The sequence below is a fragment of the Anser brachyrhynchus genome (genome assembly GCF_964034855.1).
Source record: "Anser brachyrhynchus genome assembly, chromosome: 8".
Classification (NCBI taxonomy): Eukaryota; Metazoa; Chordata; class Aves; order Anseriformes; family Anatidae; genus Anser; species Anser brachyrhynchus.
Window position 1 is genome coordinate 7,445,222 of NC_137702.1, and position 1,126,304 is coordinate 8,571,525.

A 1,126,304-nucleotide genomic window follows, 5' to 3' on the forward strand; every position below is an offset into this window, starting at 1 on the left:
GCAATAAAAAATGTTAAAGTTAGTTTTTCCACTTGGGTTGCTGTAGATACTTGGTTTCTGAGAAAATGATGTGTGCTTTTAAAGGCTATTAACCTGTTTGAGGTTTCTGTGCCTTTGCATATGACTGCTCGGTATGCGGCCTTCTCACAGATTGAGGTTGTTTGATGGCAATAGTTGGAAAGTACTACAAATGTGCTTTAGCCTATACTGAGTCAAGAGAGCTAATAAGAAAAAATGATGTCTTAGTGTTTATATGAAATGGTAAAGCTCTCATGGACATCATTGGTTTGGAAGGGGACTTTTTGGGAGATAATTTGTTATTAGTTTTTCATGGTACTTCATGGTACTTCTCAATCCCCATGGGTTATATCAGTGCACAGAGTAACATTCAGGGGAAAATATCGCCCTCTCTTTACAGAAGAGTATATGCCTGGCCTCTAAGCCTCTTCTTTTCCCTACAGTTTGCAGAGATATATCATGCCACCAGTACGAAGAAGATAAGCAAGGAGAAAGCTTCTTCGTTATGGAAGTTGCATTAGGATAGGTTATTGTGGCAGGTGTGGTGCTGCCAAGTAGAAACAGAGCCAGAGATGCTGCAGAAGCTTGAGGCTTTCCTATGAGTAACCTGGAGGCAATCTGTGGGGTATAGGTAAGCCCAGGCTGCCATCAATTACAAAAGTTCTGAAGAAGCTCTGCGAGATGCATTTGTCAATGAACTTGCAGCCACATGGATGTGTATGCAACTGCCAATAAACTTGCATTAGCTTAACAAAATATCTGTTTATATAGAGACTTACAAGTATCTGCATTGTGAATGAACTTTCATTAAAAGGAAACTCTGTGATAATATGTGGTCACTGATATGAGTTCCTCAGAAACTACTATAGGCCAGATGGCTCAAAATCAGAAAATTTGCACTGTGAAAACAAAGGGCATGAGGGTGCCTAGTGCTTCACAGTGACAGACTAATAATGTACTTCAGAGTAGGGTGGAATATCCATCAAGCTGTTTTTGCTGCTTTCAGCTTCCTCACAAACACTGAACAGTAATCAAGCTTCAATCTCTATGGAAAACTGGCTATATTACTTAAAGAAAAAAGTATTCTCTGACCTCTGGAGCATGTTATTACTAAGAGAAGGGCATAATTGACTTTTTGGATAGACAATTATTTGTTCTTGCTATTGTCCCGTAACAGCATGGTTTATAAACCTTATATCCCAGTCATGCAGGCAAAACTCTGTTACCTTAGTTTGCTGTTTAATTAGCTTTTACAATTGGACATTGTTTATGTCCTAATAAATGTTGCCTGAGTATAGACTTCCCCTTAACCAATTATACCAGATGTTCTTCTGTGAAGGTCCTAATTAAATAGCATCTATTCTTGTGTTTGCTTTAAATCCTGCCTATTGTGTAAATCTCTGTAAGAGTGCAATGCTATACTGGGACATTTTACCAACATTTCTATCACTTTCTGGTTTGCTGACTGGTTGCAGTTGCTCCTTTAAAAGTTTTTGCTTACTGTAAATCTCAAGTTTACCCCACAAACATCAGAACTGTACATCAGGAAGGTCTTCATGTTTGTGGGGTGAGCTTGAGACTTGGGAAACCAAACCAATTCTTTGCTCTACAGTGGGCTTCTCAAATGATGCAAAGTCAGGTATGACCCCTGTCAGGATGGCATAATGGGGTGGCTGGTGTGGTTACCTGCTGTTCAGTCCTGCAGTTTTCAGCGCAGAATTTTAAGCAAAGATGGAATTGACTTGAAAACCCTCCTCTATGGAGAATGTCACATTGCAGATACTGCATCTGGTTTATGAGCAACTCTGCCACCCATTCTGATTTTGGTACAGTTTCTGGAATGGTCAGCGTCAGTTGTCCCAACTAGTGCTGTCTCTACTCCTTAATCAGACCTTCAGTATACTTGGACTTCATCTGTCCTGTATAATGGAATCTTACTTTCTGACTTTTAGGTCAGATTTTCAGGTAGGATTTTAAGAGCTTTTATATTCCAGGTGCTGTTTCTTAAGAGCTGGTTCCTAAGTTGCCACTATTGTGTGTGCTCAAATTATGGAAAGGTGTAGAAGCCTCTGTTCTAGGTGAATCAATGAGTTCCCAAACATATTATCTCACTGCTGTGTAAAAAAGTAGAAGAGAGAGATGTATTTATGGGAACACTGTCTCAATGCCAATCCTTATGGGTCAGAAGATTAAGAAATACAATAGCCCATCTGCGCTTCACCAAATATCTTAATTTAGGAGATAAACTACTTTTTTTTTTTTTTAATTGTGTGCTTCCTCCATCTAAACTTGAAGTCATTCTAATGTCATTACTAATGTCTTCATTTTGAAAGTATCCTTTACTTTTAGATGCATTAGGTAGTAATTGCATGAAATAATAGCAACTTCTGATCATACATACATACCTGTTCATTTTCTAAAGATCTTATTTTAAGGATCTTTTTCTTTTATAGGGCCACTAAATCTTGCAGGGAGGAAGGGGTATAGAATCACAGAATATCCCAAATGGGAGGGGACCCACAAGGATCATGGAGTCCAACTCCTGGATCCACACAGGACCACCCCAAAACCAAACCATCTGTCTGAGAGCATTGTCCAAACACTTCTTGAACTCCAGCAGGCTCGGTGCCATGACCACTGCCCTGGGGAGCCTGTTCCAGTGCCTGACCACCCTCTTGGTGAACTGCAGAAGATATCACAGATGCAAACTTTAAAAAGTTTTTTTTTTTTCCCCATACTCTATACTGAAGGCAGATAATAGAGTGTGATTATGTTTTACTGAATATCCACTTCCCAGCATTGTTGGTTATAACAAGGGAAACAACTCTGGTAATCAAAGTGTTCAGGAATACCTAGAATTTGATATTACCTGGAGAAAATACCAAGAAATTAAAGAAAAGATGCTGTATGATTTATATCTTGAAACACATAAAATAGTGATTTTAAAATGTTATTACAGACATGGTCTTGGTGTAATTGATTCTCCAATGACTCTGAAGCCAGACTTTTACCTATCTCGAGGTGGTCAGGCTGGAGTCTCCATAGGGGCACTAATCCCTGATTATCTTGCTAACCATCATCACTTACCACGTTGTCTTTAGAGGCATAAGGACCTTTTTCACTTGAATTCACATTCTTCTGCCATAGCAGATAGTATTTAGGACTATATTAACCAGAGAACATTATATCCTGTACTCTTGAGGGAAGGTGGTTAGCTTTGATAGGCCCCATATTTTGCTTTATTTTGTACCCCGGATTCCAGAGGGAATGGCTCTGACTTGCTATTACCCTGTTTCTAAGCTGTTTAGAGTGCTGCTATGGACTTGAGTTTTCTTTATTGTACTGTTACTAAGGTCAACACCGATAATATTTTGCACTAAAAGGACTTCTTTAGGTGGCACTATATGACTTATGGAATAATTGGCAAACCAAAAATGTTCCTGCACAAGTACAGTACGAAAACAAAGCACAAGGTGAACTAGGACCTTGATGGCTGACAGCCTCGAAACTTAGTGCACTGATCTTAAGCCCATGCATGAACTTAACTACCAGAGGCAATCTACCTGAAGCCTTTGAATTCATTCCTTGGATTCATTTAAAATAAAAATAATAATTAAAAATGACCATTGTTAGTCCACGTGACTTGCATTAGCATAGATCTACTTCACTACTATGTGAGTACTCATAGGCCTATATGACAGGAGAAAATGATAGTTCCTTGCCACTTAGCATGTCAAAAAAATCCTAGGGAAGACAAGTGCACATTGGGGTGAGCCAGATGTTTACCATGATCTGGTAGATTTCACAAATGTGAAAACTAAAAATGGCCTTTTTGTACTGGGATTTTATTGTGTATTTGTTGCCATGCTTTAGCTAACATAAGGTTATTGTGGTCTTAAGTAAATTCCTCCAAGGACTGTATCAGAATCATGTCAAACCTTTGAAAACATCGACAAAGTACCAGAATATACATTAGACTTAAGGTTTGCAAATTTCTCAACTGTCTTGATGCAAATGTTCAAATGCCAAGAGAACTGACTCAACCTTTCATCTTTCCCAAATAAAGTTCACTTTTTTGTGTATATGTATATACCTTTCCAATAGGAACTTAAAAATGAAGGTCCTTTATTTCCTGAAAATAATATTAAAATATCGATCTTGCCATAATAAGGGTTTGCCCCTGTCCTTGGGTAACATTTCTTTTTCTGTTCTGCACCCAAGTGTCTGGCACTGGCCATTCCCTTGGATGTCTTTCCTTTTCTCATCAAATGCAGGGCATACATTCACACAAACCCCTCAACATAGCTCCGCACCACTTAGAGGGACAGTGAAAGATTAAAAAGGTATGTTTGAGAAAGTGCTACATGTTGGTGGTACCCTGCTTTTATAAGCTCAAAAGTGCTTGTGGAAGAGTGGAAAAGAATCCCGGAGTCATGAGTTGCTCACCGTATGTACATGATAGGGTTGTAATTTACAGTGGGTCCCTTCAGGCAGACTGTTTCCCCGTGTAATTACACAATGCTGATGCACATCCTTGAGGACAATCATTAGGAATAAATAGTTCAAAATAGCCATAACATGTAAAATTAAAAAATATTTTCACGAGTGAAATGAGATGGTGCTTTGCCAGCACGGGCACAAATTGATCCAAGTTTTGTGATCATGATGTCTTATGTTTCACATCAGTTATCTCAGGGTAACTTCTTGATTATTTCTGAAGTCATGCATAGAATGAGGGGAGACACGCTCTGACCTATCCAAACTAGCTGCGTTTTAATTTTTCCTATGCTTAGAAATACTACAGAAAAACGCAAGAGGTAATATTATTTTTGGATAGAACATCTAAAGATATACTAGGCATGCTCAGAATATATTAAAGATACTGTCCTGATACAAGAAATTACAGTCTGTTTTTTTTTTTTTATTTATTACATAATAATGGGAGCAGTAAATGCTAGAGGAACAGGAAGAGTGGACTGAGTTTACAAATAATAAGATTACAGCACTTCTCCACCATATATGCATGTTTTAAAATTCACTTCAATTTTGTTGCCTCAATCTAGGTTTTGATTTTTCATTTTGGCTCGCTCTCTTTTTTTTTTTTTTTTAAATCAGATTATCAGATTATACTTTCTGTTTGAATCCTGCAGACCATAACATCCTGGCTAAAAACTTGAACAGACCTTTTTTTTTTTTTTTTCTTTTCTTTGATTTGGTCTGCATCTACTCTACTGTGCCTCCACAGCCAATGTTGATGGCCTGTTTCTAGCAGAAACATTGAAGTTGAAGTACTATATGTACTCAAATGCATGCACTGCTTTATTCTACACTAGGAAAACAGTGTAAAAGAAGTGTTATATGACATAATTACACTTGGGTTTTTAAATCCCTACTTTGAAGAACATTACCGTATCATACACCATACTATATCTGGGGCGTGTGAAAAGCATGCAAAACTTGCGCATTAATACTTTAACTTTCTATTCTAATCCAGCCTTAGCAGTCACTTAAAAACAATTCATGAAAAATCCATAATGCAACTTAGTGGGCTTTTTGTTATGTATAAAAAGTTTTCTTTCTTTCCTTCTTTTTTATTTCCAAATTTTTTTAAAACTCTGAAATTATCAGGATTGTAAAATTGGATTTTTATTGATTTTCCTGGAAGATCTTTCAGGTTTCAACAGATATATATTGACAGCAGCCACCTCTAGTTGAATCGAAAGTATTGAATACATAATAAATCTATTGTCAACATAAATCTATTAAATAAATCTATTGTCAACATATTTGAATTATCTTCATGTTAAAAAAAAAAAAGTGATCAGATTTTTTTTTCCTGTCAGTCTTTGCTCTCATGGTATTATGTTTTCTTATGTTCTTATGGGCTGCAACAAAAGATAAACAAAACAATGGAATACCTAATATTTTAAATACAAGCAAGAATAAAAAAGTAAAATATGCTTCGCAAGTCCCTGGAGATTATAAATAAATAAAGATAGCACAAATCCATATTTAGAAAAATAATTTCTTTCTCAATATTTGTAATGGAGTTGTCAGTCATTAATTTTTATGTAAATTTGTCTAAGCTGATGAATCATAACTGAATAATTGCTTAATCTTCCCGGGTTTGGCCAGCATTTCCATTTGTATTTCCATTATCTCAATTTATTTTTATTTGTTTATATAATGGTTTTTAAGAGTCCACTCCAGAACCCATACCTAACACGGCAAAAAGAGGGGGCCTGCTTCAAGTCACTTTCAGTCCAGCACAAGATGTGGATGCAAGAGACAGACAGAGATCAGAATAAGACAACACTAGTCACCATGACAGACAGTAATCTTGGCACACAGCTGACTATTCATTATCATTCCTTCAGTAGACATCACAGCATAGGAGATTTTTAGGGAGGGATTTGAAGGAGGAAAATTAGGTGAGTGGGAGTGAGAAGCAGCAGTGAGGGAAAGCATGAAGGTGCTGGTTTGAAAATGTAACAAGTAGAGAGTTATTACTGAATGAAATGTGTGGGGGGAAGACGTTGATTTCTCTATAGGATATTAAAAGATGATAGGGTGGGAATAAGCTGTGAAGAGCCATAAAAGTGAAGCAGCTTTTGCTTGCTGAGATGTTGAAGGAGGAAGGATACATTGAAATAAGAAATATGGCTGAAACAATGAATGTGAAGATAACCAGGGCAGCAGTGTTTTGTAATGGTGTTCTGTTATACTCTGTTGTTTTGTGATGTCCAAAATTAGATTATTAGCTCTGGAAGGGCAGTGACCAAAGACATCTTTGTAATAAAGTGCACCCTAACATCTTTTCAGATGCTCTAAAAATGTGCAAATAAAAATTAGCACGTGCTTCTCCTGATCACTCTTTCCCTCATTCTTCAGTCCTTATTCTTTAAGTTACACCATTCAGGTATCCTTCTCTTTTCAGAAGAACTTGCTATATGAACTTTCCAGTTCTTTTCTCTAGTCAAATTAGCTTACTGTTTTTGGAAAGACTGCATATCATCTATATTTAACACCATTTCAGCTTGGTGAGGTGACTATAACATAGCATTAAACTCAGACTAAAAAAAACCTGACTGTGGCATTTCTAGGTTTTTCAAGTGTGTTAACTCAGAAGAGCTAATTTGACTGAAAAAAGTGCTTTCTCCCAGATGTCTTTGAATTCAATACACCTTCTTGCAGGTATCTGAGTTAACAGAATGGCAGTTGGATGCAAAAGGCCTTTGGATTAATATTTGTGGTCACCATAGAAGGAAGTCTCTCAGAAAAATGTGAATAAAGAGACGGTCATGTGAAGAACTGATATGGAAGGTTTCTCCACAGGCACTTAATTCTTAGAAATTTGCAGATGAAAAATGCTCTATGAGTATTAATAGATAGGAATGAAATATGGATGAGGGGACACTAAAGCTGGAATAGCAAGTAGAACAAAGGGGATAGGGGACTCGGGGACATGATAAGAAACCAGACTAGAGTAGCAGACTTGGACAAAACTGTGTAAGACCTGGGTAAAAAAAGGGAAGTTTAGATAAAAACAATGAACAGCTGAGTATTATGAAAAATTATTTTAAGGTCTGGGACATGGCTACCAGGGAACCTAAATAAAAGGGGTTGTAACAGACAGGGTAAAGGATGACCATAAAAAAAAAAGTCTTAACTACTGAGATACATACGGTCTATATCTTCTCACAGACAAAGAGAAAGCCAGACTTGATAGCAGCTAGGCAAATAAAGAGGAAGAGAAGCAATCGTGCTACTTCTGTAGTTTTTGTGACAGACAGGCAGGAGGTACTGTAATGCACATACATGGAGAGATTCCAGAAGAGAACATAAAGATGTTTTTGTCTATGTTAAGCTTGAATTGGTGCTGATGTTTCTCAATGGATATGCAGAACATTTAATATAAATAATCAGCCATGAGGTGTGAATGAACAGAAGAGAGTACGTGCAGCATATTCTGAAGAAAGGTCTCCCAGGATCATTTGCCAAGCAGCAAACAAGGCCTGGGTGATCAGCTAGCCTGGGGAAACAGTATGAGGGAGAGGATGGGGGGCTCACTGTAGTTCTCTGTCAGCAGTGAGACAAATCAGGCTTTGCAATATCCTAGTGTCCACCTATAGCTCATGAAAGCTGAAGAGGTAAAAGTACAGAAATTATTTTCCAGAGCTTGAATCTTGGTGGCCCTTGATGACTTTTAAATGCTGGCACAAAGCAAAGAACAATATCCTTGCTCCAAAAGATCTTCTAACCCCATCACAAAATGTCCCTGGTGCAACACTTTAGATAGGTGTTTCAAGTCATTGGCATAGGAACATGGCTATATTTGAAAACTCATGACTGTGGCTATCATATAGAAATATACTGAGAGTGAAAAGAACTAGATGAAGGAAAGAGACCTAAGTGCTACTGAAAAAGAAAGGAAACAGCAGGAGAGAAACTAAAAAACAGATGCTGCAAAAAAAAAAAAAAACAAACAACAGAGAAGTATGAACTGAAAGAAGGCTGCGAGGCTGCAAAATGCAGGGAGAAACAGAAATGATGAGGGGGTAACAGACTCTACAGAAAAATCTAGGTGTGTAGAACCTGCAGGTATTACCCAAGTGAGTACCTTGTTAAGAGGAGTTATACTGGAGCAGAAAAACCACACACCCAACAGGAAAATAAAGAGGTTAAGTGATGTTTAAATAAAAGCATGTTAGATGGAGAAATATACAATTTCATTTGTATAAGTAAACAGACACATAAACATAGCCATAAACGCAGTTCTGTCCCAGTCCTGCCTAATGCCAGTGGGATAAAGTACACCCTCAGCAAGCTGATGGAGGGAAGGAATGCCATCCGGAGGGACCTGGACAGGCCTGAGAGGTGGGCCTGTGCGAACCTCTTGGAGTTCTACACAGCCAAGAGCAAGGTCCTGCACCTGGGCTGGGGCAATCCCAAGTACAAATACAGGCTGTGGGGAGAATGGATTGAGAGCCACCCTGAGGAGAAGGACTTAGAAGTGATGATGAGAAGCTCAACATGAGCTGGCAATGTGTGCGTGCAGCCCAGAAGGCCAACCTGTATCCTGGACTGCATCAAAAGCAGCATGGCAAGCAGGTTGAGGGAGGGGATTATCCCCCTCTGCTCTGCTCTTGTGAGACCCGACTTGGAGCCCTGCATTCAGCTCTGGGGCCCCCAGCACAAGAAGGACATGGACATACTAGAGCAAGTCCAGAGGAGGGCCATGAGGATGATCAAGGGGCTGGAGCACCTCTCCTATGAAGACAGGCTGAGGCAGTTGGGGTTGTTCAGTCTGGAGAAAAGAAGGCTCTGGTGAGACCTTATAGCAGTCTTCCAGTACCTAAAGGGGGCTGCAGAAAAGCTGGGGAGGGACTCTTTGTCAGGGGGCGTAGTGATAGGACAAGGAGGAATGGCATTAAAATAAAAAAGGATAGATTTAGACTAGATATTAGGAAAAAAACTTTTACTATGAGGGTGGTGAGACACTGGTACATGTTGCCCAGAGAAGCTGTGGATGCCCCATCCCTGGAAGTGTTCAAGGCTGGGTTGGATGGGGCTTTGGGCAACCTGGTCTGGTGGAAGGTGTCCCCACGGCAGGGGGCTTGGAATTAGATGATCTTTAAGGTCCCTTCCAACCCAAGCCACTCTATGATTTTATGATCTCCCCTCATGTCTGTCCATGTATGCAAATATACATGATTCTAAGACTTGATTGCACTTTTAACACCATGCTTGTCCGATGGCTAGCCTTGCTTCTGAGAGCTTGGAGTTTGTATGCACTGAGGACATACGATGAAGCTTCCATCTCAGCCTTGCATTAGTGAGACATGCATCATCAAACCCAGCACGCTGGGTCTTTTGGGAAACACACACATAATTAGCCCCTTTGCACCAAAGACTTCATCGCTGTATTTGCCACATGGTGAGTGTCACCCAGTGGGCCTGCAAACACACACACAGGCAGAAACCCTCCCGTCCCTTGGAAGCCTCACTATATTTGCCATATGGTCAGATTCACCTGCTAGGTCTGGGGGATGGAAACAGACGGGTAACACACACACATAATGAAGCTCCCCACTGGGCTGCCTTAAAAAAATGAAAAAAAAAATTGCCGTAACTTCCACATGATCAGACTCCTGCGCTGAATTTTGGGGCAGGGTGGGGTGGCCACACATCTATCTCTGCCTGAAGGCTGCCTCCAGGTACTGCCTGCGCTCCACCTGGAAAGCAGGAGCAGGCGGGCTCTGCCCCTCTGGGGCGACCCAGACCCTTAACCCCTTCTGTGCTCCGCTGTCCCCGGAGCCACCAGGCTGTAATTGCTCCCCGGTGGAGGCGGCGGCGTCCGCGCACCTCGGTAACGAGCCCCCCTCAGGACCCGGCTGCCCCCGGGGGCTGCGGAAAGGCTTTCCCCAGGGCGGGGCGGGGCCGGGCCCTGTCAGCGCCGCAACATGGCGGCCTGCGGGCGGCTTGGGGAGGGACGGGGGGGGGGGGCGCGGGACTCCCCTGGCGGTGACGTGCGTTGCCATGGCGACGCGCAGGCAGCGTCTCGCGCCGGGTGGGGGGGTGCGGGGGGGATGACAACAAATATGGCGGAGAGGAGCAGGACGGCAGAGACGGGTCAGTGCCGCAGGCGCCTGGGCGGGGGGAGAGGGGAAGAGACCCCCCCCCTTCTGCAGGGGGTGAGGGCTGCTGCTGGCAGCAGAGGGAGGAGAGGGCCTGCCTCGCTTGGAGCCCTTCTCTCTGGGGGACGGGAGGGGAGCGCCTCCTGGCTGAGGGGGAGAAGGGGCCCGGGGTGGGAGCCCCCTGCCCAGGGAGCTGGGGAAGGAGGGGAAGACCCTGTGCCTTGAGGTGAGGGGCACCTTCCAGGGGGCGAGGTGGTAGTGGGGGGTGACCCTTCAGGCAGGGGAAGGGGGAAAAGCCCCAGGCTCTCAAGCCCTGTCACAGGGGGGAGCCATGGCCCAAGGAGAGCCCCCCACCCAGGCTGACACCCCCCACCCAGCCCACACGAAGCGTGGGGGACAGCCCTGCAAGAGGCTGGTGGTGGGGCAGCCTGCACCCCGCACCGGCCTGCCGGCACGGGGCAAAGGTGGTGGCGATGAAGAGCAGAGCAGAGTGGTGGACGGGTGTTCCCCTCACATGAGAAACCTCAACCTACTTTGTCTAAATGGAAAAAAAATAGACTTGAGGTTGGAATAAAAACTGCACCACGAGGCTGATGGCTTGGGGGTTGACCCACAGGTGCTGCTTGACCTGTCCCTGGAGCCCTAAAGAGTCTGGAGGCTGCAGAGGGACAGCCTGCCGCACGCCTTGCATCTCACACATGCTATTCTGTCAGGGTCTCTCTAGCGGAGGTGCCAAGTGTTATTCCTATTCAGGACAGATTAACAATGGCTCTGACTGTGTGTGTGTGAAGATAAGTTTGTTGTGAAACTCAAGTTTTGTGTTTCTTCCTGAGTGATGAAAATCCTCTAGGTACAGGGGTCTTTCCTATTGTAACAAAACACTGTGAAGGTCTTTTCCACTCCACAAGAAAATGAAAGCCCCCCAAATAATTTATGAAAATTCAAGTTATTAACATTGTGAGGATGAAACAAAGATAATGACAGTTTTTCTGAATATTTAATATCCCACAGCACCATACATTAATTATCTAGCTTCCTGAACCAAAAGCTCATTTTCCTTGCCTGCTATTAGCTGCTGTGCATATGCTTTTCTGCCTCAGAAGTGGCTCCATGTTTAATGAAGATGCATTATCCATAGAACTGACTTTGGATTTTTGGACCATTCAAGGTGAAAAAAAGTGATAAATACATGAAATGCTCTTGTACTCTGGGAAAAAAATACCACTAAGGCTATATCTGAGTAGATTGGCTTAAGGTTCTTGAACTCTCCGTTTCAAGCTTGCTGTTTATGAACCCCCAAAACCACACCAAGAAGTTTATTATACATTAAACTTCTCCACAAGGCAGGTGATCTGTTTCATCTGCTGTGCAACAGTGTGCTAAGCCCAGCTGATCAGCTCTGACTGCACCATGGAACAGGGAATGCATCTCCAGTGGCCACCATTCGACTTCTGTCAACTTTCCTACGGACTTCATCCACCTATGCCTATGTCTTTGTCAGTAACTTTCTATAAAATGTGATAGACTTTACCCACTGTTTCTGTATTGGTACATAAAGTTACTTTTATACTGTGTTCCCTGCTTTAATCTTTAAATTTGCAGCCTTACAGTATTTGCTTTTTATTTTTACCCTTGAAGTGAGCTTATTCACATTTGTCCATTTCAGATGGGTAGTCAGTCACTTTCTCATAAACATGTCAATTCCATGAGCTTGTGCTGAAATCATGTTTTGTTGTGTGTCCTGATACGTATCCATTTAAATTTTGCAGTGCCTGTCTAGCAATTTTGCAGCTGTAATCTGTGGTTCCCTCCTGTTTGGAGAAACCAGATGAAGAATTAAAATGTAAAGAGTCACAAAGATAAGAAGAAGACCAAAAATTTTCAGAGATTAGCGGGGCTTGGGGAAAGTGAGTGAAACAAACTTATGGTTCCCATTTTTAAGAAAGGGCATAGGAAGTAGAGTCTGGAAAAAGTTTCTGGTTTTCCCCCTTAAACTTTGGTTTCTGACGCTGTTTGAAGTGCATAGAATGAAGTAGCTAGGGAATGTTCTTGCTCATGGTGCATCCTGTGTACTTCCTATGTCCTCATGCTATGTCAGATACGGACTACTCTTGAGAAGATCCAGGAGTCTAGCTCTGGAACCTGCATTTTACGCACATTTAAACTTGCTGTTCCCATATAAAAAAAATCTTCTAATGTTTTTATTCCTTTTTCATGTAGAAAATCAGAAAATTTTTGCTTCTGTAGTTTTGCAAATTTTTATTTTTATTAATGGGGAGGGGTATTAGGACACAGAATTCTACAAGGTATTTCAAAAGACAGAATGCTCTCAATTCTTACTGTACTGTTATACTTAGCTTTATTTTCTAGATCATGGTTTAAGCCAATCTGTATGTTTCTGCTTTAAGCCAATCTGTGTGTTTCAAATGAGATTGAGATTTAATATGGAATGTAGATTACTTCACATCTGTCTATTGCAGAGTGCATTTTTTGGTGTGATGCACTCTGGACTAGGCAGACATCTGGTCTAATCCATTAAAATAGTTCCTCTGTGTTCTGATGTTTGGTTAGAGCGCTACAAAACATCTTGTTTTATTCTGGATTAAGCAATCATTTTCCCATTGCACTTAGCTCCTTATTCTTACCTGTTTTCTTGGAGCTGCTCAAATCAGATTTCTGCAATAAGCCATAAGTTTGTCTTCGTCCCTGGGTAGGTTCTTCACGTTGCAAGCTTGGAATCCAAATTAAAAGCCACTTAACCTTCACTAATGAAGTCTGCAGGAGAATGAAAGGGATTAAGTTAGTTACTTTCAGGTGCTGCTTGGTGTCCCTTCCTGATATTAGGCTCAGCTGAACTTGATGTCTCACACCTTTAGAAATGCAGGATATAGCAAGATTGCCTGCTTAGTTAAGTTTCTTCCAAAAACTCAACGTTATTTTTCCAATTCTGTAGCAAAGATGACCTTATTAATTTATCTAAGGAAGGTTTAGGAATAGTTCAGAGTGAGCACAGGATGCCTGTATTTGGTAATTTTTTTGAGTTATGAACCACCCTCTATCAAGATGTGACAATAATTGCATAATTGTTTTATCTTTCTGATAAATAGAAAATGAAGATCAGGTGAAAGTATTTAACTTTTCAGACATGGATCCAGCTAAAATTTGCCTAGCTACTGCATTCTCTCTGAGTTACTGTTCTTCTACAGGTCTGTGTTGTCACAAGACTTGCCTCTAGGGGCCTGGCTGGTCGGAGGGTGCGGGTTACGCCTGGGCTCTGTAATGGTTGTCCCTCTGGGGTAGGTGTATGTTAGCCTGGATTGGCAGCTTTATGTATTATCCTACAGTTGCTAGTCATTTTGTGGATATTAGCATTTCTGGTGTTTCTTTGAGTTGTTGCTGAAATAATAGTGAAAATAAAAAAAGACATTTACTCACGGTACTGGGTGGGATATGAATGTATGAATGTCTTGAAACCAAAGATCCTTGTTACTGGGACAGATTTCTCAGGTGGGTGAGTAGGTGTTTCATGTTCGTATACGTGTTGTGGTAGTTACCATGCAGAGCCATGTTAACTCACATTTCATATTAAGACTGGTAAGAGTTCTCAAAAGTATTTGCAGTTGGGCTGGCCTGGCTGCCATGAGGGCAGCTTTAAACTACTGTTGGATGCTGAAACATCACTCAAAGTTTTGGTAGTAATTAAAATTTCTAAAATACTTGGGATTGAGATCATTGTTTCAGTGATCTGCGTGTGGAGAGCCAGAGTGATCAGTTGTGTAAGTTCAGCAGTGCTTTCTAACTGATTTTAATGTGATAATGCTGAGCTGGACTGTTTTGAAAGAGAGCTTTTGATTATTCGTTCTAAAAGAATAATTATTCTTTTAAAAATACTTAATCACATATGGTATGAATGCATCCTAGTATCAAGAACATACTGCTTTCTTTTAGGTGGTAACAGCTGTTAAATAAAGAACGGAGTTAGACAACCAGTTCTATGGTATTTTTTTTTTTCTTTAACATAGGCCTTATGGGTGACTAGACTCTCATTCACCAGTTTTGTCATGAGGAAATTTAAAATAGGAGAAATCACGTAATTATTTTAACAGTAATACTCATAATCTCAGTCTTTAAAGTAACACCAAATGTTGCTGGTATTTCTTCTGGTCTCCTAGGCAAATTTAATTTCTGAAATTTAATTTATTCTTTCTTAAATTCCTTCTGAATGTTGAAGTGTATATAAACAATATAGCTTATTTCCTAATCTACACAAATACGTAGCTTTGCAGTTTACTAGCCTGTACGCATATCTGAATTCCAGTGTTGGGGAAAAGAAGTGCAGCCTTGGTGCTGAAAGGGATCTGCCTTCTGTATCTTCTGATCAGCAGGAAAAAATTTCAAGTCAGTGGCAATCTGTAAGGGTACTGGGCCCAGACTTGCAGATGTTCCCACACCGTAAAGAGCTATTTGCAGTTCTTTATGAAATACTGCAGGATGTATTTGTAAACAAATTCAGAATGTTTTTTGTTCAGCAAACGCATTTGCCAGAGTTTACTGACAGCATGGGCATGTTTTAACTTAAGCGGTTCAAAGTCAAGGGGATATTAGAGAGGTTTATTAGTAAATTTGAAGCACTCTAAGACCATTAACTACTTCAGCTTTTACTGCTTAAGTTGAAATATTTATTGAAGTAACTCACAAAAATTAATAATAGTTGCTACAGAAAAATAATATAATAATCATTATACTATGTTGCTGCTAGACTGATATTCAACTTGTTTCCAACTTCTTCAGTTATCTAGTAGAAACAATTCCAACTCCCCACTAGAAGAATTTGCTAAAGAAGAGCTGCTAGTGTATTTTTGGTGCTGATCGCTTTGATCATGTTTCCATTGCATAATTCGCCAAATAAGGAGACCTAAAAAATACTAATGAAGGCTTTATACAGCCAGAAGATATAATTTAAGAAAGAGAAACAGCAATGTGTTGGGTATTCCAGTTGCCACCTCTTAATGGTTTGCCATTTCCTAGCCATGTTTCAAACAGTTTTTCCTCTGACAAATAATCAAAGCTTTTGAAAGTTACTTACCTCAAGCCTCCCAACGTTTTTTCTTTCAGTGAAGTTCAAAGCACCCTATTAATTATTAGCACTTGTGAGAGGAGGTTTCTGAATTTATAAAAAGTAAAATGAGACATATTGAGAATTTTAATAGGTTTTATACTGAAATTTGTAAAACAAGTTTCTGTAAGTTTCTTTAGTGTTGCTGTCACTGTATTTCCTAGGCATAAGTCTCATGGAAAAAAAAAAATCAGATCAGACTTAGAATGCATTTATATGGCCTACATAGCATTTCTGTTTTTTGAAGTTGAACTTTATAGATATAAAGCTCATTAAAATAGGTTTTAAATTCAGCTTCTTGTGTTAAAAGGTAGCTGGCTTGATCTCCACATGGGACCACTGACAGGACCGGGAAACGTAGATCTGCAGCACAAACCCAGTTATCAAATGGGATACCTAATAAAAATAGCTGTTACATCTCTCAGAAGAACCGGACAACTTGTCTACACTCAGGGTCTTTTCCTTCCTGCTGCTCCTCTTTCCTCCACCAACATCTGCTTAGTAACAATAGCTATAAAGTGAAAGGACCATGTAGTTATCTTCACTTAAAAAAAAAAAAAACCAACAAAAAACTAGGATACCTCAGTAACAGAAAACACCAAACTCTGGGTAAATGAGGCGCTACAGGCTGCGGAGTGGAATTTGGCTCAGGTACTTACTGCTGTCGCTCAGATCCAGCTGCTGCCCAGCAGCATTGCTGCAGGGTGCGGGCTGGCTCCAGCAGAACCCATGGGTGTTTGGACCATGCTACATCACTTTTGTTTCTGGTGCATTAACTGTGCTGCCCTTTTCCAGAACTGCGTGAATCTATAGAAACCAGCTCAGATTTCTTGAGTAATCCCCCAAAGTAGTTGGCATGCAGAGCCATGACACAGCATTGCTATGTTTAGATTGCATTGTACCTGAGATAATAAGTCTTTCCAGGCTCAAGCTGTGTCTGCAATTAATCTATAGTAGAGGTAAAACCAAATTACGAGTAACTGAGAATTGGCTATAGGTACACGTTTTTGTGTTCGTATTTCAGTTTCCTTGTTACGGTGTCTCTGAAACTCCTCATTTTCTTGACATTACCACGGAGGCCAAGTTTGTCATTTAAGAGCTTGGAGTGCTCTTGAATTGTGGAGTGCTCTACTTCTTTTTAACCTTAAATTAATTTTTTTTTAAAGCATTTGTACTGTTTGTAAGTCAGATGGTTTGTAAAACTCTACCAAATAATAATTGTGATTCTGGTTTCATTTTGTGAATTGCGCAAATTGAAAGATGTGGACTTCATTAATTCTAGGGCCCTGATCCTGCAAATGCCTGTAGATGTGAGATTGTGGCTTTTTTTTTTTGATGTCATTGCTTTCATGAGTAAAGCTATTCATGTATGTATGTGTATAGTAAAGTGTTTTCATGATTGATTCTGGTTTAGGATAAGTAATGTATTAAGGTTAAAGATAAAATTTATACAGTGTGATACATATGGTTTCTAGTATACATATCTGTCTCTGTTTTCTCAGTATGGTTAACTGGCCTGTTTCATAGAATTGTACTGGCAAAAATCAACCATAAAAAAGGTTGTGGGAGGAGAATTTTTTTTTAAAGTATTATTATTATCACATAAATTTGCTATCTGACTTTACTTCACTTACTTGCTAATTCACATAGCTATTTACTTAGCAGTTGTTCTCCCAGTTGCAAGTGAAAACGGGCAAGATTTCACTTTTACATGTTGTTTCATAATCACCTTGAGAATGTGTTGAATTTCAATCTCTACAAAAGCAAGAGGAACGTCAGTTCCTGTGAAACACCAGAGCAGAATAGCAGGAATCCATTCCAAGGAAAGCCCAACAGGAATCATTACAGGTTTGCTGATGTGTTTTCGTTTGCAATAAGCAGTGAAGTTACTGTATGATTACAGCAAACTTTAGAGATGGATAACACCTATCAAATGGCTATCATATTTTCATGCATGTAACCTGCACGTGAGGTAGCATATACTTGATTAAAGAAATATTCCTCAAAAAATGTACAAATCCCAAGGCAGTATTTTTTTTTTTGTTTTGGTGGTGGTGGGTAATTCTCCATGTAAAACAGGATTGTGAAGTAAACTTGCTTCTGTACTACTTACTTGTATCTGCAGTCTGTAGTACTGCTGAATCACAGATGTTTTGTAACTACACAGAATAGCGGTATATCTGCTGGTTATTTTATTTCTAAACAGTACAAATAATCAGTAACTTGATCTCAACTTTCTGTTTGTATGCCTTCTAGTAGGTAGAGTTTTGGTTTGTGTTCTGAATACTTGAAGTAATTTGTATGCATTTCACATTCCTATAAATATTGTATCAACGTAGCATTTGCTTAGTTAAAAAAAAAAAAACTGCTGAATATGGTGTATTAGTTAGTAGTGTTCTCTGTAGTTAAATTCCTGTTACTCTTGCATCAGCAATGTAGTTAATGGATCAAATGTGCTTTGCTGACATTTTTATATCAGGAAACAGGAATTCTGAAACAATATTTAAATCTTTTGCTCTACTGTACTTATACTTTGTGAATAAAATAAAACACCACAATGTTCTAATGTTTGATATGAAATTCCAGATTATGCTGAAGTGTTTATTATCTAGAGTAATTTCAGCTATGTGAGTAAGCAGTGCTTGGGTGGGAGAAATCCACAGTGGCTTAAACTTGTATTTTGGAATGGACTGTTTTAGAAAGTAGAGGCAAAGACACTATTTGCAACTAAGAATTTACAGGAGTTGTTTCAATGATTAATTACAATTAATAAAGTAAGTGAAATTAATCTCAAAAGTATTTATTCCAAAATTAATTCCAATTAATTCCAAAAGTATTATTAAAATCCCTGTATTATTTTAGATGTATTCTAGTAGAGAAGGTTAACTCCAAAGTAAATAAATTAACATCTTACTTGATGTGTCTGAGACTATTGTTGACCTGACTGACAGAAGATATGCCTATCACTAAATGAAAAATGAACAGGAAGCAAGGATACAACCATATTTCTAAGTTACACCCATTCAAGAGTCAAGGAAAAATAGAAATGTGACCCGAAGAAGGATGCATTAATTAAGGTGCATCATACACAGGATAGGAGTTGTCAGTGAACTTGCATCACCCTTAAATGAATCCACTGTTAACATGTGAACTTGCAGGCAATAATTTTTATTTGTTACACCTAACCCCAGCAGTTGCAGTGCTGTGCAGCTCTCTCTTACAATCATTTGTGAAAGATGGTGTTGAAGAGAGATGCTGCTATGTGGAGTTGCTGTTGTGCTTCCCCACAGGTTTTTGTGCTCTGTGGAGCCGTCACAGAGGACCTGGTCTCCCATGGCATGAGGATTCATTGCCAGTTAGTGGTTGAATCAGGAACTGAAGTCATGTCTCCTGACCACTAGACATACTCAGAGATATTCAAATATATATATGTTTCTTTGGACAGGTGCCTCCCCAACAAATTTACTGTAGCTACCTGTTAAAAAAACAAAAAATCAAAATACCACTGAGTGATGGGTTTGGTGTAATACCACAGCTGGCCTGTGGTTTGGTGTAGTACCATAGCTGTCCCGAGTCCAGGCTCACCAGGCCGATTGCTTCTGGGGAATACCTGACAATGAGAAAAAGGCCAGATCCAAGCTAGAAGCCACAGCTATATTACCTCAGTGCTGAACCTGAATTAATTTGCATAGTACAGTTTATTATTGCTGGCACTGCATCTCATCTGTAGCTGGCTTTCTTTGGCCTTTTTCTGGATCAAAGTACAGAAGCTTGTGTCCAGCAAAATATGGTGTGGACATCCTTCAAGTACAGGTCTGGAAAGCTCCTGCTAAATCACCAGACATATAAAGATGTCAACAGTGCTAGGAACTCAATGTGAAAGGTGTAATTTTCATAAAGAGCAAAACCACTGTTTGTAAGTTTATTTAACCTAGCCAGTATTCTTGAAAGACTTCCACAGTACTTTGTACTTACTAAGGGACAGCTTTTGTGGGCCAGCATTTTGAAAGTGATAGTCAGGACTGGGGGGTATGAGATCTAGGACAAATAAAATAAATTATGCTTCAGCCTATTGATAAAACTCACATAAACCTATATCTCTGTTATATCAAGAACAATTATCACCTGTTGGGTTGTCTTCAGTTTTCCAGCCCACAATCCTACAGAAGAGAGGCACACCAACTTAATGACTTACAGATATTTCAACTTTAATAGGTATTGAAGGCTTTGTAGTCACAGGTCAGGATCATTGCATTGTTTGGTACATATTAGATGTTTTAGTTGCATCTAGCTGGCTTCAATGTGAGTTACTTTTAACTCAAAGATTTATTTTGTCATGTCTTCTTTTAGTTATGCTGTCATTAAAACAATTTAGTTACGCTGTTCTCTTAGGATAAAGATGACCTGATTGGCATAGTGCACACTCCTGGTTAGGATATCATGATCTGGTTGTTGCTTAATCGCATGGCTTTCTTGTGATCTTAAACCAGAAAAAAATCAACATTTATTCTGTAATATACAGTGCAGAAAAAGGAGAAAAAAAAAGCCTCTGAGGAAGTAATGTTCCAGTTTTTGCAATAGAATATGATTTTACTGCGTAGAGTAGAAGTGGGCAAGGTGTAGTCCATAGGGCAGATCTGCTGTTGCTTTGTCAGTGCAAGTATGGATTAGGTATGGTCTGGTTCAGACCTTCTGCGCTGAAATTGAAGTGTGATCTGCACCAACTAGAACTAACTGAACCATCATCTCATGGCTGGTGCTACTGAGGTTATTCAGAAATATCTTTTAGTAAGCATTTTGTAGGTAATCATTTTGCATTTAAAAACTTTGCCAAAGAAAGGCTTTTGAATATACCCACTACAGACATGGGTCTGATTAGTGTACCTAACAGCCTAGGCTTGGTATCCTGCTTTTGTTAAATCAGTGCTCCATACCCGGGCAACTGCTGGAACTGTGGCATGGATCTTTCCCTTCCTTTCCTCTCACTTCTTCCATCTTCCTCTATGTTACTATGAAAACAGGTGTATGAACACTGGTTTTTTTTCTTCTTTTCAATATTATGTAGCATGGGAAATATTTGCAGAATTTTAGGATGCTACCAGTGAACGCTAGTGTGTGACTCAACCACCTGCCTCTTTTTCCCATTTTGCGGATGGTATCATGAGCTTTTGCCCTTACTTGACATTTTCTACTGACTGCAATTCCAAACCCTGCAATTGTCTGCATATTTTGACTCAGTGTTTTTTGCAGGTCATGGGCATTCCTTGTCTTTGGGAAATTGGTTGCTTACAGATTTCAAAAATGCATGGGATCTTGAGAAAAAAAGCTTTACGCGTTGAGGTTCTGTAGTACCACACAAAGCATCTGCTTTAACTCTGCCATTCCTCTTGTGCCTGAGAATCCTTAGACACAAAATTTCCTTTTGACTGGTAGGAAACACTGCTTCCCTCACAGATCTTTTGGTGACCTAGAACTTCCTATGCACTCTTTGACTGGCATTGCGGCATCTCACATTACTCATATGCAGACCTAAACCAGAGCCATCTCTTATCTTCCAGAAAGGATGGGCTTGCTGATACAATTACCTTCTTCTCAGATGCAGCTGCAAGGACTAGCTGACTTCTGGAGCTATTATTTACTGTTCTCTGCTAGTTGGGGATGTATGTCATGCGTCATATTTTTGTTTACAATTTATATGTTTTATGCTTTTGTTTGATCTGTTTTTTTGTTGTTTAAAGAAGTATTGCTACTATAGCAACTGTTGTGTCATGTGATACCTTTGATGTTATCAAATGCCAAAGACTTGTTAAAGAATAAATCTGTGTATCAGACGAAATTGACTGATCCTTGCAATATTTTCAAGTAAACTTATTTTTCAGTTACCTTATTTAGCATTACTAATTTTTTCAGATTTTTTTCCTTTCTGGTGATGACTGTTTTACTGGAGAGGGTAGAGATTATAAGTACAGTAAAAAGAGTAATGAAATCCGTTTTTTTGTTGTTTGAGTTTGCAACACCACTTGCTTTTTTTTTTTTTTTAATTTAATTGGAAAAATCTGTTCATACCCTCCTGGACACTTTTGGTTTCACTAAAGGGATAAAGAATGTATATCCTTGGAGAGAGCCCACATTGAGGTAATAAATATTCATGAAGTAAAGCTTGAAGTTATGCTTTTAGGTTCAAGACAGGAAACAAATATTACACATAAAACAAAAAAAAATCAACACAAGTTGACTTATTTTGTTTTCCTGTAAACTTACAAGATAATGCAGGCCACTGGGAGTGAGGGATTGTTGTTCAGAGCTGTATCTGTCTGCCAGATGTTGCCTTCAGTTCAATGTTCTTCACTGGATTTTGGAAAGGAGCTATAATTGACCTTGGATTGGTAATTGGATCTCTATCTGGATCCATCCATTTTTTTTTTTTTAATGGACTGGGTGGTGGAGGTTTATTGTCATCTTTTCATACTTAATCAGCCAGTAAATTGATGGCTTTGTCTTGGGCTAAGCACCTTCTGTACTTTTTTTTATTCCTATTTCCCTTAAGGCTGCCTACTATCTGCTCAGCATAAGCGTTTAAGCACAGTATTCTTTATAGTACTGCCAAGCCTTTTGTAGAGACTCCATGCAAACATTTTTACTGCTCATTGTGCTTTGATGTGTCTGCATAGGAGAACAAGGCTTTTTCCACTCTCAGGTTTGATTGAGACACCCATGCCATGCCTTCTGCATGAGTATATTGGTTTGGACATGTATATCTAAAAAAAGTCTGAGGTATTTATACGTACCTTGCCTTCTGACCCAAAAGAAAAAGTTAATGGCACATTACCCAAGGAATTGCATTAGGAAGGTTAAAAGGATATGTTGTCTGGTAGCCTCTGTAGAAACAGTAACTTGTGCAGTAGAAGTTAAATGGCAAGCTTCCTTCCTATTTATGCAACCTACCGTAAGCTTTTTCCACTTCACAGAAGAGAGCTGGCGGCTTATTTTTCCTGAGTAGTTTCAAAACTTCTGCAAAGCTCAAAAATTACCTGGTAATCTCTGCTAAAATGATGCTTGTCTTTTAGTTTGCATGTTTTCTTGGTTATGAATATCTTAGTGCTGTGAGACAGTCTCTTGACAACCAGTCTGCTGGTCAAACTGTGGGAGGAAAGTAGCTGAAGAGACGCTTACTGTAAAGATGCTAAGTCTCAGATTGTGTTTCTAAATAACAATACAGCATGTTACTATTTTTTATAACTAGACCAAGCTGTATGAGAATGCCACGTGATAATCAACATTGTCCTTGTTCTGCTTGACCTGTGAAACAAGTAAAAGTGACAGCATGGGCACTGTATCTGAATGTGAAGCAGCAGGTGTGGTTGGTGCCATGTAGGGTATTCTTCCAGACCCTGGAAAGCTTAAGACCCTACTCTTAACATATTTATTTTTTTCCATTTCCTTTCAGACCATGGCAACTCTGAATTAAGTAGATTTCAGGCTGACAACGCTCTGCAGTGCGTGTAGATTCTTAGGGTCATTCCTAATCCTTGCTGCAGGATATGTGGTTGTGAAGATCAAAATTACACTTCTTCTTCTCCTTAGCATTTTTGAAGCCAGTGGAATTTAAATTCCAAGTTCCTGACTGCTGCTGCCTGTAGGATTTTTAGGATAGCTCTAGAGCTTTCAGAGCTGATAGCAGGCATAAGTTCTCCTCTATATTGGTGTTGCTGAAGCTTATGAATATTGTAATATAAATCTTAAAGGATTCAAAGAACAGCATAACATAATGAGTTACTAATAGTTCTTGGAATTTTCCCTACAAATGCAGATATAAAATAATTGTGTTTTTCTGATTGGTAGAGAAGATAGTTAGTGGTAAATCCCTCATAAGAGTTGCTATTCCAAAACATGAGTTGAGCAGTGTTCATTTAGAGACTTGTCACATTTAGGAGCTAATAGGAGGTTTGTTGTCATCTGAAAAAAATTCTGTTTATTGCAAACTATGCTGGGAGTTCAGATTCACTTCTCCGCATGGGTTTGCAATAACTCTACTGCTCATGGCTGATGAGGGTCTTTGCTAGGACGCTCAGAGACTTTCCACATCCTGGGTGATGGGAATCTGGTTATTAGATCTTTACACATTAACTTAGCCATTAAGTTTCATGATGTCACTGAAAATAATACAATTTTCCCAACGCATTTTGTAGAGCCAGTGACTTGATTTTGATATGTTACTCAGAAACCGTTTTTTCTTCTGAACAGTTTGGCCTAAAGTAGAATATCTGGATTGATCAAAACCAATTAGGAGAGCTAACCTACACTAGGTTCATGATCAAAGCTGGAGTGAATTTGCTCATTTCCTGTGAAGAACAATGCAGCAGTATTTATTTGACTGTACAGAAGAGGTGAAGTTAAAATGAAAATTATCAAATTCAGAAACTTTATTTCATGTTTGTTTGTCCTGATGTAAAGGGTAGTACCTTATCAACAGCAGTAGTAGTTCTCTAGCTATTGACAGAAGAATCAGTAGTAAGATGTATAATTTTGTTGTTATAACAGAAAAAGTTGAGGCATCTGAATTACATTTGTAATATTTAAAGAAACTCTTCTATAATGTTCAGTTGCAGTTATTGTATCTTTTCACGTTACCTTCCCTTCCTAATTGGCTATCAATGTTAGGCAGTAAATCAGATTATAAGAATTATGCAGGTTTACCAGGAAAATTTTTCTGTGTCTGTTTTAATGTAGCTGTGCTTTCCTTCTACTTAATGTAGTATGAGGGTAGCTGCCGGCTGCCACCTCCATAGATCCCGAAGTTTGTCACAGCTGGAAGTGGGCTTGTTGTTTATTCAGTTCAGAGAATAACTATTATTTACTTCCTCCAGAAGCTTTTTTTTTTTTAAGAAAATGTACCTAAATTTGCATGATGTTTACTGTAGCAAATTCTGTTTTCGTATCTGCTTAAATAAAAAAAAAAAGTGTTGGCTTTATCATTTGAACTTAAGAATAGTAAGAAGCTCTAGAAGTTTCTAAACTTTTCCGCCTAAGAATCCCAGTCCCTTTTAACTGATTCTGTTCATTTTCACTACTTTGATATGAAATATTTCCACAATGGCAATAGTGAAGAGTGCAGATACCTGAATACTGTCCAACTTTTGTAGTTAGTTACAGAGATTTCAGACACCTACAGATTTTATACTTCATAGAAAATTGCGATTAAAGTTTAATACTGTGGTAAAAGTAAATCCTAGGAATCTGCTGTAGACTCCAGTTTAAGCTCTGAAGAATTAGAATAAAATATCCATGTGTCTTACAACCTATAAGAAAAATAATTGACAAAATAAGACGTGCAGTATGAGAAGATTTCTTTGCTAAGTTACTCTTGCCTTTGCTTGTCTTATCTAACCTTTTTTCAAAGGAGAACAGGTTCTCCTTAGGAGTAATGTGCAGTATATTCTTCAGTTAATTCTTTTCTCCCCCTTCCATTTTGTTTGAGATCGAGCTACGGTTTCCCTTCCCCACCACTCTCTGTCGCATCTCTGCCTTTGGCCAGAAACACCTGCTCCAGCTGTGGGGACAGGATCTCTTTGCTGGCCTGGGGGCTCGCAGCTCGGTGTAACGTAGCTCTCCATCTGAAGGTGGTGATGTATTCTCAGCAACACTTGCTGCATCTGCTGAACAGATGGGCGTGAAGCCGTGCCGCGTAATCTCGTAATACAGCAGCGCAGGCTCAGTTTAGGCGTTTCCTTTGTCACCTGAGTAGGACATGCCAACACGGACATTTGCTCTTGTGCTATAATAGCATGATGTTCAAAGACTGCTGTTTCACATGTTAGTGATTAGATAATATAACTCAAAATATAACAACAGTATATTCTGAATATTCAAAGTACTGTGCCGTAAAGAACCTGAAAGAACAGGTTAATACTGTTAAATGACTATGAGTCCAGGAAGAAGAAATGGAAACTTTTTGCTAGGACACAGTTTCTTGACATCTTTCTTCTGCATGATGCGATGACTTCCCCTGGCAGATTGTCCAGTTTGTCAGTTAGGTGGAAAGGGAGACGTAGCTGTCTCCTGCCTGCTTGTCTCACCACTCTCTTACGGTGGCAGTGTTATGAATGTAATCTCTTCTGATTTCGTCTTTATCTAAGTGGTGTTTACCAGCTATCTTTTAAGAATTAAAAGAAGCCTATTATTTTTATCTGAGACTTGCTAGTGGACATTTACCAGCAGAAATTCAGTCTCTAGTCTGTTGGCTCTCTGCCTCCTATTATTTCACTTTGATTCTTGACAGCTCCTGTATTCTTGGTGGAGATCTACAGGTTTTCCCTGATTTATTTTTTTGTATCCTTGTTTCCATGTGTTGGATTACAAATCATTATCTTGACTAACTGCAACAGGAGGCTCTTAATCAAAGTGGCACTGGACTGGAACTTGGGAAATGTTTTTTCTGTGGCTGTTGTTCCAAATGGCAGGTTGCATGATGCAGTGGGATGAATTGTATTGAGTGACACGATCATGGCTATACGCAGAGTCCTTGCTCAAGTCCAAGTTTGCCTCTGGTGTTACCAGTCTTTAAGCAAAATGTAGCAGCACTGCTGCCAAACTCTGCAGGGTAAAATACATATAGCTGAAAATATCAGAAGTAAGTAGCAATTTTACATTTAAAGAAAACACTTTAAATGCCCTAGATTGCTATCTGTGAATAATTATTCAGTCTAAAACAAATAACTTTGAGGTAGCAAGTAGTAATTTTGCTAAAGAAAAAATAGTACATGCTATTTATTTTTTTTAATTATTTATTTTTATTTATTTTTTTAAATATGAAAAGGTCTAAATTCTCCTGGTTCTGTTACAGGACTTCTCAGAGAAAGTAAGTTTCAAATTTCTTCTTTGGGAAGACTATGAATTTATATGCCAAGTGTTGAGGTGGATATACATATTTTTTAATCCAGGATTTATATACCTCTGAAAATATGGGTGGATAATAGAAAGGCTGACAGACCCTTTAGCTGTGGTGTCACATACATTGATATAATTTGTTACCTCGGCTAAGGTGTTTTGCCGCAAGAGGTGGAGTACATTTATATATGGAAAGGTCAGTTTTAATTAATAAGCTGTTTTCATCATTCGGGGTGATATGAATTGCTTGTAACATTAGTGTGAAATAGTTTTCAATATAAAAATAAAACAAATTGAGCTTTATGTCACATTCATCATCCCCCATAACCCATTTAAATGTCAAAAAATCAGTACAGACCAAAAGTCTATTTCTAGAAGCCTCAGTAGCCCTATTTATCAGAGTGAAATAAGATATTATCATCCCATTATTCCGTCACATGCCTTCTGCACTTGAAGACATGCACATTACTTCTAGTTTTCTCTAACACAGAAGATAGTTTTTCTATTGTTACACATTTTTTTTCCAAACAGTAAATAGTGAAGAGACAATGTCAGAACGTACAGCTAGTTATATTATTATGTATCTCTTTCATTAAAATGTAATATTCATGTATAATGTAATATACAAATATTAACTTATTTTCTTCTATATTTCTCAAATGAAAAAAAATCAGTGTTCTTTCATCCCTACTTGGAAATAATTTTTTTGCACACTGCAATTTGCTAGACAGTATAATTTGACTGTGAGAACAAGGTTTTCAATATATACACTGATGATGTATTTTGACGAAAATCATTCAGTAGTATGGAAAATTTGTCCTCATTTAATTACAAAATAAAAAAAAAAATTGATTTTTTTCTCTGAGTTCGTTTTCTGAGCTTTGTTTGCTGAGCAAGCAAGGCTTGCATCATCACATCTCTGTGAAAGTATGTCTCTCCCTTTTAATAACTTTAAATTTTCAAATAATAGTGGGACTTAACAGTTTCAGAGGTTCTTAGTTCATATAAGATGCATGAAAATGGGCAAAGTGATAGAGGAAAACCATCCCTTTAGTGCCCATAGCAAGGAAGATGCTGCTGTAGGAGTTCAATTCTAGGGAATCTATGCAGAATATCAGAGAGCTCTCCATGTTAGAGTTTCAGTCAAAAGTAGTAGATTCAAATGGAGATCAGACTTCATTGCATAAGGGAGTGTTCAACTGCCAGACATGCAAGGGCAAGAAACCAGGCTGTATGATTTGTTAGAGAAGCTTTAATATATGAGGCCATTCTTTTATACAAATTCTTAAGTGAATTTTGAAAAGAAAGTTCATTTACTGGTGTATATTTTAAATTGTGCAAATTCCATGTTATTTGGAAAAGCATGAGGAGAATATCCTTCAATTGTTTTTTATTGTTTTTCTTTTTCATGCTTATGCTTTATTTCTGCTTTTACTGCAACAGGTAGTGACGTAGGAGGTGATGATATCATAGCAGGGAACGTGAGCAAGTACACTGTTCTCCCGGCTGGTTATTGTGGACAGCCTAAAAAAGGACATCTTATATTTGATGCCTGTTTTGAAAGTGGTAAGCATTTTCAGCATTACTTTATGTAACAGCTGCCAATATATTAATGCTTATTACTGTATCACTCATCTTTATAAAAATCGTCTTAATTCTAAAGGTTTGTATTAAATACTGTTTTACTCACTGATTCTCTTCAGAGTATGACATAAAATCAGACTGCTCAAATGTAAAAAAGATATATGAAGTTTGTTATTACCTGTAATGTGCATTTTATCAGGTACATCTCTCTTACCCCATGTAGATAAATTAATGGATTTTATTCTATTATTATATGTATTATTATCATATGCAGTATTTATTATTAACTAGTCAAAGATGTAGGATATAAAAATGTTATTTTATACTGTAATTTGCCAGGTTAACTCCCTCAACAAAGTTTCAAAGCGCTAAGTCTATCCTTGCATAGCTGGAAGACTTTAAAAATGTGTCTTTAAGTATGGTTCTTATTCGTGTTTCTTGTGGCCAAATTCTGTGCTGCTGAGATTATTGGAAGTTCTGCCTCTGATGTCAATAGGAGTAGAATTAGTTTTTAGGAAACTACTGCAAATTGAAAGAGAAACTATTTTGCAAGTGTTATAGTTAGTATATTAATTTGAAGAATATTTTAAATCATGTATGTTTATATGCATGTGGGGGGTATGTAGTTAAATACATATATATAAGTATGTAGCCACATTTTGTGTTACATATATGTTTGTCTCCAGATTGTTAGCTTGCATCTATTATTATTGGCTTACAGACCTGCAGAGCACTGTTAAACACCATATGTACAAAAGACATTTGGCAGGAAAAACTGTAGTTTCCAGAGTGGTTTATATGAGAGGTGCTGGTAATGCCAAAACTGCTACAGTGTCATGTAAAACAATTTTCTTATAAAGAGTTACATCCCTAAGGGGTAGTATAGTGGCTGACAATTCCTGGAAAAATATTAGATTGAGTTATTTAAATCCTTTGATTGCATTGTGTAAAAGGTGTAAATGATGCAGTTGTGTAGTAAAGAATATTTGGTTTTTAGAGTATATATCTGAAAGTTCAGACAATACTTACATATTTTAAAAAAATACTTTGGATGCTATTTCGTAATGGTTATGAATTTGATTTTTTTCATCAGAAAACAATTTATGAAATTAATCAGTGGGCCAAGCTGAGAAATTTACTTTATTGTGTTAAGCTGCCATGCAATGAAAAGGATCAATTGCAGCTATCAAATGATTTGTGAAGCAATGTGAATCATTCCATTATGGTTTAACTCCAATTTTTAAGCAACAGAATTAATTATATTTTTAAATTAAAACACTTCTGTCGTTCAAAAGTGATGTTCATACTTTGACAGTTATAGCATGTGATAGAGACAGGTGCTATATGAAATACTTTGTTTATTTACACCGTAGCGTGATGAGTCTCTGATGTTGCTTTGCATATTCAGACACCTCCAAAATACAAATATGAATAAAATTAATAACTTCATTTATTTTCTCATAATGACAATGTATTAGCAAGAACAATAACAATGCGTATACTTCATTTGTAAATTCACTTTAACTATTGTTTATGTCAGCCAAGTAATTGCTTACAGTACCTTAAAGGGTCAAAGCAAATTAACTGATTATTGGATATTTTATCAAGTTGTTAATAACTCTGTAATCTATCTCCTCATATCTTCCAAACAGTAGTATAAGACACTTGTACAAAAATGTATTGATAAGCTTTGAGTACCACCTTAAAATTGGCAATAGCTATACATGTTATATACTATTGGATTTGCCGTTTTCAAAGAACATTTTTTTTAACAGTTGACATTAATTCTGTAATAATTCCAAGTTATGTTATCTTATAGACCTAAATATACTTGAATACCTGAAGATAGAGCTGTACTTCATCCATTATGATGCTATTATTATTAAACGTGTCATTGAAATCTGAGATCCCTCATACTTAGGAGGTGTTAGTTTTTTTTACAGTTAAAATTTTGTAAGGATTTATTTAATCTTTATAAATAAATTCAATGCAATTAAAAAACAATAGTTATAATAAGTGATGATTGTAGCTCTCTATCTAATGTAACATTAACAGAACTTATGTCATTGTTTTATATAATGCTTTCACTGGAAGTGATCATGGTCCTGATGAAACTATGATAGAGTGGAGCAAAACTGTCTGGACAGTGGTACTCAGGGAGTATTTTTTGATGATTTGTTTTCAAAACAGAAGTTCTGTTAAATGTGATTCCACAAGTGACTTTCCTGTCTTTGGCTGCATTCTGTGTTTTCTTGAAATATCTAGTTGATAGAACTGAAGGCTCCCTTCCAGACCAATTTTTCAGTGACTCTTTTATTTTATCTTGCAGAACTGGAAGTAAGTACCTTTTCAGAACAAATAAATAATATTAAACTTGCAGAAAACAGGAAAAATAATAAAGCATATAGAAGAAATGCTATGAATGCTTTACTTTTGTAGTGGCTATCGTTGTTGTATTAAGTAGTGTTGAGGAGTATGAATTTGAGACAGAGGTGTGTTTTTATGTAGTCTGAAAAACAATGTCCATTTTGCTGTTTAGAAGGGCCTTGTTTTTATAAAAATCATTAAAAAAAAAAAACCCACACCAAAATAGACATGGAGATTTCTTTTTAGTCCGCTCTCCTGTTGAAAAGCAAAACACACTACTTTTGCTATTCCTGAGAGATACTTATTTTTCTTCCTCATAGAGAATTTAAGTGAGGAAAGTTTCAATGAGAAAGCAGCAATCCATTCTAATGCTGCAGTTTGCTCATTATATGAAACTTTTTCTTTCAATGTAGAAATGTTCTTACCAAAAATGCATTATTTTCCAGTACTGCAGACAGCAGTATAGACAGCAGATTGTTCCTTTCTTCTTTGACTTAGTGGAAAGCTATAATATCTTGCCTTGACCTTTCCCTCCTCACGTTAAATAACTGCTATTTTTTTTCAATTGTTCCTTAGTGGTTGTGTTTTCCAAATTTCATATCATTCTTTATTTCCTCTGGACCGTCTCCAGCTGTTCCATGCCTTTCTTGACATGCAGTGATCCTAGGCAAACATGATACTCAGATATGCTGGTGCCAGTACTATGTATTGTTTATTACATGATATGCCTTGCAATATATTTACTTCTGCTATGTGACACAGTCCAATCTTTTTCACAATAGCATGACACTGTTGACTTCTTTTGAATTTGTGATCCCTTATGTTCTCTAGATTCTTTTCAGAAGAGCCAGCTAACCAGTTTGTAGCTTGCACCTAACTTACTCTCAATTAATTTAACTAGTGAAAGAATGTTTGCGGTAAAATAAATACTGTCATCGTAAATGAAGAATGGTGGTTGAATCCTTTATCTTATAAATAACAGATGGAGGAGTAAAGGAGGGAGAGAGTAATCAACTTGCAAGTACCTAAGGAATTTGAATTTGTGTTCCCATATTTCAACCTAATGTTCTAACAACTGGAATCTTTCTTGTTGTCTTTATTATTATTTAACAATATATGAGACCAATAGAAATTTTTCATATTCACTTATCATTAGCATAAAAGCAACTGCTGAAAATTTAGATTTCTTGTGTACCACAATTTAATTTTTGGATGTCAATTTTCACAACAAACATGAGTTACCTTCAAGGAAGAATGGAAGCATGGTTATCTCTGCGTAGTATCAATTTGAAGGAAATAAATGTCACATTTGAAATGTGTAAATTTGTGTCAGTTATAATTCCTTTTCCTATTATTCTTTAAAACTTTAAATTATCAACATAGTATTTGTTCAGCAGCAATGCAGTGCTCTACAAATGTTTTTCTGACATCCTATCTGCTCTGGCAAAACTGGGAATTCTTCAAAATATAGTGCTTCTAGGAAATGGATGTATTCACTCCTGCTATATGATGAAATCCTTCCTGAGTGTGTAAGGCTCAAACTTTCTTGTTCTTCAGGGAATCTGGCACCTTGATATTCAGTGTGAATTTGTATTTCAGTCATTTTATGTTTTGTGGATCTAAATGACTTTTAATTTAGCTAGTTGCCTGTACTATCTTATATTGGCATGGTGCATGTTATTTCTGATTTCAATTTAGTCAGCAGCTTCTTTGGTATTGTGGTTACTGTTTATTTTTATTTGTTTAATCATTTTTGGAGACAATACCTCCAGTACTGAAAAACTTTTTTTTCTGTGTACTTATGTAACTGCTTTGCTTTCCTTTGCAGGAGGTCATACTATTTACTAATTTTTTGTGATAGACATGAAACCTTTCAAACCTGTTTTGCAGAGTGAGCAAAGAAAACACGAAGCAAATGTCTTTAAAGATAAACCAGTATTTTTATGGTGCTGATGCCAGTTCAACCTTTCATGAAGAGCACCAGTCTTATCTTCTCACTCTACAGAAGGGAGGATTTTGGTAGTGATCCCAAAGCATGGCAACTTCAAGGGTTTGACCATAGCTTATGCAGGCTGCAGAAATGTCTTTTATGTCAGGACTTAGAGAAAAGGAAGGACCCATAGCTGACAGTGACATCACTACTTTCTTCTAAGTCCCCAAACATGATGAAATAGGCCAGAGTACAATGAGTTGTAAGGTGTTAGAAACACAATTGCAACTATCCTGGAGCTCTGAAATAGATCACAAAACCTGAGAAGCTCATGGTCATGGGGATCTTTTTCTTTTTTCTTTTTTTTGGTCATAAGACTGAAATCTACAGATTTTAGTTTATTCTATCCTGTGAGAGTTGGAGACTTACTAGATTCTCTGAGTGTTCAAACAGTTTGAGTTCCTTGCACACTCATCTCATAAATCAGAAGAAACCTCAAGCATGCTGGATTCTTGGAGTACTCTAGAGGGTGCCATCAGACAACATGGATGACTTGCTCTTTAAAGTGCCTTGGTCTGACTAGAGTCTGTCAACACCTGTTCTAGGAGGGTATGAAGCATGGCGCACACTGTCATGCAGGCTATGTTACTACTGCTACAGAAGTGTACCTTCAAAAAGTCCATGAGAGATGTCAACCACTCAGCACCCATCTTGTTCACTGCACTGGTCATAGTACTTTGATAGGACCAAATTTCCTCTGAGTTGAGAATACATTTATACCCACAGAGGCTTGCAAACATTTTTTCACACGGTGCAAAGACCGTGTTTACAGGGTGTTGTTGCCTTTTCATCTCAGCCATCGAGTGCTTTCAAGACGGGCTTAAGATGGGTATACCTTTTGCTTCCCCTGGCTCTTGACTTAAAGAACTGGCATATGGAAGAACGTTGATGCTTCCAGCTGTGGCTTCACTGAAGAACAAAGCAAGAATTCAAATATTGTTTATTTTGTTTGGTATCATCTAGATTGCCAGTCACCTTGAGAGTGTTGATTAGTAAATCCGGCCTGTGCGTACTTCTGGATCAATCCCAGCACCTTCTGTTTTGCATGGCCGGATGTCATAGGGAACATGGGAGGAAGCTGGAGTTAGGGGGTAGACTGTTACGTGTTGAGTTGCAAGGATGGTTTTTGTGACGGAAGAAAGAACAGAAAAAAACCTAAAAACCCAAGTCTGACAGTTTCTGCTGTTTGTGGCTCAAATTGATTATTTTATAATTCCATTTGAAGATTGAAGGAATAAGGTTAGCTCAGAGAGGTTCTTAAATCTCAGCATTCATACTGTTAAATACAGGGGCTTTTTATAAGGTTTTGAAAATACATATTTTGGCTTGTTAGTCAAATATAATGCTGTTTAAATGTTAAAAATACTGTGTTTCTTGAAATTAGAAATGAAGCTGCCGTCTGCTTTTATTCTCATTTCAACCAGAAAGTGGAACTCCGCCAAGAGTCATTAAATCTTCCATCCTTTGGATGAATTCTTATTTTTTTTATGAAAAAAATGTTATGATTGGGTAATTTGTGTATTGTGGTTTATGTTCAAAAGGTTGTAATTAAAGTTTTGTAAAATTTTAGATTCAACCTCAATTACTGTAAACCTCATATTATTATGTTGATAGATACACAACCACCTTGCAGTAAAAACGTTTGACAAACATTGGTTTGTCTTTTCTTGTAGCAGGTTTATCAAAAATTTCATATTAGAAGCCCAATAAAAATAATTCAGTGCTGATGGATTGCAAATGATTTTAATCAGCTGGAAAAAGTTAAGATCTACAATCTATTAAGATGTCTCATGTGACTGAGAAGTACTCTTGTATCATTTTTGTTAAGGTTTTAAATATCTTTCTATATTTCAAAAATAGGGTAATGCACTTATAAAACACTTTACACAACACTCAAACTTGCAGTAAGTGATTGTAATTCCACTGATCTCTTTGTAAGCACTTACAGGCGTGAAATAGGCCATTGAGCTTTACCATGAAAGATATCTTTTGAACAAAAGCAAAGATAGTATAGGATGAACTGCCCTTTGGGGATGCCTGTGTCCCAGTTGCTAAGACCTAACATGTAACTTTAGACTGCTAAAATTAAATGAGATTAATCTTACTTGTGATTACTAAAATATTGTAAAATTTGAGTTATAAGGCATTTATGAAATGGGCACTTTTGTTTGTACAAAGTTTAAAAATGAAAAATACAGACATGATGCTGTTAACATTATGTTCAACAACAACAAGTGAAATTGACCCTAGAAAATAGTTAAGTTATAGCCATCTAATGTACTATTGTAATATGCTTCCAAAATTGTCAATACAAGCTGATCCTGAGTGTGTGTACATTTAGGTGAACAAAAATACCCTTCTTCACCTTATTTCACTGGCACTGCTATAATATCCGAGAACAGGAATAAAGCAATACAAGCACGGGTAATAATGGTGAAGTAATAGAAATAAAGAGTGGAAAAAAACCACAAATGTTTAAAGTTACTTTCTTCCATTGTATCTAAACACAGTAGAATACATTATTTTTTTGAGCAAAAAACTATTTTTTATTACAAATTTCCTGGTAGGCTGTGTTCAGCCAGAATCACTAAGTCATGTAGACTGTTTTGGCTTTCACTTTTATGTGAATACTCACATGCAATGTAGAAACAGAAGAAATGAGTGTTGATATAATCAGTAATGATGTCTGTTTTCAGTCTATTTTTGTGGCATCAAGGTATGTCTGATTAATGAAACACTTCATTTTCATTATTTTCTTATATGTTGGCAGTTATTTATGCTCTGTTTCACATGAAGGTATTAAGTAGTTATCGCTACCAGTAGGGATAATTTTACCAATGTGTTCATTTTGTGGAAATGTCTGTTCCCAATTCATTGTAGTATTATTCTCTTGTAGTATCAATACTTGTGTACTAGTGCAGGTTAGAAGTCACACAAAAATTAAGAAGAAAAGATTGATTTTTTTTTTTTAATGATGACCCTAGGCATAGATTAATGGATGTAGCATGCGCAAAGTGATATCAGTTAACATATATGACATTACTCAGATGTCTCAAACTCCGGAAAAAGCATGTGAATGATTTATGGAATTGATATTAATCTCTTTCCAGTAAATGCATTACTAAAGTTACATGGGAAATTGATGTTACTACTGTAATGCCAAATTAATTTATTTCTTGCTAGGTCAGCATTTCAAATAGAACTAAATGTTAACCTTTTAAATATCTAAACAGAATATAGCATGGAAGTCAATTTTACAAATGGGGCAGTGCTTAGTGTTGATGTGATATCAGCTAACAAATACAACATTAATCAAGTATCTTAACTTGTGGGAAATGGATATTAATGACTTACGGTGCTAATGACAATGTGATAAGAATTAGTATAACAGCATCAGTAAAAAATTAGTATATTAATTGTAGTCGGTGTACTGATTGTCATTTTCTCAGTCAGTTTCTCTTCTGATATTCATGTTACCTTCTTTTCAAAGACCTAGCCTATCCCTCCTGCCTCTTACCATGTTTGTACCCCTCAGCAAGCACAAGCACAGAAGAGGTTGATTTGCTGTTTAACTGACCTAAAGAAGGAGCAGAATAAGCAACTGGAAATGGAAGCAGTCTTAGATGGGATAATTTTAAGTTCAGAGCAGATTTGCACTAGCCTGTGTATGAGGAACAACCAAATGAAATAGAACTCCTTAGTCTGGAAAAGAGACAATTGATGAAGAACATCTTGGAGATCTGTAAAATCATAATTCTCAGTCAAAATTACAATGAATAGGGAACGGTGTTTCCTTCTCTTTTCTTTATACAAAAACTAGGGACTAGCAGGTGAAACTAGCAGTTGACAAGTTGAAAGAAGACAAAGGGAAATGGTTCCTCACATTTTGTTTAATTAAGCTGTAGAGCTTCCTGTTGTATGTTGTGGATGCTAAAAGTTTATGTGTGTCAAAAACAGCTGACAAGACCAGGGAAGAAAAAATCAGTTGAGATACACTGACAACATCTCTGGCTTAGAAGTTTCATAAACTGCACGTTGTAAATTGAGGGACTGTTCTGGGGAGGTATCTAAATGATTGCTTTGTTCCGTGGCCTTCTCTAGGGATCAATTTCTGGCACAGTTGCTGGGCTAGACCTTGATCTGACCTGGTACGTCTGGATAAATGCTTAATCTTTTTTAGTTCATACAGTAATCTTTTACGTTTTCGTGTTTTCTAAAAATAGATTACAGGTTATATTTACAACATTAACTTCATGCAAAGCTGTAATTTGGTCAGACAATAGCAAGGAAAATCTTAGAGTTAATTTTTCTGTTCAAAATAATTTTCTTCTGAAGGTAGTAATTGAAGATGCTATTCTAACATTAACAATAGATGTCCACAATCACACCTGATGCAGATCATTTCTTAAGATTTATTTCTATACATTCCTAGTATTTATTTACATTTCCATCACTTACATTTTTGGTGGGATTTTTCTGAACTTGCTCTTTGTCAAAGAATGAATAAGAATAATAAAAAAATATTTCATACAAAGATGAAGCTATTTTTGAGAATAAGCAGAACGATTTTCACATATACTAGGTTTTGAGATAAATTTTCCAGTTTCCATTTTTCTGGCTCTGTTCAAATTTTTCCATCTGGAAAAATGATAGTGGGAAATATAAGAAAGAATAGCAATGTCCCTGCCAGTGTGAAGGAACATTACATTACGCTGAACAAATATACTTATCTGAATGTACAATCACTGAAATAAATGCAGCTGTGTTTATTTCAGCATAATCAGATATATTTGAATATAAAATCGTTGACATAAATGCAGCTGTGTTTATTTCAAACTGCACATGTTAATATGAACATGAATGTGACATCAGTTAATCACTTGTGAATGTATAGAGGTAGGTGTATATAGTGGCACAATAGAGGCCTGTGACAGTTGAAAGTAGCAGAAAAAAATCCAGCTGAGTTTGTGATTTACCTAAGGATACTTATAACAGCATTGGAAGTCAGTGATGAGGAGAAGCAAAATTCCCTTATAAAATGTGAATAAATCTATAGTTACTCTATAGAGAAACAGGTGACCTATTCTTTAGTTACTTACTAAGGAAATAATTGCTTTGAATAATTTTTTCTTAAAATAGAGAATCATGTTAGTTTTCAGCAATTGTTGGGTCCAGGTCAATCACTTCTGATGGGTGTAATCGGTAGCATTGCAGATATTATCTTAGGTTTTTCTCTGATTTTGAGCCTTGAGAAGAGCTACTAGCCACCCTTCAGAATTTCATGGTACTTGCTGGGTACTCACATCTAGGGAAAATCCAGTGAAGAGCAGTGCCAGTGGGAAAATTTTAGCATCATTTATTTTGTTAGGGATGCTTCTCCTTCCTCTTTCGCCACAGTAGTTCTCTGCCTTCCCTGTCCTGTTTATATCCTTTATCTCTGTCTTTTTGAATTAGAGCTATCCAGAATTAGAAGAAATTTGTAAGTGTTCTTTACTCTGCTTATGCAGACAGTGCTCTGTAGATGGATCAGAAAGAATGGCTGTACTCAGAATAAAATGTCAAGTGGAACCAGAACAGTAAATATTTCGGACCTAAGAGGTAGTGGAAAGGCTTTATTTTCTCCTTGGAGAAGGCTGAAATATTCTGCTAGACTAAATAGCTGTGTTTTGTTCAGTTCAATAACCTGCATTATTATTTCTCTTTTGAAGAAGACAGCAGCACAAAAGACCTGGTTCTTGACTACCTTGCGCCTTCTGCAGTGAATTTCAGCTTTGTGAAATGAGAGCAAAATGGTTGAGAAATGTTGAGTACTTTGCCTCAGTTTCATATGAAACAAATGATGAATGAAATTTAGGGAATTTTACATCCTGTATTATGTCTACTGAAATTTGGTGATGTTATAAAGAATAAGGAAAGGGGCTAAAGCAGTGAAAATAAAGGATGAATTGAAACATTTGCATCAGGTCCTGTACTCAAAGGCTGCATTGGCACAGCAGTGTGGTGCTGCTATTTCTCTGCTCTGAGCAGAGGGGTTGGACTAGGTCATCTCCAGAGATCCCTTTGAAGTCATTTAGAAGATAACCATTTTTTTTTCCCCCTGAAATTAGAATATAGTTCAGATAGGTTTTTTTTGTTTTGTTTTGTTTTTCCCAGTCTCTCTGAATTGTTTATAAATTCTCAACTACCTACCGTTCCAAAGTTAACAATACAAATTAACATCTTTGCTCGTTTTAGCTACCACTGTAATGCGCGAAGAGGCAAAACTCTGAAATGCATCATGGTCTGTTCTTTTGAAAGAACGCTGGCTGAAAAACATACTTCAGAAGAGGTGCTTCTACATCAGATATACATTTTTATTCTCTGAGTGATACTATTTGATTTTTAGGAGAAAATATTTTGCTCAGCTTAACAGTACTTTGGAAACATTTTGAATACATGTAGAGCTTTGTTTTTTATTGATTCTGTTTAGTAACCTAATTGCCTTCTAGGTCTGGCCTTTAGCATGCTAATTTTGATTTAGTGTTTGTATTTCTGAAAACAAACTGGGAACAAACCATATATTATCACTGTGTGTTCTTTAGACAGCTACTGGGATTCCAGATCTGCTACAGTAACATAATGTGAAGGTAAATTACCATAATGCATTAAGGGGCTATTATTATATTCTAACAATTTGTGGTAAAATCACATCTCTGTTTTTCTCTTCTGAATCCGTAAGATAACTTTTTGTTCATAAGAACTATGATTTAATCTCTCTTAAAAAAATGTTTATTGGTGCTACTGTACTATATTATAAATAATTCATTATTAGTAGCCTTTTCAAAGATGGTAAATGAATGTCAAATTCCTGATGTGAAAAATTTTAATCTTTTTTCATGAATACAATATAAAAATGCATAGAGCTAAGGAATGATATATGTAGTTTTTTTTTCTTTTGTTTCACCATTATGATAGCTTAAGAAATTATGTTTACAGTGACTTTTGAAATGATTGATTAATATTTTTTTGGAGATTTATATCCCTTTTCTTTTTTTTTCTTCCAGTTTTTTTATTTAGTTATATTAAAGTTCATTTATATAAAGCCTTTCATATATCTTTCATGTTGTTGTTAAGTTGTATGATGACATTTCTTCAATGCTCTAATGATCATATAAATGTATATATACCTGCACTGAGCTGACTGCCACTTGTGTAGACATTCACATTAGATGTGCAGCAATCGTAGCATTGCCCTAAATGTGTTTATACTGGATAAATACTGAGATAGTTAGCCTACACTGAGTTTTGTGCTGCTACAGGTACATTGCTGTCAGAATACCTGAGCTAGCCAATTTGTGTCTGAGTTGGTTAATGTGACATATAATGATGCGCTTATTCCTCTGAAATGCATTGTAGATATACTCCTTACTAAACAGTAAAGTTAAGACAAGGAATAGAACAGCAATGTGGTAATTAACCTGTGCTTTTATCTGAAAAATAAAAGATGGTGGCAAGTTGAAAACTTGTCTTTTGGTTATTACTCTATGTGTTTCCTGTTGTTCTTCTGCTTCAGTAGCTTCAGAATTGATCCATTCTCATTTATCCCAAACACTTGTCATCCTCTCGCTTGATTATCACAACCTTATCCTGCCTGTTATTTTTCTTTCCTCTCTACATTTTTCTAAATGATACTGCTAAAGTATCTTCTTTTCTATGTTGAGAGAATGTTGAGCTTCACTTCTTGAATGTGTACACTGTATATCAAATTAATGCTTGTTATCCTCATCTCCAGGACTCTGTTATCTTCCTTCCATTAGCATCTTTTTTTTTTTGTTATTCCCATCTGTGTGCTCTTCTTTATCCCTTTGGATTTAGTGACACATTTATTTCCTTTCCTCATATTTGCATTTTCATTTTTGTCAGGAAACATCTTTGTCCCTTTTATTTCAGTTATGGTTTCCCATTCTTACATGTTTTTTTTTTTTTTTTTTTTTTTAATGAACCAGAATCAGAAACTGTTTGGTGTTGTCCATAATCTGTCTGCGTGTTCTTATGTTCTTTTGGACAGGAAGCACATTTCTTACCGCAAGCTTTGACTGTGCATGATAAATCTTTTCTCAAGCCCAGGCGATCTATGCTGGCAGATGCTCATGCTAAATCTTCAGGGCCTAGTTCTGGACAGAAATCATTGGGAAAATTTCAGCAAAACTACAGCGATTCCTGTTGTCTTTGGATGAATTCATAAGTTTGTGAAACTTTCTATGAATTAATAATCATGTGGCAATTGGAAAAATGTTCTTTTAGTCAGAGGGCTGGAGGTCAATAAGTGAATGCTAGAAGAAAGATACTGACTAGATCACATGAATATACGAACATTTTGAGTGATTACAATCAGGTTCAATTAAAAGTGTCTGCTTGATATGTCTGTAGTGTAACAATCATTTTGACATCTATGTACTTTTTAGGATGCTTGTGCTTATAATCGCTATTGCAGGAGATTGCTGTGCACTTTACAAGGCACTTTTGTTTTCATTTTATAGTTCAGAAATCTGAGACTTACGGAAGTTAAGGGAGTTACTTGGTGTTGCACAATAGAATCACTATTTGAAGCATTTTGACGTAATCTTCTTTGAAGTACACTGATTGGATTTAAGCACACACCTTTGATTACTCTTTACAACTGAACAAAGTACGTGTCATTCTGAATCACGGTGGGTAAGATGGACTTCCCTTTGTGGGGACGCAATTTTAGAGTCTGCCATGCTTCGACTGATATCAGGAATAATAGATAATATTTCAGGTATAACAATAACTGATATTTTTTTCAGCAGTACAGGAAAACTTAAATAGTATTGGAAAATTGTGGTAGGTTATCTATGTTGACTCAGACTAATGATGAATGAACCAGCTGAGGAAAGAAAGAGTAAGGGAGAACAAGCATTATCTTTTGCCACCTATTCAATTTTGACTATTTTGACCTAGAAGAGAAGACAAGCAATACTGTGTGTTTGGAGAGGACTGCAATAAGCTTTGTTAACTTATAATAATAGCTGGAAGGCTTACGTTAAATTGTTGATTCATTTGCAAAAAGAATTTTTGACAAAAAGGCAAAGTTGTATTACTATAATCTGATAATTGTAATTTAGTCTTTATTATCTATGTGCCTTCATAGTGAAGAAGCAAACGTAGGATAGTATATTTTAGCAAAATCAAATTCCAAAGTGTATGAATTAGAAAATGTAGAGAAAATTGAAGTATAGGCTGATTGATGTAATCTAGTGTGATTGATGTTGGTTTTATTTCAGGTTGGGTTCCTCACTGTTAACATACAGCATGTAAATGCAAAAATTATAAGAGAGAAAGAAAGGGGAAAAGAAAGATACTAATATCAATATGACTGTGTAATCCCTGGTTCTTCAGGATTTTGGAGGAGAGCCTATGTATGGATCAAAAAAAAAATATTGTTGCTTAAAAAACATTAGCTTTAGTTTTTAATTAAAATATTCATGATAATCCTTCAGATTTCCTGATACCCTCATTATGTTATTTACAGAATAAGCATTTTTATTAATAAATTAATATTTACCTACCCTCCTAGTGAACTAGAGCAAGCTGCCTACCTGTTCAGAATTATAAGTTTTTAATTTTAGTTATAATTTTTTAACTGTAAATTGTTTCCAGCCTTATAGTGAACAGTGGGACTGCCGTTTTTCTTGTGAGTCTGGGATGTTCAAAAGCAGAAGGCCCTTCTGTTTCTGACTTCCTTGCATATCACCAGTATAACAGAAAGTTATACCTCAGTCAGAGAGGTAACGTTTTGAAGTCAGTATGGTATGAACATGAAGATGAAGACTTCTTAAATTCCTGGATTTGAAGATTAGCTTTTGAAACCAGTAAATTTTTCCTTGTCTGTTTGGTTAAAACTAGTGTATGTTAATATATCTTTCATTTAAAGATTTTCCACTATTAATAGTAACATTTAAAAACTGTACTATTAATACATTAAATATGCACATTTTTATTTCTAAGTAAATAGAGAAGCACAGCTTATAAAAGATAGATTATTATTAAAATTAGCAAGCAGGAATAATTAATTACTTCTTAAGGTGATAATTGTTTTGTTATGCAACTGCTTACACAGTGTTTCCTAATGTAATAAATGTTTCTAATGCATTTAATAGAGAAAATGATTTTTGTGCATCACAATGAACATGTTGTAAAGTGCATGCATATAGATCCAAACTCAAAATTGAAATTAACCTTGGATGTATTTAAACAATAAATTTTAATTAACCCTTTTATCTTCTGGTTAATATGCTTTATGTGCCAAAGGATGTATATTAATACCCAAGTAGCTTCTTATATACAGAGAATTATTTTAAGATTAAATTTTAGTATAAAATGACCTTGCTATGGATTCACTGACTGTACTATTACAATACTGTATGTAAAAAAAGTATTGTTTTTTTGTTGTTGTTTTTAATTGAAAAGGTTTGATACACTTTCAGGTTCTTACATAAATAGAGGTAAATTGGCATCTCTCGTTAGAAATCCAGGAAGACTAATTTTGAATAGAAATACTGCTGTGTGTATGTCATTGCTTTTGAAGACTTAACAGCAAAATTGATCAAGGTCACTTTCTGTCCACAAGAAACAATAATACAGCTCAACAATCACTGCATTTTTGTTGCTTTATGTTATTGATTTATTTTCTGTTTTTGACAAATATCTGGTATGAAAACTTGGTTTGTTTTAAAATACGTTTTTTTTTTTTTTTCTCGTTGTGGATTATGGTGGTCCTACCAAACACAGACCCAGAAAGAACAAATTTGGAGATACAATCAAATAAAAGATTTTTTTTTTCAATTAGTCCACTTAATTAGAATCCTAAATAGAGCTTAACTGGACATGCTGATAAGCTGGAAACCTCTGGATAACAAAGAATTACTAGAAGAGCAGAAAAGTCAGTATCTGATGTGATTGGCTTTGTCTATTAATGTAGGAGTATCCCTGCAGATCATGCCCATATATAACCTAATCCTCCCACTGAGTTGTCCATCGAAGGTTTTGCAGATAGCTTCTTGACTCAAGTATGCCTCTGACTGTACCCTTCATTTCAGCCTATATATAGACATAAGTAATAAGAGAATAATCTGAATGCTCATCTTACAACTTCTTTCTTGATAGAGAATGAAAATTACACAGATAAAACATTTCAGCTGAAGACCTACTGTAAAGTAAGCATTATGGGCCTCCTCATTAGGAACCAACTGGTATCTGTTAGACCAGGTGCTACCTGTCTTTCTTAACAGATGGATGGAAATCAGACCTGCAGTATGATGGAAAGACTCAGAAAGCAAAGCTGGGAACATGCTTATGAGTTGTGAGGCCACACTTCCTCTTCCCCAGAAGTTCTGCATTTCCTATTAGCCTAGTTAGAAGGAGCTGACTTGCTCCTCTCACATGGATGTAGTGAAATACATTCTCCTGTATCTGCATCTTATATCCTTTCAGTCCCCTCAGGATCCTCTGGCATCTGTTAGTTGCCTGCTAGCTGTAATATAAAGAACTGTTTTTTTCAGGATGTTTCTGCTGTAGCAATTCCCAACCTGGACAGTCAGAAAAGCATTGGTTTTGTTGACACTCAGTTGGCAGAGGTGCTGTGGCTTGTTCACTATAGTGACAGTATTTTTTTTTCCTAATTTGCCAAAGTTGAAATAAGACTTAAAATAATAGTCATATTTCATACAACTTTTAAAGTAACAATTTCATGCAATTTTTGTGCATTGAAGATAAACATGAAAAGTAACAGCAAAAATAAAAAACAAAGGTAGAATTCGTTGGCCTGTACAGTAGTATGCAATTTGCATTTTTTAGATACCTGTATGCATGATAGACAAGGCAAATTACATTTCTTTTATGACTCGGGCATGGGTGCCTCTATCCAAGAGAACATACACATGTGGGAACTACCTTTTAACCAACACAGGAAGTTTACTGTCAGTGTCCCAAAGTGTGAGACTGTGTGAGGATGGAGAAAATATATTAGTTTTTTTTGGTTGTTGTTGCACTGTTGCCTCTTTGTTTAGATGCATATCAGACCAATCTTCGTATGTCTCTTAACACTGTGGAATTACTTTTGCTCATTGTATAACTAGTGTAACCAGAAATTTTGGGAGCATTCCATATACATATAACCTGCCACACCTTGCAACCAAGCCATTACTTTGGAAGTATTTTAGTGTTTACATGGCTACAGACATGGCTTGAGCAGCTTGCTTTGGTGGAGAAAATAAGGTTAGAAGATAAAAGCCTGTAAAGGAAAGTAGCACACTTTTAATGTATGTAATGATGTAGTTGAAGCTACAAATATACCCAAATGTTTACATATATACACACTGTATGAATATAAATGCGTGTTCATGAAAATTCCTGTTTGTATAGATGTAGTTATTTTACAAATCTCAACTGATTGATATTTAAAATTAGCATTTACCTTTAACATAATACATCCAATTGTGTACATCTGTCCAAGAATACATTTTTGTTGCCAACTTCCTCTTTCTAACGGTTTTTCCCTCTGTTTACCTTCTCTTTTCCTTGCCTTCCACTCTCCCCATGCTTTAGGCATTATTTGCTGATGAAATCCTCAGTTTGTGTTAACTCAGGGAATAAAATAGTATGTTGATGGTTTGGATTCCTGTTGGTATTCTGATGATCCCTGAGCAGAGTAATAAGCTGTCACTTTCACCATAACTGTCCAAGGTTGAGAATTTTATTACATCTTTAACATACTTTCATGTGAAAATGAAAGGGAGCTGAATAAAATCCAGTTTGTTTGAGCTGGGCTGCATGTTCACTTATGTATATAAGACTCCTTAGGAAACCAAGTTTAATTTTATTTGTTAATACAATTTTGTTCCTGCTTTATGACAATTATCATATATGACTTTTTTTTTTTTTTAAACTGCCACAGTTTGAAGTGAGAGCATTAAGTTAAATTAATTTGACTTTGGTTGGCAAACGGTAATAGTAGTACTTTAACAGCTGTTTGCTTTCCTGAATTGTCCTTGGTGCTGAAATTGCTTTTGTATCTAAACAGCAAAATGTGTTTATAGGGCTACAGAATATGGAGATAAATTTAGCCTGTCAAACAGATATTATTGGGCTTTTTTGTGCAGTGTTTCTGGGAGTGGATCCTGACTACAGTGCTTTAATTCCAAACTGTGTGTGCCTTTGGACATCTTAGAGAGCTGTTTGTGGAGCTTTTCTGTTTGATTTATGACCTTGCCTGTATGGACTTCTGATCAGATTTTATTCTCATTTAGTGCAAGAGGGGCTAATTATGAAAGTGACAAAGACTCTTTCATTGTGCTAAAGCTTTTTGAATGACAAAAAGGGGGCTTTAAATTAAAATGAACTTTAACAAGGCATTTTCACATTGAAGTGATACACACTCTACCACTGATAGAGTAATTCATTTTCAACCCTTTCTGATTCTATAAACACATTGTCTCACAAGATCAGTAATTTTTTACCTCTCGGGCTAATGAAGAGTGGATCGTAGACCAATGAATTCTCTTTTTGCAGAGCTGTTTTGACATTCTTAATTTTTTCTTAAATATCAAAGAAAGGACAAAGAGCTGTGATTTTATTGCATTAATATTAATAATCATTTATCTGCCAGAAAAACATTTAAATATCACTTGACATTTGCAGAGAAAGATTAATGTTTAATTTACTACAAACATAGAAATACTTTGAAATAAAAGGAAAACGCTTTTGGATTTGGCAAAATGAAAAAAGAGCCTAAAATTAAGAAAGACATTCAAATATAATAAAATATTCTAACAACAGCAGAAGACAAAAGCATGTTCCTGCCATTTAAATGTCAATATTTAAATTATCACTTATGGTTAAAAAAATTACATCAACTAGATTGTTTAGTTAAAGCTTAAATTAGACATTAAAAAACCTAAGATGAGTGAGGGCAAGCAGTTGTTTTCCGTGTGCATCCATGTTGATGCAGGTAAGAAGGCTTGCCGTAATTTTGATATAGAAACTCAAGATTTTTGAGTATAGAAACAAACCAACATAGTGTGATTTCTTGTAACAAATACTTACATATAGTGCATTGGAGTAAAATTGTGTTATAAACACTGTTTTATAATTGGTGGTAAAACTGGAAGTCAGGGAGGGCTTCCATAACAGGTTGATGAGCAAAGGAAAGGAAAGGAAAATAGCAAGGCACAGGGGTCTGAAAATTATACATGAACAAGTTGTGTTCCTGAAGGATCAAAATGCTGTATAGTAAAGGGAAACACAGAAATCTCCTTGGTGTGGAAAAAGCATGTCAGACTGGGATGTATGGCAGATGAGTAGGTGAATGGTGAAGTTGTTTATCAATCTAATCTGATGACATGAGTGAAAGTGTATCTAGATTTCAGGAAAGTTTATCTGTAAATTTTATCATGGAGATTATAATATAAAGATTTCACTTCTAGGCAATGAAACAATGAGATTAGTGTATTGAATGAGATTAACTTTTGTAGCCCCCAAACTGTTTTTGATTGATAATTGCATAGAGAATCAAATTCAATTTCTGTAGAAGCTGTATATAGGACTGACATCTGTAATGAAAGGCTATCTTTACATTAGAGCAGCGTTCAAAGAAATTTTTGTTTAACATACAGAAGGAAAGTTATAGCAATAAAATCAGTAATTTCTTAGTTAAAGAGAATTCCGTTGAGGATCCATCTCAAAAAGCAAGATAAGACAATACCTGGAACATTTCCATTAATCTTCTTTCTTTACATATATATATATATATATATGTTTATATAAATGTAATAATAATAATGAAGTAAATATATTTACTGGTGACTTTGGATAGGTCCTTCAGAAAATAATTTAACTATAGGTTTTGATTTGAATCTTGACTGATTGGGGTTTCTATCAATTAATTTTCCTCAAGTGGCAGTTTGTAATTACCTGGAAAAAGTGGTGGTTCTGCGTATCAGGCACCAAACTAGGCCAAATGCAGAACTACAGTGTTGATATACAGTAATAAATGAACTGAAAAATTCTTGCTTGTAGTATGAAAGAGATATTTTGCCTTTTGTGTTATTATAGTATTCAGGGTCTGTGCAAAATTATTACTGTATTGAATAGAAAGCATTAGAGAAGTTAGGGCTGCTGTAATGTACTTAAGAGTAAAGAATATGCTGCTTTTAATGTTTTTAACCACTTGCAATGTGTTGCTTGCACACCTGTGATGTCTAGGCAGCGGATAAATATGACAGTGTTTTACTTTAGATACAATAGGTAGCAACGGACTTTAATGATGTATATTGAGCATCAGGTCCTGATAAAGCAAGTAGGTACAAGTTTTTCCCTTCTACACACCAATAATGGTACGCCCTGTTGTGGTACAGTAGTTCTTAGTCTCTGATCTGCCTTGGTAGTTGCTTGCGTGGTTAAGGCTGCTGATGTTATAATTTATTTATTAGCTTATTAATTATTTATTTAGGCTAGCACCCATTATATGCTAAGTGACTTCCAAACAGAAATTTCCCCAAATGCTTTTCCTTTAAGAGCTTTGCTTTGAGAAATGTAATACATACACAATAATGAGGTACCAGTTCTGATGGCATAGATTTTGTTAAAGAAAGCTGAGTTTCGTGACGCTAATACAAAATCTCTTTGTATTCTGATTTTCCTTTAACAAAGGTTCACTGCCATGGATAAATAACTGCCCATCTGTCATTGGAGGCCTTTGGGGATTTGATAAAGAGGGAGTGGAGAAATCAGTAGTCTACTGTTTTTCTGTGGATTTGATGGTTTTGGTGTAGTGGGTGTGCAATGGCTGTCTTAGGGTATGGGCCTCTGATTTTTGTCCTTGACACTCCCTACTAAGTTGATGCATTTCTCCATTACTGCTTTCAGTTTCTTCATTTACATTATTTCTCACAGATGCTGGTGAGGGAGTCAAAAGACTGACACCATTTTTTTAATTCTTTACAATTTTTTCTACACAATGAGCATTGACATTTTATTCTTTACAGCACCAGATTTTTAGCTCCTTTAGCTGAAAGCATTAGTGTTTATTGATAATGCCAATTCTGAAATAAGGTTTTTTACTGCAAGTGATTAAATATCAATCAGATTTCATCAAAACTATAAAATTCCTTTAGCAAGATTTTATAATATGATTTCTTTGTATATATTTGTTTCTGCTGTTTACACAATAATACTTGCTATATATTGGGATGTCCATTGCTGTTTTGCTCATAGTGTTTTTTTGAGCAATAATGATTACTAAATATTTAGAACTGCTTGTTGCTATTTTTCATTGTGCTCTGAACTGGCATCAGCATTAGGACTGGTTCTCTTAATGAACATAAAAAGATAGGAAATATTTCAGTTCCTCTAGTTTGAGCTGAAAAACATGTGGTTAAAATAGGACATTTATATCTCATGCCTTTATAAAAGAGATGTAGGTCCCTGTATATCTTTTCTGTATGTTCTTCCTACCTATACATATTTCTAATTCACTTTCACTAATTTTATGTGAAACACTTGTGCTTGTGTTGTCTTTCTAAATGGTATTGTTTACTCTTCTGGATTGTTTACTTTCCTTTTCTTTAAAGGAAACTTTCAAGTAATGTGAGTAGGCCACCTTTGGGACATGCTAGAACTTAAAAAAAAATATTTATACTGTGGAGTCTTTAATAGTATCTCTCCATTGCAAGAGATAAAATAAAAATACTGCCCAATAAATTTTAATGACAATGAGTTCTCTCTTAAAGTCTTCTAATTCCCTTAATTTTCTGCATTAAAGACCATTCTTTGGCCTGTTTAAAAATGGTCTTCTACCTTCTCCACTTCACTCAGAGGTTAATCCCACAAGGTTATTTTAATCTAGTGATTCAGATTAGATGCTGCCAAAATTCTGCCTCCTATTCTAATTCAGATTAAAGTTTCAATTTTTAAAACTGGTGGTGATATTTAGTCTAAGCCATACTGTTCACTAATATTTCCACAATTTAACTTGATAAAAAGAATTATAGGTTTATTCATTACACTTCTTGAGGCCACTGAGAAATAGTAAATATGATCCCAGATAGTGCGGGCAAAATGCTCTTGGGAAATAGATCTACTGCACCCCTAAGTTCTACTTATATCACTTGTGAGGAAAAATATTGGAAAGAGTAGATCTCAGAGTTGGATCCTGAAAACATACGGGAAATCAGATCGATATGAAATTATTCAGCAACAAATAAACAAATGGAGACCAGTAACTCATACACTCAAAAGATCAATAAGATTTATTTTATGCTGTATTCATAGATAAACAAGAAAAGTGTAAATGCTAGAATTTTCATGTACTGTCAGTCACAATTAGATTTTATCACGTTGTCTAGTTACAATCAAAGCCCAGTCGGAATGGTTCAGCTTCTGTAAGTTATGCATTAATATGTACATGTCCCCTTCCAGTGATGGGAGCTGGCCTTTTACCAACAGATGCTAAGAACTACAATAGTGCTTGTTCCCATAAAGTCTTTTTCACAATGAGATTCACAGGCTACTGATTTACTGTCCTTTGGATGTCACTATTGATAGAAACTTAAAACACAATGAAAACACAGCAATTTTAACTTGATTAATTGAGGTGAGAGGATAGAAAAAAGACTACCAATAGTCTGAAGCATCCAGCTTCACAAGCCAGGTGCTTTCGAAATGCTTTGCCTGTTTGACTTTCCTAAGGCAGTTTGGATTTTCATCAAATATTATGGGCATCACTATTGTTATATGTAAACCGCCAGATACTTAAAAGAATGCTATATTGTTGAAGACTTTCGACATTTCTTTAAAACTTTGACTTAACTATAGCAGTGTAAATATTACTTTGTTTGGTAGGTCTTAAGTGCAATTTTAATAATTTAAAAGTACTTAAATACTTTACAGTTAATTTATATGTATATGTGTGTTTTTTGATTGCATTTGTTTTTATTGAAATCATGTTCTTTGCAGTTTTGGGAATCTTGATTTGACATATGCTTTGGGCAGGAGTCCAGGAGATGATGCAAAAACAATCATAGGTTTTCAGAGATCATTGCTATTTCATTAGATTTCTTCCTATTTAAAAATCAAGTGATGTTTAGAAGTTGTTTAGGACTATTAAAACCAAGCTTTTATTTGTTTATTTTTATGAATTCTTTTCACAGACAAAGAACATAAAACTAGTGGGAATTTACAACTGGTATTCTTAGATGCACTTCTTTCAGAAGAAATCTAATCTTTCACAGAAGAAAGTTTTTACACATCTTGGTCTCTGTAGTTCTACTTCCATTTAGGACATATCAGTAAAATTTCTTTGCATTATCATCTCAGTGTCTTTTGTGATCGTTAAGTATGAATTCCACTCAGGGTATTCCACATTCTACATTTCACTTTATTTTGTAAAATACAGAGTTGTATGAAAACATAGATTAATACTGTTTGGCTGTCTTTGGACTTGATCCCAGGTTCAACTGGTGAAAATGATGTATATTCCAATCTGTTTCTTGGTTGGTTTTGTTTAAAGAATTTGTATAGATTGAAATGCAGCTGCAAGTGTATTAGTGATTTTTCTATTGCTTACTTGTCAAGATTTTTATTGTGTGGATGAAAAATAGTATTTCAAAACCTGGCAGCATATTGACAAAAACAGAAGAGCACTTTGAGTAATTCTCTTTTTGAAAAACTACCTCTTTTAGAGACAGAGATTGCCTCAGCTACTTCCATTCATATGTAACTTGATCAATAGATTTATTGATAGCTTTTAGCCAAGGTTTAATTCTCCCCCCACCCCCTCAGTTCACCATGGTGCTCACTTTTCTGAATTAAGAAACTAGAATTAGGCTCCTATAAGCAAGGCACATAATATGCAAGTGCTCTAGGTGTAAAAGGAGGCATTTGACCTTTTGTTGCTAATCTGTGACAGGTGCAGGCTATTTTCTTCCAAATGGTGTTAATTTTCATGTGCAAATCCACCCCCTGAAACCTGCATTCTATATATCCACCACAGGGGAATTGGTGGTCATCATAAGTACTGTAATGGACAGCTGAGAGGGATAATCACTGATATTTCAGCACATTCATGCTTGCAACTCAGTCGTTTTTAGTGCACTTCTGTTTTCACTGCTTATTAGGGAGGCTGAAGTTAGTTATTCATTGCTGGACAAAAAAAAGTGTCTGAGAAAGTTCATGTGCAGGGAACAGCACATTGTTACAAATTAGTTTCCTTTACCATTTCTGGCAAACTCATTACAAAGTAATCGCGCCCTGCGCTGAAGTGCACTTCCTCTGGGACCAATAACTGTAAATAAGCAGGGCTGCAAGCTGGCTGATAAGTTGTTGTTCTGAAGATAACGGTCCTTTTTAGCAGAGTGTTTGACCTTTTTCTTTATATTGCCTCAGGCTTGTCTACGACCCTCAAGGTCTATTTTTCATCTTAAAATTCTCTGTAGGAAAGCACAATGTGTGGTTTAAGAAGATTTTAGGATTGCTTAACATATCTATATTTTCTAGCATTTTTATGATAATTTTTAGAATGCTTAGTAAGTTTAGCTAGCATTTTCTTAAGCAGGTTTTCTTTCTTTGTGTAAAGTATACTTTTTATTGATGTAGGAAGCAATAAATGTTAATATTTTATGAGGACTAAGTGTATGTTGCATGATTAATAAATAGTAACATTTTTTTTTTCTGACTTTTAAGGAAACTTGAAACACGCCACTGACCCCTTTTACTACTCACATTTTGAGATTATTGCACTAAACATTACTCTGTAAAGCAGTTTAAGCAAATATAATTAAAAATTTCAGCTTGAATGATTAAAGAAAGGGACATCTCTTCTCAGTATGCTAAGAGTATTGAACGGAACTGTGACTGAAAATTGAGCATGTCTTAAAAACAAACATCAAGGCTAAGTGAAAGTCAGTTTATAGACATTTGGGAATCTAATTTGTTCACATCTTCCCATGAGTTTAAAAAAGATCTGTGACAGTGTTTTTGTAAAGTAAAATAATAATAGAAAAAACATCTATTTTCAGAGTGAATAGGAGAACAAGTCCATAACAGTTTCTAAACTGTTGGCTACTCTAACAAATTATTTTACTTTTAATATATAGCCAGAAAACTATTTGGCATCCAGAAGTGCATCCAAGCTGTAAAAAGAAAATTAAAACAAGAAATGTCTTTCAATGTCAAAAAAAGAGTTCAGTTCTTTACTGCTCATCTTGTTGGGCTTTTTTTCTCCCACAGATCACATTACTTGATCAGTTCATTAATTTTACATGTACCTTAAATAACATTATTAATATCTTATGTTTTTACATTGTTATTCCACGAATATCATGCAAAACACAAATTACGCAGTGTTGATGCTTAAAAAATCCTAAAATCCCATAGATCCATCTTCTTTATTTGTTCAATGGTGTGGTGTGAACATGAAGTAAAGGAAGTCTGATGTTCTAGTGGTGTGAGACTTTTTTCTTTGATTTTAAAGGGAAGTACTTGAGCAATTTAGTTATGAACAGACTCTTTCTCATATCATGAATTACTAGAGCAAGAATGTACACAACAAAAACTATGCAAGGGAGGGCATTTTCAGTCATGATACAACTACTGTAAACCACTGGTAGGTACATTACACACAATTGGTATTATCTAGCTAATGAGTTTATCACGCATTACATTAAAAATGAAACGACAGATCTTAAGGAACCTTATATAGAGAGTAAACAAATGCAGTTCAGAAGTTTTTACTTGAGAAAAAAAGTTTATTGTAATTGTTAAAATATTAAAATAGTTTAATGGCTAAATGGAATAGTGTAATCCATGTTTAATTCCCGTTTCATAGTTTCTAATGCATTTCATTGTGTTACCTGTGGTGTTGGAATATGATTCTCACACACTAACATAAATGTATTTCCCATGATTATAACAATGTGAAGGCAGCACTGAAAAATTATCTTTGTTTATGAGATTAATGTTGAGAGGTTTATATGCTTTCTTTGACACAAAAAAAATATTTTTCTGTGGTACTGTCCATTTTCTACAAAGCATGTCTTAAAGTGAGGAAGTGTTTTATTCTTAGAGTTCTAGGCTTCTTTGTACCAAAACTGCCGTCTTGTTTAATGACCTTGCTGTGTGGGTTGAAATTAGGCTGACAGATTGTGAGCAAAGGCTGTGATACTGCAAACAATGGTCTATTGAGCACGAGGAACTTGTTGAATTGGTTACCAAAGGCATCAGTGTTGGGTCCAGCCTATTTAGCATCTGGAAGACAGAAAAGAAATAGCGTGCTAATGAAATGTACAAACGATACTAAACTGCAAATGGCTGCAGGTGACTACGGCAGCTGACATATACTTTGAAGGAGGCTAGTAAGAGGCAGTTCTGTATGCAAAAAGCAGTAAAGTGAGATACAACTCACAAAAGGAAAAAAAAAACTCATTAAAGAGGCAGGTGAGTATTGAAATCAAGTATTCAAGATAAAGATTAAAAACAGTGTTGGGAGTCCTAGGGAATCCTGCACACTGATTAAATTGTAAAGGCTGTTGCTGGGTTTGAGATAGCTATGTAGCTCTTCCAGAGCAGACTGGCTTCCAGTGTACCAGCACTTCACCATCAGTGATTTCACTGACATCAGTAGAATTCTCCAGTGCTAGTTCAGGGATCCTATGGACTCTGCAAAGAATTAGTTCAGAGTGAGCTGTCTGCCCCCAGAACAGTTCAGTTTAACATTGAAATAGAAGCTGAAATGTGCAGTAGGTCAGAAATCAAGGTCTCATTTTGCTCTGTTTTTATTTATTCACTTCATCTTTTAGTTTCCCATGGCTTGCAGTTTAAGTTGTTAATGATCTTTGAATTTAAAATGTAAATTTAAATGCTTTTGCTTCCTTATTTGGAAATACTTCCAGCAGAATTTACACCTCCTGGTCTGTGCTGCAGATAACTTACTCCTTATGTGGGACTCCTGGGATCACTGGAGGCATGTATACCTAGCAGTTTACATGTTGGACCTAGTTCACAGTCTATGTTCATCCAGCTTGCTGCCTTAATCTTAGAGGCTCCACCAGTTTCACATGCGCAACTCAGGTTGCAGTGACTCTGGGTGCCCATGCATTAAGCTATGTCCAGAGAGAGCTCGTGACCCGTGACCTGAACTGTGGCCTGTCCCTATTATTATTTCCATGTAACCTTATTATTATTGTTGTGCGAGGTAATTGGAATCCAACCTATACTGCTAAACAGCTCGGACCACCCAGCTGTTCTCTCTCCCATTCCTCAACAGGAAGGGGGGAAGAAAATAAGATAAAAAAGCTTGTGGGTCAAGATAAAGATGGGAAGATCACTTACCAATTACCCATTTAGTTCCTGGGCAAAATGAACTGAAAAGGGGGATTTTTTATTTATTTATTTTTAAATTAATTTATTGCTGATTGAGATAAGGGTGGCTAGCGAGAAACAAAGACCAATTAAAATCCACCTTTCTCACCCCTCCCTTCTTCCCAGGTCAATGTCACTCTTTCATTCCTGCCCCTGCAACAAAGATCACAGGGACCTAGAGAGAGGGCAGGTGGTCAGTCCCTGATAGCCCCTCTCTGCTGATTTTTCTTCCTCACATTTTTCCCCTGCTCCAGTGTGGGTCCTCCCCAGGTCCTTCAGGAGATACCCGCCTGCTCCAGCACGCTTCCTCCACAGGCTGCAAGGGTATCTGGCCTGGAGCACCTCCTCACCACCTCCTCTGGCCTTGGTGCTTGGGGGGCTGCTCCTCAGCTTTCTTCCCTGCCTGTGTGCCATGTTTTGCCTCGAATACACCTAGACAGACATGTCACCAGCGTCGCTGAGAGGCCTGGCCTTGCCCTACAGTGGGGCAATTGGAGCAGGCTGTGACCAGCATGGAGCAGCCTTGGCCTCTCCTCACAGCTGCTCCTGCAGGCCCTGCCAGTGCCTGGACACGGGCACCCTGTATGACAGATGACTTTATTTATGTTTGGAAAAGGTAATCTCACTGTACAATATTGCCATTTTTTCAAATATTTCATATTCCAAATGTATCCTTTAGACAAGTGTTTAGGAACAGATTGTTAGCATGAAGCGGATTTCTGCAGCAGGAATCAGTGAGGAGAATTTTGTTCTGAAAAGAAGACTGTGGGCAGGAAAGAAGAGGATAACATTAAAAATAGGGAAGATTGGAAGTGTTCACTGTTCAATTGGTAAAGCCAGAAACAATTTAGGATAAGGAAGAAATCCTGAAAATATATTGGTGAACAGATTTGAAAGTGTTTTTTTTCCTGCTTCTCCACCCCAAGATAGCTGATCTGCCAATTTTGCTACTTTTGCTCATATTTAGTAGCATGTTACCAATGAACAATCATACAAACTGAAATGAGACTTGCTGAGGAGGGAGTTGTTTAGCTCCAATGATGTTACAAATAACTATTTGAACCCAACACTATATATCCAACCCCCAGAATATACCTGGAATCATAAAAACAGGTTGTCTTAACACTGCTAATCTTTTTCTTGCATGTAAAGCAGCATTTGAGAATGACCCTGTCTTTCAAGATGGGATAGGAGGATAGGATGGGTTTTGAGTTCGATCAGGAAAATGTGAAGTGTTATTTTTGTAGTATATAGATGAAACGGACAGTCTAAGCCCTATCTTTAGATTTCTTGGCACATTTCAAAAGTGAAATGGCAAGTTAGCAATTTAAAAGCACTTAGCATGTTTCCTGGTGCTGAACTTTTCTTCTATAGCCAGTTTGGTTACTTGCTAAGTAATGCCATGGGGAATAGCTCTGACTACATTTAAAAATTTTATTCCATGAAATTCACCAGGAAAGAGCTAAAGTGAAACCTTATAGCCTCATTTGTTTCTGTGCAAGGAGGTGATAGTGGCCCCAAATGGTAAAGGAAATGTATTAAGATGGCTTTTGAATAACAAAGAAGATGGAGTCCTGGCCATCTGTGGACACAGCACTGGCCAGATGTGCCATATGAAAATCTGGGAACTATTTAATTTTAGAGGTGCTTGAACATGAGCAGCAAATGGAAACTTTATCAGAAAAGTAGGAAAAAAATTGGAATAACAAAAAGGGTGGTAGGACACTTAACTGAAAGAATAAGATTAGAGAAGACAAAAAGTCAAATTGATTGAATAATAAAAGCCCTTGCAGTCTTTTTTTTTTTTTTTTTTAATCACATATATTTTGCATACTGGTATGTATTATGTGTATCTTACTTTGTGGTTATAATCATGTCATTTAAAAATAATTCTGAACTTTTGTAAAGCCTCATACGTATATCATATTTTAAACATTGGAGGTAAATTTTTAAAAACTTTTCTCTGTATAGCTTCTGTTCTGGATTTTTTTTTCAGCCAGTTATTAAAATACGTTCTTTTTCATATGTTCTCATTAGGTAATCTTGGACGGGTGGACCACATCACAGAGTTTGAGTATGACCTGTTCATTAGACCAGATACCTGTAACCCACGCTTTCGAGTTTGGTTCAACTTCACTGTCGAAAATGTAAAAGAATCACAGGTAAGTACATACTAAATTAAACAGTATGACAACTTTAAGGATTGCTTATTCCAGAATATAAGATACTTTCATTCTTAAAGAGATGCTGTTCAGGGATTGTAACTATCGCTTTGCTGTAAAATATGTTTCCATCCTTCCAATTTTTATAAATAAAAGCAGGTATCATCCTGACTAGATATTACCGTGTTTTTCAACTAAGACGTGATATAATTACAAAGATAACATAACAGTTGAATTAATTGGTAATAGGTGTTGTACACTTATTAATATACACAAACCAAATATATTTGTTAATGTATGAAAACGAAGTCCACCATAGCTGTTCAAATACTATTACTCAAACCTTCATTTAAAATATCTAGAACATGAGGTAGCACTACAGACAGACATTACTCTAGTGTACTGTAGCAGAAGCAACCTGTCAATGTGACCCTTGTGAAAGAGGTTTGTCTTTAAATGTGAAAGACCTTGATAGGCAACTGATTCACCTACTTCTAAATAACACTTTTTTTTTTCCCCATAAAAACAAAAACAAACAAACAAAACACAAACAAATAAAAAGGGAAAGAAACTTCCTTGCTTCATTTATTTTACTTGTCTTAAAATAAGAAAAAAAAATTAAAAACTTATGTGCTTTCACATTGACAAATCCACAAGGATTTAATTCCACTTTTTGCATGTACCTTACATTTTATTCTGGCATTCTGTCACAGTTTGTCATAATCACACTGTCATTTTCACCTAATGGGAAAAAACAAACAAACAAACAAAAACAACACACGTTTGGTAAGAAAAAAACTGTAAAAGCTTGATATTTGTATTCTTATGAAACTAATATCTTTATATCCACCACTGTACCATTCCTGTTACAAATAGAAATCATGAAATTGTTTATCTATCTTCCTGGAGCCTGATACTTTATCAGACAGACCCTTTCCCCTGCTGTGCCTTAGTCAACTATGATCAAATTATATAGTCATGAGATGAATGGGAATCTGTCTCAAGGAGGCAAAGAGATCTGGTAGAAAGATACAATATATATCTAGTGCTTACAGGATATTTGTTTTCATGGTTGTCTACATGAAAGAGAATGGTTTCACTATTAAGTTTGACTTGTGAGGTCTGTTTTTATAATGTGTCTTCCTATAATCTTTTTTTCATCTCTCCAATTTCCGTTAAAACGAGACCTGCATGAACGTAATCTAGTCTGGAACCTTATTTAGGTCTTTGTACTAGCGGACACGGGCAGTATTAGTCACTGCAGCTCAGCTATATTAAATGAATGTTAGAAATTGCTATATCAAAAATACTGTATAACTTGGTTTGTGCATTTTGATTATTTTCTTTAATGTTTTGCTAGAAAATAATAACAACCAAAACCATACTATTCAGTATTGCCTAAAAATGTTGCACAAATGCAGAAGTAACTTCAATTGCTTTATTTGTAAAAGTAGATATCTTAATAACTATATATAAATAATTATCTGTATAATATTATACTTGATTTTAGTGTATCATATAGGTGACTTGGGGGGTTGATATATCTATGCATTTACATATCCCAGGTCTGGTTTCAGCCATTTAGATGAGGACTCAAAGATAGTAGCTAAATTTATTAGTTTTATTTATTGTATACATTACATTTCCTTCTTACTGTTCCTCTTTTTTCAACTTCATATTCTGAACTAATATACTTTGACTTAAAAAAAAGGAAAAAAAAAGTTGAAAATGTTCTTATTATGCAAATCTCTCCAGTCTTGCTTGATATTCCATACTAAAACCTTTAGTCACAATGAAATTAATTTGAAAGGTATCATGAGAAAACAAGCAACCTCCTTTCATCATCTGACTTAGAAATCATCCATTCTGTTTCTCCTGTTGCATCAGACCAAAACTTGACACCCAACAGTGGGTAAATTGATAAAAAGTGAATGAAAAAGTAACGGTGTAAAAGCAAGAGTCATATAAACACTAGGGACACATAATTGTACTGGATGTATTTTTGATTTAGTTTTCAGTTCTACTACCATTTAGTAGTGATTTTTACAGTATGTTCAGTGCCCTATAGTGTGTTATGAATCTAGAGAGAAGTGTTAAGAAGAAACTTCGAGATAGATGTTCTTGTCAATCTAACTACCCCTGCATTGTTCTGTAGAGTACTATTTTTTTCACACTGCAGTTTTTATTGTCTTAAGCCACTGAGCTTCCATCACTAATGTCTAGAAACCCTTTTTCAAAGACTTCTCTCACTGACACAGTTGCTTGATATTTAGCCTAAAGCTTTCCTTTAGTTAATCACATTATTCCTTCTTGTAATTCTGCTTGTTAATAACTCCTCTTGGTACAAATAAATCCTTGACTAACATTTCTATTTCTGTAGATTATCACATTCTTCATCATTTGTCTCTTAACCTAGCTATCATGTATGGTTCTTTCAGTTCTCTATCCAATAGAGTACTTTAGCTTTAAGTGTTTAAGTATTTTTCTGCTTTGGGGCCTTTGGACTTTCATCATAAGTGAATCTTTCCAGACCTTTGATAATTAGCCTAGTTTCCTAGGGAAACAAGGCTTATATGATCATATTGTCTATGTTACACTTGCTAGCCTAGATTTTTGTGTGGCTAATGATCTTTCTCCTCTTCTTTCTCCCTCAGTAGCTTTTTTTTAACTCTTGGCCAGTTTCAACCCCACTGGACAGTAATTCCTGTAAGTTTCAGGAGAGCAGACTGCCAGATGGGCAAGAGACCCCATTAGTGTTCCCAATGGCAGAAAGGCTGTAGTATGAGATCATTTCTTATTCAACATCAGATAATCCACAGAGGAGATGTGCAGGAAAAAGTACTCATTGGAATTTGCATTTTTAAGGTAACATGGAATCCAATCATGAAATCCAAATCCATAGCACTTAACGTTTTTGTGTCTTGCAGATCTTCTTGGTGTTATTATTATTATTATTATTATCATCATCATCATCATCATTACTATCATTACTATTATTATTATTATTATTCCCCTTCCAATTCCTTCAATATTTTCTTCATAATGTGGAACTAAAATTGAACGGGCATTTTTGAGTACACTGACATCCCAGTTTATGGAGAAGAGACTCTAGTCCCTTTGCTCTGTAACTGTCTTGGAATAGACAGCTGAAAACTGCAGCAGCCTTTTGTTGCTTTTATCACTATGGAAACCCACGCCTAATTTGTTGTTCACTATCGTGCATAAGTCTTTTTCAGAATGATTGCTTCCTTCCTCGTGTTATGTATGTCACCATTGTGCTTCAGCAAGAAGGGCAGGTAAAAGAACTAAGTTATGTAGCGTAGAAATGGGAGCCCCAGTCTTTTCAGGACTATTTTTAGCATTTTACAATAAGTTTATTTTATTTGATATTTGCTACTTTTCCCTACACTACAGCAGAACCGGTAGAACTTTTATTTCATTGCAAACTGGTAAACAATCTTCTTCCTTACGACTTGGTCTTTCAACATCACACATTTCATTATCATTTAAATTGTATTCTATTTATTTATTTATTTATAGCAAAGAAAAAATATAAAAAAATAGCTAGTGGTTTATATTTATGGGAAGAAAGAACTATCATATAAGATGCCTATGAGATGTAACATTTGGCCTTTTGGTCTCCCCATATGGTTTCTGACTTGCAAGTCAGTTGGTCTGATAAGATCTGAACTGTGGATTTCTTTAGTCACTTGTTCAGTGAATTCGATTAACACCGATATTGGAAAGAACAAAAAAACCCTTGATATGTTATATGTAAGGCCTATAATCACACATTGATTACGCTCACAACAACCATGAAAGGAAGAATGAAGAAAACAGGATTTGCTGTGGAACATGTATTCTGATGGGCAAAGCCTCCAATTTCTCTAATTGTTCACGTTTCGCAAGCTACTGTCTATTTCTAGGTAATGCTCTATATTGGGCAGAATTTATTTCCTCTTAGCTTCAGCCTTGGCCCCTACAACACTGTCTACAATTTTACTAAACTCCTTCTCTGTGGAATCAGAAATTGGATGAACAAATGTCACATTCAGTTTGCATTTCAAGTATTTTAAATAGACAGTGCTTCAGGTGAACAATTACTTCTAAGCTATTATCATTGAAGGTTTTAGTAGCAACAGTGATTTGTCTGAGAACTGAGAAAAATGAAATGTGTGTACCTGTGATAAATTATAAAAATATACTACAATACCAGAATTGGAGGATTTTATAGATGAAAAGAGTAGTTATTTTTCCTGGGGGTCATATCCAAAAATTCTACCAAGTAGTAGGCTTTCATTGTTTCAGGTACTGTAATCACTCTAGGAAAAGGTGATCTCTGTACTGGAAAATTTACTTTTGATAAATCTGAGAAGAGATAAGAGTTGAATAAAGCAACGTGATTAAAAATGTTTTTGAGGATATTAATTACTCTAAAGAACAGCAACTATATTATAGCATTGCCCATCTAAGTCATATAATATATTCTGTATGTGTATGTACTCTGAAAAACTCTGCTGTCTGATGAATCATGTTCAGAAAAGAAATTTTTCACTGAGATTAAAAAAAGAATTTTCAACATAAGGGGTTTCCCAATTGTGTCAAATTTTGTTCTGAAAGTGTCCATAAATGCATTATGAGTTCTTAATCACAAAGGTGACAAAACACACTGAGAAGGATAGAGGAGGAAAACAGGTATTTGGCAACTAGGATGTGATCATTACCTACAGTTATGAAATCAATCCAAAACAAAGTTAAAATCAAAGAACAAAATGGTATCTGCTTCAAGGCTTCAAGGCATTCTCTCTGTTCAACTTCAGTTGCACTTGGATAGAGAACAGAATATTGACTGAAGATATTTTGTTTGCTTTTTTGTTTTTATTGTGTATTAATATAGACCAGGAAAAAGGATAACCTTCTTTAGAAAGTTGTGCAAGGTGCAAATATAAGACAGATAATAACATACCTGGACATTATAAATGCTTAGAGGTCTTACTGTTAGTTTTCTCTCTCTCTCTCTTTTTTTTTTGTTTCCCCACTGTTTTTTGTGGGGGTGGAGGACTGGGGAGATGGTGAGAGAAAAAAGCTGTAAAATCTCTAGTGTATTTAATTCATTAGATTTTCAGTAATTATGTATTACTGTTACTGGATTTTTTAGTTTGCTCAGGCCTCTTATTACTGTCCTAAAAAAAAACAACACAGAGATCCTTAGTGGAGAATTGCTGTACATACATATCTATCCACCTTGAAAACATGAGATAGACAGTTGAGTGCTGTTGGACAACATCTTTTAAGTAATTGTAGTTACTACGGGGTAAGTAAACTATTTTTGCATATGGTATATGCTGTTCAACTTTAAAAAATTGTAAGAATGGCATAGCCAAATTCATGATGCATATTTTGTAAGGTCTCATGGAACTGTAGCATGTGATAATATGGATACATTACTTTTTTTTTTTTTTTGTGGGAAGTGCTTGAATTGTCTGAAATGTATATTAAAAACATAATGGATTAATAAAGAGGAGCCTTTGAAATATCCAAAAGTAGTTTCACTGACCTCTACTTTGGAAAGTGATATAAGTTTGTTTTAACTCGGAGGTGCATAGGGTTAGACGAAATGTATAGTGATTGAAGTAATTATTTATTTACTGAAGAAGCTGTATGAAGTGTTAATTAAATAAGAAACAAAGTGATGACATTTAAGATAGATTGTATGTTCATCTCAACATTTAAAAAAAAGAAAAATCAATTGAACATACTGCAGTTTTGAAGAAAAATAATTTTGCCATTTTGGAAGCTTGTGCCTATATTGGTCATGTATAAAATTAGATTTATAAACGATGATTCTTCCAAGTTGGAATCCTCTCAAGTACATATAATTTTATTTTGGATCAATAATTTTGTTGTGCTTGGAATGGACTGAGGATGCGTGTGAAGCTTTGGTAAGTACAATATACTGTGCATCTCCATGAAATTATCCAAAGCTGTCATGACATGTATTATCCTTTGAAAAGTAATGAATACAGATAGGTTAGTAGACACGGACAATATTCAATGTTAGTAAAACAAATGCTGTCCTGATGAAATATTCTCTTTTGGCATGATAGTGTTAAATTAATAAACTTATTTTATTCCAGTTGTCTATAAGAAAATTTTAGATGTCAGTGTTTTATAATTATTGCAAGCATACTGTATGTTTCAGATTTAACACTTGTTTTTTGCTTGCAAGAACCTAATGGCCAGGTGTGTTTAATTTCCTATTATGGTGGCATCTGTCACTCCGAATGTCAAAAATACATTATAAATGCCATAAACAAAATCAGCACTGTGATGATTTTTATGTCAGTGATGTGACATGCTTGCTTTTCTTTCATTTTAAAAACTTTTTTATTTGTGATTAAATACCTCCTTTTTTAGTTCCAGTGTTAATTGTCTTTCATACAAATTTGATTTAATTCTGGTTTTATGACTGAAAAGTGTTTACATCAGAATGTGGAAACATAGAACTAAAGTAAAAAGAAAAAAAATCACATTGAAGAAATAAAAGTGAAATCTTTAAACTTTCCTGCTTTTAGTTTCTTTTTTTTTTCATCTTCTTTTTTTTTTTTTTTAATCTTCCCATGCAGAATATTCTGTATTTGAGCCATGTTGAGATACTATGCAGAGATTGTTGAAACCGGAAGATAAAACCAAGTCAAAATATATACAGATTAATTCATATTATGGGGAGAGGGAAATCATTTCCTGTGTAAATGACAGGTCAGATCTTCCTGGGAAGATCATGGAACGGATCTTCCTGGAAGCCATGTTAAGGCATATAGAAGATAGGGAGGTGATTCAAAACAGCCAACATGACTTCACCAAGGGCAAATTGTGCCTGACCTTCTGTGATGGAGTGACTACATCAGTGGACAAAGGAACAGCAACCGATGTCATCTACCTGGATTTCTGTAAGGTCTTTGATCTGGTCCGCTACAACATTTTCTCTAAATTGGAGAGAGATGGAATGATGGAAGGACTATTCAGTGGGTAAGGAATAAGCTCTCTGGCCACATTCAGAGAGTTGCAGTCAGTGGCTCTAAGTCCAGGTGGAGATCAGTGACGACTGGTGTCTCTCAGGGGTCTGTACTGGGACCAGTACTGTTTAATATCTTTATTAATGACATAGACAGTGGACTGAGTGCACCCTCAGTAAGTTTTTGGATGACACCAAGAGGAGTGGTGCAGCTGCTATGATAGAAGGAAGGGATGCCACAAAAAAAAAAAATCTAAGAAGGAAATCGTAGTGATATTCCATAGAATGTAATTAGTTTAGAAACAATTTGGAGAGAACAGTGAAGCAGCCAGTGTTATGGCAGCTGGTTGTGATCGAGTGTTTTAAGAATGTGCCTTCAGTAATCCCATATTCTTCTTTGAACTGTTGGAGTTAGGATTAGAGAGATCCTGCAATCCTTCATTGCTGTTGTTTGCTACCTGTAATTTTAACATGAGAACCCAATATGAACCCAATGACCGAATATTAGGTCACTATGCACAGAACATCTTTACATTTCTGAAACGTTACAATAAACAGGGAAAAAGTGGAGAAGACTTGAACTTTGATGGTGAAAATGGAAAAGTTAATATAAACAGGATAAGTAAATTCTTGAAAGTTAGTGTAGTGCTGTATTATACTCACTAAGTGCTTTTCACTTTGCTTGTGTGGAAGCCTTTAGAGGGAGCAAAGGAACTGTTAAGAGTGGTAAATCTTTCACTGATCCTAAGCACCTATAACCTCCTTCAGAACAAGTGCCACAAGGATGTAGTAATATTATTGCACTTTGTTGAAAAGACCATGCATTTGATAAACCCTTTTAGCCAGTATGGATTCATTCATCAACCAGCAACTCATTTTTAATCACAGTGTTTAGCACATTTTTCTGCAAGTGTTTTGGAAAGCCAAACATGACTCAGGGCTTTTGAGTCCAAATCATGTTGTTCTTGGATTGCACAAGAGAATCATGAGCAACTGGTCCTACTCTTAACTTAACTGGCCTAACTCACTAAATGATGGAAACTTACCTTCTTCAAAGCATGTGGTGTCAATACTGTTTATCCCAGGAAATAGCCTGTAATATAGATCCAGAACATGGCATGTTGTAATACCATGGAGTTCCCACCAGTCTAAATTAGGTACAGGCTGTCAGAAGTCACCAAGTTCGTTGTAGTGGTTGCCCCCAGACAGCTGTTTTTAGCAGGCATAGACTATATGAAATGTGTCATTCTTATCTAATCTGATTGTACTTTTTCTGAACTCAAAGCAATGAGTTCTACAGATTAATCATGCAGTTTGTATGAAGAGTACTTTCTTTTCTTTTAAAAATATACGGTTAATATTTTGTGTCATTTTTGTGTTATAAGAAATTAATTATCTGCTCACTTTCTGCATATATTCATGATTTTATAAACATGTATTTCCACTTACTTATACGGTTTATTCAAGTTAGTAACTTGTGGTCTGTTTTGTCCCCTCTTCTGCAATCCTAAAATCTCTTCCTAGTGAAGCTTTAAAAAGCCTGGGTATGCCCTATATTTACCAGTAATTTTGAAGGGCAGGTAAAGAGATTTTCTCGGAAAACAGATTTAAAACAACCCATCAAATACAACCCGTACAAAAGATATTTTTTATTGTTGCCAGTGGAATCTGAAAATAGCATTTGTCTCTTATGGTAGAATGAGGTAACTGAAATCCCATTGATTTCAGTGGGAGCAAAGTTAATAAGGGGTTAAATGCCCCAGAAAATCCATCCTAGTTACAATTACATATTTTGTTCTATTGCTATACCTCCTATAAACATATGCTTGGTTTATAAAATTCTGGACGTATCAAGCTTTAAGTTTCATTTTTTTAAAGGAGGAAAGAAATTAAAAAGGTATGGTTTGAAGCTAATCTATTTTCTTTTCTAATGTTAATTGAAACTGAAGATTCTGCATTGTGTAGGTCACCCAAGATATTACAATAGGTATAATTAAATCATTGTTTCCTGCAGCCAAAAATATTTTAATCTTTCTGTTGAAGATACTGTGAAATTTTCTGTAAAAAAAAAAAAAAAAAAAAAAAAGGAATATGCAATTTTTTGCTTTAAGAAATTATGAAAAATAACATGGAATTATATATTGACCCTCAAAGTATAACTACTGGGTTTTTGATACATAACACAGTATCATCAACTGATTATAATTATAATGATCGAGTACAGTTACATCAGTTTAAGATCTGGCCTGTAAGCATTAGATAGGCAATATCTGCTGTTACACGGCTGCTCATGATGGCTTTGATAATTTTTTTTGTGAATTGAGAAGCTCCATGGAAGCTTCTAATTTTCATAGTGGCACTACCATGATGAACTGCAGCTCATTACAGTAAACTGATGGCAGCTGTTAATACTATTACAGGCAGAGACTTTTTATTTAAGGGAAACATTAGCCAGTAACTGGTAGATTTCTGACACAGTATTATATAAACTTCCTGTTAGGAAGGGGAGCAAAGAGAAATGGATTTGAACCCATTAGTATCAGAATTACGTGTCAGAAAGCTAGAGCAGAGTTCAATTTATTTCTGCAATAAACTGTAAGCGAGAGATTGACTTGACAATTATTTTACCTTACATTGCTCTGGTTGTTCTGAGATGACTATTCCAACATCAAATCATCTTGTTTGGACATCTTTTACTAAATAACATGCTAGTCTAAATATGCATTATGTTATGTAGGAGCTAAAACTCAGAAGGCTTTTCAAGTAGAAATGAGTTTTTTATTACTATTTTTACTAAAGGATGTATATACAGCGGAACTTATTCAGTATAGATTTAAAACAACTGCATGTGTTTCTGCTAAATCTAGTGTATGTTGCTGAATATAGTTTACATTGTCATTGAAAGGATAATCTTTCTAAAGCTTTTAGTAGCTTGGTGTAAGCAATATAAATAATCTGCCCCCAAACATTTGTCTTCTCTAAGCCAGTCACTGCAGGATTATTGCTTCTGTTTGTGGTCTCCTTTTCCCCCACTAGTTTCCCAAGATAAGTGACAACAAATTAGTTAACCATTTCCTTACTATATTTTTCAACTGTAAGAAGAATATTTTATCATCATTTTTTCCTATTTCATACATTTAGCCTCCAACTGAACACTGAGGTCCATGAATTCAGGTTCTTGAATTTAGACGGTACAATGGGCTTTTATTGGAATGACAAATCTGACTGTATTTTTCTTGCCTTGAAATGGTGATTTTCTACAGAATGTTTATTTAATTTTCTAGTAGTGTAACTTTTTTTTGTTTGTTTGTTTTGGTAGAGGGTTGTGTTCATTGTCCCCATACTACCTGGTGAAAACTCACATGAAGCTTCACACAAAAGATTTATTACTTTTTTTTATAGACTGGGGTATGGATTCTCCTAGCAGGTTTCCTTTGCACACTTTAGTGCAAGACTATCGTCAGAAGCGATACAGGAAGTAGAATGTGGCTTATATTGCATCTTCTTGTATGTTTGTATTCTGTTATTCTGTGAACTCTGGGCGCAAAACTAATCCCAACATCAGAGGACTACAGAATATTGTGGGAGTTATGGTAGGACATGCTTGCCCATGAAACTTTACATTGATGTTGACTGCCTCATGTTAGATTTAAATTGCTTCAATAGCCAGATTAAACAGAATATCCTTCCTGGCAGGCCTGTGGGATGGCAATTCCATGGGTTTGGAATAGCTAGGATTCATATACAGTAGCCATTCCCTGTGGGCCATCTCTTCCCTATGTCTGCAGAAGGACAAACAAATTTCTGTGAAGTAAAGGTTAATACAGCTACTTACCTAAGTAAATTGTTATTTTACATGAAGTCTACCTGTTTTTATCACAAAAATTTGAGTAATATGTATTTATTTTATTGATTTAAAGCCTACGTTATAAAAATCAGCCTACAAAAAGAGATCATATACATGTAGGAAGAGAATTTCATTTTGCCAAGAATTTCTCATGCATAAATACAAATGAATATTCTAAATGTAAATGTTTGGCTAGATTATTCCTCAGAGACGCATATTGATTTCTGTTGTCACCCTTCAGTGAGATTTAGTGTGGAGTACCAGGAAGTCCTTTCCAAGCACATTCTGAAAAAAATGCAAAATATGATTTCCCTGACAGTCAGTGAAAAGAGATGGAGTGAATGTTAACAATTAACTGTGTTTACTCCATCTTCACCAGTGTAAGAGTCTTTCAGCTTTTAAAAAGATTACTCATTTGATGCTTATAATATACAGGTCCATATTGTGCTTGATGTACTAGAAAGTATGTTTTCAAATTTATAGCTTAGCAAAAAACAAAGCTTTGCACTTCCTGATTTTTCTTTGTGGATCTAAATGTAGAATTGTGTCTCTCTCACCATAGTGGGAAACACTGTAAAATTTTGTAGCTTAGACTGTTCTAATAAGCAAGTAGTATGGGTCTCATGGTATGTGATGGCCAAGTTTGATCCTAAAATAGGTTTTGTGTTACCTTCACCTTTCTTATATACCTGACTTTCATAAATTGTTGAATGTTTTTGTGTGTTTTATAATTATGGATTATACTAATTTTACACTTCAGTGGTTAAATACATATATTGTTCTACAAATAAGATACCTTTTTCCATATTTTTTCTTCTTTCTATTTAGAATGTACAAAATATGTTTCAGCGGTTTAGTTGGACTGAAGGGTAACTTAATTTTTTTTCCACAAACTATATAATTTTATAGCTATCTAAGAAAATATCAAGATTGCTAAGTCTTAGTCGTCTGTATTTTTTGAGCATTTACTAGAAGATTAGAGACTATGGGAATATTAGATTAATTTGAAAGAACTTTGCAAACTGTAAGTATCTGATAGAGCAAAATATTTTTTTTTTCAAGAATTTATCAGAGGTTTTAATAAAGCCATTTAAACTAAAACAAAGAGGACCCAAGCAGTTGCAAACAGTTTCATTAATGTTATCTTTCACCTCTTATTTCTTCTAGTTATAGTCATTTGTGTAGTCAGGATGTTTAGTTTGCAAGTAACCCATAGAACTTTACATAAGAAATGCAATAAATAAAATGCAGTCATTCTTATGTGGAAAAATCAGAAAGAAAACAGCTATAATAGAAACAAAAGCTGGCCATTGTAGTTAAGTTGTATTTTTAACTGGTACTGATTGTCTGAGTAGAAATTAAACTTATTTTTAAATAACTTTATTAAATTTAAATTTATTTTTCCTACTTTTTTACATAATGTTTTTATGTCTTGCAACTACTGTTAGCTTTAATTGTTGAACTCCTTGATAGTGGATGAGTGATTATAAATATCAAGAACATCTGCAAATTCATAGCAAACTAAATTTGACAGCTACAAAATTTGAACAGTTTTTGCTTTCTTGATAGTGTGGTATTGTTAACTTGCCTTAATTTGTTTTATAAATGGTTTAAAAACTATTAAGGTCATGTCACTTAAATAATGTCAATAAATGTTTGGTTTACCAAATATGTCTTTATATATAGGAGATGACACTGCAACATCCTGTACATTACTGTATTGCAATAAGATTTAAATCATATTTTCTATCCACTGCATTGCTTATTCTGTAGATGATAATAAATGTACAGACTTGGCAGCAGAACTTTGCTTCTGTTCTTTCAAGGGAGCAGTGATGCTTGTGTCATATATAGATAGTAGTAAAGTTACAAATATTAAAATTACACACCTATGTCTATATATATTTCCTCAAAACATTTGGGAGCGTTTGGAATGTGGCTTTTTTTTTTTGTTAACAATCTTTCTCTGATATACTTGAAGGAAACAAAGCAGAAAGACTTTAGGAAAAATATTAATCTTTGTGGTAAAACTGGCTTTATAAAAGTCAAACAAGCAGAGGCATTTTAACATAATTTTCTCCTGACTTAAACAATCTTTATTTTATCACTTTGCCAAACTGTATTCCTTTGCATGAAGTATGTGCGGGAGATACTTCTGAATTTGCATTTTCATTAGATTTAGCATTCAGCACCTAATGCCATAAATTTGTTTTTGAAACTCTTTAGTTCCCCTGAGTGTTCCAACATATTGAATGCTATTTGCTTTGTATTATGTTGGCAGCAAATCTGCAGTGAAAATGCTGTCAATATATATTCATAGCTAACATTGTTAACTAAAAGCAATATTGTTTTTCTATTGTAAGCTGTCACAAATGTTTGGCACCCTGTTGTGCAAGCCAAAAATATGTCAAAGAAAGGAATGAACATTTTTGAAGAAAAGTGCAGTGATAGTGTCAAGTTTTCTGTATTAAAATACATTCCTGTTTGTACAGACCTTTACAATTTTTAAAAATTGTATTTTGTAGTAATGTAAAGTTAGAATATTGTGAGAGCATGCGTGCTGTTACAGATATTATATTACATGATAGGAACACAGTAAATGATACAGCCATTTTACTTTCCGATATAATGCAACGCTAATCAAGCTGTAAATCTGTTATATTAATCCCCAAAATTATTTTATTAAAAGACGTACTATTTGTGGAAAATGAACAAAATTTTTACCTATACCTGGAAGTATTTTTACTTCTTTTTATAGATGAAGTGTATAATTAACAAGAACAACCATGAAGTTTGCAACATTTTCCTAGGGCAATTCTCTTTTTTTGTGTGTGTTTGAGTTATACTGATTTTGTTTATTTGAATTTGTTTCCTTTTTTTCAAGCATTCATTCTTTTCTAAATAAATTGCTAATTCTAAATAAATTGCTATGTTTTTGTATCTGCATGCATCTCATGCATAAGAACATCTCAGAATGAAGTACTTCAGAGAACTTCTGTGGGGAGAAATGAGTGTAAGATTAAAAAGAAAAAATATATACCACAAAAATAACTGTTACTGCTAATAAGTAAAATAACTCCATAAATTAAAATAAGGCAAATGGAGATTTTTTATGCTACTCTTGCTCAGAGAGCTTGTGACCTGAGCAATGTAAATAAAAATTTTCAGATAATGTAGTCAAACAGGCACAACAAAGTTTCTTTGCCATGAGCTGATGTACACTGGTATTAGTACGGAATTCAGCTGAAATCAATTGAGAACAGTGACAAATGAACACTCCAGCCCTGTACATTGCTCTCACTGAAGTATCAGAGCCTTACAAAGATGCAGATTTTCTAGTACTCTCATTTGTCCATGGTAACATTTTTATATATTCACTTAGGTGAAAAGACTAATCCATAAATAGTGAAATACTGAAAAAACCTAAAATGTTCTCATTCATGACACCTTTTGTCATTTGTCATTTTGTCTTTTGTCAGAAACCAATGTCATTTTCTGAACTTGACAAATCATAATGCGTTAAGTTTAGGAAATGTTTCTGGGAAAACCTATGTTTGTTATGTTGTCCAAAAAGAAACTTAAATATTCTAATCCACTGTTCAAATACAACTATTGGTAAGTCTGGTTGACCACTAATTTTTATCCAGCTATATATTGGTGATAAATTTATCTATCTAATCTACATTATCTATGATTTTTACACATATCCCAAGTGCACTGATCACACTGCATGCTGCCAATAATAACTTAGTTATTCCTCTCACCCTTGTACTTTATGAGAACCTTCTCTGATTTCTGCACTTATATGTACTACTAGGGGAATGCAGATACCACGAATGATTTCACAAAGTCCCTGTTATGGAATCACTGTTTTCAAACATTTTCTAAGGATTGAAATTAACCCCAGTTTCCAATGAATTTAGTGAGATTTCAATACAATCAGCATGTTGGAAAATGGGCCCTTTTATTCTCTTTCACCAACTTCTATACCTTCGCTAATGTACTTTCAAATAAGATTGCATAAACTTCAGAGATTCCTGCAGTGATATTGAATCAATGTATGACATTGGCTTAATTTTAGTGTATGCTGCAAGTATCTTATCATGAGGCATTCTGAAGTAAGTATCTCTGACAGTTTTTTTTTTCTTTTTTCTTTTTTTTATTTTTTTATTTATTGTCTCCAGTAAAAGAAGTTGAGAGAGATTCTTTCTCTTCCTGTTCAGAGCCCATCTTGCTGGGATCATGTTCCTATGTCCATTTTGAAGAGGCACAGGGGAGTCACTGAAGGAATGACAGAAATATTAGAGAATAAAGGCACATAATGATGACTCCTTTTACAACTGATGCTCATGGCTTAGTTCTAAAAACTGTGTTTTGGATGTTTGCCAAATTCTTATTAATGAAAAAGACAACACTTAGTATTCACTTTATATGCAAAATCATAAGGTTTTCCCACTTCAGTTTTTCCCTTCCCTTCCCTTCCCTTCCCTTCCCTTCCCTTCCCTTCCCTTCCCTTCCCTTCCCTTCCCTTCCCTTCCCTTCCCTTCCCTTCCCTTCCCTTCCCTTCCCTTCCCTTCCCTTCCCTTCCCTTCCCTTCCCTTCCCTTCCCTTCCCTTCCCTTCCCTTCCCTTCCCTTCCCTTCCCTTCCCTTCCCTTCCCTTCCCTTCCCTTCCCTTCCCTTCCCTTCCCTTCCCTTCCCTTCCCTTCCCTTCCCTCCCCTTCCCTCCCCTTCCCTCCCCTCCCCTCCCCTCCCCTCCCCTCCCCTCCCCTCCCCTCCCCTCCCCTCCCCTCCCCTCCCCTCCCCTCCCCTCCCCTCCCCTCCCCTCCCCTCCCCTCCCCTCCCCTCCCCTCCCCTCCCCTCCCCTCCCCTCCCCTCCCCTCCCCTCCCCTCCCCTCCCCTCCCCTCCCCTCCCCTCCCCTCCCCTCCCCTCCCCTCCCCTCCCCTCCCCTCCCCTCCCCTCCCCTCCCCTCCCCTCCCCTCCCCTCCCCTCCCCTCCCCTCCCCTCCCCTCCCCTCCCCTCCCCTCCCCTCCCCTCCCCTCCCCTCCCCTCCCCTCCCCTCCCCTCCCCTCCCCTCCCCTCCCCTCCCCTCCCCTCCCCTCCCCTCCCCTCCCCTCCCCTCCCCTCCCCCTCCCCTCCCCTCCCCTCCCCTCCCCTCCCCTCCCCTCCCCTCCCCTCCCCTCCCCTTCCCTTCCCTTCTTGTGACTTCACATCTGAAGGTCTTTTTAGATAAGAAGTAGAAACAGTTAAATTGACTCATGTACTGAGGGGACAACTGTATCCACCTAAGGAGATTCCTAAGTAGTTCCTAGAATAGTGTATGTGACAATGTAAAGAACCAAGATGCTTGCAACACAAGCAAGGAAGACAAAAATCAGAGACAGGAGCATCTGACATTCAGATGCATCTGACCATCAGATAGTAAAGCACAATACATTGTGTGTGTGCCATCTCTAATAATTCAGTTTTGCTTATTCTAACAGCCAGCATGGTCTAACTTGGAGACAGAGGAGTAAAACTTCCCTGCTCATGCTTCTGAAGCTCATGCTTCACTTATGGGAATGTGAACCTTGGAGGGGAATTCTACTGGCAATTCATAATGGTGGACACATATAGCATTCACTTTACAGAGAAAGCAAGAAATGGTAGATTCCATTTTTTTTTTTTTTTACAAAAGAATTTGTCATTAACTATACAAAATATACTGATCTAAAATTAAGGTGATAACTTTGCATAGCCAATTTCATTACCACAGCAAGAATATATATATATATGTATATAAAAATCTAGAAAATACTTTCATTTTTAGGAGTTATGCAGCACTTGGACTATGAAGTTAGTGCTGAGAGACTATCCCACTTTAGAAAATGGAAAGTATATATTTAAATCATTCAGCACCTTGGCATATCATGCCTAATGAATATGCTTGGATACTATGGTAGTAAGAGATTGGACTAGAAGTAGGCATTTCTGATTCTGTATCTCATTCTATACAGCTTTAGCTAGGTTATGTCTGTTCCCTAACTTTCCTACTAATGTCCAAATTATTTTTTTCTACCTTTTAATTCCTGATATTCTTTCCTAATCATCATAAATTAAACAAACAAAAAACAAAATAACAGATTGAATGTATTGCTTTTGGCGTCCTTGATTGGCATTGTGTAATAAGATCAATTATAGTTCTAGCTGAATGTCCAACACATTCAAGTCAGAGAGACTGTGTTTTACCCTGTATTCATGGTTTTCTAGGTTATTCCAAGACTTCGGGGATGATTAAATATAATGTTTGTCTGGAGAGGCAATATACTTGGACAATTACATTCACAGGGGAATGGTATGTTCTTAATACAATAAAAAACTTATAAAATTCTTGAATAGTTCACGAGACAAGGCTAGTGAATATTGAACAGGAAATAGTAGTTCATTATACAGAGAATAGACAAAATAGACTTATGTTTTTCATCTTTAATGTGACTTTTTGCTTCAATGACAGAGAGATGCAGGGTCTTCCTATCATTGTTTAAGTTATTTTGGAAAAACAGATTTTATCATGACTAATATCCATTTGACACAAGACACCACCTTTGTGGAATAGAATGTTTAACTTTTGTGCATATTCGAAATTACTATGCTCAGCTCATCCTAATGGAAAGCTTTGGACTTCAGAGCATCAAGAGGGAATGCGTCCTTGCAGAAATTTCTGAAGCATTTCTGAAGCTTTAGAAAGCTGTGTGTCATTTTATCTGCTAGTTGGCTTTATATCACTTTTTGCTATTGTTAGAGTTACTTTTCATTATTTCTTTCACTATATATTGTGCCCAGGGACCTTCTTCCCTATTTTATTTATTTATTTATTTATTTATTTTTTACTGTTGCTTTGTTAGATAAGAATTTGGTGCTGCAGCAAGAATGAAGATGTGTGAGCTATTAATTGTTTACAAATCCTTATTTCTATGGCTTTTCTACATGTATTTGTTTAAACATTTGATTTCCTTCTATTACCCTTACATGAAATAAAATTGTATCTTTCTTTTTTATGCTTTAACATTTAGCCTTTATAAATGATGAAGGCCTGTTCCATGTATCCCTTTGGAGAAGTGATGTCACAGAAACGAGCAGGACATTTTTTAACTTTTTCTGGTAGCAACAACAGTGCTTACCCCTGCTGAGGAATTTATATGAAGGACTCCTCCATTACGTTACCCTCTTTTTCTACTAGAAGGAATGACTCAGAATTCTCCCATGGGTGGCTGTTGCAACAGTGGAGCACGAAGACTAAGAAATTAATAAAGTAAATAAGAAAGACAGTAAATATAGACCAAAACATCCTCATTTACTGTTAGAAATCAGAGAGGAACAGTATTAAGGTACATAGATGAAACAAACCAGCACTTATCCACGGTGAAATCTATAAAATGTCTTCGATTGCTCAAGGGATCTTTAGATATAGCATTATTTTCTCTATCTTATGGATGACTTGACCACCTCCGCTATGAATTTTTCATGATTTTCCTGACCCAGCAGCTCTTGCCTGTGGAGAGAGTAATACAGTATTGATTTGGGTGTTAGGTTTCTGCCTTTTTTGCCACAACAGGATTTTTGTAGCCTAGAAACCTCAATCCCTGATTACTCATTAGAGACTTGAACAACTTTTCTTAGATCTGGAATGTAAAAGAAGAATCACTTGGTTACTTTTGTCATGGGTAGCCTTTGTAGTAGCACTTCATCTCATCTCAATCAATAATTAGTATTGTAGTTATTAAACTTTCCTAATCGAATAGGCACTACTAGGCCTTCAGATTACAAAGATACTGTTGTCTGTTTAACAATTAGTGTGTTTGCAGAGGATTATACTGGTGATTTTGCTTATTTAGAAGCATATTGCAAAAGAGTAGAATAAGTAGGGGTCGGTCCTCCTGCATTCATCTTTGCATTGATGTCTTGGTGACTTATTTTCTGTGCCTCTCAGGCATATTAGAAAATTGAAAGGAGGCCATGATGTTGCTATTTCTCATTTAAACTGTATTTTTTTTTTTTTATAAAAAATCCATATCTTACATCCTCTGAAAACTTACTCTCACCATTGCCATGGAAACAGATTTTTAAAAGAGACTTAACTGAAATTTAGCAGCAGTTTTTATTTCTTTGTGATTCATACTTCATAAAAATGCAAATGTCAAACTAATACATGTTTTACCTTAATATTTCATACTACCATTTAGTCTTAATTGGTCTAAGTTTTTCTTAATTAAATTTTGAGCTTCTTTGAATGATTTTAAAATTGTACCATGGACCTATGCAGCTTTAAATTTTGACCGTGTGACACACAATTTAAGATATTGTCATAGAGGAAAATCAATCATTTCAACTTGTAATCACAAGCACAACAAAAGATCTAGAAGATTAAAAAAGCCTTTTGTCCTGATGGGAAATTTCTTGGCCTTTATAATCTTCATTTCCAGTGAACTATCACAGCAAAAAGCATTTTATCATTTCTATGTTTTCCAGTTTATTCCATCCTACTATGTGAAGTTGATTAGGGGATAAATTATGCTGTTCTCCTAAATAAAGCTTCTGTTCATTAATCTCTTAAGAGGTGTATTTTGAATATCCAAAGTCACAGTGTGTGCGTTGGTATGCGTTCATATGAACAAGTGTAAGCTACATTAATTTAACATTTAATTTGGGTATAAATGTGCAGTTGATGTTAGTAGTTTGATAATGAAAATGTGTCTGGTGGTCTTCCCTGAGTGCCTGTTGGGACTGATATCTGGTCAGACCTCACATAACATACGGCATCTTGCTATTTTAAAATGAATATTCAGACAATTAGAGCGGGCATTTTATTGATCAAGATGGAAATGCAAGGATAATATAGAAAGGCAAGCCTATGTTCTTTTGCTTTCAGTGTGCTCACCTGAAAGAATACTAAGGTACAGACTGAATATGACTTTGAAATTGTTTAACTTTAGCTGGTTTAAAAAGGTAGTTTAGTTAAAATTGTGCTACTGTGTGTTCACAATCAGACTTAAAAAAATGACTTTTATTTAGACTTAAATTAAGGATTTCCACATAAGTTTTGTATTTTTTTTTAAATGGTTTTAGAGTCTTGGTTTTATGTAAGCCACAGTATTTTTCATTATAAACAAGGTCCATCTTTGTTGGAACCATATAAATATAGCAAGACAACCTGAGTTTTATATACAATATTCATGTGTTAAAAGCTTATCCAATCAGAAACACTTGAAATTTACTGCATGTTTATTGCATCGTATTGGGGCAAAGCTTGACATGTATTCAGAGTCCATTTCTGAATTAGGTAATTAATTAATTAATTATTTTTTTTTACCAGGATTGAAATGTTCCCTGGAAAAAATATTTTGTATGAATAACTTTTACAGTAAAGAGGATAATCAAAAAGCTCATGCTGTGTTCACCCTCATTTATGTACAAATTTTCATGAAAAAAAATAACAATCCAAAGTTTTGCAAAATAACTCTTCTAGAAGGATAAAGTTGCATTACATTAGAAGATGGTTGCAGCAGTATCTCATATTCTCAAAGAAATATAGTGTTCCTTTTGAAGGAGATTTATACAATCCTCTGAAGTAGTGCTACAAAAGTGTTTTGAAATTAATCTTTGTTTTTGAAAATGTAAACGTCAGAGGTTTTAACACAATGTCTTTTTTAATTGAAGAGAATTTTGGACTACTGTTAGTAACTCTGCTGGATATTTTCCTTTCTGCCAGTACCTTACTTGTGAAAAGCTAGGAAGCCAACTACTTACCTTGTTCTGTTTTGGCTATTTCAAACTTAAAGAATTATGTAATTATGTATTAGATCCTTATGCAATTAACACACAGTCCCACAGTCTTTTTTTTTTTTAAACATTCTATATATTTATTCTGTGCTATATTTACGTGAGCAAAATTTCAAAGTTTATGGAAGGTGAAAATCAGTTTCTTTGTTTCTTTATTTTATACTTCCATGTTTTGTTGGTATACAAACCAACTTCTGCTGTGTTGTAGCTAGCTACACTGGTTCTTTGCTGGTGTAAAAAGAATTAGTCCACTACTCTGTGTTTTTATAATCAAGTAAATTAGTATCACTGACAAAAATATTGTAATTAGCCTTAACTTTTCAAAGTGAAGCTAACTTCATTTCTTCATTTTAGCCATTTTTGGCAAAGAGACTTTGGTAAGGCATCCAGTCAAAGCCAGTTCTGTTATTTTTATTTATTTATTTATCTATTTATTTATTTTGTGATAGTACTCTCAGCTATGCAATAACAGGATTTTGTATCACTAACATTAGAAAGAAAAAATTGGTGTTCACCATATACACTAATGGCCTTACTCAGAAATTGTGAGTGCTTACAGCTTGAGCAGTACTTATGAATGACAGATCCCTCAACACTAAAATGTAAATTAGCTGCATTTCCCCTTTTTATTGTATTCTAAGACATTTTGAAGCCAAGCAGAAGGAGATTCCAGTTAAATTATGCTTTACTGTAGAAAAAAGAAGTGTAGTCACAGAGTATATGCAGGAAGGCTTCTTCCTTGATGTACTTTTTGTATTAAGAAACTATTCTCTAACATTTTTACATCCTTTATCTTACTTAAAATTTGCATTATATATGCTCAAGATTTAGAGACATATATTTTCTTCTCTCCACAAACACCTTATTGAGATTATGAGGGTTATGGATGTATGTTGAATGATAAAAGAGTCTCCAACTATATTTGAAGCTAAATTTTATGCTAATTTTCACTGAGTTTAAACAGCATTAAATATTTATAGTAACCTGCTGGGTAAGAGGTAAATTTTTCCGTCAGACAGTGGTTGCATGAATTTGACCACTCAGTTGGGTCCATGGAAAAATATTTTAAATATATTTGTGGTATTTAGTGCAAGTGAAAGATAAGTATGTTTGTTGCTGAAATTGTTGATTATTTAAATACATGAACCTGTAAAAAAAAGTATCATTATTGTCTATATTACAACTTAATTTAAAACCTTAGAAACATGTTGGTCAGGTTCCCAGGGCTGCCCACTCAGATTTAGATGAGTGTGTATAAAAGCTTTCTACTGTAAACATAGCAAGTCCTGCAGTTTGAGCAGTGTGTTTGCCCATTTTTGCATGCTCAGCTTATGTGCATTTTTTCTGAAGATTAATGTGTGACATTCTGTATACGTTGTGCTTACCACAATGAAAGAGAAAATTCTTCAAAATATAATATTCCAGAACATGCGCACACATGCACTTACAGGAACAGTACTAGAGAACCAAAAAATACATATTTGAAAACTAATCAAATCTCACTTTTGTATTGAAACAACCAAATAACAATGTTCAACAATGTCTTTACCTACAGACACTGTTGCTACTGTATTAATAATCCCACCTAATTGACACTGTCCCTATTTATAATATGTGTATGGTACTATTTACAATGCCCAGTTTCTCCTTTTTTGAGTTACTGTTTTGGCCTCTCTGTAAAGATGAGGAATGTTTTTCCAAGTTAATGACAGTCCTATTCTACTCATGTAAGATACATATTTACAAACTGTTGTTTTGAAATGTAGTTGATATGAATGTGTTTAATAGTTAGACTTGAGTTCCTCATCCCGTACTCCTTAATTGAGTGAATTAATTAAAAATGTGTTTGCCCATAAAAGAGTGGATGATCAGACTCAGTACTTGATGTCACAAATAAAACTGAAAGTGAACATAATTATGTTTCACCTTCCTATTTATTCATTTGTGTGTGCATAAGCATTCAGTTAGTTGCATGCAATATAGTATCTTAAACAGTTTCATTTACAATTTGCTTTTTAAGAAGAGAGGAAGGGTTAAAGAAAAGTTAATGACTAGATAATGATCTCTTTCTGAAAGACTGAGCACCACTTCTAATTTTCAATTTGCAGAACATCAGGGCAGAAAATACATTTCTGACAGTTAGTTTGGTAACTATACTTTATTCAGAATTAAATTCTCAATGCAGAAAAACAGAGGTCATTTTGAGTATAGGTGCCAGAGTGTTATTCCTACATATATTTATGGTACAGTGTAACAGCTGTAAGAAACATGATATGCAAAGGTACTTTCTATCTGTGTTGTTCTTCTTTAAAAACAACAGACACTGACGATGGCTACCATTTCTTCTAAAATAGTCCATATTTTTGAGTCAAAATAGCATGGTTATTGCCCTAAAATTTACACAAGCAATACAATATTCTTTTTTTAAAAAAAATAAAATTATTTATTATTTTGACTGCAAACAGTATGGAAAACTAAAAGCAGTTCAACCAGCACATTGCTTGATATAATTGTTCTTTTTGTGGGATTGTTTTTCTCATCCCCAGAGAAACCCAACATTATATTCATGATTTGGATGGGCTTATTGAACAGTAAGCAATTGCTTTGTCTCCATGAGGGATTTTACTACCCAACAGCATGATCAGATAGAAGAATAATTCTGCACTTCTATACAGGAACATTGTGTTGCTACTGAATCTAAAGAAAACTTATGTGATTATAGACTATTTTGATAAACATCAAAGAAAAGAGCTGTAACTGTGAATGCTGTATCAGTTCATTCTGAGCTGATTCAAATTAAATTAAATGATGAACAGAAAGAGGTGTAACTGAAGATTTTGATTTTAAAGGGCTAAAATTTGAGAAAGGAGGGAAAGTAGGACATAATGAGAACTTAGTGGTTGAATGTTACCAGACCATCCGGCCTTCTGCATCAAACATATGGAAGTAACAAAATGATGGATGTGAAAGGGACTTCTAACCTAGACAGCTGAATGCTTTGTTATCACAAATTACTAAATTTAGCCAGCTAAGTTGTAAAATTAAGTATTCCTTTAAGAAGCATGTTCCAGATAGTAGACCTCTGAAAGGTAGAGACTCTTGAATTTCTTAAATAAATCTCTTTATAACCACTTAGTAGCCATTTGTTCTTTTGTCTATATTATTCTTAAGAAGGCAGTTCTGCCTTCCTAATGTTTCTCGCTTCTATATATTTATGGAGAATAGTCATATCCATTTCTGGATCTCCTTTTGCCCTACAATACAGCCAGGCTATTAAATCTCCTCTAAAGATAAATGCCTTCTTCTTACCTGCTTATGGAGCTTGCATTTGTCATTTCTTGTTTCTGTTTGAATCCCTCTTTATTGAGCATGTGTGACAAGGGATGAGACAGTTTTTTTTTTTATTATTTTATTTTTATTTGGACTATGTCACTTGCAAATTTTTTCTCTTTGCTTCAGATGCAAGTTTCTGAAATTGTTTCAATTTTAAGTTAAAGATATTGGAAGTCTTTTCCATATTTAAATTGCTAATGTCTTCAGTAAAGCTGACATAATTAATTATTTTCCATAATTTCTCAACATAGGCCCTTTTGAAATATAGGATGCTGGCTGCTAATCTGTTATCACATGTCCTTCTGGTTTGTGTGAATAGATTCAACTCATTATTACTTTCCTTAAGGTATTTTTTATGACCACTCTTCTGTAATATGTCCTCAAAATTTACAAAATACTTGTCTTAAACTGTATAGATTACCTACTTTTGGTTCCATCAATATTGTTGTTCATACTTCTGCTGTTCATTTAGCCTTTAATTTGTTCATGTTTACGTGATTTTCCTATGTATTAAACCCGGGTCTGCCTTAGTTTTAAATTATAGATCTTTTTATCAGCTATTCAACTTCAGAAAGCTTGTACTTCAAGAGCTCAACTGGTGCCCTTTCCACTGAGAATACTGTGTCTATGAATATCTCACAGTAACTGAAAATCCCCCAAATTTCCTCAAAATTCCAGTCTTTGAATCATCTTTGGTGTTTTGTCACCCTTTTCACGGTGACTTAAATAATTCCATTGAGGATCACTTCTGCATCTGCGTCTTCAACTTTTTCTTGACTGGTGGATTTTTCTGTAACACATTCTTGCAAGGAGGCGGCGATGTTGTTTGCCCTGACATGAAGAATAATGTGTGGAATTTTCCCCACACCCAGCAGGGTTCTCTTTACCCTCAATTCTGTGTCATGCCATCTTTGTTCCTGGCACGCAGACAACTTTTCTCTTGTGCCTCTTTAAGGACAAACTCTTTCTCCACAGCCAGTTCTTTCCTGTGAGAACCCTTGTTTGCACGGTATTTTCTCATTCTAGGCTTAGTGCCAATCACAGAATCTGATGTTTCTGACTGAAGGTGTTTGAATTAGTTTTTATTTTTTATTTCTGCACTTTGGCTCGTTGCTTTCTTGGTATTTTTCAGTATATATTTTTATACATACTCTTAGTATCAAATCATTTTAACATTTAGTTTTTAGAGAAAGTAGTGAATAAATTTGTAATGAATTGTGCTTATAAATGTTGACGAAATTAAAGGAGTTACGAGAATACAGAAAACAAGGAATGTTAAACTGAAAAGGGGGAAGACCATATCCGAAAGCACTAAATGTTATTTTGTGAGTACCCGTATAGTCATACCAGTCAGGTTTCTATGCATGCATTTACAGGTTCACATAAAATAGCAGGTGCAGATTTTCAGTATCTTAAGCTATTTTACAGGACTAAAATTCTACTTCAAGGTGTAAGTGCACTGTCAGGACTGTAAAAAGAGTTGTTTATGCCAGACCTGTACTTTAGTTTGATCAATACATTAATTCTTTACTTCCATTAATATCAAGTCTGGTCTCAATATCATGAGATATAAATAAAATATTAATGCATATAAATTGTGACCCTATATTTTCCTCGGATAGTCTGTGAGCAATGAAGTATTGGTGGAAATAGGGCTATAAGTGTGGCTGTCACAGAAGTATCATATCAGATGAGTACTCAGCAGGAACTTTATCAAATCTTGGAAATCTGTGGAATGTGTTTCTTTCTTGTAATACTAGGTTTCAGCGGACATTTTCCTGTATGAATCCTGAGACAACCGAAATGCATTAGAACCAGTAATAGTTATTCTACTAAAATCCTGAAAGTCTCTTTCTTTTTACACTGCAGTTCACTAATACATTCTGCATTTTTTTTTCATGCAGAATGGTGATCTGAGTAACTCATGAAAGGCTGAGCATAGTAATGTTATAACAACTGCCAGCATTTTCCATCTACTGGTTAGGGATTGATAAGTAGAATTTAATAGTCAAAGGAGACTATCGTAGCAGATGCATGAATAGAAAATAGAATCAGGTAATGAAGTACTTGTTTAGCAACCTAATATGGCCAGTGAAAAGTTACTTTTTAATGTCATATTAAGATAGAAGACTTGTGAATTTATCTACTGCTGACCAATGATGCAGCATAATGTTTAATGTGTGTGTGTGGTTGGGAAATGGTGTATTAAAAATGTGTTAAAGGAAAAAATGTGACTGCCCAAAATAGTTGGCTAAGTTTCACCTGTGTTCTACTAATAGAAAAAAAAAAAAAAACCAACAAAAAAAAACACAAAGATTTTGGGATATATGAGGCTATTATTTTCTTGACCTTTAAAGTTTCTCAGAATAGTAATAACAAAAGATAGGAAAGACATATTAGGCATGCCATTTGCTCTGTCCCCTCAGACAGAGGTTGTGCATCAGCAAGTCTAAATTTGATAATAACATTTAGTAACTTATCCTACACTGAAATATTATGTATTTCTGGTCTCACGTGTCCTTTTTTCCTCCAGGACTGAAACTCAGTTTCAGCTTGGTAATGGTAGTGTTAAATGATATATTGATGATTATTTTGCCAGGTATTTGTTTCCACCGCCTTTTTTTTTTTTTTCCCTTTTCTTTTTTCTTTCTTTTTTTTTTTTTTTGGTGAAGAATAGATTTTCTGCAACAATAAATTGTACTGAGAGGATTTGAAATCTTCTTTCTTCTTAATTTTAAATAATTTCTTTAATGTTAATTTTATTTAATGATTTAAATGTGAAATATGTTTATTTTGTGACAGGGATGTCAGGAGTTGCCTCATATACACAAGATTTTTCATAATTTTAGCCCACAGCATCTCTATTGTGAATGTCAGTTTGCCTTATGAACAGTGAACAGAGTGCAAGACCCCCTCTCAGGGTTTCAGACTTTCATTTAGATGAAAGGAATTTTTCAGGAATACCCAAATAGATTTTATTGCAGACTATCCTTTCTTCAGGAAGCAAATTCTTGTAACTGTTGAATAGGTGAATTTTCAGCACAAATCATAATTTCAACCAACGAAATGAAATGTTATAGCTGGATTTATAAATAAGAATCAGATTTTCATAATAAAAGCTAAAAGCTGAAGAAAGTGCTAACACAAGCAGTAGCATTTTAATAGTAATTATTAGGAAGTAACAAGAGTGGGATGTTCCCTGTGGGCAGGGGAGCTGGGAGCTGAGCATGACAACAGAGGCAGTAGTGGAGGTCTTGCTGAAACAGGGCAAGCCTGGGGATGGTAGCCAGGTTCAGCCAAGTGTCTAAATTGACATACAAGTCCATGGTGACAAGCCAATGTTAATGATGGCTCATGAAATGGTCAAGGTTGGGAGCTTGAGCTTAAATGCAGCTCCCAAAGGAAGGGGGGCAAATCCTTGCATCTCCTGAATATTTCCTGAACAGCCTGAAAGAAGAATACACATCAGGTCTGGCCTTGTTAATGAGAGCTAAAACCCTGACATTAAAGTTTTACTCTTTAGTAAAGGAGGGAGCTCAGAAAAATTAGAGCATAAACAACAATAATTTTTTTTTCCTTTTCCCAACTTCGAAAAGAGTATTCAGATTATTAGGGACTAAGTAGCTGATTTTAATTGTTGTTTTTAAGTTAATAGTCATTGTATTATCAGAGCTTACAATTATTTTTTTTCCTCTAATGCTGAAGGATTCTTACCCTTATGTAAAGGGATATTATAACTATACATTAGGAAAAAAAAAACAAAACCAACAAATTAATTAAGGAAATAAATTCTGTCTTAAAATGCCTTTTTTTTTTTTTTCTGGTTAAGATGAGCTGAAAGTGGAAAAATAAAATATTATTTTGGTAAAACTGTTTGCACAATCTTTGACCTCTTTCAATCCAGAACTTTATGTTACTAAGGCTTTAATAGCAATTAAAAAATATACTTGTGAAAATTTGATAATTTTTTCTTAAAAAGCCCCAACTGTCAGGAAACTACCAGGAAATATGAAAGAACAAACTCTGTAAACAGAATAATAGAGTAAGGGCAAGAGAATCACCTTGGTAAGTATCCTGGAAAGCCTTATAAAATAATGGAACAAAGGTTAAGGCAGCATTGTATGTAACAATATATGTAACAAGAAATAATTACAACCAAGATGAAACTGCTCACTAAAGCACTGCCAGATTTGGTGATTTCTAATTTTATTTGGCAATTTTATAAATGTTATGGAGGAGGAATAGACCTTGATTTACATTCTTACATTGTGCTAAACCAGAAAATGCTGTGTATTAATGAGGACAATAATACTTCAAAGGTTCTGAAAGATTTTAGAAACATGAATGTGAGGTAACAATATTATTTCAGCTTGGATAGAATATGAGAGTATGAAAAAAAGAATCCCTTAAAAGAAAATTAAACCATAAATAAAATGTTCACCATATATTTGAAAATTGAAAAAATGGAGACTTTAGAAACAAAAGACGAATTATATGTTTTTGCTGAACTACATTACTGATGACTTAGAGAAAATACGTTCTTTTAAAAGGCCTTAAATAAGAGGGGTATGTTATTTTCAAGATAGCATTCCTTTCAAAACTCTTCATTCATGCTAATAAACAATATTTCCTGTAAAGTAAAAACTGTTTACTTAGATAGCTCTTATTCTGCTTTATGATGCAAATTATCATAGTATATTAGATATTGTAGAGTGAATTTCTCTCCAAATCTGTGTGATTGTTTGTATCTGCAAAAATGTGTTCCCAGTCAGTGATACCACTCTCTTTGGTTCTGTAGAGATTTGTACCTTGATTAATTTTAAAATGAGTAAGTCTAATGTAGGTAAATATTAAAAAGTTAGGAAGTGTGTGTCTTTCTAGGATTGTCTTTGCAGACTACTGTATTAAAAATAGTCACAAACATATCTGCAAATATGTTGAAGTACTAAGTTTTGTGTAGTACACTGACTTTGTTTTTGCAGACTTTTAAATAATAATGTCTTCATGCATGAACTTGTCCAATTTTTTCCTTTAGAAGGTTTAAAAAGAGTAGGCAGACTACAGGATGGCATTTAGAATCCTGTAATTTGTGATGAGAAATAAAGTCATTTTTGCCATGAAATGAACTGATTTGTGAAGACTGAATTTCAGTCCTATGTAAGGAGTGTAAGGACTTATGTTCAGTCCCACATAAGTAATCACTTAAGGAATATTTATTAATTAAAAGAAATTTGGCTGAAAGATGAAATAATATCAAAATGCATACTGCATTTTAATTTACTCAGTTAAAGTATATTACCACATTCTGCTTTCATTAAGTGAACACATATTATTGGCTTACTTCCTTTTATTGTTCTGAACATTTACTTCTCTAAGTATATTATCTTAACAAAAAATAATTTTCTCATCTCTGTTTCTAATTTTCTTGTATTTCATTGCTTTTAAGTTTATCATATTTGTCACTGCCAAAGAGTGTTATATTTTTTAATTCAGTTTTAATTCAGTTTCCAAACATACAAGAATTTTAGGAAGTGATCCTGATCCTGCAAACCATAATGAAGCTCAAAGATGACAGATTCTTATTTCATATTTTGTATAGTGCCTCACTCAAGCTCCAAAGAGTTGGTTTTGGAATTCCAGTCCTTACTGTCTCCATCTTGTAGACTACTTGCTTTATTTTCTCACCTCATTTGTGTGCAGGCCTTTGAGCGTGTTTCTTCTTTGTCTGTTGCCAGATAGTCAGAGATGTGGTTGCTGTTTTTTATGAACGGATAGTGCACGAAAGTGCTTTGTCAATCTGCAGTAATACAGGACTCTATTTGCTATTCAGTAAACAAAAATTTCAGCCATAGGCAAGATTTGTAATTCACATCCAAGGTCTTTCTTTATCTCTGAACATAAATATGTTGGCATTCCTGTTTTCTCTGGCATATTCAAGGGTATTTTAGGTTTCCTTTTAATGGCATTAGGAAGAATTTCATTCAAACAATTCAGCAGTTTCTTCAGTGGAACACAGCTTTCATTTGCTTCTGGTCTGCTTTGGCATTTTCATTAGTAGCTTTGTCATAATTGTATTGTACCAATGAAATTTCAACCATAATATGAAGATAGGAAGCACTGTTTTTACAGATGATGGTCAGACTTATGAAGATAGAGGACCATGTGGAACTTAAGCAATATAATTGAAGTAAGGTGAACTGCAAGATCTAGCAGTTAATTAAATGAAATTTTGTCTTAAAATTGAAGTAATTGCTAAACACAAAGCATGAGGAGTTGTTGAGTATATTCCTCATCAGCAGTGACTGTGAGGCATCAATATGATGTATTTATAAACATGAACTTAAATATGTCAAGTGAAGATAAAAATAGTGTCATTATAAGAGGCATCAGCAAGATCTGTTGTCTCCAGTTCTGGTTACCAGTGTTGAAAAGAAGGGGTTCATAGGGTAACCAGTGCAGAGAAAGGCTGTTACAATTACAGATAAGTACAGAGGCTATCTTACAAGAAATAACAAATGCTTTCTTTACCTAACATCTGTAAATTGTGAAGTTGTCCCAGTTAATGAATAAGTTGTTTTATTTGTTATTTATCTTCATTAACAGATTTTTATTTAAAATTAATTAATTAATTAATTTTATTTGTCCAGTTACAGCTTCTAACCATTGGGTATCATTATGTCTTTTTTCTGTTAGAGAAAATAGCTGTTTATAACTCTCTGGCATTTTCTACAAAACTTCAGCCACAACACCAGTCTGTTCTAATCAAAAGAAAATTGCTTCAATCTCGTCTTAATTCCTTTATCAACTCTTTTAATTGTTTGATTAGTAAGGGAAAATGGAGAATTTTGTTGCTTATGTTGTGCTTTCAGACTTCCAGAAAAAATCCAGTCTCTGCATAAGAATTGTGGCTGTATAGGTACATTTCTGTCTGCAGAAAGTAGAAATACATGTTTTCTTTTATGTAGTTCGGTATCTTTACTGACTCTTTAATCTTATAACAGAGAGCATACAGAGCCTTTATAACATTATAAAAAAGTTCTCATGGCCTCAAAGTTTTGGACAATATTTACATCAGATAACCTAATATTTAAGGGAAGATGTTAAAACATAATTACATTACCATTCACATATTAAATGTGTTTACAGATATCAATATTGTGTTTTCCACCAAATGGCACTAAAGTTACTGTGGTTTAGTGAATTGGGGTTTTAGAATTACAAGGCTATTCATTCCAAAGCAGTTTTTAAAAATTCTTTTATATTCCAGCTCATGTTGGTAAATCAGTAGATGATTCTTTAATCAGTAATGCCAGAAGAACTGCAGATGGAGACATTATTCTCTGAAGGTGCATATGAAGTCAAGATTCTGATCATTGATGAACCTTAAAGTTTCTGGGATGCTTTTCAAAGATAATAGTATTGACTAAATATATTGACTAGGTTGCATTTTGGCCTTTGTTTCTCATCTTATTTCTTATTTCCATCTTATTTTCTACTTTTGTTGTTAGATTACGTAAGTCGTATTTCATCTGCAAACATATTCATTAGTAATGGTAGACAATGACAGTTTTAATGTTAAGCTCAAAATATATATCAGCCAAACAGAATTACAGAACAATTGAAGCTTAATTTTTGAGGCTTAATTAGATTTCTGTTTCACAGTCTAGAGTTACATTCTGTAGCATTTTAGCCAGAAGATAGTTTTAAGTGAACAATGGAAGATGAGGAAAACATTAATCCATGTATTTGTAGTACTTTCCTGGTTGCCTGTCTTTCTTATCTGAGTATCCATCTACAACACTATCATTCACATCAATTTCACAGGACAAGGGCTTTTGATTTCTGAGTCCCTCTGTTTCAGCCCCCATATATTATGGAAAGCTTGTATATATAAAATGCAAAATTACAGAAACTTTGGTTCTAAAAAAGTTGGAAAAAAGAAAAAGGTCTAATGAATGCAATTCTCAGCAAAAAGAAGGTTCTCTTTTTGTCATTTAACCCAAAGTATGTGCATGCTTGTAAATATATAGGAGATGAGAACTACACCTTTATCAATAATCAGTGTGTAGAACGAATAATCGAAAGCAGAAAATTTACTCTTCAGAAAGGTTTATTTCATCTTTAACTTCCTTAGCAACAACTATTAACTTCTTTTAAAATCTTACTGTAGTCTCTGGTGATTGCCACAGAACCTTTTCACTCAATAACAAAATTTGCAGAAAATCTCCCATGTAAACACAATATTTTCCAAATGCCAGGTCTTTGCTACCACCAGAGATTCATCGAGTGGTATAGAAGGTTATACTTCAAATAATGAGGAAGTATGCATTAAATAATTTCGGATTGAGATACTTGATGTAAAAATTACTGGCAGAGCAAGAGCTATTTCTGTTTGTTTATACTTACCAGTCACAAAAATGTCAACTGTAGAAAGGCAGCTTAGAATATGTAACTAGACGATGTACTGCAGGAAGTTGACATAATTGCTACCTCAATTATAAACAGGCATACGTATGGAAGTAGAAATAGAGCCTTTTTTCATAACTCCACTAAATGTGTACAGCTCTGAAGCTGAAAAGACTTTCTTTAGTTAGCAGAAATAGCAGGTTGCATGTTCTTTTCTCTTTAGGCCAGTATCTGTTAGAAGAAACTAAACAATATTCAGTCATAGATGTAAAACCAATGCCAGGCTATCTAACATTCACAACACAGGAAATGCCATAATTCAGTACTTCAGGATTTCTCTCTCTCTCTCTCTCTTTTTTTTTTTCTCCCTAGATTTTAATCTGTGTATGTTCTCTTGTCCAGTTTCCATGGACGTCTGGTTCCAAAGATAACTTCAAACAAACACCAAAGAGGGCTAACGATATTTATATTGCATATTTTTTTCTTGCCTGCCAGTATGGCTACGTGAATTAATAAAATATCTAGGTAATCAGGCTTAATCTTCCTTAGATAATAGAAAATTTACAATTACTAAAAAATCTATCCTTCTGCATATATCAAAATAAAACGTGCTAGAAACTTTTAAAAACCTCAGCATGTCCAGAAAGAAAATAGCTCTTAGCTGAATTCTGTTACTGGCTTTGAGGAGTATGGCTTCAGCATATACCAGAGGGGTATTCCAACATCACGGAGAGCTCAGAGATCAAGGCTCAGAGAAGTTGCCTCTCACACTGTGGACACAGGAGAGAAGACTAAAGAATGTAAATGGTTACACACTGAAGGGTGTAAAGACAGCATCATCAGTTAATCAACTTTATAAAACAGTGAATAACTTAAGCACTAAATACATGTAAGATAAGAAATGAGGAGGCTAGGATGTGACACACAGTTGTATAGATCTGGTTGCTTACTTGTAATGCAACTTCCTAAATTTTTTCCTCTTCTGCAGCATTTTCCCTTTAAATAATCCCTTTTTTTTTTTCTTTTTTCTCTCTTTTCCGTTTACAGTTTAATCCATTTCATTTTTCCTTCCTTAAGCACTTCTGAGCTCTTTTACCTTTTTCCTCTTTGACCTGGTCTAACAACTATGTCCTAGCCTATTTCCCAGCTAAATAAAGCTCAAGGGTATTTGAATTCAATTTGGACCCATCTTTATTCCAACAATGATGTTGCTAAATTAATATCATTATAGGTCGCTAAGAAACTGTATAAGGAAACAGAACATGGCTAATAAATGTTCTTTCTTTTCTGGACAAAGTAGCAAGTTCATTGTTGTAATTGATGTTCAAAGAGATTACTCTGTCATACTGTAAATTCCAGGCACTGTGTCATATTCTGCAAAATGCTCATTTGACTGTTCTTTTTCAAAATTGTTTCCCTGTAAAGGAAGATTTTTTTTTTTTAATGATTCATTTAAACTTGACACATCTTAGTAAATGCTGAAGCACTGGGGATGGTATTTTTTCCCCATTTGTGTTTTTACCAGACATCTGTTTGTCTCTTAAGAGGAAAGATTCCCCACAGTAAACTGTAAAAGCAATGTGATTCTCTTTGTTTAAAAAAAAGAGTTAATGCTTTTAAAGTTTTTCTTATAGTTAAAATGTAGATGATTTAACTTTACTTTTTGTATAAAACAATTATGATATGAAGCAGCTGTGTGAAATCTAACAGAAGCAGAGGTAAAAATTCAGCACCAAATTCTGCACAGTTTTAAAAAAGAATATTTTATAAGTTTTATGGATAGAGAAGAAACAGTAGATGGTGTATAATCCTGATTTAGTGGACTTTTGTCCATAATAACATTATCATTAACAAAATGTGGAAGTAAGTTCTAGATAAAATTATATTATGACTGAATCTATACTGGTAGGGTATTGCTTTGAATCTAGAGGGTGGTTTTTAATGGTTCACTGTCAAAACAGAAGAAAGTATTGGGTGGAACTCTGTGGTGTTCTGTTCCTCCTGTTAGAATTAAATTTTTAATTGATGACACCATTCCGGGAGAGATTAACAGTACACCGAGGGACAAAAGTAGAATTCAAAATGATCTGACAACTGGAGAGGAGAAATAGCATCCCAGAATGCAGAAGCAGAATCATAGCCTGCACCACATGTGGAGTGATTTTTTAGCTCTGCACAGCATGAGTAAGGCCAAGCTGTATCCAGTTTTGCATGCTTCCCTTCAAGGAAACTCTGGACCGACTGTAGACAGCTAAAAGAAAGTGAAGGGAATGATCAGAAATGTAGTAGGTGAACTGTAAGGAAAAATGAAAGAACCTAAGCTTGTTAGCCTAAAGGAACGAATATAACAATTGTTGTTGAATAAAACAACAATTTTCAATATGTGTTGTCATTTGTGATCAGGACAGTAAGTAATGGACTTAAATTGTTGCAGCACATTGAAATTGCTGAAGGAGAATTCAAAATAGTTAGTAGGTGTCTAACTGTGGAGGCAGTGATCCACTGGAATGGCCCTGCCTAGGAAAATTACAGGGTGTCCATCATTAGATATCTGTAATATAGATTAGAGAAGAACCTGTCTACGGTGGCAAAGGTAGACCTGATTCTTCTGTGTGGTAGTAGGATGCAGTAAATGACATTGGAGGTCATTTGCTTAGAACAATGCTTATTTTATTGGTATGTCAGACTTTAATTCATGTTACATTCATACTAGCAGAATCTTGATTTACATCTTGATTACCTCCTTTACCTTCTCATTACCTAGGGGAAATTAAGTAGTTTGCATTAAAATTGGCTTGCATATAGAACAATGTAAAATATTCACAATGAAATGTGTACAAACTAGATAGTGCAACTATACTTGCATTCAAATTAGCAGTTTCAACACCCTCCTGTTGACAAATGATAATCATAGGAATTAGTATGTAAACCTTAATGCACATATGGAAGCCTGATTTACACGAGCAGCTGAATAAAACTACTTGCTTTTACAAACACTAACTAATAAGTTTCAGAATTAAGTTATATTTGGGATGAGTCCTGAGAAACTGCAAATTGGGGCCCACACTTAAGCTAATTGCATCCAACATCAGTGAAAGTTGCCTTCTGTTGAGAATGAGGAGTTGCTTTACTGGATGAAGGCCAGAATATGCATCATCTTGGTTGACTGAGTCTTATTTGATCAAAAGATTCCTTTGTTACATTCTAAATTTGAAAATCATGAGGTGTGTTATGATTTGAGATGATCAGAGCATATCAATACCTTCAAAAAGTGGTGTGAGCCCAAAATGTTATTCTGTAGAGAGAAGGAAGTTGGGAATAAGGAGGTTCTCTGCTCAGATCATTTCTTTAGTCGCTATCCAAGGCTATGCATATATTTACCTCAGCTTTACTGGTTATAAAGATAAGACAATAGTACATATTGTATTCCGTAAATAGAATATACATGTGTAAAATAGAACATGAATCATTGATATTATTATTAATAGTTCTTAACTTTTATTACTATATCTTAATTATTTTCCCCACAAATAAACACATCTGATGTGGAACTGTTGGTGCTGTTTCCCTCTAGGTTTGAGATAGCTGTAGTGAAGTAATATACTTAAGGTTCTATTTTTTGTGTGAAATATAATAACTTAATGAAAGTCAGATGAAGAAATATTTGTATTTGTTGCCTATAGAATAAAGTAAACAAAGTAGTCTATAAAATCCTTAGGGCTGTAAGCATCTAAATTAAGCCATTTGGCAGAAAGATAAAGTTTGTGTACATACATGTATATATATTGATTTAAATGGGTCTTACTGCCAAGGCATTACAAATGGGACTGTCAGTGTAGCAGCAGAGTACATCAGCAGTATCAGGCAGACCAAGGAGACTTGGACAAAATTATAATGGACAAATCTTATTTAAGAGCTAACGTAACTCACTTTTCTTTCAGTGTTAAATAGGAAAAAAATACAAACTATAATTTTGAGGTAAATATGGTATATTATTTTTTAACTGCCACTAAAAATGAATTAAATTTGGGGTTTGCTCTATCTTGGGTAAGTATGTTGCTATTGCATTTTTTTAATGTCTTTTGAGGGCCTCTTTGCCAAATGGATAAGTTCTACTTATATTAAAGTAATTGAGAAATGTGCTTGTCTAACTTAAAGTAAAATGTATTTGTAAAGTAAAATCTTTGTCCTGTTTCTTTTGTCCATTTCTTTTTCTTTCTCTCTGCTTTCAGTACTCATCTTACTTCAATCAATCCTTCTAGCTTCAACCCCACCCATCTTCCTCTCTCTCTTTCACTTTGCTTTTAGACCTTTATAGATCTCTCTATCTTTTTCTCCACTGCTACCAGGTTATCCAGGCTTTTATGTTACAGTGGCATAAAATCTAATTGCTTTCTATTTAAAATAAAAGGAAAAAAGCAAAATCTAAACCAAGTCCACTAGCCTTGAAATATATTTATTTTTTAAAAACGCAAGCTGTTATATTTTTAGCCATACAATAATATACATACTTTCCTTTTGGATGATGCTAAATACTCAGTGCTGTACTTGAACTATTTTTATGAACCAGGTTTTTATCTTTAGATTTTTTCCTTTAAAAATGGGATTTTGTTCTCAGTTCATGAGATGTGTTAAATGACACTTGTCCTTGATTCAGTTTGCTGCTTCTTCATGGTCCAAATTGCCCTTCATGCAGAGCTGAGCTTGTAATATGTACTCTAGATGCTGAGTAAATGCTTTCACTGGCTGTCCCTGGCTTACTTACTCAGCCAGTCTGAGTCACCTTCAAAACATCAAGATTATGTGTATATACACTGTAATAAATAACCACCTGCACTGAGGTAATGCAAATTGAATTTGTTGAAATATGGCCTATTATATTAAAATTTATGTTTCTATTATAATTTTTATTGTATGAAAGAAATTTGTCCTGTATAGAATCACTGAGACGTAAGATCTGTATCCATACATAGGAAAGCTTATCTTTTCTTGTGAACTGTTTAATAATAGAAGATACGTGCATGGTAAGAATCTAAACATCTCTTTTTTTCCTCTTAAAAAATTCATAGCTGGATTTTGTCATTCTTAAAGCAGGTCAAATAACTTAATCATATAGTACTCGTGTACACACCCTAAATTGTGTATACATGATTAGAGAGTTGGTTTCTTTTTATACTTGAACTAGTTATTTTCTAAATAATGTCAATAGATTAGAAATAAATGTAAAACATTCATTAAAGGGATTTCAGAGAAAACTCAGCTGTAGGGGTGTTTTAATTCTGAATCTGTACAGAAGATAAAGATATAGGGAGAACAGGGGGACCATGCAATACACAGTTCAGAAGTTGACACACCTCTAGCTTTTACTATTGAAACAAGGTACCTAGTGAACTGTGTAGCTAATAGGTATTTTCCTCAATGAGAGAAATAACCATTAAAAAAAATCTGAAATCAATTGGTAAATATTCAGGCACTACATTAGCCTTATTTCATGCTAATTCAGCTTTATTGAATTCATATCACCATCCATAAAAGCTGCCTCTGCTGTTCAAAGTAATATCCAGTATATCTCAATTAACAATGTGTTAACCTTTCATCCAAGTTGGCAACAAGAGGGAAGCTAAATAGATTAACTATCAAAAATGGAAATAAAAATCTAAGAACAGAAAAAGAAGTTAAAAATATTTTTATTTCTGATAATCATTTTAAAAATATCAGTAGAACAGACAAAATGACATTAAACTATGAATATTCCTAAGTCTGATAATATAGATAGTACATATTTTTCTTTTTAGATATTTAAACGAGTCTTATGAATATTACAAGAATTTACAAAATGTTTGGAATAGCAGTAGGCCATACAATATATCTGAAGAGAATAAAAGCCTGTTCCAGCAGACAAATGGGAATTTTGACTGAGTCTATTCTTGCCATATTTTGTGGGTTATTTTGCATTAAATGCCTGTGGTTGCTGTCCATTGCAAGAAATTAGAATCTATGATCTGAGCCTTCATTGCTATAATAGTGGCAATATTTTTCTATTTAGTTAAAATTCAAATTAAAATTGAATTTGTTTAGTTTATAAAATGTACCCTTCTGCTAGAATAGTTTATAAAAACTAAGCGTAAGTATAACCATCATCACTCATATTTTCATTTTTTTAGTTGTGATTTTTAATCACTTGGGATGTGAATGGGACACTAGCTTATTGGATTTGATCTCTCTTTTTTTAAATATATTTTGCGAGTTAAATCAGTTCAATACGGAGATGTTCTTTTTTATTAATTGATCTTGTCTTAATTTAAACCTAAGAAACTACATGGCATTATATTTTTTATCACATGTAAAAGCACAAGTAAAGAAATCTGTGAGGTTCCAATAGCATATCAAACAAATGCATATTATAGTGAATTTAAACTTGATTTTTGTTGCTGTTGTTAAATATAGCCTAATATCTGTACTATGTATTTTAATACTTTAAGGTCTAAAAATATGCTATAAATCATACAGCATGGGCTATATTTCTGAGTTAGTGTCGCTATTGATACCTTCACTCTTGAATCCCAAATTTTGTTTCAGGCATTTTCTAGTGCAATCTGAATATGACATTAACACTTTTTCTCCTTTACTCACTAATAGGAATTGTGACTGTCATGAATGGAGGGACCATATGCTACTTTGAAAAGGCAGCAGGGGCCATGGAGACAGTTTATAAATGATCTGAGTAAGAAATGAACACGGAGCAATTAAGCTAGTTAGGAGTCCAAAGGTTTTGGGAAGTGAGGATGCTAAAATCGGTTCCCTTTAAATATGAAGATAGAATTAAAAATTAGTAAAAAAAAAAGAAAAATCCTATCTTTTCCCCTAATGATTTCTTCATTCAGTAAAGCATGGTTTGTTTTCTCTCTTTAATGTGGGACAAGGAGTTTAACACTGGAAGTTGGTGAATGTCAGTGAAACTACAAGGACAGGAGTAGTGGCCACTCACATTATGTCTTTTGTCACTGAGGAAAGTCTGTGCGTTAAAGAATGCATGCACAATTACCACATTAGTCAGGCTGGTCAAAACAGGTGATCCACTGAATATCTTTGTGCCCACTGCCATTTAATGCTATTCACCCATATATCTATTATAACCATTCATTTAACACCACAGGTGTGCCAAGTGCTTTGCAGATAACCCGAAGATGAAGGTTCCTTTCTTAAAAACTTACTTAAATTCAAAATATCCAGAATACTGATTGGATGGTAATAAATGCAGGAAAAATTCTCAGTGTTTCTTTTACCCATACTTCTGTTAATTTCCTGATTCTTATTTAGCTTTTGAGTGCTATTTTGGGAATATTTTTTTATTCTTTATCGGGTCTCTGGAAAGAAGCCAATTAGTGATAGAAGAGGACATAGCCAAGGAAAGGTTTCCAGATGTAAAAGGCAAGATGAAAAAGTGCCACAGAAGAGAGCTAAGCTACAATTTGAGTACAAAAAGCAGACAGATTAAGATACAAGTGGTTTATTATAGTTACTATTTCTTTTGTAAATGAAAAAAAAAGTAAATTCAGTATTCTGCCTGTATTAATTATATACAGAGAGAAGAACAAGAGGGACATAGTGCTGACTTAAATGCATGGGGAAAATTCATATTTACAGTTATGAAGACATTTATTTTATTTTAAAATAAAAAAAATCTTCAGAAAAGAAAATAAAGTTTCTGCTACTTCAGGGAACATCTGAGTTCTCTTAGAGAACCTTAGATGTTAAAACATGACAAATATCTTTAAAAAGAAAGCTTCCACAGATAGCTACCTCATATTTAATACTGCCATGTATGACTACAGGTTATTTAATTGACTGCTTAGTGGTAGCAGTCACAAAATTGATCCATTATTCTCTTTTCTCTTCCTCTCTTGCAAAACTACTCCCTCTTCTCTATACAGATTACAAAACAATGTGACAAGGGCTAGACTGCTGGTGTATGGGGACCATACAATCATTCAGGCTGACCAGAGTTGTCTCATTGTTTCCTTGTGCTTTCCCATATGTCTGCATCTATCTGTTGTCTTGTGTCCTGTATGCAATGCTCCTTTGACACAGAACATTTCTTTCTTCTGTTTTCTGGCAGCACCCAGAAGAAAAGAGATGCTGATCAACATCTTAATTTCCTAGACATTAGGATAATATAAGCAATACACAACAGTAACAAAATAATGTGAATAATGCAGATTTCGTTTTTGCCTAGATAAATGGAACGACATAACATCGAGTATCTGAAGTGCACTGCATATCTAAGTACCTCAAAATGCTTACAAGGTTATTGTGATTCATAGTAATTGCCTCATGATATTGCCATTATATTGCAGTCATGTTATCATTTCAGTAATAAACATTTATCTTAGGAATGTTTGTGTGCACAACATAATTAGCTCTAGAATAAAGTGTGTTAAACATGAGGTGTGATTCATTAGAAGAATGATAGAATTTGATTTTTAAATTCTAACAACTTATTTTAACTGTTGATTATTAAAAGTGAAAATGAACAGTGAAGTTTTGTTAATTACAAAACTCTCATATATAAGAAGTTTAAGTAGTGATTGAAAGGTAGTATGTATTTTAATATTAGTACAGTATGCAGTATAAATATTAGATATTGTTGAGTTTTCCATTTCCTGCCACTGTAAAATGTAATGAGTAGGTTGAGATCTGCCATATTTGTGATTCCAAGTAGGACTGACTGGTCTGAGGTCTTAACTAAGAAAGTCCTTTGTGTATCAATAAATGAACTAAATGAACAACTTAAGCCAAAGATGCCAACCATAAAGAGAAGCTGAAAATCTTTATAAAAAGTTAACTATAGCTTAAAAGCAAAATATACTGAGTTGTAAACTAATCACTTGATTATTCCATTCATTAAAACTTTTGCCTTCTGAGGTCTATTTGCAAAAGCCAGTGATCTAACTCTAACTTAATTAGCTTGGTTACTAGAAAAAATATAGCTGTATTAGCTCAAGATGTGTTTATACAGCACTGAGTTATGCTGTAAAGACAGTACCCATGTCTTCTGAGTCTTGGGGTATCATTTCTTTGTAAGTATGACACCTAAAACCAAAAGAAACAAGCAAACAAACACTGGAACTGTTAAAAGTGTAATTTTTGCAACAACTAGTAGTTTTTGAGGTCAGTTCAATGGACCGTAGGTTGAACAATCTAGTTTAATTGCCTTTTTCACTGCTGTTTTTGGGATGCTGTTTCTGAACAGTGTTAAAGTTGAAGTACACTTGTATGCTTACTCTTTGGTTACCTGTGCAGTGTCCTATGGGGTACATTCCTGCTAAGCTGCCTGAATTTTGTATCGATCTGATGGCAATTGCTAACTTAGGTGTAGTTATATAATGTTTTCCATCAATAAGAATCTTTTAAAACAATAGGGAAAAAAAAAAATATCAGTATATATTATAGCATATTTCAGCAGATATCTAGGTTTTTTGACTTTTTTATGACTATGATTTAACGTATATTTGCAACTTTTAAAGTTATGCAGAACAAAACATTTAATTTTTAAGGTAGTTTGCCTTGAAAGTAAATTTTAAGGTTAAATCCTAATTTCAAATTGAGGTTATTTTGAAGGATATTTACTCTTGTTATGAATCAGTTTTGTGTGGTTGGACTGTGTGCAAATGATGACATCCCAAGAGAGTTAATTAGAAATAAGATAAGCTTCATATAATCACAGTATCTGGACTGAGAGATTCTGAGAAATTTTAAAATATATGGTATCACTGTAATACATTATAAAAGATTCCTGCAACTGTAAACTAGCATGTATAGGTACATACTAGTAAACATGCTAATTGCTAAGATATGCACTAAAGTTTTATATATATATATATAATTTAGATTAAGTTGTACTAGGGAGATAATTTTTACGGATGGTGAATCAGAAGTTAATTTCATTCCACTTTTGCTTGGTCAAAAATAATGCTTGTAATGAGTACATTTCCAGATCTCAGTATGCATAGCAAAAGTGGTAGCTTTTGTTTATGAAGATATTTAAGGACAGAAAGGATCTACAGGGAATGATAGAAAATGACCTAGTTCTTTTCAATGCCACAAAAGGCACTAAATAATGGCTGGCTTCTTGCAAAGAAAGTTCTTATCAAAATTAACACCTATCAGCCACAACATTTTTCTACAGTGCTTTTAGCCATTGTATTATTTGTCTGCAGGTTTTAAAATTGGTAGTCAAAACTGAGTACTCTGCAGCTTTATGGGAAAAATAACTATGAGCTCTTTACCAGTTATTATAGGTTAGTCACATTAGAACCAAATAAACATTAGAAATCTGATCAGGAAGGGACCTATCCAAATTATTTTTGTCTGAGTGCAAGTCTATCCTGTATTCAAATTAAAACTCTACTCACCTTTCTGGAAGAATAAGATCATATATTATTCAAAATGATAAATGATTGTTTACTATAGGTAACAGCAGGCCTTTCTCTCTTTCCTTCTTTCTTTCTTTTTTTTTTTTTTTCCCAGTATAAGATGATGCGCCATCATGCCAACAATGGTGTTTCTTTGAAATTTTTCAGTGTTATGTTCTCTAAGTAAATGACTAAAATAGTTTAAACCCAAACCAGTAGAGACTATGAGGTGTCTGCTTTTTATTTTTATGTTTTTCAAAAGATTTGTGCACATAAACCCAAATTTTCCTTTATATGATAACTTTATACAACAACTTAGATTGTTTCAGTATTGTTTGCTTCAAAATGTAACTGCTAACATTTCTAACTCTTTGGAATTAATTTTAAAAATATGTTAATCCAAATTAGTCCAAATAATCCTGTTAGTCCAAATAATCCCTTAATCATGATCTCCTATCCTTGACAGGAGAGAATTTTGTCAAAATTATCTGCACTTATTTTAGCAATTCCTCATTTGCTTTGAAAACATAAGGTCAGAATGTGAGCCAGAGTATTCTCTGGTTTCCTGTGGTCCATGTAAATTGCATTTCCCATATCTTTCTTGTCTTGACATAGTATCTCCTTTTATTGAGACAGAAGAAAATAAGGGAAAAGGATATGAGAACTCGGTATTGCGTCAGCCAGCATAACTAGATTTGATACAGAGGAATGAAAATGCCACAGTTCCTACAAGAAGGTCGGTCTCCTGTTTTGATTTATCTAAGTCCAGAGAAGGATGGAAACAATGTGAGAAAAGGTATCTGGTTCATCAAGTTCTCAGTGAATAAAAAATAATTGTCAATGGCCAATATATATTATCAAAATATATTTATCAAAATCTGCCTAGAGAACCCAGGGTCAGAATTATATCTTAAGCTCACCAAATTTCATGCAAAAAGAAAATAAAATCATGAAAGTAATTTAATGTGTTTAGACTTTTTATCTGACTGGTAAATCTTTTGGGATGTTTGAAACTATAATATTAATGTAATCTCTGTAAAGCTGAAGTTTTTATTACATACAGTACTGTAGTAGTCACACAGGTGATGATCAAATAAAGCTTGGTAGATGTGAAATAACGTATTACTGTTCTGGTTGATTTTTATTTTTTTAAGAAGAAAATGTCCTTATCTTCTTTGGAATTGGTCTCTGAATCTTAAGATATTTGTCTCTGAGGAAATTTTGTAGAGATGTGAGTTACTCATAGGAAGTGGTACTCAAAGCCTTGAATATAGACTTTCTATTGTTTGTTTGTTTGTTTGTTTTAATCTATGTATAGATATATTTCTTCACGTCTTCATGACTTCAGCAGAGAACAGCTTCCTCTAGTACTGGATAATTTTTGAGTTCTTAGACCTATAGTGCTCAACATTATTATAATGATTTAAAAGAAAGCATAAGGTGTTGATAAAGGTCACAATAACAAAAAATTGTGAAAGTAATAAATAATGAAAAGGACAGGTGTGCATGCCCATCAAGAAGGGGAGCCTTCATCACAGGAAGAAAGACCATGAAAGAAACCAGTGTGAAATCAAGGTCAATTAAGAACTGAATGTGGAGTCAGGAAGGGTCTGTATAAATTGGAAATGCTCGAGAGAAGACCCACAAGAATGAGTAAAACAATGCTTTGATAATGAGCTTTTCAGTTCAGTAAATAAGAGTATAAATAGGATCACTGGAAATTGAAGCAGAGATGAATTTAGACAGGATTTTTTTATAACCATTAGGTTAATTAGTGTTGGAATGATTTACGATACTCTGGTTCATTCTCTATCACTGGCAATTGACGGGTGTTTTCACCCTAAAATATATACTTTAATTCAAAAAAGAATTAGTACATGCCTGTATTATACAAAAGGTTAAATTAGATGATCACAATGATCCCCTCAGGCCCTTAATCTATAGATTTATGAAATTCTCCAGCTGCTTTGGTTGTGTCGTTGCACTAGGCCCCTGATGTTGGCCACTGCATCATAAATGCATACTAAACATACTGAAGTCTGGCTCAATTATGTGTAGCTGACAAGATTGTGAATCTATTGAAATATACATCCAGAGCTTATCTTTATTATTAACTCTTGTTCATTTTTTTTGTTTTCTTCCAGTAAAATAAATAAAAATACTTCTTTCAGGAAAACAAACAAAGAACCCACACAATTACATACACTACCAAGCATTATCAAGATGAAGTGGTAGGCCTGAAGATTCTGAGAAGTTGTTCACTAAAATCTTTCACTAAAACCAAGATATGGTACTTTCCTGAGATAAAGTGGATATATAAATAGAAAGCTTATCATAGGGAAATGCAAAAAATCAAAATTTGTCATCATGTAAGTAAAGTGGAAATGAAGCTTGCATGACTGCAAGCTCTCATATTTGAGAATATACTAGTATCAGTAGCAATTAAGAAAACATATTTCTTGTGTTAGGTTCCTTCTCCAGAGTTTTATGTATGTTTCTTTGAATCAGCTTGTATTAGCCCTTGATTGGGGGTGTTGGACTGGATAGATTTAAAAAGGTTAATTTTTTTTTTTTTGCGAAACTGGATTCAAGTTTCAGATAGGCCAGTATCATTTTCTCTCTTTTAACACTTCAGCAACAGCCTCACTGGTGTGTGTCTTGGAGATAACAATATTTTTAATCTTAGAGCTATTAATCATCATAAGATTTTGGCTATGAATTTGGTTCTTTCTTTGAAGTTAGAGCTTTCTCATTAATATTGGGAAAAAACTTGATAGGCAATGCAGTCACCATTGAGTGGCCAGTGTGCTTGTGGTATCTTGGCCCATATGCTTAAGTGGTCTTTATAGAGTTTGCACGAGTAGATATTGCCAATTAATAATTGAGTAGGAAACTGAGAAATAAAATCAAAACTGAAAACACCTTCACACAACTCTTCACCCTGTTCTTCACTGGCTTAATGTCACTCCTGATTCTTCTACTTTCTTTTCTGCTCCAAGCAATGCAGGAGATATGGAGAATGCGGGTTGTGGTCAGTTCTCTGCTGCTCCTTCCTCCTCACGTTCTTCCCCTGCTCCTCTTCACAAAGTGCTCCAACCTGAATCCCACTGAATACAGTTCTTCAAAAACTGCTCCAGCAGGGGTCCTTTCCATGGGGTATAGTCCGTCAGAAACAGACTGCTCCAGTGTAGGTCTTCCAAAGGCCAGAGTTCCTGCCAGAGAACCTGCTGCATTGTGCACTCCCTTGGGGCCGCAGCTTTCTTTACGGCATGTCCACCTGCTGCAGCATGGGGACCTTCATGGGCTGCAGCATAGATATCTGCTCCAACATAGTCCTCCATGGGCTGTGGGGGAGATCCTGCTTCACCACATTCATCTCCATGGCCTGCAGGGGAATCTCTGCTCCAGCACCTGCAGCATCTCTTCCCCCTCCTTCTTAACTGACCTTGGTGTCTGCTGAGTTGTTGACTAAGAGTCACACTAAACAGAATCCTAGTAGATTCAATGGTCTGTGGAGCTTCTCATCGCCTATTCCCTAGGAGAGACCACATCAGTGGTCTGTTTTGTTTTCTGTCACTTGTTTGTGTGTGAACATAATGAGGAGTTAAACTCTTCCCTAAGCTGATCTTGCAAATGTCTTGCCACATTTTAGACAATAAGAGCATACTTTTATTTATATGCATGGTGTCAGAGTTAGAACACCTTGGAAAGACAAAAATATCTCTTCAAACCCTCAGATACAAATCTTGTAATAATAAAAAGCCCCCGAAGTATAAATGCTACAGAAAGGAAGTTAGTCATTTTGCTATTAAGTGCTATATGTAAAGGACAGAAAACTGACTTTCCAGAAGGACTAACATCTTCTTGACAGATACAATTGGCTGATTTTGTCTATCCCCTACCTTAATGGATGACACCCGTAAAAAAAGTAAATCTATTTTTAATAGGATAGTCTGCTTAAATGACCCAATTTCAAGAAGAGTGCACTTTCATGAATATTTATTTAATATGAAAACACTAAAGTAAACTAGAAACCGCATTCTATAAATAAAAACAGCCTGGAGGGTCAAACAGTGATAGACTGTATGATATGAAAGGTAATTTAGTATTACTTTATGTGCTAGGTTAGCAAAACAGATCTTAGTACATAGCTGTTCCTCACAACAGCAGCCAATATCTGTTTTCTTACCTTTACCCAGGCAGCAGACAGCTTCTGGGTATTAAAGCATTGAGATCATAGACCAAAGAATGGATGAAGCAGATAACATGTTTGAAACATGTATTCTTAGCTTGCTGTAAAAACATATGTGTGTACACATACATGCAATTTTCTTTTGTCTTTCTATGCAGTTCTTAACATTCATTGTTAGTGTGAGTTGGCATTCCAGTTTACAATATGGTTAGGCAGGAGGTGCTTTTGAGAGGGCATGTAGAGATGAATCTGTGGTTATTATCCAGATTCCTGTCAGTCAATTTAATTCCATAAGTTGTTCCTACTTAGTGCAGACTTTTTTTTTTTTTATTTTTTTAAATAGCAAAACAGCAACTAGTGTTATTGGATATCCTTGGGAGGTGAAATTAATACCAATAGACAGCAACTGGGCATGTGCGATTATTATGTTTTGTAACTGTATTCACAAAATAACTAGCACAGTGAATCTAGTCTTGTTCAACTCCCTTGACAATCAAATTAAATTATGTAGGCCTACCATGTGATGTTTATGTTTTCTTAGTTTGGATATTTTTGTGTGCCATTCATTTGGTTTCTAAATATATTATACCAATAGGATCTAGGAATGAGCCACTAAGTACTATTCATTAGAGCTATGTATTTGCTCTTGTGTCTGTTATGCTTACACAGGAGAGGAAGTGATCTAGATAATGAGAATACCAGTATTAGAGCAGAGTGAAGAGTCCTACTCAGATATTCTGACTCTTTCAAATGAGCAAGCAGAATCATTACAAAGAACTATTATTTTAATAATTTTTATCATAAAATCACATTATAGTCAGAAAAACAACAAATCTATACAGTTATTCTTTGTTCAAATTACAAGTAATTATATCAAAGTGATTCCTATAAAATTTTGTAATTTTTAAAAGTATGTTTGTCTCTTTTTTAAGTGTAAGTGCCATCATGCCTCCTACTTGCCCAATGTTGAATTTGATTCTTTATCCACTAAATCACTTGTAGTTAATTGTAAGATTTATTTCTGCTTTCTTTCAATAGAGTAATATACCTTCATTTATGGAATACTCAGCATTTGAAACCAGGCAAAGTGATATCACTTTTTTAAAAATTTTATTTTATTTAAGTAACACCAAATCATCACTTTTTTGGATTAAAAAAATACCAGTTTGAATGACAACATTTATAGGAAGTGTGTGAGAACTGCTTTCCTACACAAAGACAAGCTATATTCAAACCATCTGGTTCCAGGGAGACAGCAACTCCTGAACCCACTAAATTCTTGCAGGTTCTGTGTAGCAGGCTGGCCTGGGAGCCTTTCCTTGCAGAAAGACAAGACATGGCCAGTTAGGTTATCATTGGTAACTTGCTGCATGGAAGCTAAAGCTCTGCATAGTATCTGTGGAAACTCGCAGGGCCCTGGAGCCGCCTCCCCTTGGGAAGTGTCTGTCTGGGTTCATTTTTTCCTTGTCAGGTACGAATTCCAAGCTCAAGTTATTTTAATATCCACCTGTCCACCTAATATAGTAACTCTCATTGTCTTTGTCTTGCCTTTAGGATGGCGAATACTTTTTACAGTGTTGTTCTCCACTTTTTTTAAAACTGCAGGAGGTACAGGAAGAAGACAAACATTTTAAGAGCGGGAGAAAAAGCTTTATAGTGAGAGATTTAAATAGCTCAATCTGTTTATCTTATCAAAAGAAGATTGATAGGTAAAATGATTACAGTGTGCAAGTAAATTCACAGGAAGAAAATACTGGGTATTAAAAAGCTTTTTTTTTTTTTTTTAATTATTATTGTTATTAAAGCATAGAAGCATGGTGGAAACTAATGCTGGAATCTTAAACCAGATAAATCAAGTTGGATTGAGGCACAAATTCTGACTGGTAGGTATCATTAACTTCTGGAGCAAACTCTTAAATTGAGGCTCTCTGTTTTGTGATTATCTTTGAAATGGGACTCTATATGCACTGGCAAAAAACGTGTCATTGTACTAAATACGAGGGTGAGTGGCATGTTTAGTGACCGATGAGCTGCAGGAAGCTAGCTTAAACATCTTTTGATACTTCTGGCCTTACCCTTTATAAAATCTACGAAATGCCAAAATTCTCTTCTGTTGGAGACATATTGAGCCCACATGCTGAGTTTGTAAAAACACTTATGCACATGGTAAACCTTTGGGGGTTCCAAGATACTCAAAACCAGAAACGGGAATGTATTATTTGCCAGGACTTTTTAATATCATTTTGCATGACGTTTTGCAGCAAATATCCTCATGCTGCAGTTCACTAGATGTCTGCTCACCTCTTGCAGCTGGTCATTTGCAGAGGGTCTTGTTTCTCTGTTTTTGTCTAAAAACATGTATTATAAAAAAAAGGGAAAATACTCTTTGACTCCACAGAAGTCAAAGACAAGGTTCTAACAAGCTGCGACAGGGCTAGTATTTCAAACTAAAATTTAGCAAATACTTTTGTTTTGATATGCACAATTCATATACTTCTCAGAAAGATTTTAAGATTTTATAGATTGGTAGATGGAAGGCCTTGGACTGCACAGTTGTGAGTGAAAGGAGAGTAGATTATGAAATTACCTCTGTGAATGCAAGATGGATTGCTATGAAGAATATTATGGGATCTTATTTTGTAGTATGTGGTATTTTACTTATTGTCATATTTTATTGTTATAAGGTTATGGTGGCATATTAAAATGTAGGACTACATCAGAATAAACTGGAAGCATCTGGTATGTCTTTATAACTACTATAAATATCTTTATTTTAAAAAATCAATAAAATAAGAGAATGACTCTTTCTTATTTTACCAGTGTGCAACTTTTTCCTAGATTGCTACCAGTTTTTCATTTTCAAGTCCCTATTCTGCATCCTTTCTGTCGTACATCCTAATCTCCCTTTTTATAACACTGTCTCAGAGTGATTCATTTGTGACAGTCACAGAAGCATGCACTCCAACACCCACACGCAGGTAAATCTGCTGCGGTGATATATTTTAATTACAGATTTAGTCAGAAGTAATTAAGGTTTTATGTCACAGGGATAGCGGAGAGTTTTAAAAATTCATGTGGTTTCAGTCTTTGTGAGTGCGCAGTTTGTGACACAATGGCTTGCAAAACAAGAACGACCCCTTAGTGCTGTTAGATTAATTAATAGAAAGAGAATAAACTTAATGGAGCTAGAAAAGTGCAAAAAATTGTGTTTTTTCCACTGTATATCACACAGATGGAATGGTCGTCCTGGGATTGCAGCGGGGGACAGTAATTGCATTTTAATTACAGTGCTGATGGCTTCTGCTTCCTACCAGATGGAAGGCCCTTTTAAAATAGAGGCACAATAGCAAGCCTCTGCTTATTTTCTCTTCTGATGCTGGCTAACATAAAGTGACACAAGACAAAAGCTATTATGGTATGGTTTGATCAGAAAGACTTTATTCAGTGCTATAATACTTTCTAGTATGAAGCAAATCCATTCTCTGCCAATATTAAAAAGACACTTCTGTCTAGAAACTAAAATGAAAATATGCAGGAAACACCTACTGCTTTTATTAGTAACAATCATAGTTAATCACATTGTTGCTAGGTTGATAATATTTATAGAAAGAAAGACAGACAACTGAGACTTCCTTTGTTTAGAATGCTTAGCAAAGATGGTTCTCAGGATGGCACCATACAGAACAAGGTGTGGGTTAGACTGAAGTTAGCAGCTGTAAATTTTACTGTGTGTCCTTTACTTTACAAATATTATTGGGAGTTAGCAAACATAAAAGTGCTGATTATGGAGAAACTGATGTTGCAGAGAAGGGTCAGATCTGTAAATAGTGTGAAAATTACATTCAAAGCTATTAAATTGCATTAAGAAGCATACCTTTGTAGATGCACATACAGTATTCATAAGTGAATAAATGAATTATATTTAATAATATTTCACCTTTTTGTCATAGTTAAAGTGCTTTATATATTAGTTTTCTTCAGCAAGATGCCCTTTCACTGTCATTGCATCTTCAAGACTATAGTTTGTTTCATTGTAAAAATATGTATAAGAATCTTCTAACAGCGCTTTGAGTCTTAAAAAAGTGCAGGTAGCAATAAATAAATTTGCTTCATAGTTAGTGTATAACTGATTTATTAAGCTGCTTCTTTGTGCCAAGGGTCATTCTCTTTAATCTGTGTGTAAGAAATGCAGTGGGTACCTGGCTATAATAGTAATATTATTTAATACTTGTAATAATAAAAATTAGCACATTATAGCTCAGAAAGATTTGACTTTTAGTGCTATGTTGCCAGCAACTCATCTTCCTTCTGGGCAGTTTCCAATTAACCCACTGGAGTCATTTTCGTATTATCAAGGATTTATGCTCAAAAAAGAGACACTGAGCAGTCTGCCCAAGGCGCATGCTTCAGAGGATGTGAAAATGTGGGGAATGTTTTGGAGGAGATTGGAAGGTCCAGCTAAATGGTTCTTATTGCCCATTCTCTAGCTCTGTGGAATTTGAATTCTGGTAAGAATGGAACATCTCTAGGCTGATTATTCTTGATAAAAATATGTTTGCATAAGCATTTATACAACCAGTACTTTTACAGCTGAATAATACATGTACCATTTTCTTCTATAATAAATTTATGCCAAGTTTATACTACTGTAGCCCAAAAGGTCACTTTGAGTATTACAGTAAAGGTTCAAAAAATGAATTACAAAGCAAGTAAAATATTCAGTGCTTTCCTCACTTTGGTCTTCATGAAACTGTAATCAGTTAATTTTTTGTAATCGGTTAACGTGGAACAGCTTGCAAGCCTGTTGGAAAAAGGTCTCAGAATTCTAAGTGATATTGACAAAACTGCAGGAGTGATTCAGTAAAGATAAGACTAAAGTGTGGTCTAACATCTAGGAAGGACAAGCAAGTCTTGAGTACAAACTGTAAAATCACTGGTTAGGGAGCTGCACCATCTGAAAGGAGGGGGGTGATAGAGAAATAAAAACTGAATTTGAATTGTAACTGAGTGGAAAAAAAATCTCCAAACAAAAAACCATATTATTCTGAAATGTGTAACTAGGAGTGTCGTATTTAAGACATGAAATACTATGATTTACCTCAGGCTGGTGATGTTAAGATGAATAACATCTCTTACTTTAGTGTTTACTTCAGGAAAGATATAGGCCATTTGATGAAGTTTCAGAAGGAAACAGTCTAAAGGGACACCAATCAATTGTTCTTCATATCTTCATGTCATAGGATTTTACTCACAGAAGATTTAAATTAGATTGTAAAGGGCTTTTCTAACTACAAGGATAATCAGGCATTGGAACAGACTGTCTAGGGCATGAAGTCTCTTTTATTAGAGACTTTAAAGACATTCTTATAATCTAACCAGAGATGTGTGGTCAAGATGAAATTGCATTTATTTGAGTGTACTGGATAAATATCTGTGAAGAGTAGTTTCTAGTCGATACAGTCACTGTTTATTATTATCTCTTACAGTCTCACTATTACCTCCTGTAGTCCCTTGCCAATCTTTTTACTTGTGGTTCTTGCCTTTTTTGGTCTTGGTCCTTGGTCTCTAATTACCTCAGTATTTTTTTATTCTTAGAAATGTAAAACTACAATAACAAAACCATGCATCATATAAGATAGCAAAACCATGCCCAATATAAGATATGAAAACTTCTAGTATTGAAAACGACGTCTCTATTGGGAGTTGTGAAAGTGGTATAAAATGTGAATTTACTTTTTGAGCAACTTAACGTGTGGCCAGATTTATTTTGGACTTCACATTCAATTCAGAAAAACAAAACAAAACAAAACAAAACACAACACATTATGTTTAAGATGTCAGAAGAAAAACTACAAATGTGAGAAGGAAATGGCAAATAATTATTTGCTACAGTATACTTAAAGATCTAAGGCCATGATGCAGCAAAAGAAAACATATACTGAAAGGTATAAATACTTACACTGACATCAAGGTTAGTGCATCACTTGGTTAAATGTTCCCCTGGGTAAGATATGAACAAATAGTGTCTAAGGTTGGGAAAGGTATATGATAATGCACTGTAAAAATCTAAAAGCTAAAAATCCTGAAGGAAGAGAATTTTGAGACAGTGAAGGCAACTATTAAAATCTAACGGAGTAAAAGAAAATACTAATTTTGTGCAGTATCTGGAAGTTAAAAATATCCAATTACATTTGAGATTGAAGATATGATCATGAAATCAATAGAATTTAGAATAGTTTTCCAAGAGTAGTGGTACATAACAACATAAAGGTTGTAGTATGAGGTCAGAAAAAGGTCATCTATAACTATCTTTTATGGCCATCAGCAGATGCTTGTGTTAGAAAATAAAAAGACAATGAGAGTAAATAGGAGCTGCAGTACTCAACATTTACAAATCAGAAACAGAAAAAAAATGGTAAAAACAATGCAATTTTTATGTAGCTAATTGTTGGAATGGGGTACATGACCTATGTGTTAGAGGACAAAGATAATTCTTCATTTTTCTGGTATATATGCAAATTTTTGTTTATCTTTATAGATATGCTGTTAAATACATGTGCTGGGAAGACATCGTGTTGACACCAGCTTCTTTGGAAACAACAGAAGTATTTGCTAAGTAGAGATTAAGTTTAGACTTATTTCTAAAAAATAAATAACAATAACTACTAGTATGAGATGAAATTTAGAGTAGTCCCATAAGGGAATAACTCAGCAAAATGCATAACAGTTATTACGTTATTTCATTATGATAATGGGATTTACTATTTAAAATCACTGTTTGCAAAGGTCTGAAATGCCTAAGAACTTTCCAGTGTCAAGCTCCATATTTAAAGACGTTTTTCAGGTACATTATTTCTGGCATTAAAGTTATAGAATTCTCTCAGGTGTTATGCACAGACTAGAGGATAAAGATGGCTTTAAACTTGGAACAACTAAAATGCAGTTCTTTATGTGAAAATTGCTACTAATCATCACAACACTTGTAAGTTTTTCATATGATAAATATGTTTTCTGTATGTATACTTTTGTATTGACGTTTATGATAATCTGGCCTCCTAGATTTCAAAATATGAAATCATAAGTTTCCTTTCATTTAAGATAGAGTGCAATTGCACAAAGAATATTTAGATTACAAGGAGCTGTAGCAATGTTGGCAGAGATGATGGACATTCCTATTAAATATCTACTTAAATTGTTTATATTATGTTTGTAAGCATAAATAATAGAAGATTCATCTAGATACCATGGTAATAGGTGCTATAGAAATTAGTTAAAAGAAACAAATATTTGACATGTGTATATCCATATTTAGGCAAATTGATGAATTTTGGCACTGTTATAAATTTCTACATTGTACAGAAAGTTTGCCAGCAAGGAACAGAAGGAATATTGACTTTCTACTATAATGACATTTCTATCAAATTAATTATAAACTCAGGAAATATTAATCTAATTGAAATAATACTGCTAAAAGATTTTTTTTTCCCTTGACAGTTTAATAGTTGACTTGAAGGAAGGACTTGAAATACAATAAAAATTAGAGAAAATAATTGCTAAAATTATAATAATTAATCTGAATATTATTGAAAAGTTTTTTAAAATTTCTGTATACCTTACAGAAACTCCATTTGACCACAGTGGAAGTACTTTATTTTTTATTGCCAATAAAGAAAATAATATAAATAAACAATAAATAAATATATATATTATATTCATTAATTTATTTTCAAGACGTGTCAGTCAGCAATCTATCATATTTAGTTTATTTTATTGATGCAATAGAAATGGCAATAACCAAATTAAAATGGGATTCACAGTTCACTTTCCTTCCACATTTGCATTTGACAAACTGAAGAAAGGATATTCAAAATAGATTACATTGTTTAAATTTAAAAAATTGAAGATACTGAAAGATTCTAGTGATGTTACTCTCAATGAACAAAAGAGACTGTTTGCCAGGTTAGTAGAAGCCTCAGGCAGATGCCTCAGGCAGATGTTCAGCCTGACTGTGCTAAATCCAGGGTAAAAGCCAGAACCTGAGGGAAAGCTGCCTTGACTGAGAGATGAGAAGTTAGGAGATGCTCAGCATCTATTAGACACAGTATTTAAGTGTAAAATGGTTTAACTGAACACTTGCATTAAAGCACACTATACAAACACAGACTTGGAACATTAGTTTATGCAAAAAAACTTTGACAAATAGGCTATAGTATGCACCTTGTTTGCATCTGTAGCGACACTGATAATGATGTGAAAACACTGAATTCTATTTGATGTTGATGACATGGTTTTCTTTTTAGGTGCAGAATTGGAATTTGATGCATCTGGCACGTAGCGCTGAGTGCTCTTGACCTGAAATGGTTCTCTTCAGTATTCATGCCATCTTCCACTTCATATATGAACATTTTCTTAGCAGTCTGCAAAGAGATGATACAATGGCCTTTATTGCCTCATTTTGTACTGGTCATCTAAATAATGTGTTTTACAAGTTTAGTAAGTGGTAGATTCTTGAATCAGGTAGTTTGTAGGGTATAAAGGAGTTGCTGTGTTTTTAACTTCTGAATAATGTGGGATGATCTTATTTATTTATTTATCTATTTTTATGTATTTATTTATTATTATTATTATTATTTTGCCTAATGCATTGCTTGGTTTACTGAAGAGTTATTGGTGGAAAGAATGAAATCTTTCTTTACACCATTGAAAAAAACACAGAGCCCCTTAGTGGTTGTCACTATATACTAATTGCTATACCAGCCATGCATATGTTAGTTTACACATTCGTGAGAGGTCTGGTGTGTGCACTACAGCACTGTTTCAGTTCCAGTATTGTTCCAGTGTTTATGTTTCTCATCGAGCACTTGCAAGTAAAAGAGAAGAATGTCAGAAGGAAGCCTTTCTGAAGCACAGTGGCCTAAGGTCATCACAAAAGGGCTTCCAAACCTGGATCCTTCTCTTGCATCAGGACACCTTTGAGTTTGTGAAAGGGGGCACAATTTTCATTTTAAACAGGCACTAGATGTGGTAAGCACTAACAGTTCATACTTTTCTGGACAAGTGATTCAAAAACAGGTTGAAGCAAAATGTCTTACTCTCTGAACAATAACAACAGATTTTGAGTATTCAAAGTTGCTTTGGGCTTGAGAAAATGGTTGGCTGATTCTTAAGTATTAGAATGGTCTTTCTATGCTGTAACTGTATTAGATTCAGGGGGACTTGAGGTATCTAGAACTTGGGTAATTTCTCTGCAGGTTCTGGTTCTGACCATGAGAAAAAAAATGCACCACTAGTGAAGCCAGTGTGAAGCTTGATTTTTTTTTTTGTTGTCGTTAGATTTACAAAAAGTAAAATAATCAGTGATGCTTTGTATCTACAACTTTCTCGTGAGAGATGGGTAGTAGCCACAGGGAAAAATTTCTTTTTCTGTTTGTCAACAGTAGATGGGTAAAACTGAAGAAATTTGGTTCTGGTTGTTAACCATAAAATAAAATGAACCCACTCTAAATTCTTTGCATTATTCCGAAGTTGGATTTTGGAAGCAGAGCTCTTTTGCACCAGAGGCGTGCAATGATGAGGTCTGCACACACCTGTTCTCATGAGTCTTATCTTTAATCTGGGCTTTCTAAAAATACACATACACTTGATTATTTATCCCTGTTCAGGAGTTAGCTTTCTGCACATTTTTTCTAAATAACAGTTCTCATTTTTGTTCTGAAAGAGCTTTATGTAAGGATGCAAAGTAGAATAGAAGGGCATGGTTTTAAAAGCAACTGATACTTCTGAATGATATGTTATAGAGAAATATATTCCACCTGTAATGGCAGTGTTAACTCTGCCTTTATGTAAAATATTTGTGCTTTTGTTAAAAAAGTATTACAAATTTGTTTCTCCCATTGTACGTGTAAAATTTATTACTGTATCATCAAATATATTATGGCTACATGTTGTTTGTTTTTATTATCTTTATCACATAACAAAGACAGTGTGAGAATTACACAGAAATGTATCTCTTTTCCAGAAATGTATTTATTTAGGCACGCATTTGCATTTTCTCCATATGTTGATTCGTCACTGAAGCAGGCAACTTTTATCTAAAGGAGGCCCACATATATAATACTGTGAATATAAAAAAGACATTTATGAGAGAGTAGCTAAATAAAACCTGCATAATAATAAAATGATAATCACCTTTGTATTAATTGCTAAAAGCGGTGATTATGTTAGATAGAACACTGAACTCAGAAGATCATATGGACTGGCTAGGAGAGTCTGTTTGCCTCATTTTCCACGCCTATAGAATAGGAAAAATGCTATTGACTTTCTTTGTGAAGCAGTTTTAATATTTAATGCTGAATAATGCCATAGATTGGACATGTATTGTTTATAAACTACTGAATACATAAATAAAAAATCAAAGTGATGCTTTGTGTTTAGAAATTATCCAGAGTAAGAATTTGCAAGTATTCTGGAGAGTGTGTTGGAGCCATTAAAAAGTACTGATGGAAATTTAAACCACTTAAACTGGGGAATCAGTGGTATCAGGAACCACATTACTATGGTATCCATGACAGGACACATGAAAAAAAGGACTGCAGCACTGTAGCAGTGCTTTGAATTGCTTCCAATTTATTCTTTGGCCCCCCAAAAGAACTGTTCATTATATAAATCATGTTTAAGTTCTATATAGGTTCTGAAGTGTTGGCTATATTTTAATTTGATTTATGTATGATGAAGAATTAAGATGTGCACGTCTGTTTTGTAGTCTGTATGTAGGTAAAAACAACTTCAGAAGAGACCTATTTTTCTTCCTTCATCATTTGTTATTGGTACTCTGATTCTTCATTACATTGCAGGAGATGAGTAGGATTGCATGTGAATCCTTTTACAAGTATCTTCTCCAGCATTACAGGTGCAATATATCATTTTCTTTTCCAACAATTCTACATAGATTTATTTCTAAAAATAGATATTCCCTGAACAGAAAATCAGTTCCACACTGCTCATTCGCATGTCCTAGCCCAGTCAGTCAGGGTGGTTATTTAGAACACCTTCCACAGTATAGCTCACAAACTCAATGAGCTTGATGAGCACAGACAAAATAGAAATTATGACTTATGAAAGGCCATGGAAGATTTCTTTCCTGCCACAACAGTGTCATTATGCTTTGACAGTTCCTGTTTGAGTTCTGCTCTTCCTTAGCTTCCTAAGCCACTTTCTAGGCCAATCTATCACTAATAGTTTTCTGGAGTGATTGTCTGAAAATATGTTCATGTAGGTCAGCTTCTTGAAATATAAAATTTGAGAAATAGAGGAAAACAAAGTGTGATTAAAGTTCCTCTTAAAACCAGCTGTGCTTGTTTAGATAAGAGTGTTCCTACAGTTTTTTTTCGAATACATGCCTCTTTCAAGTTTTTTGATTGATAATCAATATGGTGTTAGTAAAATCTTTTACTCATAAAGGAATATGTTTTATTAAAGATAATTCTTGAGGAAAAAGGTCTGATGATTCCTGACAGAGAAGCCTCTTTTCAGTCAAACTTTTTGTGCATAAAACTATGTTTTTATCTCCAAAAATGCATGTGCATTTATACTATGCAACCAGAGTATTTCTTTATAGACTGCTTCTGTTCTTGTACATCTCAAAATTTTCCACTAAATAATATTTATTACTATGAATGCTTACAGAGGACCTATTCAAATATAATATTCATCTAAGGGAAGAGTAGCAAAAAAACCTAGTATCTGAACAATATTTATTTGGTACATATCCATAACAAAGCATATAAAAAGAAGTTACAATTATTTATGAGAGAAATGGTCTACAAATGTAGCCTTCATTAGACCATCATGTCTACAATGATGCTACAGCAAGACTTTTTTTAGAATTCATATAGAAAATTTATTTCTACCAATTAAGTTGTAGCCAGTGTCAGTGAGATGGAAAAAAAAATGTGGGAGAATTATTTAGTATTAAGTACAATCTGTAGTCATAAATCTACTTTTCTGACATGGGACAGCTTGTGTTTCATTTCTTCCCCTCTAATTTTTAGGATAATACATTATGTGAAGCCAGGTTCATGTCCTTCAAACCAGAAACATGATTTTTATTTATTTATTTATTTATTTTTCCACCAGCATTTGACACATACCTAGAATCAAAGACTGAACTTCTGTATTTCAGCATTTATTAGGGATTATTGTATAGGTGTGGTGAATTTTGTCTTGTTGGATAGAATGCTGAGCATCTGTGTCAATATTTATACCAGTTAGGTTATTCATATGCACCAGGTCGTATGCAGAACAATAATTGCAAATTCATTTCTTGATTTTGCTTCATTAAAATTCTCAGCTACAGTGTTTCGTTAATGGGTTTATTGCCCTAATAAGTTTCAGTGAACCCCAGTAAAAGAATATTAACTGCCATAAGTAGGTTTCTAAAATTTAGATAAATGACCTGTGGTTAAAATATTGAATTACTGTAGTATCATGCACCTTCCAGAGACTGTAAGGCATCAAGAGGAGTGAATTTAAGGTAGTAACACAGAAAAGACTGAAATTCTCTTCACAGGGTCATACATACAAAACTTGACTGATCATGGTCCTGCAAAACCTGCTTTAGCTCATGCTGTCTGAGCAAGGGGGTTGGACTAGACAACCTCCAGAGTTCTCTCCAACCTCAATTATTCTGAGAGTCTGTGATTCTATGAATACAAAAACAATTTATTTGCTGCATCAAAAATGGAAGTATTAAATATCACATTGCCCAACTAATAAATACCTTAGTCAAATAAAATGGATTATTGTCCCTTTGCAAATGCTGCCCCAGATTAAAAAGAACTGTTCTTAATTAGGAACATTAATTGAAAACCTCTCCTTTCTCTACTGTTATTTGTGGTAGTGTGGGAGACTGTTAATGCTTATAAACTTGAAAATGACAGTGCATTTTAAGAATGCTTTGCCTAATTTTATGTCTGAAATTTTAAACTATTTTAAAGATTTTGTTTTGGTTCACTCACATACAGAATTTGCATGAATATTCTGAAGTAAAGGTTAGTAAAAAACAAATATATTCTTCCCCTGCTCTTCAAAGCAGGGGTTCTGTTGTGCACGTGCTCTTCCTAACATGTTACTTCTTCATGGAAATGTTATTAACATGAACAAAAATTTGATAAGATCAGTAGTGACAATTAATTATTTGATCACACTATAATATAGATTACATTAAGGCTCATGTACTGTTGCTTTTCCAATAATAAACAGTTATGGAAATTGTTTATATGAAATGTCCATACTGAGTAACTTTCAAAACAGTGATTTATCATTAGGTTCCCACAGAGATGAGACAACAAATGTAAAATTCAAAAATTCATACTGGATTTTGTTAGAAAGCATTCAGGGACCTTCAGCATTTTGACTATGTTAAAATACTTGGTCTATTCTCTGTGTGTTTACTGAGATTAATAGCCTTCGTTGTGATTCAAAGAGCTTTAAATGTACTGAGTCTGTATGTAGATTTTCTGTATATGCATGCTTGTGGCACAACAGTAAACAATAAATTGTTTTGTCCATTGTGCATAATTTTCAAGGCTTATAATAAATCCCAATGTATTCATATCTCCTTAAACAAAAGTTGAAAGGGACAACCTTTTTTTTTCATAGCATCTATATGTTTGTTCTGATGTCTATTTTTCAACATAGAAAAGAAAGGAAGGATATTTGCTTTGCTTGTATGGGTTGCAGGCATCTGGCTTGGTTATTTCTTTATTATAAGTAATATGTACATAATTAATGAAACTCTAGTAGACATTAATGATTTTTTAATTTAATTATTACTTAAAATTTAACTGGTTTCTTATATTCTTACAAATATTTTGGCACAGATTTCATGGAGATTTTCATCATTACCTCATTAAAATGAGTGGGAATTAGGAAGTCAGCAGGTCTTTCCAAAGACAACCCTAAATCCTCAAAGATTCGTGTATGATAAAATAAAAAAAAATAATTCAGAAAGTAAAACAGTCTAGTGAAAATGGTGCTTTTATTTACCTTCTGTGTTGTAAAAGTAAAGAAAGTACATAATAGGCAAGCCTTTTAGTACTTTTAGTTCATAAAATCTACATGAACTAATGGTGATCATGTGGAAAAATCTACTGCATAGTCTTATTAGAAATGATAAAGAGTTCTGGGTCTTGTGCTCAAACCAGTAGGTCATATTGCCTCATTTAACTTATGAAGGTACTAAGATTATTTAAATCAATTACTTAGCATCTCAGTCTGAAGGCTAGGAACAAGACTGTCTCAACTGTGTCTATAAACTTCATCACCAAATTGCCCCCAACCATTTCAATGTTGTTAATGATTCTATTCTCTTGAAAAATTTTATACGGCAATATTCTAATGTTTCCGTATATAAATAGTATGTATAGGTTGCTTGTGTGTTTATGTCAGTTTGTTTGATATACAGAATACTAGCAGACCATGCAAAGTGATGTAGTACTTGCTGTTAAGAAGTAGACAATCAGTATTGGTTACCACATAGTGAAGTACCATAATTTCCCTCTATAGTTAGTTTAGGCACTGAAACAGAGAACAAGGTAACATTGTTGTCAAAAGGCGGTTGTGTAATTTATCAGGTATAGAGGCACAGAACAAGAAGTTCTCTGCTGATTTTTGGGTTTCATCTGTGTGGTTGCAGTAGCAGCTGAGCCTGGGTTTAAATTCACACAGGCCAAGCAGTACAGTGTCCACAGGTATGGGCTAGGCTGTATTTCTGGATGGTGCATGTTAGTAAGTTCAACTGCATTTTTTTTTTTCCTGTTGTTTGTTTTATTTTGCATGCATGAGCCAGGAAGAGCCCAGCTTGTCATTCAGACACCAGGTTGTGTTTACTTGGCTGGCAGTTAGAATGATTATCTCTTCAGTAGTAATTTAAGCAATTTGATATGGACATCATGGAAAGAGAATAAACGTGGAACTCTAGAATGCTATGTTTACCACCATTTTTCACTATGGGCCTATACACTGAAAGCCACCAGAAAACTGCTTATGGAGGTCAAAAGTTACTCTTCTCATTGTAAAAGAGCAGAGAACAATTAAAAAACTTTATCTTTGACATAAAGACGGAGTGCAAAAGAGGAAACTTTTTGCTTCTTTGACTTCTACGACTTGTGAAATACACTAAATTTCAAAATATCACTGTCTTTTTGTATTTTAAACCCACCAAACTTTCTAAGAAAAGAAAATTAATAAATATACGGTGTCTCACATTTGAAAGTTAGTCTGCCTGCAATTTTTATTTAAAGGTGTAATGGGATATGGTTTTGTTCAACCAGGAACGAAAGGGCTAATCAGTTGGTTTTGAGAAATGTGCATTTGAGCATCTTCATGAGACTGATATAGTAGGAATTGACAACCAGGTGATATGAATTGGAGGGTGAGGAAGACAGAGGATTAGTTTTAGGATTACAAAACAAGGTGTTCTGCTTTTATAGTCCATTGGGTAGTTAGTGGAGTTTTTGAGACTGTGAGGGCTTGATGATAGGAATTTGTGTAGTTGTCAGAATTTTCTGTCTTGTTAATGCTGAGTCACTTCAGGATTGTAAAAGCTCATAACAGATAAAAGGAAAATATATGCAAAGCTGAGATACAACAAATTCTTGATAGGAACTGCACCTCTCAAATGCATTATGGACTGATTATGGACTACTGTGGTGCTGGAGTAGTTGCTGTGCTGTTGATTTCCCATGCAGGTTTCCTTGTGAGCATGCATGGTTGTACAATCTCTAAATACATAATGTCACATTGTTTTCAAGTACAAGATAATAATTTAATGAGTAGTGATCCAATATTTGGTTTTATCATGTTCACTGTGTCCCAGGCTACAGTATATGCTGCCTACTATACAGTACTTAAATGCTATGCTGAAGGCAGAATAATTAACTTCCTCATGGGCTTTTCTGAAGCGTTCATTGCTGTAAGATTGGAGTGTCTTACAATGTGAAATAAATCGACGCCTTAATGCGTGTTTGTTGAGGGGAGACTATCTCTGTTCTCAAGCATAGATAAATGTCAGGCATATTGTATATGCCCAGTTTGAAACATCTGAGGCTTGATTTCTTTGAGGACTCACTGGTATACAATGCTTTGTTTGCTTGATGTATAGCTCCCATTTTTCTTCAGTTGCAGCTGAGACTGCTCAGCCGTTCTGCAAATCACAAACTGGAAAGATGATATAAATAGGGAGCACCCGTGAGAATCTGCTGTTTAAGTGTCTTGCACTGTGTTTGAAATTTCTGGAGAAGAAAAGGGTTACATGTAACTCTACTTTGTATGAGGTAGATCTTGTGCACTCCTGCTGTTATGTTGAGGCTTAGGTGCAGCAATTTACAATGCTCTGAGGAGGCAAATGTTTGGAATTATTTATGATCTTTACTCGGTTGAGGCAGGTGGGTAAAATTGTGGAAAAAAAACTTTCAAAATTGCTTAACAACATAGATGCCCAACTCCCATTTTCAGAAGCACATAAATTGCTTATGAGCTTAGGTGCTTTTGGAAAATTACTTTGCCTTTTTTTCTGGAATAAAGACGATAATATCTACATCACTGTGGAAAGACAAAAATTCTAATCTGAAAATTTTCTACAGGTAATTTCTAACAATACTTCAAAATTTAGGTGAAAGCTATTAAAGAAGAATAATGACTAAATAAATGCAATATATCTGTCTCATGAACAATATATAATAATAGTCTTTTTTATCTGTTATGTAACAAAATTGAATCTTTAGATAAACTGCATCCTTTTGAGGCAACATCCTTAACTTTGCTGATGCTAACACCATCAGAAATTTTCAGTCTTATATTCTTACTTGAAGCACTGAAGTAAATCAGCTTGTCTGACAGATAAGAATACTTATTGGACTTGCAAAAACAAATTTGCAACATGTAAATGACCGTGCCATACCATTTTAAGCTCTATATCGAATACATTGCAGGCAAATGTATACCTGCTAAAGACCTAGTACTATAGGCCATCATGAGCATAACAACACAGTACAATTTAAAACTGATTATTTCTTAAATTGCTGTATGTAATTTAGTATATTAACATCGATTACTGGTAACAGCCTAATATAAAGAAAATACTTAAATTGCTTCTGAAAACTGCATAGCAAAGGAAGAAATAGTACAGGCAATATCACTTCTGAAACTGAAGAACATTTTCATAATTATTAACTAATTCATATGATGCATAACATAAAAATGCACTTGATTTTAATTCTTTCCATGTTTCTTTCTTTCTTTTTTTTTTCTTTTTTTCTTTTTTTCCCCCCCTCTGTTCCAGCTTTCATAGGCTTGCTATTTCCCTTAAATACTTCTGTGTTCTGTAATGCTTCTCAAGGTATTTGAAGAAATTCTAATATAAAGTGTAATGTTTTATCATGAGAATAAATACATTACATTAACATAATGCTCAGTTTAAACCAGACTGTGAACTGACCTGAGATCTCCAAACTGAGTTTTGCTGTATTTTACAGAGCTTGCGGTACTGATCTACTAAAGACTGTGCTTTTAGTCTCATAAACTTATGAAATGCAGTCAGCAAATCAGGTATCTGGTATAGTTGTGACTAAAGCTTTTGAGAAAATTATTCTTTTTTTTTTTTTTTTTTTTTGGGGGGGGGGGAGTGAGATAGGAGCATGTTTAAGAACAACAACAAAACTGTAAGTCAACAGGGCTGAATTCACCTAGTCTGTCTTCTTAAGTGACATCAGTCTTGTATTTTATCTGTTAATGTTAAGCTGAGTTGCACCAAAATATTTTTCCTGGAAACATACCTGAACTTTATACAGTTTTCAACACCCACTCTAAAACTCTAAAATAGAAACACTAGAATTGTGTATGCAGCCCTAGTATCAGACTTTCCAATGCCTTATATAAAATTTTTATTGTATTTCTTTTTTTCTTTATTTCCTTGTTTATGCATTCAAGAATCAAATTTACCCCTTTGTCACAGTACTGTATGGTTTTCTAGTGTTAAATTGCTTGTCCAGGATGAACCCTCAGTATTTCCTAGGTCTTTCATTTCTATGATATGATATATGTAGCACAAGGCTTGGGTTTTTCTATGTTTTTTTTTAAATATATATATATTATATATGCATATCTTTTAATATGTGCACAGGAGTCAAAATAGGTGATTCAGTTGACTTCTATGGCTGTCCTGTCCTTTGTATTATTTACTTGCGTTACCTGCAAATTTTATTAGTAGACTGAATCCCTGCATTCAGATGTATCAGTCAATATGTTCACCATCAGTCTGCCTATCAATCTTTCCGACACTTTCTTAAAACTGCTGATAGGTTTCACAGAGTAGTTATCAATAGGGAATCACTATCAATTCAGCAAGTTCCTATATTCTTTGCTGATATTCTAAAAATTAATTTTTAAGTTAGTTTCATGCAGTATGGATTGAAATATTTTATAAAAGTGCGAGTATATTACATCGGTGAGATTAACATGATCAACCCCACTTTTAGTTTAAAATAATAAAATTATTTTTGACAAGTCTCATTTTCTGTAAAATCATTTTGTCTGGCATTATTTATGTCCCCTCCTTTAATTCTTTATCAATTGAATCCCTTATCAGCTTTTTCTTCTAACCTACTCAGGATTGATAGTTACCTGGGTCATCTGCTTTGCCCTTTATGAATATTTGCATCATCTTCTAAGACTGTAAGAATTTATATTTTTTCTCCAATACTGCCAGATTTATTAAAAGCATCGCCCATTGGGAGACAACTCCAACATCTCTTTAAGGTTTCTGGTCATAAGTTTTTAAGAGTAATTGACTGAAAAGACAGTTATCCAAATTAATTATTATTCAACACTCTGAAACACAAGAGGTGAATCATTCAGTTATATATAGGCAAAACTGTGCAAAACTCCAGAATGGTTTCAGATTGTCTGGCCATTGTGAATTGTAATTTTTTTTTTTTTTCATCTCCGGTGACATATTCTTGCCCTGAAATTCCTTATGGTTCTCTCTACTAGATTAAAATAGAATGATTTCCAGCAACTTACATCTTAGATGACAAATGCCTGTTATATGTTCTGTTATCTCTATATCTGCATTTACAAGATTTATAATAAACAATTATTAATTTTGTTTGCTGCAGCCAGCTTTCTGAAGAGAACTGCATATAATGGAAATAAATGCTCTGTTTGTTGCCAAGTAAAGAAAGTGCAAGAAAGCACAATTTCAATGATCTTTTGTCATTGAGTCCACTGTGCTTTGGCCTTAACATCACTCATTTCTGTCCTGACGGTGATCATTCTTCTTTTTGGATAAGGTTAAATTCATCGCATCTTTAAGCATTTTTTTTTCCAGCTCATGAGGGAATTGCTATAGAAATAAAGCTTATAATATTGCTGTTACATGCAATCCCTGTAATAATATTATCTTCATACACAGAATGAACATCTTGACTCTGTCTGTGTTAATGGCAAAATCATCATTTTATTTAAGTAGGGAAAGGATTTTTGTCTAAATCTTAATTCATTTTCAGGCCCTTCTGTTATCAAGGAAGAAAAGAAAATGGTCCCCTAATGAAATTGAATCGACTTTTATTTTTTTCTTCTTCAACTACAAACTGTAATTGCCACTGAATGGTCTTGAATGTATTTTTCTAAGCCATTCACAATTAAACTGGGAAAAGGATTACTTCTGCAACACTTGCAGGGACCCAACCTGCAGAAGAAGCCAAACAGGGATTTCAGCCTTAACTTTTGACTTTTCCTGTTGTGACTCCTCTTTTCTTTTGTGTTTATATGTGAGTCTTAAGGGAACATTGATCCAGTCTGTTAGCCCTTGGTAGTGGGCAGATTTGAGTCAGATGCGGAACAAGTGGGATTTGTGTTGAACTGCAATTTATTTTAAATAGTGCCTTTTTACTTAAAATGACTTTGAAAACATTAGAGGCTCTTAATGAGTTAAACACTGGAATTAAGTACTGCATAAACTCTCCAAGTTACTTTTTGGATTCTTAATAAGAGTTAAAGGAGAATGCTGATAATCAGAGCAGCACTGAGAAAATGGATGCTTTTCAATGCTGAAATATAAGTTTGATCACCTATTCCTTTTTTAAAATTTGGTCAGCTATCTTTGAGCCCACCTGAAATGTCACCTTCTGAAGCTGTGATTCAAATTGCATTGTAGCCAAGTCTGGATTTTGTGACATGATGTGTGTGTGCTTTTTCACACAGTTCTTTTTTCTCTACTTTTCCCACTATGCGTGTTTCTGTTTTATTTTGGCATTGATTTTGCGGTACTACTCAGACATGCTCATATGAGCCCACACAATGTGAGGTAGGTGCAGCAAATTGCACAATCAAGCCCATTAAATAGAATTTCACTTCCATAACAGAATATGACAGCTGTCAGTTAAAACTGAGAATTCCTTTTCCCAACAAGCACATTTTATTCTGATACAACATCAAAGGAGTTCTTGCTCCTTCAAAAGAGATAGAATAATAGAGATTACAATGGAGTTTATTTTAATCAAGTTTAATCACCAGAAAAAAACAAAAACAAACAAATAAAACAACAAGACCCAAAAAACAGTGTGGATATGAATTGATTTGCATGTTTGATGCCACAAGGTGGGGAGAAGAAAATTCATAGCAACTGACCCCCTCTTCTTTGGCATTCCATTTGAAAAGTAAAATGGGCTTGAGAATTTTATTTTAATTATTCCATCTGGTTCATACAGAAACTCTTCTAAACTGAAAACTCTGTGCAGCATTGGCTTCAAGTTCTGCATGACCACTCGTGCTATGTTTGGATCATTGGGACATATTCCAGCACTGAGCTGTGCCTGAGTATCTGCCAGAAAATCTAAGATAATCATAGGTAGAACACAGAAAGTGAACTTTCCTCTTCATTATGGCCTTTTTATGCAGACTGTAAATAAGGTAATTCTGAAGTTCGCTACAGCAAAACTCATAGGACTTCCAGAAATAGTCTGTGACATTTTTATTCCGTCCTAAGTATGCCTTTTATGAATAACCATTATGATATGCAGATTATAAAAAAACAAAAACAAAACACAAACAACGACAAGAACAACAACAACAACAAAACCTTCAAAGAGGAGAAATATTGTCTTTGGCCCTAGGGCTCATTTATATATTTGTATATGCTTTTGATTGAAGGCAGCAGTACCAAATTTTGCTAACAAGTTAAAATTTTAGTAGTTAGTTTATTTGTCTTCTGTCTTGTATATGATGCTTGAAGTCTGAATACATTAAAATACAAAAAGATGCAGAAAAAAATCACCAATATATAACTGGAAAATTAGATGGGAATGATAATACAGTAGGCTAAAAGAATATTTGGGTGCAATTTGTTGAAAGTGAAAAAAAAATTAACAGTAGAACCTCTTCAAACAGAAGCGGCAAACCTGTCAGACAGGCTGTAGGACTGACAAACTTTTGCATTATAAAGGGATAAGGCAGCAAGAGAGAAGCCAAAAAAATTTGCATGTTTATTTATATTGGAGGAGATTAGGGAAGTTACCAAACCAGAATCTAGGGGACTCTCAAACTGAATTTTCTATAAGCTGTTTTAGAAGAGATCCACAAAAAAAAAAGAAATAAAATGTTGCCAAGAGATCATGGAAAGGGATATGTCAGATGTCTAGTAAATTGTAAGTGGCATAAATAATGTTACTGTTACTACCCATTCTTGTTACCTGGCAGTGTATTTCACACAGCAAATAAAGACTGTGCAGAATATATTGCTGCAACTTGTTTTGAAAACTGTCTCTAGAAGTTATTAGACAAATTAACGGTGGGTTCCACTTCCAAGGGCTATTAAAGAAGGTGACCTAGATGCATGAGCTATGTTACATGCTCATGAAGTATTTAAATTCTACTGGAACATACTGGGACAAATACCATTCTGTAACTGCCCTGAAATACTATGTCCATAATGACCACCAGAAACAGGATGTCATGCTAGAAGGACCTCTGTCTGATTCAGTTCTGCTCCTGCTACATTACTTTTACAAAGGAGCCATGTTACAGTGAGAGAGTGTTTGAAAGTCTGGCTAAGGTCACAGAATAGCTGATTTTATTATTTATTTATTTATTTAGTTAGTTTCTGAGACCACATGTAGTGCTCTGGAAAGAGGAGAAAGACTTTATTACGACTTCAGTCAAAGCTCCCACTGGATTAAGCTTCAGAAATTTATTCTACAAAAGTGACATTTTTTCTTCAACTCTTCAGTGTTTCCTCAAAAATTGCCAAGTAAAAATGGCCTATATTAATTATATTAACTTCAGTGTTAAGAGTTGCCTGTGTGAAGGCTGTGCTTTACAAAGGTTTCCTCCAATAATAGAAATTATTTATTCCTCTGGACACATTCAGAATCATAATGAATTTCAACATCGATTTGCATCTCTCAGAACAATACACAAGATCCATGTACTACTGGTACAATTTGACCCATCTATTTAATGGCTTTGTTTTACTGAGGTTTGCATTGGTCCGCTGCTATGGAGTAATTTTTGCTTGAATGTGTGGAAGAAGTTTTTCATGGGTTATATAAAACTGGTTCACAATAGTAGAGTTCATACCCTTGGAGGCCATGCTCTGATATAAAAATTGGAATATGAATTGACAAGTATTTGGAGAGAAATATCCAAGTTACACAATTTATAGAACCTTTAGCTTTGTTAAATAATATTTTATTTAATAATAAACTGTTGCCTGGCTGAGATTAGAAAGAAATATTTTGATGTAGTTTGTGTTATACCCACTTCATGCAGCTGTATATTTTTTCCTGTCACTCTCCTCAATATTAAATTTCATGTCTCTAAATGGTGTGAGTTGGCTTTATTTTCCTCAGTCAGAGCCTTTAATGTTTATGTTATTGATTCATGCTAAAAAAAGGAAATGATGAAAGGCTTCTTCAAGATACGTGAAATTTGATCAATTTTCTTCTTTTAAATTGGAAATACAATATGCCTAGTACTCAAGGATATGTGTCTCTAAGTGCAGGCGGTTAGAGCATACAGAATAATTTCCTGTTGTATTTGAATGTACAGGCTCAGCATCCATATTTTATAAATGCTGACGCTCTAAAGTTAAGTAGGCTAACATGGCAGTTTTGAAGTAGTAATTTATACTGCAAGTAAGACATTATTAAAGTTAAATAAGTGTTTCACAACTAACTTTATCATGTATATTTTTCAAATATAGTGTAGTTCTAGCACACAACTGGAGCTTTTGGAGCATGGTTAGAATTCCTATTACTTTATCTTCAATATTAATTTTATCCTGGTGCATATGGTTATATCAATGTCAATAGGTGAGTGACAATTCAAGAGGGAGAATATAAACAAAAATGGATTTCTTCAATCACTATCTTAAGACCCTTAGAACATGATTCTACCCTTGTTTGAATTCAATTTTAATCACGATGGGAAATAACATTAAAAAAAAAAGATCCTTATTACGTGTGACATGAGAAATCAGATAGGTAGAAATATACAGTCAATACAGAAGAATTCAGCTCTGAGTTTCTGCTTTCACTGAGTTGTAACCTTACAACTAAGTTATAAATTGAGTTATAAGCATGTCTAAACACGTAAGGTATGGTAAAATGAGCTATGCTTATTTTGTCTTCCAAAGTGTCTCTTTTTCATACTGACGCCATAAAAAGAAATCCGTAAAGATGCTTTGAGGGTAGAAAAATATCTTTAGACTCCCCCCCGCCCCAGCCCACAAGAAAAAAAAAAAAGTACAGGTGAAACTAGCAGTTATTAATATGCAGAGGGAAGGGAAGAATGAAGAGTGCAGAAGTGCCAAAATACGTGTCTGTTTCTGCCTGCTGGGAAGTAGAATGTTGACAGATTTTTCTTAAAGTTGTTGCATATAAGCAACTAAAAACTGAATGTTGTTTTTGACTTCTGGTATTGCAGGTACGGGCTGGGGGTTTTGTAGGGTGCTGGTACCCCTCCTTTGGTTGCAAGATCTGGCCTGTGTTATAGGAAGAGGTATGTGTGTGTTTGTGAGGAGTGCAGTGCTCTACTGCACTGGGGAGGATGATCATTCTGAGTGACGAAAACACTGCTTTTTGCTAAATATAGGTGGCTCAAAAGTAGGAAGAGAGAGTGTTAAGGCAGTGGGTAGTATCATACAAAAGAGAGGAGAGTTGTGGGAAAAGAAGCCCCTTGAAGTTTCATACAACAAATTTATAAGTATCAAGATATCTAAATTGGTATTACTGTGCTTCTGAATTATCTTTTTTTTTTTTTTTTTTTTTTAAACTTGAGCACAAACATTGGCGCTTTAATACTTGGTAAATTAAATTACATAATGGAAAATCTCTGTCATTTTCTTTTTTGAGGACTATTATGTAAAAGTTGGTATTTCATGCTTTGATTTTTCCATCCAGTAACCTATGTTTTGATTCCCAGAGTGCCATGTTTTACAGATTGGTACCAGAGGAGCCGAATTTCTAAGAGGATCATGATTTGAGAATGTTCAAAGTATAATATCAAATAAATAATATGTATCTTTCTTTGTTTCAAAGGGATAGATGCATTTTATTGTGTATTTTTACTCAATTTATAAATTCCTGTCAGTCTTTTCTTAACAGTTTCCTTTATCCATTTCAACAGAACTACACATCTTTTCCCTACTGTTCCTCATACTTGTTTCATCCTCCTCTTCTCTGTTAATTCCCTTTGTAATTGTTCTATCTCCTCCCAAGTATTGACATAATACCTGCTGGTGAAATTTGCACTTAGCCCTGAAACTAGTAATCTGTACAGCATTGCTGTTTTCTTTGTTTGAAAACTTACAGGTTTTTATATTCACTTTAGTAATAAAGACAAATTCTAATTTTCCTTTAAAATACAACAACTATAAATAATTAAGTCAAGAAATTATTATTAGATAAGCTCTTCATTATACAGGACCTAGAGTTCTTTATTCAAATTAATTAATGACAGCATTAGTACCTAAAAAAGTCTATAAAGTCTATAGCATCCCATTCTGTTTTGCATGTGATATTTCCGTTTTAAAGTGATATCATCCAACTGTTGCAAGATGAACATAGAGTTGAGTGACTAAAAGTCAATTTGCCTTAAAGCACTTCTCCTATTAAACTTTTAATAAGAACATTAGTAATTTGCACTAATGACTTCTGTTTGCATTGGAGATGACCAAACTGTATAAATTAGGAACTAAATGAATAAATGTAATAAATAACTCAGAGATAGTACATTTTGCTGTATTCTTTATTCTGTAATTGAAAAGGGTATTTTAGTTTAATTAATGATGGTGATCAAGCAGCAGAATGTGTTTTGGAATACACCTTGTAAAGGAAAGAAAATCTAGGCAACATGAGAGGCACCTTTCTTCAACACAAAGGGGCAGGGCAAGGATCATTTTTTCAACTTTGAGACTTTTAGGATATGTAAATTATAAAACCTGAAAAATAAAGTTTCTCTTATCCTAAGATTTGTTTGTTCTTTAGCAATTTACTTCTTTCTTCTCATTAGTCAAGTTTATCAAAATCTTCTCCCCAAGCTGTTTTCATCACTTGAATTGACATTTATTAGAATAGTTAGAATCACTGCCAGTGCTTGTCCTGAGAGGTGTAGGATGCTACTAAGGGGTTAGGATGTTCAAGCACACTTTAAAGGGGAGTTGGCCTAAAAGCATTTTCTCTGCTAGTTCTTACTGAATTTATCATTCTTAACGCTTTATTTTTGCATCTCCAGAAACCTCAGAGCAAGTGAGTGATTTAGCACTGCTGCATGAAGCTCATTGCATCCCAGAAAGAAAGGATGCTACAAGCACCCTGGAGATACAAATGAAGAAGATTCAGAATCCTTCCAGCAAATCTGCTGGGCATTGTCGTTGTGCCCAAACTTCCAATTTTTTTTTTTTTTTTTTAAATCTAAAGTATAAAGATTAGAAGCTAGCTGAAAGAAATCTTACTGGAGCAGTAGGGAGGCAAACTGATTACTTTAATTCATCCAGACCTAAAATAAGGGTGAGGATGATTTATCACAGCTTTTTGTTTCATCTGAGTTATGTTGTTTTTAGTTAGAATAATTAGCCCCAATTTCTGAGTATGTGTTAATTATTTAATATAATTTAGTTCAAAATTCTAAATCAAAGGTAGGCTAGCCATGAGTCACATAGTCCTTTTAGTATTCTTTTTTTTTTTTCTTTTTTTTTTCTTCTTTTTTTCCATTTCTCAAGATAAACTACAGGCACCTGGAAGTTTTCCTGATAGGCTCTCCATGCCTTTGGCTTTAACATTGATCTCAGACATTAGCTACATCTACCTCTGCTTTCATTTTGCCTTTTCTGATGTCAGGGACATCTTTCCTTCCCTCATGAATATTCAACAAGACTTGTCTACCAATAAAATGTATGTATATCTTGAGAAATGCAAGATCAAAACCTATATAAGCTGCATTCTGTTCTTAGTAACACTACTGGCATGGCAGAGTGACTTTATTGAAGACAGCAGAGCCAGTCTTTACTGTCACTGAGAGCAGAACTAGACTTGTTTTTGTCCCGTGTTTCACCAGTTGTTGACCTTTTCTATAAAGTGCTTGTTGTTACCTTGACGAAAGTAACAAATGGAGATACAGTTTATGTCACCCAGTGAACTTAGACTTTTGTTTTGCCAGTGTATGGATTGCATGGCAATGGGATGTATTCTAGGAATTTTGCCAATGTAATATGCTAATGACTTAGATTTTTAAGCTTTACTTACGTTTGTAATTGATATAACTGTAGTAGAAGGAACTCAGTCTCAGACGAACTTTAAAGGAGTCTTTTGTCTAACTTAACATCATTTCTTCTGTACCCCCAAAGCCTCTTTATTCATTTCACTCTGGTCTGTATTTTCAATGATTTTTTCTAGTGAGTTCCCTTTTTGAGTAAAAAGAATTAGCAGCTTAATTGCCACCTGATTTCATAACTTTGTTTCCTTGGCTGAAAATAATTATTTCCTTTAAATACAGCAAACTTTTCTAGAATAACTACATTTAGAATAACTAACAAACTGATGTATAAACCATGTATGCACAAGACTCTGTTTATAAATGATAGAGCTACCTAAGCAATAGTTATTGTAAACAAATAATTTGTTCTCTTTTATTTTCATATTTAACACTTTTTTCTTTATTTTTTCTTTCCTTTTTTTCTTTTTTTCCCTAGAAGAGAAATTACAATAATAGTATTACAACAGTAAACTATGCATATATTGGCCAGAAATGTCATCATAATAAGCTTTAAACTTCCTTCAAACTTTTCTTTCTGAGAGAAATAATGTATCTAACTCCCACAAAGACATTTCAGCTTCTTACCATGCAGCTGACACAATGAGTCTTATCTAAGAATAAGAAAAGCTATAAAAAACTCTGGAGGGTTGTCTTTGTGTTGTTTTTGTGTTTTGAATAATAGGTGGCAAGACACGTTTGACATAAGACTACAGAATGATTAGACTAAGGATTTGGAGTGCAGCTGCACTGATGATATTTGGCAGCCTTAATGACACATTGTATTGCCTCGGGCTAATGATTCTTTGCAGTTTTTCAGTCATTTCTTGCAGTCTGTTTAGGGAGAAAACACTTAATTATATCTACGTTTGAGCTGGTTTCTCCCCAGCCTCTGTCTCTCTCAACTTGTTGTGGCAAGCTGAGGCAAGTGACTGCAGAGTTGACTAGTCTGGTTCTGGCAGATGGGAGGAATTCTTTCTTGCAAAAGGCCCTTCATTGGCAACCTGCTCAAGACTTAATAGATAGATTATTTACTAGGTGATAGTAGTAGAAATCTTTTTCCTCGTTTGACTCGAGCATCAAGCATGCTTTATCTGCATTTCTTATTATAGCACATTAACACTGATTTCTGATGTATGTCCAGGAATGCAGAATTATCTGGTATTTGCCTACCAATGTTTCCGATTCTAGATAATTACCTTTTTCCTCTTAGCTATTAGTTTGTTTACCCGTTCTGTGTCTTCATTTTTATTTCAACTGGAATAAGGCAATCTCTCTAACTGTCTTGCATTTGTAAATTCTGATAACTAGCTACTTTTAACATACAGTGAAATAGTATTTCTGTTACCTTGGACAGAAGAAAAGCAAGAGCCCAGATGGAGCACTTTTTTAGTGCTTTACCTTAGATGTCATTAGGTCAAGCACTGCATTTCTATAATTGTATTTCATAATCATTCTCCAAATCCCACAGAAATTCAGATTGAAAGGAACAACATATTTGAGGTGTAATAAAGGCATTAAATTGCCAAGATATATCTATTTAGATAATTATCTTAATATATTTATGCATTTGCAAAGCAAATTCTGGTGCAGACCATCACAGGTGTGACTTACCCCGGACAGGTTCAGGAAGCTGTATTCCCTACCTCCCTGTCCTACTCCTTTCCTTTGGAGTGACTTAACACAGCATGTGCTATTGCTACATAATGTGTTACAGTCGAACCTCCCATGCTGGTCATCTGGACACAACCCAAATAATATTGAAGTAACATGTATAACAGTAATTGCTACTGAGTAAATTGTTTAATGGCTTATAAATTACTTTTCACAGTTAAATTTTTTGGCTCTCTGACATATGTTGCCCACATGAATTTTATGACCCAGATACTGTCCTTACCACCTGAGATACTTACTGGGTTGGAAGTAAGCTTGTTTGGATTCATGACACCTGTGGCTATGCTGATTATGAGGCCATGACTGAACCACAGAGCGCACTGTTAAAAATAGTTCAGTCTTCTGCCATGAGGCACATGGATATGACATGTCCAATAGAAATCACAACTTGAAAAATTAGTGTTGCTGGAAGATATGTAACTGTTCCTGAGATAAACTTGCGTCCTTAAATATATAATCATATTACACACCTCATCATTGTTGTTCTATAAAATGATTTTTTACTCCATGGTAAAAACACAGCAACAAAAAAAGTTAGCTTTTCAGAAGCTTAAAGGTTTTTCATTCCCTTAAATTTGGTGCACTTAAAATAAATGTTCAGTCTGATGTCCCAACTTTATGAGCAATTTTGAGGCCATTTGGTCTAATCTGAATTTTAGAAAGGCAGCTGGGCACTGTTGTGTGACAATTGTCACTGAGCTTTCCTGTCTCCTTGAAATGTTGTGTTCATTTATGTCGATAACTGTGCAGTCATCTGCAAATGAATCTTTACCTGCCCCTCCTCAGTGACATGTGGGTTATCCATTAGCTTGTGAATAATTACATTGGAGGCATTTTTTTTTCCCTGCACATGGTGCTAACCAGGTATTTGGGTATTCTCTTCTAGAATTCTTATAGGCTCGAACTTTTTTGGTATTCTCCCTGAGGTGAATTCAACAAACCTGGTTTGTTTGAGAAAAACAAACAAGCAACGTTTATATATATATATATATATATATATATATATATATGCAAAGTATTAAATTATTTTTCAGAAACATTTCAAAACCAGGATTCAAGATATGGAGCAATGCAGGATATATATATATATGAAATAGTTTGCAATATTACTGTTATAAGTGACTTCTAGAGAGGAATGAAAGTAATAACATTTTGATAAATCATCTTTTACCATATTAAAACAAAACAGAAAAAAAAAAATTGATTATTTGGAAGCAATGAAACAGGCTTGGTTAGCAGTAAATTATGCAGATGTTTTTGTGGTTGAAGGAAGAATAAAGTAAGAGCAGAAACTCTTAACTCTGCACTCGCAATATTGTTTGTCTAAAGCTTACCATAGCTTCCAGTTTGAAAGAGGTTTAGCTGTAGCTGACAATACTTTGTGTATTGCAATCATGCTATAATGCCTATGTATAACAAAAAATAATATGAATAAAGATGCTATCCATTGGTCAGCTCATGGAAAATATTTACATCCTTTTCCTTCTTCCTGACCATTGCTTGGAGGACAGAGTGGACTGAGAGAGGGCTTACATTCTACTTCCTCCTTTCTGATCATGAAAGTAGAATGTATAAGTTGAGCAAAAATAGGAATGGGAGAGCCTTATTGAGATTTACAGCCTTATTGAGTAAAAGAGGTGATGAACTTTGAATGAAGTCCCTTCTCCATTCTCCATTTGTTCATGGACTGGGAATTACGGCAATACAGCTTGGGTTTCCAATGCCCTTTTAATGATACCTTTAGACACCAAAGAGATGTTTACATTATCTACAGGTACAGTAAGCTCAGCAGCTGTAGCAGGATTGAGAATCTGGTCACACTGTGCATGCTTTGAAGTCAGTTTGTGTGAAAATACTTTTCCCTAATGAGAAAACCCGTTAGTTCATCAATACATATTATCAAGGGTAACACACGAGACAGATTTTCCAAACATTCCAATATATATATTTTAAGTACAGTTTCTGTTATGACAACACTATTAAATTCATCCACTTATAAATGCATGAGTAATCCCAAAGTTGAAGTATTTCGTACAGAACATTTTACACACAAATAAGTGAGTAGTATAACTACTTTTGAAAGAGCAGTCTGTATTTTTTTTTTCATTTTTGTTGGCAATATTTTCACTTGTTTGCTGAGATATGTCTGACTACATATTACAAATTCTGAAATGTCAAATAGTTGAAGCATTGCTATCTACTTGAAGATATTGTTGTTGGTTGCTTCTAAATGAGATCAGTTTTACAAACTGGATGTTTGCTTTTTCCCCCCTCCCCAGCAGAGCTTGATCTTAATAAATAAGATCAGTACTTTAATAGTGGGAAATACTTTCCTTTTGCTGTGATGTTTTCTTCATTGTAACTAGTCACTAAAGAACATATACTGAACTAAAAGTGTGGAAATGAAAACTTTCACCTTTATTAGATTACAGCAGGAATCACATTAACCTAAGCCACAGCTGTATTTCATCTGATGTATTTTACTTGTGGCAAAGCAAAGTGTACTTGTCAGTATCAATTTTATTTGAGGCCTAAAACATGTGTTAAGTTCCCTAACACAAAAAAGATATTGGGTAGTTTAAATATAACTTTCTTAAACTTTTAAAAAATATCTCACTATTTTCCTACTTTAATCAAAAAGTTTTGGTGGTTTCCATATTTCCAGATTTGTATTTTGATTTCTTTTTGCATCATACCATTACCCCAGTTAAATATTAAAGACATGGAAGTATCTGCTATAATGCATTTAGTTATTTTATAGCTATATAAAAAATTGCAATGTGCAAAGAAAATTTATGTGACTTTTTCACATGATTTATCACAAATAAAGGGTACATTTTATAGTATCTCATAGAAAAAAATATTTTATAATTAATGCATAATAAAAACAATTTCCTAAGAATAGAAATTAGTGTTTTGGTCAAATGCAATTCCTTAAATTCTGTTATATTGAAAGATTAAAAAAGAACAAAACAAAATAAAAGAAACCTGCCTCAGATTCTTCTTCATCTGAATGAAAAGTGAGTCAGTGGCAGCAAACTTGCCACGAACATTGTTTTTTCTAGCAGTCATTCTGTTTTGAGGAATTATATATAAGATTAACTAGATTTAAGTGTAGGAAACCATCTAGTGTAAGACATTCACAAAGCAGAAATCTGCCACATTATAGGGCAGATATACATAATTTATTTGGTAGAGCAAACCTCTTCTCAGTAAACTATTTGGAATAAGATTGTTTTAATTTTGAAGAAATTAAAATTATTCCATCTCAAATCATAAGAATGTATTAATTAAGATTAAGTTAAAATAAATTATTAATTAAAAATTAAAATAATGTTCTTATGTAACAGTATTGCCTAGGGACTGAAATTTAATCACTGTAATTATTTTACTTTGTATTTCTAATATTCTTTCTTGTTTTATTTAACTTGTGAAGTGGCATCTACTGTCAGATTTTTAGATTTTTTTTTTCAGAATTAAACAAAAACATGTTATGCCTTGATTTGCTATGGCAATAATATATAATTTAATGAGTTTAGAAAGCTTCAGAAAGGTGCCTAAACATTAAATTTCACTAAATGAAACAAATCTATGTCCTGCCAATGCAACAAGATGTTAGTTAACTGAAAATTAATGATCCGAACCAAGCATGTGACGTTGACCAAACTGAGAACAGAGATTTTCTTTTCTGCTATTGTAAGAGGGAAGTACCAGAACCACTGTACTTATACATAGAAGCTAAAGCTCTACTGAGATTCAAAACTACATCTCTTTTGTTGAGCGTGGGTATGAAGAAACTCTGTTGAAAAAGTTTGTATAAACTATAATGCACTTTGAAACAGTGGAAGCTTAAAAAACTATGCACTGCGCTGACAGGAGCAGAAACCTCACTGATGTGTATTTTACACAACGAAGTCCCATATTGCTGATGTTTTGACCAGTTAATGTTTATTGCATTTTTATTTGTATAAATAAATGTTTTACATGTTTAGTTAGATAAATACCCTTAATTTAAAGTTCTCTGTCACTTGCATGCTATGATCATTTGGAGCACTGTTTGTGACATTTCTCATCAATGCTTTCCTGTACTTCCACAGTGACGTTATTGGTAATTTCTGGCTTTGTGTTTCTTTCAGGGGACTAAAAAGAGCATTACAAACATGCTTTTTAAGAGATTAATGCTTTTACTTCATAATGTCCATACCATCATGAGTCCTCAGTAACTGAGAAAGAAGAAGGGAAAAGTCTGAGGGGGGTTTGCTGTGTGAAGTTGCATAATTACTGTGTGACTAATGGGAAGAATTGTGCTCAGTAGGACTCATTTCACAAAAAAATGGAGCTTCTTACAGCTTATTTACACAAAATGAGTTAACTTTCCCTGACTTTAATGTTTGTCTGAAAAGCTATTATTTCTCCCCTTAGTACAGCAAGTCCCTGTATTATGATTGACAGAATGTGTGCTTTATGTAGTTTTGGTGCAAGTCAACATTACAAAAAGTTATCCAGAAAGATTTTAAACCTAGAGGATTGTGCCTGAGGGACTATAGGAAGACTACTGATGGCAATATCTTTGAAAGGTCATTAAGAGGATTTCAAGGATTATACCCCCTCTTTTTGTCTGGGTGGAGATTAGTGGAGGAACCTGCACCAGTGGGCATTTGGTGCAATCAAACCTAACTGCAGAGTTCTCTTTGTGCTGTGAAGGCAGCTGGACAAAAGGGGGCTTAACATTGAGAGCCTTGGTGTTGCTGTGCCTGGCAGAGGGAACAGGCTGCACAGAAGCAGGGCTAGCGACTTCTGGAAAAAGGGGCTTGGGGATGAAAGTGTAATGTCAACTAAGAGACAAAAGAAAACACATATGCAGTTATGGAAGCAGAAGCTTATAAGGAAAGTCAGAGTATGTATAGGGATGAAAAATAACAATGTTCATTTTTCTCATTAGTAGCTTTCCCATTTTATAAATCCAGGTTTAAGGTAAATAGGAGAGTGCATCTTGCGATTACATGAAAAGTACAAGAGGAACCATAGAAACAAATAAGATCAGTCCCTCACATTTAAGAAGATGTTTGATATTTGAGGAGAGGGAAAAAGTTTGCCAAATCATGAAAATACTGAGGGAGGCACTAGAAAACCATAAAAAGGTCTATAAAACAAAATAAAAATAAATGAAATAAAAATGTCAGTTATGATACTGAACACAAAAGGCTGAACGTGGCTGTAGCTGATCTCCAGTTAAACAGGAGTTAACTTAAGGAGGGGCTAAACAGGGAGAAGTCAGGCAGTTCAGAATGTTCTGCAATAGCCTTTGCTCCTGGAGATGAATGTTGGAAGGTGCTCCTGGAGATGAATGTTGGAAGGTTCTCCTGGTGATGTCTGGCTATTGGTGGATGTATCTACAAGAGAGAAAAGGAAGAGGACCTCTCCCTTCCAAGTTAATCTGTCCAAACTGTAGCTGTATAAAACTTTTACACAGAAAACAGTTTTAGGAGAAGAAGGTCAAGTGTCTCAAGTTTTTCACTGATACAAGTTAGTTCCAAATATCTTTTTCTCCAAACTCAATGTCCCTACAAATTGAGCTGGAACAGTTTGAATATGATTTTATTTAATACCTGAATAAAATATTTCCTTTTGGATTTTGTATATGAAACTTCTCTCTACTTCTTGTTTTTTGTGACTTTAGTACAGAGGGTCCTACAGACTTGCACGTCATGAGACCCAGATACTTTTTTTCACCAAGGAACTCTGGCGTATCTGGGTTACTGGAACAGTGATAGAACTGCCAACATGCGTTGACTCCTTTGTCAAAATATTTTAGATGTCTGCTACTGCTGAAAATTTATCTAAAGCTGGGTGCGAGTGTTTTATTCTGACTTAGAGTGAAAACTTCAGCACAATTCATGTGAAATTCTATAGATTTTGTGACTGAGATTGAATTCTAAAATAACTTGTACCTAGAACTGATTTTTAAAATGCACTGTAAAAAAAAAAACAAAACCATCTTTGAGAAAACTATTTTGTGAAAACACTGATTGCCTGATAATAGTGCTGATAACACTTGTTGACTTATTTGAAGTTAGGACTTTGGATAATTTGTTATGAATGGTTTAAATTACTATATTCTAAAGTAGTTCTTGGCAATAACTTCTGTGGTGTATGCATGGGCAGAATCATAGAAAAGTTCAGTTTCCTCTGAATGTCTTGCCCCAGAAAAGGGCCAACTTCTAAGTTGGGTCATGTTGCTCAGAGCCTTGTCCCACTGAATTTTACAAATGTTTTAGGATGGAAAAACATCGGAAAACAGGGAATGGTGTGTCAGGAGGCAGCAAGAACTGGCTGCTCCATCAGGTATGGGCGAGTATCGAGGACATCAGTGATGTTGCAATACTTCCAAGGGTAACAACATGACTCACAGTACCTCACTGAGGTGATTAGTACAGGTATGGGGGTGGCATCTGGCTGAGCCCAGAGTCCAGATCACAGAGCCGACCCATGTTGATGAGGCAGGTCAGGCCCCTGTGGGGACCCTGGGATGGGCAGAGAGGGCTGTGGGGATGGGGACAAGATGAGGACCAGTTTGGGATGTCAACCCAAATCTTGGGCATAGCTCAGCAGGGCCCATAACCAGGGAGAAAGGGAGGCAGCCCTCATTGCTGGGCCAGGAACTGACAGTCCCATTCAGGGCTGAAATGGGGCTCCTGGGCCTTGGGCGGAGAAGACTTTTTTCTCCCTCTAGGGAATTTAATAATTTAATAATTTTCTTTTTAATGTTGTAGAGTGTATCTAGTAGTGATATCTATAAGATGAGCTACTCATGTCACTTGACACTTTAAACTGTACGTGCATGTGTGTGTCGTAAAAGGCTGTAGGTTCGGGTAAGTGTGGTCTGAACGTAACTCTCTGAGTTTGTAAAATATATAACAGATTTTATCATTATACTTTTTTTTTTGTGTGTGTGGGTAAGTTTCTATAATCAACTCCCCTCTTTTTATTTAGAGGTGATATTTTAAAACCAGAGAAGAGTTAAGCAGGCTAAATTAACTTTCAAATACTGTAATATTTTCTGTGTGTTAGTACAGGAGAAAATATTGTATTCACCATCTCCAGGAGAAGTTCACTGTATCTTCCTTTACAGTAAAGAGCAATCAAGTTTTCTCACAAGTAAAAGCTGAAATCTGAAAAGAATTGGTATATCACTGGTTTAATTGACAATGCCCATTATGGAGTCTTTTTCATGAATCCACTTGAGTCTATACTTGCAGCATGTGATACAAAACTGATTAAGGTAATCACAGATTGAGCACATTTTTAAGAAATTTGTATTTATATTTAATCCTTTTTTTTTCCATCTTAATAGAATGGAGTTTATGTTTTGTGTGTTTTCCTGTTAAATAGCTTGAAGTGCTTTTTTTAAAAAAAAAATTTAAAATGAAATATTTTATATAAACCATACTGAGGTGTTTAGAACTGAATAATTTTCTGTTACATCCATAAACTTGGTAAGGATTTCAGGAAGGACTGATGCAGTACTATTGTTTTAAAAGAGCAGTGATGCTTTGATGTGCATCCTCAAAGACTTAATGGATTTTAGAATAACCCTAGTCTGGTGATGCATTGATTTTTTTTTTTTTTAATTATTATTATTTTCTAAGTCTTTGTAATTTATATGTTGAATGGAAATAAAGTAGTCTTGATGAAATTAGCGTTACTTTAGCCATTTTAGGTTTGTGTTTTCTTTTCCCATGTAATAGGTAAAAACATTATAAAGGGAAATAAGTATTAGAGAAACAAAAGTCTTTTATACAGAAGGATTACACCAAAGTACCTGCTAAAAAAATGAAAGAATTTAAGATATAATTGAAAAATAGAAATGAAAACACTTTCCATAGAATACTTAGGTAATAATGTTCATGGCTTTGGAGTACACGAAGCAATAAATGGCTTTCATGGCTGATTAAATGCTGAAACGAAGCTAAGATGTTTGATCACCATACAAGTAATTTATTTCAACACTATGAAACATGATTCCTGTCATAAGACAAGATAAAAGAAGACACAACAATATTTCTCTTCGCTTGTGAAGGTCGGTTAGAACAATTAATAACAGGGAGACCAGATGATTCAAGGGACAGGCAATGGGCTCTAGACAATACTTTTAAATGTGGGATATATGAATACGAAATAACTATTAGTATAATCTGTTTTTCTACCATATGCAAAGTCATGAAGTTTTATCAGTCCATTTCTCATGAAAAGTGTTTGCAGCATCAAAAGTCACCATCGTGGTTGGCACATTTGGTCCTGTTTCAGCAAAAAGACTAAAGAATACATTGACAGTATCAACTGGGAGTGAAGTAAATGAATTTATATACTCAGATTTGTGGAATTAGGTGTGCACAGTTGCCCACATATATTTGCAGACTAACAGACCATGTGTAAACACAGATGTATTCCAGGCTTTGGTTCATCTCACTTAAAAATTTTGGCTCATATCCTGTTCTCTTTGGACATTTAACTGTTTGAAAGTACTCTTATACAACTGAGTATTCAAATACCTGATAAGTGAAATAGAATAAAAATAATGAAATTTCAGCACCATAGAGCATGTAGTTTAAGATTAACAGAAAGATATATAACTTTATAAGAAACCTATCGGGATATTTTAAATCAAATAGTACAAATGTTAAAATTACAAAGCTTTTTGTCTCTGACAGTCATTTAATAAATATTTTAATATTGTGCATTTGATATAGTTCCTATTACTAAAGAACTTTTATGATGAACTTCCCAAATTAAAAGGATGAAGACTCTGCACGGAATCTTAATGGGCAATTTTGTACCCACTGATGTTACTACTTGAGATATTGCTGAATATTCCAACATATTTACATTCATAAGTATATCACTGGAAATTTTCTTTTACAGGAAAACATGTTAGAAGGGCTAGCAAATTTCCTTTACCTATTGCTTTCATGGGGCAAAGAAACAAATTTTCTTGCTTTTGTGAAGTTCATTTTATTTTAGTTTGCCATTATTTTAAATATGGAATTTCTTCATGGCTACTCTGTTTGCATTTTAGTGGTAGACATCCCAAGATTATAGTGTCTAGGCTCTCCAGGGAACCAGTCAGGCTACCTGGGGCAGTGGTCATGGCACCAAGCTTGACAGAGTTCAAGAAGCATCTAGACAATGCTCTCAGATATAGGGTCTGATTTTTGGGTGGTCCTATATGCAGGCAGGAGTTGGACTGGAATATCCTTGTGGGTTCCTTCCAGCTCAGGATATTCTATGCTTCTGTGTTTATTTCTATGAAGAGGAAATAGAAATTCGTATGTCAAAAAAACCTTTTTTTTAAAGGAAGAGTTTCTCCAAAGCAACAAGGTTTGACAGTTATTGTAAGCAACATTTAATAAAAAAAATATTCCTTTGTCTAGAAACACTTTTATTCAGCAGATGAAATTTTCATTATAGTGGTTTTTTTTGTTTGTTTTGTTTTGTTTTGTTTTTACTTAACCCCTAAGTCTGTATTTGTGCTAACTTCTACTTTGTCCATCTTCTTTATCCTGATAATTTCCAGAACCCAAACTGCTGGAAACAATTCCTCACTTCTTACATATTTCAAAACTTAAAGAGTTGCTTAAAACTCACTATGAATATAATAGGCAATAGGTGTTATGGATGAGTCATTAATAAAAACCCTGTGAGATGGGACACAGACTGCTTCTGTGCACAAGGTCCAACCTCTCCTCAAAGACATAAAGTATAAATATCCTAAAGGAAATAAAAGCAGAAATAAGTTGAAAAAAGAAATCCCAGCAACGTCTTCCTCTCATCAACAGTTCTCTTCCTCTACAAAATTCCAATGTAAACAAATATGGGGCTCAATGTCAACCTCAGCAGGTGATAGTAATTTATTTTGTATCTTTTCTTGTGTACTTAGTGCGTTTAGTTGCATTTGTATATCTCTTAATTTTCTGTCACTTCTGGCTTTGACAATTTATCTGTACGTTGAGTAGCAGTGACAGATTCTCTTGTTAGATGACTGCAGGATTTTACTTTATTACATCTCAGTGATTTGAGTTTTTAATCTTGTAGGTTACATGACATCAAGTGAAAAATGGCAGAATGAAGTGTAGGAGTACTGAATATAGGCTTCCCTATACAGTATACAGCAATGTTGATAAATTCTGGGAGTATGCTTCTACCACCATTTTTCAGTTGTGTAATTCTGGCATTCATCAGGAAGAAACATAAAAAACACTACTTCTGTAACATTTACACAATACTAAATAACTTAACTATACAAAAATATTCAAAATACTTGCAATAAGTTTAATGAAAGGTTGTAAAATGTCTTTAATCCAGTTCTTACTCCTCCTGAAGGCTGAGATAGAAGTAAAGGGGCAGTTTTCCTTTTGCATGGCAACATATTTATAAATACTTGTTTTTGAACAGAAAATAAATTATTTGAAAAAAAAAAAAAGTATTTTACTGTCGTGTGTCCTTTGGCAAAAAAATCTGTTGTTCAATAGCTCATAGCATAATTTTCTTAGACAAGTATAGGAAGAAAGCACAGTGTCAAATAATAATGAATAATTATTCATTATTGTCAATAATTGGTGAATAATGTGGTGAATAATCATACAGTTGATGTGATATTATCTCAGAGGGAATCTGGATAAGGGGATCCTCATTTCCTTACTGCAGGTTTTCATGGGAAATGTTACTTGGTTGTCTACCTAAAGTATCTTTCATTGCAGCTAGGTGTTGTAAGCAAGTTAATATCTAGGCAAATGGTCTTTGATTTGATTGGGAAGGTATGCTTGTAGCCCCTTCCTCAGAGATGTACAATTTGCACAAAAGCCTTAAAAAGTACAGTGAGCCACAATAACACAATACTTGTCTCGAATCTAAACTTTCACAAGGTCCTGAAGCACTGGAACAGATTATGTATTTATTTATTTATATTATTATTAATTTAATTGTAGAAAGAAAGGGAAAGAAGAAGGGAAACCTCATTGACAAAACAATGGGTGGGAAAGAGCAAAACTTTGGATTGTATTTAGCATTTGAAAGTTTGAGTTTGTGGCATTTGCAATTGCTTCATACTAATTCCTACAGGAAACTGTAGCAATGTAGCATTGCCATTTGCAATGCATGGCTTTCCGTGAAGCAGTCAATCTTGGAACAGTTTTGCAGCAACTCTGATTTAGGCACATTTTGATCCTAGTGCTGCACTCAGGAGCATGTACTAGATTGGTATCTCGGCTAGTTTTAGTGCTCAAGGACATCTTGGCTTTCAGCTCTCCCCTGTAGCCTCTAAACAAAGATGATATTCATACTTGGGGAGTTTTGACATTCAGATTTATTATGAAATTCTAATTGGAAATGACTATTTGTTATAAAATAGTAGCATTTACAAAAGTAATAATAAAATAGAGAAGCACTGTGATGGTTTAATTAATGTTAGGCTAACCTTAGAATATTGTAAATGTCATTTTCTGTCGGCTGTGTTCAGGCTGAGCTTGGGCTTTAGCCCACAGCTATGTGTGGTTGGTGGGTGGGCAGATCCTTCTGCCTGTGGATCATACTGTAGTCCTTCAGTGCCCCTTCTTCTCCTTCCTATACCCTGTGGATCAGTAAACATTCTATTTTCTTCCTTTTCTTCTCTCCTGTTTCCCAGTGTCTGCTCATGGTTAATGCAGAGGCTGACAGACAGGTATGCAGAGAAGTCTGAGTACCTGATATAAGTACGTATGTTTAATTATCTTTTTTTTTTTTTTCTTACAGAGCTCTTTATTTTCAGTACCTAATAGTAATACTTAACACTGTTACAGCATTTACAATTTTCACAGCACTGTACAAACATTGTCTAATTTGCCCTGTCTGCCACAATACACATGTTAAGAGAGTTGAAGTGGCAGTTCACGTGAAAGCTCAGTACCTGAGGGCTTCCTTTTATGCTTTGCCACTTGCCCTCAGAGACTTGTATTTACCACAATCCCCCACAAATCTAGTACTTCCATTCTGTAAAAAATACGAAGACAAAAATTTGAGATTGTGCACAAACATTCTTATTTTCCCATTCTCATTCCCCTGATTTACATGCTCTACAATACTCTTTATTTTCAGTCTGTGCTTCTGATGTATTTTCCACATAAAATCTAGACCTAATCCCAAGTATTGATGGTAGTACTGCAGCAATCAAAGTATCCCTAACCCCGATTAGTCTGTAAGGAGAAGATCAAACTTTGAGATAATGCAAAACCCCGTGCAATGTTTCTTCTGGTGCAGCACTTCCTGTAAGACATGGGGAGGATGACAAGGCATTCCTTATTCTCTGGATGAAGGAAAGGTGCTACAAGAATCTCTGTGGGTCAAAAAAGCACGATTTATGTAAATCATAACAGCTGCCTCCCTGAAATTGAACAAATGGATCTGGTCCAGCATGCAGTTCTTAGTGGCCCTTTCTGGTTTGGGTATACAAAAAGTTTCTCTTTGAACAACTAAGAAGAAATCTTACTTCACCTTGGGACTCTGGCAAGTAAAGAAGTGTAATTGCCTGTTCTTTCTCATTATATGCAGCTTAGGTCAGAAAGTATCTACTGCGGTATCATTTGGATTAATTCATTCACATTTTCCAGTGCTGTTTTGTCATCTTGTCCATAAAAGCAGGGCTTCCCTGAAAACTGCAGTAAAAGATGAAACAATTTTACATGCCATTTCACTCACACCGCTACTAGAGACAATATTAGACAGTCACATTGTATTTGCAGCTCTTATTCATGTGTTCAGCTTGAAATTTCGTATTTGATTTTAAGATAATATTTTTGTGAAAGTCCTTACATCTCTGGTTCCATCTTTTCTCAGTAAAATTATTTATTTTACCGTTATTGGAATAAGAATTTTTGGAATAGCACTGAAAGCCTGCCAGGAACAAACAGTGAAACTTTGAGGTATTCAGTCCTTTTATTTTACATAACATGCTGAAGTAAATTTATGTAGGCTTTTCTTACAAATTACAGTAGTTTTCCAATTATTTTCTCCCAAACTAATGATGTGCTTTAAAATAAGATTTAAAAAATTTTCTGAAATGCTAAGTATGACCCTAATTTTAATAGTAATAAGAAGAATAATAAAACAAACAAAAAACAACAACAACAAAACACTTATTCTACTTTACCTTTTCTTAGGTAAGAAAGTGTAATACAAAGAAGAATGTTTGCAATATGACTGGAGAAAACTTGAAAATATTAACTTTAATACTTAAATGCCAGGTGCCTAGAGCTCTCCAGTCTAACTGAAATTCAGGGAAAGTAAAAATATTAGTCTTCCTGAAGAGGAATGACCTTCCAGGTATGGGCTGGGGAGAAGGGGAGAAGTCAAGTTGTTTGCTTTATTTTGGTTCTTAGCACATCAGGCTGCATTTAATTTTTTTCCCCTGGAGAGAAGAATAGGTTAGACTACTACCAAAATGAAAGCTCAGTAGGGACTTGAAGGCACAGAATGGTAGCTATTCCTCATTCTGATTGGTAAATAATTTTTAGAATACATTTAACATGTAGTTGCTAAAGATGATTTAGATGATTTAAAGAATAAAGGATTTTTATTTTTTTTTTCCCTGCGGATATTCTGCTACTTTTGCAGCTGATATACAGCTTGGAACTTGTCTTCTCTTTTATGAATAAGAATACCATTTGAAACAAAAGTCATTAGTGATTTTTCACTAATGGAATAGCACAGGTGTATGTTTTGCTTTTAAATCATTTATTATACAAAAACTTTTTTTCCACAGCTGGACACTAGGAGACAGTGTAGTTTAGTGAATGCAGGAGTGGACTGGTAAATTTTGTTCAGCCATTGGAGTATGGTATTGTTTGTGAAATCATATTTTTTCAGACATAATTTATCATCTTCTCCATTTTGGATTGTTCTGCCCTCTCTTGTTGAAAGTGTGGAGTTAGACTAAGGTATGTAAACCACGACTTCCAAAGAACGATTTATCTAACTCATATTTTCCAAAGAAGACTAAGACAGGACACAGTAATAGCCTTGAGGGTTTGGCAAAAACAATATCAGAATTTCTGGTTTCTCCACTTAAATATGTCATCTGACAGGGCTGAAAAACAGATGTAATATTTTGTGGAAACACAACTAAGTCCAGCTCATTTTGTAGCACTGATCTTTCCTGGAATCTGAGCCCCATCCACATCAAAGCAGTCTATCCTCTCTGCAGCTAAACCAGTTTTGCTCTCTTATGTTTTTTAAAAAGAGAAAACAGGTTGTCCTTTTCCTTTTACTGAGGTTAATGGCAGTCACTCCTTGCTACAGTACTCCCAGAATTATGATAAAGACCTAGAAGAAGATAAACCTCTCCATTCCAGGTGACTGTCCTGGCTCTTCTGAGATTGAATCCCTGCTCTTCTTTTTTCTTTTTTCTTTTATTTTTTTTTTCTCTTCCTTTCCCGCCCCTCCCCCTCCCCCCCCCCCCCCTTTTTTTGTTGATATTTCTGTATCAGATTGCATCTTATGATGCTCTTTATAGTCTTAAACAGTATTTAGTTTATTCTATCCTAGACATGAGGGCATTCTTGGAGTCCATTTGGACTCATGTATCCACTACTGTTTATTTATGGGTTTCAGATCAGACGGTGGGACTGAGAAATATGCAAGGCTGAACTTATGATCTTCTTGAGCTGGCAGTCCTCAACTCATCTTGAAAAATCTCTTCACTGTCTCCTAGTAACAGCGTGTTCTGTGCTCAGAAGATTTGCTGATTTCAGGATCTGAGATAAACCTTTCTCCTAGCCCATTCTTTTGCCCCATACAGAGAACTCACCTAGTTTTGATCCTAGGAAGTCTGCCAGCACTGTTTCCTTAACATTTTTTTTTTCTGGTTTCTTACCCCTTGCACCCTGGTTTCGAGTTTTATTGTTCATAATTAAAAATACACTGGGGAGCAGACAGAAATTTGCTTTTACTCCCTGAGGCAGACCATTTCTAGGAAACAATTTTTTTCTGTAGATATTGATAAAGACATAGATGAGGAGGGACAACTCATATTTAAGCCTGAGTGAGGGTGACTTCTAAGTCAGCCTTAAGTGATGCTGTAGACATATATTAAAATAACTTTAAGGAATACGCTACAGAGCATGGAAAGTTTAATACGTCTTGAAAATAACTTTCAAAAGTGCAAGAACATGGCACAAAAGTAAGGTAGGAATCACATAACTCACAGAATCTAGGGTTCTGCTATTGCAGAAAACCTCATAAAAGTCCTTTCATTTGAAATTCCATCTCAAAATTAATTGGAATTTTTCAAATAATTGCTTAGGGTGTGTTTTTTTTTTGTTTTCAGAACAGAATCATGTGAATAATAAAATAGAAATATGTGGAAATATTATAAAACTAACAGTAAAATTGCATTTATGTTTAATATAAAAATATATATCCAACAAAGAAAAAAAACCATTGATTATTCTTATACAAACCTAAATAGTTATTAAGGTGCTGAACCTTTTAATAAAGAACTAGATTATTTTTAGAGCAAATGCAAAGTAACAAAACCCCTTTAACAAATTATCCTTAGGAGATTGTTAGAGTTTTAATCGGTTTCTTGTACTTAAACTCATTTTCCCAGCATGATGTACACTATCTGTGGGAGCTTTTCATAAGAAATTCACACTATGATTACGGCACAAGCTATTTCAAGTAAAACATTGTGAAATGTTACTATTGTTTGGGCAGTTGGAACTGAAATGATTGAGTGAAGGATGATAGTTATGTTGCAGGCTAATTACATGGCTAATGTCTTTGCTTTACATATCAATAGATGCTTCTAGAGATGAGCAATAACTGCGACTCCATTATCAGACCAATACAATGCACTTAAATTAGCCACCATTTATGAATACTATTAAAATAAGAGCTGGCTAGTGCTTAGTGATGTTGCACTTGACATGTTTTTTGTTGTCAGTCTGTAGATACTGCATATGGCATACTAGGGAGTTTTGACATAGACAGAGAAGATGTTTTTAAAATATTTTGCTATTAACTACACATTGATTAAAATCACAGATTTTTTCAATAAAGTATGAGATCTCAAAGGTCATTAAAACAATGGAAAAGAGGCATTAGAGCTGAATGTTACCTTTCCAAATGCAGTAAACTAACTAGCAAAGTGTTACACCAGTGAGAGGTTCTATAGTCAGCCAAATGGTGAAGCTCATTGAAGCAATGCTAAAGAGTGCTCTGTTTCAATTTTTGATATGGAAGATCATGAGTTTACCAAATTTTCAGCTTTAAAGCCAAAATGGAAGAGATCGTCCAAAGTCTTAAAGTGGTTGCCATAGAACTTCAAAGATACTTAAGGAGCTATTTTACTTGAGTGAAAGGCTTAACACAGATTTTATGTTAAACAAGATATTGTCTCTTTGGCATTCCCTCTGTTTTCAGTGTGTGTGGGAAGAATGCACTGGAATGTCATACAGGCAGCACATGGATTAAAAAGAATTAGGTTTTGCTGACAATATGCCTCTTCTAAGTGGCAGCTTAACTATTTAAACACAAAGATTAAAAAGGTGGGATTAATTATTAATCCCTATTAATCATAAAGTTCTCATTAGACTGTCGTCGTCCCCTGTCCCTCCTCCCCAGCCCTCTCTGCACTTGGACAACACAGTGCTTATCATATGGGATACTTCTCATCTTTTGACAGTAATGTTGAATCCAATGGTAATATCCAGAACTGATTAATATCTGGTGACAGCAGGCTCTTTTCACTTACTTAAACAACATCTTGCCTTCTATAATCTAAAATTTATAGACCAAACTATCAATCTTCAATACACATGTAATTTTTGCTGTGCTACATAGCCGCAGAGGCTAGAAAAAAATGTAAATTGTACAGTCAAATTTCAAAATGCTTTCAAAAGCAAATGCTCAGGAAAATATTATTTAATCAAGTGGAATCTGTTTATAGCAAGTGCTGAAATTCATTAGATTTCAGCTTCCCTTAAAAGTATACAAACAGATTGTGGAGGTATCTAAGGTGCATTTGAAGAAAAAGATCAGTGTGTTTCCCTTGCTACCCATAATCTGAAGCAAAAAAATAAGGATCAAGTAAGAGAAAACAACTAAAATAACTGCTTCATGACATAAAGCAAAGAAAGGTATATAGGGTAAGAATATGCAAATTGTAGACAAGGATTGTGAACCTTTCCTTAAGGAAAGAAACTGAATGTTACATGCAAAGAATTGCTTAGTTGATACATTATTGTTTAACTGAAATCTTCACTGAACACTGAAGGAACAGAGAGGTAATTAAATTATCTTTGTAAAATATATTTATATATTGTGATCAATTCTTGCGTTTTTTTTCCTTCACACTACGATAGACATGCTTCAAGGCCTCAGGGATGTTAAACATTTGCCGGTTAAATATTTACAGTTATGATCATCTTGTTTCACTTATGGGAGTTGATATTAATATCAACTGATTTCTTTCTGTTTCTTCACATCAGTCATATTTAAGAGATTGATTTTGTTTTTAATCAGCTTCGTGTTGTAGTTATAGATAAATATGGTTTGTGCATGTAAGCTTACTTGCTGGCAAGGTAAGAGCAAATTTTTGAACCTCCTCTGATTACATTCCTAGGAAAGACTTCCATACTTTTTTAAACTACCATTTCAGTAGAGGAAAAGTATTCCGGTATGTCACCATGTTGGAAAAGATCTCAGTAACAGAATGACGACACTTTACCAACTTACATATTTCAGAGGAAAAAAAAATAAAAGAAAGAAAAAAAGAATATGTCTCTCTGAGAGAAATAATTACACAATATATTCAATAGCAAGTTATTCAATAAAGACCATGACTGATTTACTGGAAGAGCTAAACAGTGGAGTAAAAGATCTTTGAGAAGATACTGTGATATCTCCTTGATTGCTCTCAAGACTGGTATGCCTTCTCCATACTTGTTAATGATTATTAGAATAACATCTTCCTAAATTACAATAGTAATGCTGTAACTCTGCTGTAGTTTAAGAAGATGGTTTCTTAATAATGGTCCCAAACCAAAAGTAGGGTCCTTTGAAGACCCTTGGTGACCTTTTATACCTTCTTAATTTTTGAAGAGCATTTGCTAGTGGAGAGTGGATAGACTAGGAAGTAGAGAAAATACTCATGGCAATCTGAGAACAAGAGCAAAACGACAACATGGTTGAAGTGCTAACGAGTTTGTCCATAGCGAAAACTCAGTTACTTTTTTATGCTGCATTGTCTCTGCTCCTTATTTCTACTTAGAAAACAACTCTTTAGGTTAAGATATTTTATATTTATTTAGCATATCCAGCAAGTATTTTGATGGTAAATTTTTCTTATGAATAATAATGCTTTGTGAGCCATATGGAGTCAACAAGGACACAACTTGAACACATGATAAAATGTAGTGCAGATGAACTTCTTAATTTATTAGTCTCTGGAAACTCCTGAGATCAAGGCAGTTGTTCCTGTGCTGTAAGTGTTAATGAAGTTCTGAAGTATCCCACTAGACAGCTGTATCTTTTTCTTGATGAGTAACACTGAGTTGAGGAGGGTGGAGTGTTGCTGCAACGTTTTCAAAGTCCTATCTTAAGTACAGTAAAGTATTTTCTCCACTACTGTGTAGCACAGTTTAAACTAAAGATTAAGATCTTCTCTCAGTCCACAGACAAATCTCTTATTGCCTGAGCTAATGCTGAAAGATATTCCTTCTTTTACTCACATCAGAATGGATTGTACATTGTTTTTACTTTGTTGAACCTTCATTTCTGCTCAGTCTTTTCCCAAATGGCAATACAACCTGTACAGATCATCTTTAAAATCACTAGGGATTATTATTATTAATATTATTATTTTCCCACAAAATCAGTCAGAGTATGACCTCTGCAGTCCTCTGGATTTGGAGGTTCTTAGTGTTAATTAAATGTACTTACTGCTTATCTCTGTTTATCTCATATCTGGTTGTTCCATGCCCATGAATCTGTAGTTGTTCAACCCTGTGCATCAGCTACTCTTTCATAACACAGAGGTGTCCTATATCTTTTCCAGATGCATGTTGAAAATTTTCCAGAATGTCTCTCTTAAGTTCTATTTTCCCTTTAGAGCAAGATTTGTACCTGGATTTGCCTCTTAATTTCCCTGGGGAATCTGGGAAGTGCATAATTAGAAAATCTTACTTTCTTGGTTTGATTTTGGATTCCATTTTTCCATTTAAGACTGCTAGGTAATTCTCTTAAATAAATTTATAAGTTCCTTGCAAAGAAGTATGCCTAATGCTGCTATGGAAGTAAAGCTAAGCACATACCAAAAATATCTCTCCAGTCCTCAGAAAAATCCAACAAACATAGAACTGAATACTGTTGTATTATGTATGGAAAGAAAAATAGGAGAATTTAATGCAACTTTCTTGATGGCCAATTATAGCCAGATTACCTTGATACCTATAATTTGATTATATCACTTCAATATGTAAGTAAATACACTATATTACAGCTATATGATTTTTAGACCTTTTTTAGCAGTCCAGTCACAGTACTTAATTCTTTGACAGGTGGAAACTGTGTTTTATGGCCTGTGCTTATTAATTTACATTTGCATGACACTAAGTTCACTAACTTGTTGCTTCTTTTAAAACAGCATCAAAAATGTGAGTAACTCTTTTATTATGTGCTTCACAGCTTTTTTTATCTACATACAATTAGATAAAATTCTAATTAAAAATTTTTTTTTAGTAAAACTAAATAATTTGATGGTCTTCGTAATGCTTTCTTAGATGAAAATACTGTTTTTTAAATTAATTTTCAATGCAGTAATGTAGCATTATATTGAAACATGCAATAACATTTCAAAGAATTTCAAAGGTGGTTACACTATGCACATACCTAGGATAATTGAGTAGAAATATATCTATGTGATTATCTGATGCAACTTAACATCTTTTTTTTTTTTTCTTGTGCCTATTATGTTTTCAAACGTATTTCTATCCATCCCTTCATATACCTAGGAAAATGATTACTCACAGCATCCTATACAGCTGTGAGAAAAGTCCTGGCATGGGTAAATGTTTCGCATTACCTAAAAGAATTTTGAAAAATTATGAATTCAATCTGAGGCTCAAATTTTTCCAAATTGATTTTCTGACAGCATTGCCAGTAATGTGAATTTTGTAAGTTTTAAGTTATCATTTTGTTACTCTCCTTTCTGATTAATGCATATGTGGAGAGTATTATTGTTTCTACTGTGTTAAGTAATGATTAGTGCTCCATTATTTTAAAGGGTGTGATGCTTAAATTCAAGAATGGCTTATATTTTGTCTTTACAAAATTATGTGCTGAATTTAAGTGTTCAGATTTTCCCATCCAAGCTATCAAGAACAAAAAGCCTCATCAATAGCGATGTTTCTCCGTATTCTACATGTGTATCAAAAGTCTTCAGATTCATGGAAGAAAAAATGATGGTGTTCCAAATCAGAGGTGGTTTTAACCAGCGCAATTTAGCTCTGCCTGTTTAGTAGGCAGTTTGCTGTCTTTAGAGCTGCCCAGATATCAGAATTTTTATACTTTGTCTACCGGCTTTGAGGATCAATTCTACTTTTTTCGAGTTCCATTGCCACCAGACAATGGATACCAGAAAGAATATGAGATTACCTTAGCCAGCAGCAGAATATCTATCCATTCTGTGAAACGTTTTCAAGATACCAACTCAAAGGATTTTCTCAGAACAGTTTACTGTGATAGGAGATTCAATCTTCTCTGTGTTCCAAAGCAATAGAGAAAGCTCCTGGCCAGTTTCTGGTTAAAGCATCCATTTAATGACAGACAACAGCATAGGAGTGTTTTGCATGAACAAGCAAGGAAGTGTCACATCTGTTTCTTAATGCAAAGGGGTGTTTTGTCCAGTGAAGCAGTGCATCTTACAGAATGGCAGTATCCATGATTTATCTCCTGTGCTTTAGAAATGCATTGGCAAGTCATATGGGCAAACATTTCTCACAAAGTCAAAAATGGACAGTAAAGGATTTGATCTTTATGTCTCCATTTGATCAATGGAATTGGCTATTTAAATGTAATAAAGGCCTTTCTTGGATTTCTTACACCTGATAATGTTCCAGAGGAAGGTTTTTAGGGAAATACCTTTCTAACACCACGTTCAGTAGAATTAAGATCCATCAAAACATTCTTCTTGTCAGCCTGATAGCTGCAGCTTTAGTCTGGTGGTGGTGTTATGCACTGCTCTCAGACCTTTCTCTAGGCTGAACAAACCCAAATCCTTCAACCTTTCTTAATCTGTTCATTTCTCCAGGCCCTTAATTATCCTGGTGGATTTCTAATGGAATTCCAGCAGATTTTCAGTGTCTCTTATGAACTGTGGGGGACCAAATCTGGACATGTTATTTTTGGTGTGGTCAAACAAATGTCGAGCAGAGTGGGATTTTTGTTTCTTATTTAATTTCACATTGATAAGAATCCTGTTCTTTGGCTAAATCTGTGTATGGTGACTAGCTGTATTGTAGATGCTTCTCATGAGTAAATCTTGAAGGAATTTACTTATGTTATAAGAAATATTATCACCACTTTGCAGATGGGAATCTGAAGCATACTGTGGTGAAATTATTTTTGAAAGGTCATCTCACACGGTGAGTCTGGGAAGAATCCAGGTATTGGTTCTAACTTAAGTTGCACATAGAAAAGGTGTTAAACCATGTAAAAAATCAACCAGGCTTCTGACTTATTTGTAAAACAATTTATTTTTAAAACTATCTGACACAGACAGTCACTGCAGAATAGCCTGAAATCACAAGCTGATCCTTTTGCTTCGGGTGTATGTTACTATATGAGTTCCTATCACATCTGATTTACTTTATCTTGTTGCTGTACTTACAAACTCAATGTTTTAAAAATTTTAACATGCAAAGAACCATCCTTCTCAAAACACCTTATTCTGATGTCTAAGAAATAAATTGTGACAATTTAACAGTTGCTGCTAGCCTTGCTTTTGTCTTAAGGGTGTATATAGTCTGTTCCATAAATTGCATTGATTCAGGATTAAATTTTACTTTTATAACATACTGAGATGAGAGAGAGAGAGAGAGAGATCCACACATAGTACTTCATGTGATTGACTGTGAAACTTTACTTTGAGTTATCATTGTCAGTTTGGTGAATTACTTCACTTAAAATAGAAACAGGTCACATGGATTATAATAAGATTCTAAATGCTTTAGAGACAAGTACTGAATGGAGCTTCACCCTACAGAAATATACTTGTCTACCAAGAAATAATTAGTTTCTGATTGACCAGAACTCAGCCTTCTGGACTGCAGAGTAATGCAGCATGTGAAAATGAGCATGGAACATACCAAAAACCTCAGGCATAACTCCAATATGTTTAATTCACTGTAGCCTATTTTCATGGGTTTAAGCCACATCTTATTGCTCCCTAAACTGATAAAATGTAAACATCAAAAACAATGTTAGCAAATTTCTGCCTTGCCCTTCCTTTCCCCATTGTAATATTCCCAGTGAAGTATAAATGATTTACATTGGTAATTTAGGTGAGTGGGTAGAGTTTACAATACTTTTTCAGAAGTCTTTCCCGAAGTCTTCTTACTGTGGTTTTTGGTTCCTCTTCATGCTCAGGTGGGCAAGAGGCACAAAATTGCCTCTCAGCTTCACCTTTACTCTGAAGCATGTTTTCTGATGTACACAATTTTAGTCATCATCATTTTTGAGGATATCTTGTTCTCGCAAAAGAAGTTGCCTTTATTAATGGAAAAAAAACTATTGTAACAGTGAGGAGAGACCATGACTGTCATGGATAGAAGGCCAAATGAATACTTAAGCAAGTTGAACAAAAGTTACATTAAGGAGAGGAATAACAACAGGAAATTTCTTTTAAGGGTGATCAAATGTGAAAAAATATTCCAGTTATTGAAAAACATTGTCATTAATTGTAAGTGTGTCAGACTCAATAAGATGTATATAATACTTCAGAAATGAAGTCAGCTTGCAATGGCTGAACCAAATAAATACATATTAGAATGGCTTTTCTATTAATTTATTTGAATTAATAAGTTAATAAATAAGTTAATTAATAAATTAAATTAATAAGTAAATTTTCCCATTTTTTTAGGACTAGAAATATTTTATACCAAGGAATTGCATTTCATCCAGTATTTCAGAGTACTTTGTGGAAGTGGGAACTTATTCCCTTTTCAGAGATTGTGTATCTCAGGCAAAGGGTTCTGGTTACTCAAGGTTACACAGGTAATGAACGGTAACTTAGGAAGCATATTTCTTGATTACCACTTACCTACTGTTTTCACAAGAGAAAGACATATTTTCTTAAAATTATGTGTACAGTAACATGCAATGACCTACTTTTAAGGTATACTATAACTTCAAAGCCCCTACAAAATGATGAGAGCACTTAAAAGGCTTTTTTTTTTTTTTTTTTTTGTGCAGAAGAGAGGACTTTGTTATAATGTTACCATTTTTTTCCCTGATAAAAATATTTCTGTTCATTGTTATAGTAAACTGTAAAAAAAAAAAGCTCTATTCAGACCAACTGTCTTCAATTGTAGACTACATTCTTTAGTTGCTTTGCTGAAGTTTTCATGTATTTGTGCAGTGTATAAAAACAGTTTGCATTTATGGTACTCTGTGTAGCATGAAAGGATTATATAAGAGGAATGATATTGCTATAACAAAAAACATAACTCCTGAACATATTCCTCTGTTTAATGTGTGACCTGATGTGCTTGTGTAAAATTAATAATCACTTGAATTTTTAACAATGAAAACACTGGGAAAATTACAACAAAATGATGGAAAACTATGCAAGTGAAAGTATCAGCTGGAAGAATAATAGCTTCATTTTACAGTGTTTTGACATCATTGATGTACTGTTGTCATTGGAGACCTTCCTTTCTGTGTTTGTGATATACTATTTCAATCCATATTATCCCAGTAGAATCGCAAACATTGAAAAGATCTGATATGTGATAGTCTCACTAATGTGTGAGTTGACATGTTGATTGTTCTTTCATATCCGGGATTTGTGAAAATACTGTTTAAATAGTATTCACCAATACTAATAAAGGATATACAGTTGACAAAGGGGATATAGGTGTTTTGGAAGTGATTAGCTTCAAGAGCTAAAGAAGCAAGGTAGATTATCTACTCTATTTTGTACAAAGTGAAGAAAAACAAGTGCAGTATTAAATATGCCTGCTACAGTTCCTGCGTTAAACTAACGATGAATTTATCATCATCATTTAATAGACCAGTAATACAAGACTTCTTGCAACCTAAAACTCAAGGTTCCTATTTTGAGAAATGCACATTATGGTTATAATTTCTCCTGATTTTTTATTTATTTATTTTGAGCTAGATTATAATTATTTTTTCCTCCCAGAAGATAGAAAATCATCAGAACAAGCAGGTGTGGGGAAAAGGGAAACAGTGAAGCAAGGGAAAAGGTAAAAAGTCTGTGGTCACTGCAACTGTTATCAAAAAGTTATCTCTGGTCAGGACATCTATTTCTGGCTGAGTCTACAGCGTTAAAGTTTACAGCTTTTTTGCTGGTATACAATTCAGGTGCTCTTGAGTAATTATGGGCAAGCATCCTCCTTTTCTGTCTTCTTGTGCAATTTCCATTTTTCTTTGGGTTGTAGGCTTTGTAGAGCACAATTTCATAGTCATGGTAGACAGGCTGGAGCAGGATGTAACAGCCTCATGAGGCTTCAAACTTCTTGTTGAGATTTCTCACCTCATCAAGTCTGCATTGTTACAGGCTTAGGCCTGGGAACAGTGTAGTGCAGAAGACCCTCAGAGACTTGGACTGAGGAGGAGGGTAACTGCCTAGGCCAGGTTAGCTGCCACTCAGGTACCATGTTATAAAGCAATGAGAATTAAGAGATACTGTTGAAGCAGTTTAGTAGAATAGCCCCCCCGAAGAAAGACTATTAATCTTCTGCTGTTATCTATAATCTCATCCCAGAAGCCAAGTGATATGAGAAAACAGTAAGGAAAGATGAAGTGCTCCTTCTTTTCTACAAAGCCTAATGAGTAAGTTCGTCTTCAAGTTTATTATACAACATTGGTTGAATGAGAGAAAACATGGGTTTGAGTTTCAGAACAGCACACTGATAGGAATTTCCATATGCAGTGATAACATTTGCAGGAGTTTCTTTCTTGCAACAAATGTGTATCTCTAGTTCAAAAAGAAATACTCTTCTCCTTAAAGCTGCTGTGTCTTGGCTTTATTCTAGTTACTTTTCTCCATCCCTGCCAAATACTTCATGTTTGGATTACCAATATGGATTAAAGGTATCAGTATACATATCAGTATATATAGATGGGCAAGAAGATTTGGTTAGCTATCTATATATTGTCTCTGGAAAATGGGCTCAATTTCTTCATTTAGTTCACTAGTTACTATGTTTCTGGTAAATATTTCAATCCCAGGCATAAAGCAGCAGATGGGAATAAAAAATGTGGGTGCCAGGATGTGTGGGAGAGGAAAGGACTGTCAAATTATGAAAGGGAATGCAGTATTCAGGGAGAATAGTCTTTGTGGGGGGAGAGGTGGACAGGACAAAATCAAGGACAGGAATTAGAGTGTATAATATCAGCAAAAAAAGAGAGAAAAAAAGTGGAAAGAATGAGGAAATAGACTACAAAAATCAGTTAGATGAAGTTCACTGTAGTGCTTTGGAGGAAAGAGGAAGCACAGCACAAACGTAAAAGCTAACAGTGGGTGGAGAGCTGGCTAATGCTCCTAATTTGCTTCTCATGTCCTTTTTTGTTATCAGTGAGCTTGTATCTTTGACATCGTACCATGGAGAATTACATTCTTTTTTCCCCCAGAGGCTGAGCCTCACAGGTTATTATGAGTTGGGTTATTAATCCAGCATTCATAGTAAAACAGTTTTCCACAGCTTTGTTTGTCAAATGGTTAGAAATCATCATCTAATTCTCAGCCTGAATTTATTCATGGCTGTTTTTATCCTATACTTGGAATAATATATATATATATTTCAGAACACTTTGTTGCCTTTCTTTACACTCAATTTTTCTAACATATTTATATACACAGGTTTTAATTCTCCTCAACCTTCATTTCACTAGACGAAGCCCCATGTGAAGTCCATTACGCTTAGCCCCTTTCCATGGTGCTGAAATGACCCTCCTGTTTCATAGCGGCTCTCTAAGAGCTCTCTTAATGGCAACCACTGTGAGTTCAATGCAGCATCTTCCTAATCTGCTGCCTTTAACATGCCCTGTCCCTTGGTAAAGCTCTTACTCTTGACAGTTCCTGACATCCTATATATAATAGAAATAAAACAGGAGTTGACAGTTTGCAACATTATAAATAAATACCTCATACTGTGAGTGATACAAGAATGTTGTATTCCTTTAAATTGTAGAAGATGAGGCTTTTAGAGTATGTTACCACTGGCATTTTTTTCCTGTAACAAGGGGCTTAGACTGGAGGCTAGGGAATGTTAAATAAATTTCTCAAGCTCTAATGACATCTGTTTTTTTTTTTTTTATTAAAAAAAAAAAACAGTGTTGAATTGGAACCAGTGACCTTGTCATTGCAGGCACCACAAAATTTATTCTACAGTTTTCTCTACTAGTGTTAGCAAAGAATATATTGTGAAGGAAGGCACGCAAAAAAAAAAAAATAAAAAAAATTGCAGCCATCATTGTGTTAATTTAAATGTATATTTTTTCATGTCCAGTCTAATGAAGGTAATTCCAGCACTCGAGAACCATTTAAGTGATGATAAACAAAATAGTATCTGATAATGCACCTTTCTATTCATTGACATCAGTACAGTTAAATCATATTAAAAAAGTATCAAACAGAATTACCTATGCAGAATAATTTTAGTTTGCAATCTCCAAATTTCTCTGTCTTTTTTTTAATGACAACCTCTTATTCTTCTTAGAGTATTACTGTAAGCTACTTTTAGCACCCTATCATTAATCCTGAAATATGTATATATCTTCTTGCATTGTTAGTCAGATGAATGTGCTGTAGCTCTTATGATCACCTGAAGAAAATTATAACTTTGAGAGAAATATTGATACTGTAAATTTGCAAAATATAATATGATCTGAAGTGCAAATATATAATTGTCTTCTATTATAGCTAAAAAGGATTTGATTTTCAAAAAACACTTCAGGGAACTGGGAAACAAATGGTCCCTAAATTTGGATTTGAATTTATATACCTAATTTGTGTAATCTTTGAAATCCCTCCACCCATTAGGTGTCTGAAGTCTGGCAGGTACCTGGGATTTTGCCAGAGAGGCTTTTTCTGTTTCTTCATTTCAATGCACGCCCATAGCTGCCTAAGTCATATGCAAAGATGTTCAGCCCTGGCTGCGCTAACTACAATCCTTGTTCTGCAAATAAACACTCTTTCAGTGGTTCTTTCAATCAATTTAAAATGGGGGCATATATCATCTCTGATGTCTAGCTCATAGGTAAATGATCCTAGAGGAAAGCATGTCCTTTCACTACTCCTTGTGTTTCAGCATCCTTGGTTTCTCTAGCCTCTCCAATCAGTGACTTCCTGCTGAGGATTGCTGGGGTGCATAGCCTTTTCCAAGATATTTCTGGGGAGCTGTTTTCCAACTGAGGTGCACGTGCCTGCTCCTTAGGTACAGCAGAGTGCTAAAATTCCTTGGTGGACCCAAACTTTAATTGCTGTTTAAATTTTGGGGGAAATTATGTGCCCAGCTTTTCTAGGTGTCTTCCAGTATTTCAGGCATTCCAACAGAGGCTCCTAAACAACGATTGCACCAAGCAGTGTTTTACATTTGCAGCTGCTAAACAGAATTAGGAAAAATCAAACTTGTAATTGTATTCAGTAGTCTCCAAATATCAATTTTCTATGTGGACAGGTGCTAAAATTGTTTGGTGACTCACCTTTTTTTTTTTTTTTTTGTAAATTGCTTTTCATATTCTCAACCTCCCCTGAAAATAACAAACAAACCTGTACCTGAAAATCATCCTAGTTACTTCAAAAGATTCCTTTAGCATATAACCATGACCTAAGTAAGTAAATACTCCAATACTTATTCTACTATATGTTTCAGTATTACAAGGTGTAGTGATGTTGTTTTTACTAATTTGATAAAGTAAACTAGTAATTTAGTGGGAATAAAAAGGAAATGAATTGCAGTCTTAGTTTTTCTTCCCTTTGTGATATAATAGATCTGTCCAATTATATCATGTTTTACACTTTTTACTGAGACAAATCCTGAAATCCTCATTCTTCCCTTCCTCAGGACAACCTTCTTTTAACTTCAATGAGATAATAAGGCTTATGTTGCTTTGTAAAGTACTTTGAGATCTATGGTGGAAAAGATTTAAATAATATTGAAAGGCAAATTTGATTGACTTCAAATTAAATACGGAAGTTCAGGATCCAGTTTATGGAGATTTCTCATTGTTCATGATGTGTGCCTTTATGTATTCATAAACTCTTCTTACTTTTGTTACATGTGTAGTGAATTAATCTGCCTTCAAGTAGAAATGTGTAGGAGTGATAGTTGTGTCTGTCCTTGGAGCAGGGGCTATCCTCCTGCTCTGGTACACAGTCTGGCTCTTAATGGATATATTTGCTTACAGAATTACTTGTTTAAATAAATTACTTTGACATGTGGCTGAAGCATTACAAAGAAAATAGTTTCTTTATTCCATCTTGAGTTAAACATGGCTTGAATAACAGTTTGTTCTATTTGCTAAGGCCAGCTAGGTCAGAACTTTAGAGAAGCCCAACAAGGTAGATTACAAGCAATTTTCAGTTTGTAAACTTAGTAAAATTCATGAAACACAAATCATAGAATCACAGAATGGTTTGGGTTGGAAGGGACCTTAAAGATCATTCGTTTCTAACCTCCTGACAAATAATGTAGGTTATACAAATGAAAAAAATCATGAAAATACAGGCATATATTTTGAGAGAAAATGATAGATGAAATGGAAATACAGATAGAAAAAAATATAATCATATCAATTTCCTATTGATTTTATTGAATTAGTCATAACTACCACTTAAGCATTTTGCAATCTACTAAAAATGCTTTTATAGTGTGGAAATCTCATTTTATGAGTTTGAGAGTTTGTCATAATGCAATCAAAGCATTTAGGCTAACATCTTCGTACTAGGAAATTTCATCCACATAATATTATATAATTCGTTTTGATTAAAGGTAATATTTTTAGTGTAGCTCTCTAGTTCTGTATAAGTAACTTAATAGAAAAATATCAGTTATGTAAAAAGACAATATTACTTGTGTTCTGGGACTAGAAAATAAATCGGTGAAAAAATAAGTTAAATTTAAGTAAGCATTGGAATATATATTGACACAAAGAAGATCTACTTCCTCTGATATTCATGGAAATCTTATGATTGACTTAAAAGAAAACCAGTTTTACACTGAAACAACTGATACAAGTTTTTTATCCTCCTCTCTCTCTCTCTCTCTGTAAAATCTGTGTGGAAGAGGTAACTAGAGGATTAGAGCCACCCATTTCTGGATCATACCTTACATGAAACATCACACTCAGCCATTTGAGAGAGGAGGAGAAGGAGGGTGGGCGTATGGAGGTGTGTGTGTTATTCAGGTACAAGTGGAGTAGCCAAGGAACTCTGCTGTAACAGAGGAAGAAAAAGATGCATCAGTTACACAGTGATTTGTAACTTCTATGCCCCAAACCTGTTTTCTCTGGCATTGTGAGGGGATTTTCTCATGTAGGCTAAGGCAATATAATTTCTTTTGTCTCTTATGATACTGACACTGCACTGTCAGCTACTTTTTTACAGCCATTTCAGATTGAATGAACTTAAAAGAAATAATTGGCTTCGTTTGAAAGCAGTTGAAAATGGTTAGATTCACTGTTGCTTTAATGTCAAAACAGATGAATTTAGTAATTGATCAGACAATAGATTGCATTGGGTTACACAGACCAAGGCTAGAAGGCACTTGAAACTCTGTTTCCATCCATCCACCTGTTGGTAGAAACTTTCTGTTTCTACTCTATAGCACAACCTCCTTAGGGATGATGATATGAGAGCTGGGTTTTGTGGCAGAATAATTCTTGCAAATGCACATTTGAAAATTTCTAAATGCTTAATATGTTTAACATTTCAAACTGTATGCTCGCAATATTTGTGGAAACTGCAATTCAAGCTATATTGGATTCCTGTACACTTATTTGGAGGAATTGGATTAAGTATTGCTGGAATGCCTAAACTGCAGGCTAGTAAATTATATAAGACACTTTAGTCTGTCTGTCACTGTATCACAGATACAGTCAGAATTCCTGCTCTAGGTATTGACGGAGAAGGATACTGTGGTTTTGAATACTACAGGAGATTGCCATGTACTGACTTTCAAAGCTATTGTGTCCCAGTTGTGGCTTTCATGTAGGGAGAAGTATCTGTTTTCTTAAAATGTTCTGAACCCAGCAGCTGTATAATGGCTCTTTGGGGGTCAGATAAAGGTATCGAAGAGATCTTTCCTTTCCTTTTTTTTTTTTTATAAAAAAATTATTATTATTATTATTATTTTTATTTCCTTTGTATAAAACCAAAGGTGAAGGATGTCATTATTTAATGAAAAAGAAAACTCTCATTCAATGTTGTTAAGGAACAACACTTTGTAAAAGGAAAAATATAAAAATATGGAAATAGTTTCAGGGGGTAAATTATGTCTTTTTTAGTTTTGCAGGAGCTGGTCACACTGGAAGCTTTGCATGGAGGTGCCTAACGTTTGCTCAACAGGAAGATTTGTTCTGTGAAGTCTATATACATGTCTTTAGCTGCTTAAGAACAAAATAGGAAAGAGATAATCTGAAGAACCTATTAGAGAATGTCCCAAAAGTGCATCTTTGTGTGAGGAGGAGCAGAGGCAAAGATATTGTTGTAGAACTAAGGGTTGTTCTACTTTGTGTTCAGAATACTTCCCCTTATTTTTAATTAAAACACATTTAAACTATATGTGTAAATATTCAATCACAGTATTTAAATTTATTTAATTAACATGATTGAATAAAATTAAATTTAAATATTTAGCATACTTAAATATGATCTTTATTGGTTCAAAACCACCTTTTTATCTCAAATTTTAGAGAGTCTATTTAGCCCTCAAGAAACAAATTTTCTGTTTCTCAAACTCTTTCATTTGAAATGAATGCAAACAGAAAGTCATCCTGAAATGAGGGAGAGTTTACCTTCATGTACTCAAAGCATCAAATACTTTGTGCTCAAATAGAATATTTACATCAACAAAGCAGGTAGGTGAGTGTACAAATGAGCACTTACCTGGTACCTAATCAGCTGCTATGCTGAATTCCTGGAGATTGAGGTTTTTTCAGGTCAGTGCATACTAACTAAATACAATTTTAAGAATTCTCTTTAGTGTTTTAACTTAGGAGATGAAGAACAGTTGTAGGACTAAAGTACAGTACAGCTCTACATGTAAAGCCACATGTAGAAAGCTCTGTTCTAAAGCTACTCTAATTTGGTGAGAGTCTTTCTATTGACTTGGATGGACTTTGGATTGAGCTCAAAATGAGTATTTTTGCTTAAGTAAACAAGAAACATATGGTAGACAGCTGATTCTCTTTCTGTTGTTTGTTCAGTTAACAGCTTCTTTAGAATCACTACATTTTTTATTGGAGCATATAGAATAGGGATCAAATTAAATAATTTTCAAATTGCCTACCCAAATTTATTGGCTTCTTGGAGGCAAACTGAGTAAATTAATCCCTGAGATTGGTGACTAAAATATCTTTATTCAGAATATTCATCCTTTGACATCAAGGGTTCTTTTCAGACACTGTGGTGGCTTTTTTTTTTTTCTTTCATTAGTAAACAGCTACTGAATCACTAGAGACATTTAAAAATAACTTAATAAAATTCAAAATGTAAATGCATATTTTGCGTTATTTAGCAAATATTTTTTAGCTCCTACCAGCACAATTATTTTTTTTTCTTTATGGAGTTTGCTGCAGGTGTAATACATCTTTTTTTTTTTCCCTGTATCTACAAAACATTGAAGACTTTTCTCCATGAAGAATGCTTATTTCTGATTCTTTTCTTGCCTATGGCTGCTATTACAATATGGCAATTGGTTGCTGATTGTCTTCTTTTAAAATACATTCTAATTTGCTCAAATTTTTTTATGCCTACCAGAATATTTAATCACACAACATGTCTCCAGTGACAGTGGCTGTAGGCTAGTGCATACTGCAGGGTGACCGCATGTTTTACTAGGTGGGTATTTTTCTACATGGAGAAGAAGGCAGCTGTTATCTTTCTTCAACCTGTTATGGCATATTAACTATGCCAGAAATAAACTGAGGCCCACTCTTAACCATTTTTATTCTTTGTTTTTCCATTTTGCAGTTATGCTGTTGGGAGATTTTTGTTTGTTTGTTTGTTTTGTTTCTAGAACTATTTCATATCTCAGTCAGCTTTGTTTTCTTTTCGTTAGTGTTCTTCTCTGTTGATTTTTCTCATTATTTTTTCCCCATCATTTCTTTTTATTCTCAATTTCATTTCAGATCGTCAGTGCCATTCAGAATAGTGCCATACCTTTTGTCTGCCTGTATGTGTCATTCCCACTAAACCTTTTGCCTATTTAAATTCTGTATATTCAGTTTTTCTTGTCATGCTCTGTCTTTCTTTTAATGTTTCTGTCTTCCTCCCTCCTCTCTTCCAGGATACATTGTGTTTCTGGCTGTGTATTTCATACTGCATGCACAGACAGCAGACCTCTGCTTGCCACAGCTTGCAGCACCATGAGACTTGACTTTTGTGATCAGTTCAGAGAACCAAAGGCTCTTTGATGTATTGTGGGGGGTGGGGTGGCAGGGGAGGTTTGTGCCAATTCCATTAAACATGTGGGCCTCCTCAATGTCTTCCATATCATCACTATTTATCAGATTGCTGATACATGGATAGAAGCATTCTCTTTTTATGTTAAGCAGAGACATTGGAAAGCAATAGATACATCACTGAAGCTCATGGTAACAGCAAGGTATTTTTACAACTTTGAGACATTTTCACTTAAATAAACCAGGATAGGGATGAGAGTGAACAGAGAGAAAGAGGCTATAGCACTCACATATTTTGGTAAGGAAAAAAATAACACACAAAGTGTATTTTGCAAGTTAATGAGGTAAAATGTGTATAGTTGTAATACCTGAGGCCACAATTGGCAATGGCCAGTAAGGCACGTTACTTTGCTATGTGTAGGCTTACCAACCTATGGAAAGACTTTGCTCTGTCTCTGCCTTGTCAGAACCACCTGTGACACATGACTGTATAAAGAGGTTTTAGACAGGAATAATACTCAGGAGGTTAGGAAAAACTGTGCCAAATAGTAAAGAATTTATCTACTTACTTATAGATTGTTTTTATCCTTCACTATGGCTTCAGTGTTGATATTTATATCAGCAACATGATTTGTGTTGATATTGCTTCAGTCCGAGACAAGATGAGGAGCCTAAACTGACAAAAGAAACATAAATGTATATAAATTGAGTATGTGTTTTTCAGTTTGTCTGTAAATATGTTAATGGTAGAATTCAGCGAATGCATTGTGACTAAAAAAGAAGATACCTACACTTAGATTCCTCCCTACAGCCACAGGTCGCATTTACATCTGCAAAGTGTACCCCCCTGGCTTGAACCTGTAATTATTTTTTTCCTGATGCATCTGAGTTAAAATGTGAGTGCTAATTGAAATATTTACACCACTTTTTTTTTGTTTGTTTGTTTTTGTTTCTGTTGGTGTTACTGTAAATTACACCCACTTAAAGAGGAGTTAGGCTTCAACTGCTGAGAATCTGCTATACCAGGCAGCATAATTTTTTTAAGGATATATGTTTTGGTTTTCACTAACGAAGGCAAGCTATCAAATTTATTGAAATATAGATAATCTGAAGAGATGTGGATGTTTTATGTTTCTTCCTCTCCCATACATATTGATTTTGTGTGGGTACAATCACTTTCTTTGTTTTAAATCTTGAATGTAACTCATCAGTATCTATCATAGGAGATAAAAAAAAAAAAAAAGAAAAAGGTAGAGGTGAGGTGCTCATTGGGCACGTAGAAGTCAAAACAAAGCTGTCCAGAAAAATAAAGCACCTCATAGCTCATACAGCTCATCAGCAAGCTTGACCCCAGGCAGCCTGAGAGGCAAGTTTGGGAAGAGCTCATGCAGACACAGCAAACAGGCTGCAAGAGATGTGATGGGAGTCTCAGGGGACACCTCACCTACAAGGTATTTGCTAGAGTATGGGTCCTGCAACTGCCAGATAGGCTGTCTAAGGTTACATGGACAATGGGCTTTGGTGTTAAGGCAATTATAAAGGGAAGGTAAAACCACCAGTTTCCATAACAATCCATACAAACTGCTGATTTAGCTTTATAATACTATACAAAATGATAAACTCCATTTTGCCCATAATTAGTTTCACTGTTTCACTGTTACTGGCATGTTCAGTGTCCCCAGCAGTCTGTGCAAGCTGGGGTGGAATGTAGCCATACAGTGAATTAAAAAAAAAAAAAAAAAAAAAAAAAGAAAAGGTGATTTGACAAATACTACAACAGAGTAAACCTTATGTTTACATCATCATCAATTTTATTTAGACATTTCAACATTTTTTTTTCTGCCAAAGGGATTTAGGTCTGAATTTCAAGCTATGCATCTGTTAACAACACTCATATATGTATAAATCTTGCGTTTGTATAAATGTGTGCTCCTGTATACATTGCATCAGTATCTAACATATTTGTAAAGCTTTAAGTCTGTGTTTAAATGAGACAATGGGAATTTACCACCAAGTGTAATCATCTCGTCACCATCTATACATCTCCATCTCTCTATATTTTCCTGTAGTCTTGCATATGGTAAGCTGTGCAGTGCAAGATCTATGTTTTTGTTCTATGCTTATACAGCATCTAGTGCATGGCACTTGGCACAATGGAGTCCTGGCCAATGACAAAAGCTATGAAGTTTTGTGATGATACAGCAAGTATTATTGTCAACTCCATATCTGTTAGAAAGTTCAGTTACATAAATAACTAGTTTGCCCAAGAGTTTAATCAAATATTTTATGTTGTTAAATTATTTATGATATGCTCATTGTCTTACTGCTCAGCATAAATTTAAAAGACAGTTTTAACAAGGAAAGAAAATATTTATAAAGGAAAACTAGAGGCAGAAATAACAGTGATAAGTTAGTGAAAATATCCAGGTAATGGCAACAGTCCAGATGAAAATTATCTCTGAGGTCATTTGCTGTTGTAAGGATGATGTTGCATTTGTATATATTATGTGCTGGATTTGCCCATCTTTGCGAGCCATGGGATTAGTAGAGGCCACAGACATTCTGAAAAGATTTTGAGGAAAAATTACCTTGAAGTACAATAGCCAGTGAGGAACTTGTATACAGCAGTGCTTCTGGGAGGTGCTAATACCATTTCAATTTCGCTGGGGACTGGAAGAGCAAGGGGGAAGAAAATAGGAGCATTTAGGATGTAATAATAATGAATAACCTTTAAAGAATTGCTAGAAGACAGAGGCAGCAAGAGTACACAGAAGAGTCCATGGCCCTGAAGCAAGAGTCCATTCATAGCAAGGTGTGCCATTTTTGACTGCAGAGAGCTATAGCTGTGCCTCAGGGAGAGGTCCCTCATGGGACAGGAAAAGGTTGTAATAAGTTCTTTCTATACTGTAAATATCATATGTCAACTTCATATTGGATCTATCCTTTACTAGTTTATGTAGACTAAAATGTCAACAACATACTTCCACTCAGTTTTATGTCGCTTTCACAAAAGCAGCTACTGTTGATAGCTACGTTGGTAAGAAAAACTGGATTATATGTGCTTTACTAAAAATGATCCAGAATATTATGGGCACTTGCTTTTATTCTATTATTCCATATTCTTGCAGGAATTTTCTGGTTGTTATTGTTGTTTTTGTTTTATTTATTTGTTATTTTGACAGCAATTATCGTAAAATTAGAGCAGGTAGCACTGACTATGATCAAGGAGACTTTTGGTTCAGAAGGGCGTTGTTCAAAAGGCAGGGTCATCTTTAGTCTTTGTAGGAGTACCCAGCGCCTTTTTGATAGTGCCACCAGACTTTCCAGACAGTCTTTCTCCTGGGACATGGAAAACTTCAGAGAATTGGTGCACACATGGCATTATTTTCATATGTTCAGCAAATCTGGCTGGAGCCTTATGAACTAGGATATTTGGTTTTCTGTGTTCTTGTCATTCTGTCCTCTTTACTCTGATCGCTTTTACATCTACGGATAAAACACATTCAGAAACATTCAGTGACCAAATACTAAATTACTTATAGTAGCAGACACCAAGATTGGATAATATACTAGATATTTTTATATTTCATTTATGAAACTAAAATTAAAGGTGGCAAACAGGTGAAAAAATCTCAGAGTTGGTATACAGGGTCTTTGTGAAGCTCCTAGCTTTTTGCCAAGTGCAAACATCAAGACTGCCTTGATATGAAGTGATGATTCCATCAAGTTCCTCAATATATATAACATATATTCCCCAAGGTTTGAAAAAAAAGAAAATAATTGGCAAACCTAAAAGCTGCTTACCACAGAGATAAACATAAAGCAGAAGCAAACGTTCATATTGTAGCAGATAACTGGTCAAAAAAGATGTAAAAACTTCAACATGCTTCTGTTCGGAAAAAAAATTGAAAGCTTCTAAGACAGCTTGAAAACAGTCTCTGGCTGTAAAATCAGTGGTGTTATGCCATTCTGTAGTGAAGATGGTCAAATGCTGTCAAATTGAATGAAAGGAAAATCCTCTGTCACTGGCACAAACATTTCAACAGTTTAATATAACTGTCTGCCTAAAGCTCTAAATGAAGTTATACTCTACCCCACATAGGAGCAGCACTAAGATCTACAGCTGTTTTTTTAAAGTTCTTGTGTAGATATCACAAAGCGAAGCATCAGGTCTCAGTGATATTCCTCCCCAGACATTCAAATGCAGAGGTCAATGCTTTGTCAAAAAGAAGGCAGAAAAATAAAAATGTTACACTTGTTTGCTAGCCTATGGGGTAAGAAGAAAATTCTTGGAGTTCAAAGACAGAGAAAACATCTGCCTCTGGAAACAAACAAACAAGACCACCTGTACTGTGTTAATTATGAAAATATCTTTTTCTTTAGCTGTTGGACAAATCCTTTTCTGAGAAATGTCAGGCATACTATTGAGTTTGCTGAATTTCCAGTCAAATTAGATTTTGATCTAGATGAGGTGCAACCAAGGGTACTTTGCAGTCAAATATTCTTTAAAGTAAATGAAATGAACACACTACAGATTTATATAAATGTTTTCAGAGGTTTCTGTAAAAATTCCTCTTTCTTCTAATCTTTTCTATTTTTTTTTTTTTTTAAATTTAAAACACAGTAAGGATTTGAGGAACTTCAGTGCATTTTTTTTCAGTGTAAGTGACCATGAACAACTGTAATTAAGGGAACATTCAAGTATATATTCCAGCTGTTAATTGAACTTATCCATTTATTTTCAAAGGATCACATCACATTCTATATTTTGTCCTACAGTGCTTTGCTTACATGTCAGGTGATAAAATCCAGAGAGTTCTAGATGGGTTTTGTTTGTGATAAATTATACAGTAGGTAATTAACCTCTTCGAAAACCAAAAATAGGTAAAATTGACCCCAAAGAGGATGCCACATAAATTCCTGCAATAAATCTATTCACACACTTTCCTTCTTTTCTTCATGAAAATTTAACATAAGAGTTTCCAAATACAGCCTATTCACATGGCATGAAGTCAACATATCAGGAAATCAGAAAATATATATATTGCTTCCAAGTTATTAGTCTTCAGTGATTTCTTCCATGCTCAGACTCTGCATACAACACAAAATATTTTGTAATTTGTTCATGTGTAATTATGTATGAGTTTGCTCTGAGAGGCAAGGTAGCACCTGTAAAATATTACTTTTAATTGGTCCTGAAGTTCCCCTGTGCTTTGACTTCACCTTCAAAATGGGTTAGTACAACCTTCCTGAAAGTGATGGTGTGATTAAATTTCCAAAATATTTTTTATGTTCCTGACAACTATTAATGAGAAACAACGTTTAATGAGAAATATGAGTCCAGACTGGGACCACAGGTGACTATTCTCTCTCACTTGTGTTACACTGCTAGCTAAGGCAAGTGCTAGGAGTTTTTAAGAAGTTATTTAATTGGTTCCTAAGCACCTCATTTTTATGAGTGGGGCTTAACTGTGGAAGTATAGGAAAGTGCATTTCCTTGTGTTTGCTATCAGCACAGTAGCATATAAATGTAGTTTAGAGAAAATCCTAGAAAGCCTCCTAAATTCTTACTTCTTTAGAAAATGGAAGACATTATCCTGTAATCTTTATTTTTATTAGAGAGCAAAGTATTTTTTTATTTTTTTTTCTTTTTTCCCCTTTTTTGAAAATTATTTTGTTCATGTCCCATTAACTTTGGTGGGAGATTCACAGATGTCTGAAGGAAGAACATATGATTTTTAATTTTTTTTTTTTTTTCAGGGGGGAGGGAAGTCTTGAAAATAATGCCTAATATCTCAAGAGATATGAGTGCTGTGGTCTCATAGTTAGTGTCACATAGTGACACTTCTAACAGAGTAGTGGGACAAACTGAGCTGATATTGTATCACCATCTTCTTCAGCCTTCTACTTTAAATCCTTATAAACAGGTTGGTTGACTATGTATAATAAAATGTGAAATGTATCTGTAAAGTAAAAGCAAAACATTGTTTTCCATTCTCCAAATACCCAACAACAAAAAGAAACAAGAATATTGAACAAAAACACTACACATTTGTTATCCAGGCAAGATTTATAATCTTTACAGGTTTATTCTGATGTGTCTTTTGTCCCCTCTTTGACATAAATGTTAAAATGAAAGGAAGCAATACTTTTCACATTACTTAATTTTCTTCAGGAAGCAGAATAACATAAACTAAAATAGTTTGGTTGCTTTCTCTTGAAATGCAGTACACTTCTATGAAGTCTTTGTACTAGTCTCTCTTGTTTGTATCTTATTTTCATGAAAAGAATATCCTGCAGAATACCAATGATGGTATTAAAGTAAATGGAATTTATTAAAGCTTACTGTTAATAAGAGCCAAATCGCATCAGATTACCATGGATGAAGTTTACCAAACACCATATCAGTTTAATGAAAAATGTGTCATTGCTGCTTTTATTTCTCAAAAGAAAAAGGATAAACTGGAATATCTAGATACAAAAGTATGTTAGCTGTTTATTGTTTATTTGTTTGTTTTTAATGTAACACAAATTTTATAAATACATTTTTTCCATACAGACTTAATTTAATGATTATTATGGTTTGGCGTAATATCCTGAAATTATGTTTTTTCTTCTTTCAGAGGACAGAGTATGTAAAGCCACAGTAAACATTCTGTCTTTTAACAATGATAACTGAACTTTTGACAGTGTAGAACTGAAGATGGTTGATGATGTAGTAGTACTTGTCGTTAAGGCATCTGGCTCCTGGGGGAAAATCCATTAGGTATTTATTATTGCTTCCTCCCTCTGTATAATGGCCTATCAGACAAGTATTTCTTTCCCTTTCATAATTATTTGTTTAGTTTATTAAGGAAAAAAGAATTCTGGTGACCATTAAAACTGAAAAAGTTTCCATTTCTTACACAAGTGGGAATGTAGTTCTTTTGAAAACTTTCTTTTTATATGTTTATGGGGATTAAACATAGACCACATAGATTTGTTGGGAATACTATTATTGCAGAATGCACTGTCTGTTTTTCTGTCTTCTAAGTCTTCTATGGCCTCTGCTTGCAGCCTGTCTGCAAGGATAGCTACACAGACCGAAAGCAAATACAAATGTTTAAGACTTGTCCAGCTTTCAGCAGCAGTGGCCGTACCTGTTCTTGGCATTTCCTGATGCTTTTGACACCTATTGGGACATAGGGAATGTCTGTGTAGTTGATTAAGGGATACTGCAGAGCACATTTCAGTTTTCAGTTCTTTTTACTGTTGGTGATAGTAATGTTTGAAACTGGGATCATCTGAAGAGCAAGGTTTAGAGGGATAAATGATATGTGAGAACAATATAGCTGAAAAAAACAACATACAAGCTTTCTGAAATACAACTGTCTTGTTTTTAAATTTAAATCTAAAAGTAGTTTGTTTTACATAAAACCCTGAAGGTGGGGAATCTGCCAAAAGCCAGAAAATTCAAGACAAAGAATGACTTTCTATCATTAACTCTTCCTCTTGTATGCATCTTTCAACACAGTGTCAGTGAAGTACAGTGTCATCTTCCACCTTGAATTTTTTGGCTGTTGTCAGGTTGTCTCACAACTTCACTGTATTAGGTGTTCTCATGGTGTGGAGCAAGAAATGATAGAAGAAATATATATTGCATCCTGAAACACATCTGTATAAATAGTACAATGTCACTTAGGCTTGACATGGAGAGTAAAGAGATCAGTTTGTAGCTCGGCTGGAAAAGAGGAAATTATTCCATCCAAGCAGAATCCTCATTAGAGAAAATCTTGAAGAAATTTAAGGATTAAGAAAGTGAGTCGATGCCCATAGGGAGGATATGGGTTCTTAAGTTCTCTAATACTGTAATAATTCTTTTACAGGAAGTTAGCCTGCCATGTTAGCAACCCAACCAATGGTTCAGGTTTTGTTGATTACTGCAGCACAGATATTTCTAATGACAATAATCAGAATTGTAGAAAGCACTGTTGTATGAAGAAATCCCTCCTCACAAAACAGATGGAATAAAAGGTAAAAATAAAATATCAAGCAAAAGTAAATTATGGGTTTCTAATCACGTGAAAGCCATGAGACTAGAAATGAGTACTGTAAAGTTAATATAATTTTTTACTTTCATAACATAAATTTTATACCAATGCAATTTTACTGACCTTAGGATAGGTACTTCCTAGTTGCGAGTAGGTTTATAAATTAAATATTTATAAAAAATATATATTATATATATAGAATTATATATAATATATAAATATTGTATATAATATATATATTATATAGTATTTATATGTGTATATATATTTATATATATATATTATATATATATGTATATATATTTTATATATATATATTAAAAAGTTTTTTTTTCCCCCCACTATGCTTTAGGGCTTTAGGGATGATTTATTTATTTATTCATTTTTAACATATTGGACATAATTTGAATTTCAAATACTGCTTTGTTAATGACAAAGTCTTTAAAATGTAAAGATGTTTGCATTTAAGGTTCCAAATAGATGATTTGTAAAGTCCAATAGGAGACGTTTCCATCTGATAGAAGATGGTATCTAGATGTCCTCATCCACAGCAGTGGAAATAAAGGAGAGATTATGGCTTATAATAAAAATTTATGTTAATGAATGAACTTCAGTATTCTGAAGTGCTAAATCTACTTGCCAAAAAAGATGTTATAAAAATCTTCTTTTTGCAACCAACGAGAAAAGATAGAACAACTGAAAATTGAATGTCATATTTTAAAAGCACTTTCTCCAAATAGTGTACACATAAAAGTAACTGCACAAATCATTTAAATATTGTATCTGTTAAATAGCTGTGTATCTATGGTGCAATTCTCTTTCTAAAAAGCACAAAAATCCCACAGCCTTTGGCAAGGTATTTTAGCTCTTGATTCTCTCTCTCTCTTATTCTTATGTAGTTTAATCTGCCTCAAAGGTCTTGTTCACTTAAGTGTATGCTGTGAATTATTTCCTTCCTATGTGCTGTGTGCATGCCATTTCTGACCTACCCAATGGAAGACAAAAAATGTTTCCTCAAGCGTCACTGTTTTTTTCCAAATGGTGATTTTCATATTTTATATGCCAAAAAATGCTGTAATACATTCTAACAAATAGGGTATTTTTTGTAATTTTAAAGGAAAATGAAAAGGAGGTAAAAACTTGTGTACCATCTGGTAGGATATAGGAGCTGCAGGTAAGCACACTAATAGTAGTTAATGCTACCATAACATGCTGTGTTTTCAGCTCTGGAGGCATCAGGTGATGAATTCTCAGAACATTTCCTGTGCCCAAGGTAAACGTTGCTAATCTCTTTAGGGAACATGCTTGGTCTTGCTGAGAGTAATACTTGTGTGCTTGCCAGCCTTGGAACCCCTAAAATCTGCTTAACATTGTGTCTGCTGAAGTTTGTTTTTTCTCTTCCCACCCCTTCTTTTTCTTGCCCTTTTCACCAACTCAGATTATGCTTTTCCAGAGAACCCACAGTGAAAAAAGCAGTCAAGTTAGCGGGCTACTTATTCTGAGAGATCTGGGTGAACACAAGGAAGTAGTAAGCTCCCATCGAAGTGTAAAGAAAGGCAGCTTTCCTTACAACTGCCCAGGCATTACCCCATAGAAATAGGAAATGTTCTCTGCAGTTTATCATCATGTAAATATACATACATATTTGCTAAGCCAGAGTCTCTGCATGTTGCAAAGTTCTTATTAGCTGAAAGAGACAGGCAGCAGTAAGCGTAATATATTGTTACAATTAATGCTGTAGCCTGTGACCGTGTTTAATTAATTATTTGTATCACACTAGCAGTATGTTTAGTGTATAATTAATTAGCCTGGAAGCGAAAGAGTAAGGAAGAACAACTTGAAAACTGGTGGGGAAAAGGTTTCTGGCATATGATAGTTAGGCTTGTTCATGCTGTCTTTATTCATTGTGGAAGCTCCTTAAGGATTTTTTATTTATATATTTTTTAAAATAAACCAAATAAATACGTATACATTTGTTAAGGAAATTCAATACATTGCTTGCTCTATATGGTAAAATGTATTAGTCCGAAGTTAGTACAAGATGTATAATACAGTTGCATGATTTTTTTTTTTTTGATATCTGTGTTACCTCTTAGGCAGGAAAAACATCAGCTCCTGTTCAGTATCTGTCAATGCTCCAAGTGGATGCGTTACATTTTTCTCACTTCCCAACATGACAGACACTGGGACTGTGGCTGTGTCTTGGTCTTTCTAGTTCTGGCAGCTGAATTCTAATACTTGCTTGGGGCTTTCTCTGACAAGTGCGCTCTTTGGTAAGGATACAAGGAGCTTCCCCTGCCTTTGCACTTAAAAGCACTGCAGAGAAAGCTCTGCTCCTGTTCCCTGGGGCAGGTGGACTGTGAAGCAGACAGAGGGGAGGCAAGTCATGCCCTTGTTTCTCTCTCTCTCTCCCTGGGCTCTTGGGACATCTCACCTGAGTTGGTGGAATTAGGGGAGCTGGTTGCATTGCACCCTTCCTGGCATGCAAACCAGTGCACACTCAGTGGAAAGACTTGTAGGGGAGCTCAGCACAGCTCTGACATTTCTTCCAGGTGTGCTGAACACACCCTGCAATCCTGCCACCTGGCACATGTGTCTGCTGAGGTATTAGGATTGTAAGTGTGGGAAAACAGACCTTTTTGGAAAGATATGTGACACAAAATGCGCGTAGGTTGGGAATGAAAAAGTGATGACTTCAATAACTCTGCTTAGTCTAGAGTATTGAGACTTCTGGAGTCAAGGAGAAACGCCCCTCTGCAATTCACTGTTAAAGTTTTTGCACCATTAACAGTAGGAATCAAGTAAATTAAAGCTAATTTGACTTATTCCAGTGTCTTTCACTGCATTTATCTGGCTTGCAAATCAGTGTCACAACAGGATGAATGAGTCTGTCATGATGACAGCCACACACACACAAAGCATGACGTAAGAACAATGTACTCTGAAAGATTTCTACAGGGAAATGTTACCTAGTTTTGTAACTTGCTCAATGCTACTGAAATCAGTGAATAGCATTAATTACTCAAATCAGGCATACGTTTTTCTGTCTCCAAATGGAGATCCCTACAATACTTACACTCTCTAAATGCAGGTAATTAGAGACTGTGGTATAATTCTCTTCTCCCTTGACCCAAAAGCAGTCATGAGTAAAGTCACTGAGGCAATTGGTTACTGTCACATAAAAGTAGCAGAAGGTGTTGGGCGTACGGTGAGATTCTTAACTTGCATATACTTGCATTTATTTGGCTGGCAGCTTCTTTATATTAGTTCATATATATATATATATTAACTTAAATGGCAAAGTACCATGGCAACTCTTTTTTTGAACACAAACAAGAGCAGGTCAAGAGAACAGTTATGGTAATGTCTAAACATTGGGAAGGAGTGGGTCAGCAATGCCAAATTTTATATATATTTTTTTCTTTGTTTATTGTTAGGGGAATAAAAGAACCTACCTTGCTTATAATTCCCTAAAATGGGTCAATGACTGAGCTAGCAGTTGCTCTGAAATTACAATGACTGACTGTAATTAAGAACTAATTTGTAGTCATAAAAAAGCCAGATAAGGGGCTATCCACTTCATAAAGATGAATATAATCAAGATAACTGGCACAGCTGGTGGCCATATTCTGTCCTCAGTGAGCACATTCAATTCCCATAATTCCTAATAGGACTTATGTATCTGCCTCAGAAGGTGAATACTTTAGAAAATTTCCTTTAGATCAATGATTTAAAGTGTTAAAGCTTATAGAGTGATGGGGATGTGGCTTGGGAAGCACAATGCAGCTGTTTATTAATTATACAGCATTAGCATTCTGATGGATGTCAAGTAAATGAATCAGGTAGATGTGTTTCGCTTTGCTAGAAAAAGTCAAGTTTGTTTCAGAGAGAAAATATCAAGGCTGAATGTGCCATTTCATAACTGTAAGCAGGAATTGACTTTAACTCAAGCCATTCTTCAGTCACATTTAAATTTGTGGACTTATTTTCCTTGATATCACAGGCAGACCTAGCAGCAATACCCTGTAACCTTTTCTTCTGTGATATTCAACTAACTTCTGTATGAAAACAGTCAGCTGTAGTTTTACTGCACAAAATATATCTATAAAACCCTGTTAACTGTTTTCCTTATGCAAAACAGCAATTATGACCTCTTTGACTTAGCACTTATTCTACAGAAATAAGCAATTGCCATTTGGCTCTATTCATTTTGTACTTTGTTTCACACTTTCTTAAGATGTATCAGCAGACTTTTAATTATCCTGCAAATGATTTTATTAAGCATTCTCCTTGCATATTAAATGCAGAAGACATTGTTTTGAGCTTCCTTTGCCTCCTGTGAATAGAATGTGGGCAGACATAGAAAAATCAAATTATTTTACTAAATGAAAACAACCTGAGCAGAAGAAATCATTTTGAATAATGACAGCTTGGGTGAGAGTGTCACCATTTTCTATCAGTTTGCTCTGCATCACATAGGAGCTCACTTGATGGAATGTTAAAAAAAATGTGTCTAGTAAAAATAAGCTGTGACAGTCTCTAAGTAAATGTAATAAATCAGGAGGATTTTCAAAGGGAATAAAAAGTGTCATTTATGATGGTTACAGCTTATACGCCCACTATGATTCCTGTACTGGTACAGTTTATACTCTCCCATGGTAGATAAAATTATTACTTGATCTGTCAAAATGGAGTGACAAAATTTTTGTGGGTAGACAGCTTATTTAAGAATAGTAAAGTTCTATTTTGTGTTTGCTATCCTAACTCAAAGTACTGTAGGAAACAAGAAATGAGGGAAAGCAATCATTGTTCAGAAAGTTGATACAAAATTGGGGAAAAGAGGTTAACAGAAAAAATCTTAATGTTTTTCCCACAGGAATCTGGAAAATAACAAACATTTTCATCTGAAAAATTATTATTTCAGTAGCATATGAGACCTAAATTCTAGCAGTTTGCCTATAATATAATGCATTTGTTAAAGCTCAGAAAAAGTTTTCACTCTGCAGAAAGTGGACTGGGTTAATCTCTCAGATCCAGGTGTTTACAACCCAATAACAGACTGATTTCTTAACTAGCTCAGAGTACTGCTTAGGTTTGCCAAACACCCATATTTGACCTGAACATTCAGAGTTATGGAATATTTATGCAACCTCAACCATTAAATATATGGGCGGGTGCACTTTGTTGCAGTTGCTGTGTAACTTGCATATAGGTGGAAAACTCTGCTCTGAGCCTTGGAAATGTGAACATAAAATGGACTCCACAACATTTCTTTAAAGACAGAGGCTTGCTTTGCTTCAAAGTGTGATTAAAGAGATAATACATTATTACAAATCATTGCCATTTACAGTAGTACTATTTCTCTACTTTTTGAACACAGTCAAGAAGTAGCCAAGTCACAGTGTATAGCTGCTCACACAGGTAAATGCAGTAGTTGAAAAGATCTTATGGCTAGAATTAGTCAGCAAGGTATCAGCAGCAAATGAAGTGCAAATATTTTAACAATAGGAATACTTAGCCTTTGGGATGGGTTGTGAAGGAACATAATGAATTTGCCATGATTTGAAGTCTCTAAATTTTGATTAGGAGTCCTTCCAGCTCCTTCAGCCCAGTACAAGCTACAGCTGAGACCTGAATAAAGGCCAGACATACTCTTCTGTACCCTTTTTTTCTATGTTTGCACATTTCAAAAGCAATGTTATGGAGTTACACTTCCTGTGCTAAATATGAAGTTCTGTGCTCTGTTAGAAAACCATTTAGAAGATGAATGCATTTGCATATTTTCTGAAGATATATGATCACAGTTGAAAGGAAAGATGGTTCCAACATGAGGAATAAGCCCCATATTTCAAACTTGTTACTGATTCCCTGTTAACAGATACTACAAAATCCCTCTGGACAACTTAAACCCCAAATGCTCTGGAAGGAAAATGGTTGTGAAAATTTTGGTAGTGACTAGAAGAATATCTTCACTTACTAAACAACTCCTTTCTCTCTGCTATGGCTAATTACTGAAGCTATTTTCTATTCACACAACTGCATAAAGGATTTACATAGCTTTGGTAAGGGAGAAAGGGAGTAAAGAGAGACAAAGCAATTTGAATTTTGAAGCTATTATCTTCTCTTCAGATGAAAAAAAAGTTGTAAAGTGGGCAGGTGGATCTCCAAAAATGCCTAGTGAGATACTGCTTTGCGGTTATCTGTAGCAAACTTCAGCTTGGTGCTGCTTCTGTGACTGCAAGAATACTTGTTTCAGTGCTTGCTGAAAGTAGAATAAAATTGGACTTCTCCCCATGAAAAAATGGGCATTCAAGGAAACAGAAAACGTTCCCTTATGCCAACAGAAAAGTCAGCATAGAGCAGTCTCACTAGGCAAACAGCAAAATTCATGACCAAAGTAAGCAGAAGACATCAAACACACCATAGATTTTTTTTTTTTTTCCAAGAGCAGAGTCTTCTAAATATAGATTATAGTAATTTACTTTCAAACAACTCATTTTCAGCATCTGACATGTTCATTAACCCCAGGTAGAAAAATTATTGTGGTGCATTAATTTTTCACCAATGAAGACATTAGTCATATTTGCAAGTATCATTAGTGTCTGCCACCGAGGTGGAAAAGTCTTACTGTCTCTCTCCAAATGGAGGATGCATTAGAATGTTAACTAGGGTCTGCTGAGTTCTGTGGGTTATCAACCCTTGCACACTTTTATGCATTGAATTTTAATTAGACTTTTCTAAAAGTACATCATTAAAAGACATGTTTTATAAGTGAGTAGGATAGATATGTAATCCTTTCGTAAAATAAGGTAAAATGTACAAGGATTTAGTGTAAGTATTCAGATAGTTCTTCTGACAATATGAAGGGTACAAGTTCATTTATTAAACTGTATGTGTGCTCAGCAATTGTAAGAAGGAAATGAGATACAAGGTATTAGACTCCACAGAAGGGGAGGGAAGAGGGTTTCAAAAGGTGCTAACAGCAGTAGGTGTCTCTGAAGGTAAGTGAGGTCAGAAAGACTTGAGTTTCTCTTCCAACTGTGTTGTGAGAAATCCCTTACATTATTTTTTTTTTTCCTTTCTTGGTAACATAAGTAATAGTAAAAGGTAGACTGTCATTAGATTATCCTGGGAGAGAAAAACCCTGGGAAGAACCATTAAATCTAATAATTAAGATTATATGAGAAGAAATGAACGTATGCAGAAAGATACAAAGAACAAGTATGATCATTGTCATGTACCATAGTTGTGTAATTTGTGATTCTGAACTAGATTTCAATGAGGTAACTACAGGTAAAGTTGGAGGAGATCTCTTGTGTAATTCTCATGTTGAAAAATGTTTTTGATGGTTTTTCACAGTGGATAAACAATGTGAAGAACTGGATCACGTATAAATTTGAGCAATATTTACTGTGTCAAACTGGATCACATGTAAATGTGAGCAATATTTACTGTATCATCGTTTCTTCTTCTGTATTTAATTTCACACTGAGATGATAGTGACTCTGTGGAAACTTCATAAACCCAGACAGCTTATGTGGCTACCCATTTTCAAGTCCAGTAAAGTAGTGAATCTATATGTTTAAATGTTATAATTGGGAACACAATTGGGAAATAAAGTCAAGAACACTTCTGAACTTAATATATCAAAATAAGAATAATCCTTTCAGGGCTTTGTTGTGTTACTGTTGAGCTTGCCTTGCTTGTAAAAATTCAGTTTAACTGGTACTTAATTTAGTCTTGCTATTTTAATTTTTTTTTGCTAATGGTTTAAAATCTTTTTTCTGATTATATTTAAGAAAGGAAACTTTGGACCAAACCTGTTTGGTCCTTACACTTATTATTTTTTGTACATATGAATGATTATTCGACCAAAAAATTGTATGATGTTCAGATAGAAAGAACATAGTTTCAGGTGTTGCTTTTTTAATTTTGGTGATCTAATTTGGATGTTCTGTCTATAATAATAAGTCCATATATGAAATATTTTGTATAACCATTTTCCAATACAGTTTTCCCTATTTAAAAAGTTTCTAGGAAATAGAGAGCTAGTTGAATAATTAACCCTTCTGTTATTTACTTATACCTAATTTTATTTTTCTGGCTTTTACACAATACAAAAGCTACGTATTGCATTTTCATTTATTTGTCTTTGAGCTCAGCCGTAGAAAGTTATTCTCGTCTCTAGATACTTGTATTATTTAAGCACTTTTTGTTTTGATGGAAATTACTTTTGTAGGAAGAAATTTACCGCTTTGACTGTGATCAGGGCCACAGCTCAGTCCGTAACATTCACTGCTGACATGCCTATTTCCTACCTGTCAGAATGAAATACTAATGGTAGGTCCTATCAATTCTGACATTGCTTTCTTATTTTTTATAACCAAGGTCACTTTGCTTCAAGTTTACATTTGCCATGCAAATAGAAATGAAACTATAAAAAGGATTTTTTTTCAACAAATTTGTGCTGATTGTGCCTTATTTTAATATATTTTCTATTTCAAGGAATAAAGCTTTTGAAAAATGTAAGCCAATCGATAAGACACTTCTTGGAAAATAGCAAAAAGGTGTTTTTCATCTTTATTATTAAATACTCATGCAAAATCAGACTGGCTAATCAGCTGGTTCTTTTCTCAGCATTTATGTTATTACATTATATTTAAATAAACATTTGAAAGGTGCTTAAGGACTACTGTCTAACCCTTACAAAATATCTGTTCACAAAGTCTAAAAGAAGCTTTAGTCTCTGTAGGAAAGGGAAGTGATGATCTTTTAGTGTAAAACACGTTGCATTTCTCTTGAACACACCAAGGGAGACTTGCATTTAAATTCCCAAAGCCTATTTTTCACAAAATCTTTGTTCTTTAATTATAATTTTCATTATTGTCTGCTTAGTATCACATCCTTATTTTTACACTCAGAAGTGAGAAGCCTTGTTTATACTTCTGAAGATGGTAAGAATAGCACCATGGGAAACCAATGCCCTTGTTTTATCTGCATGCTCAGGTGTAGCACAGGAAAAGCTTCTAACATTACACTGCCAATGACCTCTATCACAATTTAATGGACTCTCTTTCAGTAGCCTGGCAGAAGTAATTTTGCCTGCTTAAAGCTAATATTTTGGGGAGAGTATTCTTGCTGTCATATCTTTCCAGTTGTGTTTGTCATGATCTCATTCAAAATTAATCTATTTGATTTAGATGATTTTGTGTGACTTGTTAGCTTTTTGTTTGTGTTTGTTTTATTTCTAATGAAAAATTAAAATTTTGAATCTTTAGCCAACTGCAGTAAGACTATTATAGCATTGCTCTGACAGAGACAGTCTTGTCATAACTTAGGGCAATATAAAGGTTTTGTATAACAAACCTTTTATTTATTGCAAAACTATGGAACATTGTATTTCTTTTGTTAAGAAATGCCAAAAAAGGAGCAGTTTTCATGGTATTAAACAAGCTGCTCTTGTGTTGGAATCAACACCACAGCACCTGGAATTCTCTGGAGCATCAGAATAGACCTTAATAAATAGTCTCTCTTGTGTAGTTTTTGCAAGGGAAGGAGTGGTTTCTAGACTTCTCCACTGCAATGTACACAATTTTGGATCTATTCCAGTTTTGAAATAATAAATTGATGAAATGTTGCAAGAAAAGAGACTGGGATATTCAGAAAGAAACACTAGACTTTGTAAACTAATGCTTTTTCATACTAGACAGGACCATGTTCCTAAGTTATATTCCTTCACAGCCATCCTCATCCTTATTGTCTTTTCATAGGAAGCAGAACTATTTTAAACTTCCCACAAAATAGTTGGTAATGTTGGTCTAGTGGTCACCTCTCTATTAATTATTCTTCTATTATTTCTCTCATCATGTTACTGTTACATGTAGTATTTGATACTTGTAGTGTTGCTTTCTGCCTTATTATAATTCCTACTTTCTGTACTTGCTAGTTTCCTACCTCTTCCACAACTAGATTAAATGTTTCAAAGCAGTGGAATATTTCAGAAGGGTTAAATATTTTTATTTTTGCCAGTAATATCAAACAACGAGTCATAATGCACAAACTTAGTCAAAGCTGCTTGGTCATATTTACCTTTATAAGGTTTTCTAATACCACCCCATATACAATCTGAGCAATTTCCCCTTCCATGAAGTAGAAATATAAATTTATTCCTGCATTATAGAACATTGTTGAAAAAAATCAGTACTTATAGGGGCTTTCAAATGCTCATATGAAAGGTTCAAAATAAATGCAAAGGATATTTTAATAATGAGTATAACTACTACTACAGACTATAACCCTTGCTTGAATAAAATATAAAACAAGTCAAGATTTTTCAGTAGCACTAAATCTTTATAGAACTGCCTACTCAGTGGACAAAAACAGACAATTCCCTGACTTTTTTGGCAATTTTTGTTATAGTCAGGATGTTGATGTGTGGCATCATTTCCACAACTTCATCCTTATTGAAGAAATACCTTTGTTAAACTTTAATTTGTATTTTATTTTTGTTAGTATCAAAGAAGATTTCATGGGCTGGAAAAGGCAGAATGAGAAGTACCTGTAATTATCATCACTTTCTGTTGACAGCTAGTGAAACTTTGTGTTATTTTATGTAGTCAGCTTTGCAATACTGTAGAATTCTGGTTACTGAAGTAGATAGGTTATTTCAGCAGACAGTTGGGTCTAGAAAACGGCTCAACTGCATCAAAATCTGTAGGATTTTCTTTGGTATATTGGGATTTCTCTGGTCTCAGGAATAGGAGAAAGTACACCCTTATGGAGAAAGAATGCAATGTCAGGAGGACTCTGATAGATCTGCCCTTGACTTCGCACCCAGAATTTGAAAAGCCTTCAGTAGGATGCTTAGTGCCTCCATCCCTCAGCGTTCCACCTCAGAAAGGTGAAGGTTTATTTCATAATGTTGGAAGACACTGAAGTCATATGATAGGACATATAAAAAGTATTTAGGTTCTAGGAAAAGCTGATACAGCCTGTGGTATTCTCTATGTTATTTCATTATGTACAAGTAATTTTTTTCCTGTTTTAATTTTTGTTTACGTTCATGTGGAGTCTCTAACCAACTAAATCTAAAAATAAATCAGTAAATAAAAGCAAAGCAGAAATATTTTTTTTGGGCAGTACTTATTTTTGTTATCTAGCCAGAAGCATATTTATTAGATTTGTTTTCATGTCTTTTGTATGACGTGGTTAAGTCTAGGTGTTACAAATCTATAATCTCAAAATGCCATCTCTCCTGAGGTAAAGGAATTTATTTATTATCATTTATTAATTTATTTATTTTATATGAGATCTCAGTGTTATTCAAGGACAGTAGCTGGGCAGCTTGAGAGAGTCCTTGGAAGGCATGTAAAGGACTGTTTAGACTATTTTCCATGTTGATATCAAAGAAAAGGTCTTAAGTTATTCCCTTCTTGAGTAATAAACCAAAAGCTCCTATTGTAAAGTGTGTATCCAGCATTGTATCTTTTCTCTTTCAGGCAGAAGGGAATAGACGTATTTATTTAATCAGTCAATCTAACCTATGCATTTCTGATGTACACGTTTACCAGAGGTCTCAGCATTGTTTGCGTTGCTCTGATTTATAGGGCATTCTCACTGATATATGGCCTTGATGTTCCCCCTCTTCTGTATTTTAGCTGTCGGTGGCTCTCTTTTGACTGTTATTTGTTAAGTCTTGTTACTACTAGGGTCTAATTATAGCTCCCATTATTTTTAAGAAAATGTTGAAACACAAGCTCAAAAGGGGCTTTAGAAGTGCATAAATGAGAACTAGTGATGTGATAAGCACACATCAATTGGCTACTGGGGCTTTTCACTTCATATCATTCAAATAATAATTGGAATATTTAGAAGCTAAGTACAGACCTGAGACAGAAAATAAAATAAAGTTTTAAATATGATAATATAATATAATATAATAATATGGATCTTCATCTGTGTGGCTTCACACACAGTATGGAGTTATGTATGCTTTTCCTCTGTTTTGCAGAACCGTTCTTTACAGGAAGTATAGCTTGCTTTTTATAGTAAATGAAACTGCTAAATATGGATTATGTAGGAGCTGAATTGGTAAAAGACCTGCAGAATGGATGTGTATTTAAATACAAAAAGGAAGGGAACAATCTAAATCCTTAGGGTAGGGACAGTCTAAAGCATTATTTCAACCTGGGTTTGACCAGAGACAAGCGTCAGGGAGAACTTCTAGAAACAAACAGCTTAAAAGAGAGGATATTTAGTAATGAAAACAAAGCAGACTATAGTGGTGAATAACAGTAAATAAAATGCTAAATAAACATTGCCTAGAAATATCTGGTCCAGCTACCGTTATGCATATTTCTTCTAATCCATGTGTGAAAGCATTGACTTGAGCCTGTGTTTTAGGACCGGGAAGGGTGTACGGAAGCTATACGGTTAACTGTGGCTGCAAAAAATCTGATTTTGCAAAGATGAATCTAATACTCTTCTGCACACATATTGGAAACAGCAATGATGTCTATGACACATTGATGGTAAGACCAACAATTTACTGTAAGATGTTTTAAATCCCTGTCCTACAAAGCTTTTAATTTTTATAACTGAAGCCTTGCTCTCTTGTGACTATTGACTCTCCATGAGGCTAATTCTGCTGTAAATATTTTTTCCTTTACCAATGTAAATGTTTTTGATTTCTTATACTCCTCACCCTCCTCTCTATATGCCTAGTGATCTTCTCTATAGATCCCTTCTGTCTGGATAACTGTGTGCATCATATGGCAAGTAGTTGGCTGCTGGTTTACATGTTGCAGGGATCAGTCCTTCACTGTTAGGGCAATGGACTGGATGACCTAAGATATGTCTTTCATCTTTATTTTATCACTGCAAAATGCAAGTGGGCGTGCAAATCCTAGCTCTTAGCCAAAGCCATCTGCTCAAAAATATTATACAAACAGACAAGGAAGGTTTAAACTAATTACAACTTTCATCTGTTTATAAAAAAGATTCACTGCAACTGCATATATCTGGGCTTCCCCTAGTTTTGTCATCTTTTAAAACCCCAAAAGCTCATCAGGGCACAATCTGAAGACTCTGGACATTTTTTGGAAATACGTACACATTCCTCAGCCCAGCAGGATCATCAGCATATTCTCTGCTGGCCGATAATTTCAATGTACTCATTGTACAAAGACTGTGCACGTATATACATATATATATATTTTTTTTCTAGAAGATCACTGATAGCAATGTGGAAGCCCTACATTGGGCTTTTTATTTTATTTTTGACCTTATCTTGTTTTTGCACATCAAAAGGCTTGTGTTTAGGGAATAGTTAGGATTCACATGGATATACAGTTTTCTCTTTGGCTTAGGAAAATCTTTGCATGCACAAAATGTTGCCTATGTGAGAACATATTATTTCACATGGGCTGAAGAAATTGAACTGAACATAGTTTACTTCCAGGGACTCTCAGCCAACCAGAGTGAAACAGTCCTTCTAAACTTCCATCATCTCCTCTTTCTTCCAGTGCTCCTTCCATCCTGCAGACTGTCATGTCAACAAAGCTTCTGGGGTAAAGTGAGAAGTTCCCCTTATTGGAACAACTTGTTCCCTTGTTGCATTGCCAGGCTGTTCTGGACAGCCATTTTCCATCCTCATCTTTGCAGCCGGATAAGGACTGCTGCCTAGCCCCATTCAGCAGGTCACTGAGCTCAGCACTGAGGCTCTACAGTGGTACTGCTGGCTTTCTAAGTGACAGATGGAAAGCCATAAGTTTTGTCACTAAGTGTTGCCTGAGCCAGTAACAGTTGTATGTGCAGTTCAGGGTGTTGGTGTGTTCAAAGTTTTATTTGTGTGTTTTTGTTGTGTTTGTGTGATATTGTAAAAAAGAGAAGGAAAAAAAAAAGGATCTCTTCAGTCATTGAAGAGAGCTCCCTTTAAAAATTGTATAGAGAAAAAAGAAACCCATTTACATTTTATTTTTTGTCGACAGAAAATTTCAACTTAAGCATTTCTGTTTATTATTATTATTATTTATTTTTTATTTACAAGGTTTTGGCCAACTATGGCTTTTATCTGTGCAAGCGGTAACTCTAAGAGTATTTTAGACATATTTTTTTAGAGGTATCAACTGCAGTGAAACTGTCTATCTAAATAAAAGGCAAATTGCTCATGGTATACAAGCTGAGAATTTGATCACTTTCAACATTCTCTAAAGTAATTACATTAGTCTTCTGTTCCACTAGTGTGTTTTTCAGCATGTAGAAATCTTTTGCTTTGAAAAGTTTTTTTAGGATGATTAAACTACATATTCTGATTATGCATATTTATGCTGCCATTTACTTAGACCTTAGTCTCATAGTAGCAAAACAATAGAACAATGCTAAAGGTTTAACTTAATGTGAGATATGAGAATATTTGCTTAGAATATGTGGGGTTGGCTTATTAGGAAAAAACAGCCACCATATTTAACTAATTATTGGATTTTTTAGCATTATAGTAGTCAATAATTAACAATTTTACAACTGACTTAATAAACAAATAACAATTAAACTTCCACATATGGCTTACTTTGTAAAGTTACCCTGCCATGCATAACTAACAGGTTTGCTACCACATGCTAAGGATAATACTGTTACAAGTTTAATGAAGCTGGTGGTTTGTCTGTTGCAAGAATAACATAAAATTTTTATTAAATATCAAATACAGTACAGATTATCCTATAGATTATCCTGTATTTCCTTCTACTAGGCTAAGAGAAGAAAGACACCTTGCATTGAGATTTGTTGAGAATTTTAGTTTCAGTGAGCAATTTTATCTTATAGTTTAAAGTGGAAGATTAACTGAATTTGGAGGGGAGTCACCATACATTGCATTGGCATCTTAGTGCTACAACTAAATACTTGTCTCTTTACGAGCAATATACTCTGATAATAATGATACACCACCCTTATCTTCTGCAGGTTTCATGTCAGTCAAGTATTATTCAGCCTGGACGCTCAAAAGGTCTAGGTAGCAACCTGAGTTTTCATGGTCATAAACTGTCTTACAAGCTCCAGGCTTGTACAGCTGAAATGGCACTAAAGGCAGGGCTGTTTGTATCCAAATACAACCTAGTGGAGTCAGCTGAGCACAGTGTTTTCTGCTTACATGGGTGCTGTTATGATGGCAGGGTTCTGTAGAAGTGGCTGATGAAGGAGCAGAAGTTTCACTCACCGCAGCCATCGTAGGTGAAGGATAAATGCTACACAAGTTTCTCAAGAGCTAATGTAACCCAAGGACTGTCTAGAAAAGATGTGTAATAAGGCTTGTCTAGAAAAGACATGTAATAAGGCTGAACACAAGGTTCTGTGAACCGGCAGCCCTTCGTAGCTTTTGGATAAAATGGTTTGCTTTCCAAAATTGCAGCTGTGTGGAATTTGGAGATGCTATGATTGCAAGCCAGAGAAAGCAAAGGAGAGGGAGCCCAGGAGCCAGCTGTGATGCTTCAGTCATGGCTGAGTGAAACTGCATTTGTGTGCATGTCATGGTAGTAACATACAGTGCTGCTGCCCAAAGATTAAGGAATTTTTCTGACTTCATTCACTCTTTAATTATAACTAAAATCAGAAGATCACGTAGATACTTGCAAAGACTTTAATACATTTGAAATGCAGTTTGATGGATATTTCCTTAATAAGCTGATGATAATCACTTTCTTATCTGATGTCAGTGTTTTTACATTTTTTTACATTTTTTTACTGTTCTTAAAATAAGTTGAATTATTTTGAAAAGAGAGCCTTTTCATGAGGAGATTTTCAACACGAATTGTCTATATTGTTTCATGTGCAAACTTCAGCTTTACCTTTTCAACTTCCCTGTAACGTTTTATGCCTTATGACATTTGTGTCAGATTTATTTTTGTTTCTCAGTGCAGGGTATATTCTTGTACAATTCAAACTGTATGTCATCCTTCTACTGCTAAAAAGAACTGGACAGAGGTTAGGATGCTATCTTTTTCAGACTAATTGTTCCAACATAATCATTATACATAGGCTATATTTGCTTATTGAATACAAAACCTATTTTGAGGAGTTGGATGAGATAACCTCCTGAGGTTCCTTGTAACCTGAATTATTCTAATTCTATGAAAACAAAAGTCAAAGGCATGTGTTTCATTGCCTAAAATTCTGTTTCTGAAAAGTCAGAGGTCATTTTGATTTAAGGTAACAGAGCAGCAGAAATGGGAAAAATAAGGTTTTCCAGGAGGAAGCTGTAACTCTACTGTGGACACAACTAAACACATGCTTAAAATTCCTATCCTCCAGCCTCTAGGACCTCCATCCTGCAGAAAATACCTGTTTTTTTCAAGATCATGTAGTCCACAGAAGGCATACTTGTTTTTCTCAAATGCAGTCTTATCTTGTTTTAAAAAAAGATTGAAGTGGAAGACTATAATTTAAAAATAAAAGGCCCCACAGTTGCAGGTTGTGGAGAGCTCATACTGTATAAATTTTTTAGAACACAAATATTTCAGTGGCTGAGTTGATGGATGAACTTGGCAGCCTGTCCTCAAATGATCTGGGATTTTTAGAAAAACAAAAAACAACACCCTTAATGCCAGGCTCTAAACTGTGTTTAATAAAAAATAGAGCTGTGTGCAATGTGCTTATTTTGCCTTTTTTTTTTTTTTTTTTTTTTATCCCCCTTATGAGGCCCATTGCTGCATTCAGCCATTAGCCTCTACCTCATTCTGTCAATATGTAGGATAGGAGAGCCAATAAGTTGCCTTGGCAGCCTTTAGGAAGATGCATACTAAGGAGAGAAAAACAGCTACAACTTCCATGACTGTCTTAACTCTTTTTCATCTGGGTTGGTTGATCATGTTTATTCTCCCATTTAGTTGAGAGAGCCTTTTGATATACCTCTGGTGGGCTACAAGTGCAGGTCATGTGCCAATTCTGTATACAGAGAATATATACAGAGAAATGGGAATCTATCTCCACATCTAAATCATTTCCCAATAACATAAGTTACTGTTTTCTGTACACAAGATTCTACAGGACTGACTACATGCAAATTATTAAACCTCTATCTAAAACTGTATAATGCAATTTAGAATAAAATTATAACTATTGAACTTCACAGTTTCTTCTCCTGCATTTTCTATTGCCTTTAAGGTTGGGAGCTAGAAGAAAAAAGTGCACGAAGCAGCGCTTTAGTAAATACGCAGAAAATTTAAAGCCAGGAGACTGGTCTTTGATTGTGTATCCAGCTGTGCAGTAGTTTACTGACTTGGTTTCGTCCTTTCTTAAATTGGTCTGTGTCACAGGCAGTTTCAATATAAAAATACACACAGCTGGCAATAAACCCACATGCTTCCTTCACTGCACCAGTTATAATATGTAAGATCTTGTGCAGTCAATCAACTAATGTTAAGTTACATAGCTTTATTTATTGGTGAGTACTACAAACCAGTGCTCCATGTCATAACTCAAAAATAATTAGAAAAATAGTTTGGCAGGGGCTAGGGTAAGAAGAAAGCAATTTTATTTCTATACAGCTTAGGGTTCATGCTCAGTTAATTACAGAATCATGAAATCACAGAAAAATTGAGGTTGGAAGTGACCTCAGGAGATCTGTAGTCCAATCTCCTTCTCAAAGCAGAGCCAGCTGTGAAATCAGACCAAGTTGCTCAAGGCTTTAGTGAGTCAGATCTTAAAAACCTCCAGGGATGGAGATAGCACAACCTCTCTGTGCAGCCTGCTCTACTGCTTCAGTGTCCTCATGGGGAAAACGTTTCTCCTCCTATCCAGTGAGATCTTCTCTAATTTCAATTTATGCCAGTTGTCAGTCATCCTCCCGGCACGCACCACTCTGAAGAGCCTGCTCTGTCTTCTGCATAACCTCTTTGTAGGTACAGGGGGCTGCTGGTAGGTCCACATGAAGCTCTCTCTTCTCCAGGCTGAACGAGCCCTGCTCCCCCAGCCTCTCAGAGCAAGTGCTTCAGTTGATCAATGTCTTTCTTATTGTTGGGCCCCAAACCATCCTCAGTAGCTCAGTATCTAGAGGGCTGGGTAGAGAGGGCTAGTTGCTTCCCTAGGTCTCCTGGTCATGCTCTTGTTCATGTAGCCAAGGATGCTGTTGTCCTTCTCTGCTGTCAGGGCACATGGCTAGCTCACGTGCAGCTTGCTCTCTCTCAACTAGTCCCAGCTTGTGTCATTGCCAGGGACTGCAGAACATTGCATTTCTACTTGATGAGTTTCATAAGGCTCCTGTCTGCCCAGAACACCAGCCTGAATGGCAGTCCTGCCCTTAAATATGTTGACTGGTCTCTTGAGTCTGGTTCCATCAATCTGTAAAATATTGCTATACATTTCTAATGTAGCCATATCTGCTATATTTATTATGGTACAAATGAAGTAAATAGCATTTGGACTCAGTGTTTTAACACAAATTTATATTTATATTGTAGTTGTAAAGATATGATACAGAAAGCTTAATAAAACAACTAAATCATATCAACATTTGAAATAAAATAAATGTATGGGTTAAATATCTATTGTATTTGGGTTAAATCTTAATTCTTACATCATGCTGCTGACATTCAATTACAATAGGACCCTCAGTGCTAGACATGTTGTTGAAAAAAGGATCATAGGTTAGTATCTGTTTCCTGAGTATGTTACTAAGTCAGTACAGAGGCTGTAAAATGCATGATGATGTCCATTTTACAAATGGGTATGAAAACTCTGAAAAATAATGGTTTGGTTCAATGTCCCATGGGACTGGAAAGAGAAGCCAAATCGCAAGTCTCATTCCACTGTCCAGGCATTAGATTAATCTTCTTTCTGGCAGGTATTTAATTCAGAATAGATTTAGATCAGAACTTTTGTTTGAACACAGTGGCCATTTAATCATGCCAAAATGTTTCCACTGTTCCTGCTTTTTCTTTCATTATATTGTGTGCAAAAGAAATTATAATCAGCAAAGCACTAGAACTATCACCTGGCTATCCTGAATCATAATGAAGTACTGTGTGGCATTTTACCGTGCCAATTCCTGATTTGTGGTTAAATTTGATATGCAGCATACTGAATTCACGTTATTGTGTAAATATTCTCATTATAAGCTATAATTTGCTTTTGATCTGAGAAGGTCATAAACATGCCATCAGTTATTTCATAGTAGTATATAACAATTCATTGTTTTTTGCTTCACTTCAAATGAGAGGTATCTGCAGTAACTGTGTGGTAATGGCTGGCAAATGTTGACTTTTATCAATGGCTTGTGTTCGCTTCATGCCTTCAGCTCCTACATATTACAGCAGTGATTGCTGTTTCTATTTTATTCTGTGGTGGTTTAGTATTATGCTGGATATACTACTTTGCATAATGTTATCAAATTCCTACTATTAGTCCTTGGAAAATATTCGTCTCAGATTCCAAGCTACTCTGAAATAATGGCAAGTTTAAATCTAATTTGCAGTCAATCAAGATCTATAAATGATTGTCAACCATCAATTTCATGTTTCTTTAATTCTGCTCTGAAAAACAAACATTTACATTTTATCTGGTTCTTTTCCTGTCCAAAACTCTGTTTTTCACTCTTTTTTTTTTTTTTTGTTTTGCTGTTCCTTCTGGCCCTGTCACAATCTCTCCATGAAAACAGAGTAATGAATGTAGCACAGAAGCTTTTATGAGAAGGCGCTTCAGCATCTCATGAGACTAAGAGGAGGAATTTGTACTCATACTAAGCCAGAAAGGGAACGAAGTAACAAGTGGCTCCTTTCTCATACAAAATCTTGTTGATAGGGAAGGTACCAAGGCAGCAAGAACAGAAAATAGTGTTATTTTAGTTCCAATGGATGGAAATTAGAGCTAAGTACTGGTTGATATTGCCCCAAATCGAAATGAGTGCTTTATAATAAAGAAATACAGAACAGGGTGACTTGTTAAATACACAAGATATTTGGAGGCATGGCATAAGTGTTCAGAAGTCCTTTGTCTGGACTACATAGTACAGTTTAATTAGTCACCAACATTGCATGTCTGTGCTGAAACCCATGCAATTAAGCAAAAATTAGCCACCAGCTACTACTGTTTAAACCTACCTATAAGTCAGGATTTCACAATACTGCAAGTAGCACGGGAAGTAGTTGTACTGTGCAAAGAGAAGAAGCCCATACAGTGAATTCCTAACAGAGAGCAGGGAAAATGACAACGCTTCCCACCAGCAAGCTGCAATGAGAATCTGAAGCCCAGTGCCATGCGTGCACATTCTCTGGATTATGAAAGTGCACTAAACGATACCTCTGAGTTGAACTTCTAAATGAGGTTGTGCAACTTGTTGACTCATGGCTTTTTTTTTAAGTGCCTCTTTGAGCTTTAAGGTTTTAATCTTTGAGCTTTTAGCTCAGAACCTTTTCATTTTGGTGTTGTTGCTAGTCCTTTATTGGGGCAATTTGCAGGAACAAGTGCAGTACTCGCTGTACTTAAGGCATTTTCTGAAAACCATCACATAATACAGTCTTTATTATTTGCATTATGAGAGCATTAACATCTAAATCATGGATGAGGAACAACCACACTGATGTCTGAAGCTGGTGTCTCAAATCCACTTGAGCAGTCATGTTAGCTGAATGCACTGGTTCTTTTTTACAAATTTACTACTGAGAAGCATTGTTACAAGCCCCTTGAAATGTATAGTGAAGTGATGAGCAGGCTTTTGGTGTTATTTGAACTTTTCATACCTGGCATTAATTGACTGACCCACTTTATTTATTGATTTATTGATTGATTGATTTTCACCATTACAAACAGCATGAGCAACACTTAAATTACAAACATGAGCAACACTCACTTTCTTTTTCTTTATGGAGAGTCTGTTGAAAAACAGTTTTTGTGTCTTTAGACAGATACTTCTATGCAAGTTTCTCCTGCAGTGTCAGAATATTGATGGGATCTTCAGGGATGTGCTGTGTATTTAGCCCTGCTGACACTGAATTTATTCCAGCCAAAGGTGTTTTAAAATGACAACTAAATATGCTTCTAGAAAAATACATCACTAATAGTTTCTCTATTATTTACATAAATATTCAGGATTCCCTTCACTGGGATCTTCAACTTTTTCACAATAGGAGAGTAGATGTATTTACCACCTAAATTACAGCTGAGATTCCTAGACTGCATTTGCTATGTGTTGTTCTAATAATATTGGAGATTAAGCAAAGAAAGCCCAAATTTTTCTGGCAAACTTCTCTTGGCATCAGTTTGTCTGGAAAATCTTCATGGGGCTCATAAAAATCTATTTATTCCCACTGTTGTCTCACATGGTAGAATAACCCACATAACATCCTCAGGCATTCCTTATGTATCTGGATAAGAAAGTCTTGTAGTTCCTTGTGGACGTTTTTCATTATTTCTACCTTGACATATAGATCAGATAACAACATTCACTTTTTTTCCCCTGACTTTTATTAAGAAAAGGACACAAATTAACTCCCTTATTTACATTTATATTTAATTGGTGAGAGATCTCTTCTCTTTTCTGAAGACCAGGGAACAGATTTGTATCCAGATAAATAGTTTACCACTGTCTGCTTTTGAAGACCCATTAATTAAAATGTGAATATATGTCTTTCTGGATCTGTTTAAATATGTCTTAAATGTCTTAATATGAATTTTTGCTTTTAGACCAACAGCATACAAAAATGATGAAAATAGACATTTGTAAGGCAATTTTTGTAGTAGAGGAAATTATTTTTTATAATTAACAAAGAATGTAGAAACCATCAATTTTTAAAACTTTTGTCTGTGAATGCTTCTTAGTAATTGCATAATACTGTAGAGAAGTCCATTACTAAAATGCATTGTCATTGTTTTTGCTGTTTCTTGTTAGTGATGGGTCTGTACATAGCCATCCTTTATATATCAAACTAATTCTAAAACAAGTATTTGCTTTTGCTGAAAAGACATGACACAGAAGGCTGAGGTAGAGGATCATGTCAAAATATCTGAAAGTCAGCAGGAAATTCCTTTCTAGGTAGAAGGCCTACACAAAGTTCAACATTTCAATAGTGCCTTATTTAATTCAGGATACAAGTGGGGATTAAATACTGCCTAGAACTACATGTAAAGCTTGCAGAATCCAAGAGGAGGGTGAAACAGAAAAAGAGGTTTTGTATAAGTGTAAAATTGAAGCTGGGACTAAGTTCCCTAGCATTCAGAATAAAAGGAGGTGGTAAAATTTGTTAAAGGAAGATGTCTTTCTTTATGCTTAAACACGCTGGTTAATATTCTAGCCTGACTGAAGTCAGGAACAAGCTCCCACCGATATCAGTGGCACTGAGATTTCACACTTTAGCTGAGGGAAGCAGTAGATCTTCTTTATTTCCATCTTTCTTTAGAACTCTGACTCCAAGGAGCTATTTGCTTTGCATTTGACTTTGCCCATGGGAGATTTGCTTTCCACTTCAGTAGGTGTACATCAGTCCCTTCCTGCCACTGCCTAGCATCAAGAAAGGAGGTTTCTCCTGTGTGTGTGTGGAGGTGCATCCGAGGAATGATAATTTTTCTTTCCATGCTTTGTGATTACATCAAGAGGAGGTGTTTATAAATGTGCTATTTTTATTTGGGGTTTTGCTAAGGATGTGGTGTTCTGAATCAATATGTCTATTTTAGCATTAGTCACTGAGTCACTGTACTACAGATAGTACTGCTAAGTGACTAGAGACAGAGCCCAGCAGAGACCACAACTGCTGGGAGTCCATGGTGGTCAGTATTTATGCTCATGAGCCACAGAGAAAAAAAAACAAAAAACAAAAAAACCACTCTTTTGGTTTTGATCAATTTTTTTCACATTAAAAAAAATATATATTTTTTAAATTTATTCACGGATGATATTTAAACTTTCCATTCCCCTCCCCTCCCCTCCCCTCCCCTCTCCTCCCCTCTCCTCCCTACTTTTTCTATTTCACAATGGCTTTTTTTTTTTTTTTAATTCCTCATTTAACATTTTGTTTGTGCATGATATTGCATTTCTCTTTAGGAAATGCCAACAGTCAGTATTCCACAGCTGCAAAGTTACTACTGTCTTGAGGCTGGTACAGAAACAGATACAGAGCTATAGTCTGTTTAAATGGAGATTAAAATTTTATGTAGCAATTAATGGTTAACTGGGGGTAAATGATCCAAAATTACCCAGCAGGGTCTTTGTTGAACAGAAGCACTGCTTAATGTCCCTTGTTTACTAACAGTCTGATGATGAAGAAGACATTTCTTCTTGTATACTGTCAGGTCCACTTAGAAGCTAGGATGTGCTACTTTGGTGCAGTAGGACAAAGATCAGGGATATTGTAACTTGCCCTGGACACAGATTTACACTCCTTGATACACCATTTAATGTTTTGGGATCTATGACCACCCAGTGAATACAGTTGACTGTTGGAAAGTGCTTAATCTTCCAGCTTAACAGAGACCTAATGAAACTATGATAGTTGTAATGCAATGCAGCCTTCACAAAGTCATCTCCCTACTCCTCGGCACTACATGGAATGTGTGAAGGCCCAGGCATTTCTTTGCCAGTTTGATCACACAGGAAAATTATCTTCCTGTCCAAAAATGTATGTTCACCCACATTCTGTACATCAAAAGCAATGAAGGTACTGGTTTAAAGCTGACAGCTTAGGGATGGGCTCCTGTTTTTTGGAAAAAAAACTCTTTTGCCCCTTCCTCCATGCTTTTGTGTCACACTGGGAAGGTGTGACAGAATATACCTCCTGGAGGTGAAAAGAAGAAGGGAAGGGGGACACGAAGATCTGTCCCATCTCTTTTGAGCAACCTTGTTTGTTTTGTGAAGTTCACTTAAATAGGCAATAACTACACTTGTGACTTTAGGTTACTTATTTATTTACTATGCTACAATTCAGTGACCTGTTTTTTTTTTTCAACCAGATTCCCCACATAGTCTATGGCACTGAGTATTGGTCCTGTAAATACTGTGAAAAAGTAAGTATTGACAGAAAGCAGTCCAGAGAACCTAGGTCAAATGCTTACAGATGGTGATGGTGATGACCTGGTTGTCAGCCTTGAGACAGTGTATGAAATAGTATAGTGTATGAAATAGTAAAATTTCCCCCCCCAATTTCTACTGCAATCCTCCTAAGTCATCCACTAAAATAAGACTTCAAGCAAACAAAAGTAACAGTTAAATCATCTGCTATGCATTAAGTGTACAAATACTGGAAATTAAAATCCTTCTTGCCGCATGCATCCCAAAAGGTTTAAAGATTGTTTTGTATGGAAGAGTAGGAAGGAAAATGTCTGTCAATGCATGCTATATATGTTACCCGTGAAAAATATTTCATAGACTTGAAGAATAGAAGGGAAAAGAATCCTGGGGAGTGATACAAAGTGCTGTTTGGTTTTCAATACACATAGATCAATTTAAAAATTAAAAGAGGGAAATATCCGATAAGTACTTTATTAGATAATAATTACCAAAAATTTATGCAAAATTACATTCATAATGTACACAAGTATCCCCAAAAAACTGGCAAAAAAATACAAATAGCCACTGATGCAAAATTCAAGCGTAGGCAGATTACATTTCAAAGCGACAAGCCATTTTGCATTTGCTGGCAGGAGCTGGCATCTGTTTTTAGATGTAACATCCTCAGTGTAGCTGAAGAGCCTCTCAGAAATAACGTTGCTGGGAAGAGCTCCAAGTGAAGACAAAGCCAGGTTTGCAAGATGTGAAAGTGAGCTTGCATTAGACTTCCACCACTCAGCAAGACCTACTGTGTGTGTAGTGAGCTCAGTGAGGTACAGAACTAGTTCATATTTGGCAGAAACGGGAGTCACTTGAGCTTGAGGTTGTCATGATCTTTTCCAAATAGCTCATTACATTTGCAGCTTCCAGGTGGGCTGTATGATACTCTTTGGTCTTTATTGCTGCTTTTTGGATGACTGGGATTTTCCCCTGATGTTCCTCAGCTTGACTGTGTGTGACAGTTCTGGCATTGTCTTGGCGAAATCGAGATCTGGCAGAGAAATGCCAAAGCTAAGGAATCAGATCTCATATTACATGGTGTCTTTACTGACACCACACTGTTAAACTACTCAGAAAGACAAGATAACACTTTCTTTTTCTTGGCCTTGTTGCCTTGATCCAGTACTTGCACGCTGAAGTGGGACTGTCAGAGCCCTGACAGCTGGCATGATGACACACATAGAAACATCTACAGAGCTTATTTTTCAAGCTAATTCTTTAAAGGGGTTGAGGATGTGAATGACAGTGTTTGCCAGGCTCTACTGTACCTGAGTCAGCACCAGCTGTTTCCAGCCAGAAAACTATCCATGATTGTTTGTTCTTCACCAGGCTTTTCAACATGCAATAGGTGGTCTTCCACCTTGTGACTATGCCCTGGGAGAGCATAGTTTGGAAACAAAATCGTTAGTGTATTTATAGTTTCCGAGTGTTCAAGTGGTAATAAACCTGTCTTCAGTCCTTGAGAGAGATTTCAGTAAGAAGACTCAAAGGAATGATCTTGTTAGGAATGATATGTCATTCATCTAAACGCAGAGGGATATGTAGATGGTATCTCTCTAATCACTTTGTAGTCATCAACAAGCTACAGTAACAGCATAGTATAAGGTCCTTTCTGACCACTGTGTAAAATCATCTCATATTTCTATTAATTGGGCATGTCCAGAAAGGCATGCTCCAACCATGTCTCAGCTGCTGAAGGCCAGGTCATGCACAGCACAGGACTTGAAATATTTAATAACTGAGTGAAAAGAGAGTCTGAGTGGTGACATTTGGATACCACAGACATGCTCGTATTTTCTGGTTTTAACATGACTACTGTTCATAGGTAACCTTGTCAATGTGCCTGGGGTTGCAGTATTTAGAAGCAGAAGAAGCTGGTGGAGTATTTACAGTGGGAAGGATGATACTGAAATTTTAACAAGCACATCACTGACCCAAAGTCCAGGCACACTGTTATAGGTGTTCATGCTTTCTCAGACAGTGTAATTTTCCTTTGGGAGGGGAGCTATCTGATGGCACCTGTTGTATCTAACATCCATAGTCTTCATTCTTTTGCAGAGCTATCAAAGTAGTTGACGTTAAAGGCTGACTATGCAGTGACCTTATCCTTTGCTTTGATACTTCTATGAGTTTGCACAAATGCAGTTTCAGCATACTTTTCTTTTGGCTGACATACAGCGACCAATATAACAACCCTTTGAGGAATGTTGACTTTCTTCTTCTCCCCCCCCCCCCCCCCCATCTGTGTCTAGTTCACTGAGAAGTCCCCTTTTTTTCTCTTGGACTTTATCTAGCAGGATCCAAAGGGAGGCATCTCTTACACAAACAACATTTTTATCATTACAGTATTTAATAAAGACAGTGTACTTAAAAAGTGTTGATCATCCAAATGTTACGTGGCTGAGACTCCTACACTCCCAGACTTCAGTACCCAAACAGTAAAAAAAATAGTTCAGATTGACAAGCTTTACAGAAAAAGAAAATTAGGTCAAGTGTTTTTCACATCCTTGTGAAACACTTGTATCTGTTCTTATAAAAATAACTTGTTGAAAATAATATCTCATTTATATCCTATAGAATGTGATGAAGGTAATTTGTTGGTTGCTGTGCAGTGGGACTCTACTTAAATAAATCCACTGTATCATGTATCCCAATTACTTTCACTATAAATGTGTTTCCAAAGAGCACTTTAAAAAAAAAAAAAAAGTCACTTAAAAGCATGCAACTGATCAATGCCTCTTTGATTCTAACTGTCAGATAGAGAGTTAGGTAGTTATTTTTATCTAAAAGTTTTCGATCTGCCCATACAACCTAGAAAAATTGATGTTTATGATGAGGGAATTTCACCTTGGAAAATAAAAAGGAGTCTACAACAATACTGGAAACATTTGCTGAGCTGAAAGATATTTTTTTTTCCTGGCTATAGACTGCCCATAAAGAAAGTATCTAATTGTACTAGACGCACTTTGGAAACTTTCCCAGAGGAATAATAGATAAGTTAACGGAGCACTTTTTAATTTTGCAAAGTGCACTCTTCCTTATAATTTACTTAATATAGAAATTTAATGTACTGCAGTTTACTGAACAAATTACATTTAAAGTATTTTAGAGTTAGCTTGAAAGCTTTGCTTTGGTAGCCAGTTGGACTTTATTATTTGATTATCCAGATAAGGACAAGCAGTAACAAAGTTCTCTGTCTTAAGTGGTTCCAGGGATTATCTCTCAACCATTACCACTGTTAAATGCGGAATTTAAATTCCCAGAATAAAATAAAGGAGTACAGTACAGTGCTTTCCTGCATCTGCTTTAGTTAATACTTAGTTTCCATTTGACCTGTTTGAGAGGACTTCTTATTTATTCTGTAACAGCTTTCATGAAAGAGCTATAATTTTATGTAATAAAAAATAAAGTTATAGGAAAATATTAGAATGCTGGAAATGGATATGACCGGAATCAAATGTCCTCTTTGCATGTGCTGCAGTACGGCTAACTAAGGCTCTTTTTCCATTTATTTGAGAACTTCCCCAAAAGCACAATTCTGAGTTAGAAATAACAACATATATAACTTGCTTTCATTAAACCTTGTTATAGACATGATTCATCATAAATGATTATTCAGTCATGCCTTGCTTAGGGCAATCATATAATTAAAACCACCAAAATACCAAACAACCACCATCACCAAAAAACATAACACATTTTTTTTTAAATTATGTTATGGTTTTGTTATCAGACAGAAGGTCAAATTAGTGTTTGTACTTGGAATGCCATAGACTATGGCACAAATTATCATAGGCTCTAAATTAGCATGTTAAAAAGTTTCACCTGTTACCTGAAGGAGCTCTACATTTCTGTGTTAGACAGAATTGTGGGCAGAAATCCTCATTACAGAGGATTTTGCTGTCTTTTAGACAGCCTGGGATGGTCACACAGAGCACTTGGAATACACAGACTTACTTAAAGTTTATGAGAAGCCAATGCAGAGAGCAGAGTTTTGACGTATTCTTGCAAATCATCATGGCTGAAGCACTGTTGCATACTGCATTGTTTGAAATTTCCTGTGAATGGTTTCTCTACCAGGAGGAGTCATAGAAAAGACAGGGCATCAAAAGAAAGGAAGTATACCTGAACCTTTTGGTGTCTGCTGCTGTTGTCTTCTGCAAATGGGAGTTTGAAGTTGTACAGAGATGGCAGTGGCTGGGAAGAACCTCATGGGATGTGGGAGAGGATGGCAAGATGAAGAATGGATGAAGGAACTAGCATGACAGAAAACCTCAGTAGGTATTAATGAAACCAGGTTATCACATTAAGCATGTGATGTAAGAGATCACTGAAGTAGTTAAATTTTATTTTATTTTATTTTATTTTATTTTATTTTATTTTAAACACTCAGCACTGCGCAGGGCTGTTGTCTGCTGATAGATTGTTGATATGCTTCAGAGCTTGAATAGTTTTTTGGTGTTAGACTTGATGGCTGGAGATGAAGAATTAAGTTTTCTTCATCTGGAATATAGCCTCAAGGTAACCTCAGAGAAATATTTTATGCTTCTGCTTCTTTGAAAAACATATGTATGCTGTTTGCTTTTAGCAAAAACATATAAATGGATAAATCAGTAAATGGCCTCATGAGATTAACATTCAATTAATGGATGATTTCTCTACACAAAGATTTTTATTATCATTATCATTACTGAGAATAATTAGTCATAGAAGTCTCTACTATCATCAAGTTGAAGAACATGACTGTATCTAATTAACGCTGATGTGTAGAATTGGATATTGCATTTTGTCTAGGACAGCAATGCAAAATCCCATGCTCTTGTGAAGTATGAGCTTCAGTGACATCATGTGGTCAGGACACACTTTGTTTTATCTGAAAGAAGGTATTTTCAACACCTAAAAATGAAGACATACTGCTTTCTGAAAACCATACGTATTAAATATGAGTATATAACCTAAAGCTGTAGCATGCCATCTACAGACATTAAAGACTGTGCTAACGACATGGACCTCCTAGAAAAATTCTGGTGAGAAATTAGAGAGAAGCTGAAAAAAATCAGTGTGGATGTATCTCATAAGGTGGTTCTTGAGTTCAGAGAAGAGCTAAAACTACTCTTTTAAATCAGGGAATGGACAGCTGGAGAAAAGTAGCAGCCTGTTTCCTTATAGGTCCTTGGAAATATAATTTTGTCATTTGACTACTGGAGGACATTTCTGCCTGCACTTGTGGATTGAGTCAAAAACACGGTTTAGATATATCAAGTTGTTATTAATTGCAGACATAAAGAAGATATTAAAGGTAAAGATGATCATTAATTTCCTTGCAATGACTAAAGTTTTTATATTTCCAGAGGCCTACCCTTTCTTTAATGAAATACTTTCCATGCTTTGGCTCACTCAGAGTTTTCTGCCATCTCAATGAAGTTGTACTTCTTTCACAGGGAAAAAAATATCTTGATAATGTTGGCATAATGCATGTTAAGTTGTTGTAAAGGAGATGAGCTGAGAGGGTACATAAAATAGTTAAGATGGATCACTCTCCACAAATGAAACAAAACTTTTTATTTGTGGTCTAGAAAGGCTTAGGTCAGTGTTTTATTTTCTATTTTTTTTTTTTCACCTCTAACAAGTTGTTGTAAGAGACAGTCTTCAGTTTGTTAGGCAATAACAAGTGAAAATAATGTGGAATAATCTCACAAATAAGGAAGTATGTAGATTTAGTGAGCAGATTGACATTTGTTTAACAGCTTATATTCCAAGCCATTATGCCCACTGAATTTAATTGCAAGGAAATTAATATACAACGTCTAAAGCAATAGCAAAAATAAATAAATAAACATATAATATTCTGTTAATGTTTCTTGCTTCTTTTCAACTTTTCTCTTCTGATGTGCATGTAGTTGATACAGACTCTCAATTGTTTTTGCAGAAAAATAGTAGAAGACATTTAATAAAAACAACTTTAATAGTTTTCTGAAGATAATAACATGTACATCCAGGGAAGGTTGCTTTCTGCCTTTAATTTTTACATTAACATTTTATTTTATATTTAATGAATGTAGAGTTGGGACTAGCAATTTGAGTGAATTTTGTTTCATTTTTCTGTGTAGGATGTTACTGCTGCTGAGTGTTAGCGAGTGCATCACTAATATACATTTAGAAGTTTTTAGAAATTGAATTTTTAAACATTTTCTCTCTTTTCTAAATAATAACTGTTGTCATCAGCTATTTTTCTCCCATATTTTTCTCACAGATCTCCAGGGAAAAATTAATATTTTTAACTTATGTGTACCAAGACAGAAAGGTCTGAAAGACAGACTTAGATGTCTAGAAATACCACTCATCTCATGAGTATTTGGTATTAAAATCTACATGAAAATGATGGTGGGAAGGGTGAGCAGATTTGAAAGCTCACAACCCAGTAAATTCTAAAAATCTGCTCTTTCTTTGTTTAGATGGAAATTTCAGAGACTTGATAGCACATCAACTGTGAGATAAGCTGGAGGTGTGAAACAGCACAGTCTACCTATTTCTTTCTTTTTTTTTTTTTTTTTAACTCCTCCTTATTTTATTCAGGTGCATTTGCAGTCAGAAGCCTCTTATCAAATGTGTGCTTATAGTTGAAAATGACACACCTGCCCAGTATCTATGGTAACAAAGGCTCTCTTCAATCTCAGACTTCTTGGTGCTCTTTTCAGCCTTTTTATACCCTGAAAGAAAATATAATAACAAGTATTTTTAAGAGTTAGTTTTAATTTCTGTTGCTATTTCGTTGTAAATTTTCTGTAGAAATCTGAGCATTTTACCACTATAAGCTTTTCTCCACTGATTAGAATAGATTGGCCTTTTGTAATGATGCAGGGTTTTTGTTTTTGTACTTGCAAATATAATTGAAAAATGCAATTTAGAAATGGTAAAATAAACATTCTATTTTTGGAAAAGAACTCCAGTTAAATGAGAGTTACCTATGATACCTATTACTGCAACAAAATCTTCCTGGTTCTATAGATTGACATAAAAAACTGCATATCTATGTGGTTGCTTCTAATCAAAATTATAAATAATCTATTGTGCTTTTTATTGTTATGGAGAACTGATCTTGTCTTCCAAAAATATACTAAGGTTTTCCCTCCTGTTGAAATTGATTAAAAGGAAGGGTTTAGTTTCTCACAATATCACTTAGCTTGGATGACTGCACTGAATCAACACATCTTGGAAAATACTCAGTTTAATAACTATCTCTTTATTTATAAACCCTGACAATTAAAAGAAAAAAGAATCCCAAACATAAGGCCCGTTTTTCCTCTTAAAACCTCTCTCACTCTTTTCAGTGTTGTAAGTACAGTCAGTATTAGCTAAAGAAAAGGGCTTCAGTACCATCTGTTTTGCCTGGTTCTGAGATTCTTTCAGCAAAATCAGAAGACAGCCTGGGCATATTTTGAGTTTAAGTGGTATTGTGTGTACGTTCTTTTAAATCAAGGTGAAGAGACAAGTTCCCCTGTGGAGTTCAAGAATCACTTAGCAAACCAGATCCTTGTCAGAAAACATAACAATATTCTTTCTTTATAGTGCACTCTATTCAAGGCTGCCTTTCATAAGACTACCCATGACATAAGGCTGCTATTCTTCAGTTCCACCTGTACTCCTATTTCTCATTTGACAAGCACCTTCCAACAAGTGCAAAATCCTTCACTTCTAAGAACTGTCTTTTTATTAAAATGTGATATATTCCTTGTCTGTGTCCTACCTATGAAACCTCATAGACCTAATCTATTTCACAAAGGACCATAGGTCATATTCGTCCCCAGAATAACCATGTAAATCTCAATGAGTTCACTGAAGTTACTGTATATTTATACTCATGTGGCAGAGCAGTGATATGTTCCATTCATTGAATAATTCTTTAACCACTGTATCATTTTATTAGTGTGGTTAAGAATGTGATGATTTATTATTTTGTTTCATTGAAGCTCATCAATTCTGGATACCCAATACACAGTACACAGAATCAGAGAATTGTAGGGGTCGGAAGGAACCTCGAGAGATCATCAGGTCCAACCCCCCCCCGCCAAAGCAGATCTAGGATGCCAAAGCTTAAACTAGGATATATCTAATGTTTTAGGCACAGAACAGTTTCTTAAACAAAATTACTGAAATGCAAATTTTAATCTAAGCCTGTGAAGTTTTGCAGATGAAGGTGAACAACTTGCATGCGTCTGTGAAGAGAAAACCAGCAGATGGATTCAAAGAGTAATAAGGTCAAAGTAGCTGACTGGAAGAAGGAACTTTGCAGGAACATCTTAAAGAGCTATGAACAGCCATGATCTATGATCAGAAAAGACCTGAATAAGGGTGTTGTGACATTAGAAATACAAAACAATGGATGAGACGATTCACAGCTTCAAATGACCTCTAGCTCAGTGGCTGGACACCCAGATGAGGTAGAAAGAAAATTTGGAAGCTGTTCTGTTTGACAGTAGGGCAATGGGGATATCCAATGGAGATTTTTCTGAGATTTCCTGAGATTTAAGACCAAGATTTAATAGATTTATTTTCTTAAGTAAAGAAAAAATACTTTGAAAGCAATAAACTTTGAAACCTTTTGTTCTGCTATTTGTTTGGGAAATCATTTATTTGAACATATCTGTTGCACATATTTCATGCCTTATATTTCCTCTCTATCAGCTAAATCTAAGCATTTCCCATTTTTGCTAGTTTTTCAAGTGTGCATATGGTTTTTAAGTGTATGCATCAGCTATGCAGAAAAGTGTTAGGGCAGGGCTTGGCTTCCATGGAGTTGGGTGTGCTTACAAACCATTCAGCTGGACCTCCTGGAGGGAATCCAGAGCTGAGAGGCAAAAATGGGACTTCATAATAGGCAGCAGCATCAGCACCAGAAGTGATACTGCCTCTCTGGTGAGCAATTTAGCTAATACAGTGTCTGTTGGAGGCAGAATAGGTAAGACAGGAGAGCACAGGGACTCTGTGGATACTCTACTGGGTATTTTGCTTGCCACCTATGAGAAAACCTCTCTGTTCATCTATCCAGACTCTTCTTCAGATGTGAACAACACTGCTTACAACTTGATGCTTAACTTCAGGAATCTTCTGAATGGTCGACCTTCAAATGAAGGTTGACCTTCAGAACTGAAAGGCAGAGGCAGTTTGTGCATATAGCTGTATATGAACATGCATATATTCATATATAGAAAAGTGTATATTGAGTATTTATATATTTTTATAAGTATATTTAGACACTGCACTTTATTACTCTCATTTAGTGTCTACTTCTGTATTATGGAGTCTATGGAGGGTAGTGACAGCAGGGAACAGAGGTCAAAAATATTAATAGGATTGTTTAATATTATAAAAGAATTATATTTTTCAAGGTTATTCTAATATCCTAGTCAATAGCAATATCATCACTGTGTCTTCATGTAATCAGATTAAGCTTAATAAAATATAATGCTGAATACTCAAAATTAAAATGAAGATGAAATAGGAGAAGAAGATTGTGATAAATAAAGTTGTCATTGTCTTCATTTTATCAAATAATTTCTACTGAACAATGGTAAGGCTCCACATTGGCTCCGTGGCCTTGTGCACAGAGGTCATCCAGAGATAACACATCCTTTCCCATCACCATTTCAATTATCAGGTTGTTTTCAAGTTTTTACAGAGCTGACACGAGCTTTAAAAGCCATGGGGCTTACTGCTTGGAGGAAGGCAAATTCCTCCACTGAAAAAAAAGAAACAAAACATAAAGACCTACTCAGTTTTACCCAGTTCTGAAGTATGGGTGTAAATACTCTTTCTTTCTTGAAAAAGATGCTTGAGAGAAGCTCCTTCTTTCACTTTTCACAGCCAAAGGAGAGAGCAATGCACATAGAAATTCGTAAAGGAGATAAAAATGACTGGGGAAGAAGCTGAAGGCTGGGAGAACAAAGGAATGATAGTTTTAAGGGGAAGAGAATGTGATTGCTCAAGAAATAATTAGACTTGTTACTTAATAAATAGTGTTTCTTCTATTTATTATGCAGTTAGAGCTTGTTTGGTGTCTGCGAGGAAATAATTGATTTGACTTTTAACAGACATTTAATGAGTTATAGAATAGCTTAGAAATCTTCTTCACACTGTGAATGGAATTGTTTTCAGAGCCGATTTGTGAAATTTGTGAAGACAGACCCAGAGTTCAAAACCAAAAGTGAACTCCTACATGGAAGGTTTATTTGGATCATTCTTCATGCTCAGCCTACTTGTAGAAATTGGATTAAACCTTTAAAACTAATTTTTAGTTCCTTAGCTTAAGGGTGTTTGAGACTGAGATGCTGTTGTGAGGTTCCCTTTGAAATTTGTTTTACAAGTTGTTTCATGGTGATTGACAATATCATATCTGGTGCATAAAAGGAAACAAAGGCAGGCTAACTGCATTTTGCTGCATAGTAAACTTCTGATGGATGTACTGAGAATCACTAATTTTGGCTTAATTTTATTTCAGATCATTAATAGCACATAGAGATTTATTTATTTATTTGTTCGTTGTATGGAGATTACAACATGCAGGAGTTATAACTTTTGCTGCATAGTAAACTTCTGATGGATGTACTGAGAATCACTAATTTTGGCTTAATTTTATTTCAGATCATTAATAGCACATAGAGATTTATTTATTTATTTGTTCGTTGTATGGAGATTACAACATGCAGGAGTTATCACTTTTGCTGCATTCCTACTCTACCTTTATCCTTGTTACTTTAAAAGGAGGTGTAAAATATCTCCTTTGCAGACTCAAGTGCTTAAAACTTACTAAGGAAAATGTGACTGTGATCAGTTACCAGGCTGTGGGTAAATGCTGTTTCATTTAAAATTGGAAAGAAATCATCCCTTCTTCTTTACTCCAAATATAAGGGATAAACTGGATATATGGTCTTTAGAGTCCAGGTGGGTATTGTCACTCAGTTGATTAAGGCTGATTTGTAACTAATTTTGGGAAGGAAATATAACAACTGAGATTGCTTTTGCAGCTTTTGATAAGAACCTCTGTGGTGAACAGAGAAATGAAAAAAAAATCATTCTACCATTATCCAGTATTAATATGTTGTGCATGATTTGGTAGATGCTATGCATCTCTGTAAGTATATATTTTTAACCATGAGAACAGATTTTTTTCTAATAAAAGGAAATTCCTTTCTAATAAAAGACTAATAAAATATAAGACTGACTATGGTTTATTTTTATAATGGAAGCCAAGCATAATGAAAGTGAGGGATACAGAGAGCTGAAGAGACTGACTGAAGGAACCAGTGTATTCAGCACATATAAAACAACTACAAATACCAAAAATGTCATGGTTACTCACTTAATATGGTTTATTACTTTTACTGCTGTAACATTCAAGGAGCTGAAGACTACTGCTAAGACTCATGCAGAGTATTTGCATAGGCTGGGGACAACCAACATCTTTGGTCTTCAGTGACCAAAGGCATAGGGGCATCCAGTGACTGGGAACAAATCCAGAAAGTATTGGCAGCAGTGGGGCATATTCAGCATTTGGATCAATTAACTTAGTAGCATCATGGACTTCATCATTTGAAGCCTTTAATCAATATGATAACTTTTGTAAACATACACTATCTAACAGAAGTCTCAGGTTTGATGAGAGTTATGGGGTGATGATATGTACTCTGTGGAAGGCTAGATAATCATTTTTTATGAGAAACAAAACACAAATTCCATAGTGTTTGCAGCCTAAATATATCACTTAGTCATCCTTCTGTAACTCTTCTTTTTTTCAGATTAACCAAAATTTTCTTTTGGGTAAGACAAGGGCCAGAAATGAATGTGGTAGTCCAGCTGGTAGGTTACAGATAACAAAATCATAAAAATTAATGTTATACTTCAGGTAATTAGGAAGTTTGCTTATTCTATCATTAATTGTGCAGCTGTTTAATTTAAATATAATCTGATTCATAGTGTTAAAGTTTATTCCAAGCTGCATGTTACTGTTTTCCTTGCAGTCTGCAGCATTTTGTCAGGGAAATATAAAATCTGGAAATAAAAGGAAAACACTATTTTTTGTTTGCAAAATTACATGTTATGCCTATCTGTATTTTTTTTTTTTTTAATAAAAGGAACTTGAAGTAATGCAATTATTTCTACCGGGAAAACCCCTCAGGAACAAGTTGTACACAGTAATTATGATTTTAGACCGAGCTGACATCTTTACTAAGTTCTGTGTTATCTTACCCTATATTAAGTATGTTCAGTTTTTGAAGTGGGTGTTTCAAATGTCTTCTCTTAATTATCACTGTGTAACTGAAGAAAAAGTAAAAACTCACAGCCCCCTAAATGTGAAGACTGTTTTGATTTGTTTTGTTTTGATATTGTTTTTCACAAATAAATCATATAGACACATCTGCGACTGAAATGGGGATAAGCCTCCTGGTGTTATCTTATTTCTTAATTGTAGGCTCTCATTTTACAAGGCGTGTGTTGACTTGGTCCTTTCCTTATCATGCCCTCCTCTGTTGTTTACTTGCTTATTTACTGGCAAAGCTGCTTATATTTTAAATCTATCTAGGCAGAGCAAGCTTTAAAAATGAATGTCAGATTTGTTTTAATTCAGAAACCATTTTCTTTAGCTGCATATGTAGGCTTGCTCTTTTATTTTTTTTTTTTTCCTTTTTCACACTAGAGTCATAGAAATACCTCCTCCAGATAACAGAAGGAGGCAGGTGTTATTGAGAATAATCTTTGTGAAGAAGTGGAACCATTATTAAAAATACTTTCAGATAAATGTCAGTTTTTATACTTTCTGATATTTAACTCACATTTCAACTTTTTCTTTTTTTTTCCTTCTTCCTTCCTTCTCTTCTTTCTCTCTTCCCTCCTTCCCTCCCTCCTTCCTTCCAAGTGTCTGTGCGTGAGGGAGCTCTTTGAAATGAGACAGTAGGATACAAAACAGAGCTGCTTTTGCTGTTATGCTACCAGTCCTGAAGTCCTGCACTGAGAAAGCTTTGCAGGACTTTGAATCTAAGCAGTATATTTTTCACCTGACTGTAATATTATTAGGAACAAAATCCTGTTGCATAGCCTGTGGTTGGATGCTCTTTCACCTTAGAACTTAATAGTTCTTTGGTGCTTTCCACTTGTTTATTGCACAAAATCGCATGCCATTTCATTTGCAAATATAAAGTAGATAATTTATAATAGTAAAATGCTAATAAAGTTATAATGTTCTGTTTATAAAGTAGATACCGCTTTTCCACTGGTGGAAAAACTGAAAAACACCGTGTTTAAATCAGGAAGGACTAATGAGAGCAATAGGAGAAAGCTGCTGCATTGGCAATGAAGCTGTTCTTCCCTCTCTAGATTTTCTTTCCTGTTTATCCATAATCATATATATGACAGTAATTGCATTTATAAACAATGTTTCATTTGGTGATCCCGGTGTTTTATAGATATTAATTAGTTAAGACTAATAATAACGTGAGGAGACAGGTTAGTGCTACTGTTTCTATTTTGCAAGTGAAAAATGGGGTTCACAGAGGTCATGTGATTTTCCACAAGGTTATGAAACTTATCAGTGTCAGAATCAGGGCTAAAACTTGGGACTGAGCACTGCTTCCTTAATAGTGCTCAGAGACAAATCAGCCTCAGATCTCTGTCACAAATTTGAGAAAACTTTTTTCCTGCCACAATATCTTGATTAATCGACTTCTGCTTGGCAGTATATGTGGCAGCAGTGTCTCAGACTCCCAGTATCCTGTTTTGTGAACCTTTTAAAGGTCTTCTTCATTTTGCACAGCCGTCATATCCTGTCACGGTTATTTCATGATTAAGTAGAAAGTGCATTTTGCACCTAGAGTGTGCCGAATAAAATGGGGAAATGTGAAATACAGCTGGATGAAAAAGAAAAGGTTGTACCTTGTAAACAGTACTAAAAAGAATCTTACAGGTGTGACAGATCCTGTCTTTAGATTGTCTTTAGATATTGCAGTTAGCTGTGCATCCATGCAATGAAAAATTAATAGAACATAGCCTGAAAATTTTGGAAAACAAACAAGAAATATAAGTATTTGGAAACACAGAAAGTGTTATATACCACAAAGGTAAACTTAAACAATTCAGTTCTGGTAATTTAAAATATTCTGAAAATAGAAAGCAAATTCAGAAGACACTTGGTCTAAAGAAGCAGCTGAAATTTGCAGCTGGAGTTTAAAGGAACTACCTTCCCCAAATATTTCTGCATATGTTTCTAGAAAGCTTATGGTAAATTATGCATTTTGCTGAAATTTATCTCAGTTTATATGCAGAACAAGAGGAAGAGGCAAATGAGAATGATATAATACAAGTTTCCAAATAATCTAAAAGTCTAATCTCAAAAATGGAAGACAATGTGCAGTCCTTTCAAATTTTTAAGGCATGTGTCTCTGAAATAATAGGCACTAAATTCAGAGATCCATTCTGCCTGATTTCAGAAACTCTTAGAAACATTATTTTGCATGTTACTGTCTATCTACTATACCAGCAACAGCAAATAAGTAATAGAGAGTTTTGAGAATTGTACTCTGAGTTTCCCCATTGCATCTGAAAAGTCATTTAATGCATATTTTTCTGTAATTTTGTTACATTTACAAAAAAACCTAAATTATTTAGAATGACTTGTGTCTGTGTTTTTTCCACTTTTAATTTATCAATCTTTTAGGAGGATAAAAAACAAAAAACAAACAAAAAACAAACAGGAGAGTGTGCAAAGAATGCCTTAGTTTACTGACTAGTTCATGAATAATGAGTTTTTTTTTTTTTCCTAGTAACATCTTCTTCATGGAGTTATTTATTCTTTGATACTTGTCTTTCTACTTAGTATAGATAAAAAATTAAAAACAACTTTTCCCTTGTGGATAGAAATAATAGGCTGGCATACTTAATTTTTTGCACTGTGGCACATTTAGAAACATTCTTTTCATACAGTCTTCTCTGAGAGGAGTATTGTGGTCAGTAGATATGATTTGTATTGTGAAGACGAGTTTAAAATTGATATAATATAATCTCATCACAACTGCATGTATTTTCATTAACTGGTATTTTTGTGTACTCTTTAGAAAGCCAATTTACACTGTCTGAAATTTTAATATTATTTTAAAGTCTGTATGAAAAAAGAAAGACAGTGTCAGTGGCAACTGAATGGCTAAACTAAGAATTAAAAAGAGTTAACAAAGGATCACCTGGCAGACCATAAATGCTCACTTTTGGATGCTGAATGCTGGCAGAAATCTGTGGGCAGAAATCTCAATGTACATTTGGGTGTCACTTCTCTTGGAGCCCAGAACAGCGTGAACCAAACTGCCTCACTTCTCTTGTCTAGACAAAATTTTACCTAGCTTTATTCTAGGATCTTTTCCTCAGGCCTCTTGATACTTATAGCAATGATACTCTTGAGCCTGCAGCCATACAGAATCTGTAATAAAAAGAATGAGATACTAGGTATGGCCCTGGGAATTTCCTGCACTGTAAACCAATACAGGCAGATAGGTGTAACCCTTTGAGAAAACACTTGTGGAGGCTTCTGCAAATGAATCCTACAGGCTTTGTGGCACTGCACTTAATACATCTTACCACTGGGAATACCGCTGGAACTGGTATTTTCACCCAGACTGGAAGCCACCATTTAAAGTGTAATTTTACATCCTTTTTTCTTAGTAGCACCTCGAGCTGTTTATATGTCATTGAATTAAATAATCTGTTTTCATGCTGCTGCAGATTTGCACAACACTCCATTAAATAAGTATTAAAAAAAATGTTGCCAGGTTTTGGCAGATGGGGTGAGGGAGCTGGATTTTTCATGGCTTGAAAGATGTTAGGTTGCTTTTTGACTGTAAGGTAAATTTGCTGGGTGTTTGTGCTGACATTATCCACAGTGAAATGGTTAATAATAGTAATATCAGTGAGATAACAAGTGCAGGTCACCCAGCTCAGTTGTTACCTTTACATGTTTGTAGATGAGGGAGGAAATAACAGTGTATTGGATTACATTCTGTACATATTTTTAAACTGTTGAAAGTCATAAAGGAGGAATACTTCACTGTGATCATGCTGATTTTGTAGCAAAAGGGAAGAAAAACAGAGTACTTAAATACCAATATTAGAGCAAGAACAACACACTGAGTTAACTCTAATTAAAATCAGACTGTAACACAGAGACATCCATCATTACATGTCCCTTTCATGTTTCCCTTCTCACTGCTTCTGGGTAGTTTTAGAAGGCAAAGTATAAGAAGATAATTTATGAACGTGCCCAAGTCTTGCTTTTTTGACTAAAAGTTTTGCAAAACTTCATACAATCCTGGACCACTCACATGGGACTCCCATTTACATCTTTACATTGTTTTACAGATATGACTAAACCTATCTTTTCATTAATTATGTTGTGAGCTTTTTGTGGCAGGGACCAACTCATTGCTACATCTCTGTACAGTGCTTAGCCCAGTGGGATCATTGCTTATTATTCCTATCAGAGACAGCTTAAGTCTTCTCAGCAGTGTAGGCAAAATTGAATTTTGTTGTTCCCGGGAGAGCTGACAGGGTCAGGCAGGTTTTCAAGGGGATATGGTGTAGGGGACATGGAAAGTTTTCGATGTTGGGAGTGTCGATATGTTTGAAATGATTGTGAGATGTTCAGGAATGCTGCAGAATAAGGCTGGATTATTACAAACACTCAAAACCTACATGAAGGTCATCATAGTATAGTTAATGTCCCATTTGTTTGGGCATCTTTGGCTTTGCAAAAAGCAACTCTGCAAGCAGCAAATACACAGCCTAAAATGATCAAGTAAGTATTTATTGTCCATCACACACACAAAATAGCTAGGATTTAATGAGTTTATAAACTCACTGCCTGGAAGCGTCTTTGCTACCTAGAAGTGTCTTTTCTGGTCAGCAACATCTCTGATTGAGTCAGGAAGGGAAGAGTTGCCCTCTGTGTCTTGTTGGAGCTCCTCCGTGGTGTTGCTGAGTTGCCATCTTCCACCTGCCCTGACATGGGCATGGGTACCAACAACTGATCAGCACTGGACTCTCAGCTCACACAGGACCAGAGTACTCCTAACTCAGACCGCACTGGGGCTGGGATGGTTTCTGAATGTTACCCGAGCTCAGCTGTCCCCAGCATGGGACGTATTGCAGCATCAAGTGCAGAAACAAAGGCTGTGTTATGTGGGTCAGTGAATAATGGAGTGAAACAAAGTTGGAGGAGATGGAGACTTTCCAATGTGAGAGAGTGATTTGTTTTGCATAGGAGGGCCCAACAAGCATGGCATCTTGTCCTAGTTTCTTAATACCCAGTCATGCTCCCCGAAAGTACAATGTCAAGCAGGAACTGTCAGAGGAATGTCAAAATAGAAACAGTATGGATCATAAATATAATTCTAGCATAGCTTCCAAAACCAGAACTACTCCAACTTTTTTTGTTGCTAAGAAATATCAAAGTATGAAAAATGATAAGGTGACTGCAGCAAACTGTGTTATACGTAGTCATTCAGATAGGTCACTTGATTGTGAAGGAAAATAGCATTGTCCTTCAGGATTCAACCTAGCTAAAATAATACATCTTACACCTGAATAGGATTTTATTGCCAAAAAATGTGCTAGTTCTTTTCTTCAGTTGGGGGAAAAAAAAATTACTAAAGGCTTGGTTGAAAAGCTATATTCTTCTCCATGGATACTGATATTTCAAAACAATATCAAATGTTTTTAACACTTTTTCATTCCTGCATGGTTATTTGATTACTTTCAAGAAGAAAATGAAAGTATCTTAGAAATATCTGGAAATATAAAAGGCAGAGTGTGACCAAATGGTTTGAACTTTGAAAGTGTGTTACCCTTTGCAGCTGATAACGCTAACATTAACTTAGAGGCACCAGTCTGCTTACAGACTAACAGAAAATAAGGATAAATATTTGCTTTCAGTTTTTGCCCTTTTCATAATATTCTGCATGGTATAACAAAATAGTCATTATTTATAGACATGAAACAGAAGTCTTGATAATATTTTTCTTGCAATATTACCAGCATCTCTGTTGGTCAGCCATTAAAATATGGAAATGATGAGGCCTGTCCATTGAATAATTATCATTATATCCTGCAGTAGAATGGATCTTAAAAAAAACTTTTTTTCTTTTTTTTTTGGTGTTGCTTGTTCAGTGAGAAATGCCCAATTTTTATCTTAGAATTCTTTAAGAATGAAAAAGATGATCATGATTCAAAGTTGGTTAAATGTGACTGCAGCTTCTGTCAGAATGTTTTAAAACATTTTCTGTTTCTGATGCTGTCTAAAATTGGATCTTTGCTCAAACTTGACATAATGCCTTAATTAAAGGATAGGTTACAACAAAATATTTATGACAAGTTCTTCTGTCAAAAATGTAACTCATCTGAAAACAAATCCTGATAGAGTGGAAAGAAAGGAATAAAGTTGTATTCAGTAACATGTGTTTGATTTCAGAAAAGGAAATTACCATGGCCTATAGTTTTCCATGCATGCTTCTGGAGTCTTTACCTAGGAAATATTTGATCTTGAAATCCTTTTTTCTCGATATCTTAAAATTTGTGGAATTGATATCTCATTTTATCTTGAAATACATCAAGACAAAGAGTAGCTCATTTAGTAATGCGTGTAAAGGGCTTTATGGATTTATTAAATCAAGACACATTAGAAAGTTTCAAAAATGATTGTAAATCTGATTTAAATAACATGTTCCAGCTTAGGGTAACTAAATTTAATACTCAATGCTAGTAGTAATGTGCATCTGAGAGAAAAACATGACACACTAAGTAAAATGTTTCTCTGAATGGTGTTAGAGAGTTTTCTTCCTGTGCTAGCTACCCAACAGCCTATTATCTCCCCATGTGTAGAAATTTCACAAGTTCTGTGTACCCAAACCAGTGACCTCCCCTTCTAATACAGAGATGCTCTTCACATACTGATATTCTAGCTGTCCTCATTATTTTAGCTGTCATTCCTTACTTGTTTGCTTCTATGAATGTGTCAACGAGTCCCAGGCAATCTACTTGAGCAGAATGATGCCAATAAATGAGACCTAAAACACAGCAGAATTTGTAGCAGAACATAACTTCCATGATGTAATAGCTAGCATGCTAATAGAGATGTTACTTAACAGAGAAAATGTTTTCTCTCTGATAAAAAAAAATAATTTTGGGAGGTGTCAAAAAATAGACCTTTTCAAAAGACCCCCACTCTCATCTTTTGCAAATTTGAATCTACAGTAAGTTGAAAATGTTTCGTGCTTCATAAAGGGAACTTGTGAAGAAGAAGCATTAATTTCTACCTAATATATGGGCTACATATATTAGATACAATATAATCAATATAAAATACACTTTGTAAATGCAAGACTTTTGTCTTGCTGGAGCATATTAATAGGCTATAAGGAAAAAATGGTGTACTTGAGATTTCAGGGAAACTGGATTTAATTTGTTTTTGTTCAAAATTTATATGTTTTCCCTGGAAGACTGTTCATGCCGTATTTTGTGCATGTTTGTCCTGTAGAGTGGTAGGGGCTCTGCTTTTCTTTTTGGAAATGCCTTATAAATTCAATCTTGTTGCAGTTTTTAATTTTTAGTATTTAATCGATCATATGTATGAAAAAGAATGTGCATTCTTTTCTTTTTCTCTCTCCTCTGACTTATTGTACAATATAGGCAGACATAGATCTGTTTCTACAAATTCTACACTACGAGTTGTAAGATAAAAGCATTACAATCATGTTATATAATGACACTATATAAAGATACCATAATGATACACATATCTGGATCTTACTGTTGGTATAAGAAAAATAAATGAAAGCTCTGAAAGTAAGTGAGTAGTTAATTAAATACTGTTCAAACTTCTTTGGTGAGAAGGTGATTGTCTTGATAGTGGAATTTAAACCCTTATCTCTGCTTTATGACTTTGGACATTGCTTTCTAGTTGGCAGCAAATGGGAAATTTCAGTGTAAACAGCTACAAGCAGGCAAATATTGTAGACAAACTCACTTGCTGCTGCAGTACTGTGTAAAATTTTCTGAGATATGATTAAAGTTGAAGCCTAAATGGAGATAAAACAAATAAGACTAAGCTAAATCTAAAAGGTAAAGCTGAAGAGGTTTATTTATTTTTAGGCAATGAGATTACTGTTTAAATTGCATTTCATCTCATTATGTGACTGTTGTGTCTGTTACCTCTCTTTCTGACATTAAGTTACTATATACCGCAGATTCCATTAATGACTTTTCGTAGGAGACATTTAGAACATTTTGTAGGAGAGATTATATTTATTTTTCTACCACACAAAAAGATTTAATTTCTTTTTAAACAGACCTGTGAGTTAATTTATCTGATTAAGGATTAATTATGATAACATGGTACCAATGATTAGCTATCTTCAATGTAAAATTTGAAAATATATTTCATATATAACAGAACTCTAGACTAAATATCTTGACAGCTTTTGATCTGGTATCGACTTGATATTTTGAAAGTATATTTTTGATGAAGATGGTGGCTTTATTTATTTATTTATTTTTAGGGCCACCATTAAATGGTCATATCTCTGCAAGCAAACATTGTGTTATAGGGCACATTTTGCTCACAGATGAAAGCTCTTTTTTTTCTTTTTTAATCTAAGAGAGCTAATCTTTTATACACAGTTCATGAAAGTTAAACTGACCTTTTTGTCTTTTTTTGTGGCAGTGAACTGTGCAGCTTAAACACTTATTAAACCCTTTGTAAGTGATATGACAGAATTCTGTCACAACAGTTTGAAGCATGAAAGTACATTAATGTTTATACCAGCTGAAACGATTCCTGGTTTCCCAATGAGCACTTCAGTACAGCAGACAGCTTACTTTTCATACAAATAAAAATACATATCAAGGATAGGACTTTCAAAATATTCTGACAAATGCAGTGGTTGTAACAGAATGTCATGCAAAGGCACTGAGCTGAATTTTGTCACTGTAGCCCAGATTTTATTTTTTATTTATTTTTTTCTAGAAAGTCACAGCTTTTTTTTTCTCTGTAGTTTATTTCCTTCCCTTTGTATTTACTCCTACATAATCATTCCATAATCAAATAATTATCCATTAGTACAGCTGAGGGAAACATGAGAATGCTGAGACAATAGCGAATTAGTTAATAACATCAGCAAAATCCATATTAAGTTGTCTAGTTACTTTAACACATTCTGTTTAAAAAAAAACAGAACATAGCTCTACTTGACTTACGGGAAATTAAAAGAAAAAAAAAGGTGAGGAGGAAATCTCTATGTTAATATGACCCTATTTAAATGCATCCACTTTCACCTTTTGTAAGTTCTAAATCACAGTAAGTTGCAAATATTTCCCACTTCACAGTAGGAACTTGGGAGGGAGAAACATTGATTTCTGCCTAAGACATAGCTAATGTGATCAAGAAAAAATCCTGGTGAATGTAAGCCTTTTGTCATGATATATTAAGAGACAAGGGAAAATACCAATTTTGATTTTTAGAAAGTAGAGTTGTTTTGGTTTTCTTTGAATTTAATATTAATGACAATGATGATGATATCTGATAATGATTTCTTTGGGGGTACTCCATCTAGATTTTTCAGGATTGACCATACCATCTGAGGAGGAATAGGCTTTCATTTAACTGTGTATATGTAGCCTTATGTATTGAGCTGAGCAAAGATGACATCTAATTGAAAAGAACAGCTATGTGGCTGAGAGTAATGGAGATTAATTAATGTAGTGTTATTGCTAGAGAATTGTTTGTGATAAATTTTGCAGTTATTTTGTATACAATGGGAATATGAGAGACTGGATTATAATTGTCATGGGGTTGAAGGATGTCCCAGTTTATGGTCTCTCACTATTGCATTTTTCCTCCCTAAATTGTTTTTTTCCAGACCAGATGTTTCTTCCTGTACTTAGTTTTAGTAAATGGTTTAAATACTTGACATCAAATTCTGTCAATGTGTAAGTAGGTTTAATGCTGTTTTCAGTAAATTTTTTCCCTATGCATATCAGGGCTGCAATTGGCTGGCCAAACAGGATTTGTTCAAGACAGGATTTCAACCTGGAACAATAATGCAGCTGTAGCATCTTTCCTAAGAAAATCACAGTTAATATCCTTAAATTATTCTCTTATGTCAGTTTTGATTATGTTACAAGTACTATACAGTTTGAAGCATTGGCATAATAATAATATGCTACATTCATAAAGTATTAGAATTTTTCTGTAATTAGTTCAATTTGTAATTTAAAAATATTAAGAGAGAAAAACAGCTTTTTTTTTTTTTTGAAGGGAGGAATTGCATGTAAAGGATGACTGCAGCAATATTAGTAAAAGGCAGGAAGCTATATCATTGCTAATCAATCTAGAGAGCTCTGTCTCTTACAGATGTCAATACAAAGTTAAGTGCTAAAATAATTGTAGTGTAGGCTTTCTCATAATTACTGTTGTTCATTTGGTATGTTGTGCAAAAAAAGATAAAAGAGGAATTTGCTTTGCAGTCAGCAGTCACCAATCTCTAAGGAGAAGGAAAGAAGATAGCAGAAGGCTGATAGTCATCCATCATTCCTGACAATTTCACAGCCTAGAATAACTTGACAGAGACCCAGAACAAAATGTTGTTGAGAATTGAATGCTGCTAAGCTGAGTGAATTGACTTTCTGATGTCAAAGAAGGACCTGTTTGAAGTGGCTGATGATTTTCCTTTTCTGATTTCAGAAACACTGATGTTTAAACTGCTTTGCGGTATGAATGCTCAGAGCAGATTTGGAAACTGGGGAACAGTTTTAAAACTTTCTCTAGGTATTTGTAAGGACTTTATTAGCTAATATGATTCCGGTCAGGAAGTATGTGAGTTTGATCACAATAGTAAGGAGGGTTTGAACTTTGCATCTTCTTGCTCTAGACAGTCAAGAAGCAGGCATAAGGGATCAGAATTGTTCCTAATGTGTCTCGAAACAAGACATTTTTGAAGGACGTGGCTCATGTCACTTCCATCTCTCTTTGGGGCTGTACTAGCTACTCTTCCACTATCCTCGGAAAAGTCCTTAGTAGCAGTTTGTTACTAGTCAAACTCTGTCTCTCTGCAGAATGTGGGAATGAATCAACTGTCTTTGAATGCCCATTCCCCCACACACACACTTTTTTTTTTTTTTTTTTTTTTAGTTAAAACACTCCTGTATTGTGTTTAGAATAGGTACAAAATCTTTGCATTAGAACATCAGAATGAGGTAAGTTGTGACACAGTTTCCATTTAAGTATGTAAAGGAGATATTTTTCCAGCTATTTATTTAGGAAAAAAAATGAGATTGGAAATGTTCCTAAATTATGATAATTAGACATTTATTTACCAATAAATATTGCCAGTTTTATCTGGTATTGAAAGACTAACCCTCTAAATTGCTTACAGCCATTAAAATGTAAGAACACAAACTGCAAAGCTTAAGTGGAAAAAACTCTTATTTTGTAAAAGACACTTTATATTTTAGAAGTATAAAAGAAACATATTGTAAATAGGATGTGTGGGCTAAGCATGCCATCACTGATCAATAATGTAAAAGGTTTAGTGGGTTTATTTGTAAACCTAACAGCACAGATTTAGTCAGAATGGGGTCCTGCACTGTGCATCCAGTCATTTAAATGTTAGGAACAAGGAATTTCATTAGTATGGAAAACACTCTGCTGTTACTCCCCAATCTCTTTGAATTGTTTCCCAATATATTCTTACATTTCTGTTGTGTATGCCTTTTTTTAATTATTATTATTATGCTTAGATGTATTACTAGTACCGTGCTTCATTATTAATTTAACTTCACTATAAATTGGAATAAGGAACAGATATTTTGAAAATGCTTTGATTCCTAGTAATGGTGTTATAGCTACTATATTTATGATCACGTAGTTATAGCCAATATAAAAAAGTTACAGTATGAAACCTACTAGTCTACTACATTTTGCCCTTCTTTCTAGTATCCTTAAAAATATAATGTATGATGCCTAATAGACTGAGGCATAGTTCTAGTATTTTATGGCTTCTCTTACAAGATTAAAGCAGCACTGAGAGATATAAAGAAGAAATTTGGTGAGCCAGTTTTATTGTATCTTGGTGCTAGAATTAAAACACAAAAATGTTATGTACCACAGTGTTGTCCTATTTCTTCTCCCTTCCCTTTCCCTCATCACATGAGAGAAAAAAGCCTGAACTTTCATAACAGTTAAAGACTCTCCCATTTGAAGTTTAGGACAATTTTATTCTGTATTTCTCTAGAAGTCTTACCTAATCAATACAGTACATCCAAGAAGATGTTTCTAGGGATAAAACAGCTGTCATTGTCATATTCTAATCAGAAGCTACTTCAAATGATATCAAATATTTTGTCTGTATTTCTTAGTGAAGCTTTTATTTACCAATAATTCAGATATGAGAGCTTCACTGAAGAGTTTTCTATATACAATTTACTGACAGTTATGTTTTAACTGGGTAGTTATGTGCATTACTGTGGTGTAGGAATGTGCAGGGACTTTTTCTCAGGGACTAAATGTTTCAATGAATGGACATATCTGAACTATTATATAGATTTTGAAAAAGAATATTTGAAATTTTAATAATTCATTCTTTATTTTTTAGTTTCAGGTTGTAAAACAAAAGTTTGTTTGCAGACTGCAGATTCTACAAATGCTTTTCAAGTTATCTGAAGTTGTCATTTGTCCAACAAAGATATTTTGTTTGAGATATTCATCATTTTGTGACGTTTGTATTTTGTTTACACTGCTCCAGTATTTCACTTCTGGGACTAAAAGTTGCTTTTGAGGTTTAGGCACACTGCAGGATGCCAAAAAAGCATCAGATTCTTCTGTATTTGAAAGCTTTTGGGCCATCAAGAGATCAAAAGCTGCCAGAATCAAACCTGAGATCTGCCATTATAAATAAGGCACTGACAATTTTTATTGTGAGAGGTCGTCCCCTGGGTGAAAGAAATGAATTGCCCTGTTTTTTTTTTTTTTATAAGAAAAATCTGTATATGCAATGATATATTTCTTTGAGAAACTTTATGTGTAATACATGGAAATCCGTCTTGACATATTCTGATGCTAAAATAACCATTTTAGCTTACTTATACATCTATCAAGATAAAAATAAATCTTAAAATCCAGTTGTAGTCAGCAATATGAAATTCTTTGGACAACAGCTGCCCTGCTTTTGAACTATAATTTATTCTGTTAATCTTGTATTTATATATGGAAGTTTATGAAATGCAAAGATTTTTTTTTAATTTATTTTTTTACAAACACCGAACTTTAAAAATTTATCAGACCATTTTAAGACTGTTTCTCAGGATTACATTCAATGAAGATATAAATGATCATCATTAAAAAAAAAATCTAATAATTAATACAAGTCTTAACAAAAGGGAATAAATACAGTAATTTAACATATTTACCATTGATTATATTTGTAATACATATGATCAAAACCCTGAAACAATTTACAGAAGTCTTCATGTATGAATATTTATATATGAATGTCTTTGAATTGTTATGTTTGTTTGCAGTTGGTAAGGACATAATGCAAAACTACTATAGTTACCACCTTAAAACTTAGCAATAAGATTATAGAAGCAAATGTCTATACCAATGTTATTTCAAAATGATCTATAAGAATTATTCAATAAAGATGTTCCTTATATGTATAATTCTGCTTTATTTTCACTGTTTTTTTCATATTTTTAATAAGTTTTAGAATTGTCAGTATTCTAGTAAAATATCGTGTAATCTTGTTTAAATAAAAAAGTTACAAATTTGGACAAAATTTTAATCAATCCTGTAAGTTTTTGTTTGTTTGTTTTGTTCAATAAGCTTTTTTTTTTTTTTTTTCCCAGCCAGTTACTTAGGAAAAAACATCTATAAACATGAGCTGTGATACACAATGTGAGAAAAGTAATTGTTCTCTCTGAAAGAGGGTACCTGATTGCCATATATTTTTAGAAGGTGGGCAGTGTTTAGTAGGGAACAAACCTCATGGTCACATTTTTATCAGTGTTTCATAAAAGTTGCCATGGTACAGACAAAAAACCATACAATTACTATTAAACTGCCTTTATACATAAAGACAGCCCACGCTACTTGTTATGAATGGATTATTTATACACAGATACTACTCTGAGCTTGTTGTGTGTTCAGATTCTGCAAGTTGTGCTGAATTGTCACCTGAAGAAAGAAGGTCCGTGTTTCAGGGAGTCTTTGGTGGCAAAGTGGGTACTCAGTGCTATCACAGAGAGTGAATGACTCAGCTTTCCCACACTGGGGATCACAGCAGCTGGGGTGAACACAGACTGTTAAGATTGCTTTGATTTGTGCCAAGGAAATCCCTAATGATCTGGAACTAGGGCAGAACTAAACTGTGTATTTTACCCTCTTGAGACACACCACGTTCTCCTCTTGCAGCTGACACCCCAAATCTGAATCACCACTTTATTTCTTACAGTCATATTTACATCTTGAATCTTCATTCCTGGAGTATCTAAAATTCCAGTTGACATCAGTGTCAAGTGTGTAAGGAGCAGAGAAAAGTGTTCTCCCAGGTGATAGGTATTTGTGTTTTGTTGACAGAGCACTTGCCAAATCTTGTAGAAAACTCTTCATTATTTTTGAAGCTCATATTACTATTTTCTATTTGTTGAAGTCTTCTAGCCATACCACTGCATACACTTACTTTTATTCATATTTTTCTGCCTCTTTTGTGATAAGTGGATTCCTCCTTCTCCCTATGCTTGGCCACCAAAGTAGTTTTGCAGATTTTTGACTTTCTGATACATAGTTATAGGCTGGCTCTTGGTGCGCGCCATTAGTGATATGATAACTATAGATAAAAGTCAAATCAAAGGAAGACTTGTCGTATACATTGGACTTAAAAAAAAAAAAAGTCCATGTAAACTGCATTAGCATTCGGGGATAACATGGTTAGATTTTTAGTCAGTTCTGGAAAAGTAAAGGTGGTCAGCTGTAGTTCCCAAAGGAATTGAGAAATGTCTCAGATTTCTAGTCAAAAATACTTTTGCTAATGTGATGTTGATAGTCTGTATCTTCCGCTGTTATGATTTTTAACCTCTAGGAAATATTAAAGGAAATATTTTTAAATATTGTTTCCAAAAAAACTCCTCTAAGTCTTTTCCAGCAGTCCGGGATTGAAAAACATAAAGTGTGAAAGGTCTTTTGCATTACTATGGCTAATATTGAGATATGATATTAAGATACTATGTTATGAAGAAATATTATCAATTTTTTAACATTTCCTCAGAAGGAATTTCAGCAACTTTCCATATTACATCAAATGGGCATATTAACAAGTGTAGATTTTAGATGTTAACATGCACAGAGCATTTGTGGTAGCCTTATAACTATAATCTGCTGCAACTGTTTTGCAGAAGAATAAGAATAGAGATGATATTTGATCTACCAAGAGGACACTTTGAAACAGATTTTTACAATAGCTTTTGGAAGTGAGTGGAGGTAAAATCAAATCTGTAAGATATTGAAAGGGGCTTTGGTCAAATATGATGTGATTTCTTCCGAGAAGATGTTCAGCACTGTACCATGTTCATCTCTTTTTGGAGACTCATTTTTGGTGGAAATTTACCAGAATTTGTGCTGAGACTTGCTCAGTATCTAAGCAATGTTTTTGATAACTTAATATAATGGTTAGAGCAAAGTACTTCAAAGCCAATAAATATGAGTGATCCACTCTCAAATTCCTTTTATTCATACAACATTTCAGATTGACTTACATAAACTACCCAAACAATATTACATTTAAAGTTGATCTTTAAGAGTAATAAAAATGTCTCTGAATCCCAAAGCTGCAGAAATGTCACTTCCAATCTACAGTGATTAGCTGCAAAGTATAAATTGTGCCTATGGGGTTTTGGTAAATCCAGCATCTTTTTCCCGTATTGTTAGACTGTCTTAAATCCTGAATCAGAAATCCACCCTTATTCAGGAAGGAAGTATGAGTGTTTACTTAACTTGAAGTCTCCAGGAATGCTTAAAAGTGTGGCTAAGTATATATATTTGAGAGCTTTTCTGAATATGAATGTACTTTAATCCACGTTCAAAGCTCAGTCAGGACAAAATGTAAGTTTTATCTATGGCATTTAAAAAAAAAGGACCAAGTGGCTGGACTGCAGTTATACTGCATGCCCCAAGAATAATAGTTATCTTTGTTTTGGTGCAGTTCTTGTATGTTTCTTTGTTTGCTTGTTTTCCCCTTGAAGGTGGGGCTAGTGCCAGAGAGGAAAGACATTTTTGTTATGCAATTGCAGCACAGGGCACATGACTTCGGACTCTGAACTCATGTTCAAATCCTCCCACTTTTGTTTAGCTATTCTCCTGTTCGTGACGTTGCCAAAACAATTTTTTTAACAGACTGCAAATCACCTTTGCAAATGGACAGAGACCATCATTTGAATCCAACAGCTGGCATTTCAGCTTCAGAATGGGATTTTCAAAGCCAGGAGGACATTTTAAATATCCCCTTACTGTTATGGTTAGTTAAGTGAGCTGTGAGGTCTTATTCTAAATGTCAAATAGACAGGTACATGAAAATAGCAGGGATTAGATCAGATTTCCTTCTACTTAGCCCTGTACAAAACTTTGAATAGTCTGTTACTACAAAAGCTGGACACTTAGGGTAGTTTAAGTAGTGAAAATTGAAAATACAAGAAATCATGTACTGAAGTACTTTAGTAATCAAGCAATTTTTCAACTCAATACCACAAGCTACTAGTTGTTGATGTTAAAATTACAACATATACTAACATATCGATTACGTTTTCTTATAGAAATAGGTGTACGTGTAAATGTTGCAACATTGCAAAAGGATTCAGCCAGAAAGAGAACAACAAAAAAAAGTATTTTAACTTTGCTGTAAGAATAACAAGGATTATTAATTTTATGAAAGAAAACAAGAGGTTAAATGTCATAACAATATCCTAACACACTTTTTTCTTTTTTCTTTCGGTGGCACTGCAGCTTCTCCAGTAAAGATCCCATTCCAGTTCTGTCTCAATATAAGAAAACCACACAATATGAGGAAACCTTTAGTCCATTACTATTCACAACCACGCATGGCAGAACATAGAAGGTTCAAAGGTTTCATTGTAATAGCAATCAAAACACTTGAATTAAAAAGAAGAGAAAACCAAGGACCTCTGTGAATAACCTGGACACAAAGCCCATCTGTGCTTAGTTTCTGGAGAAGTAAATAGAGAGGTTTTATACATTTGCAAGGCTAGGATCCCAGTAACCTAACCACTGTCAGTAGTAACAAGTAGTTGTAGACATCAAAATGTCTGTTTTTGCAACCCTTCAGAGAACACTGAGGCAAATATATGTTGCTGGTTTTGAGCTCTCCCATATATTCTGTCTTTCAGCTTTCTATGTTTTGTTATGTCCTTCTTTTCCACCACAGGTTTTTCCCACAAGCTCCAGACAAACAATATCTTTTAACTGTGAAAAATATCAGCTGCAAAAATCCAAAGTAAACAATTGCTGGAAAAGCTTCATCCAAATCTCTCTCTTAACAGGGCTTTCTTTATCTTCCTTTTGCTTCTTGTAAGGACTCACACGTGAAAAGAATTTTCACTCCCATCTTTCAGCCTGGGTATCAGACAGATTTCTGCCTTTGTGTTTGCATGCTATTTAAATTGCGATTATTACCTTCTGTGTTTTCAGGGGTTGAGCAAAATCATGATCCATACAAATATTGCTACCTCTCTGTCATTGTTAGTGCCACTCTCACCTGCTGTCTTAAAGTATTTCCGTGGGAGTGTCAGTTGTGAGCACTCCACCTGCATGCTTTGAGTAGTTACGGCTGTTTGGTTATCTATCACAAATGGCTAATTTGTTGATAAGTGTATCTCTTGTCCATAAGAGAGGCTTTAATTCTGGATCATAGGCTGACTGTTGCGCTTCATGAATGGCCTAGAAATATTGAAAAGAACAGGTGATCAGAACACTCCCATGAGTAAGTGCTTTCCACTTCATTCTCCAGTCTACAGTAGCACACCTTATACCTGTGCTCATAGGCATTTATTTATTTATTTATTTATTTTAAAAACAGTGGTTCCCTATAACCATGACGCAGTGGCTATTTCTGCTCCTGTTCCCTTTTTCCAGACTGGTCTTGTTGTTTTGAAGCCTCTTGTGAAAATTGTGAAAATATTTTTGTGAAAATATTTTATTGATAGCATTGTCCTTTTTTTTTTTTTTTTTTTTTAATCACTAAAAGTATTTAATTATTATTTTAAAATCCTAGCAAACTTTGTGGAATTTCTTCTCACTGGATAAAAATTTCTACTAGGAAAAGGAAAACTTAAGTCTTTTCAGGTGCTTCCTCTTGAGGGATGTAAGGTATCAGCAAATTTTGCAAACATGTTCCAGAACAGCCAGCTGTTACTATCCACCTGCAGCCATAATATTGACTGAAAAGAGTATGGAACCTAAACACAGATAGCTTCTGTAATTATGTAGAAAGAGTTTAATACATGACTATACTTCAAATGTCATCTGTCAATGGGTGCTACATGGCATGGAATACATTAGGAAATAAGATAGCGGGTTTAGAAAGTCTCAGTGAAAGACCGCCCACTGTTTCCTTATTTTCTATTTCAACTGATTCCTAAAAATACCCATATATACTGAGAAAGTCAATGACAAGACCAACAGGGCTCAGGTGTCCAGTCAAATATCAGATAAAAAGTTGATTACATATTCCTGCAGCACTACAATTTGCTAGAAATGTAACTAGAAGTAGTTCTTTGTCTAAAGATTGTGCATATATGAAAAGAGAAGAAAATGAAAAGTATTTTTTTTCTCTCAGAGCTGATTAAATAAAGATACCTTATTTTTATTTTTTATTTTTTTTCACATATTTTGGCCTTTTGTTAAAAAAAAAAAAAGAGTGGAAGAAGTTTGGAAAGAAGCTTTCAACTTCAAATCTGTTTTCAGTACCTCTGTAGCCTGGTTATATGCCCTATTGTTGTGGTTTAACCCGGCCGGCAGCTAAACACCACACAGCTGTTCGCTCACCCTCCCCCCTCCCTCTCTGGGATGGGGGAGAGAAACGGGAAAGTGAAGCTGGTGAGTTGAGATAAAGACAGTTTATTAAGACAGGAATATAATAATAACAATAATAATAATAATAGTGATAATGATAATCGTATTAATAATAATAATGTGTAAGAAAACAAGTGATGCACAATGCAATTGCTCACCACCCGCTGACCGATGCCCAGCCTATCCCCGAGCAGCCGACCCCCCACCCCGGCCAGCCACCCCTATATATTGTTTAGCATGACGCCAGATGGTATGGAATACCCCTTTGGCCAGTTTGGGTCAGCTGTCCTGGGTCTGTCCCCTCCCAGCTCCTGCTGCACCCCCAGCCTGCTCGCTGGCAGGACAGAGCGAGAAGCCGAAAAGTCCTTGGCCTGGTGTAAACACTGCTCTGCAACAATTAAAACATCAGCATGTTATCAGCGCTCTTCTCATCCTAATCCAAAACATAGCACCCTACCAGCTACTAGGAGGGAAAATTAACTCTGTCCTAACTGGAACCAGGACACCTATCAAGGCCCTTACTATTTTCTTTTTGATGAATCAACATGATGCAATGTATGTCTTGTGACAGAATTGCAATTTTTTCAGAGATTTTGGCTCAAGGGAGCAAACAACCCAAGTTGGTCTAATCACACCACTGCTGGCTTTCTAAATAGACATTTTTGAGTTTTCAGCTGAAAGCTTCAGATTATCGATGTTCAGATGAAAGTAAAAACATTACTAGAAAGATGACTTCTGTTGCTGGGGAAGGGTGCTGAATAAAAAATTTGCCATTTTCCTAAGATATGTTGAATGGTGACTCACTTCATCACTTTGAGTGACTCTTGCCCTCTTGCCCAATATTTAGGTTTGACATACCATGCAGAGAAGCCAGATTAGGGGTATATAACACTAAATAAACACACAGAATAACACTAAACAGGGAAGAGGAATTTCTCCTGAGATCCCTTTGAAAGCTTTCTGATAGAAGATGACCATCTGCACAACATCCTCTTCCCCAGACCTAGATGAGGTAAGACTAATATGAACAGTGACATTATGCATGTGAATTACTTCCATATACAGGTGTTATATTTGTGTGTGTGTGTTATAACGAATATCTGAAATACACAAATACAATGATAAGCAAATTTTATATTTGTCAGAACAGTATATCAAAGGTTTTACTGCAGTAAAATCCTTTGAGTCTTATTTTCATGTTGCTCTTTGTAACATAGCATTTCTCTAAGTAACTAAATGAGGACCTCTACCAAAGGAAAAAATCCTATAATTCACAATCTGTAAGCCATTTTCTGCCTCACTTTCATAAGACTGTGTTATTTTACAAGGACTTGACAATTTCCAGTTAACAAGACACAGGTGCAACTGATTAGTGAGTCTGGTGGAGCTCTAGATGGTCCCTAACATCCTCCCTCAGTAGGTGAGTATTTATTTTCTCCTTCTCAGAACCAGCAGGTTTTGAAGACTCCTTAACTGAAAAGAAAAAAAAGCTGAATGCTATCAATGTTAAAAGCTTTTCCATTTGAAATGATATATATTTCTGCTAAGGAAGAAGAAAGTATGGGTTATTTTAAAATGTTAGCGGTAATGAATGATTTAAATTTAAAAAGGCTGTGAAAGTAACCTTTGTAAATCTTCATTGTGGATTTTGTACGAGGCTTGATAGTTGTATCGTTTGTGTTCTTCAGCATCTATAGTAAGTGTAGGTAATGTTTTTTTTTGTTTTGTTTTGTTTTTCCTTCTCTAGTTTGGAGTCCCTCTGGTATAATTTATTATTATATAATTTTATATAAGGTGCTTTGTCATGAAAGATCCCTAAGACCTCCTGATGCAAATACAGAAGTTCTGCCCTATTTTTTGTGAGAAGACAGTAATCTGATGTCGTTAGTTTCTCACATCCAGAAATAGTGAGTAAAAATCTCACAACTCATGGGGCTAGCTTGAGAAGTTCATTTGTTTGACTTCTGGTTTTATTATTATTATTTTAACAGAATATAATTCTGAAGTAGATATGCCCTTACAAGGGAGGAAAACTTGCAGTTTTAAAAGAAAGAGTAAGGAGATTAAAAAAATAAAAGGGAGAGAAAAAGTAAAGGATATCCTAGCTCACAAAACACTGCAGGTTTCAGGAATTCCCCAAACACCATAGTATGTTTAAAAAAAAATAAAAATGACAGGAGAGGAAATCAATTGGTGAAAGTGAAGTAAAGCCCCATGGTATCTGGGATCTCTGGATCTTTAATGCTTGTTCAGAGTGCAAGAGGTCATACTTGGTTTCAGCTGAAAGGTCTCAGCATTGTTACTTCATGTCCAGCTCACTTTGGTTAGTTAAATGATGAAATTGTTCCTGCCTGACTTTGAATTCTCAGTCCTTATGAGCTTTGTCAGCCTATAGGGAAAGTTGTGTTACACTTGTAGCATGCAGCATTGTCCTGACATTATGTTATTAACATCAAATATATATAGTCCTTAAAGTGTGTTACTTAAATACGAAGAATGCTTAATGCTTCCTATTATGAACTCTGTTTCCAATTAGTTATAATTTCTCATATTTGTAACAATTTGATGTGAAATTTTTTGTGCCAGGCATCTCCCTCAGGCTGAATTTTGTGGTGTTCTTTGGTTTTATTTGTTTTCTTCTTATAACGTCAACCACAGCAACTCTGTTATTGCTGATCAGTTTGCTAGGGAAAATCATACAAAAATCAACTTGGCAGTTTTTTTAAAAGTACCAAGGGTGACCTTCTGCTGGGGGAAGGCACTTAGCCTTTGGTGAAAGGATGACTGGTCTGTTGGAGATCTGCTTCAGTTGGTAGGTTCAGATGGAAAACCTGCCAGAATGAGTGATTTACAATGAACTTTTAAGTTTCACCTTTACTTTAATGTTTACATGGACCTGTTGGAATGCAATGTCCAATATGACCATCCATGCCTAACGCTTTCAGCTGTGATCCTGAACCACACTGAGGTGTGCTATTCCCCGCCCCCCCCCCAAATCAGCAGTTTCTTCCAACTGTAGTCAGGAAATTTTGCAAACTTCTGGTAATGAGAAAATATGTGATAGTCTTTAGCCATCTTTTCTGTTTGTGTTCAAGGTTTGTCTTTATCTCCCTCATGCTAAAATAAAAAGCACAGAGCATCCCTTAACACCTGATTGTTTTTAATTCCTGAAATAACTTTTCAAAGGTCTACTGGGAAAATAACATTTCATCAGTAAATGTTAAGGCAAAGGCAAGACCAAGTCGTCTTTTTTCTCTTAGTGACTTTAGCTGAAAGATACCTCCAAAATACTTAGTGCAGGTATTATGGAAAGAGGACATCTTCTTTCAGTAGGCATAATGTATCTGTGCAGTCTCATGTTCTTCAACAGCTGTATCAGACCTGACAGTCCATGTACACAGCCTGAGACTGCAGCAGATATGTTCATGCTGCTATACCTTCAGTACAACCTGTTGCATGCCACCAAATGGTTTGGCTGTACTTGGCAGTATCCTGGGAGGCTTTTCTGCATTGTGCTTGTTCCACCTACCCAGGAGTTGCAACCATTTGTCAGAATGATGCTGTAGATTGAAAATACAGCATAACTGAAGTGAAATCACATAATTATTGTTTTTGGTACAGCGTAAGTTAGTATATTGCTTCTTTTAGTGGTATTCTTATGCTGTAAAGTGAATACAAGGAAGTATTTTTATTGTAAATTTCTTTATCATTTTTCTCTGGATTGGTACTCTGGAGACCAGAGCAATTTCTGGGGAATTTATAAGCACATTTCATCTAGTGTTATTTTCTTATCTTCACACTTCTTTAAAAAAATCTTTTTATTTATTTATTTTTTTTTATGTTTAGCACCTAAATTATATTGTTCATTAAATGTCACATATTGTAAGTCTCTATAATTCATGAAAAAGTACAGGGTGAATATTTTATTAGGAAAGAGTGTTTCAATGTACATAGTGTATACCTGGCGTTGTTGCTCTTAACAGTTTATAACTGGCATGTTAAGAATGTCTCTATAGACAAAAATTAGACTAAAACATAGATTTGTTCAGCAAATGTTTGCTTACTGCATCACAAACTTTTATTATAGCATTTGGGTCAAAGATGTTTGCATACCTTATTGAGCAAGCTGCATACTTTTTGTGGCTGAGGTGTGTGTACTGTAGTCATTACATTTTTGCACACTTCACTGACTGAGCTGCATGGACTACTTTAACTGTCACCAGGAATACTTGACTGAGTTCAGCTGCTTATTTGAGCACTTCAGTTTGTGTGCTTTATTACTTCAGTGGTGTGTGTTGATAAAGTTCTGTTCTGTGCTGTTAAATTTTTGGTTCTGCCAATCTAACTATATACCATGCTGAGAGAAACGCACGCGTTGCTAACTGCTTACTCTGTGGTGAACATGAGTGGTTGAAATGTTATAATCTGTAGTGCTTTGTTAAATGAGCTGCATATTTTTGTTTTTATATATGTTGCGTACCCAGTTGTGTACATTTGCTGAGCTCATTATACAAAATAAGCTTGATTGGAATAAGAACATTCTCTACCAGCTGTCTGCTCTGAGTCAGTATGTAACAAAATTAGCAACTTTCTCTTTCTAACAGTGGCATGATTGCATCCAAAGTTTAAGGCAATTGGTTTGGAGATCTTGTTTGTTTCATTCACTCTGTGCAAACATCAAGATTAACAAACCAATGTGTTGCAACTTTATTTGTTTTCACAAATATGAACAGAGTTAAGTAACAGGAAAAATTCAGCGTTCTAATACAGAAAAATGATTCCATGTGTATTATGAAATTTAGGCATTTATGTATAGATCTAAATATAATTATCCAACTTAAAGCCATACATTGTAAACATAAAATGGAAAATAACCAGAGACCTCTCAAGATGTATATTTCATCAAATAAGCAACATCTTAAATACGTACAATAACAAATATAGAGTTCTGTAAGTCAAGTGCATGCGTACATCAAGAGTTATAAAAATAAACCAATCTCATAACCCTTAGAAAAACTCAAAATACTGCTAAATACATGAAAACTTATGTGCACAGATATGTAGCTTGCTCATTAAAGTTGATTCAAAATTGAATCAACAGCTTTAAGAGGGTGTTTTTCTCATCTTCCTAATTTTGAGTCAATTCCAGTGAAACCTACAGATTATTAGATTTTGTTTGACTAATTTGCAGAGTTTGCATATGCAGCAGCTTGTTCTTCCATTTACAAAACCTTCATCTCTTCTTAATTTTTCTCAAGTACAGAGATGCTTAATTAAAGCTATATAGTTTGCCTGGATTCTTATCTGCCCCACATACAAATGTAACTGTACCTGGCACCTGTTAATGTTCTTCTACTGGTTGCTTTCACTTAAGTTTTAATATGCCGTTGTCTGAACACATTGGCTGGAAAGTCCCAGATTTGTTTTTGTGAAACTTTACATATGAAAGCTTAATCCAATTTTGTTACTTCAGTCAAAATTTCTTGATTCCAAGAAGTGGCTGTTTAATTCTCAGTCTTCTCATGAACCATTATTTAACAGTGTAAATATTATAATAGTTCATTTCAAAAATAAATGTGTGAAAATGCAGGGACAAATATAATTTTTAGCAGTCTTCACTGATACCAGTGGAAAACAGATTTAGTGAGAGAGATACAAATGGAATGTATTAGTATATCCTAGAACATTGTATCAAACAAACCTCAACGATTCTATGATCTATGAAAATGAATTCAGTGTTCATGTTTTAGTTTTTCTGTGTACATTAATGTTGGATATCAGAACTATATGAGAAACCAGGTATAATGGATTTAATATCTCTAAAGTTAATAGATGAAATGAACTAGGTTCCACCTAGACTTTCTTAACAGAAACAGCAAAAGCAATTCTGCATAAAACGATTTACAGCAGACAGATGGTAAGGAATAAGGTTTTGTCTGTTTCTTCTCTCAGCATGAATCTACTTTTGGTGTAAGTCCATTACCGGTAAGGATCTAGATTTTTCTCTTCCTTTGAACTGTTAAATACCAGCTACAGACTCCACTAAGTAAAGTTATCAGTGTTTGCTAAGATCAGAATTGTGCCTTTTTCTTATCTATGATATTCAAACATATGATGGCTATGTGCAATTTCTGGTGTATAAGTATACTGTATAGTTTCTGCAGAAGAAAATTTTTCCTTTTGTCAGGGGGTATGAAGAGAAATATTATTTTCTTTGGTGAAAGAAAATCAGATGTTATTTTTCCTGCTGCTTTGTGAGGTCTAAGCAGGTAGAAAGAGGTAACTAAGAAGCTTTAAGAGATGAAGCAGTTGGAAGCTTTTCATGAGCACCATTTTCCCGTCCCTCAGATTTCCACCAACCTCTCTTACATTAACTGCAACAAACTGGACTTAATTTCTGTTTTCAAATCTGAGTAACCTATCTCTTTGTTTGGCTAGGATTCCTATTGGAAAGCCAGCATACTAAATTCAAAATATATGTTCCATGTACATTACTGCTGTAAAACAACATGGACTATCAAAATACTGGGAACAGACATGATATCTGTTATGAGATCTACTGAGACTAAAAGTACTTTGAAGCATAAGATACATGTCTATTCCATATATTTTGTGTGTTTTTTATGCAGCTGACATATGCAGTATGCATAAGTATACATAAGTATTTCATAACTTATACCTGAACTTTTTTTTTTTTAGAGGGTAATTTTCAATGTCGTCAACTTCAGCAAAACAAAAAGCCTTTACAGAGATGGAATGGCTCCAATGGTGAAATCCACAAGCAGACCAAAATGGTAAGTTATTCTTTCAAAGGCTTGCTTATTAGGAGAAAAGCATGTTTTACTTGGGACTATTTTGCAGCAAAGACCTTCTAGCTCAGGTGCAGCTTTTGGTAAGAATAGGAATGTACTTTGATGCACCAGTGGCATCAAAGGACAGGTCTCTGTGGAGTGTATGGACTGGGTGAACTCTGGAGGTTCCTTTCAGCCTCGCTGTGATGGTGTGTTGTAGCACCTTTTGACAAGTAGCATGACTGAAGCATGACATTGGAGCGAACTGAACAGTTGGGGCTTGAGCCAAATTGCTGTTTAGCGACATCCCCACCATCTGTTAGCACAGTCCCTGGCCCAGTTTTGGCTTGTTTCAGCTTGCATTCTCCAAGGTAATGCCTGCAAACACTCTGGGAGGTGGACTATTGGCTATTTGGATTTGGTCCCCCTGTTTTGGGGAGGTCAGAGTTAAAAGGAAGAATGCGAGCTTTGCCATCTGAGTTGACCTCATGTGAATTTGCAGTCTCTGGTCTGTTTTATATCCTAAGATACCTGAAGGCCAAACAACTTGGTCATAAGTTACACAGTATATACAACACAGAAATTCATGCACATATGAAACGTATATAGATGGTACATTTTCTCAAAATGTGATGAAATGTCTGCTGTGAGGAATAATATGTAAATCTAATGAGTCCTAATGCATGCAGGACTCCCAAGAATTATATAATTTGCCTTTAGCTAGGTTTGTTTGAATATGGATAGTGAGGTTAGGCCGTAAGTATACAGTAATGTATTCTTGTAAGCCTTTGCAGCTGCTACTCTTTATTGGTTAATTAATAATACATTTAATCAATCTCCACATAATCTGAGTCTTATAAACTTATCTTTTTAAAATACTTGAACTATCGCAAAATTTCCATCCACATAGTCTTAATTTTGGTGGTCATAAAATCACTTTTATTGTATCGCTTCCTATTTGTCTGGACAAAAGATATGGCTGCCTGTCTTTTCAACCAGATGGTAAGGTCATTTGGAGAGAAAAACTATCTCAGAATACAGTTAGTAGATGGAGTCAATTCTAGCTCAATAGGAGAATGTAATAACATTGAAAATTAATTTAAAAAAATCCATTGTGTTTAGCGTTTTTGTAGCAAAAGTCATGTTAATTGTGTTTACTGTTTAACTTTAGAAAAATCTTTTGGGGGAAAAATCTTTTGGGGACATTTCAGGACAATATTTATCAGGAGTACTTTAATCATCTTTCAGACCTTTTCCTTCTCTCACTGGGTTCTGTTATTTGCAGCTAAGTATATTGTGTGTTAAGTTTATCTATAAATCAGATATTGCTTTCATACAAATTTTATGCCTTACTTTGGTTTCAAATTAAAGTGTAAATCTTACAAAACAATGCAAAAAGGGCTTTTTTTTTTTTTTCCCTTAGAACATATAGGCTTGTTCACTATTAAAACCAATTTCCCTTCCACTTCCCAGGAAGCCTATTTATTTTTGTACTTTATATTTTTAAGGGGTGTATTTTGCTTCTGTGAAAGTGAAGAATGAATAGCATTGCCTGGAGCCAGGCACAGTGTAGGCAGCAGGTGCCGAGAAGCTTCCTTTTACGTGGCTACAACCATACTTTAGTTTTAGTTCTGTTTCAGAAATCCTAGCTCTAATTTATTTCTTTAAAAAATCGTTATATTAAAATACATAATTTTATTTTTCTATTAGTCCATGTATGAAAGCGTTGTTCTGAACTTTGAAGGTGTGCATTAATTCATGCTATTATCAGGGGCCTCAGTCATGTTGGTGTGTCCTCAGTATAATTTTGTCTTGATGTTAATAGGAGTTATATGTATATTTTCCAAGTGGGAAAACACATGCATTATTTTTGGATATGTGTTTTCTATTAAAGCTGTCTTCCACTTGGGTTATGCCTTTTGCAATTACTTCTGTATCTGTTTCCATGGTGTTCCAGGGAAATCTGTAAATAAAATTCTTTGCTTCTCTGTTTGCTGAAATGAAATGGGATTTCCAAGTACTTGCAGTTTTTAATACAGCATACAGGTAGTTGTGGTCCTTGAATGTGAGTAAGGCAACATCTGGCTTGCATAGATTTGGTCCTATTTGGCACTTTGTATAAATTAGTCTAGTAAGCAATACTGAATTGTTCACTGCTGTAAAAGTCCTGAGTTTTACATGAGGATACTCAGGATTCAGAAATGTGGAAGAAGGCTAACACTTGAAACTCTTCACCTTACATTAAGTTTTAAATCCACATAGTAGTTCTATGGGTATAATGTAATTAAATTAGAAAATTATATATTAATTATGGGAAGATGAGGAAACATAATGAATTTTAAAATCAAGTTTAAAGGAATAAAACTACGAGAAGCCAGGCTCTACAAATATTCTGTAACAGACCTCAGTCCTTCATATCTGAACTCTCCTGTACCAAATATTTGAGGAACTCATCATTATTGTGCCTGCCTGTGAAGGCATGTGATCCATACTGAAATTCTCCCACCTTCCCCTAGCCATGCTGACCGAAGCAGTGCTGTGTCACACACAGCTATTCCACTCCCTTTTTAAATACAATCAGGTTTAAGTTTTAGGATGTGTCTATTTTTCATTTTGCATTTGAGCAGTGTTATGCACCTCTGATTTAAATAAAAGTCCCCACTGTATTCAGGATAGAATTTGGCCATACAGCTTGAAAAGCCCTGCGTATCAGAAGTAGATTGGCCTCCAGGGACTGTGAATTTTAATGTTTGTTTTGAATGTGTTCATGTAAGCATGGCTCCAAGCTTCACAACATTTTGTGAGTTTGATTCTTGACTCTGGAACAAATCACTGCCAAGTGCTCTTGAAATAGAGAGTGTCGAACACAGATCAACATTTTTGACCTGTGTTCTCTTGCCCTGTAGGGTAAGATCTTTAAATGCAGTCAGCATCAAGGTTCAACTCAGTGTTACTGATGTAAATGGAGTATATCACTGTCATCAAAGCACTCTATGTGGACACAGATGTTCTGGTGTTGACATATTCTTCTCTTTTGAAGTAAGGGCAAACATTTCCAGTAATGAGCTACTTAAAAAGAGGAAGCAGTATGCTGAAGGATAAGGAAAAAACAGATTTCATGGTAAAGAAATAGATTACTTTTTAAAAAGAAAACCAGAAAATTTGATTGAAAAGATATCTATATTCCACATACACAGTGATGGTTTTACTGAATATTCATTCCCAGAAGGATAGATACAAAAAATAAGAAGTTGATTTCTGAATCCCTCTTCCCATTTTCCTGTGTTTTTTTTTTTTTTTTGGACATACTATGTTGACATTAAATTTTGGGGTTGTGTCAGTTACATCAGTCAGATCTCACTGCACTGAATCGTAGCTCATACATAGAAATGCAGTGTTGTCATACCATGTTACATCAGTTTTTTTCAAGACAAAACTCAAAGTTTTATTTCAAGCCAGTGGAATGGGCTGCATGTAGTCACTTAGCATTTTTTCTTAGTATCTGACCATTTGGAAGTATTACACAGATTTTTTTTTCTTGCTAATGACTACTACAAATATATAAACTGAATGTAACAGAGATCTGTTTTGTTTGGGTCTTTTTGGTTCATTTTGTGGAGATGAAGAATTTGAGGGGAGATGAATTAGATGACATTAAATTTTTATTATGCTAATACAGTTTCTAGTGTAATCCTTTTTTTTTTTTTTTTAGCTTCATTCAAGCATGACTGACTTTGGTTGCAGTTTCTTAATCATTTCACACTAAAAACTCCATCCCTGGAAGCTATTAGTAAAGCCTACCATGTGGGCATGGCAGTGGAAGACCATTTAAGTACATATACTGTACCATTATATTGATTCTGCGAAGTTTTACAACTTTCTCAAAGTGAAATAGAAGAGTGACTTGTTCAAGAGGCAGCAGATTTTCCAAATGATGAAGTGAGCAAATATTCCCTTTGGGCAGAGAACAGCTATAACTCTTGATTATTCAGTGTGAGCATTGCCTCATTGGGGACATTAGTTTTTCAAATTGTGCTAATCTTTTAAAAGTAACAACTGGCCACTCATCACCTTAGGTATTTCAGCAAGATCATGTGCAAAACTCTAATTAGTATTTATAGAACAGCAACTCCTCCCAGTAGAATAGTAGCAGTAGCTGGCAAATATCTGGTTGACACCTGTTAAGTCTTCAGACATCCATTGTATTTTATTCTGCATTTCAAATGAGCAGAGAGCAGTAGGTGAGGTCCCCATAATTAAGGGATAAAGGATAATAAATAACATGGTTCTTGAATGGATGAACACAAGGTTAAAGGCTGTTCTGCACTTGTGATGTTGTACTTCAGGAAATGTTTGTATGTAAGCAAAAATGTTAGCTAAAATATTACAGAGCCTTCAGTATACAAGAGAGGATTTATGTGTAGATTTACATGTGTATTGTTTATAATGTCATATTTCAAATTGCTTCTTGGCAAAGTAGTCGCTTTTTTTTGTCTTTTTTCTCATTCAGCATTGATGGTTTTTAACTGGATAGCTGCCTTTGCCAGCAAGTACTCTGCTACCTCTGTTGCTATAACATCTACTGTTAAATACTCACAACACATTGCTTCTGTAGCATTTTTCTTTTCCAGTAAACCTGGGAGTACAGAAAAACTTTTAGGTAATTAATTCAAATTTGAATCTATATGTATCTCGGTAAATATTGTCATGATGAGGAATTTTGGTAGACATAGAGACAAGCAAAGCAAGTTTTATGAACAATACTCCCATATGTTCCATTCATCAGAAGGTGACAAGACTGAGAAAATCTGAATTTTGAGTAGCTAAATCGTGTTGATTCTTGCCAAGTTTCTTTAACATTTGTCTACAATGCAGTGTTACAATCACTACCATGTCTACCAGGCTGCATTATACATTCAGAGACTTCCAGCAGCATTTTTAGTATGTATTTATATATCTTTAGCCATAAGATAAGCTGTTTGTGAAATGAGCTGTCATTTGTGGTGAAACAGTTTGAGAATAAAGCACTATATATATATATGGCTTGCTAATCTGAAAGACTAGTAGTGCTTACTATAAGATGTATAGTGCGCCAAGGTTAGTGATAACATCAACCTGAATTTAGGTAAAGAAGAACATGCTGTTGCCACTACTCAGTTTCTTCCTTTGCCTATTTTACAACCTTGGCTGCTCTCTGTAAGTTTGTGCCTTTGCCAGTTTTATAATGCAATGTGTGCTTTTTATTTTTTTTTTCTTCTTCTCTCTGAGGGATCTGGTAGGAATGCTTTTGGAGTTTCAGAAATATTTCCCCGAAAATACATAGGCTTGTGTTTTTGCCTGGTGCCGACCCGGTCACTAAGAAACTTCCTCCACTGTCCTGGTGTAGTTCTGTGAAGGGTCATTATGTTGGGAGCTAGTTCTGTTTAAAAGTCTTATTTCAAAGAAGAGAAAGAAGGTTTAGTCTTGGTCTAGTTCATCATAGATTGAGCTGTATGGGTGCAACTGGAGGAGCAGAGGTAGGTGGAAATAAGTTGATTGGAGCAGTGTCAAGGGAATGAGGATACCAGCTGCTAGAAAGATGCCTAGAGGATTGTTTGTGGAACCACAGGCTCAGTTTCAGTAGTCTGTAACATTTTACTTGGAGAAAATAGGGAAAAAGAGATTACAGTACTGACCACTTAAAATCCCACTTTGGTAAGTTGGAGGCATTTTGTCTTGGTCTTACTGCAGCTCTTTGAAAGACAACAAGGTGTTTTCAGGTAGTTTTGAGGTTGGCATGTATATGAAAGTAAAATAACTGCCTCTGAAGTCAATCCGTGGGTAAATTAATGTTTGTGTGTATATTGTAAAATAACAAAAGAGACCCAACCAATCTATAAACACACAAAAAGCAAATGCTTCCTTCTCTTTTCCAATCCAGCAAAAGTACTTATTCCTGGGTATATAAAGCAAGTTACATATCTCTCTTATCAGCAACAGCTTTTGTGGAAATAGATGAGAGGTTATATACTGCTGACACAAGGTATGAACTGGATCCCCACACTAATGTGTTTATTGTGTAAACTAAATTGGAGTAGTCTATGGCAAGAAAGTAAGTTACGTTTTATCGACTGGATATTTTACTGGAAATTTAAGATGCATAGAATTATATTGGGGAAAATTAATAACAAGGAAATTAGATCAATATAAAAGAAGCAAATTAATATTAAGATTCAAAGAAAATAAAGAAGAAGCTCCAAATTACTGCTAACCCATCATTTAAAAACCCTCGATATTTTATGTGTTTCCTCATCATTTATCTGACTGATCTCCTATAAATCAATTTATTTAGATTACAGCAGAGTCCAAAGGCCCCAGTCAGGATCAAGACTCATTGTGCTTAGTGCCATGGAAACATATAAATAGACAAAGCCTTCTTCCAAAGTTGTGAAAATTTTATGATTGATTTCAGTAAGAGCAAAGTTAGGCCAATACTGAGCACTTCTGAAAATTCCATCCTTAAAGATTTATTCCATGCAGTAACTGTTTAAAAAATGACATACAGCTTACATAAGAGTCTAAATATTTGATGTTTATGGTATTTACATCTAAAACACCAGAGGCTATGTGCTTTAATACCTCAATCTGTTTCCCATATACTCTGTCAACATGAGTTCCCTGCATTGATTGAGGGCACTCTGTGATCCCTAAGGTTGTATTCATGAAAGGTTACCCTTGGTACTACTTTATTCATGAAAGGTTTGAAGCACATAGGAAACAAATGGGTCTATTCCTGCTAGGTGCATTTTTGTCATCTATAAATACTTAATTACTGGTATATTGAAGGGAAATTAAAAATCTCAAAAAGATGCTGTTGCCTGAAAATAGTTTCCCCCACCCCTAGTGCAAATCACAATGAACCCTGCAGCTGGGGAGGATTTGTGGCAGTTTAAAACAACTGAACTGTAGTTTTTTTTCCATTACAGTCCGTGGAATTGAGTTTAATGGCTGCAAAATATGACCAAAAGCTGTGCACTGGATCTCATCCTGAAACTGGTCATTGTTTTTTTTCAGGTGATGGGCATTTAGTAGAACTGACTGCATGAAAAGTGTTCACAAAACTGAGACCCTAACTTTGGAATGTTTTCAAAAAAAAAAAAAAAGGCATAAAATTGAGGTGCTTTCCCCCCAAATAAGTTTGTAAGTTAGATAAATATGGGTAGCAGTGAACTCAAAGCAGAGTCAAACTACCAAGAGGACACTGCAGCTTTTCATTGCAATTTTGTACTTTGAACTAATGGAGCAGCGCAGAATGAAAATCACCTCAGTTAAGAATGGCATTTATCAGCCATAAGTACTTAGTAGTAAGAGCCCTACACATACAAAGCTGAGTATCACCAAGAAATGTACTTGAAAATCAGACTGTTAACACAAGGCTATACAAATAAGAGCCAAAAACTGTAATCAGAAAATGTAACATCTCTTTAAGAATGTGTTAACGGTCTGAAGAGTGCTAGACAAGTTGAATTTAACAATCATGACAATAATTTAGACTGCACCAGGACACAGCAGTCAGGTTAAATTTTGGCTTTCCTTCACTTAGCCTTGCAACTTCAAAGATCTTTCAACATATTTTAAGAAATACATAGTACTGCTAAATTTACATATAACAAAAAGCATAGGATATTCTTATATGTAGGATAATATATCAGAAATAAAATGTTAGGAAAAATTAGGGCTGAAACATCCAACCTAGTATTTTTAAATGTTTGAATTGAACCTTGTTTTTCATTCACTTTCTATGAAAAACAATATTTAATGCAGAGGAAAGGGTAATGGGAACTGTTAATTGGGAATTTCTGTTGAGTGAGATATCTCACCTGATATTTGTTGTGCCATGATAAAAGCCAAAATAATGGATTCAATTTCTCTTAATGTGATGGAAAATAAGACAGATGTTTCTGATGTACTGTGGAAATTGAGAATGGTAGAAAAAGAAGTAAACGAGTAAGTCAGTTGATAATGCAAGAAAAATGTTAAAATATTAGGTGCTATGTCCTGAATTTTGTCTCGTGTTTTGACAGTGGTATATAGAACCAAAATATAAAACTTTATTTTTTATGCTGTGGTTACCTAGGTTAATTTATGAATTAACTTTTGTATGCCATTGGCTAGAAAGAATTAAAATTTAATGATAACGATCTTTCCCGCATCTCTAGACACTGAAGCAGCAGTTAAAACTTTTTTTGAACTGCTTCAAGCAGGATTATTGAATTCTAGCTTAAAAGTGAAACTTTGTCTTCCTGCTTCACTATATTAACCTAGCAAGTGTTCCCCTAGCGTGTGTGTGTGTGTGTGTGTTCCCCTGCATCTCAGGTACCCTTGCTGTTGTGTTCTCAGAACCAATTCTTATGGTGATAGAATGCTGCTAGGAAAAATCTTCCTGTTCATATATTTTTGTCAAATGGGAGCACTAAAACAAAGGTGATGACCCAGTTGAGAAAACAGGTGTCCCAGATAACATAATCAACAGATCAAGATGCTGTGGTCCCCTGCTATGGCTGGGAGCTGTGGCTGCAGAACTGCTTTGCATTTTCTTTGGGAAGAAATGCTGTGCTACTGTGCAAGGGGAGGACAGGGCTCCTCTGTTTCCTTTTAAAAATAAAAACAAAACCAGAAAGCACACATTTAAGTGACACCAATGAATGTTCATGAATCTTAGAAGTAATATAACGAAGACACGAAAAAAGATGCTTGCATCTATCTTGTGTGCTACAGATGGGAGACGGACATGTCGGTGTGCTCTGTTTGCACTGACCATAATGGTGTTTCTCCAGCTCCCAAATCCAAGTAAACCAAACTATTTAAATGAAGCTGTGTAACATGTATTTCAGCTGGACTGCCCTGTTGAAGAGCTAGGCCGAGGGGGCCTGGGTGAGGCCTGGCTGTGGCAGGACCAGCCCTGCCCATCTTCCCTCAGGAGCTGTCCACGCTCCCCTCTCATGCTGGTCAGGCTGTCTCTCCCAGTTTCAGAGCGCTTCTCCCCTCCTCTTTTTCCACTTGGTTCCCTTATGCTGCCACCTATTAAGCCAGTCCTTAATGCTGCCAAGTCTTGAGATGAGATGGTGGATGTGGGTGGCAAGACAGCTCAGGATTTGTCGTCATGCCTGTTCTTTCTGAGGCACCCGCAGGTGTGTAAGTGCATTGTGGGGTGTTCGCTCTGCCACCATCTGCACGCGGGCACTGCGGCTGAGGGAATCGCGTCACAAGAAGCACAGTAACAAAAATATTGTCCTAAAACAACACAAACTATGGCAAAACAAGTGTCAATAAGCAGTTCAAGAATTAAACTATTAGTGACTAAAAGTAAATTTGTTAGGGAATTGCACTGGGTAGTTGGGCTCAGTGAGTTCAAATGGTGGAATTAGGAACTTCATAAATTAATTGGGAATTGCTATTGAGGTTCAGGAAGAAAATTGTGTTAGCCTTTTATTTAAAACTTCACTATTGTTCAGCCTTTTCCAGGTGCATATATATATATATATGCATATATATATAAAAGATTGTTCTTATTCTACAAAGAATTTTGCAAAACAGTTTATTGGAAATGGGATACCCTTCAGCAAATTTATAGGAAAGGCCATTAGAGCTCAAGATAAAAAGAGATTCAACTTGAAAGGGTGAATTCACCATAGTAAGAAATTGAGGAATATCCAAGCTAAAGTAGTTTGCCATGCCTTTTAATATTAGATAAAATCCTCTCCTAATATTTTTCTTAGCATAGTTAAAAAGCACCAGTACCTCACAGCTTTAAGACAAGCAGTGAGACAATAATTTAACTTTCATAAGGAAAAGAAATTTTTCCCATTTGCTACTCCACTGTATTGTTTTATGCTCTTATTGTTGTTTTTCAAATATCATTCAGTGCGATGAAGCAGGATACATATGTTTGTGTATAGATTTTTTTAATAATCCAGGAGCACAATTCTCTGGGCTTTCATGAGGGATAGCCCTTGTCCTGGAAGTGCTGGTGGAAGGGATTGGGGTACAAATCGTGCTTGTAAAATGGTTTGAGAGATTTGTGAACTTGAGAAGTGACTCAGCAAGGGTAATAGTACAGCTGCAGGTGCTGTCAAGGCTTCACCTTCAGGAGAAGCTTTTATAACTAAATACAAAGTAAGTCAAGGTAAGCAGGGAAGGAAGTGTACTCTGGTTTACTACGTATTAACCCCTGCGGTCAGAAATCTGATATTTTTTCTAAAAGGATAAATCAATTAGAGGATATATTGTTTGTGCACCAAGTGAAATGAAGGAATTGATTTAGGTGGGAGTCATGGATATAAATGGGTAGATGATTATTAACAGTTTAGTCTTTTGTAAAAATAAATTAGTCTTGTGTTGTAGTACTCTATGTCAAACTCCTTGTGCATATGTGGTTATGGTAACCATTACCTTTGTCTGCAGAGCACATTGACTTTCAGACGATTAAATACGCTCAGTCTTGTCCTTTCATGATATTGTAATGTGAATGGTCACCAAATGACCACCTGGAGGAAAGCTGTTTGTAACTTGCGCTGTTGTGCAATTGCAAACTTAAACTTTTTACTCAGAGCACAGAGGTATGTGAATAAAAAACCACCAGGCATCAGAAGAAAGCACAAGTAGCTTTTCTTTTGAGAGTACTTAAGAGATATAACCCTGCTTTCCTGCCATTATCTCTTAGTAAGCATGGGTCTTGAAGTTTGTACATCAGTCTGAAAGAGAATGCTAAGCTGCAGGTCTGCCAATAAAGAACCTAGGTGTACAGGGTAATGCGCATATCAATATTTGAAAAATGTCTCAAAGCAGTGTGTAGGAGTCAGTCATTGTGTTTTTCTATTTCTGTAACTGTGATCTACTGAGAGTTCTTTCAGATTTATTGTACGTATTCCCTCACTCACCCTGATGTGAGATACCCATACTTTAGAAGTTAGTATCTGTGATCTGTGTGGCTGGTGTTCTTTGACAAGAGTCTCCCAGTACCATGAAAATGAACAGTGTGTTCTGGATTTGTCATTTCTAATACTCTTCAATGTGTATCTGTGTACTGTGAAAGTATAGAAACCAATAAGCTAGATGATTCATAAATATCTGGGGTGTGTGTGTTTGTGTGTGGGGGATGCTTCTTCAGTTTGTTTACTTTTCCTTTTATTTTGGCAAAGAATTCCAAGTTTACACTAAGGCTGGGCTTCAAAAACATATCTGAAGAGAGGAAATGAAAGACTGGATAAAAATGCAGAGAAAATAGTAGTCCAGAGTGAAATGTGTGACTAACTCTGTCTGAGGACTCTTGATACTAAAATTACAGAAGGAAATAAATTACATGTTGACTGCATGGTTTTCTTCCAGTCTTAGAGCCATAGAAACCAGGATGTCTTCTATATAAAGTAACAGTGAACTTAACTGTAACCATGCATAGGAAACTGTATTTTAGTTCTTAAAAGGCTCTTATCTTGCTTCACAATAGAGCATACATTTACATTCACAGTACTGCCACTGTGTGGCTTTCCCTGAAATTCTGCGGTTGAGGAAAGCTGTTCTCTACCAAAACATCAGGATACTCAAAGCACTGTGTGCACATGGGAAAGAGTGATTCAGTGAAATTGCATGGTTGCATTTCAGAGGACTTACTCTTCTGCTGTTTTTGTTTTTCTTGAAAGGGGGATTTCATGTTTGTATATTTGGACAGCAGAAATGTTGTTTCAGCACCTTAATATTTACAGTTGAAACCAAAAGGTTTTATTTATTGTTTTAAAAGCTGGTAGACATGTTTAGGTTCAAACCTAAAAGTTGTCATCAGTTTCCTTTTAAGGTTTTAATTCTTTAAAAGTACAGTGCAATGAGAAAATGCATCAACTGACAATCCTGCACTAGCATAAACGAAGGCTTTTATAGCTTTAGTTTAACATATAATAGATATTTCTCTTCAAGCCACCAAAAATGTGGATTAAGGCTTAGAAAGCTTTCTGGTAAGTGAAGCTGGGATACTTTATAGATGATGCACAAGTGGTGTATATATTCACAGACATTTACAAGTATCACTAATATATTCTGCCTGACAGCATGAGACACATGCATGAGAAGTTAATGGTCACTAATGCCTCAATAAAAGCTACTTATTGAAATGTTTAACATTAACCTTTAAGTACAGATATTTTGAGTTCTACTTTCCAAATGCACTCCCTACTCACTTCTTAAGCTGGTATCCAAACATTTATGTTTTGTGTTTTTGTGTAAATGTCATTTTATGAACAATTTAAAATGTAACAATCCTCTGACACTTAGCACAATAGTTATCGAAGTTGAGCTTAAACAGTTTTAAAAAAAATGTTTTAAGTCAGTTGTATTAAAATATCTTTTTACTGTGTTACTTATGGTAGAGAAAACTCAAAGCTCAGGACTTACTGAACAATACTCATTTACCTTCACTTTCTGCAAGGCAGTGTTGGAAATCTTCAGTCTTAATTTTGCATTAAACAGCTGTGTTCTTGAAATTATAGTCAATCAGACTTCCTTTTGCAGAATATAAAACTGGAAAATGTTGAAATACATTGACTTCCATTTTCTTGTGGCAGATGTAAATGTGGCTATGTAGGCCAGAGTCAGAAAATTTGGAAGCTAATAATGACTGCTGTCTTTGACAATTTGACTTCTACTCTTGCTTTGAATTTTATTTTCTTGAACACAAGATACAAGCTTCAGAAAGCAGCGCCTTGAGAACAAGTACAGTATACAGACATGAGAATTCAGCTGTACTCAGAAGCTTAAGCCACATTTCACTTGCACAATAATAATAAGCTAATTGCGAAATTTATAATTGCAGAGGAGGAAACTATTTTTATTCAGTAAATAAGACTTCTATAATAAGTAAAGGAAGAAAAATTACTGCTGCTTTAAATGATGATACGGCACTTGGATTGTACAACTGAAGGTGATATCTCTGAAAGTACTATCCAGTCTAATAGCTACTAGCCTCATCATCCATGTGTATGGATGGAAACAATTGCCTTGGGATAAAATGGAAGTCAGGTAGAACTGGGGCTTTAAAAATAGTAAATAAGATCTTGACAGGTTTTGAAGACTAGGATATTTTTGCTTGGGTTTTTGTGGGGCTTGTGGAGAAAGCTAATTTTAGGAAATTGGCTAGCCCTAACCAAGGTGGTTGTAACATTTCATTGTCTTCCACTCTGTGTTCCATCCCAAGATAAAAATATAATGCTTAACTAGTGTCTTTTATCACATTTTACAGGAGGAGAGATAAAGGCAAAGGATAATAGATTTTTTTCAAGGTCATTGTAAGGATCAGCTTTGGAGCAAACTCAGATTTTTTTTTTTCATTCTGTTTGCTTCTCAGTTCAGTGATCTGAAAGGAAGAAACATCTACTACCAAATTTACTGCATTACACTGTTACATTATTAAATTAAAATTTCATCAAATACGTAACCTGGCTGTAAGCAGGTCCAACTTGGTTTGGGGTATTTGCTTATTTTTATTTTCTTCAGAGATTTCTCTAGGAGTTTTAAAAAACAAAGCTTGAAAGTTTCCAGGCCTTCCAGTGCAGAATTTTTTTCAAAAGCAATTAATGCTCCTATCAGGATTTAGCAGATTTTTATTTATAAAGGAATGTTTATATACATTTATTTTAATTTGAGAGCTAGAATTTGCATATCATACTTATATAGAAGTTGTCTGCTGCTACATTTCTGAAAAATCACCCTTCTACACCTCAGAATGCATGCATGACTTTTTGTGTTTTAAACTTGTCTGAAAATATAACCAGGCATGAAAGAAAGAAAGGGGCGGGGGGGGGGGGGGGGGGGGGGGGGGCAGCAAGAAACTTGCCATAAATTCCGGAACAATTAAACTCAGAGCTCCCTTCCAAATAAACCATGCACTGGGTCAGTAGAGCCCACTAGAGATGACCTCTTTAGACCCACTTTTTGCAGGGCTTTCTGCCATAGGACTTCTGCAAAGTTGGGAACCATTTCTCAGTTTTAACTATCTAGAAAACCTGGACATTGTGTAAGATTTTGTTTTCAGAAGTTTTCCAACTAAGTTTGAGCAACTCAAATGAAGGTTCATAATAGAAAGGTTGCCATACCCTTTGTTGAAGTGATGCCACTGTAATGTAGCATATTAAATATTTAACATAGTTTGCAGTGGATAAAAAGCAATTTTGTTTAATTTTTCCTAAATATTAATGCTATCATGCACCTTAATCCTTTCATTATAATAAAAACTAGTTCAAGCTCATTCTTATTAAACATTTTCTAATTTATAAGGATATGGATATTTTGCTTCTGATTCTAATAAGTAATAAAGGCAAAATGCCATTGTAAAGAAAAAAGGGAAAAATCACAGGCTGAGAAATGACTTTTTTTAAGCTCAAGGACACCAAAGACAATGCCTATCTTCCAAGTAACCCAGCTCAAAGTCTTGGGTGAGTTGTCAAGGAGTGAAATCATACACCTGCAAAACACTCAGTGAAATGACCTGGAAAATAATTTATAAAGAGGTTGCTATTCATTTCAGAGTGAGAAGCATTCTTTCCTCTGTATTTCTGAACTGCAGAAAAATTAAGGAAAAACAATTCTCCTAGATTAGAATTAATTTCAAACCAACTTTTCTGTGAACCCTAGAACAAAAGTGCAGATGGCAATTATTTATGATGCTAATTAGACTTGTTCCTCCAAACAGTTAATAGGGCGGCTGGAGGTAGTCAGCACTTGATACAATAGCAAGTGTTTCCCATAACCCGTCTGTCTACATCTGAAAACAGTGGCAAGGTATAGTATGTACATGAAAATTTGCAAAAGGTAACCTTAAGGCAATATTGTTTAGAATTTTAGTATATTTAGGCAATATTATACTCAGTCCACATATATAGATGTCTCCACTAATTGCAGTAAAGTTATAACTGACAACCAAGGAAGGTCTAGACCATGTTTTGTACTGGGTCTGATGTCTCCAGCTTGCTTCAGATATTCTCTGCTTACTTTTCTTTCCTCCTTTCACATGCAAAAAGATGTGGAAATTCATGTGTTTGCTTTAAGACCACATTTTTCTAATTATGCAGCTTGTCTTTCTTCATGGAACGATATATTAATTTACAATGTCCACGGGCCTTAGTTGTACAGAAAAAAAATATATTAGCTTGTATAAACTTTTCTTTTTCACATGGCAGATGTAATTTTTAAAAATTACAAATTCCTGCAAATATTAAGCTGATTAAAACAGTTTTTTGGTAATTCTTAGGCCTGCTGAATCCCGTGTTACTTGATTTTCTGAGCCAATGTACCTCATGCAGAATAAATACATAAATATTTCTGTTGAGAAAGCATGAAAGAATGAACTTTCAATATAGAGAACTGAGTATAGTGGCTGTAGAGATTTTGAATATAATAGGTCAGTGCTTGTTTTCATGTCAGTATAAATCTGGAGAAACCTTTGGATTTAGCTGGAGTTATTTTAGACTTACACCACTGTAAGGTAGGCTACTTACCTCTGCTGTTATATTATGGGATATTGTGATCTCAATCCACCAAAGCACTTGCTTAATCTTGAAAATGTGAGTAGTTTACTGGAGTCAAAGTTAAGCACAAATTTAAGTGCCTTGCTGGTTATAGTCTTTTCCTCTCAAATCCCACCAATGTGCAGGCTGAGGCCAAACTAAAGGGAGGTGATTCTTCCTCTCTACTCTGCCCTTGTCAAGTCCCACTTGGAATCTGGGGCCCCCAAACTGCAGCTTCTCTTCAGCTATACCAACTGCTCAAGACACCATGCTTTTTTCCTTGCATCCTCAGAAAATACAGGGAAATTCTATGCTTAATTTTATAGGTGAAACAGTAATGCTATTAGTCTTAAAAGTTGCCTATCTTGGTCGAATATGATAAACATTGTCTGTATTTCGCAATTGTCAAAGCAGCACTTCTGTTCGCAAGTGTTATGGTCATAAGTAGCAGAGTTCAAGTTGGTAGAACACAATTTTTTCAGTGGGATTTGTGACTTTGATTTCTTCTACTGGAACATATTAGAGCAAGGAATCTTACTGTCCTCTATAAAGAAACGGAGAACTTTTGTCAGTGACTGTGACAAAAACCAGTAAAAACTGAGAGAAGAAAGATCAGGAAGAAAAAAAGATTTGTAATAGTAGGAGAAGCTTTAGAAGAGGGAAGAAACTATGCTAACAAATCATCTGTCCTAACAGAACCATAATGCAAAACAGAATACCTGCCTTTGTGAAATTTAATATTTATTTTATAGGTTCCATGGCAGTATCACATGATGGATAGCTAAATTCTCTCTGAAATCAAGAGCAAAATGTTTTTCCTAGTTCTGGAAAACAAACAAAAAAACCTACTATGTCCATCCAAGTAGAAAATGCAAAGAGCAACTTGAAGTTCTTGTAGATGAGATTAATATGGTAATTAACTAGAGGCAAAGATACTAAGGCATCCCTGAGTCATGCTTGTGCCTTTGAAATTATATATTATTATACATTATCAAACCAATTTCGTAAGAATCCCAGAAATCTCATGCTGGATTTCTTTCTTGTGCTTTCAAGTGCTTGAAATAAAAATTTTCAGCAAAAAGATGCATTAGCCTGAACATTTGTGCAAGGGAAGCAGTAGAAGCCTCACTATGTAGAAGACTTGATGAAATACTGCTCAGTGGGATGTAAGGAAGAATCCTATAAGGACAAGGAGCTAGACTCCCACAACTTCAATCTTTGTCCATGTGTAATTTCTCTCCAAATATTTAACTTTACACTGATGTGAATATGGGAGGTTTTGATCCTAGTTTAGACCTCTGTGCAGCAGAGCATACATGTCTTGACAGATTCTACTAAGGACTTGAGGAAAATTATTTGTTTACTTAAGATTATACAGTACACATTGCCAAAGTGCTCTGCTATATCAGTGACAAAGCTATGAACATTTTGTCTGTAAGTGTAGGAGATTAGTCATTATAAACTAGCTTTTTATTCAAATTAATAGGGGTTGACTTCAAGTAAAAAATGTAAATGAGGTTTGCTATTTCTGATCAACATCTTACTGAAATTTATGGATGCTTTGGCCAGCATTTCAATGGGTGTAAAATTAATTCCTATTTATCTATCCCCAAGTAAGGGCCACAATATAATTTTTAGTGCTTTTTCATTTCTTATAGTGTTCTATAATCCTTTTAAACACGAAAGAAGGGAGGGCCATGTTCTATGCATCCCCCAGTAATGACAGACAAGTGAACGTAAATATAACCTATTTAAAGAACAATGAAAGTAAAGGTTTGAGTCTAAAGGTGAAATTAAGATTTGTTATGGCCTAACAATAATTAGTGTGGATTTTTTTGGCATACATGGATGAAGCTCAGGACAAGAAGTTGAATCTGATAAATCTCAGTAGCTTCCTAAATGTCAAAGTACCTGGCAAATTTACGAGAAAAATGTTAGTAAAGGGGAAGAAGTTGACATCAATGTCATATGCACATAAACTACCTTGATTTAAATTAGATATGTATGTTTAGACCTCAAAAATTAGTTGTTTTTCAAATAATAAGGTCCTTAAAGTTCATGAAGATTTACTAAAGTATGACTGTACTCTTTCTGTAATGGAAACATTAATTTAACAGCTTTGCAATGGGTTGGTAGAATGTCTTATATTCATGCCCTTCTTTGCAAACATCAGCTTAACAGTAATTTGTCTTGAACCTGTAGATCTTTGGAGATGTAGATCTTGAACCTAAAGATCTTTGGAGATGGAGAAAAATAGTTACAAAAGCCATGGTGCTGTATGTGAAGAATTTTGGAGCTCTATTTTATGTATTGTTTGGCGTATCAGAAACTTTGCACTGGTAATTGCATTGTCAATCATGTAGTGTCCCATTGCTAAAGAAATGGTAGGTAAAAATCTAACCATTCTTTTTTTTTTTTATGGATACAAAATTGAGTTTTATAATCGAAAAAATAATACAAATAATTCTCTCAAAGAATTGAAGTGTATTGCACTACAAGATTACCATAAGCAAATTAAATCACGAGTTGTGCTCAACTTCTGTATTTTCCATATTTCTAGTCTTTTCCTTAAACACTCTGAGCTACAATAATGCTGACTGCATACAACTTGAAACCTGCAGAAGGATTATAGTTGATACAAGCTGATGTGCTGTTGATGATCTCAGTCTGCAAGCTGTTTAATGTTAAAAGTTCTACTCAAACTGTCAGTAGAAAGTCTATGAATAATTTCAAAAACTCTCCCAAGCTTATCTGTTCTCTTGCTTCCAGCATGCTGCTTTTAGTAATGAAACTAGTGGCCTTATAGCTGCTTGGCTAGTTGAAAAGTGAGTTGGAAGCAGTTTCACCACAGCTGTGAAAGATTGAGATGCCTCCCTTTTTCTCTGCTGGAACATTTCTCACTTATTCCTAGTAGTAGTGAGACTCATATTTCAACAGACAGTAGCGGAAAAAATGTTTTGTGTGTGTGGATGAATGCAGCATGGTACCCAGATTTTGATCTCATTCAGGCAATCCACCTTTTCTTGGAGCCTAGCTGACTTGCATGGTCCCTGCATCCTGCAGGGTTGGTTTGGGTGTGTTTGCATGTGCTGTTTTAAAAACATCTGCTAACGCATTGTGAAGCATTTAAGACTAAAATAATTCTTAATTATTTGTTTTGCATAAACATTTTAGCATTAAGTGCATACATGAAATTGGACTTTCTGCTTTATTCAAAGTTCATTTGTATGGATGGTTTATTACGTAATGAAGTCTGGTTCTTCAGTTGATCTCCTGAGATATTTGCCAGTATCTTGCAAAAATCCTTGTAATTTTAATAATGTGGTCTCAACTAAGCTCAAACTAGATAGGCTTCTTCTAGTCTTGATGACAGTCTAGCAAAAGAGAAGAGCGAGGAGATTAGGTGATTTTCTGATAACCACCCAATATGAATTTCAAGTTCAATTTGTTTTTCTCTCTAGGAAAATAAATGATATTAAAAAAAGGTTATTATTGTAAAGGGCTATTTGTGAAATCACTATTAATTTACAGGGAATTATTTCAGTTATTGGAAGACTTCAAATAAAGAAGCAGGAAGTGTAAATATTTTAGCTAATATTTTTTGCAAATATTTTAGCTAATTCTTTTGGGTCATAGGTGTACTTCAGTAATGCAGATGCAAAAGAAGATATCTGGGGTTCTTAGCATGCAAAGTTCATGTTGACTTAAAAGAGTCTGGTCTGTAAGCATAAAATAAGCACTCTAAATAAGCTTATTAGGAGCAATACTCATTGAGGTAGACCGTTCCCTTTTTAGTAGAAGGGTGGTTAAGTAAAAGGTGATCTACTGTTGTAGAGTCATTACTTCTGATACTTACTATGATACCATGGCAACATCAGAATTAGATGCAGAAAATGGGGCAAGCAGTCTGGTAGAAAGTAACGAAGAGTACAGAGTGTTACAGGGAATCTACAGAAGGAATTATTAACAAGAAAATATGCTAGGGTTCTGGGGAGGAATTGGGAGAACTGTAGAACCCTTTTTGGGAATGGCTTCAGTAAGGTATTTGTCAGTAGGAAATGCTGAAACTACTGAAAAGAATATCTTATCTAGGTTGGTGAGAGAAGTGGGAACATTAAACTGCTACTGTGGAGGGGTAAGTGACTTCTGGGATGGGAAGTGTTAGAGACCAGATAGCTTTGGGAATCCATGAAAGCTTCAATTTATTTTAGGTAGAGGGAATGAACAGTTCACTACTGCTGTGCATATAAGTTCAATCAACAGTGTCCTAATTAGGTCCTTTTGGTTATTTTTTGAGTGTCTGAAAGCAGAATATAGTCTTCTGAATTGTAAGTGTTGTTTTGGCTAATCTGTTCTCTGATTTACTATGCAATCCTAACAGAAGACAGACAGTTATTCACTAATTTTTTTTGCAGTGCAGAAGTGCATAGGTACCTCAGTTTTGACAGACTGCAATTATGAAGAATAAAACTTCAGAAGTGCAATGAATGTATGTTTCCAAATTGAAAATATTTGATGGTCATGCTGTCTCAGTATTCGTGTCTGAGAGTTCAGCAGACACAGATTATAAAAATACAAGAAATGAGATTAATGCAAGATCATAGGCATGATTACATATGAGACATTATATAGATGTAGACCATAGCAAACATGTATTTTCACTTCTGATTGCTTTTGCTTCTCACAGGAAGTGTTTGTGCTCTGTTTCAAACAGTTCACGTACACATTGCAAATGTACTACAACAATCTTGTTGGGTTTTGTTCCTTGGCTCTTCTGTGTAGCGTGGGTATCTGTTTACCACTTGTACAACTGGAGGTCCTTATGTCAGCTGATCACAGGTAACAGGTTTGGATGTTCTCAGCTCTTGACCCATTCAGGTCCTTGGGAACAGATGGGTAGCATCCAAACTGATGAGAGCTGGCAGATGTCCTAGAGAGGCCACTGTCTATCATCTCTGAAAGATTATGAAAATTAAGGGAAGATCTTGGTGACTAGAGAAAGACAAATCGTTCACCCATCTTCAAGGACAGCCAAGAGGTCTACACAGGGAACCACATGCCAGACAACCTTACTCTGGTCACTGGGAAAACCATGGAAGGCATTTTTGGGCGTGTGAAGGGGATGGTGTGTGAATTTGCCAAAGGTAAATGATGTGTAACCAACCTGATTGCCTTCTCAGATAAAATACCAGGAGTTCCAAATTTTGGGGAAAGTGATAATTTATCTAAAATTTAACAATGCTTTTGGCATTGTCTTTGAAAATACTACTGTAACTTACTTTGGTAAGAGAGGGTGGACAATTAGACAATCCTCAGACATTAACTCAGGTATCTGAATGTCAAATAACGACTTTGAAATATGTAAGGGAACTCAGTCTCCAGAGAATTATTCAAAAACATCCAGAATGTTTTCAAGGGATGAAGTCAGCCACTCTTTGCAAGGTTCCAAAGCATAAATAGTATTTAATTTTATTTCTTAAAGGCCATGCAATTTCATTTTTTAGTGTTCAAGCCACCAGAAGATAATGAAGAACATGCATTAAAACTACAGTAATTGTGTTTAATAGTAACATTGTAATATTAAAACTCTAATTTATAGTCCCTCTTTACTAATAATTACTATTTTTGTTGTTTTTTTATGGTTATACCTAGTATATATTAGGATGTCATCAAACACTGGAAATGACAGTCTCTTTGTTAAATAGGAAATTCAGAGCTACGGTTGAAGCTCTACTATGCTCCTTTGTAATTGACAACAGCATATTTTTCAATAAATTAATTTTATATTATAAATATAAATGTTTTAAAAATATGCAGTATATTAGAGATTGAACCAAACTTTAGATTCTTAACCTGTGATTGTGCGGTGACCTTTTGTTCTCATTATATAGCCTACTAAGTCTTCCCAAGGTTTCTTTCTCAGTCTGAATGGGGAACTGTGTGGTTAAACACAGTCATGAAAGTCAGAAAATGTGTTCTGTTTGCAGCTGTGAGTGAATAGAATTAAAAAAAAAAAAAGGCAATAACACTTCTTGTTATTGCTTTGCTTTGCTTTTAAATGACTTTATTGATAGGTGACTAGGCTATAAGCTGTGAGGTCTTGTGGGAGGAGAAGGAAACTCCTCTCAAATCTGGAGTATGTGCTATGCCTTCCTTAAGCAGGCAGTGACCAGCTGGGAAGGTGCCAGATGCTTCTGCTTTGCTCTGATTTTCTTCTTTCTTGTATAATAGCTCATTGAATATGTGGCAATATACTTCCTGCGCAGGTTTTCAGCCCCATCAGCTTGCAATGACTAGTTGCTTCTGAGAAACTACATTGGATGAGGATGAAATTCAGTCACGGACCAAAACAACTTTTGTCATCTTTTGTCATCTTTTCCTGGAATTTATGGGTACAACACACTTTTAAGTGGCAGCTATGCAGTTAGCAGCTCTTGCCTCTAAAGCTGACGTACCGTCAGACTTAAAGTAACACTCTATAGAGCATACATGGTTTATTAGGGCTTAGAAGCAATGCAATCTCAAGAGGGTTGGATGTGGGGAATCTGTAAACTTGTGTTTAAATTTTTTTTTCCTCATACTTAACAGAATACTGTTGAAGAGAAATCGTTGGAATGTCCTTTCTGTTAGTGCTACTTTTTTGCCTTGCAAGTAATTGCACTTCTATGACAGGATATATAGTAAGTGGAATTTGGACTGGTTTAAGATGCAACTTCATGGGGAGTTGCGCTTAAAGCAGTTTCATATAGACAAAGACATGCGGATCTGGTTAGAAAAACAACTGTTTGGTAATCAATTTCACATAGTGGATGAATAAAAAAAATCCTGATTTTCTGGACTTGATGGGGGAAATAAAAGGTGAACATTTTACTCCCCTTTTTTAAAAGGCAAAAGTGGGGCATAAGACCGTGAGAAGAGCAGACAGTGATTTAAAGGATTTCAAGTCCAGAAGAGATTACACTGGAACCACAGTGAAATGCGTGTGTCTGTACCCGCTGAGTAATTGAAGGAGCTGGTTAACACCTACTCCTGCCTACTTCAGGGACTGTTTCAGCCACTTCCAGAGTTTCCCCAGCCCTGGGCTTGTCAGTCACTCAAGACACCAAGCTCCACTCGAGCCCTGCTCCTCTTGTTCATCCTGTGGCTCACGGCTGCTCTGTGCTGCCAGAGGACTTGGTATCTGGCAAGTGAAAACAGCCGCACTTCAATGGCAGGGCCTTGGCAGTATTGTGGGAGATGGTATCATTACATAAAACTGTTGCTTTTTGCACATGCCCAACACCGTTCCTTAGCTTTCTGTCAATTTGTTTTTGACTACTTTCATCATGTTTGTACAGATTTTGATGTAGTGTGTATTGTCTGCATATGAGTTTGTTTGGATGTATTTTGAGCTGTTTCAGCATGAAAGTTCTCCCACAAATATAGAACTTAAAATGAAAAGCTGTAAGATGCTACAGTATTATAAATGAATTATCTTGAAATAGACCAAAAGAAAAGGTGTGATACAGCCAAAGCATATGGGATGAAAGCAAATGCAGTCCTTACCTCTGCATTTGTATGTGAGCCATTACATTTTTTTTTCCTTTTTTAAATTGCATTAGCAATTCCAGATAGACATTTAGTCTCTGAAAGAAAGGCCCTTGACATTAAGTGTACTGAAAGGTCATTGAACAGTCATAGCTTTCTTTTAATTTTAAATGCACTTATCCAAGAAAACTCAGCACTGATGTAACATCTGTTTTTCAAAGGGATTCTGTCTTCTAGCTGAGCTGACTGAGGTATACAGAGGTCAACTGAAATGCCTAAGGTCACTCAGAGTGTCAGAGTAAGGGGTGGGTATCTGAAAAACATACTGGAAAACAAACCTACATTTTTTTTTCCAGAAATTATAGGATTCTCTTTTAAACTTCTAGGTAAACAATAATATAATTCTGAAAAGAAAAAAAAAGATAGGAACATTAAAGATGGTGACTCCTGCTGTGCTGATTACTATTGATACTGTGAGTTATTTGTAGAGGTTTCTAAATTCCTGTCTGGAAAAATGAGACAGTTAATACATTGCAAAAGCAACAAATACTTTTAAGGCAGAAAACTGTGAGATAGTTCACTGCTTTGTGGCTACACACCATGTTTTCTAATTTGTTTCTTAATACTTTTTCAGAGATTGACTTCAGTTAAATTACAGTGTCTAAACTAGCTGATGAGCACACCTATAAAATCATAGCTATTTTAGGAATGAAAGATCCTCTACCCCGTCATTCATCAGTGAAGGAGTATGTTGTGATGACTGATTAACAGAATACATGCATTCTTACAAGGAAAAAAACATTACACTGAAGATAAAGTACAATTTTAGCTTTGGAAATCTGTACAAAAATGTTTGCAATATTGTAGTAATATCTTTCACTTTCATGCTTTTTAATCCTCCAAGTGTAATGTTTTGCAGTTTTGCTCAATTCACCAAATACTACCATAAATAAAATTAAGAAAATACAACTGATTTAAATGAGTATTTTGCAAAAGCAAGTTCTGCTGGGAAAGTATGGAGTCAATACAGTATTTTTGTGTTAAAAACTCTGAAGAATTGGGTTAAAAATAATTAATACAATGAATTTTATTCTGCATTCTGTATATGCCTAATTCCTATTGACTTCCATGGACATGGAAGTGTGTAATGTACAAGGAACACAAGTTATAAAATTTAGTGTCAGAAAATGAATTAAGTTCATAATAAGTTTTAAGAGGCAATCTTAACAATTAAATGATTTTAAAGGTTGCCAAGAGTAATAGCAAGGAACTGTCTTTCAAGTAGTAAAATCACATAACTATCATTCACCTTCATTGCTAACAACCCCCCCCCCCAATACCATAAAATATATATATATATATATTGTAAGGCTATATTTGTAAGCCCATATGAAAAGAGAAAATATGAAGAATACATGGGAAATACTGATATGCTTTGCTTATTATAGCATACCAAAGAGTGATCAAAAGAAATGTGACCTTTTCCCAAAGGTGATGTAATTTTAACTTATTCTGCCAATTTTCTGATGTTTTATTTGCCATTCAATCCCCCAAACACTCAATTTGTCACAGGAAATAAAATAACTATTAGAAATCTTTTTTCTTTTTGTTTTGTTTTGTTTTATTTTTTTCCCTGGGAAATTTGGTAGCATACAACTCTGGGAAAAAGAAAACCAAAAACCAATGTTATTTCTCAGAAGCACTCTAATGTTATTTGGTGGGACATTTTACAATCTTATTAAACATCACAGTTCTTCTGCTCTGTATTACATCTGCATTGTCCAATAAAATGCCTGGGTCAAATATTTTTCTGCTTTTAAACTGCATGTATGTGTTTGAAAAATGATTTTGCTGAAGTAAAATGCAAACTGATCAATCATACAAACAAGACAAAACTCCCACAGAGCACATGGGGAAAAGAACAAAGATTATTTTTGTCTGTCTAGTTAGAATTTTGCATATGCTTGAATATATCTGACAGGTTGTTTGTGCCTTTTAGAAGACGAAAAAGATAAATATATATATAAGGAGAGGAAGAAATAAAGAAAGGTGCTGATGAGTACAATAGCAATGTTGATTTTCGTACATTTGGGGTGCTGACAATTCGCAAGTGGCAAAGCAGACTGAATAAGTTGTGTTATGTCATCCTTGCAAATGAAGATAAATGTCTTGTGCTTTATCACTCTGGATTATATTCCTGAGAGGAAGATTTTAAAAATGGATTTTTATCATTATACTCCTTTTTTTTATTTATATATGTATTTAAAATATAAAGGAAGTATTTGAAGACTTGAGTTAGAAGCTGTAATGCTCAAAAGCTTGCTGGGCTCCAGCCATGTAAGTTTCTGAAATACTGCTAGTATCCTGTAAAAGGTAAAGAAAAAAAAATCTATTCCTTCTACAATATGTAGAGCTACAGGGATTGTAAAACTGCTGCTGAATGGGAATATAACATGTTTATGGGAGCAAAAACACAGGCCATAAAATGATTTGTCTTCCTTTACTGTAGTTAAGAACTGTAAGAAGATAGAAAATGAGTTTCAGTACCTGATTTGCCATATAGAATTACACTGCTAGATTTCTTTTGGCTCCACTGGAATCATATTTCCTTAACGTGGCTTTAGTAGTGAACCTCCATCATATTTGGTTTCAGTGTTCTCTTGCAAACCTTTTATATGCCATATTATGCCTTTGTTGGTATGTGTGCCCATTAAAAACATAATCCAAATCTTCACATCCAAATTTTAAACAAGTACAAAGAAATATTGACTGGACTTGCTTAGAAATGCTAACATATACAAATTTTCCTGAATAGTTATGAAAATCCACCCTGAATCCTTACCCAAAGCTTGAAGCAACTCTAATGAGAGAAAACACACGCCTATCTAGACAGTGGTCTGCTTCTCTGCCCTTCTGACTCTGTTTAGATTTATGAAACAATGCATTTCACATTGTATCTGAAGCCTCAAAGTATAGGAAGCTTAAAGAACAAAAAATACTAATGATGGGAACTAGAAATTAGGTGAGCAAATTCTATGTATTTGTACACATCATTAAGATGGGTTCATGGACTGGACTGAATGAGTTGAGCTTTACTACGGGAATATTCAGAGAGCTCAAAACCAAAAGGACTGACTGGGTGGTCTCTGGAGAAGGGAGAGCAAATCCACTTAGTTTACATCTACAGAAAACAAAAGATCTGAAGAAGGAAGAGATGTCAGCTCCTACTGTCGCGTGTGGAAGGATGGATTGAAGAATTGTGTGGAATGAGAAGCTTGAATGTGTTTTGTTGTGGAGCAGAGTTAAGAGAAAATTTGTGTGAGCATTTGAACTGCTGTTGGGTGCTAACTCTGAACCCCAGACCTTTTGATGAATGCCTAATGAAATGAGCTTTGTGTTCAAAATGTTGCTCAGACTTGTTAATATTTGGTGGAAGAAAACAATCCTTGTCTAAATTCATGTGACCCATTTTGAACACTTTTGGGGAATATATGTGGTGAGGTCAAGAAATTGCACATGGTTCTTCTCATTAGCATATGCACTGAATTTCTGCAGCTTGGGAGAATATATATTTTCTCCTCTGTAGTGTAAGGCTCTAGAGATACGGCCTTTAAACCTTTCTGTTTCCCTGATTTATGTAGAGCCCTAATATCCAACAAGGTCAGTAAGTGTCCCTGTACACCCACTGTAACTGCAGAAGTTCTGCCTCTCCCTACCCCAGGGGAAACTTGCAGTATCAGATGCTTCCTAGCTAGCATGTGTCTCCAGGGTGTTCTTCAAAGAGAATTTGCCAGTGCAGATGAAAAAACAAATGCTGCTTATGGAAGCATTAATTCTCCTCTGGCTTCAGGAGGGAAAGTTTGGCAGCATACCTGCCCTGTGCCCATGGCCACACTCGTCCCAGCTGCAGATCTTCAGACCTGCAGAGAACCTCCTGTGCAGTCCAGCTGCCTGAGCCACGGGGCACCTACCTTCCATTCCTGTGTAGACATGGAGAGATCTGGGTGCAGAGACTTCTTGTTTTGTGGAGATCAGTATGATTTAAAATTACTACGTCTGTGGCAAACAAGTTACTCTATAAACAATAACCTTTGGTTTTGTAGAGCTGGCTGAAACAGAGTCAATTGAACGTGAAAGAAGCTAATTAAGAGGTGGTAGACCAAAGTAGTCATAACGGTAATTTCTTTGGCTTCAATGAGCTTATTGCATGGCTGGGTTTTATTGGAGTTTGTGTTATTAATACAGAAAGTATGCCTAAAGTTAGGAGTTATGAAGTCAAAGCTGTATTTCACCTCTGAATACTGTTTGGGATTTTCACAGAATGCTTAAAAGAGTTGAACAAACTTCTACTGGATCTCTTGCATTTGAGCACTGAGCCTTCTTGAACTTCTAAAAAATATCCTGCTTAGTCAAGTCAGCTGGTCGCTCAGCTTTTGGGAAGACGGAGTTCTCAGAGTGCTAGGTGATATGCTGAGGATGTTCTTGCATTGGTGTTTTTTTTTCTGAATGTAAGTAGTCTGTATTTATAACGTACTTTCTCAGTCAGAAAAGGATGGAAGAAGCTGCTTTGTGCAGCTGCTTCTGCATCTTCCATTTAAGCAACACTGGAGACTTCGTACCTTATTCACACTGAGATGTCAGAGCCCTTTTCAGGTTAATTGGTTTGCCTCTCCCTCAGTTTTCCAGCTGAGTCTATTTATGAGGTTCTAGAAATTATATTGTGGGTCCCTCACAAACAGAGCTCTGCAGAAACTGGACATGCAGTACGAGTAGCCGCTTGAGCTGTTCCACTGGGCTGCAAGCCTGAGTGCTGTGCTGGCTTCCAAGACTTCCGGCCTAACTGAGACGAGTTCATCAAGGGCACTGAGCAGATGCATCCCTGAGGTAATCTTGACATAATTAAAAAACAAAACAAAACAACAAACCAAAATAATACACCCTCCTGTAATGCCTAGTACTGGGATGAATAAGATAGTCTTGGTGTTTGTCAGGTTTGGCTAAGGTCAGATCTGGAAAGTTTAATTATTTGGAAATCTAAATGCTGTTGAAATTCTTGGAAATTTGGTGTCTGCCTCATGGGGATCTGGGCCTGAATGATTTGCTTACAGTCACAAATGGAGAAAAAACAGGAACTGAGCAGAGAATTCTCAAATCCCAGTACAGAGCCTTTACCATTAATCCTTGACTAATCTGGTGTCCTATGATCTAGGTTTCACTTCAGCCAGCTGCTTTCATCAAGTCATTAGTGTCGTCTGACACTGGGGCAGCTGGCCAGAGTTTAATGCATAAGTGTCACCTGCATACTTCTCTCATTTATACCTGTGGCATCGTGTGATACCTGCTAGCAGCTCAGCATAAATACAGATTACAAAATGGAAAGAACAGTGTTTGTGACCTTCAGAAAGAAAAGAGGAGGTTTTGGATCAGAGATGCTGGAGCCTGAAAGATAAAATCAAAACTGCCAGAATCAAGTACTGTTTATGTAGATAACAGAAAGGTTACTTACAGGGGACTTACACAAAGCATCTGCATTTCTGTGTTATACATGCTATGGAGAGGTCCAGGTGAATGAATTCAGATGACCATGACCTTTTTTTTTCTTCTTTTTTTTTTCTTTCTTGGCTGGTAAAAGCTCAGGATGATTTGCAAGGAAATCATTTCTAAAGTGATATTATAAGTAATGAGATGGAAAAAAATAAAAGTATCAAAAGAATGACTTTGAAATACTTAAAATACAACCCTGATATTTGAGAAGAAAATGCTAAGCAATAAAGGGGTTGAGTTTCCACAGCACACATTGCACAGGAAATTTGGACACACAATCTTTTATTTGTTTAATGGATTTTCTGTGAACATCTCCCATTAATGTCTGTAAAACTTCAGCCTGAGAACTTTAGCTATGGAAGGGAAAGCATTTATGTTCATTAGATGAGAGCAGACTTTTTGCTCATGATTTGGGTGGAATTTAAAATGATTAATGCAGCTTAAAGTAGTTAGGTGATAGGAATTTTCTAAAACATTTTATCTGAATCTAATAAGCCCTCATGGGGATACAAGTATGTATGATGCATATAAGGAAATTTAGAGTCAGTTTATTAAAAACACATTTACACTTTAATGGTGTTCTTCCATTGTATGTTAAGATTACCAGGTATTTTACCATCTACTGCAGCCAGTCTGTAGAGACTATAACCATATGAACCTCTTAATCTGAGAGGCCCATCCTTTCATTACAGAGATTGGAGTTGCTGTTGACTAAGGATGAAATGAATTAAATACTTTATAGGCAAAGTTCAGAAAATCCTTCAAAGAAACTTAAAATGTCTTAAATTTCTGCAACGAGGAGCTCTCTCAAGAACCTTTGTCAAAAAAACCCACCACCAAAAAAAATAATAAATGAAACAAAAAACTTTCCTTTTAAATTGTGGTCTCAAAATTCATAATTAAGCATTTATTTGATTTTTTTGTAACTATCAGGATGCTGAAAGTGGTTGTTTAGTCAAATTTTACACAGAATGGAAATTTGGACAGCTCAGAATTGCCTGAAAATAAATGATTTTTTTTCTAAGTTTTCATCCTCATAAGGGTAGAAATGTCAGTGTAAATGCCTGTAATAAATCCTTTACTGTGTTTATAGTGGCAATTAAAGTGGTACACTTACTTCTTTAGGTCATTGGTAAATCAGCTTTCGCAGCATCACTATTGTTGCATTCAAAGCCAAACTTACTCTTAGATGGAAAAATAGTACGATAGCGTTTCAATTATCCCGGCATAGGTTATCCAGCTGATGGATGGGAAACAGGCTGCAGGTGCCAGGACACTCAGTCCTGCTCTGAATGAGTCACTTTGGCACTGCTGTGTGAAGTGATGATACCAACTTGGAGGCTCAGGGGGTCTGATTCAGTATTGCTACTGACCTCTCTTTTCACCATTTTGTTCCTGCCATATTTTTTGCAGCGTAATTTCCAAGAGAAGGGTGACAACAGGCAGTAAGGTAGAAAGTTAAGTGTTCGTTCATCCAAAGTTTGTTGCATACCCTTCAATATCATGTTTACGATGACTTGCAGATATTATTTGACTGAACTACTTTGAAGAGTGTATTTTACTGAGTGAGAGAAGCTGAAATTTTAAAATTAGAATACAAAAAGATGAATATCATGAATAACTATTCCTTTAGAATTTTGTATGGTGAATCTAGTTCAGCATACTAGATCTGTATCTATAGTAGAAACTTCCTCAAGATAACATTACACTGAAGTTGCTATGCTTCCTGCTTATCTGTAAGATCTAGATTATGAGGATGCTAGGGAACTCTTCCTGTAGTAGGTAATTTTTCAGATTTAATCGGTTCTTATCCATGATCATTCCAGCTATGCTGGCAGAAATCTGTAGCCTTGACATAGCCTGAAACTATATTCACCTCTGTTCTTCTTATACCCAGTCTTCTTCTCCTCACAAGGGCTTACTTTAATGTGGCTATAAATTTTCTGAAGGAACATTCTGAACTGAATGCCACAGAAAATAAACCACTGTGATATAATTCAGTAGTGCTTTGTTTCTCAAAGGATATAATTCAAGTCAAAATCTAGTATAATTTGTTTTTTGTTAATCCTATCTTGACCATAGAGCATATATTAAAAAAGGACAGGGATTTTTAGCTTTTAAATTTAACTGCTGGTTACATCAGGAGAGAACATGAAGGGATTGGCAAGGTGGCATGATGCTGTTGGTGAGCCTCTGTGTTTCAGATCTCAGTATTGCTATGAAGCAACACTTTGTGATGGTACTTAGCAGTGCTCACCCTGCTGTATTGGCTACCCAGGTTGTTACGGCTATGATGTACAGCTGGCGGTACGGTATGTATGTGGATGTAACTGTGGAGACAGATGTTGGGACGTGGCAGTGAAATCTGAAATTATTCTGGGCGTGTCACAACAAGGATGGATGTTTTTAGACAGGACACATAGGAAAATAAAATATTTTGGTGGGAATGGGAGGGTGGGGTGGAGTAGGAAGGACAGACTGAACATTTTTTCAGGGAAGTAGTCCTCTACTTATTCAGTCAAAATACAGAAATAGCAATTTTCAATTTTATTTGCCTTTTTACTTTTTGTTGTTGTTGTTGTTCATTTATTTTGTTTTTGGTGGTCTACTTTAGGCGTAATATAGTATGTGTTTAATGGATATTTCCACGTGGAGCAGAAGTCTTCTGTAGTTTAAAATCAAAGTGTGTGTGTATGTGTTTGTTTTAGAAATTTATTAAAAGGACATCCACTCTTCAGGTGGAGAGATTTCTACCCACTTTTCTGCTGTCAAACTGTGCAATTCTAAATGTCTCCTTGAAATACCCACCGAGTATTTCTTTGTAGGTGCAGATGCTTTTAAAAACTGCCTTAAAATAAGCACAGAATGAAGAAATTGCCACCAGATGAGTGAAAGTTGGCTGGGCTTCTCTCATTTCATCTACATATGCACACCTCTGCAGTCATCATAAAATATCATTTGTATAACTTGCAAGGATCTACTGCTATTCAAAAAAATGCTGTGTTATTGTGAGGCTGTTGGTTTTTTTTATAGCCATATAGTGCTGTCTGTACTTCTGGTCAGGCTACCTGTGCAGGAAAGCTGAAGGTTAGAGGCTGAACCAAAATTAATCTTCTGTTCTGCTTGGCAAAAGAAAACCAAACCAAACAAAACAAAACAAAAAAACATTGACATGGAGGCAGAATAAAGATTTGTTCATCCTTAACTATTTGAGGCAATGGACTCTATTGAGGAGCCAGCAAATCCTGCCTTTTAAGGTAGAGGATGGTAATTAATAGTAACTATATACCTTGATAACAATTTACAGAAAATATTCTGGAAGAGGATTAGCTGACGATTCCCGATCCTTGACTTATGAATATACAGGAAATATACTATGCTGGCTTGTAGAAGAGTAATGAATCTGTAGAAGTAGAAACAATATGCACCACACCAGATCCATATTCACAACTCCAAATGCTCCTTTTCTTTGCATTCCAGCATCCCAGATGGCAGATTAGCACAACTTAAAATTTTCAGCATGCTTGCTGAACTGATTTATATATTTTGTCTTCCCTTCACCACCTCCTTTCCACTTAAGACCCCAACATTTAATGAGTACCTACAGGTTCATATGGAGAATGAATTGACAGGATGAATGACAGCATACACGTACAGGGTGAGAGATTTGAGTTTGTAACCTTGTTGGCATACAGTCCATAACATCTCTAATAAAAAGTCATTATAGCTCTCCAGTCTTTTCAATTACTGTTTTAATTTATTTGCCGTGTTTATTGCTTATCACAACAGGGGCTGTTACTTGGATTATCGCTATTGTTACATTTTTAATAATACAAAAAACAACACCTTAAATTTTTGTTCTGTAGAAGAGTTAAAATAGCTAGAGGAGAAAAAATGCATCTGTCATGGACTTTGATGGTCTCCTAGTCATCCTGATTCAAAAAGAATAAGTAGAGGGGTCAGTTCAGGTGATATTAGACCCACCAATCTGTAACTGTTTTCCTCAGATGAAATAGTCATCTTTATTTTAGTATATGGCAAATCACTAGTGAGCTAATCAGATCTAATCAAAAGAAAGCTGAGCTCATTTTAACAGAGTAAGAATGCAGTTGTTTCATACAAAGACAAACATAACTGTCATAATTTACTTTCAGCTATACTTAACACTTAGGTCAATGGTGTCTTGGAATATTTCTTGGAAAGTCAGCAACGTGTCCAAGTATTTTCACCTAAATATATCAAGGTTTACCTCTTGCAAGTGGGAATTATTTAGTCCTAGTGTTCTGGCCATGTTCCAAACCAGCTAATTATACTCTTCCAGAATTTTCCCTCAAAGTTCCAATTAATTATCTTCACTTCCTCTTCTGAAGTACTGTTGTGTTATGTTGTTTCTATGAAACGCCTGATAGTGTCTTGCATGTAAAGTGGATGTATTTCACTTATGAATGAAGTGTTGCTGTAGACAGAGGGTTGTATCCATGACCAGCAAGTTTCAGTGTGATGCATTGGTTATGGGCAAGGTATTTTAAATATAGTGATGATGAAGCTGAGTCTCAATATTCATGCTTAGATTATAAAATGAGGTGTGAGTTCTTTTCTTTGTTTCATCAGATTATCATACATATTAATCTGCGCTCAAACTGTATTCACCTTACTCGTGACTAATATCTTAAAAAAAAAAAAGAAAACCCTTCTATTGAAAGGTAATTGATACCAACACATTTATTGCTTAAACGATTGGTTAAAAATGGATTTTTCATAGATCATTCAGATGCATACCTGTAAATCAGCTGCTCTCAAGTTACCAGGATTCCTGTTCCTCTCAGTTACTCTTGAAATACAGGGGTTACAAACGTTTAAAAAGTCGATAAAAAGTGTGGTTTTATTCTTCCTTTAGGAAAACAGTTAAAACATTTCTGATTCCAAAACAAACAAATCTTCAGAAGTTTGGTATACTTCAAATCCTTCAAAGTAGGGCTTTGTAGGAAACATTAGGAAGTTTTAAAGTTAATATTAATAGGGTTTGCATATTACAAATGACTTTTGGGCATTTGGTTTATGCCTATGGCTGTTTCTAAAGGATTACAGAAAGAGTGATGGGGAACATCAAAATACATAGATGCTGGAAATTCTATGTAGTGTTATAAAATTATTTAACTGAATCAATATCATATTGTGTTGAAAATGTAGTGGAAATTGAGTCACTATCTTCAATTTCAAGTACAAGAACAATAAATTATAAAAGTAGAATATAGTATAGATAGATTTTTCTACAAACCACAGCTCAAGGTGCACCTCTTTCTGAGATGCTGATGCATTAAGTAGGTATCATTTCTTATTGTATCTGACTTTTACATTAGCACAATCCTGAGCAATAACTTGTGACATGAGTCTACGTTTAGTTAAAGAATGAGTGGAGAAGAAAGGTTGTTGTTGGGAGATACTTCTCACTGTCTTTCACCTGCATATTGATAAGCTGGCTTTGAGGTATCTTTCCTGTTTGTTTGCAATTGCCAATTCTTACTAAATTGTTAAATTGCAGCAGAACATCTTGTCTGCATTTTATAAATTCACAGCCACTCTACTTAAATACAGTTCTCACCCACACAGAGTTTCATTTGCACAAAAGTCATAGCAGCAGAATATCAGCAGTTCCCACAGAAATGACAGCCCAAGCCTTAATTCATAATATTGAAAAATTTCCCGAACTTGCAATGTTTCCTGAGGGAATGTCAGAGTTGGCATACATTTCTGCTGCTTTTCTCTAATTTTTAACCTCTTATTACAAATGAAAGCTTGTAGGGCTTTTTAACAGGTGGTTTTTGCCTGGAAGTACATGACGGAGGTAGAAATCCAGAGAACTGTGATAAAAATTAAACTCAGCAAATCTAACCAGTCCTAGTGAGAATGCAGCAGGGAATAGCAAATCCTTAGTGAAAAGAGCTAAAGATTTCTTAATTAAACAGGGTTGCAGAATTAGATCTAACTTTAAACTTGAAATTTAAATGAATTTCTTTGGTGAGGAAACTCTGGCTTCTTGAATGTCATCCTAGGTTTATTTCTTTTTCAGTGCTGGCACGAAATGTCATAGTGTTCTGTTTCAAGTCAAAGTAATAGTTGCCTATTTCACACAGAAGTTTTCAAAATCTGGGGGGATAGGCTTTTACTCCCTTATTTTGAAACTTTCTCAAAAGAAAATAATAATTGGTGATTTTATACTCTAGACTGTAATTCAGAATGAAAGCTCATAACAGGAAAAGAATTTTCATCTTTGTGGGTTGTGAGTACTCAGTTGTTGCACTGAATTGAACTGGCAATATTTAACATAATTGGTTTCAAAAGGTGATGTGACAGAAAATTTCACAGAAGATCTTGGAGGCCCTTGAAATCAAAGACTAAGGTTTTATAAAAATCAGTTAAAATCAAAAGAAGTGCTATTAGGGAGGCAGATAGAGATAAATGCTTCTTTTGAAGTAAACTTTGGAGCAAATATATTAAAATAAATGTGATGTCCCTATTCCAAGGTGTTGCATTTACAATTTATTCTGTCCTTTGCAACTTAGGATCTGTAGATTCCCTTATTGTAATTCTAAAAACTTTTTAGTTTGTGTGGTGGGGTTTTGAAATGGATCAAATTGCATTAACTAAAGTTTCATGGATAGCCCAATGATTTTATTTTCAATCTTCATAAGATTTACTGTGAGTTGGAGGTAAGCAGGATTAAGTTAGCTTTTAATATCTTGTCACCATCACCTGAACATTTTTGGCAATTGTCACCTGTCCAAATTTTTATGAATGTAAATCTCTACTTAGTTAACATCAAAGACTGTGACAAAAAGTTTTAAGACATTGAGCTTCATAGTTTCAGAGGTCCTTGGCATAGATCCTCCAGCAAAGGGCCCTGAGGCACTTCATCTGAAAATGCAAAAGTGATGCTGACTGGGGACGTGGCAAGGCCAAGGTGCCTTAGGGAAATGATGGTTCAGTGCTTCTGCAGGACAGCTTCCCTTGGCTGATGCCAATTAAGCTGTAGCTGTCATTTAAAGTTGCTGTCTTCTGGACTGTGCCTCCTGCGCACAAGCAGGAATCAATCAGTCACTTGTTCAGTGTTATAAATAAAAATGAAGGTTTGTGGTTTTGTAAATGTATGGAAAAAAAATAATAAATCCAAACCCAAAGCAACAAACAGACCAAATCTTCCTCATTTCCAATAGTGGCAATTATTTCTTGTGCTGTTTTAGGAAATATGTAAGTCAGTCATCTCAGAAGTTTCATGTATTAGATGAATTAAACTAATTCCACCACTTAAAAACCTTTATAAGGCTGTGAATTATTTTTAAATGAAGGCAGTATCATATCAATAAACAAACATGTAAAAAGCTATAGTGTAATCAGGTTTATTGTTTCATAATAGGTTTATAAAATTATGAATACCAGAGTTTTATTAATGGGACTTTTAATTATCCACTGTAGTGAAGAGTGGTGTAAAATATCTAACAGCTCTGCTCTGCTAATTAATATGGGGATTCAATGGTTGTTAATTAAGGGCAAATGGGACAGGGCTAACACAATCCACTTTTGACTATGATGAATAAAAATTCAAACCAATAGCTTATTTCCAAATTAAAATGATTGATAAAAAGTCAGCTCAGAGCACAAGTCATTCATCCTAAGGGAGCTACAATTTTAATGTTTAGACAATACAAAAAAGAACATGTCTTTAGCCCTTGAAATAAAAGTAAAAGCTGCAAAAAGCCTCAAAGGGCTAAAATACAGATATGTAAAACTTGCTGTTAGATACATAACTTTGTGTACAGTGAATATTTTCAGATCACGTTCACTTCTAACAGATTTTAAAAAAGCTGACATATGAATGAGTAACTGTCTGCAATATATTCGAGTGAAATTATCCATTATTTGACTTTCTTCTCTATTTATCAGATATTCTGAACAGCACTTTACGTACTGAAAAAACAGGCAGGGGAGAAGGGAGAAGCAGCCTGCCAGGAAGTGGTTTGTCACTCTTGCTCTCTGCAATAATAGCAGTCTATCCTCTTCTGATTGCTGTCTATTCATTCCTTGCTTTCCCGCATGTGCCTAAGCATATGAAACTTCTGTTTAAAATCTTCAGAAAGTTAAAACTGGTATGCATATCCAGCAAAGCCTCCAAGGTAGAATCTAAAGTGTTTGGTGACGTGCTTATGTGACATAATACACGAAGAGACTGAGGAGCTTCAGTAAAGGGTATAAAAGAGCATGTGTACTATTCAGGAGGCCTGTAGACAGAGATTCACGGGTGGTTGTTTAGAATCTGCAAAAATCCTGAAAATCTCTGTGGACTTCAATTTTTCTTTCTTGCCACCCCTCCCTTTTGCTACCTTGCCCAGGACACTGGGGAGCCATTTCCATCTACTCAGCTTCCAGAGTCCAGACCCATCTCCAGATGTTCAAATGTGTCTCCTATCTCCTCTTAGCTCACTCCTTAAAAAAGTTTTCTTTTTATATGTGTTAAATTAGATATATTCACATGGGGTGTATCAAGAGTTTTGATGTGGTATGTAAGGTCTCAGTCTTCATTTCCCCTTGCCTTAAGTTGATTAAAACCCATGTTTCCTGTGAGGAATATCTTGCTACCAAGATAAAGGCTACTTTGTTTTGGGATTGCTTCTAGTTGTTTTGTTACAGTAATGGTGTGTAATCAGAGCAATGAGTACATATGACAAGAAGTCAGATGTCTAAGTGTGGTTTAATGGGCAAAGATTTCAGGCAAGCTTAGGCCTATTAGGAAAAACAAACAAACAACCGTATAATTGAAATATGCATAAAAACAAACTATGGATAAACAGGAAAACATTTTATCTTTACAAGAGGGAAAAGTGTGTGTGTGCTATTTGACATACTGTGAGCATAATTTGCACAGTTTAATATTAATTTAAGAATTCGGGATTGGAAGAAATCTTCTACAGCTCTTGTCCTCTTGTCCTACAGTCTTGTCCTCTTCTGTTGCAGGCAACTATGTCACATAAACTTTTCACAACCTAACACATTTTGTATTAGAAGTAGCTACCTTGGGATGCTGTTTCAATGCATTGATTCTTTATGGCTAGAAGCCTTCTAATTTCTAGCTTAAATTTATTCATAATCGGTTTATTTTGCTTTTGTTCATGGCCACTTTTTTTCTCTTCCAGCACTGACCTTTAACTTTTCTTCCATCGTTGTTTTATATTTACCAATAGAGAGTGAGTTTTTTTTTTCTTTTCTAAACAAGCTGATTCTTACAGGTTCTCTTTATTTGATAGGGTTTTCTTCCCAATTATTTTGATATAATTCTCTGCATCTCTTCCTATTTATTTTTCTGCACAGGAATCCAGCTAGGGCCTTGTCAGTGTTTTATGCAATCCTTTGAAAATTTTCTTAATCTCCCCTGGAAATATACTGATTGCATCCTATCTGTGATCATATTTACCTTTTTCTGTTTGTTTGTTTATCCATATCACTCTTTTTTTTTTTCTTCCTCCACTTTCCTGTTTGCAGCATTTGTGATTTATGGTATAATTTCCTTTTAATCTCTAGATGCATAGCAATTGCAACTTCGAATTTCATCCTACCTCAATTGCTTTACTCATCAAGATTCTCAGGTTCTTTATATGTGATATCCCAATCTTCTTATGTGTTGACAGTGTTTCCTTTTTGTTCATTAGTAAATTCCATTGTATTCCCACCTTTTTGTAGTGAATATGAAAAGCTCGATTGTTATCATTATGATAAGCTTGATTCTAGTGACTTTCATTTCAGTGATGGTAAAGCAGATTATTTATTTTTGTCATTTGCTAAAATGATAAAACTGTGGGAAGTGGGATCCACCATACTTTGTATTTCGACAGTATCATAATAAATGTACATTTTTAAAGTCAATATTTGCTAAAGTATCATGAAAAGATATTGTTCATGATACGAGCCAGGAAGTACATCACGAGCACTTTAGGTTTTAAATGTTTAGCTTTTATTATTGCCAATACATAAGAGCACATATATGAAAAGCTATATTAGCAATAACATTTTCTTTAATTAATTTTTCCATGAATGAATTCCTATTAGAAATTCATTCTTACAACATTGTATTGTGTTGTGATGCACTTTGGTGAAATTAACTCGAAGAGCTGCTCTTTGCAATTTTAATATTCCACTGGGTTTTCCATTCTAGAAAACTCATTATTATACATGTACAAAGCTGAAAAGAAACAAGAGAGAGGCATATTGTGTGAATAACAGTCAGGGAAAAGAGACAGCTGGCATGATAATTTTCTAATAAAGCTTAGAAAAGGCTGCTGTGTCTTGAAAAAATGAAAGAGTTTTAATTTGAGTATTCCTTTTGTTTGGATTTGCTTTGTACTAAAAAGTTCTGAATCTTATTCACACCTTTTATGAATATTAACTGAAAAACAAATATATCTTGTCAAGTCCTTCTACTTGGTTAGGTGCAAAAGAATCAGTGGTGTGTAGCCAGAGGGGGATGGTATTTCTTGTTCTTATCCACTTTTATTCTTCTCCAACCAGACTGTACAGTTTGGATTTTGATAAATAGAGATCTTCTGAATCGTGGACAAGTTATTAACACATGGAGCCTTTAACTATCTATGTGACGAACTGCAGTCTCTAATAGATATTTGCAATTGTTTTTTTTTATTCTTATCACATTGAAGCTTGTGACTTTTGTAGACTGTGCCTAAAAGCCCTTGGTCAGAAAGCGGTGGCCCTTGGCTTTGGTTAAGGAAGATACTGGACAGTGGTCATAGAAATTAAACATTTCATCTGTGACCTTCAAAGTCATGCAAATCTTTTTACTTTAAGTAATTTTACCCCCATATATATATAATATATTAAAGACTAGATGCTACCCTCTTATAGGCTTTAAAAAATAGATTTATATGTATATTATAAATATATATAAGTATTTCCAATAAATTACAAAACTCAAACACACTCCCAACTTCGAGAGGCACTTAAGGTGAAATTTTATATTAAAATAGGGGGAGAATAATTAATCTGTTGAAGTGAAATTAGAAACACCAAATTCTGTGGTTACTGCTGCCTTTCAGCAGTGGATTGGCAAGATATTAGTCAGCATTGAGTAAACTGTACATTTCTGTCTGGTCTTCTCTTTTGGAAGGCTTTTAGAAAACAATGAATACAGTTTTGAACACACTTTCATAACAGTGTTTTTAAAATGTATTAGTCCAGTAAAATCCCTTTTTCTGTTATTGTCTTGATATATTTTTCTAATGCATTGCCCTAATATTAGATTGTACTAATTCTTCTCTATTTACATCCATTCATCCTTTTTATACAATATAATATTATTGACATTAATGAAGTTACTGCTAATTTATGCCACAGTAAGAAAGGAATCAAGCTCATTATATCTGGTATCACAGTTCATGAGAGAATCAGTTAATTGCATTCCGTTAGTAATTAACATAGAGGAATATGAAATACTAATGTTTTGTAAACCACACATTTAATAGCCCTTAGTCTCAGTGGCTATAGGGCTGTAAGTGACAGAAAAACAAAGGCCTCCATGTATAGATAAAATTTTTACTGTTAAAAACACTGACAGAATTTTTGAATACTGTGGCACATAGTCACTGAGTATGTGGCATTGATACTGAACTCCAGATATTTCTCTGACATTTAGTTTAATGATTAAAATGAATTATTGTTCCATTTCTTCTGTTTTATTGCAGTGTATGTTGTTTATTTATTTATTTATTATTTTATTTTTGTCATTTTTTTTTTCTGTACTTGAGCTATTTTTTTAAACTCATTTTTCTGTAAAACCTCGTTCACTGTGATACACACAGCTCACTGGGTTGCAGTCGCTGGGTTCAGTTTCCCAGAACACCATGCAGACCGAGGGTGGTTTCAGCAGGTTCAGTGCTACAGGTAGCAGGATGTAGCAAGAGGCTCAATTATAACTACACACCAGCTCCACTGGAGGCAGAGATTGAGTGACCCAGCAGGAACAAATCCTAATGATAAAGTCAAGAGAGTTCAGGTTAAGAAATCTTTCGATTTAAATCAAGTAGTATGAGCTCTGTTCTGCTAGGAGTGGGTTAGAAGCTCCCCACTTAGAGCTGGAACCAGAAAGCACAGGTACACAAGGTAAACAAATGCTGGGGCTGTTTTTCCCCTTGGTCTGTAGGCCTAATACCTATAGCTTCTTCATGTAGGCAAAGAACTTTATATTTAAAAATCCCATTTGTATATCTGTTAAATTCATTAAATCACATCTATTCCTTAATTTCATTCTGTCTGCTGGCACATGGATTTTAACTGGCTTGTGATGATACTGGGTTTGATGGTGCTGTGGAAGACGTGTTTCATTTGACAGAACACGCAGATTTTGAGCACGAGTCTGCTAAAAGGTGGCTTTGCTGTTTAGAAAGACATGTCTGGGAGACTTTGAGATTATTTTCTTTTTGCATGCTCATGTTTTCAGTTAATTTCATCTGAGAACACTACTTTGTGTCTGTTTTTGAACAGGTATGCTTTCAAGCTCTCCAATTCATTTGATGCTGAAATGCAGCTATCAGCCCTAGAGCCACTCCCTTACCCATGCTTTTCTTAGCTTTTCTAAGCAGTTTCTTCACTGATGCACAAAAACAAAACACCATACACTGAGTGTACATTGAGAACTGATTTAGCCCTCAATAGATGATAGGGTTTTAAAATACAGTGTATAAAGCCTATCTGCAAAATGGAAAGTGTCTTGCAAAATTAGCATTTTAATGCCAGTTATTTCTTAGTGGAGAATGTGTAGAAGTTCTTTGAATCTCAGAATGCATTTAAAAATAAAAATTGTCCTGTAGAAAAATCCAGTCCAAATCAATCAAGAGGAAACAAGTTAACCCATTAGTCCTAGTTTCATTTCCTGGAGAGTGTTTGAGTAAAATATACTGAAACTGACATTACCTCTGTGTTATCTCCTGGTGATAATCTAATGAACCGTCGTCTTACATGGGAAGTTTGGAAACACAGTCTGTGTCAGATTGTCTGCCATGATAACTAATTCTGGAATCATTTTGGTTATTACAACTGTTTTCAGGAGCTTACAGTGGTGATGGATCATGACTGTGACATGCTTGAAATAAGGGGGCTCAGCTTGGAGAATTCTCGTTTGGGAAACAGCCTTAACTCACAACTATAGGCCCTCCCACAGTGTCCCACTTCATTGACAGTGGATGGGGCTGGGCCAAGAATGAAAAGAGATGTCTGAATATTAAATTGGGCCTGACGCTTCACAGGTAGCACTCGTAGTTGAAGTAATACTGTACCCAATGTATTTCTTCCACACTTCGTGGCTTCACGATTTATTGCTACCATAAAATCAGGCAAAAAGTGCATATTTAAAGTGTTTTTTTTTTTTTTCACCAACTAATTTTAATCTTTGACTTTGAATGACAGTTTATTTGTAAATTAAGAATAAGTGTTGAGTAAAAAGAAATGGATAGCCCAGGTGATAGGTAACAGACACAGTCTTTCATTTGTAGCTTGCCAGTTCAAATTTGGCTCAGGTCTGTATTGACAGAAATTCATTATCATCTGATGGTTGTTTGGGAGTCTGTGTGAAAGGAACTGATGGTATTCACATGCAAAAAAACAACAACAAAAAACAAAACCTGTCACAATTACATTCTTTTTGGCAGCCTCAGTGAGCATGAGGATGAACTTCCCTCTGACATCTTAAAGCAGTCTTTCCAGATTAGGCTTGAGGCAAATTGGCAGGACGATGTGGAAATTTGCAGACACGCTCCAAGTTTTCTCTATCCTTTGTCTAATCAAAGGACCTTAAGCCTACAAATGAAAAGAAACAGAAGTGTCTTCTACATGGCCTCTAACTGTTGCTTTTTCAGGTGCCCAATGTGCAATTGCTGTCCTCTGATTGCTAGGGAATACCAAACATCCACAGCAGATTTAACTGGATAATGTGGGTGAGCCACTCTCGTTTTAAAAATGTTTATCACAGACTTGCCTTTGGGCACATGTAAGTCTGCCAGACAGAAACACAGTGGAGTCATTTTTGTCCCTTAGCCTTGACTACAGTTTGGCAAAATGAACTGCCAAAAGCCAAAAAACTCCCAGAATCCTGTAGCAAAGGTACAGACCAAATCTCTCAGCAAAGCATTTTCTGAGCTTGGTGATATTTAACTTAATTGGGAAAGTGCAGTATGTCAGTATGTACTTTTCCCACCCCCTATTCTGTCTCTTTCTGAGGCAGTCATACCATTTCATTTCAGCAATACAGAAACCTTCAACCAGTAAAGGATGTGCCAGCCAAAAAACATCACTGCCAACAATTATATGCTAGATGTGTGTGGGCAATAACATATGCACTTAAAAGGACTGAAAAAGAAGGTATGCATGGTTCTTAACATTTTATCTTGAGTTTCAATGTCTCCCTAAAATTAGAATTAATTTCAGACACCAAAAAACCTCCGGGAACAGAACATGTAGGAACCCTGTGATGAACCAGGAGATTTTCAGACCACAATTTTTTTCTGCTACAAGGACATGCATAAACAGAACTGTCTTCGTTACTCCTTTAAATAATTAATGCTTCCAGTATACTTCAGACATTGATTATCTGACCAGTTGTTAATGGACAAAGCTAGAAGGCTCTATGGTATTTTTCTTTTATTTGTACTTGAAATATCTAATAACCTGAGCATATGTCAAAACACACGTAGGTACAAGAAGTAGGATTTCAGTGGTGACTGGAGTGTGACATGACTCATCTCCAACATATAAAAAATAGACAAGCTGTATTATAAAGAAAGATTTAATGCAAAAACTGGAGAAAACTGGGGAAACACTGTATAGGATACTTTTATATGCTTGTATAGGAATTAAGGTAAGGAAATTGAAAAAGTTATTGTCTTTGATCTACTGAGGCAATTTCCATTGTATTTTTAAAAATATATTTCACCCTTAGTCCAGCGTTAACTGGATTCACTATTGTCTGTTGGAAGTCAAATTCAGGTCAATTTTTATTTTGGCTAAGATGTAGTTTAAATATTTCTACTCTTCAGTAGCTTCCACATCAGCTTGCATAAGATATTAGACAGAGTAGCTCTTTAAATTAGTACTCAGAATAGGATAGGAGGGACAAAATATCACATTTGTATTTTATACAAATAAATGAAATCTTATTCTTATTTCGTACACCTACATACTTCTTGGCTTGGTTTTTGTAGGTTATGTGGCTGTCTAATTTGTAGGAACTATTGTATACTATGCTCATTGAAGAAGGCAGTTTATTAGCTAGGAATTACTCATACAAAGAATGCAAAGTTTTTCATACATTGTCTATCTGGTCCACGTACTGAAAAAGTCCTTCTCAAGGCTGAATTGGGGTATACTATGTATTCATTAAAAACAGAGGATACTCAGTGGATTGCTGTGTACATCTTTTACCATCTATTTTCATAAAAGGTGACTAGCCTTGGCACAGGTGCACAGAAGGTCAGGGAAGAAAAGAACAAACATACCAGAAAAGCTTTGTTTGTTTATTCCAGTAAAGTGAAGCCTGAAAAAGGTTAAGATTTGCCTTATAAATATATCATAGGATTGATGTCCAAGAGGGAAAATTGGCATCAAACTAAAAAACAAATGGGTAACACTGTCAATGCACAAATTTAGACTGTAAATTAGAAGTATTTCTGAATACTAGAAGAAAAAGATTTGAAGCAGACTTTCAATAGTAGCTGAATTCCAATTCATTTTTAGTTTGAGACAATTTTGAAATGGATTAAATGATATGCTTATTCTTTGGAAATGTGATTTAACATGACGCAGGAAGGCTTTTCTAGTCACAAGGCCCATAAACCCAGAATGGGAGGGTGGTGACTGGCTTCTGACTCCTATTGTAGCTGAACAGCTTAAACAAGAGGCTATCAGTTTTTCTTGTATGGGTCTTTCACACTAGAATATGAAATATCTTTGGAAAAAATGTTTAAGATCACATCCTTGTCATGACACAAAATGACGAGGTTTCTGACAGCATCAGTTCTGTGAGCAGCAGCAGCATTTGTTGTCTTGTTCTGAGTGTGGGTGTGCTTGGGTTCCCCAGCTGCAGAGCTCCCAGCTGCTTGGGAGCAGCTCTGAGTATGGTCTCCATTAGGGGCATCAGAGGTCCTAAGACCAGTCCATCTGCAGGCTTGAGAGAAGCTGTTGGCCATTTAGTCACTGCTGAGGGATAGGTGTAGTAATGGCCATTCTCTCTGTGTCTTTTCCTCTATCTATGCTGTTGTAATCAAAGAAATAGTGGGTTATTTTTACAGAGCATCTATTTGCTTGGTTTTAGCTCTGGCTTTAATGCCAGAGTCATTTTTAGCTACACGCATAGCAAAGAATTCAAATTAATAATCAGTTAATAATCAGCATTCAAATGCTATGAAATTATCTATAATGTTTAACGGTTTAGCATGTGCTGTAAATGTTTTTATTTTTAAATGTGATTTTTTGTTGTTGTTGTGTGAAATAATTGTTTTCTTGATTTTAGTTTTTCTTTTTTTCTTTCTTTTTTTATTTATTTATGCTTCTTGAATACTGTTAGTATATACAAAACTGAGATTTTTACATCTTACATTTTCTTCTATTCTACAGTTATGCCATATGTTTGTAAAAGTAAAGCCTGCCTTTGGAACTTGTAGCAACATTGCAGAAATTAATAAATTTCATATATGGCTTACTATTGCAGCTGTATATTACAAACAAATTATATTCAGATTGTCTCTATATTACTGTTGGTTGAAAGAAATGTTATTGCCCAAGATTTTGCAAATTATGCAATTTATTCTGTTACTACTCTAACTGCAGCAACAAATACCTTCCTTGAGCATTAGTCTGAAAGTCGTGGTCTACGAGGCTGGTTAGTATCATTCATGAAAAACACTGATCATCAGTCACATAACTGCGAGTTATTGATAAACATCCAAACCTGTAAATAAGAAGTGCCTACTGTTCTACTCTGCTGTGTTTGATTGGAGGCACATTTCCCCAAAAGATTGTGTACTTGATTTTACACTACTGGATCAGATGATTCAGTCACTTACAAGCTTGCTAGTATTCCTTTGGGGAAAGCAAACAAATGTTTGGAAGTAGCTGCGGTAAAACAACAAATCTGTATCAATTTCATCTTGGAGTTCATCGGAAAATGAATGTTTGTGTCTCATTTTATGCAAAAGTCATTTTAATGATGGATTCTCATCAATATATTATATTATATTATTATATTATATTTTTATATATATATTTAATTACCTAGATCCTTATTATCAGGGTTGCATATGTTTAATCAGAAAATGTTTCTTGTTTGCTCTTAACTTTGTCTGAAAGTGTAAGACAAGTCACCATTTTGTACTTAGAAACAAGTGATCACACTTTGCACTTCTTTCATGAATAATCCTTATGAAATCAATGAGTAGGTGCAAGAACATCTATTCAAATGACTTAATGTATGGTGTACTGAATATTAGTTATTGACTATTGCAATGAGGTTTCCCACTCTGTGATTTATGCAGGAACTAGTTAAAAAATTTCTTGAGCAAATCTTGAAACTTTTTATATGTTTTTTTTTTCTTGAGGTAAGACTTTGGGGCTCTTGCTTATTTGTCAACACAAGCCCTTCTGCTAGTACTGATAGTATGGAAGTTTCTCATCTTTCTTGTCCCTGAAAGATGATACTCTGCTGGCTGAGTATGGTGAGGTGTGCCCATACCCCCTAGCCCTGGGACAGGAGAGGGACAGCAGTGTTAGCTTGCAGGAGAGGTATGGGCCACTTAGCAGGGTCTGTTGCCCCCTTGTTGAGGTGGTCATCCCGAGCTGCAAATGGAGCCCTAGAGCCCTCTAACTGCGCTACTTTGTCTTTACTGCCAAAGGAAAATCATTTTTTTGATGCTAGGGCAGGTGAATGTGAAGCTTAGCTGGACATGATTCATGTATTTGGTTATATATTCTGGTTTTATAAAATCTTGTCATTCTTGTTAGCTAAAAGTGTTGAATTCACTTCATCTTGTTTTATACTGACAATAAGGTCATGGACAGCATGATGTTAGCTAAGTTGATTCCTCATAGTCATGGCCAAATGCTTTACAATTCTGTAGTTAAACAAATCCAAGTACAGAATAAGGGAAGATTGTTCCCACACTTTCATTCTGTGGGGACCCTTTAGTCCTTTGTCCTACTGATTTCTATTTTGAAAATAAATTGGAAAAATCTTTTAGAGGAAAGACTTTAGAATATGAAACCTTTGGGACTTTCCAGTTTGAGAGAAGCATAGTTTTATTTTCCTTTAAATAATAAAGTTTATTTTTTCTCTTTAAGTATTTATAACAAGTGAGACCAGCGTTTACAGTATGAAGTACAGAATTCCATTTTCCAGAATGTCCTATTACTTTTTAATTACTATATGCTTTTGAAAGTGATAATACAGAGTGCTTAATCATTCAGATTAATGAAATAATATTTGTCGGATAGGCAACTGCTTTTTATGAATGTTGGTTTATATGTTATGTATCTGACTAACAGCTGTGCATCTCATGGCTAACCTTTTATTCTGCAAATTGAAGAAGAAAATAAAAACTGGAGTAACAAAATATACATTCTTCTGAATTTTCACAATGGAGCTTTTCTCATTATTTTTTTTAACTCTTCCAGTATTAAACACAGTTTTCATTACATTTTTTTTTTTTAATCTTAATCTGGCAGTCACAAAGCACTTGATTAATTTTAATTAAATTTTTATATTACCTTAAAAAGTTACTTTTGAAAAACGTTGTTTGGGGAATACTGTAACCAAGAGGTCATTTCACAAGATTATTACTACCCTGAAGTGCTGCTGAGATTTGGCTTTCATTTCCTCTACCTCTGGTTGAAACGTAAGATTTGAAATGAACTGATTTGAGATGTCAGAAATCAAAATAAGTTACAGGAACCAGCAAGTTCAAAAATAAAATAATTTATTTGCAATCTCACAAAATATTATAGTGAGTCACTTTTTAAAGGAATATTATACTGAAAGGCACAAAGCACTTAGCTGAATTAGGATTTTTTGGTATCAATGCAAGAAGTTGCTTTGCTGAGAAACAGATGTGTAAATCTGTCTTGTTTTCCCAGCAGGCAGTTGCTGTTAAAAGTATGCCCCAAAATACTGGGAATAAAATAGGTGAATCCTAGATCCAAGTGAGTTCCTCACACAATTAACATATAGACTGACTGTCTCTCCCTCTCTCCTTGGGGAGAGACATTGCAAAGGAAGAACATCAGTCTGGATTAGGAGTGCTCTATTAACTTAACTTTTTTGCTAGTCTCTTATTCTGGCATGGACTCTGAAATGCATTTCCTGATCTGTATATTGCTTTTCAAATAGTGAGCTCAGAATCCCAGGTGCAGTTTCTCCATAAAGACAGTAACTGTGCAGCAAATGCTAGCTTTGGATAATCAAAAAGAATCACTTGTGACTCATCAGTATTTTAACACAAAGGTGATTATTGATGAGATGTTCTTAACGTTCTTGGCTAGTCATTTAAAACTTACTCATTATACACATATCCATTTTCCTGACTGGGCCCCAAAATGTTTGTTTTTATTGACATCTTTAGCCAAACACTAATCTTTTATTGTTCTGATGCTGTGGAGGTGGTGGCAGAGTGTGTGTTAAGTTTTAAAACTGTATCATTGAAGATACAAAGGAAACCATGTTAACGTTAGTGTGAGTGTTGATTTAGCCCACTGAATCACCTGTTCCCTCTGCTTGGACTCCTGGGCAAGTTCACAATCATTACCTTTTAGGCTAAAAAGTAATAAATGATTTTGTTACCATTTTAGTGGAGGCTTCATCTTTTCAAAAAAATGTAATGCCTTACTGTATTCCCCCTCCCAGCCCCCCTTTCCCCCATTAGGAGAGACATGAGCCAGGAGGCACTCAACACGGGGTCTTGCCCCCAACCTGGTGTTTGGTGTCTCTGTTTAGTTCTTTGCTCTTGCTGAACTCTGATTTGGATGGAAGTTACAAGGTGGGAGTTGCTAGCTCAGAGATGCTACATCTACCTGCTCCCTGCCCTGCTGTAATTCAGGGCCTGCCCCTGTGCTGGCATTGCTGTGTGGACTACGGGCTGCATATCCCTGATTTAAAACCCAATGTACTTTTCATTAGTGCTTTTCAGACAGAATACCTTGAAGATGTTCTAGCCCTCAGTCCTGAGTTCATGAATTAAATGGTCTTCTGAAAGCCTAGTCCTAATTTTTCAAATGTTTGTCCTTTATCAAAAAATACCACCTTGATTAGCATTCAGCTCAAAAGAGACCCAGGACTTGAAGGAAAGATGAACAGCATGATTCAGACTGCACACTGCGAATGCTGTGTGTGGAGGCTTTCACAGTGCCTGCCTGCAGTAGGGAGAAGAGCCTCGCTGCAGAGAGAACAGATGCATTTCAGAGTCGCCCGCCAAAGGGAGTATATTATGCTCCCTTTTTAAACTTTCCCAAACACACACCATCTGTTTCACACTAGATACTTATAGGGTTTGATCAAATTAGAAGTCATGCTGAAAGGGAAAACTAAGGTTAGCATGGACAGCTTTCTTAAAGCTACAGAAGTTGTGGCTCTGTTGCATTAAACCTTGAGTATTATGCTTAGTAAACTGGAGGAAACATTGCAGGCTACTGACATTGTCATATGCATGTGTTCAGTATAGGATCAATCAAAGTAATATTAGTAAATGTAAAATTCAGAAAATATTCTATATGGTGAGAAAAGACAAGGGGTGGACATTGCGAATGGCTGATAAAAATGAGATAAAATGTTGAAGCAGATGTTGACTGGTTCAGAGTAGCTAGTCAGATATGCCTGACTGCAATAACAACTTCTGAAAACACTGGAGTTCAAAGTCTTCCTTCTGGCAAAGGAAGGTAGGACCTAGCCTCAGAATCCATGCTAAGGAAGTCACCTAGCAATGGTATGACAATGATGTGAAACTGAAACTAGCAGAGGAATGTCAATGTAGTGCAATTGAATAAGGGTAGTTTTTGTAGTCGGAAAGGAAGGGCATGGGAAGGGAGCAGAGACTTTCAAGTCTTTCACAGGTTTAGTCAGGCAGCAGTCTTATGTTCGTTTCATTTCTGAGGCTCTGATTTGCAAAGGTATTTAGTCATTGCCTTGTTCAGCATTACAAAGTGTGGCTTCCATAGCTAAAGCCATGAGACTCCAAGAAACACCATCACTTCTGAATATAAATGCTGTGGTTGGATCTTAGTGTCTGTGGTTGCGTTTAAGGTGTCAGATCTTAAGAGTTATGTGGTTTTAGCCAAATCCAAAGTGAGCTTCCTTCCTGTCCTTAACCTTGGTCAGTGTTCCCTGGCAGGGGCTGGATACCAACACACAAACTGTGTGGGGAAAACAAAGTTTTGCCTCAGTTGATACTCAAGCTGCTGTGGTCCTATAACCACTGAAAAAGCCCGACAGGCATTTAGGACCAGCACAGTGGTCTTGAAAACTTAGGGCTGAGCTGTTAGTAGTGTACAAGATGTGGTACAAGTCATCTCTTTTTCCTGAGACAAAACAGTATAAAACCTGAGATGCAACTGAAGAAAGCATTATCAAAAACTTTGCTTTTGCTGTGTTAAGATTGTTTTAGTTAAATCTCAGGCATAATCACAAAGAACATATGTCACAAATTATCTTGTTTTGAAGTGTTGTTTGGTTTATCTGAGACAATTCTAAAATAGAACTATAGACACATAAAACACTTCTAAAATAATGCCAAAACACCATGGAAAAAGCTGTGTTGAAGACATTTCCAAGCCATCTAGCAGCAGGAAGTTAAGGATTTCTTTCTGTTTTGAGTATCCAAGATCCAGTCATCTCAAAAACAGTTATCTTGCATCAAAATGAAGTCTCTTCTTGTATGATGGTCCTATAGTTGAGTAAACTGCCAGATGTAGGTGCTTAGTTAAAACAAATCTCAGAACTCTGATTGTCCAATGCTACTCATTATAACCATTCATTTAATGCATATTTCAGTAAAACAAGAAATTTAAGATACACTTTTAAATTATAAATGTTTATATTGGCCCTTTGGACAAGTGGGACAGAGCTGATAGAGCAAATTTGGTATAATATTTTGAGTTGTTACTCCAGTAGAATGCTGCTTGCTTCTTTATTTGCCCTCCGTGTCCCATCTCCCTCCCACCCCCCTAGCCTTCCCCCAAGTAAAAATAGGCCTAAGACAACTTGCAAGAATTTTAATTATGTATGTAGAACTTTTCAACTTAAAAGCAGAAACTCTAACCTAAAGGAGATTGTTCTTCTGTTCATTGCACTTGTGAAATCAGTAGTCATTGCAATTTCCATGCAACACCTTGATTACATTCCCTTAGATGATAGCATTTTTCTAAAAATGAATTTCCTTTTAAAAGATAATTTCAGAAGCCTACACTGACATTCTACATAAGTGGAATGTGATATTGTCAAACCAGATAATCTATATCATGAGGTCTTCACAGTATCTTCACCAAAGGACTTCCAAAGCAATTGCTGTGGTTATTCCTGAGCTATGAGCTAAGGGGATTTAGATGAGTAATATTGTCAGGATATTCTTATACTGATCAGAAATTAATTTCAGATCTTCAGGTCCATGATACATTTTGTACAGTTTCACATAGGTATGATCTAGAATATATAAATACTATACTGATACAGTGGAAGAGGAATTGGTGAAAGAACAGCACACATCTGTCAAAATTTTTATCTATACCTTGAATTATTTTTGTTTTAACCTTTCCTTTAATCTACAAGCTTCCTGCTTCAGGCAAAACAGTCTGCCTTACAAAACCATCTGCCTGGTTTCAAGAATTTCATATCAATGGACAGACCTAGAATAAGGCACTATGTAGCAATAGGCAATTTGACAGAAGCTTAGACAAATGGGAAGTAAATTAAAAACATAAATAAAATACCATTGAGTGGAGTAATATGCTAATTATATTTTTATTCCTGATGACTGAGAGACAAGTAAGAAGGAAGGCAAAGTCACCAGTGACACTTGTTGGGAGATGCCTTGAGAACTCCATCATATGTTCTGGAAGTTTGAACTTTAAAGCTTTAAGGAACAACAACAGAGATGGTTACCCAGCTAAAACTTTGTCTTTAACATTTGCATATACTTCAGACAAACTAAATGAAAGGAGAATAAAGTTGGTTCAGTGTCAGGTTGCAGTACCAGTGTAGTACACCAAGCAAAGTCCCACTGTTGGTATTATTGGTTGTCTTTTTTATGGTATTAGAAAACATATCAACCAGCTGATGCAGCATTAGCAACTAGACCTTAAATTTAGTGCAAAATATGGCACTTTTTCTTAAATTTTTGGTAGGTCTGAGGAGTGACTGCATAATCTAGAATCCATTTCTGAACAGTAGGGAAGAAAATAGTGATGGCAAAATTTACATATTGTTACCAGAGCTAAACTTTAGACAAAGTACTCTTCCTCCAAAACAAGTGCATCTTTAGTGAGGTCAAACACATTGGTAAGCATGAGCTATTATGGTACCACTGGCGAATTCAGTAGGACATTACAAATAGCTGGAACTAGATGTGAATTGTCTGAAATGAGAAATGCTAAAATAAAGATTGCAATATAAATGTAAACAGAGTATATCTATAACATTCAGATCATCTATGCTTTGTTGCTGAACCAGTCTTTTGCTGTGTTTGTACAGCACCTTGCACAATGAGGTCTTAGTTGATAATAGGAGCGTCTAAGTACATACAAATATTGGTAAGCATTTCTATTCCTAGCTGAGCAAATTTAACTAAGAATGCTTTCTTCAGAAATGCAATATTGAGTGAACAGACCATGAAATCTGTCACTTGGCTTTTTTCTATAATCTATCAGTTTTATGTGCTGTTCCTGTAGTACTAGGCTTAGTTGTAATGTCTCACAGGGGCACTTTGCAAAGATACACCCTGTTTTTATTTGCAATTAGAGCTGTTGTCACTCTCCTTAAATAATGCATTTCATAATTTAAAGCAGACAGGGAAAACTAGACAAACATGAACTTAAGTGTATCTCTACAACACTCCTGTATGGAATTTTAAAATGATGGTATTGTCATTACTTTCATTGCTAAATCAATGTTCCAAATACAGTAATCAAATTTAAGACAGGGGTTACCAAAAGTTTTCACTGAAAATTGCAATGTTTGATATTATGGGCTTGTTTATAACCTACCAAGCAGCTGAAAAAAACACAAAAAATATGCATATTTTTATAATACTTTCCAAATATAATATATTTGCCAGATCTGTAAATCTGGCAAGCCATTCCCATTAAGTTAAGAGAAGATAGTGATGGATTAAAATGGAAAGAGAACAAAGCCTCTTATGTATAGCTCCAGTCACTATGGAATATAGGTTCTTACCTACAGGTCACTAGGGACAAAGAGATTTCTTACACTGTTTTCATAGAGGTTTGGATTTTGCCCACAGCAAAAAGGAGCATAAGCAAAAATCCAAGGATTTTTGAGAAAGTACAAATCTGGATGTAAACAGTTTGAAGAGCTTCTTGCCTGGCTTGATGGCAATTCCAGGTATAAGTTTCTCTTTGATGGGAGAGAATATAAAAAACAGCATTACTAGAATATGGATAAAATATCAGTGTAGGCTCGTTTCATCTGTTGACATGTCTCATCTTTGTTAAAAATAATTTGAATGATGTTTGAATATATATTTTTATAATGAGTCAGGGTCCAATTTGGAATTTTTATCTGAACCACATTTTCATGGTCAATGTTTAGTAATGTTAAATAGATTTATCTATTATTATTATTATTTTATTTTAACTTGCAAAGATATTCAATGCTTGGCATGGATCTTGCTTTTTAAGGTTCTATGAAATATATTGAACTGATCAGGGTTCCCTTAAGGCAACACTTTAAATACTCTTTTGAGAAATGTTCATACCAGCAGGCAGACTGCATGTATTTAAGTTCACATAATTTTTTTGGTTTCCTTCTTTAGTCCCTTGGATCTTAGAGCTTCAGTCAGTGAAAAATCTGGTCTAGGTCTCTCTTACAGAGATCATTATAAGTGTTTTCCATAGACTTCAGCTGGAGTTAGGTTGAGCTGCATTTACCTATTCTGCAAACAGTTATATATTTCTCAGTGATATTTCTTGTACTTACCTGAATGGATCAATTAATAAATAAGAACTCCCTGAAGTCCTGTTCCTTAAAGAAATGTATTCTGACCTGTTGAAGCATATTCTCACCTTCTCAACAATCAAAGCAGTTTAATTAGACACATGAGCATAAGTGCCTTCAAGAGTCAAAAAATATACCCGAGACAGAATTTGGGGAAACTTCCTTCTGAAGTCAGAGAACATGACACAGTAACAGCTAAGCAATAGGGTTGTAGGAAAGGAACTTAGGATTCAAATCCATATGTGACAACAATGTGTGCTTAATTATCATACAAAAATAGTGCATTGCTAACAAACCTAGAACACACTATATGGGAGTTACAAACATCTGTCTGTTAGTCAAGATTTTTAATGTACTTTCCATTCATTCTTTTAAAGTTGATATGATCACATTGTTCTTATCTGTTCTGGAAATAGTATTCCCATGTAGATATGCATTTTGCTGCCATGGAACGTACTCAGGAATCAGTCCATTTCCATTGCCCGTCATCCTGTCATCGTGCTGCTAACTGCTGTGGCCTCTCACTAAACAAACCTGGCATCTGCGGGCTCCAGATGTTGATCTCTGGGAAGAATTTTTCTTACTATAACATACGGACTTTAGTATCCCTGTCTGCTTTATTTTCTCCTTTTTGTCTTTATCAACTTGTTTGCAAGATGCTGATACGCTGTCAGTTTTTTTCAGTGACTTGTTCTGTTAGGTTCTTTATATATATATCTGTCCATGCTTTCTTGTATTTATGAATGTGTGGAGTTTTTTAGTAGTTGGAAATGTTCTTCTAGCAAAATTTCTGGATCTTCATAGTAATCTACAGCTAGTGCAGCACATCAGTCCTCTCTTGGCAGCATTCTGGGAAATTGAATATGGCATATAGAGATCTCTCTCTTTGTCATGATACTGTATCAGTTTTTGCTGTGCATTATCTAAACGTGAATGTAACCTCAAGAAAGTAGATGCTGGTGGCATCTGAGAGTAGGTAGGCAGTCTTATAGGTAATGTATAGCAAAAGGAATAGACAAAAAAGCTGCCCCACTGAACTGAGTATCAAACAATAATAGTCCAACTAATATACTGCTATGTTAGTGGGGTAATAGCACAAGAATATGGTAATTGTGAAAGGTATTACCGGTTAAAACTGAAAGATTTTAAAGAGTAATTTTTCTGGAATAATTTGTTTTATGGAAAGTTTTTGCTGAGATCATGCTAATTTCTTTCTAACTGCTGTCATTACCACTACAGTGCTGTATTTTAACAACTCTCAGTTTTGTTACGGCTGTGAACCTTTCATAGTTTCTTTGTCCTTAGGATGTCAGACATGAAAGGGAGGCAGTGTCATGCTGTTCATGAATTCTAGGTGCCTTGATCCTTGATCACTTTGTTAAATCATTAGAGGGAGGTCCCTCTGGGAATTATCAAAAGTCTCTGAAGAGTCACTTATGAAAATGAATGTACATCTCGCATAACATATATCACTTCCAATTCTGTGTAGAGTCAGGCTTCTCTCTGAAATGTTTCCGAATGTTAATCAGTAATCAGGGCACAGAATGGCACATGCTGCTGGGCTTTGAAGCTATTCCTATCATGTGATTTGTCACATCCTTAGTAACACTTTGCATGATTTTTATACATATCCTATTAGGCTTTCTTGCTTAAGGACTTTAGATTTCAGCAAAATACCTGACAGTACCCAACTGTTGGACATTCTTGAGAGTTTCACATCAACGAAGTACAAGGTGCCGCTTGACAGCTCCAATTGACTAGAGGATTTAGAAGTGGGTTGTACTACTTGTCTCTGTTGTAATGGCACTGCTGGGTAGCTTTTCAAAATGTTGATGCACATCTGTATTCTCCAGCCTGGATACTGTTAGATTGTACCCCAACAATTCTTCCCATTTGTTTGAGAGGAGAGATCCCAATACTGTATTCTGTGTTTTGAAGTGCTCCATAAAGCTGCAGCCCATGAGTGGGCAACTAGTTTCCTTATAATGTTCTGAATTTGCCTCTCTGAAGGAAAATATATCATAAAAGTAGTATGTTAGACCTGGTCGATGTTTCTTGATGAAGTGATTTTTCCTGCAAAAGAGCAGGATTTTTTTTAATGAACACTTTCATGTACATAAAAGGACCTTTTTCAAGGAAAGTTATTTAATTTCAATCAATATTTTTTTAGCCTTATGTATTTGGTTGCTCACTATCTGTGTATGTTTTAAACTGCTTAAGGAAAAAACTAAATCCCTTTAATGTTAGGAAAAAAATAATTTCCTGTGTTCTAGTTATGGTAATTCATCTTGGCCAGATTCTTTACAATTTTTTTTTTATTTGACCTCTAATTTATAAAAAGAATCTAAGTATAAATTACAAATTATTCTAATTAGAAGTCCAGTGTTTCTGTATGTTTAGTTCCTATTCTGGAAATGAGAAAGGGAGTCATACAGAAACCAGAGAATCTAATAAGTGTTGGGGAGACTCTTTGCTCTGTCCACTGGCTATAGGGAATGAAAAGTGGAACCTCACTGAAAAGTCAGCTGAACGAAATATTGTAATTAAGACTAGATTTTTAAGCATGTGTTACAAGAAGCAGAGTGAAATGGGATGAGAAAATACAAAATTTCCCTTTAAGTACTCTGAATATTCTTTTTCTGTCTCATCTCTTCCTTGGGGCGATCAGAAGTTGTTTGGGTTTCTTAAACCCATAATGCAGCTATAGAAAGTGAAGTAGAAAATAATACAGCATGATTATAAAAAGTTGGTGAGGTTAGGTGGGTGTTTATCCCATTGCAAAACATTGTAGTATATGTTAGCAGTACAAAATATCAGAATGTGAGCCAGATTAGCAATAAACCATTTATTTAAGAAACAGGTTCCCATTCAAATATAAAAAAATAAAAATCTTGTGGTACTAATTCTATGTTGGAAAAATAAAATTTTCAGCAACGTGTTTTGAAACTTCAGTTTTAAGATTTTATACTCATCTTTAATAACGTGCAAGTGAAGAAGCAGTTGAGACTACCAGCTGTAAATTAGTGTTTATGATGATTCTAATATAACTGAAAAATCAAATTAGTTTTTAGCAAAGTCTAAAGCAGATTTTCACTGCATTTACAGCAATTATTTACTCTCACTTGCTGTGTGTGTATATGCACAGGGCTTCACAATATTTCTAGTAACAGAAACTGAACATTTTATGACTAATGCAACTGATTGCTTGAAGTGAATTACCAATACCTTTACTTAAGTGGTGGTGTAAATGTTACATGTTAAACAGATGTTTTTTGGTCACATATAGGGTCAGGGTAAAATTAAAAGAAAAAGAGCATAAAAATTCCTAAACCTTGTGGACAAACTATTTTGAATGAATAACTAGATCTGTTCTAACCTCTAGAGTGTATCACAAGTTTATACCTACAGTCAAAGCATCTAAAGAATTTCTAAAATATTTTAAGTCATTGTATAGCATGAACTGAATTTAGTGTCACTAAACTGATCTGATCTAGCACATTCTACATTATTCTGCTCCTCTTGCACCTTCGGTAGAAAATCCCTCTGATAAATTCCTCTCTGGTAAACCCCTGTAGGAGTGTAAAAGAATATTATAGAAAGAGAAATTATAGAAACATCTGCAGTGGGGTTAGCTGAGCTCTTATTGAGGAGCACAATCACTTCATTTTTGTGCCAGGCTAGCCAGAAGCTGAAAAGGGAATGTGTGGTACCATTTCTTATCACACTCAGATAAGGATACTCAGATAAAGATTGCCTTCCACAGTTGGATAAGAGGCATTTACTGAAGAAATTATTCTGTAAGGAAATAACTAATGGGAAACAGACCTGCAGTGGACATAAGAAATATCTAAAGATGCTCTTGGGAAGAACTTTCAGCTATGCAATGCTAGCAGATACAATTATAGAGGATTGTGAAACCACATCTGCCAACTGAAATAACTGGCAGTGAACAAAAGATGATGAGTGAAAGAAAATAACCATTGGCATGGTTGTGAAATGCATTATCTAGTCATTTCCAGCATCTGTAACAGCAAGAGCATTCCTATTTTATTTGTGGAAGCACATGCAAGGTTCAAATCTCATGGTACAGAATGAATTTGTAGAGTTACAATATTTTCTTTTTCCAGTTTGCATTGCATCTCATAATACTGAAGAGAAAAAAAAAATCAGGTGTGTTTGTGTAGTGTCTAGAATCACAAAGAAAGAATTGTATACTCTGGAACAGGTTTTCATTTCTCTTTCATTCCCTGGAGTATGTATTGAAGAATGATGACTGGTGCATAATTTTGTCACTGGCTAAATCCGACCTGACCCTGTCAAACTGCCAGCGTCACTTTCTCTACTTGAAGAACCAGCTTCCTCACAAACAAAACACCCCTTCCAATAAGACCTTTACCTGTGAGCACACTAGTTTTCTTTCTGTCATAAGTGACACACTGTAGCCTGAGAGGAATAAGAACACTAATAGTACTTTTTTTTAAAAAAAAAAAAAAAAAAAAAAAAAACGTGAAAGGGGGAAAACAATTTAACTTGCTTGCAGACATGGTGACCTCCATACACAGTTGTATTGGACACAAGTAACAAAGTAGAACTATGGAAGGCCAAATCAATTCGTAAAGCAGCCAATATCTTCAAGTATGCGGCCACATCTCTGGGTAGTCTGCCTGCAAATGAGTTTCTCTTAAGGTAACTACTTGCCACCAGAAGGTCAGGTTAAGTCCGGATTTAAACATGTTCTGTGATATCACGAGCAAATATGTGCTAGGAAAAGCATGTTTTCTTTCAGGCTGGAGCTTAATCTGATGGGTATGTCTTTCTTTCACAGACAATGGAAACACATGAGCAAGTTTTCCTAAATTACAAACTAATCTACTTTCCAGTGACTCTAAAATATATTTCTGAAAGTACAAACAGCTGTCAGCTCTGGACTAATTAAAATGTTAGGATTAACCTAAGGTGTGCTGTTGTCCAAGCTTCTAGCAAATGAGAAAGGCATAGCAGAAATAAAATGGCCATTTAATGGTACTGCCCTAGAATGGAGTTCTTAAATTAAGTAAAATATCAGATGACTTTGCATGACACACTTAACCTCTGAAAGCTTCTAACTGCTGCATCCATTCCTTAACTATAAGTAAAAGTAGTGGTCCACATTATCTGAAGTAATGATGTTCTTAGCAGGTGAAGTTCAAATCTGCTACTTCTGGTTTATAAAAGCAAATGTAATTTATAATGTGGCATTTTTTAGCAGCTGCAGTAGGTGAGGATTGCTTCATCCCTACAAGATCACTATGTAGTGATGTAATCTAGTGGACTGTGTTTATATATATAAAATATGTGCATATAACCATACATCAACTTATAAAAAGAAAACAGTATTAAGGTAGCAAAATCATCTCTGTGAAAACAGGTTTAAGGATATTGGACAATCTTGATTTGGACGCCTTTTTCCCCATAAGCATAACACCAGACTTTTGATTTGTATATGCTTCATGGGCAATTCAGATGCATTTTTGTTTGGCTAGCAGCATGGTGTTTCTGAGGCAGGGACTGTTGGGTATCTAAATTCCCACCTATGAGACAAAGGTTTGCAAAGGCTGACATTGCTAAGCCATCAGCTGCGAATCCAGTTCAGCTCTGTTACACAGTGGAGTGCATAGGCCCTTGAGGTCAATCTGTTCTCTTTAATCTACTTCTGGGCCAGCTTGTCTTTTTCCCTTCTTCCTTTTTTTCCTTTAATTTCTTAGGTCTAGCTCTTGTCTTTTGTCTTCAGAAGGCTTTCTCCTCCGCAGTGCTTCATCATCAGGAAGAGAGAAATCAGAAGCATGGGAGGAAAAGCTTCTCGCTTGTTTTCCAGATCAGCAACTGAACCTAAGCAGAAAAAATGACAACTTCCACAAATCAGAACACAAATTTTTGTGGAGTTTAGTTAAGAAATTTTAACAAACTTGCACAGACATGAGCAAATTGTGATTTTATGAGTTTGTAACCTGTCTAGAACTCATACAAGAGCCATGGGAGAATTGCAGAATCTGAACATCCATTGTGGGAAGTTTTGTCTTAGATTGTTAAATGTAAAACATTAAATCATTAATTTTAACAACTGAAAACCTCTCTTAGTGGGTAAAGATTCAAGAACCTTGAAAAGCAGGTGCTTTCAATGTTATCTTTAAATCAGCTAGTTTTGCAGCTAGAGAGAATGAGCATACTAATATGTAGTTATCACGGTTAGCTTATACTAAAACAAGATTTTGGTATTTTTCTTTAAAAGTCGAAATGTTTTTTCTCTGTTTCTATCTTAAAGTTGTCCTGCTTCATTGATAATGTTATTGATTTCTGTGGAAAATAATGAGTAAAAAAATGGTTTCAAATGAAGGCAAAGAACAAATGAAATTCCTAAAAATGAAGAGCTTCCAAAAAATATATGCAAGAAAATACCAAAATCTGGGTTTTGTATAAACAAGCATTCTAACTAAAATGTTTCTCAAACTTTCCCATTAAGTGTGAGTGGGTCTATAAGTTCAGTGTGCTGATGTGCCTAGATGTGTGTGGTAAAAAATAATTGGCTAATAACTTATTAGCATCTGCAATGCATTTGGAAAAAACTGGCAGCCATTCATTGTTGGTCTGAGGGGTACTGTAAAACAAAGTGAAAATTCTGTGTTATTTCTAGAAAGATGGGCAACTGAACCTCACTTTAAACTATTGTATTATTACCACAATGGAACTATCAGTCAGCCAGACAGACATATTAACCAAGCAAGCCATAAATTCCACAAGATCTTGCAATTGTACATTTCAGGTTTTTACTTGTAGCTTTCTTAAAAGCTATTGCTCTTCCACTGGCATCTTCCCACGTATATAAAAGTTCTGCCAGCTTTGACCTTCAAAGTGGACTTTTTCCAGTTGCCTTCTATCACTTTCTGAAGTTACTGTGCATATCATTTGCACAGTGCAGCCATCATCAATCAAGCTCACGTCACTAAACACTGTTCCTATCTACTGCCCAGTGTCATCTTGGCAATGAAAGTTTCAAAAAATATACATTTGACTTCCATTGATCTGAGTTTTAAATCCATATTTAGAAAGAGCCCCAGTACAAGTTAGCTGGTATTTCCTTGGCATGAATGATTTTATCACCGCTAGGCACTCTTGTTGGTCAGCTCTTTAGCTCTGATAAGCCTATTGACAGGACTGCATGACCTATTAGGGAGACAGCTTGTGCATACCCCTTCATCACATTACCAGACCTGTGGTCATGGCTTGCGTGGACTTTGGTTACATGGCTAGTGTAGGAAGGTTATTGCAGACCCTCAGAATACTCAAAACAACTGATCTCCTGTATCATGTTACATGACTACCAGCTCTTGGGAGCTCCTCACAAGAGGGAAATAGGATATATTAACATTAAAGCGGGAAAATATACCCTACCATTATTGCCAGTCATGGTGTGCATAGATCACGCCCATCAAAAAAAACCAAAACACAATATTGGCAGAAAAATTATGAGACTGAAATACTGATAGTTCGATGATGAAAAAGGGCCAATGCAAAGGGGAGAGTGGGAATAAGGAGAGCCCCCAAAGAGAGATATAACTTCTAGGAAGGTAGGCCCATCGATGGGGTGTCTTCACCCCTGTAGATTTCCACCAGCTTCCAAACACCAAAGCTCTTCCCTGATCTTGGATCTCTCCTCAAAATACCAATAGCTCCTTTTCTTTCTTCCTTAGTCTCTAAAAAGTGAGGACAGTTGGTAACAAATTCAGCTAATGCTAAGGGCTTAGCACATAACTCAGTGCCAAGCAAGTGCGTATCCCTTCCTTGTAACCTTGCATATGAGAAACCATACTGTACTAAATGCCTATTTCCATCCCCAAATCTGCTGTGCTGCTGTTGTCCTTCCTTCCTTACTGCTGCTATGTAGTAGCTTAGTGTTTAGAGCCTTTCACCTAAATATGGGAAACTTGACTTCAGTTTCTATCTGACAGGATTCAAGATCTCATTCCTGGATGAGGTCTCTAATCTAGAGACAATTTGGAAGAGACAAGAGAATAACCTTGCCTCTCAGAGCTTCTCATTTTTTTTGCCACACAGTGAGAGCAAATGTAGGCCTGAGTGTAACCTTGTGGCTCTGTCTTGCCACTGTGAAGCAGAATGGCCTAGTTTCCAAAGATTTTATCCTTATTAAGTGGCTATTCAATGTAAAATGCAAAACAGTCCTTGAGAGCACAGACAACCATAATAGGTGAGTGTCAACCTGAGGACTAGCACTGAGATACTTCCTTTCCCTTTTCTTCCCTCCTGCTTCTTGGAGCCAAATCCATTTCAACAGAAAGAACCGAAAGAGTCTCCTATGCTACCCTCTAGCACTAAGGGGTAACATACTCTACGAGGGGTGGGCTGAGGTCTCCTCAAGAGAGGTAGGCTTCGGAGGCAAGTCCTGCACATCTTTAGTGTGAACACTTCAGCTGTAGTGCCTTTCTTCATGATGAGTTTTGTGAGGAAGAGCTTGTCTGGAGCTCACAGGAAAAAATCCCAGCAAAATGGGGCTTATATGATGGGGGAGGGGACTATATGATGAGCTTGGGGACTGGCTTCTGGTCTTGGCTCCTCCTCTCCCATTCTTCGTTTAGTGGTGGCAGTCAACGTGTTTCATCTTGCGTGCTGGCTAGTGGTGATGCTGGTCTTGAGCACCTCTAGCATTGGATGAGGCTATGCCTTCCCAGTAGGTTTTCCATAGATCTGTAAGACTTACTGCCTTTTTTTTTTTTTTTTAAAAAGTCTCATATTTATAATACAAATTTTGCTGCTGAAGAGAAAGTGTTGTGCAGCTGTGTTCTGTTACCCAGACACTCATTTGAGCCTTTCTGTATTAGAGTGTAAATTTGGAACACACATGCATAAGCAATAATGCATTAGTAATTGCTTAATAACTTATTAGAGTCTAACTTCTGTTGAGACGCTGGGGAAAAGCTACAGCCAATTAGTTGTAAGAGGGCGGTGGAACAAAGTTAAACTTTAAATTATTGTTGGAAAGGTGAGCTGATAGACTTTAGACTAAACTAGTGTATTAGCACTACAATAGAATTATCAGTTTTGTATGAAACATTAGTATGACAAATTAGTGCTTTGATCGTGCTAGATATAACCATATTCATTTGTTTAATTAAACAATCTAGGCTTTTCTTGGTATGGGTCATTTTAAAAAATGTTAAAAATAAAATTAAACACATAATTAAGCTGACAAGAGATAAAGACCCTTGTGCAGCAAGTTGAAGGCAGTTAATTTATAAGGAGCCTGGTCCCTGAAGGCTGTGTAGTTTATTAAAGCTACTGAGGCAGAGATGTGATAAAATATTTTATGTAGTTCTTTAAAGGCTAAATTGCTCTGACACTTTTAAAGTCCATGGGATACAGTCAATTAGGATGTCTCGTTATCATGTTTTTTCCTCATAAAGTAATCTAAACAAAATCCATGTTTATATTGATAATTTCTTATAGTTGCTGCAGTAACCTTTTTCCAAATATTTCACTGTGATACATGTAATGACCCTCATCGCCCACTCTGGTTGTGATAAAGCACATCAGAAATGTTGTGTCTGTCCCTACGTGACTAGGTAGAGATGGCACACTAACAAGAAGAGGGAGATAAGTTGGAATTTCAGTCAAGATCTAAAAGCCATCTGGTCCTAGAGGTTCCCAGGTTCAGTCTTCCACAGATAATCTTAGACCTATCAAAGCAAACGCATGTGAAGGTACTGTATGAGGGGAAAGAATGTCCTCCTTTAGATGCCTGGAGCTGGAAGAATATTGATTAGGTATTTTCCAATACTTCGGTCTGGATTTGAAAATAAAGGGTGTTAAAATGCCTGTAAGAAAATGTGTTTTGGATAGTTTAGTTTCTTTTCATCAGCTGATGAGTCTATGTTACCAGCTAATGATCTGCTTTCTCTTAGGGTTAGAAATATGTGTGTAGGTTTAGAAATGAGTTTTAAGAGGTAGTTGCAGTAATACTTTTATTTGTGGCAAATGTTTGGCAAGTTTTCTCTCTGATATTTCTGGGGACTGAAGGTGTTATTTTTCCTTTCCTTTCTAATGGGATATTTCCAATTTCTGTCGCTGCTGCCTTTCAGCAATCTTATGTCAATTCTGTCTTTTATCAAGATCATAGGGGCAACTACTAAACTTCTACTGGACTTCAGAGAGTTTTTTTATATAACCCACCACTTCTAAAATGAACAGGAAGAGGTGGAAAAAAAAAAAAAAAGGATAACAAGCCATATTCTTGAGAAAAGGTAAGGCACTACAACTATCAGAAAGGGATTTAAACCAAAACAATTACTTACAAAATCTCCTCATTTTACACAGACAAAGATTTCCAAAGGATATCTCACTTCATAGAATAAATCAAGTAAAATCATTCCCCACGTTTTATACCCCTGGTCATCTCACCTCCTGAAAAGATTTTTTTTCTTTTTTTCTCATCTGATGAAGGTTCTCTGAATGCCAAGTCCTGTATTTGTCATACTGTGCAGTGTGATGAGGGGGGTTGGATGGGGGTACCCTGTTATAATTTATTGAAGCATTTTTACATGCCCATAAATGTCTAAAAATACCCACCTTTAATAGAAGTATATTTGCAAACACCTTTATAGAAATTTCTTGATCAAATAGAATTTTATCTGGATTTTGCAGTGTCTGTGGGAGTTTTAGAAGCATCACTTAAATCAAAGTTAAAAATTTTGGGGTATTTAACCATTTGTCCATAGCAGTGAGGTTTGCAACTGTCAAAGCCATGTTAAAGAACTGCAGCCAAATACTCCATTACAAAATATCCTTAAAGAGAGACAGAGGGAGCGAGAGGGGTTGACTGCTCAGAGATGGGTTATTGTTTGTTCTATAAGCAATGGACCAAAGCAATGTATAGCTTAATATCCATTTCTGAAGCTTCTTGTGCTGGGTATTGTAAAGCTAGTAACAAATCACCTGAGACTTAAATTCACTACTGCTCAAGATTTGCTTCTTTCTCATGTTTTAGGGTGGGCCTATCCAGCACTGAAAAGAGAAAGAGATGCACAGATTTTCTACTAAACTTTTTTGGGGAAAAGAAGTCATGCAAATGGATTGATTATATTAACCTAGAGCTCCTGCCAGGCCTTATAGCCTGTCATACTCCAGATTTCGGAGATCTGCATTGCAGATCTTAAGGACAGCCTCAGATCACAGAAAAATAACTAGCAATGAGGGATTCCCAAATGAATTTTCGCTGTGTCTGCAGATTCTTTAGCTTTCTGAACTTCTATTACTTTTGACTGCAGGTCAGTTTTGATTTATCATTTCAACTATAGTTTCTATATGAACATAAAAAGAATACAAATTTTTCTTCTATCTTATTTGAGCCTGATAGAGGAAAAAACTCCTTTTGACTGAAAATTTCTTACTAGTTAATTATATTCAAGTACTCTGTGAGGTTGTATTCACAATATTTATGAAAAAGATTATTATACCATACTTAAAAAAGATGTATGCAGGGTAAACAAATTGTTATAAGTAAATTTTCCTTTTGTTTAGCATAGGAATTTTTAAAGCATTGAAGTTCATGCTTGAATGCTTCTTTTTTTTTTTTTTTTCATAAAAACTACTATGGTAGATGAAACTGAATATTCAGTATTTGAAAGTAAAGGGAGAGATTTGGTTCACTGTGGGATAATGAAAACTGAAAAACAATTATGCTACTGCAATCAAGATCTTAGCTACAAATAACTAATTTCACTTCTCTTCCAATGCTCCAAAACATAGTGCTTATTGTTCTTAAAATATTTATGTTTTTGAATTATTTACTGAGCAAAGAACGCTTGCAGTCCTTTAACATAGAAGAAGATGAAAGATTATTTCGTGTCAACATAACAGAATACAATAATAAATCCATAATGTAAATAATATGCCTCAGAAAAGAATTGTGTATTATTAGTATGTGACTAGGTTGCAGCTGGGCTCTCCTTGTGATAATATTTTTTCTAGCATTGTGGAAATACTTGGTTTGAGTGAACAAAGTAATCCAAAGTCTTTCTGTAGTTAGTTTCTTTTAGAAAGATACTTGAGATAGTCACCTTGTACTAGTTTTAGATTTGATTGCAGAAAAGATTTGAGAATATGAAAACTAGCAAACAATGATTTTTTTTCAATTTCTTTAGTTGTGGATTTGTAATATTGATGTGAGCACTGTGAATTCTGATATCTTCTGTTGTTTTGCTTGGGAATAGTGGGTAAACAATCCTGTTCCTGTCTAGCCACGTGCCACTCTTTCCTTCTAATTTTCTTCACAAAATTTCTTATTTTTTTCAGTGATACTGTCTCTTTTATTTCAAGTATATTGAAAAAAAAACCAGCAACAATGAAAAGCATTCCTTAAGGGGGGTGTGGGGTGTGTGTGTGTGGGGAACCACAAAAAACAAACAAACAAACAAAAAAACAGAATCAGGATATTTCTATATGGAATTAATTACATTTGAAAACATTTTGCCTGTTATGTATTTCTCCCTCTCTTGTTTCTGTGTAATTGGCATAGTCCCTTCCTTGCCCCAGTTTTGTCCTGAGCTGTGGTAGTACTCTTTTTCAGAACGGAAAGAGCTCAGGATGCAGGGAGTCCTGGACACTTCTATGTAGGAAAATATTTAGTTTCAGGATGTTGAGACTGAAGGTTTTGTTTTCCTGTTTTTCTTTAAACTGTTGTATGTCTGAACATTATGATGCAATCAGAAATCAAACTTGTGCTGTATACGTCTTGGAAATTCCCTCAGAATTTGAGACAATTTAGAATAAACTTTCTGAGAATGTGAGAATTACTAGCTTCATCCAAATACAAGTATCTATAGTCTGGCCCTCATTTTGTAAAACCCTAAGATTTATGCAGTTGGAAATTCTCTTTCTCTAGTTTAATCTCAGTGGAAGTGTGTATGGCCATGCAGTCTTCCACAGGCTGCAGATATCCAGGCCTATTTATGACGGAATAATGCAGAATGCTATGACAGGGTTGAGGTCAGTATGCTGGCTTTTGAATTTGCATTCCAGCGCTTCCTTCCATCAAAATCTAACCCAGTTAATCTAACATTTTGCATCTTCAAACTCATATTAAAAAAAAAAAAAAAAAGCAGCTCTATTTTTAATGCAGAAGCCAAATATAATTCTGTACATCTTTCCAAAAATGAACAATATCCAGCATAGAAATTGACACTGTGGAACAGAGCAGGAGTATAGCCAGCCAGTAATCTCTGAGAGCTGGCAATTTAAAATCATTCATAGGCATCCATGGAATACATTTCTCACATGGTGGTTTCTTTCTAGCCCCAGCAATGATGACTAAGTATTTTAAAAATCTGAAATATGGGACAAAACAAAAAGAAAGGGTAAATGTTCATAGAGAGGGGATAATGATCACAAATGTTTTCCTTGTGTTTCCTGCAGAAAGGCCTGTGAATGGGGCCTCAGACTATATCCTGCTGTCATTGAAACCAATTAGATTTTTTGCATTAACTTCAGTAAGAGCAAATGCAGGCCCCTGGAGATGAAGATTGCTGTCAATATAGTATAAAAACTGTTTCATTTCAGGTCATAATGGAGACAGAGATGTGATTCTGTCTTCTAATCTGGTGTAGGGTTTATATAATGGAAGGAGAAAGGCACTTTAATCTGGGGGTTACAACAATTATACTTTGTGTCTTCTAAAAAAATCACATGGGAATTGTTCTATTATAAAACTATTGACAGTCTTTCCTGTACTAAAAGAACAATCATATGATTTCGCAATTACTGATTTTGTGTAGTCAAAGAGTAGCTGAAGCACATTCCTTCTTTTCTATATTAAGAAGAACAGATACTTTAAAAAAGCTGCCATTTTTTTATTTTTTTTTAAGCATTTTTGGGGGTATACGAAATTTGAAATGCAAATGGGAACTTTGTTTCCCTAGCCCCTGCCTAGAGGTTCAGGGTCTTGAGAGATGTGGGAAGACTGACTGGCAGTGAAGACAGGCAAAGAAGTTGAGTACTTCAGCCTTCTCCATGTCTGGTGTTGCCAGTTCTCCCTTCTCTTTTACCAGAGGTGGTACACTCTCCTTGGCCTTTATTTTCTGACTAATGTCAGAAAATCAAGAATCCCTTCTTGTTATTCTTTGCATCCGTTGCTGAATTCAGTTCCATCTGTCCAGACAGCAAATGGGTGCTTCAGTGCTTCTCAGCAAGGCTTCTCCAATTACTAACACCACTCATGCTTTTTCGATGGCATTGGTTCTAATACAGGTGGTTGGTTGGTCCAACGTTGTACAGTTGTCCTTTCCTGGGTCTTGACTCACGCACTCTCCTTTTTCCAGTCCCAGAGTATTGTGTCTGTTGTGTAGGGGCACCTTGGGAGCAAGGGGGCGACTCTTTCTGCTCTGAGCAAAGACAAGTCCAGTTTCCCTTGTCTTATGAGTCAGTCAAGACTGTCAGCTCAGAGGTGGAAGCTAGCTTGCCTTCCTTTTGGGAGGACTGAAGGCAGGGCTGTCGGTCTGTGTCAGCGCACAGTATCACGAATCAACCTCATGGTTGGATTGCTGGATACTATATTGTTTGGTGATTTCCCTTTGCATCATGGCAACTTGCTTGAAAAGTTTGTCCAGCTGAGTGCACTTGCACTCACGACACCCACCTCTGCCTCCAAGCCCTAGGGGGACTTCCAGATTCTGGAGTTCCCTGCAGTTGAGGGTCTTGGGAGGTCTTTTGGGGTATAGGTGTCTGCCTGGGGTGGTTGTGGCCTTTCTGGGTTTCAGCCTCAGCCTGGCACTTGCAGCATGTGGACACCATTTTTGGAGTATATGGATAGTCACCTTTTCCTCTGAAGAAATAGTTACCAGTAAGAACATATAATTAACTTATTGCCATGCCGAAGTAAATCTAAAGTCTTTATTCTGTCCATTGACAACTCAATGGATATGGCTCTAGATATCCTTATAATTATGTAATTTATCAAATAATGTCCATCTTTAATATTAGCATCTGTGAAATTGAAGAAAAGTTATGTGCAGGTAACAGGAATCTAAACAAACTTTCTTTCGTTGCTTTTGGTGCACAACCTGTGTACAACTTTGTGCAAAAATTCTGTTCTGCAAAAGTGCTTTGAGTATATTTCTTGCCTATTTTTCCCCTCAAGTTAGGAGCAAAATTAAAAACAAAAATCAATATTTATGTTTGGAAAAAAATCCCTCATTTTTTTCTTTTACAAAGACAATCATGCTTCCTTCAGAGAGGAAATAGATACTCTGCAGCAAAGCCTATGACCTTGGGAACTCCTGTAACCACAGGCAGAAAATAACATGATTCTTGTTAGCCATGGTTGAACACTATTAAATAACGTCAGCACAACTGACCAGCTTGTTTAAACCATGTCCTAAAATAAGAAACTGAAAAGAATTGTCAGCTTTGTTCTTCAGTGGCCAGAGTTTGCTTGCTTCCAGCCAAGCAGGCTTCCAGAAGACCTCGGGCTTGTAGCTGGTTGGAGAGAGGCTGAAACCTGCAAGATTTTAGGAATGTTGGCATCCTGCTGACCTGGGAGGGACCAGCACCATAAACTAAGCAGCAAAAAGTAAGGCTGGTCGTTGGAGTTGGTAGACAAGCAAGAGCACTAAAATTCTTCCTGAAATTTGCTGGAAGACTAGAAATGGAACTATTTCTACAAAGTGCCTATATTTTGATATTCAGTGAAAATCATACATGAGATTTCTGAACAGTTTTACTTAGGTGTATTCAGAAGCATGAGAAGTGAGGATGTAACACAGTGTAGCCTCTACTAACAATGTTACTTCTATGAAATAAGCCTGATGGGACCTCTGTGGACAGATGGGGCAAACACCTTAACCCTGACACGTTCAGGAGCAATTTCTATCATCCAAAGTTGTTGGGACAAATGGAGCCCATTTTGAAAAATGTGTCTAGAGGCTGCTGATACTATGCACAGATAATCTGCCTTGTTTTGCTTCACAAATCAGAAACAGATACAGTCAGTGTGCTATAAAATAGCACATGAAATTCAACATAGGCAAATGTCAGGTGATGCACATGAGAAAAAATAAAATCCAAACTTCAGGTACTTATGAAAATATGTTTTGATCTTATACTGAAAGTTTTGGAACAAGGTATTCCAATTACAGTAGGTAAGTTTCAAGGGTATCAATTCACTAATGGTCAGAAGGCAACTCAAATGTTAGATATTAGATAGGTAGATATATAAGGAGCGTAACAAAATGGAGAATTACACTATTATGTGAAAATCCATGATCTGCCGGCACCTTAACTAAGAGAAGCTCTTGTGTCGTGTCTTCGTCGGTCCCCTCTGCACTCTGCCTGGCCCAAGTCTCCAGAAGGACATAACTGAACTAAAAAGGGCTCCATGGAAGTTTCTAAAAGATAAGCGAAGCTTTGGATGAGTTTCTGAATTAGAAATGATTAAATAATTGAACATCCTTCAGTCCTGAAAAGAGAAGACTGATGGTTATGATAGTAATCTATAAAATCAGAGAGAGAACTGATAAGACTCAGTTGTTCATATTCTTTTCACAGTATCTTGTCCAAGAGCCAGGGGAAATAAGATGAAGGTAGCAAAAGCCAGATTCAAAACAAATAAAAAGACATGGATTTCATGTAGTGGGTAGTTGATCTTGCCAAAAGAATGATGGATGCTAGAAGTTTCTATTGGTCTAAGGGGAGACAAGGCAAGTTCATGGAGGAGAAATTCACAGAAGGTTAACTAAACACGTAGGTATCATATCTAGTTCAGGAAGTCCCTAAGTTGAAAATAAGTGGAGCCTGGGTGAATATTAGGGGAAATATCATTTATACCTGTCCTGTTTCTATACACTTCCTTACTTGTGGCCACTGTTGGAGACAGAATGCTTCACTAGAAGAGTCTTTGGTCTCACTCTGTACAGCTGTTTTCAGGTTCTTAACTGCTTCCCAAATTCACCTGAATTTGAGGAATTGTGTATTCTGTATCCTCAAAAATGCTATTAAACACTTCATACTTGGAACAGTAAGTCTAAATCCAAAATGCAATTTCTGACCTTGATGTGAACCTTTTAAAATGTGGATGGGAACAGAAATTCCCTGGTAGTAAAGATATCATGGTAATCAAACCAAAACTCTACCTGAAGGTGCAAGATATGGGAATATAACCCCCCCAAAATTTAACACTGATTTCCCTTTGCTGGTTCCCCTATACTTGTTTGTAATGCACTTTTAAGAAGTTTTTAATGTACGGATTACTGATTTGCAGAAACTGTTAACTTTATATTGAACAAAGTATAGGGCCATTTTAGACAATGTGCTTTCATTATTGACTAGATTGTCATGTAAAGTCATAGAAATGCAGTGTGTATTATTAAAAATAAAGCTGTCAATTTATGTCAGCAATGTTTCAAATGAGGAGTACATCAAGAGGCACATACAGACAGACACAGACTTCACTGTATCTGGCAGGCCAGGTGTCTATAGGATAATTTTATTGAAACTTTTAAGTGGGGTATTGCTTTCATTATCTTTATTGTTTCCTTCCAAGGCATGTTTATTTATATTTTTATATTAAAAACTTTAGGTAAAATATATTTGAAAATGCTTGCAAAAGTAAACCTGGATCTTGACCTTATTCTTATGATTTGACACAGATAAAAAGTGGAGTCTGGAAAAGGGGAAATATTTGTAATAATCTGTGGAATGTTTTAAGAATTAGTTATGCTTGTTTTTGAAATTGTAATTATATAAATTTTAGAAATTATTCTTAGAACTATTTGAGAACTGAAAATTATTCACAAAGAAAAAATATCTGAATGCTAAGCAATATATGTAATTGTAAACAGGCAAACAAAAATTCCAGATGAATTTGAGTGACTAAAAAGCTTTTTCAAGGCTGCTTTATTAAAATGAAGGATCTGGAAAGTGAAATATCGATCTCTGTCAGATTCTCATTTTATGCTATTTGTTAGTGGTACACTGGATGTAGCCAGTGTGTGAACTCAGGGCTAGCCATGCAGTGATGAAACCCTTGCCAAGCTCTTCTGTGAGTTTTCCTGGCTGGAGATTCCCTGTGTGATTCTCAGCAATGGTTGCGTGTGATCTGCACGGAGCTGGTCATGACCCCTTCCCATCCATCCCCATCTTCTGGCCAGTAAGTTGTCTTAAGCACAGTTTTGAAAATGAGTTCACAGAGGGTGCTGTTTTTCCTTGAAAAAAAAATGCTGCATATTCCACAAGGAAGATAGGGATTACAAAGAGGAGAAAGGGAAAATGTCTATGATGATTGATGGAATGGGCTATGAAACCACTGCTGTTAACAACATAAGGTTCATTTCATAAGGCATCAGGCTCCAATTCATAAAACAGCCATTGCCACTTTGCAGTACATCCTGGGCAGTCACCACGCAGCCTGTCTGCTCGTGCCTGACAAATGAGGTGAGACCAGCCTCTGTTAAGACAGACCCATGTGGGAGCCATCATGCTAGATCTGGGAGCACTTTGTGAAGGAAAAGGTGGCATAATCTACTGTTCATGCTGCAGATTTGTTTAGAAACATCTGTGGCAGGAAACAAAACTACAAGTATTTCCCCTGTCTTTAACTCATAGCTCGCTACTGATTTCCCTATTATTCTACGAGGGTGGATGAGCATGAGGTAAATAGAACCCAATGTTACCCTATTACATATACAGTTTCTTTCAGTATTTACTGTTTTATAAAAATAGTGTAATTTCTTTTCATTCATTTCTACCACTTATTATGGAAGCCTTTTATTTTGGCATCCTTGAAGCATAGGTATGATGTGATATCTTGTACTAAGAATCATTTTCCCCTGTAAAGCTTTTGAAGCATTACAGAATCTCATTTTTTCTAATCAGCACTCTAGTTTCTTGTGGGCTAAAATTAGGCTTCCTGTCTCTGGCATGCGAGGCGTCAGCGTGTGTGACCTTCAAGCTGCCATCCGGCCTTGAAGTGCAATTTTTGCATCGGGAAATCTAGAGGCAGCAGCTTTACCCTTTTTTGCAGCAGCAGCAAGATCATCAGAAACAGTCAACTGAGCAGCAACTGCAGGCGTATCACTCACGGGGAGCCATGTTACTGTGGTGCGCAGAGAGCTCTCTAGCACTGAAGTGCTGACGTAAAACAGGGCTGATTCTCCACTGCTCCCTGCATTCTTGCAAGGTGACCAGCCCAGAATTTTGCCATGAATATTAATGGCTAAACTATAGAATGATGAAGAATCAATACTTTAATCTGCATGCGGATAATGTGCATTCCTTATGCATTACAAAACTGCTGCACTACAGTGTGTCTGAATTCCACTTATACGCTAAACTCATCTGCAAGCTCTCTCCTTTTGAATTATGCATATATTACACAGCCTGTTGCCTACAACAGATTTATGACAATCTCATTGCACCTATGCAAATCTTTTTTAGTTTTAAGAATCAAGCATTTAATGCCTTTTCTCTACTGAGGGAGAAAAATCATTGTGCAGAAGTGGATACAAAAAGGTTTTATTACTCACGCTATATACTCTTACTAACTTTCATATTAGTTCCACATTGTGTCTGGTCAGTCAAATGACCGTGTTCATGATGCTCTCAGCACTTTGTTCACTGCAGCTACAGAAAGGCTTTTTGCCCTCTTTTTCTTTCACATATCAAGCACAGCAGCTGATAATAACAGAACTGAAGTTACAGCTCGGTAATCATTTTTTTAGGTGATTTTAATTATGATGGATGAAGAAGAAAAATGGCAAAAACATGCTTTTGGTAGTACTGAGCAAATATGACATGGAACCGATACACAGAGCTTATATTACAGATCTGTCAAATTACCCAAGGATAATTTGGGTAGCTGGCAGATTCCCAGCTCATCAGTTCAGTAGCACAGGCAACACATGCCGGTTAGTTTTGCTTGGGCCTGACATATAAATGTCTGACCATCACCAGAGCAGCTTAATTGATAATGGACATCTGATTTGGAAATAGGTGTGTTCCCCTTTAAACGGTGGCTGTCACATTACATCACGTCACATCACATATGTCACGTCATGTCCCATTAAATCACATTAGGTGCTGGCATGATGCAAGATAGCATGATGAGGGGCTAATGTGATGTGACAGCTAATACCTGCTAACAATTTGAGTTGGGGGGTGTTCAGACGTAGGCGCGTGCCAGGCTTCAGCCGAACGTGTGTGAAAGTGCACGAGGTCTTTACTCAGAGGTTTCTTCGAAGGGTAACCGCAGCAGCTGCCCAGCTCCATCCTCATAAGCAGCAGTGGCATGTCATGTCGAATGACTTACGGCACCTTAAGGGACCGGCTAAGGAAAAGATTAAGGGCTGTCTTTCTGACATGCAGAAATTTGACATATATGGCTTTCATTTTGCAGCTTCTGGCCCATTTTAGGTGCCAAAGCACTCCGGTGGTTTGCCTAATATGAAAGCTTAATTTATAAATCAGATGAAGCCTTGATTAACACAAGAAAGTTCAGCTAAGTGATCTACTAGAAAATTTTCAATAATCTGCAAAGCACGCTATACTGTTTTAATGATCGGGTTAAGCTTTCACACAGTGTTTATACAGCACCCTCTGGGATCTCCACAGGTTAAATTACAGTATATGCAAGAGTGAGTTATGGCTTGAGTAAAGGCAACAGGGAAAGAACAGAACGTGCAGCTTCCATTTTTCATTGCTTGCACTACATTTGCAGCAATGTCAGTAACACAGACCTTGGGGAATCGGAGTCATTGCGAAATCACAGGGGAAATTTCTCATGTAGCTCTTCCCAAATATTGATTGTTAGGCAATCTTTGAAACCTGCTATGTAAAGAATTTTTTGCTTGTAGACTGCAGGGATGCAAAGGTTTCTAAGTTAAACATAATGCAAGATAAAAAGTCTGCTAATTGGTGAGGTTTTGCCTCGGGACTGTTGTTGTTGCTTTCTGCACTAAGTCTTATTAAAATCCCGAATAATTCCTGTGTCCTGCATTATCCATTTAAAGAACTGATTAGGCTATGGGATGGTTTTTTTTTTTTTGTCACAGTCCATTTTTTTTGGACCCTAATTTAATGGGAAAAACACCAGTCATTTTCTGGAATTGCTACGACACGATCGTTTAGAGTATAATTTAAAAACCTGGAAAAGTCTGCATCAATCATGCATGTACAATAATTGCTGTGATAGCTGTTTCTGGGTTCTTAATTATTATGAAACATTAGGACTCTATGTCCTTTTGTAATCCTTCTTGATAGCCTTTTAGCTTGCACCATATCTATGTCATATCCTCCACTTCATAGAGCATATCAGTCTCTGAACAGGTAAGTCCTTTCGAATGCTTTTCAATTGTGGCTTCCTTGGGTACTTCAGGAACAGTTAGAATGGTCATTATACCAAGAATAACCATTTTTCAACTAATTAAATTGATTCTGATAAATCTCAAAATGTCATGACTTCAGCTGTCTGGAATCACTTGTGGGAAACTCTAAATTGATGCTGATCATTAATTACAGATTTTCACCCCTTTCTAGGGTTTACTGTAATGGGATATGGTTAAGATCATCCTTTGAGAGTAACTTGGAGTCTGCAGCTTGTGCAGAGTCCAGCAGGCCCCACTTGGTGCTGTTGGTTAGACTGAACCTATGTTTCAATCTCGAGTAACCTAACCTCTGTTTGAAATTTTAGAGATGTTATTTGTATATTCTCTTCCTTGTTGGCTGTGTAAGATTTGTCCTACAAGTCGCTACTACACAGCTGAGGAGCTGCACTGGTTTTTAGTGTTACAGAACTCCAGACTCTCTTAAAGGCGATGTAACTTGATGGAACAGTGGGATGAGAGCAGCAACGCTGTTTTGAGGTATTGGTGTGCTAAAAGCCAAGCCTTCCTGTTTCATTGCAGTGATGGAATTCAGTTGAGCTACTTCCTTGCTGCTGTATTAAGATGGTGTAAATTCCACTTAAGTCTCTGGTTCTTGTGCTTCCATTTGACTTAGTCACCCTGAAAGCCTGGAGCCAGTGAAGATGAGATTCCAGGGTCAATGTCTGGGGTGGAGTCTGAGCGACTCGCAGATGGCACCAGATGTAGGTGCCCAAGAATGCTGAGGATTTTTGGTAAAGCGTGTACAACTCTCACCTTTTGACGACATGCCAAAATCTGTACACGGTGCAAAGTACATCATTTTGATTGGACGCTCTTCCAGTGATTCATTACTTTGAATGTTTTTCTTCTATTGAGCGTGGCTGGTGCAATTTGTTCATTTAATCCAGTTATTTATTTATTTTCACTTTTAATTTGTTGTGTTCCTAGAGACTATGGTTTGTGGATGCATCAAATAACTGAAAATATGTTATCACAGCTGTTGTGTTACAGCATAAACAAAAAACAAGCTAACAGTGGCTTGTTATTTTAAATATATAATAATTTTAAAAATATATTAGGTTTTAAATATTCGATTAACATAAATACCAATAAATCCCTTCCAGACTGTAATGCAGATGTGCAAGCTGTATAATATTTGAGTTTACCAGTAGCAATACTGACACACTGTTCTGGTTCATATCATCACCTATGTATTATCTGTCCAGTCTCCATTATATATTTTTTGTCTCCACAACTCTATGAAAGCTTGCCAGCCCTCCTCTCCACTCTTATCTGCTACTGTGCAACGAGATCCTGCTCCTTGCTGTGAATCAGATGTGTCTTTCCCATCATCCTTTTCTGAAATAACTGATGTTTATGATTGTCACTTAAGTTTTGGTTTTTATTCATTGCCTAGCCAAATGGTTGTCGTTTCCCTGTTCTATACATTCTAATTCTGCTTATTAAAATAGGGAGATCTCATTTGAATACCTTATTTTCTTTCAATCCCCACCAGACCCTCCACAATGCATTCCTAGTTTTTTCTTATTCCACAAACCAGTATAGGTTGCATATGGATAAAGGCAAAAATATACATTAGTATAGGGAACTTAACTATTGAATGAATAATCTGCAGGGAGATGTTTTGATGGTATGGTAATTTAGACACTGTAGATGATGTACCAGGCTAAATTCTGCTGCCCTTGGCACTCTTACCAAAAAAAAAAAAAAAGAAAAAAAAATAAAAATAATTCTCTTAATTTCAGTGGAATGACAGTAAGGAGGGCTGAAGTTGGCCTACTGAGTTATTTTTATAGAACTGTTTTAAAGACATTCTCTTCTACGTCAAAGTCAGCAAACAAAGACAACAATCCCACGTATGGTGTCATCTGATAATGTGACATTTTTTTTTGTTTTGTTTTAAATGTCGTTTGTTCCTACAGCAACTTGAGCATCCCTTCAAAAAGCAATTTGCTTTGTTATTCTATGTTGAGATAAGTATTTGGAAAATGAGTACTGTGGGCCAAATGGTCTTTTCCTGTTCCGATGCTATTTCATGTTCTTCATCTCAATTACAGTAGGTCCTATGGAGATAACTGTGCAGAGGATCACAGTAGCAGTGGGATAATGATGAATGTGAATGGCTGCCTGTAGTAAAAGCCCCAGGTGATGGGGATTTGTGCAGTATGCAAGCGTTTTGTTTCTAGATGCTAACATTTATGCCAGTGCTTACCAGTGTGACTGGTTATAACCCAAAAATTATTGAAAAAAAGTGCAATAGCAAAGGTGCGTAATAATTCAAGTGCTTTTGTGTTTCAGTTTTAAAACATGATATATTAGTGTATTTTTTTCTTTTTCCTTAATCATTTTTTACAGTGCAGTTTGGAATAATCTTTTTCTTTTCCAGTGTGAGACAAACAGGGTTGTGAATGAGTTAAGAAATTTTTGTCCCTAAATTGAAGGAATGGATGTGTCATTATTCAGCAAATTATGGAGTTCATTTCCAGCAGCATCAGTGTGACATCAGGGCTTTTCATGTGGTGTATCATTTCATCAGACAGGAGTTAATTTCTACGAGTGATCCAGCTCCAATGTTGGTTTCACTTTATACTGCAAAAGCTTTTTCAGTGTTGGCTGAAGGCTCAGTAAGAGCAAGAACAAAAAAATAAGCAGAATGACACATCAAATTATAACATAATTAACTGAAAACAGAGTTATGCAATATATTACATTTTATATATTTTACAGTAATCTTATTGTTTTTAGTCATGGAAAATGTCAACCAAAATGCTATCATTTTTCCCTTAAAAGAAGGCCTTTTACTTGAGCCATGTTAACAAATGTTAAGTGATCTATGAGTGGTCTAGCACTTTAAATTTTTGGTGTAAGGCCTTAAAATTCTCCACAAAATACATAAAGATTGGTGTTTTGTCATCTTGACAGAAAGGTTCAGTCTACTTACTTATTTTGAAAAACAGGAGTTTTCACATTCTCTACATGTCCCAGGTGGTGCACTGTCTCACATCATTCCTTTCCTACCCCTGGAAGAAGCAGCCACCACTGCATTCAGATCAGGGAGTGTCCTCCACCACCCTTCAGCAATAAAGATTTCATTGTTTTGCATATGCAGAAAGGGGACGAATTATGATTTATATATTCAAATAGTTCATTTTGCAAACTTGCTGCTATTTTGACGTACCCTTCATTTTTCTACCCACTGTGTGTGGCTGTGGTTTCCCATGTGTTATGTATGGCACATGAGCTGTCCAGTGTGTTAGTGGGCATCTGTGCAAAATTGCAGACTTTTAAACACAGCTGCTGGACTTTTGCCAGCTTCTATTACTGGTTACATGCAGAGAATGACAGTAGCAGACAAAGCACCTACCACAATCTTTCATTGATTCGCACTTTTCTGTATTAAATGTTTCTCTTTAGATGCTAATTTTTTCTTGACTGGAACACAAACATCCTTCTAAAATTATGTATCTATAGTCAAAAACAAGATCGTCCTGAAAATTAGTATTTTATGATTTATTCCTGTGCTCCTTTTTATGTTTCAGCTGTAACACTGGCTGTGATGCTAGTGCTTGTCATGGTACAACACAAAATTGCTCTAAGATGTTCTGTCAGTTTAAGTTGTTTAAATTAGGTAGTGGTAGTGAGCTGAACCCAGAAAAACTGAAAGTAAATACACAATCAAGTTAAAGAACCTTTCTTACACTGCATACTCAGCAATATAGACGCAGCTTATATCTGAACATGTGTTCATACATGCACATTAACAAAAAATGACTAAATGCCTAGGTCTCTAGGCTTGTGAGTTGTTCCTTTACAGGGGATGTCAAGAAAATGGTGTCTGCTTTTAAAATGAAGCAAACAAGAAGTATGCACGGAGAAGAATAATTGACAATTATGCTGCCACCTTTTGACTGTATTCAGTAGTTACAAGTGGTAGTTGCAAGACATTTAATCCAAAGTAGAAAGGCTGAAAAAAGTACATATATACCTCTATAGAGGAATAGTTATTATATAGGAATAGAAACGTATTGATGCTAGACTTTTAACTGAGCAGGTGACCATGTTAGGTACTATATTTGATGTACAGCTTTATTAAGCAATTTTGTTCAAACTGTGTAATAACTTATACATTTAAAATGAGAGGACTGACAAAAATTATAAATAAGTAATGAATTGCAGCTATGTTCTATTCATTTTCTGAACTTATCAGATCTTTACTGTAATACATTTTTATTAAATGTACTTTAAATCAGGGTTGCCCACCTACTCTGTTGTTAACCAGATCTAGCCCTCTTGCTCTCTGCTACCCTATATCCTAGAGGTTTCTCAGAGATTCTTCAATTGTCTGCAAGTTACCTGGTGGGACTGAAATGTAAGCATCTCTTCTCATATTATGTATAAACATTCTATATGACAAGGTTTCATACATATGTCAGATTGTGTGATCAGGCTCCTTCCTGGATGGACACACATGCCAACATAGGGGGAATGTCTCCTCTCTAGCCAGGTGGCTGGTCCATAGACAAGCATATGATGGTGTGTAGTCCTCATGTGCCATGATAAAGTAGTAGATAGCCTACCTGGACTAGAAATTTCAGCACCTAGTAGCCTACTTAGTTCATAAGACCATGCTGTGAGGTCAGTTGTCATGCCCACTGAAGTTTGTTTTTTGTTTTTTGTTTTTTTTTTAAGCTTATGAATACTAGATTCTGAATTTCAGCAAGAAAGGCTGGAAGGCTGGTATGACTGTCAGGTCTGATGCTTATTTCTTCATTAATCTTGAGTGTTTTCCTAGATTGTCACACCATAAAGCATAGCATACTGTGCCAGAAAAATGTTTTACAATTAGTTCTTCAGGGATTAAATAGCCTAATGCTAAGGTGATGGAGGCCACATAAATAACTAGCTATACTAAAAAATATATTTAAAAATGTCCATTCTAAGAATAATTTGAATATTTGGATCTGTTGCCAGTAGCGAGATATTAAATTATTATGCTATAAAGATCATTTTGTAATAAATGAACTATTTTCTTCACAGTGAAATTCCTTAATGTGAGAACATGGATATATGCTTCACTGAATCACAGGCCAAACTCACTTCTGCCATGGAAGACAGTATTATCCTGGCAATACAGATGTTTGAACTTGTTAGGGAGCTAGTATATCTTTTTCAAGTTGAAATTTATGTAGGATTGCATCACAGGAAGGTTGACTTTCAGATTAATGATCTCCTTGGGCCTAGATTAGTGTTTAGAGTAGTGGGCAGCTGGGAGCCACAGCTGACTCAGTAACGTGGTAGCAGGCAATATATGTGAAGGGGCTGCCAGCAAGGGGGCTGTGGCAGGAACAGGAGCTGCTGGAAAGAGCAACCCGTGTTTGAATCAGTGACCCATACTTGAAATGTTTGTTAGCATGTTAACAGGCAGAAATGTGTATTTTCCAATTCCAACTAAGAGTTGGAAATAAGAACCTTGGAGTGCTGGAAGTCATTTGTCAGGAGTGATTAGCAAGAGATGAGACTTATAGGAAAACCATTTGAGAGGGAAGCCATGGTCCCCCCTGCAGATAGGCCAATTATGTAGCAGTACAGCAGCAGCAGCAATACAGGGATGGTCACACAGAGCCCAGAACTCATCACTGGGGTTAGCATTGTGGGTAAGCGGTGTTGTTATTAAGAGCTGTAAAACTCATGTCAAAGCCAAGGGTTGCCAGTGAGTATGAAACACTGGGTGGGAACTCTGGAACAAGCTGGAGCAATTGGAGAAAGGGAGGTAGAAGTCAAGTTTAGATGGTCCTTTGTTTTCAGGGCACATTCTCAGCCTGATACATGAGAAATCAGGTTTCTAATTCCTGATAACGGATGACGCGCCTGATTGCTAATACTCCAAGCAAAAATATAATGCACAGAAGTGTTCAACTATTTCATAAGACTGTCTCATGAACAGATTTTGCTCATTTGCAGATGAGTTGTTTGTGCTTCTGTTTATCTCAGATACCCATTATACTTTCATTTACACTGCAACAGTGTTTGGCTATATCAGATTCTCACCAACTCAAGGCAATTAAAACTGCTGGCCCAGTGTCACTGTCTCAAAACATGCTCAAGCATAGTTTGATTACTACATCCTGGCTTTTAAGACTGAAATGCGTATTTAATGGTTTCACCTACGATGTGGAATAGACTGATTATAAAAAGGCTAGATAAGTGCAATTGTTGAAAATAAGATGAAAAACTAAGTGTGATGTTGTCATCTAGCAATACTGATACCTGCACAGAGATTTCCAGAGATGAAGTAATATTGATCTCATTATGGTAAAGTATTGACCCAAATGATGTACACACACCCAATTCTAATACGCTGTCTTCACTCATTGATAGTTGTCCCCCATAACAGACTAAACTCCTTAGAAGACAATAAGGCAAGTTACTAATATTCACAACTTGCAGTACCTAGTCTGTGAATGCATAGCAAAATTATCACAAAGCAAAGAGTAGTTGGAGTTTGAATAATGAAATTGAGGCATGAATGTATAGAGCCTGGATTTTTTTACTTTTATAGAGGAATAGTGTGTCTTTAAGTGAGAAGTGAATGATACAGCCCAGAAATGTTGACTGCTTCAAGGTGAAGTAGGTCAGCTGGGTGAAACCCTTATCACCAGCAAGTCTGTCAACTCTGGGGAGGCACCTTTCCCCATCTCCTTCTGTAGTCTTCTGTTTTTTCTTTGCCTTTTGTTTTTTTTTTTGGCTTATGCCATGCCATTCATTTGCTGTTGCTGTTGACCCACTTCTAACACATTGATTTGTTGCCTTCTGGCCTGCCTGAATGGGCTTGAACTTGTTTTCAGTGTGCAGCCACTGGGGGAGTTTACACCATGCGTAGACCCTATGGTAATTCATAGTTGTGAGGCCTACCAGGCCTAGACCCTATTGTAGTTGAATTATGAGGCCTACCAGGCCTAAAACCTATGGTAGTTGATAATTGTGAGTCCTACCAGGCCTAGACCCTATGGTAGTTGATAATTGTGAGTCCTACCAGGCCTAGACCCTACGGTAGTTCATAATTGTGAGGCCTACCAGCAGAATAATGGTCTCTCCAGAAATCTGTCTCCAGGACCTGAGTTGTATGATAACATGTAATTTCCAGAAGGCCATCACCTAAACCTTTTTTTTTTTTTCTCTAGAAATACTTCTGTGTTTTACTGTCTGTTCCCCTGTCTCATCTGCTTCGAAATGACAACTGTATGTGTAGAAGAAATACATAGTTCTAATCATTAACTGTGGTAGTGGTAAATTCTATTGATGTCTGGTGCCAAATATATCAATAATGTGCTTTTTAACTGATTATCATCACTGCTGGTCCAACCTTGGTACCTATACCAACCACTTTGTTATCACTAGATTAGATGAACGTCGATAACCTGCCACAGAAAGTGTGAGAGGGTAAGATAACTGTTGACACCCCCTAATTTTACAGCTGTAACTATGAATAAATTGGATTTTTCAGAATCTTTCCTTGAAGTTTTTGTTCAGTAAAACTTGTAAGAACATAGTTAACTTTATGCGTGTGCATTTAAATTTCAATAAGGTTTAAATATATTTGTGTTCTACTGTGCAGAGTTGAACTGAGAAGTGACCTTTTTTTTGTTACGCAGGCTCAATTTAGCAAAGCTCTTAAATATGCCAAACAGCAAACACCTGGCCTGTGATTGCACTTCTTTAATAGCTGCCCAAAAAGAATGATTTTAGGCATTCTAAATCTCTGTTATTTAGTACAAACTTCAGATATCACTGAGATTGACTACAAAACTTCCTGAACTAAAATTGTCTAGTTTTAATGGAATAATCTCTTTTACCTGTGGCAGGTTTTTATTATTATTATTATTATTATTTTTATTTATTTTTTGGTCTAACAGGGGTTAAAATGCCTATTAAAGTACCTTAGTCATGGCATTTGTTTGTTGCAACCCTGAATTCTTTTAATATCCTCATAAAAATGAACTGAGCAGGGGTAAATGCTTCGCCTGAATTAACTTTCTTACTGTCTTCAGAGCAGTTTTTGTTTGTTCCAGCTCTGTGTTTAATACCAGCATTTTATTTCTGCTTATTGAATGTTATTACATATAGCTTGGATTTTCTACCTTCAGTTTTTGCTTTATCTGTCTTTACAGATTAACATTAGGAATCTTTTTCCTATGTGTGCATTAATGAAAGTTCTCACAACCTTCACATTCTAATAATTTGGTTCAGTAGATGATGACTCAGATGTATAAAACACTTGTTTCTTTCCTTGCAATTGCCCAGCTTCCAGGCCATAATAGAATCATTCCCTTGGATGTTTCGTTTTAGCTTATGCTCCAGTTTGGCAAAACAGCCATATCATTTGCATTGTATATAGTTTCTGATAATGCAGCTATGAGGTGAATCATTACAAACCAAAAGGCATGCTTTAGGACGTCTGTAACTATTGCCTTTTTTTTTTTTTTTGTGGTGGGGGGTATATGCGTCTGTGCACGGAAGCCAGTGAGCCCATCTATCAGCTGCTTCAGATGACATAACTACAACAAGGTTTAAAGCTTGAGCTCTTGATTCCTTTCTTCAGCATGGGATTTCTTTTTATTATGAAGTATTAGAACAGGCTCACAGCAGAAATCTATTCTGACTGTATTGTAGTTGAGGGCAGGGCAGCACTGCCTCAGTCACATTAGATGTTCCCAATAATGTATGTTGTACTCATCATTAGTCACCTCTACAGGCTCCTGCTTGTAAACAATAGCTAAGTTAAGTTCTTAGTAACAGAGGGATCTTCCTTGCTCCAGTTGGGGAAGAGTTGAAAGGTGCACCTCTCTTCACTCTGTCACCCTTTTTAAAAATCCTCCCACATTCATCCCTGCTCAGTCTGTCTGCTCCATTACCAAGAAGGCAGAAAGGCTCTACTGAGTTCTGGAAATTGTGTGCTAGTTCCCTGTCCTGGTTTCGGCTGCAATAATTTTCCTCCCAGTAGCTGGTTTGGTGCTGTGTTTTGGGTTTAGGATGAGAATAATGCTGATAACACACTGATATTTTGGTGTTGCAGAGCAGTGCTTTCATGGAGCCAAGGCCTTTTTCAGCTTCTCACACTGCCCTGCCAGCGAGAGGCTGGGGGTGCACAAGGAGCTGGGAGGGGACAGCTCAAAATGGGCCAAACCGGCCAAAGTGACATTCCATACCACATGGCATCATGCTGAACAATTAGTATGGAGTGGCTGGCCAGGGTGGGTGGGACTGCTGCTTGGGGACAGGCTGGGCATTGGTCAGTGGGTGGTGAACAACTCCAGCGTTCGTTCATCACTTTGCCTTGTACATTCTTTTATTATAATCATTATAATTATTAGCCCCTAGCTCTTCTGTCCTATTAATCTGTCTTTATCTCTACCCATGAGCTTTTACTCCAACTCCTGTGCTGGACCCTGCAGCCATTCCAACTCCTATGCTGGGCCCTGTGGCCACTCCAAATCCTGTGACAGACCCTGCAGCCACTCCAACCTCTGTGAAAAACCATGCAGCCACTGCAACCCCTGTGCGGGGCCCTGTGACAACTCCAAATCCTGTGACAGGCCCTGTGGTCACTCCAGCCCCTGTAATGGGCCCTGCGGCCACTCCCACCACTGTGACAGACACTGCAGCCACACCAGCCCTTGTGACAGACTCTGTAGCCACTCCCATCGCTGTGATAGGCACTGCAGCCACACCAACCCCTGTGACAGAGCCTGTAAACACTCCAACCTTTGTGCTGGGCCCTGTGGCCCCTCAAACTCGTGTGCTGGGCCCTGTGGCCATTCCAACCCCTGTGCTAGGCCCTGTGGCCACTCCAACCCCTGGGAGAGACTTTACAGCCACTCCAAACCCTGTGATGGGCCCCTTGGATGAGCCAGAGAATCAGCCTTAGCCAGTATCATTACCCCTGCATGCAAGATGAAACAATGGATGTGAAAGTCAGTTCGTTTAGTTAGGAAAGGAGTTCCTATTCAGACAAAGGAAGAAGCAGATGAGGCAGGCTACTCTGAAGTAGCACCATCATGGGAATAGGAGAATAAAAAAGAAGATATTGTGAAAGGAGATGAGCTGTGAGATATTGAAAAAGATTTCAGCTGTTGTCTAGGCAAGCACATTGTCACCTGATTGCTCCAATGCTGGGTTAATGGGGCCAATAGCCTGGCATTGGGGTGCAGGGCAACCAAATGGCTGGGATGCCTCTCTAGGAAAGGGGGCATTGACAAAGTGAATAGAAAAGGGGTACAAGTCTTCAGCCTCTGGAGATGACTCCTGTCAGGCGTGATGGAAAGATATTCCTTCAAGGAAGATGTGTATCAACTAGGCAAGTGTACCACCATGGAGAGGGGTATCCAGTACGTAAGGAAATTATCCATGCTAATGGAGGTGAATTATGGTGACCTAGACAACCAACAGATATCCAAAGGCCCAGATGAAGTCAAGCGCACGCGACCCCTGTGGTGGAAGTTTGTATGGAGTGCACATCAACTCATGCCAACTCATTTCCCCTCTACTCTGCCCTTGCCCCCCTACACTTCCCTGGTCAGGCCTCACCTGGAGTACTGTATCCAGTTCTGGCCTCCCTGGGATCTCCTGGAAAGAGTCTAGGGGAGAGCCACAAAGATGATACGCAGCCTGGAGAATCTCCCCTATGAGGAAAGGCTGAGAGACCTGGGTCTGTCCAGCCTTGATAAAAGAAGACTGAGAGGGGAATCTTATCAATGTTTATAAATACCTTAAGTGTGGGAGACAAAGGGATATGGCCAACCTCTTTCCAGTGGTTTGTGGGAACAGGGCAAGGGGCAATGGCCACAAAATAGAGCACAGGAAGTTCCGCACCAACATGCAAAAGAACTTCTTCACAGTGAGGGTAACGGAGCACTGCAACAGGCTGCCCAGGGAGGTTGTGGAGTCTCCTCTGGAGATATTCAAGACCTGTCTGGACGCCTACCTTTGCAACCTGCTCTAGGAAACCTGCTTTGGCAGGGGTGTTGGACCTGATGATCTCTGGAGGTCCCTTCCAACCCCTACAATTCTGTGATTCTGTGATTGGCAGTAATAACCTGGAAGGACTGAGAGGAACCCACAGTATGTGAATTGGCTAACCAGCCCCATCAGTACGAAGAAAGTCTCTCTTCTCTATAGGCTTGCATCTTGGCTGTTGAGAAACTTTCTCAAGAGGTTCCTCAACTCAAAGAGAAAGCTTCAGAGAAAGTTTCCCAAGAGGTCCAACAGCTTAAAGAGAATATCACTTCTTCCCTACTTGTATGAACAAGTATCACATGTTAGAACTTCAGTACAAACTGGAGTCAAAGGCAACCAGGTGGTACACCACAGTCTACACCACTAATGCATTTTTCTCGATCCCTTTGGCAGCAGAGCGCAGGCCACAGTTTGCTTTCGCTTGGAAAGGTGTTCAGCACACCTGGAATTGACACTCCCAGGGATGAAAACGTGACCTTACCATTTGCCATGGACTGATCTAGACTGCACTGGAACTCCTCCTGAACACCTGAAATACATTGATAACATCATTGTGTGGAGCAACATAGCAAAAGTTGTTTCTAAGAAAGGGAAGAAATAGTCCAAATCCTTCTGAAAGCTGGCTTTGCCGTAAAACAAAGTAAGTTCAAGGGACCTGCACAGGAGATCAGGTTTTTAAGAATAAAATGGCAAGATGCATGTCAGATCCCAGTGTAGGTGTTCAGCAAAATACTGGACAGTACTGGGAAGTGTGGGACCCAAGCATGATGTAGATGGTAAGAATAAGGGGTGAGTGGATATATTGCCGCCCCAATAGGCAGCTCCTATAGTCAATGAGAAATTTTGATCATATGGTGCAATAGTTAAAAGCACTCCAGGGCCCCAATAACCTTCTGCTTCTGAGGCCTGATCTCTGTTACCTGGCCTCATTTTGAAGTGCCAAAGATGAAAATGGTTATTCTGAGAGAGGCAACCAAAGCCTCTTTAGGTGATGGCAGAAATTTGTGAAGGAAGCTGCTTCTCTAATATGCCCATATAGTGTATCATAGAATCATTAAGGTTGGAAAAGACCTCCAAGATCATCTGGTCCAACCGTCTCCCTAACACCAATATTACCCACTAAACCATGTCCCTAAGCACCAAGTACAACCTTTCCTTGAACACCCTCAGGGATGGTGACTCCACCACCTCCCTGGGAAGCCCGTTCCAATGCCTAACCAGTCAGTATAATACAATTCTGCCAAAGCTTTGACTTGTCAGTTTTGCAGGATGAGATCTGATACGCTTGCTGGACAGGACATGATCAAAATATTTTTTTTCTCTTACTACAGTAATCTAATTGTCAAATGTAACATGGAGCCCTTTTTTTTTTTTTTCTTTTCTTTTTTTCTGGAGCATAACATCCAAATTTGTCTAATTAGGAACTATTGGTTATTTCATGAAAAGAACAAAACTTATGAGTCTCATTTTATTGCTTAGGGAGATAAATACCTCATTTAATATGGTTTTGGAAGTTTTATTTGTTTAAATTTCATGCTTGACTAACCTGCACTGTATTGCTACCATTTTAAACTACTCGTTAACCCATATAAGAATGTGGAGGTGGGTATTTGGACATTTTTCACAAATGTCCCTGTGAATTTTCACATGTAAAAAATGCCAGAGATTTGTGAATTTGAACGTATACGATTTGTCTGGTGGTTGTTAATGAAAGAGAAGATAAATGGCAATCTGCTGGATTCTTTAATGTTCTGTTTTAGATTGCATGAAGAATACATTTAAATATAGAAACATGAAAGGAAAGGATGGATGATTTTAATAGTTCTAAAATGACTACAGTGGCAATAGTTGCGCACTCTGTATTTAACTAGACATGGCAAATTCCATGTATAATGCATAGCCTGTTGGGGTTTTTCATCTACAGGCTAATGTAGATGCTAAGAAGGGGGACTCCTAGAAAGGGGGTTATATGCTTTTCTTCCTTGCATCAAATTGTTGCAGCATCTGTCTTCTAACTTGGGAGACTTCTATTTTCAGCTGTTCTTCCCAACAGTGTCTTCCATGCTCTTCTTTGAATGGATCAACACTGCAGAAGTATTTGTGAGATGTTCTCTATTTCTGTCTTTCAGTTAGGCACACTCAAGGTTATGTCAAGGTTAAAATCTTTATTTCAATGGGGCCAGGATAATATTTTACAATGTATGATTTAGCAAAGCGGATATGCTTTCTAGACATCTCTGCATTAAACTATCAATGGTTTCTGTGGTCTTGTGTCCTTCTATTGTGGCTAATTCAGGAACTAATTATTAGTGTGGCTAGAGAAGGAGAAAGAACTTAGGAGAGACTGCTTTGCTAGCAGATGTTGCTGTGACTGTCATGCTGTGACACCCTAATGGTGTCTTTACATGTATAATCATGTAAATGAAGGCTGGAGCATAACGGATGGATATAAAGGAGCTAAACTTATTTCTTCACTCTCATATTCAACTTTTCCAAGTTGATAATGCTTTGAGGAAAGGCAGTGTGTTAGGAAAGTAATGTGCAAGTGGCAGACATGAAATGCATCTAAATAAAAAGCCTTTTAGTACTTCTGCTTGCAAAACACTGACTTGAGATATGAAGTCTGATATGATTTTATGTCTTTGTACCAGAGAGATTGCAATGTCAATAGCTGCTTGCTGTAGAGGTAGCTCACTGAAGCTAATGGCTGGATTTATCCACTTCTCTCAGGCTCAGTGAGCAGCAGTAGTGTCCCCTTGTTCAGAGATAGCAGCAGCAGTAGAAGCTGTATTCTGCTGCAAGGAATGGCCTGGGATGCTGAACCTCATGAAGTCTGAGTCAATACAGTAAGATGTGTTTTCCTGAGAATGCCTGAAGCCATCACTGTTAAAACTGTCTGTACAAGGAGCTACAGAGAAGGAGGGTCATTTATACTCAAGGTGATGTATAGTGGTTCCACAGTGTCTGCCTGGAAAGGGGAACTATATTCTGCTGAATATGAAGAATTAAATTTAGCACTGGTATTAGATGACAGAGACCATATCAATCACTTGAAGAAGGTAACTGGAACCTGGCATCTCCCAGATCCATTACACACGATATTGGTATTATGATATTCACAAGTAAATTATCATTGCTGTGTTGATGGAAGTCTATGAGCAGTCAACATAACTGATAATCTACAGTTTCAGGGCATAAATATATGCTTGGAATAAAAATTGGCACTGAAACGGTGGAATACTGAAATTATGTTGGGCACCAGTGGCACTATTGTGTTCGTAGTTTGCTCATGGTGAGCAGTGGAGAAAATGAGGGCTGGCCTTGTATTAGCAAAAGGTGAAATGCTGACCAGCTGCACCTCCATTTGCAGGGGTGACTCCTGAATAAGGAAGGATTGGGAAAATCAGTAGTTAGTAGGGCCAGACACATGGGTAAAAGAACTGTGGGAAGGCATTGGAGAAATATCTATGGGTAGTACAGGTGTACAAACATGTACTTCTGTTGGTATCATGCGTTCAGGGTGCACCATATGCTTTTCCTAGGTCCTTAGCCAAGTATGCTGGCACAGCTTTAAAAAGAACATGAATACATGGGTAGGGGTTCACGTGTAAGTCATAGAGGGGATCACAGGCTGCACCTCCTGTGGCATCCTGCTGCTGGTGTGCATCTCAGATGTGTGAAGAGTCCCTGAAATGAGGACTTCCCAGTTAAGAAGTTGTGGATGAATCCGTGCAACAAACTGGTTTGACCTCACCTTTGCTGTTTGCTGACCAGCTTCAACGTGGGGTTTGAAGCACCAGGGATCAGCTTCTGCCTGCTCTGTAGAGTAGATTTCCTTGCCTATTTCTCTGTTCATCTTCTGTTCCCATAAAGCAACAGCACCTGCCCCTTCTGAAACAACAACAAAAAAAAGTATGCTCTGGAAGGAAATTTGTTGTAAAAGAAACTCAGCAATTCTTCCCCATAACAGCAGCACTGACGGGTGTTGCTGTAATTAAGAAAATGGCATAGTCTGTTGTACAATAATAATCTCCTGCTGCTTCATAAGTGTTGAAGAATTTATTTTCTAAGCTGGAGACATTGATCCTGTGGCAGTGTTCTGTTGCCATAACTTTGTTTACATCATAAAGGAAAAGTGATAGATGTAATCATTTAATTTATGGTGCTAAGAAGTGCCAATTGCTCATTCTACCAGTATTGATCCTAAGGCATTCCAACTGGCTCACACATCAGACCTCTTAAATTTTCAGATAATTGGAGACCCAAGTAAAAGTATAGTTTGGTCAGCATGATGTTTCCCAAATCCAATTGTGTCATTGGTTCTACTTTTTAATAAAATGATATGGCCAACAAGTTAAGTTAGTTTTTGAGACAGCACTTGGTGTAATAAACCAACTTTATAACAACAACAGCAAAAAAATATTGAGGCATTTGAGTACAGTTCTTCCCAATATTTATTTATTTATTTATTTATTTTCAATGGGATGTGTCTTTGCGCTCTTTAGGTGCAAATATCCCTCTTGGTAGAATCATTTTCAGAAATAGGATCTTGCATGCTTTATTTATTTCCATTTTAGTTTACATATACATTTTTATATTTATCATTACGGGTTTCTCTGTGGGTATATGAATATCCATGATCTATCAAGAAGGAAAAATAATTAACATTAAAAGAATATGCAATCTCACAATAAGCAAGAGTTATAAAACATGAAAAAGAAAGTGTAAACCTTTTTAAGGATTTCAAAGGAGTAACATTTAGTATTTGTAAATTCAAATTAGTAGGATCTAAAATTAGTGAAAACACTATTCAGATAAAGTTTGTGTTTAAACGCAGCTGTGTGGGAGCATTAACCTTCACAAAGTTTTAAATATATTTGAAAAGAAAACCCACCAAAACCTAATTATACACCATTTTACTTCCCACCAGCTTCACTGAAGAATGAAGAAATTGCCCTCTTTAGGTCCTTTTCTAGTTTATTCCATTAAAAATAGATCTTTCTTCTGCACAACAGGAAACACTGAAAGCCTGGTTTAAATTTTCAGGAAACTCCCTTTATTTTTGATCCTTTGAAATTGTAATGTTAATACATTTTCAATTAAATATGAACAACTCTCTGTGCATCTCAGCATGAAATACAAAGGGATTTTGGGACCCTTCCAATTACTAAGGCTTGAAGATTTTTCTTAATTATTTAACTTTTGCAGTATTTCTTTTTATTTAAAATAAAAGTTGTGCTGTGGGGCTCCCTCTAAAACAGAGATGAATATGACAGTATTCTTTTTGCTTTTTCAAGTAATTTATTATTTGAAGTCTGGGTGGAAATTTGTCTGGTCTTTTTACTCTGTTGTGCTTTTGCTAACTTTTAGTATCTACTTTGCTGTCCAAGACAAAAGCTTTTTTAAGTTCCTGAAGAAAGGACAAAGACTTAATCAAAATGATAATAAATATATGCTCAGTTATTTTACCTTCTGTAAATAAATACGTTCATTTGATTGCCACAAAATTATTTGACATCTCCCCAGCCAATTTGGGCCATCAGGATCCAGCCCTGACACTGCACTACAAAGTGTTGATGAGTGAGAAAAAGGTATTTTACATGCTACAATGTCTAAATATGACTTTTGGTGACAACAGTTCAGAGAGAACCTCAGATTGACAGACGTTGGCTGTGTGTTCCCTAACTGTGAATAGCAGAGCACAGGGAGAGCGACTAACACTTAAATATAGGTGACAGCATCAGTAACAAATCATTATATTTGGTTGATACCATTTAACAGTTACTGCTTTCTATCAGTTGCGTGGAAGAAACAATGAACTAATAACACCCAATATGGACTTTTCACTTCATGCTCTTAAAATGCTGTTTCATTAAGTAGCTGTCACCTGCACAGCTGGGTGAAGTTGGGACTTCCAGGTGCTGCTTCCACCTAACTGTGACTGCCTGGGTTGTGGCAGGTGTTGCAGAACAGCCAGCTGTGGATGGATTGTGTGTATTTATGCCTCCTATTTTTTAAATTGTTTTCCTAGAAATGGGATATTTTTTTCTCTCCTCATTTTGTTCTGTTATCTTAACAAACATATTCTGTTGTGTTACAGATGATGTGTTACAGAGATGATCAGATTTCAGTTTTGGTGACAAGTGCATCCATGTCTCTGCAAATGGTATCAGTTGCTGCAACCTCAAAGCAAGACATTATACAAATAGTTTTGTTGGCCCATAACATAATGCCTGAGAGGTTTTATTTGTGTTTTTCTCATGTGTTCATTAAAAAAAAAAAAAGGGAAAGTTGTGAAGAGTAACATATAGGCATAGAGAGGTGATATCTGCTGTTACTCCACTTTCTTTTGTACAGCATTATGTCCAAGGTGGTCCTGGAACTGTGTCATGTTATTAGCCACTGTATAACTGAGAATATAGGTCAATTGTTTTCACACTTGCATTTCTAATCTGTTGCTTTGAAGCTGTATGTATGGCCAATAGCAAGGGGTTTGATTTTTCAGTCAGAAAATCTCACTTCTTGTACTGAAATCAGTATTCAACATCTTTAGGTGCTCTGTAATGGATTTATCTTTCTGGCCTTAGACAGCCAGGAGTGAAAATAACGATGGTAGTGTTGGAGCTTTGACATTCAGATTCTGCTGTTGACATTTGTTGTTTTAGGGAGTCTAAATGTGGAAGTCAAAGTTCATCACATTTAGTAGTAAATCACTGTATACATCCCATTCTCTACTGGGGCATGGGGAGTATGATAGGTTTTGTAAAGAAGATATTGCTGATATTTTAGTACAGCCATAGTTATTTATTTATTTATTTATTTTCATCCAGAGAAAAATGTACAGAGCTGGCAAACAATTCACTGTGGATTTTGGAGTTTTGTTTCCTGGTACAGCAGTGTGTTTCATATTGGCTTATTAACTTTTGTGGTTGGATATTCTGTCCTGCCCAGGTCTGCATACTATTCCGATTATCAAACATTTGAGGTTTCTGCCATATATAACAGCTTGTTGAGTGAGCTATATGGTCAAAGTAAAATTTATATCATACGTATTTCCTTACTCTTTTCAACTTCTTTCACAAAGGTAGTATTATGCTAAACAGGATTCAGTAACTTTGTTCCTTACTCGTGCAGGAACGAGACTTAATTTTCTATTCATTATTAGCTGGATGTCAGTGAGTTGTGAAGATCTGTTCCAGCAACGAGGATGCGGTGATACCTGTGCATACAGAGTTCATTAACTGTGTTTCATGGCCCTTTAGGAATGCAGCCGTTGGAGGAAGAAGGAGTGCAGAGGGGTGTGGTTCCTTGGGGCAGTCCACCAAGGGTTGGGAGAATAAAAGGCCTTCTTTAATATTTCATAGATGGCTTAGGGAACAAGTAACGTGAAGATATGATGTGCTTTTGTTGAACAGTTAGCTTTATGCTCAGCCCAGCAACAGCTTGTTCTTCTAAAAGTTTACAATATTTTAATTTTAAATTTTTATTATTATTTTTTATTTTCTTTGCCAGTGAAGCAGTACTTTTTGAATTTAAACTTCAAATAAGAAGTTCTGAAGGTATTTTGGAGACAAGAACAGACAAAAGTAAATGTTGAATAAAAATGTCCTGTGAAGACTGGGATCTTTAATCAAGCATTCTACCTTAAATGGTGCTTTTTAAAGATTGGCTACTGTACTTTTATAGATCACGTGTGCTGAATATCCTTGAGTTACTCTTGAGAGCTTTCATTGATGACAGTTTGGTTTAATTTAGCTACCACTACAAAGAGATTAGGTTGTCAAGAAGATATCATTGGAGGTTTAGGGATTGCTGAAATCCTTCTGAAATGAAAAGTAATATAAACTGTAACTTTCTTTGATAGTTCTTTCATGAAGAAACTGGATGAAAATCAACCACAAGGGAACTTCTTTTTTTTCTGGACAAAAGAGAGAAAAAAGTCTTCTCATGTTTAGCAGTTAATAAAAACTGAAAAAAAAAGAAAAAGAAAAAAAAAAGTATCTGCAGTTACTAACTTAACTCCTTAATGCCAAAAGCTAGGATTATTATATATATATATATATTTTATGGTAATAGTCTATCCAGTCTTCTGTAACTGTAGTTACAGTACTTGAGGGTATCTTTCTATCTAAATATTATTTTTGCTTATTTCTTTGTGCTCTTTGCAAATGCCACTGGTTTGATTCTTCCTTTAGATGTAACATGAATTTTGAGATTACAAACAAAGTGGAACTGGTAGCATGAGAAATGGTGCCAGAAATTGGAGTTCATGCGCCAAGTCCACTTACTGCGTGACTCTGCAGAAAGCTATCAACATCCCCTGCAGCTAATGTTGGTGATTTTAATAGGGCATTTGATGAGCAGAGGCAGCCAAGACAGACACACATAACTCTTCATTTATTAAACAACATAGGCAAGGAACCCAACACTGAAATACTCTGCATAATTTACTTTTCTAGGTCTCCTGTTAACAAACATGGTTGATTCACTTGGTTGATCTGTATGTGAAACTGTTTGGGCAAGCTTTACTATGTACAGTCACCTCACTTTGTTTGAGCACTCCGTTGTTGATGGAAATATGCCAGCAAAACCTGTGAAACTTTTTGTAATTTTTAGACAGAGATTGTCAATGGTATATAGTTTTGTGCTATGTAGCTATGTAGTCGTTATTAAAAACAAACAAGAAAACAAAACAAAACAAAAAAAAATAAAAGGTCAATGTCACATTTTTAAGGTAAAAGATTTTAAAGATTTTTTTTTTGTTAGCTCTAGGTATAATAATAGGCAAATGATAGGATGAGTATGGCTGAATTTTCCTTAGTTTTGTTTTTGCTGCTTACATTTGTCTGAAGAAATCTGACTCACTTTCCCAGTGCTAAAATAAGCATAATCCTTGATTTCCCATAAGGAGACTTGGATTCAGAGTCATGCATTGTACTTTGTTTGAGAGTAACTAATTGTCCACTTTCTATTCCATTTCATTTTTCCACTTCAAATGATGTTTTCTTGTGCTGTATCTGAATTCCGAGTAGTTACAGTTTTCCAGTATACAAACTGTAATAAAGCACAGTTGTAATTAATTTGACCTTGCACGATGGCCTTGTGCTGTGCTCAGTCTTCTAAAGTCACAAGTATGAAAACTGAGCTCCTTGTCCACATAAATGTAATAGTTTTTTGAATGCAATTGTAGGAAGATATTGGCTAGTTGGAGGGTTACTGAAACTATGAACCTGCAATTTCTGACAATTTTTTATAATCTCTAGTGGTTTTATCTGTCTTGAGCAGCATTTTAAAAGCCATTTCATAGAAAATTGTTTACGCCACTTTGTATTTTTTTTTCCTGAATAGCTGTGAATCTTTAGCTGTATGTGCTGTTAGCCATCTTGTGCAGTGAGCTGCATTATCTTGTAAACATTTAGCTTTATCCTGTGAATTTCGGCAGATTGGTACCAAACAACTATAATTCAGTTGGCATAGTTTCAGGCAAACTGAATCATAAATGGCTACAGAGGGTTTTCATTTTATGTCAGAATGTGTGGCATTTGCCCACATAATCCCCAATAACCTTGTCTCCCCCGCCATCGTTCTTTCTGCTCCTTCATTTTGGATGCAGGTCATACGCTGAGAAGCAGGAATGCCAAAGAGAGTCTTCCCCTTAATCGTTCATGGCAGTATGAAAATGCCAATATATTAGCCATTGATAGAGGGGAAGCTGGTTGTGTCATTGACAGTGCTCTTCCTGTGATTAATTCTGAGATTATCTTGTTTTGGTCCTTTTCAGAAACTAGCTTAGATCAGGGGCTTGCTTATGGCATGCAGGTTAAGAACAGCTGGATGCTGGGATGCAGGTTTGTAAATAATATTCCTCCAGGTGAGGAACTGCACTTCATACTTGTGTGCAGATCAAAGAAAGCATCAGAATGCAGCTTTGTTTAAAAGTAGCAGTAGGCAGCACTGAATTTGAAAAAGTAAACTTGACCCATCAGAGAGCTACATTTGCAGCTCTCTAGCTGACTGCTATTTATTGTAAAACTGAGCAGTCTGTAAGTTTCTAATCTTTAAAATGGCATGGTGTACTTTGAGCCTACGTTTCTAGCACAATATTTGATCTTGATCTGCTCATTCTGAGCAGCAATATTTTAAGTCTTTGCTGGCTGCTGCCGATATTAAAATGTATAGAGGACTGGAGGAAACGTTGTAGAATTCAGTGGTTGGTGTGGTAGCTGTCTCTGATTAAAACCCCTGAACAGCACAGGAGATGCTTGAGAAATTCTTTATTGTAACTGGAACATAAAATGAGCCTTCTTCCTACATAAGGCAAATCCCAAATCTCTCTGGAACTGTAATTGACTCAGAATGTGATTAATGTAACTTAATTGTCTTGACTGTACATACATCAGGACATCACCACCATCTGAGTCCAGGGTGCATTGAATCGCTGTCTGATTTCCAAAGGCACTTTAAAGGATGTCATCCTCTTTGTCTAGACACTGACACCTTTTAAGATGAGGAATACCACGTTCAGCAGGAAGACTGAAGTATGCGTTGCACCTTGTTTATACCAAAGATCTGATTGCTGCCTACAATACATTAGGTACATCAGAGTGGCATTTTCATTCATCGGTGCCTGTCTGAACTGTCACTTGCAGACAAATTGAAGAGACTGACAAAACCTTCTTCCTTTTTAACCTGAAATGAAAAAATATATTAAAAATATTGTCCATTAATGGACAGCAGCATATGGCAATAAATTGCAAAGCTGCTCTCTGATACAATCTTAAAGAATAAAGCAGAAGTACACTTATTTCACTTGGAAATTCTTTGTGTAAGCTCAGCCATAAAGTTTCAAACTGAAAGTCATTTTTGTACAGCTAGTGAGTTAGCTTCCTGTTCCCTACTCTTCCAGGTCGTTAAGTGGGTGGTGATGTGTTTTAGTTCATTTGTTTTTTTAATATGTTTGTGCAATAAGAAGGTAATAATTTCATTCCTTTATCAGTTTGCCCCTGAAAAGGAGTATAAATACATTGAACCATGAGCTACAGAATGGTACAGGGATTCAAATCGGTGACAAAAGCAGCATATCAATTGGAACATATACACATGTATACATTTAAAAGGACATTTGAATTTTGACAGAAAACATTAAAGACGTGAAATTCATGGTTACAAGTGAGGTGTGCCATATGTCCTCCAGCACTTAGACACAAAGATCACATTAACAGAGTAATTAAAGGGCACCCTGTTGTGGCTAGGTGGTGGAGGACATATGGTGTATCAGGACTAACCATGAATTTTGAAGTTTGTATTGTTTTTGGTCATAACCTTGTTTGTTTGTAGTTTCTGTGCACTGGTATATGTTTCAGTTGTGTTGGATATTTTGCTTTCAGTACAGAGTTCTTTTTGAAGTAGTCAGCCTGAAAAATTCATGTTATTTATGAATCTTCTATTTTAATCTAAAGTGACTTAAAATATTAGTGTCACAAAACACTGACTTTTGATAATGGGGTATCGTGTTTGTGGCTATCCTCCATTTCACACTTGTACTTCTCTATTGCCAGTGCAAAATACAACATGTGGCACGGAGACACTTGGAAAGTGTCGATTGTTGCAGGCAGATTCTGCAGATTCCACCTGCACTTGAAAATAGAGCAACTAATTTTTTGCCTCTTCCACTTCCTTTGTCACTAATAGCACGTATTATGCAGTCAAAATTCAGCTGAGAATTTTGCTGATGATGTATAAAGCAAAATAGGATCTACTTTGCACAAATTCAGGTGAAAGATATCCAGCTGGAACATTACAAAAACATTGATTTATCTGTAAACATGCGTTATTCAGGGACCCAGACAGAGTTGTTTAAGGCACTGTATTTACATAGTTGAATTTCTAAACATAGCCAGCCTCTGTAAATGCAAGTCTGTTGGAGATTGAAAATCTGCGTATAAATAAGCCTATTGTTTTTGAGCAAACAGAACAACTCTGAAAGTTTTATTCTAAGACAGCAAAGTCAAATAGCTGTCTCAGCGTGAACTGTTAGTTGAAACCAGGCATTTGACATGTTTTTCCAACTGGATGGAGCTGATCAAGGTGAAATGTGAGGTTGGCCTAGGGGAGAAACTGAAATGGGGGGCTGAGTACCTCAGTAGATTCAGGCCTACCAAGATTTAGGTCTGAGGGCACTGGTTGCACCTGAGATGCCTGAAACTCCTGGATAACTGTAGTCACTACTTCAGCTCAATACCTAAACTTCCATTGGCAAAGACCCCTAACACCTATGTTTTTGATGTATGTGCATGGCACAACGAGCAAACAAATTCTTGTCAGGAGTTAATTTGGCAAATGTCCTCCATCCACTTCCAAACCTGTAGTAAAACCCTACTATTCTCCCTCTTATTCCCTAATATCTCAGAAATTAAAGCTTTTACTTAGACTGTAAGAAGTTGATATTCAATATTTTTCTTCTGCCTCAGTCCCAAGAAAGTGCCCCAACCAACCAAATTCTCATACTGTGGTTTCCAATCGTTTCCACTTTGCATCAAATATTTGAACGTTACCAAGATCAGAGACATTAGCTGTTCTATGGTATTTGTTTTTGTCCTGTGAAGATCCCATATATACACCTTAGAGGTAGTGGAGTCCGGAAAGTCACTCATAGCCACGAGGCTGGCAGCATTGGCCTAGTCAGGGAGTCAGTAATTCTCTCAGGGCAGGAAAACTACAGATCTGGTTCCCTCAGATTGATCAGAGCTCTGAATCCAGTGCCTTCCATTCACAGTGCGAGTAATCCAGCCAATGCACTGCTACAGAAAAATGGGGCCTTGGCACCAACGAATATAGGCCTGACCACATCTGAATGTCCAAGTGTCTCCAGGAGACTTCAGAGAGGTTCAGGTAGCTGTCTGCAAAAATCAGATCATGGAGAGTCGGCTCATGACATTAATGCCTAATTCCTTTAGCCTTTGCGCTGTCTGATAGTTTTTGGTGTCATCAAGGTTAGGTAGTTGAGAAACCTCAGTGGACTGGAGAGTTGCTCAGCACTCTGGGGGGCTCCAGATGCCTAAACGGACTGGATTCAGGCTTCATGGCTCAATTCCTTCTTGTTCCACTTGTACAGAGTTCTTAGCACTCATTGCAGCAGGGAGTGGGGAGTGAGAGCAACTAACCCAAAAAGATATCTTAATCTTGAGCAGTGGAAGATTTGAATTGAGATCCACTCAGGCAAAGAAAGAAACAATGTATTTTGCACTCCCGGGTAGTGTTCTGTCCCATGCTCTGCGCTGTGTAGAGGGGGAAACTTCACTCTTGAGCATAGTCTCATTTCAACCTTGGCTTTTAGAGATGGTGTTAGGTGCCCAGTTCTAAAAAACCTATATTGCCATTCATACATTTACATTTCTGGTTTTTCTTTTGTTTGAGTGTGTGTTAAGCCCACCATCATAAATAGAAAAATGTTTAATTTAGGTGTGGGATATTTTTTATAGAAATAAAACACTTGTCTGTGCCTAGAAGAATTATAGTCTGTAATATCTGGATAATGCACCGTAGCCAACTGTAACCTTTAATTAGGTTTGCCTTCAGAACATTGCCAAATGAGAATCTGAATTCAGACAAGTGTCCAGATCTCCTTTTTGGCATCTTCTTTAATATCTGTGGGAGCTTATTTTGAGCTTGTTATGCTGTTTGCGCTATATGCACCATTACTGTTAGTAGCTGTTGTACAGAAAGGGCTTCAGTTCTGACGGGTTGTTTTACAAACTGACTTTGCTGGAATCAAAATTTCCTCAGTGGAAAATTTCTTTCTTTTTATTTATTTATTTTTTTTTCAAGGCTAATAAAAAGAAATGTGCAAGTTAGCAAAAAGATAAAAGAATGTTATAATCACTTAGCCCACCAAATCAGGGGAGACTTTTCTTTATGATGTCTCATTCTTGGATTTTCATATACAAAAATTAAAAAGTAAACTCTTTTGTTTTGCATTTGAGAACAAACAGAGCATGTCTTAGAGCACAATTATCTGGGAACCTCTTCATTAAGAGCTTTAAAACTGGAAGAGACAGGGTTTTCTAATCCTGTTATTTATTTATTTATTTATTTATTTATTTATTTATTTTATTTATTTATTTTGAGCAAATATTTCTACAAGCTTTCACTGTCTTAAAATTTCCTACGTTCAGAATGGGATGGACTTTCCAGAGAGAAAATCCATATCCCAGAGACTGGTTCCTAATGACGATATGGATTCAGGTATTTTGTTGAGCCAGAACCTTGAACCAGGGCCTGTTCTACTATGTGCAGGAGCACCCATTGCCAAGTTCTTGGCTGCTTGGAAATTGTTGTCTCTTGTGGTGGTTTCCTGGAGAAGGTTATGTTTAAATAAGTATTTATTAGATGGGAGTATGACTTACATCTCTCTGCTTTCCAGTTGCTGAGCAAGGAGCTTCTATTGTATGTTTTTAGATTTTTTTATTCTCCGTTTCTTGTGAAAAAAATTCAAAAAATTTCAGCTTATCTGTAGGTGTAATGACAAGTGCAGCACTTCACAAGTCGAAGGAACATTTTCATGACTTTTCATAGAAAAGACCTCTTGTGATATTTGTATATGTCAAACTATATGCATTTTGTCCTTTAGTGATTCATACCTGTTTTCTTCAGCAGTACATTATTTATTTATTTATTTATTTATTTATTTATTTTCTGCTACTTGTTGTTGTATTGCAGTGAGCATTTTTGGTGGACAGGAATACATTTTCCTTCATAACCGATACTTTGATCCAGGAACTGACTAGGATGTAATCTCTATTTTGTAGCTCCAATCCTAGACTATACTTGAACATAAACTCTCTGGCATCAGGTATTAAAATCATACCCTCTTGCTCTTTGTTTTCAGTCCCACATCCCTTAATTCTCAAGCCTCTAGATTATTTGGAAAGATTTCTGTCTTTTTTTTTTATTATTATTATTATTTTATAGAAATTGAGGAATAAAATGTATTTTAAAGCAAAATAGTAGTGATTCACTTGCTAAATTAATTGTGTAGTTAACAGTCTAAACACACAAAAATAGAAAAACTGGCATAGATAACTTCAGGGAATATGCTATGTAAATCACATCTCCCTGTTGAATGCACAAGGCAATGGTCAAGGTTATGCTAGTCGCATATTTTGCTGATCCCAGGGTCTGGCCAGCCAGAAATAAAGCGTGAGGATATATCTCCAGGATGTCCCTTTGGCTAAACAAAGAAATATGCTGATGCTGCACAGTGTTTCTTTGGGATTTAATCAAGGACATAAAATCTGAAAAACAAATAATGTTTTGTTTAGGGAAGTTTATTTCTGAAGCTACATTTTTGCCCATTTTTTTTCCCCTTCTACTTTCCTTTTCGTTGAAAATGGTTGTAGGGGTAAATTGAAAATTTTATGGGCAAAATAATCACGCTGAAATGATAACAAAGTCATCTGTAGTCTGGCTATGGGGGCTAAAAAGGAGTTTGGCAAATTTTGCCAAATGCTGATTTTGCTGTTTGCCTAACCTCCACTTAAGGAAATATAAAAGACTTTTCATTTAGTAATGAGATGTGATTGAAACAACTAACATTGTTAGATTGTTATAAGTGGAAGATTTAAAATAGAAATGCACAAAAAATGCGAATGAAAAAAATAAAAAATGAAAACTTTAATTTCATTTCTTTCTATGCAATTATTCAGTTGTACTATTCAACCTATGTGCAAATGCAAGTAAATGTATGTCTGAAGATTCATACCTTTCACACACAAGTTCATTACTTTCAATGCTGTTCTGTTTAAATCAGTGCCTAACATTACTTTTAAGTCCTTTGTATTCTTTGGGGTATTTATGTAGGCTGTTTGTGTTGGAACCACCTACATTAAAGAAGCAAAAGTGGAGCACTGTGACCAAGACCACATCACATGATACATAAACATGCCACACGGGCTGATGTCATGGTAGTGGCGTGTAGGGCATTAGGACTGATACTAACATTTTCTCACATTTTTCCCACTCTTACATACCCAGCTCACATTAAGCCTGCATTTGTGTAACTCCATCATCTATTTTGGGTATCTCATCTCAGCAAATGAAGCTCAGACTCAATATGTTATCAATAGGACTCTGTTAATTGCTGATGTTCAGTAAAGGCGTTTGGAATATTGGCTTATTGAAGACGTAGGCAGTATTTAAGAATGCAATGACTGGATCCAGGAAGTGTTCAACTAATTTCAACCTGGCATTGAATATTTCTCCCATCCAAGTCAGAGTTTACACAGCTCTAAATATTAACTTTTCACTTGTGTTTAGGAGGCAAGTCAGATACTGTAAATGAGCAATGGCAAAATATTGGAATAACAGTGATATACTAGGATTTTTTAAAAACATCTATTTATAGCGTGCTTTCTACTCTAAAGATTGGGGGAAATGAAGCTGGGATTATTTTTTTATTTATTTTTTTTCTGTTCCTTGATGAGTGTTAGTGAAACATATTTGCTAACACAGTTAGACATAGAATATATTTCCGTGTTTATAGTACCTTATGGTAGGTACTCCTGGTACAGTACCTTATGGCATTTTATTTAATGTTTGTGAAGTTTTCTGATTGCTTCCCAGATAATTTATTTTTATTGGCAGCTAGCTTAGCGCACTCATACGGAAATGAAGCTGAACCAGGATAACTATATATCTACAGAATTTCCAAACTGTTTAAAAATGCTAATACATTGTTCAGTTGCTCTTTGCTGCTAATAAATATGATTTTAATCAGTTTAAATATTATTTTAATCAGTTGGAAAATTCTCATTGAGAAAAAATACATATTATGTAATTAAAATAATACCAATAAGATACAATAGAATTATTTTTTTAGCTGAAAATTTTAAGAATCTAATGTTCCTGGAGTCATTTTCAGTCCATCTGCACAGGTTCAAAATAGCATGTTTCTATTTAAGTCATGAAGGGTGGACTCAACACAAGTTATAGATGTTATAGATGCATCGGTTCATCTGGGTGTTCACTCCTGTAGCTCCTCTTTGTTTGCTGCCAAGTATAATTGCAAGTCCCAGAGCCATCAGCAGCTCTGGCTTTACAGAACCTTATTTAAATCACAGTTAAAATCAAATCTGAAGCAACACTGCTATTTTGGTTTTACAGTGTTGTGTCTCATGTGATGATAAAAAAAAAGATGACTTATTAAATAACTAAACTTTCTAAGGGCCTTTCCAGCATACAAAATACACCACAGTTGTCCCTGTTTTAACATAGAAAATACTTGCAGCATTTCATGTAGGATTATTATGATAGAAATTCCTTCAACTGAAAATGTACTATAAAAGTGTAAAGAGTTATAAAGCATTTTCTTCAGCAGATGTTTTGCTGTTTTGTCACTGATTTTAATTAAGAATCATGTGCCTACAATTGTATTTTATATTGTCTAGTCACGTACAGGGTCACTTTTTAAACTCCTTCCCCTCTGAGGAGCAGATGGTTTGAAAAGCAAGACTTAGTGTGACAAAATCCAGCCTCTCACTCCTCCATTGTTCAGGGCCTTGCCCTTGTTCCACGTGGCATTCTGTCTAATGCTCTGCCCAGCCCACTTTTAATTTGCTCAAATGGAGTATTTTCTGTTGCATTTCTTGGGAAACAATACGAGAAACCATATCAAACCTGCTTAGCTCTATACTGAAACATTTCTTTTTCTCTTTTTCTTTCTCTTTTTCTTTCTCTTTTTCTTTCTCTTTTTCTTTCTCTTTTTCTTTCTTTCTTTCTTTCTTTCTTTCTTTCTTTCTTTCTTTCTTTCTTTCTTTCTTTCTTTCTTTCTTTCTTTCTTTCTTTCTTTCTTTCTCTCTCTCTCTCTTTCTTCCTCTCTCTCTTTCTCTTTTTTCTCTCTTTCTCTCTTTTTCTCTCTCTTTTTCTCTTTCTCTCTCTCTATCTCTCTCTCTTTTTCTCTTTCTCTTTCTCTCTCTTTCTCTCTCATTCTCTTTCTTTCTCTTTTTCTTTCTCTTTCTTTCTCTTTTTCTTTCTTTTTCTTTCTTTCTTTCTTTCTTTCTTTCTTTCTTTCTTTCTTTCTTTTTCTTTCTTTCTCTCTCTCTCTCTTTCTCTCTTTCTTCCTCTCTTTCTTTCTCTCTTTCTCTTTCTCTCTCTCTTTCTCTTTTTCTCTTTCTCTCTCTCTCTTTTTCTCTTTCTCTCTTTCTCTCATTTTCTTTCTCTCTCTCTCTCTCTCTCTATCTTTTGCTACAAAGCAAGATGTTGTTTTTGTAGTTCTTACTTTTACTCATTATATTCCAATATAATATTCCAGTATTATATTCCAAGTATAATTTACTATTATATTGTAGTGCTAAGATTCATACAGAGTCCCAGGAGAGTTGGAAGAGGGTAAATCTAGGTGAACAGACAGGAAAGGCAAGAAGGGGGTAACCACAACAAGTAATACCCAAAGTAATAAACTGGGGTTCTTAGAGACAATGGGTTAAATGTTGGAACACAGAGACATCTTATACATTTTGCTCATTCCAAATACACTTTAAATGCCAAAATAATCTCTTCTTCTATCCTTACAAATTGATTCCATTTTGCTAGTCAAAGACTGTAATGAAATGACTCAAACCATAATCTTATTTCACCAAGCAGTTTGCTACAGCGTTTTTTATTAATTACATTCAGACTGCAAGAACTGTCAGAATGTTAAAATTCCGAAGGATAGTTTGCCAACATCTATCACTGGATTAGAACCAGCTCTGCAAAACCTTCAGCAAAATAGATAATATTCCATCATAAAATCAATAGAACTAAGCAATGTCAGCATAGTGCTGACAGTTCCAGCTAAAACAATTTATAATTTTTAAAGAAGATATATCTTAAATAGAAGATAAGCAGCTTTTTTTTTTTTCTTTCTCTTGGTCCATCTTGAAAAATACAGCCACTAAACAGAACCCAAATGTAAACATTTTGCTACTGCTTTGTGTTTGTCAGCCCTGCTTGACCTCTCTTTATTTACCCAAATCTTCCCTACCACAGTTTTCTGAGTTGAACAGATACTTTATCTTTTGCGAACTGTACAGAACGCTATACTGATTACCTTACTAATTGCATTTGCTGTACACAAAAAGGTGTCCAAGATGATATTTTATCTCCTCCTTCCCCAAAATAACTGCTTCTAGGAAGAATGACCAATACCAGGGGGATAAAATGATATCTGTGCTCATAAGAATACAGAAAATGCTGTTCTTCTAGATGCTAAGAATATCATGCGCTGCTGTGGTCATCTGGTATTGCTTCTCGCAGAACACACATTTTGGAGTAATACTCATAAATGCTTCAGTGACCCCAAAATGTCAGTCTGGACGTATCTCTAAGAAAGGCTTCTAGTCTTGATTTACAGATGCCAGGTAACAGACAGTCAGTTACTCCCTCTTCAGATTTTTTTCAGTGGTCAGTAATCTTCACGTTTGAAAATAGCCACCCTGCTCTTACTTCGAATGACTTTAGCTTCAGCTTTCCTATTTTTTTTTTTTTTTCCCCTCATCCTCTTCCTGTTGAAGTACTGTAGTCGGGAGTATTGCCTTCTTGTAAATGTAGCATCCTTTTTGGTAAACTAAGCAGGTCAGGTTTTTGCTGGTGGGTCTAACAGGAGCTGCTGCAGGTCACCTATCTGTGTCACTGGACAAGTTAGCTTGGGTACTGCTGGTAATATGACCACTGAGGCAGTCAGTGTGAGCTCCTAGGCATACCCATAAAGCTGGAGAGGATGAGCATGACCATGCTGTCTGCCAGCATGCAGTTACAGCCAATTTGTGGTTATCTACACGCTCTCCAGTATCAACTATGATGTTACTGTAGACATGACCTATCCGTGAGTGGCAGACAAGATGCAGTTTTTACCTCTTTTCTGAAATTTTTTTTTTTTTTTCAAATTTTCTTTCAAAAGGTGGCTAACAAAACTTTATTCTGCCTGGTGGTAAAGACTCATTGTGTGTATGTAACCTACATTCTTTCTTGCTGTTCCTTGTTTGTCCATTGAAGGATCCTATTACCTTAGTTCTTTCATCCTGTTCAGTGTCTCCTTATTCTAGAATAAAATAATTGCTGTGTGGTTTGCTGTTATTTCTTAGTTCCAAAATCTTGCATTTCATATCAGAAAGCACTGCTGTGTTCTTCAGAACAGGTATTTACCAAATGCAGAGACACATAATCAAGCTAACTGGACACAACTGGACAAACCTTACATTAAAATATATGCAATGGTGATTTCTCCACATCATTATTTTCAAACTTTGGTGTCTTCTGAAGATGTTACCAGGCAAATTGCCATGTTTCCTAGTTTATTGGTAAAACTGCCAACTAAGAGTAAAATTCCATGAAGCTCAGACTAGAAATATTTTGCGGAATGATTCTGCTTGTAAAGTAACTTTGCTGGCTCCGTCAATGTAGTCAGTTTAAAGTAAACGGACATTCGTGACATTTGTCTAGTGCTGTTTTAATTCCTCATTTTATTCGAGAGAAAGCTGAACACTCTGCAAAAGCTGAAGAACAGTGCACTGACAGAGTGCCTGTCTGTCCTATGAAGGCAAAGACATGCCGAGCTAGCTGCAGGACTGAAAGCAGTACTGCTGCTGTGATGTTGTGCTGTCCCTCATCCACCTTCCTGAGAAGCGGATTTTATTCTGTTCGAGGTCCTTTGCTAAGGCACTTACACTGTTTCCAGGACACGTTAGGATTTCTGTAGCCTCATTGTTACTTCAGGGACCACTTAGCTGGTGTTACTTTATTTTGAGTAGGTGTCCTGTAATTGTTGTGAAACTGTAGAGTCATTTATTTGAAATGACAAGTCCTCTGCAAATCATGTTGCTTGCTAGTGATTATCATACTGTTTTCTTCCTTCCTGCTTTTTGCCTGTCACCTATATGTTTATCTGTGGATTGCACATAAGGAGATCAGTTGTTTGAATCTTTCTGCACTTCAACTCTTCATAATATATTTATTGATATCATTATGTGTAACCTCAGGACCTGTTCCTGTTCAGTATTAGTGACTGGATACAAAGTTGGATGAAACCGGGCTGTCTCAATGCATCATCTCTTACACAAACATATACCTACTCAATGTCTTATTTTCTGTAGTTCCTGCCGTTGGGTATTTGGCCCAGCTGGAAAAGTAAATATTTGCAAATCTGTCATACCTTGAATTTTCATCCAGGTTCTAGAGAGAAGTGTGATGAGTCAGTCTGTGAGAAATCCATGCTCTTGTTTGGATTTTGACTGTAACTGCGTGTAGTTGTTGAAATAATTTTCTTCTGCAACTTGAAGGCTTATTTTTCAGAGCGTCTTTGAACAAACAGTTGGGAGCAATGATTTGCCAAACTATAATTAAAAGGAAATAGACTCATTCTAGGAAGTGTAAACAATGTGCTAAAGATAATAAAAATAGGGTCCTTAAACTGATCAATCTCGAACCCAGAACAGGACTTGAGTTTGCAAAGAATTTAATTGCTGGGGTGAGACTCAGCATCTCACAGGACTTATGCATTCAGTGTTCTGCAGGAGCATGTGCAGTTTTTATGGCTTTGCCAACAAATTCATAGAATTTTTGTCCTCAGCTGTATCAGCTCCCTGTTGCTCATTGACATACTGTGCTAGCAAATTCATAGCATTTTTTTTTTTTTGGTCTTCAGCTGTGTATTAATCAACTCCCTATTGCTTGTTAACATACCTCCTTTTTCCTATCTGTGATCACAATTTATTCTTTATGAATAAAATTTGAAAGTAAAATCTTGTCCTATCCAAAACTAATGTCAAAACTTCATTTCTCTTAAAAGCAAAGCAATAACTGAAGCCCATGACTGATAATGCTGTGGTTTCCTGTAACAATGTCCTCAGAACAGCTTTGCAGAAGCTGTTATCTTTAATCTGAGAACAGTGGGCCATATTTCCATACTGAACTCTCATCTCATGTTTTCCACTTGTCTTCTCTGATCTTGAATTCTTTGTTAAGAGCTTACAATAATATCCTTGTATTTTCATTCACCCATGAAACCCATCAGATACCAGAAGTGGTAGCAGTGACATGTGTCTTGGGAGGAATATAGAGATACCGTTCAAGCATGCAGGGATGGAGTTAGGAAAGCCATGGCCTATCTGAAGCTGAATCTGGGGAGGAAAATAAAAAGCAACAAGAAAACTACAGGTATTTCAGCTGTAGAAAAAAGACTAGGGAGAATACAGACTCACTGCCAATGAGGTGGGGGATCTGGTGAAAAAAGACAGAGAAAGTCTGAGGGACTCGATGCCACCTTCTTCATAGCCATTATGGTAAGACCAGCTTTCAGGAATCACAGGTCCCTAGTATCAAAGGGACAGTCTGGAGCAAGTGGGACAGTCTGGAGCTCTGTGGCGAAGGACCTGGTTAGGGAACATCTGAACAAACTGGACATACCCAGGTCCAAGTGCTGCCATTCAGAGGGACCTCAACAAGCAGTAGAAGTGGGCTGACAGGAATCTCCCGAAGTTCAGCTAAGGGACATACAAAGTCAGGCTCCTGGGTGATGCCATCCAGTACAGGCTAGGGAATGGCTTGGAAAGCAGCTCTGTGGAGAGGGATCTGGGAGTCCTGGAGGACTAAATGTTGGTCATGAGGCAGCAATGTGTCTTTGTGGCAAAGAAGAACAACAGCACCATAGGTTGCATTAGGACCAGCGTTATCAGAAGGATGAGGGAGGTGATGCTCCTGTACTCAGAGCTGGTGAGACACACCTGGGCTGCTGTGTCCCGTTCTGGACTCTTCAGTACAAAAAATACATTTGCAGTGCTTGGCCACTAAGAGGATTAAAGTCATGAAGTATCTGTAACACAAGGAGAGACTGATCGAGTTGGGACTCATCAGAATAAAGAGAAGGCGCAGGGATATCTTATGAAGGTCTATAGACACCTGATGTGGGAGACTAAAGAAGGCAGACAGGTTCTTCTCGGTGCACAGTGAAAGGGTAAGAGGTAATGGGCACAAACTGAAATTCTATTTAAATGTAGCAAAAAGCTTTTTAGCTTTTTTTAGATGGTGAGGGTGGTAAAACAGTTTGCCCAGAGGGTTTGTGGGGTCTTCATCCTGGGAGACACAGCCTGCAGGAGGTGAACCTGCTCTGAGCAAGCTTTTGGACCATGCGATCCCCATAGGTCCTGTCCAACCTTAACCATTCTGTGTCTCTTTAAAATCCAGAAAGAAAAATGAATGAGAAGCAGAAGATTTTCTTGGTTAGACTAACAGCTTGCTGTTTAACTTAAAATATGTACAGTCATTTTTCTCTGAATCACTTTTATAATTATTTTGATATATTTTGTCATGTATTATCATTTTGAAATATTGGCTCATTCAGAGACAATTTTTTTTTGTTTAAAAAATGTGTCTTTTTGTTATATTTCCAGGATGTGTAATGAAAACATAAAAGAAGATTTGCCTATGTAGTTTCTAAATATCTTTTATATAAATTTCTTTGCACTGTGAAAGAATTTTAATTCTCTTGTAAAGAAATATTTATAAATAAGTTATTTTTTCTTAGTAAAACTGCCAGACAAATATAAAGTGTTTCTCTCATAATTTATCTCCATGTTTAATTTTTTATTTTATTTTATACCTTTGCTTAGCATGAATACTGGGCTTATGAGGATCTTTTGATTCAAATGCACTAATGCTGGAAATACTAAAAATAAAAAACATTTTCCTAGGCATGTTTTTGGCGTGAAGTTTATAGGGCTTTATAATAGGATGGAAGTTACTGCAGCTAATTTTCAAGGCTGTACACTTTTGATGGGCAATGTAACTTCTGTGGTCAGTTGCTGGAAAGATGCAGGTGTGATTTCACATCAAGTGTCTCTGCAGGCAGAACCTGTCTGGGAGGGTCTTTCAGCCTTTCCCATTCCTAGGGGTTTGTTTCCTCTCTTCTCTGTTTCTGCACCTGGTATTGAGATCAGGTTATAAGCTGACAACTGAGGTGATTTAAGAGGAATTTGGAAGTATTTATTTTGTTATATTTTATTTTGTTATCTTATCTTATCTTATCTTATCTTATCTTATCTTATCTTATCTTATCTTATCATCTTATCTTATCTTATCTTATCTATCTTATCTATCTTATTTTTTATTTTATTTTTATTTTTATTTTATTATTATTATTATTATTTTACTCCTGGATCATTTTACTGGTTAGAGTCCAGTCCTGCTAACAGACAGAGAAAGGATATAGTTGGGACACCTTAATTTGACTTCACTGCTTGATAGCTTGAGTCAGGGGTTACACTTTTATTTATTTTATTTTATTTTATTTTATTTTAATTCTTTTATTTTATTATTTTTTTTCCAGTAAACTCTACAACTCCATGTGTGAGAGACTGCATATAGATCTCTTGGTAATCTGATTTCAGATTTCAGATGAATAAGTTTCCACTTATTCATTTTTATTTATGCATGGAAATCAATCAGACAAGCTCAAATTTGCATTTGTTAGCTATATTGAATAGAAGTGACTATGCAAAGAGCTAGCAGTGGTCAAGCTCCATCAAAGTGAAGACATTTAACATCTAGTGCAATGGCACCCTTTTTTCAGTGAAAGGATCTTTTTACCATTTATTTTGATGTTCTTGTTTCTGTCTGTCAGTTGGTAGTAAAACTAGTTGAATCTCATTCTGCAACAAATTTCTTTTTGCTTCAGTCAAAATCAAGATTTTATTTTTTTTAATAAACTGGAAAATATGTGGGTTAAATGTTCTCAGATGATGAATGGGAAATGTGAAATGAAAGCAACACTATCCTTGGTATCCACTGAAAACAATGCTTTGTGCCGCATCACACATTTTGTTAGAAGACACAACTAGTCTTCCTTTTGCCATTTCTGTTTAGAATTTCTGTGATTTTTTTTCATTTTTTATCATAATTTTTATGTTTTGATATTTTTTTTTCAAATAAAAACAGAAACCTAGATCGATATATTAACCTTTTTGGTTAACACATATGTTATTATGGAGTTATTACTGACTGGACAATTGGAGCAGTGTCACAACCAAACAAGAAATCTGACCTGACCAAAGTTTTTCCCCATATACTCCCTTTGTACAGCCCTTTGTCTCCTGAGGAAGAAATGCCATTCAGGACATTCATTCTGTATTTTACAATTTATTCATGTATTAATAAATTCTAAATTTCATTGCTTGGAGACCATCTTTAGTATTTCGGAGATTTGGTTTATAAACCTTCAGGCTTCAATGTGTGCAATACTGGGTGGTGGTGGTGATATATGTGTTTAACAAGATAAGTGACAACTGTGTTTACAAGTCATAGTCTTACAGGAATCAGATTTTTCCACGATTTTTTCTTATAATGCAACGCTTGCTTCCCTGGGTGTGGAGCACTGTGGTACCACGTGTCTGTGTTACCTTATACTGTGCCATGAAAGAGATCCTTGGAAAAGGAGCTGTGTACATAGCCGGAGGACTTGTTTGCTGCCTTGGATTGTGTTGTATTATGTTTTGTTAAAGGAATGAGTTGCTTTATGTGATCTTGGTGTGAAGATGATATTTCTGAAAGTATTACCCTACACTGTGTTGGTTACGTTATTTCAGGCCTTCAGAAATGTGAGAAGAAAAATTTTACAACTTCTATATATGCATATCCTACCCTGGAGAACTACTTTCTCGTCCAGAATTCACACAACTATGAGGTCCACAATGTCTGTTTCTAGAAAAACACAGATAAAAAAAAAAAAAGTTGAACGGCATCATCTACCAGCATTATTGGTTATTGTTATTGGCAGCTGCAAATCTTCTAGGGTTGTCAAGGTGACCTAGGTGAGACTGTGGTAATTTTTGGAGCATATTATACTATTTGTATTTTTTTTCTGGGTCACTGTCTAAGCCATTCCCAATACCTACAGAGTGCCTGGATTTGCATACTAATTAGTCTGAATCAAAAATTCATCACATTCATGTTGATGTGATTGGTTGAAGATCTGATTAACCTTTAAGTAGCTCAGTCACTAAACAGACTCTCGTCTAGCTGATGGGAGAATATCCCTGCTGTATATATTTCCTCTTCTTCTAACACAGAATTATTCCAAAGAAATGCCCAGCCTGAGCCTTCTTAGTTTTGCACAGTGTAAAAATCTAACATAGAGCAAAACTTGCATAAAGGAAACAGTAAGCTGTACTACTAAACAAAAGGAAGACTTCTTTGCTTTTGAGGGAAATGATGAGACTGAAAATTATGAGGGTTTTTTCGTGTTTTATTCTATTACTATGGTTCACTAACATTAATCTTTAAAGGTAATGGTTATGTTATAATAGAAAGAAAGCCACCTAGAAATAAAACCAAGTTTGCACATGGTGTGGGAGGGGAGCAAGTCACTTCCACTAAGCATACTGAGACCTGTTGAAGGGACAGCCACTGTACTGCAGATGGACCTTTTGGTAAAATCCATGGTCAAGGTTATTGGAACACTCCAATAACCTATTCAAATATTTTAAATTGGCAAAATACTCAGAGCAGAGGAATGAGCATAAGGTCTCATGCGAGTTCCTGCGCAGACAAATATGACTTCTATAAGCTTGACAAAACCCAAGCAACAATGCAAAATTTGTTAAATAAAATCATTAAAAATGTTGTAGTAGTATATTGGCAACATGCACTTATCAAGAAAAAGTACCTAAAACAATAAACTGCTTTCAATAAACGAGTCTTTAATATCTCTAAGCATTAGAATATTTAATTTCAATTTTGGTGTTGTGATGGGGAAAGTAAATTAACTTGTGAAATTAATCATTTTATTTTTAATGAAAAAATACAAATACAGAAGCAATTCTCTATCTATTATATGACTTGAGGGGATGATGACTTATATTAAAAATACTATTCCACTGGAATTTCTGTTACTATGTGAGATAATTTAATTTGTGTCATTTGCATATGAAAATATGCAGTGAACTAGCAACAAAATAACCTTTACACAATTCTATAATAGCTTAAAATAGAATGCATTACACTTTCAATTATTAAGCATAAAAATGCTCCATCTAATTTTGCAAAGAAAATATATAGTTCAAAAAAACTGAAGTTAAAATTCTCTATACCAACTTGTATCAGATCTTTGCAATTTTTCTTGCTTTGTTATCAGTCAGACATCTGAATTAGTTAAAGGTATTTTCAGGTATTTTATTCTGTAGCTTTTTCTTTTTAATTAGCTTTCTGAAGCAGAGATGCATTCTGGGCTTTGCATGCTTTCCAGTAAGGTCATCTTCACAATAGCTCATATAATCTACTAGAGAAGGACACGACAGAGTGGCTCATACCTGTGTGTTACACTCTTGTTATATGTTGTCATGCTCCTATGGAATAGACATTTTCTCCAACAACCATTCTTCACTGCCATATGAGTATCTTGCAAATAGATCAAACATCAGCATTCTTAATTAATGTTTGCTTTGTTACTATCATTGAGGACTCTCACTGATAGCTGATTAGTGCCTTTAGCTACAAAAAGGGTGGGCTCTGTTTCATTTTCATCATTATTTTGTCTCAACTACTGGTACATCCATCATGATAAATGGATACAGAGTGTAAAAATTCTCTTGGAGTGGGCCAGGATGTGGCAAAGATCAAAAATATGCCGCTGAAAAAAATGACGAATGTCCATCTGATCTTTATGTGATTTGGGCAGGTTTCCTAGACTCCTAAATAATGTTTAAGAGTTGTTCTAAGGCTTCTACCAAATTCATCCCTACTTAAATGTGCTATATTATTATATTATGTATTTTTTTTTCTTTAATGTGGTTCAGTCTACCCTTTAATCTTTGATAGGTTAAAGAAAAAATCGCAGGTCACCCAAAGCACATGCCAGTATTCTAGGCAAAGGGCCATTTTTCTTAATTTTAAAAATAATTATGAAAAGAGTATTTCTGCATTCTGATAGCCTGAATCTTTATTCATTCTAAAATTGTATATCTTATTTTCTCTAGCTTCTGGCCAGATAACTGAACCCAGATCTACCTCGTTGATTCAGATCATACACTGGCTAGACCTTATCCCCTCCTCTTGAGAAAGCCACTGCAGGTTTTTGCTCCCATCAGCAGTCTCTTATGCAGTCCTTTCCCATCATGTTTATTAAAAACAGCCTCTTTCCAAAATGTTGGCACTCTCCTCCTGTGTTTACAGAAAATTTTGCCAAGCATTTGGCCTACATTTTAATTGGCTTCTGGAAGGTTTTTCTTTTTCTTTTTCTTTTTTTTTTTTTTCTTATTTTTCTTTTTTTTTTCTTCTTATTTTTCTTTTTTTTAATATATATATATATATATATGTATATATCTTTTTGAGGTACTATGGAAGCATCTCTCCCTTAGTGACAGCAGTGAAATTTTGGTGAATGCCAAGAAGAAACAGTGCGAGACGAGGAATTGCTTCCTGCTCCTCTAGTTCTTTGCACATGACTATCTCAGGATGTGTAGCTCAAAGCAACAGAAGAAAACTTCCTCATGATTTAACCCTGCTGTCCTTCATCTATGAGGGCTGGCACACGGCACAAATCTACACTGAGCCCATGGGGTGCAATTCAGCTGCAATCAGTGACTTCCTGAAATTGCAGCTTGTTCCCGTGGCATGCCAGAAGCTCTCCCATGATCGTTGGGCTCCCCTATCTCTCTTACAGTAATGTTTTTTATTCTATGAAATGAACACTTCCCCCCAAATAATACTCTCATTTCCTTATCAGTTCTCTTTTTCCCTTTGCATGTGTTATAATCTTGAAATGGCTCCATTCCTCCTTTTGAAACTGTTCTAGGCTCACTTAAAATATGCAATATGTGCATCTCCTCTTCCTGAGAGTGCCAACTGTTAGGTCTTCTCAAATGGCCACTAGTCTCGATGGCCCAGTAAGACTGCCCAGTGCTTTCTGCATAATTTTATTCAGTGTTAACTTTTTAGATACTCATATTTTCTTTTTCAGTACTTATTTCTTTTGGAAATTAAATCCAAATACATTTGAAAGTAGTTGTTTTAAGATGGTTTGAGTGTTTTATTCTGAATAAATCCAAATAAAGTTTTTCTTACTTCTAACTCATATTTTTTTTCTTCTCTGGGATGAAATCTGGTTGGAATAATTTCAGGCATTCCAAAGTTACATTTTTACATAAGCACAGTTATTATCCAACTGTAAATAAAAGTTGCTTTGTTCTAGTAGTGTGCCTTTTAGTGCTTACTGCCTTTATTAGCAATTATTTGTTTTGTGTTCTCCTTATTCTGTAAATTCTAGACAGTGAAGAATGAAGGGTAACTTCCAAGAAGGAAGCAACATAAAATGAAAACTTTTAAAAAAAGAATTATCGTGAAAGACTGAACAGAAACATATGCAGATCAGATATAATTACAAGGAAAGGTACTTATTTCTCCCACTATCAAGATAAAATGTAAGAGGAGATATGCTAGCTCTATTCTGATGTTGATTTTTCATCTTCCCATTTTATATTACAGAAGGATTTCATTCTATAGCACAGGCAGTTTACCTCTGCAAAGAGAAATGGATTACAAACCTTCACATTTCTCAGCTTTTGACAAACAAGAAATCAAATCAAAAAATCTATTAAAAGATGAATTAGCTTGATGCTCCTGTACTTTCTCAGAATAGACACACACACACACAACAAAAATGCATTATCTCTATCTAAAATGATAAAATATGGGTGTTAGTCTTTTAAAAATAAAATTAAAATGCCATTTTCTATACTTTATAGAAGGTACTAGAATTTCAATATGTGAGTAATACAGTTCTGTGTAGGATTTTTACTGTCTACCATTGTAGATAGGAAAGGAAACTTTCTTTTGTGAAAGGAAACTTTCTTTTTTAAAAGAAATACTTTCTATAGAAACACAATGTCTTTGATAGGTCAGGAAATCTATAGTAATTCTGATTACCCCTCAGGTGTGACGTCTGTCAATTTTGTAGATTAATCAGGAGTGAGATAGAAAACAAATCCAGTTGAAAGGGCCAAGAGGAGACAAACCCCTTTTTCCTTTATCTAGTGTATCTCTAGTGAAACCTAAACTAACCTGAAGAGTTCAGAGTAAATGTTGGAAGAGTCTGCTGAGAAGAACCAGCAGTGTTGCAGGTGGCCACAAAGTTGTGCCCTCATGAGAAAACTCCCTGGACCCAACTGCCGTGTGCCTCAGTATCTCCTTGTGATTTTTAGCAAGCTCTAGACAGAAGACTTTTCTTGTACACTAGGCAGGTGGCCTTTGGAGGGTCTGTGCTGTCCTCAAATCTCCTCTCCAGAGAGTTTGAAAATCAAATTATTTGTTTTTCTCTCAGTTGTTCCCATCTCCATGTTTATTGCCTTATAGACCAGTACTGTAATTTCATAGATTTATTGTGTATAAATGTACAAAGTTCCGAGTCTGTGTGTGATTGCTAAATCCAGTACCTTAGAGTTCTCTTTTTTTATAACAAAGGCTAACCTGTTCTGTCTTCTTCATGCCTCAGGTATAACATTTCCTTCTCATCTAAGTCTTATGGATTTCTGTAAAATACGTGTTTTGTTTTAATACTTATTGTGACTCTCTTTTGTGCATTGATCTTTATATCTTTCTGTGTATAGTTTGGAATTATTGTGACTAGCAGATTTCCTGAGGACAAAAACTGAAATCCAGGTTTATGTACCAGAATCATAGTCCTGGCCTCCAGAGTGTAAGCAGACGCAAATCTTTTATCTGAACTGCAACAGGGCCCAGAGATCTCACTGTAAAAGTAAGTTAACTTTTTTTTAAGATCCAAGGCAGTCAGATGACAGAAAGTAGGCCCTTTTTTTCATAGGTGCACAGAGTAGCAACAGATAGGTTCTTAAGATAGAATGTCAACAGACCAGCAGTTTCTGTAATCCTCATTTCCTTCAAGAATGCCACTAGGCAGAACTATTCAACAAAATTGTCAATAGTTCTGGAATAATTTCCATCTGTGGTCCTTCTTTAGTGGCCAGATGCTGATAACCAGAGCCGCGTGGTTGTGAATGCTATGAATACTGAATATCCTCTGTGTTTTTAGTGACAGTGGAGCTGTTTGAGAAGAGATGACAAAACATAACTGGCGTATACTAAAAGACTTGCATCAGACAGATACTTTCAGTGTCACATATCTGGCATTTACTGGAATACCTGTTCTAATGGGTGTCACTCACCATCTAGCACATGTGTCACTGCGTGACTCTATGCCAATTCTGTTCCAAAAAAACGTTGACTGCTGCTCTATTCTGGGCATTGGTAGGTAAGGGAACATTTTAATGTTTCTGAAAAGGGATGTGTAATTAGCTTTTGCTGTGGGATAGTATTTCCTTCTGTAGAAATTCCAGGCAGGTTAAACCCTTCAGACTGCTGATGGCATGCTGAAACCATTGTTTTTTTACTGTCCACATATACATTATATAGGGACTTTATGCCCCTCGAGGAATGTGATACCAAGATATCTTTTGTCTTTTCAGGAACACTGGTGGGAAGAACAGGACGAGTGAATGTATCCCATTGGTCAGTTCAGCACACAACTCAGATTCATAGACCAGAAATTGCATATGGGTTTCCTTCCTTAGAGACGTAACACAATATTGCTTGCATTCTCTGTAGCATTGAGAGTGTGCTACACATAGGTGCAGGCAAGTACAGATTAGAATATAGAAGTATTTTCTCAGTCCAGTGGGGGTCCTGTGTTTATTCTTTGACGCTCTTGAGGAGTCACCAAATCAGTAGGTCCAGTCCTGCCCTCCTCCTGGCTGGCGATGCTGCCTTTCTGTAGCCTCAGTCTTTCAAGTAGAATAAATGAATCTCGCCATCTGTATTTACACCAGTTCTCTCACCAGTTCCCAGAAAGCTCTTATATTGCTTATATATGCAATACTTTAATTATATGGAAATTCACCAGTCACAACTTTAATGAACAACTTTTCTTGTATTCAAATGAATAAGATGCTGATGGCTGTTTCTTTGTACACAGCAAATGGTACTCATATGAAAGCCATAGTAAATCAACAGCATAAGCTGATTTAATCACTAATTTGTTGCAATGGCTATTCCCATACCTATCATAACACTGTGTATTTAATTATCATTTACCCTAATGCAGGTATGCTTTTTGGGTTATATCTCTAAGTAGGAAAACTGTTTTTGAATTTTTCTGTTTTGTTGTTGTTGTTGTAGTTTCTGGCCTTTTTTTTTTTTTGGGGGGGGGGGTGTCTTTTTCTTTTCTTTTTCCTTTGCAGCTGGTAAAACGAGCAGCAACTAGCATGTGTCTAGTGATTAAGACTTTTTCTCTTTGTAATTGTCAGATTGATTGGGACAATTGAATGATAATGAAAAACAGCTTGTTCCCTCATTTCCAGAGGTGACACTTTCTGCATAATACTGCAAAATATAACAAAAGGGTTTTCTTGGACGCTGCTTAAAGTTAATTGACAGCATCTGTTGTTTGGAACAACGGAGAGAAATAGCATTCCCTTGGCTCTTGGGCACGTTACTCAGGATTAGGCACTGTCACACCAGCTGATATCTGAATACACTGTATCTATCCACAGGGTCTTAGCTGGGCTTGCTCTTATGTCAGGGTGTCCCTTTGTAGATATCTGAGTTGAAAAAATATATACAGTTGAATAAATTAATGATAGATGTCATGAAAAATATATGGTCCTCGTAAAAAAAAAAAAAGAAAAAAAGAAAAAAAGAAAAGTCAAATTACAATAAACAATAGGGTTTGAAAATAATTTAATAGTTATGAACTGTCTTTTTAGAAGCATCTTTATTTCAAAAGTCTAACCAAAGACTTCCAGCGGCATTTTATAACTGCTTGGGGTCTATATATCTATAACAGCAGTAATCACTGTGGGCACAATGCTTATTTGCCCAGGCAGATAAAATTCTAAATAGATTTGAAAGCATGTGAAAGATTTTTTTTCATTCTGCATTTCTCACAAGAAAAAAAAAAAAAGAAAAAAGAAAAGAAATGCAGGCTTAATTTTGCTCTTAGACTGGCTGTACGTGTTCTGAGAGCCTGAATATCATTAAATATGTACAACCTTATATTTTTTGGCAAACTTTTACTTCCATTGCTGCTCTTTAGTCAGATGTGCATTTTTCTTTATGAGATTTAATATTTCTCCTTTAGAACATTGATCAGTGTCCAAAGTCACTTAAGACCAGTGGAAAAATCAATCGGGAGCGCTGATTGGCTGGCGTGGAGGCTGCTGCTGCAGCTGATCACCAAGAAAGCAGTGATTTGATTTGATTTTGCATTTTCAAGTCATTCCCTTTCTCTGTACTCTCTGTCAGTAAACTTTGAAATTGCTGATTTGAAAATAAATGAACACATGTTACTGTTTGAATCTGTTTCTTTTACTGCTTCTGGTACTTAACACAAAATGGCCTACACAAATGTTAGCTTTATTATTGCTTAGATGGCTGCAGGTGTGTGGCGAACTCCAAGCTGAACTTAAGGTCAGATACTTTATGATGTAAACTCTTGAAGTCGAGATTTGTGTTTACATGGAGGATTCATCAATCATCATATGTTAATGAGCCAGTTTTGTCATCTAATTCTGGCAAGTAATTTGAAATTTTGCTGTTTTACTCCTATGTTAAACTCAGTACTGTAGACAGTCTGATATTGAACTGATTGTAATCAGGACCAAGAAAATATTTCCTATTCTATGCTGTAACAAACAATATGTTCTAATGTAAGATATGCTTTATAGTGTAAAATATAACAAATTGCCTTTTTTATTATTCTGATCTCTTTAGATATTGGTAGAATTACTGAATTGAAATAGAACTTGCTTTTTCTGTTTTATTTAGGTTAGATGATGCACTGTATTTTATGTGTTTGTATGTGTACATAATGCTTTGGAGAGGAAAGGACTAGAAATGTTAAATGTTATAATAAAATACAGGCTTGCCATGTCCTGTGTTAAATCAGTTGATTTTAAATTATGTCTATGCCTTTAAAATATGTCTCTCCGTATGCATTTACGTATGCTCACATGTGGCTATTACTGCATGGTGTATATAATAATCTATAAACTAATACTTAATTCATATTTATCATTAGGAATAGCTATACCAAAACAGAGCACTGTGTTCTGTTTCAGAATTAAACAAAGCTACACAGTAAGGATCATGTTCTTTTTAATTTCAACTGAATTTTAACACTTGTTGTAATATAAATGATGAAATACTCACTTTCCTGTACTCACACCTCAGCAACAGATCCAAATGGTGTTTTAAAGAGGAACTGTAAAGATTTTAAATATTCATACGATGTTAATGATGCTACTACAATATTGAGAATCGTAGGTTTAGAATTATGTAATTTGAAAATGCTTAATGTAATTGAAAATATCTTAATGCTATAAATACTGATATGAAAGTCCAGGAAATACATTCCTCCCATAATATTTTCTCTTCCCTTTTGGACTGGTTAGGGCTGATCTCAGCAGTGTCAGTAATTATTATTCTGATGACTTGCCCCTGAAAGGCATTCGCTTGTACCTGTGGGGACAGAGAATCCATTTGCCTGGCGCCGGGGAGTCGGAGGCACAGGCTGGCGCCAGTGAAGAGAAGGGAAAGATGATTAATATGTCTTATAGATTCACTGCCTCTTCACTTGTCCTAGACCTGCCAGTAATTCCACTCCCCTGTGGTTCCACCTTGATCACAGATAATGGAGGCAGATTGAAAGTTTGAAGACACAAGCCTTTCTCTCCTCCTGAACTGACATTACTCACCCGGGCTAAATGAGCTGTACAACCACCGGCACCTGCCTATGGGAAGATGGGAAGGCATCTCAGTGCACTTAGCAGTAATGCTGCAATAAAGCAGCAACTGTACTCTAATTAACCAGGTTTCTTTGCTTTCCTTTTTTTTTTTTTCTTTCTTCTTCTTCTTTCTTCTCCTTTTTTTTTTTTTTTTTTAACTGCACAGCAGGCTTCCATTAGCAAAGCTATGATATTGCAATGGAAAGAGGAACATGTGTTCCTTCACCTTTGCAATTTATTATTTCATACCTTTTCATTTTTATTTTTTTATGGAAATGTATAATACAAGGTTATTTTGTACCTGTAAGGTAGCTGTAGCATTCTAAGAAGCCAGACTATGAATTTCAATGAAAACATAACTGTGTAAAGAAAACCTGAAAAAAATATTCTTACATAGGTATGTCTTCTTAAAGATAAACCCCTTTTATTTATTCATTTTTTTTAAAGCTTACTGGAATTTTTAGGCCAAATGTCAAAGTATAATAATCTCATGAGACCGTCTTTGCCAACCACCTTCTAACAGAAGTATGTATATGTGTTCTGGTAAGAAAATGAGTTTTGTTTTAGAAAATACAGCAATAGTAAAAAATGAGGTAGTTACCTTTGTTGTTGGTGGTGTATTTTTTAGGTGTTGTGGCAACATCGAGTAGTATAACATATACATGCGTATATGCCCATTTTGTATCATACTTTTAGATAAATACCTTATTCTGAATCAGAATGTTAGAGAGAAAATGGCTTTTTTTCTTTCCAAAAGGAGACCGAACAGGACATATAAATAGGTTTTGCAGTGGGAAAAGACATTGTCTTTTATATTCTCCAGAGAGATAAAGCATAACAAGAACCTCTGAAAATAAGCTTTTTTGTGTGTATCCAAGAACTTTGCTTCTTAATTTTCTGTCTCTTAGGGACTGAACATTTTAAAAAAGATACCTGGTTTATTTTAAAAAGTCTTTAATTTCTTGGGAGGAAGCCTGACAATCCTTAATGGGCATAGTAATTTTTATATACCTTTGGCTTGTTTTTATTTTGAAGATTTTTGTAAAAACAAATTTGTATTGTCTGAGTAGTGCATACCTGTTTAAATCAAGTTAAACAATATGGCGTATGTAATTGTACTTCTAATATAGATGCACTAAGAATCTGTACGTAGTAAAATGTATTCCAGTTAAAATAAGAGACCCATACTTTCTAAATACTGAATACTATAGAAGACCTGAAGGCCAAGCTAGAGAACTAAATTCCAGAACTGGGCAGAAAGCCTGCTTTCATATAAGAAAAGTGATACCAGTTTTAAGTATCTAGGGTATTATTATGAGGAAGGAAGAGAAGAATAAGTAGAGTAGTCCAATGTATTTTCAAATGCGGTACAGCCAGGAGTATAAATTTTAAAAGTCGGATGTTTTTTTTTTAGCAAATAACTACTAGATGCTGTATAAAATAGGAAGTGTTTACATGCTGCAAGGTCATAAGGAATAATTTTGTCAGCAGCAGAGAATGTAAAATCTATACATAAAAAATAATAAAAAATCTCTTTGTCATTGCTCGTCTTGTGTAGCCACTGGGGAGATATCAGTTTGGGGCTGACCTTTGAACTTCCAATTCCTGGTCAAGCTAGCTGGCTTCTTGAAAAGATTAGCTAATGCAGCAGTAGGGGCAACCATATTAACAAGGAGAGAGAATTGGGGTTATTGTGAGAAAAAACAAGGCCCATTCATATGGAAATTCTGAGCTCAGAACTTGTAAAGGTCACCAAGCTGGTTTTGGGTAAAGGTCAATTTATCATAACAAATAATGGGGAAAAGTTGTACTGTTTTTTCAAGGGAAAAATACTAATATTAATTTAAAAGAAAAAAAGGTAAAAGAAAAAAAAAAGAGAGAAAAAAGCATGATGTATTAGAATTTTGTTATCTGTCTATGCCCCATTAAGAACTTCATAGCTGTGCTCATTGTCAGATAGAAGACAACTTCCACTGGTCTCCCTGGATCAAGGACTGGGTCCTGAGGATCCATTTAAGAGTTTTCAGTAAATTATAGGACTTGTTAAAAAATAAAAAATAAAGGTGCTATCTTTTTAAAAATAAAAGCATAGAAAGCACCTTTTTAAATAAGTACTTTTTATTTTTACAGGAATAGTTCCTTGACAAACTCGGTTTTAAATATCATAGATGTGCTAATATATCTGGTTTAAGGTATCTTAAAAGGTGACAGTGTTATAATTTAAAAGGAGAAAATGAACAAGTGCAGGGTGCTGCACCTGGGCCAGATTAGGGGAAGAATTCATTGAGACCAGCCCTGCGGAGAAGGACTTGGGGGTTCTGATGGATGAAAAGCTTGACATGAGTCAGCAGTGTGCACTTGTAACTAAGACAAGTTAATCAAGAGCTAAGACAGGAGGCAGGTCTTCTGAAGTCCATTCTCCCATTGCAGCCATTGGAACACTTTGCCTTTTCAGCAGTATCAGCTGTGTGAAAGTCATGCTCAGAAATGCAGTCACCAATTTGCAGTAGTCAACCTTAAAATACTTGAGAGCTATTAAGAAATAATCTGTACTTCACTTGTTATGTAGGGCATAGAGCCTTGTGTGAGGATGTTTTCTTTTTGTTGTGGGTGCCATCTGCATGGGGTGGTATGTAGGCTAATTAGCTATTTTAATTGAAGGAAGATCCATGACGCATGATTAGCTATTTCAGTTGCCAAGAAAAGCAAGGACACTTCTCAATTTTTGAGCAAGGGAGAAGTGTGATTTTTCTATTTAACCAGACCTACAGATTCTTGGAAAAAAGAGTAAAATAACATACATGTTTGAGTCTGAAAAAATATTGTCTATTTACGATTTTTTTTCTAATAATAAAATATTATTTTGATGTTCTTAATTGGTTCTTTATTGCTAAGCCACAAGAATAACTACAATCATGTATATGAGTAGAAGGGATGGTATAGGGCATAAAGAATGTGGGAGGGTAGACTTCATGACTGCATATTACTTAAAAATCACTTACCAGTGGTCAACAAAATCTGCAGAATGGAACAATATGCTATTCACAACATCAGTCAACCTACTTTATTTCTTACAGAGTTGTGGGGAACAGGCTTCCATTTCCTCATTGGATCTGAATATAGCACACGTGAAAAAGAGAAAGGCAAAGTACTTTCTCAGAACCCCCATTCACTGTATAGTTTGGTACTTTATTATTGATATATTTAGGGGAAAAAAAAAGCATAGTATGTAATTTTTTATGCTGGCAACTATAAACGCTTCTGCGCATAGTGTTGATTGCCATGAGCAGTCCCTGGTTTACTGTGGCAAGCAGTTCTTTTAGATCAGTGCTACTAATGACAGCAAGCATTACATGTCGTGGGAAATGTTTCAGATTTTTCATTTTTTTAAATAATGCTGGATAATGAAAGACTAGATACTATGTTTAGATGTATAATTTTGTGCACAGTGCCACCTGGAGAATTTGGGAATAAGGTTTTGAATATGGGATTATTTTTGCTCCAATTTTTTCTCATATTAATTTAATCTTTTCAGGACTATTAATGAGCTTGCTCTGAGTCTACTGTGTTTCGGTACTGTTACCACTTGGTATATTAAATTTATGTCTGTATGTCTGATCTAGAAGATGGATATTTTCAAGGGCTTGTGTGAGCATCCAGCCTGATTGCAGTTCTTGAAACCAAAGTATGGAAGCTGTCAAAGTCCTTACTGAGCTGCTGTCTAGCTTTACAAGCATTTGTGGTCTACGAGATCCTATGTTTTGACATCTGAATTTCTTGTGTACTTAAAGATCCATGTCTGTATTTGTCCATAGGTACTTCAGTCATAGTCAGTAGCCGAGTCCTAAGCAATGTGTCCAGATGATCTATAAACTGGGTAGTCCTCAACCAGCTGTTGTGCCTGATCTGATGAGCGTGATCGGAGTACAGCTAACTTCCTAAACTTTTTAGAAAACACCTATTTATACGCTGGCTGGAGAGAGAACCTTACCGAGGTCACCATGTGCAGGAGATCTCCACTGGGGTGCTGAGACCTTTTTTCCTCAACAAATCACTAAATTGCTTCATGTAGAATGGAACCATGCATGAAGGGAGAGGGGCCATTCCCATCATAGCCCAGCTGACAGCAGACTGGCTAGTCTGTCCCCTGAAGAGAGACCACTTTGGCAGAAGAGAGAATCAGTACAGATCTCCTTCATGGTGGATGAGCATTCTAATTATTGACATAACTACTGACATGATGCTTAACAAGTGACACTGCCATTGTCTCCATCTACTGCATGTTGGAAGAAAGGAATAGTTTCCAAGTTTCTTCTTTAAGTTGGAAGCGTCTAATCCCATTCAGCTGTAGAGGGCTGAGATTCTTATAAGGCAGAAGACAAAAGCATCCAATATTAAGGTTGACTGTCCTCATGGTGAAAACACTGCCAAGCATAGGAAAAGGCTGTTCAGATACATTGTACAGTCTCCATCCCTGGAGGTTTTCAAGACTTGATGAAGTAAAGCTCAGCGCAACCTTGTCTGATCTCATGGTTACCCTGATTTTGAGCAAGAGGTTAGCTTTGATGACCTCCTGAAGTCACATTCCAACCTGAATTATCCTTTGATCTTCTGATCATAGAAGAGTGAAGTGTGTGAAATGCCCATGTCCTTGATATTTTCTGCTGCCTCTTACCATGTGTGCTGACTGTAGTGGATCACATTCAGTACATAGAGATGTACTGGATAAGCAGCAAATACACTTTATTTAGGTTTGTGAATTTTGTTTTTAGATTTAGCTCTAAACAACCAGCCAATGTACTAGGAGTCTCTCATACAAAAACACTTTGATCTTACAGCTATACAAAGCACACTGGAAGAAATTCAAAGTAACTGCAAGCATTCCTGCTTCATTACAATTCTGGGCAGATTTATGGAGGCTTTCAAGAAAACTTGTTCCTGCACTGAGGAAACCTAGGGCTAGGTTTTTGGGAAGACTTACTCAGTTTATGGCTTACATCAAGGTCATAAGAGATGTTTGAACTATGCATATTTTCTGCATAAATAATTATAGTTTTGAACAAGTGTTGTTTTGAGAATTTGTCTTTATTTATACTTATACAGGTGTTTTGCAGTACTGAGATTCACAGGTCAAAATCTCTAATTTTGGAATAAAGTCACGGTAAACAAAATCACAATAGACAAATGCAAAGCAACATGAAATATTAATGTTTCTACTGTTTTTCAATCTATTTTGTGGTTTTGTTTTTTTTTTTTTTCATTTCAAAGGACATTTTTCAAAGGTTCTGCAGGAGATTATCTCACACTGCAAACAAGATACTCAAATAAAGGATTTTAATGTTCTTAGCAGTTATCATCTTGATATTCAATTTTGTCCAAAGATCTTATCATTCTTCAAGAGCACTTTACAACTGAGTAAAGTTGGTGGAGCTTTCACAGTAGAGTGTTATCATCAGATGGCCATATTTTTTAACTATAGTTGAAATCAAAGAGATGGCAGATAACCTGGTGTTTTAAAACTGTGAAACTTAGTATAATGCACACTTGAAATTGGCGGTGACAAGAATGCACTAAAATGCACTCACTCCCTCAGTGGAGCAAGGTGTGGCAATTGCTTTGGTCTCTAGGTTCATTTGGTTCCCAGTACAACAGGATTCCATTGGCCCTGAATCAGAGAAAGGAAGAGATTGAAAGCTTCATAATAAGCATATGGCAACTAAATAATCTCTTTCTTTGTAAATTTGGATGTCTACTAGAACTGTCAAGAGCTAGTATGAGGATTTTTAAATTGCCTTTTCTTTCTAATATTTGTTATCCTGAGAAAAAATAGTTTTCCTGCACCTATATACAGGTTTTCCAAACCATAGTAAGAACCATCTCTTAGAGAGACTAAGGGTCCTGACTAGAAAGTTGGGATTTTCTCCAGCAGTAAGTTTTCTTCACCTTTCAGTGATGACCTATATAATTTCCCTTGAAACAACATTCTGCTAAAATCTGCAGGATCCTTTAACAAAGTGGTTTGTTCTGGTGCATAATACTGTTTCTTGATTTCTGTGATGTGAGGCAAGAAAAGGACCAGAAAGAAAATTGAGCATGCTAACAATCCCTCTTCATCATCATGCAGTTTTTTTATGGGGGCAAGGTAAAGTCTACGTGCATCAGTAATCTCTCTGTAGTTCTAGAACTCATTTGTTTCTGTCCATGATTTTTTTATGCAGAAGGGGAACATATGGCCCTAACTCCCTCACTTGTTTGGAGAAGAATGGCAAAGCAGAAAATCTAAACTGCTTCAAGTCAAAGCCTTTCATAAATTAAGGTTTTTATATTCCCCTTCTCCTCTGGCTGGCATAGCATTTTCCTTCCTGTATGTTGTTTTGGTGTGTTTAGTGGCTACATGTGAGAGCGGTGACATTTATATGAAGTGAATCTATTAAACTCTTTATAATGAATAGCATGTAACTGTAAAACATATACAGTTTTCTCATTTTGCCCTCCTCTGGGAGACTACGACAACATTTTGGCAAGTAGGAGTAAACAGCTTTGTGTTGGCATGCAGTAAATTAAACTGAGTAATTAAAATCAATAGCAAAACACTAGCTAGGCAGAAAGGTCATATAACACAACAGAAAACTGTTGGGTAGCATATTGCAGGAAATCAAAATAAATTTCTGAACTTTTCATTATTCTTTACATGCCTGAAACTAGTCTTAAAAGGCTTGTGAGATACAGCAAGGTATTGATAGAAGCAGGATCATTCTCTGAGATGAAATAAAAATTTTTAAATGCTAACGTATGAGTATTTGCAGCTTACAAGGCTGACAGGCACAGTGGAAAATATAAAAGAGGTCTTTAATTTTACTACTATTATACAAAGTTTTATTTGTTTGGGTTGGCTTAGTGCATGACTTGGTAATACCTGCAAGAGCTGAAGTCAGGTATGGGTATCTGTCAGTATAAGTGTCAGTTAAAAGATTCTTGTTAAATTCTCCTTGGTCAGCTGGCTGACCAGTAACGTTCTGCTGCTGAGGGGAAAAAAAAATGCACTGATGATTTCTGAGGTGTTTCAAGTATTTGTCTTGCAGCTTGAGAGAGGGAAGTGAGGGTCAAAATTTGTAGATCAAAAAGAGCGGTAGTCCCAAAGTGAGCAACAGCTGCAGGACTGTGGCCTAACAATTTAGGGGAGATGCCAAATTTTAAGGTACACATAAGGTCTTTTCTCTGAATGTGATACTCTGATACTCTATTAAGTAGATCAGACTTGTGTACTTCTGTAAGGACCATGGCTTCTAAAATGAAGCCTATTGTAGGTTTTGCTTTCTCTGCTGAAGAAATGTGTTAGCAAAGAAGGTGGTGGAAGGAAAAGAGACCATGAGACTTGATTCTCAGAAAACTGGAGATGTCAGATGAGTTGTTTAGGAGTGGTTTCTTGGGAGTGTTTGGAAAAGAATCAAAGGCATATCTAACCTGGTAAAAGTATTCTCAGTCATGAAGTCATCGTAGTGGTGGTGTTGCAACTATGGTTATGAAAAGATATAAGAAAGTAGATGTGGCTTAAAGGTAATATACTTTACAAGACAAACTGATCAAGTTGGTAAAAGCAGAAAGCTTTTTGGTACATGACCACTTCTGACTGGCCTTGTTTCCTTTTTCAAGCTCAATCTGTTGTTGTAATAGGCAATGTTTCTCTACCTTTCTTATGTTTCTTGAATTTGCCAAATCCATTGGTTCTCTCTGAAGCAACAGACAGAGAGAAGACGTCTTGTTGTGTCATCATTCAGTAGGTAGGAAATTTTGCATTTACAAGTCTTTCTTTGGGTCTTTGTTTTTGGGGTTTGCAGCAGTTTTCCTTTGCAATTTGGAAGAGCTTTCCCTTATTGTGCAAACCCTGGGATACTATGTGGCTACTAACTCTCAGCTGATCAATGGGTTTTATGGGGTGAATGCTGAGTGACAGTGCATACATCTGACAAATCAGAGCCTTCAGCCAGTCACGTGTTGCAGAGATAGCTGTGAAAAAAAAGCACTGAGTTATTGTTGGTGCATGTATTCTTATGTATTCCTGAGGTAATTTAATTTCCATTGTTCGTAATTTTAATTTAAAAAATGCTTTTTTTTCTTTTTTTCTGCATCCATTTATATTGTCTGTTTTGAATTTAGTCCTAGCAATTTTAAAATAATTACAGAGATAGGCAGTTTTGTACTGGCTGCAAGATAGCTGTGTCTTGTCGTTTAAAAGCCATACTGTATTCTAATAAATGAGTGCTAGCAACTGGTTGAGAACAGCAACTGTGCAAATGGATCTGTCGCTTAAAGTTGTGTTCAGATTTGGTTTGTTTGAGTTATGAAAATGACTTGGCCTTTTACACCATTCCCTTGAGAATACATGTCCACATCCTACAATCAGCACAGGCTGAACACAAAACAGGCACTCCCATCTCCTGATGGGAGACTCCAACGATCTGGACAGCAGGAATATTGCAGGTTCACATTAGCTGCATTAGCGGTACTGCGTGTGGAACATGTATTATATCCACCATAAATGGTTTAACTAGTCAGGTCCTCATGTTCAATGAATATCAAGCTTAATGTTTCTGAGACAAAGATTCAGAGAGAAAAATGACCATGATCAGATCCAGTTGAAAATGCTGTAAGATATTACATTTATATTTTTTCCCAGTTCTAATCCAGGTAAATATATGTTAAGAGCTTTTTTTTTGTTTGTATTTTCATTTTTAGATGTATGGGACATATATGTGTTAGATATAGATATAGTTTAGATATATATAAACTGTATGAAAATGATCAGAAATAATTTTTGTCCTTCTCCTGCCATGTGTATCAATGTAGTGTGTGTGTTTCCTTTCTAAAAGTTAGCTGTCAACTTCTAAGACCTTTCACTATATTTTCAACTGACCCTGAATTTTTATAGTCATTGATGGAATAGGAAATGACATCTACCTTCCTGTCTGTTGATTAACCCTAATTTATGAATCTTATTTAAATCTGTGGCTCGCATTCAATAGGACTGCATCCGCTTAAAGCTAAGGTAATATACAACTGTAGGCAAAATGAGATTGATGCAGTCTTCTACAAACGTTTCTAACCATTCTTTAGTAGTATGCTATGCACTAGCTTGATGAAATTTTAATTAAGTTCATGTGTGTCTATTTTTCCCTGTTGTCACAGCGAATTTTTTTTTTTTAATCTTACTTCAGTATTACATAGCTAACTTTGCTAAAATACTAACTGTTATAGTTCACACACACATGTCTAGGTGTGTATAACATCTCAATACCTTCTTGTCACATTAAAGACCAGAGGGACAATGTTTGATACATGGTACAGGCTGAAAAGGCAATAGATATGAAATTGTGACTCCTGCTGAAAGCTTTTAAATATATAAGGTTACTACAACCTGCATTTTCACCATTTGTGTGTTTAACTTGATAGCTGTATAAATTATGTGTCAAGCACTCTTACAAATATTTTTTATAAGAATATTGACAAATGTCCTGTCATTCTCCTGGAAATACACAGTATATGGAACATTTTGTAGACAACTTGCTTATAAAACTTTTTGTATCCCATGTTGTTTTCTCTTACTCACACCTCCCATTCTATTTGTCTAAACATTAAATATTACTGCTTCATGATGCTATCTGGAAAGTTTTCTAAATATTTTTGAGAAACTTCGGCCTTATTCAAAGAATCACAGAATGGTTTGGGTTGGAAAGAACCTTAAAGATCATCTAATTCCACCCCCCTGGCATGGGCAGGGACAACTCCAACCAGACCAGGTTGCTCAAAGCCCCATCCAGCCTGGCCTTAAACGCTTCCAGGGTTTGGGCAGTATAACTGGAAATTAATGTTTGGGTCAAACCTTCAGAAATGTGAAACAGATAAGTTCCTGAGGTGTCATAAAATAAACGCCAGAAAACTTTACTTAAAATAAAAGTAAATTGCTGTGACAGTCCACTGGCTTTTCTGTAGGTTAATATTCTGTATGCAGAGATGCAGAATTATCTAATATGTTGATAGTAGTAGTAGTAGTAGTGCAAAACCTTAAAAAAAAAAAAAAAAAGAGCATTACTTCTGCATACTAATATTTCATTTGTAAAACAGAAAGACCAGACTGACAGAATTGAAGGTATCTTGTTTTACACAGAGTTTTTACTGAAGACTGGTATGTATGGCTTGAATTACATCTTAGATTTGTTAGTGCTTATCAGTGCAGGAAACACTGAGAAACACAAAAGACTGTCCAAACATCTTAGGATCTTTTCTGTATTTCCTTTTCTTAAATTTAATATTAGAGATTGTAACCTAAAATTCTCTAGGGTTTTATCTGCCCAGTTTCTCCTCATCTACATCACATACAGTATTAGAAATGTGTGATTATGGGCCTGAGCTAGCAACAGGTGAAGCATCTGCTTAGATAATCTCATTGATTAGGCCCTGGAAATGCAAACATTTGAACAGTGATTTTAAGAGTAACCACTCTGGAGCCTTAGAGTGTGTACCTAGAAATCATTGAAGGCATAGTTTTTGCAGGTGCATTTATCACTTGGATCTCAGACTCCCTGCTATAAATCGCCATGCCTCTTCCTAGAGTATGCTGAAGATTTGTCTCAAAGAATATTTGAGTGGTGTTGAAGGGAAAGGGTCTTCTATTGTTTAAAATGCTTATATTTCCTGAGAGTACAGAAAAAAATACTTTTGTTGACAAAACATGAAGTTCTGCATTGCTCTGGTGATCATTGACATGTATATCGTGAGTCATATTGCGTTTGCAGTTCATAACCATAGTCTCCTGATGTACCAGCCTCTTCACTGACCTCTAAGCAGTATGTACATTCTTCTGCTATGTTTTATAGCAGTGTAAAGAGGAAGGAAAGTGTATAGATCTTTCAATACCTTTAGCAGCAAGAAAATGTAAAGAGTCTTTCAAGATAAAACTAAATAAAATTTTGTGTGATTTATCAAAGCGAATCCTACATTCCCCTTCCAGTCCTCATCAAATCTAGTTATATTGCAGAAGAGGGCAAGGGAGGTAATGCTCTTGTATGCTAAACAAACAGCATGGTGAGTGGGACAGTGCTTTAAAATATGCATAAGGCCTGCCATTACTCCATTTTGTGACACTGTTCAGGTAGGGAAAAAGAAAAAAAAAAAAACAGATTTTTCCTCAAATGAATATATTTTTTAAATGTTATCAAGAAAAATGATGCTGGAACTATTGTGAAAAATTGAAGTTGCCTGGTTGATATCACACATCCAGTTTGGAAAAACAAGATTAGTGCAACACATACCATTTTTCATTTTATCTTGCCTTCAACAGCACCAACCACTGCAGCATCTCATTTTTTAACTTGGTGTTTAGGATGAGAAATCCCATGTGTGTACAGTTGCTTCTGGCTGCCTGGTCCCTCCGCTCCTGGCTTTCCATCTGCTTATGTGTTTCCTTGTGTACCGTAAATAAAAAGTGACCGAGAGGGCAAGATACTTAGTCTCTTCTGAGATCAATACTACTCCATGGGTCAGCAACGAAGAATGTTTGGAAAAAAAAAAGAGGGAGGGAACTGTGTTTTATTTCCCCTGTAAACTGAGGCCAGCAACTTTGGCATGGGTTCATCTCCACTACCTAGGGAAGAAAGCCGGATAAGGTTATTTCTGAACCAGTGTCTTCTGGCAAAAAAAACACTGTGAATAAGCTTGCAACGAATTAAGTAAAAAGAGAATCTTTTCATTGTTGTTCTTATTTAAATTACCATTTTAATGTCTAGGTGGCCATCCATATGTTTTCATCCTGGAACTGAACTCAGTAGGGAGAGGAATTGAGACTGTCATGTGTTGGAGTTGGAGACAGGGTCTCTTGGTTTGTGAGCCAGAGCACTGTCCTGTTGTTGTACACATGTCCACTTTCATCTTTGAAGAGGTGCTTGCTGTATTTGTTGTTCCCTTTTTATCTAAGAAAACTGAGCCTTTTCATTCCAGGCTTCTCTACTTTCCCCTCTGTGTTTAATGATAGCTCTGAGTGCTGTCTCTGAAAGAGATAAATGAAGGACTCAAAGGATGGGTGTGCAGAGCATAGCGCAGGTTTAGCCCTCGAAGTATTGCCATTGCTAACAGCAGCCCACGTGCTGCTGGTGGTGGGGAAATGTGAGACCTACAGGCTTTCCTTGTAGAAGGAGAAAAGTGAGCATGCTTGGGGATGGTTACTCTGTAACACCCTCAAGAGTAGGTTGTTTTTATTTTATTTTTATTTTTTTAAATAGAGGAAGGTGGAAGGAAGGAATATGAAGGAGCTTGTGGAGGAGAATGGAGAATAGAATTTGTGTCTGTGCAAGATGGGTAGCCTGGGGAAAAACTAAAAAGTTTGCAATGCTGAATTTAAATTATTTGCCCTCTCATTGTCACATCTTGTACATGTTTTAAAATGATGTGCTTTCATGCAGAGAAATCAGGTGGTTCTATATCATAAATCAGCCTTTATAGCAAACAAGTTTTTGGAGGTACCTATCTTAGACCTGTTCTTTTCTGGGAATAAAAATGAGGAACTATCAGAGATTGAGAAGATGGGGCAAATTGATTAATTAAAAAGTAGTAAATCATCATCCCCACATGATTTATGTATAAAAGAATTCTGAAGAAGCTTAGGAATGAATTAGCTGAACTGTTAACAAAGATATGCACTCTCATTAAAACCAAGCTCTGTTCCAGAGGGTTGGCAAGTATCTGGGGTTTATCCTATATTTAGACCGGTAAGCATTATATCTGCACATTGCAAATGGTCTAAAAAGGAATTTAAAAGGGAATAATAAAACACCTGGAAGATCATGATGTTAGAGACTTTAATGAGAACAGCTTCGGCAAAGAGAAATCATGTCTCAGCTTAGAACTCGGTGAATGTACCCGTAAAAAGAAATAGGCAAGGCCATCCAGATCAGATCACAAGTCCCTCTTGTCCAGTGCCCTGCCTCTGACAGTGCCCTGTCATAGCCACGTGGGGAAGAGAAGAATAAAAAGGCTCAGATAACCCTTTTCCCCTGGACTTGATTGACAGCAGCAAGAGCCAGCTTTGAATTTAAGGGGGTCACTGCAGACATGCTGACATCATCTCTTTCCCAGGGACACCAGTAATGCCCTTCCTGGTGTTTAGAGGGAGCTTTCCCCCCTCACAAACAGGAATTAGATGGCATAGTAAACAGTGTATTCATAAGAAGGAGAAGAGTTGAGTCTGACAAAGTAGATGCACAGAGTAACAATACCACTTCATGAAGTATAACTGTAACTATAGCCTTTTCATCTAGCAAGGCAATTGCTGGTCCACCAGCTTGTTTTCAACTACCATTATTCACAATTCAAGATTACCTGGTATTGCCAGGCTTAAGCATCCTCTGGTACCCATACATCTTGCAAATTACTTTAACTAAAGCATCTTCCCTCTCTCCCTCCCCCTCTCCCCCCACCCCACAGGTGTAGCCTTTGTATTTTGGTGCTTTTACCTGAATTGATTCACTTGGATAGAGTTAGTTGGCCTAGACTTCCCTACACTTTCTCTGCATAAGCAAGTAACTCCCTTTCTAACAGAAATGCTTTTCAAAAACATAATTACAATGCATGGAAAAGGAAAGTGTTTCTGGCTTGTTTATCAGTCTTTTCTGTTTATCTTTCTTTGTTTCCAACAGATGCAAAGATATCCTTTCCCCTGGGAATTCTTGGGAAGGTTTGCCTCACCTTTAGATTTCAGTTACCAGGCTTATGGGGAGAGCTGCCTTATATAATGTATTTTGACTTTTTAAAAGCTTGTGACAAACTCTGTCACAGGCACTGCTACAGAGGCTAAGTAGTCACATATGGTGACAGGGCAAGTATCATCATAGATCAAAAAACGACAAGGAGACAAAAAGACAGAGGGCTAAGTGGGCAGTTTTCATCACAGTAAAAGGCTAGCAGCTGTGTTCCTTAAAGTTACCTATCAGGTCATATGCTAAATATATTTATTAATGATCTAGGGAGAGAGGTGAAGGATTGGGTGTAACACTTACAAATGATGTAATTACTTAAGTAATTTAAGTCTCTAACACAGTGTTAGAAACTTCTGAGTGATCTAAAGAAGTTACTTGAATAAAGAAGTTCAGGCTCGATAAATGAAAAGTTAATACGTGGAGGAAGCTAAACAAAAGTCTTATCCTTTAAGTGAGGGGAAAAAACAGAATATTGCTGTTGGCAGTTCCATAACAGAAACTACTTGAGATGTTGTTATGGTGGAAAAAGTGAACAAGGTGCTAGAAGGCGTAAGAAATGGGACATTAAAAATGGATTACTGAACTCAGGCTTCATTGTGTGGAGACAGAGGATAGGATAAAGCACAATATTATGGGTAAGTTTGACCAGCTAACGAAGTCTGGTCTGTGGTGACAATTTCCTGTTTTCTTTTGTCTTTATCCTGTTCATATATCATCTACTCTCAGAGATACTCTGATCCTTAACAGGAATAATATGCATTGAGAAGGCTCAGGCTTCCAGAGGGTTTCAGACAGCTCAGTAACCAAGCTACGACTCGTAAAAACTTATTTCATATCCATTGTTCTTCCTTTGGTAGTGTAGTTAAATTTCACATCAAAATGACATAAATTAACAATCTCAGCTTTGTATTTAGACTGTGAAATCATCAACATTTTTAACATGGATTTTAAAATTCAGACGTTACTGAAACACTTCCTCAAATTGGGGCTCTTAAGAGACCTATAAATTATTCTTGCATAGAAGAGAAGTCACCTGAGAATAACCTAAATGAAGTTAACATAGATTTTAAAAATTATTCTTGCAGAAGAACAGGGAGTGGTGGGAATAGATGAGCAGATGGGAAAGAGAGAAGAGGAAAGTGAAGAAAAGGCTAATTAGGTAATTGAGGCTAAGAGGCTATTAGAGCTGACCCAGTGGTCTACTGGTTGTGCAGTCCAGGGACTTGAATTTGGGATTGAGGTTGATCCCTTGTTCCCGGGGCAACACATGCTCCAAACATTGCAAGTACTCAATTTTATAGCCTGTATGATCCTATAAATATGTTTTCCAGTAAATGTAATATGGAGGGATTATATGTCAGATTATAGTGGAGAGAAGAAAGAATAACGGGGTAAAATGCTGAGTTTGGACATGAAAAGACAAAAATAGTATGCTGATGGGTGATGATCATTTAGTGAAATTCCTTGGAATTCCTTTGAACCAGCTGTTGGAGGAAAATTAATTGAAATAAATGTATTTTGAAGAGGTTCTGAATAGGCATGAACCGTTTCTCACTGAGTAGCCTTTTATTAAAAATCTGACTAGTACACTGGATTCTCTCAAACATATGTTTTTTTTTTACAGATAAAGACCAAAAAGGTAATTTATTCTAAACCATTCTAGTGCCTTGTTTCTGGCCAATTTGAAGCTGATATGCCTGAAGTGTGCTGTTCTTGTCTTCTTTCAGTCTCCTAACCTATCTTCATTTCTGTTCCAGTCAGTGACACACTTTTTTTTTTTTTTTTTTTATGCTTATTTGTCCCTGATGTTGGTATATTCAAACTGTCTTCTGAAGTTGTCAGTAGACTTTTTCTTTTATGGCCAGAGTCTGGTGTAGGTCGTAGCTAGGACAAGCATTGCCATGTGGTTTTCAGATTTATATGCTGAGGTGGAGCATTTCTTGTCCTCACCTTTTCTAGTACAACATTATTCATGCTGACTTAATTCTTTTAAATCTCTCCACTTGAACAGTATTTGTAGATATTCTGTTTTGAGTTGCTTCCGAAAGACCTCATTTTTCTTTTCCACATGTTCCAAACTCTGTAATGGCAGTGATGCAGCATTCTGCAATGGTTCTCCCCCCAACTTCTTTCATTACCTTATCCAGTACTACCTATCAAAAATCCTCATTTTTCCAATTTAAATCTTTTAATTTATTTAGCTTAACCCTGTGTTTCTTTCCCAGCAGCTGCATTTTGGGACAGAAATGCTGGCCCCTGCTGGCTCCTGTTTCCTTGTCTTGCATGTATGACCTCTTCAAAGGATTGCAGTGCATGTATGGCTGATTCCACTGTGTTCCTTTCTTGTTTGAGTATTTGTGTGAAAAGTCAGTTTTTCTCCCTCTTTCCTTTATAAGCACTGCATAGAGATACTGCTATTGAAGCAATACATGGCTGGAACACCTGTGGTCAGTAGGCAAATCATATTTCAACAGCAGAAAAAATCAGCACTATTCATTATCCCTGTGGTTTAAAACAGAGTTTCTGTAGAATAATTACAGTATTAGAACTACTGGTTTGGAGGAAAGTCACTGCAGTATGAGCTTTTGCCACTGGACAGAATAAACAAAAGATGGAGGAGGGAGTATAGTTTTGGCTATAATGTAGGCAGGAGGGAGAAAAGAAGGTAAATCTGCTGCTTGTCCACTGGAAACCTCATTTGTACCTGCTTCTGGCAAAAGGTTTTGGAATTCACTGACAACTGATGGCTTCCCTAAGACATATTATAGTGTTTTTGGCAAAAGAGGACACTGTGCCAAGTCTGAACCTCAGTAAGCATGCTTTGTATTTAGGGTATATAGACTATTAAGTGACGGACAATACTAAAGAAAACCTCACACAAAACTATGTTAAGTGTTGTTTCAAGTTCTCCAAACCTTCTCTTCATCAGTGTTGCCCTGTCTTACATGAAGATGTTTGAAAGAGTCATTCAGTCATTTTTAAAAAGAATTATTTCAGATCATAATTTAGTTAGGTCATAATTTAACAGCTGTCACATTTATAATGTTATGCTTATTTTTGTGAGTCAAAGGGTGATGATTTCATTTCTGGCAGAATCCAGGAACAGGATTTAAGCATTGCTTTATATCTCATGATGGTGATCTGCTGGTAGGGACTCGCTTCCTGACCATTCTACACTGCTTCATTATTCTTCCCACAAGGTACACCCTTTCCTCAGCCTTTTCTTGCCACTCTTTGGAATAATGACTTCTACTGATAACCTGTGGTTTTATGTAGAGTAGTTTCGTTATGGTTTTGTTACTGGTATTATCATAGGACCTGCAAGGCTGGCCCATGGACAAGCACTATGGTTCTGTGAGGTATTCTGCAAACACAGAACAAAGGACATTTCCCACTGCTATATTCTATTTACTGTTTCTCCTCAGCACTGAATTTTACTTAACACTGCACTGTGTTGTAGATACAGTTTTGTTTAAAAACAAACAAAAACCAACCAAAAAAAAATTCTTAGCAAGTTCTCCCTTGTGTATCCAAGTGTGTAAGAAATATGGGGAATTATTCTCACAACATTTGCTCACACAAATCTGTTTCCCAGTTTGAGCTTTCAAGTTCTAAAACATATATTTTCTACAAACATTTAAAATGTGAATATTCTTCCCCCTACCCTCAAATTAAACGTGCCTTCTTATTGTGCTCACTTATTTAAGAAAAAAGGACGGTGAAAACTCAGTGGTTTCCCTTTGAAGTTGTAAAGAATACAGAGAGCTGACAAGCAATATTGGTTTAGTTCATTATTATTTGAATTACCAAGCAGTCTTTATAGGGGTCACTTAATTATTTCAGTTAACATTAACCCTTGAAATTTGTGTTCTTAATGTCTAGATCCCCTCAGTGTTGTGAAAATCATTGATTTGCAAGAAAAAAAAAATCATTTTTTTATATATAATAAGAAGAAACCAGCTATCTGTATAGGTAGAAAACTTGGAGTTTCACAGTAGGCTGTGCAAGATGATAAAAATATTCTGAGAACATTCTAATAAATATTAGCAAGAATAAAAGCAGGACTTGCTCTGCAGTGTCTAAAACTGAGTTAGTTTTGCCAAAACCCATTCAGTTCTCTGCAAAAAATATTTAACACTACATGACATATTCACTGTCACTCCATGCTCTGTGAATCAAATGTAAAATTCTGTGCAAGAAAAAAGGGTATAAACTTATTTTGTCATAAGTAAGCTAGGAATTTTGAAGATGGTCATCTCCACTTGTCAACAAGAATAAGCAAGAAGAAAGATAACGTCTTAGACTAACAGAGAAATGAGTCAGTAAGGCCTTCAATTTGAAAGGGCTGCCTCCCAGAAGAGGAGTTTGCAGTGCATGATTAACTTCCTTATATTTTCTCCAGAGTTTGTTGGATTTCTTGCAGTTAATAAATAGGGACATCTAGCTTTAAGAATAAAATTTGAACACTCCGAAGGAGCAGCTAGATCTAGTGTTTTGGGTAGAATCAATAAATACCTTAAGGTTATTTTCAAAATCAGAATTACATTTTGTGCTTCAGATCTCTTTAAAATTTAGGTATAATTTCCTTTGAGATATTGACTGAGTCCCACCCTTATGAATAATATAAGAAAGCTTGGAAATTTGTAAAAACTGTGAAGTTATATCCCTACACCTGCAAACTGATGGCAATTGAAAATGATCACCACAGTGTGTCACCACAGCTAGCACTACATTTCAGTCAGATCCACTTGAGCATTTCTCTGCAATTGCGATCACTTAATTTTTCTTTTGGCCATTGATCTTTTACAGCACCTGCAGCTTTTTGTTTTTCCTCCAAAGATCATCATTTTACTTTGAAGTCTACTGACTGTGATATGTCTAACCCAATCCTGTAGAGGCAAGGAGCTGAATAATTACTTCATGAGTGCCATATCAAGAGCGGTCCAAAGACTGTTTAGGCTGCTCATTAAAGTCATTGAGAATTTGGCTGGGCAAGAGCTCTCTGCTTTGGTCATGCAACAGGGGAAAAATGGCCCTCTAAAAATTGTTATTTTCTAATTAGTTTTGTTGTGATACCACATAAGGGCTCTGGTCTTTGATTAGCACCCCTATATGTTTAAAACCTAGAAAAGAGCTGACACCCACTCACCTCACCCCCAGTGTTTGTTCCCCAAAGACTTACTTCCTTTTGAAAATTGGGAGTTAAAGCAGTAGAAAGAGAGGAAACAACAAAAAAGACATAAAATTTAGGTTTAAGCTAAAAGATGTGGTAAGCTAGATCTAAAATTAAAATTATTTTCAAAATTGAAGTATAGTTAGGATAAACTTTTCAAAAATCACTGATGTGTAATGCCCCTTACTGCCTACTGTAGTAGCAGAGGGTAAAATCTTGGGGCCTGTCTGCCACTGGACTATGAGAGTCAAAAATAGAGGGAAAATTTCCATTCTGTGTTTCCTTCTTCTTCTTCCTTTTTTTTTTTATTTTTTTTTGACAGAAATAATTTTGTATTTAAGATCAAGCAACCTGAATTTCTTTCAAAATGATGTAAAATACTAAGCTTCGCTTCTGTAAATATATTTCTAAAAACAGAGTGGAAATTAGTGGCCTGCATGATGTGCTCCGTGGCTTTACTTAAGAATCAGGCTGGTTCTCCTTTAAATAACTGCTCAGAAGCAAGGAAATTCAGGCAGTTGTGTATCAATTAGCAGGGTGCAATTTTTAGCGTGAGCTGCCTGGAAATGCAAAATGACAAATCTGAGTATTAAGCTTTCTGCCATCGTTTTTCTTTCTTACCTCTAACTACAAATCAACTTCATTGTGACTTACAGTGTAAGAAGTTGGTGTATTTCTGCAGATCTGTGATAAGATATTTTTCTCTGGTAAGAAATGCAGTTAAACTCCGCAGTCTGAATCTGTCCCTGCCAGGCCCAGATGCATTAGTATTCCACTGGCAGCTGCCTGTAGGTAGGAATATTGTTTTTGTCCATAACCAGAGGGAACAATCAGACTAAGCCGTTCCCCGGCTATAAACCAGCCAAAGTAATTGGGTTTAATTTTAATTTTTGTAATAGCTTTAAATTAATAGGAGCAGCTGCTGCCACAGTGTGTGGGTGTCCTTTTCCAGAAGGCATAGAACAAAAAAGGGAAAGAGTAAACAATAGTGCTTATAGGACACAAAGGTTAATTCAAGAACTGAGCAATGTCTTTTTGTTATCAAAAACTCAGTTGGTGATATCTAGCACTGTCTCATTTTTTTCTTTTTCTTCCTCTTTTTTTTTTTTTTTCCTTCTTTAATTCCCAGATAAGATCTCAATCTGATTAGGCTTCTCTGTGTAAAGATGTGTTGTTGGTATCTAAACACTAACTCTCTTTCTCTATATGACTCACAAATAGATTAGCAGTGACAAAGTGCTAGGAGAGATAAAAATAGATTCGCAGTGACAGGAGTACTATTATAATTATTTTTGGAAGATATGGTTTGAATTAAGAGTTTGGGCACTTTCTGCCCTGAGAGGGTGAATTTAAGCCTAGGAACTGAGGATGGTTTCTGCTGTTGTGTCAGACACCAGATAGTGAAATGTCAATACCAGATGTCCTAGACATCAAGATTAGCCATAATAGCCAAATGCAGCCATAAAGTGATGTGTCAAAGTGGATAATAAAACAGATGCTTAGCTTTTATAATGAAGGGGAGAGGGAACGAAATATCAAAAGTGCCTTTAATACATTAACAAAGTTGTCTTCAACTTGCTTAAAAGTAGAAAGTTATTGAACCAAGGAGAACTATGTGTCATTTAAACATTAACTATCAGCAAATGAATTTCAATTAACATTAGCCTTTCTAAAATCTTGACTTTCCTCCTATTGGTCTCATTTTACATGAAATTTTTATTGCATAAAGTGAGGCTTGTCCTATATTATTTCTCCCATGTTAATTTGGAAACAAATAAAGTTCAACAACTCAGCAACATACTGTTTAAACTTGCATTACAGTTTGAGGACTGGGAGCCAGAATACATTTACCCACTGCCATATCATCTGCTTGATTTGAGATCAAATGAGGGATGTCCTATAGCACTCCAGAGTAACGGTGAACGATAGAAATATGTTAAGATACTGGAGAAACCTATTAGGTTAGGGTACTGCATGCAGACGGTTGGTGGCATTTTTCCCAAACTACTGCTACTTAAAAAAAAAATAAAATAAAAATGAAAAGAATTATTTTATTTTGTCCTTCATATTTGTGGCTTAAAATTCATTTTCAGATATTAATGATAAGCAAGTGTCTTATTTAACCAAAAATGCTGAAGCAAATTATTTGAAACCCTGGAAGTTCAAGAACCAGGGTAATAAAAGGGGCAAACAAATTCTTATTTCAAGTCTAATTAACTGCATCATTGGCTCTTTATTGTACTTTTTCAAGAACATCTCAATTCCTTTCTGTTTCTCTTTGTAGCTTCTGAGTCTTGCTGATCAGACTCCTTAACTGCTGCTAATTGGCAAACATGTACTTCTGCATAATGAGAGGGTTTTGTCCTCTATTTCATACTAGCAATGAAAGGCTAAAACTGATGCTCTGCAGTAGACCAGTTTCTCGGAACTATTACAAAGAGGCACATTACTACTGCTATGTCTGTAAATCTTATTATGTTTTCCCTCACCAAGATGCTAGTTCAGCTGAGATCTGCTCCAATCATTAGATGAGACCCGTTTATAATGTCGTGTAATTGAATCAGTTAGAGTCTGCAGGACCATAGTGTTTTGTTGCCAAACAGGAGTGGTAAGTCAGTTACATCAAATTACAAGTACATGGCATGACTAGAGAATCTCCTGTCTAAATAAATGTAGAAAATCCATCTATGAAATGGCAAAGGGGCACAAACAGAAATATTGAACACCTCTGGTCCGTAGAATGTTTGTACCTCTGAAATATTACTCATTTCTGTTTAGAAATAAAAGAATGGCTGAAGTTGGGTGGAAGATATCAGGCAAACATTTTTTATTTCTTAAATAGGTACCAGCTTAATAACAATGACATAAATGCCTCTGCTGTAATTATTTACCATCATGTATATTAATTTTTATCATATCAGCACTATAAGCCAGAACTCTTGAGGAGGGCACCAATTCAATTTGGAACAGGACCAGATAACCTTTTCTCCTTCACTTTCTAATTCAGGACTGGGTTATTTTCCATACCCAAAGATTTTTCGTTGTTTGTTTTCCCTTAACCATTTATCTATTCCTCAGTTCATTGGATAGGTGTTGATGAATCCCGACTAATAAAGGTAACAAAGATATCCTGAAGTTTTTTAACAGTTGTGTCGATGTTGCCTTGTACTGACATTCCTTCACAAATTATGCCTTGTCTGTGCACTGAGTCAGTCCTGTAACAAAGGATGTAGCCACACTCCAGCCAGAAGTTTGGCTGAAGCCTGTACACTATGAGGCTGCACCAGCAAAAGACCTGATAGTTTAACTGCCTGTGCATCCAGCTTGCAGCTTGGGAGTGGGTTTCTGTTGCTGTGTGAAGCTCTCCCCTGCTATGGTGACCCTGCTATCCCAGGCACCTGGAGAGAGAACTCTAGCACAGTAGCTGAGCTCAGCATGGGCTGCGGCATGGAAGTTCTCTGCATAACTGCCCTGAAACCCAGTCTCTGGGATCTGCTCACCAGCTCCTGCACTGCTCAAGTTAATTCATTTCATTTACTTGAGAGGAAATAAAAACCCCACATAGCTTTTTAATTCAAATTTCTTATGAATGTGTGTATGTATGTCAATGTGTATATGTTGCTTTTGTTTTTTAGGCAAAGAATACCCTCTAAAAATGTGTATTACTATCACTGCCCGGACCACAGGAAGAACTATGTAATGTCATTTGCGTTTTGCTTTGACCGTGAGGATGACACTTATCAGTTTGCTTACTGCTACCCCTACACCTATACTCGCCTTCAGCACTATCTTGACAACCTACAAAGGAGAAACATGGACTACTTTTGCAGAGAACTGCTAGGACTCAGTGTGGTAAGTAATAGGCATATTTGCCAGCTAGCAGGCTTCATTATGAATGTCTACCCTTAAATGCTTACAGAGTATAATTCATCATCCCTGCTAAGGTACACATGCACAAACATTTGTTTTACTGCTATCAATGACACATGAAGTAGCTTACCTGCATGGTGAAATATAGACAAATGCTAATTTAAATTCACATAAAATATTTCCTTTGTGATATGCAAGACAATGCTAAAATTCCCATGTAGGATCAATACACCTCTGAAGACATTAAATGATGAAACTGAAACAGGTTTATTGAAGAAATGTGATTTTTATAATATTCTGTCAATTTGTCTTTATGGAAGAGCTTTTCTCTTCAGAAAGAAATATGCACCTTTGGAAGCACGATATAGCTTTTTCTAGTAAAATAATGCAAAAACATTTTAAAAACTTGTTTACTCTTAATAATGTCTGCTTTAGTGATTTTAATTAAAAGAGGCTTAGTGATCTCAATATGGAACCTAGTGGGCACATGAAAATGAAGTGTGATAGTTTTGGTACAGGAAGGAGGGTTAATGGTAAGGTTGAACTTGTGCTCACTTTGCTATAACCCTTCTCTGAAATGTTTTCTGTCCTGAGGATTTGGAAATCATGACTCAGCCACTCCCATATCAACTCAGAAATCATTAGATAAAACAAAATTTCAGCAATATTTTTCTTATTCCCCTTTTGCTTTCTCAGAGTTTATAATGCACTTGTTCCACAGCCTTAATCTCCTCTCTGAGATTTGATTTGGTCTAAACTTGTACCGTGTGTGTGTGTGTGTGTCTGTCAGAAAAAGTAAGATGCAATTCTTATGAAGGCTGCTGGTCCTGGCAGGCAGGGCTTTGAAAAGAATCTCAGCATATATTGTGAAAATCAGAATAAAATCATATGAATAACCTGCACTGGAATAAATAATAGGCTTCTACCATTAGAACAGGTCATTGTGTTTCCTCTGGTGGCATAAAACCTTTAGGAAAAAATCAACTTATAGTGAAGAGTAAAACAGAATTGACAAACGAAAGCATGTTTTTAACCCTTTTGTCAGTTAAGTATGGTTCTTGTTCTAAAGATGACTATTAATTATCCCTGAACTGACATTAATTATTAATCATTCCAATTAGGGGGACAAACAATTACAAGGGAAAGGGGTATTAAAAAAAAAAAAAAGTAAAATCTTCAGAGGGTATGAGGAAGGAGCATTTTAATGTGTGTAGGGTTTTAATTATTTATTTTAGAGGACAGAGCTATCATTAATTCTATAACAAAACTGAATTTGTTTCCTTTCACTCTGAAAACAGTGTATAAACAGTCACATTTGCATATTCATCAAAACCAGATCTGACTGATTAAAACACTGAGATAGAAGGATATGTCTTTTATCTGCATTTTGACAGACAGAGCTATAGTCTTAAATCTTGTTAACATTGTGTTACCAGTAGTTGCTAAATATTATTTTTCATATTTCAGCGAACTAAACAAACAGATGCCTTTCAAAATGTGGCAGGAAATGTGCTGTGTATATGTCCTGATTTTATATCTATATGTACACACACAGTATGTTTTGCAGAAATTGATATAGTAACATTTTGCAGCTCACCATGCTGATATGTATAAAAAGATTCTGAATCAGGCTTGCACTGTAATCTTTGTAAGTAACATTACAATCTCAGAGCATTTCTGGCTTTTCTCCACACACAACTGTCCTAGAACAGCTTGGTAATTTAATGTCTTTGCTGAGCTTGAATAGACAATTTCCATAAGTTCTCTGCGAGTTAAATATTTTAACATAGAGCTTTGTTGTTATCATACATCTTTAAATGGTGAAAAACAGGATCCTTCAGTCTTCACTGCACAGTGCTTCATCAAAGCAGAAGCTGGCTGTACTTTAGAGAATTGCGTGCCATATAGGATAGATTTAGAGCTAAGAAAGAGAGCTCCATCCCTGCTCTGGCCCCTTACATAAGATAAGAGGAATGAGATCGGCATAAAGAGGCCCTTAAAAGCTCTATTCCTGGCGAAGGGACGATACCCCTGGTAGTACATGGAGAAAGGAAACTTAAAGATGCCTTCTGAGGACAGATTCTGAAGTCCTCATGCCAGATGTGGGGCTCAATCAGGGTTAGAGTGCTAGGAAAAGGCTGTGGCATATCTGCCAAGCTGCCATGTAGTCACCAATATCCTTTGTTTCATTCCAGGGGGCTTTTATAGTTCCCTGCAGCAGTTTAAGATTGTGAGGATGGAGAATGGTTTGAAACAATTTCAGTTCTCCTGGATTATGAAATTTTGAACTGTGCCTCTTAGAGACAACAGAATCTTGCCACAGATCTTTGTGGTTATTTTTTTCTTTGTAGTGGAACAGTAAAATGTGAGTCACAAGAAACCATGCTTAGAAGATTGCTCCTGAAGGCTTTCTGAGTGCACATTTTCCTGCATGTAATGTTTTCAAGGCAATCTAATTTCTAATCTAATTTCATATTTTCTCTAAAGAAAGTACTATGCCTCCATTAACTCCTTAAATGCTTTCACTAATTCTGTGAAAATTGAAAGTGAAATATCAGTATGGGACATGTAATTGTCGTTAGGGTGTAGAATGGCAAAGTGGGTCAGAGCCAAATGGCAAAGATTCCCGTTGCCGGTGTGAATGGATAACTTAGCTGTTCTATTTCTGACCTTTTAATGCTTAAAATCTTTACTTCAGAGAGCTATCCCACATTCTAGATGTGCCAAATGATCTTGAAAATAGTCTCTCCTGCAAGCTAGCTATGATGGCCACCCAGGTGTCATTTAAACTGCTGTTTTCATTCTGCCATTTTTGGCCTTAGGTAACTTCAGGCTTGGTGTGGATTGTCCAAAGAGATCATAAGTTTAAAATCTGTGAGCATTTTTTAAAATTGTGCAATTAGTTTTTTGCATATTACAGATGTGTCTGTCATCTTGACACATCACATTAGGTGATGCTATACAGCATAATATAGTGAAAAATAATTCTTATATGTCTGTGAATATATAAGCAGAGGCTCAATTTATGATAATTATACAATCTTATTTGCAGTAATAGTATGTGTATCATTATAAACTATACTGCAGAGTTGGCAAAATTTTTGAGTGTCATTGTTTGAAGATGGTGGTCTAAATTAGTTGTGTATATTTGAAGTATGTAGACAATAGATGAGACCTGTACCTCTACCGGCATTTCACTATTACACATACTGAATTAAATGAGGTTTGGAGAGCCTGACTTAGCTCCTACAAATTGCCACTTGCTTGGCAATATTTTTATTGCTCACTCTAAAGACAGACAAGATTAATTGGAGACAGATACTTCCTTTCACCCCATTAGGCAATGGTGACACCAAATTATGCTTGAGCTGTATTGCAACTGCACATATAAACCACAAGCCTCAAAGGGACTTCCACAGTGAACAGAGACTAGAATATGGAATCCTGTTAAATTAAATATTAAACATACATATTTTAAAACAAGTAGGCAATATGTCTAATGTAGAGCTCTGTAAGTGAGCCAATCTCTAAAGTCAGACATGAGATACTGAGTGAAACAGATTGGAACACAAGGTGCTTCATTCTGACTCCCCACCACCTCAGTGAATGCTTTTAATTTACGTAAGTTGCTCCTGATTTATGCTGGTATCAGAGAGATCAGAATCAGGCCCTAAGACTGTGAAACTGCACACCAGATGTCATATTGCTAGTTCATTGATCAAATATCCCTTATTTGCTGTCTAAATGACTGGGTCCCCCAGTTAAAACAGCTAAACAGTTCTACTGATATCTACTGGTCCATTTTTAACTGCTCAGTTATGACTATTTTAAAGCATGAAGCAAAGAAAATAGACAATTTTTCTAAGGTTAAATTTCCCATTTCTGTGTTCAGTGTTAGGTTATGTAATAACTGTTCTATAAAAGAAAAGTATACTCTTCATCTCAAAAAAGAAAAAAAAAAAGGTACAGGCTTCAGTGTGATGTATCATGCCTTGGAAATCATGTTGGTATCAGATTCTGTACTTTCCAATGGATCTGACTGCAAGTAGGTTGAAATGTCATCTAAATGTAATTTGTGGCAATTTACTCGGCCTGAAAAAGGCCACAGAAATAATGATTAAGAAAAAGTAAACCCAACTTCTCATTTCTCTAAAATGCAAAAGTGCACCTACACATATATTCAGAGCACATTATCTTTATTCAGTGGTGTATCTATTTACTTATATAATACTGCTGTTTCTATATGATTCATAATATGGATGTTATCCCAAAACTATAAATGAGATTTTAAGTATTTCTACAAACCTTTTCTTAGCTGGTTTGGATATCAGCAGAAGCAGAGTTGGACCTAAAAATAATACCACCGAAAGCTCTTTCTGAAATAAAACATGATTTATAGTATATACTACCACAGCGTGCTAAACAGCAAAATTATATAAATAACATGAAAAATACCAGGGAACTGTTCTGTATCATCAGTTTTAAGGCAAACTTCTTAGAATTTAAAGGAGGTTCTGAAAGATTAACCAGCTTGTGGGAATCACAGAGAAGGAAAGACAGGTAAAACTGTTGCTGTTGCAAGTTGCCATCTGTCTTTAGGATATATACAACTGCTCATGGTAAAAACAAGAAATGCTTTGGTTTAAGTTGGCAGCAAAATATAGTTTTAGAAAAAAATAAATGCAATAAAATCATCCTGTACAGTTAATATTATGCAAGGTTAATACATATATAAGCTGGTTCTTTCTTAAATTCCAGAAAAAGCACTGTTTCCTGTAGATAAATCATGTCCAGAAGGATCCACATATATTGCTGTTTATCTAATGCTAAGTAATAAATCTTAGAATCATAGAATCATCTTAGAATCTCAGAATCCTGAGCTGAAAGGGACCCATGACAATCATGGAGTCCAACTCCTGGCTCCACACAGGACCACCCCAAAACTAAGCCATCTGTCTGAGAGCAGAGTATGAAGTGTATGAAGGACATACAGATATTCTGAAGATATGTGGCCCTAGAAACCAGCAATCCCCCTGGATTATATTCATTCTTCTTTCACTCCCATTAAGAGAAATTTGTTTTCCCTCTTTTGTAGCACAGCATTAGGCAATAATTACCATGTAGACAGTGATGCTGAATGTACTTGCATGTAGGGGAAATCGTGCTACATGGAGCTGTTAGATACATTTGCCTGGTAGCAATTTACTGTATTGACTCTGCTGGGATTTTGACTATGTTTGAGTTGGCTTCTATTTAGATCTCCCGAGTAGTGACTGTGTAATTCATCTGTGAGACCAGAGTTCTATTTTAATGTCTTCTTCAATTGTAGACCCAGAAGATTTTTAGCCTGGCCTTCTTTACCTGTAGGGATGAGATCTTGGGATTGAAGGCTTATCTAACAATGTTAAAGTATGCTCAGGCAAGTGGAATGCCTTTTTATTTAACCAAATAAAGTACTATTTATTGATTTAGCTTTACATACCTTAGGCAAAATCTTATTCACATAATTTGTGTAAACTGTACATTGTTCTGATGCAGAAAAACATTTAAGCAGAGAAATAAATTTAAGCCTGTTAAACAGTCCTGGTGAAGTAATTAGCACAGTTCATGGGATCAATTTAAATGTGTGTAAAAGTGCCTTTGGATCCAAGGTCAGAACAATCAACACTTTGCAAGATCAAGGCTCAGTGCCCTAATGTTTTGCCATTGTCTTGCACTAACACTATAACAACTTGAATAAAGCAAAGAAAAACAAAAATACAAATCTTAGATTTTAAGCCCAGGTTTCTGGCCAAACGTACTTCTCAGGAAGTAAAAAGGAATAATGACGTTTTCAGTCTGTTATGAATGAAAATTGATCTGCTTATTGGTTGATATATATTTCATTTATTTTTAAATGTGTGTTTCAGTAAGCTCCCATGGTCTTGCTTATCTAACATTTCACCTTTATGTACAATGCACTGAGGCTGAGAGCTAAGTAAGAGATCTGGTGGTAGGATAATTTTTTTTTTTGCCTGTCATTGGTAGCCAATGGACTTGGTCAGTGGCTTCATTCACTTCTTGCAGTGTAGCAATAAAGTAGATTTACAGTGAGGTACACGTCGTTTCAAATAATATTTTAATATTATAAAATTCACACTGAACAAGGTTTTTAAGACTTTTATCTAAGATGGTGAGGTACTTGCAGGTAGTTACTCCCCCTTCAAAAATAATGTAAGAACTAAAACATTCAATAAGCAACTAAAAAAAATCTTTGTCACATTCAGTCAGGATTTTAGTGTTTTGCAGATCTTTTTCCACACTCTCTTGAGATTCATCTTCCCTCTTGTAAGGGTATATAATAGAAAATTATCAAAAAAAAAAAAAAAAAAGGAAATCTCGATTTAAGAAAGCATTTGTCTGCTACCACCTTTTTGGATGTTTCATTACTTGCCCGTATTTTGTTGGAGAGAAGCTGGTTCAGGTAATGTATTCTGCAACCCTTTTTGCAGCTCTCTATAAATATGTTGAATGCCCATGTGTGAAGTGAATCCCACCACTGCTCACCAGCCTTTTTTGGAGAGCACCTGTCAGGTGTGCACTTGAGGCCTTCTGCATAAGAGATCAATGCTAATCCTGGTGTTCTTTATCCCTGCCTTGCAGATGTTCAGTAAGACTTTATCTTGGTTGTCCTTAAGCCTTGAAGGCTGAAAGCTGTCTCTAAAGAAAACACTTCACTTTCTATGTCAGAGGGGAATCTGGGTTATAACTTTATATCACATAGGAATGATAAAATAAAGAAATAAGAGAAGATTTTGATACAGATAACATAGACCAAGTGTAGTTCACATGGCTCAGACTGGCTAAGTGTTTCCTTACTCTTGATGCTAAGTATTTGAATATATGTACTTGAAAAGAAGAAATAAGGCTCACCACAACCTAATACATTTATAGAAAGCACAGTTGGCTGATACGGTTTATAGCCTTGATTGCAGTGTGGGTTTAGTGGCCCCTACTTTTCTGCATTATTAGGAAACTGTTTTTGAATCAAAGAATAGTGCAAAGAATTTGAACATCAAGCTATCATGTAAGGGAGGCTATTGTTATCTTTGTTTAAATACTTCAAGTATATTCAAATTTATTTTAATTTAGAAATATGTATTTACAAAACACATACAAAGCAACATACAAATAATATGAGGAGACGAGATTTTTCAATGTAAAGCAGTAGGTACTTAGTTAAAAGCTTTTTATTTGTTTGCATTGTTTTTAACTTAGGAAATAGAAGATGCAATTTAAAACATTTTTATTACTCCTCAAAAGAGATCTTATATAGCAACCAATGATATTGATACATGAAAAGAACTGCATTCCTGATAAGAGTTTCTATTTCATGTTTTCAAACAGCAGCTGAGCACCATACTGTGGCAGCAGAGAACACTCTGAGAAATGAACACAGATTGAAAAGGTCTCAGTTACATGACACTTTCAACTAAAAAAAAAAAGTCACCACTAGGCCCACATTGAAAAGTTTTCTCTCAGAATTCCTTAGAATTGTGGACATGCCTTTTTAGGGAAAGTGTTTTGTTTTTTTTTTTTTTTAATGAACTAACTTATCTGATGTTCTAGTAAATGTGTTACATGGAAGAAGACAATGGAGGTATATAATAAATTTCAAGAATTTTCATAGGTACACATAAAAGAGAAATCAGTTCCAGAAATGAGATTTCTCCCATTTGTTTTGAGTTTCCCATTAGTTGCATCCAGTTTTGCAGTTAGTCTTAATTAGTTAAATTTTAAGAGGAATGTTACTTTCTCAAAATCAGACCTAAAGAATTTGTTATATATATATTTATTTTTCACTTAGGCTTGATGCATTAAGGTAGATTATACTAATGCATTAATATCCGTCGTGATATATTTCATCAGCTTCCCAGTTCATTAGTAACAGCTGCATATTTTTTTTTATTATTTTTAAGTTTTTCAGAATTAAAATATTAACTAGTCTCCATATTTATGAAAGCTGCAGTTTTGAAATATGGAATGGGAGAAATTCTTATGTCTATTACAGAAAATCCAGACTTGTTTTTAGAGCTTTTGCTATGACAGCCTCAAAAAATTGTGCATAAATGTCAGAGTTAAGGTTCATAACATTCTTCTAACGATAGTGTCATTAAGCCACTTGATAGGTAATGAGACTATTGCAGAAACTGAAAAAGATAGAAGCAGTATGTGATAAAGACTGACATTCATTTTCTGAGCTTATCCATATTAAACAGAGTTTGTTTATAAGGAGTTCCCCTTCAGAATCCAGTCATCTGATCAAAACATCGTGGTCAGGACCATGGACAGTGCACCTGATTTGTCTCTTCAAGGCACTCACACTTTTTCACGTACAATTTTGAAAAAAATGAAAATACAAACCTCTTCTTTCAGAAGTTTTGAAAGACAAAACTGAAGCCAAATTTTTGATAGTTACACACCAATAGTAATTTGATGTTTTGGAAACTAGTTCCCATTCACAACTGCTAAGGTCTTCAAAGTGTGGTGCACAGTCTTCAAGAAAATAATTAGAAATGGAGACTGTTAGTTTACACAGTTCATGCAATTCACGACCTAAGGTCTGTTTTTCTTATTGGCCTTCTGAGAGAGAAAAATGACCAGTAAGGTGTTATGTCTGATGGAAAACGTATAGGAATGTTGGAGATGACTGATTAAGAGCACTTTATAGATTAACAGATGAAGACAAAAACAGAGGTTGATGGTACTGTACTGGGAAAAATAGGAGGTTTTTTGCACTACAGTGAGATGCATCAAGATTTGTTTTAGACTTGGAGATTGATATTAATCCAAACTATGAATATTTCAAAATCTGAAAGGTAATGGATAGGACAAGAATAGTGTTACTACTCCCAACAGAGTATTCAAAGGCATTGAATCTTCTTTGTCTACAGTGAATGGAAATGCATAATTTCCATATTGCCCTATAGTCTAGCTTCCTCTCTAAAGGTTAAGGGAAATGGTCTGGACCTTTACCATGCTCCTGTCAATCTAGTTACCAACATAAAGTATCTTCTGCTTGAGGACCTCTTATAGGAATTCCTCTCCTTATAGGAATTAATGGTATTCTGGGGTTCCAGAGAATTTGAGAAAGCTTATTATTATTAATATTATTATTATTATTAATTTTTAAATTGCAGTGGCCTCTTTATGAAGAATCTAGAGAGTATATATTCTCACTCTAATAGAACAAACTGCTCAGCATGTGAACTCAGGAAAGAAGAATGTGTGTTTCAGTGGTATACTTTTCTGCTGTTGTCATCATCCTTGCACGATACTGTGGCAGCACCAGATTTGCTTTCATGTCCAGATGATTTTGAAATCTTTCAGAACTTTAGAAATAAAACTGCACATATCTACTAGATTTCGTTTACAGAAATAGATAAGATTTTCTAACAACAAACAACACTGCAGAGCTTCCATGGCTGTTCTCCCATAAATGAGACTCGGGTGCACTCAGACCAAATAACATTTTAGACTCGTATTACGCAGACTCATGGGAAGATAAAGAAAAAGATAATATATTCCACATGGTCAAACAGAATTCTTATATGTCCATCTTGGCTGAAATTCCCATTAGCCATAGCAACCAATGAGAGAAATATGCAGCAACATATAACATCTAATTTAATGCTGACAAAGAGGTGGAATGTATTGATCTGTTTGGCAGAAAACTTCATTCTTTTTCATTCCTATAATTCAGATTTTCTCATTACTCGACACAGATGGCAAAATATAATTTTATTAACTATAACCATTTGTTTTGCAGTTCATCAATTAAATTCCAAAGAGTACAGAGACTAGTTCATGCCAGCCATTAACAAAAACAAGTTAGTATCTAGAGCTGTAATACAAACAGCTATAGATATTGCATACAGTGCTTCAAGATCATTTGTTGCTATGACAGTAATGAAGCTGAGGTCTCTGGAATCTCAGATTTTCCATGTTCCCGGAGAGTCAGAGGTAAATACAAACTCAGAGAGCTGAACTTCATTCCTTCAGAACTACAATGAATTAAATATATGTCTGTTACAAAATACAAAATATACTCTCTGCTCATTAGAAAGAAAGAAAAAGAATAGTTTGCAAAGCTCCTGGACAGCAATGACATCTACTCCCAACATTAATATGAACCACCAGGTAAGTGCCAAGCAAAGTAAACTGATGACTTTCCAAAATCTCCAGTATCAAGCACAATTTTGGTAGAACTGAATGAGAAGCGCATTTCAAAATCCTTCCGTGATCTCATGTATCTTTTTCTTCCATTTACCTGATAAGATGTGCACTTTTTAAAATTTTTTTATTATTTATTATTTATTATTTTTTTTAATATCGGGTAAACAAATCAGATTTTGGAAATTATTAATTGTACCAAATAATTGTACAAGTTTCTTGACGTTTTTGAGAGAGGCTCCAACCAAAAATTTACTCTGAAAGGAAGTTCTTTCCTGTAACTGCTGACCACAGAGTAGTTGCTCCATAATTCCTCTTCCTTAACAGCCTAGAGAATGCCTATTTTTTATGTCTATATATTTTTAAAAAAATGCAGATAAGCTCTTTTTTTTCATACTGGCACTGTTTTACAGTGCCTGTAATTATGCTGAATCACATCAAGACACTTATGAAGATCATGGACTGGTGGTGATTAACATTGTTAAACTGCTAGCTCACAAAAGGTACCTTCTTAGTTTCAGAAGTTGCTGAATGTAATTTGAAATCCAGTCCAAGTGCTAAGATGTAGGATAGCCTGTGCTCTGATAGCAGCCCAGACTATATAAGCTATTGGAAAACAAATGATGGATGTGTCTTTGACAGAATAGAGAGCCCATGTGCAAAACAGACAATTCAGAGCATTTGGCTTCTCCAAGAATTGTTATTAAACATAAATTTGCTAGAAATAACAAAGCTATTTGGACTTTGAATGTTTTCTTTCTTTGACTCAAAAATATCCCATAATGATTGTAAGATGATGATCACAGCCTACTGCAAAACTTATGTATTATGATAGTAAATCTGTAGTAAACCTCTGGAACTGATCACACATCATCATATCTCCCTGACTGCACTTACCAGTGTACCACTGATGGCAGATGTATTTCAACAATGATTATGGATAGAATTCCTTACAGCAGACTCATACTATGTTCTGTATGCTGGGCCTACCCATCTGCATCCCTGTTTGCAGCCAACAAGAATACAAAATTTTGCAGATTTTGTTCCAGGGACAGTCAGAGTCGGATCTCTTTAGGAGACACCTTCACCATGTCACAGTTGGTTAAACTGATTGTTGTTTACTACCAATGATCCTGAATGCCAAAGGAGTAAAAATAGTTCTTGCATAAACAGATTACACATAGCCAAGACTTCTTCATTTCAGATGTCCATTTTCTCTTGTTCTAACCTAGGATTGGCATGAAAAAAAAATCTCTTCTTTTGCACCTTAGAGCATTACATATGATGTATCCTGATTTCAGAAGGTTGTGTTCATTGCAAGCTTAAACATGCTACCTAAAAATAAACTGGAATCTACTAGAATGGCATGAGTTTCTATGAGGAAAAAAATATTGTGTGATCATTTTCACTTTTCCTGTCTACTAGTCAATACTATTATTGCTAATTTGGAAAACCTCTTTTTTTTTTTTTTGTTTACAATTCCATATAGCATCTGAAAATGCCACAGTCAAATACTGTTTCATGATATTGCATTCAGTTTCTATAAAATCTGTCAAAGGCCTTTACAGTTTTTTCACTAGTATCAAATATAGCTCCATTGTTTCTTTAATTTCTCATGACACCTACACTGAAGCATTGGTCACAGTCTCATTACTCTCTCTCCATCAAAGTTGCCTTCCTTCTGAGTCTAATGTCTGTTACAGAGGCAGTGGTGCAGGGAGAGCTATCTGACCTCTCCTGTGCAATGTCTCATTGCAGCAATGGTCCTTCTAGATTACATTCAAAAAGTTTTCTCTCTCTTTTTTTTTTTTTTTTTTTTTTCAGAAGTAACCAAATTATTAAAGTGTCTGTGTCTTTCCTTAAGCTCTGGGCTAGTTTTCAGAATGGCATTCACTTATAAAATTCTAGAACGGCTTTAACCTTCTGCTTTCTCACAACTAGATTCTTCAGTTATCAGCTTGGTTTTATTATCTCATTATGTGATTTCCGTAGAGGTCTCTACTCCTAACTATATCACACACACACAAAAATAATACAGAGAATACAGACAGCAACTGTTTCAGTAGTACCTTGCAGATAAATTCTTGCTATCTGTTGGACAAATCAGTAGGGGACCTACTGGAATATTTTACATGCATTATGTGTTTACCTTAGTTTTGGTTTCCATTCTGTATTTCTTCTTATAGAACAGTTCTGCCATAGTTTTTGTCTTCTGCAGAGCAAGCCTTCATTTGTACAGTTTGCTTGTTGTTTCTCACAGTGTTGTGTGTACAAAAGCAACCATGAATAAGAAATTTTAAAGTTATGTACAAAGAAATGCCTATTTCATGTACAATTACCATGCACTTACTTGTACCTCAGGTTCATATAATTTAATATGTCCAGATAAAGCAGGAGCACCAGAGCCATGGCCAGGAGTAAAAGCAAGGGAAAATTGGACATAAGTCTTTGAGAAAAATAGATGAGGTCATCTAGTTGCCATAAGATACACATAGAAGTTTTCAGTAGCTGTTTGTCTTTCAGTGTCAACTATGAGCCAATGATGACATACAGTCTTTGTGCTTGCCTAGCATTCTGAAGACATTTGTGACAAATAGGGTCACATAATGATGGTGCTTACCACATTTGGGAATATGTATTGCTACCATTTCTTCAGAGGTCAGTTTTAACTTTTTGAACTTCAAATTAGGGTCCAATCAACTTCAATCCCACTGTGTGTTTTGGAAAAATGTCTGTGATGAATGAAAGCTATGCAAAACTGTTTTGTTTTTGTTGTTTGTCTGTTTGTAATGTTGGAGCTAAGGTTATTCCTTTTTTTTATAGATCATAAATAACTGTGAAATAGAAGAGCCTTATCAGAACTGTGTATATCAAACAACTTGAATGTGACCACATCTGTAGAATAGAATGGAAATAAGCAATAGCTATCTTGATTCTGAAACCAGATATTAAGACAACCCAATGATATTTCACGACAATAGTTTCAAAGGCCATTTTTATTTTTTTTTCATTCCTGTCCATTATTCTCAGCAAGTATGCCAAGAAATGCTCTCAGAAGTGCCTTCATTCTGTTTGGAGTCATCCGCAAGTCCCTACTACATTCAGTGAACTTTCACAAGAAATAAGATGATTGAAAACTTGCAGAATTTATATATAGTGCTGCATTTCCAGAATGAACTTCCATTCCCTAATGATTTGCGGTTTATGAATCTGAGACATCTATTTTAATAAATCCCGAAACAGGATTATTTCCATCATCCTGATCTTTATTGAAACCTTCTGAGCACGTCCCTTGGAAGACATGAAACAGTGAAGAGCTACTGTTGGAATTCAGGAATGTCAGAAAGGGGTAATGTCTCATATGAAAAATCCAAATGTCTGAAAAACCTTGCTTAAACGTAGCTGCCATTGTTAAGTTTCTGTCCTCTTGCAAGTCCTTAATCTGTTCTGGGAAGAGAAGTGTGTGCATTTGGTTTCACTCATCAGAGAGCTAAGAGACAGAATAATGTTCAATAGCGATGTTAATCACAGCACAACAGTTTCCACTGAAATGACTCTATAGAGGATTTATTCTCCCATCTGTGCAGGTGCATAAAGAATTCTCTTAATGGGTGGTGCATATACTCTGGTAAAGAATAGACCCCTTTGTATTAAAATTACATGTCTGGGGTTTTAACATAGAAACTGAAAAATCCCACTGTGTAAAACTGACTTAAACTCAATTTTCATCTCCCCCTCTTACAATGTCAAGACGCCTGAGTGCTCAAGTGACTGAATAAGTACTAAATATTTAATGCATGGAGGTTACATTAACTGAGCCTTTGATCTGAAACTTCTTAAAAACATCTTAAAAGCCCTTCAAAAATGGGTTAGTATTTCATTACAGTCACTTAAAATAGATTTATTTTATCAAAACATCCTGTCAGAAACCCCAAAGCTGTGATTAATAACCTACAGCATTTTGACTAAAGCATCTCCTAATACTAGTTTCTTAGTGTATCAACAGATTGCCCATTGTGGAAAAAAAAAAACTCTCCAGCCTTGTCACCTGCGTTTGGCACTTGCATGTATTCAGAGTTTCTCTGCTTAGTTTCAGCAGTTATGGACATTAGAATTCACAGTGGAATTCTTCATGTTGGCACTATTCAAAAAATGTCTTTAATTTTGAGATTAAATTACCTTATGTATTTATTTATTTTTCTTCATGGAATAGTGTTAGTAGGGCAGTTTTCTACAAGTGATTTTGTATGGTAAAACTTGCAAGTATTTGGGCAATAAGAACAATGGGATAGGTAAATAACTGATAACATTCTGGTAAAATTCTGCTTCTTTTTTCATCTGTACAGAGTAATTTGAGAGAAACCCAGGCTGTGCCGTGACTGTTACTTTGTTATTTAGATTTTTTTTCTTTTATTATTATTATTTTTATTATTATTATTTATTTGTCATTTAAAGGCAACAGACTACAGTATGATAATGCATGAGTATTTGCTAGACATGTAGATGACAGGAGCATACACACATACAGGTTTCTGTCTGATGAATTTCCATTGCATCCAGCAAACCTGTTTTGTAAGAGAACTTGAGCCACCCAAATCTGTCTTTCCCCCTTGTTCCTTCCCATTGGGTTTGTGCACCTGTAGATCCCATTCTGTAATTCCCACTGTCTTTTTTGTTCTAACACAATGTGAGCACACAACTTGTGCGTTCACACAAGTTTCTTGCATGGTTTCATCACAAACAACCTGGACACTCTGCTTTGAATTTTGAAATGCTGTTCATGAGTTTTAAGCTCATTTCTACCTCTTAATTTGTACATACTAAGCAGTGGAAAGAAAGCTGAAAATATGTTTAGGAACTGGTCTGTTTCTCACTCCTTAGAAACTTGTAGATTAAAGCCAAATGTTAAGCATATTCTGGGATACTAAAGGAAGTTAAGCACTAGATTTTGAGCTCACTAGCATCCTGTGCAGTCATATGCTATTACTTTCTCAAAGCAAAAGGTAAGCATTTCTTCCTTAGCCTCCCCCCAATACTAGTGAAAGGCACATAGCTAAATCTTCAAGAACCACTTTGAAAATATATTCCTTATTTCTTAATGGAAATGTACTTTTGTCAGAATATAGTTTGTGTCAAGCATGTTTTGCATATAAAAACCATGTGTAGATTGAATCCTGTTATATAAAACAAGGCTGGCTTTCCGTGGAGTTCTTTTGTAGTACTAACATTAAAAGGGTTGTTATAAATAAAAGTGGAATATAATTATAAATGCCCTTCTGAGGAAAAAAAAAATCCTTGATTACCTTTGAATTCTTATGCCCTTTAAAAAGGTTATATTTAACTGGTTCAGTTTCTTACTTGATGTTTCAGTTCCCGAGGGAAATCAACCTCCAGTACGAACTATTTCAATTGGGTTACATGACTTTACTTTGTGTCTTGCATTTGTTAACAGACAGGTTATATAACACTGCAGGCTAAATATACATTGCTCTGTTTTCAGCTACCATTGTTACTCTGTGTTTGGAGGGATGGTCAGAGAGGTGGGAAGTGGTTTTCAAAATTTCAGCTGAAATTAATCCTTCCTGATAATAGCACAAGCAACTTGACAGTAAAGACCCAGGAGTCCTGTGCAACTATAGATCTTAAACTATAAAAATCTGTTTAATATTTTGACATGCTACCTATCATCCATGTGTTTTATGACCAAAAAGAAGTGGGTCAAATTCTGCTTTTATTCACAGTTATTTGAAATATGTTAGCACTGTTGGCTGGTAAAATTTCCTTGAGTTTCCATGTTGCAACTGAGAAAGTAATTGCAGCATGTGTGTGCTACCTCACTGAAATGTTGGAGGTTGAATTATAGGGGGATATTTTCCACTTCTAGGTAGTTTGGTGTTGAATGCTTTTACATTCACTAATTTTATATTTCTGTCAAGTAGTATGTTTTTCTGGTAGAGGAAGAGATGAAACGACCTTTAAAAATATATCAATAACAAAAGAGAGAAAAGAAAAAGGGTTTTCATCCATGGTGTGTTTTTGTTGTTGTTGTTTTGTTTTGTTTGTATTTTGATGGGGTTTGCTTTTTCTTTTAGTCACTGATCAATATGCCCATGAGGGTGCTATATTTAGAGAAGAAAAGCAAGCAAACAAGAATCTTAACTAACTAGCTGGAAGTTGGTTGTAGCATGCTGGTGCTCAGACAGTTGATAAGAGAGGAGGAAACATTTATGCTGAGAATCAGCAAAAGCAGGAATGTACTTTACGACTTTGCCTATTTCATGTCACAAATCCAACATACTATACATAGGCCCTGGAGATAAATTCAGAGTAGTTTTTTAAATTGCATGGCATAAAATTTGAAATGGAATGGATAACGAGATATGGCAAATGATATAAGCAATAGAGTTTGTATATGAGAGACTACATTCATGGCAAAAGTAGGAGTAAATTAGTGAATAGGCTAACAACAATCCGTAGATCCCTTGTGCAGTATACGTGGCACAGTGGATGCATCCACCAGTTGTTCTGGCAGCTAATTCCTTGCAATAGACATCATGTATACAGTACTATCATTTTTACCTATATAAATTCAGAAAGCTCAGTTAGAACTTGTGTTTTTTGTTACTGTAAATTATAGAGAAAGGATATATTAAAAATATGTACTTGTGCATCTGAGCTGGTGAAGACTTTAGGGCCTGGTTTCTGTTTTGAATTGATTTGGGATTTTCGTATTTATTTATTTATTTAAAATGTATATTCTATCCAGAATGATTCCTAGAGTATTTCAGAGCACTGCTGAGTAAGTGAAACTAGCTGTATATTTCTTCACAGTCACCAGTGCTCTTAGAAGGCACCCTTATTTTTACACTTGCTTACTGATGGATTTGATATATATACATATATATATATATATATTTAAATAAAGCTTTTGTGCCTTTTAGTGTGATTTTTAAAATGTATTTAAAACAATCACTTTAAATATGAGGATCTCATAAAAGAACAGGATATATTTTTAAAAGTCCTTCCGGAACATTTTTTCTTCCCCCTCCCAGAGCTTGTTCCTTTTATTCACTTGTGAGCATGTCTTATCTTGCCTTTAGGCTGAATAAAGTGCTGTACCACATCTTCTGTGTGAAAACCATACAGTGACAGATTTACATTAAATGAATTCTTTCCTTCTTTTTTAATTATTAGTATAAATTGCTTGCATGTCTCTTTCTGTAACTTAAGTGTATGTAAAGTTTTTGTTTAAATAAATCCAGCTCTTCCTTCTGCAGTCTGGTTTACTGGATGCCTGAAGTTATTCTATGTTCAGGGCTAGCAGTTATTGAAGTTAGACTTCCAAGAGGCAGGAATTTTGAATTGTATTTTCAGTTCTGTGGTGTTTTTTTTTATTATTATTATTTTTATTTATTTATTTAAGCTAAACATTGGCATACTTTGTTGTTTTTTGGGGGGGAGTTCTATTAACAGTTGCAAAAGAAGTTTGAATTGGAATTATGAAATATTCACTGATGCCTAATGGACCTAACCCCTTTAAAAGCCACAAAAACTGTTTTTTGCTCATGCTCTTTTGCATATGACTATCTATCATGCAATAGGTTGAATTTCTTGTTTACTGTTCCTATATGCTTAAGCATTCATATACCTGCAGAGCTGATGTTGCTCTTTCTAAATTGTCCTGTATCTAATTTATTTGTTATGAGTCACTTTAGATATGACACTTTTTAATTCTTAGCTAAATTATTGTTATGTTTTAAAATGTGATAGCTCAAAACACTCTGAGAATTAGCTTCAGTCTCAATGTATTGCTTGTGGTATCTGTATGTCTTACGTCCTAGAATGCACTTGATTGTACAACATATTCAGATAGCTAGGGAAGAATGGAAATATGCCTTGAGAAAAATGTCCCCCTCCATAGCTTTTTGTGTGGTTATTACTTTAATCAATACCTCAGTAGTAAAGACCCGGTATGATCAAAGTCCTGGTTTTGTCAGTCTCCTCCTGCCTGTAAAGGCACTTCCTTATCTGCATTCAGTAAGCGCCCTGAAGGTCTGCAGCAGCATCCAGACTCTTTATTGCCTTTAAGTTATCCCCCAGCTCTTTCTGCCTTGTCAGCTGATGTGTTTACAATCTACCCTATTCAGCATCACCCAAAATCAATCTTGCCCACTTATTCCCTACTTTGATTTGCTGTGTTAGCAGACCATGTATCCTCATATGCAGATTGCTTCTTTGGTTTTCCTCGAGCTTATGGTATTTGGAAGCAGATTTCTGTAGTTTATTGCAGAAGAAACTGGTATGATTAGCTTTTGTTCTGTTTTGCTTAAAATTGTTGTCATGACTATGTTACTCAGAGCAGCAACTTGGAGCTCTTAAATGTTCTTATTCTCCACCGTCTTCATTAACATTGCTCTAACGTCCAACCTGTAGCCAGAATAATAGCGTGTATACTCTGTGGTTTTAATGTTCTTTGCATCAGTGTTAACTTTGTATATGTGTGGTAAATATCATCTAAACCTCGTACTTCAAAATGATTTTATCCATGGACGTATGGGAGTTAAACTTTCTTTCACTTACGGTTTTCATTAGACAGAGACTTACTGGTACCATGGCAGAATGCTCAAATAAGCATTTTAATGTTGAATAAAGGTCAACGCAATGAAATTTGAAACCATTAATCCTTTTGCTCTTAAAGAAGGCACAACTTTAACTGACTAAATAACACATTAAATAGCAGACTTAAAGTTCTGAAGAGAAAAAATATACCTTTAAATTACCAATTTAGATTTTTAGAACTTTTAATTTTCTGTTGTTTTAAGCAGCATAAGGTTATTTTATTCTTCTCTTCTCTTCTCTTCTCTTCTCTTCTCTTCTCTTCTCTTCTCTTCTCTTCTCTTCTCTTCTCTTCTCTTCTCTTCTCTTCTCTTCTCTTCTCTTCTCTTCTCTTCTCTTCTCTTCTCTTCTCTTCTCTTCTCTTCTCTTCTCTTCTCTTCTCTTCTCTTCTCTTCTCTTCTCTTCTCTTCTCTTCTCTTCTCTTCTCTTCTCTTCTCCTTTCCCTCTTTCTCTTCTTTTTCATTTTTCTGGTTGAAGAGGATGTTCCTGAATTCACAGAACTTTGGAAAAAAGTCCCCAGAATATGAAAAGACCATGTATGAAAAGACCATGTGCAATGGGGATGATGCCAGTGCTTTCAGGTCACAATGATTATATCAGTCTATGGATTTAGAGGCCCTCCTGTTCAGAGGAAAAAAAAAGTTCAGGCTCACTTTAAATTAATTTTTGGGCTTTGAACAGTTGTAGCAGCCCTCTAGAACATTCCAGACTGTTAAATTTAACTTGTATTGCCTTGTGTTGAACTTTTAACCTATGTATGACTGAAGCCTGTCTTTTGGGAAGGCATGGAGTCTTGATTTCAAGACAGCAGGAAACAGAGTATCTGCTGCTTCCTTTGGTAATTTGTACCAGTGTCTGATTACTCTCACTGTTAAAAACGTAAATCTAATTTTTGAGTTGAATTCATCTTGGGTTATATATTTATTTGGTTTCCTCTGGAAGCTAATTTTGTTCTACAAGATTAAGAAATCATTTCTTTTTGGAAGATGAAGGGAAGGGAAGTTGATGGTAATGCAACAGATTGTAGTACTTGATTCTCACTTCAAGATTCACTCACTTCTCTCCTCAGCCATTAAGTTTCTTTTTTGTTTGTGCTGCATGCACTTCAGTTTTGTAGCACTTTTTTTTTTCCTTTTTTTAGGGGTTCTAGACTTCCATCATTTTATTCAGCTATACAAATCCTTTATTTGGAAAAAACTCATGTATTACATCCTATTCACTGTTCCTTCAAGAGTACATGCAAAGATCTCATTGCCGGAACGTTTCAGCTCATGGAATCAGGGAACTGCAGAAAGCCTTTGGGTGATCTTGATCACCCTTTCTGCATGGAAGGATCACTTTTTCTAAAATCTACGTTCAGTCTCCCTGGTTGCTCTTTAAGTCCCTTATGTCTTGCCCTATCAAAAATCAACACAGAGAGCATTTTTTTTTATTTATTGTTTGCTTGTTGCTTTGCAGCAACCTTTTATTTATATAATTTCTTCTTATTATTTAACAACCCTAATTCATTAATTTTTTACTTATACGGATATTTTCAAGACTTTCATTGTTTTAATCAATTTCTTCTGGATTATCACAAGTTGATCCTCATTTCTTGATGGTGCAGTACTCGAGACTGGATTAAATAATGCAGCTGCAGCTTTACGAGTGCTGAGTGGAAAGATTCCTTTTTGACTTGCAAGCTATACCTAATTAATACACTGCAGTAGGACATTTGTCTTTTCTGGAACAAGTATGATATTGTTGATTGATTAGCCAGCATGTGATCCAAAACAACTTCTAATTTTCTACAGAATGGCTACAAAGTCAGTTGTTCTTCATCACAAGCAGTTAATTATTCTTGGCTAAATACGTACTGTGCATTTATCCCTATTGAACAAGCACTATGGCATCCAAATCAGATACTTCAATTCAACCAAGGTTATTCCAAACTCTGATCTGGTGTACAAAGCATTCTAAGTGTTCCAAGGAAGACACTGTCATAGCAAGTATGTTTATAATTCTATTTTCTAGATCATTAATCAAAATATTAAATGTTACCAGACCAAAGAGAGACTCAGAGAGATTCTCACTTTGAGATATTTTTTCGTGTTGATTGGAGTGGTATGTTGGTAACTGCTCCTCAAGTATAATTTTTTAAGTCAGTATCAAACCCCCTCGGTACTGTTTTCAACTGAATCATACTTTAGTGGTTTACTTAAAGAATACCATGTAGAAGACAGTCAAAAATATTCCTAAGTACACATGACATCTGGTTCTTCTCATCTGTCCACAAAGTCTGTTAACCTATCAGGGAAGAAAATTAGATTGCTTTGACATGATTTCTCTTGACAAATCCATGTTGGATGTTAGACATATCCTCATTGTCTTCCAGGCACTTTGGCTATCTATTTCAGTATTTTTCCATGAATTGAAAATAAGCTGTTTGGCCTACAATTCTCAGGCTGGCTATTCTTTTTCCTTTTCCTTTCTTTTTAGTCCTCCTTTTTAAAGATAGGCATTTCTATTGCCCTCTATTTGTCTTCCAGTTTCTCCATTGTCCTTTATAAGTTCTCAAAGGTAAATCTTAATGGCTTTGAGATTCTTAGTTAGCTCTTTAAGTACTGTAGGATAAAGTTCATTACACTCAACTTGTTTAAAAACATCTACCTTACCTAAGTACTCTGAAAATTGTACCTTACCCATTTGAGGCTCAAGTCTGGCTCTCTGTCAGCAATATTAATTGTGATAGCTACATGACTGCAATTGACCTTATAATAAAGACTGAGGTGAAAAAAGATATTCATTAGTCTTTTTGGCATCATCCATCATGTTCGATTCCTTTCTTAAGGAGTGGACCAATCTGCTCCTTGATCTCCCTCTTACTGAAGTATCTATAAAGTGATTTTTCTGTGCTTCTTGTCCCTTGGTGTTTGCATGTCATCTTATACCTACTCACTTGGATTTTTTACTTTTATACCTACCAAATGGTTAGTTACTCTCTACTGCTGTACTGGTTCTTGTTCTGTAGGAATAGTCTGTGTTTTTATTTCTAAATATTTAATTTCATATTTCCTTGCACCTAATCATACAGAATTTGAACTGGTCCAAATAGTGACCCAGTTTGTGTAACTAACCTGCCCCTCATAATCCTCATAATCATTCAGTGCTCTGTCATCTGTCTTGTCCACAGATGACAGCTATCACCTTTTCTTCTAGATCCTAAGTTAAAGGATTGGACAGTGTGAAGGTAATATCTATTTTGGGGATTTCCATCAAAAATGCATGCATTTTATGATAATTCTTTACTTTCTGGTTCTTGGAAATTACCTTTAATTAGTTCTTATGCATTGAACATATGCTTTATTGAATTTATGGAATTATTATATTTTAAATCCTAGTGACATTTTAAAGTAAGTTGAAAGCTTCATGAAATTATTTCAGCAGAAATCAGTTGTATTTCTTGTTTGTACTGAGATTTTTAGTCTTGAAGAAATGGAAATCCAGAAGTACAAATGGGGAGAAGGTAGAACCAGAAGGCTGGATTAGGATGAGTAAATGATTAAGAATATAGAAATATACCAAAACTTCCCTCTTATCTGTAAGAGAATATAGAAATTTATTTGTGAAATTGGGGGAAAACAAAGCAAAACAAAACAAAAACAGAGGACAAGAAAGACTTCTGCATATGCAGCTTCCTTTCAGGAGCGTATATCCTTAGTATCTCCTTTTCTGTTTCTCCTATTTCTATGTCTCTGATACAGACATACAAAGCTCCACCAAATGAACGTCCTAACACTTATACCTACAGCTTGTGCCAGAAAAACACCTAAGCACATGGAGCTCAGTTTATTCCTAGCCTTTGAATCTGCCAAGTGTTTTGGATGGTGGCTTCCATTGTTTCGGTGATCACACTTTATAATGCAGTACTATTGCTTTTGATGTTTATACCGAATGAAGGGCAGCTTCACAGAGGTCTATGATTGCTCGTAGATCAAAGACAGATTTGCTAGCCGTCACCAGCCCTGTCCAATATAATGATATGTATTGACAATTATGATGCTAAGTGCATTGTGATTGTTTATAGATCATTTCTTGATTTAACCAATTGAAGTAGCTATAACATCACTGGTGATACAACAAATATAAGGAGAGAATAAACAATTTGATTAATATTGTGAACTAATGAGATAGGCCATTTGCTTACAAGGAAACTTGAAGGTTGATCATTCATACTCTAACAAAAAAAAAATCAGACTTTCTGAGATCGTATTATAGTTAATTGAAGAAGGCAAATTCTGAGTCATCCATTACTTATGTGTAGCCTTGTTTATTATATGACTAGATCTGACTTGCCAGTTAGGATTTCCTCATGTAGAAATGTATTTCTCCCCATATTTGGAGGATAGCAGTGAATGTGGCTCTGTCACATTTCATTACTTTAGACTTTACTCTGTTTCATTTCACTCTGCAATAGGACTGCTTCTGAAATGGGATTATTGACCCCTACCATTGATCATGCTGCCCCAGTATGTGTGAGTGTGTGTGTGTGTGCAGTTAGTACTACTATCAAAACATGAACATCTGAAGGTAAAAATAATACATGATCTGCAGTGTAAATAATATCTATGGATCTTTGCTTTTTCTTTCTTTTTTTATCCCCCTTTCTTCTGAGGCTAGCTTAGTCTGTCAGCAGGATGAAAGGAAAAATTGCTACACTTGTGCTAAATTTCCCCTGGGAAAGTAAATTATGGACAAGCCTCCAAGGACAACCCAGAAAGAAAGGGATAAGATATTGATGCACACCATACCTCTCACTCTTTCTTCCTTGTCCCACAATTGAGCGCTCCTTCAATGAAAAGTTACGAGTTCCTTGTTAAATTGAATTTCTCTCCTCCTTGTCTCACAATTTATTGTGATGCTGAAAATTTTATAACTTGGTAAAAAGTGGCGACAGCCTCATTTGTCCCCACAAAAGGTGATCCAGGTTTGAATAGGTTTTGAAACAGAGCTATGAATGCTTACGTTTAAAGACAGATAGTCATGTCAGTTTCTAGTTTACAGGAACTTTTTTAGTTACTGTATTTTTTTCACACATTTTGACTGCAATGCTTTTTTTTGGGGGGGGGGGGGAGGGAATGTAAGACTGTGGAAGAAAGTATGGTCAGGAAGAAGACAATTTTAAATGGTGAATGAGTATCATTTTATCAGGTCTCTCTAAGCATTGTCTTTTGATTTTTTAAAGAGGTACTGACAAACTTTTGGTGGCCACCAGAATCTCAAGGGACAGTTTTAAAGAGAGCTTTTATGAAGTTATTTTTAACCATGTTCATAGATGCTTTGGTTGTTGATTCTCATGTTGATAAGCATCCTTCTTGATTTTACTCCAAATGCTGTGACTAATGGCATTGAAAATATGAACCATACAGCTCTGATGCAAGTGTGTTCTGGAAGGGGTTGCACACTGGGCACCCTGTGACTCACCAAGAGATGGATCAGTGCAGAATTTAGCCAACACATAGAATCAGAAACAGACAAAAATTAGTGACTGTACCACTGGAGTAGCGTCCATGGTATACATGTAGTGAGCCAACTAAATATGCCTGTATAACATTTTTCCTAAATGCATGTTAATAATGGACAGAAAAGGGGAGATGTTAGATTTGAATTTTGTTGGATTTAGTAGTGGTCTCTTCCTTTCCCATACTCAGAGGAAGAAAATGGAGCCAAAAAAAACCAAAACAAACAAACAAAACAGAAAAACAAACAAACAAACAAACGTAAATGCTGGAATTGTTCCACTGAAAGTGATGGTGAGGGGAGGGAAGAATGAGTCTGCTTTCATCCTCAGATACTTTGGTACACCAATATTTGACTCTGTTATGTCCTACAGCTCCCACAACCTCTCTTGTAGCATGGCTCTTTCTGTCCAAAGGAGTACTGAAGTTGTTAATGCTTTCAGGTTTCCTAAAAATTTCCAGTTTTTTTCTTGTGTCTTCACAGGGGAGCTGATGTGAGCTGACCAGTGTGTTGATTGTCTATCTGTCTTTGTAAGATTTGCTCATGGTGCTGATAAATCCCAGCTTTCACTGACCCTTGATAGCATGGTGGGGTGTGTCTGCATTTTGGTTGGAGATACAGCAAAAAATACAGTGCTGTGAAGGGAATATTCTTTTGGATGTTCAGGAAGAGCTGAAGTGATGAATTTTCCTGATGCTGATGGAGCCTGATACTACAATGGATCAGGGAAAGCCATTAAAAGACTGGCCACTAGAAACACTGTCTGGTCTCTCAAAATGGACAAATCTTTTGAGAGTGACATCTGATAGCCTTAAAATTCAGTCCTCGGTGTGGTTTCTGCTGTGTTGTCATGTAAGCCACAGCAGAGGTTTAAATAGAAAAAGAGCTTCTAAAAATTTGTTAATACTCAAAGTGAATGGTACCTCTTGTATCAAATCTAAATGTTGGAAAGAAATTGCCTTGTTTTTTGTTTGGTGGTTGTTGTTGTTTCCCCAGGAGCTTTCTCTCCAGTGATGCAGGGTGTTTAATTCTGGTGAAACAGAAAGGAGAAAGACTGACGTGCTACATGACATTCCAGTTATGGAAGAAAAAGAAATGTAGCAGATTGACGGGCTAATAAAAATACACATTAGGTTTTTCTTCCTTCCAGGGATATGTGTGTGGAAATGTGGGACAAGAAAAGGATAGGGAGGGTGAAATATGTGTGTGATTAAACATACAAGCACACACATATATGTACTCATATGCCTATGTACACAAACATTAATTCAACAGATAATGATGTATTTTCAAAAAAAAAAAAGTGAGATTTTCATTTTTCATCACCATAACTTAAGCTGGGCCTGAACTGATGTTACAAGTGGAGCAGAATTTCTTCTCTGTAAGTTGTTGTAAAGGAGAGAAAACCAGGAATTGTTTCTTTTCTGGTGTAGTTGTAATTCAGAAATATGAATAACACTTTGCTTCTGTTGAACTATGTTTGCATGATATAAAGACTGGGAATGTGAGAATACTAAGAGTTTAAGTTATGAAGAGAGTAAAGGTCTCTAAATGCTTAAGATGGATTTAAGTATATTAATCAAAAGTTTTATGTAACTTGTAGAAATGATCTTGAAGTTGGCAGTTAAATTATATAATATTTCACGTTGCATTTTGGATTTGATATCTTGGTTTGAGCTCAGCGCATGAAAAAGGAAGTGGTATTTTGGATGAAGTCATCCTCCTGAGAATGTCTGCTAGTCTGAAGTTGCAGAGATTTAAGAAAATGATGCAATTCACAAGTAAAGCTTTGGCTTCCTTTCTTGGAGGAGAAGATTGAGGACTGTGTCAATTTTGTGCCTTGGAGATAGTTCTACCATTTGCCAGGTCCTTGAAGCACTTATATTTTTTATTTTTCCTTTTTTTTTTTTTTGTTTTCTTTTGTTTTGGTAAGAACAAGTTATAGTGTGGCCTGTTAGAAACTACCTGGTTTGCAAGCAAGTTTAGATTTCTGATAGTCCTTTCTCAGTCATTTTTCTTAATCACATGGTTTTCTGTGTTTCTGGGTGCTACCCAAAGGATTTATAGAAGTCAAAATAAAAGACTCTAACCAAAATGCAGCAGCTGTTGTTGTTTTCTCTGTTGCTCATAGAGCACTGTCTCCATGTTCAGTCTTCTTACTGGCTTCTTATTCAAACTCAGTCTTCCTTTCCCTCTCTCTGCATCAGAGATTCTCAGTCCATATTGCTGGTCTCTGCTGCTGCTTCTGCGGATTCTAATAATCAGTCCAAAGTGATAACTGACTTTGCTGGCCATTGCCTTACACCTGGCTTCCTCTGTGCCTGCAGTGCCCCTGTGGGTAAGCAGAGGAACCGTGAGACCCAGCAACTGATAACATTTGGGGTTAACAGTGAGAATATAGGAGTGCCACACCCAGAATAAGAAAAGATCTGCCTTTGGTACCATTTATATAGCTTTGCCATAAATCTGTCATTCTCAAGGGCACAGGCACCCTTGTAATGTGTAACAGAGAGAAAGGAGGCACAAAGGAAAATGTCAACCAGTTGTTCTGTATCTTCCCTTCCCTTCCCTTCCCTTCCCTTCCCTTCCCTTCCCTTCCCTTCCCTTCCCTTCCCTTCCCTTCCCTTCCCTTCCCTTCCCTTCCCTTCCCTTCCCTTCCCTTCCCTTCCCTTCCCTTCCCTTCCCTTCCCTTCCCTTCCCTTCCCTTCCCTTCCCTTCCCTTCCCTTCCCTTCCCTTCCCTTCCCTTCCCTTCCCTTCCCTTCCCTTCCCTTCCCTTCCCTTCCCTTCCCTTCCCTTCCCTTCCCTTCCCTTCCCTTCCCTTCCCTTCCCTTCCCTTCCCTTCCCTTCCCTTCCCTTCCCTTCCCTTCCCTTCCCTTCCCTTCCCTTCCCTTCCCTTCCCTTCCCTTCCCTTCCCTTCCCTCCTTTACATTCTCTTCTCCTTGGGAAGTTATTTAATTGCCAGCAGTACTGTCAATAATGTACCATTTACCTGTAGGCAATTGGGAAAAGAAGAGAAAGGGTGAGTAGTGGAGTGGCATTGCTGGTGTTTGGGGTGCAGAAGAGGTTTCAATTATTTATTTATTTATTTATTTATTGAGACTGGCAAAAATAGAGCGGATGATGGGATAAGCATTGGAAAAGACAGTTTTAGATGGTTTTAGGACAGATTGGGAAGTGGGATATATGTGTGCATTGTGAGAGAAGCATTAGACACAACTGTTAGAAAAGAGAATCTTGAGAAACAGTGCCCTAAATCATTACAAATAACACTTCTGGCTGCAGCCTGTAAATAATGCTAGGACAGCCTTTAAAATTGCTGAGTACACTGTCCAAATATTCCTTCCAAGCATACTTGGAAATGATGGACTGCCAATAACAAATAGTAAATAGCCCTAGTGATACATGCCTTATGATTTTTTCTTCCAGTTAAAGAGCGCGTTTGTTTTTACATTCATAAGATGAACGTTTCATCTATTACAATACAAAACTATATTACATATGTGATATATTAGACACCTACATCTGTACCTCATGACTATAAAAGTATTTTACCGTGGATAAAGAGAAAAAAGTATTTAGATTTGGATTCTACTTGACAACTTTTGTTGTTGTTAGTGGTGGTGGTTTGGTTTGGTTTGGTTTTCAGAATGTGATACTGGGAGTACCTTTCAAATAAGACACTCTTGTTTTTAAACAAATATACTTCTGTGTGTTTTCTGTCTCCTGTGAGTTTGAAAGAAGATGACAAAGATCATAGATCTGCCCTTGTGTTGTATGACTACAGTATATACAAATGGCTTTTGCCCTCTTATATATGCCAGTTTTTCTTGCCATCAGTTAAATCATCTATCTATATATTTTTTTTCCCAAAAAAGCCAGTTCTTTTACCTCCTATTTTCAAATGTTCTGCACTATTACTGGTTAGCCAGAGAGTCAACATGAATTGCAACAAGAATTTAACTTTTCTAGTGCTGAGATTACATGAACATGAGAAAAATAACGTGTGCATACACGAGTATACATTCTGTTCATTAGCTAAAAACCCACTTTAAAGACTTTTTTGAAATGTTGGTAGTTCATCAAGCAGCTCTTTGAATATGGTGCATTTTATGTGCACTGTCTGCATATTTATGTGTATGCAACCTAGCACTGGGGATGGAGGAATCCCTTCCCTCCTTAGGACCTGCAGAAGTCCCCAGATCCAAATGCAGCAGGGATCTCCTAAGCCAGCTGCCCTCAGTTTCTTACCTGGGGTTGGAGGTGCTTTTAATTACTTTCTCTCCTTTCCTACTCTTGGGAGAGTAATCTTTCCCAGCTTCATTCAGCCAACCATCCTAGCGTGGTTAGCCAAGGAATGACATTTAGTCTATAGCACTGCTTAACATTCCCCCACAGTGTGAGGATTCATACTTGAAAGGGCTTGAAGGAGAAAGAAATTTAACAGTTCTTGTTCAAAATGTGTGGTTCATAACTACCTTATCACATTTTTACCTAGTGCCTCTCCCTCATCTTGCCTGATGGATTTCCAGGGAGGTTGAGAGGAAATGATGCTGTAGGATGTACAATTTTTCTTTATGGAAATATGACTGGTTTACTTCAAGGTACTCATGTGCCCTGCAGCTGTTACTGAGGTCAAATACATCAGTAGCTACTTTCCAGTGTTTGTATGCACACTTATAGAATCATATCCATCGGATTGCTACATCTCAGAGAAGAACAGTTAAGTTCAAAAACCTTTTCCCTCTTTTTTTATTTTTTTTTCTTTATCTGCCTTGCACTATTAAAATGACTAAATGCTGTCATTGCTTTCAAAAGAAGGAACAGGTATCTACTTTCCCATGGATGATCAGGATGTGATTTTTTTTATTTTTTTTGCTTTTAAATTCGTATACAGAATTCAGAGTCAAACAAGGGATATTGCTCTGTGACAAAGGAAAAGCAAATGTCAATTTTCTGAATATCATTCTGCTGACACCCAGTCTGAATCTCTTGTGATATACTTTGCTAAATTGTCAGGCATTCTCAGCTATACTGGACTTGCACAAAATCTTCAAATATTTAGCACCATCAGACCTGGAGAGGGTTGTCTCCAAAACACCTGAAAGGTGAGAAAATAGTGACAAAGTTTGAGTACTTTGAGACTGGCAGTTTTGGGTTTGCTTTCTAATGCATGTTCTAACTTCCTGTGTCTGCAAAAATATATATGCGCAAACACTTAGATTTTGTGTATTGCACTGATGTGCTCCAGGAGGTAGATAGAGATATATCATCATACAGACTTAATGTCACCCTGGGCTACTTTAGCACAGCTGCCAAAGTCTGGTGCAATTGTGTGCATAGAAAAGCCAAGGTCTTTAATGCAATGGTGAAGCCAATTTGTACCTCTGTTAATTATTAGTATTAGTCTATTTCAGCAAATCAAAAAAAAAAATTAAAAAAAAGTGTTCTCCAAAACCTGTTTTCTTTGTCATCAGCAATGCCAAGTCTCCTTTTGCCTGGTTGGGTTAAGAGCCAAGCTGCTCAGCTCTGTCAAAACGGAGGCAATTCTGTGTGGGTGCCAAAGCAGAACTTGCTAGTTTCTAGTCAGCTTTACAGCCACAAAATGCCGAATGAACGGGATACAAGTGGCAGCTGAGGTTCACAACTCAGGATCGCAGCTCTGGGTTTTTGTACTAGAATTCCTTCTGATTTCAATTTTATGCCTTCAAGTCCTTTTTTAGACAAAGTCCCAAGCAATGTGGATGACATTGCTGTCAGAATATAAACTCAGTTTAGGCAAGATTGTTTCTTTCCTCACCTAAAATGGCACGTATATATATGACTGCATAGTCAGGACAGATAATTTCTGTGAGGGCATTCTCAGGACTCTATATGGTCTCTGTGATCTTTTGAATAACAACAATGTGAATATTTACTCTCCAAGTATGTCTGCACTGTGCAACATGCAAACAGTTTGATTTCTGAGCAAATTTTGAACCAGACTGGGTGCTACACGCAATGTGATTGCTATACTGTAGTTTATCTTCAGTAGCCACCTGAGCTCCTGTGAGCTCTCTGTGCTTTGCTGCCTGGTGGCACGTACCCTCTGTGTCAGACCCTTTGGTGGGCTGCAGCCTCTGAAGCTGCACAATTTGGCAAATTGGGAATACCTAGCAGGAGAGGCATACATCGGTGACTTATCTGGTGTATGCCTCCTCATTACTTGCTGCCATGTGTAGTTAAGAAAAAGGGAGTTTGAGGGAAACACTTAAACAGCAAATATTTCCAATGCATACAGTGTCCTGGGAGTCTGCTTTTACGGCAGTATCTGAGCCAGACCCATAGTGTGTCCATTGAATTGTTGCTATAAGACTAAAGGAAGCTCAGGAGAAGGTACTGTCTATTCCTCTCATTGTCAGGTGAATATGCCACCACCCGCATCTTGAAAATAGTCCGTTTAAAGCTTAGTTGCCAAATCAAGTGGGTGTCACTGTAATCAGCTCTGTGTTTACCCTAAACAGTGCGTGTCCTTATTAGTGCCTTTTCAGTCCCCTCAGACACGCTGATATTGATTGAATAAACACTAACGATAATCTCAATCAGCAGAAAGACATGATACGCACACATACCGTAACCTCGGTGTTACTGTCAATAATGCTGGAAGATTTCATTTGCATCCAACACCCCTGCACCTCTACCCTTGGTATAAACATCACAGCGTTGTTTTCTCAAACTGCTTTTACATCCCCTTGAGTGCTGTGCTTGCTCTGATCTGTTCTCATGTAGAAGTTAGGTGTCTGTCCTTTGTCCTGTTCTCTGTTTCACAAAAGTATCTTAAAACAGCTTACGAATTCTAATAAAGACAACAGCCATTTAGCCGTGCACAGCCACGCTGCTCTGCTCAGGACAGAACATACACTATTCCCTATCCAAATGAAATTGCAGGAGGGAGTCAAGGTAAGCAGAAAGTACCAGACTTGGAGTTTGGTTGGGACAGGTTCCTATTACAGAAAGAGGCAGGACACTAATTACAAGAATGGTCAGGACTACAGTTCTTGCATTGTAGATGAACGATGATATTTTGTACTTTGTAACACCATTTCAGAGACTTAGTTCTGACTCATAATAGTGCTTGGAAAACTGTGACCTGCTGAGTCATAAGCATCTTTAAAGAAACATTTATTTATTTGTATTTTCAATTCCATGATGCTTATATTACAATGTCAGAAGGCAGTGTGGGAACAAATATGAAGACTTCACATTTGGTCATGTTAGAAACTAAGGGAAAGTCTCAAACAAAATGCCTCCATATTTGGTTTACTTAAAATGTCTGTTTTGTTGGAATGGCACACAGAATAACCATGCTTCGAACTCTCAACTGTATTAGAGCTCATGAGCTCTGTTTTGGTTCTTTCTTATGTGGGAAGAACTCCCATCCATGTGTGACCAACTATATAATAAAAGCAGAAAAAGCAAACATGATCTGTTTTCTTTGACTTCCCTGTCTGCTATCTGCCTGTCTTTCATGGTTTCTTTATGCAAGCAAAAATATTTTGTGAAGCATGAAGCCCTGTGGCAAATGCTAATCTAACCAACAATCAGGAGAATAATTGTTTTGCAGGCAATATTCTCATTCTGTAATAGAGAACAAAAGCCTTGCAATTAAGACAACAGAACATTAATAACACACATTTATCATTCTATATGAGCTTATTATTTCCAGTTCTTTGCAAATAGTTTTAATTTATATACCATTCCTCACAAAGCTGTATGTTAATGTGATCTACATTGCTGGGTTAGTATCTAGAAATATTTTTAGCAGCTTGCACTATAAACTTTTATTCTCTGGATTCTTTGAAGGACAGAGCACAACCTTGAAATCAAAGAAACACTCTTAACTTAGTCTTTCTATCCTGGTACTCTCTGTCATCTTCTTCTTTGAGTCTAAGAACTGGATTCTAGTTTCCTTTTAAAACAGAAAAAAAAATCCTTAATTTTCATCTCAGTGTTAGCAGGTTTAATCTTCTCACCTATCTCTTTTTGCCCTTCATTCTCAGACTTGTATAGTGCTCTCATCTAGCTGCTTATGCCTAGCCATTCCTTCAGCCCCCTGCTTTTACAGGAGAGTCTGCACAATTTTTTCCTACACTGTCCCATACATCCAGGCTATTTTTTCCTTCTTGGTCACTGTGGCTAGGTTACTATACTTAGTTCTCATGAACAGTCCCAGTGTTACTTTCCCCTTTGGTCTCTGAACCAGATGAACTTCCTGGGAATAGAGCCATGACTTCACACTGGTGTCTCACGGCTGAGGAACCACTGACTGGATTCAGAGGAGAGAAAAAATTGCATACACTAAAATGCCGTTGCTGCTGATTTGCAGATGTAGGTACTTAATACAGAATTCTTATTGAAAGGGCATCTTTATTCTATTTTAGCTACACTCCATAGCCAGTGGTCTAGTCTAAAAGCTTGTGTAGTTACCACAGTTCCCTGTTCCCCACCTCTATGCATAGGGAGCTGAACAGTGGTGGAATGCTTCAAACACTACTGGATGTTATGCTTATAAATCTCTTTAGAAATATATAATCTTTGTTTTGTAAATATTGAGGGAGTGGTTGTCAAAGGATTGCTTTAAAATATTGTAAATCAAATATATGAATATAACTAACTAATTTTTGTCTTGCTTTGGCTGTTGCAATTCGCTGGCTGAGATCAAGGGAATGAGCATGTGAATAAATTACTAATATTTAAACAGAGGTGTTAATTTGCAATGCATGAGCTGCTCCATAGTAACTGCTTCTGTACATGCTCTGACCTGGTGATAAATGAAAGACACTGTCAGTTAGTTTGCATCAGTTAAAGTTAGCACAAAGAGAACAACTCTTCTTCAGAATTACTTGTCTCTCCTCCTTAGAGAGTATTTGCAGTGAACTACTCATGCAGCTATGCTGTTAGGAAAAATATAAAAGAAAATCGAAGATAAAAAATGGAGTTAGAAGTTTGAGAAAAACATTTGCTTATTGCATCTAGAATTGCAGCCATCATAAATTGAATGAGATATCTTTCCCAACATAGTTATTGTCTTTGCGGAGTGAAAAGAGTATAACATCTGTGAGATCAAGCCCTTCTTTTTGATCTTTCTTATATTTGTTTAACTCCAGTTTGTTGGCATTGTTCGAGATAAGATTAAATTGTCCAGAAGTGTTTTCTAGTGCTCTTTTAGATACCCTTTTCTATCTGAGTCATTCACATTGGTCTTGCAAATATGACACAGATCTACACGAGAATAACACCTTTCCAAATTGGCAATGGGAGGCACTTGCAGTTACACAAAATTCCTATGTTCAGGCCATTAAATTAATCCCGGCTGCCCACAAGACAAAATTATCCTCTGTATGTCTCTTAATCTTAAAAGTTTAGTGAGCTATGTGACTGTTGTGAGGCTTTGATATCTGTTGGTCTTTCAAAACAAAATAGAAAAATATTTGATATAATCATTTTGAAATATATGAACTTGTATCAGAAATATCAGAAAAACATTCATTTGGGAAAATTTCCACTGGTTTTACTCATTTTACTTTGTTTACTCAGTTTACTTATCAGATCTGAAGAATTCATTGCTCTTCTTAACCAGTATTGTCAGCTCTCTATAAACTAGTGACACAGGCAACAACCTTTATGAAACGGTTAATGAAGTAAAAAGGACCTTTTAACAATCATTAATAACCACCTATTAAAGATTTAGTGTTCTAACTTGGATTCCCAGATCAGTTTTGCCTAATTTCAGTCTCTGTGGAAACCCCTTTATCTTTGCCAGGGTACAGGGTGATTTATAGGTGGTGGGTTACTAGACTTCACAATTAGTATTATCTATCCAGGTGTGCTGCCCTGGTTTTTAATACTTACCACTAAATGCATATATACGTATTATTTCATATGTTCTTATGGTAACAGGATGTGCAGGTTAGTATGGTCCCACAACAGAAATTGCAAAGGATGAAGATAAACGAGGGAAAGACAAAGACATCAGAATATGGTATAAAATTTTCATAAATCTAGACATTTGCAGGAAAAAAAAAATTAACTCAAAGAATAATGTGTTATGCTGCTCGAGACACAAGTGCTATAGGAATATATAGAATGAAAGAGAAGGACAGGAGTAAGGAGAATATACCATTTTGTTTCATTTTGCTTTGTTTTTGTACTTTGAAAGACTGAGTTCAAATTTAGGTTTGACAGTGAGATAAATATAGCAAATATATTTTCCACTGTTCCTTTCCCAAACCAAAACAAATGTTTTGCTCCAGGGTATGTTTGGAACATACAATAAATCAGTAGTAAAAGGAAAAAAATATTTAAACACTATCAAAGTGTTCTTACGCATCCATTGCCATAGCATAATGGTATTCTAATGTTACCACATAATGTGGAAGGAAAATAGGACACTTAGGGAAAGTAGCTTCTGTGATAAATTTTATATATTTATTTTGGAGGGAAAGAGGGGCTCTTATGACATTGTTTTATTTTAATAATTTGAGTCTAAGATAGCAAATAATTTCTTATCATTATATGAATGTGATGTGAGTAATTTTTTTGTGCTCCTCTAAACTACATGGTGAAATGTGAAAGTGTGTGGAGAAAGATCCTCCATTGAAGCAGTGAGATTTTGGGCTTTTTTTTTTTTTTTTTTTTTTTTTAATTAAAACAGCTTCAAGGGCTCATTGTATGTAATTTCATTTGATCCAATGCTAGTCTAACCAAAGTGATAAAAGCTGTTTTGAACTATATTTTTTTCCATTTGTCTTTTATATGAGTTGTTGAAAATTTGCTGATAGTGCAGGCGCATTCCCAGTTTGGTCTGTTGATATAACCAGTACATTTCTGTTATGAGGGAAGCAAAATAGGATTCAGTAGGAGTTCATACACTGTTGGGATCTGGAATCATTGCAAATTAAATGACGTTATATAAATTTGCCCTTCAGAAATTTGCTTTGGGAATTTCTAAATCCAAATAAAAAAGTCCTTTGTTGCCAGTTAATGGAAAAGTTGCAACTAAATGATATGAAGTACATGCTGTTAGGTATTAGTGCACAGCCTCCACAATGTTACTAGGGGGCTCGAAAAGCTGGATTAGTTATCTTTTGGGAATTAATTTGTTTATATCACTAAATACGTGGTCAACCATACAGCAGTGTGATTAGCTGCCATGGATTTCTGTTGGCACAGTATCACTTTTACTCAGTGTTGTAATTATTGTATTTTAGACAGGTTAGCAAAGGAGAATTCTTTGCCTGTAGTTACTTATTCTCCACTATCTTTTTGAAAAGTAAGAAAATATAATAATAATAAAAAAATACCTCTCAACACTTTGTATAATTTCCCATTACTGAAAATGTTCTCTATCTCAGAAAACACATAAAGACCAGATTTTGCCCTCTGGAGGCTTGTAACTTAGTGGTCAATCCGTAAAGCTTCTGTTAAGTAGCACAGTGACTTCTAAGTATTTCTTTGTCCTTCATCTCTGTTCCATTTAAAGGAATTTAAGTATCTGAGTAGAAACGAAATGATCTACAAAATGAGCCATTGCTGATACTTTTGTTCTCTGAAGTCTGGATTATTATAACTTTGTTTGGTTTTCTCACGTATTATGGGCAATTTGTCAAGTGGATAACATTAGTAGAATTGTAGTTTAAAACACTTCTGATCACAATCTATTTGGCTGCAGTAGGAATGTGAAAAAAAAGAAGTTGTAAATTGGTTATTACCCTGAGTGCATTTTCAATATAAAAAATTCCTCTTAAAGTGAGACAGAAAAATGAGAACTTAAATCAATGAGAAGGTGCGTGCTGACTGTACAAACACAAGGACTTGGCGGTTTCTGTGATGTATTCTGTGGAGGGTAGGAAAGATCACAGACCATTCCCTTGCAAAATAATCAGTTCCAAATTAAAGAAACTGCTCTGTCCCAATGTATGAACTATCTGCAGTAGCCTGAGGCTTGTTTCCTGCCACATGAGGAGCGAGAAAAAGGACAAAAAATAAGCATTGGTGATTGGCCAAGCTCTCATCCCTACATAGTGTCGGGAAGACCATGGTTGAGACTAAAGCTTTTATATATGTCTGTTTTGACTTTACCACCTGTTTTGTACAGAATGAGGTCTCCTCGAGTGTGAATTGTAACCATCTTTAAAAGGACAAGGTGACATCTGATGAACAAAGATGCGGATGTTAATGTAGGACCTACACATTCAGCTAATTACATTGAACACACAGTTGAGTACCCTGAATATAAGGTGTCCATGGCTGCCTGAATTCTATAGCATATTGTGTGTACAGTATTCTGCACAGCCTGGCAAATGTTAGTGAATTCAGTAGCACTTCTGTGGCAGTAATGACATGTAACCATCTGTGATTTCGCACCTGCAGAAGCCAGTGTCAGCTGTTGAAGTTCAGCAGCCCTGGCTTTGCATGAACTCAATGGAAAAAAAATAAATAAAAATCACTCGTTTACTAACCATGGAATGCAGGTGACCCTTTCAGTGAACTTTAAGGTCTTACATATTATAGACCAAAACTGTGCTGCAGAGAGAAAACCCTTCCTGACTGCCTCTCTGATTAAATACTGTTTGTACACTGCAGTGCTTTTATAGAGTAAATAAGAAGTTTATATAAAAATAATAGCACTGCTGATACTAGGACACTGTTTAAAGCTCCCACTGGCACTGGGGCCTTTTTGTGCAGGTGTTGTGTGAACACATGCAGGAAGGCAAAACTCTCCTCTGAAATATAGAAAGGGGAAAAGGTAAACAGGGGCACAGGACTGTGAGCTGGCCTGACAGGCTGTACTGCAGCACCATGGGGAATCCAAGAGTAAAATCTCCATCTTGATTTTCCCACCAGTGCCTTAAACACTGCTTTATACCATCTGTCGTTAAAATGACCATGATTGGCTTGCTTTCTCTAGCTTCAGACTCTGCTAGCAGGCACTCACATTATATGATTTTATATAAGTAACCTCAGAATAAATACAAACTTTGTTTATTCTGCTAACAAGAGAAGTAGTTCTATTAAATGGGAACAGATTTCAGCTGTTTCTTACCAGAATGTGTGCTGAGCTTGGTGTTTCTCACATGACCACTCTGATTCATCACAGATGTCGATGCATTGTTTTCTATATCCTTTTACAAAAGACTTCTGTGGGGATATGCAGGCTTTATAGTTGGTACACACGCCACCATCCTTTTCACTGAAGTACTACTGGATAGGCAAAACATGCTATAGGGAGATGTAAAGGACTGTGGAACCACAGAGCTGTGACCTAGTATATCATGTAGTCTGTAACATAAATATTTGGTATCATAAAAGTTGCTTTCTGTAGATAGATACATATTTTTCAGTTTTCTATAAAGAACTTGACCAAGTTGCTTCCTTGCTAAGTGCTAATTCATGGGACAAGTGCTTTAAATTCTAAGGTGGACAAAGAGATAAAAATATTTTAAAGATCTTGCTAACTTTTCCAGTCTTAAAAGCACATGAGAAGTGTAAGAAAAAATATCTGGAAAAGATCTTTCCTAGGAGGAACAGAAATAAGTTATATTCTAAACCAAATTTTTCCCATACTGCATGCTGTTCCTGAATTCTAATAAAGTCACATCAGGTACAATCCAAATTTTATTTTTTTTTTTTAACCACTTGTTCTACTTTTCAGTGGAACAATTAAAAAGGTTCAAGGACGCTTATGACTTTTTGAATAGTGAATGAATCAAAAAATATTAGTGGCAAAAATTGCCCTAATGTAATGGCAGCTTCCTACATGATGACAAATGTGATAGCTTTGCCCAACTTACTGACACCAGATAAATGACCATTTTTCCCAATCTTTGCCATTATGTGATTTAAAGAGGAAACATACATTGCCAAGAACACACAAAATGAATGAATGATTCTTTTTATCACAGAGGCTGTGGGGAGATCAATTTCTTTAATAATAGTTGGGTAAAAAATGATAACACTTTAAAAATGTTAGTCACAGCCTTTGAAGCCGTGCTATTTCAGATGCAGAATGGAAAACGATCTATAGCCATTGGAAGACAGGCAGTGTAAAGAGGAAGAGCTGAGAGAAAGCTGCGTCTCTGTGCTGTGAAAAGTCATGCACAACTTAGGGAAAGTTAATTATAAAGAATTCACATTAAGTTACTTAAATCTATGTCTGTTGCTTTAGCCCTAATTAGGTTGTTTGCAGTGCAAGTTACAAGTTACAGTGCAAGTTACTAGTGGAACTATTAAAAATATTAAGACTTTTGTAAACCTGTAAAGAGGTGAGTGGTCCCTTAGTCAAAAGACTAAGGGACTTCTTTTCTTAGACTAAGAAAATAACTCTTTTCTAAGACTTATTTTCTTAGAGTAAGGAAAATAAGCCCCTACTTGCCTGCTCTAGTATCAAGCATGTATATAGTATAAAGCATGCTTACAAACTCACAAGGCTGGAGGCTTAATCAGTATTTAACCAAGGCAATGAAAAAACTATTACTAGCAACTAAGAACTGGATCCTATTCACAGTTTGTTTCTAGTACCATAACAAAAAATTCTTTTGAGTAGTTATTAGGAAACTTCTTCTCTGGCTTCTGTAAACTAATATTAAATAAAGATGCTAATGGATGTGATGAGTATTTTTAATTTCTTTTATGAGCTTACACAATAACAGTGCATAACTTCTGGATTAATGTAATTAAGAAAACTTAGTAACAGTAGCAAAATCCAAATATGTTAGCTTCTAAATGGTAGGTGGTCTGGCTAGTGTCTTATCTTCAAGATCAAATAGAACATTTTTCAATGCTTATGATATGGCTGCTGTATTTTTTATTTTTTATTTTTTTTGCCAGTTGATTATAGGGTAAAATGAAAACCATTCTATGGTATTGTAAATTTATTTATTTGTTAAGAATGTGACTTTCGGTACTACCCTGTGTGTCTTCTGCTGCATTTAGTGTATTAAACTGTGTACAAGAGCATAAGGGTTGTACTGAATAAGGGAAGTCAAAGAACCTTTCTTTCTTGACTAGAACTTTCTTATGACAAATTATCTCTTTTAAAAAGACTGGAATGATATGGTTTTAAATACTTCAATACTAATACTGTTTGCTGCTGCTTTTTTTTTTTTTCTTTTCCCCATATGCAGTAGTGTACAGTGCTTTTGTGATCTCATTCTACTTTTAATGACATTAGATAATTCTTTTGTATAGTGCTTTCTGGACCTGCCTTGCTGCTTCTCATTGTGTGTCTTAACCTCTTTATTTGCTTGTTTCTTTCCACTCTCCATAGTATACTTATTATGTTTGTAAACTGTTTTTTTTTCTTTTTTTTTCTTTTTTTTCTTTTTTTTTTCTTTTTTTTCTCCAGGTTCTGTACCATTTCTTAACTGTGTTTTAGATCTAGCTATTAGTGCTAGCGATTTCACAAAGTTTCTCTATTATGGAAATGAGCATACTTCTTGCATGCTGGTACAAACTGTACTTGTGTCCTAAATAGTTTTTCAACACTATTGCTTTACGCTTGGTTTCTGTGGTGTCTAAACTTGTAGTTCACTGAGTTTATTGATCTTGAAGGAACTCCTTTGTCTTATATTTCCTCTTCTATGCCTTTCTCTTCTCAAAACTTCTTAACTGATCGGTGTCCTTTTCACTGCTCTCTTCTTTCCTGTTGGTTATAATCAGACCCCAGCCAGCCTTCCTATGCTTGTTTTCTCCTAGTCTTGCTGCTTAACAGAAAGCTGCATAGCAAGGAAGGAGACTTTCCCAATGAACTCTCTCATTCATGTTTTCCCTCATTCCTCCAGCTTATTTCCTGTCAGTCTTGCATTAGAACACAGATTTCTAAGATGTGCCTTCTTCAGACATGCCGTCTTCATTTTTGTCCATTCTGTGATTCCTGAAAGAAAATCATCTGAGTGCCTGACTACTTTCTGGTTGTTCCTCAAGTTTTTTGTCATTTTATATGATTATGCAGAGACTGGGAAAAAGCTTTGATTTGGGAGTTCTCATTTTTATTGCTGAATATGCACAGTAATTGAAGTCACCTAACTGAAATTGATAAACAAAGAAATTACATACTGTTTTTTTTTGTTTGTTTGTTTTTTCAGGGGTAAGAAAAACTTAGTTGCTGGCACTAGTCTAAGCACTGTCTTCTTGAGGTAGCTCTGTTATGAGTAACAATTTTATTCCTTGTTCCTCTTTACTTCTTACAATGCCTTTTGTGTAACAAGATCAAGGGGCAAGTTGAACCAATTATCACCCCCTTTTTGTCCATTCCTTAAATACTTCTTAGTCACTTGCTCTGAAAAGGAAGTCAAGAGGTAAATAGCTGAATTTATTCCTGGATGCCATATAACATTTAAAGGTAAATTCTTTGCTCATATTTTAAGGGTTCTTTAGTCCTTTACTACGAGACAGCATTATGGTTATTCTCTGAGTCACAGTTATTTTAGATGAATAGTGTTCAAATAGGATATAAAAATAACACTCTGGGAGATAATGAGGTAATCGGAAAAAGTTAATGCAGTGCAGTTGAAACAAGTGATCCACAAAATTTGGACAAAATTGCTTCTTGACATGAGTCGCGTAACTCATCAGATTTCTTAACATCTAGGTTTCCTTTTAAACATCTTAAGTATTTACTAAAACAAAATTATTGAACTTTTAACTAACACATGTGCATCATTGCTGTAATACAAATCTAGTAAAATAAATTGCCAGTTGCAGGGCAAAATCATGGAGTAGCTTGTATTTGTTGTCTGCACAGGTTTTTAATGTATCTGCTAAGTAAGGTTGTCTCAAGTTTTCAGCAAGAAGGTATGATGAGAAGAGACTGAGGGATACACCCCCAGAAAAATGCTTTCTTCTGTAACACTGTCAACATGCACTCCGAATGAACACCAAAATAAATAGTTTTATGAAACCTTTCAATTTTTTAATAAGTCAAAATACACTTTTCTGACAGCATAATTTCTTTTCATAGTGGGCCTTAAATCTGCACCACTATAAAAGAATAATGCTACAGTAGATCATTTGTGAAAACTTAATGAAAACTGAGTTAGTGAACCTCGGAGTCAGTAGACCTTGAAATTCACTTTCAAAAACTAATTTGCAGTAAAGGTATGAGAAACGTATTTAGACATGATGAACTTTCAGTCCTCTGTTAGCTAGGTGCAGAAGTTTATCTTGATTAACTATTTTTTTCTTTTAATTAATTATTCATGTAGGTAACCAAGATGTTGTGAGTTACACTTCCACTAGTGACACTCATCCAGGAAAAGCAGAATTATTTTTTTCTCAACTTGCATAAATAATCTACTATGCCAAATTATAGTATTTCTCCGGTCGCCTTCACTTTGTGTATCTTATCTATCATTGAAGATTGATGGGCTACTCTAGATATAATTCAGGCAAGTGAAAAAATATAACCTTAGTTGGCAAGTAGTAACTATTTAAAAGCACTAAACATTAATTTTATGTGAATATAAATGCTTTACACAGCTATCAGTATATATATGAAATTGTAACAAGCACAGTCAAGAGATCTTTCATGGTCGCTTCAACCTTCTGCTTTCTGTATGTAATTTATGTAGATACAAGTTAGTAGCAACAGGTTAGTCCCTGTGTTGAAGAAAAAGGAGGAGGGACCTGCACTGATTTCAGTGGAAGATCCACAATAAAGAATGGTATTATGTTTTGATAACATCAATTTATTGTCCAGTAAATAAGAACAGATTAGCCTAGATAAGTTTGTACTCATAAGCTCTGCAGTAGTGCAACCTCTTAAGTGAGATTCCTACCTCAGAAAATGAATAATATTTTATTTTAAAAACCAATTTTTATAAAATAAAAATTTCAACTCTTTTATCACATCTTCCTAGAGAGTTAAATTTTTTAGCCTTGAGATGATTGGCCTTATGACTGGCAGCTGGACACAAGTCTGCTGTGTTTCCTTCCAAGAAACAATTCCTCAGTTCTTTCCGGGACTTACATCAGTTGCCTCTGTAAATTGCAAACTATGGTTTTGTTGATTTGAATGTGATTTATCCCTGTTTCACTGTGAATGGCTTTTAAACAGGTTATAGGGGTTTTCAACACCATAAAGTCACTGTTCTTGGAATAAGAATTATGTTTAAAAGATACCAGGCTGATTAGTTATTTCTTTCAGCTTTCAAAATATGGTTTGCAATATATAAAAGAAATCTAAGCTCATGAGACACTGGAACTCCAGGCTTACAGGCCAGTAGACTTTGATGGCAAACTTTCTGCACATGCTTTTTCTCAATAGCTTTTCTAAATGTAGGAGAATGCAGATTACTGAAGAGGGAGAGGGGAAGCACAGTTATGTTAGTTCTGTTACAACAAAATCAAGTCCAGCTTAGCTTGGCTCACTGATAAACAGAAATTATTAGATTTTGTTTTATTATCTGATCCATTGCAAAGCTTTAACTTCTGATAATAATAAATAATATTGAACACTTACACAGCCATTTTCATCAATAATTGAGCCCTGCTTGAAGATGAATATATACTTTTCATGATTTTAAAGATAGAGTAAATAAGATGAGTACCTTTCCCATGGTCACAAAGAAAGATAGTATAAGGTTGTTTCTCAGACTCATTCTTCATCCACAAAGTCTTCATGAATTTCTTGGTTAACGTTGAAATATGTTCTAAGGTACTCTGGCATTTCTAGATGCAACAGGTAATTTTCCCTTCTTCCGTAATTCCATGTATCCAAATCAGTTCAATTGAAACCTAAACTTTTGAGAACCGTCTTCTAATTTATATTGTCTCTTATATTTCTACTTGGAAATTTCTTTTTGAATGCCAGCTGAGAGTTCTTCTATCAGTCAATACAGTAGTGTACTCTGATCAGTGTCTGGTGTCTGAAGAAGAGGGAGAAAAGGCCTGTGCACTTTTTATGTCAAAGGAAGGGAGGTCAGTATTTCTGGTGTTTGTTTGTTTTTGTAAAGATTTTAGTAAAGGGGACTGGATTCTTCATTGGGGAAAAAAAAAAAAAAAAAAGCCAGTAAGAAACTGCCCCCCTTCCCCTGAACCAAAACCAGAAAACAACAGAATATGAAGACATGGGCTTTATTCAGCCACTTTTTAGAAAAAACAATTTGGACTTTCAGGAATCTATTTAAAGACAATTGGTGGGAAATATAGCCAGGTAAAACAACTAGAGTAAGGTTGCAGAAAACAATAGTGGAAGACAGTAATAATTTCTTGGGTCCGACACAGGTATAAAATACAGGGAGTTATTTTTGCTCCAAGCTATTTAGAGCTGTTCCTAGCTCTAAATAAAATGTACAATATATATATATATAATTTTTTTTTTCCTTTCCAATGATTGCCCGATTCACTCTAGAAATACAATCATTCCCTGTTTTGTTAGAGTTCTGGGAGGTGGTTTGAAGCCCAGTAGTCCCATCCTCTTCCCCCTGAAGTCAGTGACAAAATTCTCATGTATTGTAGGCAGCAAGACTGGAGCACTTGCTCCAGGTCCACAAAGGATGTACATGTGCTTACCTTCAAAATAAAGTACCTCCTACCTGTTGCCTCCCACCTTCAAGGAGGTGAATAGTGACTAGTTTATTGAGATGAGATTGAACTACCTCTGAGTAAAGTGCTTTAATATTTACACAGATAAAGTTTTACGGGTGCAAGTCATTTCTTTGTAATAGTAAAGAAAAAAAATAGTACACAAAAATACGTTACTGGACAAATGAGTTGAGTGTTCCTTTTTCTTAATTAGTTAGGTAATGCCCTAATCTGTTTGGTGTTGTTTCACGTCTCTCTCTCAGTCCCTTAAAAATACCGAGATGAGGTTATCACACAACTCCAGATTTGCCCAGCTTTGTAGTCCAAATGTAAATCATTTAATGAGAGTGCTTTTCCAATAATTGCACTTTAATTGGCTCAAGTGGAAATAAATGACGCATGTCAGTTGCAGTCTTTTAAAACTTTTCAAAGTAAAGTATGACAGACTGATAAAGTGTGTATTATTGAGCAGGATATATTTTAAACATTATGTATTAATGAAGACTACAGATGGCCTCCTTTCACTGGCTGCTGTGAAACTCTCCAATCAGCCTTCGCCCACTGTTTCTCACAATTACCATTACGAAACAAAACTATTTGTCCTATGAAATTCTTTTTAGTGAATATTAGAGCTTATTTTCTTAAATTACTTTCTAAAACGATAATAAAAAGGTAAGTTTTCTTTTGAGAAATCTAATTGCAGAATTAGGACTGCTTTCTCATAAACTGAAGTTAACAAAAATGTCTTCTCATTTGAAGGAGTGAGGGAGAACGTAGTTAACTTTACTATAGAGTACTGATTTATCTCAAAATACTTTTTCAGTTATGCTTCCATATTATATAAAATCTCAAGAAAAAAAAAAAGTTTTGTTAGAACAGTGTTGCTTATGTGCTTTTATCTACTAATGTTGAGACAGTATATCATAAATGTATGTATCAGTCACCAGGATCCTAGAATCAAGAACCCTTCACATTTTACAGAGTTGAAGACATTCCAGTGGTCTTGTATCTCCCATCACTTGCACTGGAGTGGTTTCTGCTGTAATCAGCAGGAGTCTTACGTGTGAGTCCCAGGAAAGAACCAACCCTTGACATCTCTATTCTTTGCTTCTAGAAGCATTTGGAAGAAAACACCTTACCAGTGTGCACGTGATAAATTCAAAACACAGTAGGGTTAAAATATGTTTGTTATCAATGTAATCTATTTAAACACAGATTCAAAGTACAAAATAAGATTAGTTTAATTATTTGGTTAATAATACATCACAGTGAATACCACATCAGAGTGGTATTCACTGTCATAAGCAGAGGTTAAATATAGAATATGAGGGGAAGATTTTTTTTTTTCCCCGTGAGGAATTTTGGTTGGCACCTTCCATGATGTCACAGGGAATGGATAATACAATAAATAGTGATATTTAATCTTCATTTTTAAAAGAGCAACAGTCCTGCCATTTGTACAGCACCATTATATTGCTGTAGCAGAGCTTAACAAAGAGTTGAATATGCAAAACATCCTTTTACACCTACCTGCTTCTCCTGCTGCCTCAGGTTTAGAGTCATTGCTCAGATGCCTGAAGTACAGGGCATTTTTACGGTGTCCTTTGACACATATAACGCTGACATATCCTGGAATTCCTTCCAGACAGCATCAGCCACAGCATGCAATGCTGGCTTTTAGCTGGTTTCTCTTGCTATTTGAGCTGGGATTTAAAGCCTTTATATGTGGCATATCTCAGATTTAAAATAAGAGACCAGGATAGCGCTCAGTGAAACTAGCAGTGGGGAAGAAAGCTGTTTACTGAGAAGTAACGTGTGCATTGGGATCCAAATTATGTCACTGTGACTCTGGATATAAAAAAACTTCCAGTCCTAACTTAAACTGTCTGAATCATCCTTCCAGATCCAGGAGCCTAGTGTGCAGGTGTAGAAATTAAACAGCTTGGTTCTTAAAATAGGATGTGTGAATATGGCCTAAGTGCCTTAAAGGCAACTCATTTTTGTTCATCACTGCTAATTGCTAAGTGAATTTTAAGGTTCTTCACTGTGTTAATTACAGGATACTAAGAAATCCCGGAATGAATCTCTGTGAATTCAGAGAGCGTTGCTATTGCTATATGCCTCAGTCTTTAATTATGATAAAATTACAATGGGATTGCCTAACTTTAAAACTTCAGTTTTTAAGGGGGAAGAAAATAGAGCCAACTCTTGTCCCTTATACAGCAGTAAAGAAAGCTATTACTGTATGCCAGCATTATACCAGCCTGACTCATCCTTCAGATGATCATCTTCATTACAGATGAGGATAGATGAATCCAATGTGGAGGCGGTGTTTGGCTCATATAAGATTCCCACACCTCTACAAGTCTTTTCTCTGTGGCCTACATCCACCGATGTACATAAATACATGGCTAACTCATATTTTGGGATTAGCTTTATTAAGTCAGAAAACACACGATACTCTTTTTTTCTGTTGCAAAAAGCAGGCATTGAAGAAGAGTTTTGGAAGGGGAACTGCTTTGCATTAGGATGGAAAGAAACATGCATTTTGATTGCTGTTGAGTCATTTCCACAAATTCATAGAAAATGATCTGTGGCCATTGGTTTCTTCAGGCACATGTGCAAATAGACTCAAGTAGGGTAAATAGAATGCCGACGAACAATATTAGTGATCTTGCAAATATTCCTCCAAGTCATGCAGGGACCTTTCATATACAAAAATTCTAAGCTACATTTTTCAGTAAGTCTGTAACCCTGTAGGTCAATTAAAATTATGTCGTTAAGTTAATGTGGCAAAGAAAAAGGATCAGTGCAAAATAAAGCATATTCTAGCATATTCCGTGATAATAATGAGCCCTGATCTTTCTTCCCTGTTTTGAGCAGCTGAGTAATGAACCTTGTTGAGACTTCACTTGATTGATAGATGGCTTCTATCCAATGACTTCAGATAAGACAGTAGGGAAAAAGCAACACAAAAACAAGAGGGAAAAAAATAAAACCGATCTCAGGCTGTTATGGTCTGATGGCTCAACGTGCTATTTGTGTCTGCCAGCATATTGATTCTTTGCATTTGATAGCACTAAACTGGCACTTCTACCAACTGGAAGGATAGGAGCAGGAATGACAGAGTGGAGAGAGTTTGTGCCTAGTTTTTGTAGCTTCAAGGCAAACAAATATCAGGCAATGATTTACTTTTGATAGGGATAAAAAATACTGCTGAAGTTGACTGTTGGCTACTAACGTCACATTTTTCATGAAAACCTTTGAGTGGTTTTCTCCTTATTCAGCTCTAGAGAGATATTGTAATGCAGAATGAACTTGTGGGCTTCTCTGTGTGAGTGTTACCAGCAAATTTACCAGATATGTGTGTGTGTATGTGGCAGCACTGGGCAAAGCAAAGTGATGTAAGTTAGTACTTACATATAAAAATAAAATAAAATTAGCAATATGATCTATACAAAATAGTGGCTACTTTTGAAAGACTGTAGAATAAAAATGTTTAATAATTTTCTGAATAAATATTACAAATAATTTACAGGGAAAATCTTGTTCACAGTTCTATATGATTACTTTGGATTCAGTCTTCCTATATATTCAAACTCCTCTTCATATCACTAGATGCCCTATGCATGGAGAGAGAACAGAATATTACTGAGAGGATCTACCATGTAAATGACACACTGTTTTATGTTCAGGATTTATAGAATAAATGAGTTAAAATTCTTGGATCACTTTATTTTGATTTATTTTGTCTTTTCGTATATTTTTTGACTGGGTGAATGTTGCTTGGAAAATCCATTTAGATGACATACTAGAAAATCTAATGTATTATTTGCAAGCGGTCATTCCTATTTATTTATTTTTTCATATTTTTAAAGGAAATGTCTTTGTACTCCATGTAAGCATTATGACTAACATACACAGTAAAGATCTTCGAATTCTTCCTAGCTTTTTCTCTTGAATGGTCTAGATTGCTGCTTAGAAATGTATTATACTGTTGGACACACAGTTGTGGAAGATGTAATCAGGGCACAGATACTTACATGTCTGAAAAATACCATTCAGACAACATTTTTCAGATGTTGCACATAGACAGATTTTACTAGAAACAAACAGTATCTAACAGTGGGTGGGAACATTACAGAAGTCTGTATTTCCTGTGTGTGGGTTAGTTAAAGATTTAATCCTTTATGTAAGATGAAAGGCACTGTAGGTTTCTGAAAGGGTGTATGCATTCACTGAGCCAGAGAATAATTATAGCACAGTGAGTTATAAAATTGATGTTTCTATGTTCAGTTTCATTGTCTTGTTGTAGCGTGTGTCTTAATGGATTAATTAGCCTTCCATTAGTGTGTTTACTCTGGGAGGTTGAGTAGTACCTGCTTGCATTTATCTGACTTGTTTTTTAACTATTTTATGAAACTTGGTTCTTATGCAATCATTTGATTGCAAAATTCATTCCTAAATGGAAAAAAAGATGAGGGCAGGAAGGAACAGGCATGTCATAATATCAAGTCAGATGTCAGATTTTTGTAGAGTCACCAATCTGGGTATTTAGAGATTAACTTGTATTTTATTAAAAAGAATTGATATATGTAAATTGGTTCACATTTTTGTTACAAATGCTACCTTTGTCTGTCTTGCCACATCATTCTTTCCCTGACTCCAAGTCAGCCAATATTGCTCAAGAATACCAGCTGCAGGTTTTCATGGTGTTCTTCTCAGCAAGTTGGTGTCTGATGTTTCAATCTGTTTTTGCCTTGGAAACCTTTGAGGACTTTGGACCTTGTTGGGATGATTGCTTTTCCCCTTTGTCTGTCCTTCCAGGATAAATGCCATCAGAGTGAAATTATCAAAACAGCTGCCTGAGTATTGATTCAACAAATATAGCCAAGGCTTCAAATGAGCTGTAAAGAGTAGCAGATCTAAAAGGCTTGAAGCATTGCTCTGCTTATACAGCACCATCTCCACTTCTTTTCCTCTGTAAATACACTTGGTATAAAGATGTGGGGAATTCCAACACCATTCCAGGTTATTCTCACTGATTTCCTCTAATTCTTTATACCTGCTCTCTGTTCCTTATTTCTGATGGTTGGTTATATTTAGTATTTATGTCAAAGCCAGTCTTTGAATCCTAAAATAACCAAAATTTCCTTTCCTACATGGGATGAAGTAAAGACTTACAATGAGCACTTGCTGTACCAGTTGCTCTAAAACAACTGTAGGTTTTCTACACATGGTTCTAACATGCTGTACTGGCAACTTTAATAATATTGACTTTAATTATAGTAGATTTCAGTTTTGTGCTAAAAGGAGGGTTTTGATGTGAAAGTAGATCATGTAGGGGCTGATTACACAAGGAAAAAGTTGTGTAATTGATAGCTTTTACAAGCTTTCTTTTCTGCCAGAGAGTGTATCTTCTGTACTTGCTATACATCAGGAGTAGCACTAATTGTTCTGGGTAATGCCCAAAACATGGCTTTACCGTGTGTGCAGAGCACAGTGGAGTGATGCTTCTTGCACTTTTCAAGGGACTCCTTAGAGGAACACAAGAATCAGCTGGATTCTCTCCTGGGACTTTTCCTTCCTCCTCTGCCCATCCCACCATTTTGCAGACACAGCCAGTGCACAGTGTGAAGGACACTGATATTGTATTTGATTTAATCGTATATCAATATTCCTCCTCTAAAACAGCCAAGCTGTTGATGAAGAAAGAAGCATACATTCCATTATTTCTTTAAATAACAAGAATGAACTCTTCAGCACAAGTGAAAGCAGACCATATGCCTTCCCTTTGGGTATCCCTTGGCACTGAGGTTCTGGCATCACACTCCTTCGTGTGGAAGCCAGCAAAAGATGTTTAATGGCTTTCAGACTCTGAAATGAGTTCTGCGGCCATGTGTGTCCCTCTCCAGTTGTCTGAGAAGATGAGCTTGAATTATAGCTCAGCCACTGCTGCCAAGCACTCTCCATTATTCCAGCAGACCAGGTTGCCAAGTAGGATTTATGGTCCTTTTAACTCAAAATCAAGCATGGAGCAGCATTGTGTGATACAGACTGTATACCAGAGATTCTTATCAATGGAACAGGACTCTCTAAAATCAGGGAGATAATCAAGTCTGGAACTATCACATTGGTAATTGGCACCACTCAAAACATAGTTAAACATAAAAATACAAACTAGGAATGAAGAAGCAATGACTTTGGTTTTGCTGTAGATTAAATGCACTATGCAAATAATACAATTTGCTTTCACATTAAGATTTTCTAACCTCCTTCACTGCCCTCTGTCCGTGAAGTTTTGAATATGCTTGCAATACAATAGCACTTGTGATTGGGTACAATCTTGATAATTACAATTGAATATTATTTTTAATCAATTGTGGTCTGAGGCAAAGCAGGCTTGTCTGTTGCTAATAGCAATGAAGCTTTGAATATATTAAGCTTTATTTTTCATTCCTATGAACAAAGAGATAGTTATGCTATGGAAGTAAACATTGTCATTCAGATCTAAAAGAACAATTGGTTTCTTCTGTGATATTCATAGTTTAAGATTCAGTTTTAGCATGAACCACAAGTGTATCTTTTCAGTTATTTATAGCCAGGGGGAAAAAAAAAAGAAAAAAAAAAAGAAAAATCAAATCATTTTGGAGTGTTCTACATATATTTGCAGAAAAGATAATCTATATAACTGCCTATGCTTTTGTATCTCTGCTAATTTGAATATAATGAGCAAACACTCACCTTGGAAAGATTGGGTCCTGGGGGTTAACATATTAGCTCTTTGTTTCCATTGCTATAAAATGTCATTGCCACTCAATAATTATATTAAATAGTTACACATATAAAGTATGTGGAAATAGTTGTTTAATAGGCAGACAGAAATAAATGGCATAGCAGCTATAATTTTCTTGATTCTGTTTTTCCAAAATGTTACCAATTTGTAAGAGCCTTTTGAATGCCCCTGCCAGAGCTACAAATGGTGCTGTTGACCTTTAGTGTAAGCTCAGAAACAACAGCTGTAAAACACAGGTAAATTAGAACATGGTTTATGTCAGTATAATTACAGTATCTTTGTACAACCCAATAAAAATAAGAAATAGTGAAAGAAAGAAAAACATTTGCTCTTTACCATTCCACATAAACTATTCAAGTATTCCAGCAAATTAGTCTTCTGTGATAAATAACTGCTGGTGGATTTTACTGGGTGTTGGACTCAGCTTCATTAAACAGCTTATCCAGTGAATCCTTTAAAAATGTATCTCCCTGTGACTGTGCTAGACACAAGCACCAATACCTTACATGTTATATGTGAATCTGCTCAGATGTTTTGGTAGAAACTACTTTTAGCTGCATATCTTGTCCTGACTATTGTGAACATGTATTTTTTTCTTCTTCTATTTCATCTTGTTGCTTGAGAACAAAGGCATTATATTTAGGTTACGAGGCAATCTAACTAATGGCTAAATTAGTGGTATTCAGAGGATACCAACTAAAGCTAAATTTGTATTGAAGTTTACAGTTTCCATTAGACTTCTGGATGACTAAAGAAACCAATTACTAAGCTGAAATAATGAGACCTGGTATTCTCATGTTTTTCTGCCATCTAAGGCTTTGCTGAGAGAAGCACTACAGAAGTCATCCTGGGTTATTAAAAAACATCCATGGAAAATATGCTCCCAAATGTACTAAACCCTTAGATAAATAAAACATGACTTGAACAAGCCTATAGTGGAAGTTCAACTGCTTTCTCACAGCAGCGTATGTCAGTCCTCACTCAGTGTGTTCATGGTTTGCTAGTAACTCCATTTTAAAATTTGTTCCTTTGGTTGACATTAGCTGGCTTTAAGCATAAAGAAACCCTAAAATAACCTGAAAGGAAAGACTGTTTTTACTTCAATTTAGTAGGGAGGGAAGCAGTGGAAAAAAATTAGGCTCTGGTAGTGTATACTGTGGTTGAAAATGAATGTTTTCCCTCAGGAGGTCTTTTGGGGACTGGTCCAGTTTGGACAAGCAGAATTTGTTCCTGTAGGGCATAACTTCTTGGAGCACATGGAGTGCAACTGCCTGGAGCACCTGTCAGTGCCTGGAGGATGGGTGTCCTGTGTGGGGCACTGCCAGGGACGGGACAGCTCATGGGGTGGGAAATCTCTTCCTCCTAGTGACAATTTACTGGCAGAGACCCTTATGTGAGAGGATTCCCATCCCTAACATTGGCAGATCTGTGGGGACAATTGAGTCTGTGGAAATCTCTGGCTTTGTGCACACTGTTCATTGTGCTCCTTTGACTTAAAGGCTGCTTTGGCTTGTGTAATTTTACAAGCTACTGAACCAGGACCTATTGATATTTTAAAAATAATTAAATCAGAGTACTGAGTATTAAAATGCTGCCTTTATGCAGTATCTACTTTTCATATTACAGTGTAAGATTTTCACTCTACTTTTGCTATTATGAATCCATTACATGTGAATGAATGAATACTATTGTTAATAACCATTTACAGCATACAGTGTAACAGCTCCAAAGGAGCTATTAGAGTTTACTGTATGCTGTGAATATATATGAAGAACAATACACAGACCTCAGCTAAACTGTAATGAGTGCATTGGCATAACATCGGCTCTGAAAGAATCTAAGACTCCATAGCATGTGAATGGCAAAACAAAGAAATTCAAAGTCCAGACTCTTCTCCTTTAAATCACCCAGCTACAACATTCTGTGATGGGTACCATTACTGGTAACAGTTCTGCAGTGTTGCTTGTAATGGAGAACACAACGATTACCTCTTGTACTACAGAGGTCAGTGTTTAGCTTACAGTGTCACCTGCTGTAGTGCTGGGATAGCCCTCACATTTGGGTTGTCTTGCACATTAACATACAGTTTCACTGAAGAAAAAAAAAAAAGTTTAATGAGAGATTCATACCTTTACACATTTGATTTGCAGCATTTTATGAAGAACGCAGTCTAGTTTTTGTGTAGGTAGGTGCACTCTTCCCAGAACAGCATTACAAGAAAATGTTTGCTACATATGTGCATGTTTCTATATTAACATTAGAGCTCTGGCAACACCTTCAGTGCAGATGCTTTTGAATAAATGCAAATATGTGTGTCCTGGTTCCAGTTAGGACAGAGTTAATTTTCCCTCCTAGTAGCTGGTAGGGTGCTATGTTTTGGATTAGGATGAGAAGAGCGCTGATAACATGCTGATGTTTTAATTGTTGCAGAGCAGTGTTTACACCAGGCCAAGGACTTTTTGGCTTCTCGCTCTGTCCTGCCAGCGAGCAGGCTGGGGGTGCAGCAGGAGCTGGGAGGGGACAGACCCAGGACAGCTGACCCAAACTGGCCAAAGGGGTATTCCATACCATCTGATGTCATGCTAAACAATATATAGGGGTGGCTGGCCGGGGTGGGGGGCCGGCTGCTCGGGGATAGGCTGGGCATCGGTCAGCGGGTGGTGAGCAATTGCATTGTGCATCACTTGTTTTCTTACACATTATTATTATTAATACTATTATCATTATCACTATTATTATTATTATTGTTATTATTATATTCCTGTCTTAATAAACTGTCTTTATCTCAACTCACCGGCTTCACTTTCCCGTTTCTCTCCCCCATCCCAGAGAGGGAGGGGGGAGGGTGAGCGAACGGCTGTGTGGTGTTTAGCTGCCAGCCGGGTTAAACCACAACAATGTGTTAAGTTTAACCCAAGCCACTGCAATATAAATTTCTTCTTCTAATATAAATCCGGAGGTAATTTTTTTTCAGAGCTAAGATACGTTTTTGTCTCACTGCTAATTTGATTCTAACACTCCTGTGACAAAATTTATGGTCTACTGCTTCGTCATCAATGTGGTAGGGGACTGTTCAGACAGAACTGAATGCGTGCTCACAAATTGCTTCAGTTTCTACATCCATTAGGCTGACCAAGGACTTGCGGTTCCTACTTTTTCAATTATGTTTTGTGTTTTAGTTTATTGCTTTTGATTGTAGCTTTAATCTGTTCTGGAGGTAATGTACTGAAATTCTTCATGTTCATTGACCACATTTAGGAATTAGTGGAAATTGAAAATTAAATGGCTGTCCAAATTGGGTGCTGGTATCAATATCCTTGGCTTTTTATTTTCATTTTTAGGGCTTTTCTTCATCATGATGTTCTACTGACTTCCCAAAATATGACACAGATTATTGCTAGCTGCCACAGAGCTGCAAGAGGAAGGGCACTGAGGTCATTTTGTAACTCTAGTTTCTTCTGAGCCAGTTGTAGCTCCTGAAACCTTTCTGAGGGCTAGATGTGCTCTCTAACAAGCAATCCTTGTGGTGCTTGCTTTCCTGAAATGCAGGTGGAGGAACAGTAGAAAGCAAAGTTTTGATTTTTGGAGGCCAGATGCAACTCTCAAAAACCCAATCAGCTCTGGAGCATAATGTTGCCCAGAGTTTCTTACTGTCCATGACTCTTCATCCTGCAGATCACAGTCCTGAGTTCTAGTGGCTCAGAAAAGTCAATAGCCAAATTACATTTGAAGTTTAAAGTAGAGATGATTTTTCATCACATGGAAAATGTGAAATTCTCTCTCTCTTGTGAAGTCACAATTTGAATTGAATTGTTTAAGACAAAGAAAGAAACATAAAAAGACAAATAAAGAAAAAATAGCAAAACAAAAAAAAAAAGGCAAATATCCCTCTGGTGCCAGAGATTAACCTCTTCAGGCCAGAACATGAGTGAAATGGAGCAGTCCTGCAGCAAAATTCTTGGCACAGCCAAATGCACACTTTTCAGACTTTTCAGTTTAAGTTTTGATTGGGGAAAAAGAAAAAAAAAAAAAAAGTAGTGAATATGCAGACAGATAATTGCCACCCTGGGCATTTATTTTTATATTTCTTGGATATATTGATAAAACATCTAGATAGTAATTACATTGTAAATTTGTTCTGTGTGTTTTCCTCTGATACATCTGACGTTGTAAATTAGAGCTGCTCCTTCCTTTATTATGTGTTTCTGATGGGAAGGTATAAGATCATACCTTCATGTACTGTTTGTAAAGTTTACTTTTTTTTGCCATGCACTTAACAATCAGCAGTCAAGGAGACTGTTAAAGACCAAAGCTAAAAACACAGCATTATGGAACTGTATTGCTTCCATGGCCTTTTCACTACTTCAAGTGTCATACTGTGCTGTTATCAAGACAGTTTTAACAAGTGGGCTGTCTGGCAACATCAGAAAATCATCACCATAAAACTTATTCTCTATCTTTATGGTTTCTCTTCTCTAATCCAAAACTAGTGGACTGTTATTTTAATATCTGTTTTCTAAGCACGTCTCCTTTAATTAGCTCCTGTACACTTCTTAGATTTGTTTCATTGCCAATATTAAACTGTTTTCTGTATAGCAAGCATATTCCAAGGCAGATGTCCAGTCCTTTTGGATTTTGCTTACTGATTGTAACAAATTTATTCCTTCTTTCATGCAAACATAGAGCTAAATTCTTTTGTTGCGCAACAGACCTACACTGAGTATCTGTAAAACCACAGCAACACAGCAGGAGCTCAGAAGCATTAGTGTTAATAACTTCCTTTGGATAGCATTTGCATGCATTTTACTTCAGGTTTCTAATTCGTAGCTCTTCCATTTCCGTGGCCAAAAATTCGGCTCAAGCTTGAACTTCACTTTGTTATATGCACCTTATTCTAAAAGACCCAAGGTAAATGGGCTGTTCGGAAGGCTTCTCAGACAAACCAAACGACCAAGCCACTCAGTTTAGAATGTAGATCAAGTATATATCAATAGACCATTATAACTAGCAAAGGGGAGAGGCTTTCAAAAAATGTATTGTTAGATACATCAAAGATACACTTAAATATATTAAGATCTAGATTCATATCTGGTGTATAGGCTGATTTAAAGAATTGCCATAGATGCTTGAAATAGCCAGACCCCAATCTTGTTTGCTTTGGATCCCAAACAGCTTAGTTTTGCTAAGTGAAAGAGCGGAATAAGGTTATGCAGGTGGGACCAGACTCTTGACTGCTATCTTTAAGTAAGGACTTTAAAAAATAATATGCTGAGAACGAGTTCTTGGTTCTATTTGAAGTTTGTGTCATCTTAACAGGTGGGTTCCCAGAGGTCCAGCTTGTACATCTGCAAGTCTCTGCAGACCCATCAGCCAATGCTGAAACTGTCAGCTGTCTGTATTGTATCTAATTTTCCATATTATAAGGTCACATTCCATGTTCTTAATAAAAGGCGCGTGAGACAGCTTTTCTAACTATGTTTGGAGGAAGCTGCTGCTTTTCTAAATAGCTAGAACCACTGTGAAAATCAGCTACAATTTACCCCTTACTTATGCATAATAGGTCTATCCTGACTCTTCAGACTAACGGCACATGCACAGAGTGGTTTCCAATGTATGAGCAGCGATTTGGCTGGCTTTTTTCCAGGCTGGAGAGACTGGAGCAGCCCTGTTCCCAGAGCCTCCAGACTCCTTAGCACTGTCCGTGCTTGAAGTGTTCATTGTGCAAGTAAACATGCACACAAATTCAATGAGCCTGCTTGAATGCATGAAGTTACACATGGGGTGAGCATTTGCAATGTTGGGACCATACTGAGCCCAGCCAGGTTGCATTGCTCTCAGGCAATTAACTCCCCCAAAGAAATAAAAAACAAATGTGCCATTTAGGCCATTCTGTGTGTTGTTTGTAAGTACTGGAAAGGAGGACAAAGCACACGCTTTTAACAAGTAACAGGAAGAGTATTTGTTTTGTTTTGTTTTCTTTTTCTTTGTCCTTATTAAGACACTCTCAACATGCCAGACCTGAGAACCTTTAATTTATCACCTTGCTATGTTTGGGGCTTTATTGCACTCATTGTTTAAGCTAATGCAGGTGGTAGTGCCTTGCTTTGCAGCTGGTTCTGCTGTTACTGATGGTTGCAGTTGATGCTTTTTTGTTTTGTTTTTTGTTGCTCTGCCCCTGTTTTCCAGACATACAAATAGTTGCTTCAGTTTATTTCATTTGCATGTATCAGTTCTTCATCATTTTATTGCCATTTCTCTGCTGTGACTCTAAAAGAAGAAAAACATCTACTCCCTCTGCCCAGTAAGCTTTAAAACTGATTCTCTGTCCTAGTTGTTCTTTGTGTCTTTTTAATGCAACATCGTCTATTGTTTACAGTGTATTTTTGAGCAGCAGAGACTTTGATGCCTTTTAGAATGATATGCCTTCATTCCTTTTAAAAGTCTCCTTATGTTTCTGTAAAGCACTAAGTATCTTGGTGGTGTTCAAAAAGAGGAACGTGATTATCAGCACAGGGGAGAGGAAGAAAACTGTCAATCTAAAAATGGTTGCTCTTACTCAGCAAATCCTCTCTCTGTATTCTGAATCATCTTCTAACGGCAGTGACACAGAAAGCTTATAGTAATCTTTATTACACCTGTTAGTACTGCAGAGTCAATATAACTCTGAAAGCATAAGCTGTTTTTTTGACTCACATATTTTTGTACCTACATCTTCAGTCTGGAAAGAAACTTATGCATGTTGGGTACAACTTTCAGTATCAGTTAAGAGATTTAGGGCCTCAGTAGTATTTTCGAACCTGACTTAGGTACCTCAGGGATGAAAATCTCTTGGTGTTTTCACATCGATGAGATTTTACAGGATTTTTCTTTGATCATAAATTCATTTGGTGAACATATGTTGGTTCAAAAAAGTGCGTTCAGGTTTGGGTCCAGGTATTACCATAGCAGAAACTGGTTATTGGACATTAGCAAGAAGGATATGGTATAGATTCATGTTAAATTATATTGAATAAAGTAATACCAAGTTCCAACCATTCTCAAACAAGTAGATGAAAGGTAAAATTAAAATTTTATTGAAAATTTTAAGCTAATATGGAAATTAAGGTCATAAAATCAAAGTCAGTGTGAAGAAAAAAACAATCTAATTGATTTTAATTTTTTTAATACTAAAAGTTACAGCTTGAAGACTCAAAGGGCTTTTCAGAGGTGGAATGTGAGCTGCTTGCATTTTCATGAGGCCAACTTTAAAATAATGTCCTCCCTGATTAGCACAGTGAGCATCATTGCATTTAATTGTGTAATGACCTCTGCTTAGTGAATGTTATAAACTAGAGTGAAATTTGAAAAGAGGTACAATAGCAAGCTGCAGTAATCATGTTTCTATTGGTATTGCCAATTGAAGATCATGAATGATAAACATTAAACCACAACATGAAAACAATTTTTTCCCTGCAGATTTTAGGCTCAGACCGATCACTTGTCTCTCTTAATATGATTTGTCCTGGCTATTGAAAACAAGGACTCCTCCCTCCCCCGATATCTCTTCTAATGTAATTAGCATCTAGTCAATAATGTTCAGCATTTCATTTTACCGCTTTAATTAACAAATTCAATTTGTTCAAACCGCTGTGAAAACAAATTAAAAGCCCAGTGAATAAAAACCTCTAGTGCCAGAGATGTGCCTAAGGTGTTCACCAACACTTCCACTATTAAAAGACCTGTGGTATTTTTTTCCACTGTAAAATTACTGGGATTTTCAAAGCTGGTTCTGAGTTTTGTTCCACCAGAGTAAATTCAGATTAATTATGATGGGGTTTGTCTGCATTTTTAATAGTCAAAGAGATGGTTTCACACTCAAAATTCAAGTCCAGGAAACAAAGCAAGGCATTCTTGTCATTCTGCACAAGCTGTAAGTGCTGAGCATTTCCAAAACCTTTCCAAATTTTCCCCGTTGCTCTTCAGAATGCCACTTGTGTGCCTCTCTCCCAGGCCACGCCAACAAGCTGCAGCAGGCATTTTTGGTGCAAACACATCAGAGTCCATACCAGCCACTGCAGTCTCTGTAGAGGCTTGTGTGTGGCCCAGACAGAGCTGCTGCCTTCTGCTTTAGCTTTTGGGAAGTGGCATGTCCTGGGGCTGCAGTCGGGGAGTCCCATGCTGGTCTCACACCTCTCCCTGTGCACCAGCCCCAGCAAACCGCTCAGCCTGTGAGGGAGGGCCTGTGAGTCCAATAGCATCGTGCTTCAGTTTCTTTTTTTTTTTTTTTTTTCCTCATCTTCTTTTGTAGATGAGAGCATTTACTGTACAAACATTGGCAGAGCTCTAGAAAGGTTGAAACAATACAGATCGGGTTTAATAACTACTGTAAATGTCCCGTGAATTTGGTCAACAGACCAACGTGTATTTATGCACGATAAACACAAACAGGCGCAGCCCCCACGGCTGTTTGGAGGTCGGCCTTCCCTTCCCAAAGAAGGTCACCGGCAACTGCGGGCGTTCTGCCAACGTGCAGCATTTAGCTTTGCAATATTCATGCAATGGGTTTTTAATATTTACAGCTTTAGATTTGACACAGCTCTCCTTACGTATTCTGATTGCTTTGGCTTTTTCCGAGACCTTCCCAAGGAGGCTGGTCTTGAAACAGGGTTAAGAGAGTAAATGTTAGCTGCTGAGAAGAGCCAGGGCTGGAAACAGAGGCTGCTGAGGTGAGCATCATGCCTCCAGCAGCCAGGGGGCCCTCAAGCAAGGTAGTTGGTTGACGTCGGTTTTGCAGATAGGTGTGGAAGCAGTGGGCTGTGCATGCCAGCGCCCCATGGCGTTGCTTTGTTTGGGTGCTGTGGTGTGTGATGCACTGTCAAGTGCAGGTTGTGAGTTTGCCCTCAGCTGGGGAACCTGCCTGAGTGTCTCTCCTTTATCTTTCTCTATCTGCAATATCAGTGAGATTGCTTTGAGAATTTTGGTGAATATTGGCTGGTGGGTATGGTGGTATGGAGGGAACTGACAGTCAAAAGGGGATTTTTTTAACATAAACCTCACTTCTACAGGAAGAAAAGCTGAAAATTACCCTCATTTTGCTGTGTTTTCCTTTGTAGTGACCTTGTAGTGATTTCCCATACTCAGATTTGAGAATGTGGAGCGTTTACTAGTCCATCAAGTTTATCTCCAATTGCAGGTACTCTGAATATCATGAAGCTGCACATGAGCACTGCATTTGAATTTTTTTTTAATGTGATCATTTCTGAAAGTGAAATGAGAACTTTACTAATTTCAATACTGTACAAGACAAATGGTAGTATTTACATCAAGTTGAAGTACCAGAGGAGGTAAAACGTGAGATGTTAGGAAGAAAGAAATATGAGGTGAAAAGCATAATCACGTATTCATGTAAACAAAATTGAGATCTTCAGATGGGAGTGTTTTAAAGAATCAGTGTTCATATTATCCACTCTAATTTCTCTGCAGTGGAGTCACCAATCCCTATCTTTCATTTAAAATTGCCATTATAATATTTAGAGACATGTACTGGTGGTGTTGCCTGTGCAGATCTGTGTCTAAAATGATTGCATCTCTGCTCAGATATGTATAGTTCATGTCTGTCTGTCTCTCTTGGTTTCTTTTCTTCTCTCTCTCTTTTTTTTTTTTTTTTTTCCCAAATGTAGCCACATGCCAAATGGTATAAATTATCCAACCATCTGTCCCCCTTCATCAAAACCCCAAGGGAAAACAGATCTGAAGTGCAGCTCATTTTCACCAAAAATGCCGGTTGTAATAGATCCTCACTTTTGCATCCGTTCAGCTTGTAACTGGTGGGAAATCCCGTAGCCTTAAAATTTTTGGTACTAACTCAGACCCTTTAATTAGCAGGTGGCCACTTTTGCTTCTGCTCAGTGACGGCAGCAGCTCCTGGACCTTTTGGCAGGTTTACTGTCACCTTCGACCAGGAGAGAAGCTCCCCTTGCCTGTTACTTCTACAGCATTTTTAACAGGTGTCTGAACTGTTCACATTTTCCTGATATTTTCTTTCAGATTGAAATAATTTTATCTAATTATACATCCCCCCCTTAATTTTCTGTCTTGTAAAATAATAAGGAAACTGATTTTACCGCATGAGTCAATTTGCAAATCAAGCAGCCTTTACATTATTTCCCTGTCTGCTGAGTTTGTGCACTGAGTATTGCTGCCTTGCGTGTATGTTTCCCCCACTCTGTCTTTCTGACTTGTCAGCTGAAGCTGAAATGCTAATTGAAATCGAATCGGCTTGTCAGTGTGTTGCCACTGTGCTGCTCTCCCTCCGGTATGCTTAGCTGGTGTGTTCTCTCACTGGGATTTAGGAGCCTTTACATTGAGGGATTGAATCGTATCACACAGCGAATCAAACTTGTTGAACCTTGTGGTCCTCTGTAAACTTACTGTACTGGAGGCATCCTACAAAACCACGTCTGTCTTAACTACTTACAAATACAGATGATGAGCTTGAGCAAAGGCAGTTGACTCTGGGACAGTTCTGAAGACTTGGAAAATTCTTCTTTTTTGCTCAAATTGTTATTAAATGGGGAACTCATCAGCTATGCTTCTACACTGCTCTCTAACATATTGCATGCTCAACTGATCTGAAGAGATAAAAAGAATCAGATCTGAGATTGGGACAGCTTCAAGTGCAGATTCTTCAAAGATATCTAGCCCTAGTGGTATGATGATTTAGTACTACTAGAGCTTTACGATTGAGCTGAAATGAAGTAGGTAGTCTTCCATACCTCACACACACACACACAGCCACATATCCACACACATGCAAACTTAATCTTTTGAAGGCATCCATGTGACTCTTGTAGCAGTCTTTAAAATCTACATAAGATTGAAAAGTGTCCATGTTACATTTGCCAACATTATACTTGTGTCACTTTAGGGAGAAGGTAAAGCAAATAGTTTATTTCCACACATTAGTAATAAACATTAGTAGTAAACATATTAGGGGGGAGCTTTTTGTACTGGGCCTGTACCCAATATGTGCTCGTTTCTGTGTTAATTTTATGTAGCAGTACATGAATAATACACCAACAACAGCATGTTTCCAGAAGTTGCTGTGGTCAGTAAGATCTGGCCTGACTGAATCCAAGGGTCTAAATAAACCATATAGTTCTGGCTTGTCCCCATGATATGCATCCAGATAGATTTTCCATTAGTTTGAAGCTTACCTATTCACATTTCTGCGTGACTATGTTTATGCCTACAGACAAATATTTTTGCAATTGAAAACAGGAATGTGTACTCAGATTTTTGAAGTTCACTTTTGTTAAATTGGCAGTGCGATAGGAGTCCAATCATGATAAAGATAAGGATATAAGTAGCACAGAGAAATTCATATGCATTTTGGTATGTGAACCTCAGTTATCCTTTGAAAATATTTCCTTTGACTCTGTAGAAAGTATGTTAGCTGGAACTGTTTACCTTGCTACAGAAAGAATTTCCAGATAGCAATTTTTAGTAAAACTGTGGTTTTCTAGCTTATCTCAGTGTGACAGCTCTTCCATTTCAGACAGATTAAGATTTTTTTCTGAAGTACACTGGATTGGTGGCTATCCAAGCTTATGTCATTTGGCATAAATGGAGGATAGTTATTCAAAGACGTATTTTAGCGCTCAGGTATTTGATGTTTTTTTTTCTAACGGGGGGGTCCTGAAATAAATTTTGTTTATTAACTAAGCACATATCATTTTTCTATTAGCAGAACTATTTAACCCCATTATCCTACAGATCTGTGTTCACTAACCCCACCATGATAACCCCAATTCTCACCCTCATCCCAAAACATGCTCCATGAGATCCAGTGGGTGGGGGAAAAAACCTATGGCTTGTCCTGAACTCTATGTCCATGATGATTATTAGGGATTGTCGCCAAACAACAGATATAGGAAACATATAACTTGATGTCAGAGGAACACTGTATTGGATCTTTGTCTTCTCTACCCTCCAGACTTCAGGAGGAAATTAGCAATTATTGAGACTTGTGTTCTCTCAAATGTCATTGACCATCAGGTTCAAAATCATTTTGGTATCCTCTGGCTTATAATGACAAATGAACTGATAATTTTGCCCTGATTCCTCAGAAGGCCTACATTTCCTGCAAGGGCTGTATTTGGAGCTTTCTCCAAGTGTTAGTCCAGCAAGGCATTTAGAATCTGTTTGCCTTCAGCTTGCTATCTGTAAAACAAAGATAACGGTACACCTCAAAGGTGTATTGACATGCTTAATCCATTAATTTTTATAAAGTTACTTTCAGCTTCTGAGATAGAAGGCACTAAAACAATACAAAGTATTATTCATACTATTATTATTTTATGAGTCATACCAAGACATTTCTTCCTCATAAGAATTCCAATAAGATCTCATTTCTTCATTGCACAGACGTGGTCTTAAGTTTTCACATTTCCTCAGGAGCAAACTACAATTGTTGAAGTGACTGGTACATTTTTCAGAGATGGGTTCAATGTTCAGTTCCTTTTTTGTTCTTAACTGTGTTGATATAATCTGACAGACGCACAGAGTTTGATACCTTCCAATTACCTGTGGTTTGTAATGTGAACTTGATAATTTTGCATTTCTACAAGCTCAGGTTAATAACCACTGTGGTGAAGCTGAATAATGTATGGATTTTTTGGTCTTCCAAGTATGGAGAGAGCCTTTATAACAAATTGAAAAAAAAAAAAAAAAAGAGAGAGAGAGAGAACTGATTACCTCTAATTGATGTTTTATGGAGGTATCTGTTCTAATAACATCAACCTGGGTAGGAAACAAGGCACAAACAGGTGTGTTAAATAGATAAACAAGGACAGATGAGGGTTTGGTACAGGCATGATGATAATTCTGAAACAAATGCATTAGCATAAAAGCAGAAACCTTAGCTTGCTGCTTGCCTCACCAGTGCCAGATTGGAGTGACTTGTAGCTATCACTCAGAGGCAGAGGAAGGTGTTAAGAACATGTTTAAATGAGAAGATGATGGCAGCTCTACAAATTTTGACAGTCAGTTTATCCAATGCACAAGTTCTTTGCTCTTTGTTCTTCACCAGTTCCCGAGGGGCTTGATTTTCAGAAGTGCTGAGCACTTGCAGCTTCTATTGACTTCAAGTGGAGTTTTAAGTGTTCTGCACTTGTGAAAATCATGCCCAACTGGATTAGCACAAAGAGGTTTTTCTTTCAACATCAGCCAGAAATCTCTTTTCTTCCTACCTGACTTTTCCAGCAAAATACAGTTACTGTTTCCTAACACAGGCAAAATTGTATTATCCTGTGTTACTTGGTGTCTTACTGAATATGTGTTGGACTTTATTATGCATTTCTACCATTTCTCACAGTCAAAGAAATAAGAGATGGAAAAGACCTGCTAGGTCAGCTACTCTATGTATCCAGTAGTTCAGCATTGTTCCTTTCAATATGTTTTCCTGTGCTTTGTCCCTCCAAAATACCAGAGACTTTTTTGTTTAAGGTTACAGTGACAAAAGCAGAGGAACATTTTATCTTTCTTTAAAATACAGTACACATATTTGAAAGGAAAGGAAAACAAAATAGAGTATTTCTAATTCTCCTTCCAAACTGAGAAAAATACTATTTTTATTCTACAAAGGGTTTTTCTCGTATCATCATCAGAGGCAGCTATGGTCGCTAAAAAGTAAGGGTGTAAATGCAAGATTCTTTGTAGATTATATTTTGATTAAAAATAATAATAATGCAGAGAAAGGATGATTCTTTTCTGCTCTTTAGCTATTTCATTGGTCTCTCTTTCATGATTTCTGGATGCTTCTCCACTTTGGCATGTGACCAGGGATGCAAAATACCCTGAAGACTACATCCAACAATGTGTTTTAGTTTCACATTCAAATATATCTTTGGCCACCCTGTTCCGGAGAAGTCATTGCAATAGACATAATGGGCCATAATTCTGCTATTAAATGCAGGCTGATGATAGGAAGAAGTGTAGTCATTCCAGTAATAAAACTGACTGCCCAGTACAATATAGGCTTTCTCTCTCCCCCATCTGCATTAAATATAGTTATTGGAAGAACAATCGCTGGATACATTTCAATAAAACACTTTTCCATAGTACTGTTTTCTAGGGCAAAATAATTTGTTGTCTGTTTTAAAAGCCCTTATAAAAACAGCTGTCTTTTGAAATCTTTGTTATTTACATGATGAATCTCTCTAAAATTTTCTAATAGCAAGATAATATTTGCGTTCTTAATTTTTTCATTGTTATATCTATTGAACATATAGTACCTGAAGATTTTTGCTTTTGTTATTATTAAAATGTCTGACTAAAAACTGGAGGAGGAAGGTAACCTTTAATTTATACTCCTGCTCAAGAAGAGATCTTTTTATAGTTACATTCAGGTCTTTTTTTTTTTGTCTTTTTTTTTTTTTTTCCTGTGGATCATCTATACTATTAAATGGTTTTTTATTCCAATTTAGGAGACATTTCATCTTTAAACCTGTACTTACATTAACTTTTGTACATGGTTGCCCAGGCAACAATGTAATTGCATGAAACAATGGCATTCTCCTATGTACCATTTATGGCAAGTTTGCATTTCAAAAAACTTCTTGTCTTATCATCAAAGCAGAATTTGTAACCTTCTGACAGCTGAAGGAATGTTCAGGGGCCTTGATTCATATTCATTTTCCCTTGTAATTTTAATGGGTACCGTCACCTTTCATTTTCAGGGTAGTTCTTTTTCCCCCCATGATAGTTACTGTTTTATATGAAAATTCTAGAGCAGGCAGAAGAAACTGATTAAAAAATAGCTCCAAGAAAAGGCTGTGAGTACCATTCTTCTAGCTTGTAGCCTGTGAAATTGCCACTGTTTAATTGATCTTCTATAAGCTTATCTTTCCAGTGAGATGTACCATTATTGTACATTAATCAGTGCCTCCAGACATTATCACTGAGGTAACCAAGAGCTAATCAAGCAAGAATGGAGCTGGCAGACGCCAGGATGTCACGGATGCCTTGCTGTGTACGAAGTCTGTCAGAGTTTCAGCTTCCAAAGGAACCTGTTTTTGCAGGGCTGCAGACTTTGTATAACCTTGTCATAGCAGTGGAAGAGGGGGCAAGCAGCCTGAATGTCAAATAGGTGGGCCACGTGGGGAGCTGACGCTCGTAGAATCCTCTACATGGCAAACAACAAAGTGACACTGTAATAATAATAATAAATGATGCTGTTTAAGAATAAACAAAATGTTGACATGTTGATTAGTTTTTACTAAATAGCAGTTTCCAAGGGAAGAAAATCAAGCAAAGCAAATTTACAGTGGAAAATATTCAAAATATATTAATCAGTCATTGCAAAGTGCCACTAGAAATTGCATTCCTGCTTTTTAATTGATTTTATTTTATACATGCTCACATAGAAAGAAAAAAAAAAGAAAAAAATCACCCCTCTGAATTTTCCTGAATGTTATTTCTGGCAGCTAGATACCATCTTGGGAAAATAACAGAACAGAAAAACAATACAGAAGTGTACAAGATTCATTTAATCAATTTAACTAAAAGTATGCTTATTCTTGGAGAAAGATGCATGACACTTTACTGTCAATTGACAGAATCTGTAATTCGGGGTAGAACGGAGCTTAAATTGTGAAGGGAAGCAGCTGAATCTTTGTGCTGTAGGTTCTGTCATGTGAGACGAGTTTCAACTGCTGGCATGTCTGGGCTGCTTGCTTGCTGGCATTCGATGCCTCGATGGCATCCTTGAAATACTTCCTCCTGCCATCTTTCTGGTGGTAGTAGAGAAGCTACTCCAGTGCTGGCATCAGCGAGGTGAAGCTGTATTGGGTCAAGCCTGTTCGTCAGTCTGTTAGTGACATTCATTTGTATAACTTACCCAAAATGTATCCGAGGACCTGAGACCTACAAGTATAACTGAATTGTATCCCTTATGAAATTCACAGACAACCCAGTGGAGCAAGAACAGGGGAATGGCTTTTCCCCTTCAACAGGGGGTAAAACACATAGCCTAAGGTTGGGACTGACATAGAACTTGTGAGGAATTTTTGCTTTAGATCTTAAAATGTCACTATATTTTGCATGCTGTATTTTGTTCCCAATTTTAATTGTAAATTAAAGGGAGACACTGTGAGAGCATTAGTAAACAGATCTTGCATAGTTTTCGCTTTGTAATCCCACTGACTTCTGTTGATATCTTCCAAATATAAACAGGTAACAGATCAGAATTTGCCCACTGAATACAGTATATGTAAAACACTGAACCAAATTGCCTGCTGGCATACATCCACTGACAAGAAGCAGTTTTGCCAAAAGGTAGTTTGGCTCATTATAGCTAGTAATTTGATTATTAATAAGTGGAAAAATAGTAGTAAGAGTTGCTAAGTGTTATTGATCATATTCTCAAAACTATTACTTTCATGGAGTGAATCTTTCAGTACAGCTTTACAACTCTCTTTTTGATTTCAGTGAGGATCTTATATTCGTGATGGTTTGCAAGACCAAGGTCATTAATGAAGATGTTTTTTGTTGGGTGGGAGGGAAGGATTGGGTGTTTTTTAATTAAAAAACCCTGTGAAATAGAAATACTGCAGAGGGATGAATGTTTCCCTTTCTGAATATAAACATCTTGGCTTCACCTCACTGTTTATTTTCAAAAACTGCTTAAGTTTTGCTTCCATATTTATCTAACAGCAGGGGATCATTATCCTGTGACAAAGTTCTATTCCACTGACATTATCTCTCAATTAGAATTCATCCTTTTCTAGTTCTACGTAGTCAGCCTGTAGTTCCCACAAGTCCCATAAAGCAATGCACATTTTTGGAGGGAGAGGGAAGAGGTTTTGCAGACCATTAAGAGCTGTTTAATAAGCAGCTTAGTGTGGAAAAGGCTGCTTTTATTCTACATGGGCATATCTGTGCAGAATTGCTGGTGAAGGCCAGCCTCTCCCCTCCCTTACATCATGCCAACCAACTTTAAGTGATGTGCCAGGCCAGGAGGGAGGGCATTGTCACAGTTGAGAAAACAAATTGCTTGTCTTCCTTAGGAGAAAAAGGGAAGAATCAACTTATGGTTGTAATCATGCTACACTTGGAAGGTAGTGGTAAAAAGGTAAAGACAGAGGTAAAAAGCAACCTTGTAAGGTGCAGTGAAAGTGCACCAGGATCATAGCCATCAGTGGCATCATTTCTATTGCTAAAGTCAGTCACTATAGTCTCCCATGACTCCTCTGTTAGAGATGAAGGCACTTGCATCTTTCCCTTCTCTCAGAAAATATAAATAGCCTTATTCCATTAAGCCCTTCACAAATGCATATAAGCAGCCTGACCACAGAACTATGTTTTTTGGGTGTGTAAAATAAACAAACAAACAAACAAAAAACAATGAAAATCAATAATGTAGAGAAGTTAAGGCTAGGGCCTTGTTCCTACGTCATGACTTTTGATAATCTATTGCAACAAGCCTTACATCACCACTAAAAACATTTTAATGTCTGGGCAGTGATCTCTCAGTGTGGATATTAGAGTAGGAATCTCAAACAGATATTAATACCTCCATTTCCATGTCCTGCATTTCAGTGGGTAGAAATATGAATAGTCCTTTCCACTGCTGCTTGGACACACCACATGTTTTGAACTAATTGGCATCTCCTACCCAAGGTCTGCCTGCATAAGTAAGAGAGCTGTATAGCTTGGCAAAGATGGTAGAACATTTAGCAGCTGCTATGTAACGTCTTTTTCCTTTACATAGTGCATTGCACCAAACACCACAGAAAACAGACATAAAACTAGGAAAAATAATAATTATCCACAGAATAGCAAGAATAGTCCCTACTACTGGAGTTATCCTTATATAGAGAATTGAGTGTGAAACTCAAAGCCACCAGATGTACCAGACCAAAAATACAGGGACACTCCCCTAGATCCTTGAATGCATATCAAGGAAAACTAGAGTACTAATTGTCTAACAAGTTTCAGATACTATTAAAACATATGCTTCAGCATTAAATTATTTAATATTAGGGATTAGGGAGAGAACAAAGGGAATAACCTTACCTAAACAGCCATGTGAAGTAAGGCTTTGGAGCTTTTTCTCATTTTCTTCCAAAATGCATGCTGTTAAGACTTTTTTTTTAAGGAAAGAACAATGGAGAATATTGGTCCATGAGATTCATTAATTGTGACAATTCCTATGCTGGCATGATTTTTTGAAAGGGTTTCCTGATAATGTTTTGCTATGAAGTAGCACATGAGGATAAAAGAAAATTCCCTTAAAAGTCCCTAGCCTGTAAATTAGCCCATGTATAATTTCACTTAATGTCTTAAAGTGATGTTCCCAGTTCTGCTTTTCACATTCTTATCATCTTCAGTTACGCCCTGTGAATTTGTTCAGATGTTCAAACCCTTTCTCTGTCCAGAGATGCAAAGAAGAAAAACCACAAAATATACAAAAGCAAACTATTAGCAAGTCTATTAAATCCAAGGAAGCTGTGTCTAATTGAAAAGTTTGCTTAATTTATTTAATGATTTGGTGCTACTGAGAGCTGTTATAACTTTATTTTATTGAATTATGCCATATCATACTCCGTTGTCAAATGTTTCCTTGGTTCTCATTAAGGCTATGATTCATGCTAATATTATATCATTTAAACAGGTTCCTGAAGCAGTGTTTTATTATTGTTTGTTAATTTATGAAGCATAGTTTCAGTGTCTTGTGGTACTTTACAATATTAAGGAAGGATAGAATATTAAACAATCAAATGCATGCCGATACTCAGGGATAAGTCAGCTACGGGGAGACAGTGTGTGTAAGGAGACAAAGGAGATATATAACATGCCCCTCAGGAACATCTGACAGTTTTCCTAAGTGGTGTCTTCCCTTTTACAAGGGCTCACATTCCTTACAGTTTTAACCCATATTTCAGTGGAAACTGTTGAATTTATCTCCTTTCTGTAACAAAACAATGTGAATCAGACATTTTACCTTGTGTTGCCAAGGGTAGATTTGCTGAGTTCTTGGGTTTTAATACTCTTGTTCCAATCTTGAAATTTCTAAATTGCCTTTACTGCTATTACTGGATTCAGTAAGTCTATATTTCTTTCAAACTTCCCTGCTTTTGTAAGCCATTCATAGAACATAGGTGTTATGCTAGATGGATATGACCAGGCATTCACAATGAAAGTTCAGATCAAACCTCTTGGAGACCAGGTTAAGTACAGGAGTGCACAGTTTTCCACTTTTCTCCAGTGTGGCTCCTGGGACTTATGTCCAGTGTCCATTGCAGAGGCTGAATGGAGAAATATTCTGCTCATCTGTTGGCCTCTCCTTTAGCTGCGTCCCACTCGCTGCTTGTCTCTCACTGCTCCATAAGAACTTCTTGCACTCCTCACCTGGTGTGGCAGGAGGATTACATCTGTGTTCAGTCTTCTCCCAGTTCATCTGGCCTGCTAGAATTACAATGATTTCTCTGCTTTTTCTTTCCCCAGGACAGGTTTTCTTTTTACTTTTACACATCTGAGAGGTGTGATAGAATCTTGGGACTAAACAGGTCATCAAACCTCCGTCCAGTCCTTAAAATATAATTAGATGCTGAAAACAAACCAAACCAAACCAAAACAAACAAAAAGAATTAGTACTGACATCCTGACATAAATATCCTGTCTGTTCTTTTGTTCCCTCTGATTGTTTGCAATGCATTTGCTGTGTTACAGGAAGCATTTATTTGCAATGCATTTGCTGTATTATTGGAGGCATTTCTACATTTTTGTCTTCCAAAAAACATTGGTATTGTTGGTGCTTGATATTTAATATGTGGGTTTGCAATTTTGTTACGTATCTGTGAGACGCCAGCCCCGCTGGAAGGCTGAAGAGAGCAAGGCCTTCTGAGTTGCTGATAGAGACATCGTTGGGGAGCCTAAAACTCCTCTTCCAATTCTTAATTTCCACTGCTTTGTGGCTGAGAAAGCAATATGGACTGTGAAACTATTTAGTTAAACTGGTATATTTTCTGTAATCTCTGAAGGTATGCATTTCCTGACTGCAAACAGATAGGAAGTCATCTGCCCTCCTCTGTCTGTATCTTTCTCTGTTTTCTCACTGCATTTAAATCAAGATATATTTTTTTGAAGACTAATAATTACAGAACAACATACAGCTTGGTCAAATTTTGGAAATGAAACCTTATGAATGGAAGGAACCAGATGATTTGAAACACAACCACCTCACTGTCATGGAAATCTTCATACTAGAATCATAAACTCAAAATGTTTTTTAAATAATGTAGATAATAGCTTTATACAAAATTAGTTCTCGCGTATAGAAACTGAACTGTTCTTCCAAGAAAAGATCTGAACCAACTTTGATTTTGTATGATGCATTTTGCTTTCATTTAAGGAAAGGAAATGTAAGTTTCTCAGCAAGTATCTGAGATCTTTGACTGTGTACGCATCCCATAATGCCAAACAGCAAAGCGCTTACAGAAAGTCCTGCAGTGGACTTAGTGATATTTGTCTCCTTTCTAACACTGGCTGTTCTGAAATTCTTCCAATTTCATTTGTTGTGAAAGAGAAGAATTAAAAGCACAGATTTTTTTTTCATGTTTTCAAGTTCCCCATTAGTGGTCATTATTTTCCTGCTTTTGTCCTTTTTTTCCCCCTTGCAATTTTGCTGTGAGTGATTCTCTCTGTCATCTTGCCGTAAATTGATTAATACTGCCCACTGATGCAGTGCACCACATGGCTAATATATCAGTTAAATGGAAACAGCAAACACCACCTGCTCCTTCAGGCAAATGGCACTTTGGAAAATGGAATGTGTAATCAATAGAATTAAACCTTAAGCAAAGCACTGCAAACAAATCCAGGGGCAAGGTCTTTTTAACTCTGTGGTATGAAAGATTTTTTCCTTTTTCCTTTTTTTTTTTTTTTAATCTGTTTGTCTTTCTTTCAATATATCAATTATTTCCCTTGTGATATACAGTATTCTCACTATAACTGTTCTCATACAGTTCTGTATTACTTGGATCAAAGGTGATATTTTTATACAAAAAGTTTTAGATGGGTCTGGTTCCCTTTACATGTTGAAGATTTACAGGACCAATACTTGTCAATGGCAGTGATAGGTAATAGGATAAATCCTTCCCGTTGATGGGGAGATAAATGCCACTTGAATTTCACTTTCAAATCTGCTAGAGACTGCTTAGCATTAAGGCATTTGCCTTGTTTGTGAGCACTTTAAAGATTAAGGATTTGAAAAGCAGATGCAAAAGACACACAGAACTTTTCAGCTGATCTCAGAAAGATCTTCGCCTAGTAAATATGTTTGAGAAATAACAAAACTGGTCAGCTTTGGTTCCCTAGTGAAAGAGTAAAATTTTGAAACAAGTATTTAAAGGGAAGAGCAGTAAATACAGAGGACTAAACAAGAGCAGAGACCTCTTGCAATTTGCATACAATGAGAGAACGAGGTCCAAGATCATTTGGAAGTAACGTTTAACGGATGCAGGAAGGCAAACCATGGCTTGGAAGACTTGGGCTGCCTAACACAGACTGTCTAGTAACTGTTTTGGCTCAGCAAACAGTTAAGGAAAATTAACCTTGTCCCTGTACATAGACTCCCATGGATCAGAAAAGGCTCTGAGGATACCTTCTGCATTCAAGTAGCGCTGATGGCTGCAGCCACTTCATAAATCTGTAGATGAAAGCCTAGGTAAAATTCCTCTTACACCGTATTTTGTATTCCCCACCTGTAAATTGACACATCCGTGAGTTTGTTTAGAGCTATATTTTTGTCAGATTTTTACAAAAAATAAATAAATAAACAAATAAGAAAGCCAGTCATTAGTACATACCAAGTGACAAGTAAGTAGTCAGCTACAGTTGCAGGAAAATAACCCGGGTCTATCTCACGGCTGCTTCTAACAACTCACAGCAGACTCCATTCTCTGTTTGTGGTGTACTAGTAATTACGTTCTCACTGGCAGGATTTAGAGTTTGGTTGCCAGGGCCCAAGCACCATGTAGCAAGTGTTTTGGTAATGAATAAAGACGGCAATCAGCAGCAACCTGAGAGCTAGCTGAATGAGACAATCTGGCGGGCACTGAGGGGGTCCTGCTGGCTTGCTCAGATGGGCAGCAGGCAAGGATGAGATAATTGATAGGAAAGGGTAATGAAAGGAAAGGAAGTGGGAGGGGGGGGAGAGAAGAGAACAGATTTAGAAAATAGACAAAGATTTTGACCTTAAAGCTAATAGGCTACTTGGGATATTATTTTATAAAGACCAGGATAAAATGAGCTGGCAGCTGAATGTCAGTACAAAATAGTCCTTTGTGTGTGTGTGTGTGCTTATGTGCGTGTGCAGGCACACGTGGGCGTGTGGTGGGCTGGGGAGGGAGGAAATCTCCACATGCAGATTTTAGATGATTTCTAGGAAATAATAGAAAAGATACGAGTGGTTATTGGTAGTACCCATAGTATTGCAATGTTCTCTTACCTACACAGCCTACTAAAACATATCAACCTGATCGTGAAGTCTGGAGTGTATAGGGGGGGAATTCAACAAAGAGATATGATCTAGACAAATTTGTGTAAATAAGGAAGGGTTTCATGTTTTGGAAAACTGTAGTCTGGTGTGAGGCTTTTTGAATGCAGTAAAAGGAGTTTCACTGATTTTTAAAGACCTTAAACTATTCTGACTTTGAAAAACTAAGTGGATATTTGTCTTATAATCATCAAAGCTATGAAAATCTCTGCAAAAAGCAGTGTATTTTCAGTTGCAGGACCTGGAAAAAGGGAGATGTTAAGGGTTACAAATGCAGTTGTATTTACTTTTCTTCGTAGATAAATCATTTACTTAGTCTGTCCTTTTACAAAATAATTACTCCTTCAGCCTTCACAGGCATGGGAAAAAAAAAAAAAAAAAAACAGATTAAATCCTTAGTCACAGAAATCAAACACCTCCGAAGACACAAGAGACAAGTTTTGTGGAAGGAAGCTCTTTTCCTATCACTTTGCATCCTTCTGACACAAAGCGTGCTTCCTCACAGCCTTGTGGGCATAGGAAAGGATTAACTTTTTGCATTGATTTTTTTTTTTTTTTTTTAAGAATTAGCACAGAGGTTAGGACAAATAGGACAAATAGGCAGGAATATGGCAGTGTGAACCAAGTTCTAAGTGGAGATATTTTATACTTGGTGATAGGGCTTTGTTTAGATCCTGTTGTGTTTTTTTTTAGGATAGTTTTGACTAATATTGATAAGCCCATTAGAGCCACACCCCTAAAAATATCTCTTCAGTAATGCATGTATTTCCTTGTTTATTCTTTCTTTCTTTCTTTTTTTTTCTTTCTTAAACACATTATGTAATTTAAAATAGTTCATCTTACCCAGATTTTAAGGTATTAGGAAGATTTCAAGAGGTTTTCTTTTGTTTGTTTGTTTTTTAATATTTTGTATCTCTCTCTGGTGAAAGACTGTAGGAGCATGTGATTTGCCATGTTATCAGGGCTGGAATCTTTGCAGGTCTGATAAATCATATTATCTTAATCTGAGGGAGTGCTTTGATAGGAAACCTCAGTATTGCCCATGGATCTCAAAGGCCATATTCCTGGTGATTCAGTAATTAATGCTCCTCTTCTGAACTGATCTTAAATAAGTTGTTACAAAGTGCACAGCGGTGCTAGATGTTCTTGGTTTTGGGCAGAGGTACATCAGCACTTCGGGATATTTGCTATTGAAAATGTACTATGTTAGCTAGAACTTAGACACAAATACACTTTTTTCCTGCCTAAATTTCAAATAGGAAAGGTATTCTTTACTTTCTGGGATTATGAAAAATTTCATGCTGTGCTACTGTGTAGAGTTCATCAGTGCACTGCTTTCTGAGAAATATGGAAACATGGTAGTGATAAAAGAAATTATTCCATGCAGAGTTTTACAAAGCGCTTTGGGATCCTTTGAGATAAAAGATACTATATCAGACATTATGATAGGTAGTAGTTATTAATATCTGTCATATTGTGACTTTCTCAATCACTTTTATTCTGCTTGGAGCAGTCTCAGGAAACTCTCTTTTACCCAATTTGCCATAATTGTGATGTGACCCATATTGTACCCTCCTTTCCAAGACCTTTTGAAATATATTATAGATGCTCTCCACGACCTTTTCCTAAAGGCTTTTTAATTGAAATGTTGTCATGCAGCTTCCATATTTAAGATCATTTCATATTTTGATGGCTTTCAAACATAAGTTGAAAGTATATTACAAATAGGGAGGAGGGTAATGGAGTTGGTTTTTCTGGGGACCTTTTCCAGACACAGCAGTAAGTGCTCCATCTAGTGCTTCACTGGATGTGTCAGCATGCTGGATGGTCTGACACGTCAGATTCATCTCCATCTTTCAGTTTACAAAATAAATACTGAGGTTGTAATGATTTACTGCAAATGCTACTGCTCAAATTACACACTCACACACAGAATGACTTGTTACCATATAGTATTACCAAGTGTGTTTGCATTGATTACAACTTTGACTTCTGCATCATGCTTGGATGGAGGACTACTCTTTGCTCTGAGGAGTATGGTAGAAGTTGTGAATGGACTTTATTGGATTACCATTTTTCTGGGAAGGGATTGTCGGCTTGGTTTGCAATTGAGCAATGCTTAGTGTAACAGAGTCCTGTTTTCTTGTTAGTACATTATGGTACAATGAATTATTATTGTCAAAAATAAGAGTACTTTTGGCTTGGTAAAATGAGTTCTATGACTGAACTAAAACTATTCTCTAAATGATATTATCTGGTTCAATGAATGTCTGCGTAGAGGCTTTTGATTTCCAGAAATGATAGTGTGCTCATAAACTACAAGGTATTTGAGATATATTTTCTTAGAAATGAGGATCAGTCACAAGTCCAGACTGGGTAATTCAGATTCAGACAAGAGGAGAGAAAGCTACGTACTTAACAGTGACTTCATCATAAAATAAACATATAAGCTATTTCCTTTGAGACATAATACAAAGAACTGTAAAATTCATCACAGCAAGTAGGCAAGGTACAAAAGTGATTATCACCTTTATTCTGAATTGTAAGTAGAAGCTCTTACGATAGCAAATTACAATATTGCTTCATAATGACAAAAATCCAAACCTTCACTAAATTCAGTAGAGGACATTATTTATTCTACTAGAGCACAATGCTGTATTGCAGTTCAAAAGTGGGTTTATTCATGCTACAGCTTTCTATTGTATATTCTTCACACAGGGTTTCCACCAGTTTCATCTTCTGACCTTCCACACGTGAAGAGGCACAGGATATGCAGCAAAGATCAGTCACTGCAGATAAAAAATCTGCAATGTGTATTAGACAAGAGAATTATTCAATGGGCCAGATTCTCTGTGGTGTAATTTTACTTAGCTGTATTGAGTTCATTGACTGATCTTTATTGACCTTATTTCTTTGACTTCATCGTGGGTATTATGGTCTACATCAGCTGAGGATCTGGCTCTCAGTATTTAATTTGCACAATAAATGATAGAAAGTCTTTAGAAATGGAATCTGCAGTGTAATTAATGAGAACTGATGCTTAACATTGGATCCTTTCCCAATAGCCTGTTATGCAGCACTAAACATTATGGGCCAAGTACTGATTTCACATTTTGACGCCAAATTCCTATTGACCTCAACAGGAGCTTCATGTGAGAAACGATAGCAGGATATATCCCATTATTTCTTGAAAAGGTCAGTGTTCTGATAAAAGTGGATGAAGCTGTCTTTTTCATAGCTGTCAGGCAACTTGGCTTAATGTAGTCGCAGAATCTCACCATGATAATAGAAATCTGGCATGCTTGCCCTGGTATACCACATTGTAGCTAACCATGAGTCCTTGTCCTTGCTTTATATGACAGCTGAAATTCAGACTTTTTGATTCAGATATTAACAACTGGAAGTATGAGTAGCTCCAGTTGGAGGAAAATGTTTGTATCTCTCACCAACATGCAATAACTATTTATATTTAGATTAATTCAGTCCTGAGTTCTTACTCCTAGATTTCATGTTCTGTGCATGAGGAAGGAAATTCTTGAGTAGATTTTTGGCTCTCAGATAATAGTAGAGTAATAACTACAATTCAGACACTGAACAGCATTAGCTTACAGAGAAAAATCAATCTGTTGCTGGTCACTCAACATTACTTCTACCTCTGGCAGACTAATCAAAATAGTCTCTAAATTTGCTATAGCTGTTATTTACCATTATTATAGTTCTGTGGCACCTACGTTTTCTGTCTGTGATTTTTGCCTGCCTCTTGATCTCCCAAATTGCTTTTTAAGTGTGCTCAGAATAAAGCTGTTTTGACTGTTTTCTGATGTCCTGCAAGGAGACTGCTTGTCCCTATAAAACACTGGAGAAGGGTAGAAAAATATAAAATCAGAGCCATAAAAAGATATTTTGTGACACATTTTCCCCTGCAGAGGTGTTAGATGTGTGTGGAGCAAAGCTGGAAAAGCACTAGCACCATCTACGCCATCCAGTCTTCCTCTGCAAGAGCTGATCTGAAGCTTGAACTCCTTGGCTCACCCTCTACCCCTACTTCATCCCCTCACTTTCCATTGATGCACTGTATCTTACTACTAGAAAGACAGGAAGGGTCAGATACCTACTATAAGCTGAAGATGTTATTTAAGTAGGTTTTTGGGTTTTTTTGTTTTGCTTGGAGGGTGATGGTTTTTATTTTTTGTTTCTGTTTGTTTTAAAGTATGCGTCCTGGGAAGCAACAGATCACTTTGGGGAAAAAATGTTATTAATCTCAGTATCTTGGTTTGAGAACCGGAAAAGTGGTAACCAGTTTTGTAGATTGTCTTCTGAATTGAATTGAACTGACACTGTGTGTTTTGTTGTGTTTGAACAGCAAATGTATGCCACAAAGCCCACTTTCCTTAATATAAGTGGCTGGTTAATGAGAAACCCCGTTATGGAAAACTGTACTTGGGCTCATCTTGTTCACATCACCAACACAACACTGGGGTCATTGTACTGCATAATATATTTTCCAGTTTGTCATTCCCAGATGAAAAAGTATGTATGGAAATGGCTAAATGAGAGGCCTCCCTGTATTGTTATCATTTGGGACTGGGAGAAGGAAATTGAGCTTATGTGTTTTTCTTTTTCGTTTGTTTGTTTGTTTGCTTTAGTCTTACACATTCATGGGTGAAGTCCTTTGCATGCTTTGGCTTTTGTTACAGAACAAGTATTGGTGCAGAATGGGAGTCCATGGTGTTAGTGAGCTGTGACACCTACTGGCTTTTCTGCTTTGGGTCAAGGTATTGGTCTCCCTCTGTAAATGTCTTCAGCCCTAAGTGATCCTGTTTCAGCATTTTTCTGAGATTCACTCCAAGCTAGGAGCTTGATCTGGGGCTTTCTCAGTAATCAGTAAAGAAAAAGACACTTCCATATTGAATTTGATCTTAGGTTAGCTCAAATGCTTTCTGGAGGTGTCTGTCTCTCCTGCTTAGTGGTACACATTGCTTAGGGTGACTTAACTCCTAAATAAGGTGTATCAATTCAATTACAAAAGAAAGTGTTTCCTCCTTAAACTAATCTTGGGATGAGTGGATCTACAGCAGTGTAAAAGAGAGGGAGTTGTTGTCAGAATATTTCCTGGAAAGAGACCTTGATTTTGGAAAATACTTATGTTTTCTGAAATAGCCTTTTTTTTTTTTTTTTTTCCAATTTGTGAGGTGTGTTCACGCTGTATGTGTCCCTAGGCTTTCTTAGGAAAATGAATGGAGTGGCATGGATATTTAAGGAGTGGTGTTGTTTGGGTAAGACTTGATTTCTGACAAGCCGTGGGACTTTGTAAGTTTATATTTCTTTACTGTTACAAAACCGGTCTGCTGTGGTTAGTAGCACAGAAGCTTCTGTATGGACTTCCTTTTTGGGAAACAATGATCCCATCAAATTGCCAGGATGACTCATGCTAAGTGTTTGAATCATTTTTATTACACTGCTGATGATGGCTTGGAAGTCAAGTTTTTGGTCATCAATTTATTCTGCATCTTTTATATTGACTGACCCTTGTATATCAGAAACATGATCAGTTAGACATTTTTATGAGTTCAAGGAAAGATGTTCTGTGTAAATAACATCTAGTCAAGAATGAAAAGCAAAATGGGCACATATGACCTGATAATGTATAAGTATGATGGTTTGAAGGCTGTGTTTGGTTTGTAGTATACTATATCAGAGAACTGGATAAAGAGATTGCTCAAGTAAAATAAATACACATTGTAATGCTAAAGGACTAAAAAGTTTTATAATTCGATTATTTTAAAGTAAGTTACTAATAGCCTTGCAGTGGGTATGTGTATACTGCACAGGTAGCACAGCTACGCTTACTTTTCCAGGATTTATTTTTTGTGTCAATTTAACACATCTCTCTGCAAGTCTGTTTCCTGATTTCTTTATAAGTCTCAGATATGCTTTTAACTTGGTCATCCTTTACATTGAAGCCTTAACCAAGAATGTTGGAGAATATTAGGCAAATATGGATTTGGAAGCCGAGCAAACTGGGTGATTTCCCCCGGTACTTTGTTTTGTGTGAGTAATACTCTTGTGTGACTTCAGCTTGGGCTGAGCACCCCTTCACAGGTGAGGTGTAAGGAAATAGAATAAGTAATGAAGGGTCTGATGCCTGCTATCCACTTCCCCTCTATCCTTCCCCCCAATCACTCTGATTTACAAGTCCTGTTAAAGAACAAAAAGGTTCACATAAGTGTCTTTGTGAAAGGATGCTGAAATATATTTAAACACTTCAAGTAGATGTATGTAAATACTAGCTTCCAAATAGCTAGCAGCATTTCAACCTTTTTATCTCAGCATAAGCTAAATATCATGTCTGCACTTTCTAATGAAGAAGGTTTTTTTTTCACCTCGGTTGTACTTTAACCACTACTTTAGACTGTGTTTGAGAAACTCAATAATATGCCTGAAGAAAAGCCCAAAGAAAAAACCTACCCTAGAGTCTGAGTACGTTTATCTTTTTTCATATTAGTTAAGGATAAGGCTTGCGTGTAGTCCCATTATAATCAGTGGGACTACTCCCATTAGTATGGCAAGCAGGATTTGGCCCTTTGTTTGTGATTACACATTCTCTGCCTGGTCTGTTAGACTGAAGGGTATAATAAAATTAAACTATTGGATTAGAATGGTGATTTCCAAACACAAATCAGCAAGGGAACATGATTACATTCGCTCTTAGGGGATAAAGTGAAACATTCCTATTTCTCTCTTGGTTTATCTAGGCTGCCTCTTGGAAGTAATCATGTATCCAGACAAAAATGTAAAAAAAATGTAAAAATATGGGCAGAAGAACGTGTTCCTAAAAAGAAGGAAAAAAAAATCCACAGATTCTTTTGATTCTTCTTGACATTTAGATCAGCAACCACATCTGAAAGCTACCAAAAATCATTGAGGCCTGCTCCTGAACAGATTTCTTCTGTATGGGACTAGGAATAGCTTTACCATATGAATAGCTCTCTTTATACAAATAAAAAGCCACATTTTTCTTTTCTTGATGAACTAGAATTGTTACTACAACACCGTGTACTCTGGAAGGGAAAATGACTTGCAGTTTCAGTTTGGCTGTGGTTGTTGGGCACTTGTGAGTTCATCCAACCCAAGATGATGAGAGCATGGTTTATAAAACAAGTATTATTCAGTGGTTCACTGTTAAAGCTGGTGTTCAGCAATAAGAGGTGGCTTTTGTAGGGCATGAGCTTCCCTTTCCCCTTCTCCATGTAAAAGGGCAATCTGCATATCTTTCGCAGCATATTTACTGTTTCAGAGTAATATAAAAACATCAGAAATTCCCTACTGAATCAGAACATGGTCTAACTGTGCCCTCTCCTTCAGTGGCAGCAGGAGATGCTGTCTAATGACAGTGGATGAGCCTGACCACTGTCTGCAGTCCCTTCCCCTCCCAGCCCCTCAGCAGCCATGAGCACTGGATTAGGGACATTAGAAAACACATCCCTGCCTATTCCCTTTAGGATCTATTTGTGGATCTGTTATTCCTGAGTTTTCTAATCTCTTTTTGAACTTGCCAATGCGTAGATAGCCCCCTGTGGCCACAAATTTCAGAAGCTCAGTGCCTGATGTTTAAAAATATACTTTTATCTGTTTTAAGCCACTGATCCATTACTTTAGGTAAGAATGGTGGCACCTGGTTTTAATTGTAAGATATGGTGAGTAACAGCTCTGTTATTCTGAATCACTCTTACCCACTACCTCCAGGATTTTGTAAACCACAATCACATCTCACAGCCTTCTCTTCTCCAAGTGGTTAAGTCCCAGCAATTTCACAGTCTCCTCATCAGGCAGCTATTCATAATTCATTTCTAGCCTTTCTCTGTACCTTCTCTCATTCTGCTGTGTCCTTCTTGGGATGCAGAGACTAAACACAGTACCAAAATATGCATGCTCATGAGGGTGTGTGTAGCAGCAAAAGCATTCTGCCTTGTTTGCAACTTTTTTTTTTTTTTGGTTTCCAACAGCATGTTGGGGATTTTTTTTCTGTCATGGCAAATACAAGTGAGAAGTAAATATATGACTTAGTTCTTCTTAACCTGGATGGGGAGGAGTGGGAAGAAGTAGTTTACTTAAGCTCTACATTTTTCCGGATGAAGTCTTTAAATAATTATTCGAATACAAGCTGCAAACTGAGCTATTGGACATTTTCTTGCTTTTTACAGGTCTGGGATTTTCTCTGTTCACAGTTTAAGAAAGCAGGAGAAATGTAGTGCCAATGGTGATTAGGATGGTTTATGGTTAATGCCAGAGGTTTATGGTTAGGAATAAGCAATAGAGTAGATAATCTTAAAGTCTGTTTCAAGTAGCTTCTCTGTGGTTTGTTCTTGTTTTTCAAATTAACTGCTACAGAAGCTGGACCAAGATTTAGGAAAGGGAACAGAGACCAAACAGAAAATGTATACTCAGTTAAAATGATACCCAAATGTTTTAAATACTCTGTCATTCTAATGGCCTACAGAGGGCATATCAAACTCCTTGTAGACCAAATAAAATGATAAACATCTTCCCTTTGTCTGACATGCTGCAGCTGTTGCAGCCTTTTTTTATTTTTTTATTTTTTTCATGTGTGTTTTACTTACAAATCAAGACATTTTGTTAAGGCAGATAGATACAGTAATTACTGGTGGATTAACTGGAGATACGAGCAGAACAGAGGGGACTGCACCAGCACTTGCCCAGACACCAAGCCAGGATGTGTCCAGGATGCCTCCTTGGACGTGCACAGGGATGTGCCCCGTGAGGGAAGAGGAGATCTGGGGTGCACCGCAGAGCATACACCGGCCTTGTTGCAACAACTGGAAGTCACATTTTGCTTTGTCCTCCAGGCAGCCCTAACTATTTGGCTGGTATTATGTTCCCTCTCATGCTTCTTGCCTGACATAAACAAGTGGGATTAGGTGCAGTACAGACACAGACCAAAAAGACAATCTTTGTCTCTCAGTAGCTCACAGTGCGTGTTAAATGGGATGACAATATTTTTCAACCTCTTAAATAACTGTGAAACCAGAATTGCCCAGGGATTCAGATGCAGCTGCAATGGAACTGTATATGTACTGAAAAGGATAGATAGCTGGGTAGGAACAACTGTTCTGGTCTCTGTTAAAAATCAAGTGAACTAAATTTTATGAACATAAAAAATACAGAAAGTAGACTTTAATAATCTAATATATTACAGAGAGAACAAAGGAGGACTATTCCAAAATATATTCATTTTCATGGCATCCCTTTTCAGACCATCGGGTGTCCCCGGGTGAAGATGTATAATAAAGACATACAATGATGTCCCACATTTGCTAATGACTCTCAGTGATATTCATCATTCAGTTTCTTCGTCATTAAAAGAAGTAGGTAGGTACTAATTAAACACTTGGTGAAAAAGAAAAAAAAAAAAAAGAGAGAGAGAGAGGAAAATATTAATTAAGGATTAGGTGAAACTTGTGTAACCGAACAATTGAGTAATACTGTGGGAAGGAAACACATACTTGCTGTACAGGAAAGTACCCACAGAGTCTTCTGTACTGAACTCCAACCTACCACAGGGGAGTATGATGAAGTAAACATATAAGGCCCATCTAACAAGAAATCAGCTGAAAGCCCTTAGAAATCAGTGGGTTTCCATTTCATCTCTGGAATTTACAATATAGTCCTTTTAAGTACATAGTGATGAAACTTACATTTCTATACACTATGTGAGGTTAAAAATTACATCATTACATTCAGGAAATGGAAGAGAGAGTTTGAAAGTCTTTTCAAAACATATTGAGAAGACATTTTGGTGGTCGCAGCAGTTCAAGTACAGGCAACTGATTCAAGTAGGTTATAAGCCAGTCTTCTTTCTTCGCTATAACCCACAGCATTCCTTAAGCTCTTCTGGGAAGAGAGTCAACAATAGTAGAGGAAATGTGTTTTCTTTTCATGGCATCTGATATAGAAAAAAGTTGAAATCTCACATGAAAAGCCTATCTGCCACATTTTAAAATTGCATGACAATCACGTTCCAAGCAAGAAAGTACCCTCTGAGCCCCATTGCTACGTGTGGGTAGTTAGTGGCATGATGAAGCATTTTATCATGCTCGTCCACAGAGAAGCATATTTGCTCATTTCAGTCTGACAAAGAGACTTGGAAATGAAAACTGCCATGATACTTCAGTCCAGCCAGGCACCAGTGGAGTTAATGCGTTTCTGCTGCATAAACTGCAAATATATGTAACATGGCGTGTATAGAAAAGCCACTGAATCTTTAAAGGGAAACAGGCAGAGCTAATAGGTTTCTTTGAATATAAACATCAGTATATATTTTTGTGACTCAACTCAGCATATTCTATATGGGTTGTAATTTTAAAATTAGTGGTTGGAGGGAGAGATAAGCACCATCAATAAATTAAACTGTAACCCAGCATTTTAGTCATGAAAGGTTAAAATAAACTTGCTTGATTGATTATGAATTTTAAACAGTTTTTCTTCAATGTAATCAGTGCTCTACCAATGTCATTGCTCATTAAAGAAAAGATTTTCATTCCATCATTTGATTGAGGATGTTTTTTCTCATTTGCATTTTGCTTTCTACCGAGTAAGCATCTTGCCTTCAGAATTATTAGATTTTTTCCCCCCTTGTCTGTCCATAAAAGCCGTAAAGTGGGATGGAGCAGTGATTTAGAGGGATACTACATAAAGATTGAATGAAGATATTGACTACCAGGCCCTAATGCAAACAGGACTGTCTGATGGACTGCCTTTGACAGAATGATGGAAGGGGGCCTTGTGGCCTACTTAGCTGCCCTTCTAATTGGCCTTTATGAATATTTAATGAAATCAAGATGAAATTCAATCAGAGCTTTTACCTGCTGAATCTTAGGGAAAAAAAAAAAGCAGGATATTATTAGATTTTCCTAGCCCTTGTATACAATAAGACTGTACTGAAATTTCTGTATGTTAGTCAGGTGGCTGAGATGCTTTCTATCCAGGGACTTGGTTTCTTCCAAAGGAATTAACCTTTTTACCACAAAAAGCAGCGCAATTTTCCATTTGCATGCATCACTGGTATTTTATTACTGGCATAGTATAATGTTTAAGCCATAAACAAGCAACAGCTATTCCCTTTGAAAACATACTCTTAGCAAATTCTTAGTCTGTGCCAATTTGAAGCCTTTTAGGGAACTTTGAGGTCATATAATAGTTTCAGAACTACATAATGTTGTAGCCTAATACTTTGTGCCACATTGGTTGATATATGGGAGAGAATTTGCACGATCTCATTTCTCAAACATAATCTAGGTTGCATCAATAACATTACATTATAGCAATGAGGTATAAAACAGTCTGACAGGCTCCTGCTGTAGTACACTCTTACATTCATTTAAATGTAGATTTTGTTTTTCTGAGTGGAATGCCAGAAAAGCTTTTCATAGAAGCACAATGGACAGATTAATCTATAAATGGTAAATTCAACAGCGAAGAAGGTTTTCCCCATTTTTAGTATTGTGAATTTTATCTTTCTCCCCCAAGATAAGCTGTTTATTCACAGTATGTTGCTTTTATGCATTTTCAGTATCATTTTTTTGGACAGAAAGAAGTTTGGTACTCAGAGATAAACACAGCATGTTAATACTAAGCAATGCATGAGTAAAACCTTATAGATGTGACTAAATAAGAACAGTTCAATATTGCTATTTAAAGGCTTGATTTCTTTTCAAAAAAATACGTGGGCATCAGTAATGCTCCCTTGGCTCTCTAATGCTGATGTCACCATGTACATAGCACATACTTATGCAATAGACAGGTGCACGGTATTACTAGGTGGGGCATGGGTGAATACTTCCTTCAATGTTTAGATGTATGTGACTGTCTCTTTCTTAACATGTATACTAAAGGTGCTGTGATTAGAGTGATTTATACAGCACTGCATATGAAGACTCTGTGATAAAATCCTGGATACTGTGAGATGCTTTTAGCCTGGTTCTCTTCCTTCTATGTGTCTGGCCAAATATTAGCATCCATAGTGAATAATGAAATAACATCCATTTGGGGGGAGACCACAGGTCTGTGTGTTCTAGCCTCTGGCTCCAACAGCACCCAGCAGCAAATATGCAAGAATAAAGTTATCTGAGTTATCTGAGAGATTATCGGAGCTTCCACCTTCTGAGCTCGTCACCTCAATAGTTGCTCCAGTCTCCACCACTGGGCAGGGCTTCCTTAGGGCCTCCAAAGGGCCTCTCTGGGTTATGTAGGAGCTAGAAATAGCCAGAACATGAAACAGAATAAAAAGAAGAATGATAAATGTTACAGTGAAACCGAACAAACTGGCAGCACTGGGGCTTCTGTAGTCATTTCACTCAGCTGCACCTGTATTTACTAAAGACTGACTCTTGCTTTGCTGTGCCAAGCTGAGCCGGCACTAAATGGGCTTGGCCACCAAAGAGCCCCAGCGTCATGAGGAAGCTGCTACGCAAGTACAGGATTAACAGAAAGGTGCCTGCACTTTCCTGTTCTTCTCTCACACTGAGGCATGCTTTGTCTTCTAATTGTCTTTTTTCTTCTCCCTTTCAATGGTGTATGAGCTGTGATGCCTGGGAGTTGAGAATTCATAAGCAAAGGAAATTTGTACAGGAAAAGCAGTTCTCCCCAAAGTTCCCTTCCTTTAGGTAGCTCTTTACCCAAGGGACAGTCATCTAATGTAAACAGCAGCCTACATCCTGATGACTAAAACCATTTTAGGAGCAACATAAATTAAGTTATTTCAGTATGTTTTCCTTTTTTTTTTTTTTTTTTTTGGGGGGGGGGGGTGTGTCTTTTCAATGTATACCCAAAATGGAAGGATGGGTGAGAGAGTGAGTGCTCATGCATGTATGTGCGTGATAAGAAAAAATAAACACTTGACAGCCTTTTAGAGACTAAAGACTGTACAAAGTCAGGTACAGAACCGGCAATGGAAGTACAAATCTCTCTGCATCAATCTTAGTCTGGCTTTGCAGGAGCTGTATACATGGATGAGATATCTCAGCCTCTCTGCTCATTGGGAAAAATAGTGGGTTCCTTGCATATTATTGCCCCAAATCCTTTTGTAATCTATCCATATGGAAGGTGTAGATAGTACATATCTTCTCATACATTTGAGAAAAGAGTACATGGCAGATGCTGGAACTGAAAAGTACCTGCAGTATTTCTCACTAACTACTCCAAGTATTTTGTCAAGCTTTGTTTAAATAGTCTGGAAATATTAATGTCACAGGTAGATTGAACGTATCAGTTTGTCTTCAGACCAAACAGATATGCAATGGATTTCCACACACAGCTTGGATTGCTTATTTAAACACAGGCTTTAGCAATGATAGTTGAAAAAAATATCTCGGGTTTTGCATAAACATGCTCAAAAGGAAATTTATTTATTTATTCATTTATTTATTTGTATATACAGGACAACATTTAGAAAGATAAGTATGCTTGCTTTCTCAGAATCTTTATCCAAGATAACCAGTAGACTTTGGACAATGAAGAGCTTGTCAGTGAACGATATATATATATATATATATATATATATATATATAATGCTTAAGAAGTCATTCTATTCATTATCCTGTTAAATATCAGAATTTATTTGCCATTCCATTTTAACATCTTACTAGTCTGCACTTGTAGTCTCGGAGTTTCATTCTGCTTTCACTCTTGTCTGAACCCGTAACAGTGACCTCCGTGGTACTAAAAGAGAATAATTTACCAAGTGAAATATAGTGAAATAGTGAAAGATACAGTATGAGAGACTATGAGGTTGATAATGAAGTTTATCTTCAAGTCAAACTCAGCTATTAAGGGGAGAAGCATTCCTTCTTGATGTTGATCAGAAATTAAAGTAGATGCTTTAGATTGGGAGGGTATTGCTAACAGCACCAGAGGTTATTTGAACGTGGTAAAGTACAGCAGTGACTCTTCTAATATGCTGAAAGGTGTGAGATGACTGAAATGTGTCCTGATTTACTCTTAACACATTTTAAAGAGAAAATTCATTTGTTGTGTACCTGTACATATTTATTCCCTCATTACTTCTTGGCAGAAACTTGAACAGCTTGAGAATCCAGAGCTATCTAGAAATCATGGACTTGATCTGAATCTCTGTCCATCCTAGGCAAAAGAACAAGCTACTGATTATTTCATGGCTAGTTATCATGTGTGAATGCAGAATAGAAATCAGAAGGGTTATTAGCTTATATTCTAGAAAATTAATATTTGCTAATAACAAATAGGGTGCAGGTCAGCAATAGGCTCAGCATGAATCAGCAGTGTGCCCTGGCAGCCAAGAGGGCAAACCACCTTTGGGGATGCATTAAATACAGCATAGCTAGCCAATCAAAAGAGGTGATTCTCCCACTGTATTTAGTGTTTTCACGGCTTCATCTTAAATATTGTGTACAGTTCTGGGCTCCATAATATAAAAAAAGGATGTTAAGGAAGTGTTCAGAGGAGGGTAATAAAGCTGGTAAAAGGCTGAAAGGCATGTCCTGTCAGGAGAGGCTGAGGACACTTGGGTTGTCCAGTCTGGAGAAAAGGGGGCTGCGTGACAGCCTCATTGCTCTGCAGCTCACAGATTAGGGGAAGTGCAGAGAGAGCTGCTGGTCTCTTCTCCCTGGGAACCGATGGCAGGACATGAGGGAACGATGCAGAGCTGCACCAGGGGTGGGTCAGACTGGACATTAGGAACAATTTCTTCACTGTGAGGACCACTGGAACAGGATTCCTAGGGGGTGACATCAACCACCTGTCTAAAACTCTCAGAGTTCAAGAGGCATTTGGATAATGCCCTCAATAATCTACTTTAACTTTTGGTTAGCCCTCAAGTGGTCAGGCAGTTGGACTTGATGATCCTTGAAGGTTCTCTTCCAACTGAACTCTTCTCTTCTCTTCTCTTCTCTTCTCTTCTCTTCTCTTCTCTTCTCTTCTCTTCTCTTCTCTTCTCTTCTCTTCTCTTCTCTTCTCTTCTCTTCTCTTCTCTTCTCTTCTCTTCTCTTCTCTTCTCTTCCCTTCTCTTCCCTTCTCTTCCCTTCTCTTCCCTTCTCTTCCCTTCTCTTCCCTTCTCTTCCCTTCTCTTCCCTTCTCTTCCCTTCTCTTCCCTTCTCTTCCCTTCTCTTCCCTTCTCTTCCCTTCTCTTCCCTTCTCTTCCCTTCTCTTCCCTTCTCTTCCCTTCTCTTCCCTTCTCTTCCCTTCTCTTCCCTTCTCTTCCCTTCTCTTCCCTTCTCTTCCCTTCTCTTCCCTTCTCTTCCCTTCTCTTCCCTTCTCTTCCCTTCTCTTCCCTTCTCTTCCCTTCTCTTCTCAATTTCTACACATTTAAAATAAATTAGTATTATTTGCTTCTTTAATTTATAGATTTAGAGATTGTGTAGCATCAGGGAGTTATTTTAGAGGCCTTGGCAATATAAAGACTGGGGCCTGGGGCAAGAAGCTAAGATGACTGTTCTCTTTCTCTCTTTTCATTGTGGACTCGGGGGAAGAAATTTTAAGAGTCAAAGAAAGGAGGAGTAGGTGGAGCCACCAGACAAGCAAGGGCAGTTTCTATCCCAGGATAGGAAGCAACAACAGCATGTGCAGAAGTTGCAGAAGGCAGCTCTCAGTGTGCAATGCAAGAACAAGGTGTGGTTTTAACAGCAGGTTTTACTGAATGAGCCTAAAACATTGCTAGCACAGCTTTGTCTGAAAAGCAGTTGTGATACTAAGTTGTTTCAATACTTACTTCAGTATCTTGTTTCTAAAATTGAACTCTAACAAGCAGAATGTTAAATCAAGAGCATATATACATATTCAGATAATCAATGTCTCATCCTTCCAAAAGGTAATGTGCATTTTCCTCTGTAAAAGAGACCTGTGCTCCTTTATTTACAGAACTGAGGACCAGCTAGTGTCAACTTCTGACTATTGGACCTGAGAGACAGACTCCTGGGATCTGCTCCCAGATGTGTAGCTGATTTTCTCTGTCATCTTGGGTATATCGCTCTTACCTTGCTCTGCTCATTTGTAACACAGTAACCACACCAAATCAGATCAATGGCTTCCTTCGTCCTGTAACCAGTAATGAACTGTAATAAACACATCAGTGACAGTGGCAGAGATAGCAGGCAGTTATGGAATAACATAACTATAGCCAAATTTCTTCCTACAAATATCAGAAAATGGTTAAAGACTTACTTAAAGCATGAGCTAATTCCTCTCTTTCTTTCTACCCAAAGGTAAACTTGAACATTCTCATTAGATGTATAGAAATCAACTAATCCTTGAATCGCACTGCCTTTTCCTCTTAATGACTTGTTCTAGTGTATTTCAGAGATTACCTGTGCATAATATAACAATTATGCATTTAATATTCTAAATGTTCAGCCCTCCTGTTTCATAGAATTGCCCTTGTCTCTCACCATTTGGTAATGGTAAATGGCAGTCAACTTCATCCTTTTTTACCACTACTGTTTTTCTGTATCTTTTTTTCTTCCCCTCTAAATTAGGAAGCCTCAGTCTTTGATATATGCTCTGCTGATATACAGCCTTATGTCCACAAGACTTGTTTCATCTGCTTCAAGCAGTTAATGCTGTTTGAGGAACAGTGACCAGAACTTAATGCAGCAGGTAAAGAAATATTTATAACATCTGGAGTATTATTTCTGTCTGATAATCAACTCATATCTTTATGCTTTACAGAACTGCTGTGCAGTTCACTGTATGTAATGTATTTTCAGATCATTTGAGGATAAATACTACCTAGAAGCAAGGTACTATGACAGTATTATCTGGTGCTTTGTATGCCTAAGAAGAGAATTCCATTTCCTGGATCTGACAGAAATGAAACCCGTATCCAAGCCTGTGTATTACCTATATACAAATTCAGAATACTCTGATCTCTCACCCTCAGAACATGACACGAGATCTTTCTTCAACTGATGTGGCATTAAGTTGATTAGAGATATTTTATCTAAGAGTATCTCTGGAGTCCAAAGCTCAGCAGTCAGAATTTTTGCCCATTTTGATTTAGTTTAATCCTGCTCTTCCAGCAGAACTTCTTCAGAGGTTCTTTTTCACACTGTATAAAAAGTAAAGCTGAGCTGGAAGATGACATTAAATACAAGTCAAAAATTAATTTGATTCCAGTCAGAATTGTATTCAATAGTGATCAGCCAACATTTATAAAAACAAAGCAATAAGTTGCAAATATGGCATGATGCCAATAAATATGGTGCTTTCACTGTGCATTGGATAAGAGATCTTTATGGAATTAAACTTTCTATATATATTATGTACACACGTATCTTCAGCCAACATGGGGAAAAAGAAAGAATATCACAACTTCACATATGCAAGCAATCAAGTTGACAAATTACACCAAGAGCCTGGTAGCTGAAGTTAAACACAGTTTGAAATGAGATATGAGACCTTCAGCTGGTATAAATCTGCTAATGCTATAACACCTGAAGAGTTGGCCCAACATCCTTGGATTGGGATAAGACTGAAAATTTTGTGCAGAACTTCCAGCAAATTGGATTGTTTCATAGTAGCTATTATTATGAAGAGAAAAGGACAATTAAAGGGGAGGAGTGGCGTGTTAATATTAATAATATAATATGAAACAAGCAATATAAATTAATCCCAGAATATAGGGTATAAATGTTTCATTGTCATGAATCTAGGAAATAGGATGCATTTCAACTAGAATGCATAGGAAAAACAATTACACAGATGCATGTACATTACTGCATTGCAAGGAAATAAATGAAAACCTTAAATTATTACTAAATAGCTACAATTCTTTCACCCCTTTTTTCTGTTTTGTCAGGAATAATGACTATGTTTATGTGCCAAAGGCAAATACGTATTACTCAGACTGCTGGTTCAGGACTGAAGCCTATGACAGTATCTTTAATAATATACAGTCTATTTAATATCCGCTTTTTTGTGTCCTGCACAACTTATAATTATTGCCAGCAGGCAAAAAAAAAGGAACAGTAGGGGAAAAGAATACAGTGGAAAAATCTTTTCTGATCACTAACAAACGGTATAAAAAAGATAGGCAGAAAATATTAGAGACGGTGTTTGGATTAAAGTGAGTGCAATGAATTGTACATATACTGTGACAGTTAAACCTGGAAAAGATCTTACAAAATCTCCATTACATCACAAGAGATGGAAGATTTATAAGATCTGAAAACCTAAAGCAAAACCAGTTTCAGCCTGCAGGCCCTTTTGGAGTCCAAACTGTGCAATTACAGGTGCTGCAGATGGTGGAAAGCTGAAGGCGCTATTTATTTTTTGGTGGCAGACCAAAAGTACTCACACAGATTTGAAAAAAAAATGCTTCTTATTTGCTTTTCTCTCTGTGTGCCCTCAGCAGTGCATTCTGTGGTTGCTTAGGAATGGATAGGTTTTAGAAAACCGACTCCAAGTTCAAGGGCCAAATTCTCTGCTGGCACAACTCCACCAACACTAATGGTGTTAAGCCAGCAGAAAATTTGGCTCCAAATGCTGTCTGATTGGATAGTCTGTCCATGGGCTCCAAGAAGCCCAGAAATTTTCAGTATAGTTTAATTCAGGGTAGCTAGAGTAGAGAGTGAGTATGGGCTGTACTTTCTATAGGAAAATCAGAATTAGAGATGCTCTAGGGTGTGTGTTAGAAACACAACATCTATCTCTTTTACTAACCATTCATGTTTGGAAGACTTGGCTTGAAGTTGTAGGAATTCTGGAGTGAGGAGTTTTGTAGCCAAGTGTTATTTCTATTTCCATAATGTAAATACCAGGAAATCACGACACTGGCTCATACTCACTGTTCCACTGTGGGTGTCTTCTCACATGACGTCCCCAGCTGATAAAACTAAGACGTATTGACAGAGCTGTGGTAGGGTTGGCAATCTGCAGTAATAGCCTGTCCAGCACTAGTTATATATCCAGACACATTCATTTCAGAAATACTGTTTCTCTATTTTTTTATTTTATTTTATTTTATTTTATTTTATTTTATTTTATTTTATTTTATTTTATTATTTTATTTTATTTTATTTATTTTATTTCATTATTTGGTAAATAATGACTATGTTGGCTCTCCATAGAGTTAGATTCTTCAACAATTGATATTTGTAATTTCTGAGTGTGTTTTTTTTCCTTCTGGACATGTATAATGAGATTTGATCTCTCAATATTTTCATGGTATTTTGGACACTAGATATTTTTAGCAATTAGGACTAATATTTAAATAATGCCTAACTGAAATCTTGCTTAATAAAGGTCCAGGTCACCTTATAAAGACATAGGCCTCTAGGCCAGGTCAGCATTTTCAAAACCTTATTAGCTATTATTTTAATTTGTTGGTCATAAAATGTACTTCTTACAGAAATAAAAAAGTTGACAAAGATATGCATATATGACCATTTACTCATTTATCTGCAGAAACTGGAACCAGTCTAACTGTCTGCCATTGCCTACTTTAATTTGCTGGATTCAGGCTGATGTGAACCTCTTTAATTGAGAGTGAATATGTCCTGACATCGAATATTTACTTAATATTGTCAGGAGAGATGTTTTGATTCCAAAATTGATCTCTACAAATACAATTGTATCTAGATAACTGAACATGAGTTGCCACCTGTATTGTTTATTTTATTGTGTCTGCTTATTAAAGAATGTGACCCTGTCTAGATTGATAAGTTTGGCCCAGACTCTTTACTGCAATCTTGTTTCTTTTTCTAGTCTTAATACTGTACAACTCTTCAGTTCTATCTGCTATTTCTATGCAATCTCCAATCTATGATTTCAGGGGGATTTCAGAGTAAATAGAGACTTTTTTTGTTATTAATCTTTATTCTCTCACTGCTACAGCAACAGCCTCAGAAAATAATTTACAGAAATGCGGTAACCTTCTCTCCAACTAAAAGCAGGCACTGCCTCTCTCACTGTTTTCGTACTGATGTGGACATAAAACTCCAAAGGCCTTTTTACGAAAAGGGCTGGTGTGAGAAAAGAAAACTCAGTGGTTTTCACAAGCAAGCCAGCGCTCACTGGCGTGCTCCCAGCAAATGCTTTCACTGGCACTGGCGCCCCATAAGCACTGAATTTGTTTTCTGATACCAGGCTATTTATGATTCTCGTGTGAGGCATGACAATCATTCATCATTCTCACAGGACAAGGAAACAGGCCAAGACCAGTACTAATACCGAGCATGTTGTTACCGTTGCTCATTACTAGATTTATTGGCATCATATCTTTCAGAGTAACAGGAGGTAGCTCAAAGCCATCCGCTGCTGCAGCTATTTAATAAAACTACTCTCCTTTAGTTGCTTTCATATTTTAATCCCAAAGCAACCAGATTAAGGTGAACAGTGAGAAGTAGCACTACAGGCAGTAGAGAACTGCATGGACAGCATTGGGATGGAGAGCTGGTTTCATTCCTTTCAGCTATCGCCTATGCTACTGACTCTCTGTCTTATGCTATAGGGTTGCAATTCTCCATTGCTTTCCTTAGCCAAGTCTGCTCTTTATTTTTCAAATATATCTGTGACTCAAGGAGAACATGCTAGTCTGTGGTCTTATTGGGAAGAATTCTTCTCACATAACTTTATCATTTAGAGTTAGGCATCGAATCCATGCTTGTTGTCCAGATTTCCTCAGTAACAGATGGAGAAAGAAAAACACATCTACAGGGCAATTTATTCCATCTTGAGCTTGGTGTTTACGATAGATAAGATTAATTGTCCTTTAGAGGTACCTGTTTCTCTCCTTTTAAAAGAAGCCTAGCTGACCAGCTTAGCTTTTATGCCTATCCTTTAAAGATAAGTGAGATGGACCTCATACACTGTGACTTGACAGAATGCCATTTTCAAAACTTGTCTATAAAGAGAAAGTTCTCTTGCACATTTAATGTTTGAGACACCATAGATGGCACAGTAATGCTGGAATCCTACTTTTAGCAGAGCACAAATTGTCAATTTATATGATTTCCCTTAAGGTATTTCTCTAGCTCCACAAATTACAATTAGTTTTGTTCTAGCTCTTTTATTTTACTGAGATCTAGTATTTCTTAACTTTCCTAGTATTTCTTCTTATTATAACAACCTGAAAAATGTTAATATTTCTTACTCTAAACGTGCATGATGGACTTACAGAACTTTGGGGTGAAAATGAGGGAATGCTTTTACAAGCTGTTATTTGAAACTCCTATTCAGAACAGCAAAGTCACTTCATCCCTGTCATTCTTTGTAGAGGCTTTATTTACAAAGAGGCGTTCCCATCCCAACAATTACATAGAAATAATTACATTGTTCCTATTGTTTCTCACATTAACTGTTTCCATGCGATGGGCTTTTCATAATCATAGAATGATTCAGATTGGAAAAGACCTCTAAGATCATCTAGTCCAACCTTTATTTACTTATTTTTGTGATGTAGTTGTCCCTCATGGATCAACTATGACCATTCAGTACAACGTAGCTATTTTCTTTTACATTCTGTATACTTGCTCTTATGAAAGCAGAACAATCTGTAAGGAACAGATAAAGTAACAAGCATGCACAGACGTGATGACTAGAAGGTTATAGCTCATTCTCTCAGAGTTTACTTCTGTCTGACTTGTTCTCCAGCGTAGCTCTGTGTTTTTCTCCTGAAGCTGCAAAAGCATAATGACATTTACTTGCATCATTTTTGTTAAAGCTTTTCCTAGTTACTGAACTTATAAACTTTGGAAAGGATGTTCTTAAAACAGCTATATTCAAACACGTGACAATATTATTGTTTGTTGTTTTTCTGTTTGTTTTTTATTCATCTTGTTTGCATTTTTATTTTTTTATTATTTTTATTTTATTTTATTTTTTTGTCGTAGACAATTTGGTTGTGCAGTACTTGCTTACACAACTTTTCTACTTTGCTGTGCAACCAGGGCAACATAAAGGAGCCCCTAACCTCAATGCTGAGATAAAGCCTCAGGAGTTGTTATACACTCGTGCTAATGAATACAGGTATCTGGCACAAGCAGCAGTGCTGAATTTCAAGCCTCTGGAGGTGATGACTTTAGAGGCACAAAGAGATCAAAAATTACAAAAAAACCCCACCTGCGTTCCAGACTGTTGGGTAGGACTTTTGTTTCTTTCAAGCCTAATTCAAAGAATTTGACCTGTTGGATGTGTGGCAATGTTTGCATCAAGAGTTCTTCCTGTTCCTTCAGGAGTCTCAATATCTTACATTTCTTCATATGTGTTATTCAAGCTTTGTCTTCTCAAATAACTGAAGTTAATTGGATTTCAGAGAGTAAATAGAACAAAATGTGTTCAACCCTTAACCTCTTTTCCTTTTGCTTCTCTCATGTAAGTTATGTCCATTAACGTTAAGGGGCTTTCTGATTCAGATCCTCCAAGAATGACAGGACTCATGAGGTTACATTTAGTGCCACTTGAAATTCATCTGGCTTGTTTGCTTGTTATTTGTGTTTATATAATGTAGTTTAAGTATTTCAAAACTCTTTTCCCTATTTTTAGATTCTTCTTACTGTATAGCATCTCTTGCTAAAGAGACTTAAAATTGAAATGAAAGTTTATTTCTCCTTTCTTTACTACTCTGTTGAGAATCTTCCTACCCAGGTAAAGTTCAAAACACCTAATTCAGAAAGAAGCATCAGCAACCAGATGCTTCAGGTAAGTAGCTATCCTCATGTGCCTTCTATTCTTCACAAACGTTAGGGTGAGATTCATTTCACCTGATGACAAACCATAGTGGGGACCTTGTTCAAGGCAGCCATTTGGCTTTCTTTTTAGTGGCTGGTGTGGAGAATCTCTGGAAGATGATTCACTCTCTCTTACAACATTCATCTGAGAGAAGTCAAATGATTCATCCTGTAGGACTAAGTGATTTGCTCTTTCCACCAACAGTAACAAATGAAGATTACTAGCTTACACTAGATGACTAGTTGACTAGTTTTTGAAATGTATAAGGTTGTGAAATCAGTTAGTTCTATGAGACATGGAATACATATATACAATCTTACCCTCAACCTAATCGAAACCACTGCACCATATGATTTCAGAGCAAGAGGTATAGCTAAATTTGGTTTGGGCTGCCTCAATAATACTTCAAGTTGACAGTGGTTGTGGCATAGCACCTTACATTTTGAGTGAAAAGTCCAAGTGGCACCCTTATCCCAGACCTGGGACTATTAATCCCCAACAAACATTTATCACTTGTTCATCACATGTTCCAAATGTAATATAGTGTACTTGTTATAAAAATACAGAAAAAAAAAATTATATATATATATATATATATAAAGTGTTAACTCCTGAACCAGGCTTAAAAATATTGGTAACTGAGGGGCTAGCCTCACTGTCCCACTAAGGCATGTAATTAAAGAGGCTGCTCACTTTTGGATAACTACGTAGTGTTGATGGGACTCATCCAGAGTGGGAGCCTCACATGTGTGTTCTGAATTGCCCTCCAGATCAGTTTTTCTTTGCACTGCTAAAAAGGGAGACTAGCCAGCTAATAAAAGCCCCTAAATTGAGTACCTAAATTTAGATACTGTCAGTAGAGCAGCACAGCTGAACTAAAGTTTCAACAGTGAATGGATTCATCATTTTGCATCTCTGTTCTGAAATTGCTCCTAATTTACAGTCTAGAGATACAAACATTGCAACTATATGATCTTGCTCCTAGTCATTTTCTGAAGATGCAGATCTAGAACCATTTACGTCAACTGAGAATTTCTCCTGCAATCTTTAAGGAATTATAGAGACTATTTATGAAAGGTTTATTAAAGATAGGGTTTTTTTTTTTTTCATTTTATGCACAAGAACATTCTTATTATTTAATCTCTTTGAGTAAGTATTTTTAAAATAGCCTGGTGGTAATATATTCCCTGTGTACTTGGGATCAAATGCAATCTCTTTCTGGATATTTATATGCAATTATTTTATCCAGGCTCCTTCCCGCCTTTAGCCATCTCAGCAGTGCCCAAGGTTACTTTAAACCAACACTGATAAAATTCATTCTCTGATTAAAAAATAAAGTCTGATATCAAAACTCCATGTAGACTGTAGACTTCCATTGTTATAGAGTCCTTATTGTCTTGGGTTCATAGGCTGCAATCTTTGGAATATTGAATTACTCCTTCAGCTTGCTATACTCTCTTTTCCACTCTGCATTTGAAAAAGTGTTCAAATATGATCATTTTATGGATGCCATTTGAATACCAACAATTTTTTTTCTAAGAGGAGCAGATGCCAGGAATATAACTATTGCTCAAAGACTTCCTTTAAAGTTTCTTTGCTGATAGTTTAAAAAAAATAATAAAATAATAAAAATTTCCAGTTAGTGTTTTAGAATCATCTCTAATTTAAAACACTTTAAAATACCCTGCTATTTATTACTGCCATTATATTTATAAAGGAAACCATATAATGACCATATAATAGGTAGAGCACAGCAGCTTCAGTGTGAGGTTGATTTCTATAGATAGAAATATAGATAACTTTCTAAGAAGTTACTGCAGACGATACAAGAAATTTATGACAAAACTAATAATAGATAACTGATATTTTAGACGTGGTATCATCTACCTCTGATATAAGTGTTGCCCAAAATAGCCTTAGAGGGAAAAAGGAGTATTGTTCAATAGTGAAAAGAAACAACAAAGATTGTTTTCTGTTATGTCACAATAGGTGTTATTATCAAGCCACATTGCAAGTAAATTTAAATAAAACTAATTAACAAACTCACCAAGATTTTATTTTCGTAGGAGTTTAATGAAGCATCACCTAACCAGCCTCATCCACACACACATAAACAAACAAACAAACAAACAAACAAACACTGTTTTAACTAAGTCATGAAGCAGTCAGCAAAAGGATTATACACATCTTAAGTACTTGAATGAATTGCAGATCTGGAATTTTAGCAGACCAGCACTACTAATACATATACTGATGTTCTGATATTTAAGGTGTGAGTTCACTAAAGACAGACTATACAGATGGAATAATGCTGGCCCAAAGCAGAGGACCAAATAAAAATTAACAAAAAGTCGTTAAATTTCTTAATCAGGCTGCCTCTTCTGAGAATTCTTGAACTAACGTTATAGGTTGTTCTCTTTCTTAGTCAACACAGCTACTCAGGGAACTGAAAACTTGTGGCAAGTGTTTTGCTGCCACCAGAAAAGTTTAAGGAGGGGGAATTAAACACTGACTGTGTTGAGGAAGGGAATGAACTTTTCCACAGTAGCACAATGCTGCCAACGAGGCCAGCCACAGCTTGTTGCACCCAAAGCCCTTGGGCCCAAAACTCTTATTAGGAAAGGAGGAGGCATGCAGGAAGGAGGGAGATGCTAGAAACTACCTACTGAAAAAACATTAAAAACAATTTTTAACATGCAGAAGAGCTAAGGAAAGTGCGCAGCTATTGTTAGAGAAAGGAGCAGCGACAGTCAGCAGGAGACTGAGCAACACTAATCACTGCTAAATCACTGGAAGATGTCTCCACTAAGCAGAATTGCCACCCCTGCTAACCAGCAGTCATTGACATTAAATATTGTGGAGCTGAGCTCGGTTCTCTCAGAGGCATGCTGATTAAAAATGCCCTGATGAAATGGTGTGTTCTGTAAGAAGTGGTGCTTAGTATTTTGTCTTCATAATACTTTAAATTGCACTATATCCCCACAAGGTATTTCGCCATTCTCCATTAAAAATGGGTGACTGACTTTCAGAAATATAGAATCACTGCAGTACTCAGCTGACTTCACTTGGGGTTTGTGAATGCTAAGACATTTTTTTAAAAAGTCCCTGAGTTTTCATTGTTTGCTAAGTAATTTTTTTTTCTTTACTGTACCCATTTTCAAAACCTATCAGTGTCTCTAAGTCACTCTTAATACTTCTTGCCATACATTAAAAGTTATACAAAAGGCCAGAAACTGTTCCTCCCACATCAGTGCAAGATATTATGGTTCATTTTTTTACCATGCTGATTTAAGTTTTCACAGCAGTAGCTCCATTAAGGTCTAGAATGGGTTTTCATATCATAAAAGCATAATATTTTAAAATTCTTTGTATTTTAGACAATTTTATGAAGTAGTTAAAAATTAGTCTGAAAATGTTTTCTGCAATCAATGAAAAAATCTGCTAAAATGTAGGAAAGCAACTATATATATATATATATATATACATAAAGAACTCATTGTTGATCAGAGAAAGATCTGAAAGAGAGGAAGGGAGTAGGAAAGCCTTCCTTTTTCTTCCCTACTGTGATGTGTCCTGCACTAATACTACATTGTAGTTTGTACATTGGGGGATTTTTAGAGTAAAGAGAAAAATAAGTAAATTATGCTCCCTATTTTACTGAAGAAGGTAATTTATTTTTTACAGGAATTCAGTAGAATCTTCCCCAAACTAGTAAAAATCATTACAGAGTAGAAGAAAAGCATCAAATCCTATTCCTGCATAAGCAGAGGAGATCCTCTCTGTTTGTTGTGACCTACACCGCTCATGGCGAATGACCATGTCCTTCTGTATATCCTCTTCACTACACATTCTGAGGAAAAAAACAGCAGCACACAAGACTTACAATTCATCCTTCTTTCGAGTTTATATCTTGTCTTATCCCATCCTTCCTTTTAAGCTTCACACCTTTGGAGTAAGAATTTGTATTTGTCTTCTGCAGCCCCAGGGACATTCTCTTTACTTACCAATTCAGATGAGGTTTAAATACTGTACAGTTAGCAAAGTGAATGAAACATATAGGACTGCATTGCCTGTGAAGAATTGTTAGAGATGATGGGAATTTCACTGTTCTCTCTCCATGCAGAGGGTGAAAGGAAAGGAAGAGCGATAGAGGAGGTTAGGCAAGATCTACCCATGGAACAGACTATAGGAGAGATACTTCAGTGCTCTTCTTAAGTGCCCCAGGAGGCAAGTGGCTACCTGTGCAGTTTGGATGATGATTATCTACTTCAGCCTGGCAAACACGTTGCAATAATGTGAGTCAAGGTCTGTCCCTGTTCCCAAACACCTGAGGGTTTTTATTTAACATTGTGGTATCTGAACATCTTCCATGTGAAGTTAATGTCATCAGCAACACCCATAATTTACTTGAGAGAAAAATGAATATTTTCTCTTTTCAGCAAAAAGGTTTGCAGGTTAGGATGTTGGGGGTGGTCTTGTTTGTTTGTTTGTCTGTTTCAGTTTTATTAATATTGTAACTTTGGTGAAGAAGGTTGTGGAATGCTTCACCTGCTGAATGGGGAATCCAGGTCCTGGTACAAAGCTTCTCCTTTGAATGGGCCAAGGAAAACCTCACAGACCCAAAGAACTATTGACCAAGAAAGAGCTCTTTTCAAAACCATCTGTGTTTTGTTTCTCTTGAATCTGTAGAGAACCCCCTGAGGCTTTGAAAGACAGAGGGCACTGGCACAGTAGTGAAAAACATCCCTCATCTTCCCCATCACTTGACTAACTCACAATGTTATATAGCAAAAGAAGGCTGCCTCAGGAAGAGGAGTGCTGGAAATCAATATTTGATCAGATCTGTTTGTGTTTATTGACATAAAAGAATATTTCATAGAATCACTAAGGTTGGAAGGTACCTTGGGAGATGGCCTAATGGATGCTTAATGTCAGTAAGTGTTTTCTAATCTGATTGGCCCTTTTTCATATACAGAAATGGTCAAAAGGTACTTCTGCCTCCAGGCAATGATACCAGCTACAGAGGAACTCATGACAGCCATTTTCAGTGGCAGCTGATAAAGAAGCCCTAGTTGGCAAACACAGTACCCACACTCAGATTGGGATAACTGCTTTTATATCTCTGTTTCCCGGATATTATGCGATATTCATGTAAGGTACAGGGAAGAATTCTTCTGCCCTTGTACTGGAGTTTGTCCTAACAGTCAGTGATACAGAGACCAATTGCCCACGTAATGAATCAAAGTGAAATATGAGGTTATACCTGTGATAAGTGAAATATTGGTAAAATGAGCACTATTCTTCAAGCTGGAAATTCATTTAGTAAGATCTTTCTTCAGCTCTCGAATTCATGTGCAGCCAGTGTCAGGGTTTACACTTTGCTAACACCCAGTTCAGTACCTGTCTAGTCTTGCAAGAAAAGATTTTCATTATTTACTAATGCAAACTGGAGATTCTCTTTCACAAGAGAGATATGCATGTCCCCCCACCATGCTTATGCTATTTTGAAAGGTTTGTTGACATGCAGTTTACAGATGACTCTGAAGGTAACTCATGTAGATTGTTTCTTATATCTCAAGCAAAGGCCAAAAGGCCAGTGGCTCCTGAAATGGTTTTGTTGGTTGGGATAGATGCCATAGCTGCAGTTTGGACTTGAATACTAGTGTAGCCTTTTTTTTTTTTTTTTTTTTGTTGATCTTGCTAACCCAGGCATAACTATTGTGCTCCTTCTCAGAGTAACGACTTCTGAGACGTGATACTTGAGACCAAACATTTATGATCACTGAAGAAACATCATTAGATAATTTATTCTCTTGAGGGATTTATAGTGTTCCTCATCACTGAGATATATGGTTGGTGACAAATAATAGGTAATTATCATAGATAGTAATAGATAGTCCTTCTGTAATAGCTAGTCATATTCTAGGTGTATATCTCTGCAAGTATATTGCACATTATTCTCTAAACATACCTTTTCTGCAGTCAAAGCTGCACTGCCAACTTGGGTAGACCTAGTCTTGAGTACATACCAACAGGAAAGTAACTGGAGCTGAATGGATTTCAGAATGGGCTGGAAAACTTGCAAAGACCAGTACAGCATTTCCTCCAACATGTTACAAATTATACTGTTCTTACACTGTTGAGAAAGGGGAAGAATGCATCTCACAGAGCTGTCACTGCATATTTGTTATCAAGCATTGCCGTAGCTAGTTGTTTTCCATAGCCCTATTCATACCCCATGGAGTTGAAAACTACTTTATCAATGTATCTGCAATGAGTATGTGAATGCTGTGGGGAGGGGCAAAATGGAACAGTGCTGAAAACAAAGGGGAAAGAAAAAACAAATACTCTAAGGTTTGGATGGTAAAATGCCAAGTGATAACAGAATATTACATGTTTTGTTAACAGTGGTTTTATATGAGTTGTTTAATATTGGGGAATGGAAGAGATAAGCATATGTGAGGGAGCAGGGATGAGAAATACAGAAGTAGGATGAAAAAAAGAACAGGTTTAAAGATGCAGAAAGTTGTCTGAGAACTGATTGTATAACATATATACAGACACCTTAAAAGATCAAACTGGTTGCTGAAAGTGAAGCTGTAAATAGGATTCTTTAAGAGAGGTTTTCTACATGCCCATTTCTTTTCATGGCTGTCTTCTCATTCTGTGCCATGTTTTTTCCTTTCTGTTCCATTGCCCAGAAAAGGCTGTTGGGAGCTCAGACAGGGTTGCTGTGCATGCACAGTAAATCCAAAATGTCTGACGTGCATTGCTCTGACTGTGCAGAAATAACTGTACATTACAGGCTGATTTGGAGGATGGGATTGCTTTTTCTTTCTTTTTTTTTTTTTTTTCTTTCTTTTTTTTTTTTTTTCCAATTCATTGAACAAATGTGTTCAAGAACTAAAATGTGATGCTTTTCTCTTTCACCAAAACTGCAGGGAAATCACTTTTTTTTTTTCTCTCTTGTCATCAACACATTTTCTTTATTCATGTAACAGTAGGTGTCATTTTTCTTTAATTATGCCCAGCTATCATATGTTGCCTTTATTTGTTGAGAATGTTAGTTTCAGGGAAAATAATTTAGACAGTTCCATTTTTCAGGCAACAATACACTAAATCCTGTGCTTACAAATTGCAATTAGATAAGAATTCTTCCTTCCACAATCAAATGTGGCAGTTTCTTACTGGAAAGTAATGATGAATCAAACTTATAGTGTAAAATGGGAAGATCAAAGCATTCAAAGAAAATGTAATGAAGAAAATACACTTTTATGGCTTGGCATTTTAAATGTCCTCTGTTATATATCAACACGGCAGCATACAATAGTGTAAATCTTTCTTTGGGAATGAATAGAGATTAATGCAGCCACGTTTTCTGTGTCAGAATTTACTTCTTGGTATGACGATATTTCTTCCTGCACCCCCACATACCCCTCTCTTCCCACCCCCAGAACTTAAAAGTACTTTAAACATGTTTAGCCTGTCAACAAGCCTTTGCTAAAGGGTTTTGTAGCCTTTGGTAATGACTTCTAATTTACGTGACTAATTATCCTGGGATAAATAGAGATGAGGTGCTTTAGGATAAGGCTAATCTGCATGTATGCTGGAAGCTTGAATAGTGCATTTTATAAAGATACAAAACTCAGCAGTGCAATGAAATTAAGTTTGTGACAAAAGGCAGGCAAATTTAAAATGAAGGCAAATACTTCTCTTCATAAGCTGTTGTGGTTGGATGTGAGAAAGACGCTGATGGCATGGCATGAAAAGAAGTATCAGCTCTGATTCTGGAGGGTTTTTTTTACTGAAACTTGAACAGATTTTGCCTATACTGTTTGCATAGATGCATTGACATACAGAATTACATCATGATTCACCAGTCTTCAGCACTCATCTTGTTGTGATTTTGATGCCTTATTCTTTAAAACATAGTGGTCATCTATCTATGACCACCTCACCCGTTATTTCTGCCATGGTATAAACAATCAGCAGCATATGTACATACTGCAAAGGGCAATCCCCACATGAAGAACTTAAAGATTAAGGTCTCAACGCTGCAAGATGTTATCCCAGAGAAAACAAACTTATACTGGTAACAGAGGAAAAGAATGAAAGAAAAAAAATAACACCTTTTCTGCTGAGTAGACAAGTCCAGTTTTCAGAAAAGCTCTTGAATTTAGAGCTTGGCCTCCACAATACTATGCAGAGCAACGCATATGGACTTCAGGAAGTCTAGTCTCGTTTTCAAAAGTGAGTTAAAGTGATAGACTTATAAAGATGCTTTTACAAAGTCAGTTGCAGATAGGTCTAACATTGCTGTATGCTAGAAGGATTTGGTTCAGCTCTGTTCTGCAAAACTTATAGAGGTTAGCAGCTACCTCCCATGCTCTCATTTCTGAATGATTTTACAAACACAGCTGGTTCTCATGTGTAAGCTTGGAGGTGGGCAACACTAGACTGTACCTGTTCGTGTAGGCATGCCTTTAATTCTTACTGTATTGGCTGTTAAGATCAGTATCTTTAAAAATGATTAGTTCTTTTAACCATCTCACTTCTCTTGTAATGTTAAGAAAGCCCAGGTTTCCAGGGTGTGCAAAATAGAAAAATCAGATTTGTGTTTAGGTATGTATCCAAAATGTTTTTTATATTGCATGAATTGCTTTTGAAAACACAATGTCTAACTCCTTCAGGAGCCCACATTGCAATGCTTAAGACATCTAGAGCTAACTTGCCCAGAGCAGGGAGAATGACAGATTATTCAATTCCCATTTCAATTACTTAACCACAGGATCATCATTCTACTTCACTCAAATTGTGGTATATTGATTTCTGTAGTGACTCAAAAGATTTTAATTTTTAATAAAAAGTTAGTGTGACATTCTTTTTACGTATATAAATCCAGAATAATCTGCCTGTTGCAGACAGAGTAGTTAAATTGAAAGACTCCATAATACCTATAGGGTTTATGAAGAACTCTCCCTGAGTTCACTTAGCCAGTGCCCCCTTGCTTTGCTTCCCCATAGCACAGCAGTAACACAAAAGCCTTTGAGGCCTAGATGAGAGAACTGCAACACAGGGAACTTTTGAATTTCAATAATCCTTGACAAAAACTGCTAAAAAGCTCCTATGGTATAGAACCAGAGTTTTAGAATATCAGCTGATGTAAATTACAGGGAAATAAAGGGGAAAAGTTCACCAAACACTTTCATTCTTTACTATTCAAGGCCAAATTAATAGGTTTAGGTTTTTGGTGTTGGTAAGTACTGAAGAACTTGCCTTAAATTGCTTTTAGGCTCAGCATATCGACCTCAAACTCTGTTTTTCTGAGAAGTGTGCCAACAACTCAGTTGAAGAAGTTTCCCTTGAAAATTCCAGCCATCTGGTCAACTGAGAAGCCAGGTGTAACAAGTTTGCTAATTCAGCTGAGGTTCAAGGCACTGCTTCTTATGGAGTGATCAGCATATAGAAATGCTATATCCAGGTAAAACTTTTGTACCAGCAATCCAAAGAGGAAACAAAATAATCAATGTTTTCCAATTTAACATCTTAACTATAATCCTGAGCTTCCATGGAACAGCTGCACAGTCTAAGTTGGCCTTTATATTTACAGGAAATTTCTTGGGGACCCTCTGTGCTTTCTGGTGCACTTCCCAGGAAGAGACCAATTGGTGAAATGCCACTTTCCACATTTGTTCTTTGGCCTTTCCTCTGTGACCTATTTTCTTGACTAATCCTGTGGGCTTTTGCCCAGCCCGTTCCAAGTTCCCTCTCTTTCTGGCTGCTTCTGGCCAGCCCTGTAACTCTCAGCTCCCATAAAGATTTTGTGGAAGAGAGCTTAGGGGCTTTGTGTGGTTTATTGTGGTTTCTGCAGAAGGGCGGTACAAACATCAGAATGCAAGAGCAGCAGCCTTCTCTGTGTTGGTAAATGCAGATGGTCTACGCAGACGAGTGCTTCCCTAAAACATAAGATACAGGATGGTTAGTCTGTGTTATTGATGCTGAGGTTTGTAGTCCTGAAAGCAAACTCCTAGGGAGCTTTATAGTGGAGATCTGTGATGCTTTTCTGTTGTTGCCAAAAGAGGGAGCCCTCACAGAATTATATATGCTCTTAGCAACGTTTTTCCTTCTGTGATCCGCTCTTTAAAAAGGCCTGAATGTAGGACAGAATGCGTTTCTTACAAAGCTTATGGGCTTTTTGGTTTAGAAGAAAATAAGTCTGTGGCACAGGTAACGTGAGCTGTGAGTTTTGCCCTCTTTGGATTCTCAATGACCTCAGGTCACAAAAAAATGAAACATGCTTTTCATTTTCAGAGTTGTACAGCTGGCTGATATTATTAAGTGGTTTACATTAAATACTGTATTTTAGCATTCAGGTGCTGGAAATAACGATCCTGTAAGATCAGACAATACTGACTGGGCACTGGACTTATTTGAAAAAAGACGTTATTTTGTCTGTTCTAATGTGGGCCCCGTCCTGTTTCTAGGAGCTGGTAGGTATCAAAGCCGGTGTCCATTTCACGACCTAGCAATCCCAGAATTATTTATTCTGAATGACAGAATTTGAGAAGGGTGAGTAGGATCTTTCCAGTTTGCATGGTATTGTAAAGGATAAATTAGCACCAGGGTTTATTTGTAATTGCTTGCAGGGTGTCCTTCAATAAATTTTGGAGAGGCTTTAGGAATGCAGCTTTTTACTGATTTTTACCAGTGGGTTAGGTTCAAAGTGCTGAGAAAGTAGAGGCACTTTTATTACTGTTTATCTTTAGGGGGAAAGCCTTTGTCTTGAGTCTGCAACAGAAAACTGCATCAAATAATAAGTTTACCAGAGAGGCTCTGTAAGGGTTGATTCATAGTTCACCCTTACCTCTTTCTGAGCCTGAACTGGCTAAAGGGAATGCTGGTCGACACAAATTACTAGTGTTTTAGGTGATCTCTGCCATCTTTTCTGAGCCTGTACTGGTCCCTAGACTAGTTCCCTTTTGAAGAATTTTTCATCCTGATGGCTTCAGTGACTCTATGGCTCAAATATCCCACTTGGCGTTTGTTTTGCGCAGTAGCTCTCTTCCATTGACATATAGTTTGAGTGGACATGGCATTACAGCATTTCCTATCTCCCCAAATTCAAAGCCAAACTTACAAAGTAGCCTAATGCCGTGGGAGTTCAAAGCCAGTAACTGGGCATTGGGATTTAAAGAACATACTTTCATCTGGTTATTTGAGATACTTTTTCTGTAATATTTCTAAATGCAAATTCAGAGGCTATGGCATGACTTGTCTTATTTAAACTTAAATGCTTAGGACGAGATTCTCAAAAATATGTTAGCATATTTGGGTGCCACTCCTAGGTCAGCTGTTCTGAAAAATGTCACTTTATATGTGCTGCTCGTGGCAAGAATGGAGCTCTATACAGCAGAATTGTTGTATCAGAGTAAAATCCAGTTTAGAAGTGCATATGGATGATTTGCTGTTAATAGGTATTGTCTGAAAATTGCTTTGTGATTGTTGTATTATAATAGCAGTAAGGTTCAGAATGAGTGCAGGGAGTCAGTTGGCTGAGATGGGAAGGATCACATTCAGGTGATAACTTTTCTTTCTCTTTTCCATTATGCTCTTGTTGTCTTTTTGAACACTATTAGCATTCTCAGTGCTGTAAAGAAACATACAGGAGACTAAGGGCAGGAGCTAAGTCAATTGTAATCAAACTACCTGATCAAACAGAAGAATCAACCCCAAAATAATTTTATGCATTTTCTTTAAAAGAAGAACATTCAGAGTTAAGACTGAAATGGCCAAAATGGGTATTTCTGACATTTTATGGATGTTCTGCATAGGTAGTGTGCCTCTAAATATTGGATGCTCCTATATACCATATGTGCTGCAATTCCTAAGCAATACAGCAGATGTTTTAGGTGATCAATTCAGAGCTCACTGGCTTTGTTTAGCTCTCCCCATTCCCAATTTTACATGATGTGAATGTGCCTGTCATCATAAGTAGAGAAGCAGTTCCGTATTTAAAATCTGTGCATAAGTCAAAATTGACACGGTAGCAATACTAAAACACTCCCCAGCCTAAAAAATCTCATGTTCCTCAGAACTCAAAACACCTAATCAGGAAAAGCCACAGCCAGTAAAAATTAGCTTTGTGTGGCAAAACTTAACCTTTTTTATTTTTATTTTTATTTGAGTTTAAGTTTATTGTACAAGGTGGATGAAAGCTGACAGTTCTGATTTCTTTGCTGAGCAGAGGGCTGGGTGAGCTGGTTAGCTTGTTTGTTTTTAGGAAAAGTTTCATCTTATTTCTCTGTAATCTTCTCTGAAGTCAGCTTCCTAATGGTACCTTTTTTTACCTGTAGTTCTTCTCTTAACACTTGCTTCTTCACCACCTCTTTTGTATGGATTGTTTGCCAGCTCTTAGTATACAAGGTGCCTATTCTGCCCTAGGAAATTTTAAACCACATATTCCCCTCTCCCTCCAGCCCAGAGCTTTATAACATGAATCCTAAATTATTTCACTTATTTCCAGCCCAGGTGATCCAAAAGCTCTGTTTCATCATTTTTCTTCATGAAAAAGCACTTTTAAAAATACTGATTCTATTGTATCATCTGACCTGTTTTGTCTGTTTGTTTGGAGTTATAAAAAAAGACTTGAGCTCTCATATGTTTTCCATTTGTAACAGCATGGATATGTATCTGATGCTATGGCTAAGACAGTAGAGAAACCTCTGCTGGGGTGCTTTGGAAGGAATAAACTGGCTGTCTGCTAATACCTGTCCTCAGTTACAGAGGCTGGGACAGGTGAGGGTGAGGTGTGCCACACTGGCCCCTGGCTCTCGCACGGCTGAACCCGCAGGGCAGAGGCAGAGCTACATTTCAAAAGGAAAAAATGTTCTCTGTCTTTGGTACCCAAAAGAGAAAATTCAGCTCTCTGGGAGAAGAAATGAATCTGACATCTAATTTTACTACTATAAATCGGAACATTTACATTTGTGTTTTTTGGTGTTGTTGTTTTGTTTTGCTTTTTTTTTTGTTATTTTTATTATTATTATTATTTTTAAATAAGTCCTGAAATATAACTGCCTGACACAATAGAGTTCAGGGTAAGAGCAAGGATAGATTTTCCTCACATGCTTACTTGTGGAAACTTTGTTCACCTTTCCTGTAACTGTGACATTGGTTTGAAATGATGGACTGATACTTCCTCATGAATTACTCGTGACATGCCAGAGCTCTTTTGCTAACTAAAAAAAAAATAAATGTACTCTTTGGGAAGGCAAATGTTTTTCCAAAGACAGCATGCAAATGTTGTTGCTGTTAATGTCTAGAGAACCAATTTTTAAAGCTAATGTTCAATAATTGTTTGGAAATGTATTGGTTTTCTTCTAATTGATGAAGAACGTGCATAACTGCAATGGAAGCAGTTTAAATGCAGAATTATATTTTTCCGAGAAGTGGAAGTTTCAGAGTGACTAACAAATCAAAAGTAAACATCCACATTTCAACTTGTTTAGATAAATATATTTTCTGTGTAACCCAGAGGACAACTGCTTTGCAGTAGATTCATGGCATATTTACTACATTCTTGGTTATCTGTTTTCTATGTGTACGTGAATAAATCTTGACTTTTGTCTTCTGGAGATGTAACTCTGAGGGATGTGGTCTGCCTTCAGTGACTGTCTTAGCAAGCAGAATTGAGGAAGTTCAGCCCTTGGTTGGACTGAGCCATGGAGCAACTGCTCGCTGAGGCAAACCCAGCAAAGTTATACAAAATTGATTAAAATGACATTTGGTTCCCTTCTCTCTTCTACAGAAGTCCCCATGTTTTGGGTGCTTTTTGGAACAAGCTTAGATTTGTCAGTCACCAGGCAGACTTTTCACAAGTGTTTGTTCTGTGTTTTTAACCACTAGTAGATGTATATCAGATAGCAGGTCCCCAATGAATTGCTCTTAGCACAACTGTAAAAGAGCGATAATTTGAAACAGTTAGCAACCAGGCTAATGAAAAGAGGATTTCAGTCCTCTTATCTCTGTTCGCTGTACAGGACAAATGTTGTTCCTTATTTTATTAGTCAGCATAACCTGACATGGACCAAAGAGATGAACAAAATAATAATATATGGGTGGCCTCATTTGCTTACACAGATCCATTTGAAGCTGCTCTTGGGCAAGCTAACTCAACTCAGTGATTTTGATGAACCTAATTTTTATTTTCTCCTTAAACATAATGTGGTGTATTATATAAGATGTACACAGCTCTCTTCAACAGATGTGAATTAAAAAAAAAAAAAAATGTCCCTGAAATGTTTTTCGTGGATCAAAATGCTCAGGAGATGGGTTTGGGCTAAAATGCCAAATTTCAGAAGGGAAATCAAAATGTTCGGATCTGGATGTCTAAGGCTAAATGCTACCCTAGTCCTGGTAACATCCTTTTCATTGATTTTGCTAACAATTTTAAAGTCACCACGCATAGATTAAATGTGAATCATACTGGATACTATACAAAGGCAGGGTGATTCTGGAAGTGGCTGTATCCTTGTTAATCTTTCAGAGTTCTGGTATAGGATGCAGCCTTAGTGGACATTGATCCAGGTTCTGTGATGTTCAAGATGTTCATATATAGGGATTTTAGCATATACCATAGAAAACTACTGAGGTATTGCTTTAGAAATGAATGAGAACATGTTGAGTCTGTTTGGAAAGTAAGGTTGTTCTTACCTCTGGGATAGCCTGCACCCACAGCTGTCATTTGACTTCTCCAAACTGTGCTTTCAGGAGCTGTAATTGTATTTAGAAGAATGATGTTGGACTGCCTCAAATGGTTTATTAAGTGAATATCACAAGCAGTGGTCTGTTTTGGGGGGGGGGGGGTGCAGGTGTGGGTAAAAAAGAAAAAGTTTTATATATTTAAACGATAGAAAAACTCACTGCCATGGATTATGAAAGGAAACAGATTCAACCTGAAATTAGATGAAAAGCTTGAAATTAGATGAGACCATAGTAGTTGGATAAATTTTTGTATTTGTCCATACATACTAGATTCTAATTTAACTTTTCAAAATTATTTTGATCATGTTGTCTTGAATTATATATGACAAACATGGATCTTTGCTCACTATAGGGGGAAAAGACTGTTAGATTAAGCAATCCTCTAAAATACCATGTGGAAACTCACAATTCTCTCTCCCGCTTTTTCCTGCCTGTCCCTATTGCAGAAAAGTCTTTGGCTACAAAGCTGCCTTGGCAGCTGGAGCAGGACTTGGAGGAATGGAGTCAGCTATCCCCATGCTGCATGAGAAAAAATACTGCTTTTGTCCAGCTGTTGTGCAAGTCTTTTGAATCTGATATTTCCAATTTACTGATTTACATTCCCATAATATTAGCTGTATGAAAAATGCAGATGAAACTGGGCTATAGCACTTCAGCTGCATGGAGGAAATGGAAGAAAAAAAATGAATGAGGAAAAGTGTATGTGATGAGAGTAGAGAGCCAGTGAAGTCAAAGCTGAAGATAAGGAACTGAACTCCTCCAGTCTGGTGCATTGGAAATCAGTTTCATTGACTCCCCTAATGCAGATTTCCTTCAGCTCCTCAAAGGGATATTTCTCCAACTAGGAGTTGTACTGTTGTGTTTCTGTCAGAGACAAAATGCTAGCTTGGTCCTTGGATAGGTGAGATAACCTCAAGTATTTCCCAGGTTTTTTCCTTCAGTAGCTGCAATTCCAATTGTCTATATCAATTCCTTGTCTATAGGTAAGGTGTGCATCTAGTTTTATGACCATTTACACCTCCTGTACAATGCAGAAGTGAACAGACACACTGTGGTATATACACACACCTGCATGCAGATGCATAGTTGTTTCTGCATGTTTCTCTGTGACTGTATATACATATATATATTTTTGTGTACATATGTATGATTGAAGTCATTCTAACTGAAAAAGTAACTTTCAAAATATAAGAAGCTCTGTCTTTTCCTTTTGAATGCTTGGAGCTGTAGGTGTGAGATGGCTTTGAAAATGAACAGTGATGATTCAAACAGAAATCACTAAAGAAGGATTTTGTAGGTGATATAGACTGTAAATCTCATGCATGCCATTCGCCAGTTATAAAGTTCTCCCAGTATTTATTCTGCTTTGTGTAATAAAGAAAGCCCAGCTACTTGAGGCTTGCAGGTGAAAATTTGCTCTGCTTGTAGAGCTGAATTGTGCACTACTGAAAATGTAGGGTTTTTTGTTGTTATTTTTTTCTTTTGGGTTGATGTTTTTGTCTTTGTTTTTCTAAGTTTCTGACATGCTTGAGTGGGAGGTACTAGAAATACAACGTACTGTTGAGGATTTCTTCTAAATAAAACGGCATGCATTACCACTGTGTATTAGTCACTCAGTTGCCTTTAAATATTGGCATCTTTGAGTGGAAAGGGAATATATTTTGAATGTTTGCAGAATACCTTCAACCCTTGAAACTGTGACCTGGAAATTCCTGTGCTGTGTTCTCACACAGCTCACCTGTATCTCAGGCAAACTCCAATACCTTAACAGAAAATAACACCCAAGATAAACACATCCAGGTAATTCACACAAAATCAGAAGCAAAGGCAGGGAGCTCTTGGAGGGAGAAGAGAGATGGGACTCCGGGGAGTCAGAGAAAATGGCAACAAGAGAAGTTGTCTTCTCTCATGTTTATTTTCACTCTGTTGCTGGATCATAGGGATTTTTTAACACATAATTCATAGGTTTTATGCATGAAAATGCAGCATTTTTTGGAAATTTTATATTCACAAGGAACCCTACTCTTGTGCTGCATCTTTTATGTGTCTTTTTCTTCCTTCCTTTTGTATTGCTGTCCTTATGGTATGAAACCATGGGAGGCCTGTTTCTTAAAGGTTTATCAAAGATGCATTTCCTTTGGCTGGGCCCAGGTGTATTAGGGATGGGATGCTGCCAGTGCTGTAGTGCAGAGCTTTGCTGCTTGGTTACGTGCTGCCCTGAGCAGAATTCCAACATGGACTTTGAGCCAGCCCAAGTGCAAATGCATGCTGCTCCCTAAACCAGGCAGTGTTTAACTTCTTCCAAAGCAGAAATCTTTTAATGAGAATTTCTTGTGTTTCAGAAAACTCCCCAGTGACTCCCTCAGAATTCTAGTTCTGATTTTCTTCTCTCTTTCTTTCTTTCTCTTTCTTTCTTTCTTTCTTTCTTTCTTTCTTTCTTTCTTTCTTTCTTTCTTTCTTTCTTTCTTTCTTTCTCTCTCTCTCTCTCTCTCTCTCTCTTTCTTTTTTTTGAATGAAAATTTCGGATTGCAATTCTGTGAACAGTGATTTCTTTGAACCCAAGTCAGCTTGCTTTCCTCACGGTGTGCTGGCTATTATGGCATGATGGCAGTTTGTTGAAGTATTAGGCAATGAGGAGAAAGCAGGACAGCTTCTTCAAGTTGCTACTTTGATTGTTCAGGCTGGATGTGGATGTTGGAGCTTATGTCCCAACTTCAATAAATACTTAGATACACAAAGCAAAAGAAGGGTTAGGAGAATTGATCTGCTGGTTAGGGTGTGCACAGCTGAAGTTCAAGCTCAGAGTCCAGATAGAGCAGAACAGGGACAGGAACCTTTGGTTTTTGCCTCCTTTAGCATATGGTCACAGGCTCCTACAACAGCATAGTTAGTTTTAAAATTGCATATGTTGGGAGTTAATCTGTCTTGTCTGTTATCTAATACAACCCATAAACAATGGCTAATTAGTCAATAACCCATTACTGCTATAGGTAGATATGCTTTGTTTCTAATTAAACATTCATTGAACACTGTTGTTTACCCTTCCCCCCTCTCCCCCCCCCCCCAAATGGTGGACTCTCAAAGTTCATAATTGCTTTCACAAATCTATCCCTTTTTCTGTGCAAATGCTGCTCCTTTCCTTCATAAGACTTAACATACAACAGGAATTCACAGCTAAAGAATGGCTGTGCAATGCCTAAGAAGCAATCTGCATCGTGTATGGATTTTGGTTGTTAATAGCACTCTGTGTGGTCTGTATAGGTTTTCCTGCCCTTGTTTACTCTTTTTTTCCAAAATAAATAAAGTTTAAGGAGATGAGTTTATTAGCTCCTGCTGCTTACTATGTACTTTAAGACATAATCCGCCGTTTGTGGCATTACAGTAATCTCTATAGGCACTAAGTAATTGATGTCACAAGCACAGGATTATAACCACGGCTCTGCAATTTACATAATAATACACCAAACTATGAAAAACCTGCATGGTGGTTTGTTACCAAAACAAACACGTTAAAAAGCTGAGTTAAATTGTGGAGTGAGTAGATCCCAAACCCTTGCAGAATAAGCACGCAGGCTTCATTTAATACATGCGCGCAGCCACCTTGTTGTTAGTGGAACTACAAGAGGCTGGAATCAAACCTGGATGTGGCATCAGGCTGCCAAGACCATGGAGAAATGGGCTTTACCCTCTTTCTTTGCTTCTTGTAGGCCCCAAACTTTTAGGGGAGAGCAGAGCAAAGATGAGATATTGGCTATACCATCTGTTCTTATTCCCCGATCTTTACTGGGGCAGAAATAGCGGGGTGTGTGTATATACTCTATGGAGGATGTGGGATGACTACAGCACTGTGCATGTAAATTTGCCTCAGCATTTCAGGCCTAAATTAAGTAGGAAGGTGGAAGCCTATGAAGTTGGGAGCTCTGAGTTGTTTGCCATTTGGGTTCAATGAAGTGATTGGATTTGCTTGGCATATTTTGACATGGCTGAAAGAGACAGCACTATTAAATAATCAAGGATGTCCTTTTATGCCCTCATCTGAGAGGGTGCAATGTATATGAATATAGTATACATCATTAACCATATAGTTACTACAATTCTATCTTTCTATTACTTCACCGAGGTGTCTGAGGATGCTTTTTTTTATTATTTTATTTTATTATTATTATTATTTCATTTTAGTTTTTTTTTTACAGAGGCAGAAGCACAGAAAAATGTAAGAGTTTTTCTGTTGTCCTAACTCTCATTTGCAAAGTTAAGGATCAGTTCATATACCAGAGCAGCTTGTTCTTCCTCTCTTTCTTCCCAGAGATACGAAAGTCTTAATGACTTTTTGTTGTGATTGCAAATATTTTACAGTGAACTGATGGACTTTTTTTTTTTTGGTTCTTAGTGGTTCACTGAGACTCTGGATACTATCTTTATGAGTGTTTTATATGTAAATAAGGCAATTTATAGATAAAGCACCAGCAGATGTCACTCAAGAATATGTGGAACAGAGCATCGGTGTGACCAATAAAAGTGATGGTGCATATTGCAAATGGCCTCCAATGCACGGCTGCTCAGGTTGCTCAGCTCCCATAGCTGTTGCTTTGGGCAGTGATCTACTGATATCAGTGGTAATCTGTTCACCAGGGCTCTGAGGCTGTGACCTACTCCTACTACTGCCATAGGTACTAGAGAGTGTTTTCACATGCCCAAAGATGCCTCACATGGCTTTTCAATGTTTCCTGAGCCTTCATTGTGTTGATATTATTTCTAAATAGCTTTTAAGCACAGCACGACTGTAAGAACTAGGGAGCTTGTTAATAAATAATACATTATGTATGAGTGTTGTATTCTGGAGATAAATAGTTGAAGCAGGGAGAAGGATATGTTTTAGCTACTTATTTGGCAGTTTTCTGAAAAATAAGACAGTACCATGTATCCTTGGCACTTTGGGTTTTGTGAAAGAACTGCTCAGGTGTCAGATATTAAGGAGAAGAATATGTGAAATGTAAGGATGAGTAAAGTAGCTTAATGGATCAGCACTGCCTTTCATCATTTGGACTTGGTCTTGATTCTAAACCAGAATTGAATTACCAAATATTGCAAAGATCAAATGTGTGTAGAGGTCACTGTTTAAAATGCTCATCATAGCTCTTAGCATGAGTGATAATATATCCCAAACCACTGTATAACTGTTCCCCCACACCTATATTATCAATAATTGATTCCACAGAGTAGGCTACAGCAGATGTAATTTACTAAAATCCTAGTCAAGTGTCAACAAGCTGACTGGTTCATTTTATCATTAAACCAAGGAATGTTAGCAGCTGATAATAAAGAAAGTACAAAATGTGAGATCTTGTTTCATTAGATGAACAAAACTTGTGATTTCAGGAAAGAAAAGATTGTTGCTTGGCATTATAATGTGACTTTGAAAAAAAAAAAAGAGCTTTAAATCATCAGATTATCCATTTTAACAGGATTTGAATTATTATCTTACTGGGATACTGGGATCATTACGTAAATTGAGATTCTCTCTTTGGCAATAAGTCTTGCACTCTGAAGGAAATGAATGTGTAAGTAGAGAACCTCATTTGAGAAACTAGACAGATGTGAAATGCTCACATAATTATGCTTACCTTTTTTCTAACACTCCTCCTTTATCTAGGCTTTCACAAGAAAGCTTTTCCAGATGTTGATTATCCCTGAATATTTCTTAAACTGTCCACAGCAAACAACAAAAAGAAGCTTTACACTTTTCTGTTACAGAAGCATCTCGTGCATATGAGCAGAACCCACCACAGTGTGCGGCTTGTCACCCGTTATGTGGCAGTGCAAACGGGTGGGACACAGCCAAAACCTTTCCTTCCCTGCACCATCTCACTCTTCCTCCCTTCTCTCTATTGTAAATCCCCACAGTGCAAAGCTGAGGAGGCTTCTGGTGGTGTTTGAGGGCTGCTGTGTTCTACACATGGTGCTAAGTTGCGAGATTGGGATCTCCTTGAACTTTTGGATATTTTCATGAAGAAATGGTAGAGGATAGCTTTCAAAGGCACTGATGTAACTCGGTGTGGCATTAATAAAGGCCAGAGAAATGTGAAATTCAGCTCTACAAACCCTTCAATAAGTTCTCAGCTTTCCTTTGTGCAGAGATGCACTGGTTTCAATTACTCTTATGTCAACACAGTCTGTTTATAGAAGGAGAACACTAATTTAGAAGTTAAAAGGAAGAGGCAAAATTAGCAACAACTTGTGGCAAACCTTCCAGGGAAATGAAACAAAAACAAACAAACAAAAGAAAAAAAAAACATGCACTTTATCTCAATTTTAAACTCTCTGAATTGCATTATGGATTGAAGGTGGTAGGAAGAGACACCTGTTCAAACCACATTAAATTTAGATAGAAGAGATCAATAGCAGAGACCACGCTGGGTAAAATGCATTTAGGAAGACAAAGCTTTCTTGTGGTCCCAGAGACTCAATTCCAGCCTTGTGTGGGTGGACTATGGGAGGAGATGCTAGTGAGATGGGCAGCCTGTCCATGGGTTCATAGCTGCAGAAAATAGTGCCTGTAGAGTGAAGGCAGTGAAATGGCACAAACCCAACAAGAGCTTGCCAAAGCTGAAGTTGATCTCAGCTCTGGGCTTAGGATATTTGTGTAGTGACTCACATAAAACTATAGTTTTAGAAAGATAGATAGTACCAGGGCAGACTTAGATGCCCCTGCAGCCCAGGGAAAGCCATGCCAAAGCACTGCCATCTCCCAGGATGTGAGGGCATGGGTTGGGAGAAAGAGCTTCTAGCAAAGCATCTTCTGTGAGATATCTGGGTGGCTGCCTGTCACCTCCATCACTGCTTACCATCTTCATTGGATGTTGGGGACTTGGAGATGATGAGCTGGGAATGAAGGCAGGGGTAAGGATATCTTTTGGATCCTGGCTAGAGGAGGAGTGTAGGAGCAGGAAGATGACTTTATAATTGCTTTTTTTATCACTCCTTCTGACTATATTGACTTTATACTTGACACAGCTTTGGCTGGCAAGTGAGGCCCAGATACATTCGGAATTAGATATGACTAGGCTCATTCTTACATGAGAATAAAATCATCGGTTGCTACAGAAACAGCTCCATATCAGTCTCGTGGGGCATCTTTGCATCTGGCTTTTTTTCCTTCTCTTTTGCTAATCTGTAGATAAGAGTCAAAGCAAGTGCAGCACATCCCACATCTATATAAAAGGTTGGAGGAACTCTGTGAAGTGTGAAAGAACATCTCATAGATAAGCTAAACTTAAATGAATGAGTTAATTTACACACCCCACTTTTTTTTTTTCCTAGTATTGCAACTCTCACTGAGTTAATTGAGGTGAAAGTTAAATGGCATCAGTCAGCAAGTGTTTTAAAGACCACCAACATCAAGGAAGAGAAAGAAGGTACTCAGAAAGGGAGTTTCTAGGAAAAATATAGGAAGTGATATAAGGAGTAAGTTAGAATCTGTCAAGAAAATTGCATATGGCAATGGCATAATATTCCATGCTCACTTTTAGGCAAGTTGTTTAACATGATAAATTAAGGAATTAGTTAAAAATAAGTGCACATTATGGGTGAACAGGGACCATTCTGCACACTTTAGACCAGATCACCAGATAGGTTTTTCAACTAGTTTTCTAAAATGTAATGAATTCATGATGCTTAATAGATTAATATTTATTGAGTGAATCAATGCTTAATTTATTAAAAAATTGCCTTCCTTGTATTTTAATATGATTTATTATTCATCAGTGCTTACTGCATTAATTAAAGACTGTGTTAATTTTATAGAAGTGAACACGATCTGCTGCAGGTTTGTTGCAGAGCCCTGCACTATAGGGACTGTGCCTCTGGATAGTACCAATGATGGAAAAATGCACAAGATGGGAAGCCAGTAGGAATCGTCAATGGCCTCTTCATGCCTTTGGGCTTTCAAATAGCCAGCAAAGTGAAAATGAGGATGCTGCCCATTAAGGGTAGGACAGGACTGTAGCACTAGATATGCTGTGGTACAGGGATCTTTCTGTTTGCCTTTTATAAATTTTGGCTGTTGCTGTGGAAATCAATGTTTCTCATGGAATGCCTTTTTGTCAATGTAGGTGAAACGCAGAATTAGTGATAAGGGAAACTGTCACATCCCCTCATATCAGGAATGATAGTCATGTTTTATAGCACTCAGGTAGTAATTCTTGGGACAGGAGGTTGCCTGAAGATTGGGGTAGTCCCAAGCATCTCTGCAGAGGCTGGTGTTTGAGAAGTGGAAAATTGCTAAAGGCAAAACAAAAAAAGCCAGACATCTTGAGATGCGTCTTTCAAGAAATCTGTCAAAACAGGGAGAGGGTGATCGTGCTGGAGGGGGGCAACATCTGCAATCTGCATCTTTCAGCACTGAAGGGAGAAGAGAATTATAAAGCCCCACAGCCATGATATTTCTGATGCCATTATTTTCTTAATCTTTGACACTTCATGTAATGTCTTTCTCTTTAAATCCAAATTCTGTTGCTTTTATAGCTACTCATAAGTGTGCCAGTATATTAAAAAAAAAAAATCCAAAAATCTATACAGTTACTAGTCTGCTTGCATCCAGCTGAGCCCTGGAAACTGCAGAGAGCTAACCCCTGAGATGTGAGAGCAGGCTTGAATTTCCGGAAAGTGATTGGATCCATAATTAGTGTATTTTTACATGTTGAAATGCATGATTCTGAAATGCACTTTGCTGTTTCCTCCTCTCCAAGGCTTGGGTGAGCGCGCACAAGCTTCCCTTGCTGTGCTAAATTCAAGAAATCTCTTCAAGGTCTGTTGAAGGTCAGAGCAGAGAAATTTCTTCTCCCTGGGTGCCCTGGTCAGGCATCCACCACTGAACTCCGGCCCGGAGTGCTTGGGTGGAGCCAGTGCCAAGAACCTAGTGGCATTTCAAATCCCTCGCAGCAGTTAGGTGTTTGATGCAAAAGATCAGTGCTGCTCCACTTGAAGTCACAGAAATAACTTGTGCTTAAAGTTCAACGTGCACACAAAGATTTCCTGTGGACCTATAGTGTTTTTTTTGTTTGTTTTTTTTGTTTTTCAAGGCCAATTTGAATGCAACATCATATAAGAAGAAGAAAAAAAAAGGTTTTATATTTTGTTTAGTCTATTCTGTATGCTTTTATTTTCTTGAAGCATCAAGTTAAGCCACTTAGGTTTTTATTTAATGCTTATTCTAACTATGTCTAATAACCTTAAGTCAGGACTGGGGACCAGTTGGGGTACCTGAATGTCTCTCCATTCAAACACTCTACAGTTTGCAACCTTTTTTAATGTAGGATATTTATATTCCACCTTTTTTTCCCAGTAGAGAAGCTTTCACAGAGTATAGGTTTTGGATATATATTTTCTGCTCTAGCTGTTCATTAGATATACAGAATTTGGAGCATACAGCATTCCAGTTGTGCCAAGAAAAGTAAGCAAAGGTTCTAGCCCAGTGGGTGCTAAGCCCTGGCATTTCATAGCTTCGTACATATAACTCAGGATTAAGGCATGAGATCTATATAAAATTCAACTCATTAGGAGACATTTCTTCTTACGGCTCCCACTGGGGAGGTGGGCCCTTGATTTGCGTTACTGCTTACTTTGTTTTGCTGCTCCCTGAGAAAAAGAGTCTGGGGTGAGCAGATCCCAGGAGAGCAGGGACAGCATTTCTGAATGGCTATTGTGGAGGCACACAAGGCAGTGGGGCAGGGTCTTCTGCTCCCTTTTACCATTAGCCTGGCATGCATAGCTTAGGCTGGCCTTATATTTTACAATAAAGCAAATGTCAAGCATGCTGCTAAAGTCATACTCAAAATGCCTTGCCAGAGCTAAGCAAACAAGGAGTAACTATAAAAGCAGATAGGAATGAGGTTTCTCTCTAAGATGGTTTGCATTGCACAAGAGTTAAGGTCCTGAAGGCCAGGAAGGTTTCAGAAAATATTTTTTCAGCCTGACACCCTACTCGGTTTCCCAGCAGGCCACATTCGGTGTTGGGCATGTAACTCAAGTATATTCAGTGGATGATCGGCTGTGTCCACACGGTTGGGCCAGTGAAGCTTTACTTATAGAGAAATTATGAGTTTAGAAAGGAGTTTCATCAGTCGTAATTTCCAGGGAAGAATGTTCACTGTAGGGAATACCAAGTCAGTGTTTCCTCCTCAAGGACTTGCAACTGTCACCCAGGGAATACAGTGAATGTAATGATGAGAATTAGATTAGAAAAAGATCAATAGGGCTGACAATAAATGAAAGTAACACAGACATTATTGAGAAGATTAGGAGAGAGAAATTAAACTGGACAGTATAATCTGAAATGCCAGCTAGACACACTAATGTTGGTCAAAGTTAGGGAGAAGACAGTAAGTTTAAAAAGCGAGGAAGAACAGGCAATAACAGCCTGTCTGTGACATGGGGGCTAGCCCTGCCCTGCCCTGCTCTCCTGTGATGGAGAGCACCCTCAGAAAGGTTGAAAGGATGATAACTGTCCATGAGCGCATGCATTTTGGTGGAAGGCCACAGACAGGTAATGGTGGGGGAAGTCTCTCTAGACTAGAAACATGGAGGAGGTAACAGCCTTTCCTACATGTTAAAGGGGAAGATGAACCTCAGATGCCCCTTGCCACCACCAAAGCATTGGTGGGATAGCTTGTTCCAGGAAAAAAAAAAATGTTAGTAGAGGTTGGCTTACCTGTGAAAGTTTGCAGCCCTTCCAGAAACCACTATTCTGTTTAAACTTGATATTTGCCATCACAAATCCCTGTATTTTGTGATCTGTACAAATATTCAGTGTTGATCAAGTGTGGAAAGCTTTGGGGTGAGGGATATCTGGTGGCAATGAGCTCCATGGGCTAACTGTGCTCGGCATGAAAAGAAGCTTTCCTTTTATCAGTCTTGAGTTTGTCTAGATACCGTTACAAGTCTTTGAAAGGTTTACCCCAAGGCAATGTAATTGTGTTTGATCACATACAGCCTATGAGTCAGTGATTGATATGAATAAAGAACTTAGGGTTTCTTGTCTTGGTTCCTTGTCTCCTTCCCTGTGGAATCATAAACCACTTTTATAAATATATCGGTCCATCTGTGCTTCTAGCTATCCATTTCAAGTATATGCTCCAAAAAAAGAAATAGTAACACTTTATAAGTGCAAATAAAAACACATTAAAAGGACTGAGCTAGTATTTTTTTTTCTTCCTCATAAAGTACATGTGGATCCCATCCAAAAGAGTTACTGTGAGCCATGTAACTTGTAATTAATTCTGCTATAAATGTCAGAACACTTACTTTGCAGGTCTAAGATGACCAACTAAAATTAGTCCCCTTTTAACAATACCTTTTATAATTTGTTTTTCAGCAGAGACGGCAGCTTGACCTCCTGACAATAACCAGCCCTGGTAAGTGAGCTCTGCCGCATGGTTCTCTTCTCTTTTCTTAAAGAGGTGGTTGTCTAAATGTGGTGGTTTTTTTCCCCGTCTCTGACATGCAAAATGAAAAACACTGTTCCCCAGAAAATCTTTCACATAATAACAAGTGACAGCTATATTGTGCTTGGCAAAGCCCCGGGCAGTTATCCGTTCACAGAGCTGCCTCTTCAGACCTTTACTCTATGAATTTGAGTGCTGATATTTCTTTAAGCCTCCTGGGGTTACAGTTAGAGGTATGTCTGCAGGGCAGATGCCCTCAAATTCACAATGTGTTCTCCAGTATCACAGAAATGTGAGTTTGATTTTCCTTGGTGGCAAATGTGAGCAGTTTGGGGAGCAAGGGGATGCTGGCCCTCTGTGCATGGTGGTGGGAGACAGGAGGTCCAGGCTTGGCTCTGAAGAATGCCAAAGTGGGTCAGAAAATATTTAAGTAAAATTAAAATGCATTAAACTGCCTTCTCCATAATGGCTTTCCATATTAGCCTATTGAGGTGATAAACCAATATGTGTTATACTACAAAAGTGTCGGGCACCTTGGCATAGTGAGTTTGAAGACCTCACTGATTAAAATGCTGGTTGTTTGAGAAGTGCTTCTATTTGATCTCTGCTTTTAAGGCTGTGTGGCTATTAATTTATTGTTATTTTTCTGTCTCAGTTTCTTACCGTAAGCGGTTTCTTCTCAGTTTCTTCTGTAAGCAAACTTACAGAAGTTTGCAGCCCACCAGCTCCAGATGTATGCTGTGCCTGAATGGTGCTATCTTTTGGTTACCTTTTCAGTTTTTCAGCTGTATGTGCATATTAAGCCCTCAGTTTGGCTTTAACTGGGACTAATGAGTTCTGGCTTTAACTGGGAATAATGTGTTAGTGAAATGAACAGGTGTTATGGGAAGTGAACAAAATGTGTCACATTTGCTTGGATAACAATTTTGCATCAATAATTTTTCTGACACTCTAAATGTAGATATCATCTGTGACATGGTTTCTCCTTCACTAACCTTGTTAAAATAATAAGAATTAAAATAAGGAGGAGGAACACTTTGTTGGGACAGATGTTTGAGGCTATTGGCAATTGCATCACATTTTTGCATGTTCACTTTTCATGCAGTTTGCAATTATGTTAATGTATGCTCAGGGCACTTGCTGATAAAAGCAACAATACAGTGTGATAAAGCCATTGTCACTATTCTGACTGTAACTTCAAGGACAAACATGGCACATTTTTTTTTACATTTTTCATATCTTCAAAATTCCCTATTTCTAGAGGAAAAAGAAAAGGAGAAAAAAAAATCTCTGAAGGTCTTAATCATAGCAGAGACTCAGATCTTGGATAAGGGTACCAAAGATCACCTTTTCTTTCTATTTCTTTCCTTTTTTTTCTTTTCTTTTCTTTTTTTTTTTTTTTTTTTTAAGAGAAAAGGAAGGTTGGGAAACAGAATAACCTAATATGAGAAATGTCTGCAAAAGGAATTTATGATACCTTTCTTGTAATTTTGGATACAGTATTCACTGGAACAATGAAAGGCTGACTAAGCTGAGTTTATGCATAGGTGTGATTGCAGTAAATAGCTATGCTTCAGATCTTTCATTTTAATACAGCAACCTACTAAATCAACACAGCAATTAGTTGGAACGACCAAATAACTAAATTTGAAAGCAGCTTCCAGTGACTGCATTGGTAAATGTACTGCACTAAAAGTCGGGACAAAAGTTTCCACAACATGCTTTTTTCTGGAATATAATTTTTACCCCTAGATATTTAGCCAGAAATATACAATAATTGGTTATTTAGGGAAAAAATGCAGTATTTGCACCACGGTTATTGAATTTAGCTGTTACAGCTTTGCTTTCAATAAGGGCATTTTTGAAAGGAGCTTGGTGTTCTATCAGGCCAAACTTACTTAAGAGCCTAAAGCTGAGATTTTTGGAAGAAGCTAACAGAGTTAAGCACTTAATTCTTAGCAGGATGAGAAAATATCAACCTGTGGATTAAATGGTCTATTTTGGGCCCTACAAATATCAGAAAAATAAAAATTATACAAAATAACAAAACAATGACAAAAAAAAACCTATAGCCTTAAGGCTTTTACTGACTTTGGAGATTGTAACTTTTTAATATTTCACTCTTTGAGCTTTAGGTGTAAGATCTGACATCAACAGTCTGTTTTTAAAAAGCTGTGCTGTCGTTTATGATGCCTGAGATCAGCTATAATCACTGTAGTCCCTTGATTTAGTGATTCAAATTAGGGACTGGGCTGTCTATTTGCTGCTATTAATCCCTGGGACTTGGTCCTGTGCTCCACCTTGCCGCGGGCAGACAGCCTTCGTTTGCGGTGAAGGTCACCCAGCCTTATTTATGGGAAAGTCCTCCTTATTTATGGGAAAGTCCTCCGCATCTCCCAGGCAGCATCAGCCACTAAAGCCTTACTGCCTAATTGTCAGAACAGACAAAAGACTTCAAAACCAAGGGTCACCTTTGTGATCCGCACGTCTCATGACGAGCATCACTTTAAGTGTGCAAAATTTCCTGAACCAATTTTTGTTTGTTTAGTCAAGAGTCACTTGGGGATCCCTTGTGGGTGTTAAAATAGCTTTTCTCCACATGCCACTACAAACTTTCCGAAAATTGATCAGCCACTTAATGAGATTAATCACAAGGTAAAACAATGCTGTTAATGTAGAGGAAGGAGTGTTGAGGTACAAGTGCTGAAAGAATCAAAAGAATATGTGGGGTCACCGAAACCTAACATTACCTCATGGCAGTTGCGCTGTTTCCCATGGCCGTGGTTGTTGAACAATTACCCAGGACTTCACAGGTGGGTCAGAAGTGGTGCTTGTTCCTCCAGCCCCAAGCCCCCTCCCTGCCCACAGAGTGCTGGTGACCTGTCGCTGCCTCTTGCCTTGCTCCAAGTCCTGAGCCATGCGTGCGAGGCACTGCAAAACCTGTTGGAACAACACGTCTGTGTGTTAAACTGAATAGGTAGGCATCACTAATCTCTATCCTGGACTGGGGGAATTCTGGAGAGGGAGGGAAAAAAAAAAAAGGAAAGAAAAAGAAAAGGAAGAAATGAAGAGGGTGAGAGCTGTAGCTCCAGCTACATGTTCTGTATGCAATATGCACAGCTGACCTGTTCCAGCGCTCCTAAGAAAACAGCTCCGGAAAGCTCCACAACATGCCCCAAACCGGAGGAAATCTTTGCTTTGCTGTGCTTCTCCAGAAACAGCCAGGCACAAATGATGCATAAGCTGGGAGCAAGCCAGACTCCCTCATGCTTGAATATATTCCTTTGAAGTAACTGACACCCATGTAAAATGTGGAGGGGAGTTCACAGCTCTGACTTACTGCTGAGTAGCTGGAGGAATGTTAAGTTAAATTTATCAATGCTCTCGCCACACTCCTTTCTTCTTGCCCCTTGACATGCAAGTTACAATTAGGCTGTAACGCGCTGTACGGTTCAGGGTGCCAGGTTCAGAGCTGATGTGCGCAGTGGGGCGGGGGAAAGATGTTAAAAATTCATTAGTTGCTGGTAGGGACATGCAGGCAGGGAGTGGGACATAATGAGGTTTAAGTTTTGGTAATTTAAATTTTCTTTAAACTTAATCTTTTACCTCTGAAGTTGATCCAAAACATTTCCTCAACGCTTTGTCTAGTAGACTTTGGGTTTTAAGACCAAATCTTCAGGTGGTTTAATATGGCCTTGCTGCAGGCAGGAGCTGAGGGCCTGCCCTTAATTTCTATGTGATCATGTTCTATAACACTTTGCACATGCACATACAGTCACATTGCATTTTGCAGTAACCATTCAATGGTTGCAAATAAGATATCCCTGTTCCCATAGCTTTTCCATGGAGACAAAGCTTTTTGCATCTCCTGTGTTTACAATAGTAATATAGCTTTTCAATTTCTCTTCTCGGTAAGGTAAGTTCATCTCCCACGGAAGTATTTTTTAATTATTGATACCATAAATGGAAGCGTGTTGGAAACTATTGGCTTTGAAAATAGCTAACATGTGATCTTATCCAAGAACCATCAGGAAAATTCTTTTGAAATTCTCTTTGATTCAGCCATCCTCAGGGCTTTATCCTTCTCCACCAGTCTCTCTACTGCCAATTTAAAATAACATTCTCTTGAAATCGGTGCAATGTCAGGAGAAATTCATCAGGACTGTAGGTGCATGTTTCCCAGATGTATATAAACCTACTACATTTGGCAGCAGTAAATTGATTGCATTTAGAAAACCTGTGGTAGTTGAATATTCCATAGTGCCCTGCTTGGCTCTAACATGGAATATAAAGTATTTTAAGTTTCTTTCAGCTCTGTTTTAGGAGAAATAAAGTAAGAGCTGGCTCCATAATTCCTTCCTCTTGATTTACTCAGATTTTCCTCTGACCACATTAGAGGTTTACACACACTGACGGAGTGAAATATTCCTGATCGCTATAGAGTGGCACGGAGATTCGATCAGAAATGTTAATGGCTGTGTATGTGCTTCCCCCTAATATTCAAGCTCTTCAACTTTTAAACAGGGAAAAAAAAAAGCTTGATTTTAAAAGTATTTATCAGACTGATCTATGTGGTGAAATATTCTCCCTCTTTTAATATCTTCAGTGCTGCATGCTCTAAAAATGTCTCCATTTCATTAATTTGTGATACACTGCTACACTGAATTCTTTTAAGGTGGCTTTAGTTTCTGCCATACATATTTTACTGATTTAAATTATAGATATAGGACTGTTGCCTAGTTAATTTCCTCTGGTTAGGAAAATATATTTCTGCTCTCCTGGTATTGCATAAAATGATATGTGGGATTTGCTCTATTTTTTAGCTGATTAAGTTTTGCATTTCTACATATTACTGCTTATGAGACCTCAAGTAAAACTAAGCAAAGGAAGGAGAAGTTTTATAGTATATTTGAAAGTTTCATTTAACCATAAATTCCACCACTAAGCCCCCCTACAAGACTTTTCCATTACCTTCATGGATAGTCTGACTATCTACTTCTTTCTAATTGAAGCATGAAAATAATATGAACTCAAAGTCATGAAGCTAGAAGACAGGCATTAATAAAAATTATACAGAGTAATAAAATGTGACAGAATGTTGTTTGCTGCTAAAACTTAGGTGCTATTTTTGATAGTCCTTATTAATTAATACTACATTGATATTGGACTAAGTATGTGTCAAGGGATAGTGTCTGTTTTTTTACAGCTTAATGTAATTACTGCTCGTGTTTGTTAGTGAAACTTCATGTGTTATTTTATTGGAAAAGATGGTAGAAAAAAGAAATGATTTATCTGTCCAGCAATAACTGAGTCTTTCAATGCTCATTGATGGATGGGAGTGAAACTGTATCTTGCATCACCACATAAGCTGAGGTTAATTCTCCCATATGCCCACAGTAGTGTAAAATATCTTGGAGGGACCATGCTCCGCAAGGCAATAGACCCCAAATTGTTTGTAAAATCCCACAGTACAAGATCTTCGTTACCATAAAAATAAATATATAAACTGAGGTCTCAGCTCAGAGTGAAATTAGTGTTGTCAGTCCTAGCTGAACCCTAGAATTACAGGAAGACGTTTGTTCCATACTTGGCGATCCTTCAGCAAGATGATACACTAACAGCAGAGAGAAAACATAGGGCCATTTTAGTGCCACTAGGTTGGTTCTGGCTGTCCTGAGCCTGATTAAGAAATTTGACTGTATCCAATTCCTCATCTTCACCTTCACAGTATATGAACAGCTGTAAAAAATTCCATTTGCTCTGATAAGGAGAAGTAACGTTGTTGCTTGTAATTACTTACTTGTGCAGATCAGTACATTCCTAATTCTTACTTATATCTCTCCATTTGCTTGGAAGAAAAAAAAAGAAATAATGTAGAGATGCTGCTTATTCACCAAACAGTGTTGCTTTTCCTTGTCTTTTCCCTGTGCAGACAGTCCTCACTCACAACCTGTCCCAAGAGAATAAAGTCCACTCTCACCTGTCTGCCCGTCTCCCCTGATTTATTCCCATCTGTCTCCCAAAACACCACATATATCCATCTCAAATGTCACAGTTTTTAATTCTTTTGGAATGACACTTTTTTTTTTTTTAGTCCAATCATGAAACCAGAGTTTTTTTCCATTTAGTTACGAAATATTTACTTTTAGTAAGACTGTTTCATCCCCACCTTTGCATTTTTTAAAAATGACCTTTTTTTGGATACATGTAAAATAAGTGATATTTGCAAAGTCAAAATAAGACTGCAGAGAGGATATTCTAAAGGCTAATCCATTACTTTTGAAGAAAAATATCAAGCTTTTCCACAATACCTTATTATTATTCTGGGTCACCATGATGTTTCCATGCACCTTGGCATGTCCCTTTAATTGGATCCGTACATAGGAAGGTCCGGCATGGCTGCATTGAAAGCTGACATTTCTAACTAACTGACCTTTTCAGGCCCAGTGATACTCCTATAATGATTATCCTCTAGCATTGTTTGGACACAATACCACATACTTCACAGCACATAAAGAATATGTGCTTTGAGAACTATTCAAAATGCCCAATCTCAAGTTAGCAAAATGAGAAAATTGGGTGCAAACATTCATCAGAGTGTTATTGTGCAGGTATCGATTTGAATGCCCTTTCATTTCTCTGGGAAAAAGTGTTGTATTATAGAGCTCTAAATTAACTTCTGTTCTGTTTTTTTTTTCCTTTTTTTTTTTTCCTTTTTTTTTTTTTTCCCCAGTAAGTATAAAAAGGTCAAATTCATTCATAAGGCTGAATAGATTTGCAGGATATAAGCAATAAGATAGCAATCAACCTTCAAATAACCTTTAAAGAGACAGTATCTTTTCTTATGACCAGTAATTGATCTGCTCATTAAGTCCCTGCATAATCTTTGGGGCTCACCTGGGCAAAAACGTGCAAGCCCTGTGACAAAAGGATGTCAGCTAGAACAAAACAGGAATAAATCCTCATGTGGAAATATAAATATTTTACAGATTTTTTGGGGGAAGGTGGAGTTGATGAGAGGCTTGACATTGTGATGGGAATTCCTCAACTTGACTGTCATAAGGCTGAGTGAAAAAGACATAGAAAAGACCTCAAAACGTGAGATCGGTATTAGTAAGGGCAATGACGCTACGTGTTCATACATGCTGGAAACCTGAGCATATCTTCCATTGCCCTTCTGAATGTGGTGGGTTATGTGGGGTGGTGGTGGCTGGTACCTAGAGGGGCTGTCCCCACGGAGCCTGCAGCACATCGGGGCTGACTTGTCACCCTCTACTGTCATCCCACTTCTCAGCAAAGCCAGACTGCCAAGTAACGGCTCGCTTTGCACCACGAGTAATTTTTGGATGTGTTGTGTGTGTAGGGGTGGTTGATCCTCCCTGCCTACACAGCAATAAGACCCATGTGTAGCTGGCACTGCTGCCTCCCCGAGGGCAGCCTGCTGCAGCCTTCACAGGACCTGGGCCATGCAGCTTGCTGCCCCTCCTGTGGAAGCCGGGCACGTGCAGGATGCTGGGGACTTGCTCAGGGAAGCAATATCTAGCCGGAAACTTGCCGAAAGTACTGGGATTGTTATTTAAGATACCAATCGGGAGATTAGTGTTCTGTCCATGTCCATATTTCATTTCTGCATGTAAATCCATGTTATGTTTTCAGTATTATTTTTATGAATCGCGCATACACTGAGGACTATCTGTGCATAATTGATTACAAGGAGTTGTCTTGGCGTTTATCTTTGATCAGAATTTTCAGAAGCAGCAAGCATCCCAGGTGACGAGGCTTTTTATGCTGTAAATGTTTGCACATAATCTTTCTGTTGTACTTCGCAATGTGCAGAACGAGCTTACTTAGAGTGAAAATGAGCAATTTTGTGCACAGGTGTATTGTTCTACTTTTTGGGTAAGCTTGAGGAAAATTTAGGATAATCTGCCACCACCACCCTTTTAAAACAAACAAACAAACAAACAAACAAAAACCACCCCCAGAAACCTTTCTTAGTATTAGGTGTTTTTAGAGAGCATGGAAAGCTTCCTTCCTTTTTAATGAAATTTTAATTAGCAAGGACATCTGTATGGAAACAGTCTCTTCACTTAGGAATTTTTATGTCTGTTTAATTATCTGCTGAGTGACCTGAACAAGACTTAGTGAAAAATCAGTGTATTCTGAATACCTAGAAGCCAGCAGGGTATTATATTGACATTACAAAATGGAGTGCAGCGCAGAAATGCCTGAGCCAGCAGGCACCTGCCCAGCAGCGCTGCGCAGCTCGCAGCAGGCTCACCAGCGTGGGCCCAGGTGCCAGCAAAGCCCCGTTAGCTGGGTGCTGTGCCTGCGATAAATAAGCCCTGGCTCTCGCTGGATTTTGCTGGTTTTAGTGTGCTGTCATTCCAGTGCTGCTGGATTGCACCTGGACCTGAACCTTTACTTCTGAGGTGTTTTTTTTTTTAAAAAAAAAAAAAAAAACTAGCCGGGCTCATATATCTAGCTGTGGTCCGTTTCTATTTTGGTAGCACCCATGTGTCCCAATCCACAAGGATGTCGTTGTGCTGGATGAGCACAGTGTGACACCAAGCTGCCCCTGAATAGCTGGTAACTAAAATAGACAAAGCAAGGGGCAATGGGCAGGAAACATGGACAGAGAATGTCAAAAATAAAGGATGATTTTAATAGAACTGCCTTTTATTTTTGAGAAGCTGCCCGTTGCTGTCTTTCCTTTCTTCTAGACTGCTATGCCTCTTTGCTACCCCTGTCCTTTAATTTCTGGTGTAACAGAATGGCAAAACAGTGGTGCTGATACAGCTAAATGGATGGGGCTGAGGAAAAGGGGCGCTGGAACTGCACAAAGAACCCTTTCCTAGCTCATTTGTTTCCAAGATTTGCCAGTGGGCTCATTTTTTGGTATGCAGAACGCTTTCTGTTAAAGCAGTCAGCCAAGGTCATTGGGAAACCCACAAGAAAGGATAACCTAGAGCCTTTATTATTATTTTGAGCTTGTATCTTGAAGGCACAAAGGAGTTTTTAGGAGAGATTTGAATAGGGAAGGTGCGATGGTTTTGCAAATTCAGACTGAATGTGCAGGATAACCCGTGGTGGAAAAGTGTCTTGTTCATCACCCAGCTCTGCACAGTATTATAGGGAGTTACCTGAGATGCTGCTAAACGAGATAATGTGGGTACTGTGAGGCAGTAGTATCACTGCAGTGTCCTTAAAAAGCAGGTTAAAGGAAGGTGAAATACTCACTTAACACCACGGTCTGCTTCTGACGTGGCAGGTGCTGTGCTGTCTGTGCAGGGCGCTGCGACTGCCGGGACAGAGAGCACTGGCAGAGGAGCAAGGGATGCAGGCAGAAAGGGATAAGGTCTGCAGCGGGGCCTGGGGAGGGCAGCGTAAACCACGAAGTTCACATTTGCTGGGCCATACAAATGAAAATGAATATAAGTGTGTTTGATCTATCTAGAAGACAGCAGGGGATTATATTAAACTTGATGTTTTTATTACATTACTCGCCCTGTTACTCAGCTGCAGCCATTGTCCTTATCCTCTGGGGACTACTGGAAGGAAGAATCATCTGTAATGACCCTGATTTTCCTGCCCATCTTTAGGACAGCCTCAGAGTGATGCTAAATTTTGCCGTGCTGCCATCCCCTGCGCTCAGCCTGCCTGGTGGCTGCTCCTGCCAGGGGCTGGGAGGGTGCAGGGCCTGGGGTTTGATGCCAGATGAATCCTCATCTGGTCACTCAGAGCAAGTCTGCTCTGGGATCTGATCCAGAGCACTCAAGTGGCATCTTACGTGGGCCAAACCCCCTAATCATTGCCTATGATCTGACAAAGCTGACACCATGAACAAATTCCCGTGCTGCGTTAGTGTGATCCTTAACTCACCCCCCTCGCTTCGTCATCCTGCATTTTGTTATTCTAGCACAAAAATAGCTTTTTGTAGTGTAGGAAAATGTTCTGGAGTGGCCCGAGTGACCAAGGGCAGCTGCTCTGGGCTGGAGCACTGGTAGCAGCAAAGCAAAGCAAGATGTTCCCATCACCTCTGCCGTGGCGTGGGCTCTCACAGCGGCTGCACAGGCACTTGTGGCACCTGGACAAATGCCTCCCAAAGCAGGAGCCATGGTGCTGTGTGTCTGTGCCGAGCACAAATAGAGATGCTATATAATAGTGCTGCTGCTAATAAATATAAACCGTATAGATGTCAGGTTGCCCTGAGAATGTATTCTCCCCACAAACCAGGCGTCTCTACAGCGGTGTTCAGGAATTAACTGCAGGAGTATTACTCTCTTAAGGCTTTGTGTTATAGTTCTGTTTTCTTCACCTTTAACCCGACAATGGATTATGACCATACTTTCTCTTATAACTAAATGCTCTTCTGTCCTTTGACAAAACAGATTTGTGTCTTTTCATAGCTTTCTGTAGAGGGCTAATAATACATGGGAAAGCTTTACTGCCCACAGGAGACTTTGCCTGGCCGTAATAATAAGAAACACTGTTGAAAAGTCATGATCAATGTTAATTCAGTTATTTTTCATTTTCTTTTTTTATAATGAAATCTTCTACTTTGTGCATTTTATCCAGTGCTGCCCCATGAATTGCTCGTTGGAGAGAGGGGTCATTGGTTATAAAAATGAATTCTTGTTTTTTGTCCTCATACAAAAATAACTGCAATATTTTGAAATGATGAATTCAAGGGAGAAAGAAAAGTGGAATCTTGGATGTACAAAAGATGTAAATGTTTTTTTCTAGTTTTTATGTTTCCCAGATGCCTCCTCTAATTGCATAGCTAACCCTGAGTTTATTAAGTTATTTTCCAGAGTCAAACTCATTTGTAAACATGTCAGAATAAAACCTAAATATAAAAAAAAAATAAAAAAATCTTTGGATTAGAATTCTGGAGTGATAAACAAACTAATTTAGAATGTATTTGCATGTAATTTACATGTGCCAAAATGGTATTGCATGTGGTTTGTAAACACAGGTCTTGAATCTATTTAACATTACAGAATAGAAAAAAAAAAATAATTGTAGCTTTAAAAAAAAAGTTAAAATAATAAAAAGATGTCTTAAAATGGCCCATGTTTGAATGTGACTCAATGTGCAGAAACTGGTGAGGAGAGATAAGCACACAGAGAAAGCTGTAAATTCTAGCAGCAACATCTATAGTAGTTAGAATACTATGTTTTATAGCAATCCCTTACCTCCCCCCATGGACATTACTATGGCATCCAGTATATTTATTATTCACTTTCTGCAAGAGAGGTTTTGCTAGCACAGCCTTAAAAATAAGGTCTGTTTCCTCTTTTAATGTTCAGACTTGTTCATGGTTAATGCCATCAACTTCATTTGAAGCATCTTGTCCACTTTGGCCTGCACCCTTTGGCACAAGATAACAATTTATAATTATCCTGTTTATTACAATGCCTCCACTTTGCTAGGAACAGTTTCTGTCTGGAGAAGACCTGCCAGTCATTTCTGCTTGCAAATCTTCCCACCTGAAAAGAGGAGACAGAGTTAGAGGGGGAGAAGGTTGTGCAAGGCAGTGAGGAGTGCTGGTGGTGGGACTAGCAGTGAGCTGGGTGGAGGGGACATTGAGGGAAGGAGAGGCTTGGCGCAATGACCACAAGGAGCTGGCAAGGTCTGGTCAGGAGTGCTGCAGGTGCTCAGGCAAGAAGTTTCATGCACTGGTTATTTCTGCTGCCAGAAGGAGGCCACAACTGAATTCTCCACATTTTTTTCTGCTGAAAATACAGCTTGTCAAGAGGCAGGAGGGAAGGTGCCATCCATGCCTGTTGCTTCAGAATGCAGGACAGAGAGAAACCTGGGGAGATTTGAGGTAGGAGGACAGACATCATGCAGGTAATAGAAAGCTTTTGCATATATCCCAAATGAAGCAAATCACTTAGATGAAGGTCAGTGAAGCTGGAGCACAAGTATATCTTGTAAAACCTGCTGACTGAATTCACTGTGGGTTTTTTGTTTGTTTTTAATGTACTGTTCAACAAATGAATGGCTTCTTGACAAAAACTATGTACGTCACGGCTAACTTTATCAGCTGAGTTTTGAAGATGAAATGTGAGGCTGGCAATTAGCACCAGTGACCAGCTGTGAAAACAGGAGTTTTTCATTTATTTTAATTATATTTTTGTTCAAATATTTGCACATTTTATCTCTTATTTTTGGAACTTTTGCTATCATTTCAACAGCAAAGGAGATATTTCAGATTAATTTTTTTTTACGTGTAGTTATTTGCCAAGTTAAATGCAACGAGCGCCTGTTTATATGAAAAGTATCTATATGGACTTATCTATATGATCATTTGCAAAGCTGGATGTTGGATTGCATAGCTCATCAGTCTAGCTTCAAACCTTATCCAGTAAACAGTGGAATGACTTTGGAAATCTGTAGTGTGTTCCTGAAACTTTAAATGATTCCATTTTGTTGCCCTGTGCTGCTTCGTGGTTCGCTGATCAATGGCTGGAGAAGCTGGAGCACTCTCCTGTTTTTAACCCATGTCTTTTGTTCGGAGATGATCAGTTCCAGAGAGAAACGCTGTGTCCATGCTGATATTACCTCCAACAAATTCCCTGGCTAGAGGAAAGGCACCTAGTCCGGTTCAGATGCAAGTGCAAATGCCATAGAATTGAATTACAGTTGCATTTGTATTACTGCCAATGATATGGCCTAATTTCTTTTATTGTAACTCAGGCTGTCCTGTGCTGTTGTGACATTGCTAAGGAACATGGAGAAGGCTGACACAAATGAACTTTTGTTCTCTCCAGAACTTGGGCAGGCAGCTCAGGCAGACAGGCCACTTGGGATCCAAAGCTAGAACCCTTGCATTTTCCTGATTTCATTAAAATGTGGCTGGCGGGAGTGACGGTCATCTGTGACGGACTTAGCTTGGATAAGGAAATCAGAAAGAAAGTCACTTCTCCCAAGATTATATTCCATTATACAGAAGTTAAGAACTCTAAGATGAATGTATGCCCTGTCCCAGATTTCTATGGAGTAGTTTTAATCTAGCTTTTACCACTCAGGAGTGATATCTGAGATTCATTGCAAATGTCTGCTCAGAGCAGAGTAGCAGTCAAAACTGCAAATAGAATATTTGTGAATAGTAGGAAAACTGAAGAACAAATCAGACGTAACAATGCACTACTCTCAAAATAGGCAGTAGAGTTAGCAAAAATACAGCGAAAGGCAACAAGCATGATCAGTAAAATGGCTTCCATCTGGAAAGAAATCGAGTAGAAGTATGGTCCGTCCGTCCGTCCGTCCGTCTGTCCTTCCTTCCTTCCTTTCTCTAGGATCTGTCACTACTGTAAGTGGAGCTTAAACTCACTTTCTTAAGTTGCTGTGTTTGTTTGTTTGTTTATTTGTTTTCCATAATTAAAAAGTGCTGCAACCAGTACCACATAACTCTATTTTGAATGACACGGTGTTGGATAAATACAGCAATAAATACAAGTTACTACCAGCCTAGAAGTTGGTGGTTGCTTCATGAGCAGAGATCATAACAAGTTTATATTCATTAAGGGTGATGAGAAGACAACTGCTACCTGTAATCTCATTTGTTTGAGAAGGACTAAATTTCTGCAGCTGTAGAAAATATTTAAATTGAAAATGTGCAACAGCAGTAGGAGGTAAAATTTAAATATATATCCTTAATAGGAACAGGGGGTGTAAATAACTATCAAGTGTAAATAGAAGGAGGTAATTTAAAAAAAAAAAAAAGTAAAAGAAATGAAGGAAAAATCCATGTAAGTGAAGCTAAAAGTTATAGTTTTAGTATATTTGCTAGGATTGATTTTATTCAAAACATAATACAATTCTACAGGTTTTAATTCTTACTGATGGAAAAAGGCAGATGTGTACCATGGGAGTTTCTTTTGGTTTCCGTCACCTTGGGATGAAATTCTTTTAAGTACACTAATAACCAAAAAGGATGTTGTTTTAATCTCTGTTACAGATAAACACTCTTAAATCAGCAGGCTGAGACATTTGTTGTACAGGAGTCCTAAAGGAGCTGGGATCACATCAGATGTGACGCCACGAGTAATTAGTACATCTTGGAACATGGGGAGATACCATTTTATTGTGCAAATACTTGAAAATGCAAGTAGGGTGACTTAGGTTACCACGGACTGGTATTTTGACAACAGCCCCCAGGAAATTAATGGAAAGACTGATGGAGCTTTAGTTAGTCAAAGTTAAACACGAATGAAAGGCAGTCAGCATTTTATGAGAGAGAGGATTTGTCAAACAATTCATCTCAGCCTTTGAGTATACTATAAATTTAGTTGAGAAAGTTAGCTGCATAATCTTTTGAAGGTGTTTGATTTAGAACCTTACAACTTTTAAAAGATTATAGAACATATTAAATGGGTTAAAGATCAGTCACCTGCCACATCTCACAAATCACTCATCATGGGAGAATCTCACTTGAATAGGGCTCTTTTTAATGGGTTTCTTTTCATGGTAGTGGACCCAATGCTATTGCTAATGATGATTTGTTGGTGATTAAAACATCGCTGTTGAGTGGTAAAGAAAGATGTAGAGAAGCTAGTCATACAGTGCAACCTTGATCTCTTGATGGGCTTCATCACTTTGCACAATATGCATTTCAATATGATAATTTTGACAAAATACAGAGTTCTGCTGCTTAAAGCTGGGAATGCACCCGAAGCCTGCTTATTGGAGCAGTATTGATTGAAAAGAATTTGGGATTCTGATTGACTTCATCTAGTAATTAAACTAGATGTAGCTTGGAAGGTTATATGCCAAAAACATTTTTTTTCCCCCTGGATAGATACCCGAGGATTTAGAATGGATCAGATTATCAAAAATATATCTTAAACTCTGTATACTATGTACTGTTCTGGTATCCAGGGCTGGCATTAAAGTCTTGGAGAGTGGAAAAAACTATTTTAAAATATAAGAGTTTAAACTCAGTTTGGCTCATCAAAATTGAGTCTGGGAGGTGATGTGATAGCATGTACTAGTACTCTCCTTACAGCACAGGTTTAGGGACTGCAGGTTTTTTAGTCTAACAGAGGGTAAAGCAAGGACTGAAGGCTGGATGGCAGAAATGAAAAGTCAGCACTGGAATTAACTGTGAAAGGAAGTGGGGGTTTCTTCATGCCCTCTTGATTTAAGGATGTCAAAACTGGCCCGTTTTAAAGACGTGCTTTAAGCCAGTCCAAATTATTCGAATCAACATGGGGTAAATGAACGGCACTGTGGTCAACTGCTACCTACAGGTTAGTCAGGTGCATCATTCTTGACTTAAAAATTCCTGTAAGTGAGTGAAAATGTAGTGTTGTGGGTTTTTTTGTGTGTGTGTGTTTTTGTTTTTTTTGTCTTTTTTTCTTCCCCCATGGGACATTTCATCCTGAATTCCTTCTCTTCCATTTCAACAAGTACTTCTAAATTGTGCAGGTGTGTTACAGAAGAGGTAGAAACCTCAGAATGGTTTCAAAAACCTGTACTTCTTTTTGATACAGTTGCCTTGAACCACTGTGGTAATTCTTCATGATGACACTTTGTAAGTTACTGTAGTATTAAAGAATAGGGGTTACAAGAGTGAGGAAGAAACAAAACCCTACGTGAAATCCATGGACAACGTGAACAAAAAAAAAACCCACCTTGTTCTGAATCAGCAGACATGTTCTTATACCCATTTATTTTGCAGCAAAACAGTTGGGCTGTAAATATCTGGGGAGTTGAAAAGATTGCTGGCACTGCTGTGATAAAGGAAGACAAGATTTTGTAGTGGCCTAATGAAACTGCTCACAAAAAGCTGAGCAGCTTGGAGAGGATGTAGATAAAAGTAGAGCTGCCTCATTATCTCCCCTCACACTGATCAAGTGGCCATTACACAGAATGGAAAAGTATCAGCTTATCCACTCCTTGCATATGTACATTGTAGTAGTTTGGCAAAATAAGTATGTTTTCACACTTAGTTGAAGCATAATAAAACCGTGTCTGGAATTTGTCTAATCTTCCCGTTTCAAGCCAAATTTTGGTGCAAGAAAGAATGGAATTTTTCAAAGGGGAAGAAAGCTGGGGCTCTGCCCTTCATCACCACTGCTAGGCTATGGGAGGCACACGGTCACTTTGAGACATTTCATACATCGTTGCTAGTTAAACCCTCATCCTTCTCTGTCAGTTTTTTCTTGGTTTTGTAGCATTTTGAAAGTAACAGAAAGAAATTCAAATGCAATGTAAATAAGTAAATAAAGTAAAATTGTAAAGCAACCAAACTCAAACGGAGCATCTGAAGGCAGGTTTACACTGAGTGTACTCAGCGTGTGTGTGCGTGTTAATACAGACAACTGATCCAAATTCTTCTTTATTCATACATGATTTCCCTTTTGTATAGCAGCCTTTTGTGCATGTTCATGCTTGTGTCTGCACAAATGAAGGCTATACTCAAAGGCTTTAATGGAAGTTACATCCCTGTGCACACAAAATAAGAGGTCAATTTAGAAGCTAGAATCTATTTAGAGCAAAGAACTGTCAAAAGATACTTTGTGTACCTATCATAATCAGGACTAGAATCCCATGGCAACACACAAAGATGTTTTGTACAGCATGGTATAGACTTTAAAATGTAGTATTTACAATAATATTACCTACACTGGATGGAGCGTCAGCTTCTGGACTGGTGCTCTCCAAGGCTGGTTCAAATGGTATTGACTTGCTTACTATGAAGGGATGAAATCATTGCTTTCCTGAGTTCAGATTGAAGTAGGCAAATAATTTACAGCTTTGTTTTGCTCTGAACCTCTATGTAATATTCGGGCACTGTCAAAATGGGCAGAGTCAGAAGATAGGTTTCTGGAAAAATCCGCCCTGTAGTCAGAGGAGATAAACGTACCTGAGTGTTACCAGCGTGCGATCAAAGTGGAAAGTTGTTATGCCAGTGGAGAGCAGTATAGTTAAAAAAGCTACCAAGGTGAAATGATAACAGAGAAACTAACAGAATACGTGAAGTTTTATTGTAGCTTCGCCACAACAGCGGAGCTCAGAAGTAAACCTTCAAACGCTCAGTGTATTCTTGCCTGACTTTTAGGTGACCAATTACACCATGTACACTAGCTAAAATATTTCATGCTGCATTAAGTAAGGAAGACATAAACAAGAGACGAACATGGGAGTAAAGCATAATAATTTGTCTGCTGAAGTACTGTGAAGTTAATAGCAGTATATGAATAATTGGGAAGATGCACAGAAAACAGAAAATAAAGACCTGGATCAGCCATGACATTGAGCAGTCTACCGAAAATGACATTTCTGTTGCACAGCCTTCCTCACCTACTTTGAACAAAGTGTCCAATGTGATGAAATGTCTGGAAATCTTTCCATGTCCCAGAAAATAAAAAGTCGTCAAAAGATATAAGGATATGAACAGAGTGGACAGAATAGGCATGCTTCTGAAACAAAACTCTATTACTCTTATTTTAGACACGGGATTCTGACAATGTCTCACCAAAGTTAAAGGTCAAACTAGAAGCAGGGAGCTCACAATGCTAAACTAATAACATGGAAGAAAAATCAGCTTGCATGATGCTGAAGGTTCCTTTGCTGCTTTTCAGAACGTTTTTATTTGTGTGATTTGAAGTTTGTCTTTCCCTTTAACAAGGCAAAAGAATTTAATGGCTTTGTATTGTTTGGAGTTGAGTGAGTGCCCGTAGGTTTGCCTGATGAGGAAAGTGATATCCTGAGGAAACATACAGCAAATTACAAACAAAACCCTTATTAGTAGTGGCAGTTACCTCCTGTAGGAGGATTGATTTGGAATCCCTGTAAAGATAGTGCTCTCAGCAAACTCAACAAATAAGAACATCTCTTAGGAGTTCTTATTCAAGTTTCCTTGGTGGTAACATTCAGATTCAAAACAACTGAAGCAAGGTGCTGAATGTCACTGTGTCAGAGAGATTCATACTATAAGTTACACATACACTCCTTTTCTCTTGTAACTGCAGTGAAATAATCTGCTGCTTCTGCTCATCCTTAGAGTAACTATGAAGAGCAACCAGGATTAAAAGATTTAAGATGCTCTTGCAGAAATATAGCATTTGCTGTGTGGGTCCACATTTAGTTGTGGCTCAGAAACCGCAAGAATCATTTTGATCCATCCTCTGCCTATCCAAAGAAAGGGCATGCAAAGAAAAGCAGGCAGTAGAGGCTATCAAACAGAGGCTATCCCAGGGCAGCGAGCAGGTGCCTGGGATGCAGCAGAGAGGATGTGGAGATAGTCTAGACTATTTGACAACAGCAATGTGAAGCAGCAGACTTATTATTTTTGGAATCTTTTCCTAAAAATAAAATGATATATTTTTTTTTCATGTATAAGCAATGTAATAATAGACTTGACAGGAGTTAAAACAATCTTCAGTACTTATTTTGTTTCCTATCAACCACTACTTATATCACAGCAGCAAAAAGTGAATAGTACCAAAATATTTATTTCCTCTTTGACCCATACAACTAAAATATCTGAAAACATTTGTTTTGAAGATGCAAAGAGCCACCAGAATGGTGACAATAGAGAGAATGCTTGGATTTAATCCCAAATCATGTTGCTCAAACTATGTTTAGATTTGCAAATTGTGTGGACTGACAGGTATGGATTTTTACAGCAGCACATTTGGTGCTGAAGGCATCATGCCTATGCTGTATGTTTCTGAGGTTTTTACTTTGGATCAGCTCTAGTCAGCTCCCCTGACTTGAACGTCTGTTGGTGGTTGGATCACATCTTCTAATTTAATTTCATCTGAGGGGAATCCATTTTGTGTGCTCCAGGATTGCTCTGTGATGTGAGCCAAAGCATGATAAGTGCAGGTAATAAGAGACTGGCTTCAAAACTTAAAGTGCTTAGGATGTCATACAGAGTAAGTAAACATCTAGTTAACTTACTCATTGTTAAATGATTCTCCCAAATTCCTTTTTAACTCAGAGCATCACCAAAGTGTTCTGAAATTAAATTGGCTTTAGTATTGTTTAATTTAGTGAGTGAAAAATCACTGTTAACAAAGTAAAACAATAGCTGTTATTTTAATGCATCATGTGAAAAGGCAAGCATTTAAGTATTTGCTGGTTTATGTTTTGAACAATATTTAGTAGCTATTAGCTCTGTCGCTGGGAGGTTCGATTTCTGCACTTGATAAACAAAACAGTATTTCATATATGAAACCATTCAGAAATGCCATAACTACATCTGATAATTGAATATGCTCTCATGGCCTGAATTTTTTCACCTTGAAATGTATTTGACCTTTTTTAAAGGTACATTAATTTTCAGGAAAAAAAAAAAAAGCGTTGGCAGAACTACAAGCTTACCTGCCTTCTAGGAATTCACACATTGCTTCCTTGCAATTCAAGTGCAAGCCTTGAAAGTTGCATGCAATATTCAAGGCTTTTGCCTGCCACTGGATATAAGTAGGAATTCAGAAGTGTCTGCTTACAGTTCATCGCATGTATGGGAATAGCCTGCTGTAGGTGCATCGTTGAGTATCTAGGAACAGTCTCCTCTCTAAAACAAGATTTCAAGTCACTTTTCAGAGTTTTCTGATTTGAATTAATATTGCAGTTGTATGTATGTAGTATATTTTTTACAGCCTAGGAGGAAAAATAAAAAAGAAAAAACATGTCACACATGAGGACTTGAACTGCAAGGTATCCCAGCACAGTATAGTACTCCAGTGCCAAATATGTTTTTCTTTTCAGGCAATGATTGACACCGATTGGTGGTGGAAATGAAGTAGTAGGTTAGCTGGATGCCAGTCTGTTCCTCTAATGATAATACTTTTTTTGTGAGCAACTCTCAGTAATCGATTCATCTCAGTTCAATAAGAGTCTAAGTATCATTGACACTATATTTATGGATATATATATTTTTTTCTATATGAATTACTTTTAGAGGTTTCCCTTTTATGAAACACTTTTTTCTCTTCTCCCCTTGAACTTCTAGGACTCAATGGTATAAAGGATATTTATAAAGGATATTTAAAATGTTATTGCTATGGGGGAAACATTCGAAGAATTTGATCAGGGAGAGCATTGAAAGCAATAAGAATTTTTTTTCATGGTTTGTTATTCATTCATCTGTTTAATTTTGTTTCCTTAAATGGTCTGTAAGAAGAGAAGCTACTTGATAGAAGTCTGAAGTAATGCCAAATGAGAGGCTGATTTACTCCAGAAATACTACTCTGTTTAGCAGATTTGTTTGGATGACTTCTCACTTGGTAGCAGTCATTCCCTGGTGAGTATAAACATGGTCTACCTTCCAAGGTTACTCTTGATTTGTGTAAGGGCTCCACTCTTTTACACTGTAGGTATCAGCTTTGGGACTGTGAAGACCTTATAAAATGACACAGCAAAGTCACTACCTTCTGCAAAATCTGGTACATTAAAAATGTCTGTGAACATTTCCTCAGTTTCATCACCGCATTGGTCTTTTCTTCTCTGTGGCAGACTTAAAAAATTTGACAGGGTAGCCTAACACTTCCAGAACGGTGTTAGAAGCAAGATGCTCCTGTGCATAAGAAGTCGAAATAATATTACATAAACCGTACTTCTTATCCATAAGCATTTTGGGGTCTGGGTTATGTTTTGAATTTTAATGGAGAGTATGCTGAATGCTGACAAACAATTATTCTAGCTTTCTAAGGTCTTTTCTAGGTTCTATATGTAAATTGTGCCTTCTCCTTGTTGTGATTTTTGGCTTGTTTTTTTTATTTTCCCTGTAAGTGAATGAATTTGTAGAGATCCGCAGGTAGGCTAGAAACTTCAGGTGGGAGTGTTTGTGCACAGAACAGATACAACAAAACCCTGGCAGGCCAAGCTGTGTCCCCATACATCTCAACTCTTCCCCTGAAGGAGGAAAGCTAGAGGAAGAAGAGGGCAAGTCAGTCTTTTTGCCCATTCAGTCTTGGCCTTTTCACCCAACTCTGTCAGCAAGGGTGTTAATTAGTGTCAATTGTGACTGCAAGGAATGGGTACCACAGATGTGTTTGCTAAGCCAGTTTGCCAGCAAACAGGCTGCAGGTGGACATGACTTTCATTTGCCATCAACTTGGGCTGTGATGTAATGGCAGACCTAAAGGTAAAAACACTGCTGTTCCCTGCACTCCTCCTATAATCCTTTGTTTTAAAAGAAATCCTGGAAGGCTGTGGTTCAGATGTTTCATGTTCCTGTTTTAGTTCTTTCCCTCCCTGCGATAGACTGCTTTGTATTTTGATATTGCTGAGGATATTTTGTCAAAGGCATTTGGGGCTTCTGTTTTAAGGGATCAAAGGAGGGAATAATCTGTATTTTTGCAAATGGATATATGAGAACACTGATGTTGTATCTTCAGTGAATTGAAAAGTTAATGTGCTCAGTCTGTTCCAGAGGCTATTTTAATACTAATGTGTTTTATGCCTTAAAAAGTCCATAACCTAAATACAAATAGGAAGTATGGCATGATTTTACTATTTAATTGTTGAGAGTTCCAAGGTTTTGTGGCCTACCCTAGATGTTCATGTTATGGTTTAGCTTCACTCTTGTCCATTTTATTTTTTTCTTTCCTTTTCACTGTTTTCTGTAGCCTCTGGTATTATCATTTCAATCCATTGATTCTTTGGCTCTGGGATCACCCGATACTAACGTCTCACTTGTACTCCTCTCCACCTGTTTGAATGGCAATCAGAGACCCAAGCTGCCAAGTTCTGCAATATTTTGCTCAGCTGAGGATTGTTCTGGCATCAATGCAGATTTCATTTAGTTATGCTGGCAGCTCTCACACTATCTCTGGGCTTGCTATAGGTGCAGACACAAGTGTTGTGGTCACTTATTCTTTTTCCATAGTTTAAAAACGTGTAAAAAATGTGCCCAGGCAAGTTGTTCCTTCATCCAAATTTACTTTATTAAACAGGCATGCCATTTCTAAGGTGGAGGCATGCAATTGTGCTCTTCACTTGGCATCACGTTCTCGTGCTGGCGGAGATGCTTGTGCTGCCCTTGGCATTCCTCCTCTATGTTTTTCTCTATCACTCTTGGGGTGGCTTTGGCAGCTGCACTGGCCAGATGCAAAGCTCTCGCCTTTTTTCCAGCGGAGGCATGTGAGGTCTGTGTAAAAAGCTTTCTGGCAGAGGCTCTGCATTTTGCCTGGCTCTGCTTTGTTTCCCCAAAATTTGCTCTTCATCCTGGGGTGTGCTGTCTCCTGACCCACAGGCAAGCATGAGGAATTCAATTGTGTGGGGTGGGCTTTTGGAGAGAAAGCAGCTTACCTAACACACATGGAAAGCCTTATTAGTGCCCGTCTCTGCTCCACTTCTGTTGTATAAACAGTTAGTTTGACATTTGATGAATTTGTCATCTTTTATCTTGTAAGCACAGCAATACCATGCACCCCTTTAGAATAAGCAGTTCTGTTAACAGCAAGATTAATAAGGCCTGCTTGCAAGTACGGATTTTCTGATCTTTAATAAGTAGTGAGCTCATTCTACAAGTTTTCCCCTGATGAAGACATTTTAATAGTCTCTCCCCTTGAATGGTCTTTCTGGTTTCATTAAAAAAAAAAGTGTGAAGGAATTTCTTACCTTGCAGGACGCTACACTATCCTTTGTCTAATAGCTTGAAATAGTTCAACAGGCTCAAAAGTCATTGTAACCAAGCATGCTCTAGATAGAAAATGGAGATATAGTTTTCCTTAATCTCTGGGAAAAGTTCAGGACAAATTCAAGAAGGAATGTTATTAGTGACCTCGGCCAAGCAGTCTGACATTGTCCTGGAGCATTTGTGCTGGCAGCAAGCAATGTGTTTAATTAATTTCTCTTGAAATTTAATTATTGTAAGTGATCTTTCTGTTAATAAACAATCAAGATCCCCCTTTGGAAGATTTTGATCAAGTTAGTGAATTTGGTAGTCTAATTCCTTTAATATATTTCATACCTTTAAGAAATTTCAGTTAGCCGGGAAGTAACTCGGTGTCAGAGCCAGGATAGGTCTGGGGATTTGCAGCTTCTGCCCTGGGTGTCACACCAGTAAACTGTCCCACTCAAGTAACATTCCTGTTCTTTCTGGTTCCATTCTTCCTAAATCTTTCTGGTCCACTTACCTGCTGCGCTTTTAGAATTGTAGGAGGTACCTATCACAGAAGCACTCAAGTGTCACATAGAACATTACATGAAAGCAAAAGCTTAACTCTAATAGTGCATACTCAACACCATCTGCTGTACAGGTAAAACTGTTGTTTATGCTGAAGTTTTCTTTTTTTTTAAAAAAAAAAAAAGAGGGAATCGCTACTGCTGCCATAGAAAATCCAGACCTAAGATGCCTTGCCTAATGAAGGAGGAGGAGGTATAACCATATGGAGGAGGTTCATGTTCTGAGGGTCATTTAGGTAGAGTGCACTGTCCAGAGACCTTCAGCACCAGCAATGTGAAAGCAGGAGGCTGCCACGAGGGATGCTGGACACTTGGGATAGCGATCAGGGAATATTTCAGTTCGTTCAATAGTTTTACCCTATATAAAGACCACAAGAAAATCTAGGCATCATGTTTGATGTTCTGAGGTCTCTGAATTGCTATATCACTGAGGACTTCATAGTTAATAGCCAGTACTTCAGTTTGCACCTGGAATGAAGCTGGCAGTCAGCATGAGTCCAAGAGCAGGTGCAATGTGCTCTTGTCCATTTATTCATCCTCTGTGGCAGGCAGCCACGTCCTGCACCAGCTGAAGCTGCCAGATGTCTTTCAGGTCAGTCCCACACCACACGCATTGCAGTAGTCAAGAGTTTCGCTTGCTGTTTGCTTTTGTTGACTGTTTCTACCAGTGTTGCTACATTAGTCTCTGTCTCTTAATTTAAAACTTCCAGTATTCTGCATAACTCCTGGGAAATGTGTTAAGGATAAAAGGGACCTGTTTTGAGGTGGAAGTCTCCTATTACTTGTTTTTTTTTGTTGTTTTTGTTTTTTCTCCATCTGATGAAGTGTATCTATCATTGACATCTTTTTCAATTATTATCTTTAGTGAATCGTTTGCTCATCTTGCATTTTATCCATAGGAACAGTAAACTTTCCGATATCAAGAAGGTCCCTTAGGTTTCTACAATATAATACATTACATTCTGTAATTATTACATAGTTATCTTCCTTTTCTTATACACAAAACTCAGTAGTGCTCCCTTTCAAGCTGAATTGGCAGAACCTGTTATATGGTAAGCTATTGTCATGCAGTTCAGGCTTTTTCTCTAATAGCAGCAGTTAGCTAAAGTAACACTTCAGCCAGCTGACTGTAAGCAGAAGTTGTAATTTTCTGAGACAACTTCTGATTGTGGTGTTTGCCTGCTTCATGAGAAAGTGAAGAACATCAAACACATTTTCATAAATGTTATACATTTTTATTTACAGTTATAATCAAGGTATATGATTAAAAGTTCTGTGGGTAAACAGTACTTGATCGCTGGTTGGTATTTTTAAGAAAAACCATTTCAAATTGAAATCATTCGCTCTCCTTAGGCCAAGCAAAGTGGAATACATATATTTGTTTGCTTATAAGAAACAAAGGAAATAGTGGAGATTGTTGGGTGACAATTTTACATTCATGCTTCATGCTTTTTGCATTCATGTCACAGTAATTCTGCATATGCTCATTTCAAATGATTTGCCTTTTTTGTTTTGACTGTTTTTTCAGTTGTTATTAGAAGGGCAGAGATAAGGTTACTTGACCTACCCGTATAATGTGCCCATATAATTTTTGTCAGACCATAGCCTTAACTTTGCTTTCTTGAGCTTTTATGATTTTTGTTTTGTTTATTTGTTTTTGGGTTTGATCATTTGCGTTGTTGTTGTTGTTTTGTTGTGTTTTGTTTTGTTTTTAGATAGCTATGCACATTCTTGCAAGGTTTATTTCTTTACGCTTATTTTGCTGATCTCTAGTCTTATATTACCATTTTTCTTCTGTGTGAGAATAAGAATTATTTGTTTTGATGGCAACAATGCCTCTTTTTCTGCAGTCTCAGGTTTAAAGAGTAATAAGCTTGAGTATGTTTGTACTTTAATAATATGCACATCCCTTATGTGCCTATGCTGCTGTTTCACTGAAGTTAACCAGGAGTGCTCTGAATCCTCATTCACCAATCCTGCTCTTCTCTTAAATGTCATAGCTGCCAGCAACGGAGTGATGTAAAAAATATTAACACAACATTTTCTAGGTTCTTCTGTGATCTGTTGCTACTTTCCCTCATGCAGCAAGTGATGAGAATCACTCAGCAGGGACAACTTAGAAAATGATAGCAGCTAAGTAAATCTGACTCATAGAACTAAATATCATGGATCAAATGGGCTTGTGCCAAACTTTCCCACTGGATTTAATGTAAGACTCTGACCCTTGTGGTATTACAAAAGTGGGTCAAATTTTCTGTGACTGTACAGCAGGTCTTCTGACATTTTGCCCAACGCCAGTGTGTACTATCAAAGGTTTTATCATCAGCTGCCAAGGAGATAACTACAACTTTTGAATTCCAATACATAGTGTAATTGAATAGACTGTGTCTCAAGAAAATAATAAGGGGGGAATGGATAATGGCTCGTGTTAAGCCTCTGTGTTGCAACAAGAAAATTTGGCAACAAGGCTCAGCTGGAGGCTAGATGGCAGAGATGACAGCATCAGAAAGGAGATATTTTTATCTTTGCACATGGGGGGAAATTTCAATGCCCCTCTCAGTGCTCCCCAACCATTGTTTTCAAGGTCATTCTGTTGTATCCAGGAGGTACAGATGGGCCTTACTGGAAAGATGGCCTGTAGCTCAAAACAGGGCTTTTCTTCTCCATTTTCTCCCCTTAAGTACTAGTGGCCTAGTCCCGATCTTGGCCATCCACCTCACTCTGACTCTAATTTTAATACAAATGTTTTGCTGTCCTGTTTCTTTCCTGTTTACTGGTTGCTTGAAGTCCTCAGCCCTGAAGATCTGATGCCCACTTTTCTCAAATTAATAATGCTGCTCTTTTCCACAACCCCTCACATGAGGTAGAGCAGATGAAATTTTTACTGCTGCAGTCTATGTCTCATCTGATGGTGAGTCTGTAGTTCTGCATTTTCCCCTCTTGTTCACATTGCTCTGTTGCAGGGGTTCCACAAGCCAGAGTTTGGTGAACCTGCAGTTCTCAGCACAGTCACTTTTCCCCTTTCCCATATTTGTGACACTCAAGCTTGTCACCATGCAAGTATTTATAGTGTTGCTAACTGCTTCGTGGCCTCAGGCAGGGGTAGAAGAACTGAGAACCAAGGATAAACCAGTGTTGGATGTCCATCGTTCACAGCAGGTCCCAGTTCACCCAAGGCAATGGTGAGGCACTGCCAGAGGTATGGGGCAGCTTAATCATGTGACAGCCAACTTTGTGATTGTCAAAGCCTGACTTTTGACCAAAGTGAAACAAAATCAAGTCTTCCAAAATGGCAATAATCCCCTTTATATTACCAGGGTGATACTGGAGGGAATCATTTATTTGTGAACACAAAGTGTAACCCCAGGCTGGTTGCAGGCCAGAGCCAGACTCCCTTGCAGCTCTTATAAGTCTTAATTCTGGCAGCACAGAAGTTAATAGTTTAGGAAAATTTTGCTTTTTTATAATTAAGTCTGTAGAAGGTAGAAATCAACAGTACAGTATGTTTTCCCAGCAGAGACTGTAAATTAATTAGGAGCAATTTGCTGTCAGAAACAATTTCCATAATTTTAAGTAAAAAAGCAGAAAACCCATTTTTATCCTGAAGTGATTTAACTCCTGTGAAGATGAATTATACAAAATTGCGATTTACCTGCTCCTGCCTCCTGGTACCCAGGAATGATGCGGATGACAATTTGGGTGGTGGTTATTACTGCTGGGGTAGAATTTCTGAGAGTGATGCCCTCCCCCCCCCCCCCCCCCCCCCCCCTCCAGTTCAGATCTTGACCTTTTCATAACAGAATTGTCTTTGACACTTGCAAATTCCTGTCAGGAGATAATGAACAAATTGCAGTGCTAATCGAACACAGGCCTTTTCCAGGCTTTTGCCTGATAGTCACGCAGCAAAGGTCACAGTCTAACTAATGAGGGCTTTGGGTGATACCTACACAATATGTGGGCTTTTCTGAAAGGCCAGAATTTATGGGTGCCACTTGGGGACAATTCAGCTATCACAAGCATCTTAGAAGTACAGGAAGGGATGATCCATCCATCACTAAAGCCCCATTATTAGACTTAAACACTCAGCCTCATATGCATAATTGCCAGACCTTGGGCTCCTCAAAAGGCCTCAGTGTCATTATGATAGATCCTCCTCCATGTTTACCAGGAAGAAGGAAAGTTAGATGGTCCATTGTGGCATTTAGTATTCCAGCCCATCAGGATTTTAGGGTGATTTGCAGATATCAAGTCATGGAGTTGCTGATTTAAATGAAGGGAACATTTGCAGAACCATAAATTTGTCCTATGAAGTCTATTATGTGGATACCTTTCTGCAGCTGATAAGCATTAAAAAATTTACTGCCCCATACTTGTATTTTCTCCCTTTTTTGGTGGCCTTTTCAGTTGTGAATATATTTATTAGTCCTTTCTTTCTTTGCTGATGTACAATTAAAGTAGTCTGACCTCTAGCTGCCAAAGGTTTCTGTAAAATACATTTTAGAAACTGTGGCTTCTGGAGGATAAAATCTGCTGTATCATTAGTTTTTGCTTTAAAGTGACATGTACACTTTATTAAATCTGTTTCTGAATATGTGAGAATTATGGGCTGGAGATGAAAAGGCACTGGAAGATTAATTAGGGTACTATCCTCAAAATCTGCAAGTTACCTGCAGAATATTAAACCGGACCAGAGAACAGTAATGCAGTAAAGGTGCTTAGATACTTTCCCTTCTTCTCCAGTGTGCTAGCACCAGATCACAATCTGAGCAATTACATTTCTGTTGGTCTCAATGCATTTCGATCACATACAGTCTGATGCTGTTTCTCCTCGTTAAAAGGTCTGAGGGATTGCCATGCGCAGTTAAACAGCTGCTGCACTTCAGTGCTGGGTGAAGTGATCCCTATGTGTAGCTGATATATCAGTTTGGCTCGCGCTCTAGGATGCTGTGGGATGTAAGGTGCAACATAAATGGATGTTATATAAATATTTTTCAGTACTAGAAATACAGGGTATAGCAAATGCTTGAATTAGAGTTGATAGAGTAATTGGGATCTACATTTCCCATTAGAGCGATGGCACCTTGTGCAGTGCTGTCTGTTACGTGCCACCCAGCATCACTGTACACTCCTAGATCCTTAGCAGAATTTTGAGATGTGAGTTTTGTTGAAGTCTGTATACTCTTTTTCTTCCATATTTACTTTAAAAAGCTGCTGCTTTTTTTCGTTCTTTAGATGATTATCTTGAAACTGTCTGTTTACTTACTGACAGAATCCAAAACACCACCAGCTGAGAATTTCTGTTTCTGTAGTGTGATGCTTGCTAAATGTCTGGGTGCCTCTTAGCTCACAGAACTGCTGAAAGGCAATGAAGACACCCTCTCCTGGTCATCCCGTGAATGCACTAATTTATTTTTAAATGAGCTTGCAGGTCTTATTTCATGTGTGTGTGATTTTATTTAAGATTGTTTGGAAATTAGTGCTTATTTGAACTCAGTCTGAGACAGTGCAGTGAGACATCTCTTTCAAACTACCATCACCACATGTGTCAAATGCCAGGTCTGGTGAAGCTGTGCTGGATATAATAACTTTGGACACAGCAGTCCATGGAGTGGGAAGCATCTTGTGTAACAGGGTTTTGAGTACTGCCATCAAGACCAAAAAGCAAATGACTCCGGGGTTTATCTGTCCTTAAAGTTTTGTTTAGGGTTGTGTTGGATTGTTTTGCCTTAAGTCCATGCATTTTTGTTTTGAGCCACTTTGTAATCTCCTCTCCATGTAAATCCTATGGCCATTGCTCTTCCTGTTTGTGAGGAAAGCACCAGAAAGATCAGATGTAACTCTAGTTGAGTGATGAGCATGTCTGGGTTGTAGGAGCAGAGTATTAGAAAAAGATCAGGGATACTTTTGGACTTTGTTCCACTAATATCTTCTGCTTTGTGGAACTTTGCACTTTTGAGGGAAATTGCCTGTGATGGACTACCCAGTCCATTTCAAAATACACAGTCAGCTCCTTCCTGTGCAACATCTATAATAAACCCTCGGAATTCATTTGTGTGTGCAGCTTGCCCTGATTCAGAAAGAATCAGCTGCTGTTTTGGCAAGGCAGACACTGGCTATTCCATGACCCCATTTGGAAATAAATAAGTAAAAAAAAAAAAAAAGCATGGAAAAAACTTTGTATGTGTCATACACAGCCTGGATGCATTAGCCATGACAAAACCTCTCCAAGAATATATATGTATTTTCTGAAAATGCCACAGTGTTTTGCACCTAACACATTGAAAATTATGCTTTGGACCACTTAGGCACTGCTTGGATATAATTTCTCTAGCTCTTCAAACGTTCAACTAGTCTGCCTTCTTACAACATCCTTTGACTTGTGTAAGATCCTGTGTTCTTGCAAGTCATGAACAAGGCAGTTTTACCATAACTGGAAAATCTCCTTCATCACGACCCAGCCTCCTCTTCAAAGTCTTCCTTCAGCCTTCCAAGTTTATGCACTGCTCTGGAGCTGCTCTTAGATTAGCAACTGTCAGTTTTAACCCAAATTTCCAGTCAGAGGTTTCTTCAGCCAGGGTGAGTTGAAAACTGCAAAATACTAGATCAATAGAGGACCAGGGATGAAAAGTCTGATTTCTTTTTGCTAGAATTAGCCCAGGATTTGGAAGGTTCCTTGCATTCCAGACCTACCCTCTATAAATTGCTGTTTTCTCATCCTTGTCATGCTCCTGGTCCTGGACATGAGGATAGCTGCACTCCCTGAGGTTCACTGAGCTGCTTGTGGCTCTCTACTTGAAGTAGAAACATATACGCATGAGCTGCAGCCTTACTACTAACCCCCAAATGCCTCTTACCTATGAGCACAAACTCCTCTTTGGATCGTATGAGCAGTGATGCCCATGTGTGGGATGTTTTGATGCATCCTAATCTGGATATATTCTTGCCATAATGTTTCTGAAGCCTTTTAGAAAAGTTCTGCTAAACTATTTCAGAGAAAACTTTGAGGAGGTTTGCCAGGTGGGGTCCTGAGCATATTGATGAACAGCTTGCACAGAGCAGCGCAGAAGCTCTTATTGTCAGGCAATTCTGTGACCAAGATGATGATAAAATTCTCTCATTAAGTCCCTTTCTTTCCTTTTCTTTCTTTTTTTTTTTTTTTTCTCCTTCTACAGAGGTCTTAAGAGGTCTTATCTGCTATTAATCAAATGGAAATGTTTTTGCCACAAGATAGGAGAAAGCTTCACACCTCAGGCTGCTAGGAACACACTGATCCCTTGGTGCAGATGTATGGGAGGAAATGTGTGAACTCTCACAATGTAAAGGTGTTAAACTTTATCAAATGGACTCTCCTGCAACCTCTTGGAGACCTGCTGCTACCCATTATAACAGAAATAATTTCCATCTGATATTTTGGAGTACCAAAGAGACTGTTAACATTGCCTGCTGATGATAGGTCACCTCTTCTTAGGTCCATTTGTGACTGCATTGAAGAATGAATCTGCAAAACCTAAACTTTATGAAAGGGGGAGACTATTAGGAAATTAGGCAGTTTGGAGACAACTCAGCAGGAATGTGAAAAACCTTTTTGAATAAAATCAAAATCTAGTGAGGTCTGAAATGAGATCCAGAGCAAAAACTTTATACCTTTAGGAAGAATATTCCAAAATGAATTTGATTGACTTTGTATATAAGTATTTAATTAATTTTGTACTATTTGATTGCTGTTTTTAAGGTCAGTGACAAATGTTATTGCAAAATAACAGCCACCTAAAGAGAAGAGTCTGTGGACCTGATAACCCTGGTATGCCTAGTAATGAGGAGTCATGGAAATAACATAATGGTGTTTGTGCTGAACAGTGTTCTGGCTTTTAGGAGGTTCTGGTTTGGATGAGCAGCTAGGTAAAAGCCTGATCCTATAATCTTTTCTCTACAGAGTGGTGATAGTGAATGGCAGTGCAAAGCATATTATAAGTTTAAAATATGGTATGTACCAGTCTTACCAGTCTCCCTGAGAGTCCACTGACCTAAGAGGAGGTGATTGTTGCAGGTGGGATTTTAGCAGTAGGGCCCTCTAATGGTTCCAGCTGGATTTGCTTTGAAACATCAGAGGGGTATTGGATTCTTCTATGGACTGTAGTTTATGTATAAATGTTAACAGCAATGTGTTCTTAGCCTTGATATATAATTTAGAATAGTATTTAATTAAAATTGTTCCCAAATGGGGCAGATCATTGTAACTGAGAACATACGTGGCTTGGAGAGAGATTCAGTGGAGGCAAATCATAAATTTAGCAATGTCCTATATATTAAATATTTTGTGAAAGATTGGAGCTATGGGAACAAATACTCTAAGCAAATGAATAAAATTCCTTGTGTTGTTTGGGGGGAGGAGATATTGTTTGGCCTGAATCCAAGGAAGTGCTTAAAAGCGTGTTAAACTTTAATGAGGTGAATAGTCTCATCTCTGTGGTGCAGAACATTTAGGCTTAATTTTAGGCGCATTCTTAACTTCTTTGCCAAATTGGGGTCTGAAAAAGAGTTATGCTTTTGCATTTGAGAAGCAGGAATAATATCACATGACTTCTATATTTAATCACAACTACTGAAGGCAGCTGGGATTTTGAATACAGAATACTTAAAGCAAACTGTTCTTGATCAATCCATAGAGAAATACTCAGAGGGAGAAAAAATATATACAGTAAATTTGAATAATGAACAATTTTGAGGAAATTGCAATCTGCTTGCAGACATTTGGAGAGCAGAAAGGAAGCTAAATTTGTTGAGTAAGTTACTTGCTGTGATCTATTCTCTTGGCTCTAATTAGAGGGAAGTGAGCAGTGAGGGAACCCAGAAAATGAGACTGCTGTGGACTGAAGTGCCCAAAGAGAAGACTGTAACTTGGAAGGCTTTTTTAAGTGGATTATTTTTCCCCAAGTATTCTTTAAATAGGAAAAAAAAATGGTGCTTTGAAATGTTCATTTGAAAGGAATGCTAACTGTATAAACAAACAGAACTGATTCTTGACAAATTGAACAGAAAACATTTGTATTTTCTTTGGAATTTAAGATCTTACTACAAGAGATCGCTGTAAGAGTTACTGTATCGGTTAACAGCTGACAACTCTTTATTTTATTTGATTTTTTTTTATTGTTAAGGTTTATTACTACATTACCTAAGTATTTTCAATGGCTACTTCAGCTCAGCCTTGCTCATTAATAGAATGTAATTCACAATACAGCAAATCATTTTCTCTTCTGTCTTTGCACACATTACGTGTTGAAGGCTGCTGTGTGGAAAAACTAAAATCTAAATACTGCTATTGTTTCTTCTAAACAAAGCTTGCTGCCATTAAACACAGGCTCACACCTGGAAATTATTAAATTCAAACACTTCTCTGATCAGGCTGCCCTTTACCTGCTAAGAGGTCTGCAGCCATAGTCACAGAGAGCAGAAAAACTGACTCCTTGGTGTCCTCCTACTCCAAGCTAAAGGTGTATTGCTTTGGCCTAATCTTCTTCCAACACAAAATGCAGCACAGCAGTGCACGTGTATATAAAGACATGATCAACTGATGGAGAGAGTAAGTGCAGCCTCTTCTCACTTGCCACCTGTGCAGCCTCCTCCAAGGTGGCTCTTAAACACTTTTGGTCATTTCACACTAGGGGGTAGAGTCAGGGCCAGCTACTCCACAACATTGATGAGCTCATATTCCCAAGTTAAAGTGGATGTATATACACTTAAAGTATATGCCATGGGCAGGCTGACTGCTTTTTAATTGTTTTGGTATTTCCTTTTAATGTAAATTCCATTTCAAATTTCCAGAGCTTATTGTACTTATTTTTTTGATTACTGTATCACCACTCTGAATTCTCTTATGGAAGACCCCTTATACACAATTAGAGATGACTGCAATGCCTGTGTCTTAATACTATAGCTAGGCAAAAAATACAAATGAAATAGTTTTTCCCCAATGCATGCATAAAAGGAAAAAAGTCTTTTTTTTTTACTAGGGTTACTTCATTTTCTTACAAACAAAATGATTAGGTTTTAGTCCAATAGTTTTCTGTTATTCAGCTCCAATAGACGGAATGGTGCCTGTTGTAGCTTGAACAGTCTTGGCAAATGTCAAGACCTCATTCCTTCCTATTTCCTCTCTCTACCAATGACATTCTTGTTCGTGCCACTCAGATCCATGTTTTTTCCCCTTGATTTCATTCATTGTATTGTAGGCTTGCAGGATTGTTCTCAGGTTAGAACAGCTTGTTGATAGGTGTTTATAATAACAATTACACCTACTCCAATCACTGAAGCTTAATCTTTATCTTAATCAAAAAAAAAAAAAGAAGAAAAAATATACATCACAAACTACTCCAAAGTTCTGCTTGAGTTATTTTTCAATTACAGCAGGTGAAGCAGAACGAAATTGTTACAGCCATTTATTGATTGTGTTACTATCCATTAAGGTACAACAGAAGAAGTCCATCATATTGTGTAACAACTTAACTATTTAAAATAACAAAGGCTTCCTATTGTTTCCCGTTTTGCCATCATCCTGACGAATACATTCTACTTCTGTGCTGGAAATCAAGTTCAGGAATCATAATGAAGAAATTTTCTATTCAAGTTGACATTATTTCTTCCCCTAGCGATGGAAATTATTCAGCTTTTTCGCTGAAAAATAACTGAAGCAGAACAAAGGTAATGAAATATATTAATTATATTAATGATGTTTTAGTGAAACTGGCTGCTTCCTAAAGAGGGTGCATATATAACTATAAGAGATTCTAACAATGGGTAGACAATTAACAGGTAATACTGTCACAGTAGTAATTTTAGCTGCTATGAACTGTTCAGCCATATGACTGACAAACCTTCTGAAGTTCTGTGGTGTAGAGCAAGGTTTACCGAGTCTTCTAGGGTGGGAGGATGCTCTTTGCTGGGAGGAAGCCGGTAGGGTTGTGTGATGTGATGAAACGGCAGCATTTAGATGTCGGTAGCAGCATGCGGGAGGAGTGCTCTCAATCCTGCGGCAAAGTGGTTCATGAAAAAGGTCTTAAACTGGAGCTTGTAGGTGTTTCTAATGACTGGATACCAGTACCCAGAAGTAATAATAATGATACATCATTACAACTAAAGTGCAGCGGTTGTTGTCTGTTCTGCCCTGAGTCTGATGAAGGTCTTGAGCAGGCGGCTAAAACTTCCATGTAAATTTTGTGTGTGCGTGTATACATGTGTGTGGTTAATAAGCATTCTGACATCTTGTTGGCAACCAAAAGGGAAAGACTTTCTGGCCTTGTGTGGGACTGTGGTAAAAACAGGTCCCCCAGAGAGCGGAGGTTTCCCCAGGTGATGAGGTCCTGCCCTGCAGTGCCAGCCCCCGCTGCTTGGGGGAGGCAGGATAGTATGGATGTGCACAGTGTTACTTCTTGCAGGTGCTGGGAAGTCTTGCTGCATCGGATCAAACCCCAGTATGTCAGGCCTGTGTTGTATTCAGTTTGTTTCGTGTTTATTTTCCTGAGTTCTTTCACCCACACACCAACTTAAAATTCCTACTGCACAAACAGAACAAAAAAAATGAACTTAAGAAAATGAAAATGACATAGGATCCCTATTCTACTTCCACAAATGCTAGTAAAGAAATTATTAGGACAGGAACAAGAGTCTCTGTGGTATTGACCATGCCTTAACTTTGTTGCTGCCTCTCTTCCCACTTTCAGTGTTCAGACCCTTCTTCCCTAGCACTGAAAAACTTGTGGTGTTGTGGCAACTGCTAACAGAAAATAGCCATTGCCTGTTGCTGTAACCACAACTTTTCTACACAAACCTATTCACTATGCATCAGCTTCAAGTTTCTTTTAACTACCTTGAAGTAAATTAGATTTTCTATTGCAAATGTCCATTTAAAGACAAAGCGAGGATGGCATTCAGACTAGAGCATGGCTTTGTAGTACAGTTATTTAGATCTTCAAATCCCTAATGATCATTTTTGGTTTTGTAATCACTGGAAACTTTTGCCAATTCCTGCATTCTGCTCTGCTGTCATTGTGCGTTTGTGCGCTTGCAGCTCTCAGATGTCTTTTATTTGACTGGTACAGTAAATACCTGTCAAACTCCTAGAGTTCTTTCATCAAAGAACCCCTTGATCTCCATAATTGATGCTGAAATGCTTGGTACAAATACCAGTTGTGTGTGTCAATGTTCTTTAGGATCGGCTTGAGAAGTATTTTTGCAGGGGAATGCCTCCTGCATTCGTGCAGTTTGGCTGAGGATGCACTGAACAAGCGTTAGTGCCCACAGGGACTGGGAAAACAGATTCCCAACACACTGTGCTTTCAGGAGCCGTGGCTCTTTCTGAGCCTACAAAGAGGCTGAAAGTAAATATAAAACATCCTAAAACATTACTGTGCTTATGTATATATATATATATGTATATAAGAAATACAAAGAAGTTTTATGTAATATAAATAATTTCTTATATATTTTATATATATACTGTGTTAGGCAAAATGGCACCTATGTGACCACCATGGAGCCCAGTTTGGGCCTCGTATTAGTGCAGTTTCACTGCACAAGCAGTGCTGATTTCCTGGGTGATGAAATGAAAGGTCACAGATAACTTTGTTTCACTGAACCAACAGATACCAAGCGAGCATGTTGTGTGATTGCCCATCAGGGGTTAATTTTGTTCTCAAAGCACATTTGAAAGCACATTTGGGACCGTGTTCAGGCAGCATACAAAATCAAGGCTGCGAATCAAAGAAAGCAGGCTATCTCTTCCCACAGATCTTGCAGCAAAATTTAGGAGCTGAACGATGCAACATGTGCATAAAAGCTTGATAATGTTTTTAAAACATATCACTTGAAATATGTTAACGCATATGTTCCTTCATTTAGAACTCTTTCAAAATACATAATTTGGCCCTTTAGCTTCATACCCAACTCATTATGGCTCATATGCATACAGAAATCTTTCAGAAATTTTCGTATGGTCTCTCCCCAACACCAGAGTGACCTTTCTTTCCTGTGTAAGCCTTGCAAAGTCCCCGCTCTTCCTTTACAACTCTCCCTCCAGCTCTTTCAGTGCCATTTCCAGTCTGGTGGCAATTTATCCCACCAGCATTTGTAAGCGTGGCAGCTAGCTACAGTCTGCCCAAGGCAGGACTCAGCTTGCTCTCATTTCCAAAGTTTAAAGGTTTCCCATGGTTCAAATTTGCTTGATAGTCTGTTTGTGAATTATTTACTTTTTTAACATCAGGATGGGTATTTTTATTATTTGTATCAAGACTGGATGAACAGGATAATAGAACCTCCACTGTTACAGAATTTTTGGTCAAATTGGCAAATCAAAGTTCCATGTGAGTTTTAGTAAAAGTTTGAAATTCAGGTGAGAGTATACACACTGATGCATGCAAACTGTATATGAAACCCAATCTAATTTCTCAGTCCCAGTAAGATAACGAGAAAGTGAGAAGAATGGTGTTTTCAGTAGGTATTTTTGTTTGAATACTGGGGGAGAAGCAGATATATTACTGCTCAGACATTCCTCAGGTAAGGCAAGGTAACTCTTTTCATGCCATATTTTCAGTTAAATAAAATATGACCTTTACATGGTGCTGTAAATTGGCCTTGAGCACACCCCTAGGTGGAATTACCTTCGCTTCCCAAGTATCTCATGCTGCAAGCTTCCACTGAGCTGTCTGCGCATGCATACATATTACAATGCTGATTTTGTAAAGTCTCCAGTTACTCAGATGTATGGTTTAATCAAATCAGGCTCTTTCCTGATTTCTGAATTTTATATAATTTTGCTCTCAGTAGTTCCCTTTCAAGGTCAAAAGTAATCTCAGTGCTTCTAGGAATATTCTACTTGCAGAACTTTTTGAAGCTATTGTGGTTCATGATTTTTCTTACCAGCTACCGGGTGACAAGATGCTACTGAAGAATACCTGCAGGAAGCAGTGTTCTTGATCTGTCTCATCTGGTGTAAAGTGAGGTTGTAAAAACTTCTGTTTTAATTATCACTATTAGATGACTTCCCTGTGTGCTAGGGTCATGAAGCCTGAGTCGTGAAATTTCAAAATACCAGGTGCTGATTGGGGTGAGAGAAACTAAGATGCTCACTTAGTCTTGAACATCTGAGAGTGCCTATCGATGTGACCTAGTACTGAAATGTGAGAATTCAGGGAAGAAAGAACAAAAATGTTACCACAGTTTTTTCTGCCAAAGTCTAGCATTGAAAAGTTGAAAATAGGCTTGAAACAGGAAAGAAGTTTCCACGTAAAATCTCTTTTGTGGTTACCAATCTGTTATCAGTTTGAACCTTGCTAGTTTAGCCTTTTATTTTGTTTCCAAATCAACAATATTGATCTTTTTTAAAACTTATTTACAATATTTCCCCACCTTCCTTTCTTGCTCACCATCTTTGCTTGCTGCATACCTAATCAGACTGTGAACAAAACAGAAAATACAAATAAATATTTCAGTGTGAACTACAGATCCATTTCTAATGCCTGGTAGATTTGCCATGTTTTAGAAGTAAAAGTTTTATATTTGATTATATTTTGATGATGTAGTAAGTGCTACAGCATATTCTTCATTTCCCCCGCAACATATGGGGCTTTCTGTTTATTGTCTTTCACTAATTTTCAGTATTTTCCTTTGAGCTTTTGACAGCAAAGGCGTACACTTCCCTCTGTGGTTTGCATTTCTTCAGAAAAACACTAAGTGAATTTGAGTAATTTCCTCTTGCAAGCATGTATTTTGTTTGAGAGTTTAGGTGAATTATATTCTGCTGATTAGTGAAGCAAGTGCTGTGCTCCATCTGCTAGAGAATGGGAATGGGATATTTATAACGTGATGGATGTCACTGCTGGGTGGGTTTGCAGTGCTTCAATATGACTAAGCGGTTCACTAGGGCTGTAGGATGCTTTGTATGGTTTGTTTTAAAGAGGACACACTGACTTGAGGATAGGGAGCATTACTGCAGAATTATGCCTTTGTGCAAGAGCTAAACTGAAGTGTTCAGCATCAGGGACAAAGCCAAGGCATACCACCCTTTTAAAAATGAATTCAGGAAAACAAATGCGCAGAAACTAGGATTGATGTATGTGGAATTTGATTTCTCAGTTGTACATGAATATCCAATGCTAGATTTTTCCCCTCAGAGCAATTAGAGAAGGGAAAGATGTCAGGTCAGTGAAATTTCTCTTCTGCACTTGTGCTGCAGTACCTAACAGGATGCTTCTCTTGTCCTAGTTTGCTCAGAATTACCCCCCTGCATTTTTAGAATTGTTCTAAAACGTACACCTTTGCTCATCACAAGAACTGTGATTGAGAACTAGTGAGTGCATCCATGTGTTTCAATATTCGGGACGAACACTACTGTTCATTTCTTATGTACTTTTCCTTACAATATGAGCAGTGACTATTTTTCAGGTTACAGAGATGACAATTAAAATAAACCAAGAAGTTTCAAAAAGACCCCCAAACCGGGAAAACTCCAGCAGAACTGTGCAAGGATGTCTTAGTACTGAACCCTGATGAAATCTGTTGCTCTTTAAAAGTCAAAGGGATGTATTCTGCTCTTTAGTAAAGCACTTATTTTTCTTAAGGTCATACAAAACAAAGCCCATTATTTGAATAAATGTCAGAATAATATGTCTGTGATAAAATATAGTATTTACTCGCTCTCAGCATTTGAACTGTGACAAATCTGAAAAGGAAATCAACAGTTACTGTTCTTGTTAAATAGTCCTTTTAATATTACAAGTACATTTACATTGCTAGGCCCATGTGTACCTTAATGATTCCTGGGAGCACTATGACTTGGCCCAAAGGGAAGCACAAACCTAATGCTTTATTTTTTGTGAATTAAAAGCAGCTAAAAGAAGTGAAGGAAAATTAAAAAGAATTAGGCAAAATAAAAATGCTACTGTAAAGCTTATATTAAACACTTCTACAGTGAATAAAGAATGTGTAGGAAAAATGAACCACTGATTCATTTATGTGCATGCTGCTTACTGCAGTCTCCTGGCTGGTGAGTGAGGCACAGAGGTATCTGGATTCAGAGCTCAAACAGGTTTGGTCCCCGTTGTCAACCAGAAAGGTGTCACACGGGATGGTCAGCTCTGCAAATAGGATTCCATGTGCCACACCTCACAACGATCTCCCATGCAGGTGGAACAAGTTGCCCGTTTAAAATGTTATGGATAATAGATGGTGCTCTGCTGGCTTGCCTGGTGCTGCATGAACGTTTTGTTTCTTCCTCCTTGTGGAAGTTAAGATCTTATAACCCAGCCAGCTCTTGCTGAGGTGGGTAGAAATGGGAATAGATTCTATACAGGTGTAATTCATAAATACAGGTGTAAATCATAAATAAAGGCACGCAACACCAGAGAACCTAATGATCTCCAAGCAGAATAGGTTACACTTCATTCATTCTGACCTCTTAAAAGGTGTTTTCCTCCATCATTTATTTCTGGATTTTTATATTGAGGTACTTTTTAGGAAAGTATTTGTAAGAAGTTATCTGCATTAATAGTCTGTGGGTAGTGTTTCGTGCTCAGATCAAGGACAGGCAAGAATTTGATGGACAGGTGTGCGTGGGGTCTAAATGGCCAGGAAGGCGGTTGACCTCCCAGGTAAGAGCAGCATATAGGACACTTTTGGTGGGAGCCAAATGTCCTAGTTTGATTTTAGTGTTGAAGAACTTCATTCAGAAGTTAGGTGTCACCTAATAACCAGGAGAGGCTTTTTTATTTTGATAGAAGTGTGAGAGAATAAGCTAGGAGGAGTCAGTAAGTAGGACAAAACTGAGGCGGAGAATGTTGATGTTGGAGGGTTTTTGGCACTGAAGCCAGACAGTTGCTTTCCTGGTAGTTACTAGGAGAGAGAGAGAGGAATTTAAAAAAAAAAAAAAAACTCCTCTGAGGAACAGAGAAAGGCTAAGGAAAAGTGAGGGAGGAAGTAGCAGAGACTGGGGCAAATGTATGAAAGGAAAGCAAATGAGTAGGGGAAGAGGGATTGTAGTAGATAAAAACAAAATATGATTCAATGAATTTCAGATAAAACAAGGAATTATGCTAAGTTTGAAATTATTTTTATTTTTTTTTATGATAGAAAACCAAAATGTTTCAGTTTTTGGAAACAATGTGTAGTATTGTCTTTAGGACACCTCCATATTTTGACTTTTTTTTCTTATTTGTTTGTTATGACTTGGAAATGAAATACTTATAATGCCAACATTTCAAATGCTATGGGAATCCTGGATGGTACCCAGCTTATTCAGATTTTATTGTACTGTAGATCCCACAGAAGAACTATATTGCTCTTCCAACAAATTAGTGCGTTGTTTCTGAACAAAACTTCCCTCTCCTGCTTTTGTTACTGAGTCAGGATTTTTACCCCAAGTGACCTGGTGATTCTGTACATGCCCTGCAGAAGTCTGCTGGTGATGGGGGTGACAGCTCTGAAGAGGGCTAATGTGAGGGATAACAATCTCTGAGAGTGGGCTTGGTGCTCACAGTGAAACATACACTGGGTAGTATCACTGAATGCACTAGTTTTATATATTTAGGTTCATTTTCTGCTTTTACTTATGCCTTCGTATCTCTTATTTTCAGGTCATTTAAATAAGAGACATGTGGTGGGACTCTATCATTTAAGCAAAATTGGTATTCTGCCATCCATGAAATTGCATGGACACCTTCAACTTATCCCGAAGTGCAAATTATGTGTATTTCTCTCCTTTAAAAAGTCAATGTGAATAAATGCTTAAAAATATGGGTCACAAAAAGCGTTAAAAATGATATATATATATATATATTTCCCTCCAGACTTCATTTTCTTATTTCCAGTCTTTCTGACCCTCCTTCAAAACACATATATCAAGTTGAATTGTTGTTAACTAAATAACAGGAGTATTTGACATGCTTCCCATCAACTTATTGTTTTAGTCCAGATGCTTTTATTCCTCCCATTTACTCCTGCTGGAGTAGCATCTTTCATTTAAGCTACATCTATACTTCCTAGCCTGTCTGTGGGAGCAAGCCCAGTATGACAGCTTCATGCATTCCCAGCCCATGGCTGCTATGATCATACTGCCATGGACTGTCTGTAACTTCACAGCCTGTAAACCCCAGCAGTGTCTGAAGAAGCATGTTTGACTTCTCAGCCTGATGGCTATGTGACAGTATTCTACCACGCTACAGGATGTGCACGGCCATGCCTAGGCCATCCGTGGATGCATCTGAGGATGTACCAGGATGTATCTGAGTTTACAGGAGGAAACATCTCACTATCATGCTTCTTGTCTCTCCCCAAATCCAGGTGCCTGAGTTCAAACGCACTCAGGAACATACAGTGTAATTAATGGGTTTTGTAGGATCACAAAATTGTGACTGTAAATGGCTTCCTTTTTGTTAGCAGCCTTAGGTTAGCACCTAACCAGCCAAGGGGAGTGGACCTCACCACTCTCTACGACTACCTGAAATGACATTGCACACAGCAGGGTGTCAGTCTCTTTTCTCAGGTGACAAGAGATAGGATGTGAAGAAATGCTCTCAGGTTGCACCAGGGGAGGTTTAGACTGGATATTAGGAAGAACTTCAAGGAATGGGTGGTCAGGCATTGGAACAGGCTGCCCAGGGAAATGGTGGAGTTCCCATCCCTGGAGGTGTTTCAGAGACCTGTGGACATGGCACTAAGGGACATGGTCTACTGATGGGACTTGGTAGGTCAAGTTGATGGTTTGGAATCTGTGATCTTGAAGGTATTTTCCAACCTAGAAGATTCGGTGAACATGCCACAAGGTCATTTACAATTAAGAGATTCTTCAAGTCACCACCTAGTCCGATTCTCAACCCAAGACAGGGAAACCTGTACCATGCTTGAGGGATGTTCTCTGAATTGAGGGACAGAGATCTCCTGTTCTTAGTAAGAAGGAGCCATGGTATCTGGTGGTCTTAGGTCAGAAAGGTCTGCTGATGTCTAAACTAAATTGACCATGCTGAAATAAGAAATCCATTGCTTCTGCCCTCTACAGAGGACCACTACAGCGAGTAAATCATTCCATTCTTTTTTTTAAACATGCTTTTAAACATCTGAAGATCTGAAGTTTTTCTTGAGACTGAAGAAGGTTTTTGTTCACTTTTTGTTTTTATTATTATTTTTTCCTTGAACCTTTTCTTGATACCATACAACTTCACTCCTTCCAGCCATTCGCTGTGTGTCACCTCTGTGAACTCCTTTGCTCTCCTGGACTTCTTGCAGAATACTTTTTTCGCTGGTCCAACTAAGACCTTACAAATGCTGCGTACGGTGAACAGATGAAATCCCACATTTAATATTTGCCTCATTTGTAAAGTTTGAAGCTGCTGACTTGTGTTGACTTTCTGATTTAAAATATGCCTTAGTTTTTCTTACAAAATAGCGTTCTCATATGTTGTCTTCTAGCCTGTATTTGTGCAGTTAGTTATTCCTTATGTACAACCTTGTCCTTATTGATCTGTCAGCATTTTTTCATCAGGCTCTTTCTTCAATTTCTCATGCTCATTCTGAATTTTAATCCTGTCCTACAATATTTTTTGTGGTCTTTTCAGCTTGATACCAATGACAGAGTCCCTGAAAATGATGAAGGGGGAGGAACAGGATACTCAGTCTGGATAATTTATTTCCTAATTCTGTCATTTATTATGAATTGTTTGGTCTCTATGAAATGCTGTTAGTAAGCTGATGCCCATAGTATCAGTAAGATGTATGTATGGCTATTATTTCTTAAGGTACATTGCTTATGAAATATTGAACTGTTATGAAAAATTATGAAACATTGAAGCTGAAGGTGACAAACAATGGCAAAATACCAGTATGGATAGAAATTTTGAGTTCAGCAATCTGAGTAAACAGAGTAAGATCAGCTGTTTGCAAGCCTGGAAAGCAAAGAGAGCAGTTAGAGCCTACAGAAAGGTTAGTCCCCAACTTCAAATTTCCATTACTATTCCAAAGACAGTGAACATTTGCAATTTAATCTGAAGTTAACAGCAGCTTGGCTTCTCAGGATTAGAAGATAGTGATTCAATTAGTTAATGTGTGTGCCTACACTTAGAAATACTAGCCTAGCTTTTAAAGATGTAACACCTTCCTCCGCTTCTCCATGTAAGGTGACATGCAGGCTTGTTTCTGCCTGCAAGGTTAGGATGTGTAGTGGGATCTTTTAATAATCCCAAATGGCAGGACCTGCCTGCTCTGTGCTGTCTAGAAAACTTTGATTTGCTCTTCTGGGCCTGTTCCAGGTCTTGAAGATGGTGCAAGTTGGATTAGATTTTAACAAGGTAGAATAAGATGAATATATAACAAGTCCTGATCCCATCCTTATGTCACTTGAATGTGCTGCAGTTGTTCCAAGCTTCCTTGCTTCACCTGCTTTTCAAACTGCTGCTCGCATCCCGTTGGCTAAAAAATGAATGAGTAAAAATACATTTCCTTACTGGTTGTGACTGAATTTATGACTATTGAGCCTCCAACTTTCAGTTATGGTCTGTCCCATGTATGTAATAACACATTTTCTGCAGGTGATGAGGTTTCTGTAACTTGTGATGAACTGCAGGCAGCACATCGGTTTATTTTGTAATGCTTCTTTGTGTGTACCTGAAAATGGGTCATTTTTCTCCTGCAAGAATCACAACAGGTATCTCTGCAGGGGGACAGCCAGCAGTTGGACTGCATAGGGAAGGAGAGATGCTGCCATTAGTTTTATTCTGATTAAACTATCGCTGCAGCTGGAACATACCTACCTAGATACAGGCATTAAGCTTGCCAGGTGAAAATTGTTTAGTGGAATAAATAAAAAAGATGATGATGATGATTACCTCTTCAACTCACATGCAGTGGGGGGAAAGGAAATCAGTCAGCTGTGGGTTTTGGTTTGGGGACAGCAGAGATTGTTTCCTTCCATGACCTTTATAACAAGAAGTGCCAGACTTCATCCTGCATGTATCAGACTAGCATGGCATTGGATATTAATCCTGATGGAAAAGGATTATGTGATTTTCACAGGCACTGAGATAGATTATCCTTTCTGGGCTGGCTGGAAGGTAGTGAGAGTCTCTTTCTGCAGATGCTGGCAGGGAGTGGAGTGCTCCTGGGAGAGCAGTACCAGAATAGCCGAGCATGAACAGCACTTCTGACTTGAACTTTATTTTCACTTTCCCTTCGTTTCCGTTGTTTGAACGTGCTGCCTTTGAGGACTTTCCTCTTTGAGCAGGGGCGGTGGCATGGACTGCGCTGGTATGGGCTTTGAGAAGTCTGCCTGCTAACAAGCTCTTAGACACACCGAGTAAAAATACCTGAAAGAACTTGTGGGAGAGCATCACATTTTAAAAGATGCTGCCCGTTCTAACATTAAAGATTTTGCCCAATATTTTGATAAATGATGTTTTGTCCTTCGTCATGACTGATAATGTTGGTGTTTCACAGTATCACCTTTAGCCCTAGTAACTCTGCTGGGTTTCACACTGGATAATAAAAGAGAACCAGCCATGGTTTTTCTGGTTCAAGGGTTGGATCCTGCCCAATGCTCAGCAGCACAACCACACTGTACCAGAGCACAGTGACATGGGGCAGATCTGCATGTCGTAAAATAGTGCAGCTTCAGCCACTTCACGGGGTACCAATTTACAATAACTGAGTCATTTAAAAATAGAACTATATAAAAACTGCATTTGTTAACTAGTTAAACTCCTAGACTTGCACTGGGACACTGCAGCCTGGGACTCTGCTGAGGTCCATATAATTTTGATCACTTTTTTTCTTTGGTGCTTGTAGACTCAAGTATTAAACAAATATGAGCAAGTATGGAAGCTTACAAATATGTATTTTAAGCTCTTCTATATTTGCTTTCTGACTTCTGAGAAATTTCATAGAGAGAATACTTTCTCAGACCTTCCAGAGAGCAACTTATTCTCTCTTAAAGTAGGTAACCTCAGCTTCTCCCTAGAAATGTACATCTTTCCCCAGTGCATTGGAAGGAAGCTCATGGACTGGACACCAAGCTTTCAGACAAAGTAAAGAAAAATGAGGAAAAAATCCCTCTCTCCCTAATGTGAATGCAGAAATCTTTGCTTGCGATGTCAGTAGTTTCTGCTTCTTAAGTCCACAAACTGCCCAGTGAAAATTGATCGGAAAATAAATGTGCAGAGATTTTATTTCTGTTCCTGAATTATGCATTTAATTAATCTCAATCAGTTTACAAATCCATTTTTTTACTCATATTTTAAAAGCAAATGCTTTGATAAATAAATCTAGTAGCATATGTAGGGAACTGTTTATGATTGTTGCAGTTAAGACCTGTCAGCTACTCAAGTGTATGATTACTAATCGCCCAAGTTTCTTCGAATCAAAACACCTTAGTTTTATGTTAAGGATGGAGTCCAAAACTGAGTCCTTAAAAAAACTGAGTCCTTAAACTACCGGATAAACTACTGTACTGCAATTCAAGGAGGCATGTTGGTTTTGACTGTCATAATTCAAAAAGTTGTCAATAATTGAAGACATCATGAATAGACTTATTCTTTTTTTAAATCTGGTTAGGCTTGTTCTTTTTTAGTATTATTACCATTTATTTATTTATTTATTTTGGTTGCTGTTTTCCCTTTATCCCCAAATCCTGTATGGACCTAAGAGTGCAGTGTATAAGCAGCAGATGAAGTTCATTTAAAAAATAATAGTCTACTGATTTGAGTGAAACTCAGGCTAGACTGGTCAAAAAAAAAATAAAAGGGAAGTAAAACCTACACAACCCAATGATATGAATGTGAACAAGAATTACAAGAATTATGTATATACATACACAAATGCAACCATTCCACCTCCCTTGTCTTTGCAGTAATGCTTTATATTTCGTGACACAAGTTTGCTGTTAGCACCCCACATTTGTTGCCTAGTTGTATTTATACCATTCCTGGTTTTGTACCCATCTTCTCAATTTTTATGCAAGTTAGTGTTACTGCAAAGGGACAGTAAAAACCCTTCAGCTTGTACTGTTGCAACTATCTTGAACCAAATTAAGATCTCATTGAATTTCTTCCTTTTTCATTTATTTCGCACACTTCTTCTCTTAATAGGGCTAGCATTGTGGCTTCAAGCTGTGTTTTTGCAGGAGTAGTTCAAAAACACCCCACCCCCATTCTTTTTTTTGTCTTTGCTAGCCATACTTCTGTCTAGCACTGCATCTAAAAGTTGCTGTGCATAGATTTTGTTACCATATCCCTCAGTAATATAATAACAGCTTTCAAAATGAAATCATTCACTTTGGGATTTATATATATATATTTTTTAACAGTACTGTAGCTATTATTTGCACAGGGATATTATTGAAAATATATCTTTAATTTTCAACAGGCAGCAAGCTATTCAGGAGAACTAAGGTAAAGGCAGCTCTATGCAGTGTGAATCGCTTCAGGCTGCTGGAAGGCTCTCGTTCACACTGGGCATACCAAGAGCCGTAACACAACCCCTGGAATAGTTACCAGTCCCTTTCTCAGTTACACCATGCTGTAAAAATAGTCACTCAGACTAGCAACCAGACATCTGACCTTATAATGCTCTACATGAAAGCTAATCATTTTTACACTAATCTTGCTTTGTTTTGCCCCTGAATCATTGCAGGATATTGGTGACTTTTTGCAGAGAGTTTCATTGCATGTGGACAAATGTGAGGCTGGTGATGATTGGAGACTGCAACAGGGGTTCTCCCTAAACTCAGGTCTTTAATACAGGGGCATAGGTGGAGGGAGGATTGCTTCCTTTTGGAAGGGAAAGAGAGATTTATATTAACATTGTGGATGTTTATCATTGGGAATGATTTTTTAATGTGTCTTAGAATTCCTATCTGTCCATGAAATAGAACAGACATAAGGTAAATATAAAGGAATAAATATTCAGGCCATGCTACTGCTGAATAGCAATCGATGCTTTCAGTGGATTTTATGCATCCATCAGTGATAACCTGCAAATAAGTTGTTATATTGTGCCTTCTGAAACTATGAGGTTTTATTTAATAATAATTAAAGGAATAGCACACCTTAGGCAAAATACCTACAACGTGTCACTCCTCCCTCCAAAAGAATAATATCAGTCTCTAAAAATGAGGGAAGTGAATGGCAGTTTCCAAGGAACAGCATATTCCTTTAAATTCAAGGTCATTTCGTCTCGGGGTTGCTACATGAGCTACTTAAATATGGTATTTGTAAGATTGCTATCAGACTTTGTTCAGTAACCAGTGAGTTTTATGAGACCTTTCGTGGACATTATCTTCTGCATCCCTGCTTGGGTCTAACAGCAGTTACCAAAGTGCAGTAGAGTGGCTAGGAACCTCTTCTCCTGCTGCTCATGACTAAACCTCTTGCTCTTTGAATCCTTTTATTGCTTTTTTGTCTTTTCTGCTTTAGTGCTGAGCCTGTTGTCCCTGATAAGGCCCACATAATCCAAATCTTGGTTTTGGTACATCTCTGCAATCTCCTGTATCCATTCCAATACGTACACTCCACCCATCTTCACAACATCATTGTCATCACGATGTAACTGCCCGATGCCTTCCAGAAACAATTTTCCAAGTTTTGTTTTCCTTATTTAAACTTAAGGGGAACTATTACTTGTTCTTGCCCTTCCTTCTGCATCATCTCATAGACAGCCTGTTGTCCCCGGGACATTTCTCAAGTCTGAGAGAGTCAACCCCCTAAATCTCAGCCTGAAAATACATAGTCAGATATTGTCCTGAATATCCTGATTAGTCATATATGTGAATCAGAGCTTTTTGTCCCAGTGGTGTGAGTTGCTATTAGCTGCACTGGGCTTACTCATGATGGCAAACGCTATGCTCAGTCACAGGTATTTGTGGGATCGTTCTCTATGACTATAACCTCTTTTGGACATGGAATGTGTCAGCATTTTATAAAGGGATGCAAAGATGTGTGTGCCCTATAAAAAGTCTCTAATGTTGCTCCATCAGATGATTACAGGAATATATAGATTGCGCTAACACGAGGCAACAACCAGACTGATTTTATTTAGCATTTACGAGGAAAGGATGGGGAAAAAAATGGTGAGAGTTGTGTCAAATGGTTCTTGATGGAGTAGCTCTTCACATGGATATAATGCCCAACTGTTCAGAAATACTCTTGAGAACAGAAACATGTACTTGTGGTTTCTTTCCCAAATTCAAACTGCTGCTTGTGTCTCAGACTTTTGTCTCCCCTGCTCTGTATATAAGATATTTGGGATTTATAGAGAAGCTTTGTCTTTAAATTCCACCAGGTGTTTCACTGGGAACTTTATGTAAGCATCAAATCGTTGAACTGTTTGACAGACTGAGGGGAAAAAATAAATAAAATAAATAATAATTAAAAAAAAGAGAAGGCTAATAATTCTCCTTTATGCGATCTAGAAAATAATACTATAAAATATTACATCAGCTGTTGGCAGCTGTAGGTTTGCCTGGCTGCTAATTTACTATCACAAGTGCTCCAGAATCCTTTGTAATCCAGCCATTGCTATTTATATTCATAATGATTTATTTAAGAACTCTGTGCACGTCAGTAAAAAGTCACCAAAAAAAAGCAAAAGGAAGATTAGTTGGCTGAAAGTGCATAGAATAGAGAAGAATAACCCAATAATGGAGTGGAGATAAAGTTTATACACAATAAATAACTAAAAGGGAGAGAGAGGGAGAATAGCTTTATTTTCAACTCGTCATACAGGAGGCAGAGCCCCTGATTTTGGCACGAGGCAGTTCCCATCAGAGGCTATTAAGAGCAGAGAAACATTTCCTCGTGGCCAGCAAGGAAATGAGAAGTTGTGACACCTGCACTGAGATCTCAGGCATCTTCCTGACGTTGTGTCTTGATAAAAAGTCTTAACTGTCTGATGCCTCTGTTCCTCTTCTGGCTGTAGGGGCACCTGATTCTCAGCTGTTAAAACTTTAATTTATTTATAAAATGTTTTTCTGTAGAGAACCATAATGATGCATGGCAACTTTATTCTGTTTGTGGAAAATGCTAAGTTAAGAAAAAAAACTATGAAGGATTGTGTAGTGGAGCGCAACGCTTCTCAGTGTTGAGTCTCTCTAGGTCATTCTGAAGCAGAGATTTGAGCGGTGTCCCTTAGGATTTGCTGTTATACATGCTGAAATGATCAATCAAGGATAAAAAATGGACTGTTCTCATCTCATAGATCATTTCACAGTGAAACAGTTAAACTCCTGGCTGCTTTCTGAAAAACAGAGATCTGCATTAATAAGGTGACCTTATCAGAGCCATTGCCAGGGGGAAGGGAGGGAGAAAAAAGGTTGTGGAAAGAAAGTGAATTCAATTGTTAATCTTTTTTTCAGGGAGACTCGGATTCCTGCATGCAAATTACTTTATATTTAAATGGTGTGAAAGCACAAAAGGTTCGTGTCTACAGTTGACAGTTATTTCATTAGCTGACTCATGGAGCCTTGCAAATGGTTTCTAGTGTTAACTTTCCTTGGATTTGTTTTCTTTGTTCTTAGCAGATCTTGCAACAGCGATCATTCTGATTAATGTATTCAACTCTGTGTCCTACTCCCAATTCGTGTTTTTTGCAACAGTCAGCATTCTGGCCTAGGTAAGGTGAGGATGCTGGATGGCTCTAGTGCTCCTCCAGTACTGCTCATCTGGTGGGCTGGCTTCCAGCTGGACATGAGAGAAGCACAGAGGCCACTGTAATGTATTTTGCATGGGAGCAACCCCAAACACAAGTTAAAAAAAGACTTGGTTTTTAAATAAGCTACCATATTATCTTAGGCGTAAATTTTTTGGGAAAGGAGAATGGGTAGGCTAAAGTTCATCGTATCTTGTTTCAGGCTTCTGAAAACCAGGTGGCTGGTCTGTGCTATGTGTTGAGGAACCAATCATCAGTTCAGGCAAGAGTTGTTCTTCCTATACCTAACTGATGGGCAGTCTCTCCTCTGGAGGTACTGGCTCACCATTCACCTAAAATATGAGTTTCAACTTGCTGCTGAAGTTTTCCTTGAAGTTTAAGGCAGATCCTGTCTACCCCACCTACTAAACTAGACCAAATACCATTATCAAGATAGAAGCATCTCTGTAAAAAACAGTTATGCAAATTGCTTAATTTCCCCAGGTATAGGTCAATTATACAACCAAGTTACCTGAGGCCTGCAAGCTCTCCGTATCCATTGGCTCTTTTTTATTTCTTTTACTCAGCACATTTTTATTCTTTTCAGAATGTTTTGGCATTTGTTGTTGCAATCAATCTGCAATTTCTTCCTGATGCCTCTTATTTTTATTTTTTTTCCCAAATCTTTCATCAATGCTTCAAGCATTACATTGTTCTTCAACCCGCATCAGGTGTCTAGTCCTAAAACACAAAGACCTCAGTGGCCTAGGCCTTAATTTCTTCACAAGTCTCTTGTCTCTGTTACGCTCCCTGAGAGTTGCAGGTTCAGGAATCCTCTCATGGAAAAATCCTAGGACAGAATATTTGAGATACAAAGGCAGAGCCTCAGCAATAAAATCAGAAGATGTTCAGGTCTAACCACTCCCATGCTGTCATGGAAAACATTGCTTTGAAGCTGTTGTTCGTGTGCAGGGCACTTGAACCCATCAGAAGTCTCTTTACTTTCTTGTGAACATTTTCAAGCCATTTTCTATTTTATAGGAAATCTAACACACAGAGGGCTTTGGTTTGGTTTGTGAAATAGACTTGACTTTTTTTTAATCCTGGTTTTACATGGTTAACTACAAAAAAAAAAAAAGGGAGGGGTGGAGAAAAGGTCTTGATGATGACTATAAGGTAGATTCAGAGAGAAAAGAATGGAAAGGTAGATTACTGAAAGGTTGACTATTTTTGCCTCACAAGTCAAAGTATTTTCCCGTGTTCTTACTCTTCTGATTTCAAAATAATTACAGAAGTATTTTTTTAGCCTCTTGCTTGGATTTATACACATTTTAGCAGTAGATGTTTAAATTTAAAAAGTGAGAGACAAAAACAAGGATAGATTGGAGTGTCAGGGAATTATAATAGTTGATGGACACTTGAAACACAAGGGGAGGGAATAACAGAATGACTCCAGCTATATCAGTTGAAACCAAACCCTATTGATCATTCTATTTTAAACTTTTACTTTGAAGTAAAAAAAAAATCTTTAAACAAATACTTGTAGGTAAAATTCTGTCAAACTGCCTTTTCACACACAATTTTCACAAAACACGAGTTTGGCATATATCTGAACAGCTCTTCCAACTGATCTGTTCACCCACGATAATCAGTAACATTGAAAACACACATGTTCAACATGAAAAATATAAAAATATTAAAGAGAAGTAGTACTTTCTTCTGCTTAATCTTTAAAGGTTTTTTTGATGCCAAATGGTAGGCTTTCTGAACACTGTGACAGAGAGCTGTTACTTGTGCACAACAATTTCAACGGTTTTGCTTGAGTTTTAGCGTAATGTATGAATCCCACGTCCTCGCTGTCACGAAATCTCCATTTTACCACTTTTGCAATATTGCTGGCATATGTCTCCAGCTGTCTGCTGCTGACATAGAATTGCTTGCGATTATCTGATGCTGAGCTGTTCTGCTTTGTTTTTGTGTTTTTAATCTCTCCAACAATACCTGAATGTGCTGTGCAGATCGTGATTACTGGGGCCGAATACAGTCGTCTTTGAATTTTACTGTCCCACACAGAACATTAGAAATTCTAATGATCTTTACATCTAGATTGAATGTGAGCTAGATTTTTTTTCTGATTTCATAATTTAACATTGCAGACTGTTGACTTATTGACTATAATGTTAGCATTTTCCAGATTGGCAGACAAATTGCCTTGTAGGAGTGTCTATGTATGTATTTATATATCATCCAAAGGTTGAACTATAGAATAGATTTTAATTGCCTAGAGAAAACTTAGTAAATCATTTCACTAGGACCAAAATTTCTAAACTGAAAAAGATGGAAGTTAGATACTGGAACCCATGTTACTTTCTAACTTAGAAATACAGATTACTGAGAGTCTTCCACTGATATACGTTAAATAGCATCCCAAAGATATCGGTGTCATTTCAGAGGAGTTTTTAAGAGGAAATTCTAATATTTTTAGTCTTCTGAAGTATGAGGATTATATTGCTCTTGGTATTTCAGTGAGGTCTGTAATTAAAAATAAATAAATAATAGGGGGGCATTCATGCTCAAACCATTTTTTTCACTTATAATTGTCTTACAGTCAATGTCAAAAAAAAAAATACAAAGATGTAACACAGTATAAGAGACTGCAAGTATGCTCACTGAGAATGTCTTGTTGGAGGAAACATAACCTTGGAATTATTTGAGAGCAAGTCTAATTGTTAGTTACATTTCTTACTTCCACTTCAGCAACATTCTTCTCTCTAGAATACGGACCTCAAAATAAATTACTGCGGAATAACAAGCTTCCCACAAATCAGCTTATTTACAGTAACTGTCCATGTATGTGCTCTTAAAATTGGTAAATGTGAGTTAATTCCAGGTACTTTGCTCTCAGTGGAATAGATTTGTTACCCTGCAGTAGCTTGGTCACCTGCTATGCTTCTGCCTTTGCAAGTGATCAATAAGAAGTCAACTGGAATATTACACGTTGAGCCTGAGGTTTGGAGACGTGTATTCTGTTCCTGGGGGGGTTGGCTCTAAGAAATCACGTATGTCCAGATGAAGAAAGCAATGTTTACAACTGGAGGCACAGAGTGGAGGTCTGAACCCCTTCAGTGAGATGAAAGGGGGAACCCAAGCATAATGCTGGCCCTGGTGGGAGATTTTTGATATAACACGGGAGATATCACGGTGCCTCCTGGCCTTTCTGGCCACTTTGTAAAGATTTCTCTCTCAACCTGTGTTTTGAAAGGAGGTCTGCATATATATTCAGGTGAGAATTTCAGGCTGTGAAAGAAACAAGATGGAGGCATCCTCTGGCAGTCCTTGCTCCATGGGGATGGAGTTCCAATGCACTGTGCTCCATGGTTTCTATGGATGGGATTTGGGCATCTTCCACACTAAGCATGGATGGTATTTGAGATCTTGTTTTGAGACAGCCCCGCATCGTAAGGTGATAACTCCTTAAGATTTCTTGGACTGCAACATTGCATGTTTCAGGCCCACTGGAGTCCTTTCTGGGTCCAACCTTTCTCTGAGTCCATTTCACAACATGAAGTGTGAGTGGGAATGGCTATTGCCCCTGTTCTTTGTGATGAATGGACTTAAAAAATAATACTGTGATAGTGGTCAGGAGATATTTCAGTGAGTTTTGGAGACACCAGGGAAAATCAAAATATTTCTGTCACACATGGTGTGTAAAATCAGTGAAATGCATCTGTGGGTGCTGGCTGATCACTCAGGTAAGTAGAAAAGCCTCAATATAATGAAATCTTTTTTTTTTGTTGTTGTTGTTTTTTTTTTGTTAAATTATAATCAGTAGCCTTGTTAGTAGTCATAGTAGAGGATTAAAGACTGACTGACTTGTCCTTGGAGAATGACTATGCCTTTCCCTGTTGAGATGGTCCCTCCAGGGCAGAGGCAAGGCAAATAACTGTGTCTACTGAACTGTCCTTTCTTGTTAAGAGATGTATTGATGAATCACTTTTCATAGGTGGGGAATTTATCTTAACCATTATTAGCAGACTTCCCAACGAGTTGACTATTTAAAGCAGTTGACTAATTCTTGTGCTACTGCACTGACCAGCTTGTATTTGACCCCTTGAACAAAATTCAGACTTCTCTGTGGTCTTTTATTGTACGTCTTGTGTTTTTGGATAAAAACTGTAGGTTTGCTTTATATTTATGATCACTAAATACTGTGGTTATTCTCAGTAGTAACATCTCTTGCTTGTAATATAATCGTTGTCTCCCCACCTATTTTATTTTTTCTATTTTATTACCTCTTGTATGTACTAGTAAATAAAAGGGGAGCAAATTTGGAAGATACAGGTCATTCAGAAGAACTGCTGTGTGTATCACATCAGAGAGTTCAGAAGATTATGGAAATATTTACAGCTCCAAAAGAGTCAATGTGTACACCAAGATTGAATTTAGAGTATAAGGGCTTGTGTCCATTCCTATCTGTCTGGAAAGACTGGTTTTACAATATTTTATGGACTCAGAATTGTAAAGCTAGTTATGATGAATTTAGTAAAGTCTGTATACTGCATTGCTCCATCGTTTCTTATTTCATTGACATTATATTTTCATCAGTTTGGACTGTGTAGTATCTGCAGACAGTGTATGTTCAAAATATTGGATCGTTGTGTTTTTGCATACAAACATTATAAAGAAAAAGAAATACCAGACTGTATGTACAAGCATCAAAATTTGATTATATGCAGGATCTAATCTTAATATCACACCATCCTCTCTGAAAAGCGTTGCAAGAATATTCCAATTCATATTCCGAATGGTATGTTTCTCTGCAGTTATTCTGCAGAATTTTTATTCCTACCAGGAGAATATCAGTATATTGAACTGAATAAAAATTTATACACTAAATTGCTTATTCAAATGTCCAGCTTTGATGTTTGTGGAGAATTTAAGCAGGAGGCAATATAACCTGAGCTTTGTTTTATTGATAAGAGAGGCTAACGGGAGTTACAAAACAGGAAAGAATGAGAAGTTGTATAATATGCTGGAAATGTGAAAAAAATGCAGATTTCAGTTATTAGCTTTCACGGCTCTATTTGCATAGAAATATACTAACGGCTGGATGACATTTCATGCATGAACTTGATAGAGCATCCTTAAACATATTCATGTTAGAAGGGTACTTAAAGGGAACCTCAAATTTGAAAACTCCCCTCTTTGTTTAAAAATAAAACAAAACAAAACAAAATTAAACAACTGTAGTTTCCCTAGGGTATTTTAGTACAAGGTATTTCTTTATGAAACAGAGCTTGCTTTGTTATGAAGAATACAGTGACAGCCTATGAAGGGCCCCCCTTTCTGATCACACTTTAAAAAGGATTCTGATTCTCCTGAATGTTAAATATTATTGTACAATAGATGTTGCTCAGGCTTTTGTGGAAAATACTAGCGAAGCATGAAGCCCCTTGAGAATTAAAACAACTCTTGGGTTTTCAGCTTCTTATGCCTTTTTCTATTTTGAGGGAAACAACTTCCTTGTAAGTAGGGCAAAGATGAATGCCAATCTCCTTTGCTACGTGAGATAATAGGAGTTACGCCTCCTTGAAGAACTAGAAGAATTCCTGTTTGTCAGAGTCTGTTATAGTTAACACATGAATTTCTGGGAGTTTGGTGACAGCAACTCCTTCCAGTTTTTATATATATCTTTATATATATTTGTATATATATAAATATATATATACAGATATAAAAATTTACCTACTTGTGCAGAGTAGGTTCAACTCCATTTGGAACTCACAAATCATCGTATCAAAGATGTCTGGTTTTAGGAGGTGTGGGGAGGGTCACAGAATGTATCAAAGGTTTTCATAACAGCAACCACTTACATGTTCAGTTTCTAGCAGTTGCAATGTTCAGTTTGCCAACTGTAACATATTACGTTCTATTACTTTAAATTTAAATTTTAAATTAATGAGGATGGCATTTTTCTGAAATATTCCAAGGATTATTCCTGTTGTGTTATCTCCCGCTGACCTTCCACAACAGGAATTTTACATGCTCACATTAGTTGAGGTTCTTCAAAAGAGTCGTTGGTCCATCTCTGATTGTGACTTTAATCAGAAGAAGCAGAGTTGATCTGTTGAAGTGTTGAGTTGTGAGCACCATTTCCCGGGAGTATTTTATACAAACTCACTTCAGACTGAACTTTAGGTTCCCTTGAAAGGGATTAGAAAGGGCAAGACAAGAATATGAATTAAAAAGCATGGGGATGGGAAAACATATCTCTTTAAGCATTTTTGACTCTGTTCTCACTTACGCAACCCCATTCCTGATGATGTTTGTCAAGAACTTTACAAAAAGTAGGACTCATCCCTAGGGTCTGTCCTGTCTCCCGCTGAAATCAGACTTTCGAAGGAAAGTGGAAGTGTGGGTATGTGAAGGTACCGTTCTGGAAAAATGCAGTCAGTAGTAGTTGACTTTTTCTTCTGTACATATCCCATGTTATTTGTGTGAACTTCTCAAGCAGAATTGACCTATATAGAAAAGGGTTGCGGGACTGTCTTCCCTTGCCAGTATGAGACACAAATGCTGGTTCAAGATGGGACAATGCTGTACAGATGTGAGAATTGAAAACCAAAATGGAAATATTATGAAAAAAGGTTGAGTCCTGTCTTACTCAGAATCTCTGCATAAGCTAACCATGCACAGCGTCTAGTAATTAAAATTTACACTGAAGCCAGAAGGTTACATAGTGTTTAGTCCATGCCAACTTAAAGTCCCTTTGGCATGTAAGGTAAGGAAGGAATCCAGTTCTTGCAGTGGCGCAAAATCTATGTATGTAAAGCTACATCTACAGTCATATTAGTAAAATGGCTGTAAAGAGCCAACCAAAAGTCAGTTTAAACAAAAGAAAGGAAAATCTCAAACTTAATATTCAGATTTACAGCTATTTGTAGGTTGAAACCTTCAGTGGATGGTAGCAGTAAAATCATTTGGACTGCAGCAATGTCTTCAGAGAAGATCTTGAAGACTGTGGCAGTGGTACCAACAGGACATCTTTTAAAGGCAAGTCCATGCCTGCATCAGCTCAAAGAAAACAGTCTCGCCTACTTGCTTCTCTCAGGCAAGAAATTTATAGTGTGGAAAACAGCATACTGCCTGAATACAGAGCATGGCATTTAGCAAGATTTTGAATGGTATCCAGCTGGGTGGGAGCTGGAAGTAGCGATGCTTTGAGGGTCATTTGCAGCTCCCAGACAACCCAGCTCTTGGCCCCCGCTGAGCGAAGAGCAGGGTGAGAGCGGGGACAGTTGCTGCCTCATGCTGAGGCAAGGTAGCACCGACTGGCAGCACCTCCTGATTCCTGTTGACTTTCTGTAAGCACGTTTAACCTATAATTTGGAAAAGGAAGATACAGTCTGGCACCCATTCTTGAAGTGTTGCCAGTCCCAGATCTATCCATTGCGTAGCCTGACAGAACGGGAAAGATAGGTGTCTTACAGACCAGTATCCACAGCAACAGACACTGGAATTTTGTCTTTTCAATACATACAACCCCCTAAAGAACAATTACTTATTTTCCAGCTTTATAATAGTAATAATGGCCTTTACATTGGGAATTTTCAGCAGTTAATGAGTCTGTCTTTTTCTTTGGCCCTTGCTTTCTCCAGCCAGTCATTAACAGCAAGGAAAGCGCCTTCTTCAGTGGTCACTTTTGCTTAATCATTACCTTGTCTTGCTACAGAATGTACCAGCTACCTCTGGGAAATAAATGTCTCCTATGTGAATGGATCCATAAAGTGTTCCTTAGGTTTCATTTCTTTGAAAGAATATTCTGTTAGGACACGCGAGTTTAATGTAAAAGAAGATTAAGTATTATCCTCAGCCCCAAGAAAGGTTAGACCACCCTTAGGAATTGGGACTAAATAGCCTTGCAGTGCTGCTCTTCCTCCTGTGGGGATGGTTGAAGGCCATAGATTTCAAAAGATTAAATCTTAAGAATTTATCTATGTAATTTAGGTTCCAATACTGTCCTCTTGGTATTGAAGCACTTCAGAAATTATATGTGGACACAAGTATTTTCTTGTCCATCTCCTAGGATCGTATAGGAACTGGACCTTGTTTTTTATGTTTGAATTTTGTGTGTAATCATTGTGACACTGAAAGCAGAGTATGGCAGTGGTGTCTTGAGAGTTAAAAATTATTAAAGAAAAACAAAAAAAAGCTAAAGCAGGACCAAACCTTGGGAATGCTTGCATTGCCCTGTCTAGATAGTAGTCCCCTCATCCCATCACCCTCTCCATTTCAAAACACCTAGAAGTTGTATATGACTTTTTTCATGGGAAGATTCATTTATACCCAGAAATGGCTTTATCTTTCACTTTATCAAAAGAGGAAGAAATGAGCTATTATGTAATTGATCAACTTGAGATGTTTTCTGACCACCCGATAGAACACATTGTTGGTCGAAAACTAACTGTATCCTGAGTGGATTGAATGTGTGTACTTACTTAAGCCTTTGAACAGTTTTCAGTTCCTGAACATCGTCAGAGTAATTCTTTAAGCTTTATGACTTTAACTGCTCTTGTTAAAATGCAGTGAGTTACCTAAACAATTGTGAACATATCTTTCTTTTGGTACATTTGAGCTTGTGCAACCGTTTAAGAAATGTATTGCTTTGAGGATAAATAAGTTCACCAGAAAACAATTAAATTTTCTAAATAGTGTATTTAATGTGTGGGGATTCCTAGTAGTAGCCCAGCATACAATTGTTGTTGAATAGTCAGGTAGTATTGAAGCCCCTCCACTTGAATGGTCAAAGAAAATGGGAATTACTTCATTAGATTTAAAACCAATATGGTGTCCCGTGAGAGTCTGGTGTTAAACGTGGAAGTAATGCGACTGATATGTCTAATTTTAATGTTCTTCTGTGGAAGAGATTTAGCACCTGCATAACTATTATTGGTACTATCAGCTTTTCATTTTGTATCTTTAAGTGAAAACAGAGTTCACATCAAAACAGCAGGCATCAGTTTTCTGCTTTAATGCTATTTTTTCACTTTTCAAGAAAAATAGCAGCAGGAAAATGTAGGTTGTGTTCCAGGAAACAGCCACTCACAAGTCCCTCAAGGGCTGGGACTGTGCTTTGTGGTTTCCTGACTCTTGGAGTGACACTTTTACTTTTTAAGGTAAGGCTTCATTTGTATTTTGAAAGTATGGCAATCTCCTTCTCAGCAGGGTTTTGTTTTTTCTAAAAGGCTGGGAATTGCTAAAGGATTTAAATCTGGTGAGGATACAGTCATTCCCTTAATAATGAGTTTTCAAACCTATACCTGTAAAATAGCTCTACATCTTCAAACATTAGGTTCTCTGGCTAGCCAGTGCTCAACCAACTGGCTAACCATTAGTAGAAACAAGGAAGATCTGGAGGAAAGGAGTGCTGATACTTGTGTGTTTGTATTCTGTGCTTAAACTGATCTTTTCCTCTGCTTCACAGCTACCCAATGCAGATTATTTATAGATTTCAGAGCCAGAAATTAACACAGTTCCTTGCAGGCAGAAGAGAAATGTATGGGATCATTATTAATTCTTTAGCATTATAATGCCTTCTGGCTCCATGTGTGTGCTGGGGACCAAGTGTAAACACACATTTGTCATTCCGACCCTTAATCTGTTCCCAAAAATGTCCTTCAATGGAGTACTGTGAAACAGCTTTTCTAAACGATTTGAGACCTTTTTTTTGCCACTGACACAAAGATCTTCATAGCCTTTGCTGTAACTGAACCTTCAAATGTAAAATGTTGTGAATGCCAGTTTAGTGTTCCTTTTCAAAAAAAAAAAAAAAAAAAGGCAAAGAAAATAATGCACCCTCTGATGCTACTTGCCCTTACATGAATGCTTTTAGTTTTCTTTAATTAGGGGAAATTACCCAGGTCTCCTTGGTACCTGAAGAGATCTTTCCTCTTCCGCATCTACCCTAACCTTTGAGTCCCTAGCTTCTCTTCGTTTCTCCTGTTATATCTAGTTTCTCCATTTTTCTGTTTTCCTTTCCTTTTAACAGCAGTCTTAGATGTTGCTAATAGATTTCAGCTGCAGAGGAAATACAATCCTAATAAGACTCAGTGTACTGAATCCCTCACTAGCCACTGAACTTAGTGGGACAAAATTGTCCTTCATGTAATTTTAACAGCGTCCACGGAGTAATTCCAGCCATCAGTCTGTCCTGTCATCTTTCTGCAGCTCCTTCTACCTCCATTGTAACACAAGGTAGAGGATCGCTACAGCAGCCGTTATTGTTTGATCAGCAACACGATCTTTGCTGGAATTTCATTTCCCTTGCAGCCTAGCTACTAGAATACATTTGTCATCCATACTTTGTAGCAGACTTATATTTGCCTGTAATTACATACCAGTCTGGCAATACTTTATTGTTAACATAAAGTACTGGTGCTTAAATCCCCAATCCTAAACTGAAGTATTTGCAAAACTCTGTAATTGCTAAAATAATAAAGCTGCCATTATTGTATGGGAAGTTTACAGCCTGTTTCTGAAATACTTGTATCGGCTTAACTATACCTGTATGTGTTCCTTATGTTTTCACGGGCTGCTTGAGACAGACAGACTTCTGCTACGCATTTCTGATACTTTCACAAATGACTGAGGAGGGAGAGAACCTTGAATCAGAATATTCTGGTTCTGTGACCTCTGGACATCAACTTGTCCATAACCTCCTCCTCAAGCAGGGTCACCTAGAGCTGGCTGCCCACAACCACACATCTGTCAAGTTATCTCTGAGCGTGCAGGAGACGCCATAAGTTCTGTGGGCAAACTGTTCCAGTGCTCAGTGAAAACTTTATTTTTTTTCCAGGTTGTAGTCTACTCTCGTGTATTAAGAAGCCTATAAACGATAACCAAGAAAAACAAGTTCCGTGTAGTTAAACTCAATGTAACAGGCAGAGTCACCACTGCAAATGTTTAGGGATATGCAAACCAGGAAAGATAAAAGTATTTTGGTTTAATTCTGTGTTGATATTTTGGGTCGTGTTGGCTTTTTGCAAAAAGCCAGGTGCCTGTCTCTGGCTGTCTGTTACTCATTCTGGTTTTATTTTGGCCTTTAAATAACTCTCCACTTTGTTGGGCTGCTCCCAAGACTGGTCCAAACAGACCTCATCATTGGAGACCTGGGGAAGACTAAGCACTGCTGCTACTTTATTTCTTCGTACAAGAAGGTGAAAACACCCATAACTGTGCGTGTGTGCCCACTGTGTTGGGAATCTGTGCTAAGAATGCCACAGTCCCTCAGGTGTGTTGTCAGACACGGGCAGAGTTTCTGTGGTGTTTTGGGGGACGGAGGGGAAGCTCTGCGCTCATCCAACAAGCACCAGTGGTTGCGGTTATCCTGAAGACGCTAATGTCAGAAAGGAAGGTGGGCACCAGGCCGCCAAACGCAGCACCGGCCACAACCGGGGGCCTCCCCCTCGGGTCGGGCCTCCCGCGCCGGGCCCCGCGCCCTCCCTCCCGCCTCCGTCCGTCTCTCTGCGCTCCGCGCTGGATTGCTCGTGTCTAGCCCGGCGCTGGCGGCCGGCTGGCGGCGCGGCCAGGCGAGCTCAGCCGAGCGCAGAGGCGGATTTTGAGGAACAATAACAGAGCGGGGAGCGCGGGACCGGCGCGGCCGCCCCGCCCGCCCGCCCGCCCGCCGCACCATGTACGCCTTTGTGCGGTTCCTGGAGGACAACGTCTGCTACGCGCTGCCCGTCTCCTGCGTGCAGGACTTCAGCCCCACGTCCCAGCTCGACTTCGACAACCAGAAGGTCTACACCGTGTACCGCAACCCCGAGGAGGCGGACGAGGACGACGAGAGCCCCGGGGAGTGGGGCGAGCGCCTGCTGCTGCACAAGGCCCAGATCCTGGCGCTGGCAGGTGGGCGGCGGGCACGGGGGTGGGGGACGGGGGGCCGCAGCCGCCCCCTCCCCGCTGAGGGGGGGGGAGGGCGGGGGAGGGGGTGGGAAGGGGTGGGGGGGCATGAGGGGGGGTGCTCTGGGGCTGGCGGTGGTCGTGGGGGTGGTGGTCATAGTCCTGGACGTGGTCCTGGTCCCGGTCCTGGTCCCGGTCCCCGTGGTGTCCTGGTCCTGGTGGTACTGGACCTGGTTCTGCTCCTGGTGATGGTCCTGGCCCTGGTTCTGGTCCTGGTGGTGATGTCGAGGTGAAATTAGCCCCCCCCACACACACACACACACGCACACACATACACGTACTCGGGGGCCCCGAAGTTGAGGTGTCGGTGCGCGGGGTATTTATAGTGCCCGCAGTCCCCGCTGTACGTAACTCTGCGGCTCGGCAGCGCGCTGCCAAGCCGGAGGGGTGCTGCTTTATGTCCGCGCTGTTAGTGTAAGTCACTTCACAAATTAGAAGGCAAGAAAGGAGCCAGACCTTTCTGTTGGGCTCTTGGCTTGGCTGCGTCGCGCTGATTTCACGTTCAACTTGCATACCTCACCCACGTAAACCACTCGTTAAGAAGTGAACCCGTTTTTTGGCCATTGGAAGGGGGGCAGCCCTCCTGAGATGGTGCTTCTGCTGCGTGGCCCCAGGTCACGTCTCGCAGCACGTTGCCCTGAGGACTTTCTGTAGTTGCCTTGAAACGACGCGCTGCCCTACTCGGAGTTGGCACACAGAAAGTTTGAGGTTGTTTGTGGCAACTTAGTGGCTAGTGTGGGCTTGTCCCATCCGCGGTGGGAAGATGGTGGCTGACGGTTGGACCCTCCCTGTGAGGAGCCAAGGGGACGCTGGGTTCGGATCCTGATCCCTCCACTTGGGGAGAAGAAATACTGGTTATGTCCATTTCCCCAAATGCGGAATGGGCCTCAGAAACTGCTCCCTGGCACTGAATCCTGGGAAGGCAGTGCCTCCTTCTCGTCTCTGAACAGGGTGGCTTAGTGCTACAGTCACGTAAAAGTAGTATTTTCTTAATTATAGTTTTATTTTTGGAAATAACAATTCCCAAAGCGGATCGACTTGGTGGTCCGTTTAGGCCTTGAGTCAGCGACTCGTGCCAGTGTCCTGTTTACAGTAGTGGCCAAAAGCAGGTGCTTGGAAAGAATAAGAAGCAGGCAAGCATGTACATCATTCCCTGTAAAATTTTTCCAGTTTCTGAACAGCTGCCACTCCAGGAGTTCAGGATAGCAGGAGAACCCGCTAGGCTAAGTTTTTGTTGTCCTGTGCCACCACCCTGTCATCTGTGTGTCCTGTCTATAGCAGAGCAGAATTGGTATAGGACATATTTCTTGCAAGTTACTTGTAAGGTACACAGAAGACAGCGGTATCGCTGTTTGGGCTTTACTTGACCTCTTCTCAAAGATATCCCACGTGGAGTTCACCTTCCTCTTTCTTACTGGGGAACTGCAGCAGCAGCGCCCTTTCTGTTCACCGTGTTCATCTCAACCCAAGTTACATGTCAGAGAAGTTCTCACTAACAGCCGATCTGCTCACGTGGTGAGCCTACCAGGTTGCCTCAGTTTGCCAAGTAGTGAACCCAGCAGAAAGCGCACCTACTTTTGTCAATTTCCTTGTTCTAGACAGGTTGTACCTAAGAGAAGTTGTCTTCTACCCAGTTTCTCTTTGCTTCATCGCTCTTGAACCAGAACAAACCAATGCTGTTTCCTCCAGGGAGCAAGACTTGTTACTTATACTAGTGGTTTGCACTAATTGCTCCTCAGAGATTTTAATTTCTCCAGGAGGTTCTCCTAGTGAGCCAGGAACACAAAGAAACATACAACTGTCTTTATCACATCTGTCACATCTCAATATACCTGACTATATCTGTGATTTACTTCCTTGGAGAACTTCTCACCTGAATCCTAACTTCCATTCTTCTTTCCTCCCTCCACCATGTAAAGATCCTGTAATTGAATTCAACATATGATACACACAAAAGATTACTTACTTTTAATGTTGTCACTTTCTCCCTAAATATTTAGTATTGGCGTTTATTTTAGAGTGGTTATAAACACTGGGGAGAAAAGTTGATCTTACATGAAGACCTTTCAGCAGAATTTTTGGTGTATAGTGACCAATTCAACTTTTATAGATTAGCATCATGATTTTTCTTTTGAAACAAGTTTTCCTTTTCTATGTTGTTTAAAACAATGGTACTTTTAAGACTCTTATCCTCCTTATGTTCAGCAGGAGTTCACCAGGGATAAATACGTTTTCATGCCCATAGTACAAACTTTTATTGGAGCTTTCTTTTTGTAGATAGTTCATGAAACAATTGTCTTGATTTGAGAGAGTCTAGAAGCAATTCTTTGGTCCTTTGTGGTGAGATTGAGTGTTGGGAAACCTGCACACCTGTGAGAAATATATTGACGCTGCAGGGCAGAGGGAACTGATGTAAAGGTATCACAATTTTCTTTTTTTTTTTTTTTTAAAGGGTAGTATGTTGGGCATGCTCAGAGCGTCACGTAATTGTGACAGACTTGGTATGTTGGGGAGATAAATACTGTCTTCTTCTGGATACTTCAGTAATAAGCAGTATGTAGTAGTAGGACAGCAGTGATAGACAAGCTGGGAGCAGCCGTGCGCTTTTCTCATGCCTGTGTGCGCGTGGTTGGGACCTGCTGGTGGTGGCCGCACGCGTTGGTTTGGGAACCTTCAACTTCTTCAAAAGTTAGCCCAAGACTAACGCTAAAGCTGGGAAGGTTAATTAACCCCAAGCTAGGACAGTTGTAGACATTTGAGCCATAGAAGGCATACTGAAATGAACGTTCTGTTCCACAACAAGTTCAGCATTTGGTTAATAGGCAACTGATGTTACGTAGTAATGAAGGAATCATTTTATTTACCTCTTGAATGGAAAATACAGCTCAGCAGACTAAAGTTGCACTGTAAAGTGGATTTGGAGGTGACATGTTAACTGGTCTTTCTCATCGAGAATACAAAAATAGTAGACAGCTTTTCAGAAGAAGTTTGAGTCTGTCTTTCTGATCATCCACATCTCTCCTTTTTTCTTCTTTTGTGTCCTTCCGTCGAAATGCTGACAAGCTGTTTTCCAGTCCCTAGTGTTGAAATATGTGTGCCACTTGCAACTTTTTCCACTGCTGTCCAATATAGTCACTGGCAGTTTTGTCTATAAGTGCGTGCACCTTATAGGAGCTCGTATGATTCTTAGATGACCTTACAGGAACCTTTCCTGGCTTTACAAAGTGATGAGTGTTAGGTGGAACAAGCAGAGGTACAGGGACTTTTAAAAAGTTTAATACTTCAGGTTGCTTTTGTTAGCAAGTTAATAGGGACTACCTTCTAATACATTCTTTCCTGACTACAGTAAATTATTTTCTCTACCTGCTGCCCTTAACATTTCCCACCCACACAATTGTAGCAAACTCATCTCCATCAGATTCTTACTGCAGTTCCCTACCTGCCACTGCAGACATGTTAATACCTGCATGCACCCTTACTCTTTCTTGCTCCTTTATAAAATGTTATGCTCCACTTTTTATTAAAATAGGTTAGGTGATTTAAAAAAAAAATCTTTAAAAGCCAGTGCAGCTCATCATGAGCTAATTTGCTGTGTGTTTCAGAAGGTTCTAAAATCTCTGTTCCCAGAACAATTTTAAATTACACGATTGTGTTGCTGAGTTTGGAGTAAGTTTGAGGGTGGATATACCTGAACAAGTTGAAGCTGCTTACTTTGGATAGCTGCTGGAGGAAAGGTACTGTGAAGTGCTGGAGCAGGGGAAAATTTACAGGATGAGATTTTAGATTATCTGAAGAATATACAAAATTTAGGTCAGGAAGTGATCTGGATGTGTAAAATTCATCTGAAGCTTTCATTTGTATTTCTGTAGGCTTCTTGTTCTTTGTGCATTTTTTTTGGTTATTCCTTGTACTATTTGGAGTAGGCAGAGCAGGGCGTAGCGGTGCCCACCTCGTGCCCGTGTGGCAGCCTATGCTCAGACACAGGGCAACCTGCAGACTGAATGAGCTGTTGTGGAAGCTGCTAACTTTTCTGTTCCTAGAAAGCTCTAGGTCTGTTTCCTGTCATGATGTGCAACTCATGCAACTGCTTCTTGGGTATTCCCAGTGTGACCCCAAGTTAAAGAAGTGCCGTAGGAAGCCTTCCAGTAGTAGTCGTGGCTCCTCCCAGACTGTTTTTTTTGTTTGTTTGTTAGTGGTTTTTTTGTTTTTTTGTTTTTTTTTTTTTTCCTGGGATAATTCTGGAGTGTCCATGGGCTGACTGGGACTTAGAGCTCCAGGGCATCAACACGTGTCTCTTCCCACCTGTGCGTTGGGTCTTGCCTTGTGAGTGGCCCTCCTCTAGTCACTGAGCAGAGCTAAGCCCAGCAGGGCACACACTGCTGAAGCAAACTTGTTCAAAATATGGTCTAGATTTAATTTATATACATACGTATATATATATACGTATATTTTTTTCTATATTACTTTCTGCTGTGATATTTGAGGTGCAGAGGCTCACCAAACCATTTTGCGTGTATGTCAGAGAATAACCACATCACACTCTTCAACACAACGTGGTAGTGTTCATACCACATGAATACAAGTGTGGTGGTATTCATAAAGAATATTGAAAGCCGCATTTCACACTCATCTTGTGTTTGATCCATTTCCGCTTTATTCTTAACTATTTCAAGATGAAGGGTGGATTGTTACTTCTCCCCCCCTTTCTTCTAAATTGTACTGTAGGAGCGTGTCTGAGATATAAAGGGCTTATACAAAGGCACATCTTTATCATATCTGTATGTTCAGCATTGAAGTCTTAATAGGGCACAGTAGCACAAAGCCAAAAAAAAAAAAGGAACTTTTAAAACTGTAGCCTGTAACCCTCATGATAATGGTTATCGCTGTATGTCATCAGCAGCATAAAGTGCCAGTAAAAAGGCGTTTAAAAAGAATGTGTCTGTGCAAGAAGATTTTACCCCCTAGTTTTCTCTTTTCCTTTATCTCTGCATTTATTCCAAAAGGAAATATCTTTTTTTGTTCTTAAACCATTCTCAATTGACCTGCTTGCTCCTCAGTCACATTTGCTTTTTGCTTCTGAACAGTCAGAAGTCATTTACTTATGTATTTTTATGACACTCAGGCATACAGGTCACCTATAGTGCTGTTATTTCTCTTTATCTTTGTATGTACCTTACGCCACATAACACAAGTTAAGCTTGTAAATGTTGTATAAGCTTAACTATGGTACAATAAAAGTATAAATTTCAGGATTTTAATCAAATTGACTTCAAAGGTAGTGTGGTGATGGTAGCTATGGTAACTAACACTTACTAATTAAAATACGCTAAAATTTGCAGGGAGTAAAAAGGGGAATTAATGTAAGTTAATGTTTTTGTTTTCTTAATTTGACTGTAAAACATTTTTTTCCAGTGAATCGCCTGTGTGCAGTCAACTATTTGCTGGTGTTTTTCGTTTTTTTTTAATAAACCTTTTAAAAATAGTAGAGCTTGAACCACATGATAATTTCTGTATGTAAACTAAAAACATACATGAATCTACCTGCTATTTCCATAGCAATTCATTCCTCAGTCAGAGAGAGTTGTGGAGGTTTCCTGGAGAGTTCCCTGTAGGCTGCTGCTTTATTCCTTGCTTGAATAGCTGGTGGGCAGCGTCTCCACTGCTTCGTGGCCTTTTTGATCGGAAAATCATTATCAGGGTTTGGTCCTAATACCTTTCTTCAGCATGATTCAGACTGATTGGCCGGGGCAGGCAGATTGGCAAACTCTAGCTGTCGTTGAGATGATGATCTCTTTAAGTGAACTCTCGAACTTTTTGAGAAAAAAATGGCTTTCTTAATAAAATTTTGTTTTTATAAAATATTTATCACGTCCAAGCTTCTGAAAAGTAATTCCCATAGTTGAGTTTCCTATACAGGTACAGATGAAGGATTTAAAGGATCGTTTTTTAACATTCTACTTGCTCTAAAGGTTGTTTTTAGTTTGTTTGTTTCTGTTTTAATTTAATGGTAATAGTGTATTATTGTATTTGTTTCAGAAAGGATTAAGAGAGCTGCTTGAAAATAGCCATAATCCTTTATGTTTGACATGCTTAGGGTATTGTACAAATATTAACAAAACTGCACAAGACTTCAATGGGGTAGATGGAGACATTGAGAGAGGTTGAGTTATTCAAGGTCAGTATTTAAGTAAATATTGGATCCAGGATTAAAGTTCTCCTCACTCTAGTTTCAAAAGAGGAAAAAAAAAAAAAAAAGATTTCCTGTTTCTCAGCCTGATGTCTTTTCTTTACTTGATCTTGCAGCTCCATGAATTTCTACTGCCAAAAAATACTATTCTAATACCACTAAGAAATTAAATGAAAGAAACAATTTTGTTACTAAAGAATGATAATTATTTCTACCAGAGTTTTGTTTTTTAGTCATGTTGCTTTGGCTAATTATTGTTGGAGAGACTTTTTATTAACTTTTGAATTAAGAAATACTTCGTATTATCAATATGAAATGTAAGAAGAAAGATAATTCACTTTTTCTTGCAGTACAAATCTGAATTTGGGCTGATATTGAAATAGCAAATCTGAACAATCTGCTGATAAATGAACATGTGCACAAGGAGGGTGTTATAAAATACTTGGGTGTTGTCTTGTGTTTTAGAAACAAGACTTCAGATAGGTGTCCACACTGATACAGTCTCACTCTTTGCAGTATTAAACTGTGAATCTCTGTTCCACTAGAGAGAAAAATGTAGATTCAACCTGTGTTCCTTTCTGGTGGGTTTGGTCTTAGGAGAGCAGCTGCAGGTTCGTAAACATATTTTTTCTCTGTGAACATATTTTTATTACTGTATTGATTCTTAATGAGGGAGAGCCAGTCTTGAAGTAGGATTTCCGATGAAACTTAGGGGTGGAAGTTGTTTTTATTCTCTGTCCTCTGCTATTGTAGGCGTCCTGCTCTTTGGTCTGTAGGCCCTGTGTGCAAGGCATCCGTTGGCTTGCCCCCCATCATCAGCGGGCAGCCTTGATTCAGGCTTCTGGCACCTCATCCCTCTCACCAGTCTTCTAACCTAACAAGTGGTACCTCAAGACCTTTTTATTTTGCCTTTTCCCAATTCCATTAAGAATTATTTTCATTCTGGCTTCTATTAACTCACGTAAATGAAATTCATAAGATTTGACAGCCTTTTTGGCTGGCTCCTCCGGAGCATGCCCTTACCTTTTTGTGCCTTTTGGCCCTCTTTGTCATGGCGTTGTAGCTTGGTATGTCGTCTTCCCTGACTTTCAGAACCCTCTTTTTGTGCTGAAGACATTCCCCATGTCATTTGGTTGTCTGTTTCTGTCTTCTCTTTCTTGGGAAATGCTTCAGGAGTATTTAGTTCTTAAATTTTGGGGGGTGATGTTAGCCCACATGATGGCAGCTCTCAGCTCTGCCTTTTTAATCCTTACTTTTCTTGTTGACTCAGATTTCTTTCCAGCTTCCTTCTCTGTCATCCTTATGCAGAAAACTTTCTTTCAGCTTAAGCTTAGGATAGCCCAAAATATTTTCCTACCATTTCTGTCCAACTAAATGTACTTCATGTGTGTGTTTTCACTGTGCCCAGTCTTTTTTTTTTTCTGGAATCTCTTTTTCGACTTCCAACAAAGTTCTACTCCAATCTGAAGAAAAAAAAAATAAAAAAAAATAAAACAATACAGCGAATTACTGTATCCAAACACTGAATTGACTGTGCCAGCACCTGGTGGATGCCTCTCGGCCTACTGCCCTCTTTCGACCTGTGTCAGGTTTGGTGGCACGTCACTTACTTCTTCAAGTAAGTTTTGCATTTCTGCAGCCATCCGTTACCCTGTGTTTGTACACTGTTGTCGTTCTGAGTTTCTTCTGCTTTGGTGGTGGCCTTAACCTCCATGTGCTTCTAGCCCAGGGGTGTTTTTTGTGACATTTTTCTTCCACTATATCCTGAACACTTTGTGAGCCGGCAGGATCGTTACATTTTCTGAGATCTCTTCTTCCTCTTTGCTTGCAGTATATTAGCTAAGAGCGTCATTTATGATTCTCTTTTTACCATTTTCAGATAAACTAGCTGGCTTTTGTTGTTGTTGTTATATTATCGTGCTGTTTTCATTTTCAGTCACAGCAATATTGATTATTGTTTATTTGTGCTTAAGTGGCACTTAGGAATCCATGCCCTGTGGTGCTTTGTGCCTGTATTTGTTTTGAAGCGCCAAGTATACCTTTGCCTGTGGGCTTTTTGTTTTGGTTCTTGAGTGTCTCTCTCTCTGCTTGTGCTCTGTAAGTAGTGCAGAGCCTCCTGAGGCAGATGATGATCTCAGTCAGCACTAAGGCAGCTCAACACAGCAGCGTGGGGGGAATTTGGTGCAGGTGCTGCCCATATGTGTTGGGTATATGCCTAAAAACGGGAAGGGCGATGTTAAATTTTTTGAACTGTCAGTATATCATTTTCCACAAGGGGTGGAATTTTTTTTTTTTGGAGGCTTAGGGGAAGGATGAATTTTGCTCAAGGTTCTCTCGTTTTATTATTATAAGATTTATAGCATCACCAAGCCGCTTGTTTGGACTGATCCCAGACCTGCCATCCCTCATCTACTCAGAGTGCAGAGCTCTCTTCCTCTAGTTTTCCAGCTTTTACTCCAAAGGTGGAAAAAACAGCACTTGAACTATTTTTTCAAAGGGATTAGTTTTTTCAGTCCATACTCCTAAATTAGAAAGTAAAGAATGTTTTAAGGAGACTTGGAGATTTTCATAGTTGTACTCTATGTCCCAGGATAGGGTGTGCAGTTTTAGATCACTCACAGATTTTTACTTGAATTTAACCACCTCATTTCCTGCCTTGTCAGATTCGCTTTGTCTGCCTCAGTTCCCTGCTGCTGCAGGCTTGAAGCTATTGCATTTTGGCCTGGATCTGCCCATCCTGACACTGAAATGAAGGTCTGTGAAGAAAGTGTTCCAGGAACAGTTTATCCTTCGCGAGTTGATACAGAGTCTCTTAGGCAGGGTTGGTTTTTTGGCCTTTTTTCCTTTGGCACTGCTGAGGCCGGATGTCTACCCAGGCGCTCTGAAATGTCTCTGCAGTTGGCTGTCTTTTGGTACCCTGTCTTTTTGGCACTCTGGTGGGTATCCGTGTGGGCTGGGGCCACTGGCCCAGGAGCCCCGCACTTCCGGCACGATCGCTCCATCCCGACCTTTTCCTGGAGCGCTGATATCCCAGCCTTTCTGGTTCTGTCCACCGAATCACAAAATATAATTTTCTCTGTCTAGTACTGTGGCTGCTGTGCACAAAAGTGGTTTTTCCTAATTTATCAGGGCGTGTGTCTTCCAGCATGTCTGTTCTTAAAGGACAGAGGGTTTCAGTGTTGTCCATGCTCACACCACAGTTCTGCAGAGTGTATTTTGTTACAGGTACCTAATTAGCTGTGTTAAGTGCTAGTTCTCAGTAGCTAGTTTTGCTAAATTACTTATTTCACGTATAGGAAAAACAGTAAGCACAACTTCATGGCAATCTGCTTGTGGCCATCCAAGGGAAGGTGTAATGTTTAACTAGTAGTGAGGTTTAAGTGACTGGGGACGAAGTCTAGCCAAATGATTCACATAATTGCAAAGAAGGTTCAGAGTGACAGCATTTCTGGGACTGCCTTTCACTTTCTTAACGTGTTCTGTGGCTGCAGTCACTGAATTGCATCTTGTTCAGTCGTTTAGGTTCATATCCTGATTTTCTTCTGGCTCAGAATTTGTGCGTGTTTTGCATTTTGCTGGATTCCTGTTTTGTCCTTGTCTTTTGTAGGCTTGCACAACAGCAGAAACGGAGGCCTAAGGAGAACTGCTCGAAAGGCACGTTCATATTTCTCCTCCCCCTGGTCTACTCTCACTTCCCTCCCTCCCCTTCCCAAATTCCATTAATATTTACAGAACACGAGCCAGTACTTCAGCATTATCCTCAAATTCAGAATGAGATTTTTCTGGCTCTGTCTGCAGTTAATGTGGAAGACAACAGAGGTTAGAAATGCACTTAAAAAAAGGAAAAACAAAAGACCTTTCATATCCAACACAGTGGATGAATTGTGTTAGGTTTAAATAAGCCTAGAAAGAGCTGAACATATGTAAGAAAATATTATATGTAATTCCATTGGAAGACAGGGGAACATAACATTGTTAGCTCATAAAGTAAATGAAAAAAATACTGAGCTTTAATTTACATAAATGCATTTTTACCATTGTCTCTTCAAATTAGGTGCATGTGGGGAAAAAAGTTCTTCAGCTTACTGGCTCATTTACAGGTTAAGCAGTAAAATCAAAGAGTCACATGAAAAATTTTCTCAAACGTGAGAGAGACCTGTGTTGGTAGTTCTGCACCAATAATTTAAAAACTAAGCATTTGTAAGGAGTTATAAATAAACTTTGTACCTTCAGTCCACTTGTAAAGTTTTGCAAATACAGATTTCACAGAAAAACTGAGAAATTGGGAGGGGAATGGAGAGTGAAGAATTCAAATAGCTTTATTTGACCCCAAGCTAGGTATTTTCTTTCATTTCTGTTGTTCAGAGTATTAAATAAGTTCTTAATCTCTGTAAGTTGACTTAAAAAATAAAAAGCCAAAACCAAAGATAAATATTTCTATTCTTCCAAATTGTTTTTATTTTAGTGTTGTTTTATTTGTCAGACAGTATTTGCTGACTTGACTGTAGTCTGCACATGCACTTACTCCTTGGCGACCCTTTCCCGTGACTGTTTCAAGGCTTTCTTTTCCCTGGTCGAAGAGTGGCCAAGGTCTGTTTCCAGTTTGCTTGGGGTTCTGGCTAGTGTTGACCTCAGGCAGTTTGCAGCAGACACTTTAGATAACTGTGAAGCAATTGGATCGTGTCCATCTTGTTGTGAGGCCAAGGGTTATTTCAGACCATAGAAGCAGATCTACATCCTTTAAGTGTAGAAGGAATTCATTTGCATGTTCTGTGGGAGTTGATTTGGCAAAGCGACCTGGAGAAGCTGGCTCTGCAGTGAGTGTGTGCTCAAAGGAATCCTCAATCTATCAGGTGGCCCAAAGTATAGAGACACAAAAAAGAGTATTTTTTTCCTTCAGTATGGGTTTTTGAACTTCTGTCCTTCCGTGAAGATGCCAGTACCCACCAGCCTGTCTTTCAGTCTCTAAATTTTTAGGTTTTTAAATAAGAGCTCTCATTTTCTTCTCTGACAGTAGAAGTGAGCTATCTCACTCTTCTGATGAACCTACATTTTCCAGATGAATGAAAATATAGGTTTTTGTCTTTTGTGTGTGTGTGTGTGTTTTGTTTGTTTGTTTTTGTTTTTTCCAAAACTGAAACAGTTGGATTGCCTTTTGTTTTACTGGGATAAGCATCCATGGTGATCTGGGGAACAGAGAATGATCTAAAATAAGCCTAGCTGTTTTTCTGTTGTTTATCTGTTTCTTTTTTGCATCTGTCTTAGTATTTATTGCTACCATCTGCATTTCATTTCAGGTTGTCTAATGTCTTATTCTGCATTTTCTGTGCCTATTCTTTTTACGTAGCCTTGAGCTGTAATATCACCATTTGCCTACAAGAGATCCATTTCTATCTGTAACAAAATGAATTGCATTCATCTGTGTAATTCATTTCTAATGAATGCCTCGCTTCTCATTAAACAGTGATTTACCTTTGTTTTCCTTTTCTACACTGTCAACACAAACCATTCTGAGGTCCTGTGGAGAGATGCTAATTTGAGAAAGCAAAAGTCAATGCAACTGAGCACTCAGAAATGCCATCCTCATTGGCACTTTCAAAAACATCCATGGGACATTTCTGAAATACAGTTTGGAGGTGGATAAGAAGTCTCAAAATGTTTTCTTATTCATAGACCTCCAGTGCACAAATAAAACGCTTCAGAATTTGAATGCATCTCTCCTTGTCAATGTCTTGAACAGGTAGACAGGCTTGTGCTTTTATTAAGACCTTGTTTGCTCTGCAGTAATTTTACAGATCACAGGCACACCTGGGGGGACCATACTCTAGATTCCCTGTCCCCTCTGCAGCTTTTCAGAAATATTAAAATTTTTCAGACTTATTTTTGTATGAGATTCAAAGATTAATATGACCATTTATTGGTTTCATATGTCTCTGAGGGAAAAGGATTAGTAATGTTTACTAATGAAGTAGGGGTCATGTAATGATTTTGATACAGATTTGGTCCACGTGCAGGCTTTGCTGCAATGCCCATTCAATGTGTCTTGCAGCATCCACTTTTCCTGCCCTGATGGTTTCAGAACAGCAGAATCTGCCATGTTTGCAAATAGATCTGTACTGCTCACAGATGATAGATAAAGATGATAGATAAAGTGCAGGGTAAATTACCAAGCTTATTTTCGTTTTAAACCTAAGCAGAATTTGAACTGTAGCAACAGATACTGAATATGAAAATACTGTTGGTAAATATAAAGCAATACGAATGTTTTGTAGGAAGTTGTCTTATTTACAGCATCTTTAACTCTTACTTCAGTGATAGTACTACCTACTTGTTAAAACTTTTGATGACTCTTATAAATTTAGCTTGGCATTTTACAATTATTTACTCTTGTGTTTGGCCAGATCAATCTCCTGTTGAAACTCTAGAATTGTCAGTGGCTATCAGTTGAGTTACACCGTGAATTAATTTGAGGGGATTGAAGCATGGGAAACTTTTTTTTATTTATTTTTTAACTGTTCTTGCCTAAGTCACGTAGCATTTGGAAGTAAGAACACTGATTAATGTAACAATTTTATTTTCAATATACATTTTAGAGGACAAAACTGACCTTGAGAACAGTGTGATGCAGAAGAAAATTAAAATCCCCAAACTCTCTCTCAATCACGTAGAAGAAGCTGGGGAGGTTACAGATTATGGGGAAGAAGATGTGGAGCTTAGACACAGTAAGGTACTGAAGTCTTTCCTTTTTTTCCTTTTCCTCCCCCTCCCTCCTTTTTTTTTTTTTTTCCTTTTTGAAGTTCTTGGGGCATACACAGCTGTTGTAGCTTAAGAATTCCAGGCCTGCTTTTGATCCCATTAAAACATTGTGTTTGTTGTAATTGGGTCAAATTGGGGGTGGGGGGATGGGATATGGGTTTTCAGAAAACTGATTCATTTGCAAACATTTTCCTGTTTATACGGTCTGTGCAGCTTAATTGCCATTTGAGATTTTTTGGAACAATTCTTTCGCTTTGCCCAGAATGCTTTAAAAATGACCAGTTGCATGAATGCTGAGCAGCTTGCAGTGGCACTTGTGACCTATTGTGCTCTGCCTGTTTGGAGTTGGAAGGGGTGCTCTGAGACTTCCCAAATACAGCAGTGGGTGAGAAGACAGACTGATGAGACAGCATCCCTCCATTATTTTTGCCAGTTGCATTTTTAGGTCCAGATGACAGAAACCCACTATGTAACTGTATTTATTTTTCGATATCAAATGATTTCTTTAAAAGTCTGCCAACCTTCAGAATAACATACTGCTCTGTGGCTTCATGTGTTTTGCAGATGCAGGAGTGATACTAGTATGTTTCTTTATGGTGGGCCAGCATTTTTTTTAGAGCATGCATGGAGCAGGCATAACATCAAATAATCTAATTTTCTGCCACATTACTCATGGATATTGTGGTATGGGAATTGATAGTGTCAGCTTCTTGTCTCTAACCTATGAGTTACGTTTGCTTTCCTTGCAGTTGCTTGGAAGTCAAATGCTTTTTCCGTATTTGGCCAGTAAAACTTAGTGACTTTTACCCATGCTGTTACATTTTAATACCACTATCCTGGCCCCAGAAAAGATATGCGCTTTAATTTGTAGGGTTTGGATTTTGTTTAGAAGACTGAAGGTAAATTTCTGTTAAGAGTTCAAAGAAGTTCAATTGCTCTGCAATGCAGTACTAATATAGAAGGAGTCAGTGAATCAAGGAAATGAGACTAGATGATACATTCTGTCTCCAGCTTCAGTGTTTACAATTCCCTTTCAGTGTGTTCTGATAGTGTTAACTCAGTCACTTGCATCAAGTAGTTGGGTGATGTACTAGAGGAATAGCCAGAGAAGGCTTTGATTTCTAAAGTGTGGGAAGGACAGTCCCTCTGTGCGCAAAACAGCTTTCTGTGGTATGCTCCTTTCATCTCTGATGTTTTTACAGGTGACAAACTTAGCACATAATTGATTGTTTCTCTAACCAGAAAATTCATTGTTGTAGGAAACCTAGATGTTAGGCGTAAACTTTAAAGGAAAAGAGATCCAGATCCAGTATTTTCTTTAAAGAAATTATCTTTGTGTATGGAATCAAGTGACCTATATACACTCAGCTTGCTTGCAAGTGTTTCACAAATGCAGAAACAAAGGCCTTTAACAGCCTCAGAAGTTCATATATGCATTAAGCTGAATTACGCGTGCATGATAGTTAAGAGGTCTGTCTCCATAAAAATCTGTTAGGCAGAACATTTTTGCAGGTGGTCTGTCTTGCCTTTTTTTTGAAAGAAAAAGAATATAAACGGTTCACAAATCTGTAGAATTTAACTTGTATTAAATCTTACTCCTCTTCTAATTTATTTATTTTTATTGTAACATGCAGAGGCAAGATGGGAGGAAACAAAGTGAAGGTACACACAAAAGCATCGAAGCAGTTGTTGCTCGCCTTGAAAAACAAAATGGGATGAGTCTCAGTAATACTTCCAGCCCTGAGGAGGCTTTTATGGAGACTTCAGAAGGGATGAACAACATGGACGATGCTGTAGTTCCTCGGATTCTCTATGAAGAATTGCTGAGGAGTTACCAACAGCAGCAAGAAGAAATGAGACACATTCAACAGGAGCTTGAGAGAACGCGGAGACAGCTTGTGCAACAGGCAAAGAAGCTAAAGGAGTATGGGGCACTCGTGTCAGAAATGAAAGAGCTCAGAGACTTGAACAGGAGACTCCAGGATGTACTGCTTCTAAGACTAGGTAGTGGTAAGTGCCGGACTTAAATGGGACGAGTTTTAATGAATTTTGCAAGTGTGATCAATAGTAATGGAAACATTTTTGAAGAATAGCAGTGGTTGTTAAACTGGACACTGAATGTTAAAAGGGTTTTCTGCTATGGCTGTACAATATATGTCGAATTTGTATGATCTGTATGTCTGGGTTTTTCTTTAATAATAGTAGAGGTCTTTGTGCTGGTTTGGTTGAATCAGAGTTCCGTTTTAAGCAGCTGTATTTTAACAGGTCTCTGAACTCCCAGTATATGCTGAAAAAGATAATAAAGTTTCATCTGCAAAATATGCCAATATGTTCCAGTTTTAAAAAGAAGAAAGAAAAGGCAGTGCAATGAATATTTGGGCTAAAAAGTTTTATTCCTTTCAGTTAGGGATTTTGTTTTTTGTTATGTGACTGTGTTACCTTCCATTTTATGCCCCCTCTTCCCATTAGTAGTACATTGGAATGTGATATACACCTGGGCTTTTTAGCAGTGGCTTTAAACAGCCGTGCTATTTGAAAAATAGTGGATTGTTAAAGAATAATTTAAAAACCATTCTATATTAGTGTCCCATTATCAACACTTGTTACAAAATACAGGTTTGTGTAATTTGGATTTAAAATTTAAATATCTTGAATCAATTGCTAATTTGTTTTGGTTTATAACAATTATTTAACGGTTATGTTGGAATAAATGGGAAAAAAGACAAAATAAAAATTTCATCATTTTCATTGAAGATGGTACCGTGGAATACCTTCAAATATTTTACTGATTTATATTTGTTTGCTGTTAGAACGTGGTACTGTTGTGTTGAAGGAGATTTGCTTGGTGACTGAAACTTGGTTAAAATTTATGCATCCAAACTTAGCATGCTGTGTCTTAGTCTGCGTTTGTGTATCTGGAAAATTAGTTTTTGCATGTAAATTGGATATTGGCTCTTCTACTTGACTTGAACAAATGCATGCAATGCATGGGGGTCCGAATTCCATTCATGTACAAACCTGAACCCGAGAGAGCATGTGCCTGTGCTGTAGCATGCGTTAAGGTGTGTCTGCAAATTTGGAGCCAGGTTCTCAAAGTAGCTGCTGAAGATTTAAACTGGGTATTTGATTGTGAGTGCTCATCATTGTTACGCTGTGCATAATTAAAATGTCATTGCTTATTATAAACATTATAGTTAACTTTTTAAATAAAACTAAATAGGCAGGATTTCCACAATCTGCAAAACACAATGTGGTTGGCAGTAGATTCCAGTGAGCTTTCTAAAAATTTTCCTTGGATGGAGAGATGTTTCTTCATCTGCAAGTAGTTAGCTAGAATTTATGTGAATGGAGCACCAGCCAGATGTTAGTAGGCAATGGGGCTGAACAGTGTAAAATACCAATTTGACTTGACAGCAATTTGAGTGGTGAGACCAGCAATGAAATGAAGGCAGCTTCTGAATTCTGTCTTGTTTCTTTCACTTTAAGAAAGGAGGGATGCATTTTTACTTGAGCCAAGTCAAGAAAGCTTAGAAGAAAAAAAAATATTGAAAAAGCACTGAAAAAAAATCTGAATCTTCGCTCCAAGTATTGGTCCAGATTTTCAATTGTATCAGTCTGCCACCTGCTTTACAGTTGAAGATACATCTTTATTCCATTGAAGACAAGTTCTTTTAATTTAATCACATACCTGGGCGAATATGAATTATCAGTAACTTCCAGAAATCCCTTGTAATAATTATTTGTAACTTTAAAACATTATGGAGGTGGGTTCTGTCCTGAATCCCTTTGGAGCTTGATGGAACTTTTCATGGACAACAAAGTTAGAATTTGGTCGTGTGGGCTGTGTCGTGTGTGTGTGTGATGTGATGATTCGATGTACTAACTGCTGTTAATTCTATTGCCTTTCCTTGTAGCCTCATAGTGAAACAACCCAGTTCTAGAGAGATCAGTACAAAATTCTGGAAAGATTAGACAGGGAGACATCTTCAGCAAGTTATTAATTAGAGAGTCTGATGACAGTCTGAAAAAGTGCTAATTTTAATCAAGAAATAGATATATAAAGACTTGTTTAGTCTTCCTTACATTACAGTTTTATAAATGAGGTATATTTGAGTATGTGAATAATCTGTGAAAATTGTTCAGAAAATATATTACATCCTGAATTTATCTTCAGTTGTTGTGGTGATCTCTTAAACCTAGAGTTTCAAATTACGTGTAATTTATGTTACGCTTTACTTCTAGCTGGCTGGACTTAATGCAAACTAATTGCATTTCTGTTTCACCTTGGAGACTTCTGATTTCTTTGCATGAGATGACAGCTGGTTTGTGCTGATGAATTGCAGCTGTGGGAAACGCGTGCCTGTTGCCATTTTAAACTTGCAGATCAAATATAGAACACCCTCTTGAGCTAACATTCAGTCAAGTATTCAGTCTTCTAATTTCCCATCAATATGTTGATTTCAGTGAGAAGTTAGAAGTCAGCGTATTCTGCTCCAGACCTAGCCCTTCATCTCTGCTACTAGAACTTGAGCCACTCGGGTGGAAAGAGTGGGGTTCTTCATCTTTCATGTGGTGACACTGAATTGCTGTTTGCTTTAAAGAGCCTTGAAAACAGCTATGGCAAATGACAGTAGTGATTTCACTACTGATCCATAGGGTAATATTGAAGATTTTTTTTATGATTTTGGTATACTGTTGCCCAACAGATCACTTCCTGGAGGACACGGGCATTTGACCAGGGCTCTAGGCCTCAGCGCGGTGAGGGGAAATGGCTGAGAGTAGTGGAAGAGGTTACGGTATCCCTCGCCCAAACTTCATGAAGAACGTGCACAGCCAAAGTCTCTTTTTCCCTTGCCTACTTTGAGATCAGGAAGCCTTGTGATCATAGGCCTTTTCTGTTTTCTTTCCTCTGTTGCACCTGAAAATGCACTAATTTGCCCTGTTTGTACTAATAGATAATGAGGTGATTTAGAGAATTATGTCAATGACTCTTTCCTGTAGGCCTAATTTTAAATAGTCCTTAGACTACAGAAGATAAGAATTTCAAAAACTTTTAGAAGTAGGGGGTCTCAAAGTACGACATGTACAGTTTACTATGATTGTACATGACCAGAAATTGTGAAGTTGTAGCAGGGATAATGTTTTGATGTAGTTTTCTCTCTGATACATACTGCATTTCTGCATTGCATTGCTAAGAATTCACATTGCTTTAGAGCCTGAGAGTGTATGCAGCTTCATTCAGTCACAAAGTAGTTATTTTTATCAAGGTCTTTTCAGTGATGTAGTTTACAGAGTTTTGGGACTGACAACAGGATAGGGAGAATGAAATGGTATTTGTGTCGTACCACACGCGTAAGGAATTACTATTATTCAGCTTCTCTAGGTTTGTTTGGCTTTTTGATGAGGAAAAAAAAAGGCCGCATTTCTGTCTAGTAAGAGTACAGTAAATATTGTTTATAAAATATTACCACTTCTTAGACTCCTGTTGTTTTCATACAAATCCTGGTAGGCCGTGTTAGCTCAAGAGGTGTTAAAGAGAAGCCTTCTGCCTCTTCTTACAACGTTTAAAGTTGGTGGCCTCTCAGGGAAACTTTACAATCAGAAGGAGAAGGATTTTTGCAATAAAACATTTGTGTCCTTGTTGTATTTTGAAGAACTGTCTTCATTTTGTCATGATCCATATGTAATAAGTATGTTATAAGTACTAGTACTCTGTTCTGGTGAGGCCTCACCTGGAGTACTGTGTTCAGTTTTGGGTTCCTCCCTACAAGAAAGACATTGAGGCCCTGGAGTGTGTCTACAGAAGGGCTACAAGGCTGGTGAAGGGCCTGGAGCACAAGTCCTGTGAGAAGCGGCAGAGGAAAATGGGGTTGTTTAGTCTGGAGAAGAGGAGGCTCAGGGGAGACTTTATTGCTCTCTACAGCTGCCTGAAAGAAAGGTGTGGGGAGCTGGGGGTTGGCCTCTTCTCACAGATAAGTAAGTAATAGGACTAGAGGAAATGGCCTCAAGTTGTTCCTGGGGAGGTTTAGGTTGGAAATTAGGAGACATTTCTTCTCAGAAATTATTAAATACTAATATATCAGTCAAGCATTGGAACAGGTTGCCAAAGGTGGAGTCACCATCCCTGGGGGTGTTTAAGGAAAGGTTGGACGTGGTGCTTAGGGACATGGTTTAGTGGGTGATATTGGTAGTAGGGTTATGGTTGGACTGGATGATCTTGAAGGTCTTTTCCAACCTTTATGATTCTATGATTATTATTAAGCCTGCTTTTTATGTCCCTGCCCATTCATCTCTTTACAATAAGATGCAGAGCATGAAGTTTCAAAGAGAGAACTTGAAGTATGGTGTATGGTAAATCAGGCACACAACATCCAATAGCACAAAGGCAATAATGCAGGTTGTATGTCTTTTTATGTCTAATTCACAACATGTGGGGCTGAAAATGAAGTCTGCAGAAGTTAGTGAAAGCAGCCTACCTAGTTAGAGGTAGATTTCTGTTTGGGAAGAAGAATCAGCAGAGTATTAATGAAGAAAATTTAAGGGCTTTCTGCTGGTGATTTCTAAGCTGTAAAGCATGAATTGGTGTAGAGGTCTTTCTGACCTGTTAGAGCTATGGTTACTGGGGACTTTAATCAGCTATTTTTCTTGGGGAACTCTGGAAACCAAATCCCAGCTCTGTCAATATATTACTATAAACACACAGTGAAAAACCTAAATAGTAGGTAAAAATATTTAACCTGAGATAACTGTTTCCTCCTAGGAAGAAAGTGATTATGCTTAGGTATCTTCCTCAACGTTTTTCAAAGTGTAAGAATAATGTACTTGAAGAAAGCTCAAAATAGTGCTCTGTTGAAGAATGTGCTCTTAAAGGAAGAGCTAAAAGTTCACTTCTCCATCTAAGTTCACACTGGCAATTATGTCACTGCATCTGCCAACGCGAAGATTTGTGCAAAGACTCTGGATGGTTCAATCAATCAAAAATTTTTCCCCATCTGACTCATTTTAGCAGTCTCAAGCACAGAAATTTCAGTTTGTTTCAAGTTTCAGTCTCACTGTTCTATATGCATGAGAGTTCAGGTGCTTGTTAAGGTTACTATGAAATTGCAATGCAAATGGTCTGTTTTCTGCAATTCTTCAGTTGCGCCATGGTTGCATTGTGTATGGCTCTTAAGACACTCGGTAGCTCTGCTGTGTGGTCGTGCGAGTTGCCCAGGCAATTTCTAGTTGTTCCTCAGCATCAAGTGGCAGTCATCCGAGAACATTTAGCTAGCTACGTAGGTGCAGAATAAGCTATAGGATAAATGTCAAATACCAACAATGAAGGAAACACTGATATGACTGTGTACTAATCTGTGAATGAAACTGCATGAAGTAGGAGGAATTTATACTTTGGTTCTTCCAGGCACAGGAATTATTTAAGATGCGTGACTCAAGAGATGAGTTCTGGTGCCAGGCTGACTTGCAGAGTTAGATCAATTCAGGGCTCGGCTGGTGCATGATGGTGACGTGCTGATTGAATTGTTGAATTATATGCAATACCTGGTACAGTGTAGTTCTTACACGTGGGTGAGTTTATCCTTATAGCTGTTGGAAGGGGGTAATGATTGTGGTGTCCAGGCCCTGAGCTGGCAACTTGGCCGTATTAGTGAACCATCCTCCTGCCTGGAACCTCAGCTGCTGTTGGAGCTTAGGGACATCAAGAGACAAGGGTAGGCTTGGGGCTGGAGCTGGTTCGGAGCTTTTGGTTTAGCTGCTGCAATGAATGGAATGATGAAATCCAGTTCACAAATTATTTTATTTTATTCTTCTGCCTTTCTAGGAATGCTTTGTCAATTTGACCTGGAAAAGAAAAGATGATGACTGACAAAATAATTATCCTCTTTTGAAGCCTCAAGCATATGATTAACATTATTCTATTACTTAATCTGTGCTTAATTTTGGTTGATTACTTTAAAAATAAAAATCGGTGTGGTGGATAGATTGGACAATCAAAATTCTAATTTGTGCTGGTTTTGTTTTTTTTAACTTTGAATAATCTTTCTATGCATGATACTATAGCATAAATAGCCTAAGCCTGTTTCCTTTGTACCATTGCTGTAGATCCTCACTATTTTTAATACATCTGTTATATCTAAAGAGACTTCAAATTTCTACAAAATACATAATGCTACATGGATAACTTATATAATTATCTCAGTAAATTATGTAGGTTTCTACATAACTGTATAGTAATTCTTATTTGGAGAATTACTGTTGTTCTTTCTGATTTTTAAATTCAGTGCCATTGTAGCACAATATCAATAGTGTGCCTTGAAGCAATCTTATCCATATCTCTAATTGTCCTTACATTTTGAGAATAAAATTAAACATTTAAATATAAACTAAAAATTTTAATCTATATAAGACAGTTACTTATCCTGCTTTTACTTGTTGATGTTCTCAAGTAGGATTTTGGTTTGGGCTCTTTCTAACTTTACAATGACTTTGACTACTGTGATATTTTATGCTAACCACGGGTGATGAAATAATTGATTTCATGTTCTCTGGGATAGCAGACAGCTCTCTTTTCTTAACTGTCTAGGACCTGCCATTGAGCTTGAAAAAGTAAAACCAGAAACAATTGAGCCTGAACCTGAGGTACAGAAGACCTTCAGTGAGGAAGCAAATACATCAACATATTATCCTGCCCCTGTTCCAGTAATGGACAAGTATATTCTCGAGAATGGAAAGGTATTTTATATTAAATTCAGCATGAATAGTTTGTAAATGTCCTTCAGGTGATTTTCGTGTGGAATTTTCTTACTCCTGGGGGTTTTGCATGGTTGCAGTTTGTACAAACTTTCTCAGTTTTTGCGAAGGTACACTGTTATGCTGAGAAAAATGAAGGAATTGCACAAATATGAACAGCACTGAAAATTATGCTCAGTGATGAGAGCATTTAATGCTGTGCGACACAAGGGATATGATGATTAAGTATGCATGCACTAGCATGTTTGCATAGTCTTCAGTTGGTGACATACGTAAATCCATTGAATATATACCAAAGTTGGTAACATACATTGTAAAGTTACGTTAGTCTGTTTAACAGAAATACCTTTTTTCTTAAAAGGTCTTTAATATTTTTAGTGAGCGGTACTCATACTGCAGAGAAACCTTCATGCTTTGGTTGAAGTACAACAGCTAATTATGAACTCCGGGATGAAAATGGATACCCTTGGATATGGTGGGAGCATTGCCATTGAGTTGAGCTGAAGTAGTTTTATTTTCCAGATGCTTTTATAAAGTTGATGAAATACCGTCTAGGTGCAGTGTGCCAGCACCTGACTGATAGTTTTTCAGACTTTAGCATGTTTAAGACATTATCTGCTCATCCACAGAGGCCTGCTTTTATAGCTGTTGCCATTATGATTAAATTAACATTATATTTCTTTTACAAAACCATATGTCCTTAAGAATTGTCTATGCAGATCCTGTCTCTTAGGATATGTATGCATTCAGTACCATAATCTGAGAACCCTTTAGAAGGAAATGTCCATTTCAGCCTTGACACGGAGCTGAATTTAGTGATGGAATAGCATGAAATACTACGTTTTCAGATCTGCATTAGGAGATTGACTGCACAAGTGCCTGTCTTTCCTAAAGATGATTCAATGTAATTGTCGAGGACAAAATGTATATGACAAATGGTATAATTTTGGCAGTTTGACAGGTATTTGGTTTAGATAGCTTTTCTTGCCTAATATATTTAACATACATCATTTGCTTTTTTTTTTGTACATACGATTGCTAATGAAAACATAGTATATATTACTGTGACAGTTTGGTTTACTTTGCTTTTTTTCTCCTTAAGCTTTGTAAGCTAGGGCACGTCCTTTAGTATTCATACGCAGCTTTTTCTGCTCCTTCATTTCATCTGCCAATCTCTTGGCATTTATGCTGCTGAAGTTTTCTCTCTCTCTACAGATACTAATCTCTCTTTTAACTTCGCTTCTGTAGTTTTGGGGGTAATTCTAATGTTTACCTATTTATTGGGGTTTCAGCCAGATCAGAAATGTGAACTTAATAATGTATTTAGAGTGTTGGGGAGAATTTTTTTCAGTTTTCCTGATCTATGCCTTTTTTTTTTTTTTCATTACACCTTTATTGACATACACTGCTAGAATAGGGGAAATACTTTTTTAGAACCCCTACCCTTTGTGGCATTGGATTTGATCTTAGCAGGATTCTTTCCAAGCAGATAAGTCTTTCCCCTCCAGAGGGACAACAGAGTTACTGGACAAGAGCCGATGGCATTCATTGTGAAAAAAGAAAGTCCGACTTCTAAGATACATTTAAATACGTTGCACTTGTTAGCACAGTTACAATGGCGAGCATTACTTTCAATTTGCTGCTGTTTTTGTTGCACTGTGCTTAGAGGTTGATCCTGCAGTTGCTGAAATCAGGGGCAAAGTTCCCCTTGATTTCATCAAGCCAAGGGTCTGGCCCATGGGGCATCTATTCCAGCAAGGAAGAAATGAGTTCTGAATCAGTGCGGTAAGCTTCCCATAGCTTTGGGAGTAATAGGAAACAGTACCAAGCCTGTTCGACAGAGAGGTAAACTGAGACATGGACAGATTAAATTCCTTGCTGTAACACTGCTAGAAATAGAAAAAGGGAGACGTAAGATTTCTGTGTCTGTGACTGTCTGTCACGTACTTGCTGTTACCATAGGTGTTTCATATCAGGGATCACTTTTTTTTAATAAGTGAAGTATGTTCGAAGAAGAGATGAGCTGTGTACAACATAAGTATTGAAAATATTTGCTGTAGCTTTATTTTTTATTTCAAGTGACTTAAAGCTAATGAATAATTTACTAATTTAAAAGACTAAACAATCTGTAGCAAAGATAAACTCTTACCTTGGCAGAGGGGAGTCAGATTTTTGATCAAATAGAGCAGTCTCTACAACTAATTTAATACAGAAATCCAAAGTTTAGCATCACAACATTCCTAATCTGCTATTTTCTAAGTAACTGTTATGTTTGTTTTTACAGATAACTTTCCATATTAAAATAGAAATAGCTGAATTATACCTGTAAGGTGTCTGTTTTCCGAACACAGACTGCACACTCTGAGCGAAGGTGTCTCACAAAATATGTAGACAGCACACAAAAAAAGTGTGAATTTTCCTAAAGCAATTATGGAGGGGCTTGACAACACAGGAAAAAAAGGTGTTCGTGTTGTGCTTATTACTAGTTCCATTTCTGTCTGTTACAAAATATACATGCCATGTGGATTTGTGAAAAGCTTCCTAAAATCCTCTTAGTATAGAAGTTTCTGCAGGAGAGGCAACTTGATTTATGGTTTTATACTTTGAGGAATTTTTGTATTTTTTATTTTTAACAACATAGGTTGTAGCCAAACCATTCATATTTTTCTATTTAAGCTTTTAAACAGCTAGTTGCTTTTGAAGGATGCTGTAATAATAAAATGTTTCTTGAGGCTATATCTGCAATAATAATTAAGACAGGTTCCAATTTAAAGGAAAATGGAAGTGTGCGTGAATACGGGCTGTAAAATTATGGCTATATAAAATTTAACAGTAGTTTTGCCCAGTTTTCAGTGAGTTTAATGGGACTTATGTGATAGTGTTCAGATCTGTATGAGGAGGAGACAGTTTACATAACACTATATGAAAGGAGTAAACCCACAAAAAACTAAGAACAAACCAGTTAAGCCCAACAAGGTCTCCTAATACAGTTGTTGCTGTAGAATTGTGTTCACAGGATTGGTTTTAAATGATGGGGTGGAAGTAAGCTTTTATTAAAGAGTTAGTGTTACAGAAAGAACCTCCATTCGATCAGATTTTAGGAAACCTGAATGTTAGATATAAAAATCCGATCGATACATATTTTGGGTATTTTCCACTTCTGCAGAATTATCTGACAGCAGGTTGTATGATCTTCTTTTCCAGTGCAGTGAACTCCTATCAGTGATCAGAATAGCTAGGTCATGCCTTATCTTGTCATAGGTGCCGAGCAAGCGTGGGTCCAACAGAGTGACGCCCATCACCATGTGAACAAGGCTTGCTGTGTGCAGGCAGTGCAGGTGTTTGCGGTGTACTCCAGGAGTTAAGAGCACAGATGTGCAAGGGACAGACGTTATCTGTGGTTCTGCACAGGGCCAGCATTTGGATCCAGTCAGACTTACTGGCTGTGCTTACGACAGATCCATGCTGATTATTGGTGGAGTCATTTTCCTTGCTGTTGCTTGAAAGTGGCCTGGTTATCAGGAGGTTTATCAGCTCAAATGTACTCGGTGTCAGCCTAAGGACAGGGCTCACGTTCTCATCCTGCATTCAGCTGAAGTCTGGAGCACTGGGAAGCTTGGGGTAGAGGTACTGGGTGGTTCTGTGGGTGTTAACCCAGCACAGTCAATGCTGAACAAGGCTAATAAGCAAAACTAGTCTCAAGCAGCTGCCTAGCTGCCTTTTGGAGACTGTAGTGGCTTTATGCTGCCTTTTTCAGTACCCATATTATCCTGCTTTATTACTGTAATGAAATATCTCTGCTCTGTGTTGTCTGGATAATGGAAAATTTATGATGTTGCAGCAGTGGGTCATTGCCTTTACCACAAAACAGTATTCACCTGTTCATGACAGGCAAACTTCGTGATAGAATTTGAGTCCCACAAAACTTACAGAGTCTCTGTATTTATGCTGAAATTGGAGCTCTCAAAATCCCTCCTGCCCATCTAGTTACTTTAAACAATCAGGCTGAATTTTGCCAACAGGTACAGGATATGGCTTAGGAAATATTTCCCTCTCTACTGCCTCCAAAATATGCTTTGGGTCCTTTTCAGCCACAGAGAAGCTTTCATGTTAAAGAAAACGTTTTTTATCTTGCTCCTGCATTAGGCTGGTGCAACTGCTTGGTTTATATGCTGTGCATATCTTTATAATAATACTGGATGTGTTTACAGTTTCCTTCTTCTAGTTCTCTTTCTAACCACAGTCTTTCAGGAGATAGGCTTGGGGAGGGGAGGGGGGTAAAAACAGTAATAGTAATAAAAATGGTAGAGTAAGAAGAACTGAGGGGGAACAAAAAGGAGGAGGAAATCCCTGACCCAGAAAGTTGGAGAAGTTTCAGAATCAGGCTAAATGAATTTGTTTAGCCCTAATTACTGTTGTTATAGTACCTAATATTAATGTTCCTACAGCACGTGGAGACTGTTGTGTGCTACGTACCATAGATAAGTTGTTATTATTACTACCTTCTAGGTCCATCTTGGCAGTGGAATTTGGGTAGATGAGGAGAAATGGCACCAGCTGCAAGTAACACAAGGAGATTCAAAGTATACAAAAAATCTAGCGGTTATGATTTGGGGAACAGATGTTCTCAAGAACAGAAGTGTCACAGGAGTTGCAACCAAAAAAAAGAAAGATGCCGTTCCCAAGCCACCTCTCTCACCTCACAAATTAAGCATTGTCAGAGGTAGGTTATTTGAAAACTTTTGCTTCCTGCTTTGGAGTTTAACCATTAATCACTGAGTTGAAAGATGCTTCATCTCAGCTCATGTAAAATTAACTGATTGAAAGCTGTAATTAAAATTGCTATTGCATTGTCAGGAGCATACTTATCCAGGAAAAATCAGACACATTGCAATAGCTGCACACAGTGCAGGCCTTCACAGTTGAAGAGTTTTACATTGACTTCAGTAAGGTTCTAGAAGATCATCACTCTGAACCGCTTGCAGGACAGGACTCTAATCTTGGAGAATACCATGTTGTTCTGGAATTCGTTTGTAATATAATGATCTTTTAAATGCACGTAATTGCTTTTAACAAGCCTGAGAGTAGCTTTAGCACATTCTTCCATCCAGAATGTAACCAACTCTGACATGAGGCACAGAAACCATTATAGCTGTGACTATAAAAATATGCATGCCTTCAAAGCTGAGAAAGAATAGTTTTGTGCTCTTAAGTGGAGAAACTATAAATAGTAAAAATTAAATGTTGCGCATGAATTAGAATTTGAACAGGAAGTGTAAATCACTGACCTATCTGGCAGGAAAAATTGCAATGACACTTTTAGTAACTGCAAGCCTGAGTCCATGCATGTAGTACCTAGAGAGAGCAGGCCTTCTCCTATATTTAAAATGAATAGTGAATTTCAGTCCTTTCGTATCATCATGCTTGTGTTTCACATTCATTTCTGTCTCTCTTGGTATTTTAGGCTTCTTTTTGAGTTAGAACTGAGTCAGTTCCTCATGGAATAAATACCTAAATTGGATTTTTAGCTTTTGTGTCCAGACTCGATTGCAGTAGGGCTGAAAATCTCCCTATTAAAATTTCTTCTGCAATTTGCTTGACCTTCGTTTTTCTGTATTTCCTGTTCTTAGTCACTATGTGTTCTTAACTATGAACTCTTCTAAGAGCAGTTCTAATCTGCCTTGCAAGTGTCATGTTTTGGAAGTAAGCAATACAATTCCTCTTTGAGTTTGTGCATGTGTCTTTGTCTATGTCTTGTGGGGAAAAGTTGGAAGCTGATCTTCCTACTGTTGTCTTTCTTACTCTGTAAGAAACGAATAAAAGAGGTTTGTTTTTTCCCCCACTAATCTGTTTCAAGAATAAATATGGAAATGCAAGCTGTTCCATACTGATTTTCTAGTTCTGGCTAGGATCTTTTGGTACAATCCTACCATATAAAGCAGTGATGTGCTGGCTGCGTAAGGAATCCACTCTGTGGCTGTGGCTACCCTTGTCAGCTTCTAATGGAAAAGAGAATTGGTCACCCAGTATACAGATGCACTCTTACAAACCCACAGTAAAAAGGGATGATTGTTCATTGCAAAGAGCTTTCAAGTTTCCCAGCTGGAGGCTGTTGCTTCTCAGTGCTGATGGCAAGGTTGCTTATGTGAGAATTTGCTCTTTTACTTCAGTTAGGGCCAGTCTGTGTTGCTTACACTGCTTAAATGCTAGCTTTCTTCTAACTCATCTTGTTTTGACTACAGAGAGTTTGGGAGTGCACTCCAGCAGGCACATGGTGAGAGGCAGATGGAGCCCTTCTCTTTGTGCTCTTCCTTACCTTCACACACTCCAGCAATTCAGCTCTTCCCCATCTCCTCAGTTTTCTGTTTTCTGTCATACTTCTGCTTCCTGCCTCGACCCACATTTGAATTCTACTGTTCTACTCACTGGTTTTCCATGTTCTTCTTTTCAGTGTTTTTTTCACCTTGTCTTTGACTCCTTTTTTGTTGGACTCAAGACTGCACAATCTCCTCATGAGCCAGTTAAACTCCATGGCCAGTGCTTTTAGGTGGCAGCAGACAGAATTCCTGTATCAGCGGTACTGGGCAGTGTACAAACATGGTTTTCCACATCGTTGTGTCCTTTTCATTTGTGTAAATGTTAGCAGGTTGTCATGTCAGCAGTGTCTACTGGAAAGCTGGAAGTAATCAGATGAGAAGTTATGTTATGGAGAAATAAAGAAGAAAAACAAAAAAATGAGTAGCAAGTGGACAAATGGTGAAATGTGAGGAAGCTAGTTGGCCATTGACTTGGTCAGGCATCGCACAGAGAAGTTTAGGTCCTCGTTAGTCTTTGTCTACTTGGAATTTTGGTTAAGTCAGAAATAAGAAGGGGTATCTCTATGCTTCTTTATAATCAAAAGACAAAGAAGCAGAACCCCTGAATCACTCTTTGGAGCCCCTGAGCCAGCATCTTTATGTGACTACTAAATTACTTTTTCTGCAGCCCCTCATAGAAATGGAAGAGAAAGAACTGTGATAGTCTTTAATCATGGATCTATCTGGGTCATGCTGACTTTAAGAATCACAGCTGGTGTGTAAGTTCTGTCAAGTAATTATTTGCTTGACATTGTGGCTGTAACTGTTATTTTACTGGAAGTTCACCTTAGTAGGTGTATCTGCTGCAACCTTTTGGCAGTATTCCTGAGATTGCTGAAATACAAGTTTATGTCCTACAAACATGCTGGATATCTTCAGGTTCTCAGTGACATGCCTCTTCTTATTTCATATTTCTTAGTTTCGTATTTCAAATCGTAGTTTAGTGATAATTAGCATTTCAGCTATCGGGCTGCATGGTGAATAGTTTTGTTTTATATTCAGTGTATATCTTAAAACATAAAATTCACATTGTTTTAGATGTTCTCATTGGTGGGCACAGAATAACGTATTTAAAATAGATTTTTGAGTGATAACATCAGCTCTTCATGTGTCTGATATCTCTAGCTTCTTTAAAAACTCTACTGTATAGTATGTAATAAAGAAATTATAAGAAGTGTGATGCATGAGCACTGCTATAAACCTTGTTAACACAAAACAGCCTTTATAAAACTTCTGAGAGGTTTCAAAATGATCTACAAAGCACGCATAGTACTTAATTTTCATAACTTTTAATGTGATACATTAGAAATGTTATAAACCATGTTAATTAAGTGATAATCTCTGTGGCTTTCTGTATATGAAGCAATAAATGGCTACTGGAATAGATTACTAGGCAAAGCAGAACAGAGTTTGTTTAATCAGTCTGGGAAGCTGTTTATTACTAGTAGCCTACACAACAAAATGCGTTGTTCTGGTTATGAAACCAAAAAGCAAAACCTGCCTGTCTCTGAGGATTCGAGTGCGTTGCATCAGTTTCAGTAACCTGTGCTGAGTCCTGGCACGAAACTACTGACACCGTGGAACAGAGTTGTCTCTACTCTCATTGTCCTCATTGCTTTGCAGTTATTACTGTTACTCGCTTTTGTATTACAGTTGAGTCCACAAAGTGCATTGTGCAAATCTGTGAGAAGATGGCTCTCACCCTGAATAATCTACTACTAAAAGCGAAGTTCAAAGTATGCCCAGGGACAGGGCATACAATAAAGATGCAAACATTAATTTATGTTGTACAGATTTAAATAATAATAATAATAAATCAATAAATGTCATCTCCTACTGGTTACTGCTTGTCTAGCATTATCATTTACTGAATGTCTTGAAGGTGTGATGATAGAAGTGATTCACAGGGACCTGTAAATAACAACAGGTCTGGTGAGACCATTCATGTGGGAGAAGATTTTAAATCTGTTGTGGAGATATAGACAAATACAAGAGTTAGGCAGGCAACACTGAAATTGTAAAAGGTTGGAGTTAGCTTTGTTTCTGTATAGAAAGCTTCTTAATGCAGTCACAGCATAACTGAAAGTTTGTCATGCCACAGATTCAACCCTGGTGAAAAATCTTTGTCTTTAACAAAATAGCCAGCGAATCAATGAATGCTGCAGTTGTCTTGCAACAAATATACACAGTGCTTACTCAGTGTTGTCTCTCGAGTAGTTAGCCCAAAACAGGGCTATATTTTTTTCTAAAAATAGACTAATGGCTCTTTTCTTTTTTTTTCTCCCCAGAATGTTTGTATGATAGAATAGCACAAGAAACTGTGGATGAAACCGAAATTGCACAGAGACTCTCCAAAGTCAACAAGTACATCTGTGAAAAAATCATGGATATCAATAAGTCATGTAAAAATGAAGAAAGGAGGGAAAGTGCAAAGTTCAATTTGCAATAAATTTTGGATTTTTAATAAAATCTTAGTGTTTTACATAAGTGTTGTTTTTTTTTTTTAGTTTGTGTGGCATTTTTGCTAATGGGAGAAGCTGCCCTGAAACGTTACTCATTCTATAACTGATTCATTTTTTGAGCAATTTTGTTAAAAGCCTTACTATAGTGTAATCTGCTTTTAAATAATGTAAGATAGATTGTAAGTCCACTCACAATGAAACGGTGAATTTTCAGAGTTTTTTTCCAGTCAGCTGCAGTATGTAACCTGCAGTTCTGTATATAGGTTGTAATTCTGCAAACACAAACCCATTTTGCCTACATTTTGTTTTACTGGAGTTAGTGAATCTAGGCTGCAGTAAAAATCTGTTCAAAAGGTATAACTGTAAAAATCCACTTTGCTATTGAAAAGGATTTTATTGTATTTTACAGAGTGTTTTTTCTGAACTGAAATTTTAATCGTTTGTTTTTATAAATATTTGTCTCAATCTCTAACAATATATTTGTTCAAAAACACAGAAAGAATGCTGCTTCTTCACTTACTATCTTGTAGTTAGATCACTATTGCCACCATAGTTGCAAAATATCCAAAGCTATAAGTTGTAAAATCACGATAATTTATTTTAAATATATATATATATATAAAAATTTCTTTTCCAGGCACCAAGGCACCTTTCAGATTTCTGGTTATGGTACAAAGCTCTTAACTATGTCCGTGTTACTGTTTTTGAAATAATATTTGTATTTTTAAAAGATTTAAAGATTGCTACACTATGGCAAGATTATGTATACCAGGAAATCTAGTACCATTGCCCCTTGAATCTGTAATTTAACAACAGATACTTTTAGCATAAACTTGAATTAGAAATAAAAAAAGAAAGCATTTAACATTGAAGTTAGACATGCGATGCAAAGACATAAGGAATAATTTGTTGTGTCTGAATTATATCTTACTGTCAGTAACTGAAAGTAAATAGACTTAACTCTTGTTTCATGAAGGATTTTGAGAAAAAGATTTGTAGAGATAACTTAGGGCCTGTTCTGATGAGTCTTGAGGTTTTGTTATATTTGTGATTTTAGTTAACCTTCCATTTATTTTACACACAGAGGTGTGATTATCTACCTTTCAGCTCGTCTGTCCCTGAGCATCAGCGTTTTTCTTCCTACCACTGCAATCTGCTTCCTGTAGCTTTGAGACACTTGCCGTTTCTTATCGTCTTCCTTTAGCGCTGGCAAACCTGACGTTAAGCCTGTTGCAATGTCCTGTGTGTGCAGATAATGGGAAGGGAGCAAAGCGAGGGTTCCTTCAAGGGCCAGGGTGGCGCGAGGGGAGGAGGCGGTGTGCTGGAATTGCAGTGCCTGCTTCAGGAGAGCTGGGGAAAGCAGCCAGTCGTCTATTCCTGCACACCACGTGCTTAAATGATGTCTTAATTTAGGGCATAAGCATTTGTTTCATGCTTTCTAAGGTGCAATTTTGTGATAGGCTTAAGCCAATCCAAGTGCATCATGCTGCCAAAAGAGTACGCCCCGCTTTCTCTGCCCGTGGCCCTGAATTCCAGCCTCATCCCTTAAGACGGTACTTGTGATTTTACACAAGGCTCTCAGATTGCACCATTTCCAAGGTTCATTTCGTAAGGGCTTGTGCCAACAGGACAGAGCCAGGGGGAACTTGTAGCGAGGGTTGAGGAGAGGAGGAGGTCCTTACAGTGGCTTATGCTTATTCTGAAATTGCTTTTAACAGCCTAGCTTGTCTCCTGTTAATCTCAAAGTGTTCTTAGGTAGTGTTTAATGAAGTGCATAAATGTTTATGCTTCCTAATTTGGGATGCTAAATAGCAAATTAGTGTTTATAATGTCAGTGCATGTATCCTTTTATTAATTAAAGAACAAAACGGAGATAACATTGGAAAAGCACTTAAACGTCAAGCTCCCACTTTTCAAGCGGACTTGTGATTGTACAATGTTGGTTTTTTTAAAGTGATATCAGGAAAATCCACTACTTTGGGGGGAAAATGTCCATAATTTCCTCAGTCTTTTACGCCTTTAGTACTAATTTGTTTTCATTGTAACATCTTTAATGAGAAGATCATACCGCACTTCTTAGGAGATAAGCCTATTTGAGACAGCGTTTTATAAAACCTGGGAAAAGCAGATTAGAATTTAATTAGAGTGAGGATTCCAGCCTGCCCCCCAAATTTGGAGATTTGTCTGTAAAGCCAGCATCATCTTTCCAAGGTTTCTTCTTGACAGACTTGCCCCATCAGATGTTAATGCTGCATATTGATGAAGAATGTCAGTGTCGTCTTTGAGGAAGGTATCTTGGAAGTCTTTGTTCGTTTCTATCACCCCAGGTCCAGCAGGCAATTTTTGGCAGAGTTGAACTGGAGTATTGGGGTAGGACAAAGATTCGCTTTCCCACAGTGTGTAGTGTTGTAGGGCTAATTCCTTTGGATTGGGCAACTGAAATTTAATGTGAGCATCACCTGAAGTTTTGTTCAGTTACAGTAAGGGAAGAGGACATGATAAAGGTAATACACCTCTTTATTGTACTTTAACTTGTAGTAAATGTTTGGATTTCTGGAAATAAGCTTTTGTTGTAAAGCAATTTGTTGAGGGCTCTTTAATGGGTAGCAGGTGTGTATGAATAACATCTTTGCACTTAAATTTAGTTCTCGCTTGTCTTTTCTCTCCCCATGAACCCATATAAAGACTGTAGAAGTCTTTCCCTGCGTGTCTGTTTCCAGTAGGCAAATAGGCTGCAGTTGTCGTGTGTTCCAGCATTACCCAAGGAAAAATACACATTTTAAGGGGGTGTGCTTTTATGAATTGAAGTACCGATTGATAAATTAGCTGTGGATTTCATTTTACTGTTTTATATTGCATTTCTGACCAATACTGTTCTTGTTGGTGCATTCATTCTTTGGGAATTGTGCCTGCCTGTACATAGTTTTTCTTTGTTCCTAATGTATCTGCCATGAGTCTACTAGGAAACGTTAAGCAAGAATAGTACCTACTAACTTTATATCTCTACTTCACGTGAAACAGGCCAGATTTTTTGACATAAAATGAAATAGGACATATCACAGCCTGTAGTACTCCTGGTTCATCATTTTAAGGTTTATGCTCTGCTATTACTTCATGCTGTAAACCTGGATTTTGTTATTATAAGGAAAACACTGATTTAAGAGGAACTGACTTTTTGTCCAGATCAATGGATACTGTTTCTTTTTTTCCTTTTTTTTTTTCCATCAAAGAAGAAAGAAGGTATTACTATTGTACGAATAATCTACGTCCTTTGTTGCCACACATTGCTGCTGCAGTTTGTAATATTCATGACCTGATCCATACTAAAAAGCCTCTGGCACTCTTGCAAAGAAGCAAGATTAGAGTTAACAAAAGGGCTTTATTTTCCATTAATGATTTTATAAGGTAAATGAGCTATTATATTAAAGGAAAAAGTCCTAACAGAGATTTTAATACCTCAGTCAAGATGCCTTGCCACTCAATTAGAAAAAGAAAGCTAGTATTTATTGAAGAGAGAAAAAAAATCATCAGGATCAGCTGTTACAGAACAGGTTTGGATTTGGTGATGCTTCAAAGAGGTAGAAGGGGAGGTGGTGCTTTGGTTATATTTTTATTATTTTTATTTTTTAATACAGCCAGACTAATGTTCTTATTTATTTAGTCACGTTGAAGTTTAGCTATCAGTGGAAGGAATTTGAGGTTGCATTTGGGTAGCTGTTGAGCGTGACTGTGAAAAGAAGACACGATCTCTGTGCGGGAAGTAACTTCTGTGTGCTGCACCTTTGATGTTGTATCTGATAGACTACTGCGCTGCTGCTTTGTTGTCTTAAGTGTAGATTATTGTTCTCTTGGAAGTTTTAAGTAGCAATAAATTGAACTTTATTTGATTTTAGTGAAATTGTAGAGATAATTCAGCTTCACACTTCCAGAGTTTGTAGACTTTTGTTAAAATAAAGCCAAGTACAGTTCATTGCTAAAATAATACTATCTTGATGCAGAACCTGGAAGGAGTGAAAATGTCAGAATTAGGACAGCTGTATTAGCTGTAGCCTTACTGTGTGTTAGCTGCATTCATTACTCTTGAGAACCCAAATCTTGCCAGGTTTCTGGAAGGGCAAGCAAGGTTGTGTCATCCAGAGCAATGCTGAGGATTATTTCAATATTCCATCTTTTGGTGTGAGAACGGCTAATCTTCAGAAAGATATAAAGATGAAATTTCCGCTTCTTCAAAATGAGGTGGTAATTTTCGCAGTGTTCTCAGAAATATTTGTCATTATGTGCATGCCTTTAGTCTTGGATTGATGAAGTCATAACATCAATTGCTTAAACTTTATTGGTGTCATTTTCTTCATCATAACAGTGTGGGATTGTGGAGTGATTCATACAACACTGAGGCAATAAAAATGCTATGAAGTGCAATTATTGCATGTTTCATGCTCAATAGCTAATTTTTAATTTCACCATCTTGGACACTTTTTCACCCCCTCAGGCTTTCTAAATAGGAAATGAGAATCATTTGGACTTCTAAAACAGGAACAGTAATTCAAAAAGGAATTAATTTACTTGACTGTTCATTTGCTTTACTTTTGCAATTATTTCTGCTGTTTGTGTTTGAACAATAACTTTCACTCTGTGCGTCAGATACCCACTTGTTCAGTCATGGAGTGAGATCAGTCCCGTGGTTGTGACATCAGTTGCTTATTGTAAACGTGAAATACCTCACCTATGACATCAGAAGTTCCATTATGGCTGGATCAGAGCAGAGGTGAAAGTGAGTCTGGGAGGAAAGGAATAAACTTCCTCCTACTAAGGAGGTAAATGTTCTCCAAGTTTTGCAGAACAGCAACTTTACGTTCCTTGTTTATAGGTAGTAAAGCCTTAATGGAGCTAAACTCCTACTAGCTTTTATTTTCAATGTTTTGGGCTACTTACCTTCATATTAAATTTTAGTCTTTAGTGATTTGAAATTTTTCAGTCACAGAAAGTTTGCTGAACACCCAAAATGAGGTAGAGTGGAAGAGACTTTGCTTTTGTTGCAGTATAATAATCGCTAAAAGTCCTGTGAAATACAAGAAAAGAAATTATGCTTGCTGATATTCATGCATCTTTTATAGTTTCATGCTTTTGGAGTGGAGAAAGATGTAGGTTTCCTGGGACGGACTGATTATCAGAAGAATTGGCTGTGAACAGCCTTTGGTTCAATCAGAATGAACGTGAAGGGTGTACTGGGATAGCAGGACCGAGCGTCTTCATAGCACCATGTCATGCTGGCACCAGCCCCCTCCACATGAGATTCAGATGAATGAAAAACCTTACATGGGAGAGTTTCATAGTCTTTCTTTTACAGTCAAATAGTAAAGTCTTCCCAAATGTTTATAGAAATAATCTTACTGAATTGCAGTTTAGTTAAAAATAAATTTTATTTCCATGTGTTTTCCATTTTTCTTGTATTAGCAGAATAGAAGTTTGACGGGATCCATTTTTCTCAATGTTTAATTTGGGATGTCAGCATACCGGTGGTTGAAAGTTGTCCATTTGGGCATTTTGAGTCTGTGATCCAGATGTGCTGTGTTCTTCCCTTTCCATATGGAGTCCTCTGTAGGGTTTATGGGAATCCTTGGTAAATAATAATTCTCGAAATAAGCAGGATTTGAGGCGGGTGGGGCAAAGCACCTGCTTCAAAGTTACTGTTCTGTGTTTCCATTTTTATAAAATGTCTTAGGTTATGAAATGAGTAAAAAATACTCCTGAAAGTGGGATTTTACATTTTTACTGCATGGTTTGTCAGTATGCTTTGACACTTGATAGTTTCTTTGCAGTTGCAAGGACACTTACATCCTTCCAGGGCCAATGTACGCTCATGTAAGTTCTACATTTCACTGTATATCCATACAGAAATAAGCATTTGAGGATGTAGAAATTTGGCAGTAAGCAGGAGTGAATGTGATGTTGTAGCATCTCCTCTGCTGTGCAGCACAGTGCAAGTCCCTCTGTGCTAGAACAAGGCAGGACAACATAGCGGGATGGCTGTTCTTTGGGTATATTTCCCTAAGGGGGAAAGATTGTTTATTGGTAAATATGTGCAACTTCCACTCTGTGGCTTTCCTAAATTTAAAAGGAAACTGAGATCCACTCAGCAGCAGCCAAATGAGGAGGAAGACCCTGGCTGGTGGTGGTGCAGGCTGCCTAGGAGCAGGTTGTGGAGGAGTCACGTAGGCTTTCTACCTTCCCGCAGAGAATTAATACGTGCTGTTTAGATGAAGTGGGTAACCAAATAGCAAAATTTCAAGCAGATTGACTGGCATTTAAGGTTTCAATCAGTGAGAAGTTTTATTAATTAAAAAAGTCCAATCACTCTTACGTGCCAGGAATTTAACCTTTAACAAGTAGAGTAATCAGCGCTTTCTTCTCCAGCTAGGGACCTCTATCTCGTGCAGTTACACAGCTGTATGTTTACAGATATAGTATGCCGCTATTCTGTGTAACTCTGTGCCATGTAAATCCACAAATCGATAATTTTTCTGATGTTGGCCAGCCCTATCTGTTTTCCTGGTCTTGTTTTTCCACTTGTTACTTTTGTGAGTGGGAGATGGTCTTATGTGCTTGCTGTAAGGGACAGAACCGTTTCAAAGTTCACACCCTGCAAGTTGTCAGCAGGGTTCTGAAGTGAAATACCTGCTTTTTATTCCTGGAGGTAAGTGACACAGACCTAGATCGTTTCCTTAGGAGATCTGGAGCTCTTCCTGTCACCGTACGCAGACTTTGCAGTTCAGGGACTTCACACAGCAGCATTTTCTTCTTGCTGTGCCAAAGCAGAGATCACAGCAAAGGAAACTGTACACTTCTATGGTGTCCTCAAAGTGGTGAGATGGAATTTCCTGTAAATGAATCTTTTAGTAGTATTTCTCACGTGTTCAGTCCTCAAAACAGAAGCTCTCCAGTGGCCTGGAGGTTTCCCACCTAATAGCATTGCCTGTGAACTTGGGTTGTCATTTCCATAGTCTGAGCAATGGAAAGCATTAGGCACTTTGACAGATTATACTGATTTATGACTTTAAATTGCCTCCTGGGACTTGCTTTTTCCATTTACTGCATGAAAAGCATCCAACCTGTTGATTTCAGAAAGGAAGAGCAATTTCAGGATCCTGTGATCTAAGGACAGTTCTTGGGAGAAAGGCAGGCTGTTGTGTCTGCTGGCGGGTCATTCAATGAAATAGTGTGGTCCCCCACCAGAAAGCCTCACTCAGTTGCTCCTTTGAAGAGAAATATTAGCTGGACTGCAGCATGCTGCTCAGAGCAACAGGCAGCCTTGAAAACACATTTAAGTGTAAAATCCATCTTTTCCTTTAGTAGTTTATTCCAGTGGGTAGCTACCTTGCTGCTCAACTTCTGCCTTATTCCTGTGCAAGTTTTTCTGGCTTAGCTTCCAGTTCCTGGTTCTTGATTTGTCTGTGTTAATATTCTCTTGAATCAGTATTACTCCGCCTCATGAAATTCTTCTCAATAAACAGCGTCTTCACTCTTCCACTGCTATAGGTCTCCTAAGTGACAGCTCGTTTTTGTAATATTTTTCCTTTATGCTTACCCAAATTCATTTTAGTTTCATGGAAGTACCGTCTATAGAGGAGTTGTTGATAGTCTCTTAAATACAGTATTTGGTTTAATTGATGTACACTATCTCATGTTTTAGGATACGTGACACTTTGTTTTAGAATGTTATATGCACCAGTTGTAATTTGGGGCAGACTTAATTCATCTCTGTAGGGAGAAACAGAGAGCTCTGCTGAGCCAGGCGGGGGGGTGACAGTGTGGGACTGAGCTAAAAAGAGCAACAGGTGAGCAGTGTTTCATAAAAAAGAGGACAGTGAAATGATAAAACAAAAATTAGGGAGGCTGCAGTCACTGTCATTTAATTTTATTCTGTCTTCAACAGAGAGGTTTGGATTTTTATTTCTTTTGGTCATAACTATGAACTGCCAAAGAAAGGTGAAGAGTCATCATTATGCTGTTATTTAAGTTCAGAAGGAAGGGAGGGTATCCTTAGAGAGAGACATAGTCATTTACTGGAATTATTTCAGTCTGGAGTCTCCAACCAAAACACCATACAGGAATTGGACCTGCCAGGAGAAGAGTTTGCTATGCCTCAACCCTTGCTGTGTCTACTTTGATAATTTAAAGGTTGCTTTAGGTAGGACTTGCACATATTTTGTTTGATTCTGCCTGCTAAACATATAATATCCTCAATTAACCTCAGGGACGAGATGAGGAACTGCTAAATTCCTCCACTGAGATGGTTTAATAAAAAATTGTCTTTGCCAGAATTCTGAAGGTCAAAACAGACTTAAATATGTAAACACAAATTCTATCAAGGTAATGCAAAAAAAAAACCTTGTAATTAATCCTTCTTTAAGAAGTCCCTTCCTTTGTTTGAGAATTTTGAATAGTATCAAACAGTTCATCTAAGTTTCCTTCATCATCTCTCTAAAGATTCCCTGTTAATTAACTTAGTCATTTATAAATGTTACTATTTTTTTATTATTATTAGCTTATTGCTATTGTAAAGACATCAGGAAGATTGTGTACTGCACCTTTTGAAAAGTAATGTTTCGCTTTTAAATGCCTATTGATATTTTTGTGATTCCTATTGATTTTGAAATGAATGCCTCTGCCAATTCAAAGCTCACATACTGGTTCATCCAGGTGTTGTTTATGAAGAACGGACAGGACAGCATCACGGAGCCAGTGAAGTTCAAATGATGACCCTCATCTGACAAGCTCAAGAAAAAAAAAGACTCGTAATGTTCTGCCCGATGTGGGCTTCCTGCCCCTCTGGGGGTGACTGAAGGGTGGCCCTTTTCCATGTGACCCGGGAGGGGCTGTGTAGGTTTTAACTAACGAGAAGCTTAATGACAGGAGGGATAAGATCAGAGCAGTTCCAGTGCGTGTTGAAATGCTGAGCATGGAAGCCAGTTGATTCTCTAATGATCCCACCCCAGTGCTGCGGTATTATTAACCACTCTGGGCAAGGACTTGGTGATGTTTTGCAGGGTTATGGGTGGTGCAGAAGTTGCTGTCATGGTCGCTGCTTATCTGACTGATCCTATCTCCTCTTCTGGAGGTCAGGTAGAACCTGTACCCAAAAGATTTCACCTTCGTGGTGCAAGATGTTGCCAGTTTTTCACCCTCTTTGGGGAGGGAATTTGCTGTCTCTTCATAGTCTGAACCATGGTGGGATCCAGCTGATCCACCTACGGCAGCTCAGCTAGTGCCACTGCTTTGCTAGGGAGAAAAGGGCAATGCTGCTAGTCAAGAGGAGAGCCACTGTGCCCTGCCAACCTCCACAGGTGACAGCGCGAGCTGGTTGCCCCAGAGGTGACAATAGTGCTGAGGCAATTTTGGGATCTTTCTGAATCCGGTTGCATTTGGATCTTCAGTACTTCTGTGGTCTATCTACCATTGCAATGTCTGTTCGTAGCATTTAAGACTCTCCTTATATGTTTAAAATAAAAGCTGATGGTAGTCAGCTGTATTATTTCAATGATATACAGGCTGTAGAGTCTGGTACTTGCGCTTACGGATGGGCTTCTCTCTAGCCAGTGACATGTGAGAAGTTCCTCAAGCCCATTCCTCAGTAAAGCTACCTGGCATTTTCTTCTCCTTGAACAAGGAATGTACCTGCAGTTGTTTTCTGCTGATGGGACCTGAGCAGCTGTATCCATTTGCTCCCTGGTCTCTAACCCATGACAAGTGGAAGGGAAATGCGAACTTGATCCCATCTGTTTATGAAATCAAAGATAGGTCATCTTTGGCTGATTTTTTTTCCCCTCTTTCAGAATCTTCCAGTAAATTTTGTGCATCTTGGCTATTTAGGCGGTTCTGCAGAAGTTTGGGATCTTTCGTTGCTAGTTATCAAACTCTTTTCTGGTATTGCCTGTACTCTGCATGTGAGAGTTATCTATTTGTGCTGTCAGGGGCCCCAAATGGAATTACTGGAAGAACCAGATACGGTCTACAAAGCATGATTAAAGGAATTCATATTTGTTATTGTAGGGTTTTCTCTTTATTAAATACTTCAGCAACATTTCAGTAACCCATGACGTCTTTTGAGAGTTTTGCTAGTAGTAACTCATTACATCTGAAAGGCTTTATAACCAAGTCATCCTTTCTTGTCAGAGACATGGAAGATGAATAGATGGATCTTGACTGCAATTTCCCATCTCAGGGGAAGTTCTTTCTCACTGCCTGTGGTGATGCTCAGCTGCATCACTGCTTTTAATTGCCTCCAGGCTCCTGCAGGACTCTGTGTGTCCCCTCTGGCATGACCTACATCCTTGCAGAACCATGAATCCCTCAGCACTGGTTAGCGGAGTCTGAGCTCAGGACAGAAAGTCCTGCTGCTGCAAATCCCTGACTGTCTCCCAAGGCTGTAAGCTGTGTGCCAAACTCTTTCTTGTGTCCTAAAATTAATCTAGAGTTCTTTTGCCTGTGGAAGGATACAAATGAATTTTCTGTATTAAAGATGATGGTAGAAAATTTCAATGTTGTCTTGAGTGTTAGGGATACAAAGTGTGTTAATACAATGAAATCCAGAGAAGGATTCATTTTTTCTTAGAGTACAAGTACCTTAACAAATCAGAAATCCATACATCATAATGTATATTTGTTTTTCCCTTGGGAGAGGGAATAAACAGTGAAGTAACGATTCCAGCTGTAGTCTGGATTGCATTGCTTCAGGTCACATCAAAGGCAAGTGTATTTCTGTATCAGATTATTCAATTTAATTTGGAAGGCTTAGCCTAATGGAGGAATAAAACGATGACATTTAGGGTGAATTAATGTAAATATTACAGTCTGTTATGGAAAGGAAACAAAATATAAGATCAGCTTGTTCATTTTGGCAGTGGGAAGTATAGCACTCTTTTCCAAGAATGTCTGTTCCACCATGAATTCTTACAGTTAAGCTGTTTGGCTGTGCTAAAATAGGTTATCCCAAAACCTAGAGAGCTGTCAATTGCCAAGGTTTTATTGAATTTGGGTTCCTGATTTGCTCTTTCTCCATGTAATGGTAGATAAGCTTAGAACATAATTCTTCAGGACTTGGTTTTAACCCCCTTTCTAGTTTGAATTTGTTCTTGAGAAAATGTTGCTACCTAGTTGTAGAAATGTGTTGTTGTTGTTGTTGTTTTTTGTCTTTGAAGAGATTATGAGAAGTCACATCCACTCTACCTTAGCTAGACTGAACTGCCTTTTAAATTTCACTTGGAAGATATGCTCACTGATTCGTCTGCTTATCTTAGCTTCTTCTGTACTTGTCTCTTACTTGATCAGTGGTGTTTTGTGCTGAATTTTATCTGGGGTGGTAATAGTACTTTATACAGTGACATTATCACTCTAGAAATACTTTTCTCTAGAAATATCTCCTGCTCTTTTCATGGCTTTGTCATGCTGAGGACTTTTAATTTAGTGGTAAACAATGACTCTACTGAGATTGTTATCCTTCCTTTGGGTTCGTGCTGTACGCCAGACTCCCTATCAGTCTGTAGGAACTTGTATTTAGATTGTCAAACTTAATCTCACCTCCATTATTGCATTCTTGAAAGTCATCTTGAGGGATCTTTTCTTTCCATCTGTTATATCTCTGCTGCTGCATCATTGAAGGCCTCCAATGTGGTGCCGTTAGTAGATGTTTCTAGCATGCTCCTTCTTCCTCATGCCAAGGGTGTATGCTTAACCAGTGCTCATATGAAAACTACCTGTGCTTTTATGTGGATTTTAACCTATTCTAAAACCATTTTTAAACATTTAATGGAGCTTCAGGCTGTCCTGATAGATTAGGTAGTTTTCTGAGCAATAACTGACTGATAATGCTTAGAAGTAGGGAGCTGGTTAATGGTTCAGTGTCACCTTATGTCAGAAATTAGTACTGAAGATATAATCCTGGATCCTGTGCTCTGAAAGTCATATAACACTCTATACCTTTTACCAGGAGACTATCCAAAGGCTTTTAGGAAGTGTGATATATGTCAACGCAAGCTTGAGACTGAGATCTGGAAAGCCATCTGGAAGATTAATTTAATGGGAACTGAGTTTCATAGCCACTCTTGGGTAGCTTTGCAAACTGAAGCCTGGATATTTTAGCCACTGATATTTTGATGGGTATGCTTTCTTGGGCTACCACATACATAAAATTTTCCTGGATACTGTTGCAACACCAGGATGAGTTTCACCATTATTTTTATTTATACATTTACTTCTAATAACTCTGAAAAAAAAGTGTGTGTATGTGTGTGTATATATATATATATATATATATACGTGTTTCTCCCTGATGCCCACAGTTTTGTTTGTCAGCATGGTGTTTATTGTGGAGATTAATCTCAAAGTGTGGGGGTGATTGTGAGCTTAAGTGATAATGCAGAGTGAAATCTCCTAAGGATCCAAGGTACACAGAGTGCATTCATGAAAATATAAATACTAAGCGTCACATCTGGCAGTGCAACATGGTACTTCCCTTGTAGTTTGGATTAGCATAATTTATCCTGCTGCCTCAGCACCACCTTGTCTTGCTTCATTTCTCCAGAATACAGAGCATACATGCTTCCACAGAAGTTGCTACTTCAAGGTTTGTACACAGCTTTACCTGTCTTTCCTGTAAAGCCAACATCCTGCCTTTGAGCCAGGCCTACCAGTGGAGAAAGCATGCCAGCTACAAAGTTTGAACCTCAAAAAAAAAAAAAGGGGGGGGGGGATTAACTTTTCTCTTTGTTTTTTTGGTACGGGGTAAGACTGCCCTGGTAATGCAGAAAGGTTGAGTACACTGTTTGTCCCTAGATAGGATAATCTTCTGGTGATGAAGTTTGAAATTTGCAATTAAATCGTTGCAGCTTACAAATTACAGCTTTGCGTAACTGTGTATGAGAGCTTTTGGTCCATAGCAAGTGCAAGCTTAAGCTTCTTCTCTGCAAGCTGAGAAAAGTCAAATTGCTTCAGGGTTTGGTTGTGAAGATGTGCACATGTAAGGTTACTGTGGCTCCTGGCACATGGTGAGAACAGGAGCTTGTGTGCTGCTGGAGGTGAGATGGATGCTCGGGGTCAGAGTGAGTTGTGTTATCGGCATACCATGGAAAAAAAAAAAAAGCAGAAATGGAGCCTGTGAAGAATTCCAGTTCCCACAATTTCGCTCAAGACCCGAATGACCCCAAATTAGTCTTGTTTGTGGGATTTTCCCATTTTACCCTGTCAGCACATTGTTTCATGAGGTTGTAGTAATTTGCAACTGAAATGGCTGCTCTTGTTTCCATCTGGCTGGTTCAGAGCTGGCAACTGGTGTCACGCCACCACAGCCACTGGTTCTGGCCCTTTCCTTCTGTGTGGCTGGTGCACCGCTGTGGCTCCATGGCTCCACCAGAGGACCGGTCTACAGCTCTGGGAGGAGACCAGGCCATCTTCCCTTCTTCCGCCTAGGCCTCTGCTTCTGGGGCCTTGTCCACAGGTGCTAGGGCAGCACACTTCCAAATAAAAGCACTTATTTCCTTTTTAACTGACTGGGTCAAATCCCAAGGATGCAATCTACTCCGAAAGCTGAAGGCCTTGCTGCATTCCATAGTCCTCCTCGCGTTGCGTGAGCCCCGCCACGGCCTGAAGGCCAGCCCTCAGCACGGGGCTGCGCTCGGCGCCATTACAGCCATCGGGTTATAGACCAAGCGTGCCGGGAAGGAGGCTGCCTTCCCAAGGGACACGTGGCAGCAACTGACAGATAGAGCAAATCCGAGGTGGCCTTGAGGGTAAGTTTCTTTCATGAGATTTCCTAGTATGGTGTGTTTACATTGCTGTGCATTATAAAGAGGATTTCTTATGAGCAGCTTTTAATCTTCTCTGATGGGGAGTGCAAACACTGTTTTGACATCAGTCATGCTAAAAACACATTTGTACATGGAATAACAGTCACCTTTTAAATAACTATGGGAATCACAAATACATGCTGACAGAAAAATGTATTTAAGCAGTTTCAAGTCTGTGCTGTAATAAGTAAAGCAGCCATTGTATTCCACAGAGCTGCATGCTCTAAATGCCTTTAAGAAAAAAAAAACAAACTCTAAAGTGATTCACAGTAATAGAATAGAAAGTGTTTACATATCTCAAAACATTCTGTACAATAATCATTCCATCTTTTAAAATTTAATTTCAGCAAATTTGAATCCAAATGAGATGAAGTCTGAAACATAAGCTTTCATGGTAAGGTACAATTCAGCATGTAATCTTTTGCAGGTGGCTGTTATTCGTTTATTATTTGTATTTCCATATTGCTTAGCAACCCCGGTCCTGGACCAGGACCTGGCTGCTGTAAGTGCTCTGCTCGCATTGATGGAGCGGATGGTCGCTGCCTCGCGGAGCGCGCTGCTTTGAATCAGAGCCAAAAGTAAACTGCTGATTTCTCATTCGGTCCTCTCTGAATGAGGAAAAATGAAGGCCGACTGCAACTCGGTTATGCGATTACCAGTGTAGCTCTTGCAGTAACCAAATCAATGCAAATATCTGGGGGCCTCTCAAGCATGCAGGCTCAAATGTAGGTAGTTTTTCAGGCTTCGTTTGCTGATGGCTGCAGTGGGGAACGCAGAGGGGAGTGCAGGCGGGGTTGCTCCTCTCCAAATAACCATTCACTGACGCAGTTGCTCATGTAAACAAATATCTGCTTATGCTTTGCAAGACCCTGCAATTAAAGACAAACAGCCTACGCCATGTTGCCAAATTCTTACTAATAACCTCTCTGCAAGTGGCACAGCACGCACATCCTTCAGACAACTGATGCATGCAACATACATTTGCTTGACATGTTACATAAGTCAACATTTACAAATCTGTATCCAAGTCCTTGTTTAACCTCTTAAGAAGAAATGTCCTAGTTCTTCAAGGGAAGCGGGGTTTGTAGAGAGCAATTATACCTTCATTTGAGAGCTGGAAATTTGGAAAAAGTAGACAGGCTTGGTCTCAACAGATTTCAAGTGAAATGTTCAGACACAACTGTTCTTGAGCTCTTGAAAGTTGAGATTGCTGCTGTGGGGCAACAAGAAGTGACTTAACGTTAGTGGCTTTCATTTGTCAGTCATGGCCAAGCTCTTAAAAGGTCAGATTCATAGCCCTGCTGCAGGCAGGATGCTGTGCTCTTCTAATTTGCCCCATGGTTTTATGAGTTGCTGCAATACCACAAGCCAGGACAGAAAGCAAATGATACCTGTGGCTCTTGATGGAGATTCAAAACCTTGATATAAGAAAGATGAGTTTATATTTACACAAGGAGAGAGCTTGGACAATAAAACAGTAAGAACTAAAGCTTGAACAGTGTTATAAGGCACTGGGGGGTCCTCCAAATCATGGCTATGTTCAGTGCTGTGCTGTGAAGGGTTTGGTTCTGTAGTGATGACAATAATTAGCTGGCCTTTGGTACTGTCCAGATGCCACACAGGACCAGGCTGTGACCAACCACCTCCGGAAAAGCTGTCTCAGAACATCTTTGGTTTGCATGTGGTGGCTTATTTTAATAGCAGGCTCTTATGCACAGAGGTTGTACCAGCGAGCCATGTAAAATGCCTTTGTATCAAGAGGTTAAAAAATGACTTATGTTAATTCTGGATTCCAGCCAAAGTTGCACAGCTGTTTTGCTGAGGCTGGGAGCTAACAGGCCAAAAAGGACACACGCCGTTAAAATGTCGCTCTCTGGAGATGCAGCTGTCAGTGAACCAAAAGTGGGGCAGGTTTGACTGCAGCAAATGGTCTGGCAGACGGTGGTCCATGTACGGTGTTTGTGTTACACCCGGGTGCCCTGGGAGATGAGAGAAACCTTCCCTCAATGTTATGGTGGGTTCTCATTGCTTGTGGTAGTGAAGGACACCGTGAGCTTTCGTTGTGTGGTGGCAGTGTCACTAAATGAACCTAGCATGATGCCTGTGGATGATAAATACCTGATGCAGAATTTATTTTGTGAGGGGAGGAGGAAGCAAATACAGGATTTTAAAAAATGTTGAATTATTGCTATTCCCAAAGCTATAAGCTTCTGTATTTCATTTCATCAGCTAGTCTGTAACTACCATTTATAGACAACCATTTTAATTGCTAAATAATATCCTATTCACAGAGCAGATATTGCTCTGCAAATGCCAGATATTTGGACCCTGAACTCAGTGGTGCATGCTTCTGGTTTGAGCTTTCTTCAGCTTTACTATCCCTTCTTCCTCTCTGCCCATATAAATCACAGAGCATGTGGAAGCACGTTTCATGCATACATCCTTTTCCAGTGTTTTTACAAGTTGAGCAGACTTACTCCTCTCTACTCATCTACGTAGAAATTCATCATAACACTACAGACTTTCTCAGAAGAAATGTAGGACCCAGTGAAACAGCCTGTCTGGATCGGTCAAGTCCCCTCTGTCAGAAAATGCTCTGCTGAGAGCTTTCTGATGCCTGGCTGCATTTGTAGTCGTTTCTACAGCAGCCGTGACATATACAAATGTAAGTGCTCTGTTAATAAAGTGACATCTTTTCAACCTTGAAGTCATTGCCGTTGGACATATTGCATGCTGGTTAAAAATCCAAACTGCCTCTATTTTTCTGTGTTTTCTGAATTTGTCTAACTTTGTTCTACCTGGTGTGACACTAGATAGTATTGTTTTTGGCTGGAATACAAATGAAATGCTGTCATATGCAAGTCAGTCTAAAGGTCTAGGGGAGAGAAGTGTAAAATAAGTTTAAGGGGGGGAAAAAATGTCACTTTATTTGCTATCTTTATAGGCCTACAAATCCTCAGTGATAATGATGTAAAACAACAAATATCAATTGTTTCCCTACCAAAAAAGAAACACAGGTTGTCAAAGCTAAGTTAGCTTTTAAAGGGTCGTGAGATGCAAAAATATAAGTCCTTTAAATCGGAGTAGAGCTGAATAAAAGGTAGGAAATATTTTTCATGAATGCTTTGATGAACTCTGATTCTTTGTAGCCTCATCACATGTTTTCAATGAGAAAAGCAGGGTGATTTCAAGCTCCAAATCCAGCTTGGCTGTGAATTGAAGCAAACAAGTGTTGTATGCTTCTTTCCAAAAGAGGGAAGGGAAAAAATCTTGGTATAACCTTCCTGTGAAATAAATCCAACACTGATGTTTATTCTGTGTTTTTTGTGCTCGTAGCTCACAAAACCCTTTCAGAGAAGAAGACCTTGCCTTCCCTGCACCAGGGGCTTGGAAATGGGAGACTGTGTATGGCAAAGGTTTCTTAAATTCATTGTCTTGGTTGTTTTCAGAGCTGTGAATCTTAATCTTCCTTCCTCCTGTTGTAGTTTCCTGTCTATTGGAAAAAAAAAAAAAAAGTGATCTATTATAAACACAGTCTGTGTTGGTACTTTTCTCTTTCAGAACATTTCATTCATCTTAAAAAATGCTTGCCCTCGCTGCCTGGAGTACCATCCCATCCGCTTCTGCCTTTCAACTGTAAATGCATTGCATGAGCTGTCTTCGTTTGGAGGTCCTTCTGCCTGATTGCGTCCTAGCTCATCTTTGATGTGAATTTTGTCCTTTCTGTGTCACTGAAATTTCTTCTATACTTGGTTTCTTATGTTATTATTATTTTTTTTTCTTCTACCTCTCCCTTTGTTTTTTTGACTTCTTTCCTGAAGGATGGAAGGATGTCACCTTCCTTTGCTGGAATACCAGGGGGCTTCAGAGGTCTCTTTCTTTTCTTTTTTTTTTTTTTAAAGTTTTCCATAGTAACTTCATAGGTAGCCAGCTGCCAAACTTGAGGTTGATTAAGAAATGAAGGGATGAAGGGGGGAACTGAGGGTTTCACAAGGCAAGGCTAGTGAGTATGAATGGGACATAGTCGTATTGCAAGGAGGACATAAGTGCAGGGATATGGGCTGTTGGTCTGGAATGGAGTAGTGAGAAAAGGAGATGGGGATGTTGGGTGAGGAGAAGCTATCAGGAGGATGCTGTACTGAGTGGCCAAAGGATGAACCTGGACTGTTGTGGAGGGCTTAGAACTATGTTGGGAGGCAGGTGGGAGATACATGACCTGAGCTGCTGAGAATGAGGCTTTGCCAGTTGTGCTATATATGGAGAAACTTGTTTTAGCTGCACGATTAATAAATGGAGAAATGCCTGCAAACGTGAGGCCCAGAATTTTCCAAAGGCAGCTCAGGGCTGGTGAGGAAAGAAAGGCAGAAGGATTTGTGCATGTGTGTCCTTTGGTCAAGGTCTGTGGATGCTGGGGCTGCTTGGTGGACAACCACCCTAGCACGAAACTGTAGATAGCACTGTCCATTGAAGGGGCCAGGAAAAGTGTAACAAGGAGAGTCAGCCCAGGGAAACCTACTCAAGGGTTTTCCCCCTTTCTAGTGCAGAAAAACCAATGGAAGTGTTCGAGTGCAGCAGGGCGAGTATCTGGGCACAGGAGAGGAGCACCTACAAGGACAGATAACTGAAGCCATGCCTCTTTCCTTCTCAACAGCACATCTTCTGCAGCTGTGCCTGTTCCAGTGGGGAATTGCCCTCCCCAGACCCAGCACAGCTATGACCAACTTTGTCATGTTTTCCAGTGGCTTGTCTTGTCTTAGAGACTCTGCAACTTTTTCAAGAGGGTGTTAATGCATAATGCAGCCTATGCACTGAACTGGAGGCAGGGAGAGATTTTTATTTTTTTTTTCTCAGTAGTGATGTCTTTTTGTAGATTTTTAAGGCTAGAAAGAATCATTATGATACGTCTTTCTTCTTAACCTCATCCTTTGGTTTACACAGCCCACCTATACCCTGCTCTGTAGATGCTTCTGTTCTGCAGTTCTTAAATTCTTGTGCTTTGCCATACACTGGAAGTAGTGTGTATATAACTACTACATGAAGACCACTGCATTTAGAAAACTAGAGACTTAGCCACTTGTTGGCTTATACCTGGGGTGGAGAGGTAATAATACATTTTTTTTGACCCTATCTAAAACACTAAGTTAAAGCAAAATCTGTTATTTTTTTTTAAATTGATATTATTATTTTATTTTTATTACTGGAAATTAAAACACTAGCTCCAGATTTTGATTGCCCCCACCCCCAACACACATCCATTCTGGCCAAAGCTTTTTGCTATTATATATTACCGAAATCCCCTGGAACCTTCAATTACCGCAATTTGTGGAGGATGCTGTTTTCCTGCATGTCTGGCAATGCAGAAGACCGACATTTCAGCCTTTGTATGTAGGAGAGCATATGACCGGAGTCAGAAGCTGATCAGTCTAATGTCATCTGACAGTGGGCGTGTGCGATTTCCCAGCACAGAAATCAGGGAACTATTCAAGGTTGCTGCACCAGCCATGATTTTTTTTTCATTTTTTTACTTTTTCCTTCTCAAATTAGAGATTGCAAATGTCAAAAGAAACTGGTGGAAGCCAGTTCCAGAGAGGCAAGGAGCTGGATGCCCATGTGGCTTTGCCATTCTGCAGGTCAGCAGCTCTCAGCTTCGGATGGACCCAGACCTGGGGAGGGAGAGGAGAAGGGAGCTGCTGTGTTTGGACCCCTGTGGTTCCCAGCTCTCGCCCTGCTGCTGGCCACTTCTCTCGGGGTATAGGTGAGATGGTGCTCCTGGCACCGTGAGATCGGCCGTCCCCTTCACACTGCTACGTAAGGCGCAGTGAAAATACTAACCTGTGTTACTTTTAATGCTCTCTCGCTCTCTCTTAATAGTCTGCAATGCTATTTCTCATACAAGCAAGGGATTTTTTCATATGATTTTATCTCAGCATTGTCCCTCTAGACAAAGCCTTTTGTATTCTGTGGTAGCTGGACTCTGGTCCATGTGACGAGCACTCAGGGGATGGAGGGACCATGGCTGCAATAGTTTGTTTGGCTTTGCTCACACTATGAACAGGCTGCAGAGAAAAACTTCTCTGCCTATCGTTCTCTGTGTTGCCTTTTGATATTAGTAGGTGACAGATTTCCACTTCTTAGCGTTTGCTATCTGCTTTGTATATGCCATTTGTTATCTCCTTTGTATATGACAACAGTGTAAGGCTTTTGTTGTACATATTTTTAATAAAAAAGCCAAAATGTTTGACAGCTAAAACGGATATTACTTTTCTCATGGAGCATGCAGCCTTCTTTTGATAGCCTAAACCTTCGATGAAGTGTGTTGTAAGCTAGGATCTGCAGTTAGAAAGCATTTACGTGTTTGGGGGAGGGCCTGTTTTCTTTACAATAGGCTAGCAGTTGGGTCCTGGAGATGGAGCGATGAAGAGTTATAATTACAGGTAGTGCTGAGAGGTGGCGGTCAACCCTTGATTCAAAGCTGAACCCTCTCCAAATTGCATTGCTTGGATTTGGTGTCTGGCTTTGTTCTGTCGCAGGGATTGCGAGGCAAAGCTGGACTCGCTGTGGTCGGCACTCCTCACGCATAGCTGCAGCCAGGAGAAAGTCCTGTCCTTCACCAGGACCCCGGGGTGCTAGATGCTGAAGCAATATATTGTAAAAGGGCTGCTGCTGCTGCACGGATTTTGCAATCTGCATGTGACGTATGGCACAAGAGACAGACGAAGGAAGCTCCTTTACCAGGAAGCACCGAGACGGTGTTGTCTCACCATCAAAGTGATCAGCAGCGGTTTCAGCACTCCCACAGCCCAACCACTGCCAGTTTCTGAAGGTCTCTTGAGAGTTTCAAAAGCCTTTGAAAGCAAAGGCACGACCCTAATGTTTGATGCTGTAGGGAAGGGCAAACCAAAACAGTGTACTACTGTACGCTGTACTCCTGCGAACTCTACCTTCTCACTCTGATGTCTGTCTTCTAGGCCCTGGGCTAGAATATCTCTCTGGCATTTCACCTCCTGGCCCAGAGCCCATCACCGTGCCAGCAAATCAGTGCATAACCTCGCATAAACGTGCCTTGTTATGAATGACTGGAGAAGATACCACTACATATCTGCTTCTGCCAGAGGACACCTATCACCCCCAAACAAAACAGCAACACCCCATATCTAAATAAACCAGGTGCTGCATCAATTCTCAGCCTTCAGTGTGCTGATATTACAGCTCTGTCTGGGGCTGCACATGAGACACTTGCAGTCTGAAAATATTTTCTGTTTGCATATTTTCACATAGGGATCTGCACATTCCCCTGTCTTCTCCCCTTTAAAGTGCTGATTTAAAAAATAAAAAGGACTTCTCTATAGCCATGGACTTCTCTATAACCCATAAATCCCCATGTCATTATGATTTTCACAGTGGCCAGGTCTTGCATGTCAGTTATCTTGCCTTTCTATGGGATGTTCCCTCTTCTCAAGCTCCCTGTCCTTAGCAGTGAAGGTGCTATTGAAGTGCACTACTGGCTCTCTGTTTCATCACTGACAATCTGCAGGGCCTGCATGGAAGTGCCTTTACATCGCAGAAAGAAAATAATGAACTTAAAAGGAGAAGTGCTGGAGCTGCTCTTAGTGACGGTTCTTCCAGCAGCGTATTGCAGACTGAAGCACAGCTACAGGAACAAACTGTTAGTAGCAGATCTAGGAAGCATTCTTCCCTTGTAAATAAACTGCAGAAACTCCTCTCTGCAACGTGGTTATGCCCTCTGTGAGAGAAAGGCATCTGTTCAAGTAACCCTTGGTGCTAATCAGAAGGTCTGAATCTGCTTTTCAGCTCTGTTCTCACAACTCTCGCCTGCCGTCTCTGCCTTTGGTTCCTCTTTTCACCTCTGCTGTCTGGGCTGGGGTGGTTTGACAGAAGTGAGGTGAAGCTTGGTGCCATGTAAGACACTCGCTTTGCTTAGCACTGAGAAGATTGAGCACTGAGTTTGCTGCTGGACCCCCATTTCCAGGGCAGCATGGGCTCCCTCGCCGGTCCCAGTCCCATGAGGACCTCCACCCGCCCTGTGTGGCAGCAGGGGAGGATGCCCCCAGCTTGGACAAGTCCATCTGTGCATAGATCTGATGGCAGATCAGTCCATACGGTCTGATTTAATGTAGCTACACATAGCCTCCACTTTAGGAAAGATTCTCCGTCTCACAGCATTGCTCCCAAGGAAAAAGACGTACCACTGAAGCCCCACCCCCCCTCCTGTTGCATGCACTTTTTTCTACAAGATGGCTATTTTCTTTTACATCTTTTAGACTTCATGTAGCATGGAATTACCAGGACTTGACACATGTATCATGTGTACTGAGTGACTTAGCGAGAGCATGGGATTTAATCTAAGTGCTGCAACTGCAAGTTATGAATTTGCTAATTAACACCTAGCCTTGGCATTGACTTCTGATTACTGAGGAAATCCCGTAACATTTTTTTTTTTTTTCCCTGGGATTGCTCTTTAAAACAGGGATGCTAATCTTTATGGACCTGATGGGTATGCTATGCCAATTCAGTGGTTAAGATTTTCAAAGCACTTTGAAGATGAAAAATGCTGAGTATTATTGGCCTTTTATCTAAAAAGACATTTTAAAACATGAAGCTAGGGAAAGATCTGCATAAATTAATGCATGTGTTGATTATGCTCTAGCTTTCCTTTTCATCTGAATGTATTAAATAGTGAAAAAAATGTAAGAATTTGTATCTTTCCTTTTCATCTGAATTTATTAAACAGTAAAAGGACTCTGTGAATTAGTAATCTAATTTGAACATCAAACCAAAGGCAAAATTCTTCCTAATCCATCTTGCAAATCTCTCCTCAGCAGTAGAGATTTCTTACATATCTCAGGTTGAAGAATGATATTTCAGGCTCAGGCTCAGGTTTTGATACTGTCTGGATTGACAAGACTTCAATAAAGAATTATTTTTCCATATCAACCTCAAAGGTCAGTAATAACTCTCTACTATTTAGTAAAATAAATAAGGAGCATCAATCCAAACTAAGTTGCTAACCCAAGTCAGTGATGTTAAACCAGGTAGTTTTCACTGATTTCAGGAGGGAGTTCTGCTTTATAAACTACAGTGATATTCTCATAATTTAATAGAATAACATTAGCTCAATCACCTGAACATTTTCTTCAGTAAATATGCATGCCACCAGACAAAGTTTTGCACTTTGTGAGATTTAATTCACATTCACAAACTGTTTTAGATTCTTAAGTGCAAGATAACATGACAGTATGATTTGGTAATGTTTTGGTTCCCAAATGTGAAATTTTGGAGAGATGGACATCACTAATTTTGATAGATGGAATACATCACGAAATCTAGTGAAGAATTCCTCATGATTTTAGATGTGTTGCAGCTGATAACCTCAATCTTTTTTTCACCTCCAGTTTCAAATTTTGAGAGGAAGAGTGTAAAATTACAAATATTTGGTGAAAATCTTTGAGAAGTTCCAAAACTTCTCAATGAATGAATATACCGAGATGTGGTAAATGGAGACAGGCCCCTGATGGATTGATGGAGGAAAAGCAAATTTCCAGGTACTTTGGGAAATTTCCCCAGAAGTTTGAATCTTTCCAGCTTATTCCTAATTTCAGGAGCAGAGATATATTTGCTTTTATGCAGACAGCAAATTAAATGAGAAAAATAAAAAATGTAGTTATTTAGTTTGTTGCTTCTCTTTTTGAAGTGTTGTTGGTTTGGTTACAATTTAAAATAAAAGCTATTCCTTGTAAGAGGAAAATTCTCATTTTCCAAAAGCTTTTATCCACACATCATCGTCACCAGTTTCCCCAGTGCCAGGAAGAGTGGCTGCAGAAATGGTCTCTGTGAAGGTTACTTAGGTTAAGGGTCTGCAATGAGCAGCCAGAACATCATTCCAGCCTTCTCATCCTCAGTTTCCTGCACCTGAGACCTCGAGGTGAGAACACAGCCCCTAATACCTTGTTGGCAATATGATATTGCTCTGGCAGTGAGACTCTGAAGAGGTATCTGTATACATTCACTGTGCTGCGAGGTTCCTTTTTCTGATTTAAAGTAATTTCCTCTTTGCACTATGGTGAGATGTACTGGATGAAATGTACCTCTTTGCTGCAGAGGAAAAAATAAACCACAGCTTTTTTACTAAATTGAAAGAAGGCTTTGGTAGCCACTGGAGTAGCCCTAAATCTCGTCTACCAGTCAATTTGGTGTTCAAGTAATTAAAGAGGTCAGCCACAAAAATATCCTGTACCTGGAGTTTTGCCAGCCTCTTTTTCTCATCTCTTATCATGCTTGTCCATTTGGGATTCTTCCACAAGCTTTGTTATATTCATCGTGTAGATTAACGGTCTGCAACTATTAACAACAAACTTTGATGCTACAGAGTGGGAATTGCTTGAATAAACAATTTCACAAGTAAATGGAGTCACAGCTCTGAACCAAGAGAGCTCCAAACTTGTTTTAATTTACAGAGGTCAAAAAAGTAAATGGGATCATTGCTTAGGGAGGGAACTTGAGGAGAACATGCAGCATTTATTCCAACAAAGGAATGGAGGGTGAAAAACTGGATTGACTTCTGGAGTCTGATTTTAATTGGCTTTATTCCTACCATTACCAGCACAGTGGACAACCATTGCAAGCAGGGGAGAGATGCTGGTACGTTTAGTTACTTTTTTTTTTTTTTTTTGCTTTTGTTATTGGGTTAGATCAGGTGAGTGGAAATCCCACAAGGGATGAGTGGATTAGAGTTTGCTCTGGAAAACGGGGGACAAACAACAGAGTGGAAAACCAAGAGGAATTAATTCAAAGTATATGCTCCTGCTCGGGTTTTCTGAGCATCTTTTTCCCAAATGCCCCGCAGCTGCTTCCAAAGAGGTGATTTTTTGTTTGATTTGTAGTCTGGGTTTTTCACGCAGAGGAGCAGGGTGCCATTTCCAGCCATTTTTAATTGCAGAAGACTGTCACTTCCAATGAACAGGCATTAGGTTTTACTGAATATTTCCTGAGAGATTTAACAGGATATGAGGAGATCACATAAGTATCTGTAAAACATCCTACATAGCGCTATTCACTTTGGGTTTATTTACAGCCCACTTCGGTTGCCTGTGGTAACGGGGCTGTTCCTGCCTATTTGTCAGCTCCCATCCACCCCACCCCAGCTGCACCTCCTGGGCAGGAGATGAGGGGCTGTAGGGCTAGGGAATGTACAGGAACCCTGGCAGTGTTTTGGGAAGGGGTCGCGGAGTGGGGGCCATCAGAATTCCTGGAGAGCAAACAGGAGGTACAGAAAGTGCAGACCTGTGGGAAACCACCAGCTACTGGTAAAATCGTTTGCCCTCAGCCTGGTTTTATGCTCAGAGCTGTCAGGAACAATGGGAAAGTTGCTGACTTGCCTCCCAACCCAGCCAGCTTCCCACCCCTTTGATCATCCAACTGCAGTGAATGAGACAGTGCTCAGGGGCTTGACTTCAGCATAACTCTTGGCAGTACTTGCACAGCTCTGCCCTTCCTCCAGACGTGTCCTCACTCAGTGCACGGGGATCGCTCTGCTCTCTACTGCTGAGATGACTGCAGCAAGGATGGTTTGGCCTCTTCTCAGATGGATGGTTGGACTTGAGGCTCTCCATGGTCTTTTCCAACCTAAATGCTTCTTTGATTCTGTCAATAAGCCAACACCTAAATAGTGTTAACAATCAGCACCCTCATTAGTCAGGGGATGCCAGGGGCAGGTGCAGATTAAGGTGTGAGGCCTCTGCTGGTTTTTTTTGTTTTGTTTTTTTTTCGGTCCAAGGAGAGGCTGTGCCTGTCGGTAAAATGCAGTTGGCTACCTCCAGCCCTGCTTCCCGGTGAGCACGCATCTCCCTAACCGAGGCACTAGAAGAAAGCTCAGACACATGCACTGCCCCTGTAGCAGCTTTCTGAATGAGTTGTGAAATACCGTGCCGGCGCTTCCTATTGATAATTAAAAGCGACACAGATGGCGATGCCTGCGATGTTTCTTTAAGTCACAGCAAGTAACAGAAAATGAAGTGATAGTTTTAGGTGGTGGCACATGTAGCTTCAGGTGTTTGTTTAATATTCAGTGTTCATGCTCTGAGAAAACTGGGACGTGCTTTCAAATGTTACTCCATGGCTGTGCATCACTGCACATTTTTTTTCTTGTTTTTCTTTCTCCAGGCCTGACAGATGGTGATGTTTAGATTAAAAGTAATTTCTTTATCAAGAAAACGCCCATGTTATCAGTGATTTTTAACAGGAGCTTCATTTGTTGAACCAGGACATTTGTGGAGTGGAAGTGTCTGAAATGGATGGAGGGTTTTAGAAAGACACCTAGGAGCGTGTCAGTGTACAGGGGAGGAGGTAGAGATAATTGCATGCTGGGGTTGGGAAAACAAGCTTCTGTGTCTTCAGTGTCATAGGTAGGACCTCAGGAAAAACTAATGAAGTTTTCCTTTCTAAAGGCTCCTAAGGAGGCTCTACAGCCTTTCAAGCATATTTGTATCAAACCCGTTTTATGGACTAAAACCATAACATCTTGTTAGTTAGCATTAAGTGCAAGCTCTCCACGCAGCCCTGTGTTATATCATATTCTTCTAGGGAATGAAAATGTCAGTCGAAGGAAAACAAATTTTAATTCTGCCATTAGAAGCCACACATTTTTTTCTTTTAAGTTCCTATGGGAAGGTAGATAAACCTTCAAAAAATGAAAATACACTCTCACAAATTATTCTGCTTTTGGGGTCATATTTTAATCAAAACCATACCTGCCTTGAGGAGAAGAAAAAAAAAAAAGGAAAGTAAAAAAGTAAAACTGATTGAATTTAATAACTAAAAGAACATAAACTGTCTGCTTTGAAATGTATAATCTCACATGACATTTATTTCATAATGTGATCAAATCATATATGTTGTTATGGGGACAGTCTTTATTAAAAATGCCATTTATTTTAACAAGTGCAATAAAAAGAAACCCATACTTTTTTACTGTGGCAGAGAAAAAAACTGCTATTAAGCTGCTTTCAGCTAAATGAAAACATCTTTCAAGACTTGTTCTAAAATATTTAAATAAAGTGCTATGGAATTTATTCATTTGCTGCCTTCCAGCATGAATAGAAACCCATTAAATTATCTTAAATACAATAAATGATATAGAAGAATTTGTTTTGGTTCAGAATATCCTTTGCTGATGAAGAATAAGATCATTTAAATATAACATTTTAATATAGGCCTGTAATTATGTCATTGAAAGCCCAGTTTCAAGCAGAGCAAAGTACAGAGCTAGCTCTCCAGCTGCAGCCAGAGCCTCAGATAGGCACCTAAGGGGAAGTGCCAGTCAACATCCCCATTAAAAAGGGAACGACTGGGAGACCGTGAAGCACATATGGTTTCAGCGAGGTGAAATGCACGGCCTGTCACTGCGCAGAGGTGTCGGTGAGTGGGAGGGATGACTTCCCTCCCTCATGGGAACATGGTGGGGAGGAGGAGGAGTACGGTGCCTTGTCCTTCCACTGGAGCTCCCGCAGCAGATGCCTCATCAACAGGAGCCTGCGGTACCGTGAGAGCCAGGTGTATTTGGAGGCTGATGATGTTTTGCTTGTGCTTCCCTCCACGCTGCTATGGAGCAGAGCTTCTTCCCAACTGCTCTGACGTGGTGGCCCTGAGCCACAGCTTGCCCTGAGGTGTTTAAATCACATGAATTCCCGCCTTTGGTAAAGGATTAGTGAGGGGATGTACTGAATGAGAGCTTTTCAGCCAAACAGGACGTGGGCCAAACACCACATTATAGTGTCTGGAACCTGTCCAATTGTGAGGACAAGGCAGGGTGGGACCGGTGGTGGCCCTTGGCTGGGATACCAGAGTCAGCAGCAAAATGTGCAACGATTGCATTATTGCAGCTACTCTGTGGGTAAAAGTTAGGTAAAGATGGCCTTCCGTTATGTAAAATTCCAGAAGCCAGACTAAAAGGGAATAAATATATCTAAGTTCATTTTGGAAAGAATTCTCACATTTAAGATATTCTCTTTTCCTACCCTGCAGGATTTTATAAGGATGCAGGGGTGCACCGTAATGAAGTTAGATTTTGTTCTCCGCCGAAAATGTAAGACTTAGGGGCGTAACATATTGATAATTAGCTCTGACAACCTAAAATGTGTGCAGCACCTTAATGGGGTGAAGGGCCTTTGTTAAAAGCTGGAGGAGATAGTCTAATTGTTCCTTCTGGTTTTAAGTTTGGGGGGTGGAAAGGAGGGGATCTCCATTAGTCATTATTTCTGCAGTTGTCTTGCACTTCTTCCTTAAGAAACAGGGGCAAACACCTGGAAAAAAAGGCGGATTGTCAGTTTAGTTTCAAAGAAAACTCATTTTACAGTATATGGGAAGTGCTTTATCTATGATGCTTTCTTGAAGAAGTCTTTGAAGTTTCTAGCTATGAAACTTGTAGCTATATAGGTTGTATTTATAGCTGTTAGAGAAAGGAAAAGTTGTACAATTGGGTCAAAGCCTGCTTGGATTTTGTCTGGAAAGCCATAAACTTCTTTGCTGTGGGGGAGGTCATGATGCTGCAGTAAATAAAATGATGAATGTACTATTGGGAATTTAAAAAAAAAAAAAAAGGAAATGTGAGGACAGTTTAAAAAAAAAAATGGGAAATGTACTTCATTGCCTGAAATCTAAAGCCTCCCCATCCTGATGGCTGTCAAGGAGAAAGCAAGGAGTGGGCCTGCATCCAATTTTGCCTGCTCCATAAGGATTTGATGCCTGGGGGCAGGTGGGAACAGCCCGCAGCCTCCAGGAGCAGTGGGGCAGGATGCTGGAGGCTCCAGCTCCACATCTTGCATGTAGATACATCATATACTGACCTGAGCTAGCGCAGGGATTATGGACACCATCCCACGTGATGTTTGCAGAGCTCTCTACCCCTTCCTGTTGATTTCTTCTAGGTCATGCTATTTGACAATTCTTATGTCATAAAGCCTATAGAACATTTTCCCTCTCTCCCAGCAAGCACATGCTCATGGGTTTCTTTTTTTCTTTTGTATGTGTTTTTATTTTTGCGGGGCTGCTTCATCTACTGTAGTGTTTATACTGTCCCCAAAGTAACATAGCTCAGCCAGGCTTTCCACTGGCTTCCCAGGGATGCCTGCAGTGGTGTCCCATGAGGTTTGCTCTGACAGCCCCTACAGTCCCCTGGAGCACAGAGGGGCACTGACTGCATTGATTCTTGGCAAGGAAATTCGCTGTGAAAGGCATTAGGGACTTCAGAATGAGATGCCACAACCAAGCTTCTTTCTGAAGCATCTAAGAAAATGCTGAACTGTACTTTGGGCCTGAAAGTCAATGAATAGTTAATGCAGTTCCATGGCAGCGGATGATGCTAAGGTCAACAGTGATCAGACAGACAAAAATAGCACTCTCTTGTACAAAAATTCAGAGGGTTAAGGATCAGTTTTAACCAAATATTGCTCCCAAGTGATGTTTACTCAATACCCAGCTAGCACTGATCACAGCCTTGCAGATCTGTTATAAGCAGGGAACGAGGTCTAGGTATGATAACTAAATTTGTGTTTACATGCACACCCAGAGCTCTTCCTGTTTCTGTAGGGGAAACAAAGATTCTTGGTCATCAAAGTGGATGGATTTGCCACTTATGTATACAAATCTGTTTCAAGAAATAAGGAAACACAGCAGAAATAATCTTTTAAAGTCTAACGGTGTCAGCAAGGCAGAGTAATGCTCTTGAGTGGAAGTGCTTTAGAGTGAATCGCGGTTGTGCAACTAGTTTACCTAAACTCATTTTAAATCAGAGGAGTGACAGGCCCAGAACACTAAGTGATAGAGGATTGCTCCGTGATGTTCTTCGAGGCATTGGGTTGGATGGTGCGCAATCATTTCCTTCTAAATTGGCTGTAGTCCCCTTTCAAATTGTCAGAGTAGTTTTCTTCTGCTTCGTTGCACTTGAGAAGCAGGTGGATGGCTAGCTGCTCAGCCTCGTTTGATCCATGTGCTGTTGCTCAATGGATAGAGCAAATCAAACTGGAAAGGCTTTCTGATATGGCTGTAGCACTGCCCTGTTCAGTGGGCTGGATTAACAATGGGAATGTGTCTGTGTCTCAGACACAAGGAAATCTCTAGTTTTGTCTTTCTTGGGGCATATTAAAGAACACAAAGATAAATTTAGCTCCTTGGTGCCAAGAATGGCAATTGTCAGTGTGACACTTGAATGCAAAATACACAGTCAGGCCATCGCTGCATGAAGCATTAACCATCCATCGTTTTGGAGCACAGAGTGCTCTAGTTCCTGAAGTACATGAGGTCTCATTTGATCGAGATCCCAGATCACTATGGGGATTTATGTAACCTCCTATCCCGTCTCTCTGAGTTTCCCCATCTGAAAAAGAGGGGAAAAGTAATTTGGCAGTGTTATGGGGCACAATCCATGGAAGTGTGAAAAATCTTCCAAGTTCCTTGCACTCAGTACAAGGGAGAGGCACAGTCTTTCTCAGTGGGTTCCTGTGCTTTCTTGCTGCACTCTGCAAGAGTGCATAAGATGCCAATGCACTCTGTGTTTTTGTTTTCTGCAGAGGTTCCTTTGCAACTATGAGTGCTGGCTTATTTGAAAATTCACCTGAGGTTTAGGCCATAGGTTGTGAAACAAAATGAGAATGGAAAGAGAACATTTCTTGTCAAATGGTTTTGTGTTCTCTCATAATGAGAAATCAGCATCCTGCAAAATGAATTTGCAGAGAAATTCCTTGGAGCTGTTCCCTACCTTGATCCGAGCGAAGGCTCAGCCTGGTTCAAGAAAAGGCACCCGGGCAGCAATCTGAAGAGCACCTCCCAAGACTGCTTTCTTCTCTTACAGAGCGCCTCAAAGCAATGACATGAGCTGCACAAAACATCCAGACACATCAAGGGTGGTCATCCAGACTAGGTAGCAATATCTGAGGCTTCTCAGATGCTCTTGTCTCAGTGACCATCTCAATGGACAGTAAACCCTCCCTGCCTTTGAAGGAACCATGCAGAAACTGTGACCCCTGAAGCAGCCAAATGCCAGGAAAGATGTACATATCAGTGATGGTCTTGTTCATCACCTTTTTCTCTACAACAGCCTGGAACAAAATGTTTCTTAAGCATGTCTGTGCTTCACAGGACCAGGAGACTGGGTTTTCCTTCTGTGCAGATACACGATACTTAACTTTTTTTTTTTTTACATACATTTATATTTCTCTTGTGAACCATGCTAGACATGGATTTTTCTCACACCAAGCAAGGCATGCTCAGTTAAGAAAGGCACAGGCAGCGGACTGGGTTTATATACTCCCTGGCGACAACGCAAACTGTGTAATCATCTTCTAATTTTGAATGTACTTTCCTTACCGGTGCAGTGTGCCAGGAGACGGATGTGTGTGCTGGAGGGCTGGGATGCAACGTCTGGAGGAGCAGGGAGGTCAGCTCCATCAGCAGGAGCTGACACAATGATAGAGGAGGAAGAAATGACACAGCAGCGTGGAGACAGAAAGCGGTGGACAGGGGACTTTTGCAGCACCTGCTTTGCTGCGTGACGATGCTGGAAAGGACCAGGTGTTTGGAGATGAGAAGAAAGCATTTGTGTGTGTGTGTGTGTGTGTGTGTCGGGGGAGATGTGCCTTCACAGAATGATGCTAGTTGCTCCTCGCTGTCCTGCCCACAGCACGGTGCTGTGGCTCTGAAGTCACGCCAATACAGGGGGATGGCAACTGCGGTGGGGTGGGCACGGCTGGGTGTCCCCCCCGTTCTCCCACATACCCCAGGGCAGAAGACACAGAGCGAAGCTGGGTGCCTGGGTGACCCCCGTCTCCTCCCCAGTCCCAGCAGGGTGGGCAGCCCCAGCTCATAAATTGCCACGGGAACCTGCTGGCTTGAAAGAGGCTCCAAGTCTAGTTAATTTGGGTCCTGTCGGTGCCAGGTTATAAAGCCTTCCACCACTCTACAGCATCGGGATTTTCTCATGCCGTTTCCTGGTGGTAGCCTTCCCTGGTGAGGCTTTCTCCCTCTAACACTTTATACAAATATAAAATGTGGGGAAGAAACAAAATGACACATAATTCTTGACACAGAATAGAATAAGGCTGGATTTTCATTTAAAATCCCTCTACCCGCAGATACTGTGAATTGCAATGGCACAAAATTGTTAAATTGCTTTACATTTGGGAAACCTCAGTTCATAAAAAATTGCTAACAATTTATTTTTGTACTACATGGTTGACATCACTCTCTCTCTCTGCTGGTTATATACTGTTTTTTTTTTCACTGCATGTCTGCTGAGACTCCAAGAAAAACCCAAGTGTGTCATACAACATTGCTTTCTGATTTGCAAGTTAAATAGTTTACATAGGCAAAAATGTGGAGCAATTGGAATATTCCCTACCCAAACACTCAGGGACTCAAACTGCACATTTTAGCCTGGCAGGCCTCCACTGATATTTTTAGCTAGAAAAAAAAAAAAAAAGAAAAAGAGAAAAAAAACATTTTGAAGTAACAAGGAAAGACAGATCAGATCTAAAAAAAAAATAAAACTAAAACACTATTGGGTATTTTGGTAAATGTTGTACTTTCGGTGCTAGTGTATATCTTGCTCTGTGTATAGAGGAATGCAGTGCATTTAGACTTTGAAAGTTTGGGCCCTTCTGAAATGAATGTTCCCGAGATGGGGTCAGCCTTCTTGCTGATTGATTTAGTCTTTTGGAAACAGGCAAACCATCAGGAGCTTTCTGCTCAGAAAGATTAGCATTCATAGCCTGCTGTTTTTTAATTAAAAAAGCCATTTAAATACAAGGGTTGGGGTTTCTGCCAGCAACCATTAAAAATACCTGTTTTGTAATTATCCCCCAACCCCTTTCCCTATTTAATTCTTCCTTTTTTTTTTTTTTTTTTTTTTCTCTTAAGTTCCTGACAGATTCTCCCCATTTCATCTACCTGCTCCTGTGGCACTGCACCTCCTGCTAAGGTTAGCAGCTGGCTGTAAATCTCATGCCACCCCTGCTGCAAGCAGCTGGCAGGAGGTGTGGGAAGGATGTGTTCAGCATCCGTTTTCCAGTGACTGAGCTGATCCTCTGCCTGAGGATTAGGGGCACCAGCTGAGCTCTGCCGCCAGCGTAGCCGGGGGACTGCAGGGACATCATTCCACAGGGAATTCCCTCAGTGTGTGTGTCAGCATCTGCACACTCAGGAAGGGTAGATGTTGTGGGTTGGGTGGAAACTTAAATAGGTATTACCTAATTAGTATGTTGGGTGGTCAATATTTATTATCTCTGTCTCTCTTAGGGAGACTGGCTTGTGGGCAGTTGTACAGACAAACATTCAGGGGCTCAGGATCCTCAGCTCTTGTAACATTCAGGATCCTCAGCTCTTGTAAGGCTTGGCTGAACTTTTCTCTTTTACCCAGTTCTGTGATCATCCTGGGTGCCTCCATGCAGGATGCCTGCAGTATATTTGTAGTGGTAGATATGCTGTTAGACAAGAGTGTTTGGGAATATTTATATGCTTATTAAAACAGAGGTGACCAAAGGCATTAACCTGAGTGGCGGTTGCTTTCTGATTTCCTTCTGCGGAATTTACACCTAATGGTTGTTGTAATTCTGCTTGGAGTTTGGCCTTGGGCGAGTGCAGAAACCTTGGCCCACAATAACTGTGTCTCCATTAAGCAGACTTTTTTGCACCAAGCTTCGAAGATTTGTACTGCTCTGCAGCAGTGTGTGGGGTCATGTATGTCAAGGGGTGAGGAGAAAATTCCTGTTTTAGTGTCTGACAGGTGACTGACAATATATGGGTTCATTTTCACTCATAGCAACAGTTACACATGCGATATTTCAGCCTGTCTGATCCTCTTTTGCCCCTTCATCTTCTTCTGCCCATTACTGTCTTCAGCTCCATTGCCTCCCGCTCTTTCTGCAGCTCTCTTGATTCATCTTACTTTTCTGCCTCTTTCTTTTTCTCACCAAAGAGTCCCATGGCTGAAATCTCTGCTTGGCAATGATCTTTTCCTCTCCTCTCATGTTTTCAAATGCACCTTCTGGATTAAAATGGGGAATAAAAATCTGGCGTTTGAAGATTGAGCAAGGGCAGCGTTTATTCTCTGCTTCTGTGCGGAAGCTGACAAGTAGGGCTTTCCTTCTATCTGCATAGCGGATATTTTGATTCAGCATGTATTACAGAGGCTCTGGGCCACTGGAGCAAGAGTTCATCCCTGAGCCCAGCCCAGCCCTGTGTTCCCCTTGGAGCCGATGCTCAAGCTGGAGGTGAATGTCCTCGGCTACACCTGGCTCTTCTCTGCAAATGTCCTCCTGCTGCTGCTGCAGTGTCAACGTGCCTGCACAGAGGGTGTTCTGTTACTGATAACTCACTGCAGCGAGCTTCAAGCCTGTGAAATCACGTAAACAAGATTATTACTGACTGGTTTGTACTGGTGCCACAGAAGGGGGGAAGAAATTTCAGGTTTGGACACCACCAACCTGAACAAATGTCACCCTCTCTTCTCCTGCCCTGCTCCTCCTGGCTACTTCAAGCTTCCTGTGCTGATGTTTCCTTCTTCTACTTCTGCAGCCCTCTGGTTTAATGTTCGTGGTATGAAAAGTCTGTATGTTGACAGCGCTCTTGACAAGATATTCTGCACAGGATAGGAGCAAAAATTTCCTGTGGGAGACTGTTAGTGTTAGGCCGCAGGCCTAACTTGGGCTGCAGGCCTAACCTCCTCCAGTGAATATTTAACACAGGAATGGTCTCAATGTCATACAGCTGAAAACTTCCTACTACAGTCCTCAAATTGCATGGAACTTTTTCTCCAATATATTCAGAAAGTTGTATTCTACACAAATCGATAGATGAATAAAAGACCAGATGCCAGCCTCTAATTTGTTTTTAAATGCATACATCTAGACTTCCTTTTAATTTTCTGGTAGTAGTTTTCAGTTGTATTCTTCCAATGAAAATGATCCACATGCTGTTTTACAAATACACGAATACAGTTCTCATCTAATTTACTGACTGTATAAAAGCTTAGTAAAAAGTGTGGGAGAAATATTAAGTCTCATAAGTGTCTCTATTCAAACTAGCGATTAAAATTGGTTTTAGTTTGTGGTGGATATGCAGAATACTTCTGAAATCCCACTTAGAGTGATTATGTGTTATGAGATAGCTACCATCCAGTGCAAAGCTAGTGAAGGTACTTTGCTGCTGGGGAGTTTCCTTTTCAACCAGTATTTCCCCTGATGGGGTAGATCAGCGCATCAGACATATCAATTGCACTTGCAGCATAAATGTAAAAAAACTGGCAAAACCAAACATTAATTTTGTTTATATTTGCATTTTCTCTTTGCAAGCACTAGTTGGACTAGTGCAAAGTTACATCCAGGTTGTAGAGGTGTTAGTGCCCTCACAAGGAGGTGCCACAAAGGCACATGTTGTCCCTGTGCAGGGACAGACTCACCAGGCACATGCTGTCCTTACCTTCCTACAGTGTTCACAGGGCATGCTGTGGAGTGGGAGTGAGGGACTCGCTTTAGTCTCTAATCAAAAGTGTTTTCAGAAAGGCATCCTTCTTACTGAAAGTGGACGGAAACTCATTATGCGGAGCAGTCAGAGCTGCTGGTCCTCTTGTTAATTTGTGACCCTCCAACCGCTGTGAATTATTCCCTGGAAAGGTGTCTTGTTCTCATCCCACAGCACCCTCCTGTTCTCCCTGCAGAGCCAGGGATAACAGCATCCTGCTTCCTCCCTCGATTTACTTCTGCTGGTAGAAACAGTGCCTCTGTTTAGACCCCTTGGAGAGAGCAGCTGGGGAGCGTGGCAGGCTTCCACATCCGCCGGTGCCTGCCCAGGCCAGCAATGGCCGAGGCCAGCCCGTGCTGGCTGGGGACCTCCCGACCGCCTGGTTAAACTCATCATGCAGGAGGGCTCCAGCAGCATCCAGGGCTTTGCCTCCAGCTACAGCGAGTGGGCATTTGGGCATTAACCCAAATGGCTAATGCTGTAACTAACCTAGCTGTGAAGTGGGGATTGCAGCTCATGATTCAGAGTTTACAGGAGGAGCCGGGCCTGGCAGATCAGACCCTTTTACAGCTGCCAGAACGGGTCGTAAGGTTCTTTATTCTTAGTACTAGTTTGCTGTCAGAGAACAGCCATGAGAGCCAATAGCAAAATATACATCTGATCTCATCTCCTTTCAGAGCTGATTCTTAGATAGGATGGAAGGCTTTTTACTGCTTTTGGTTACTAGATAAGCTCACATGCTGAGAGCTCTAGGTGGATCTGAAGGATCAAACCCTGTTTATAATTCATCTGTGCTCAAGGTGAGGCTATGTGATAGAATTTCCATTTTTATAACTTTGCTTTAAAAAAAAAAAAAAGAAATGAAATGAAATGAAAATACACCAAAGAGCTTTGTTCAAAGAGCCCCACCTTAGGAAATGGCAGAATGAAGTTGGTTTTGGTCTCTACTGAACTCTTGCAGAATTGTGTTAATAACCTTCTTTTAATGTAGATTTTTGGTGTGCAATACATGCAGAGAGGAATGTGCACTAGACCATGTCAGTAAAACACAGATCTTATTAAGTGCAAAAGTCAGTCTTGTGTGGGCTGACGACAGCTAAAATGTACTTCTCTCCATGTGCCATTTATATTTTCATTTAGGGTTTCTGTATGGTATTTCAGGTGTTTACATTTGTGCTTTATTGATTTTGTCATCAAAGCAAAATGCAAAGTTAGTCCTTATATGCAAGGTGCCACAGGAAGGAACCTGTGGTTGGAGCTGGAGAAGAAACAGTTCCTACAGTGTTGCCAATGTTTTCTCTCTTGTTCTGGGATGCCCTAAACATGAACACATCAAGGGATTGCCATCTAGGTCTGGAGAAAGCCCAGATGGCCCATAAGAAGTGAGAGATGGTGAAACATCGTGTTTTATTATGCAGAACAGAAGATACTCTTGAAAAATAATGCACTTATGTCAGATCTTAGCACCTTGGGGAAGATCCTATCACCATCCAAGTTGCTTTCCTGGATGACAAAAGTCTGGGGAAAGTTGCCAATGCCTGTTATATTGAACAAAGTAATATATGCACTCTATGCACTCATTTATTTTTTATTTTTTCTCACTGTAAGCATTTTTGTGTAACGCAAGAAAGGTATTGATGGCTTCTATGCTTCCTCATGAGAAAATGGGGGAAAAAGAGTGAACTGGAGCAGCATTTTAAGTGATATAGTTATATAATATCTTTGTTTAAAAACATAAGAATGTAACTACCTCGATGCTCTACCATATAATTCCGCAGGACACGTGAAGCACAGCATAGTACAGCACTTAGTCTGTGGAGGATTCCCTTGTCACTGTCAAAATTGTTTAAGAATTCTAAATTAATGCATAGCACTGCATTTATTAAAATGTGAAATAATCATAAATTTTTCATTCTTTGTACACTTAAGCTAATTTTCACATAAATGAAGCACTTGGCAGTTGAAATTCCACATATGGTTGACAGTGATGTTTGATGTCAGAACAATGCCCTAAGCTCCATGCAAATTAAACATGTTTTAATTATTCTGGATATCCATTCTTCCTTTACAGTGTGTCTAAGTAGAATATTAAAAGGGATTTTAAGTCTAATGTATTGTTAGCTCCTGACTCCAACAGCCAGGGTGAATCCTCTCGCCTCACCTGGCGCTGAAAGGGAGGTGACCCAAAGTGAAAACTGTAAAGGGCACAAGAGAAAGCAAAACTTTTCTTAAGCTTTGGCAGCCAGTCTGGCTTAATGGGAATGCTCTGAAGCTGTCCCTCCAGCAGTGACCTTTGTGGCTGTTGGACTGAGCTGCAGTCTCTCGAGAGCACAGAGCCAAGCCAAACGTAGACATGGTACATTGGGAACTCAGGCCCCTGCTGTTGCTTCCCAGGCACCAAGTTTCAGTACTTTATAACACAGACTCTGGGTTTCCATTACAGTGATGGTTCCCTGATTTTGCTTGGGTAATTCCATGGGCAGCATTAATAGCAATAGTAAGCAGACTGCTGGCATGTTGGGCATGAATCTGGAAACATCCATTTTTCTCCTTGTTTTGCAGCAATTTTTAAGAGATCAGGAGCTGGGCATCCCTGAATTTCAGTTTCTTTTTTTTGACACTGTCTTGTGTGATTAACATGTTTACTGCAAGCAGGTTTCTACAGGTATCTCGTTGAGTAAAGGCAGGTAACTAAATCCACAAAACAAATCCATGGTGGGTTTTAGGTATCTTCAGTTTCTCTCAAGAAAATTAAAGAAATTTAAGCATCTTAAAAGTTCTCTGAGTGTCTTTCTAAAAGATATTTAAACCAAAATTGAAACAATCTAGCCTATTGTATCTAGAACATGGTTGCAAGAGTATCTCAGTCATTCTCTCTCTCTGAAACAAATGGGGGTGAGCTCCAAAAAAAAAAAAGACTGATTTCTAAGTGGAAAAAGAGCTTTTAGGGGGAAAAATCAACAAAAACTCGTAGGCTCCAGTTTAGGTAAGTGAATTGTTTTATTAACTTTGCTAATGCACTAAATGAAATGGATAAAATTTCCAAAACTGGGATCATGCATATCCCCAATAAAATTAAAATAGTATTATGCATGTCTTGTAAAGATATTGGGCAGATGATTTGAGTGAGCTTTGTGTAAAGAAGTCCAAAACCAGTATGAGCGATATTTAATTCTTTATCATTTCTGATGTTGTAGGATTGCTTAGGAACATTGAGCATTGCTTGTGAGCGTTGCTTTGCTAGTCTGCTTAGAATGTATTTGTAATTTTACTACCATTACTGGCTACTTTCAGCCATAAATAACTTGATCTTCATAAAAATTTGGAAGCAAATAAACATGTATCAAGTGAGGACTTATGGTCTTTAATTACTGATTGAGTCTTCCATCAGAAAATAATTAGTGTAAAATATTCATCCTCCAATGGAAATTAAAAGTCATGTTCCAAAATGTCGAGGAGATTTTTTGGAATTTCAGTGGAAACCAACGATTCTACCTTCTCCATATTTAATAGTGGTCAACTTTTAAAAAAGGAAATGGGCGTCCGGTTTTCCTTGGGTTATTTTTTCTTATTTGACAAACAAAAGTCTGATCCTTTTGCTAACTATGACCTTTGAAAAACTTTACTGTCGTGTTCAGGTGCTTGTTTTTCTGTAGGTAGAAGGATCCTATCACCATGGTCAGAGGCATTTGCCATAGCCCTTGCTCTTGAAACACGGACAACTGGTGTTGCCTTGAACCTCACTTCTTGTTCCTGTTTTTCTTCATCATATGCCATTTGGGTAAATTTAAATCTCTGACCCCCTCTAGCTGCTGGATAGAAGAGCTCCTTGTTTCCTTTCCTTCCTTCTCTCCTGCTGCAGAGATGGAGAGGGGTGAAGTTCTGAGGAGGTCAGGGCCTGGTGGGATCTGCCTCTCGGTGCTGTCTCCTGTGTCTCTCTGCTCTGGCTCTGCTCCCCACTCCAACCCCTGAACACCTCCACTTCTGGCCTCTAGCTATTCATCACTGTCCCTTTGGCAAAATGGGAGTCCTGATGGTTCAGTGTGTCCTGGAAAAGCTTTAAAATATTATTAATGCGTTTGCCTAGGTGTGTTAATGTCTGCTAACTTTAGTCTAATAGTTCTTGTTGTATTTTTCTGTTCATTTCTGAAGACTAAAGAAGATACGTGGCCCAGAGGAGGATGTTAGGAGACAAGTCTGAAGGCACAAACCCAATGAACCTTAATAGCTTGAGAGCCAAAAAGTAGCTAAAAAGCTTCTAGCGTATATGGAGGTGAGGATTCTCATAGTTTTTCATTCGGTCTTTTATTTTTCATAGAAATAAGGAGGTTTTTCATTATTATTTATTTTTATTTTATTTTTTAAAGTGGATGCAAGCACTCCAGTAAGTTCTGGCTCCTTAAACATTGCTCCTGTGGGTTTCGTGTGGAGGAGCAGCTATTAAAAATGTGCAGAGGCACTGTTAAAATGAGAAGTAAAAATTCTGACACTGTAAAAGTATTTTTTTTTCCTCTTAACTTTTCCTGTTTCAGCTTGAGGAATGAAAGCTTCAGTGCACTTATTAACTTACCAGTTAATGAGATCTTGAAATGGGGATGTTTTGCTTTGCTTTCCTCTGGCTCATCACACTGCCTTCTCTTTGGAGAGTGGCCACAGAGTGAAGATGAGGAAAGAAGAGTGCAGGACTCATTTACGTGCTTGATGGTTGTTGTGAGCAGATAGATACTAAGTTGTTTTTTTTGTCAGCTCAGTCCTTCCCCTGTGTGTGTTTCACGCTTGCTTTTTTGGCAACTTCAGACCCAGCAAATACTGGTGGGTAGTGTGCTGTTCACAGACAAAATGTGCTTGCAAACTTTTGCCAGGGACCTCAAAATGCAGATATAAAACTCTTGGAGTGTGTCTCTGTTCCCTTTCTCATTTTAAGAACCTCTGCCACACTCTCTGCTTGTGCCACTAAAATAAAAGATATAGCTAGGAAATAATCTGGAGCATCAGATCAGGGTCCAGCAAGAAGTCTGCAGTTAAATAATGTTGACAAGTGTCACATATAGGACACGACATGAAAACTATGCATGACTGATGGAGAAGGCATGTTTCTTGTTCCTCCTCATGAGGAGGAACAGGTGATGAGACTGGAGTATAAGATGTGAGAATAATAGGTGTCTATTTTGAGGAAGAAGGTGAATGTTAAAGAACAGTCAGAGAAATTGATCTTGCTTAAATTGTCAGAAGATGGAAATATATATGAGAATACCTGAGCATTGGACTGGGCTTCAAACATACTGGGTGACCCCATCAGTTCAGTAAGGTTCATTCTGAGTAGCCCATATATTCCCATTTATGGAGTGAACTGTTCCTCCAGTAGCACTAGAATAAGATGCATATCAGGTGGTGTCCTGGTTTCAGTTAGGATATGTTCATATGTCTAAGCATGTCTGTGAGTATATTATTTTCCAAGCTGCAAAGTGTGAATCCAGTTTTAGAGAGAAGTTGATCTTGAAGTTGAAGAAGTTGAACAGGGATGGCTTCATAAAAGAGCTGGCAGAAAGATGACAAATTGTGCAATCTTCTGAGAAATTAAACCAATGGTATGAGTTTTGATACAGCCTTAGACCTGGGTCCATGCAAATGCAGTGCTCTGAAAGGAGAGGGAGTTGCTTATAGAGATGGTGTTTTAGTGTATGAGAGAACATCTGCACAGAGCAGCAAGACCCCAAAAAGGTAGAGACTCTCCTCTGAAAAAGGCCAAGCTGAACCTGGCACTTCCTTGCACCAGGAGATGGAGTTCTTCAAGTGCCCTCACAAGGCTGATGGGCTTACGCCTTGCCAACAGCCTGGCAGTGAACATGCCCACAAGGCAGAAAGATGCTTATCCCTTTTCCACGCACAGCTACCACACACTTATCACTTCAATTCAAAGCCAATGTTTAAGTGAATAAACAACCCTTTTTCTGTGCTTAAAGGTTAATAAGGTTAATGCAAGGAAACAATGAAGCCTGAGAAAAATGGTTCTGTATTGACTTTCTACCTTGTAAGTATTTAACTGGCTGCTTTGCAGAGGCAGCTGTGGGGACCGACTGGTGGCTATCACTTAATAGACTGCATTGGTCTAATGAATTGGTGGTCACAGCAGATACTGTTTAGGATGTGGCATCTAAAGATGGATGGGATTGCATCCTGAGTTTTCCTTGCTTCAGTTGCATTCCTCGTCATTCTGCTACTATTGCAGACTACTAATTGTTCCATTACAGTTGAGGAACAACGTCCTAAAATTAAAGAAAGGACTGTAGATGTGGCAGGATAAAACATACTCTCCCTTGGCTCCTCATTTACAATAAGAACCACTCAAGTGATTTCGAGAAGACTGGGGAAAAAATTTCAAGTGTTGAGCATGGATTCCCCTTCTGTCGCTCTTGTTACTTCTGGGATGGGGGTTAGCAGGAAACAGCAGAGATGTCAGCATATGTCGAAATAGCAAATGAATTTTCACAGTATATTCTCATCAGGTGAAATACAAATTCTTGTACTGACTGGTTGAAAAGCCATGTGAAGATGCTGAGAAATGGCACTGCCTATTGTGTGGGCTAGCAAGATGGCTTTACTCATGAGATGAAAAAGGACCTCGTGTGTCACTGGCAGTTGTATACGGTGCTATTTTGGGAAGTGCCAAGCAGCCAGATGATGTGGTTCCAAGACCCTTTGGACTTATGATTGTTCTTAGAAGTCTCCTTGCACATTTGTACAAGTAGGGAGGGAACTTTGCGTACCCAGGAGAAAGAAAAAAATGTTCTAGGGAGCATCATAAATTAGTAGGAGAGTTTAGCAGCTTTAAAAAGAAATATTTTCCACTTAATTGTTACACAAAACTAAACCAAACACTTTTGTTGCCTTAACAGGGGAAAAGGCAAGGTCCTGGATGTTTCATTCTTGGGAGTAGGCAGTGGGAGCAACGGGGACTGCTGCAGTCATTACCATCCTTCAAAACCATGGAAATGTCATCCTGTCTTTTGGTTTTGTAAAACCCACCACTCTTTGGCTGTTGGCTGAAATGAATGAAATTCTTCCCTTGGTTGTCTCCTGACTGCTGCTCAATAGCATTAAATTAGAACTGGGATTCTTCTAAGAGGTCTGGAATCAATTGCAGTATTGACGCCATTCCAGAACAGAGACAATCAGCATGTACTCAATAAGCATCCTTGGCCTCGAATAAAGAACAGTGCCTTTAGCTGCCCAGTGAATTAGTGCATGGCTAAGGTGGAAGAGTCTTGCATTTCCAACACACAGGTGAAAGAGCTGGGGTGCAAGGGGGCCCGGCCTGTCAGGTGCTGCAGGCTGTGGCACTCATCTTTCCAAAGGCAGGTGCAGGAACGTGGTGGCTGTTGCTGGAGTTCCTTATGGCAGGTGTTGGGACTAGATTGTCCACAGCCCAGCTGAAAATACTGGTAGCTTTTTTCTTCTTTATTTAACCCTCGGTGTATTTGCAGTGCTGCCATTTGTATGGAATGCTTTAGGAAGTTTAGGAAGTTATGAAGTAGATATTCATTCCAATCAGAAAAGGAAATTAAATTATTCACCCAGGCAGGGTGATAGAGGGAAGGAGAGCAGTTGATGAACTTTGCCGTGCTACTACCCTTTAGCTGCAGAACCAACATTTGGATCTTAGCCACTTTTGGGGTAAACCATGAAAGATAAAAGTGCATATGATTAATTTAGTTTTTAATAAGATTTCTGAGGGCAAATTTATTCCAGGCTCCAACTGTTAAAGCTAAACTCTTTTTAAAAATGTTTTTTTCTAGGCTTTTAATTCATCTTTCTTTTTGTAGTATCCTGTCATCTCCCCTATAGTTAAATATGTTGCGTTCCTGTTCAGTGTAGCTGGTGTGTTTGGATTTGTGTACATACACAATGCTTGCAGATATGGGGCCTGAAGGGCTGATCCAGGTAAAGCAACTTAACTGTCTAAAAGTGCCTGTGAGTGCTTTGTGAAGCTTTCAAAGGCTCTAAAATGCCTGAGCCAATTAGTAGAAATTAGCAGTAGGAATTGGATGCCTTGCAAAGTCTCCATGGGTCTCTGCATCCTTACATCTCTGAGAAGCATTAAATGCCTTAGGATCTGAACCAAAGGTTCTGGGAGTCTAAAGCAAATACCCATTAGGTTTTGTGGCTTGGATCAGAAGTCAGTTAATGGGAGGAGGAGCCAGGCAGGGCACACGTGTTTGGGCAGGACTTGCTGTGTACATCCATCAGTTGGGTCAACACACATTGAACCCAGCTATGGTTCTGAACCAGGATTCAGAACCAGAATACGAATATGAAAAGGTTTGTGTTCTTTGTAAAATTTTAGGATGATCTTTCCAAAAATCTCACAGGTTGGGTTGCAGAGGTGTTTTTAAAATCTTGGTCATTTCTTTTGCAATGGGTTGGTCTTCCCCTTGTCCCCAGTGGAGATGTCTAGCGATCTTCTGTTGGGATCACAGATCGCACTTCACATTTTCATCTGCAAATGTATCAAAATCTTGCTGGAAAGTAGGTGAGGTTCAGCACTTAACTGCACACCTGGGCTGGGTACAGAAGCTGCCTGCTTTGAGATCTCTCCCTGCTGTACTAACACTGAGATTCCTTGGCACCACTATGTTTTTGTACCATCACTAATGTTGATGTAGGACAATTTACAGTGCCTTTCAGGATGGCAATTAAAGAAGCCAACAACCACACAGTCAATTAGTGGGGAAAAACAATCAATATAACATACAATGAGCCCTAACTAGCTGGAAGACAATTAAGACAGTGGAGATAAAACAGTGACCAGTGACAAGTGCTAAATCTCTTGCCGGGAGAGTAGGTGAGAAGGAAACACTTGGTCCCTAGGGACAGATGGGTTCTTTCCTCAGCCTTGCTACTGACTCAGCCCATCACCTTTGCCATATCTATTAAGTGCTAAACTATTTGTGCCATACTACTAGTCTCCTTCAGGAGCATAAGTGATATTTCATGAGCCAGTGTGAGCTGCTCTGCTGAAATAGCAATGTGAACACGGGCTTTCACATTTTCACATTGCTTGTGAGCTCCGTTTTAGTGCTGCCTGGTAAGTTGTAGCCTCAAAAAACAGAAACAATTTTCCAGGGTGTGAAGGTGTTCATTATTATTATTTATTTATTTATTTATTTTTGTATTTCTGCTTTAACCCAATAATGAATTATCATTAGTCTAACGTAGGTTGTGCTGTGGCACAGTCAAGGAAGGCCATTGCTCTGAAGTACTTTGGGCTTGCAAAGAGCAGGGGAAATGCCTCTGTGCTGGCACTGGGCCACCATGGACATGGGCCCCAGACAGACAAGTGCTGCATGTTGAGCCTGACAATACCCATACGTATTTGCTGAAACAGGAATCATACAACAAGTTATGCAAGTATGCCCAAGATTAAAAGATTTAATGTGCTCTGTATCTGCCAAAGGCTCCTAAAACCCAGAGGGGGTGGTGATGTGCTGAGGGCAAATCTTTTAACTGTAGTATCCATGTCTTCTTGACTGATCTGATATAGTCTTGAGGAATATTATATAGGTTTAATGTGCAACAGCACCAGAAATGTGTTTCCTTTCTCTTTGGTGCATTAGTAGTGTCGTTCTTAAGTGTTCCTCTGCTACCCTGCCATACTGCAGGAGTGAAAAGTGCAGAAGTTCATGAATAAGTTATAACCTGTACCCTATTAATAGTCCCACTGATGATATGTTATGGCAATCCTCTAGTTTCCCTCCCCACCCTCTGGCTTAACTCTTCCTCTGCCTGTCAGAAAGCTACTGTGAAATGCCTTCCCTGACACTGCTGCAAAAGCTAATTGCCCTCCCAGGGCATCTTGGTGAGCTGCAGCCTGGACTCGCACAATGCCCATTTTGTTCTTTGTCAAGGGGAAGTACCTCTGGATGTTGTCGGAGTACCTGGTTTTCACTTAGAGTCAACAAATTCGGGATTTTCCAGGGCAGAACCAACATTTTTCATTCCATTGCTGAAACACATCTGGTGCTGTGATGCCTTACTCTCAGCCAGGGTGGTAATGGTGTTTTCCAAGGCTAATGTTTAAAGCCATTATGATAATCAGGGAGGTGTCAGAGGTTGTTGGTGGAGCATGGCTGAGATAACCTTATTCAACAGGCAGGAGAATGTGTCACTTAAACAGAACTGTTAAGCTTCTGACTTCTAAATAATTGTCATTAAGAGCAAGACAGGTTAGGAAAATGCTATGTGACCTTATAGAGGTGCTTCCCTGAGATACAGGGGGAAGGTTAGTGTCATCTTTACAAGCTTTTATTTACTGCTGACATGAGCTTCTGAGCTGACCAAGTCTTCCTAAACTTTTTTTTCAGACTATAGAAAATGCCTCTCCAGTACTGCTCAAGGAAAATCATTCCTTGTTTCTTCTGCAGGGCTACATTTTACTCCTCCATCCCATCTCCAGTTGCACCACTTATTTTATCCATTCCATCTACAACAGCAAAACCTTCAGATGAGTTGAGAATAAGGTTTGGAAAATAATTGTAAGCTAGATCTTCATGTTTGCCCACATCAGAAAAATTACATAAAGCTAGAGAGTAAATTTGTTGGATGCTGCTTACTTTAATCTCACTGACCTAGGCCCAAATGTACTGCCTTGCCAGCAAGATTACACTTGAGCTGGCCACAACCAAATGTAATTCAGCAAAATAATCAAGTATTCATAGTACTAGTTTCAACCTTCAAAAAGTTTGTGAAACTTTTACAGAAAATATTTTTGAAAGCCATTCTTAGAGTTGGGAGCTTGAAGTTTTCCATACACCATGTGCACAAGTGCAACCCAGAAATCTGCAGCAGTTCTCAGATGATCCTTAAACTCCTTACCAAAAAGGGCACGTGCCTTGCCGTGTGCCTTTGCCCTGCTGGAGCCTCATCAGAGCAGCTGTTAGATCTGAAAACAGGTAACCTTGGGGGGAGCAGTAGGAACTGCCACAAAATGAGAAATTGTTCCTGGAAGAGGCATGATGATCCCACACTGCCAAAACCCTCTAAAAATCAGGTTAGAATAACTTTGAAAGTACTTTCTGTATGCAACCTCAGATTTCCCAGTTGCATGTGTTGAGTGGACAAAATTGAACTTTGTTTCTTCCCTATTAATATACATAAGGATTAATTCTAATTTTATGGGAGAACAAGAGATTGTTCATTACTGATGCAGGATGCACTAAGACGCTAGCGAGATTTATGGGAGAGAAAGTGGGGAATTTATCCAGTATTTAAAAACATATGCCCCACAGATTTTCTGGCACCACAGAGAAAAGCTTTATAAGCTAGCCAGATAGATGGAAAGCTGTGATAGGTCTTCAGCTGAAGGCATTGCTGAGATATTACAGTGATAGTCATGTTAGAAAAGATGATAGATTAGATGCAGCCCCACTGGAGGGGGCATGTGTGCACAGACTGCTGAGTGCTCTGTGCACATAGAGGCACAGCTTTGGAGCCATCACTTAGCAGCTCTGAAATGTCTGTACAATTTTTTATGCTGTAATTTTGTATTGTTCATAAATATTCATAGGTACTGCTGCTTTTCTTGATCATATTTTAGTGAAGCAGCACAGTCTGTTGGTTAGAAAATGAAACTTGGAGCCAGTCGGAGCTCCAAACCTCCACCCCAAATGCCACTGGATTCCTGGGCGGCTGTAAACTAGGCACTTAACCTCGTCCTGCTCCGCTTTTCCTATCTGTAGATTAGCTATCGAATTAATAAGTGTCTTCCTTGCAGGGGAGCGGAAGGGATTAATTAATGTTTGCAGAATGGCTCGAGCCCCTCTGTTGAAAGGTGCTTCAGAAGTGCAAATGGATTATTGTTATTAGGGCGCTTCTCCACACTGAGTCACACTGGAGTGAAACGCTCGGCTCTCATTAACTATCCTGGGGCTGAATCAACGCGGGCAGCGAGACATCGCTGCGCTTGGGAAATGGCTTTCCCCTTCCCTGCATTTTGGACAGGTTCCACCTTGTTGAACCTGGCAAAGGTGGAGAGCAGAGCCTCAATTGGTTAGGGAGAAAGGGGGAAGGGCAGCAAGAGTGGAAGTCCCGTGCTTTTGAGGAAAATCGGCATTGAAGTCCTGGGGACATTATGTTAATGGCATTACTCAATTTCTGGAAGCAATGCTGATTAAATATTCATTGACTTTGATTATACTGAAATTAGGACTAAAGCGTGAACTCAAATTGAGTGGAATAATGGCAGTGTAAATAATGCATACTTTCTAAATTGAAAACACCAGCTTGTGCTCTGCTCCCCCTCTCCCCGCCCCCTCGGTTTGTCATTGTGCCATTTGTTTAGGAGATGATTATACTGATGTGTGCATATCTAGCTATCGTTTTTACCAGCTGGGGGAAAATGTGAAATTAAAGGTTTTCCACATTGTTTGCTTTTCCTTAGTATTGGAAAACAGAAGTAAATACAGTGCAACAAAGACTAAGCTAGTTTCATGAGAAGGGGTTAGAAGCTGCTGTTTAGCATCAGTCCTCTGTAACTTCACTAGATGATGAGAAATGTTGGTGGCAATTGGGCCCTTGGAGAGAGAGACCAGGAAGCAATCGATGTGGGAGACCACAGCACAAGCTAGAAAAGCGTCGGTCTAGCTGTCAAGGTGTGAGCTGGGGACTTGGGTCAGTTCTCTGTCCACCAAAGGCTACTCGCGTAACCTAGAGGACAGGTTACTAACCTAGAGGACAGGTTATTCATCCTGCCCTGGGTGTGTGCTGGAGGCTGAATCACGACCTTTCACGGAGGTGAGGTTTTGAGGGGGTCTTGAGGGTGTGACAACAGTGCTAACGGATGTCTTTTTCTTGCCGATAGCACCTAACTCCAGCACTTACCTCTGGACACTGCAAAGCCAACCAGTCTCTGCTGCATGATGTTGGTTGCATTGGGTGACGGCCACCTACCTGCAGCTGGCTGGGCAGTGCCCCTCTGCCACCTCCTTCCACCCAGTGCCCTCTCTGCGGAGGGGTAAGAGCAGCAGCTGGCTCCCACCCTCTACTTCCACCAGCCCTGATGGAGCCATCCTAATCCCACTGGTTATGGAGGGTCTTGTCTGCCTGTGTGCAGATGATATGCTCTATGGCCTTTCTGCAGACCTTTTTGCTTATATTTCTGTTTCTAAAAATGCATCTTTTTGGCTTTTAGGCAGGTGATGTGTCAATAGCATCTTTAAAAAAAATATCTTTTTAAAATCAGAAGCGTATTATTTTACATACAATCCATAATGCAGAAGGTGCCCGGCAGCTCTGGATGGCAGGCTTGCCAATCAGGCAGCCAGTGTGCTGGGAGCCGGGAGCTGCGTGGGTTCGTCGGGCCCAGGACTACACACTCCAGAAACCAAACCAGTGCTTTTTTAAAGTTCACCTGCTGATTGCAGAGAAAAAGCCCATTAAAGAGCAAATCGTTTAAGGCACAGCCTTCCTTCAAGCCCCAGGGAACTTGCTTTCTGTGACAGCGTGATGGAGCGGTTTCTTATTCATACTTGGCTTTTCCCTACGCAGCAGGCCTTGTTGCTACCTGAGATTTACTCTATTGTGAAGTTCTCACTGGCAAATAGAGGGCAGGGGAACCCGCACCTGATCTGCTTTTTCTGCTGGCAGGCAGAGCCACTGCTCCTGCCCCTTCCTGACTGGGGGCGAGATTGGGAGCGGAAGATGAAGGGACACTTGCACAAGGAAGATGCTGCTCAATGCCCACATCGCTGCAGCAAGACTGCAGACACCACAGATGCATAGAGTATTTCCATGAAGTTTATCAAGGGGCTGGAGCAGCTCTCCTACAAAGACAGGCTGAGAGAGTTGGGGTTGTTCCGCCTGGGGATGTAAAGGATCCAGGGAGACCTTAAAACAACTTTCCAGTGCCTAAAGGGGGCCTACAGGAAAGCTGGGGAGGGACTCTTCATCAGGGAGTTCAGGAATAGGACAAGGAGTAATGGCTTTAAACTAAAAGGGGGTAGATTTAGATTAGATATTAGGAAGAAATCCTTCACTGTGAGGGTGGTGAGGCCCTGGCACAGGCTGCCCAAGAAGCTGTGGATGCCCCATCCCTGGAGGTGTTCAAGGCCAGGCTGGATGGGCCTTTGGGCAACCTGGTCTGGTGGGAGGTGTCCCTGCTCATGGCAGGGGGGTGGAATTAGGTGGCCTTTAAGGTCCCTTCCAACTCAAACCATTCTGTGAGTCTATGATTTCTGCTTTCCTTTTGACCTTAGTGTGTGTTCTCTTCCCCACCACCCAAGGCTAGGAAGCCTCCAGGAGTGTCACTTGCAGTCCCCAGCTAAACGAATCTGCCCCTTTCTTGCCCCTTTCCAGCAGCTGCTCATTTCCCCCCAGGCCTTTCAGAAGCTGTGATTCACCCTCAGTCCGTGTTTCTGCAGCCAGCCTTGGTGTGGATCCGGGCTCCTTCTACAGCTGCAGTGTGGCTCCATGGCTAACCCGGGATCTTTCCTGCTGGCATGATGCATAGACATTTCTGTCCATAAACCTTTCCCTCTTCAGGGGTGTGCTGTACAGACCTGGGCCATTACCCCATGCAATTCCTCTCAGGGCATTGAATTGGTGGCAAATCTGTACTTCGGTGTAAGGGATGAGGAGATTCCCTGTGTCACTGTCCCTGCAGGCAGAACCCCCCCTGCTGTGGCTGTAGCGCGATGGGCAGGGCAGATCAGCCTGTGCTCCTCCATCGTCTATGGTAAATTTATGCCTGGAGTGATTTACTTAATCCATATGTGATGCCATGAAAGCAGATGTGAGGAGAAGCTGCATGCCCTGCTAAGTCTCATAGACTCCTGCTTTTCTCCCCTGCCCTGTGAGGTTATGTTGAGAATTTAATCACACCAATTAGATTTGTTTGGAGCCCCTTTTTCTTAGGACTTGCTTTTTCATCCTCTTCTCTGACCCATCCCTCAAGCTGTCATCAACCCCGATGGGGTGGGTGGTGGTGGTTCTGTTTTTTTGTGTGTGTGTTTATTTTAAATGACCACAAACTCCCAGTCAGAGGAGGAGGCTGTGGGGCATTCTGCACCAGAGAGTTTTCTGTGCTGTGAAATATTTTTTATTAAAACTGTTCTTCACAAATCAAAGCAAAGTTGCCATCTGATTAAAACGTGATAGGCTTATTTTCTTTCCAGGATGAATGAATGTAATGACATAAGCATAAAGATTTGTCTTTTTCCTCCTCAGGAATTTCCTCGTTGAATTTCACCACTGCAGCAGCAGCAAAGGAGGATAACAGCACTATTGCCTCTAAACATCTGGACTTTAGAAAGTTAACAAAGTGATTTTTGGTATACTGAATGGTAAACAAATGCAGGGGAATTTGCACAGTTATAAAACAGAGATTTATTCAAGTTTCAGTCTGAATGGCTACAGTGGCTACAGTTTTCTGATTTCTATAAACTAGCAGAATTTTATCCAAAGCCTTAAGAGTGTCTTGGACTCATTTGATTCTCTTTAATGAAATATTCAAAATGAGATCATCCCACCTGAACAGCTGGCCAGGCTCCATATTGCTACTTTAGCAATAAGTATCTGAGTTATCTATTAAAATGCTGGGGTAAATCTCCAATAACTACTTCATCTTAGGAAAAGATGATACATTTTAAACAGAAGTCATTGGACTTTTTTTTTTTAATTGGGGGTGGGGGAAACGTGTGCTTCCCACAGAGTTCAGTCTACTTGAAGGGCTCGTGGCTGTGCTTTGAAATTGGCTGGGTGTTTGACAAATGTCTCCCTGCAGTCCTGGCTGTTCCCAGGCTCTCTCCTGCTTCCAGCCGGCACCTCGGGGGACGTGCCGCGTGGGGAGTAGGTGAACAGTCCTCGGGAGCTGCCTGCGTTACGTGATGTTCCCCAGCTGTCATGTGCTCCTGTGTGGCATTTTGTTAGGCTTGCAGACAAACACAGTTTGCCTTGATTGACATGTTGACATGAAAGTTTCCTTTCTCTACTGTAGCTCACTACCAAACTAGGAAGTCAAAGCATTGTCTGTAATGGCCTGGGTCAGGTCTTTGCTCTGAGCCGATGTTCCAGTAGCCATGGTGCAGAGCACTGCATCGCGGGATCTGGAAGCACTCAGAGGATTGTTTTCCGAAAGTTTAAAGTCTGTATCTTTCCTTTTCTTTTTTTCAAATCTCTTTGCAGCCTGGCACGGCACACACGTACTTAATAATCTCAGCTTGTCTCTGTGTAAATAATTAATCAGAAAGGGAAAATAATATAAATCCTAGCTATCATATTGCTATTAAAATTGCAGAAGCATTAGTGCATCCAATAAGTATTGTTTCTGTAATTAGATAACCTTTCTGGGCTGTATCAGCACTTAGAATAGGGAACATATGACCATCTGCTCGGAGGCACCCATGGCAGGAAGGAGGAAGCTTTGTTCCATCAGGAGACTAGATTTCCATGCAGAGGGAAGGAATTAGTCTAGCTCAGGAGCAGAGAGAATTTATGCCTCTTAGTCCTTGGCTGAGAGAAATCGTTTCTCTGAGAGCTGCCCTGGGGTGAGGCAGGGGAGGTATGCTAATACAAGGTCAGGACCAAGTCACCTCCATGCTTCGCCTCTCCTCTGCTGTGCTGCTGAGGGCTGGGGGCAGAGACCTGGAGCAGGGCAGGCACCTGCAGCCCCGGGCCCCCCGCCGTGGGTTCGCGCTGCTGCCCGGCTGCTTGCGGCTCAGAGGAGCTGTCCCCTGGGCTTGTTTTTAACCTGGGATAATCATCCCCGCAGAGCAATGAGATGAAGCGGTGGGGTTGGGGAGTTGAGCTGAGTAACTGGGGACCTGCCAAGCCTTTTCCTCAGATTTCTACTTCTTCCCCTTGATTGCAGAGCTTCTGCTCTCCAGGGAAATAAGCACGTGCCGGTGTGACCGGCAGAGTATCGCCTGTGAATTTCTGTTGGGCAAAGATGGGCAAATATTCACTATTTTCCAAGCTGTGTAACCGGTATCGCTTCTCTCTGCTGTTGCTTCATGCCTATTAGCATCTTAACATTGGAAAGGCATAAATGTATAACAGTGATTTACTTTTTGCATAAATGATGCATCTTTTTCGCTGAAGTGCTGATAAAATCCCATCAAGACAGTGCTGAATTTCTGTAAGAATGGCATTCTCAGTAATACCAGATAATTCAGTTTTTCACTCACAGTTTGAAGTCTTAGTACTCATGGCACACAACCAGGCTTTTGTATAGGGCGCAGTACTATAAGATAATTATGCAGAGAATTCATCCCATTGAAGGAGATGTGTGAGAGCTTTTTGCAACGTGTTTGTTAGGCAACTCGGGCTCTCCCCACAGGGACGTAAGTGGGCTGTACCTGGCTTCCTCCTGTGGAGAGACCTGGGTTTAATTCTGTTTTACTGTAGATTACATATGGAAAGGAATCTGGCTCTGTCACCACTCTCATTACTGCATATTTTTTCCATATGGTAAAACTAACATATGGTTAGTGGAAATTAGGGTACTTCTATTGCACAGGTCCAGGACTGAATTAGAATGGATGGTGTTGCCCAGGACGGAGACATATGGACAGATGCTTTAGGAGCATCTTATTTAGCATTCGTCAGATTTATACATGGGAATAGTCAATTCTACTAACTCGTAGTCTCAAAAGCGTGAAGCTTCTCCACAGATTAATTTTAACTGGATTTTTCAGGGGATCTTTAACAGATTAGGTATCAATCCCATTACCTTTAATGGGAACTGGACACTTCTATTTATTAGGTTCTTTTGAAAATCTATCACCGAAAGATCAATCGGTGGAATAATTGAAATTGGACCGTATCTTAGTTGCAAACAATTGGCTGAGGCGTGGGGCTACTTTCAAGTATCTCAATCACTCTTGAATGATCTGAAAAAAAGCTTGTGTGGGTGCTGGCCTGGTGAGTGAGCTTCACAACCTCTGCTCTCATTCAGATATAACTGAATATCCCCCCTGAAACAAAACCCCAACAGAACAGTTTTTTTTGTTTGTTTTTTTTTTTGTTTGTTTTTTTTTCACTTTCTCTTTCCTTGGCAACAATTATTGTGGAATTCTGGTTTTGATAGAAAATTTCAAACCAGCCAACCTGCCCCATCACTGATGGGCAGGATAGTCCATGCCTCCTCTCTTCCTCCAGAAGTTTGTGAAAGTCTGGGGACTGTAGATCTGTAAATCCAGCTCTTTTGAAGGTTTTTGAGTTCTCTGGGTCTTGGTTTTTTTCTCCCTCTGACCTTTCCATAGCAAACATCCACGTGTGTATGCATATTTGCTGCTACAAATGAAGACAGAAGAAAAGCTCTTCCTTTCTTGTCTGCAAATGAGCAAAGGGAAAAAGAAAAACAAATCTGTAGTGACACTTCCAGTGTGGCTTTATCTTTCTTTGAAGCATTTGATGGATGAAGCTGGTCAATCATCCAGAAGCTAGTTAAAGTTGTTACACGGGATGAGGACTCCAAATCAAAAATAAATTATCCTGCAGCTGCTTCTGAGTTCTCCAGCATGTCCTATCACGAGGGCGCTCCTTGTGCAAAAGTTTCAACGGGTAACGTGCTGTTTAAATAGCTGCTGATTAGCACACTGCATGGGGAGCTCAGTGTTTCTGACAGGCAGGTTAATGGTGGGCTATGGTGAGTCTGCTTTTCCACAGGGGCAGCACTGAGGGTCTGCCCACTGGTGCGCACTTGGACCTTTTTTCACTCATAAAACGTCAACTCTGTCATGTTAGCCACAGCTACAAGCGCATTGTAAAGGGACGTGCTGGATGTGAACCACTGAAATAATTTAGTCCTGTGTTCACATGAGCTGAAGAACTGATTTTCAGCATGGAAATCCATACGTGTGTGGTTTTTGATCCACTGTTAGTAAATGTTTCCTGTGTAGTGATGTGTAAAACAAAATTAATGCTAATATTCATTGGAAGTGATAACGATTGAACTGCTCCTGTTTCAAGAAGAAGTGAAATATGGTGTGTAATTTGTTGAAGTTCAAATAGAGTAGCATGTATTAATTTTAATTTGCTACCAATTTTTTAATTGTACTGCACCTTTCCAAATTGCTGCTTTCAATGAGTCTTGATTCCAAACCTAAAATTTTTTGTTTGATTATGTCTTGATCTTGTGTCTACTGCTGTATACTGTCTGAGGTCCTGGTTCTACACTTTTCTGTACTTTTCCCACTCCAAATCCAAGACTGAATGACCTTTAGATGACTTTAAGAAGATAATTCTAAAATATTCTTTAAAAATAAATTTATAGTTGATGTATCGTATGAGCAAAAGGAACCCTAAGCAAAACTCTGCAGGAAACAAGGTGTTAGTTTGCTACACCTGGGAACCCTTAGCAGCATGTGTTGCTGATTTGGGTTTTGTGCCACCAGCTCAACCAAGGGCTTAAAAGGACAGAGGACAGCTAAAGGGCGTATCCCTGAAGTGGGGGCAGAAGCAAGAGAACAAGATGTTAGCTGCTGTGTGTGTGATGCATTTGCAGGTGAGCTACAGTGTGACTTGGTTGGTTATCCTGACTATTAAGATGTGCAGTTTAAGAGGATAGTTTTACCATTTATTGGGTAATTTTACTATTTATTGGCTTGGGCCCTGGGGTTTCTGCAAGAGCTTCTGGTTGCAGGATTGGTGCTGACTGTGCAGGTATGTGTGAGTGTGGCTTGTTCAACAGTGATGTATGGAAAGGCAGTGCTGGGGTCTTGCTAAGTAATGTTCTCATTGAATTTTTAAAGTAATCTTTCCAATTTCCACAATTATAAGAGTCATCCTCCAGCATGTGTGGAGAAAGAAGGCCTTAGCTGTGAACATCCTGATTTTTCTCTGCAAAAATATTCTGTTACCTTATATAGCTAAGGACACCTAAGGGAGGTTTTTCAAGAGGGTGTAAAGTTGGTTGGATTGGAGTTAAAAGGAGCATATAAGAATAAAGGGAATCATTTGGGAAAGCCTTACTGTATTGGGGAGCAGTAAAGGAGCAGAGGCACTACAGAATACCTGGTGCCCAAGGCAGTGCTTGAGCAATCCTGTCTTGAAATCCTGGGAGGCTTCTGAATGTATGTATAAATATTCCTGATTTAATTATGTAAGTAGTGGTTTGACCCTGGGATGAGCAGCTGCCTCTGGAGGTGGAGCAAAGATGAGGCAGTCCATAGGGCCTGGCTCTGGATGCATCCCTGGGGCATTTGCCAGGTCTCCATCCCCTCTCTGAGGGTGGGCTCGAGTCCAGGTGTATGGATGCGCACTGGTGTTACTGCCACAGGCAAAACTTTCTTGGGGCATCGAGTCTGGAAGTTGCTGCATCCACGAATGGAGGCTTCATGTGTAGCACCAATGTTTTCTGCCTGTTACCCGTGCTGTGTGGTCACCTGGGCTGGGATCAGCAATGTCCTTGCACTCAGTGCCAGAGCTCATGTGTGTAACCTGGTGGACTGCAGGGCAGTGAAACCAGACTGAGCAACATGGTTTGTTGCGGGGGGAGCACCTGATGCCACAGCTGGTGTGCAAATGGGAGGTGGGGTCTTGCTGGTGAGCAAATCTGCATTTCCCTAACTCCAGCTCCCTGATAAGGCCATTAGCCTTGCACCTCCTCCTCCTCACCCCTCCCTTCTTCCATTGTACAGTGCAGACAGTCCTTCATTGTGGTACTGAGAATTATTTTCTTGTTTTAAATCTCAGTTTGAAAATGTCAAAGTTCAGATTCAGAAGAGAGAGAAGTCTGGGTGCTAAAAGCAAGAATGTTCTTTTTAATTAGAGTTATGCCCTCGAGCAGTGAGAAACCATTATGTTTTTATTCTTCCTCTGTACTTGTTCCAAAACCTTTTACATGATCAGACTAAAAGGTAAGTGCAAATGAGTAAGCAGCTAAAGGAGTAAAGCAGATACGTTTAAAAAAAAAAAAAGAGGAAAAAAAACCCTGGGGGAATGGCAAATCTTGCTATTTTATATTTATGAAATAACTGACATTTAAACTGTGCTGCTGTTTCTAGAGACAAGATATTTGAAAAGACCACTTTCCTACCTGAACACTGTGCTTTGGGTTGTGTGTGTGAAGCTAAGCACTGTTTGTATGACGTCTTCTAGTATTTTCAGTAACATGATATGATGGGTGATGTGATGCTCAGCCAGGGAGGCTGGAGGAGGTGCAGCTCTCTGCTACCATGCCCCGTACAGCCATGCATGCACCAGTGGGTGTGATGCCCCTGTGGGTGTCCAGGGCATCTCCCCCTTGGGTCACAGCCAGACTTTGGGGTCCCATGAACACAGAGGGGCTCTCGGGAACCAACTGAAGCCATGGGAAACACAACCAGAGTAAAACCCTGAGTGTTTCCAGCTGAGTTAAACCTGATGCCCAGGTTGCTTTCCCTAGGGTAATAAACATATTTGGATTAACAGATGTTGCCACAGGTCTGTCCAGCTTTTGGTGCTGGAGGTACGTGGGACTGACTCAGACACATCAGGTCTAGGTCATGCAGGGAGCTTCCCAGCTCTAGCAGGGGGTGGAAGCACCAGGCACTTACATGAGCTTCTGCACCAAAGCCCTGCTTATGTCACAGCTGCATGGCTCAAATTGTCTGCTCTCTGCCTGAGCACTGTGTGCCCTGCTCAGGGGATGCTCTGGTATGAGAAGAGGTACCTGGCTTTCCTCATATTCATCAAATCCATTCACACAACCTCTGCATAAGCTCTTTGCCCCCAGATGTGCCTGTATGTGTGCATAAGATAGAGCACTCCAGCAAGCTCACTTTGCAGATCCATTCCTGCATAAATTATATTTACGTATTACATGAAAGAACACATCAGCCAATGTGCAAAACTCAGGCAGGAAACTTTGAGATAATGGAGGGTGGAGGAAAATCTCACTTTTTCTGGCTTATGTTTTCCCTGATAAATATTCTTGCTGTGAGTGTTACAAAGGAGGATGTTATTTGATGCAAGATACAAAAATAGGAAGGTGCTATCACGGAGAGGAAGGCACTTCATTTACCCTGTTCTGTCTTTGTCACACATTGTTCTTTGTCTGGGGCAGTGAGGGAAAAGACCTTATTTTCAGAGGCATCTGAGGCTTTATTTTAAAGCATCTGTTTTAACCTGGGCCATTACATGGCTCCAGGTTAGGCTGCCTTGGGAGGCTCAGAGCCCTCAGGCTGGCAGCGGTGTGCTCCCTGCTAAACTGCTTTGCAAATCTGAAACAGAGGAGGTGAAGGCTGCAGTTGTGCTTTTATGCTTTTTTTTTTTTTAGTGTATTGGGTGTTGAGAATTCAAATCCAGGGCTAGGAACCCACGAATGTGATTCAGATGCATGGCAGTCAGTTGGCCCAAGAGCCCAGCCGTGCCCACGCGGGCAGCCTGGAAACTGCAATGCTGGAGGAGCTGTGTGGGTGGCTCCCCTTGCGTTGGAGACCTGACCTTGGCTGGTGCCTCTGCATCATACTGCACACAATAGTATTGCCCAAACTGGCGGGATTCTTGTTGTAATACCTATCTGTAGAGGCAAATTGACTGGCGGCCACCAGCATATTCTAGCTTTGAAGCAATGCTGCTGAGCTAAATTATCTTATTGGTGATGTCCAACAAAGATGCAACGTGGTTGTAGCTGTGCTTTGGACCTCAGCTTTGAAGAACACATGCATCGTTTATCAAGAAACTTGCACGTGCATGAGACTAAACTTGTGTGAGCACTCGGGAGGATGAAAGGGACCATGAGGAGGGTGATTTAATGGAGGACTGGTAAAGTCTGACTAAGGAAAACTGACTTCTGTGTTTTGTTTTCTCTTGCTTTTGCTGGTTCATCAAGAACAGTTTTATTTACTTTAAAGGTTTTGTATTTATTCCCACCACAAGGGACAGAGTGAGGGAGGGCAGAGAAATAGAAAAACATTTTGATAGCAGTTGCTGTCTGTCTAGATGCCAGCTTTCTTCAGGGAAAATCTTAACTGGCATGCTGGCTTGCTGAGTCCTGAATAATAAATAATAAGGTGCAAGGTGGACAGATGGGTGATGGATGAGTTTTGCAAGGCTTAAAGGGAGGAGAATTTCCCTTTCTTTTACTGACTTTTTTTCTTAAAGCCCAAGCCCTATTGAAACAAAAGAGAACCAGATTCTCAGCTGGAAAACCCACATCCTCCTGTTTAAGTGGCATTTGTTTTCTTCCTCCTAGTTGAAATGAAAGTTTGGCTTATTTACAGTAATTGCATCTCCAGGCACAGCGGTGCCAGGGATGCCTGAGCTGCCCCGGTGGGCTGGGCTCGTGTCATCCCCCAGGCACTGCAACATGAAGCAGAGGGTGTTCGCACAACGTGCTCTCTCTTAGTGACGCTATCTTCATTTTTTTTCTGTTCTCTGTAATAATGAACCATTTGAGTCTGGAAATATGTCTTGGGCTGTGTATGGCAGTGCGATAACAAGTGGAAATGTGCATCTGCGTTTATTTTGACAGGGACCATCTCTTGTGAAGGTGTTTATTGTTGGCTTCTGTTTCCCTGTGTGTTGGCAGTCACCTCCGTTTTCTGCCGTGTAGCGGAGATGTCAGGATTTCATGGCCCGGACTTTTGGATTCCCCACTTGTAAAGTGATGGGGGATTATTCCTGGCAAATCATCCTCGGGAGGACTGGGTCTTCTCTGTGACATTGAAACTGCTGAAGAGACACCGTGTGGCACTTGTGCAGGACTGAGTGCATGTCTGAACACTCCTCCACCAGCTGAGTTTCCAGCTGCTCCCTGCCAGGAGGTGGGGAAGCTGTGGTGTGGGGAGCAGCAGAGCTGGGATGCTGCAGGACGAAGCTCCTCTGCCCCTGTTGTTCTGCGGGGAGCTGCTAGAGCTGGATCCTGGCTTTCTTCCACCGGGCAGTGGTGCTGAGTGCTTACTGCTTCCCCAGGGGATTACGGGAGTCAAAGATGGGTTAAATGAAGGAAATCTGGTGGCCTAAATAGCAGCTCAAGCTGCACGATCAAAGTGTCTCTAGTACTGCTGCCAACTTGTCCTTCCTGCTCTCTCCAGAGCTGAGTCAATCCCCGTCCCCTGGCAGGGACTTCAGCTCTGCCCAGAAGATGCAGCTGGCTGCCTCCTTAACGCGTGTCCCCAGGACTCAGCCCTGGCCTTCAGCCTGAGCCACAGCCCAGGGCTCAGCTGCTTTCTTCTGGGCTCTTGCTCTGTGCATTTGCTGGTCCTGCTGCATTTGGTAAGCACCTGGGAGCTGGGGGTGAAGATGTCTTGTGGAGGAATTTTCCCTTGCCAAGGAGTTGGTGTAGTCCCCTACCTCCAGACTTGACGTGCTCCACTGAAGCATACCCGGTTGTAACAGGGGAGCTCGACGAAGCTTTTAATGGGCACAAGTTGATCTGGCGGTGAGACCAGGCATGTCCCCTCCCTGTGCAAGTGACCCTGGCCAAATTCCATCCTGGGGGCTGTGGGATTATGAGCATGTGGACTCTGGGTGACTTTTGTGAAATGCCGTGTCTGATGCAAACTGCATAAGGGAACTTCTAATCTTTCAATTAAAAAGCCAGCTGTAGAAGAGGCTGTCTCAGCTGCTCTGTCTTGATAAGAAGGAAAAGCTTTACAGTGTGCTGTCAAGTCATCCCTCCTTCACACGTGTGCAGTTCTGCTCTGCCAAAAGCAGCCAGAAATGCAGAAAGAAAACCTCACATCAGTTTCATCTCTTTATTGAAATCTATCTTGTCTGACAGCAAGCCTTTTGAAGATAGGTGCTTCCCACCTGTAGAACTCACCTAGGACTTGCAGCATCCCACTGCTGTTGCCTGAGGTCTTTCCTGTGCTCCCTCACTGAGGCTTGCAGCCTGAAATTCCCTCCCTGCCTATTCAAATATGAAAAACAAAATAAACAGCAGGCCTTAGCACGGGCCTGGCAGTTAATCCCAGGCACACCAGTGTTTAGGCACTAAAAGCATCGTCATCCACTATTTACCCGCTGTTGGGAGAACATGATGTTTAAGTTGATGGCAACAGAAGAATTCCTACGTGTGTTTCTCCACTTGTAAACATTTAGGATGAAGGGAAGCAACTGCCTTAGGTTAAAATAATAAAGCCTTGCCTTGGACTCCTGGGTTACTGATCAGGAATTTCTATTACTTGAGCAATGTTTCTAATCAGCTGAAATAGCAAGTGCTGTGTTAGAGGATTATTCTAGGAAATGAGTATTAAGTTTGATTATAACATTGATTTCGCACTTATTAAATCCTAGCCGAAGAAGGTGTCTAAGAATATTATTTCTATCCCAAAGTGTTTTGTTACAGGCGGCATTTGTGCTTGCTAAGCCTTCTCTTAAGCTGGTGGTTATCCTTTAAGAACAGTGTTCATTGACTGAAGCGAGTGTGCTGGAATGCTTTGCTGAAAAGAGGGAAGCACGGATATTTAAAACGCTTTCCCTTGCTTGCTGAGGTGCCTGTGTGCTGGTGTGTATGTATGTACATGCCTTTAACTGGGCCAGGATGTACCTAGTGGCATGGGTCACAGTTATTCCAGTGGTTTGGGGCTTTGGAAGACTTCAGTGATTGCTTGCTAGGGGAGGTTTAGTACAGTTGGTTTAGGACCTGACTCCAAGGTCTTAGCACGTCTTCCTCCCAACACTAGAGTCTCCTGATGAGCCTCGAGCCTGGGGCTTGAGCTAGCAGTGGAGATGGGGGGGAATATCTGGTGCAGCAAGAAGTGAGTAGCACAATTATAAATAAGCATCTAGACACTTTCTTGTTTGTAGAAATTGAGGGTGGTTACTGTTGAGGTTACTTAATTTAGCAGTCAGAAGTGACTGTTGTATCTTCTCCAGTACCCCCACTGAATGTTACTTGATGGATCCTAATTCCTCACACCACTAGATGAGCCATAACTTTTGGTTAACTGAAGGTGTTTCTGCTGGGAAAATGCCCAATTCTGCCTAAACCTGCTAATTGGTTCTTATTCTTTAAAGGGCAGTATCAATGTGAATGCTCTGCACAGGTGGTGGATGGGCATGCATGGTTACAAACCCATTTGAAGGCTTAGTGGTTGAACATAAACTTATTCTGAAAACCTACAAAATGACCACGATAATGTCACTGATCAGTGTCATGCGGAGTTCAGACTACTGGCGATGCCTGCGGAAAGCTATGGTGTGGGTACCACACACTACTCGAACCTCAGTAGCAGCCTGGGTGTGTGCTTTTTGCTTGTGGCAAGTAGATGGGGATGCAGTTTGGTACCTACTGATAATGATGGAGAGATGTTGACTGGCCTAGCCATAATGCACATTTGGGGGGAAATTTCTAACCCAATATCTAATGTCTGTAAAATGCTGGATCCTTAGAGGCTAACAAGCTGCTTCCTATGCAGCAAATAAAGGCTATGTGCCAAAAGAAGGGGATACCAGCAATGCAGAATGTGGTGGTCTCCTTCTGAGTCAGCTAATCTATAAACATTAATCTATTATGCCAATTAAGTGCTTAGAGAAGGTGAACCATTATGTAAGTACCAGGTGTTGTGGGAAGCCTGGGTCATTGCAATGCCAAAGGTGCAAGCTGATGGATGGGGAGATTAAACAGAGGTCTCCACTACAACTGCTCATTAATGATTCTGTAGCATTTTTCATGACAGAAACCTTCCCAGGGAATTGAAGGTGAACACCTGATCAAGGTCTGAGCTTATTCTTTCAGCTGCTGGTCAGTAAAAATTGGATGCAATGCTGAAAACCAATGCTACATTTCTCTGCTAATCCATGAGCTATGAAAAACACTAAACCTGAAGGTAACAGATGGTAAAAGAATAATGATGGATCCAGTCAACAATAATTTCCTGTCCTATAATTTCTTCTGGCTGTGGCACTAGGCTGCAAGCTGAAAGGCTGAGCTAATTTCCGGACTGTACCACGGTCTTTCTGTATGATGTGAGATCAGATCATACAGGTCCATGCTCTTCATTTTGGATGCATGGCTTCACTCCCTGGAGATAATTTGAGCTGATTGTTCTTCCAGTGCTGGCTGGGGCTGGATGCAGGTCCTTGGGCTCAGCACAGGGCTTGTAGCTCCGGTTGCCGGCAGCTGGCTCAGCGCTGCTGAGCAATGCCCAAGTGCTCTGGAGGTTGGATCCTGGGTGATTTGGCCAGTGACTGAGCAAATATCCTGAGCCAAATCCCCCTCTCCTAAGGCCTGGGGTAGTCCTCAGCCAGGCGGGCAGACTTCCAGGGGTGAGCCACTGGTGTGAGTGGAAGTGGAGGCATCCGGAGTTAATGCCTGTTGTCAGCTGGAAAGGGGATGGAAACGTGCCTCCTTTACAGCAGTGCGATGCGGCCAAGTTAGTTAACATTTATTAGGTAATGATGAGCTGCGCTATTGAAATGCCTGTAAATAAGCAAACCATCTACAGATGGCCACTTAATAGGCTCTGCTACCAGGTTGTAATACCTGACCCCATGCGCAGATGTTGCTTTCCTGGAGCAGCTGTGCTGCGCAGGTCTGCTTTCTGCCAAGGCAATGTTCCCCTCCTGCAGCAAGGAGCAGCTGAATTTCAGCTTCTTGAAGTCTATGTGCATCCTCCTTGCCCACCCCAGCCCCGTTCCCAAGGTATTATCATTTCCACAGTTTGTTGTTTGGAAAAGCAGGCTGTGGTGCCTGTCATCTTTTGTGTGTGCTTTGTCTTTGTGCCAGCTCGCATCCCGAGGAACTGCAAAGTGGCACCCGCACTCTCTGTCTCACAGCAGGCATGTTTTGCATTTACTGACACATGGGGAGTGACTGACTAATACTAACATGAAAACAATTCTGACAGAACAAGGGCTTGATGCAGGGGGAAAAAATATCCAGAAAAACAGAGCGTGTGCAGCATATGCTATTGCTTTCACCAGTTCAATAAATATTTATTGTATTTCTTATAATTGAGTTCCTCCAGTGTAAACCTAAGTGGAAGAGAGTGTAAGGAGAAGTTTAGGCAGATGGCTTTTTTTTTTATGAAAAGAAAACAAAAATAAAACAGGATCCCCTACCCAAGCACACCAGCAGAGGTTTCTCACGGTACAAATGAGAAAATATTTCAAGAGATTTCTCCCAGCAGCATGAGTGTGGATTGTGGGGGAACAACAAAAACAATGAGAAAAGCAGAGTAAACAGCCCCCATAGACCTCTCCCCACTCTTTTGGGACTTGGTGTGGTTTGGGACTTTGGGGCAGGGGGAAAGGAGTAGACCCTAAAAAAAAAAATAATAATCTGTGGTTAGGAAAAGGCAATAACTGAGACCATAGTAACATATGGGCAGAGTCATTAAAGACAAGATAATAGAAAAAATACCTGATATGGTGGGAATAAATCTTAAAAATCTTTAGGTCTCCTGTTGACTGGTTATTCTACTGGATAGCTTTTCCCTGGCCACTTTTTCCTCCATTTCTGAAGCTGACTGCTGGATCTGGTTTTCTTTTTTTCGTCTGCCCTCTCAGTTTGCCTTGGTTGAGCTCTGAAGCCCTGCTCCTTGGATTTAACGAGAGTCTTCAGGCTGTTTGGAATTTGTCATTTTTAATGCTGCTTTTTGGCACAAGCATCCATGTTCTGTGACATTTCCCTTTAATTTAGAGCCACTTTGGAGCATCTGTAAATGGTCATGAGATAGGAATTTTAATTGTTTTAATTATGATCCTATCTTTCCCAACCCCCCTTTCTCCAATGGACCTTTTTACACTGCATTGGAGAGAATTTTCTTCCCCCAATACATTTTTCACATACTGACATCTGGAGACATTCATCAAAGAATAACTTCCACTAGAAACCAAAAATCCATTAATGAAGCTGGAACTATTTGCATAGTAGAAATTATACTTAATAACCTTTAAGGGGAAAACTCGCGTGATTGATGTAGAATACAATTATAGTTAATGGTCAGGGTGCAGGGGTGTTAAAGCCTGTTGTTTTTTCAGATCTGCTCTTCAATTTCTGGCACGCTGGGGCTAGTGCTCCTTTGCAGGGCATGGGAGCTGGAGGAGAGGGCTGTTCCCAATAACCCTGCTGAAGGGCATTGCTTGGGGTACACGTTGCACATGAGAGATGCCCTTCAGAGGGGAGGAGATATGCAACATGCAGCAGGGTTGGCTTCTGGTGGCTGAGCTCTTCAACAAGGCCTGTAGAAATGCAATACTATTCTTTAGCTTGTTTTGGCGTGGGGGAAAGCCATTTATATGGACTGCTGCCCTAGGAAAGGGGAAGAAAACGAGATTTGCTTCAGACCTGAATGTCTGACACCAGCTGTGTTGGTCTCCCTCTCTGTGAAGGGCAGAGGGAGGAAACATTGTGTGCAGTGGCTGTGGATGCAATGGGCTTTATTTGGAAAGTTCAGGTATTTCATGTATGGCTCCGTCCCACAAGGATGGGTTAATGGAGCAGGCAGGAGCACATCCCAGAAGGTCACTGAAGAGAGGAAGCATGTAAAGCTGATGCAGATGCTCATCGTGTGCCCTGCAGGGGGGAGCTGCCTGGGGAAGGGCAGGGCCAGTGCTATTAAAAGAAATGGCTTTGCACCGGGATGGAGGAGATGACTGGGAACAGGACCTGTGTGTCTTCTGCTCCGTGCTCCAGGACGGAGCTTGGCTTGCTGTGCCGACATCCTGGTCCCACTGGGAACTTGCTGAGGTGACCAGGGATCACTTGGTAAGTCTCTGACTCCATGGCGGTTGTGTGCCTGCGCAATCAAGTGAGCAGGCTGCACCCTGGATTCACAGCAGATTTTGAACTTCTGTGCTGAAGTGAGTGATGTTTCTGCAGCTTGGAGCTGCTTATATGCAGTGCAGTTTTAATGTTCGTTCTGGGATGTCAGTACCCAAGGATGGAGAGTGCTGAGATCTTTAGTCAAGATCTATCTCACGACAGTAAAAAGTGTTATCCCAGGACAGTAATTACGTTACTGCAGAGCTGCCCCCTTGCCCCTCTGCCCACCTGGGGACAGTTTCATTCCCAGCACTTGGGTTCTAGCCTTTAGTAAAACAAAAAGAAGAATCAATTATTTTAATTCAGTTTAAGGGCACAGTAGCTTTGGCTGTGTTTGATGCATCACCCAAGGTGAAGGGCCAAGGGAAGCAGGTGGGTATTTCAGTCTGGGTATGTTAGAGGCAAAACAGTGAGGAGAGGCACAGAGGAACCTGAAGTATTTAGGGTGTCTCTTTTTGGTAGAGCTGGCTGCTTGATTTCTTTCTGAAGAAATACCAGTCCTAAATTTCCTTTCCTTTAAACCCACAAAGTGACAAGCAAGCTGTGAGGAGAGCAATGTTATGAGTGAGGGAGGAGAACACGCTCTCCTGGCATGGGTCTGAGCAGGGAGCAGAGGACACCTGTGTCACCACCACCTTCCCTGCCTGGTGTGCAGTGTGGGGCTGCTGGGGAAGGACGAGGGCCCGATGCGTTTCTCACCACAGTTGGAGCCTCGTACCAAAGGCAGTGCGTAGGAGGCCGCTGAAGTTCTGTATTCCTCTAAGGATTTCCGGATTATGGGGTTTGTTTTTCTGTTTTTAAAGGGATCAAAGTTTCTAAGCTGATTTTCATTCAGATGTCTAACCGATAGTGGTGACAGCAGAGGAAATCAAAGGAGGGAATTATTGTCTGTGCGTCTCAGTTAGTCATTCTTGTGGCTGCCTTTATCTGCGAGAACATTTCTGTTCCTTAAAGCCACACTTAACATAAACATAAAACCTTTTTGGCAGGTGGGCTCTGTGCTGGTGCTTGGATTGCTGGATTTCTCTGTGACAGATGGAGTCTTTGTCCCTTTCAGATCTGGGGCTTTGCACTCGCTTTCTGTTTTCAACTGCCTTTTTATTTATTACTCATCAAAGGGAAGCCACATAAAGGAAGTAGGGAAAAAAAATATTATTTTTCAAGCAAAGAAGTACTTAAATGAAGACCTTCCATCAATACTTCATAAGTTTGGGGTCATTTCAATATGTTTTTGCAAGATGATTTTCTTTAACCAGAGTATGATTTACTATCACACATCAGCTTGCAGTTTAGAGCTGTGGGATTCTGACTGCCCAAGAATTTGCCCTGAGAAATTGCCATTGGTCATGATAGTGGACCGTGACTTGGCATCCTCATAGGTGGTGACCGTCATGTTTAACTCGAGCTGACTGGCAGTGCCATTCTTTGTCTACCCACGGCAAAATCTGGTAAGACTTACCAGTACAGGCTAGGCAGAACATATGAAGTAAGCTTTTCAAAGAGGAAGGGCTCCTGACTGCACGGCCTGTTTGCCACTGTGTGTGCTCTTTAGTCCTGCCTGTAATTGCACTGTGAATGCTGCACTGGACTTGCCTACCTTGGATTAATGTGCGGCCTAGGGGGACCTCTTGATGTCCAGACTCCCCATTACTCTGGAAATTCAGGCTTGAAGTTTAGGGCATGGCCTGGCCTTCTGCGGAAGGCAGCTGCAAAAAAGCAGGCGATGCCTGCAGCTCTGGCTGACTCGAAAGGTGTGAGAAAGGCCAGGCACAGCTCGTCCTCCTGCTGCCCCCCCTCTCTGCAGCAGGCCTCATTTCCTATTCCAGGCACGCCAGCGCCTGGTGCCTCTGACATGGAGTGGGAGTTCGGGGAGCAGGTCACAGGGCAGCGCTGCCCAGGAGGCAGAGTGTGCCCAGCACACCCCCCTGCTGCATGGGAACAGCCCACCTACCTCACTGTGTTCTTCTTAGACACCCACTCAAAAAATAAGCAACAACAACAAAAAAAAAAACCAGCCCACAACCTGGCCAGTTCAGCCAGGAGTGCAGATGTCTGTGAAAGCAAATCAGCTCACCTGCTGCAAGCTAAGATGAGAAACAAGATGCCTAAATCAGGACCCCATTCAAAAACAAGGTCTGTGCATGATTATTCTTTGTCTTACCACTCTGAGGATATTTAGAGGACGTTACCGACTTCTCTTTCACTCAGATCCCAGAGCAAATCGTAGATTGTACAGTGTGATAAATCTATTCTGCAAAGGCATGCCTGGACCAGTCTGAGGCATGTTTCATTTGTATTACAGTGCCATTAGGTGACATAAAAAATAATAATTTGTCAAGCTTCCACTTTGCACTGCACTTGAGGTAATCCATGAGCCCACTGCAGGATGCTGCCTTTCACCTTACACAGCTGGGAATGAGCAGCCTACGCAGAGCTCTAGGTACACCCCTCATCAGGGTTAGACCTGTCAGTTGTGTACATGCATGCGGAATCTGAATTTGTGATGCTGGAGTACAGCTGTCTATGGGGGCAGTTGATCCAGCCAAAGCTGAAATGCAGCAGTCTCTGGGGTGAAGTGTACAGGTAGGTTTTTGACCAAATTGCTTAGGATTAGTGGCAGATAAGTTTAAGCAGAGATGAGCAAAGGGAAACCAGAATTACTCAGGTAGCAGTTACCCTGTGGAGTTAGGTCCTTCCTCTTGCAGAAACCATCCTGGAAATATGTGATAAGGCTTCAGTTCTCTAATCTGATTCTTTCTTCTGTCCCCTTTCACTTTAATCTGATTAACGGTGTGGGCTGTAAAGTGATGCTGATGAGGTGCCTCTGGTTTGGGGAGAAGCTCTTTTTCTCAGAAAACCAGCAGCACCATTGTTTATGGAGCACAAGTTTGAGTTTCATTGACAGTCTCTGGCTGATCCAGCCAGATGGCTTAGCCTGCGAGGTCTGATGGGATCGTGGGCAGAGACAGTGAGAGGAGCAAGTGGATTGAGTGCTATGGTTTCCACAAAACAAATCTCACAACCATGGATAATTGAATAGATCTTCTCTGTGCTTATTCTAGTTTTGTGAGCTCCAGAGACGCACTTTAAAGTGCTTCATTTTACCCCCAATTAACTTTAATTCATCTTGTCTTGAGCTCTTGAGAATGGAAACCCTGCCAGACTGGTTGTCTTTAGTCTTTTTTATAAAAAAAAAAAGTCAAAAATGTGAGGTTCACACTGATTGCACCAAATTCTTTAAAATAAGAGCATTCGAGTGAACTATTAAATTTTCACCTCTATGGAAATAAGGCTCTGTGCGAAATGGAGAGCCTGACAAGTGATTATTACTTTCTGTGCAATGTAATGGCCTTGAAGTACCATAGCTTTTTTCCCTATCAGTTTAACTCATTCACTTGGTAGTGTCTAATGAGTAATATTAAATGCTTCTACCAGAAAAATCAACATTTTAGAGGCAAGTTACTGCTATCCCATTTTGCATTAAGACCAGGATGTATTAGGTACAACTGCAGTTCTGGTTTGTCACAGACACATAAAACTTGCTTTGGAAGGAAATAGCAATTTCTGTGGGTACGAACATGGCCTAAGTAATGCCATTTTGTGTAGAGACTCCATTTTGTTTAAATGAGTAGTTCGCATACTGCTTTTTTATTTCCCTGTCTCCCCTTTTTAATATATATAGATGCCGATTTAGTCAGACCTTTGACTACCGCAGTGAGTTACTTTAAGCATGTAAGTGTGAGGAAAAATAAAATAAAGGCATGAATAATACTGAGGAAAACCAGGAAACAATGCACTGCAGATGCAGGGCTTCTCAGGAAAGAAGTTAAAGTAAACAGAAACCTCTTGGACATTGATTCTTCCAAGACGTAGACATTAAAAACTGAGCAGTACTGTAGTTTGGGATTACAAGTACAGTAAAATAAGAAAGCATAAGCAAGGTTGAAACTGGAGAACGATTGAACAATTTACACAAGTCTGATTTGTCTTTGACTGAAATCCTTGACAGCAAACTTGTGAGTGAAAAGTTATTCTTATTCCTTTGTTACTCCATTTAATCTGGCAATGAAGTCTCCCATATAATGAGCACTTATTATTACTGCCTGACCACCTAAAATTGCAGTGCAACAAGAGAAAACCTAATAGCCAATATGTTATCCCCATGGAAGGAAATGATCCATTAGCAAAATGCTATAAACTGACAGGCAGGAGGGCAGCTAAGCATTTTGACCCTATTAGCCTGGAGATAGGAAACCTGGTAATCCTAAATGTGATTGCCTCAGAGATAAGTTTAATTACTGAAAATGTGAGAACTGCAGAAAGCCTGAAAAAAAAAAAATCCCTCTTTGGAAGAAAAAAGAAGCAATATGGTAGTCTAGTAGCTAGAATGGGGACATAAAGCTCCATAATTAGCCCAGTTAATCCTCAGGTGTTACTAACATGTATACTGACTCTCCAAGGTGCTATAGAATGACCTCTTGAATATTTTTCTGCTTCACCTTTGTTTCCTTTTAGTTTTTTCTCTATTATTTGCATTATTCCTAAGCTCTGCGTGCATGGAGGTATGTTGCCTCCTTCCAGTTAGGAGGTCTGGTCATAGTTAAGTTGTGATCACAAGAACTCCGTAGGGCCCTTAAATGTGGCTGTCATAAGGAAGTCATGTTATGTGAAGTGGGAAGTCTCTTAGAAACCCAAAAACTAGCCCAGAGGAAGTTTCAATATCAAACATCATGACTACGAATTCAGTCAATCAGCCAAGGGAAGTGCTGATTCAGGTTCTTTGTGGCATGCACGTTTGAAGGGCTGCTCTGTGCCATTCCTTTGACAGTTAATACTTCTGGGAAGGAAGGTCTAAGAAAACAGCTCCGCTTGCTGCAGCTTGGATCTGGAGGTGATAGTATCATGCAACAGAGGTATGTCATTCAAGTTCTGTGTCCTTAGATCTGTTTCAGTGCTTCAAGGGCAGTGGAGAATAGCTCAACTTGTGTGACTGTACAAGTCAGAAACATCTGTATTACTTCACCTACCAGGATATTTTTTCAACTCATTATTCAACTCTCTTTATTTATCTATTGATAGCAGAAGTAGCATTATTCCAGATTATCATTCACTTAGTTCCTTGCTGATGATGGTAGTTGATCAGTAGCTGTTGGTCATTTTTAATAAGTATTATATGTACACTGCTTGAAGTCATAAGAAATTCTTTCAGCAATAGGTAAGAAATCCAAAGATGGTCATAAAAATTTTAGCCAGGTCAATGTCTGAACAGTGATGCATCTTGTACACTTTTGTGTGACTGTCTGTATTGAGCAAGTTAGTAATTTAGCTGAGGGTTCAGATCTGAAAATCACCACATGTCACCAGCTCTGAACAGATTTCTTCTAAGATACAAGGTGCTTGTGAAGGTACAGAGAAACTAGTGCAGTTCTGCTGCGATATCCTGAACTCAGATGGTCATGTCAAAACCCACAGAAATTCAAGGTTTAGAGGGTATGTGCTAAAATAAATAGGTGACTTTCTCATACTGTGACTCATGTGGCTGTTTGTGTCTGTATCTATAGAACAGTTGAAGTTAGACATGGCAGAGATTAAGACTTCACTCTGAAGTAAAAAAGCTAACGTGAAGAGAAATCTCGTGCTAGGAGCATGGTTGTGGATAGGGGATAAAGAAATGGTTGATGTCAAGCAGAGCTGAAGGTGATGATTCCTGACTTTTTTTTTCCTGGCCTTGCTCAGGAATAAGATTAAGAAATAAGTCAGTCAGATGTCAGCTGCATCAGATAATATCCTGTCCAATGCCAGTCGTACTGTGGTGTGTTTTGGGAAGGACTCATCTCTTTTCTGGAAGGGTTTGGCTCGCTCAGTATGGGTCTCGTGTTTGTTCAGTAGCATGAAGAGAGATGGTTATTAGATTGGAAACTACCTGTTGTGCAAAATGGTGAGAGCCCTGAGAAGAGATTCTTGTATAGATCATAGTATGTTGGAGTGCTGACCCAGGGAAACAACTCAGCAGAAGCTCCACAGATGTGTCCTCAGAGCCTGGTTAGTTTAATGTTTTAAACTGTTCCAGCAAATCCGCATGAAACAGAACACAGACTTGTTCCCCAAGTTGGAGGAAACTTGGGCAACCCAAGCCAGCAAAAAGCAACGTTCCCTCCCTGGTAGACGAAGGTGGGAGAGAAAATGTTGTGTTCCTGGGAGCTTTATCTGTAGTCCCAGGAGCTGGAAGTAAAACCAACTCCTCTCCTTAGCTGGGAAACCAGCGGGATCTTGCCATTGTTCCTTCAAGCACGATCAGATGGGCAGGACAAGTGAAACTTCAAGGCATGGTTGCACATGTTATCTGACCCAACTGGTTTATAAAACAGTCGCTGATTGAGGAGAAATAACTGTGCTCTTTACCATCTCAATAGCAGAGTATATCAATCATGGGGAGGAAAAAAGCCCAAACCGCTAATTGAAACAGTGGCTGATTAACAGCGGGTGCAGCACCCGCTGTTGTGGCAGGGAAACTAGTTGTTAAGGAATCACTCGGAAAGGACCGGCATTGCTGATGAGCTGAAGGAAGAGCTGTGCCCTTATGTCACCGTGGGAGATGGACGGATGAACTGGGACTGGAGGAGGAGGCAAGTGACCCCTGCTTGGTGGTAACACAGACAGCTCCGCTGGGGTGCTTGCTTTGTTGCTCCTGGGCTTTGGCATGCCATCACACGGGGCGACTTCAGAACGCCTCCAGTGCGTTGGAGATGTCAAGAAGACCAGATGTGAGAATTTCTCGTTAATGCGCTGACACAAAGCCCGGGGTCATTGGTAATATCTTGAAGTAACAAGCGATTGTGTAAATACATGTCCCCCAGCCGTCTGCTTCTGTTAGACAGTGCTGGGTATTTTATCACAAATTAATCATGCATTCTGACAGTAGCTGGAGTGGCATTTTCTGCTAAACTTATCCCTTTAATTAAATGTAGATGCTCCATCTTCAGGCTGACAGTCTCGGGACACCTGTTTAATTTTTTAATTGGGGCCAATGGTTTGCCTGTTCATCTCTTTTGCATCTTCTCATCCCTGCACATGTTCACATAACGCACCGAGTAGAGCTACAGATATTGAACAGGACAGGCTGGGCTGACAGCTAAGGTCACTTCAGCGAAGAACCGGAGCACTCGTGTGCTTGAACTGAGAAGGCTGCTGTATCTGTTAAATGCGGATTGACAGAAGTGTCCAAGGGACAACCTTTCTTTTCTATAGGAAGCATTTAATTACTGCTTTGCATTCAGTGGAAATGCTCGCAAGTTTCTGCACTCACATCTCCCCAAATCATCATGTGTCTGATCAGTTTTCAATCAGGATAGATGGAAAAGAATGAAATGTTTGAGAGATTTTGGTGGGGGGGTGGGATTTGGACTATTAAAATGTCTCTTTGGATCTTCTTAGAATCCCAAAACAATGAGTGAGCTGATCTTTTCTTGTGAGAATCTAGATGCATGTGCCCTTGCTGTGTGTAATTTCCAAAGGCTGCTTTGGAAATATCGTCTTGTTTAGTGATTACGTGCTGAATCATGTTTTATGCTTCATTCCTTTTAAATGGATGATTTTGGTGTTTTTTGTTGGATTCCTAATGCTTTTTTTTGAGGTCAAAGATTTTTTTTAAAGTAATACACTGTGCATTTCCAATGCCTTTCCAGTTAATGATCTTTGAAGACCTCACACATTGTAATTAAGCTATACATCCCTTGAGGTCTGTTTTCCTGCAAGGCTGCTTTGCTCACCACACAAGATGGCTGCTGATAGCATTTGTCTGTGGAGAGACTGTAGGGTCTTCACAGCCATCCAGCTCTCTGAAGACACAGCTCCTGGTGTAACTATCTGTCCTGGGTGCTTCAGTTCAGTAAGGAAGAAAAACAAAGCTCTTCCTGTTCACTTTGCACCTGTTTCTGCAGAGCATTTTGCAAGGTAACAGCTGTCAGATGGCCTCTTCTGGAAATGAGGCCTGGAATAATATCCCACTTATTCAATTGACTTAGGTCAGGGTACACCAGGGCTGTGACCGTGGTTAATTCACATCGCTGTGCCTTGAGCCCGTTTGCGTTGCTGGTAACTGAGGCTGTGGCGGGAAACTGTCCCCTGAGCAAACTAACTCCACTTTACTGGTGGTTTCTATGATGCAAGAGTTGTTCAGAATCTTTCTTGTTTTGCTCATTTGTGGCAGCCTGCCAGAAGCAACCCCGTGCTACATTGCATCATGTCTGGGTCAACTTCCCTTGGGCCAGGGTGCCCTGGATTGCCCCGCAGTGCCTTAATGCGGTGCCACCTTTCTGCTCTGGTGCTTGCACAAAGAGAGAGGTGCTTCTTCTCTTTGTGTTACGCAGTTATGATTCTCTAAAACTGTGGGAGTGTATGTATTTCAGTCTTTTTTTAATGTGGACTTCACTCTCCCGTTGAAGCACTTCATGCTTAACTTACCTGAACTGGACTTGCTAGTACTGCTGATGTCTGCAGGGTTTCACCAAAGACAAAGGCGCAAGGCTGGGCCTGAGATTATGAACGAAAGATGAATGTCAGGTGCACAGACCATGCCGCAGCTCAGGCTGGAGGGGTGGGAAATCTTCCAGTGACTGTCAGAGGGCTTTCAAAGAGCAGATGGGTCTGCCTGCGGTGAGGAAGTTCCCAGGTGATTTTTTTTGTTGGGTGGAAGCTGGAAGTGGAGAGAAATGATCTCAACTTTGGGAAAGGTCCTGCTGCTCACATCCAGCAAGTCTGACAATGGGCAAAGGGTTCCTCCCTCCCTGCTCCTCTCTCCTCCCTATGGTCTGTTGAGTGCTACCCTCGAGAGCGAGGCGATGCTGTTGGCGCAGTGATGTTGTACCTAGAGATTTGGATTTCCTAGCCGTGACGACACTGTGTGCTTCCTGGGGCAGCAGACCGTGTTTTCAATGTCCTACCACGTTCAGCAACTCAGTTATTTACAGCCTGTTTTTTCCTCTTTTTGCCGTTTAACTTTGTTTTAAAATAGTCATGTGCATCGGGATGTGTGGGTTTTTTTACTTAAAACATCCTCACTTCCAGAAAAAGGCTTGACAAGAAGTAGTGAAACTTGGCTTCTTTCAGAAACACTCATTAACAAATATCAGAGTGGGGCACTAATCCTCTTTTTGGTTGCTTTCTGTATTGCTTTTTTTCCCAATGTGGCACAGAGCAAACTCCTTGGGGGCTGGAGAGGAAGCAGTCAGCGGCAATCAGTGCTCCCTACTTGAGTGAGCAGGGCTGAGCGAGAGTATCTGAATGTGGAGAGGAATGAAGTGCTGAAATTGAAATCTAACCCAAATTTGACAACTTTCGGTGAAATACAAAACCTGACGAATGCTGATATTTATTTAAAGCACTGATGACCACCTCCAGGCTCTGCTCTGACAGTAAGATTTCTTACAAGTCTCCAAAGTAAAGAAAACTCAAATAGCTCTGACTTGCATGCTCCCAAGGCTTGGCTGTCTGGGTATTGCTTATGCACCTTTCTCTCCAGGGCTGCAGCTGGACTCTGTGCCTGTGTAGCCACAACACGAAATAAAGCACTTGAAGGGATTCCTGCATTGGCTCTGGACCTCTCTACCCCGATGCAGACCACTGAACCAGTGCGGAGCACTGTATGGAACCATTCCCACGTCTGGCAGTCATGGCAGGCTTTGATGTGGAGGTTCGTGCTAAAAACCCAATGTTTAAGAAATATTTTCCCTTTTACCCTGGGATTTGCCCAGAAGTGGCTGGTGTCTGATAGCCCGATAGCATGTGTGAATGAGCTGGTCCCAGTCCAATCCTTAATAGCCATCTGTATTTCTCTGCATCAGACCGTGATCTAGCTCAGTTGGTCTGATTAGCACAGCCCTAGAGAAAGCCACTGGCTAAATATCACAGTGAGAAACCTTAGCCTCCAGCTCTGGACTGCATCCATCACGCTGAGAGGTAAAGGGATGCTTTTTTTGTTTGCCACCAATGATGCTGTATTTGGCCAGAGTCTCTGTTTCTAATCTAAAATGTTTGGGGCCAGGTTCTGATTCCCTTAACTCTGGCTCAATAACAACTTAATTTGCCAGTAGCACTACTAGTGAAAATAATTAGAGAGTAAAGGATTATTTGGTGTGAAGAAAGGTGGAAGAATTGGGCCCTTGATTAAAGCACTAAAAATAGCTTAATAGAGTTTCAAAGAAGATGTAATTACTTCTTTTATCTGCCCAGCTCTTATCATTTGTGAAAGTTACTGGATGTTTCTTGTTGTGTTTTCAGACCTATGACTTGATTGCATATCGCAGAGTCTTTTATGCAGTTCCTGAACATTGAAGCAATCTCTGCTTAAACAAATGTAACAATGGCAGTCAGTACCTATTGCATTTGCTATTTTTGTCCTGTCAACTCATGCTTTCAAAAGATACAATTTGAAATCAGTTTCTTCCGTATTTATTCTCCACCAGTGAACTCCCAGATCAGATTTGCTCGGGTTTAAAGTCAAAACAAGGTTTCTGTACCTGCTGGTGCTGAATGCTCAGCCTGGCATCTCAAGCTCAAGCTGTGCTCTTTCTGCCTCGTGCGTTATGTTGGCAGTCACGGCTCTGGAACTAGACTCACTGGCAATTTTGCTCGAGATGCAGAAGGTGGAAAGAATCTAGCTTGCTGGTCTATGTGGATTTTGTTTTGTCAGAAAAGTAAATATGTGTTACACACTACTCCTCTCTGTCTCGCTCTGGGATAGCTGGGCTGTTTTCAGGGCTGCTGCAAGCTTGCACAGGTGCTGTAGAGGGAAGAGCAGGACCATAGACTTAGATCAGGCTCTGATAAGCAGCTGTGGGTGGTACTATAGTGTCTTTTTAACTGACATTACCCTTCTGCTTAAAAGCAAACAAAAAATACCTCCTTCAGTTTATAGTCTTTATTGTTTCCTGATGCAGCCCATTAAAGAGAAACAAAGGGGTTTACAGTAGCCTGCAGTACTGTCCGATGTACTGTGGTTGATGTACAAGTGACAGCTTGACAATTTCCTATGTATTTTCTCAGCAAGGCTCTTTTTAATTGTTAGGTTTTCTCTCCTCCTTCCATTAGTGTGATGTCATTATACTGCAGCTCATGGGATTTTACACTAAATATTTCATGTTGAGAAGCAGAAATGGTACTCTTTTTCTTGCTCATCATGGTTTTGATTAGGAATTCTACTGATCCCTGTCCAATAGAGCCCTTACTAAAATTCAGTTAGGGAATTAATAACTAAAAGTGCATGGAAACTTTTTGTCTAAGTAAGGACAATGGGCATTCTTATGGCTCCTTAGTCTTCTCTCTCTCAAACAACCCTTTTTGTCTCTACAGAGACATAAATTAGTATTCCAGTAGGAAAGAAAACTTTACTTCTTGCCAAGTTGGTTTTGGCTTGAATGCCCTGCTGAGTGCATGGGATATTAGGAAGAATAAACTGTGCATTCGATGTTCAGGAATGTTCTGGGGTCTCTGCTTATTGCAGCATCTTCTTTCTTCTCTCCAAGCTTCAGTGTTTTGAATCTAGTTGGAAGACCCCTGGCAGAGTCAGAATGACAGTGAGAAAGTCAATTCTGGTTTCTGAAAATATAAAAAAATAAAAAAGTTTAGTCCAAATGTCAATGTCGTTTCCATATGTTCTTATAATTTGTCTAGCTGGAAAATCTACGGGCTTTTCTCTGAGGTTGAATCAAACTCTGCCTATATATATCAAAATAAAAATGTTCCCCCCAGTTTCTTCCTCTGGGGCAAAGACTTGAAGTGTGCAGTCTCAGGGAGGCCAGCTGCCAGTGCAAAAAAAACATAAGCAGAAAGGTCTTTCCTTTAATGAATGAATTTATTTGCCATTAATGTTGTTGATTGGTTTCATGACAAAATATCACAGTGCAAAACAGAGCTGCCTTGTCTTCCATCCAGGAGCTGCTTATCAGCTTTGACGTTACAAGCTATTCTGTCGTATGTTTTCAGAGGATTGTGAAATTTCTTAAAGCAAGTGGCAAAAGGTGATTTTTTTGTTTCGTCAAGTCTGTGCATGCCAAAATCTTGACAAGGTGAAGCCCCATGTAGTGTATTTGTTGGCATATTTCCTTGCCCTTCTGAAAGTCTGTTTTGATTTTGTTGGTTTTCTGCTCTGTACCTTCAAGCTACAATTCAACCTAACAATGCATGTGAAAAACTCCACAAAGAGTTTCTTCTATGTGATGGCTGGCTCAGAAACAACTCTTTTCTGTGACTTACATCCCTACTCTCAGCTGCCAGCTGAGACTTATAGTGCTTGCTCCACTGGATAGCGGTTATACAAATTGTACTTGTGTGGGCAGCAACTGTCAAGTCCTCAGCCGAAGTACTCAACTCAGAGTCCTTAAGACTTTGTTCCTGTGATTTGTTTTTATGGCTTCCCTCTGTAGCGTGTCATCATAACTTTGGAGCTGCTGATTGCCATCAGCTAACCAAATCTGACAGAAAGGTGGTAATCCTGAAGATGGGTTTCTGAAGTCTTAGTGGAAAATAATTGATGGGACACTTAAGGCATTCTCCTATGTCCAAATTGGAAATGGCAATATGGGTTTAGCTGGTTTTAGAGCAGAGAATACTCCCGTGGGAGAGCTCTTGGGAAGGCATGACTGCTGTAGAGGTTTTATCTGAAGGTTGTACCATCCTGGTTGCCTGCTTTGGTCAGGGATGAGATGCAAGTCTGCTGGGAAATCAGCTTCATCCTGTGTGATCTTCACAGTGTGGGTTCTGGCTTATGTAGCTGAGGGGGACACATACTTTGCCCTGAGCAGACTTAATTTCAGCTTCTGAGGCCTTGTTGTGTTGGTGGTGGTCTGCAATTTTTGCTTTTGCTCAGCCTTTCACGTTTAAGTTCTCTCTCCCCTCAGCAAAATTTCCTGTGGAGGCCTTGTTAGGAGCAGCAGACAAATGTTGACAGACTTTGAGTGGCAGCTGAATCAACCCTCGGAGCAGTAAATCCTAATTCAAGCCATGTTAAGCATTTACATCCCCAGAATTGGGCTGGGAGCTGTGCGGTCAACAAGCTCTTTAGCGTGCGAGCTTCCCAAATTGTTCTGCCTCTAAAATGATGTCTGTGCCCTAAGGGCACGCAGCTTGGAGTGAGGATTGATGAGCCAAAAGGAGTTCAGCAGTGCAGGAGGAAGGGCAAGGGGAAAGCAGGGGGCCTCCCAAATTCCTGAAGTTTCTGTTCATGGCTGTTTCTCAGTTGTTTGCCCATATTTCTATTTACATGTAGATTTTAAAGTATTGGGAAGTGTTGGTTGGGGGAACAGCACTGTTTTGGAAATGTAATTGAACTCTGATCTTCAGCTGCAATGTGTCAATGAGAATAAGAGGAAATCTGGATGAAGCTGTAGTTTGATCCCAGGGTTGAGAGGTATTTGTCATGTATTCTCCAGGGGTTTGGGAATCACTGTCCTATTCCATCCCTCGTGATCACAAAGGCTGTTACTGTCTTCCTCTCAAAATAAGCTCCATTCCCTTCTCCCTGTCAGCCCAATCTCAATCTTCTGTGCTGCACTGTACCCAACTCAATATCCTCCAAGCCACCTGATTTACAGGTGCTGGGAAATCTGCAGCCACTGCACTGTATCCATTTAATGAGACCTCATGCGATTACTCACCTGCTTGTGGCTGATACCACAGCTCAGATTTTCTTGCTATCCTGGCATGCTCCCATACTTTATTGGATGCTCTGAGATTAAATCTGGTTTCACTTCATAAAGTGACTCTGAAACATGGATGCAAATCAAAGCCCAAACAGATGCAGCGAGTTGATTGCACTATGTATATTTTTCATTTCTTTGAGTGGATGAATTTATAGTTGCCCTAATGATGTTTGGCTGGTGTCTGAGCGGGGACAAGGTGGCAGGTTGCCCAAAGTGCTGCAACTGATCTAGGGATCTAGGATGAGGTGGGAGCCTCCAGGTCTGGGAGGGGAGAGGGACTTGGCAGGCACAGCGTCCCACCTTCTAATGTCCTTGGCTTCAGGAACTTTTCATGTCTTTAGCAGAGAAGCCCAGTCAAGCCCAGCATGTCGTAAAACAAATCTGCTGCAGATGAAAATGGCATGTTTGCTTCTTAGCAGATCCCATTTGAGTGGCAGCGTGAGCCTAGATATCATCTGCTGTGTGCACTCTTTGTTCTGAGCTTGTACAGACGGTGATTTGCATGGCCATCATTTCCAGAAGTGTTGTCTGCCTCAGACCAGATGTTCATCATTCCTCCTCTGAGACCCTGTTCTTTTCTTCTTGTTCCTTACTCTTGAAACAAATCTCCTGCAGACAGTATCATCAGGACTGCAACTCTGCAGTTTCCCTTCGAGTGACGCGCATCCAGCTAATATCAGTGCAGTTAATGGTGCCGAACCCTCCCAATGGCAACTGCTGCCATTCACGCTGCCAGTCCCTTCCAACCTTATTTTCTTAGACCTTTGCATACCTACTTACAAAACTGAGGTAAACCACACCCTACCACGAAAACAAAGCAAACAAAAAACCACCCGGAGGAGCATTTAGTGAAGGTTCAGTGTGAATGTTGGTGCCCTGTTGAAAAGATCTTTTTTCACTATCAAATGGGTATGGAGTGTTGCGAAGATCAGCTGCCGATTGACTCGGGCTGGGGATTGCAGCAGCCCTACTGAAGCTGATAGGTGTGATGCTGGGTGGTCAAAGCTGAGCGTGAGCGTGGCCATGTGGTTGTAGGCTTTGAGGACTAGATTAGAATAAGGTCTGTTTTATATCATGACATACAGCCAGGAACAATTTCTTGTAATGCATTGTGAAAAGTCTTTTTTGCATATCCTGTTAGTGTGAAACCATCTCCAGTTTGTTTTGTTGCTTTGGTTACTTTTACTGTATTTAACTCTGTCTCTGGAGTTCCCAACTCCTCTTACAGTAAGTGAAACCAAGTCATCCACTGGGAAAAGATTGAGATCTTGAACTGCAAAAGCAAGTTCAGTGTGTTATACAGGGGAAAAGAAAAACACTTTTCTATTTACATCTTCTACCTCCCCACCTACTGTACATACTAACATGTTTTGTATAATGCAAATATAATTTTGGACAGAAATTCTTCTATACTTTCTTTCTCTGACTGAATAGGGCATATAATCCCTATAGCAGGGTTACTTTAGGTTATCATGAGGTCTTTGAAAAGTTATTGTTCTTTAAAGTGTTTCTTGGATGCTGCTGTTGAATTTGATCAGTTCCTTTTACAGATAGCAAGAATCCTGTCCATTACTTTCGTGCCTCCCTTTCTGCAATATGGGTCAAATGATGCAATTAATTATAAGGAAATGAAACATTGCCCAGTGTTTATTTGGCCCTGACAGTGTGGTCTGTGCCTCATGAAACAGGAAATCACAGTCCCTGCTTCAGTGCTCCCAAGCACTGAGCAGAGCAGTGGATGTTACATCCAAGCAGTGTCTGGGATGGATCACAGCACCAAAACTTGGTCTTAAAGTGGTACATGGCTTTTTTGTTACAATTTGTTGTCGAATTATTTTTGAAAGGTTTCACTGAAGCAATGTCCCCCTGGAAGGATGCGAATGGAGGAAGTGTAGCCAGGCACATAACAAACAGCAGCCCTTTATGTGTAAGGGGCTACATGGAAAGGGAGGCTTTGACCAGAGTAAGTGCAAGATAGGAGCTGCTTGGGAGGCTTAGAGGGAGTGTGGGGTGTAAAGGCAGGGGGAGGAGATGAGAGCCAAGGTGCTGGGGGGATTAGGCTTCTGTGCATCAGGAGAGAAGCCTGGCTTTAGTGTAGTAGATGAAATGAAGCCAGTGGAGGGATTCAAAGATGAGATTAACACAGCCCAGTGCAGGAAAAGAACAGAACAGGAGAGGAAGAGCACTGGGCAGGTAGCAAGCGAGAGGCAGAAAGCACCGAGGTCAGACCTTGGATGGGCAGTGAATATGAATTAGGTTGGACCTAGATCTCTGGAAACAAAACTCATGGTTTGAGAAAATAAAAAGTGGAAAAAAAGCAGATGGCAGGGTGGCTTGAGTCTGCAGCTAAAGGGGAGGGTTCAGTGGTTAGCAACTTCAGTGTTCCCAGGAAAGCATTAAATAAGCATCTTTCCAACTGTGTTTTTTTCCCCACCCTATTTGGGAGCATAAAGCATCCCTGGGATCACTCAGCCCTAACCTGGGAGAGGAGAGCTGAGACAGGACAGCCAGAACAGTTCCATGCACTGGGCAGCATTTGCTGTGTCACTTGTTGCTAATGGTGTGGGCTGGGTGTTGGAGTCCCCTTAGCCCAGTACAGAGGTGCCAGACCTTAGTCATGAGCAAATAAAATGGGAGTAGAGGTAAATGGGGAGCCAGTGCAAAGACTGCAACCTGTCTTGCAGAAACTGGGGTGTTAGCTCCTGCACGGGGCTGGCAGCTGGGGCTGTGCTTGACAGTGTGGTGCCTGCTGAGATTGTAGTCTCTTCTTTTCTATTTGCATTTTCTTGGAGGTTGATTTACATAATGTAATGCAGTAATGGGATGCTGACACGTGGCATGGTTGAGTTAAACTCTGGAATGGCTTATTTGCATTAATGCCAATCAGTTGGTGCTGGCAACCGGCTTTTTTATTCAAAAAGGGAATCTTCCAGGTCTCCTTGCTAAACCTGCCAGCTAATCAGCAGGACATGGGACATCAGATTCTGTCTTGTATTGCATTGTTTCTGGATTAAGACTCTGAGATGATAACACTCAGGAGAGGCAGGCACAAAAACCCAGCTGGAATATTTCCCTGATTGCTTGTTGATGTATTTTTCAAATGGCTTGTGTCAATGAAGTGAGCTGATGCACATGCCAAATTCATATTGAAATTGCCCTGTTCCTTGCTTCCTAGCACAAATATCCACCCACCATCCAGTGCTTTGTGCCATATCTAATGATGTCCTCTCCTGACATGCTGCTCCCTGTAGTGCTCACACTTTCTCTTGCTGAGGTAACTCCGTGGGTTTTCTGCACCCCTTGTGGTTGGTGAAGACGGTGCTAAAACCCCCTTGCCTTTTCGGCCAGTTAATGGCCTGGTTTAGGGTTTGCGGTGTATATGTTGGTGTGCATTGGACCAAAGATGATGAGCAGCATGTTCAACTATAGCTGTGAAACCTGAAGAGCGGTGCTCCCCGCCAGGTCTGGAGGCTTCCCTCAAACAGCTGGAACACAGGGCTTTGGTTTGCCTAAGTGCCAGATTAACTATGAATTAATGTTTAAAAAAGACTTGGGAAAGTTCACAATCATGTACGTTGTTGTGAAGTCAATAAGCAAGTTATGTCAGGTCTACCTAGCTGAAAACTTTTTGTGGTCCTTTAATCCCCCTTTAAGCTCGACTATTCCACTTCTTGTGTGATTTTGGTTTCTCTCTACTCCCTCATTCCCCAGCATTGTAACCACCCCTCTGTGTGCCTTTTTGTGCACTGTAAGCTAAATAATATGGATGAGTTTTATAGCTGCAGAGATTAAATGAGACCTGGAATATTTCAATAGGGACCAGGCCCCTTGAGCAGACTGGAAAGGGCCCAGGTTTGCATATGGGCAGCAGGCTCTGTGAGTCGATGAGGCTGCTCCTGCTGTGAGGGTGAGCAAGCCCTCGATGTATCAGCTGCCTGCAAATGGTTATAAAGCAATCCACCACAGATTGGGGAAAGGTTACAAACATATGGAATCACTCATTTGGCTATCTTTGAGCTTGAAAACAAAATAAATCTGTGCAACTCACCCAAAGTATGTGTAGGATACAATGTCATTTTTTAGAGGCCTGTTTTAGAGGCTGGTGCTAAGGCAGGGTAAGTGTTCTGGGGCCGCCTCAGTATGGGCAGGAGGCATGCAGATGAAGCTCCAGCTAGTTTCTGTGCCCACAAGATGACAGTGATATGGTAAAGCATCTGATGCTTAGAAATAAACTGTAGTGTGGGTGTGCTGTAAAGTCATCAAAAAATGATGCAGTAGGTGATTTTTGGTCATACCTTGAAGCAATTTGCTAGCCAAGTGCTCTGTCTGGGGTCCTGGGAGCCTGAGGTTGGGGTTCTCCGTGGGACTGGTAAATCTGCTGGGCTTTCTTTACTAAAATATTGTACTCTAGTGGTCTGAAGATAGCACTCCTTTTTCCTGGGCAGAATTGCCAGGATTCAAGATCATGGGTGAGGACATTCTCTTCCTAATCAGCAAAACCAACAGTTCATGGTGCAATTTCTTTTAATTGCAAATAACACACGTCATGCTTGTCTACTGAACAGAGCAGAACCAAACACTGCTCGCTGCCAGTTTCTGAGCTGCCTTTCCTGGCACCATCTGACCCGAGGGCTGCTTCTCAGCTCCCTGCCGGTTCCTCCTGCCCAGCCAACAATGGCTCGCAGGTCTGGGCACTGCTTCAGCCTGCTGGACTTCTGATTCATCAAAAGTTAACACATTGCCTTTGTTTTTCATATATCATTACATAGCAGGGCGATACTTGACTCTTCGGATGACCTAAATTACGGTGGTGACCTGTATGCTGATTATTTTTGTCTAGCTATACTTACATGGTACTGTAAGGTTGTAGGATGTATGGATGTGCTGTTAGTGGAAATGCGTCCAAGATGTAAAAATGAGATTAGATTCTTAGGCTTTTCTTTTTTTTTATGGATGTGTGTCAGACTTAATGCCCTCTTCCATGAGGCTTTGGGTCGCAGTGCTCTTTATATATGGTCCCAGATGTTCAGTTGGTAATGAGTACTGTTGGACACCTGCCCGTTTGGTATCAGACACATTTCTGGCAAATGAAATACGTTCTGAGAGGCTCATGTGAAGGGGTGGAGAAGAATAGGGGAAAGCAGACATCATTTAAGGACCTATCTGATCCTGACTCTTCTTCCATGATTGTCTGGAGTGGAAGGGGGACCTGATCCAAGCAGTCCCTTCCAGTCCTTGGGTGGTGCTTGCTGACTTGCAGTTACTTCTTGCAATTGCCACTCTAAAATGGGTACTTACATAAACAGGCATGAGCTGAACCAAAACAATCGTGTAAGAAGCTGGACTCTACTGGAGGCTGTTTCTAGTAGCACTGTCTGGAAACAAAACAAGATGTGCCGTACAAGCCCTATTAAGTCGATCTGCTATATTTATGCTTTGTGTATTCAAGAACAGCATGTTGCTATGGGCCATCCTGTAATCCAAATTGCCTCGTAGGGACTCAGAGCTTTAAACCATTCCAGAAGTTTCACAGCACTTTCTTCCCTCCAGAGGCCACCTGGCAGCACTGCAGATTTCTACATGTGATTTTCATTTAAGGTCTTCCCTAGCTATGTATAAATCATGGTAGCAAAATTTTCTGAGGATGCTAGAAACTTTGAAATACCCCTCTGGGGTTGGGATGGAACCAGGCCTTTCCCCATGGGACTTCATTTATCTTTCACTGGGGCTAAATTCTTCCCACGAATCCCTTATGTTGTTCTTCAAATGGTTTAAAACCATTTTAGGGATGTTTTGTAAATATTTTTGTTTGAGGTGCTCTCGGTCAGTTCTGTCTCAAACACTGATGCTGGTTTTGAGGTATTGCAGGCACTAAGCTTTTAGCTAAAGACTAGGCAATTATGAAGATGCTACTTGTGTAGCACTTCCTCAGTCTTGCCAGGACAATAATTTGTCCTACCCTGAGACCTTGCCAGGGCAGTGCACTTTGCAGGATCAGGCTCTAATGCAGTGTGGATGGCAGCCTGCTGCTTCACCCTCAGCACCGAGGGGGAGCTGGTGGTACCCAGGGTATGGACAGGTTCAAGCGCCTGAAAAGTGGTAGTGGAAGAGTTTAAAGCTGAGTTGTGCAGGAGAGCTCCCGGAGAGCCTTCTCAGTCTCTGCTGTTTAAATCTTGCCACACTGGGGACTCCACAGGGTTTCCTGAGGTTGCTGCTGCCTGCTCCTTGTGTGCCAGTTCCACTTGGGCATTATACAGAGAGCCTCTGTTCGTGGCTTGGATCTGGGACTGCCCTCTGGAAGGGTGAGGTGATAATTCTGTCAGCATCGGGGGTCCCTTTTTACAGATCTGAGAGCCCTGGAGTTGTTTAGGTTCTTGCTGATTAAAATGGAAGTCTGTAAAGGAGGTGGGAGTAGAAGCTGTGTCCCCTAAGGAGATTCCAGTCCTATCGTAAAATACAGCATTAATTAGCAACTTACAGCCATTGAAGGCCACAGGAGACTGATGCCTTTGGGAAGATTTGGGAAGTGCTCCAGTGCTATTTTTCTTCCCTGCCTTCCCCTGATATCTGGAGTAAATGAAAGCCAGTTGTGGTAAAACGATTTGTCCTGCTTGGTGGAACAAGACATGCAGAGTCAGGGAAAAGTAGAAGAGGAATCTAGGTGCTAAGACTGCCAATGCAAAGAACCTACCACCAGTGCAGGTGTTCAGGAGCTCAAAGATAGCAGGCTTCCTCAGTGGCTCTTACTTCAGCAGTAACCCTCTGGGCATCCAGGCAACAAATTCCTGGTTTCCCTGCAGTGCTCAGTCTGCCACATGTGGAGGCAAGCAGTAAATAAACTATTGTGTGGAAGCAGGTGTCTGCTATATCGGGGTAAAACGTGCCCCAGGGGGAAATTTTCCAGTGCTAGGAGAAAGGCAATGATAAAAGCATCCAGCAGTGAGGCAGTGGGAGAGGCACAGCTGCTTTCCGGTACACTTGGATTTGCAGGAAGACTAATGGAAATGTGGTGTTTTCCTCTTTTTGGCTGGTAGGTAGAGTCAGCAGTTTCTTCTGTCCTGGGTTGCTATGGCCAACTGTGCTGTTAGCTGGGGCAGTAATGGAACAGCTGCATGTGCAATCAGTCATGAGATAAAACAGAAAAGCACTATTATTTTGTTAGCATTGGCTCAGCCATTGTGGACCTGCCCTAATAGACACTCAGCAGAATTTGGCAAAACTACAGAGTACAGGTTAGTCCCGAACCTTGTAATTCACTACCGTGGGGCTCTGGGGAAGTCTGTTAGTAAGCAGCTATTTCTAATACCTAAATCTGGTTGCTGATCAAAGATTTTTTTTTTTAAGTATTAAAACCAATGTAGGTGTTGCCTGATATCAATGGTGGATAGAAACAATTCATTTATTCTGGTCTAAGTGGGCTTTCGAAAATGTACAGAAATGCAGCAGGTGGATGATGCAGAGCTGTTCCATCTTTCCTTTAATGTGGGGAAGTGGAACATAATTGCATCAAGTAGTGGTTTTGAAATATCAGATGTCGATTAGTGCATAATTAAGAAGTTAATGATGTGTTGCCAAACATGTGATGACCTCTCTTTCTCCGCCAAACTTTTAGACACTCTGTTAGCTTCTTGGACTTGCATATGGAAAATATGTACTGGAGGCAGCATGTTTAGCTGTGTGTTCTTAAAAGGTCTTGTCTGGCTTAGGTCTGTCTATATGAAATACTGAAGTCCTGGAAGCAGATTGAATGTCCTTTTTTTGTATGTTCAGCATTGCACTTATTAATTTTTGCTCTTGCCTTGAATATATCTGGACCCAGCATGTCTAGGCTTCCTTAAAACATGGAAAGCATAATAAAACCAAAAGACCATTGACAAAAAGGGAAATTCTAAGCTGTCCAAGGATTTAAAAAAAAAAAAAAAGAATTTTTTATGAAGTTTACTGCAGCAGGATGCGAGGACATAACTGAGACCAGGATTTAGAACCCAGCACTTTCACATGCTTTTATCTGCTATATAAATAGTATATGATTGTCTGAAAGAATAATTAATTACAGATCTACCTTGATCTCTAATTCAGATAAAACTGACTAGCTTAGGAGAGCTAGGTTATTAGCCAATGTAAGTCTCTTGCAAGAAGCTTGAATCCAAATGTGGATGTTTTAATTGAAAATAGTTGCTGGATTAGAAAGGAGTGTTCTTTTGTTCATTTCTGACATAATATATTATGTTAGGTCAAGTTCCTTTTGGCTCATATTAATAAGATGACTGCAGTGATGATTAAAAATAATAATTAAAAAAATTGCTCTCAAACTACCAAATCTCTATCAGGACAGCAAGTGTTGTCTAGGTTAAGCAATTGCACGTTCTATCAGAACTAATTCTGGGATTTGATTATGGCCTGACAAATAGCTTTGTGCACATTGTAATATTGATACTGTCTTTTGAAGTTTATCATGCCATGTGGAAGATTCAGTGCATGTTTCAGTGGATACAGTAGTTTTTTTAAATTTCCCTTATCATTTGGCAGCTACAGTTCAAAGACTTGCTGTTTTTTTTTTTTTAGGAGAGTAAGGTGGACTTTCAAATGCAAGAACTTTTTCTTGTCCTGAATCAAATTTGGATTGCCTTTACCAGTGTCTTGCATACTTGATCACTCCTGATGTCCTTTTCTTTACTATATTCAAGGGTTGTTCTTATATATGCCCTTTTATTTTGATCACCAGACCTCATTGTCTTGCCTTCATCCATGGTACCTTTCACATAGATCTACCTCCATCTCTTGAAAGATTAAGTGATCTATCTCCTTTCTTGTTGTTTTTTGGTTTTTTTTTGGACATAGTTAGTTTCCCCTGTGAAAAATGATGCTTGTCTTCTAATAAAGATGAGTTGTGTTATGTACTGTTCTGGAAGGTCTTGTGGTGTTACCTTTTAAAAAGCTGCATTTTCTGGTGCTGCTCTAAGGTTTACAGTTTGACAAGATATATATCTTGCTTTGTTAGTCTCAAACTGAAAGGTCCTAGGTTTTTAGTGCTACTCAGGCTACTACTCATGTTAAGAAATATATACTGGGTCAAATTTTTGGTATGTGTAACTCTATTCATTTAAACTCGTTTGGACCATGGTTTTATTTATTTTATCTTAGTACCTGAAATATCAAGCTTCTGTGCTTAACGCTGAATTTTTGGGTAGATCTGCGTGGTGCCAGGAGTTGGACTTGATGATCCTTTTGGGTCCCTTCCAACTCAGGATATTCTATGATTCTATGAGTCAATTTATGGAATGATTCAGAATTATGCAGAATTTGCTAAGGAAGACAGGCTTGTAGGAAATTCTTCTACCTCTGAAACTTACTCTTACTACCCAGCACAATCAAATCAAAGGAAAACAGAATAGAAAAATTTGCCAATTCTTCTCCATATGAGATTTCTGGGGGACAAAAAAGAGTTCTGAAAAATTAAAAGTTATAGAACAAAATGCTGTGATGCACTATTTCCCCAAAGAAACACCAAGGTACTTAAGTGTAAATGGCAACTAGAAAGTGACATTTTCTTCACAATGGCCAAAATACATTTTTCATAAATAGAAGAGGGAAGAGAGGGGACCTTTTTTCTTATTTAAGAAAATCTTACTAGATTCCAAGCCACTGGAGAAATTATTCAAGAAATTGTGGTTTGTGTGGGGAAAAATGGCTGCTGTGAAGTTGTCAAGGTTAGCGTGAGACCTGATGGAAGGGCAAGTCACGCAGCTCAGCTCTGCCTAGGGAACAGCTGTAACATGCACAATTGCCTGAGATGCTGGAGAAAAGAATGTGTGTACAGTACCGCCTCTCCTGGGTGTCCACTGGTGTGTCTCCACTAGCTGGAAATTTATTTTTCATGTGTCGAAGTCACTCTAGACTGGAAAATCTTGCATGTGAAGCTCCATAAAAGCTTAGTGTAGTGTTGCACTGATATTAATGTTGTAATGTCTTTCCATTGGAGTAAAAGAAGATTAATTTCTGGCTTTGGATCACTCTTATCTACATTAAATTTCAAACTCAACTGCAGAGCTTACCAGAACGGATCCCAGGTGCTACACAGCAAAATCTTTTGTATCACTTGGGCAGAAGGCAATGTGCTAATTCATCAGGTACAGGGCATCAAATGATATTTACTATCACTCTGATAGCCTTCCAGGAGCTCCAAAATGCTAATATGCTTTCTGCTACCTAAGAAATATGGAAGTTAAGTAGGCTTATTCATGAAAGGTCTCTGCTGATGTTTTGGAGCTCTTCTGGTTAAATTGGAGCTTTCTAACAAGGTATTTTTATACAATGTGTTGGGAGATGAAAGGTTTCTTTCTTTTGAGATTCTTGCTTGCAGAAGAAAGGAAGATGAATATCCAGGTCTGTAGAAGGTTCCACAGACGAATGCTCTGTCCTGATTAACTGAATTCACTGTGTAAATGAAAGTAAAGTTTCTGCTCCAGCAAAATTGCCTCAAGAAATGCATTCATATATAACTTACTGGTCGTTATTGCAACTACTAGTGCAATAAGAGAAGCTCTGGCTTTTACATCAAGCTATATTTGTTCTGGAGGAATCTGGTTGGTTAGTAATCACACACTATTGAGGCACCCTGTGCACCTTGCAAACAAGATAGGACTTGTTGACTGTCTTTTCTGCTTTTGTAATGTATGGCCTTTCATATGGTACAATAGTTGCTGCGCTCCTCTGGAAAATTGGTGTGTTAATATCCTGTACAGCTGTTAAATGAGGTCCTACCAAACAGGAACACTGAATCCTGCATCCTCACCTAAATGGTGCTGGTCCTCAGATGCCATGTTGGTCAAACATAAGGGGGGGGAAGACTTGGGGAGGGGGAGGTGCAGGAGTAAATCTATAGTGTTAAATCTTTCTAAGCTTGATGACTTCTTAAATGTTAAGATCTGCAGAAAGGCTTAGGACCTAGAAATGCATGGGAATGAGACACCATGACAAATTTAAAGAGCTGAAAGACTGATCATGAAAGCTAGACAGAAACTGGTTTCACCATTTGACAATTTACATGCTTAGAAGTATTACCCATTTTGAGGTGTATCAAACTCCGGAATGTTGTGATCAATGTGGAGGATTTTTTTTGGAGGGGTTGAGCTAGGGGAGGGAAGATTTGCTGTTTCCCTATTTGAGAACAAGGGAAATAAAACAAACCATTTGCATTTTCAAACACCTCTCTCCCCTCCCACTTTAACTGTAAACCAGTCAAAAACATGAGGTCATCTGGAAAATGCAGATATGATATCCATGAGCAGTTGGGAAACTTGAAGATGATTACCTTAACTTTGAAATTCAAATTGTTAAAACTAATCCTTTCTAGCAAAACACTTTTTGTTTGAATTAATTGGTGCTTTATTTGATTTTATTTGCCCAGATAATACCATTTATTTTAAGCTTCATATTTAAAGACGTTATCTTTGATCAATGGCTAAGATATTCCATAAGAAAGCAGAATTTTTTTCTGAGGTGAAATATGTCTAGAACGTGTAGTAAAGAAAACCTAGGAATCATGCCTTTACCTGCTCTTTAAAAGACTATTTTTAATCTTGACATCCTAAATAACTGTTTAAATCATCTACAAGAAGAAATATATCAATACCATGATCTTATTTAAAAAAAAAAAAAAACAGCAGATGTGACTGGCAGAGTATGTGTATTTATAGCTTCTCTATTGCTGCTGTAATCTACATTCATTTCTCTGTGACTCCAAAGAGTTGTACAAGCAAGACTGCATTTCTTAAAAGCATTTGAATGATTACTTTTTCATGTCAGTGTGTGTAGTGAAGCAAGGGAAAATTCTTTTCGCTTCCTCTGCTAATATACCCTGTAAGTAAATACTGTTTAAAAATTATCACCAACTTTGGTCTACATCGTGCATATTCTGTAGAAAATCTGATCTTTTATGGCCTTAGATGAACTTTTTTCCCTAACTGTCTTTTTAGAAATGGAAAATGCACCTTTTTTTAGCAAAATATGCTGTCAAGTATTGTAAGCAGTTCAATTAGAATATGCTTATTTTAGAAGGTTGCTTAAATGAGACTTAACAGCAGGAGAAAACAGTTCTAACTCTGCCTTTTAGAAGAGTGGTGCACCTGTGTTCTGATACATTATGCTCCTGTGAAGAATGCAGGACTGGGTCTTTTTGGAGCACTCATTTAGCTGTTGGCAAGTGATCGAGTGGTACTTGAATAGGTTCTGCAATACGTGGAAAAGTCTGATCTCTGGCTTCTTAAACTAGGAACTGCAAAGTCATAATGAAGGAAACAAATATGAGTAATGCAGTGAATATTATTTTGGTTTTGCACTTTTCATTCTTATTGTTTTAGACTGAAACCTACCTCTTTAGTGAACTGGGATGCTACCTAGAGATATTTCCATTAAAGGTTTCTGCTGCAATATCATTTTAGAAACTTTCTTTTAGTTTTCTTTGGAATGAAAAAATGCTGGCAGTCACAGAGAAATCCATTCTGAGCTATATTTTCCCAGAGGATTATTTTTATTACTGATGTACGTGAATGAATGTAGGATGCAGTAGCTAGATCAGGCATGAATACAGCCCTTCAGTGTAACATTTCAGTCCTACAATTAATCTAAATCTACCCAGGCATCTAAAAGCAAATGAGAGGAAGCAGGAAACAAAGGCAGAGTAAAAGAGGAAGAGGTGATCTATCCTGGGAGAATGATTTATAGTTTTCCGGGATTATGCTGTGATCTTTCAGCACTGAAATACAGGCTCTGGATGCTGTAAGGGAAACAAAAAATTACTTCAAGTGCAAAAAGTTTTCTTCCCCGGTGGAGTGGGGTTCAGGTTCTGCCAAAGCGTGCTAGTGACCTGTTTTTCCACAGCACATATGCGATGTCATAGATAAGGCTGCTTGAACAGGGATGAGTGAGATGTCAAGGTCACTGAAACTTGAGTCTTCTGCTCACCTTGTTCATTGGCAGAGCCTTTATCTTTTGCCTCTCCTCTACCCTTTTCTCCTTCCACTCCATACCTTTAAAAACATCTAGAAACTTTTTTTTAAGGTTATGGTGTTTCAGGTTATGGAGTTTCATTGTCCTGGGTATCAGGAATCTGGGGCTGGACTCCTGTACTGAGCTCTTTCCCCTGTGTATTGTCTTGTGCAGGTAGGGGACATTGTCACTTCCCCACGCGAATGTGCAGTACTCAGCGCAGAGTTTTCCCTACCCTCACCGGGGGCCTCAGGACACAAATTAATAAAGATAATTTTTACAATTTTTTGGAACGTCACATCTGATTAAATATATTCCTACCATGCTTTAAAAAGTAATTAAAAGAATCAATTTTTAAAGACAAAATTAACCACACGGCACCTGCACCGACTTTTTTTCTTAAGTAGCACATCTCTGCTGACGCTTGACTGCAGTGACTCATCATACGAGGCTAAATCAGCCATGTAGAGTAATGCAGCGTGACTGATTCAGCCAGCTCTGATGCACATGATGAGAGTAACTTGGACCTGGAAATTTCAACGCCTTCCCCCCTTCTCTCCAAGACTGAGTACAAAGGGAAAGTTAAACATCTTTCCAACAGTAAGTGTTTTGCTTAGGGGAATAGCGTTGTTGTTGTTGTTTTTTGTCAACTAAGAAGCTCATGTTTAAGAAAAGCATTAAGATCCTGAACCAGAGCTATTGAGGCATCTGTAGGCAGAGCGTGCTAAAAACATCCAAGCACAAGTCTTCAGTGCCTTCATCACCTCAGACGTACCCAAATGTGCAGTGAGGATTTTTAAGGATAATTCCTTAAAACATTACTTTGTACTGTATAATATGTAAAGCGTGTACACAGGCTTTATGTACTTTCACATGTATTTACTTTTTTCAACTGCTGCATTTAAGACATCTGACTAAACATCTTGTCTGGTTACCCTGCATCAGCTGAGCCACAGTAGCTGCCTCAGTTGGCAGCTCTTATGCCACTCAGACCAGGAGCTGTAGCATCATTCTGCCTAGGTATGTTCCACAGAGATTTAAGCTAAGATAATTTCCTTCACAATCTGAGCATGTTGAACCACTGTAACAGTTTCAGCTGATGCATGGTAGCTTTTCAGGCTCAGTAATTTGATCGTGTGTTTGAGCTTTTATTCTTGGATGCTTTGTGCGTTTCTGCTGATGATAGTGAAGCTGGTTATGTGCACCTGCCTCTGAAATTCAGATCAGACCTGTAGAAAATCAACCAAATGTTTGCATTTTGAAAGGAAGTGGAGGTGTGAAGGAGTAGGTTTGGAGGCAGAGTGAAGGCCTCCTGTCTGTGTTGTGTTCTCGTTGATATCAAAATACAGTGAGTGCAATTATTACCAAACCAGACTGGCTGTAGTTTGCAAAGGGGAAACATAACCAAATAATCCTATAACAGGCCAGGGAGTATAATCAGGTAGTGTACGAAATAAAGTTCGTTTCCAAACACTTCCTAAAGTGGAAGAGTAGAGAGAGGTGAAGAAGCTTTGCTAACCACCTGTGCTTCTCCAGATGTTTGGCTGAATCATATCAGAGTACCAAGTGTGAGAGAGTGTTACTGTGCTTTCTAAATTTAGGCTTTAAGGGAAATTTAGATCTTAGGATAATGATGAAGAACTCTGCTTACGAAGTACTTTCTCCAGTGAATGTGATCCCTGTGCCTCTTTTCTTACTGAGTATCATTGATTTTAGGAGTCTTGCAACACAGATGCTCTTTTGATCAGTTTGAAGTGCTACCATGGTGAGTGTGTGTGTGTATATATATATATATATTCTTTCTTCTGTAAGATGAGAAATTCACTGAAGAAAACAAGTTTGTCTTGACAATTGCCTTAAATCCTAGATGGGATCAGCTTCTGAGGCCAGAAAAATCAATTGTCAACCCTTAGTCCAACAGAGCATCCTGACAGACTACATCTGACTTTAAATTTTCTAATATTTTCAATAGTTTTGATTTGAAACAAGATATTTCAATGTCAGAATCCAGTAAATAATCTCTTCTACCTTCAAGCAAAAGGGAAATTTTCATTATAATATATATTATAGTCTTCCCCCCCCCCCATCACTGTTCTGTGGAGGGTAAATAAGAGCGTCAGCACTGGCTTCGGAACAACAAATGCTAGTTCAAATCCCTCTTTCCCAGGTACTGGTTTTCAAATACTTATCGATTGCATTTTTTTCTCGAGGTTTGCTTCACAATATCACCTAAAGATTTTTAGATAGGATAATAATGATTGTGATCTACAAAGCACTGTGCAGCCTGAAGAATGTCAACACTGAGCATAACCAGAATCCTGATCTGTGTAGTGATGGCAAAACACTTGCAAGAACTGGATTGTGTTAGTTATGATGGCCAGTACTGCTGACTTCAGTGTCTTCTGTGGGGACCAAAATTTAGTTTCTGATAATTACGTATAAAACATCATATACATGTTTGTTCCTTAATGAACCTAGAAAACAACTCATAAGTCTAAATTTTTATTCTTCTTCAAATTGTGAGTACGAAGAAATTGGGAGTTGCATAGTGAATACTGAGGAACACATCTGTTCCCTTGGAGTTGCTGTCTTGTTGTGCTTACTGAACGTGCCACAGAAATCTATATTGAATCTGAAAGAAATACCTGAATCTGGTTCTCTGTGTTGAAAGGGAGGGTTCAATAATTAGTCGTCATGCACAGCTACAAAACTTAGGCGGGGGGGGGGGGGGGAAAAAGACAGCCAATACATTGACAAAAGAGGGCAGAAAGACTGAGAAATTAGGTGTGGGTTTGGTTTCCGGTCAAATGAGATTTTCTTGGATACAGGATGAGAAAACTGTTCTGCACAGCAGAATGCATGCTCAAAGAATGCGTAATTCAGAAATGAAAAGCTTCAGAAATTTCCTTATTAAACAAAGCAGTGTTCAAATAAGCTACACAGGCTTTGCAAAAGATCAGATCAATGGAATATTTTCTTGAATTTGTATTTCTGCGCATACTGAAAATGGTGCTTTTCTGTATAGCTTATTTAAAATCCAGTTTATCTCAGTTTTTAATGTGTTTTGCTTAATTTTAAAGTTTAAATAGCACTTTATTAAACATAATTCAATTGTCTTCATTGTCTTCTATGAAAATATTAAGTATCTTTACATATTTATGGAGGATTTCTGTAAATATCTGCCTGGTTCTTTCCAAACAGACTTAGTTCATGAGAATTAATTTAAATATTAAGCACAGATTTAAGGAATGGTTAATGTGAACAAGTTAAGTGATAGTTCTGCGCATTTTTCTAGTCTTAAGCATAATTATATCAAGTTGGTGATACAGAATTTCATAGGCTATGCAAGCACCGAGTTCATGTTCCCACTGCAATCCTTTCACTCTCTAGGTGTTAACAGAGTAGTGTTCTTCTGTGTCTTGTTCTTCAGTGGAAATTCTGTTGATTGATTATGCTTGTTCCCCAGGGCCTGAGGTTAAATCCCAGGTTTAACTCTGTTGGGATGTGATAGATGATCTGATGCTGTCTTCAGCAGGAACCAATTTAAGCCTTAAATTCTTGTCAGGCCCACTCTCTCCAGCATCTTCCAACATAATGCCTCTCCAGCCTGAGGCTGTCTTCCTGCCCACTGCCACTCCTGTAGGATGTCTGAATTTTATTTTGAAACTCATGATGATTTTCTCTTATAAACACTCTTTGGCAGCCTGCTACTGAAATAAGGGTCTGCTGTTGCCTCATCTAGCAGGATGCGCAGGCAAACTTCTTGAAGCCGAACTTCTTGAAGCCTCTCTTGGGAGAATGAGGTCTGGTTGGGGTTTCATGCCAACAGGTGTCTGAGAGAAGCCAGCAAGGAGCACAGCAAGGGGCTCTGAAAGCAGAACACCCAGTGAATCCCCCCTGGAGAGGGGATGATATGCTGGGGCCCCATCACTGGCCTCTCCCCCTCAGCAAGGGATGCTAAGTCATCACAGGCTTAGCTGAGGTGTCTGCTTCCATGTAGACCTCAAGCTTTAGCAGCTTGTGGGTGTATCTTGTCTTGTGGCTGACATTTATTAAGCACGTTGCACATTTTCAAGTATTTTAAGTGAGGGGTGACTTGCGTAGCATTGCATAAAATAGCATAAGGTTGAAAGGGTCTTCTGGAGGTCACCTAATCTGATCCCAGTCAGTGTGGGTTCAGTTACCAGCACTTCCAGTCAGGAACTTTGTCTTTGGATAAGCCGTGGAACACCCTGTGTCCTCCTATGTGTGTCAGTGCTTATCTCACAGGTAGGGATTAATCAGTGTTCAAAAAGTAACTTGAGATCCTTGATGAAAGCCACTGTGTAAGAAGAAAATGTGACTGCACAGATTATGATCGCCAGCATTGCCTTTTGCAAACTTAAGGGAAAGTGGTGGGAGAGTGTTTAAAGAGGGGAAAACACTCTTCTGTATTGTAATTGCAACATAAAGCACAGGTACCCCTGAAAACCCGTGTGTGTTTTATCTTACGTATGTGGTTATGTAGTTTCATTTATCTTTGCAAGAAAATGACTCTTCTTGCTCCTGAGACCTATTTAAGTGATTATGACCCAAGTTAGTTCATAACAACCATCTTTTACAGTGCTTAATCAATAAACCCTGAAAGCAAACTAATCTTCACTTACTTTCAGAGGCAACTGCAGGAAAATGAGAATTGTCAGATAAAGCTGGGGATCAGCATTCCTACCTCAAGGCCAAGGGTCAGATATTAGTACACAGATTGTAAATACAGTTCAGTCTAACAGATGCTAAAATAAGGGTAGGGTATAGTGGAAAATTATACCTCTAGGGGACAACACTTTAATGCATGCAGTGACTGATAAGATAAGCTGCTTTATTACCAAAAGAATGAATTTAAAAATATATATATAATTTGTCTTCATGCTCAGGGGAGTGACAGAGGAGAAGGGGACTATTTGGTGGAGATAAGTGGATCATTGGAATATTGTATTAATATTGTGCTGTTTCCTGAGGATATTAGATATGATAAAGGGGGAAAGAGAGAAGTACCCCAGGTAAAACACAAATCAGATGGATGTTTAGCATGGTTTGTTTCTTTTATGGAAAGTTTGCTTCATATAAACTTGATTCCCAGTATGGAGTTGTTAGCATTTAAATGTGAAAGGGGAAGAGGATACTACAGAGGATACTATATCATGGATTACTAATACCCTGCCTGATGTAAATGGGCAAAGTGCTGCAGATGCTTTCCCAGCATCATTGGGCAATGTGCACTGTAGCTTTAGAAATGCAGTCTTTTTGAAGTACGCACATCTCGTGTGCGCTCACAATTAACAGAGAGTCAATGGTAGTGATGTACCATATGTGGTGAGTAGTCTTAATCCCACTGATTCACTCCTCCTCTTAAACCTCAATTTTTCTTTAATTTCATCATTCTTCTCACTTTTAAATTGTGAAACTGTTGAATGAGGAAAAGTTTGTAAGTATATTCTTAAATGCACCTGGCCTCTAGGATAACAGATACTATTCCTTTTAAAACATAAAGAAGCTTCCATTAGTAGTTTCTTCCCTATTTTTTTCTAAATGAATTCAAGTGGTGGATATTCATTGCCCTTAGCGTTGGCAGAGAGTAATTTGATATGAAGGAGAGTAGAAGCTGGAATGAAGATTTTCTGTGTATGTTCCTGGAGGGGGAAAAAAGAAGTGGCACCTAGCTTGTGTGTTCTTTGTGTCTATGTTGAAACAAATGTCAAAACCTCAAGTTACTGTCCTTCAACACTATAATTTCTTAGCAATCTTAATGGGCAAAAACTTCTGATTTTCCCTGAAACAGCTGTGCATTATACATAATAATGCTCTTGCATTATACATACTATTTTTGAAAATTGAGAGTAGCCACCTTATTATGAGAAGTTGACATAGTGAAATTGATGACTCAGTAGTAATCTAATATTGTCTTTCTAATTTTGAATGTGCTGCCTGCAAATATTCTCCTTGTCCACTATTTTGTTTGACTGGGACACCACTAAATTACAATTCCTTGCCAGAAAAAAATCATTAGATAGAGGGCTTTCATGTAGCATTTCATTGGGTGAATAATTGAATTCCTAGAGGACCTATCTGATTTGGAGGCCACAACTTTCTTGCAATGCAGTATATTATAAAAGTAGTATAAATCCAAGTGGGAGATGAAATGATGCATATAAAAGCAAAGAAGGAAACTGCAGTACAGTCAAGTCTTTTGATTGTTCACTAGCCAATTACCTGTGTTATTTAGAAATCATCTTGATCTTAATCTCCTCAAAACGTTTTTTTTGTATTGGTGATCTCATTCTACTTAACTTTGCCTTTCAAATATATTTGTATATACACTAAATAGAATGATTGCTTTGTCCAATTTGCATATCTTTCACCTTATCGACTTCTTTTGCTATGCCAACTTTCTGTTATTTCCTCTTCCCATCTCAATGCAGTGGATAATTGATGATAAGCCTTACAGAGATTATGATAACATTGTGTTTCATTAGGCTGGAGTTTGGAGTTTGAGCCCTATAAAATACCGAGACGTCTGTGTATCTGAGGAAGCTGTTCCAAGATGTCTTTGATTACTCTTTGATTAGAAATGTTTGCTGTCCCTGTCATTACAACCTACCTGGTGGGCTCAAATTGATCATACTTCAGATTTTGATTATTAAGTGTCAATGTTAGTCTTTGCATACTGTACTCTATTAAGGACCATTAATAGAGGCCATTATGACTTAACATTGTACTCTTTCATTAAAGGTAGTTCAAAGGATTAAAACAGTTAAATATATTCAGGATAAGCTCTTGGTTTTCTGGTCAGCATGCTGAGACATGGAGTGCTGTTGTGCTAGTTCTCTAAATATTTGTTGTGACATTTTTACACTGAATTAGCGATCTGCAATCATTGAGCATGTGTGAAGTGATTCTTAACAATGAAAGTAATTAAAATAAATCTGTGTATGTGGAGAAACATAGAGGTCATGAGATGAGTAAGGGCTTTTTGACTGTAGGCCGATAGCAGTTGTGCAAGTAAGAAAGTGAAAACCTGCCATGAGCCGGCAGGTATGGCTACATGTTTTCTGGTGATTGTAATGAGACCTTAAACTGTTTAGGGTCTTAAAAGCTAAAGCTTTCTTTTACCTCAGTTTCCTGCCTGCAAATCAAGTATCTCACAGTTGCTAAATCTCTGCAAAAAAGACTGACAGAGCACAAGCGTTTTTACTGTAATAAATGATGTGAGAAAACTTTGGGTGCCGATGCAGATGATCAAATGGGTGTGATTCCTTGAATCATGAGCTTTTGTGTATAGCTTTTGTTTTGGGGGGGGGGGGGGTCTTTTCTTCTGTGATGATATCACGGCTACCATGGGTAGCTGATCTCTTGGAACTTCTTGTCTTGGAACTCCTTTGTGACTGGGATAATCCTGCCATTCTGAAGCTCACCTGAGAATAAGGATTATTGTGCCCAGCTTTAGGAAGTTGATTATCCAGGTTCTGCCGCTGGGGAATCAACCTTGGAAAGAGTTTACTAAGTTATAATTAGTCTTTCTGTCTGTGGAACTTCAAATTGTACAACTTCCATGGGTATATATGCAGTACATTTTGCCTCGTTTCAAACTCCTGGCAAGTTCTTGCCTCATATTTAAGACATCTGTAGGTAGAAAGAGACAGCAGAGCACTTTAACTTAAGGGAAAACTTATAGGAGACATATTTCTACTGTCAAAATCTTAGCCACCACTCATTTGTAACCAGATTCCCCTTGGTCGCCACTCAGCAAGGTCATCACACCTTTGTAATGGGGATAAGCAGGGAGGTATTTTTCTGTTGGTTTGTCGTATTCTCAGTAGTGTTTTCCTCATCACTTTTAGCCTCTGAGTAAGACACAATGACCAGAGAAAGCATTCATGGGAGTTCAGTGGATTTATGTGCTGGATTTTCAACTATTGAGACATAGTTTTAAATACTACTCTGACTTTCAGATGAAAATGAGTGCACAACTTGCATGTTCTGATACTCATTTTACACCTTCAATAAAAATGCTGCAAGTTTTGCCTTGACTGTCTGCTGGCAGATTTACGAAAGGACATGCATTGCTATTCGGGTGTTTGCAGTGACAGATGCCACATCAGTACTGTGGGAGCCACTGGTCAGGAGTAGGGTGAAATGTTCGAGTCTGTTTTAGAAAAAGCCACTTTCTGAGAAGGGCTGGTTTACACTGACTCTCTAACACCACTATCCATTCTCCTTTCCCTTCCCAGTGTTTCTAAACACAGGCTTATTTTTATCCAGCCAGGAGAAATCCTCTTGTTCCCCATTTCACCTTGCTTTCTCCTTTTAGATGCATGTTTGCCATTTACTGATGTACTATTGTGAAGAATAGTGTGAAAGGTGTGAAATTGCATTTTGTTAGTACAACACGTTACCTTTTTTGTACCAGACCATATTTTAAAATCTGTTTAAAACTTCATATTTTCACTTCTGCTACTTAACAAATCCTACTAGGTACATTTTGGATTTTGATATGCATTAGAGAAGCTGCAGTCTCATACGTAACTATTGCTTGCAACTCTGCTTGTATGCAGAGAATGCAAGTCCCTATTTTCATTGCAAGCTGAGGACCAATACCTGAAATTGAAAAGACACTACAAGTGGAAGAACGGTAAGAGATCTAAATGAGATCTGCATATGACAGGTCCATCTAGCCTCCTGCCTCACCTGGAGCAATGCTCAGCAGTGAACACCTATGGACATGAAAGCACATGGTACACAGAAAGGGATGCTTTTCCCAACCATTCCCTCCCAGATTCTGAAAACCACATTTTCATTTTATTTCAAAGATGTTTGTTTTGTAGATATTTTAACACATCCACACATTGTTGAATCAGAAACCAGACTTACTGTCTACCCAAACCTGTTTATCCAAATTCTGATTCAGAACCAGTGTGAAAAAATACCCATCTTAAACAGACTCAAAATTTGGATACAGGTCAAAACTTTACAAGTTCTTTCACTATAGAGAATCAAACAAATCCCAGTACTGTAGGGGGGGGGAAAAAACAACAAACAGGGTCAGGTTCAAACCATGAGGGACCATCCTTCAGCCAGCAAAAATTGTTACTGTTCCACTGAAGCCAATGGAGCTATGACCACTTCCCTCAGCTGAGAAACTGCCCTGAGTCACTGGCTCATCTCTAATGGCACTGCCAGGGGACAAGGTGGGTGGAAGGTAAAAAAAAAAAAAAAAAAAAAAAGGCAGGGAGGAAGGTTGATGTAGGGCAGCAGGCACTATTTTCTTTCTTTCTTTTAAAGAAGCTGACAGTGTTAATAGAAACGCCTGTTGCATTCTTATGCAAAGCTCAGATCTGAAGGTTACCTGCTTCCCCAGTGACTTCAAATGGATTTTTTTGTAAAGTAATCTCTTCAGTCTGTCTCTTCCTCTATTTACAGAACATAAAAGTAACCACAAAATGCCACCGTTTTTGAGCAAATCTAATCTGCCCTTCCAGTACCTTCCAGTAATACCAGGCCACATGATGATTATCTCATTTTCTTTTTAACAAATGTGGAATTATTGGCTGGTGATTGTCAAAAAATTCACATCTCTACATCAGATAAATAAGAGTAAAGACAAAATATGAAACAGAGCATAAGAAATAAGAGGCTAATGCATCTGACTGGTGACCTGTTCTGCAGAGTTAGTGACACAGAGCAGTCCCATTTTTACACTGTTTATAGCTCTTCCACTCCTTTCCTACTCCCACTTTCAGTCATGAAAGAATAAAAAGGCAAGAGAAGTATTTGTTTCTGCATCAGGGAAAACACTTTTAACAAAAAGGAAAGCAACAAAATAGCCTGGCTTTGGACAGTCTACTTCAGGAGCTCTTTGCTGAGAGAAGGTCAAAGGTTTCTGGAAGGGAGGGTTTACACAGTTTTCTAGGGATGGAGAGAGAGTCTTAGTGAACCTCAACAAATGTGGGATGCAAACAGAAAAGAGACAAAAACATCTGTTCCAGACTCCTAATCGTCAAGGACTGGGAAAGGAAGAGCTTGTCCTTGGAAAATCCAAAGCATCATCAAGTTCAGAGAGAAAAAACAAGCAGTCAAAATGAAACGTTGACAGTCTCGGTAGGGATGCTACTTGTGCAGCAGGTACACACTGCAGGACTGCCAGCATACCGTCGACCAACCTGACATGACCACTGAAAATCACAACATAACTTTTTTCCTGAAGAGAAGCAAAGAAGTTTCACTGCATGACAGAGCAATGCATAACCATATCCAGGACAGACAGTGCCTCAGATACTCAGCTCAGAGGAGAACCATCTTCTCTCCCATTCAGCTTGACTCTTACTGCTTAGAAGCCTGGCTATCTTCAGCGTGCTGGCAAAAGCAAGGTGTGTACATCAGTCCCAGCAATCATGCAGCACAGAGTCAAGCCAAGGCGAGACCCCCCTTCATCAGTACTAGCAATAAACATTACATGGAAGGTCACTTGTAGCCCTAGGCAGAGGAAGGGAGAGTCCTTTTGGCTCTCTGGAAAAATAACAGAGAACAAGTCTGAAAAAAAGGAAGTCCTGAGGCTGCACGGCAAATTAGGCAGGAACTGACTCAAGATGACACTCAAAAACCTCTTTGAATCCATGGGATTCAGAAGGTAAAGGAAGAGTCAGGTACCTAACTGCCTTCTTGACTTCCAACCACGATTCAACCAACCTGGCTTCAAGTATTTAAGTAAAGAGCCAACCCTGTCCACAGGGCAAAGCAAGTTCTTGAGGGTTCAAGCACCCTCGGCAGTTTCGTGCTTCCTTGCAGTGACTGCAGTGTGCCTGGAGTCTCCAACCTTGGCAGCTCACATAACTGTTCTGATTCTGCTAAGGCAAACCTTTGGTAGAGTCTCTCTCCCGAACTCTCTCCATGAAATAAAGATCAGCCCTTCTTGAGTGCTATCACATCCAAACTTACCCCAAGCAATACTCAATGTGAAAACATCATCCTGCTCCTGCTTTTCTCAGGGACCTCAGTAAAAGCCCAGATCAATTCCCAGATATGGTCCTGGTAGGTGTACAGCCTACATTTTATTCCAAAAAAGCCTAATCCAAAGCACACCTTAGGAATACACAATGCTGGGACAAGACATGGCATAAACCAGGTTTATATGGTGCAGAAAGCAAAGAACTGAAATGAAAATACAGAATTCCTGCCTAGGTACAACAACTGCATTAAAGAATCCCCATTACAGCCATTACACTTTACTCCTGCACTTTCATTTTCCACTGTCATGAGACAGACTCCAAAGGCATATTTGCATTACCAAGGTGTTACCAAAGTGGAGTGAAACAGCTTAAAGTTTCTTTTATAGACAATACATCTATTCATGGTAGATAAAGGGATTAAAGATCCTACTAAAATCCATTAGAACCAGGAGTAATACTGCCACATATAGTTTTATTTTGCACTTTTATTATACCTTTCCTCCCAGGATCTTAGAGCACTTGTCAAACAAGAAATTAGGCTCTGTTACTTTTCCAGAATAAAATAAAAACTCTACTTTCAGATAGAGAGGACAGCTACAGTGACAACTGAAGGTCACACAGGAATAGAGCCTGGGTACTCTGGCTTGTGGGTTTCTGCTCTAAAGCCCATTCCCTTTTTCAATTAGAGGGATGACAGCACCACATACACATGGTACTTAGGGTAAACATTTGTCTGAGTTCTTCATCTCCTCCTACCATTATCTGCACCATTTTTATTTGAATGCCTCATTTTTTTTTCCCAGAGTTTTCTGCAAAATTCAAATGAACCGTGAACAAGAGAATGAGAGGTTTATTGAGCCATAGCAGGCTAACACTACCCATGTTGCTGCATGATTCGAATACTTAAGTGGCCCAGATGCTCTAACATTCAATTAATGAATTCTGGAGATTTGGGAAGGGGGCGGAGGGAGGGAAAAATATTACACAAGATGTTGGCTTTGCCATTGCATTATCCTAGGTATCTCACTCTGATGAAGGTTAATGAGGAGAGTTCAAATGCTAAGACATAATTAAATAGCAATAATTAAAGAAGCTGACATTGCTAGAAGCAGCAAACTGAAATAAAGTAAGATTGTTTCCCTTTAAAAGAAAGTAGGCAGTTATTGTTTAAACACAACCCTAGCAGGTTTTTGAAATGGTTTCCCATCTTCCAAAACATGAGGCAAGCGCTCATTAATTGGTATCATTACACGTTTAATGCTGTTTGCCTTGCCTTCCCTGATCCCATTTGCCTATTTTTGGATGGTAGCCTCAGCACAAATGAAGCCCATTTGGCAAGACTGCACCCGGATCAGAGACAGACATGTGGCCATCCTGGCTAATGCACGGGCTGAAAGGTGTTCATGTACTCCCCAGGTAAGCATGATATGAAAACTGACAGAGAAAAGAATTGTCAGGCAGGCAATGCTCTGACCCTTAATATTCTGAGATCACAGTCAATGCAAGGCATAAAAGCTAAGTCAATGTTTGGAAAATTGAAGTATTCAAATCCTGAATACTGTGGACGTTTTGGAGCAATGGCTGTCCCTGCTGTAGACAGCCTGGGTCACACGGTATGCAGCAGAAAGCAGAAAAAGAATAAGCAGTTTCTAATATGTTTTTCAAATTAATTTGCAGCTGCTAGTTAACATTCATGTTCTTGTTAATGACATCAGAACTTCCCACTGTTCAGAAAATTTCACTGATTTACTGAGCACTTAAGAATCACTCAGCACTGTCAACAGGGCAAGCACTACCATGGTAAGCACAAATTTGCCTGTTGTTGAAATCTTAACTCTGGATTAACGGAAATCAGGTGAGATGATCCTGGCAAAAGTAATACTCACATGCGCTAGTATTCTCAGAGACAGCAATCCCATCACTTCTGCAGGCCCATCCCTCAGGTGGGTTGCCCTTATGGATTCTTCCAGGTGGATTGTTTTAGTGAGCAGAATGAAGGACAGTGGAAGTGCTGCATAACTTTGTCAGGTCAGAAGTTACGTTAGGCTCCACACATGTCCTAATGCTGCCCCGTGGATTTTGCAAGGAAAGTCAGGCCAAGAGAAGAATTTCCAGCAGTGGAAATTGGAATTCCAGCACTGAATTTTTGGCACTATCATTTCCCTTTGCAGATAAAAACTGGATGACTCCTTTTTGTAGCTCCAGTGAAGAATCCCATTTCCTTACAGGACTTGCTAGGTGCCATTAGCTGAAAGACCTTCTGTCAAAGGAAAGTTCTTGTTACCCAGATCCAAAAGAATAGGCTCAAATCATCTGAGTTCAAGTGAATCTCATGGGCTACTAAACTGAAGCAGAACATTGGACCCTGAAACTGGGATCTGAAACTTGTATCTGTTCCTGGAGTGTAATATTGTCTCACTATGGATGCGAATCCAAACTGCTGCAGAAGATGGAAAGATGAGGAATGTTTGTTGTATGCAGATCTTATGTCATCAAATCAGATTTTTATTTTCCTGGATATGATTGTGAAAGAATGGAAATATTCTGCCAGTTGTGTGGCAGCGTTCAAGGAAGGATTGTGTTTTTATGCAGAGTGTAACTCTGTGCATGTCTTAGAGCTTTAGTGAGGAGCCAGAACTGCCAAGACAGAACTACTCAGTGATAATATTGATCACTTTCATGCAAAAATGTTCTCTAGTGGCTATTTGCATAATTTTGGGTAAGTGTTGAGTAAAAACAGGAATTTCTGGATGCTTGCTAATCCAAACATAAAAACTCTTTATCTTTGCACTTGAGCTGTCTACATGCAGGGAACTATTTCAAGAACAATAACGGAAATCAGATCTTGGTCTATCATGCTTGCCTGTACCCAAGGCAAAAATAAACTGAGGCTGTTAAGATGAAATAATTGTCAAGCTCAAATGTGTAGGTGTCAAAAATATCCATCAAATAGTGTTTATTTTGATGAAAGATTCATAGATCTCTTTTCACCCATGGTTTAATTAGATTTAAATGAAAAATATTTTTATGCACAGGAGCCCACAGATGGAATATATGCTCTTCCAAATACATCAGGTGATTGCTCATATGCCCGGATTAGTAATATTTAACTTATGTCTGCTAAGCTTTTTGACCTTCAGAAATGAACCTTCAGTTTTTGATAGTGATCTTCTACCTGGTGCAGCAAGCTAAGTGAATTCCCAGTCACAGTTTAGGTTTACCTTATTGTTAGTTACAGGGACTTCAAGTAGTGAGGTGCTCTCTTGTACCGACTAGTCTACAAGCACACGGGAATCCTGAATTTACTGAAGTTAATGGCAGAATTATCTTTTTGTCCACAACTTCATGCCTAAGGAGAAATACCTGAAAGGCCTGAGAATGTAAACAGATAAGGCCCATAGTTAAACATGGGAAAGGGAACTGAAAGGTCAAAGCAGGCTGTTGTTTGTGCTGTGATGAAGCTCTGGGGCTGAAGGCCTGTTGAAGTGAACATCAGCTCCATTGGTTGGTTATGAGGAAATAATTTTTCATCGCAATCCTTTAGATTCCTTTTGCTGAGGTTACATCACTTCAGAAACTAGATGTGATCCTTTTGTTTGTTTGTAATGGCATCTAGTTGCCCTGTTCTCATTACATCCTTACACAAACGATCCCTCTGCAGAGTTAGTTGTCCAAATATAAGCAGTGGATCTTATGAAACGACCAGAATTTATTTCTGGACTACTCTTCTGCTGTCAGTGTCTCTTCATATAATTCCTTGTCTCACCTGTAGCTGTAGTAGGGAACATATTATAGGGTTATACGGTTTACATTGTTATCACAATAGTGATCTGTTTGGTTGTTAAATAAAAACGTAACACGTTAAAAAAAATCAAGGAAATTTCACTCTGTGTAAGCTTTGCACAAAATTAGAAAAACTGCTGTAACTTGTGTTTACTGTTCATCTTGTCAACCCTGGCAGTGTCCTATTGAGAGGCTTCCTGGTGTCAAGTGCACTTTCTTCAATATGAAAAGGGTTTTGTATTTGTAATGAATATTCATACAATAAAGACATAGACAAATCACAAATAAAACAGTTTTTTAGCCTCACAAAGGCAGTATCATGAGAATTAATGTGCAGGGAATCCACAATGGCACATTCAGAGTCCCTCATCACAGGAGCCAATGGGTGCAATTCTGCCCAAATTGATGGAGTGGTTTTCATTTACCCCAACAGTGAATTTGGTTCTTACCCAGCCAGACCTAATACTTTTTGACATAAATAGATGGGGAGGATCAGTCCATTAATGCAGAAGATTTAGTAGCTATTTGGTGAGTTTTTGCCATCTTTGACATTTCAGAATGGAGCTTAATGATGCAGCAGTTTAGCATAAACAACCTGACTGCATGGGGACATTTCTTTTCCTTCTCCTCCAGGCTTGGCATTCTCAGTGTGTATGTGACTTGGGACAGTAGGGTCCCTTTTCGAGTGCACCTACAGTCTCTGCCACAGCTGTTAAGCTTTCTTTGTGAAGCAGGAGTTCTACAAGGGCACAGGTTAGTTTTTCAGAGCTTAAAATAATCTCGTTTCCCTGGTTCCTCAGAAGATGTTGTGTTTAAAAAAATAAAAATTACATACTTTAATAGAAATACTTTTCCTTCATTAAATTAAATCTCTAAAGCCCAATAGCATTTTCAGTGCTTATATGAAAATGCCAGTGGGGATTTGAGATTAAAAGCAGTATTTTTGTACAAGTCAATGAAGATCTCAATAGGAAAGAACACTCTTCAAATATAAATTCCTCCAGTATCGAAAAAGACAGATTTTCTACTTAGGTCCTTGATAATACTTCTCCCAGCCTTGTTATGAAATTCTGTTTTCACATATCTGATATAAGACTGTTACACATTAGCTCTCCGTTTAATGAAATCTTATTAACGGTGCCTTTTTTATTATAGAGATATGCCAAGCTACTCAGATTTAATTCATGTTTAATGGTAAACATGAGGTGCTGTGACCCATTTGTATGCAGCTCAGGTTCTCTATTTCTATCCAAAAAAGGAGTAAATGGCATGTTAGAAGTAAAAGCATAATATATCCACTATTGACTTACTAGTATAATCTCGACATACTTAGTTGTCTTTCATAACAATGTATGTGTGACCCACAGCCAGATAAGTAGGAAAGGAATGGATTAAAAAACAAAATGTTCAAGAGCGTCATATATTTTTTTCTCCCCCTGATGTCTCCTGTCTACTCAAGCAAATAAAAACTTGAAGTCTGCATTTTTGTAGATAAAATACTGAGTGATCAAGGTGCAGATTTTGGAAAAGTACTTTCCAAAATTTCCTAGTGAAAAGAAAAAAAACACACAAGTTGTTTTTAGTAATATATGCATGCAGATGTGAAGTTCTTTTCCATTCAAGGATATCAAAGCAATGTTTAAAACCAGGTAGTTATTACTAGTGTTATTAAACTGGGGGAAAGTAAATTGAGTTGTAAATGTAGGGGTACAAAAAAGGAGTGTACGTACATACAACTCCTGTGCTAATTTTGAAGGACTCTGAGCTGATGCTTACAGGAAGCATCAGTCCTCTGGTAGTCCTCTGTGTTCCAGAACATTCAAAGAATGAGATTTAGAAAAGCAGCCAAATCAAGGCACCCAAGTATGAAGTCCTGAAGAACAGGCCTTGAATTCTGTCCATATATTTATTTCACTTTTTTATTAGCACTGAGAAGGCTTTTTGACTGAGGATTCTCTCCTGGAGTTAGGCAAGCCATTCCCCCCAACACTCCCCTTCCAGAGGATGATTGGAAGAAACAACTTTTTGACCCAGCCTCCATAATCTTAGTTTTTCCAGACCACGTTCTAAATCTGAGCCTTGAAAGCATGCACGTCCTCAGGCTGTGGGGCTAGGAAGAGGCCCTGAATTCTTCATGCTGAATCTACTTTGCTTTCTGTCACCCAAGTCGATGTACAATGGGTTAGTTGTTGAGCACAAGTAATCATGATCCTGTAAATTAGTATTGAGGGTGTCAGTGTGGAAGGAGGCAAAACAGGATTCTGCTGTGTGCTTTTTTAATGTTAAGTATTCATATTTAAAAAAAAAAAAAAAACACTCCTGCAATGTGATATGTTTAGGGTACTCTTGGAAGTGTAAATATAGTTTCAAATGCCATCAGGCAGAGCTTTTGTTTGGGGACTTCCTGCATTCTGAGTAAGTACTGAACAAAACAGGTGGTTGCCATTGTGCTTTTACTGCTATATTTTGTTTGGTTCCCTTCCATTAGGTAAAATTTAGAAATGCCTGCTGAAACTAGTGGGAGAGACAGAGGCATGTGGATTTTTGAGGGGACTTGGCCAAAGAGAGAGCTCTGGTTGCCTATGGATATTGACATCTCCTAAAGTACGGGACAACTGAATAAAGTTTTTTGAAGATCTAAACTTTGGACTTAAATGGGATTTAGGTTACTTTAGTTGCTAAATCTGTTTGTGGATTTATTCTTGAGTGTCTTTTGAAAGGTTACTCGTCAGTTTGGTGGAGGAGCAACAAAAAATACAGGATTTCTGACTTCAATCCTCATGTTCAGACAATGCTACATCACATATTTGATAGAGGACAATGACCTTCAAAAAGTTTTCATTTTAGAAGCTTTCTGAAAATTGGGGTAGTGGTTTGGGCTCAGCCTTGACAACTTCTGAAAAATCTCTCCAGGGTTCAGTCTTAAATGTCATCAGTGCAGACATGACTGGTTTGAAAGATTTTTCTACAATGATGAGAAAATCTTGTACTTCATGGCACAAACTTTATTTTTTCTTCTTTGCCTTGGAAATATGCAGTCTTGCAGTACATTAGCACTACTGCATTACACCAGCACTCTGGAAACAACACTGTTTAAATCCGTTTTCACTCTTGCTTGCTGTCTGTATGGTAATACTTGTGGAACCTATCTTTCCATTAGCGACAATTATTATAATCAATAGATCAAGAATGTAAAGATAAAGCAAATTAGGGGTAATCCATTCTCTGTTTCTTCTAAATCAGTTCTTAAACTCAGAAGGCAGTCATTGCAAGTGCTGACCTAGTTTTTCATTCAAATTAAGCTTTTCTGTCATTTGCTGGTAGCTTCTATTGAAAAAGGCCATCAGGATTAAGGCCATCAGCTGCTGTTTTTCTCCCACTCATCTGGAGTATCTATTCATTTTTCTTTTATCTGAAATAGCTCTAAATCTGTCAGATGTCTTCAGTGTGGAAGCGTGTTCAGGTAATGTGGCTCCCATCAGAGATGTAGGTAAGACAAAACAGGGGCAGTCCTCACAGCCTGGTGAGGACAGGTTGATGCGGGGAGTACAAACGTTTTGCTGGCAGTTATGCCAATGACTTAGCAGCCTGTGTTGGGTGAGCTCTTTAACCCACGTATGCTTCAAGTATTCATCACTTGAATGGGCTTGAAATTACTTTTTTCTTATTGACAAAGTGCTGCTTGAAAAATACCTGTGCTATAGCCTGAGGGATATTTAGGAGGGATTATCAACTCCTGTGCAATTGGGGGACACTTAGCACAAAGAGGGATGTATGTGGTCATGTTGTATTCACTGATTTCTAACTCCATGAGAAACCCCAAGGCTGACTGTTTGCTCTGAAGTCTACCTTTGATAAAGGCAAGTAATGTTCAATTCCAGCTCAGCTGAAAGTCATTAGCATTCTCCTGCTGTATTACATGCAGATTTTCCTGGCTCACAAGAATAGCATTACATGGAGTATGCATCCTATATCAGCAAAAGAAATGCATGCATGCAGAGCTATAGCCAGGGTTTATAAGGTTTATTAGATGATGTTCCCTCCTCCACCTCCTCTGTCCTTATTTTCTGCTGACATTCCCCCTGGCTGTGTTTTCCCTTCCTCACTCTTGTGTCCTTTCTACAGATTGGGGTGAGAAGGGTTGTTTTTACTTTAAATAACTTAAAATCAGCAGCATATTCTTTGATCTATCACCGTCCTGTATTGGCTGACCCTCGGGTGCACTGACAGTGTGTGGGGTAACTATAAACTCAGTTCTGTAGCCTTGGCTCACAAATTCAAATGTCAGGTGGTGAAGTTCCTTATGCTAAAGGAACATAGATACTGCCCTCACTCAATAGGAAGAGCTGAGCAACTAAAATTGTATCAAATGACATAGTCATGCATGTTGAAAGTTCCCCTCTGTTTGTTCAGAAACTTCTATATCACACAGCATGTGTAAACTGAGTCCCTGTGTGCACCAGTGTAATCTGGCTTTGTATGGTATGGTGCAAAGAGAGGCTAATCTTCTCTGCCTACTGTAATTAGTCTGGGTCTTCCTATTTAAATCAGGAAAAAAAATAGGAAGGCTTCTGCATATGTAGTAAAATTTTTGCAGAGAACAGCTTGTTGCTTATGTACAATGTTACGCTTATGAATTTATGAATTGTTGGTCACTGAATTTTGTCATCCAAATACAGTCTCACATGTACTAGTAATTGGCTGGTTTACTGCAAACAGTCTGCACACCCTATCCCCCAACCTGTGTTGTGCGTTCCTTGCTAAGGCTATGAATGCACATCAAGGAAACTGCAATGTTTCTGGACACACTTCCACTTCAATCATTGCCACTTTGGTTTGAAAAACTGTTGCTGGCTCCAACTTTTTCTGTGCTTTAGAGGTTCCAAAGTAAGTTGCATCAAGTGAAACTGAAGCCTAGAGCAAAACTGTGAGATGCCTAGCTGAATACCAGATCATTTTCAGCACAATGGTAAAGTAATTGAAAGCAATACTCTACAAATGAGGGCGTTCTGCATGAATCTTTCTTGACTAGCATCCAACCTGTGTTGTAAAGCCTTATTAGAATAAAGATAAGGCTGAGGGTAGAGGAGCTTATAAGCCGAGTGGCTGGAAGGGACTTGGGAAGATTGCAGAGGAGATGGTACGCAAATGCCATGGTGATTGGCAGGCAGGGTCTGAAAGGTCAAAGACCTGAATGAGGTAGGAAGATACAGGTGGGCAGAGAGGTTAGTTAAAGGTCACTGAAGTGATTTTCTTGCACCTTTTTCCATTTTTGTGGGTCTTGTAGAGTCTGTGCAGCATATGCCATTGGCTCCCTTGATAGTGTTGGATGGATAAATATATCATAAATGAATTGCAACTAACAAAGTCCTAGGCTTTGTACTTCTTTGGCATTGAGTAGCACCTCAAGTTCAAGCTACTTAATTAAAGACCAGTCAACAATCTGTCAGTGCTGATGGAAGCAATGACACCATCTCAGGACGTGGCATCCCTCTATGATGTCAACTACTGTCTGAATTTTTTCTTAAATTTTTAGTAAATATCCCCATTGTGCATACTGACTCACACTTTGTATTAATGAGAAATGTAAGGCTTTAAAAAAACAATTGCACTGTAGCCTCATTACTATGAAAAATCCATTACGTGGAAGTCATTTGTCAAAGCCAACTGTTTAGTTGCTGTAATTTACATATTTATCAAGTTTGATTGGAATGTAATGACTTTGACTTTCTTCATTTTTTTAACCTTTCTAACCCTCTTTCCATGATGAGGGCATTTCTTTTTTCTTCTTTATGGAAAAGGGCAAAACGTAATTCAATTTACATTCACTAATAAATATATGTATTAGGTTCAAATTTCAATATTTTTTATGTTGGAAATGAATTACATTTTTATCTTCTTATGGGGAAATTGATGTGGGATCTTATCAATCCATGAAGCTTTTGTCCCTACCAAGGGATATGGCTGGTGAAGAATAGACAGCACAACACCCTGTGAATGAGATAATGAGTGTCAAGATATGCAGTTAATATTGGATCTCCATAATTCTAGTAGTTGAAGGATCAGACACGCATGGGTTTCCAGCATAATCACATGATTTATTATGGATGATTACTTTCATTTGCATCTGATGCTGGGAGGCTTGTGATGGTGCACCAACTAGAAGCATTATATTCCCTTGAATACAGGGTTGGAGACCTAGGAGGCTGCTGAGGACACTGATCCACACAAGCGTCTTACACCCCAGTGAGCTGTTACAAGACAGGCAGGCGGAGGTGATGAGAGTTTGCTGTAGCAGCTGATACTGGGAGTTGTTAAAGCTAAGCATTGTGGCATTGCTTGTTCATTGAAACTTTATAAAAAGATTGTAAGGATATGAGAATTGAGCTTATCTGTGGTGCGCTTGTGTGTAAGGGTTCATCTGAAGGGGTCAGTTCATTCCTCTGGAATATTCCAAAGCCTGAGCAGAAGCTAAAACAATGTATGCAAAATTAACACATTTAAAAATATATAAACACCAGGGGAAGAGGCAAGTGAGAAGTACTGAAATTCTGCAAAGGAAACTGCTGGGTGAATACCAACTAAAATCTCCTCAGGGTGAGACAGTGGAATAGTTCTCAGCACAAATTGGGTGCTAGCCAGATAAGGGTGGTCTAGATGGGCTAAAAGGTCCTTGCTAGATCAAATGTGAAAGGGAATACAGATATTTTGGTGACTAACTTTGAGAGGTTGTGAATATCAAGCAGCAGGTGGTCAGACACAAATATAACCTATGTGACAAAAAATGATCTGCTACAGGAGCTGTGGCATCCAGTTCATCAGCCCCTTTTCTGTCCTCTGCTGCTTCACAGCATCTCCCACTTGACATTCCTATCTTTGACGTGTCCCATCCTTTAAATAAATGATGACGGAGAGTGATCCCCTTGAGCTTCAACTTGGAGCGTGTTTTTATTAATTTATTTCTTGCTGTGCTAGATTTCTCCCCCTCCACTTTTAAAAGCTCCTTTGACTTTAATTAAAATTCTCCATAGGCTTATTGCCTTGAGAGAGAGAGTGCATGTGTATAAATTGGTTTTAACAGTTTGCTGACTAGCTGTGTTGTACAAAGCTTGCACAGCCTTCCAGTGTATGTATGCAGACAACAAAATGATTGTTGCATAGCATACCCACTATGCTATGCCATTTGACTGTACCCCTGAAATTTATTGCTAACTAATGATGGGACAAAAAGCACAATTAAGACTGGTAGACACTAGTGCACTAGTTAATGTGCTGCTTGCAGACATCTTAAAGAAAAATCATGTGTGAGGAGCTGTTATTAGTTAGCAGAAAGGCAGGGAAGAGACATGGCAGGTTGGTTAGAGTAGGAGAAAGCTTTGTGTGTCCAGGTAGAATTTAAACATTTTAGTGGTAACTGTTTTTGTAACAGTATGTGTGTGGGGAGTTATAAGTAGTGTCTGAATCAAGATGGTAGCTTACTTAATTCTTCATCTTTAATGAGGAATGAAGGTGCCCTACCTCGGGGCATTCATCTCACCGTTTTCCTTTGAAGTAAAATACAAGGGTGTGACAGGATTTTATCCTCCTAGACTGCTGGATGTATGATACAAGCTGAATATTCTTAGTATGCTTCTGTCCAAGGTCATGTCTGTGATGCTTGCTGATGGTAGGTCATAGTCCAGAGTGTAGAATATAAACACATAAGCAAACCTGGTTTAGAACTGTTTGGACTCCTCTCAAGCCACAGACTCCCTGACAGCACATCCCTGTGACTACAAACTGGGAAGAGTCAGTGAACAAAGCAGGGGCCTGGCAGTATATCCAGGAAAGGTGGTAACTCAGCTTCTGATGTGAGAGGAGATGGTTTCCACCCTCTCTGCCATCCCCCTTATGTTAAAATGAACCAGTTTCTTATGCTGATTTGAAAACAATGACTAATATTACAGTAAAGACAGATTTGCTTCTGTGCTGCTTTAGAGATGTTGTAGAAGTGTTTCAGGCCTGTGGTAAGCTGAGGCCTACCTGTGTCCGCCATCTTGCTGAGGTATTTTGAATTTGGTACATAAGATCCTCTACTTAACTTTTGGTGCTACATGCTCAGGTCTGAACTTTGATTTCAGGCAAGCTGTGAATGTGAAGAGGGGCTCTTTGCTGGTGTCTTTCTCATCTTGCAGACTCTACACTCTCTCTGAAGACAGTGTTAGTGCTTCCTGGAGAGGTCAGTGTCATGATCTGAGGAGCAGTGTTCTTCATGAATCTCATTTCAGCAGGTTGCTTTTTATTGACTTCTAGCTCAGCTACTGAAGAACACACTGTCATAGTTCAGTAAAGGCCAGAACCTTTTGCAGAACACCTTGCATGTCCTGTCTGGGATCACTGCTTTCAAGCAAGGTCTTGTACACGGAAGGCTTTATTCTGCTTAACCCTATATCAGTCTCTTGCCTTCCTCCCAGGGAAGGTCCGACAGAGCAAAAAGAAGAAAAAAATCACCTCCTGTGGGGACACCCCATGCTCAATTACAACTGGTGTTTTGGGAAGAATGAGAGAATCGTTTGTGGTGTTCATGTCAGTGTCTGAGAGAGAGAATATAGGAGGCAAATCCAGTGACTGTGTTAGTTGCATTGCGGAATACTTTGTGCTTCACTGCTCCCCTGGGTTTGAGCTGGCAGGGGAAGAAAACCTTGATTGCTTTTTCATTTCTTTTCTCCTCAGAATGATCTATGACTCTTCTTAGAACAAAATACATTGGGAGGTAACTACCCAGCTATGTCCGCCATTTTGTGCTTCTCCAGTCTTTTTTCCACTACTGTTCCTGTTGAGCTCCTGGTTGTTTATGAGGAGAATGAAAGCATAGCCCCAGTGGGTGATAGTGTTCAGGCACAGCTTTCTAAAAACATCTTTTGTGATCCATACATGATTTTCTGCATGTTTTTTCTCTATTTATCCATTGGCCTTGAGAGATTAGAGATGCTGGACAAGAGGATTCAAGAGTTGCATCTCCTGAAAGCTGCAGATGTCCATTCCAGAAATGCTTTTTTGGAAGGATCCGTACGTGCAATGATGTGGCTCTGAATCTCAGAAGCTTAGAGTCTGAATACAGCTGTATTGAGATTCTCAGTCCTCTTCTGTAGTTCACGTTTATGCTCATTTTTTATATGGGGAAATTTTAACTACTGAAGTTAATCACAGACAAATTCACAGCAAAACTGGAAAGAACGGAACAAAGGTGTCCTGGCTGCTCCTGTAACTGCTGGACTGTTCTGTGAGTGGTTCGTAATTCCCTCTTTGCTATCTTGGCTGAAATTCTGACATAAATTATTCCCTTATCTTTCAGCCCATGCATACTTGTAGCAAACAAACATAGCCTTAGCCCTCTCCGCTGGAGAGAGCTGATAGAGAATTGCTTTATAACATGCCCTAGCAATATCTTTTGAATCCCTGGATTTTAAAGACAAACTGAAAAGATACCAGTGTAACTGTAGTATTGCAGGTGGAAATATCTTGCATCTGAATATTTTATTTCTATATTTTAATTCTCTCCTTTGTATAAAGTGAAAGCTACTGGGACAGCAAGCATTTCTAGAGGGATGATAGCTGTGAAAAGGAAGAACAAGATAGGTACCAGTTAGCATTGATTCCTTCCCTAAAGATGAGGCCCACTTCTCTTGTGGCTGCAGGCAGCTCCTCAGTGTTTCTACCTATCTTCACTACCCTGGAGTTCAGTTAAGAGAATTCTGTGGAATGGCTGAAGATTTTTATACTGCCACTGGTGGTAACTGGAGAAGTGCTACGTACGTAAACTACTGTGTTTGTCTGGTGTATGATTTTTAAAAGATAAATGCTACATGTTTTGGTTTGTTTAGTTTGCAATATGATACTGACAACTGCAAGAAAAAAGATGAGTGCTGTAGATCAGAGTTCATTTATTCAAATACAGATGGGTGTGTTCTGACTCTACAGAATTTAAGGAAATAGTATTGAAAGGCACACAAACAAAATGACTTTTAGAAAAAGATGGCTATAATGCTTTTTTCCTGCAGGTGAACTTTACTTTCTTGTTCTATACCATCTGAAGGACACAAACATTTTCTGGGATTTTGGGAACGATTTCTGGGGTTCTGGGATTAGGCATCAACTTTAACAAGATGATATATAGCTTTGAGGAGACACATTTGATGTACCACTTAGCCTTCCCATAATTTACTGCCTGCCTGTGGTCTCTGGAGGGCAAGGGGTTTATCTACACTCCAACCTGACTTTATAAATAGCAAAGCAGGAGAGGGAAAATGAAAGCAGGCTGGGGACCTGTCTGCTAAACTGTTATGATATGACGGTGATGCAGGTAGGTGACATTAAATGCTACTGTCTGCATCCTTAATTATGAGTTGTCATCACCTTGGCCATTTGAGGACGATAATGTGCTGTTCATATTCCAGATTGCTGTTCTTATTCATAGGACCGTATGTTCTAATGTTCAAAAGAGTATCTATAATTAAAAAAAAAAAAAAATCAGTTTTTGGTGGGAGTGTTTTTTCAGTGGAGAGGAGGAGTGAGGGAGGATGATGTGAGTGTACCTGGAATGGTTTTGTATGTGGTTAATTTTCCTGCCTCGGAAGGGTGGCAAGCTGACAGTATCAGACCAAATGGAAAAACAGTTGCTTCCAAGACTTAATGAAGATTAAAAACAAACAAGTGGGTCTGGGAGGTAAGGGGAATCTTCATCTACAGTTACTTGCCATTTCTGATTTTGCAAATAGCTTTGCAGTGTCATTTGATCTGCTTCAGCGTAATTTTACCAGGAGATACTTCTGGCCTTTTGCTTTACAGTCAGATCCCTTTACTGGGCTATTAGCTTGAAAATGCAGTCAAGTATTAACATCAAAACTGTTTATGTAACCTCCCACTGCATGGAACCCCTCCAAAATACCCTGCAATTGAGGGAAGGATGGGGAAGGAGAAGATGAAAAGCGAGAGCTGGACAGAAATTGTGCCTGCTCTGGGATTTAAATAGGTCAACTCATTTCAGTAAATAGAAGTTAGGCTGTTGATATATGCCCATCTAGTTAAACTGTCATCAAAGTTCACTTAGCTGCAGTCTAGCAGAGGTTGTTGGCCATCAAAGAGATGCATAAGGCATTGTTAAAAAGGACTTGAAGGAAGAGGAAGGAGGAACAAAGAAATAGCTAGGCAAGGAGATCATACAAGTATTACACTTTCAGATTCCTGGTGGCACTGAAACGTGTTGATAATTCTTTCAACATCTACCTTCAGAACATTGAGTCACACGTTTCTACCCTTCCCCTGTGTTTGTCCCTTTAGGATGCTTGCATATAGCATAAGTCTAAGTGCTCCTTTTTCCCTTTTCCTGGAATATATTTAATCTCCTTTGAACAAGAGCAAACCCAAATCCCAGGGCCTCTGAATAAGGGGGAATTATGGTGGAGGAATACAATGAATGTCTTAATCCTGTGTCACCCTGTCTTTGAGACACTGTGTTACATTAAATTGATTTTGCAAATGAAAGCTAAAAGCTAAGCAAAAGCCCCCAATCTATTTTGCCTAAAGATGATTTTAGTGCTCTTTATGTTCCCCTAAATGACAAACCAATTTGTTACCTGCCTACATAAACATTTGCCTATATTAGTACCAGAAATGTTTTATTTTTATTAGCCCAAACTTTATCTTTTTATGAAGACACAAGGGCCCAATAAAATTAGTGTGCAAATATAATGCCCAATTTGCATTTTTCTGTGGTCAGCAGAAAAGCTGAGCAAAATCAATTTGATATTAGGTCAGCATATACATCAATAAAGCATACGCACACACAGGACCATTGTAATGGTCCCTGTAATTTCTACGCTGCCAGAGTAGAGAGATTAAATAATATTAAATGCCCCAAAATAGCTTTGCTTTTAAGAGGGATGTAAAAAGAAAAAGAAGAGAGACTTTGGCATAAAATAGGCAATAAAGGATAATAGTTGCACAATCTCCAACTTTAAAACATTGTGACAATGATCTCAGAAGCAGGCTTCCTGCTAAAAGGCCCCAGTTCAGCAAAGCTCTTATGCCAACACTTACATTTAAGCCCATTTTTAAACACAATAGAAGTCTGTCAAACTAAATCACATATTTAAGCACCTGACAGAGTCAGGGCCAGAGCCTGAACGAAAATTTGGAACTTGAGAGGGTTGGATCCAATTTTGAGCGCGATGCGTAGGACCGCTGCTGGGTAGAGTCCAGGCACAAGTGAGGCTTTGCTAAACAAAACCACTCAGTGCTCCAGGTGGGACTATCTAAGCATGGTTGGAAGGTGAGGGGAGTCAGTGAGCAGCAGAGGCACCGTGTGGAGGTGATCCCCCTGCACAGAGCTGTCCTCACATGGATGCTGCATGGGAGCCAAGATCCTGCTTCCACCTCTGCCAGGAAAATGTGACTAGGGCTAGATGTCTGATTTGAAGAAACTGTAGTACAGTCTTTGCTCATCTCTGCAGTGCAAATGGCACCACTTTTACCTTTGGCACCACTTGGTTTTTTTGCACTGCTCAATGCATGTTGATGGGATGTGGCCTGCAAACCAACTATAACAGGCAAGAAAAGCTTGTGTTTATTTGACCCAACCCAGTCTAGCGGTGCTTGATAGAGACCAGAAATGGTGTTCTTTTGTAGTGTGTGTTGCTGAGATGTGTACTACTACCTGAAATGACATTTGTGACCAGAAGTAACAAAAACAAATGGAATTAGGTGCTAATCTGGTCTCTCAGAAAAAGCCAGAGTACGGTAAATGCTGCTTGGATTGGATTTGCTAAAGCAGTTTAATGTGGCAGAGACTAGGCAGCCAGGACAGCAACGACATCAATGTTGGCTTTCAACGCAGATGTTATAGTTCTGTTGGACAGACAAGCCGAGACAACACAGTGAAGCGTAATGCAATATAGTTCCTTTTTATTTCCTCTGTGGAGTCTTCAACTCGCAGGGTTTTGAATACAAAATGCTGGCAACAGCCCACCTCATGCTGCAAAGTCCCTGAGAAAGGAAGACTGGAATTTGTTTTGCCAATGGATACATGTATTTCAAGAAAATGTGTGGGCATTAAAATCAAATTAACGCAAGTTTTTTAGGATGATGGGTTTCCATTTCTTCTGATTAGAGCCTTCAGGTCTAGTATGAATGGGGTAAAATATGGGAGAGGAGAAAGGCAAGCCATTCCTAGTACCTTGCCCCAGCTTTGCAGCACTCTGAAGGAGTGGAGTTCACTTCCACATTCTCCTGCATGGGCGCCAGTTGAAAACTTTCTGAGAGGTAGACTGCTGGGATGAGACTTACTCTGCCTTTGTACTTCTTCAGCCTTGGTAGTACTAATTTGGGAAATTGTGTCATTACCATACCATGGGTTTAGGACCAGAAATCTTCTCTCTCTCTGCAGTCTCTTTCTGAACTGGCATGGTATCAGGAAAGATCTCTGATGTTGAGCAAACTCTACTTTAGTCCTGTTACAGAACTTCATTTTGGTAGTGCAAATGTGATTTCATAAATTCATTATTTCTGCAAGAAAATTCTAGTTACGTAAGCTACTCCATACAAATAGTTGTTTCCATGTTATTATACCAGCATAAAAATGAAATGAAAAAGGTTAAGTGAATTTGCTGCCTTTCCACGAAGGTTTAGATTGTGTTTTGTCTCCTTTCGGTAGAAAACATTTTCTGAGGGACTCTGTTTTAGTTAGACTTGTGTAATCTGTAACTAAGAGTGGAAGTTGCCATTTACCAGGTGAGAGCTGAGGGAGTGTTGCCAATGAGACTGCTTCAAGTGACCGATTGTATGTGCTATAGTGTTGGAGAAGGAACGTGGGTTGTGGGCCAAATAATGCAAGTTGTATTTAGAGAGGTGAGATTTGAGTTGTTTGTTAGTGGTTAAGTGGGTTTCTTTTCAGTATGATATTTGCTTGGTGTTTATCACCGTTGTGCTAGCTTTAAAGGCAGAACAGATGTTGAGCTGAGTTTAATAAAGTTTTAAAAAAATGGTGGGGAGGGTCAAAACTGTCATAATTAAAACCAAAAATCTCATCCTCTAAAAAGTTTCTTAGTTGAGAAGCTGCTCCAGCTCCAAATGGGCCACTATTTTGCTGACCACTTTGCTGAGTAGTCATGTTGCTGAGCATTGCTTGTGAGATGAGTCCATGCCCCTTTAATGATTTTTTCCTGAGAGGAGAAAACTCCTCCTCTTGCAGATGTCATCCCAGACTTCCTCTTTTGCTCATTAAATTTGGTTTGCTGCTATATCTCCTTCCTCCCACGCTAATCAATGTTAATGCAAATGATGAGGGGTGGTCATCAGCTGATGGTGTTGTACTCCTTTTTGCTGCCTCCCACTTTTCCTCTGCAGACAGAATTGACCCCACCAGCTGCTACGTTTGTCAGAGACATTCTTATATTTCTTTGCCTTTGGGGCTCAAAAACACCAGAGAATGGTGAAATTGGTGAGTGAATGAACAAATGAATGGTTGAGTTGGAGGGTGAGCATCTGTAGGACATTTAGAAGGGCTGAGGAAATAAATAAATAAAAACCTTGCTGAGATCTGCTGTCCAGTTCCCTCTTGAGAATAACCAAAAATGTATTGATTATTTCTGTGATTTTTTGTTAGGTGTGATTTACTATTGGGTAAGCCGAGCATTTGTAAGACTCAGGAAATTAAAAACAAACAACACCAAAAAAAAAAAAAAACCCTCAAGTGTGGTGTAAGGCTCCAAATATCTTTTTGTGTTTAAGAATGTATGTGTGTAATGCATAAACCTAATTTAAAAAAAAAAAAATCAGTTTGGATTTAGTTTTCAGTTGCCTTTCAGTGAAAAAACTTTATTTCACAGCAAAGATTTAAATTGGATCCTGCTGTGTCTAGTTTTACTCCTGCTGTGTGTTCAGATCTAGATATCTAACTGAGTCCTGACCTCTTATGGTCTTTTAAGTTCCCAAAACTTCTTTGAAAGGGTGTAATTTTTATTTCCTGTTTGTTAACACTGTCAGTGCGCAAACGAAGAAAACATCCCGCTTGACCCATGAAGCATCATGGTTTCAATAGTGCGGGATTAACCCATGCAAAGTTGTGTTAGGATCTGTCTTCCTTCTGCTGAGCTGTGATTTGGAGGGGACCTGGCTTATTTTCACAGCCCCACAGGAGAAGGTTGCTTAGTGCACCATTAGCCACCTTTTATGGTCCACCTCAGAGGTCCTTGCTATTTCACGTAACAGGGCAAGTGATTTCCTTAATGTTATTCATATACTTACTGTTTCTCTCCAGTTTAATTCTTTTATTTTTTTTAATTTGTTTTTGAATGTTTCTTTCAATCAGAGCAGATACAGACCCAAGTAGTTAAAAAGCAAAAGAACCACAAGCCCCCCCAAAACAAAACCCACGCTAATAAATATCATTTTTTAGCACTTACTGTTGTTTGGCACTGCTAAGGTTTGTATCAAGTGTAATGCAGGGTGCAATTGGCTTTACAATGTGAATGGCCCCCCACTGTTCTTCTCGGTGCCCCAGGGGGACATTTATCACAAGTGAGAGAGCAATTACAGTGCAGTTAAACTCACTGTAGTAAATCTTGGTTTTTAAAAAGAGAGCTAACTTTGTTGTCGCAGGTTTGGCTGCGTGTCGTTAGCTTTGCAGCCCTTGTGCAGTCTGCTGTTATGGCCTGGTGCGGAGACCCAGTGACGCTGCCTGCTTTAATTATAGATTGCGCTTATTTATAATGTATGACCAATTTTAATAAAAGGATATGCTTTAATATTAATGTCCCTGTGTGTCCTACATATGGGACCTGGTTTAAGGATCTTTGTCTCTCTTTTTTCCCCTCTGTCACCTGCCACCCCCCTCTGCTGCAGCGAACCTGCGTCCAGGTGCAGAACAGAAAGTGGTGTTCATCACTGCGCGTGTCCACCCTGGGGAAACGCCATCTTCCTTCGTGTGCCAAGGTGAGTGCCTGCAACATCATGGTTTTGTAACAAAAAGGAAAGATCAGATCTGGTTTCCTATGGATGCACTTGCTGGATATGCCCAATTTTGTTGGTCTGACAGAAGGATGAGTTCATGTGTTTTTTTTCCCATGGTGAAGACACTAGAAGACTCTCTCACCTCTACCCAGCTGTATGTCTTTTTGAAATCAGTCGGAATACATCATCGCTGAGACTTGTGAATGTTTGCGGAACCTGGTCAGAACTGGGCAGTGGGCTCTGAGGTTACTCAGGAAGACTTGACAGTCTGACATGCACATATGCAATGTGATCCCATACGGATCCTTTCTGTAGGAAAACCAGCTGGAAAAGCTCTGGGAGGAGTTCTCCATTATTTTTTCTTGCTGTCTACTATTTTCAATAATTTTTTCCGCTGCAAAGCAATGGCCCCAGTTCTCCAGTGTAATTCTGAGAGGCCTCTATTTGTCTGAAGCTGCTGCTCGGAGGAGCACAGCTCCCAGTGGCTGACAGCTGTTCCCTGCACAAAGCATTCCTGCTAAAAATAGAAAGCAAATTACCCAGCTTGTATTTATAAAGAGTTGTAAATCTCAGGCTTGTGGGTACAAATAAATAAATAATCCTTGCATGTGTTCATATAACTTCATTGTATAGGTCTGAAATATTGTACTTATGGTATGTGATTTTTTTGCGGTGATAAATTGTTGATGGTGTAAATCAGCGTAACTTCCCCGAAACCAAGGGAATGTGCTAATTTACTGCATCAGCTCGGGTATGGCCCTGCCTAGCCAATGAGATGCATCAATCAAGCATATGCAAAGCTTATTATATTGGCTGCTCGTAATGCTGCAGATTGGTTTGCAGCTGGCCCTGTTGGTACCTAAAGACCTCAGTGTGGAAGGTCTGGCACAGTTTCATGGTCTTCTGTGTACTTCTCAGCCTGGCAAAGCCCCGTGTCTGGCACCTCTCTAAGGCAAAAGGTCAACAGCTGTCACTTCTGCTGTCCTAGCCCGATGGGCTAAGAGGATACTGGGCCTCTTCTCGTCAGTCTGTGTGCTAGCAAAGGTAAAATGTTTTCTTTAAGACAACAGGGCTTCAGGCTGAGAGCAGGGGAACTCAGCAAGTGCCTCATCTCCTGTGGTGGCATAGTCAATGCAGGGCATTTTAGTATACATGGTGTTTGTTAATGAATATGGATTTTTAATTGGGTGCTTTGATTCTGTTTGTGGCTGTTGGCATAGCCCTGCAAAATGAGGGCTGAGGCATGCTGCTGAGGTGGTATTTTGTAAATGAAGTTATTTTATTTTTATAATGGAGAGTTCATTTAAAACGGGAATAAAAAAGGAATGTGAAAAAGTGGGTGGCATGTTTAGCCTGATGAAACAACTGGATGGAAGTCATGCTCTGATTCTCTCAAACTGTTTTGTAGGAAAAAAAAAATTAAAACAAGAAGAGGGGGGGAAGTAAGAAAAAAAAATAGGGGTCAGTCTTGGAGAAGCACGTCAGAAACTTGCTGTGACTGCAGTTATAATGCACGCTTGACTCACTTGGAAATGCATGGATCTGAAGGCACTGAACTCTGCTGTGCATCGAGACATTCTGCCCAGTGCAGATGAAGCTGCCTTGTGTGTATAATTAGTGTCAAGACAAGTAGAAATGGCAAACATTTCAAGGCTGATGCTGTGTTGTTTCTAGTATTGCCAGATGTGAAAGTGGGTGCTTGCTCCATCTTTGGAAACTTTTGCATAGGAGGGTCAAAAGAAAGGATGAAAAGGATCCCTCGGGCAGTCAAGTGAAGGCACAATAAAGAATTTTATTTCTGGAGTCCTGGGAGGCATTTTGGCAGAGTTAGATGCTGCAGATTTAATATCCAAATGCAAGCCCGGTGCATACGGAATGTGTCAGGATTTTTTTCCTCAGTAGAGAGATTTGTTCTTGAATACTTGATTATACTCACCACCTCGTGTATTAAGATATGGAAGTTAATCCCAAAGATTCCCCAGGTGCAAGCAGGATCTCATGGAGGAGCAGAATTGTGACTGCCCAAGCCTGGAGAATCTGCCTATAGAGGAACCAGAGATAAGTTACAAGCTTTTTTTTTTTTTTTAATGTTTCATTCATTTCAGGGTCTATCTTCCTCTTTAAGGCACTAAGGGCATAACTAACTCCTTACCTGTCTTTGGGCAAGCAGAGTCTCTTCCTACCCTCTTTGGCCTGCTCTCTGCTGAGGATATACAGCTACGTGTAGTGTCAACACGAGCCTCCTGGGGCTTGACACTGGCTTCCTATTGTCTTCCACTTTTTGGTTAGGCAAGACACCCTGCAAAGGAAATTATCTAGCCTTGATTTACCAATATACACTTGGTCCTGACTATCGATCCTTTGTCTTCCGCTTATCCAAAGATGAGAGCTAAACAAGCATCGTTGTGTAACTGTGGGAGAAGTCCATAAATGCTCCTCTCCATTCAGGGCTGTATTGTTTTTGTTATCAGTCTTCGTTTTCCGTTATGAAGAATCTACTGAAAACTGGGGTTTGGATACAAATACCCCTTATCCGTGCAGATTTTATAAGTTGTAAACTTGGTTACACACCTTATTCTCCTTACAGCTGTGGAGTGCTAGCAGCAGTAGCCAGACCTCCCTAGAATCATTAAACACCTCGTCCAGCAGTTAAAAACAAGTGCCATAATATTTCACACATTGTGCAGCTGCTGAGCTGTAGCTCAGTTCCTTAAAAGGCAGATAAAACCCCAAAGGGCCTCCTCACAGACAGATGGATTAAGAACCTCTTGTTTCTGTTTTGGTGTTTTAAGAGTTATTACAATGCTTGAGGTTAGCCTTTTTAGGAAGTTTTCCTGATAGCTCTAAACTGCTCGTTGGGAAGTTCAGGGTCAGAGTTGGAGATTTAGGCACCAGAGAAGAGTATATCACGTGAGTATCCTTTACATCCAAAGGTAGAACAGTGCTCTCCTTCCTCAGGCTGTGATGGTGGCCATGATGAGTATTGATGCTTGTCATGTTTGGGGCTGAGGAAGTAGGAATAGGGTTGAGGATGAAGAGGCCTCTTGTTTTCAGTTTACTCTTACAGACCATTTTAGGGCATTTATCATGGGGGGGGGGGGGGGAGAGAGAGAGAGAATTCATTTTACAACTTGAATTCGTCTCTCTTGGGGTGTTCTGATTTCTGAGTGATTTCTGAAGTTCAGATAGGACCAAATATCAAATAATACCTCTATACTTATGCAGCGTGCATGTGTGTAAAATGCAAAATCCATGTACAAGTCCCTACCATCCAAAAAAAATGGTGTTAAACCAGCTTTCTAAAGGCTTGGATTTCATTCAAGGTCTGGCAATAAGAGTATTTTTTCCAGTGTTCTTGTAGTCTTATTTTCCTTCCTCTGGCTGTTAGACTTGTTTTGTTGGAGACAGCAAATGCACGTGGAGTGTTGCAGGAGACATGGTAGCTAGTTCAAATTTTCCTGTATGTTTTTGCTTTTGCCAGCATTCAGCAATTGCAAATTTAAGCATGTCTAGATGTACGTAGGCATGTACTTTCCTCATAAACTTAGGATCTTCCGTTAGGAGGATGCCGTTTTTCATCTCTGTAATGCATTTGCCAATGTGGCATCCACTATGCCGTTTAAATCCAAAAATTAAGATTTCTTCCCCAAGCATTTTACTTTAAAGTTTGCTAGGCTGGGAGCCCGGGGTGGAAGACCTAGTGCGAGAAAGGAAGGCGAGGGATTTGCAGATGCTGAGCGTCTTGTACTAAATGCAATTTGACCTGATGCTGACCTTGAAGCTTATGGGCTGAATAGGGAACAGCCGTTAAAAAGAAAATGTAAGGAAAACAGACACCTGGGACTCTTATCCATAAGAAATGGAGCAAAAATGACTTTTCAATCAATCTCTTTTCATTACAGCTGTTTAAATGAATGCTCCCTCTTGCTTCACCTTAAATCAAATGATATGAAATGAAAAACCAGACTACACCAGTCAATGACTTTTTTGGTTTTCTGTGAGCATTCTCGATCTGCAGTTTTAACCCCCCACCCTCTTGCCACTAGAGGGCAGGGAAAAAAAAGGAAAACTTTCGTACAATTTTTGATTTAAAGTTTGAAAAACGGGGTAGAAGGGGACAAACTGCCTGAAAACAAGTTTTCTACCAGCTATCTCTGCTATTGTATAATAATTCACCAGGCTAATGGGTTATTGAACTTGCTCTCTACATGACTAAGGTACTCTTCTCCGTCTCCATGTGCTGTGAAGGATCTTATTCTAGGACAGACTCCAAGATGTCCTCTTAGAAGTGGTGGAAGTTGTCTGGTTCACTTCATGTAGGCAGTGCCTTCAGATTCTTTGAATTTGTTCCTGGAGAATCCCTGAAGAAATTATTAAGAGTAAAGATGCTGCAACAAGACTGGAACTTGTTTTTTTTTTTGCTTGTAGGAAAGGCAGCTGTATATGCAAAAAGTCATTTCTGAACTTGTTGCTTCTGCTTGGAATTTCTGCCAATCTTTGTCTTTTATTATGAGGAAAGAGGAGGAATAAGCTGTGTCTGGGTTAAATGCTTTTTTTTCTACTTCCTTCACTAAGCATAAATCTTTGGGCATTAGGGCATAAGTGATAGCTGAAAGACAGGACAAGGCGTGTTTTAAATGCAAGAGTAAATGCAGCTAATGGAGCCTTTACATGTGAAAAGAACCTTTCTGAAGTAACAGAGGTGGTCATCTTGCTTAGCTATTTCACGGGGATAAATTTCACCTAGAGAAATTAAACTGAGTCCGGTAGGCATTAGTATAGGATGCTTTGGAAGCAGCAGGCAGCTGTGCTGGTTAAAAGCAAAGTCCAGAAAGTGCCTGTTGTGGTAATGACGGGGGCCTCAGAAGCTTGAGAGCATTATCTGTTGGACTTCATCAGACTGAATTTGTCTAAATAGATGCAAGTTTTGCATCGGTTCTAACCTCATTCTATATGCATCATTTGTGATGCTCTTCCTTCTAGCAAGACAAATCTTCATTTCTGGGCTATATTTCTTACCAGAGGAGGAAACCAAATAGGATTCCACAGTGTGTGGGTATTACACATTCATGTTTGTTGTATTACTGTAAGGTTTCAGTTCTGTCTTCTCTGGCAAATGAAAGAGACTAGAAGCAAATGTGTATACTCTGCTGGCTACACCTAGGCTTAAAGAAGTGAATGCTTCCATATGTACCAAGTCTTAGCTTGTGGTTCATCTTTGGATACAGTAGGGTGCTCTGCCTTGGCCGTGCAACAAGTCTGGTGATTCTCCCAGACACAGGAATGCTCTTTATGGTACCATTGCCAGGGTTTCAGTTTGTCAGCTGCTTTTCTTTTGCCAAACAAAATGAACTAAACAGAAGCTCCACTTTAAGGGAGTTTTACACTCTTCCCACCCCAAAGGTACGAAAATGCTGAGTTTACATTCCCTTTCAGTATTTGTTGTACCCTTTGCAAATCTCCTTTTTCACCTGCAATCCTTAGGAAAATGCATCGGCCGTTGCACATTTCTCATCTAGAGGTGACAGGTCTTGCTCAAAAAAGAGCAAAATCTTTCTATAAAATGAATGGTATTCTGCAAGATGTTATGCATAAGTTGTGGCAGAGTAGATGGGAACGCTCTTCTGTTCACTTAGCCACAGCTTAGCGCTTACAAGTAGTGAGGGGAACATGGTGAACAGAAGTTGCAGTTCATGGTCTCTTTTATAGGGGTTCAGGAAACCGAATGATAAGTAGACAAAGACAACAGAATTCAGCAGCCCAACCATAAAATGAGCTGCAGGGCTCTCTTAAAGTTGTTAGACTGCATTCATCCTTCTCACTAAGACTTTTTTTTTCTCTAAGTGCACAGCTCCTAAGCTTTAATACAAAGGGAAACACACTCTCCTTGACTTCTAAAGCAACATGAAAAACACTATTGTCTGTCCCTTGTAAATCTCCTGGATGGGATTTTAGTGTGAAGTATCCCAGGGGAGAGAGGTTGTTGTGAGAATATAAAACGTCCATATTGGAGTAATGGAAATAAAAGCTCCTCTTAAAAATGTTGATGTAAATAGACCATTAGAAGAATTTCTGCTATGTTAGGTGTTATAAGATGCCACATCTTGAATCAAATCACTATAGTGTCAGGCAGGCATGAGAGCTTACATGACTGGTTTCCTGAGCTGGAGAAAACTTTTAATGAGGTTAAATTTCTCTGGCTATGTAGTTTTGTGGCTCACTCTTATTGTGTGCTTTTTGGATGTGCCAGTGAACCCCTGCACAGAAGAGAAGGCATGGAGGTGGCAGGGTGGGAGTGGGGGTTGCAGTCTGCAAGAGGAAAAAGGAATCCCCAGGACCTATGAGAGACAGGCTGCCTTGGAGGAAGGAGTTGGGGCATCTGGGGAGAAGGCTGTGGCTGAGACACCTTTTGCTACCAGCAGCAGAAGTTGCTGTCTTATCTCCTGTATCCCCTGAGCAGCAGTGGGAGTAAAAAATCGGACTCACCAGGCAAGCTCACCCCCTGAGCCTAGCCCTGCATGCTTGCTTTGCGTCTTCCAGCAGAAGGAATGGATCGGTCTTAACTCCTCATCCCTGGGACAACAAGGTCAGCTTTGCCTACGCAGCTAAGAAATGTCAAGTGGTTTTGTTTGATTCAGTTTGCTCTTTGCCCAGGGCAGGCCTTTGACTACCTCTGCTTAACTAATCCTCTTTACAGTAATCAGAGTTAAAGGAGCCCTTGGTCTTCAAGAGAGAGAATTGAGAAAAGCTTCACTGCACAACAGCAGGCAAATTTGCTTTGTCTCTGGGTGGGATGGCCCAATTAATCTCTTAAACATACTGGTTTCGCAATGTTTCTTGACTGCTCATACTTCTGAATAGCATTATCTTAAAGATCATTTCCTTCCAGCCCTAACCAACCTGCCTGTAGGGCAGAGCACATCATCTTTGTATCAGAACACAGTGGCACTTTGTTGGTTTCTGAGGATAGGAAAAAGAAAATATTGCTACAGCTGACCTTCATGGTCATTTAGCTTTCCTTACTGTGGTCTGTTTTTCCAACTGGAAATGGCAGTCCAGGTGGATTTTCAAGATGTTCTTCTCTTTCCATTTATCAGTTAGGTCAGGACCATTTTACGTGCATATTGCTCTCTGTACAGCCATAGGCAGCAAGTTGTGCCCTTGTATAGGGAGAGGTGCTTTGCCCATGCTGCCCAGCTTCTCTGGGTCTGCACGGGAGCACAGGCCTGCTGGAGGTACTAGATGCCTTGCTTGTGGCATTGCCAGCAGGGGCTGTGCAGCTGTCCAGCTGGCGAAGAGCATCTATGTCCTGTGCAGGTAGGTTTTCCCAAGAAACTGAGCTTCATATGCATGGTCAAATGCTGCTGGAGCTTCTGGCGCTAGGGGGAAATCCCAGGGAGAAACCTTGAAGTCTTGCCCCAGTGGAATTGGACCAGGGCATGAATATGCAGAAATCAGAACAGGGTCGGAAAAGCCATAGGGAAGTTGGGGGTTGTCTGCAGATTTCATCTACATCCCTCTGCTGTCAATGAAAAAGGAATGGCTGATAGTGAATAACTGTCATTAATTTCAAGGAGTCAAAGTCGTGAGCTGAAGCCCTTTCTGTAAGGGCTATAGTGTGTGAGATGTACTGATCAAGCTGCAGGTGTTGTGCTAGTATCTCAGGCTTCACAATTAGTTCTCTCTTCTAGTTTTTATACTTCAATCCTTTTCCTTCCCTTTCAGTATTGTCCAAGATCTTCCTCACAACTGATATTAATCTTGCTGGTCTATTGTTTCCAGCTTTGTCTTCTGACCCTTTGTTCCTTGCCTGCCCTGGCTCCGTTCAGCTGAATTGAACTTTTTGTTTTCATTTTGTTTTCAGTCCTTTTGTCTCCAAGGTGCCCTGTGCTTGCCTTCCTGCTCCTTCTGCAGTGCTATAACTGCTGCTCTGAGGAGCCGGCATTCATGTGTGACTGGGACTTGGCTGCTGGAAACTTTTCTTTGACACAAGGGCACCTGGGTGAGATTCTGCCTCTGCCCCTGCACAGATTGTTCACATGCTTTGTGTGTGCCTGTCGCAAGGTATTGTGTACGTGTTTATAAAGAGGCATGTCCCCTTGACTTCTGCAGCGTAAAGAGCAAAGGGCCTAAATCTCCTCTGGAGGGCAAGTAGAAGGGACTCATGATAAAAGCAAGTTCCTGCCTGAGAGAACAGCACTTTGGGGAGGTCATCTTTGCTCTTGCAGTGCAGTCCTGCTTTGCGCTCTGAGGATTGAGAGGAGGGTAATGGGGCATGTGCTCCAGCCAAAAGTGGGCACAAATACTTTACCAGTCCTGCTTAATTTTATCTTGGAGGAAATGTAGGCAAAAATCGCTTTGATGGAAATCTTAATACTTGGGCAAACCTCTGTTAAATACTTTGTGGACAAGGAGTTAGGATGTGGATTTGGGGTGATTTTGAACAGTTGCATAGTTCTCTAAAAAAAATAAAAATAAAAAAAAAAATTTACCTTTACCAGGAAAGTTGTCCCTTTAATGATAGATCCCTATAGCGGCTTTGAAATAAGCTGTTACTCTGCAGTGTGCGTGTCAGTCTGAAGTCTCAGTTTGTTGTTTTCAGTGGCACCCCCCACCCCTGATGTCTGTATCTTTCATGCAACAAAAGAGGCTACTTATTAAACTTATTAAAACTGCATTTTTGTGGTCAAGATGTTAAAATTCTATCTATTTTCTGTAGTTAAATGTTCTTTGTCTCTGGTGAAACATGTGGACTCTTTTTTTTCTTTTTAGTGATGTTCCTAATGGCCAAGGATAAGAGGAAAAATAACACCTTGACACTAGCTTATGTGGTCACAGTGCTGCTAGAGTCTAAACCCATTGCTGTGAGGAGCTTGGGGAGAGGTTCTGTCTGAGGGCTTGCCGGCACTTGAGAGTTCGTTTACATCTGAGGCAGGCTGTGAACATAGAGTGGAGCTGACTATTTCTTAAGCAATTCTTATTCTGGAACAAGAGCATCATATTCCTACTTAAATATGCTTCAAAGTAGGTTCTGTAATGAGCGTCTCCAAACAGAATTCTTTAGGAAATGCTGTGGGTTTTTTCTTCCTCAAACAGCAACAACAAAACTCCTCAATGCTTAGAGAATCCCTGAAAGTTGTATCTTGCTATCTTCCTCCCTTGTGCTCTTCAGATGGAAACGTGTACTTTATACCCTCCTGGAGAATTTTACCTCTTCACAAGCAGAGATGTCAGTTGCTTGTAGCAGCCCTACTCACGTGAGGATAGTTTGCTCTCTGGGTATTTCTTCTTCATTGCTAATTACCATCACCTTCAGGATTTACAGCACAGCTCCATTTTCACAGTAAGGTTTTCTTGGGGGTTGTGGGGAGATGGGGGGCATACAACATATTCTGCTCCTTAGCAGCCAGGAGCTTGTCTCTGACAGGCAGTGGCCCTAATTTTTTTCTCTGGAGCTTATTCTTGCCTGGATACCATGCACTGTAAATAAAAGAACAGATCCCTCTTCGTTGGTGAGGGGCAGACTGCTGCAATGCTTTTCTTGTGTAGACATGTGGTCACCTTGTTGCTTTTTTGTTAGTTTTTTGTCTTAACAAAAAAAGCAAATCACAGAAAAAAGCTTTTCCCTGCTGGAGACTGGTGTAAAGCAGCTACCCAACACGTCCCCTCCAGCAGCTCTGGAAGCAACCTGCAGATACACAACTTTCATCTCAAATTCAAGGGGAGAAAATTCAAATGCAGCCAGCAATTTCTTGGCGATTGCATCTTCCCAGAGGATTAGGTTTTTGTTTAATAAATCACCTTTTTTTCCCCAGTCTGATCAGCTCATGAGTCACCAGGAAGTAGTTCAGGTGTTGCACCCAGTCCCTGCTTTCAATGTATGCAGAGGCTGAAGTTGGACTTTGCTATGCAGATGGACTTCTGTGCTTCATTTCATTTTTGACTGTTCTTTGATGCTGATCAGAATTGCTCAGCCTCCACCACCAAGGGTGAAATGGATGCAGACCTATTTTCTCTCACAAGCAGTTGGTTTTACTTGTGTGGTACTTAGGGATGTTTTTCTGAGGTGCAAACCCAGAGCAAATGTTTAGCTGAGTACGCCGCTTGTGACAGTGGCTACTGGCAAGTACCTGTGGACTGTTGAAGGTCAAGGCAACTTAACAGAGATGCTCCCCAGTGTACTCTTGCAATAATCTACAGCTGAAGGAATCTGTAAAGGATAGCTGCAAATGACTGCTTTGGCAGTGCCCCTCTGGTCTCTATGACAGAACTTGGTGTGCCTGCCTGCTTCATACCTATTGCTCCTGGGTCTCTATTTGACTGAGCAGCACATTTGCAGATGTTGGAAGCCATTTTTAGAATGTGTTTAAAAATATATTTTTCATTTTTCCTAACATTATTTATGGAGTGCCTTTTTTCTTTTTCACCGTGTATTAGATTTTCATATGTAAATGAATTCTGTCTCCCTCCAGAGAAATCTATCTTTTGCTTTCTTGGTTTATAGCACATTCATTGCTTGGACTGATCTATCCATCTTCAGTAGTTCTTATTTGTTTTCCGGAGACTTCCATAGTTCCTATTGCTACAATAGTTAATGCCACAATACTAAGAGCACTACATGGCTGCTTGTTTGCACTTACTGAATATGCAGAAATGTGTTATATGACAGGTCCTGGAGAGAGGTGTTAGGCCATCCATCCCTCCATTCCCACTTCCCAACTTTGCTAAACTAAGCCCACTGGAAACCCAAAGGTTCTTGGTCCCCAGGGAAAGGCAGAGCTGCCAGGCTTTGAGGAGGTAATTCTGAGCATAGGGAGTGCAAAGAGTCCTGGCGAGACAATACAGCAAAAGGCTTGAAAGAAGTGTTGTCATCTTTGGCTATTCCTTGCTGACCAGCAAACTTTAGTGGTTGTTTCCCAAGCAGAATAAAGTCTGCCTAGTCCTCCCTGGTGATGTTTTTTTTTTGGTTTGTTTGTTTTGTTTTGTTTGTTTGTTTCGTTGCTTATAAAGCTCCACTGGGAATCTTTTTCCTGGTGCGGGCAACTTGGGAAACTTTGCACTTGTGGTGCAATCCCTTTGTTGGCCCCAGAAGGGCTTCTGACATCCAAGTATTCAGTTGTTATGGAGGGGAAGAGAATAGTCATCTTTCAGCCTTTTGGAAGCTCAGACTGGTCCTCAGTGGAGCACCAATAACATAATAGCCTTAACTCCAAAACTAAAAGGAAAAAAAATGGAGAAAAGGGACTTTTTTCTTTTCCCTTCTTTGCTAGTGCTGTGTGAGCTGTTGATGTACAGCTGAATCTCCCCTTCAGGGCCATGGTCAAAAGACTGATGTTTTTTAAGTTGATAAGGACAGCAGGAAATAATGCAAGGATTCCTGAGTTAATTCTGCAAAGAATGCAAAATGCCTGCTTAACCATGGTTCATGCATTCTGGATCTTCCTATTCTGTATGCATTTTCCCCCCTTGCCATCAAGCCATTTTTCAGGATTGTGATCCTCTTGTCTTACACATCAGGGAAGGCAGAATCTCCCTGAATATTTCTGTTATAGCTGTATTGAACATTAGTTAATTCTGTAAAAATTGAGGGCCATAATCCAGCAAATGTTTTTCTTACTGTCTGGAGGACTTGCACTCATGGGAAAGACAGACTTTGAATAATAATGATGACCAAACACATCTTCTGAAGCAACATCTTTAGAATTATTCTGATAAATCCCAAGTAATTCATTAATAAAGCAAGATCATCTGATTCCTGCAGTGTATCCCCAGAAACTCTTTTGTTTTCTCCCAGGAGGAAAAGAGAGGCATCATCCAGGGCATGTTGGTAGACTCATTTTGATGCAAAGAGAACTCCAAGCTCCTTACAGCATATTAGGAAAATTAAAGAAAACAAAGCTAACCAACAAAGCCACCCACTCAGGTTGCGCTGTGCACTGAATTTATGAACCCTTCGGGCAATCCTGCAGCAGCTGCGCACTCCTGCTGATATGTCCTCCCTTTGACAGCCTGACACGTTCTTTCAAGTCGATTCCACAGGTTTTGCTGTTGCGCCAGTTTTACCGGAGAATTGTATGACTGCCCGCGAGGCCTGGGGGAGATTAGTTTGTAGTTAAGCAAGCTACATCAGGGTAATTAAGTGGCTGAGGTATGGATTCATCACTGCAGAGGTCAGGAGGCAGTCTGCTCCTTTCTGTTTAGTCTTGCACTTACCAGACAAATCCTGTCTTGGCCTCACTCTACTTCCTCATGTGGGTATATATATTTTTTAAGTTAGTGGGAATCCCATTTCTGTAAGGAAGAGGAGACAGACACCATGAAATAATGGGAGAGATTAACCTGATGTATACCACCTGCACTCATAGTGAGTAACCGGGTGCTGCTGGAGAGAGCATAGGAGTCCCATGTGGCCAGAGCCGTGGTGGCTTGAGGTGGTTGGGGCCACTAACGTCCTGCTGCTTCTCTGATCAAGTGTTCAAGCAACATGCTGCTGCCATGAACCTCCAAGGCTGAAGCTGTTGAGAAGCAAGCTTTTTTCATAGATCCATGCCTTTTTCTAAAGTCTGAAAAGACCCGGAATCCAAAATCAATTGCAAAATGGGTCCTGAGGCCATAAATTGCTGGCTTTAATGAATGGGAGAGAGGTTCAAACTGCTGGGTTCCTCCAGGTCTCCAGCTGCTAAACAACTGCCAAAACATGAAAGTGAGTCTTACAACATGCTAGAAGACTGTTTTTGTCAGAGTAGCCTTACTTAAATATGACCTGGAGGATGGCAGCCTTTTGTAATGAGACAGTCCTTGTGGTCTTCTCTCATATAAGTTCTGTTGACTAATTTTATATTTCAAGCAGAACAAGGCTCTGGTTATAGAAAATCTGGAAATTTTTCAAAGTAGGAACAAAACTTGCCCTCACAAAATTCTTAATTGTCTCATCTGTGGTTGAAAACTTCAACAGGCAAAATTCAAATACCACGTTTTACCCTTCTGGGGTGATCTTATGAGAAACCACCTCTGGTTTCTGCAACACATTCAGTGTTCTTTGGTTTCTTTAGAAGAAAAGATGTCAGTATGTTGAGAGTACTGAAGCCTGCATTTCTGAAGTGGCCAGCAGTTCTCATAGTCTCTGTTACTGGAAGGTTTTCCATCTTAGACTCTGCGGGGCTGGGTTTTAGAAAGTGTTTACATTTGGGGCAAGTTAGGGGAGGGAATGGACTGTCAGTGGCACAGATCTCCAGGTCTCCTCTAGTTGCATCTGGGCGAGAACAGAAAAGTTTCAGAATTTGCACAATACGTAGAAAACCTTTTTATTGTTGCCACTTGCCATGTTTCCAAGCACAGTCAGCACCAATGAGCTTCATGAGTTTGTTTGAAAAATCCATCTGCTGGTTTTGGCCCCAAAGACACCAGCATTGCTACCCTGCAGATCCAGCCATTGCTATCTCAAGTTGAACATGGTGAAATAGCAGACTCTGGTAGCAACCTGCCAAAAATCAGCAGTGCTAGAGACCTCGATCAGGCATTCTGGCTCCTGATCCTACATCCTAGCCACTGGGAATGCCAACTTTAATTATGTTTTACTGGCAATGTATATCTATATCTTTTCAATACTAAATCAGAACATTGTGCTCCAGCCCAGCACCAGCAGTTACACATCCTCCAAAGCAGATGTGAATCTTTTTATGAGGAAAGAGCCACAGTTTGTAAAAATACATAGGAAATCCCAAACACTTGCCACTAATCTTTTTGCAGTGAATTGATTCTACTTCTCTACTGCTGATTTGTGGCTGACTTGGTTCCACTTGTATCCATTCCTCCGCTTGGTCATCCTGCTGGAAATACATCTAGAGCATCATGTTCTGGGACGTGGCTGTAATTCTTCAGTGTTTTGAGGCAATGTTTGCATGGTCTCAACGTAAAAATCTAGCAGAAACAGTGAGATAGTCAATGTATGTGAAAAGTAGATGGTGTAAATGTACCCTTTTGTGTGAAAACAAGGAGTGCCAGTGTAAGTAAATAAATTCAAACTGTTTTCCATCCCACTCTGTCCCACGCTTTGTTAATCAGCAGACTCATTAAAATGGGCAAGAAGGCTTGTCTGGTGGCATAGCATGGTCCATCTTATCTAGAGGTCCTGTCTGGTTTTACTATTGCAAGTTGTTCTCAAATTATCTTTGAATTTGTAATCTCTATGTCATTTGGGACTGTAATATCAGAAATATCTTCTGTTTCCATGCAACAGTGTGAGAAGGATTTTTATAACTTCATTGGGTATTCTGGAACACTTGAAATATTTGGGTCCCAGAATGGCCAGCGCTGTTTAATTATAGAGCTGTGTGATAGTAATGCAATTACTGCTTACCATCTTCACAAACTATGATCTGCTGATTTGTCTGAGGTTTGTCAGACACTCTGACAGACACTCAGACAGGCCTGCCACTGTTGTGGTCCCCCAGCAGAGAATTCTTTCCCCTCAGATCACTGCATGCAAGAGAATATATTGGACAAACCTGGAGGGGTGGCTTGCCTAGATTCAGCTCAAATACTAAATCTTGCTGGCAAGATCTGTTTGGGAGGCTCTTGACTGCTGTTCCCACCTCTTGCTTCCTTTGTGGGGGCTTGTGTTTCAGCCCCACCGAGTGCCAGATAAATTATTTGTGGTGCTAACTGAAGGGCAGAGGGAGGGGAGAGGTCAGAAACAAACATTGTTTTTTTAAAAAAATCATTCTTTAAATCAATTACTCTGTGCTTACTGAGCACATTAAAACTTGAGTTAAAATCCATAGTGCCTTGCTCTGCCATTTTAAGCATTTGTTGGTAGTTGTTATCAATTCCTTTGCACGCAGCCCCTACTGCAGAAGCAGAGTTTTCTCTGGAGCTGACATTAGCACTGTTTCACTGGGCTGGCAAAATGCAGTGAGCTAGTGCGTTCCCTGGGAGACTGGCTGTTTTCCATTTATTTCACTGTTCTGGAAACAGGCCTAGCTGTAATGGTCTAACATATCTTAAAACAGGGAAATTACTAATTCAAGTCAGTGAGCATATTTTCATTTTAAAAGAGTAACAAATTAAATAAACTCCCTGCATTTTGCATTTGAGACCTCAGTGTTTCATCTGCTGTAATCTAATTCACCCATTCATTTCCTGCACATTCATTTTATCCCATTATTTGAGATTTCCTTTGCTTTTAATCCTGTGTTTTGAAGAGACGGAGTTACAGCAGAGAATAGATGAGAGAGAAATGGTAAATAAAAGAACAAATATGCCATAATATGGCTTGATGTTCTCCTAATCAATATGCTTATCATAGCTGAATCTTTAAAGTTAGGCATGCAACTTTTGTGTCTCAGGCTGATTAAAACTTTGAAGATAACTGAAATGGAACCATGTGTACACTCCATCAGGTAACTGTTGCTATTTGTTTTTAAAATAGCAGTGATAGATGAGGATTTAAAAAATCTTCTGAGGTGACCACGGGGACCTAAAGATCTCTCAGAGTGCTTTTAACCAACCATGCTCAAGTAATCAGATGTTATTTAACACTGAAATATTTACTCATCTGGCTGGGGACAAGTTGTACCATGATTAAAAGGCCTGGTAATCCAGATCAACAGGTGTGCATATGTTAGATGAACCATAACTGGGAATGCATCTTGTTCACCTTCCTAACTCTGCATCACCTGTCTTAATTGGCTCCTGTTTGTCATGTCATGGGTAATTGTGTCATTTAGTCATTGCCTCCTTTGAGAGCTTCACATCCATAGAACTGTTGGCAACTTCTCTGTATCTTGTAAAACTTGACCAGTTTTTGCCATGTGGCACCCTCAGGTCTGCGCAGTTCTGCCCTGAGCCCTTCCTGGGGGAAGGTGAGATGAAATCCGAGCATCAGACTAGAGGGAACAGGAGGAGCGGGGACTGAGCTGAAAGATGGGGTCTGATGAATACTTGCTGATGTCTGTGCATGGTATTGCGCCTGTCTCAGTGAGAGCATTTCTCTTGCGCTTATGTGTGTACAGATGAGGGCCAGAGAGGGAGTTAATGAAAAACATGTGCTGCGCTGGATCTTCCCACTCTCTCATGATTGCAGTAACTCTGGGGCATATGCTTGCAGATATGCATCAGGATTGGCAACTGGAAACTGTTGACTGATATCCTTCAGGCACCGAAGTTTCCTTCATCTAACACTGTAACCAGCATGTCTGCTTTAGTACTGCAGTGCTCCTTCACCGCTCATATTTTAAAAATTTTGATGAAAAGCTCTTTTTTTTTTTTGGCATGAATTCCAGAAGGACCTTTGGAAAGACAGTCAAACCAATTAAAACACAATTAAAACAACAGTGTGTTTAAAAAAAAAAAAATGGGTTTGGCAGTCTGTTTTTAGGCATTAAGGGGAGGAACCGCACTATGAGAAGGAGTGGAGTCAGTATCTGCAATGATCCTGTTCTTATGGTCACTCTATGTGATGGCCTTTGTAGGGACAATTCCAGTGACAGCGTGATGTTAGTTCATGTCAATAACCCTGCTGTGAGCCAGCTCTGCTCATTTATCACCACTCATGTGCTTTTTTCTCCTCTCCACCTCTTGCTGTTGTATTTAATATTGGAAATGCTTCAGGTAAGACATTATTGTATCATTTCTGCCACTGGCTGGTGCTGGAGGCTGTACCGAAAGCACGGGTACCTATTCTGTAGCTATCACATTGGTATGGCATTGCTATGACCTGTGATGTAGGGCTCAGAATGAGTATGACACCTTTCCCACCATGCTGGGTTGGAGAAGTGTCCTTCATCTGTCATTTTTTTCTCTGTGCGACCACAAGAAAAAGGGTGAAGGATGAACAGACAAGGGCCCCTTGGCCAAAAGAGTTTCTTCACACCCAAGTAGTGACAAAACAGTGTCTTGCTGTTACTTACTGCTTGTGCTGTGCGAAGATAGGTCTAAGCAACTACGATAGCCTGTCATCTGGTATGTTTTTATCATTGCATTAAAAAAAATCAAAAAAAGCCAAACCCCACATTCTTGTTTTCCTACTTTCCACAATTCTGCAAGTAGGCTTTTTGTGTTTGTTTCTCTGTCCTTTAACAGGGCCTTTCAATAGTTTTATACAAGCACGAGCATTCAGAACTCTTTTCCAGTGAATATACCCAATTGTTGTGTTAATGTTCTTTAACCTGCAGGCTATGGTGAGCTGACTGCAGGACATGAGCAGCTACTCAATGTTAAGAAATGGGTCTGAAGATATTAATCACTTCTTTCTTGGCATATACTAGACACAGTGCAGGATATGTTTGCATTAGCAGTTGCCATATTGCATTAGTATCTGTGGTAATTAGATTTTCAGTAATAAGAACAGAGCAAATGTATTATATAGTTATACAATTAAACATATTGTCAGACAGTGAAAGGATGTGGTGAGGGAGAAAAAAGGTAATAGAGAGTTTGCCTTGGAAGGAGTAAATACGGAGAGGTCACGTTGGAGATGGCAGGAAGCTTAAACAGAGTTTAAGGCAACTGATTGAGGAAATGCATGATTTCCACAGATTTTTTTCTGGGTAAGCAGAGAAGGTTGCTTTGCCGTGTTATAAGAGAGGGAATGGTGGGAGAGAGTGGTAATGAAGCACCATGAGCTGGGTTAGGGCAGAGACATTTCTGGTATCTGGTATTGGAGCAGGTGGAGGTGCTGAGCTGCAGAAGGCAAGGGAAATTCCAGAAAGTGCGTTTAGCCTCAAGAAAGAATGACAGAGAAATGACTCTAAGTAGACAAGGTCTGGTCCTGATTTAGCACAGTTTTGGTGAAGCTGTGTTTGCCAAAGACTGATTTAAAAAAAAAAAAAAATAATCCACTGTTAAAATGTTCGGAGTCATTATGACTTCATATCTAAAAGCTTGCAGTTGTCAGCATTTTTTTCTCTTGTTCTCAGTTCTTTCTTTCCTTCCCCTCACAACAGCTACGAAAAGCTCCTTGAAGTTAATGCAAAGACTACAGCTGATTTTTTGTGGACTACGGATGAGCCTCTTCTTATGTCATGGCTGACTGCTGATTTCTGAGCTGTTCTGGTTCCAGGCAGCATCTATAATTGCATGTTGTTTTTTTGAAAAATAATAATTTTAATTACTTTTCAGATACCAAAATAATCTATAGTGGTTTCTTTCTTTTAATTGGAGAACTTTTGCACACTGTAATGTGCTTGAGTAGGCCTATTCCATCATGTTATCTGTTCTATTTTGAAGACGCTTGAAGAGCCATTACTCAGTTACTGGGCCATTTTCCTTGATCTCTAGCTGTAGAGATTTGTTTTTTTAATAATACTTGTCTTTTTTTTCATAGCTGATGTGACTGATTCAGATTGGATTATTTCATTTGACCCAAACTGGAGCTGTGGTTCGAAGAGCCAACCAATCTGTGGGCAGCCTTTTTTTTCTTTAATAGCAGACTAATTGGCAGACCAATTAATCTGCTCATCTGTGGAGAGAAAATTTATAGCGATAAGTAGTTCTATTTCCAGAAGTCATTCTCTAAAGTAACATTACAGTGGCCTTGTTTACTTCATGCCCTGCAACACGATCCAGTGCTTCAACAGTAGCACAGGTCAATTAGTGGACAAATTAAGCAATTATTAGCCACTAACAAGGGTGACTGGCATCATTACCCTTCCTGTTTACCAGCAAACTGTTATTTTAATACAAAGATCAACAAATAAATTAGGGCATCTGTTGTATTGCCATGTCTGCCTTGAAGTAAATTATATTAAATGGGCTTTGGTTGCTGCCAAATTCTTAACCCCGGCCTAATGAGATACACTGATATGTCTCTTGCTGATTATAGAAGCTGTAAAATTTAGTTTGTATTGATTTATTAACAAGAGGACCAAGTTCTCTGGGATGGTATTTTTTAATAGTCTGATATCTGTCTTTTTTACTTTAAATGTTATCGATCCGGAGACCATCAGGTTCCTGTGAAAGACAAAAGTATATGCTAATTGTATTGATTATTTGGATGCTTACAATATTTTTATGGTGAAGTTCATATACATAGATGTACATCTTTACCTGATGCTTCTTTTGTGCTCTTTGGAACTGCCTTTGTTTCCATGTTAGGCTTCTGTGAGTCAATTTTTTTTATATCTTGCTTTTTCTATCATGGGGTAAGACTTGCCAGATTTAAATAATAGTCTTCTAAATAAGAAAATAAAGTCAGTCTCTTTCAAATGGGTACTGTGAATGCAGTACCTCCTAACAGACTGAGGGCATGTTGGGAGATACTGGGTCTCTTTTGCCACCCAACTGCTGAGAGTCCAAGGTCAGTTCTCTTCCCTTTTGTCTGGTGTGCCTGGTGCAACTGTGTATTGTGAAGAGCGAACACTCAATCTGTATTGGCTGTTTCTTTTACTTGGAGAACTTTTGCACATGTTTATACAGAGCCTTTCATGTTACAGCATGTTCTTGGTTAGGGAATAATATTTCCCTGTGCAAGGCTGAAAACTGCAGCTTTTAGTTACCGAGATGCCTTTGCCAAGCTCTGAGTGTGGCTACAGCAGTGACTGAAGGAAAGTGAGTAGCATCCAGACAAGCCTGGTTAAAGCCAGAGCAAAACTCCATGACATTGGGCTCTCATGTTGCCTCCTGAATGAAGAGCAATCATATTGTTCCCGAGGCTTTTGTGGTCCCCCTGTTCTGTGTGAAGAGCTGTTGCATGTACCCACTTGGTGCACCACCACATCTCCTGGTATCCATATGCCATCAAAGTCTATGGTGAAGTGACGATCATATTTTTTCAAATTAAATGAGCCACCAGTGCAACATTTATACAACTTCTATTGTGGCTTCTGTGATAGCTCACGTGTGACCTGGGAAGAGCATGTTCTGGACATACTGATTTCTGGGAAATGAACTCTTCCATGTCGTTTAGAAAACATGAACTGCTGTAGGGTTTTGAATCTAGTTGCAAGCTCTTTAAAGCTAAAACCAGCATAGTGTCTCCAGAAGCCATGACCTAAGCTCGGGGTTGTATTCCTTTAAGTAGTTTTGAGCCCTCCAGGTGTGCTTACTGTGGATTACGTTTTAGACGCTGCCAGAGAACAGTCAGAGCAGCAGTTTAACATAGCTAAGCCTTTCATGTTTGCATACAGGCAACCTGGTTATTTGGGGTCCAGCTGTGTCCCTGTCATTTCTTCTTGTTCTTGCTGTTGTGTAATGAACAAAAGAGACAACACCAGCCAAAAAGCAGAATGATGTTCAGTTTCCTTCGTTGGGAGGAGGTAACTGCAGCATTTCCTGAGCAATATAATTATGTATATGCTAATTTACCTCAGAAATTCAGGTTTAGTCTCTTTTCAAGTGGAAGACCTGGTTACAGAAAGGGACTTTCTCCTCTTCAGGATTAATCACTAATAGATGGAAAAATTGCTGATGTTTAGAGTCAGTTATACGTCAATCATCTTAGACATTTCACAAACCTCTTTTTTCCCCTTATGCCTCACTAAATTAGAATTCATTCCAACAACAGCACAGGTTCAGATTTGTTAATATTTGAAACACAAAGTGGGCCTTAGGAAATAGGCCATGAAGGAGCAGTCCAGAATGTGAGATTTTGATCCAGTTTTTATTGTATGTTTTAGCCAAGATACAAGCAAGTGTGTTTAACCTGGCGTGTACCTGGGTTTTAGTTTGTATGTTTGTAGAAGTATTGATTGCATCAAAAAAATCAGGTCTATAGTCAACTTTCTGAAGTCAGCTAGTCAGCCATGCCATCTCTTCTGTGCTGAATTACTGCTTGTTATATCTACTCCCTAGGGCTTTGCCCTGTCCAGCACTAAATGTTTCTGATGACGGGGTTCCACTCTTCCCCTGGAGAGACAATTCCACAGTCTAATAGAGATTGCCATTAGTGAAATTTTACTGATGATCAGCCTTAATTTCCCTCTGCTTAATTTTATCCAGTTACTAGAGCATAGTGATTGATTTATTCTGGGGAAATTCAGTAAATGGTTCCTGCTTCACAGGATGGACCTCACAATAAATAGCAAATTGTCATGACCTATCTGTGGGTGTCCTGAGATTACACAGGAACTCAATTTATCCAGACATTCATTCCCTGGAAGCTATTTCTGTCAGTACCAACTCAGTGGGAGAATAAGCAATGAATCCAACAGCCTGCCTCCTGCCCCAGCCTGGGAGCATGGGGATGTTCAGTTGCTCCTGAGCACTAGGCCCAGAGGCAGGAGCTCCCGCGGGGTCTGGTGCTGACTGTGCCCTGCGGAAGGTCTTTTAGGATCTGTTTCCCCAGTCACTTGCCTTGGTTCCAGGTTAAGGGAGCTGCCCTGATGAAGCGGAGTTACTCCTGTGTTTAATGGGTGTAAAGCAAGTGAAGAATCTGACCTTATCAATGCCAGTCTAACAATCCCCCAGTTTCCCCTGTGCCTGGTATAGAGTTTATGTAACCCTCCCAGAAATAGTGGGACATTTTATACCTCTTTACACATTCAGATGACCTGATCCCTGTGTTCATATATCAAGGGTAGGTTTAGATGCATGCTCAAAAAAAAATTTGAGGTGCATCAGTTCAACAAATTGCCACTAATGAACTGACTGTGAGCCCACAGATGTGCTGGCTATGTGAGGTGCTACATTTAAAGTAGTAATTTTTACATCACCATTTCACCACTTACAAGGACAAAAGTTTTGTTATTGTGGCTCAGCTGGTGAGCAGTAACTTGTCCCTCTGTGGAAGCTTGGCTGTGTCTGATAATGTGGCTGTACTGTACTTGTGTTATAAGGAGGGACTAAAGTTATTTATCCTTAAGGTTTTTATTTATGGAGTATTTTAGAATGTGAAAAGGGCTACATTATTCTAAGTGGTTAGTTCTGTTGGAAGAAGGAGCATTGCCAGGAACAAAGAGGAATGATCATTTTAATCGTTTGTGTGAATTTTCAGATAGATACCCGGAAACTGTTGATGCTGTAAACCTCCCTCTTCAAACTCATATTTTCTTTTTCACAGGTATAATTGATTTCCTTGTGAGCCAGCATCCTATTGCAAAAGTACTGAGAGACCACCTGGTATTCAAGATTGCACCTATGCTCAATCCTGATGGGGTATACCTAGGAAATTACAGGTATGGTGTAGAGTATCAATCTGCATGTTGTTATATCTACCTTATGTACCCTGTCCCGTTTTGTCACTGTATGGCTAGTTTCATTTAATTTCTCTTAAACTGGAGGTTTTCATGTGATTGTAACCTTTCTGAAGTTCTTGTCGAAGAAGGGGACTCAATGGCAAATTTACTTGCTTCAGGAGGTAGGGGGAAACTCTCCAAGACAGCAGGATATTTGCTCTGCAACCCACCTGTAGATATGGAGCTAAAGTCAGCTTAGAGTTAGACCTTAGCTGTGTTTTATGAATGCATTCATTATGCTGCTCATCAGCCTCTATGTAAATGTGTCAGTCAATCACAGTTTCCTTCAACTACCCAGATCATCTATTATAAAGTCACAGATTTCAAACTATTATTGTACTGTAATAGATAGTGATACATGGAAGGGAATAATCATCCACCCTATGCTAATTTTGCTTCCTTTTGAGTATTTGAATTACTGCTTTACCTCCTCCGCTGTTCAGAATGTATTCAGATAATCTTTTGTTTTCCCTAAAATTGTTTGCTCTTAATGTGTTTATTTACAAAATAGATGTGCTGCTGGAGGTGATAATGAAAAGCAGTTGATTAGTTGATGATTTGTTTGTGGGGGCAATTACATCTACCACATATTTCTCAGGGGCTTCTTCAGAGAACTCTAATATACTGTATGTGGTTTTGCTTACAGTGCAAGACTAAACACAGTACACTGTAGCCAGGCTACTTTGAGCTTTGATCTAATTAGGTATTGCATTGCTAAGCAGAATAAAAGTGGATTATTGTGTGGAAGGGGAGACCACTGAGGAAGAAGTTAGAAGATGCAGTTTGGTGTAGCTGGCTCTGTTCTTTGTTTTGATATGTGCTTCTTAGCCCTCCTGTGTTTTGCTTCTTACTCAACTGAAGTAGTAGAGAATTACCTGGGTAATTTCACATTGTTTATGTACATGTTTTATATGTGAAACTTCCAAGGATACATGGTCTCCCTCCAGCTACACTGATACTCCCTCAACTCAAGTAATCCAATAGCAGAGCAATATCGCTGTAGTGGCATCTCGAATTTATCATAAATTCTATGTCAGCTTACAGGAATAAAGCCCTTAAATAGATGTACCATCTCACGCTACGTTACTGTGGTGCAGATGCCTTGCACTGAGGAAACTCCAGTTGCAATTAAGTAGCTTTCTTTTCATACCATAAATTCTCCTGCCCTGTAGGTTTTTCTCCTCTATTGTTATTTATACCTTTTCAGAGGCATGTAGCTTTAGACACGTATATGGCTCATAACCTGAAAAGCCATCTGGGAACCCAAGTATTATAAAAAGGCATGTGAATTCATTTGGAATTGCTGATGATATGCTATTGTTTCAGCCTTTCATGAGATGCAGAAATTTCAACCCTCCTGAACTAAAAGGACTTTTAATGAGGTAGTTGGAAAAGCATTTGATTTTCTTGCAATTCTTCACTTTGTTTACAAAAAGCCTAATGTAACTAATAACTTAAAAACAGGATAATAAGCAAAATGCTACCTATTATCTTGAGAAGAATATTAAAAAGCCTAGTAATGTGCCGGCATTGTAGTTAACTAGTGCTGAGTGAATAATTTACAGGAAACGCTTTATTTCCTGCTCATACAAAATCCACAAGCACATCACAATTTACTTGCCTGAATTTGCTGGATGATTTTAAAAAAAAAAAAATCTCTAAGGATCAATTGCTAGTATTTCAAATTTTAGCTCCGTGGCTTCTATGTGATTGGCTAGATAAGACTGTTTCATCTCTTTTGGTCTTTTTTTGGATTAGCACATAAATAGGACTTTCAGATTTCCTCAGTGCAGCACGGTATAACACAGGTGTATCAGCTGGGGACAATCCTCCTTGTTTTGCAAGCAAGGTTTGTGGTGCCATAGGCAGCGAGAGCAGCTTTAGTCATTTGAACTTCTACTTCCTGTTATCTCCCTCTTTCTCAAAGCAGCAGCTACTGACTGTTTCTTTGGTTCATTGAAGGTGCACATTCAGAGCTATGCAAGCTAAGATAATGAAATGGGTAATTAAACCTCATGCTTGAGTTTGTAAATTGATCTCCCGCCAGTGTGAGAGAGTTTCTTTTACCCCACCAGCACACAGCTTTGTACAGTTGGCAAAGTGTACTGTTGGATGCACTTGGCTGTCCTCTGAAATCCCAAGCGTAGTGAGCACCATTAAAAGCCTGAGTGTGTCAGCAGTTCTTGTAGAAGGGATGGGATGTGCTAGTTCTTGTGTTCTCTGGACGGAAACTAATCACTCATTTACACAGGACAGTATGGTAACAGTTGGCTGGTGGGATTTTCTTCTTTGTGCCTTTTGGAGAGGGAGGACTCTTGTGGATGGCGCGGGTCCTGTGCTCTTCTCTGAAATCTGTTTTCCTTTGAGTGCTTGTGAACTGAGGTCTAGGAGTTTAAGCTAAAAATGCAACAATAATACCAATAATTGTCTATTATCTATAAATTGCGGCTTGTTCTCAAGAGAACAGACCAAATGGGTTGTGATTATACAGAGACTTTCTTGTGGTGAGATGTTCATAACCAGCAACAAGGGAGTTTAATATCACAGCTATAAAGCACAAGTGCTCAAGGCACAGGAAGATCTGTGAGGAAGGCTCTTTATATGTTGCACATACATTGAGGTGGGTCTAAAAGAAATGGTCATGGAAATGAATGTCAATTTTCTGTATAACAGGATGTATGGAAACAGGGTGCTAAACTTTACTGATGTATTCAAGTATATGCAAGTGTTTGAGAAGTGTGTTTGTGGACACATACAGTTGGGAATGAAAAGACAGCATGCCTTATGAGGCTAAAAGGCTGGTTAAGTCTCCTCTCTAATTTAGAATGATTGGGAAGTCTACACAATTTGGGGAAAAAAAATAGAAGTTGTGATTTGGTTGTAATTTTAGAGCATAAATCTTCTAATAGAAAATGAACTAGTATGGATCTCTTTATATCTATTGCTTATATAAGTGAACCAAGAGAGCTGGTGAAATTACCTCTACTAGACTTCATTTGCAGTGAAATTTCTGACTGTTTAGAAATCAGAACATTTAATTTTTGCTTTCATCCATCTTTTTTCTCTAAAACGAGTGAAGAAATGGAAATTCATGGGGAAACTACGCCACAATAGATCAGAGCTGGCTGGAGTTGTCTGAAATGTTAGACGCAGAGAAGCAGAGCCCTCAGAGTGAAAATTCACCTGCAAGCCAAAGTGCTGAATGCCTAATTGGGATTGCTTCTGCTTGCAGCACTAGCTGTTGTTTGCTGGTTTGCTAGTACCATACCCTTCTGTGAATATAACTACTGCACTACACTCTTTCTTCAGTGAAAAAAGCTCCACAGTCCTTTTCTTGCCACACTCTACCCAGCTCTTTCTAGCATACAGAAAAATGATTGGGACCTGCTGTTTATTATGTCCAAGGATGTAGGGTCTCTCCCCAAAGAGGAAGACAGGCTTGATCTCTTACTTGAAGTTCTTTAAAGCCTGGTATTGCTGTACTTCTAAGTGTAACTGGCTTTACAGACAACGGGTAAAAAAAAGTTATGCTACATGGGCTAGTTAATTAAATTGCATAGGAGTAAGCCGTAGGTTGTCCTAGCTGAAACAGTGGCTCTTCAGCATGATTGGCCCTCTGTTCTGGCTCATAATTTGTCCTCAGCTCTCATCCAAATTGAAAGACTCTTTTTGATGGGGATGGGGCATGACTTGAATTTTTTTTTTTTCTTCACAAAAGAACATGGCAAAAAATAAGTATATTTGTGAATTTCTCCATTCCTCTCTGATGGATTAAACTGTGAAACAGTTTTAGGAAGTAAAGGAAAACTACTGCCACAAAGAGAGATTTCTTGACTTTTCTCTCAGCTTGTGCTATAGCATTATCATCTTCTGAATCTATTACCGTCCCCAGGGAGGTGGGGTTAGGCTAAGAAAAAAACATGTTCTTGATTTAAAAGTCGTGCATCCCCAGGCTTGGCCTGAACTTTCCTTTATCAAGAGCTTGTTCTTAAGCTGGCATTCTGCAGCTGAATGCTGAAATGTGTCCCTGCAGGCGAGATGACTGTACCACACAGTCTTAGATTAGTTCCAATTTGTCAGCCTCACCTTCCGGAGATGAAACCCCATACTGGCACCGAAAGGGATGTGTTTCTTAGTCTGGGCAGCTCTCCACCGAGGCATCACAGAAATGCCATGATGAGGCACTTGAAATATCCTGACTTCTCTAAAGGCTTTGTTGCATGACCCACGAAGGCCCAACCTTGGCATTTGTGTTGCCTTTGATTGGTAAGCTGTGACGGTGTCACCCTTCTGTAAATTAAAGCCACTAATTAGCTGAAATGTTCTGGTCCGTCATCACTAGAATATCTTTCTAGCTTGATTGTAGGGTCTTCAAGAGTTTGTGTAGATGGGAGAAAGAGGGCACACACCAATTCTAATCCTTCTTTCAGTGGGAAGTACGACGTTTTAGAAGTCAACACAATCTTTACTTGTTTGCTTGTGTGAGGGGTTAGCAAAACAATTTGCTGGATGGAAAGGAGGCCAGTCCTACCAAAGCTGGAAAGCCAAATTCACTGTAAATGATGGCAGAGTCCATATGGCACTGAGAGCTGTTTGGGGATGAAATGTTTTGGACAAGTGGTATATTTTTTGCCCCAAAAATATAGTTTCATGTGTACTTCAAACTGATTGTGGAAGTGAGCTGAATTTTGCAATTTTTTTCCACGTGAAGAAAAAAAAAGGGAGGGGGAAAGGCTAGAGAAACACTTTAAATGATTAATTTCAGCATTTTATATGGACAGTTGTTGTTTGCTACTGGCACGATCTGTTTAAGAACTGGCCTCTTTTTCTTAAGGTCAGTTTTAAAGAGTCTGAAACATAAAGAGAAAATTTGCCTTCAGATCAAATGAAACAGTTCAAACTGGTCCTAAATAAGTTTCTGTGGACTTTATTTCTGTAACTAGCAGTCCAAATTCAACATTCCTGTTCACATGTAAGAGATGAAGGGTCATTCGACAGTAAAAGTATAAGTGAATTTTATCCAAAATGTCTTAACTTTAAATTAGAACTGTATGTTGTGACATCATGGTGGCTGATTTTGGTCTTTGGTTATAACATTTTGGGGGTATATACTTATACCCACATACATACTTACCTGTATGTTCACAGTGGCTGCATACACTATGTCGTTCTTACTGTCACTTGTCTAATTGGGAAACGTGGTTACTCATGTGCATCCTGTCATTTGCATAAAATCTCTCGATTATTTTTTTCACCTATTTTTCTGGTGGGAAGGTTTTTCTTAGCTTCATTTCATGCATGTGAAACGCATGCATTGCCTTGAATTGAAAAACAGAGTATCCATCTCAGATGACAAGATGAAGCTCTCGATGGAGTTTATTTTTCCTAATTAGGTGTTCGTCATTGTGTATTCTATATAACAACGTATAAGTAAACAATCATGGACCTTTTGAATAAATTTATTGGTTTTATTTATGTTACTGGGCATAAAAAATCTATAATTACCAGGTACAGCCGCAATATAACTGGTATTTAATGACAATTACTTTTTGTTACCATAGAAATGAGTCCAAAGTAGTTACCTATAATTTCTCATTCCCAAACCTCACACATGTTGTATTGCAGTATTACCATAGTAATTGCCTATTAGTCATCATAAAATAAGCAGTTACCCAGAAGATATCAGGATAGTGTGAAATTTCTCATCTCCTTCAAAACTTGCAGCACATGCCGCTTCTCGTCTTCCTTCAGTGGGATTTTGTTGCAGTGACAGAAATATTGGATGTACATTAACCCAAGGGATGAAAGGATGCGATTGAGAGAGAATTATACTTTTCCTGACTTGGTGCTTTTTTTAGAGTATGTTTCATCCCCTGAAAATAGAGCACTATTTCTTATTGAAAAACAGGGAATTTTCAGTCCCATGAAATGGAGATTTGTTCCTTGCCATTAATTTCCTATGGTGTTTTTTCAATTCCGTTGTGACAAAAATCAGAGGCTATATGTCTTGAAGATTCTGTGAGAACAGCCATGCTGTCAGACCTCACAAGCCTAGTGTCCACCAACGCTGCAGCGGATGGTGCCAAGGGAAAGGTAAGAGCAAAAGATGCTCAGTGTGCTTTCCCACAGGTACTTTCTCAGTTTTCCATGATTCTCCTTTCAGACGTTTCCTGAGCTGACGGGATTTCTGCCTAGTTAAAGTGCAGTGGGTTCATCTTCCTCGTACTTCTCTGGTTTGTCCTCAGCCAGTAAATGCTAGCACTTTGTCTCCTCTGGTCCAAGGCCATTCAGCTCCTGCCCTGGTGCAGTAAAGGCTGCATTCTTCAGGCTGCTGTGAGCCTCATGGACTTCTCAGTGGCCCTTCTTGCACCTTGTTTGTCTTCTTAATTTAGATTCAAGGCAATGAGGCTCTTCCTGCCCCCACCTAGATCACATTTAATGTCAGCCATTCCCTTTTATTACTTTCTTCCACGTGGATGTGGGAGGGGATAAGGCATGGCAGAAGGCTTTTTGTCCCCCAGCTCCTGCTGAGCATTGAGGATGGTTCACAAATTTTCTGTGCCACTCTTTCTCCTGTGTGCACTTACATGTTTTGCAGAGCTTATGCAACGTGCTGGGCTGGGGTCCTGGAAAGCAAAGTCTGGGGTGGATCCTTAGCTGTGATACAAGTGTGCAGTGGTCAGCAGCAATAGGAAAGAGTAGGGAGTCAAGCAAGCAGCAAAGGTTTTATCTGGCTTGTACTTCCATCTGGCTTACAGCATTGCTGTTTCTTTCCTGCTTGGAAGTTTTCTTTCCATTGTGTTTTTTATTGCTCGTAGTACTGTGATCATGGAACAGTTACGGTGCTTCCTGTTTTGCTCACTATTAGTTAAAAAAGCTTCCTTGGGTTTTAAAAAATAAAATAAATAAATAAGAAATTTGTCATCCTTTATCTTAAAACAAATACCAGGCTTGCAAAAGCATTCCTATCTACTGCCATTGAAAATGCTCTTTATATTGATGTGGTAACTGCTCATTTAAACCATATTACAGCTCCTGAGTATTTTTCAGTTGCTATTGATGTGACAAATTCTCTTGCACAGAGGACTGCACCAATCAATAGAGTCAGTATATGTGCTTTAACAACAAAGCCACATGCCTTGGGGTTCCAGTTGAATCTGAACCTTTTAGTAGCATTAAATAAAGCTATATTTATTTTGCTTTTGGTACAAGGAAAAAAAAAATCTAAACCCAACCTAATTTAATACAACTTGTTGCAAGAGCTTGAAGGCAGTATTATGGGACCATTTTCACATGTGATGAATACGTAACTAGTGTTGGAGCTGCTATTTTGTTGTTGTAAGTGAACCCTTCTCTTTTAGTTAGATTGATCTGGGACTAGACAGTAGCCTTTTATTTTTAGATGAGCGGGGAGAGAAGTCATAACGAGAAATATTGAAATCATAGCTTTTTTATATCTGCCATTATTCCACTGAGAATGAGACATGGTGTTCTTAAAGAGACAGGGCTATTTATTTTCCATTTAAATAGGACCATTTGCGATTATTACCTTTGAGCTGTTATGCAGAGAATAAGCACCCAACTTGTGAATCCCAGCCAAGTGAATCGAAGTTTTGTACCTAAGTAACGCTTGTGTGTGTTGCTGTAGGGCCCTATTCTTGACCTTCACTGACTTAATTTTTGCATATTTTTCTCTTCTAGGATGTATTTGTAATTAACAGGGATCGATTTAGTTCAAATGTGTGTTTCTTCTCCCACCCTCCAGAATAGCAGATCTTAAATCTGAATAATCTTATTTAGATTTTTGCTTTACTTTCAGTTAAGTAAATATATTGGGCTTCCTTCTTTTTTCCTCTCACCTAGCTTGTATCTCTGGTGATTTGAGCTCTTGCTCATAGTTTTTAAAAAAAAAAAAAAAAAGGCAAAATCTCCAATGTGTTTTGTTTTGTTTTTTAATTTTTCAGATGACTTGCAGTTAACTTCAGCTTATTTGCTATAGGTCTTTGCTTTGGTTTCCCCATCTGCAGTTGAGGAATATCTGAGATTATATCTCATAACCAAGATTAGCTGTGCAGCTATATTTATTAGTTTGTGTGAAAAAACATGGTGTGTTCCTTTGCTTTGAGGCACTATGTAGGTACCAAGCAATATTGGTTAGAAAAATGTGATCTTTAAATATACCCATGCAATGAGAGCAGTGCTTTATTGTTAGTTTTGCAAGTGAGAGAAGGGAGAAACATGTTGAGTTGGTCTCTGCCTAACGTTATAATGAGCTGAGCTCTACCTCTTCAACAGCAGTTGCCAGGCCACAATCCATGGCATTTAAGAGCTGATAGAGAAGACTGGAGGGCTGCTCCGAAAAGGCTATTTGCCAGACTCAGAAAGCTATTGCTGTGACACAACCCAGGAAGTATGCGGTGTGTTTGCAAGTGCCATCTGCTGGTATGGTTTTCTGAGCTATTTTCAAAGACAGGTGCAAGACATGCCTGTAACTTTTTTTATTATTATTATTGGCAGTCTGCAGGCAGCTGCCTATACATGGCATGGCATTAGCTTCTAACAGGCGTTGCACCTAGCTGCAGTTGCAGCAGAGACCCTCCAGCAGTTGCCAGCAGGACTCTGACTCACAGCAACAGCAGTGGACAGGATAGATGTCCGGGGGGTGCTTATTCCAGCAGGAGAGGTTGTGTAGTGTGGAAAGTGCTCGCATAACTGCTAGCAGTGGGGACAGTCCAGCTTCTAATTCCCAAGGCTTAGTCTCCTCCCTTCTCTCCATTGAAATTAATGATAACACTGCTTTGCTGAAGATCCAGTTCAGGGAAGTGCTCAGCAGTGTCTTCTGCAGGGACAAGCTGTGACTCAGGAATGTGTGTGATTTTTCTGTGGGCTATCTTCCCCTTACCTCGCCCTTTTAGTTTTCCCTCCTTAACACAAATTACTGGCCCAAATAAAAGGTATTGTTCCGTGCAGAAATCAAGAGCAGCCAAAGCTTGGCATGAATGCTGTTGCCTTTGTCTGCATCGTATGGGTCCTGCCAGCAGCATCACTGAGTTGTTGTGGATTCATCTGGAGCAGATCCCAGAACCTGGAGTGTTGATGAGGCTGAGCTCAGCTCCAGCCCTGCCGTACGCTCCCATCCTGGGATGTAAGGGCTGCGTGAAGCCTTGCCAACACCCAGGCTGTACATGGGGATTCAAGCTGTCCTTGTGCCATCAGGGTTGTTGAGCGAAGTTGTGCCTTAACTGGAATCCTCCATCCTTCCCTCACTTTGTGAGACACTTTGGAAGAGATTTCTGTCCTGGCTTCTGTCTAGTATGAAGCAACTCGACTGTGCTCTTCTGACTCTTGAGGAGATCCTAGATGCTTCTGTTGGTCCAGAAACACAACCAGGCTGCTTTGTATTTTAGCTTTACTGGGGTATATTTGAGTGCCTGTTCACGCCAACAGGGTTTGTCTTTGCAACAATTAAGTGGAAAAATGTAAACTATAAATCAAGGGAAGAAATATTTTATTTTACTGTAGAAATGACCAATTTGAGGTCAAATTTTGCATTGATGAAATCACTTGCTAGTCCTTTTAGGAGAACAGATTAAAGAGGGAGAATGAGAAAGGTATTTTGTCTTCTATCCATGAGCACAGAAATGTCCAGCATGTGCTTAGTCTGTATCCCCATTTTGGATTGTTTCACCCCAAGTAGTACCTTAGAATCTTTTTCATCATGGCTAACATTTCAACTCCCCTCCATTTCCGCCTTATTTAAGCAATGACTGCTTACCTACATACACAGATCTTCCTTGCCACCTGTCAGGGAAGGCAGCTAAGAGAAAAGCTTTCTGGACAGAGATCCTGGGGTTTTCTGAAGTTGCACCCATTTACAGATAACCAGCAGCCAGTGATCACTCCTGTTGCCTGTGCAAGAGTGCTCTTGCTTCTGGTCCATTTGCATGACGTTATGCAAGCAGAAGGTTCAGTACTCGCCTTCAGTTTATGGTGGAAGGATTTATTACATATCAATGTAGACATCCTGTACTCCTGTTCCAAATCAGGCTGTGTGGGTGGGGAGAGGGAAACCCCATCCAAGTTATTAGGAAAACAAAGGCAGCCTAAGGGAATGTTTGTATAGGTTGTTTTTTGTTGTTTTCTTTTCCTCCATGACAGCTGTTCTTTCTTTTTTTTTCTTTTTTTTTTCTTTTTATTTTTTCTTTTTAAATTGCAGCACTTAAAATGATGGCAGCTTGCTGTGTAATTTATAATATTAGTCCTAAGGGCAGTGTCATGTAACAGGAAAACAATCCTGAGACAAATCTAAATAATAAACACCCATTATCTAAAACAATATTGTATTAATAACATTTGTATTAACATACATATTGTATTAACAGCATTAAATAATCTGATGATGTGCATCACTTCCGATGTGTGTAAAGGCAGGTGCCTGCCTGAAGTTCCCACTCACATGTCTCGGTCAGCATGTTGGCTGTTGGACCCCCTAATCTTTGTGACACAGAAGAACCTTGTTTTCACCCTTCCCAGGTGATGCACCCTCTGTTCTGTCTGCAGATGATACCATTTTGATCGGGTTAATTCTCATAGGTGAATTCTCTCCAAAGAAACATGGCTAAGTGTTGAGTCTTAGGAGTTCACAAGCCCTTGAAAAATAGTCTTGGTGCTTATCTAAAAATTTAGGTTGCATCTGTAAAAGAAACTTTTTATTTAGCTACTAGTACACAAGTCTTTTCTGCTGAAGTAGAGAGAGATTGGAGACCGCTGTTTCACAACTATTTTAAGCTAAGGAAAGTGTGTGCTGGCACCCAAAGGGGCAGTTCAGTTCTCTTTTCCCTCCTGGCCATGCATCCCTGTTACCTCCTTTGTGCCAGGACTGGTGCTTGTGTGGCAGTGCTACGAGCCAGAAAAGGACTGATCCTGCAGAAAACCAGCCTGACAAAGCAGTTCTCAGCTGGCTCCCTGTGCAGGCAGGAAAATGGGACAATGACAGGAGGGAGAAATGAGCAGGGATAGAGCCATTTTTAGTGGCATATTGGGTGTAATGGGCTTAAAGCAATTTTGAAGCTGGAGCCTGAGATCTAGGTGGTAGTAGCGCAGCTAGTGAGGCCCTGGAGATGGAGGACAGGGGTGACTGCTGATTTCCTGGGTGGTTTTTGGAGTGTTCAAGAGCAATCTTGCGTTTATGATCTGTTTCTTAGGGCTATTGTTTACTAGTAGGTGCAAATGGTTATTTTTACTGCTTGGTAACAAGCTGGGTGGCTGAACGTGCCTATATGGCTCTGGAGAACTGGGGCTTTATGGTGTCAGGGGCTGGAGACGAGCTGTTTCCATGCAACTGTTATGTCCTGTGACATGTGGTGAAAAACCGCCCATGAAATCCATTTCTCTCCCCACCCCCTTTAAATACAGCAGCCAACGTGAGTGTGCTGACACGGCAGAGGGAGCAATTAATCTCATAGCAGATTACCTCTTCCCTGCAGCCCCTGGCGCCAGGCAGAGGGGGGATGTCAGGATAGCCCGGGAGGAGGCAGATGTGACAGCTGATTGACAGCTGATGGCTTTGCCTGGTTGGTGCCTGGGAGCTGGAGGAAGAATGCTCTGCTGACATGGAGGGGTTGGGGTCAGGAAAGGGATGGATGTGACATTTCTGGGCGCAGCTGGAACCATAAAAGCAGTAGCCATCTCTGCCAGTGTGAGTGGGACAGGTATTCTGCCTCTTCTCACCCTTCCAGGCTGGAAAGGATGTGTATTAATAGAAGGATTCGCAACTTAACGTGCAGCTACTTGGTGTTAACCCAGGTCCCCAGGGAAGAGAAGAGCTTATTTCAGGTTGCGCAGATCATAAACCTGCTGTCTTGTGTGGCGCGTGTGCTCTGAATACTAATGCTCTCCTTTCTTTTTCTTTACTGACACAGCCATTGAGCTGATGAATTGTATAGATTATACAATGATAATGGATGGGGAAGGGGAATTTCATCTGTCTCTTTAACCAAAGTACGAACAGTAAATCCTGCCTGTTTGCAGAGAACAGCTGGATTTCTAATAACACTGGAATGCTGTTGGGGGGGGGGGGGGGGGGGCTTAGCTGCCCCCTCCCTTTCATCACTGCCATTCAGACATCCAAGTGCTTGCAAAAGGACGGAGCTTCCCAGCTCTGTTGGTTCTAGGAAAAGCCTGAACTTCTCCGTGGTGTCTCTGTGCGATGCCCATGGGAAGAAAGGGAGACAGAGGCCTTGCATTTGATTCTCCAAGTAACAGCTGGGTGAGGGAATGGGTTTTCCATGTAAACATGACTGGTCGCTAGTTGTGGAGTGGGCTGAGCTGTGACCTGACTTTGTAAGGCAGTGAGTAAGCTACATTAAGGAATGGTTTATGACAACGTTGTGTTCATCTTTGGGAATCTCAAGAACTTCAAGAAGGATGTCACAAAATTGTGCAAAGCCTCTCAGGCTGGCTATATTTTATATTATTAATAATAAATTTTGTATATTGATTTGAATTGCATCAGGCTAGCAAGGCAGCCTGAACGTTCAGATGACTGATAATGCATTGACGCTGTGGTGTTGACCAAAAGCCACAATCCTGTTCTGCTGGCTGCTGTACAAGCGCATCATAAGTGATCCTCACTTTCACAAAGTGCTTTCAGAACTAAAGTGTGGCACAGCAGGTGGACAAGGCAATCAAGCAAGCTGTTAGAGCAGGGGAAGACAAAGTACTAAATATAATAGGATGAGTAATGTTGGTTTTATATATATATATATACACTTTACATTTGCATTTTTTCCACTCCCCTCTGGTTAGTGGCAGGGAACACAATAGAAATCCATACAATCAGGCTAAAGAACTTTCAGGTATTAACTGATACCAGGACTTCTCTAGATTTAGTGAAGCTGTGGAAGGGAGCTTTCAGTGATTTCCGATAGGTTTGCCAAGGAAGGTTGACCCAAAAGGTGTGTTTCTTCAGCATGTTCTTCTGTTCTTCACTGGTTGGATGCAACTGTGGAGCTCTACCCATCTCCCAGTGTAAGCATCATTTCAATTCTAGCTCTGGGATTTTCGTTTCTGTTGCAGCTGATCAGTATTATGGTTCTACCCATTGTTTTACATCTGGATTAAATTGTCTTTTTGTGCAGCTGGAGATAGTTTTGTTCAGTAGGTTTTGGAAATCCACAGATGTTCAAGGTTCAGTCACTCTTTTGGCAGTGCTTGCTAATGAGGAAGATACACAGTTAGAGTATCCATTCCATGCAAGCACTCTCAGCAAGTTTTTACCCCAGCAGTTGTCCTTGGATAGATCTTCTGTCTGCTCTTCCAAGACTGAAAAGAATCAATTGACAAACTGCCAGTCTATCTCCTTCACTTTCTGCTGTGTCTTTGCAAATATTCTGTACATTTTCAGCTGCTAAAATCTTTTTTTGTTTTTAATTCTTCCAGTAAGGCTTACTTTTAGGTCTGCTGTTGACATGAGAGGAGGAACTGATGTTCAAGTAGGCTTCCTCTTGACATCTCCATCTTGCTGATGCTTTGCTAACTTGTGTAAAAGAAAGACAAGTCGCATCCAGGAGATGTACACTGTTATAGGTATGGGTGAGAAGTAAGCACAGTCCCAGCAGACAGTTCTTATTCCTTACATTGGTCACCCTTTCAATTACAGATCTGATCTGCTAAATCTTGTCATTCTCATTCTAGTTTCTGTTAATGAAATGCATTTAACTGTCAGCTCTTGTTAACAGTAACAACACAGCTGAGGATTCATAAATTCCCATGGAAGTCAAATGACTGCTACCTTAGAAGAACTCAGTCAACTACTTTTTCATCTTGAACCTGGAGGGGGAGACAACCACAGCGACCTTGATCCAGCCAACAAGGATGTTTTGAACAATGAATTTATATCAGACTTATGTCTGATTCCTGTCTGAAAAAATCTAGGTCAGTGTTCTAAGAACGCTGGTTTTTTGTGGTCCATGTTATCATTTAGTTATGCTCTTCGTGTTTTGGATCTCTCAAAACTTATTACTTGTTTCCAGGAATATTCAAAAAATTCAGCTTCTCAAAAGACAGTCAGACAAGTGCATTCCATGGGTGTGCAAACATTTGTGTTTGGCACGGGTTTGTCCCATTCTGAAGAACCACAAGAATGAAAAGAGAAATAGAAAAACTGCTATATGGCAAAAGTGTCCTGGAGCTTAGTTTTAGGGTAACAGCAGGTGAAGGAATGATGTGATCTGAGACAATATGTGGAGACTCATCTGTCCATGATCTGAGTCCATACTTTAGAAATATGGTAACATGAAATAAAATGAGTTACTTTTCAGTATAGTAGGGGAGGGCCTAAAAGAGCGAAACCAAGAAGTTTGACACTGATATTAAAAGAAGAAAACGAAAATTTAGTCCTTGAGGGGGTGGTTAAAGACTGGTGTTTTTTTCCTGACGGATAGATTTTGAAATCAAAATATTTTCTTAAATTCTGTTTTTTGGTGTTTTTTGGTTGTTTACTTTTGTGAAGGAGTATTGCCTTAAGGAGGTGGTTTTTTTGTGTGTTTAGTTGATGGTAGATCGTGAAATATGATCAGTTAGCTACTTTCTAGCTTTAAAATATGATATTCAAAGTACTGTTCAGTGCAGATGGATTTCTTTTGCAAGAAGCCCATATGCCTGATGATCTTTTGGTCTTCCTTTAATATTATACAGTTCTGAAAAAAAATTGGATATAGTACATACTTAAATCATTTAATCTAATTGAAGTGTTCTACAAGTTCTGGAGACAATGCCTCCCTTTCAAATGACAAATTCCATTAGAATCAGTACAAGCTAGAGGCATTTTATTTCAACTTTCTAGTGCAGAGGGCTTTAAGGCTTGATATCATGTAAGCTTAATAGGGTACAGAAGAAACATTATAAAAATAAAACTTCATAATCTCTTAGAAAATCCAGTTAACTTCTACTGATGCTTTCCTGAATGCTTGTATTAAACAGGAGCTGTTGGGTTGAAGATGTATAAGCATTTTTTTTCTGTAGATCTAGGTCTGCAGAAGCAGGATGAAGGTCAGCTTTGACCATTTTGATCAGTGTTCGCATGATCAGAAATGGTTTGTACCTGCATTTTCCTGAATGCCAGTTCAGTTCATTACAGACATGGAGCTTTGTTTTAATAATCAAATGTGGAAGAAAAAAAAATAATTGAAAATATTCAATCTCTAACCTATAAAATAAAAATGGTCAAAGAAACAACTAAGGAAGTTGAAAGTTGGATTTTCACAAGTATGGAACTTTCTCTTTCGATCCCTGTTTTACTGCTCATTCCCCTCTAGGTGCATAGCTATTGGTGGCCTTCTGGGCATTCCTCATCTCCTGCAGACCAGGCACACAGTTCTGATCCATAAGTTGTGATAACAGCTTGGCTTCCTAACACAGCTATTGCCATCAGATTTTGTTCCTTTGCGTGAATGAGTCCAATAGGACAAGAGAGCCTAAACCAGCTGCAAGTAAAATTTCCCAGGGGACTGCCTGCAGGCATAAGTGCATCAGTGTTGAGACGAGCAGCTGCCTCTGTCCTGTTAGCTAAGGATCTGTTCTGGGGCAGGATGGGGCACCTCGGGACACAGCATATGAGGAATGGAATTTGGAGGAGAGTGTTCAGCTGCAGGACAGAATTATGCCTTGGTGTACTCGCTTTCTTTGTTCTTTTTCTTTCTCTTGAGACTGTTAAACTTATCCAGAGAGCAGCCTGGAGTACTAAGCTTCTGTGTCTGTTTGTTTAAACAAAAAAAAAAAAAAGAGGCAGAAATCTTTGGCAAATATCATTTGAGATGTTTCTCTTTGTGTAAAATTTTGTTTAATGAGTGAGACTCTTCTGGATGCTTGTGAGCCATCATTAAAAATTATCAACCAGTAAAAAGCTTTCTGTTAAAGGGCACATTTGGAGAATACCCTTAATTAATATGCTTTAACTTTTGGTTAGCCCTGAAATGGCCAGGAGGTCAGACTTGATGATCTTTGTAGGTCCCCTCCAACTGAACAATTTTATTCTATTTCTAGAACTAGCTCGATAGTTCTCCTGTACATAAGAGGATTTGGTTTTACATGAAGATGTATTTCTGGGAGCAGTCGATGCCATCACAAATAAAATCCTGGTAGTCTCTGCAAGAAATGATTAGATCTGTAAGTAACAAGAACATAACAGCTGCATGTCTCAAGGCTCCACTGGACACTATTTCCAGTCATCCTAAAAGATCAGCATGCTTTGAGTTGTTTTCAGAAGTCTCTTTATCCCAAATTTTTAAATAGCCCCTCCAAGGGAATTTGATTACGTAGCATACCTCTATAACTACACTATGTAGGAATCTCAGTCTTTTAATCTCCTGAAAAGGATGGAAAACAGGCCTTTATTATACAGACCTGAACAGGAGGAAAGGTACTGTCATCTGCTTTACTCTTTTTAAAATACCAAATCCTCTGCACAGAGATTAGGAGTGAAGGCCTGCTTTCAGTGTTGTAATATCTAAATGAATGATGAACTTCAGTGTAGTCCTGAGAGAGGACTTAACGCAAATTCTCAAACTGATTTTGGTGATTGGATTAGCTTTCAACAAAGGACACTTCCTTTATTTTGAGTACCTGGGTTTACAGCTACTTTGGGGCGTATTTTTAAAGGTAATCTGTGCTCATTAAGTCCTGCAACATGTAATGGGACAGACCATGCTAACAAGAAGTTAAGCAATCTTATAACAGGCTGAGCCTGTTGCCGACAAGGATCTGATTTCTACCACACTCTGACTGTACCGAATGTGAGCTCCAGTAGGAAATGAGAGAAGACTGCCACTAGTGAGATTTTTTTTGTGGCAGTCCTTGACTTGAGTAGAAACAAACTTCAGGAGATTTTGGGGAATTACTTTGGGGAGCAGAATCATAATAACATTTGATACTTAGCTTTATTACTGGGCAATAAACAGAACTAGAGTGTAAGAGCTAAAATCTGTTTGGAGCATGGACCATCACTTGCTAAGAAGGAGAGCGCCTTTCTTTCTCCTTACTTGCTAGTCTGTGTTGGTGTGATTTGCTCGCTGGTTTCTTGTGTTGTGTTGACATGCCATTGAAATGCATCTGCCACTATTTGAGGAGAAAATACTGAGTCGAATAACAGATGCCATTTATTAGTCTGGACTTGTCTGAAAGCCCTCCTGAGAGCGCAGGGAAGATTACATGAATGTGGTCCGCACTGAGGTACTTGAGGTACCCCTGAAAGACCTCAGCTGAGTCACTGCACTCATCCTGCGCTCTGCCCTAGCTCGTACGTCTGGTTGAACTGACTGTGCTTTTGGAGATTTGAAATGGGAGCGTGGAAAAGTATCAAAGGTCAATCTGAGGTCTGTAAAACATCTCTTGTACTGCAAGACGAAGGAGAGAATGTTATTTAATATAGGAAGCTGGTGCCACCATCATGCGTGTGTTCAGGCAGAGTGGTAGTGTAGGTGCGGTGCTGAAAACTTGCAGAGGAGGATATGACAATGATATTTCGAGAGTGAAACTTTCAAAAAGTAAAGGAAATGTTTCAATCTGTGAAACAAGCTACTGAGGCATATAGCAGCTTGTCCTCTCATGAAGCCTGCAGGTAAAAACCAAACTTTGTCCTTTATATCTCTGTATATAAATGATCTGTATGTCTGGACATATCTGTAGAAGCTTGGTGTCATTGGATGGTTCATTATTTAAATCAGGCTAGATTAATTTAGGCTCTGCCCTGGCATTTCAGAGTACCTGAATATTCTGAAGTTCTTCACAATTTTCAGGGTTCTTCAAAGTTCACTTTTCTGGCTTAGTTCTGTGAGGCTTTCTAAAAACCTTCAAGAGTATGATCTGCTCCTCAAATGATCAACAGGATTTTGCAGCACTTGGCACCCTGCTGACCAGGGTTTCATTTTATAAAAACACCTTCAGCAGAGATAGAAAACTTACTGAGAGAATGATACAAAACTGCAGAAGCAATAATTATAGTCACTCACGTCAGAGCTCTCTTAGAAGAAGAAATAATGAAAAAAACATTTACTGTATCCTTTTTCAGAGGCCAGTGAGGGATAATATAGCCATATTCAAAAGGAATCTTTCTAATGCTCTATATTGCCTTCATTAACACCTTTTTCATTTCTCATTTTCCAGCCTTTTTAATTGAAAGGGGTAGGAAGGGGGGAAGCATATGAAGTGTTCATTTTGGAGGAACAACAACTAAGAAAGAAAAGTTTCCTCCTAAGTATTATTGGTTCCACTACAATATCAAGAATACTGCTGTCACTCTATTGCAGCTCCTTGGATTAGAGTTTTCATTAAAATCTTTCATTGAATGTCTTTACACACACTCAGGTTTTTTTGGAAGTCTCATTTCTTCCAATTAACTTTTCTATATCTTTGAAGTTCAGCCAAGATCAGCGAGACAGTGACTGCTGCTTCCTGGGAAGCCACATATAGTAGCACAGAAGTCACATAGGGTAACAAGGCTCATTTAGTTGCTGCAAAAGGAACAAGGAAGATTCAAGAGTCCTTCAGCTTTGGAGACCTTTTGCCACTCTCAAGTCTCATTGGTTAGAGTGCTGTGGGAAGGGACTAGCCATTTGGGTGCTCTTTCGGTGGTCTTTGGCTGCATATGTGAATTTAGTTGCCAGAATTTTGACTATTAATGTGATTTTAAATGTATTTGATAAGCAATTGAGTTCTGTATGCTTGCATTTTTAAGAGGGATGAAGTATCCTTGTACACAAATTCCTTGGATGTAGAGCAGCATCCAGTGGGGAACAGACCTGATACGAGTGAAAACAAGGTAGTGAGCCAAAGCTCTTGACTTCCCCCCCAAAGGGTAGACTCCCAAAAGTTAACCTAATTAGGGAGGGCACTTAGGCCATGGGGTTAACAGCTGTTCTGGAGGTTACAGAGAGCTCCTTTAGGAGCTGAGGTTAGGCTTTGGAAGTAGCTCCTCATGGGAGTATGCAGGAAAATTGCTGTGCACGTGTGCATGTATGTGCATAGAATTCAGAACAAAGGGTTTAGATGCAGCAGCACAGACAAAGATGGAAATAGGTCAGTCAGTCGTTTAAGTGCTCTCTACGTGTTCCTGCTCTGTGACAGCTCTGAGTAGCAGTTGGAAGACAGCCTGGGATTTCATTTAGAAGCATGAACCAGAAGAAAAAAAGAAAGGAGGGGGTCATTTTGCTTGTTTTGATGCCCACGTGTCCCATTTTCAATTATCCATCTCATCCACTCTCACTGGGATGCAGTGAGATGCCTACAAATAAGCCATGAGAGAATTTCAAAGGTTTAGATGCTCTGTTCTGAAAACTTGATGGGGGGTGGGGGGGAAGGCTGTGTACCTCTTTGGACTGTGAAATTTTGGCTTGAAATTGCTCGAGGATGAAGTTTCCCTTGGGATTCTAGTATTTTGAAAGATCCAAATTTTGTGTACTTGATCAGGGGGATTACTATTTTCAAGTTGTCAGATCTTGCACTATAGATTCTGATCGTTATGTAGTAGGTATAAAAACACCTACAGTTACATAATTTAACTGATACAAGATTGGTGCATTCTCTGTTGTTAGCAGCTACTTCACAAACTGTAAAAATTAATCCAACTCGGGTTTCAATTTTATTTTGTATATCTTTTAGCCAAAAGTCAGTCACCTACTCTAGGCTGGTAGCCTAGAGCTGTCTGTGGTCAGTGGCATGCTCCCAAGAAGTGATTTGTATCATAAGCGGACTAAACTGCTGTCTGGACAGATATCTTCAGCCCTGTTAAATTGGGAAGTGGGGGGTATGGATGAGATTTGTCTGCCTTTCTTAAGCTGTCTAATGTGAGTCAGAGGGTCTGCTCTCCAGCTGGCATAAATTTACTGATATCCTTGCATATAGTTATCAACAGAGTTGCACTGACTTGCACCGATCTGGCCCACTGTTTTGTGTGTGTGTGTTTGGTGCGTTTTTGTTAAGTATGGGTGTACCAGATGTTGCTAGCACCAGGCTCTAGTTTTGGCTCAGTTATCATATATGAGTGGTCAGTCTTATTCCTTATTAGCACTGAGATGTTTTCTAACAATATGGGAATTGCTTCAGAAAAATAAACTGAGTTTTATTTAGTTAAATATCTTGCTTGTGAAAAGAGCTCGTACAGGATGCTGGCATTGAACTACTGGTCCCAGCAATGTGTCTCTATGGCTTCACCCTCCTTTCTTTCTCTTAATTTTGAGATAATTCCAAACAAACAGGTAAAATTGTGTCTCATTTTTGCCTGGCAGTCTTGTATTTATTTTGATGAAATGGCTACTTCTGTGGGCTGAGTTTGAATGGTGCTCTAGAAATAGCCGAACTTTGTGATTGTTTCTGCTCTCTATATGTCATAAATGTGCAGTAACCTCTGGCCACTCTGAATGCACTCTATTAGGCACTTTGCTTTTTGTGATTAGGTGCGTGCTCAGCAATTCCTTTCTTTCACCTTTACCACTTTTATTCTTACCCTGCTTTTCTTTACTCCACATTCCCTTAGTCTCCTTAATTTCTTATCCTCATAGCTGGTCTACTGCTTTTATATCTCTACCCTCTACACACATACCCCCAAATTGTGAATCTAACACATTTTATATTATCTGACATAGTGCTTTTGGATCATCCTTCTTACCCTCTTTGCATACGACTAGTCTTATTTAATGGGTAAGTTCTGTTGTGTCCAGAGCTAGCTACTGTTCTGCATAATACTCCCTTCAGTCCCTTAAGTTTGCAAGTTTCTCTTGAAAATTTCTTGTCATTTGCTCAAATACTAAAGCAAGCAATATGGTCTGGTGAAGAAAGAAACGAGGCTAAAGAGATACTGTGATATTGCAGTTTGTCTCAAAATGTCCCCTTCTTGCACTAAATGATTAATAAAAGCCATACAGCTTTTGTTTGCAATAAGAGTTTGCTTTTTACAACATTAATTTATTTTCCAGTCTGGACAAACTGTGAGCCAGGTTAGCCATCCTAGTTTGAGCAGCATGGCCACAGAGATGGCTGCAGAGCACTGAGGATGCCGGTGTTCCCAAATGGAAGTCCTGACTTGTAAAGTCCTGACTTGTAATTCCAGGGGTGGGGGAGACCAGAAGAGCTATGAACATACATTTGGAGAGAGAAGTGTTTATCTTTGAGAATTGTCCTAATTATTGTGCCGATTGCCTCAGGTGTACGCCAACTTTCAGTTTCCAATGATATACCTGCATATCGTTCATTACAGGGAAGCAGTTTCAAATCTTTCTGAAGGAGAAGAAAGTTGATAATTGGCCTTTTTCTGCTTTACATCTATCTCTGAACCTCCATCTGATAGTCATCTTGTCAAAACTGTCAAGACAAGTAAAAAGCAAACTGCCTTTTTAGCCCAAATAATATATTGTAAGCTTTCCAGTTTAACTTGAATATTGCATTCCTGGAAATGGGGATAAATCTGGAGTGTTTGGGCCAAGGAGGGCTCTTTGGGTTTATTCATTTTTTCCACACGTGCATTCTGGCTAAGCTGTTTTGTTACACTGCAGAAAGTAACCTCAACACTAATTTGTTTGTCTTTTCTAAAGTTGCCTGCCACAGTCCAGGGCAAGTTGCTTTTTCATGTCTGGAGACAATTCTGCTCACTTGGCATATTTAGCTGTCCTGTGTCCACTTGGTGAATGTCATTTGCAGTTTACTCCTGCCTTGATAAGTACCCTTGAGAAAACATGGGTAAACTTGGAGCTGGGGTTCTCTTCAGGTAAATAATGTTCACTGAGATCTCAAATCCTTGTACCAGTATCTTGGATCTTAAACATTCAAATGAAATTATTGTGAGGACACGCTGTTTTGGCACACTTGTTACTTATGGCTGAGTCTGCCTGTACTTTCTGTGGGAACGACCTTGCTTGGAATAGTGATATTTCCTTTCCTGGCTGTATCCCAGAAGCATGGAAGGATACACACAGTTAAAATTAACCAAATATTTTTCTGCTTCTTGCAGGGAGAGAGGTGATTTATTTACTTTTTGCAGAGACCTGATTTCTATTTATGACCCTGTCAAACAAGTCCAGCACGATCTTGGATGATTCACTCAATCTCCCTCTGTTTCTCAGTTGTCTTAGTTGCAAAGTGAGACTAATAGTATGCACCTGCCTTGCCGCAGCATTGGATAAGATTTCATTAATGCTTGTGAAATGTTCCAAGAACCAATGAAACACAAACCGTAGATGCCCGAGTTCTAGGGGCTTTGATTAAGCTCTTGAAGCACCAAGTTTTTGGTTCTGGAAAATGAGAAGACTCTAGTACTGTAATGTCTGAATGCAAGATCTCAATCCCTAATTACAGGTTACATGAAATTGTTCTTATTTTGACCTGAGCTTCACTCTGTTGATGTTGGGTACCTAGAAATAAACTAAATAGCCATGTCATGCAGTGAAATGGTCTGTCTGTTTCATAAGGGGTTGCAATCTTGTGACCTAAGGGGAACACAACACATCAGTAAACCTATAACTAAAGCACGGATTTCTATGTGGGTGGGGAAAACAGAGAATTAGCTGCTGGGTGTGATTACAATAGCCAGCATGGTGAGGACGTCAGCTATTTATGCTCTCTAACTGGAATTTGATGTGGGATAAAATTCCTCTTAAGATATTTTTTCCTTGATGCATTTAAATTCTGTTCCTTTTTTTTTTCCCCTCTCCTACAGAAAAATGTTTCTTCAGATTTTTGTTATGTGTAGTTTGTTAGAATGTGTTATTTTTGCCTCTGGCACTAGCATATGGATTTTTCTGTGTGACAAAATAGCAGTGTACTTAGGATTTTTTGTTCCACCTGTTGCTCAAGATCCCCAGTTTTAAATCCCACTCGTTAGTTGGAATTGTTTTCAGGCATCTACTGTGACACTTGATGATGTTACAAAAATGTAAAAATTCAGCGTGTGAGCTGCATAATTTCAAGTGGCTGTCCAGATATCAGATCTTTCTTTTCTGTGGATTTTTCTATCACCTTGCATTGTGCTAAACAATAATACTAATCCATTCAATCACCTTGAATATTTTGCTAATCTGTACTTATCCTTTGAAGCTATCTTCAGTATTTAGATAGGAAATGCAAGCTGAGACCGGGGAAATGCGAAGTGATTGTGAAGTTCTTTTTCTTTTGAAGGAAGAAGCATTTGATGTTGTCTCTCTTAAATGCACATGCTTTCTGATTTGGTCTCATGTTACCCATAATCATAGACCATTTCTGTGCTCTGCTTTTGTTTAGGAGCTGTTACAAAGCAGGATCCTGAATCTTGCTTACTTTCCTATGTGACAATGGTATTAGCATGTTTCTTTGCATGGCAATACATTAACGTGTTATTTCTTGTATTTAAACTCCTTTTTGGGATGTTTTGCTCAGTGTTGTGTGGTGTCTTATGACTTTATGGATTTTACGATGGTGTGATTGATCTCATTTATGTACCTTTCATTCCATTTTTATAATATGTTTAGAAAACAGATGGAACAAATGGAAGAAAATGCCTGTGTCCTTCATTCGAACAAAACACAGGTTTGCATAAGAGGTTGGAAACCACGCAGGAACTTGGCCTAATTTTTGAAAGTATGTTTTGAAAAAGAAAATTATCCTCCTCCACCTGGATTTTCATCTTCCTTCTCATCATTTTGAATGCTGTTGCCAAAACTGCTTTCTCAACTCGAAAATCTTTCTGGAATTAAGTGGCTTCTGGATCTTGACAATGCAACATTTTGATGCATGTGTTTGTCACATCCTGATTAGATTGGTATAACTTCTGCTCTCTCAGGCCCCTCTCAAAACTCAATTCATAAAACAGAGTTTCATACAAGATGCTACCGCTAGGGTGATGAAACAGTGAAATTCAATCATACCACGCATAGGTTATCCATTTTCCAGAGGCTGATGGGAGAGATTGGATTTTCAGGGCTCTTCTGGGCTGTTTTGTTTTGTTTTTCTTTGTCTCTGTTCTTGTCTTCCGGGCTTCAATAAATTTTATTTCAAACTGAAGAAAGTCATTTTCATCTCCTCTTTTTTCTGGCCGTGAAACTATTCTTTCCATGTGCTTCCATTACAAGTGAGCCACTTAATTTTGTAAGCCTTAGATTTGTTTACCTCCATCTACTCTTTCAAACACGTGTGTGGTCAGGGTGACCCATTTCACTACTGTCAAAGTTTGTTTTATTTGATTAATTCCGCCCTGTGAGTTTGAATGTGAATTTCAGATAGGGATACCACAGTGTTCCTGGCAGGCATTCAGGTCAAGCCAGTATAGAAGAGTGATTTGATTTTGAAAGTAGTGAATTGCTCTTTTCTCTACATGCCTCCAGTAATCCCATTTCATGGGCCTTAAGAACAAGTTGCCTTGAAATTTTGTCAGGAGGCAAGAACAAGAATCAGCTTCCAAAATACTCAAAGGTGGGAGCACTAACTCCCCAAATCAAAGAACTACTTCAGTCCACGGTGGAACTCACGGCACTCAGATCCTAGTTTTTAGCTTGAACAAACCACGTATCAGCACTGCTGAATAGTTTTCTGTCTTGCCTGTCAAATATGGAAGTACTTCAGTGCAAAAATATAGCTGAAAGGACTAATTTCTGAACAGCATTGGGAAGATGACAGTGGGATGGGTTGGGAACACAAGAAGGTTGGGAACACAAGAACTTTATCATACAGAGGCAGTGGCCTCAGGTACGGCCTGAACTAGTAGTTATTTTTGTTAGTTATTCTTCAAAACAAGCTTCCCATGGGAGGCACCACTGGTGCTGAAGCAGTAACAATCTGCACAGCGCATCGCTGCTTTTAAAGCTGTGAGAATAGAGAAGCTAATTGGAGAGTCAGCTGGGGAGGTGGGCTTTCTTAGACTGTCTGCTTACAGCTTAAAGGAGTGTCTGTACAAATCTGGAACAGAAGAAAGCTCTCTCTCTAATCACTTCATGATCGCTACAAGATCATCTTTGTCAGCTAGAAGGTGCAGAAATGGGACACTATCTGAGATGACTGTTTTGAATCTTGGTCCCATGACAGCTTGCATACAGGAAAAGGATAAATTTGTGAAAAATAATGGAGGGGGAAATATAAAAAATAATAATTTAGGCTTTTCAGACTCATAAAGAGACTTAGCCGAGTGTAAGTTCTTTAGAAGCTATTTCTGTTACTTTCTCTAGGATCTGTTCACCCATTCTGAATTTTAACTCATATTTTCAAAAGGTCTTGTTTGTTAAGGAGAAAGCCACATTTGACAGGGCTGACTTATTTTTTTATTTTTTTTTTTTTAACAGTCTGGGTGTAGCAGCATACAAGAATTGCTGTTACAGCTCCTATGAATGAAACAGGCAAGCTTCATCTTCGTTTCTAACTTTCTTAAGGTTTTAAACAATTCTTAAAGTGTTCTGTTCGCTCCAGGCTCTCTAGTTCTCAGTCTCCCTGCGTGTCTAGAGGACACTGTCAATAACCTCCTCCCACCTCTATATTCTGAGGATGAATTGTTTCATGTTTGTTTATGCTAAGCTATGAAAGCTTGAAATTGAAATCTGTTTGCTCCTCCACTTCCCACTCATATATGTTCTCATTCATTGTACATTTTTGCCATAGGATTGTATCTCAAGGGTGATGAACTGTGTTAAACTGCAAATATGCAAAAAGAAAAATAAATCATTCTATAAGACTGCGAAGTCTGCTGTTGCACAGCTGGGTTCTCTGGTGTCTACTGAGGTAGGAGCAGCAATTGAAACTTTCCCTATATTTGGGACTTTCATAGAATTATAGGAAAAAGATATTTTTATGGACCTCTGGAGATCTTTGTTCAGACTGCCTTCTCAAAGCAAATCTAACTTCAGTGATACGTGTGTTACTTGGGGCTTTTTCCAGTCACATTTTGAAAATTGTTGTGGATAGAAAGTCATATTTTTATCATTTGTTTATTTTAAACATGGATTTTGTTACCTAATAAAGACTTACTTCATTGCATAATATTTTATTCAGTTGAGATGTTCATGGGAGCACCCTTTCAGTCAAAAACTCCTTTCCAACTTTCGATTTGTCTGACATCTATACATGTCTGATTTTCTGGGGGAAACTGTTTTGGCATTGTCATGTCACTGTACTTCATCTCAAGTCCTTTTAGGGGTGTGCAGGGAGCCAGATGAGCAGAGCTCTGGCCTGGCTGGACTTCCACAAGAACTTTGTTTCTCCCTCCTTAAGCCTTTTTCCCCTTAGACGCACAAGGAAGCATACATTTTATGAGTACTGGTAATCCTCCTTACCATTATGTCCTTTTCTATTAAACTGAGTTAAAATTAGCCATTGGGGTTAGAAGTTAGATGAGGGAGGGGCAGAGAACAGACAGACAAAATCACACCTTTGCGCATGCTCAGTACTGTACAGGATGCACAAATCTCATTTTCTTAAGAAGCCAGACTGAGAAGTAGCTCTTCTGTTGCTACAGTGCAGATGTGAAATGGAAAGGAAACTCTGAGAACAGTCAGTGGGGAAGGGCAAATAGTATTGGGTACTGCAGCACATGCAAGCATTAGTACTTTTTAACCCTGAGCTGATATTGCACTATATTTCCTTCCACTGCTGTGGCATCTTACATTTCACAAGCAATAAGCTTAAGAGAACAAGTAAATATAAAATTTTGATCAAGTAATACTGGGCATGTGTTCTACCTATTCACTTTAATTTTTTTGAGCGACAGTTGACAAGGTTGCCATTGAACTTAACAAAAGTTCTCAATCATATTTTTTGATTTGCTAACATAATTTTAATATATCCACGTATGTTAGTGCTTTAATATTCATTAATAATTTGTCTGATTGAGTGGAGAGTTCACTAGAAAAATAGTATAGACCATAATGCAAGAGGGATGCAGGTAGACTGAAGGATGCAGTCTTGTCTTTGACAGTTTTGAAGCTCTCTGCCTTCAGTTACGTTTGAAAGCAAAGCATCTCAGGATGAGAAGTATAAAGCCAGGTCCAGTGATGTGTCATAATTTCATATTAAATGATCTCTTAAAGGATTACACAAGAAAATAAGATCAATTCTATATGGCAGGTGTAATTCAAGTAAATGGGCTAACAAAATTTTCACTCATGTTCATATTTTTAGTTAACAGATATTTTTTGATCAAAAAAGTTTAATGTACAGGGTGCGATAACAAGTATGCTAAGGTCGGTCTCCACCTGAAATCTCATGGTCTGCCTTTGTGAAGGTTACCTACAGATTTAGTTTGGCACGGTATTTCATCTTGAGCTCCCTTTTTCAAATGTTTTATGTCTTCAGTAATTATTGCATTCTTCTATACATTGCAGAAAATGGTATAATAATTTTCTATTAACTAGTAGACAAAAATTGCTTTTCTGACCATTTTTCCCAAAGTGCTTGTCTTGTAGGGATAACAATAGAAAAACCAAATGCTCCAAATCCCCGAAGGTTTAATTTTTTTTTCAGACTTAACATTCTCATCAGGATTCTCAAACTAATCTTTCATTGTACCATTAGTCATTGCAATGAGTTGTTTTCAGTGCTCTGGAATCAAAATGTGTACTTTCAGCTTGGCTCGGTATCAAATCACATTCTGCTGGTGCGTTGCAGTGATTGATAGGAGTTACAGTTTGAGTGCTTTTACACTCCCATTCTTCTGCATCAGGCAAGCATCTGTATCAGACAACTGACCCATATCTCATGCGATGGCACCAAATCCCCTCATACATTGTTTTGAGTTAGTAAGAGGAGATGTCATGGAATATTATGAGAAATATATCTTTGCCAGGTAGCTTACCTTCTAGGGTGTATAGTATGCTCAACTGACGGGACTAGTGGAAAATACAGAGCCTAAGTGATACGAGGTAAAATTGGTAATGGAACAGAGACCACTGTGCTGTCATATAGTTTCTCCTTCTCTGTGTTGTTTGGGCTGAGGCAATACCATGCAGTGAAGCTCAGATGGTAAAACTCTGCCCCTTAAATTAAGAAGTGATTGGAAAAGATCTGAGCCTGATTTAACTTCCTTTGAAAGCATCTGGTCTTTTTGTTGATTGCAATCAGAGACAGATCAGGGCTTTATAGCTTGTCTGCCATCTTCTGAAATGTTATGTGACAAACAAGGCACTGGGATTATTTCTGTTATGAAATGTTTGTTATTTTATCACAGCAGTGATTATGGAAAGAATATTTGCATCATTCTCAGAGTTTCTGGTGGACTTTCCAAAGACAAATGCTCAGGTGTTTTGTTTTGTTTTTTAAATCGACTTGGCCACATTGTCCCTTTGCTAAATGCACGGCATTCGGCTGGCAGGTACTAAAACAACCTAATAGAGTAAGGTTAATGTGCTCTCTTTAATTAGACAGCAATATATAACACACCCAGTGGGCCAGATGACCTTGAAAATTAAAGTGAGAATAGAGACACATTTGAGAGGAAAAAGTCTTTACTGACAAGGATTTGTGTATAGAAGGAGCAAGAGGAAATATTCACTGATACATATATATGTAGCTGTGTGTGTATATATATTTATACATATATAAATAAAAACTCAGAATTTCTCTCATAAAATGAGGCTGGGATATGTTATTGCTCTTACAAGTATTTCAGAAGCGAATGTTAAGTGTGAAGTAGCGCAACCTTGTTGGAAGTGAATCTCACTGCAATTCAGGCTATGTCAGAAAACCTTCCTGAGATTCCATAAACCACTTAAACTCCATCTATAGAGCCTAATATATTCCCATTGCTGTAGCACCAAAGTATTTCATAATCCTTCACATATTTCCTTTCAAAACACCATGGAGGGTCGGTAATATACTTATTTTTACAAGAGGAGAACTGAGACATTGCAATTTTTCCATAGGTTGCATAAAAGGTCTCCACAGTCTTATGTTATTGCCCTAAGTGAACCACTGGGTCATTTTCTCCTCTTCTGGAATATTATGAGACCTGGGGTGTTGTTCAGGACTTTCCATACAGTTGTAAATTTTTCACGTAATAGGTGGCAAAGGGACTCTGTATCGGAGCTCCTGGCTAATGGATGTACCCATGACTCTAACTGTGGGTGAAAGTTAGGCTATAACTAGTGAAGCACGGGTAGGCTGCTTGCAGACAACGGGTATGTGTTGAGTAATGCTGTGCAGAGACGATAAAGGGGCCTTCTCTTCTGCCAACTCAAAAATGGATGGATATTTATGTACCCAATTCAAAAAGCCATTTGCAAGCTGAGCTAGTTACAGACATGGCAAGACCGTGCAGGGATACAATCAATATCCCGGCTGTGTATGAGGGTGAGAAATACCTAAGTGTTAGAGCCTGTTAGCAAACAGTTATAAAAGGAAGCCAGGGATTGTGCTCTCTGGTGCTGGGCAGTTAAACCTTGCTAGGGAGTATTCAGCTAGCAGGTTGCCAGTCCTGTGCTGCTTTTCTGCTTGCCGTCTCATCAGAATAGAGCACACCTTCCTGGCCGTTTGGGTACCAAGTCAAACTTGCACTTCCACATATCAGAGGAGAAGGCCTTTGAGGTGCTGGAGATGGATTGCTTCTGGCTGAGTTCTGGCGTGGACCTATTGAAAATGTGTGAGTACCATCACTGCTTCAGCATAGGTGGTAGTTTGGGGTGCAAATAGTCTGACAAGCTGCAATGCAGTGGTGTAATTGGTTAACGCTGTTCAGGAGAGAAAGGGCGAGATCAACCACTATGTATGAGAGCAGGATCTTGGACAGAGTTCACTGCAGCAGTAAACTCCAAAGCCAAGCAAAATGGGCAAATAAAGGTATAACCAAAAAACTCCTGAAACCCATATATAAACTATTAATAATTTAACATTTTATAGGAACCTTCACCACTGACTGTCCTAATTCCTAGATTTGGCTGTTTCTAATATTCTAATGGCCTATGTTGTCATTTCAGGTCAGATTTGGAGAAGCCTTGAGTACAGTCGGACTATCAGACTATTAGATGGTGAATACATAACATGCTATGTAAAGTGAAGTTCTCTTAAACAAAAAAATCCTGTCTTTGGCCTCTCAGATTCAGTGGTCCAAATTAGTGTGTGCCTTTTTACTAATTCACTGTATTCTGACTGCTCTTCTATGAACTGGGGACAATGTGGTTCCCTCTTGTACCAATGCAGTTGGAAAAATAAGTCCATCATTGTTTATAAAGCAATTGTGTCCTGCAGTGCTAAGCACTTCAGAAAAGCAATGAGGAACTGAATAGCTCTGTCTTTGGAGGAGGCTTTGAGTAGCATGCAGTAAGCAGGAGCCTAGGGCTGAATGTAGAGCAATAAGGAAAAGACAAAATATTGAATAATACACTCATTAATGAACAGTGTTGATCCTGTGTGTGGAATAAAGGACCCTGTGGAAAAGGACCCTGTGCTCTAGCAGTTGAAGACTGTGTTATAATAATGACATACAGAGGGCTGAATTAAGGTTGTATGTATCTGTGCAGCTGTGGCATATCCAAATTTTAAGAGCACAGAAGCAGGACTCAGGATAAGCTGTGTCTTGGGAAATGCTTATGTGTGTGTTGTTTTCTGTGAACACTAGTGATGAGTTCATCTTATCCTCCCCCCAGCCTGCCAAAGGGTACTAAACCCAGGAAGATAGAATGACAACGAAATACAAGTAGTTTATAGGAAGTCTGCCTTTCTGAAGGGAAAGGTTTGGGGATGTTGTGCGGAAGATGTGAAATGTCAGGAAGACTGGGAAGGAGGACGTAGAGGAGTTTGACCTGCTGACAGCACTCAGAGAGCTGGGAGCTGGGTAAATTAATCACATGTGAAGTTGGAATTCTCCTTCTCAGATGCTAACAGGTTGTGATCCATGAGTTGCAGGTGGATCGTGGATTCTATCAGGAAAGAAAGTTTGTATATGCTGCACTGCAGTCTATGCATATGAAATTTCTGAATGGTCAGTGTCAGCAGTGGAAGATTTTGGGAATCCAAAAGGTGTGAAAAACTCTGCTGGTTTCTTCTCATTAAGTGAGCAATATGTTTGGTTTTGAAAAGGCCAAAAAATGAATCAGGCTTTAAAATGGAAGAACCGTAGGTGTTCTCAGTTACTTGCACCTGGATATGCAAGATTGATGTGCCGGTGTGACTCAGCACCCAGCAGGGAGCAGGAGTCCCATGAACACCTTCCTGGGGCAGGATGGGTGAGACCTGCCCCTGCAGAGTGGACACGTGGAGAGACCCACATGTGGGGCCAGATACACGCTTCTTAGGGAAGGGCTTTGCTAAACTGTGACTTGTCTCCCTGGGGATGTGCTGGAAACTGTCCCTTGAAAAATGGAGAAGTGGACTGGGCACAGTGCTGGAGAATGTGCAGGAAGAGATGTGCTAATGATCAGCTCTTACTGTCTTACATCCCGGAAACACAGCAGGATTCTCCTATACGCGGGATGTGTTTTTATTTCCAGTGCTCTGCTTTGTGCCCAGGAATTCTTCTGGCATTACTGAGGACCCAGGGTGTGTAGGGAGAGTAAAATACTGGAATTGAGATGTATCCTACAGATCAGAGAAGGGAGTCTGCCCATGTCAGGTGGGGATGTGTATTCTCCTTGGTGCGTGTGTGTGTAGCGCCTATTACCAGCTCTGAGAAATGCATTTATTCATCAGAAGGAGAAAATATCCCTTTGTGTTTATTCTTATTTAACATTGTTTACACAGAAAATGGAGAAACACATCTTTAACCATCATGTACTATTTAAAATTATGTCAGTACACCATGCGGCGCTCATTCTGTAAACATCTACTCCACCATGTGGTCTCTGGTAGCTAATGCTGTTCTGCTCTGTATGGCCACTCGTGTTCTGCCTGGAGCACACTGCAGTGGTTATGTTAAATAGCCTTTGTGAAGGTTTCCAGAGCTCTAAATTAAAAATGCAGAAAGCTGTGAAGGGGGGAGAGAGTTGGGAGGGGGATTCTCTGTAACTGGAGTGTTAGGATGTCTTGCTACCTAATTGCTTTAGAACGTGTAGGCTTGAATGAATCCTCTTTAATGAATAATAGGCAAATGCATAAATCGCAAACCCCAAGCACCCGCATGATGAAATGCTTACTAATGAAGACTCTGACTTCGCCGACAACAGCAGGTGTAGAGTTGATTTGTAAAATGTCGTGAATACAACAGGTTTAAAATGATATATTTATTAAAAGAAACAAGTCTTCCATGTGTTACTCTTGTATTCGCTCTCACACTGCACACCTACTCTTCCTGCGTGATATTGCAGGCTGCAGTCTCTCAGCAGTTCCTTGCTGTTACTCTTGCCTCGAAGTGCAACAATAGAGACCAATTACCCTCTGTCTCTGCTTGTATTGCAATAAGCCTGAGGTCCCCCCCACTACCTTTTCAATTTCAAATCCTAACCCTGTCAGTAGTGCCATTTGTGGATTTGAACTCCCTGGCTTTGTGTGCAATATTATCTAGAGATTCACCTGGTACTGATCCAATGAACCAACGCAACCTTACAAAGCTGAAGGGAAGAGTGTAGAGTTTTCTTTGTATTAAATCATATGCCATGAAAAAGGATTTCTTTAACTCTTTTCCTCCATTATTCTCCATATCTCACCTTGTGGAAATGGGTCTGTTAGCAAGAGACTTGGACTCAAATAGTAGGAAAAATGAATAGGGGAGGGAGAAGAACCCAAGCAAAAGGAATGCAGAGGTCCTGGAAGTTTCTGTAACTTGGAGATTCCATAAAGAAAATACACAGCTTGAAAGGATAGGAAGCAGCCCTAAAAATAAACCTAGCGTAGGCCTTTGTGCTAAACCTCAACTCTAGCAAGGAACAAAGATGTTTTCATTAAAGCAGCTGCATAGGAAGTCCTTAAAACCTCTGTTGAGTTAAGCCCTCAGAAGCAAAGAGGTTCTGTCCAGATAATTGCCCAGCAAGCTGAATGCTGGTCTGAACATCTTTGGTTTTACTGAGTGAAGCTGGTAACCTCTTGAGATCTGGCTGTCTCCCAAGTAGGGAGGATAAATACTGCAAAATATTTCAGTTTCCATTTCAATTTTGAAACTCATTTGCTTTGACTGAATTTGCGCTGTGTTTATGTAAATTTGTAAACACTGTAATAAATTTATCTGCTGGTAGAAAATAGAAATTTTAGAAAAAGGCTGAAGAACATTTGTGAAAAGCAAATTCTAATTCAACAAGTGTAGCAACAGAACCTGATTTAAATGTACGTTGTCACAGAACAGAAACATAGTGGTATGTATATCTAGCAAACCCTAACCATCACAATCCAATCTTCAAGTAATTGTTGACAGCTTAAATATTTTAAGATGTATGTCATTTTTTTGGGTCAGCAATGACTGATACAAAGCCCAGGTTTTCACATAGTGAATGATGGCCACAATCAGGTGATAGCAGCAGTTTGCTACTACATTTTTTTGTTGTTGTTGTAGAAAACTCACCTACTCCTGATTCCACCTCTAACCTGTGGTAGTCTGTGTATGTCCTTCTTATCTAGCTCCATGTCAATACTACCATTAATAAGAGCATTCATGGGCATGGACATCAAATGTCATGGAATGGGGTATTTTCTGATGCCCTTACTCTAGAGATGTTCACTTCCTCCATCCGTTGCTAATTTTGGAACCACTTTTGTCTTCTCTTGCACCTGTTGGAGTCTGTAATGTGTCCTGTTTTGGTCTCCTCCACATCACTTTTCAAAGATTCAAAGATTATCCTTAAACTGTCCTTTGACATTATTTAGTTGTGGTTTTTTTTCATCTTGTCAGTTTTGTACAGAACACTTTACTGCACAAAATAAACCTAAACTCAGTAGGACAGATCTGGGGAATATTTAGTTATATGAGGAACCACACTGAAGCCACTTGCAGTCTAAGTGAGAGAGCAAGCTGGTCTTAAATACTGAAAGGCACTGTATTGTATTAGAACATAATTGTTTCCCATTGCAGAGCTGCATTTCCAGAACATACCTGTATTTCTACTTTGCCTGCCCAATGCTTGAAGCAGGAAGTAAGCAGTTAAGCAATGGAAACAGCAAGCAATGTGTACTGGAAATGAACTATTTTAAGCTTGGTAGGGGGAATTAAAAAGCAGTGCAAAATGCAATTCGTAAGTTATCTTGTTCAAGTGTTTGCATTGGAGGTACTACCACAAGGGAGATCACATCATCTGGGAGCAAGAGAAAATAATGAGTGCAGCATCTGTAACAGGCATGTGGGAGACTCTTACTCTGTGTTTTGGTCATGTCCTGATATACGTGAGTTTAGGGAGATAGCTCTACATGTAAAAGAGTCAATAATCAAATCTGAAGTACCAAGGAACACAACTTGATGTTTCCTTAGAGAGACCACAAGTTTGCAACAGATGAATAAAGCAAAAGTGTGGTGGATACAAATTTGTCTTTAGGAAAAAAAAAAAAAAAAAAGACTTAAAGGAGAAAAAAAACATTACACTGTTCCCAGACTGGAAAGAAATACTAATGCCTCCATCAGAAATTTCAGAAATTGAATTAATTGTTCTTACATTGATAAAGATGTGATATATCACATCAAAGACTAGCTAAGTGATATTTGGAAATTAATTTGGGATCCTATTAAATAGAACTCAAAGGAGCTTCCCAAATGAATAACTTGTTTGTCAAGCATTGCTTTTTTTTGTGTTTATAAAGTCTTCTTGAGTAAAGACAACTATTTTCAACTGTTCTTGCTTGAAATGAACTACAAGATTCATCACTAACCAGAGATTTGTGGCAAATTTAGATACTGCAAATTGCAATGCCTTGGTATCTTCCGTAAATTAGTTATTACCTACTTCTGTTCCCTATAGGGATGACTTATACAATGTTATCCAAAAAGCCCCAAGTCCCAAATATAATATTGACAACCCATGTAAGAATTTAAAGTTTGCTTTTGGTGTTCTGTAGCTTGCCCACTTTAATGTGCTTTGGAGAGTAATCTAATGGAATCAAAATGCACTTGCTTTTTATAGTGTTATTAGTTTGAAACAAAACTAAAACAAAATGTAAATGGGACGCTTCATCTATAAGGGGCTATGAACTGATCTCTTAACAAACTTGTCCTTTAGAGTGAGCTTGCCATTTGTTGGGAATTGTTCCAAAATGCACTAAGACTTATGACAATGACCAGAGTTTCTGTTTGTTAAATGAAAACCTTGTTCCTGTGATTCTGTTCTTACACTGGTTTTATCCCAGTCTAATTCCACCTATGCCTGAAAGACATGTAGTGCTTAGTGATATGGTTTAGTGGAGGACTTGTTAGTGTGAGGTCAGAGGTTGGACTGGGTGATCTTGGAGGCCTCTTCCAACCTAGATGATTCTGTGAAAGTACCTCTGATTTTGTATCAATGTCTGTGAGATCAAAAGAAGGTAGGATTAGTTTAGCCGATTAGAAAGAGTTTATATTAAGACCAAAAAAAGGGAGGGTGGTGGGGGAGAAATCTTCTATAATGTGTTTTGCTTTACCATGGGCTGGAGACAACAGTCATGATTGCCTGTGGAATTTTTGGTGTGTCCAGAGAAGAAGCACAGCTGTTCTCTAGACAAGCAGACTAGTGATGACTAAGATAAGGTGTTGGCTTTCTCCATGCTTTCTCCACATCACCTCTGGTTTCATCCCCTCAGTCTTCTTAGCATTTCACCTGTCTCTAGCTTTTATTTGGGATTGCTATACGCAGTCGTTTGTTTCGACTGCTAGAGAAGTGGGAGCATTTTCATTTCTTTTTGCCAGTTAAACTTAAGGTTTTTGGTCTCTAGATTCTTAGAATTTTTGTTAAAGGATAGTGCCACTGGAGTAAATCTCTGTTGTTTACATAGGTGTGTTTAAAAGATTAAGGCTGAACAGACATTCTCATAATAGACCAGGGATCAATGAAAGCTCTTGTTTTCTCAAGAAGATTTAAGGCTTAGCAATGAAGTTGATTTTTTTTGTTTGTTTGCTTGTATTATATAGAAAGTTGCATTTCTGTCTGAGCTTTTATTATTTCTGTGTACTTTGTATGATCTTTCATAGAATTCCTGAGCTGATTTCAGGTCCCAGTTCTTGAAGATCTGCTTGAGCTTCACTGGTCCCAAACTCAGACTGAGACAGTAGAAGGGATTTAACTCCCAGCTTGTATCAGTGGCCAGAGATTGTGTAGGTGATATCTGCAGTAGACAAGGGAAATAATTTCCCCCTCGTATCTCTGCCTCCTCTAGATTTTTAATTTCTTGTACATTCACCCTACCACCAGCACACTGAGTTTTAATGGGGCTTCGCTCAGAGGGGAATATTACTCCACGGGACTGAGAGAAGCTGAATCAAATGTAATGCAACGTGCTATGAGGGAGATGAGCCAGGGCAGGAAGGAGAAGCCAAAGTGGTATATATGTTTCATTGACCACAAGATCTGATGGCCAAAAAATGTTTTAACTTAGCATCTTGGCTGGCTAATTTTCTCATAGGCAATTGCAGGAGGGAAAGAGACTGAGGCCCTGGGTTAGTGAACAGTTACATTCATGCTTTAAATCCCTTAAGCACATACTTAATGGCCATTGATTTCAATGCTCTTAACAGCTTTGCTGAGTCAAGGCCTGACTGAGGGCAAAGTAAAGGCCTGGTGATGCAGTGCATGAATTATCCTCATAGCTTCAGACCCCCAGCTGCAGCTCTGAAGAGACTTGAAACTCGAGTGCCATGCAGGCTCTTCCAGCACCAGTGTGGCAAGCTGGTGAAAGGCAAAGGACAGAGGGAATATCTGTGCTGTGCATGAAGAAAGCTGAAGGGCCAAAGACGTAGATATTCTGTAGATACTCGGCTGCTCACGTTATTTCTAACAGTGGCTGTTGCTGCAGGCTTTCCTTGTCCTCAGGGGAGAATTTTCTTTTTTATTATTATTATTTTTTTTTTCCTGTAAGAATAACTTATTCAAATACTGCAGCTGCAGAATACAGCCCTAATTCTAATTCTGAAGCTAGGAGGGGCTGCATCCCATATATGTCCTTAGTGTTGTGTTTTTTTGTGTGTGTGTGCAGGTGCTCCCTGATGGGGTTCGATTTAAACCGGCACTGGGCAAATCCATCTCCGTGGGCTCATCCCACCCTGCACGGAGTGAAACAGCTCATCATCGAGATGTACAACAACCCGGTGAGTGGGGAAAAGTAACACCAGAACAGCCGCTCAGCTAAGGTACTGTCTGTCTCCTCCTGCGGGGTTGTGCGAGCTGCCAGCAACTCTGACGTGGCTTAATCCAGTGGCAAACCAAAATAAGAGAGAAGCAAGCGAACACCACCTCCACTGCATGAGATCAGGGAACATCTGAAGTGTCTTTTGTTGCAGGAAGCATCGGAGTGGAGAGAGCAAGTGAAATGAAGTTCAGCTCAGATTAAATATGAAATAATGCTGAAAGCAGGGCCTAAATTCAATCGAGCTGCTCTCGTGATGTCCTGAGCTGGATTTGAAACAGCAGGCCCCCCAAATTGAATTACTGAATGGCATTGATGCTTAATCCAGAGCTCCGGCAGGGGTTGCTATGTAGCGTGCAGAGCAGGAGGAGGATAATATTTGCAAATATTATATAAATACACACGCACACACTCGTGCTCACTCAGAAGCAGAGGTGTTCTTGAAGGTGAAATCTTAGCTAATCAGAGGAGATGGATTGCAGGGAATATGGAGAAGAGGAGTGGGAGGGAGGCAGACAGCTATTGAATGTTTGACATCAAAGTGCAGAAGGATTATTGAATGTGGCACCTAAGGAAAAACTGCTGAACAAAGATGGAGATGGGTAGGAAAAAATCACTACCGAAAAATATAAGAGGAGATTTTATAGCTTATTATTTTTTTCTGTGTGGAATTCCTGAAATTTGTCCCTTCTGTCTGCCTCACATTATGGAAATGACGTTTGAATCTTTAATTCCCTGGATATTTTTTTCTTTCAATTAATGTATTTAAAAAAAAAAAAAAAAAAGGACCTGGTTTGCCTTGTTAATAAAGAGAATAATTCTTACTGCTGGCTACATTATATACAGAATAAGAGCTTCTTTACTTTAACTCCTGGTTCTGCTAGTACATCTTAATTGAACCTTTTATCTTCCAGATAGTAGTAATACCTGTACAGAAGGGGTTTTAGGCACAGAAATGGTAAGTTCATAGGTAGGAATCTACCCCATATATAGGACACTATTGTATGTAAAATATTTTCTAAGACCACAAATTGTTTGGCTCAGAATTTTTTCTGTTCCGTTTGTGCAGCACCTGGCACTGTGCTTGTGACTACGGCTCTTAATACATCTTATATTAGAGCGGTGATGATGGACAGTAAAGAAAGGAGCATTCCAGCTAGTTTGGTCTTTCTTTTCTTTCCTACTCCGAAGAACAAGACAGTTTCCTTCTTGAAGATGGAAAGAGCATGCAGGTTGTTTTGTCTGAGCAGAAAGTTTTTGTTTTGTGTTTTTTGTTTTCCAGGGACAAAGAGGTCCTTAAACATTACAAGAAGGTTGGGTGTAGTAAGCCTATAACTAGTAAAGCGACACATCTCAGCACTATTAAAAGTCACTGTCAGTAAAATAAAACTATTCTTGGGGGAAAAATTATTTTCAGGTTTGTCCCATTCCAAGGAAGCTTTGAAAACTCTGGTAGTTTCCTGTTGCCCTGTGTGCAAAGAATGATTTTATTTGCTGTGGTAGCTGAAATGAAAAATCAAAAGAAATGTCTGGTTAGAGTTGTTATGAAATGGAAATCTTTTCCTCTTCCATCTCTGTCTCCCACCCCTCCCCAGTAATCAACCCGAGATGAACCAGTTTCAGTTCATTTCCTTCTCAGGGAAAGAAAAGGAGCATTTCAAACACAAATGTAACATTTCATTTTCAGGGTTATTTAATCTTTTTTTTTTTTTAATGCAATTTAGGATTTTTATTTTTTTTTTTGTATTAAACTACTAGCAAAGTTCAGATGTCTCTTCAGAGTTTCATTTCTCAGTGAATTAGCTACTCACCAAGAAAAACCTGTTGTCTGGTTTTATGATCCCCTAGTCAATACCAACCCTTCTGTCAGTTTGAGACCCTCAGGAATACAAGAATACAAGACAGTAGAAAGGATTTTCTTTTTTTTTTTTTTTTCCAGGCAATACCATATTCTTAGTCCCTCTGATCCCAGTTATATTTGTATGAAAAGACCATATCCGAAGTTCTGGGACAAAAGGGGAAAAAGTGCCAGATGCCTCAGAGAGAGGGCATGGGGCTGTACATGCACCATCCTGCTTTAATAGTGACTGGTTTTATTAAGTACTTGAGATAAAAAGCTGTCTTCTCCTCCTGACAGGGCCAGAAGAGAAACCTGCTTTGAATCACTTCAGACTGCTAAAATTTTAAGTGCTGTCCAGGTGTAAAGTGTAACTGTTAGATGAGTAGCGCATGATAGAGGGCTGGCTGCATGCATAGGTGAACCAGTTGCAAGGGGGCTGTTGTCAAACTGTGATGGATCAGGGAATACACATCTGAAAAGGTTTGTCCTGCCACCCTCTCCTCACCTGAAGTCTCCCCACACTGGGGAATATGAAATGAAATAAAATGCAAAGTAATGATCCCTGCAAAATATCGTAATTAAAAAATAACCTCCGTCTCTCCCCCTCCAGACAAGATCTGTCTTGAGGAGCTGCCCACAGGAGACTGGGTTGTTTAAAGCAGAAGTTCAGTGTCATGTTGTTATTCCAGAATGGCTTGGTGCAGGCCCTTTAGATGTATTCATTCGCTTTAAATCATTTAAGGAAAATTAGCTGCCATAAGAGCATAAAACCACATTTTAAGTGTTGCTGTATAGGAGGATTTTTCTCCTGCTCCTGCAGTATGGAAGATAAGCTGTTTCCTTTGAAAAAAGTTCTTTCCAGAGGAGGGAGGATGACTGACACAGAAATAAGTCAAGTGGGTATGAGGCACGCACACAATGCTATAGCGACAGTGATTCCAGCATTGAATGGTCCAAGGCTAAGTGTTTACTGTAGTTACTGTATAAAAATAAACCAATGCATATGTGGTTCTCTTTTGTTCTTCTGGGTTTTACACAGAAGCTTATTTAAAGAGTTTTAAATTCCGTAATGGCCATATCTTTAGGCGGAAGTGGATAGGTGAGGACACTGGAGATCAAAAACTTGCTATCTTTCTCTGTCGTTGATTTTGAAAAAATTGCTTTTGATAGTAAGTCGTTGTTACTGTGTTGGCCTACGTGAATTGTGGGATATTCTCAGCTCTGAATCTAGTCAGTATTACAGGTGAGACTGAAGTGACAGATTTGCTCTTCTACATCTTGAACTGTTGGCTGAAGATTCTTGATCAGCATAACAGGATTTAAACACATGAACCGTTTTGCTGACTCCAACTGTGTTCCTAGTGGTTAAGCAGGATATGTTTTGGATAGGTGGTCGAGTGCTTAGCAATGGCAAGCTCAGAATATGGATGGTTTATGGAAATCAAACAGTGATTACCTCTGGGATAACATGAAGCCTCTGAGACAGAGAGAAGTAGAACTGCTTGACTGGCTTCTTGTGGCCATACAGCACCTATCCTGAGGAGCAACTGAACTCTTTAAAACAGATTTAGTGAGTGGATTTAGGTAGCATATTCAGTGTTGGCTTAGTCCCCTTGAGTGTGTACGTTGCAATGTGGTCTTTAACCACAGGGGCTCGTGTTATTCAGCCCCTTGCCTCACTGAGTTCTCCAAATGGAAAACTTTCACATAGTAAGCAGCTATTCAGAGTTTTGTTTTAGCTTGTGTTCATTGTTGAGCCCTGTCCTGTATTTACTGTGTGTTATTCAGATCCTGCATTGAGGATAGGATTTTTAATCTCCTTGTGGGCTTTTTATGTTGCTTATTGCTATACCATGAGAGCATTTCAGAGAAATTAATTATTTTTCGTGGCACCTCCGTGAGAGACAATTACATTATCCTTGTATGAATCGGGAACAGAGGCAGAGAGTTATGGCAGAAGTACCTACTCATTTGAGATAGATAATTTAAGTTGACTGGGACCAGATTAGCTTCATGTCATTCACCTGTTTTCCATTGCCTGTTGTCATTGAAGCTGGAGTCCTACATGCAAGTGTTTCTTGTATTAGACAGTATTCACCTTGTGCCCTGAATGAGCTGGAGACCTGATTGGGGGGAGAGGGACCAACACCTACCTGATGTGTGCTCATTAATTATCACCTCCTTTGTTATGCACGCATACACCAAAGTCTTCAATTATTTTTGCACAGACAACTTTACACTTTCCATTCCTTACTTTGGAGTGTTGCAGCCTTTGCAAACTCTTAATACAATTCCAAGTGAAAGCTTTCCTTGATTCAAAACAAAACATACAGCTGAAACGTAGCCCCAGCCTGCTGAAGTCTGAGTCATGCTCTGGGCTGGAACCACTCTATCCGCCCCACAGACACCTGTCACATGGGCTGATGAATTAACTGATGGCAATCTACTATTGCTGTGCACTGGCATGAGGGAGGGAAAGAGATGCTTTGCCTGTGGGCTTTGTGGGTGTCTGCTGACAACAGAGTTAATAATAAGGGATGAGTAAACATAACACTGCAGACTTGGGGCTGGCTTTTAAGACTGAATAGCAACTTTTCTGGGTTTGAGAGCTTTAAGATCCCATGTACTGGCTTAGACTTGAACTAAAGCATCATATATTCCCCGTCTTGCTGTCTTGTCCACATAGGCTTGGGTGTCCAAGCAGTAAGACTATGGAAGAACAAACAGTTGTCTAATAAGCCAAGGTAACTCCTGATTCTTTGGCAGATGACTGCATTCCTCTCCACAGTAATATATATACCTTCTTGCAAGCATATTGGACATACTTCTTGTTGGTTCTGTGTTGCCATCCATCTTTATAACCTTCTTTAGAGACAGGTGGATATCCTTCCCTGGGGTTGGTTGCCCTCCGTACTTCATGCATCTTCACTGCTGCAGGAAGACTGCAGAGACAGCTTGGCCAAGCAAAAAGGCATGAGCTGATCTGTTTTCCAGCTTGCTTTCTCTGCTGATAGTCCCAGACACTAGAAATCGGATGAGGTTGAATGTTGAGTGGTGTGCTAAGCAGGTTAACATAGCCAGTTGAGGAGAAATGCATTCTCTCCCTGACAATCCCTAACTCACTGGAGTTGACTGTATTGTTCAGCTAAGCGGTTTCTCTAAGTTTCCCCACCACCTTTGCCAACGGATATAGGCTCAGACCTCCCCTGTGCTCACACAGACTTTCTTTTCACATTGTTACTCATTCTGGTACTGAGCTCTGATCATCCCCATCAGGAGATCACGCATTCTTATCCCTCCAAACCACTCCCCATCTCTTTCAAAGGCACAATTCAGTTGTTAGTGCTTGACATAGGCATTCAGTCACCACTGCCCTTCTGCGTACAGCTCTCACTGACTAACATTGTCTTCTTTCTCTGTTTAGACTGGTGGCAGTCACTGTTGTTGTTAAGCAGCTCTTTTCCTAGGCTTTCCATAGGCACATCTATAACGTACTGTCAAGAAAGGTAGTTTTGACTGTGCAGGATCAGTGTTCAAATTGTGGAGATGCTAGGGGAGTGTTACATGTGCTGCAGATCCAACCCCCAATGTTCTTTGTTATCTTGAACTTTTGTAGGGATGAAAATCAGAATATTTGTTTTTCTAGTGACCCTGGTTATAAAGGCCGTGCCATATTTTGAGGGAAGCATTCTGATTCCATGGAAAGCTAGGTCACAAAATGAAAGCTTAAAAACCTTTAGCTGATACTTTACAGCTTGCAACTATCCCTAATAACAACACCACTTTAGTGAACTCCCATTCTCTCTGCCTCTGGCAGTGCTACATCCTTCACCAGAGAACTCTGCATTAAGAGGGGAGGAAAAGAAAAGAAAAAAAAAAAAAACTGGTATCTTAGATGTATATACTTTGCTGGAGTGTGACATAAATTTTCCTTTTGTCAGCCCTGCAAATTGTGTCAATCCTAGAGGCTCTACTTCCACTCATCTCGTGAAATGATGTTATTAGTATTATCATCAATGTGATACTGGATAGTTGACAAAGTATAATAACAGATTTTTGCAAGAGTTTCATATCAAAATTGCACACTTAGGCTTCTTATACTATAAGCCCACAAGTACTATTATCTAATCTAACATTGGAATGACTGGTAGCAATTGTTTTCTGCTCAAAAATTCTTTTTCCCTCATCATCTTCCCTGCTCCTGTTATGAATTGGAGCAACAAAGTGGAATATATTTCACTGCAAAATTATAAACTGACTCTCATTCCAGCTGAAGCCAGTTTGGATGTTAATAAACGTTTGGAAAGGCTGTGGGTTAAGGCTTGGTATTGCTCAGAAATCACTAAGAGCCAAACAAATCAGCTGAGGTCTGCATCATCTGGTATATGGAGTCATAACAGATTAACAAAGTGTAATGAGATCTGTAGCATAACACGCTACCTGGCTCCATTTTGCTGTTAGCAGAGCCCTTAGACTTCCTTCCCCAGCTAAACAACACAATGGTAATGAATAATCATTGTTAACACAGTATTGAATTCTAACACCCTACTAAGAGGCAACATTAATTCCCCCAGATATCCTGGGTTGTCATTTGTACCGGATGGTTTTCAATCAGGCATCAAATCAACTGTCATCAGGCATCAATTTTCACCAATAAATTAATATTGTGCATGTTATTCTGAGCTGTTTGTAGGCAGAATAGCCAACATGCTGCCTCTTATTTCTCTACTTCTGAAATTAGAGGAGATGCTACCTCTTCTTGTGCAGTATGCGTTCAACTAGTATAACCCTGTGGCTGCTTTCTGTAATGTTTGTGCCACTTTGTTGCTGTTGTGGAAATGCCCTGTACTGCTTCCATCTTACCAGTCCCTACTGACTGAAGGGTAACTTTTTAGAATTGTGAATATAGTTCTTATGTCACTCCTTTGTTGAACAAAATGCCAGTAAGGGCGACCCTTCTTTCACTGCTGCTAAGTCAACAGTTAGCAATGGAATGGACAGATCATTGTCTGATTCCATAGCTTTTGCTAGCAAGTGCTTTGGATTTTGGCTTTGACTTTATTTTCTTGCATTCTGTTGGACTAGCATAGGAAGGGTTACTAATGCTCTAGCTAATGTTATACTTCATACAAACTGTTTGAAAATATTCCTGTTAAGCTTTTCCCATTGTTAAATATGAATACATTGCATATCTGCTGACAAAAATAAATGTCATGTGCGTGACCAGTTTGTTAGCTATGGTATCTTCTGGTAAGTGGTCTTGTGAGAGTGGGAGAAACAGTGGAGAAGAATTCCTCTCTTTCTTTCACTCAGTTTTAATAAACCTACTCCATTTTGTTCTTGGGATAAAAATGTTTGTGCCACTAATACGCTCTATATTTCTGCTAGTTAAAGCAGCTTCCAATCTTAGCAGCTTCCTTCACATGGTCTTTTAAACATGTGCAATATTAGAAGGAACTTGCTAACAGCAGAGCTAGTTAACCACTAGAATAGATTTACTGGAGATGCTGAATCTCTACACTGGAGGGTTTTATGGTGTTTATTGGGACAGGTTTAGATAGAGTTAAGTCAATTCTGAGGCAATAGAATGGAATTCTATAGGTTCTCTTCTGATCTCCAATTAATCTGTTCTTTTCACCTTCTCTTGGATTTGTTTCAACATGTAAACTGCCTCTATACATATCTTTGTATATACAAATGTCTATATAAAAGTGAATATATAATTTCTCTGATAATGTCTTAGCAATCACTAACACCATAAGATGAAGTCCCACCTAGAATCATGAACTTCTTAAAGTGATGGTTGTGGAAGGAATGTGCTGTTTTGGCCACCCTCTGCAAATAACCTTATTTTTGTAACAGCTCTGGGAATTACAAGCCACATTTCATCTAACCTAGACAAGTCTTCTGTTTGTTTCTGTTTTGTTTTGTTTGTCACAGTGATGTGTTCATAATCTAGCTGTGGACATTGCTCCATTGCACTTCTGTCAAATACTCTAGACTCCCTTGGGAAGGTGTTTATATCTAGCAAACTTCTTTCTGTGCTCAGTGTGCTAATCATATCACTCTGGTATTCTCTGGCACAGGTATTCTTTTATTTTTGTTGTTGTTGTTCACACTTTGATAATGTTTGTATCTAGAGTAGGCACTGTTTTCAGCCAACCTAGATCTCTCATACAAGAATGAAACATTTCAATCCCACAGAGCAAAGCCAAAGTCTTAGCTTCGATGCAATGACCGCTTTTGTACCTGACACACTTCAAAGCTGTCCTCCATTACAGTCAAACACATTTGAAGCATCTGTAGACAAATCAGCATGTGGTTCACCATCATATCTCTAAATTGGTACCCCTTTAGTTAACCCTTTCAGTTTCCCAAGTGTTGCAGTAATATTTGCAACCTGTGATTTGGGGCACCTGTGTGCAGTAGCACTTGCAAGTGGGTGCTCTAGACATCTAAATCAGGCACATTTTTCTTTTCTGTACTTCACCATTCTGAGAAATCTTTGTACTGCTGTTTTTTTGTTTGGGGCAGACGTGTTAGTTATGACCTCCACTTTGCAGTGGTCTGCTGTACACCTTATTATCTTTTCTTCTGGGTGTTTTGTTGCTATTACATGGAACTTGTGTTGTTGCTTTCTTAGTTTTAGCTCAGCAACCCTGTGTCTTTCCTCAGCTCTGTAGGGCCTTTAGTCAAACTCTTCTTCCCTTTTACCTTGGATCAAAATATTATCTATCAAAGCTTTAGTAGCCTCTCTACCATCAAAACACGGCTGTATTTTCCTGGGACATGCCTGGGGGGCTGAACACAACTCAAAAATCCCTCTGGGGAAATAGTGTCTCCTAAAATAGTTTTTGAAAGGTGTACAGCCATGTTCTCTGTTTTTCTAGGGGCATCTGCCAGCACCCTGCTGATGAATCAGAGCCATCTCTTCAAAGAATTTACCCCTTGTCAATGGAGGAAAATATTCCCTTTATATAATATACACATTTTTTTGGTCTGTACATACACCAGAGGTTCTGTATGGATTTTTTTTTCTCCCTCTTGCATCTTCTTTCTGCTTCTACCTTCTGTAATTCCTACAGTTGTAATGTTTTCAAATTCCTTTTTTAGTATCTGCACTGGGGAGAGTAGCATTAATCAGGGAGTGGCTGACATGTTCGGTGCTGTGCTGAGAGTTTCACCGAGCCTGGGAGACATGTTTAAGCTCCTCCTCAGTAATTCTGGTTTCATGTTTCTCCTCCCCTTCTCTGTTTTTCAGGGAGACACAGGGTTTGAGTTTTTTTTATTATTTTTTTACCCACTTATGAAAAATTCCCCCTTCGTGTCTGCTCTCCCGCAAGTGCTTCTATAAACTGTGTCAGAGTCAAGGTCACTGGCAAGTCTGCTTCAGTCAGCGGCTGCATTTGAACTGATGAGCGCTGAGGAGGATGAACTCCTGCACGATGCAGCAGTCAATTCCAGCCGGCCCTTGCCAGAGCTTCTTAGAGATGGGGCTTCTCACAGGATGCAAGTGAAAATGCCTGGAACGAGCTGATCCATTTTATTTTTTGTACTTCAGACAGCATTGGGAACATGCTCTTTGTTCATGCAGCTCAATTTTCTGCCTGGGATTGCGTTTGCCTTTTAAGACACAGGGGCAAAGTCACTGCCAGGGCTTTTTTATTTAATACAAAAGAGCTCTTAGTATTCAAAAATGATTTGCAGACAGCTGGCCAAGTGTTTGACCTAACTATGTCTGTTCGTGCTATTCTACTGGTGCAAGATAGCTGTAATAGAGGCTTACCCAGCCAGTGGACAATTAGCCCAATGTATGCAATAAAGATGGGAAAAGTGAAATGCTGATTTTAAATGAGGATATTGACATAATAGCATCTCAATCAGTGGGCACTGGAATAGCAGTGTAAAATTACTCACGAATAGCAGAGGAAACTAAGCCAGTGGAGGAGTGACATTGTAGATAAAAGAAAGCTCAGAAGCAAAATGGGGGGGGGGGGGGATGTGGGGGGGTAGACAGGAGGGTGGAATTGTATCAACAAGTACCGAACAGTTTCACAGTCTCTATGCATTAAAATATCATGCCAAAATGAGATGGTAACAGTAAGCATCTTTTTAATGTCATGCTAAGAACAACCAAAGAAGCTATGAGGGCTCAGAGGGTAATGATGGGGACTGGGTAAATATAGTGATAAAATTTTATGTGGAAACTGTATTTATATTCTTTAAAAATGACTTTGGAGCAAAAAATTAGAGCGTCCAAAAGAGAAGACTAGATTTTTTTTATTTTATTTTTCCTGAGCAAGGATTAAGTCTTGATTGAAGATGTGACTGTCACAGAATCATTCTGTGGTAATAAACATGCTCAAATCCATCATTCCTGGTGGAGCGTAAAAGCTAAAATGTCTTTAGATTTTCACACACTTTTGAAAAGGGAGCAACATAAAATGGAAAACTAAAAGGAGTAACTAAAAGGGCAAACCAGAGCAAAATAACACTTTCAGGTGACATGGCAGCTATATAAAAACACTATCTTAGGAGTGCATTTTTCTACCTTTACCGTTAGAGAGTAAGCGTATTAGCCTTATTTGAGAAACTCCACAACTTTAAAAAAAGGTCACATGAGAAGTTTCCAAAGGGGAGTATTAGACTGAAGAAGGCCATTAGCAGTAAAAGAACATTCTTTGAAGTCTTGTCCAAATAAACTAAGGAATAAACTCCAATACACTCTGGCAAGTTAAATGCAAAACTGTAATAATATTGGACAAAAACAGTTTTGAAGAATAACTTGCTAAAGGCATAAAAACTAATATTAAAACTTTTTCAAACACATCAGAGGCAAGAAGCCTGCCCAAAGGTCTATAAGGTTGATAGATGATCAAGATGTAAAAGAAGTCCTCAAGGAAAGTAAGGTCACTGCAGAAATGCTAAATGAATTATTTGCTTTGGTGTTCACTTTGAGAAGCCTAGAGGGAATTCCCAAATTAGAGCTGCTTTTTATAAGGGGCAAGTCAGATAACATGGAGAAGAGTAGTACAGTGCTACGTGTAGTTTTGGAAGAGGAATTTATGCTTCACAAGTCTGTTAGCCTTTTTTGCAATAGTACAAACGTATTAAAGTTATCAAAAATAGCGAAGCAACAAGTAATCTGTCAAAGGCTGCTAATACCATGTCCAGAGCTGGGAGATCCAGAAGATGCTAAAAACAGGGATGCTAATACTTGGAGCAGTATTTTTCATATTCATGATTTTACTTGCACTGTTTTCTTAAATGTCCTGTGTGGCAAAGAACACTTTTGCCGCCACCCTCTGACAGCCTTTTGTACTTTTCCCAGGAACAAGGAGAAAGGGGTGGCTGTATGATATCTGGGTTAGGCCTATTGCTTTCATGGATGATAGCTGTTGTTTTGTTTAAAAGAACGCTCTATTCTTCCTTTGTTTTTACCTCTGCAGTCCCATACTTATGGTGCCTAAGGTTACCTGAACCTTGTTAGAAGTAGTGTGCAGTGCCATACAGTATCACTAAACTGCCAAAAAAATAAAAAAATAAAAATGTGAAACCATATTCTGAATGGTAAGAGGGAAGTATAGAAACTGTATGATATTCCTAGATAAAAAAAGAATTATCCTCAATGAAAGCTTCTGTATTGTCTATCTGATAACACATAAAGTTATAGACTAGTTTTCTTGATTTCTTGCCATGTCTCATTGCACAGTAGAAATCCAAAAGAATTCTGCAGATCAGATTCTCTACTGCTTATTTCTATCTTGTGCCCGTTTTACTGTGCCATCCAGAGCTTGGGTATGACAGCAGGAATACTGGGAGGAGAACACAGCAGCTGCCTAACAGTTTAAAGAAAGGTGTAGGAACTAATGGATCCACTGTGGATATTTTAGGCAGATAGGCTTTAGTTACATAGTGGTTGACCAGAGAGCTGAATGAATAATACTGTTGCTCTTGTGAAAAGTATAATAGATATCCTTTATAATTTCAAGTTGCCAATATCTTTGTCTTTTTGAAAAATCATCCTATGAGCATTATAATGAAGCAGAACTGTTTCCTGAGTTACTATTTTTCTTAAACCTGAAAAACTGCACTTTTAGACTTGCAGGCGTCAAAAATAGTTTAATGCCTGTAGCATTATTAGCTGGAATTTGCGGGCAGCAACCCTGCAGTTCTGCATATGTTTTCTTGATCTAGAGCCCAGTTTAAGCTGTTGAATGGGTTCTGTGTCTATAATGTTCCCTAAGTGCTATTATACAAAGAGATCGCTTATTTGAATCATTAATCAGTCTCTGGATGGCTGTGAGTTCTTATATTTCATGGCTGGTTTTCATGATATATGTGACCTATTCGTAACGTTGCTCAAGCCGCACTGGAACAAGACTTAATTCCTCTTCTTGTTAAAGCTTTTCTGCTGACTGCCTTCACTACTATATGCTTAGAAACTATCCCAAACCCCGAGGACCACTATATACAAAAATCTACTGCAAAGCTTCTTCAGAAAAGAAAACTATTTTAGTAGCTGAACTCTTTCAAGCCAGTGTTAACATGATAGATTGTTGTTTCCTATGCAGTTGTGTTCAGTCATCTTTCCAGAAACTGATTGCTATTTGCCTAGCGAAAAATCCAATTAAAATTAATGCATTAATTAGCAGAATTTTAATTTTCTTCTTGTCAGTAGATATATCCTGATGTTGGAATTTTACAGCATCAAAGTTAAGAATAGTCCCCATCTTATAAGTATTTTGAAGGCTTCTACTTGTTGTCTTCTGCAGTGCTGACACCAGTGGATCAATAGGTTTTTAAAACCAGACAGGAATCACTGTGATAATCTAGTCTGACTTACGAAGTACTAAATATCATCCATCATGGTTTTCCTAAATGGGCATCAAAGTCTGAGCTTCCCCAACTTCTGGTGGCTTAGCTGTTAGAGAGAATGACTGATCTAAAAGAGCTCAGACATTTTATCTCACAGGAGCATCTGGAATGTCAAATCTTTCTCCAAATATCTTCAAAACCCTGTTCCTGTGCTGGTCAGGGGTTGTGTTAAGCCCAAACACCCCACCTCCACCCCCCTTTTTTCTTTTCCATTTTTTTTCTTTTATTTGATTTTCTCTTCAGTGTATCTACCTTATGGGAACTGGAATATAGGAAACTTCACCAGAGAGAAGGATTACCAGTCTGGTTCATTTTGATGGTGTGAGCTGCAGAATCTGATCATGCGATGGATGAGGCCACCTGAGTGCACAGAAAGCCAGGGGCTCTCCAATATGTGAGCTGCCACCTTCATTTCTGTTGGGGTTACTCGTGCGTCGGGGTGACTCTTGTCTAGAGACAATGCTGTTAATTATTTCACTATTTCTTAAAACAAGGGAAGAGAAGGGACCACAATTTGAGGACTAAACCTTGATAAACAAATGTATGTTTGGGAGAAATGGGGTTGCCTGGGTGTAAACAGCAAAGCCAAAGTTAAGGTGAACACACCATGGAGTGTTTGAGCAGGGAGGAGAGGGAGCAATGCACCTAATATTGCTGAAAAGAACTTTGCAAAAAAAGTCTCATGCAAAGTTTGTAGAATGAGTGCTGCTCTGCTGCCTCTCTCATTGTAGTATTTTGGTCTGTTTTACCCTTTTAATGCTTTGAAGTATAGAATTCAATGCTTTTTTGGTGTCTTCAATGGTTTAGCTCAATAATATCACTGCAAGATATGTAATGCTACTAATGTTACCATTTTATTATGTCAAATAGTCTGTTCCTTTAAATGCTTTTTATTTATGGACCTTCCCCTACAAGATCATTTTCTAACTGGGAGAATATCTTGCATTTAGACTTGGGTTTTCAAAAGTATCTTCTGAAATAGGGTCCTGTCCTCTCTCATTATATCTTAAATCCAAAGTTCAAAAGCAAATTAGGATTCAGTGTATGCCCTACTGAAATATAGTCACCTTTGGAAAAGACCCCATCAGTAGAGCATTGTTTGAACAGTGTAGACTTAGTTGTACATTGAAAGAAATCTTTTTCTGTTCTGAGTTCAGCTATCTGTTGTTTTGTATTTTTTGAAAATAAACTGCCTCCATCTTAGTATTGGTCTTCTGCTAGGGAATTTGTGGTGGTTTATGACTTCCCCCAAAAAGGGTATTCACTATAGAACTAAATCTCGGCAGAAGTAGATTTAATCCTCTCTGATGACTTGTAGTCTATGGAAACATTATTGTTTGTGCTTGGTTGGTGAGCCTGCCCTTCAGGAGTTGGTTGTTCTCCTCTTGCCACAGTTAACTCATGCAATAGAGACAGCTTTTTATTGTTTATGTCCCTTGGTAATGGCTGTATTGATCTGGCCTGATGTAAGCAAAGATTCACAGTTTGCCAAATGTTGCTAAGGGTACCAGACTATTGCTGCAACCCGCAGACACATTCCATCATTCCTCAACCTTGGTGTATGAAAGCCAGAGAAGCAAGATGCCACACGTTGGTGACTCAGGAAAATGGCACGTGCCTGTACCTGCCGCATGTCAGACTCAGATGCTTCTAAAATTAGGAAGAGTATATTTTCTGTCATGTCTGTTTGGTCTGCCAAGCAATGCAGGAACATTTAAAGATTAGCCTAATTTTTATTTGTTTGGAAATGAAAGCCACAACGGTGCTGTGCAAGAACATCTTTGAATTTTGTTATTTTATTGATTTTGAAAAAGTATTCCCTTCTTCAGGGAAAAAATAAAAAAATAAAAAATAAAATAAAAAGAAGGCAAGTTGCTGAAACTGACCTGATTGGGAATAAGAAACAGGAGGAAGCTGGGCTGTTGTCCAGCCTGACAGCTCAAGGCAAATCACTTAATTATCTCCTCACTCACCCAGTTCAACAAGGAATTTTCACTGGAAGGCAAAAACTAAGAGAAAAGGTTTTGAGACACAATTCTTACATGCAGCAACTCAAACTAGAGCTACAGAAGTGAGAACTGCTGAATCTACTAATATTGCTTGGGGGATCAGGATCTTTGTTTAGAAAACAATTTAAAACTGTTTACCTGTTTTTTCAGCACAAAATCCCAGTTGTTCTTTGAAATGAGAATTATTCCAGCTCTGCAATGATGAATATGTCTCATCATGACAGAATAATTTGATGGGGTTTCGACTATTTTTAAAAGCAAGAGGCCTGAGACTACTGTTGGGAAAGGGTGGTGGTGAAAGAACAGACTAGCTATTAGATCATTAGGTGCTTTTTCCCAGAGTCTGAGATGGAGGAGAGATTAGCTGATATAAAGGGCAAACTGTTTTCTTTTCTTTTCTTTTCTTTTTTTCTTTTTTTTCTTTTTTTTTCTTTTTTTTTTTTTTTTTTCTCCTTGGGAGCCGGAAAATGCTGATTGCTTGATCCCATCTCATCCTGGTTCTAGTCTGTTAATTCCAAAAATCATTCTCCAAGTGGCATGGTTACTTTCTAACAAGATTAGAGGGAGAGAAGCAGTGAACCACTCAGTCGCACTCTAGAGACCCTTGGAAGGTGTGATTTGGAGTGAGTTGGCTAGCGAGTAGTGCAAAGAGGCCTGTCCGACCTCTGCATATTATTGCAAGGATTTTACATCTGTCACAGTAGTGGATTGTTGTTTGCAAAAACAAATATTTAGCTATTATTGGCTGTGTTAGTCAAACTGATGTATACCACTGTTGTATAATGTGGTACAGAACGTTTGCAAATGACTTTGATTTCTGCAGTATTGTAATAGCAAAGGGCAATGAAAATTTATATCATAACAGACATTGTGATTTTATGTTATTAGTGAAAATAACTTCAAATGCAGTTTGCTAGATCTGAAATAGAAATTCATCCAAACGAAATATTAGTTCAGCTTTCGGTCCTGTTCTAAGAGCACCAGTATCTTCCACTGAAGTCAATAGAAGCTGTAAATGATGATTTTGTCTGCATTTAGCTGTTCAGATTTATGCTGTGAACCCATTAGTATCTGTGCACCGAGAGCAGTAAGAGAAGTGTATGTCTCTATACATATATTACACATATAGTAAGCTTTATGCATTGTTTTCCTGTTGATTATGTGTTTTTAAAAAAGGTATTTATCTGCATGTTTTCCCCTTGGAGTTCTGAAGCATGACTGGATCTTTTTATGCTCCAGTTTGGGGAAAGACTGGAGGATTTGGAATAAAGCTTGGGAGCTGTTCATCAGGCCATCACAAAAACTGTGGTCTGCACCGGGTACCCAGGCCCGAAATGCAAAGGAGAAGCTGCCATCTGGCCTTGCAGGCTGGGCAGCATCAAAGGGGTCCATGCTAATTGGATCATGGCCTCACAGTGAGCTGTAGGGAGCCATCCTGCAAGAACTCAGAGACTGGCTGGGTGACCTGATAGAAATTTTCCTTCTCTAACTTGCACGAAGGAGAGTTGGCTGGAATGCACTGCCAGCTGCCACCCTCTTTCAGGATACTGGAGAGAGAATAAAGCTGAACATCAACTAACTGGCTCTGTACCCTAGTGAACTTTGTTATTCACAATGTCAATGCCCTCTACAACTGCACTGGGATTCAATAGGGTATTTTAATTTTTTTATTCTTTTGGACTAGAATTTACAGAACAGTCTGTGGGCAGAACATATTTAATTATGCCATTGCTTCCTTCAGCCTTGTAGAGTAGTTGTAGTAATGCATAGGTGAAGATTAAGAAGTTTGCTTAGGGAATTGTTACATTTCACAGACAATGGGCAGAGTGATTCTGATTTACTCTAGGGTTTGCAAATGTTTAAAGTCATCCTGACATCAGTACTCGCTCTCTCTGTACACTGAAAACCCCTCAGATCAGTGCTTGGCAGCCATCTAGACTGAGCATGGGAGTTGTCCTCAACATCTGTCTCTTGTTGAACCAATCCCCTGTTCAATTCTCAGCATTACAGCTTGCTCACTCTCATTCAGTCTTCAAGCCCAGGGAGTTGTCTGGAGCATCAGTTCCCAGCTTTGATAGGAGGAAGCTTCAACCCTTTGGTTTCCAGATAGGACATATGTGCACGTAGGACCTTCCAACACACACTGCAGTCTCCTCTGTCCTAGAAGTGGCCCTCTTATGCTTTCTGCACCCAATTCCTGGCCAAGATGCCTGGAAGTTGGAAGCAGTTGTATTGCCTAAGAACTCTCCTAGGAGAAGTCTGCTTGAGGAAAAAGGTGCTCTGGAGGTGGCTTTTGGTGTGACCTGTAAGATAAGATGCAAATAGCAATAGCAGCCTTGTTGGAAAATGACTTCCAAGGCCAACCTGAAGTATGGACTGTGCATACATGGGTGTAGGCCAAAGATCTTTGATCTGGCTGTCCAGATAAGGTCTCTACATCCATACCGAAGATGAACAGTGTGATTTCCACCACTCCTGGGCATGCGAAGACGCACTTGTTTTCTGAACATCTGAAAAGTAGTTTGCTTTGGCTGTCATTTTCATAAGCAAAATAGCTAGTTCTGGTATTCAAGTGTTTAGATGCCATTGCAGCTTTTTCTGAACTTCATTATTTCAGTGCCAATAAACTCCATTTATTTTAACTTTTCCCTGTTCCTCTGAACTAATTATACTTTGTAATCCTTACTTTTATCATGGTGTTAATCAGCTCTGAGCATGAAAATTAAAGGGGAGGAAGAGGGTAAGACAAAAATTTAGAGGGTAAAATGATTAATGTTTAAAAACTAAGAATATGGAAAGGGCTGATTTGGTTGTAATGATGTGACATCAGAAATGTTATTTGCAAAAAGGGGATATTTTTAAGATCTGCCTTTTTTCTCCCCTCACAGTACCTTTAAAAATGCATCTGGTAATGGCCTCAAGGATTGTAGCTTTCAGAAACAATTCTCAGATGGGCTTTGTATGAAAAACCTTGCTGAAAACTTGTTGAAGGTACAAAAGGACAAATAGCCAGACAAATGGAAATAGAAGGGCAGAGAGAGGATGTTAGCTTTCTCCTGAACTTCTTGTAGGCATTTTAAAGTAATTTTGAATAACCTCGTGGAATACAGGGGAAACAGCTTTACTCTACATTGGGCAATACCTGAGCAGGCTTGATGTATTTTGCAAGGTGACACCCTTGGATGTAATAATGTGGATGGATTGAATTTAGTAACAAAACAAATAACACGCAAGTTAGTAGACTGCCTGTGTTACTCATGACCATATTGCACCCAGAAAAACTTTCTATTCTTAAATCTGCTGCAAGCTGCCATGGAAAATCCCGTCTGTCTCAGGAGAGCAACGCAGGAGTCCAGGGAGTGCCACAGCAGGCACGGGGCCAGCTTGCTTCAGAGCACGCAACCTTGCTGATCCATTAAGGTGGTGTGCCGAGAGATGAAAACCTTCTAAGAAACAGTTCATTAGACTTCTCAGGGGAGCTGCTGACTCTCTTTGTGGTATTATGGGATGGGGTGACCAACTTGTCTCCTTTGAAGACTTGTTCCCCTATTCAATGTCCAGCAAAATGAGGAATCTTGAAACTAGAAACTCTACCCAGCTATTTTTAAAGGTCTATTATCAGAAAGGAAAGTTAGTTACAAATTTTGCTTGAGGGGCTGCCTGGTGCCAAGTGGCCTTCAGGTATTCAGTCTCCTGGCAGCAGCATTTCACTGCTTGAAGAAATCTTAGAGCTATGTGTGAGGGATAGATAAGAGTGCTTGGGAAGAAATGGCATTAATTCTGAATAAAGATGCATCTGCAGCCTCCCTACTGGAATATAATCCTTGCTGTTCTGGGGTTATTTCAATCAGCCTTAGAAGATCGCCTCTTAAATCTGGCTGCCATTCAAATGAATTTACCAGTTTTAGCGGTACCACAGCCACAACCAGATGTGGAGCATGCTGCTGTCCCCACCACAAGATGATGCATTGATTTCTGTGCTGAGCTGAACTTATAGAGCCAAAGGAAAATAGAAAAGGAAGGTGAGCCTAATTTGAGGGGGAGGAGGAGGGAAGCAGTCAAAAAACAAATGAAGGATATATCTCCACTGAAATTATTATTTTGTAAACATGTTATGGTTGGTTGAGTCCATACGTGGAAAACTAATCCATTGTTGTTACCAAAGCTGCTTATTTTGTTCTCTGGTAAAATTTGGTCCCCTTAACAACGTGTAATTGACATACTTGGGCAAAGAGACCATTACAGCTCCCCACTCTTCTCTTTCAGGGCAATTGATGTTTTAAAAGTTAAGCCTTACATTTCATGTCCATTTTGCACTGGATCAAGCCATTCTTACCTCGCTCACCAACCCCAGGTCGGTTTGTAAGCCCTGCTAGCATGAAGAGGAAGGTGGAGGTGCTCTCTGTGGGGAGCATTTGCTCTAGGTGGTTCACAGACTTGAAAATGACTTGTCGCTGGTGTGACAAATGTTTCTCTTTGTGCCAGGAATTGGCCTGTCCCTTTGCACATTGAACGAGCAGATGCCTAATTAGCCTATTATTTACCATGGTTGAGATAGCTGAATTTTGATGAAAGAGACTTTACTTTAATCATTGATTCATGACACAGATGCTCATACTGTGCATTAAGCTGTTTAACCTTCTGCAAATATAGTTGCCCCATGCACCCTTTCATAAATATCCTGGCAACTGCCCTGTCTTCCTTCATTCTCTGTGAGGGAGAAGCTTGGGAGCCCCAGAATTGGTCTTTAGTGCTGCTAATGAGTGTATCAAATGCAAGCAGAAGACACCAAATGGCACGAGGGCACTGTATGGCTTAGGCATATGGCTAGCTTTCAGGGGAAGAGAGAGATCCCTATGCTAGCAAGGAGCAGGGGGCTTGCTCTGAATCCTGCCATTCACTGCCGGAGTCCAGAAAGCCAAGCTGAGGTGTCCCAGTGAACAGGGCTCTCAGGGCATCCCTGTTCTTTTGGGACGGGAGTGCGGCTGTAAACCCAGGAGCACAGCTACATGGAGGTGGGATTGTTCCAGGCTCCCCTTCCACTGCTCCCAGTGTGGCTGTGTTAGGCAGACCCTGTCCTCATCAAGTTTTCATTTTCTTCTCTGGAATGAATGTTGGCGGCTCCTGGAGGAGGGTCAGTGCTAGTCTGATCACTGCAGCCTTGAGAAAGCTGAATCTCCACATGGCAATAGCTCCTCCCCATATTCTCCATCTTCTTTTGGTCTCTGCGTCTGTCTTGATGATATTTTGCTATCAGAAAGGCCAATTTCCTTGTCAGAGAAGTACAGCCGTAGTGAGGGGCGAGGCTGTGTACTGCCTGTAGCATCCAGTGCCATGGCAGGTTCACAGCTGGAGGGCTCCTTACAAAGTAGCCAAATCTGTTTTAAGCAGGTGCCAAACTTCTGTAGAAAGTACAGCAGAATAATTACCCGATGCTTTCTAAAGGCCTGAAACTTTCTTTCACAGAACCCTCTTACACAATAATACCAGACTTCTCTAAATATGATCCTGAATTCAGGAGAGGATTGGCACAAATATCATTCGAATGAGCCAGGTGTCTGTAGGAAAGCAGATCCTTTTTAAAAGGCTCTGAGAGCCTTTTCAAATGCAGTTTTTATCCACCTCTTCACACCCATCTCCCCAAGCCACATCAGTTCTCATATGCTCCCTGCTTTATCGGTTATGTACTGTACATCCAATGGCTGGTGAAGAGAGGAGCCCAAAGAGGCAGAGCTGTAAAAAGAAGCTGGATAAACATCGATTGCGTTTTAAAATCTGAATAATTGTTGGGTCTGTACTGTTGGGAAGAGAAAAGGAGTTAAAGATTTGCTCTCTGTTTGGTGTGATAAATGGCACATTCTATGTAATACCGATGATGGATGCAGCCTGAAAGGTCAGGGGAATTCCCAGCACAGGGTCTGACCTTTATTTTACTCACTTCTCCACACTGAGTTTAGAATAAATTCACCAGCCAGGAGGAATCTACCACTGGAGGTTTTCTCTTTGTGTTTTATTTTTAAATGCGCTCTTTCACTTTAAATTCTTCCTGGGGATTTTTTATTTTTTTAGTAACAGGAGGAGGTGAAGAGAAGGGAGCATTTTAAAAACTATTTGGAAGACCTCAGAGGCTAAACAAAGAGGGAGATACTTTCTTTTTTGGAGTTTTCAGATTAGTCACGCTGCTGTCTGTTTTGAAAAAGTGTTGATATCATAATAGAGAACCCAATCTTGTGTTAATGTGTATGGACTGATATAGCCTTTTCTATGTTGCAGAAATCCTTCAAACTGTAATAAATTGGAAACCCTTTATTCTGAGAAGAGCAATTATCAGAATCCAGCATATTTCTCCCACTCCCTGTCACCTAACTTTGTGCTCTCTTCTAGAGTTTTGACTCACATAAACCCCAAAGACGAAAGGATTTATAAATAGCATTGACCAAAGTTTTAGCAGAACAAGTTAACGTGAATAAGTTAAGGGGAAAAATTCCCTAACTGTGGGATCTATTAGGTTGCTGGAGTAGTGTCCCAAATAAAACAGAAAAAGGAAATCCTTTTCTAAGTGATTGAAAACAGAAATTCTTAGCTCTGTCAGGACTTTGACCCACTATTTAGAAGTTCTGTGGAAATCACATGGTACACATAGGACATGGTCCTAAGGAAAAGCAAATGCAGTTGCGGAAGATAGGGCATTAGAGCAACTCAGACATTTCATGGAGCACAGATGGGCCCATGCCTCTAAGGGGATCCTCAGTGAGCTGGATAAATAAAGTTATGTGATCCTCAATGAACTGGCTGAGTAAAGTTATGCCAACATTTTCAATGGGGAAACTGAGCTGCAGATAGACATGGAGACTGCACTGGGTGGTTAGACAGCAAAAGTTGAAGTCACCAGGAGAAGACAAAAAGGCAACATCAAGCTGAAATTGTTGCTTTCCTGGGAAAATGGCTGTAATTAAGAGCAACCCTTTCTTATACTAGTAAGTGATTCAGTATGGCATAGCAACCACCTACCTTTTGCCCTGCATGCTATTGCACTGTATTGTCTGTGTTCATTACGTGCATTTTGTTTTACGTTTTTTGTTGCAACAGCCAACATCAGCTGAACTCCTTTTAAAGACTGCTGAATTGTTCATATGGCTGGCAGAGGAATGGAGGAAGAGCAAGCTAACACTGGAAGTGTCAGTATTCCTGCAGAATACACGTGTATAATTGCAATAGTTTCTTCTTCAAGGAAGTCTGTGGGGGTACAAAATAGCAGTCTAAAATACTCTCCCAAAGTACGAGCAGCAAGACAATCCAAATTTTCCCTCATTTTCTGGTATACCTAAAGGATTTCATGTATTTGGTGTTGTAAGGCAACACCACAGATTCTTTAGACAACACAGAGAAGACTTCAGGCAGGTATTCTTGTGGAAGGAGGTGTAATGTTATTGTGGCCATCTTGGTTTCAGGATAGAAAAGAAGCAAGGCTTTTAGGAAAAGTAGTAATTTTTCTTCGTCCAGCTGGTATTGTTGGACAAGGAAGGCAATTTTGTCACTGTTTTGTGACACAGAAACTCTGCCAGCAAGTTGCACCTTATGAATCACATCTGATCCCTGGGGAGCTGGGATGATTTTTTATCTGAGAAATATAGGTTCCTAAAAGCTTTATTTAAATTACATGGATGCTAGCTTTATAACCAGGTGTTTGTAACAATTTTTCAACAATTTGGGGACCTACTGTGAGTATAACTTACATCTTTCCCATCCAGTGTGGTGTCTGTGAAAAAAGGATGGAGGGACCATTTTTCTTCTTTGGAAAACTCCCATAGATGACAAAGGTGAGGAGCCTGTAGCATCTGCTAAATGTTATTGGCTATCGTCCTCACATTAAACCTGACTCATCTGAGGGAACTGGGGTTTGTTTCTCTGCCCCAGTCTCAGCCCAAGGAGGTTCTAATTGTTAAAAGCCTCTGAACATACACATATACCCAGAAGAGCAACCCAACCAACTGTCCTTACCAGTTTTGAACCTGTCATAATGAAGATTTTTATTTTTTGATCAAAGGTTCCCTACCCTGTAAATCAATGTTAACTCATTACATACTTAAGAGAGTAGATCTTTTGGAAGAAATCTCCACAATAATCCTACTGCAAAGCAAGTATCTGAAAACCAGTAAGAATTTGCAAAATATTCCCATCCCACTTCCTTCCATTATTTTCCCAAATATGTTTCAAATTATTTAAAAAATACCATAATTTCTAAGCTGAAATTGAGGACAGCACTTGCAGTACAGAAGCTTTTGTGCTTCTTGAATTTGAGCATAAGTTCAAAAGCGGTGCATAAACTGAATAATGTTTTTTTAAAGTTCATTTGACTTGTTCAACAGTTGAAGTAGATTCCCATCTGAGTACTACTGAAGACGACATCTTCAGTTTATTCCATCTAATGAATATCATTCGTAGAAGACAGTAGGCCTACTTCCAAAAAGACTATATTGAAAACATGATAGAAGAAATAAATTAAAAATGAAAAAAAAAAATCAAATGAATAGTTTCTACCTTTTGCACATAGCTGTTCCGGAAAAGAATTAACTTTGACCAGTTAATCAGTACTAACATTTATTACTCAAAATGTTATCCCTTTTGATCTGACAGGCTTGTTTGGGATAATTTGTTAAAGATGACAAAAAGGCTCATATGCTCCTCATTCATTTTGACCTTTCTTACTATTAGGAAATTAATTTCAGAACTGAAACAAATGTATTAGTGTTGTCATTAAGGGAAAAAAAAAAAAAGATGAATACCTTGCCTTCCTTGCCTTCAAGCTGTTTCTTCATATTAATCCATCACACTGTAACATGATCACTTTTTGACACACAACATCCTACCAAGATACCTTCGACATTCACACCAGCTCTTATTAAATACTGCACATAAATTCTAAGTGCTGGAAATTATTGATAGAGAAAGGTGAATAATAAAAAAGTATAGATATAGGAAATACATGGAGGGTAGAGAGGCTTTTTTTAATGAGAAGGTTTATCAGCTCTGGATATGTGGTTTTAAAAATTTTAAAGGGTAAAAACAGGCATACTCTTTTTATTATTGTTTTCCCTTGATAATGTTTTATTTTGTAACTGACAAAGCAGGAATCAATAAATACTTCCAATTGGTACCTTTATTCCTAAGAATTTGCAGGTTTTCTTTCATGTTTGCTTAGTGGAAACAAGTTTTGATCCAGTCAGATTTCAAAACCTGAAAATGCATTTTCTTATAGTTGTAGCAACGTTTGTTTTCCTCTATTTCATTTTAATATTTACTGCTGTTTACCCATAATTCTCACCACGTCCTCCCCCCAAATTGCCTGTAGCTCTCAGAAATGTGTTGGTGGGTGCCTTAGTGAATAACAGTCATGAGCGATCCCTTTCATCCTTTTCAGTTGTATATGAAAGGAAATGTTTGAGCTATATGGAAAAATTAAATGATGCTCTGCTCCAAGACGCAAACTACAGACTAGCTAAGCACTGGTGGCTGTCAAGCACAGTTGCTGGGTATGAGTATTGAATTGTAGTCGTAGTTGTTAATGAGGACTTAAGACAGGCAGGGTTTGAAGTTCAGGTAGGATGTGAATAAACACTCAAACATTGGGCTGCTTGTTCAGAAGAAATATATATACTCTTCATATGTGCTTTTCAGAACTGTGAAGCCCAGTTTTTCAAATTTCTGAAAGGGTCATGACATGGGAAAGAATAGGAATCACACTAAGATATTGTGGAGATGCCTTCTTATCACGTACACTTAGCACGTGTTGGGCTCTGGCTTTACAGAGTTAGTTACATCAGGTAACCAAAGTATTGAACCTTAGCAGCTTCTTTTCAATTTGGGAATTCTACCTTTCCAAGAAATCCACATAACATACGGATCTTAAATCTATCGTTCATAAGTGGACTAGAGCAGAAAGGTCACATCACCTGCATTTTAAATACCATGTGGATAAATCAATCATTATCACATCAGAATAGCAGCACCTACTATTTTGCAAAGACGAGTTCAGCAAAGTCCCAGTTGTTACGTGCTGCAGTTATGTTTGTGCAGCTACCAGCAGCTGCCGCTTTCCCTTTTCATGGCTTAAATGGAAGGCAGACTCCTGAAACTAAAGGATGCTTTTTGTTACTGCTGGTGCTACTGTTTACTTGTACCATGAGATCGGGCTAAAGAGAATGTTAAAAATGATGTTTAGTGATGGGAGGGTCTGTAACTGGGGAAAAGGGAAGGGAGTCGTGTACAGGTAGAGCATGTTTGTACTGGGATGTGACAACACTAACAGGGAAGGGTGTGTGCGCCAGGCTGTACCATTTCAGCTGCCTTGATCATTTGAGTTCTAAATCCTCAGATGGGAGTATAAAGATATATATGGTAGGGGAATGCTGACCTTATTGTGTTGTTTTGCTGGTTGTTTGAAAACACATTAAATAATAGCATTTATGCTAAGGTCAAGGGAAAAAATGTGCTTTGTCCCACCATTTACATTCTTGTTTCAAATAGTGAACAAGAGACAATGATTTTCCTTGAATGGCATTTGAGGAGCAAGTTTAAGTTTAGAGAAATGAGAGCCAGATAGTCCAATGAGATGTTTAGAAGGCTTTATACAGAGGAAAGACATGATATCTGCTAGGAAGGGTGGAAGGGTCAAAAAAACATATTCCATAAAGAGTGGATTAGTTATCTGTGCATGAGAACCAGTGAAAGGCAAGGCTTGGGTATATGTAGACTGCTGCAGCCAGGAATCATCCCCTGGCTGAGCATCTCTCTTTGCTGAGGACTGAATTCCCTGATAAATTTGATTTTTGGTACTTGAATTTATTTTGAAGCATGAAATAAGGGAAAGGAAATATCTGAATAAATGTATTAGTGACTGAAAACCACAATTCTTCCCCTCTCCTTACCCATTTATATTCTTTACGTTGTGTTCAGAGGAGTTGAAATTGTTTTTGTTTGAAGTTCGGTTTTGTTGTCCTTTAAAATATCCTTTCTGGCATGTGAACAAACATGAGAGAAACACAATCCAAATATAGGGTAAATTTACAAACTGTAAGGATAGAATGAAAAGCTGAAAAAAATAGTGGTGATTCCTGAGAGCAACATTTCAACCAGAAACATAGCATCACATATGTAATAGTAAAATACCTTTATTTATTAATTTATTATTATTCTGAATATACTTACTGATTTGTCTAAGTAAAGTAACTTATTTTAGTTATTTTCTGTCTCTCTCATCTCACCTCACTGAAATTGTGTGAATACCTGCTCTCTGGCTAATATTTCGAAAGAAATAGTGAACAGATATATTGTTGAAAAATTTGCTAGGGGTTTGCTATATATCTGTAAGACTAAACGCATTGAGCTGCATGTTCATTCCAGAAGATAATGTCAATGTGAGCTGGGGGTACACATTGCCTTCTGAAACTAAACCCCAACTGATCTTCAGTCACATCATTTCTGTCAGGGGGCTTGCTTGGGAAATGCAGATAATCGTGAATCACCTGTGCTGGCTTTGTAGTAGATTTTTCATTCCTCTAGCAACTTGGAAGACAGAGATGGGAACAATCTGTGAGATTAGCCAGCCCACCCCCACGGCCAGCCAAGTTGTTTCTTACCCTACTGTGTTTTTAAGAAAACTCTTCACTCTGCTCTTAGTTATTTTCTTTACTGTTGCAGTGAAACCCACTATCACACTGAAGTTGCACTTACTTAAATCATACACTGACCACAAAGGGTCACTCATTCAACGAACCCCCAAGATGTGTTTTGAAAAGCCTTTCCTTACTAATTGTACGTCTGCAAGATAACACACAGCTCTTCCAATAAAGGCACCACTGAGAGCAGTTTCTGCAGTCTCAGATGTTTGGTACGTATTTAGAACGAGTGGACATTTCAAATGACAGTCGTTCTTTTTCCTTTCCAATGTATTAGAAATAATGAAACAGTTCCGTGCAGCATGTAGGACACTTTGTACTGCACACAGGAAAATGACCAAGTTAAAACATTATCAGGAGAGTTCAGGTTCTAGATTTTTTGTCCTTTCTAAGGATTGTGAAATACATGCTTTAGTTTTTATTAAAATGAGTTCTCTGTGTGATATTTAGCTTAAACACGGTTTAAGGATTTATTTTGGTATGGCATAAAAGCAGAAAAACACAGTCATGCAAGACACATACCCTTTTAGACAAGATGATGTGTTTTTTTGTTTTGTTTTTTTCCCTGAAAAGCTATGTGCTCTGTCATAGTCCTTCTCTAGCCTGGGAAGGCTCAGGCAGTAACGCTTTGGCCAGCTCCACTCTCTTATCTTGGAAGATACAAGACGCTGCTGAATGCACACCCTCTGTCAGAGGCTGAATTCCAGTTGGTTTCAGTAAAAATGGGATAAATACATTGTTTCCTGGTCAGCTTTCTATGTGGATAGTCGGAATCACTTACTGTTGAACACACCACTAAAATGTCAGCAGAGCACGACTCCCCATCCAGCTAGCTGGTGACCCATCGATTCAGTGACTCAGAACAATGATTGATTGAGAAAAATGATCGATTCTGCAACGCGATTGGCGTGCCACTGAGCTCCAAACACAGCGTGTGATCATTACACCCAGTAGCTTGGTTTCATGGACCACTCTGTGCTGCTTCCTGGTATCTCAGTTTTCTCCCATCATTGTTGAGATAGTAAGGGATAGTCCATAATGTCTTCTCAGGAATGTAAGAAATTTAAGCCAAACAAGCTACTCCATTTCTCATGTCACAGACCCATAGTGGTAGAGAGTAAATGGGGGATCAACTTGAATCTCTTTCTTATCAAATCTTCACAGGATGTTCATAATTTTGGAGGCTTTTTGATTAAAGGAATAGAAAAGGATGACAGCTCTCAGGAAATAGTTTGTTGGTAAAGAAAGGTAAAGCTGATAGAAGAGATCTGCAAATCAAGCAGATCAGTTCAGTCCAGTACAGCTGATGGCCTGAGGCTTCATTTGGCCTGCAAGATCTTTCTATCTTCTCTGTTCTCTCTCTCCTGGGACTAGGCAATACCTCAGAAGCCAAATCCCACCTCCTGGACCTTTGCGTACAGCTGGGGTGCATCCACTGAGGTGCAATAAGTGGGAGTAATGTAAGGACTGCTGATAGGCAAGGTACGGAGGGAGAGGTGCCCATGTCTGGGCTTAGGTCACATCTCCTTCCTTGCCTTGCCTATCGGCAGTCCTTGTGCTGCTTGGTGGGGTTGCAGACAGGTGATGGGAGACAAGGAGTAGCTGCTGTGCTGATGAGGCTCTGAAATCTGCTCTCTGCAGCTCTTACAGGGAAGCTGCTTGGGCTTTTCATTTATTTTTCTCATTGTGAGCTTTTAATTCGGCTGCACTCAAGGACTGTGTGTGTTACTCCTTGAGGTTTCGTGGACTCCTGTGGGAGTGTGACTCTCTACCTATTGCCTCCTTAAATCAATTCAGTCAATCCTAGGAGGAGAGCCTGACTCAGGAGAGGCAAACTAACAACCTTCCTGCCCCTTCCCCAACAGCACGATGCTGGGGAGAGTTGAGGCTGGAATCCAGAGCTGAACTCTTTGCTCAACCCCTCTTGCTCTATAGAAGTAGGAGATATTACTAGCTTATTTCCCCAGCTATGAGCATACACTTCCTGCAGGTGGTTTCTGTACTTGCACTGAGAAGGCAGCTGTAGTGTTCAGCCCCCCAAGCCACAGAAAATGCTAACTGTTCCTTTAAAACATCTGCACAGTGACTTTCCTTTTCCCTTGATCCTGCTTCTCGCTGCCATCTTCCTAACAAGGGAGTTGTTACCCAAAGACTTGTTATCCCTCTCTCTGCTGACGACTCGCCTGACAGCTCTGTCTGTATGTAAATTAACTTTTTTTTTTTGTTTTATTTTTTATCCAGAGGCATTTCGGTTTTGGCAGTCTCATCAAAAAAGCATATTCTGCTTTAAATTACCCCCAGTTCTCCAAAATGCCTCCCACACCACGCTTAAAAATCATTCTTTCTTTTTCTGATCGGGAATTTCAGCAACACTTTAGTCTTAAAATAAATGGCTTGTTTGCAGTTAGATACTCCCCCCACGCAGACACCTTTTGTTATTAATATGTGCACATCTGCTTGTCTAATTATTTGATCTTCTGCGTGGAACCAAAAGTCATATTTTTTTTTAGAAGTTTGTGTGAGCCGATCACAGAAAATCTTCCCGTTTGGGGTCACAGCCGCTTTCATTCCTTCGCCTTTTGGGCAGCAGCCCAATGTCAGTCACTTATCATAAATAATCAGTCTCATCAGGTTACTGCAGAGATTCAGCCAATTGCAGACACACAGAGGATAAATCTGGCCTTAACTCCAGGCTGAAAGTGGCCTTTCAAAACTAATTTGGGGATTTACAAAACGACAGACAGGCTCTCCTTGTGTGCTGAGATGCTTGCCTGTTGTTGTTGCTGGTTGTGTGTTTTTTTTTAATTGCCTAGTTAATATAATCTGACACACTTCTAATGGCCCGCTGGTGAGTTCAATAGGGTACTCATTTTCATCAGGTGCTGGTAATAGGGTAAAGGAGCTTGGTTTAAAATCTGTTAAAGATGCGGTAATCTTTTTTTAAAAGCTCACTGCTAGCAGCTCTTCTGGAGTCTGTGCTAAAGGATATTAATGTCAAGACTTGCTTTGCTACCAAGCTGAGTTCTGTGTGCTCTTGTGTACATTTGGTAAGTAGGAAATTGCCAGCCCTTGTGACAAATCCTGGAATGAGGGTTTGGGATGCAGAATTTGCAGCTGAGGCAGAATAAATTGGGGCCCTAGGAGAAAAACCCAACTGAGTGTTGCAGAAATACCAAAGAGGTCGTCTGTGAAGTCCAGGTCTGAGAGCAGGGACAGATCTGTTCCCGACTTATCTGTCTTTGGGGAGTGTCTGTACAGGGAAGAAACCCTCTATTTTTAGAGGGTGTGCAGGGAGGTGAAAAAAACACTAGTAAGCCATAGGCTGCATGTCTGGAAGCTCAGGTAGGACCTAACCAGGCATGTTTTGTTCTGGGGTTAAGTATTTTTCCTGGAGTTATGTGGTGTCCTGTGTTGTGGCTATTTGAAGTCCTGAAACGTTTATTGTTTTTCCCGATAGCATGTGATATACTTAAACATTTCTAATATTCTTTAATTCCCTGGATGCCCCAGGAGCTACTTTTGACTCTATTTCTAATTGAGCAGAAGCTGTTAAAACTGGGGTCACAAGTAGAAAGTTTCACTGAAAAGGATGTGTTTTTTTTTAAGCTTGGTTATCTGATATTTTTTTCTTGTATACGTTGCATCTTTCCAAAACATTAGCCAGAATGCTAGACCTGAGGAGGTCCTAGACTTAAAATGTTTCCCATTTGTGCTTGCTTTTAATTTCATGTTCTGTTTTGCCTTAATATTGTGGTTTTGCTTAAGAAAATCAGGCATTAGTTGAATTTTCCCGTTTGACAGTCCTGTTTTGGAGTGAGAACCTGCAATAATTCTTCCTTGCCCCTTGCTGTGAACTTCCCTTCTCACGTATCTGAAGGGAGCAAAACCAAGCTAGCTGTCAACCCTTCTCCACCTTTGCAAATGGGGAGGGATCAAAACTGTGGGTTAATAGCTTCAAAATATATATAGATTGGATACAGGCTGACACCTGAACTTTGAATCACAAACTCACTTCTAATTGCAAAGCACTCAAGCTTTATTGAGGTGGTCAGTGTTATTTCATCAGAGCCTTTTGATTTTCATGGTTTCTTGGCACGCGTATTAGTAACTGAACTGCCGCCTGTGCTCTCTGATCCATGCTGTGTGCCTGCTACGTGGTCTCCAGTTTTCCTGCCTGTGCGTCTTTGACACCATGAGCTAAGGGTTCATAGCATGAAACGTGATGTGGAGTGCAGCCCTCAGTATTTTCATTGCAGATGGACCCCACATACTGCACATGAAGTTGTTATCCGCATAACAACATTGCAAAAAATAAATAAAAATTCCAGGTCTCCAGCTTCCAAATGGTAGTAGGAGGGAGGCCATCTGAGCTGTGTTTCACAAGTCTTTCTGCACCTGCGCAGGTGTCAGTCTGTCACGTCCTGCACCCCACTGCCACGGCAAAGTGCATGCAGCAAAGAGCAAAAAGCAACAGCAAAGGTGATGCTTTCATTTTGTGGGGGGGAGTGGGCTGTTGTGAACCCCTGAAGATGCCTGTGCACGCAGTGAGTGCCCAGTCTGTTCTGGGACAATCAAGATCTAAGGACCAGAGGTACTAATTTTGCTTGGTATCAAGAGTATGCTGCTTTCTTCCTCTGTTCTGTATTGTGGCTGAGAAGGTAAAGCCTTGCTTGCACCCTCATATCACGTTGCTATCCTTTTTATTTTCTTTGTGATCACCGCTGGAAATTTTGTCCGATTAGAAGAAACTTTTACCTCTATTAAGCCCCCGAATCTCCATCAAGCGTCTGATAGACTGGGCCCTAACGGCAGCCGCTTTACTTCTTTTCAGGCACCATCCATCAGGCTGACAGTGACTGCCGATGGGCCAGTCATATTGTCTATATTTCATACACAAACATCAGGCCTGCTGACAGCACTTTGCACACTCGGAAATTGCTTTTGCTGTGAGCTGAATTTCAACTAGAGCTTTTTTGCTGGCTCCATCTCTCAGTGTTTATGACCCTCAGGAGCAGAGGAACTGCTGTGAATAGATAATGCTGAAAGCACTCTTGTAGCACAGAAGGTTTCATGTCTGAAGTATTTAATGTTTACAGCAAATTTGGTGTTTGTTAATTTGCATTTTTATGCATTCCTTAAAGAACTGTCACCTTATTCTTCTGCTTGTCCTTTGTACAGATGTGTGGCAATTTCTGCTGGGGGGACAGTGCTGATAGGGGTAGGGGGAAAGAGGAGAAGAGGTGTTAAGGGATGTGAAGGCAGGATAGAGCCACAAAGTGCTCCGTGGCTTGGGTACTGAATCCAAATAATGCTACTTCAGAGGATGGGAAGGAAGGGAATGTAAGCAATGTAAAGATACCCCTTTGCACCAAACTGGAGTAATTATGATTTATAACCCATCATCTGTTTAAAAGTCAAATGCATAGCATATAGGAAAAAGACTAACCTGGAAGAGATCGTATCTGTTTGTTCTCTCCTTTAAAAAGCAGACAAATTACTTTCCTTACCGGAAAGGACAGCTACCTGCTAATAATGCACCCCTCCCAGCAGCTGCTTTGTATTTCTTGTTGGTATAGAAATGCTTCTGCTGGGCTTTAATTGTTATGTTTGTGCACAGATGTAGGTTTTCACTTGGGTTGGTACCTAAAGTACCGTGTGTCTGTGGGTAGGCTGGAGTCTTTGTACCACTGTGCATGTTTTTACAGGAAGGAATGTGTTTGTGTTCACCTGTGTGTTTGTTTCCAGCTATCCTTGAGAAAGTTTGTGGCTGGGTATCACGCAGAAACTGAAGAGTGGATGCAGAAGAAATAAAGATGGCTGTTTAGAAAGTTGTGCAGCAGTTTCAGTTGAACTATGGAGGTCACATAGATTAACCTACACCTACCAAATGTTCCCCAGGCAATCAGAGCACTCCGGCCAGCCAGGCAGTTTTATAAGGACTGTAAAGAATATACAAAGGCATATCCCTGTAAGACCATCTCTTACCTGAAAGCTCAACGAGCCATGAAATTCAGGGAAAGAACAGCCATTTCTTGGGAAAATGTAATGTTAAGTGTTCCAAAATTAAACTCCAAGCCAGTATATTTTTGATGTTCAGCTAGAGTGACCTATGTTCAAGTAATATTAAAGAGAAATTTACAGAGTAAAAATCCTATGTTAACAGGAAAAAAAAAATCTCAGACTTTTCCACTCTTACCAGGAATGGCTTATTATATGTGTTGAAACTGAAAGATTTAAAAAGCGTTATTTATTCTTTCATTTATCCTAATAGCGTTTTTTTTTTTTTCCTCTGGTCATTTTTCAGCTTACAGAGAGCCGGAGACTTGACTAGTCAGTTTGTCTGCATATGTGCAGTTGATTTTACTGTCATGCTGTAGCTCAGCGATCTTCTGTTTGGGTTGCAAACTATAAAGGGTAACATTTAATATCTGTGTTCTTTTTTGCCAGGCCCGACTGACATTTGTGTTAGTGATTTTTTGTTGTTGTTGTTTTTTCTTCTACCCTTTTGCACTTTAATTTTTAAATGGAAACTGAATGTTGTGCGTATAGCTTTCTGACAGGGTTAAAGAATGACACTTCTATTTCAAAAATAATTTGACTGTATAAAAACTGTGGGGCAAAACTGATTTTCAAGAGACATTATTTTATTGATGATATATTGTATGACCTTTTGCATGATTATTGTTGAGGTATGGGAATAGAAAGAATATTTCCTGCGTTGATTTAACCTGAGGTACAAAACGTTAAATACAAGTAAGGGTGGTTTCTTAAGTAAACAGCACCTTTTCAAACAACAGGTTATGTGGATGTTCCTATTACAGTAACTCTTGTGCATCCCTCCTGAAAAACAATGAAAGGGAGTTGTGTTCAGGTCTGTGTAATCACAGGCTATTTGTAGTACAGCAGTTCCTGGGAGCTCCTGTTCTGATCAACATCCCATTGAATTTGTGCTGCCATACACTGTGAGCAAGTGTCTTCCATGAGAAGGTTGTGATTTATGAAGATTAGACAGACAGGCATTCTGCAATCCCCATTATAAAAGTGAGAGCTGAGAGGAGCTGAATGACTTGTTGAAGGTCAAATGCAAAGACCGTGGCAGAACCGAGGAATCAATGCACGTATCATTTCGTGATATGGAGGCTTCCTGCCCCTTCCATCTCTGCTGGCTGGGGAACAGTGGAGACAGGGCTTCCCGAAGCTAGCATTGTGGCAGGAGTACAGCATTCGATGTGTGATAAATGAGCACAGTGACTCAGGAACCAACCACAGGAATCCACAAAATGTCAGCTTCCTGGGAGATGTGCTCCCAGGTAGCTGACTCTATGTCCTTATTACAAGTTGAGTGGAACAGAGCCAGAATTGTGTGTTCACATTGGGATACTTTATGTGTCTGCTCTCAAAATGAAGGAAACAAGGTTGACGGTGTAAAAGTGCAGGAAACAGCATTCATATGTAACTGTTTTTTTGAAAACCATTTTCCTTCTAACTCCATTCCCTCCATGCATTAGTAGTAGAAGTCAGGCTCAACAGTGAAGATTTCTTGTCTCCCCTAACTTACCTACTTATCCAGAAAAAGCAGAAGAGGTTAATAGCACTCCTCTCTCCATGCCATTTTTGCTGTTACATCTACCTTTGCTCTACTTGAAAATGGCATTTAACGTGAAAAAGATCTCTGTTCAGTACCTGGAACCTCTACCTACCTGTTCAGAACAAATAAGAGCAGAGGCGTAACGGAGAGTAATTGAAATTTTTGGCTGACTTCTGATATCCTGCATGATCTTGGGCAAGTTGTTTTAACTCTGGGCTTCATTTTGCCAAGCTGCAATGTGACACCAATAACTTTTTTAATTTGCAAAGTATTTTAAGATCTGCTAAGCATTAATAGTGTCATAGGGAGCACAAGCATATTGAACAGTAACCACAGTTATCTGTGATGCTTATCAAGTCTAGTTCCATCAGGAACATGGCAGTGGTGGCTGTAGCATGTGAAACAGTAGACGAATAAATTGGGAATCTATGATGGGGCCATCTGTATGATTTCACTACAGGAAATTTGACATTGTTCCCTTTATCTAACTGTAGTGTGAAGGAAGAGGAAGGATGCACAGCTATTATACGATGTAAGTTATGATAGGCTGTTCCAAGGGAGAGAAAGAATGCAACCACTTAACTCTTTGATAAATCTGCACATGGCTGTTAGAATATAAACAGTTGTGAAGCAGTGAAAGAAGTGCTTGATGGTGGTTTTTATCAATTTCTGGGCTCCTCAAAGAGGAATAACTGGCTCTGGGGAGTCATGGGGACTTGGACTTTCAGAAGCGACTATCTACCATACTAGGCAGTGTGAGAGTCTAAGGCAATAAAATACCCACAAGGTCCCCTTTGATGTAGAGAACATGTGGCAGGTTCCACCTCCACAGGGAATCTCACTAGGTATTGCTGGAAGGAAGTGAAACAGTCAAGAAACTACTCAACCTCTCTCTTTTCTCTCATCATGTTAGCCATTGGGAAGCAAAATTTTTTTTGTTGTTTTATGATCTTTAGAGATGAGCTGATGATCTCAGCCCTGTTCTCTGGATAAGTAAAAAACATTTTGAGTCTTTTTCCCCCCTCTTTCTTGGTATTTAAAAACCATTTTCCCAGGCCTTGTTTTGATAATGCTAGTATCTAGAATGTATATCTGAAACGGCAGGAAGTCCCATACAAGCTGTGTTCCATTTAGGAACATGGGATCTTCACATCTTCCTTTCCACTCCACACATGTATGTGTGTATACAGTTAATTTCTAGTGTGAAAAATAGCATTTCAAAACTCCGGAGACTATTCAGTGATTCTTTTGGGTCGCTCACTGCAATACTTTCATTTTGGTTCAATAATTTCTAATCAGCTGAGATCACTTAGCAGATATATGTGAGAAACTTATTTTTGCTGTAAATAAAAAATAATTTATTTCCATGTCAAAAGATAAGTAATTTTTACTTTATTGCTTATCTTTGTATTTTCTTCGTGAATCTAAAATAAATGACAATAAGTTTGTCATGGAAGGGAGGCCTAAAAGGTGTATAATTCCCATGATTTCTTCCCCTGGAGCATTCCTGATTATTGATACATTCTGTCACTTAAGATTTACATCATTGATTGGTGTGATTTAGAGTGTCATGGCTTCACATTCTTTGAGACTTTCTAGCAAAGCAAGCAATTTAAAGTCATAGCATGTGATACAAGATTTCAAAGCAGTAATTCAGCTGCAATGTTATGTTTGATCTAGCATTTACTGCCTACCTACTATAACAACCGGCAGTTTATAAACTTAGAGATTAAAATGATGAGAGCTTTAGAAACTCATATAACAATAATGAAGTAGTGTATGAATGCCTTTTTTTCTGCAGTTTTCTTCAGCATCCTCAGGTATTTGGCAGATATTGGGGATGTTCATGGACATGCCCAGTCCATGAAGTGTAGATTAGCCATGATAATCAAGCCAGAGAGAGTTCAGACTTGAAGGGTTTGTTCATGTCCAACTCCAAGATAATTTTATGCAATCTGAATATCTGCCTATCTGCAGTACCTCTCTGTTCAAAGTATGAAAGTGAACTACATTTTTTTTATGTCCTCCAAGCCTCATAGTTATTTAGATTATTGCTGGATGTTGTACTGTCTAGGGCTTAACAGTGCCACCGGTGAGAAATGAGTGGATGGACTTTAGGTCAGGCCATGTCAGGCAATGTTTACATTCCTATGTCCATGTTGCTTAAGAACTGGACTGGGGTCCTCTCTGTTCCTGCTATAGGGTTCTGAATTTCATAGCCCAGAATGTTCATAGTGGAAGTTGTTTAAAGGTTGTCTTGGCCAGAGCTGTGCCTTGGCTTATCAGGTATTACATTACCGTTGTTCCCAGAGAACTAAAATTTCCCCAGGTCCTTTCATGCAGTCTATCTGTAACATACCTGTTGACATGAAAACAGAAGTTTAAAAAAAATGTAATTCATAAGAAAAGTCTAATTATTTGTGACATTTCATCCATCATGTCCTAAGCTTCTCCAGAGGAAAGTAGTAACATTTCGTCTCCTTGACAGCAAACAACACACTGACGGACTGAAAAATGTTCTGCTATATTTCAAACTGCAGCATTTATGAGTAAAGAGCAAGTGCAAAATAAATAGCAAGAGTAAAGAGCAGGAACCCATGTAAGTAGGGAGCAGAAGCTTGGAGAGCTTTCTAAAAGCTTTCTCTTGGTTTAAAAAAAAAAAAAAAAAAGAAAGAAAGAAATTCTTCCAAAATAACAAGAACTTCTCAGGGTAAACAATCTGTTGGATGGAAGCTATAACATTACCACTCAGCCCAATCTGCATGGACTTCCCTAACCACTCCTGCAAGGAGATACCTTGGGTGGACGTTGCAGCATAGTGCAGTTCATGGAGGGCAATAGGAGCAACTGAAGACAGGTTGGAAACTGCCTTTTAGGCTGCCCCCCTACTTCTATCTCCAGCACTTCAGGACTTGAAAAAGATCTTATGTGACCTGCAGAGCAGAAAAACAGAGCAAGGCTATGGAGCCTGCCCTCATATTTTTGTTTTCCCTGAAAATGACAACTAAGCCCCTGAACTTTGCTGTTGATTCATACAAAAAACTACTTTGCTTCTGCATGTTCTTTCCTTAACAAACCAGTCTAGCTAATTCCCCATACTGACATAATTGTGTCTCTCTGTTAATCTCTCTCTTCTTCGTTACTGTTAGATTTTTGGATTTTTTTTTTTTTTGGTGATCATCTGATCGTGGATGACCAATCTCTTTCCTCATGGCTATTGTGGTCCTTCTTTCAGACCTAGATGTGTCTGTTTCAGAAACTTAAGGTCTCCTCCCACTCCAGCAAAAATAGTACCTCTATTAGTAACCCCAATTCCTACAAATGTGCAGATATTAAATTCCTACTGTTTTCCTCAGTAATCTGAGATCTCATGTCTGTGAAACATTCGGTTTCCATACATCGATGGGCTGTGAAGGTCATCTATGGTAGCATGTGCATACAGCTCTTGAGCTGTTTTTCAACCCCTTATGGTGTGCTGTTGACAGATCTCATGTTCTCCAGACTTCATCATTTAAACAAGCACCAGGGACAAAAGAAAAGTGCAAGATCCCCATGTGGGGCATCAATGGAATCTTCCATCTTGGAAGTCTAATGAAGAACAGTAATGAGCTGGGGATTTTTGATGTTGAGTGTTCTTTGTTTTCTGATCTCTTGTTTTATAAGAAATCTGTGCTACAGCTTTTGTGTTTAAAGTATCTCTTCTTTTAACTCTGAAAAGCTGCAAATGTTCTTTGAGGAAAATGCAGGTTTATGCAGACATTCCTAATCTTTTATAAGGTGGAGGCTCTTTCATTTCCATTTTTTTTCTTCTTTTCCTTTTCCGTTATGTGCACACACAAAAAACTCAGGAGTACATCATGAGCTGAACTGTATTTTCTGTTTATTGCCACCAGGTTAATAACAGTAATGGTGCGAGGAGAAAATGAAGTGTTATGTAAAATCCTGCATTGCAGATTTTGGTGCTGATGCAAAGAGCTCAATAAAGTGTAACACTTTAATCATGGAGATAAAAATCACACAGCAGCTTCACAGTCTTCCAAGATGCAGAGCCTTAAGACAAAATAGAAGTGGGAAGAGAAAGAGAAACTGACAATAATATTGAGTCCCAGAAAAGTTAGGGAAGAAAACAGCCCACTTTCTTTTCCTGTGACACTTTGATTCAGTCGCTGTATTTACAAGATAAACAACTGAAAATGTGTGTATATGAATTCCCTGGTATTAGAGAGAGCAAAATGCCACAGCCTTATACACAACTCAATGACATTTACAGGAACCTGAAAACCTTTTAAAAAACAAAACAAACATCTCCCCCTCTCCCTGCCAAAAAAAAAAAAAAAAGGGAAAAAAAAAACCAACTATAGCATGGTATGATGGTACATATTGGTTTTTTCCAAGTAGGCAGGCAGCCAAACATCATGTTAACTATAGTGGCAAGTACATATTCAGCATGCTAACACAGAAGACAGCTTGATTTTGGATGGTGCTTATACTCTGTATATCTTTGACTAGTCTCTGTATCTTTGAGCTGGTCCACTTGCTGTGAGGCACCTGACTGCAGCCGTGTGCCAAGTTTATTCTTCTTTGAAAAATGTTTCCAAAAAATTTCTATTCCCCAAATCTTGGCTATTAAAAATGGTATAAGAATATTATTTGGAGGGAAAAAAAAAAAAAAGGAAATACCTAGTTTGGGGGCAAGAAGAATGCCTTGGGTAACTCAGATATGTCATGTAGCTTTGTTCCTAGTATCTGCAAACAGATGAGCTGACTACAGTGAGGGAATCTCTGTGGTGGAGCCCACCTTGGCAGATGTTTCTCCACACCAGTGTGGTGCAGCACTAGAAGAGAAGCCATTCCAAAGAAGGTACATACTCAGTGAGAAATGTAATTCAGTTTTAGGTGGTGCCTGACCCTTTGGGAATCAGCTGCCATTAGCTGGAGCAGCACAGCAGCCTGATGAGCCACATTGTCCAGTACACGAGCAGAAGGGAGGTGGTTATACCTTAGCTTCATTGCTGGGGCTCCGCTGGCTGTGGTCCGCCTAATTCCTGCCTGTTTGCAGCTGGTTAGAGCTGCCTGTTTCAATTTATTGCATCGTTATTCCCTTGGGTAAGATTTAAGGTTAATTCAAGGGCATGCTAAACCTTGCTGGGGCTGGAAGGTAACCCAGAAGGTTGAGTGTTTCCACCAGCTGTGATAACCATGTGCCTGTGTTTGGGACTGCTGAGTGAGAATCTCCTACAGAGACAGAATCAAGCATATGTATGACTGTTTTTTGGTAACTGATAAACTCTGTCATCACTGCTTACCCATGATATGCCCATCATAAAGAGTGCCTGATTACATGGCTGGTTTAATCCATATAGCATGAAAGCTGACATTTTATATTACTTTATATCCTCTTGTCCAGCTGAGTTCACTTGTGTGGAATTAACAGATGTCAGATTTGGACGTTATGGGCATGGATGCCACAAAAATGTGTGTAAATAAACCACCCCTCATGTAGCATTGTTAGAATTGGTCATGGTAAGAGATGGCAAAGGATGGAAATGTTTCACAGGATTCCATAATAATAAGTCGGTGGATTGTGGGGAGAGCTCAGGGGTGCATCAAACTGGCATGACTTTGGAGGCTAAAATTGTATCCTAAGGGTTTTTCTGAAGTAAAAAACCTGCTTTTTTACTGAGATAATGTCTAAGTCCAAAACCAGTATCTGTTTCCCCATGGTGTGTTACAATATTCATTACCCTTTGATGGAGTTGTATTAATGGCCTACTGATCTCGACATTTTCTCAGTTTTATCCAACATATTTGGGGTAAAGGATCAAGTAGGCTGTAATTACCTATGGGTCTTGAAAGACTGCATACCTGGTGGCTGTAAGCTCATTCATCAAAGTGAAGGGGCAGTGGTTCTGGGAAACCTGCCACATTGTGTCAACAGGTTTTGTTTGCTTGTGAAGATTGCAGGCAACTGGATGGATTTGAAAAGCTACCTTTTTAAGGAAAGAAACGAATAAAAACAAAGTCCTGGGGGTGTTTAAAAAAATAAATAAAATACCCAAACACAAAACCTCTGTCAAGAGTTACTCTGCATGAATCGTACAATTGATTCTTTGGGTGGGGGGTGATATATGGGCAGCTCAAGGAGCTGACTGGGCTGGAAGAGAGACGCCTCCAAATATTTAGACTTTTTTTTTTGTCTAGGTGGAATGGTTCCCTATATGATAACATGGGTCCCCAGCAAACTGTGCCAGGTTATGGTACTGTGTAGAAATGAGTAGTCACCCATGGGTGGGTGAAGTGGGAAGGATGGAGTTCTTGAGGTTATCCTTTTTGATGAAAACATGTATGTGAAAACAGAGGATCAGTTCAAAATGGGGCTGTGATATCTTCTGAGTGAAAAGGATGGCAACAGGCATGAATGCATTGATTGAGTTAATTGATGTAGATACTGCTTTTAGGTTGGGAAGTGCTAGAAACACTGTCACCATTTGATGCAGAACCAATAGACTTTTTCTGTTTGTGAGGGTAGCACAAAGGGGAACTCACCAGAGACAGAAGGACCACTGTGATAATGGATGAAGTATATCAGAATATATTTTCTAATAGCAAGGTAGTGTTTGGGATAGTGTCCTGGGAGACTAGAATCACTGTCTGCAACTTTGAAAAGAGCAAGTTAGTGATTTCCTAGTGCTGGGTATGTAGCGATAGCACTCTTACCTCCCAGGCATTTAGATAGTGTGTGTGCCTTTTCCAACCATTTATGTACTATTTCATCTGCTTTTAAAAAAATACAGCCAGACCATTTCTACTGTGTATTTTTTTTACCCCATTTGTTTCATGTGGATTTCTCTCAATATAACACACAAGTGAGTTAAAAACAATCAATGTAAAGACTCACAAAGTGGTGGCTGGATCTGCGGTTAACCCTTGTTTTAAAAATGATGAGGTTCCTTTTTTTGCCTGTGTCCTTTTAACACTGTGGGTCAGCTCTATGTCAGAAAAAAACAGAGGGGCAATCCAGCCCTGGATCGAATGAGCTGCAGTGGTATGTCACCTGTTACTGCTGGGGTGCTCCAGCCAGCCAAAGTGGTCAAAAATGTTGATGCATCCTTCCACGGACTGGGATGGCATTCTTTGAGCATGGTACTTACAAGTGTATTTGTTTGACTGACTCCCTGGTTAGAATTGATACTCATTTTCCTTGCCAGGAAGAAAAGGGGTGGGGGGTTGGGGGGGAAAGAAGTTAATTGCTGACAAGGTTCAAGTGTCATCACGGTATTTGTCTCCACTTCTCCACTTCCATTCTTTTACAAAGGCTTTAATACTATGTAATTATGGATTTCTTCTAAGTCTTATTTTCTCTTACAAGCAGATCACATCATGCCTTGAAACACTTGCAGTAGTTCCAGCAATGAAACCAGGGCTATTGTAGCACAGAAATCTGTAAAACTGCAGTGATTTTTGGTTGGACAGTGACCCACTGTACATCTGAAAATGTAGGTGTTGCTCTCAGGGAGCTGCATTTGGCATAATTTGCTCTGTGGGGACAGGGCAAAATGAGATCACAACTTCTGCTGGTTTCAGCTGTTGAGCAAATCCCCATCAAGCCTAATTGTCAGTGCTCCTTTCCCCTTGATCAGCTGGGCTTTGGTCAGTGCTGAGTTGAACATTGTTCACTTAATGAATAGCTCCCAGAATGCAAACTTCACCTGTTATCCTTCCATTTAGGAAAATTGAGAGTTTAGTCTTTTGTACTCCGCATTCAAGAGATGAGAGGGGGGAAAAAACACCTAAATGCTTCCATTTAAATGTAAATTTTGACTTTTCACGTCTGCCTAAGTAGGGTGTTTGTTTTTATAAACAATATGTGTATAAATAAAAGCCATAGAATTGAAAGAATAAAATCCCTTTCTTGATGATATTGATATATTTTCCACACAATAATCTTGCTCTCATCATGTTATATATTTTTCTGTTTCTTTCTACTTTAAAACTAATTTTGCTGTGAGAATAAGAACAGGAGATCGTTAGGAGGAAATACTGTGGTGCTGGCTTGCACAGAGAAAACATGCCATCTGCCTAATGTGTTTCATCTTGTGTCAGCCTAAGTTGTGTTGTTTGGGTTTAACATGCCAGTCACTAGCCTCGAAAGAGTTCAAGCAACAGCTCTGACACATATCCTGGCTAGGGCTCCAAATCCTTCCTGCCTTCCAGGCACTCTGCTTGCTGTGAAATAGGCCTCAAGATTTTGGGCAGAAGGTGCAATTCCCATCACCTACCATGTCCTTTTATCGGAGTACTACCGGCGTTTGTGCAAGGAATTTAAGTGGTTTGGGTTATATTTTCAGTCTTCATCATGTCATGTTGTCAGGAGCCAAAAGCAAAGACCCAGCCTGAAAGTGGTGGGTCTGAGGGGCTGGTGGACGAGGATGTGGTGGTGTCTCCCAAAGGCAACCATGCGGTACAAGCTTTACCCTTCCCTGCTGTTAGGGAAGACCTGGAAGAGCCATTTGGCAGAGCACTTGAGTCCCAAAATCAGAATAGTCATTCAGCTGAGCCCTCCTCACTCTGAATGGAGAGGTCTGTACTGTCTGACTTGTGGCTCATCACTAGTTTGGTATCTGTCCCTGCTCCAGCGTGCATTGTGGACTTGGCTGCCGAAAGAAATGGGACATGTTTTGGGGCTCAACGCTGTCATCTGAACCAGCCAGAGACTGAGGTTCAGAAACAGGCCCTTCTTCTTTACCAGATATTTCTTCTTCTTCAGTCACAGACTTTTTGCCTGATAAATGGATGGCATATGTCTCAGGTGGGTAAATGTAGCTGGTCATATTTTGTTACACTGTGCGTAATAAAGACTTTAGCTTATTTTGTTATTAAGAAAAGAATTTGGCAGACAGCTTTAAATGTGTGCCTAAGGACAAAATGAACTGAGTTTTGTAGATAGATGCTTTTTTTTCTTAATAAATAAATAAATGGAAAGATTTTTATGTTGATAATAAAAATAACTAATGCAGAGCTTTCTCCACTAGTGCCTGGAGACATGGACAGATGTGGGATTTTGAAGGGATAAAGAATTGAATTCTGTTGGCAGGTAGTTGCTATAAAAATGACTATCCTTTCTGCCTCTTATTACAGACCAACATTCAACAAATGAAGAGTTTCTGAGAAAGCTAATAATGACAGGATCAGGTTCCAACCACCAGAGATAGCAGAAACCTCCTCCCTTCAGAGAAATCTGAAGTTAAAGGGAAGTGGTTGGGAGAAATGGGAGCTTTATTAAAGCTTACTAACGGACTTTCTCCGACTCACAATGTGATGTGTGGGAGCATGGAGGAGAGCAAACCGGTGGGGAAAATACAAAGAAATAGAATGAGTTCACCAAAAGTTTGGTTTGCCCACGAGTTGTCTGCTGAAGTTTTACGCGATTACTTTCTGCCTCCAGAGAACTTTCATTAAACTCTCCTATATATTTGGTTTCTGTCTTGTTTTGCGGTCTGTTGGAATAACAGGGTATTCTTGTAGGACTTCTCTAGTTCCTTTGGTTAGCAGAGCTGGTGATGCATCTTTGGGAAGGCAGGTCAGCTCTTTGGAACCATTTGGATGTGTTCCCCGACATTAAGAAGTTGGGGCAATGTGACCCCTCTGTATTTTCACTTGAGTTTTGGCAAGTAGCTAGCTTATGTCACATCCTATAATTCATCCAGTTATGGGGAAATGTCTTATTCTGATTTTTTTTCCATTACTAGCTTTTCTTGTATCCAAATAGTATTCAGCGTTCTAGCTAAAACTTAGGTCAATCTCTGGAGGGACCATAAAGCAACAAACTCCAGTGTAAAGTGTTAACAGCTACTAATATTGTTGACTGCCATTTTTCCTTTAAAACTCTGATACCATTGCACTGAGCTGTTTACTGTCCCTTCTCTTGGCATCAGACTATTGATTTGAAACTTTCCAAGTGGCACAGATTTATATAAGGTCTGGCATATCTTCTCAATTGAGGAAAAAATCAGCCAGAAAGAAAGGCCTCTAATTTCAGCGGTAAATCAAGGAGCTTATGTTAGGAGTGTAGTTACCTTTGTCAGTGACAGCAGGGAAACCACTAGATTGATCCAGATCTAAGTGGTTTCATTCACATGTTGAAGAACCTACCTTTCTCCATGGACTGCTGAGGCAGTATAGGGACCAATACAATATTTTGCTTGACCAAAGAGTGCCAGCCATTTGTTGTTAGGATTTTACATTCACACAGCAAATTAGACCATGGAAAAATGAAGTATAACACCATAGTAGCAGAAGTTAGAAAGTCAAATTCATCTGATTTCAGATCTCCAAAACTAATTAGAACGGAAGCTGGCTCCTTAGCCCAGACTGGGAGGAAAGCATCTCTTCGCAGAATCACAGAACAGTTTGGGTTGGAAGGGACCTTAAAAATCATCTACTTCCAACACCTCTGCCATAGGAAAGAATGCCTTCCGCTAAACTGATGAACAGCATATTTAGAATTTAGCCGCTACACAAATTGTTGCATCTATCAGAATATCTTGACAAACCAAAATTATACTGTTTCACAGTGCTGTTGGGTTGTAGGGCTTCTGAAGCCCTACTATCTGTTCTGGCTTCTGAAGCAGTCAGTAAAGTATATCATAGACCTGGCTAGTCACTCTAGTGTTTGGTGACTCAACCTGAAAACAGTACATGGACCATCAGCGCTGATGTTGTGTTTAGGAGAGCAGAGATCAAACATTGACCTGATATACCCATAATTCAGAGCAAATTGCTTTCTTGTCCATTATAGACAGCTGTAAAACAGGGTACAAGGATGAAAATGAGTTTAAAATCTTTTTTATATTCAAAGATGAAATTTGTATACACACACACTTATAAAGATGTATATATTCATGCATAAGAAAAAGCTGACACAAAACACCTAAATCTCTAAGTCAAGCATTGTCTCTGTGGGTCAACTTCTACTGTCTCGGATAGGAAATACACTTCTTCAAAGAAACTATAGTTTTGTTTAGTTCTTTGTTTAGTCTCTTCAGATTGTCACTCTGGTTATTTCTTTTACCATTGTGCTGGATTTTGAGTCCCTGATGTTCTGAGAGACCTGAATCCTCTTTCTATATGAAATGTTTTTTTTTTAAAAAAAAAAAAAAAAAGGTGTTCCCCAATATGTTTGCAAGGCATACATTGCCTTTGAGATGAGGTTTGATGGGCAGAGCACAAGCTGATAATGCCTGCAGCAGCACAGTTGCCCTATCAGCCAGTGTGGGTTGGGGAATGTTGGAGGGGAAAAAAAATTCAGATGTGTCTGATGCTGATAAGTGCCTTGTAAAAGGCATGATGTGTTGTGCTTTCAGTCATAAAAGCAGACCCTTCCAAAATGACCATTACATTTTAACTTTTATAGCACTGTACAGGTAATAAATACCGCTAGATGTAAAGCACAGAGGAAACATTTTGCGGTTTGTTGGGAAATGCTACGCTGATCTGAAAGGCTGAGCTGTCTCTGAGCCTGTAAAAACTCAAGGAAACCTACTCTTCCAGCTGCAGACGAATCTTGGGTCAAAAAGAAGATATCATGAACATTTTTTTTTCTTTTATATATTGTTTGTTAGCATGCTGACCCTCCCTCCAGTAGCTATGTCTGCTGTATAGCCCCTAATCTCTTTCAATGCCCTTGTGTTTCTGTTTATCCGCTTTCACTTTTATCTCTTACTTGGCTGTGTTTGTTGCTTGCACCGAGTACAAGGAAAGAAAAGAAAGTGGCAACTTTGAGAGGGACAGAATAAGACTAATGACCATGGATGGCTTCTGCTTGTGGTGAGGCTGTGCCAGGAAGACAGAGAGAGATCGTTAGTTTGCTTTTCAGATGTCCATCGCTAGTAGAGCACATGCACAGTGTCCTTCCATAGCTTTCCTGTCTCTTCCCAAGGAAGTAGATGGCCACATAATTTTGGAATGACACATCTCATGTTGTTTCCTTCCACCTGACTGGACAGGTTTGCAGTTTGCCTACAAGTATGTTTGTCTCTTTCTTATTCCACGTTGATCTATGTAATCAGGACTTAAGGACTACCCCACTACAGGTCATCTCATAGGTCCAACTAATCTGATTTTCTGCATCTTTGTTAGAAGCAGAAGATGACACTTAGGGGACATCTATATGAAAGCTCACATGTGTAAAATGAGCCCTCACCTTTGATGTCCAGCTTATACTAATCATTGGTTTTGAGGCTTCTGGATCTAAAAGCTTTATATAGTACAGGGCCTACCATCCAATAATTTGTCTAGTTTCTCTTTGAAGTGGTTTAAACTGTAGAAATATGCATGGTTTTGGCAACAAGCAATGCATTAACTTTCTAAGAACTACACAAGTCATATTCTGCAATATAAATTAAAGTCTAATCGGAAAATAAGAACAATGATGCTGCATCAAACCCAAGGTCTGTTTGTTTCAGTATTGAATGGCCTATTGCAGATATTAAGGGATAGACTGGAAGAATGGGGCAAAGCCTCTGGCAACATGTAATTTGGGGATTTTCTGATCAAGAATTTGTGTTCAATTCTTTGTGTGTGATGGTGGAATATTTTTCTTTGAATTTGTCTAATTGATCTTTATGTTTTGGCCAAAATCTGGTGGCAATGATTTCTGCAGCATAAGGTAATTTTAAAAGTACTTAATTTTGTTTGCCTTAGGTCTTCTGCCTGATGACTTTATATTCTGTCAGCTGTTACTTATTTAATGAGAAATAATGAATAATGCCGTATATTATTTGAGAGACTAGAGAAATTGGTTATTAGGAATTTTGATTTGCTTACATGCAATTTGTCCAACTGGATTAGTGTCTAGGAAATTAGGGGACAGCAAGTCATAATTCCTAGCCTCTCTTTTGAGTCTCTTTCCCTTTGTAATTGGAGGAGAGACAGGTAATGTCTTTGGGCCTTATTTATGTAGTTACAAAGTAAAGACTGCGTACCTTGGTCAGAAGATTCTGCAGGGGTATAATTAAAAGTTATTTGTAAAACACAAATTGATTAACACTTCTATGAAGTGAATAGTTGAACAGGTACTCTTGGACTTAATATAGGTTCAAGTATATAAGCAGCAATTAATGAAGCCTGGAGACGTTAAATGACTTGCCTATGGTTACACATCAAGCAAGTGGCTTGTAACAGTACCAAGGAGTGCTAAATTCCCTGATACAGCTACTGGGAGCATTTCAGCTGAGAAAATTTTCAGAACCAGACAAGAGTGAAACTGAATCACCCAGTGACAACGTGGTCATTTAGGTATTTGTTTTATAACCCAATTTCTTTGTCATTAATTGCCAGAATTACAATGCTGCTTCAGATTTTCTTTTTTTTTGTTGCTCTTTTTTTTTAAATATGGTTCTTCCCCTCTCCCAAAAACTTGTTGGTTATTTTGCCATAATTCCTTTTTTTTCTGAAAGGCTGTCTTTCTGTAAAGCCGATGCTGTTGCAGACAGGTGAGCAAGGTGGGATTTCCAGAGCTTGTTCATCAGAGCATCTGTTGGTGGATCCAGATCTCACAGGGCCTCCGTGTCAGCATGTGCAGAGCAAGGATGTGCAAGTGAATCCTGAGATAGACAGGGCCAAGTGAGATCATCAAATTTCAATGTGAGATAATGGCCTGAGACCCAGTACAATTCCAGTGCTTTATTCTTATTATCCAGGCAACTAAAATCTTCAGAGCTTGCTGAGGTCAAAGCCCAACTCTGAGTGTCTGTGCATGTTCGTTCCTGTAAAACGGAAAGAGAGAGGATGTGACAGAACAATGACTCTCCTTGTTCAGAGTTACCCTTCTTGTTTTGGCTTGGGGTCACGCCCAAAATCCAGAAAGAGTGTATTTCTTGATTCCTATTCATTGAGGGTAAAAATTATACAAGAATTTTCCATGCAGCTGACCCAAAAGTCTTGTCTAAACTTGATCTGGGTCTTAAAATTGTCCCTTTGGCCCCTTTCTAATTTAATATGCATTTGAACAGAAGTGACTTCTTGATAGAGCCTTTCACCTCCAGGTCACCCTTTCAAATCCAATTCAGGCCTGTCGTGACCAAATGTTACCACCATCTGACGGCTCTTCTGCGTCCTGTGTGAATTGTTGGCTTCAGTCCAGTAGCTGGTGGACAGGTGCCTGAATTGCAAAAACTGCCAGAGCTGACACTAACTGGAAGTCTCTGCAGAGAGGTCAAAGAGTGAATCAGCCTGGCAGATGAATTAACACTTAACTTGTACGCACTGTGATGCTTTATATCTTCAAAGCACTTTACAAACGTCAGCTAATCCTCAGGAGGTGTTGTTATCTGCACTGGCAGGTGAGAGAAGCAAGCAGATAGAGAAAGAACCAGGCTCAGATTATGCATGTAGCTGTTCTCCAACTCCAGGGCCAAAACTACACGTTTAGCTCCTTTCAGGCCTACTGATGGGCACACCAGAGCAGGGTTCAAGATCACCGAAAGGGGTTCTTCTGTGGATAGAAGTATCCCTCGTATTTTAAGAGGCATGATAGCATTGATGGACATGTCATGCTTTCGCTGTATGAATCCACGGAACCAACAGAAGTCTCTTCTCCACCCTCTTTGAGTCACTAATGATTCATGTCAGATTATGCCTATCAATAAGAAATATTATTCAGATTGAGAAATTGGCATGTAATCAGATGGGTAAGCCATTCAAATGACTTCTGAATGGCAACTGGATTGGAGTGGTCCAATCCAAAAACCATCTCTCAGAACATCACTGAAAGAATTTGAAGAAAAAAAAAAAATGCGTGAAGTGTCATGAAGAACTGCTAGAAGGTCATGCAAAATTAGTGGGGCATCAGTGTTTGCAAGTTGCTTTTGCAGGAACACTTAAAAGACATTCTCAGATTGTACAAAGGTATGTATAAGAATAAGGAGAAATTGACTGCTCTGCTTGGTATCAGTGAGAATAAGAGTGTATTTAAACTGGCATTTTCCTCTTCACTGGAAGCAAGAAGAGGAAATATTGTTTTAAAATGTTTTTAACATTTAGAATTTTTTTAAAAATAGTAAACCACTTTTCTACTTTTATTATCTTATGTAAATAATTGCTTTGGTTGCCATGGTTTTGCGAAAAGGTGAATGGATCACCATGAGATGATGAATGGAAGCAGAAAGATGAGGTTGTCCCTATGGTTACAAAGGGGAGTGGCATATCTCTGAAACAGTGCCTCTAATACGGCATGGCTTACGTCATCTGCAAAACTGGAGAAGACACTGTGCGCCCAACTTTCTGATCCTCTGGAGGTCATAGAATGGCAGAGGAAAATATTCTTGGAAATATTTTTTTTTAAGGGTTTATGCTGTTTCTTTCAGATTTATGGGAAAAATAAGGGAAGAAGGTAGATGTTAGAAAAGTGATTTGAGTAAAATTCACCTTGCCAGGCATCCAAATTTGGATATCTCGGGGGGGGGGGGGGGGGGGGGGGTTGAAAATATGAACTATAGCCAAACAGCCCAAACTCTACCTCATGTTCACTTGCATAGTCAACAATAGATGAGTGTCGTGCATCCCTAAAGAGTGATCCAAGGCACTGAACAGAGCTTCCTGGAGCTGAGAGGGCCAGGACTGATGGTTTCTAGCTGAATGTGGACTGCTGAACACGTGATGCTGAATGCTCAGTTTTTCTTGATTTTGTTTATTAGCATGTTGGACTTGTGTTTTCTGGTGTCACCTGCAGGAGCTGCCAAAATATGAGCATGTGGTATGGTATGTACATGAAGACAGATATATCTGAGACCTCTGCATAATTCTCTTTTGAGAGATTCTGGACCTGAGGAAACTTCAAAGAGATGGTCTTTCTGGGAATTTCTGAATCTTTTCTGAACTAAAAAGGGCAAACACCTTATGTGGTGTCAACTGTTGTATGTCCTTTTGCTTCAGTGGCTGAGCAGTAAGGCTGGAAAGTCTGCCTGGAAGCTGTTATGTTCACTACCACTAATGACAAGTCATGGTTTTAACAACTGTATAAAACATTGCAAAGAGTTTATCCCATCCCCCGTATGATATATTGGGCTGAAGAAGGCTTTTGGACTGTCTTTCTAAACCAATTGCTATGACCAAGAATTAATAAAATCTGTATTGAAGTGACAGCTGGTGGACAGAGCTGGCTTTTTCCTGCATCACTTGCCTCTCTAGTGGCCTATGTTCTGGGCTTGATGCACAGTTATCCTTTTATTACAGCTTTTATTGATTTTTTTTTAATGTCAATTTCCTTAAGAATCATAATTGCACTGTTCAAAATCTAAGTTTGTTCATATTGGCACTAGCCGTTAACATCATTCTTTCATTTTCCTCTTTAATTACTGACCTTCCAAAGGCATTCAGCTAATAAAATAAAAATGCAGACAAGTTGAGAATGTTTTCTCAAAATACTTCACATGGCAACACACACCTGTTTCTGTGCTACTTTGCCTGTTTCATGTCTTAACAATAAATGTGAGCTTTCATTCTTTATCCATGGTTTCTTTCATTTTTCCCCTCCCTAATTTTTATGTATATTTCTCAAACTGTCAGAAACTTTATTCTGACCCAGGAGAACAGTGAAAATTGTGTGCCACAAAGGCAGGGATTCAAATAAACTTTAGAGCAGAAATTCTTTCACTTATTTATTTACTCTGTTTTTATGTGGTAAGAGGCAAAGACCATTCTTTTCAAGAGAGAGAATGTTAACTGTTGTTTTCTAGGAAGTGGGGTTCAATCATTGTCAGTCTAGTGTTTTCTGTTTTGACACAGAGAAAAGAAAGAGCAAGTCTGCCTTTGTTTTCTCCAACTCTGTACGCTGGGTCATCCAGGTAATTACAGCTTTACTTAAAAAAGAGAGCATGAGAGAAATCCTCTGCTGCTGCTTGTAAGCACAAAGAAAAGACACTTGAGGGAATTAAATTGCATGATGATTTTTATAAGGCATCTGAATCATTTTGCATTCCACCTCTAAAACAGAAAAAGATGAGTTTAATGTAATATTGTAGGATGTAACATGTAAGTCTCTCAGAAGGCAGCTATGGCAGCCAGAAATGTTTGAGCCTGGTTATTCATTATTTTCTGCTTAAAAGCTGAAGCAAATGTGACTGAGACTTTGAGCCACATCTAAATTTATTCCCATTCTTACTTGTAGATGCTACTGCTTTAGAAGCCATCACCAGGGTGGGTTCTGCTGTGTAGATCCTGTCAGATGTCCTTGTGGCTTAACAGCAATAGAATTAGATAGAATTAGTTTGTTTTAAGTGTGTTCACGTGCACATATGTAAATGCGCACATAAATTTATTAACTTCATTTCCAATTAAAATTCTCCCTGTCTCCAAGAGAAACAATTTCAGGTCAGCTCTCTGCTGATTTTTTGGAAATTCCCACCAGTAGGTGACATTATATATTTAATAAAATGCTAATTCTGGGATCCTGCTTACATTACAGGAGATCAGTAATTACGTAAAAACCTTCCAGAAAACCTCAACTGAAATGTGAAAGTTTATTCCTGTACTTAAATTTCTGATGTAGCAGTGGGTGAAAGCTTCTACATGTAAAGTACTTATGAATATGCATATCTCTAAAGAGAGAGAAGAAATACCATTATCTTTCGGGAGAATATTTTGGTTCTTTTGTGAAACACGTCTGCAAACAAATCACCTACTACTCAGGGGCATGAGTTGGCAAACTTTGTGTTAACATCCAAGTGACTGGGCTGTTATTGTCCGTTTTAAGGTCAGAATATCTTTGTGTCTGTGAATAAAGAGAATTTTTCCATTAGGAACTCATGTGTTATATTAACAATGCACTGAGTTATTCTGTTCTGTAATGGAGAATGCTCAAGATGTTTCCCTTTGATAAAATAATGAATGTGATCAGAAGAAAAGAAATGTGAAACACTGAAATACTGATCTGCTCACATACTGCAGTGTCTGGGAGTAGTGCATCCAACTGGCAATTACTCTAGTGTTGTTTAACGACTTACTGAATAGGATGGACAATTGCAAATTGGGACTATATTTAGTGGGCAGGAATATGTGAAATTGAGATTTTATATGTTCCGTAGCCAGTTAAGGAACAAGGACCAGGAAAAAAAACCGGTTTGTATAGATATTGTTGGCTGAAATAGAAAATGACTTTTGAAATATGTTGGGAATGATTGGGTAAATGGTTTTAATCACTTACCTAGGTGATGAGTTATCTCTTGAATGTCATGTTTGCAAGTAAGCAATTGGGAAGTGTAATCTTTAGGCTAAGGTGACACCTGTGCAGGACACTGTTCCCTCACAAAGAATCAATTTACATCTGCAAATATTTTGGATGATAAAGAAAGACTTTCAAAGAAACTTCAGCACCCCAAGAGACTGTCTAAAATTCTCCAGAACAATTTTATCAGCAAATTTTTAGCAAGAATCCTTGGAAAGTTTAGAAAATATTCTCTAGTATCAGACTGGACGGCTTGGTCAAATGAAAATTAAGTTGAGGATCAGCTCACATATATTCCACAGGTGAATTTTTTGCTGGAAAGTTATTTTAATAAACTGTGCTTCTGTGTGCTTGTTTGTAGACTCTTTCCTTTGGAAACGATTTGAGAACTTTTGAGAAGTATAGTACAACACCTCAGTACAGATCATACAGTCTAAGCCACCCCCTTTAATTGTGCTGTTTAAGTCACAAATTTTGCTAGTCTATTGTTGTATGTCTTGCTGTGTTTCTCAATTACTTTATATTAGTAAATATGTTACTATAAAGAACTTTATGTAGTTGTTCTAAAATAAACATACCTTAGGTCACTGACTTCTATGTGAAGGACATTCACGTTTTAGAAATATCCATTGCAACTAGGTTATCTCCTCACTTCAACATCAAATCACTGTTTTAAGGCTTTACAATATGTTTGGTTTTATGATGATAAAGAGGTGTACATCTGATCTCAAATTTTGTTTCTGATGGGAAATTATTTTATGGAAAAAAAAGTATTATTCGATCTTGGTTTGAATTTGTGTGTGCTTGGAGAGGAAGAAAATCATATGTGGTGTTTCATCCTGTTGATGCTAATCTTTCTCTAAATAGCAAATGCGTGCTTTATTGCACTGTTGGTCCTCTATAGCACAGCAAAATGTTTTTGCAGTAGCAGACAATTTATTGTTTTAGAGTCAAATACAATCAAATGTTCCTTTTCCCTTGAAGCATGGTCAGATATTGATATTGCATTAGCTAGCATCTTAACATAGGAGAGGCTTAATAAGATACAGTATTACTCTCTCTAGGCTGTTTAATTAAACTGAACATTCACTATGTATTGTACATTGCTTTTCTGCCAAGGGAAAGTAAATCTGTATCATATTAGTATCACATACCAAATGATGTTCTCCGCCTGTTAGAGACTCTCTAGAAGAGCTGACACTGCTGTCGTACGAACTGCTTTTGTAATACATTAGACTGCCTTATAGCTCAGTATTCTCCAGTAGGCTTAGCAAGCTTTGGGTGCAGACCAGGTACAGCTGGAGAGTTACTTACTGCGTTTTACTGGCAAGGGATGTTTATTTGCCACTGAGGGGTACAGGGCAACCTGGTTAAACATTGTAATCCCCTGTCCTGTTAACAGAGCTCTGGTCCACCATTGGGATCTGCTTTCTTGGGGGCAGTTCTTACCAGCCGGGGTGTCCAGGTGGTGGGGTAGGTTTGTTGTTATTTAGTCACAGAGCACTGGTTGTTCAGGACCAGAAGTTACAAGTGTTTGGGAAACTCTGGGTAATTGGCTAATTGGTACTGGTAATTGGGTAATTGGTACTAGCTGCTGCTCCAGTAGCACTTTCTAGTACTGGATGTTGCATTCTTACTGCTGTCAGTGACGCTGAACGTGGTGGTCAAGGTGAACATTTGATCTTTGCCGTTGCTGGCAGTGGAATGTCACTTATAACTTATGTGAGGACAAAAATGTCTCTCTGGACAGGACATTTGAGCAGTGGTTTCTTACAGAGTCGCCTGTCATTGAATTAATTGCAAGTCCCAGAAGGGTATGGGAAGAGCAGGCACTTCTGTGTTAGGGAGGCTGGTGTTCTCTTCTGAAGCCAGAGTAGATGCAGAATCATATGGGAAGCTACAAGGATGGAGGTATTCAAGGCACTTGCTTTGGGGATTTTTTTTTCTGTTGGATTACTACAAAGCAGAGTTAGACAAATTTCCAGGCGGATTAGGTAGGATTAGAAATTTGTGGTATTTTTCTTTATAAACTGAAATAAACTGCATTAGAAATACTGAAGAAAGTCTTATTTACGCAGTTTTGAGCCTGTCTTTGCTGGCCGAAAGGGTACATCTGCATATTGTACTGCAGAGCCATTCAGAGATGCCTGTACAGTCATGCTCTGGAACTGGAAGGTACATGTTTTTATCAATGGCATGGAGCTCTGTGGCAAAGAGGACAATAATGCCTTGGCTCTTATTTGCACAGTGTCCCGTGCTGCATAAATGTTCCAGCCTGCTGAGAACAGCTAGAGGAATGTCTGTCATGGTCTTGTGCTGCATCTTGCACACAACCCCAAGAAGACATGAATGATTGAATGCATCAAAACAGTGTCTTTGGCGTGGCTCTCTGACACTGGCACCATGGGTGGATTTGAGGAGGGCAGTACTCGATTTACAGAAGGCTTCGCCTATATAACACAGTTATGATTTATCTCATGCTGTGTTTTTTTGTTTTGTTCTTCCCCTCTACAGAAGATTAACCTGGAGTTCTATATTGACATCCATGCCCACTCCACCATGATGAATGGCTTCATGTATGGGAACATCTTTGAAGACGAGGAAAGATTTCAGCGACAGGCTGTTTTACCCAAGCTACTCTGTCAAAATGCTGAAGATTTCTCTTATGTAAGCAATGTTTCTCTTAATTCATTTGTGTGTGTGTGTGTGTGTAATTTACTTTTAATGATAAACCTCTATCTTAATTGAATTGTGTGAATTTTATTTTAATGTGAATAGAGCTCTACTTAAAATTTTTGTCATGATTAGTCACCATCTTTCCTCTTACACTCACCCTTCTCCTAAAGTGATAAGTTTTGATCTTGTGTATGGTTATTAGACACACGAACAGAAGCATGTTCTTCATCTTCTGTATTATAACCTTTAGTTCTGATTTATTAATGCTATTAGTTTTATCAGAAGATGTTTTGTCTTTTGATCAACTGGATTGGGTTTATTGTTTTTATTATAATACATTAGCAAACTTCGACTCGTATACTTTAAATAATGGTATAACATCAAATGACCATCCCGCCTGCCTCCAAGTGCTTGTTCACCTCTCCTGGCCCATGTTACACACCTATGGGGCTGCCAGCTCAGCTGCATCCAAATAGCTCTCCCTTGCTCTGTTTCAATCTACGCACTCCACGTTTACTTCAGTGGACAGTCTTTTAAGTAAGAGTTGTTTGGTGCTCTGTTTTGCTTTCATTAGGATAAGGAGTGTTTGTGAACGCATCTCAGCCAAGGTAGTGGGAACTTTCAGACATGAGGCAGTGGATGGCATTTGACAGCCATATAGTGGGAACAAGCACCGTTAAAAATCAGTTTGGAATCCTGCACCAAGCAGAGTGCAAGAACCTACTGTCTGGGTCCTGTTCTTATGTCTGTCATGTTTCTAACCCCCTTTGTTACCCACGACACATTGTTCCCATCTCTGCTGTCCCATTGTTGCTTATACTTCATCTTCCTGGCACAGAGAGATAAGCACAGGTCTCCTACAGCTGGGTCATGATGCCTGCCTCCTCTGTAGCGCCATCCCAACCAGCCTGTGGCAAAGGTGGTAGACGGAGGAGGAGAGGAACCCTTCTGTGTTCCATGTGTTTAGCTCTAGAGAAACAAAATCTGACATCAGACAAAAAAGCAGACAAGTCTGCACAGCATAATTGGAAAAAAAAGGCCATTTTCATCATGGCAGGAATGCTAGCCTGAAGCTTTCTCATCAAGAAGCAGTAGAGAAATCTTTTGTCTTGTGTTTGTGCATATTGCACTGCGGAGCTTAAGAATAGAAAGTGGATATTGAAATAGAGCTGTGCCACTGTTTTCTTGACAGATTTGTTCCAGCAAAAGGGAGGAGGAATCAAAACTCCTGATTCCTCTCTGTTCCTCTAGTCTATGGTAGTTTATTTAATGAAAGAGTGGGAGAAAGTTTGGATTGGTTGCTGGCACTTCAAAAGCTAGGCAGAAGATTTACTTCTTTACTTCTTGTCTTTTCTGTTCCAAGGAGGGAGTTTCTTGTAGACTGAATGTTTCCCTCTTCTTCTCAGGATGTACCCACAATGGCAGCTGGCTGGATAATACCTGGTGGGGTGCTGTTGCTTCCTCTGTTGCCTCATAGCATTGTTTAGCATTGTCTGTTTTAGGGGGATTCTGGGAACTGCTGCAATTTGAAGTTTTCTGGAGCCAGCTGTCCAGAGCACAGAAGGCTGAATTGATACTAAATAAGAAGAAAAAGCAGATGCAGCTGTTCCCAGCTGTTTGGAGCCTGGAGAAGCAGGGGTAGGGTTCAAGAGCCTGTTTTTGTCAGAGAAGATCTCAGTGATGGAGTTTTTTATCTGCACCTGTTTGTTTCAAAAAAGTGGAGTTGTTATGGGGGTGCTCACAGATCATACCTATGAATACCTGCAGTTGAGAGGAATTTCCAAATTTTGTACTCGCTTGTGGGATTTCTCTCTGTTACTGTGGAAGATTGTGTTCCTGTAAGTGCAAGTCCCAGCTGGCAAAGGGAAAATCTTTGAGAAAATGACGCAGGAAATAGAAGCCAATAGGTAAATAAACAGAGCGGTCTCTCCCCTTTGACTCTCAATCTCCTTTCTGTAGAAACCTGCAGTCGGCCATACACGTTGCCATCCAGCGCATCATAGTTTGACCCAGGTGCTGCTTGCACTCAGTGCACTGGGCTTTCAACCTATATTCTGCTGATCTCTTGAGACCAGAAATTTTTCCCCTGCCCTCCATCCAAGCCATTCTTGTCAGGGCAGCTGAGGGTGTAGAGATGTTGGAGGAGGAGACAGCCACAGTGTCCCATGTCTGTGAAGCAAGAGGAGTGAATGTTACTGCTGGGTCTGAGTGGGAAAGTTTCTGTTCCCTTGTTTTCAGCTCCAGCCGTGTGGGTTATGTGACTCGTTAGAAATATCAGGGGTGAATTTTGCTGCTTGAAAGAGAGGAAAAGAATCCAGAGCTTCCTGCATTTTCTAAAAGGGTGGTAAGAAAATTGTTGAAGATTAAAAATAGTGTATGTAAATATGCCCTATTGACTGCTCGAAGGGAAGGGGGGAAGTGCATCGTTAACATTACCAGGCTGGTGTTTGAAAGTGTGGGAATGGACCACTGTTGTTACTAATTAATTTTCCAAAGCTTCAGGAGGTCTCATTTACATTGTATGCTGCTGCGGCCATTTGTTGGGATTATAATACTTCAACAGCAGCACTTCAAGTGAAAACTGGCGGCTGCATGAAGTGTTGTCCATAATTGACTAGCTCCATGTCTTCACACAGCACAGAGACAATGTTCCATTATGTTATCCATTGACAGTATCATTGAAAAGATTACTCTCCTTAAAGCATCTGTCAACCTTGATTGATTTACAAGGGACAAAGAACTGAAAAGGTTTGAAGTGCGGGTACAATTTTTGCCACCGTTTAGCATACATAATGGTTCTCCTTTGATGTCAAAAGCTCATCTTCTATTAATAATGCAGAGGGCTTTTGAATGCAGGCTACTTGTATGGAGTTCCACACTAATAACCTACTTGCTGTGAAATGGGATTCACTTTGGAGAAGCAGTCATTTGTCTGGGTTTTACATGTTCGGAATGAATCCCAACTCAAAGGGATTTCTTTCAGTGCTCTGCATGATTGCAGCTGAGCCCGGCACGGGTTAGGGAAAGCAGGCAAATCCTAGCCTGCTCCTCCAGCCGAGAATCTGGCAGAAATCACGCAGCCAGATGCAAAGGAGCATGAACAACAAGCCTAGATGATGCGATCAAATGCCTTGTGCCGTTTTGTCTGGCAACCTTCTATTAATATACTTTAGAGTGCATTTCATGCCTGGACTGCTTTCTTCACCTGTCATTTCCAATAGGCTTTTTTATTTAAATGACAGCATCTGAGGGAGGTAGATGATTAGAGTAGGGGATGTATAGGGGATTTGTGCCTGCACGGTGTTGTAGGACCAAAGGCAAGTCACCCAATGTCTCTGTACCCTGTCTGCTGAGCAGAACACTTAACCTCACAGTATGCTGGAAGGCTGACTGCAGTTCGCAGGTAAAAGTTGTGAAAGGGACCAGAAATTCTTCATTTGTGCATGGCTTCAGAAATGGAGGCCTGCCTTTGGCTTGGCTGTCAGCACGCGAACGGGAAAGGGAATGAAAGAAGAACTAGGAAGTTTTGCTCTCAAATACATGAGAGAGATTCTTGGGAAGCTGTCTGGGGGGGAAAGGACAAATTCTGTAAGGAAAACATTTCATGATTTCAAGGTTTAGGAAGGCTATTTTTACACATTGGGAAGTAAATAGAATCAGTATGAAAGCTCTAACAGTGAGAGCTGACAAGCTCTTTTGAAAGGCTGACTCACTGGGTTTTAGGGAGCAGCTGTTGACACCACGTCTGAGTGCATTACACATCAGCCATGGCTAGGAGTTGGTGCGGTGTTTGGAGGGGTGTTCTTCATTTGACCTTTCTTGTTCTGGAGAGTGGATTAGTCATAACGACCAGACACAAGCACTTGAACATTTCAAGAACCTGCTAGTCTTAGGAGTGGCTAATTTCGACCTTTGTGACAGTATGAGAAGAGACCATCTGTTCTCTCTGGTTCATTTAAAAGAAACAACCACAGCCATTCGTGGGTAGCTTTATGATTTTGTAAAGATTGCTTTTCTTTGCAGAGAGATGAAAAAGACTGGCCTTTTTAAGTACTTGGCTTAATCTCATGGGGTTTGTTGGTTTATTTTGCTTTGCTTTTGTTTGTTTTGTTGTTGTTCCTTTTGGCTCAGAACTGGTGGTATTTGGGATACCTTTGAGTTCTCATTTAATTTATTTTTTTTTGCTTTCAACCTCCCAGCAGAGCAGCTTCCATGAAATAGTGTCTGCCTTCCTTTGTGTGCTGTGGTTATCCAAAGACCATGGTAGAGGCTTGGGATCCCATTATGCTGGGCACTGAGTTAACCTTCTGAGGAAGTCCGCAACTCCCAGAGCTTTCAGCCCTTCTGGGAAAGAGAAGGGAAGGAGAGAGGGTGGAAAGGGTACTCGCTTGGGGAAATCAGAGAATAAAACCCAGGTCTCCCAAGTGCCAATCCAATGCCTTTGTCAGCAGTTCACACAGCCTTCCCTATGGTTTATGCTGTGCCGCATACTCAGCAGTGAAGTTTCTGAATAAGGACCTGCCTGCTTTCCTTTGGGAAAGGCAGATCTTTGAGAGAGTCATTGTCTTGGCAAGATGAGAAGACTCAAACATGAAATAGCCCGGCCTGTTACTTTCTGTTGTTGATCTTGATTTTTTTTGTTGTTGTTGTTGAAGTTCATTTAGACTTTTTAGCCTGGATATCTAAAATTTAACAATCAATTCAAAGGTTTGAATCTATCTGTATTTTCTATTGCTTTCCTGATTTCCACATGATCTAGGTCTTATTTCCATAGCACACCCGTGATCCATCCAAGCTTTCTTAGGGAAGTTTTGTTTCTTCCAGCAAACCTCCTCCTATTTACTGGCTGTTATCAACCTGGCTAGACAGCTCCTTCTTAGTCTTTTGATCCCTGTACTAATCCCAGTGTATTTGGGGCCATGTCTGAAGCAAGCGCTGGCACAAGTACCAGAGGGAGTAATAATAGCTGGTGAACGTTCCAGGAGCAAAACTCAATAATCTCTTCTGAAATAAAGAAGAAAAAACTTGTGTTGCATGTGGCTGGGCAGGGAAAGGGAAGCAGTGAGAAGGTTGCTCAGACCTGAGATTCATCCCAAAGTAAAATCCAGACTCAATCCAACTACCATCTCCTAAATGCTTCTCTGCTGTTTTGGCCAAAAAGACCATTGTCTCAGAAAGGCAAAAGTTGTTGCATTCAGGTGGGCTTTATTAACATCATAAAAGCTTAACAGATCTACTCAGAAATCTGTTAAAACTTGAGGACAAAAAGTGATCTTACCTCCTTTTCTGTTGTCTTATATCAGGGCATTCCCAGGAAGACAAATACAGCTATTATTTGCTTTATTGCCCCTCTGGGATGCATTTCTGCACACTGCTTCACTTCTTGGACTGTTTCTCCATTTATTTATTTATTTAAATATCTATTCTTAGAGGTTGGGTGGGGGGAGAGAGGAAACATGTCTGGTGGCACGAGGAACAGAGTGTAAAGCCCGTGCTTCTGAGTATGATAGGTTTTGGGATAGGTTTTGGTCTCACAAGAGTCATGGCTAAACCAAACTGCTCTATTACATTGTGCTGAGCCAACCCACCTCTTTTTTAACACAGAGGGTTGAATTAATTTGTATTTTAAAGCGGGGGGAGGGGGGGATAAATGGATTTTCTTTCACTACTTTCTTGCTGTGTTGTTTGTGCATATGAGTTGACAGTCTCTTTTCCATCCCCACACAGGTAGAAATTTTGAACAGGCACAGAAGAAACAACTTTTCTTAGCAATTTCATGGCATATTTTCAAAGGCCATCATTATTCTTACCTAATGTCAAGGAGCTGGGAGCAGGTGACAGCCTTCCAGATTGGCACAAATGAAAGGAGCTCCTTTACGATCAAATGCAAGCCATCTCTCTTGTAGAGTGGTGAAAATTTCACTGAGCTGGCACAGACTGTGCCACGAAGGAGAGGTAGAAAGTGGATTAAGAACTGGGAGCCTCACCGCTTCCCAGGATCTCTTTCTGGGTATTATCGCTTTAAGTGTATGATATGTTAATATATGTAGAATAGAAATCTGCTTTAGAGAACTGTTTCTGGAGCAGTGAGAGAGTCCAAGAGGAGTGGATGTACGGTACACAGCAACTCCTCATGGAGCGTTGTCTTTGCCATACAACAAACCACTTTTTCTGCAGACTGTTCAAAGCAACCGCATGCGTGATGGTTGAATTCCTTTCTGCTTCTCATTGTCCTAAGTCTCTATCATTTGTATAAACGATTATGAAAGCACTCCCAGGAGACTGCATACACGCTCATAAAACTATTGTAAAGAGAAGAATTGCAGGCTATTGCTAGAGGCTATTTTATTGTATCTTTTGAGGAAATGTCTCATTTTCTACTGACAAATAGGGAAACTGAGAACTCCAGAGATGCGAGTTATTTTCTAAACGGCATGATTATTCTGTAGAGCTTAGACTAGGAAATGCCAGCTTTGGCATCTTCAAGGAAGGATGTGCTCTGGGAAGCTGAGATTGCATTTATTTAAGGATAAATAAATAAATAACAGGAAAAGCAGATCCTTTTTTCATTATTACCCTGAAGCATGTGCGGTTCTGTTATACATCACCAGTCAAAGCTTGGGCTGGCTATTTGTAGGGAGATAGGCTCCAGACGTTCTCTGTTTTGTGGGTGATGGGTTTGGGTGTAGGTTAATGGTTGGGTAGGCGGCTACGTGTGCTTCTGATGAGAGGGAGAACCAGGCTCACTGAAGAAGAAACTGAGAGGTCCTGAGGAAGTGTGTTTTGGAAAGACTACGTTGAGTGTGTATATGTGGATGTGTTTGGGTTGGCAGATGCTGGTTGTAAGAGGAACTCCAACCTAGGCTTGCTTAAAGGATGGGGTGAAACCTGCCTCCTTCTCTTGCCTTTTCTGAGTAGGTGGTGATGGGCTGCTCAGCTCAGTAAGGGTGTGCTCGACTGACCTTGTGAAGGCCTCAGGTAAGGCCGCTGCCACTCTGCTTAGCTTGGCTGCAGAGTATTGTTTAAGAAGCTCTCTTAGAAGAGCCACTGCTTTGATTTGGATTTGGGTTGTGTTAGCTGTTGGGGTGAAGGCAGTGAACTCGATAAGCAATGTTGGTGCTGTAGCACTCAGGGAAGTGGAAGCTAACAGTACGTTTCAGTGTACAAGAATGAATTCTGGGGAATGTGAAATCCCGACACCAATGCTGCCAGTGTAACTGGTCCAGGGTGCCGAGACGGGCAGCGGAGACCTCCAGCAGTCCTGGAGCCAAACGGCAGGGCACTGTACAGAGCCAAGCACAGATAATGAGCGGTGAGAATAAAAGTGCAGCTCATGGTTCTCACAAGTGAACTGCCAAAATCCTGAAGCACGAAACCCAGTTGGTTTTCTAACCACTGAGTTTCTGAAAGAAAAGCTAATTTGGTTGTTTTGGTTTTGAGGCATAAACTGAGAGCTTCTAAAACTCCCTCCTTCCAGCCCCTCTCTTAATGGCCATGCAAATATGTGTTTTTGTCAGCAAACTTAAGCAGGCATGACTGAAAGTCACTTGGGAGGGATGGGGAGGGGGAGAAAGATACGGTATTCCTTTACTACACATTAAAGGAATAATGGAGCCCCTCAGGGAGCAGATGTGTGTGTGTGTGGTGACAAAGTACTTTTTAAACTATTATTCCTCTGAGGAGAACTTCAGTTCGAAACCTGACAGTGCAGTGCTAGGCAGGTCGTCTTCATGGTATTCCTACAGCGTGATGCTGCCTTTAAGGAAAAGGTGATTGCTGTTTACTTTCCACCAAGTAGGAGGAGGAAGGAAAAATGAGCTAGGTAGTAGAATTGGTGGAAATGTCTTAGGATTTGAGAATATTTGGTTTTAAGGTTTCATTTTCAGGCTTTTCTCTTTTACATTCTTAGGACTAGTCAGATCTCCTCTGTCTCAGACTTCTGCAAATTGAAATCTTTATTTTTTTCCCTTAGTCCAGAGAATATTCCCTTATTAAACCCAAGGTTTGCTGCCCACCTCAGTGCTTCCTACCAGGCACAGAAGTTACGAAACAAAAAGCTGTTAACATTGGAGCTGTCAGCAAGAAGTGAGAGCACCCTGTCACAAGAATATCAACCCAATCTGTCTGTCCCTAAGGGATTTGGAAAATCTTTAAGCAATGGGATCCCTATTTGAAACAATCCTGAACTTTTCAAAACCTCCTCTACCCAAATTTCAGTAGTCATGAATGATTTTGAGATTGAATGTGTTTCCCTCCTGTGCATCAGAAATGCAGCAAAGCTGCAAGGTGAGATGAGTCAGGGAGTCATTTTGAGCTCTGTTGCCATTTCATCACATCTCTGCTCCCAGAATCCTTCTTTACCTGCTGCCTTCTTCAGATCAGCTTTCTGCTACCATCTGCCTTTGGGATTTTTTTTTCCTTTTTTTTAATCCATCTACATTTCAGATGCTGTCTGCAGCTTGTTTGTAAAATAAATTGGAAGAAGGCTGCCTGAAAGCAGCCTCCCGAATGCCATGATTTCCACGTCTCCAGACCCAGTTGGCATGGAGTTGATAGTCTATCACAAAAAAAAAACACTAACACATATGCTTTCCAGTCTATTAAGAGAGTTAATGGAGCTGGTGAGAGGTGGGTGTGAGAAGAGAGTTAAGTTGGCTTTGGAAGTGAGAAGTTTCCTCAGTGCTTCCAGAGGAGTAAGAAGATAAGTTTTGTTCATAAGATAGCATGATGAGCTAGCAGCTGTGAAGAGTGGCAGGGTCAAAGCAGCGACTGCTGGGCACACCGTGGCAGCAATTAGCTCTGTCCATATGGGGAAAGCGAGCTGCCAGTTGCACCCCTCTTATAGCACCCTGTGGAGGGGCTAACAGAAGAGTCACAATTTGTGATATCATGATTTACAACCTTCCGTGGCAAAGATTTCAAAGACGGTGCATTTCTGTGCTCTCTTTCTAGCTTCCGCAGACTTCAATAAAGCACTCTAGAAAATGGGAGTGAGTGAGTTATAGCTGGTAGCGTAAAACTCTTCATAGAGATAGATTTGACGTCACCTGGGCTCCAGTCCATTTCCCAGTGGCACATCTATTCTTCCCTGATGACAAGTGTGTCGTTCCTTTTTTCTAGAGCACTAACTACTAACTTTTTTATTATCACCTTTTTTGCTACACTGGAACAGTGAATTGAGGGCTCAGAGAGGTCAGACCTCCAGAAATAAAGCTTGCTCTTCAGCTGCGAGAGCAGCATCAGCAGAGAACTGTGGTGAGGTTGTATCTGAGTCCAGATTACACTTGGCCACTGTTGGTGCTGGTGGGTGTAGAACATGAAGCAATTTGTATGCATGCTCCCAGTTTATCCCAGTAGGTAAAGTGCTTATTGCTCAACTGCAGAATGAGCAAAAGGTGTGGAGGTTTTTTTTCATTTGTTTTGATCATTTCAATTGTGAAATAAAGCTTATTTCCCAAATGGAAATGGCATAAGGTGACCCAGCATATTTTTAATTATATGTTGTAATATGAAACCATTCTATAATTATGAATCCTCATCATTTTTATGTCACTGCTCTTCTCCAGGGAGGGTTTCTAACAAGATTCTCTGATTTTGAGAGAGTAAAATTGAATATGCTACATTCTTTTGTAAAACAGTTCCTGGACTTACCTCAGCCATCTATATAGGCATATGGGAAGGATGTCTTTATTCTGAGTATGCAGATACTCTGTTTGTAAAGACAAATGATCTTGTGGGAAACATTTGCATGCACACTAGAGCTCAGGTTTTTGAAACCATATGCAGTTTGATACTTCCTTCCATGGGCACATAAGCAATCAATAGTTTTGCAGTAGATGTGAACAGCTGGTAAAATGTATCTGTTGGATTACAGGAACCCCCTAGACCTTGTTAAATCAGAAACTCATCTTTCTCAATCTGTCATAGCCTGTGACCAGATTTCAGGCCGGCTGATGATTTCTCCCCTAATTCATTTCTGAGTTATCTGTAGCTTGCAGTTTCCTTTGTTGCTGGGTTAGAGAAACACCTAAAGATTGATCGTAAATGATGTGCAGTCTATAGCCTGGTTCCCATGCTGGGAGCCTGGTAAGGCCTGGCTTGCTTTGCGGTCATCCCTTGATCCTTTTTCTCCCTAATGTGTTTGGTAATTTCAGAAGACAAAGATTCATTCCCCAGTAGCTCTTGTATAAGGGAACAATGGTTTTTGTACCATGTCCCTTTCCCCTGCCATCAGTGAAAGGTAGAACTGATGCTTCCATCCATCACAAGCTGGACACTGAGCCTGACTGATATCTCAGCCCTTTGGGGCATCTCATCTTTTACAGAAGAGTGGACCCAGATTTACTGGATTTTGCCTCTTATTTTTCCTCTTATGTAACCTGAGGCTTTCTCATGATGTATCAGGACAAGTACACTGTGAATCCATACGCACTGAGGAGGAGATCCCACCACTGCAAGCCCCCACCAAGCAGAAACCTCTCAGCATCCAAGTCCACCAGGAAGCCTAAGGAAGGACTTGGGCAGGTTCAGTCAGGTATAGAATTGTGCTGTTTTTCTTTTTGTCTTTGGAGCCCCTCTTCTGACTTTGATACAGACAAGCAGAAGCAATCAGTAAACTGCCTGCCTTTACTTTGTGAATGTGGACTGCTCAGGGCATTCGTTCCATAGCTGCTAGCAGGACAGTGGAGCAGTGCCAAGAAACCAGGACTATCCCTCAGCCATATGGAAGCTGCCTGAGCTGTTGAACTTGTGAGCCAGGAGGCTGAATTCACTGAGGAGAGTCACTGCATGGTCAAGAGTGTCCTCGACAGCCAAGAGACAAGGCTGCCCTGGAGACAGGGGTTCTGGCACATTGAAAGGTCTGAACAAAGGCCAAGATTTTTTTTATTCTTCTTTGAGACTACTTCAAAAATAACTTGCACATCATTTTTTTTTTCCATATTTTCTTCCCACACATCTCTTTACCACAATACCTGAATAAGGTCCAATTGGTTTATGAATTTCCCTGTGCTGTCTGGAGGATCATCATCATTCCCAATGGGAAAACCAGTCATACAGAACGCGTTCAGCAGAGCATGGGGAGGAGGGATGAGATCTGGTAAGGAGGCCTGGGAAATCTGCCACAAATGCCTGAGATGTAGAGAAAGGATCAGAAAACCTTGAGGCTACCAAGTGTGTGTAGGGCTCCAGGTGTAGTTTTCTGATTTGTTTCTTCCCAGCAGAAAGTGGGGGAATCCTTCGCCTTTCCTCCTCTACTCTTTCAGCATTGGATTCTTGTTGCCTGGCACCTCCTAACCCTGAAGATAGCTAATTCGTTCACTGAATTTTCTCACACAAGCTGGGAAGCAGAGTCCTTCTGTGAGCTTTAATATATATGTGCATTTTAATAATGAATTACTGTTGATTTTGTACAAATATCTCTAATTAAGAATTTCAAAGTCTTTGATGTTTTCTTCCCCCTGCTTCCCTCCCATGCCCATCCCCATCCTCCAACCCCCTTCTCGATTTTGTACTTTTTGCTGCTGCTGCTGTTGACACTCCCATGCGATTCAGCCTTGGAGAAATAAATATTTGTTTAGCTGTTCTCCTGCTGTGCCTGCTCAGTGCATTTGCTTAATGATGACTTCAGTTCGGCTTTGCAAGGGTTTTAGGGCAAGAGATTCAGAGAAAAACAACAGACTCATTTGTGGACAACCTGACCTGTGTTCTTTCCCCCTTTTCCCCAGAGTAGAGTTTGATTAAATAAATGTGAATGCAAAAGGCTCCTTCTTTGCCATGATAATACATGGCTTTTCATAGCCTTTGTTTCAGCATTATCAGTTGCCAAGATCAGTTCTGGTGAGCAATCAATAGTCTGCGTGTTTATTTTTCTATCCTATTTTTTGTGACTTGAGACAGTGAGTAGAAGGTTGAGCTCAGGCAAGTACCTGCAGCCCTTCCTTGCCACTACTTGAATTTTCTTGAATCTGGTATTTTCTTCTTTTCATCTAAAATATAAAATCATATTCTGGCTTGTAACATTTATTCTAGAGCCAAGCCCAAGCTGCTGTTTCAAAACTTGCATGTGTTCATATTTGAATGGTTTACATTACATTTTCTCTCCCTCAACCTCCTTGAGTCAAATCAGAGATCTTTCTTCTTACTGAAGATATCAAGTTGATCTGTGCCATCAGAGTTTTTGTTGTTGTTTTGTTTTGTTTTTCCAAAATGGGGACAAAGTTAACATTCAGACTCTACATTTGTGCATCTAAGTGAAGTCCCATTACCTCCCCAGCCCTGGAAGCGCAGCACTCCCTGGCAAAGAAATGAACAGATGATTTTATTAATGGCATTGCCATCATTTGAAGGTTTTTTTTTTTTTTGTACAGGTGAAACTGGAACTATTCTTTACAAAAAAAAAAAAGGGAGAGAGAGAGAGAATAAAATAAAATTACAACATAAAATAGCATTATAAAATGCTATTTCCGATCTGTGGAAAGATCCAAATTTTGTTTTCTTTTTTGGCCATTTAAAAATCCTTCTTCGAATTATTTACTTATGCTTCACTTCTGAAATATGGCAAGTATAATTTTGCCAATAACTAGATCCAACTTCTGAGCTATTTTCTTCCAGAAAGCAAAAATCACTTCAGTGAAGTAATACATCAGATCTCTCTTCATCTATTTCCAGCTGATGAGGTTTCAGCTTATAGCAGAGATTGTTTTTATTAGGCCCTGAGTACATGACCTGGCACTTGTGCAGCTGAGTTTCATCTGACTACTATCACTCCAGTTCTCAAAGTCATCCCACTGCTTTTTTTGTATGATACTCAGAGCCTCCTCCATAATGATGATTCATTCCACATTGTGTCATCAGCAAATTTTGTTGGCATGGTCCTCCTTTACTGTGCCAAGGACTGTGATGAAAATATTATGTAAGATTTATATCAAGAATCATCTCTGAGGAATTCAACTAGTAACCTTTCTCGAGCCTGATTGAAATCATGGGAAATACAGCCGAAAAAAGGAGCTCGTGTCCAAACAGTATCCCAAAGATAGATGGACAGATACCTGACAGATACTTGTCCAATTTGTTCGTAAACGTAGTTGATGAGATTCCATAATCTTCATAGGTGTTCTACGTCAATCAGTACCTGAGTTTCCTAACTGTGGGAGCACTTCCGTCCCTAATGTCTGCCCTGAATCACTTCTCCAGCATTTCCCTGGTTTTTCCCATGCTGAGTAGAGACAAAGAATTAGCTCATTTCTCTTGTGAGTGATGCTTCTGCTCACAAACCACAGCGCCATGTTCTGACACGTGTTGTCTTCTTCTTTGAGCTGGCTTCATACACCCATATTCACCAGCTGATGCTTTTGTGCATTAAATGTTCCACCAGACATTCATTTGAACATGAAGCACGGTCCACTGAAATTAATGTGTACTTGTGTTATGAGGCAAATCCCCAAGAGTATGATCATCTTCCTTTCTGTTTCTGATCTTGACTGAAGACAGAGCTTTCCTCAGTTCCAGAGTCTCGGTAGTCTTTTGGAGACTTCTTTTGCAGGTATTCAGAAAACTTTCCCTATTCCAAACCTCCTCAAGTATTTCATTCCATAGAACAAATTAACAATTAATTTCCCCATCAGTTCTTAAGAGCGCTTTATCTCTGTCCCATAGGTATTCAGAGCATCCTCAAGGTTCCTGATATGCAACTTGAAGAAAATTATATGATAAGTATATAGCAGAATACGTTCTGTGTACTTTTTACCACAAAGCTAAATATTATGTTACCACAAAGACGACGTCACATTTAGAAAGCTCTCTATATAATGCTAATAAGAAACCCCATTCCATCTTATTCTAATAAACCTGGAAAGGCTTCCTTTTTTGTAACATGAGAGACTTGAAAACATTCCGAATGCTAATAAATCCACACGTATTTCCATTCTTTATATCTTCTGGTATACGCTATTCATCAAGAATTGTTGCTTATTTCAGTATTAATTAGGATGATTCTCTCGGTCTACAGGATTTTAACATTTTGAATGATTGCATCTCTCCTGTTCACTTATTTATCTTATTTACAAGAAGAAAAAAAAGGTCTTATTTTCCCAGGTTTTGATAAGATTTGATACATACTAACATTGTGTTAGTAAAAGAAGATGCAAGGTTCAATAGGAGGACCCCCTAGATAGCTCAGATAATTCACTGTGGGCACAATGACTGAACCATAAGCTATATCTTAAGGGTTCTTTACGTTTCTCTGGCAATGTGAAAGTCTCAGCACAGAAGATACTAAGGTTTTTTATACAATCAAACGAAGTTGGATCTACTATGCTTCCTTTTTTTCTTTTTCTTTTTTTTTTCTCTCCTCTCTCCAATGGTCATTAGCTTGTGCTAATCTGAGATTGACTCGGTCTAATAGTTATTAGGTTTTTGATAGGGTCTGGTAGCCAAAATGAAATCAGATTCCATTTTTTCTGTCTAGTCTAGTCAGTAGAAACAGGCTCTAAGACTTAAATCAACCTGATGATCTCCCCTTTATTTTCAAGATGTCATGCCTTCAAAGGAGAGCTAAAGCTCATTTATGGAAGTACTTGGAATCCTCCCCTCCACCCCTCAAATGAATAGCCATAAAGCTGTATGGTTCTTAAAGCCAGATCTCCAGTAATAGCACAAAATACCGTCTTTTGTACTGTGCTGCTAATGCTGTAAAATAGTGCGGTATATTTTTCCACCCAGAGAGCAACATCCAGTTAACATTTAAGTTAGTGAAGTGGAAATTTGTGTGACCTAATTTAAGAACTAATCAAATATCTTAGGTAAAAAAGTTTCACTGAAATGTAAATACTATAGTATTTCTACTCTGCTTAAAAAGTCCAGGATAAGGATTTGGGGGGAGTGCTTATAGTATATATGGCTTATGGTGTGTGTGTGTGTATATATATATATATATATATATATGTGCAGCAGAGAGAAGGAACTAAATATCCAAATAATGATCCATCATAACTTCTGAGATGGAGGGTCTGGAGAGTTCCCTTTTGGCTCGTGCATACAACAGGCTTTCTTTAAGTATTATCCAAAAGGGAAGGAGAAAAGCTAATGTGACTTGTGAACTGAGATTAATTTTGTGAAAGTTTGCAAGGCGTTATTTATAGCCTACGCGCCAGAATTGTATTTCCATTAATGGTCTCTCCAGGCCACCATTGAAAAATATCACAGTCTCAAATAACGTAATTGGGATTTGGCAAAGCGAATTTCTCTGTTTTCTATTTTAACAGACTCCTTCCCAACCCTTCCCTTGTTCCACTTGTGAACTCTTCATGTCTTTGTGTTCTTTCCCCTGCAGTCCAGTACATCCTTCAACCGAGATGCTGTGAAAGCAGGGACAGGCAGGCGTTTTCTTGGTGGGCTGTTAAATGATACATCCTACTGCTACACGCTGGAAGTCTCATTCTACAGCTACATCGTGGGTGGAACTACTACTGCTGTCCCGTACACAGAAGAAGCATGTATCCTTTTGAAATCCTGCCTCCTCTTGCAGCGCACGTGAACTGAGCACTTAAGGTAAATACTTCTATCTCAATAAGAGTTTGCTGAGATAGGAACACACAAGTAGAAATGTGAGTCTGCTCCTGATGCTTTAATTTCCCTCATATTGATTCTCCATACTGTGGAAATTCAAGAAGAGAAAGGCATATTAGATCAAATAAGCTATTTCCCTCTTGTAGGAGATTGTCTCACACACTTATTATAGAAACTAGTCCTGGAGAGCCTCCGATCCATTCCCTTCCACAGTCTTCCATTTCTTTCTTCATTTCTCTCCTTATTCTCTCATTATACCTGTGTTTGTGTCATTGTTTTAATAGCAAGTTGAAAGTGCATCTTTGGTGCTGAGTTAAAATATCTTCTCTGCCTTTGAACTGCAGCCAAAAGGCTCTAAAGGGTCCATTAGGTTCTGCAGCTGCCTCAGGGCCAGATCTTTAATACTGGTTGACAAAGAAATTGAAAGCAAGCTCTACAAATAAAACTGACAGAGTTGTCCGCATTTTTGAGGACTCGTGTACATGCAATGTCTCATTGCTCAAAAAACATGTATCTATCTGGCTATCTCAGTGTATCAACAATTTGTAGAATTCTGGTCTAATGATCTGTTTTTATGTTTTTCTTTTCTTTTTTTGTCATCGTACTCAATCAAATAACCTGTGCCCATACTTCAAGCTTGGGTGTGTTGTTTCATTTTGTCATTCTATCTTGGTAGCTTTGAAGTTTCCACAGGTTTAGAAATATTGCAGAGGGAGGAAGATTAGCTGTGATTGCCTATTTACCTCTCCACTGCATTTTGGAAGTAGGGGAAGGTTTACAGCTTTAGGGTAGCGAGGGGAAAATTTTCATATGACACATAATTCTTCGCTATCTGTGTATGTATGCACATGGTGGGGGAGTAAGAGTGAGAACCGGGGAGCAAGGAAAATAATTCTTAATCATTTGGGTGTTGTTTTTTTTTGTTTTGTTTTGGTTTTGGTTTAGTTTCTCTGAAAGTAAAATTTGAAATACAAGCTCCTTTATGCCCAGTAAGGTTAACTATCTCCAAGGAATAACTTTTTGCACCACACACATACGTACTGCATCTTGTCACTGAGAACAAAATTTTCATGTTGTTAGGTTAGGTTTAGGTATTTATTTTCTTATGTTGGTATTTTGGCCTTTTAAGAGCATGTGCCTTAGTTTCACTTTTAATTTTCCTCCTCACTTAGTACTCGTTGTACTGACAACTGCTTATTTATCATCCTTATTTATCAAGAGCAGTTTTAGCAGTGAGGAGTGGGAAGAGTCCCTACACAAATGAGATCATGAGTCCCTTGAATACATTTTTCTTGATGACTTGTAGGTCATGCTGGCTTAGTTTCTTTTTCCATAAAGGTTTTTTTATTGTGCTTCACATTACAGATGTTTTGGGTGTGGGGTCTAGTGTCTCTATCCATTTGCTTGGTTTGTCTTCCTCAGACAGCTCGCTCATTGTGCCCGTCAGTGGCAAGCAGGCTCCAGATCACAGATGACCTTGTTGGTGAGGTGTGGCAGACTCAGGTATTGACTTGATTTCCACAGTCCCGGATTTACCCAGCTGAGTGAAAAAGGAGAAGAGGCTGGTTTTGACCAGACTGGCAGAGAGCAAGCAAGGAAGACTGCCCATGTAGTATGCACTGCTGGCATTTTGCCTTGGGTAGGTTTTATTATTTCCTTTTCAAAAGGATTCAGGAGGGTTGCTTATGACAGCTCTTCCTCATGTGTGCAGTTTCCTAGTTAGAGAAAGAAATGGAGCTGCTTGAGGCAGTCTCTGGGCTGGTCCGCTCTAACACAGGAGCGGCTGGATTTATGCACACTGTATCCTGGCAAGGGAGAAGTTTCATCTCACAGAAGTGCCTGCGACCAAAAGTAAAACAACTGCAGAATGTTCCCATTTAGCGTGAACGGTTCTTCCAAGCTATTTGCAAGTCAGTGATTAATTACTGCTCAGATTTTTTAATGGACCTGAACCAAAGACACAGCCAGTCAGCTCACATTGGCCTCCAAGGACAGGCGTGCTTCTATTAACTATCTAGCTACATGCAGAAAGCAAGTCAAGCAAATAAATGAAGAAAATACAGTGAGCCCAAATACCGTGAACTGATCGGGGAAGTTTGCAGGAAATCTGCCTTCAAAGCCTTATTTCTTAGGACTTTTATTATTATTATTATTAATTTCTTAGGATGAACATCCCACGGTGATGCTGTTAGGTTATGGAGTTGTTTTATTATTTTGTTTTGTTTTTGAATAGAAACTGGATCAGAGTGGCTGGAACTGTTCAAAGCATATAGTGTTAGATGAAGAAGTATAAACTGAGACTCAGCTTCCAATTTAGGGAACTGACAGAATTTATGCAACCCACAGTCTTGAGCAGAGCCTACAGAGGACACCATACCCCATATTCAGAAACGAGCTATACTAGCTCATGTAGAGATCAAAACAATTGATAATCTCCAGATTCCACAAAAATATTTATTTAGCCTAACATTTTTCTAGAGTTGCCTTGTAGAAAACCCATCTGACAGGTGAGAAAACTGAACAAACTGTGAATAGTCTTCTGTTTGCACTGGTGGCATGCAATTCTACTTGTCAGCCTCTTTCATTTACAGCATTCATGGCAAATAAGATCACAGTACCACCCCCTTTCGTGCCATTGTACAAGGGTATGAATTTCTTTTTTTACTCTCTTCATGTTCCTTAGAGTTTAGGTGCTAACACCACAGTCTGTAGAAACCTTTATGTGAGACTGTATTAGGTATATTTCTACACTGCATAAGATTATGCATTTTGTTCTGACTCGCATGACTGAAACATACTTAGCAGTTGTTGAGATAAATGGATACCTTACATACGTGAAAATGGGAGATGAACTTTTAGCATAATAGTGTTACTTAAATTCTGACATTGTCAGTGTGGGCAGTAACATTTTTTCAATGAGAAAAGTAAGAAAATTAAAAATAGTAAGGGAAGGTATCATTAAAAGTGAAAATCTTTCCCCAGTTTCTCCAGATAGTATGACTGAATGTATTCTCCAAAATTAATACTTCAAAGATTGAACATTCAGAGGATTACATCTAGATTGTTCTATTAAAACAAACAAACGACAACAAAAATGCGCAGAATTTACTTTAAATGAAATCTGGGAGTGAAGGAATTTCCATCACTCTGTGCAGAGAGTGTATGTTTTGGGATCCCAGCATCCTGTGGAGTGCTGGATTTCTGTTCTCTTCCAAAAAGAGAGCTAACATGGTTGTATGAATGTCTCGGGCCTTTATTAGCATTATACAGGTGATGGTTATTACTGGAGTGCCTCTTGTGCTTTGCAGGATGGAAACACTGCATCAGGTGTAACTTCCTGAATGTCCTGTTAGACGTTCTTTAAGAGGTACGTGTGTGCCTGGTAGGTCTGTGTCTAACTGATACGTACCTGCTTTACAAGAAATATTAGGGATACATTCTACAAGCCTGGCTCTGCAGAATACCCTACGATAACATGTGCTGTAGATAACAGTGAATGGACTCTGTTTCAAAGGCATAATAAAAGGATTGTAGGCTTGTCGGAAGTAAGTGGACAGAGAAATGTTTAAAACCCTTCTCACACGTGCACACGTTTGATGGCAACTGATTAAAAGGCGGCATAGCAACAGTTTGCTCAGCATCAGGTAACGAAGCTTTAAAATGAGCTGATACGCTTCCATTAAATACTGTGTTTTACTAGGCACTGACTGGGCTTATGACACAAAGCATGTAAACTGTCCATAGCGCTCACCACCAGCAGCTCAGCTGCTGAGCTGTCTGGATACACACCAGCCTCAGAGCTGGGCAAGGAGCAAAGGGGATAAAAGAGGGGGTGGAAGGATGAAACCCCAGCTGCAGGACTCGGTGCTGCTCTGATAGCACACCCAAAATTGCTTTTCACTGTAGCCACTGAGCAGCAGCCATCACAGCCCGACCTGAGAGTGGCCAGTAAACGAACCTCACATCAACAGTTTTCAAATCTATTGGGTTCATTTTTTAGAGTGTTTGAACGGGATCCCTGCTGCACAGCAGGCAGCCCATGAGAGCATAAAGGGTTTCACTCCTCCAAAGCCTTGCCACGAGGTGGATGATAGAAATGATGGAGACAAGGCAAGAATTGGTATGATTGTAGCTGTAGGGAGAATAATCATCAATATAGGTGGGCAACAGAACTAGCAGCGTGTCCTCAGCTGTGGTGTGTGTTTTAATCTTAATGGTTTCTCCCAGGTGGGGGAGGCCCCCACCCAAAGGCAGGCCTTTAATCATCTGCGTATATGGATTTACTTGTTGAAATCACTTCTGAGTGGAGCAGAAGATGGGGTGTCTGATGGAATGATTCTCCTTTGTATGGCTAAGTGCATCAATTTACTTCTTTGATTCAAAGCCCTCAATATATAGAATGAATTTAATGATACTTCTTTTGAAAAAAAAAAAAAAAACACACTTTAGAAGTAATGGGTGAAGAACACAGAAGTAAGAGACATTCCTACTATTATCCCTAGGTAAGTCTTTTCACATCACAAACAGCTTAGAAATGAGCTTGATACTTTAACACTACAGCTGAACCAACTTGCAGAGATATGATTTGGTATTTTCCATTTCACTCTATGTGTTGAACTGGAAGCTTTGCATCCATTAAACAAGGCATGGTTGCACTGCTAAACTCTGTCGTGTTTATGGACATAAAAGATATCTTTATGTGGCTGCAGCTTGTGTACACCCTGGTACATGCAGATTGAAAGCTCAGATTGACTGGAGTGTCTTCAGGTGCCTAGCAGGTACTTGAATCTTGGACTGTTGGCACAGTTGGGACCACCAGGTTTATTCGTATTCTTAACTTTTAAGCCTGCTGCTTGACCACAGGGGATTCGAGAACTTAAATCCACTGGAGGAAGCAGTCGTTTGCTTATATCCAGACTCCTCTTTGAGTACTTGGATCTCAGTAGATGCTTGTCCTGGGGAAAAGAAATCTGTATGCAAACTGCAATTATAGTAAAAGCATCTATAACTTTTAGAGCTTCATGGATCTGCCAGTCCTCCAGGGCAATGTACTTGGCTATTTGGGGCTTTTTTACATTTCTGTTTTTAGAAACTGCCTGCCCTGATCCTCCTAGCTGTGTTAGCGGTATCCTTAAGAAAAGATCCTCACAAGCCAGATTATAGCCCTTGCAGGTTTGCTCCCACCCAATAAAGGCAACATTACTAGCAAAAGCCAATGAGGTATGAAAGGCTGTGCTCATAAAGCTGAGGGAGCTCTGCAGAGGTTACCCAGTGTGCTTTATGTTTGAACTTGAGTTAGAGCTTGTTGCCAAGATGATTTCCAAGTCAGTCAGGCATATACTCTGCAAAAGACCTCCAGAGGTCTACTTCTTCATCCTTCTTCTGTTAAGCTCCTAGAAACAGGCTCCTTTCTGTGTGCTGCAAAAAGTGGCATTAATCCTGATCCTGCAGAGATTTCCCTAAGAGTGACCTCTTTGCACATCATCTCTCCACTCTTTGGTTCTTTCTCAATACCATGTTTTGGGCTGTCTTTGAGGAAAGAAAACAAAATCCTCTTTCAAATTCCCAGTCTGTGTGAAAGAGTGTCAAGGTTTACAGCCACAATTTCAAATGCTCTTAATATTACTGGAAGCATAGAGTTAAATTATAGAGTTGTAAAGTTACTTTATAGTGATAATGCTGTCAAGCATCAATATCTCTGCCCCAGGGCACCATGGAAACTCAGTTAATGATATAAGAAGCTGATATTTTTCAGGGTTGCAGCTGTTGGCTCGTACCCAGAAAGAATCTGTTTGTTCGTATCAGATATATACAGGAGGACCTGCTCAAAGAAAATTAAGAAACAGCAAAAGTCTGTTTAATGAAGCGCAGTGGAATGAAAGTGAAAAGCAGTGTATGGTGTTCCCGTATACATACCTTGTTCCCCCACAGAGTTCAATACACTGGACAGTGCTGTAGAGATATACTTAATTTTGCTGTAAGAGAGAGAGTTGGGGGGAGGGAGTGTGTATTTGTATGTAGATTTGTTTATCTAGTTGCCTGTAGCATTGACTGCATCAATTGACTGCTGTCTGGGAGTATCAGTAAAGAAATGGAAATTAAGGCAAGTGACTAGAGTCAAGTTAGGAATATCTATAATTTTTGTAATGGATTTCTTAGCGCGTGCATCCCAAAGTGCTTTGATAGCCTCAGATGAAAGATGCTATAAAAGTGCAAAGTGCTATTATAAAGGTGAGGTTTTTTTCTTTTAAAGAAAGGGTTTATTTATTTATTTCTGAAATGCATAATATCACTCTTGGAAGGTATCTTCAAAGCATTTCCTGGGGATTTAACTATATGATTCCCATTACCTTTTGGCTGGGAGCCAGGTATCAAACACCATGCACGTGAGTGGGGAAATGGTCTTTCAGTTAACTGCTGCATTCAGAGTGGTCTTGAGTAACTGGGTCATTTCTCTGCGTGCCCAGGTGCTTTGCACACCTCCTGTTCTGTGAGCGTTCACATGGTTTTCTGTGGGGAAGGAGGTCGAGCAGGTCAGACTCACAGGCTTGTTTTATATCCAAGTGAAAGGGAGTGTGCAAACTGAGGACCTAGTCTGGATGAAGCATCAGATGTGCTGTGAGCCCACCTGTCCTATCAGGCACAAGTCAGGCTGAGCAGCAGGTGGGCACTGAGGTTTGCTCCGGAGCTGTGGTGTCTCCAGCGGCTGTGTGTCGTGAAGGAGGAACCCATAAGGGTGCAGATTACTTTCCTTCCTCTTGTGTACTCAGGTTTCTTTCCCAAGGATGCTAAGGTGCAGGGAAGAGAAGAGATGGTTGGTGTGGGACCAGAACGTAAGCAGGTGCATACAGAAGTGGAGTAGAAGCTTAGAAATACTCTCAAGTCAGTTTTAGACTTAAATACAGGAGCTTAGCTTCTTTGAAGAACAAGTGCAGGAAGATTTCGGTATCTGTGAGCCTGGGCTAGGGAATTTGCACAGGGTGACTTGAGAGCTGTCAATATTTACAACCCTATTTGGGAGTAGGGACCTTGTGGACAGTCGGAGCATAAACATCTTACAGAGGCACATGTGCAAATACCATCCCTGCTTTCTGCCAGCTGTCTTCGATTCAGTGCTGGTGGAGAATGTGCTCCTTGGCCTAGGTAGGGCAATATCCGGCGACAAGAGAAGACTGATACCTATAAGCCAGCCAAGATGAAGAAGCCCAGCTCCAAAAATGATCTTATATCCAATTCAGCCTTTGGGGTTTCTGTTCAGAGACTGTATGTTAACTGGTGCTAGACTGTCACTAAGGCTTTACTGATCGAAATCCCCATCACTGCTTTCCATTCAAGCTATCAATGGCTTGTGGTTGCTGTAAGGCCAGCTTAGTCAGTGGACTGTAAACACAAACCTCTATAATTCAAAATGTTCTTGTTGGTGGTATAAAAAATCATTTGCCTGTTAATAATAAACATTGTTACAGTTTTCCGTTAGTATTTCTTTTACACACAGGAGAAAATAATTTTGACCAAGCACAAGTGATGCTTTCACTGAATGGCTGGAAGGTGAAGTTGATTTACATGACTGACTGCAGAGTTGTGGTTAAAATATACAAGGGCGAAAGCTCCCTCCGTGCACTGCTATCCCTCTTGCACCTGGCTCTCAAGGTCTTGAGCACTTCTCTTCTGAACTGGCTTTTCCGTAAACTTGTATTTTTTTCTTTGTCTTATAAGCAACTTAGACAAAACTAAGCATATGGAACTGATAGCAAGGCTCTTGGGTGCTCAGAACACCATACAAATGCTATTAGACCCGTAGTTAAAATAATTCTTTGGTAAATGTTAAATTCCTATTAGTAACACTTGCTAAACTTAAGTGCAAAGGAAAGGGCAAGGCTAATCTGAAAGGCAACGGAGAGCAGGGCTTAAAAGATATTAACAATTTGTTGGAAATGTCTGAGGGGGGTGGTTAATATGACTAAAGAGTAACATCTGTGGGTTGAAGATTTAGGTTGGGAGAGGGCTTTAGCCAGTGATGTGCTTTGGAGCTTTCCCAAATGTCAATGGGAACAAAGAGAAAAAAGCTATTCAGAATGAAGCGCTTTTCAAAAAGCAATAAACAGAAAAATTGCAGTCAGTGTCTCTTTGATAGGTCTCTGCCTGCTTTTCTGCTAGCCTGTAGTGGTGTTTGTGTGTCTCCGTGTTTGTCATATTTCCCTTCTTCTGTCTCTTCACTTCTGGCTGGGTCTTCTCCTCTGTGCCTGGCCATCTTGTGTCTGTATCCTCACCATCTTGTTTGTGGGCTTAGGTCATTATCCCTACCCCTCGCATCAGTGTCCTCCATGACTTTTTGTCACCTCATCGGATTTTTTGCAGATGGTGTTTCATTGTTCAGACACGCCCAATTTCTGCTTTTTGCCCACTGTGCTTTCTTTCAGCTAAACTATTCCTTCTTTTATATTTTGCCACCTAAAGGCTCAGCAGGTCTTTTTGGTGATTAAAGGGAATTCTAGGGAAGGAGCAGAAGCTATTTTTTACTACAATGTCTTTAGTTTCTCAAACCAATATCCCAAAAGGGCTTCAGAGACATTTTTTTAGGAAACTCAGCAAAGAAATTAGTGTCTTGCTATATGTGTATCTGTCTGTCTCAGCTGCTTGACCAATTGCAACCAAATTTGACAGTGATGAAGGTCTCAGAGATATTACATTCCTACAAGTTTCATGAAAAATAGCTGGCTGAATGAGTACAGAGACCAAAATTAATCTTTCTAGTAGGGACAGCTGCATCTCTATTGTTAGAAACCAGAGGATAGTAGGCATGGAAGTCACAGGAAACAGATCCCACATCTCATCACCCTCCTGGGCCTGTCATTAATGAGTAGAGGCCATACTTCACTTTCCTTTTCTCTACAAGATTTTATTGCTAACATCTCCGAAAATCTTAACAAAGGATATCTCATGGTATCCTGAAAAAGCAGATTGCATCTTCTCCATCAAGCCACTGTTGAAAGGGGTGAAAAACGTGGCAGGTACAGTCCATGGGTGAAATGAATACACATTCAAGGCAAGGCCACTACCTGCTCACCCCAAGCCAATACCTTTTCTTGTAACCTAGAAGTGACACTTTGTCCAGGGCTCACAGCAGCAAAGTCTGAACATGTTTCAGTCAGAAAGTAAAGATAATCTGCAGCTTTGATCTAGTGTTCAGAAAGGTCACCTTTGTGTTTCTGTAAGAGCGGGATGAGTCTGATTCTCCCATGTCTGAACTCTTAATGGAACAGCCAAATCAGCTCAGATCAAAATCAGTCCTCCGCAGTGTCTCATCTCTGATAGAGCCCAAAAGAAAATGCCTGTGAAGGATATAATAATAGAATAAGCAAATAATAATACTTCCTCTGAATATTCTCCCAGCTTCAAGCAATTAGTGGTTTGGGATCCCACAGCTATAGATGTTGATTATGTCTGTGGTAACACTCAATGGATTTGTCTCCCATGAACCTGTATGAATTTTTAGTATACGCAGCACTCCTTGCCAGGGATTTCCACAGCTTAGCAATGTCTTGTTTGTTTTAAACCTACCACCTGCGTGCTTTATTTTGCGATTCCTAATTTTTACGCTGGAAGTGGCATTGATCCCCACCTGCTTTCCCCACGGTGCTCATATCAGTCCTCTTTTTTTCAAGTTTGAAGTCTCCTAGCCTACGTAGTTATTCTCTGAGTATTTATCTTGTACACCAGGAGTGGGAAAATATTACCAGATCAGAATCATTTCTGGAGTTGGTATATCATCTACACTTTCCTTCCAGATATACACAACTCTGTGAGTTGCTAAGCAATCGAGAATCAACTCCAATGACTCTAACAGCAGTGTATGTACTTGCTGCGCACTATGGTTACTGCTTTTGCTCAGGATAAATCCTGCCCTGGTCACACAAGCAGGTATAAGCACCAAAATGAGAGATACAGCTTTCAGCTTCAGAGTACACGCTGTAATCATCATGTGTCCAGTTCCTCACGCGCTTAACAATGTGTGTGTGTTCTGCTGTACTTTTCCATTTCCTAAAACTTATGAGGGATTCAAAGCCTGTTAAGGTAACTGAATTTCTGTTCAGCATAGGCTGGAGTTTTGGTCATCTGGTGAGGAGAGCCTAGGAATCAACTGCTGCTGCATGGCTTGTGAAAATTGCTGTATTAAAGCAACATCCCAAATACCTTGCTTGCTGTCATTATGATTGGTGTGCATCACTCTTTTTTGGCAAACAGACTCCTGGATTACAAACTCCCACAGTCGGGTTGCATGTATGGTTCTGTCAGGCTACTTACTTCTTTCTTTAAAACTAAGCAACCTTTATTAAACCAGCAGTTGTCATCTGGTGCCACAGAAGACTAAATGACAGATAATAACCAATTAATCCTTTCTTCAACTCCCAGTCCCTCAGAAATCCAGTGTGTAGGCTAGCTACTTGAGATCCCTTGTGTAGCAGAGCATCACGTGTACCAAAAGCTTACGCTGGTCTGGTTTCTGCAGACATTTGGCTGGAGCAGTGTTGGAGAACATGTGCAAAGTGAGATTTCTTTCCACCATCTCAGTACATGACCAATCTCAAACTTCTTTTCCATAAATCCTTAAACAGGCTACTCAAGCGGAATATAGTAGGCCTAACCAAGGTAGGGGATGGGAATGGCTAGGAGGATTCAGTTGTCATCCTTAGTGCTTTCTAAAGGAGGGGCAGCTGGATTGCTAACGCAGCTATGTGGTAGAGCCAGGACCGCATGGTTTTGCCAGCCCAAGGGGGGAGAGAGTCTATAGTACTTTGGTCCCATTATTCATGTTTTCAAGCCTTTTTATCTTTGAGTTCTTGTGGATTTTTTCAAGGTCTGGTAAGTGGCCAACTCTGTAGACAGAATATAGCTTCAAACTCCTTGTCTTGTAGTGTGTAGTAGGAGTAATACCTCAAGAACACCATGACTGTCTGTTAACAGTCTCACATCCTCACATTCTTGCTTTTTTACGATTTAAGGATTTGATACCATAAGGATTTAAGGTTGGGCCCTTCCTGGGCCAATAGAGTTATCATCCTAGTGTCCTTTCTTCCCCACTTAATGATTCCTGTTTGCACTGCATCCCTCACGTGTCTGCCAAGTAGAATTTGTTGCATTGACTTTCTTTCCAAAGCCTGCCTGGAAGGACAGCTTTCCTTCAACCAGGATGCAGAAAGGGCCTATGTCTCCAGAACCATCAATATTTTTCTTGAGATGATAAATGAACTGCCAATAAACTGAGGCAGCTGCCAGATTTATCTGAGAAACAGACCTTCAGACCCAATTTGTCCGTGCTTGGTTTATTTATGTGTCTGGAAACTTCGGAGAGGCAAACAGAGGGCTAGCCACTCTGGGGGAGCCACTGAGAATTAGATCGTATAGATAGATGAAGTGGGACTTTATGGACTGATTCAGATACATTAGCTATTACTCTGTGCTAGCGTTATCTCAAACAAGAAAATGGCTTGAGATTCATCACTGGGAACACCACAGAAAAGAAACAAAAGTCTCAAAGCCAGACCTAACTTCTCATACTTGCTGTATCATTCAATTTGTTTTTCTCCATCTCTTCTCATTATTCTTGCCTATAATTCATTTTTTTGCATACCATCTGGAATTTGTGTTGTTGGGAAGATTTTTCTAAGGAGATGAGACATGGCTGATCATGCTGTGCCAGGAAGGATGGGACCCATGTATGCACTGCAACAAGTAAGGTTTGTAGGGAGACCAATCTTTTATTGAACCGGCTGATACAACCGGAAAAAGGGGGCAGTATTTATCTTTAGGGCACTTCTGCTGGGCAGTTGGCATGTGTGTTTCACATATGTTCACCATTCACCCCAAAACTTCTGAGCCCATTTTTTGGTTCCAACCAAAATTGGCATAGACAGATGGAGTGCTCAGAGGTATTAAACTTGGACAAGTTTTCTAAAACTAGGCAGCTGAGCAAAGGAAAGTCTCAGCTAATCCTTGTGTTTTGGGGGGAACAGGAGTAGGGACAGGGCGTCGGTATTTGCACTGTTGGTGGGGCAATTAATTTCCATGGGGGATGTTAAGCAAGGTCAGGGAAGCAAACCCAGTGAGGATGAGCACTCAGCGTCCGCTCTGAGGAGGCGATTGGAGGCCCAGCAGCCTGGTGCCCCTCTGCTCCTCCCAGTGCAGCCAGGTTGGGCATAATGAAGTGGTTTCCCCCTCCCCACCTTGCCTGGCTGCCTGGGTCAGCACCAAGCGGCACAGCTCACGCTTGCCTGTAGTTAAAGTGCCCTCTTCTGGCATGAAACGTTTCATTTCTCAATGGCAGGCGATTGAAGAGAGGTGGATGTTTTTTTCTGATGGTTGCTGAAATCAAGAACAAAGCAGGTTTTTGCTTCCTTGCTTCTGCTCTATGTCCTGGGCTGCCTCGGCAGGCAATAGCGGTCAGTGAAGGAGCCTCCCTGTCGTACCAGCCTGGCTGTGTCAAAGCATCTCTGTAAGACAGTGCTATGATGCGAGCTTGTTTGCATCTGATGTCATTAAAAAAAAAAAAAAAATCCTCCTTTTTTTTTTTCCTGCCTTATCTTTAGCTGATGTAAATCAGGAGCTGTGTTGATTTACACCAGCTTAGAATTTGGTATCCTTTGCCTGCTTGTGTTTTCTGCTCTCTGCTGTATAAATCATCTCTTGGCTATTCTTGACCTGTTGATGTCAATAGTTTTCACTGTGGAGCTCTCTGGGATCTAGATTTGACCTGTATTGATTAGGAGGGAATGTTTGACGATGAAATGCGGGGAGAGGAGAATGTGCAGCCACTGTCAGAGAAGTTCCCATGCTACGCACTCAGATGGGAAGGGAAAGTTTTGACAAAACTTGTTAAAGTGAATTCAAGGTTAGCAGTACACAGCACAGCAACTGCATCTGTCTGCAGAGGGATTTAAAATCAGCCTTTAATAAGAAAAAGGAGTTTCCTGCACTGCTTTATCGCATCAGTTACCATCAGAGGCCTTTGCATGTGCTTTGGATTTTTCTCTGTATTTAAGGAGCATTTCAAGCTATAATTGATTATAGCTGAATTTGTGTTACAAAGTAGGGAACAGCAGGTCAGGGCATTTACGCTATGAGATGAGACTGAGCCTGATTCCCATTTAGATCCTTTATAGCAGAAGGGTAGTGTTTTTTCCCCTGGTAACAAGCAGTGTCTCAGCTATTGAGTACAATGCTGTATTAATAATTCTGTACTTATTGTAGGCTCTCTGAATGCAAATCCTTCACACGCGAGCTGGATTGGGATAAACCAGTTTAGGAAGCACACATACGACTTGTACTGCCCTCGTCTGGGTTTATGAGTAAAAGGAGCTGGAACCAGGTTTGCCAGGTTTTGCAATGTGCCGAGCTAGAAGCAAAAATCCAGCTTCTCCGTTCAAGGTGAAAAGGACAGGAGAGTCTGGTTTTGGTCTGCTCGAGGCTCTTCCTGCAGTGATCCCTGCTCTATTACATGTTACGTGCAATTTAAAACTGCCATGTGTTGGCATGGCTTCTTCATGGTCACTTCTCTGTTAGATATTTAAATGAGGTCTCAGGACTGAAGTTCAGGAAACGCGGCTTCTAATCATGTGATTTTTACTTAAACTTCATGCCCGTATTTCATCCTGCATTTTCAGTCCTGGCTACTTAAATGATATTTAGACAGAAATAGTCTGTGGCTAAGTATAACACCTAACACAAAGAAATCCTGCTCTTGTTTAGACCCTCCCAGTATTACAACACCAAACCCAATAGTGTAGGGAGATAAGAGCATGTACCAAGAACTGAGATAAAACAAGCTAAGAGTTTCCAAGCCAATACAAGTTGAGATGCTTAAGTAGTTAATGTGAACAGGCATCATTGAAAATAATAGGTAGTACTCAACATTTTACCCTATTACTTCCAAAGTGATTATCCTAGTACGATAGAAGGATAAAGTGAACTTGTGTGAATGTGAATTCACCGAAGTGAATTTCACAATTGTGAAAATGTGTGAATTTACTAAAGTGAATGTGCATTAAATACTCATATATACCAGAACTTTTTTCTTTAAGTATGTTCTTAAGATTCATGAAGCAAATGAATTACGACAGAGAAAAGCTCTCAGACCTCCCTTTGTCAGGGGGAGCTCCGAACAACCACTGCAGGGAATAAAGATGCCCCTCTATCAGTCCTCTGCAGATGGCCCTGGAACTGGAGCAGCCCAGAGTAATGGTGCTGAGAAGTTGGTACGATAACGAGGCAAAGCAAAGTATAGCCTAACAGGATGACAGCACAAGGCAGCAAAAATAGGTGGCTTTTGTATGACTATAATAGCACCACCTGCTTTCAGAACGTTAGTCATCCCGTAAATGTGTCCATTCTAGCGAGTATCCTTGAGGGAGCTGACACAGAAATCCATAGAAACGAAGCACTGAATCTGAGCAGAGAAAGGGGAAGAAGCGCAGGGACTCGGCAGGCTGAAAGCAGCCTGCTGGTGGGGGGAAAGAAGCAGCCTGGAAATGTGTGCTTGCGTGTGGGTGTGTATGGGGTAGCTGAGGAGAAGTACGTATGCTTCTCAGAGGGAAGAATTTGTTTCCTTCTCATCACACCTCAGCCTCTGCTGTTTTCTTTGATTTTTCTCTAGCAGGGCCAATCTAGGCACTCAGTGATGATAAATAACCTGGTATTACAGGGTGACATGCACAGTGACACAATAATATGGAGAGAAAGAGAAGAACCCAAAAGGACAGAGTTACTGTGTTTTATTTATTTCTCATGTGTGTCCTACAGTGCAGGCAGTTTGGGAACCCAGTCTCACCAGTCCTGTACAGCCTGGTGGAGACTTTCAGGGGAGCCTACCAAGCCTCAAACCTTGCTAGCATAAACAGTCTTTTTACTGGTGAGCTGTGTTTGCAGTGATCCTGGTAGGATGTTTCGGTCCTATTTTGATAAGGGCATTTTGGGACCTTCTGTTTGACCTGCATTGAGGTGTAGCTCTGGGTTTCTGGATACCTGCGTTCAGCTATGAGCTCAGTCACTGACTGCCTGGCCTCAGGCGAGTTATGCAATCTTCTTCCCCACATTTCCCGATTAGCAGGCTTTCAGCTTTGCGATCATAACAGGTTTTTTAACATTGCATTTGTGTGCAATTTCCTGAATTTTGTCAAAGCAAACTGAGAGGAAAAGTGTTGCTGTGCTGACACGCACAGTCCATCAGCAGGGCCGAGCCTTCGGCTTCAGCACGCAGGATGTTGCTGCTTGGGCTAACAGAATAGCAGGTTGTCGTTCTCTGTTGGACCAACATAAGGAGGGAAGAAAGGTACATTTTGCCAGAGGGATTCATGGTCACTTACTGATGATGAGGCATGTTAAGACTTGGTGATCTGAATTCCATTTGTGACTCTGTAAAGAGCTCGGAGATTCGGTGCCTTGCTCTGCCTGTCCTTTCCTCTCCCAGCCCTCTCTTGGATAAAAACGCAGGAGAAATGGAGAAATGGCATTGTCTAGATGATAACACAGGGCTAGGACACAGTCTAGTGACATAAAAGGAGAAGGGAGAGGCACACAGAGAACTGATTTGCCTAAATCTGCACAACCAGATCTCCTGACTCCTTCACTCTCCCTCCTGTGGCTTCTCTTTAGGAGATGAAGTTGATTGATTGAAATTGCCCTTTTTACTGATTACCATTTTAATAATCTAACCAGTAATGTCAGAAATCCAACGTGAGGGATGTTTTTTTTGGTACAATCTGTTTGTCGCTTGCATTTCTCTCAGGTGGGCACCAAAATTGGAATGGTTGTATTCTCTTTTCATTTATATTTGGTTTTCTGTTCTTGTCATCCAGGCATAACATAGTGTTACTGCTGCAGCTGCATTCCCACATGACAAGGAAATATTCTTATTACAAGGAAGTGAAAATTAAAAACAAAAACACCTCCCCTCCCAAAATAAATGTACCTGCAAAAATAACCCTTGAACTCATAGGTCTGGGGAAAATCTCTGTGTGTATCCATGCACGTTTCATCTCCTTGTCAATGGTCATCTTGTGTGAAATTCCTGCTTTCTGAGTGTGGGATGGAAACTACAGCTATCTTCTGCTTTGCCATTTCTATCTCCTCACAACCCCCTTGGCCTGTTTTCAGTCACTTCTCATGCCTCTTCTGACTGTAAGATCTCTAGGGAGGAGATGGCCTTCAGCGCTGACAGGGAGTCTTTGCCTTGGAGTCTTAACTGACCGTTCCTTACAGGTTTTAAATAGGTGAATAATAATCCAGCTTCATGCTCTGGGGTTCTAATTCTTGATGAGTTTTCCCACATGTTGTCAGAGTGCAAATAATATCTACAAGGAAAAGGGACTAAAATCATCTTGGCCCCTTTCACTGAGAGCCAAAAGGCCTAGTGGCTGGAATGAAGAAAGGATATTCCTGTTTCCCACTCATTTGGCTGACAGAGTAATTGCTCAGGATAATAAATCTTCACTGGAAACTTAGAAATGGAAGAGGAATGAAAGTGCTTTCAGAGGAGAAGCTGGGAGAGGGCTTCTGTCTCTTTTGGAAGCCCAGCCCTTGAGGGACAGCACAAGGCCCACAGCCACTCCTTCCTGCTGGGTCCAAAATGGCCTTTGGTGGCTGTGGCTGTGCCTGACACCTCAGTCCAGCCATGCCCCAGGCCCTGCCCTGTGGCCTCTGTGCCTGCAGCCACAGGCCGAGGAGCAGGGGCTGTGTGTCAGCCCTGTAGTGGCCTTAATGTGCACCTGAGCAGCCTGAATAGGGGCCAGGAATAAATTGCAGAGATCTGGAGCAGCTGGCTGCCTGCTGTGCTTGCTCTTTAACCCTTCGGGAGCTAGTGCTTCCCACAGCCTCGTGAGCAAACAAGGACAAAAGAAGCAACCACAGAGCTGAAACATTTTATTTCCCCTACTGGGCCTGCCAATTAACCCTGTCAGGAGCTAGAAAATCACACTGGGCGCATCAACAGAAAATGAGCTGAGGAGGGAGAGTGTTGCAGAGACCTAATCAGCTCTCTGTTTCTCTGGAAGAGCTGAGCTGTGGCGCAGGGACAGCAGGAGCGAGTTTGCAAACACCTCCGCGCTTCAGAAACCACTGCAGGGCAAACAGAGCCATGGAAGGCCGGCTCCCGGTGGGAGTCTGTCTCTGAGCTGTCTGGCTGCCGTGTGTCTGTCCCTTTGCAGATGCTGCGGTTCCTGCTTCCACCCCAGCCCCCCCGCTCTCCCCAGTTGCTGTATTATCTGTGGTGACTTTAGAGTGGGTTTGGGGGGTTTGAAGATAGCTGGAGGGAAGAAGGGAGGCCACAAAGGCCTCTCCCCTTTCTAGGACCCCCCTGTCTGGGACTCATCCTGCTCTTGATCGGCTTCAGCACTTGGTTCTGCGTATCTTCCCTGTGGTGTTTGGTTATCTGATTACCTCTTCCTTCAGTCCACGTATCAGAAAGTTTGAGCTGGACTGAAAATACAAGCATCTGTATGAGTTGGATGAAGCATGGGTCACACAGGATATATTTGTGTGTTTCCCTTTGGCAAATGTGCCGGATACTGTGCAGAGAGCAGGGCTGAGCTGAGAGGCAGTGGGTGTAGCAGGGCATCCAGCTCGGTGTCACTGAAAGGGAGGCTTGGTCCATTAGTTGTGAGGATGCTGAAGAACTGGCCATATATTGGGGCTGTTTGGCATCTTAGGTGCGAGTTCTTAGAAATGACTTGGATAATTTCTTGTGGCATCAGCCTGCTGTGTTTCTATCAAAATCATCCAAGTGGCATCAAAGATGAAATCTGTCCCACAGTCACCTATGTAGCCTTTAGGGCAAGTGTGGTCTGCACACAGAGCCAGAGCAGGGAGGTAGGCCCAGTATTCAGTTTGTTTTGCTTACATTCTGTTCTGCAGAAAGCAGTCCCTCCTTCCACTTGGTACTTTCTTAACTTTGGGAATAAAACTCAGGTGCTGACTGGCCGCTGTGGGCCCTCCTGACTGGCAGAACGGTCCCACATGCAGTTAGGGGTGAGCCTAAACCCGGAAGCCCGCTTGCCTCCCCAGCCTCTTGCCACACCACTCGTCCACTCGTCCATAACACGCTGCTCATTGCTGTTCTGGTTCCTCTTGGGTGCTGGTGAGCCGTGAGGGGCTGGCACACGGTGCTCTGCCTACCTTTGCAGTAAAAGGTAGGAAGGCTCTGGCTCTGAAGAATAGCACAAATGAGAAAAGAGGAGCCATTTTGGAGCTGAGCTGTACAGAGTTAATATTCTGACTCTCAGGCCATGAAATCAATCATCCAGGTGAATTTGTGGTCTCTCAAATTCATTTTGGGCACGACACGCACCTCAAATGGAACTAGCTGCAGCTTTTGACGTCAGTAAATGCTTTCTTCCCTTCAAAAGAGCACAGCCTGGATTTCATCTTGTTTTTACACCTTCACTTCTCCTTGTAAGGCTCATTGTCACCACCGGGTCTGGTGTCATCCAACTGCGGCAGTGAGACCAACACTCTGTGCTGCAGAAATTCCCAGAGCACAACACTCGGCAGCTGCCAAAGCTTTCTGCTGGCACCTGCTCAAGGCAAGAGAGAGAGAACTATCACTTTGTCTGCCTCCCTTCATTGCTGCCCACCAGGAAACCAACACAGACAGCACTTTGCTCCTTTGCTTGAGAGACGTGCAGGTTGGATGAGTGAGGCAGACACCTTCAGCCTTTTTGGCTTGTTATACAATCCATGTCCCCTTTGTCCCATCCCACTTTGTCCTGGTAGCATTCCGGCTGCCCCATCTCACCACTCTCTAGGAAGCCAGCAGGGAATAGCATTTTGCTGTGCTTTTCTTCAGCAGTTTCCCACCTGCCTTTAAATGGCACAAGTCTAATTGTTCAGGGCATTAAAGCTGGTGATGGCTGCCTTTGGGCAAACAACAAAAGAATACTTTCAGCAAGGCGGCCTTGAGGAAGATCAGATATTTTTGACGGTTGTTGGGACAAGTTTCATCTCACCTTCTTCCTCCATCTGGCTTGATTCCCTTCTGACTCATGGGTGGCTGCTGAATCCCCGTGTCTCTGTGTAAATTGGGATGGTGATAAATGTATTAAATCCCTTCCTTGTAGAAGAAACTTTGTAAATCAAGAAAGTCAGCTCTTGTGCCTCTCACTTTTCCAGCCAGCTTAGCTGAGCAGCCAGTTTGAATGACAAGAGGAGGCATCCTAAATTCAGATATTATAAGGTGTGCATGTGGGAAAGAGAGTGAATTTAGTGCTTGTAACAGGTCTGCAATGAACAGTACAAAATTGGCCACAGGTTCAGAAGGGCGTTGTGCTAATCCTTGCCTATTTGGAGCTATCTCAGGCCTTTCTCTGAAACTGCCAATGAGGGGAGTGGTAATGTTTGTATGTTTAGGGCTGATTCGGTGGGTGTTCTGCTGGCTTGGGGAGCTGACGTGGGCACACAGTGTGGGCCTAGTCCCTGGTCAGCAAGGTCATCATTTCCTGAGACCTACTCCAAGCAGCAGAAGCAGCAGCAGGACTGCCCCCAGCCTGCAAAGCTGTCTGTGCCACTTCCCCTTCCTCCAGCAGGCTGAAAGGCCTCAACCCCTTCCTCCTTACAGCAGCAAACAACCAGCATGGCCTGGGAAGGCTGCGAAGTCCCATGTACTTACTGGTGAACTGAGCAGCTTCTTGTTCCCTGCTGGGTCTCATTTCTCATTTCCCCTACTGCTCACCCCATGTTCTCGCTTGGTCCTCAAGCTGAAGCGTGTTTCCAAGATCTGCCTCTGTCACCTGCTCTCTTAAAGGCTGCTGAGCTCTTAAAAGCCTTGATATTTGGTCACAAGGAGTTCCACTGGTCATCAGTGCATACAGGGAATTTGGTGTGCTGAGCAAGCCCTCCACAAGAGGTCAAGACTTGCCTGGTCTGACCCCTATGGAGCAATGCTGGGCATTTTAGCAAAGCTTTTGCTTGACTGAAGAGTTACAAAACAATGCAAATAAGGCATGTATAACTTCATTACCCTAAAATGGCTTTAAAATGCATAGATATGGTATGAAGAAATGTGTTATATTTATTTTGAGCTATAGTAGGAAAAAGATCCTTCCCTCCTAGGTAAAGCAGTAGAGATGGTATAGAAATGGGAAATAAACGTTCTCTTTCACTGGAGAGAATGTAGCCACATCAGGCAGATGGCGTGCCGCAGAAAATTCAGGTAACAAAACTACCCAAACTTGTTTCCATGTCCTACTGGGAAGAAATGCACAAAAAACATAATAAAAAGAATCATGATTTAACAGATGAGAGTGAACAAGGTAAAAAAAAAAAAAAAAAAGAAATAATAAAATCTTCCTGGAGGTATTTGTAGCACAGACCATAATATGTGGAGGTTAATTCTATTTCAAAATCAGGGTTCTGTAGAGACAGGCCAGTTTATTAGGACAGGCTGGAATTGTTAAGGACACATTTTCTGTGCATCAGAACAGTTCATATGAGGCTCAAGACTTGACTGGTCTGACCTCAGGCAATGCTATGTGCTTTGATAAAGCTTTTAGTGGCAATCAAGTTTTACTGAATAGTACTAAAACTGAAACAAACCGAGAGACATAAGGCAGAGGAAACGCTGAAGTATCCACACAGTTTTTGCAATCAGGGCATCAAGGACTTCCTGTTCCAGAGGCTGCATCAAGCCATCATCTTTAATAGCCACTGATCTACTTGTCATCCCCAATTCAATATCTAAATATTAGTTACAGCAGTGACTCAAAGATCAGGAATCTGCAAATAACACAAAAATACAAGAGGATGCAATAGCTTGAAAGGAAATAAGGAGGTGCTTTTTCTGAGCTCGTTCTTTAAAAGAGGCAAGAAATTAATTTACAAACAACGAACAGGGCGCTTTTTCTTGAGCAGTCAAGTCTTGACCTTGTATGAAAGCTGAATACCCGGGATTTCAGAGGGCAGACCTACTGTCTTTCCTCTAGTTCCCCGCTGGTAATGCAGCACTGCTACCTCTCTCCTGATACAGAGTGCCCTGGGATGGGTGGAGCTGATGCCTGCACTGTGATCGCTGCCCAGCAAGATTTATGACCTGGCGAAGGTCAAACGCCCCCAGCACTGGTCTACAGCTTTGTGTGGGGATTTTCTAGGTGCTGTACGCCCTCTAGTAGAGGAATGTGCATCCTTTGTGACTAAACAGGCGGCACTAGGTCAAGAAAAAGATAAGTGACTTGCAAAAGGCGAAGTATGATGTATTTTGAGTTTATGTTCAAAAATGGCTGGGATCCACTTCAGAGAGGATAGTTTGCAGAAGTGGAGACCTTATCATTTTGCTTGTTATCCTAAGAATGATAAAGCAACTTAGAATTTTAAAATATGTTGGTTAATTAATGGTAAAGTACAATGCCTGTCATTCATCATTTCTCTTTTTTTTTTTTTTTCCATGTGTGGGCCTTCTTGTTGCTTTGTTATTGAATTATGTTAGGGAAAAAGAAAAAGATCTTTCTCTGCCTCTTTGGATGACTGGCAGGCTGAGATGCATTCTTATGTGCAAATCCTCTTAATTGCTTTCTAAACTTTGCCCATTCAGGGAGTAGAAACCTCTGAGAGTGGGAGGGGGAGATTTGTACCGTTCTGCAGGTTTTGTGGTCCAGAGGTATTTAGCTTAGGGTAAGGAACAAAATGCTTTCTTGGCTGTTATGGCAAAGGAGATGATGCTCATGAAAAGGTTCAAAATGGAGTTCAGCCACACAATTATAGCACCTTGACAATGTTGTAAATATTTAACTTAGAGTGGCTAATAGATTATTCTAACACACAGTTGGTGATTGAAAGCCTACCCTAAAAAAGGGCAGGTAAGGAGTTCTTACTGTGTAAATTGTTTTCTGGCCTGATGCCACATGCATTGATTGAAGTCAGGAGCGAAAGTCAGTATTACTATGAACTGAACACTGAAAAATCAAACCATTGTATATATTAGATCCCAAATCTATACTAACTAAACGTGCTTTTCATTGTCCTTGAAAGTAGTATAAGCTCAGGGAAGAAAATGGGAGTGGCTCTGAATTCCTCTTTTTGTCCATTTTGTGATTGCTGACTCGGAACAGAGGGGAAAGAAAATGAAACTTTCGTTTCCTTGACTACAGCACTTGTGATGTCATTTGTGTTGTATTTTTTATTCCCACCCCCCTTTTAGGATCCTTTCTGATCTCGTTCTCGTCTGTTCTCTTTTTAAAGCCTGCATTAGTCCTATAGGTCTTCCCACTGCCCACTTCACTCTTACACCATGTATCACTTTGTCATGTCTAGGTCAGTCACTTCTCACACTCAGTGTAGTGTATTTGTCCAGGTGTTGTGTAGTCTGGTTTTAATGTCTGAATTGAACAATAGACTTCCAAAGAGCTACTTTTATTGCTCCTTATAAATATGAGGGACAGTCCAGGAAGATTTACTATTATTATTAATTATTATTATTATTTTATTTTTGATATCTTAAGCCTGCACTACACTGCTGTGTCAGTTGTCGATGCTGGAGTGGATGGTGTTAGGAGCTGTGTTATAGTTATGCAAAATTGTCCCCTCCCTGCCTTACCTGCAGCTTTCAAGACCTGATTGTGTAGAAAAATCTGTCCTTGCACACATTTGGGTGGGAGGCACTAGAATCAATCTTGAGATAATATACAAGTTCCCCTAAAAATCCCTTCTCTCAGAAGCTCGGTTTTCATTTTGGAGCTTGTCTGTATTTTTTATTTTTATTTTTTTTTAACTCTAGGACTGTCAGTGTAACACAGGACTGGAATTTCTACCTATATAGCCATCCTTACCAAAAGGCCAGAAGTAACCCCATCCACTTTCTCTCTGGCTCATGCAAAGGTTACTGCATTCACCTTTATCAAGGTCCTGCTTACGTTCAGGCTTGGCAGAGTATTACCTATGCAGTTTTTTTGCCAGCCAAAGACATTACAGTAATAGTAGATGCAAGTTCATTTTTTTTGCTCTCTTTTGGTTATCTTTAAGCAACCCAAATGTTATTCTTTTTTGCTGTTCACCTTGATTCCTTTCTTTGCCTAAAAATGAATTAGATGGCTGTGCCACCTGGTCTTCTTCAGAAAAGGCTACTGTCTTCCTGCTGTAGCCATTTTCGTTTTCCCTTGCTGAAGTCCAAGGCAATTTCTATTTTCTTGCGAGATCTTGCAAATAAATTGTATTGCTTTTGCATTTGTCAACATTAAGAGTTATTTGCTGCACCTTGTCCAAATTACCTAGCGAAGCTAAGGACTCTGTAGAATTTCTTTGCTTGCTTTTTTCCTTTCCCCTCCATGTCCACTTCCCCAATTTTGTGTTGTCAGCAGGCTTAACCAGTTTGCAGTCAGCTTCTCTAAGCCATTTATATAAATTAGGCTTAGCAGGGGTTCCAAGGATCGTGTGGCAATGAACATTACTTTGCATTTGTTGACTTTAATTTTCTTTTGCCGTATGTTGACCCAGTTCTATAGTAGATCTAAATTGTTGGGTATTTCTTGGCTGCCTTTCTCACGTCCATTATATGGCCCCACTGGCAACTGCAGGAACTCTGAAAACGACACCGCTTGAAGCCATTTACACAACCTAAAACTAGAGCAGGAAAGGGGTATATTCACTGACCTAATTCAGTAGGTCTCATCATTTAGGTTTAACGATGACTCTCTTTTGCTGTTCTGTAGGCTGATCACTATCTGTTCTCATTTACTACGCTAACTCTTTGCAAAATTTCTGCTGAATTTGCAGCTTTCCATGGAGTGTTTAGCCAAGCTGCCTAAATAAGCCACAATAAATTGTATCATGTTTACCTTACTCTTTGATTTACTTCCATCTCCTTCCAAGCTAAGGAATATTTTAATAGTTTTTGCCATCACTTATTAACTAAAAAAAAAAAAAAAAAAGAAAGGCACTTTGATGGAGATCAGAAGCCTGTACTTATTTTCAAGCTACTTACAGTGACTTGGTAGTAATAAGAAATACTTTCCACCTTGTTCTCTAGGATCCCATGTGCTGATCCGTCTCTCAGGGACAGGTCCTCTGTGGTGGTAGCAGCCCGTGCCACCCACACTCGCTGTGCCCTCTGGAAGTCTCTTGAGACTGGGAGGAGCCCACAACCCCTCCTTTCACCTCCACTGGTCTCTGACCAGGTGCAAGGGGCTGCAGGAGGCTTGTCACAAACTGACCTCTGCCGCTTTCTTCCCTGCCCAAAAGGAGAGAGATGATCATTAAAACAATTTCTTTTAGGGCTCATTTACCCTGCTCTTTGCAACACGTGCTGTGGTGCTTATGACTGCTCCAAGGCTGTATCTAGCAGAGCTCCCAGGAGAGAGAACGTCATGGATGTGCCCTCAGGTCTGTTGTAAATTTGAGTGAGTTGATCATGTCTCTGTTTCTTTGCAGCTTGTCCAGGACTCTTAATGCTTCAACTTAATAAGAATGGACTGGTCCCACGCTCTCAGCTTCAGGGCCTTTACTCACTATCAGTTTGGAGTAGCTGCATTTATTTGCTCCTGGGCTTAGGGGAGAGAAAACCCCTCTTGGAGCTCTCTCTGGGATCAAATATTTCCATGCAAGCTCTATATGAGATCACTGTTTGGCCCAGTAGTTTTATGGACAGTATGCTGAAATTAGACTTGCGCAACATTTTCAGAAAGGAATAGATACTACAGCATCCTTATATCCTTCCTTTCTGTTCCAGTTGGGCAGGAGACTGGAGCAAGTGATATTCCTGCTTTTTGAGACTCCATTTTCTAGCCTGTGGATGCCAGGGCATTCAGCTATTGTTTACCATCTTGCCACATCTCCAGTAAGGATTTGTAATCTGCACACAACTCAGATAAAACAAAACAAGGGATCTGCAGCACTTGTTTTGCTGCAGTGTTGGAATAAAAACTGTGGGATTATGACTTTGTCCATACAGCACCCAAAAGCAAGAAACCTACCCCAATTCTTCGAGGCAAAGTAGTTCGCGTAGATTCATTGCTTTCCCCGAGACACGCCTGGACAGAAAAGGCAGGCTGCCTGCCCTCCTCCTATGCCTCCTGGAACTGGACTTCCAGTGAGACAATCAGCTTGTTTCATTTCTCCAGTGAAAGGACAGCCAAGGCTGTATTTCAATACATCAGGAGCCTCTTGAAAAGGTGAGGCCCTTTCTGTTAGTGCTGTAATGGAAGAGAAGCCTAAAGAGAAGAAATGTGACCATTTCAGGGGCACAAAGTCATCGCATTTCTGCTGTTACATTCTGGGAACAAAAATAGCAGGGACAGGTCCCAGCTGCCGGCCACAGTGTGTTTGAAAAGGTTATCAAGACATTATAGCATGTAAACAGCAGAGCTATTAGCTCTGAGCTGTGAAAAGTTTCTAACCTTCACCGCGAAAACCTTAAATTATTTTTGTAGTGTTAATGAAAGTCAGCCCTCCAAAGATGGATGTGGAGCATGGAATTGCATTAGACAAATGGCAGTAATGTTTTAATAGTTTTTGCTTTGAACCCCCCCCCCCCCCCCAAGAGGATCCAAGGGGGTTGGAAACGAGGCATTTTCATCAGCCTCTTTTTCAGGGGGTAAGCAATGTGTGTTTTATACTGAGCTGTTTACAAAAACACACAAACATTGTTTTGTTTAGCATGTGCTTGGGACCTCGCTCTTACCACCAAACTCTTGGAAGTGTTTTGATGCTTAACGTGGCTTTAAAGCTTGGTTTGCCCACTCAGCTCAGGGGTGGACCAAGGGGCCTGAGTCGTGAGGTGTGATGGAGCTGCCTCTGGGGTGGGCGCCTCCCTGGGCACCGTCCAAGCTGCTTAGCAAACCCCACCCATTTCACCAGGGTCAAAGCTTCTTTCTGTGCCTTTATTTTCTGTGTATTCCCTTTTAAGATCTGAAACACACATAATAGCACCTGGTACTGACCTATGCGTGTCTTTTGTGCGTTTTTTATATAATTAAATTATTTAATTGCTAATTAACTCTAATAGGCCCTCAGAGAGGAAGGCTGCACGGGGATATGCTCTTCCTCTTCAGGTGCCTGTCTTCGATGAGCCCTTTCCAATGCATATACAGCCAGATTTTAATGCTAAGATATCACCCCAAGTCTGCCTGAAGCAGCACAAAACGCTGTGTCCAAATCACAGGTATTCATCAGGCAATGTTTAATTTGGGAGAAAGAACGCTAAAGATCAAAGTGTCTTCACTTGCTGCAGTGGTTCTCTTCCACCCTCAGTCATACTTTGACTTTGTCCATGTATTTTTATTATTTAGATTTATATGAGGAAAGATGAGTCTTACTGAGCCTTTTTGGTCCCATGAGGAACTTTTATAAATATTTCATTTGGCATACATTCTACAGTAGATACGTAAGTCTCTGCAGGATGGAGCCAGGGAGAGCATGGTTTTGCTCTGTTGTGCCCTGGAGTACCTGCTAATGTTTCATGATAGATCAAGAAAAGAGACAAACACGCAGACTGTAGCTGGATTTAAACACTAGGTTTTCTTGAGCAGAAATGGGTTTCAGCAAAGTCCCCTGCACTGAGCAGTCTCAAGTCTTGGTACAGCTTTTATTGTATCCTTTGGGTTCTTTCTCTGAGACCCATCTGGTACTTTTGCTTCATTTGCACATTTTAGCAAGTAGAGTCAATTTTCTGTAAAAGGCTTATCTTTCTTTCAGTCTCTTTTTGTTGTCAGGTCAGATATTTCCCCTCTCCTCCCCTTTTTGCAACAAGGGGGAAAAAACAACCCTTTCATTAGTTCCATAACCATTTCATGCATAATAACGTTTTAGGCTTTTATTACTCTGTTGAGACAAAGCAGGCTCTGATGAATTTCAATTCAGCACAGAATCGACCGTGTTACAGTGTCTAGTCATACAGAGAAGAAAACCTCTCTCCAATTCTGGAACAGGTTGAAAGACTAGCAACTGTGATTATAATACCAGAGTCAATAAAGCTTAAAGTTCTGTCTGGCTTCCCCACTAAGGAAGGTGAAGCAAAATCTTCCTACACCCCCTGAATCAATTTTAAAGCCCTTGCACAGTGATGACGTTCACTGGCATTTTCATTGCATACAGCGTGGACTCATTTTTGTGCTGAGTGTGTTCTGTCAAAGGGGCCCTGGAAGTCCAGGCAGGTTTTGTTAATGAATTACTTTCCGTCACTGCATCTTCTCCTAATCCTCACCTCAATGTTTTTGAACTTTTACATGTATGTTTTCCTCTTTTTTTTTTTTTTTTTAAATTCTATCTCCTGTTTCCCTGGGGAAAGTACATGGAAGAAAAGCTCAGAGTACAAGGGCACGCACCACTGAAGCTGGAGCACAGCATTGCCAGGTGTATTTGGGAGTCTTTAAATAAGGATTTTTTTGGTATATTTTTATGTCTGCATACAATTGCAATATTAAGCTTTTCTCTCCAACTGTGAAGCTACAATTGCAATTTTTAATGAATGCTGGGGAAACCTCAAATAATTCTATGGCTCCCAGAGCCTAGGCTTTTACAGAAAGTAGTCTAGACCTGCAAAAACCTGTAATTCTTTGTAAGACTGGCTGTATTGCCTGGGAGAAAGTGGGAGCTGGATGAAGGTAGCAGGTCTCTTTTTGATTCTGTGCTTTGCTTAAGAGTGATCAGATGTCTGAGCTGAATGGTGAGGTCCTGGCCACACGACTCCCTCCCCTGGTGGGCACTGTCACCATGCAGCTCCCACACCTCTGGCTGCCAGGTCCCCCACACGGTGCTCTTGCAAGGCCACAGTGGCTCAGGAGGTGAGGCAGAGGGATGGGAAGGGACACTGCTAGCCTTAGGCACCTTTTTCATATTTTCCATTTACCGCTTTACCAAAAAAAAAAAAAGTGTGGGTTTGATCCTCAGGTAATTCCTCTCAATACTTAACAGTTTGTGACTGCAGGAGGATGTACTTTGCCAGTCACTACATGGTGCCATTCACTATTCAGAGTGAGGATAAAGCTGTCTTGGACTTGAGGCCTTCGTTTTTTTGCAGAGTCGTGTATCCAGCTGTTCCCTGGATTTGTCCCACCTTTGCATTATTTGGTTCAGTGATGGATGGTTTTGCATCTTTGCTGCTCTCTCGTGTACTCGCATCGTTCCAGTGCATTTTCCTTCTCTGTGGAAAGCATCAGACTAGTTTGCCAGCGGAGCTCTGCAAAGTCAGATATTGCACAGGTTAGAGAGACCCTGCTTTGATCAGTCAGGCACTAAACCTGCGTTCAGGCTAAGCAAAACCCTCCCTGTATTATTCTTCTTGGAATGTGAAGTCAAGGTAACATCCTTCAAAATAAAGTGTCATGGAAAACGTCTGTAAAAGAGACTCAGGCAGCCAGCAGCAGGAGCTTTGAATTTGAATTGCCTCGAAAGACTCCTACAGCTACTTGGAGTATCACATAAGCTTCCAAAGAGTCGGATTTGGGGAAAATTCAATGGAAGCTTCACTTTTTTTGGATAGTAGCTGAGTAGAAACCGTTTGCTTAAGACACTTCTTGTCCTCACTTTGAGCCATGCCCTTGTGAAACGGTTTGCATGGGCTGAGTTCTCCTCGCCAATAGTTGTGTTAAGAATTTCCTGCCCTGTGACCCCCACATATGAGTTGATCAGTATATTTCAGGAAATGGCATAGTGCTTTTCTGAGATGGGGGTGATGCTTATCACTGTACTTAAAATAGGTGAACTGAAGCAAAAGATGGTGATGGTTTTTAAAGGTATTTAAAACGTAGAAAAGTGTTTCCAGAGCCTTTGTAAAGAGCCTAGGGATTTAACCCCTTTTAATTGCAGCAATGTGCTAGGAATTCTGATTACATGTGGTGGTTTTAGCTCTGTGCATCTGGCCCCAAGGGGATCTGTGGCGTGACACTGTAGCTTCAAAACCCCACGCAAGCAACCCAGGTATCTATTGCTTTTTAAAGCTGTGTAGACACTACCAGCCTTGGAAAGAGAAGGCAGTGGGAGAGGAGGTTAGCTGTCCCTCCCTGTCTTGCCTTCACTTAAGGCTTTTGGATCTGTGGGGGCAGAGGCCCTGAGACCCCGACTGCCCTATGTTGCAAGGTGAAGTCGCTTTACAAGGGTAAGCACTTGATTCAGAGCCTTGTCAGCTCAAATCGAGCTTAAGGTGTTTTCGTCTGATGAGAATTTGGCCCCACCATGTCGTCTTCCAGAATGTTATTTCATGGTTACTGTTTGGAAAGGGGGAAGAGAAAGAGATTTAAAAAAGAAAAAAAAAAAAAAAGAAATTAAAAGCATAATAAAATTACAGAGAAGTTGCATGAGGGGTTTAAATATCCTGCTCTTGGCAATGTAGTTTCATTTTCTGTAGCTTCATTTTGTGTATAATCCTTGCTTTACATATTTTGTGAGGGGTAAAATCTATTCTTCTGGGAAAATTTTCCACCCCATTTGTATCCAAACCTCTTGACTCTATTGACATTCATGTCTTCAATTCAAACCCAAATTACAGTGGCATAAGCCTCCATTTAGTGATGGTGCAGCTAAAAAGGCTTTGGGATTTGGTTTAGCTTTGCTGAAACATATCAAGACTGCATTCAAACCTTCTCCCAGCTGATTTGTTCTGGAGCTCCTGAAGAGAACATGGTTATTATTCATTTCATAAATGTCTTAAATCCCCACCCCTTGCACCTGTTTATTATTATTATTATTATTGTTTTTATTTTTTAAGATTTCCTTTTTTCTTTGTTTTGTTTTGTCCTTGGCAAACGCCTTTTTTGTTTGTTTGTTTTGTTGCATCAGTACAGATGTGCAAAGTCACTTTGCTAAATATGAAACACAACGGAATGTTTTCAGTCCTGGTAGTTCTTGAGAAAAAAAAAATCAAATTGGGAGAAAAAAAGAGAATGAAGAAGCTGTTCTGATGATTAAGCCAAAGCAACCCTAGCAAAGGATCCTCGGCTCCTGAATGTGAAGTGTGTGCTTTTGGCAGAGCCTGGCTGCCACGCCAGGGCCACCCATGACTGCAACACTCAGAAAGGAAATCTTTTGATTTGAACTGGTTTAGGGAAGTCCCCAAATAGCTGGTGCTCTCCTCCTCCCTATAGCAGTGGGCCAAACCCCAGCTGTAAGCTCTTGTTTCATTGGAGCCAGACAAGCCCATGCTGGCTTGTAAAGCCTGAGGAATTGATGCTTTTCAAAGGCACAGTTGGTCTTTCAGCCTGAAGTGTTGCCACAAATCTCTTTACCAGCGTAATTTGTTCTGAAACATCACTGGAGGACCCCAATGAAACAGCGCTGCTGAAACTCTCGGAGGGCTGGAAAGTGACCTGAGGACAAATGTGGCCTGGTAGGGTCGTGCTGTGATTGTGCCATAATGACATCGGTGACAGTATCAGTTGGTCTCCGTCACGACCCAGCCGCTTGCGACTCTGTGCACTGTTATTCCTATTACCTCCCTGTTTCTGCTGTCCCTCCCAGTTCCTGACCCACGCTGCAGTCCCCAGCTCTTCAGAGGAGCAGCCTGTGGTTGGCAGCTTCCACCACGCTCCCCGACCCCACCTCCTTCCTTTGCATCGCCAGGTAAAACAGCATGTATTAGAATATTAATATTTAACATTTAAATTTAAATCTTTAACAGTATTAGATCTAGAAGCAAAACCACCACTGGGCTGTGGGTTTTTTCATCAGCGTGTAATAAATCATCATCAACATCTATTTTGTTTGTGTTTCCATAGTGAGATAGGAGCATCATGAAAAAAAAATCAAAGGCTTCAGTTTGTTTTTATTTCATATGCTAGGGACTTGCCTGCAAAAGGCAGAGTGTGAATGCAGTGGGGGATCCCCAATGCAATCAGAAAGCCTCGCCGAGTCCAGGAGGGGGTGTGCTTACCAGCCACCACAACCCGGAGGAAGCCTGGAGTGTTCCAGATATTCTAGTGGCACTTGATGCGTCTGCCGCTCTTCCTGAGTGGCCCTTCTCTAACCTGTGTGGCTTCCCCCTGCTCAAAACTGTATTTTCACGTTTTCCATCCAGCATAGCTGTGTGTCAGTCCAGGGCATTTCACCACTTCTTCCCGGGAGAAGATGCACTCCTCATACACAGTGCATATGGGAGGAATTTCATTGCCCAGTGACTAACTGTCTGCTTGAAATCTGGAACGTGTCTTGGAGGTTAAAAAGACCATGTACCTTTCCCCCCTCTTTGGCAATGGCAACCGTGATCTTTGTTTTTAATCAGAACTGTTCTTTCTAGCTGGCTCACTGTGCAAAAGCGCTGAGCTGTCTGTCTAGCCATCACTCTGTGCCTGGTTAAATTAATATTAGCTCTGAGAAACAGGTAATTATTTTCCCTGTTTATTTGGTTGCACCTATAATTATTGCTTTACCTGGTGGGAGCCATAAGCTGTTGTAATTATGCTTCGTTAAAATGCTGATTAATAACGGCTTGCTTCTGAAAGGTGTGCTGTGGGACTTGCTTTTCCCTGGCTAGGTTTATTAATTGTAATGTAGATCTATGTACCTATCTATTAACTCTCAGCTAATATACATAGCAATAATGCTAAGATTATATTTCAGCACCTAACTCAGACTCGCTAACACTAGGAAGGAAATCCAGACCTCAAGATATTTTCTCCTCATCAAACATAGATTCTCTCTTGCTATGAATCTATTGCACATTTCTAAACACATCTAGAAAGGACAAGGTGAAAAATGATAGCAAGTATGCTGTCTGTAAAGAGTACTTCTGAGCTCCTTTAAGATCATGAATTTTAGATTGCTTTGGGAAGGAAGGCCTACATCCTCTCCATTTTACAAGTCATGAAAATGAGGCTTGGAAAATGATGTGGGCATGTTTCACAGGAAAAGCAGTGCTAGAGTTTTGGGCATTGATTCCCTGGACTATAAAATACATAGATTATACATACTTATGAGCACAGGCTTTGCCATGGTTTAGTTAGCCACACAATAGCAGCAGGCCTTACTGCTTGGTCTTCAACAAGGCTGAGAAGGAGGAGTTCGACTAAAACCTAGCTCTACCACCTACCTGCTAACTTTTGCAGTGTTGTTTTGAGATAACCACTCCTACCTTTTTCATTCTCTTTTGTCCATGAGCTTTGTTACCAAGCTGGATCGGGAGGTGAAAAATAGTGAATCATCTTGAACAAAACGCTGCTTTCTCCTTTGAGGCAGAAGCAGAAGGTGCCTTGAATTGTTTGATAGTGATTGTTATTAACACAATAACAGAGTAACTGTTGAAGTGCTACATAATTTGAATATTTAATGCCCAGAAGTTGGGCTGTTTTCCCAAAGTTTTTCGGTGTTTGAGCTCCCTCTGTCACCTGTATACATATGCACTGCAGAGAGCATCCTGCATTGGTGTTGGATTTTCTGAACAGTAGGATATGTTTATGGTGATTTCAGATCAGTGATCCTACTGTTGTTGAGTGATGTGGTGGCTCTGGGATTCGGTACTTTGAAAGAAATAATTGCAGAATTCTTACGGTGTCACCCACTTCCCCAAGGATACCTGACTTAGAGATTTGAATCCTGCCAGCTTGGTACAATTCCCTTTTTTTGTTTGTTTTGCTTTGCTTCGTTTTTAGACCAAAACAAATGGTCAAATTTTCACTTTGTGGTGAAAATAATGCAGACAGACTTTGAGAATTCCTTAGTTATGAAACACTGAAGGAATTCATAGATAAGGTTCCCATTTGGGCCATCCCTAATAACTTGTATTAATCAAACATACTGTTGAGAGAATTTTTTTGCTTTGTTTGGGCTTCCTCCTCCTAATTTTTCCTAAGTAAATGTCAACAGCTCAGCCCAACTAGTACAGAATCTAGTCACAACAAAGTGCCTTCTAATAATTAATTATCCATTCTTTTGACTTCGTGTCAAAGTCTGCAGCATATGAGGATCTCTGTGTGTAGAGGACAAAAGAAGTAGCTGATGGCAATGAGTGTGTTAAGGATGATCGAGTGGGCAAGAGCAGCCAGAGCTTACTCTAAGTGAGGCAAAGATTCAGTCCATAAGTCCATGAGATTGAGTCTATACATCTTCATTAGTGCTTTATGCTTTAAACATGGTAATGGTTTCAGGAGTGAACACTGTATTTATACATTAACTTTTTCACCTCTGAATACCCTTTTTATACCTGCTTTGCCTGGAACAGAACTGATACTGGGATCATTTACTGGGCTGGTCCCAGCCTTTGTATGTTCCCTGTTCTTGACTTCAGTTAGATTTGGCTGTGTACTTAACTCATTACAGAGCCTGTTCTTCTCATGGTTTGTCTTGTTCAATGAAGTCTTATTAAGTACAGTTGTATGGCAGGTGTGATACAGGAGCTAGAAATTAAGACTGGACAGGGCAAAAAAAAAGAAAATGTAAAGTTTTAATCAGAGATTTGTGTGAGCTGTACCACAACTTATACAGAAACATGGTAAAATGAAAGAAAGTTTATACCCGAACTTGGACCTTGCTCATTAAGTCAGCCTTGTTGGACTTAATCTTTAAAATGGAACCTTCACAAGATCTGAACAAGCAGAGATGTTTGGGTATTGCAGATGTGTCTTCAAATCTTGACTTGGTAACTTGAGTCCTTTAGCACAGACAGGAGCAGTGATTTCAAAAATGGTGCCGAGTGCTCCTCTGCTCGTCTAGCGTCTTAGACAGGAATGAGCAACCCTATCCCTGAGCACATCAGACGTTTTGCAAAGCTGAAATACCAACACTAGGTTAGGATGATTATTCCACTTTCCTCACTGTCCAGAATTGAGATTTTTTAGCAAATACTACTGAATAGTTTCAGCCTCCTTCATATGAACTCTATTCGTATTTTCACGGATTTGTCTCATTGCAGTTTGATTATTTTCTTGCTTATCTGTGTTTATGTATTCATCATACCTAAGTATGGCCTCCTTCATGTTCCTAAGGTAAAGGCTGTTTTGTGCTGCCCTCATTCTGTTCTCTGTCCTACTGTGAGATGCTTGATTAAGGTATGTTGGCAAAGCTCTCTTGAATAATTTGTGTCTGTTCCCACTAGGCAGGCATATGGCTGAGTTTGGAGCTGTGTCCACGTTTTTGAAGTTAAGGAGCACAGTAACAGAGCTGGGGATGGTGTTAGTCAGGATTCAAGCTATACCCATGCTTCTGGTAAACACCAGTGTCAGTATTAGCCACAACTGGCTGTGGGTTCATGAGAAAAAGATCTTGGCAACCACATTAATTTGAAAAACTAGTGCCCTCAACTCGCTGCTCACTCCTACTGTGACATAGGGATGGGATTATATTCAGTTGAGAACTTTCTATCGTAAAACCGACCTTCTGTCCCTTGTAATCTTGCTTGCACACCTTGAATGGCTGAAGCACACAGCACCCTAACAGAGTGAAATCACTTTGTTTCTAGGGGTGCCTCATCTGGTGCTGCTTTCTTTGAATAATCACAGGTAGAGTCAGGTAGTTTTCAGGTAGACTCTTGTTTTTAATGCTACCTGAACGTGCTTAAGGCAACGTGTACCTGCAGCTTTCCACTCCTGGCTAAAGGCTCAATGTTTTCTTCTTTCTCTTTGTCTTTGGGACAGCAGAGTTTAATTTTTCTGCCAGTCCATAGTTCTTGTTCCTGCACCCGTGCATGTCTGTGATCTGTGCTCTCTGTACCTCCAGGGAAGGTGTTCTTAGCTTTTAATGAAGAGAAATTGTGAGTGAGAAAATAGCATTGGCTTAAAAGTCGTGAGATTTATGGCAAATAAAGACTGTCATCTTTTCTCTGCCAGCTTTTCTGACTCTTCTCTTGAAGCCTTTCCTGCAACCAGGGGGGTTGAAAATTTACTATGGCTTTCCTTGGCTAATATTCTCCCTTCTCATCCCACTGGAAAAACTGGGCTTTGGGTAATGCAAGTGGTGTTGCAAGATATATTGGTGCTTTGGGATTGCCAAGAGCTTGGGAATCAAATCCCTGGATAATGTGCTGATGACTGTTATGAGGACATAGCAGTGTCTGTTAGCAGAGGACCTTGTCATTTTTATGTTCATAAAGGGTAGGCTGGTAAGAAAGGGATTTTTTTATTCAAACATATATTCTCTCTCCCTTTCTAAGAAATATTCTTATCAGCCAACTGATCTAATCACAGGCCAGCCGATATCACTTGTGTGGCTGGCTGTACTGTCCTATTAATCTCTCAAAAACCAGCAAAAACCCCTCAGCGTGCTGGCTCAGTTTTGGGAAGGACACAGTGTTATTCACAATCATTTCCAGCTAAGGTATAAATTATATGGAAAAATTGATACTGCATATTTTAAGGATCTTGATTTCTTTTTTTTTTGTTCCCCTCTCCCTCTTTTATTTTTTTTTTTTGTTCCGATTAGACAAATGAATCATGCAAGTGAGTGTTCCCTGCAATGCCACTAATTGATGGGATGCTATACAATTGCATTGCAATAACAAAACACTTTCAGCCTCAGAGATTAGTTGCATTGGCCTGGGATTAAGAAACCTTTGAAATCCTGAATCTAAATTACCATTCTTTTGACTGCTGTTTGTGACGCTAATTAGCTGTGTTAATTGGATGTTTTGATACTTGAAGAGCAGAGCAATCCAAATCTTTTTTTTTTTGAAAGCCAAAATTATTAATGAGTTTGGCAAGTAACCCAGAGTTTATTTTAATGCTGTACACTTCTATATTCCCATTTTTGTTTTAGGTTGGTATTTTTGTTGTTTTTTAATGTTGCTATTATTATTTTTTTAAGCACTCTGAGTGAGTAATCAGCGTAGGAGTGAATGGTAAATGTTTGAATGTGCTTTCCAACAGAGAGCTCTGATGCATCGCTGTCTCCAAATTATTGAACTGCTGGAGAGAAAATATATCCAAGCCAACATCGTTTGTATTGTTGGGGAAGTGGGGAGATAAAGGGGGAGAAGTGTGAAACAGATGAAGAAAATTAACGTAAAGCCATTTAGACAGAGGGGCTTCCTTTATAATCTCACTGTAGGTGATCTGAAAGGAGCTCAAATTTAGTTTCTTCTGGGTTGTCATGTACTAGCTTGCTATTCTTGCATCAGGCATCATGCTGGCTCCCCGGTCTCTGGACTCATAAGAATGAATTGGTGTAAATAGTTGCATGGGTTTTGAGGAAAGGGTAGAAATACTCTACCTTGTAGGATCAAAACTCATTACTTGCTTCTGCTATGTTCTTATCATATGGCTTTATGGTCTCAGTTCAGTTCTGATAGACCTTCTTGGCAATGGCCCTTCTTTGGTTCTGAATTTAAAAAAAAAAAATAGAACAGCAAATAAATAATAAGCTATGTCAACTTCTGGAGGAACCGAATCACATTTTACTTTGAACCCAGGCCATGTCGTGATGGGATTTTGGAAGCAAACACATACATAGGCCACGTCGTAAAATTAACATATAGTTGGTGACTCCATGCTTGTATCTCAGTGTTCGCATCTGACAAGGTCTCTGGGACCTGCAGGTAGGGTGGCACATCGTAGAGGTCCTTGTTTTTGTTCACTGTTCTTCAGAGGCCAGCCAGTAGGAGGACTGAGAGGGCATTAGTACAGGGGCTGGTGCAGTCTCTGTCAGAAAGACGGTGGAGATTTGCAGTGCTGTTGCCCACATCTGCTCTATAAAATACAGGATGGGAGTAAGGATCAAGGAAAGGATTTGCATGTCTGAAACAAAATCTACAGGAACTTTAGGCATATCCTTCAAAATTATGTTCCAAAATGGCCTACTTTTTAAATGTTACCTTTTAGAGTCCATCTTTTAAAGCACTTGGTGACACCTCTCTTCATTGTGCAAATTTTGTCTAAATGTCCAGACTAACATTTCTTCCTATGTGATGTGCCTGGGAGCCCCACTGTTACTGAGTCTTCCATCTGTGCTGGAGAGGGCCCGGTCTGACCCCCAGCCTCTGAACAGACTGTATCCATTGGTAAGTCAGGGCTCTTCCCAAATTCATGCGCAACTGCTTTGTTCTGGAAATGGAGGTAGGTAGCACGTCTTCTGGAATCACCTTTTAGTTAAACACCTACCCCCAAAGCAAGGCACCCAGATAATATCCTTCCCAACCTGGGCAGTACACTCCTGGCCAGGTGATGGGGTGGTTTGGGTGGGAGCATCGTACTCCCAAATCGGTGCTTCCTTGTTAAAAGGAGTGGATCTTAGCAGGTAGGACCTTCCCTCTGGTAGAAGGGAGCTTGGAGGCAACATCTCCCTTTCCAGGCTTGTACACAGGATTTCTGTTAAAACATTTTGACTTACAAGTGGAAGTAAGTCCAGGGCTGACAGTCTGTGTGGATGGAGAAGCCGTCTGTCCAGCCCTGCTTCAGGCACCGTGGAGCAGGAGGATTTACAGCGATCACTTGTGCCTGTTGTTTCCTTCTGGCTCCCTCTGTGGAGCTCCTGCTCAGCATACAGATCACTTCTGTCACCTCCTGGGGCTCTCTCCATGTGCCGTGCAAGGAGCACAGAGAACGGATCCTGCCCCATGTGTGCTACCTGGGCCCCAGCCACCGAGAGTCAGGTGGGTGTCTGTCTCATGTACCTGAGGCCTTCAGGGAATTTGGCTCTTTTTCGCCCACCCTCTCGCAGCTGTGTTTCTTTCACAAGCCCAGAATTTGCTCAGTTACACTTGTGGTGGTGTTGTTGAATCTTTACTTCGAGTTTGAAAAGTGTTGTCTGAAGACTTGCATCCAGTTGGAGCACCATCTGGATGGGACAGGCCAGAGAGACTTGTCTGCCTCTAAAAAAAAACACTGAGAAAAAAAATAATCCAAATTTTAATGTGTAATTACAGTGTGAAACAACAAAACCCCGGTTCAGCCAGCTTCTTTGCAGCTTTGTGTTTTGGCCCTGGGGAGATCCTTCTTCCAGGGGGGCTGAGGGAGTCAGTTCCTAGGCAGGCCAAAGAAGCGAGACATGGTGGGAAGCTGATGGATTTGAACTCCGGGGCAGAAGGGTTTTTTATTTTTATTTTTTTAATGACTTTTCAGTCTCCATCTGTCAGCAGATTCATGTGCTGACATTGACAACTACTTTAGAGGAAGCAGCACCTCCTGGCTTGGTGGCAGCCTGCTGGTGGGAGGGCAGAGGATGGGGCTGTGTGTGTGAGTACGTCTCTAGGGGAGGCTGGAAGCCATACAGAAGTGAAATGGAGCCAGGTTCAGATGTCTGCAGCCTAAACGCTTCCAAAGCAGAATAAACAACACAACATTTCAGCTTTTCACCAGGAACAATAATCAGCTTTCTGTTTTCAAACAGTTTTCTAAGAACAGCTCAAACGCAGGAAGGGCATCAAAACGGCTTTGCAAATGCTGAGCTTACATGGAAAATCCTTTTGCAAAATGCTTTTTGCAACAAATTCTTCCATCTTGCTTAGTGTCAGTTAAAGACAATTGGCCCAGGCAGCTGTGCACTCAGTGAGGGGCTGATGCTTCTGAGGGTCCACTGGAAATGTGTTGGATCACGAGTGAAGGGCTATATTTGCTTGGGCAACTCTTGATCTGCGTGACCTGCCTAACCCCTTGTGATCTTAAGAGCGCTCCCTTAATAACATCATTGTGTTTTTAAGAGGTGCAATTGCTCCCACCTTCTGCAGACAGTCCGACTTGTCAGAACTGGGTCATCTTTAAGGTCCTTTTCACCCCTAGCCATTCTGTGATTCCTGGCATCACACGGACCAAATGTGGCCACAAATGCCAAGGTCACATAGGAACTCAGCACCAGAACCCCGAAAAATTTTCCAGCTCAGCCTGACTTGTTTAAATTCAGGCTCAGTGATCTGTGGCATTCTTGAGGGCTCAGCTCTTGCAGTTATTGTGGGCCACGTTTCTGACACTTGGTATTTTGGATGAATGCATCACCTACAATTCATAAAGTAAGAAGGGACAGCATCTGAAATGTCCTCTGTTGTTTGTCTGGAGGAGTATCCTGTGCAGAATTTTGGAAATGGTGCCCTACAGTGCATTCATTTTTAATCAGATCTTGCTTCACAAAGGTTGCTACATCCAAAATCCAAGGAATGTGCTTGATACAAATATTTCCAACCCTGGCTTTCTCCTGAGAAGAATATGCCTTCCTCCTAATTAAGGCTGGTTGTCTAACCAGCTATTCCCACTGCTGGCTGCCAGCAATAATGCCCATTGTAGTGTGGGTGGAAAATATGCAGTTTTCAAATCTCATTGATTCTGTAGAGTTTTACATTCTCTCATGAACAAGCTGCTTGTTCTCTGTGGAGGGAAAAAAAAATAAAATGAGCCAAACTGCTCCAGCAGCACTGTGGTCTCTGCCAACATTTATGGATAAGATGAGGGGACGTTTACCTCAGTGTCCCTTTTCTTCTACATGCTCAACTGGTGCTGACTCCCACGGTCTTCTGGTTGTTTTTTTCTAATAGTTTCCCTACCCCCAGTCATCCCTCCACATCAGATTTGGTGGATTATTTGACTGTGCGGGTTATCTAAGGATTTATTTTCCCAGGCTGGTACTCTCAAATGGGTGTGAATTATCTGATAGGGGGATTAAACACACGAACATAAAGTAAAGGCTGTCATGGGGCATCCCAGCCCAGTCCAAAATGTTGGCTGTGTACATGATGATTATTAGCAACTCATTTCACAGTGGCCCTTTCAAGCCATAATCACTGATTCTAATTAGTGATCTAAGAAGGAGTGTCACTGGCATGTCCTGGGGCCAGTCAGTCCCAGCAAGGGCTGAGGTTTTCATATAAAACCTCTGCGTTAGCCTCTTTTGCTGTCCTTTGGTGAGAGAACGCGATTATATTGTGAGCAAGAAGGATCAGAGTACCTGGATTTGAAATTTCAAGTGATTGATCATTACTCTCAATGCCTGGTTAAGTCTTATGTCTAATTGGTATTTTGAAACACTACTTAATTTTTGCTTTAAGCCCTTATGTGCTAGAAGGCATTGTCAGAGATTCCTGGTTAGAGAGACTCAAAGGATGGACTGCACTCACAGCTGATTTGACTGATATGCAGGGCATCAACCTTGCTAAAATATGGGATTGTAATAAAAGAAGATCCTTCACTAAGAACCAATTTTTTTTCTGGTGCTTTACACCAGTGCATTGGATATTGTTGGGATATTGCTGTTTTCTGGTAAGGCAGATGACAAAAGCTGTGTCATAACCTCAGCTCTGATTAGAAATGGACACACACTTTCAGGAACAGCAACAGAAGCTGTAGGCTGGGAATAATCAATAATTGCTCTTTTGGCAAATAGATGACCCTGTGGACTCACAGAAAAGATTTATGGAAGGCAATGTGTTTTTCTTATGAAAAAGAACAATAAGGGATAAAATGTCTGTTCCAGAACTGTCGTCAGTATATAACAGTGCCTGATTTAAACCGAAATTCTGTTCCTTCCTTGTGGTGTATTCGCATTGAATGTGATGAAAAGGCAGGCTAAAAGTGCTGTGAAAAGAGTATGCATGCACCACATCAAACAATAGGTTCAGTGATGCTGTGACAGCTGCCAGTGTGTCTCATTGTACAGGATGTGTAGGCACATCAACTGGTTAGTGAGTGAAGATTAGCACAGGGAGGGTAAAGGGAGGAATAGATATTAGGGATAAAGTAGCAGAGGAGCCATCATGACAGAAGACTCGAGTTTTAGACCTTTCTTCAGCCCTGGCTGAGCTGAACATGGAAGGCAAAAAAAAAAAAAAAAAAAAAAAAAAAAAAAAAACTCATAGCACTCCTCTGAAAACACTAAACAGTATCTTTGCTAAAACTGGTGTGGTCCGAAGAAAAAAGGAAGTTTCCAATTTCCATTTGGTATTGAATTCAGAAGTCAGACCACGTTACCTAATACAGCTGAGCAGGGGGAATCATCTGGCGTTACTCCCCACCTGGAAATGTTAGACAACCCATTTGCAGTGAGCACTGAAATGCTGTGACTTTTGAACCACGAAATGTGGATCACTTGAACACACAGTAAAGTACTGAAAGCAGGTGAAAACGTCCAAACCAAAGGCTTGTAAAATGTGAACAAATATTCATGGGCATTTGTTTGCATTACCTTCCAATCTCTGTGAAGAAGCCCTTTAAATTTCATTTTGAGATGCTCTGGTGGTGTGAATACCTGTGCTTTAATTTAGTTTGCTTTAGCTCCCAGGAAGGTCTATTTCCAATAGTGAATTGAACTCCGAATCCTGGCCTGATTGATCTTGTCTCACCTGACAAGTCACAGTTGCTATTGTTTTAGTGCCTGGCTTGGTGCCCAAAAATGTACGTATTTGTACAGGCGTATGACTTGCAATTCTACTAAATGAAGCAATACAAATAATAATAGTTTTCACTCTGAAAGAGCTTTATAGCCATCCCTGATTTCAGCCTCATGCTGGCTCTGTGCAGTGTGCTGCTAGGATTTATTATTATTTGGTTTATGTTGAAAGACCCAGATTTTCCTGTGTAAATTGGAGCCCCCTCGTGCTGGGGACATTACAAGTGCTCAGGAATGAAGTTCGAGATGCAGCACAGACAAAGGGAGGAAGAAAAGGGTCTAATGCTTTGATTTACAAGGTTAGGGAATAAAACACACACAACAAAAGTATTTGTCAATGGGATCGTATGCCCTCTCACAAGATGGGTCCTATATGTCAAGCAACAGTGGGAGCTCCTTTGAGAACAACGGTGAAGCCTGATGTGGCAGAAGGTCAGACAGGCTCTCCTGCTCTGTGACCCTGCACACTCCCTGGTGAGACAGACCACAGTCAGACTTTGCAAATGCATCAGCTGTGGGCCCGATCGACCCTGATTTAGACTGAGTTTACAGAAAAGCAATTGATTATATCTTTATCTCTGTCTCTGTCATCACTGCCACACACACGTACAGAATTGGATATATTGCAGAGCTGACCGCTTAGTTGGCTGAGTATGCTGCAAGCTGGTGAATGAGCTGAGATGAGGTGACCAGCTGATAACAAGTATCTGGGATTACTGCATCTCCATCACATGTGCAGCCCCCTTTGGAAGTCAGACCCCGCATGACATGTCCAGGGTCGTCTGGGAAGTGTCTGACAGTGACAGGAACCAAACCCAATCCACACGGTGACCCAGGCCACTGTCCTGCACCAAGAGATGAAAAAGAAATGTGTTCTCATCTATCTACTTATACCAGTGTAATCCAAAACGTATTTAGCACGTGTATAACTTGAAACGGTAACGCTATTCCATGCAGGAGTATATTGATTTGCAGAGAAGGAATGGCTCTGTCAGAATATGGAGCTTTTATCCCGTGGACTTATTTTCTGCAAGATGTCAGGCTGTGTAATCCTGCACAGCTACGAGCCTGGCTGCCATTGGAGGAGGCTGACGGGTTTTCAGCAGTTTCTTAAGCTCTACCATCCCCCATGAGCATTTGTTCTCTCTATGTGTAGGTGGATTGATTGCTAGGTAGCTCGGTAAATAGGTTGTGAAAATAATACTTAATTGACTTGATATTACAGGTGACTTGAAGGAGTTGGGAAAACAATGTCAATTAAACAGCAAACATGTATGTGTATGTCTGTGGATAATGTTTTTAAGTGCTTTTGGAAGTGGAAACTCCTATAATTTGAAATGCTATTCAGCTCTGTAGTGTATTTATTTGTTTGTGTGTGTGTGTGTCTGTGTAAGTGGTAAACAGAGCTAAAGCTGTAGTTTAATCAATAGCTTTTCCATAAAATTCATCTAAAACAGGGCCCAGCTCAGCAGATGTTGATGGCTGAATTTCTGAGATGTAAAGACCTCTGGCAGATATTACCTGTTATTCTGGATCTCTTGTGTGCTCAGATTTTGGTATGCAACAGCTCACAAATGAATACAGCAAAGTATGCTCTTTAATGCTAGCAGTGCTCCGAATCACTTCAGGTGATTGAATATTGCATGAGAGAGCTCCTGAAAATACGCTGGATATCTTAATGTAGTATTTTCTTAGTACTGGCTGGGCTACAGGAGAACTTTGTAATCCAAATAATATGGCAGCCTGACTGTCCACAAAACATCTATCATTTGCTTCTTACTAAATGTGTATTTGTGTTAATTTAGCATCCGTGGCATCTCATAATAGACTGGGATCCCACTGTGCTAACTGTTGTATGAATGCAAGGCAAAGTCTGTGCCCTGCAGAGTTTGCAGTCCAAGTCTCATTATCACTAGTGAAGATGCCTCTACTGGTGACAGCAAACTAAGTACACCCATTTGTTTTTAGTTTAGTTTGTGCTGCAGTGCTAGCTCCTAGTTTTGGTTAATAAATCACTCGTAAAATGCAAACTCATTTGTTATTTATCAGTATTTGCTGAATGGTCTGGACAAAAAACTACCACCATACAGCTTCTTAGAGAGCTGCTTACAGTTGACTCTTTGTTGTGTAGTGGAGCAAACTAGTCATATGATGCAGTATCTGTTCTCCCATCTGCACGGTGTTGGTTCCATTACAGACTTTTTAGGCAGAATAATCAGGCTTTTTGCTCTTCTTAATTGCTTGAGATACAGTGCTGCTCAAGATTCCAGAGGAAACAGGAGCCCTGTTGAGTGATGCCAGATACAAACCCTAAGGAAAAGACCATCCTGGCTGCGAAGGCTGTCCAATTTACATGGACAAATGTATTATGGGAGAAGAAAAAGGCATGTGCAAAGTGAGATAGCAAATAAATTGCCGAGTCAAGAACAGGACTTATATCTTGTGCCTGCCAAGTCAATGCCACTTCTTCCCAGACATGGTCTGGAATTTGAAACCTCAGCTGCAACATTCAGGATCATGCTGGCCCCATATATTTATAAAGGTAAAAAAATAAATAAATAAATCATAGTAAGCTAGCATAAATAACCTGAAATTTGCAAATAAGAACATAATGGCCACTTGGATATGTTAGTATGCACTTCAACCAGTTCTATCTGGTAATTCAATTTGTGAAGGAAGTACTGAAAAATAAGAAGTCCTTTGATAGTTTTTCCAGTATCAAATACTGTCCACAACTCATGGAGAACCTGAACCATTGTGATTTTAAAAGCTTTGTTTAACTGTGACTGTGCTTTTCATGGGGTTTTAGGAGGAAATGAAGGTCTTACATGGGGACAAATGCATCTCTAGGCCCATCAGATATTATTAATGTATAATTGTATGCATGTTCATTTCAATAAGTTATACTTTTGGGATGCTTACCTGATTAATTAGTGCTTTTCATATCTGAGTTTCTCTCATCTGCAGGGACCGCAACAGATTGTTTACAAAAGCATCAATTCTTTAGTTGAGATCAAAATACCAAGTAGTATTTTCACAGCATACTATACAGTGATGACTTGGATTTGTCCATTGCTTGTTAAATGGTCAAGCTTCAAGTTGGCCTCAAGTTATCCCGCTTGGTCCTTGGTATAAATCAACACTGCAATAAGTTACTCTTATAATGGATAAAAAAAAGTCCCTGCTTCTGAGGCTTATCTGGAAGGAAAGAAGAAAGTATTGGCTCTGAAATTGCCTGGTTACAATCAGATTGAGTGAAAATTGGAATATAATAAAATACCTGAAATTACATCTTCTTTGCTTCCTTTTATGCATGCCGCTAGCTAGTCGACACACTGTGTTTGCTGGGTTCTTTTGCTGTCTCTGTCATTCCAGTGATATGTTAGAGAGACGAGGACAGAGAGATTTTTAGCTTCAATGCAGTATGATGCTAAAGCTACTGAAATAGCACAAAAAGTGTTTCCCTGAGTGCCTACAATAAGCAGTAAAAATAAACACCAGTCAAAATGGCTCCAAGGACCATTGACTCTGCTTATCCCAAGGGTAAACTAAATGCTTTGTGGGGTCCAAAATACCTACGTAGCATCCTTTTGTTGCTTTTATTTTTTTATTCTGCATTCTGGTAGAAACCAGAAGTTAGAAAGGCCAAAAATAGCTAAAAAGAGTCCACCTGTACTCACCTGGAAGTGGGACATTGAACTTGCCTTTTCAGGAGTTGCTGTGGATCCAAATGTTGAGTGAAGTCCATTCTTTCACTTCCCCAGACCCCTCCACTAAGCACTTCTGAACACACAGAATCAAGTCTGTGCTTGCTGCAGTAACTGCGTATCTGTCTTCCACTGGCTCAGTGGATATAAAAATAATAGTCCTTTAAAAAAAAATATGTATGTTCTTCTTTTGTGTGATATATAATACTAAATCCTAAAATTAGTGTTTGATGTTCTGGCAGCTATCTCACCTAGACAAATCGCGATGCAGGTGTAATGGTCTTTCATGTCCCTGAATTTCTTATGCAGACCTTTTGGTCTTTGTTCCTCTCTTGGACTTTTTATAGCATTACTTTACGCCACGAAGCAGTTACAGCTAAGTAAAAGTCTAGAACATTTTGGATCTTTTGGGGAAGGAAACACTAGAACTGTTATGTAAGATTATTCCAGTTCAGGTGTTTTTATTGGAGGAAAAGGGAGTTGTAAAACGTGAGGAAGGTATGGAGTTTCAAAGCGTGCTCTGAAATTTGGAGGCATTGCTAATTAAAAGGAAAACATGTCTAAATCCCCATGCCAAATCCCATAAAATTCCATTGCAAAGCTATTGACAAACTTGCTTTAGGCCCAAGGGTAGTGGTATCTAAATGAAGAAACTTAGTTCTCTCAAAACACAGAATTTATATCAGTTTAATTACATCAGATATAATTTTGTGTTGTTGTTTTTTTTTTTCTTCTTATTTCTATTTTTATATGGCTGTTTCTCTAAAACCACTAATTAGGTACTGTTCTACCTTTGGCATTTCTTAAAAGGATTTAGTGTCTCTTTCTCTCCAGGATTAAACCACACATGTTTAGTTGCACATCTGTCTGTTCTAGAAATGTGATAACATTTTGAGAGAAGTCAAGCTCATGGTCATGAAGTCTTTCTGTCTAACATTTCTGATATTTCCTTATTATTATTCCTTTTATTAAGGGATTGGTACTGCTCCTTTATTTCAAGAGCAGCCTGGCCAGAGAACAGTGCTAGTCTGAAATGCACAGTGCACTCAGTGCAGTGTTAGTGCTTAGGATACTACTGGAAAGGAAAGCACTGGCTTTGTTTTGCCACCAGGACTGAGAGGAGATGAAGTTATGCTGCCATTTCTGTAATGCAGAGTGCTTCTCCAACAGAGTCCAAATTGAAGTTTGCAACAATCAAATGCTCTGTAGAAGGTTCTCGCTGAGCATGCTTTCATCACAGACATTTTGAAAGTGGTGCTAACTGTTCCATCTTTCCCCCAGCTTGCTGAGCTCACAAACATGAAAAGATTTTTCTTAATAGCTGTCAGAAGTGGAGCTGGCAGATCCATGTCTCCGTGCATTCCCATAAGATGTGTAAAAGAGGTGAAAACTGATGAACAAAGAGGACTTAGTATCCATGAAACTTTTTGCTATAGATATTGAGCTGTGAAGCTTAGTAAAGAGAGATATTACTCTGGCAAATATTTCAGAGGGGATCATAAAGAAAAATGAACTAGATATATCATTACTTTGAGAAGGCAATGCTGAAAGAAGTATTTAGCATGCAAAGCTTGCTGTAAAATGTGGCTTGAAGAACAGGCAAGGTTTGGCCTGGTGAGTCTTTTGAAACACTGCAGGCGAGCCATCAGACAAGGAGAAAGAGACAGTTTGCTAAGAGGTATCCAAGTGTATTGGGTATTTGTTGTATGAGGCATGGACAGTTGCTTTGGGCACTGGTGCCTGATGTCCTGTGGCAAGCTGGGAGGGATTCAGTGGATGACAGGAGAGTTTTAAACACACAAGGCTTAAAATTCCTTGTGGATGGAAATTTGGAAGAATAAATTGGAGAAGTGGTGGTACCTCGTGAATGAGAGTCACTTTGTTTATATTTTAAACAGCTCTCAAGTGGGTAGCCGTAATCGGCTCTAAAGCGTGGTATCGCTGGGTCTCTGCCCCACATGCAGTTCAAGCATGGATGTATTAGGCAATATGCATCATGGAGAACCGAGCAGAATCAGAAAGTGAGAGCTGTCCTTTGAGGGTCTGTCCCCCTGTCCCAGCATGGCAGCAGATGTGCTCCTGGGGTTCTGTTGGTCCTTTACCTCGTACCTTCATTCTGAGACAGATATTCATGTGTTGCGTGGAAACTTAAACAAGGCTTCATTTTTTCTCTGTTTCATTGCTGTTCTGCTACAAGCACAAAATATTGAGTGAAAGGTGCATTTCCTCTCCCTTGGCTTTACAGTTCTTTGTACATTATAGATGCAGACAGGCAGGAGTGTGAGTAGAGAGTTTCTGACCATATTTTTCCATCGGACATGGTCTACAGTTGTGCTTTCCTTACCTGTGATTAGAATTAATTACTGCTGCTTCCCCTATGCATGAAAGAGAAGAAAGCTGAAGGTATCTGTCAGTGGTGGTTGAAACAAAATGAGAAAACAGGCAAAGGAGGACAGAATTGCTTTTTGAGGCCGATGGATGTTGAGTTAATAGTTTTGCTACTTGCTAAAGAAGTATTTGTCTATTCTGTACTTACCTCCCCCTCCCAATTCAATAGCAAATCAACCTGACAGATTTCTGAGACATACAGTGTGCATATAGAATGGAGATAAAAGCAAATGAGAATCTACATTTGCATGGAAAGTAAATGTCTCTGAATAGGAAGTTTTTGATATGTTGGTAAATACAATCCCATTGGCTTTATTTACTTATTTTCTTTGTATTTTTATGTTGGGTGTGTAATAGTTTTTATTTTTCCCAGATTGCTTCAGCATGCCATGCAATGCAATGCCACTTTTCTCCCAGTGAGCTGCTATTTCCATATAAAAAGTAGAGTGTTTTACAGTCAAGTATATATTTTTAACACTGGGGAATTTAAACTGCACCGTGTATTTGTAGAGGCTGCTCAGTGCAAGAGCTTCCACTTGAGAAGATCAAACAAATTGGAGAAATGTTCAGGAAAAAAAAAAGAGAGGGAGGATGCTATCCAGAAAGCAAAGGCAGGAATCTATACGCAGGCAGGAAGAATCAAGGAAGAATCAGCTGTACAGAGTGAGGCAGGCAACAAACCACTTATGAAAAGGTTCTGGGAGCTGTGGATCACCAGCATGACGCAAATTCTGCTGTGTGGGGGGAAGACAGCAGTCTTCCTCGGAAATAGGTACTGGAATGACCCCTGTGCTTTGCTCAGCATTAGTCAGGTCACAGCTGGGGCACTGTGATTCGTTCGGGGTGTGTGGTTTTTCAAGAAAATGTGTGGCGGAAGAAGAGCTGCAGAAACAATTGGAGATCTGGAAAACAGGATTTGAGAAGGGTCAAAACAACTCAGAGCTGTTTAGCACAGGAAAGAGCAGGATAGAGGGAGAACACATTACAGTCTTTAAACACCTGCATGACTACAAAGAAGAAGGGAATAATCTGTTCTCCGTGGCCATGGTAGTTAGGAGTAGGAGTGATGTGCTTAACTCGCAGCAAGGGGTGGATTTGTCTGAGACTCGAAGCAAATACTGAGGGTGTGATAGCAAGGTCCTCAGTTAAGCAGTGGGGAGGGAGGCTCAGGAACCCCATTGCTGTGTTCAGAACAAAAGGGGCACCCATCTGGCAGGAGCTGCCTGAGCAACCTGGGGCAAAGAAAGGAGCTAGATAACCTCAGATGGTCCTTTCCTAGAAGTCTCTGTTTAAATTTAATTTTAACAGGTCCATTTGATCCCCAGCCCCTTTGCTAGACTGCAGATGTAGGCCCGGTGGCCATATGATCACTAGTGTGACTCAGAGAAGCTCTGTGACAGGCAATTTACTTCCTTGGATCTCCCACCCACGCCCTGCCGGAGGGTTAGCTATCTGATAAAAGAGCTGTGCATCTCAGGGTGTCCGTTCCAATCTCATCATGGCTAACGCTGCTCAGTCTGCTCCTATAAACCTTCCTCAAAAGCAAACGGGCAGAATACATTGAGGATCCTCCGTGCGGAAACCTGTCAGCCTGAAGCAACAACTTACTACCCAGCAAGAACCGGGGTGGGACACACAACTGGCTTTACATCGGCTAACAAGTAGAAAAGATAACTACAGCCAGATTTTCTCTAGCAACGGAGGTGTAAAACTGACTGCACCTCTGCTCTCTGTTCGTCTTGTCTGGCCGATTCTTCTTTGCATTTTTCTCCTTCACCGCTGCCTGCTTTTGAGGTTAGGCCACAGACTTGTTAACCTGGGAGGTCAAGGACCTGCAAATCCAAAAAGAGGTGTAAAGAATGGAGAACTAATTTGTTCTGTTGTTTTCCAGAAAGATTTTGTTACCTGATGACTTCGGGGAGGAAGGAAAAAAAAAAGTAACCTTGCTAGTCAGTTCCAGCTGAAATAAATCCAGATAAAATATTCATAGAGCAACAGTCTGTAGATCCTAGGGTCAGTTTGTAATTATTGAATGCCTTCATTTTGGAAGCATCCTTAGCAATAAGCTGTGAAGGTGAGAAGAAAAAAAAAAAACACTTTGTAGATGCCTTTTCTATGAGTCACCTGTTAGCCCCACAAAAGGGAGAACTGCTCAGGATGGAAAATTCTCGCATGGAAAGTTTCAAAGACTCTAACCTCTTAAATGTCATCTATATCCTTCTTCCATTTCTGGAGTGCTAGATGTTGAGTTTAGGTTCCTCAAACTAGTATGACTGGTGGGCCAAAAAGCCACAGCTGCCAATCCCCTGTAGCGCAGTTTGCTTAAATCCCATGCTGGTGTGGTAACCAGCAAGCACATCGGGGTCCCTTTATTGTTTTATCTGCTTTCTGCATATACATTGACATAATTTTATCCTTGGCTTATATTTGGGGGAATCTTGCCTGGTTTAGAGGATCACGTTCCAGTGCTCAGGATGCGACATTTCAGCATCGTGGCTCTTGCAAAAAGCCACGGGAGATCATTCAGAACAGGAAAAGAAGGCCTAGAAAACATTATTGTGAAAAAGTATGGTCAGAAGCATGTTTAACTGCCGTGAACCCTGTGTCATGGGATAGGTTCAGAGCTGGCAGGGTGGGGAGAGAGCTGCTCGTCAAAACTCCGGCACTGCCTTGCACGAGAGCTGACTGCTCCGTGCAGCTCCTAACCAGGCAAGGCTCTGCTTCATGTGTACGGCTTGATGGATTCACAGCCCAACGTGCTGCCTCTGTTTATCTCTCTGAGTGTGGTACAAATCCTAGTTATTAAAAATCAAGAACAGAAAATCAAATTCTAGACGTAATATCAGCCCAGGCCCAATTCTGAGTAGGTGAAATAAACTGACTTCAGACACCAATGGACAGTTGACTGCTGCACAGTAACACAACACAATTTAGTACAATTTTCCACAGTTGACATATGTTGATCAATATAGGACTCAGAATTTAACAGGCATAGAATTTCAATTAAACTGAATTACAGAAGAGTATAGTCATCACCATGCTAGGAAAGAGGTGTTTTAGCAAATGAAACAGACAACCCCACTTTCTACATGCTGTGCTGCAGCTGGTCTGTGAATTAAAAAGTGGGCTTTAGCTTTCAAATTTTCATCAACACTTAATTCTTAACCAAACCGTATCATTAAGGTAAATTGTTTTTTCTTTTCTTTTTCTTTCTCACCTTTTCAGTTACTATTGGGGCGTTGAAAAGGATACGGACTGATTGCCTCTAAGCTGACAGGCACTTTGTTCCATGGGTGGGCACAAAGCAAGACGAGCAAACCCACGCCCAGGTGGGTCGATTCCATTTTTCTAGCATTGGTCAGCAGCTGTGGTATGCTCAGCTGCACCGATGAGGGGCACAGCCACGTACACGCGCTGTGTTGTTATCCATACGTATGAGAAACCTTGTGGATGTGCATTACAGGCCTGGTGCTCGCTGAAATGCAGCAGTGTGGATGCGCATGCTTCACGTGCCTTCCTGTTTGTTGCTCTTCATGTAGACACTGATGACTTGAGTTCAAAAGACATCACTGTGGTTTTGTCTGTCCCAGCGTCCACTTACTGCATCATGAAACAATTGCAAATACTTATAGAGAACCCAACTGCTGTCACTCGATGACTTTTATAGTCGTTACAGAAAACAGCAACAAGAAATCAGCTCAATTCGGTGAGGTAGATGAGTGGATTTTGATTGAAGTTAAGAGGCAGGAGTAAAGCAAGACAGTCACGAGTGACACAATTCTTAGCTCTCAGATTTGCATTGTTGACACTGCTTCCCAGCTGTGGCAGAAACATTTGGTGCATGTTTCCCCAAGCTGAATAAGAACGTAGCATAGCAAGACCGGCTGCTATTTACTGAGCTGCAGTTGGGCTGTTTCAAAAGGACGTCTCCCAGATACCAAGAGGCAGGTCTGGGTTTCCCTGAAGAAGCAGGTGCTTTCAGCTGCCTCCAGCTTGTTTTGCTCTGGAGAGCTGTTGAGTGCAGGCTGTCTTTTTTGTCTTTTTTTTTTTTTTTTTTTTCAGAGCACAGTGCTCTAAAATGCAATCGGTGTGAGACAGTTTTTGTGTTTCTGGGCTCTTCCCTGAAACATCCATTACCAGCCAGGCCACCAGGGTGCGGGGAAAGGCTAGTAACTCGGCATCCAAAGATGACCCAGTGTCTCTGAGTCTCCACAGGTCTGACTGTGCTGTATTTGAAAGCCCCAGAGAGTGCCTGTGAGATACTGTGAATGGTGTGACATATACAAGGAATTGCTTTTATACCTTATTATGAGAATGTTGTGTGTGTGTGTGAATTTAGTGATGGATTAACAGCCCTGAAAAACGCATCCTCTGAAGAGCTTATCCGTGCCACTGTCTTAGCACTCATCTGGAAGGACCAACTTTAGAGGTGAAAAGTAAAGACCTCTCAATAGCCCACTGAGTGCTTTGTTTCTCTGTGAAAACAGCCAACAAGGGTGCCAACCCTGGCAGCAGCAGGCTTTGTCTTGTGGACACATTTCCACTGGCAAATGGACCTAAGACCACCTCATTTCCTTCAGCTGCATAATGTACATAGTGGCCACACTTTACAAAATGGTCATCTGCTCCAAGATGACCTGCTGCAGCATTTTGCATGTGCCCACTTGACCTTCGTGCCCCCTTCAAAGCCCAGGCCCAGTCCATACCAAAGCACAGCTGGTGAGCCACATTTATTGACTTGAGGCAGGGCGTCGATTGTCTGGAGGGGAGCACTCTGCAGGTCTGTTAGGTGTCCTCTAGGGTCTCTGCTTCCTTCACATTTACAGCCTCCTGCAGCTTTGGATACAGACGGTATCTCTACTTTAAACAGCTGTGCTGTGTTTTCTCTCTCTCGTGTACTTTCTCATTGGGTTCCTCCTCTTTGAATATTTGGGGTTTGATTCTTCTCACTTAGAGGGTAATTGAAGTTTCCATCATGCTGTACTTGAACTTCCTACTAAATGGCATTAAATTTCTTTCTCTGTGGCTAAGGATAACTCTTATTTACACAAGAGTCCCACCGTTCCTGCATATGAAACACAGTAATTACATAGCATTTTCTGTTTGCCTGGCAGGCTCAGAGCCTAACAAACGGCATGGTGGCAACAACTTGGGTGTCCCCTGCTCCAGAAGACAAAGTATGGAGAAGTAGCACAAATTAAGTCACACTGAGCACCTTTGTATTCACTCCTCTTCCTGGGCAGGCTTTGTATCTTCTGTGGCTTGTGAGCTAGTGGGATATATCTGAATCCTTTTCTGGACTTAAAATCAGTTTTCTTCTGCATTTCCTCCATAGTACTCTCCTGGCATCAAACCATTTTCAAGTCACATGCATCTAGGGCAAGCTGTGGTTTCTGCCTGTTGAAGACACGGCAGAGCAGCACTGGACAGGCCACGCATTTCACACAAGGGTCCTACAGCACCGTTGGTAGATCTGTATTGCAGTGGAGTCATGGCAGTGACTCTACCATGGCCCTAACCAAGGTCAGATCACCTAGGGGAACTGAAGTACTGAGGACTAAAATATTTGCACATTTGGACTCTAGTTAAGCAGAGAGAAATACAAAAAAATCACCTATGTACATAATATATATACTGATTCTCCAGCAGCCTGTTTTCCTGCCGCAGTATGGGGACATTCATTAGTGCGACTGGGCGTGAGCAGTGTAAATCTCCTGTGCTTCAGTGGAAGGATCAATTGCGTTTATATGACATCCCAAAGAGAACAGTTCTAGTACAGATCAAAAACTATCTGGGCCAAGTAGGGCCTTGCTCATTTTAAAGGCTGTCTTCAAACAGATACTGTTAAGTTTTTTTTATTAAAAAAAAAAAACTTTTTCTTTTAGGAATTACTTTTTTTTTTTTTTGCTGTCACTAACACTTCTGTCTGTGTGAAATAAATGGAGAGAAAATACAGTCACTCTCTCCACAGTATTGCTCTTTTCTTGCTTTCTGCAGTACCTGCTAATTAAATGGTTTGTTTGTTACATTTCCCTTCTTGTATGAAATTTATTTGTAAAATAAAATAGCCCGACTGCAAAGCCACAAACCCTTGCTGAGAAAGTCAGAGGCATGTTGCCCCACTGGAGAGTGCATCTTTTGGGTTTCGAATTTAAGATTTTCCTTTACTGTAGGACTGCAGAAGGTCATATCCATGTTCCTGGCTGACCCCAGGAACGGTGCTGTAGGATAGGAAGAGAGCTGAGCTGCTGGCGGTCCAGCACCAGGGTTAACACTTGGGAATGATTCTGTGCCCTATGCTGGCTCCACAGTTTGCAATTACCTTTTTTATTATTATTTATTTATTATCCAAGTAATTACTGTCCAGTTAGAAGCCTGATCCAGATCTTGATGGATGCAGAAGAAGGCTTCCCACTGTGCTGGGATTTGGGCCTCTCCGTCCTTTTGCTCAGAAATGCTTATTAACGGAGCACTCAGAAAAAGAGGGGTGATCTCCAGACAGCAAATTGAGAAATTGCCAATTGGTGGCATTCAGGAAGCTCTGAGAATAGAGCTTTGCTAGGCCAATAAAAGTTAACTCTTGTTGACAACCACCAGCTCTGGAGATAGTTTTTGGTAATGATGGGGATAGTCAAGAAAGGTGAGAAGGTCACAGCAGGTCGGCGCACCAGAAATTGTTATTGTTGCTTTTGTCCAAAGACTGACAATAAATAACAAGAAGGTTTGACTTTTAATGGGAATGTTAAAACTGAATTGAACTGCAGCCCTGTACATATTTTGTGTTTGCCCACTTTTGGCAAGGCCAGAGGTTGTGACCCAAGGTCACTGCTACCTGATGAGAGGGGAGCTTGCCTTGGGGAGCGCTTCTTCATGCTTCTTCATTCCTGCAGTTACAGAAATCCAGGAGTGAGGTGAAGGGAAAGGATCAAACGTGTTTATGCTTAAATCTGTGAGCCTTGAGTGAAGGTTATACAAACACCTAGGAATATAAATCTGGAGAGGAACTATGTACTTACTGAAATAGAAGAGGAAACAGTTTTGTACAGAGAGGATAAATAGTTCAAACAAACCTATATTATCCCTAAAAATATCATCCATCCTCCTCTAAACGTTATTGCTGGAGAAGTCTTGCTTTGAAATCTTTCAGAGCTGCACCCCGAGGAGGTGCTCTTTAGGCACCTGTCCTGGCTTTCTGGAAGCACCAGACTGTCCTTTCTGTTTTCTGCAATGGGCTAACAGAAAAGAAGGGTCCAGTTTCTGCCTGACACCTTCATCCAGCTTGAGGATATCCTCAGACATAACTGGGTTTGGAAACATTCTGATCATAAAAAATAAATGAAGGTGTGGGCTAAATCTTATTTCCCACTGTTCCTGCTCTCACTCATCTCTGGCGTCAGTATTTGATGTATGTAATCAGCTGATCCATGCTGGAAAGACTAGAAGTGAAGGATGCTCCTTCCTGTTACAGATTAGCAAAACGGTAGAGTAGCTTTGGCCTTATGAGATTTGAGATAAATTGACTTAGCCCACATAACTGCAAGCTCACAGTTTGCTGGACAGATTGTAGTCATGGGTAAAGTTTCTTTTGGATCTTGTTTTGCTGCACAGACTTAAAAGGAAACTAAAGTATAGCGTAGATTTTAACTGAATAGTGCCAAAATGTCTTTAGGTTTTGGTCAGTAATAAGGTTGCTTCACCAGCTTTCCATCATCTTGCATTGCAGAAATCCTTTATGACTGCAAATTTTCTCTGGTTTTTCCTCAATCTTGAGCTCCCAGGTATAGGATTAAGCTGAAAGCTGATTTCAGCGCCAGGATCTTGCTGGCTGTGTACAGCACAAAAATCAGGGAGGCAAGTTCATACTGGGGATTTGAGTCCAGCCCTTTCTCTTCCTTCTCCTTAGTAGCTCCAGATCTATTTCTTGCATAGCTAGATGTCGACTCTCAAAGAGAAATGTTTCATAAGATGCTCGTGATCTCCCCTAAGCTGTGGACTGTGGCCGTTTTTCTGTCAGTACCATTTTTGTAAATAATGTACAAATGTGCGTTTGCCCAAGGGTGTCTGCAGGTGCTGCAGGCAATCTGGATGCGCAGAACCTGTCTGTCAGGATCCGAGGGTCAAATGAGTGTGTGCCATTTGAATGGTGGCTTCTCCTGCGTTGCCATCTGTCTCCAGACTGCTCTTGCTGGGTCTTCAGCCACAGATTGATTGCCCCGGCGCGCCCCAGAAGCATCGTCGCCTTCTCAGCACGTTCCTGCAGTCACAGCCACCACTAGACAAGAACAGCTTTACTTTTAAGAGGCAAGGCCTCAAGGAGGTAGATACAGGTAGGAAGTAATCACCTAACCAGTGCATGCCTTCCAGGTTCAAATGATGACTTGACTTTACCAAATCTGCTTCGTTCCTCCTCCTCCAGATTAATTCTCCTCTGTGGTTCATTTCTGTATGAGTTCAGAGCAGTTCTGGTTAGCACAGGCTTCTCACGTTGTAACTTGTGGGTTTTGGTTTGTAATTTTCTTCCATGTTTATCCTTTGCTCCCAGCCCTTCACACATGGTTTTCTGGCTATTCACTAGGACTGCGTTTTTTGTGTGTGTGTGTGTCATTTATCTAATTGACTGATATCGATGCATCTTATACTCTTTCATGTGAAGAGGATGGGAGGAGAGGCAGGTTTTGCTGGGAACAAGTACACTAGCAACATCCCATCGATCTGAAAGGCATAAGATAGCTGCCACCAGTTCCTGACGATGGGAGGCAGGTTCACAGTCACCTCTCGCATGGGGAAACTAAGTCAGAGACATTACAGCCAGTATTTCACCTAAAAAATCTGGATGTCTCTTTATGTGCCTTTATTTTGGATTTAGTGCCTTCATTTTGGATTTAGAATTCTTTTTTTTTTTGGATTTGTATCTGAGTATTTTGGTTTCTCTGACTTCACTTGATGCCTAGCTGGGTAGTCTGGGCTAAGAGTCAGGGTGCCTTGACTCCCAGTCCTTTGCTTTGCCAGTTGTGCTGCCTCCCATCCCATGGCATTGCACACAAACCGTGCCTCAGTTTCCCTGCCCTGTAAGATGTTGAGCTTGATCAATTTGGAGAGAGGGTGCAGAAGTGGTACATAACTTAGTCCAGATGGTGAGAGAGGAGAATGTGGAGGTGTCTGTAGCTACTGTCTGTGCAAGCTGTGTGGCCTTTGCTTTTAACAGTGCTGCAGGAGGCGCCCCTTTGCAAAGCCCCAGAGAGGCTGTGTGCAGGGGTCTCTATCACCTGGACACCGGGAGCTCTGGTCCATTTCCAGACAGGATCCTCATCACTCACTGAGCTTTTACTTCCATAGAGAATCAGAAGAGACAATATTCAGCAGCTGGTTATTTCTTCCTTTCCCTCAGTCCCTCACACCGAGTGTCAGTTTAAAAAAAAAAATGGCAGAGAACTGGCCATTAGCAAGGAAAACAGTTTAGGGAAGAGACAAAATAAAAATGCAATCAATTATCTCTCGCCGTGCCCAGGTGTGTGGGTGCAGTCAATTTTCAAAGTCATCGAGAATTTTAGATGAGAAAAGGGAAGCTGTTCATGGCAAATTGCAAGTGTTGGGGGAAGGGGGAGGGAGAAGGAGAGAGAAAGCAGAGAGAGGAGAGAAGGAGAGATTAATTTCCCTCTTGAGTGAGAAGTGTGTTTGAGACAGACAGATGGGCTGTAAATACTCCAAACCAAGGACAGGAGCTGAGACGAGGGAGAGGCTGGTGATTGAAGTGTGACTGCGATGGAGGCAGTGCATTTCCTGGCCAAGGTGACTGGTTTTGTTCCGAAAGGGGGAGATTTCTGAGCTGCAGCTGCCGCGCTTCGCATCAACCCGGACCAGGACAGCGTATTTAGACTTGATAAGTGATATCCAGGTCCCAGAGGGGTTCTCCTTAAGGGTCAGCTTCAACTGCCTGCCTTGTAAGGGAAGTCTGAAGGGGGAGAGGGGAGGGGAAGAAAGGAAGAAAGAAAAAAAAAAGGAAGGGGGAGGGGAAGGAAGGAAGGAAGGAAGGAAGAAAGAGAAAGACGCTCTTCTTTCCTCGTTAAAATTATTGAGCTGTCTACAAGTGGCGAGCGAGGGGCCCATGTGACCGGCAGTTAATCACATTGCTGTGAAATGTGACTGCTGCTGATAATGGGATCTTTCCTTCGGTAGAATTTCTGTTTCAGAAGTAGTGATTTTCACAAAGAAAAGAGGTTGAGGGAGATATCGTTTCAGATCTAACAGAGCCTGTGTACGTTTTCTTTAGGGAGAAAGCCTCCCTTTTCCCTTTTCCTTTTGGCATCCCTGTTTGTATTATTATTACCTTCATCAATGTTTCATTTTCTCAGCCCAAACTCACTGAGTACAAATGTAACCCAGCTCTGCTCTGTCCGCTAGCAGATTAGTTCCCATTTAGTCATAAAGTTAACCAACCTTGTTCCAATCAATTAATCCCTAGAAGCTTTAATTTATTGATGCCCTGGTCTATGCTAGCTGTCGAGAAGATGAACGTCCTGCTTCAAAATGAACTGGTCTGCCTTTCCTCCAGGATGCTGGAATTATAAGAGGATGGTAGTAAATAAGCATTTAGAAATCCCTTCTGTGCAATCAAAGGCAACAGCAGCACAGAGAGGAATAAAGGGGATTTTAGCATGCATGAAAAACAGTGCAATAAATGAATCAGAAATACGGGACAGAAATAGCAGGGCTGTGGGATCAGCTGAGCTGGCTGTCACAAAACTGATCTAACGTGTGACAAGTTACTGCAGGAGTCACAGGCAGGTGAACGGGTGTCGATCTAGACACCTTCCCACCTCCAGGCCTGGTTTGCCAAAATCTCGTAATCCCGTGTTTGGGAGCCTGAATTACTTTCACCCCTGTTCTCCAGGTCTTTGACTGGATTCAGTGGTTAATCCAACACGAAACTTCTCTGAAGCACATGAAATAGCCAGGGGTCTCCCTGTTGGCGTCCCTGCCTTGTGGTTCAGGTGTTCCTAAAGCAGATGCGTTAGTCAAAACCAGTTAGAGTTGATGTGACTTCATAAGAGAGAGAAAAATGTAGCATCAAAAGCATTGAAGGTACTGAGGTTGTTTCCATGTTACAAGACAGGAAAAGGACCTATTTTTAATTTTCTTTCCATGTTTTAAATAGTAGTTGTTATTAACACATGTTCTTTTCTGAAAATACTAGATTTGGAAAACAGAAAACACCTATCATTGTTTTTATATTAAAAATAAAATTAAAATTAAAACAAAAAACACCAACCAAACAAAAGTAGCAATCAGCTCAAGTGTTTCTGGAAAAGCAAAAAAGTGCAGGTTGAGGTGCTCAGAAGGGCTTAAATAAAGGCCAGCTCTCAGCTCTCATGCTCTTTCAGCTATAGGACACATTTTGGCTCTTCTGACAGTTTTGCCTTCTCTGAGCAGTCTGGCGTATTCTCCAGCCTGACAAATGATCTGCAAACAGACCCACGTTTTCCAGCTGCATCAGCTCAAAATGACTTGCCAAGCAATTTTGGGGTGGTTGTTTGATTGTAAGCCGTTCTTCATGGGAGCCACGCTTTGACAGGCGATCTGCTTTGAGGGGGCTCCCCGTTCCCGTGGGTTCATTTCCTTTTCCCTGCATTGGCTGAACATGGGTGAGGCGTCTCTTGCTGGTTGTGAGAGGTGAAGCAGCAGAACACGTATTTCTTGCAAGCTGTGAGAAAAGCGATGTGCTGCAAGCACAAATGTTGCTGGAGCAGAGGGATTTTCTCGTAGAAAAATTTTGTGGAAATATTGTTGATGCTGTTCCCTCCTTGGTGTCCTTACCAAATAACGCCTCCAGGCTGTCTCCTCTGAAACATGAATCACCTTGAGCAAGGACAGGCATGTTCTTATGGATCAAGCCAGGAAATTGTTCCTTTTCTTGTTTGCGCTGCTGGATTTCCTTGGTGGGGTTGGAAACATCGTATCCCCTTTTGCACCTTGGTTTAATCTGCAAACAGAGGAGCCTGTGGGCCTTTGAAAGGTTTTTACTACTGGCAGGTGAAAGTAGTATAGTTTGATTTGTTGTTGTGACCGTCTCTTTATGTCTCTTATCACCTGCATTAATCTTTGTATTTGGGAACACCACTTGCAAGAATGTGCTGGGGAAATGTTGGCTCCTGGCTTGGTACTTGGTGCTGTAGCACTATGCCTGTGCGGAGGTCCCTTTGGTTCTCGGTGGGCTTTGCTGGCAGCTGAGAAGGGAAATCGGCCTTGCAAATGGCTGAGCTGTGTTTGTCCAGCGCTGTGCCCAAGCTGGTTTGGGCTGTGAACCGATGTGCTCAGCTCGGGCACTGCCCCTGGCTGAGGTGGCTGCACTGCTCCTCTTACCAGGAGAGGGGTCTCTTCACTTGAAGTATTTCTTGTATTCTTCCTTTGAACGCTTGCTGGTAACAAAGGCAGGCTGTTAGGGTAGGTTAAGTTTGGTCTGACCTGGTTTGGTATTTCTTGTGAAAGAATCTTTTATTCCTGCTCTCTGTGTTTCTTTTTCTATACAGGCCAGAAATTCCCTGTGCTTTCTGCTTTCTCTGCTCTTTCTCTGCTAGAATAGCTCGGGTATATTTCTCTATTAGCTGAAAATCACTTGCTTCAGTCCCTGCAAAATTCTCTACAGAGCAAGGACCAATTTCCTGGACCTTCTTACTATATTGAATGGTCATCCTACCAGAACACAGTCCCATACACATCGACTCTCCTGACCGCTGCCAGGCCCTAGCAGCATGATCCAGCTGCCTTTCCTTCAGGTTTCCAGCATGCTCGAGGTAGGCCTAAGGGCCCCATTTGAATGCAGTTCAAGATACATAGTTCTGCCTCATTTCCAGTCTCACGGCTTCATTCTCTAAACTGTCGTCCCTTGTCTCCTGTTCCTGTACCCCGCAGCACTGCTGCCCCGCTTGCATATGCTTCTTGCTTCCCCTTGATTGCTTTTTGCACTTCCTCCCTTTGCCCACACTGGCTTGCTTTCGCAGGCAGTGTATTTATTGCTAGCTGGCAAACGCAAGCACTTGGACATACATTCAATTATCTTTGAACAATTTCCATTTACTCTGCTTTTGCTTTTCTCCCTTTCGGTTTCACTGAACACTGCCTGTATTTTCTCAGAGCTTGTTTGACTGCAGTACAGCCTGCTTCTGTTCTCCCTCCTTTTTTTTTTTTATTTTTCTGCTTTTTTTTTCTTTCCACAATTTCTTTGTTTTCATTAAGCTTCCTCACTAGACTCTGGTGACCATTCCTCCACCGCTGCCCTCTCCATACATTTGCACTGAGAAGGGTCCACGTTTAACCTCCGTGTGTTAAATGCTCCCTTCACCTGGAAGGAAATCAATGGTGCAGGCAGATTGGGGTTTCATCTACTCCCCCACCCCAAAATCTCTTTCTTTTTGATGTACAGTAATCTCCCCCTCCCTGGTGGTTTCACTCTTACCCGTTTTTCCATTAAAACCTGACTTAGGCTGTACTTTTACGTCAGTGGAGTGCACTGTGGAGATGATAAGGGTCACGGCTGCTTACCGTTCAGGTGAAGGTGTGTTGTTGATCTTCGGCTCTGCTCTCAAGCACGTAATCTTCCCCGAGAGCTTGCCTCTGCTCAGAGTTGCTGCTTTCCACTGCTTGTTCTCCCTTCCCTCGGGTTGGTAAAACATGTCTGTATTTGGACCGACTCTTTCATAACATCTCTTCTGTTTCTGTAAGAGAGACATTTTGATTCAGTGTCCACAAAGAGATGGGATATTGCAGGGAAGGAAAGCAGTTGATTGTCTATCTCGGCAATTCTCCATACTGGCTGGCTTTGTGGAAGAGTTGCTTTGGTCGAAATCTTCAGGAACAGGGAAATATCTGCAGCACAGAGGTACTCAAGCTATTTTTAAACAAGCTGGCTTAGGCACGAGAGAAACAGCATGAGGTGAGCTGTGCACAGACACACGGTGCCGTGGTTTGAGTGCTCCTAACGGGGGTTCGAGTATCTCTGTAATGTACCACGGGTACTTTGGGACTGCAGCACAGAGATACCAGCCTGTCACACAGCAAAGGGCTTCTCTCCTCCCGGGGGGCTCTCTGTACCAGTGCCCCTCGACTTAATCGAATTCTGGTCAGTGAGAACCCATAGAGCTATCTAAAGGATTGGATGCATGGAATTTATGAGGGAAAATGGCAGAGGGGAAATAGCCATCAGGTGAGCATGAGCCACGTATCTGAGCTGTCTTCCTCCACAACTGCATTAGCAATAAGCTAGTGATGGGAGCTGTCTTGATGATATCGCCTCTAAAAACTCTACTTCCACCCACCCATGCCAATAGTTTGTAGGCTCCCGGTGAGTACAGCCCTGAGGCAGAGGCCTGGAGCCTTTCTCCTCTAAGTGCTTGGGTATCGCTTACTTATTGGGCACGGAGCTAATTGAAGGGTAGTTAATGCCATCAAGCTTTGGGATGTATTTATATTTTTAACTACATGTAAGTGATTATCAACATTATAAATAATTACAGTCTGCCTCCCAGCCCCTCTGCTCCATTCCACCCTGCTAATTGCAATGCTTAGATCTCAATGAGCTCATTATGTTTTGTCGATATTCAGCTCTTTGGCTTGCTCACTTAGTAGGGACCAGGGGGGACACAAATGGGAGCTAAAGACTGAAAATGCCAAGCTCCTAGGGATTTGAGTTAGCGATCATCACCGCTTCATCTCTATGTGCAATTTATTCAGAACTCCACCTTCCCTAATAAATTATAGATCCCTCAAAGGGAAGCTTTGCCAAGGGATGGGCAATTGTCTTACTCGGGGGGGCAGGGGGAGCCCATTCTGTGCTGTATTGAGTCTCATTGACATCTGGTCCTTACAGGATTGGATCCCTCCTGCCCTTCCCCGCCGCCCGTCTCCTTCACACCTTTGGGGAAGCATTAACCTTTTCAACGTGATGTATGCGAAAGGGCGACAGTCAGGAGTGGCAGTTCCTAATGGATCCTGTTTGTTTGGTTGTTTGTTTGTCTGAGCTGCCTGTGATGCTGTCCAGACCTCTTGGAAAAGCAAGCCAGAGTGCAACCAATATTTTAATTAGCAGCAAAAGGCGGAGAGGCTTTTAAAGAAGAACAGCGTTTGAATTCAGAAATACAGAGCAAATGAATTCAGGATTCAGTCTGGCTGAAGATGGCAGCATGTAGTGACTTTAAGGGGGTTGAATTTTCAATTGCAGGCCATAGTGGTGGGTGGTGAGATGGTTGTGGTGGTCTTCTGGGGGTTGTGAGCTACAAAGGGCCTTAAAGGTATCTGATTCCAACCCCAGAGCCATGGCAGAGACACCATGCTCTAGACCAGCACCTGCCTCTTCATGCTTCTTGTTCTTCCTGGCAGTAGAAGTAGGGACTTGTCGTATCTGTCTCGCTAAGGACTGAGAAATATCCCCATGGAGAGGGTGCTTATGCAACACGATCTGAACCTAGAGAATTGAGTTAGATGGGTACCCCTCTGCCTACCTACCCCTCAGTCTTCAGGCAGGATCAATTCTACTTGTCCCTCTCCTAATACCTGTTATCCTAATTCTGCCTTGGCCTCCCCAGGAGATATTTTTTCCAGTGTTTCATTAGTCTTATCACTGTAAAGCTTGCCTTAAAATCTAATGACAATTTGTTTTCTTGTGAAATAAGACCTTTGTTTCTTATCCCATCACTAGCAGATGCAGAGAAGTTTATCCTCTTCTACATCAGCCTTTACCTATTCAGAGCATCCTCTCTCTTCACTGTTCTGTGGTCCAAAGGCCAAAGATTCTACCAGTTCTTCTTCCTCAGGCTTTCTGGACTTCTGATCATCCTTTTAAAAGTCTTTTAAGTCCCCAGACAATGAAGCTGAAATTAAACCAACTTCAGGAGAGGCAGAAGGTGACTCTGCTTGGCGAGTACACAGCCAAATGTTGCATCTCACAAGAGCCTGGGATGCACTGGAAGCTCGGCCATCCAGCTTAGCAGGGCTGCTCACTGAAGGGAGGCATTCAATCTCATCCCTGTGTGTCAGGGTCTGCAGCTGCAGCCAGGTCCTTTGGCACCCGTGGGTGAATATTCCCTGGTGATGTGATGTGAACACCGGTGTAGGAGGTGGGTCGGGGAAGGGGATGCTTGTGGTGCAGAGGTTGGTGCTGCTGTTTCAGTTGAGCTGTGTGTCAGTGCAAGTCCTCTACAAGATACAGGAACCTGTGAATGCAGGCAAGTTCTGGAATTAATACTAGTTATTCATAGAAACTTGGGGATAGAGATGGGGAATGTAAGCAGACAGTGAGACTGTGGCAATAGCAAAACAGGATGTGGCCTCAAAATACAAGGCTTTCATAGGAAAAAAGTAATATAATATTACTGGGGGTTTGTTTTACCAAAAGAAAAAAACATCATAGGAGGCAAACAGCCTCCTGTTCCCGTTATCTTTATCCACTGGGGCTGTCACTCAGTCCAGCCTCTCGTTTTATTGCTCAGGAGCTGTGCCAGTGCAGCAGACAGGCCTCACCCCCACAAGGAGAATGTGAAGGGGAAGAGATTTTTATAACCATAAGTGACACTCTGGAAAATGGAGAGATGCGAAGTTGCTGCTCAGGTCTCTCATAAACTACAGAGGTTTGTGGTTATATTATGGTCACAAGCGTCTTGTTAGGAAAGCCCTTTTCACCAGAGAAAGCAGTGGCTCTAAAGCTGCCCCACCAGGTAATGCTGAATCCCCTCCCAATTTGAGATGCCCCCTTTTATAAATCAAGAGCCTCTCCCACACTGACTGCCTAGCGGTGTAATTCCAGCCACTTCAGCGAAGTCAGCTGTTGTTTCTGTGAGAGGAGACGGTGGGGCTGAAGTTTGGCAGGGGTTTATTCCCACCCCATAGGAGAAGTAAGCGGAAGAGACAGGCAGTGGAGCAGGGGAGAGCTGCAGACCTTTCCAGCATCTTTATTTGGACACAGACACGCTGCTGCCAACAGTCCTTCCCTGAGGGACATGATGTAGGAAAGCAAGCCAGCTTGGGTGAGTAGCTTTTCTAGCAAGGGCTTTGTGACAGCAGTCAGAGGAGTGTTATTTGTGGCAGGGACTATATATAGCTATACGTGTGCGTATGTAGATTAAATATATATGTGTGTGTAGTCCCTTATCACTGCATTCCAGCTTGAGTGTAAAACACAAAGGAAAAATCAAAGGTTTTAGAGAAAGCTAAATTTATCTGGGAATGGGAATTATAATAGCAAAAGTGGAAATTAATTGGGGGGACGGAGATTACAATAATATTTTACTCCTGCCTTACAGAGGCAAAAATAGCATTCGTTTTCTCTACCTACTAGTAACAGCCTTAATTCTTTCCTGTCCTTCACCAACATCCCTTCGGAGTAACCAGCTACAAATGAGGTGTGTCTGGCTGATGTGAAGAGAGCTTTGGCCCAGCTCATGTGTGTCCCCTACAGCCTGAGCTCAAGAGCTGGTGTGGACCTTTGAGTCCAAGACAGAAAAACAAACAAAAATAAGGTCTTGGCATGCGTGCCTCATGTTCCCCATCCAGAAGAGTTTTACTTCATTTAACTCTCGTTGTCCTCCCATCCTTTAATGCTACTCAAGCCCAGGCAAAACACCCAGAGATGCCTCCGTCGTTGATCCACCCCTTGAGCTGGACCCTCTCTGCTACTCCAGCTCAGCCTGGTCCTTGCACAGAGGGTAGTGTCCCTGCCTCCAGTTTGGCCAGGCACAGATCCCATTGTAAAACCAATCCTCCAGTCTTTTTTCATGCTCTGACAGCCCTGGAAACGTGCCACTCCCAGCAGAGCTTTTTGCTGCCTGCAGCCTACACCACAGTGCCTTATTCTGAATCAATACTTGCAGATAGTGGAGATAACGCGGGGAGAGAAATACATTAACGTAGCAGAAGAAACAAAGATAATGATGTTTTCCTTCCATTTTTTTCCTTCCTTCCCTTCTTCCACAGAATAAGATTTTGTTTTTTTCCCTCCCCAGATCTCTATGATCTGCACTTAGCAGGGCTCCACACTCTTGAATTATTTCACACTTTCCAATAAAACCTTAAATCTTTTTAAAAAACTGCTTATTTTAATTGAAAAATTTCAGTCAATCAATTTGCCCCTTCTCTACCCTCTCTCCTTTCTCCCCTCCCCCAAACAGACCCATTTGCAGTAAATAACCTGTAGCCAGACTTTCTGCTCTAAAGAAATAAATAATTCTGAATTTGCTGAATCCCGCCTGATCTCCCAGCCTTAAATCACTGCACATTGTACTGAGCTCAGCCAAAATGTTGAACACACTGAAGCATGACTATTACTTGCAGCCTGCAAGTGTTTTTAAAGGTACAGCCTCTGAGGCCATGGTCCTTTTTCCTCCCCGGACAATCTGAGACAGGAGGTGAGCCAGTTTCTGAATATAAATTTTCTCTTCCTTGCATTTTGCCCACTACAAATGCAGACGATGCCTTGCCCTGAATGGACTTACCAAAGACTGACTGAAGGCAGGAAGAATCCAGTGGGCCTCTGAGCAAGTCCTTAAGGAGAGGCATTTTAACTCTTTACTTTCCTCTACCCAAAAGCTTTAAAATCAGTTATAGGCAGGTTTATATCACAACAGAACTCAATTCTCACATTTCGTAATTTCTTAATTTCTCATATTTCTTAACTCCTCGTATTTCATAACTTCATCTTTTTTAGGATTTCTCTCCTCAGAGCTACTTATTGTCTCAAAATGCAAGCTGCAGCTGAAGAGGGAAAATGCAGCATGCAACAGACTACTGATGCCTAGTTATGAGTTATACAATTCATGAGCTTCCAACAATTTAGAGATGAAAAATGGTTTATCCACACTTTGGTGTGTTGAAACATTCTTTTTGCCATTTATCTTGAAACTGATTTTGTTTGGGTAGTGGTGAATGTTATGCACAAAGCTGTGAGTGGAATATCTAATGCGAACTGTTAGACGTGAAGCGATGGGTGTCATCATGCTTCAGGGCTGAGCTGTGATGGACCAAGAGCATCCAAAAAAAGTTCTGATCGTGATTTTCCACTGTATTTTGGGAGTTTTAATTGGAATTGGAAATGCTTGTACTGTTCTTGCATTTCTAACCAAACTGAAAACAAAAGCTGTTAACACTTAAGTTTACTTGCTGCTTTTCCCTTGTGCATTTGAGAACATCAGTGATTGGAGAATATTGTGAATGCTGTATTTTCACTTGGAAATTGCTTCCTTTCCCCTCATCCCTTTTCAGTGTGTCTGAGAGAATCAACTCTCTGTAATTTTCATTGACTGTGTAAAGAGCTGAGGTCAGCTAATCCACAAGGGCTCCTTCCCAGATTTGGCAAGTGACCAGAATTAAACAATACAAAATATCTGAAACGTTAACATCACAAGAAGAGACATAGACTCATGTTTTCTTGATACTCTGACTAAAGATTCCTCGGATAGTAATGTGAGACCAGTAAATACAGGCCCAAATTCATTCTGGGACAATTTAGCAGGAGCTATTATAACTATTTTTTTTAAGTAAATCATTTTTAAAGTATATCAATATATAGAGTGATGCTGATGCAGTATTTTCATGAATTAAAATATACTGGTGCTGAAATTCACCCTTTCTGAGACTTTCTTTTTCAGCTGTGAGCTGTGACCTCTGCCCTTTAGATAATCTCATCAGGAGTCAGTGCCACCAAGATATTAAATAAACCATTTTCTTTTTTTCATTTTACAGCTTAGGCCAGATTACCATTTACAGGAGGGCCCATTTCCATCTCCCAGTGGCATAGAGGGACTGTAAGATGGATAAAATGTAACTTGCACAGAGCAATGTGAAGATGGCATTAGGATAATGGAACAGCAGTCAGAGATGTCCCTGCAAAATGATGCTCATAGTGCAGGGTAAATGGCATGTGGATTCAGAGTTTAAAATGGGCAGTGTTGCATTTCCAGTGCTACTTTGGTAGCGTCTGAGACATCTCACACCTCTCTGTTTCTGTGCTTGCTCTGGGTGGCCTGATTTTCCTTCCCTGTCTGCATATCTCTAATCCCACGGTGAATTAAGTGCTCCCCTTTCCTGGCCGCATGTGGCGGCAGCGCTGCAGGTCAGTTTTGTGCAGAGGTTTTCATCAGCAGCCAAACGTGTTCAGTTGGGTGGCTTCTTTGCTGGTGCTGTGGTGTGGCAGAGGGAGAACTGGGGCTCCAGGCATCTAACCATGTTTCCCTCTGCTCCCCATCATGGGCATGGGGTCAGGGGCTCTTGACTCTCTCCTGACAGTGTCCCCCATCCAGCAACTCCACTTTCTACCTACTTCTTTCTCTACCACGAGACCCCTTGCTCTGCACCCCAGGCATTACCCAGGATCTGCCTGTTTCTGTTGAGTTCACGAGAAGGGCAGATGCAACAGCTGATATTGAAATGAGTTCATGGGAAATACGGCGCAGTCCTTGCAGCACACTCCCTCCAGCAGAGATAAAACCCCGCTCTCCAAGATACCTGTTCTTCGTCCTCCTCCTTTCAGAGGAGGAGGGAAAATTACAGGCCTCTGATTACTCAGGGAGAAGAGCGCACAACTTCCATCTTCGTAATTTCTTCCACCACAATCAAGCATTTCAGGAAAAGGGCCTGAAAGCCTGAAATAGTCAGCCAGGGGGCTTTCCGCCCAGCTCCTTCCTTGATAACACACAAGAGGAATAAAAATGAAGACTTGTCTTTGCCATTATGTTTCATTTCCAAAAGCATCTGTGCTGCCCGGTCATGCCTTGGATCAGGATCAGAGGCTGTTGGGAATGGAAATACTCTCCTAATGTGTGAGAGGACTTGGGGAAAGTCCTTATGCCATTTCCAGGCTGGCTGCGTTCAGGACGTTGATAGATTTTAAGGCCAGAGGGGAGAGCTGCAAATCTGTCTCCTGACCTCCTGCCAGGTACCACGAGAGATTGTGACCAGCAGTTCCTATATCCAGCCTGGGCTTCACACTGGAGCTACGAGGAGCCCCGTCCTCACTGACCATGGCAGGCCCTCCCAGGAAGCATGCCCACGCACCCTGCAAGCTGACAGCCTGGTGTTTTCAGCGTTTTTCTGCCCAAGCCCTGCTCCTGCAAAAGTCGGTAGGAAGGACTGGGTCAGTCCTGTCCACTCCCACATTCCCTTTTAGAAGTTTCCTCCTTTGCTAATGATTTTGAAATACATAACGAGATATACTGAAACATGTGAACCTTGTTTCTTGCAGTGACAGTCCTGGGGAAGGATATATCATCAGCACCCAGGTTTGCACTGTGTTAAGTGATCAGGAAAAGCCACAGAACTGCCCCCTGCCAAAGTCTCTGCACTGTCCCAGTCACACTTCATCTGAAGTGTCCCCCCACAATTAGGCGTGACATAGGCAGCATCTCTTACTTGTCAAAGGACGGTGGCAGTCCTGTGAAACAGAGCAAGTAAGTGACTGTGGCGAGAACAGCTCTGCTAAAATAGAGGACTGGTTCTGGGTGTAATATAGCACAGTAATATAGCACTGCGGTTTAAAGCCGTGTAATGCCATTTTCCATTAGAGCTCCTGTTCATGTCAGGAAGGGGTTTGATCCATTGATGGAAGCTGTTATAAACAGACGAGAAAACCTCATCCATATTTCTCTTGAGATTGTATGAAGCTGACAGTATGCTCACTGACCACAGTCATCTGGGACTCTCCCACACAAAATAACCCTCTTTTCATAAATAACAGGATTGTTGTGGTGGTGGACTGAGATTTGCTGTAGAATTCAGTTTTGTCAGACAAAGAGCTTCTTCTGGTTTTTAATTTGCGCTGTTAAAAAGATTCATCTTTCTTTCTCTTTGCATCTCATTTTCCTTTCCTCTTTCTTCCTTCCCTGTTTTTTTCTTCTTCCCTCCTGTCTATCTATAGAACTTAAAGCTATTTGTTTGAAACAAAAGGCTTGTGTGGGTCTGGCCTCTGAATTGGAAGGTCACGATTTTAAATCCTGCTTAGGAGTAAACTTGGACGAATTCCATAAACTAATAACCCAGTGCAGTGTTTCAAATTGATGGAGGTGCTGTCCTCTAGATGAGACATAAAAATAGAGATCCAATCTGCTTGGCAGGGACCCCACAGGACTTATCAAAGATGAGTGGGGGCTGCTAACTGTTTTGCCCTTGTCAAATCCTCGCTACCACCACAGCTTCTCTTCCTGTTCCAAAGCAATGACACTGGACCTTATGAAAATGAGATGGCAAACTTGAAGGAGCCATCCTTTTTCTAATTATTTAAAGCAGTTTGCAGTGTCTGGCAAGAGGGGGAAAGAGAGATAATCCACTCACTTGAAAGTGGAATGACCGTGAATTTCAAAAAGCAAAACAAAAGCGAGTGAATGGTGCCACCATGCTCTGCAGCAGTGACATTATTAAATGATCAGTGAGCTATTAAAGCAGCAACATTTAGTACCTCCCCTAATGACTTGTACCGCTAACTGGTTTCCAAATTGAGATTTTTATTGCCTCCACACACGAACAGAACGAGACTGTGTGCGCTTCTGGAGCCTCCAGCTGAAGCAGACTGTTCACAATAGGATCAGTGAATCTTCTCAGTCAAAAACTAGTAACGACTTGCGAGATTCCCACTCCTCCTCTGTCCTGTTTTCATGCCAGGGCCAGCAGCTTCAGGGTGTGAGACGTGGTGAGGATCATAAGTATGGGGGATTTAGCAAAGAGCCCCACATGATTCCTGTCTTATCTGAACGTCCTCGCATCTGCAAAATTTGGCAGCATTGTGCACGAGCAGACTGTTCCGAAATCTCCCCAAAAGTGCTGATGCCATTCAAAGAGCAAATGCTGTTCTCACAGCATTTCCAGGAGGGAAACCAGCCATGGGGATGCCGGTTTCCACTTCCAGGTAGAAATACAGAGCATGGTGAAACAACAAATAGATGGAGGAGTAAGGAAGAGGAGAGGAGAGGAAGTCATGGCAGCCTGTGGGGGTGGAGATTCACCCAGCTGTTTCCACTGTGGATTTCCAGGTGGATTTCTACTGTCTCATGGGATCTCCTGTGATGGGAATAGCTGTGCAATGGTCTTCTGTCAAATGTGGTTGAAATTATGTAGGGTGTTTCTGTGAGCAAAAGCACAGCACGAGTGGTTGCAGAAGGAAAGACGATTAAAACGCAAACCAAAACAACTACCCAGAAAAAGGTGGGTTCTGGCTTTAGCTGCGGTTACTTATGCGCTTGTGATATTTAGTGAAGCAAAATGGAGTCTGGGTCTTCTGTGCATGTGAAATAAATGCAAATGTCATTGCTTTGATTTGTTTTTCTCTGTCAGTTGTGCAGGCGCCTGCTGCCCGCACTGTCTGAGTGAGTCAGGCCATTTCTCGCCCAGGCTAGGCAGTCACAGGGAGAGGCTGTTATTGCTGTTTCTGTTTTTATGTATCAGGTGCCTGATTTCTATGACAGAAACCGCTCATCCTTTGCGGAGGCGGCCGGCAGAGCAGTGGGGGTAGGATGGCTACAGAGGCTAGCAATACAAAATGCACATTTTTTATCCCATGTTGCTTTTAATCTCTCTCCGGCAGCACTGACTGCGAGTTGTTTCCGTGTTGTGGCTTTGCAGTAGCCACATGTGGTGGCACAGGTTTGCGTGTCCAGTTTCACCCCAGGGTCCACCTACCGGTGTGTCCATGCTCTGCAAAATGCCTTTGCCTTTCCTTGTAAACCTAGCAAACAGGAGGTCTGTGTGGGCTGCAGGACACGGTGAGAACTGAAGGATATGGGGCTAGAGGGACATTAGGGGCTCTTCTATACTTCCTTTCCCTAACTTCATGCAAAGCTAGTTAGACCTAAGTCCTTCTTGTCTGCTATGGGTTTAACCTGTTCTTGAAGACCTTAACTCTGGAGATTTCAAGATGTGCTTAGGCAGGTTATGCCAGTAGTTAACTGTCCTTGTCATTAAAAAGCTTTCCCCAAGATCTAAGTTCAGGCGTAGAACTGGGTTCCTCCAGGTCAGGGCTGAAGCAGAGTTGTAAGGCACCGTGGAGGAGCTCATGTAGCCACTTCCTGAGCTGCACCCACTCTCATCTCAGGGCTTCGTCCCCCAGGACAGCAGGTCAGGCGTTTCCCACCATGTGAACACACGTGATGTAGGGAGACAAAGAAAAGGGCAGCAGGGCCAGTTCTGGCAGAGGAGCCTTCTGAGAGTGGCACCGACAAAATGTCCTAGAGACTTAACTGAGTCCAATTACCACTTTGTGTCTTTAAAGTGCCGAGTAAATGAAAGAAACTACAAGATCAAGCCATGTTAGTCGTCTCAATCCCTTAAATGTTTGACAGCCCTCTCCCCTTCTTTCTGGCTTTCTCAGACGACTTTGAACTCTTAACCTTTGCTGCTGCTTTGAGCTCATAGCTGCAGAAACCAAACTACCCCCAGCCATCCCCAAATTCCTGTAACAATCACAAAACACTTTCAAAGAGATGGTGCCCTCCCTGGAACTGATAAACTTTAAGCTGTCTCCAACTTTCCGAACTTTTGTGCATGTACAGTTATCCACATCTGTTGGTGCTGGCAGGCTGCTGCTCTCTGGGTGCCGCAGCAGCCGAGATGCAGCCGGTGCCGTTGTCACACCCCCTTGTCCCTGTCCATGCAGACATCAGCCACGAACACCAGCTGTTTGGGCTGTGCTGCACCACTGGGCAGAGGAATATAGATGCCCGAAGCACACATGGTATTAGGGTGGCAATTTGTGTACCCAAGTAGACTCTGAAACAGAAGGGACGGATCTGTGAATCCATCCCCAGGCATGGCAATGGAAATTAGAGAAGTGGGACCGGATCCCTGGGGAGAAAATCAGTGTCAGGAGTCATCCTCAACCACTTGATCAGGGCTTGACCACAGCGCCAGCAGAGCTGGTGGCTGGCTAATGGTTTTTGGTTGCAGAGCTAGAGCTAGAGACTGAGTCATGTCAGTTCGACCTCCCCTACAAATAAATAAATAAATGATAAAGAGATTTCACAGTGATGCCTGAACCTGATGTCTCATGCTCACTTGTTTTGATGTGTCTAATGTAAGTGGGCGGGTAATAAAAGCTTCATTTAGAAGCTAGCATCTTCACAGGCGCTGCTGGAAGCCCCTGGGATGCTGCACTTCTGGAATTTTCCTCTAATGGAAACATCAGCAGATAACTATTGATGAAACAGAACGTGCACACATGCACGCAAAACAACCCAGCAATGGTTTATTTCCTTGGACTGCTGGCTGTCAGATCCAGAGGCATGTTTAGATTCCCCAGGTTACGTACCCTCCTCAGCTTCTGCATCAACACCCCTGAAATAGCTGTTTGGGGCAGCGTCCTGGTAAAAAATATGTGTCTGTGTAGGCATCAGTTAAAAATAAGCAACTAAGGGAGTCCTCAGCCCCCACAATACAGCTGTGGATAATGGCATCCATTGCATTTCTTCCAGTTGCTCATCACCCTGCAGAGGATAAGCAGGTGCTATTCCGTAACGGGCAGATCTAGCACTGATATTTCACAGAGGAGGTTTGCCCCATAGATATATTGGCTAGCAAATTGTTTTTCAATTCAAACATGGATTATTGAGCTTCTTTTTAGGCAACTGAGTCTTCAGGAGGTTCAGGTGCCTGCAAGGTCTCTGTAGCAGTTTTTACAGGTAGCATCTGTGTAGTGTTGGGTTTGGGTTAACCAAAGCTGAAATCATGGCTAGTGAGGAGGGAAGAGCTCCCAGTGTTACTGCTGACCTCCTTAAGGTAACGTACAGCTCTCCAAGGCATCCTTCCAGTTCAGTGCTAAAACACCATTTTAGGTCCTGAATACACCACAACTAAAGATTCTCCTAGGACAGTGTGGGAGGTTTGTGCTCAAGGTGGAGGGCTACAGCTTTAATCCCAGTGTTGAGTTTGTATACTGGTCCATAGCTGGTTCATACCACGACATCGCTGACCTTGTTTCCTAGATACAAGCACAGAAATACTGCCTGTATACAGACATTTTTAGATATTTATTTTCCCTGAACATTGAAATTGGAACGCTCCTTGGTCTTGTCTATTACCTCATGAATGCCACGGGGATCTGCAGCCAGGCATTGGGAGGAAAGGAGATTGTTTCCTCCTGTCTGTGGTTTTATATAACATCTGCCTCTGAAAACAAGAAGCAAACAAGATGACCCTCACTTTATCTGCTTATGTAAGTCATTTTGCCTGAGGTCTGAGCACTGTGGGATGGCTAATGTAAAACTTGCTCATGCGTCAAATAGCAGTAATTTACCTCTAGACTCTGCTTTTTTATTATTATTATTTTTAATTATTTCCAGAAATGCTCCTTAATTAAAAACTTACAGATATGAAGCTTGGAAGGAACGTGGCCAGGACATTCTTGGACTACTACAGACTGAACTCCTTGGTGGAAAGACCGCTAGCACCTACTCCTAAAACTCGGTAGGTCAAAAAGCAATTTCTCTTGCTTTAGTGGGGCTGCTTTTTTAATACCTTTCATGACTAAACTTCAGTGCTGCTGCATTATGGCTTTATAATAAGCATGCCAGTCTAACTGTGCTTATTTTATTGAAATTCCATTCGGAAATAAAGCATTTATGATCAGGAAAGATACCTGGTTTATGCCTGAAAAAATATTCAGGGGATTTTGGAGATATCAATATCTTTCCTGAATTCTGTCTGCTGTACACCAATCTCACACCAGTATCTTTAATGGACTTACCCTTCATTTATCTCCCAAGAGTGAGAGGAGAATCAGACTTGCTTTATTTTGAAAAGTTTTAATTCTGGAAGTGAAAACTTTTCAGTGCTTCAGAAAATTACTGGCAAGCCTGTACTGAAGGCAGCGCTCTTCACCTCGCCTTGGACCTGCTGCAGCGCTGGCAGCCAGACGGCAGGTTTCCTTCTCCTAGTGTGACCAGGACCCTTTGCCTCAAGTTTCCCCCTCACCATAAATCCTTAATCCAGCTTTACAGCCAGATTAGTGGCTGTTTCTCCAAAAGCAAGTCCTTTTTGGACATGAAGTAAGGCCACCAGTGAGCAATGCACAAAGGTGTGAAGAAAGGGTTTGAAATGCCCGAGCACTGCCCTGCAGCGCTGCTGGTCCTCAGTGTGGTGTCCTTTCAGCGTCTTACCTTGTGTAAGGAGCAGGGGTAATACTACTGAAGTGTTGGCTGAGAACCACCATTATTTGAACAGACAAAGCCTCATAATAGCATGAGGAGAGGAGCAAAGAACCAAAGCTCCTATTTCATGGGAAACACCATATTCAGAATTTATCTCTGTTCTGAGAACAGAGAAGTTACAACTCCAGTATCAAAATTTCCAGCTAAATGCATTTGGATCAATTGCAATGTTTCACTTGGATTTCAGCTCTTAACAGCATAGCCAGGTATAATTTATACTTTACAATGGAAAATCCAGTTCCAAATGGAATTGTTCCTCTCCACCAAGGAATGCAGATGAGCCTTGAAATTCACTTTCTTCTTTTCCCTTCTTTTTTCCCCTTAAGAAAGCACCTGTGGGAGCAGTTGCTTGTTTACAAAGGAATACTTTCCTACCGGAGATTTTCCATTGATGCCTAAGATGGATGTTACAAATATCAGCCCAGGCCATAAAGATTGCTGGAGTACCCTTTGGCAGCCTTTAACAATCCTTTCGGTGCAGCCGTTCTGGCAGTTCCTTATATATGCGGTCAGAGCCAGCCTGACTGCATTAGGTGTTTAAATGTCCTACTTTGGGTCCATCTCCCTTTCTCTGTTCATGATCTTGACACAACAGTTTAGGCTGGCTCAAGGAGGATTGTCAGCGCTGCAGCTCTGAATGCTCTTATCTGCAGAGACCTGCAGGGTTAGCAGAGAAAAGCATCCAGCATCTTCCTTTCCTCCGGAAATTGAATGTATCATTTCTTTCAGACTCCCAGGGGCCACAGCCTCCAAGGCTAAAAACCCATGACTATTACTGAACCTAATTACCACCTGACAGCAAAGTGCTTTTCTGTAGCATCATTCAGTTACCTCATCAAAAGGAATGTTTGTTTGCTTTCTTCATTTTAAATTAAAGAACCACTGACAGTGGTAACTGAAGCATTTTAATCTCATCAAATATCCATGTCCATCTCTATAGAGACAGCCACGCCAGCAGGGAAAGATACACATCTATAATCAGGTTGAACAGAGCAAATTTCTCTCCTTCCCCCACCAGAATCTAATGGGGTGAGGGATCTTTTGTTTGGGGAGTGCTACCTCACGGTAAAATCCTAAATACAGTAAATGTTCAGCCCAGAGCCAACAGATGTTTAAGGAATAGATCTTTAAAGATTCATGTTGTTAATTTCCTCATCGCTTTCAAATACCGGCTTTTCCCTGTAAGAGACAAATGCCTTCTATTTGTATCCTGGGTTTTGTCACCTGACATTTGATCAGAGCCTGTATATATATAAAATGTACATCAATGAAATGAAATTTTCCTTTGAAGCTATCGTGTTAACTGCAAACCTGTCCAAAAGAAAATCTTGCAAACTGCTGGGGAAGAGGAGGGAGATGACTGTGGCTTTAAATATGTCTTGGCTGGGCAGTGGCACTAGGAAGGGATTGGAATATGGAAAATGATACTAAATATCTGTGTAATCAGGACTAATTATATGGTACGGTTATTAGCTTGAAACAGGACATGTTGTGCCCACAGTTTATGAAAATATATTAAAACATTACCAGATTCCACATACTCATTGAAAGAAAGCTGCAGAGTTAATAAACGTGTAAAGGACAACTAATTGGCTGCTTTGTCCCAGCCTACTACAGGCAAAACGATTTCTGTTTGAGGGAATTAGTGCAGCCAAAATGTGTTATAACTATAGCCCTGGAAATAACAACAACCTGAAACGCTTCCAGAGCACATCTGACTGAAGGGTCTTAAAGAAGGAAGTGTGTATGATGGTATCATCACAGAAGGAAACTGAGGCATAGAAAGCAAGAGATGGTCCTGAAAATTGCCGGAAATATTTCTAGTGCTCAGATTCAGGCACCTTTTCATAAAGTTTAGTCCTCTCAGAATGTCTGACAACAGCCACCCTTAGATGGCTGATAACATCCTTAGGGCTTAGATAACACGGGCATTTTATTGGGAACTGAATTAGGATCACCTGGAGCAAGAGACAAGAACGGATGCAGCAGCTCTGGTTACAGGCCCCAGACTGAGGCTGGGACTAGAGCACCCTGTGCTGTAGGTATACTTGTGCAGCTTATTCCAAGAGGGAAAGAGGAATAGCTGCATCTGTACAAGGTGCTTATGTGCCTGCAAGTGAATTTGACTGGTCAGATCCACAGTTGGACCTGTGGTTAGACTCCACTAGCCCTTGTCTACAGAAGCCTGTGTGACAAGTCACCTCTAGATGAGGCCTTCAGTTCCCCAGCGTTGAACTGTTCCCACCATCCTCCCAGGAGTAAGGCTCCACTGCCTTCTGAAGAGACCACTGTGAAAGTTGGTTCAGGGCTGGTGCCCTCAAGTAAGTATTTGCTGAGACTGCTGGGGCAGCAGGGGGGTTGTGCTTTGTCTCTGAATAGCTGGTGCTAGAAATGAAGCTTGAACCCATTGTTGTGGTGGTCTCTAAAGGACTGGGGTGAGTCTGTGTGCACCCAGCTCTGCAGCTGGGAAACCCGTCCCCTCCCAACATGTCCTCACCAGCATGGGGAGGTGTTCGCAGCTGCTGGCCACGGCCTGCCTTAGGGGTTTCTGCTCCCCCTGTAGCCAAGGGAGGATCTGGGCAAGCCTCAAGCCCCCAGGTAGCTCAGAGCCCTGGGGAGACTTCTGGACTCTACACTGACTCCGTAGAGAGCCAAACACAAAAGTGAAATGCTTAAAGGGCGTTTTATCACCAACTACTTCTCAGACAATCTTTTCTGTCTGTTCCACCCCCACCTTGCCCACAGCTATCTTCCCATGCGACCTCCCTCCCACCGCAGTCCATCCAGTCTCTTCCAGGACTCTTCTTGCTGAGTTTCCTCCAGCCTTACCTCAGCTTCCCCAGGAGCCTAGTGGCCACACAGGTTTTCCCACAGCGTGCAAGACCCTGTGATCCTAAACGAATGCCCAATTGAGGAAGATAAAGTCCATTGTTATCAGCATGCTAAGCCATTATTTTCCTGAAGGTGATGTGTCTGCTGCAAGATAGGAAAGCATCGATGACTCAGCTAGGAAGGGCAGAAAGGTTAGTATATTTTCATGTGTGAGCTAATGAATTAAAAGCCTTGCTGAAAATGCTGAACATTTTCTAGACTGATAAGCCTGCAGAGAGGCTCAGGAAAGTCCACCCAGTGCACAAAGACACCTCCCCAAGGTTGGGTTAAGTGAGCACAGAGCAGGAGAGCACAATACAGACAGGGGCTGTCAGGTGGCAATGAAGGTCCATGCCCTTCCTCTCCTCTTGTTATCGTGCTTTTTTATGCTGCTCAGTGGCCAGCAAATTCTGCTCTCTCTGCACTCACTGGGAAGCATCTGACTGGGACTCCCTTTGATGCCCTCAGTGGCACAGGCAGCTCTTTCTCTTGCTGAGTCCATCCTGCACACACCTGTCTACTTGTGCCAAGGTAAAGGTTAACATTGCTTGGCTTGAAAGCAAAAAAAATGTCCTCCACTGTAGTCTGGTAAAAGACAAAAAAAAAATAAAAATTGTATGAGATGAAGAGAAAGCAGAGTACAGCTGCTAAAGTAGGAAAACAGAAATTTTGCAATGCAAAAATTTGCAAATGCAAGTCACCTCGCACACTGCCTGAAGCCTTTGCCCACACCAGCGTCGCTCTGTTCTTTCGTTCCTGGCTCATTGACTGTGCAGCAGAGCCGTGCTCCAGCGCAGCGTCAGCAGAGTTCCTCTTGCCTTTCTAACCAACAACTTTTTTTTTTTTCTTTTTTTTATTCCCCTGAAAGCTGCCCATGTTTCTGGTTTTCTGGGCAACTGGAGTCCAAATTATAGAAACGTTGAGTGCTTACAGCTCTGACTGAGGTTACGGGAGCTGGGCTTTGAACAGACATCATGTCAGTACCCTAAAAAACCTCACCTCACCAGTGGAATATTCTGCAACTCATTTCTGCACTGGGTTTTCCTTTAGGGGTGTAGGAAAAGAAATGCCTTCCTACATGGGAAACTTTCAGTTGCTGCACTGATATATGTGTAAGAAAAGTCCAGGAGAAGATGAATAATTCTAAGAGCAGGCATTTGATGGCATGCAGCAAATAATGCCTGGGGCAGCACACCGAACAAAAAAAGGACAGAACAAAATATTGACCGGCCCTTCACTAATTGCTGCCTGTCTGTCGTGCCCTGAATGAAGCAGCAGTCTTGTTGAGGAAAAAGTAGGCTGTGATGAGGTAATTAAAGACTGCATCAGAAGGCATATCCACCAGGAGGTTGAATTAAAATTGCTCTGACAGCCTTTATTCTGGCAATTCCTCCTCTTGCTGCTTGACTTTGCAGCCTTAATGATGATGTATGAGTTCACAGCTGCGTACCCACCTGGACGGAGAGGCCCACAGGGCTGGCCCGTCATCCTCGGAGGCGATGGGAACCATCATCTGCATCACGTCGGGTGGAGATGGGAAATGTCTTCCCTTGGACAAGCACAGTCTGACAAGGAGGTGCTTCTGCTGGGACAACTCAGTCTTTCATATTTTGAGCCCTATCTGATCAAAGGAGATGTTTCCAGGGGTTGTGTGGTCTTGCAGGCTCAGGCTGATGGCATCCCAGGGATTTGCTGCTTTGTGGCACATGCTGCGTGGGGGTCCTTCTGTCCCACTGGGTCTGGGATGTTCTTCCCAGTCTCCCTCTTGCTGTCTTTCAGAAAAAAAATCCTCTCTATGCTTTAAAGATATGCCTTGAGGATTTTTGAGGTTTTACCAGCATCTGTCGGTGCTTTCTTTGACCTGGCCATGTCTGAGATGAGAGCTGCGAGTGAAGCCACCTGCCTGCTTTATGTAGATGGCTGCTTCTTGTCATTCTCTGGGGACTCTGTTTGCTGTCATCCCCAGCTCACTTCCTCCAAACTTAAACTGCTGGTTTGTCATCTCTTCCCCCAACATTTTGAGTGAGAAAGCAGTCTTAGCATTAGCAGGTCTGGCCATTTCTCTTGCCCACAGAGGATGCACACAGGCTCTTCACCTCCCTGGGCTACTTGTAATATCAGCACTTCACCCTACTACAGCCTGAGGGTGTACGCTACTGGCAGCGCCTCTGGAATTGTGCAGGCACAGCAAAGTAAATGGTTTATTACCCTTCCTCCAGTGCTGTTCCAGAGGAAGATCAGCAAAACCACTTATAATTTGTAAAGAAAGGAGGAAATGAAGTGAGGGTAGGAAAAAAAGTCAGCTGAAAAACCCTCCATCACCAGCCTGGCTCCAAGGGAGGATTGCAACCTGTCTTGGGGATTTTACCAGTTCATGGCCAATGGGTGCCCTATAGCTGTGTCCCTTTTGTAGGGAGAAGTAGACAAGTGGCAGCAGACTGAATTTAAGAGCCTTCCCTGTGTCACTGGCAGGGCTGTTTGGGCCTGCAATGTTGCACGATCCTACCAGCTAGCACAGAAACGCTGCCAAAGCCTGCAGACTGTCTTACCTGGCTCCCTTCATGTTCAAACAGTGCAAATCTCATATGAGTGTCTAAAAAAAAAGCCCTGCTTTTTTATCCTCCCACATTGGCTGGTGTACCTTTGCAAGGAAAGGAAAAAAAAAAAAAAAAGGCAAAGAAAAAAAAAAGCAAATAAATCTGCTGAGGAGTCAAACAGCTTCAATCTGATTTCCAGGGCTGTAAATGGCATTAGTAATGGGAACACTACTATGGTTTAAAGGCAAATTATATGTTTTGCCTCAAAAATTAATTTTTGTTTTTTCCCCCTTCTCTATTGGTAATTATAATCTGTCAGCTCACTCCCACGCACGTCTGCACGTTTTATGCAACTCTTGATACTTGTGGCTGTCGTTACAGAAAGCCTTTCAGGTTTTAAACTGTGACACGTTTGCGTGGGTTCAATGAAAAGGATCCATTTGCAGAGTTTGGGGAGATCTGCAGCGCTTGGCCGGCTTCCAGCAGAGGGCTCACCAAAACACCCCATTACAACAATTACCTTGTCAAGCGCTTAGGGACCGGAGCGCTGGCTGGAAGGATTTTGCCCTGGATTTAAGCACACGCAGTCTAAAGCACATGCAAACAGCCAAATACACCTCAGGCTTGGTCCTGCTTTCAGACCATCCCTGAACAAAGGATGTGTAAAAACACACGGCTTCAAGGCTGGCCTGGGGAGCCAGCATGCCTGCCTAGCAGGGGAATATAATCTGCATTACTGCATGAGGTAGACTGGGTCCGTGTTAACAATCCCTTTCAAAATGAAGGTGCTGTCAGCTTGTTTAATTTAATTTTCTCTACCTTAATTTACTTTTGGAAATGAGCTAAATGAATGAATTGAATTATGGCTACTTTAACTCTGGAGGAGCATATCCACATAGGAGCTTACTGTGGTTTCACTAATCAGCTTTACGTTTACACCCTAAATGTATTTGGATTAGCTCTCCTGGGTATCCTCACGTAGATATGCCTAGACGTACCCACCTGCTTTTCTCTTCCTTCCTTGGGCTTGCAGCTCTGAGGAAGCCAGGGCTCAGTAAGCAGATTTACAGCATCTGTGTTACTTCAAGCCTTACCCGTGTGGACTCTCCCTGTTTCCAAAGAGCAGGACAGCGCACTCCACTTTGAAAGCATGGAGAGCTGCGATGTGTTGGATGGGTTACTTGGGTAATGTCTGGTGTACGTAGCATGTTAATCCCAATATCATATTTCTTATCTGAACTCAAGAGATGGTCATTTTCTGCTAGTATCTCATCAGGTGAATGCAATGCATTATTCCCCTTAGAAAATAGGAGGATGGGGGACAAGAAGAAACCTTTTCTCATCCTCTTTGCAGCTTTCTGCTCCAGGGTCAGTACAGATACACAGCTATGGCTGGGTCTGAGCCATGCACATTGCTTTTAATTGTGGTTACTTCTCCTTCCCTTGCGCGAAAATGTGGTCCCAGTTACAGGCGAATCATTCCTGCCTCCATGCGGTCTCTCCTCTAGAAGCAGGTGTGCCTCGCTGCGGTGAGCTGGGGAGAGAGGGCAGGAGCAGAGGGGTGGATGACAAGTAGCAGGATCCGCTCAGTGGCAGAGGGAGAGACACCTGCGAACTCCCCTGAGGAGCAGGCTCTAGTATGATGCCTTCTCTATAAGCAGCGTGGAACAATCCCTGCATTCGGAAAGGTACGGCCCCAGGCTATGGACCCGGTGTGATTGCCGGGTAGCCCTGGGATTCTCCATGCACCAACCTAGTGGGCTTTGCGTGGCCCAGAAATCATGATCTGCAGTAGGAGGTGGGTGGCCATCTGGCAAATGTGAATCTGTGCTCGCTTTCTGGAAATAGGCACTGGTGACTGCTCAAAGAAAAAAAAAAAAATCAAGCCTGTGGTAATGGCTGAGGATTTCTGACCTTTGCTCTAACATTGTAAATTTGTTTTTATAGCTTCTAATTGGCCTTGCTTTGGAGCACGCACATTATCTAACTGCCAGGGCACTGGCTGTCATTATCTGCTGGGCCATTTGATTTGTGTTTTTTACGTTTGAAACTTGTCAGACAATCCCAGAAAATACTGCGCTCTCCTTGCAGTGTCAAATAGGGGCCCGGTTAATTGTGCATCCCTGAGAGCGAAGCGTTTGAAGTAATCAGGCATTGATTGTTTAGCTGAAATGGCTGCCCATCTGCAACGGAACCGCCGCTCCTCCGGATGGAGGGGAACGTGTAAAAATTAGATCAGCAGATACATGACAGCAACCAGATTTCTTGGTTTCAGGGATCAGAGGTTAGCCATTTTCCAGCCCTGATGATTCATTTTTGATCCCACTCACGTGGCTCGAATAACCTCGTTTTCTCCTCCCTTTGCAGTTTAAACAGAGTCCTCTTCTGTTTTGGCCCTCTTTAATATGCTAGCTTCTAAGTCCCTAATTAAAATCTGTCATTCCCCACCTCAACATGCTTTGCCAGGTGGGAACTGAAGTCAAGAAACGCGTGTGTGAAATAGCTCAAAATGCCACAAGGGCACAAGTGTGCTTGGGGGCTGTGAGAGTCCTCACCTCCTCCGGGGCAGTGGCTTTGTAAACCTCAGCTCATCTAAAACGTCAGCCTGGTTTGTCAGTCTGCTGATTCATTGTAAAACCTATAAGGTTTAAGTTTTCCTGGCAATTAAAAATACTGATAAAATTGTTTTAGAGGTGAACGTGGGAAGAGTATTTGATGTAAGCATATATAGGGCTCGTCTTCCTGCATATGGGCTGAGAGAGCTAAAGCAAGCAACATCCCCATTTTGCAGAATGTGAAAATAAAGGCATCACTGGAAACACCAACATGCCAGGCCCCAATACGAGCTATGCTTCTGCTGTATTTAGATAGAAGCAATTTTGCTGTTGAAATCAGAGGTTGGCATTTTTTCCTGTGGGTTCAGTAACTCAAAATTATGTTGAGATCAAGCACGTAGTGGGTTTTTTTTTAGCGGTAAAGGTGAATGTATTCAGATTATTCAAGTGGTGATTTTTTGGATGTACAATTAGTTGACTGTGAGATGTGGTATAAATTTGGTATTGTAATTGCTATGCCTCTGAGATTTCAATTTGCAAAACAGTTTGCGTGGCTGCAAGATTAACTGTTGTATGTGCGATGAGCTCACAGCAGAGCTGCGATCTGATCATGACTGTCTGTCAATTGGCTGTACACCCAAAAATCACTGCCACGAGAACCTGGTGTGAACAGAGTGCTTGATACTCATGATGCTTCCGTTCAATGAATGCTTGGATAGCTGCTAAAAAAGGACAGTGTCTAAAAATCCCACCTGTAAGTGCCGCTGGTTAACTAAGGTTTCCTTTTTTGGTGTTACCTAGCTGATAAAAAAGGAGGTCTAAGACCTATTTTTCTCCTCTTTGCATGTTTCTTGTTATACTGCTTCCTTCCCCTGTAGAGAGGAGACGGGTCGGGCTGCCTTTCTGGGAAGGAGGTTCAGCAGTGATGCTCTCCTGCCCTGGCAGATCGGAAGCAGGGAAATCAGTGCCTCCATAGGGGCACTGCCTGGCCAGTGCTGCTCCTCCACTGGGCACGGGCATGCTGTCAGCAGTGACAGGGGCAGCCCCAGGGCAGCGGATGGGCTGACTGACGTGCCTCCCTGTGTTCTGCAGGATTCTGTGTTTGGTCCACAGCTGCTGCCGCGTTTGGGTCTCCAGCGTCGTCTAGGAACTTGTCAATGTAATTATACACAGCACCAGAGAAAGCGCTCGTTCTCACTTCTGTGTGCCTCTCAGGTCTCCCTCCCAGGGTCCTAATTTATTTACTTTTGTCTCAGTGTTTATCTCTTCAAAATACCACTGTGCCATAGGTTGGTGATCGAGCTGTGGAGATGCAGCAGATGCTGGAATGGTGGCAGCTGTGATGGCAGCGGGGGGGGGAGGGCTGGTGGAGCGAAGCCCCCTTAGCCCTGTGCTCCACCGGCACCTACATTATTACAATTCGTTTCAAAAGTTTTTTTAAACCTCTTACTGCAAAAAAAAGCAGGAACACTGACAAACACGTCTGCATGGGGGGAAGGAAGGCGGCAATGTGTCGCGGCGGCAGGAAGGCTCAGAGGCACCCAGTTCCCTGGGGTGATTTGGGGTGGAGGGATCGGGGAACCTGGTTTCCATCTCAGCTCTTTTCACTGAAACATTTCTGCTTCCGTGAGGTTTTGTACAGCACCGAGCACCAGCTGGGTTGGGGGCTCCAGCTGCTGCGGCAGGCTCAGATAACTGAGATTAGGAGGGAGCAGAGCGAGTGCACAGAGCATAGGTCGTGCACAGGTAGATGATGCTCTCTGCTTGCCTCCTGCCATAGCAGTGGGGGTGAATGAACAAAACCGGCAGGGCTGGGGGCTGCTGGCATGGCCAGGAGCTGCTCCTCGTCTCCTGCACCCAGCTCAGAGGCACCTTTGCAGCTCCGGTGTGACCTGACGGTGCTGCAAGGCAAAGGGCCTTAGCAGCTAGATGGATAGACAGACAGACAGACAGGCTGAGGCTGCCCAGTTGTCTGTGCCTGTCATTGCTGTGAAACACAACTGGCAGGAGCCGGAGGGTGGCGAGAGCGCTGGGATGTGATACGGAGGATTTTAATTAAGGCCTTTAAGCAATGAGGCTATGTAAGTAAACAGAATAGCAATGCTACAGAATTAATGGATAATAACGGCTAGAGATTTCCTTAAAGTAGCAAACATCCAGCACACACGCTGTAAACACACCCCAGCAGCACTTTGTCTGGGAAACCCGCAGTGATTATTCCAGGAGCCAAAGCCGCACGGAGAAGGTGACAAGCTGTGGGAAGCCACGGAGCTGCGCCGAGCTCAGTCCTTAGCCCCAGAACTCCTGGGGCAGCTCCACAAGAGTATTCTGTATTTCGTGTAACTCTGCTCCTCAGAGGTCAGCAGTTAACTCCCACTGCTCTGCTCGGACAGCAGCCCACCAGGTGCTGGAAGTGCCAGGCCCCAAACAACAGCGACAGCTCCAGTTCTCAGTTACCATTAGATATTTGGATTTAATGGGCATGGTGAAACAGCCGGGCTCTCTGAGCACACTGGTTTGGATGCCAGCGCATTGGCATCGCGTGTGGTACGATGGGTGCTCCCCGGACCCATGGCAGGAGTCTGGGGACTGCCGTGGGCTGTGAGCTGCTCTGGCAGCGGGGGCAACGCAGAGGTGAGCACACCTGGGAACCCAGCTGTCCTGTAAACAGTCTCTGCCCCAGGAGGAAGTACTCACAGTGATACGAGGGGTGTTACTGGGGAGAAATGAAGTGAAATGCTTCGGGAGCGTGGGGGCTGCAGTGTGCCGTAGGTGCATTAGCACAAAGGGAAGCAGTGGGGCCCATCTATTGGAGAGCTCAGAGCTGGTGCAAAGCCCTTGAAGTCTCCTGGAAGGACTAACCCTCCTCTGGCCAAAGCAGTGTGGGCCCAGCTGGTCTTTAACCACCTCCAATTTCTCGCGAGTTGCCAAAGCCTTCCTTGCAGACGCACTTCCCTGTGAGATTTACACATGGTGGCTCCTCGGAGCTCAGCCCACGCGCGGCTAAACTGCCGCGGGAGCAGCACAGCGTTTCACAACATCTCTCTTTCTCTTCCTTTGGCAGGAAAGAAAAGGAGCCGCTTTTTAAAGGCACTACCCCGCAGGGTCAAGGGACCAGCCATGCCGGCAGCAAGCTGGAGAAGAGGAGCCAGACGCACCCAAAGGACCAGTCTCTCTCCACACAATGAGAGGGGAGAAGAAGAAAGAGAGGAGAGGAGAAGAAGGCTGGTCTGTGGGGCGAGGAGGAGTGCAGCTGGGGCTGGAACTGCTGATGTTTCTCTTTTTTTTTCCCAGATAAGTATTTCTAAGATAACAAATAGTCCAAGGGGGAAAGAGGGAGAGGGAAATTAGCTAGAAATTTTACCATTGATTCTTTTTTATTTATAGATGGTAAATCAATTTCAGACTTTTTTTTTTTCCCCTCATCTCTGGGAAAATAAAGAGTGACCCAATAGATTTAGAGAAATCATTTGCAGCGGCTGAAAAGCTATTTGTTACAATGAGAAAGCCTCCCCTTCCTCCACCAGCCTCTCTCGCTCTCTTTAAAGGGGTAATCCATACGATGAGCAAATGAGGGAGTCCTGGCTCCCCTGCTGCCCTGTGTGATGTCTCCTCTTTTAGTGTCAGGCTCAGAAGCTTTTATGCCAATTGCATGCAGTAGCCCAGTTAGCTTGCATTAAGAGAGCCTGATAAATAGCTTCTGGGAGTCAGGCAGGCGCTCCTCAGTGTGCCGTTTATCATCCGCTGCATGGTTAGGTTTTTTGCTCTTCTATCAGATCATTTGAGGAAAGTGGTCATGTGAGAAATGTTCCTGATGTCACCTGTCAGGCTGCAGGCATGAAACTCACTGCAAGACCTGTCTAACAGGCACAATCCATGGTCCTCCAGCAATAACTGGTTGGGGTCTAGAAAGACTGGACTTCCCAAAAGATTTATGACAGAGGCAGTGTCAGCTAGGGGTAGTGCTGAAAGGGATGAACCAATGATGTTGTGCCACTGTTGTAAATCTCAGGTGGAACGTCACTATCATCCATTGCATGGAGAGCAAGTGCAATGTCTGCTTGAAGCCACTGTCATCAGGCAGTCTTGTCTCCTGTCTTGTGTGACACACTGGAAACATTTGCCAGTGATGTGGATTTGAAGTGCAATGCCAGTGGTTCTTAGACTGGAGAGTAAAAGAGGGTGACTGGGAAGGGGGTTGGAAGTACCTCTCGGGATTGAGAAGGGAGAGTGGACTTAGAAGTGCTGGTTTGGAGGAGAGAAGATGCTGAGACCGAATGGATAGGAAGGGAAAGGATGAGCCAGGCTGGGGTTGAAGAGGGATGTGTGAAACAAGACTGAATGAGCTCCCCTTTTTGTGGAGTGGCCTTGAAGAAGTAGCAGTCCCAGACATTCCTTTAGCTACTGAAAGACCAGGGTTGGTTGCTCCTCTTCTCTTTCTCAGGGCTTAAGCTTTATGATCTAGGAGCAGGGGCAGACTCAGCTGGGCCCTCATCTTACAGATGTTACAAAGAACTGCCTGAAAGCAGCCTGGGTTGCATACATGCAGCCAGGAAGCCAATGTCACGATGCATGGAAGGGAGCTCAGTATGAGGTCCTTGGGGGTCCTTCCCATACAAGTAAAAACAAAGCAAGCAGGGTCAAGGCTGAGGTCTGCCTTGTGTCTTAGGACCTCACGCCTGCTTCTGTAGCCCTATTGCACCCCCAGACAGCCCTCCTGGGAGCCACTGGCACTGGCACATGCTTTCCACCCAAATAGCGTGACTGCAGTCAGAAGGAGTGGGCAGGTATAATTCAGGACAAAAAATTAGGCTTTGCATGCCTCTGAAAAAGGGCAAGCTACTCAGGATCTGACAAAACTTGAGGTGATTGTGTCTGTACATTCGCCAGCTGTTTGCTGGGCTTTCATTAGTTTCTCTCTGATAAGGGGAATTTGGCTGAAAACAAGCAAGAGATATCTCACTGAAAGGAGAATGATTTTAAACACCAAACAAACCTGATATTGTCAGTCTTTCAAGGTGAGGGGGTTAAACTGTGAGCATTTTTAGGGAGAATAAAATGCCCTCATGTGATGAATTCCAAGGCATCCAAAAGGCGCAGTGCTGGCTTTCCGTCTCCAAGAGCAGAGTAATGAATAGCAGTGACAGTGCGATAATTAAAATGACCTCTTGGAGATATGGATTAGAAGGTATGCAGAGGGGGGATAAGTTCTCCTTTGAATTAATCTAGTGTTAATTTATGACTATCGTTGTGTTTTATAGGTTTCGAGGGGAAGATTTTCGAAGTTGGTTTACTGGGGGAGAAATGTTCCTTTTGTGTATTCATTGGGAAAACATTTGCAGAATTCTTTATTATTTATTTTTGAATGGTTCTATATATACATATGCATATATATAACAAGAGAATTTCAGGTATTTGCTTAGCTACTAAAGGATTTACTCTAGAATTATGAATAAAGTAATAAAAGCAGCTGTGGAATGTGTGTGTTGTTTCACTTTCATTTCTTCTTCCCCAGTAGTCCCCAGAGTCACTTTGAAACCAAGAAGAGGACAAGCTGGTTCTGAGAAGCCCCTGGGCAGCCCTGCTATCAGGTGTCAGAGATTCCTGCCACCTGACTTGTCAGCCTTTTACGTTTAGATTTAATAACTGGATTTTCCTGAAATCGCTGTCTCTGCTTCTTAATTGTCTCCTGTCACCCATATCTGCTCCAGAGCCTTCAATTTTCAAATTTTAGTAGAGACCTAATGCAGAATCCTCATCTCTACCAGAGATGTTTCCTTTCTGCAGAGAGATCCCAAGCTTCTAGTCGGATAGAAAGGACAGATTGGAGACAGTTACCCATATGGGAAATGATGACATCCCATTTGTCAACTCCCATGTTGGTAACCTTCTTCCCATCCTCTCCACCTGCCTAGCAATACCATAACATCCAGACATAAGGTTATCTGCCAAGAGCATCTGCCTTGCTCGTCAGCCGGGCAGCGTGCCCGTTCTGGAGCCCACCCTCCCCATCCTTGTTCCAGCACGTTGTGTTCAAAGTCTTTGCTCTCGCATTTCACTCCTGTCTCAGTTTGTCTCCCACACCTTCTGGTCCACTAGCAGCACCAGCTGCCCAACCCATCTTTCCATCCCGACATCCCTACTGTGTCCCCTCTGAACCCTACAAAGTGAATCTATAGAGTTTTTGCCAGAGACTCACCTCTGCTTTTGTGGTTCACCAGTAAAGCATGCTTCTTGAAAGCTCTCCCTGACCAGCTGGGGACGGGAGCCTTCACTGTTGGCTCACGTGATGAGGGTTTGCACATCCGTGGGGCAGAGCGTGTGATATGCACACACCGTTTCACCAATGCTTGGGGAGACGATCATGGGAGGTGAAAGTATGAAGCATTCAGTGCCCAGTCTCTAGTTCGGTTTCCCCCACGTGAGCACTGAGGTCCTTTACCTCCATCTGAGCAGACAGATCCCACTTCAGAGCCTACTTCTAGCCTGCCAGCTGGTGTGGTTGGAGCCTCGTCTTCCCGGACAAGAAGATCTGTGTCTCAGACGTAAGTAATGCACGTTGTACACTCAACAAGTAATTCTTTCCTAGTCTCTCTTGTCAAGTTCAAGGTAAAGCAATATCAGGGATTTTCAAAGTTTCAGAAACCAATACAAGGCCAAAATTGGGTGTCTGACTTGTCAGAAATGAATTTACTTTCCAGAACAAATGCATGTGTTTATCTGAGCCCATATGCTGGGCTCTTCTTGTAGAGCCCACACCAGAGCCCCGTTGCGCTGCCCTGCCTCTCCCGCTCTCTGCCTGGGGAGTTGGAGGGCCCTCCCTTGGAGGAGTAACGATGAGTTTACTTTACTTTGCGCAGGACCGGGGCATGAATATTAAAATACTGAAATTAACTTGTTTTCTGTGCATTCTGCTCTCCTGACAAGAAAATCCTGCTACAAACCCCTGCACAGGCAGTCTAACTGCATTGAATTGGACCCTCGCTGTGAGGGGATTATATATTCTGATTGGGACTGCGTTTGCAATTATTTTCTCTGCCACGCCAAAGACCTTTACTGCAGAGCTGCAAACCAGTTATAGGAACATGAAATGCTTTGACTTCTTCACTAGGGAAACATTAATCCAATCACAGGTTATGTCCATTACAGACTATGGCAATATTGTATACAGGAATTCCCGGGAGAAGGTTCTACAAAAATTGGAATCTCTCTATAACCATGTTATGAGATTTACTGGTGTGGATAAAATGGGCAGAGTTAAAATTACCAGGCTGGCTATCTCTAAAAGACAGGTGAAGTCTGCTGGCTATCATTGCTTCATAATATTACAAATGGAAAAGCCCTGAAGTAATTGAATAACACATCTGCAGAAAAAAACCTTGTGAACTGCTATAACCTAAAGATAGACTGCAAGGAAACAATGTATGTACAGCACCTGGTTAAAAGGAAAAAGATGCTTTCCTTACCTGGTGCGGGAAGATATCATAAATGTAGATACAGATTCTCTCTCTGGCTCCTGTATTATATGTTTGTGTGCTTTATAAATGTGTGTGTGTCTATCTCCTTTTCACATAAACGAAGTTAAACCAGTTTCCTCTGCAGCCTGAAGCACAGTGCTGGATGGTAATGATTCATAAGCAGAGCTCGCTGTGTCTGCTTTTGTACTGGAGGCTGCTGAAAACATTTGGCATGGCTGGTGAAGGAGCTGATTTTTGTCCCCTTAAAGTCTCTCTGTCCTCTCACAGAAAGAGATTTCAAAGAACTTTGCAAGGGTCGATTAAGGTTTTCCCTGTGCTTTAGTACCGGTATGCAGTGGGCCATAGGACCAGGTTAAGAGCAGAGAGCAACTTCACGGGGTCTCTGCAAGGCCGGGGCTACACGGCGCTGGGTACCGATGTAGCTGCTACACTGTGCTCAGATGCAAGTTCTCCATGTAAGAATGAACTTTTCAGAGGGGGAGGATGGCCCACAGCCTGCAGATTTGCTCAATACCTCTGTGCAAACACAACTGGGCCGTCTTCAGGCAAGGAAGAGCCTGGAAGGCTTCCTGCAGCCACAGGCTGCCGTCCCAGCAGAGGTGACCGTCGTCTCAGCTCTTCCCTGGAGGTAAGTGCGCCGTGGCCTGCACGTTTGTGCTGCGTGAGAGGGGATTTCAGCTCAGGCACGATACATCCTTCTGATACATCCTCCTGTGGTTCCGCCTGGGCCTGGAGGAGCCCTTCTCATCACTCATGTTCTTCCCCATCTGGTAGCTCCGAGCAGAGATCCAAGGGTATCCGATGGGAGCTGCACCGCAGCAGTACGGCAGCCAGGGGTTGTCAGAGCTGGTTAATTCAGGGAACTGGGATTTATTCCACATTTCCTGTGCCTCTCCATGGCAGACTAGCACACTCGGAAGGAAGATAACGCTTTTGAGAGAGCGAGTCTGGAGGGTTTTGAATCCTCCCGTGACAGGAGCACAAGGGAGGCTGAGCTCATGGGCACTGATCAGCGAGGTACTTTAAAAGATTTGAAATCGGAGCCCCTTTTTTCATAAAATTGTTCATTAAAGAAGTTCTTTATCATTAAAAATGTTTTTAAAATATTAAAAAATATATTTAAATGCTGCTTTTCCAGTAAGGATTGAACTTTACTCTCTGGAAGCAGTGGAAACAGAAACCACCCAGCTCTAACTTAAGCTGCAGTATCAAGCGCCTGGGTATACGAAGGAAGATTTTCTTACCGGCCAGTGTTTGGAAGATCAATAAAGAGCTACAGCAACTTTTGCCATTGGGGAAGAAGTCTTTCTCACAGTCAGAAGGGAGCCAATATCCTCCTGTGACCCCGCACTGCATACACAAAATTATACTGAGCGTAAGGAGTCCCCTGTTCATTTTGCACATTTAGGGCTGTTACACCGGGCGCCTTCAGCCAAGGCGGCCTGAACAAATGCTGGGGATCCGTACGCATTTCCCTTTGGTGCTAGGTGAAGGCGGGCAATTTTTTGGTTTCAATCCCTGACTGTACCACGAAGACTATTGGGGATTTTTCTGCAGCATTTGAGCTCCATTTCAAGGAAGAATGAAGGAATTTATAGAGGTGTCTTTTTTTTTTTTTAGGCCCTCTGTAACCCACGTTATGGGATGCAGTTGCAAGATGCCATCTTACTGAGCTGTGCCGCAGTAAATGCTGAGGCTGCTGGCTGTTGTTTGCTTTGCTGAATGCCGAGCACAGTCCTTGGTGGGGAAGTTATTTTCTGGCAAATCCGTGTTGTACTCAGCGCTTTCATTTCTTCCTCCCCTAAGGCAGATTCCTTTCCCTCTTGGTCGGTCACAGCTCTGTCACACTCCCAAGGAGTCTGAGCAGCTGATCCTGAGTCACAAAGTGGAAAATACAGAGCGTGTCTGGGCTCTGTAGGAGCCCAGAAGAAGAAGGAGGAAGAAGTAGGAGGAAGAGGAGAGAAAGGAAGGTGGAGAAGCACAATTTTAGCTCAGGAAGCTGCATAGAACTGAGGGATGCTGTTAGCACTGAAGCAGCCTTTGGAGAGCTTGCAGGTCAGCACTGAGAGTTGGGTGAAACCTTCCAGGTCAAGAACAGCTTTGTTTTTCTTCTAAACGAAGCCAGGACTTCACCCCACAAATCTTAAATGATCTTCAAATCTTGAATGCTCAGCTCTTCCATGGATGCAATGCTGCAAGATTTAGGATAAATAGCAGGATATGCCTTTCCATGATTCATCTCTACCATTCAAAACCCCACAGTAAGTCTACCTTGTTGCTTTACACAGCTTCTTTTCCACGTGAGGAAACACTCATTTCTCACGTGGTGGCCCAAGACTCAGGCATCTGAAGTGAGTTGAAGTAGGACAGAAGCAAATCACTGAGCCAGCCAGGGAAGTGAACAAGACCCCATGCAGCCCAGCACCCAGCTGAGTGATGCTGATGGATGCCTGGTGAACACATCACAGATGCTCCCACAGCAGTGCTAGCAGAGGGTAAATGGTAATTAATAATGGCTGTTAAATCGAGGTGGTTCATACATCTCAACCTTGAAAAAATGGGGAGAAGAGTTTCTGAAAAATATTTCCTCTTCTGTCACTCTCACATTACATGTTCGGTACATCCTTTTTCCTGGACTGAGCTGTCACTCAGCCATCCTGAGACATCCTGAACCATTCATCTGAGGATTTCTGACTGAAATGGATGTAAACATCACAGTCCCCAGGTAATTAGTTAGCTCTATGCCCAAGATACAAATGTGAGATCTCTGAGATGCTGCAGATTGTGTGGGAAGTCGCACAGAGGAGAGCCCCAGAAACCCCCATGACCCTTGCTGTGATCAGGGGTTGGGGGGGGCATCTTCTGGGTCAATTGTGTTGAATTGAGAGCAGCCTAGGTATAGTTTGAAAAAAGAAATGTTTTCATTGATTTAGAAAAATGGTGACTGGCTACACAGTGTGGGGCCAGAAGTGGAAACCCAAGCCCTGTTTTGTGTTAGGGTGCCATGCAGCATGGGTGTGCCGGGATAAAAGGAGGGCATGCTGTGAGATGGGGAACCTGTCCTGTGAAATATCAAGGGCTGTCAGAGCAGCCAGTGGTGGCCAGGGTGAAGTTGTCTGAATTTTGTTCCAGCCTCCTTACTCTCTCAGTATCCAGATGCCTGCAGTTTGTAATAAAAACATGTCCATGCTGCAGGCAGCCACTGTAGGTTCAAAACACTAGACTTGACCAAAGGCACAACTGAGAGGGACAAAGAGAAGCACATTGCTGCGTCTCTGCCAGCAGTTTATCAGCACGTTGGTGGCCAGCACCCTGTCTGTGTTTGATACGGAGGGAATGCCCAGGGGCAGCAACAACCCTCAGACGCTTTTGTAACCCCTTACGCTGATTATGGGACTGCAAAGTCATGCTTAAATGCATGCAGGACAAAATCCTTTCTTACTGTGAACTCCCTGGGTGAGAAGTTACAGGTGAAGTAATACAAATAATAACGACGATCCCAAGAATTTGTATTAGCAGTGCTATGGACTAGCCCAGTGTTCTGCACTTGATAAAGACAAGCAAGTCCTACACATTCAGCTCTTGGCTGCCCCAGAGCACGTTTGTTGGCTGTTGTGCTGCCCACCACGCATTGGGTCCATCCTGATTCCATCTGGGCCAGTTCTGGCGTAGAAAAGCAGTTCTGTCCCAAACAGGGCTGCAGGGCAAATCATTCATCAGCACAACTGCACTGATGCCAGTGCAAAATCACGGGAGAGACTCTATCCCCGTGTACTTTTAAATCATCAAGCTAATAAGTACCCTGGATGATAAGATGTAATCTTTTAAATGCAGTATGGATTTCTTCCCCTGAATTATGCATGATAACATCTTTAGGCATGAGCTTTGTTTGGTTTTTTTTTGTTTGTTTGTTTGTTTATTTATTTCTGAAGAAGCTGTCTTTTGGTGGTGGTGGAGATAATCACTGTGGTTTACAATTAGGGAGGGAGGCCCAGGGAGGGCTCCCTGTGGCTAGACAATCTCTGCTAATGGCCTGGAAGTTGTGGTGTCTCCATCCTTGTAGACATTCAAAACCCAACACGACACAGTCCTAGGCAATCTGCTCCAGAAGACCTGCCTTGAGCAGAGGGGTTGGACAGGATGCTCTCAAGATCTTTTCCATGCTGGGATTCTGTTTCCTGTTTCTTATATCAATTCCTGACTATTATACCATTGCTCTGCAGCAGGTAGGGTAATAATAGTAATATCCAGGTCTCCTGCAGCATTTTTCACTCCCTGATCTGCAATGTCTCTACAGAGGCTGGTGGTTCTTCATCCCTTCTTAACACCTACGGAAACTGGGACAGTCAGAAAGCAAATGATTGCTTAAAGACGTTAAGGAAGACGGTGTTAGAGGGACCGAATCTCCAGAGCGTCACCTCCCACTCCCGCACCAGCACGGCCACCACAGCACCTGTGCAGCCGTGTTTTGAGAGACGCCTGCTGTGCCCAGCATCCAGCCGCAGCAGAGGCCAGAGAGGCGGGAGGCAGCGCGCTGTCCACGGCGGCAGCCCCCGGACTGTAAATCACAGCAAATGAGAGCCGCTCCTGCGCTTTGCCAGGGAGACAATGGAGCAGGCAGCTCCGCTCCGGTGAGCTCAGCTGAACCACGAACAGGCAAGCTGGTGCTTTAATGAAGGTGCGTTCGCGACTGCTAAAAACAGCCTTTACCCACCACTGCTGCAAACCCCAGGTTTAGTTTCTGTATATCACAGGATTTTTATTTTTCCGGTGATTCTGCAGGTCTCAGATTTGGCCAATTACAGCGCATAACAGCAGAAAACTGCTCTTTATTAATAGTTTTATTATTATCAGTCCTTACAGATTGATGTTTCTAATGTCACACACACACAAAAATCCTTAACTAAATCTTCCATTGCTGTAATTTGCTGTCTCAATGTATTTTGACCTATTGACAAATACACATTTATAAAAATATATTTTCTGATTTTCACATGAATATCGGGAATCAAACAGAAAAGCAGATGTGAGTGCACGTCTACATACACACAAGCACAGAGCCCCCGCTTTGTGTATTTGCTTAAATCCCCCATCCTGACAAACAGCAGTGATCTGCTTGTTAGTCTTCTGGTGAGCTGGATAAATATACGGGCTGTGTTTGTACGGTATAGGGGAAGGCAGCAATAGCCATTTATAGACAATTAATCACAGCCATGTATTCTTTATTTCCTGTTTATGGGTGACACAGTGGGCTGAATTTTAATCAGCTCTCATGATGGTGGGTTTTCATGTTCCTGCTTTCAGCAGTTAACACTTTAGGGGTATCAGGAAAGGAAACTGGTGGAATGAATACGGATTGGGGTCACTTTCTGGTTTTAGAGATGATTTTGCTTGCAGCCTTAAGAGATGGAACAAACTGATGTCTTGTGAGCATGGGCTTCTGCGATGGCAGCCTGGAAATGGGTGCAGTTAATGAGACCAGGTATCCCATAACAGTATGTAAAATGGTGAACCAAGTTCAACTAAAGCCACCTTCTGAACTCAACTTTCCATGGTCTCTACCTAACACAAGGGAAAGGGGCTGGTACAGCTGGAAAGTTTGGCACAGCACGTGCTGTAGCTTTCTGCTTCAACCTTGCTGCCAGTAGAGCCCAGCAAGGCTCCTTCAAGGATTTATCACACAGAAGGTATTGCAGGAATGGCTCCCCCATTCTTCTTTGCTTTTAAGCTTAAATATGCAGTACAGCAGAATGTTCGTCAGCAGAGATACAATCTTCATCCCTTTGTTCAAGGAATGCGAAGAATAATTAGCAAAGCTCTGACCTCCTCTCCTCAGATGATGCACAGTTTGACCTTTACAGCTCTAAAGTGGTATTAAGATAAGAATCATGTACTGTATCCTGACTTCAGTTACACCACAGTACAACTGAAGTTGGCATCAGACCACTAAAGTAATTAGGATTGACTGAGACTAAGACTGGCACAAGTGGTATTTGATATTTCTAGCACTTCTACCAAGCCAGGGAGTGGGATCCATTGCATCGCCGTACGCATGCCGTGTACAATGCGGTTGTTAGGTGTGCTACTAATCACACGGCAGGCAATTAAAATGGAGAGCATTTCAAAAGTCTAGCTGGCCATTTACATCATATAATTTGGGAGACAGGCCAGATTGCCCTGGATGATTTAGATACCTAACTCAATCAATGGGTATGAGACATCGAAATGCCTTTGGAAAAAAAAAAAAAAAAAAAACTGCAGCCCCTAATCTTTAAATTTCATCTTTAATTTTGGAGTGAAATTGGTGCTTAGAAAATATAGCTCAGGGAGGGCAGGGAAAGAAGTGTCCAGTGAGCAAAACTGAAATCTCGCTGAGCCAGGACTGCCATCAGCTGAAGACGAGATGAGAAATTAGCACGCAGCTCAGCTGGCTCGCTCTCAGGAATACATTGACAAAATTGATGCAGGGATATGATGCCATCCAGCCCCTAGAAACCTGCAGCCCTTTAAAATGAGGGCCCCTGGGTGACAGATACTTTTCCAGGCATTAAGACTCTGGCAGCCCAACCAAAGTACAAGATCAAGAAAGTAAATTTGAAGGAGTTACTTTATTACAGATAGCACTGCCTTTTCCAGATAGCCACGCTTCAGTTAAGCCCACCGAACCAAACTCCACGTTGCAATTCAGTCGGGAAAAGTAGCTTGCCCTAAGATATGATACAGGACAAGCAAAATTAATAATTTTGAGACGTATCATCATAGGAAGAATGTGAGGAGGTTTTTCTCTTTTTTCGTTTTTTTCTTTCTTTTTTTTTTTTTCCTTCTTTTTATCGGGACTCCTTTACCTTCAGATTCTCCTCCTGGGCTACTATTCAAAACCAAACTTTGTTCATGCTGCTTGGATCCAGTTTTCATGCCCCAGCATAAAAACAGGTCTCAGGAAGAGAAAGAAGCATGATGTATACACAGTGGGCCAAGCAGAGAAGAGTCACGTCTGGTCCAGGGCTGTAGTTACCAATGGGAAGAATTTAAGTGGTTTTTGTAAAATGAAGATTTAGCCCATAAAGGGGCCTTGGGACGTGGAGACTAGAGGTTGGAGGCAAAATGATAGATCCTCGCTTTGAATTCAGCCTGAGAATTCAAAAAAAAAAGCCACTCTGCAGAAAGCCACTCTGAAACTACCACTGGCCTCAGATCATCCTTAGCGTTGGGATGGGGATGCTTCGTCAGCCTTTTGTGGGGTGAGTGAAAGACGTCAGTCTTTAGAGCTGCCAACATTCCAGCGCTGGAGGTCTGTGTAATTTTTGACAAATAAAATTGGATTTACACAGCCAGAACTGTTGTGCAAGTAATAGAGATAACATTTTCTCCTGAACACAATCCCTCTTGGGGCTTCTTTGGGTATTTCCAGGTAGCCCCATTTGAGAAGAGAACGTTGCTTGCACAGGTGCCTATCTGTGAGTGTCAGTGCAAGAGCACACACACACACACACGTGCTTGGGCAGCTTTATGTTAACAAAAGATCTCTGTCGATTTCCTAGCATGACCAGTTTGTCCTCTGCTACACCCAGAAGGTGTGAACAGCATGGAAATGATCTGCTTCTCCTGAGTAACAACAGAACCCTTATTTAGCATGCTGTAGCAAAGGTTATTAAAACTGCCTGCACAATTTCAATGTCCAATTATTTTTTATTTTATTAGGAATTAAAATTTTAGCTCCCACATGCGGCTTTAAAAAAAATCTGTTTGTATGTCAAAAACTCCACGCTCATTTATAACAAATTACCACAGGCTTTGTCTACAAATGTACACAGATTGATGGATTGGGACCCAAACTGTGGATGCAGACCAATGACCTACACGTTGTACCAGCCCAGGGTCCACAATGCAATATCTGTGGGGACTGCAGCATAGGATCCAGCTGGCAGAATGTGCACAGCCCAATGGTATCGCATGAAAGCTTCATCCATTTTCTCTTGTTACCCTGTGCCTTCCAGGGACTACTGTACTAGAGCAGTCATTTGATCTTTAAGGGTTTGACCACGCAAGAAGCAAAGCAAACTGGCACAATTCCTCTTCAGCACTTAACCAAGTGAGTATTAAATTCAGATGTGTATTTGCCTGGTAGAACAGAACTGCCCTGGCGGGGCAGATGGCTCAACAAGGATGCTGTAATAGACCCTTACAGCATTGATCTGCATTGTGAGGATCCTTATATTAATTAACTTCCTTCTCTGACCTCTAAACCAAATATTTTTTCAGTCTCTATCTAGATCAACATCCAAAGACAAAGAAAATAATGAAGAACATACTAAAATTTGAGCTAGGCCAGAGGGGTCAATGAAATTCAAGGTGACAGCATCATTCAATTGCTTGTGCCCCCATCAGATGAAAAGCAACCAGAGAAATCTTCTCCCCTTGGGCTGTTGGTTTTAGTTCTACATCAGGCCTTTGCAAGTCACATCAGTAAGTGTGGTCCCCAAACCCCAGTGATTTAGAAGAAAAAGCTGTTCCCAGGGCGTCTTTTTGGAAGCAGCAAAGTTGCAGCTTTAGATTGATGTTCATTTTTATTTGCTGATCATAGCTAATTAAAAGAAATTAATAGAAACATAGCCAGATCCAAAAGTTTATTAGAAAAGAAGCACTGTAGTTTAATTATGCCACTATGTTGTGTATGACACAAAGCCCACTGAAATCTGAATACTTGATGATCTCTGGAATTTGACTAAGAGCTCTTCTGCCGTAGGGAGAAACTTGACAATTACTAATCTACATATGCTGACAATCTCTACATATCGGGGGCCCCGTGAGGGTCTTTAATTGCTCTGTAAACTTCAAACTGGAGTGTTCTTCAGCAGGAAAAAAACAAGATGCTGCATTCAAGCTAAAGAAGAGTGGTAGTTGACATGTTTATTAAATACCCCAGGCCCTGAAGGACTGCAGGGCGGAAGGTTCTCTGGGTAGGAGATGTTATAAATGCAGCATCAGACTTATTCAAGACAGAATTACATGTGAATGTTCACGTGCAATGATGGTACGACGTGTCCAGGAAAACTCTGCAAAAGCACTTCAGTAACTCCAAACTGTACTTCTATTCTCTTGCTTTCACAGCCCATTTTGCCACATTTCTGTCAGCTTTATGACTATGCACACAAAATGTTCGCCTGAGTTGAATGGAAGTGGGCAGTGGACTTTATAAGGTGCTGACCAGTGCTTTTTCAAAAGCAAAATATGTGACATTTGCTTTAGTGTTGTATAATGGTAGACAGTGAGTTTTGTCTGTGTTTCTGGCAGGGGAGGGGCTTCTACTCTCCATGAGACCTTAAAACAGGGCCTAAATTTATCCCAGAAATTTCAGTGGGTTTGGTTCAAAATGTAGCTGCAGGAAAACTGATAGTTTCATGTGAGAAGTGATAGTTTCATATCCCTTCCTCTTAATTTCCAGTTTGACGTAAGCTCACACCCGGATGATTAAGGTTATTCACGCGTTATGGACAGCACCGAAGGTTATCTTGGCTCAGCCTCCTATTGCTGGATTGACTTGGTGATGTCAGCTGCGATGTTCACCTTGTACGTCGTTGACATAATCTCCAAGCAAATTTTCATTGCTTCATTTCTCATTTTATTTCTTTGTATTTCAGGAATGTCTAGTTATCCTCCCACTGCCGTGAGGGTTCACTGCCCCTCCTGAACCAGCCACAGTGCACAGGGACAAAAATAGCGTTGCCATCCCCACAGCTTGAAGTCAAAACCAACAAGTGATACAACAACCAGAAGAGAAAAGCTAACTGGGAGGTGATGGTGTCAACAAGCAGCAGCCACTGCATGTGTTTCAAATGCTTTTTAAAAACTCTGGTGGAGAGGTGACTGCCCTAAAAAACGGCAGTAAAAGAGCACACGTGCTTGTAGGCAAAGGTACCCACTTTGTGTATGTGACTGTGAATGAGGGACACCTGAGTGAGACACGGCCTGGATGCCCACCTGCGGTGTAGGCCGCAACCTTGGCACCAGGAGCCATGGGCTCTAACCTCGCAAAAAAGCCATCTGACACAGCAGCACTGGTCCTGCAGAGGGGCTTTATGAAGAGTTTTACCCCTTCCGGGGAGCAGAAGGGGCAGACAGAGCTTGGGTTGCAGGCAGGTGGGCAGTGCAGCACCAGTCAGTGGGAGGACACCTCGCCATGCAAGGAGGTCGATCAGGAGATAATTGGAGGGAATAATTGGGACCTTCCCAGTGCCAGCTTCATTCTGGGCTCTCACAAGACATCCAAACCTCTGAATTTAGGGAGGGAGAGTGTTATAGATGCAACACATTAAACAACCTTAACTCCAGTGAGCAATGGCACCACTGTAACACTTGTTTATTAGCAAAATGCATCTGATCTCAAAGGCCTGCATGACAAGTTCATTACATATCAATTTAATTAGCTGATTTACATTTAATTTACATTTCAATTAATGTCTTTAGCAACAAAACGTTGCCTTAATAGGGTAATTGCCTGTTAGGCAATATGTAAAAGAATAAATAGTCACATTCTGAGGAAGAATTCCTATTTTCAATTTTTTATTACCATAAATAACCTAAATAATTATTGCTCTTAAGGGGCCATGTCCCAGTTCCCTTCTGGGCCTAATTATAAAGACTTAGTACCTCATTAACCAAAATGGTTTCAGAGTCACAGAAAAGCATTACTCTAATCGTGACTCATTAGTTTCAACAAAAGAGGAGAAAACTGCAAAAGTCGGCACATTTTGCCATATTATTCTTGCGGTTCATAAGCAGCAGCACATTTGAGAAGTGGCTGCTACAGCTGTGTAGGCGTTTCTGTCATGGAGCCCTGCTTTCAGAGGGGGTTGTGTGTAACTTTGGTCATTAAAAGAGCCTTGTCAGGCTAGAAAAGCTGGCACACACGGACCTGGCACCGAGCAAGGAGCTGGAGCAAATTTCTGGTGTTCTGTTCCCTGAGAGTTCCCTTTGCCCCATGCCACACACAACATGGCTGGGTTGGAGGCTGTGAGGTGGGATCCATCTGCCATGTCAGAAGGGTTGCTGTCAACTCCGAAATATATGCCAGCAAAAAAGAAAGGACGTGGCCTCTGGCTTCCTTGTAGCCCCTATGGGTTACTTCATCGCCACATGGATCCGGCACTGTCCATCCCTCAGCGGCCAGCACAAAGCCAGCGTGAGAGCACGAAGCTGGCTCAAGCTGGCGCGGTGTACGTGTCTGTGCTGCCACTGCACCCAGCCATACAGAGATCCAGGACCAATGACTCAAGTGGAGGCCTGGACTGCATTTGCTGAAAATGATGTCATATAAGCAAATGAAAAAGGGACTGATCAAGGTTTTCTGCAGCAAATGATAAACTCATAATATGTTATGAATACATAGAGCTTTTAAAAAGAAAGTGTTTAACTAATGAGGAAACAACCTTTCCATAGTTTCCTCATTAACCTTTAAACGATGATTCCAATGTAAAAGACCTGTACTCAAACACCATGCTATCCTTTCTTATGCTGCAGATAAATCCAGAGCTAGAAATAGGATTTCTTAATGGTAGTATTTTGCAGCTCATAAGAACAAATAGCCTGTGATGTGTTTTGTTGTTGTTGTTGGTTGTGTGTGGTTTATTTTTGTTATTTTTCATCAGTGGCTAACTGTTATTTATTTTACAGGCAGCACAACAGCACAGCAATGATAAGAGACGTTTCATTACCCCAGAGCTGTAAGGAGAACCCCTGCCCTCACTGCCTGGCCGTCCTGCTCTGATGTGTGTTGAAGTTGGTGGTGGTGGTAACAGATTTTGGAATTCATCTTCAACCCCGAGGTCTTCAGACAACTTGAGGCTGTTAAGCAAATGCTGCGCAACGCTGTGCCAGATCTCACCTGGTGTAACTCACTTAGCTCCAGAGACAAATTGTGGACTGTGTGCCTGGGCAAATTATTGCTTGGCTTTTCCTATGATAGGGTGCTGTATGTATGTACCATTAGACAGTGAAAAAGACCTCAGGTTGGAGTCACTTTCTTCTAACACTATATGCACCCTTTCACTAGGATAAGCACAATAGTGCTGTCCTTAGAGGGGAGCTGGGGGTGGTGGTGGTGGGCAGAGAGAGAGAGAAAAGCTTCAATTTCCAAAAAAATTCTTATTACCATAAGAACTTAATTGCTTAGACTCAGATATATCTCCTGGTATTCTGCATTTTATTTTTGCTCCCACACTTGCTGGGTCTGGAATTCTCTTCTGAGCTGCTAACTCAATTTTTGCTTTTTAAAGCTCATTTAAAACCTTTCCTACTTCCTCTGTCTGTGATTAACGCTAATCCACTCACCCCTTTCTTTTTCTATGGCTTCTTACACTCACCCCTTGCTGCAGACTGCAAGAATTCTAATTGGCATCTGCTCTTCTTTTTGGGTTTCCACTTTTTCCTTTCTTCCTGCTCCATTTTCTCTCTGTTGCTATATGGGCTGCTCTATGCCATCCTGTTATGCTTTCTAGCCCAGATCTGCCTAGTGCTCTAAAGAATTTGATGATTTTCTTTAGGACTGACTCTAATAATAGCCACAATCCTGCCCCTTTATGAATCTTCCTCACAAAGAAAAAAAAAAAAAGTTCTGCCCTCCAGAGTGAATTCCATTGAAAACCAAAAGTTCTTGTTAAAAAAAAAAAAGAGAATCCTTCTTTGTTCCTGATGGATTGGAGAAATTTTAAAGGAGTAATGCTATAATTTATGAGGAACTTGAGCATAGATCTCAGAGCACCCTATTAGACAGGGTAACTTCAGCTATTATTTAAAGAAAGCATTTCAGTTTTCTTCTCTAATAGAACACCACACTACAATTTTAACAGGAAAACAAGCCAGCCAGAAAGTCCTTCAGGTTCTCTAGTGACTTTGCTGTTGTCAATCAAATTAACATGGAAGATGCTCAAACATTGCTACTTTAATGGGCAGGGGGACAGAACTCTGCCACACTGCAGAGAGGCTTTTGAAAAAACAAGCAGCTACATGCCATCTGAGCTGGCTGAGGCTAACAGAAGCCAGAGCTTGGGACTACAATGGGATGTGATGGATTTGGGGCTTTCACTGCCATTTCAGATGGCCCATGCCCCAAACTGTGATTTCTCAGCCGCCTATTCAGCTACTGCACTAGCCTGGCTGCCCAAAGGTGAGGCTTTTCCCCAAAACGGCTGGTGTCTGATGCTCAGAAGTAGCTCAGCAAAGACCACGCTGAGGAGCTTGGAGCCCAGGCTGTGCCTTCGCCCTCTGGGCCTCCCCAACAGGAGGACTCCCAGCCCTGGGGAAGGCAGGAGGTACACATGGCTGTAAGGTGTGGGAGACAGGCTCCTTGTTGTCACTTTTCTTTCTGTTTGGCTAAAATAAGTTTTGTTTTGACAAAAGCATGTCTTTAGTCAGCTCCTCATTTTCCTCTGGAATTCCTGGAAGATGGAGATTCCCCTTTTCCTTTAAGAGCTGGTTCCAGTGGTTACTCACTTTCTGTGTTAAGATACAACACCTAATTTCTAATTCAAATTCTTCTAGCTTCAGTTTCTAGCAGCTGGCTCTTGCTATGCCTTTCCCACTTATATTAAAGAACCATTTAGTATCCTGCATTTTCTCAACACAAAGGTATTTATCAACTGTAATCAAGCCCCAATCTTTGGCTCTCTGCTCAGGCGTCTGCGCTATCGCTGCTGCAGCTAGAGCCCATCACTGCCAACCTTCTGCATTCACTGCAGCAGACGGGAGCCCGGCTGGACACTGCCCAGACGGCTGCTTTGGATTCCTGCAGGGCCAGAGCCATCGTCTCTGGGATGGCAGAAGACTTGGGAAGAAGAGTTGGTAGTTTCTGTGTCCTCCGCTAGTATCATCTTGAGTTGCTCTGCCAACCCACCAAAGTTCTTTTCTTTGCTTTTTAAATACAAAGCTATACATGCATAAGGAATAAAACGCTCTAATTTATTCTACAAAAGTGTTCATCAAGTGAGAGACAGGACTCTGGGAAAAGATTAAGAGCTTACATTTTTCATTTGACTTATTTCACATAAAATTTCATAGAGGATAAAATGATGGGAGGCAAAGAAGCAATGATATTTCTGTTTTATCTCTGTCTAAGGACCATAAATCTTTCTGAAGTATCATTAATTATAGCAGCGCAATTCACAACGCTATTGTTAAAGGTCTATCAGCAGTCCCATTATAAACCCCCTATTTTCAGGGGTTTATAACTTGGTTAGAAGAATTTTGTTTCAGGCAAAAACTTTGCTGGGGCAATGTCTCCATCTAAGATAATTTAAAAAAAAAAAAGAAGAAAAAAAAAAGTAAAACACAAAGGAACGTATTACCTCTTTTGAATTGATTAACGGAGAGCCCAGAAACCTTCTAGGGGTATAAATCTAATACTGTATTGGCTGATTGTATCTGTACCATTTGTGAATTCATAAGACTGAATGCATTGAAGTTATCTCTTAGATGAATTTAGATCATTCCTTTACAAGAAAAGTTTCCAATTACCACAGCTGAATTCAAGATCTGGAATATTCCTCCAGTGGCTGTAATCAAATCAGATTTGATTTCTTCCTTAGCTAAAGCCAGTCAAGAAAGAATTTAGTAAAACTGGAAAAAAACTTACATGTTAAGAATATTTAAGTACATTTAGGTAGCTTTTTCTTCTTTTTTTTTTTTTTCCTTTGCAGGCATGACTTGCATCAAGCATCGGTGAAGGTTAATGAACACATCCACCAAAGTGAGTTTTGGCTTAGCAGCAACACTCACTCTGTCATGGCTGAGCCATGGTGAAATGTAAGAGAGGTGCTGAGTTTCTCCATATGTGCAGTAGAAAATGCTCTTCAGTAGGCACTAGTGAGACTGGTAAGGCATGGCGAAGAAAAGTCACGGCCTCCCCTACAGAACAACATGACCAGGCACCCTTTTGCCTGTAGCAACTTGTAGGTTCATCAGGGAAGCCTGAGAGCTTTGCCCAGTTGTGTTTTTGCATGTTAGGAAAGAGCAAGACGAACATAATGCACCACACTTTGATGGGATCAACAAGTCATCGTGGTCTTTTTCTAATGCAGTGGATATTAATGAATGCTAACTTCTGAGCAACTTTTTTTTTTCTTCCCTGCTTTAAAGTAGAAAGATTAAATGAAAATGTATTTTGTGAAGCATGTGCTGACACCCTCAGGTAATCTCCATCCTCTGTCCTCATCAATAATCTAACATTCTACCTTCTCTGTTACATTACTGTCTGCAGTAATGCAATTCACTTTGGTCCCCTTAGATCCTATTAGAATCTCTCACATTACAAAATTCTTCCAGCTCTGCTGTACAGTGCACTGGGATTGTTTAGTCTTAACTTCTTCTGGCTGTTTTCCTCAACTACAATTCTTTGCACAGGAACTGACTTTTGTGAATTACACATTTAACCTAGCACTGAGTGAGAAGATCAAAATAAGAAATGCACATGGGTATTGTCCTATGGGGTCTCTAAAGCACTCTGATTCTGCTTTGAACACTGGTGAATGTATCTTGTTATAATGAGTTCCACTATCTAAAGTACTTTCTTCTATCAGTTTTGATTGTTGTCTTTTAATTTCACTGCATGTGTCCTTTGAAAGGATAAATAGGCATGGGTAAATAGAAAAATCCATTTTTACATATTATTCAATCCCTTATGTACCTCTTTTGTATTACATCTTACTTTTCTCCTCTCCGAAGTAAAACAGCCTTAATGTTTTGTTTGTTTGCTTTTTCTAATATGGAAATCTTCCCATATCTCATAATTTGTTGCTGTTATTTGAGCAGATGTCTTCCTGGAATTCTCCACAGTTATTGACAAGACAATCACTCTCAGTGATGATATCTAAATAGAAGTGCTTGATGTGCATTGACTGAGGTCTTTTTTGGCTTCTCTGACAACATCAAGGTCTTAAAGTAGGCAGAAACAGCTCTCCGACAACACGCTTACAAGAACTGCAGTAGAAGGTGGAAAAATGTGGAAAGCTCTTTTATCTCCTTCATTCTTGTTGCCAGAATGCCTGTGAAATACCACTTTTGCAGCCGGTGTAAAATGCCACTTTGCACCTGGTGTAATGCTTCCTAAGCTTAAGAAGAAAACCATTCTTGTCTTCTTAACCAAAAATGAATCTCTGATGAACTCAGCGATGTGAGATTCACTCTTCGATCTCCAGTCTTATCTGATTCATTTCTCTCTAATCCCCAATATTTTTTAGATTCTGGATTTTGGAATATCCACTGTTTGCAAATGTGATTCTTCCAATATTTCCTACCTGCCTATGTTGTAGCATATACTAATATATTGAAACTCCTGAGGCCTGACCCTCTGAACCTCTACAACAATAGGGTAGAATTCTTGTGATAATTATCTTAAACCAGGGCAACTTCAGTCTATTGATAGTTACTCCTCATTTACAATGATAGAAATAAGAACAGAATTGAGTATTTTGATGACATTAAGCTTCTTATAGTAGGTATGTGGAAGGGGCTGGAGGACTGAAAAAGAAGCTTTTAAATGGAGGAGATTGTAAAAACATTAACATAATGCAAAGCTGTCATCCAGGCTCTTGTATTACATGGAACTAAGCATAAGTAGCGTTACAAGAAGATTTACTTTTGTAAAAGCAAAGGAATTCACATGTTTTCACAGCAGAGAAACTTTATAGCAGCTAAAACCTCAGGTCTATTTAAGTAGCATGCCCTTTGTGGTTTTGCTTATCAGTTTTGCTTATTAGCAAATGGATCTGCGCTGAAAGTCCCCTCATTGTCCCCAACTCCCTGCATCACTGTTCCCGCAGTGCAAATGTAAGACTAAATTATGCACTTCGTCATGACCAGGAGGTCCAGATGGATCTCACACTGCTGCAGAAAGGGCTGGACAAGAAAAACACTGCAGAAGCAGCAGCAGCACCCTTTCCTTCCAAGGCCCAGCGGGGCGATGTGGAGAAGCTCTGCAGACCAGAGGGATGGAGAAGCATCACTGTGTAAGCATCCTCCAGCTTACCCCAGGTTTTCCCTGGTTTACCAGAGAAAAGAACTGAAACTCAACACCGTGTTGTCACTTCAGAGAGGCTTTCTGTCCTGTCTTGTGCTTGTTTTTCAAGGGTTATAAAGTACTTCTGTTCCAGAAGTGTGGATATTCTGTATGTGGATATTAAATTTTCATCACAAACATGATGCCATTTTTGATTTCAGTAATCTATCTATCTTCTGGTCTTATTGGCCACACTTACAGTAATATCTCATACCTCACAATCTTTAACAAGTTATTTATCCCTCTAAAAAGTATGTATATGAAAGGTATCTGAAAATAAGCAATAAACTATTTTAATACTGTTACCATCTGAGCCCTGGATCTTTGAGAATTTCCTTCTCATTAATTCTGGAAAGCTGTTCATAACCTCGAGACTGATAATGCATAGAAAATGGCTTTATCTAAGTGCAACCCTCCTTAATCTATGTAGTAGAGGTCTGCAATTAAAAAAGTGTGTCTTTTCCAGCTCCTAAATACAGAATCCTGCCTTTCGCTAAGACAGAAAAAAAAAAGAAAAAAAAAAAAACCTCACAGCTATTACGGAAGTCACAATAATGTCCAGAGAAGGGCTACAAAGATGGTGAAGGGCCTAGAGGGGAAGACAGAATCACAGAATCACAGAATTGTAGGGGTTGGAAGGGACCTCAAGAGATCATCGGCTCCGACAGCCCTGCCAAAGCAGGTTCCCTAGAGCAGGTTGTCCAAGCAGGCGTCCAGAGGGGCCTTGAATATCTCCAGAGAAGGAGACTCCACAGCCTCCCTGGGCAGCCTGTCCCAGTGCTCCGTCACCCTCACCATGACGAAGTCCTTTCGCACGTTGGTGAGGAACTTCCTGTGATCCATTTTGTGGCCCCTTGTCCTGTCCCCACAAACACTGAAAAGAGGTTGGCCAAATGCCTCTGTCTCCCACTCTTAAGATACTTGTAAAGAATGATAAGATCCCCTCTCATTCGTCTCTTTTCAAGGCTGGACAGACCCAGGTCTCTCAGCCTTTCCTCATAGAGGAGATTCTCCAGGACCCGTATCATCTTTGTGGCGCTCTGCTGGACTCTTTCCAGGAGATCCCTGTCTTTTTTGTGCCGGGGATCCCAGAACTGGATACAGTACTCCAGGTGAGGCCTGACCAGGGCAGAGTAGAGGGGGAGGATCACCTCCCTTGACCTGCTGGCCGTATGAGGACGTATGAAGACGTACGAGGAGCAGCTGAGATCACTTGGCCTGTTCAGCCTGGAAAAGAGGAGGCTGAGGGGAGACCTCATCATGGCCTACAGCTTCCTCAGGAGGGGGACTGGAGGGGCAGGCACCGATCTATTCTCTTTAGTGACCAGCGACAGGACTCGAGGGGATGCTGTCAAACTGAGAGAGGGGAGGTTTAGGCTACACATCAGGAAGAGGTTCTTCACTGAGAGGGTGGTTGCACACTGGAACAGGCTCCCCATGGCCACAGTCATGGCACCAAGCCTGTCGCAGTTTAAGAAGCATTTGGACTGTGCACTTAGTCATATGGTCTGAATTTTTGGGTAGACCTGTGTGCTGAGTTGGACTCGGTGATCCTTATGGGTCCCTTCCAACTTGGGACATTCTATGATTCTATGATAATGAAAATAAGGCTTGCATTTCCAGTCATTTATTTATTTTAAAGGATTAGAGTCTATAGATGAGTATCACTAGAAATAGTTGATACCACTACTGTCTGCTTTGACATCTAATATTCTCTCCATTTCTTTTTTTTTTTTTTAATTAAAAACAAAACACTTTGAGTATGATGATTCTTCCCAAGCCACTTAGCACTGTCAGCCTTTGAAACTGTAAAATTAAAATAAGCAACGCCATGGGACGCATTTGAGGCATTGCTGTCTTTTGGAGGCAATTAAAGATGCCCACTGAGTTGCTTCCCCCTTCTACAGCTGTACGTATAAAATTGGAAAGAATATTTTAAAGCTTAAATCCCCTCAGATGGGGCCTGCAGTGAATTGTGGTTAAAACAACAGAAATTAGGCTGTTTTGGTGTAACACGTTTGTAAGTACTGTGGGGACACCTCAGCACCACAGAAGTTGGGAAGGCCCTGAAGCAGTCACAAGTTCGTTAGGGAAGCACCCCATGAAGTCAGCGGGGGCAGTGGTGGTTGAGATCAGCGGCACACATCTGACACGGGTGCCTAAACACAGGTGAAACCCAAGGCTGCACCACAGACAAAAATAATAATAATTAAAAAGATCGAGGCGCAAAGCATTGTGGGAAGGGGCAGCGGCGCAGGGCACTGTGGGAGTGGCGGGCACCGCCTGAGGGCGGCTCCATGCGAGCAGGGCGCATGCGCAGTGGGGAAGGCGGAAGCGCCGCTGTTGCCATGACAACGGCGTCCGGCCTGCGGCGCGCCTGAGGCCCAGCGGGCCGGGAGCCGCTGCCCCCCCCCCCCCCGGCCCGGCCCGGCCCCGGCCGCCCCCATGGCACGGAGGGCGCTGCGCTGCGTCCTGCGGCTGGAGATCCGCGCGGTGAGTGCCCGGCCCGAGGACGAGGAGGAGAAGCCCGCGGGATGCGGGGGGGAGCTGCCTGTGAGGGGCCGAGCCCACCACAGCGCCCCGCGCCCTGCCCCGGCAGCTCCGCGGGGAGGCCTCGGGCTCGTCGCGGTGGGAGGAGCGCGGGGAGAAGCCGCCTCAGCCCCTGGGGCTGGCCGGCCGCGAGGGGTGCTCCGGCACGGCGTGCTGGGCGGCTCGGCACCCGCTGGCTGCTGCCGGCCGGACGTGAGGCCTCCCGGCGGGCCGCGTGCTGCCGCAGTGCCCGGTGCCAAAAGGAGGAGGGGCTGAGGCGCCCCGCGGGAAGTTCAAGTGCGGACCCAGAAAGTACACGCTGGGAAACCGACCCGCTTCCTGGTTAATTGACCACCGTTGCTCACATACGTGTAGGGCTGCTCTAAGCACAGCCCTGAGTTTTCCTACATAGATGGCGAGGGTGTCACCCTAACGGTGTTGCTCTGCTGGGGTTGCATAATGCAGAGGCCTGCGTTTTTCCTGGAAAGCAGCAGGTACTCTTTCTTCTGTTCTCCACATGTGGGTTTGCGTAACACAAAGACCTGTTTTTTTTTCCTGGAAAAGGAGCAGATGTGCTTTCTTCTGTTCCTCCTCCTCATGTACCAGGAGAGATTACAGGGACGGTGTTCTCCCAGGGCTGGGCTTCTTCACCTGTGGGGCGTTTGTTACTCACCCCGCTCTCAGGCCTACAAGTGATAGTGGAAGGGGACAGAACAAGAAATCTCCAACACAGATCTGAGTGCCCCTTTCAGCATGTGGGTTGTTAGGCCCTGTCTAAGCTACACTATATAACTTCTATCAGGTAACCCTTTTAATAAGTGTATTTAGTCTGGTTTTTGGACCACTTATTTTTGCCTTTTTTCCCATTGGAGCCCTCACTTCACTCCTGTGATGTTTTAAAAACTCTCCAGCCTCCATTAATACCCTGCTCTTACACTCACGTCAACACTGGCTTTTTGCTGACTTTTTTTTTTTCCTTCCCCATTGTTTGCTCTCTTGATGTATTTTACGGGCAGCAGTTCTGTCACTTCACAATTCATCTTTACCAGATAAAGAGATCTGATTCTTTCAGTAGTATTTTGTATGGCAGGCTTACTAGTCTTCTGATCACCATAGGGATGGGTGCTACTCTTCCACTTTGAGTTTGCGTTGATCAGGGTTAGAATTGAATTCACCATTCCAGACGGGGTCTCACTATTGCCTTAGATGATGTCAGGAGAAGTCCAAAATTCATCCTTTATATCTCAGTGTTAGTCTCTTCACAGCTGCACTGTGGTTATGCTGTCATTTATTAACACACTTGCCTTCTCTTCAACCAGCTTTGAAGACGAGCTCCCCGAGTAAAAGAAGAAACTGTTGTTAATACACAGTAGGTGTATCTCATTCCTGTTTCTGATTTTTTTCTATATCTTTTTCTTTACCACTGATGATTTCTGAATTTTAATTGGAAAATTTAGTGAGCATAATCTGACTTCTTGTGCCAGGGTCATTAAAATATTTAAAGACATGGATTGCAGGATATACGGATGATCGTTTTTCATAGTAACCCTCAACCTCATGCTTTCCAGTTTAGCCTGTTACTGATGCTGTCCTTTGCCCAGTTCTGTACCACCTTAGGACTTTCACAGACTCCTGTCTTCTGCATCCTAAGTAATAATTTGTAATGTGGCACCATATGATGTTATTGATGTCTAGATAAATCAGATATCCTTTGCCCAGAAAACAGGCTTTCAAGTAAATGTTGGGTTTTGCTTGACTGGTCTATTTTTATTAAACATGTGCTGCTGGGCTTTTTTTTTTTTTTTTCTAGGCATGTTTTTCATCCATATACTTTATTCTTTACTTTTGTGTGTTTAAATATTCTGATTGAGAGGGTTATAATTTTTCAGGTCTCTTTTTCTGCCTCACATGGGCCTTTCATTTGCTACTTTTCAGTCAGATGGTGCTATCCTTGTTTTCATAACATGGGTTTTAGTTATATGTCCAATGGAGCAAGAAATATTGCGTTCTTTCAGAACCTGGGCTGCAGGTGATTCAGCCTCCCTGTGGCTCCATGACCTAGGCACATTGGATCATTTTCATAATCTCATTCTTTACATTTTTTCTCCTATATTCAGTATCATGAAAAACAAGGAAAAATATTCAGTTGTGTTTGGGACATAATTTATTAATTCTCACATCCTGGTTGATTTCTAATCTTGCTTTTTCCTTGTTTGCTTTATTTATTAATAAAGCCCTATCTGTCAGGATTTCTGGTTGGTTTTCCTATTTTTTCCAATGTTCTGCGTATTTCTATACCCTCTTGGACATCCATCCACTTGTGTCAAAAGTTCTGTCATATTTGTTTTTCCATTGCTTTAGGATACGTGTTCCAGATTGGTTTTGCTCCTTTTGCCTTAATGAAATTCCAAGGTCTTTTTTCTATCTGAATGCACGAGCTCTTTGGTTTATTTCATTGCTAGTTTTCTTCATTTCTGAAAGGCTGCTCTTCTAAAATTGAAAACCTTAGTTAAAGACCTTATTTGGTTTATCCTGCCATTAATTTAAATTGAATAATTCATGATTGTTCAGACTGAGATTTCATTGTTATTTGTTTTCTGAGACTAATTTTGGTGCCTACCTCTGCTGCTGGCATTTAGATTGCTCATGTAGCAACAGAATGAAATTCACATTATTCTTCATGTCATTGCTACTTGGAGAATTCACAAATGCAGCAGTGAAGTAGGTAAAGCTTTAAGCACTAAGATGAATTAATAGCATTGTGGATTACTGCCAGGTAAGGAGACTAAAATGGCATCTCTTCACGTTGAGAGGATTATTTTTGCAACTCAAAGACCAAAATGCTATTCTTTATGGAAGCTTGCGCTCTACAGAAGTTAATACTGTCCGTTGCCCTTCGTACAGAACTCTTCCTGTGTGGTGGCAATGGGCTTTTAAAAACATCTGGGGAGGGGACGGAACCTTTTCCATTGGTTGCAAGTGCATGCTACAGCTTTAGGACTGAGTGTAGAGGAAAAAAACAAACAAATGTTGTATGAGATTGTGATGCAGTGGAATTTTGTTCCTTCCCATGAGAGGAATTTGGTGATTTCTTTGTGGCAGTATGTGATGTCCCAGCACCAGGGATGGTACATGTTGTCTCCTCCTCGCAACTGCAGCAGAGAAGTCTGGGGTAACGCTGTCCCAGCCAGTTACCTTCAAGAGTAGTCCTGCTCATTGGTTTTAAGATCAGTTAATTGCAGCACTGATATCCCTCCTGCTGAGCTGATCCATAGGTAATGCTATTACGATTTTTATAATGGTCCCTCATCCTGCCTGAACAGTTTGCAGTCAGGTAAGAACTTCAGCTTGTCTCTTAGGTGTTCTGACGCTCCATGCACCACATGTTACAAAACGAATTCCATGAACTGCGGGTATATACGTGTCATTCATTTTTGGAGCTCCTTTAAAGTTTCATGAACATGTAGATTTGGTGTTTTAGCCCAGGCAATGGATTGTGCGGTTTTTCTCCAGGATAATAGAAGAACAAGTTTCTACATACGCTGCTTTGTAAGAACTTCCTTTCTTCTATAGGATAGCCAGAATAAATGTCATGTAACTGCTATTTGCAGTTTTATTCCACCTGACGTCTTCAAACCTTTCACTTTTCGTCTCAGAAAGTAGGCAAGTACTGGTTGCCTTCTGTAAGGTGTGAAGTCCCAGCTGAAAAGAATTGTAAATTCAAGGGGAAAAGTCCCAGCCAAGCTAGTAGGACTTATAGTGTGTAGTTTAGGGGATCTTGCCTTGTATGAATGAAATCTCTCTTTCACTTGTTCCCATTAACGCTTGCACCATGCTGTTTAATGATAGGCAGCCTGTTTCAATTGGGATGTCCATTATTCTGGCACTTTTCAGATTTGAAGCCCTAACTTAATGGAGAGGAAACCTTTCTTTTTTGTTTCTGTGTTAATGTTTTGTGTTTTTTTTTTCCTTGGATATTTACGAGTAGAAACAAGTTTTTTTTTAAGCTTACACTATATAGTAATCTATAACACGTTATAGATATTGTTTCTGTTATTTTTTTCACTAGAGGCTGTTTTTTCTGCTGTTTGTATAATTTTGGTTTAGGTCCATTAACAATGTCTCAAGTAAACATTCATTTGGGAGTAAGAGACTGTAACCAAAGCACTTATTTTAATTCCTGTCACTCTGTTCCTTTGTCTTTCTACCTTGCAATTGAAAGTCTGAGCACTTTCTCTGGCAACCTTATGTTCGAAGAGACAACCTCATTTTTATTATACTGCTATAAAAAGTGATCAGTAGAACTGAAGTGAAAGGTGAGAATTCTTTGGCTGGGTAATAGAATAAAACCATGTGGCTTGGGAAAAATAGCAAATAGTTTTGCAGTGATTTGTGTACATCATTGCAGTGGAAACACAGGTAAGAATGTCTGATGTTCATCAGAGCTTTAAAAACATACCAACTTCTTACTCAAGGAATAAGAATGGCCTAAAGAAAGTCAAGATATCAGTGGCAATATCTGGCAGTCTAATGAGGAGTCTTCCCTGCCTTGAATACCCTCCAGGATGGCCAGACTTCTCTTATAAAAAATTGTGTGACTTCCCACAGTAATGGAACAACGTTTGCTTTTTCTCACTTACATATAAAAATGCAAAGTTAACTTAATTATAATATGGTGAATAAACTCTTCTTTTTTGGTGGCTGGACAGAGCATGGAAATCTAAGCATGTAAATTTACCAGCTTCATTCTCTCAATGGTTAAGCTAAAATTTGATTATTTTTTTTTGTCTCTGCATCATGTAAACTTCATTCTAGACTTCTGTCACTTTTTGTGTAGAATCCGATGTGACCCTTGATGATTAAATCATAGATAGTACCGTTAAATGCACACGCAGACTAACCTGGGATTGGTATACCAGTTTTAGGTTTGGCTGAAGACCAATGGAATGTGTTTACTTACAGTAAGAAGAATTTGGTCGTGGTTATTTTACCATGGTGACAATTCTTCTTTGTCAGTCTGTACAAATAGAACTGCTTTAGAAAAAGGAATGTTTCCACTCTAATTCATTATCACCTGACTCTCAGCAATCAACCATTTCAGCCTTGACCATTTCGTTTTTATCCTGAAAACAGCCATTACTTCTGTAACTAAAGTTCAGTTTTTTTAATGAATGTGTTACTGTTGCAGATAACTTGCCCTGGAGTGCAGCTGAAAGACAAAGAGGAACTCTATCTCAGTGTCTCTCTGCTTGGGCAGTACAAAAAAACTCGGTGCGTCCCTGCAGCATTTCCACTTTTCTTTCAAGAAAAACTAGTGTTCGAAAAGGTAAGATAACGTCAAATGCTGATACAAGGCAAATAAAACCCATCCCACACTCACAAAAACTCATTGCAGAACCCCAAGTGTAAGTAATCACGCTGAGGATGGCATAGCATTATAGCTCCTGCTTCTGTCAAGCACAAACAAGGTGTATGCCTCCCTTATCCACACAGTGACTTGAGAAATATGCATACTGAAAACTTATAATTTTTTATTTTTAGGTGTTTGCTCATTCTTACAGGAACTGTCCTTTTTTAGTATCTTATTTCCTAGCACGGAAGGAACTAAATGGTGTTTTAAAAACAATGGCAAGGTGTAAAACAAGGACGGTAAGATATGGGGGAGTCGATTTAATTCAGTAGAAAGATAGAATTGCAACTCAAGTCTTTTTGGTGACATCTTTCTCCCTTTCAGTTACTTTTTTCATGGTTTGTCACCAGAATTCCCAGGTTAGTACTCTGACCTTATAATTTATAGTTGTTTATCACGTATTCTGAGTCCCCACTTGCTTCATTATTAGTACCACAGGGATAATGAAACACAGAATCTTACAGACAGGATCTGGTTTCTTGACTACCTGTGCATAATAATACTTTGCCCTTTCTAGTTCTTTTCTTTTAAGCATCCCCTAGCACTGTGAAAACCAGACTGAGTAAACATCAGTGATACTCTTGTGATGTAGGTAACATAAAAACACTGATTTCACCAACCACTGAAGAGTAAAAAAAAAAAATAATAATAATAATAATAAAAGAATACAATATTTCTTTAAAGGTAAACATCCCACAGACTGCTTAAGAGAAGTGTAGTGAACACTGTTTTGGCTGTAATTTAAGGGAACTCCGGGACACTAGAACTTAACTACTTACAAAAGAGCTGAACAAGAAAGCTGAGAATAATAACAGTCTTCTTACAAATAGCTATTGCATGGTGCTTGTAGGGTAGCAGTTCTTTGGTATTTTTGAGTGTTTGGTATGTAGAACAGCAAAGTGATTTAGACCACTCCACACTTTGTGCAGAATTAGAGGGAAGCCTATTACCTGCTTAATATCCTCCACAACTTTTTTTTTTCTTTTTCAGAAATTCCTCCCCTATTCTTTTCCATCTGTTCACATGCGGTTCAGGTTAAAAAAAATAAATAAACTGAACGATACTCTGTACGTGAATAGTTACTCCCAGGAAAATTAAGCTTAAAGTCATCTATCAGAATTCTAGTACATCCAGCAATTTACCTTTCTCTCTTGAAATTTTCACAGACAATATTTATCTCTGTGTTCAACTCTTCATAATGCCTCCTAATTTAAATATGGAGAGGTAACCCTGGAATGGCTAGAAAGCATATGACAAGAACTGCTAGCTTTCAATGAATTTGATCGTGTGCCAAATGATAATTTCAGATTCCTTTCTTTTTCCAACGGGGATAGAACTCTTGGCAACCATCTGAAGCGGGGAAGAATATTGATTTTTATTTTTTTTTCTTCTTCCCCCAGAGGTCCATCTGGTGATTTTGACTGTGCTGTTATTTTTATTCATGTATTTATTTATTTATTTATTTATTTATTTTCCAGACATTTGCTGATATAGTTGATCCTGCAGACCTTGTGAAGTTACTGGAACGTAGGTTCTGCTTTTTATGTATATTATGCTGTATGCATTTATGTCACACTTGTACAGCTTTTAAAGATGTTTTGGAGGTTTCAAGTATGTAATAGTTTTATCAGGGACCTGTTCTCTGAAAAGTTAGTGGGTAACCAATGTAGAATATCACATACTAAATAAAGTATTTATTTACTTTTTTTCATTTTATTATTTACTTTTTTTAAAAAAAAAAAAAAAGCTAGGACCCTAGCACTAGTGATTTTTCAAATTAGATTTGTTGTTAGTGCAGGCATAAGTTCTTGCTGTTTTTTTGGATGCTACTGCCTTACCCAAAATGCTGTTAACTAAGAAAATGCCTCTAGAACATATACTATATGCTTTAGAACAGGAGAAGGGGTAAAAGTCCTAATTAGCAGAATGTCTAGCTGGTTATTCAGTCAGGTAATGGATTCCTCTGTCTGACGACTTATATGATTATTTTTGAAATAATATGAGCATAAAACTTTGATTTATTTTCTTTGTAAAATGATTCTTTTTATATATTTTTTTAAGAAAATGGCTTGTACCTACAGTAAGCAGTCTTGCCACATGTGGAGCATAATGAGACAGAACTGACCTTAAACTCCAGGAGTATGCTCCCTAATACGTGAAGTTATCTGAAAAAGTTGTAATGCTTGCATCATCTTTAAAAGCTATTTTCAAAGGACAAACTTGGCAGCAGATGGAACTTACCAAGTTCTTAGTCAAATTTAGAGTTGTTTTTTGTACTCTACTAATGCCATTTTGTTCATCTGTAATACTTACACAAGCTGTTCTTAATTTTCTCTTATTGTTGGTGTTGCAAAAATAGTGTAACAGTGTACAGAGCTATTAAGGTTAAATCAGTGAGCGTTTTTTTCTTTTTTTTTTTGACAATGAAAATTACTTCTCATTTTAGTGGTTTTTTAACTCATGAAAAAACTTTTCTTCCTTTCTAGTTGACACAGCGGTACTTGAACTAATACAGCTGGTTCCTCCAGGTATTGTATCAGTCTATTCATAACTTATGCAGTTTAATAGGTGAATTTCCACGAGGACATTGCCCATTACAGCAGAATCACTTTTTCCAACACACAAACAACATAGAAAGCTCTTCAACAAATAGTCATCTGAATATAAAATGTTAATAGATCAAGAGGATCTCATTCTTGAAGGAGAGTAGTAACTGAATATTGAAATGTACCATACTCAAGTTTAGGAAAGTGATAATATTTTAAAAATGGAAAATAAACTGAAATCACCCAACACATCACGTATTAACTGCATCACAATTCACTTGTGAAGTGGCTGTCTGTGAAATTTCAGAGTGCATAATCTTGTTCTCAGAATGACACTTTTTTCCCTTCCATCTTAATGGTGACCACGGGGAAAACTCTTGTCCTCACTATAAGTATTACAAGTCTCTTGAGATATGTGATGATAATAAATAGTGATTTGTCATACTTCTGTTATTGGTTTGTGTGATTATAAAAATCTATTTTAATGAAATTCAAGTATTCCCATGAATAATGTAAGTCTGCATTTTATTGGAAATAAAGTCAAGTTTGAAAGAGGACTCATTTGGAAACTGGTATTAAAAACACTCTGTTACTTTTCCTCAGTAGTTTCAAAGAAACAATTGTTTTTCTCAGGTGATTCATGAGTCTATTTATTCAAGCAAATGTACAGAATGTGGATTTTTGTGGGAGGGTAAAAGATCTTGTGTAAGTAATTTAATTTCAGGGGTCAGAGGTAGATGTTATACACCCCAACGGAAGCTGGCAGAATGACTGCAATAGCACAACCTAAACTTCTTTATAATATGCAGTCATGGTTTTTCCTTAAATATATATATATAGTTTTTAAAGAAGAAAGTAGCAAACCAGAATACTGAGAGAATCTTGAGGTACTGATTTTGATGTTACTTGCATTTCCTTCAGACAACAATGCCAGTTTTCAATTTAAGAAGCGTCAATGTTCTTTAATATGGAAATAGTTTTTCAGAAGGGATTGGCTACCATTAATAAAACTACTAGTTTCTTCTCTGGCATGGAAAGTACAGAAGGAAGAAAATCATTGAAGTATTTATTGCCGTGAGAAAACGTCTGTGTATCTTAAAGAAGATTGCCTTAACAGTTCTGTATTTCTTGAAATAACAGCAAAACATACTTTCAGGCTAAGTTTCTGCACATTTCTGCTCCTGATTTAACTAAATGAGGTTATTTCCTGGAGTTATTTCCTGGCCTTGCTGCTAATTTGTAAAGAACAAAATTTATCTTAGTTTGAATATGTCTTGTGTGTGATGTCTGAACTACTATATTATAGCATTTTCTGTTTTCCAATTAAAGTATCTATTTTCTTTTTAGTAGGAGAAATTCTAGCTACTTATGAAGAAAATACAAGAGATTTCCTGTTCCCCGACCCTAAGCTTACCCGTCGGCACCATGGTTTAGATCGTGAGATTTTAATGAAGAGGTCCTCTTCTTTTACAGTGAGTGAATATCTGTGGATTGTATTTATGGTACAGTGTGTTTCACTGGAGAAACATGTTGAAATGAAAAGCGATTTCTTCTGACAGATTTTGCCAGTTCAGGTGTTGCATGTACAAATCCACAGTTGCACTTCAGTGAAGGTATATATTTTTTTTTTTGAAATGCTTCAAAAAGCGTTTAATGTGGAAAAGTTAGTTTCCAGTTGGTTTGCAGTGTGGTACTGTGACATGTCTCTATTTCAGTTTAATCTACGGTGTGGTTGGTAGTTGAAGGGATGCAAGAGGAGAAAAGGGAGACCTTGTATCAACTTCATGGTTCTCTATGGATAAACCATGTAACCCTCGTTTCTTTTTAGCATTTTGTTTCAGACCATTTTTTGTATGGTTTAGGGTAATGCCAGCCTCTACAAATTTATATAGTGCTATGCCATCTGATCTGTGGGCCTCCCCAAGGTCCAAAATCACCACTAAAATAGTGACTGAAATTTGGCTTAGTGTAGTATGATTGTTGTTTGGTTCCAGAGCCTGTTCCTCAAGGTCTATCCATAACTGTTGAATCTACAGTTTTACAAAAGCTATGATAAATGACAACTAATTGGCAGAATGAGTGCAATGAATTAATGTTAATTTTTTGGAGATATGGGCTCAAGTACATATTAAATGAAATTCCCTTTCATAGAGTTTAAGACTGTTGAACATTAGGTATCAGTGGAATACCTCAGGAAGGCACATAGGACGATGGAGGTGATGTAGGAGATGTCTTGGAATTTGTTTTGTGTGTCTTATTTTGGTTAAGTTGTGCTAGTGTAGTGGCAGGACATTTGTATTGGGACTCAGTCGCCTTGTCTGTTGTGATTGGATTAAAAACACGTTGTGGGGGTGGGAGGAAGGCTGATTAAAGGTCATTGGTATCGTTTAACTGGTATAATCTTTCCCCTGCAACGGCAACCTGGAAATTGCCCTGTCACTTGCAATTAGAAGTGCTAATTTGGTGTCTAATGCTCTGCTGCATTTGAATGAATTAAGGCTATGATTTTATGATACAAAATGTGTGGTTTTACAGCAAGCTTAAGCTGTCCCTGCAAAAAAAAGCCATTGTTTTTAAGTCATAGTGTCTTATGAATGTTATTGGTGGCTCAAGGGAGAGGGTGAGACCACAGCAGCCTCCATTTAGATGGGTTTTAAGTTGCCACAGCTCAGAACCCGGCCTTCAGTACTGCGTCCTTGTATCCTGCTGTTTATTCTTTCTTTTCCATTATTTCATCGTTCTTCTCTGGGTGTAACCACACTGTTCAACAGTTCAGGGAAGTAAGTGTTAAAAAAATATTTATGTCAGTAAAACCACACAAAAAGGATGGCCTTAAATACAAGCTGTTTCCAGTACAGTTCTCTATATGGCCACACAAACAGTTGTTCTGGTATTGTGAGTGAGGAGAAATACCTTAAGAAGTTTTTGGTGTTGCAGCTTTACTGTCTTAAACTGAAAGTCGGTTCTGCAGAGCTACTGCAATAATCATACAGTAAATTTGAATGAACTTTAAGTAAGTCTTTACTGAAGGCGTGCTGGAGTTGTCTGTTACGTTTTCACTGGTTTTAAAATGGCCTTTTGCTATACATAGGTCTTGGACAAGAAAGTTGAAATTTGCTGTGTTAGTTACATGAGTGCTTTACACGATTCCTCTATTTTCGAATGGCATCTGTATTTTAAAAAGTTAGTGGGACATCCAAGATACCTGTTCCTGTTTTGTTTTTGCGTTGCTTATAGTACGGTTTCTTCCTCGTTTTGAGAAAGAAAACAGATAATTTGGTAATAAAATAAAAAAAAAGTGGAATTGCCAAAATGGTTTTAGATTTTTTTTGAAAATTCAGAATAATGAATCTCTAGAAGCAGAGCCACTAGAGAAGTTAGTGTTTTGTTTTTATTGTTTTTCTTTTTGTTGGATTAAGTTCTTTAATACAAAATATGTATTTTCTAATAAAAAGGTGTCATTTTTTTATCAGCTGTGAGAAGATGTGGTCAGAATCATTTGGATGTGCAGCTGAATGATAACACTGTAGTAGCTTTTAGATGTTGACTGATGAAAGACAGAAATGTTCTTCCATGTCCTCAGGAGTAGTGTAAATGAAATCCATCTCTGCCCTAAAATGAGGACTGCAGAAGCATCAGTTGCTCTGTTCTATCTCCATCAAAGAAAATCAGAACAGTTTAAGAAAGGATTTTCACATACTGACCCCATTTTCAGGAATAATAAAGAAGCTGTGTTTGATGGAAGTGGAGGGAGGCCCTCAAAAAGTACTTGTGGCTCCTCTCTTTGGTTGCCAAATGGGATAGCAGCGAGGGGATTTTTACCTCCAGAAGAAGTGCAGTCTCAAATGTCTCCATCTTCTAGTGTTCCCAAAGCTTTACTGGCAAGTATCTCCTGTCAGCACCATAGCACTGAATGTAAATGCTAAACAAAAGGCAAAGTGTTAAACAAGATCCTGAGAACCAAAATCACTCATGTTATTTCTATACTAGTCAAGTTGTATTCTTCCTACATTAAAAACTTATTTATGGCTAGCTGAGATGTTGAGTATTTTTGACTGACAGCTGTGCTTCAGAGGCGCTTTGCTTCCCAATAAATTTGTCTTTTATTTAAAAAATAAAAAATAAAAAATAGAGGTAGCAACAGCAAGGTTATGGTTGTGGAGTTCAGATAGGCAGTGACAAGCAGTGTCTGATGAACACTGCTAATCTGCCAGTTGGAAGGAATCCCAAATTGAGAGGATCAGAACTCCTCCAGAAATCTGGCACTTGGCTGATAATGTCTCTGGCTAAATGTCTTATGAGGCTTACAAACACAATACGCGTACAAGACATGCCTCGAGTTATCTCTCCTGGTCCAGTGCTGCCCAGCTGAGGCTTTTGCTGGCTCTTCTGTATTTCTCTGCAACCCTTGCCTTTCAGAAAATGTTTATGCCTCAACTGGTGGTGACTTCTTACACATGTTCTTATCTCCATTCCCCACCTTCATGCAGTATTTGCTATGTTACTTAAAACATTTTCTTTTCAGTTCCACTATCTTTCATTAGCATACTAATATAAGACCTTCTATTATGTACATATATACTTTTTAAGCTACAGACTTGTCTTCATGCTCCTTACGGTTAAAAGCACTTAAGTTTGCTTTGCAACTTGGTTCTCCTAAATATAAACTGCTTTTACAGTTTTCCTATGATCAAGTTAATAGTATATCCATGTCACATCTGTTTAATGACTGGTACAGGAGGACTGATAAGTCTGCTCAGGGCTGCAAGCACCACTAAGCCAGTGGCAGAGGAACACGTGCCCAAAACTTTCTAGCTGGGCTTTCATTTACAGACGTGTTTGGGGCTATGGAACAGCCTTTGCGTATACTGAATATTTTTCAGCAATTCCCAGTTTGGGAACTGTAGAAAACCTTCTGTTTTTTGTTAGCTACGTTACCTAGTTAGCATAAGTTACCTATCCATTCCTGTGTGTGAGAGTGCCATTCTGTATTTCTTCTCTAAAAACCATTTCTTTGAAGAAACCACGGTTTTATGTGATTTTTAATTATAAGCATGTAACAATTCTCTATTCATTCTCGTTCTCTGTAAGAGCAAAGCAGTAGGTGCTCTGTTGTTGCTTTTTATAGAAGACTTACTAATTCTGATGTGTCCTTTTTTAAACTGTTGATAACACTTGACAATTCATTAGTAATAAAAATGAGTTGATTAAAGACGATCAGCTTTAAAATCTCTTTTAAATGCCATAACTTGACTTGATTGAATCCTGGACTCTGCTAATTGATGTGACTGAGCTTTCTTGGCTATTTTGTCATTTTATTTCCATAATCTAACCTGAGGCTAGATCATATTCTCTTAAGGGAAATCAGTGTGTGTTTAGACAGGTGGTAGGGAATAGCTTGGTTCAGCAGTAGCCTTCACACATGAAGTTCCTGCTAATTCTCAAGTGTGGGATAGGGTCACTAAAGGACCATCCCCTTTCTTTGTTTCTCAGTAACTTCGTGAGTTCAGATGAAAAAATGCCCCTGTACACAGATGCCTGGGGACATGCAGCAAGCTCTCTTTGTGTTGAATGAAGAGCAGGGTGGGAAGTTCTAGGGAGACAAATTCCCTTTTGTTTCTACAGAGCCGTGCAAGATGCGCATAGATAGATGTACATGGATGATTCTTGCTTCTTTCTAGAACACATGGCCTTTATTTCTTATGTGTGTTTTTGAGTGTTGCTGCTTTGGGACATAACACTTATATGTCAAAATCTCTGCTATTTTTGCCTAGTAAATTTTGTATACATTGGCCAATTCTAGGCAAATTTAGCAGGAAGTAGGGCTCTCAAAGGTATTACATACCTAGATACGGCTGCAGTAAAAGAAGATGAGTTGAACAGACCATTAGCTGTAAAAAGGTGCAGGGACCTGCTGGCCAATTAGTACATGTGTGCTGGTTGACCAGGAGGTCTAGTTGGATCCCACAGAACCTAAACTGTTCAAACTAGGGCTGTCTCTTACCAGCCACGAGCTTAAGAAGGGATTAAAAAGAAGTAGAACATGGGAGAAAATCCAGAGAAATCAGACTTTGCTCTGAAGGTTACAGAATAAAGGGGACTCTTAATGGTACTGTTATAAATGAATAATTGTTTGCAATGTAACTGACTAATTTTCAAAATCTTTTTACAAAAAAAGATTGCACAATTGAGACTATTTATAAATAAGTTTCCAAAGTTAGCAATAATGAAACTTCTAGAGCATGACTGGAATTTTTATTGATGCTATATAGCATGGCATGAAAAAATCTTTAAAAGTGCTTTTGACAAAGAAATGTATTGAAATAAAAGTCAGACCTTAATTGTTGTACGAAAGCAATATAATCATCTGTAATTGAATTGTCAGAAATGCAAATGTTAGCATCTTGACATTTACCATTGCTGTTCTGTCTTTTCTAATTATCTTTATTAAAGGCTGAAATTAACAAAGGAAATGGCTGAAAATTAGGAATGGTTTGTTACATTAGGTGACATTTACTACTTTGATACCCTTTATCTTGAGTTGGAGCTTGATGTTCAATTATTGTCTCTCTTCTAGGGAATTGCACCAAAATTGAGATTTTCTACGAGCTCCCTTATTACAGAAAGTCTGTTAAGCTCAGGAAGGAGTCACATACAGGTTAGCATAATTTAATTGTTTGCAATTTAATTTTTAGATTTAATATTGATAGCCTTAGTTCCAATTTTTGCATGTGCTGTTCACTTTGAACTTTTCTCATTCTTTTGTTGTGGTTAAAGCAGTTGTCATGGGCGCTTGACAACTTGATTAAATTTTTAATCAAGTATGAGTAAAGAGTGGGTTTGGTGCATGACAGTAAATTTTGAGAGTTCCCTGAATCTGAAACAATTATCAGCTGCTATGTTCTGTGATCAGCTGAAGTGTCAATCCCTGGTGCATTTGTAGGTGGGAAGATGCCTCCTTACCATTTCTTACTGACACTTAAAATTAAGATGGGACAATGAAAGCTAGGTGAAGTCAGAGAAGGTACATTATCAAAAACAAACCAATTAATTTAATTGTTTTTCATAACAATATCAGTAACAGCAATGGAAGTGAAGATTTCTATTGAAAAGGCTTCACCAGTATTAATCAGGAAATGCTTCTTCTGCTACGAGTGAAGTTAAAGGCAAAGTAGCTGAAGAGACTGGGGAAAAGAAAACACTCTGTGTTTGTTCATTTGGTAGCACTCGTCTGGTCTCACTGGTTTATGTTTTTGTTGGGTTTCCTGGGACAGGCTGTCACACAAAGTCACTGTCACTAGATTATTGAGAAATTGTGCAGCATCATTAAAGTGGAATGGTTGTTACAAAGGTATGTGTGCAAAAAGCACTAGGTGACTTTGACCCATTTGTGGCATTGCTAATTACTGAGAAGTTAATTCCAATTTTATCAAAAGAAATATATTGAGACACTTAAAGGATTAAAAAAATCAGTGAAAATTGGCACTGACAGAAAACTAACCTTGTTGAAGGTAAAGGGCAGCTTGATTTAAAACTAAAAAGTGTCCTTAAAAGTATTTAATGTTACAAGGGGCACATCAAATTTGCATGTGTTGCAGTGAGGTTATAGAGAATAAGCCAGAAAAAGCACACTTGACTTCTGTTGAAATTAATCTCGGAGAACTAGGTCCGTTTTTGTTTGGGCTGGTTTCATACTCTGGCTTACTACTAGCTGCAGAAGTGCTGGTACAGGCATGAGAAAGACAGTGGAGTGAACTGCCACTGTGATGCCAGATTCAAACTATGTTGATACAAAACAAACACACAACTTCATCTTCATCATTAGATGAGAAGGAAAGACACAAAGGCAACATTTGGAAGTGGACGTTTTGCTCCTGGGTTATTCTGAACTGAGTCAGTACATGCAACATTCAGATTTAAGAGTAGTGTCAATTTCCTCAAACTCGAAAAGGAATTTCTAACCAAAAACAAAACAAAAACTCTTGCTGTTCTCTTATTTTAGAGCTTTAATAACGTGGGATTTGGGGCAAAATTTCACCAAAAAGCCTAATGTTAAAACATGCTGCTACAAAGTAGTCTAATAAGAGTTGCATAGTCTAGAGTTTCTTGACCTATAAAGCTTCTAGAGTAATTGGAAGTTCATTTAATGCCAAGAATTACGAAGGAATGATGATGTATTTCAAGCAAAACTTCAATATTTGACTCAGTCTCCCAGAATTTGTTCTCCAGCTTTCCCTTATTCTGCTGTATGTGAGTATTTTAAAAGCAGTATCAACTCAGAGATAAACTTTTAAGGCAACATTTGATAATGGTGTGATTTTATAAATCTTGGTTTAAAAAAAAAAATGCATATTTTGGATGTAAACTGCCAGCTGGACAAATGAATAGCTGTTTTGGCACCCCTTTTGCAAAAGTATTCACATCATTTAAGACAATCTTTGGAAGATGGTCTTTAAAGGTTTTTGTTTTACTAAACACATCTTCTTGATTATAACTCTTTAAAGAACTAATAAATTCACTGTGATCCATGAAAATATAAATTGCAACATGTAATTACACTTGTTGATTTTTAGGCAACTCTAAATGAATATAATTTAAGCTATTAAGTGGTTGTATTTTAATGTATATATTTTAAAGGACAAGAATTTTAAAAGATATTTTAAAAGTTTTAAACAGATGAAAAAATGCTTTGAAACTGTATGTCCAATGCAGGTAAAGTTTGTGTTAAATGAACTTGCTACCAAATTCAATTTGATTTTTTTACAGTCTCTATATACTAACCCTGTGAGCAAGTTGATTAAGTATTAGACACTTAAACATCGCTACATGTTGGAAGTTAAGGTGGTTTTAACCTTTTTTTGATTTTAGACAAAACGGTAAATACACTGTTGCTTTTTATATTGCTGTTTGATTATAGTTTTCTGAGAGGAACTTCAGCTGACATAGCATCTATTTCTGTTAAAATTATTAGTTCCCTGTTTCTGTTATTGTCAGAGGTTTTTGTTCTGCATGCTGTCAAACCAGGTAATTTCTCTCCCTTTAGGATGATTTGAATTGGGTACATCACTCAACCCCAAATGGAAAATTGCAAACAAAGTTACCAAAGAAAATCACACTTTCACCTGAGAAAAGCAGGCACAGCATAGTGACAAAGAACTACGAGCAGCCTACAATAGCGTCTAAGTCACGTTCGCCATCTCCATACACAAAAAGACGAATGTGTGAGCTATCAGAAGAAGCCAGGCAACGACTGGCCCATTTAAACCTTGGTCCTTATGAATTCAGAAGAGAAACTGATAAACCTCCATTTGTAGTTAGACGGGTTTGTATTCTCTACAAAGTGCTTCTAGCTTAAGCTGTGATCAAATATTGTTCTTTCACTAAATACTGCTCCAAAAATTCATTCATCTCTTAGTTTAGAAGAATAGTTTTTCCTCTCTTTACCAGTCTGTCACATGATGATTTAAATATAAAATTAACTAAAATAAAATTTCTTTTATCTGTGTTAGTAACAGACAAAGATCAAATTCTTTCATGAATATCTTGGTTAAATTCTCTGAGGCCCCATTTCTTTTCTTCCAGCGCACTAGACAGGATAATAGCTGTATAAATTCAACTTGGAAGTAATTGATATTAGTATTAAAAATTCCTGAATAAGATTTTAAAGAAAGATTGTCTAGTCACATTATGAACATTTACACTGCCTCTCTTTCAACATTGTTGGCATCCTATGATCTTTGAAACACTTCCTTTGCTCAAAGCTACATCTCTAGTACTTTACTTACAGTTGATAACCACCTGCATTTAGCACCTGCATGAGAAATTTTTACTAAATGTACATGGAAAAAACATTCTGAAATTAAGTAGTTATTTAAAGAAACTGTGTTAAAGTGCTTTACTACTAGGGGTCCAGATTGCTCAGCCTCTTGGATGATCGTATTCTCCTATAAATTGGTTCTTATCTTATTTTTTGTTACAATTGCAACAATGCTCTATTTTTAGAATACCACCTAGAATATGTAGGGACAGAGACGGAGTTGTTCTGACTCTGTGCTGTGACATTATGATTTGTCTACAATTTTGGACACTTGTCACAGCCATTGAGTATTTAATTCAATTTGGTCCTCAAGTTATTTAATTTTTCTGGTTTATGTACAGATAGTAACAGCTTGTCAAATTCTAGAATTCTTCCCCAAGTTTTCTTCTACTTGTAGGTACCTTTTAGAAATTCAGATTAACCTTAATAAGCCATTAATCATTCATCAACCTACTGTTTCTCTCTCTCAGATATTTTTCTTTTAACTCCTGTTAATCAATTCTTCTGGTTTTTGATCTATAGATGAAGTTCACAGTTTAATTACAGCACCTGTAAACACTGATTATTGATTTTGGTTGCTGTTATGCTTGTACAAAAAGGAAAAATCTTGTCTCTTAATGTACCATATCCTGACTGTTGTGACCTTTCTAGATTGAGAATGCTACTTTTAGGGCATCTTTACTGCTGAGATCTCTTTTGACTTGGAGATTTTGCGTTGCATGTAGATTAAAATTAAATTATGTTAAAGTGTAACTTTTTTAATTAGGAAGAGTAGCAGTTTGAGATCTGAACTGTTTGGAATAAATATGTGATATCAAGTATTATTTAAAAACATTATAGACGTTACAGATGAAGGAAAAACTATCTGCATTTTTTTCCTTTTGAACAATGTGACGTTCAGAGTGTTCTGGACCTTTCTAGCACTGTTTTTGTTTATGTGCAATAATGCTTATCATATAACATGAACAAAATGTTATGAAAATATTTTAAAATAGTATTTGATTAAGAATAAATGGCTTCAGAAAGGACTACATATGCTCTTGAATATAAATAATACAAAATATCTATATAGATCGAAACGTCTGATACTGTGCATTTTAACAGTAGTTTTGCTCCAGGTAGAACAACCGAGTCCTGGTATTGAACTTCATGCCTGGTGTACCCTGCGAGAAAGCACAATGGGAGCCTGGTCCAAGGTAACGCATGGTCAGTATTTAGTACTATATCTCTCATTAAAGCTTTTACTTTCTCCAGTAGATTAGTAGGTTTTTGGTTTTGTTTTTTTAGTCTTTTACAGTCTGTAATGGAGAAAAAAATGTTCCTACTTCCTAGGAATAGTAAGAATAGTGAATAATCCTACTGCTGCAAAAGCAGGTGTTGCATATTTCTTTACTTTGTGAAACTTGGAACGTAGTTCTACATGATGAAAAAGCAGGAGCAGAAAATACCGAAGTCAGGCAGATGCTCTGTTCCACTTCACCTGTTTTGATTAGTTGCACAGAGAGGAGCAAATCTGCACCTCAGTCAGTAGGTGTGTTGGTCAGGCTTGGAGTATTGATTGTTTTGAAGTTCATGGGCTACGTTACTCCAAAAATGAATAATGTTTCTATTGGCAATATTTGTGAGTAGTGGGTCAGTGACATGCAATTATTAATGAGCATCCAGGATACACTTCTGTATAGGCTTCGACACGCATTGATAGCAGTTACCTGAGGGTTTTATAAAGGGTACAGGACAAGAAAATTAAGGAAGTATGCTAACGTTTGATTTTATTGCACGTGTCTGGCAGTATGGAGTTTTTAATGAGTCTCATCAGTATTTGTTTGCTTTGTCTCATGTTTATTGTGCCTCCTTAATAATTATGAATAGTTGTATAGCAAATCATTTTGAACTTATTTTACATTTGTTCTCTGCAGTAGCACCGGGTGCAGCATTTTAAAGGCTTCACATTCCCTTTGGGGTTATACCTATCAACCTGTAGCAGCTAGATAATGTAACAGACCTATTACCATCTGGTACCATTATGTACTTACAAAGTGAGTTGGTGGTCTTTGGCTAGTGGTTAGGAGAATGAAGTCTACCTCACTGCTAGTATCTGGATGGTTGAATGATTATCTTCTGGGATACATCTTTTTTTCTTTCTCCAGATCCTTCTCTTCTCGGCAGCTACAAACCCAAGAGAGCCAAAGTGAGTACTCTGAGATGCTATTGTTTACAAACTGTTTTTCTGGGGAAGCCCTGAGTGAGGAGGATTGTCCTACGTGTAGGTATTTTTGAAACTTTATTTACTGTACTATCAAACACAAGACAAAGGACATTTAAAATCTGGTATAACTCAGTTTAGCTCTGCTGATGAATTATTTACAAATAGAAATGTGAAACTTTAATGCTCTGTAAGATATCCATGCCTATAGGTATCAGACTTAAGTTTACCTTGCTATTAAGGCTTGTGACAGGACTGTAGAAGAGACTTTAAAGGCAGCATACAGTTCCCTACATGGTCATTCTGAGAGGAAACTTTTTCAGAAGAGTATGCAAAAGTAACACTAGTACAAACGGCAAGCCACTGTTCTGTCATTTCACGTTTGTTTTTTTAAGATACTAGTTGCTTTGTGTATTAAGTGGATCTGAAGATAATGTCAGAGTACCTTTGTTGTAAAATAAGGTAACCTATGGAGACTTTTCAGGTTAAGAGGAGCTATGAAAAGAGTACCTAGTATAGTGAGGAGTGAGTAGAAGATTAATAGGTAGGCCTGAGTTTTCCCTGGAGGAAGAAGCAATCGTGAGAAAAATAATATTCCTAAGAACAAGGGGTCACAGACTGAGGAGAGGTCTGAGGTTTGCGTGGTTTAAACTCCCAGGCATCACTGACTCTGGTCCTGGGAGAGGTGAGCCTTCAAACTGTGCAGTCAGAAAAAGGTGATAAAAGGCCTGTTACACTGGACTTTGCCATAATATGGTGTGTGAAATGGGGATCCATGCTATTCCCCAGCAGGTAGATATTCCTGCGTATATGGGAAGTGTGTAACACTTTGGTTTTAAAAACAAAATTGTACATCTTGATACTCATAATAAATTTTAGCAAGGTTTGGTGTTTTTTTTTCATTTTTTTTCCCCGTTGTTTTAACAGGCAAAATCTACTCATGGAAAAGACTGTGACAGCTCGTCTGATGTTTGTATTGAGAATGTGATCTCGGGTCCACCTAACGGACAGTCCCATTCTGCTGGTTCATTAGTGCATTCAGCACCTTCAGCATTTCAGAAGCATTCTCCAAGTTCAGTGCTAAATCGATCTTCTCTAAGGGAAAGGTAATGACTTGTTTTTGTTTGTGAAATTCTGGAATCATTAACAAGAGCAGATGATAACAGTACTTGCATGACTATAGGTTTTATGTTTGGAGGATACAGGCTAAAGAGACAGGAAATCTTTCCCCATCAACTGTCTTGTTGTTTGACTTTTCCTCAGGAGCTGTGTTTGCCATCACTTCTCTACTTAATGAATACAATACGAATAATATGGCAATGAAAAGGATCTTTGACATCTCTGTTGCTAACCTCTGAAACAATGAAGCCCCAGGTTTCGTGCCCCCTATGCCCATCACATCTAAAACAGAGAATATTTAAATAATTAAATAATTACTGTTTAAGGGGGGTTAGACTATCAGGAATATAAATATAGATGCATGTCAGGTAGGATGTTTTGGAGGTATTTGGAAACCTTTTTGCCTTCTGTCTTGCTTACCCTGCTGTTTGTAAGTATATATTTGTGGCTGTTCTGTAGTCAGATGCGTGACCAGTTTTAGTAACATGCTTGGACTAGCTTTAATTTAGTCAGTGTATTATTTTCTAATCTTGCCGTTTTATTGACATCCCAATATTTTTTGTTCTGTTTTCTTTTAAGCTGAAGTATAGGCCTCTGTAGCAATTCCATGTATATTAATTTGTATATATTTATTTTCCCCTTTTTAGTCCTCCACTGACAGCTTCTAATATCCCATAGTTTGCTTGATTCCAATCCCGAGGCTAATAGTTTGGGCAAGTATAGCTGTTCCAGTGTCTCATGAGGGTGGGATAGAAGAAATGTGAACAAGCAACAGCTTTTTCATGCTTAAATTATCTAATCCTTCAAGGAGAGTAGTCCCTACTTCCCACTGAGTAGAATGTGACCTTGGTGCATGATGTTCTACTGTACATTCAGCTTAATAAGTTACTGGGTGGCTTTCTGGTAGCAGTCAAGTTGTATACAAAGCTGGGCCTGAATAACGAAGTACATAAAATAACTTGAAGAATCTGAGGATCAAACTGATGTGCTGTCCTAAATTCTGAAGTGTTTCTCCGAGGAGAAACTACTTGGAGATGTACTTTGGCAGCTAGTTCACACTTGTTCCAGGCTCTTTCCTCCTTGTTGCTATTGGTACCTCACTTAGTGAATGTTCAAAGGGTGCATTTTGTAGCCTACACACAACCTAATGCTTTTTTTTTCCAAAATGGAAAAATTGTCTGTTCTCTCTTTAAAAAAGAAAAATGACAGATGGCAGGGGACATTGAATTTTTAATACTCATAAAGATTAAGTTGGTGTTTTAACATCATCTTCTGCTTGAAAACTGGCTTGTTTGTTGTTCTGTGTAATAGCGTTTCTAGTGAACTGTTATGCAGAGATTAGGATGTGTCTGGGATTTTGAGGAGGGTTTTTCTTCTGTCGTGTTGTCTACCTCCCCTCTGTCATTGTGCATTAGTTGCCCATGTCTGGGAAAGAGATTGTAATGATGATTTTTTTCTTTAATGTGGTATGTATCCTTTTTTTTAAAAAAAAATTTAAATGGACTATATTTTAAAGCTGACAGAGGCCTTTCTATTGATAGCAAAAAAAGTATTGTGTGTTGTGAGCTGCTGTTACATGCATAGTAACTTAGTCATCTGCCAAATAATCTTAAAAATGTCTGAACATTCTTGCTTTTTCTCATTACCAGCCCCTCTCCAGAAGAGATTTGTGCTCTTGTGAAGCTGTTTTTTCTTATTATTAGAACAAATGCTCTCAGCTCTTCAAGGATGTAACATCTTTTTATGTGAGCATTTACTTTTGTCATCAAAAAAATTTCAAAATAAGAAAGTAAAGGGCATAGTCTAAAAAATTTGATCTTTGTGTCCATGCTGCTGAGATAACGATGGATTTAGTTGACTGTATACAGAGACTTGTAGCTGGAATGACAAGCAAGGATCAGAGGTCAGTGTTTGGAAATGCATGCAAATGTTGCTGTTCAGATCATAGAAATGCAGAGAAAATCAGTACTACTGAAACTATAGCAGTGTTAGTGTATTTGTGAGAATAGTCTTATCTCACAGTGATTTGGGGTTTATTTCCTCAATTTTGTTTTCAATTGCAAAGACAAATAGCTTAGCATATAAAAGCTATTTTTTAATGCTGATGAACCCATAGTATAAAACTTGACTCCACACCCCGACCCTTTTTCCTTTTTTTCTTCTCCGTTTTTAAAAGGAAGTGGTATGAAGTGAGCGTCTGGCATCTTGGGAGTGCTTCCCCAGGACACTGCTAAGTCCCCAGAACAGTCACTAAGTCACTGCGATACCTTTCAGTGATATAGAAATTGGGATCTTGCATAAGGTCTTGTGAACACTTATGAATCCTCTGTAGCAGTTTCCGTTCCCTTTCTGTGAGCCTGCTAGAGAGACCACAAACCACTCTTGCCTCTTCCACTGGATTTGAGCCAGAAGTAGAACTATAAACAGTTCTATTGTTGGACAAGGCAGCAAAGTTTTGAATATTTATTTTTCATATTTTATTTTTCCTTTTTTTGTTATTTATGTCACCTAAGGAAATCACTTATTGTGTGCAAACTGACTCTAAACAGAATGATGCAGCTGTGCGACTACAGTTTCTATTTTGATTCTACCTCCTCTGTAGAGCAGTGATGCATGTGTGCTCTTTCGTTCCTGTCCATGACGTCTGGCTGGCTTCAGTCAAGGCAGTTAATGTTGCTTGCCCCCAAAGACTGGTTGGTTTTGCATAAATAAGTATCCTATATGCTTTGTGAAAGAGCATTAGGGCTGTGTTCTCTCAATGCTGTTGCAGGAAAGGAAAATTCAACTTCAGTCCTTGTTTTCATAGTGCATGTATATTCTTACATACTCCTAGAAGAGATGATGTTTTTCTTTGGGACTTACAAGCTAAGCCTTCCTTGCAGCACTGAAATCTGCAGCAGAATACAAAGCTGAAGTCATCTTTCTGTAAAGAAAAGAAACAGTGAAGTGGATTCTGTAAGCTAATGACAGAAGTCCTCTAATGGAGCTATCTCTGCTGGCACAAGAGAAATCCTATTCACAAGAGACTATGCCAATCAGAGCAGTATTTGACCATTTCTGTTATGTTGAGAGGCAAAGCTACTTATGTGTTTGGGAGCAATGGGTTCTTTTTCCTACTCTGGACATGGCAGGCTTTTGATTTTAGTTTTTATTATTGATTTGAAGAGTAATCACTTCTAGAGTTAAGTCTATCTCAATGTCTTTTTAATGTTCTCCTGGTTGTACTGCTGAAATGTGATCTTACCTCCTATAAAATTTAACAAAAGTCTAAGTTCTGTTTGAAGTAAGACAGGTTAACTGTGAATCAGATACCCTTCTGTAACATCCCTGCGTTGTTTTACTACCATCTTTTTGTATTATCTTTTTCCAAGTAGTAGGGAAATATCAGCATGAAGTTAGATATTACTAATGAAAGACTAAATTCTACATAAAGTCCTTGAAAATTCCAGTTATCAGAAGCTTTGGCTTCAAAGATCTTGAAATGTCACTCGAGGATCTTGGTTACTAGTTTCGTTGCATAGCAAAATCCAGACCACAGGTAGTTCACCCAATATTTTAGAAGGTAGAATGCATCCAAAGACAGGGTTAACTTCTGTGAGAATACACGTTTAAGTTCTGAGAACTTTCTACTATAAAGTGGAACAAAAAAAAATCAGCAGACTTTTCAGAAAAAGGCTTGCTCTAAGGAGAAACTGCAACCAGGTTTCCTATCTTGTTTTAGCTATTTAAATCTCATTATTTTGGAACTTTTGGAATTTCATTTGGTAGTAAGGTGGTTCTTGAATCTTCTGTGTTTATCATTCTTACCTCTTGAGGAAGTTTACTTATTTTGCCTTCTCTAAGTTGATCTCTGGAAGCAGAACTTGAAGATCAGTTACTTAATGGCATATTCTGCAGACTGAGTAGTACATAAGCCTCGTTTTGTATTTTTGACCAGCTTCTCTACTATTTGTCATCTTCATTGGTTGATTTTGCAGCAGCAGTAGGTAAATTTGAAACTGATTGCTGTCAAAGCTTTTTTGTGTATAAATGAATAAATTCAGAGAAGATAGCGTAATCTGAAAGCTTCCAAAGAGTACAAGAAAGTGCCAACCAGTTCTGACATGCTAAACATTTAGTACAAGAATGACTTGAACTTTTGTTGGGGAACTACTCAGTTAGATATTGGGCCTTCCTTGAAATCTCAGAAGCTTTCTACCCCTTGGGATTCATGTTATACATGAGGATGATTTATTCTGCCTTAGTTTTAAGGGCTAGATGTAAAATTTAGGGGGAGAAAAGAAAGCATTTGTGCATTTTGAAACTCTTCACTGCAAATGTCTGTGGTGCTTCAAGGCCTACCAGTAAACAGGGCTTTTGAATATAAGAGAAATTATTTAGAAAGGATGAGGTATTTTTACCTTTTTTTTTAATTTCTTACTGAAAATGAAGAGTGATTGAGCACAGACAGACTGTCAACTACTGCTTCCAAATGTTTAAGCTGTTGTTCTTTGATTTGAGGCCTTGGCTCTATGTAACTGTTTCTGCTTCATAGTAAGTACCCTGGCATTGTGGAAGCAGCATATTTCCTCCTCTTCAAATATTGTGAGCGTGTAAGGATTTTCATGTTGTTACATTTTCATTACAATTCACAGAACAGTATGTACCAATATAGTCTATAAAGCACTTCTGTGCCAGTATAGTTGTGTTTACACTAAGGTTTATAGCCATCAGATATTTTCAGAGAAGGCAAAACAAAAGTGCAACCTCTATCAAGTAGACCAGTAAAACACATTAAGTGTAGCTCAGCCTTTGTATTGTGCCTCTGTTCCAGACCACTGTATACTAAGAACCATGTGTATCTTACAGATTACTACTTCATGTCCTTTTAAGTGAAATAAATTCTTCACTTACTTTGCAAGCTGTATAAACACCTACTTGGATATAAAATCTGACTTTTTTTGCATTTCAGAGTTAATTATATTTGAGTTTCCTGAAAATTTCTCTAAGTTCTTGTAGGTTGTTTTATTTTGTAGTTGTTGGCTTTTTTTTTGTACTTAGCTTGAGTTATTTCTTTCTCTCCCTTCCCCTTGCCCCCAATTACAGTGGCGTCCTCTCCAATTGTGAAGCTGGTACTACAGTACTTCATTGATTTCTGTCCTCTGGTAGTTTGTCCTTGTATGTGGTTTTGCTCAGCGTGAAGTCTGTGTCTTTGAAGCTGATGAATTCTTCATGGAGGCCACATGCACAGAGCTGTTCACAAGGCTAGGAGGTGTGATGGTGGGGGAAGGGGTCACGATAGGCATTGCAAATATTCTGCAGCAGGCTTTTGCATTAATTCTACTGATATGAAATGTATTAGTATCTCCTGCTGAAATGTGATATTAGCATTTTCACTACGTGCAAGTGAATGATTGGATTGTCTGACATTTGAAAATTCCTATTTATTACTGCTCTCAAGTATGCAAGCTGCTGTTTAACTAGAGTATATGGCTGGATGTATCCTGTTTGTATTTCTAATGGAGTATTTCATCCTAATGGATAAAATTATATGCAAAAATAGCTTTGATCTTTAGCACAAGATCTAGACTGTGCTTGCCTGCTTTTTTTCTATCAAGGTAGATGTTGTCTGCATGACCTTAAAAAAAAAAAAATCCTTATCTCATAAAGAAAATAAATGCTTTTAGTCACATTACAAGGGAAAATGGTTCTGTTTCCTTGATCGTACTCGACACAACATCTTTGAAATTAATCTTGAGAAGTTCTCTGATTGATCTGGCTTTTTCTAGGTCACTGAGCTATATTTCCAAAGTGTTTATACAATCTATTGGAATCAATAAACAATTTAAACTGATGTAACTGCAGAATGTTTGCAAGTCCCAGGGAAAATTGGAAGTATGACAAAGAATACAGCTGTAGAAGTTTATTTCGTTTATCAGGACAAACAGTCATTGAAATGAAATGACTTTCCTTTCAACATTGCAATACAATACTGACACCTTAATCACATAAATAAATGGCTAGTCATTTTAAAAACACATTATTGGTCATTTTAGGCAAATGGAATCCCTTTATTTATAGTTTAGGAAGCTGTGCTTTAAAGCTTCTTTTATAAAACATTTCCAGTGGGGGAGTTAGCATATCATAAAAAGGTTTCACTTCAGATTATGGGTGTTGCATTTCAAGGCAGGATTTTATGTTAGTGTACATTTTGGTGGATGTAAATATTAACGTTATGACTTTAAATGTGACTAAAACTTAATAGTTATTACTAAAATTAGACAATGACAATACTAGCAAAACTAATTAAAAATAAGCTGATGCTGTTTTTAATCATACTTAAGGTTTGGGTTTTTTTTGTAAATTAAGTTTGGGATATGTGTGTGAGTGGCTAACATTTGTTATACCACAGCGCACACTAGTGGATTGATCAATAAAATCACCTGGAGAAATAAATCTAATAGTTCTTGATTTAAGTACTTAAATTTTCTTCTTGCAGACATGGTCAGATATTTTCTAAATTAATACAATAGCAAGCTTGGGTTTTCGTTTTTTCGAAAGTAAATACATGTGTCTCCAAGGATATTTGTAAATTTAAGATTAATATCAATGATCTGAAATCTTACATAGGAATTTCATAAAATTTATTTCCCCACGGCAATCTATTCCAAATTCTCAGCTCCAGCAACCTGAATGTTGGAAGAACAGCAGCTGCTGTATAAATAAGAGGAAAATGCCATAAATTCTAGAGTTACAGAGTCTAGCTTTTGTTTGTTAAATGGGAAGTGACTCCCTATTACTGCACCTAGAATGCAGATTTTTAAACACGCATTTCAGAATTTCCTTAGTGTTGTTGTTTGTAAGGGCCAATAGGACATCTTAAGATGTTTTTTGGAGTTTTTTGATGCCTGCCTGATATGATTTATTCTAAGTAGTGTGTTTTAGCAGGCGTGCAGGGTTTGGTGGTTTCTTTTTTTTGTTTGTTTGTTTTTCAAAAACTGCCAGTGATACAGCACTTGCCTTGTAATGCTGTACATCAAACTGTGTTTGACTGTGTTAAGGAAATAAATGTTCCTGCCTGCTTAAGTGGTTTAGACCTCTCTCTTTAAAGACAGTGCTTTTCTCCCTTAACAGAAATTCACAAACCACTTTCTTTTAGGAAAAATTATGTGAGATCTTTTAATGCAACAGATCATTAGATTCTAGTATGCGAAAGAATTGAACAATATGGATTTGCCATACGTGCTGTTGGGTTTTAAATTAATTGTAAATGTTCAGGATTCTAATATGAATGTTTATCTGTGGATCATTACAGGCAAGGATTTTCACAAAGCTGGCTATAACAGCAATGTTAAATGTCATTAGAAGTATGGAAAATACATCCTCCTATAGATTATATGATTCATTCTTCCAATATTGTGCCATTTATTGGCATCCTTTCTTGGAAAAAAAAAAAAACAGAAGCATTCAGAAATGGATGATTTGATTTAAGGAAACTCATAAATGGGCTGAAAATATTGGGGTTGTTTAGAATAGAGAGAGAGATTTTGGAAAGGTAAGCAATAATAAATGAGTCTGTGTAAGTTAATTATGTACAGGAAAATAGAAGAAGCTTGTGTGAAAGCAGAGAACTACTCACTTTCTGGTCGCATTTTTATCCCTCTGATAACAGAAGGAATAATCTGAAAGATTTTGAGGTGCTCCCAGCCCTGCCTGTATTATTCAAGTCAGCCTGGCACTTCACATTTTCTAGATCATGTTTCCATTACTTTTCACGTTGCCAAGTAACACATTTTGGACTGAGACTTTCAATGTGTATTTGGGTTGTCCTTTTTGGAAAGAACTGCACTGTTTCTTAGCTGTATTGAGATTTCTGGAAGTTAGATGAAGGTAAACTAAGCTTTATCTGATCAGGCTGGGATTTTCAGAGAGAGGAGAGGGTCAGGGAATGTGATAAACTGGAGAGAAAAGGTCAGAAGGCAGTTTCAGTCCCACAAACCCCTCCAGAGCCCCGTGTAGATTCAAGGTTCAGAGTCGTGATGTTTCTCTGCTGCACTGAATTTGTGAAGCCAACTATTAAAGAATGTCCCTGTTTCTTGTGCTCATAATCCACCCAGAGTACGGCCACCAGTCTTGCCGCTGGGTGTTTTTCCATTAGATCAAATTACAGAATCTGGGGCTGATCTACAGCTGGCTGCTTGGCTAGTGACCCATATATATCTTAGCATGAGTTTTAATAAAAAACATGTCACGACTTTTTATTTTCTTCGTGCAAATCAGCTTCTTGGATGTTAGGAAACATTGAAATGAAGATGCACATTCTTGATTTAGTGCCCTGTTTCTGTTCACTCTGATGAAAAGTTTACTTACACAGTCTCACGCTCCCTTTTCACAAAGATTGTGACTTGCTGTTTTTGAACTCCATAGGCTTTCCTATTTGCACACATTGGGGTTATCTTCCTGTTGATTTATTTCAGTGAAAAGAATTTCATGTGTGTAATACTTCCTTTAAAAAGAGAAAAATGAAGCCTGATCACTGGGAATAGAATAACTGTATAGCTTTTCTGTTCTGTAGGGACAATACAGACATTACAGAAATATTACTCAAGTTACAAAATCATCAACATTTTCTGTGCTTTGTATCTTATGCTGGAATTGTGGATGCATGTTGTTTATGCAGTGCTTCGAAATGTTTCTTTACGTGTACCCCAGAGGAGAAAAAGAATCAAATCCAGACATTGTATATGTTCCAAATAGACGGAAGTAATGCATGCTTCATAATTTAAAAAAAAAAAAAAAATCAGTGAAAAGCAAGTTGGAGCTTTTCAACAAGGAAATATTTCTTCTTTTTGTTTGTTTTTCCTCTTCCTCTTGCAGATTTAACTCTGGATGTCTTCCACCAGCAAATGGAGATGAGATCCATAAAAGAGTGAAAAATATTTTAAGGACACACAGTGCTAGACAGCGCCTAGTATTTGTAAGTTTGACTCAAACTAAATATTTTCTTTCTCCAAGATGGTTGAGGAAGACAGTTGTGCTTACAGTCTTGGATCTGTTCTGATGTCTTTTGAGGCAAACTTCATTGTAGAAATGCGGATTCAGTACATAAGCTGAACTTTTTCATGCTGGTTTCAGTAGCCTCCTTATGCGGAGCCTTTGGAGACAGGTGGCCTCCTCATAGGGTATAGAGGACAATTAAATTTTCTTTTTATCTGGTTCCCCTGCTTTCAGTTTAACCAAAAAATATGTTGGAGATCTATTAAAGAACATGAAGGGCTTAACATGTTGTGCAGCTGCACATCAACAGCTGCTTGTGTCCAGCTGTTGGAGAGCTAATATTATGCTTCAGATGCGTGCTTTTTTTTCCCTCCTAATTATGTGGCTTTCGATGAAATCTAATGAGGCCATGCCTGGGACCAGAATATTTTGTCCTTGAGGAATTTTGAAGTGTATTTTTAGTCAGATAGCAGTTTTTGCTACTGTGATTTTGAGAAACTCAGTTGTGGCACGGTATCTCCCTGAGCAAAGCATTGTACAAATTGAATGACAGGATTGTCTGTCTGCAGAGAACTTAGGGTCTTAAGTGTGAGAGGAGGTAAAGGAAAGGTAAGGTAAAAGGATATAAGGATGAGAGTAGGTAAGATTAAGATAAGGAGCTCTGATGAAATTATTATTTTTGTCTGACAATCTACCACACTGATGTTATTGATCGGTTCAAAGAGAGATGAGTTACTCAAAGTGGGGAAAGATCTTTTTTGCTTCAGTTTCTCCTTGTAGAAAAAGGAGTGTTGACAGAAATCTGCCTTCAAAAGTTGCTGCAGTTTTAAGTCGATATCGTCCCCAACTGTCCACCTTACCCCTCTGCCAGAGTTTACTACGTCTGTGGGAAGTGTGATGAAGAGTGTGAGAGCCTTGCCCACCCCACCTCAAGGTTCAATGTAGAAGAAGTAGGTGTAACACTAATTTGCTGATGTTTGAACTGTACTAGCTGGAATGCAATGACTTCAGTGACTACAGTAAACTCTTGGCAGAGGGCTGGGGCAGTAAAAGAAGGTTATCTTAGTCCGCTGCTGCGTGATATACTGAAGAACCTTGGCTCTGAATTCCCAATTTAGTTAGTTAGTTAAAATCAGGTCTACTTCCACTGAGTACTGTAAAATACGCCAAGATTGTGTTGGGCTTCCCCAGAAGGCCCAAAATCCAGGCTGCGTTGTTACACAGTGGATGAATGAGGTAAATGGGTCATCTTGAAAGTGAGGGAGTAGCAAAGGAAGTGCACACAATGGGGTGAGTAGATTTTTGGCTCCACTTTGGATCCTCGTCCAAACTTTGAGAGTTTACAAAGCATCTCTTACTCTTTTCTATTCCAAAGAACATAATGCTAAACAACCATTCCCAGAAGCATCCATCTGTGTTTTCCAAAATTCAGTTTCCATAGTGCTCTGTAAAAACAGCGTGACTGGAGCTCTGCTGCAGATTCCTTAGGGTGTCCACTGTAGCTTTCCAATGTGACATTCTGACAGTATCATAATGTTTCCATCGTTCTTTGCTTTCCAGAACATAATTTGCCTCAGGCAAATTCTGCAGAGTTTTATTTACCACTGTACCCCATTTCCTCTACTCGGTGCTTTATAGTCTGTGACTGTTGAAGGAAGAGAGTTTTCCTGTTTACAAACACATATTACCTTTGTATTTCACCACAATAAATTGTTAGGTTTTTCCACATCCATGCTCCTGCTATGCACCTTGTTCTGCATCTTATTGCCATCTACCACTGACTTTACTGTCTTTTCTTCAAGTTTTGTGTTACCAACAAGTTTCATTATTTTAACTTACTTTTTTCCAGTTATTTGTGATGTAGTATGAAAGACGATTTTGTTTACTAATCTTTGCAGCTATTAGCTTCTGCTAAAAGCATCACTTAATACCATCTCTGACGTAGTGTCTTTGCCCTCTGCAGTAATGTGAGTGTGGTTGAGTGTGGATGGAATTTCTACCATCCTGTCTCAGGTGGGCAACTGGCTTGCTTCAAATGAAGTGTTTCGTTCCATGTTTACCTAAGAGGCCAAATGTGGGTTTATTAATATCTAGATAGTATTTTGAAGGTCAGATTGCTTCTTAGCAACCGTTAAGAATACCACTGAAAGATCCTTAGATATATTTTTAAAACTTATTTTTAATGTTGGGTAAGCATGTTCTTAGCCCTGTGTATGGAATGGATGTATTTGGATGGATAGAAACGTTTCTACTTGGTAAAATCCAGGACGTAGGTAACAGTAGCTCATTACAAAAGTAGTTAATTCATTAGGGTTCTTCTTTGGTTCTTTTTTTCCCCATCTTCTACAAGAAACAAAGTAAAGCAGTGAGCAACAGGTTTCATAGTATTTAACCAACATGTTTTGGGGGATTATTGAAGCTTATGCTGTCTGCATGGTTCTTTAGATCTACAATGTCTAGAAATTCTTTCCAGTTTATTACCTGAAAAATATTAGCTGAGTTGTGCTGAACTTAATTAAAAGTGTTCATAAATGGCATTTGGCTCATTACACTTTGTCCCTTTCTCCCCCAAGAAATGTAAGCACTTTAATAGTTTTCTAAGTGGAAAGAATGTATTTTTGAAATGAGATCATTGTAATCAGAAACCAAGGTAATGAGAATTTGATTTTCTGGTGTGCTTTTTTTTTTTAGAATGAAAGTAACTCATCACAAGGAGACTTGACTAAGACAAGAGACTCTTCTCATAAAGCGCATTTATCCATGAGTGAACTGCAGAGCAGGTATGGAGTTTCTCTCTGACCAAGAGAGAACAGTCATACTCACGATATTGCCCTTTAAATTTAGCTAAAAATTTCTTTTCCTATTTTGAGCTATGTGTTATATTGCACTGGGAAAAGGCTTCCGTAGGAGTTAGTCCTAGCAAGCTTTTTCACCTAAAAGCAAAATACAGTTAATTATCATCATACCTTTCATGGTGTTTGGAACTGTGTCAGTATAGTCTTCATAAAATTCTGATTTTAGAGCTGGGCTTGGTCATAAAAATGATCCGTGGGCAGTAGTTGTTGGATTTTATAAGCCAGAGAGTAAATGTAACTTTAAAAATATCTATTTGATGATCTTTCCTTAAAATTATGGGAATGCAAAAATAAATTGAAACTTATTTCATAATAAGGCTTTTGGGTGAGTTTTTTTTTTTCCAAAAAACATGCTGGAAAAGAGAAGCATCTTAAAAAAAAAAAAAAGGCACTGCAAATGCATAGAATGGTCTAGTGATTCGGTGTGTCATACTTCAGAAGACATTTTGAAAACCTTGTTTATATAAATTAATTATTGTGTGTGCTCCTCACATATATATCTAGGTTTTCATTTGAATATTTTACTTAAGACACTGATTGTTTTGGTATTTGAGAACTTCTGCAATAGAAGTTATCAGTCCTGATGTTCTCTATGTACATGCACAGTATTTTGTAGAACATTCTGGATACTTCTTGGAAGAAAGATACGAAGCAATGCAAAGCATTTAGGGTTGTATGGATTTTCTGTTTTTCTTTATATTAAGACAAAGTCCTAGAAATGTGGTGCTAAATTAGAGATTGCTTGACATTAAAAAAAAAAAAAGCTTATTTAAATAATTAGTGATGCAATATTTTGTAACATAGGCTTCCCAAATCACCACTGTATACCACCAAAAAGAGGGTTAGTTCAGTATGCATAGCATAGTGAACTTCTACTTGAGATTAGTAAACTCCAAAGAGTTCATCTATTTGTTGGCTCTTTTTTTTAATTCCTGTAATTTGTGGTCACTGCTGTTCAAGGGATCTAGTAAGTCTTAGATTCTTGCATGAACGTGGAGTTGCTCCTGAAGTTGTTAGTGTTTCTGTACCTGTGCTCACTCCTGTACTCTGCATGTAGCCTTTTTGCTACCTTATCCTTTGTCCTGACAGCTGCTGCAATTAAATTGTGTAGGAGATGTTTCTGAGAGAGAAAGTGCAAGTTTGTGTTTTGAGGCAGCTTTGGGAGTTTGAGATTGATGCTGAGACTGCAGACTATGAAAAAAGAAGAAACAAATCCTAATACTAGAGAATCAAGAAGTGATGGGGATATAAAATGTGGCACTCAGCTTGGGAAAGGACCGGTCCTTGGGTTTAGAGGCCGGCAGTACTAATCCCATTCACTGAAGGGTGAGAAATAAAAAGACTCGAGGACAGTCTGATTGCCAAGTGTTTGCCACAGTGCTCATAAACAGGATACAAGGACAGAGAAAGAGTTCATAGAAGGACATGGTACTGTCGACCAAATGTTGGCAGTAAAGCAGATGATTGAAAACCACTGGGAGCAAGGAAAAGGTCCGTGTTTTGTGAAATATTTAGTATATGATTCACTCAGAAAAGAACTTCTGGGACTCTTAAAGGAGATGTATGATGGAACAAAAGCATATGACAGGTATTTCAGAGCAGGGAGTTGCGTGCAGAAATCCTGCTGTTAATATGATTTGTGAGTGTAATTCCCGGATTGCTTAGCTCAGGTTGTCGGTTGGTTTCCAGTTGAGATAGGAGAGGGACTCTTCTCTAGGTTGGTTGTATCTGTGTCCACACCAGTGCTAAGCATCTCACGTGCAAGGTCTGGCTAATGGGAAGTGCATGCACACACACGCACTTAATTCTTTTTCGGAAACAGAATAAGGAATTTGTGAAAGTTGCTATTGTTCTTTGAAGCTTTCTTTTACTGCAGTCCTAAGTGGTTGGGTTTTGAGTGTCTCTATGTAGATTCTGCTTTTAGTAGAGGAAAATGAAAGTACAAAGCTCAATACAGGAAATGGATTCTAAGAAAAATGATGTAAAGCTGCTTATTGTATAGTTGCAAGTGCTGTTCCCAGTGCCATGCTTATTTGTTGGACTGAGAATTCTCAGTCAGAACTGAGGTAACGCAGACCGCCAAAAGGAGGTGGTAAAAGTTCAACTGTTGATGGGTCTCCAGAGTTTTGACTTGTCTACACTTAACACAGACCTACATAACTTTTCTATTGATTTTGCTGTTTGGTAGGTTGGTTTAATTGTGTCCAAACTGTAGAGCACAGATCACCCTCTCCAGGATGATAAGCAGGTTTAAATTTTCCTCATGCTGTTGACTGACTTAAAATGTTGGGACTTTATTTTTATTTTTTGAAAAAAAGCATGAAGGTGACCTTTCTTCCTCTTCGATATTGGAGTCACTTAGAGATTTTTGTTGTTTTATGTGGTATAGATTGATATGACCATAATACTACTTTTGTTTTCTATGGGAGAGAGAATCTTGGAAATGTGAGTTTAAAAAAATGATAATGCTGATTTTCCTTTTCTTACCTCACCATTTTCCCTTCTTAAAATGAAAACCTTATGCTTTAATGCAGCTAGCTGCAAGTATATTTGTGCGTCCTCTGACACAAGCATTCCTTCTTGTCATGCATGTTTATTGATATGAACTTGAGGACAAAGTTTTGAGGATTGGTTTGACCATAGTAGATTAATAAATGATATGTATATAACAAAATGTAAAACTTCTCTGTGAAATGTATTTCATTTCGTAAGGGAAGATGGTCACCATAAGCTTCACATTTCCAGTTTCTTTTTGCAGACTTGCAAGCCTTTATGAAAGGCTGAAGATAACTCAGTTCTAATCTTTAAGTGTCATAGGTGCCTAAGTCTCCAAGGAAATGTGAAAAATGTCACTTTAGTAGTCATTTTCTGCTGATGATTTTTCATCTGTTTGTTTCATGCTTTATTACAGTAAAATAACTCCTTTTGTTATATAACACAATCTTTTTCTTTGAAAGTCTCAAGAGAAGCAAACACTCATGAAGTTTAGCTATACATACTTCAGATTTGGCAGTGTTTTGCAATGATTTTCAGAGAATAAATTTCACTTCATAGATAAAGGAAATAATATCTCAAAGCAACTAAACTATGAGACTGTGTTTGGTATTAAAACAGTGACACATAAGATGGGGTGGGGAAGGAACACTCGATTGCCATTATATCATAATGTATCTCATAGAATACTTAATCCAAGATGCTTCCGATAGAACACTTTACAGCTGCAACCACAGTAATTTAATATACCTCTGATAGATTGTCTTCGTATTGAAATAGCTGCTTGTGGTTACGTTTTGACCTTCAAAGGACACAGAAATCCTACTGTGTTGCTCTTGCATAGGCTCAGTGCCTAGTCACACTGCCTGTCAAAAAACAGCAAAATGACTGCATGCTCTTTTAGAATTAATTCTCTTTCTATTTGGGAGGTATTACCAAGTCCACAAGGATAGGTGGGGGAGAATGTGTGAATGAATAACGTAGGGTGGGCTTCCCATTTCTTAGATGTAGTTGCAGTGCAGTTTTTGTTTCTGCCTGTGAAAGGTAATCTGTGGTTAGCAGCTTCACATTTGGATTTCTGCTTCTGCATTTGGATTTGTACTTCTGTTTCCTCTTATTTATCTTTATTTGATCATTATTTCATATCTTCTTTGTGTTGACAGTTCACCAGTGCAGCGGAACACCACTGTTCACTTGGATAACGGTGAATACTGGTCCAGTCGTGCAGCTGTATACAAAGGGAAGTCTCACAGAGCAATCTTTGAAGACAGTCTCGAGAAAATATATAGAAACATGTACCGAAAAGCTTCTGGCACTGTTTCAGACCAAAAACCACACTCCTGATAGCAATCTAGCTGGAAATGCACAGTACACAATGTTGATATTTCTTACGAAGACAATTTTTATGTGACAAATATTTGTACTCTATTTTTAAGGTATAATTATGGCTAGGCAGGATTTTGGAGAAATGGGGTTTTGGCCTGAGTTGCCAAATGAATGCTATTAGCAGAACCACACACGCCCCACTCCACCCCATGCACCACTATCAGGAGCAACACCTCCCCCCTAAAAAAAAAAAAAGTACTAAGCCCCTCCACAGTTAATTAAGATGGTGTTGCTCCTTTGAGACTATCAGAAAATAGTCATTTGAAGACAAATAGGTCTGCTGGATATTCCTGTCTGACATAAGTCAGGTTTCAGCTGCAGTCAATTATTATTTAAATAATTAAATCTATTTAGTAACATAAATAGAATTGGTTGAAGAAGCAATATGTCCTAGTGTTCAGAGAGGGTGTCTGAGGGGGAGGCAAATGCAAGTGTTGATATAAAAGCGTCTGCTCTGGGAAAGAGGGAATTGGAATGGTTTTCTAGAAAATTGGGTTTGGATTGTTTATTTTTGAGAAAAGCAGAAAGAAAACGGATACTGACCTACAGACATGCTTTCAAAGTAGTTTCAAGCACCTTTAATCACAAATTTTCAAATAATGTCAAATTTTAAAAGAAACCCACCTAGATCTTTGTATCAGAAGAAAAGTTGTCTTCACATACCCTACGTGTTTGAAAGTTTCCAGGTTTTCTTGAGTGCAGTCATGACATTTACCATTATACTTGTAATTTTTAAAAATACAAATAGGAAATGAGTGGGGAGGGGGAAAGACTGGAGCTAGTCAGCAAGCTTGTATATCCAGTACAGGCTTTCTGAAGTTCCTGCATCACAATCCCACCTAATTTGGAGCCTGTCCTTCCCAGCCTGCTGGGATCCTGTTGGCAAAAATCGCATCCTTTTTGCTAAAGGCCACCAAATGTTCATCAGCGGTTCAATGCTTTCCCCAGGGATGGAACCTTTTCAGCCTTGCATTGAACAGATCCCACATTAGCAGACCAGGGCAAATTGCCCATCTATTGAAAAGCAGAATGTTTTAAAAGGGCAAGTGTGTCCATCTCCTGCTTCTTTTTAGAATCGGGGGGAAAAAACAAATGCATATTCTGGCTCCTTCGCTGACTGAGCGAACAGATTCAGTTACACCAATGCCATATTACCTGTTAGGATTGGATAAAGCTTGCAGTACAGATGGCAGAACATCTGACTGTAACCTGCCAGCATGCAAAGATAAACAAAAAGTTGGTCTACTCTGCCTTCCATCCTTTAATGCTGCGACAACATAATTGATTTGAGAAAGCAGTTGGTGAGCAATTATGCTAGTGGGAAAGCACGTTGAAAGGCTGTGTGCTTCTGTTTCAGGAAAGGGGACTCTCAGAGGAAGTGTCTTCCATATAGACATTTCTATTCCTTGTAGCAGTTAAAGCAGTTGAAGTGGATTAACACTGATAACTTCCTGTCCCTGATGCCATTTAGCACATTACTGCTTTCAAAGGGCATTAGCTGCACAGTCTTATGGATAAGTGTTGAGGCACTCTATGAAGTGGTATACCTTTTTTGCAGATTTGCAAAATAAAACTTAACCAAGCCATGCTGCTGAAGGCATGATGGCTGTAGAGCATTGTGCTACCAGTACCTGGTATGCATTCATTAGTATGTTCCTGCTCTTTAGTAGTCCATAAAGGAATAGTTTTTCTTGCTGCTCATGAAAATAAATATATCCAAATGGTTCCTAAATAGGCACAGAATATTCTAAGAGATAGAACTTTCCAACCTTTTAGCTTAAAATGAAAATCTGAAATCTGAAAGTTGCTGCAGTTCCCTGTATGTGTCTGAGCCTTAAAGATTTGCTGTTCTTCTCATGGTGACCCAGTTTTCATTCAATATTATCTGTGTTTGCCCTTGCTGGTGTCACAGCTTAATGAAAGTTACTGTCTTCTGCAGGATGGCTCTCCCCTTTGGCCTCATCTCATTCTATGATACAGAAGTACTGTTTGTTTTTTCCCTCCCCAGCAATCCAGCATTGCAAACTTTAGTCCCATTAGCTCAATGTGTAGGAGGCTGAATGCTGAAGCTTTGGGATTTTTTGCATGTGGATAAGTAAGGACATAAGTTGCCATGAATTCAAGACATGAGGAAGGGATGAGGGAGGTTGGAGGCAAATGTAGAAGACCAAGGTAAGATTTCAGAGGGGTCCAGAATCTGGGGAGTGTGTTTAATTCCCCTAACTAAAGAAGCAAAGCATACAGTAATATGGCAACCTTTCTTCTTCCATCAAAAGCTAAAACTAGATAGGAGTAAAAGAAGAAAGTGTCATATATTGAATTCTGACCAGTATGAATATTCTCACTGAAGCCTTTGAAGGCAGCATAGCAACAAATGAAGCAGATAGATTATCAGTGTCATTGGCCCTGCTCCAGCTGCGGAGGGAGATGGTGTGTACATCTTTCTGAGTCAGCTGCAGCAGGATGTGTGTTTCTCTCTTGGGTCAGAGTCATTCCACAGCTTATATGCTCTGATACGGCACAGTGCTTTTCCAAGCACTGTGCTGGAAATCCAGTTAGTTAATGGAAAACTTTTCTATGAAATGTGACTTAAGTTCTGAAGTACACTATCTGTCCGTAAAATCTTCAGGCCACTTGGTTTTTTAAAGCTTTTGGCCCCTTCCCTGTTTCCTCAGCTACCTCTTCTATTAATACACATATAGCTCAAGTGCACTGAGCACTGCTGCTCCTTTGCTGCTGCAGTGTGTGGTAAGTATAGGTTCAGGCGGCAAAGCAGTGTAGTAATAAACTGTAATTGTTTAGTGCACCTTGCTTTCTAATACAATTTAAATCACTTCTATCAAATGCACATTTCTAGGTTCCTGAGTGGAGTTTTAAATAGCATTTTTTTATGCTCATTCCTGTCTTTTTCCATCCACAAAGTGGTCTGTTAGTGACAGTGAGATGGCATAACTCCACACCCATCGTTTTACCTACTGAAGGAAAGCTACCTACTTGAGTCTAGCAATAATGGGCTAGATTAAGAGAGAATTAGTGTGCTTTCTATCAAGTCTCTCTTTCTATTGTCTTCCCCAAGCTATTACAACCCATGAGTATTTTCACCAAATGTTTTGCAGAATCCAGTGTTGCTTGCAGTATGCGATCTAATCAGTGTAATATTTTAATGACTTTCATTTTAATAAATCAGAGTCTGCTTCCAACTTGCTCCCTCTCCTCTCTCCTACAAATAACTTAATATAGCTTAGGACCTTGGGGTGGCTCAGTAGGCAGGTAGTTTGTCTACTCATTCGGTAGGATGCCAAATCCTTTGCTGAGTAGTAGTTGCTTTGGAAATCACTCAGTCATTGACCTGTTGTGGATTAAAGGCAAAAATGTCAAACTCTTTAACGATTTGCCTTATCAAAGTTTTCAACAAGAAGAAAGGAAGCTTAAATTGGTCCACTGGGGACAAGAGGCGTAGGGATGGATAGAGTAAGGAACAGCTTCGTGAGATAGATGGGCAGGAGTGTTCATACCCCAAATCTGAGAGGCTTAGACGATGAGGACTGCTCTTTAGACTGTGCATCGCGTTTGAATTTTACTATTGCTTAGGGGGTTGCCAAAATGGTGAGTGGAGAAAGAAATTACCTACAGAGGTTGGGAACCTGTTTTGGGGGTAAAATAACAGAACTACTACCTCTGATCAGTGTTAAATTAATAGTCTATGCTAAAATCCCTCTTAACATTGTTACCTCAGCTGTAAAATGGGGAGTTTGTGCTCTGCTGAAGCTTAACTAAATGCCTGTAAAGTGCTTTGGGATCCTGAAGTGAATGTTACAGAAATTATTTTGTGGAAGCCTGGCTGAAAAGTCCCATCTCATCTCCAGGTTACTAAAAGGACCTTATTTTAATTTTCCCAGTTTTATTATTTTTTAATTAGACAATTATTAAGCAAGTCTTAATCTTATCAAAATAGAAACCTGATAAATTTAGGAGACTATTGAAAAAGACAATGAACTGCTTTACTACATGTGCTTTCAGGAGTTTGTCTTCGCTGTGGATATCCTAACCAGCTTATGTCTCTTGGATGATCTTTGTTCATTATACTCATACTAACTGATCTTTGTTTGTAATCTTAATGCTTTAGCGCTTTCTTCTAAGTATGCTAACCAGCACTATTAACATCTATCGTGTTTTGTTCTCATCCTCTTCATAGGAAGTAAGGGGTGCAAAGGTGTGTACAACTTGACAACAGTGGAAGCGTTTCTGTGGTGTGTTGTAGGTTTGTCAGAGAAAGTAAGTTGGAAGGAGTCTCTGCCTTTTCAGTCTGTTTGCAAGGTATTATATAGTTCTGATCTTCCTGATTTTTAGAATTGAAAGTGTTTTCTGGAACACTGAACTATGCAACAAAATTCTTAGCTTCTTAACAGTGGCTGCTTGTATAAATCTTGTAATATGTAATGCCTTGGTCATAGGAAAGCCAACCATGATGTTAATTACTTCACTGTTACAGAGTGATCATTAACAGGATGCTGACAACATCTCAAGAGACTTAAGAGGAAAGAAATTTGGGGAAACTTTTAAATCAGTGAAAATTAGCTTCTTCACTGCTTAGTTGTAGTGAAAACAATTGAATCTAAGAGAGAACAGCATTTCTGTGGATTATCTTAAAAAGCTACCTCAGTGACAAAAATGATATCTGGTGTAGGTGATGGTCTCTGGTAGCAGCAGAGAACCAGTCTTTGCCCAGTTCCTTTGAGTTTCAACAAACAAACTAGTGTTGTGGGAAGTGACAAAGAGCATCTAATATCCTTGTTTCTGTTACATAGTGAATGATTAAACACAAACCCCAATGCTTTTTTGGTTTCTACTGCTTTGCCCATGGAATTCAAAACATTGTCAACCAAAACCCTTAGAAGTTGAGGCTGTAGCTCTGTTTGTTAGCAGTGTTGGCTTGCCAAAGACACGCAGTTTGTTCCTTATGTTTGTCTTCAGTGAGAAATTCTCTGAAGTACAGTGATAATTTGTCTGGATGACAACATGGAGGAACAGTAATCTTTCTCTTCGCTTTATCAGTGTGGAGATTTTTTTCATATTTCTGTTCAGTTCTGGGTAATTGTTTCTGACAGAGAGCTCTGCAGTCTGAGATGCGGAGATCTGGGCCATCTTCTCACCTCTTCAGGGGAGGGAGTTTGCTGTTGCCAAACAAGGTCTCGTTTGGTTCACAAGGATTTACGGAACCTGAGGATACAGCACAAAAGCTTTGTTCTACTATCAAACACTTGTGTAACCATGTAGCACTGATGCCAGGGAATGGACAGGACCACACGGGGTGGGGGTGGGAGGTTGAAAGTCGGGGTGGATTTGGGGAGCTGTTTGGTGAATGGCTTTCCATGGGTTATGGATTTGTTTACCATGAATTATCAGTGTACCCCACAACCTGTGAAACTTATAAATGTGTGTTGAAGTAACCAAAGCACCACCTATGTTGCTGAATGGTGGTAAATTCTAATGCTTATATTTGTATTGTTACACTGATTTCAATTTTGGGATGTTGAGTTAATTGTGTTGCTACTAAGACTATATGCATGAACTGCTTCATTCAGTACTCCAGTAGTAAACATTTGCTAAGAGGTTGCTTTCCCTGCTTGCCTTGTTTTCACCACAGTCATCTAGTGTTTACATACATTTTAGCCTCTGTGCCATTTTTGAAGGCTTTATTTGTCTCATTTACGTTTTTGGTTTGGATAATACTTAAATATGAAATCCATCTGTGAAACATATTGTATATTCACGTTGAGGGGTAAAACCAGTTTTTAATTAAAATTTTATACAGCGCTTGTATTTCACTTTGTCCTGTTTTATTATGAAACACTTCAATCTTCCTCCTAAAACACATATGTCTTGTGCGTTTCAAGATGTTCCTTGTTGCTCATGCAGAACCGGTTTCTGAGCTCTGTCAGCAGAGTGCCATATGTTCTGGGGTTCATTTAGCTTCTCTGGCGTTTGTGTAGGCAGCATATTGGATGTAGTGCAGCTAAGCTCTGCTCCATTCTTTTCTTTGTAAACTTGTCAAGAGATGAAAAAAGCAGGGAGAAGAAAACACTGAATAATACTTGAGTGATTTGAATTATCAATAAGTTATGGTAACTTGGCCAATCAAAACTAAGGTTTCTTGTGTACCTGAGGATTTTCCTTAAGTGTGGCTTATGCATAGCCTACAAAGTGATGCATCCCTCAGTGCTACCTGGTATTACACCCAAAATGAGTGCTGGAGATTGAGATATAACCCAAGCCATTTTGGAAATGACAGGCATTATAAGCTCTCTTAATTGTGCGTTGATCTCTTAGTTCTAAATAAAAAAGTGAGTAATAGCAGATGGGCATCTGAAGAGATTGTGCTTCTCTTTTTGTCTTCTGGCTTTGTGGAAAATAACTCTGCCCTGTTTAAATGCCTGGTACTGAAAAGACAAATCCTGAGACTGACGGTGCTCTCGTGGTGGTGATTTTTTTTAATCATTTTTCTTCCCTGTCCCCCATAAACCAGTAGGTACCATCAGTCTTTAATATACCGCTGGTATGTAGAAACACAGCCCTGACTGTTTATTGATAGTAGTCATACATTGTCAGATACTGATCTTATCTGCCAAATGCTTTTCAGAACTGCCGTGGTGACTGTGACAGAGGACCGAAGTATTCCTGTGATACTGTAACTGGAGCTTAAAAGATAAAAAAATAAATAAAAAGAAGAATAAACTTGCTAGCAGAAGTAATGCATATTAAACTGTTTCCCCTTTAGTGAGGTGTGAGGCCAAAGGGGAAGGGCTTGAGTGGCTGCTTGATATGAGTGCTCGGAGGAGTGGGGAGGGAAACTTCTGTGGTCCTGCCCTAAGGTCGGTCAGAAACAACCAGCTGGAGTGACATGAGTGTAAACCTGGTTGAAGTGACAGGCAGCTCAGCTCCTGGGACTCTATTTACATATGTTTAAAACAAACAGAAAAGCTGCCTTTGTTCCCCAGGAAAATTATTTACTTGGCATTCAGCTCATGTATAAACTGGAACTTCATTCATGGAAGATGTAGAAACAAAGCAACTGACATTTCTGCTTTGATGTGAGGCTGAAGCTAAGATTTGATTTTGAAATATGGAAGTAAATTGAAACTACCTCCAATTTAAAGGTGTTTTTTTTAATGACCTTAAAAGTTTTGTGAAGTTTTTTTTTTCCCTTCCCTTAGGGACAAGAAGAAATTATAACAGTAATCTTACTTATAGCTGTAGGTCTACAGAGACAGTGGCTGTAGGTTAATGAAAAATTGACACTGCTACTTGCCTGTGCTTCCAGCAGAATTTTTTTCTTCAAACTGATGTGAACTATTGCACTGCGTGAGTTGGTTATGAGTCTCACATATTAAATTGAATGCTGCTTTTGTGGAAGCTACGGGAGCAAGTCACAGCTGAATGTTTCGAACAACATGCCTGTTCTTGAACAAATGCAACAAAAATTAAGGATTTCTTAAAATGGTTGCCCTGGCCCCTCCCTCCACACCCAAAACTAAAGCCTGCCTGCTTAGGCTAAACCAGAAAGTGGCCGGAGGAATCGACCCCTGATGATCTGCAGCTCCGTAATGCATCCTGAGTGCTGTTAACCCAGCCCGACAGCAGTCTAGTGGCGGGACCACACTGCAGAGCAGGAACTGAGTGCTGCGTGTGCAGGTGCTCTTAGGTTTTGCGTCCACACACGTACTGTGAGGTACTCGAGCGCACGCCCTCCTGCGTGGCAGTGGGACTCCCTGGAGGACATCTTGTGGCTCACAGAGTGTTGTTCAAGTGCCCTCTCCAGGAGCATTTCTGCAGTGTATTTGAGGACAGCTTGCTTCTTTCACAGGAATAGTGTGCATAAATGGCACGAACTTAGCAGCTCAGGCTGACTTGGTTCGTACTCTGACATCTTAATATGCTTGTTGTCCTTGGCACGGTGGTGCCATCTGGTCTTGCTTGGACAGCTTATCTGTAATACTGCGCAGCATCATATGTTAGCTTTTGCTTATGAAATCTTGGGCTGTGCTTGAATGGCACACCGAGACTTTGGTGCCAGCCTTTGACCAGATGGCAGCTGCTGATACAACATCACCCCGTCTACGGTGATGGAGGTGGATACGCGGAGGTGCTGGAAACTTCATTTGACACACGGGGCGGGGGGAAGCATGAAGACTCCTTCAGGCATTATGGGGCATTTTTGGTCAGGAATTGGATGCCCATAGACTTCCTTGTTCCACTTGAAGGACTTCAAACCTATAACTGACTCTGGAAGTGTCCAGTACTTGGGTCGTGGGGCTGTTGCAGGGCAAAAGCGTTTTCCAGTTTTCCAGCTTTCCTATATGAGTTTCAAGATTCACTGGGTCAGGGGAAGGTGGAGAAAATACATGACTTTGAGGGTTAGGGTACACTTGGGGAAAGGCAGAGAAAAGGCTTTTCTTATTTGCTAAAAATTTGTTACAGACCTATACAATATTGACGACTTTTTAAATTAAAAAGAATCAAGAAGACTTTGTTAAGTAGTGATAAAATGTTTGGTTAAACGCCAACCACTTTAACAAGTGTGGTTTTTGTGGCTCCCCAGAGATACACAAATGAACACTTGGAAATCCTCTTGCCAATATGTCAGCGTTTTGAAACTGTTAAAGCTTGAGGTTTTAGCAGGGTTATTCTCTTTTGTCTGGGGTTTAAACCATTACTCCTACCCTAGTATCTGGGTACGATAAGATGAATCCACTGAAGGTAAGAAGTTGGCTTTATTGGAGTGTTGGAGAAGCACTTCTTGACTACATAATTCAAAATTGTTTTAAGCAATCTTCTCCTTTCCCCTCCCAGCAAGGAAGAGGAGTAACATGCCGGTGTTGGAAGCACTGGGCAGTGAGAAATGGATACGTGAGCTGCAGTACTGGGGGGAAAAAGCACAACGCTTCCAGGCAGAGAGCTGCGGAGGGGAGTGTCAGGATTCCCATTGCCTGGGATGGCCAGAGCTGGGAACGTGGGGAATGTCCTGCGGAGGCACAGCAGTGGTGGGAAGTTGAAATTCATGGGTATGATCAAAGTGATTCAAAAGCTATTTTTATTTTTATTAGTAGTAGTGGTGGTGGTGGTGGTGGTGGTGGTAAAAGTAGGAGGGAAAATCTGATGTGTTCTTTGGTGTGTATTTATTTTGTTAGTATTTTACTTAAGGGAAGAGAATAACCCAACACAAAGGAATAAAAGAAACCAACCCCTGTAAGCTCACTAGGTGCATTTCTTTTCCTAACAGTGACCAGAAGTGCAGAAGGGTGCTGGGACACCGTCAGCCAGGCCTCCCCAATAAGCCCACACGTCCCTTCCTCTCCCTCAGATCTCCCTGAGTTTTACCCTGATGTTTACTTCCCTGGGAATACAGGGAGGGCAATGGTCCCTGCAGGGAGGAGAGCTTGTGTTCCTGGATAGGATCCCCTTTAACCCAGCAAGCAGTGACTTCCAGCTGCGCTTCCCCTGAGCAGGTGAGGTCTGCGCACGCTGCTCCCTCTCTGTCCCAGAAAATGAGTGCAAGGAACCAGAGAAAGCACGGCGCCCTGGTTGCTAAGTTGCTCTCCATCCTGCTAAAATGTATGGAGTTTCATTTCTTTCCTTTATAATAAACTGTGCCTACCACAGCGTATATTCTTTTAAATAACATTTTAAAATATTTTCCGGTAAATTAAAGTGATGACATGTTTGTAGGGTTCATTGTTAATTTCATTTCCTTTGGCTCAGCCAGCCAGATAAAATGCAATGTTATTAATCTTTGTATAAAAGAAGATCCTTTGCCGAACAGTAATAAATGATCTTGATAGATTTGTCAGGAAAATGAATGATAATCATTTGCAGATAGACACAAGCCTGGTATGGAAGATTAATAAGAAAATATGTATTGGCATCATTAATAACATCTGCTGCCAATGGACTTGTATATTGGTTACAGCTCCGAAAGCGATGCGTTCTTGTTAGGATATTGCCATCCATCACGGGCCGTGAGGAGCGAGGCCGTGCCGCGTCCCTGCGGCGCTGACAGGCGGCTCCCCGGGAAGGGCTCTGAGGAGCGCGGCCGCAGCCGCCTTCCCGTGGGGCTGTCGTCGCTGCAGCCCTGCGCTGCCGGGCTCTGCCTCTCCTGGTGCCAGTGCCAAAGCCTCTTCCAGACCCTGTGAACGTGCTCCTCCTTTGCTCTGGGGGCTGTAGCTGGTTGGATTCGTGGATGATCCTGATTCCCTCAGGGGCTGTGCCCGGAAGGTGCTCCAGCACGGAGTGGCTCGGCGTGCAGCAGCCGCAGCACCTGGTGTTGGACATACGCCTTCCCTCAGAGGCTGCGCTTGTCCCACCTCATGTATCTCTAAAAATGTTCCTCTGAACCTGCCACAGGTGCTTAAGCACTTGTGTGGCTTCAGCTGACGTGGCTTTGAGACTGACCCTCTGCTTTAGTGGATGCACAACACGTTAGGAGGTGAAGCTCTTTGCAGTTACTGTGTTGGACTGTCATGGGCCTTGTGTTTTGGCCTTGCTCATCCCTGTTAGGAAAAGAACATTTTATTTTGGGCATGTAATCACTGCACCTGCAGAGCCTCAGGTGGGGTCTCGCTCCTTTACAAACCCCAATGTGTGCCTGAGACGCTGCCCGGAGCTGCAGTGCTCCCCGACACAGCGCTGCCTGCAGTGCTGGGGGCCAGGAGCCGTCCTGCCCTGCCATGCCCCGTCCTCATCCCTGCCCTCATCCCTGTGCCTCGCTGACATACAGGGTGAGTCTGAGGGAGAGCAGAGGGGCCAGCGAGGCCCCACTTGATGCAAAGAGGAGAGCAGGAGCTGGAGGCACCGTGTGTGTTCCAGTGCAACCCACGGGGAGACACCCATTGACCAGAAATTACCAGGGCTGGGAGATGCAGAGGGGAGCTAGGATGTCGGCAGACAAAAAGGAAGGAACAGAGGGACTAAAAACATGGAAAGGAAACCCTCCTCACCTCCAACCTTATAGGGAGGGAGAAACTCTTTTTTGTTTGTTTTTGATGTTTTTTGGATAAATATTGTCTTTTCCTGGAAAACACACATCAAGATGTTTTGAGACAACTGGTTTATTTTCAATAAAACATTTCAGTCTCCCCTCTCCCTGATGTTTCTTTTTCTTTTGTTTTGCTTTAATGGTTCAAAGTACAGTAGTACGTCACATAAATTTACCAATGAAATGAATTTCTGCTGCGGGGTGCAGAGCTGGCTGCATCTGGCAGTGTGGATGTCACAACTCCTTCTGTGGCCACGCTCAGGGATACTGCCACATCTCTCAAAGTATATTAGTTCATTTAACTGACTTAGGCATCGACATTTTAGAGGAAATGTTATTCGGGATCCACGGGGTGAGATGAGGAGCAGGAGAGTCAGGCCTTTTTGTCGATAGATAAAACTGTGTGTCATTAAAAAAAAAAAAAATTAAACTCCACTTCTATTTCCTGCAAAACTAAATTTTGAGGGGAGAAAAGCGTAATCTCAAATGTTAAAAAAAAAAAAAAAAAAAAAAACCTGCTGTGGTATTCCTCATCCCGCTCTGTGCTGCTTTTCCCATGGCTTTAGAGGATGTGTGGTCCAAAAAGCCAATAAAGCCATTGAGCTAAGTGCTGCTGAGGGGCTCTGTGGCTCAGGAGCACTCAGCGCCTCGCTGCTCCAGGAGAGGCGGCGCGAGCCTTGGTATTTCTAAATGCATTAGAAATGTGTCCATTATTATTAGGCATTTACCAGCTATTAATCACAGCTGGTAACTTGATTTCCTCTAAATGTTTTGAGGCACCCTCTGATCTGGGCACCACCTGCTCGAAATTGAATACTGGAAAGGCAAGGCAAGCTCTGCGGCATGTACCTCCTCCCATGGGTATGGATGGGCCGCTGACGGGGCTGAGATCTCCCTTATTTAAAGAAAATGTACTTTTTCATCTTAAAAAAGTGCTTGTATTGATCTGCACAAGCACACACACAGACCCTGTCTTGCACTGCTGATTCATTCTCTCCTATCCAAACTGAGGACAAGTGGGGAAACCACAAGCCAAGCTCCCTGTGTCAGGTGGGCACAGGGTCTCGCGTCTCCTCTCTTTGCAGGATCAGCATTCCCCATCTTCATCTTCATGACATTGTGCTTCACCTGATGCCCTCACCTCCCTGCACAGCCCATGCCCAGTAGCTCAGCTGTGCCCCTCAGATGCTGGAGCACAGAGAGTCACATCCCCATGGGCGTTTTTAACCTTCTTCAGGTGCATGTCCTAACCACCACGTCGTGATATTAGTGTGGGCACTGCCGCCTCTTCCTATGGAGGTGATTTAAAATGTGACAGCAATGCCACATGTCAGGATGGTACCGAGGGGGGATCAGAGGGGCCCGGATCAGAGTGACCCAGCACAAGAAGGTGTATTCATTTTCCCCACCACAGCCCAGACACCGTGGTCCCAAGGAGACCTTTGGGCATCAGTGCAAGGATATATAACCACAATAACCCAGAGTCGAAATTGGCTTTGTTACTAAGGCACTTTTATTGCTGTAATGCTGTTAAAGGGCAGGATTGGTGCAGTGAGTAAACAGGCTCATGCTGCAAGCGGGAAGGCCGGGGGGCTGGTGGGGGGCCCCGTCCCTGCTGCCAGTGCCAGCTGGGGGGGTCCAGCACAGGTCCTGGGGGGCTGCAGGAGCCTGGGTTGTTGCTGCTGAGCTAGCCCAGCGCTCCACGCTAACCCTGTCTCAATTCGGCCATACAGAAACCTGCGGTAGTGCTTCACTCTCCATCCCCACACCAGTGTAAACCAGGAGTCCTTCCCCTGCGAGCAGCAGGGCAAAGTCAGGACACAGGAGGGCAGCGAGCACCACAGCCAGGTTTTCCAGAGCCCTTGCCCTCTGCTGGACTCTGCTCTGCACCTTTTAAAGCTGACCCCAGGCCTCCCGGCTTGACCCACACATCCTGGATGCGACTGGTTGTGAGTCTCGGTCGCACCTTGTCTTAGTCGTGGACCAACCGAGCCCTGCAGGCATTTCCAGCAAGCAGGGCCTGCGGGGACAGGCCGCCCCGGGCACACCAGCACCACGGGGACCATTACCAGAACCTCTTCCACCTGACGCCTCCAGCTTGGACATGAAGTTGAAAAGCCCTGAGAGAAACCAAAGCCATGTGCTGCTGCCTGACCCCACCTCAGCCGAAATATCCCCACAGGAAGACATTAATGGTCAGGAGGAGAACAGCGTTAACGTTGCAAACGGTCCTCCACAGGGGCTTTTCCTCAATGCTGGTGAGTCTCCGCTCCAGGGCGGCCTTCTCCTCCTGGGACAGGGTGCGCGCAGGGCCGGGGGACAGGCCACAGAACCACAGGTACAGCATTTTCCAGCAGGGAGGCCTGGGTGCTGCAAGAGATGGACAAAAGGTTACCGCCGAGCTGGGACACGGCCCTCCCTCATCTGCCTGATCGGAGGTGTGCCGGCCAGCCTGCGGGGGGGTTGGGGGCACCTCGGGTGGGACAGAAGATGGCGATCGGGAGGAGAGGGAAGGGGAAGGAGCAAGCTCTACCATGTACAGCACAGCCTGATTGCCGCAGGTTGATTGCAACACCAGTTGTTCATTAGTTAATTAACAGAGCTTTTCCCCTTCCTCCCCAACCCAGCTTCCTTCCACTTTCACATATTCCTGACAGCATGATGGTCCATTTAGAGATCTCCTGGCTTGTTTATTACACGTGACAGGCCAGGTGAAGTATGTGTTTTAATTGTCAGTCCTGTGCTGCGTATATTGCTCTGGCTGTTCTTTCCAAATATAAACTTTTTCTTTTTTTTTTTTTTTTTTTCTTTCTGAAAGGTAGAATGCTATAAGGCCTTGAAAAAAAAAGGTGTTACCTAAGGAAAAAAAAACTCATTAAACTGTCAGGTCCTTTGTTCTGTATTTCCTTTCCCATCATTACTAATCACCAAATTACAAAGACATTTGTTTATAAAAATATGAGCTAGTTAAGTGAACTAGGAATTGATAAAAAGTAATAAATAATGATGAACCTCCGCATTCGACTGAAACCCAAACTTACTCTAATGGGGAAAAAAATAAGGAGATTTCTTTTATTTGTTCACTTTTGTTTAGCTTGGCTATAATTGGTACCAGTGTCCTTTGGCCTGACCAACAAACGGAGGGAGTAGCAAAATCTTGTGTATGTGCCTTTCTTCTAAGTTCTTCTGCTCTGTAACTGTGGAAGGTTAAGTTCAAAACCAGAAAGCTGGATTATTTTTTTTTAATGGATTTGCAGGATAAACCTCTATCCAATCTGAACAGAACTTGCATATGTAGCATTTCCTGCTACTCTTTGGACCATAATGCCATTTTGGTGCAGTATGTTACAGCATTGCTGAGTGAGTTTGGCCAGCACAGACCACACAGGGGCAAGGAGAAGGCATCTCTAGCAAATGCACAAGGGCTTTATCTCCTGGCAGTGATGGGGACAGGAAGGGACACCATCTGTATGTGCTGATGCTGAGATTACAGAGCCTGCCATGGGAGTGCTACCACTAGCTACTGCTTTGGTTATGCTTGCAGGATCAATACAGAGCTCCTCAAATGCATCGTGGTGAGATAGAGAAATAGCTGCGGTGTCATGGCACAGAGCCCCAGCGCCAGTGGGCCAGGGAGCAGGGTCCCAGCAGCACAGACCTCCACCCCCACGGGGCTGTTGTAGGTGGCTGTTGACCCCCATCTGAGGAGTCCATCCTGCCATTAGGTGTCCAGGCCTGAAGTGCCAAAATAACACTGCAGCCTGGGCAGGACTGCACCTGGGTAGTTCATACGGATAAATGACTTGATAGGGAGGAGGAGGAAAAACATTGTACTGAATGGTGGGTTTTCTTGCTTTTCAAGAACAGTAGCTCTTTTGAGTCATTCAGAGGATTGTGACATGAAAGTAAATGCTAGCAGGTATGTTGTGAAGACCAAGAGCCATACTCTCATTCGTCACATCTCTATAACCGGTATCCCCGTAAGTACAAGTCACTGACTCCAGTGACTACAACAGGAGACCTCTCATGAGTTTTGGAGGGCCCATGTGGGAGAGCCTGGCTATGCACTCACATGCACATGAATGTGCTTGTCCGCAGTCAGGCACCTTACCTGCCTCCTCCTTGTTGCCCAAATCTGCGCTTTCGAGCAGGTCACCCTCTCCGTTGGCTGAGTTCATCTGTGCTGATTCGCTGTTGTAATTTCTCAAGTCAATGTCAGGAGATTTTTTGTGCCTCGTCCACCACGTCAGGCAAGCGAGCTGCAAAGAGGGATGTAGAACACGCAGGTTATGGCCTGCCCGTCCCAAACTGGCATGTAAGTCATGGCCCTCTCTGGGGAGACAGGTCCAAGATGGTGCTAGGAGAGCAGTTCTAGAGTGATGTTTTTTCCCCTGCATTTCCCTCATCTCCCTTTTGTGCAGATGCCCACACACTGGAGAAAATGAAAAATAAATAAATAGATGAATAAATAAGTAAAAATTAAAAAGCTGGTATCATGCAGTTGGAGCTGAAAAGCTGAAAAAAAAAATTGAGTTAATCTAGATTCGATCCATCTGGTTTTTGTTGTTGTTTTGTTTTGTTTTGTTGTTGTCATTCTGCTTAATCAGTTCCATCCCTGTCTCTACCAGAAACCTTTTAGTAGACACTGCAGAAGCAGAATCCTTTTTGCTCAGCTTACTGACATGAAATAATGATGAAAATCTGTGTCCAGAACAGCAGCCTTCCAACAGGGAAGGGGCAACAAAGTCAATTTAAAGGGGGAAAAGAAAGAGAGAGAAGGAAGAAAAATGAAGCTAAGATAGCCCTCTCTGGATATGGCCAACTACAGACAGCAATTGTACCCTCCGCTTACCCTCATCACAGGAAGATCAGCTGGGTGTTAGCATGCAGCTATATGGCCCTGGGGACACTGATATTTAAGTGGCTCTGTGGGACATGGGGAGAGACTGGAGAAAATCCAACATGAACATTAAACCCCATGGTTGAGACAAGCTCACATCAACGCAGAAACCTGCCCTTCCGTAGGAGCTTACCCCAGGGCTCTTGGTGGGACGAGCGGCAGTATTGTGTCTCTGCCCTGTGACTGCAGCAGCCCAGAGGGACAGAGCCACGGTGGTGATAAACAGGTCACAGTTTGCAGGGAGGGCAACACCATGCATCAGACCAACAGGTGTAGTTACAAGAAGAAAGGAATGGGCGCACGCTGTAAGACTTGTCTGTACAAACGTCTCTTCCCTCTCTTTTTTTTTTTTCATTTGTTGTGTTGATGTTTTTATTTATGTTTAACTCCAGTTTTCTTTATTCGTCTAATACAAGACATTACTGTGCCCTGTATTGTCCTTTCAATGACAAGCCATGAAGGATGATCCGTTCTGGAAAGGCTTTTGTGGCTGCAATCTCCTCTGCTTTACAAAACTAGGATGTCTGAAGCTCGTGTCCTGGGGCAGGTCTGAACATCTTCTCCTCACTTGGCCACAAGAAGCACCCAAGGAGGGGTTCATCCTGCAAACCCCACAGCGGTCCTTTTGCCAGCTGTGGGTTAACCATCCCAGGGGCGCAGGGCTTTAAATTCAAGCTGCGGCTGCTGCTTGTTTGGCTGACCGTGGCACGCTGAGCAGCTTGGTGGCACTTCCTAACTTCTGCATGCTGTGACCAGGGCAAACAGCAAGGACTGCACTCGTCAAACCCACACAAGGTTCACAGCCTGCCCTCCCACAGGATGGGACCAGGGCAGCGGAGCTGTGCTGCTGATGACAGGCCAGGCAAAGTCGTGCGTTTGCCCGATGAGCGACTGCCTCTCTGCTCTGCCTATATGGAGATGAATGTCTCGAACGGGTCACTTACAAAATAACGTGAGTTTAATTTTTGAATTTTACACACAGAAATGTAGGCAGCAGTTTCCAGTTGACATAAAATGTTGCATAATTTCCAGAAGATTTATAGCTTTATTTAAATCATTTTCAACCAAGATGAGCATTGGGCAGGGCTAATCTTTCTTGTCACGATGTGCTAAATTGCTTTGATTTGATGATCCTCATCTTTCTCAAGGATTCTTTTCTTTTTTCTTTCTTTTTTAATCACTTAGGAAATGTCACTGGAACGTAGCAAAGTTTCAGGGTACTAAAGCATTTGAGAAACTTTTTTTCTTTTCGCTTCTCTTCCCATGGGTCACTGAATGACCGTCCCTTCTCACCGCAGTGTGTGACGCACACAGTGCAGGGGCTGGAGTTTCCCTGGGGCTCAGACTCTGCCAGGTGGGAGCAATTCTCAGCTGAAAGCAGCATGGACACACAGGTAACCTCCTCACATTTCACCACTGAGCCACACAGAGCTGCTGCTTTGCCTGTGGCCAATCTGTTCAACAAGGCAAGCCACCACCCTAGTGGTGAAGCCTCACAGCCATGCTCCAGCTTCAGCCTCCCCTGGGGCAGCTCTGGGCTAGCTGAATTCCTCAAGGTCACCCTTTCTCCTCTTTGCCATCACCTGAAGGACACACAACAGAGAAGACCAGAAGCACAGCATGGCCGTGGAGGCCACAACAGGGCTGTCTCCAGCTCCTCAGCAGGGATTTACAAAACGCTTTGCTCGCAGTGGCACCACGGGGTGCAGGGGGAGCGCCAGCCTGCCCAGCTGCAGCACCTCAGCAGTGCACAGTGTGGGGCCGGGCCAGCCACGGCTGGCTCAGTGCTCCTCCTGGGCTCTGCTCCTGAAGGAGATGCTGAATCCAGACCTCAGCACACTGGGAAAACATCCCCGCCTCCAGAGCACATCAGCTGGAATTGCCAATCCATCAGCCTGTCAGCACGAACCCTGACCCCTGGGGACGTTACCTGCGAGCATAGCACTCCTTCTGTGGGCTGTTTCTCTCCCTTTTCACCCTTACATTCTCCTTGGACAAGGGAGTTTGCAATAGCTCAGCAAAGTTTTTCTTTTGTTGTTTGTAAACTGGAATAAATCCTTCTGTTCCAAAATGCCATCTGGCACCTGACAGTTGTGTTTCAGCTTCACAGTCTCAAATTTAATTGTAAGCTCTTTTGCAGGGTTTTCAAGGACAGCGTGACACAATATGGACTACCTACAATGAAGACATATGAACTCTGGAGCATACCAAACAAATTCCTTGCATACTTGTTTTCCAGCACAGCATCAATCACCACAGGGATGGGAGAGTGTCCAAAACAGCCGGAGAAAATGCTACAGCTTGCAGTTCTTGGATTGTAATTCATTTAAAGCCAGGCACATTAGCTGTACCGCTCCAACATCAGATACAAATCTCTTTTCTCCTTTTGCTCATTTGCTATCTGAAAAGAATTGGGATTCAATATTTAAAGTTGTCCGGTGTAGATCTTCAGCTGATGTAAAGTGGCATAACTGTGCTCAACAGCTGTTCCTGGTCTTTGAAGGCGATGGAGCTATGCTGATTTACATCTGCTGAAATCTGATCTATCACTATATTTCCTTGGCTTTTCCTTTGGTGGCTTGTTTTTCTTTTCCTTTCGCTTGACAAAATAAATGGCGTAATTTCTAGCCCTTATCAGGTGTCTTTCATCATTACTTCTCAAAGTGCTGCACAGATAAGGGCTGGCAGAACTAGCCCCACGCAATGTTTATGGGTGAGTATCTGGGGCTCACAAAGTGAGTTGTCCAGCACCTGGGACTGGGAAGGGCCAGAGCTTCAGGCAGCTCCAGCACAGGATGCCTGCTGCCCCTCAGCCACCGTTACGGTGACACAAAATAGCTTCACTACAAGTTTGCTCACTTGCATGCCAAAACCCAGCAACTCGAGGTTGCTAATGGCCACACAAAATTCAGGTGCTGGCTTGGGTCCAGGGGGGGCCTGACACGTCCATCCTAATTTCTACCTCCTGTTCTTCCTTCCCTCAACCTTTCTGTCCTTGAACCATCTCAGCATGGCCACATACCAGCTCATAGGGGTGTCTCAGCATCCCCATAGCACCTTGGCAGGGCACCAAGGAGAAGCACACCACTACAGGTAATTGTCCAGTCCTGTTCATGTGGTCATGTCCAGGGCAAAAGCTGGGCCAGTCTGACCGAGGGAAAATGAAAGGTGCTGGTTTTGACACTGCCCCTCAGATTCATGCCAGACATGCAGCAACCCAGCAATATTGGCATCTACTTCAGCTTCCCAAGGGTAGCTAATCACATCCTGTATGGTATTAAATATGGTTCATAAAATCCAGCTAGCTATGATATACAAAGCTTCTTTTGTCTAGAAAGTCAGGTTAGGCAGGCAAGTCCTTCTTAGGACTTGGTTCAAGTCTTGGTAAATATGTTACATTTTTTTCTAGGTTTTCATGCATCTACGAGGCTTTTCTTATGCCTCCTCCCCCAACACACATACTCCTTAGAGCATGTTTTAACTGTTTTTATACCTCGGAGGTCAGACTAAAAGCCTTCTGGTGCTGTGGCCAGTTTTTTCACTTTCTGAACTGCTGGTATGACGTTTGCTATTTGCCAGTTCTGTGTTAATGCATCTTATCTTGCTATTGCTGTGGGCAGGGAGCACTGAACACGTTTAGTTATCACAGGTCAGATGATGAGTGGAAACTCATTAAACCACAGTAATTAATTGCTGGCAACCATCTGGCCACCCCTGAGCAGTAGTGAACAACGTAAGCTGCAGAACTAATGGTGCCTTCTTGCCAGTATTTCTTTCTCCCATGTGGATCCTCTGATAGCTAATAAAAGATGAGACTTTATCTCAAAGCAGACACAAAGGCAGTCTCTCTCTCTCTCTGCCTCTCCTCTATCTGAGCACCTGCTTTCATGTAATCTTTAGGAGCTGGGTATCTTTGACACCACTAACATTCAATCAAACATTGATGGTACTGGTTAATGCTTTACAAGTTATGAGGAAGCAACAGATAGAAAATGCTGTGACAGGATCACCCTCATTTCCTCATGCAGTCAGACTGGGGAAAAGAAAAAAAAAAAAAGAAAGAAAAAAAAAAGTCTTTTAAATCTATCCAGCAACCTTTGTTTGGAGGTAGATGGCAGTTTTGTTATACTGACAGCTGCTTTAAAACTTGGGACCAGGAAGAGTTGCTTTAAGGTTTTATTATATAAAGCCTCCCAACTCTGCACCATGTTAATGTGTTAAGTAAAAGAAAGTTGTGCCTGACTCAAAGTTATTAAATGTAATTGAGATCACATTGGGACAAAATGTTATTTTCCTAAATGCCCATGTTGCAAAAGATATTAATCTTGTTTGCCTGCAAGATTGATGCTGGCTCTGCTGAAACAGGGTAGATGGTACAATTAGATATATTTAATTCCTCCTCAGCAGTGCTCCATAATATGATTTCCTCTCCTTCCCCCTTCTTCTTTCTTTGTATTCCAGCTATGATGGGCTGTGGTGTCTGCCCAGCTCTAGGCACAGCATGGAAACTCGCACTCAATTTCAAGCACTCAGTGCCTCGGGAAGCATTAACGCTATGAGACCTGGGGAATAGAAAGCTGAGGAGCAAGTGCTTCTTTGCAGCATATGCTTTACACACCACTTCTCAGCCATGGAAGGAAAAGAAAAGGATAGATTTCAGAGATTTTTGGAAACCAAACGGGGCTTGTGAGAAAAGTCACTTACCTTTTCTTCAGGGATTGGGGGGGTGCAGAGACTAACAAGGACAATGACAATGGCAGTGAGGATGCAGAGGATGAGTGCAAAGTAGAGGTAGTGCAAGTCCTTTAGCACAGCTGGTCTTCTGTCCTCCTCACCGCAAGACGGTGTGCTATAAATAAACTCGATGATCATCCGAACGAGTCCAATAGCCAGCCCAACCACAAGGCCCCAGAAAGCACCCTGAGAAAAGGCAGACACAAAGAAAAGGTCATTGCATGTTACCCTTGGTTGAAGTACTCTTTTTCTGCTCTTTTTTTTTTTTAATTCAGCTCTTTGATAGACCTGATGGAATCTCACACTGACATGCATCAAAGGAGGATGTTTTCAGTTTAAAATCCTCATTTTTCTCTTTCTGCTCTTGAACATGGAATAGATACAGCACAGACAATGCAAGAATCTCCTCCTAGCAACATGCCTCCAACTAGACTTCGAGGCATCCTCCCTAAGGTGTAGAACGACTTTGGCTTTTGTGATTTCAGATGAGACTGCCAAGAAGCACCACTTGCAGTGGCTTCTTGGAAGCAAACACACATGCACTAGAGACTGGGCTAAGATCCACTAATGCATGCCAGGAAAATTCTTTCTAATTGTCACACTTTAGCTGGACTGGCTCTGAATTTAAGGAATGTCCAAAGCTAGGTAGTGAAGGGAAAATTATTTATTTATTTTATCAAATTAAATATGTGCATCAATTGGTATTTTACATCCCACTTACTGGCTCATTAATCCTCTTGCAGAAGATTGCCAAGATGAAGAGAGCTGTGATTGGTGGAGCCAGGTAGCTGGTTATAGATTGAATGTAGTCGAAGAGCTGGCCGCTGTTGGCTGATTGAATGATGGGGATCCAAAGAATACTGATGACTACCAGGATGAGTATAAAGACTCTGGAAGATGAGGATAAAATTGTATTAGCTCAATAGTTGGAGGAGTCTACCTGAAAATGAAGTTTTGCAGCAAAATAAACTTAGAATTGCTTTCAGAATTTCCTAAGAATAAAGCCAGAGATCACTGTCAAGAATAACGTGTACACAAGTAAAGACAAAATCATTCTCCTTTAGAAGGTCAATTCAGTCAAATCCCAGTCAAACCCCCAATCATATGATTTCAGGGATTTCAGAGTGAGCTGCACTGGGACTTGCAGTCAACATGCACAAGAGATCCACAAGGGCCTGGTGACTCCCACCATGAGCTCGGTCAGTGCAAGCCCCTCATCTTCATGTGTCTTAGAGAGTGACATGATCTTCAGAGGACTTCCTCTTGGATGCAACAGAAGAAGATGGAAGCTGAGATCATTAGCAATTTTTCTGCCACCTCTCCAAGCAGATAACATGCTCAGTCTGGTGTTTTTTGCCAAATTCCAACTCATTTTCTGCTTATTAGAACTGCTTCTGGGATCTCAGGTGCATACCACAACCCTCCTTCATCTTGCATTGCATGTTACAGAGGTTTGCCCATATTGATGAACAAGAGGTATTTTCGCTCTCACTACTTCAGAGCATTGGAGCAAGCTATTGCCCACATCCCTCACCTGTCCCATGATTAAGTTTTGAAACTTCTTGCTAGCTTGTGACTGGAGAGGGAAACACAGCACAAACATACGGAATGCAGCTTAAATTCTACTAGCACGAGGAGAACTTTATATGCCCCTGATATAATGCAGTGCTAAAGCTTGCTCGTAAAGGGCACTGTAACTTATCACAAAGATAGAGAGCTGGGAGACCCAGCTCATCAAGGCTGCTCTTTTTCCTGAAAAGGAGCAACTGCAATGTATTGCTCCTGTCTGGTGCAAAACTAACGTGTTTTTAAAGACCTCTGGTGATGGTGACTCCAGAGTACCTTTGGTTTTTCTAAAATATAGATTTAAGGCAGTATTTATGTTAAGTTAAGAGAAGAGAGAGGCACTGATCTACTTAGCACAGTGTTTCTCTCTGACTACATCTATCTGAGGTGAAGCTGGACAAGATAATGCTCTTTCCCATGCTGTGTTCCTCTTCTATGTTTTTGGCACTAGGTTTTTTTTCTTAGTGGGTCCAGACTGAAGAATGTAAGTGCTGCAGTCAAAACAGATAATGACAGCAACAAGACACAAAGAAATGTAAAGACCTGCCCACAATCATCAGCTCCTGCTCCGAAGCCTGTTTGCGGATCCGCTGCCAGATGTCTATAACGAAGAGAGTGCTGCTGCTATTGAAAATGGAGGTGAGGGAACTCATCAGGGCTGCCATCATCACGGCAATCATCAAACCCCGGAGCCCTGGCGGAGGAAAATGTGAAAGAAAAATCAGGACTAGACCCTTTGGATTCCCAGCACTCTTTTATCTTCCCGATGGCTGGTAACTGCAGGAAGATTTTCTTATCTTTAGGATGGATAAGGGCAGTTTGATTCTGCATACAGCTTGGCTCAAGCCCACCTCCACGAGTGTAAAGGTTTCTCACCATCAGGCATGAGCTCAATCACAAGTTTGGGGTAGGCAATGTTGGAACAACCCACTGCTGCTCCACAGACCCTTCTACAGATGTCTGGGTCCACGCAGCCCACTTCATCTGTAGAATACAGGAAAATAACAAGAAGTCATGTAAACGCTGTTGAGCCATAGGACACATAACTCAAGGGAACAAATCTTGATGCCCTGTGTAGGTAAATATAAATTCAGAATTGAAGTTGGAATGCAGCTAGAGCAAGTGGAGCTGAAGAACACTTTATGTCCTTAAAATAAAGGTGAAACTTTGAGAGGACATATTGCAATTCTGTTCAGGGTACTGACATAAGTCTCCTGGGTGTTACATAATTGTAGTCCTCGATGACTTGTCATTTGGGGGAACAGCAGAGCTTCCATGAGCCTGTCAGCTGGGTTACCAATGATGCTGCAGGCTGACTTACTCCTATTTGATGAAGTCTGGGAGAGAGGCACATGAGGCACTTTCCTCCAGGAGAAGTCCTGCTAACCAGGATATTCTCCCCAGGAAGTGGCATGCTCTGGAGGAATGAGCAATGAGATTTCCTTGGGAGAAAACATGAAGGGAACTCTTGTTCTTCCACAAAGGAGGGCTGTTTCACATAATCCACCGGGAACTGCATGAATCTGTGTGGGAGATTGCCAAGACTCTTGCCAAATATACAATGGAAGTAATCCACAGGACCTGAAGGACGACCTCAGTGCTTCATATATTTCATCTCATCGACTTCCTCTAAATAGATACATGTAATGCCCACAGCATGGAGCTCTATGCTGCCAGTGGCACAGTCTGCCCCATAAGGATATCCCCAGTAATTTCTTCTGCTGTGGGAGCACTGGAGGTGGAAGAAGGACATGGGAACATCTGTGCACAACAGGAATTTATGCAGTATGCCTGTGAGACAGCGGAGTTTCTGAGGTGTAAAAGTGCTGAAGGACCTGTGTGGGATTAGTGCTCATAAAAGGTGTAAAGCCCTATGGTGAGGAATATGGGAAGGCTTACCTGGGTAAAGAGCTCTGCTGATCATCCCTGGCATGACGATGAAAAACATAGGGAAGATTTTCAAATATCCTCCTAGCACCGATCCACCTTTGGCATGGGAGAGGTTCTTGGCAGAGAGAGACCTCTGGACTATCACCTGCAATTGGTCAGAAAGGGAGCGGGAAGTAAAGCTGGAGCACTGCGGAGAGAGCAGGATCCATCCTCCCTCCTCTTCTTGTTCTCATGGATGACTTTCATGCGACAGGATCCCAGAGTGTTTTGCATGCCAATGGCAACTTTCCCACCTCGGTTGACTGCAGCCTGCTGCCACTGCTCAGAGCTCAGTGCACAGGCTATGGCAGAGGGCAGCATGGAAATTTCCTTTAGAGGAATCATTTCGCCCTTGACTGAAGTGAAGCCACCTTGAGGACTGGAGACAGCAGTTATACAGCAGCAAGAGACAAGGAATGAAGCAGACGAGGTTGTTTTGGTAAAAGTTCAGTGGTGGGTTTTGGTGATTATCCCACCTTGAACCACAAAAGCACAGTTTCTTAAGAAACAAATACAGTTCTCCCTGTTGTAACTTGAAAAAGGGATAAGAAACCTGAGAGCTGCTGGAATATGAGCAGCTTGTCTGGAGGTCTGCACAAGGTCACTGCAGAACCAGCTCCAGCTCCCCGTTTTTGTACCCTCGTTGCACAAACTGCATGCAGACCCCCAGTACTCACCAGCCCACAGCAAGATAAAGACAGATGAAAATGATCTGCTCACCCACCCTAAGAAGCGCACAAAAGTAGCAGCTTGCTGAGAAGGTGGAAGGAGAGAACTATTCAGGTCTAGTCCAGTAACAGAGGCAGTAACTCCTGCACAGCAAGACACAGTCGTGTTTCAGCTCACTGATCTACAAAGTGAGGAGTGGGCTGGAAAGAACATTGCAGTGGGGTGCCTGCGAGGGAAAGGTTTTCTTTACCTGATCAGTGCACCAGCACCAAAGAGCCAGCACGGAGAGGCCAAATATAAGTCCAGGCCAAGGAATGTCACCTGTGACTGGGTCCCTGAACAAATGGAAGGCATCCGCACGTGGGAGGTGACAGGTCGTGTTTGGGACTATGACCTTTGGAATCGCTGTGCTGTATTTCTCCTTCAGTCCTTCGTACCAGCCAACTTTTTCAAATCCTGAAAAGAAAATACCAATGATTTAATGTTATTTCCTTATCTGAGTCTGATGATTGCTTTTCTTTTCACCTATCTTCCTCTCATCTCCTTTCTTTTCATTCCACCCTCACTTTTGGAAGTCAAAGTGTGTACAGGAGTAAGTTGGATTTTGCCCAGAGTCCTTGTGGTTTGAACAGCACATCCCGGAAGAGGCTTAATGCAGGAAAACCTCTGTCACCCGAATCCTCACAATGTGCTCAGCATCTAGCCTTTGCCCATACACCTTCCGAGAACTGGAGCAGGAAGGTATGCATTTAAACAGGATATATCTGTATTTCTGTTTGCCAAGAAGGCTTAAAGCAAAGACCAATGATGGTCAGTTCCTTGTTATTTTTTTTTTTTATAATTCTCAGTCACACCCAGGTGAATCCACAGTAATTCACAAAGTCAACAAGGAAAGTCAGCAGAGTTACTCTGAATTTACATGAGGATAGTGAGAGCTGAGTTCGTCCCTTGGGATGCAGTTTTGCAAGCTTGTTGACAGCTCCAGGTAAACTCCAACTGGCAAGATGAACTTATCCAAGACCTCGCTATCATACAGTCAGTGCAAAGGACAAAGCAAGTCTGGCTTGTTGGTGAATGAGAGTTGTGCCAGCACCACTTCTGTGAGTGATTGAAATTCATTTCTGCACTATACCTGAAAGGGTGAGGTGAGGTACCCCGATAAGGTCTAACAACCTTGGGATCATTAAACCAGTGTATGATGCCACTGCAGATTCCCCTTACCTATGAACATGAGGACCAAAGCTCCCAGTATCATGATCAGGGTCTGCAGCGCATCTGTGTATATCACAGCTGTTAAACCACCTGTTAGGAAAAACAGTGAGAAAACAGTGTCCCCGCATACATAGAAACAGGTATTCCACCTGGGAAAAGGCTTTCCTTGGCCCCAGCCCTGTGATTTGAGAACAGATCCACTGGGAGAAGCTGGCACTGAGCTGGACCCCAGGACCCCGTAGCTGACACAAGCCCTCCCAGGAGGAACATGCTAAGAGGCTTGCCCGTAGTTTATAGTGTTTATTTTAAAATCTGTTATTTACCTGCTATAGTGTAGATGGCAGTCACCGCTAGCAAGACCACGGTGGACAAGTAGAGGTTCCAGCCCAAAGAGATTTGGATGAACAACGCTCCAGAAAAGATGTCTGTCTGGAAAATAAATTATTAATAATAATAAGTCTGATGTTAGTCTGATGTTAGCTGTGCTTTGTGCAAGTGCAATCTCATAGAGCAGTCTGCAGCTCTTTGCAGCTGAAAGCATTGACGAGCTTCACTGACAGTGAAGCCACCCATGGTGAGCAGTATCCCATGTCGTGGGGACATCGAACCTGTACCCATGTATCCACAGAAGGAAAAGGGGGGAAATAGCGCAGACCAGGTTCTGCCCATCACCGTGTCCTGGTGGCCAGGAGTCACTCTCAGCTTGAAAGACCTCTAAAGTGTCACTACTGTCTTGCACCATGTTTTATTTATCTGAAAAGGTCAGCAACCTGCTTTTCTACTTATGCTGTTCAGCATTAAAACGACTCCAGTAAAACAGGTTATACCTGCTGAGGACCTCCTTAGAAATATAGCAACCCCTACCACCTTTGTTTTGTTTGGACCTTCTGCCTGAGAGAGTGAAACCAGAAACTGAGTGAAACCCAGAATTATACAGATAGCATCGTTCAGATGCAGAAGGTGATACAGGAGATGTGTATGTATTGGGAAATCAATCTGAAGAACACCTGTACACCTGGTATGGGGTGAGGTACAGGCAACGACATTTGCAAAGCAGGACAGAGGGGATGGGACAAGATTTCTCTTTACTGTGCCCCAAATAAGCAAGCATCCAGTGCTGCTCCTGATCTCTGCGACCCCGAGATGGGACAACCACTACCAGGGCACTACAGGAGCCAGCGTGTCTTCTGGTCTTTGACTTCCCAGCAGGAAATGCAACCAGCTCTGTAGCTACACAGGTTCAGTCCTTTGACAGCACCGTTTATTGAGATCTCTGCTCTTCTGTGCAAACAGGGAGGACTCTGCAATGACCTAGCTGCTAACTTACACCTGGGCAAAATGCACAGGAAGAAAAATCCTTCTTGTAACCTACTGCCGGCTGTCCAGCCAGCCGCTAAATGAGCTCTCTACAAACAAAGGCACTGCTTAATAGAAAGCACCTGTCATGCCCATAAACTGCGCCAGCCACATCCGTCAGCCACGTGTGAATTAGCTGCACGGAGGAGAAACCACTGAGATGAAACAGCAATGACTGGGGCCAGGGTCCTGCCCTGAAAGGCATTGGCAAATACTGCTCTGTTGAAGGTCATTTTGAAATATTGGTCTTTTTCCACCATGTGCATTGAGCGTGTAGCTGTGCACACTGTTGTGCTATTGTAGGAGAGACTTTCCATTTGTCCAGTTCTGCTCTAAACATCTCTTTCCTAGACCTCGTCCTGGGAAATGCTCCAACCACAGACAGCAAAGCTCCTGGGGGCAGTGGTGGCAGCAAGGGGCAAGCAACACGACCGACAGTTGGCCATTAGAGGAGGAAATCTATCCCATGCACCCAGCCCTGAGCTATCTTCCAGTGCACCTCCCAGGAACTGAGAAGTAGTAAGCCTGGGGGAAGGACACTGAGGCCGGCTGCAAACAGCACGTGGGTGCCTCATCTTCATTCAACATCTTCTAAGGCAATTTGACATCTAAATACTTCAACAGAGTCTAGTCAAAACTGGCCAAAACAAAAAATTTCAGTCCCTGTAATGGGCTTTGAAATACAGTTCTGTCCCTCCAAGGGCATAGGTAGTTCTTATCAAATCTCTGAGCATATGTTCTACCTCTTCATTAATGGCATTTAAATGAAATGAAATACCCAACAGCTTACCTTGCATTTTAACTACCTACAAGGTAAAACACTGCAAGCAATCCAGAAAGGATACTTTGTTTTGTCTTAAGCTAGAACCTATCCCTTTTGCCGTACCCTCCTTATACAGCACAAGTGACAGAGAGAGAGAGAGAGGAATAACATTCCTAATGCTGAAAACTCAACAAGTACAACAGCAAACTAATCACTAGGACTATGCAGATTTATGATCATTTAAGAGGATTTCATATCTACAGGATGTAACCAGCCAGATGCTCAGATGGGGTAATGCTGCAGTTCCCCTGTCTAAATTACCAAACGTTTGACTTGATGGAAGGAAAAAGGCAGGTTGTGGTACTTACACCATCTAGTAATTAGCTGCTATATCCCTGTAAAGTTCTCCCTGTGCATTGCTCCTTAATGAGTACTCTCTCTCTCTCAAGGTACGTCTCCACGATCAATGCAGAGGCAGGTATTTACTTGAGCAAAGCAGCACAAAACACACTGATACTGTTTCTGGTAGCTGAGCTGGTCCTTTGAAGGACATCTGAGCTATCTCTGCATTGTGCCAGGATGCCCTACCCCTGCCCTAGCCGCAAAGGTTGTGTTCAGTTGGATACATACGGATATCTTGGTGAATATATAGAGAATGAGGGACAGTACAGACATGTAGATTTGTATCCTCTGCCCTCCAAATCTCTTCTGCAGGTACTCAGGCATGGTGACCACTCCAGCTGCAATGTAAACAGGCACAAAGATCCAGCCGAGAGCCAGAAGTGCCCAGGTAGCCTGATAAAGAGACAGAGAAAATAAAGGCACATGATTCAACACAGGAACATGAGTCTCATCTTCTCTTTCAGTGGACAACTTAAGAAAGGAGTGTGTGGTGACATGCAATGTATTTGGGAAGCACTCGGATTTTTTGTCCCTACTCAGAAGATGAGATGACAAATGAAGGAATTATCACAATATATTTAAAAGCTTTTGAGGTTTTCCTCTTACACCCCGTGCTTCTTTGTCACAGGTGGCATATTTATTCCTTATCTGGATCTTTGGGGCAAGATGGTGTATTCTGTTGCTCTGGGTCTCTAAAGATGGTGTTGTATTTGGTAGCCTTTGAAATTACTGACTCTGTGGCAGTGAATAGTTAAGTGATTCAGAGAAGGATTGGAGCATCTGTTTGCTGCTTGATTAGCAAGTGATGAGGCTGAGGCAGCAGCCTCCCTGCAGAGCATAAAAATAAGCAACAGCAAGACTCTGCCGGGATGTTCTCCTTTCAGGTCGAAGCAGATCTGCTTCTGTTGTGGGCAGATAAAGGGGCAGTTCAGTTGTTTTGCCACAGGTGAAGAGTCTTCTGAAAGTTGTAAAGGCATCGTGTATTTCCTTTCTGAAACCCAGCAAAAGCCCAGAGAGGAGATCCAGAACATAAATAAAAGCCACTGGGTTACCAGACCTCACTTCCTGGATGTTCTGGACATTACCTTTCTTCCAAGTACCCTCCATTAGTCCAGATTTTACTTTGATTGGTTGTTTAAGTTATCAGAAATGAAACTGAGCCCTGGGGACAGAGGTTGAGCGTGATTGAAGAGAACAGTCGTGGCTCCTGCAGTGGCAGAGATTGGCTTAGGTAAAAGATGCCCATATGATCCCCGCAGCTGAGTGATGTCCCTTGCCGAAGGGAGAGAATAATGGCATATCCTAAGGTCCCTTTCCAATCTGAAAGAAATGAATCTAAACTCATGAAGCTAGATTTGCCCTGACATACAATCTTGTCTTCATGGGCTTCGAAAATTACTTGAATAGATTTACTTAAAATACAGTGATATGTCTTACATGCACCAGCCTGAAAGCAGGCTCAGGGTTCTTCACAAAGGACTTGAAGGTGATCTTAAGGGTTTAAAAAAAAAAATAGCTGCAGTGAATAGATATCCCAGGAAAGAGCCTTTGGTGGGCTGGGCCCTGCCTGTGCTTGGCAAGTATCCGGCACTATTAGCAGGCTCTGCTGATACAGACAAGAGATTTAGAGTTAGGTGAGTGATGTTTATTGTGAGGCTGGCACTAATCTCACTCCTCATCACTGCAGCTGAGAAATTTCATTAGCATCACACACAAAGGGCCTGGTTTTCATGCTCTGTATGGTGTCAGTGGCAATTTTCCAGGGCATTTCAATAGGGCAGAATGAGACTTGCCTTCGCACCCAGATGTTCACCCCAGAGACGTCACATTTTGGCAGCTGACAGGTGAACGCAGTGTTGCCAATTCTCATGGTTTTGCATTGAATTTAGGAGCACATGCTGGTTTTTTGGTTTTTTTGTTTGTTTGTTTGTTTCAAAGTTCCTGTTCCCAGAATCCTGTGATTATCCAACTACATTTTCAGCATGCATTATCTTTTAATTTTGGTGAATGGCGACTAAAGCTTAAAAATATGGCCATATGCTTCCAGGAAGGTCAAAGAGCATCTAAGTGGATTCCACTTAAAACTAAAATAAAGATTTCATGTTTCTTAGGCTGTCTCAGTTTCTGGAGGCTTCCCTCCTGAGGTGTGAGAACCTGGAGTTGCCGATAGTGTTAGCATCAGGTTTTGGAGATGAACCCGCAATCCCTTTGTAAACAGTGATGTTTTAATTGACAACATAACAGGCTCTTACGTTCCACTCAAAGCCCCCAACAGCAAGGCCCCCAGCTGCTCCAGTGCCCGCCAGGCCAATGAGTAAGCCACTGCCCACGTTGCTGGACATCAGAGATGCTCCGATCTGAAACACACAGCACAGGCACATAACACAGAAAGTCACCCTGAGGAACTCCTCTGTTAGCCCAGGCACTTCCCCCAGGTGCTCCCTTTCCCCCGGATGTCATCTTCATGCAGGTAGGTGGCTGGGTGTTACTGGAGAGTTCGGTTTTCCTCCCCCAGAATCAGGGTTTGCTTTGGCAAGGGTTCTCCTGAGATAAACATCTGCTCTAGGGGAAACGGGTGGGTGAGGGAAGCCTGGTGGCAGCCACAGATACCTCAGTGTCTACGAAATGCGATGGATTTCTCAATTCCTTTGGTACACAGCCAGCAATGTTCAACCTTGCTGACCCTTTGGGCTTTACCTCTCCACAGCTTGCAGACATCCCAGCCTCTTTTAAGTCCTACACTGAACAAGCACATGGTGGTTTACAAGGCCACAGCGACATGACCACCCTCTTGAAGCTCCTCCTAACACAGGATGCTCCTGAACGGTAGCAGGGACAATGTTGGCAATGTGCAGCCCTTTGTGTTTGTTGTGTACACATAGGTTCAAAGATATTCAGCCTTGTGATAGTCTGGAAAATACTAATTCTTCAGGTTAACTTCGATGCTGTCCCTACCATGGCTCATTGAGACCCTAACTGGAAGAATGCAAGCTCCAAGGCAATTTAAACAGGGCAAAGACTATATGACTTAATTACTACTTTCATTTGGCACAAAGCCTCACCTCCCTTCTGTATGCCAATGCCAAATCCCTCTCAGGGTCAAACGAGATGTTACCTAAAGTACAAGTCGAGCCCTTTTCTCTCCAGAGAAAATTTGCTTTCAGCTACGTCTCCTGTGAGGAGCTTTTCTCTTAGCACTGCTAAACTTGAAACAAAGACCGATGGAATTTGATCTGCTTCTCACCTCCGAGCAAGGTAAAACATTAATATGGCATGAACACCCACACTGAATCCTGCCAACAGCTCTGCCTTCGTGTCTGTCAAAGAAAACTCCTGATTAGAGAGCTGGCTGCTGCAACATGAGTTTGCAACTTAGGTAGGGAGTGGTGTTCTCAAGAAATGTAATCTGTTTTCCTGATATCTATATCAGAAACAAAAATACAGAAGATGATATATTGTACAGGAGCAGCAATGTAACATCAAGGTTTATTTGAGGCTAACACAAAAGAAATCTGTCACCCCTGTAAAAAGAAAAAGTACATGTAAGCCAGTCGTGCACTCAAGGTGAAGGCCACGAGGAGCTGAGTCTGCAAGAAGTGCTGCAGAGTTGGCTCTCTACCTGGACAAACAACATAAAAAGTGAACATTATTAGAGGTTGCTATGGACCTAGGACTGTAAATCAGAAGAGCCAAGAGCCAACCTGTACCCAGAGGATTCTGTGGCCACCTGTGGTTGGAGCAAAAAGAAATAAGAATTAAAAACAAAAAATGAATATTGTTGGGTGAAAAATACTCCATTTTACTATCTTTTAACTATTCCCCTCCTAATTAGAGAAAAGCATCAAGCTGTGCATTTTCTTTAAATGTCACGTGGCTGAGCAAAAGTATAAAGAATGTTTAAGAAATAACATATTTGAGAGACACAGATGTGTCTCTGATGGAAGAGGTTGAAAATGTAGCGTAGTGAATTTATGGGCAATACACATGCAAAGGAAAAAAAAAAAGCGGGGGGGGGAACAGTGTTTTGGTTGAGAAGTGCATTCTGCTACTCATGACTCACTAGAAAGATATATAGTGCTGGATTTTGGCATTGGCTGAGAAGGATATTTATTCCTGTGGCATTTTTATTCCTTTCAAACTTTGAATTATCTTTATATGTACCTTTCACTCCCAAGAAAAGATGCCTTCAATAGATTTTTTTTCTTCATAGTGAAGATTTATGCTTTAGTGGTTTGAAGTTTATATCCTTTACATCGTTTGTCAATAATCTCGACTTTACTCTAAATAGCAAGGGCTCACAAAGTCTTGGGCTTTGGGATTATTTTTTCTTGTCTCTAAATGCTTTTTTACTGGAAAGCACATTCCTAGATTACCTAATGCTGTCTTGGCTTTGGGGACAATGGTACCTTTGGTGAGTTGGGGTCAAAATGCAACTAGGCAGTCAGAGCTTCTCCACATCCACCAGCATGGACATTTTTATTGCTTACTTTAGCAGAGAAGTTTAAAGATGAGAAACAACTGAAGATGCTGAACTATCTTTTTGGTCTGGTAGCTCTATGTTGCAGCTCACTGGCAAAGTCTCCTGGGATGATTTCTGGTGGATTCTCTTTGTCTCAGGCACACAGAAAGTGTATGGACGGGATCCCCACACAAGGCCTGCCCTCCTTAAACAGAGAATTACTTTCGAACCATGAAAAACAGAGGGATGCATTTCACTTACAGGCCACCATGTCATGGATCGTCCAGCAAGGAAATAACCTCCAATGGTTCCCCGGCTTGCCCGTATAGACGACTGGAAACACAGGAGAAAGGAAAAGCTTTTCCTCCATTTACCCACCCTCAGGTCAAACCCGATGCTTATCCCAGCAGCCTTGAAACATCCTGTCAGCAATCAGAGGGAAAGCATGGCCCAAGGGTGAGAAGCAGGAGACAAACTGTACCCCACGGGGTGCTGTCAAGGGGTACATTTGGGCATGACATGCAGCTGCATAGCAGGGTGACTAGCAAGGCCCTGCTGCAGCTCCAGCTGCCTTGCTTCCACCCACGGCTGTGGATTCAGGGTTTCCAGCAGCCCTTTACTTGTGTGCTTCTGCCTCTCTTCATGCAGGCTTCTGGTAGTCTAGGTTTGGAAAGAAGCCACTAGTACTTATTTAATGTCTTCTCCACGAATGTACACATTAGGAAGGAGAAAAACGCTGTAGATCTCTATAAAAGAGGACTACACAAAGCAACATGAACAAATAATCGATAACAACTTTTCCAAAGTTTTTAACGTCCCATTTCAGTCTTCCCACCCCCAGCCCCGGCTTTCCTCTTGCCCTGGTCTCCTGCCCATGACTACTTTGCAGCATGGGAGACAGACACCACCCTCAGGACAACCCCCAGAGCTGTCCCCATGTGGGGATGGGGACTCACAGATATCGCCTCCCCGACCTGCTCAGCAGGGCTTGGGATAACGGTGTGTGCAGGGGATGCCTTTTGCAGGCAGACACCTTTGTACCCAGCAGGGGAGTGGGGAGGGTCAAATGCTTGCAGACCTAACCCCAGTCACCCCAGGGACTCACCCATATCCCGACAGCGAGGACAAAGACGAAGTAAAAGACCACCACGATGATGTCTGCCACCCCAAAGACTGCCTTCGTCTCCCCCGGCAGCGCGGGCAGCTCCGTGGTGGCCGGGGTGGGCTCGCTCATGGCTGCGAGAGAACTGCCGATTTTCTCTTTCACACTGGACTTTGGCGCGTGTTTGCCTTCATCGCTTCCCTTGTAATAATTAACAAGGTGGAGAAGGTGTGAGTGGGGAGCCCCGTGCTGCAGAGAGGCCCGACGGGCGGTCAGCAGGCAGGGAGCGCACGTTAAGCTGTGCGTTCACTGCGCGGATAGCAACAGGGGGAAGTGCAGGAGAGGAGACAGCTGAGCCTTCTCGGCAGGCCCTTTGGCAGCAGCAAAGGAGTTAAGCTGCTTGCGTGACAAGCAGAGTCGCTGCCAGGTCCCCTGCGTGACTCCAGGAAAGCTGCAATGGCAGCAGGAGCAGCAGCTGTCATGGGACACAGACAGGTAGGAGGAGGCTGTGCCCCACGCAGTGACAAGCTGTGAGCCACCAGACTCTCCTCCCTGTCCCGCTGGCTGCCTGGCACAACAGGGCCATTCCCCAGCCCCGTGGGATGTCTTCCTCTTCACCCTGTGACTTTCAGGGTGGGCAGAACCTGTGCCTCCACCTCCCTCTGCTCTGGGACCCTGCTTAGAAGCACTGGGAGGAGGCCATGAAGGTCCCTGTGGGTGCTCGAGTTGATGGTCAAAACCCAGGTGCTGGAGACAGGCAGATGGACGCAGCCCTGCAGGAGCAATCCCCCGAGCCTGGCAGACTGTGGGGTGTGGAAGCTGCTCCCCCATCTCATCCCTGCCATGCTCAGACGTGGCTGCAAAGGTCCCTCCTGCCCCTGCCGGCAGCTATCTCACACCTGATGATGGGAACGGGAGCCATCAGCTCTGAAGACACCAGCCTGCTCTGGGACATGGTGGAAAATCTGCCTCCTGCAGCAGCCCCGCTCTCCTGGGCACCACCAGCCCTCCGAGCCAGGGAGCAGGGTGTGGGTCACGCCGCCACCCTGCTCCCTTGGGACAGCTCTGGAGGGGCTGCCCAAGGCTCCTCCTGGGGTCGCAAAGCTGCCGTGGAGCTGGAGCTGGCACAAGCCTTCTCCTGGCAGTCCCCAGACCTCAAAGCAGAACCATCTTCCACCGCCCTGCCATTTTCTCTGCTGTCCATAGCTCCATCCTCCCCACAAAATATCAAGTGGGACATATGAATGACAAATGAATGCAAGCTTCATTTGCTCTTGGTTGCGAGAAAGGCATCAAACCCACTCTTTCATTTTGTTTTATCCCCCTCTCTCCCAGCGTTTCCTTGCAAATGCTGGCTACCTACTTGCTAATTAATTGCACTGCTAACGGAAGGCCCCTGTCCACCCCCGCTCCTGAGTCTGAAGCTCTTTGGGAGCGGTGCCTCCCCATAGTCTCATTATCCACAAGAGGCTTTTCAAGACTGAAATGTTTCAACAAGCTGAAGGAAGGTTACCAGAAATTAAATATCTGGAAGCCTAAATCCCCTGGTGCAAACAGGCAGTTCTCTGCGCACAGAGCTGATTTACACTCACCCACACACTTCCCTCTTAACATCACAGCACCCAAAAGCAAAAAAAGACAGTCTCTTAATCTTGAAATTCATCAAATTCCTGCCCAAGAAGCAAAGAAAGCCAGTATCTCCAGTCTTCCCAAACCAGAAATCCTGCTCTCTGTGGGGAACCCAACCCAAAGTCCTCACCCAACCCAACCCCTTTCACCCCACCTTCCCCAGGCCCTGAACCAGCACCGACTAACACATGCAAGCACTTGAAAGCTTGCGCCCTGAAAAGTAAGTACACCTAGTAAGCCATTCCCGGCAGCTCCAAGGTACCACAAGCCTGTTGAACCAACAAGCGTGACACTGACTTCTGCCTGAAGGACCCTGCCAAGTGTTATTTCGCAGATTACCATCCCAAGCCATAAGGGCCGACCCCTTGCTGGTGCAGCAGGGTAGGACTGCATCTCCAATACGGACCGTACCTTGAGCCCGTCTGCGGCTGTGCCTTTCTCCTCTTCAGGGCAGTCCTGTGGCCCTCCTGGTCCTGCTCAGGCTGCTCATTCACTGCTCCGTGGGGCCAGCCGTGGAGGTGTGCCCCTCCACGCCCCCCGGGACACCCATCCCTGTCCCTGCCCCGGCCGAGGGGATGACGCATCCCGGCGCTACGTGACGTTCGCCTGGCTCCTGGCCCCGCTGCAGGAACCCCGGGTGAGGAGCGGGTGCACGGTGCGAGGTGCACGGCTCCGGCGGCCCCGGCAGCAGGGCAGCGCTTATCTCCTGCTCACTACGCTCTTAAGTCAACATTAGCAGGCATTCACCCCCAGGAGATGTGGCGCTCCTTGCCCTGGGAATGGATGGGGCAGAGGAGGAATTCAGGTGCCCAGGAAACAATAAAAATTCAACACAGTGACGAACAAACAAGCAGTCATTGGAGTGAAAGCTATTACAGCAGCAGAAGCCCGGCGGGTGCAAGCAGGCAGGTCTCTATTGATTCTGGGGGAAGCAAATTTGTTTGCTCCCACTTATCCGCAGGGGACATGGCAATGCACCTTGAGCGCTCTGGTTAACTGCGGAGCGCCCTCCCCAGCAGGCAGAGCAGCTCAGAGCCTCTCGGTCATGTAGGCAAAGCCTAATTTTGCTTCCCCAGAGCTGAGGGACGGGATGACTTATTTCGTCCTTGTTGGTAGTGGCTGCAGAAGAGCTGGGAATGGAGGGCAGGGGTGGGCTGGTGAGCGCAGGGGACAAGGTCCTGCCGGGTGTCACCCACAGCGTGAACGGGCTCCGGTGGAGGTGTCGGCTCTACTCACAGGGGTAATGGGCACACAGGGCTGAGCAGAGGTGGGAGATACAGACCTCCACCTCCATCTCCTCCTCCTCCCGAAACACCTTTCCTTCTCCCTCCGGAACTTGCTCCTCATTCAGCCTCTCACGTGGGAGCGTGGCTTGCAGCTGGGGGGGCAGGAGGCAGCCTCTGCAGCTCAGATGGTGGGGCTGGGGCTACCTCATGTGCCCCATCTCCTTGGCCAGAGCTGGTCCCATTACCGCTGAGCCCTCCAGACACAGCCTCCCCCAGCACCAGCGACGTTCAGCAGAGGAGCAGGACAGACCGCAGAGGAGCAGCAATCCCCCACACCCAGCTGTTTAAGCAGTATCTCAGAGCAGCAACCCACCTGCCGGAGCCCTCCTGGAGCACAGCAATGCGGCTCCATTAATGTGCTCTGCTCTCCTTGCAGCAAAAGTGACAGGACGTTTAGTGTCCTCTTGTGGAGTCTGTTCCCTGACTCATGTCACAGCAGCTGAGAATGAGCCCTTCAGGGACTGGAAATTATAAGTGGCGTTTCAAAGAGTGCAGCTCAAAAAAAAAAAAAAAAATGTGCTGAAGAGCAAGTGTTTCTGGAGCAAAGGATGTTCGGTTAAGTGACAGGCAATTATTTTTGCAAATGTTAACGAATAAATGGACTTCCTCTTCATTATGAAGCTACTTCACAGTCGTCAGCAAATAGCTCCAATGACAATTAGTGAATTTCTAAATGGATTGAGGAATTAGCCTATATACAGATAACAATGCAATGAGGCAAGACAATAGCCAAACCTCTCTTCTCACCTTACCTCCTGGGGGGATTTTTTCTGCAGGCTGGATGGGAGAGGCATTCAGCTAACCTGTATTTTCTTCTCAGCCCTTTCTCAGAGGGAATGACTCTCGAACAAAATCCCGCAGTTTAATTTTGCTTTGATACGAATGAGCTTTAATGTATTTAATGTTTAAAAGCAAGCAACTCTGCCTGCTCCCGAGGAGCAGCCTGGTGGGGAGCAGGCAGGGGCAGCGGGAAGAGGAGCAGACCCCCGGGAAGCCGTGGCGGTGCTACCACAGCTCTTTTCTTCCCTCTGCAGGCCACACTCCGATTTTCACTCCTGGACTGTCCTGTAAGCCTCGAGCAAGTCCATCACTTCAACTCTCCTTGCCTTACATTATTATTATTATTAATAATAATTACTATTATTATTATTATTTTACCCTGGGGTGAGTCAGGGACAATTGCGATGAAGGCAGTGGTATAAACACCACGCAGAAGAGCCAGGGAAGGTGCTGGTTTCAGTACCTTGGTAGGTTTCTCTACGTGCCCATCTGACCAGGAGGGATGCTCGCAGCTCTACGCATCAGAGGTGACACCTGCCTGCTGCCGGGATGGGGAGAGCCCTGCAGGGGGTGCCTCTGCTCAGCCTCAGCCCTGCAGCCCTGCCACCAGCACAGAGCCCCAGGGGTTCGCAGTGCCTGTGCACCAACCGGGCTTTCCCCTTGGCAGGGAGCTGTGAGCACAGACCTGTCCCATGAGCAGCCCTCACTGTCACTTACCTGCTCCTCACTCTCTCCTGACCATCACCTGCAGCTCCTGCCTGAACGCCATGGACCAATGACCCTATCGTCTGTGTATAGATTAAGGAGATCCTTGGCATACAGGGCAGTTTCAAGCTAGCACACGAGCTGAGATGCTCTGCGCCACATGTGGTGCTACCAGACATTTCAGTCTAGGTTGAAATGAACATTACTGTGAGTGGAGCCTCATCCCACCTGCTTTTTACCCCAACTCGATCACCTGCCAACCTGAAGAAGGGTTTGTGCCTCCATGTTCAGCTGAGCTGGGAATCTGGGAATCTTCTGTGACTGCTGGGAAATCAAGCCGAGATGCCACAGGTGGAGTTTCAAGTTGCACTTGCCCAGAAAAATAATTCTAGGACCGAGTAGACTTAGGCTGGATAAAATATGTCATATTTACAGAGTGACTTTTCTGACTGAAAGCCAGACTTTGAAAGATATTAGCAAGGGTAAAACATTAAGTGACAGAACAAGGACACTTCAGATGAAGGATGTTGTTCTCCCTTTAATTTACTTCGCTGTACAGCCTTGCAAAGATCTCAGCAGAGTAAGTGTCCTTATTGATGGATACGCTATCCTTGTTAAGATGGGACAATATACTTATTTACAGCTTTCATCATTGTCACGACGGCACAAAGTAAACAGATATAACTAATGAAGATTTAGCTATTACGTAATGTCTTTGTCAAATCCATGCAGAAGTCTGGGTAAAAGCCCTGGGAATAAATCTTTTTTCTAAGAGCATTTTCAATGAATTTAAGACATGAGGGGATCTGTGTGTAGTTTGTATTAGGACTCTGGGTATTGCTTTTCTGGAAAGATGGTTCAGATTTGGAGTGAAAATGAAATGATGGTCTGAGAAACACCAAAGAAAAAGTGAAAGCCATGCAGACCCTGCAATGTGGGCTGTGAATTACTGTGTTCATGGTGATGCTGCATGATGAGGCCATTGTGAGCTGTGGCCATTAGCTACCACCAGTAAAATGAAGATTAAAAAATAATGAATAAACCAGTAGAAGACGTGGAGGAGCTGCAATAAGAACACATCCACCTCATTTCTTTGTCTCCAAGTGCCTTTGAAGACCACAGCCAGCCAAGGGGGAGGGCAGGAGGAGGCGAGTCTTGCTGCCAGAGTCAGTGATGCTCCGCAGCAAAGTAGGTAAGCTAATGCTTCACAGCCCCTGCAAAGGGTATGTGCGTTAGGTATTTCAGGTACAACCGGTTTCCCTTGATGTTGTCCTCCAATCTCTTGTTCTCTTGAGAACCATGAGAAACTTAAACCGATACTGGTAAAAGCTGGAGGTGGTGCACGATGACCTGGAAAGCTCCTCCAGGACAGGTGAAGGGATGGGTTAATACCCATCCCTCTTCCCGGGTATGATCTTGCACAACCCTCTTCCAGATCACACAGCGGGGAACAAAACAGTCATTGCTGAATGATTTTGATAAGTGTTCTGCAAAAAACCACTCCCTGTGCACAACTAAAAAGCAATGCAATGCATTTAAATTTTCACTGGGTGGCCCATTTCAAGAGAAATGGCTCCACAACAAACCCACAAATGTCAACAGCCTGCGTGTTTTGGAACTGCAGATTCAGACAGGTATTGGCAGCTTTGATCCATCTCTGCTTGGTGACTGTTTAGAAAATCCTTCTTCATGTCAGGGAAAAAATGGCAAAGAAGAATTATACCCTTCATTTTAGAGTTAGGAGTTGGAATAAGGACATTCTTCCTTCTGACAGATCAGTCAATGTTTGGGGGCTTGGCAGTGGTGTTCACTGGGAGCCAAAGTCTGGTAGGAACCTGCTTGTTTAGAAAGACTGAAGTCCAGCAGAAGGAATCAAGGACAAGTTTCTTCCCAGCTGGCACTTTGTCCTAAAGCTCTGCAGGCCTTTTTTTAAAGTTACACTGTCTCCCCCATGGTCTTCTGGGCTCCTTCATTCCCTCCCTCATATGCAGCTTCTCACGCAGTGTCTGTTTGCATGGAAAACATCTCTACCCGCACCATTTGGCTGCCTCCCCTCCCTTGAATGCAGTCTTGAGAGTCTGGGGCAGCAGCTCTTGCTCCAACACTCAGTCCATGAGCAAGCCTAACTGCTTGCCACATCTGAGTGAAAGATGGTCATATTTCATGTCACCTCTCTGCAGTCACTGTGTTACAGACTCTCACAGAACTGGAAATGAAATCCACATCTTTTGAATCAAACCCTGCAACAGCAAGACCCTCTGTTTAGCTTCAGTAAGAGCCTTCTGCAAAGCCTGTCGATCCGTTTCTAGTTGGGTTGTTTTTCCAAAGCAAACCAGACAGATAAGATACAAATCCTTTTCTTCCCCCCCAACTAAAAAGGAGCATTTTTGAAGGATGCTGCATATCCTATGAGCAGTTGATACAATAGATGCCAAAAAATGCTAAGGATGAGGGATATATATGAAGTGAGTACAGTCTTCGGAGTGACTATCCCTAAGGAAAAAAAGTGGCAAGGAAGGCAGAGCTAAAATGGTTGCTGAAAGAATGAAAAAAATCAAACTTAATGGTTTGTTACAGTTTGTGGGGACTGAGGAAACAAAGTCTGGAACTAAAGGAGTTGTCAGGCAGTGAGATAGGGTTACATTTCCTCCACATGGAGCCTGCAGTGCTGGCTTGATTAGGCGAAAGAACTTGGGATCGCTACAGAGAAAGCCGCCTTGCTCCCTGTCAACTTGCAAAAGCTAATCAGCATCCAAAGTGACAGCTCCCTCCAGGGCCAGATTTCTTAAAAAAAAAAAAAAAGAAAACCTAAAATAAAATAAAATAAAAATAAGAAGTCTCTTTGGTTGAATTTCAAACTTAGCTACCCTACAAAAAAAAAAAAATTAGAATGAAATAGAATGACTGTGACATTCTCCAGCAACACCCCCAACGCTAATCCGCACCGTGATAATAACTTATATGACTCCTATACCTCACTCAAGCAGCTTGTATCCTGAGGAATACATCAGACTTGATAAACTACTGCCATCAACTTGCACAGTGTGATGAGACTTTGTGTGGGAGGATGCTGCTGTTTCGTGATGCCCTGGAGAAGCTGAGGACAAAACGTGATAAAGAGCCCCATGTGGAGCTGAATTTCCAGGGGAAGGTTTTGCGTACATGGAAGGGGAATCATCCGGTTTGGGACTCTGGCCAGGACACAAGAAATAATGCCCTTATTCTTGGCCAAAGCATCAGGGGAGTTTTGTTACTGCCAACTCCAAGCCTTAAAAATTCTTAAGTTGGGGGCCAAAATTGAATGATATTGGCTTAGATATCATGAGGATTTTTTTTTTCTTTTCAGCAGAAAAGTTTTTCTTGTTCCTTCAGATTTCTGTTCCCTGAGGGTGCATTTTTATACTGTTTTCCACCGCAAGGAGTTCTAGCAGCAAGTCTCCTATTTGCCTGAAATTTGGGATGCTTATTGCGATACCATGACTCCAGAAACTGGGGCTTTAGAGAAAACAGAAGGGGTGATGTGTTGGGCCTGACGCAGAGGGGACAGACATCTGTCGGCGGTCACGCCACAGGCCATGGCTGGCCACCATGTTACGTGATGTACCTGGCAAGGGACGAGATAAGAGGGGCGGCTGTGGGCAGGGAGAGGGTGCTTCCAGGCCAGCCAGAAGTACAAACAGCATGGTGAACCAAGCATTCATGCTGTGGGGGGCAGTCAGTACTCATGCGATGGATTTTGGACCACTCTTACTTGCATCTTCTCTGGTAAACACGCAGCAGAATAGCTCTGAAGCTGCACAGTTCATTTAAAAACAAACAAGACCATGAGACAGACTCAGGCTCTCAATAACAGCTTCACTTTTTGTAGCTTGCTTTTCTGTGCCTAAGTGACCAGAAAACTGCAGAAACATATTTTAGCAGATTGTTTCCCACCTCTTCCCCGCCTCCCCAAGGTAGGTTCAATATCCATCCAGAAAAAAAAAAAAAAAAGAAAAAGAAAAAAAATTAGCTTCCAATAAATCACACTTTACTGCCATGCTTACATCCTGCTTGTCCTTCAGTGCTCTGCTGTACCAGGATCCATTTCCCCCACACCCCCCTCGCAACAAGGTCCCTTGAGATCAGGTGGCTCTTGCGCATCGACTGGTGTGGGATGCTGATGGCTGCTGCAGATCCTGGTCCCAAGGATGCTCAGAGCAGCTTCTGTGCCGGCCAGGGAGAAGTGTCCGGCAGGAAAGCATTGGCCGTCCGGCTCCGGCACGGCGCAGTTACCAGCAGATGGCAGCTGGAGATCGCAGAGGTGCTGCTCCACACCAGTAAGGAGGGAAATTTGGGCTTTCTCCAGCCTCACAAGTGCAGCTCGTGAATAACGGGTGACCTCGGTGCAGGCCCAGGCACAGCAGCGGGCAGGGCCACGGCCTTCCCCCTTCACGGCCTGGTGCTGGCTGCGGGGGCGTGCGCCGGCAGCTCCGGCATGGACAGAGAAGGGGCTGGGGAGGACACGGTGCTCGTGTGCCCATGCATAGGAAATCGGGTGATTCACAAGCCACGTCTCCTCCTCCTCCACCCCGAGCTTGAACTCTCAAACCACATAACCATTTTGATCGCATTTTCTAACCCGATCCAACCTCAGACCCACTCATGCATGTGCAAGCCAGTCCCCCAAATCATTTTGAGTGAAGTAACGTGGAGTATAGGAACAGTCCCTGGGTACAAACAGCTCACCTCACACCCAGATCCTCACTCATAACACATCGTACTGTCATTCTACGGCAGTTCCCTGCAGCACTAGGCCCAGAAGTGAGCGTTTCCCTGTTTTTATCACTTGCTGCTCTCATTTTTGGGCCTCACTGCTTAGAGAGTCTCTCCCTCCGTCTTAGCCACTCCTGGCACAGGAACAGGTCACCCTGCTATGCTGCTTTTCCTTGTTCTTGCTCTTCTTCTTTTTCTCCTCTTCCTTCTCCTCCTCACAGCCCTTTCTCCTCCCTGTGGCCATCCACACCCACAGTTTATTTCCAGTTCCCCTCACTGCATGTCAGCAAACACAGCACATTATAAAATAATGCCTGCCTGTACAGGTGAGACAAAGTTTAGGTGGTGTTACCCCTACAGGGTGACACCTGGAGAGCCCGTAGCACAGCCAGATCTGGGTCCACCGTCTCCCTGAGCCCCAGGAGGATCCCTTCTGTCCTGGCTCCTTGCAGCCTTCCCCAGGAAGCACAGACATAACTCTCATGCAGAAGGTTTTCTTGGCAAGGACAAAAAATTGAAATATCCGTCCTCCCCTTCCCCCTGACACCAAAGCTTCAGTTCTGCAGGAGCCGATGGGGCCAAGAAAGGGACTGGACAGCACATCAAGCACTACTGGTTTAATCCAACCCCAGTTTCTCATTTACCAATGTCAGCCTCCTGTCCAAGCTTTCTTTGGCTTTCATCTCTCCTTTTATCTGTGTGCTGTCTCTGGTTTGCCCCTTCTGGTTGCTAGTGCTTTGATCTCTTGAACCTCTGTAATCCAGAGCCGAATCCATGATAGCTTAGGCCAAAGAGTTTGCACGTTTTTACTTCTGTGACAGTCTTAAAATTCTTTCTTCCTTTATTTTTTTTTCTTCCCTGAAACTTCAGGCAGATTTCCTCTGTGCAGAGAATGGACATTTCAGGTGTCCAAGGTGGGTAAGTGTCCCTTTTACCCTTGACCTCTGCATCCTTGTGCTGCTGGGTTTTGGTTTCTTCCATCGCATCATAGTAGCAGCTCCCCCTGGGCAGGCGAAGGGCTGTACCTAGTTTGGTGAGGTCTGCAACACCCCAGGGCTGAATGGATTGTTTTTCTTATGCAGTATTAACCAAACCTTAAATGGCACAGAGGGTTTCTACTGTTCCATGAATAGTTTCATCAGGTAAGCATGGGAGACACAGAGGGAACTCAATCTGCAAACTCATCTGGTTTCAGCCATTTTCTCATCTGAAGGTTGATGGCTATTCTTCGTTTCACCGTGGGTTCAGTGGGAAGACGAAAAAAGACAACAGCAGAAGGGTGAACAGGAGCCTCACTTTTTAATTAAAAATGTGGGAGAAGCAAAACACTAGAAAACACGGTTGTCCTTTGAACTTCCCAATCCTTCACTGTAAGGGCCAGTGCCTGGGAAGAGGCTGTCCGAGGCCTCCCTCGCGGCCCTGGGGCCCATATGGACATGACATGGCCCACACGGACACGACACGACATGGTCCAGCATCTCCTGCCCCACGCAGGATAGCCCCGCGCCTGGCCTCGTCTCAGGTCAGGGGGCAGCAGCCGCAGCGGTGGCTCCCTCGCAAGCAGCCGCTGAGCTGAGGGCCCTGCTGCCTCTCCTCAGGCTGATTCCTTTTGAAAGCAAAGCACATAGCTTCGGGCCTGTGTTTATTTTCCCCTTAAATTAGGGTGGCTTGATTTTAATTGAGAGATCTGCCAGAATAAGGCATACTTGTGCAGCTGTCATCAGAAATGCATACTTGTCTTTCTTTTTCCTTTTCCTTTTCCTTTTCCTTTTCCTTTTCCTTTTCCTTTTCCTTTTCCTTTTCCTTTTCCTTTTCCTTTTCCTTTTCCTTTTCCTTTTCCTTTTCCTTTTCCTTTTCCTTTTCCTTTTCCTTTTCCTTTTCCTTTTCCTTTTCCTTTTCCTTTTCCTTTTCCTTCTCCTTCTCCTTCTCCTTCTCCTTCTCCTTCTCCTTCTCCTTCTCCTTCTCCTTCTCCTTCTCCTTCTCCTTCTCCTTCTCCTTCTCCTTCTCCTTCTCCTTCTCCTTCTCCTTCTCCTTCTCCTTCTCCTTCTCCTTTCCCTTCCCTTCCCTTCCCTTCCCTTCCCTTCCCTTCCCTTCCCTTCCCTTCCCTTCCCTTCCCTTCCCTTCCCTTCCCTTCCCTTCCCTTCCCTTCCCTTCCCTTCCCTTCCCTTCCCTTCCCTTCCCTTCCCTTCCCTTCCCTTCCCTTCCCTTCCCTTCCATTTTACTTTTTACATTTTATTTTACCTTTTACATTTTACTTTCCCTTCCTTTCCCTTCCCTTCTTCTCATTGTTTCCTTTTCTTTCTTCCTTCATTCCCTCCTTTCTTCCTTCCTCCTTTCTTTCCTTCAGTGTGCTCCATGCAACCCTTTCCAGGCTAAGCTGTCCCAGTTGCAGACAAGAGACAAGACACAAAAGGAACAATTCCCAGGGGAGCTCTGGGGTATCCAGTTGAAGTGGAGGTATCTCCTTCCTTTGCTCCCAACCCTGTCCCCCATAGCTTATGTGAGAAAAGGATGCTGTGCTTCACCTTTCAGGGCTCTGACGGACAGTGGGCATGAGACAAGTGGAGCCTGGATATATGACACTGGGAATGACTCTGAAAAGAGCAGTTCCCCAGTAGGGAGAGGGTCTTACAGGAATCCTGTATGGCAGTGCCACCCCAGCTTCTAGTGACATCTCTAACCCCTTGCTTTATATCAGAGAAGTCTACCTAGTGCTGTGGAAAGGAAACAGGAAGATGCAGCCCTTCCTGATCCTTTTTTTCATGTCTGGAACAGCTGTAAAAAGACAGTAGCCTGAGAAATTGGCTGAACTTCTTGATGTATTCAGCTGTCTAACTTTATATTTGTCCTTTAAATAACTTGCCAAAAAACAAGCAAGCCCAAAACAACCAATCAGTGGGAAAAAGAACCCAAACAAAACAAGAGAGACTTCCTTTTCCAGCCTTGCCCTTCTGCAGTGGCTGGTCTGCAGTAGTTTAATCTAAACCAGGCTTCGACAATTGCTGGAGAAAGCAGTGTCCGTGGTGGGTATTTAGAGAATGGGACTTGCCTGCCGTACACTATCCAGGGGTTTATTACCTGCTGAAAAAGCTTAATGTGCTTCAGGTGCTATGTGATGTCCAGATGCCGTGGCAGAAGCAGCTTGGAGAGTGCTGGTGATAGAAATACTGCTGGGTGAGCGCAGACACATTAGTGCCGAGAGTGATACTCAGTCCCAGATCATCCATTCATACAACAACACAGGTATGGCCAAACTGGTTATGACCAAAGGTCCACTCAGCCCCATCCTCTGCCTATGGTAGCCAGCCGTAGCAGGTACTTCAGGAAGGAAATTAGAACAGGGCAAGCACATTGCTGCTCAGGCCCGGTGATTTGTGGTGCTGGGATTTCCGGAGCCAGATGTAGTGTCTTTGTATTTAATAGCCCCTGATGATTTTGGCTTCCAGGAACTTGTCCAGCTACTTCTAAATCTTTTCATATCCTCGGTTTCCTGTGGCAAGCAGTTTCACAGCTTAGCAACACATATCGTTCTGTGTTGCCCATTGTTTATTACCTTGAGGCTGCGTGAGTTTTCTCTGTCGGATGCCATTTAAGATTAGACAGGTCATGGATGGGAAATGGATGGATGGGTGGATGGACGGATGGATGGATGGATGGATGGATGGATGGATGGAGTCTGAAATAATGTGGCTGTTATGATCAGAAGTATGATAATCAGTAGGCCACAAGCAGGATGTATTTTAGGAGCAGAGACACAACTCCTCACCTGCCTGTCTGTTAGCAGGTCACGTGCTGCCATCTGGTTTATGGAAAAAATGAGGTTTTGAGAGCAAAAAGGAACAGAAGGGTAGCAAATGAAGGAACATGGGAGCAAATGTGTCTGTCAGGTAGAGAATGGTGTGACTGGAGGCAGCATCCCTCGTCAAGGAAATAGAAATTGTATCCCAACAGCTTATGCCTGCTTTAGGAAAGTAAGGAGAGTTGCAGGCAGTGGGTTGCCTGTGAAGACTTGGAAGCAAGACCTTAAAGTGGGTAATCCTACAGGGAGAAAGGATACTGCATTCTTCCTGCACATGAAAGGGCTGATTTCTCTGGAGGTCAGTGAGACATACCTGGCAGACACGTTGTCCCTTTCATTTGAGAATTAAGAACTTTCTTGTTAAAATCTACCAAGTGGCTAAGCATTTGCAAGATGGAATAACATCTTTAAATAAGTCACCCAAGAAGTTCATCTTACCAAAATCACCTGCATCACTTCCACCTTAATCAGAAACAGTAGTTGATGGGAATTGTTCAGCAAACTATGGCTCAGGCACAAGGGAATTAGAAATTATTCTGAAATTCACATATGGTAAAGGCGTCACAGCGCTGTATTTCCTCACCAACACAACTGACGGAGCAGAAGTGGGAATGTTTTCTACTTAGACTCCAATTTCGAGAATTGCTCAGCTCCCATTTAGGCAGCAAAGTCATTGGCCAGATGTGGAAAGAGCCAACAGAAGGGTTGGTGCTGAGCAACTGCATGTCACCCCTTCCTTGAATGAGAAATTCAAAGCCTTCTCAGATGCCTGGCAGCTTTGTCCAAGGACTATTTATGGATCTAGAGTCGTTTTGAAAGCTGCATGGTTGACCTCAGGCACACAATAGACAGTCAGCACATTTTTCTGGGAAAGTGGAGTGCAATTCAAGATTCCTTGTAACTTTTTTTTTTTTTTTTGGTTCACCTGACACATGCGTTCTGAAGACAGTGAAAGATGAGAAAATAATATGGACTTGATAAATGACCAAAAGAAAGTTTCCGATCTGTCGCGGTTCCCATTATTCTTATTCTTGGCATCAGCAGAATTATGGCAATCTTTCCTCCCCCCTCCCCAAGCTCTACCCCCCTTAACAATTTCTTTTTCCCCTGCCAAATTCACAAGAGTGGCACCTGGGATCATTTTGACCAATGGGAAATTGATTGAGGAAAGTTGCCTCTTTTCAAATACATTTTCTTAAGGGACTGGAATGAATGAGAATCATAGTCATAACATGGCTAAACACTCTTTGTTTAACTTAATGCAATATAATAACCTAAGTGTTGCAACACAGCTCCTTGCTGTGACATCCTTTTTCCATTTGCTTAATTTTCACCCCAAACACACGCTGTTAATAAGCTGCTGAGAAAATACAGCTCTTGTGACAAAATCCAGAAACTGAGACCCTGTATGGTGTGTTAGATACACAACTCTTATTTGGACTGGCAAGTGGCACTGAGATTGGTATTGCAGAATAGATTCATTTTTCTTGCTGCCAAATGTGATGGACAGATGCAAAGGGAGGGTTGGGGAAGTGGATGGGAATAAGCAGAGTGCAAATAAAATAAAATCACTGACAGAAAGTAACGTGAGTTAGAATAGACATGTGATTGCCGGCAGGGAAATGCAGGATGCGGGGTACTTTATCAACAGCCAAAGTTAAAATAAATGTCACACTGGCCCTGAAAACTGCAAGATTAAACTCCTCCTGGTGATTTATAATTTAAGAGAGAAAAAGGCAGACAGACACCCAGTGACTGGGCTCAAAAGAAAGCCTCCTATTGACTTTAGTGGGGTTTGGAGCTGGTCCAGCGCAGTAAAGGTTCAAATCTGATCTCTGGAGTCAATGAGTGTTTGGACACTGATTTTAATCAACATAATCAGGCTCTTAATCAAAGTTTGTTTTACATTTCCTGCTTTTTTACTCTCTTTGTAGCAAATCTGGAAGTCATATTTGTTATTTTGGGGCTAACTGAAAGTAAATAAAGACTGCCATAAAATCTGTGACATCTTTAAATTAAAACACAGTTTAACTAAGGAATATGACTAAACCTTTCCCTTTCATTTTCTCAAACCAGCCCAATGCTTTAGCAAAGTTTGAAATAAACTGTTTTTGTACAAACAGTAATAATTTGGAAGTTTCACAAATTATCCTGAACATTGTTGGGGAAGGGGGTTAACCCAAAAAGACCCTTAAAAAGCCCTTAAAAAGAAATGCAAGCCTGCCTTATTACATAAAAGATGCAAAATACTGTATCCAATGTAACTTATATAAAACAATATATACCAAAAAAAAAAAAAAAAGACTTGTGACTAAGTGGAAAATAGGAAATATAACGAAAAGACATTGGTTCCCAGGTCTTTATCCTTCCAACACCTATAGCATATTGTGACTATTATTTCACCAGAGGTTTTCAAACCACATTTGAAGACCATATTTGCTGGGCACTGAATTCTGAGGTCCAACTTGCAAGAGCAAGGACAGAGTAACAAACAATAGAAAATGGCAACTTCAGCTACCCAAACCCTTGCTAAGAGTCTTAAACATGTTTAAACTTGATCGGTGTTTGTGGAATAAATGTTCAGCACCTTACTTCCCACACAGAAAAGGTTGTGTCCACCTCTGTAAGAGCAGGTAGTTCATAAGCACATAGAAAAGAAAACAGACAAGTGATATCAAGTCTTTCTGTCTTCTGGAAGATCTTCTATATTCTGTCCCCTGACTGTTCAGGGACTCTGGTTCTCCTCAGGTTTTTGTATCAACTCTCGACAATTTGGCATTGTCATTCAAGCCAAAGCAAAGATCTCGTTTGACATGCTTCCTTTGGGAATACTTAACTAGCGACAGAGTGGGAAGGAGCCTCACCCAAGTAATCTATAAGGGATGGTTAAATTAGGCCTATTTTATTTGGTTATTTATGGTTTTACTCCTTTATTTATTGGAGGAGTAAATTTTACTTTCAGCCAGTCACTCTGAAAGCTGGAGCTTCAGCAGGTTGCACCCAAGCTGTCTTTAAAACCACCACAGGAGACTTCGGTCACCAGGCATGGCCATATCACAGAGGTGGGATCTTCCTTCCTCATCCCCATCCCTCTTCTAGCCAGCTGTGCACGAGCAACCATTTTGTGACACCTGTGAAGGCTTTGGTATAAGTACAGTAGAAGTGTAAGTAGAACTGTTCCCATATTTCATATTTATTTGAAGCTCAATGAACTCACATTTCAGTGTTAAGGCAAAACTGCAGCTCACAGAGAGAATGGACTTTACTGTGTTTCTTTAAAAAGTCTCTAACCACAGTCAGATTTCAACTCTCAAAAGCCTATGACTAATTAAAGGAAGAAGTACACCAATTTTCACTTCATACAGTAACTAAAAATATTACTGTCTATCTTTTGGTTTGTACCTAGTTTTCTGTAGCCTATTGACCGTAGATTTTTGCAGAATCTCTTATTTCAGTCTGCTAACAAAAAAATAAAATGGGTGATTAAAAGTTTCTAGTGTTTCAGAAGTTGTATCAGACTTTCTCAAAGAGCTCCTGGGCAGTTCAAAGAGCTGTCTAAAGGGATTAGAGCTCTTTCTTGTTAGTGGTGTCCCCTGCATAAGAACCAAGCTCAGCAGAGCTGGGTCAGAGCTATGGTTTTGTGAGCACCATCCTTTCTAGGAGTCAGGACAAAATCCTTCTCCATAAAGCTTCTCTTTTACGGTTATGTGTCTTGCATAGGACTATAGACAAAAGCCTCTGGAGCAGAAACTTCTGGTGGACAGGAGCCAATATACAGAGCAGGTATTGTTCTGGCCCAGAGACCATGGCTGTGATCATCGAGGAGAAGAATGACTAACTCAGTGGGATAGCTAGAAATTGCATAGCTGAGATGACAAGATGTCTTGACACCAAGACAAACGAAAGAAAAGCTAAAGACAAAAAAGAAGGTAAGATGTTTTCCCTGCAGTTGAAATAAAATGTCAGCATAGCAGTTGCTCTACTACATAAGTATTAACAAAAACCTCTAGTAAAGATCTCTACTTTGATGAAGGTAGGCACTTCTGAGTTCCTTACTGTGGGAGATGAGAAATCAGCACAGCTGCAAAGTCTTACAGGCCTTTGAGTTGAAGGACAAAATCACTGAGGAGAGTATGGGCAAGTTTGTCCACATATGCCACAAGTGGAGACAAACATGAATCACAAGTACAAACAAAAACTACAAGAGCAATGCCCAGAAAGGCAGTGATGTCTGTGTCCATGAGGCTGGGATTAGAACACATATTCATTAAGTTTTTTGTTTGACATTAAAAATAATTTTAGAGCAGGCTTTGTGTAACAGCAGCATTGCTGGAAAGAAAAGGTCCTGAAAAATGTCTTCATACTTTTCTATGTATGTGTATAAATATTAAACTGCTTTCCTTTCAGAAACACCACTGAACTCTGTGCTTGTTTGGATGTTGAACCTGGAAACTTCTCAAAGGTTTTGCGTACGGATAATTCATGAGTTAAAGCCCAAATTGAAATGCCATGTTACAACTTGTAGAAATGTTAGACAAATATAATGACCATATTTTCCAGTTACCTAATACCCACTCAAAATATAAAACCCAAAAGAACGGAATTGTTTTCATTGCTGTTAACCAGACAATATCACTCCAACTAAATATAGTAAGTGATGAAACCAATTTAAATATTGTCCAAGTATTTAACACTGTAAATATTAGACTTAACACTCCATAAAAACAGGCTTTGATGATGAAGGCTGACAAAAGGAGACTAGTTAATTGCAGATTACATCATGGCTAGGACAGCATCACTACCAGAACAGCCACGATAAATGTGAGGTGCAAAGAAAATCTAATAAAATAAAAATAGTCCCTGTTCAGTGTTCACCTTTATCAGCTTCTTTAACCTTTTCTTTGCAAAAATGGGAGAAATATGTAGTCCCAGGTTAAAAAAAAATATATCCTCAGCTCAATGCATTCCTGAAGCTTGCATTTAGGGCCTGATTCACAGAATTTCCAAATCTGCATTTGACTTCTAGGATCTGTTTATGTCCCTTTCATTACAATAGGACTTCTGAAATTTTCCCATGGTGGGAAGCTTTCCTGAGTTGGGATCTGAAGTCTGTTAAAGCTAGTGTAGCTTTTGCAAGGAATAACAGAATGTTATTGTAAAGCATGACACAACTCCATCAAGGATGAGGAAACAAATGTCTAAAGCTTTTGGTTATTGATAATTTTAAAGGATTTCTTAAACTCTGATCTCAGATAATTACACTGAAACGGGGACAATTTCCTTCCATTGCAGGGCCTGATTGTCCTCTCAATTGCAAACTGCAACAACTCTGCATCCTTGTGTGTGTACCAACCTGAGTTAATCTTCATTAATACCTGTCCAGATATTAATGTCAGGATGTATTCTGCCGTGTGTTTTAAGGAGACAGGCCAGAGCTGCGACACCAGGATGACCCCAGAGTCTGGCAGTGCTAAGTTTCCACATGGGGTTAGCTTTATGTGCATATTAGTAGGAAATAAAGCTTCCAGGTGAAGGCTGGCTTCTCCATTGCCCTCCTGAATGGCATGGAGGCATCCTCTGGATCGCCCCCTCCCCTCTAACAGGGGTCCCAGACATGTCATATGGAGGCCTGCACTCTCACCTGTCCAAGATAACAGATGCCCAGTTTAATGGATTACACAAATTGTTTTCCATGGAAAGTCAGTGAGCAGCTCCTTGTAAGGTCATGGCTGCTGTGGCAGCCATCAGATAAAGTATCTCAGTGGGGAGTCATTTCTTGTTGAAATCACTGAGGGTGCTTATGGTGGCTGATGCTTACAACAAGTGGTTGCCACCGTATTTTAAACATGAAGCTCACATACCTTGGAGACTGCCGTTTCCCTCTCTTATTTCATAGATTATTTTTTTCCCTCCTTCTGCTATATATAACCTGAGCTCCTTCACTTTCTATCACACCCTTCAGTGCCTAGAAAAACAACCAGAAACACAGACTGATGCTAACAAAAAGCCTGGTCCCAAACTGGCTCCTGAGGACTGTTAACATGTCACAGTCCCATCCCAATAATGATATTACGTAGAATAAGTGAGTCCAGCTGCCAATGTTGACACTTCTGAGCTGTGAAAGGAGAAAACTGACATAGATGAGGTTAGCTGTGGTTTGTGTGGAGCCAGCTATGTCCCCTGGCTTTGTATTTGGTGCAGGTAAGGAGCGTGAACATGGAGGTGGTTACCTGCAGATATGCAGTGGTTTGGGTGAGTTCACCTTGAGCTGGTGGCCAGCATTACCTTGACAGCAAAGCTAGTAAGTAAAATCTTCACCTGAGACAAAAGCTGTCTTTTTTGGGGCATGTTGCTGAGGTTGCAGCAGCAGAGATTATCTTCCAAAGGCCAAGAGCATGCTGGTCACAAGTGCAGGCAGGAATGGGATGCAGGCACTCCTCCAGCTTCCTTCATCTCCACTGTGTTTGTCTTTCTTAATTAACCCTGCACAATGTTACTGACCCAAAGACATGGCAACAACACCATTAAGAACTTAGGGATCAAGACATTTGCGTTACAATGCCTCAGCTGTGAGATCATAAATGCCCTTATGCTCTATTTTGTTATGTTGGGTTGATAATGGAGACTGATAAAATCCCACTTTCTCTGTATTCAAGTGAGCTAATGTGTCTGGGCTAGTGAGATCCTGGCAGGCAGAGAAAGCAACAGCACAAAGTCCTCAATCGCGGATGTAATCAAATAACGAGGCTGTTCGAGGACATTACTTGTTAACATATTAGCAGGTACCAGGCATAAGTGAGTGTTTATTTAGTCCTAGTGTAAAAGCATGTCTAAAATGATTTATGCCGGAAGCTGTTTCACAGCAAACAGGCTGCTTTCATGAAAGCAGGTCAATCACCATCTCCTGTCTGCCCTCATAAATCATATTCAGGTGCTAATGTATCCAAAAGGTTTATATAATCTGCACAATCAGCATGGAGGTCTGGGTGGGTACAGTAATAGCCTGCATGCGTAAATGCCTTCTGCATCTAAAGGCTGATATTTGGGGGGAGTCAAGTGATTGATTTAAAGACAAAAGAAAAGAAATAAACTGCCATGACAAGTAACAAAGTGTACATACAGTTTTCCAGCCACATTTCACATACACAGGACAAACATGCCACTGTCCAGATCTGCTGGGACTGTTTTTGCATCAAGATAGCTTCCATACTTGTGCTCTAACACAATTTAGACCATGATTTGAATGTAGCAATGACAGATACCAGAACCACAGCAGCATAAACAGAGACTGGTTTTCTGTGTTCTCCAAATTTCTCCAGTTACATGTCAGTGTCACATTATCGACCTCTTTTCATACTGGTGGAGTATTCCTTTGAGAGATGACAGATCTAGAAGGACCTCTTGGACCTACATTCAAAATAAAATCCCATCAAGTTCCATTTTGAAACTTGTTGCAGATCTTCTTTTCTACTGCTTGCTTCTTTGTCCTCCCTCCTCATGTTGTAGAGTGTTACAAGACCACATTTCCCTTCTTCCCAGTTTTCAGCCTGAACTCATTTTTGGTCAGTTTATATTTACAGCCATTTATACTATCCTTCATGTCCTCTCGCCTATGACAGCACTGTCCTTTGTTTGAAATAGTTCTCCTCTCCCACATGTATTTACCATTGAATATGTTTCTAGCTTGGGTCTTCATGAGGTCTCAGGACCATAGAGCAATAACCACTATGAAAGCACATGATTAAGGACTTAATTATTTGTATTCCACTTTCTTCAGACAAAAAATTTATCATTTTCATTCATACCAGTCAATAGTATCTTCTTTCAAACTTCAGTGGCTCATATTTACACAGCAGGAACTATTTGACATATAGCATGATTCAGATTGATATTACAAGGATACGTACTCTGTAGTAGCAGCAGTAGCATACACCTTCTACTTACAAAGCTGCAGCTATCTCTTTTGTTAAAACATTCATTGGCCAGCAACCTCATTAGCACTGTCAGTTCTGGAAAAAGGACTTCAAAATATTGTCTCATAATATTTTGATTTGGGACAGTATTTTGTGAATACAAATGACAAGTGTATTTGTTCAGAGGAGTGGCTTCATATTGTCTGCTGAAAGCATCTAGAGACTTACTGATGGACCATGAAGCCCCGACTATAGGTAGCAACTGTGTTGCCGGGACTTCAATAGCTAACTGATCTTCATTATTTGCTTCTTGTGAATCATATTACGCTATTATGAAGTCAGGAAACATTAGGAATTAATAAATCAGCATAAAAGGATACTGCGAAACACAAATAACTAGTTGTGCAAAGGTCAGTGAAGGGTTGATACAAGCAGAATGAAGGCAAAACTATTGTTAACAAAATTGTTAAAAATTGTTACCTGGTGACTAGATGTGAGTAAGAAATGAATTTGTAGGAATATTCAATAATAAATGAGTATTTCCCCGAGTGGCAGAGCTAATGAAGATGGACTCTATGGATCTGGGTATTTTTTAAGTTTTCTTCTTACCCCATCATAATAATTCACTTTTTGTTCTTGATAATAACCTGCTTCTATGGCTATGGGTAGTCCAACTTTTTGTATATGCTGAACTTCTTACAAAATTGAGCTAAAAGCATTAAGTATGCTCAGACTGTAAAACAGCTCGCTGAGACTCAAGAAGGATGAGTTTGTTTGATGTGCAACATGGGTAAACAAAGCTGCATCTGGAAGGTGTGCTGCAGTTTGAGTTGCAAACGTTACATGTTTGTATCAACCCTGTATTATGTCTTCCTTGGTTAATTTTTCATAGAACCATGGTATCCCTCACAGCAAGCGTGGAACGCTAAGGTGCTGATCAATTGCTAAAAAAGCTCAGTCTAGGAAAATTCAGGTCAGTGAGTTAGATGCGTAAACAAGGAGAGATTTTTATACAGAAAACTTCATGGATAATTTCAAGATGTTCCTAGGAGAAGAGGCTCCTGAATATTCCAGTCTGACTAGAAGATCTTTAGACAGTGACTTTAGTCTTCTACAAGAAAGTAGTGGCATCAGTCTTTCTTTCTTTCTTTATTGGCACTCTATATGAGAGTAGGGTAAGAATCATGGTTGGAAATTAATAACACCTTGTATTTTTCATACTTTCTCCTTCCTGTTAACATGTTGAACTATTAGAGCTAATCTAACCAGGCATAATGACAAATGGGGTTGTCTTAAACATTCTCAAGTCTATTTGAGTTGCCTGTTAAGTAGTGGTTGAACTTGTTTGGGTGTTAGTTTGACTACCTGTCCATCATCAGATGGATACCCACTGTCAACTGCTTTATTCTCTACACCCTTTCAGCTTGTTCTGTTTAGCTTGGTGTTCTTTGGCACTGAGGCTTGTCTCTGGCTGTAGACATGGTTAGCAGTTAGCATGGGAATGAGGGACCTCAAAATATGCACTTCTAGTGTAAAAGCCAAACTTAACAACAGCACTGTTTATTGCACATAACAGACCAGCTTCACTGTGTCAGTCTCATTCTGAGAATCTCATTTATGTATCAAAGCCATCGCCATAGGATGTAAATAGCTTTTCAGAAATTAAGCAAAGATGACACACATCGGCTGATCTTTCTTTTCATACAAATCATGTGCACATTGAGGCATTTTCCCATCAATTTATTTCAATTTTCTTCCTTTCTCCAAGAACCATTTATCGACTTAAGCTGTCTGCATTTAGAGAATCAATGTGATCTTGAATTCTGACTTAGAAATCAATGTAATAGGAGACATAATTAATATACCCATTTCCAGTGATTAGACAGGTCTAATCTGATTAGTCAGCCAGCAATACACATCCAAAGAAGAATGCTAAACAGTGATTTATGGTGTTACCAACTCTTAAAGTATAAAATTAATCATCAGCCCAACAGGAATCACTTATTATTTATCAGGTCTGGAATGGAAAAAAAAAAAAAACATATTAGAGAGTTGCATAGAAGATGGAACTCCCTTAGAAGTCCTTCTGCTTGATCTGAATAAACATTTATATACTTGCCATGTTGTTCTCAAGACAATGTGGCTGTGAGATACAATACTGTTTCAACTGCACAAAGGGAAAAGACAGTGAAAGTAGGTATTAGCTTCCCAAGATTTGCAAGATTTGTTCAGGCAAATCAATACTGACTTGATTAGACTGACTTGATTAGACATTATGCTCATCTTGATGTATAATCAGACTAGAAAAAGATGCTGTGCTGTCTCCAATGCCACATTTGCCTGCCTGCAGGTCTACGAATTTAAACTCAGGAAAAGATGAACTTTATTAAAGACGGATCCACCCTGACTAAAGTCATGGCTCTGTGGTCCAAGTGACTATACAAACTGTGAGCAGGAGGCTCCTTCTGCCTTGGAGAACATCCAACCCGAATACACAAATATCAGGAGAAACTCCAGGAATTTACAAACCAGAGCAGAGAAGTGCCAGTTGCTCAGCTGAGTTCAACAGTTATGTTAGCCATGATCCGTGAGAGGTGACCATCTCCTTTCTCTTGTTATGAGACAGTTCATGGCAGTAATTTTAAAATTTGGTTTCTGGACTGTGCCATTCAGGAGGGAGGAGAAACTGGCATCTTTGGTTGTGATTAATCTATTATGTCAAAAATAAGTGAAATGAATGAAGAGAAGTTTTGCAGAAAATAGGAGGAAGCAGGATGCAGTGCTAGAAAAGGCAGAAATAATACCTCTTTGGTACCACTAAACAGGATTGCAGGGAGCATGGGGAAGCATCCTCCATTGCCCTCAGAGAAGTCCCAGGTAAAGGGACATTAGAAAAAATGGAAGTAAATTATCATTCATTTCTTTACCATGCTTTTGTTACTACCACTATGTGGAAAAAGAGAAAAAAAAAAAAGAAAAAGAAAATACTGCTGAGTGGTTAGCCAGGCAGCAGTCAGAAGTTTTTTCAATCTATAATAGCACTCATCCATTAACCATAAATATTCTATATTTATTTGAGGGGTCCCCAACAAAGCCATGTGTACATTGCACAGAGCATTAGACTATCAAGGTATAAACTATTTAAAGCAGCCGGTGTTGGAATTGTCATTTTTTAAGTTTAACATTATGTTGTTTCAATATCTAAAGCCTCCTTCCCCATGCAGCAAAAATGCAAAACACATTGAGAGAAAATGTAAAACATACTAACTTGATTATTATGAGTGCTCTGGATTGTGTCACAATTCACTATTAATTTAGAACACATTCCAGTGGCTTCTCCCTTCCCTCTGCATTCTGGACCAATCTGTCAGAGAAATACAACACCAATTAAATAAAAAATATATATGTGCATATATATATTTTAAAGCCTGCTGCTTGGAGGAAATGTTTTGGGAATGCAGTTCAGGGAGGGTTGTTTTCCATTAGTGACTTGAAATGATGGGCTGATTTTGATGGTCATTTGCATAATGAATTTCTTCTGGGCATTGGGGACATCCACATGGTCAACTCCATGAATACCGTCGTGGGTTTAGGTCTGTCTCAGCTCCGCCCACCCATGACGGAGACCCAAATGATGGTTAAATCCCCTCATTGAGAAATTGTTGCAGCCAGAACCAATTTCTGCTTTGGGAGAGGAGGAATGGCCTTGTGGTTACAGCTCCAGAATACGGCTCAGCAAACCTGGGTCGTGCTTCTGCCTCTTTTAGAGGCTTCCTGTGTGACCTTGGGTGAATCACTTACTCTCTTCCACCTGTAAACTGAAGAAAATGAACTTTCCTATTTCCTCAACTTAAGAACATAAATTATTTGGGGTAAGCGTAATCTTAGGTTGTGTTGTGGTGGTACTGGGTACAATGGGGTCCTTGTCCTCATAGAACCATTATGAACATAATTTTTATGTGGAGCATTTTGATATCACGTTGTCCGAAGCAGCTTTTGGAAGGTATTTCTCTTCACATGCATTTAATCAGACTTTTCAGAGCTTCTAAGTGACTTTTGTCACTTGTCTGGCCACATAGTGTGCAATCAGTATGGCAAATGTATTAAAGAGGCAATTCTTTCTGGTCTTCTTTCTAGTCATCTCTGCTGCTCTTTTGCAAGGCCGGAAAAGACGAGCTTCAGAGCATCTTTTAGAAACCCCACAGAAAGATTTTATCTGCCAGTAGGAAATTGCTCAGAATTCACCCTGCATAACAACAAAAGGACCATGCCATGGTTTAGCTCCACCAGCACAGTGGACAGATCATTCTGGATCTGTGTGTTTTTGATGTGCTGGCTTTTTGCATGTGGTGGTGGTAGTAAATTTCGGGCAGGCAATTTGAGATCCAAACTCTTTGTAGCTGGACAGCACAGCTGCAGTATCTCTATCCAGTTTGTACCCAGGGGGAACCATAAACACCCATCTGAGCCCTCCTATTTCTGGTTTCTTGCTTATGGGAGCAGAACACATCTCTCTTAGAGGACACCAGCTTTCCAAGTCCCTGTCAGTCTGCATGGGGCAAAAGTTTGAGGGATTAAGTAGTTTACACACACAGAGAGAAAAAGAAAAACTTTGTGTTCTGTGCTAGACAAATCCCATTGGTACATCTCCTGAATAGCAAAAGAACTTTTCAAAAGCAACCCACGGTGATCCTGCTCTTCTGAATCCTGACCCTAGTGGGAGAAAAGTTTGGCAAGTATAGGGCAGGGGTTGGGGTAAATTCTTCCCTTGCTGAGTGGTTCTGCTTTAAAAATGAACTCTTCTTTCTCTGGAGACCAAGGTCTTTTGTGTGCTGAAGCTCAGCTACTCCTCTGAGGGATAAAACCAGACTATACAGGGTTTGTTCCGGAAAGATTGGAGCTGGGTTCCAGCCTGATAACTCAAACAAAATTATTAGCTATGGCTCCAGTGTATCCTTGTCATTTTCTGTGCTTTGTTGAGGCATCCAGGCTAGAAGACTCATCACCCTATTATCCTGCCATAGTCTCCGGCCGAGCAGAGTGCCTCCAGGAGGACTCTGTCAACCCTGCTGATCTTTTCCGCTGGCCGGAGCGGGAGCCTAATGCAGGTGTTTCAGTGAAACTTATACAATCCAGATGTAAATCCAGTGGCAAGTCCCTCAGGATTAGACATGTCTGGAAATTATTGGGCTGATAAGATTTCTGAGCATTTTTTCCACAGGAAACCCACTGATTTTCATCTCGGGGTTTGGCATCTGAGCACTCTAAGGCTCCCGGAGAGGCATACCTTGGATTGCCTGTGACAAGACATGAACAGAGGAGCTCAAGCTGACATGAAGAGCCAGGCTGGGATGGCAGTTAAGAGGGAAAAACACTCTATTCTTTACTGTCGACTTTGAAAATGTGTTCAGGAAAGGATTACAATGTCAAGATTGTAATACTGGTTGCATAAGAGTTGCTGTTTGGAGGCAATCGTTACTTGGAGCAAGAGCTGAGAGAAGAGGCCATTCACTTCGCTCCTGCCGATACACCAAATAAAAAGGGATCAGCTAAACCACAGACAAACCCCTTTTTGCTTTTGTAGCTGTTCATTTTTTCCATCAGAGCTCAGACCATGGAGCTAAAATTCGGTAATGAAAACCTTCCTCGCAGCCCATGGCTTTGCAGCGCCCTCGATCAGCATTATATTGAGGTGAAATGAAGTCGATCCTCAATTCTCAGACCTGCAGCGGGACACACAACGGTCTGAGCTTTAATCTTCACAGAAGCGAAGCTCCTGCAGTGGGGCTGGTTTCCGGGCTGATGTTTCTCGTTGCTCAGTTATTGAGAGCCTGCCAGGAAGCAGTGAAATGTTATCAATTCCCACTGCTCCGGAACATCAGTCTTGCTCTGCTGACGTACCTGACAGCTTGAGAATGATCAGGTAGCAGCTGCTTTTTGATTTCTTCTATTATTTCTAATCCACTGTCTCGAGAAATGGTTTGTTAATGCTTTAAGGACATCCTGTAGAGAGGAGTGTGGTTTCCCCTCTAGCCAGCAGGTAGAGCCAGCAAGCCTTGCATCGTGTCACAGGTTAACAGCAATTTCACAGAAACCTGGATAAACAAATAGCTTCCTTTCTCCCTTCATCCCCCGGAGAAAGCCTAGAATCTAATAGCAATCCTAAATCCTGTGTAAGGAATGAAACATATCATGGTTGGAAAATAGTTGCCCAGGTGACCTTCCATAATGAAGATTTCAGCATTTGCTCAAGAGACTGTACAAGCGAAACCAGGGTATGGCAATTCCACTGGATATAGACTAGCACCCAAACTGTGCTAGCTCTGAATTTGGCTTTTAGCAGGAAAACAGAAGAGAGAGGAGAAAAAAAAAAAAAAAGAAAAAAAAAAAAAAACAGCTCTCTACTTTTCTACTTTACACAAACATGTTCCTTACAATGCAAAGGTCAGTGGCCCCAGGCATGTTTCGGGCCATCATGCACTTCTTTCTTCTTCTTCACTGCATTCAGTGACTTTGAGTGTCTTTGAGTCACTGCTATGAGTGACTTTGAGTCACAGTCTCCTTTTTTTTGGACATTTAAATGTGAGAACAAGGTGCTGCACCCCAGAAGCTCTGCTGGTCTGCGTGTGCCACAGTGCAAGCAGCAGAGCTTTGCCCTGGCCACCACCTGTGCCTCATCCTCATCAAAATTCATCAGCCTGCCTCATTGTCATGGACATGGCCATAAACAACACATTTTATGAAAGAGTATGCTTCAGCTTAGATTGTACATTATTTGTTATATCTAAGACAAAACCTAAATAATTCTATAGAAAATAGTTGTAGTAGATAATACGTAATTTCTTATGATAGCACATGTATGCACACACATCTCTGGATATTTTTGGAAATTTTTAGACTTCTCCATTTCAGTTCATGGTCACTTTATGTACTTTTATTTTAATATCATTAATGACCATTGATCTATTTTAGTCTTTGTAAAACATTGTTGACGTTATACTCTACCTACACTTTTTATCTAAAACATGTAGTGTTTTTTACCCCCTAGCAGTTTTCAGAAACCTTTTGAATTGCTCCCCAGTGCAATTTCCAGGCTTTCCCAGCACAGTCATTTGTCTCTGATAGGCACCGTTTTTCAGAAAGAGGTCAAGGATGGTGAAAGTTGCTATCACATCACAAGAGTTGATAGTGCTACTTTCCCCTCAATGCTTTCTTTTACTTGCCCCGCAAGGCCTCTTTCAGTTCCCTTGACCCTGCTGCCCTGCTCCTTTCTACTGATACAAGAGAATAATAGAGCTCCGGTTTTCAGTGGAGCTGTGCAGCCACTGGGATATGGCAGTAAAACACACAAGCTCACAACAGCTCACCCCTCCACCTCCTAAAATCCATTTGCCTTGGGGCCTTTCATCTGGGGCAGGTGGGAAAGAAAGCAAAAAACCCCTGGGAGGCCAGTGCCTTCTTAGGTGGCATCGCCGCTTCCTCGGGACTCCCCATGCCATCAAAGGCTCCTTTGTGCCAGCCTGTAACAGACCACAGAGGCATTTAAGCAAAGCCTGTATGTTGAATAAAAAGCAACATTTTCCTTCTTGCTTTCTGAAGGTCAGACTCCTTTCAGTCATGCTGCAATTCATGCACTGGTGGCAGGGTAATGGGACAGCGGCTTGGGGGAAGAAAATTTTTTTCCTACTCTTTCTCTCCTGTGTGGGAACAGCAGTGGCTCCTCATATGTGCACAAGCTCCCTCCCACCTGATGTGGAATAGTCCCTCTGGGATTTCCAGTACCCTTAAACCACTTAATAAATACCCTTTTTATTCACCTTCCAAAATTCACTGGCAAAGGCAAAGAGCCCATCCCTTTGCACAGTGTCATTGCAGCCTCAAAGGCCAGGACTGAACAAGCATCCAGCCCTGCTTCTGGATGCTTTCTGCTATTGCAGTTGTGTCTTGCCAGGACTGCCAAAGTGCCATGGCTTCCCACAACATGTACAGATTAAAAACCGGGCAGGTGCTATGGCAGGCAATCAGCTAATTGAGACACCTGAAGGAGACCTGTATTGTGCTCTTGCACCTCAGATGGCAAGGATGGGTCAACAACTCATACCTGTTCCAGTGGTGTTCTGTAGAGGTCAAGGAATGGTGGAAATTCCTGGATAGTCTTGTGAAGAACCTTGAAAAAGCAGAGGTCTCCAAAACTGGTGTTTTGCATCCAATGGACACAAAGGAGAAATGAGTAGGTCGTATGGATGCCTTGTGCATGCACTGCGCCATCAATGGTGTCAGATACAAGGAAACCCTAACTGCAGCTGAACAGAGAGCACCCAGATACTTCCACAGAAGTGGTCTGTTGCCCTGGAGTGGAGGTTAATGGAGAGAACAAGCACCTCATTCATCCCTGTGTCCTTCCCATTCATAGCAGTTATCTTTCCATCCTCTCAGTCTCTTTTTGGTGGTAGGAGAAGCAACCAAAAGCTTCAGGGCTCTACCTCTTCTTCATCCCAGCTCTTCCTCTTGTCCCGGTCCTGCCACCTCCTCCCCTCCCCTTGGGCCTGGCAGCCATCTGGAGACCACTGCAGTTCAGCTGTGCCTATTCGATACACAACTATCAGATTAACCTGACCTGTGGCCTGGCCTCTGCCCAGTTGTCTCGCTTTGAGGAGAAACACAGGTGTGTTATTTCACCATTTTCCCCGAGTCTTGCAGAAAGACTTTACATCGAAGGCTGTAGACACAAGCACAGAAGTGGTGGGTGTCTGAGGCAGTGTCCAAGTGGAATTTTGATTTACAGCCATGGTGGCTTTGGAAAAATGATTGTGTTTTTGAAACAAAGGAAGGAAACAGAAAAGAAAAATAACAAGGTCTGATGATGTCTCTCCATATGAACTCTGTGATGAATTCTCAGTAAAGGCCAGAGAAACCCACTCAGACTGCACAGAAAAATATATGCTTGAACCCACAATCATTACGTTGTCTTAGAGGAAACACTCATTGACTTCTCAGATCTCATGCATCTGTGAGTGAAGTATTGAAACTGGAAATTGAGAGCAATTCCTTTCCCCAGCTTCCATTCTTAGACAACACTGCTCAGTTGTGTAACCCCCTGAAGACGTTAAAATGTCTTTACCTTCCTGTAAGAAAAGATTTTCTTTTCCCTCCCTTAAGACATTAATTACAGGGTCACTGACTTTGGCAGATTACTCGCTAAATTGAGTTGCATCCTGATATCCTATATTTTATTGTGATGACCACCCATCTTGACAGCCACTTGGGCTTGACCTGAGATTATCCACCACTGAAATCATTACTCTTTAAAGAGCGAGGATTAATGGCTGTTTTAAAGTGATCTGAGATCATCAACGAAAACTACAAGCACTTGCTTTTCTCCACCTCTTGGCTACACAGACCTGCTCCCCATCTCGTCTCACCATCAGCAATCACACAGCTGCATGAGGAGATGAATCTGTTTGGTGATCTGGCTAAAAAAAGTATATGGCTTTTGGTTAGGGTTGTTGTCGGTCAAATACAAAAATCTAACTATAGTTAAGAAAGAGTTATGGGTAGCTAGGAGAGGGTTTAGGGAGTACGACCTGTGCAACAGCTGGGGTAACCCTTCAGGAGAAGCAGAAGGAGCTCACGTCTGACTCCTATGATCAGCAGTTGTCCCATGTGAAAGAAGACACGGAGACTTACCCCCATTCTTAAGACTCTTCCCCCCCCCCCCCCCCCCCAAGTTTTCATATCCCAGCCTCTGACTGTAGAACAGAAAGCTCCATTCTGAGCTGGAAGGGACCCACAAGGGTCATTGAGTCCAGCTCCTTGTGTGTTACTCAGATGTGGTGTCATTCACTGGATTTCCATAAAACCTCCCTCTCCCATGGGTCTTTGAAGTGCAGCCCAATATCAAACTGAAATAAGCTCTCTAGTATTTGAAAATTGAGATCTTTGTAAAATATAATAATAATAATAATAATAATAATAGGCTTGTGTTCTGAAGTTGTCAATATAAATTCTTGTAATTTGGTAGCTATCGTGACAATGTGAGCTAATACAGAAAATTGGCCTTCCTGAAGGAGAAAAAAATAAAATTGTCGGAGTTTTTGTTGTTGTTGTCCCACCTACTAGGAGGGACTGAAACCCCTGCTGCATCCCAGGGCTTGTGGAGACAACCCCTGGCTGCGGTTTTGGATCAGCGCAGTGTCCTTGTGCAGTGGTGGGTCTGGCCGAAGCATTCCCTCATCAACAGGCACCATTTATCACGGAGATGCGGCTGGGTTCCAACGGCGACAAAAAGAAAACACCAGCAATGTTTTCATTAAAAGGTACAAAAGATTTGCAGTGTAGCTGACAGAGGCCATATGTGACCTGCTTAGTGTTCAGCAGGGCTGATAAAGAGCGAAAGGGGTGTCCCATGAAGGTAAAGCTATACCTCACCTTAATGAGCATCAGCTCGGGGTAGGAGGTGGGAGAGGACGATCAGATTTCCTCTGACCTGCGGTTCAGCTGCTTCAGATGCAACTGAGAGTGGCTGAGATAGCAAGGTAGCTTGGCATCGGGGTGATGAAAGGGGGACGCTTTTTCACTCCCTAACAGAAGAGATCAGCTTAGGGCTGTTCACAAGCAGCTTCAATGATTTGCATGCAGAAAGGCGTGTTCTGTATGTCATGGTAAAATCCTCCTGGGGAAGCACTGGGACCAGTGCAGAAGTGTTAACAGACTGTGGGCAGAAAGTGGGACATTTTTGTACAGTAGGGAGTCTGGTCTTCCTGAATCTGAGTCAAGACAAGACACCCATCAGTTCCGCTCATCTTATTACTGATTTTTCCATCTGCCCACTGCACACACCTGCTGCGTTTTCCCTGACTTCTCTTAGCTATGTGTTTTCACAGTGTTTCATATTTGTCGCCTTGTATTTCATTCCAGTGTTTTCAGCTGCTACTATAAAACCAATCAAAGACCTAACTGAAGCAGCATAGGAGAGATGGTCTGTACAGCCCTACCAAGCGTAAGGGAAGAGGGAACCAGTCCTTGATCTTGTTTCATGCTGTTGAAAAGCACTTGAATAAATCCAAACATTTCCAAAGTTAAACAGGAGGTCAGGGATAGAGGAGGAGACTGGGAATTGCTTAATTCCCTGTAGGCTTCAGATCAGAGTAAACCACAGCTAGCTCGTAACACCAGCCCCTGACACACGGCCAGCTCTGGGGTGGCACTTGGCAGCGGTCACTGCAGCCGGATCAGAGGCTGCGATTCTTCTTCCTGAAGGCATCCGAGTGCTCGAGTGCTCGCTCACCTGGTGGCTGCTGGCTGCCCTGGTCACTGCAGTGCTGCAGGGAAAACACAGCCACTGCCTTATCACGTCAGCAAATGAACCATGTGTGTCCCCACAGCTGAAAGGTTAACGTGAATGAGGATATCAAACTGTGTTATTTAGTGTTTCTTCGGGCATCGGTCCTTGCACAGCCCCGTGGCTCTGGGGCTAGGACATGGTGTCAAGGGATTCACACGTGAGCACTCATCTCACTTGTGCGTGGGGGGAAGGCATGTGTTACAGCATCCTGACACGCTCTCGCTGGATATCTCGTGTTGCTCACCCCGCTCCTGCCCTCAGCTCCCCTCCTTCGCTGCCCCATCTGTGCAAAGGAGGCTTTGTAGAGCTGGCAGGGTCAGTGATTAATTACACAAAGATAAACAGAGTTAATATTCTTCCTGGATAGAACTAATTACTCTAGTGTTTGCTTTTATAAACCTCAGATTGATTGTCCCAGGGACAAATCAGTCTAATTGAAAAGACCGTTTGTTTTCAAAAAGGAAAAATAACACAGTTGTGCCTTGTGTTTTCTGGGCTTTTTTTTTCCCTTCCTTTTTGAGGAAATGGAGGCAGTGAAAGAGTTGGTGCATATTGGTGCATCGCACCCCGGACATCACAGCTACCCCTGTGGCCGTGCTCCAGCTCTTCCCCAGACCATTTTCCTTTAACACAAGCTGTCATTTCTCTCATTAGCACTCTGCAGAGATTGAGGTGCAGGCTATGCACATACTGAAGAGCACCCCCAGCCCAGCAAGCTCAGGATTTAGCTAAATAAAGGCAGAGAGAGAGAAGGAACAAGATTTAGTCCAGAGCAGGAGAGTGCACTCAGGCCTTTTGCTTGAATATTCCCTGAATTAAGTCATGAAGCTTCTCACTGCTGGGAAACTGGAAACAACTGGCACATCATTTCTGCTCCATCGCACCCAAAACACTTTACAGCTTTTCTGCTGCCCCAGTCTGGTGTGTCAGCCCCTACTTGTTCGTCCCCATGGCACCTCAGCATCTCAGAGTACTTTGAGCTACTTTGTCTCCCCTTCCAGCTCCCCCCTCTGATGTCTTCGGTCACTGATGTCTTCTCTGCCCTCTGCCCTCATCTGTCTTTGTTCCTCTTGGGTTGGCTTAAGCACACAGAATGGGCTCCTGGAGCAGCTATGGGAGAAGAGAGAGAACAAAAATGCTGCCTGGATGTCATAACAGAAAATACTGGCACACAAGACAAGGTACAAAAGAGATTTGGCATGAAGTGAGGACTGGGGCCTTCACCCCTGAGAACTCTGGTCTGTGCACTGAAGCAAGGAACTGTCAAGGTGGTTGTATGTCAGCAGGAGCCTTGCCTGTCGGTAGACCAAGATGTCCAGGAGAGGTGACTGAGGCTGGGTGGTTGATCTCCAGCTCCCTGCTTACAACACTAACATGCTCAGCTTATGTCTGCATTGCTGGCCGCACTACTTGTGAGTAGAAGAGAAGAAATTCTCACTGTGGAGCTGGGCTTGTGAGCAGGACACCTGTGCGCTGTTCAGGTTAGTGTTATCCTGGCGGATGAAATTCTCCACACTTTACCACATGGAGCAGCAGACCACTTTCCGCTTTCAGCTCTGAAAGTCGCTCCACAGAAATGAACCCTGTTGTTCTGCTTCCTCTTACCTATCACACAAGTAAGGCTGCAGGCGCACCACTTAGGCTGCAGGACATGGAAGCCACCTTCCATCCAGGCTAAAAGTAACTGGTCTTAAATTGTCTGTGTTTAGCGATGACTGAGACAAGGAAGATCCACCTCCCAGGCATCTGACTGAGCAGGGGCTGAGGCACAAGAGGCATTTCCAAGGGGGGGGATGGCCAGTACAAGGGCAGGAGATTGATCTGAGAGCAAAGCAGCAGAACAGCCCCAGGAGCTCTCAGAGGAGATGCGAGAGAAGTGCCAGAGACAGCTGGGGGAGAGTTAGTAGCATCACGGCAGGGAAGAGAAAGCAGAGGCTTTGCAGGCAGAAAGAGGCTCAGCACCACATGCAAAGAAGCCAACTCCCGCTGCTTGTTTTCAACCATACTCAGGAATAGACAGCAATACAGACATTCTTCAAAAATAAACATACATCACACCCACTTCTCCCAGAGTGAAAATAATCCTGACGACATTTTGCTAGCTAGTGAGGAACAAAAATATCTCTGCTGAGGTAAATTCAGAAAGAAGAGGAAGGAAACCCCAATAAGCCAAGTCTGGCCCAACTCTATCTCGCACTTTTTTTTCTAAAGAAAAAGATTTAATGCAAGTTCCTCCACTCCCCACCACTGAGCACCAGGTGAGCATTTCACTTCTTTAAAGAATATAACACATAAAACAGGCAAACACTTTTTCGTGAATACCCACACTAGGCAATTAGCCAGTCCTTTCATTAGGCCATGACAAGGATGATGGTGTGCTGCTGCATCCCGCTTTGACTTAGGATGAGAAAGCCCAGCAGCACCTTGTAAATCCCAGCACTGCTGACAGCCAAAATCAGCAGCAGCTCATTCTCTTGGGAAAAAGGTTTGTGAGAAAGGTGCTGAGCTCTCCTTACCCATATGCTTTCTGTTCTCACTACATCTATTCCTTCACCTGCTTTCTGTTCATCTCTGTCACAAAATTCACATGTGAGAGCCCAGAGCTGAGAAAGATTTCCCTTTTCCTTTCCCTAATTCCCCTCCCCCAAGAGAAGACACTTTAAAGTGTTTGAGCATTTCCTTAAAAAGGGCTTTTCTCCACCGCCTGGCCTTCCCATGCTGTTCCTCCCTTTTGTTTGGGATGAGTTATGTGGTGTCAAGTGTCCTCAGCAGATCCCTGCTCCAGTCCGCCAATGTGCAAGGAGATGCATGCAGGAGAAGGACAAGTGAAGAGAGAGAAAATGAATTAGTGGTATTAAAAATTGCTGACCTTTACTTGTTAATGCTGAGAGAAGATTTTTTTTTATTATATTTTTTTTTTCCATGTGGGAGGGCCAGGCAATTTTCACCAAATTGCTGAGCTGTTTGGTGATCAGGCAGAAATTTGACTGCAACAACATATTCTTTGGTTTCCTGCCTAATTACCAAGAGGATTGGAAGTGAAGCCACAAAGTCTGACACCTTTAATGAAACCTTGCCTGCTACTGGCAGAAGTTTTCACCCTGAGCACGATACATCCCACTATAGAGGTAGCCTCCTCCACTTTCAGGGTCAATGCCACCAAAAGCACCTGCTCATTGGTACCGGTGTAAAGGAGAATTGTTGCAGAGCGACAGCCTCTCCCCAGGCTTAGTGGGAACAGTCATCAGTGGAAATGATTTGGGACATTTGCCCTTTTCCTGTTTCACTTGCTGCTATCACTCCTCATTCCTGGTTGCTAATAATAGCCATCAGACTGATAAGCAGCAATTCCCATCTGCACATTGAAAATAAAATCAAGGTCTGTTTTCATGGAGAGGGAAAATGAAAAAGAGGGAGCAGCAAGGGCTTGCCCAGAACTACCCAGTAAACCAGTGGCATACAGACAAATCTACTGGGACCTAGGGATGGGAAAGGGAAAGGGAAAGGGAAAGGGAAAGGGAAAGGGAAAGGGAAAGGGAAAGGGAAAGGGAAAGGGAAAGGGAAAGGGAAAGGGAAAGGGAAAGGGAAAGGGAAAGGGAAAGGGAAAGGGAAAGGGAAAGGGAAAGGGAAAGGGAAAGGGAAAGGGAAAGGGAAAGGGAAAGGGAAAGGGAAAGGGAAAGGGAAAGGGAAAGGGAAAGGGAAAGGGAAAGGGAAAGGAAATTATAGAGGAAGGTTATGAACTGAGAACTTCAGCCATAATGTAGCACAACATCAATCCACGTAGCCTTACATCCCATCTCCGCCTGTCAGTTATCTGGATGACAATACTAGACAGGAGTGGTGGCCACTTTTATTGCATCAATGACACATATACCAGAATTGTTACACCTTTTGAATGGCTTTGAATGTGATTCACAGGAGGGAGATGACGCTGGTCCCCGTGGAAGAGAAGACCAGTCTGGCTGAAGCAGAGAAGTGCCCTGCTGCTGTTTAATTCATTAAACATACAGAAGCCTTGCAGGAATCATGTTTCTGGTTTTTAAGCAAAGTGCAGTGTTTCACCAATTCAACCTCCTTTCAGAATATCTAGAGAACTGCTCTAACAAAGACTTCTTTATGATGTTTATCACAACAGCAGAGCGGAAGAAGCTGTAAACAGAAAAGGTGCATCCTGAGTTTTCTCACTCATTTTATTGCATATTTCTGGCATCTAGTAATACCGTTCCATAACCTTGTGGTATTTGCTGAATACTTAGGTAGCATCCTAGATTGTGTGAGAATTAAACCCCAGAAAAAAAAAAAAAAGAAAAAAAAAGATATAGAAAGGTGGGTTTTGCTCCAGGACTGCACAGAAGTTGATAGGAGCACTTTGTGGTCAGATATGGCTACTGTAAACTTTATTGAATTTGAAACAGACACTGAGAAGCAAGTCACTTTGCAGATGTCAGGGCAATTCAATCTGCAAGGAACCTGATCCTAAAAGCATCTGCACTGCACTGGCTTTCAAACATGAGGAAAATTTAAACATCTAAAACAACTGGTAGCAGTTAAGTCATCTTGCTCGCTTGCAATCACAACCTTGTAGCTCACAGAAAGGCTTTGAGGGTGTGAGTCAGCGTATGTATGTCCTTTCCGAGGATACATAAATGCAATAGTGGTAAGGCCAATGGTCCACATAGGCTGACATTCATTCCCCTGCAGAGCTGACAGTAGATGCCTGGGGAAGGAAATATGAATAGAGCAAGAGCTTAATGATATTTTTCCAAGAAAACTTTGGAAATCCATTGATGCAATCTTAGGAAGAGTAAGCTAATGAGTGATTTTATTCCTGTCTTCAAATACCTACTGGGTAGTCTGTAGGGAAGACAGACTCTTTAGAGAGGTTCACAAAGACAGGACAAGAGGCAATGGGTGCAATCTGCAAGAAGAGATAATCTGATATGATAGGAATTAGGAAAAAGTAACAAGGGTAATCAAACACTGAAAAGGGGGTCAAGAAAGCCTTGAAATCTCCATTCTTGGAGCTATTCAGCACCCAGCTCAACAGGACCCTGAGCGACCTTTGAAAGGGATTTTGGACCAGAGGACCCCAGAGTTCTCTTCCGACCTAAGTAGCATTATGGCAATATAAGGAATACGTGGTTCTGATCTATCCTGCTCTCTGTTCTGACAAACCTGCAAAGATTGGTCACTCAGCTCAGATTTACATGAACCGTCCAAATTAAAACCAAAGGGAAACAATGCTTAGATCACAATATCACCAGGCAGGACAGACTGATCCGTACTGTTCACTCCAGTCTCTGACCCAGTCCTCAAGGCACTGTGTGACTGTGGGCATATCTGGGAATGCCACTAATGCAACAAATTTTACCCTAGCAAGTTATTTTCCCACCTCCCTGGGATGCTGAGAGCTTTAGCAATGAATATTTTCAGGTCCTTCTAAGACAGCTGCCAAAACAACATTACTACTTAGGATGACCATATTTTCTTAATAAAAAATCAGCGTATTTTTACTGCCATTATTTCTCATGATTGCAAAACACTCCAAATGTCCCTTTTATGGTGTTCTGAAAACGTCAGAACACATATATATTTCTCAGAGCAAGGACGTGGTGTTTTATTTTGCCAAGTAACACCACATTCTGATGAGTTTCATTAATGGATCTGACTGGAAAAGGCCATCTCTATCCTTGTTGTAAATACTATCATTTTGACACTCGCTCTTAGTGAGCACCTAACATTCTGCTTAGTTCAGAGCTGTACCTTGAACAAACATTGTGTTGTTACAAGCATTGAACAGTCATTAAGTTGAAATCAATTAATGGAAAAAGACTGAGCAAGCTATGTTTTCTGAAGGAAGCTGCTGAACAACAAGAAAAAAAGTTGTTTTTTTTTGTTTGTTTGTTTGTTTTCTCACAAGAATGGAGCCAGTGTGTGAGAACAGCATATCAAGTGCAGTTTGAAACACTTTGCTTTTTGCATGTTCATTTCTGAGTATTTTCTTGCAGCTTAAAATTTCTTGTAAACTGAATCATCATACTGACATGAAAAGCCTGGGAGTTTATTACCTCGATGTAGTGATAGCATTACTGCACAGGAAGTCAGAATCAGGAGGTCTTAGTTTTAAGCCAGAAAATCTCTCTGGAAGGTAACGTTGTAGTAATTCTAGAGGACTTGTTCATAGTTTCATGGCATGAAAACATCCTGCCATTACATAGAAAGCAAGGCTCCACGTCAGCAGTTTATTCCAAGCTATTCTCTTTTGACCTGCCTCAGAGCCAAGCCCCAGATTTAACATTTGAAGCTTGAATCATGCCTTACAAGATAAAGCAAAGTCTCCAACGTCCTTCTCCCTTCTCCAGCTAAATAAAAACTAAATGATTTCGGGCAGAGAAGTCATGAACAAGCCAAGCACAGCAGGGTCATAATGTGAAGCCTGACATTGTTGGCTCTAAACAAACAAACAATTGAACATTCATTTTGACAAACATCTGAAGAGCTGCACTGCACAGAAAGAAGAGTCCAGGGGCCAATATTCATTTCCAGCGCAAGTACACTGGCTTTGGTGGAGTTTCTCAATAGGTTTGCAAAGCCATTGTGCTTCTCTCTCTTCCAGCAATACGCAAGCACATCTGAATCACATTCTTTGGCTGTTTCCTCTCCCCCTGTATGAGAGCAGCCCTTACGAAAGGAGTAGCAAAAAGATCAGGCTTTGTTATCTTTTCTGCCTGCTCCAATATTTCAAGTACTTTGGGGCCTTGCAAGTTCCCTTGAACAGCAGTCATTCCTTGGTTTATTCTGCATAAATTATACAATTATGTTTCATATCATCACAAGGCATCCGCAAATGAATAGCAGACACCCCCTTCTCACTGAGCCTGTTTAAACAGGATGCTGATGGAGGAAAGAATGTGTAACACAATGAGAGCACTCTATTTCCAATGGCAAGAGCTCTTTTACACCTGCATAAATAGAGCTGGGTCTGGCTGATTGTAGAGAGATTGTCTCTTCTAGTTACTTGCCCAGCTGTTATACCAACCATTGTTTTCTTCATGGTTTGGTGTGCTGGCTTGCCTTCCCCTTTGACTTAAACCTCTACCTGAGTGAATATCTTTGTGAAAAGATGGGCAATTAACAATAGAAGGTAACAATGTGCTGCAAAGACATTCCTGAAGCTCTTTAGTACAGCAAAGAGAAGAATCACTGAATAAATATGATGCTGAACCTGATCATTTGGTTGCCACAGATGTGAAAAACAACTCGTTTCATCTCCTGTGCTGACTATTGGGAAATTTGCTAATAAATTATAATTCCAGTATCAACAGGCTTCAAAATTTGCTAACCACCATGGGTCTGAGCTCTGTTCATAATTCAGGTGCAAGCCATTGTCTTCAACTTTCATCCAAGGATCACTTTTGATGTTCTCTCTCTCCTCAACTCAGCTCTCCAGAGAGCCTCAGTGATTCTTCTCCTTCCCTCTTATGCGGTCTGGTTCAGATGTTGCAAATGGTGATGTGTCAGTCTGGAATAAGGTGGATCATGTTGGATGTTGAAATGAGTCACCGTAGACACCAAAAGGCTTTTCAAACTTAGCCTAGTTGTACTTCCTAATCCGGCCCATAAAAAGGCCACGGGTACCTGCAGTTGTCCAAGAGAATGATCCACCAAATCCTGCTCCCATTCGTAATCCCTGGAGTGAAGCTCTCAGAAATAAAGAAGAACCTTAATTTATATTGAGGACCGGAGGTGATTCTCCAAACCTAGTCAAAGCGTTAAAGGTTCTGTGCACAATCTGTCATGAATTCACGGAGGGAAGAAAAAAACAGAAGGAACACGAATTCTCCAGACACTGTGGCATGGATGTGTCAAATGCCAACCATTTCCATCATCAGCTCTCAACTGCCATTAGATGATCAGAAGGCTCTGATATTTTAAACAGACCTTTAAACCAGATGCAATGTTAGATTAGAAACTATAAACCTGTTTAATTGTTTGGCATTAAGCAAGGAACGGTTTGTTTAATTAGAAGGTATTTGGCAACTTGTTAAATTGTAAAATGTTTGACAATATGCCAGTCAGGCCCTTGAAGCACTAATGGCAACTTAGGACTTGTGCACGTTGTACATTTTGTGCCACATGTGGGGTACGTGCCTTACAATGGAACCATTCTGAAGTTGATTTAATGGCTGGGGAAGGTGCTGGCTGATGAATTAAATTATTCTGCAAAATAGCTACTGCACAGAGAAAGACAGTACTGTCCATTCCTAATTTTGGTCCTCAGGCTCTCCTACTCTTACCCTCTACTGTGGAGTGCATGCATGTGGGATCCTTCTCAGACAGGAATGGATTTACCTCCCAACCAGTACAGGCAGAGAACTGTGGTCCCCATGTCACAAGTTCCTGGTGCTGCACAGTCTGGGTTGTGTGGTGGAAGAGCAACCATGCTGATACTGACCCCACCCATCTATGCATGCACATTGCCCTTCAGTCATTGGGAACCTCTGGGTATTTGTTCCTAACCCAAGCATTTATCAATCTTTGGTACATGACTCAAAGAATCTCCCTTAAATCAGGGTCTTAACTGCTTACTATAACATCTGGTTGTGGAGGTGGACAGATAAAGACATTAAAATAAAATGTTATTCCAATAGTGCGTTAGTTTTCTGTGATTGCTTGTGAAGGCCAAAATAATACAGACACGGACAGCAAGAAAACCACCCAGATAAATATAAGCAAGCCATCCACATGTAGACATTTCTGTTCATATTATCATGTTTCCTGCATGTGTTTTAAAATTGAATGTTCAGTGGATACCTGCACAGTTCTTTGGCTTTTCAGAAGGGTAAGCTGACTTCATTGTGTTGAACATGTTGATACAAAAATAAACAGATGACAGCTCAGTAATTTCACTGATTGGAAATGTCAAGGGAGCAGGTCCTTTGGGGTTATATCAGGTAACCTTGCTTCCAGTTAGAGCTGCTTTTCCCCATGATTTTTCTGGCCCCTTTGACTGTTCAAGCAATGATAGAAAATGGCAATAATGGAAAATACGTGAACAAGGCTGCTCAAAAAACTTCAGTGCATAGTGTCATGTTAGAAATAGGCAGATTTCAATCCAGCTTGGCTCAGCAAAGCATTCTGATACTAACAGCTACATTTTTGGCATGAGGGGAATAACAACTAATCATTTTGATTTCTTTCCTTTTGTTCTTTAAACGCTAAAATGTTATGTGTCAGTGATAACATTCTGATTTGCTGTTTGAACATATATTACACATCAGTTATAACAGTATACTATTGTGTTCATCCTTTCATACATAACGTTGCATTTCACCACTGAATGGAACATATTATCTAGAAGTTGATTCTGAATAAAGACATTTGAAAATATTGGAATTCTTTACAGACTGGAAATCTTATGGTGTTTTGGCCAGTTTTCATTAAAAGCACAAATGAACAAAATTCCTAAATCTTCAAAATGTAAATATTTGGATCATTATTTTTTTATTATTGTTGCTGTTCTTGTTATTATTATTATTTGACATGAAGCTGTTGGTTAATTGTTTTTAATATTATTCCCTGACACTGTTCTCTTTTCACTCAGTAAGCTGATAAACTCAGGATATTTGATTTCTAGTCCTGCTCAAGGTTGCCCATTGTGCAAATCACTTCAGTTCCCTATGCTTTAATTCTGAAAATCATAAAGCATGCTATAGAGCTAAAAACCTTGAGAGACATTACCAACCATATCTTCCTCCACCCTGCTCTTAAACATCTACAGTGGCAGAGACTCCAAACCCTTCCTGGGAAATCTATCCCTGTGTATTTTTCCTTTCCCTTAAAAAGATTTTCCTCCAGTCTAACCCAAACCACCACTACTGCAATTTAAGCCCACTACTTCTTGCTTTATCCCCAGTGGATATAAAGAAGAGTTCATCACCTCCCTCCTTGTGGCTGCCTTTAACATATTTGAAGACTGTTATCACAACTGTCTCACAGTTGTCTTTTCTCTAGACTAAACAATCCAAGTTCTGTCAATCTTTTTCACATAAGTTATATTTTCAGTCCTTCTCATCATCCGTGTCATTTTCTGATGGATTCTCTTTTACGTAGCCACCATTACGTGGTCTTCCCTCTGCCACTTTCTTGGTTTCAGTGCTGCAGCTGGAATGATTTTTCTCCAGGTGCACATGTACCAGCTGGCACAACTGAAACTTGCTGTGGTGTGGCACTGCTGTGATACCCTAGTAAATAACAACAGCATGCCATGAACCAGATCTCTAGAAATTACTGACACATTAACTCAGCCATGCACATCAGAGCTCTGTGTTGAAAAAAGAAAAAAATGTATAACAATAATCAGTTCACCCTCTTCTTTTCTTTTTTCTTCTCTTCTATTTTATTTTCTTATGAAAGAAATGTTAGAATGAGATCTATACGCAAAACATCACTGGGATGTAGGAAACTTCTCAGGAAGTTGGTTGTCTTTGGAAAATAGCGGGGGACATAGTTTCTTGTCAGCTCAAAACAGTGACTTTTATTTTATTTAAATCAATTGTTCACAAGCCTGGAATTACTGGGAAAAAAGGATGCCTGGCTAGTGTGCCTAACTATATGAAAACCACCAACCAGGTCTTTAACTTGTGGTATGAATGCTATTTCCATCTAGATCATTAGCAAACATTTCAGCAATACAAAACTCCAAACTACTTTGATTTAGTATCACAAGCAACAAACTTTACCACATCTATTATATTCCCAGATACACTCTCCAGAGCCACCACAAAGTGACAGATCTAACAGGCCAGAGGTAACTAACACTCATGGTGTTCATCTGTGCACAACAACACAAGGTGTCTATTATTTAAATCTGGACTGCATTTTTATGCCACATAGATCTCTGAATAAATACCACTTAAAAGGGAAGATAATTATTTCAACACAAAACTTAGTATGACACTTTGGAGAAAGGAGGTAAATATTTATTTCTACGTTTATTTCTTGGAAAGTTCTCTTGGCTATAAATTGCTCCGAGCTTGTAAATTCCTCTCTGAAAGCCAGTCACAGGCATATCTCAGATAGGTTCAGAGTGTGCTTTTGTTTTGGATAAGTTATATATGCTTCAGAGATTTATTTGACTCTCCCCTAAAGGTCTTCATTTTGCAAAGCTGGGCTAGAAGTATCCTAACAAAAAGCTTCTATACCTGATGTTTTCTACTTTTCCTTACACTGAAAATAGTAGAACGCCATTTCAGATGACTCCTCCAGCACTTTCCTTTGCTGGCCCTCATCAGAAATAGGAAATGCATTATCAAGCAAAATTAACCCACTATGTATAAAAAGGGCACATTTTGGGGAACACATGGAGTTATGGGCGAAGCCTCCCAGTGGATTGGTTTAAGTCAAAGCCAAGTGCCTGGAATTCATTCAGGAGAGAAACTCACTCTGACAATCTCAGTGCGTGCATTTTCCCCTCCGCAGGGTGTGCTGTGGTGAACTTATGGGCAGTTGCTACCTTTTGCTGCTATATCCATCCAGGCTTTGGGGGCTCAAGCACAAACCAGGCAGTCACTGGGTGAGCAGTCCTTCAGCTAGGAATTTCGCATTTCTGGATGTAACTGGAAACCACAATAATAAAAAGTAACTTGTATTCCTGTGTTGGCATCTAAATTGTTCTTCTTTCCAGGGATCCATTCTTGGCATCTCTGATAAGCCTTCTCATTACAGCCAACTGGTTGGAGAAGGAATGGCAGGAATTTCACTGACATTCACATTATCATCGCTGTTTAGCATTCACAGGGACCTGGGAGCTTTTACACATCCCACCATCTTTGTGAGCAGAAAGCACATAAAAAATTGTGGTCCCAAGGAGTGTTATCTAGCTGGCAAAAAGAGCCCATCGCTGAAACCACAGAGGAGGAAGGTTGTAATTTTAAGACAGAGGCGGTTTGTTTTTCAATAAATTTCTGGTGCTGGGAAACACTGGACCTGTTAATGTAGTACCAACCAGCACACCTGTATGGTTTTGGCCTTCAGTTCGGACATCTTCATCTCCCACAGATACATGTGTCTCCCTTTATTGTTGACCTGGGTCCAGTCCATTTTATCTGAGAGGCTCGATTCAGCCAAATGCCAGGTAAGGAGAAAAATCTTTCCCTGGCATCTCCTGCCAGTTCTGCCCTTCCCCTTTGGAACATCCTTTCCCTCCTGCCAGTGTGGCATCTTACATGTACAGTGGAGCAATTCAGCTTAGGTCAAGAGAAGGCTAGTCTTTTGCTGCCCATCCATCTCAGTGTCCAAGGAGACCTCCTCTTCCACTCAGCTTCTGTAGGGTTTCTGGTAATCAGTGGGACCTTGTGCTTTTCCTCCTGGCATCAGCAACTTTCTCCTTTTATCACATTTGCTGCTGACTCCTTCCCGTCTGCTGCTCCTTGCAGCTGTCTGCCAAAACCAATATTCTCACAGCTGCCAGAGGCAGCTTAGACTGGCACGTCATAAAAGGCAGCAAGGGCCATATTTCCAGATTAAAATAAACCCAGCCACTTCAGCACCTTCTGACAATGTGTTTGACACGCCTGTGCTGTGCCCTCGCTCCTTGGCTCTGACAAGACACAGACATGACCACAGCAGCTCACATGGGCACCTTGCTCCCTCTCCATATGCCCACCAGGAGTGGTCTGTAGGATGACAAGTGCTGTAGACCTAGTCCTGCTCCTCCCTCACACCTGCCTTCCTTTCTTGGGATTACAGAGCACTGTGGTTGAATACCAGACTTACCCTGTTGTCTTTCGTAGGACTCCTAGCCTCGCCACGATTAGGTGGATCTACTGTTAACTAATTTATTAGTAATACATCTTGTAATACATGTAATACATCTTGTTTGGGATGGAGGTTATCCTCTGTGCCCATATCCAGCTAGTACCAAAAAGGAAGGGAATCTGTACATGTTCCCAGCCAGCACTGCATACCTCTTTTCTGAGAAAAAATGATGAAACTGGCACAGCAGCCTGCAATTCCAGAGGACAGGAATTCCTAACCCAGGTGGTCCTTTCCCATTCTCCGTTCCAAAGAAAACTTTGGCTCATGAACAATGTCTAACAGGAAAGAAATTCAGTGCAAAACAAAAAGAGCAAGTCCTGGGCAGAGCAGGATAAACAGAGTCTGAACCTTGCACTTTGGGTAGGAAATATACTGATAGGCTTTGAAGGCACTCCGCGTTTTTACTTAAGTCAGTTGGTAAAGTAATTTGAAATTCTCAGGGGAAAGGTCCTAGGGCATGTGTTTATGGGTCACTGAGGGTGAAAGCTCTTAATTGCAGCCATAGGATAGCAATTGGCATTTACTGAAAACTCATAGTGCAAGGACACAAGCCCCCACAGGTCCCTCCTCAGCACGCTAATAAGATGGGGGCACACGGTGTGGCACACAAACTCCTTTTTTGGATCAACAGTGATCTAGGGCTCTGTCTTCATCTGTTTCTACTCGACACCACGAAGCAGTTGGAGTGTTTTGGGGTAGATGCCAGACTGTGTTACCGCTTATTTTCCCATATTCCTACCTTACTGCTGTTCACCCCTTTGGCACACTACTCAGCTCACAGACCACATTACTTTCCCTCCCACCACCTCCCTTCACCCCATGCTCAGGAGCTGTCTTAGGATGCTTTAGACAGAGGTTAATTTATAGACTCTGTTAAACTTTACAGCCACTAGGAAGCCTCTGGACTGTTACCATCAGGAGGCTGGCATCGGGGCTGCTGATGAAAACCACTGGGTATTTCCTATCACAATACACACCAACCAGTTGCTGATGACCTTGCTGAACATTCATTATTGGAACTGAAGGCATTTTTTCTCCATAGTCCTAGCGAGTCTGTACTTTCAAAACAAGGCTTGAAATTTGGTTGGAAAATGGCTTTAGGTGTAGCCATATGAAAATCCACACATACTTGATCCAGTGAAATTAAAGACAACAATAGAATTCAAGCCAGAAGCTGTTTTTTTGTTGCTGGTGGTGGTGTTTTTTTTTGTTTTGTTTTGTTTTGTTTTTTAATATAGCAATGTTCAGGTATTATATTTAGGGACCTTTCTATCAGCCAAAATTAATGGATCTAATCAAGAACTTTTTAAAGTCACTCTCAATCTGCTACTCCCTGGACTTCTTCATTTATGGGAAAAATCTCTGGGGATAAAGAACCATCACTACTAAAGCTGGGAAACACATTTTGTCCTGGGTAGCTGATTCATTCTACCATCTTTATAAGCTGATGGTAAGAATGGCACAAGTTTTTTAGTGGCTTTTAAATGATGCATATATATTGTGAGACAAATCTTCCTTACTCACAGACATCTAAATTCCTCAGATTTTAAGACACAGTTGTAGAACCAACGAGATGACTGTGTCTAGAGGTGTCTGTGTCTCTACATTGAGCACAGAAGGAGCTCAGACACTACTTAGATTGGATATCTAATTTTTGCATGTCTAAAGCCATTGCCAGTGTGAAAGAAAAGGCCCTCATAAATCTTGGCTATGGAAGCTGAGAATATTATAGCTCTCAGTCTATCAGCTTCTACTTGTATGCTTCATTAACATAAATAAATAAATAAATAAATACTTATTTGTTGTTTGTTTGTTTGTTTTGTTTTTATTGCTTGAAGCTATTTCTTAATTTCTGAGTGAAAAAAAATCCCATGAGAAGGCAGGGCTTCATCTCATTCCAAAGTCTTCCCTAGGAGAGGATTGTTTTCTAAAGGGATTTTCTGCCAGGAAAACAAAGATAAAATATTGCCCATCAGCGTTATACTCTGTATCAGCTAGGGTGTTCCTCATGGATGTTGATGTTCTGAGTTTGTCATAACCTTGTATTCTTCTCAGCTGAACATTATCTCCAAAAAAGTATTCAGAGAAGGGTTTTTTTTTCTAATTTTAGTTGCCTAAAAGGTAAGCAGTTAGTCAAATGGCTTGTCTGAGTTCATTATGTGGTTAACACAAAGAGCAAAGTACCTCCAAACATGCAGTGATTTGTCTTATCTGAGAAGCAGTGTCTAGGATGAGATAACATTCACTCTAGATAGGCCCATCCCTCTCTTTTATTCATTTTTGAAGACAACTTTTAGGCAACTACAGTTATAGGAGAGAAGTCAGAGCTTCCTACGGCTGAAGGGTCCCAATGCCTCCAGATATTCCTAACATTTGAATGAGAATTAATTGAAAACTGATAACACCTTTCATTTTGCTGGGGGAAAAATTAGTATTCTTTTCCACTCCAATATGGAATAAAATGCAAATTTCCCATGAGTTAGATTTTTTTTTTCCCCATCCATCGCTATTTTTAATGCTGTGATGCTAGATGTGTACAAGAAGGAAAGCTTGCCAAAAACATCAGCTCTTCCAAACCAGCACGACAGATACAATATATGTAATACAGATGGAAGACAGCATAGCGTGGACACTTTTATAGCCTGAAGATTCTCAGCACTGTCAAAAGCAGAGTGCAAAAACAATAGGCTTGACTTTCCTCCCATCTGTCCTGGTGTAAATCAGATAAAAATCCAGGAGAGATGTACCTCCATAAAACCAAGAGCTGAGAAAAACTAAGACCTGGACCCATCTCACCTTCTAATCCCTGCAATAATTCAAGTTAACACCATGTTACAGATATACTTTTATGAAAGGCAAGAGGAGAACTGGGCTTAAGTTTTATGTGGAAACTGAAGCTTTTCATAAATTCCTGTCCTCCTTTTTGTATGCTTACAGCTTCTGAAACTTAGCAAATCTAAGTTAAAAAAATAAATAAATAAAATAGGTTTTCTTTCAGGTGAAAGCTGTACCGCCTTCACAACAAAACATGTAATCTAATCTGCTGTCCAGGTTCCTCCCCAACTTCCGTTTCTCCTTCCTCCCTGAAACTACAGAAATATCTTTCTGATCCTCAGCCTGTTACAGTTCTTAACCTACCAGAGATAACATGTCAAATGAATGATACAGGAGAAATGTGAAAAGAGATGCCTGAGAAGGGGAGGAATAGATTTCTGTAAAATCACGACTGGTCTGCAAGAAGACAAACAGAATAATTATTAACGCTCTTCCAACACAAGAATAGGAAAGAATGAAGCAAACTGGAAAGTTAAAGACAAAGGGGAAAAAAGAGTGGTTCTTTATAGAGCATGTAGTTAAGTTGTGTGGAAATGTTTGCCACAGGAGACTGTAGAGAACAAATATTTATAAGAGCTTAAAAAGTTTCAGGGAAAAAAAAAAATCTATTAAGAAATGTTAAATGCTCCAGCACAGGAACTCTGAACCACGTTATGCCAAAGCTGGAGGGGTATTCTGTGGAAATATCCCTACACCTGCTCTCTGGTCCATCATCTAGGATATTCAATATAGCCTGACTTGAAAAAAAAGGATGGATGTGCCTGCCTGCACATGGTTGTTCTTATGTCAATGCATGGGATGAGACCTGCTGGTGCAATGTCTGATTCCCTTGATCCAGGGACGGGTATGACTACAGGATCCATATGTTCTTCCAGAAATGACTCTTGACTTGTGCTCATCTCCAGATGTCTGGCATTGGATGTTGCCTACCCAGCAAGCCAGTTGTAGGAGACCTGGCTGTGTCTCAGGTTCACATGGTAGCTTCCTTCCTTCCTTCTTGATCCTGTCAGTCCCACATCCTGTTCTCAGCTGCACCAGTGACTCAAAACTCTTTTGACAATCCTTCAAGGCTGTGGTCCAGATCCTCAGCATTTAATAATTATGCTATCCAAGCCATTTCAATTGTGGATAAAGAAAGAACAAAGTGAAATCTGCTCTCAGAGCCCAGCTGCACACATAATAGAGGGTTTTTACAGCCTAACCCCAATGGGGCATTGCAAACCCTGGTTGACTCAACAAGCCAGAAGATATTCTCCACAGGAGACAATGCGGTTCTGGTATACAATCCATCTGGATCAACACAGAAGGAAACAAGGCAGATGAGAAGAAATATGTGGGACACAGCTAGAGGAGGAAGGCATAAAAACTGGCCATAACAGGACTACAGCAAATTTCCAAGAAATACAGCATCATGAAAATGAAATCCTTCTTGAAAGAGAGTAGAGCACACGGCTGGATAGCTATGGATCTATGCATGCTGGGGAGAGGGACAGATGAGTGAGTTCGCAACGCCTGAAATCAGGCAGCTGTTAAGTATTGTATGTGACAAACTCTTTGCAGAGAGTTAATGAGGTCGTTAGCATTAATAAAAATTTAATAATAAATATTGTCTCATAATAAATTTAATGAGATAATAAAAATAATTAGAAATGGCCTGGCTTGTAAGAGTTTGGATCTGCACTTCCTCGCAGTTCAGGTCTGTTTAGACTGAAGGCTTTTGGCTTGGCCCATTACAGAGGGAGAGGTGAGGAAGGAAAGCGGAATTCAGATCTATTCTCTGTCTTTTACACGGTCGGGTGTGATTTCAAGGCAGTCATTAGCCTGTTCTAATTTCTCAATTTTTATGAAGTACATGCTGAATTTGTACCACAAGTACAACAGCTACGAGTTCCATGGGTTTGAATCTGTTTGAAGTGTTAGGTATTTAGATTCTGTGACCCTAGCCTAAAGCACTGCAAGCTCATTTTGATATCCTGATGTGTATTGGCTAAAGACCTTTCCTGCAGTGTCGGTTTGAGAATCTGTGTGGAAAGAAAACTTAATAAACTAGATCCTGAGTGGAGATATGTCTTTACAGCATGTTCATCTGCTGCTGTAAAAGAACCTGCAGGTGACACTGCCAGAAGGCACTCAACTGCCTTTACTCCAGATGTTTGAATTACACCATGTAAAGAAGATGACAATTTTAATGTAGCTGAAATAATGAGTTCTAGGTGTCTAAATTAGATATGCTAGATATTGCCCTGCTTTAATACTTTTATGATGTTCTGTAGTGAATTACACATGAGTTGAGTGACTCAGTACAATAGTTACTTCTTGGAAACAAATGTGATGTTTCACACATGATACAGCTGAGACTGGAGTTAAGGATAGGAACCATGTGCCATTCCCTGGTCTGTGCTCTGCCAAAAGTCTGTGCAGTCATGGCAATCCCTTCTGGTGTTACTATCTAGGTATCATTATCATATATAGGTAGGCTGAGCAACAGACATTTTAGGAAACCTCAAAATAATCAAGATTTGAGGACAGGCAGGCTGAATTATACACTGTACACTTCAGCCCACTGAAAGTACCCATGTTATGCACAGCCATCTTCACCTAATAATTGATTTCAAACTAATCATTGATCCATTCAGTGCATGCGCTTCCTTTCCCAGGTACTAGCACAACCTGCCTCATGCTGCATCTGAAATTTGGGCTTCCTTGCACGCCTGATCGAGGCTTGGAGGCCTGGGCTTTGGGAGAAAGCTTTTGGCAAGAAAGCTGCCTCCAGGTTTTAATATTTTTGCTGAAACAATAAGATAAAAAGAAATCATTAATACCTCAGCACAATGACTTTTGGACCCTGCTGATGTTAAGAAAAAAACACTCGACTACGGCCAAAGGTACATGTCCAAAGTCATCAGAAGGCAATGGGAATCCTTCCATACATTGACTTAAAGGTGCTGTGTATCAAAATCTGAAATATGCAGTGGAGAAATCAGCACACTTGTATACAAATGAGACCTTTCTCAGGCAATAGCACTCTCTTCACAGAACTGCCTTGCTCCCTTTTGCTTATATAACTTCTATTACTGATCCTTATTGGATGTATAATCCCACAACATAAACCCTACTGACATCTGCTTTCACATTCAGAAGTACCTACCTTGGCAAGGACAGTGGAATGCATGGGATGCTGTCAAATTCAAACACAAAGAAAGTAAATTATTCCATTTATAAAACCCATGAGCACCAAGGACAGCAAAGGAAGAGCCACGTTGTCTGCAGGCTGGCAGGGAAGCAGGGCTAGGCCCCCAGCCTTACAGAGAGTCCATGTATGAGGACTGCTTCAGAGCAGAAGGATGCAACTCAAGCCAATGTTCTGCAGATTTAAAACTATGTACCACCTGTCTTGAGCCAGGGAGCTGTTATATCATTGAACGGAGCACTTTTTCTCATGCATGGAACGCATGTTTACTTTGCCACATCATTTGTAAGTCTCCAGTAACAGTGTAAGATTTTTATCTCCAACTTTTTTTTTCATGTTGGGTTTTCGACAAGGTAAATGAAAAAGCGATCTTGCTCGGCTGAGTTACGGAGCATAACTTCAAGAGCATTCTTTCATTTCCAACCTTCTGTTGCTCTTGACATAAATCTTGGGAGCTGGACTACTTAAAAAGCAGCAGGACACCCCAGTCAACATTTCCTATTCTTTCCTTTCAAAATATTCTTGTTTTCATTATAAGGTACTCTCAAAAAGGGAAAGTGTTTTGTTTTTTTTTTTTCTTTTTTTTTCTGTAGTGCTTCAAATAAGAGGAGATCAAGAGCAAAACCAGTCAGAAATAACCGGTAGCACCTAAAAGTGATCCATTGAGTTGTGTTGCATGTGTGTGTTTAACATCGTTGCTATTATGGGATTTTTTGTTACTCTTTCTTCCCCCTCTTCCAAGTGCTGATGGAGTTTTAAGATTCCAAGGCTAAGATATTTTAAACTCCAATATTAACTGTATGTTTCCTCTGGGATATCCTAGGTAAACTAAATGCTGATTTTCTTGGCATACTCTGCTAAGATTTTACTGGTATCAACATTTTCTGTGTCTCAGGTCACATGGCAACAAAGTTACTCTTGAAAGTTCAACAAAACTTACATTAAAAAACAGACATTCCTCCCTCATCTTAAACCATTATAAATTAGGCTCTATATGGTAAAATAGGGAAGTTATTGTGATGTGTTTTCTGTATACATGAGCCAAACATGAGAAGATATAGCCCAGGTCTCCAGAGATCACAGCGTTAGCAGGAAACAAAATATAGAAGAAACTTATCCTTCTAAAATAAATATTGTTATGCATATGTAGATACGCTTGTGTGTGTGAATATATACACATATCAGTCAAAACATGACTGAAAAGTATCGAAGTGAAAATCCTGCAGAAAAGGTATGACAGAGATCTGCAGTGTCACTCTTTTGTCATGCTCCCAGACTGCATTCAGTGCAGCTGTAAAACCAGACTACAAAAGGCAATTTCAAATGTAGTGTCTATTCTGTGCACATGCATATACACATAAAGATCAGGAAACGTGTACATGAATGTGTGTCTTGTTCTGAGAAGACCTACCTACCCTTCAATAAGATGTCTTACCGGCTCTCACAGTTGTCATCACTGAGCTTTTCAAAGCCTTTGTGAGTTTTGCAGCCAACAATTGGGTTGCTATTTTTGGTAGGTTTTATGGTATCATAAGCTATCACACCATGCATCAAAATAAAGGCTTAACTACTAACAAGCACCCACGTGCATGTGACTTCCAGTGCTCAGAAAGACTAGGAAGGAAACCCAGTGACTTCTTCTGTTGGGAACTGTCTGTGGGAGGCAGGACTGGGGGCTGAATCCAGGCATAAATCTGTTCTCAGTTAGGTGGGAATTCTCAATCCTTTCATAGCCTTTGAATCTTTCAATGAGAACATTTCACAGGGATGATATTGCTCAGAAGCAATTAGCAGATTTGGAAAAAAACAGCAACAATAACAAAAAACACAACTAAATAAAGCATCTTAGTAAGAAAATACAGGCATTAATGGGAATATATTTGACTATGTAAACTATCCCACTTGGAATAGATTTTGAGTTTGGGGGCCCAACTATAAATACTTTACACACAGCTTTCCGTATAATCAACTTTCAGCTGGGGCCTGAGTGAATAACTGATCTGTTTCAGCTCACCTTCCCATCTGCTCAGCTCTGCCAGTGCTGTCTGCCTCAACATCCTGCTCTGCTGTTTATCTAAAAACACGGGCATTCACGAGACCCAGTCAGGCCTTTTGAGAAGGCCCAGTCTTTCAAGGATGCCTTCAGCTAAGCTGGTAAAGACTGTTTAGAGATGACACAGTATTTCATTGGAAAGAGGAACTTTTGGAGGCCAGACAAGTCTGACTGTTAGAAATTAATTCATAGCTGCTGGTAGAGGAGACACAAAGGTGATAATCCATGGTGGGGAAAAGGAAATTTATTATATTTAATTTTATCTGTTATAAATGTGTTAGTAAGTCATATGTACTTCTCACTCCTGTGGCCAATGTCTTGGTATAGGGTAAAAGCTCTTATTGAATGCTCTTTGGGAAAGGGGCTTCTTAGGGATTCATGCAGCAGAAAAACACCTAATGAATTTGTTACAACTGCAACAATATCACAGTAGAAGAAAGCTCTATCTAGGAATTTTTCATATAGGGGTTTGAAGGACTTCCTAGAAGGAGGACATTTAAAGGTTATGAAGGAATCCTCATAGTCAATGTCCACAATTTATCATGTTAATAATTAAACCTTATAAGCATAACAGTCTCAGATGAACAACAGGAACCATGCTAACAACACTGATCAGCAAGATCTCTCAATGCCCTGCATTATATTCTTCTGTAATGCAAGTTGTTCTAGGTTTACTTCCAAGTGTCAAAGCCTTCTACAGGACTGGATGCCTATGTCTAGACTGCCTCTCACACAGAGACATCTCTCATCTGTGCTCACAAGTACCTTAAAGGTGTGGTGTCCCCATGTGCTCACAGAGTGCTCCCTGGTGCATCGACCCTTTGGAAGTTTTTGTTGGAATAGTAATTGAGGAAATCGCAAGACTGCATTATTTATGGAGATCATCTGGTCTCACAGTTCACTATGCAATATGGAAACAACATGTAGCTGGATATCAAAGGCCATGACAGCTGCAGAGGGCCACATCTTTTTCCAATATCACTGCTTTGAGGGGGGGAAAACGTCTCCTCTCTGAGCTCTTCTGGATCACTGATTTGACTCAGAGCCTGCAAATCAAAAGGTATCAGTGAATGGTTTGTGAGTTATTTTGTGAACAAAGTACAGATCATTAAAACCAAGTTCCCTTCTGTTTCTAATCACTTCTCCCTTAATTTAATCCCTTTCCAGTAAGAGAAAATACAGAATGAGTGAATGGCAGAGTCTACAGAGCGGTGGCCATGAAGGTGAGACACAGAACAGTTGATTCTGGTCAGTCTTGGACTAGACTCAAGGCTAACTGTGTCACTGACAAAATGCAGGTAGGTTTGAACTCAGCACATTCCTTAGTGTGTAGAGAACGTGATTAAAAATGGTAGGAGTAATGCATATCTGAAGAAATGCAACGATCTGATTTGAATCGCATCAGTCTCTAATTTGCTGTTTCTAAATATGATCACTGGAAAAAGCAGTAAACTTGGCTGTGTAAACTTTAGCTTGTGTTGCCCATGGCAAAGAAGCCGCACCCTTGAGATGCATCATCTGGAGTTCTGCTGTCTTCATAGTTTGAGTCCACACAGTACAAAGGCAAGGCCTGGCAAGTTGATGAGAAAGTAAAGGAAGGCCCACGGCATACCCAAAAGGGCCACAACCCTGCCTAAATTTCTAAGCATATCCATTTCATTGAAAGAGCAACAAAAAGAGAGTCACTCGTATCTCAGGCAATTCTGAGAAGACAGTTTCAAAGAGGTCCTCTATTCCATAGCACTGGTAAACCAGGCCAAAATTTACTTCAGGTTTTTATTTTTCTTCCATTTTGGCAGCTTTCTTATCCATAAAGAGATACGGACAAAATTTGTGTACGTTGCTGTAAAGCAGACAGAAGACATGCTGTCCCTTTTGTTTGCTTATTCCTTCCGGACTATGTCAAAAAAAGATATGGAACTTATTACTTTGCAAATTCTTCCCTGAAAAAGTACTTGACTGTTGCTGGAATATGACTGCTTGGCTTCGTAGGCTGTCAATTCTGATTTAGCAGTTCTGTGCTCTCTGTTCTGTTCTGTGATCTAAGCAAAGGGAGCAGCAGTAAACGTGGTAGCACATATACAATGAAGCTGATACTGGCATTAGGATGGAATCACATTCCACATACTGAAGTCTGTCTGACTTCTTGGTAGAGGAATTATTAGAAAAAGAAAGAATTGCTACTCATCCACCTTTATTTCTGTACCTCTGTTCTCATCACAGATAATTGTGCCCTGGTGGGTATTTTTCAGTGCTTTGTTTATCTCAAAGTCTGCAAAGAGAAGTTTTCCACTTCTCTGAGACTTTTCCACTGGACATATCTCACTGTTAAGTTATCCTACATCACTACAGTTTCTTTTCTTTAACTGCACTGATTCTACTTCCTCTGACAATGTGAAATAATTCTTTTCTTATAGGATTTTTATTTTACATCTCATATGTGGAGGAGGAGTTGCATGCATGTGCCATCCCATCTTCATTCAGTGTTTTTTTAGGACCTACCCAAAAACCATTAATGTTGATAGTGTCTTATTTCTATGTGGTATTTCTTAGCCACATTTATGTGCTCTTGGCCACACACCATGCAACGGCAGTGGTGAATGCATTATAAGACATAGACAGAGATAGAAGCAGAAGGATTAAAAAATAAATGTGAAATGGAACTGTAGATAGATTTGACATCCCAACATTTCCTTATACCTCAGCAGATGCATTTATTATTCGTACATTTCCAGCAGTGTAGAAAATGCCTTTTCCACATTCCCTGAATTGAAGGGAGGACAGTTTGACTAGCAAGGAGGATCCCAACATAATTTCTAGAGATCAGACTTTCAGTTCTGAAACCTCCAAGCCATGAATATGTTGTGTGTCTACAGTCACCATGCCTATGAAACAGAACGTGTTGCCCTTGACCAACTTCAGATTGGATGTAAAGGCCATGTTATGGTCATCCAGTCTAGAAACAATGAAAGTTTCAATCAGTGATGTGTACAGTGCTAAAGGAGTCAGCAGTCAGTCTCAACAGGCTGGATGAGAAACAGATATTTCCATCTAAAAGGAACTCTTTTGTGTTCAGACCCCTTGAGTTTCTCCAAGTTCTAGAGAGCTCAGACCTAAATCTGCTACAGTATATGTCCAACAGGTCTTCTTGCTAACCTCTGAGTGCTTTTGGATGGACAGGGCTAGCTTTGAAGCTGGCCAAAGTGTGAAAACTTTGCGAGAAGCAGGGCAGCTTCAAGCAGGAGTTAAATGCAGTTAATGGCAGCCCTTCTCCTGACAGCAGAATGGGACTAACCACCATTAGTCACACTTGCAGAACAATTAATACATTTTTCCTTTGCTAAACAAATGCAATTTGCAAGATTAAACCATATAAAAGGGTGGAGGGGGTTTAACACATGCCAGTTGTTTTTAATTTCTCTGTCTCCAGATGGCAGCAAGTACAGAATGAGGCTGTGTTTCTTGGTGTGAACATGAATCTCCATCTGCAGCCTCTGTATGCCACAAAGCCTGTGACTCATTCAACTGCTCTGCGCTGGCTGGGCTACTGCTGGGTTTGCATAACAATGTTCTCTCAGGACTGGGTCCTCAAATGCTCCATCAGACAGGCCCAGATATGCATGTGATTAAGTCAGGAGAAAGCAGATCTAAGCACAGTAGGGATCTTGAACAAAATCTGACAAAAGCCTCCGAGTTCAGGATGCAGTTTCACTTCCTGAAAGCCTATCTGCCCCTCAAATTATTAGAAAAATACCCAACACATCCACCTGACCTGCCACCTTCTGAAGTTTTGAAACCTCCTCACCTGCAAGAGGGATGGTTTCATACCAGTAGAACCACCAGATATAGGTAGTGATATAACAGCTCTTCTAACGCATTTCCCAATGCTCTATGTAGTGAAACAGCACATAACCACGATGTCAGGGTGCAAGGCTCTATTCATACAGGTTTCTCTCACTTGCATAGTAGCAGTTTGGACACCTGTCTCTGTGTATATGTTGGTGAACTCTGCTGAAGTCTCACAGTGGAAGGAATCAAATATCATCTGGTGCCTGTGGGAATTCATGCTCTGGTCGGTTTTACAAGGCTCTGAATATGTAAGACTGAATTTATAGAGTTTTCTTATTGCTGTTTTCTCAGCATAGTGGCTCCCTCTGTAAGCAGGAACCCAAGCAAGCAACTAGAGCATTAGAAGTTATTGTATTTATTTGGTTCTGAAGTCATCAAGAAACTGTGAGGCAGAAAAAAAGTATCCTCTCAGGAGACAGAGAAATTAGACTTCAAGTCAGTGCTACAACCAGCTGCTTTAAAAGCCCCCAAAAGAACTTAACTACTTCAAAATGATTCGGTTGATGAAACTGCACCATATGAATTAGTTGGTGGAATTAAGACAAGAACGACGATGAAGGATTGAGTGGCCGTATCAGCTCAGCTCTAAATGTTCAGCTGAAAAAGGGAGGGCAGGCAAGACAGATCATGGATGCCTGTGATTTCCAAGCGATCCATGAATGTTTATTGGGACGTCATGTCTCTGACCCAGGAGTGGGATACTAGCCAATCCATATTAAAAGATACTCTTATACTCCTAGCATAGTTTTGCGGTGAGCAGAATATGCTGCATATATATTTTATGTTTCAGGTTGCAGGGCTCTGTGTGGGAGTTTTATATAATGTCGTTCAATATTTATTTGGTTAAGCTTTACAATTATGATCCTCAGAGAAAATGATTCTCAGATGCTGGATCCTGGCTGCATAATTTGAGTGAAATTATGCACACACACAGAGACAACCTCTTACTCATACACAACGGCCACTCTATCATGCACTCTTCTCCAGCCCTCCACTTCTGAACATTTCCAATGACATGTTTATCCTCACAGCCACCACATGGGTAAAGCAGTGACACTCTCCCCATGACAGACTGATAAGCAGACACGTTGACCTAGCTGCAGACAGTGCCTACCACTGAATGTCACCCTGGGGGCTCTGTGGTTGGTGAAGAAAGACTGGTATGGCCAGAAGGTGTCAAAGCCCGCTGAAGACCTGATCTGCCTGTGGAAGGCAGAACCTACCAAGAACCTCCCTGCAGGACCAGTAAAGCACAAAAGTGTCAGCAGCTGATGTCAACATAACTATGCCCAGACACAGTTAAAGTCACCACAATACGTGAATTTGTTTTCTGGGCTTCTTTGCATCATCACAATGGTGTTCAATGGGAAAAGCCTCCAGTGTTGTGCTTCACCCCACTGTCTCTTCCATGCAGAATTCTGATTTCTGAGCTCTTCATAAATTATTTAAACAAAATTAAATTAATAAAGAAGTCTATGCTTGTACTTCTTCCTCCCATATATAAATGTACCCAGATTTATACCTCTTTTATATCTCTTCCTTATCATTGTGGGTGCATGCACAATAAAACTAGGGCTTAAGAGATTAAACTGAGTATGGGCTTGCCTTGATGCATGGTAGTTGAATCAGCTCGGGTGAATGATGAGACAAATGTGTGCCACACAGACCACAAAAACTCCAGTGGCATGGAACAAGCCCAGGCAGGCAAGCATGTGGGTCTAGGCACACTAGTGAGAACAATAATGTCTTTACCGTTCACATGTAATCAAAGCAGCCAAAGATCTGTCAGCACAGTAGTTCTCATTAAGCACGAGCATTTGCCAATGGTGAGTGGAACCTGGCATTTCCCAGACAGAAGTATGTGTGCAGACAGTGTGTCCTGCACACACACACTCAGCCTGAGGTTTCTGGGAAATGTCAAGCCATACTTGGTGCAGGCCCTTAAGACCAACATGTTTGGTTTGCACAGGGCTTACTGAACACTTCCAGGAAGCACAGAGCTGTGGACACCAGAAATGGTTGGAATTTTCAGGTGTAATGGGGGTACAATTCACAGATTACCTTTGAAAACTGAACAGTAGCTCTCTGCTCTTCTTTCTGGATAAAGAAATCCTAAGCAAATATCAAAAACTCTCCAGTTCCAAGACCAAGTGTGAAGTAGAAAACAAGGGCATGTCTATGACAAGACAATTGTAAAGTTACCTTAAGCAATTGCACAGACGCTAGGGATGGGGAAAAGAAAAGTTAGACACTAATCACAACTATGTTGTGTTACATTTCCTCCTGCATTCCCATGTGGATAGGAGGGAAAAGAAATCAAATACCCTGAAGTTGAGTTTAGGTCATCGGGACTCTTCAGGGTTAATAGGAACCGGTATTTCTGAGATGCCAGGGAAAACTATTTCAGACCTATCAACTCTGCCAAAAGGAGCAAAATCAATCAAACATTTGAGTTCCTGTGTAGGAAGTAAAAATAATTATTCTGTTATTTATTACTGTAAAAAAGTTTCATTTCAGCCAAAATGTCTGAAAAAAAAGCATTCAAATTTTATGCATTTGTGGCTGTAGGAGGATTTGAGTTGGACGGTTTAAATGAGTCCCTGTGTGTGTGTATAAATGTCACAACACGCCAAATAAACAAGGGTCTGAGGAGTCTGAATAGGACTGCATTTGAACTTGGGGAAAATTCAGATTCATGGCCTGGTTGTACTTTGGCACAGCAAACTGAGCCAAAGCCCTTACCCAAACACACCCAGGATTGTGAAAAGTTCAGTCCTGCATCCAGTCTCCGCTTCCATGTCTGTTGCTGCTCTAAGCAAGCATGAAATGGACCACATTGGCTTCTTGTGTGTCACAGATGGACTAACATTTTCTGATTCAATTTGGCAGTACTTCGTGTGGCAGCTCCATAATGAGCTGTGTGTATAGCAGTGGTCAAAAGAAAAATTAAAGGAGTTTATTTTCCATTCCGAACTGAGTACTTCCTGAGAAAAACAAAGTCTTTTTGAACATTTTAATCTGCATGGTGATCTGCATTGCTCTATTGGTAACATTTTGTATTGCTAAGAGAGAAGCCAGGAACTGATTCCCAATCTCATTTTTTCCTTCCTACGCTATTGGACATTGAGGGATACACTTCACTGGTGAAATTCAGCAGAAATCTGTAACTACAATCACTTGTTGAGATGCTATGCACATCCCAGCACATAGCAGTGTCCCCTCTGAATAATGACATCTCCTGTTTTTCTTGTAGGTCTTTTCCTGTAGGAGCATTGTTTTTGCAGGTAGAATACCTCGAGCTGCTGCTAGTGGCTTTCATCTTCTAACAAAGCAGTCTAGAAAATAATGGTTTCCCCACTAGTTAGCTGAACAGTCATATAGGTTAATAGAAAAATCATATTATAGCAACCAAATTCTGCCAAATGATTCAATAAACATGAGTGACAACACAACTTCCTGTTACTTCTATGGAGAGGTAACATGTAGATCTTCCGGGTATCATCCTTACTTCGTTAGATGGGACTTTGCCATGTAAACATTCAAAAAATGTGAGAGTCGCTCACTTTCCTCAGTTTTGGAAGGTCACTAGTCCAATAGGGGAGAAATCTTCCCTTAATGCAAGATCCAAAGAGAAGTTCCACATGAGATGGGTTCCCTAAGGATGGAAGGGCTCTTGACTTTTGGCTGCTGCTTTTGTAAGACATACCTAGAGAAGCCACAGTGAGCTATAAAGGAAACTTTACTGAAGAATGCTTTATAAGGCCCATTTTCACAAAGATGGCTACCTCCAAGGCTATGTAGTTGGAAGTGTTTATTCACCTTCCGGAAAACCATGGCTGTCTTGACAATCTGCTCCAGTTCTGCATGCAATGATCTTTTGGTTATGTTATGGGTGACCCTTTACACTGTGTTTAATGACTTTATGGGAAGCTGGGAAAACATCCAATCATTCATAGTTGAAATATTGCACTTTGGATTTGGTACCAGTACAAGCAACCTTGTACTTTATAAAACTAACTGGGAACTGGTCCCCCACCCCCTTTACTTTTCCAAGAACTACAGCCACCACAATAAAATAGCAGTAGAATTTATGATCATTTACAGTAAGTGGAGACAAAGCACTTCTGGTATCCCATCCCTGGTGCTAGCTATTTTGCTTAAAGCATTGAAAGTCCTATGAAGTGCTTCACGAACAATCTCATGTAAGTATCTACCAGGCCTTTTGAGCGTCTCGGACCTGTCCAGAAAGTCAGTCACAAAAACCTCTTCATGGTAACAAAATAAGACACATTACCTCAAATCAAGTCACCAAGAAAGGTGGCACTGCTGCCGCAAGGCCTATAAGGGTTCTCTCCTCTGGTGATTCTTTCACTTCTTTGCTATCAGGATGTTTTATAGAAGTCCCTCTTCATTGGTAAGGTTCTCTCACACAACCAGATGAACTCCTGACAGATGCAGAAGAAACTTTAAAGTAACCTGGACAGAGATGAAAGCGGGTGCTTTTTTTTTTTTTATTTCAGAAAGAACAGAGAGGGAGATCTTCCCAGCCTGAGTGATAGATCTGCAATTTGAGTTAAGACAAACACAGCTCCCAGCCCATCGCTCCAGTATCTGGACTGTTTTGAAAAGAAGATGTTATGTCTGTCAACCTGCCCAGAAATCCTTTAGCTGGCAAAAATAATCTGAAACCAAGACTGTCAAAAGCCAAAAAGGAATACTTTGCAAATGCTTCAAGGGTGCTGGGACTGGGGAGGGAAAGAGAATTCCTAGAAAACAGTTGGAAAAACAGGCTGGCCACTGATTGGTAACAAGAGCTTAATCTGCTGCAGTCAGACATAAATGCGTGGGTTCCCAGGGCTGTGTAACTTTTGGTCTTACTACATGTAAATTGGGATTGAGCAAGTAATATGGGTAAACCTGAAGTGCATGAGGGTGGCAAACTCCCCTGCTGTAGCTCCTGTACTTTCTGCAGTAGCATTTCAATGCAAGAGCTTCTATCTTAAGGACCTACCACATCAGAAAGGTCTGGCTGGTTTGGTGTGTGAGTGGAGGAACTGGGAAGGTGCCATGACCCCAGAGAGCATCCACTGGGAAGCACACCAGCTTTCCCACGTTCCCAGGGAGAACTTTTTATTTTTCCTGAGGCTCATAATCCCTTCTTGGTCTAACTAGGGGTGGCTAGCAAAAGTGTTAAAGGCTTGCCTTTGCCCTCTCAGAGGAAACAGGAGCAAGTGCTGGTAAAGGTGTTTCCTCTGAGATGTCTCCTCATCAGTGCAAAGCTACCTACAGACAGGTTCATGCTGCTTGCAAAAGCACTGCCAGTGCTACCTAGGAGCAAGCAGTAGAGTTTAAACACATTTGACAGCTGCCTATAAGGCATGTCATTCATTTTATGAGTGACTGTAAAGCTGGAAGTTCAAAGACTGCCTGTGACAGTTTGTGGAACTAGAAAGACAGCATGTGGCAGTTCAATAAATTGTTTTGGGATTTTGTCTCCAATAACCATTTCCTTTAGATATTTATGGATAATGTGGCTTCTGTGCCACACACGTCACAGCTACAGCTCAGCACTGTCCGAATAATCCTTTTCTCTTAGTGGTGCTTTCCACCACCACTGCTCCAAGCACCCCATCACCAGCTGCTCTGGCAAGCGTGGGGTGAGGAGCTTCACCATCAGTTATCCAAAAGTAAGGGAACTGAGGCACTGAGCAGTGAAGAGCCACAGGTCAGAAGGGGATCAAGAGCAGCGCTGGACCTGAAACACGAGCACTTCTTTCCCAGAATAGAAGGGTATGATTCAGGGTGTGGGAAGGTGGGAGGAATGAGTGAAAACAAAAAGGTCCCTTTACAGACTCAGAGCATCAGACCCTCAAATATAAGTGGCTGTCTCAATAAACCTGTAGTGAAGCACCTGAGGCCCTAGCTATTAACTTTACAAACATATTTTTGAAAAAGGAAGGTATAACCTGTGATGTTATATGTACTGAATATTTATTTATGTCTTACAAACACTGTCTGCTGTAGTACACACAATAGGAAAAAACTGTAATATATGTAGCAATAACAAGGTAGCAATAGCACCTTAAATTTGCAGAGAGTCTGAAATAGTAGCTCCAAATTGTTCCTTGCCCTCAGGACTTACATGTTATTGATTTTACCACTCAAAGCATAAGAAGAAGCCCATCATAAAGTTCTACACATGCTGCTGTCTGAGCCTTTGCTGAATTTACATAGTGAGGGGAAAGGGTGGAGTGCTTTCACTTTATTTTTTTTGAAGGAGGCTCAGCTTTCAAAACTCTGGCAAAAATTTAGTACTTAAATCATACCGTCTCTCCAATACACCATTACGAACTGACCAGGCGGGCTTTTTTTCCCCTCTGCATCTATGTGATTTTGTAGCCTTATGTCTGCTCTGCTAGTTCTGAGATCATTCTTTGAAAACTGTCGTCATTAGTTTCACAGTTAAATAACCTGAAAGTGAAATGGAGTGGCCCAAACTGACTGATTTTATTTTCCTCGTTTCTGCAAATGACCCACAAAATTCTGATTTGGGCTGACAAAACACAATTCTCTCTCTCCCTCCCCTAATTTCTCCTTGTGACCACTGGGGGGAAAAAAACAGTCCTTTGTGCATTTTTGACTGATAGGCTCACCTGCAAGTGACCTCATCTTTATATGGCTGATTTGAAAGCAACACATGTTTAATCCAGAAATGCTGTTTGTTCATGGTCCTTCTACAGTACAGAGAGATAGCTTTTGCTGACAATCTCTCTGCAAAAGCAAGCAACATCGCAGAAACTTGCTCTGACCGCTGCATAGACACACACGAGCTTGTAGATTTTTCTTGGCAAAACAAATCCATTGCTCCAAGAACACAGTAAAAACAGAAGTTTTACAACATATCAGAGGGCAGGAAAACAGAAAAAAAAATCTTACACTTCTTGAGATTTTTTTTTCCTTTAAGAACTCTTATTCAGAAAGTGTGCTATTGATTATGCATTTGCACATTATTCTTGCTTTAACCATTAAAAAAAAAAGCTAAAACCTTCAACTTAAAGAAATAGCATGTCTACCACTTAAACTATCACCAGACTTAAGTGGACTTTTGTCTTAGTTTTGTCATAGAGAAAGCAATCCTCTGACCTTAAGAACACAGGGCAAATAAGCTTTCATTTTGGAAACCAAGGGCACTAGTAAAATTTCTCTCTTAAAAAACTCCCTTGTCCTAGCAGTGCCCTTCACAGTGAATCCTGCAGGTGAGCACACCCGGTCTCTTTCTGGATAATTTGTATGTAAATATTAGGGTTGGTTTCAAAACTAGAGAACACCTTGATACGATGCTGTGATAAGAAGAAAAAGTACCAGACTAGTTTTGAATAATTTAGGTGACTGGACATTTTAACCTTCTCATGATATCCAAAGCATCCGCACAGGACAGGCAGACATCCCAAAGACCCACATTTATCTGAAGGGCAGCTGGAAGCCCAAGATATATCTTAAGGCACTAGACAATTACAGAGAGATAACTGAACCCTACTGAGACCCACTGAGTATCACAGTCACAAAGTTAATTAAAAAACAGACCTGGTGAGAAGTCTGCTGAATTCCTTCCTGAGGAGATGGCAATTTCTCTCCCCTCCCTCTGGCCTTCAGTTTTCATTAGCGCTGCTCTGTAGAGCATCAAAACTGTCTTAAATGCTTCTCCTTCTCTTTCCCCTTCCCAAAAGACTGAGTTAGCAGCACAAAGGGGTGCCAAAAGGAGTGCCTTCATTATCAGGCTTCTTATAGCAAAAGGCTTTGTTAAGCAAAAACCTGCCCTGTCAACAATTTGCTAAACTACACCTGTGGTCAAGAGTGTGGTCAGGTGGTGAGGTCCTGGCGCAGTTAACCACCCATCAGCAGACACCTGTAGTGTCTTTTCAAAGGAGGCCTTTGTGGTACAAGATGCTGTGCACAGGGAAATGAAGATGAGTTTCAGGAGCACTGTAGAGAAGAAAGTCTTTCAGGGAGACTGTAGGGTTGTTGCAGCTCACATAACACAACAGCTGCACTTCAGTTACAGTTTTGTGATTTCATGACAGTGGTGTAGGACATACAGTAGAAGAAAACTCTTTGTCCTCGCTTGCTCACAATGTAAATTTGAGATTCATCCAGCTTCTAGCTGAGGGACTTAGAACCATTTACAAAGGGATGAAAAAAATAGTGAAAACATTTCATTATTTTGTGAAATAAAATAGAAGTTAGGTGCTTAGACCAAAACCACAGTCCAAAAACTCTACAGGTTGATGTCTAGAACTTGCCAGTCTCCTCTTTAAATTTGGCAGTTTCCTTTACACCTGCAGTTTTGCTACAGCCCAAGACCATTTCTCTCTTGCCCTTTGGCCCCATCAGTTTTGGATTCCCATCTGCAAAGCTTCAGCAGAAGGGGAGGGTGAACCACAGCAAGCTTAAGTTCTCCTGAAGAACCTGTTGGATGAAGAAGTGATTTGACCTTCAGATGTTTTCTTTTAAATCAAAAAGAGAGCCCAGATGAGATTTATGGCAGAACAGAAATGAATGTCCCTCTATTCTTCCATCAGCTTTGTTTTCTTCCTCCTTCTCAATTCTGAACCAATATAGGAAGCACTTTCAGCAGGGTTAAGTATGCCAAGTGTAAGCTAGGTTGTGAGAAGATCTAACTTCTCATCCATGCATTAAGGAGAAAAATAAAGTGGTTTATTCTAAAACCTTTGAAGTGAAAAGCACTCCAAGCTTGCACTTTGGACATCCACCTGCTTCTATTAGCTGTAAAGAAAAAAAGCAGGTTTGCATAATGTTTTTCCCTCCAAACTCTATTTGCCTAAATATGGTAAGTACTCTCTCCCTGTGCTCTCTGCACACACCTCAAAGAGTCGCTGGAGCTGAAAACCTCTCACCAGTGACTGCACTTAATGACTCTTCTCTCATTTACACAATTCACTGTGTAAGGGTGTGAAACCATCTGCTTTTATTCCTTGGAGAGCTATTGAATTGATTGTCATGACAAGGATTCCTTGCCTATATTGTAACAAGAGAGGAGAAAAGACAAAAGAGGAGAAGCTACAATGAAAATGGTTACTCTACATGGGTCGTTATAACTTTCCATCTCTCCTGGTAATCCCTGTCTTCTCTAAGTAGACACAATCAGGGTGGCACCTAGCATGTTCCTCACTGTGCCCTCAGGACGTGATCTAATGATCTCTGGAGTGACAGCCTTATCCCCCCATCAGTCCCAGGAAAAGGCTAAGCCCAGGAAACATGGGGAGGAGTCCAAGTGATCTGGAGTACTGGAGCTTCTTGAGAACAACTTAGATCTGTAGGAGACCTAGGTTATATCTATACCTCGGATGACTACAGCTTCCTAAGGAGTGGCTTTAAAACACACTGTATGACAGGAATCTTCCAAAATGTCACAACACATACACAGCTAAAAGTTTAAAGGCTAAAGCATATTCTTTTGTCCTCCATCCTCACACATTCAATTTCACCCAGGCATCTCTAAATGAAGAGCAAAGACTGAAATTAGCCCTAAGCACTTATTTTCTCAGGAGACTATACTCTTAGTCACAGACAGACAGATGTCAAGAACCCAAAGTCTCTGCAAAGTCACAACAATGATGTCCCCGTCATTAGATGAAACACCCCAGGGCCTGGAATCTCCTCATCTCCCTTCCACTCTTAGCTCCATTCATCATTTATTAATTTGAGCAAGTCTGATACACCAGGGAGGCATTTGAGGTAGACAGTTTGTCTCAATACTGCTACAAGGTAGTGCTGGACCCTCAGTGACATGTCTTCAGAACAGGGGCTCTCTCATGTGTGAGTGGAAGAACAAATCCCCGTGACATCTGGGGAATGGCAGATAAAAGCACCCAGTGTGTGGAAGTAAGAGCATCTTGGTGATGCACCCCTCAGGACAGCTGCAGGCCAGCCAACATGGAGAAGACTTCTGGCTTCAGAACTGAATAGTTTTCAGCAATAAAAGTGTGAGGTCAAACCAAAACTTGAATATAGTTCAAGCAGCAGGCAGAAGCAGCTCTGGAGCATCCTGCTACTGCAGGTGAAGGTTTTTGTCCCTGAGAGGCCCTAGGCCCTGGGCCTACATATGCCACCTCCCATGTTTACCTAGCTGCTTTTCCTACCAGATCAGTGACCTACTTGTGATCAAATCCTGTTTGAGAGACTTATTGTGAAGCCCCCTGTACACACTACTCTACAAAGCCTGCTATGACCGTGGGGTTACGTGGATCCCCTTCCCCCATAAAGTCAGCACCTCACAGTGCTTCCCCTCCCTCCTGTCCCAGGTTACTCCTTGGGGCGGTTCCAAGAAGGGCTGTGGGCAAACAGGAAGGGGAAGTGTTTGCTCAATTGCTGCCCATGTTTAGGGGCTCAGCCAGCTTCTGGGATTCTGACTCTTGTATCTTCTGAAATATCAGGGGTTTACCCCATTCCCTCAGGCCCTGGCTGGGATGGAGAGCAAAATATTAGCTCTGACAGAAAACTCTGGCAAAAGACTGCCCTGAAATAAACGGGGCCAAATAAATCCCAGCTTCCTCACCTTGCTGAAAGACCCCTCAAAGAATTAATCTATTAAAATGCACTCATTTATCCAAATTTTGCTGTGCATGATATTAAGAGTTCAGATTCGTTTCTGCCTTCCAGTTTGGTCTTTGCTGTTGTTATTGTTGTGTTTTAAAGGCGTCTGTTAAATGAGAGAAACAACCTGTCTCAGTGTGGAGTGCCTGGCTTGCAAGTGTACCGGGGTGCCAGGCCTGGGAACGTCATTAGCAGACTTGTTTAGAGAAAAGGGTTAGTTAACCACAGAACGGCTCTGCTGATAATTTGTTTAACTGCTCCCGTGGTCAGAAGTGTGGTCAGGCTCACAGCATCCAGGAGCTGTTAATCACCTGTCAGCGGGCTCTTGCAGCGTCTTCTGCAATTGCGGGCCTTGTCGACTGAGGCCCTGTCAGCGAGGGAAATGAAAAGAGCAATATTCATAAAGCTTGCAAGAGAGAGCGAGGAGAGCTGTGGCTGAATCTCATCTGCAGTGTATCTCATCTGGGAATGGATTTAAATCGCTAACGGAAACCCCAATTCTTGTGGTACTAAGGGATGGTACAACAAGCGTTATTTTGCAGCTGATTTTTTAATGGACCCATACGGCGTGTCCTTTTCGTTCTGTTATTCCACCCATCCCTTACAACTTCTGAACACATGGGCCAATTTCAACGAAACTTGACACATCCAAGAAGCATTGTACATATTATGTTCCCACCTCTCACAAAAGTAAGGCAGACAGAGAGGAGAAAAAGTGCTTAACTCTCCTCCTGGGAGAACACTTCCAGTGCAATCTCAGACAACATTTATCTCCTGAGAGGAGTGTAAGTGCTGCAATTGTGAAAAAAACTCCAGAGTTCACGTCTTATTAGAGACATGAGAGAAGCTGGCAGCAGCACCCAGAGTCCCAGCCTCCTGCTGAGGTAGGACTGCTGTGTTTCTGCGTTGGAGTAGGGCTTGGGGATGAACCCAGATGTGCTGTGTGAGTCTCTGTGCAGTGTGATCCCCACTGTGGGGTGTCCCTTTCTCTGGGAATCACTCACACGGGGTCACTAGATTCATTGCCTCGGGGGGCTAGAGGAGTCCCGCATGATCCCTGACGCAGAGGTGCTGAAGATCACAGCACACTTTACTGACGCCCAAACAGCCCTTATTAATGAGTCACTTGAACCAGAGCTGTGTCCTGCTCTCTCCCAAATGCTGAAAAATTTCTCAGGGCCATGTCTGCAAGTCACAGAGGGGAGAAGCCAGTGCTGGCCATGGGAATGAGAGCAGAGAGAGGAATTGCAGCTCTGAGTCCGTGTGAAAAGTGTATTTTAACCTTTCCTTAAAAAACGGGGGAAAACGTGAATGCTCCAACTAAATGCATATTTCCAAGGAAAATGCCTTGTGATTAAGTGATAGGTTTTGATCACAAGTGGTGGGTATTTCATCACACAGGAAATAACTGGTAAGGATCACTGTTCACTAACAGCTCTCTCTTTGCTCAGAATCACCTCATCACACCCCACAGCGTGTGCACCGCGTAACTCCAGGTCCATGCATTCATTTTGGAGCTGACATGCAGAAGAGCTGGAAGGATGCTGTCTGCAGCGTGTAGCCTCTCATCTGTCCTGGGGAGAGATGCCCAGTGCCACCACATTCCTCCATGGCCTGTGATTTCCCAGTTGGTATATCCTTTTTTTTTTTTGAGAGCAAGCATAACCTTGTAAGGAGCAAATTCTTGGCTCTCCTCTCCTGACAGGCACTGTTCTTCCTTTACACACAGCAGATGAGGGCTGTTTATTTAACCACCGTTTTACATAACAAAATAAAACAGTGGTTATGAAGGATGGGGGGCATTTCAGGTTAACAGCTTAGCTCTCCTTGACAGGAACTGGTGAAGTTTGCAGCAATGACTCTGGAATAACCTTGGTCTCTAACTAAGGGAAGTTCAGGTCAGTCATTGCTAGCTGTGATTTCCAAACCTGCTCCACCGTGCTGCTTTCCTGCATGAGCTCGTGCAGAGGGAAGAGTGGGCCGTATGTTTAGAAGTCACTGCAAGGCCCCAGTGAGCCCATGAGTACCTGCACATTGATTTCAGTGGGCTTCAGACTCATCGGATATGCTCCAGCAGCCTGTTGGCACAGAGCAGTGATTCCAGTGAGGCTGTGCTCCAGCACACAAGGTGGCATTAAGGAAGAGGATGAATCAAAGTGACAAGGAACAGATAGATTTTGGGTGTAATTAGATACATTAGCAGTGTGGCATTCAGACCAATACTCGGTGTGCACTGGAAACCCTCCGTGCTCCTCTGTATGTCCCATTAAGAAGAATTTGATCTCTGGGGTGCTCCACTGTCATTGTCACCTGGACGAAGTTGTGTCCTGGCTCTGGAGCTTGGGGGCTTTGGCGAATGCAAGCCTCTGAATGAATATTCTTCCTGGCCAGACATAAGCTAGAAGACGTCTATTGCTTATGCTACTCTGGAAGCTTCTGGACTTAATTTGCAGAACAGTCAGTAAGCAGAGCCATGGGAATAAGATCCAGTCCTGCTCTGCTGGACTCCGAGGCCACTGGGGACTTACAAGCCTCTCAGTTGACCTCCTGCAAAAATGAGTCCATAAACCTCACCCAGAGTTTCCTGCAAGTGGGCCAAGAGGATGAGGGGAATGAGGCTAGGCCTTCAAATCAGGGCTGGCCAGCTTTCTACAGTCTTCCTGCCAGTTACAGCCATGGGACCTCACAGGCTTCAGATGTTTTGCACCATGGTGTACGTATAATATCAGTCGACCATGCCTTTCAGTGCTCTATCTCGGTTAAGCCCATATATTTCTGCCCACTCAGTACTCAGTTTATGCTAAATAAAAAGGACTGCTGCCAGCATCCAAAAGATATATACAACATTGATCTGTCAAATCTGGACCCTGACATAGCTTTCTGAGATTGCGGACGCGGGCACACATGCCTACAAGTGATTTCTATTTCCTTGTTGCCAAAGGACTTGTGTCTATCATATTGAGTTTATTTGTGGGAGAAAAAAAAAAAAAAGGTCAATAAATACAAAATGCAACAAAAGAAAATGCCAAACTGACTCTGACAGACTTTCTTCATACCACTTCCTTTTGTGGAGAAACAGCATCTGTCTATTTAAATTAGAGGAAAATATTAAGAAGATGTTTCCTAATGAGTTGGCAAATCAAGATGCCAAAGGGACGAGAGCTGAACTCTGAAGAGGATATTTGTTCCTCCCCCAATTCAAATTCAGTCTTCATTATTATTATTTTTGTTTCTTCTTTCCATTTCATTTGGCAGTGGACTTTTACCAGAAATAAGCTTTTTAGTGTTCTCCCTTCTGTGAACTCAGACTGAACACAGCCAAAATTAACTTCTCACTGGGTGGTGAAGATAGAAGAAAAGGAAACTAATCTTCATTTCCTACCCCTGTTCCCTTGACATTATATCCTTTATTTGGAAGGCCCTCACATGATCTGCATATAAGAGAAAGAAAGAAAATGATAGATCAAATTGGAATCCACTGTCTGGAAATATTTATCCAGTTTACAATGGTAGTGCCATAAGTAGTTTGATTTCTCATCTACTCCAGATCGCATTGCTGTAGGAAAAGTAACCTCTTTAGCCCACCACTAAATTCTGTGATTCATCAGTGAAACAACAGGATTTTGGAGGGTTCAAAGTATTTCCTCTCCAGTCTGCTAACACAAAGAGAAATGGAGTTGTTTCTGAGGGGGGCCAAAGCAGGGAGGGAGAGGTTTGCTGCTCAGAGCAAAAAAATCTATTGAAAACAATGGAATAAATTGACTTTTAAGATTTTTAGGCATACACTTTAGAAGGGATATGTATCTAGAAAGCAAAACAAGTACATAACTAGCATTTAGTTAAAATAACAGTAAGTATCTCTTTTGTACTTAGGCACCCAGTAGGAAATTTTGTAGTTTCTGCTGGTAAATGTTCTGACTTCCAGTGTTAACACTTCTGATTTTATAATGCAAGTTTTCCCACAGGTTATCTTAAAATGTAGACAATATAAGTCCGTTATATTTTTGTTTATGCTGCAGTCGGACATAAAGGTTGTAAATTTGAGTTGATCACAGACCTTGTCTAAAGCACGTGTGCACTTCCATGACACTGTTTATCTTTAGTGTTCGGCCAGATGAGATAACACGGTGGTGTGTCAAACACGTGACACATGTTATCTAGACACCCTGAACACTTTTTTTGCAGGGACATGTTGACACAGCGCTTTTGAGTAGATGAAGACAACATGATGGCTCCACTTATGCCAAGGAACAAGATGAGTGTCCTTATGTTAATCCCCCCAGTGCCTAACACTATCAACTGGAGCAAGCAAGATGGAACTGCTCGGATGAATTCAGCAATGGAAATGTTAAAAAGCAAACAAACCTTATATTGAGTGCAAAAACTGGTACATGCAAGAGAACTTGCTTTCAGGGTTTTTTGTTTTCTTTTCTTTTAATGCTCTTTTCCTTTGTTAAGAATAAAAGCAGAGTATTTGAGACAGACAGGCTTGAGGACATTTGGAGTGAGAAAAATTAAGAAATACCACTCCTACATTCCATCTTGACCACTATCACAAATCCTGGCTGAGGCTTCAGTAAAGATCACACGCCAAATTCTGCCATGCCTGTATACCTGATGCATGAGGTCCGTAATGCTACAGAATTTCAGGTCTGCATCCTTGCTTGTCCACTACGTGCATCCTACTGACATCATTTGATTTACAGGGAGGTCATAAAGGAAAGAACTGAGCTAGAAAGTTGCATTTTGGGGATCGCAGGGAGAAATCTATTCTCAAAATAAAAAGCTCTTTAAGAGCATATCTGCCCTGTGATATGGAAGACAGCAGGAAGTGCAGGAGCTGGTAAGGATCCAAACTAGAAGTCCACTAAATCCTATGGGAAGGTCCTCGATGAGGTCTGGAAGTACAGCAGCCACATTCGTGGGAACTCAGACCAAATACCAAGACCCTCAGCTGCAAATGCGGACTGGATCGGGATGATTTTTGGAAGTAACACTACGGAAACCAACCTGGGTCCAGCTGCCTCCCAGCCTCCCTCCCGTACAAACTATTTCAGGGGAGGTGAGGATTGCATGACAAATTCAATTAGAGATGAGCCTGAGGGGGAAAGAGGTTGTCAAAACAGATGATTAAAATGAATGCAGTTTGAAGCCAAGGGGAGTAACCAGCATTAAGTCATGCCCACAAGCAAGGAAAAATAACGTGTTAGGAGCTACAAGGTAAAGTGGACTCATTTGTTTTTTTCATTGTGTTTCCACAGTTTCTCATTTTCTTCCCCTCCCACTCTCTATAATGCTACTGCTTGGCTAAGCATTAAACACTTTGACGGTCACACAAAATCATCTAACATTTCCATGGCAGTGAAACACTAAAACATAAACAGTTTATTTCTCGTGAAATCTGTAAGGAAAACAAACATTTTATAAGGCTCCAGTTCCCTCAGCCTTTTCCTCCCCTGTAGCCCCCAAAATTACTGCCAATGTAAAAGGCAAGAGAGAAAATAGACCTTAAGTAAACAGAAACGTGAGTGTTATTTACTATCCACTGGTTATATGCCAAGGAGATATCAACCAAGCAGACATTAGGAAAATATTTATCCAAGCATTAATATATTCTTTGCACATGACACATTGCACATCATTATTTAGCTGGGCTGATAACACGGAAGCTTTACTAACAGCATATTTCTTCCTGTGCTTAGAAGTCTTTAAAGCATTTCTAAGCCTAGCAGTAAATCACAGCCTGGTTTGCAGATATATTCTGTGTACACATGCATATTCCGCTTCAGCCCTTCTAATCACATTGCTGAACATCCATGTCTTTTCATCCTTGGTACTGCCATGTCATTTTTGTTATTATAAAAGGAAAAGCAAAACAATTAAGGTCAGTCACAACCTAAGTTCCTACTAAAATTCCCAGCAGCATCCATCTCCACTGCTTAATGAGGGGACTGATCGGGTGAAGATCAGAAAATACAAGAACTGACACAAATCTGAAAAGACTCCTAAACAAATCAAAAAAGCCTTTAAAATGTCTGAAGTACTCTATTGTTCCAGGACTGGGCGGTGGTGGGCTTATCCTGGTGATCTGTCAATATATCTGTCCCCAGAACAAATCCCAAGAATTCTTATCTTTGGTCTTATTCTCAGTAATATTTTTCTAAGTTTGGCAGATAAAAACGTTGGGATAGTTCCCAACATAGTTCTGTCTGAGGAGCTGAACTTCTGGATGTTCACGCTACTGCAGTGTAATAAATACTAAGTCCTATATACAGGAATTAAAGGAAACCTGATCATATTGGGAAGAAATGACATTAATGGACACAGAATTAGAGGCCTGGATTTCTTAACTGTTTAGTCAGCAAAAAATACCTGGGACCTGAATTTACCAGAAGACACCACGGACTGAGCTCTGAGGGGAAGGAAAAAGAGGAAGAAGGCATGGATGGACAAGGACAGTTTCTTTGGATCAGGCTTCACACCAGCTCCACCAGGACTTTGAGACCTTTACAGTGTCTTTTTCAGGAACAAGGTTAGTGGAAAGGCAAAGGTGTGGTTGCAGGGAGTCCCCTAACTCTCCCCTAACACTGATCCGAAGCACTTCGTCATACTTCCCAAGGATGCCATTTAGCCAACCCTTTCTTTAAGTGTTCACAAAACAATAAAAGAGTCCAGATCTTGCTATGCCTGTTTTATGTGGAAAGCTGGAGCCTGGAGAACTTTAGTGACACGGCCGGAGTCAGTGACACTCTCAGGAACAGAAACTGAGTCATGACTCCTCTTGTCCTGCCTGAACTCCCAGGCCCTCTTCAAAGAGCCTGGACTGTCTTTGCAGCTACAGATTTGCACAGAGATCCACAGGGACTCGTAAAGGCTAAAGCCGCCTTTAAAAATGACTTCTTAGGCATGCAAAGGCATAAAGTTAAAACTTTCAGAGATAAGTTGTAACTTACAGCTCCAGCACATGCCTGCCTACTAATCCATCTTTTCACTGAAAAATGTCACAAGGAATTGCAACCATCCTCTTTATAATAGCAAGATTCAGGGGCCAGTCAGTCCAACAGCATCACTCTCTCACTTAGGGATTTGTCATGCTCTTTAACAAAGAGTTAACTTAATAATGTTCTAATAATTTGTCATGTTAAGAAGAGAAATAAAAAAGGGAATTGTTAAGGCAGTAAGATTCCCCCCCACACACATTTAAAGGTTTGAAATCAGGGTCCTGTGACTTTTCTATGCCATTGGCTGATGACACATGTAATCGCTTGCATGTGGGACCTGATTTTCCAGCTCTTGAATCAAAAGGGAAGCTTCAAACCACCCAAAAGCCCAAGACCACTGAAGTGAGTGAATTATTCCAAATAGGCTTACAACTGTTGGTTTGCATTTTACCAATTGTAGGGCACTCCAGCCATGCATTTGCAAGAAAGAGGGGGAAAAAAGTCTGCACGTTATTTCCCAGGGAGAAACTCTACAAGAGATAAGAACATTTCAGAAATAACTGATAAGCTACATCCTGCTGGTGTTTGTTTTTGTTTATATTAATGGATTAGCTGCACTGAATCCAGTATTCTGGGTGAGGAATGTCTCCAAAATGAATGGGATTGCAGTGCTCATGCGAGTGGTGCTCCACTGGACTGAACATTGCCTATTTATTTAATGGCATGAGTAAGGCTTGGTTAAGGAAGCGGGGCTTCATCTTACAGGTTCATAGATTTATTTTTAAGCCCGGATGGCATTACTATCCTCAGAGTGGTCTCTTGTGTTTAGTCATACCTACTTCAAGTCTGTAACTTCTGGTTGAATTATAACACCTCTCTTAGGACTGTGAGCAGTCTGGATTGAGACATTTCAAATGAGAGACTTTTCCCAGTCTTCTTGCACTTCAATGCAAAATTAATGGAATAGCAAGATTTGTAAATTCTACTTAAATTACAGGTGGCAATAACAATACTGCAGCATGGCTGATTTAGTTTGTTTAGAAAGTCTACCATGTGTTTTGCTAGTTTCCCATGCTTAAGCTGACACCAGTCAATTCTGTTTTCTACATACCTCTGGGATATACATCTCCAGCCTAACTGGTGGAAAATTGGTTGTTGATGCTCAGGAAATAACCGATTTTCCATCTATTATAATGTGGCCTTACTGAAAGTATACACTGTCGATATACAAACCACTGATTACAGTTTTTAGTTAACAAATGGGTTTTGTCAATTGCCCCAGGCACTGCCTAACAAAGTCGTGCTTAACGGCTAAGAAGACCGATTTCTTTGGGGATATTGCTTAAATGGAGCACAGATCTACCATACACAACAGTTGCTATTCATCAGGCACTGGGAGAAAAAAAAAAAAAAAAAAAGCCTGGCAGCAAGCCAGAAATGTAAAGCAGCCCTATAAGTTGGCAGAGTAGTTTATAATTACTGCTATTAAAATATACACACACGCACACACACACACATACACACACACGTGAGATTTTCTGAGATATAAAATGCCGATGCTAACTTCAGGGCAATATTTCTGCGATGATTTCATTCCGTGATTAAGTATTTCGGAAGGAAGATACAAGATATTAATTAAAGCAGAGGATAAATACTTTCTTAATTAGCTGATGAAATACAATTTGCATGGAAGTGAATTCTTTTTAATAACTGCTGAATGTGCCTGGGGCAATGTTCCAGCATGTCCCCAGCTTTTCCCTTCTGTCATCCTTCGGGAATTCTAAATAAATGATTAGAGACTAATTCTGATCTCACTCACTGTTTTTCTGATTTCATTTAATTTTCATGGAATTTCTCCTGTCTGAGAAATCAGGAGGAGAAATCAGAAGGGGAAATCAGGCCCTTTGATTTTTCTTCTTATTTTTCCCCTTCCTTTTGCACAGCAGTGTGAAAAGAACCACACTCAAACCCATGAAAGGATGAGATTTTCTAGGGCTGAACACAGAAGAGAGCAAGGAGAGATGCTACTGAATGGGTGGGGTTTACTACCCTGATGCTATTGTCATGTAAATCCTCATTTGGGACTGTTTGCTCACCCTCTTAGTTTTCTGATGTCATTAGACATTCCCCGCTTAGACATATGCCAGCACAGAAACTTTGAAGAAGGATATTCTTGCAGCTACTGAATTGCAAGGGGTTGAAAGATGTCCTTATTTATTTGTTTTCATGATATTTTGGTTTTGGTAGCACCCTTGCCTAATTTAACAGCCCACAAGCAGTGCTAGCTTAATAAGGAGATGCTGAATATTTCACTTTAACATATATGATCAACATGTGGTCCCATGTCATCTCTTTTCAGCACACTACTCAAACTTTGCTCTGAAGTTGGGATTGTTCATTTCCTTGTGGCCTCTCTGTGTCATTTATCACAAAGGAATCCAAGCATTTCATAAATGATGATGATAATGGGTTTATTTTCACAGCTTACTGCTGAGCAGCTAGTTTGGCTGGTGTCACTGCTGCTTAATGGATGGAGAATGGATGCACAGATGTGTTAAGATCCACATTTCTCTTAAGTCTGAGAAGTACAAATGGCTTGTGATTTGAGTTTTCAGCTGATAGTGAGTCCTGGCTTATTGCTTATGTTCAGACTACCTTTACCACAGGTGAAACTGAAAGCTCAGGACTTCCATAAACCCAAGCTTTGCAAAGCCAGGACTAATCTAAGTAACCTCTTATGAGAAACTGATATAAGGATTTGCCCACAGCAGACCACAATGCGGTAGCTTGTTCTGCCTTCTCCAGAACTGCAGCTGAGCTTCAGACTGCACTTTCCTCACCACCTTCTCACATTTGCATCTCCTCAGTCTTACAAGATCTCTGCATCACCACGGCCAAAAAAAAGGAATCTCTGAGACTGCGGAGGAGACGAGTGATGTCTGCTTTACAGGTGACATCCCCTGGTTCCCTGGGCCCTCCTAGGGAGTGTTGGATGCGTACATGTTTCTGTACTCTGGAAATCCCAGTCTGAGTTTTTGATCTCATGCACATTTTCAGAGTTTGCTTTCTCTTTCATTACATCTTCCTTGTACTGTAAGTGGTGCCTACCCCTTGTAGGGATCAAATCTGTAGTTCTGGAGGGTTTTTGACCATCCCGGATAGGGATTTGTTGGCAGCAGAGGCAGATGTCTCCAGAAGATAAGTTATTTCTGTCTGCAGCGTGGGGCTTTCCTGAGCACTCAGTAAAGGACTGGAGTTCGGGGGTTGGGAGGATCACGCATATAATCCTTCAAGGCAGTAAACACTGTCATAAAAGAGGTTGAATTAAGGTTTTCAGGGGCATTTAGCACCCTCACTAAACAGTTAAGAAAAGAAATACAGCAACTGCATTATCTGGATAGGACTTCAGCCATCTGAACAAAGGCCTGATGAGCCAGTTCCAGAAGAAAGCTGTCCTCTCATCAGAGCACAGTGAGGCAGGCAGGTTTCCCCTGGGACTGGGGTCTCTGCTGCCAGCTGGGTAATGGGAAGAGACAGGTATCACAGGTCCTAATCTAGCCTAGTATAAGGGTGAGGTGTTGTAAGTTGTAAGTTCTTCCCTTTCTTTCCAGAGGTGTCCATTTTCATCATTCTGTTCCCCCTCACAGAAATTCAGAAGAAAAGAGGAATTGAAAATGTCAAATTAGCTACTTGTTTCACCGTGCTGTTAGAAGGGAGAAGCTTCAGGAAGAATGAAGATGGCAGAGGTATTTAAAGGCCACGATGGGCCAGCCTTAAACAACTACCCCCAAGTTTATGCTTCCAGATTTTTTAAATCAATATTTGTGTAGTTCACATGAGCAGAACAATGTATTTTCCCCTCTAGACACATTCTGGGATTTTTTGTTTGTTTGTTTTCTTTTAAAGCGGTAACGTTAATGCTGGCACCCGGTTTGTTAGATTTCAGCCCAAAATTCAACTACATTTTAAACAGATGAAAACAGAGTTTTGTAATGACAAGGTCTGGCCCACCCTAATATTACAGCTGTGCTCCTGCTCCCACCTGTACTAACCACAGGTGAAAGGTTGCCTTTCTCACACAACATTGAAGACACAACCACAGCTTCAGCCTCTCAAATCAGATCAAGAGAGAATTCATCTGCACTGTAGGCATCAAAGCCCTAGGGCTACATTTTCTCTACATACTTCTACCCTGGCACCAAAATGCTTCCAGCACTGAAGAAAGCACAGCTCTCCTCACCAAGCAACCTCTTCCACAGCCCAAGTTACACAGGTGAGCCTTTTTACTGGGTTACAAAACCTATTCTGGTTGTCTGTTCCACTTTATTGCATTGGCAACTTCCTTTCAAAGACTAAAATTTTCCCTTGTCTTCTTGCTTAATTTTCCAAAGCAGTCTCACTACGCTATCGGGAGAAGCCTCGGACCAAACCCACTCACCTCCCCTCTCCGGTGCTGCATTCCTACCCGTCGGGGACAGACAGGTGCTTTTGGACGCACCACAGACCCACAAAGAGCAGGAAATCTGCTGTCCAGCCGAGGATGAAAATAGTTACCTGCCCTGGCATTTGACCCCAACTCCACAGCAATACATGATTTTGGGAGGGGGGGGACCCATCACACTGAATTTTTAATGACTGTCATTTACGGCAGGACCTTAGGCTGATGTCACATGTGAATGACAACACGGTGTGTGTCAGGAAACATCTAATATTGCAATAACTTTTTTTTAATTCTACTTTTATTGAGTGGTTTGTTTCTAAAGCGTGGGTGAAGTGAACAGGGAGAAGGCAAGGAGTCCTGTTCAGAACTAGAGAGTTCAACAAATGATTTCTACAAAGAAAAATGCTATTCTTTTTATGCCAGCACCTTTTAGTTGTAGGACTTAAAAGAGTTTGGGGTTCTTTGTTAACCACTTGGACCGATGCCCAACAGTTGTTTTCATTTATCCTCGACATTTTCAACTGCTCCCATTGAAGTGAGATAAAGTAGCAGAAAGAAAAATAAACGGGCTTGCTTTCTCACCACTCTCCCCCCAGCCGTGTGGGTCGCTGCTCTGTCTTGTTTTATGGAGATCTGAGCGGGTGCTGGACAAGCGGCCGTGCAGGCACGGACGGGGAGGCAGGAAGGACAGACAGCCTGTGGTTACGGCAAGGGGCTCGCAGCACTCGGGTGCACCTCCCCGCTCCTCTACAGCCTTCCTGTGCTGTCTTTGCCAAGCCACTTCACCTCTCCGGGCCTCAGTTCTTTATCTGTGAAAGAAGATACCGCTTCTTTTTCTCATCTTGTACCAGCTTTGTGTCTATAGGCCGGAAGATTTTTCAGGCCAGGGTAATTTTTTACTACCTGCTTCTTGCCCTGCCTAAAACAATGGGGCTTTGGTCTGCGCGAATATTTAGTTAGCAGAAAAATTTAACCAATAACAAGAGTACTTGTCCAGATCTGCATGTCCTCTGGGTTTGCCTTAGCTTCCTCATGGCCAGAGCTGTTGGAACGGTTTTAATCACTCTGTGAATATATTTGACAGCATTGAATCAAGCCCAAACCCAAATTGAAAACTGATTCAAATTGTTATTTCTTTACAAACCCAGAACTGAACCTAAACTCTTACTTTGAAGCCTCTGTGGGACTCAAAAGAAAACCAAACAGAGCAAAACTTTCTCTGTAGTTGGACCAGAACTCGACCAAAAAAATAACTGTTTTAAGTTCATAACAGATTTACTTCCTTGCTGATTTCAGTTCCCAGTTATTCATCCTGTTGTTTATCCTTATACCTGAAGGTATTAGGAAATCACGAGTATTTGTGTAAAAATTCATAATTCCTGAAAGCTTTGAAGACTTTGGCATGAATGGTTACATCGTGGAAACATTTTACGAAGTTTCATGATCACTTGTAGTCAGTTTTCCACGTAGAAACCTTTGGTCACCTAAGTAGGGAGAAAACACAATTAATAGACATCCAAGAGACAGTCTGCAGGTGGCAAGCAATTCCCTGAAGCCATCAAAAGAGATGAAAATCACAAAGATCACCTGACAATCAGAAATGATGTTTGGATCTGATTTTCTAGCTCGGTTCTGGCTGCTGCTATGCCTAAGTTACTGTGCTTGGATTTGAGTTCCTCTCAGCTTTGGTTAAAAATAGGTAAAGAGGAATTTGGGATGCTGTGCTCCAGACAGCGAGGTGAGTAGCGACAGTAAAACCCAGACATGGAGCCAAAAGGCTTCTGAGAAAAAGTCATCCCAATGTTTTGCCGTATCTCGAGAGATATGAGTTTGTGCCTGCCTCTCGATTGCTACGAAAAGCTGTCCCCCATTAATGGAGCTCTGCGAGATACCAGGTCATTCCTGCTGGCGAGCCAGAGGCAGCCCAGTGTAATCGCTGGTCGTGCCCTGTTTATAGCTGTCCAGAGAGGCCGGTGCACCTTCATCATGCTAGCTAGACCCAGATGGAATTTTTTCCCTCAATTCAGTTACATTTTTTGACCAAGTCTTATGATCCAGCACGATACGTACATTATGTTTCGTCTTCTGTTTTTCTTAGTTTGAGTTTGAAAGGAAAAGTCTTGCAAAAAAAAGGAAGTATCCAAACATTTTACTTTGAGTTTCATGAGGTGTTGGTGTTACTTACCAGTCAGGCTTGTGTACTTAGGTACAGTTTCTCTATGGACTTTGATCTCTGCAACTGCAGACAGCCACTGTCAGAAGCCAAAATCATTACAGATTATCTCACATACGAGACAGGCATGCACGCGACTGTGCTCTTCTTGGAAACCTTCTGTCTGCTGCTGTTTTCATAATCATAAAATTGAGGCCGTGTTGAGTGAACAGCACAGTGTTGGTTTTGACTGGTCAAAGAGAGAAAGGAAAAAAAAAAAAAAAAAAAAGAGGCCTGGGAAAAGCCCAGGTACGCCAAGTGCCTGCAATTATCTGACTCTTCCTTTTGCCATCTGTGAACAAGCAGTGACGAGCGACTGCAACGACTGGAGCTATTAATCTACAGCTCAGATGAATTCATTCCATTTTTGTTGAAAAAAAAATGTTCCCAAATACCCAGGGAAGTCCATCAGAATTAAGAAAAAGCATGGGAAGACAGAATATAAAAAGCAGCTGTTGCTCAAAAAACCCTCATATGCCCCTCATCATTTATCTTACTCTTCCAGAGAGAAACTTCAGTCCCAGTCCCATCTGAGGCTTTTGCAGCCAATGTCCAGGTGACATGACAAGGCAGCTAGTGGGTCAGGAGATATGTTCCTGGGCAGGTTATCTGCTGTGTAATATTTGAGATTTTTCTCCTAGATGGGGCTGTAAAGCACATTACCCTCCACATAGTAGGTAAAGAGAAGGAACAGCTTTCCTTTCTATAGGAGATGCTTATAGGACTGCCCTTTGTGAGCACTCTGGTATGGCTATTTGTGCTATGCCAGAAAAGAGACTCACAGAGTGCATCTGTACCTGGTGATGAGAACCTCAGTTCCCGTTGCCTTTCTATGGCTGAAGAAAGAGAAGGCTGAAATGGAAGGTGAATCCTTGCTCAGGTGTTGTTCATCACTCAGATGGAAGAGCTACCAGACTAAATTAAGACGCTCTCTTTAGGAAACAGGAAAGTTTCTAGAGGCAATAACAACTCTCCATCTCTGAAGGAAGCCCCAGCCATTCCTGAAAACCGTAAAGCTCATCTCTGCACCCTTCCTTATCACACCCTCAGCTTCATGGCAGCCCTGTTAAGGCTCTGCTGCCTACAGCGATGCCATGGCCAGACCCAAGGCACTGTACATGCATCCCAGCGACAGAGATAAGGCCCATGGTGTCAGAGCAGATGTCTTTTGTCTCCCCAGCTCCTCTCCTTGTTTGTTTGTTGCCGTGACCCATAAGCTGTTCCCACTCCGCTAAGTGACTGGTGAGTCACCGCAACCCACTGTGTTGGGAAGATAAAGGCAGTATCCAGAGCATCGTGTGATCAAATGAGCCCAGACACCTGATAAACCCTCTCCCCTCCCTCCTCACGGAGGTCCATAGGCAGTCCTGCCTGCAGGCTTTTGTTTATGTGGCCGTGTTTGAAACCCTCTTCTGTGACACCTATGCAGAGGCCAGCTAGCTAGGGCTAAGTCCTCCACAATAATTCTCTGGTCCTCCCCCTCTTCTACTTTGAATGGTGAAGATGGGGTCAGTGGCTTGTGAAAATAAGCCAAACCAGATCAGGTGATGGTGTAGGATTAGGTGCGGTTCCCCACTGGGTGTCAAATCCGAGCACACCTACTGCTAGCCCATTATATTTTAATGGGAGGAGGGTGATAAGACGACACTTCAAAGGGAGAAACAAGGCTTCAGAGAGCTTCCTGGATTCCTCTTTAAGGGGAAGAATCAGTCTTAATTGAATTCACTTCTTATCTGCTTCCATCATTTTTATTTCATGAAAGTGGGAGGTTAAAATGGACAAGAAGAATAGCACAGGAAGAGTCTGAAAGAGAAAACAGTTTTTCCTTGTTGCTGCATGTCCCCTTTGTGATTTTCTTCCTCCACCCTGAGTGGATGAAATGACACAAACCTGCCAAAACCTGTACAGAGTCAAACTCTTATCTCGACCTTCCATTCCCAGAGCTTTGTCCTTTGCAGTCTGCGAGACCCAGTGCTCTGACTTTTGCCCCTTTGCTCCCATACCTGAAAGGACATTTAAGAGAGCTGACCCCTTTTGGACCTGCTGCCACCTAGACAGTTGTAGTTTGGCATTTATGTCATTGCGCTGGGAAATAGTTGTCATTTTCTGCTATTAGATTGTACCTCAAGCTGTTTTGGGAGGCCCTCATTTGAGAAGGAAGAGCATTGGATTTACCCATAGCAAAAGTAATAGCAAAGGGCAGAGTTGTAAGGATTTCTGTTACACAAGTGTTTGCTCAAATACATTGTTGTTTTCACTGGGGAAAGAGGCATATATCTTTCTGTTTGCCAATATTTGGGAAGTAAAATGACAAAGCCAGTGAAGATGGAGCAGGAGCTGTAAAAGCATGTGGTGAGAGGTAAATGTTGGCTGCTCCCTATAACCTTTACTGTGGCCTGCTCACACTTGTTCACACAACAGACTTGTCTATACAAGGTTTTCAACTCCAGGCCAGGTACCTCATGAACCCCAAAGAAGAACACGGTGTTTTCTCCTAGCGAAGGCACAACCTGAACTATTGCTGTGCCTTCTTCTTTGGTCTCCACTTCTGCATCCCCTTCCTGAGTTACCACTGGACATAGCAGCCTGGGCAAGAAGAACAGGAGCAAAGAGCGAAGTAGGCAAAACCCTACAGTTACAGCCCAAAGCTGGCTTCAAGCTCATCACTTGCTGTGCCAGCAAAGCATGATTCTGTTTTGGTTTTTGTTTTTTAAGAAAAACTCCCTCCGTTTCCTTTTCCTCTGGGGGAAATTTCTTCAAAGCCCCATTGTTGGAAAAGCCATTGCAATAGGAGCTACTTGGCATTGAAGCTGACCCTGATTTAACATCCGGATTCATCAAACACTACTATCCCCTAAAGGTAACTGTTGCTGCCCTGTCATAGAAAGAGATGGTGAGATCACACTGATGTTTCTGCTGCACTATTTTTGGCAGAGGCATGGATTATGAAAAATTTTTAAAGATATTTTTATAGCACTAGTATCTTTTTGTTTCCCTCCATCATACACTGAAACCATGTATGTTCTTCTACTTGGAAGAAATGTGAAAATTAGGATCTGTAGATCCTGAAAAAAATATCAACATCAGTACCATTCTGGTGTGAAGAAAGGGAATAGCATGATAAAAGGTCCGGGTGAGGTAGGTTAATTGTGCAGTCAAAATACAGCACTCACAGAATTAGCTCACCTTGGTGAAAAGTGAGGCCAGGTGACAGTCTGGCATCACTGACTGCACGTCCAAACTAACATGGAATAACTTAAGCACCTTCAGAAGCGGAGTTGAATAAAGGAAAAGCCAACAAAAATGTTAGAAGGTTTTACTTTTAGATTGATTTCCCAAGGAAATGAAACTTGTGAGCCTGTCCTGTTTGTGTCTCTGTACATGACTGTCAGTATTTCCCAATGATTTTTAAGCGTCTACTTCTTTCAACTAAATTTAGCACAGATGTGGAAGAATAAAAAAATTATGTTCTTGCCTATTTCTTGAACAGAAGTCACTCAGTAGAGAAAAATCGCTCTAGTAATAAAGTCCTTATAGGACTGCATGGATATTTCCACCTTAACCATAGAAAAATCCACATTACATTGACCCTTGAAGCCCTAATTCATAGGATGCCACTAGAAGTGATGATGCTTATGGCACAACCTGTTTTAAACTAACACGGACTTAGATCATGAAATGAGATCTCCATGATGTCTGGGTTTTGCCCTAGTGAAGATACAGAAAGGTCAGACTAGGCAAAGCAAGTTCCAGATATACATAAATTGAAAACATGGTGAGTGAATGAGCATAAAAAATCCTGGAGATCAAGGAAGACAAACATGAATCCCCCAAATGCAGTAAAGCATACACATTCCTAAATATTTGGGTTATAAATCTGAACCAGGTTTATAAAGTGAGGCCATACAGCATTGGATTACATGCATCCACATGCACAGGTTACAGACACCAAAACAGAGTGGTCACTCCACGTAGCTCCTAATCCAAGCTGTTGTTTCTTCAAATACCCCTTACAGAGCAGCCTGACTAGAAATGGAGATGTGGGCATTTCCTCATAGCTGAGGAGACCTGATGCTACTTTTCTATAATTCATTGGACTGAAATAGCAGTTTGGGTGAAATGTAGATTTTAGACTGGAAGAATGGTATACACTGAGAAAAATTATGGCTCCCTCCCCCTAGCAGGCATTTGCTGATCAGTGTATCATAGGTGCTGGGTGGGAAAGATCCATAGTGGCATGGAAGGAACAAAGGAAAATGAAAATGAAAGGGACAGAGTGTTCAGATATTAAATGATTCCATTTTACACTGGTGATGCAATCTGAGCAAACCAGCAATTTCCTTTTGGCCTCTGTTTTATGAGCGATCCTATTCAAGCTTTGATAATAAAAGGAACACAGGTGGGTAATTAAGGAGGTGTGAAACACGAACCAATAGCCAGCTTTTCGCAACGTGTTCTGGAAGGCTATCTGCATCGAAGTGCTGAGTGATTGAGTGACCTCACAGACTGACCTGGGGACTAATTTTCTTCCAAAACAGAACAAAACTCAAAAGGTTTCTGTAAAAATTTTGCTCTAAAAATTACTGGCAGCTTTGCCACTCCAAGAACTGTTTAGTAACAACACTACATCACTTGTAATCACACTTTTCATAGATTGCAGCAGAACATAGAGACACCCATACTGAGTCAAACCAAAGGGCCATCTAGTGCAAGATACATCTGGCAGCAGTCAGCAGTGGATGTCTAGCAAAGAGCATAATAGGGCGAGTATAGAATAATCCTTCCCCTCTCACTGCCTCCCAGTTCTTGCTTACAGACTTACTGAATCAGAGGTTGTATTTTAACCACTGTGTTTAATAGACTTCTATGGAGCTCTCCTCCACAGCTCAATAGGAATATACCATCACTGACTTCAGATTCACTGGTAAGGTTAAAACTCAGAAAGTTTCACTCCAAAAATACAGATCACTCATCAGAAGTATAATAATCACTGCAGTGTAAAACCAGAGAAAGCCATGAAGTTACATGCATTTGCACAGTCTGAAGTTCTGTGTAGCTTCAGTGCACTCTTTACATGGAAATAAACCATGCAGTTAGCATTTTGAGTTACCTGTGTAAACACATAAGGTTCTATGCATATGTTTAATATATGTTACATATACCAGATAAATATTATATATGCACATAGAGGAGCAGATAGTTCTCACTGCTTTTTTAATTTTGTTGTAAAGGATCACAATGAATAATATACTTAATGTATATAGGTATGTAATGCCCATAAACTCTGCTAAGAAAACATGGAAAGCTGTAGTTAAGCATTGAGGAGGAGACCCCCTCCTAGAAATGGCAAGTTTATTTACTTTGTTTTCTTGGTCTATTTTGATCCATGTGAAAGCAAATCTAAAATCAGTGATGCTGAGGCTTACAACCTGCCTGACCATTTCTCAAATGCACATCATGAGACCCAAGCAAAGAAAAAAGGAAGAAAACCTGTGTTGTTAGAGAGGCTGAGTCCTTAAAATTACTCCGTATGTTTCAGTCTGACTCATGGGGCTAAGTGGGTTAACTCCCAGTTAACTTCTGCCTTTATCATTGAACTTTCATGTTTATGTGTTTGACTGAAAACCATGAGCCCAACTCTGCTTTGATTTTTCATACTGTTATTTCAGGTTTATATTTTGTTTTCCTGTTGTTTTGCTTATTCGTCTGTTTTCCTAAGGACTACTTCAGGATGCAGTAAAGTTTCTAAGCTGCAGAAATAAAGCTATATTGTAAAGTTGATGTCTAGGTGTTCCTTCTGCATGAAGTCTAACTTGATGGTGTCCTTTACCAGGGACAAAAGTTTGAGGCCACCTGATCACAGTCATCTAAAAATTTTCTATCTGTTCCAGCCCTCCTGACCATGACTTAGCAATGATGGCTTTAAATGGGGAAGTCACAGCTGTAACGAATCCAACCACAACAAAATCCACAAGAAAAATAATTTCAGAGAGAATATGTACTGTTCCCAGGTATGATTATCAAATCTCCTAAAAATGCATGGATGTGTGTTTTTGGGTCTTTCTCACTCACCCCAACCCTTGCAAACTGGCACCTCCTCCATTTCTGGAAAGGACCCTCCTCTATTGACATGAGTACAAGAACACCATTCCTGTGCCATTCCCTTCTCATCACCTGAAGTGTGGAAAGCTGGGTAATTACAAAGTGACCCCAATGGCTCCACAGAGAACTATAATCTCGAGATTACGTCCTTTTAGGAAGCTTGATACCGAATATCCAAATGCAGCTCAGTAAAAACAAAATCCCCTACCGACTATCTCTGCTCATAAAAGTGATTTAGATTGGTTCTCCCCATACATGAGTTCTCTGTCGGCTGCCTGAATCAATTAACAAAACAAATAATAGATTGCAATGTTTTTCTTTCCAGACAGGCTTGTGCTTTATGAGTGAGCAGTTAAAACATACATCTTAAAATGTAAAATCCTGGAACCTCAGAGGTCCCTTAGCTGCCAGTGAAAAAGAACCAGCAAAGCTCATTTGCAGAGAACTGCAACCAAAGTCTTCTCATTTGTGCTAGAGATGCTCCCTTCAGGGTAGAAGTGCAAAGTGAACTGCTCAGAACCTCAGCTCCTTTTCTGATCATCAGAACACTGGCTTTATTAATTCAATGCCTCTAGTTTTTAAAGGAAAAACAAAACAAAACAGCAAAGGCTGTTCTACTCCTAGGAAATGTTGCAAGAAAGATGTGCAGTGTCATGCCCTTTGGGACACAAAGTTCTCCTCCCTCCAGCATGTAGGTGTGCTGAGACAAGGAGGTGATCCCAAACTGAGTGAATACCTTACTGGAGAGCGCGGGAGGTGCATGGAGGAGTTTTGGGCTCAGCAAAGCCCCAAATGCACCAAACGTGACAATGCAGAAGAAGAAGCCAGGTCTGGCACAGACAGACAGCTGAGGCCATTCACGCCTTGCCTGTGCTGTTGCTGTTTTATTTTTCAAAGTAGCTGCAAAGAACCCTGCTGCCCAGACAAGAGCACGATTTGCATCCTTCTGGCATAACACGGGTGATGAATACCTCCAGGTGATGTAACTTAACAAATGGACCCAGAAAATCCCGAGTCAGTGTAGATAAAGGGTAAAGTGGTAGCAGCTCTGGACCTCTGGAGAGCTGGCAAGAGAAACTGCATGAGGATTGAGTAGAAAGTGGTGCAAAGACATAGACATAGTCACCCTGTTTATTTTCTTTCTCTTTGAAAACTCAGAGGCTTCCATCCTCTAAGGAAAGATGTGGAAAAAATTAGGCAGGCCCCTAATTACCACACAAAATCTCTGCCACCACGAAATCTCCAGGGTCTTTTTTCTTTGGTTAAAGCACTGGTAAATGTGTTTTATCAATTGGCCACTGTAACCAAAGCTGAGTCTTGCTTTGCAGCAAGATAAATATGAAATGCAAGTTACATAGGTGCCTGCTAGCCAAACCTGATTCCTACGAGAGATGGGGGAAATGGAGAAAGGAAGATCCTTGTCAGAGCAAAGATGAATAATATCTCGCACGTGAATATGTCAGTTGCTTGAGAATCAAGCCTAGGAACTATCCAGTTTCTAGTCACATCATCAGTGTTTACTCTGGAGTAAAAATTAGTGACTTTTTCCATTAAATTCTATTGATCTATTTCTCCTGCAAGAAGCGTCTTCATCTAAATCACTGGTTTATTGTGCCTCTGATTGTTTAAGAGGATGTCATGGGAGCCATTGATGAGTCACTTAAAATGCTATTCGTCCTACCACACATGGGCAAGCAATGTTTCCATTCGAAGCATTGCTGTACGAATTGAATCTTTCAACATAAAGTGGGCTTTGTTTGCAAAATTAAAATAATATGTATAGTATTTTACATGTTCACAGATTTTTGCCGAAGACTGTCTAAAGCACTCTGCTGTTCAGTTCTTTAGGCCTGAAATGCAAAGGAAATATTAACTGATGAAATCCACATACACTGGTTACAACTTTCTAAATGGGATACAGGTATCCGATGGTTTTGCATCAGTAGGCGTAAACAGAGTTTGACAGTTTACATGCATACTTACACAGATGGCTCACCCAGGGCCTAAAATACAAAATGTTTTGTGTGTCAGACTCTTTCTCTGCCATCTACCTAAAAGATAACATTTAGCATTTTTGCCAGTTCAAGTAGCAGAGAGCTATTCTTTGATCCAGGAGTCCTTGTATTGTCTGTGACAACCAGTGATGCTCACAGTCTATTATAAATGTAAAAAATCAGTGAGTAGCCAGCCTTAGCAGCAGGCAGAAATTCACTGTTTGTGCACTGTATGGTAGGAGGATATGTGAGGTAGTCCAATATTTGGAAATGTACTTCTAGAAGATGTCCCTGAGCTTTTGGGATGAGAAAGCAGTTCAAGTGAAATATGGTCTGAAAGACACTACTCCACAAAAGGGGATACAGCTCCCTTATAACGCCCTTCTTCCTGGCAGCATTACCACAAAACTTTGGAAAAGAACAGTTTTCTGGTTATCCTCAGCCTTGCAAGCAACAGAACACAGACATCATACCTATTCCGGCATATTTTATGCTTTAGGAGAGACACTGGTATCACGGACTTGGCAATTTGACATTACCTGAAACAGAAATAATCCTCCTCCCCTTTAAACAGGGATCCCAAGATCCCTGAATTTCATTATATTATTATACTATCCAAAAATGTTTTTAAAAGTGCTCCAGGCATTCCACTGGGCAACTAGAAATAGACACTCCTTTCCCAAATCATCCAACTATGTCCCAAATATAAAAATAAAACCAAATGGGGAAAGGCAGTGGAAAAAACAAGATAAAGAAGGAAAAACTCTTCCATTTTGCTGGTGCTTTATTCCAGAGCAGGATATATTCAGAAGCCTTCAAGTTTGAGAAAGAAATGTTTACCATTTTCCTTTGAAACTACCACGTCGTTTTGACATTTAAAAACCCCTGCATTCCATCATATCCCACAAGGTTTTAAGAGTCGGCATTGAAATCAGGCATGCTGATTTCCTCAGAATGAAATACTTTCTTTGTCCAGAAAAAAACTTATTCCCCAAATTCTTTCGCAGAGAATTTGGGATTTCAAGTCAGAATAAGAAATCTCTGAAACTTTCTCTTTGCATTTTACAATGCAAAATTTTTTTTTTTTTTTTTTTTTGGCTATCATTGAGGAGAACATTCCTCTGAGGGGAACTGTAGCTCTTCAGTGCCTAAGAGTCAGTCCCAACAAGGGTACCAGAGCCCGACACAGAAAGAGGGAGAATATTCAAATGCCTCACTTTTTCCACTGGTCTGCTTTTCTTGGACTGTTATATGGATTTTCATTAGGCTCCCAAATTCGGAGAACTTTTATTATTGTTATAAACCCTGCTCGTGAAGTAGATTTTCTAACCCTTTCATGCCAGACATTTGGCTAAGTTCAAGTGCAGTATCAGTTTAATATCTGACACATGGTCTCATGGGAGCCATATCCTGCCACTGACAAAGGAATATATGTTGTCATCAGATAGATCCATTCCGCCTCTGTGCTTCTAGCAGAGCTACCTGTTTTTAATAATGGCGATATTTGAGGAAAACATGTGTTCCTTCGCCATGTGATTAGAGTTCAAGAGAACGAGCCACACACTGCAAATATTTCTTGGAATTGTGAACTACTGTTCTATTCAGCAAAGCTCACATCCAGCTGGAGGCTGATATTCCCAAATACTCATGAGCGTAGATCAGCAAATGCCTGTCTTTCATCTAGAAACTCTGATTCCTGTGTCAGCAAGGGCAGGCGGGATTCATGACTGTGTCTTTGCCATCTGTGGTCTCTTTTGGAACAAGTTTCAGACTTCAAATGGCTATGAGACAGCTCCAGCTGAATGAGAGGGCTAATTCACAAGTGGCAAGTACAGAACCAACACTAAAATCTAAAGGAGTTGAACTTCGAAGTGATTCATTTCTCTGGTTTTAGTCTATTTAGTAATATTCTCATCAAGTTGGGTAATGGATCTGCTGTGTGACTGGGGAGACAAAGGGGTGTCAGCTCATCCTGACATTAACCAAGGCCTAATAGATTGAGAACTGACCATCTCAAGAACAATGACAATATTATTCAACCCTGTAATTTAATGGAAAGCAACAGCAATCATCACCATTCTGGGATAATCCAGAACTGCATGGGACAGAAACGTACAGCAGCTTTCAGATTTCTAAGATGACTGCTATCGAAATTCAGAAATGTTCTGTTTCCTAAATTATGACTCAGGACAAACCACGCTTTAGCATCTGTCCTGTTTCTGCTCATCTCCTGGCACTGGCTGGACACACACTCAGGCAGCATCTCTAACAAGTTTATTTTCCTTTCAGCCATGTGCAAAGGAACAAGAGGAACTTGGGAGAGTTATTGTTATTTTTGCACTCTTCTGCAACTCGATCCACTTCCTATCTCCAAAGCTCTTTGTAAAACAATGGATTTTCCAGTACATTAGGACCTGCCACTAGCCCAAGGATTTTCGCTGCTCCTGGCAGCCGGCTGCATTGGCAGAGTTCCCTCTGCATCCTCGACCTGCTGCTGATTGATCCCCGTAATCCAATCCATTTTCAACAAGCCACTTCAGCTCCAATAAAAACAAGGGGCTTTGCTGATTGCTGGTTTCAGCTGCAGCTGTTGGAGCCACAAATCTGAAGAGAAATATTTTAAGTCTATTTGTAAAAAATCTACTGGTAAAAATAAAATGTTTCACTGCTTTTATTCAGTTAAATTCAAAGGGAAATGAATTAAAGCTTATTTTTATGCATTGAACCGTCCTTATTGTTTTATTCTCTGTACTTCTCTTGGTGTGATCATGGTGTTCCTCTATGTAAATAGGTAAGGAAGTGTTAGGACTACATTTCCCCAGGGCTTTGGCATATGTAAGCATGAAATAGCTTTCACAACATGGGTGCTACAAATATTTCACAGACCTTATATCTCTAATTCAGAAGAAACTGTTCTAATCTGCCCCTTCCACAAAGCACCAGCCAAAAAATAAAATCCCATGTCACTCAAGAATTCTTGCACTATGATTACACTTTCCATCTGAGATGGAAAAAAAAAAAAAAAAAGATAAGTTCTGACATCCAGACAGCAAATTAGAGACAATTCTCAATGCTTTCAGGTAGTTAATTCTATTTCTGCAGTGTTTTTAAACTGAATTTGAAGAGCTGCAGCTTACAACCAGGGGATCTAGCATGGTTTTGTTGTCATAGAATAAAACAGTTATCCCACATAGTGTATCAAAAAGAAAGTTTAGATAGTTTATAGATCAAGCTGTCTTCTTTGGAAAAAAAAAAAAATTAGAGAAGAGTCAACCCTTTCACTCCCCTTTGTAAAGCATGTTTTCTAGATTCAGATCAACATTGCTTTTTCTAAGACCTTTTCCAACTTTCTATTACTTTATTTCTGTTATTAATATTTGTGGCTCCATTGGTTTGAAAAAGACTGTTGACAAAAATTGGCACTGTGATGGGAGCTCCTAAAGTAGTAGTGATATTTTGAAGACATGTTCTACAAATACTTCTAGCATTGAAATTACAAAAGAAAAGCTGGTCTAGGCTGGGATATCCTAGAAAGAGTGGTACAGAGAAGTCTACAACAGACAGCAGACAACTAAGATACAATCTGGCTGAGCTATAAATTTTTCAGTTATTTTTTAATTATTTTGGGTCACTGCAGTCATGGCCTTTGGCTAACAGTTTAGCTCTCCTCTTGTTTACAGCTGTTGTATAGAACAGCTAATTTTGCTGCGAGGGCAAAGAGGCTGTAGAAATAGAAAGTATGGGCCAGAGAATTGTATTGGGAAAACTATGAGAGCCAGTGAAATTTTTTTCATTGAGCCCAATATGCTACATTTGGCACAGTAGGGGTTTAATGAAATTTTATTGAATCCAAGGCAAACTTCCAATGGAAATCTGCCCAGATTCCTGGGGGTCTCTTCTGGGGCTGAAGACCTTAGAGGTGCAGATCCTTGGCTGTAGCCCTTCTGTTGATGAGTCTGTCCTTCAGACAGCAGACCAAGAAAGCCCCAAAGAGGCTTCTCTGTAAAATGATATTCCTGACAGCAGTGCTGCTGCCATTCGCTCAGAAACTAAAAGGACGGTAATTTCCAACAGTCCTTGCTGAGTCTGGGAAACTTCTGGTATATTAGGAATTAAGAGGAGAATAGATTCTGGTCCAATTTAGCCAAATATTGGGGTGGAGGAGGAAAAAAAATAATGGAAATGCTTACACGGAAAACTGTACCTCAATACCAGTGTAGAGGAAAGAAAAAATAACTCAGAGGTTAAGTATGGAAAAATATTTATAGGGGAAAAGGGAGAAAAATGGAGGGCTGATAACCCAAAGACACATAAAGGAACACCTCAGACAGCCTCCTTGCAAAGAAGCCGTGTACCAAGTTGCAGTGAGGGGGAATGGAGCTGTCACTACCAGGTAAACTACAGCAGTAGAGCAGAATGTAATATTGCATGCCCAAGGCCAAGAAAGTCTTTTAAATATTCGGCAAGCTTTGAAAGGAACACCCATATCAGTAAAAGAGTTAGTTTGCAGTCTTTAAATACACCTGGTAGAAGCAAGCCATATCCATACACAAATAGAAATTAAGTAGTAGAGATCTGGGGTTGCCCAGAGAACCCATAACAAACAGATATGCCATTCAGAGCCTGCAGCTGGGAAGCGAGTTCTGTTGTTTTTAAACCACAAAAGCCTCCTGAGGACCCAGCCTGAGGAGCTGTGGGGTAGTTTGACATTTGCATGTTTGGGATATACCAAAAACTTAGTTCCCTTTGACATGAGAAGCATGTTTATTTGGGGGGGGGGAGGGAGCGAAGGAACTCTTCAGGTCACCCTGCCCTCATCTACAGTGCAAGATTTCGTCTCTTACAGTATATAAGGAATGAATTTCTCTAACGCCCTTCTGAAGCAAGATTAACACAATTAGTGTGGGATGGGTAGTGCATAGCTGGAATAACAGTGGTGACCTTCGTTTCATTGAGTATATTCCCTTCTAAAGAGCCCCAGATTAGAGTGAAAGCCTTTGAACAGGCATGGCAGCATCATAGTCTCCAAGCAACATGATTTTATTGTGGCACTCCTCCCAGTTTTCATTTCTCTAGTGATATCTTCTCCACGTAGGGCCCAGAGGGACTTCTTTCTGCAAATCTCATCAAGTTTCAAAGAAAAATATGAGTTCAGCTTCTTGGAGGTTTGCGATTCTCCTAAATTAAAATTCTCTCCTTGCAAAGACTTCAATCCAACAGGTAGTTAGGGGTGAATTTGCTACTGTGGAGAAAGTCACTGCAGCAACTAGTCATCACTTAACATATAATTCTCAGTTCAGATGAATATTGTTCTTACCTGAGACATGAATGAAGGCTTACTTTGCTCCCTACTTTGTGTAAACAGAAATGTTTTCATGGGATTTTCACCCACGAAGATCCTGTTAAGGGGCATTTCAACATTTCTTTTTGTGTTTTCAAGGCTCACAGGGAAAAAGAAAAAAGAAAGAAAGAAACAAAAACACAATATCCAAACACAACCATTGCCACACTGGATAGATAGAGTTCGAAGCAAGAAATACCTATTGCAGAAAACAGCCACAGAGAAGCCGGTCTCGTAAAGATTTTGCTTCCTTCCTTTACTCGAGCTCACAGGAGGCCAGTGTCAGCAAGCGGGGAGCAGTAAGAAATCTGTCTTCATAGCACTGGCACCTAGAGCCAGGAAGTGAAATCAGCTGGAGCAGCGGGCTCTTGGGCAGCCTCGTGTCAGACAGTTCATAAGGCAGGGTCACCACGGCAGAGCACAGACTGCATCTATCCTGCGCTCGTGTTTCCTTTATTCTTGGATGGGGTCAATTCCCCTCACCTCTGTGACCTTGTAATCTTGTTTCTACCTTGTCTGTGTTTCTTTAAATTCACAGTTTAAAAAGCTTTTTTAACTACTGGCCATTCAGCAGCAGAAGGAGGGAGGGTAAGCAAAGTAGAGGCTGGAGCAGCAAAATGGGCATATGAACGTCCCCGCTTCATTTTGCCAGGCTGCCTGCACACTGGATTCTGCCCAGATTTGTGGCAGAATCCACTAACCTCAAGAACCCAAATTCATTTCAGATCAGCTAGGAAAAGTCATTAGTATGAAGCATTTCATTTTATACCATCTCTGTGGCACAGCCAGCTCCCAACTGATGTGGATACAGAGAAAGCCAACTTGGAATGAAACCACCTGAAAAGTCTGTCAATGTTTCAGATCGTTGCCTTGCGCAAACTACAGACAATAGTAAAGCTTGGTTTAAAGCAGAGTTTAGACAGAGGGGGAGAAATGGATGAAATTAGCTTAGCAGAGTTCCACTGCTTGGATTGGAAATTCCCATTAATCATATCAGTCTGTACCCAACACAAAATTTTGCCTGTAGAGACTATCCTCATAGACATGATAGAAGGTAATAATTAATAAAGGTGGGTGGGTTAGGCATAGACTCAAGGCCCCTACTGTTAGGGCATCATTGAATTCAAGTCAATTACTTTAACTCTTGAGATGGAAAAAGATGGTTTCTATTTACTTTCCAATGAAAATTACTTTAGAAAGCAATTCCATTGTTCTTCTCCTGTTCTAACAAATGAAAGTTTGTGCTCGATATTTGTACATGATGTGCTGTACAAAGAGCTTGCAAATACCAATGCACAAATTGTTGTAAAGGCACCAACATTGCTACAGTTCTGGGCCTCTAGAGTGGCACTGCCAGGGGAGGGATCCACTGTGCAGGCGGCCCATCGACACCACTGGTTTTAAGACAGAAAGCCCAATAGGCTGCCCTCTTCAAGGTTTAATTAAACTTAGGATTTCCATATCTTTTGTGCTCTTCCACTCTTTTTCCTCCTAAAACTCATGTCCTCACCTCTACAGTTATACTTTTTTATTTTCTGTTCTTTCAGAATTATTTCTCCCTTATCCTCCTGGGTGGTTTCCCATAGGTAATAAGCAATGCACGATCTGTAAAAACAGATTTCATGGTGATGCAAAATGGACATCATTGCTTAGCTTCTAGCTGGATTAATTAGTCTGATCCAGTTACACTGTTTATTAGAATGCCAGTGACATCCTAAGTAAACGTATAGTATTGCTTTACATGGTGTGGATATACTCTGATTCCTTCAGTCAAAGCATTTGACCTAAATCTGTGATGGGGGATAAGGATGGATTTCATTCATGTGCTGCCTCAGAGAAGTTAATATCTTTCACAGCCTCAAATTTCAGCTGAAAAGTGAGAAGGAAAGCTGGTTGGGAGAGATTGCTTGAACAGCAGCAATCAGGGAGAAGGGATGGTGCACAAGCGAAGAAAACGGTTACAGGATGGAGTAGGTTTAGATATTATTTCACTTGTTGAAACTGACAACATAATGCATGTCACGTAATTCAGAAATGGTGCCATTTCCTCGAAAATCAGAAGCTAATATATGCAACCCTACACTGTGCAAAAATCAATCTTTCACCTTGCCTGGAAAAAAAAACACGTGCTATGATTTATGGCAGAGGAAAAGAAGCTTAGATTTTCTTTGACTTCATGCAGTACTCCTTTCACATGTCTAATGTACTGCCTGCAGCTATGTTTCTTGTGGAAGGTGAGTGTGTTTGTCAGCACTGCCCCTAACAGACTTAGAGAAATGCAGGGTTTTGTTTTCTAATTGCTATTTTTTTCTTTTTCTTACAATCCATTTATTGCATTTGATCTTTTGATTTGCACACTGTTTTATTTGCAGTGATTTAAGATTCTTGGACACTTCTTGATGATAAACATCTCTAGTGAAATATCCAAGAAGAATGACTTAGCTTTCTGGTGGGAACTATTAGTGTTCTGAGTTTGACCCCAGAGACCATATCTAAAGGTAAGAGAATAAAGTTCTTAACTGTGGTCAATTGCATCTTTGATCTTTCCACTGGGCTGGCTCACTAAAGGGCAAATGGTGACAACTCTGATGATTTTTATACTGTAAATAAACTCATATTTCTGGACATTTATGAAGTATTCACTCCCATGGTGTCTAGCATGAATGACATAGATCAGCAGATTTTGCAATATAGGCGCATGAATGGCCTTCCAGTAGCAGTAATAAAAGCAACACTTTGCAAATCCCCTCTGCAAATCCGAAAGCAGACATTTAATAACTGCTGGTCACTCCTGATCTGGAATGGGTTTGACCTGCTGACCTCAGGGTGAAAGGCTCTGTACTGCATTACCACTCCCAAGAGCTCTCTGACTCTCTCTGAGGCTGGGATTTTTATTATTTTGTAGTTAACCTCAAGACAGCATCACCTACAATGGATAACATCTGCAGAACACTATCTAGGCATCTGAAGATTTTTTGCCTTACAACTAATCATTGGCACTCAATGAATTTGAAGGTTAAAAAAATGCATGGGCACATACTCACTGCAGAAACAGGGAAATCAAAATGTGGGGGAAAAAAAAAAACTGAATAGGGCCTGCTTGCCACTGGTTTATTTTTCACTTTTTTTACAGGGGTTTGACATTTCTTTTAATGTAATGGAAAATGTAATGATTTTAGGGGAACTCATCAAAAAGTTCTTCCTTTTAGCAAGAGAGAATCAACAAACCAGCAGCCCTCCAAAAACACCCAACAAACTATTCTAGAGGAACAGCAAGAAAGTTTTCATTTGTGTGATGCCTATACTCCCGCAAACCACAAAATGCAATCTGCAACAAGGCTGTCCTTTACTTCTCTATCAATTTCTGTCATTAGGACACTATTTAAATACCCACCTTGCATTCTGCAATGAAGACATTAACAATCTCATTGCTGAGTAAGCCAAAACAGTAAGGAACGAAGACTTATTTTCAGTGACACTAGGAGTATTCTATATGAATTATATTGATCTCCACCCACAGCAGATCTGACCACTGGAAGCCATATTTTCCACCATTAACAATGAGTCTTTGTTCATTCTGATTATTTGGGAAGCTCTGCATATGCACCTTTGTATACAAATGACAAATCGTCACTTAATGAGCATGAACTGAATTTACATTGAACTGTCCATCTCATGAGCATCAAGATGTCCAAGAAAGGAAACTCACTTGTTTATTCCCAGCAGTGCTTTGGGATACAGCCTGCAAAAGCAGTGGGAATTAGACATGAGGAAGCAGCAAGATATTTTCCCCATTACATATTCACCCATCAATCATAGTTCTCTTTGAAACCTGGCTGGTGGCCACTGGTCCCTGCTGGGAAAATGCTAGAAGTGAGAGAAAAAGGGGCATTTTTCCTCTTTGTGCCAACTTTCAGTGTAGAGTTAACTTGGAGCCACAAGTAGCACAGCCCAGCTCCTCTCTGGCAGATCTTTGAGAGGAGATCCATTGTGGAATTGCACAGCTGGATCTCAGCATCTCATTCTGCTCCACGGTTTGACATTTTGGACACATTTCACCATTGTTTCCCCAAATTTTTGTCTGCAACAATATTAGAAGAATAAATTTAAAACAAGTTCAGTCCATCAGAGAGTGTGTACTGTCAAATTTATTTTTCTCAGTATAACAGGAGGCCAATGAATAGAAAACTGAGGGCAGATGCATCGTTGTAGATATGGTATAGAAGAGCAAGTTAGACGTAGAGAAAAAGCCAGTTGATTGAGCCAGCTGGCATTTTCTGGCTGATATTTCTAGGACTTCATGAAGCAATCTGGTTGGTCTGGAGAAGCAGATGACTCTGGGGTGGTCAATTTTGTGGCAGAAAAGGCAAAAGCAACTATCACTATCTCTTGGATGAATTAAACAGCTGCAGGGGACCAGAAGCCAACAGTACTGTGGGGAGATGCTATGTATGCCCAAGCTTCTATTCTCCTTTTTGACACTGAAGAACTAGGAGGAAACCATGCCACAAGTCATATGGGAAAATACAACTGCAGGAAGTGGTAAAACCAAAACAGTTAAGGCAGAAGAATGTTCCTGGGGAAATTAGGAGTACACAATGTGAGGATGACAACTTCTGAAACAGCCCCCAAACATCATTTTAGAGCAGCCAGATGTCAAGTCTACAGGCAGAGAATCACTCTAAGATAAGTCTAGCTCATAGGCAGAGAGTCTTCCCTCTAAAATTCTCGCTTTGTTTTTCCTTTTGGAGGTTTATGTGTGATAAGCCCTACCTTTGCACTTATGTACTACCTAGACACAGTGACTTTAGAACAGGTGAATTTCCACATTCCAGAGTTAGAATTCAAACAGACCTGCGGTGCCAGGCTCAGTGACAAATCTGGCAAGGGCAAGCATTTTGTAGGAAGATTGAGGACTGGCTTTGGAAAAAAAACTCACAAGACAGCTATCGATCATTCATGATGCAAACAATTTTTCAGTGTTGGCAAAAACAAGAGATCCACTGTATTTCCTTACCATATCCTTACCACTTACACATAACAAATTCTGCAAATCAGTTCCTAGCCTTTCTGGAAGGAAGGCAAAGGGAAAGGGA

At 39.2% G+C, this 1,126,304-nt stretch overlaps 3 protein-coding genes and 8 long non-coding RNA genes across 23 annotated transcripts; 6 read left to right on the forward strand and 5 right to left on the reverse strand.

The window, feature by feature from the left end:
* The first annotated feature begins 10,597 nt into the window (after positions 1–10,597).
* On the forward strand, positions 10,598–934,089 carry LOC308199414 (BEN domain-containing protein 5). 6 transcript variants are annotated; one of them, XM_080603541.1, is made up of 15 exons: positions 12,463–13,861; positions 26,588–26,629; positions 28,102–28,224; positions 57,050–57,174; positions 197,542–197,595; positions 235,503–235,597; positions 379,262–379,478; positions 501,568–501,607; positions 716,300–716,389; positions 738,405–738,519; positions 775,591–775,702; positions 830,471–830,623; positions 845,964–846,126; positions 919,821–919,917; positions 931,688–934,089. In XM_080603541.1, exons 1-15 carry the CDS (start codon positions 13,801–13,803, stop codon positions 931,809–931,811), a joined length of 1,611 nt encoding a protein of 536 aa, XP_080459667.1. In that variant the 5' UTR covers positions 12,463–13,800; the 3' UTR covers positions 931,812–934,089. The 6 variants fall into 6 exon arrangements, with proteins under 6 accessions (XP_080459669.1, XP_080459667.1, XP_080459668.1 ...); XM_080603542.1 differs by lacking the exons at positions 26,588–26,629; positions 197,542–197,595 and having other exon boundaries at positions 12,463–13,682; positions 13,763–13,861; XM_080603543.1 differs by lacking the exons at positions 12,463–13,861; positions 26,588–26,629; positions 197,542–197,595 and adding an exon at positions 10,598–10,650.
* On the reverse strand, positions 439,752–454,056 carry LOC308198655. Of its 5 annotated transcripts, none has more exons than XR_013954085.1 (5): positions 452,029–454,056; positions 451,824–451,923; positions 449,163–449,768; positions 448,235–448,294; positions 439,752–445,999 (listed from the first exon to the last, which is right to left on the reverse strand). It is a non-coding gene; the product is annotated as an uncharacterized lncRNA (long non-coding RNA). The 5 variants fall into 5 exon arrangements; XR_013954086.1 differs by having other exon boundaries at positions 448,235–448,303; XR_013954087.1 differs by having other exon boundaries at positions 439,752–448,294; positions 452,029–454,055.
* Positions 647,746–697,396, forward strand: LOC308199418. Its single transcript, XR_013954628.1, has 2 exons — positions 647,746–648,780; positions 695,112–697,396. It is a non-coding gene; the product is annotated as an uncharacterized lncRNA (long non-coding RNA).
* On the forward strand, positions 805,002–826,727 carry LOC308199422. The gene is made up of 3 exons (XR_013954632.1): positions 805,002–805,192; positions 818,370–818,542; positions 825,464–826,727. It is a non-coding gene; the product is annotated as an uncharacterized lncRNA (long non-coding RNA).
* On the reverse strand, positions 901,907–926,838 carry LOC308199420. Its single transcript, XR_013954630.1, has 4 exons — positions 924,986–926,838; positions 909,223–909,695; positions 907,030–907,202; positions 901,907–905,906 (listed from the first exon to the last, which is right to left on the reverse strand). It is a non-coding gene; the product is annotated as an uncharacterized lncRNA (long non-coding RNA).
* A 741-nt stretch (positions 934,090–934,830) lies between the features above and the next one.
* On the forward strand, positions 934,831–944,331 carry LOC308199421. Its single transcript, XR_013954631.1, has 3 exons — positions 934,831–938,826; positions 940,399–940,779; positions 944,099–944,331. It is a non-coding gene; the product is annotated as an uncharacterized lncRNA (long non-coding RNA).
* A 10,098-nt stretch (positions 944,332–954,429) lies between these two features.
* On the forward strand, positions 954,430–998,306 carry SPATA6 (spermatogenesis associated 6). 3 transcript variants are annotated; one of them, XM_080603548.1, is made up of 13 exons: positions 954,430–955,644; positions 960,869–961,006; positions 962,569–962,617; positions 963,577–963,618; positions 964,987–965,108; positions 970,214–970,294; positions 972,680–972,958; positions 974,572–974,659; positions 975,601–975,641; positions 976,584–976,762; positions 985,632–985,731; positions 988,443–988,531; positions 992,263–998,306. In XM_080603548.1, exons 1-13 carry the CDS (start codon positions 955,597–955,599, stop codon positions 992,441–992,443), a joined length of 1,437 nt encoding a protein of 478 aa, XP_080459674.1. In that variant the 5' UTR covers positions 954,430–955,596; the 3' UTR covers positions 992,444–998,306. The 3 variants fall into 3 exon arrangements, 2 of the variants coding, with proteins under 2 accessions (XP_080459674.1, XP_080459673.1); XR_013954626.1 differs by lacking the exon at positions 992,263–998,306 and adding an exon at positions 986,623–986,701 and having other exon boundaries at positions 954,434–955,644; positions 964,984–965,108; positions 988,443–988,516; XM_080603547.1 differs by having other exon boundaries at positions 954,447–955,644; positions 964,984–965,108.
* A 6,701-nt stretch (positions 998,307–1,005,007) lies between these two features.
* On the reverse strand, positions 1,005,008–1,029,936 carry SLC5A9 (solute carrier family 5 member 9). Of its 2 annotated transcripts, none has more exons than XM_080602209.1 (15): positions 1,029,838–1,029,936; positions 1,026,613–1,026,810; positions 1,025,769–1,025,840; positions 1,023,301–1,023,405; positions 1,021,277–1,021,441; positions 1,018,851–1,018,956; positions 1,018,537–1,018,617; positions 1,017,566–1,017,771; positions 1,016,617–1,016,752; positions 1,015,594–1,015,701; positions 1,015,261–1,015,411; positions 1,013,873–1,014,041; positions 1,013,122–1,013,337; positions 1,007,629–1,007,776; positions 1,005,008–1,005,887 (listed from the first exon to the last, which is right to left on the reverse strand). In XM_080602209.1, the coding sequence occupies exons 1-15, from the start codon at positions 1,029,874–1,029,876 to the stop codon at positions 1,005,679–1,005,681; spliced, it is 2,109 nt and encodes a 702-aa protein (XP_080458335.1). In that variant the 5' UTR covers positions 1,029,877–1,029,936; the 3' UTR covers positions 1,005,008–1,005,678. The 2 variants fall into 2 exon arrangements, with proteins under 2 accessions (XP_080458335.1, XP_080458336.1); XM_080602210.1 differs by lacking the exon at positions 1,029,838–1,029,936 and adding an exon at positions 1,028,650–1,029,789.
* Positions 1,029,937–1,051,676: 21,740 nt separating this feature from the next.
* Positions 1,051,677–1,057,327, reverse strand: LOC308198618. Its single transcript, XR_013954061.1, has 2 exons — positions 1,055,575–1,057,327; positions 1,051,677–1,054,993 (listed from the first exon to the last, which is right to left on the reverse strand). It is a non-coding gene; the product is annotated as an uncharacterized lncRNA (long non-coding RNA).
* A 16,232-nt stretch (positions 1,057,328–1,073,559) lies between these two features.
* On the reverse strand, positions 1,073,560–1,092,524 carry LOC308199417. The gene is made up of 4 exons (XR_013954627.1): positions 1,092,446–1,092,524; positions 1,091,148–1,092,347; positions 1,087,858–1,088,008; positions 1,073,560–1,080,760 (listed from the first exon to the last, which is right to left on the reverse strand). It is a non-coding gene; the product is annotated as an uncharacterized lncRNA (long non-coding RNA).
* A 12,697-nt stretch (positions 1,092,525–1,105,221) lies between these two features.
* LOC308199419 lies at positions 1,105,222–1,108,109 on the forward strand. Its single transcript, XR_013954629.1, has 2 exons — positions 1,105,222–1,105,391; positions 1,105,510–1,108,109. It is a non-coding gene; the product is annotated as an uncharacterized lncRNA (long non-coding RNA).
* The last annotated feature ends 18,195 nt before the right edge of the window (positions 1,108,110–1,126,304 follow it).

What these genes read in the sequence shown, in the direction of transcription:
- LOC308199414 (XM_080603541.1), top strand. Translation starts at nt 13,801, where the DNA reads ATGGATCCAGCTAAAATTTGCCTAGCTACTGCATTCTCTCTGAGTTAC. An exon ending in ATCTTCCTTCGTGTGCCAAG is followed by an intron (nt 716,390 to 738,404) that starts GTGAGTGCCTGC and finishes TCTTTTTCACAG; the next exon opens with GTATAATTGATTTCCTTGTG. An exon ending in CCCGTACACAGAAGAAGCAT is followed by an intron (nt 846,127 to 919,820) that starts GTATCCTTTTGA and finishes AAAAACTTACAG; the next exon opens with ATATGAAGCTTGGAAGGAAC.
- SPATA6 (XM_080603547.1), top strand. Translation starts at nt 955,597, where the DNA reads ATGGCACGGAGGGCGCTGCGCTGCGTCCTGCGGCTGGAGATCCGCGCG. An exon ending in AAAAACTAGTGTTCGAAAAG is followed by an intron (nt 961,007 to 962,568) that starts GTAAGATAACGT and finishes TTTATTTTCCAG; the next exon opens with ACATTTGCTGATATAGTTGA. An exon ending in CGATCTTCTCTAAGGGAAAG is followed by an intron (nt 976,763 to 985,631) that starts GTAATGACTTGT and finishes TTCCTCTTGCAG; the next exon opens with ATTTAACTCTGGATGTCTTC.
- SLC5A9 (XM_080602209.1), bottom strand. Translation starts at nt 1,029,876, where the DNA reads ATGGAGCCGCATTGCTGTGCTCCAGGAGGGCTCCGGCAG. An exon ending in CTCCAGGAGGGCTCCGGCAG is followed by an intron (nt 1,026,811 to 1,029,837) that starts GTGGGTTGCTGC and finishes AATTATTACAAG; the next exon opens with GGAAGCGATGAAGGCAAACA. An exon ending in TTTGGTCCTCATGTTCATAG is followed by an intron (nt 1,017,772 to 1,018,536) that starts GTAAGGGGAATC and finishes TTTTCTTTTCAG; the next exon opens with GATTTGAAAAAGTTGGCTGG.